The following is a 1,025,287-nucleotide window of genomic DNA, read 5'->3' as shown; positions in this document are numbered from 1 at the left end:
CTCAGTTTTCTCAGATGTAAAATGGAAAAAATGAGAATACCCATATCATAGGATTATGCTTCTGTCAGCAAACCAATGCCTTATGTAGGGTTACGATGACCTATGCAACACTGGACCAACAGGTGCACATCACAGCAGAATAAAGGGCAATGGAATGATGCTTATGGAAGTCACTGGTGCTATCATAGTCCTCAACTCTCCAAAGCAGCAACTCTTCTACAGTGGAGCGATGGAATATTGAAGACTATTGTTCTGGGTTGAAGCCAAAATCCTATGAATTAGTGTGTTACCCTCTACCCTTGCTACAAGTCAGAGGTCAATATGTGGGCTGTTTTCCTCGTCCTCCTCCTCTGTGACCAAGATACAGACATTTTGAAACCAACAGCTAGAGTGGAGTGGCGCCTTACATGATTACATCTAATTCCTCCCAGCCACATTTGTGCTTCCTGCCCTTATGACTCTGGGTTCTATTTTGAACTGGGAGATAGAATTGTGCCAGTGAAATGTAAACTGCCAATACTACCTTGCCTTTTCAGATTCTTCATGCCAAGAGGCAGCTACCCCAAAAGGTATTGTATTTCAGTTGGGCTGGTTGACTCAGGGGAGCCAGACAAAGTAGGGTTGCTACACAGAATAAGGAGAAGTAAGGATGGAAATAGTAGATGCCGCATGGAATCTTAATGGAAGATTGCTACAACCCCAAATAGGCAGTCTGCCAAGGGCTCAGATCTCTGAAGAATGGAATCCTGTGTCAATGAATTTGGAAAAGAACCCCAACAAACAAGTTGATGGTTCAAGGAAAGGAATACAGACTGTCTATCCTTGAGATGTATTTCCTTCCTTGCTATTTTATGGAGATGAGAGGTAGATGTATGGATGTATGGATGTGTGGATAGATGATAGAGAGATAGGTAGGTAGGTAGATGGATAGATAGATGGATGAACGAATACATATATGCATATATACATATATATGTATGTATATACATAGTAAAATCTCACCTGGACATAAAAATTGGAGCCTAAAACTTTTAAAAAGTTTGTTATTATGATATTGGTGAAAAGCAATACCTAGAGTTGGTTTCGTATGTAGAAGGAAAGAAAATATTTTCAATTATTAGTTATGCAGGAAATATTACAGCTATTACAAACAGAAGATGTCCTATGCCCAGAGCTAGGAAAGTCCCAAATGATTGTAAGGCAGTTACTTTCCTGACTTAAAACTTTCTCCTAGCCCCTCTCAAGAAGACAAAGATTTTAGCCCAACCCAATTTTGGAATAAAAGCTGAGTGGAGGACAGGAGTCAATACAATCGCATTATATTGCTTGGCACAGGCTTCTTTTTGTGGGGGAAGGTTATGAATATATTTTTGGTCTGATATGGTTTCATTATTTTACCTGATAAAGGTATAGCTTGAATTAAGTCTCAAAGACTATAGAGGTTAAGTTTTGTTAGTTTTGTTGCTGCCCACAATCCATTTTCCTCAGTTGGTTTTGAGTATTTTTTGTGATTTTTGTGAGGAACATTACCTCTCTTTCATTAATGTCATTAAATGGCACTCTGAGTCAAGGGGCCCTGCCCTTCTTTGCCAATAAGTGAGTTCATGAGTACACACATCCTAGGCCAATAGGAGTTTCTGTTCCAGGATTTGAGAACATGAGCAGAGTGATTCAAGAAGGAAACAAAATCTCATCGAAGTGGACTCATCCCCATGGTGAGAGCATCCATGATTGGTTTCTTCCACCAGAATCTCTGGAGCTGTCTTGGTCCTTGCCCCTTCTGTGCCTGATTGTTCTAATGTTCCTCCCACCCTGTGCACCATCCTCAATTCTTTCAACAAATTCATTTTGTCTTGTGTTAATCAGACACTTGGAATCTAATAACCCTGAGTTTAGAATAGAGAAGCTTTTAAAGAAGGTAGGAAGGGGAAAGATAGCTACTCCTGACATAAGGAAGTTGTGAGCAAAGTAATGGTGGTCTCCAATAGGATGAATCTGAATAACCTCAAGTAGCTCAGAACAGTTAGTAAAAAATTAACTCTGAAGGGATTTTTATCCTTGCCTGGTGATTCCCAGTATGTGGGCCATGGATCTCTAGGGTATGTGTAGTCTAAAACTCAAACTCAGTAAGAATCCATATATAACCAAACCTCATCTGTTGATTAATAAATGAAAATCCATGGAATTACTATTATGTGATACTCTGTGAAAAAAATTAAAATGTGAGAAGTCTTACCATTGAAATGGCAGGGAACAACTGGTCTAAGCCAACAGTTCTCACCTGTAGAGTGGTTAATACACTTACTTATCATGTGCAATTTGATACTGATATCAGTTGAAATGGCAAGATTTATAGGTACATAGCTTCTTTTATAAATTGGAGTAGAGATTCAAAGCTGTCCTTTCTATATACATCCATCTTGTCTACTTGCATTCTCATTCATTTTCTTGAATGGGAGAGAACACAGTGGAATTTTAACTGCTGCTCAGGAATTGCATACAAATCATCGTGTATTGTCTTAGTCACAGGACATCGTGAGCCATGGTACCAAGGTGACGTTGATGATTATAGAGGTGATGCATTGCTGTGGTGTTTGGGAGTTGTAGTTGTATAATTAGTTCCTTTTTATGTTTCATTTTACCCATGAATATACTTATTACTTATTTCTTAAAAATTCAAAGTTAACACAAAAATTAACAAAATAGAACAAAAAAAATCCTGTATTTCCTTCACTCAGACTTCCCAATTGTTAATATTTTACCACATTTACCCTATATCCTCTCATTTTTCATATATATATATATATATTATATATATATATATATATATATATATATGAAGTATTCTCAGAAAGAATGCATGGCTGAATCTGGTCTTCAGGAAACTGTATGCACCCAGACTACATTTAATTGTCCAGTCTCTTTAGTCTCCTTCAATTTGGAATAGTTCTTCATCCATGATAGTTTTAAAGAATGCGGGTCTTTCATTCTATAGCACAGCATTGCTCAATACACGAGCCATATACGCGTGTATATGCATATATATTTTTTTCTTTTTTTAAAGTAAACTCTATGCCTGATGTGAGGCAAAACTCACGATCACGAGATCAAGAGAGGCATGCTCAGGGCACCTGGGTGGCTCAGTCGCCTAAGTTTCCAACTCTTGGTTTCAGCTCAGGTCATGATCTCAGGATTGTGAGATTGAGCCCTGCATGGGGCTCTGCACTCAGGACAGTCTGCTTGACAGGACAGTCTCTCTCCCTCTCCCTCTGCTCCTTCCCCTGCTTGCACATGCTCTCTAAATAAATAAATAAATAAATAAATAAATAAATGAAATCTTAAGGAAAAAAAAGAAGAGACACATGCTCTACAAACTGAGCCAGCCAAGTGTCCCTGAACCATGCATATATTTTATACTTTTCTAGTAGCCACATAAGAAAAAGTAAAAATAATCAGATGAAATTAATAGTAATAATATGCTTATTTAATCCATTGTATTCAAAATGTTATCATTTAAAAATGTAATCGGTATAAAATTACATATTTACATTCTTTTTTTTCATACAAAGTTTTTTGCAATCCAGTGTGTGTACAGCACATCTCAATTAGAACTAGTCTCATTCCAAGGGCTCAATAGCCACATATGGCCAGGTGGCTATCATACCAGACAATGCAGTGTTAGCAAGCCCCATGATGTGGGTCCACTTTGTGTTTCCTCATGACCAGCTCAGCATGCTTTCTTTGCAGGAATAAGGCTGTGCTCTTGGCGGCTTATCACATCAGAGAGCATATATTGTTGAGCTCGTCAGTGTTTGATTGTCAACCTTAGCCATTTGGCCATCATGGTGGCTTCTAGGTTTCTCTACTGCAAAGTTACCTTTTTCCTTTGGTAATTGGTAAGGATTTATCTTGTTCCTCATCAAAGCATCACCCACCAGCCTTACTTTTAAGACACCTCTGCCTAAGTCAATTACCAATATATTGATTGTCAGCAGGTGTTTTCTATTTCCATCATTCATCTATCTTTATCATTGGATTTCTATTATAAGGGAGAAATTTTTCTTCTCCATTCATTTATATATATCAGTATGAACTCACAGATTTTTATTTTATTCAATAACAGATTTTTTAAAAAGATTTTATTTATTTATGAGACACACACACACACACACACACACACACACACAGAGGCAGAGACACAGGCAGAGGGAGAAGCAGGCCCCAAGCAGGGAGCCCAACGTGGGACTCGATCCCGGGTCTCCAGGATCACACCCTGGGCTGAAGGCAATGCTAAACCGCTGAGCCACTCAGGCTGCCTTCAATAAGAGATCAGATTTTAATCAGTATTTATTTTGTTGCTTATAAAGTCTGAGATTTAACCAGTAGAAGCCCCTTCTAGCTGGCCTCTCTGTTGCTTTAACATATCTTTGCCACTCTTTGAGCATTCCTTAAATTCTGGTCAAATACGGTATTCCAGGTTTGGATCATATTTTCCCTGACTCATCCTTGGAATTAGTTATTTTCTCAAGGAGACCTGATTCATTCTAATATAGAATGGTATTTAGAAACCAAGATTTTGGTGTGTTGTGCTTATTTATACTGGGGCAGGGGACAGAACTAAGATATAAATACATCTTTTATAAATTATATATGTCTATATACAATGTAGGTTGATATTTATTTATATTCCTATTAAAAAACCATGAGTTTACACTGATACCTCCAATAACAATCCAGCACCATGGAGATCTTTCTAGTCTTTCCCTCTTCTATATTTTTAATCCTTTTTCAGACATTGAAAAACTTGGCTTCTATTATTTTGAGTATATATGTTTATCCAATCCTGCTGCAGGTTACCATTGTTTGGATCATGCTGTCTCTTTGGTCCTTACCCTCATTGCTTCCTCCTTGGTCTTGTTGCTGCCTTCCTGGTTCCATTGTCACCTCCTCCATATCACTGCCTCCTCAGACCCCAGCCTGCGCTTACTTCTTTGGCCCTAATGTCCTGCTGACTTTCAGCCCCAAGCCTCTGTAACCTGATTCATTCTGCTTCTCCAAGGGAAAGGGAGAGAAGGAGAGGAGAGGGAGCAGGAAGAAGAAATGCTTATTTTTTAAGAAACCAAAAATAGAAGAAGGCTTTTGGGATCATGGCAGATTAGATGTTTGAAAAGCTCTCCCACTGATAAACACGTAGGTGGTGGATCAATTAAAATCAAACAACAAAGAAAAGCTTTAAATCCATTACTAAATATGTAAGAAAGAGAAATGTTCAAAGACCAATAACCCCCAAATCATAATAAATAAAATAAAATTAAAAATCACAGTAATTTGGAACTGAAACCAGAGTGGTAAGCACCCACAGGAAGCTGGGTTGGTGTGGGTGGGGGAGAGGAGAGAAATGCAGCTCCCAGTAAAACACAGTTTTGAAGAGTGGTGTCACAAAGGTGAGGAATAGTAGGCCTCAGGCCCACATAGTGTGGGCAGCGAACAGGGCAATCCCACATACATCTCGGACACTGAAAGAGTCACATCCTCACTGAGAAATGGGGCTAGAAATTGACAATGAAACTGGCTTATCCCTGCCAAGCAGAAAAACAAAAGTATCTCCTGAGAATTTGCTACCATAGATCTACTCTTGTGTAGTGTCTAGGGTTTAAATTTATACTACTTCTGTGGCCGGGCAAATATCAAGCCAAGACATTAAATTAAACTGGTTCTGGCATCTAAAGCTTTTGCAAATTTGAAGATGGAGAAAGCCATCTTAAACTTAGGCTCCTTAAATTCCCCAAGATTAATATGGGGGGAGGCAAATATGAGCTCATGATTAAAAAAACAACAAAAACAAAAAGCAAACCCTACCAAAGATATGAAAAAACAAGTCACCATGTTTGAAAATCAGCAGAAACAACCAAAGATTTGGACTCAGGAAGCTGCAGTAATTTGGATTATCTGATATAAAAATAGAATATACCTATGTATGAAGAATCAAAGAAATGAAAAAAAAAAAGGAACAACAAGACACTATCAAAAACAATCAGAAATATTTAGGAAAAAAATATAATCATTGAAATTATAAATAGCTCAAAAGAATCCAGAACTCTTCTATACCACTTGTGGGAGTGTAGATTGGTACAAATTCTTGGAAAAACTGTCTGTGTCAATTAAACACAAATGTCTAGCAAACCCTTTGACCACTTTAAGTACAATAATAAATAATAATAATAAATAATAATAAATAATAAATTATGATATATTAATACAATTGAAAACCATCCAGTAATGGGAATGAACAAACGATAGCCACATACCACTTTGTGTGAATCTCACAAAGATCATATTGTGTAAGAGAAGTCAGACAAAAGAAGATACTTATGATTCCATTTAAATAAAGTTCAAAAATAGACAAAACTAATTTATGCTGTGGATGTCAAGATAAGAATTATTTTTGGTAGGGGTTAGTGAATGAAAGGAAGCATGATTTGGCTTTGAAGGAGTTGGTAATGTTTTTTGACCTGGGTGCTGGTTACACAAATGTGTTCTGTTTGTAAAACTTTGCATGTTGTATACTTAGGATATGTGATTGATATATCACATTCATACATCCGTAGGATACATTCATATCTTACGAATGTAGTTGTACTTTAAAGATGTATCTATTTATTTTAGAGAGAGAGAGCCAGAGAGATAGCGAGGGAAAGGCAGAGGGAGATGGTAGGAGAGTCTTAAGCAGACTCCATGCTGAGGGCAGAGTCCCATTCAGGGCTCAGTCTTATGACTCTTGAGATCATGACCTGAGAAGAAACCAAAAGTCAATTCTTAACCAACTGAGCCACACAGACATCCCAAAGTAGAATTATGTTTATACTCATTTTTTAAAATTGAAGTACAACAGATAGGGTGCTTGGGTGGCACAGTCAGTTAAGTGACCGATTCTTGGTTTTGGCTCAGATCATGATCTCACGTCGTGAGACTGAACCCTGCATTGGGCTCTACAATGGGTGTAGAGCCTACTTAAGATTTATCTCTCTCTCCCTCTGCCCCTCTTCTACCTCCACTCACACTTTCTTTCTCAAAACAACAACAAAAGATTTATTTAAAAAATTCTACCTTAAGAGATACTGAGTAGTGCATTGATGTTCATTCATTCAATGGGTATATTTATGCGCTGTTCTTGTAGTTACTGGGAATATAGCAGTAGACAAGAAAGATCTTGCCCTTAGAAAGCTTATATTCCCCTAGTAAAGAGGGAAAAACCAAGAAAGAAAAAAACAAATAAATACATTATAAAGTCATAGGGAATGATAAGTGCACTGAGGAAGAAATTAAGAAAATCCAATGAAAAGTGGAAAAGGATAGATATCATTGACTGGGAGTCATCAGAAATCTCCATAAGGAAGTGGCAACAGAACAGAAACTGGGAGAAGTGAGAGCAAACCACAGGAATATTTGGAGGCTCCAAAGGCCCTCAAGTAGGAAGAAACTTAGGGTTCTGTGGGAAGGAGTAAAAACTCTCCTTAAAAATAAAGATTGATAAGGAAGAAGAGGAAGAGGAAGAGGAAGAAGAAAGAAAGAAAGAAGAAGAAGAAGAAGAAGAAGAAGAAGAAGAAGAAGAAGAAGAAGAAGAAGAAGAAGAAAGAAGAAGAAGAAGAGACTGGCTGCTTTCAGCTATTTTTTTTAATGAAATAAGATATTTAGCTAATTACATAAGGTTTCCTTGACAAGTATTTGTGACAGTATTTGCTTTGCTTCTCTACAAAATGTGGGGAGTAGGGTTGGTCAGCAATGGGTGGGTTCCATCCTGGGCTATGAGAAGACACTGAAGGCAACTATGGAGAGGAGTGACGTGATGAGATTTGTCTCTCGGAAGGATTATCTGGCACAGTGTCGAGGGTCCAGAGGAAAGAGAAACATACAGCCATGGAAATGTGTGGTATACAGAGGATGCAGGAGGGAGGGCCTCTGTAGACTTGACGGCACAGAGCAAAAACAGTCAACAGCACAATGGGAGCAAAATGGTACCGCCGGTGGAGCTGATTGCAGATTTAAGAGGCCCGTGTGATGCCTATGGAAGAGGTAAGCTGTTACAGGCATCTTCCCTCAGGATCTGAGCTGTTCCGGAGGGATTTACTGATGGCATTGGGTTCCCGACTTAGTTTTGATTGACTTGAGTGTGTTTTCACTTAACACACATAAATACTGATGGAAGGCTTGTGGGTTTCTTTTTTTTTTTTTAACTTTTTATTTGAATCATTCTTGAGATCCAAACCAATTTAGTAATTCATTTCCAAATTTTTACGAATATTGCATAAAATGCTGGTTGGAGCCTTTTTAACTAAATACTCTGCATCAAGCAAGCAAATATGTTGCTGAATTATGTAGGTAATCCACTAAGAGAACAGACCAGTGTTAGCTGGACATTGCTCCTCTTATTTTTCTGAAAACAACCCGCACTGAGAAGAAACATTGCCCTCCCTTTTTCCCGTTCTCATAGTGTGTTCCCCCAGTAGGCTCGTGCAGAGCCAAAGGAAGGATAAACCCCACCTTCCCCATCACCTCCACCACCCCTGGCTTTTAATCTACGGTAATGCGGTGGGAGAGGAATGTCTGTCAGTCTTCAACATGAGTGATTTGGACTTCTTTCTGCTGAATAAGTCCAGTCCACCCGGCACATAGGAGACTTTCATTTCTATGTGGACATCAGCTCTGGGCCTTCCCCCCATATTCCCCATGGTCACTCATGGGTACTTTGTAGTCACTGCAGCTATAAAGAGGAAGTGCTCCTTTGACCCACCAATTTAATTAAGGAGCACTTGTTGAGGGCCTACAGGTGTATTGCTTGTGTTTTTAGAAGAACTGACTCATCCAGATTACCTTGGATGATTGGATTTATTGCAAGGATGTGCAGGACAGTGGGTTGTCATATAGTCAGTCTGTGAAAGAGAGGACTCCCTGGCTCCCAGTGTTTTTTCTCTCCTGGCTATAGTGGTAGTGCCCCTACTCAACCCCACCACATTTTAGCAGGATGCGTAGGTGTGGGCAACCCAGGCTCTATCTGCCTGGAACACTATTTTCTGCCCCTTTGCAAGGATGGTTCCTTCACTTGAATGCTCTGCTATGACATCTCCTCTTCTGCAAAACCTGCCCTGAGCCCTTGTGTCCAGCTGAGATGGGCATCTCACATCTCTGCTCCCACAGCACCCATGCCTACTTTTGTCCGCAATAGGATTTATTACACTATATCACAACTTACAGCACGTTGACACATTTCTTTTAATCAATTGTAACTTTCTTGAAGGTGAAAACTGGGCATCTCTCAGTCTCTCTGGTTTGCAATAAATGTTTAAGGGACTGAACTAAATTGGGAAGAATGTTAGCACCTAAGTCTGATATTGCATTTTCACTTATTAAATTCAACACAAATTCTATGTCAGATGATAATTTCCCGAAGGCCTTTGAGTTCTTTCATATTTTCCCAACAGTGACACTTCATAATAGTGGGGAAACAAATTCGGCTGGATCCTGTTTTTTGGTAATTATAAAGACTAAATGAACAAGAAGTTACTCAAGGTTAGGTTAGAAGTTATGCAACTGTCAAACAAGTCTGGACAACTGTTCTGGCCTCCAAGGCAGAGCGCTAGAGAGCTCAGTCTTGGAAGCAATGATACCCAGAGTGACTTTACAGTTGTGTGTTAGGGTAGAAGCTGAGCTGCTGTAGCAAAGGGAGCCCAAAATGTAACAGCTCAAATAAGGTAGACGTTGATCTTTCAAGTGACAGGCCAGAATTGGATGGACCCCAGTGAGTAGGCCCTTCTGCTCCAAAGACTAACGTTCCTGTTTAGCTCGTTTGTCTCTTGAGTTTGTGCTTTCCATGTCATCTTTTACCATTTGGGGTCTGAAAGCAGTTTTTTCAGTCTTGCAAGATCCCACATTTCAAGACTCTCTACTTCATTTCTGCTTGAAATTGCCCAGTTTTTTTTCCCCTGAAATACTGTCTTACGATATTGCCAAACACAGCCAGTAATAGACATTAAGTTAAATTGCAATTTTCCCACCTCTCCCTCTAAAGGTGCTTGCTCAGTAAACACATTAGTCTGCTCCCCATGTTCCCTCAGGGGATGATGTCCCAAATACTTGACATGAATCTCCATCTCTCTGACTTCACATGACACTTTTCTCAACACCTCAACGCCATCGATTATGGATTTTTTGGTATCTTTTTGCTTTGTTATTTGGTGACAGTGCATTACTTTTGTTCCCAACATATATATTGGTCAGGGTAAGGTAATGTAGTGGATTGTATCATTGCTCCCAATTGTTTGCTACCCCTCCCTGTGAAGGGATCATAGTTCTCTGCTTCACTGTAGTAAGGCTTAGCCATGTGACAATGAAATGAAATTTCATTTGAGCAATGAAATGAGGACAGAAATGGTATGTGCCACTTCTGAACAGGAGGTTTAAAAACCATCCCATGGTTCCACCAGTTTCCTTGCTCTGCCATGAGAGCAACGGTGCTCCAGATGGGACTTTGTCTTCACCCTGAATGAAGAAGACACATAAATCAGAGACACAGCCCATCTACAGCCGCATCTAATGTTAGAACACTATGAGATAGTGTTCTAAGCTGCTGATATTTTGAGGTTGTTTGTTTTCACAACGTAACTTAGTGAAAGCTAACCGATTATAGCTAAACTATAGTGCAGTAATAAATAAATATCCAAATCTTAGTGGCTTACCGGGAAAGAGTTTAATACTCTCATTTAGACTAGGGGGGAGTGGCTTCATTTTCTTTAGGGTGCAGCCTCTACATGGGCATTGCTTGGCAAATTGTCACAGACAACCCTGGCTTTGAACTTACCTGTCCAATTTCTCTTGGTACCACAGATAACCAAATCCGCTGGGATGGAACCTCATGATGGTCTGAATTTTTATTTTTATTTTCTTGTACTTCAAATCCTCTTAGCTTGTTTATGTCGTTTGACTCTTGCCATTTTGAGATTTGTTTTTATATTGGATGCACTATGCTTTTATTCATTAAAGAAGGATTTAATTTGGTTGCTCCAAAATGAATTCCATTCTATTTCCCAAATTCAATATTCTTTTGAACTTCTTCCAGAAACTGCGAAGGGCTACTGGCCTCATGATGTAGAGAACTATTTGGGCCTCTACAATCTTGGTGTGAGGGGCAAGGCTTAGACTCAGTATTCCACGTCTTTGCTCTTAGTCTCAAACCTCCCATAGAGTTTCTAAAGGTACCAAAGTGACCTGCTTATTTCTTTCTTATCTAAAGATGGTGATTAAAATTAGCTCAGTGCTGAAGCTCTAAAAGCATTTGAACAGATTTTTAGCTGCTCAGTCGAACTTTGATTAGGATATGTTCATTTAGGTGTTCCAACTCTTTTAAAATCTCTTCAGTAAATTTCCAAGCCTCTTGTCTAATACAACTGACCGATTGCCTTTCCAACTCCCAGCCCTAAAGGAGTCTAAAATCATTCTCTGACATTCTCATTGACTAATTGGACTTTGATTGGTGTCAGCTGCTGCCAGCTGTGATAAAACTGTTTTTAGTAGGCCTTGACATTCTAGAGGTGACATTAGGTCACTTCCTCACACTTATAAACATCAAAGTTTTAGAATTGAGAGGAGAGTTGATGCTACAGAGAATCTTTCATTCAACAAACCTAAATTAAGAACTGACTCTGTGCCAGGTACTTTTGGATTGGGGTAAAAACTTACTCCTTCTTCCAAATTCCCACTGAAGAAAAAATATTACCATAATTGGAAAAGATGGTGAGTCCAGACTGAGGGAAGGGCTGCCCAGCTTTGAAGCTGCCAGGTGGGGAGGAAGGTCCCATGTGGGGATAAAGAGGAGGGGATGAAATGGAAGTCTACGACTACTCTGACTACCAGGAGAGGTAGGTGATGTGACTAGTGAGTGTGTGTGTGTGTGTGTGTGTGTGTGTGTGTGAGAGAGAGAGAGAGAGAGAGAGAGAGAGAGAAAGAGAGAGAGAGAGCTTCATCCAACCTGGGGGGGGGGGCTTCATCCAACCCTTACAGAACTGTCAAGAGGTGAGTCTCAGTATCTCCACTTAGAGATGAGGAAACCAGTGCCCTCAATGGTACTCACTCAGAGTTTGTAATTGGATCAGATGGTAGGTCATGCAGGCTCTGATAAAGGTCATGTGCCTGGGATGCAAGAGCATCCAGAGAAGTGATGCATGAGCACCCCCCATCCCAACACGTGGAAGAGAGCCACCAGCATGGAGATGAGGCCCCAGACGCCACTCAACCTGGGGCTGCAGCCTTCTCCAGGGTCCCCAGGGCCCAGCCAGGCTTCTAATCTTGCAAAGTAGAACTGCAGTAAATCTAAATGCTCTCCTTTTCTATTTGGGCCTGAAATATTTGATCAGGAACCCATATCCTCTGTGGCAGACCTCTCAGTGCTGGGCAGAGAATCCCTGCTGGATGTACAAGAAGAAGGAACAGCAGCTCAACGTCAGTGGGTGTGCTAATGAACCAGGGCAAATCCTGCCCTTTGATTTATGGGAGAAAGAATCATTTATGATGAAAAAGCAGGCAGTCCCGAAAACAGAAGGGTCTGAAAGTAAGAAACGATTTCCTGGAAATGAAAAACATCAACGCTGAACTCATGTAGTGGAGGAAGCAGACAGTGAAACGACGATAGGAGAAAATGGAATTAATGAATGAGTCGTAAGCTCGATAAATTGTCCTAAGACACGAGGGGAAAGGGGTAAAAGAATAAAAATGATGAGAGGAAAAAAAAAACACATGACATGATCTAGGTGAGCTGATGTCGAATAGTTGAAATACTTTTAGGAGGGAATACAATTGGTGGAGGGAAGTAACAAAGAAATAGTAAAAGAAAAAGTTTTTAAGTGGAGAAAAATCTTGAATCTTAGAACTGAAATAATTAAAATGACCAGATAGATCAGGGCAATGCTTTGTAATTTAATGATTTCTCAATACGATGAAACAGATTCATTATAAAGGATAATAATTGATATCAGAATTCTCTTAAAAATAGACACTGGCAGAAAACAATGGACATTGTCCACATAATCTCGAGGGGGAAAATACTGTGTTTCCAGAATTCTAGTCATAGCCCCATTAGCCTTCATATGGGAAGACAGAGGAAAACAATCTCTAAAGTGCAAGACTTCAGAAAGCTTATTCTCAGTGTACCTTTCCTGAAAAAAAACATTGAATAAGTGCTCCAGTGAACCAAGAAATTAATCACAATAAAACATTTAGAAATCAGGAAGATTTATAAAAGAAAATGTAGTGGAAGATGAAACCAATGAAATAGCATTAAATTTAGATTACTGTTGCTAATATAGTTAGGAAAGTTACTGCAAATGTCAAAAATAAAGAGAAAGAGGAGATGTGTAATGTCAAAGTGTATTAAAGAGATTGAGATCTAAAATCCTGGATTATTTTGACAAAGGCTGGGTGGTAAAGAACAGGATGGAACTGCACGTTTTATAAGAGGATGCACTTTACACTGTTAGATGTTTGATGTTGATAGAAATATATATCTTCGTATATTGTTTTTAATACGTTTTAAGGATGGACATGGAAATTGTAGGTGAAACCCTCTTTGTTTTTAGCGGTTGAAGTCCTCCCCTCTCCCCACGCCCCTACCCACGCCCCTGGATACGACAGAGGTACCAGTGAAGACTACTGTGGTGGAGGCAGAGCCACAAACCCGGAGCTCTCAGCCCTGGGCTGTACTTCCACCCGCACGAGGGCCCTGAAGGCCACGCAGCAAAACACTGCAGCTGATAGAACAGACCTGGAACCACAGCACTTGTGGAATAAGGTGAATAACACTTATATTTCATTAGATCACAACTTTTGCCAAGGTGCTATGGGTGGGCTACAGGTGAGCCATGAGCTAATGATCTCTGTGTGTGGCTGGGCGGGCCTGGGGCTAAGGCTGGACTTGCAGCAGTCTCATCCAGGGCTGCTTGAAGGGTGGGGTGGCCAGGCAGTGTGCTCCTGAGTCCCCACAGGCTGGCAGTGTGTCACCTGTCGTTTGCATTCTGCTCCTATGCTGTACAGAGCAAGGCCAAGGCGGTACTCACAGCGCCTGGATATCCCTTCCAGCAGCTGGTGTTACCAAGGGGATGCGGAGGGGATACTGTGGTAGGTCCAGGTGAGGTCGGTCCAGTGTGGAGGCTTCCTGGCCTCCTGTTTTCATGCATATCTGAAGCTCCTGTCCAGTTGTGGCAGAGTGCCCTTCTAGTGGCACTTGGCTAGCTTCAGGATGGCCTCTCCAAGAATATGTGCTCATCCTGAAAATTAGAGCTTTGTCATATATACATATATATATATATATATATATATATATATATATATATGATTTGGAAATAATATGAAAAAATCCAATGGATTCAAAATCTATTCATATCATCACAATAAATTTGAAAATTACGTTAACACATAAAAACACATAAAGGAAAAAGGAAGAGCTATTATTCCTTTAGATATAATTTAAATGTGTACATTTTTGTATAATTGTAAAAATACCGTAATTAATTAATTAATTAATTAATTTTTTAAATACCTTAATTTTTTTTTTCCACCAGCTTGTGCAAACCAAAGTTCTCATTGATGGCGCCTATAAAGAATTTGAAAATATCATCACGACAAATTCTTTATCAGGAATTTTGTGTGGTTATTTCAAGCATGAAATCTGACATGAGTAAAAGAGTTGATGCGTGTTCAAGTTTTCATTAAGCACCTTGAGAGTACGTTATTTGGAAGCTTTATCCATATTCAATATTCAATGTGTTCCTAGATTTTACTTTTTTTATCATAATTTCATAATATAAAGAAAATATATTTTGCACCAAGTCCTATAGATGCCCTCACAGTTCCTTCAGTTTACTGACTATGCCGCAAAAATACTATTTCCATGTGTATGTGCCAGAATGTAAGAGATTGGGAAGCACTGTATCAGGGAAATTAGCATGCAGAGAAAGTGTAATCAATAACCAAAATAATGAGGGAATAAAGGAAGCCCATTTAACATTAGTCAACAGGTTTCAAGTGAGGAGGGGGATCTCTAAAACAGTATATATTTCAATTTGCAAAATAAAAATAGTACAACTACTCCTAATGGACATCTGTGGCTGTCTGGCCGGCGTACCGTGGTTCCTCTCTTCTGGTTCCTGACCCTCTTCAACTCAAACAAGCTGATAGGATGAAGGCAGCCGTATTTATGGAATGCAAGCCTGCCCCATCCATGGCTGATTGGATCAGGGTGGGCGGGGAGGGGGGGGGGGTCTTTAAAGAATCCTTATTCCCTTCCCAGGGAGCTCTGGGATTGTGACCCAGAATGTCCAGGCTCCGCCTGGCTGCTCGCTTGAATAGAGAAGATTAAAAATCACAAGATGTTGGTCCTTGCCATTTTCTGCCATAGGCTGAGGAAACAAAGATGAGGGATGGAGAGAATGGATTTTCCTAATTCCCTGCAGTGTTTTAGCCGGTTTTTAAGACCTTCTTGTGAATTCAGGGAGATATCCTACTGTCCTTATTGTAAATCTCCCCCTCTTGCATTAATTTCTTTAATTAGGTTTCCTTTGCCCACATCCAATGAATACATTTATATTTTAATTCATATGAAAAGATGAAAGACAGGAGTATCTACATTAAAATATTAGCAGAGCTTAACTCTGGATGGTAGACTATAGGTGAATTTTATTTTATTTTATTTTTAATATTTTTTTCTTTATTTATGATAGTCACAGAGAGAGAGAGAGGCAGAGACACAGGCAGAGGGAGAAGCAGGCTCCATGCACCGGGAGCCCGACGTGGGATTCGATCCCGGGTCTCCAGGATCGCGCCCTGGGCCAAAGGCAGGCGCCAAACCGCTGCGCCACCCAGGGATCCCGGTCTTTATTATTTCACCTATGACACTTGGATCTCAGTCAAAAGGCCAAGAAGCGATTTTTATTATTTTAACTATGAAACTAAAATTAAAATCTGGCAATATATTCTTTAAATGCATATAAAAGTAATTATATTTTTCATTTGCTTGCTGAGGGAGGTATACTCTACTGATGTATTAGTTGTACTCCATTTGAGAAATATTTTTCGAAGAGAAAGATATCTGTCCTCAGTTTCTTTTAATTAGGTAAAGTGAACCATCAGAAAATTAACAGATTCCAAATCCTGACCCTCCTAGTGGTCTTCCACTTCCCTACAGTGTCTGTAACATCAACAAAGTGAGATTTCAATGAAGTGTAGCCAATGTTATTATCTTAGGGGAATGGGAAGATAAGAAAGCATAGTTGACTTGGGGAGCTGCCCACCGATGAGTGGATTCATAGGAAAGTGTGTTTTTAATGAAGCACAAGAAGCAAAAAGGGTACATCCAGTCCCTAACCTCAGACTGTTTTCAAAATGCCAGAAAAATCTGAGCCATTGAAACCCTAGATTTAAATTTAGGATTCTATGGAGGCGAGCGTGAGAGCTTCCTTCTCTACTGTCTCTTTCTGAGGGAAAATAAAACCCCGAACACATTAATAATTTGGCAAAGCTGGCCATCTGACTCAAAAAACTTAAATGCTGAAATAATTCAACCTGAAGACTGTGTACTTTTGTGCTTAGCACAGACGGGTTTACCTGCATGAATTTCGGTTCTCATTTAACGTTGTCGTTTTTAAGATGAGAAATGGAAGAGTGACATTTCCTGATGCATTTTCACTGGCAAGCCTTGAGCAGAAATAATCCCTGGCTTGATTTGTCTGATGACAGTACAATGCAGTAAATGGCACCTGTACTCGAGGTGAGAAAGGAAAAGAGTTTGCTATACTAGAGAAAAGACATGTTTGCTTAAAATAAAAAGCTGTTGGATAAGACAATGTTCAAATGTGAAGATAACTCTGTTTTCTTCCTCGATACTTAGCCCTAAACATTGCTTACATCGGGTTCTTGAGTCTGTCACAGACCTTGGCCAGTCCCAAATGCGGCCTTTGGATTCAGGCAACCTGGTTTGTTCTGAATCCCTAGTGGTGAGACTAGGGATTCAAAGGTAATTTAATTTCGCTGATTGTTATTTTTCTTCTTTGTAGGGGCTAATAATACTCACCTCCCAGTCATGGAGATTAGTCTGATGAAAGTGCCTATCCCCTTCTCTGACATAATGCACACTCTTGCAGAATATTTCTGTTCTTTATCTATATTATATCTAGAGGCTTAATTTCAGCTCTCCCATTGACTGTCTTGAATCCACTACACAGCCTCCTTATCTTTTTATGAGTATATTTTGTTCATTGCACCTGCATTCACGTTTCTTCTGAATATATCTTCACTCATATATTCTTCTTCACTCATATATTTGCTATTGGAAAATTTTCTATAATATTCTTCTAGAATATTTCCTAGAACATTCTTTCTAGAATATTCTTCTAGTCCCCCTGAAAGTGGAACTCTTTCCTGTATCCAAGGACTGAGATTCCATTAGCTGTTAGGGTCTGGGGACTATCAGGTCGCTAGCTTGGAAACATGATTCACTTCTGAGACTTGAAACTAGCACAAAGTAAGGATTAGTTGTTCTTGCCTCCTTTGGTTATTGCAAGAACTAAAGGAGACAATGTCCAAAGCCTTAGCATGATGCCTAAATATGGCTACGTGAGTGATGATGTTGATTGTGTTGAGTAGTCCTAAGAGTGCTGCCAAAACAATAAGTTAAACCGGTCATTATCTTGCAGATTTTTTTTTTCCAATCAAAGATTAGAGTACAGCTTTAGGTTGCCAATAAGATTTAACTACTTTGTCCACATGCTTTCTGGATACTAGGTGAAGAAGGATTCTGAAGCTGCCTCTTAGCTCAGTGGGAAAGAGTGCTGTAACTGATTAGAGATCTCAGCTGTGAGAGAAAGGAGGAATGGTGGACAATATTTACTTAGCATTCCTCTAGGTAAGTTTTTTTGTTTTTGTTTTTTGATAACTGCTTAGGTAGAGCTAAAGACCCCTCGACTCATTTATCTTATCCATTCCCACTTTCTAGGGTAAAAAAAAATACTGTATGGTAACAAAACATTGGAGAAGAACAAAATAATGGACACTATACTCAAACTCCTCCGTGTTAGTTCCCGAAAAATTATAGGCCCCTCAGAAAGTCGTTACTAATTTTAGAATTATTAACTCACAAAAATTGAAGTAAAAGTAATGAAGCTAATAGAGTAATAGTCATTCAAAAACAAGCATAGCATTTGTTGAAAATCCTGATAATTCAAGACAGCACTAATGATATTCTAGTAACAAGCTTTGTTTGCTTAAAGAGTGCGTGGATGTCAACTATGTATATGTTCAAGCAGGAGAAAGTTTCCAATGTTGTCAAGCCTTGAAGAGTTGAAGTCAGACTTAAGAGAATCATAAATTAGAGGTTACATAAATCATAAATTTTTGGTTACATGCTAATTTTAGTTTAATGTGACAAATACTACCAATGGCCCCTGGTTTATATGTTCATAAGTTTAATGTGACAAATACTACCAATGGCCCCTGGTATCCCCAAAAGGACAGTGGGCCTAATAGTTTTATAGGTTCATAAGGTTCGTAAGGTTTATGAGATGCTAAATGTAACACTGAGCACACTGGCTGGCGCATAGCAGAAGCATAAAAAATATTAGTTTTAGTTCTGTAATTTTAGGAATCTGGTGAGGTGCTGCTAACTCTTTAAATTCTTTTCTTTCTTCTTTGTGAGCCCCACTACACTACTCGAATGCACTTTCTTTCACTTAAGGTTTTGATCTATGTTTTTTTTAAAGGCATATTGCTTTGGGAAAACTGACTCTTTTTTTTAATTTTTTTAAATTTATTTATGATAGTCATACAGTGAGAGAGAGAGAGAGAGAGAGAGAGGCAGAGACACAGGCAGAGGGAGAAGCAGGCTCCATGCACCGGGAGCCCGATGTGGGACTCGATCCCGGGGTCTCCAGGATCGCGCCCTGGGCCAAAGGCAGGCGCCAAACTGCTGCGCCACCCAGGGATCCCGAAAACTGACTCTTTAGTCCTTTATAGGTTTAGCATATTTATAAGTGTCTATAATGAGCTAGACACCATGCAAGGTCTTGTGTGGGAGAGAGGGCTTGCCAAAATGAATGTCATGGTTCCTGACTTCATGGAACTATCAGTCTTTCTGGGATATGTGTGGCTGCCTGGATTAATCTGATAAGTTCTATGAACTGGCCCAACCTACTTTCCCAAGTGAATTTCCTATCCCAGTGTGTTATGCTGTGTCCACATTGAACCACCATATTTCTTAAGCGATCCTTATGCTTTCCAAACTTTGCCTCTTGTCACATTCTATTTCTTTTAACTTGGAAAGATTACTGTTCTCACTTTTAGAAGAAATAGGTCAACTGTAGCTTCACCTATGAAATCTCCTTTATTATCACAGTCTGAAAGTGAGACTCCCTTCTTTGAATAGCTATAGCTGTATATATTTTTGGTGGGTGAATCGATGTGTGGATGAGTAAATAAGTTTGTATCATACTATAGTCCTGGGGCATGGGTAAGGTCATGTCTTAGACATGCCGAGTAAATCTGCAGGAAAAGGTAGCAAGAGATTCTGAAGGCCGGCATCGGAAATTTGGCACTCAACACATACCTACAGCAAGGAGTACTGTGTTCTGGGGTATAAGAGCACCAGCTCTGGAGTCAAATCCCAGTTTTATCACTGTATGTTTGACCTCAAGCAAGTTCCTCAGTCTTTTCATCTGTAAAATGGAGATAACAATTGTACCTACATCGCAGGGGCATGAAGATCAAATGAGATGATAACTGTTTAGCTCTTGGAATGGTAAGAACTTGGCATATGGTAGGAATTCAGTAAATGTTCATTATTATTGTCATTTGCTATCTTATGAGCTTCTCATTCTCCATGTACCTGTAAGGCTAGATTTGGTGGTCTTGAACCCCAATCTTTAGATCCATCTTTCTAGATAGATACATTTTTAGATGTCTTACATAAATATAAAACTGGAGACCATTAGGAGACTGTTTGAAGTCTCAGGAAATGTGGTTTGTGAGACTTAATGTGCTTTGGGCAAGCCAGTCCTTCAACTGGAGTAGTTCCTACTCATTCTCTTTCAGGTTCATACCTACTGCACTTGATGGTCATCTCTTCCTGTTAGCTGGTAATAGTTGAAACCAATTAAAAGGAGGTTAATTAGTGATAGCTGTGGTGTAGAATGATGTTGGCTTGTGATGGAGGTGTTCAGAGACGAGTTGCCCAGCAGTCCTGTCAGTTTGGCAGAATAAGCTGGAAACCCATTTAAAAGCTCTTTGAAAAATAACTGAAAAAATAAAAGAAAAAGTGACTGAGATGCTTTCCCCTGATTGTCACCAATAAAGCACGAAATGCATCCCCCAGACGCCACTTGATGTGGTGCTGTTTACAGCACATTCCCTGATCAAGGACAAATACATCATTATGTTATGTGTGTGGATGTGTGTGTTAAGTAACGTATGCCATCCACTGTAACAGGAAATTTGGATAATGTAATTTGGAAGGAAGAGAACTGATGAGAAGATTAAGGCCTTATCTGCAACACTACAAAGGATTGGAACACAGCATCTGAGGTCAGTCGGAGTTTCTTTCAAATCACCTAAGCTGTGCCTCTTGGAGGCTTCCCAGCTTGCTGTGGCCTGGCACGTTGGACGGTGGCCGGATGGCTCTACAAGGTGGAACTGAGGGACATTTGAATTAGGGACAAGACCTGATGGGAGGAACTTTCTTGGGGGAGAGGAGCTGGGGAAGGGAATGGCATTTATGGAAGGAGGAGAGCTGCAGTGGGTGACTAGCCTGGGTTTTCCAGGAGAGCCTGGTTTATGCCTGCGTTCAGGCATCTCCTCTACTTAGCACCCTCTTCACTTTCAGTGTCCCCATTTATGCAATAAATTGTATACCGACTAGAGTTTAAACTGCAATGCTCAATTTCACTCTAATAAGCCAGGAAAAAGTAGCATGGACCAAAATCTGTCCCTGGCTGCTGAAATTCCAATTTGTCTAATAGAGATTTAGAAGGAAAGGCAAGAGACTGCATGCTGAAAGGCCCAAGCGCATTCACTTGGTTACTTAGGTAATAAAGGTGATACATCTGGGGCTAGCAAGATAATCAAATGCATTAGTATATTAGTACCTAATGCAAATTTGGTCCTTCGGAGGATTGACAGTCCGTTCACCTGAGATCTCCTACTGCTCACCTTGTGACAGAAATGTTGCCTCACTTTTCAAAGTAGTTGAAGTGAGAAAACAGACAAATGGCATGGCTGCTTATGAGATGAGGTGAGTTGGAGGGAGGAGATATGGTCAAAGGGCTAATTCTAGTCTGGGGGCTGGAACTCATAGCCTTGGAAACAGTCCCTCCTTGGAAAGCAGAGCTCACCCGTGTAATGAGCTCCTTGGGTCCCTGCATGTCCACCCAGGGGGTGCCAGTTGCCACCCGGGAGAGCAGAATTTAGCTGTGTCTCACTCTGGCAGCTCATACATTAGCAATGGAGTGAGCCCAAGAATATTAGCACGGCTCCTGTGCAAGTAGTGTACTGATTTAATCCCACTTTTTTGAAGCCAAGTGCTGTAACTTTTATTCAAAATTGTATAGAGGCTCTAGCCATTGAGGTAAGGTAAGAAAAAGAACTAAAAGTTGCCACGATTGGAAAGAAATAAACAAAACGAATTATTCAGAGATGACATAGAAATTGTCCAAGTAGAAGACCTAATTTACACACACACACAGCCCATGAGAATCCAATAAGATTGCTAGATATACAATCAACTGCATAGCCACAGAATAGCAACCAATAAAGTATTATTAACTTTAAATAAAATACATTTAAAAATAACAAAAAATATGATACTGAGGAAGAAATAGAACAAAAGATGTTGGCCTTTTATGTGAAAAGCACACAATTTTACTGAAAGACATTAAGGAAGACCTAAATAAATGGAGACACGACATGTTTCTAGATAAGGTGTGATAAGGTTTTCCATAATTGATCTGTGAAAATAGCAATTGAATTTTTGATGAAATTTGACAGATAGCATCTAAGTGTATATGGAAGAGGAAAGGGCAAACAGCCAAAAACAGCTTGAAAAAAAGAAAAATGTAGGGAACTTCACCTACCAGCTATAAGGGTTTGTATTCAAGCTTTCTGTTAGTTTGGTGGAGAGCTGGCCACACAAAGAGATCACCTAAACCGAATGAAGAGCCTGGAACAGAAGCCTGACTCTGCAGAGCTCATGTTGCAGACCCAGGAGGAAAATGAGACATGCAGTGGGTGGTGTTGGGACAATTAGTTATCCCTGTGGAAACAGGTCAGATTGGGCCTCTGTTATATTCTAAACAAATCTAGTTCAGGTGAATTAAAAGTTTAAAAGTGAAAAAAATTGGGACGCCTGGGTAGCTCAGCAGTTAAGTGTCTGCTTTTGGTTCAGGGCATGATCCTGGGTCTGGGAATCGAGTCCCACACCGGGCTCCCTGCATGGAGCCTGCTTCTCCCTCTGCCTATGTCTCTGCCTCTCTCTGTGTCTCTCATGAATAAATAAAAATCTAAAAAAAAAATTAAAATTAAATAAAGGTGAAAAAAAAATTAAAGTTTCTAAAAGAGAATACAGGATAAAATCTTTACCTCAGGTAGGGAAATATGTTTAAACAGTTCACACAAAATATAAGCAATAAAGGAAAAGAAATAAATTTGGTTATATTAACATAACATTTTATGTGTATCAGTAGACAGACAAATAAAAAGAAAACCTAAAAGAAAATGGGCAAAAGACATTCTACAGAACAAGTACCCCTGCTGCTCATACATATATGAAAACATTTAACCTGATTAGTAACCAGAGAAACCCAAATTTAAATGACATTGTATTTGTGTCTTATACCCATTAGACTGACAAAGTTGGACCATACTAGATCTGCTGAGAACGTGAGAGTGTAAATCAGTACAACAACTTTGGAACATTATTTGACATCATCTTAAAAACTTGAACAAAACTTATCCTATTACCCAATAATTTCGTTCTCAGGTGTATACATATGTAGAGAAATTCTTGCTCACGTGCATAAAATATAAAAATATCTATACTGTGTTTATGCAACTGTCTATTCAAATGTCCCCAGACAAGAGAATGGATCAATAATTTGTATACCATGTAGAAATGAAGATGATTGAATGTAGGTTCATGCTTCAACATGATGAGAACCAAAATCATTACATGGAGTAAAGAAGGTAAATCACAAAGGATTGCACTTAATAAAGTTCAGATGTACAAAAATGAGTAGCTTATATTTCTGGGCTACCTTCATATGTAATAAAACTATTTTTAAAAGCTGTAATTGTTGGTGGAGAGGCAAAAAATAAGAAAAAACTAATGGGCGAAGATATCAGGGGCTTTGCCAGAATTAGTAGATTGCTATTTCTTAGGCTGGCTTGGGCATACGGATGCTCACTTAATCATTCTTTATACCTTAGCTATTCACTAGACATACTTTTTGAATGTATGAAATATTTCATGAAAAATAAATTTTTAAAAAGCTTCCAGCTGGCCACAGACTCCCATCAACGGATGCAGGCAGTCCAATTATTTCCTTATTTACAGCTGGATTTTATACTTTTAACTTTGGCTCATCCCTGAACAAATTTACCGAACATGGTCTAGTGATCAGATTAGCAGCCCTCTATAATGTTTTAGCTAATCCCAACCTCAGCATATGCATAATACAATTTTAATGACCCAGAACAACATATTTAGTCATCTAGTAGAGGCAGTTTCCCCATTAGCAATTGCATCGGAAATCCCCCAGTATGTAATTTCTATTAGTGACTTTATTATGAAGTTCCATCGCTGCCTGCTGGGGGCTATACCAGGAACCAGATTTGATGATCCCAACAAATGTTACTTCCTCCATGAAGCCTTTCTCAGTGCCTGAAGGCAGAGTTTGTTGTTCTGTTCATCTCAATAGCATTTCCTTGTTTGCAAAATGGAGAGTACTGACTTGTACCTTATAGGTTGCCATGAGGAATAAACGAGATGATGCATTTCGAGCTCACAGCAAGCACTCTGCAAATATTAGCCATTCGTGTGTTTGTATTTATATTTGTGTTCTTGCTCTTGTTATTATTCTTATGCCTTTATTGGAATGCATGGCACAGAATGACATGCGTTAGCTGATTATGAGTAGCTCTATCTCCCTCTGTAGTCTGTAAACACATCGATGGTGTGAAGTACGTCTTCCCATCTATGTGTTTCTGATACCCAGTATTGTTTTGAGTGTGTAGTAGGCGCTCAATACATATTTCTTGAATTTAGTTAAGATAGAATTGTTTTTATGGTTTCAAATTCTTCTTTTAAAATTTAGGGTTTCCAGACCTATTCCGGATTCCAGGCCCTGAAAGCCCCTGAGATTTGTGTCTCAACTCTGTGCCTAGGGGATGCCCAGGGTATTTGGATTTGTCCCTTGTTGGCTGTAATTAAAGTTTTTATGAGATGATGGCAGGGCCCCCATAAACACTTGCTGAGGGAAATGAAACATGCCCACCCTTGGGTGGGCAGTTCACTGTTCTCGTGAGAAAAATGTTCATAAAATGTCATTCATAAGCACTTGGCTTGGTCAGAAAATGTAGGACCCACACATGAACAAAACCTTCTTTACCTAAGCCAAATTGTTTTCTTAAAAAGACCTATTTTGGAAAGAAGGAAAAGCACTCTGCATTATTGACCATAAGGCTATAATATTGTTTATATTTATAACATTGTAATTTGCTGCTGAATATCATCCAATGAACATTTAGAGCTGGGGCCTGATTCACTGATGGATCCACGTGGATCTGAGGAATAAGCCATAACTGATATGATGCATGGCAAGGAGAGGGCCACAGAATATAGACATTGAAGACATTCAGTTAGTCCATTCCTCTAAAGGTCTTACACTCTAATCCTGATCTGTGACTAATTCTAGTTGTATAATTATATGCTAAAGATATACAAGAATTTCTCTGTTAGAAAGGCAAAAGAGTGTGATGTGATATATAATATAGATTAGTATGAAATTTTATTGGGAATTTTATTAGTTTAATTAATAAGCATATAAAATGTATTTGGTTAGAGGGTTTATAAAGACAAAATTATGTGGTTACATATGCTTGGAGATAATTTGTGTTATATTAATAGAAATAGAATTTATTAAATCAGTGGATTTGAGGGAATAGATTTTTTTAGATAGTGAGCTATTTTAAGGCACTATCAAGATGGATAGTAGGAGGGTAAGAGGATCTGTTTTTGTGACCATAGCAATGGTGAGAGCCAAGGATAGCAATCAGAGTCTCTCTAAGTGGGGCAGAAATCTTGGATAAGAATGGACTCTGTAAACATCACTTTTGGTGGTCTAGGGACTGAATCCCTCCTCATCCTAAGATACTAGGATGAGCAAAACTCCATGCTAAGGAAGTAAGCAGTCATCAAGGCAGGACAGAACATGGTGCGCTCCGGTTGACCCTGGGAGTAGGGCTTGGAGTGAAGGAAGGATGGAGTATTGGTAACATGCGAGATCAAATGGGGGAGGGTTTTCATGGTGAATTAAAAAGATGTACCATGCTTGCCCCCTCGGAGCCTAGGATGCATTACTCTTACTGGTCCTTTTGTCCATGGGAGTGGCCCTCGGGTCACCAAACTGAGGCTTGTAAACCTGTGTTGCCTCCCTGGTACTGTCACATTAATGACGGGGAAGAAAAGCCTGGAAGCAGCAGGTAAGGGAGCCCACATAGTAGAAAGAGTATATACATTTAGAGTCAGGAAGCCCTTTCTTTTCTTTGCCACTCACAGGACCTGAGATCTTGTGTAAGTTACTTCACATTTCTGAGCCTGTTTCTTATTTTTTATAAAAGGCAATGGAGCCAGGTTCTTCTTAAGCATACTTTTATTGGGCTTTGCTTTGTGTTTTAATTACGAACTAGAGACTACATCTATCAAATGCCTGGTACATTGCAGGTGCTTCAAATTCTCCTTTACTAATAAACATTTATTGAGTGTAACTCCAGTCAGGCCCTGGGCTAGCATGTGGGAAAGAAAGATGAATGAGACACTGTTTTATTTATTTATTTTCTTCAAGGAACTTGCTATCTGCTTGAGAAGACAGGGAATCAGTGTGGTGGTAACTGTTGCACAAGAAGGAGTGGAAGAAACTGCTAGATGCCTTCTAGTATCTAGCTGTTCCTCTTTCTTACAAAAAAATAAAAATAAAAATAGAGAACCTAAGTTTATGTTGGGAACATTGCCTTCAACTAAAATACTCTTTCACGACCTCCATTTACTGGGCAGGGTGTGCCCTTGCAATTAAGTTACAGGCAGTGGGAGAGAATAAGTTCTGTGTGTGATGTCTGGGATGTTTCCTGAAGGTAAAGGGATATTCCTTTACTGCCTCTTTTCTTTTTCTGCTGTCTGGAATGTGGGAGCTGGAGCTTCCAGCTGGGACCTGCGGTGGGAGTCAGGTGAAACAGAGGAGTTTGGCCCCAAAGCAGATTTAACACTGCACCTAGATCTTTGGTAAGAGTGAGGCCAGCTTCCAGCTTTGGGTGTCTTACCTCCCAGTTTCATCTACAGGAGAGAAGAGTCAGCCTATCTTTTGTCTAAGCCACTGTTCTTTTCAGTTTGCTGCTGTCACTTGCAGCCTAGCTTAATTGACTAAACGCAATAGGATGCCACGAGGAACACTAAGGAGGTTACTGGAGACATTTTTGGGATGGGGAGAGAACTAGGAAAGGTTTCTCAGAGGAGGTGGGAGGTGATGGTTAAGCAGGTTGGGGAGGATGAGCAGGGGCTGCCCCCTGATGTGGTGCCCAGATGTTAAAAGTGTGGGTCTGTGTCTATTTATATATATTGTTGGCATTATGTAGACAACTTTATTAAAAAGCTGGTTTGAGAGTTCTTATGTACATTGATCTACCATTTCCCAAATAAGACGAGGATGGAGATTTTTCACTGAGAGGCTGAAACACCTGGACTGGTATTTTTAAATTTACTGTGTATGTGTGGGCGCGTGTGTGTGTGACACGTTATAATGGTTTGGTAATGCTAATTATTGTTTTCTCCTCGTATTTCCTCCTATTCCTTGGCCCTTCTGCCATGTTTTGACCAACGAAATTGATTCGTGTTCACTGGCTCAGAAGAAGAAAGTGGCTACATGGAACAGAGAAAAGGGAATTGTTTTACTGACTTTCAAACTTCAAAAGTACAGGCTCTGAGAAAATTCTCAGGCTGTCCAGTAAAGACTGGACAAAAATTCTGTCACTGGAGATAGGAGATAGTCAAACAAGAAGCACCAATGAGTCCCTGAGAAAATCTTTGTGTCCTGTTCTCTGAGCCCAGCCCCAGGCCAACGGGATGAGGTCCCTGGAAAATGCAGATGCCTTTGTAGGATCTGAAAACGGAGGGTCTGTTAGCCCTCTCGTGGGTAGAGTCCTGGGTAGGTGACAAGGAAGAGAAGCGACTGCATTATATCTTGGCAAAATAAACCTTAGACACTCAAAATTCCCCTAAGTTCTAGTATGGCATGAAAGCTGCAAAATGATTCCTGTGTGTCCAGGAGGGGCCATAAGTAGCAGAGAGGGTACCTCTAGATCCATAAAAGTCTAGGGGAATAGAAAGAATAACTCAGAGGTGACCAGAGAGCATATTTCTGTGGGTCTTAACATGGAAAGATGGATGTGAGGACGTGGTGCCCACCCTCCAACACCTTGATACTACACAAGGCCTCAGATGGTATGGGTGTTGGGTGACCCCACCATAGAAAAATGGGGCTGAGAGATGCCTGGGTGGCTCAGTCGATTAAGCATCCAACTTTTGATTTCAGCTCAGGTTATGATCTCAGGAGTCATGAGATTGAGCCCTGCATCAGGCTCTGAGCTGAGTTGGAGTCTGCTTAAGATTTTCTCTCTCTCCCTCTCCCTCTGCCCCTCCCCACCCACTTGTGCTCACTCTCTCTTTAAGAAAGAAAGAAAGAAAGAAAGAAAGAAAGAAAGAAAGAAAGAAAGAAGAAAGAAAAATAGAGCTAAATCTCATACTGCTGCTAATCTGGTGAAGAGGAGATCAATCAGTTATAGAAAACCAAAGAAAATTCTTTGGTTTTATTCTTGCAGACCTGAGTATGAGGATAGAGATTAGAACCTGCTGCATATTCATTCATTCAACAATCATTTGCAGCACACCCATGAAGGCCTGGCACCGTACTAGGCATTTGGTATACTTCAGCGGACAAATGAAATTTCTGCGCTGGTGTAGCTTACGTATAGTTAGGGAGATGGACAATTTATAAATGACACGTAAATATTACTATAGTATTTAGCCAGCTAGTCATAAGGACTAGGTAGAAAGATAAAGCAGAGTCAGGAATAATTTCCCTATACTAGAAGGTAAATATTCATAGATTAATGATAAGTCTGAATAGAACTTCCCCTTATTGTCAGTCTTGTCGTGTGTCATATTGATCTTGTGTAACTGATGAGAACACACAATCATTGATCACTCTCAAGGTTGGGGATGCCAGAAATGATGATGAAGGAGGTAAATTGTCCATTATACCTTCTAATTATCACGGCGATGTTGAAGTTGAGTGCCAGGATTTGGCTACACCCTCAGCGCAAGCCTCATGTATGATCTCTTTTAACCCTACATTCACCCTACTGAGTAAATATCTAGATGAATTCAATTTTCTAGATGAAAGCACTCTCAGAAAGGTTAGTCAGTTGGCTAAGGTTCTACCAGGATTCAGACCCAGGGCTAAAAATTCATGGCCCTCACTCTACATCAACCTGGGTCAAACATTCCAGCATGATCCATGGGCTGCACTCTTAGACTCTCTCTAGATTTTTCAGCCAGTTTTGGGGGTTTCAAATAGAAGGAGGAATTTGGGGGGTTTCAAATAGGCCTAAAAAGTCCTCTGCCATCCTCTGCCTACCCTCCCTTGGCAAGAGAAGTCCCAAAATCCTAACACTGCCATTCGGGATGGAGGATAGAATGGGGTAGGAGGGGCAGGAGTGTTTTGCAGTGAGACTCAGAAGTGTAGATTATTCTGCAGCAAACCTCTGCGGATTACGTTCATCGAATCAATCTGCAGACCATGGCAGAGACATATCTTATGGTACTAAACCAGATTAGAAGGTTTAAAGGGACCTTGGGGGTCATCCATTCCAATCACCACCCTAGTCTATGAATTACCTCAGTAGGGTCTCTGACCTGGAGACACCTCACCTTTTCCTTCTCCTCCCATCTCTTGTTTTATTAGAGAAGTTCCAACCTGACTGAGCAAATGCCTGTGCTCAAGGAGGTCCTTCCGTTCTAGAGGTGAGTAAAGGGTAATGACGAGCTACAAGGGGTGAGTAGCCCTGAGCTGTTTGAAAGGGACATCTAAGGACAAAACTCAAGGGCCTCTGTCCAAATTCCAGTGAACCCGCTGATAATAGCAGCAGAAGAAAATTAGAGCTGGTTTTATCATAGTGGGAGCCATGGGCATCGATTTCATGGCCTTCCTCAATATAGATATCAACAATTTGGCAAAGTTATTGGCCAATTGACTCACAGAATAAGCATTAATAAAAGAATTCAAGCCGAACAATGTGCTGTTTTATGGCTGGTACATGTAGGCTCACCTGTGTGAATTTACTGTGCTTATTTAATATCCTCTTTAAGATGAAAAATGATGCCAGCTCAGTGTTAATAGCATCTTTTGACACTGAGAAAGTATTCCTGCACATTGAATGGCAGTTGCTTCTGCCTCAGACAGAGATTGAAAACTTTATCTCGAATGTCTTGCACAGGTGATGGCATCCCGTGCAAGCAAACGTTTGCGCCAGGGTGCACGCTGATAGAACAGTACATTCCCGCAGGTACCTTGACTTTGCAAGCTCACTGGTCAAGGATGTCCTCTTTCAGAGAGCCTCTGTCGGTTGTCATCAAGCCACTAGCTCATATTTCAACTTACACGTTAGCTCTTAAGATATTCTCTATCAGATGGCATATTTTGCTTTTTTCATTATTCTGTATCTTACTACCTCTTTGAGTCTTGAAATCCTATCACGATGAATAATAACAGATTTATAGAGACACTCTGGCTATGAAATTATTCAAAGTTCCCTTCGAGATCTTGAAAGTGATGGGGGAAATGCTAAGGAAATACTTCAGGAAACATGGGACTACAAGATACTGATCTTTCCTGGGGCTCTGATTCTCTGCCTATCAATTCAGGGAGAGTCTGCAAGTGTCTTCTAGCCCTAATATCTCAAAAGTCTATAATTTCTTCCCTGCCTTTAGGAACAGATTCTTAGAAAAGTCTTCCTATTCACAGGCACATGACATTTTATTTCTCATTATTTTCTATGTAAGATAGTGTAAGCTGGGTACGGTGTTTGGCAGAAACATAACATTGGATTAGGACTCAGGAAGCAGACTGTAGCTTTGGCCAATGGAAGTTGCATGGTCTGGAGTAAATCACCTAAGTTCTATAAATTTTAGTTCATTCATTTGTAAAATGAAAGCACTGGGTTCAACTCTGTGTTTTGTTTTCAGTCCTAAGAAATTATGTATTATAGACCATTAGGATTTTGTAATACATAACAAATTACAAAAACAAAACATAGCATATAATTGTTATTTTGACCTCTACCTAATAATATTTTATTTATTTATTTATTTATTTATTTACTTATTTATTTATTTATTTTAAGATTTATTTATTTATTCATGAGAGACCCAGAGAGAGAGACAGAGAGGTAGAGACACAGGCAGAGAGAGAAGCAGGCTCCATGCAAGTCGCTTGATGTGGGACTTGATCCTGGGACCCAAGGATCACTCCCTGGGCCAAAGGCAGGCACCAAACTGCCAAGCCACCCAGGGATCCCCAGATAGTATTACTTTAAATAGAGAAAGGATTAACACAGTGGGTTCTTACTTGGGGGAGTATGGAGGGGAATACTGGACAAACCTGTGCTTTTCACACTGGTATCCAGGAACCCTTGAGAAGCCATACATGTATTTTAAGAGGTCTCTAAGTTCCTGTGTCACGGGTATAGAGATGCCAAACCAAGAAGTACCTAGAATTGGGAACAGGCAGGCGGTAGGGAGAAGTGGATGGGAGGTTGGAGGTAGGAAATTGTATGGGTCAGGGTTTTGGCAGCTAACAGAAACCCATTTAAGTTAAGTAATTTGAGAAGAGTCTCTAGTAAAGAGAGTATTTCCAAAGGTGCATAGGGGGCAGGAAAAGCCTAAAGGGAAAAACAGTGCCCAGATACCATTGATACTCCTAGGTTAGCAAGGGTGGAGATAGGAGTAACGCCCAGAACAGAGACAGAGAAGAAGCTGTGATCTTCAGCTGGGGCACACAGCCACCCCACAGGCGGGGGCTGAGAAACTACCTCAACGTCACCCTCGCTTCCTGTAAGTCTCCACTCCACGGAACTCAACCAGGGCAAAGGAGCCCACCGCTGTGGCCAGGTGGGTCTGCCTCCAGGATGGCATGGCAGGCAGAGAGCCCTATAGAAGCAACACAGGTGGATAGAGAAAAAGAAGCTTCAGACCTTTTAGAAGGACGACTCAAATGTTCAGGACCATCTATGAGGAAGGCAGGCTTTGCATGACGCGATTCTATTTCATAAAGTCCTGCGAATCGAGGTGGCTCTGGGTGTCCTCTCGCCTTCCAACGCTTGATGCAACACAGAGCACACGGGAGAGCCTCAGCAAAGATGTGTTGATTGACTAGATGGATACCTATTAGTACTTTACATTTGCAGGTAAACCCCAGAGGAATGTGATATCTTCAAAATTCATACTTTCCCTTGCAAATTAAGAAAAAGAAGAGAAATAAACATATTCTAGATTTGGGGTTCCTGAGGAAATGAAATAAAAACAAAGAGGGGTGACAAGATTTCATTTTATGATGAACCACTACTAATGATGCCGTTTTATTTTACAGTGCCATTTCATGGCTCCTATCTTTTTCTGGTCTTTAAAGTCACCTTTGAGGTTTTTGTGGTTTGGAGGTCTTTGGGGGGGACTTTTCTGGTTTTGGTTTTTTACCCCCACTTTGTAGACGAGGAGAATGAGGCCCAAGGAGGTTGAGCCATTTCCCCCAGGTTACCTACTAGCATGGATACCACCATCGATTCCACCACACTGCTCATTACTTTAAGAAGACTTAATGCAAGATTCCCTGAGGGGAGATGTTAGCCTACTAATTTATTCATCTCCTACCTTTTCTTTTTGTAAGTGGAAAATATGACAATTTTATTTGCAACCTAATGGACTATTTTTTTTTGGGGGGGGGTGAATTGAATTTAAATGATATCATCAATCACCAAGCCAGATGATATATGGCTTCAGGAAACAAAATTAAAAGAGTTAAAGCAGTTAAGCATATATTTTATTTCTGTTTTGCATTTTTAACAGAAGCAGAATACAGTATATTCACCAACACCTGTTTGTTATTTGCAAAATACTATATTTAACTCGTTCTTTAATTGAGCAGGATTTCACGTCAAATTCCAATTCTGCAGATGGATTGTTTAGAAATAAAATGTCATATTTCTTGTTCACACATCTAATTTCTTTTTGACCTCAGAGAATTCCTCAAATCTAATGAAACTGCTAGGTAGAGGAGCGAGGAGAATCCGGCTGCTATCAGGCAGTTTTCTTTCTCTTAATGTATTTTTATGATATCTGTTTTGCAATTACCAAATGGTGGTCTCAGGGATACCCATCTGTCATGCCTAATTAGGGACTATTAGGGTTGATTTTATGATCTCATTTATATAAAAATCAATGCATATAAAAATATTTATATACTTCCACTCCCCCCGCCAACATTGCCTGTTCATAATGTTGACGTATGAATTGAAATGGGGAACGAAGGGGGAGAACTATAACTTTCTATCTTTAGCTTTTTTTTACAGTATGTATTTGTTTTATAACCTAGCAAATGTGATCAAATACTTTGACAATTAAACAGATAAGTGAAAGATGAACCAACAATAGAATTTACCTTAAAACTTAGCAATGATTCAGACCGCAAATACTGGAATATATGAATTACTGTGTACCATCTCTAGTGGACACTCAGAAGGCTGTCACCATACGGGGAATATAAGAAATAGTGAAAGGGATTATAAGGGAAAGGAGGGGAACTGAGTGGGAAAAATTAGAGAGGGACGAACCATGAGGACTCCTAACTCTGGGAAACAAACAGAAGGTTGCGGAAGGTGAGGTGGGCGGGGGGATGGGTGACTGGGTGACGGGCGCTGAGGGGGGCACTTGATGGGATGAGCACTGGGTGTTATACTATACGTTGGCAGATCAAACTACACTAAAGGCAAATTAAGAATAAATAAATAAAATAAAATAAATTTAAAGAATAAGAAGGCTGTCACCTTGGTGTCCCAGATGACTAGGTTGTACCTGAGAATACCAAGTCAGGCTTCTGCTGCTGCTGCCTCAACAGGCTTCGGGCACTTTGGAAGTCACTAGCACTTTCCTGTACCCAGACTGGGTCAACACGGTTCTATTAAATTGTTCTCTTCAATCCGGTTGTTTTGGTCCTTCTACATAGGAAGTTATTTTGAGGGATCCCTGGGTGGCGCAGTGGTTTGGCGCCGGTCTTTGGCCCAGGGCGCGATCCTGGAGACCCGGAATCGAATCCCACGTCGGGCTCCCGGTGCATGGAGCCTGCTTCTTCCTCTGCCTGTGTCTCTGCCTCTCTATCTCTCTCTGTGACTGTCATAAATAAATAAATAAAAAAAAAAGGAAGTTATTTTGATGAAAATTAGAATTTTCAATATCCTACAAATGGCATGGGTGGAACATTCAGTTCTTTCTCTTTTCAGGCAAGTGGGACACGAGAGCAAGTTAGGAAGGGAATTTGGCAAAAAAACAGGTAGTTAATTCCTTACATTTAGGAAGAATGCTGTTGTGCATGACTTCTAATTTCACCAAGAACATTTTTCAAGGTCCCTTTTGGTTTTCTCTTTGGTGTATGATTTTGTAACCAACACTACTTATATTTTAAGAAAATGTAAATTTCTATTTTGGGGGGTATATGAAAAGAAATTGTTTGTACAGTGTGAACCACATTTTCAACTTTACTGATATGTTGCATTTGAGCATCCATGAAAGTTTTAAGTCCGGAACACTGAATGACAACACGGAACTTCTATTTTGTGTGTATGAAAACATCTAATTCTCTAAGAAATGCTAGTTTTTTCCTATGATGATTTACTGAGAATGGAAGTCCAGTAACTCTCTTTAATAATGACATTTTTATGTTACTGATGATTTTACAAATTATTAGTATTCAGTCTAGCTGTCCAAAATGCAGACAAATATGTAGGTCTCTTTGAGTTAGGGTGTGTGTGTGTGTTTGTATACACAGTCCATTTGGGACTGACAAAGTGTAGCGAGATGATCCTCTTACCCTCACCATTTGGGTTTTCCTCGGGCTACTGAGATCTGCATTAGAGCCAAGAAGGCAAGAATTTACAGGAGGGTACAGAACTCAGAAATAGTTCTGTCATGGGCCTTGTCAAATCAGTTTCTTTGGGGTTCAATCATTTATTCAACAAATATTTATTGAGAACCTGGCATTTGTGTCAGACAGAACTAGGCACTGGGGATTTTGCTGAGAACAAAGTTGGGATTTCAATGTTTTAGGTAACATCTGCCTCCCAGGGAGCGGACTCTGAGCTGAAGATGTATAAAGTTGTGTTCTTGGCTTCAGCGTGTGGGGGAGGGAGGGCAGGAAGAAGGATTGGACAGGCGAAGAGTGAGCTACACTATAATCTCGCTAGATTATAATCATTTTGTGCTCTCTAGAGAAGAAGTAATCCTTCTTTTCTGGAACTCCATGTTCCTGAGATTCCTAGCTTTCTTTTTTCAGGCTCTTGGCTAATCAGCCAAATTCTTGCCACTGTCCATGAGTCCATGATACTCTTGCCTTGGGTCACCTTTTTCTTTCTTTCTTTCTTTCTTTCTTTCTTTCTTTCTTTCTTTCTTTCTTTCTTTCTTTCTCTCTCTTCTCTCTCTCTCTTTCTTTCTTTCTTTCTTTCTTTCTTTCTTCTTTCTCTTTCTTCTTTTAAGATTTTATTTATTTATTCATGAGAGACACAGAGACACAGGCAGAGGGAGAAACAGGCTCCCCGCAGGGAACCTGATCCAGGACTTGATCCCTGGACCCTGGGATCATGCTCTAAGCCAAAGGCAGACGCTCAACTGCTGAGCCACCCAGGCATCCCAGGTCACTTTTCTTTTGACATAAACTAGGTGACCCTGTATGTTGCCCAAAGCTCTGCCTCTTGGGAGGATTTCCAGTAATCACTGTCTATCAAGGACACCTCTGAGTGAGGTGGTATTGCTGCCACCGTTCTTTGTCAGCTTTCACTCCTATACCAGACTGACCTGTGAACAAAGCGTCAGGCTCTTCTCATTCATTAATGGGTCCTGAGGAATCTCCCAGGGAGCCCTACCTGTTGCAGTGCAGGTGAGGGAGAAGTGCTGGTGCAGAAACAGTGGTGGATGACATGTGTCCTACCTCCTCTTGCAGCTTGTTCCTGCACTCCAGAATTATTTGTGTTCACTCCTGGCTGTACCACTTCCATTTAAAATAAACTTCTGGTGGGCCCATCCAATTTTATGATTTCATGAGTCTCACGGAACTCAGGTCACGATGGAGAGTTCTGGCTGTGTGGTCATTTGATGCCCATGGTCTGTCTTTTCCCCAAAGCCCTAGGGCAAGACTACAAATATGTACTGCTGTCTGTTCAAGTGAGTGTAACTATTTCTGATCCTCTTTTCTGATAGGGATGGAAAAGTATTCATTTGCCAGATCAATAGCTGCCTATCATGTTCTGAGGTTGTGTTAATCTGCTTTAGCATAGATGACACATCTAACATAGCAGTTGCAATTGGGACTCCTACTTTTTGAGTTTGCAGTAGCATACTGTCATCCTCTAGGATCCATCTGTTTCTTTATAGGGGCCAGACTTATGAACTAAATGCTATTCTGATGAGAATCACCACACCCTACATCCTTTAGGTGTAACAGTGGCACTGATTTCTGTCATCTGCTCTAAATGTAGCATTATTTTTCATTTCTTTTCTTAGCTTAGAGTGTGGAGCAATTTCAGAGCCTTCTACTTGGCCTTCTCCACTATAATAGCACTTGCCCCACAGGCCAAGCACTCTCGGTGTCAGCAGTGCTAACTACTAGGTGTAGGTAGACTACTAGGCAGGGGGCACATTTTTTGCCTGGCCCTTCTATATCTTCATACTCATGTGAGACTATGATACCAACTTTAGGCATCAATGTCAACTCATACTTTGTATCCGAGAGTCCTCTCACTGTTTGGGTAATCTCCTTCCTTCAGTGTACAGCTACTCAAGTAAATGGCAGTAGGTCACTTTGGGGGAATGATTAGTATGTACTCTTGAGTGGTGATAGAAAGCCCTTATTCCTGGGGCGCACCTTCTTTTTTTAGTCAGTAGGTTCTGGGTCTAAAACCTGGCTCAGGCATGCTCTTCCTCTGGGCTCTCTTCCTGCTCTAAATTCTGCTGCTTTCCAGTTCTTTCTTGCTCCTAAGAGACTAATGATTGGAGACTATGAGGCCAGAGCAGCTGACTCCTGGCAGCTGGGCTTGTGTCCATCTCCTTTGAGTATGAGCCCAGGTTTTCTCATCACCTGTCCTGCCTCCCCACAGGGAGTGGGAAGGTGAAAGCATTACGAGGAGAGCTACCAAAGATGACTGGACATGGAGAAGAATACTTCAAGAAGTCTCTCAGCCCTGTGCTGAAGTTCTAGACTTAGAAATAAACCCCTCGATACAGAGGGATTTGTGGTGAGCAAAAATCAAAGCAAAGGTGTGCTATGAATGGGAGAGACTGACTCTGGAAGCCACTGTAACAGTACTTGGAACCTGGGTCCTCTCATTGGCATATACACTACTCCTTGCTGCAGGGCACTGTTCTACTTGGACTACCTGGATCCAGTTGTGAAGTCTTTTTGGAAAGTTGAAGGCTTCTCTTAGTTCTACTGGATTCTTTGGGAGCCCTCTGTGGCCTTTTGCTTTGAGTGCTGTGTTCCCCTTTTACCAGAGGGCAGCACTGCATAAATTCCTGTTTTTCCCCATAGCATGTTCTGTTGGATTGCATTTACTGGCAAACAAAGGACAGATCATATACTGGGCAGAAGTCACCTTTCAAGGCTAAGGTGGGCTTCCAGTTGCCTTAATAGAAGTACTCAAGTCTCTTGGGTAGTAAGCCGGAATGCTCACAGAAGAGGGGTTCCTGTTTTCATTTGAAAACTTTATGATCTAACTCTGGGAAATGAACTAGGGGTGGTGGAAGGGGAGGAGGGCGGGGGGTGGGGGTGAATGGGTGACGGGCACGGAGGGGGACACTTGACGGGATGAGCACTGGGTGTTATTCTGTATGTTGGTAAATTGAACACCAATAAAAATTAATTTATAAAAAAAAAACAATGAAAAAAAAAAAGAAAACTTTATGATTAAGAGAACCTTTAAAAACTGATTTCAAGTAAGTTTTTGGTGCCCATTAAAATGGTGGCTGTGGTTCACTACTTTCCTAGATGGATGAGACTCTTACTATTATAACGTAACGTGTTCCTTTGCCCCCTAGCTGAGGCCATCCTTCCCCAGAGGGATGGCATTGGGATCAAAAGATAGGACTCTGGCTTCTGTGTAGTGTAAATGTAAACACCTGTTTCAAGCAACTTTAATGTTTCCGATTGGTTTGTATCTCATAGCTCAGTAGCTGATAATAAAGTTAAAAATTCTGTGCCCTGCTTTAAAAAAAAAAAAAACCTGGCTAAGGCCTGGAAACTGAGCAAGGAATTGTGACCTTTTATCAGGGTGACTGACTTCCTTCTTGATTCTCATTTTTGCAAGGTGTCACTTCATTTATCTTTCCTTGATATCTTTTGATTGTGTATATTGACCGGTACCCTTGTTGGCTGCTCATTTATTGGCCATACCCCCACCCAGGGATGGTATTCATAATTAGCCATTTCCACACTTCCTTTGTAGGTCCAGGCACTCTGGCCTTCACTTCTGACTCTGTCACTTACCATAATTACGACCATTAGGTTTCTGGTATCTGGACTTCAATGCAGTATCTTATCATCCAACTGCTACTGATAAGTCAAATACTGTAATGGAACTCCTACTGCAGAGGAGAGCCGCCATTGAACTTCGTAGTGATATTGGCACCCAGTGCATTTTTTTTTATTACTCTGGTGATTGGTGTATCATTTGGGTTTTTTCATGGTGTATAGTGCTCTAGTCAGTTTTTTAACCTTGCATAGTATATCTACTTTATTATGATTCCCTTCTCTGAGTCTTTTCCTACCCCCACCCTCACCCCGACTTTTTAAACCATATGTTGTGATTATTCTAACTCACTTTGTAGGGATCATCATTTTTACCATGCTCTAGGTGTTATTCTAGTCATATATTCGTATTATCTTCCAAAGTCCTTGCCAAGGTGTTAAATCATGTATCTTGGGAGAGTGCTCCCAAATTGATAAGCTTTTCCTTATCAAACATTATGTTCAAGCCCCTTGATCAAGTGTCCTCAGAATCCAGCCCTATGTGTTTTCTCCCAGTTCTTACCATCACATGCTGGGAGCTCATTTGGAGAATACTCCTTTTCCTCTTCATCAGTCCCAGTGTGTCTCTATCTGGAATATGTTGACTTTTACCTGGTTATTTGCCTAGTGAGCGGGAGGAGATTCGGTTCATAGATGCAGGGAAATATGTTTTGTCTTGTCAGGGAGAGGCCCTGCAGCATCCTCAAACAAAGGAACGGTGCTAATTCATTTTACAAAATACAGCATCTATTCTTGAAAAAAAAATCCCTCAACAAAGTAGGTATAAAGGGAACATACCTCAACATCATAAAAGCCACATATGAAAGACCCACAGCTTATATCATCCTCAATAGGAAATAGCTGAGAGCTTTTCCTCTACAGTCAGAAACAAGACAGGGATGTCCACTCTCACCATTACTATTCAACATAGTACTGGAAGTCCTAGCTTCAGCAATCAGACAACAAAAAGAAATAAAAGCCATCCATATCAGCAAGGAAGGAGTCAAACTCTTTGCAGAGGACTGATACTCTACGTGGAAAACCTGAAAGACTCTACCAAAAATGATCAGAACTCATACATGAATTCAGCAAAGTTGCAGGATATAAAAAAAAAAGCAAAGTTGCAGGATATAAAATCAATGTACAGAAATCTGTTACATTTCTATACACCAATAATGAAGCAGCAGGAAAAGAAATCAAGATATCAATCCCATTTACAATTGTGCCAAAAATAATAAGATACCTAGGAATAAGCTTAACCAAAGAGGTAAAAGATCTGTACTCTGAAAACTATAGAACACTTATGAAAGAAATTGAAGAAGACACAAAATAATAGAAAAACATTCCATGCTCGTGGATTGGAAGAACAAACATTGTTAAAATGTCTATAGTACCCAAAGCAACCTACACATTTAATACAATCTTTATCAAAATACCACTAGCATTTTTCACGGAGCTAGAGTAAACAATTCTAAAATTTGTATGGAACCACAAAGACCCTGAACAGACAAAGAAACCCTAAAAAAAGAAAAGCAAAGTTGGAGGCATCATGATTCCGGACTTCAAGATATATTACAAAGATATAGTCATCAAGGCAATATCGTACTGACACAAAAACAGACACATAGATCAATGGAACAGAATAGAAAACCCAGAAATGGACCCACAATATATGGCCAACTTGGACAGAGCAGGAAAGAATATCCAATGGAAAAAAGAGTCTCTTCAATAAATGGGGGAAAAAATAAATGGAGCTGGGAAACTGGATAGCACCAGGCCGAGGAATGAGACTGGACTACTTTCTTACACCATACACAAAAATAAAATCCAAAATGGACAAAAGACCTAAATGTGAGGCTGAAACCATCAAAATCCTAGAGGAGAACACAGCAGCAACCTATCTGCCCTCGGCTATAGCACCTTCTTACTAGACATGTCACCAAAGCAAAAATGAACTAGTCGGACTCCATCAAGATAATAAGCTTCTGCACGGTGAAGGAAACAATCAACAAAACTGAAAAAGCAGCCTATGGAATGGAAGTAGATATTTACAAATGACATATCTAATAAAGGGTTAGTATCCCAAATCTGTAAGGAACTCATCAAACCCAAAACCCAAAAAATCCCATTAAGAAATGGGCAGAAGACATGAATAGACATTTTCCAAAGAAGACATCCAGAGAGGTAATAGGCATATGGAAAGATGCCCAACACTGCTCATCATCAGGGAAATACAAATCGAAACCACGATGAGATAATACCTCACACCTGCCAGAATGGCTAAAATCAATAACACAGGAAACAACAGATGCTGGCAAGGATGTGGAGAAAGGGGAACCCTCTTGCACTGTTGGTGGGATGCACACTGGTGCAGCCACTCTGGTGCACAGTGTAGAGGCCTCTCAAAAAGTTAAAAATAGAGCCCCCCTATGGCTCAACAATTGTAGTATTAGGTATTTACCCCAAAGGATATAGAAATACAGGTCGGAAGGGTACATGCACCCTGATGTTTATAGCAGCATTATCAACAATAGCCAAACATGGAAAGAGCCCAAATGTCCATTGACTGATGAATGGATAAAGAAGATGTCACACACACACACACACACACACACACGCACACACACACACACACACAGGGATATTACCTAGCTATCAAAAAGAATGAAGTCTTGCCATTTGCCATGGTGTGAATGGAGCTAGGGTGTGTTATGCTAAGTGCAATAAGTCAGAGAAAGACGAATATTGTATGATTTCATCCATATGTGGAATTTAAGAAACAAAACAGATGAACATATGGGAGAGAGGGAAACCAACCATAAAAGACTCTTAGGAATAGAGAACAAACTAGGGGTGGGGGATGGGCTAAATGAGAGGTGGGTATTAAGGAGGGCACTTGTCATGAGCACTGGGTTTTATATGTAAGTGATGAATCACTAATTTCCATTCCTGAAACCAGTATTATACTATATGTTAACTAACTAGAATTTAAATAAAAATTTGAAAAAAAGGAGGGGTGCTAATTCTTAGTGGATTGGATTACCTCTATAGATTCAGAGTATTCAGGGGAATCTGGAATTCGGTATTTTCAGGTGTGTCAACCCAGATGTCTCTATTCCATGTATCAGGGTCACATTCTTTTCTAAAAGATTTTATTTATCTATTTATGAGAGACACAGAGAGAGAGGCGGAGACACACGCAGAGGGAGAAGCAGGCTCCCTGCAGGAAGCCCGATGCAGGACTGGATCCCAGGACCCCGGGATCACAACTTGAGCCAAAGGCAGATGCTCAATCACTGAGCCACAGAGATGCCCCAGGGTCACATTCTTTATCAGGCTCCTAAGCTTGGCATAGCAGATCTTCCCTGGTTTGGAACTTAACTTTCTTTGGAGCTCTGCCACCCTTTCAGTGAAGTCCCAAGCTTGGGACTTCAGCTTTCTCTGCCCTCCCACTGCAGGAGGTAAAAGCATCTTTACATATTTCCAAAAAAGTCTTCTGACGTTCACACTTGGCTTTTAATTGATGGTTAAGTGCTTCTTAACTTTTTGGTTTTTTTCCCAGAGGTCTGTTGGGTTTAGCAACAGCCACCCAATCCCATTGTACCTGTAAAGGTACTATTTTTTTTTCTCCATAGATCTCAAAAGCTTAACCAGCAAATGCATCACCTTCCCCTGGTGTACCTTCTCAGTGCATCGCTGGGGAAAGTTTTAACAATTGTGCTGTGTCAAGGTCTCTCTTCGCCCTACCTCCCACCAGTGATTGGGTTCTTGTTGCCAGCAAACAGCAAGTAATCCAGCTCCAAAACCCTGCCCCAGCACTTGATCCCTCCAGTCACTCCTGGCACCGACTCTTTCACGTTTGGTTCACGAGAAGCAGAGCCCGAGATGGTGATTAATGTATCAGTGTTTATCAGGCAGCGTTTTTAACTGCAGAAGGATGCCCAGTTTGGCAGAGAAAGCGGTTGAACTGGTATACAGTCTCGGCGGAGGCTGAGCTGATCCTAAGGGGGAGTTCCAAAGCTGGGACAGGCCTTCAGAGCTGTCCTGACTTGGGGGGAGGGAGAGGGCTTTGTGTCCCATGTGGGTCACTAATAAGAGCTTGATGCTCTAGGAAAGGTCTATGATCGAGGACAAGGCGGCTCTCCGCAATCGAGGCTATTCCTGTTGAATTTGACCCTTAAGAGCTTTCTGTTGAAAACACTCCCTGCTCCATTCTTCCTGAAGAGGAATCTGAATGGTGGTGTGCCAGCGTCAAATTAGTCATCCTAAATGACAATCAGCCTTCTCTAGGGCTTGGTCTGTCCAAGCCCAGTGCTGTATACATTATGGATATTATTTCATCAAATCTTCCCAAGAATCCTATGGGATAAGTATCATTATTTCCCCCACTTTAAAAATGAGAAAACTGAGGCCTGTAGAGGTTAAGTGACTTTTCTGAGGTAACAGCTGGTAAGCAAAGAAGCTAGAATTTGAACTTAATCACTCATACCAAGGGACCCATCCTCATCTTCTGAGCTAAAGACACTCATGCATCAAATTGTAGCTCAGCTGAATGAAAATGGTGGTAGGTCCTTCGTTGCCTTCTGCCCTCTTTTCTGGGTGTTCTTTGTGCATACTCTGGAATGCTCTTTGTCTATGCTACACTTCTGTGCGAATTTGAAAAAGTAACTCCCCGTAACTTTGGTGGATGTCACAGTTCCTTGGGCACACAGGTTGCCCAGCAAATAGCACCTTTGGGTGAAGAATAAAACTTTTTCCTCCAGGAACCTCAGATCTTCTCCAGGATGCAAAGCTTGATGAGCCAAACTCAGGCTGGATTTCAGCCTCCCTGCTGGCCCCCTTGGGTCAGTACAACTGTGCACAGCACTTGGTCCTATAAATGGCTTCAAGTGCTGCTGTCAAATACAGGTGACTCTTAAAACCCGATTCCCAGCCCTTAGCAGTACCCTGATTTTATATGTATTTAATCAGTGGGCCACTGGATATCCCTATTGCCAATTTCTCCCCAAACTTAAAACTGATGCACTTAAAAGCTTAACATTTTTCAAAGCAGAATTCCTCATCTTCCTCCTGCATCTCCACAAAAATCTGTTATTTCTTCTGTATTTAACTCTGTCACTGGTGCTGCGTCTCTCAGTTGCCTAGGTTAGAAACATGAACTAGGTTAGCATTTATTATGCACCGAGTACATGCCTGGCCCTGGGCTGATGAACGACACGAAGTCTTTCTCCTCTTTGAGTTTATAACCTAGTGAGAGAGACAGACAAAAACTAGTAAACAAGAAGGCAAAATGATTTCCGATCGAGGTTGCTATTATGAAAAACCTTCGTAGGGCGATGTGATGGAAAGTGGGGAAGGGCTTCATTTTTAATCAAGTTTCAGGAAGGACTTCTTTGAAGAAATGACATTTTCACTAAAACGTCGAGAGGGATCCCTGGGTGGCGCAGCGGTTTGGCGCCTGCCTTTGGCCCAGGGCGCGATCCTGGAGACCCGGGATCGAATCCCACATCGGGCTCCCGGTGCATGGAGCCTGCTTCTCCCTCTGCCTGTGTCTCTGCCTCTCTCTTTCTCTCTCTCTGTGTGTGACTATCATAAATAAAAAAAAAAAAAAAAAAAAAAATAAAATGCTCTTGTTCAGGTTACTGAGTCTTCTCCCAAACATATTCTTCCCAGCTTTTGTGATATATATTTCATCTCTTGCCAGAAATTGCATCCAACAGCTAAATCTTGCTCATCTAACACCCCATGTAGAACTCTGTGACTTGATGTGATCCTCTCAGTTAGAATTTTTTACTGGGTGAAAAAGGACCAGAATGCTATGTAGACACCCCCTGCCCATCCAGTCACGTTCTTTTTCCTAGCTAGAAATTTAAACTCTCCAAGAATAAACTCCAAGTTCCTTTTGAGTGCAGCATTGGCTTTCAGGATCACATTACATTTAGTATCTATTCACTTATTCCAATACCATATATCGAATACCTCAGTGGTTCTGAATACATCTATGAAGTCAGACCTACGTTGATCCACTTCCACTCCACCACTTACCAACTCTTGGCCAAGTTACTTAAACTCTGAGCACCAGTGTCTTTATCTGAAGAGTGGAAATAAAAAGTCATTTTTGTGTTACAATGTTAATAATAAAAAATAATATTTATTCACTTACTAGGTACCTACTTTGTGCCAACCTATACTAAATGGGTTACATATCTTGTCCTGCAATGGGTATTATTAGTCCCTGTTTTATAGATGAGGAAGCTGAAGCTCAGAGATTCAGAGACTTTTCTAAGAGCACTCAACTGAAAAGTGATGGTCTAGGTCTGTGTCACTCCAAATCACCAACTCTTGGCTGGTCCTTCAGCAGCAACAAGAGAATTTATCTCATCACTTACTACATGCCTCCCTTCTTAATGGGGGTGCTGTTTCACTTCATAAACACTTTTATATACTTATTACATCTCTAGTGGTATTATTTTCCTTTTACTTTAAGTTTGTTAAATTTGTTGAACTTGTCAATAGGTCATTTTTTGGATAGCTTTATTGTTTTATCTGGTCATAAATAGTACATACTTACTGAAAAAAAAAACGAAAAAAAGGAAGGGATAGAAATGAAGAATACCTCAATTCCTTCCAGGTCATTATTAATGTGGGATTTTTATTTCTTTCTCTACATTTGTAATATTTTTTAAACATTAAAATATTTTTTAAAGTAATTTTTTAATTGCTCAATTCCTTGATGATTTATTTTATCTTTCCTAGGAGCACATCATTTCTGCAAGATATAGCAACATAGAAGGCATTCTCTAAGTCTTTTCATTTATATTTTAGTCTTTTCATCTTAATTTAAATATCTGCTTAATTTTACTTGATTGCATTTTAAAAATCTATAATTGGTCACCACCGAGATGGGAAGTCAAGTAGATTTCTTACCTCGAAGGCAAACAGTGTCACTTCCTTAAAATCGTTAGAGTCTTTGGAGTTAGCCTCTCTTCCTAAAAATGCCTGCTTTATTGGTGGCATGGTTATATAAAGATCACTGGTTATAGATAAAAAATTTAAGCTTGCTTGTTAGTCTTTTCGATCTTCATGATCTCTTTGACCATCTTCTAAAATATTAGTGTTAACTTAAATGATTGGAGCCAGCTGAATTGTAAAACTCTATTGATTTCAGGAAAAATTGCTACTCATAGACCTGAGGTTGCATGCATCCTTAATATATAAGGACTCACATAAATATTTAAGAAAGAGCACTGCCCAACAGAAGAATGAGTATATGAACATATTTTACAAAGAAGATATATAAATGACAAATAAGATATTTTAATTGACTTTCATTAGTAATCAAAGAAATATAAATTTAAATGACTATTATTACTTTTTGAATATTGAAGATTTTAAAAACTGCTAATACTTAAAGCTAATGACTCTATGATGAGATGAAATCATGCTGGCAGTGGAAAGCAATTTGGAAATATGTATTGAAATCCTTTCTCTTCATATCCTTTGATGCAAAAATCCATCCTCCAGAATCTCATCTAAGAAGATAATGACATAAACAGGCAAAAATTTAGCAGCAAAATGTTTATTATCATGTTATATAATAAAAGAAAAAAGGAAAAGAGCTTCAATTTGGGCTAGTGTTAAGTAAAACATGTATATTTTTATAATGAAATACTATGTTGGTTATTAAAATAATGTTTATGAAAAATTTTAATGATATGGTAAGATAAGAATACTATAATATCTTATAAAAATAATACAAAATTGTATATGTAGATGTTAATTAACAGCTGTGTGAAAATATTTATATAAAATACTAAAAGTAAATATGTCTGATCAAAAATTAAAAGAGGTTATTTCTGAGTGGCATGATTATTTGCTGATTTTTGATTGATGTCATTTTACTTTTTACATTATCCTTTCTTTCAAATCCTCAACAGCAAAATAATAAATGGCTTTTTTAAAAAAATAAAGCAGCACACCAGAGCATTGTCCATACTGTTTATCACCACTTACAAGTTATCTTGGTCAAGTTGAATATCTTGGAGAAACTTCCCTGATCTTGTTTCCCTCCTGTCCTTATTTGAGATGAGGAACTGGAGTAGCTGGTCATCAATAAGCTATGACATTGATAGTCCTCAGAGCTCCTGCTCCTCCTCCTCTTGAAATGTTCCCCAGATTTCAGTCTGTCTTTGTTATTGCCCTCCGGACTGGGGTCCTCTTGAGACCCTAAGGAAGTATGCACCCCCACCCGTCTGCTAAGTAGAAGGGATAGACCATGTTTTTACCTAGAGGCTACAACTCCCAGCTACAAATCAAAGTAATTGGCTGGAGTTGGTCAGAAGTAGTGAAGGGCACATTTCTCAGAGAGAAAATGATGAGTTGGTTCTGTCTCTACTCATCTTCTTACGCCTTAGTTCTTTGTCCCTAACTTTATGTCCTTGAGGACTTACGGTTTCTGAGAGTTGCAGAAAGTCTTTGTTTTATCTGGTTCAGATCAGGACACCTTATTTATTATAGAAATATTTAAGAGACACTAATAATCAAGATGAATTGTGTTTTTGAGTGGCTGCTATCACAAGACACCTAGCAAAATACTAAATTCCCAAGACTGCCAACCAAACCAAAATGTAGGGATGCCGGCTGTATGGTGCTGTGCAAACAGGGGCTGTAGATATTTCTCTTCATCGTTTCATATTTTATGTTGGTCATGGGTGGCAGACTGCCCTTTGTTTGCTTTTCTAACCTAGATGATAATGATTGAAAAAAAAAGCCCAATGCCCGGTAACAGTTTTTACAAAATGCTCTCACATACGCTGCTGCGCTTCAGAGAGGAAGTCGGCATGGTGGAGTGGAAAGAATTCAGGCTTTGCATTCAGACAGATCTGGACTTAAATCCCGCCTCTGCCACTTACTGCCTAGGAAATTTGGGAATACTGCCTACTTTGCAGTTTTCATGATAATGATCAATCACATATGTGACTACCTGGGTCTTTTATTCACTATTCAAAAGGCCCAATGCTTGTTCAGTTTCAGTAAACAAAGAAATAGAAATTAAAACAACATGCAGTAGATGGGGAACCGAATCAGGCATTGTTTCTCCTTCCAGAGAACTTAGAGTCTAGTGGATTCAGATACACATTAATCAAATGAGAACAAATAAATTAAAAGTTGCCCCTGTGATAAATGCTAGAAAGGATAGTTTCATGATCCTAGTCAGGTAGAAAGTTGTGCTTAGGCTGAGAGTTGAAGAATGTGTAAGAGTTCCCTAGGGAAGGAGAGGAAAGACAAGCATTCTAGAAGAGAAAATTGGCATGGGCCGTGGCTGGGGAGTGTGGCAAGTGACCAGGACAGAGAACAAAGGACGAGATGACTGATATGCCGAGAAAGATGGGCAAGCACCAGACTGTGCAAGAACTTTTGGATGAGTTCGTGAGTTTGTCTTAATCCACAATATTTCATGTTCAAATTTGTAACAAAATTCTAAAAACAAGATTAGAAAGGACCCAAAGGATATGCAGTTATATTAGTCAAAAGACTAATTTAGTAGCTCAGGAAAGAGATCATAGTAGCTTTGACTAGGATAGTGATGGTGGAAAAAGAAAGAAGTGGATGAAATCAGAGACATTTAGGAGGTAGCAAAGAACTTGGTTAAGGAATGAATGTGTGCATTGAGGGGAATATCTACAAAACCTACTGAATTTCCAGGGTCGCCTGGGTGGCTCAGTTGGTTGGGCGACCATGTCTTAATTTTGGCTGGGGTCATGGGAATGGGCCCCATGGTGGGCTCTGTGCTTGGCACAGAGTATGCTTATCCCTCTCTTTCCCCCGCTTGCTCTCTCTCTCTCAAATGAATAAATAAATAAAATCTTTTTTAAGAAAACACTAATTTTTACTAAATTTCTGGATTGCATAACCCAAAGCCCTAAAAACAAGGTTGAACGGCAAATATTGGGAATTTCCTATTTGGACATGTTGTGTCTGGGGTACCTTTTGATGCCCAAAAGGAGGGTCAAGTAGGAAGTTGGCACATGGTCAACTTTTAAAAATGGAATATATTAGTAATCATATTCTACAAACATGTTATAGTCAGAGCAATACAAGAAACTGTCTATATCCCATCCCGTAGGTCCTATGTCCTATACTGGACAGAGTCCTTAGTTGTAGACAACTGAATCCACTCTCGCTACTTGTAGCAGGAGAGTATTTATTAAAGAAACCTGGTTAACTAAGGAAAAAAAAATCTGTAAGAGAGCCAGAGGATTAGCTTTGGATACTACACAGTGGTGAACGACACAGCCTGGGGCAGCACACTCAGGACAAATACCCGAATACACCCCTGGACTGTTCAGTATCTATTAAACTTAAGAATGGGACCCCAGGGGATCCCTGGGTGGCTCAGCGGTTTAGCGCCTGCCTTCGGCCCAGGGAGTGATCCTGGAGACCCGGGATCAAGTCCCACTTTGGGCTCCCTGAGTGGAGCCTGCTTCTCCCTCTGCCTGTGTCTCTGCCTCTCTCTCTGTCTCTCTTATGAATAAATAAATAAAATCTTAAAAAAAAAAAAAAGAATGGGACCCGAGAACTCAGGTAGACCAGGAGAACAGGTATCTCATCTTTGTCAACTGCTCGTCAGAAAAGCTGAAATCGCCATGAGTCTCAGTATGTCACTGCACGTTGCTCACTTCTGAATCCAAAATGTGGGAATCTTTGTAGGACGGATGTAAACTAGATAATATGCCAGCACCGTCACTGCAAAGGAATCTAGGACTCCAGTTCAGGAGAGGTGGATGGGTTGAGAGTGAGCCAACCTTTTGGGCCCTTTTACATTCAGACTCTTGCCTCTTCCCATCATTAAACTTACAAACAGCAGCATGCTTCTGCCCAACACGGCACACCCCTCCCTCACACGGGAAACCATGCCCACCCTCCCTTCCAGAGATGGGAAGGGGTGACGGGCAGCTTTTTGCCTGTGGAATATCCATTTATTTTCTTCTTTCTTTCTAAGCCTAATTTTGCCTGGACTGGTAATAGAGCTAAAAAAAAAAAAAAAAAAAAAAAAGGAAGAAGAAGAAGATCAACATTTCTCAGGCGCTCCTGCACGTAGGTTGGCCGTGTGACACGGTCCTGAGTAGTGAGATGTAGGTAGAAGTTGCTGTGTAGAATTCTGGGAAAGACTTTTTGAAAGGGGTGGGGAAAGATGCTGACATGTTCCCTTTTGCCTTAGTGCTTCCTTTTTCTTCCTGCCTGAAATGTGGATGTGCTGGCAGACGCTTTAGAGGCCATCTTGCGGCCACCCCCGTGAGAGAGAAGCCTCAGCCCTGACATGCAGACACCCCTGCCCCCACCCAGAGCTGCTCTTCCAAACTTATTCTAACGTGAGGAGGATCAGCTCCCAGCTTTTTATGAGCCATTGACTCTGGGATATTCTAACACAAGCAGCCAACCCCAAATTTCTAACCAATATGTCTTCTCATTGGGTCCTCATATTCCCTCTTGCCCCATCTATTCCATTTCCTACACCACAGATAAGTGATCTTTTAAAATGAAAATGATTCTATAACTTTCTCACTCAAACTCCTTCAAAGATTTCCCATTATTTGTAGAAATAATTCTACGATCTTTAGTGTGACCTGGTCTCTGCCTCTCTCTCCAACCCCGTCTGAAGGGACTAACCAGGCTCTGGGTACACCAAGTGTCTTGTCAGAAGTTCTTCTCAAATGCCTTCCCTTAGCAGGAGATGGTTTTCCTCTGTCTTTACCTTCTATACACTTACTAGATCGTAGCTTTAAATATCATTTTACCAGATAGGTCTATTCTGACCCCATAATTTAAAATAAGCCTCCCCTGTTAATCTCTTTTCCTGTGCCATGTTTTTTTTTTTCTTCCATGGCTCTTATCTTAGATTATATCTACATATAATCTTAGTTCTTTGCTATGTGTTGCTCTTTTGATCATAACTCCATGAAGGCAAGGCCTTTATCTACATGGTTGTTACTTAATGCTCAGTACAGATCCTTATACACAGTCAATATTTGATAAATATTGGCTGAGTGTTAAATGAATCAACCTCTCAGACTCTGCCACTACCAGACATATTTGAGCAGTTCAATCTTGTGGGTGTTCATGGACACAGAGAGTCAAATAGAATTACGAGATTTTCATCATGATAAAGGACCTTAGTTATCAATAGCCCAACAGAAAGCTGGAAAAGATTAGAGAGATTGAATGAGTTTTTCAAGGGTCATGGCACCACCTTCCTCAAATTCTTTTTTTTTTTTAAGATTTTATTTATTTATTCACGAGAGACACACACACATAGAGGCAGAGACACAGACAGAGGGAGAAGCAGGTTCCATGCAGGGAGCCCGATGTGGGACTCGATCCCGGGACCCCAGGATCACACCCTGGGCCGAAGGCAGGCACTAAACCATTGAGCCACCCAGGGATTCCCGCCCCCCCCCCCCATTCGTCAAATTCTAAAAAAAATTCTAGAATTAGGTAACTAACGTGTTAAGGAGGATTTATTCATTTAGTCATTTTAAGAGGCACTTATTTAGTGCTTACTGTGTGCCAGGCACTATGCTGGAGAGAGGTATGAGAGATGAGAGACATAATCTTGCCCCAGAAGAGTACATACACAGATGTGAAGACAAGTGTTTCTGCAGAAGTAGGTGCTGTGTCCTCTGGAACCACAAAATTGGGGCGTCTCGCCTAGCCGAAGAGCACGAGAGAAGGCTTCAAGGAAGAGATGACGTGTGTAAAATCTCGAAGATAAATAGGCATTCTACAGGCTGTTGGGCGTAGAGATGGGTGTTTCGGCTGGAAGGAACAGTGTAGACGAAGACATGGGAGTTGAAACAGAAAAGCCAGAGCCAAGTGGAGCATTTATGGGAGATGCAGTCAACTCCCAACATTCCCTTAGGACTCAGCTCAGCCATCACCACACCGGGGAGCTCTCTTGACTTGGTTTGTCAGGTCTTTCCCTGTGACAGAAGGTACCACACTGTGTTCTGATTGCACATTTGCCTCTGTTTCCCACACGCGACTCCACAAAGAACTCTGCAATGAATATGTGCTCAATGGATATTTGAGTTTGGGCAAGGACCAGAGCGTGAAAAGCACGAGCAGGTGAGTTATGTGGCTGGAGTTCTACTTTTGATAGTTTACGTGGTCTTAGAAATTGCAGGCAGGTCTGATTCAGAGGGGCTGAAAGTGAAGGCAGGGTGAGCCACAGAAGGATATGGAGATGAGAAGCTGTTTTTCAGATCCACTTTCTGCTTAAGGTAAAATCTCTTCTGGTCACTCACTACCTTAAGATAATTTTCACTAAAAAATAAAAACAAAAGCTGGAGTGGGACACATGACCCAGCTTGTGTCCTACATCTCACAGAAGGTCAATGCGAAGCCTCAGAAGTCTTTCCTTACTGCGATTTTATAGTGGAATTGTGTAAGTAATGCTGCGCTCTCCTGTGGTTTCCCTCTCAGCCGATCTGTCCCCTACTTCTCCTCTTCATCAGCAAACTGCTTGAAAAAAAAGTCATCTGCTTTCTAAACTCAGCCACTTCTCAAAAATGGCAAAATGTGCTTTCGTTAACTTGGCTAAAAATTCTCACATTGTCTGAATTGTTCATTCTGTTGATAGCTTTTGGGCTTCTAAAATATGGTTTTTTTTTTTCTCTCTCTTCCTGCCCCTAGCCTCATCCTCACTCAATAAATGATATACTGTAATGAACTGTTCTTTAAATGTTAAAACTCCCTTCCCTTTTCTTCCTGGCCCACACAGGACGATGTCATCGTCATTCACCTCCCAAGCTTCCAGTGTAACCAGCACATCTCACTTTTAAATCAATATTTCCTTAGTCTCTGCTTCTTTCAAATGAGCGTGTCATAGATACCTCACACTGAGACTCTCCTCTCAGGGTGCATCATCTCCCTCCTCCCCATCAAGCCTTCTCGTCTCCTGTATCCTCCATCGCAGGTAATGAAATCATTAGCCAAGGTATGACCCTCACAATCATTCTCGGCTCCTCTTTCCCTGTTTCATACACTCCTCCAAATCCAGGTAATCACCAAGTCTGATTAATCTGGATCTCTAAAATAACTTTTTATACTGTGGTTGTAATGATCAGAGTTGTCAAGAAATGACCCTGGAAGCTCACCTTCATTGTTTGGACAACATGCTGGCTGGAACTAGAGATTCTTCTTTCGGAATGAGGGCTACACCCAAGCCCCACTCCCCATGGATCAAGAGGTTTTCTTCTTCTGGCAAGGTCAGCTGCATCATTATCTCATGGGCCTGAGCTTTGTAGGTTTTGAAGACCTGGGGTTACTGGTCAGTTCCCAAATTGGTGGCACCTCAAATTCAGACAGTCTTGTACTGGGCAGCCTGCAAAGCAAGGCTACTTTCTCAAGCTTGTCCTGTTAAGCCAGAGACCCGTGGCTGAGTAGGGGGCATCTTGCCACTGGAACATAGACCCAAAATGCATGTCCAGCTGAGCATAAACCCCAGCATGCCCTTCTGTGGAATAATGTTAAGATCCAGAGACCTTCACCCTTTCTTGACTTCTTGATCCAGCTTGTAAGTTATCCTTTTCCCCAGGGAAGGCTGTTCCTAAACCTTTGCCATATGCCTTTATAAAATATATCCTAAACCATTGTAAAGAACAGGAAGGAAGCCACAAGGGACCCAGCTGGCATGTCACAGTTCCTCTCCATCCTAAAGCAGTATCTTTTGTTAAAATCCTCATTACCTCTCCACTGGAATACTGCCGGCTAACTGAACTCCTGCCTCAGGTCTTGCCCCTTTTCATTCTAACCTTCACATACTGTCTCAGGGTAAATTTAAAATGAAAATCTGATCACCTACTCCCCCTTTTAAATCTTTTAGTAGCGACACAGGGCCTCTGATAGTGTTTTTCTTCCAAAGGAAAAAAATTCTTTCAGACTCCCAGTGTTGACTTAAATTATTTATTATATTATTAACAGAACCTATAGATAAATAAGGCTAGGTATAACAACTCCTTTTTCTCATAGATAATGTACAAATCTAAATCCAAAAATAAATATACAATTGAATATAAACAAAACTATAAAGCCAATACAATTCTAATTAACAACATTAATTTAATGTGAAAGATTAATAGTGGAAATACAAAGCGAAATCTTTCTACATTTCTATGTTCTTTCTTTAATCTGTTTCTGTATCTTAAATTTAAGTGTACTAAAAAGGACCATATTATTTATTCAAGGATGCTGTCCACGATGGTGTTAAGTAACATCGCAGTATTGTTTACTGTTCTAGGATATTCCGACCACCTATTTATTCTAATTCTGTGCAATAATCATCAAATGCCAATTTTAATGAACAGTCCCTTGATCCCTCTGAGGCTAATTAGTAACTTAAAGATAAGGTGATCATTATCACATATTTAAATTTGTACTAAATGATTACCTAATCTAATTATTATTGGGCTTGTGAATGGGAAAATAATATTTGAAGGTTTTTTTGGTTTCTTATAGTTGTTGAAAAATATTCACAACCACAACACAGAACCAGTGCAAAGTTGTCAGTAAATACTGGAAATGACTCCTTCAGACCATTTTGAAATGACTTGACCATAAATCAAAGTTTCTATCATTTTTTCCATTTTGTCTTAAATTTACAAGTCTGTTCAATCTAAACAAAAGTACCTTGGTACGGTGCCCCATGATGTAGTATGGCCTTTATTTGGCATAAACAAAACATTTTATTTAATAAATCTGTCTCAGTTCATTTGTTATAAACCAGAAACACCAAAGGGCACGTCACTCCCTTGTGCAATGTTGTTTTTATGATCTCACATTAGAGCCTAACTAACCCTTTAGTTACTGTCTAACTAAAACAAAAGTCATTCATATTCTAGGACGTGTTTTATTTCAATTATCAACAAGAAAGAAACCTTTTTCCATAATGACAAATAAAATAATTCAACATAAATACAATGAATTCAGTGTAGGACAATTGTCATTTTGCCATTAGGCTGTGGACGAAACCCCATACCAGCAAATCAACTCACTAACACAGTAGAAGTTGACAGTTGTCACTTTAGATCGGGGTTGCAAACTGGTGGTACAGTGTCTTGTTTGGCCTGCACAGAATTATTATTTTTTTTACAATCAGACTTGAATACTTTCTTAAATGAGGCATGTAATTGGGGCTTCTAGGTTGGTGAGCATTTAAAGGTGCTGGAAGACTGGCGCCCTAGAGGGCATGGAAGCTACGTGCACTTTCCATACGTTGCTCAATGCATCTCTTCCATCTGGCTGTTCTTGAATTATGTCGTTTTATAATCAACCAGTGATCCAGGCCTAGCAGAAAGGTGGCAGAAGAAGAAGAACTGTGCTTCCACCAATGAGGTAGTGACCAGAGAATACACCACCAACATTCGCTAGTGCATCTGTGGAGCGGGTTTCAAGAAGAGTGTCCCTTGGGCCCTCAAAGAGAACCAGAAATTTCCCATAGAGTAAGTTGGGAACCCTGGATGTACACATTGACACCAGGCTCACCAAAGCTGTCTGGGCCAAAGGAATAAGGAATGTTCCATACCATATCGGTGTGCGGTTATTCAGGAAAACATAAGGTGGGTGAAGGTTTACCAAACAGGCTCCGTACGTTGGTTGGTTACCAGAGTACCTGTCACCACTTTCCAAAATCTACAGACAGTTAATGTGGATGAGACCTAACCGCTGACTGTCAAATAAAGGTATAAATTGCAAAAACCAGAAACAAAACAAAAGTCTGTTAAAAAGAGTGTGACTTGTACTGGCACGTTCAATTGCATTAAATAAAAAGAAAAAATAAATGGGGCGTGTGATCTCTGATATACCACGGGCTTTCCCACTCCCTTGAGTGCTTTATAGATGGGGTGATCATTTATTTGCAAAGTGGACTCTACTGAGTATTCAACTCCCACATTGGATCTAAGGAGACAGTGTGACCATGGGCAAGAACTATGGTGGCAATCACAGTGATCCAGAATATCTCTGTATTCATTTCAGTGTGTCTGCTCTTGTGTGTTTGCTTTTGTTTTGTTTAGATTCTCATCCAAATGGAAACTAAAGGGCTTTTCTGGAAGAAATTTTGCATCTTAAGTGTGTGCCCTCCACACACACTTCCACCCCAAGGGTATGGACTCCTTTGAGAAATAGTAGTCTGTAGGATAAAACCACATTTCTTAAGTGAGTGTTTATTCCATTTTAGTGCCATCTTGGTTGTTCAACAGACCTTCTCTCCTCTCTTATCCTACACTCTTATCTTCCGGTCAGATCAATTGCTTGTTTGTTTATGTTTTTGTACTTGACATTGTATTTTCAAAAATTGGAGACATCAAAAATGATGCTTTTCTCCAAAGAGGATTTTTATTGGCCTCTGCTGGGGGCTTGAGGCAATACTAATCTTGGAGAACATTCATCAGATTCAAACTTTGAGGTTCCCTGGACCTAGTTGCCATAAACCTAGCTGCAAGTCCAGCAAGGCTGGCTTATTTCTGGATCGCTCTTGAGACCAGCCCTTTAGGGTCCCGCCTTAGTGTGGAAAGGTTGTTGGACTCCCCAGATGGAACAGGTACTAAGGTTTTATTTTGTCCCCTCTTTTCTTTCAAGGCAACCAGACCACAACTTGATTTTGCAGCTGTTTATTCCAAACAGGCAAGTGTGCTTGGGGCAAAAGAAGTTTTGGGTTCTGGGCTTCCCTCTCTGGATCCTGACTAACTCCTATACTATGGCCAAGGTATTCCTGGGGGCTTGTTAGCTCTTAGGTGCTTTTAAGAAGATGCTTTTTAAGCCATCTACGAAAAGCCCACAGCGAATATCATTCTCAATGGGGAAGCACTGGGAGCCTTTCCCCTAAGATCAGGAACAAGACAGGGATGTCCACTCTCACCACTGCTATTCAACATAGTATTGGAAGTCCTAGCCTCAGCAATCAGACAACAAAAAGACATTAAAGGCATTCAAATTGGCAAAGAAGAAGTCAAACTCTCCCTCTTCGCCGATGACATGATACTCTACATAGAAAACCCAAAAGCCTCCACCCCAAGATTGCTAGAACTCATACAGCAATTTGGTAGCGTGGCAGGATACAAAATCAATGCCCAGAAATCAATGGCATTCCTATACACTAACAATGAGACTGAAGAAAGAGAAGTTAAGGAGTCAATCCCATTTACAATTGCACCCAAAAGCATAAGATACCTAGGAATAAACCTAACCAAAGAGGTAAAGGATCTATACCCTAAAAACTATAGAACACTTCTGAAAGAAATTGAGGAAGACACAAAGAGATGGAAAAATATTCCATGCTCATGGATTGGCAGAATTAATATTGTGAAAATGTCAATGTTACCCAGGGCAATTTACACGTTTAATGCAATCCCTATCAAAATACCATGGACTTTCTTCAGAGACTTAGAACAAATTATTTTAAGATTTGTGTGGAATCAGAAAAGACCCCGAATAGACAGGGGAATTTTAAAAAAGAAAACCATATCTGGGGGCATCACAATGCCAGATTTCAGGTTGTACTACAAAGCTGTGTTCATCAAGACAGTGTGGTACTGGCACAAAAACAGACACATAGATCAATGGAACAGAATAGAGAACCCAGAAGTGGACCCTGAACTTTATGGTCAACTAATATTCGACAAAGGAGGAAAGACTATCCACTGGAAGAAAGACAGTCTCTTCAATAAATGGTGCTGAGAAAATTGGACATCCACATGCAGAAGAATGAAACTAGACCACTCTCTTGCACCAGACACAAAGATAAACTCAAAATGGATGAAAGATCTAAATGTGAGACAAGATTCCATCAAAATCCTAGAGGAGAACACAGGCAACACCCTTTTTGAACTTGGCCACAGTAACTTCTTGCAAGATACATCCACGAAAGCAAAAGAAACAAAAGCAAAAATGAACTATTGGGACTTCATCAAGATAAGAAGCTTTTGCACAGCAAAGGATACAGTCAACAAAACTCAAAGACAACCTACAGAATGGGAGAAGAGATTTGCAAATGACGTATCAGATAAAGGGCTAGTTTCCAAAATCTATAAAGAACTTATTAAACTCAACAGCAAAGAAACAAACAATCCAATCATGAAAGGGGCAAAAGACATGAAGAGAAATCTCACAGAGGAAGACATAGACATGGCCAACATGCACATGAGAAAATGCTCTGCATCACTTGCCATCAGGGAAATACAAATCAAAACCACAATGAGATACCACCTCACACCAGTGAGAATGGGGAAAATTAACAAGGCAGGAAACAACAAATGTTGGAGAGGATGCGGAGAAAAGGGAACCCTCTTGCACTGTTGGTGGGAATGTGAACTGGTGCAGCCACTCTGGAAAACTGTGTGGAGGTTCCTCAAAGAATTAAAAATAGACCTGCCCTACGACCCAGCAATTGCACTGTTAGGGATTTACCCCAAAGATTCAGATGCAATGAAACGCCGGGACACCTGCACCCCGATGTTTCTAGCAGCCATGTCCACAATAGCCAAACTGTGGAAGGAGCCTCGGTGCCCATCGAAAGATGAATGGATAAAGAAGATGTGGTCTATGTATACAATGGAATATTCCTCAGCCATTAGAAACGACAAATACCCACCATTTGCTTCAACGTGGATGGAACTGGAGGGTATTATGCTGAGTGAAGTAAGTCAATCGGAGAAGGACAAACAGTGTGTGTTCTCATTCATTTGGGGAATATGAATAATAGTGAAAGGGAATATAAGGGAAGGGAGAAGAAATGTGTGGGAGATATCAGAAAGGGACACAGAACATAAAGACTCCTAACTCTGGGAAACGAACTAGGGGTGGTGGAAGGGGAGGAGGGCGGGGGGTGGGGGTGAATGGGTGACGGGCACGGAGGGGGGCACTTGACGGGATGAGCACTGGGTGTTATTCTGTATGTTGGTAAATTGAACACCAATAAAAATTAATTTATTAAAAAAATAAAAAATAAAAACATTAAAAAAAGAAGATGCTTTTTATATTTCATCCTTCCTTTTTGTAGTCTGAAGTGGGAGGGTTGAATCAAAATCACTTAGAATGCCCTCACTAGAAGAAATTTCACTATGGAACTTCTCTGAGCCATACATTTGGTGATCTACAGCACCTAGTACAGTGCAAGGCACAAAGTTGATGCTCAGAAAATGTTTGCTGTTGAAAGAATCTGAACACCAATAAAAAATAAATTTATTAAAAAAAAGAATCTGTAGCAAGACCTACCATAAAGAACTTTATTTAGGAAAGAATGAGACAACCCACATAAAAACACACATTCAAGGTGCCATTGGATAAGTCTAGCTGGGGAGTCGTAGTGACCTGTCTGAGGTCCCAAAGCCAAGTGTGAAGAAGCAGAAACGGAAATAAGAATTCCTGATTCCCACTCCAGGGTTCTAGGAGAAACGATGCTTCAGTGAATTAACTGCGCTGTGGTCTTAGAGGCAAATCTTCCTGGGAGTGCTGGAGCTCACTGCTAATGGCCTCCTGTCAGGACAAAGCTGTCTGAGTGCAACATGACTGCTTCCCAGGATCTCTCTGGTTGGACACAGATTGACGGTCTCAACTCAGGCTGGTGATACCTCATGGAATGCTCAATCTAGTGAAACAACAAACCCATAAATGGAACATGTTTTGCGCCATTTCAAAGGACAAAAAGGACAAAAGCCTGGGAGAAAGGCAGTCTTCTCGGGCCACTGTCTCTGCCTTTAAATGGAACCTGGATCTGTGTTGAATCTGACTGGGGCTACGTAGTGGAATGTGATAACCCGTTTGTTGTTGCAGCTTGAAACTTTCATCTATTAATCTTGTGCTTCCCTCATTAAGCGTGGCCTAGTTCAGAACTGTTCAGTTCCACTTGCCTCAAAAAATCTTTACCGTAGTGCATGCCATGTGCACTACCCTAGGGGGTCAAGGGTCAGGAATATTGGTAAGACACACACAAACTTCCTTCAAAGAGGCTGCAGCAGGTGTAGGCAGACACAGGAACACAATTAATATATCCCAAAGCATTTCACTATTGGTGTCCCCAAAGAGCTACTTCTTTGGGGTTAGAGTGCGGTTATTTCTGCAGATGGGTTTCTTCAAGAGTTTTGGTCATAGATTACATGTTAGATCTTCCACCCACTGGAGGTTAACACCAGAGGGAACAGTGAACTGTGTAGTAGGCTTAAATTGAACTCAGACAGCGCTGACTACAGAGTCAACATTTCTAAGAGCACGTGTGTGTCCTTCAGCCGTGAGTCCATTCTATTTCTCGGGACCTGATTTCTCCAACTGCCAGAAGGAAAGAGTGTTCCTAGTTGAAAATTCAGCCCTAAGGAGAAGCTAGAGACTATGCAAATCTTTTGAGAAATCTGTTTCTCACCAAATTATTCATTCACTTTTACAAATTCAAAAGCTGGGATAAGTTTCAGGAGGAAAAAAAAAAAAGAAGAAGAAATCTGATCAGATAAGCTTCCATGTTTCCTAGCTTTTGGGCACTAATTCACTCTGAACTGATCCAGCTTTCACCATCTAATATTCCACCCATCTCTGAAGGGTATAAAGAGTGGACGGTTTCTTGATTTACTGGTCAGGCAATGATGGGGAAAGTGCGCGCGTGTGCGTGTGTTGTGAGGGTTATGGGAAAGACAGTGGGAATAAAACCTACCTTGAACAAAAATAATGCATATCTAAAGTGGATCTGGCATTTGACACTGAGCAGGATGAATTTTCTGCACAGTATTTGATATAAATGGGGAAACGGAGGGAGGGGAACGGTGCTGTGTCAGCATCTGGATTGCAAATGCAATAAAAATGGTATCTGAAACTAAGGAGGGGAAATGGGAAACAGTTTAAAACACTCTGAGTGGAAAAAGGAAAAGCAGGGATAGTTGTCTAAGTGGGGAAAAAGAAAAGTGAATCAGAAAAGGAAGTGAGAGAGGAGGGAAGGAGAACGGGGATGGTGGGCAGAGAGACAGAGAGATAGAGACAGAGACAGAGAGATAGAGACAAAGAGAGATAGAGACAGAAACAAAAAGACTTGCTTTGCTTCAGACAAGGTTCAGTACTTACCCTAATCTTTCTTTTTTTTTTTTAAGATTTTAGTTATTAATTCATGAGATACACACACAGAGAGAGAGGTAGAGACACAGGCAGAGGGAGAAGCAGCTCCATGCAGGGAGCCCAATGTGGGACTCAATCCCAGGACCCCAGGATCATACCCTGGGCTGAAGGCGGTGCTAAACCACTGAGCCACCCGGGCTGCCCAGTCTTACCCTAACCTTGACAACAACTCTGCAAAATAGACATTATCCCTATTTTACAGATGAGGACACTGAGGCTTTGGGGGTACGGCTGACTTGCCCGAGGTCACACAGCTAGAGCAACGGAGTTGGAATTAAAAATGAAATCCACCTAACTCTGAGGCCTGTGTCCTTCCATGTCCCTGCAGGGGCCCTTGACCATGTTCAGGGGAGAAATCCTCTACTCACAGTGGGGCAGGGATTAGAATTCTGAACAAAGTGCTTTCTAATCATCTTACTGTCAGAGGGCCTCCACTTTACTTAGTACCAAACTCCAATTTTTCCAGTGTGAAAGGAGGCCTTTGCAAAATAGAAAAAGTGCTTTCATTCCACAGAGAACCCTAGGAATAAGAAAAAAGGAATCCGTAAAGAAAAGCAGTGGGGGAGATGGCTAATACCACTAGTTTCATTCTCATAAGGAAAAAAAAGAGACATTTCAGAATAGATCTATTGTGTGAACTTGAAAATAAGAAGTAAGGTCAGAAGTGCTATGGTGGCGGGTCCGCAGAGGAAGTAGCCACAAGAATAATAGCCTTGATTGCGAGCCAGTGTTAATTAGGCTTGTGGGCTCCAAGTGAGCGAAGAAGATTGAGCTCTAACCATCAGTTCCCACATGGATCTTTTTTTTTTTTTTTGTAGTACAAAAAAATTATTTAATTTTCCTTTCACGTTGTCCTTTTGAATCCTCGCATTAATAAAATGATTTTTAGTGGAAATAGCAGCAGCAAGAAGCGTAAAATACTAACAAGCAAGCATTTTTTTGAATGCCCACAAGAAGCAGCGAGGAAATCGACACCCGATGGCCAGACATGTTTTACAGCTTTGCTCTTTACCATGCATCAGAGATGATTTTTCTTATGGAGAAGTTTCCAGAAGCATCAGGGCTGAAGATAGCCGGATCTAGCGCAGGGCAAGCGTCTGCTCCGTGCCTGCTTCAATCAAGGAGAAGAAACTTGAAAGCCAGCGGCCTTGTGGAGGAGAGGGGGCCACAGCATTCAGGGAGAGGTCGCTTACCCTTGTTCGCTCTCTCTGCAGCCTGTACTTCCAGTCCTGGGTATTCATTAACATTATTTGCTTAATATCTGTCTCCCCAAATAAACGGAGAAGCTCCCAGAAGTTGGGGCTATATCAAGTAATCCCCGTATAAGGTACCCTGTAGCGGTCATAAAAAAATGTGCCTGTGGGGCTAGGGTTACTGGGTTCCCATCCCAGCCCCACTGCCTGTGAGCTGTGGAGTTCCGTTTTCTCAGCCACATCACAGGAGTGATTGTGTAGAAAAACAACCTGACTTAATATTTGTTGTGATAGTGGCCGGTACCTATATAGACTAGACAGACCTTTGCTGCTATAATTATTCTTCAAAGCTGTATACCCAGGACCCAGCTAGTATGGTGCTAATGCAGAATAGTTGTGGGGTGTGTGTGTGTGTGTGTGTTTAAAGAATGAACAGATAAGCAAGTAAAACAACAATTTTCTTTTTCCTCTGGGAGGGAAATCCTCTTCCTGGTTAGGAAGTCCGGATTTGCCAAACTACCTTCATCTTGTTCCAGACGCTGAAATTAAGTCAAAATCGGGACAAATGTGCAACGTGGAGCACTGATGTATTTCGTTCACGTATCCTTACTCCTAATGATTCTAATAACATACGTAACTTCTGTTTCACGATTGTTCACAGGGCGATTGTGTCCGTGAGGAAGCAGCTCACATCCAACCCTTGAATATATTCTAGTTCTCAGTGAACATGCGTTAGCTTTACTTCCAAATGGGATCAGCGCTGTCCCACTGGGAATCCCGTAGAACAAAGAGCTACCCTGTTTAGAACTACCTTTGAAGCCAATTCATTACTCTTCCTGTGAATTTTAATGTCTTTATTCTTTTTCTCTTTCCCTCTTTCCTTAAAGGTATATTCCAAAACGTCTGTTGTGGAGAATACATCTGATCAAGGAATGAATAATTTCTCTCTGATGGTGGTACAGGAGGCTGAGGGGAGACCGCTGTTTACTCGTGGATGTGACACCATCATTTGACGATTCCTATCATGTGGAACATTCTAGTATTTTAGGCTGAGCTCTAACAGCTCCAGATAGCTCTAATAATCTTTGTTGGCTGCTTTTGTATTCGATGGCCAGTCTTTTAAGAGTTTCTCTTCTGCACTAGGGCAACCTGGAGAGACGGCACAAGGTTGTTTAGAGCTGCTGCCTGACGTTCATAATCTCTCTGGATTCCAAATGACGTAAACATTCTTGGTGACCAGTGGACCCGTGGCATGTATTCTAGGACTATGACTTCTTGGATTTCCGGAAGAGTGTTGTCAAATAGCCTATAACAGGCATCACTTTGAAGAGTAAGGCCTAATAATAATGAAAGATCAGCAACAGTGTGCTATATGAGGGCCCAGGCACAGCCTCAAATTGCTCATGGAAGAGAACAGGGCTCATTTCAATATCTCAATTATTATCAGTTTCGTATTTGGCTACCTTTATTATTTATCTGAAGTGATTTAGGTTAAAGTTTAAATGTGTCCTTTATTGATTTTTCTGAATGAAATCTTTTATTTTGAATTAATTGTAGACTCCTGTGTAGTGGTAAGAAATAATGGAAAGACCCTGTGCGTCCTTTACCCACTTTCTCCTAATGAGCATCTTTGAAAACGGTAGCATACTATCGTAACCAGGATGTTGATATTGATAAAGTCAAGACACAGATCCATGACAAGGGTCCCATACACCCAACTCCTCTACCTCCTTTATCTTTAACCCCTGGCAATCACTAATCCATTTTCCATTTTTATAATTCTGTAATTTCAGGAACATGGTGTAACTAGACTCATACAGGATATCTATTATGTTAACCTGTAGGAGAAAGAGTGCTTTAGCCAGTGGTGGGAATTAAAGTAAAAATTAAGGTCCTTGCCTGGTGCCACTACTAAGTAGTGCTGTGACCTCAGGAAAGTTATCTAATCTCATCTGCAAAATGAGTTAGGCCTGATGATCTCCAAGGTCCCTTCCAATTCAAAATTGTTATGATTCCATGACTCACATGCTATCACATCTGAATTGAAACAGTAGGAGGGCAGGGCTGAGGTTTTGGGAATGAGGAGGGTCACAGTCCCGGCTTCTTTCTGAGGATGTTTCCAACAATGTTCTCATATTTTCTACTGGAGGGTCCCTACTGGCTATTCTCTGCCATGTAAAATCTCTCGATTTTCAGGTATAGGACCTAGTAGAATATTCAGGGATTTTTTTTCTCCTGCCCTTTCACTAAATGGGGTTATGAAGGCCTCTCTGAAATGCACTGACATAGGAAAAGCATAAAACCTTTATTCAAAACACCACCTCTCATTCACTGCAAATGCTAAGAAAAGACACTGGAGTAATCCACATACAGGGACACTTCCTAGTCGTGAGGAGTCCAAGCAGACTGCAGGGTGAAGTGGGTGGTAGCCCAGTGGGCAGGCTGGTAGCTGCTGTTGCCCCACTTGCCAGGCATGGTGGTTCAGGGCGAGCCTCACGGTGTCTGACGTGTGCACTTGCACAGGGCCCCAGTCGTAGAAGTGGTTTGTCTACTGTCACTGCTTTGAAAGTCTTTGTAGTTTTATCTTATATTTTATAAGTTTCATGGGATAATGGTATAGGTGTGTGAGTAGAGGAGGTATGGGCACTATGTGTGTTCACTGCTGTTTGCCACCCCATTTGCACCGAGTCTTCCAGGCCCTGCATAGAATTCTGGGGGATGCACAATATGTGGGCATCAGGGAGACTCAAAGTCGGTACAAGGTGACTATGGTAAGTCTGTGACTGAGTCAACGGGCTTCTGAGCTCCAAGAGGCCATGCTTTCCATTTGAATCAGAACCTGTTTTGAATGTTGAAAGAAGGCAACGGTTTCTAAGACACATGAATGACCAAGGGACTTTCTCTCTGTGTCTCTCTCTCTCTCTTTTTTTTTTTTTACATCTTTAAATTTAAGGTCAATTTGCCAACATATAGTATAATATCCAGTGCTCATCCATCAAGTCCAAGGGACTTTCTCATACCCTTTCTCTCTCTCTCTTTTTTTTTTAAAGATTTTATTTATTTATTCATGAGAGACACACACAGAGAGAGAGAGATACAGGCAGAGGGAGAAGCAGGCTCCATGCAGGGAGCCTGACGTGGGACTCGATCCTGGGACTCCAGGATCACACCCTGGGCTGAAGGCAGGCTCTAAACCACTGAGCCACCCAGGGATCCCTCTCATACCCTTTCTCATGTGTTGCTTCCCTAAACTTAAGCTGAAAATGATAACATAAAGGGAAGGTTCCGGTAATCCCCACTCCTTTCAGTGCTTCCTTACTCATCAGCAAGTTAAAGGTGGAATCTGCAGGTAGCAAGGAGTGAAATAAAAACAATCGTGTTAGTTTTGTGCACTGTTCTCACCGTTCTGGGAAGAACAACATACATACGTGGATAAGCCATGAAATACGAATCGTGTAGTTTTGGTGATTCTGCATACCGGTTAAATGCTCTGAGAGTTGCATTTAAAACAATCATTGCACAGTATAAATGTAAGTAGTAAAGTTAATCATAGTAATGTCAGATTTTATTTTATTTTTTACTTGGAATCACATCAAATAACTAAATAAATACAGAAATATATAAACTCCATAATGAACTGAGAGATCATAGAAGAAAAGAAAAACTTTGTATGTTAGTACCTTTAATGACAGGCTCCCCTGCGCTGTCTGAGAAGCCCCACATTTTCCTTTTGCGCTGGGCTCCCGCGTGATGCAGCAGCCTGGGGTGGTCTGACGGTGGTGAGATGCCAAGCACATGCAAATAGGGAAAAGCTTCCTTAGATGCACTCATTGAATTTTGCAGTTTAAAGAAAGAAAAACCAACTTGGCTAACTCAATCAAAATATTTTTATTTTGTTTGGGAAGGATACAAGGTACTCACAGAACTGAAGGAACAGCTGAGAAAACAGGCTCAGAAACAGCAGAAATGAGGAAAGTTCCAGAGATGCAGGTGCAGGAACCAAAGGTCAGTCCCGTGGGTGCAGCGGTTGGAGTGAATGTTCCAGCTGGTTGTCTCTGCCCGTGCAGCTCCGCTCAGCAGCCTCAGTCTGGAGGGGGTCTTAGATTGTTCCCCTGTGGCTTGCCGTGTGGTTAGAAGAGGACAGAGCTCCTTGGTGGACGGTACCCCAAGACTGCATGCGGTGGGGAAGAAGTCATTCCCCAGATAGAAACCGGGGTGCTGCGCAACGGTGAGGGAAAAGGCAAGCTGAGTTGCAAATCCAGCAAATCCTCATTGCATGAGGGAGAGACCCTCGGAGAACGGTACTGAGTATGTGTCCCACCCAAGTGTTTGACTGAGAAGTCCTGATTTTAATAATCAGGTAGGTACGTACCACCAGTCCACACACCTACGTACGACAAAACTTGGAGAGGTTATTTTTATTTATTCCTTCATTGTGCACGCAGGAACCCAGAATGAGAGCCTCCTACAAGCTATACTATGTCAGACATTGTTGTTCAATATTGGTGCTGCGGTCATGTGAAAGTCGGACATGATCCCCACCTTCTGGGGGGTTGTAACGTAGAAAGACTAGGATGGCAGCCACAGATCATCGGATCCTAATGAGTACACGTCTTCTCTCACACCAACACCTGGGAGAGCACACCCAAGGGACCTACTGTTGGATTCTGGTGGTGGTGTCCACATCTAGCGACCTGAGTAGCTGATGGAAAACTGTAGTGGTGTCTGCAAAACCACAGTCTTTCTCATTTTTCAAACATCACTGGCTTGGGCTCCACCTGTCTGGCGTGGTTAATTCTTTTGAAGGTTCTGTGGATCCTTTTACATATCCTGCATAGTGGATGAGAGAACGGGCTCTTGAAACCCCACCAAACTTGACACCACCGCTCATAGGTCTATAAGCTTGAGCATGTTGCATGTTACCTAACCTTCGTTCCCTTCTGTTAAATGAAAATAATCCCCCTACTTGCCCGGGTTGGTACTTCATAAATGCTAGTCTATTACTACTCCCACTACTATTTGAATCTCCTTCATGATGTCACCTTTATTGGCCACACTCACCTAACTCCAAAGAGCTCTAGCCCCTCTCTCTTTCTCTCCATTGTCTAGATTTACGGTGTTCTTCTTTAGAATTTTCTGCAATGATGGAAATGTTCTATGTCTTCATGGTCTAGAGCGTGGCCCTTAATCACACATGGCTAGTGTGACAGGAATCACATTTTAAATTTTATGTTCTCTTAATTAGTGGAAATTTAAATTTAAATAGCCGCAGGTAGCTAATTATTTCCATATTGGACAGGGCGAGTCTAGAAAAAGGAGCTTTGATTGAATAAAGGACGACAGAGAATCTGAGTTGACATGCAAGGGAATTTCTCTGATGGGGACCTAGCCGAGTTAGAGTAGAAAAGAGCGTCATCTTCTTCCTTTCTTTGCCTTGCTTCTCTTTTTTCTCTCTTTTGCTCTTTTCTCTTCCGTCTCATATAGCAATGACATTAGAGGATCCCTGGGTTATCAACTTTTTCATCATTTGAGTAGTCAAAGGTGGGCCTCAAGGTGAAGGTGAGAGGGAGGTTAGCCCCTAGCCTTGACCTTAGCCTGACAGCTTAAAGTATTCTTGCAGGTCTCACACATACTAGCTCAGTTCAGCAGTATAGACGACCCAAAAGAAAATTGGAGGGCAGCCCGGGGGGCTCAGTGGTTTGGTGCCGCCTTTGGCCCGGGACGTGATCCTGGAGACCTGGGATCGAGTCCACGTCGGGCTCCCTGCATGGAGCCTGCTTCTCCCTCTGCCTATGTCTCTGCCTCTGTGTCTCTCATGAATAAATAAGTAAAATATTAAAAAAAAAAAAAGAAAATTGGAGCAAAAGCCTAGCTGGTGACAAGGAGTTTGCATTTTTCTAAGCTCTCTAACAGGCCTCTCTATTCCTTAGAAGCTTAGTTGGACAGCCAGGATTCAGGGACTTCGGTTCTTTGCTATGAAAGTTTAGAAAGGGCTATGAAATTCTAAAAGTATTGATGGCCATGCTCTTAATATTCTCTTTGGGTGTAATCTTTAGAAAGAATATCACCAAGTTTTCCTCCTGCAGAAGACTTTGTAAAATGCTGGCCACCTGATTTTTAGCAAGATGGCACATGAGAATAATGCCAAGAAATGTGCACTTTTGTCCTCAGCATTTCCTTGAAGGTGATTGACATGTTCTTTAGACTGTTGGAGTCATCCACAGGCTTGAAAAAAATGAGTATCATTGCAGCAGAAATGCAAAGAGGAAAAAGAGCCAAATGGCGTGTTTTTGGCTTCTGTTACTGTTAGGCAATGGGAGCCCACAGCAGAAAGAAGTTTTGAAAGTGAAAACTTTTGAGTTAGAAAACATTCATCAAGAGAAGATAGGCTTTCAAAATCACAAGGACAGCCTTCAAGCATGCGGGACCTAAAGATTATTCCAGAACATCATACTGGCAAAGGAAACAAAAAGATTCGGATGATCTTGCCTGCAGGGGTTTGCAATGAGGATCACTGAGATCTGGAGGGAGTAGAAAGGGGAATGGGGTGTGTGCTTAGAGGAGGAGATGGGACAGGGGCCCCACATCAGGAAACCACAGGGAAGGGAAAGGAGGTAGCAACAAAAGCTCACTCTCCCCCAGTGCCTTGGGGCCCTGTGGAAACCAGACCAGCCCTGCAGACTCTCTCAGCATTCCAGGAGGTTCTGCCCAACACGGAGCCAGGAAGCCACATTAAGCCTTCATGTTGTCCCTGATGCCGTTGCGACCCTGTAGGGAAATTGCTTCCTACACATTGTCTCAAGCAGACATTCCCCCATTTTCAACCCCTCGGGAATCTTCCTAGGTCCCCTTAATTAAGTGATGAAAATGTCTGGTGCTGACAAGCATGTGGGTAGCACATGTGTAGGGGAACTTGGGTGGGTTGTATGGTGGAGAAACCCATCCCAGTGATAGGAGAATGCTTCACCGTCCGACTTGGCTTAGAGCTGAAGCTCTGTCTTTTTATACTCTGGATACTTTAGGTCCTCCTATCTCTGTTTTGTCTTCCCAGTTTTGCTACAAGGTAGGTGATACTGTTTTGATTTTTTTTTTTTTTAAGAGAAAAGAACCTTTCTGGTTTTTTTTCCCTTGGGGGCAGAAACATGGGCTCCATGTATCAGAGATACACCTTTGGTTGAGAGCACCTTCGACTCAATTTAACCAATATCCCCAAGCATGTACGGAGTGCCAATTCTGAATCAGGCACCCTGCTCCGTACTGGTGACACAAAGCTGAATGAGACATGGTTACCTGCATTCATAGTCCGGATAGAGTTTAGTTCTGGGTAACTCCTTAAAGATCATGCTGCTCATTAGTATTTCCCTGTAGCCACTGTGGGGCCACTGGTAGATGTGAAAACGCCTCAGTAAATGAGTCTGACTTTTTTTTTAAGTTTTTTTTTTAATTTTTATTTATTTATGATAGTCACACACACAGAGAGAGAGAGAGAGGCAGAGACACAGGCAGAGGGAGAAGCAGGCTCCGTGCACCGGGAGCCCAACGTGGGATTCGATCCCGGGTCTCCAGGATCACGCCCTGGGCCAAAGGCAGGCGCCAAACCGCTGCACCACCCAGGGATCCCGAGTCTGACTTTTTTTTTTTGTGGCTGTGAATTATTATTTGACCTGTTCAGTAGTGACTAATAGGACTCTTTCAAAGAGGTTCAAGAAGGTATTTGGTGGGTGGTTTCGCCTATTCTGGTTTCTTTGTCCAGTTCTTACCTTTGTCACTCAAACTTCTCCCACTCCCATGACTACTTCACATCCCACCTGCCTGGCCTGGGGTCAGACTCCTGTGCGCTCCCAAAGCTGAATTCCTATTGTCTTGGTTGTTCCCATTTAGCTCTTGGAGACAGCTGCTTGAGGGTGGTTGAGTGGGTAGCTGGAGGCTGTCCAGCTCCATTTGGCTTGTGCTAATAATTTAGAAGGTTTTGTTGTATTTATTTCCCATTCTGGATTTTTAAAATGGAAATTTGCTGAGTGGGATGGCAAGGTAGCAGGTGGGTGAGGCTGGAAGAATGGGACCGGGTACAGCATTCCTGCCACCTGTTAGGCTGAGAAATTCATTCCTTTTTCTTTTGTGCTTTGTCCTCACCATCTGCCAACCTATATTAGTCAGGTCTCTTTGGTTACAAGTAATAGGGACTAACTTGACCTCATTTAAGTGAAATGGATGTTTATTTTAAGGACATAGGGATCTTTCACAGGACCCAAGAACAGGTGGACCTCCGGAGGGATTTTGAATGAGCACCTGGAAAATCTGCTCTCTCCTTTTTTTATCCCTTTATATCCCTTATCTTTATTTCTCATGATTCACTGGCTTTCTGTCTCTCTTTCTCTTTCTCTATCCCTGTTTCTGTTTTTGTCTATAGACTCTTTTTCTAGGTTTCTTGTCTAACACGTGGAATATGGCCACCCCAGAGCATCCAAATTCAGTTGTTACATTTCCATTCAGCTTCAGAAACTGACCAATACTTCTCAGTCCCAGTTTCGCACCCACATACAATTGGTAATATTGGTCAGGTGCTTACCCCTGGTCTAATGAACCAGGAGGAGAGATGGGGGGCAATAGTATAAACTTGCTGGAAAGATCTACTCCTGTGGACCAAGAGACAATCCCCAAATTAGGGAAGATAATTGAGAATATAGGTAGATTTACTAGGTATACTTATCTCTGGAGATGTACTATATCATGTGCTTTATTCCCCTCTAGATCCATCCAGTTCATTGTTTATATACTTTTGCCACAGGAAAATGTGATCACTGTAATTCTTCAAGGCTACCCACCTGCATCCAACCAGATCCAAATGGCGGCAGGCATTGAAGTTCCAGTGGTTATGGATCTCCATATATTAACATCTTGGTCTCTAAATTCTCAAATAGTTGGTTTGTCAGTAAGGATGTTGAGGCCTGATAATGTCTAAGTAGCTCTGCTCAATTAACTATTGAGTCTCCAATGACAACAATAAAGGAGCAATAGTTCTTTGGATTTCTGGGCCCTCGCTTCTCCTCCAACTCACCTGCCAACTCCTTCGGCACACCTGGGAGCTTTAGGTTTCCTGGGTGCTTCTCGGAACCAAAAGAGGGTGTCTCGAGAGCTTCTGTGAGTGCCAAAGTGCAGATGGTCATCAGCACGCTCCAGAGCGACAAGGCTGCTCTGGGCATGAGTGATGAGCTTGCCCTACAGAGGAGCCAGAGGGCAGAGAAAGGCCGGGACACCAGGCTGGCCGCCAACCCTGCATTTGCCGCCTGTGGTCTCGCTGCTGATTTTGTGCCCTCGAGGGAAGAACAAGCAGCAGATTTTGGCCCCTTGGTGCTGGATTCAGACAGCGATGACTCCGTGGACCGGGACATCGAAGAAGCGATCCAGGAGTACCTAAAGGCCAAGAGTGGGGCCACCCTGCCGCCTGGGGCCACAGACGGGGGCAGGCGGTCCAAACTCGAGGTTCGTCTGAGTAGCACCCCGACTGCCCCGTGTCCTCTGAAGCTCTTTTTTTTTCCAAATGAAAACAAAAATCTCTATTATTAATGAGTGTACCTACAAAAGAAACCAGTCGCAAAGTGTGCCTCATCCCTCATGCACTCACAAAATTATCTTAGTGATTAGTGATTGGCTATTAGTGAAAGATACGTTCTGCTACCTCTTAAAAGCGTGCAAATTTTCCCAAGTTTAAATATCTTACTTACACCAGTGTCCTAATGTCCCAAGACAGATTGCAGAAAATGGAACCTCAATTATCTCAAAGGACTGAAAACAAAACTCAATACATTCCACAAGATAGATGTATTTATAGAAAAGAATTAAGTATTAATACTTCCCCTTCCTCCCTTCTCATCTGTTCATCCTATAGTACATATTTTTCTACAGTATAAAATTAGCCAAATTACCCAATATCCACTTTTTCAAAAAAGATACATTACCCCCCCATAAAGTACCATATAGCAAAAGACATATGAATGCAATACCATTGAAATTATTTACTGAGCACTAAGGCTAAATCCGCTATTACTGCAAACTCAAACGCCCCCCCAAAAAAAAACAGTGGGCAACAGTGATTTTTGAAAGGTCAAGACAGTTGAGTTAGAGCCCTGACTTTGCTGATCATCCGTAGACTAATGTGATCATAATGTCACTTTCCTTATCTCCACATAGTGCAGTAATGTCCACCTCATTAATTCATTCAGGGACTTACTAGAAGCCGATTATGTGTCAGGCATTGTGCTGGGCTGGTGATATAAAGGCTTTGCTCTAATATATTTTACAGTATAATTGGAAGACCTACATTAAGAAGAGAGATGTTTTAATTATCATAAAAATATATTTTATAATTATTAAAAATATTTTAGACATAAAAGGAGCTATGAAGAATAATAGAATGAATATTTGTATATTCATGATCAACTTGAGAAATAAAAATATTCTCACGGCTGTTGAAGTTCACGACCACATCTCCCTCCTTTTCCTTTGAAGTGACCACTTTACTTAATTCAGCATTTATCATTACCATGCATTTCTTTATATATTTGTGTTAGAGATTGAATTGTAACCCCCAAATATGTTTACGTCCTAATTCCTAGTGCATGTGAATGTGACCTTATTTAGAAATAAGGTGTTTGCAAATTGTCAAGTTCAGAAAGGATTATTAGAGGGGTGCCTGGGGGACTCAGTCAATCGAGCGACTGACTCTTGATTCCGCTCAAGTCATGATGTCAAGGTTGTGAATTCAAGCCCTGCCTTACACTCTGCACTCAGCATGAAGTCTGCTTAAGATTGTCTCCCTCTCCCTCTGTCCCTCCTCACTCCTTTCAAAAAAGAAAAAAAGAAAAGAAAAAGAAAGAAAAGATTATTAGGGTGGGCCCTAATCTAATATAACTGTGTCCTTATAAAAATGGAAAATTAGGACACAGAGGTAGACACACACACAGGGAGAAGCCATGGGAAGATGCAGGCAGAGATCAGGATGATGCATTATAAGCCAAGAAACACTGAAGGTTGCCAGCAAACTGCCAGAAGCTGGGCTTCCTGCATGGCACAGATTCTCTTATAGCCTTCAGCTTCTAACCCTGCTTACACCTTGATTTCAGATTTATTGCTTCTAGAACTGGAAGATAAATTTTATTGTTTCAGTCATATAGTTTGTGGTACTTTGTTACAGCAGCCAGAGCAAACTAATACAATTTACCCTAAGCAAGTTAAAATTGGGTGATGGGCATTGGGGGGGGGCACTTGATGGGATGAGCACTGGGTGTTATGCTATATGTTGGCAAATTGAACTCCACTAAAAAAATAATAAATTTAAAAAAATTGTGTTGAGGTATTTTTAAACTTTATGTAGACCACACTATGCTGCAGGTAGTCTTGCGTGACTCACATTTTTCTCTTAGAGTTATGCTTATAAGATTCATCCACTGGTATGCATAGCTTTAATGTCTTTATTTTTATTGTTGCATAGCAATCCATTTTATGAATACTTGTTAGTGGGGATCCCTGGGTGGCGCAGCGGTTTAGCGCCTGCCTTTGGCCCAGGGCGCGATACTGGAGACCCCGGATCGAATCCCACGTCGGGCTCCCGGTGCATGGAGCCTGCTTCTCCCTCTGCCTATGTCTCTGCCTCTCTCTCTCTCCCTCTGACTATCATAAATAAATAAAAAATTTAAAAAAATTTTAAAAAAATGAATACTTGTTAGTTAATGCAATTTAATTATTCATTTTCCTGATGATGTACATGACAGACAATACTACCATGCACATTCTCATCAATATGTCCCTGAATGCACTGAAATAGTTTCCCTGGGGTTTATACTTAGGAATTGAATTTCTGTGCTGTTACATATTTTGCAAATTTTCACTCCCACTAGCTGTCTTAAGAAGTTTATGTTGTTCCTGTTGATATACAACCTCACTAACATACAGTGTCATCTGGCTTCTAAATTGTTTCCAATTGGTCAGTGTGCCTAGAGAAGATATTTAAAATTATGAAGGAAGGGCAGCCCAGGTGGCTCAGTGGTTTAGTGCCTGCCTTCAGCCCAGAGCATGATCCTGGAGTCCCGGGATCTAGTCCCACGTCGGGCTCCCTGCATGGAGCCTGCTTCTCCCTCTGCCTGTGTCTCTGCCTCTCTATCTCTCTGTGTGTGTGTGTGTGTCTCTCATGAATAAATAAATAAAATCTTAAAAAATAAAATAAAATTATGAAGACTTTTATGAGCAAGCAAATATAGGGTCCCATGGGGATGTATGACAGGTCCAAATTAACTAGGACAGTGTGATAGAGAAGGCTCCTTGAGGAGGTACCACCTCAGTGGAGACTTGAGGTGTAAATGGGCGTCAGCTAGATGTAGGGGCAGGGGAGGGGTCAGGGAGGGGAAGGAAGCAGCTTCATCAAGAGTATGAAAATAAGAATAAATACGGCACTGTTGAACAAGAGGATAAAGAGCACAGTCACCAATGTTAATATAGACCTTAGATGGTGGTTCAGGTAGGTCCTCTTCTTAGAGGGGAAGTAATGTTCAAAGCATCTTGAGCTCAATAATGACTGCTGTTGACTCCAAGGCCAGGGGCATATGCCTTGAAGTCTGGATGAAGAGGTATTCTTTTCTCAATATGGATTTAGATCACAGTTCAAAAGTTGGGAGCAGTGATCTGAACTTAGATTCTCAGGTGTATTGTTTGTATCTCACAATAATTTTTTTTTGCAATTTTTATATTTAATGCCTTTAGTATTTGTGATACCTAATTTTATATGTCAACTTGACTGGCTGTGATGTGTGCAGAGTAAACATCATTTCTGGGTGTGTCTGTAAGGATGCTTTTGGATGAGATTAGCATTTGAATCAGTGGACTAAATAAAGTTGATTGCCCTCCCCCTTGTGTGTGGGCATCATCCAGTCTGTTGAATACCTGGATAGAATAAAAGGCGGAGGAAAGGAGAGCTCGCTCTGTTTTGCTTCCTGCTTGCCCGTGTGAGGTGACATCAAATCTCATCCTCTTCAGCCTTTGGACTGGGATTTAAACCATTGGCAACCCCCATGCTCAGGCCTTTGGACTTGGACTAAATAATACCACCGGCTCTCCTGGGCTTCTGGCCTGCAGACAACAGATTGTGGAACTTCTCAGCCTCCAAAAATGCGTGAGCCAATTCCTCATAATAAATTTACATTCTGTATATACACAAACTTATATATGGAAATATATATATATTCATATCCTACTGGTTCTGTTTCTCTGGAAAACACCAATACACTGTTGAACAATGTTAAAGTCACCAACATTCTTTACTGTCTTATACCCACATATCTCCCCGACCTCTGAAGGTGACGTTTGAGATCTCAAACTAAGACTGTAGTAATACATGTAGGGAGTGGGGAGGGACAAATAGTGCACTCCGGACATAGATTGCCTAACTGGAGATGCTCTAGGTGAAGCCTTAAGTTTTCCCAGAGAAGATAGAGATTTCCACTGAGAGACTTTAGAAAGAAGGTTTTTGGTAGATGAGCTAGCTAGCATGCTGGCAGGGAGCCCTGGTAAATAGTGGGAGAACTACTCGTGAGGGATACCCTCCTTTTCAGGCGCGGGCAAGTCCAGTTCAGTAGAACCTCCTGTCCTTTTCTAGACTTATAACTCCTTCCCGAAAATGCCATCATGCTTTCATGAAGTTTTCAGTTTGTGTGATGCACACTGTGTATTGGCTGTGGGGAGACTGAGAGGCTAGGTAGCAGGAAAGGGGAGCCTGCTTCACTTCTTAGACTTTTACAGGAAAGGACACTAGGCCCTTTCACTGGGCCACAACCCAATCTTACAATATCAGTGATGATTCAGGAGAGATGTCCGTGGGGAATCCTGAAATGTCAGGAAAGGAACAGGATATTAGAGAAATAAATCGGAAAGGACAATAAGCTCACGTGCTATAGTTGGTCTCACATTGGTTCTTAACTATGGCTGCAAATTAGAATCATCTGGGAGCTTAAAAAAAAATCATAATGCTGTGCTGTCAGACCAATAATAAATTAGCGTCTCTGGGAAGGGTGATCCAGGCATCCACATTTAAAAAAAAAAAATCTTATAGAGAACATCGAGTTAGAGGATACTGCCTTCTGGAAGGCTTTGGAGGGCCATGGCACACCTGTCTTACAGTTAGTCTCAATGGCAAAATAAAGCATATTTGAATAGAAATTTAACTCAGGACTTCCACATTGTTGTTAAAGTGATTGATAGGGGAAACAAAACCAAAAAAAAAAAAAATGGGTGGCTTTGGGGTGGGAAAGAGAGAAACACTATTAGAAATGAAATGCTTTGATTTTTTTTTCTTTGCAAGTGAAAACTTTGCAAAATATTACAGACTTTGCCAAACAGGATTAGATTCCCACCATATTTTATCTCGTGTAGCAATTGTAATTCCTAGCACCAGAATGCCCTCCTGCACCACCCTCTGGTTCATAGATCCCAAAGAGGTTGGGTATTCCATCTCAGAAATTCATTCTTCCTTGAACTTACAACATGTTCCCACTCTGGGGGCATTTAAAAGGAATTGCTTAGAAAAAGCCCTGCGGGGAGCTTGTCATAATGATGCAGTTTTAAAGAACACCCCAGACCACTTGTGGGGAATCACTAACCACCCTCCTGTGTTTCGTTTTCTTTCCCAATCTCCAAGCTTGTCGCAATCCTATGGTTTGGTTTCCAAGGCAGAATTTACGATATGTTGCTGACTGAAGAACAATTGCATTTTATCCAACAGTCTTGTTGGGTTTCAATTTCTCACCAGGAGAACCGAGGACTATTTTCCCATGGTTTCCCCCAATGTGTTCATCTTTATTTGGTTTCATGGCCTCCCTTAAAATGGAATAGAGAGGGGAGGCAGGTAAGCATGTATGCCCTTGGCAAGCAGGTCACAAGACAGGTTTTTTCCTCCTTTGGGAAGCAAGAAAACGTCATGTTTATATGCATGCGTGCATGCGAGTGCGTGCGTGCGTGCACTGAGTCCTCTGCAGTGTAAGAATAGGAAAGAAAATGGATCTTCTATGGCTTCAAATAATAGGTAAATGGGAGTTGGGGCTTATCTCTCAGACCGAGCTTGCTTTCGGTCCATGAGGCTAACATTGCACTGGCATCTCAATCTCTGATCTGTTCAGCTAGTCATTTCACCTGGCAAGCAGTTGTTTCATGTGGATAAGGGCCTATGTGTGGAATTTAGAGGCTATAATTGAAAGCCCTGGAAATTTGCTTTCAAAGCCTCATTTTTAACCAGAGGATGCCAATTGCCTTTTATTACTAGATTGCATTGCCTTTATGTGAATTCAGTTGAGTGGGTTTTCGTTAAAAAGCAGACATCATGTTCTTCCCCCATCTGTTTTCAAATGTTTTATTCAATATTTGTTTCTCATCAAAATTCGGGTATCACTTTCCATATCTTCACATACCTGAGGCCAGCTTGCCTTCCAATTAAATGCCCCTGGTTCGCCGTCCTTCTCCTCTTGCACTCTGTTCGTTCCTTCTGTTTTCCATATCAGGCCTGAAAAAGACTCCACAGGTGCTATCATACTTAGCATATTTTTTTTTTCTTTCAGCTCTGAACGAAGATAGTGGTTCTGCAGGGTCTGATATGAGTCTATGGCTAAATCGATAATGAGCCTGTCGAGACAAATAGGCCAGCAATTGTTCTAGCCAGGCCGAAGGAGGTGAGCAAAGTGCCAATTGCCGACCCAGCGGTGAGCCGGATGCAGAGAGCAGGGGCAGCGCTGGATTAACGAAATCACACCGACTCAGCCTGCACCCAGAACTAAAGCAGCTTTGGGAAAGGCATATGGCAAAAAAATAAGCCAAAGTTAATCGCAAAGTCAGGCGTCCAGTGAAGCAGCATCTGCTTGAGAAGCAAAGCCCAGCAGCCCCTGCACAGTGACTTCTCTCCTGCTCCTGTGAAGCAGGGGGAGGTGCAGAGTGGGATTAGCAGGCCATGGAACCACAGCTGCCCAGCTCCCAGGGTGGCCGTCCAGCTCCCAGGGTGGCGGCCCAGGTCCGAGGGTGGCCGTCCAGTTCCCAGGGTGGCCGCCCAGGTCCCAGGGTGGCCGCCCAGGTCCCAGGGTGGCCGCCCAGCACCCAGAGTGGCCGCCCAGCTCCCAGGGTGGCAGCCCAGTGCCCAGGGTGGCGGCCCAGCTCCCAGGGTGGCCGCATGGCTCCCGCCCACAGGTGCCAGGGGCCCAGAGACGGCCTTGCACCTGCTGCAGGCAGCCAGCTGTGGATCTGATTATCAGCGGCCGTGGGTAGGGTGACTCAGGGCGGGTCCCTCTCCTCTCCCTTCCCACTCATGAAGCGGCCACCTGCGTGGCCTGCTGTCCCCACTCCTGCCTGCGCCGCCGGGCCCCAGCAGTGGTGTGTGGCTCCCGGGCACCGCCTCACTCGCAGAGCTTCGGCCGAGTGTCAGCAGCATGCTTTTCCCTCTGCCTTTGCTGATGGTGTCCCTTTTGGCCACTTGATTCTGAGTCTGTCATAATTGTCACGAAGAGCTTCGATGTCCGGGGTGGTAACCCTCCTCCTCTCCCCCCGGAGAGGCCGGAAGGGGCCAGAGGGCTGCGCCGGTCACAGGCTCGCTGCCACGCCTGGAATTTGCTTTCTCAGGTATTATAGGCAATGACCGAGCTCTCAGCGTTGGGCGGCTCTCCTGCTTGAAATTCAATTACATTTTCTGAGACATACTCTGTGGGATGATATTGGGGTGCGACGTAAATAAGTGTCACTTAACAAAACAGCTTTCCAAGTCACCTAATTTTGAGATGCACTGGATTTTGCAGTCTTCTTGTTGTACAAAGTTTCTTTATTTTAGGGGAGCCTTGGTATTTTTGATGGATGCTTTATGGATGTGGATGATGTGGAGTTGGCAAAGTTTCCCAATTTCTTTGGCTTTAGAACTCCCTTTTGGGGGGCACCTGGGCGGCTCAGCGATTGAGCGTCTGCCTTTGGCTCAGATCGTGATCCCAGGGTCCTGGGCTTGAGTCCTGCAGGGAGCCTGCTTCTCCCTCTGCCTATGGCTCTGCTTCTCTCTGTGTCTCTCATGAATAAATAAATAAATAAATAAATAAATAAATAAATAAATAAAATCTCTTTCTTTCTTTCTTTCTTTCTTTCTTTCTTTCTTCTTCTTTTTTTTAAAGAACTCTCTTTTGGAAGAATATTTGTTACAGGTTGAATTGTGTCATTCCCCCTCCTCCACAAGTTCACATGTTGGAACCCTATCTTGTCAGTGTCAGCTGCTTTAACAAAAATGCCAATTGGGTGGCTTAAACAAGATTTATTTCTCACTGTTCCAGAGGCTGGAAATCCGAGGCACTGGCATATTCAGTGTTGCTGTGAGCCTCTTCCTGGTGCATAGACAGCCACCTTCTCACTATGTCCTCATGTGGTAGAAGGGGCAAGGGAGCACCCCCACCCCCCAGGTCTCTTTTATAATGGCACTAATTCCATTCGTGAAGCTTCTTCCCTTCTGACCTAATCAGCTCCCAAAGCCCTCACCTACAAATATCACCACCTTGGAGATTAGGTTTCAACCTACGAAGCTGGGAGGAGAGAAGCATTCAGTTTCTAGCAAGCCATGATTCTCAGTAGCTCATAATGTGACCTCGTTTGGAAATAAGGTCATTGCAGATGTTTCAGAAGAAGGCATAATGGGGTGGGCTGGGCCCCTAATCCAATAGGACTGGTGTCCTCATAAAAGAGGCAAATTTGGGCACAGAGTCAGATACACGCTCAGGGTCAACTTCATGGAAAGGTTGGCCAAGGGACCACCAGATGCGAAGACAGAGGTCTGCAACACATCCTACATGGTGACTTCGGAGGGAAGGAAGCTCTGAGGACTCCTCTTTCTCAGACTTCTCTAGCCTTCAGAACTGTGAAAGAATAAATATCTGTTGCTTAAGCCACTCGGTTTGTGGTACACTGTTATGGCAACCCCAGGAAACTAATACAGTATTCAGGGGAATACTGTTTTGAGGCACTTACTTTGAGAAATGCTGCTTAATGGACTTCCCAGAATAGCAATTTTAGCAGTCTATGAACATATTTGCAGAAGTTTAAGATTTTAAGAAGTGTAAGTCTCAATCTAAGACTTTCCATATATTTGTGGGTCTAGTTAATTCTGATTAAATTGATGTTATTTCACATTTAAAAGAAAAATCTTGGCTCAACCATGTGAGATATTTTGTAAAGCAAATGGACACACTGCCCTCTTACATGCCCAAAGGCTCAAATTATAAAACTAGCTTCATTACTTAAGCCGATGGTAATCTTGCTGCTTTGCCCGAATAACTGCTACAGTCTTTAATTAGATGGGTTGGCAAAAGTGTCCCAGGAGTTACACTAGCTGTCTTTATTGTATTTCTTTATCCCACTGACTTGAATTAAAATGGAATGTGCTACAATCTGCGGCTGCACGTGAGCTGGTGGTGGAGCTATTTGAGACAATTCCTAAGGTTGACTAGCGGAGCCCAAATTGGGGGGGGGGGGTCTCATGGAGGAATCCATTTTAGACATTAATTTGGAGACTGACCTAGGTTTATTAACTTTTGCTTTTGTCAACTAAGGATATTAAAACAACAACGAAGGACAAAATGAATAAGAATCAACAACCACCATGTGCCGGTGACAGCATTTACATTTTCTATCTTGTCAAATAAGAATATTAAAACAACGACCAAAAAATAAAAAAATAAAAAATAAAACAACGACCAACTAAATATACCAAAAAACCCACCTCCAAATCAACATCTGTAACAACCGCGTACTAGTGGTCCCGTTTACCAAAGTGAAGAACATTTCCCAAACTAAGAAGGTAGAGAGCGTAAGATGTCATGATTACCCCAGTGGGTTCTGTGTTTTGAGTGCTGTGTGCCGGGCATATTCTTAAATGTTGTATATGCGTGAAGTCAATTAATCCCCATGAAAAAACTGTAAGGCTTTTCATTATACAAGAGGAGACACTGAGGTACCAGGGTAGGCAGCGAGGCTGGGAGTTGAACAACTCACGAGTCTGGCTCTGCAGTGCGTGATGTTGTGATCTTGAACATCCTATGATCCTGCATCTCGAACAAGACGGTCCTTTCCAAAAAAGCAACCTCAGCAAACTGAGTGTGTGCAGATGTTTTTATTCTATTTTTTTCTGTGTTGCTTCAGACCTGTGACAACATCATCACAGAGCAGTCTGGACCGGCATTTGAGAAGCCCTACTGCAGCTGACGGCGCTCCGCCAGCAAGGGACCAGAATAGAAATGGATGGTGCTGTTCCTGGAGGGAATTCCTAAGGTAGACAGGGGAAATGGCTCATTTCACTTTAATCAGTCATCTACGTAGTATGGTAGGGCTTGAGCGACCATACAGGAGTGAGTACAAATCAATCATTTCTGCTGACATTTTGAAAATACTTCAGGGTAGCCGAAAGTTAATGTATCAAATGTTATTAAAGGCTTAACACAACCAGGCCAAAATGAACATTCTTTACATTTAACCTCCGAATCTGAGCTGTGATTCAGTGCTAGGCTTGGTGTAGGTGTGTGCGTGTGTGTGTGTGTGTGTGTGTGTGTGTGTTTGACAGCATTTGGATTCCATAGCTGAGATACAATGAAAACAGAGCTCATAAGCCGCCCCAAAGGGAATAGCCTCGAGCACATCCATGGTCTTCTGTACTTGGAAGTTGCCACGCAGATGCAAGTGCAAACCTCCATGGCATTGCATGATTTAGTGAAAAGAGCACTGCTGTGGGAGCAGATGAGCATGGGTTCAAATCCTGGCTCTCATTCTTCCCTGCTGAGTGACCTTGGAAAATGAGTCTATTTCATTTGTGAAATGGGAACAACAAAACCTTGTCTTATAGGCTTTAAATAAGGATTAGGCTGAGTCATGTCCAAGGGTTAGCATTATTACTGACCAAAAGAGAATTTTAATTTCCAAACAAGGATTTATGCCGTATTCATATTGCCAGATCCTGTTCTAGATAACTTCTATTTAGAGTTCCTATGAGGGTAGATATTATCCTTCTTTTCATTTCAAGATAAGAAAAATGCAATCTAGAGAGTAACTTGCCAAGGTTACAGAGCTGATAAAGGTCAAAGGAGGAGTCCAAATCCAGGCATTCTGGTGTCGCACATTATGCGCTTTTTTTTGCACACCATGCTCTTAATCATCGTTCTGTCATGTCCTGTTAACTGGAGTTGAGATACTCACAGTTTTAAATACTTATCAGTCCACCATAATTGAAAGATCTGCTTTACCAGAACTTGAGAAACAAAGGAGATAGTTGGATCTGGACAGATTGTATATGGATTTAATTAGCTGTGCATATGCATTGCTAAATTCATAGAAATTGTACAGGGTGGATTTTCTTGTTAACACTAGCGGTTGGCACTAGTGTGTAGGCATCAGCTTCCCAGATGGCTTCTATTCCTCTCCCATCCCCTTCCATTTACCCGCCGGGGTCCCTTCTGGCCTGACTCCCTTCCCCACCCCTCAAGGCTCTGTCCTGGCTGTCACTAGATGTAGGAGTTCTCAAGCGCTCTCCTGGGCTCCCTGCCTTAGTTAATGTTTTCTCACAGCTTTTTCCCTGATTCCTGGCCACTTCCTCTCCAGACAGCCCTTCCTCCCCTTGCCAGGCTCTCATGCGTGTCCAGTCCCCTCCGTGCCAGCGCAGGACTTTGCCTCTTTGGTCTCAGGAAGAGGCCAGAGCTCACAACTCCTGAGCTCGCCTCGCTGCCACCACTTCCGCACGTGCACAGCACGATGCTTCGCTGCACAGGTGCTTCCACTCATTGTTTCGTCCATGGGGCCTTTCTTTGTCCATGATTCTCGCTCTTTCTCTCCTGCATCTTCCCTTTTGTCAAGTTTTCCCCCATCTGAAGACAAATCCTGTCTCAGCCCTGCCACGCCATCAGGCTCCGGCCCTTTCTCCTCTCCTTTGTTGGCACACATCCTGAAAGAGAGATGTACTTGCTTTCTCTCCTTTCTCCTGTGCAATCTGATTCTCAACTCCTGCAGTCTGTTTGGCTTCTTTCCACAACGCTTGACTGAATTGCTCTCGCGATGGCCATCAATGGTCTGTTAATTGTTGACTCCAATAGCATCTTCTCAGTCATCACACTTGACCTCTCAACAAGACCCTGCATGGTCTGGCCCAGGGCCAACTCTCTTGCCTCATTTCCTATTACACCCCCCTTACTTCCCACACCGCAGCTCCACTGGCCTACCCACTGTTCTGCAAACAAGCCAACAGTGCTGTTTCATGGCCTTTGCATGTGCTGGTGCCTTTGCCTCTAGAACATGGTTCTCCCAGATGCTTGCACAGCTCTCTTACTCTTCATTCGAGTCTCTGTGTAAATGTCACTTCTTACAGAAGCCCACCCTGACTCTGTTATCTAAAATGGCACCCATCTCCTCTCCCATCACTTTCAATCCCCTTGCTGGTTTTAGATTTCTTCATAACCCTGTATTACCACCTACCTTTTCCTTATCTGTCTCCCTCAGAAGATAATATCATGAGGGCAGGGACTATTCCTTTTTCTTTTTGCAGATGCCTTTGCAGCACCTATTGTAGGTAGGACTGGCACATAGATGTTCTATTGATGTGGAGTCAAATGCACAAACTTGAATGTCACCCACCTCTCAGCTCCTGTGACACCACTTTCTGCTTCTCCCATTGCCTCTAGACCATGCCTTCTCTCACTTGCACTTGACTGTCTTCATCTACCTTGGATATTAGGGTTTTGCTCTGGGTCCTTTTTCTGTATCATGCTCTTAGGTGATCTTATCTGTTCTGATGACTTGACCCTCACTTATGTGGTGATGTCTCCTAGATCTTTATTTTCTGGACCTTTCTACTAAGAGGCAGATCCATATTTCCAACAGCCTTACTGTTTACCTCTACCCAGAGATACTCAGACTTAATATGCCCCCAAAAAGGGCTTATTATCCTGCCTTCAGGTCTCCTCCAGATTTCTTATTCCCTGTCTCAACTAATGGCTGCCTACCCACTTGCCCAAGCTAAAAACATCCTTCCTTCTTTCACAACCAAATTTGTTCTGGTGAGTGTTCTTCCAAAGACGTCTATTTCCATTTCTTCTGCCATGCTTGAGTCTAGAACCTCATCATTTCCTGCCTGGACTATTCCAACAGTGTATTGTAGGATTTCCCTGCCTCTAACGCAGTATACCTACATCAACCATTGCCAGAATTTTTCTGAAATGAAAATTTGATCACCATCTCCTCCTGTAAGAATCTTAGTGGATACCTATTGCCTTGGGATTAAAACCTACACTCCCTAGTGTGACCCCCAGGCCCTCATAGTTGGGCCTGAGGTACTTTGAATCAGTTCAAGAACTCAGACCCAGACTCACCAGTTAGTTGGTGAGCCACGCTGAGGTGAGAAGATGTAGGTTTTCTCAGGGAAATGTGGGGAGAGGATAGAAGAGTTAACCTAGGGAGCATATCAACAACTGGCTAAATGTCCTTTTATTCAAAGATGTAGAAATTTTCCTGAGTTAGATCAATAAATATCTTTGTGAAGTGAGCTTACTTCATAGGTAACCGTGGTGATATTTATGATTTACTATATACTAGCATTATTCTAAATACTTTATATATTTTAATTAATCATGACACAACATTAGGTAGATACTATGATTCTCCTCATTTTACAGATGAAGACACTGAGGTACAGAGAGGTTAAGTAACTCTCCAAAGTTCTTAGGGATAGCGGCGGAACAGGGATTCAAATTTAGGTAATATGACCTTAATGTTAGTGAAGAAGTCAGGGGGCACCACAGGACTTATTGCAAAGGAGTTCGAAATGGGAATTTGGGGGACCACTAATCCCTCCTTCCTTCTGTAGGATGCTCAGTGATTGGGCTGATGAGAACGCAATGAGTCATTAATGGAGACAGGAAAGTACAGGAGGAAATTTTATGGGGAAGAGTTTAGTTTTCTTGAACAATAGTTTGGATGACTGAACAGAGATATGAAGTAGTGGTATGGAGACTAGAGGGTGGGAAGAGGCAGGGAGGCAGGGAAGAAAGGAGAGAGACAGAAACAGAGATAGAGAGAGATGACTGAGAGTAGGCTGTGGATTCCCACCTTGTGAGGCACCGAGCCTGAAGAATCCCTGTTTGGCACAAAGATATCACTGAGTTAATTAAAACATGGCCTTTCACTTCTCCAATCCTGGCTTCTGCTATCCCTGCAACAAGCCACTATCCACTGCATCTGTCAGAGTGTTTAGTCAGGTGTTTGGAGTAATGTAGAAGAAGGGCTGATTTTAGCCCCCTGCTGAAGGAGAAAGGACTGAGGAGCATTGCTTTTTTGAACCAATTAAACTTTGGATAATGGAGGGAGCAGTGATCGAAGAGGCATCTTAGATGTTCCCAGGCTGTAGAGTTGACAGTACCATACTAGTTATTGCTCCAGGTTGGTGTCCGAGTACAAAGCCAGGGCCTGCCACAAGAAGATGCACATGCTCCAACCACATCAGAAGGCTCCCTCCAATCCATCAATCAGGATCTCTCCCATACCTGGGAGAAGTGTCTGTCCGTGTGCTGCTCTCTCTGTCTCAAATGACCTTCGTTTCCCTCCCTTGTCCTCCTGCTCCTATCACTCCCTTCTGTTCCTTCCCCTCTTGATGGAGGTCCTAAAGGTATCAAAGGATGTGGGATATATTTCTATGACCATACAAAACACCTTCAAGAATGATTTTTTCACCAAACTGTGAGCTTCTTTAAGAGAACCCTGAAATTTATTCTTGGTATTCCCAACAAGAAGCACAGAGCACATGGTGCTTAATAAATGTTTGATGAATACATAAATGAATGAATACCTGTAAAACATTTAATGGTGCTGCAGCTGTTGCTGCTGTCACTCCTCATGCATCTTGGCGGATTTTTTTCTTTCTTTTTTTTTTTTTTGCATTGGCACATGGCACCCACTAAGAAGTAAATAATCCCCTTTCCCTTTGAGGGATTCCAAGAGTGTCATTTGTTTCATGGCACTCCCTATGGCATGCAAATAATCCTTTATCCAGTGTCCTTTCTGTTTCTTTATGTTAAAAAAAAAAAAGGTAACTGGCTTTGCATTAGAATGCTCTGATTACAAATCCACACCAAAAAGATTTTATTTTATTATTTTTTAATTTTTATTTATTTACGATAGTCACAGAGAGACAGAGAGAGAGAGAGAGAGAGGCAGAGACACAGGCAGATGGAGAAGCAGGCTCCATGCACCGGGAGCCCGACGCTGGATTCGATTCTGGGTCTCCAGGATCGCACCCTGGGCCAAAGGCAGGCGCTAAACCGCTGCGCCACCCAGGGATCCCCAAAAAGATTTTAATTCTCAGTAATGATGATGGAAAATTCCACTGAAGGATTTCCTTTCTGCTGGCTACTGTGCTGTATACCTTTAACACATTTTCTCACTTAACCCTGAGAGTAATCTCAATTTGAAAAAAACATTATTTTCCATTTGAAAATGTAGATACTGTGGCTGGGAGAAGCTGAGTAACTTGCCCAAGACCATCTTATTACGAAGTGGAGAAGTTAGAATTTGAAACCAGATTCATCTGAACCCCAATATCCGTGCATGGAGGAGCCATGAAGAGACTCATGTTCAGACGCCCCTTCTGACTGTTGCATGGTGGATGGCTTTGAGGGTGATAGGGCCGTCTGGAGAGGCAAGTATGAGCCCGTGACTCCTGGGACAGAGGACCACTTCAGCAGAGATTATTATGATTATTGTGATCGATTAGATGTAGGAGGCTAGACACAGGAAGACTTGCTGGTGACATTCGAGTTCTTGGTTGATTGTCTTGGGCATCATTCACTGAGTGCTGGGTATTAGGAATTGGTGAAATTCCTGGATTGGTGAAAGAGAATAAGTTCTACTGGGGGTGTTGAGTGTTATGTACTTGGGAGTATTCAAACTCAGCTTCTGATTGACGTTTGTAGATATGGGTCTGAAATTAGGAGAAAATACCATCTTTTGTATAGTCGTTTGTGCTGGCGATCATTCGATTTGAAGTTCTTTTCAGTTACCAAAAGTTTTCCACTTACTGGTTGGAGGAGATCAAGGGAGTATCTATTAGTGACTCAGAGCTTCTTAGGGAAAACTTCTCCATATTATTCTTTAAATGCTTGGGTGAGATTTCCCCCTTATTGCATTTTCACAGTGCTTGAAATCCTTCTGAATCCTTAAACTTATGGTATTAAATATGGCTCATTGTCAGGACACAAGTAGCTGATTGTGTCACCCTCTATTTCTACAGTTTGAAACTTATCTCGGTTGTCAGATGGGCCATCCACCTCTATGAGTTATCACCACTGTCTTTTTGGAAATACATGTTATGGTAACAACTATTTTTCTTCCACACTGTTATCTAATTTGAACGAATTACTATTTTCCCCTTTGATTAGGCATTTGGCCCTTCAATATAGCCTTGTTTATAGTGCTGGTCACAAAGGAAAATACCAGGATTAAATAAATCTTAGGAGTCCTAGGGCAGACTATCTCACCAAGGAGACTGCAAAATGCTCTAAGATTAAAGGGAATACAGGATGACATCCGATGATAAAAAGCATTATCTCATTGGACGAAAGAAAGAGGATATGGAAGTCAAAATGGGCTGCTTACAGGTCTCTGCTTAAAATGAGTGTCCAATATAGCTTGTCTGATGTGGTGGGTGCTGCAATGAATTTTGGCTTCCCAGCATCTGAATACTCTTCATATGTTTGTGAGTGACCCCCACCCCCCAAGCCCATCAAATTATAAAGAGCTGATTCCTACTAGAGAAAGTGAAAACATAATGATTATTCTCCAAGACCCTTGAATTTTCTGGGTGAGGACATGACCTGGATGCTGGCAATGAGAGAGAACCACTTGAGGATTGCCGCTGAGTGCTGGTGACGCAGAGAAGCGGGGGCTGCATGGACTCCACTCTGATGAGACAGGCAGCAGCAACATCCAGTCTTCAGGGACTGCAGAGTGTGGTTCTGAGGCCAGAATACCATACCCACTGTCTGTGGGGTGGTCGTACATGTCGTGGAATCTGTGTCCAGCTCTTACGGTAGTGGTGCCTTCATCAGACCAGCTCTGTGGTATGTGATTTTGGACATTGCTTTTATCTGCAAAGCCTCCAAGTCTGGCTCTCCTAGAGATTTTGTAAACTACCCAATATCCCCTTATTAAATCTACTTTCTGCTCACATTAGCCAGGGCTGCTGTCTGTTGCCAGCAACTGATCGATGTCTCCTAATTCCATATGATACACTAAATTTTAAGAATTCCCAACACTTGCCCTCCTACAACAGCTTCTCTTGTAGAATGTCTTTAAAATGAATTTCACTTTGCCTTGCATTATAGTTACTTGGGTTGTTTCTTTTTCTTCTTCTTTTTTTTTTAAGAAATCAGATTTTTGAGAGCAGAGATTGTGTCTCACCCTCTTCGTATTCTTCTGTTAATGCCTTGTACATAGTGAAGATGATTTATAAATTGACTTAAGTAGCTATAAATAAACTGTACCCTTTATGGCCGCAAGGAAATAACATGGGCTAAGCCCACAGGTAAGAATGGAGCCTGGAACTCTGAAACACTGAAGAAAATGGTTCACAGGTGCCCTCTCATAGTCAAGAGGGAGGCAATGAGAAGCCCCCTCTGAGGCTTTGCCTGTTAATAGGCTCAGGCCGCTGCTTGGTAATAGCCAGAGTAATGGCAGTAATCCCTTCTCCAAGAATTTCCATCAGAGTCTACTCACTGAGCAATAATAGTCTGCATCTCAAAGCCTACTGGGTCTTCTGGTGAGTTATTGTAGTGGACCTAATGCTATTTCTCTTTCCAGGAGAGTGGAAAGAAGCTTCTATCCCTGTTAGAGGAAAAAAAGGAAAGTAGCCCATGGAATGAGCAGCATGTGCTCTATATCGTTGTCTTTATTTCTCTGGATCTCACACTTGTACAAAAGAAAACGCTGTTGAAGTTTGCATTTATTTCTCCTACACATGCAACTACCAGCCTAATGTTTTCGTAATGATTGTTGCACACATGTATAATATGGAACCTGGGTCATATTTTACTGCATTTGGCATGAGTCTAGTGTGCAAGCATTTACTGAGTTGTGCTCATCAAACCTAAAATTGATCATAGATCTAGCTCATCTGAGTGTGAACGTGAATTGAACTCCTTCCCCTCTTACCTCATTTCTGTGAAGTTAATTATTGCTATTATTATGTATTTGTTTGGTAATTTCAGTTTGGTCTTGATCCCTTCCTTCCAGTATGAACCTACAGAGGCGTGTGAATTCCTTTCCTACCCTTCCTCTTACCTGTACTGTATATTATGACCTACCAAAGAATATTATATAACACACTTGTCCCAATACCATTCTGTTTTGTTCCTAAGGGAGCAAAATGACTTAATACACATTTCAAAATCTTCTTGTTTGTTTTTATTGAAGTATCACTGACACACGATGTTGCATTCGTTTCAGGCATGCAGCAAAGTGATCCCACAACTCGGTATGTTGTGCTGTGCTCACAAGTGTGGCTGCCATCTGTCACCATACAATGCTGTTACAACACCATTGACTATGTTCTCTGTGTATCTCTCATCTCCGTGACTTAATCCTACCATAAGTGGAAGCCTGTATCTCCTACTCCTCTTCACCCATTTTGCCCATCACCTCACACCCCTCCCCTCTGGCAACCCTCAGTTTGTTCTCTATATTTATGAGTCTTTTTCTGCTTTTTGTTTGTTTGTTTTAGATTCTTCATATTAGTGAAATCATATGGCATTTGTTTTCTCTGTCTGACTTATTTCACTTAGCGTAATACCCCCAGGTAGATCCATGTTGTCACAAATGGCAAGATCTCATTCTTTTTATGGCTCAGTAATATCCTATTGTGTGTGTGTGTGTGTGTGTGTCTGCATCTATATATAATCACATTTTCTTTTCCATTTACCTGTTGATGGATACATGGAAATATCATTTCTTTTGTTATTATGATGGTTATTTTTTTAAAGATCTTATTTATTTATTCATGAGAGACACAGAGAGGGGCAGAGACACAGGCAGAGGGAGAAGCAGGCTCCATGCAGGGAGCCTGACGTGGAACTCGATCCTGGGCCCTCAGGACCACACCCTGGGCCTAAGGCGGTGCTAAACCGCTGAGCCACCCGGGCTGCCCTGTGAGGGTTAATTTTTACATGTAGTGACTTAGAGCATCTTCCTAAGAATGCTTCAGTAAATGTGAGCTACCATTATTTAATTTTCCTTTTATTTATATAACTTAAAACTGGAAAGAAAGGTCTTCTAAAAATATAACCATTGGAATTCAAAAGGAACCAAAACCCCAACATTGAACCATTAAGTGTTTGAGCATATAAGAGATCTAGAAAAAGTTAAGTCACAAGTTACTTTTTAAAATGTGATAAATTAATCAATTCTTCCTATTATCTCCTATGCCATTAAAACATTATTTCATAGACTAAAGATTTCATCAGCTTGGGTGTTAGTTTTCTGTAGATCATAAATATATGATCGAAAATGGACTAAAAAAAAAAGAAAATGGACTCATAGCCTTTTAGACTTTGATATTCGACGTTCTCATTTTCAACCTTAGAAGGAAACAGCATTGTATAATGTCCTTCGATACTTGTGGGCTTCAAGCCCTAGGAGACATGGATTTTAAGTAGCTGGAGGACTAACTGGCAAAGTTTGCTCTTCTCTGAGTATAAGAGTCTATTAAGTTATAGGACATACACAAGGACAAAAATCTAGTCTACAAGGAAACAGTACATAGACAAAATAGGCTGTTATTCAAAATAATTCTTATAAAGTAAGACTCATATATATGGGAAGAAATGAGCTCACAAAACTGAATTTGATAGATAACAAACACTTTAAGGGTTTATAATAATTACACATTATTATAGGTGCTTATTAATCTTGCCATTCAGGTCACAGGTCAAATGTCACCTCTACAGAGAGGTCTTCTCTAGTCACTCCTGCTTCTCCCTCTGCCTGTGTCTCTGCCCATCTCTGTGTCTCTCATGAATAAATGAATAAAATCTTTAAAAAAATTATCCCTCATAATAACAAAAGAAATGATATTTCCACGTATCCATCAACAGGTAAATGGAAAAGAAAATGTGATTATATATAGATGCAGACACACACACTCTAATAAAAGAGCCCTTCCTTCAATCACTCTTTATTTACTCCTCATCCTTCTTTATTTTCTTCACAGTTTATATCAGAAATTATATGACTCATTTTATTTTAAGTTAGCTCCACATCCAGCATGGAGCACAACGTAGGGCTTGAACACACAATCCTGAGATCAAGACCGAAGCCGAGATCAAGAACCAGACACTTAGCCAACTGAGCCACCCAGGTGCCCCAACTCACTTATTATTTGCTGTCTCAGTCTCTCACACTAGGATGAAAATTCCATAAGGGTACGTAGTATCTTCTTTAATATTGTATCTCTGTGTACTAGAACCATGCCTGGCATATAGGTCTCTCGAGGAAAACACATTTATTTGACTGAATGACTAAATCAAGTTCTTGATAAGGATGTTTAATTTTGTTCTGAGTGCATAATAAGGGCAGTCGAAGAATTTTGTAGCAGAGTAAGATGACCAGATTTACATGTTAGAAAGACACCCCGGCAGCACTGTGTGCTTACCATTAGCAACCAGGAAATTCAATTTACTTTGGGACGTAAATTGAGAACACCAGCAAATGTCGTTTGGAGCAAAGAAAGCCAGGAGACTTGAAGAAATTAGGGATCAGAAGACTAATAGAAAGAAAGAGAGAAAGAAAGAAACCATAACGGGAAGAGATCTGTGAAAACAAACGCCTAGGAAAATTAATTCCAGACAACCAAACAGGTACATCTCAATGAGAGGCAGTGAAGCTTAGATAGATTAAAAGAATTCCCTGGCAGGAGCTTGGGGTTATGAAATCTTCTACCTCTAGAGATTAATTTCAGCCCTTACAATGTTATTTTCAGAGCTGCTCTACCGACTTTTCCCCTCCTAAAGTTTTCGTGCGACTTTGTGCTGATACATGGACTCAACGATCCAGGAAGTTGCCTGTACCTTGGGAGCTCCATTTAGCCTCCCAGGTCATATATAAGCACCAAGCAGCTGCTGGCAGGATTGGGGTGGGGGTGGGGGTGGCAGTGGGGCCGATGATCCGCGCTGACTTCTCTGTATCTCAGCACAGCAGTGTGGCTGTCAACCACAGAGAAGGGAAACGGGGCCTCTTGGATTGCTGGATTCAATTTGAGAATCTCAGGTGGTGAAAAGAAGAGGTCACATAATTAACTCTGAGTTAATAGAAGGAGAACAGTGTCATGAATCACACCAAACAGTAGATCATTTTAAAATTGCATATAAAACTGGGCTTTGGAATGCGCCGTCTGACTTTTTTGGCCAAGGATTTACATCCTTATTTGCTTTGCTTAAGCTAATAGTTAAATTAGTTTGTATTCTGGCTGCATTGGAAAGATGTTTGGCAGCAAGTGAATGGGATGGAAAGAGAGTAGGAGAAAAGGAAAGGGAGGTATGGGAGGGGAGACGCAGCCTGGAAGCAGGCTGGGGCAATAACCTGATTGGGGCAAAACCTTTGTGTCCCCAGGGAGGAACGAACCAGATAATCAACCGATATAATCAAAAGCACCAGGCCTGATAGAATCAGCATAGTTTTTGAATATTTGTTGAATAAATGGAAATAATTTTTCCCTGATTTTGAAGCAATGACTCCTTATTTTATTGGAGATCTTCAAAAATTGATTTGATGCTGTTTAATTTTTATCAGGCCCTGTCTCGGTAAGAAAGCACAGTGATAGATCCTCTTCCCTTTTTTCTCAAAGACCAACGCCAGGAATAGCACAAAAGAAGTTTTAGGTCATAAAACCAGCGGTTGCAACCGGAGCTCCATACATCAGTTTGAACCCAGGTTGCCAATGCTGTTTTTGAAAAAAGCAATAGGCGAGTGGTTTTTAGGTATATGTTTTGAAAAGATTGGAGAATTAGTTACTTTAGTCTGGAGTCTCCAGCTCCTGAATGTCTGGCCCCTTTTGCTACGCGTCCGTACAGCATGTACCTGCCTGTTATCACTCCTGGAACCGGAAGCCTGATCTCTGTGTACTCTGCTACTTCCTAGGGTCAGGGCCACCCTACCCGGCCCTCTCAGAGGAGGGTGCTACGGCCAACTCTCCGGATGGCCTGGGGGCAGCAGGACACTCAACCGGCCCAGACTGCTCCTCTCATACCAGTTGGGACCCACTGAGGATGCGTTCCAGATCTCAGAGCATCAGTGGCAATCAGCACAACACCCACTGGCAGGTCACTACATACCCGCCTGGATGGTGAGAAACTTGAAGCCTTAATTTCTTCGCTGGCAGGGATTCCACAATCTCTTTTCCATTGGATCTCAGCAGGACCAAGACATTAAAGCTTGCTTGTGTTTGTATCCAGATGGTGTGAATCTGTAACGCCATGTAAATAGACTAATCTGGAAGAGAATCTGTTTTGCATCCCCATCATCAGACTACATAGGCATCTGTTCTAAGATACTCTGCTTCTAATACCTCACGCACACCTATACACAGGTATACACACTGTGTGTGTCACAGCTGCAGAGCATGATACAAGTAGGGGAAGGGCACGCAGGGAACAATTCTGATCAGAGGCCACCCTGGGGATCTCCATGCTCTTCCCAAAATTGTGATCTAGCAGCCATAGCAATAGAAATTTTAGAGAGGTCAATTAAGAACACTTGTTGTCATAGATTATTCTCATTTGTTGCTTTCAAACTGCTGACATAGTACTGAAAGAAAACCAAAGCCCGAGCGGTTCTGTGACATTTGCCAATGTTCTTTTATGGCAAAGAAAGCTGGTGGTATCCCTCATTGCTAATAAGACCCGGGCTGTGTATACATTGGTAATTGCATTTGGCTGCATGTAACAGACGTCTGACCTCAGCGGTTTAATGGAATAGGCTTTTAATTTCCATAGAATGCTAAAGTCTGGAGGTAGGTACTCTGGTGCTGTAGGGTAACTCCATGATGTCATCAAAGGACCCAAGTCTCACCGGCTTTGCTGCTTGGACATCTTACTGTTAACCTTCACCCTTCTGCTCACAAGATAGCCTTTTCTTCTCTGGGCATCACATCCAGTTCCTGGAGGGAATGGGGGTAGTAGCATGAGATGACGGAGGGTAGGGAAAGGGCAAAATAGATGATTCTGTCTGTCCCTTTTCATCAGGAAAATAATAATTTCCCCCAAATCTTAACTGAATAGATTTCTACTTCCATATATTTGGTCAGAACAGGACCACCTTAGCAACAAAGGGAGTTGGGAAATTTGTGGGGTTTTTCTTTCTGTTCCAAACAAATTCAGGGTCCTATAAATAAGAAATATAGGGAGGATTTAATTGGCAAAGATATTGGTTGGATGACTTGTGTTTGCCTCAAATTATAATACGTGGGATACACTTTTTTTTCTCCAAATTCATTACAATTTGTTGATACTTAAAATGATTCATCAGAGAGGTTGCTCCAAGCTTCTAATATATGAGGCAGACCGATGACCAGATTCTGACAAACCTTAGTTTGGGGCAGTAATGGTGTGGCAAGTCGACCTAGATTTCAAGGACCTTCTTCATTTTTCTTCCTTATTCGGCTGTCAGCTCTGGTGAGTGGTGGGGAAGGCAGTGGGGAGCACAGAATGTATGTTTTTTCTTCTTCACCATTTCTTCCCCCAAGCATCTGGTGCATCATATTTATTAAATGCTTAAGAAAGTGAGTTTAATGATGAGGGAATGCATGAAGAAGAGTCAGTAGATCCAGGATTTGGCACCATCGCCAATTGGCTATAGGCCCTTGAGTGCTTGACTTGACCATCCCATGTCTGCTTTCCCCCACCTCTGATATACAGAGAATATCAAATAGGATAACCCTCAACAGATATTTCTTAAGCAGGGTAGGTCTCCAGGATCTACAAGGTGCTTTCAGTTCCATTGTCTCTCTTGCTTACTTTTCTTAATGGCCCAGACCCATCCCTGCCTGTGACAGAGTGACAGCAGGCACCACTCACCCCTTTTTGATAGATTAAGAAACTAAGGCTAGGAAGGCTTGTAATTGGTCTACATCGAAACAGATTAAAAGAGTCAAACCTTGATGTTTAGGCTTGAAAAAAATAATTAGGACTCAGTAAGTCTTCCTTATTTACAACCTGTTTTTTTTTTTCCAAAAAGGATTTAATTTGGTTACACATACATTCAATAGCTTACAGATAGCTTAATACATAAAGGATCAGTTATCCTACTGAGGAAAACACTGAAAGCCCTCACAAAGAGTTTCAAGAATATAAGGGACCTACGGATATAGAACAAAAGGAGTCGAATGAAGCTTAATAAAATTTGGTTACATATTGTTAAATAGTAAGGAGTTTGAAACTCTAAAATGGGCTAATAAAGCTAATTTCTCTAAGGGTTTTAAAAAATAAGATAGATTCTTATCTGCGGGAGGTAGTTTAAGTGCAAAACACTAGGAACAGACCATGTGGTCTGCCTTCTTAAGTGTGCCTTTGAGCCTTCTAATCTCTAAACTCTTAGAATTCATTATCACTTCTGCTTATTTACTTCAAAATAACAACTGACACTTTGCAATTTACAAAATGCTTTCACACATAGCCTCTCATTTAATTCTCACAACAACCTTCTAATATATTATGCACGTTTTCCAGAAGGAAGTAACAAAACTGAAATTTGAACCAATTTCTTCTTGATCTCTATGTGATGTTCTTTTCTGAACATCTCATCTACCTCTCCTCTCCATGCGGTCATGCTGCGGCTGGAGAACTGATGGCTTTGCTGCCTTCTGCTTCAAACCTGGCTTCTTTTATGGTCTTCATTGTGGCTGATGGAACCAGTTGCCTGAGTCAGAGTCTCAAGACTGGGAATAAACTATTATTCACTTTCTTTCTCACCCACTTCTGTTCAATCAGATCCTGTTGACTTTAGCACCTAAACATTTCTCAGAACTGGCCTTTTCTCCACCCCAGGCAGTGTCCTTTTAGCTCTAAGTCTTCACCACCATTTACCTGAATTATGAAAGCATTTTTCTTCTTAGATTTTTCTCCTTTCAGGGGCATCTGGGTGGCTCTTTTGTTGAGCGTCTGCCTTCAGCTCGGGTCATGATCTCGGGTTCCTGGGATGGAGTCCTGCTTTGGGCTCCCCACAGGGAGCCTGCTTCTCTTTCTGCCTATGTCTCTGCTTCTCTCTCTGTGTCTCTCATAGGCAGAGGGAGAAGCAGGCTCCATGCACCGGGAGCCCGATGTGGGATTCAATCCCGGGTCTCCAGAATCGCGCCCTGGGCCAAAGGCAGGCGCCAAACCGCTGCGCCACCCAGGGATCCCAAATAAATAAAATCTTAAAAAAAAAAAAAAAAAGAAAAGAAATCTCTGGCCTAGAGCTCTTCAAAAGCTCCCTATTTCCTACTGCGGTGCTTTGTAGATTTTACCATTTTCATCATCCTACATATTGTTGCCATAGTCTTAACCACTGAAAATGACACTCAGCGTGGTGTTGAAAAGAACACATTGCTATCCATAATATTCAATGAAGCAGAATCCATATGACTAACCCATACCGTGTGCTCTTTCTAACCCTCCATAGAGTTATGGGAGAAGTTTTGGCTGTTCAAGCTCTGCAACATTCCTGCTAGAACATTGGGCCTAAGTACACTGGCTCCAGATAGGATGGCTCACCAGAACAATAACCATTTCAGTCCATCCAAGGCAATAATATCCATTAAATCATGAGTTTGATACGCCAGCTGTGTTTTCTCCCAATATACACTAAAATATACATATAACCAGTGAAATAAAGAAGTTTGTGTAGTACCGAAAATCGTCTCCTAATACCAGTGGTAAACCTAATCTATTTTTCAAAGTTTCTTGGTATAAAATAAGTAACTCTTTATGATTTGGCCTTTATTTCACTTTCAAGCCTTTCACATGTAGGATTATTCTAAGGTGGCCATATAATCTATCATCCAAGCCAGGATACTTTTGAGTGCGAAGTGATATTTCCACTTAACTTAGTTAAAGTTAAGTTATACCTGGAATACCAGGTATAAAATTATACCATCTCAGCAAAATCTGGACCTAGGGTCACCCTATTCATCTACTCAGTCCCTAATTTCCACTTTATATGTTGAGTGATACTCAAGTATTTTGTACTCACGATATGATTTCAGTCCTCTGAGTTTTTGTAAATCTTGTTCCTTTAGCCTGGAAAACCTTTCTTACATTTCTTCTGATACTGAACTTCAGTGCATTGGTTTCTCCAGGGAAACTTTCTGGCTCCAGGTTGGACCAAACGACTGTTGCCTCATTTCCTGAGACTTGTAAACATATCTTTATCTCATTTGCCCGTTTAGGCCCACTCCAGGGCAAGTATCAGGTCTTACTGATATTGTTCCCTGTGGCACATACATACAGGGTCAAGGCATACATAGATGATGCATTTGAGTCCCTAGTGACCAACCCAGCGTAGGGATCTGTGCTGTTCTCTGTAAATAACACCAAAGTTAACTTCAGCCTGTCTGATGATGCTGGCACCACTGAAAGTCTGCTTGAGATTATTGCTGGTCTGTCCTCCTCTCTTTTATTTACCTTCACCTTTGGTATTGAGCATCTCTGTGCTCAAGATGTGGCTTAGGGGTTAGACCGAACTGGTTTAGCACTCCTGCTCTGCACTTAATAATCTTTGTGACCTTAGGCAAATTACTTAACCTTCCCAAACTGCAGTTTCCTTACCCATAAAACCTGAATGATAATAAAACCCACCTCATGGGAATGTTATGATGATTCAGGGCCATGATGGATCTAAAGGGATGACTAGTGTCTGGTGTACAGTATATGCTCAATAAAAGTTTCAGAAAAGAGCCATGGGTGGATGTGGTGAGATTATAAGGAAAGTGGTATCGTTCTTCTGCTGATTCATTAAGGAAGTGTGGATTCTCAAGCCACTTGGTTTGAATAAAAATCCAGACATAATGTAAAGCCCGGGGCTCTGAAGAAGCATGGAACAAGCACAGAGAATTAAGATCTTACTTTAGGCAGCATATATTTCCTGAGATAGAAAAATGAAGGTTTTAAAAACATTAATGTTTTTCTCCTCCAATATAGCGCTGAGCTTACCAGCGGCCACGGTTCTATCCGAACTTTTGATGCCACATCTTCTGTGTACTAGAGAAAGTAGATTTTAAGTCTCTAACACCATCTTCTCCAGCCTCATGAACAACCCGGTTAATTAATCGATCATGCAATAATCAATTGGTTAACCCGAGCTATTGCATGCCCATTACATGGCAGATACTTGTCCTCGCTCCCATTGTGCGTTAGACATCGCAACATGTACCAAGGATAGAAGCATGGTAAAGTAGGTGCCTGGCCTTGGGGCTTAAGTGAGTCAGATAGAGCCTAGATTTCATAAGCTCCGTCAGTGTAGCAGGCAAGTCCCTGCTGAAGCTGTGCCCAGGTGCTAAGGGAGCATGGAGGGGTGGTACCTAAAGTCCCTGGGAGTGGCGATGGCCTGTCACTAAAGGCTTCTGTTGGTTTCTTTAAGTTTCTCTTCAGTGGGGATAGCTTGACATGCATGATCTAATTATGCAATGATGAGCAAGGGCTTTTTTCACTGGGCCTTTGACCTTACAGTTTAAGTAGCTGGGTAATTCCTGTGTGTGCCTTTGGGGATTCAGGCCTATCTCTCTGCAGCACACCACCCTCCACTCCCCAATCCTCAGTGCTGGGAACAGAGATAATTGGATACAGCAGACAGAGGGGTAGTTTAATTAGGTGATTTCTGCAATTCTAGGGGAAAAAAAAATGCAGGTAAGAACCAGCGGAGTAGAAGAAATCTGAGCTTAAGAGGCAACAAGAGGGAAAGAGAGGTAAGTTCTGATCGAGATTTTAGCCTGGGTGACCTGATGATGGTGACTCGTATTAAGAATTAGGGGATCATATAGAAGAGGAGAAAGCTACAGTGGGAGCCTTACCCTATATTTTTCTTTCTTTTTTTTCCCCTATATTTTTCTGATATAATTTTTAACAAGAACTAATCTTTCTGACTGCAAATGGCAATTGCCTTTCTGCCCAATGTTTTCACATTTTCTTCAGGTTCCAAACAAAATGAATGCTGTCAAACATGTCCTAGTACTACCTAAACACACTTGGTACAGAGTAAATTTAAACAATGGTTAGGGAGACAGTACAATTTCAGTCTGTGTGCAGTCAGGCTCTGTCAATTGTTAGCTAATGATCTCCAGCAATTCATCAGTCATTTCTTTATGTCTCTATAGACACATGTTTGAAAAAATGACAGAGATTAAAACTGCGGTGGCTGCTAACTAATATTTGGCATGCTATCCTTGACCAGCTTGGTGGGATGTGCATCCTTGAAATGTTCTTTTAACAATCCCAGTGTTGTTGGCTTAAAATAAATCTTGTCACATTGGCATACAGGGCAAAGATCATGTCTAATAAAATGGTTCCAATTTGGAATAATTAGTGAAACATCTGAACTGTGGGCTCTTTTAAAACAATTATAAACATCACTCTGCGGTGTCAGAAATTATTCCAACCAATGTGTTGCTGGACAGCTGTCCTGCCCTAACACAGAAATAAAAAAAATATTTATAATGATTAAATCTAAGTATTGGCGCAAGCATTTAGGTGATCACAAAGTTTGTATGAAAATGGGTGCTTCCAAAGTGTGTTTAAAAGCTTAGTTCTATGACATAGCCCAAATCATCTTTGAAATCTTGTTTTTATACAGTTCATTGCTCTGGAAGCACACCACTTTCATCTCGATTAGTGAAAAATTATATTGCAGCTATTTTCCATTTAATTTTGTTGATTTCATTTTCAACAAATACTTGAGTATCTGCTTTACCTTCAGCACTCTCCTAGGTCTAAAGAGAAACAGCATGAACTATATGTCCCATGTTCCTGACCTCATGGAGTTTTCATTCATTTTGGTGTGTGGAGATGGTGAGACAGAGAATTTGCTGTAACAGCACATTTTTATATCAGTAGATCTTACAAACACACCAATAGGGAGTTGGAATAGAGAGTACCTAGGGGAGGAGGAGTCACTTTAGTTAGAGTATTGGGGAAGAAATCTCTGTGCTTATGTTTTTGATCTAAGATCTCAGTGATGACAAGACAGTCAAACTAATATATGGGAGGAAGAGGACTCCAGGCAGAGAGGAGAGCATGTGGAAAGACCTTGAGACATGATTGAGAATGATGTGTTTGAGGAACAGAAGAAGGCCTGTGTGGCTAGAATATATTAAGTGAGAGACAGGGAGGAGATGAGGTCAGCAGGAGATAAAGGCTTCCCTAATGCTTTACTATGGAAAGACAGAAGTGGGTGATGTAATTTACTGCAAGCATTGAGGTCACCATGGCTGCAGGGTGGAGTATGCAATTTGGGAGACAAAAGGGAAGGAGGGAAACAAGTAGGAGAGGATGCATTAGTCTAACTGAAGCTTTCAACGCTGGAAATGGTGAGGAGTGGCTGGGTTGGAATTTACGTTGACGGGTCTACAGTACTTGCTGAAGGGTTGAATGAAGGACATGTTGGAAAGAGAAAAATTAGAGATGGCATTTGGGGGTTTTGGTTTGTAAAACTCCCTGGATAGGGGTGCCATTTACTGGGTTAAGAAACACTAGGAAAAGTTTGGGAGATAAATATCAAGAGATTAAAGACATATTAAGTTTGGGGGTAGCTTTTTAGACATCCAAATGGAGATATCCCATACGTAGTCATAAATGTTTGTCTGTAGCTCATGGAAGGGCCAGGACTGGAGATGTAGATTGGGAAATCATGAGGAGAAAGAAGGTGGGGGTTAGTAGACTGATTGTTCCTGTAGGGTCAGAGGAGAGTTGGATTGAGAAGTCCCAAATAAGAGAGCTGGAAGGGTAGAAGTATTCAGAAGGCAGGATGAATTGAGAGTCTTAGTTGCCATACTTGAGGAGCAAAGACCTTGATGTTGACAGGAGGCAGCAACCAAGAAGGATGGTGGGCATCAAATGTTGATGATTTGCATGCTTAAGAATCTGGCAGAAGGGAAGGTAATGGGTTTGGGAGCAGCAAGGTGGAGCAAGCAGGACACACCATACTCCTACACTGGGATATAGGTCGCAGGGAGATTGGTGAGGGTGGGAAATCACCTTTGGGAGTGTTGATAAGAAAGCAGTATCTTCAAGGGAAATTCAACTTCCACATATGGCATCAGAATCCTCTGGGGGGAGCTTTTTAAAACATAGACTTCTGGGCCCCATCCCCAGAGTGGCTCTTTCTGTAGTTCTGGGGTCGAGCCCGAGAGTCTCCATTTATAACAAGCTCCCGGATGATGCTGATGCTGCCGGTCCACAGACCACACTCTGAGAACCACTGAGTTAGAGGCAGAGAGTAAAGCACAGTTTCAGAGAAGAGGTTGAGGGTGTGGGGGAGATCGCTGAGCACAGACCAAACACCAGAGGATGACATGGAAGCTTTGGGAGAACAGACAGGAAGTGATGGTGAGTTACAGCGATGCCTGAAGAAACCAGAGATGTGGGCTCTCTGGGATCAGTCTTGTTGTCTATGGGAGGGCGGTGATTAGTGGTTGGGGTCACCAGGCAGCTCCTTCCTTCTGTCACTTCAGATAGTGTGTAGACCTGGAGGATGGTCAAGGGCCTCCTCAGGGGCAGCTCAACATCCAGGGCAGCCTGTGAGCCCAGAGGCAGTGGGAGGGCATCTTCCTAGGAATAGAAGAAAATGTGACCTCCAGGTCACTGCTCCGTTCCTCGAGAGAGGGGCTGACTCAGCAGGAGGACCGGCCTGGTTGAGGAGCCCCAGATGGCTGAAGTCATTAGGTCAGCTGGAGCTTAGGGTGATTCGAAAACAAGTTAGCTCAAAAACCATCGAGCGTGTCTTTTACATCACTAATAGTGCTGGGCACTGTCGTGGCCGGGCAGGCTTTGCCCACTGGGATCTCAACATGTTGGGGTGCTGGGGGCAGAGGAGCTTCCCTACACTGGACTCTTTCCATTGCTGGTCGCTGGGAGCGATTGATCTCAGGCACAACTGGATCCAAGTGCTGAAACCTTGTCGTTTGGGATCTCTCTCTGCATTTCCGTCTCCATCACTTTGTCTCTCTAAGATTTCAGGTATGTTGCTTTCATTTCCAGAAGGGCTCTCCCTTTATGCCCGCACCACGTGTGCCAGCAATCGGCAGCCCCACGCTTACATCTCACCACTCCGAGAACCCAGTGAAAAGAAAGCTTCTATTTCCCAATAGTTCCTCAGAAAGTGGGGCAGCTCCCCATCCTGGTTCACATCGCTGTGGCCAGTGGGACAGGTGCTCTGATTTGACCTTGTGTGATGTGCTCACCTCTGGAAAAGGAGGGGATGGATGCATGGGGTTCCCCATCAGCTACATCTGACCCACATACGCCAGAAGTGGAGGAAATTGCTTTCTGAAAGGAAAGTGAAGATATGTCATGATTTAAAAAGCTAGTGATCACAGTGTTCATTGAATGTGCCCTCTCCATAAGGCCTGGTAGAGGGTTTTCCCTGCTTTATCTCATCTACTTTTCATAAAGCTTGGTGAGAGGAGTACTATTATTTCCGCATTACCCAAGTGCTGGGAGGCTACATTGGGCCTTGGCTATAATGGGCTCATGGGTAGCAGGGCACAACATGGAGTGAATCCTGGGTGAGGAACGAGGACGAAGGGCAGCGTGAGGACAGGGGCCTGGGAGGGACATGCTGATTGAGGAGCCCGGGGTGAGCCACCTGGAGGCGGATGGGATGGAAGGAGTGGGGCCCCCTGGTGCCAGGTGGACATGGGCTGGGGCCCGTTTTCTGAGTCAGGGGTGCAGCATCAACAATCCCACAGCAGTGCTAGAGAGCAAGGTGCTCCAGGCTGGGAAGAGAGTGTCAAAATGAAGCGCCACCAATCTTAGAAAACCAAATAGGTGACGATGGGCTTAACGAGGCTTCACTGCGCTAAGCTGTTGCTGTCACGATCACTTACTCCCTCCGAAAGCACGTTGAAGCTGAGGGAGCACGAATGTCGGAGGAGAGAGAATCTGAGTCACGTGGCTTACTGGTACCTCATTGACACGTTTGTGCAAATCATCATACATTTCCCATCTGTTTTTCGATTTCACTCCGTGAATCTGGATCTTTTGTTTACAAATCCCACCTCCTTCCCCCCATAGGCAGGGTTGTGCGTAATTATGCTGAACTTGAGTAGAAAAAACACAATTATGATTCCAACTTCAGCCAGAAGAATGTTCATTTTGTTATTACACACAACACTTTTAAGTAACGTTATGGGGAAGAGAAACTACAGGGAAGTTCCAGCAATCGCGCTCTGTTTTCTTTGCTGGTGTCCAGATGGAAACACTTTTGGGGAAGAATCACCAGGATCGCAGTGTGTCGGGTGCGATTAGGCCAACATGGTGAACTTCCAGCTTCTCTTGGGAGCAGCCCCTCCTCTCCTCTGTGTAGATTTCTCTCTCCTTTTTTTTTTTCTTTTTTGCCTTCAATTGATCATAACAGCTGCAATAAAACCCACTTCGCCTAAATAAAAACAAATCAGAGAGGCTCCTTCTGTATATTGCAACCTTACTTGCACAAATGCTGATTATTGATCTGAAAACATGCTAAGCCTTCGCCTGGTGATGTTTAGCTTCATTTTCCCGCTTCAAGCTTCACCCTTGCCTGCAATGGAATTGCCCGAGCAGAACGATATGATAGCACGCAGGTCAGAAAATCTATCTTGGGTCAACAATTTGTCATAATGAAAATTGCAGAGGCCCAAATGTGTTCACTGAACAGTTAGCTAACTTCTGCTTTTCTCCCCGATACAGCATGGGCATCGGGCTTGCTGATTCTCGTCGATAAATTCAATTTTTTTCAGAGGAGCTGATAATTAAGGTATTGAGCGATTGATTTTGCATAACCGCATAACCCAAGCCGATTGGGCTGTCACTGCTGTGAGAGGGAACGTGGCAGTGGTTTTGCCACTGACTGCCGGGTACCCCTAAAGAACGGTGAAGGGGGGCAAAACTCAAAAGCATCTGATTCTCTTTTCCAGCTGAGCTGCTTTGCCAGCTCCTCATGGTGACGTGAGAAGGAGATATCTTGGAAGGGACAGCCACGTGATTCCAGGGCCATACCTACCTTTGCTTTCATCCTGGGATTCCCATCCTCTTCAAACCGCAGGCTCCAGGTGGATGAGGTCATTTTGCCAAGGGCAAGAGCCTCAGAGCTGTTCCAAGATGGGAACATCAAGCTGTGTGTTCTGTCTCTTATTTTATTGTGAACAATAAACCCTGTAATATTCCATCCTGCTCAGTAGAGGTTTATTGAGTAGCCACATGTCTCGAGCTCTCTGCTAAGGTCTACAGGTGTGTGTGATTTGTAAGCACCTTGTTCCTGTTTGTGTTTGAAAGTGCCATGGGGATGCTTCCTGGGGTAGGCAGTTTGCAGCTCAACAGTTGAGATTCCAGGTGCCTTGACCTGGAAGTGGGATGGTGTTACTGGGCTCTGCTGGGGTGGGGGGGCTGACCCCCACTTTACACTGCTCAACAGACTCAGTGAAAGGATTGGGGAGTAAGAGCTGGCCTGGAAATCCCGTGCAAATGCATGATGATTGAAGAACACTTAGAAACCATAAACCTTATCCAAAAGGAAGAAACGGATAAAAGCTGTGGATAATCACCTGGAGATAACCAGCATTTATCATTTTTCCTACTGTAATGTTTACTTTGTACCCACACCCACAAACACATACACGTACATTCACACTTATGGTATGAAAACGGTATGTGCTAGAGCGGAGACTATTTTTTTTTTCCATTAAGAAGATATTGTGAATGTGGATTCATTTCCTCCACATTACAAAAAATAAAGTCCCTATTATGTGCCCAGCATGGCTCTGGGCAGGGAGGCTCGTGAACAAAAGAAGCGGATTTGGGTTTTGTAGAGGACTCAGTTACTGGGGGGTGGGAAGAGAGTGGAAAATAAAGAAACAAGAAAATATGACAAAAACATGAACAGGAGCTTGGGGGCTGCTTTTGTTTGGATAGGCAGAGGAAGCTTCCTTCAGAAAATAACGTTCAACGGGGACTTGAGTGGCAGAAGGAACTGGCCATGGGGAGATTTCTGGAAGAGCAGAGAAAGGCCAGCTAGTGCGAGGACTCAAGGACCGACCCGGCCTGGCAGGCTGTAGGGAGGAAAAGAAGGTCCTTGTGGCTGGAGTAGGTGAGGGAGGGAAGACCTGTATGAGATGAGGGGAGAGAGGGAGACAGGGACCAGCTCCTGTCTACACAGGTTTTCCTGTATGTGATCAAAATCACTGGAGGGTTTTAAATGGGGCAGTAACACGAATGGATTTGTGTTTATTTATTTTTAAAGATGTTATTTTAAAGAAGTTATTAAGAGAAAGCAAGAGAGAGCACACAGAGTTGGGGGAGTGGCAGAGAGAGAGGGAGAAGCAGACTCCCCTGCTGAGCCCGACGTGGGGCTCAACCCCAGGACCCTGGGATCACGATCTGAGCCAAAGACGGATGCTTACCTGACTGAGCCACCCAGGCGCCCTTGGATTTGTATTAAAACAAAACCAAACACTAGCTGCTATGTGAGAACGGATCGCAGGGGGCACAGTGTAAGGAGGGGATGCCAGGAAAGGGCTGGTCATTAAAGTGGTCCTGGAGAAAGAGGATGGTGGCTGACCCAGGAAGCTCAAGCCAGTATCAGAAAAGGTTTATGCACATCACCTAGGGGTGTTAACTTGTTCCAAAGGTAACTAATGTATGCGCAGAATCTAGCAGGATGTTCTTGGGAGGAAGAAAACCCCTGCCCATCTATGGATATTAATCAGAGACTAGAAAACTCTTGAGCTTTGAGGGCCGCTGATAGGGTTGGCATTGGAGAGAGAGGAGAGATGAAAAAGATAAAGTCAGCAGAAAGCAAGGAAGAGAAAGAAAGGAACGTGCCAAGAGGAGAAATGATAAAAACAGATATCAAGTAGTTGTGAGTAGTAATGCCATTAGAAATGTCTACTCAGGGGATCCCTGGGTGGCACAGTGGTTTGGCGCCTGCCTTTGGCCCAGGGCGCGATCCTGGAGACCCGAGATCGAGTCCCACGTCGGGCTCCCTGCATGGAGCCTGCTTCTCCCTCTGCCTGTGTCTCTGCCTCTCTCTCTCTCTCTCTCTCTCTGTGTGTGTGTGTGTCTCTCATGAATAAATAAATAAAATCTTTAAAAAAAAAAGAAATTTCTACTCATTGGCACCTGTGTCCCAAATCATTTACCTCCCCCAGCATTGTATCATTGGTAAAATAAGCTAATTGTTAGGAATTTGCAAAAAAGGATGGAATCCAGTGGGTTGTTCACAGCTATACGGGTTCTATTGTCTGGACTATGGTGGAAACTTATTAAAATACGAAAATAAGCAGTACAGAGTCTCAGGGATAGATATGCAGAGCAACACGCACGATGTCATCTCAAAATCACTTTCCTGATAATTACACGTAGAGGCCTCGGTCTGTGTTCTCTTTTATGTACTTAACTCCCGATTGAAGCCAATTTTAAGTCGAGAACCTGGCTTTCCTGGTTTCTCATAGTTTATTTTCACACCCTTTCTTTTTTTTTAAGATTTTTTAATTTTTTTATTCATAGACACAGAGAGAGAGGGGCAGAGACACAGACAGAGGGAGAAGCAGGCTCCACGCAGGGAGCCCGATGTGGGACTCGATCCTGGGTCTCCAGGATCACACCCCAGGCTGCAGGCGGCGCCAAACCGCTGCGCCACCGGGGCTGCCCCACACCCTTTCTTTTAATGACTCCCTTTATTTGTTCTCCTATGTTGGCCGGTATTCCTCTAAACAGTGTATGAGAGGGAGAGAGAGTGGGAGAGAGGAAAAGAGAGAGAAAAGAATGACATATTTAGAATCGAAGTGACTGCCTCTTCACTCAGACAAATGCCTTCTAAATGGGAACTGTGTGGAAATCTTATTTTGCTTGAAATATCTGGGCAGTAATTGGAGAGGTCCTATATCCGAGGATAATTGCTTAACACAAGGAAGAGCAGAAGTTGCAGAAAAAGCAGGCATTTTGGTGCCAGGGAGATACTGATTTGAATCCTGGATCTGACACTCTTCTGTGACCTTGTCAATTTAGGTGACCTCTCCTGGGGCCTTGGTTTTGTCATCTGCACAATGGAGGCTGGATTACTTCTCCTGCAGAGCCATGGGGAAGAACAGCTATGATTGCTGTGAAAATGCCTTATACTCAGCAGTCATTTTCTTCTCTTTGTTACTTTCTGTTGGTTGGGCCATTTACCCAGTCTAGTTCTCCTTCCCTGGAGCCTATCTCTACACATGCTTAGACCAAAGCCCTTCCTGGGTCTCTGTCGGTTGTCACCGGTCCTCCTGTCCACTATTATCCTGTTGCCACTTCCAGTGGACGAAGCTTTGATATTTCAAGCTGTCAACTCATTGGGCCATGGTTTGGATCTGACAGCTTGGTTATGGGCCATGCAGTATGTAAATAATGACACCTCTTAAAATATTTTTAATCCTTCATCTTGATGGATGCTTTTGTGTCTCATATTTGTCCTTTAAGGAAGAAGGTAAGTAATAGCTCCTTTAGGTGACAGGGAAATTACACACCAAGAGCTGCATTAGCACCAAGAGTGCTGCGGTGTCTTGGTAAAGGACAGAGTTGTTCAGAATTCCATCCCTCTTCCTGGTGGTTTGAAGAGAAGGTAGGTGCACTTTTAATTACACTTAAATACTGGATCACCAGGGAAGCAAAAAGCTGTTGCTGACTCAGTGAGCTTCAGAACTGCCCAGGAGTGGAGTCAGGAGAATATGCCTTGGCTTCAGCACTAGACCAAGAAAAGCCAGTTTGATTGGCATTCGGAGCTGAATTCATGCACTCTGTGCCCAGAAAATCACACAACCAGAGGAGAAGACTTGGTTCATGGTCTTGGTTCTGTTTCCTTGTTTCTCCTTGGCATAACTTGAGTTCAGTGAAATGATTCTTAGCCTGTTCCACAGTTGCTGAGAAGTAGGTTGGCTGTAAAACACCCCACAGGAAAGATCCATGCAGATTAATTGGATGAAACAGCATAAATGTAAGAATAGCTAACATTTGCTGAGCACTTAGCGTGTGCCCAGTACTTTACGTGCATCAATCCTGCCAGCAACCCTGACATAGGCAGTCTTGGTTTCTCCATCCTACAGATGAGTAAACCAATGACTGAATGATTAAATAGCTTCTCCAAGGTTACACAGAAATAGAACCTAGTCAGCCTATGTCTAGAATTTGTACCACTAGCCACAATGCTGTATTGCCCAGTGTAGACTCACAGGATAGAAGCCCAGTAGATTGAGATTCGGGACATCTAGGCTTGAGTGCTGTCACACTTGCTGTGTGCCTACAGGAAAGCCCCTTATGTTCTTCAATGTTTCATTAAAAGGGTGATAATACTGCATTTCCAGCCTCAGAGGACAAATAACTCTATATGATATAGTATGTTTTGGGTATCTTCTGTTCATTTTACATATTTCTTTAAAGCACCTGAAAGGTACCAACAATTATCCCCAGTTTCTGGCTAATGTTTTAAGGTAGCATGCCCAAGACCTGTTGGATCCAAATCTGTCTGGATGCAAAGTTTAAAACTCTTTCTAAAGTGGGTAAATGTAAAGTGTAAATCCGTCCTGCTTGGCCAGCCTGCAGCCATTCTCTGTCTCCCTGACCCACGGTTGCTGGTTTTTCATCTCGCCTCCTCTTTCGTGATTGCTTACTACATGTTAGGAATTACACAGTGTGCTTTCCCTCCTTTTAATTCTCAAAATAACTCCATAAAGTAGGAGTTGAGAGCTCTTTTCTTGGTTGTTCTCTTATGAATATAGAAAGGAATAAAGGAAGGGACAATGAGAACAAGAAACAACATTTTACTGAACACTTGCTATGTGCCAGGCAGTGTCCTAGGAATGTTATGTAGGTACTTCTATTCTTCCCTTTTTTATAAATGAGAAAACTAAGGCACAGGGAGATTAATAGGAAGGCTGTCAGGCAGTCTGACTCCCGCTTCAATAGTTTTAGCTATATTTCATTCATCCTAGTGAATGCTTTTCCCCGATGAGCAAACTGAAGCTCAGAGAAGTAGACTTAAGACACACCCCCATTATGTGTCAGGGCTGTGGTCAAACTGAGTTTCCCTGGCTGGTAAAGGCCATAATTTCTGTGTTGTACCACATGGCTTCACTTGTCGCTCAGTCCTTGAAGTCTGCATTGTTTCCAGAACTTCAGTTTGAAAGGCACTCTGTGACATTTGAAGCTACATTTAAATAAATCCTCTGTGACCCTAAGAGCCAGATGACACTCCTTTGCCTTTGGTACCACCGTCAGCTCTGTAAATTTGGAGGCAAACACAGCCGCAGGATAAAGTAGCCCCATGGGTATCAGAAAGAGATTGAGCACTGTGCTGCAGGATCTCTATTCTACTGGTATAAATGCCCCCTTAGACCTGTGTTTATGCCTTAAATGAGGCATGATCACCAGTGCATGTGCAAGAGATCCTTCATGCGTTCCCAATACAGAGAGCTTTCCCTGCTGCTTAGGAAGGGTTGCCTCATCTTACGATGTCTCAAACAAAATAGTTTTCTAAATTGGTTATTCACCCCAAGACATAGGGGCGTAAATGATTTTATTTAATTAATTTAAGTAAGTAATTTATTATTTATTTATTTATTTATTTGTTTTGTTTTGTTTAGCTCACAATTCTCTTGCTGATTTGGACAGGGCTCAGCTGGGTGGTGTTCTGGTCTGGGTAAGGCTTGCCTATTTCTCATTGGCGGCTTCAAGTATCTGGGACCTTAGTTGGAAGCGCCGGGGTCCTTCTTCAAAAATGTCTCTCATCCTCCACATGGAAAGCTTGAAACTGTGTACAGGTGGGTGAAAAGGGTCCCTGCACGAGAGCACAGTCTGCAAGGTCAATGGAGGCCAAGCTGGAAATGTACACAGTGGCATTTCTGATACATCCTCTTCACGCAAACAAGCCATAAAGTCAACTACAAGCAGTAGTCACAGAGTGAGGAAGGAAAGTCTACTTCCTGGTAGAAAAAGCTTCAAAACTCTATGGCCATATTTGCAATCTGTCACATTTTCCTTATTTGGCCCCTTCCCTCAGAAATTCCCAAATTCTTTTCTTTCCATCAAGCACCACGTCTCTTGTCCATCCCAAGTACTTAGCCTTACATGAGGCATTCTCAGTTATACAGACCATCTCCATTTTCCTCCGGCAAGGGTAAATAATTTAAATAATAATTACACAGGGTCTTTTATAGTTCTTTAAATTGAATTGTTTTGTTGGCAATGGGGTTATTGACACTCCTGCTTTCTTCTTGCTGGCATTTGCCTGATAGACTTTTGCCCTCTTTATTTTCAATATTCTATGCTATTTTATTTGAGGTACTGCTTTTATGAATAGCACATACCAAATGTTTGGTTTCTTGCCCAGTTACAAAATCTTTTATTAGGAAAATATACTGCATTTGGATTTATTATAACTCCTGATCTTTACCTACGTTGCTTTTCTTTGTTCTGTTTGCTTGTTTCCTCAGGAGCCTTGAAATCACGCTTCTTATATCTATCCTTCTAGGCTCTCCTTCCTCTCTATGGCTGTGTTATATTTTCTTACATGTATTGAATCTCTTTACACCTTCCTACTCTAACCAAGACGTGGCATGCTTTTGTAACTTCCCTATGTTTTCTTATATGCTTTATTGAAATATCTTAAGATTTTAGTTCTTAAGATTTTAGTTATTTGTCCAAGCAATCCTGTATTCTTCCTAGAAACTGAGTGTTCAGTTTATCTTAATTTTCACCACACATTTATATGCAAGGTAAGGAAAATTGATAAATGTAGATAAAAAATGTTGTAGACATAGGTATCCTACTCAAAGTTCAAATGCATAGGATTGAGAAATCTGCTATTCTGATATTATTTTTCTTCTCATATTTTTGATCAATTTTACCAAGGCATGGTTCACAAATAACAAAATTCACCAATTTTAGTACAATTCAGTGTTTTGACAAATACAAGTAGTTGTGAAACCACAACCAAAATCAAGGTATAGAACATTTCCATCACCTCTGAAATTTTCCTAGGAATGTCTTGTAGTCAGTTCTCCCCACACAACCTCTACCTTCCTATGGTAACTTTAACAGAAACCAAATGATCATATATGCGTGTGTCTAATTCTGTACTTTTATTCTGTTCCACCGATCATTTTATCGACTTCCATTCTGATACTACACCATCTTGTTTACTATAGTTTTATACTAAGCCTTAGAGTCAAGTAATACAAATGCTTTCACTTTGTGCCTGGCCCCTGAAGTCATTGTTCCATTAGTTGGGTAATCAATGATGACTGGATAGAGATTTACTTAAACTCTTAGAACCAAAAAATATTCCAGTCTTTGCTGGAGTATATTCTGGCAGAAAGGATTCTTGGGTATGCCTTCTGAAACTTTGTGTGTCTAAAACTATTTTCCCTTATGTGTAGGCTTGGCAAACAAATCTGAGTTCAAACTAGATAGAACTTAAAGACATTGCTTTAGTGTTTTCCAGAATCTAGTGTTTCATATAAGATTTCTAAGATCAATTCACTGATGGTTTGTCTTTATCTCTTTAGAAGCACTTAGAATTTTCTGTGTTCCTTGGAATTCAAATATGCACCAAAACTCAATTGCTTTGGTGGGAGGATACAGGATGATATTTTAAAAACCTAGACTTCTGGGGGAAAAAAACTGTGAAAAATGGGTTTTCCCCCCACAGATCTTTTTTTTTTTTCCTCAAGATTTTTATGAGTTCCTACTCATGCGTAGGAGTGATGCCTCTCTGATGCTTCAGGCCTGCCTTTGTCCCTAGTATTCCTGTCTGTGTCCTTCTTACTTTGAAATTTCTTATCCAGTCTGCCAATGGCTCTTGTCTTTTAGGGGATATTTTGAGTCCCATGGACCAGGCCTCAGTGACTTGTTTAATTGACAGTCATTTTTGCTTTAAATGGAAACACAGTCTGAGTTTTATTCTCCTTATAAAAAAATCAAAGCTCAGAGAGTTATCTGCTATAACTTATAGATTTTTTTCAGTTCAGTATACAAATGTTCTGAAATTAGGTCTATCAACTTTGCAGCTAGATCTAAAAGAAAAATGTTTTAGCTAGAAAACCAAGTTGCAATCTGGGGATGACATACTTACTGGTAAATGTTATTGCCTATGAAAACTAATTTGAGATTTAAATGGGCACAAAAATGATATTAGAGGTGATAATGTGTTAAAGAGAGCATCGCATGCCCATTTTCATTTCGTGAATTGTTCTCAAATTATGTAATGTCATTAAAATTGAAGCCTGCCTATGGAAGACCACGGCTATTGATTAAAAGTGGTTGAAACATTTGCCATTGTCTGTGTATTTTTAATGTAGTATGTTTGCTATTATATAGCATAAGAAATGGCTATTTCCTCCCTAAACATCCAGCAGAAAAGGGGAAAAAAGAGGATACAGGAGTGCCTGGGTGGCACAGTTGGTTAAGTACCCAATTCTGGTTTCAGCTCAGGTCATGATCTCAAGCCCCATGTTGGGCATTGTGCTCAGTGGGGAGACTGCTTAGGACTCTCTCTCCCTCCCCTTACTCCCTCCCACGTGCACACATGTGCTGTTTCTCAAATAAATAAATCTTAAAAAAAAAAAAAAAGAAAAGATATAAACTAAGGTAGATGCTTTTTATAAGAATGTGGTTTCTGAATACCAGCTTCAATATTATTCTACTGTAGCATATTCTGACTGAAGTTTGAGAGGTACATGGAAGATAAGAAGAGGATGAGTTACCTTCTCTTGGAAGTTTAACACATGCACAAGGAAGCGTTCATTTAAATACTTTAATCAATGATATTTGTTGGTGTTCTCTACGGCTGCAGTGCAAACTATTTTCAGTGCCAAGTATGTGTCTTCATGGCAGAAATTAGTTTACTAGAGGTTCTATTTCCTTAGGGGCCCCGGATAAGCTGCAGAGTTCTACTGTATGCTCTTGAAGAGGAGAAAATACAAAAGGAGTTTAAAAGAATAAAAAAAAGAAGAAAGGGTAAGAAAATACACATTTAAGAGTTAACTTTAGAATATAGGGTAAAATCACCTCCAAATTTCTGGTGCTAATTTTGGTGTTTTCTCTATGCTTCCCCAGGAGGTAGGCAGATTGGAGTGTTTTGAGTGGGCCTAGGACTAGCTGGTCGTGTCACCAGGATATTGTAATGGGCCTCCCACTGGAGCAAAGAAGCCCGGGCTTACTCAATACATCTGTGTTCTAGCGTCTAATGCTCTTATACTTCCAAAGGCCGACAGCAGAAAGTGACAATGGCAGGATGTTCATTTCAAACAGCTTTTCCCCCTATTGAAAGACTGGCAGAGAAAGAGAGCTTTTTTGAAAAGAAATGCTTTTAAAAAATAAAAGATAAAACAGAAGCAGGGCATGCTGAAGGTGGTATAGGGAGAAAGTTAAGGTCCAAGATTTAGACAGAAAAACAAGGTTGTTATTCAATAGAGAAAGTCGGCTTGGGAATAAAGATCTTAAAACTACTGAGATATACTTGGGCAAGGCAAGAATCCTGTGCAACTTGGACTCCTTATAACAAATGTCTGGTTATAGCCATGATGAGCTCCTGTCAGAAAAGAAACAGCAGGTGGTGGAGATGGGGAGGCCCCACGGCCTTGGTTGTGTCAAATCCAAGCTGTCGTGGCAATCCAGTCTAGTTGGTGAAGAAACTTTAGGCAAGATAAAATCAAGGATGTTTTAGTTTTTCAAAAAGGGAGAAAAGCAAAGAGTCAAGAATTTCCGTCTTGGGAGAAAGAATTTAGAATAGCAGAAATGATTAATCCCACAAATGCCAGATAGTTACATTCAAATTGGCATTTTGGTACATTGCTGGTAACAATTGCAAACCAGTGTGATTCTCTTGAAAGCAATATGGCAACACAAAGCAAGAACTGGAGAGACACAGTCATGGCCCTTAACCCGGGAATCTCACCCTGGGGGAATGTGTCCTAGGGCCATAATTCCACAGAAGCAAAACATCTTAATGCAAGAAAAGATTCATTGTAGCAGCTTTATAATAACAGCTGCAAAAATGTCTCTGAGAAACAATATATGTCTAAAACAGTAGTGGATGTTTTTCATAAATTATGAAACAGTAACCCTATGGAATATTATTCAGCCATTAAAATTATAGTTATGAAGACCATGCATAACAAGGAGAAATGGTAATATGATGTTAAGAGGAAAAAGTGGATGTAAAAACACTATTTACATTATTATTGCATCCGTTTTAAAATATGCATGTGAATGGAAAGAAAATATGCAAAACAATATGGTTATGTTAGTTTGGTGGACTTACGATTTATTTTCTGTTTCAAAATTGTGTTTAATAAATGATAAGTGTGTTTTAATAAGGTGTAGTGGAGAAAGAATGGGTCAAGGGGTATAAAAATAGTAAATAATGGAGTGCTGGCAAAGAAGATATAGAAAGCAACGCTTTCTAAGATGCCTGTGGAGGTTTTGTTGCTCCAATGGAGCTCTTCCAAGCCTTGATGCTAAGTGTACAGTTTTCTTTCCGTGATTATCAGTTCTGGACACAGAGTGTAAGCAGAACTGACCAAACCACTAACACTGGAAATAGCTTTGCTGACTCCTTATCCCACATCCCCGGTAACTACTGCCGTTGTCCACTTCCACCACAACTTACTTCCATGTGTTTAATACATACAAGTAAATATGCAATGTGCACGTATCTGTGTATCTGTATGTGTTTATTTGCTTTTACCTTTTAAAAATTATGGACTATTTTATATATACAGGAAAATGTATGAAACCTGTCAGTGTGGCTTACTCGATGGTTATGAAGTGAATCCTTCTATAACAACCATCCAGAAGGGGAACTGCGGGATTGCCAGTACCTTAGAAGCTCCCAGTCATGGTTCCTTCTCTTACCCACTCATGGTAGCTGTGGTCAGGAAGCACTACCCTGATTTTCGGGGATAATCACCCCCTGGTTTTGCTTGCTTTTTGTCATGGGTCTCAGGTGCATAGAAGTGTATTAGTCATAATTCTTGGCTCATGGCACACTGTTATAATTGGCCTGCATAGACTTCTATTTTCATTCCCTTTCATAGTAATATAATGAAGCATATGGATTCATCACCTAACCCAAGAACGAGGACTAACTTACAGCTTCCTAAGTGCTCTCCAACTATCCCATTCCACTCCCTCCTTCCCAGAGGTACCCAGGATCCTGAATGGTGTATTATACTTCCCTTGCTCTTTTTTTTGGAAATAGTTTTAACATCTGCAGATGTATCTTCAGACAATGTATGTTTAATTTTGTCTTCTTTTGAATTTACATGAATGGAATTGTACCACGTGTATTCTTCAATGACTTGATTCTTTCATTAAAATTGTGTTTCTAAGATTCATCTCTGTTGATTTGTCTACTTCAAGTTTGTTTATTCTTACCTTTAAGTAGCATTTGGGTATATGTATATACCACAACTTATGTTTCAATTTAATGTTGAAAGGCATTTATGCTTCCAGTTTTTAAAATTATAAACGGTGCTGCTATGAACAATTTTGGACATGTCTCTGGATGCACATCGATAAGACTTTCTTTAAGTTATATTCTGGAGATGCATCAAATGTACTTTTCAGTAGGGTATTGAAATTAATATTCAACCGAAATTGAAGTCAAACATAAATGCCATACTAATAGACTAAATTCTATTAGAGTAAAATTTGAAATTTTGCACCAAATTATAATTATCATGATTTAAATATTCAAATTTTTAGTGGCCAAGTTTTAAACATCGGGAATGGCATGCTGATTTCTCAGTGATGATGATCACATCAGTTTTGTTGGTGACACTATGGTCATAATTTTGTATTTTTATAGTAGACACCTTGAATTAGGGCCAGGTGAGAAAGAGGTATCATTTCTCCTACTCTGCATAGTATAGGGCTCTTTGATGGGAATGTTGATGCCAGTTATTATGCATTACTTCTTTCTAATGGTAAAGGGCTAGCAAAAAGCCTCATTTCTACTCAAGAACTTAAAAATTTGAGGGGTGCCTGGGTGGCTCAATTGGATGAGGCTTTGGCTCAGGTTATGATAGGGTCTTAGGATCGAGTCGCATGTTGGGCTCCCTGCTTGGTGGGGCAGGGAGCCTGTTTTGTCCTCTCCCCCTGCCACTCTTGTTGCTTGTGCTTGCTTGCTCTCTCTCTCTCTTTGTCAAATAAATAAATAGAATTTAATTTGGTCTATGGCGATGATGCAATATTACTGAAGCAACTGAAGCTTTAGTTATTGCTTAAAGAAGACCATGTCTGACTATTTTTTGAAATAAGCTTAAGGTTAATGTTCGCACATGTTTTTTATTTCTAATGTTTTTTGCCTTTAATATTCCTACAATCATCAAATTGAGGAAAAAATTTAAGGATTGGATTTAGAAATGAGTCAGTGCAACAATGTGATTAACTTTCAAGATTAAAAAGACAAGTCATATAAAAATTTCCATGTACATCTTAGCTTTCACTGCACGCACAATAATTTCAGATTCTTCTTTTGAGTAGAGTAATGGGAGAATTTTTTCAGCAGGTGTCAGGTAAAATATACTTGCATTTTCAAGGCAAATGAGTTTGATTGCTTCCTCAACAGCTTACAGCAAATAAATTATTTCATTGAGTACTGATAGACTCTGCTTTATTGATATTGTTCACTGTAATATATGGTACTAAAGTTTCTTTTTTTTTATTAACATGTAATCGCTGCTTTTCTGTTTTTTTTTTTTTAAACATTTTGTGTAAGTATAATACAAATATGTTCCAGAATCTCTTGTATGTAATTTAGGTTGACTTTGATGGGAAAAGAATAATGAAAATGGCCCAATATCAATGTATTTGTGACCATTAATTCTATAACACTAATGCTGAAAATTGAACACACCACTGGAGGGTATGAGCAAAATGTCATAGGTGCATGATTTCTGAACCACTCATAGTCTTGTCATATGGTTTCATCATTAATAACAATTGTGCCACACTTCTCTTCATTGATTTTTCCTGGAGTTCAGCCATATGAGTAGCAAAATTCATGCAGTGGACATATATACATCGTTGCATCCAACAACTGTAAGGAACACATTCTGTTTAAACATTATCTGATGCATAAAACAATCTCAGCAAGTACTTAAGAATTAGAGTCATACAGACACTCCTCTGACCACGATACAATTAACCTAGGAATCAATCAATGATTTAAAAATTGCATATTTAGAAATTCAAAAAAAAACATACATTTGTAAAGTAAACAGTGGATCAAAAAAGAAATCACATTAGAAATTAGAAAACACTTGAACTGACAAAAATGAAAATGGCACATATCAAATATTGTGGAATTCAACCAAAACCATAGGGAAATGTAGAGCATAAAAAGGCTGACATTTGAAAAGTAAGAAAATTAAAAAAAGAAAATAGTCAACTTAGAATTAGAAAACAATGAGGGATCCCTGGGTGGCGCAGCGGTTTAGCGCCTGCCTTTGGCCCAGGGCGCGATCCTGGAGACCCAGGATTGAATCCCACGTCGGGCTCCCGGTGCATGGAGCCTGCTTCTCCCTCTGCCTGTGTCTCTGCCTCTCTCTCTCTCTCTCTGTGACTATCATAAATAAATAATAAAAAAGAAAAAAAAGAAAACAACAATGAAACCCAAAGAACAAAAGAAGAAAAGTAAACATAAGAGTAATAATTAATGAATACAATTAAATATTTAAATAAGGAGGACTAAAAAGACAAGCTGTTTTTTTTTTTTTTTTTTTTTTAAGAGACTTAGAAGGGGCACCCAGCTGGCTCAGTCAGAAGAGCATGCAGCTCTTGATCTCGGAGTTGTAAATTCAAGCCCCACGTTGAGTGTGAAGTTCACTTAAAAATAAAATCTTAAAAAAAAAAAAGAATGTAATTGAGAAACCTGTGTATGAGAAAGAAGAAGCAAAAAATTGTGCCAATTCTTCAAAATGTAGATTAAATAGGTTATACTCTTAAAATAGAAAGTATAATATAAAAAATGAATAGATTGTGTTCTATAACAGGCTATATTCACCATTGCAACTCAAAATTAAACAGGAAATCTGATAGAGCAATAGATACGAAAGAAATTGTTCCTACATTGCAAACTCAAGGACCAGATGGCCTCACTGGCAAATCTCACCAAGCATTTAAAGAAAAGTTACTTCCAATCTTCAGCAAATGATTCAAGAGGAGTGGGAAGGAAGGAATGCTTTCCAAACTGACCTTATGAGACTAAACCTTGATAATAAGAATTGGAAAAGATTATTCAAGAAAGGAAAAAGTTGGGATCCCTGGGTGGGTCAGCGGTTCAGCACCTGTCTTTGGCCCGGAGCATGGTCCTGAGTCCTGGGATTGAGTCCCGTGTTGGGCTCCCAGCATGGAGCCTGCTTCTCCCTCTGCCTGTGTTTCTGCTTCTCTCTATGTCTATCATGAATAAATAAATAAAATCTTAAAAAAAAAAAGAAAGGAAAAAGTTCACTTATAGACTAAGATGCAAAACCTCTGAACAAAATATTAAATTGAATCCAGTAGTAATCTATGGGGCATCATAATACATTATGGCTATTTTGAGTTTAATCCAAAAATTAAAGATGGATTAAATATTAGAAAAGTTAATGAATGTAATTTATCACATCACACAGATGAAATGGGAAAATCTGTATGGGTGCAGAAAAATTCTTTGAACAAACAACATTTATTTGTGATTAAAACTCTAGGCAAACTAGAAAAGTTTCTTAACCCATAAAGGTATTCACAACAATTCTTATTACATTTCATGTTTAAAGTGAAATGTTAAAGTCTTTGCCTTTGGAATCAGTGAAAGACAACAGATTCTTAGCATTCCTTCTTTTGGTATTCGTTGGAGATCCCAGCCAACCCAATAAGGCAGGAAAAAGAAAAGGATTATAAAGAGTCAGATGTCATTTTTCAACTAGGATGATGAGCATTGTTAGAATTCATATTATTTTACATTGAGTCTATATTTTTTCATCAATTTTAAAACTCAAAAAAATGATTCCCAATAAAATCTGATACTACCTTAACAATAGCTCTGCATACTGCATGAATTAATTTTTATTTGTACAAAGGTTTTTGTCAGTTTCTCCAGTCTTTCCAGGGTTTAAGGAAGATCTTCCCTCAGTTTTATTGCTTGATATATGGGAGAAAATTATTTTGCACTTGTGGCAACAATATGTCACATATCTTTACTTATGGGAATTTTTCTTTCTTTTCTTTCTGATTATTTGATAGCTCTTGATTATTCTTTTTGCAAGTAAATATGATATTTTGATTATTCCTCCCATAATGAATATATACTACATTATTATCTAGTTTATGCTCTGTTGCTCCGTTTCTGTGCCTTTTTGTTTATTCAATAACTTTTCTTTCCAACACTTACTAATAGTATAATTGTTTTAAAGACATTTTAACTGACAGTTACACTCAGCACATGTATTCCTAACTATATACATAACTCAACTGAAATGATAACAACAGTTATGACCAAGTTCACTCATGCACAGGCAATGATGACTACTGCCTAGAAAATAGTGATTATAAATTAGAGTATAAGATTCATGTCAATTTTGGAGATGTTAAATTGTATAAAAAGATGTATAGGGCAGCCCGGGTGACTCAGCGGTTTAGCGCCACCTTCAGCCCAGGGCCTGATCCTGGAGTCCCAGGATCAGGTCCCATGTCAGGCTCTCTGCATGAAGCCTGCTTCTCCCTCAGCCTGTGTCTCTGCCTCTCTCTCTTTCTCTCTCTCCTCTCTGTGTATTCTCATAAATAAATAAATAAATCTTTAAAAAAAAGATGTATAAAAAACACTTTGGAATCACTTAAATAAGACAGTTTAGCAGGTTTTCAGGATACAAAATCATTATAGAAGAAAGATTGCATTTCTTTGCCGACAATAGACAAAACACCTAATTATTTGAGTTGGAATTGCTGACTTGTTGCACTATTTAAGGCAATATAAGATGGAAGAAAGAGCACTATGGGAAAACTTTTCCCCACCTCCCTGTTCCTCTTCTATCCTAGGTTCTTCCCTGCTTCCTTCCCACCCCAACACACACACTGGGAGCCAACCATCTTCTATTTCTCCAGAGGTTTCCTGTATTGTGTTCATCGTGTTTTGGCACCGTGAATCTTTCTATGAGTTCTGGACCTCTTCAGGATTGGACTTGGATAATGGAATCACATCTGGATAAGTTTTCCATCTCTTAGATTCAGTTTAGACTTTTCTAAACCTCTTTGAGTCTCTCATATTTAACATGTGTGTATATTTATTTCTTTTAAGAAACAAGGATATGGGAGGGCTTAAGTCATTCAATATTTCTATAGAACAGGGAAAACCTCACCATATGATTCCTTTCTCTATTTCACCATTTGAACCTTTTACTCAAACCCTGTCATTTAGAATAGTTAATTCAAATAAATGACCATAGAGTTTGTTACTGGAACTCTCAAAGATCTGATAAAAGCTTTTGAATGTACTAAGTAGTTAGAGTGATGAATTTCTAGGTGTTTTCTTCAGTTGTATAAATTTTTGGTGACATCTTAAATATAAAGAGAATTTGAGCAGGAAAGACACCCCTCCCCTTTTTTAAACTACCTTATACTCAATCCTTTCAGCAAATTTCCAAGAATTGATCAACCAGTTTTATCTTGTTCTAAGTAGACTTTAATGATAGTCACTTTCTGATTGGCAAATCTTTTACAACTTTTATTTTTGGTAGTTGACTATTTTCTAAAACATGGCACCAACAAAAGATCACCTGCTTAATGAGACAGTCAAGGAAGCTGTTTGCAGACATGTGGATGCTTATTTTTTCACTCCCTATCCCACTATTTCTGCAGCCATTGTAATCATTCTCCCTGGGTGATACCTTTGACTTCATCAGGTAATGTGCTTCTTTTTGTTAATCACACAATATGGCTTTCTTATCGACCTTACCTATGCTGTGCTCTTTCTTTTTCCATCTTGACCATTGTGTTGTGAGTAAACGAGCAAAATAAGAGACATTTACTGTATTGCTTTGGAAGAAAGTGATTGTCAAAATAATACCATCCTACTCCATATATCTCTTCCCCAAGTGACACAGCTGACTGCTTTATTGACAACAACAAATGTTCACTTTTGGGAATGTTGCAAAGCCAATATAGCCAGGGAAGAGAAAAAGAAATATTTTTCAGTTTTCGTTGTCAGCAATCAAATTATATCTAAAGTCTTACTGCAAAATTTATATTACTGATATGTGAAAGACACTTGAACACTTTGATAGAGTTTTTGGGATGGACACAACTGTGTTAAATATATTAAGTCTATTTTTGTCTTTATAGGAAAGTTACTAGGACTAATAAACTATAAACCACTCTCAGGTCAATTTTACAGTTATTTCCTTTAGTCTATTTTGAGAGCAGCCTTATTGTGGAGGAGAACTGACAGTAGAATAATTCTGTCCTGGGTATCTATTTTTCCCTGTAACCCTTGGCAAGTTATTTTCCTGAACTGTCTGCCTAGGAAAGTGGCAGGATTCTTTAGTTACTTAACATTTGCTGCTTCATAAAGATATCTAAATTCTTCTCACTATTTGTGTCAGGACTCCCTCTACTCTTATGTCAAGTAGACTGTAAGAATGTGACTCCTGAGTTCGGTTCTGAGTTATCAACTTTGTGCAAGTTACTTACCTCTCTGAGTCTCAGTTTCCTCATCTGTAAAGTGGGAATAATAAATGTACTCACTCATAGGGATTAAACGAGAAAACGTATGTAATCATGTAGTACAGAGACAGAATGAATGTAAATACTCAACAAATGTTAGCTTACTATTGTGCTAACATCAGGACAAATGAGCAGAGGAAGTGGATGTGTACATCATAGTGGTTACAATGTAATGGATATATATATAACTTGATCAATAACACATCTGGTACCAGGAACCATGTTATTAAAAGGGCTTCTATTGTTCTTACCAACAAATGAAAGTCACTCTAAATCATAGGAGATTCCCAAAAGAATGTAGAACTGGAATAACTTGGCCAAAATTATAATGTTAACTTATTGAGTGTAAACTTTATTTTCAGCTTTGGAAGGAAATAAATTTAATGTAATGAATGGAAATGAAATAAAATAACCTTGAAAGTGATGATTAACTGATGAATAGATGATTAGAAAACTCTTTAAAAATAAAATGTGACCTAAATCAAAGCTTTGGGCTAATATTTGAGTACTTATGAAATACCAGACGTCTTATAACCTTCAGTCCACAGCTGAAACCCCAAAGCAAGCAAGCAAACAAAGAAACAAAGCCATACAAATCAGGAGTTACAGTTGAAATCTCTCACTATTTCCCTGTCCATCTTCACCAATATGACTTCCCAAAGTAACACAATCCACTGCATCAGACGGAATAGGTAAGCCCAGACCTGAGGATGTGACATATCCAGAAATGTCAAGCAATAAAGGGAAGGCATTTGCTTTATTACCAAGAGCACCGCAGATGGGGGTTAACAATCCCAGAACCTCTGACCAGGGTATCTTTCATTTGATGAAAAAGCCCTACAAATTTAACATGATAAAAGATAAATCAGAGCTCTTGAAAAAACCATTAAGTCTTAAGTGTTAATTTCCTTAGTGAAATCTTCACTCGATCACCTTGTTATATATGAATCATGACATTAAAGTGAAAAAGCACTGCTCACAGACGTTGAGGGCTCAGCTTTATGTCTCCCAGCCTAGATCAGGTCCTCAAACTTCTGGTAAAATCTACCAATTTCTAAGAGCCTATTTAGAAGATCTAAAAAAGGGAAGGGAAGGTTGGGGAGGGGCGCTATCCGAACAAATAAAAAAATGAAGACATATTTCACAGGGATCTCATTGACTTTTAGAAATACTTTGAGCAACATCCATGGCCACTGGGGTGCTGTAATGACATGCCCCATTATAAAATGTAACACTAAGTAAACGTAGGAGTGGAAATTTAACAATTGAACATTTAATGGCTGCAATTATGGCAAAAGAATAATGAACCTATTAGACAGGAGAACTGGCAATTACTCTACAGCTTATTGGAATACAGCTGTGAAAAAGTAATACAGCAGCATACTTAAGAATGGTTATTAAAAGAGGATAATGCATTCTGTTTACACTGACAGAAGCAATTTTTCTTTTGAAATGAAATGGGGCTTTTTGGCGATCAGACATATGAACTCAGATATGATGAATCCTACTATTTAAAGGTAATGCATTTTCAGATATGCCTCTCTAGCTATAAATGATGCCTCTACTAAGATCATATGGGTGAGACTTTTTTGGTGGAAGAAATGGAAGAAGATGTCAAAATGGACTTATAAACACTAAATAAATCACCTGGAGAAAAGTGGACTAAATTTTAAATGATCCAAATGGCTGCAATAAATGAAACAACTACAAGTTCAAAGATGAGGGTTGTCAAGAGAAGGTGTTCAGAACAATTACATGATCTATGAAATCATCATTTTGGTGTCCGGGAGTGATGGATGGGTCCCATTAAATTTTCAAATGTATACACTTCTAAGTACAATTTATATGGCCCTCTCCATTTTCCGACATATCCTCCCAAACGTAGTTATCAGTACCCTGGGAGTCAGCCAAACACCAGGCTGGCTGAAAACAATAATCTAGACAAAGGGTCAGGCACTGAAGTGCAGTTGAAGTGTAGGAAAAACATCCTACCTAAGTGCATTTGACAGAATGGAGAGAGGGCTCGATGCCGTCAAGACCTAGAAAACTGCGGGAGACGGGTTTTGAAGAAGATACCTTCTTGTAACAAGGTGTCATTTATGGCCATTTTCAAGGTATATTGGAGGAGCACAAGACAAAAGCCTCAACTTTACAGAATGCTGGATATCCAGAGGTCTTTGGAGGAAGTCCTTTGAGCTATCCCTCTGCTAGCTGGCAGGGCCATATTTAAGCAATCTAACACAGATGGAGAGAATCTTCCATTTTGTCTTGCAATGAAGAAGACTTGCTAGCTGTTTATGATTATGAGAACAATTGAGTACCTTCCTCTCTGTGGGGAAAGTCTGCTTGAAACTCAAGCTCAGATCCCCTTTCCTATTGCTCTTCTAATTTTATAGGACGGGATTAAAGCAAGGTGACCAGGTGTTGGACCTCAACTTCCCTGGAAAGATGTGGTGCATGTATACCTCACCACCTTCTTCCTCCTCCTCCTCTTCTTCTTTTTCTTCTTCTTTTTCTTCTTCTTCTTCTTCTTCTTCTTCTTCTTCTTCTTCTTCTTCTTCTTCTTCTTCATAGAAAAAAAGTCTGCATTTTAGTCTGCATTTTGTGACAATCTGGTCACACCCCCAGAGCTTCAAGCCAGCTGCCTTAGATAGCACTCTCATATTTTTAATGGCATATTTCATCTAGTCTAGGACTATTCTGATGTCTGACACACATAAAGAGAACAAAGTAAATTATTTTTTGACCCAGAAGGAAGTTACTTAGGGCAGGGGATGAATGTGAAGCTATAAAACAGTAAGACATTTTTTACAGTTCCAGGGTCACTAACCTGTTTTTAGGATCTAATGGAATCTATAGAAATCACCCCAGAAAAGTGCACATGCATGCTAGTTTTGCATGACATTTCAAAGGTAAAAACCTAGTAGGAAGTTTATGGTATATAAGTGGCCAGTACCGACCTCCTCAGATAAAGCTTATGCAACTGCCAGCTCTCAAACATTTGATTTAATGAGGCCAATGATAGTGGTGAAATTAATTTTTAAAATTAATTCAAACACACACATATACTTTAAAAATCATTATATTTAGAAATGGTTATAGCTAAATAATGTAAAAAATAGTTTAAGAAAAACGATTATAGCTAAATAGTTTTCTCAGAGCCTTCTTACCAAGAACCAGTTTCTAGCTGTTTCAGATTTCACCTTTCCTTCCTTCCCATGTTTACTCTGGTAGAGGAGCGATGGAGAACAAATGTCCAATATATGGACAAGAGAATTTTAGGTGGTCAGCTCCTGAGTAATGAACATGGACTGTTTGCCTTGATATAGGGAAGAGATGGAAGATTAAGAGGTGGTTTTGCCCGTATCTTCCCACCAACTCTGGCCTCATCTCTGAACCAAACTCCTCTCTATCCAAGTTCAAGGAAAGGAGTAAGAGCCCCTTCCTTCACAGGGGCCAATAAAAATGGCCCCAGTCCTGAAAAGCACTGGCCCTTTGTAAAGTTTCTACATTGAATTTCAGGGGCTCACCTGTTCTGTTCCATTCAGTAGCTGCCCTCCTCTGTCCATACCCCTTGGCTCTTCATTCAGGTTTCTCCTTGGACTTTGGGCCTGATCTCAAGATCAAAATCACGCTTTCCTGCTTACTTTCTGACTTGGTTGGTTTACTCTTAGATTTTGTCCCCTTAAGACAGTTGTTAGCATTTCCTTGAGTGAGCTCCCTTTTTTGGTATCCAGCTGCCCAACTAATCTCCACTTCCCAGACTCTGAACCCCAGAGAGAAGGTTGGAGAGTGGTTCTGATCTTGTGCTTCTTAAAACTGTTTGCTATCTCTGGGTATAGGCAAAGGAAGAAAAGGAGAGACTGCATTAAGATGGGGTGTGAGGTAGAGGGGAAGGGGTGGGTACTTGGTTTGGCAGATGTACAAAAAGTCCTCAACTTGAAACTTCTGGTTTCTATAATCCAATCACACAGATAGGTTAGGAAGAGGACATTAAAAAAAAAGTTATTTATTTTTTGAGAGAGGAGTGGGTTAGGGGGAGAGGGCAAGGGATAGGGATAGAGAGAATCTCAAGCCGACTCCCTGCTGAGTGAGGAGCCCAATGCCAGCTTGACCCCAGGACCCCGAGATCATGACCTGAGCTGAAATCAAGAGTCAGATGCTTAACTGACTGAGCCACCCAGATGCCCCAAGAGGGCATCCTTTTTTTTTTTTTTTTTTTTTTTTTTTTTTACAATTTTAGGCTTCTGTACCATTTCAGATCATGGTGTGTAGTGTGCAGTGAAATAATTCTTTAATTATATCATAACGATCTTACGAATTGTGCCATTATATTGCTTTATGCATGTATTAAACTGTCCATTTATTCAATGAAAACATTTAATATGCAACCCTGATTTGCTATTTCTTATTTTTATAATAGTCAGAACCTCAAGGGAAAAAAATAATTTTAAAACAGAATAGATATCCCAGACCCCTATCTATTTCTGAGATATACCAGACTTCTAGTTCTGAGTAGCCCTGGGGAAAGGAAAGAGAAGATAAGGAAGGGGAAAGAAAAATGGGAAAAAAGAAAAAAAAGAGAAAGTACAGGGCTTCCAGTTTAGGTGCAGAAGAGATTTAGTTTGCCTTTCCTCCTAATCCTTTTGTTATCCTCTTCATCTCCCATGAAAATGGAAATTCTCCCTTCCCTTGTGCTCACTAGCTCTCTAGTGCCTGATTGTGTACTGATGAATATATGCAAATTAAAATATGCAGAGGACACTTTGTGGCTTCCTTGAGAATATCCTAGAGGGTTTATTAGATGTTAAAATACAAAGTGCCAAAATTCCCTGATTCTGTGATTTTACATGGTAAGTCACCATAACGTTGGTCATAATAAATTCAAGTGAGTGAATTTTGGTGCATTTAAAAGCTCCTCCTCAAATATCCATAGCACATCAGTTAATAGCTCTACTGACATATCCCCACGGATCGTTTGGGTACTGAATTGGCCTCCATTCACTGATGACTTATCTGGTCAACCATTTGCATTAGGTGCACAAGAGAAATATGTGTGACTCTTTCAAAGGTCTGAATTTCTAGCCCAACCTCTACCTTTAACTAACTGTGTGATCTTCAGTAAGCCACTTAACCTTACTAAGCTCTGTTTCTGTCTCTGAAAATAAAGGCATTGAATTATGACAGCAGGAGAGATGTGTTTCGGCATCTAACTGCTTGTGATTCTGTGATTTTAATTATTGTCCACTACGATGCTGTTTATGCTATATGATACAAAAACTCGATCCTACAAATTTTGTTGTCTGAGTACACCCTACCAGCGTTTCTAAAGCAAATTAATATTTCTATCCATGCATACGACCGGAGCCCTTATTTTTCGGAATACATCAACAGCTTATTTTCACTTGGCATGTCAACACAGAGGTAATAGGAACTTGGTCTGAGGGACGATTGAAGATGTAAGTCTTGTGATTATTAAGGAATTTATGCAAATTTCTCAACGGAACACAGTCCCTTCCTAGATTGCCATGATGAGATTTTAAAAAGTCTGACGCCAGCTGTAGCCTACCTCTGAGATTATGATTACATGTTTAGACACATTTTATCATATCACAGTGGGAGCTGGTTGAAAGCACCAACCAACTGTGCTTTCTTACACTAGAATTTTCAGCCATGCAGTGATGACACAACCTGTTTTCTTTAGGACATGCATTTAGCTGATTAGGAAATAGAGAAATAAAGCTGAAGTCTGGCAAACAAGGAGCTCAGAAAGGTGATTAATAAGAAAGAGGAAATTATGCAGCAGGAACATATCTTTATGAATGTGTACTCCCCGTAGCTAATATCTGAGGCAAATATTTTGGATTTTGAATTGGCTCATAAATGCAGCTATCAACAGAGCGAGAGTAGCATAATTCTTAGAGAATGCATATATTGCTTAAAGAATAAACATAGCTCTTTCTTATCAAGTAGTGAAGCTTCGTTGATTATTGACAGCAAAACTGAGAAAACGGTAAGGGAAAATATTGAGAAGAAACCTTTCCAGCCCATGCCACTCTCGGTAAAGTGCATTTTACAGAAAAGAGAAGCACAAAAACCTGCTTTGAGGGCATGCAACGTCATCCTTCCAATATTTTCTTTGCTGGCATTCAATGTTCATGGTGAAGAACATAGCTGTTTACATCCAATGTACCTTTCCTTGGCTGTCTTCACCATTAGCAGACTTTGAGAAAAGATCCTATTTCCTTTACGAATACAAGACAAAAATTCCTGCACTAGGAATAGCTCTACCCCCTCAAATCTAGCAAATTGATGCAAGGCCTTTATTTTTTTTTTCTCATTTACTCTCCCCATAGCATATCACTGCATATATCACTGCTGGTGTATTAATAATATTTAATGATAATTATGTTAGCAACATTAATAAAGCATTTTAATTCTCTTTCCCAATTAAATCAATTCCCTTGTGTGAAGAAGAAATTATTAGTAATTCCACATTGACTCACAAAATTTTCCAATTATTTTAATGTTGAATTTTCAGACTTCCACAGAGATGTGGTAAATAAACAAGGCCTTTGCATGTGATAATTCAAATTCTTTCATTTCAGCTTCTCTATGTGGCACTGGTGGAGCAAGCGGGTGAGGTGTTTGAAGGGGATAAGGATTCGCGCCTTCATTTGCCAATTTCAACTAGAAGCTTCTTCAGTAACATACAAGGGGGGCTGGGATTGTATTTTTTTATTTTTTTATTTTTTTTAAATTTTTAAAATTTATTTTTATTTTTTTTTTTTGTATTTTTTTCTTTGAGTTCTTTTCTAACATTTAGTGAATCATTTTCCCCTTTTACTGTTTTCCTTTGTCTTAATATGTAACACAGTCCTTGGTGTTCATAAGGAGACTGCTTATTAAATAAAGCCCTAAATCTAGTTGGGTTAATGCAGTCGATGTTTCCTTCTGACTCATGGCACAGTCCAATGCAGATCATGTGGCAATCTTGTATGGCTTTTATCCCAGCTCTGTCTTGGGGACCACATTTTTTCCAATTTGCAAGTCAGGAATCTCATAATCCTTTGCTTTTAGCCTATTGGCTGGAAGAGAGAGAAAGAGAGAAAGAGGGTGTGTGTGTGCATGTGTGTGTGGAGAAGACATATTGTCTTATCTGCCTCAGATTAGAAGTATGCAGATGTCCTTTAATTTTCTGCCAGCAGGAATTAGTCACATGAGTCCACGTAGTTATACGAGGGCAGAAAAATACAGTGAATCACAATGTTATTTTGTGAGGACCAGCACCCTCAGTCATATCTTTAAAAAAATATACAATTATCTCTGTTGGGAAGAGGGAAAAGCAAAATTCAAGCTGTGGCTAAACAAAACAAAGAAATTGTCTTTTCTCCCAAGAGTATAGAGGGCTTCTTGGGTTCATAAAATTTAGACACTCAATAATATCAATAACTCTGACATTACTAGTGCTGGGTATTTCCACTTTGGAAAACACTTTTTACAATACTGTACGGTCAGAAACATTTACAGTTGTTGGATCCACGAATGCATGTCAATTCAATTCAAGCCTTTAATGGCCTTGCAGCCCATCACTGGCTGGCCGATGAGGCCACTGGTAAATATAACTTTGGCTACAAACTCCTTTGCCACAATTTATAAAGATCATCAGGCAACAAATGAGCAGAGTTGCCCTTTTTCTTCTTTGGCTCTGCCCAGCCAACTAGTGAATATGGAACTGCTCTGGATCTGTTCTCTAAGGAGAAGAAAAAGACATTAGTTGTGGCCTTCATTCTTTTTTTTATTTTTTCTTAAATATTTAACTTTTCTGATATGGAGTAGGGCAAATTCTAATGACTTTAGATATAAACCCCAACACCTTTGAAATATTTTGTCACTGAGATTTATCCCTCACTCATGGGATCCAGGGCAGGTTTTACTGGTCAGGCAGGCTCTTTTGCAAGTTATGTTACATCGACTAAGGCTCCTTCCATCTTGAGGCTCCCCAGCTCTCTGTTTCTGTCTCTCAGGTCACACTGGAAGGTCTTCTCCATTCAAGTTAGCTGGGAGGAGACTGCAGGGCAGACCTTACTTGGAAGCTTTTTATGGTAGTTTTTTTTTTTTTCTTTTATAGGCCTGGATGTTTTACACATGATTTCCACCAATATTCCACATATTAAAACTAGGTCCTATGACCTATGACCAAAGGCAACTGGGAATTTTTTTTTTAATTTCATATATTTTGAGAGAGAGAGAGAGAGAGAGAGAGAGAGAGACAATGAGCGGGCAGGAAAGGGAGAAGCAGGCTCCCCTCTGAGCAGAGACCCCAATGCAGGGCTCCATCCTAGGACCCTGGGATCATGACCTGAGCTGAAGGCAGACGCTTAACAGACTGAGCCACCCAGATGCCCTGGGGAATATTGTTAAGTTATCATTCTGGGAGGAGAAAAACAGGCAATCTCTGCACAACAGTCAACACAGATTAAACAGACACGGTATTCATAAGTTAGATATGAATTCCCGGGAAACATGACAGACTTATGTTAACAGGACTTAAAACTTTTGCTCAGACTACACACAGATATATATTTTATCTATTAGCTAGTCACTCTTTTTCACAAACTGCCATCCACTGGGTAATGGAAAAAGAAAAGAAACTAGATTTTAGCTTAATCTCATGCTACAATACCACAGAAGCCTTCTTATCTCACGTCCTTATTATCAGTATTTGGTTGGTTACTTGAGAAAGCTTAGTAAGGCAGCCAATCATAAAAATACATTCATAAATACAGTAAGGATTTTCACTTAAAACATGTAAATGTACATTGTTTTGCTAAACTCATAATACAAATCCAGACTTTCATCTGTGTGGGGATGTATTGATTAAAGTGCACCTTAACGTAAACTACCTCCATATCCGTTTCCTTTAATTTTCAGTTTCGATTTTCTTTTTCTTTTTTAAAGATTTTATTTATTTATTTGAGAGATAGCACACGTGTGTGCACAAGCGGAAAGATGGGCAGAGGGAGAGGGAGAAGCAAACTACTGTTTGGATAATAATCAGTGGTGGGATAACTGTAGTGACTGGGATAAATGTGATAGGCAGAATGAAGGAAAAGATTAAGAAATTGGGCAAATCTAATAGATGATCAGTAAATTTATTTATCTTAAAAATTTTGTTTATTCATGAGAGACACAGAGAGAGGCAGAGACATAGGCAGAGGGAGAAGCAGGCTCCATGCAGGGAGCCCGGTGCCGGACTGGATCCCAGGACCCTGGGATCATGACCTGAGCAGAAGGCAGACAATCACTGAGCCACTCAGATGCCCAAATTTTAAACATTTCCTTTGCTTCTAAGATAGTTTTGCTAGATGTGTTTTATTTTGCTATTTTTTTGTACTTTTTTTCCAATCAGAATTTTTCCTTTGAAAAGCATCTGTGTTAATGCATGGTACCATTGTTCACTCATTTTTAAAACTGAGATAGAGTGGATGCATAACATTGTGTACAGTTAAGGTGAACAACATTTTGATTTCTTGCATTTCTCATATATCATGTTTCCACATTAAATAGGTTTATTTCTAGGCTCTTGCTGTTCTCTTGGGTTATTTACCCCTAAGACAATACAAAACTGATAATTGCTATAGCTTTATAAAATTTTTTTTTTTACTACCTTGTAGGGAAACGTTCCCTAATTTCCCTTGATATTGATTTCTCTTATCCATGACCATGGTATGTTTCTCCATTTACTTACATATTTTAAAGCCTTTCAATAAGAGTTTTTAGTTTTATCCTCAAAAGTCTTTCATATCTTTTTAAAAAATGTATTAGTGGACAGTTTATATATTTCTTGATATTATAGAAGTATATTGAGTGTTTTGTTTCTAATTATATTTTGCTGCTGTGTAGAATGCTAAACACATTACTTTAATAACTCAGCAGGATCTTTTGAGCATATATATATATATATATTAAAATATAATTGTCAAAATTTGACAATTCTGTCTCTTGCTTTGTTGAAATTGATCAAGTGCTTTTACTATAGATTGAGATGACCATATAATGTTTCCTCTTCAATCTGTTAATATAATGAATGACATTCATTGGCTTCTCAATGTTAAGCCAGTCTTGACTTTATGGAATAAATACAACGCGGTCATGAAAGTGTTCTCTAACTATGTCTGGATTTGGTTGGCTAAATAGCACTTCTCCTTTGTGTTGATAAGAGACACTGGGCTGTAATCATTGTCAGATCTATCCACATTGTGTCAGCCTCAAGGAATACAAAAGGAAATGTATATCTTTCTCTACTCTGGGAATAGTTTGTGTAAGATTGGAGTAATTTATCTCTTGAATATTTGATAGAACGTCAGCAAAAACCAACAAAAATAAATTCTGGTTTGGTTTCATGAATGGTTATGTGACTTCGGTTTTCTTATTTATTTGTGGATAAACTTTGGGAAGTTAGAGTTGTTTAGGAATTTGTCTATCTCATCTCAGTTTCCAGGATTTTTTTGGCATGAAGTTGACCTTAATATGTTTTTTTATTTCTTCGTCTCCACTCCATGTGTAGTAAGGCCACCTGTTGCCTTCTTAGAATATTCATTTGTGACCTTTTATCTCTGATTATTCTTCCCATTGTTTTGTTTGTTTTGAAGTAACTTATCTTTCTTAAAGGACCAACATTTGATTTGTTCTGCTCTTTAGAGTAGCTTTTCCCTCCTCCACTTCATTGATTTCTACTTTAATTACTGTTGTTTCTCTCGTCCAGTATGTTAAGGCTACCTGGTTATTTTTTGTCTAACTAAATAGGTTGAATACTTAATTCACTAATTCCCAGCTGTTTTTACTTTTTTAAAAAAGATTTGTTTATTTATTATTTTAGAGTGGGGGAGGGGCAACAGAAAGGGAGAGGGAGAACCTTAAGTAGGCTTCACGCTCAGTGTGGAACCTGATGCAGGGCTCGACTTCATGAAGTTCATGGATGCTTAATGAACTGAACCACCTACATGCCCCACCAGCTGTTCTTACCTTCTAATGTAAGCATTTCAGGCTATAAATTCTCCTCTAAGTAATTCATTAGCTGCATACCAGAAGTTCTGATAGATACTCCTTCAACTACTGTTCAGTTACAAATGTTTCCTAATTTCCATTGTGACTTTTTTCCACCAGGAGTTTCTTTTTTTGAAATTGATTTTAAACTTCCAAACACTTAGGGTTTTTAAGTTCTTCTGTTATTAATTTCTAACTATATGCATTGTGATCAGAAAATAAACTCTGCTTAGCACTAATCCTTTGAAATTTATTGAGATTCTCTTTATGGCCTCATCATTAATTTTTATGAAATGCCATGCGTACTGGAGGAGAATGTGTGTTCTGGAGTTTTGGGATACAATGTTCCTACTAGTCCTAAATAATTCATGTGCTGTTTAAATTTCATCTATGCTTCCTTAATTCTGGCTGCTTATTCTATCAATTATCAAGAACCTATGTTAAGGACCGCATTTTGATAGTGGATCACCAATATCCAGTTTTAGAGTAATGATGGACTTTCAAATAAGCTCTTGAGTAAGAAGATGTATATATGAGTCTGGAGTTCAGAGAAGTCCAGGGTGGAAATGCATAGCTAGAAATCTTTGCATGGAGATGATCTTTTGGGGCAGCGATTAGATGAAATCACACAAAGAATGAAAATAAGAAAGAAGATTAGAAATCTGAGGATAAAAAAAAAAGAAATCTGAGGATAGAGCCATGGGGTACTCTAGTGTTTATAGGCTGTGAAGATGGGGAGGAACAGACAGATTGACTAAAAAAAAAAAAAAAAAGCTAGTGAGTAAGAAATAAACCCAAAGAGAGTATTTTTTTTCAAGGAGTGTGGGCTGAATGTTTCCAATGTTGCTAAATGGCCAACTAAGATGAGGACTAAGAATTGAACAGACCCAAAGGATCTTGTAGCATATATCTCAGTTGATGGGAGCAAAGTCTATGCACAGTGGTGCCAGGGAGGGCTAATACTAGCTGCCAGTGCTCAGGATGCTGGGTCCTATCTTTGCCATCAAGGAACTAAGGGGAAAGGGAGTCTGATAAGAGCACTCTTGCTCTCTGCCAATTATCCACCTTTACTCTGATGGAGCTGCCCAACTGTGGTTTGCACAAATCTATGAGGTAGCTTTCTTCAGGTGCCTGTAAAGAGAGTAAAATAAGAGTCCTTGTGCCCTCAGAGCTCTGGTTCATAATCCAAAGCCCTTCCTCATCCTCATGGTAGAGCTTACAACACAACGCTGTCACTGCCAGCCCTTTTCCTTTCTCTGGTGGACTCCTGCCCACATTTCCTTGCAAGCCAGAATGAATAGGGCTTTTTTCCTTGCCTCCATTGTATTCTTTTACTCCTTTTCCAGTCTCAGTGGTAAAAAATAATAATAATAATAATAATAAATAAATAAATAAAATAAAAAAGGTATTCCCTATACTTGTAAAGAAATATGTGGTGAACTAGGAGCTGAAGAAGTTTGTGAAGTATTTAATGTTTGATAATTAATAATCCATCATGTTTGGCCTGTAAGAAAGGTGTATTTCTTATCTCACTCTTTCCTCCTATATATTCTCTCTCTCTCTTTCTATCTCTGCCTCCCACCCACACACACAAACACACAGACACAAACCAGTTGTCTCTGGTCTGGAGGAAGATGGCTGCAATAGACAGGCCTTCATAGGGAGATTAAAATTAATGGTTAAATGAAGGAGTTGTCTTAGTGTAAGCTTTGGGAACATCAGCACAATAAAACCTTAGTTCTAAACATCAAGACTGTCATTAGATGGGTAGAGGACTTTGAATAACTCGATCAGTACCAGGTGGGATGAAGGATATACTGCTCTGAGACCTGGGTCAGAGAGGCCTCTTCCCTGTCTGCTGCACTTTGGTAGGAACCTAACTCTGGCCCTTCTCTGTCCATGCCCCCTTACGGGGGTAGAGTGCCAGGGGCCAAGCAACAGACCCGCTAGGAATCTGCATCCCCTCCAACCCCTACTCTAGGTCATATTCCTGGTACCAATAATTCATGGCTCAAGTCCATCACTAAGGCATATGCACAATTCTTCCTGGAACCTGTTCTCCCAAGAGTGGACCACACCTCAAAGTGAACATTCCTCTAGTCCCTCAATGGGCCAGTGGGTGGTTGTGTGTGGGTGGATGGGGAGGTGTAACGGAGCTCGGCAAGTGGACAGAAGTGTCCAGATATATTTGAACATCTTACAGTGTGGAATGGAATTGGAAGTGGAAAGAATGGGCAGTGGATTTCCCCAAACCACCAGATTTCAGCCTGAAACTTGGGAAGATTCCACAAACTTTTATTTTTTTTATTTATTTATTTTTAAAGATTTTATTTATTTATTCATGAGAATACACAGAGAGGAGAGAGAGAGAGAGAGAGAGAGAGAGAGAGAGAGAGAGGCAGAGGCACAGGCAGAGGGAGAAGCAGGCTCCATGCAGGGAGCCTGATGTGGGACTCGATCCCAGATCTCCAGGATCAGGCCCTGGGCTAAAGGCGGTGCTAAACCGCTGAGCCACCCGGGTTGCCCTCCACAAACTTTTAGACTCGAAACTGATCTTCCAGGTTGTTAGGAAGATGTATTTTTCAGGGGAGAAAGAACAGTTTTCATTTAATATTTTGTTAGATTGATTTATAAACTGTAAACATTTAAGCATATTGGATGTCTTGCTCTGGATCCTATAGATGCTAGGGATAGAATGTAGGGAGCAGAACATATTAAGGTTGGTGTGGGTATAAAACAATGTCATAAAATAACACATGTACATGTAAAATAGTCATAAAAATGCTTTAGGCGTCCCTTTGAGTATGACACAGTGTCTTGCTACAGCCCTTCCCAGCACAGCATCCTACCAATACCCTCATTGACAAATCCCCTGTCAGGGTGAGTTCCTCATTCCCCTACAATTCCCCTCCTGGTAAAAAGTCACTTCCCTCGCCAGGATGTGTGCCTCTCCACCTGCCTGTATTTCTCCTGTCCTCTTATTGAGCTGAACTGTGCCATCTTATCAGCTCCCTTGTGCTCTGCGTAAGTAAAACTCTACTTGTCTTTCCAGCCCCAACACAAAGCCCAACCACGGTGATTTCTAATCATCCATTTACGGTTCTGTAGCTCCCAGTAGCTTCTGAGCCCCTGAGGTCGTGGAAAATACCTGATTCATCCCTGTTTCTCTAAGCCTCGGCCAGAATCCTACCCGTGCAAGGCAGTCACTGAATGTCTTTAGGACAAATGAATAAATTCCTGGAGCCTTAGAGCATATGTATCTAGTGTGACGGGTTTAGTCCTGGATGACATACTGAATATATCAGCAGGAGGGCTGTTTCCCCCGCTCTATAGTTTTTCTTACCAACTGATTTAAAATTCTAAAAAGAATACTGTAGTTAGCTTTCTATGAATCTTTCAGAGTAACTAGCATAGTTGTGAGATCACAGTTGGTTCCCGATAGTATCTCGTTAAGTTGATTAGAGAAACAAAGCTGTGCAGAAAATGATTTAGGATGAAAATGGAGACAGGTACTTCTAAAATGATAGTAAAGAATGCCCTCTGTCTGCACATGTGCTTTGGTAAGGGAGAGAGGGGAAGGAGGGAAAAATTGGAGAAGATTAGAAATTATCTCCAGATCCTACAGTGAGAGTTTCATCTCTATTTTTTTTTCTTCCCTATCATGGTCCTTATTTTTCAGATTCACAGTGATCTTTGAGGCGTTCCCCCCATCACCACACCCTTCCCTCTTCGTGCAGGCTGTCTTATTGCTTGACAGTTGCATATTTTTATCTAGGTGATACAACTTGCAAATATCTTTCTGAGCATCATTCTGTCTTGAAAAAATAATGCTAGCAGTTTTGACTTTGTATCATCCCCTAGAGCAATAATAGAGCTTTAAAACCCCTCCTACTAATTCACATCGGTCTCTGGAATACTTCTTTTTCTGAACATTAGCACAGCAGTGAATTAATTTCATCATGACTTTAATTAAGTTTTTTTAAAAAACCATAATCACAGATAATACAGTTAAGATGGCTAAAAAGAGTCAGTATCAAGCCAAAAACTACACTATGATTAGGCAATATATCAGGACAACACCTTTTCTCACAATTCAAGTCAAATAAAAATGAGGAATAGAGAGTGAGGTGGTTGCCGAGACAGGAAATCTTCTGTAGTCATGCCCCTTTTACATTAGTGGGGAGGGCAGGGCTGGAATGTGAGGCAAGCCAGAAACGGAGTGAAAAGTAGATCTGATAAGTGAGAGCAAGCAATAGGATTTGCATGCATTTTTTTTTTCTTTTTCAAATGGCTCATTTTTAATGGTTAAAAAAATAGTTCAAAATCATCATCTTTGTATACATTTCTCTTATCCTTCTCTTGTCTAGTGAAGTAAATAAACATACACACACATACACATATAATTATGTTATACCAACTTTTCATTTGCTTCCTTTTCTTTTCTTTTTTTTTTTAGCTTTTTAAACTTTTATTTTAATTCTATTAGTAAACATACAGTGTTAGTTTCAGGTGTACAATATAGTAGTTCAACAATTCCATGCATCACTTGGTGCTCACTATGACGAGCACACTCAGAAATATGGAACGCTTTGTGAATTTGCGTGTCATCCTCGCACAGGGGCCATGCTGATCTTCTCTGTATCATTCCAATTTTAGTACATGTGCTGCTGAAGCGAGCACCACGTGTGTTTTTAAAGAGAGAACTGGGGGCAAATTCCACTTACTAAAACCTTGGGCAACGAAAGTTCTCTGAACCTTGATTTCTTCATGTTTTATTAAATTATAGCATGAAACCAGGACTAATGAGTAATATTTAATATGGCAGTAGATTTTAATAGGTTGCAGAGAAGAGGCTCAATCTTGAAAGAAATGAAATAAGGAAATAAAAAGTTCTACTCCTATGACTTAAAAAAATTGCCCTATCATCAAACCCACAAATGCAGTAGTAATCACACACACACCCCCAAAATGGGATCAACAGAACTTGTAAAAGAAAAAATAAAATACAGCAGCCTTTAACTGTCACACACTGAAACTTTACAACGATATATGGATTAAGTCTTGGAGGACAAATTTAAATTCCCAGGAAAAGACTTTTGGCAACAGACAAATTAAACATTCTTACTACTCCAGAGGGCTATATAGGTAGAAATATTAGAGAAGAAGACTTTAGGTCATTGGAAGACGTGTCTAACCACCAGAACAGACAAGAATGAAATAGGCTGTTTCTGAGGCTAAGTGAACCACTCATGCCTGGAAGTATTCAAGCGAAAACTGAACTGAAGGTTGTAGAGCATAATGGGTAATCACGAGTCCTGGAGACTGATTGCCTGGGTTGAAATCCCAGGCCTTCCTCTTTTACAAACTGTGTCTTTTTGTGCCTCAGTGTAAAACGAATATAAAAGCACACCTGCCCCATATGGTTGTTGTGTGGATTAAATAATTAACACATGTAACGCACATTAGTGCTATGTAAGCTTTAGACATTATTAATGATAGTATTTCTTGGAGGGATTCTTGCAGAGGAATTCATGCTTTGGATGGGTTTGGTGGGGTAATCAAAAAGGGATCTGCTTCCTCTGAGATCCTATGATCCTATGTTTCTATATTCCCTGACTTTAAGGGATTGAAATTGTCAATCAGTTGAGAGCACTGGCTGGAGCATCTTTGAAAAACAAAACAATAACAACAAAAACCCATGTTTCTCTAAAAAAAAGATCTTGATCATCCTTTTGAAGATAGGAATGAATAACATGTTTGAACAATTCTTCATACAATCATTTTTATAACTCTCAAAAGAAAATAGCTCCCCTCAAGCCAGCACTTGACCACCTAGGAGAAGCAGGGATAGACAGAAAGGAAAGGTGGATAGGAATCAAAATTAAATTTATCTCAGAGGATACCAGAAATGATCTTATAGTGTGATGTATACAGAATGAAAGATGACTGCTTTGGGCCGTGGCGAATACCTTCCCTTGCCCTGAAGAGTGAACTTCACTGGGGGTCAAGATGGCAGCCCTAATGGATGTCCACACCTTGAGGTAATGCAACAATTCCCTAAGGCAAACAGCTTCTTCACTGTTCTCACCTACCCCAGTCCTCCCTGTCCCCAGTCCATTTGTGTACTACTGTCTCAGTGTTCCTTCTAAAATGCCAATTCACCACCGCCTCCCACCTCACAGGGGCTTCCCATACGTCTAAGATACGTCATGCAAATTCTTTGTCTAATGACTCGTCATCAACCAGTAAAATTCCAACTGTTTTCTAAACATGAGATTTGTTTACATTCAGCCACCTGGGCTCCACCCAGAGTCTCTGCAGCTGCACCCCGAGGTTAAGCAACTCAACCCAACCATCTATCCACAGGCATGGTCTGGCTGCCATAACAGAGGGTATTTTTTCATTGCATTTTAAATGGAATGATGTTTGGCAGCCCTCACATCTACCTCCCTATCAACAGCAGCAGCAGCAAGCACTTCACAAAGCTCTGATTGAGGCAAATAGCCAACGACAGCCTAGCCCTTCTCTCTGGCACTGTGTCTTCCAGCTGCACCGGAGATATAACTCACGGTAGCAAACCTGAAACTGCGACTCTTGACAGATTAATTCCATAACAAAAATCAATCATGGCACTTGTTGCCGACATACATAATATTTTGAGTTTCCTGTCTAGCACCACCGAGAAGCAGACCTCCTTGACCTTGACCACATTAAATGAATGCACTCATACAGTAATGCAATCAACTGATCACCGCATGCGCCATCACCCCTGGTCTGTATAACAGTGATCAGCATTGAGCTCTTGTTTCCCGTGGTGCCTCCTAACCCAACCAAATTGCCATCCTTACTAGCAGAATGTCTCTTCTAGACAAAAATAGTAGTTGCAGTGACATCCTGAGAAGGTCTTATTTTTCGGGTGGTCACCTCAAGCAATATGTCAGCTGATTTGCCTGCTAGCTTTTCCCGGAGCAAATAAATATCAACCAGCCAAAGGGAGGAAAAAAAAGGGGCACACTGGAAATCCCACTTTGACCTCAGATAGAGTATCCTCCTGTTCAGAAAAACCCTTGTTCACTCCTAAGCCAAAGAGGCTAAACAGGAAAGGAAATATGAACAGGTGGCTGGGTGAGCACATCACTTATATAATGAGCAAACTGCAAGGGTTGGAGCCAGGGGGGTGCAGGGTTGATGGAATGGGGAGAAGAAAACTAATTTCTCCTTTTTAACATTAGAGAAGTTGAGTCACTGGATTACACCTGACCATGTGAAATGCATCTGGTGCAGAAGAACCATCTGGAAAAGGGCTATTGACAATTCCATCGGATTGCTCAACTTGGTACGGGTCAGGAGGCTGAAGACTTTGACGGCTGATGTTACCAGAAAGCCCAAACTTCTAAGTTTGGCTCAAACTGGTTCAGCTGAGTGTGAATTTCCCAGAAACCAGGACCACTCTTGTTGATTTGTCCCATTTGGTTATTTACAGATAAAACAAGTGATATTTGGGCTGCTGGGGAAGGAGACGTGATGTGGCCACCATCCCCAGCAACCTTGCCTCATGTCTAACCAGAAACATCCCTGCATGAGTATTTCAAGTGTTCAAAGATGGTCAGGGGACACACCTAGACTTAGATACCTGCATGCCAAATGGGGATATTTCATTTTCACAGCTCTCAATTCACCTTTTTTATAAAGTGACCCTGGGGCAAAAGGGAAGGGCTAATTAAGCATTTCATTATCTGACTGATATAACGAAGCACAAAGTGACAGTGAAAAAAAATAAGCATTGAGAAACATCTGTCCAACTCTAATGCTGAGAATGTCACAGCCTAGGACAGCATCTGCAGATGGAGGTTTTTAAAAATTGAAATAGAGGAATCTTCAAATAGCATGTTGTAGAAATACCTCCAGGGAATAAACTCCAGGTAAAGTTTGCTCTTCAAACCTGTACACAGAATTTACTGTTCTTAGAAATGATAGCGTATCTGTACGAAGGAAATCATGTTCAAGTTGGCAGTGATTTAATGAATACAAGAAAATTATACTAGAATTTACTGTGTATTGTCTCTTTCATGCTCAAGGCTTTCCAAAGTGTCTTACTAACAAGCAATTAAAATGCCAAGAGACCAGGGATGGTGGGCAATGGTAAAATGTCTGCTCTTAACCTGGTAGCTTACAAATTGCCTAGAATATCTCCTTGGTTGCTGAGGAATGTTGACTGTGGATGTCACAGCTGTCCCTGCAATTGTTGGAACAGGCAGTGAGATCTGGGATTCTCACTAGTTAGTGGAATTTAAGAGAGAACTCCATTTGTAGCCTCATCTATTAGTACTGTAGCAAACCAGTATGCATTTATCCTGAAAATGTGCTGCCTGACGTCATATGGCTCAAAAGTGCCTAAGCCAAAAAAAATAAAAATAAAAACAAAAAACAAAAAACCATTAATTATTTCCAATGTGAGATTAGTATATCACTAGTTTAGAAATACAGAAAATACAGATAAGCAAAAAGAATAAAAACCATTTATAATCTGCCCCCAAGAATTGTTGACTAGCACAACGCCTGTTATAGAGTCGGTGCTTCCAAAATATTTGTTAAATAAACATTTCCTCTTGGTCCTTTTTAATGCAAATATATACATTGTTTAAATAAAAAATTGAATCATACCGTACCTGCTTTTCTGAAACCTGATTGTAAAAATTTTAGCATGAGATTGTAAATAGCTTTCCGAGTCATTAAATATTCTAGTAGTTTCCATGACTGCTTAGTATTACATTTTGGGACATATTTGGAGTAGAAATTAGACAACATTTAATAACAATATTCTCATTCTTGCATCCATTTAATACATATTTTTGGAGCTCTTACTACTTGCCAGCCTCTATTCTAGACATGCGAATGCATCAGGGAGCAAACAAAACCCTTGCCTTCAAGGAACTTAAATTGTGGTTGAGGGAGACAGACTACCAAATTGAGCATAATAGCTAAGTGTTTACGATGGTAGACACCACGGAGGAGAAAAGAGCCGGCTAAATAGGATAGAGAGTATCAGTAAAACAGAGGAAGAGTAGTCATTTTAAAAGATGGAATTTAAGTCAAGTCTTGAAGAAGGAAAGGGGTCTGGTCACAGGACTATTCTGAGGAAAGTCGCTTCTGGTGGAGGAAAGAGCCAATGCAAAGGCCCCACAATTGGAATATAATTGGCATGCTCGAGGCCCAGCGAGGTGGCTGGAGCAGGTACAGTGGAGGGAGAGTAGAGGACTGGGTTGGAGAAGCACAGAAGAAAGAACAAGAGTTTTGGCTTCTTCTCTAAGGGAAACTGGGAGCCCCTGGGGTGTTTCGAGCAGAGAAATGACACAAGGTGACTTCTATTTTTACAGGCTCTGCCTGAGAGCTGTGTCAAGAATAGAACGTACGGGAAAATGTGTGAGAGGCTACTGCAGTGAAGTGAGCATCAGTGGTGGTGGCTCAGACCAGAATAGGACCGTGAAGGTGGTCAGAAGTTTACTTCCAGATGGATTTGGAAGGTACTGCCAATAGGATAACCTGATAGGTGGGGTGTGGTGTGCAAGAGAAAGAGAAGTGTGCAAAGTGACTCAAGGCATTTGGCCGAGCAGCTCTGCATTAAGATGGGAAGGTTCTAGGTGGAGCAGACTTCAGGAGGCAGAGAAATGAAGGGGGAGAGCTACGCAGGCCGGATCGCACAGGTCATGGTCAAGACTGGATTTCATTTTAAGTGTGATGGGAAGAGGTCACATTATTTAATTCCCTCCCACTCGTCCCCTCAACATGCAGCTACAGCCCTGCTGACCTGCTCTTCCTCCAACAGGCAAAGCATTCTCCCAGCTGGGCTCTGCACTTGCTGTTCCTTCTACCTGGAGCTCTCGGGCCCCATATTTGGACAGGCCTCCCTTCCACACCTCACTCAGGTCTCCACCCAAACATCGCTTTCCCCAGACACGTATGGTCGCCCTGTCACAAGCTGCTACTGTGCTGTTGGCCTTTCCAGAGCGCTAATCACACCTGGCTTCATGCAATTCCTTACTACCTTTGTCCTCCCTCACATACGCAAGTTCCACGCAGACAGAGCTGTTGTCTCATTTTACTCACATATTCACCTCCAGCCGGTGCAATAATGTCTGGCACCTGGCAGATGCTTAGTAAGTATGTTTTACATACATGAATGGCTGAAAAATACTACTGGTAACACTACGAACACTTTAATGATTTTTGGCGTAGTGACTTTAAGGGTCTTGGGTTTGAGTTCTGTTGGCCTCAACAGGTGAGTAGGGAGGAGCTCCAGGATATACCCTTCTTTCCAGCATGTGTGTGCGTGTCCCCTGAAGATAGGTGAAGGACTTGGTTCAACGTGATTGCACTGTTTAGGATTTTATTGCAGCGGAAAAAGTTTGGTAGAAAATAAAATCAGATCTGTCCTCTGTTGTGGTGGACAGGACCCTGGATGTGCATCAGAAGGCCTGGATTCAGGTCTCCACCCTACGTGCCCCTGCTGTGTGCTTTCTGCAAGTCACTGTATCTCTGTGGCTTTGGTCTCTAATTTTAAATTTGTGAGAAATAATACCTCATGTACTCCCATCACCTCATTGCTTGAGGGCCAAGTGAGATATTTGGGATAGTGCTAAACAAATGCGCATAAATATTTTCTCTGGATGAAAAGAAAGTGTTTGAAGTGAATCTAGGCGGAGTGGGGGGGGGAAGCAGAGTTCTGCTGCAGCATATGCACCATCTGGCTCTTGAAAATGTGTCCCTCAGGAAGAAAAATGAGACTGTTGTTGAGACTGCAGCAAAGAATCATTCCGAAAGTGATATTTTCCAACTCTAATAAGTCTGTGATCAAACAATCAGTTTCTGGGGTAAAGGCCACTACTTTCCACCAACTGACCTGGAAGCATGTACCATATATTTAATGTCAAGAGCGTGCAAGCCTAAGCAGTTCCTGCTGGTAAAGAATGGAAAATAAAATCTTGTGGCGTAAGAGACAAGACACCCGCATCTAGCTGGGAACTGGAAGAGAAACGTGCCTCCAAAGACCTCCAGATGCGCTGCCTGGCAAATGCCAGCCTCTCCCTGGAGTGACCAGAGGTGGTATTTGAAATGCAGCATCTGTGTACAGCATCGTTGCAAGAGAAGAGGAGCTGCCTGAGGGATGTGCAAGCCGGGAGCGGCGGGGGAGTCGGCATAGCTCCGAACTCTCGTCTGTTCCCTCTTCCTCCTGGCAGCATTTTCGTCCTCCTTTTACCTGCTCCCATTCCCCTCTTCACCATCACCTTCCTCAGCTCTCTCATGGTCTATGCCTGACTCCCTGGGGTCACCCTGAACCTGGAGCATTCTATGTGCAGTGGCCTACATAACTAAAATAGCCTTTTAGTGTCCTGGGTCCAAATATTTCTAGAGAAACCTTTTTTGGCCCAGCTCACCTAAACTCTTTGAGTCTGGCCGCATAAATCTTGGGTCCTTGGTCTCTTTAGTTTGCACTGTCCTTGAGAAAGATGCTCATCCCTGGACTACAGCTGTGTCAGGTGGTACAGAACATGGTTCTGCTCACTGGCGGAGACTGTGGGCTTGGACAGATTCCCTGAGAAAGGATTAGGTGGCCCAGACATTTTTAAGTGATACCTCGTTTAGGCAAGGGCCTGTGTGTGGGGGGTTGCCCTCACAGTCTCTTCTAGAACCAACGTTTATTCAAAAAGCAAAAGGCTGTTACATGAAGAGACAGGTTCAATAGGTCACCAAATCTCCCACGTGAAATCTTTCTTCTTGTCAATCAGTCTAAAATATTTTATGTCAGCCTTGTTAATTTTCAAGCCTGACAAACTGGTTTTTAATGTGCCAAAAACGAGCCTGGACATTAAGTCCCATTAAGTTGTAAGAGTTTTGGGGCTATACACACTTTTGTCATAGTAGGCTTGGGCTGCCCACGCTGTGTAGCAAAACCAGGGATCCTACTGTGCTGTACCCTTCCTCGGATGCCCACCCACCCAGCTCTGATTCCATTCTCTAAGACACTCTTTCTGGTCTCTAGCAGGGAGAAATGGACATCACACTATGACCTTCTAGCCCCAGGAACATCCTTTTGGCTGTACCGACAACCAATGTTTGGCAAATATTCAATACAACTGAGGAAATGTTATAGCCCCTTCACCTGCCAGATTGAAAATAGAAGCTTCATTGGACAGATGGAGAGGAGCTTAGGACCCTCTGCTCTGACCATCAATGCCCCTGAGACCATCCTTCTATAAAAATGAATTTTCGTGTCATCGTCATAGAGCTGGAAGCTGGAAAAGCTCTCCTCTTGGCTCTTAGCTACCAATACTGCCTGAGTGTGCAACTGGTCCAGGACAATTATGTGGCCTCTTGAGGAATTTTCTTAGAACAGTAGTGGGGCTTGGAACTCTACATCCCAGGATCTAAAGGGCGGTGAAGCACTAATGCCCCACCCCTTCCACATACCATTAACAGCCAGAGAATTATCTTTTGGAGTTGTCTTGAAGTGGGGGCTTCTAGGGCTTTCTTGGTCATGTCCCTTTCTTGGTCATGTCCAACCAGCCTAGTTGCCATTTATTTAAAAAAAAAAAAAAAGAATGAGGAGCCCTGGTTCTTCTCAATTAATGAGGCTGATTGTGTACACTTGCTATAACTCCCATTCATTCCCAGGTCTCCGTACTGGTTCAGGCAGGCATTCACACAGGTAGACTTCTAGCTGGCAGACTGCCTCTTTATGGTGGAGAGAGTCACCAATGAAAGATGGAGTTTCACACCTCACCCTGGCAGTCTGACTACCCCTACAAGGTGTCTTTGAAAGCCTGAAAGTAGAGCCTTTCAATAATGCTCTTTCTGACCAGGAAGTCCAGATGAGGATGAGAACGATGATGATGGTGATGATGATGATGATGATGGTAACACCAATAAGCTCAATAAATACCTGGGAGTGTTAAGTGACTTGGCTAGAGTCACATATATAGTAATGGCCCCAGTTCTAGAGAGGTTTCACTGACCATTGAGGATAAACAGGCAGGCATTTGAGAGTTTTCCATGTACACAGATGATTCGCTCTCCATCTATCCAGTCAGTTTCTTTTCTGACTTTTAAAAGGGGAATATTGACTTAGACTCTAGCTATTTAGGGACTAAAAGGATCCTACCTCTCTCCGTCTTGAGCCACTCTCTGTTTGTCTACTGTATGCATTGGGGGATTTGGAAGAGAGATTCAAGGGCAGGAATTGCCCCTGTGGGCTGACCTATGCCTGTATTTATTCTGCAGATAAGCCACTGGCCAAAGAAGGCACACATCTTTGCAGGAAGGGTGGCTTTGGGAGTTCTGATATTGGGTGGCCACGTAGAGTTGGGCAGTGTGGCACTGCAAAACGGGTCTGGCTTAAATAAAGCATGGAAGTGTTAAATTGCATACCCAGATCCTATGATTGGAAAGGGCCAAACTCCTGGCACAGTGCCTGAGGAACAATAGGCCGCCAGTAGATAGTTATTGAATGAGTGAAAGACAGAGTCCAAGCCCAACTTTCCATTCCAAAGGCAATGCAGTTTCCATTTGGACAGTCTGCTCCCATTTTCAATATCTTTCATTAATCTGGGAGAAAAAAAAAGGCATTCTTAATTTTACATGTTGTCTCTGGAACAGAAACATGATGTTTTGATAGTAAAGAATCACATCAGAGCAATGCATGTAGGAAGACGGTAGAAACTTAGTCATTCTGACCATCCTCCTAGTGGGCCTGGAATTTTCTTTGTGTTTGGCAGTGGAATACCAAATGAGTCTAAAATTAGTTTCCATGAATATTGGAAGAAAAGAATCCCACTTGAGATGGTTGTGTTTCCGTGAGTTTGAAAGACAGACCAAGGCGTCAGTCTCCCCTGCTGAGAAGAGCAGTGGACCAGACGCGGATACACAATGACTCCAACCGGAGGGGACCTACGGATCCTGAGATTCATCAGGTGAGCTAATCCAGGCCTGCTTCGTGTTTTAAAGGCCGGTTAAAAAAGATCGCTGTGGAATATCGCTGTAACACAAACCCACCATGGTTTAGAAGCCAGCATTTGGTTGAATAATCTACCCAAGGAGATTGTCTTAATCAAGTAGCGTAAGAGCTTGTCCACTCGTAAGGCATATCCACAGTACGGGTGGAGACAGTGCTCGCTGAGCACTCCACTCAGTATTTAACAGGGAAGAAAAGGCTTACTAAGATCTCTCTTGGATTTACAAATCTGAGAAATTTTCTCTCTCTCTCTCTCTCTCTCTCTCCCTCTCTCCGCAGCCCCTTCTTCCTCTTCCCCCTCTTCTTTTCTTTCTTGAGCTCCCAGGATCCATGAAATTTATCAACTCCACCAAATTTCTTACCCACTATAACTATGTTAGTAAAACACTCTGTAATGCAATTCTTGGTGCAAGAAATGGAGCTGTTGAGCCCAATTTAAACACTATAAAATACCACACACATGTACACACAAACACACACACACACCCCTGCCCGGATTGCTCTAGCAGTGATCTTTCTTTTTCTTTTTTCTTTTTTTTTTGACAGATCCTGCCGCAGGTTTATTTGTTCAAATAGCACAGGAGGACACCAGGCCCATGAAGACAGAAGCCCAGGGGTCATACCAGTCCTTCCGTCCTCACACTGGCAGGCAGAAGCCTCTACACTGGAGCCTTTGTGGGGGCCTGGGCACTTTTGGGAGCCTGCGCTGCAAGAGTAGAAGCAGGAGCCGGAGCCGGAGCCGGGGTCACAGCTGCAGCCTGGGCCTTGGTTTGAGCCTTGGCCTTGGCCTTTGGCCGGCAGAGCCTGAGACCTTTGGCAATGCAGGCATGAGCACCTTTCCCGAGCTTGGGGTGAGCGATGTAGGCAAGTCGATTGAGCTTGTGGCTGCCGCCCTTTGGGATCTTGGGCTTAACCTCCTTGGGCTTGACAAGGGCCTTGATAGCCTCAGCACGCACAGTCATGGCCTTGGCATTGTTGGCCTGCATCTTCTTCAGGCCCTTCTTGTTGTGCTTCTTGGCAAAGCGCATGTTCCTCAGGAACTTGGGGTCTACCCCCGAGTGCCTCGGACCGGAAGAGAAAAAGAGAGAGGAAGCTGATCTTTCTTCTCATCAGTCGATCTCACTCAACAACAGGGTGAATTTTAATTATTTTTCTTATGAGCGCAAGCAAATGCTTTGCTGCTTACTTGTCTTCTGGCCTTTTGGGAACTAAGGTAGGAAAAATTAGCCAAAGAAATATGGAGGGGCCAGGGCAGAGGATGCCAGAAATATGGCTGGAAACTGTTTTTGCATCCCTGACCAGAACTGACTTATCAAACCACGTTGGTATGCAAAAGGCCATCTCACCTCCAAGGTGACCTGTTTATCTTTGAGGGTGAGGGAAAGGCTCACTCTTGGTCCACTTCTGTCTATCATGTCTTCCTTTTGTTCTGGGATCACACAGCCAACAGTAGGCAGCACAGGAGGGGGTCAGAAGCAAGAGATGCACCTTCCAGAGCAGGCCTGTATCCATGAAAGGCCTCATGACAGAGACTCAGAGGATTTTCAACTTCTTAGGCCCCAGCATCTCCCTTCTTCAAAATAGAGAAATTGGTCATTGAAAATGTTCAATGATCTTCAAGGTCTTTCTAGTTCTGCACAAACTTACTGGACCTAAAGTATGATTTTAATTATATTTAATATAATATTATTATAATAGTGTCCATCACCAATGCTTCACCTCTGATTTTCCCTTGGGTGTATTTGTTGTCTTGAATGTTCCCCCTCCCCCAAGTTTTAGCAACTTAAAATGGAATATGGGTTGTCACATCACTTTTGAATGGTGTCTCTGTCATACAAAGGCACTCTGTCCTCTCAGAGGAAGAAGATGCAAAATAATTCCTTAATTAGTTTAGAGGTTGTGAACAGGGTGAAGTCAGATAGAAGAAGAGAAGTGTCATAAGTTTTTTTAATTTAAGAAGAAAAAAAAATTTCTCAGAAAAGATTTATTTCTCAAGATTACAACTTAGCAGTTTAGTAAGTTTTATAAAATGTAGACTCTGAAATGATGATTCAATAGCCGCATTCAGGTAGTGCTTGGTAAGTGAACCTAGGGGCTGGGTGAAAACCAGACTCCCCTCGGAACCGGGCAGAAGTAGCCCCAGTAACCCTACAGCTTGTGGGCCGTGCGGTTCCCACCATGTCCCACATTAATGGGTCACGTGGAAAAAAATGCCATCTTGGTTAAAGGCAATTACACAGCTCAAACTACAAATCTTGCAGCCCAGGGATCACCTTAAGTTCAGGGAATAGAATACTTCTCTAGAAAACCTTACAAATCCGGAGAAAATTACCTTCAGTTGCATGAAAATCATGATGAATTTCAAGAAATATTTTTTTTTAAGAATTTCATGACTAACACCCTATTTAACCTTGAGATACTGATATTGCAGGAGCCAGGGTGGGGTCCAGCATTGGCATATGTAATGATAAAGCTGCTTTATTGGAGATAGATTTAGGTGAGGGCTATTATGTTATTATTATGATGAGAATATGATTGTTATTCTGATATGAAGATTGAAAAAATATATATGTAGGTGGATAAGCAAATAAGGCTTTGTGTTTTGATCTGAGAGAGATTGAAAGACATTTTTCTAAGGCAAAGAATTTTTTTTAAGTCCCTTTTGTTTGAATGAATCGTCATCCTCCTACATTTTTGAAGGCCATTTTGGGGTGCTGATTATAAGTTTAAGAAAACTTTTTAGTGGCATGGTTTCTACTTGAGAAGACTGACTTCTGCAATCATCTTTTTTTTCCCTTTGGTTTTTGCTTGTGAGACACATGTACAGCATTTCAGCTTAGGTTTTACAAACTTTAAAAATAAAGCCTTGTCTTGGAAATACAAGGAGGCATGCCACCTCCAGCTGGGAGCGAGCGGTTCTCTGGCCTTGCTCAGCATGGCAGTCTCAGTTTAGAACTCACGTTGGAGACAGTGTCAGGAGAGCTCTTGTGTAGTATGGAGACCATCAAATAAGGATTCAAAGCTGGAAATTACTGACTTGAGGCTGCAGCTTAGAGTTTTAGGCTGTTAATATCTCTAGCTGCTTAATCCTCCTCTTCTCCCTCCTGTAAATGAGCAACACAAGAACAGGCAATGCATCCACTACCCATGTGGAATTTCCCTTTTAATTTCCCAAGGTCCTTTGAAGACATCTTTTCTGTCCCATGCTAGCTCTTCTCCAGTCCTCAAAAGCAGACTAAGGAAATTCGAAAGAAGATTTGAGGTGTTCAGGGTCACTTCCAGGGAGAGAAGATGTGCATATCCAGCAGGGCAAAGGAGACCCAAAGAGAAAGAGTGTAGACTCAGGGAGACAGTGCGGGGTGGGGGGGGGAGGGCAGGGGGGGGGAACCAATACCAAAGTTAAACAGAGACTGGCTTGAGGCACAAGGAAGGGGAACATGAGTCATGAAAATGGAAGGAAACCTCTAACAGAATTCTCATATTTAGAGAAGGTCTCCAGATGTACGGGCCATGTGTTTGGTGGAAAATGCATTATGTCATCATTCTCCCCAGAACTGTTATGGGAAACATTTAGGGAGCTAAACACTCTTTTACGTAACTGTTGTTACTTTTGTTGTTTTGGTGGTGGTAAAGTGAATCCAATAGAAAATCTGACATTTTAATCATTCTTAAGGTATAACTCAATTCAGGGGCATTAATTACATTAACAGTGCCTTATAACCAACAGCACTGTCTACTTCTGAAACACTTATCATCCTAAACAGAATCTCTGTAACCTTTAGGTGATGAAGCTCCATTCTCCCTCTCACCCCAGTCAGTCCCTGATAACGTTTAATCTATTGTCTGTTTGAATTTGTCTCTTCTAGATATTTCATATGTGAGATAATACAACACCTGTCCTTTCGTGTCTGGCTTATTTCATGCACCCTAACGTTTTCAAGGCCATCGATATGGTAACGTGTGTCAGAACTTCATTCTTTTTTGTGGCTGAATAATAGTCCGTTGAATGTATATACCACGTTTTGTTCATCCATTCATCTACAATGAACGCCTGGGTTGTTTCCACCTCTCGGGTCTTGAGAATAGCACCACATTGACCTAGTCTTCTAAAACTTAGAGTAGCCATTTGTTGAAGACTAGTTCTTCCCTGCAAGGTCAGTTCTTTAAAGGATGGTTTTAAAACGTCTTTGCTGGGGAGAAGAATTTCCAGATCCACCCTGGATGCTTAGTATGGTGGGAATTACATTCTTGCTTTGAGTACCTGCCCAGCAGACTCACTTCTGAACTGGTTCTTGTCCCACCAAGGTGACCCTGTGAAGGTTATGGGAGGAACAATCCTACCCTCTGGCCCTGAATGAACCTGGATGGTAAACAATGCTCAGCATCAAGTCCCAAAGAGAGGTGAGATTCAAGAGGAGAATGAGGGACTGAATTAGCAGCTGAACGAGTTAACAGGGAGAGCTATGTGGTTTTAGAGCTAAGGATAATGAGTCAATCAGGGATTCGTATAGGAGACAGACCCACTCTAAACACTTAAACAAGAAGGGATTTAAGATGGGGAGTTGGGGATCCCTGGGTGGCGCAGCGGTTTGGCGCCTGCCTTTCGCCCAGGGCGCGATCCTGGAGACCCGGGATCGAATCCCACATCAGGCTCCCGGTGCATGGAGCCTGCTTCTCCCTCTGCCTGTGTCTCTGCCTCTCTCTCTCTCTGTATGACTATCGTAAATAAAAAAAAAAAAAAAAAAAAAAAAAAAGATGGGGAGTTGGCTGTTTCCAAAATTGTCAGAAGGACTGGTGGGGTGGGCATGAAGAGGGCATGAGAAGGCTCTCAAAACCATTCTCCGCTGACCCTAAGAGAGTTACCATATGAAACCAACGCTGGAGGTGAGAATTCAAGAACACACCTTTGTGCTAGTGATCCCAGGGTTCTGGTACCTACATCATTGCCGTTGGTGCTGCTTCTGCCCCAGCCACCTCCATGGGGATTGCCTTGCAATCCCTATAAAGTTGGAAGAGGGACTCAAGATAATACCTGCAGAAATGCCTCACATTCTCCAGCCTTGCTTGCCAGCAGAAGCAAAAAGCCTATCTGTCTTAACTTTCACCTAAGTTCAGTTTGCTCTTACCTTGGGAGTCTTTGCCTTCCAACATGGTAGCATGAACTCGGGTAACATCGCACTTTTCCCCCCAATTAGTCTCACGGGCACCAAAGATAATTTAGGCTGAATCAAAGGTCATGCACTCCCCGGTGTGATTTTCTTTCTTGTTTTGTCTAAGATCAAAATAGAGATAGATTGTCCAGGGCTCTTCACTGAAATCTGCAGTTTGTCAGGAAAGGAAATTGAAAATTAGGAAGAGATCTCATCCCCTTGTAAATATATATTTTTTTTAAATTACAAACTTATAGATGGTGATGAAACAGCATTTCCGTATCAGAGAATTTAAGATGAGTGCCTGGGTCTGTGCAAACAGAGAAGAATTCTGTGACTTCAGAGAGAGGTCTCTTCTGGGGTGAAGAGTGGAGTTACCACTATGGGAGACCAGGGCATCCCAGTCAGGGCTGGGCAAGCTCTGGAATGAGCCTTGGAGTTTCGGAGGGAGAGATTCTAAGTTGGAGACTCAGAATAGGGCTCTGACACTCTGACAGGATGAAATTGGTCACATTTTCAAGTGTCCAATCGGCTTGAATGTACCCAGTCTACCTAATTTTCTTAAAGCATTTTGAAAAGACCAGGTGAAGTAAGAGCTTTGAGGGTGCAATCAAGAGCTATCCACTTGTAAGATGTTATTATTGTTTTTATCATTCTTCCAAGATTTATAATAAAGGGCCTCATATTGCAGAGCGCTCTATATAGGCAAATTTTTTAAAAAATTGCCATCGAGTTTAACTGATTAACTCAACACGTATTCATTGTGTTATGTGTCAAGACATCATGCTGGGGCTGGGCAAGCGGAGGTGGTTCTTGCCCCTTAACTCCTCATTCCAAAAGGCTCATGTATGCCTGCTGGATACATACGCAGATCATTTCAATGCCGAGTGAAAGAGCAATAATTGAGGAGTACACTGGGTCCTGTGGGAGCACAGCGACAGGCACCTCAACTGGCCGAGAGGAGCCAAGAAGACTTGCTGAAGGAAGACAGAGAGCGAGAGACCGCACAAGCATGAAGGTGCCCTCTGGCACTGGTGACCAACTCTTATTTTTTTTCTTTCAGTAAGGAGGTCAGTTCAGAGAGAAACAAAATTCTTTTAAGGTTTTATTTATTTATTTATTTATTTATTTATTTATTTATTTATTTAAGAGAGAGCAAAAGAGCACAAGCAGGGGAAGCAGCAGAGGGAGAGGAAGAAGCAGGCTCCGTGCTGAGCAAGGAGCCCGATGCGGGGCTTGATCTCGGGACCCTGGGATCATGACCTGAGCTGAAGGCAGATGCTTAACCGACTGAGCCACCCAGGCACCCCACAAAAATGTTGACAGATCACATTAAGAATGATTTTAAGGGATACCTGGGTGGCGCAGCGGTTTGGCGCCTGCCTTTGGCCCAGGGCGCAATCCTGGAGACCCGGGATCGAGTCCCACATCGGGCTCCCGGTGCATGGAGCCTGCTTCTCCCTCTGCCTATGTCTCTGCCTCTCTCTCTCTCTGTGACTATCATAAATAAATAAAAATTAAAAAAAAAAGAATGATTTTAAAGTAGGAAATGTAGTAAGGTTGGGCGTGGAACAACACAAATTGAACTGCACGGGCCCATTTATATGCATATTCTTAAAAATAAATACAGTACAGTACTGTAAATGTATTTTCTCTTCCTTATGATTTTCTTAATAACAGTTTCTTTTCTGTAGCTTATTATACAAATAGAGTGTATAATACATATAACATGCAAAATATGTGTTAATTGACTGTTTATGCTCTTGGTGAGGCTTCTCGTCAACAGCAAGCTATTAGGAATTAAATTTGAGGGGAGTGAGAAGGTATACCCGGGTTTTTGGCTACGTAGAGGGTCAGTGCCCCCTCCCCCATGTTGTTCAAGGGTTCATTGTACTTTGTGTCAAAGCAGGTTTTGGTGTTTGCTCCCATCACTGAAAGATTTTTGGGTTTGGATAAAATTCTAGAAACTACATTTAGCATACTTCACAGTATCTAGTTACAAGTAGCATCTCCGCAGGAATTTTCTAGAAGTTGGGATCTGGTAGTGAGGTGTCGAGACTGAGCGATGAAGAGAGGGTGATGAATTGCCTTCCAAATCCAGTCAGAAAACAAGGATGCAGAGGCAGCCCCAGTAGAGGATTCACTGGGTCCATGGAAGTCATGAAGAGGAGAGCTGACGTTGGGTGGGGGTGGGTCCCAGTGGGATGTATCGTTGGTGAACCCCAGCAAGAAGTGGAAGGGGGCTGCATGCAAAATTCCACGTGGACCATGAACTCGTCTTCTCTATCGTCTATTTGTCACATGGCAGTCTTGCTGCAGCCCTTCTGGAAAGCATGTGTGTGTGGGTGGGTGCTTTTCTGAGCTGCTTTCCTTGGGGTCTTTCATTAGGGCCTGACTAGTTGGTGAGTGGGAGGGAAGGAACAAGACAGGCAAGATCTAGTGCTTCCCCTTGGGGAGCTGGCTGCCCTGGGAGGGCGCAGGGTCTGCTCTCTCCTGTGTGTCCTGGTTCACAGGGACCCAATGGGGAGGAGTCTGCAGAGGTCAGCGCGGCCCACCCTTCTTTGAGTTTTCATCTTTGAACCCCAGTTGTCTCCTTGGGAATCTCATAAGGGAGGAAGGCTCAAGTTCAAATATATTGCAGTCTTTCTGTTACCAGGGAGCCTTCAGGTTATCACGTCATCTCATTGCAGAACCACCGACAGACTAAATCAGACATTGTGACTGGACACGGTTCAGGTGGGGGAACCAAAGGGTGGAGGGAGTTTTGGGCCTTGGATCTAGGACGACCTTGTACGGACCCGTCCTGTCCTGTCCTGTTATGTCCTGGCTGCCTTCGGGGTCTTCAGGGGGGCAAGATCGAAACTGGCTGCTAGTGCTTAGTAAAGAAGTTTTCTTTCCTCAAGGAAAGAATCCACCCCAATCCAACCCTTAGGTTAGGGAGTATCTGGGGGGAAGTTCAGTTTTCCAGCTTCATGTTTCCATAGGAAAAACCTCAACGAATTGGTCTAACTAACCCTCTCCCATCCTTAGAGGCGCTCATTGAGAGGCATTTCCCCACTCCCGGAGCACCTGCTGGAGCATAGTCTGTGCCAACCAGGGTGCAAAGGCCACATCCTGAGTGGCCGACTCTGATGCAGCAACCCGGTGGTAGTCATCACCCCCCTCCGGCTGTGAAGTCAGTGACTTGGGAAGAGCTTTTGCAGTGCATTTGCTTTTTAAATAGATTATTAGTGAAACTTAATTTTTTAAGTGGTATCCAGAGAAATTCCAGGGTTTCCCATAACTTGGTCTCATCAGAGTGTCTCGTGGAAAGACACACAGTCCAGCAACAAAAAAATACTTCTATTTTTCAGGCTCTGTAATAGTCACCTTACAATGATCTCATTCACTTCTCACCGTAAGTATTTTTCACCACGTTTTTATAGATGAGGAAACACACGTGCGTGTGTGCGTGCACACACACACACACACACACACACACCCCACATACCAATAGAGAATGGCTACATCGTGCCAGGTACTCTGCTAGGTGCTAGGACTAGAATGGTGAGTGAACAGCAGTCCTTGCCTTCTTGGGGTTGCAGTCAAGTATGTGAAGGCAAGGGGAGGAAAATAAATATCGTATATATCTGTAACTACCAGGGAACCCGACCAAGGACCGGGGAGCAAGGAAGGTCTCCTTGAGGAAGCCATATTTCAACTCAACCCCAGCACGTTTGATAGCAAAGCCTTTTAAAACCCCAATTAGTTGAGAACTGTTGAAGTCATGAATCTTAGGTCCCAACAGACCTGGAATCAGATCCTAAGGGTTTTTTTGTTTTAGTTTTTTGGGTGTTTTTGCTTTTTTTTTTTTTCTCTCTCTCTCTCTCTGTGTTAAACCAAATAATTTTCAGTTTCAATGTCATAGAGTGGCGATGATGATGGTGGTGATAGGACAATGACAGCGATCTCATAAGGTAAGGATGAAAAGCAATTCTATACGTAAGTGTATAGCTCAGTGTCTGGCACCTGGATTTTCTTTTCTGTTCCTCTTGCTCTTGTCCACTTTTTCCTTCATCTTAGTTAAGCAGTCTTAGTTCTGATTCCCAAGAGTCTTGCTGTTGGTCGTAAAGTCCTTCCCCTTTTGGAATGTTCCTTTTGCACAGGACATTCATGCAGATAGAATTGCTACAGGTATGTTCTCATACCCAAACTCCCTGAAGTAGATATGTAAATTAGGTGCCCCACCTTGCAAACAGAAGATCCATTGCTTATGAGAGAAAAAGCCCTCACCATGAGTCAAGGATTAAAAACAAACAAACAAACGAACAACCAGGATAGCTTATCTCCAACAGCATGCTCTCCAGTTGGTCAGATTTTCTGAGCCCTGATTCTTTGGGGTCTTACTTTTCTCAGGTAAGTTGGAGACCTCTGCTCATTGCTCCCTCTGTTTGCTGTGCAGGTTGTGGCAACCTTGCTGAGCCTGCTCACCCAGGACACAATTACTGCCAATTGCATTGGGATGTTTTGTGTGAGAGAATGCCCTATTACAAAGCACACAGAGGGAAGCAAAACACTGATTATTTAATTTGCATTGTTTTTCCATGAATCTAAAGAAACTCCCTTCTGCACGGAACGTGGAGGCAAAATGATTAAGACAAAACAATGAAAATAAAATAAAATAAACCTACTTGCTTTAAAGAAAAGGGTTTGGGGGGGGACTCACGGAAGCAGAGGCAGTCATAAAAAACAATGTTATTTAAATAATACTATATCTCTCCTGCCTTATCATTCTGATTACATTCAACTAATCTACAAAATTGAAAGGTAATGAGCAGTATTTCCTTAAAGCACATTAAATAATAGTGTCAAAATGCAAATTTATTCATTAAGTATAGATGAGTGTGTTAAATATTCATGAATTGTTGCTCACAGTATATAATTAATCCCATGGTCTTTGTGTCCAAAGCACTGAGAAGATAAAGGGTTGCACCACCACTGTTAGGGAATTATATCACTCCCAAAAATACCCCTCAGGGTAAAGGTCAGGTATCTAGCAGATCCCAATCTGGAACTTCATTTTATCAATATGGTACATGGTATTTTAATAGGGACATGGTCATCTGATGACACAGAGTTAGTTTTTCAACTCCTGGTGCCTGATAGTCTAGGTGGAAAATAGATATTTCAGGCCTGAAGAAGATCTTGCTTGGCTTGAATATACCAGATCTGAGATTCTCTTTATTTATGACCTTGGGTAAATGGAAGCATTTTATGAAAGTCCCCTTCTTAAACAGAAAGTGTCATGTTTTACGTCCTTTTCTTCTTTCTTTCTTTCTTTCTTTCTTTCTTTCTTTCTTTCTTTCCTTCCTTCCTTCCTTCCTTCCTTCCTTCCTTCCTTCCTTTCTTTCTTTCTTCTTTCTTTCTTTCTTCTTTTCTTCCTCCTTTCTTTTTCTTTCTGCCTTCCTGCCTTTCTTTCTTTTAAGATTAATTCCATTTGCGATGGAGCAACATCCCAAGTTTTTTTTCCCTTAGTTTTATAATCTTTTGGAAATACAGCCCATTTTCTCTCTATGGCCCATCTCATTCAGAGCCATATGGAATTTAAAAATCATTTTTCTCCTGAAATGATGCTAATGTATCTTTGTAAGTTCTGGAAAATTAAAACCACCCATTCGTAGTGTGTCTGATTTACTTTCTAGGTTACTTGTAGTATTGTTTATTTTAATTCATGAGTATTGTCAGTCTTTGGAGAAACTCATAAGTGTAAAATAGTAAATGAAAGAAAATTCAGATTTTTACCAAAATTCAAAAAAAAAACTATAAGTTTTATTCTTCTTTTTGTATCTAAGTTTATTAATGAACTTTACAGTGTTTGGAGATTTTAAAGCTAGAAACCAGGTTTCTCCAATTCTGTGACTTATCAGTAACAAGCTAGCTATGCATGTCTTTTATGTAAAGCTATATAAAAATATCTTTATGCCTGTTTGGATTGGATTCTTGTTCTCGATTCTTTACCCTCCATATATTATACTTTTACAACCCTACCTTTGGCATGTGATTTTTGCAATAGATTCTCCAAGAGTAGCCAAAGTATATTTCTCTGCTCCATTGATGTGGGTCTTAGCCATATAACTTGTTTTGTCCAATGAACTGTTAGCAGAAGTGAAAGTGGGCCAGCTCAAAGCCAAGGCTTCAAGAGGCATCATGTGTTTGTACTCCCATTCCCTCATGCTTTTGTCATTCACTACTAGAAAAGCATATCCCAGGGCGCTGCTAGTCCAAAAAGTATGAAAGGAAAAATGGATCTCTCTTAGGCTGGAGCCAAGACCAGTTGAATTCCATACAAATCTGAGCATACCTACAGATCTGTAAGGGTGAACACAATTCTTACAATAGTCTACTGGGTTTTGAAATGTGTATATGTTTATTGTGGGAAGTATACACAATATGAAATTCACCATTTTAATCATTTTTAAGGATATAATACTGAGTCATTAAGGACATTCACATTGTTGGGCAGCCATCACTACCATCCATCTCCAGAACTTTTTCATATTCTCCATCTGAAACTTTTTATCCATTAGACACTTGTTCCCTTTTTTCCTTCCACCAACCCCTAGCAACCATTTTGCTTTTTCTTGCTATGAATTTGATTATTCTAAGAACCTTATATAAGAGGAATCATACAATTTTTGTTCTTTTGTGGCTGGCTTATTTCATTTAGCATGTCTTCAAGGTTCATCCATGTTGTAGCTTATGTCAAAATTAAATTCCTTTTTAAGGCAAAATAATATTCCATAATATTCCATTACATGTGTATACCACATTTTGTTTATCCTTTCATCTGTCAATGGACACTTGGGTTGCTTATTCCTTTTGGCTATTGTGAATAATGCTGTTACGAACATGGCTGTACAAACTTCTATTTGAGTCCCTTCTTTCTCTTCTTTTGAGTGTATACCCAGAGGTGGAATTGCTGGATCATGCCATCATCCTATGATCAATATTTTGAGGAATTTCCATACTGTATTACTGTTTCCTGCAGGTTCTGGGCCCTTTTTATATTCCCACCATTTCCCGCATCACTTATCATGGCAGCTCTGTTAGAATTTGTGATTCCTGGGAAAAACAGAAATGTGTGGGAGCTTGGAACATTTAACTTTCCCAAGTCCCCAGATTCCATCTGTGGCAGCGGGCAATGTGGAGTAGTAGAAAGTATTTGAGATTTAAAGACTGAGAATCCTGAGGTTAAATCATGTTTCTGTGTTGGTTTCTTGATGACCTTGCACAAATATTTCAACTCTTCAAAGGCTCTGCTCTGTTATTTATAAAATGGAATTGTGCACATTACAGGGTTATTGTAAGAGTTACATGAGATAATATATATATGAAAACGCCTAGATGAGCATCTGGTGAAAGGAAACCGTTTTACACATGAGTTCCCTTCCCCTTCCACTGTCCCAGACTGTCGATGTTTGACAAAGACAACAGCAGCAGCAATGATAACTTTCATCTTTTGGGTGCTTATTTAATGCTAAATACTGTGTTAACTACTTTACAATCACTATATCAAGACCCATGATTCCTAGTAATGCCTGGGGTAGTTTTCCTATGGGTATCCACGGGGCAATGTCCTTGTCTTCTTCAAATTTTTACTTAAAAGTCATCTTCCCAATGAGACCTATCCTGACCACCTTTTTACTTGTGTTTTCTCTCTGTGTTTCACTTTGAATAGATTCTATGGCTTCAGATTCTATTTGTATAGATTCTATATCTTCAAGTTTACTAATTTTTTTTTCTTTCTCAGTTATCTACTGTTAATTTCATCCAGTAGCTTTTCAATCTCATACATTGCAATTTTCATGTCTAGAAATTTCATGAGTCTTTTACATATATGTCTTTACTTAACTTTTTTGAATATATTCAGTTATAAGAACTGTTTTAATATCCTTGCCTGCTAATTCTAATATCTGTATCATTTCTATATTGATTTTAATCAATTGATTTTTCTTTATATTTTCTTGCTTCTTTGCATTCCCAGTCATTTTTTGTTGAATGCCAGATGTTGTAAATTTTACTTTGTTGGGTACTGGATATATCTGTATTTTTATAAATAGTCTTAAACATTTTTTTGGAACACAGTTAAGTTACTTAGAAGCAGTTTAATCCTTTCAACTTGTTCTTAACACTTGCTAGCAGGGACCAGAGCAGTATGAAGGGTAAGACTAATTACACTTCATACTCAGTCAAGAACTTTCTTAGAACTGCTCTCAGTGCTGTATAAATGATGAGGTTTTCCAGTCTTGCTGATGAAAATGGGCTCTATTTCTGGCCCTATGTGAACCCTGGAAATTGTTCCCTCTAATCCTTTGAGGTATCGACTTCCCTGGTCTCAAATGTGTGTGCTATTAAGCATCTAGAGACTCTAGTGGGACCTTCTGCAAATCAACAAAATTCTGCATCTGTGTATTTTTCTCCTGTCTAGTACTCTGTCTTGCCAACTCTTATCACCTTGGTCTCTCTAGAATCCCAGCTTCTTCTTCTTTACTCAGGATAACCACCAGAATTTATTTGGGTTCCCACTTCCTGAGAAATGGCTTGGACACTCTTTCAAGTAGTAAGCTGGGACACAGTGATAAAGCTTACCTCATTTGTTTTCCATTTCTCAGAAATTACTGTCTTTTGTTGCCTAGTGTGCAGTATCTTGAAAACCTATGTTTTGCATATTTTATTTTCTTGGTAGTTTCAGGCAGAAGGGTGAATTCAACCTTTCCTCATCCTGGTCAGAAGTCTTTAATTATTTTTGAATTTTATTATTAAAACTATATGTTTTATGTACATATCACAAGAAATGTCAGAGGGCTTTAATTTACTTTTGTCATTAATTGGTGAGGAAAGCTACTTTTGACATGTGTACTGGTCAATACTATTCCATTTTTTATGATAAATTTAGGGACTTGGAAGGAGAAACCACATCAAAACCTGGAGCTAATCATCTTTTCTGTAAATAACACACCACCAACAGCAAAAGATAAAATAAAGAATGCTTTTGTTTTCCCTTGTGAGTGTTTGGAGGTGAAAAGGGCAGAAAAACATCTGGATATAATTGGAATTACCAGAAGGCAGGACTGCAGACACGCAAGCTGAATTTCAGGACATCTTTTATCATCATCAGTCAAATTATTAATAAGACAAAAGAATACACTGTGTAAAGCATTAGAATAGGATGGTGTCATTGTGAAGGACATCTCTTTGAGGTGTCATGATAGATGGAAATGAATAGCGACTACAGTGATTCTTCACTCTGGAGTTGTGAGACCATAGATGCCCAGAGTGATAAACAAAAGGCATCGCTAAGCAAGGCTACATTTGCATGATCTCTAGTGGGAAAGCTGAGCTTGAGTTGCTTGATATAACATGGTTAGGCTATGAAGTGGGCTGAGGGCTATGGCACCTGAAATTTCCTCATATAGTTGGGTATGGAGTTAAGGGTGAGGAAGCAGGTGTGAAGGCACCTCTGCCTGCCTAAGTATCACTGGTGATGCTGGGCCATTTCTGGTATCTGAGAAGTGATCCTAGATTATATGCTTATCTTTAACCAGATGCCTCATCCCATGTTTGTATATTCAATTCTGTTTTCACGGCACAAATTGAAATGGTTATTGTCAACTCTCACCAAACTGGATCTCTGAGGTGATCAGAAGCCCTAAGGATGGCCTGAAGTCCAAGCTATGGTGCACTGGGCCGTTAAAACAAAACTTTGCACTGAAGTTCTAGCTTGGTTCTTTTCTGTCTCTGCAGGTGCTTTCTCAGCTCTCCCTGTAGATCTTATGCCCCCTGAAATAAATTGAAAAGAGTTCAGCCTTCACAGACAGTTAGGCCTGGAATAAAATTCTGCTTAGTTGCTTATTAGCAGTCTGATCTTGAGCAACTTACTTAACTTCTCTGAACCTCACTTTCTTTATCTGTAATGGAGGAAAATAATAGCACTTACCTCACAGAGACGAGTGAGGATTAAAAGATCTCTCATTAAGTTTTAATGAAAAGATCTCTGTAGTTTTTATGCTTGAAATAACAGTCTTTAATTCTTGTTCCCTTTGATATTATCTATGAATAGTCCCTATCTTCCTCCAACCCCATCTCCTCTCTTTCCCATGTCTTATTTCTGCCAACTATCTTCTTCCCCAAGATCTTCTATGTTTATTGTTGTTGTGTCATATATTTCTACATAAAAATATTCCATACTCCACAAACTGATTATTATTATTGTTTTATGCCATCAATATTCATTACTTATGTATTTATCCTTAATATTCTTTTTTTTTAAAAGATTTTATTTCTAAATAATCTCTACACCCACATTGGGCTTGAACTCACAACCCCCAGATCAAGAATTGCATGCTGTACTGACTGAGCCAGCTAGGTGCCCCTCTATTGCTCTTTGTTACTTCTTGCATTTCTGTGTTTCCATTTGGGATGGATTTCTATCTTCTGTCTTGAGAAATCCTTTCCTATTTATTTCAGCCCAGGTTTACTGGTGACAATTTCATTTATGTGAAAATGTCTTTGTTTTTACTCCTCCCTTATAGGATATCATCTCTGGCTATAAAATTTAAGGTTGGCAGTTTTGAAAATGGTATTGAATTATCCTCTGGTATCATTAAGAAGCCATCTGTCAGTATTATTTTTGCTCTTTTAAAATTAATCTGGGGATCCCTGGGTGGCGCAGTGGTTTAGCGCCTGCCTTTGGCCCAGGGCGTGATCCTGGAGACCCAGGATCGAATCCCACGTCGGGCTCCCGGTGCATGGAGCCAGCTTCTCCCTCTGCCTATGTCTCTGCCTCTCTCCCTCTCTCTCTCTGTGACTATCATAAATAAATAAAAATTAAAAAAAATTTAAAAAAAATAAAATTAATCTGTCCTTTTTTCCTTCAGTTGTTTTTAAGGTTTGTTTTTTTTTTTTCTCTCTCTCTTTTTCTCTCTCTCTCTCTCTTTCCAGTTATGTTATGAAGTGCTCAAGTGTTGCTTTCTTTGTATTTATCCTTCTTGGAGTTTAAAGTACTTTTTGAATCTGTGGCTTGATGATTTTTTTTTGTTTGTTTGTTTTGTTTTAGAACATTTCTTGGCCATATATTTTCGAATCTTTTAACCTTCTCTTTCTTAGGTTTCATTTACACGTGTATTACTCTTTTTCCTGTGCTTTAGCCTGGATGTTTACTACTGACCTATCTTCCAGGTTAGTCCTTTATTTGGGTATATCTAGTCTACAACTGAACCCATCTATTGAGATCTTATTTTGTTTTTGAAGTTTTCTGTGGTAGAATTTTTGATATTTTGGTTATCTGTTATATATTTTTAAAAAGAAGATTAGAGAGTTATTTTGTTTTATGTAGGATCACTCCAATATTTTATTTCCCATAAGTTCATTTCCATTGTCTGCTATTTTCCTTGTTGATCCCTTCTACTACCTTGTCTAATATGTTTTTATTTTTTTAAATATTTAGATTTTGCACGTGAGAAAATACAGAAATAATTTAACTGGGTCATACTGTTTTCCTAGAAGAAGGGTTTTTTGTTTGTTTTGTTTTGTTTGTTTTCTTGGCAGGCAGTTAGGCTGGGGGCAGATCACTTTAATTCAACTTGAGATTGAGATGATTAGAATTCAGTTTCATGTGGGCTGATTTATTTCTTAGCCTTTTTTCTAGTGAGAAGTCCTTTAAGGGTCTCAACTGAAAATTTTAGGTGTTTGTCATAGCTCCTTCTTGTTAGTAGAACTTGAACTTTTTACTCTAAAGCTCCATAGACTGTTGAAAACTTTGTCTAGCGTCTCAGTATCTCAGAGGCTGCCTACAAATCAGCAAATGCTTTGAAGGGAAAAAAGCAGAGATAAAATCTGGCTTATCTCTTTATTTCCCTTCTCCAAGGATCTTGGTTTCTTGAATCCTTGATAGCTCCCAAGGGTTTCCTTTTTTTTTTTTTTTTGTTCATATTTTATCCAGCCTTCTCAGTTGTTCTTGGCAGTGAATGCTGGTCTTGTACGAGTTAGTATGCCATCACTGGAATCAGAAGCTCTTATCATGCTTTCTAAGGTGCAATGTTTGATGTACATATTTTATCTTTACTACTAGGAGATAAATAAATAGAAGATAAATAGATAGATAAATAAATAGATAGATAAATAGAAGATCTATTCCTAGAAGAGAGGCCCATTTTTTAAATGTAACACCTTGCCCTACATATAGTAAGTACTGATATTTTCTGACTGACCAAGTTAATAAATTTTTTATTGGGAATCTCCCAATTTATAAAATAATATTAAACTCATTTTCTTTGGGAGTTAAAGATTTCCCATAAAGATGCTATTGAGGAGTCATTGTGATAAATGAATATAGACTCCGAAAAGTGAGCCAGGTAAAGTACATCAAAGTTTTAAAATAATGTCAGAAATGTCAGACACAGAAATTCTAAAAACCTTTAACTCCCCAGGATTTATTCATTTTACACAAAATAGGTGTTCAGCTAGTGACACTTTGAACCAATATCCTCGTGTTGTCAGAATTCAGAAGCCTTAAGGCTTCAAAGTGCTCTTCTGATTTTGATCCAAAACCATAATCAGGTTTTGATCCATTGCAGACAAGAGATTTAATCTCTAGAGTCCAGGGGCAGCTATGGCACCAGAGGAACCATAAATGCAGAGACCAAAGGCCCAGCAAGGAGCAAGCAACTGATAAATGTGTTGCTAAAAATGTCTGTCTACTTCCTTCTTCCTTTTCTTCGATTACTTGCCATAGCCATACTTTTTTTGTACTTTTTTGAATTATAGTTTTTGTTATTTATTTAAGAAATATATTTAGTGTTTACCATGAGCTAAATGCCATGTAAATACTAGGGCTGGATAGATGCAGATGAGCATATGAAAGTATTAAATAGAATACTTGACCTCCAAATGGAGAAGCAGGTAGGGGTGTGTGTGTGTGTGTGTGTGTGTGTGTGTGTGTGATATGACAAAGAGAGTAGATAGTCTAGACAGAATGAAACCAAAGCTAGCTTTCAAATTCCAGATTTAAACCTTATGGTGGAAAATATATTTATTGAATGAACAAATGAATTTCAAGGAAATTGTTGAAAGGTAGGTTCCGATTGCTACCAAACTTGCTTAATTTTTAGATCTGAGGTGCTTGAAACTTAAGTCACAGGAAGACAGTAAGTTAGGTTTGCAGAATTTGGCAAAGGATATTTCAAAATAAAAGCGCCTCTGAATTTTTGCCTAGTTTTGTAAATGTTAAAAGGAATTCTAAGATTCCAACAGATAAGAGTATGTGGGAACTCACTGATCCTAAAACTGGAGTTTTTATCTGAGTTGTACACTCCAGGAAAATTTACACAGGGGAAGTCTCCATGGGGGAATGTGAGACAGTAATCAGGTTCAGCAGAGGGTTCCCTCCCCATGTCAATTCACGGCTGACCAGTCAGTCCTGGAACCTCAGCCAGGAGAGAGTCAGACTGCTTTAGATTGAATGGTCTTAAACCAGTTGAGTGGATTATTTGATGTGGTGAATCCATAAATATAATGACTGATTTATCCAAGATGGGCTCAACCAAATTCTTCCTTTTACCGAAGGAAGATCATGATCATGGTAAACACTTCTCGTTCAACTCCTCAGTGAAATATTTTATAACTGGCCAAACTGAGGAATAAAATCTTTTGATAAATAAGTGATAACATTTTGTTAATCTTTGTTTGGCAGTTATTTATTGAATATGTACATGTTACTAGATTCTTGGGGAATCATAAATGAATGATATTGGTTATTATTCAGAACAGTTTGCTACTAATAGAAAATCTTCAAATAATACCCTTAGCAGGACAGGGATAGTATGTTACTGATTTCCAGGTAATTTTCACCATTTATGTTGTCATAGTCCAAGTTCACATTCATGTTCTCAGATAAAGTAGAGGGGACAAAGGATAGGAAAACTTCATTATTATCATTTTTGTTTACATACAAAAAAATAACTTCTGTGTACAGTTTCGAGTTTTAAAACATACATAGATTTGTGTAACTACCACCACAAAAAGGACACAAAACAGCTTTCTCAGCCCCCCAAATTCCTTCATACTACTCCTTTGTAGTCAACACCCACCCATTGACAAACTCAACCCTTGGAAACCAGTGATTTATTCTCTATCCCTATACTTTTGCCTTTTAAAGAATGTCATATAAATGGAGTCATGGGGATGCCTGGGTGGCTCAGTGGTTGAGCATCTGCCTTCAGCCCAGGGCATGATCTTGGGGTCCTGGGATCAAGACCCACATCGGGCTCCCTGCATGGAGCCTGCTTCTCCCTCTGCCTGTGTCTCTGCCTCTCTCTCTGTGTCTCTCATGAATAAATAAATAAATAAAATCTTTTTAAAAAATGGAATCACGTAGTAAGTTTTTGTTCTGGCTTCTTTCACATAGCTTAATGCACTTGAGATTCATTAATATTGTGTTCATACTTTTTTTTAAATTGCCAAGTAATATTTCACAGTGTGGGTGTACTGCAATTAATCCAATCACTTGTTGAAGGACACTTTGGCCATTTTCAGTTTGGGTGATTATGAATAATAGTGATATACTCATAGATTTTTGTTTTTAGCATCAGAGTAGGATTGCTGGGTCATAGGGTAAGTATATGCTTAACACCATAAGAAACCCTGTTTCCAGTGTGGCTGTCCCATTTTACATTCTTTTCCCCAATGTGTGAGCATTCAGATTGCTACACATCCTCATCAGCATGTAATATTGTGATATTTTGTTGTTTTTATTGCTTTGCTTTTTTTGTTTGTTTTGTTTTGTTTTGTTTTAAAGCCATTCTAATAGGTATGTATGTGGTGGTATATCATATAGTTTTAATTTGTATTCCCCTAATGACTAATAGTGCTGACCATTGTTTCAAGTAGTTATTTCAATCCGTATATTTTCATTCGTGGAATGTCTCTAGGTGGCTATTTTTTTTTTAAGGTGGCTAATTTTATATGTCTACTTGGTTAGGCCACAGTATCCAAACATTTGGTCAAACACATTTGAATATTGCTATGAAGATATTTTTAGGATGAGATTAACATTAAAATCAGTAAGCTTTGAATAAAGCAGATTATTCTCTATAATATGCCTCATCCATTCAAAGGCCTTAGGAAAAAGGACTTACCTCCCTCAGAATCCTGACTGCCCAATTCTATTGTCCATTTTTATATTGGGTTGTTTTGTTTTCCATTATTGAGATTTGAGAAGTCTTTATGTAGTCTTGTTATAGATTGAATGTTCATGTCCCCAAATTTATATGTTGAAGCTCTAAATCAATGTGATGGTAGTAGGAGATGGAGCCTTTGGGAGGCAACCAGATTTAGATGAGACCATGAGGGTGGGGTTTTTGAGATGATTAGTGAGTGCCCTTATAGAGAAGAAACCACTGAGGGCATCTCCTTCTTGCTCTCTTTGTCTCTCCCTTCATCCACTATGTGAGCACACAGCAAGAAGACAGTCATCTGCAATCCAGCAGGAGGCCTCTCACCAGGCACCAAATTGGCCAGCATCTTGCTCCCGGACTTCCCAGCCTTCACAAATGTGAGAAGTAAATCTGTGTTTAAGCCAATCTGTTTGTGGTGTTTTGTTATAGCAACCCAAGCTGACTAGGACAGTTCTGTATAAAAATCCTTTGTTAGATATGTGATAGGCAAATATTTTCCCCATGCTGTAGCTCTTTTTTATTCTCTCAAGAGTGTTTTTTGCCTAGAAACATTTTCAATTTTTATGAAGTCCGATTTTTCAATTTTTTCTTTTGTGAATTGTGCTTTTGGTGTCATATATATAAGAACTCTTTGCTTGATTCAAGATCACTAAGAATAATTGGATATCACTAAGCAAAACGAAACAAAAAACCTAGATCCATTCCTCAAGCAAAACACAAGTTAATTCAAAATGAGTCTCTTGTTGGAGAGAGAACTTTGTAGGGAAAGAGAAATTTCTTTCTTTCTTTCTTTCTTTCTTTCTTTCTTTCTTTCTTTCTTTCTTTCTTTCTTTTCTTTCTTTCTTTCTTTTTTTTCTTTCTTTTCTTTTCTTTTCTTTTCTTTTCTTTTTTTCTTTTCTTTTCTTTTCTTTTCTTTTCTTTCCTTTCCTTTCCTTTTCTTTCTTTCGAGAGAGAAAGAGAGTGTGTGTGGGTGTGTTCCTGAGCAAGTGCGGGGGCAGGGGGCAAAGAGAGAAGGAGAGAGAATCTTAAACAGGCTCCATGTCCAGTGTGGAGCTTAACTGAGGCTTGATCTTAGGACCCTAAGATCATGGACTGAGCTGAAATCAAGAGTTGGACACTTAACCACCTGAACCCCGCAGGTGCCCTTGGGAGATTTTTCTGTCCATGTATGCATGCATATACACACTCTTCTCAGAATACCTAGAGTGCTGTGATCCAGGGGATATGAGAGGAAAAACAGACAATGCATTCACTGCTGAATGGGATATTCTTCACATTTTTGTTTCTATCGCCAGTCTGGCTGGTATTACTTACTTTTCAGAGTTCTCAGACAGTTCTTTATTTTTTGACTAGGGATTTCAGCTGTAAGCAGTGAGAGATAGGATGCTCACTCCTTAAATGGAATCAGAAAACTATCAGCCATTTTGAAAGAAGGTTGTAGCCTCAAGCTTACACAGCACAGAGGTTCACATCTCACTGATCAGAACTTAATAATATGACCATACTCAGCTGCAAAGATGAATGACTAAATGCACAGCCAAAACCTAGAGGCTTTGTCATGACAGAAGAATGGAAAAATATACTAAGGAACACCTAGCAGTTTCGACACCACTATTCTTACCTTCAAAAATCTTAATGTCTTAAGATTAAAAATCTTAATAGGGGAGAAAGGCATGCAAGCCATGAGTTACATTATTATGTTGTAAGTGTTAAGAAAGATTTGTCCCAGAGAGCATAGTTTCCACACCGAAGTCTCTGGAATCTAGGGTGCTCTGGGGATAGACATATAGGTCTCAAGTCTATGACATATTTTGCAAAACTTCACAGAAGTCTTATGTTTACCTTTGATTAGTTTCCAAAAGTTAGCAAAGCATTACATTTGTTTTCCTTTGGTTGGAAGTCTATCAACTCAATTAGTAATTCTAGTTTTTTCATCCTGATTAGAAATTTAGAAAATTTCCCAGTTTTTAAAAATATAAAACAAATCACTTTTTATTTAATAAGTGCAATATAGTAGACAATATATTTCAAAACATGTAGGTCAATTTTATTAGTCTAGATTCTTTTGACAAGTAAAATAGAAAAAATTCAATTGAATTCTTAGTTTTTATGAAACAAAAAAGAAAAGAGGCATTTATTTGCTCACACAATTGAGAAAAACATACAAAATAAGCATTATTCATGATTTTTTGAGGGTTCAAAGTATCACCAGCTACTTTTTGTCTCTTCACTTCTATGCAGCTTGGGTATTTTTCCAAGTGAAAGGAAGATCCCTATTGGCCAAATAGGTTACTAGTAAACCTTCATAGCAACATCACTGGGAAGAGTCAATTCGTCTCTTCCAGAATTTATGCTTTAGTCACAGGAATAAGATCTGATATGACTTTGGTGGGGTAGATACCCATTCTACCAATCACTATGGGCAAGATGATATGATCCAAAGTTTGTCCCATCATGGATTAGAGGCTCACCTTGATGATCATAGTTTGTTACTAGATGAAGAAAGAGGAAAAATAAAACAATCTGCGTTGGCAAAAGAAAAATAACAGCTACTAAGCATTAACATAGAGTACAATAAGAGACTCAAATATTACACCTGAGATTACTTGCTTGTCTTCTGGTTGGGTATCTTATTTTTTTAACCAACTCCATAGCTGTATCATCCACTAAGTCTTTCCATTGAGAAAGATCACAATCAAAAAAGTTTCTGAAATTATTACTTAGAATATATTCCAAATTTAACTTTTTTCTTTCTATTGAGAGTTCTGAATTGTCACTTTGTGTCTCCAAGTCAGGAATATTTTCTGTCATTAGAGCCAGAGACAAAATATCAACTTCATTTTAGCCACGGGTGGTGTAGATCTGAAAGCTCTTTATTTTATTTTTTCTCCATTCCTTTGCCACATTCCAGCTGTGATACAGATAACCTAGCACCAGGTCTGAGTGTTAATTTGAAATATTATATAGTTTCCAACTTAAAGAAAAGTTCCAAACTGTTTTTACTTAAACTTTCAGCTGTCACTTAGTAAATATTTATTAAACGAATAAATTATAAATGAATATTGTTCATTCAGAATATCAAATAGAAAAGATACTTTTGTCTTTTGGGTTTTTATTTTGAGATATTGCAATTTCTCCTCTATACACTTTTATGATGCATGTTTCACCCTAAATAAAAATGTGATTTCCATTCTTTTTTTCTTTTTTCTAGCATGTGGCTCATGCATTTTTGGAAACAGTATTCCTAACATCACATCAATTTTAAAAACTTGACTGCATTTTTCACCGTTTCTGTCCTCTTTCCATCATCTCAGAGCCTATCTGGTGCCAATATGTCTGGGATTCTCTATTCCCAATGTGTTTGTTCCTGAATAAACAAGCATATTTAGAAACAGATTTTAGTTCCTCAGTTCTTGATATTGACTGAATTAATACTCTTTCATTTATACCTATGAATCCTGCTATGCTTCTTTTTTCCACCAGAACACCACTCTAAATGTGTACTAGTCTTTTCTCCATTCATTTGTACATTTATAAACATGCTAACTTCTTGACAACTTTCCCCTTCCTTTTCTTTTTTTAAAAAGATTTTATTTATTTATTCATGAGAGACACAGTGAGAAAGGCAGAGACACAGGCAGAGGGAGAAGCAGGCTCCCACAGAGAGCCTGATGCGAACTCCATCCTGGAACCCCAGAATCATACCCTGAGCCAAAGGCAGATGCTAAACCACTGAGCCACCCAGGTGTCCCTCCCTGTCTTTTTCTTGATTTTTTTTTTATAAAGGCAACTCCATGGGGTTATTTTTAGTTGTATTCATTCTTTCAAGTTATATACTAGATTTATTACAACTGTGGATATGTTGGTCAATTTGATCCATGGTGAATCCTGACATAGGAAAATGTGGAAATTTTAACACCAAAATGAGAAACTGAGATGTCATCAATCTGGCTTTTCCTTTTACTATTTAGAATTCACATATCTTCCTTCATATTCATGCATCACTTTCATGTGGAAGCTTTTTTACCTCTTGTAGGTAGAGATGGAGAGGTAGGTAGATTGTGGGTACTCCATAATGATCCTGACTATTAGTTCATGGCTTTATGTAATCCCCTCCTCTTTAAGAGCTTGGTCCCCACCAATAGAATACCTCAACATTGAGGTGATGTCATGTTCATGATTAAATTACAAGTGATTATAATTTTATCTTGCTAGCAGACTGTTGTGACTTTGATAAAAAAGCAAGCTGCCATGTTGGTGAGCTGCCCCACAGAGAGGTCCACATGGCAAGGAACAATTTTACAGCCCTCAAGGAACAGAATCTAGCCAACAGCCACAGGAGCTTGGAAGTGGATCCTTCCCCAGCTGAACTTTCAGATGGGGTATCAACCTTTAATAGCAACTTTGTGAGAAACTCTACAGAATAGGTCCCAGATAAGCCATGCCTGCTTTCCTTACTCACAGAAATGGTGAAATAATAAATGTGTGCTGTTTGAAGTAACTAAGTTGGTGGTGATTTGTTACACAACAATAAATAATTAATATAGATGATCTTTAGGCCTTTATGATATTCTGTACATATTTTTTTTATCATAGAACTTATCACATCCTATTCTCTACTACACAGATAACTCCCAAATTTATATATTTAGACTAAATCTTTTTCTTGAGCTTCATATGTAAAACTTCATTTCAATGTCTTCTGTAATCCTTTTAAAAAGCAAGGCAGATATATGTCTTTGTTTAAAAACTTTCTATGCTTTCCATGCATTGCTCTTATAGTAAGGTTAAAATTCCTGATGACAGTCTATAAGACCTATTAAGTCGCTTATTTATCCCTAACCACCACTTTTGACTTCTCACTCCTGTGGTTTTCCTCCAGCCAACCATAGTAAGTAAACTTCTAGATTTTTGAAGTTATTGTGCTTTCTCTTTTCATGATTTTCTACACTATATTGTTCCTTGTCCATGCTTATCTTCTTCATACCTCCTTTGCTCAATTTGCTTCCACTCATTTTTCTGATCTCAGCTTAAATTCCCTTTTACCAGGAAGTCTGTCTTGATAAAACCCTTTCCAACTTCTTGTCTGGTTAGGATTTCTTCTGTCATCACCTCCAAAGCACCTGTATTTTTCCTTTTCCAGCACTATCCCATTGTTTATGAATGCCTATTCACTTCTCTGTGTTTCTCACTACCCAATAAACTTCCATAAAGGTGGGAACTGTGTTGAAAATTTTCACCAAATAAGTCCCTTATGCCTAGTAGTGTTCCATTTTATTTCCTGTTTACTGTGATGTTCAGGATCTTTTCGTGTGTTTATTGTCCATTGGTAGATCTTCCCTTGTGAAACATATGTTCAAATTGGTTGCCCATTTTAAATTGAATTGAAATGTTTATCTTTTTATTATTGAGTTGCAAATGTTTTTTATATATTCAGGATACAAATCCTTTGCTGGCTGTGTGTATTGCAAATATTTTCTTCTGTCTGTGACTTATATTTTCATTTTCTTAACAGTGTCTTTTGAAACATTTTTAATTTGATTATATCTCCATTTGATAGTACTTTTATGATTTTTGTCTTTTGTATTCAAGGAAATTTTTGTCTAATCCAAAGTCATGAAGATTCTTTACTTTGTTTTCTTCTAGAATTTTTATTATGTTTAGATCAATCGTATCTCTTAGGTTAATCTTTCTGTGTGGTGTGAGGTAAGGGCTGAAATTCAAATTTTTTTTCCATATAGATATCCGGTTATTTGGCACCATATACTGATAAGTCTATCCTTTTTTCCATTGAATAACTTTGGCATCTTTATAAAAATCTATTGACCAAGTAAATGTGGATCTCTTTTTGAATTAAATAGCTATAGCTTATGAGATCACTTGGGTAGCCCTGCTAACTGAATATATAAAAGAGAAGAATGTTTTGGAAATAACCTAAAATTTCTGCAAAGATTGAAAAGAGACATGGAAGGTATAAATCTTACAGCTAGCTGTCACTTCTCCCTTTACTCATTCTCCACCCAGAACTCACCTACCACATAGGACCATACTTTTTCCTGAAGTAGGTCACTTCCACAAAGACATAAGTAGGTTAATCAACTCATGAAAGCCATTTAATCAAGGAAGTGTGACTCTCTATTAGATATTCTTTGGATGTTGTAGACAACGAGTGAAAGTCAGGACAGGTGCATATTATGATTTTGACTTTCCCAGACTGTTTCTTAGCTCTACTTAAGTCTCCAGTTAGATGCATATAGTAAGCATTACATTAGAAAATTGTCATTTAAGCTCAGTAGCTAAGTATAGATGAAACGATTATAAGAAAAAGCATAATCAGGGTAATCCACATTCATGGTAACTCCTAAAGCTGAGAGTGAATGCATATCAAGAATAATAATGCAAGACTAATTGATCTATATGGATAAAGGGGATAAAACGAATCCATATTTACACCTACATCAGTTCCACATCCTATGTTATTTGAATTCACAGCTATCTTTGAAATGTCTTTGAAAGGTACTGTTTGTTCAATGAATACATTTAAAAATAGTACCAGAGCCTTGACTGAACTCTGGGGTCCACTAGCAGATTTCAGGGCAGACAGGAGAAGAGGTTTTAGCATTTTACTATACTATGGGCATTTTCATTTCACTTTTTTCACTTTTCAAAAATAACTCCTAAATTTTCCAACAAACATTGCTCTTCCTGAACAAGATGCGGCTGTCAGAAAGCCTCATTTGCGTTAGATGAAAGTGTCTTTATGTCTTGGTGACTGTCTCCTGTATTAATAATTTTTATAAGGCATTGTTAATAGAAACTGAAGATGCAATTCCTGAGATCCACCTTGTGATGTTTCATCCTGATTGTTTGAATCACCCTATAGATATATTTGAACACTTACTTGCACATATAATGTAATGGAATGGAATGACAATTTTTATATTTAAATCATTTCCTTAGACTTCTTTTACTTCTGTGTCATATGCAACATTTTCATTTCAATCATTTTTGTGGCCATTGACTTGTTCTGGGTTATCTTGTAGTTATTTGGAATTTTGATTTAGTTTTCTAAGTTTTTTTGTAAGCTCCATATAGATAAGTACCATAGCCTACTCATCTCTGTACTTTCCAAAGCACTAATGAAGTACCATGAGTTTGGTTATATTCAATATATATCTGTTAAAATAATATTTTCGCAAAGATATTAATAAATACCAGGACTAATTCTATAGTTATATACTAATCATATTAGCAGGCTTCCAATCTACTTATATTGCCAGGAACACAATTAAGCTCATGGCCTATCCAATTCTCAGTAATGAGAAGACAGGTTTGACAGTGTGGGATGATTAAAATACTTAATGTTCAATTAGTCTTCTTGGATTAAGTCTAGTAAAGGAAAAGACAGGTAATTTAAAGTTGTATTATAGAGAATATTATTTTACAAAAACCTTAAGAGGGCAATTTGAAAAGGGCATTGATTGCTCAAAACGTAAAATATCCAAGGCACCATTTTTGAAACTACAAAGACCAGATAAAAGGATTATAAATACACTGAAAGTGAGTGATACGGACTAGAAACCTGAAAAATGCAGCTAAACTCAATATGAGGAATTTATTTAATCTAGCAGAAATAGGAAAAGGTGGGCAATATAAATGACTCTTAAATCTACAGTGACATCTATTATCATAAATTACCAGCATGAGGAATGCTATGATATCAAAAGTAATTTTCTTGAGTCATTACATTTCAAAGACCTAGCACAATAGCAAGTATATAAAAATATGGATGTGTGAAATGTGAGCAAATTTTCCCCACTGGAAGCAAAGGAAGTTATAGCTCCTTGTGAAGCATTTCAAGGATGAAGTAAGTGATATTCAGTAGTAGAGTTGAGGTTGGTGATTATGGTGTGTACATGTGTGCACCACCAGCAATGGAATGTACTCCCAACATTTGGGAACCAACTCTGAACATGAATTTGGTGGAATTTTCTATCATTAGAAATAACGTGTTTTAAAAGATGGTATCCGGGGCACCTGGGTGGTTGAGCATCTGCCTTTGGCTCAGGTCATGATCCCAGGGTCCTGGAATCGAGTCCCACATTGGGTTCCCCTCGGGGAGTCTGTTTCTCCCTTTGTCTGTGTCTCTGCCTCTCTCTCTGTGTCTTTCATGAATAAATAAAATCTTTAAAGAGAGAGAGAGAGAGAGAGAGAGAGAGAGAGAGATGGTATTTGAATATGCTGCTGCTAAGGCAAGGAGCCCCCAAATTCAATTTTAGGCTTATTTTTTCAGAGTTTCTGTGTCAAATCTTGCTTTGCCATGTGGGGTTGTATCCCATTTCACAAAACATATGCTTTGGAGGGGACCTTGGGGACCAAGGAATCCAATTTTCTATCTAATCTCATGAAATACTGAACAAGTAGGTAGTCTGATCTGTGAATAATTCACACAAATTTACTCATTCTAAAAACCTACACTCTAATTTTGGATTTTTCTGAACATCCTGAGATAAAATCTGAAATTTCACACACTGGCTGTAGTTCTGTGCAATGGAGCCACAGAATTTGAAACTAATTTTGTACCTGCATTGATGCTTTTCAAATGTTTGAATTGAGTTCTTCTTAAAACCTTCTATCAAACTAGCTAAATGTCTCTAATCTCAGGTGCAACATGACTTCCAGTTTTCTCATCCTGATTGCTCTTCACTTGTCCCCTTTCTTTTGAATGAATTCTCATTTGTCTCTATCTTTAAAGTATTGTGACTTCTGCAATAAGAAATGGGCAAAATATTGGAACAACTAATTCATGAAAGAAGAAATATAAGTTTCCAAAAATATGCAAAAATGTTTAATTTTCATAATCAACTGGATGCTAATTAAAGCAAGATGACATTTTTAGTATATGTAAAATTGGCAAAAATGGAAAAAAAAACTATTTTTGACAAGGGTGCCGGGAAGCAGGCAGCTCTGTACGTTGGTACAATAAAAGAAAAAAAAAATCAGGGAACTGTTCAAAAATTCACAAAAAGGCCTGTTCATCATATAGTGAAAAATAATGGAGGCATGGTTAAATACATTATGGCACAATATAGCAATTAAACATGTTTTAGGATGATTTAGTAACATCGGGAAAATGGTTGCAATTTCTTATTAAGGCGAAAAAACAGGTTTTTAAAAATACTTCCAGTGCAGCCCAGGTGGTTCAGCGGTTTAGCGCTGCCTTCAGCCCAGGGTGTGATCCTGGAGACCCGGGATCGAATCCCACGTCGGGATCCCTGCATGGAGCCTGCTTCTCCCTCTGCCTGTGTCTCTGCCTCTCTCTCTCTCTCTCTCTCTCTCTCTCTCTCTCTCTCTCTGTGTGTGTATCTCATGAATAAATAAATAAAATCTTAAAAAAAAATACTTCCAGAAGTGGTCTGATCAATTCTACACCTTGCTGTCTCCTCTTAGACTCTTCCGAGTCTTAGGTCACAGTAACCATTTAAATTGCTATGAATATTAGAATATTCTAAAACCTCCAGATATTTTTCATGAGTACTGCTGTTAAGTCATGCTCTTGTCTTTTTCTATGCTAAGTGCCCTGCTTTACATTTGTTCCTGTCAAATTTCATTTGGTTTTATTGAACCCATATGTTTGTGTTGTTGAATGCTTTTTCCCCCCTTTTTATATTGTTCCATATTGAACAGCCACTCACAGCTCTGCATGATCCACAGATCCATTTGCATGACATTAATGTCCTCATTCAAAGTTAATGCCCTTTTTATCTATCAAAGATTATGGAGTATAGCCTTTGTTTCTACTAGAGAGGAAACCCTTTATAGTCAGCATCACCAAGAGATGCATTGGACAAGCCATTTTAAGTTGAGGTAAAACTGCCACTAGAGATGGAAAACCATTCTAAATGAATCGCATTGTATCTGTTATGCTTCTGCGGAAATTTAGGCATGTGGAGGAAAATTATTTGGGAAGATTACATAGATTTTAAGTGACTTCAAAATAGTATGTTTGCAATATTTTGCCCATGATAGATGCAAGAACTCTTAACAGTGCATGGTGTAAGATGTTGCCAGTGTGTATAGAGACTGCGTATTTGTGTTTTTCAGAAGCTTTAGCCATGGGCTAAGGGGTAGTAAGAGCCTCAGTTTAATTCTGTGAAGAACCTTCAGATATTATCACCTGTTACAAGCCTTACACAGAAGTTCAAAGCGATGTCATTTACCGACCAGGTGCTATAGTTTCTTGCCCTTAAAAGGAGTTTCACATTGATCCGAAAGAAGGTAAACACTGGCAGCTTCTCTTCTCTATTTCGTTTTTAGAGTCTCAGCTAATTTCTCTCAATGGACAAACTAAGAAAATTTATATGCTAACATACAAAGCATTTTTCCCAAGACAGTAAGTAGTTTCTTATTAGGTGAGAAAGAACTTTAGGATGTGGAATTCTGTTAGTGTTAAGGGAGAAGGATTTCTAGATAGCTTAAAGAAAATAATGTGCAAAAATAGAAAATATTGAGAAGGAAAGAAAAATGTTGGGAGCCGAAGAGAAAGGCTGAAGGGGCCTCTCCCCAGGGAAATATACCTGGTGCTGGTCAAGGGACATATGGGCATATTAGGACCCTTTTCCTTGAACAAGCTCATATGCCAATGTGCTTGGAGAAAGGGAGGGATGTGAATGAGAGAGATTTGTTCAGATTTTCAGATATGAGAACCACAGGTTTCATTTTTTACTAAAAAAAAATCATCACAACATTGCATAGACCTGAAGACCAAACGGAAGTTGAAAAGGGAAGTTGATCTTTGTGACATCTTACAAAGGAAAGAGACACACACACACACACACAAACTTGGCTGATCAGAGGCAAGGACAAATCTATCTTATGTTAACCAAAGATCATTAAGACATTAAAAGTCCATGTTACTTCTACTGTTGGTAGAGTTAAGTCACTCGAAAGTGTTGCTAGCATACCAATTTCTGTCTTTATATCTTTGGGTAAGAGAAATCATTTCCTCTCTTTGGGTATTATAGGGCCTAGAACAGTATTTTGTTCCCTAGTTTTTGTTTGGGTGGTTGATACTGACATCCATGTTAAGAGAAGTTTTTTTCTTAAGTGTTCTTCTTTTTTTCTTTTTTTCTTAAGCGTTCTTAAGAAGGATTATCAACATAATTCATCCATGTAGTTGCACAAAACTGAATAGTTTTTTAAGGCAATATGTTATAATGACTAAGGGTTTTATGACTGAGACTGCTACATATCCATCAAACTCTGTTCCTTTCGCTCCCAGGCACACCCGGTGGGCATTGCCCACCTTCAACAGGCCACATGGCAGAGCCTGTCCGATGCTATGTGGACGGGGGGCTGCACACCACTTCTGGACTTATCCATAAAACTGTCCATTGCAGAATCTTCCATGCTCTTTCCCCATTAGCTGGCCAAAGAGAGGTTTCCAAGGGTGCAGGAGAGCAAAGCCACGTGGTGGAAGGAGCCTGTGTCTTTGAGTCATCCTTAGAGACAAGCTGGCTGGGGAGGAGAATCTAACGAAATCTTATGTCGAGTCACTGAGTTTTTGGGGTCATTGTTTATACCTAGTAGTCTGCCCCAACTAGGTATGGACTTTGGGTCAGACTGCCTGGGTTCAAAACCCTCATTTTATCACTAGCTGTGCCACCTTGGACAAGCTACGTAACCCCTCCGTGCTTCTGTTTCTTTATATGTGACCTGGTGGTCGTAACATAACGTACCTCACAGAGTAGTTGAGGGGACTGAATGAGGTATACAGCCCTATAATAAACACGGCATATCAGTTATTGTTACTTGATTCCCAAAGAAGAGTCTCATTTTAAGATCGTATCCAAATTGGGGTCACCTACAGGCTTTGGTAGAGTACTGTAAGTTGACTTGTAAAATGAGAAACCGCCCACCTATGATGTTCAACTTTAAGAGGGCCGAGTTTGCTGGGAAAAAAGATTTAAAAGGAAAGGAAGAAAAGGAGGGAAGTAACGAAAGAATGAGGACTTTTGTATTTTAAGCCACTTATGTCCTAACCCAACTTGCTAACAGGTCTGAAAGAGCAAGAAAGGAAATATAGCTCAGCATTAGGTAGTTAATGTGGACAAAACACATTCGGGAGGCTGGCCAACACCGACTCTTGTCACCCTGGCCGCCTTTCTGCCTTGGGTACTGAGTATATTGGGTATCTCCCCCTGCCTCCCACCTTCACTCCTGCTTTGCTTTTTTTTCTTTCAATGACAAATACTCTCTGGCTTTGTTCACATCCCCTCACTTATCTTGTAAAAGCAAAACCAAACTGAAACATGCCAGTAGCCCTTTGCCATTTAGTAAGCCTTATTCTAAGGCATGGTGCCTATAAATAAAGCAATATGATGCTAGGAAAAAACCTCACCAAGTGCACAAACTGCGTTTACAGTCTCTACTATAAATAGATGAAGATTACAGGTTTTTAAAGTGAATGAGAGACTACAGCAAAAATTGTGTGAACTCAGAAAAATGAGTGAAGCATAAAATACACTGTATGTAATAGAAATGGGTATTTACTCGGTAGCAATGACAACAAAGTTAAACACAAGGAAATTAGTACTTTGAAGATTTGGTAACAAGGAACCATGAAATGCCCTGGCTTATGCCCATTTGGAGTTTTCCGGAAGACACTGCTCACTTTATAGGCAAATACGTGGATATAGGAAGTCGGCTATTTATTCGTCAAGATGTTCTTCACTTTTATGAAAGTGAGCTTCTATTTTTCTGAAGTCTCCAAGGCATGAACAAAAGGAAACATGTCTGTGGAGAAAGAAGAGCTTTTCTACTCCATAAACATTCTGCTTATTCTGAAAAGAGGGGGGAAAAAGTAGACGACTTAAAAAAAAAGAAACCTAAGTGAGGTTTTCTGCAAAGTTACAATGCCCAAGGACAGCTCTGATTTGATGCTTTAGCAATTTACATGGAATTTTACTCTAGTGGTTTCTCTAAGATTCTGCAAAAACAAGCAACAAAACAATACGCTATCTCTGAGTCAAAGAAATCATTTTCAGAGCCTAGTGAATATGGCTTCAAAATTCTCCGCTTCCAACAGTATCATTTGAGTGGACTGTAAAGAAAAACCTCTTTCAGTCTTGCAGGGTGATTAAGCCCCGTGGGGTGCTTGAGCCTGTGATTTACCTTCCAGAAGAGCATCTGGCCTCGGAAATCACATGTGGTAGAGAAGGTGCGGAAACAAAGGGGAGTGTTTCACTAGCAGGTGCAGATAGGGTATTTCACTAATAGGCAGCTGAATTGGTTTGAGGATTGGGACACCTTGATTTCTGGAGATAATTTGACAATAGGACATGCGGGTTACACCAAGCAACTTCCATGCTCAACAGCTCTTAGAGGAGTATCAGTGGCTTCATCATCCTCAACAACAATGAAGCAAGAAACTCACTTTTACATTCCTTAAATTAGGCCTAGAATTTCATGATAGCATAATGTGGTATAGTCTTAGCAATAAACACAGATAACAGAGAATATGGACAATTACTGGGATATGTCCCTTCAATTATGTGACTGTTTCTGCACGTCAGTGTGAAGATTTCTCTGATCATGAGTAGAATCAACATTACTATCGGGAGCCCTTGAATTCTAGGAATAGACTTTCAGTAAAGTCATTTATGCATTTTTCCAGCTACCATTCTGTGCTAAAAAAAAAAAAAAAAAAAAAAAAAAAGTAGTGGGAACAGTAGTAGAGAAGAAGACCTGAGATAAGAATTTGAGTCTCAGTACTTCCAGTAGTCTGTGTGACAGCCGTGGGCAAGTCACTTCACTTTTATAGATCTATGTCTTCAACTCCAAGATGGAGAAGTTGGGTTGGCTGGTCTCTAAACCCCTTACAGCTCTAAAAGTCTGGAATACTTACAAAGGCTAGCTAGCACTGAAGAGGCATTGGGTCTATGAATGCTATTAAAATTATGAGGTCTTGTCTTTTAAAAACGCAGTTCAGGGAAAAGCATTTTTTCCCCTCATGGCTCTGGGACTCTAAATCATTTGTTGCGCTAAGGCATGCAAACACCCGACACGGGGCAACATAGTTGTTCTTTGCATTTGACATGCCACGTTAAATGTTAGATGGGTTTATTGTTTAAAAAAAAAAACAAACCTTCTGATTATAATATTCTTACTTATTATTAAAATTTTAAAAAACTAAGCTTTCAATTAGCATCCAATTAATATGACCAGGTGAAGAATTTAATGTCATATTTTTTCCTAAGAAGTGAGTACTTCTGGAAAGGTCAGCAAAGTCCCCAATTCAGACTCTTGCTCCCACAACGGCTGATTCATTTCAAATCCTCAAAAAGCAATCTCCTTATATACTTTCCTCTTTTCATAATGGTCACAGTTCTCTAACCATATAATAAAAATCATGCAAATCTGAGTTTTGCTTACGCCAAAGACAGGCTTATTTGAATAAAGGGACCAATGTTCATCCACTCCAGAGTGAATGCAGCTTGATGTAGTGTTTTTCAATGTGACTTTAGCTGAACTGCTATCGTCAGAGCCTGCACCACGGATCGCTGTACTTATAGGTCTGATCTGTAACAACTGTGGCTTCTAACTGTGCTCTCAGGTCTAGATTTAGCAGCTTCTCTAGCTTTATTCTGGGAGCCAGTCACGGAATATTATTTTATGTACTCTTTACAATTGGGATATTTAATTTGGATTTTTGCCTTATTTTTTCAACAGGATTTAAAAATGTAAACCAACAAATTTCACTGAAGTCTAAAATAGGTTTCCTGTGATTCATACACATCACTGGCAAATATAGGATTGCAGGTATGCTTTTACACACACACACACACACACACACACACACAAATTGACCCTGTGCATATATACAAACATCTTCCCAAATTGGTTTTTCTTTGATACATTTCATAGCAAGGTAAGATATAGTCTAGAAGTTTTCTAATTCACTTTACCATCATAACAATATAAATCATTACTACTTAATCACTAGGCTAACCTAGAAAGGATTCAAATATTAATTTAAAAACCCTTCTAAAATTCAAAAAATTTCCTTCCTTTTTTCTAGAGTCCTGCAGAATTAAAAGTAATATTTACCCTATTACTTCTAGCTTGCATGTTTTTATGCTGATTTCAGCAAATTGTGGCCATTTTCAATAGTCCAGTTGCCTAGAGCCTTGGATGGAATTGAAATGTGTCTGTTTTTTTTACAGATGTTAATTAACTTCTGGAATACATACATCAGTGATGAGTGAGCTCAGTTGAATTTTTCAATGTTCAGCTGCTGGATGAAACCTCTCAGTTGACTAGAACCAGTGAAATTGGCCAGAAATTTGTGTGACAAGTTTGAATTCCTCCTTTGTCATTCTCTTCTCTATCCATAAATCTTAGATGAAAAATTTCTCAATATGGGAGAAATTACACTTTGTATTTCCATTAGAATCAGGAAGCTGAAGGTAAAGAAGAGCAGGAAATGGAAGCAGAGAACATTAAGACTGCAGAGAAAAATAAGTTACGTGATTCTATCAAAATGCTGATTGCACTGGGAATCATCCAATTAGGTTTCCAAATTGAGAATAAGGTTTGTTTGTTTTTTTTGTTTCCCACTTTTAGAAAAAAAGAGATGAGAGATAACAACAATAAAAAGTGGGGTTGGGGTTTAGTTAAGAAAAAAAGGGGGGAAGACACAGGAAAGAAGAGAGGAGGGGAGGCCACCCTTACCCCTCCAGAGGAAGCACTGCTTATTCCATACCTCCTGCCGCAGAGTGATGGTGGGCACTGCAAAGTCTCTTTCATGGAGAGGCAGGAGAGCAAGGACGAACAAACAGATTTAACCCTCCATTTACCAGAAAACTAAATAAATTGTGTCGTTCTCTGAAGCATTCTGATAATCAAGTGTTCCTTTTTATTTAAAAGTGGAACTTCTATATCACAACAGGGGGGAAAACAATCTGTATTATAATTTTAACATTTGCATATGTTTATTTTTCTTTGAGTGGGCATTTCTATCCATCATTTGCTCAAAAAAGAAAAAAAATACCCTGACACACATAGAACTGAAAACCACACGAGGAAACAACAGAAGAATAACAGCGATAACAGTTCCACCGATGGAAGTGGCGTTTGGCCATTTTCACGGACTTGAGTGTTGGTGTTATACAAATGGCAGTGGAGAGCAGCAAAGAGGCTTTTTGTCCAGGACGGCCCATCAAATGGGAACTTATCGTGGGACTTAGCACACTGGTTAGAGCTGCAAAGAGCTCCTGAGGTGAAGTGTGTCATCACTTTCATCTTCCACAGCATTCTGTCGGTTAGGCTTGGCTGTGTCTTTTGAATCCTTTGCAAGGATATTTCTGGTCTCTCGTCTGCTCTCTCAGCAAATCAATGTTCTAATATTTAATGGGCCACAAGTGTATGGAGAACTATGTCATCTCAAGGTGGGGACAGGAAACTATTTCTCTGTGTTCATTCCCTACTGTTATCCCTGCTTCCTCATCTTTTCTCTACCTAAAAAGATCATTAAAAAAAAAAAAAAATCAAAACTACGTATCTTCACAGGTGTCCTAGTCTATGGCCAAGACCATCCTTGTGATACTTTTTGCATAATCCTGATATAATATATTGTATTTGGCACTGAAATCACTTGGTTACTAGTCTACATAAATGCTATTCTATACAAATATTAGCAGAGGGAAAGATCTGGAGATCTGCATCAAAGCAATTAACAAATTACAGATCATCTGCTGAGGAGATGTCAGAATGTGTAGGCAATTGCCCAGTAGGGTGGTCACGGGCATCACATAGGACAGCATATGTATAAGAACTTTAAATGACAAAGCACTTTGGACATTAAGGTCATCATTAGTGTTGTTATTATGGTATAACAACTGATACACTGAGGGGAAAATAAACCCCTAGAAGGCAAAAGCTCTGGTCAGATTTAATACAAGGAATCATTTCCTCTCCATGTCTAACAGTTGGCACTTGACAAGATAATGTAATGTACGGAGGGATGCATCTGAGCCTATAAAGTAGAAATTTGAATATACAAATATATATTATGAAGTATGGTAGGATACAAATTGATGTAAAAATATGCTTTGTTTTCCTTGTTTCATGATTTTAAAAAGCATATATTTTTGTGTTGTTGGATGTTGAAGCAGAGTTAGCAAACCCTTTTGGTTATGTTTTAAGAATGCTTTCACAGTATATGTTATTACAGTGTTGGTATCTTACATGTTAAATAGCTTTCTGAAATATTTAGGACTCAACCAAAAATAACTAAGCTGTAATAGAGATCACTCTAGTGACATGTTTAGTTATGTTGTTTGGGGTAGTGAGAATGGAGTGGTGAGAGGGAAAATTCATCAAGATTTTCTAGTTGGCCCATTTTGTTTGAATTGTTGAAGAATCCCGATTGGTAGGATGTCGGTGATATGTTCATTGTTAGGAAATGGCCTGAGGCGTTAGCTGTAGGAGGTACTGTAGGACCATGGTTTGTCAGGAAGAGATTCCTTCCCTGCCTCTAGGCTAATTAGTAACTATGGTACGGTGCTTGTACCCAGATAGCATTTCTTGGGTCAGTGTCTGACAATCAACCATTCATCAAAATGGTGGAGCTGCTCAAGTTCAAGAGACCATAGAGTCAATAACCTTGCCTCATGAGGCTAAATCCCATGGCTTTTGAGAGTTACGTACTGTCCAAAAATTCTGAGCAGCTATCTTGAAAGATAATCTTCCCATTTCTTAGGTCACTGCTGTCATGTTACTGGCCTTCATTTCAATTCCAGTTAAATTATAAAGTGCAGTATGTAATGTTGAACCTTCAGAAAGAATGTAAAGAGCACACCCACCCTCCGTGAAACCCCAAGTTCAAATTACTGGCAGAGTCACCATCCATATCTGAGAATGTACAGAAACTTGATCATCACTGTTGTTGTCTTTATCGTCATCATCATCCGCATCAGCATCATCAGCATCACAGTTGTGGTATTATGGTGGTGTCAAGTGTTGTGGCAAGATCAGAAAAACTAACATCAAGACACTGTCCAGTTTGGGTGTGTGAATATTATCCTGTGTTTCTTGGCCCATTTAGCAAATACTTTCTTTTCAGTGATAAACCTATGCCCCCCATATGGAGCATGTTCATGAAGAAAATATTCATCACACTCATCTCTTCCTTGTTCATAGTAATGATAGGGGACTTTCCTATATCCTTCTGTCCTAAAAAAGAAAAAGAAAAGAAAAAAAAAAAAAGGAGAGGAGAATTGAGATGAAGAATGAAGCATTCATTTGCAAGAATCCATTACGTGCCTAGTAAATGCATTTACTTGCAAAGCCATGCATGATTCTTGTCTGTGAACTCAGTTAAAAGCTATTATGTATAAAAGCTTTTAGGAAGATGTACCAGATTCTTAGTGCTTTAATAAATCAAATAAAATTTATATATCACACCAATTGCATTTGAACATATACCTGTCTTTGAAGGAGGAAATGGTGGATAATGGAGGCAAACTTTGGCTAGTCTGATGCTGTTGCGGAGCTTGAAGAAGCTTTCTGATTTTTCAGGGTCAGGGATTTGGTTCTTCTGTGCTCCGTTATGCTTATTGTGAGGGGAGAAATATTTGATCATGGAGATTGTGGCTTAGTTACCATTTTGACCGTATGATTAAAATACTCTCTGAGTTAAATTGTGCAAGTTGTTAGTAGGGAAAAATATTTCATTACCTTGGTGACGCATGGAGGGTTTGTTTTATTAAATACTTAGAAACGAGCCCTCCAGCGAGGGTATACTGTGGATAAACATATCTATTTTAAATAAAGGTCTGGTGGATTACTCATTTAGTAGTGAAATATAATTTCCAGGAATTCTCGTTAAGCTGTCAGCTTCTCTGAGGCTTCAGGACATTTTGTCCTTCATGATCAAATAGAACCATTGCATAGCTAGCTATCCATCAAGCCATTAGAGCAGCAGAAATGACAAACTTGCTTTGCAAATTAAATAACCACTAAACTTGTTCTGTATTTCCAAGCCACAAATCCTTGATATGCCACTGATTAAGGGAAAAATGTTCCTTCTGACATTTGACATTAGATTGTGGTAAATATTTTTCTTTTTATCACCCCTAAAAGTCACAACTTGATGCACTGACAATAAAATGTCATGTCAGCAAAGAGCACCAGGAAATAATTGTTGCTTTATCTGTTTCTCCGATTTATGGTATTAAAATGAATTGTGATATTTTGACAAGATATCAGAATTGGAGATGCATAAAAATAATTTCCTGTGATCTTACTTGCAGTAGGTGTCATTTATCATCCCGTAGACGTGAATACCATAACAGGCATCCATGGCCAGAATGAAGGTAAACCATCCCGTGCTGAGATAAGAGCCAGACTGGACTCTGTGGGGGAACAATAACCAACAACAATAACAAACAAAACAACACAAAAACAAAAACAAAAAACCACACACATAACAATAAAGTGTGGTGAGAAATGAGAAAACTTTTATCAAAAAACATAGCACTTGTTATCAGGAAAAAGCATTAAAGAACTTGACAATCTGTCAAAGATACACACTTATTTTGAATTATCTCCGAATAATTTATAGGTATGCTCTCACTTTTACTACCTTAAGCCTAGAAGCTATGCTGTATGGAAGAGAAGCCATATGGCAAATATCTGAAATCAAATAATCCTGCTCCCTTCGGGTAAAAAATAATTTATTTGATTTTCCATAAGATACAAATTAGTGCTGTATATCAGAGGATGGGTTTTCTAAAGTTGCTTGGAGCCCTGATGGAAACTGAATGATAATGGTGTTATCCTGCTTACCTGGACATATCACTTTCTTAAAGACTTGTTGGGTTTCTAAGTGTAAATTGGATGCAGTGCAGGTGAATGACTTGGTCTGTGAAAGCATCTGGAAAGTTTTCCTTTACTGATTTCTAGGCATCATGAGACAAGACTTTTCCTTTGTGAGGCCTGTGTTACCAATCTCTTCAACACATTTTTATTGAACACCTACTATGTGCAACCACTGTTGTAGATGCTGGCGATATAGCAATTATCAAAACAATCAAAGATTCTCTATAGATTTGGAGGTGGCTATGTTTATCAAGGTTGGCCTCAGAAGGCCTCTGATAAGGGGAGCAACGTTCTAGGCTGGGGGGTGAGGTGGGGAGAAGAAGGTTGGTGGTGGTGGTGGTGGGGAAATAGGAAGAAGCCATGTGGAACATATTGGAAAAGGCAGTGTCATCTGTGAAGTCTTTTGACTCTCATCTCAGCCATATTAAGAATGGGCCTTGGGCCTGGACCACTTCCTTAATAAGAGATAAGGAGCCCTCACAGCCTGTGCCTGGCTATTGCCTTACGTGGCGATATCTCTCCCGGGTTCAGGCTCGATGTGTACTCCTTTGTTCTGCTGAAGTATATGTGTTATATGACACCTGGTCAATCCCATACTAAACCTGTCCCCTGCCAAGAGTGGAGAGGGTCTTTCAGTTGCATGCAGTCCAATGGCTCTGAATCAGGTGCCAGGAAGGACCCAATGGCCATGAGGACCGAGGCTCACTATTAGAGCTGATCTTCTTCTGTCTCTTTATGCGAGTAAAGCATTGCTCCACCCAGTGTTTGACTGTGTTATGTTTTTCTTGGCGATTCAAATAAGACACAGTGGGAAGAAGGGCTTGGACTTCTACCTCTGGTGATAGGAGACAGATGCCACTTGTTCAACAGACCATATGAGAGAAAAATGTTCCAGGAAGAGGAAATGTAAAGGGCAAAATCACAAATGTGGAAGTGTGCTTGGTATGTTTAAGGAAAAAGGAAGATGGGAATCATAGTAACTGAGGGGGGAGAGTGGCTGATGTAGTTAGGTGTAGTGCTGATTGGGAGGGGTGACCAAATTTCAATGGTTTAAAGGAATGCGGGATGAAAAGCTGGATCTCTGTACTTGGTCTTAGCAAAAGGGACCCAATCCATCCAAAACAGATGACTGTCTATCCTCTTAATCTCTTCCTATAGGAACATTAGGGTCTCACCGGGTTATTTGGCAACTAACTAACTGTGCAGCACAACTTCTAAAAAAGACTACACTTCCTACCTTCCATCTAGACCTCTTGGCATACTGGAGCATGGCCAGCTCCTCTAGAAACGGACGCTTTAGCTACTGATAACCACTCTCTGGGTACAGCCTTTCAGCCAGTAGTCACTTTCCACTGATGTCCTATATTATTGACATAGCTCTCCAGTACCAAGCAATTGGTGTGCTATAATTAGAACTCTGAATTCTTTGACTCTTCATTTTTAAAAATACAGGCGTTGTTTAGTATCAAATTAACTTACAACATGGAAGCATCTCAGGAGCACCACGAGCTCACAGAGCGTTATGATAACTGGACTTTCTCACTTTTATTTTAATTGACTTTGGGGGATTTGTAAGGAGAGATAAACCCAATCCAGGTAGTATCCATCCCCTCTGCTCACCAGCCCCTGAGTCTGAATTGCCACTGTGTAAGTCGTCTTCTTTTGTATTTCCTGGTGTGTCTTCTAAACGGAAAATATTCCAGAAACAGGATCACATAGAGTTACATGCACTTTCCTCTGTGATAAGAATAGTAGCAGCAGCATGGGTTAGGAATGGGTGCCAAATGGTGGGAAGATGTACCAGAGGGAGGTGGAATACGCTCAAGAGCAACTTTGCTTATTATACAATTTAACTCGCCGTCCATCCTGTGTTCTGGGGTCTGAGGGGGAGCAGCGATGATGAGAACTGCCTAACGCACCATCTGCTTACAAGTCCTTATTTGAAAATTGGGAGAGATCAGAAGAGGCAAGAGTCTTGATTAAAAGCTCCCAAATTGAATCTAGAAATTTTGTCTGCATACTGAATTTTTTCCCATTATATTCCTACTTGAACAATATACCCCCTTTACTTCTTTTTTGCCTTCTCATCCTACTTTTTTTCAATATTTCTATCCTCTCTATCCTTCTCATTGCTAGGCTGACCATGTACTAGCAGAGATCAATAAAAATTACAGAACTTATCTGTACATGATGAGAAAAATAGGTTTCATTTATTTATTTTTAAACAGTTATACAATCCTATGTCAGAAATTATATTATATATTATTATATATATATAATATATAAATATATATATTTTTAAGTGGGCATGGAGCCCAATGCAGGGCTTGAACTCCCAACCCTGAGATCAAGACTTGAGCTGAGAAATCAAGAGCCAGACACCTAACCAACTGAGTCATCCAGGTGCCCTGTGATGAATATTTTCATAAAGAATACATGGTGTTGTGGGATGACATACCTGTCAAAACAATCACAATACATGTAACAAAACACAAGCCTACATGTTTCAGTCAGTACAGAGAGCAGTATGGAATTGAGAGTATGGATACCTAGTTTCACGTTCCAGCTTTGCCACTACCAAGCCGTGGACAATGTATTTAACCTCTATGGGTCATCTTAGTTTCCTTGTCTCTAAAATGAGATATTACTCAGCCATCAGAAAAGACTAAAACCCACCATTTGCTTTGATGTGGATGGAACTAGAGGGTATTATGCTGAGTGAAATAAGTCAATCGGAGAAGGACAATCATCATATGGGGAATAAAAGAAGTAGTAAAAGGGATTATAAGGGAAAGGAGGGAAACTGAGTGGGAAAAATTAGAGAGGAAGACAAACCATGAGAGACTCCTAACTCTGGGAAACACATAAAGGGTTGCAGAAGGGGAGGAGAGTGGGGGATAGAGTAACTGTGTGATGGGCACTAAGGAGGGCACTTGATGGTATAAGCACTGGGTGTAATACTATATGTTGGCAAATTGAACTTCAATAAAAACAAAAACAAACAAACAAATACATAAATACATGAAGTGTGCTATAGGCAACAGACAAAAAAAAAATGAGATGGTTGAACCAAGTCATATCTAAGGTTTGTTCTACTTTTAAAAACAAATGCTTCTGTGATCATCACCCTCAATAGTCAATCTGTTTTAAGCTTTAACCCATTCTACAGTAATACGCTCCACACATGCTGAATGTGTAACTAACAAACACATTAATCAGTCAGACTACATTTAATGCCCACTTGTGTGGTCGGCGTGCCACTAAATGTCTGAGGCATATATAAAAAGGGTATAAAGTTTCACCTCACAATGGTGGTGGCTATAGTCACTAAATTTTCTGTCTTTCACATTACTGCTCCTGGAACATGCTGGAATGGCTGTCCAAGACCAAGGACACAATTAGGTCATAGTATTGAGAGTAAAGCTTAATTTGAGTGAGAGGAAAAGTAAACTGAAATTAGGACAAATTGTGTTTCTTTTTGTGTGGTTTTCCAGGAGTCAGTTTGTTCATAGAGTGGCTAACTGTCAAGGACCTAGATAATATTATAGCTCCAGCATGAGGGGATCATCATTTGTGTGACATGTGGACCTCAACTCTGCAAAACAAGGTCTCCTGGCTCATTCTGGTCCAAACCAGCATAGTCACTTTGAGCGTTTAACAACAAACTTTGAGAACAGAAGCAAAGGATAAATAGGGTAAAGTTGAGAAAGTGGTTCCTCTACATATCTATCTTCTCTTTACTACATGAAAAGAAGGTCAAGAATTTCAGAGTTTGGCATCTGGTCAAAGATCTTTCCATCTCATCAACTAATAAGGAAACTTTGCCATGTCTCTGATAGTTGATTACTTTTAAGCTTAATCTATTACTTTTAAGCAAAACCTTATTTTGTTTCTGGATAGACAGATCATAAGAGTTAGGCTGAAAATCTTCAAGCTGTGTTGCATTTGGTTCAGACTGTGGGGACACATACTGCTTAAGTGCCTTGTCCTAAAAACAGCACTTTAATTAGACAGTTGCATTTTCTCTCTCTGGTGCCTCTGATAAATTTGGGATGTGAAATCATGTGAGGTTTCTTACCCATAGTACATGCTGGGGATAGCAAAGTGGTGTCTTCTCGAAAAACTTGGAGCTAATGTCATGTAAAGAATACTTTTGGTGGAGTAATGGCAACCACTAGATTAATCCAGGAATTCTTCTGAATAATTGCCCTGGCGACCTGGGTCTCTAATGAGACTCGCTGGCCTGGATGGCACTGGCTCTGGGAATTCTTTACATCATTCCAAAGTCCTGCTGTGTGGGTGTTCTAGAAATGAGGATGTGTAAATTACACCCAACTAGACCTTTTGAGATCCAATAAAAACAACAAAAAGACTTGAGGTGATGTATGTGAACTTGTTTATGCTTTTTAGCTAGAAGAGACCTAGTGATGACTATCAGATGCTTTCAAAAATTCTTAAAGGGTCTCCTCTGGGGCCAAATACTGTCTTGTAATTTGTCACTCATGCACGCGGCACTAACTATGTACCAGCTGGCCATCAGCCATAGCACTTCTTATACCTTTTACATTTGGGGATCGATAAAAACAATTATTGTCATCTACAAATAAACAATCAAGATTCCCATAGGGATGATAAGGGAATTTAAGCCCCTAATTCAATACAATAAGAAAGCTTAAATTAATGCAGCAGAATAATGAGCCGTGCAGAGGAAAATAAAGGCAGGAGTGTTAAGAGGAAGCTATCAATCATCTGTTTCCACTGGCCAAGCTTCGCATCCCACTGCTCCTTGGTAATCAAGATACTTACTACTTGGAAACTACTTAAATTTACTTGCTCATCTCTTGGAAAAATGATGCTGTCAACACGTTGATATAGCACATGCTTGAAGGCATATCATTTAAAATATGATCTTTCATCTAGTTTATTACCAATAAAATATAAGCTACCTTGCCCCTTGATGTTTACTTACTGTTTCTGGATGTCTAAAGGTCATCACATGCCCACAGGGATTCGTTGTCTGTCAAGCTATCCTTATTCCTTACCAATCTCAATCTTTTTGGCTGTCAGCATGCTTCATTCACCTGTACTTTTGCTTCTGAGCATGCTTGCTCATCTTCTCATTTCTGGAAACATACTGTGAAGCATTTTCCTCCTATCGCCTGGTCAGCTGGAACTTTCTCATGACTGAGATCTCCCTTTGGGGGAATTTCAGAGGAGGAACTGAAGAAACTAAAATGGATACTCTTCAAAAGAAAACAGGATTACATTGAATCTACTATTTATTCACAGGACGTTCTGCTAATTATTGAACACCTTTAGCTCAATAACTTGGGTTCTGAGCTCAAGAAGCTTATCTTTGATGGATGAAGTAATAGCACTTTCTCCATATCAGAGCTTCTCAATCTCAGCATTATTGATATTTTAGATGAGATCATTCTTTGTGTGTGTGTGTGTGGGGGGGTGCTGCTCTGTGCGGTAAGTTCTTTCTCGTATCTCATCAGATTCCCCTCTGTCCCCAAATCACCATGCTCTAAAAAGGCAATAGATTTCTTGATTCCCCAGTGCCCACTCTTGACTTGAGTGGCTTGCCTTGAGGATGTCCTTGATCCTAAAAAGCCAGGTTCCCCCTAACTACAGTTCCCATTCTGCCCACTGCACTCACTGTCCCACTGGTTTTCTTCAACTAGCCAAACATCTTACTTCTTTATCTTTCTTTGCAAACCTATCCAAAGCCATTAAGATTTGGTCAATACTAAGTCATTATCTTACCTTTAATACAATCCCAGGAATCAGCAAATTCACCTGGTCTAAACCCAAAGGGCAATTCCTGATCTGCCATGGGGAATTTGCAATAGGAAAAGGCAAAATGTATCAGGAACAAGGATGAGGAATCTAGTTGCTTCTGTTTCTGGTTGCTTCCTCTTCATGGAATGATTGCCTTAGGGGGCCTTTGGCTCAAACTTTGCAGCCTGAATTTTACTGTTTCTGACCCATTTCCTCTAGGAACTATTGAAAACAAGGCCTGGGGCACTCTATACTAACATTTTAAAAAGCATGATTATCATTTATCAAAGCCCAAAGTGGATCAAAACCCTCCCAATGATGGAGGTTTATTGGAGAGCACAATATTAGCAGCTGCTTCCAAATCTGTTATACTCCGGAGTAAAAAGGGAATTTGAAAAAAAAAAAAAAGAATTAATCAATATCTCACGTCTTGTTTTAACACTCTTGGATCTCAGTTCTCTCATCAATACACTACCCTGGCAGGATAAATAAAAATAGCAAAGTAAGTTTCCATATACCTTCCTAGGGAGAAGAAATACCTGACACAATACAGATTCTTTAATTAAAAACATTCTTTCCCCATTTTTTCCCCCAAAAGCCCATGGATACTGAAAGAATACATTTAAACAAAGAGACTGGTCAAGAAAAACAGCTGATGATTTTCAGGAGCACCTTGGGATTCAATCTAATATTGTGAACCAGTCTAATGGAAGCAGAACTCAAAGGGTGGAAACAATTTCAGCTGTCCCTTAGTCATGTATTTTTGTATATTATTCGATTGTCAGGAGCTATGGAAATACTCTAGAGCTTTCCCATTATATTAACACTCTATATTTGTACTATCTATCAGTGGGACCTGCCCAGCAAATCTGGAGGCAGCAGCAACTTTCTGCAAATCAGGCAGGAGAACTCTCGATCTTGAATCATTTGCCAACGGACATAAACTTCTCAAATGGAGAAAAATATCATGCTGTAGATGGTGATTCTTAAAAGAATGCACCAAATGAAAGGAATCCAGACCTGAAATACACTGAAAAATGGACCGTGAGTGGACTAAAGCAGTACCCCTCAGAGGTAGACTCCCAATCAGCTAATGTGAAACGCCTCTGCTAATCAGTTGGCCCTTGGACTGTGAATATAACAAATAGTTTTCCTGCCATAGAATCAACAGGACTCTCTGACTCTTGATGAATCTGATGAAACTGTACAAAAAGGAGCGTAATAAGAAACGACTGTGTTCTTTTCAAAGTGTACATTTAAAAGTAAAATGGTACCGCTCCTAAAGGTATGATGTATGGCTGCTGTAGAAATAGAAGATAGCACTCACAAAAATTACTTTGTTCATTCATCTCAAAAATTAAAAGGTTATTTTGCTCTTGCCCTCTGGCTTTAAAGCCCCTTACATTGGAAATACTGATTTCTGGAATGGCTTCACTTTCTCAAAAGAAAAATGGAACCTCAAGAACGGCAGGGATGGATGGTGGAGATCTTGTGGGCCTACGTCATTAGGGTGGGTCTGTTTCCTCAACCACAGGATATTCCCTCCAAATTCTTTTTTTTTTTTAAGATTTTATTCATTTATTCATCACACACACACACACACACACACACACACACACACACACACACAAAGAGGCAGAGACACTGGTAGAGGGAGAAGCAGGCTCCATGCAGGGAGCCTGACGTGGGACTCAATCCCAGGTCTCCAGGATCATGCCCTGGGCTGAAAGTGGTGCTAAACCACTGAGCCACCCAGGCTCTTCCCTCCAAATTCTTATGTTGAAGTGCTCATGCCCGATGTGTTGGCATTTGGAGATGTGGTTTTGGGGAGGTAATTAGCTTTACATGGGGTCATGAGGATGGGGCCCTCATGATAGGATTAGTGCCCTTCCAAGAGGAAGAAGAAGAAATACCAGAGCCCTCTTTTTTCCCATCACTTGAGAAGACAGTGAGAACTCTTTGAGCCAGGAAGAGGGTTCTCACCAGAAACTGTCCATGCTGGCACCCTGATCTCAGACTTCCAGCCTCTAGAACTGTGAGAAAATAGGTTTCTGTTGTATTCAGGCAAGGCTGTTTTGTTATGGCAGCCCAAACAGACCAAGATGATGGGCATCTCTCCCACAAACGAAACTCTCCGCTCTATTTTCCAGGACTTCTCCTGAACTCTCTGGTTTAGTCATGCACGTCCATTTTTTTGCTCCTTAAACACATCGCCAGTTTCTGTCTTTTTACTCACTTTGCTGATGTATACCTTCCTTCTTCCTGAAATGCTCTCCCCTCACATCCTCTTCAGTTTCTAACCCGATCAAGCTTATTCTGCTTACCCTTATCCATTCACGCTTTAGGTGTGAGACCGGGTACCATGCCCAGAAAATACCAAGTTGTCCTTGATCTTAACTCAGGATCAAGAGGGGGAGACAAACTCGATGACCACGTTCAGAAATAGGGCTCTCAAGAGGGTAACTCTCTGCAAGTGCTATGGGACCACCGAGGGACGAGCAACAGACATAGCGGAGGGAAAGTAGGGAAGGTGATTCTTTCCCAATTGGAAGTAAGAGCTGAGCGGTGGATCAAGGCTGCATAAGAATATCAGGCAGGAAAAGGGGAAGGAGAAGCCTTTCAAACAGAGGGAATGGCCCCTGCAGTTACACTGAGGTATGAGAATAAAGGGAAAACTGAAGCGTTCTCATCTCTCCTCTAATCTGGAATGGACCTCAACACATCATCCGTGTTTATTTCCATAATAGATTATTGGTTAGAGACAGGATGCATACATAACACTGATTTATTTTTCTTCCTTACATTATGCTTTGAAATATTAGAGATATTTTGATGTTCTATATAGCTAGTTTTTTTCAGATGATGGAAATTTATGGATCTGGAGAAAAGTATCTAGGGAAAAATTGACAGAATTATGTTTTTTCTTCCTCATTAAATTCCTCATTAATTCAGAATTGTGAACAAATGTAAACAATATATGACGAAGAATAAAAACAATTAAAATATGTGTGATGATAATGGATACAATAGTAGTGTTTGTCCGTGTTATACACTAAGTTATCAGGCATGAACAAACTTCTCTGAACTTCACTTACCACCAAGGAGCCTCCCTCAATACCCCTGGAGGCTCTTGACCTGTTGCAATTAAAGGGAAATAGTTTTTTTTTTAATTTTTTTAATTATTATTTATTTACGATAGTCACAGAGAGAGAGAGAGAGAGAGGCAGAGACACAGGCAGAGGGAGAAGCAGGCTCCATGCACCGGGAACCCAACGTGGGATTCGATCCCAGGTCTCCAGGATCGCGCCCTGAGCCAAAGGTAGGCGCCAAACCGCTGTGCCACCCAGGGATCCCGGGAAATAGTTTTTAAATAAATGTTGAATTTACTGATTTTTTTTGACCAGTGGAAATGAAAACAAATACCATTGCTGCTTTAAGAATGAGAACCTTTTAAAAAATACCTTTCAGCCCTAGAAATGCTGAACTAAATGACCTGTGAATGCAACATCTCCTCCACCGAGTAAAGTTTCTGTAAGAAGAGATGCTACTGTGTCCTTTTATACCTAATCTCTATTTCCAAACTCTGTTGTTTGCCTTGGATCTCTGGTTTACCTAAATGGCCCATAATTTCAAAGACATGAGAAATTCTGCGAAGCCTGTGTAGGTTCTAGTTTCAGACTATTTAAGCTACTCTAGAGGCCCTTGTCTCAATGACCATAGATTTTCTTTCAATCTTCCTGTGTTAGGTTGTATTGTTCATCGCCTCCCAGAACATGGCTTGCTTGTGAATACAGCAACTTCCATGCCTCCTTGACTTTAGGCTTGGCCAAGTGATTTGCTTTGACCAATGGAACAGAAGTAGTAGTGATAGTTCCCAGCAGAGAATTTAAAAGGCATCACATGGTTCCCATTTCTCACATGTCTTCCCTCCATCACGAGAACAATAAATCCCAGTAAGGGGTGCTTCGTTAACCTGATTCCTGGGATGAAGACACCCACGCAGCAGACATGAACCCAAAACTAGAGCCAAGTTCAGCTAAGCTCAGCAAAGTTATAGCCGATCACGGATATGTGAGCAGGAAATAAAGGTACTTGTAAACCATTGAATTTCAGGGTTATTTGTTATGCAGCAAAGAGCTGACTACATTTTTTAATTAATAATAATAACTGTTATCATTTATGGAGCATTTATATGTACTAGACATTGTCCCGAGAGCTGTGCATAGGTTATGTCATTTAGTCCTCACAACAACCCTGACCTGTGGAGAGCATTAATATCCCCATTATACAAATGTAGGTTCAGGGAGTTATAAACTACTTGCCCAAAGACAGTTAATAGTAGACAACTCAGGTTCTTAATGAAGTTCTTTCTCAATCATTGGTCTCAGAATTGTCCAAGATGCCACATGTCTGACCGGACAGTCATCAAAGAACCTCAAGTCTTCAGATTCTATTGTTAGTCCTCTAAGAAATCTTGAACTTTCCACTTCTTCTTGGGCCACATTTTTTTTTTTTTTTATGGCAGAATAAGAAGACTGGCATAGGGAGGCTTAGGGTCTTTCATCACTAAAGGTCTGGAGTTGTAGTTACAGTAATAGAGCCCATGCTGGAGGGTACAGCTGTATATTTTAGCACAGAGATACTAGTGCTTACAGATTTGTATTTATGACTTCAGGACTCAAAACAGCTTTTAGAATTTCCATCATGGTCATGTTCAAACAATAGCTTTATGCCACAGATGTGGAGACATGCATCAACTTAAAAAAAAAAAATGAAGGGATAAGTCCTGAAATGATGATCAAGTTCCTAGATGCACTTCATTCCCCGGGCATGGCTTCCTTCCAGCCTTTAGGTTCAATAACCTTTCCATAAATTCTCCCCTTGGGCATGTGTCTGCTGGAGGAGGTGTCTGTTCTTTGCAACCTGAGACATGAAGTTGGATTGGTTGACCCCCTAAGACCCTCTCTAACAAAATGAGTCTATTAAAAACTCTAGGTATAATTAGGGACTTCACTTCTAACTAATCTTTAACTCTTATTAACAATCACTATTTGATCTGATCTTAGTTTAATACTTAGGCCTTAAAAATTGCCTCTTTCTAACTTCCCCTTCAACTTATCTTGAAATCATGGCCTTCCTAAATTGACGTAGGCTTCAGGATTCTGAATGCTAATCACCTGTCTATACCTGAGGCATAGGTGCCTGTTCTGCTGCTAACCTGATAAAGGTAATTAATGGAAGGTTCTGGCTTTCTCTTTTAGTTCTCTTATCATCCATTCTTTCTACATATATTTTCCTTAAGACTGAAGCAGGGCGGGGGGTGTGGAGGAGAGATTGTAATCAGGTAGGAGTATATCTAAGTAGATAAAAGCCCTTTTCCCTGCCACTTTTCCTTTTTTAGAAATGAAATGACTCACACTCCCTTAGCTTTTTGACTTAACTGGAACTTGAGTGAAACCAAGATTTTCCTTTAGAAATAATCCTAGCACAGAATCAGATTCAAACTTGCTTCTGACAAAAATGCTTTCGAAAACCGTGTTTCTCTTTCAAAATGAAAATTTATGCTTAAAAAGAACTTTTAAACAACCAAAAGTTTTAACAAGGATGGAAGACAGAGATTTGAGGTCATTTCACCCCATTGAAGGAGATTGGGTATCCAAGCTTCTCGCTAAAGCCCCCAGTACCACTGGGATCATCAGAAAACCGGCCTCAGCCAGAGCCTGGGCAATCGGCTACGCATAATTGTGAAACTGAAAAAACTCAGAGTAGCTCTCCCATTCCTCTGGCTAAGAAAGACTAATTTTGCTGCCCATCTGAAGCTATTACCACTTTTTTTGACTGAGTGACGTGGCTCAATGTGTCCTGAAATAAATTATTTCAAGAGGCATATTTATTTTTAATAGGAAAGGCTAAGCACTGCCCCAATTCCCCCCTCCCCTCTGTTAAAATCGTTTTTATCTGGCTCACTAAAGAAGGATAATTCAATTAGGAAAGGTCAGGAGCAACAACTGACATGAATCTTCAGGCACTGTGAAGTTATGTCTCTAAGAGAAGGAGGCTTTATTTGTCAGTTTTCCAGGAGGCTGACATTCACTGACTACCTTACACACAAAACCTTTGCAAATGATAGGCCATCATCAATGTATCAAAGCAGGCACAGATCTGGTTCTTCTACTTTAGCACCAGCACATTCTTTAAAAAGGAGTCTGTCTGCTTTGGCAGGACACCTGTAGTCAAAGGATGTGGTGATGGGATCTTCCTTGAAACAGTCAAAGCTAATGGAGGCTCACCTCTTAAACTAGCTGTTTGCCCACGAAGGTTGAAAGTTATCCCAGTTTAATTTTGTCCAGAAATTTCAGTCCTAGAAAAAAAATTCCATTTTTCTCTTTATTCTTGAGATGGGATGCGGGTTTTGAAAGGAGAACGTTCTTCCTTTGAAATCTAATCTAGAATTTCCATTTGAGCTAAACTCCCTGCTTAGTGAGGTGAAGAATTTCTTTCATGGAGCTGGTATTTTCCCCTTAGCGTGGCTACACAGCTTGGTCAGCAACCTGTGGGGGTAGAGACCTCTGTGTTTGTGGCTTACAGTTCATTCACACATGGGAAAAAGTTGTTCTGTGTGCATTCCCTCTCCATACCAGAAATTCCCCCATACCAGTACCTTCAGAAACTTGTAGAAACAGGCATCCCCTCTTTTTTTCACAGTAATTTATTCTACCCATGTTAGGAAAAAAATCAAGAATATCCAAAAATGTAAAGAAGAGAGAAGATAATGGCAGTAGTTCCTTTCTTCTATTCAGAATAGAAAACTTTCATGTATCTCCAGGACTCTTCTAGTCCAGTATTTTCGTTGATCCAGAGCAGACAAAATGCCATCAAGAGAGAACTAGAACACAGAGCTGAAGCAATTTATCATAGAAAGTGCCAGGAAGAAATACAGAGTATAACTTAGAAGTTAAGAGTATCTTGGGATGCCTGAGAGGCTCAGTGGTTGAGCGTCTGCCTGCAGCTCAGGGCATGATCCTGGAGTCCCAGGACTGGGTTTGCACTGGGCTCCCCGCAGGGAGCCTGCTTCTCCCTCTGCCTGTGTCTCTGCCTCTCTGTCTCTCATGAATAAATAAATAAAATCTTAAAAAAAAAAAAAGAGCTTAAGAGTATCTGATTGAAATGTGAGAATGGTTCTCAACAGACTTCCCTGCATTGCAACACTCATGGAATGTCAGAAACAGAAATGTCCACACCCAAACTATAAAAATGAGAAGGACACAGGAAAACAGTTGAGAAGATCTTTTTGCCTGGCATATCTGTTTTCATTGACTGTTGACAGTACTTGACGCCCATGTTTCTGATGCCTGACATTCTGACTAAAGAAGTTGCAAGGGGGAAAAAAAAAGAAGTTGCAAGCCAGTGACCAGAGGAAGAGCTACGGAACTCTGAAAGTTCAGCCTCAGAATCACCAGCCTGCTCTTATTATTGGAGCCCATTTATTGGATTGCATCCACTCTTCTTCCATTCCCCTTACCCTGCTTAGTCCCGAGGATCCATAATGATGCCAAAGGATGAAGAGGACTACATATTTGCCTTTCGTGGAAGGGAAATATGAGGCATGAAATTCCGTGAAAGCCTTTTTCCCAAATAAGAAAGTGATTTGAAGGTAGAGCTGCCTTCCTTCCTCATGAACTGGACAAAGAGAACTGGTGAGTGATGATGACCGACTGGGTCCTGTTCTTGCCACCTCCTTCTCCATCACTGCCGCATCAATCCTATGCTCCTGCTGAATGGTCCAGACCTCTCTACCATTTTCTCATTCCTGAAAAACCCTTTACTGTCACCAGAAATCAAAATCTCCCAAAGGCTGTGAGTCTACAGTCTATTCCTCCTCCCAGGGGCATCCTTTCTTCTTATTTTATCCATCAGTGCCATAACACCTGGACCTGATGCCATTCTCCCTAGAGGCCTTGTTTCTAGTCCTCTCTACCCATTTCCAGGCTCCATTTCCCATCATTGCTCTGATAATGGATTCTGATTCTATTGTTCTGGGGGTATGGTCTGAGTCTTCATACTTATTTTTAAAAATAAATTAAAAAAGAAAAAGTCTTCCAAGGTGATTATAGTGTGATGTGTGCAGCCAGGGTTGAAAATCACTGCTATAAATGGTAGTTAGGTTTGAGGATTCTATTAGAGGTTGAGTTCCACTGTATTATAAATTAAATTAGCTTTTGAAGATTGGCTTGAGAATTTAACCACTATTTTTAAATTTGTTTCTTTAGCAAAATGTGTCCCAATTTATAAATAGCTGACTTGCAAACTGACTGGAAACTTGCCAGTGAAGGGATGCTGGTCAGCAAAAAGGTCCCATCTTAGATAACTATGTCTGGCACATAGTAGGCCGTCAATATGTCCAATTTAATGGAATAATTTTTGGAATGCAGGATGTTCCTAAGGAGGAAATTGCCAATATTTTATCCCCAAGGAAGTTTAAGCAATTTGCCAATGTGTTCTCATTGATGGTGTAACAGAGAGGCTTCCTGATATGTCTAAGGATATACGACAGGGATGTGACCTAAATCACCACTTAAAATTTGGTAAGCCTCACACACACCCCTTACAGCCATATACCTCCAGAATCAGGTCCTCCCGTCCTCAGCTTTACTGAGCTATTAATGACATAACACATGTCAGATTAAGGTGTGCATCCCGACAATTAGAGACATGTACATATTGTGAAAAATGATTCCCACAATAATGTTGGTTAACCTCTCCATGACTTACATGATCAGTGTGTGTGTGTGTGTGTGTGTGTTGACAACATTTAAGATCTACTCTATTAAAAGTTTTCAAGTATAGGGCACCGGGGTGGCTCAGCAGTTAAGTGTCTGCCTTCAGCTCAGGTCATGATCTTGGGGTCCTGGGATCGAGCCCAAAGTTACGCTCCCTTCTCAGCAGGGAATCTGCTTCTCCCTCTCCCTCTGCTCCCAGCCCCTGCTCCCAGCTGTGCTCTCTCTTTCTCTCTCTGTCTCTCTTTCTCTCTCAAGTAAATAAATAAAATCTTTAAAGAAGAAAGGTTTCAAGTATATAATACAGTATTGTTAATTGTGGTCACCATACTGTGCATTAGATCTCTAGATCTTATTTATCTTATAGCTGGGACAGGATCAGGTTTTAAATTCTTTTCTAGTCAGTTGACCCACGGCTCAGCCAGGATTCTGATTTCATCCGTCAGGATGGAACTGAGTTCTGTACATTTTATAAATAACAAATCATAGCAAAGGGCCGGCTACATGCAGCGGTGCCAAAGAAAAGAGAATAAATGAACCCACAGTAGATATATCAACATCAAGAGGCATATTCACTATTAAATCCCTGAAATCATGAGGCAAAATATCTATTTAACTAAATTAATTTCAGTCTTTTAAATTTTCACTGCAAAACAAACTCAGAAAATTAAGAATGTCATTTATACCTTCCTGATTTGGTGAGGCACATACTTAATGGAATCTCGTGGCGATTAATGTCTTAGATCATCATAGAGACACAGGCAAGACTCTTGCCTCCCTGCTTTGGGCTGTCATCGTGCACCCCTCCTACCAGTATGGTCTCCAGTTTCACAGTCAACAAAACCCAGAAAGTGACATTTGCATGCCAGCCTCCCATAGGAAAGCTTCCTTAGTCTTCTATCAGCGGAAAGCTTCCTTAGTCTTCTATCAGCACAAAGCTCCTTCAATTATGTTCAGCCTCAGAAGTGCCATTTTATTTATCAGGAGGACATTATCCAGTTTTTAACTGGCTTTGGACCTGCCTCTCTTCCGAGGAACCCTGACTCAAAGAGCATTTGCCATTCACCTTGGACTGGGCCTGCAGCAATCCCCCACGACCAGCACGCTGTTAATAGGACTAATGTTTTCCGAATGGTGCCCTGACTTCTGAGAAGGCTTTCTAAAACCCAAGCTTGCAACTGCTGATGTGCAAATTGTAAGAGAAGAACAACTAAGTGTTCACAACTGTGGGGCTGTGAGTACTGCTTCCTTCCGCTCATTCATGGTTCAGGAGTTCATGATTACATTAATGCAGCCAAGGGTTTATGTCAGGTAGTAGATGGCTCCAGTTCCTGAATCACTTAATTTTTTTTCTTTTTTTGGATGGCAGCACCATTATTCTCCAGGCTATGTGCGTCACCCTTGACTTTGCCCTCTCCCTCATCCTTTGTGCCCGATTAGTTACTGAGTCATGTCAACTCTTCCTTCATGCCGGCTCTTGCATCTGTTTCCTACTTTGCATCCCACTGCAACTTTAAGAACCCATGATGCAACAAAGTGGTTTAGATATAGGCCTCTGATGAGCACATCCACCCACCATGATATATCTATGAAATCTACGTGCACCTTTCACAGAAGACAATGAGAAGGTGACTACTGCACTTGCAGTGGTGGTGGAGAGGAACCCAGTTGCAGGGAAGCACCAACACCACCCAAGATGTCCCTTCACTATCATGGCATTTTCTTTAAAATCACAAAAATTAGAAGCAGTGAAGGTGGTTAAAAAGAGAGAAAGAGAAAGGAAAAAAAGAAGAAATATATAAATATATATATATATGACAACACTCAAGCATTGTCATGGAGAAAGGTATGTTTTTCTATCTCTCTACCCAATAATTTTCTCTAGTCACAGGTGACTTTATTGTGGAAGCAGCCTCTACATATTTCCTGGTAAGGTGTTAGAACTGAGAAAGTGCAAGCTGGGTTAGACACAAAATCAATATTCTTTGATTCAGTCTCTGCTCTTCACTGTGGCACTTTCCCCCATAATCTCTTTCAAGAAGGCAATGCAACAGGAAAATCAGATTTTTCTCTAATCAGGGGTAAGGAGTGATTTTTAGCTTTGTGATTGATCATCAAGGAGCTTCAAAGAACTCAGTGTTGGTTAAAATATTACAGCCATTCGAATCCTGAGTTCATATCGTTACATTCCACCAAAATCTCTTTTTTCCTTTGTGCACCACTACAGAAGTAGTATTTAATAAGCATGGTAAGCACTGGCCTAGCTTCCCCTGATGGCTATTCAGTGGAAGGATTTTGCCTAGGTGAATGGATGGGTTAGTTTCTTCCAATGATTCACCTTTGGACAATGCGCTTCTTTGAAGAGAAGAATGGTGCATGGAGGGGAGCGAACCACTTTTCTATCGACAGCCATTATTTTCCTGTAACATCCGTGCTTTCTTTTTTGGCACTCATCACATTTCAGAGAATAACTCAGGGATAGGTAATCTTAGTTTCTTTTTGTCTTGAAAGAAATACAAGCTGGATTTGGTTAAAAAACGATAACTTCTGCAATTTGTGTTTAGGCAAAGGTACATTATTTTTATGTTTCTTCTACCCAGCATGTGAAAAGGCAAATAGAAATAACTGGCTACTTATCAGCTTGTTTAGAAAAAGGAATCATGTTGAGTGTTAAGTTGCCTCAAATATATTGAAATATCTGAGTCCATTATTGCACCTTGAAAGTACTGAAATTTAAAGTTTCAGGGTTATGAAATGCCTCAGCTAATGAAGGATTAAAAAAAAACCCACATATATTTAGTACGTAAGGAGTTTTTATATATAAACCTGGAAAAAGGATTCATTTAATTTATGCTCCACGTTTTAGGGGCACATCAGTTGCATAAAACCAGGGGAAGACAACACAAGGGCATTTATTTAATAAACAATGTGCGATTATTCAACAAACACTAAACGCATTAAATTGCCTGCTATGAGCTTGCCCTGCACAGATAAGGTATTTTGCCTTTTAACGTTGAGTAATCCTTGTATTAAAAAAAAAACAGGAAAACATTTCTGTGTGTTTTTATGCCCAAGACCTTAGGAGATCTGTGAAGTATTTAGTCTGTAATAATATGGCATCTCTCTGAATAAAGGGTTCTGTACCTTGGGGAGGAATTTCTCTCAAAAGTGGCCTTAACATCCCATTTCTCCCCTTACAGACCATAACATATCCAACACCATCCCAACACTGCTTCATAGTGTTTTAAAAACCGAATCGACACTCTCCAACCCTCCTCATGGGATTATAGACTCATCATTGACCCAGCTCTGTTTCTTCTCTCCAGGCCTTCATTCCAGTCACCTACCCCACTTCTCACTTTGGGTCCAGCATCAGGGACAACATGCTCATGGAGAAGCCTGATTTTCATGCCTGGAATTCTATCATTTCCTTCTTCCCTGACCTGACTTTGATGCCCTCCTGTTGTGTGGCGAACTGGAGTGACAAGAGCAAAAATTATTGCTTCTAAGCAGGGTAGGCTGTCTGAACCGTGAACCTTCTGGTGCAAAGAGCAATCATGTTTACTCAGAGTGAGGAGAAATGAAGACACTTGAAGCCTCATCAGTAAAGAAAATCGAGCTAACAGGGGGATTCAATTATAAGCTCACTGACAACCAGTTAGCACTATGTTTGGGTTCATCTCTCTTTAGGCTATTTCATAGAAAATATTTCAAATTAAGGAAATAAAATCCTATGAGAATTCTCATGCTGCATAAATTGTTTCAGAGCCCAGAAAAATATGGAACATTTCCTAATTTGTATTTCCAACCCAGCATCACAGTGATACTGAAACCTGGAAAGAGCCAAGAGGGGGCAGGGATGGAAAATGACAGTACAATTACAGACTCAAAAATCCTCAATTAAAACCCAACCAGCTGATCTTAGCACTAAATTAAACAGTCATACTCCTATGGCCAAGTAAGTTCTATTCCAGGAGTGCAAGGATAATTGAATATAGGGGAAGCAATGAACATGGCACTCCTCAAGTGTGTTGGACTGAACCCTAAGTCAATGGGCCACTAATAAGTATTATATGAGGGAAGGGGGAAGAGGTAATGTTTGGAAATGGTGGGTTTAACCAAGTTAACTGGATTATTTTCATTGCACTGAGATATCACTGACATGCAGCAGTATATAAATTTGAGGTTGCCTAGCATTAATGACTTGACTAGAGATATCATCAAGTGGTTATCACAGTAAGTTTAGTCACCATTCAACATATCATACAGATACACACACACGAAGTGTTTCTTTTTCTTGTGATGAGAACTTTTAGGATCTATCCTATTAGCAACTTGCAAACATACCATACAGCAGTTTGGTGTGTATGTGCGTGTGTGTGTGTGTGTGTGTGTGTGTGTGTGTGTATGTGTATAATTTTTTAACCAAATTTCTTGACTGCCAAATTCAGACTTGTCAGCATCTTTCATATGATAATGAGCTAATGAATCTCTAGGAAAAGAATATGCTATGTGACATTTCCCCAAGTTATTTGACCAGATGACAATGTTTTTTTTTTCGTGGATGGCCCTGTGGAAAAAGTATCCACTGGGAAAACGTTTTTGGTGGATCCTATATTAATTTAATTCGTTGCATCAGTCACTCAAGGAAGCACTGTATCATTTCTTCAACAGATGCCAGAAGGAATTTGATAAAATTCAATATTCAATCCAAATAAAAAATTATTTTAATCTGACTAAAGGGATATCTCCTTAACGTAATAAAGAACACCTCTTAAACTAAGGGTCAGCATCATAAGGAATAGTGAGATGGTAGGGAATATATGTTTTTAAAATAAAGAATAAGAAAAGCATGTATGCTGTTATCTTTTTTCTTTAACGTTATTCTGAAAGTTTTGGTGGATGGAATAAAACATGAAATGCTAATGATGAGAAGAAACAGAGATCTTACACTTGAATGAAAGATTGTTTACACACTATAGAAGGAAGAGGCACCTGAGTGACTCAGTTGGTTGCGTATCTGACTTGTGATTTCAGCTCAGGTCATGATCTCAGGGTTGTGAGATTGAGCCCCAAGACCCCTCTGCACTAAGCATGGAGTCTGCTTATGATTCTCTCTCTTCTCTCTCTGCCCCTCCCTTGCTACTTGCACACTCTCTAAATAAGTAAGTAAATAAATAAAATAAAATCTTTAAAAAAATTATACCAGGAAGCTAAAACAATTAGAATAAGAGAATTTGATAAAATGACCAAATACAAAATACACATATTTAAAAATGAACAGTTTTCTCTAATAACCAGAATCAATAGGTAGAAACTATAATGTTACTTGGATTGAATATTGAATTTTAGTCTAGATAATATTTGTCACATAGTAGGGGCTCAATAAATATTTGTACTGAAATAATCCTAATATTCATAACAGGAAAAATATTTTTAAAATACTAAACAATAATCTTACTAAAACTTTGTGGGACTTTTAGGCCTGGACTACCAATCTCACTGATTGGAAAATAAGTCCATTCTCCCTAAATTAATAAGTTTGAATGCACTTCTGATAAAAATTCCAGTGGTGCAAAAATAATCACAAAGGTAAAATACACTCACAAAATAGAGGAAGAAACATTGGTAACACAAATGGAATGCAAAGAGCTGATGTTTTAATATAAATATTGCTCTTTAAACATCATTGGGAAAAGGCAAACATGGGAGAAAATGGGCACAGGTGCATGCTTAGTGGTGGTCTTTCCAACAGATGCTTGTTCTTAGTGAGCTCTCCCCTGCCCTCCCTGTGTCGGCGTCAGATGCTCCCACCCTCATCCCTCGCCCTGTCACCCAGCTTCATTCTGCTCCACTTAACACCCCCTGACATAGAGATTTGTTTATTTACTTTCTCCTCCCACTCAAGTGTAAATTCCATGAGTGTCATTTATTTGGTTAATCTCTGTTTTCCTAGGGTCTAGATAATATTTGTCACATAGTAAGGGCCCAATAAATATTTGTTGATTAAAGGAGCAAATGCCATTTAGTCTTGTCTATTTACTTAAGTACTTTCTAAATTTGTTGGACATTTGACTCACTTATGTGTGCCTGACTTTTAAATTCATATCAGCATGTTCCTGCCTTTGGTTCATGTACTTAGGGCTACCTCATTGGCTTAGGATGTACTTGCTATATTTTGTAATGAAATTGTACTTCATATGAAGCAGGGCACTAAAGCTTTGGGTAAAAACCACATTTTAATCGGAATCTGTCACAGGCCCATGAAAATTCCCATTTGTGTTGACTGATTGGCTCATTTCAATGTATCAGAAGATTCTTGTAAAGGAAGTAGTTTATTTTTATTTATTTATTTATTTTTTTCTTGAAAGGAAGTAGTTTAAAAGGAATTGTCACCTAACAACAGGCTGGCTGCCAAGGATAATTAGGCAAGTGGTATGCTTGGTTGGGGCCTTTGTGGGACCATATAAGGTACAGGGCTGCTGAGTCAGAATCAGAGCTGTAGGGTCATGGCTGTGCAGATTGTCCCCTACACAAGGGCACAAGGCCAGGAGGGAAGCGAGGGGCACATGGGGCTTGAAACCAGTCTTTTATTCTGCTTGCCATGGCTCTGGTTGCATCAGCCCAGGGAAAGGAATGCCTTTCAGTAATCCCTCACCTGGGAGGGGCATCTTTTTCTATTAGAACAAAGATTAAGAATATGATAGTACTGGGCCTCATCACAATGGAATCTCTCCTTAGTAATTTAACCACGAGTTCAGAAGGTAGAGAAAAAAAGAAATTATCAGAGATTTTATAGCTAGAACATTTGTTGTCAGCGAAGGGAAAAAGAAAGCTCCTGGGAAAAGCCACGACTAATTAGCAGTAAGGAGAGCAAAATGCTTTATTTTAATAAATTTCAGTAAGCTTAATAAAAATAATGTTTTTTTTAAATAAAGAGACTAAGGTGAGAACAATCCTGGAAACATGACCTTACAAAAGACTGAATAGGTCTACACTGAAAATCAAGTTCAGTAGGATTGATAACAAGAAAGGGTTAAGAATATAAGTACCAACTGGCCTTTTATTCACTAATTCATACATTTTGTGAGATGCTTCCAAGTGCCAATAGGTTATGGAAAATGCAGGGGGAACAAAGTTGAGGTGAAGAGATAGTACAATGTGTTTGTGAGGTGCTACGGTGAAGGTCCAAACAGATTTTTGGTAGTGTAGAAAATAAAGTGGCTGGCTTTTACCGTGGATATTGAGGAAGGTCTTTATAGGAGGGATATTTCTGGGTAATAAATTCTGAATAGGAGTTTGCTTCCTAGATGAAGAAAGAGCATTCCTGGCAGATGAAAGACAGACAAACGGACACATTTAGATGATGATGAGGAGTTAATGTCACCACATCATAGAGGGGCTATGACGGAATGGCAGGTAATGAGGCTCAAGAGGTAGATTTTGTGGGGTGCCTGGGTGGCTCAGAGTTGGAGTGTCTTCCTTGGCTCAGGGTCTGGGATCGAGTCCCACATCGGGCTCTCCGCAGGGAGCCTGCTTCTCCCTCTGTCTGTGTCTCTGCCTCTTTCTCTGTGTCTCTCATGAATAAATCAATGAAATCTTAAAAAAAAAAGAGGTAGATTTTGTAACATTAGACTGTGAAAGAGCCTTCTTTGCTACATGTGTGTGTTTGGATTGTACCTTTTAAGCTACCGAGAGCTAGCAGAGATGTTTATTAGGCAACAGTATGATTAGGTTTTATGCTAATAAGCCTATGTGGGTTATGAGCTGCATTTGGAAAATACTGGTGATAGAATGACAAGACAAGAAGCCCAGTCAAGCCACCATGGAGACGGAGACTAAGGTGTCACAAAGGATTAAAGAGAAGAGAGAACAGAGCTAAGGAACATTCTAGAATAGCAAGATGGATGCAAGAAGATGCAGCAGAGAATCAAACTAAAGTTATCTCTAATTTGAAAACTAGGTGGGAAGTGACACCATCATGGAAATGGAGACTCCGGAGGTCATGTTATTTTAGGGTGTAAGATTATAGAGTCTGGTTTGGAGGTGTTAGATTTGAGATGCCTGTGGAACTTCAGTTTGTGGAGTTCCAAGATAAATTTAGAATATGAATTTGGATAAGGAGAGATCTTGAAATAATAAGATTATCAGTCGTAGGGGAGGAATAGAGATCAAGAAGAGAAGAGGAACGAGAATGGGTGTTTAAGGAGCTCCAACAATTGATGTGTCAACAGAGGGCAAGGGTTCAAAGAAGGAGATGGAGAGGACACTGTTGGAGATATAATTTGATGCACGGTTCTTTTAGATATTGCTAGAGATTACATTTATATTCTCTTTCCATCTCTCACAGGGAATATTTAAATTATGCATACTGTTCTTTTCATTAATTTTTTTTAATGAAAAAAATGATTCTAGCAGGCAGATTAGGTGCTTACCTATGAGTTTCTAAGAGTGGGTGTAGTATCCAGCAGTTCCTGAATACATTTGATTACAGAACCCTTAACATCTGATGTTTCATAGAACATATTCTGGAAAATATTACATCCTTTTAATCTTGTGTTATGTATAGAAGCTAAATTGACAGATTCATTATAATAAAGTACTTCTTACTTATAAAAAATGAAACACTGAATTCATCTGTTCTCATAATTCAAATATTCAGCCATTCTTTTAAAAAGAACTGTGACTTTGCAAGGCCTGACTGATTTTTTACGTAGCACAGAGGAAAGTCACCAAGATTTATGCATTTGAACCAAACATGTATGTTTATAGACTAAGTTTTCTTCTACATGCTTGACTTTTTATTTCTCATTTTACTTTCGCCCAGATTTACCTACATTATTATTATGAATTATTTCAGACATATAAAAGACTGGATGTAACGTATTCATGGTCGATGGAATAATAAACTATCCAAGGTTAAGAAATATAGTATTGTCAATTCCGATTCTTGAATTCCGATCCTGTCTCCCTAGTGGGAGTAATCATTATTTTAATTTTTGGATTTATCACTCCATTCTTTTCAGTATAGTTTTACTCTCCATGTATGTGTCCATGAACAAAATGTTACTTGGTTTTCTGACTTTACATAAATGGCCTTATTTTGTATAGGTTCCTCTGTGACTTGTCTTTTTCATTCAGTATTTTGTGAGATTCATCTCTGTGAATGCTTGTGGCTGCAGTTCATTCATTTTTTTAAACTACCATAGTAAAATCCATTTATGAGTACATAACATTCTATTTATCCATTCTTTTGTCAATGGATATTTGAGATGTTTCCAGTTTCCTTTTTCTTCTTGCAAACATTACCAGTATGAATATTCACACACCTGCACTAGTGTTTCTCCAGGGAAATATCTATGAGTGGTATTGCTAGGTAGGAAGGTAAGCAAATGTTCAACCACAAGATAATTCCAAATTGTTTTCCAAGAGGCTGGGACCAATTTAGACTCCTATCAATAACAAAGAAGAGCTCCACCTATTCTTTATCCTTAGTTATACCATATATTTTCATGCCTTAAAATTTCTGCCAATCTGGTGGGTGTAAAATGGTATTTAATTTTGGTGTGGATTTGTATTGCCCTGATTGAGGGCAACGTTGAGAATATTTCCACATGTTTATCAGCTATCCACATTTCTTCTTTAGTGAAATGTCTGTTCAGGTTATTGCTTAGTTTTTTTCCAATGAGTTGTTTTCCTTTTTCTTAATGATCTTTTTAGGAATCCTTTGTGCTACTCCCATATACATGTGTTATAAGTATCTTCTCTCCTTGTGGCATATATTTTTACTTTTTTCCTTAAATCTTTTTTTCTTAAGATTTTAATTCTTTCTCCATGAGAGACACAGAGGAGAGGCAGAGATAGAAGCAGGTTCCCTGCTGGGAGCCCGATGTGGGACTCAATCCCAGGACCCTAGGATCACAACCTGAGCCAAAGGCAGATGCTCAACCGGGTGTCTTTCCTTAAATCTTTTTGACTTAAAATTGGTCAATTAGTTAAATTGATGAAATTTTTAAAAATAAAAATACTACATTAATTTATTAATCAGTGAAGTTAAGAATAATCAATGTATCAATCTTTTTCTTTTCTTTTTTTTTTAAATTTTTATTTATTTATGATAGTCACACAGAGAGAGAGAAAGGCAGAGACACAGGCAGAGGGAGAAGCAGGCTCCATGCACCAGGAGCCTGACGTGGGATTCGATCCCGGGTCTCCAGGATCGCGCCCTGGGCCAAAGGCAGGCGCCAAACCGCTGTGCCACCCAGGGATCCCTCAATCTTTTTCTTTAAAGTTTGTGTTTGGGGGGCTGTTTTTAAGAAATTCATCCCCAATTGGATATCAAATTTAAGGTTCGTTAAAAAGCACATTTCCTTTGCTTGCCTTACAACTTAAAATCACAAATCTATCATTATATTAACAACTTAGAAACAAAATGATTTAGGAGGTCTCAAGTGTAATTTCATGCCTTTCCTCAGTCATTTCCCTTCCTGGACTCTACATTCACTCGTAATCTGCTCCTTGAGGGTGCACACATGTGCACAACATACACACACATCCACGCACCTGCCCATCCTTCTTTTTCTCTCCCAAGCTCACCTCCAGCTCTGCCTCCCCACTAAAGTGCTCCCCAATGATAACCTGGGGGTGAGCTGGCAGCATCAGATTTTCACACTTAAGCTTGTTCCCCATGTGCTTGTTTCACACAATCTTTAACCAAGCAGTCTGTAGTTGGGGCTGTCTTTAATTTTCTCCAATTCTTTTTTCTCTTTCTTTTAAAAATACAATAGCATTGGCTTGTATTTATTCATATTATGTCACTTGAAATGACATCTGCTGCATTTAAATACTCATTAATGTAAATGCTGAATGAATCCATTCCAATGGATACTCAATATCCTATAAAGTCACTTCAACACAGCCTTATGACGACTCCCACACCAAAACATTATTTTTAAAAGTTTGACCCACTATTACTCCCATGTTCTATATATTTTTTTAGCACTCAAGCATACATGTGACAGCTTTTTTCTCTTTCTAGAAGCTCTATTAACATCCTCCCTTTCTCACATGATGACATCATCCCTTACTTGGCAAAGCAGTTAGAAAGTATTTAAAAGTCTCTGGGGGTGCCTGGGTGGCTCGTAGGTTAAGCATTTGCCTTCGGCTCAGGTCTTGATTTCAGAGTCCTGAGATCAAGCCATAGGGCTCCCTGCTGAGCAGGAAGTCTGCTTCTGACCCTCCCCCTTCTCCCTTGTTCATGCTCTTGCCCTCTCTCTCAGACAAATGAATAAATGAAAACTCTTTAAAAAAATAAAAAGTCTGAAATTTCTTCTCCCCTGTCTTCCCTGTTTGGTTCCTCCAAACTTTTTCTGCATTTATTATGTGTTCTCATTCATTTGGATTGAAGAGGGATATCTCCCATTCCATCTGGGACCCAGGGTTTGGATCCTGCCATGCCAATTGCTAGTTAGACTTCTTACTGCTCCATCTTTCTCTCTTTCCTCCTTTGTGAGTGATACTGCTCTCATATCTCCCTCACTGCCTGTGCTAATCTCCCTATTTCCACGGATTACGTCCTCATTCTAGAGCAAATTGGCTTCACCCATTCAGTCTACAGGTGATGGACTCCAAATGGTTTTTCTTAGGAGATCTAGATTTGAATTCTGACTTGGCCACTGACTGGTTGTTTCAAGCTTTGGAAGAAAGACAAGGAATTTCTCTCAGCTGCAGTGAGTTTGTAAATGAGAATAGTTATCCCTACCTCATGAGGTTGTTGTGAGGATTAAGTAAAACACAGTATTTGAAACTGAGCTTCATGTCAGCACATGATAGGAGGTCTCTATGTGTAAATTCTCTTTAACTTTTAATTTCATTGCCTGTTCTTTAATCTCTTCTTTCAGCTTTGAAAAAATAAATTCCTATGGTTTCTTGAGCTAATGGTTGAAGTATTTTTCCCTATAATTATCTTTTAACTAAAACCCAATGTCCTGATTCTGTTATTTATTTAAAATAACTATGCATTTTCCTCAAATTACCTTACTCATTTCATTTTATTCTTACTGTTTATCCAGTTACATTTCAGTGAACACTAGAAAATAAAAGGCAAAGAGAACTAAAATTAGTGAACTTTAATATGCTGTTTTCCTGAAAGGGAAGGCTTTTTAGGTGGTATCTTGACCTCAAAACATTTTGCCCATTTTGTAGATGACCATTTCCTGGAAATTTTTCAGTGAAATGGGATTTTGAAAACTACATTAGATAAATGGCTTCTGAAGCAGTGTTCTAATCTAATTATTAAAGCCAATCCATATTCATAAGTTGGAAGCTGGCAAAGAAATTTCTTTGATGCATCTATTTTATAATAACCTTGACGTTTTAAAATGCATCAGACAGCCACCTACCAGAGACAGCACAGAGTATTCTCAGTACAGTGAGACAGCCACAGAGGTGAAACAGATTTATATACAGGATGATGTAGTGATTGGTATACACTCAGATTCAGGACATTTTTGGAGGGAAAGGGGCATAGAAAAATGAGCAAAGGTCATGGCTTCTAAGTCTTTAAATGCCTGCCTCCAGCAGAATGAATATACTCAAAGTGGATACTCAGAGAAGGCTGGACTGAATAATGGGAGGAGGGTTGAAATATGACTCTTCATTTGAGAGAGGGGAAGGCGATCCCATTTCCAGATTAGAGCGCTTTTAAAGTAATCTTTGCTTTAAAAAAGATTTTTAAATCTTACCTATTTCTATCTTTCCCCTAGATTAGTTTTTTAGCTGCAGAGAATAAACATAGCACATAGTATATCAAATTGTGTGTTCTGAAAATTGAGTATTAATGATCATAATCTCATTGGTGTTCATCATTCCAAATAATAAAATACAGCAGAAAATGAAGTGCTTTTCCATACTTTCTAAGCAACACTCTAACACACACACACACACACACACACACACACACACACACACACACTGGGCTAAATAATAAATGGAGCAATAAAATAATCAAATAATCCTTTTTATCATAATTTCTTGGATATTCCAGGTAATCTATACTTCTGATTGGATTATACTTGATTTTTTGTTTGTGGCACGGCACTCAGATCCTTTTCACCATCAAATGTTGACTCTATTCTAGTTCTTTTACAATAAGCTCCTACTCTAAAGCTGAAAAAAACCACACAAAATTTACATAAACATTTCAATTTTATGCATAACAGAATGATAAAAGATGACTTATTTTAATGTGAACAGCTAATGAAAAATAAATGAGAAGTATTAATGATATTTCTTCTACCAAATTTATGGAAATCAACAATCTTAAAAGGATCTGTAAGAAAAAAAGCAATGAAGGGAACTTACAACAAAAATCTCATCCAGTGTTTTTTACTATCCACAGAAAACACAGAAATGCAGTGAGAAGTAAATATACTCAGATTTCATGTATTTTTGTCAGAAATTTATTTTTTACATAAGTATAGGAAGAGGTATATGGTAGGTATTGGATTTATTGAAGATATACCCTACTCAATCCGCACTTAAGCACTTAGAAAAAAGAATCCTTTCCCTTCGGTGTAACAGAGGCTTTCCCTTACTTTTTAAGTTGTGAAGCATTTATGGCAGGAAGGCTTCATGCTTGTCTATAAAGCACACATGAATCCTAAGTGTAGACAAGATCCAGAGAAGGATTAGTGGAGGTGTAAAAAGGTAGTTTACTTTTCCCATCATTCAATACAGTGGAGTAGATACTGAATACAATGGAGTAGATACAAAATTGTTTTGATCTAGAAAGATCAAAATAGGATTAGAATTCATATTTCTTTTTCAAAGCCTTACCATCAGTTTAAAATCTGAATCTGTAAGCAACATTTTGCAAAACATTTCTACTTGTCAGTTTGACTCCAGTCATTCTTTGGTACCCTGGGGCAGCTTATCCTCCTGAAAGCCCTGGATGCTGTGGGGTGAATGCATGGGATCCCTGAGCTCCTGGAGTCTGACTGACATCTTGCTCATGGAGCCATTTTGGTTGATAGCACGTACTTAAATTGAGCCTGGATGGTAAGATTAGGGCCTGGTGGAGAGGAAGCATGCCGCACAGAGTGAAGAGAATAAGCAAATGCATTCTTTTAGGAATGGCTCAGCAGAAAGAACACAGGCCCCTGGGGCTTCAATCCCAGCTCTGATACTCACTAGCATTGTGAATTTGCCTCCATTACTCAAATCTCTTTAAGTCTCTGCTTCTTATAAAATGACAATAAAAGTACAGCAGCCCTCCGTTTACTAACAGTTTATGTTTTCAGCATCTGTTCAGAGGTCCATTTGCTTAAGCCCAAAGTGTCCACTTTTTGAATTTCTTTCAAAATAATAGTCTAAACTGATCCTTCAAAGTTTAAAGCCAAGAATATTTTTTCTCCTTCTAATGGGTATATGTTATTATGGGGTTACCTTTTTTTTTTTTTTAGAACAGAGTCTTTTTGCTCATCAAAAATCGGAAGAGAAAGGTAAACAACCTCCGCCATGCCTTCCCAACACAAAGGATACCCACAATGGTCAGAGGGAGCACTGCCAACTCCAGGATCTGCACTCAGCACTAGCCCCTTCCTCACATGGTACAGAGTTGAATAGTCTGCGAACTTATGGAACCATCCTTAGCACACAGGGGAAGAATTTTACCAAGAGCTATTTCCCATGCTTCTTAAACTATGCTTGACCACTCCTGAGTTAACGTAGAGTGGGGCTGAGTTTCAGGATGCAGAATCAGATATATAAAGACATAAATTTCTTTATTTGTATTTTCAGCTTCCATTCAGTTTTACATGGCAAAAGTTGTGTGTGTGTGTGTGTGCGTGTGTGTGAATGCACATGTGTGTGTTTGGTCTATATGTGCTTATCACTTTCCACTAGAGAGGGAAGGAAACTCACCACTGTTCTCACCAGGACTTGGCACATGGTAAGCAAGAAACTTAAATTTATTGAATAAATGAATGTAAGATGACTCCAAATGAATGATTAGTCAAGTTGGAATACCTAGGTTCTCTGCTTCTTCATTAGAGCTGCTTCTTATCCCCTGCCCCCAAAAAATTCTAGATAGAAGTATCTTTGGCAGACCTCCTACACTGATCAAATGAGAAAATGAATCAATAGAAAACTGCCCAGTATCTCTTTGCTTTATGCTTTCAGACTCAAACTGAACTATGGATTTTCTTTGCTTTTATTAATGTTTTCTTTGCTTTTATTAAAATCTTTTAGGCTAGTGAGTTTCTCTGAAAACACAGCCGTAAGGACAAAAAGAAACCTTTTTTAAATCACCTCTTAAACTCAAGAATAATTGTAAACTCACAAGTGCAATCAAAATTGAATTCAGGTCTAAAGAGACTGAGAACATCCTATACATCTCTTGGTGTGGAGTCCCAGATTATGGCTGGCCAAGTGCAGTCCATTGATAGCAACCGTCGTCCCAAATATTCTGACATGTGAAATATAAGGGGAAAGTCTTGGACTGATATAACTTCAATTTTATTGTGCCTCAATGGAACTAGTCATTCATTTGTTAGCAATCCCTATTTCACTCTATGTTGCTTTGTTTTCTAAAATGAGGTGCTAAGCTAAATTATTTAATTTTTTAAAATGTGATAGCTGCTAGATATCTTGCAAGTATCAACCACAATACAAGGACAGATATGTCTACAGTAAATTTCTTAGAATTTGGAATCAGTGTTTGCCCAAGAAGAATCTTTTCAATAATACTTTGTTGTTGTTTTTCCTCCAAATTTATGCCCCACACCTCCTTCTTAGGACACTTACTGAGCAATTGCCATGTGCTAGAAATTTCGTTAAAAGCTCAGGCTATCTCACATAAACAGGACCTGGTCTCTACCTCAGAGACAGACTGCTTAACTGGAGAGACAGGCATTGAAAAAATAATTATAATTTCATATGAACAAATAATTATAATTTCATATGATAAGTAAAATGAAAGAGGATGCATAAGTTTTTAAGGAGGGAGTAATTAATTCTGCTTGAGAGACAAAAAGGCAAAAAGGAAACAAAAGCTAAAGCAGGAGGTCCTTGAAGAGTTTTCTAAGAGTCTGCTAGGCCTCATGTTAATAAAGAAGGCCCACATTTCATGTGTTTATCTGAATTTAAAAAGATAGACAACATTTTCCAATGCAGGGTTTCTCTGCTTCAGTTGTGCATTAGCATCACTGGGGGAGTACTTAACAATGGGGATGAGAGGACTACACAGATCAATTAATTCAGAGTCCATGGAATGAGTCTTAGTTACTGCTATCTTAAATAAATTTGCCCAGGTGACTCAAATTATGTCACTAGGCCTAAGAACTACTTTTCCATAGTAACCAATTATAAGACACTCTCATTGCCCTAAGCCAACGGGACCATTAGTTTGAGAGGGGGATAAGAAATGGAGCAGAACTATATATGTATGTCCTTGAAAAGAAACTATAAGAAAAACACAAATCGATTTTGAAAACAAAGAACAAAACTGGAGATATCAAGGGACGTCTGGATGGCTCAGTGATTGAGTATCTGCCTTTGGCTCAGGGCGTGATCCCAGAGTCCTGGGATGGAATCCTACATCGGGCTCCTTGCATAGAGCCTGCTTCTCCTCCCTCTGCCTATGTCTCTGCCTCTCTCTCTCTCTCTCTCTCTCTCTGTATCTCTTGTGAATAAATAAATAAAAATTTAAAAAACCCTGGAGACATCACAATCTGAGATTTCAAAATATACTACAAAGCTGTAGTAATTTAAGTAGTATCGTACTGGCACAAAAATAGACACACAGATCAATGGAACAAAGTAGAATCCAGAAGTAAACCCACACTTTTATGGATCAATCTATGACGAAGGAGGCAAAATATACAATAGGAAAAAGATAGTCTTCAACAAGTGATGTTGGGAAAACTGAACATCTATATGAAAAGAATGAAGCTGAACCACTTTCTTACACCATATACAAAAATAAACTCAAAATGGATTAAAGAGCTAAATGTAAAACTTGAAACCATAAAATTCCTGAAAGAAAACATCGGCAATAAGTTTTTTGACATTGGCTTTAGAAACATTTTTCTGGATATGTTTCCTGAGGCAAGGGAAATAAAAGCAAAATTAAACTATTGGGATTACACTAAAATAAAATGCTTTTGCACAGTGAAGGAAACCATCGACAACAACAACAACAAAAAACAACCTACTGAACAGGAGAAGATTTTGCCGATGATATATCTGATAAGGAGTTAATATCCAAAATATATAAATAACTTACACAACTCAACACACACGAAAAACAAATAATTCAATTAAAAATGAGCAGAAGACATGAAGAGATATTTCTCCAAAGAAGACATGTAGATGGCCAATAGACACATGAAAAGCAATACTCATCATCAGGGAAATGCAAAGCAAAACCACAATGAGATATCACCTCACTCCTGTCAGAATGGCTAAAATTAACATAAGAAATAACAAGTGTTGACACAGGGATGTGGAGAAATAGAGACTCTTGTGCATTGTTGGTGGCAATGCAAACTGGTGCAGCCACTATGGAAAACAGTATGGAGATTCCTCAAAAAATTAAAAATAGAATTACCATATGATCCAGTAATTCCACTATTAGATATTTACCAAAAGAAAACAAAAACACTAATATGAAAAGATATGTGCATCCCTATGTTTATGGCAGCATTATATACAGTAGACAAGATATAAAAGCAACCCAAGTGTCCATCAATAGATGAATGGATAAAGAAGATGTGGTGTATGTACCCAATGGAATATCATTCAGCCATAAAAAAGAATGAAATCTTACCAATTGCAGCAACATGGATGGATCTAGAAGGTATAATGCTAAGCGAAATAAGTCAATCAGAGAAAGACGAATACCATATGATTTCACTCTATATGGAATTTAAGAAATAAATGAACAGAAAAAAAGAGACAAAATACTAGTCTCTTAAATATATGGAACAAACTGGTGGTTGCCATAGGAGAGATGGGTGAGGGGATGGGTGAAATAGGGGGGTGAAGTGGAGTGAAGGGAGTTAAGAGTATACTTATCATGATGAGCACTGAGTAATATATAGAATTGTAGAATTGTTTATCATTATATTGTACACTTGAAACTAATACACAAGCGAGAGAAAGGCAAAGGTTTAAAATCTATAGCTCACTTTTGTACAACTAACTGTAATCAATGTGAAAATCAAATCCAAAATGGCCTAGTATATCCAATGATGTTCATTGATAGTCACTGGCTCTTGGGAATTACAAGTCAGTACGTGGACCTAAAGACTTTTACCTGCTCAAGTACAATTATAACAGCTGCACTTGGAATGATTCCTGTTTCAGTCAAATAATCCTGACTAGTTTGTGAACATTTTTTCTTTCTTTCTTCTTTCTTCTCTTTCTTTCTTCTCTTTCTTTCTTCTCTTTCTTTCTTTCTTTCTTTCTTTCTTTCTTTCTTTCTTTCTTTCTTTCTTCTTTCTTTCTTTCTTTCTTTTCCTTCTTCATTTATTTATTTGTTTTTAAAGATTTTATTTACTTATTCATGAGAGACACAGAGAGAAAGGCAGAGACATAGGCAGAGGGAGAAGCAGGCTCCTCATGGGGAGCCCGATGTGGGACTCTATCCCAGACTCTGGGACCATGCCCTGAGCCAAAAGCAGAGGTCCACTCAACCACTGAGCCACCCAGCTGTCCTGATTTCTGAACATTTTAAGTATGCAATGGATTAAGTATAGAATATATCACCAACTAGAAGTTGTCCCTTTTTATTTTGAAAATTCTGCAATCTGAATAAAATATGTATCTTGGTTAATAATAATTTGATATATAGATCTTGGTTCATTAATTATGACGAATGGGAAATATTAACGTAAGACATGAACAATAAGGAAAATTCAGTGTGGGATACGTGGGAAGTCTTTCTGTACTACATTCTTGGCAATAAATATTGTAAATATAAGATTTCAAAATTTTAAATGTCTCCTTTTTAGAAGTCTCTCCTTTTTGTTTTTAAAGCTAATATGCCTTTGATGCTGTCTTTCTCCTTCCACATGGGAATCTGACCTTCAGTTAGCTTTCTAGTTCTCTTCACCTATAACCTAATAAGATAGAATATTCAACTATGTTCCTAGGCTAAACTGCCTATAATAAAAATGACAACTGGTTGATAAATTGCATCTGAGCTGGGAGAACTATGAACACCTACTAGGAAGCCATAGCATTGGGCTTCCTTGAGTGTGGGGACTCCTTCTAATTGGCATGACCGGGGATCCCTGGGTGGCTCAGCGGTTTAGTGCCGGCATTGGCTCAGGGCATGATCAGGAGTCCCACATCGGGCTCCCTGCATGGAGCCTGCTTCTCCCTCTGCATGTGTCTCTGCTCCTCTGACTGCCTATCTCTCTCTCTTTCTCTCTCTCTGTGTATGTCTCTCATGAATAAAAAAATAAATAAAATCTAAAAAAAAATAATTGGCATGACCCATGGGAGGGTCTTAGAGATTGTGCCTATGGCGTTGTTATAGGAGACATTGACTATTGTGAGGTAGGAGGCTTTTAAAATGAGAGCTCTCACACTTGCCTGGCATGAGGATATTTTCCTTACACTCAACTGTCACCTGGATGTCAAGAGAATAGCTTCAGGACAGCTGTACAGATTCTGTGAAGTGTCCCCAAAGAGGACAATCCAATACTGTCCCATTGGCAGGGTATATTTCTTGCCCTAAAGTTTTCTGAGTATCCATATCACCAAGAGTGGCCTATAAGAAACCTGTGAGTCTGTTAGAGGAACACTACCTGAAGAATATTGACTACCCGTATTATTACCTCCTAGGAGAAGCTGTAGACAGATGAGAAATGGTATATTTTCTTTCATACATTCACACAATTTGTTCATACATCTATTGAATGGTCACATAAATCAATTCAAGGAATGGTACTAGTATGCGTGCTTATTTATGCAAACTCCCTGGAATCACATTTATGTATTCATTTATGTATTCTTATTTTAAATCTTTAATTTAAAGATGATCAAAGAAAAGAGGCAAAATGCCCAAGGGAGCACCTGTATCTATCTATCATCTATTAATCTATCACCTATCTATCTATCTATCATCTACTTAACTTTCTGTCCATTCATCCAACCATTTATCTATTATTATTGAGATTTTCCTTTATGAGAGGACAATATCAGCGTACAGTTAAGAATAATTTATTATAAAGAATAAGTTGATAACACAGGTTTTCTGAAAAGCTGGAAGAGAGTAAGAGAGTTTTAGAGATGTTTGACAATTTCGAAGGTCTTAAAAGTCAAGAAAGATATGGAGGGACAGTATATTTCTTTCTTAGAGGAAAGCAAAACCTTTAAAGATTGGGGTAGATGTGGTATGTTCTTTTTTGTTTATCCACGAATTGTATTGCAAATGGAAATTACAGGATATCATATTTGTAATATTGACTTATGAGACTGCTAGCTCTCTAATTAAAAACAAAATTAGTTCTGGATGTGTAGAAATAGCTTCATTTTTAATAGCTTCATTTTTATGTTAGTATTTTTTCATTATCTACATTTGTCAGAAAAATATATATTTATTTGCAGGAGCCACAATTAAAATCATGTGGCCAAGTAACTGGATTTCAGCAGCTACTGAAAGTTATTCCCTCATTTTCAGAGACATATCCAAAGCCAATCCAGGAGCTCCTTGTGGATGAAATGTGGGGAGGAGGCAGCACAAGGACCCCTTGCACTCCAGGTTCTTTCTTGTGCTAATTGTGATGGGCCTTGTGTGAATCTGGGTAATTTTTAGAGATTTCCATAGGTGTCTTATTCCAGATGGTCTCCATTGTCATCACTGTGATGCACCATCTACTCCATCAGCATGCTTATTACATTGTAATAAAACTATTTATCTATAGGCCCATGTTTTCTACTAGATTCTAGTATGAATAACTTGAGAGCAGAGACTGGGTCCCTTTTACCTTTGATTCCCCAACAAGTATCAAAATTAGTAGGCATTCAGTGATTAATTATTGGAATGAAAACAAACTTTTGGGGAAGTAGAGCAAAGAGTCTCAACCAAGAGTCTGGGACATGATTCTAAAACTCTGGACAGAGTCTGGTACATTCTTTACCAAAAAAAAAAAAATATATATATAAAAGTAGTTTAGAAAGATGGTTGATAAAGTATTTTTTTATTCTGACAAATTCAGTTTCTTAAAATTGTTCCCTGTTTAGGGTGTCTGGGTGGCTCAGTCAGATAGATGTTTGACTCTTAATTTTGCCTCAATCATGATCTCAGGTTGTGAGATGGAGCCCTGTGTTGGGCTCCTTGCTCAGCCTGGAGTTTGCTTGAGATCCTTTCTATTTCTGCCCCTCCTCCCCCTTACCCTGCTCTCTATATTTTCAAATATATATATATATTATATTTATATTTTATACTTATATAAAATATATCTGAATATTTTTATTATATATTTATATTCAATATATTTATAAACTGAATAAATATATTCAATTGAATATATTTCATTGCACTATTACAATATATATTTCATATATATGAAAAAATATAAATTTATAAGTAAATTCATATATATGAATATATTTATATATATATATATTTTATTTTTTATTTATGATAGTCACAGAGAGAGAGAGAGAGAGAGGCAGAGACACAGACAGAGGGAGAAGCAAGCTCCATGCACCGGGAGCCCGACGTGGGATTCGATCCCGGGTCTCCAGGATCGCGCCCTGGGCCAAAGGCAGGTGCTAGACTGCTGCGCCACCCAGGGATCCCAATATATTTATATATTGAATAAATATATTCAAATACATATTATATATATTTTCAAATATATATATTTTATATATTTTTTCTCTCTCAAATATATATATATTATATATAAAAATAAAATCTTTTTTTAAAAAACTGTGCCCTGCTCAAGGCTACCAGAACCTTCTGTGTCTCTCTTCTATCTTAGATGGATATTTATTTCTAAATGTTCACCATACCAAGATTTTGTTATCTAATGTGGGCACTAAGAACTCTAGGTAGGTGCTAATAACCTTGTTGCTACTAAGCATACCAAATTAAAAACTAACAATGCAATCACATAAAATTCCAGTGATAGCATCACAATTAGCTCTGCAAAACAACACAGTTCTTTACAGAATTTTCCTTTGCTTCTATACTGCATTTTGTCTGATAAGGTCTTGCAAACAAAGACATCTTACTAATTACAATTTGTTGTACAAAGGGCAGGAAAACTGATAAATGATTCATTGATTATTTTCTTTCAGAAATAATTCTTCCATTCTTGTCCTTAAGTTACGTTTGGATAATTAATGGAGGCTTTAAGTGCTTTCCCAAGGAGTTATTTAGAAGAAATCATGTTGACAGTTTTAATTCTTAGCAACTAAGCAAATGTAAGTGGATACCCATTAAAAAAAAAAAAAAAGAGGAGGACAAAATAAACACAAAAGTATTTTGTATTCTTTGTGTGTGGAAATAAATAGTTCTTTTAACAGTATATTTGTTTTATAAAGTGTTCTTTTGCCTTTCTGTAAAATTCTTTAAACCCCAACATTCCATGTTATGTAGGCGCGACTTTCTCTTCTGTATCTCCAGATGGGTGTCCAGCAGGGCAAGATGTCACTTAGCATTTATCCCAGTTTTTCTGTCCTGAGAAGGTCAACATAGGATAGCTATCATGTGCAAGGACAATGCCTGTGCAATAGCAGGAATTGGGGCAGAGGACGGATGTGTGCCAGTTCATAAAGTCTTCAGTGACTAGGAAGGAGTGCTCAGAAGATCTGAGATGAAGAAGGATGGAGGGTGAATAGTGCAAGAATCAGGACCCCAGTGTTCTCTTTGTGAGTGAGCGAGTGGGGCTTTTTTGTTGTCGTTTTTGTTTTTTTAAGTAAGTTCTACGCCCAATGTGAGGCTTAAACTCAAGACCTTGAGATCAAGAGTTGCATTCTCTACCGACTGAGCCAGCCAAGTGCCCCCCATGTGAGTGTGAGAATGAGTAAACAAATAAGTTCATGATCTCCAAATCTATACAAGAGGCCCAGGGCTCTTCACATCTGGACATTTCCCTTTTGTGTCTATGATGGTCCTCATCAATAACATGCCTCAAACCAATCTCTGTATGTTTTCTCAACCCATTTCCCGTTTCTCTATCCCCATCTCAATTAATGGTGTCTGTGACCATGTAGTCCAGAAACATCTCCCACCATCCCTGTCACTTTGTTCTTAAGTGACATGTGATTTTGTATGGAAGGGGAAATAGAAAGCAATCAAATAATTACACAAATAAATATAAGCCCACATGTGATTGCTGGATTTCACTTCATAATGTGCCCCAAATTCTCTACCCACTTCATCTTCATTCACTTGGGACCTCATCATCTCTGTCCTAGGTATCTCAGTCTTCAGTCTTTTTTGCCACTTAGGCGTCTCCTAAACTGCTGCCACGGTGATTTTTCTATAATGCAAAGAGAATTTTGTCATTGTCCTTGCTAAAAATACTTCAGTTGTTTTCCACCATCTAGACCAGTGAATAAAATCTAGGATTCTTCATCTTGCCTTAAAAAATCTTCACTGTTTTACCTCTATTTACATTTCTGGCCACATATTTGAAGTTGACTATCTCCTTGCATAGTGTATTTGAACCATTCAGAATAATTTGTAGAACTCCTTACTGTGCCATCTGTAAACTAAACTTATTTGTTGTTTAGGTATTAGGTTCCAGGCACTTTGCTAGGTCCTGGGGATGTAGCTGTGTTGTCTTTATACATGCTTTTCTGGAATGCCCATCCTAGGCTTTCTTGAAAATTCTGCTCACGCACTACCTCCTCTGTGACGATGTCACTGACTCATCCATGCAGAGGCAGCCAGGCCATTTGCTTGCCGCCAGAATTTATTGACCAAACACGCACAGCTCTGATATGGTGTATTATAAATATATGCTTTGGTATCTTTTTTCTTCTCTAAATCTTAGGATTGAAGTCTTTAAAGTCAGAGACTGTGCCTCATTCATCTCTGTATCCTTAGCATTTAGGGTAGTGGCTGGCATGGAATAGATGGCTGGTAAATGTTGTCCAAGTGAATGACAACATGTGCCCATCATATGCGTCCAGGAGAAAAGCACCTCATGCGTATTGGTCTTGGACTCTACAAAATATCTGCATGTCACCAGAGGACCCACATACACACCTACTGTCAAAGTAATTCCCCAAATTTCTGGATCAAAATCAAGCTCGTGTTGTTAAAAAAAAACAAAAAAACCCCAACATAACCAGAAGGAAGGTTGACAATGCTTGTCTCAGTGTGGTGGGCTTCCAGAGAAAACCTGAGCACAGGTTCCCTCTCCCTGAAATGTCTACCCCACCCCCCGCCCCGTAACTGCCTAGTTAACCTGTAAGAATCCTTCATATTTCACAGTCATAAGCATTTTTTTTCAGAAAACATTCCTTGATCCTCTCCTTTCTGCAGATTAAGTGAAATCCTCCTGTCATATATGCTTATAGCATCAAATATCTTCTTTTTATAACTCTTATCTACATGTAATTATATTTATTTGTGTAATTATTTGATTGCTTTCTATTTCCCCTTCCATACTATAAATTCAACAAGGACAGACTCTATGTCTGTTACATAGGAGATGCTCAAAACATATTTATTGAATAATGAACAAACAAATGATCTTCTTTAATCCTCATAATAATTATCCAGGGTAAACACCATTATCATCTGCCTTTTCCTGAGAAAATAGTACAGTGAGTACAATTAGATAACCGGCCCAAGGTCACACAGTCAGGGATGAAACCCCGGGGCAGTGACTGGATTTCTGCATGAGGCTTTCTGTAGCACAGAGAACTAATCTGGAGCTATTTTAAAACTTTAAATAAGTGAGCTCAGCTTTATTATTCACTGTTGAATGACTAAGAAAATTATTAATTTTAAACATGAGTTAAGAAAATGTGAGTGGATCCACAGAGAGTTTGTCTTTTTTTGATCTCTCAGCTCTGATTGGAAATAAGTCAGTATTAACAGTGTTGCTGAAATCTGTACCATGAAGATCCGTGTGGGTGCCTGGAGTCTGACAATAGGAAAGGTAAGCCTATTTTCTCCCCTAACATATGGTTCTTGCATAATTCCCAGTGTGGGTTTGCAATAATTAAAAAAGTAATCTGATATCTGCAATTTAGTGAAACCTATCTGACAACTGGATAATGAAGAATTTATTGTTGTGTTATTTTATAGGCTTTCTAAAATCCTAATCCTATTTCCTTTACAGAATGGATATTTTCTTTCCTGTTAGAAGACACTGAAAGTAATGGCAGGTGAAACATGGTCACATGAAGCAGTTGCTCAGGACCTCAGGAAAGTATGGGTCTTGATCACAGAGTTCTCTGGACCCTAGGTAACGGGGAGTAGAAAGAAGCACATCCTGAGTACAGAGGTACCACATGGGTATAGCTGAGCCACACTGAACACATCTTCCAAGGCCACTTGCTGATCCTGCCACTGGCTGCCGTTGCACTCAGCTGGAGATGACCAAAATACATTCCTGGTTGGCAGGATACTGAGCTCAGTGAAAGGGAAGGTGAGAATGAATACACAATGGATTATAAGAATAGAACCAGAACCCACCTTCTACCCCTGAGAGAGAAAAGAGGGACTGTCGTCGTCCCCTCCTTCCCAAACTTGGCATGGGCAGAAAGCTAGATGCATGAAGAGGTGCTGGCCATCAAGAAGAATTGGTTTCTGACTCATTAAGTATCTAAATGCCCAGTTTATCTGTTTCTTTAGTGGGACTTTGCTATTTTCAAAGCTAATGTAATCTGTCCTTAAAAACAAGCCAGTTTTTCTATTTCCCCTTATTTCACGTGGGTTCTCTATAACTCAAGCAGCCATGCAGTAGGGATGAGTGCTCTGAAGGGTCAGTTCCCCCCACTTGACATGTCAAATCATATTAATGCTGGATCTCAGACGTGAATTATTTTATAAACTACCGCCTGAATTCTTACAAAAAATTAGCAAGTTTTATTCTCTAACCACTTAATAAGATCTCTTTCCAGGTTTCTTATTCAGGAGCTAGTGAAATGCAGGTTAGGGTACATTTGTCCTGTGGACCATGCAAATCCCTTTATATCAGGGCAGCGGGCAGGCCTTCTGGGGGGGTAGAAATGGACTATATGTTAGAAAGCACAAGGTGAAGGGAAACTTTAGTTCTGAAGCTCTAGACTGAAGTTTAGTTTAGTTCTAAACTAAAATTTGGTTGAGTTTAGAGCTGTTTTTCTCACCTGGAAAAGTGCAGAAATCTTGCAAACTACTGTAGAAGTATCTGATTGTCATGTGAAACAGTTTAGCTCTAATGAAAAATCCCTAGAATAACAAACAGGGAGATATTTGCAAATGGCACGAAATCCTGGAGACCAAAAGCAGTGCTTTGCTGTGATGGAACGTCCTGGTGCATTATTCATGCATTTTTGTGTTTATTCAAAGCTGTGTAGACATCTATCTGCTTAAATACATTAACCTTCCTATTCTAACTGAGTCATTGGGCAGAAGTAGGTCTGTATCACCATGTGCAGTGTTATCCATCAGGGTTCAGACAAGAAATAGAAACCACTCTACGTTCTTCACATAGAGAAAAATTAGTACTGGAATGGTGACCCGGATGATGGAAGACCGAACAAGCCAACCAGGGGAAGATGAGGCACCTCGGCGACAGGGAGCAGCAGGAAGCAACTACCCCTGGGAAGTGGTATTTCCAGAAATCAGCCCAATCAGCCTGGAACAAGTACCTCTGTGGTGCTGCAGAACCAGGAGCCATAGAGGGAAGAAATGTCCATTGGGAATGGAGCCAAGGGAGATACAGTTTCTATGGAAAGTGTCCCCTCAAAGGCAGAGGGAGAAATACCTTAACTTGCCAAGAATTACTTGATTTCTCCTTCCTCCCAGCCTCTCGTCTTCTACCAGGACTGCCAACTGGCCAAAGCTACTGAGAGGCTGATTGTCAAGGGAGCCTGAGAGATGGTGTTTCCTGTGATGGACACTAGAGCAGGGAAGGGAGGACATGGACCAACGGGCATACAGGCCAATGGCCCCCCAGCATCCCATCCATGGCAGATGCCAAGTACATTCCTTTTGCGCTATAAGCTTTGTAGTCCAGTTAACTTTTATTTTCTTTTCCTTGTATGTCTTAGTGACTTTTATTGACCTATGCCTTGTGTCCTGTGTAATGCAGAGATGCTGGGGTTTGCTGTGGTAGGTAAGCAAAAATCAGGGGGGCACGTGCCCAGGGTGGAGACCAGTGGGGAAGGCACTGGATGCATTATTTGGATATGGCTTCATTTAAAAAAAAATCTCAATGGAATGTTTTCTTTTTAAGATTTTATATATTTATGAGACACACACACACACAGAGGCAGAGACACAGGCAGAGGGAGAAGCAGGTTCCATGCAGGGAGCCCAATGTGGGACTCGATTCTGGGACTGTAGAGTCACACCCTGGGCCGAAGGCAGTTGCTAAACTGCTGAGCCACCCAGGCGTCCCCTCATGGAATGTTTTTTAAAAGTGTATTTCTTTTGACAAATCTTACATTTAAAAAAAAGTACTCATGACTACTGAGCATTTACTGCATCCGTCATTCATTTTTAGGGTGGGAGTAGGGGCAGACAGAGTATACAGAGAAATGGGCTCTAGGCTGAAATCTAACAAGGAGCAGAGTGGCTCTGGGTAAAAAAGGGGAAAGAGGCAAAGTGTAATTCTATGCATCCATCACCGCTGCTTCCTACCTCTATCCCCCCATGGCGTACCCCAGGCCTGCTGGAGCACATGCCCCCGGTAACCCTCCTCATGTTCCTGAAGGCCCGAGGCGGAGCCTCACCAGCAGATGCCAGTGGCTTATGCTGCCACGACCAGCAGTGGGATCTGTCTGCCTCTCTTGCCAATCCCAGCCTCCAGGCTTCGCTGCCCACATGCCGTTTCTCTTGTCCCACTAGAACTCATTAGACCTGAATCTCACTGCCCGAGGGCCACGTTCTCTTTATAACTTCCATTTATCAAGAGCCCATTATGTGTCTGGAGTTGGACTAGACACTTTGCCTGGATTATTTCATTTAATCCTCATGGCATCTCCCAGTTTGCAGATGAAAACACAAATTTACAAATTAAATACTTTTCCCAGGGTCACCCAACCAGTAAGTCATAGAAGTGGGATTTGAACCAGCTTCTGTGCTCAAGCATATACTTTATTTACTGACAGCTCAGGGCCAGGGCAGGGCAGCAGTGCTGCAGGCTGCTCCTTATTTATCAGCATCTAGGCTGTCAACATCTAGAGAAATTTGCCCCTCACCTTTTAAAAAAGACTTTATTTATTTATTTGGGGGGGGGGAGAGAGAGAGAGAGAGAGAACGTACATACAGGGAGGAACAGAGTACAAGGGAGAAGGACAAGTAGACTTGGAGTAGTAGCACGGAGCACAACAAGGGGCTCGATCTCATGACCCCAAGATCCTGGCCTGAGCTAAAATAAAGAGTCCGATGCCCAAGCTCAACTGACCGAGCCACCCAAGTGCTCCCAGGGAACTTTGCCTTTAAACAGTATCTGAAAGCCGCAGTTACGGTTCTGCACCCACACAGGAGCTGAGGATAACCAGATGGACAGTAGTAGTACCTTTCCAGACGCCCAGTTGGCCAGTGACAGTGTCCACACTGACAATGTGCTGACAAGACCCATGCAATATGCTCTCCCGGCCCCTGGACTTCTATTTAACTTTCCCTTCCACAGACTGAGTTGGTGTCAGGTAATCAAACACATTTCTTTCCTTGTCTATTCTCATTTAAGGGGCTGTATCTACTTCCTACTACTTATTTTGTACCACTTATCAAGACTAAGATAAAAATCATTCTAATAATAATCCACCCAAACTGGCTTTCATATCTGGTGTCTGCTGGAGTATAACAGAAATCTTTTCATTTCAGTTTTAAAGCATTGCTTCATCCAATGAACTGACGCACATTCTAACCTAAAGGTTATGGATCGGCAGCTAAATGCAGAAATTCCATTAGTTTTCAGACCTGGGGTTTATGCCATTCATTAAAAAAAAAATCAAAATCCTATACAGGGATAGGAAAAGTACCATGGATAGATTCATTTTTAAAAGCATCCACTTACCTATTACACAAGGGCCAAGAAGGCAGGAATTTCTGTATTACCAAGTAGATACTTTTTATTCCCGTTCATTGACTTTGACAAAGACAGTAAATAACACACAGAGAAGAGGTACATTTTGGGGGAATATTAAAACACTGATTAATGTAACATTAAGAAATGTAAAGTCCCTTGCATAAAGAGAGAGAAAAATTAAAACGTCTTTGGTTCTTAATGAAACCGCACCAGGCTTATATAAATCTAAATTCCTTACCTTAACCTGAGCTTAAAATAATGGGCTACCCTGCCAGAGCTTTACAAATCCTAGCGATGAACATTATCATTTATTACCAGAATGAGTAATAATAGGAGCAACAGGGAGATATCGCGCACTGGGAAATGTCCAAAGAGTTTAGCACGACAATACTTCTTTTTCACAATATGAAGATAAAACAGTCATAAAATTGAGAGTTCATCTCATTCACTGGGAAGACAAGGGCAGGTGGGTGTTCTCCTTAAACAGATTGCAACCCTCTCCTACAGGAGTGTAAAGGAGACTGAGCAAACAGGAGAGGTAATATTCACTCCACGGTGCGAGAAGGTAACGTGGATTTTAAAGTCCATCGCGGTAATTAAATTTCAGTGTTGACACAGTACATCTCAACATTCAGAGTTCTAAATATAGTTTATACAGTGCCTGTGAGCAAAATGCAATGCACATGAATATTTATCTCTGTAGCGCTGATTCCTCTGCCACATGCTCAGAAAAGAAGGGTTGAGATTAGGACAGACCAGAACAGAGTCCACAGAATTTGATGATAATCATTTCAAATAGTTGAAATGATCGTGTGGCCTTATCTGAGGCACTGGTTTTCTAAACATTTTTGGCTGCAAAACCCTTTGTACAAATGAAATCTAATTAGAAGCCAAATATTTGAAATAGATTGAAGTGGAGGAGGTCAGTTGAATTATGGAGGGGAGGGGGGTAGGGGGAGGGAGGGTGTTGCAGCCCCTTGGCTGCTCAGTGCTACAGCAGACTCTGAGATGGACAACCTAAAACCACTATTTAACCCATAAATAAGTAAAATAAAAATCCATTTGGGATTTGATTGATCTTAAGGTATTGCAGTGATTTTAAGGTACTGACCGATGGTGGAGAGCTATGTATTTCAAAGGAAGGGCTTATGGACCTGGTTGATTATGATAGGAAAGAAGCAATGAGATTAGGAAAAGTAATGTTATTTTCTTTCTGCCACTCTCCAGGCAGATATCACCTTCTTTCATATTATTCCCAAGCCCTTGATCATGGCCCTAGTCCTGGCATGGGCCTGTTACCCATTCTGTGTAAGCTTCTATCCCCAGTCTGTCCAGCTCTGCCCTCAGGGATGGTGGCTGCATTTGGGCTCGCCTTTTGCTGAAAGTGGATGGTACTGTAAGATGCTGCTCTTCCTCTGATGCCTAGCATGTTTTTTCTACCAGTTGCTCACATTTCCTCAAGTAGGTTATGCATGCTGTGCTGACAAATAACCCAAGTCCTCAGTGGGTTAGAATGTGCATTAGTTGGTTGGATGAAGCAATGCTTTAGGTTAGCCCCCTTTGGTTAAGCATGCTATGGTAACAAATAATCCCAAGTCCTTAGGGACTTAGAATAACTTATTTCTTGCTGGTATTACATTACCATAATGGGTTGGCTACCTGTCTTCTTCACTCCAGGACCCAGGCTAATGGAACTCTCATTTTTAGGACATTGCTGGCCTTGTGACAGAAAGAAAGGCCATACGGCAGTATCCTCCATAAGAGTTCTGAAAACCTTCTGCTGAAAGTGGCACACATCACTGCTGTTCACATGCCACTGGCCCATGTAAGTCAATTATCCAAGATTGATATCAGAGAAGGGAGGGATATATATCACCTTTCCATAGGGATGTATATCCCCATAGGGAGGGGCCCGCTAGGGACACGGCAGTATTTTCAACAATCTGCTACAACTAGTTAATTTTAAGGTGGACCGCCTACCCCACCAACACCTCTCAGCCATTGAGGAAGCTCAATGATCTTCCTTTATTTCTTTTGTCACATCATTTCAATGCTGGATATCATATTTTTCTGGAGTTGCTAAGACCCATGGCAATTTCCACGAAGGGGTAGAAGTAGAATTTCTTGTATGTTCCTCTTTTAGAGCTTGTTCTTCCTATTAGGATTGTCCACTAAATAACTTTAGGCCCGGGGCTATTGCTAGCTTTTAAGATATTTGGAAGGCAGAGATACCTAACATGTCCCGAACAAAAGGATTGGCTCTGCCTCAGTGCTGCTGACTCTCACAGGATATTTTTATGGGATTCTATAATTGTGCAATTATAGCTTTAAAAATATTTTTACTTTAAGAGTGACAGACCTGATTTGCATCAAGAAGTATTGGACTTTGCATCATAGATGCTTATTAGTGGATTCATGGATTGACTGACCCATAACGTATTTATTCATTAACTTACTCAGCATCTACTGTGAACCAAACAAGCACCATGCCGTATCAAGTCCTATTCTCTTGTGGTTTACAAATACAGCCCAACCTAGGAGGGATAGATGCCATCATAAATGGCATATTCGAAATCTCTGTTATAGGGATGCCTGGGTGGCTAGTGGTTGAGTGTCTGCTTTCGGCTCAGGATGTGATCCCGGGGTCCTGGGATCGAGTCCTGGATCAAGCTCCCTGCATGGAGCCTGCTCTCCCCTCTGTCTGTGTCTCTGCTTCTCTCTCTGTGTCTCTCATGAATAAATAAATAAAATCTTAAAAAAAAATCTCTGATACAATCCCAACTGCTACAATGATCTCAGCTCTATCATTTACTGAGTATAAGGCCTACCTAGATTCTATAATCTCTCCATACTAAGATGGGGAGAATAAGTAGTTACTTACCTCATAGGTTTGTTATGAAGATTTCTGAGATGGTGAAAAGCACTTAAATGTTCCTGGAGCATAGCAAGTGCCCAGTAAAGTCATATGCCTCATCATGACCATGACCAGATTAAACACTAGTGTAGGGATGAGGAAGAGAATCTGGCTTTCCAGAGTTTCCTCTGAAGAAGATCTGGAGGTCTTCATTGAAGAAGCTTAACTATGGGTCAACTGTGTAATGTAGCTGGTTAAAAAGTATTAGATGAAAAATATTGTATTGCAGCAAAATTGATTCTATTTCAGGGTCCCCCTGATCAAAACTCACCTAAAATATAGAAATACGCTTTTTGGTGTAGGGCATACATTTCTGAAAATGGAATACTAGCTGCTTCTGCATCACACGGGGTCCTAAGAATGTAGTCCCTATAAAGATGAGTTCATGGCATTATATGCTGGCAAGCATTCTCACTTTCGTTAAATCACTAGAAGTCATGACATGCTCTAGTTTTAGTTTCTTCTAGGAATTTTTCAGATAACTGTTGGTCAATCCCACAGAGATGCTTTATAATGCCCTTCAGAATGTCAAAAGGACTTACACCAATCCCTAATTTCCTGCTGATCTTTACCATCTGTTACCTTGACCTTTTCCTCAAAGGCTCCTTAAGCTGCTGGAAGCCCTGCATGTTAACACCCTGTATGATAGTCTTCCAGTGTTTCTTTGTCTCAATCTCAGCACTACCACTTGCATACATTTTGTCTGCCATTATGGTTTGAAGCAGTTCACCAGAACACAAAAGTATATGCCAAAAAGAGAGACTCCTGAGTGGTAAATAACACACATTGCTGAACACTTTCAACTCAGTGTGGTGCAGTGGAGTGTTCACTGGCTGAGAATATTTGCCATATGGGGCACAAATGTTTGCTGCCTGAAAGGATATAGAACGGTCTACCACACCAGCTCTTACTGGCTCAAAGTGTGCCGGCACTTCAAGGATCTGTGACTTGTTCTATAAATGCATATATTTTGTCTTTGGGAAACTATTTCATATACAAATAGTACTGTAATGACCCGGCCAACAAGGGGTAGTATTAAGTGAAACATGTATTCAAATTTAGTGGCACTTTAAGAGGGATAGGGATAAACTGTTGCTCGCTTAGAGGATAAAATCAGGCAATGAGAGATATAGGAAATTTCGTTCCTAGAACAACTAGGAATGTGAGCATCCAACAGGAAATACTATTTATTTGAAAGCTACTTTCAAGCAAAATGGGAAGCTGACTTGCCTTGTTTGGTTCCCAGGGGTGGAAGAAGGACTAAAGATGGGAAATTAGAAGAAAGTATATATTTGTTCACCTTGAGAAAAGATTTTCTAATATTTAATACCATCCAAAAAAGGAACAGCTTGTATTCTGTAATAATGCGGTCCACATCTCTAGAGGTAATAAATTTGGATGACCACTTGTTAGGCACACTCTATGGGATTCATGCCTTGAGTAGTGTGGTGGTTTTTAAATAATGCCCACAAATTGAAGTGTGACAAATTGACATTTCTTCCACAGAGATGTAGGGTCTTTGTCCCCCTTGAATCTGGGTGGGCTCGTAATTGCTTTAATTAATTAAAGATGGTAGAAGTGACACTAAGTGACTTACAAACCTGGTCATACAAATCTAGACAATGTCTGCCTTGTGTTCTTTGAATGCTCATTTTTGAGACGCCTCCATTCAGAACCCAGTTACCATGCCTTGAAAAGTCCAAACCATGTAGAAAGATACATGTGGGAAGAAAAATTCCAATTAAATTTAAACTTTCATATCTATTTTATCATATGAACAATTAGAAATAAATTAAGTACCACTAAAATGCAATATTCTATTTGACAATGGCACCATCACTCATCCAAGTGTCAGACAATCAACATTAAAAAATTTCTTTAGTATCTTGTGACATATTCTGATTTAGGGAGTCTAGTCAAATTGGTTTATATATGTATTATATTATTTAGTTTTGACTTATTAATTAGCCCTCTTAAAATGGACAAGAGGCTTAAAGAGATTCCTGCAAAGAAACCACAGATTGACAAAAAAATATAATGCAAACACATGCACACAACAAGAAATGGGCAGTTGATACTTCCTTGCTTCTAGGTCAAGTTTCTAGCTAGCCACAGTGCCAGAATGCAAACTGTGATAGTCTGATGAGAATGAACTAAGCAATTTAGAAACTATTCAGGAGACTATGAAACACAGATTTCCATCCACTATATTACTGAGCCCTTAAGAGTTGTCCTTGTATGCATATTTGTAAATAATAAATACAAATCAATGGTTAAAAATATGAAATTACCAATTTCAAGTATTTTTGACCCATAAAATGTCAATTTCATGTGGTTCAACCTCAAAAATGATTGACCTTTTAATAAGGGCAATAAAAAACTGTATGTAGACAACTGATTTAAAGGATAAGACATGTGGCAAGCACGGGGGCTTGGGCAGTGCACAGGAAACTGTTTACCATTGTTCTCCAATTGTCTGTATCTCTTGTGTATGTGAGCACTGACATGTGACACGTTACAAAGTTATTGCTTTTTTTGTCTGGGGGATAAATAATTTTATTATCACACATTGGACTCTTTCCAATTAAAGTGGCTCTTAGCACCCGGATATATTGTGAAGCACTGACTTGAATGACAATGATTATTCTTTGCCTGACTCCATTCTGCAATGATCTATCTAGAAAATCAACATTCCTTAGGAAGAAACAAGGCTTTAAAAAGAATGATCTTTATGGGAGCTGGTGGTTATAGAGAATTTTAGTGCCAATAAAAAGAAGATGAGGATTACTTGTTCCTTAGAGGCCGTGAGGTAATTAAAAAACAATATTTAGTGGCTTTTAGAACACCTATTTCCATGAAATTCCAGCACTAAACAATTCAGGGAAATCAGAATAGATAAATCACCCAAACAGATCAGAAGAAATGGATAAAGCAACCATAATTCTATGCCACCTCCACCCCCTTCAGGTTCACTAAATTATGTCAAACTCTTGGCACAAAATCCCATAACACTCCAAGGCATGTGTCTTGCTTTGGTGCTTGTCAAAATTAGTGTCTGAAAGACTATACAGGGAACACTTTTCCACACAAGGGACAGCTTCCTGTTGAAGCCCTCCTCCCAAATGGCTCAGGAGGAGGGCTCTCATGTTGTTCAAGCGGTATCAATTCTCTTATTAGCCATATTGTGCTGTTTCACATCACAACATCAACAACTGGACTAATGCTGAAAGTAAAAGGATAAAGTGGATTTTTTTTGTTCATTTGCTTATTCAGTCATTGATTCATTCAACAAGTATTCCAGGGGCTACCACATGCCAGGCAGTGATGGAGGAGACACAGAAGAACAAAGCAATTTGCAGTCTGGGGCTAAGAGACCACCAAAAATTAGAATTCCAAATACCAGGCAAATTTGGTTCCCTAAGATAACATGAAAATGTGAGAAGAATAAGACATGTTGTTGAAAACTAATGTGTCTGGCACTTTGGTGTACCTCAAGAATTTACATTTAAAAACTAGCTCCCTGAGAAGCTATCTCAGTTAAAGCCCTGTGATAGAACACCTGAATATGTGAGAGACAGAAAGGGTAGGCTGAAAAAAGGGAGCAGTCCATTTCCAAAGTCTCTGAAAAACAATACTGCAAATAGAGTTCAGAGTGGACATGAACGTTTCAAAATAAATTAGTTGGGGCGCATGGGTGGCTCAGTCATTTGAGTCTTGATTTTGGCTCAGATCATAATCTTAGGGTTGGAGCCCCACATTAGGCTCTGTGCTCAGTGAGGGGTCTGCTTGAGATTCTCTCACTCCCTCTGTTCCCCCTCCAACTCGTGCTCTCCACTCTCTTTCTCTCAAACTCTAAAGTAAATAAATCTTGAAAAAAAAGTTAACCAACTTTAAGAGGCTCCTACTGGCCAAAGATGAGATGATTTTTGAGTGTGCACAAGGATAATGACTATAATGGATTGATATACTTCAATAAATTTTTAATTCCTGTGTTCTTCATGATATTAAGAAAATTATTGAGTACTTACAAAGAATCCCAGGGAACTATGTTATTATTTTGAAAACTAGAAATAAACGAATCAAGAATTTGTCCTTCCTTTTCTACACTAATAGTACCACTGTTAACCAAAGAGTAAATGATGGGAATTTTTAAATTACAGAAATATTACATCTAATAATAGATGTAAAGAATGCATGAGAACATAAGAATATCACTGTTTTATAATCCCAAGGAATTAATGAATCTGAGTATTGAACACCAACATCTCTTTAAAACAGATAACTAGATTTTATGTGCTTTCTACTAAGTAGACGATATCAGATGTGTAGTTGTCTTTTTTTAAAAAAATAAAATATGAATATGATCAAACCTGTAGATCCAACTACTAATTACAGGAAATAAGAGGACCAAAGAACACATTCAACTATAGTATGAGGATGTAATCAGCAAAAGGTAGACTGTGAGAAGCTATGGGACAAATAACCAAGTATCTCAACAAATGAACTGCAAGGAAAAGAAGAGGAAACGAGTACCTATATGTATATTTTTTAAAGATTTATTTTTTTGAGAGAGAGAGGGAGAGCAGGAGGGGAGGGGCAGAGGGAGAAGGAGAGACACAGTCCTCAAGCGGACTCCCCGCTGAATACAGAGCCTGAATCTGGGCTCTATCCCATGACCCTGAGATCATGACCTGAGCTGAAATCAAGAGTCCACCACCCAACCAGCTGGGCCACTCAGGCACCCCTGAGTACTTAAATATTTTTTAAAGTACTGAAGATATTCAATCAATTGCAACATATGGACTTCATTTAAATCTTGTCTTTTTTTTTTTTTTAAGTAGAAGCATTTATGACACTATTAGACAATTAGAGATGTAAACACTAATGAGGTAGTTGAGGATATGAAGAAGTATGGTTAATTTTTAAATGTGATAATGGCTTTCTGGCCACATATAAAACTTGAGCTTTTTCTTTTTAAGATTTTATTTATTTATTCATGAGAGACACACACAGAGAGAGAGGCAGAGACATAGGCAGAGGGAGACACAGGCTCCATGCAGGAAGCCGGATGTGGGACTTGATCCCAGGACCCCAGGATCACGCTCTGGGCCAAAGGCAGACGCTCAACTGCTGAGCCACCGAGGCGTCCCTAAAACCTGAGATTTTTATAAAAATTTAGAAGTATGTACTGAAGTATTTAAAAAATAAAATAATATTAACAGGATTTTGGATTTGCTTCAAAATAATACAGAAGATGGGTTGGGGAGATGTGGTTAATAGTGGAGATGGGGCAGGGTAGACCATGAGTTGACGTTTGTTGGGGCTGGTGACGAATCAGCAAGGAGGTTCATTACACGATCTTGTTTATATTTCTGTATTTTTGAATTCTCCACAATAAAAAACAAGAAGAAAAAAATTAGTAGATATATTAACTTGTATCCCAAAAGACCAGCAAGAACTAAGCTAATTTAAGCTGTTTCAGATTTTCCAGTCAAGTTACTACACACCTACTGGTTTGGTTTTCCCAGATCCAAAGCCATCTCCACATGGAAGGAGGTGAATATATATGTAAATATGATAGAAAGAAAATAGAAACTCTCTCGGTACATTTGAATAGAATACAGGTATGTCTACGTACACACAAATGTGCGTCTGCATAGATATATACTCCTTAGATGCATCTTTTTGATTTTCTGCTTGACACTGACATTTTCAGCCTTGTTGGAGAAGGTTAAGATCATGCTGAAAACAAATAAACCGGTATTTCAATTAGTACAAAAGCACATTTCAGATTATGTACCAGAAAAACGACCTTGGTGGCATGGTTAAGTAGTGTATATAATTGTGTGTCCATGTGAATGAGCATGCAGATGTTGTTCCTTAAAGATTAAGGGAATTCTACACCACCAAATGTCTGCGTCTAGCTCAATTTCAGCCTGGAGAAAATGCACTAGATCTAGGAATTCATACTTCAGAGTGGCTCCAAGTTTCCTGGGGCTAATCTTTAAAACCGAATACATATAGACTTTCTTCTCCAATCCAACAAATCAGGCAATAAAAAGATGGCTCACCTACTTTTCATATCAAAGGTCAAAGCATCCATCTTAATACTACACTGTCAAATGCTGGCACAATGAAATTAGAGCAAAATAACACAAGCAAACAAATGCCCCCCACCCCCAATCTCCAGAAAACAAACAGAGTTTAGATTATTATACAATGGCCTCTTGCGTCTGATTGCTTGCCACAACTAGTTGTTTGCACAACATAGAAACCCTTAAGGGTCCCTGCATTATTAGAGCAAATTAGCATGTTTCAAGAAAGTAGTGGATTATTGCAGATGAAAGTGTTTTACCAACAGGGGTTTTATGGTTGGCAAATGTGATTATATAACCATTAGCATCTGCAAGCCAAACAAACATGTGCCATGTACCTCCCGGAAACACCTCAATGTGGATATTCTAATTTCTACCATTTCAAAAGAACAAAAGGATTTTTATCCGGGCATAGCCAAAGATGATTTTAAAAGACTGAGGAGTAAACTAGGGCAAATTGTTTCTGGGACTTAAACAATTATCAACTTCCCATCTGGTATCTAAGGATAAATGGCAAAAAGAAGCGTCTGTCATTTTTTGAAACGTGGCAAATGTTGACCATCTACTTAATTAGTCTACTGTGCTCACTCACTAAACATATTGAAATTTTATAGAAGAGAAACTTGGGCAAAGTGGTAAATAGTCTCTTTCTCCATCTAAAGAGACTCAGGTCATGAAAAACGTCTTCCCAGAATTGCCTGCTGAATACAATTCTGTGGAGCTCTACCATTGCGCCGAGGTATGCTTGCAGCTGTCATTCCCACTAATGGCAGCAATGTGTGCGAGGGGATGAGAGGACAGCATCTTGAGGCTTTGAGGGTGTTGGCGCTAAATATTCCCCACTTGATCTCAGCTTTATTTTTGACAGATACTGCTGTGCTTGTAATGAACTTCAAACAACAGCTGGAGGAAGACATGCCCAGTTCTCGAGGTCTATGGGAAATGAATGTTCTTATGACATGATTTATAAATGATATTATATCTATGAAATTTTAATGCTTTAATTTTGGCCCACATGGCATGAATTAGTGAGCCAAGATACTAACAGGCCCTATTTTCACAAGAGCGATTTCCAGTGAAAGATTAAGAGGCCATAGGTCTTCCTGGCAGGAGGACCCAGTGGTGGTGGAACCTAGCATGGCCTTTTCTACAAACCAATTCCTTTGGAGCGACCACAGAGCCCTCCATTTCTACAGTCTTATAATCAAAATCAGAGTAATAGGAAGATAACAAGGTTTGCTTGAACAAGACTCGAGGACAAATTGGGTCAAACAAAACAGATCAGAAGAGAGAGAAATCCTTTAAAAATATTTACATGGCACAATTTCTCCTCCCTTTTCTCTGGTTGCCATTCCATCTGAATAATTATGCGTCAGGTCAACAAAGGAAAAGAACTTTGCATTAAACCACAGTTTTAATCTTTGAACCACAGAGACAGACATTTGTTTTGTTTCACTTTTTTCCCCCTTCCTTTCTTCCTTCCTTCCTTTCTTGGTGGTGGCGGTGGTGGTGGCGGTGGGGAGTGTCTGGGGTGGCAGAGGCTGCCCTCAGTCAATCAGCACGGCATATGCACCTCTGTCTGAGACATTGTGGCAGGTAGGGAAGTACAGTCATGTCAGAGCTGGTTTCCATCTCACATCCTGGGGGGTGGGGGTGGGGTGTGTGGAAGGAACCGTCGCAGAACAATCTGTCAAAGTGGATGATGACATGGTATAGGTCACAGACTCTAAATAGTTCAGGGAGAAGGGAAACCAGGGACATCTACGGTGATCAGGGAAAAGCTCCACAAAGAACAGATGGAGAGTTGGGGCTTGAATGGGACGGGGCTAAGGCCAGAATTTTGACAGCTATGGGGAGAGAGGACATTCTTCCCAGGCATAAGATCCTACTAGATCAGTATTGGAGCTTCTGGCCTCTGGATAATGTGTATAACTGTTTCAGAAGAATACACACCACATATAAAAAATACTATACTTACATTATATATATGTTATTTTATACAGAGACAGAGACAGAGAGAAAGAGAGAGGAGAGAGAGAGAGACTGAAGGGAATAGTTACACATGCAAATCTACCCCTTCAGCTATGAGAACCCTCTTGGTTCCTTGGGACTACTGTAGAAATGGTTCATCGGGATCCTTAGAGCCCATCCTTCTAGCTCTTCTTCTAACATGTCATCTGTATATTCCAGAGTTATTACACAACTTTTATGAAACTAAGTCTACGAGACAGGTTCTAATGTGTGACTGATGCCTCTTTTGTGAGCCAGAGAAATCTGCACAGCCCGTGTCTCGGGAGACTAATACTTCAGCTCTTCGTGGGGTGTTATTACCTGTTTGTGTCTGGCTTCCACAGCACCAGACTGCCAAAATTCCTTGGTCTAACTGCAGCAAGGGAAAAGCTATCATCATTATGGATTGGGAGCAAACAATTAACTTTGCAGGAAGCAATTCAAATGAGAGCCAAATTTCTTTTTGGACATTGTGTGATATCAAAACTTTGGTTTATTAGGAGATACAAAAACACTTCATTTTCCGTAGTGTCTATGGCTTGCATTAAGTTTTATCCCTTGGCCTTTCCCTGTGTTGCTTTACGAATAAAAGCGCCATCACAAAGAGAAATATTCATTGCCAAATACCTAATAATCCTGTTCTCCACTGCATCTGACAGTCTCTAGGGGAGACATTCTTTGAGCAGAGTTGCCTAAGGTTTCCCTAGCTGGCCCTGACTATACTGGCCACCTGTTCCCTGTTTAGAAAAACCATCCTCCCCCATCCCAACCTTCTGTTCCTTGTCTCAGACTAACGATGATATATGGGGTGCTGTGCTCCTCCTAATTATGAAAATTGCATTCCGTTGGTTCCAAGATTTTTATTTGGTATCTTCTCAGAATCTTGGCTAGCCTCTGTGCCTTGGAGTCCTTAAGTAAAATTAGATATTGGAGCCCCCCATATAGGGAGGTTTTAACCAGGAGCTCTTATTTTAAAAAGGAAAGCTAGCTCCCCAGAGAAAAGATGCCAATTACTTATCCTATAGTCCACCAAACCACCAAGCCTACCTCCATACCTGAAGAAAAGTTCCCAGACCCTGGTGTGTGAGTGCCATCACCGGTGAACACATCATTGCTCACGACATCTTTCTAGTAGATTTTCATCAGCACGTTGCTCCTTCACGACTCTTCACCTGTGTTCATGGGGGCACCATCAGCCCATAACTTCTCAAGTCAGAGCCTCAGAGTTCCTCTTGATGCCTTCTCAACTCTCTCCTTCTGCACCCCCATATTTAGTTACCATCAAACCTCCCTCCTCAATATCTTCTAACCCACTCCACTCCGATCCACCCACCCTATATCACTTTATTTTAGGGTCTCATGATTCCTCACTGGAATTATATAGCAAACAGGTGGCAATCCATTCTTAGGCCCATTTGTCCTCCTTTTGATTTCTATTTAATGGTTTCTACATACTGTAGTCTGGACGATTGCTCTGAAGTGCAAATCTGCTATTATCATCCTCCCCTTTCAAACCCTTCAGTGGCTCTCCACTACCGACAGGTGATATACACACATTTTGTCAATGGTGCCTGGACTGTCCTACCCCTTCTTCTTTTAAATAACTCTGATTTTCCTAGGGAACTCATTTCTAAAATAACTGTTTAATTATATGCTCCAGGAGCTTCTTTGGGGGATGGGGGGATGTTTTATCTGACTGGTCTGTGAATCCTCAGCACAATGAGGATGTCTGACAGAGCCTGGGTTCTCAATATATGTTTAGTGAATGAATCAGTGATGCAATTAATGAATAGTCTACCCTCCTCCTGGTCGGCCACAAAGGGCGTTACAGGATAGGAGTAGTGTTCAGGTGCTACTGGAAATCACAAGATGGAGAGAAAACTCAACTGTTTCATTTTTACAACAAAACGGTTAATGTGCTTGCAATGTGTTGAAAGAGAACCTAGGAATGATTATCTTTCCTTCAGTAACTATAGCGAATTTCCATTTCCTCCGCATATAAACTTTTGTTATGGCTCAAACCAAGACATTTCAACACTGGCTTCCCCGTGACAGCATAGTCTGCATGTTAGAGTCTGTTCTCAGCCACAAAAACAGGTATTTGGGCTGCTTCCAAATGCCATTCCAAGTTCAGACTTTCCATTAAAGTGATTCAGCTCTTTAGATGCCCTTGACCAAAGAAGAGCCCAGATAGAGCTTAGAAGACCAACTTCTTTGCCTTAGCATACAGCTTGAGGCAGGCCACGCAAGGATCAGTGAGGGAGGAAGGGGCCACCTTTCCAAGGGGGTAAGTCAGATGAAATTAGCCATGCTGACAAAGGAATGATGGATGTCAAAGCCACATCACCTCACCCCTAGTCCTTTTATACACCACTGGTGTTTCCTTATCCATTCTATTATCTTCTTCACTGGTTTTATGAAAGGGACTTTAGTACCTTAGACAATTTCAGGGTCTCTGGCTGGTTGGCCTTGAAGGCTTGGGAAAGAAATATGCTCGTGCCTCAATTCCGTTGGGAGACTCTTTCTGGGACTTGCAGGTTACTTTCAATGGAAGAAACTACGGGTCATAAGGAAGAACATTTTAAAAACTGGAGCACTGCCTGGTAGGACAGGCTGCCTCAAGAAGAAGAGAGCTTCCTGTGCCTGGAGATTTTAAAAAGATACCAATAATTAATGTTTCATATGCTGGGGAGAGGATTCAACCATAGGGAACAGGGGTATAGGGTTGGTAGGACCAGTAGGGCAGACCATGTAATATTCTAGTCTCTTCCATCTCTGAGAGTCTATGAGCCTAACAGATTTGACTCAACTGACGATAAATTCTATCCATGTGCAGACTTAAATAATTGTCAAAAGGCTATAAAATATCATCTAGAAATAAGACTGATAGGACTTTCTCAGTTTTATGTAATCCCCTATTTTAGGCACACCGATTAGATAAAAATTCCTAATCACGAATTTAACAAATCATCACTCAAAAAACTATGCCAGATACCAAGTCCTATAAAAGCTTATTTAGAAAAGTTTGGTCACAAATTATTTATTGGACTTTAAAGTTTTGCACTGGGTATTTCTACTCTTTCCTTTCCACTATTATGACACTTACATTGGCTTTTTTTTTTTGCATTATTCATTGTATTTTTAGTACCTAAAACAGTAATTGGCACAAAGTAGGTGTTCAATTAATATATTGTGAATGGTGAACATTCTCTTACCTACAAGATTGGACAAAAAAGATAAACAGTATTTTTCTAAAGTGAATATTTTCCTTGGATCCTTCTCTACTGCCCCTGTTACCGCCCACTCCTACCCAGAATAGCTCTAAGTACTCAAAGAACATGATGAGACCATCCATTACTTCCTAGAACTGTAAGACCAGATGATACGCACAAAATGTTAACAGTAATTATATCTTGATAGGCAAATTATTAAATGCACTTTTTTTCTTTATGCTTTTTCATTTTCATGATTTTTCTAGAATGAACTTTTATTACTTTTGCTATTTGTGTACGATACAAAACTAAAAAGAGAGAAAAGGAATAAGATGCCCACCTTGGCCCTACCTTCCTACAAATCTGGCTGACATCTCTATAAACATGGAATCAAGAGGTTGTTTTTTCTTTTCTTCCATATAGATGAAGTACAAGTAGTGTGAGACTGAGGCTACAGAGTCACACAAAGATCTAGGTAGAGAACAAGTTGAACACGTAGGCTCCCTGGATCAGGGCAGGGACCAGTCTTAAATTGCTCCCTACTGTGCAATTCATGTGTAGAACACTGTTTCCTTGACTATAAGAACACTGTCTCAGGGTGTTTAAGATATATGTGATTTTGATGCTAACTGCTTGCCAATCAACAATAGGATTTGTAATGTGGAAGGAGGAGGCAGCTGACACAATGACCTGTCAGAGGGTTCATATTGCCTTTGACATGTTAACAGGTAACTAGATACTTGTGAGAGGAGCCAAAAGACACTTTCACTCACAAGGACTGGTAATCAGTTCTAAAAAGTGCCCGTAAGAATCATCAAGTGCCTGGCATGTTCCCTGAATGAGAGTTGGCCAAGTGACTTCTAAGGTTTGCTCAGCATCGCCTTCAGTCCAAGGTACAACTAAAAAAAATGAAGCCTATTTTCCCACCACTCCTCTGGCAACACATTTCTAATCTAACCACATTGATCATTGAGCAAAGATTATCCATTTCTACAAAACTTAGTTAACTTTCTGAGCTACGGTCTGAGATCAGCAAAGCTTCTCTTAACCGATAAGCAATTTCATTTTCTTCTCTAGTGAATTTAAGGTACTAAGCCATACCTAGAAGTGTTCAAAATGGTATCTTCTTGTCTCTTTGCCAAGCTGTAAGACTAACAATACTTATGACAAGCTGAAAAATTTCTTAGCTGCCTGCTGTTTCTGCAAAAAAATTTCTTTCATCAACTAATTCACTAATTTGGGCCTTCTTGAGGACTCAGCTAATTTGTAAGAACAGGTGGCTCATTCCATAAGTGTTCAATAAAGATTCACACATGATTACACATACAGCACTGCCTTAAAAACAAATGAAGAAATGTGTATATTTATGGAGAAGCTAAAGAGACAGACAAGAGATTCTTCAGTGGCTAATGGTGTGCATCTGGTAAAATTATTTCAAAAACTGATAGGGGAAGGGGATGGAGGCCAGTGACATAAGGATATAAAGTCCTATCACATAGACAATTAACTATTCTTGGGAAACCACCAAGAGATAATGGATATGGGAACAAACAAACAAAAACTACTATTTACAGCCTCACTTTTATTTTTCTCTCTATTCTTATGTTTATGTGGATTTGTGTTCATTCATTCATACATACCAAAGTTTCCGAGCACTTAATAGCACTTATTGTGTATCAGACACAGTCTCCATCAAAATCATCTACTCTCTTTTGTCATAAAAAGATGAAAACATGTATCATAAGATTAAGAAAATAGCATAACCTTGCTTAAAAAGATATTACTAGAATAGGTAAGAAAAAAACAGTTCATATAAAAAAATGTAAAGCCAATCAACCTAGAAGAAGAAAAAAGAATTACAGCAACAATTCTGGCTGATGTTTTTGTTGACTTAAGGATGATTTTCCCATGAGAAAGATATAACTAATTCAACAAAAAATGCCTAACATATGAAAAAAATAGAAGCTACAAAGTGATGTTATTCTGTTTTTTGATGATTAAAAGGACAATAATTTCTGCTGAAATAGTTACTACAAGAGAACACAGGAACTTTCCCCTCTTTTTTCTCAGTAAGAGAACTAAGAAAACCCATGTGGATATTGCATAAATCATCCCCTTATAAACCACCAGAACAAAATAGTACAAAGTACAGTGAGTACACAATGGTTTTGAATTAACACATACATAACAGGGTGACAATGAATTCAGTCACTTTTTACATGCAGTATATAAAGAGAATCAAGTCACTCAGGCAAAGTGGATCCTTCTTTCCCAGTTATAATTCTAACTATCCTTTTCTATTTATCTAGGAAAAAGGAATGTTTGCATTTATAAGACAGTAAACACTTCTAGTCTTCTGAAGGTAAAATACAGGTTAATGGACATGAGGAATTCAACAATTCCATATTAAAAAAACCATAATTTTCTAAAAGAAAGAGGACCTTGGAGATCATAAAATCATGGTTGTGATAATTCTTCAGCTGGTATAAGGTTTACTAGCCTTTATAAATGTGGAAGCTATCTCTTAAAAATAGATGGATACAGAGGTAGCCTGTTTTGTGGTTCAAAGGATCAAGAGGTGTTCAGTCATTTATTCACTTTCATTAATTTGTTCATTTATTCAATAAACATCTGATAAGAACTGAACATCTAATAAGAGCGAGATATTTTGATAAGTTCAAGGCATATGAAGGCAAATAGATCATTACCATTAACGAATACAGTAAAGTTTGGTAAATGCTAACAGAGGGACATGTAAACCAGAGAAGGGGGTCTAAGCCAAATTTCCCAGTAGAGGTGATGATAGACCTAAGTTTTGCAAAATAAGTAGAGGATGGCTCTAAGAAGCGAATTGGGATATAGAAAGTTATCCCAGGGTGAAGTAGAGGCAGAAAGTTGTAAAAACAAATGAACCAACAACAACAAACACATAAAACAAAATAATCCAAAAAAACCCACAAAATAATCCATAATGTATTATGAAAATAAAAGTAGTTTGGTGTAGCTGTAGAGATGGGAGTAAGCCAAGGAGGTAAGAGATAAATTCAGAATGAGTTTGAGAAAAGTCTCATCTGCTAAACTGGGGTCCAGAAACAGTGGGTGTGCTGTTTCTAGAAAAAAGGAAGAAAAAAAAGGAGGAAAAGGAGTGACGATAGTTTAAGGGACTATGGCGCACCATATGTAGACCGATACACATATTACGAGCATATATTGTGTATATTATTTAGGAGAATGGAGAGAGAAAGAAAGGGGCAAAACTTTTCTGCAAAGGAATAATGGCTGAAAACTCCCCAAATCTGGGGGAGTAAACAGACATTCAGATCCAGAAATCTCAAAGGATCCCAAAAAAGATGAACCCAAAGAAATCCACATTAAGATATATTATAATCAAATTGTCAGTAGTCGAAGACAAAGAAATACTTTTGAAAACAGGAAGAGAAAAGTGAGTTATCTCAAGGGAACCCCCATGAGATGATCAGTAAGATTTTTTAGTGAAGCCTTGCATGCTGGAAGGTCACAGTGCTGAAATAAGTCTGCTGACCAAGAATACTATTCCTGGCAAAGCTGTCTTTCAAAAAATAAAGGAGAGATTAAAACTTTCCTAGACAAAAGGTTGAGGGAATTCATCACTAGTGGATCTGCCTGACAAGAAATGTAGAGTTCCTCAAGTTGAAACAAAAGGATGTTAAACAGCAACATGATAGTAAAAGAAAGTATGAAATTTGTCAGTAAAGGTAGATATGTAAATAAATACAAAATATCATATTACTACAATGATGGTGGATAAATTACTTTTCTTTCTGGCTTGTATTTATCTTAACATTTTTAATCTAGTGTTCAGTCATACATCTAATCTTTCATTTCCCACATTTTTTTTTTAAGTTTTAGTCCCATTATAATTAACATACAGTGTTATATTAGTTTCGGTGTATAACATAGCAATTCCACAATTCTATACATTGCTCAGTGCTCATGGTAAGTGCGCTCTTAATCCCCTATTTCACCCATCCTCCCACTTGCCTCCCCTCTGGTAACCATCAGTTTTTCACTATAGTTAAGAGCAATCACTTTTAATTCCATTATAAAGGATAAAAGACAAAAGTTTTAAAAATAACTAAATAAGATTACATTTATGGGTATGCAATTTAAACAGATAAAAATGTGATATCATTAATATATCATGTGGAGAAGGAAAGGTGTAGAGTTTTTGGATGCAAGTGAAGTTATTATCAGCTAAATAGATTGTTATACAATTATAGATTGTTATAGCTATAGATACTTTATGTAAGCCTCATGCTAACCATAAAGAAGATACTTGTAGGGGATACACAAAACAAGTAGTGGGTATAATGATTATATATAATGATTATTTTTATGTGTTATATATAATGTGTATAAACATGTATATATATAATGTGTATAAAATGTACATTTTATGTGTTATATATAATGATTATTTTTATGTGTTAACTTGAATGGGCTAAGGAATGTCTACTTAGCTGGTTAAATGCTATTTTTGGGTGTGTCTTTGAGAGTGTTTCTAGAAGAGGTTAGCATTTCAATTGGTGGACTGAGTAAGCTAGATGACCCTACTCAAGGTGGGAGGGCACTATCCAATCCATTGAGGGGTTGAATAGAACAAAAAGGCAGAGGAAGTTTGAATTCACTCTTTGCCTGATGGTTTGAGACATCAATCTTCTTTCTTCAGAGCTCCTGGTTCTTAGGCCTTGGAACTATACCACTAACTATCCTTCAGCTTGCAGGTGGCAGATTGTGGGGCTTTTCAACCTCCATAATTGTGTGATCCAACATCTAATGACCTATCAGTTCTATTTTTCTGTAGAACCCTAACTAATACAGTAGGAAACCATAGAGAGATTTTAATCAGAGGAGTGAGATGATTGGATTTGCATTTCGGAGGAGGTCGTACCAGAACTACAGATTGCATTTCAGAGGAAATTTTAATAATTTGGTAGAAAGATGACAGTTAAAAGGCAGTAGGTGGTAACTGGACTTAGTGTGGGTAACATTTTGTAATGTATAAAAAAATTGAATCATTATGAATGAATGTGCACCTGATACTAATAGGATATTGTATGTCAATTAATTTCAACAAATATACTTAAAAAGGAGAAAAAAAAGCATGGGAATGGGGAGAAATACAGATATGACACAGAATAGATAATATTCAGTGTAAAATTGAATGTGGAGGATGAGAAGCCTTGTCTATCACCAAAGATGTCCATCATTTTTGCCCATCCTAGGGAAAATGAACCAAGGAGAAGTTTTGGGAGAAAAGAAAATGTGTTCAGTTTAAAGTAGTTTGAGTTTTAGTTGCTTACAAAGGCATTGAAGTACAGACATCTAACTGATAACTGATACTTGATTCTGGATCTCAGCAGGCATAGGCTGAGAATAGGAACGTATAAGTGGCACCTGAAGCCATGGACATGGATGACGTTGCCTAAATATTACACATAGAATGAAAGGGAAAGAGGGGTGTCTGGGTGGCACAGCTGGTTAAGCATCTGACTCTTGGTTTCAGCTCAGGTCATGATCTTGGGGCTCTGGGATCGAGCCCTGCAACAGGCTCCATGCTCGGTGTTGTTTCTCTCTCTCTTTCTCTCTCTCAAATAAAAATAAATTCTTTAAAAAAAATAATGAAAGGGAAAGAACCAAGAAAAAGATCCTGGGGAGAATGATATTTCTGGATTAATAGAAACAAAAATCCATAGGATGCCTGGGTTGCTCAGTGCTTGAGCATCTGCCTTCGGCTCAGGTCATGATCCTGGGGTCCTGGAATCGAGTCTCACATCGGGCTCCCTGCATGGAGCCTGCTTCTCTCTCTGCCTGTGTCTCTGCCTCTCTCTATCTGTGTCTCTCATGAATAAACAAACAAACAAACAAACAAACAAACAAACAAAATCTTCAAAAAAAGGAGAAAGAGCAAGAAATCCAAAGGAAATGAAAGAGGAACAACCAGAGCAATGTCCCCCCAGGCAAGAGAAGAGAGAATTCTGATAAAGGGAAATTAGTCAAATGTCCCAGAAAGATAAATGGAAACAAAGAAAATGTCCATGTACTTTTGCAACACAGGATGTTATTGGCGAGTTTATCAGTATGGTAGTGTGAAAACCCAGCTGTGTTAGTTAGGGAAGCAGACAAAAATTTAGGAAGAAAGACACTGAAAGTGCACACGACTTTCAAGTAGCTTATGTGAAGGATAGAAGAGTTTATCACAGTAAAAACAGGGGAGTGTGGGATTGAAAAAGTGAAAAGTAAGAAAAATGGAATTAAGCATTTTCATAGGTGGCATGGAGAAAAATCAACAGTACAGAGAAATAATTGAATGTATGTAAGGAAGGAAGGAAGGAAGGAAGCAAGAAGGCAGGCAAGGAAGGAAAGGAGGAAAGGAGGGTGGATGGCGGGAAGGAAAGAACAAATGGAGCGGGGAGGGAGGGAAAGAAGGAAGGAGGTTGAGAGGAAAGAAAAACAAGGACCCTTGGTCTGAGGCAGAGGATCCAAAGCATAGGCGAAGAGTTGCCCATCGCTCTACATACATTTTGAATGATATTTTCTGTAGGTTTATGTGTTTTCTAAAGATATTTTAATGCACATATTCCATAAAGTTGGAATAAGTTTATGAACATATTCCATAAAGTTCATGTTGATTTTAGAAGGACATTATCAGCTCAACCAACCTGAGTGCACACTACTCAGAAATGGCCCAATCAACCGTCTAAATTAGACCCAGTTCTTAGCGGTTTAGAGCAAGGCCCAGCCCCTTCACCTTCGCTGCCCCCTTATAGAAAACGGATGGAATTCACTCACATCCTGCATCAGCCAGAAAGCGACTGGTGATTCACACCACCTAGACCTGGATGGGACACCGAGTCACTTGATTCCTGAAGAGAAAAGTAGGTGGAGGAAGTGGATTTCCTTAACTTTATGAACATCAAATCCAAGAACACAGAAGTTTCGTGGCTTAAAAAAAAAAAAAATCTCTGATGCTAATAGCACTAGTGATAAAATAGGGGCCTAATCAAAATGACTCAGTATTGAACAGTGAGCCCTGCAGCACCCGATTATGTAGTGCTGTTTCTGGTGAGAAAATATGATATTTGGGGATATAACTGAACCTACAGCCATAAATAAGACACGGGGAGAAGTAGGAGGGCTCTCTACACGCTGTCCTGTGTGATTTTAATTGTAGTTCTATTAAGAGAGTAATTATTTGGGAGTGAGTTTTCAAGCAATCAGGTTTTCACATCCAGACTGCACTTCTCCTAAAGTTGACTTGCTAATAAAGTTGCATTTGCAAGCCATATTAACATGATTTTATTTTGAACGTGTCATTTTGATTTGCCTAGGAGTCTTGTTTTGATTTGCCTGGGCTAATTTTGCAGCAGAACAAACACAGAGTTTTCTTTAGTTGTCTTAGTTCGGGCAAGGTTCGTCGGGCAGGCCCTGTACTGGGTTAATAAGCGACTTACTGTGTTCCTATTAATTCATTTTTGCCGAGTATTCCATTTTAAGTCTGGAATACTACTTCCTCCTTGTGTGTACTGAACTGTTTTTTTTTTTCTTTATTGAACTTGTTTTGTATCATTAAGACAAAATATGCCCTGGAAGGAAAATGTAATAATTTTTAAATTATTATTTTTTTGTTATATTGTTTTTGTTGCCTTCACTTCAAACAAGTGTACATCCGGGCAGCAGAGACAGTTGTATAGGACTCTTCATTCATTTCCCTAGAGAATGGTTTATCAGCAGCTGAAAAGGGCTTATTTATTCTGCAAAATGCAGAACAGATCCTTTGACAAGCAGATCTCATCAAGGTGGGTTCAGAATGCCCGGGTGCTTGCACAGACAAGCCATCCCCTGGAGCACTGTCACCCATTTATTCTTCTCAATGTCCCTCTAGGTTTCTGGCTATAAAAAGAACAAAATAAATTAAATTAACAAAATCCATTTTGGAAAATGCATCTTTTGTGATGGGTTCCGGGAAATGCTCAGTGCAGGCATGAATACCACAAGCATTTCCGCTCACACCCGAGATGGCTTTGCTGTGATACACGGGATTTGAGGCGAGGGCTCATTAATGCACCTGCACACTAAGTAACGGATGGTGTGTCAGTATTGCCACTCTGCACTCCCATCGCCCCCTCTGCGTCGTGTAGACGCTCAGTCTGCTATTGTTTGCTTGGGTAAAAACTGCGGGTGAGGGTGGGGAATGGTTGTGTGTGTTGAAGTAGGTGTTCCTCCCTGCGCGGGTTCAATGTGGTGAGCTCCTGTAGAGATTCTAAATTACAAAGCCACCGCACAGAGTTTATAGACGACTCTCACGCTGGGATAGAGATGGTCTGCAAAGAGCGTTCAGAGGAAAGCACATACACGACACAGAAGCGGGCTTGGGCACAAACCTTCCCCACATCTCCATAGACAGGAGTTGGTGTGTTAGAGCAATGTGCTAAGGCAGCTCAATGACCAGGGGAAAGGCCCCGGTGTCCAGGAATGACAAGCAGACTTCAGCTGGGAGGGCAAGGTTCGCATCCCTACTCTCCTGGGTGCTCCTCTGGTCTTGGGCAAGCCACTGACCCTCTCTGAGCTTCACGAGCAGGGTGTGCTGACTCCTGCTTGCGGGGGTAGCTTACAGGATGGGACTGACCTAACAGATAAGCAGCCTCCCGATGCCCACACCGAGTTTGTTGGGCTTTCTGCCCCACGCTGGGGATAGAAAATGAGAAGATGTGATTCCTGCCTTGAGGTTAGAGCGTTTTCTTCCTTGCTTTGATTTCTGAAGCCTCTTCTCCCGTTGCCATAAGACCTCAAGTCCAGCAGTCACCTTATTTCTATTATACAGAAGTCACCTTATTTCTATCATACAGAAATACAGATATTTCTATCATACTGAGGCACCGAGGTATCTAACTACCTGCTTAGATCAAATGAGACAGATACTCCATAGAGGGTCTGTGTCCTGGTACGTGCTTGGCCTTTCCAGGCTTAGGAAAGCAGATCTTCCTTGATCACTTTCCACGACTGATTACCAGTTGGCACACCTACCCCACATAGACTGAAGTATTACCAGGGCAAATCACTAAAAGCACAGGGAAGAGGACAGTAGGGTCTTGGAACCGCGGCGTACGGATCCACAAGAGAGAGGACCAGTTTGATTTGAGTTGGGCCGTTCAAAGGACATCTTTGAAATATCAAAGGAATTAAAGATTAAAACTGCAATATTATTAAGTACCTTTGCATTGGGATATTATTGCATCTGGGGGAGTGACTGCCTAGTGGTGCAGCTTTATGATGTTTTATTGTGTAAAGGGAAAGAAAAAAATGACATTTTATAACATTGTTTTGTTAGTTTTAGTACATCAGTGGAAACAGTCTTCCATTTTGCTCAGTTTTTCTAGTAAAATGTCGTAAGTAAATAACAATTGGTACTCCCCCTGTTTCTTTGATTATTGTTCTCTTGTTAGTACCTTACTTTGCCAGTCATATCAAAAGTAAGGGCATGATTGCTCCCATGAATATGCATAATTATAGAGCCTACACCAGCTTGCATAGTATATTAAACCTGAAATTGAAATTCCAATCAGATGTGTTATGGTACTGTGAAACATCAAAACCAAGAATAAGAGGGTCTCACTGCTTTAAAAAACATATTTAATTTGATCCAGGCATGCCCTGAAAACAGTACAAAAATACCTCTTTTGCTTTCCACATATATAATAGGGAAATATTCATATCCTCTCCCTCTCTCTTTTTTCCTCTCCCTCCCCCAACCTTCCTAGCTCCCTCCCACCCACTTTCCTTGTCTTTATTCCTTTTTTCCCTTTCATTCATTCATCAGCTATTTATTGAGAGTGGGGTCGCCAACAGTCTGGGATTGCCTGTGGCAGAGTGGATTCCAAGGATGTGAAACTTTCTGCTAAAGCTGAGAAATTTCAGGGACACCTGGTGGCTCAGTGGCTGAGCATCTGCCTTTGGCTCAGGGTGTGACCCCGGGGTCCTGGGATCGAGTCCCGCATCACGCTCCCCCTGGGGAGTCTGCTTCTCCCTCTACCTGTGTCTCTGCCTTTCTCTCTGTGTCTCTCATGAATAAATAAATAAAATCTTTTTAAAATTAAAAAAAAAAAAAAACAAACCCAGAGATTTCTAAGCGATCTGTGATGAGTCCGGTCACTGTAAGTGACAGTCTATTTTGTGCCTGGCACTCCTCTAGGTGCTGGGATTTCAGCAATAAATAAAGCAGATCCCGTCTCACGTAGTGTACTTTCCAAGAGAGAGCAACAGAAAATGAATTCTGACGATGGGAGTAAGAGGTAGGGAGAAGAAAACAACAGCGTAGGAGGCAAATAGTGATGTGTAAGGCAAGGAGACGGCTTCATGCAGGGTGGTCCAGCAGTACCTTTCTGATCAGGTGACATTTCAGCAGGGTGTGAAGGAAATGAGGGGATGAGCCACAGGGCATCCCGGGGAAGAGGGCTCCAGTAATTGGAAAGGCTCTGGAGCGGGAGTGTGCCCAAGGCTTGGAGCAACAGCCAGGAGGCCCGTGTGGCTGGAAAGGGGTGAGAGGAGGCAGGGGGTAGGACGTGGAGGGTCTGCTGCGACATCCTAAAGAAGATGAGCTTTCACTCTGAGTAATGAGAAGCCACTGGAGGGTTATGTCGGTTTACATTTTTATGCAGAAAATAAACCATAGGGGGAGTGGGTTGATGCAGCAAGACTATTTAGGAAGATCTTGCCATAGTCCTTCTATTGTTGGGATGTCTTAAGTATGAATTGCTCTTTACCTTCTAGTTGTTAAGCCAGGCCCCTTTGGAAGTGACAGTTTACATCCAACCGTCTCTGAGATATGGTTAGATATCTAGCCACAGGTATCTAGCAGGTCTTTATTTTGGAGTAGAATCTGGGGGAGCCTTGCTGATTGGCATTTGACCTTCAAGGACCCAGAGGGCACCTGCCAGTCACTATGACCTCACATCTACTACTTAATGAAGTCGTATTTGTTAACCAAATATACATCTGTACTTTCCTGACTAGTTAAACTAGTTCCTAAGTATATCAGAGTACCAAGCTGTCACTTAGAACAATCACTGAAATAAAGCAAAAATGCAGCACTGCTCAAAAATAGAAATATTTTCAAAAGAAAATCTAAAAAAAGACCTCTTAATCGTCTTATAGTAGAGGTAATAATTTCGAATTATGTTAACGTGCTTTTACTTTCTGCAGTCTTTTGTGCACATCCCCATATTGTTCCAGAGGCATCCATTTGCCCCTGGGAGGATTAGGATTATTAGGGTAGGATTGCAAAGGTACAGGGAGGGTTGATGCGCGGCTTTGGATATCCAGATCTTTGGCACAGGCAGCAAGACAATAGTCCTTAACAACTGGTTCTGTAGAAAATGAAAAGGATTTTCTAAAATCTGTTAGCTTCAATTAACACATCAAGAACAGGCCTGAAGCACAAATCAGGCATATTTGTGCTTTTTCTGTAACGTAGAGAGAACCCTCTTTCTATTACTTCAGCTGAGCTGTGCAGTTTATCGTTCTGGGAAGGATATGACTTGGAAGGAGCCCATTCAAGAAAGGAGGGGGAAATGGGGCATGGGGCATGGGGGTTTCCTCTTTCTCTGAAGAATTCTCTGTGGGAAGAAACAGGGAGAGAGGTCGGGGAAGCCAATGGGAAGATAATGTGTCCTGCTGTCTCCTGATGTGGGGTGTGTGTGTGTGTGTGTGTGTGTGTGTGTGGCTGTGCTCTGGGAGGAGACTCTGGTAGCCCCACAGAATGAAATAGCCCGTGTTTAGCTATCTAGAGTCCTGCTCAACCCAAGCTTCCTCCTGCATTCTGGAAGACAGCAGGAATATGGCATGTGTGCTACGTCATTTTGTTCCTGGCATGGCAAATCCCCAGAAAGTTTACCCAATGAGAGGTCAGAAAAAACAAACAAACAAACAAACAAACAAAACCACGGGCTTCATGAATGAGATAAGTGGGGTCCTTTGCATTTGGATACCAACACCAATGGACATCCCCACCCCTTTTCCCTACACCCATAAAGCATCTTTGGGAACAGAAAGGGGGAGGTGGAAAATTCTAAAAAGTTCAAGCATTTTCCTAGAAATGAGTATTCTGAAAGGAAAGAAAGAGGAAAAAACACCCCAGAACTACCAAATTGAATTTTCCCTACTACCCAGGACAAAGATAAGGAAAAATAAAGATATGGCATTAAGAAAAACAAAAAAAACAAACGATTCCGCATTTACTTTGCATATTTGAATTTGGAGTGTTGCCTTTGGAGGCTCAGCAGTTTTGTATCACTAGTAGATCTGCCACTGGTTTGGCATTTAATCCAGATCTGGCCTTGCTATGAAGGTTGAAACCATTTGCTGTGGTATTATTTATTATTATTATTATTATTATTATTATTATTATTTTTAATTGTTAAAGATTTTACTTTTAAGTAATCTCTATACCCCACGTGGGGCTCATCCTTACAACCCTGAGATCAAAAAAAAAAAAAAAAAAAACAACAACAACCCTGAGATCAAGTGTTGCCTGCTCCACTGACTGGGCCTGCCGGGTCCCCCTAATATTATCTTTGAATCAAGTACTTTGCAAGGGTGGATCCAGGCAGCATGAGGCCTAAAGCCTCTATATATAATTAGGAGGAGTGAGGTAAGAAGAAAATAAAATGACAAATACAAATTAGGGATGAAAGTAAATGTGTAGAAGGGAAAAATAAACCACGAGTTATTGGAGACCTGAAGAACTCTTCCTTCTGTGATCTCTTTATCTCCAAAAGGGGCCCATGCAAATCAAGGACCATGGCGCTCAAGCTGTATTAGCTTCAAGTTAAATGTCTAGTTCATGCCAGTAGGTTGTCCTGCTTTTTGTAAGAACCTACGCTGCAGGAGTAGGTCTGTGGTCTAGTGAGGGGGAGAGGTGGAGAGCCTACTTCCTGGCTATGGCTGGCCTTATTGGGGAAATAGGGTCAAGTTCACCATACGCTCACTCCCAAACCTCATGTCTACTCCTCTCTGGACTTGGGAGATGCAGTGGATCCTCCCTGACAAAATGGGAGAAATTATTGCTACTCTCTGCTCCTGGTGAAGGTATTAGGAACATTTAGTATTAGCCAAGGTGTCTTTGGAGGGGGCGGGAGGGGGAAAGCACATTGCTGAGCATTCCCATGGAAACTGTGCTAAGAACTCTTCTATGGCCTTTATTTTCCTGTGGAGAAAAACTTTTTGCTTCATCTTTTTTCATAATAAAATCAAATGAAACCTATATTGAACAGTTAAACAGCACAGTTTCCTCCACCGGGTAAATTAAGTAAGACAATATATGTGAAGCGCTTTGTGACTGTACCATGCTAAATAAATGCAAGACATTTCTATTATTGTTATTATTGCTATTATTTCTACTGCTCTGGAGTATGAAAGTTAAATTGGTCACTAAATAAACCTAACTTTGTCACCAGGGTGTTGCCGAGACTCTGAAATCCCAAGTACTATCTTCCTTTGGGGAATCCCAGGGAGAACTGTATGGGTGAAAGAGCAACATTTTAAAGACGGTGCTGGAAACAATCAGCACGACTTCTGAGATACCTCGGAGTGTCCAGACAAGAGCAGGGTCGGGCATCTGCCTCTCCAGGTGCGTCCCTTCGTCAGCATACGGAAAGGGGTGCAGCTTGTAAAGTGGATGGACCGGCACAGATTCAATTTCAGCTCTGGCTCAAGGCCGGACGCATGCATCCCTTCCTCCCTTTGCACAGGGCTCCTGCCCGCCTGGCTTGGTGAGAGGGTGGCCAAAGGAGATTGGAAACCGATTGATTTCCTGTTTTGATACAGCTCTGTTGCCGGTTGTATTTTTCTTTAGTGGTGTTAAATATTTAATGGAATCTTAGAGAAAAATTCTGTCTGTGTAATGTAAACACATTGGCAGGTTGCCAAAGAGGGTCCCACCTTGATTAGGCTGAATGTCAGGAGGCCCAACAGCACCTTCTGGGCGTTCCAAAGAGATGCTCCCCCCACCCCCGTAGAAGCCCCACGTTCACGCAGGCACTGCTGTGCCTTTTCTGCACGGCCCAGGTGTACTCACAGGGAGAGAGCTGGTCCAAACCCACACGGGGGTTTGATGCCTTCACCGGCACATCTGGTGAACAGTTTAGTATCTCAACTGTGGATGTCTAATTTGAGAATGAGCCTCTCTGACCTTTACTGTACAGACATGTATATATTCTAGAAGCCACAACAGATTCTGATCATTTACTGAACAAACACAATTTTCAAAAGTCAAAGCAACACGTCAGTTCCTACAAGGCAGACCTAAAACAATGGGTGAATATTACAGACACACAAATTTTGTCACTAAACAATAAAATGAATTAAAATGACTCTCCAGTTAGACCAGCTGCAGGAGAGAAACTGATGGACAGAAGCCTCAGCTCTGGGTGTTTATATTCTCTTATTTTTACTTATTTTTTTTAGAGGCAGGGGGAGGGGGAGAGGGATAGAGAGAATCTTAAGTAGGGCTCGATCCCACAACTCTTGATTTCTTGAGCTGAAATCAAGAGTCGGATGCTTAACTGACTGAGCCATGCAGGCGCCCTGGGTATTTTTAAATAAGTTGATGGTTACTGCCCATCAAGGATGATGTTGGGGTGGTTTTGCCTGGTTACCTCCCAATCCTGCTCTTGTTCTCACAGTGTCATCCTCATTTCCACTATGTTGGTTCAAGCCCAGTTTATCACTTCCTTGGATTATATCAGCACTTTTTTGGCTTATTTCCTTATCTATAGTGTCAGTCTCTAACATCCTGTCTTCCACATTGATGCTTAATCTTTTTTTTTCTTTTTAATAGCTTTGTAGTGACTCATAGACCATAGTATTCAGTCATTTAAAGTAAACAGTTTAAAAAAAATAGTTTAGTGGTTTTTTTTTTTTGTTTTTTTGTTTTTTTTAGCTTATCCACTGAGCTGGGTATCATTTTCACAATCTACCTTTTTAGACTTTTTATCAGGTCCAAAGAAAAACCCTGCACCCATTAGCAGGTCATGTCATTCCTGCCCTAGTTCCACGTCTATTCTGGACATTTCGTAGAAGTGGCCTTTTGTGACAGGCTTCTTTGACTGAATATAATGTTTTCATTGTTCATCCACTTGGTAGTGTTTATTTGTACTTTTATTGCTGAATAAGATTCTACTGTATGAGGATGCCTGGGTGAATCAGTGGTTGAGCATCTGCCATTGGCTCAGGGTGTGATCCCAGGGTCCTGGGATCGAGTTCCACATCGGGCTCCCTGTATTACAGGGACCCTGCTTTTCCCTTTGCCTATCTCTCTGCCTCTCTCTCTCTCTCTGTCTTTCATGAATAAATAAATAAAATCTTTTTAAAAAAGATTCTATTGTATGCATGTACCATTAATACATTTATCACTTGGTGAACATTGGGTTGTTTTCCAATTTTTTGCTATTATGAATAACGCTGCTATGAGCACTTATGTACAAGTTTCTTGTGAACATGTGTTTTCACTTCTCTTAGGGTGAAACTACTGGATCATACGCAACTGTATGTTTAACTTTTCGAGGAACTACCAGAGTGTTTTTTTAGAGCAGCTGGATATGTGAGACTTTCAGTTTCTCCATCTTTGTCAACATTTGTTATTGTCTATCTTTTTTCATAACAGCTATCCTGGTGGTTATGAAGTAGAGTCTCGTTGTGTTTTTGATTTGCATTTCTCTGATGCCTAATGATGTTAGACATCTTTTCACGTGCTTAGTGGCTCTTTGTGTATCTTTTTTAAGAAATGTTTATTCAAATCCTTTGTCTATTAAAATCATTTATTTTATTTATTAATTTTTAAAGATTTTATTTATTTATTCATGAGAGATACAGAGACAGAGGAAGAGACATAGGCCCAGGAGAAGCAGGCTGTCTGCAGGGAGCCCTATGCGGGACATGAAGCCAGGACCCCAGAATCATGACCTGAGCCAAAGGCGGATGCTCAACCGTTGAGCCACCCAGGCGTTCCTTAAAATCATTTTTAATTGGGATTTTTGTCCTTTTGTTATAGTGTTGTAATAATCATTTATATGTTCTAGATACAAATCCCTTACCAGCTATATAATTTGCAAATATTTTCTCCCTTTTTCTGCGAGTTGTTTTTTTTTTCACTTTCTTGACAGTTTCTTTTTAAGCACAAAAGTTTTAAATTTTGAAGTCCAGTTTCTCCCTTTTGTTGTTGATGCTTATGCTTCCAGCACTGAATGTAAGAAACCATTGTCTAATCCAAGATCATGAATATTTACTCCTGTGTTTTCTCTTAGGAGTTTTAAACTTTTATTTCCTACATTTAAGTCTGTGATCCATTTTGTTAACTTTTGTATGTCGTGTGAGGTAGGAGTCTAACTTCATTTTTTGGTATGTGGATATGCAGTTGTCCTAATACTGTTTGTTTCAAAGGGTGATCTTTCTTACATATAAATCTAAGGGTTTCACTTCACTTCACACTCAAAATTCCTCAGTAGCTCACTATTGCCTATGGTAGTGGTTTTTAGACTTGGGCTTCCTGAACTAGCAAAGTAAAATAAACAATTTTAGGAGACTTACATAGGGTTTCAAACTCTCTATTATTATTCAGGAGAGCAAAAGGTAGAACAAATAATGTTTATACTTTCTACATAATTTAATAAGAATATGTTTTACATAGATGCAAATGTCAGTAAAGGATATAATCTAAGAAGCTAAGTATTTTAAGTAAATTTACTAAAAACTAAGCAGATTGTACCCCTCTTTTAAATGCTTTTGTGGACCATGAAATATTTATCACAGTCTGCCATTTGGGAAACACCATGGTTCCTCCTACCTAAGAAGCTTCATCTGTGTCATCTTCTTCCTATATACCTTTATGATTCAATCATATCAAACAAACTTGATTTATTTTCTTTCTAATAGAAATGTTATAATAGTGATACAAAGGCCATAGGTGTGTAAGAGTTAGTTTCCAGCCTATCTGACCTACATTTCTTGGGTAAGAAATCAGAATAGTTAATGCAAGAAGTAAGTTAAATATGGTCATCACTACCAAGTATGGACGAACTTTTACCTTTCTTAGACTACAATTCGACTGTAATTAGAGACAATAGTGTCTGTCCCATAAGGTTACTATGAGGGTCAAATGATTTAAGAAAAAAAATGTGAGTCATCCAGTGCAGAAACTAGATGCATAGTAGCAGATCAGTAAATATTATTTGTGTTTCTCAGACATCTATCAGTGGTTTGCAACCCTAACGACACATTAGAATTACCTAGGTGGTTTGAAAAAGCCCACATCCCATTTGCAAGCTAATCATAAAACTGATATGTCCATTCAGGAGATCCAGAGTGGCCAAAAAACTCTTGAAAAAGAAGAAGAAGTTGGGAGGCTAACATTTTTTGTTTTTTAACTATTTCAAGAAATTCCTCACGTATTTGTTTCATCTGCCTGTAACAAGATATACAGTAACTTCATCCCACATGAATTTCCTGTGCCTGTTAACAATAAAATATTTGCTCACACTAATGAGCCGATATTTCTGGTGTCTTTGTGAAACCTCTTCTTATATGATTCAAGGAAGCTTTTACTTTTAAGGGCATTAAGGCTATTTTATAAAAGGGAACAATAGTCTGTTTTTATTTCACTGAAGAGAGAGAACAGAATTCTGATTCTCTATGGTTTTCATGAGTACAGCTAAGTGAACGCTTCTTTATATCTAGAAAGCACTTACATATGTACCTGCTCAGGAAATATTAGTTACTCTTATCTCATAGTCATTATGGTTATTAGAAATATTTCTAGCCTAGAATTAGTCCTTAGCAGCCCACAGACTTTTACATAGTTGGACTATGTTTTTGCTTCAAGCATTGAAGTACCTCTTCATTGGCCTGTTTGAGTTCATTATGGTTTCTCAGCTTTCATCCAATGAGTACAAATACTTAGAAAACTAAGTATTCAAATTATTCAAAGCACTAATTTCCACCCATCCATCCATCAAATTACATGTCTAAAGGAACGGACTTTATTAACCAAGTAAACCTCCTGACTCCAGCCTTCAGAAAAGGAAGAGCCTGCGTCCCAGAGCACATACCCTCCATTAAACAGTAACATGTCCCATGTGGCGTGTTCTCATTAGTGGAGTTCTTCCATCCATTTTCAAGTTGAAGTTTTGTTTTGAAGCTGAGTAAACCTGGCTTAATTGGCTTCTCCCAACCCCCCCGTAGCAGAAGTTTTGGGCAAGATGTATATCTTGAAATCTAATTACATATCTTAACTGTAACCTGAGAAGCTTAAAATTCACAGATGTACTTTATCTGTCAAATATGGAGACAGTTGGCAAATGCAGGCCATAAAGGTGGAGATTTAGTACCCCACTGCATGAATTGTTGCTGCTTTCCTGCGTTTATTACTTCACAGTTAATCAAGGAGATAACTCCCAGGAGTTTGGTATCGTTCTCCCTATGTTCTATAGAATGAAGAGGGAAGGAGAAAAGAATATTTCCTTTGTGACACATTTCCAACTGGAATAAGGTACTTGTTTCACAAGTCCTTGAATTCAAAACCAACATGAAATGTCTTAAGCATTTGATGTTTCTGAAATCCTTTCTAAAGCCAACAGACTGGGACATCACATTACTGTTTCTATTTGTATACAGTACTTTTGCTAATATGGTGATTGTATGAATATGTGCATGTCATTGGGACAGATATTCAGAAACAGGACAGCTCAACAACCATCAAAACCATATTTCTACAATGACCTGACATTTTTCCACCAACAGCAATTACATTGAAATAATTTTTTTAATATGAAAGCTCTAGTTATTGAGTAGAACATAGCTTCTTTGCTGAGTGTTAGAACTAAAAAAGGTTTTACATGTATATAAGTCTCAAAAATGATGCAATTACCAAAGATGAATAAAAACAGAAAAAACAAAAGAGGTTCTAAGAGACTCGGAGCAGATGCTGTCCCCGTCACCAGCCATCATCAGTGCTACCCAGGATAGCCTTTAGGAAGACAAGCCATCTTACTTCACAAGCAGTGCCAGTTACCTGGAGCAATTAAAGGCTTGTTTCCTAACCGACTAGACACAGGTGTCACCAGGTTCTTAGACAAATGGCCAGCATGATTCACCTACTCAGTAAATAAGGTAATTATGGCAGTGGACCAAGTTACCCAAGAAATTCTGCTGATAAGAAGTACCTCTATCCCTTCATTTCACGGTCCAAAATAAGGAGAGCTAACACTTCCATCCTCCTTCTCTCTTAGTGTGCATATGTTCCCCTACTATTACACAACTTTTACATGTTTTATTTTTAAAAATATAGAAATTCCCCCAACATAAAAGAAATAAAGAAATTATGAGCCAAACATACAAAGATCCAAAAAGAAACATATGTGAAGTCAAATCAAAATAGTAATTGCTCAAAGGCCTTAAGATCTCTGGTCCTTTAGGAAAAGACCCAGACATTTTCTTGAAACACTCTGGATAACCAATGTGTATTATCTTAGGAATGAAAAGATGCTTCAACAATAGAAAATCTATTAATGCATTACACAATATTAATAATTAACAAATTAAAGAACAAACAATCTATGATAAGCTCAATAGATGCCAAAAAAAATATTTAGTGAAGTTTAACATTTACTTAAGTTTAAACTCTTAGTAAATTAGAAGTAAAAGGGAACTTTCTAACTTGATAATTATTATTTATCAAAAATCTACGGCAAGGATCAAACTCAACAATGAAACTTAACAGTGTCACTAATTAGAGTTAGAATAAGACAAGGATGCCTGCTGTCACTTCTCTTCTTTGCTGCCATTAGAAAGTCTCAGTCAACACAATGAAAAGAGAAAAATAAAATGAGGTACATATCAGAAAGATAGGAACAATACTCTATTTCTGTACAAATGGTCAGTTTGTTTATACAAATAATCCACGAGAATCTATAGACCATTAAAATTAGTAATTGTTCAGCAAGGTGGCTACTTACAGGATCAACGTAAAAATAATGATAGGATTTCTACACAACAGTAATAAATCATTCAAGAACAATAACATAAAAAAGTACCTCGTTCACAATAATGACAAACTAAAATATAACTAAGAATAAATATGACACATATGTGCTGACCTCTGTGAAATAAATTACAAAATTACTTTCTCATTAACACAAAAGGACTGAAAAGACGAATAGGTATACCAAGTTTATGGATAAGAAAACTCAAATTAATCCATGTAGCAAGGCAATGCCATTTGTATTTTCAACGGACTTTTTCATGAGACATTATAAACCAATCTTGAAATTCCTTTAAAAGAGCCAAAGGTCAATAATAACTAAGCATCTTGAGTAAGAAGAAAAGGGTAGGGGTGGCTTGATTGATCAGATATCCCAATTAGTAATAGTGACACTACAAATAAAAACAGTAGCTGCTAACTTTTATTAAGCATTTATATGCCAGGGAAAAGCCTTTCATTTACTCAGTTTAATAAAATGATTGCTACCATTTTACATATTAAAAAAAAACAACAACGATAGGGGTCACGGAGATTAAGAATCTCTCTCAAGTTACCATGGCTAGGCAGTAGCAGAGTCAGGATTCAAACCCAAGCAGGGTGGCTCGAGTCCCTGACCAAACCTTATGACATAGTGTCTCTAATGCTAGTGGTAAACAAAATGCCATACTGACACAGGAATAGAAAAAACAGACCACTGAAAACTACTACAGAACTCAGAAAGTGACCATTGTAATGTGGAAACTTGATATCAATAAGTGATCAAAAAAATGAAACACATGATATGTTATGAAATTACTAGTTATCCATGTGGAAAAAATAAAATGAAACTAGGACTTTTATATTACATATCTATATCTATGTAAATATACATAATATAAATAATACATTAATATATAATAATATATGTGTAAATATATATACAATATAAAGGGACCAATGATGAAAAGCAAAAGCTTGAAAAATTTTATAAGAAAATATGAAAAGATGGGATCCCTGGGTGGCGCAGCGATTTGGCGCCTGCCTTTGGCCCAGGGCGCGATCCTGGAGACCCGGGATCGAATCCCACATTGGGCTCCCGGTGCATGGAGCCTGCTTCTCCCTCTGCCTGTGTCTCTGCCTCTCTCTCTCTCTGTGACTATCATAAATAAATAAAAAAATAAAAAATTAAAAAAAAAGAAAATATGAAAAGATATTTTCAAGATTTTGGAGATAGCGAAAGTTTCTTATACAAGACATAAAAAGCCCAAACCACCCAGTGATAAATTTTACTCTATTAAAATTTAACTCTCCTACTCACAAAACAGTATTATAAACAATATAGGTAGTCAAGCAACAGTCTGGGCAAAGACATTTGCAATGTGTGTTAACAAGAAAGGATTTCTATCCGGGATATATAAGGAATTTTGCAAATCGATAAGAGAAAAACCCAGCAACTCCCCATTTCTTCTATAAAGAGCAATGGACACAAATAGGCAATTTTAATAAAAGGAAACCTGACCGGCCAACACACCTATTGAAAGATCCTCACTCTTCCTCGTTGTTCGGGAAATACAAATTAAAACATGGTGATATCACTTCATATCAGAATCTGATACAAAGCGTTAAGTACAAAAACAGTTTCTCTCATCTACTACTTGTGAGAATATCAAGTGGTACAACATTTTACAGTACACTTTAGCAAAATGAAAGAAAATCGAAATATACCTCCTCAACCCCATAATTTTACTTCTAGGTATACACCTCGCACTAAGATACCCTCACGCACGTGACAAGGAAATATGTTGAGGAATATTAATTGTAGGTATCATTATTTGTAATAGGAAAAGACTGTAAATGATAAATCCACATGGTTGTCAAGAGAAAAATAGATAATTAAATTGTGGTGTATTCACACAATGAAACTGCATAGTTACATGCAAAAAAATATATAGTTAAACGCCAATAACAAGACTGATTGAAGAGATTACAGAATAATACGTTAGGATTTATATGGTGTGTGTAGTGTTCATGCATAATATAACATTTACATACAGCTTGAAAATGTGCAAAAACACCCTATAGTTTTATATTGCTTAAGGACGTGTACAGATAGTCATAATACAAACACACGCTAGACTGGTAAACCCAAATTCAGGGCAGTGGTTGCCTCCAGGCAGAGAAAGGCAGGGGCAGGAGCATGGAAACAGGGGAAGGGACGCAGGGACTTCACCTGCTGTTGAGATGTTTTGTTTTTAAATTCCACAACGATATTAACAGGCCTCAAAGGCCTCTGGCAAAATCTGTGAATCTGAGAGAGCTGGGGGATAGGGATAGGTATTGGAATGTTCATTATTTCATTTCATGTATGTATATACACATATATTTTATATCTGAAATATCTTTTTAATAAATAAAAAAGGAGCTATATGTAAATCAGATGTGAATACTCAGAGTCCTGTGTTCCCGGTAGGTTGTGGTTATAGGATGATTTCAGAGGTAGCTAGAAACCAACTAGAAGTCAATTGAAGCCAACTAGCCCGTCAATTAAGTGTGCCCTTCGTCAGGCACCAAGCTAGGTTCTGGCGATAGGGTGGGCAAAGAGTCACCCACAGAATGAATATCTATCTCATTCCAGCGGGATTACAAATGTACCTCCACCAGCCATGACAAGTGCCATGGAGAGAAGTAGGGGACTACGACAGAGAATAAGCAAATCCTTGAGATCCTGAGATCCGGCCGCCTGGAAGTTACCCACGTCTGCCCCTCTCCCCGGCCCTCTTCTAGTACAAAGGTGGGGGAGCGGATACTGGTTTTCCAGACTCCCTGGCATGTGGCACAGTTCTCATCAGTCAGACATAGTTGGGAGTCTCTGGGGAGAGCAGCCCTCTCTAAATAAAAAGGCAAACCCTCAGAGAAGAAAGCCTTACACACACACACACACACACACACACACACCACCCCCTGCTTAACTCCTCCCACACTATTCTGTCTGCGGCATGGATATGATGCTGGGGGTGGAACAGACGTCTTGACATGATGAAGATGGAAGCCATATGCCGTGGGGGGTGGAGGACAGGGGTGGGCTCCTGGGTCCCCGATGATGCGGCTGAGCCATGGTTTGGATCGCACTGTTCACTCTGAACTTCTTTTTTAGCAGGTTATTAATATCTTCTGGCTTGTGCCACTGCTAATGCAATTTCCCCTTATTTGGAAGAGTCATTCCAAACAGACACCTTCTAGAACAGGCGACGTTGAAACTGAGAGGAGAGGAAGGGGAGGGGGGCGGCCCTGCAGAAGGCAGGTATGGGGCAGGGAAGTGGGTGGGTAAAGAGGCCCCACCGGAGGGAAACACCACGTTTCAGAGGGCTGGCATGCTTGAGGAGCTCGGGGAGCCCACCGAGGCTGTGCGGCTGCTGGGCAACGGGCAGGGCGTCTGAGTGCTTGACCATCTCAGGTTAAGAAAGTGGAATCCATGATCTGAAACCAAAGACAGGCTCAGGAGCACCCGGGTACTTGCTGTTGCTGTTTTCAGAGACTTCTTTCTATAAAACAAAGAATTAACCCCAACCCATCTCCTTGGATTTGTAAGTGTTTGACCTTTTATTTTTATTTTTATTTATTTATTTATTTTTTTAGATGTGTTTGACCTTTTAAAAGTGAACTCCACCAAGCCCACCCTCAGTCCAGAGCTAGGGCTCTCCCCACCCACCTCCTCCACCCCAGGAGGGGAAAACAGAATCTCCCCAGTCCCCTTGACATAAAGGAAACTGCAATGATAGGATTTAACCAAAGGCTAGCCAACCGTGTCTTAGGCATTCCCTATGCTCCAGAGGTTTCTATTTTGTTCTGTACCGATCTGAATGGGAAGAGGCTGCATCACTGTTGAGACGAGCCTTTCTGCCTTGAATAACACAACAGAAATCTAGTTCCTCGAGTCCTGTCCTCCCCAGGCACTGAGGCAAGGGTTGGCTGACTTTCTAATGCGCTTCCCATTGGTCTCTTTCCTGGATCCTGTGCTCTTTTGGCAAACGAAGGTTATTTTGCAAGACAGTATTTACCGAGCACCTGGGTGGGCAGAGTGCCAGTGGAGGCGAGAAGCCCATGGCTTGGAAGAAAATGTCCATTTTCCTCTGCAAAGTCTCAATTTCCTGGGTGTCCTGCAAGTTTCCACTTGGTGATTTTAGAGCAGACCTGGATATAATATTTATTAGTTTCCGGGCCTCCCCTCTTGCCCCCTTTAGCTTTCTGTAACTAAGCCATGGCCCGGCCCATTCTTCTAATCTTCCACCCACGTCCTTTCCGGAGCTCATTGGCTCCTGGTGCTGTTCTCTGCGCTTCTTCCAAGTTGCCCGAGCTGCCCCGGGAACAGGAGGTGGGAGGGGGGCTGCTCGGCCCCCAGGGGCCGCGGCCCAGCCTCGTTGGGTGCCCTTCTGCACGGGCGACCACGACTCGGCCATGCCCTCCATCCTGCTAGGCTGCCCAGGTGGCCTGGACTTAATTTGCAGACCTTGCTGCACCCTGGGCCTCCTGGAGCATTGCCCCGTGTTTGGATCCCCGTCCCCCAGGTGTGCACTGCCTTGCCTTTCTCAGTCGCTCACAAAGTCATTACTCTCAGCCTGCGCACCTCAAGTCTCAAAGGTTGTTTGCATTTAATTTCTATTGCCTGAGCAGCTCAGGATACTTGCTAAATTGGGATTATTAGGGAATTTCAACAATGTGCCGCTTCATCCTTTGCTCCACGCAGGTCATGACGGAGGATGCTTAAATAAGGTCCACAGTTGCAGCAACAGCCTGTTAGGCCGGGGCATCTTCTTAATCCTCCTTTGGGGGTAACCCCTCTACCAGCAGCTCCCGCAGAACCTTCTTTGTTCCCAGGTTCTTGGCCAACTTACAACCCGGATAGTCAACCTTCCTATTTATTGAGAATTGTGCTAGAAACCGTGGGAGATTTCTAAATCATGAAAGACACAGTCATCGCCCTTCAAAAGGCTTCTGTGACTATTGAGTATATACGATCTTCAGTATCTAACCAGCATCATAAACGTGCCAAGTACTATTAGGTGCTGAGGTCGCACATAGGAGGAGTACGGAGTCCCAGAGAGTTTCCACCATCGCAGCTAATGGCGTGTTGTCACAACACAATGTGAAAACAATGATGGCACGTACACCTGGGAAGCTAATCTTTCAGTCTTACTCTCTTCACCTGTAAAATGGAACCAACCTTCTAAGCTGTAGTTAGGGCTTCCATAAAATGTAAGTTAGGGCTTACATAAAACACTACTTCTTCATATTACCACCATTCCATAATTCCTTGTCTATAGTTCCCATATAAAATGGGATATGGACAACACTTGGTGCAGTGCATGACACAGAGCATTAAGAATGTTACTATTATTGGGGGCCCCTGGGTGGCTCAGCCGGTTAAGCATCTGCCTTGGGCTCAGGTCATGACTCTGGAGTCTGGGGATGGAGCCCCGCATCAGGCTCACTCTCCCTCGGCTGCGCACCCACCCCCCACACACTGCTCATGGCCTCACTCACTCACTCTCTCTCAAATAAATAATTTTTTTAAAAAAAGAGTTACTATTAATAATAGTTCCAAGTATGATAATATAATGATTATTATCGTTAGTATTACAATAACTACATTCAATCTGATTGATCGTGGCTGTCTGGAACATTATGATGAGATAATTCAGAAATCTTTACTAGGTCCACTAGCAAAGAAGACTGATGGATGCCGATACAGTGATGGACAGGAGGAAGAGCTAGCAAGTGATGCCCACATATAATCACACTCCAATTGCCAATGTAGCTCTTTGACCTGGAAGTGTCACACAGTGCCTAGGCGGTAACTGACTTTGCCTGTCAGGATAGGAGGGAACTGATGTCATACTGTAGGGTCTTATGCCACTCTGTGTACTACTTTAATTTAGAAACCCCAGATGTGGTTCTAAGTTTGAAAAGTCTAAGAGGTCAAGTGAAGCTGGGGGTGGATGAGAACTTCTGCTACCAAAATGAGACCCTTCCTGCCCAAAGCTGTTGCAGAGACTAGAGAACGGTGGTTTGCAACTGCTGCTCCATGACAAAGTTTTCATTGCTCTGCAGCAAAATAGGAGTGGTTAGGACAAAGGAGAGAAGATTTTGTGATGAAATGTCCTTAGTTGAAAGAACAGATCCTGTGTTCTTCCCATTTTGGGTGTTAAAATGTCATCCCTTTCATAGAAAGATGCCCTGAAGATTTCCCCTTCAGTATCAAGCCTCAAAACGTTCAAAGTTCCATAATGCTTATTTCTGTGAAATCTTATCTACTCCATGACTTTAATACCATCAACATGCTAAAAACTTTTAATGTGTATCTAGTAGCAAAATACTCTAAACTTCTGATTCATATATTTGCCTGCGTTGGGTATCTCCAGGGACCTTAAATTTGACAAGCCCCCAGAAGGACCCCGAATTGTCCCTTCATGCCTCAACCTGTCCTCCTCTTAGTCCTTCTGTCTTGGTAATTGGTATATGAAATGGCAAGTTGCTGAAGGCAGGAATATAGAGTCATCCTTGATACCTCTCTCTTCCTTTCCTCGTCCTTTCACCTATCAATGAGTCTCAGCAATTCTAGTTCCAAAATATTCTTCAAATCCAACTACTCACCATCACATGGCTGTCACCCTCATCATATCTATAGCACTAATATTCTTTCCTACCCAATCTCTTTCCACTCTCCCTTCTCTCTCATCCATTGTCCAGTGACATCCAGATGACTCTTAGCATAAAGTTAAAATCCTTATCATGGGCTGAATCCAAGTACAATTTTATTTTATTTCATTTTTTTTTACTATCATAAAAGTTTATTTAACAAAAAAGTTCAATACGAAAATGCACATGAACTGGTTTTTATATTGTCATAAAACAGGTACTATGAAGAGAGGATAGTCAGAAGTAGTTGATTTTCTGGTGAACACACTCATTCCAAGGCTTCCAGTGTGATGACACTCTTTCTTCATATTACCACCATTCCACAATTTCTTGCCTATGGTTCCCATCTCCATACATTCATCTATCACAGGATTCATAAAGGGATCGAATCCCTGCATTATTCCTTGGACATGTCTGCCACCATGTAATTTCAATGATAATTTCTTATCCATAAATGTTTTTGACTTGGAAGGGTGAGCTTTGCTCAGGGTGTAAGCTCAAAGATGGCTCCAAGTCTCCAAGCACAATTTTTAAAAATAATTCCCTGCCTTTCTCTGTTCATATAAAATTAATGTTTTCTATGCTCTCAGAAAACCATGTTTATTTCCTTCATAGCCCCTATGACTATATAGTTATTAGTATATAACTATATAACTATTAGTATAATTGATTAATAACTATCTCCTTCATCAAGACTATAAATTACTCAAGGGCATGGATTATATCTAGCTTTGTTTTCCATTGCATTCCCAGGGCCTGCTTCAGTAGCAGGAGATAGTAGGTACTCAATAAATATTCACAAATCAACAAATGAGTGAGAACAGAAAAAAAATTACACATCTTTACTTGGCAAAATAAGAAGGTGCCTATTCTTAGTAAGATTTTTTGTCTATTTGTTTGTTTCTGAAATCCAAAGTCTGAGAATTACTGCTCTGGGGCCTCATCTGGGGCCTCTGCATATTGTAATGGCCCATGCAAATGGCCTGTGAAAGCTTGTGGGAGGTGCTAGTAAGGTCCAGCTAATTGTTGGACTTGCTCTCTGCTCTTTGGAATACAGAAGTTTCTTTGGTCTAATTGTAGTTTTGGAGCTCTATAACTCTGGGCATGGGCTCCACAACTCTTAAGTAAATGGCAAAGGAAAAAAAGAATAAAGGATCATGATACCCATCTCAAGTTGAAGCTTTGCGTTTTAGAAAAATTTATTTGTATATTTTATCTCTTGTGCTGATAGTCTAAAGACAGAAAAAAATGATTTATGGTGAAACCTGCCCATATACCCATTGGCTATACAGTACCCCAATTCATAATATGTGGACTATAAATTAGAAGAGAGAGATTCTAAGCCAGCCAATCAGATTTACATTCCCAGTGGCAGCTTGTGTTATAGCTCTTGGATTGTTCTGTCAAAGAATTTATTGAGATCCAGATGCTCCAGTTCCCAATCTTCCCTGAGTAAGTGGTTGTCAGGTACTCCTGTCCAAAAACAAGGCAGTTGGTGTTTAACTATAGGCTCCCACACTTGTCAAATGATCTCCAAAGAATATGAAATTGCTTGTCATCCTCGTCAAAATTACATATGAATGGGATATTTGCTGTGTTGTAATTAAAAACTCAATTAAAAGAAATTCTGAAATCATTATCAACTTTTTCAGGCATGAGTTGATCTACCAAAAAGCAAGCTGTTTATAGCTTAGGCTTTTACCAGCATTCAGAAGAGGGAGGAATTCCAAAATAGGCCCAAGGAAGGGATGAGATCCAGACTAAAGTGGAAGCATTCTAAAGGAGGACATCAGCAGGTGTAGATGCGACATTACCTGTTAGGTGGCAAGTGCTCTTATCTTCTAGCACTAGTATATGTAACTGTAATTCCATAATTAGGCGGTATCATCTCATTAACACTGAGGACCACTGTCCCTAATGAGATTCTTCAAAATGAACAAACAGGAGGTAGCTAATCATTATGGCTCTCATTTATACCGGACCTCTCTACTAGATGCATATTATTGGACAAAATTAATCGCATTACAGTGGGAGCCACTGAATGTAAGCACATTTGGTTCTCAGGGAAACGATTACCCTAAGTGGCCAATCATTAATTGACTACAGACAGTAGGGCATCGGTGATGAGAGAGGAGCAAGGATGTGTGTATATCTGAACAGGAAACTCATCATTTTATAGCCATCTAGTTGAGGCTGGATGAGAAAAAAAGTCCCAGCTTCTGCCTGAGGCCAGTTAAGCCAGGCTGTTTCTTAAATCAGGTCATGAATTATTAATAGTAATAATTCAATAGCAGCCTCCATTTATTGAGAACTTACTATGTACTAGCAAGAAGACTAAGCCCTTTAAATTCATGATCACACTTAATCCTCACAACAACCCTCTGAGATATGTCTCACAGTTTGTAAGCGGTAAGAAGGAAGCAAATCAATTTGAGTCTAAAACCAGTATCCCTAGACATAAAATTATACATTCTTGATCCAGACTCAATAGAGACCAGAGCCTCTGGGTATTTTATTATCAGCCTGGGCAGAGTCAGTACATCTGGGGTTAAGGCATCTAGGTATGATGCCGAACCCAAGGAACTCCTGTGGGCATTTTTTTTCTTCTATGCATTTGGAGATTGTTTGGACATAATGAAAAACACTTCTTTTTTTTAGGAGAAAATGGCTTTATCTTCATTTCTGTGATTGTAACACTAACCAGCAAATACCAGTGAAACGTGATGTTTAAAAAGCAGCATCGATTCCAGTTTTCCTAACTTCCTATTAAGACAGGAGGGGTGAATAGTACTCCTAATCTGTAGCTCAAATCTTCTAATGAATGGAAGTGAGACATATGGGAATATGCCCCATCAGAAGCCGCGGCACCCTTTTGTACAGAGCTGCCTGCGGCGTTCCCCTGTCAGGTATGACAAGGGGGATGACTCAGAAAATCTTCAGTGTCTTAATTGTTATTCCAACTACATGATTTTCATTGCACGTGCTTCATTTTTTTTGGAAAGGTGGAGACTTATGTATGATGAGAGCAGAGGATGCATATGTCTAAAATGTGGGAAGAAAAGTTGACTAGAGGGATGAGGTCTAAGAAGGCAAGGGCCCTGAGAGGCAGAGTATCCATCTAAGAGCCAAACACTCCTGGGACAGTTGGCCTAGCTAGCTGGATAGCAAATATTTATATCTTGGAATGAAATAGTTTATAATTTACTTTAATGAGGACAATCAATGGGTATCCTAAGGGCAGACCCCGTGTGTTGGGGGAATCACGCCCTATGAAGAAAAGCCCATGCATGGAGGTGGGAGAGGAGCAGCATGAGAACCCGGGGTACAGAGGAAATGTTTTAATGTCGGGTGAGAGAGCAACCCTGAGAAGCATTATGAGGGGCTTCTAAAGAAGATTTCATCTGCCAAGTCATTGTATGTGGTCCTTAGGGGAATGAGTCAATACTATGACCTTTGTCCTAAGGCCATGAAGCATGACTTACCTCTCCTCTTCCTTCCATCTGTCCTTGTGGTTTCAGAGGCTTAAGAGTTAATATCCTCCTTGCTTCAGGCCAACCTTTCCTATGGATCTCCCCCTCTGCCCCTCCACCTTTCCCCCTTCCTTTGAGAACATGATACATTAATTTTTTTTTATTATACAGTCCTACCTTTTCCCACTATCAGATCATTCTCTTTAGCCCTCAGTCTTACTTCAACTACTCTCCTCTTAGAATAACCTGCTCCTCATTCTGCATTTCCTCTAACATCCTATCCCTCTACTTCCTCCCATCCAAAATTCTCTGTGAAGACTGTGCTCACTCGCCCCCGCATTCGCTCCTCAGTTGACTGCAGTTAGGTTTCTGCTGCCATTTTGTAGGGAGACTGCTCTGAAAAAGTCACCTAAAGTCCCAGCTTTCTAAATTTATAGGATTCAAGTCCTTACATCAGATTTCATTGCTTTGGTTTCACTTTGTATCTTACCACTTTCTTGAACCTCTGTGACATCACACTCTACTGGGTCCCTTCACACCCCCATTTAAACTATCTCCACTTCCTGGTGTCTTTCTTGGCTTTTTTATTGGCCCAGCTTCTAAAAGCTGGCATTCTTAGGCTTCTACTCTTACCTCTTTTCTCTGAGAATTTTAACTACCACTTTTATGCTTATAACTTACAAATCTGAATTTCCTCCCCAGATATATTGCTCACAATTCAGAGCCATATATTCAATTGCCTTCTGGACACCTTCATTCAAATGTCTTATAGAAATCTTGAGATAAACATGGCCAAAAAAATGAACAGATCCCTTATCTCTTCTGATTCTCCTTCAGTATTCTGTGTATAAATTGTACTGCAAATCACCTAATCAGTCCAACTATAAGCTTGAGGGTCATCCTCACCAATGCTCACAAAATTAATCACCAGACAATGCCATTCTTTACTCATTTTTATATTTGCCCTCTCTGTTCTGTGTAGTTCTCCCAGCTTAAGTTCCTGCTCTCACTATCGGTCACCCGCACTACAGCAATATCCTCCCCAGGTTCTCTGACCCTCCCATGCACCCCCCTGCATGCCCCCTGAGTGCCTATGCTATGCGTTGGCCTCACTGGGTTTCTGTCACCAACAGGATAAAACCTGATCCTTTCACATAATATCTGGTCTCTTGAGAATCATTTTTTTTTTGCTATTCTCTGCTTGCTATTTTAAGCTCTAGTCATACTGATCCTTTTACTAACTCGGAATATACTGCGCTATTTTTCACCTCAAGGCTATACTCATGCCATCTCCTCTTCCTGGGACTCCCTTCTCCTCCTCTCCCTAACTTTCTGTGACATCCTTATTGTAAAAACTTAGTCAGGGATCTCATTCTAGGGTCCCGAGCACCCTGCATATCTCTATCAGTGCAGTCACCCCAACACACTGGTATTCTCTATTTCCCCAATATAATTTTACATCTTTGAAAGTAAAGATCAGGGGCACCTCGGTGGCTAAGTGGTTGAGCATCTGCCTTCCACTCAGGGAGTGATCCCGGGGTCCTGGGATTGAGTCCCGCATCAGGTTCCCTGCAGGGTGCCTGTTTCTCCCTCTGCCTGTGTCTCTGCCTCTCTCTCTGTGTCTCTCATGAATGAATAAATAAAATCGTAAAAAAAAAAAAAAAGAAAGTAAAAATCAGTATTATTATTTTTCTGAATTCTCAGTGCCTAAAGCAGGTTCTGATAGATGGTAGGTATTGTTCTGGTTTTTATTGAATACAATAATAACAGAAACATATATGTGTACAGGACTTCAGATTTTTCAGATTGCCTTCCCACACATCTCCTTTAATCTTTATGGCCATCCTTCCTGGCTATTCAATATGTATATTTTATCTCAGTTTATACCATATGTTAATCATTGGCAGCTTTAGCTGAGACTACCTGAGAAACACAACACAGAAAGACATTGTTGGAGGGACACCTGGGTGGCTCAGTGGTTGAGCGGCTGCCTTTGGCTCAGGGTGTGACCCCGGGGTCCTGAGATCAAGTCCCGCATCAGGCTCCCTGCAGGAGCCTGCTTCTCCCCCTGCCTATGTCTCCGCCTCTTTTTGTGTCTCTCATGAATAAATAATAAAATCTTAAAAAAAAAGAGTGTTTGAAAACAGCTCATCTTTATTTTAATACAATTTATAATACAATGGGACTCTCCTGAATTAAGTTTATGAGCCCAGAAATACCCCAAATCACCACCACCACCAAAAACCCCAGAAACAAAACCAAAACACAAAGTGTTTTTTAAAATTCTCCATTCACCATGTAAGTCATAGTTCACTCCAGTGTTTCTGAGCTTTAAAACCAACGATTCATAGTTATTTCCTATGCTCTTGTTGTTAATGGAACATTTTACATATCTATTTCTCCAACTTTTTAAGTAGAGTTTTAATCTTCCCTTGTTCCAAAAATGTCCAGTTCATCTGGAGTTCCCAGTTCCCAATTTGTATTTTTATTTGATTTTTTTTGACTTTTAGATGACAGACTAATTCACAAAAGAAAAGCATTAAAGTGAAATGCTGTTTGATGAAGACTTCTAGTGCCTAGTCGAATAGTAGAATAAAATAGTTATTAAATGCTATTTTTGCTCATGAGGCAGTTGTTATATAAACTATATAGTTGTTATAAAACCTGTAACCTATCACCAATACTATTTAATGTTTTTCTTTTAGACAAATAGCTTTACCTCTTGACCTAGAGAAAAAGGAGACTTATAGCAAAAAACAAGCTCATACATTAAGTGCTGTTCAGAATTTTAATAATGGTTTGTCCAATATTTGAATTCACTTCCCTAAAGATAAGAGAAAGCAAATTAGATTATTTAGTTACTTCTTCCCTGCTGAAGGGAAAAATATCATCTGCAAAGATATTAACACATTCCTATTCTGTTTCCATTTCTAAGTGATTGCTCTACAAAAAAACCGTTGTTTTTTGATAGATAGTAAACACAAAACTCTGGATTCTTGTTTTAACATCTTTATTGACTACTACATGATCTTGAAGGATAACATTCCTTTGCTTCATTTTACAAAAGCCATGAAAATTCGAACTTGCCCATTACCAAAAAAGACAACAGTTTGGGCCTAAAAGAAATCAGGCTGTTGTCTGGTGATTATTGACCTAAAAAAGAAAATTATTAACTTCAGCAGGGATACTAGAGTTTCTCAGCTTTGTATGCACATAAGCACGAAGACCAGACTTCCAAATGCCAGGCCAGAGATGGTTGCAAAGGCTAGTAGATTTTCTTGAATTTATAAAAATAATAGTAAAGATTTATATACCACTGATTTTGTGAGACACTCTCCTAAGCACTTTACAGGTGGCAAGAATTTTATCCTCCTCATCATTCCGAGAGCTTAAGATCAGAACCTATAGGATATGCTCCCTCCTCTAACCCTCCCATGCTCTAATGCCTTGAGTATGACTATTCTGTATTCCATGCAGGCGATTTCATATTGAAGATTCTCTTGCTTCATGTTAAAAAATTGTTAGTGAAGTCACAGAAGCTTAGAGAGCTAGAGTGAACAAGGATCCATGAAATCATTCAGTTTAACCAGGGCCCAGAGAAGCTATCTGACAGGCCAGGTGTTGCACGTCTACTTGGTGGCAGATCAGAAACTAGAACATGGCATTCTGACCTCTGTATATCCTACTATTCCATATCCCTTTTCTCATGTGAAAGGTAAGATATCCATTTGTTTCAAACAAATCTCCTGATCCCCTGCAACATGCCAGGCACCATTTTAGACACTAGAGCTGTACATAGGAAGAGAAAATACTCTCATGAACTCATGCTCTCCAACTCCCTAAATAATCAAGAATTTATTGAGCATCAATTATGCACCAAGCTCTAAAAAAGGTCTGCAGAGGTGGAGATGGGTGGCCTGGGGGAGGGAAGAATAAAAGAGATGGTCCTTGACCTCCAAGGAATTGCATGAACGACAAGGAAAAAACATGAAAATTTATAGGAAAATTAAAAAAAAAACAACAAAAAACAACCCACCAGCATATAATTAAGCTGTAGGGTAAATGAAAACCAAGGAATTTCAGAGAAGGAGAGATCCCGAGAGTAGGAGGGATCTGTGCATGTAAAACGTGGAGAAAGCAGAGAGGTAAAGGTGATGGTTGCTTACCGTAGAGTATGCAGCAGCCAGATTTAGAGACACGCACAGACTTTAAAGATAGTGACTAATGTAGGGATCAAATGAAATGTATGCATCATCTGTGTAAATCAAAATACATGCACAGATAACAATATGAATTATTCGGCAAAGATGTATACGATCAAAAAATGCACGTAAAACATAACAGAATGCCTACCTAGGCAGAGGGGAGACAAGGGAAGAGGAATAAATAGGATACATTAATTAATTGATTGACTTAAAAATCAGATCAGGCTTTCACAGACCAATGATAAAAATGTGCCATGACCTGATTATGCCAACTCTCTGTTGTCAAGTCCAAGGAGAAGACTCAGCATGGCCTGCAATAGGCGCTGTGGACCTCTGCAGAGACATATCGACCGTCTTCACGCCGAGGGAGGGATGGAAAGGTGATCTGGGTGAGGGAACAGGAGGAGAGGGGAGAGATCAATATGCCAGGAGAGGAAGGTGCATGTGGAGAAAAGGGAGGAACTGTGGGTACATACGTGTGGCTCGGGCGTCCCACAGGAGCCCTCTGAGGTCAGCCACAGGGTACAAATGATGTGCTGAGGTCATCGCCTGAGCTGGTGAGTGATACAGATGAAGAGACTGGGGAAGGCGAGCCTGGCAGCATCCGGCGTCTGTCCTCAAGACACAGGACACCGGTGAGGCATCTAGGAGCTCGAGCCGTGTAGGGATGAGGGCCTGAGTGAATGGGGTTTGCGGGAAAGAAGGGGACATGAAGAACGGACGCCTGCACTGCGAGCAGATGATGAAATGTCCCAGGGATGGACTTGTTTGGTCCTTGGTGCAGGACACTTTTGAGAGTTCACTTCAGCCTTAGCTGTGGTTCCTGGAAACAGTTAAGTGGGTCACTTGCTGAGCTTTCCTTAGTGGTAGATTAATTAGCCAGCTGTAACTCCCGGATCTCTATTTTTAAATAACGACTTGCATAAATCTCCAAAGACAAGAACTCGCCACTGGTATACAGCATATTCCAGCAGCTGCAAGTTATTATGCCCAGTGGAAATTAAATATCTTTTAGGGAAATCATGCAAGATCTCGTGACAAATATGAAATTAACCCCTGCCACCTCTCTGCCCAACTCATTTCTTCGCTCGTCTGCCATCCTAATAAGCAGAGTCTCTGGGGTCTTGAAATGACAGCACAGTTGGCAATATTCTAAAAAGGCATTATTCATCCATGAGCATGAGTGAAACATAGAGCCTTTGTCCCTGATTGAGCTAGAAGCTCTGGAAATCAAACATCAATAAATACACACGATAGGCCCCTCCTAAAAGGCGATTAGCCTATGGCCAGGCCAAGACGCTTATAACTCCAGGGATGTACATAAACAAATAAACAAACAAGCCATTTTATTTATAGTTTTTATTTTTTTTAAGATTTTATTTATTTATTAATGAGAGACACAGAGAGAGAGGCAGAGACACAGGCAGAGGGAGAAGCAGGCTCCATGCAGGAAGCAGGATGTGGGACTTGATCCCAGGACCCCGGGATCACAACCTGAGCCAAAGGCAGATGCTCAACCACTGAGTGACCCGGGTGCCCCTTATTTATCATTTTAGGTGTTTGATTTCTTCTGCTTAATATCCTCAAATTCCCTCTTCTCTTTCGCTTTGACTGAATGTATTCTCATTCTGGTTCTTTATTACTTCTTTCTGTCTTTATGAGCTCCAGATTTCAGATAACATGTGATTTTTGATTTTCCCTTTTCATTGCCTATTTTTTACATTAGGTTTGGGTTCTTGCAGTTTGTAGGAGATATGAGATACAATGCCCTCAGTCAGAGTGAAAACAGGAAAACAAGCAAGATTATCAAGAGCTGGCTATGAGGAACTCTGATAAAGCTGCACACAGTTACAAGGGTCCTGAGGTCTGGCGCAAGCTTTGGGTGCTCGAACACCATTTGCAAATGTGTGTTTAATAAAATGGCAGTCAATACACTGGCCGTGATCACCAAGTGAAGGATTTGACTTGTTTGGCCACTTTCAAGGAAGGGAAGAAACCACACACGGCTTTGGTAATACCAGAAACCTATTCCCTGGGTGGGTGGAAATGGAACTCTTAACTTTCCCAATGCCTGATTTCCCACTTGGGCACCAAGAATCTAAGAGCTAGGAGAGAAAAAGAAGTAATGCCTCTAGAGACTCGGTATAATTTTGGGTCAGATGCAAAGCAGAGGAAACCAGGAGTGACCTGAAAGGAGAAAGGGAGGTGATGGTTAGGACAGCACTCCTGCATGGAGAAGCCCAGCACCCAGGCCCATCTCTGTGCAGAGCTGCTGCTCCTTCTTCAGTTCCCATCTCGATCCCCAGGCCTCCCACAGGCTCCGGGACATCTCTAACTCTCCCGGGCAGGGCTGCAAACCCTTAGGCTGCCAGGCAGCACCATTCTCCTCTCTCATCTGAGTCCAGAAATGGCTGCAGCCTGGGCCTCGACCTTGACCCTGTGACCTCCCATGTCAAGAAGTTAACACGGTTTCTGCCTCTAGCTAATGGTCTCCAACATCACCAAATGGGAGTCTAGCTTATCTATTACGTGAACTTCAGTCTTTGGCATAAAGGTCATTATTGTGTTATGCACCTGGAATCACATTTTAATGAGGCACATCACATTCTCTTACAGTCAATGAGGGGGAAAAGAAGCACACAAAATGGAAATTACGCCTAAAATGACCTTGCTGGATTTCTACATCTGGCTAGCAGAGCCTGTTTCTATACATCAAGAAACTGACGTGGTGGCTTTGTCATACAATCGGGCGGCCCAGTCTCATGTTAGCAAACATGCTATTATGGAACATATGGCATAAGCCTATTAGTGGTGTGCACAGTTGATGAATTCCCAGTGCAGTGTACCCATGATGTTGACTGATTCACTGCCACCCTGCCCTAGGCTGCTTCCAAACATGTCAGTAAAATAAAATGTCATCCATATTTGCATTCTGAAGTTATTCCATATTTACACATGCTAATAAAAACAAAAGCTTGCTTTTTAAGGAAGGGGCAAGATCCATAATCAATATTCCGAGAGGCTCCAGTGTTTGACATGTGCTGCATGCATTGCATTCACCGGAGTAGCGACTTGGAAAACACAGGTAGGCTGGCTCTGCAATTTCTCACCTCTTCCTAGCCAGGCCAGCGGTAGCCGAGAGCAGACAGGTACCCCAGAGATCCAAGGGTACCTGTAGATCACTCACTTCCTCAACCTAAACAGCTTGCCCTAGGTTGTTGTTCAGTGACTGCACAAATATTTCATGAACCAGTGAATGCATTAGCTCTGCCAATCGCCATGACGGATGGTGCCCTGAAACTTCTCTGGCCTTTCATTAATAATCAGCTCCCTCTCCAAGTTCCTCAGCCCTGCTGTCTTTACTGGAATATAGTATTTGGGGTCATTCCCTGGGACATGGAGTTCTGGCTCCGGAAAACACTGGTATTGTGATTTTCATGAGCAAATCACTTAACCCCTGAGTCTCGAGTCCCTTAAAATGGGTGAATTACTGCCTTTGTCTTTAGGGATTCCTTAAGTTACAAAAGATGGACCAATTCAAACTATTTTAAGAGAACACAAAGATTAAGTTGATTAGCTCATATGGCCAGGAGAGCTATTGAGCTTCAAATGCTAGAGTCAAGACTCAAAACCACCAGAACTCCCTTCCTCCTCCGTCTCACAGCTCAGCCCTGCTCTGCTTGGGCTTCATTCCCTCCTACTGCAGCCCCACCTTCTTCACTTGACTTTAACCCTAATTTCACATTCTTGTACAATCATGAACTCAGAGGCAAAGCTGATTTATCTCCAAGTTCAAATCAAATCCTTCTTTGGTACCCCAGAGGAGGCCTCCCATTGGCCATCCTGGTTCCCACGTTTACCTCAGGACAAGCAACGTGTGACTGATGGGCATGGGGTTGTGCCCATTTTGTACTGAGGGTCAAAGCTAATGGCTAGAGGGGATTACCAGAAGAGGATTCGAACCTTGCTGAGCAAATGAGGCAAAAATTAAAGCTACGGCCCTGCTAAGTTAACCCATCAAGTTGTCGTGAGGATCCTGGCAAACAGCAAGTGCTGCAGAACCACAGGTTACTATCCTAAGTCCGTGACTTTGCAAGCTGCCAAATGTCACATGAGTCCTAGCAAAATCGCCACCATTTCTATTTATTATTTCTCCATCCAAGAGTGGAACCTGCCTCGGTCAGTATTAAAGACAATTACAACGATCATAGTTGACATTTCAGAAGCAATTGCCGCATGTTTGCAACTGCTTTTCTGAGCACCTTATCTGTGTGACGTCTGAAATAGGTACTATTATTGTTCCCAGTTTTTACATAAACAAATCAACGCGCAGAGAGATAACGCAACCTCCCCAAGTCACTGAGCTAGCAGGGGAGTGAGTGTTTGGATCTAGGGGAGTCTGGGCCGGAGTTCACATGCCCAACCATCACACCTCAGTAACTCCTGTGCTAGAAGGATGAGGTGGAGGTTGAAAGGCAATTAATATTTTGCATGATACTGTGTGTTTTTTCCCTGATGTGCTGCAAACACTACAAGATTGGTGATTGGATCTGTCTTATTCACAGTTGCAGAAGTATGCCACTCTTAAGGCCTACATGACTAGTATGTGAAAGGGGAGATAATTAGAATTGGGCCAGACTTTTATTTGAGTGTCTGAATATCATTTAAATAATAGTGCTTTTGAAAATGAATATGCACATCCATTTTTCTAAAATTCAGAAAAGATGCATAATATTCAGGTGCCTAATAACTTGGCTGCTAGTTAATCATGCTTGACACTTATATAGCACTTCACCTTTTAAAATCACTTTAGAATATGTTAGTTCATTAATCCCTACAAGATCCGTGTGAGACAGGGAAGGTCTCTGTGCCTGCCCTAGATCTCCCTGCCCTCTGGTATCTAAATACTTGGTGGACCAGGAAAGGAAGAAAAGAATTGGATAAACCAAGCTAGGAAATGCATGCGGCCCAGAATGATGGAAACTAGTAGGTAGTGAATGTGAAAGGAACATCCTCTGACTCTGGAGACGTTTGCCCTTGACACATCAACTTGCGACATACAAAAATCCATATGATGATAATTACTCACTTCCAAATGGTTAAAATGTAAGAAAATATCAATCAATCTGCCATCTTCAACTTCACATGCCTATACACCAATCATTTGACCTTGTCTGTGGTCATTTCCTTTGACTAAGATGTGCTTCTAATTGTAAATTCTCATCCTCTTTTTATACTTCTATTCCAAGTTCTGCTGCCCATTCTAATTTCTGCTTTTCTCAGAAAGGATCTGCCCAATGTTAACATCTAGTATGACGTGGGCCATATTCAGCCTACATTCCTTCATATTCTCTTGTCATTGGCTAACAGTTGGCTCTAGGTTTGGGTGTGATGCTGAGCTAATTCCATCAGTCCTCTGAACATTTCACTCGTATCCTGGGATTCCATCTGCTTCTGCTCAGGCATGGACGCTGATCAGCACTGACAGTTCATAAAAGTACAGAGAGAAAGGTACATGAACAAGGTAATAGGGCTAAAAACACCTCCCTGGGATGCTTTGGATTCACCAAAAAACACTTTTAAAATTAATGAGAAATCATCCCAATTAATACAATGGCATAAAAACCAGACCTTCCCAATCCAGGTCACCGTACAGGACATATTTCTATTATAGAGAATCATCTTATTTCTGGCATCAGCTCATCCTCCTTTCTCAAGGTACCGAGGATTAAAGGGAAGGCAGTATAGGGTTTTAATTTGAGCTCACATTCTAGGATCAGGAATACCTGGGTTCAAATTGATGGAACTAATTACTAACTATGTGACCTCCGACAAGTTGCTTAATCTATTAGTTTCCACAGGATAATACCGGAACCTATTTTATCGAATTGTTATAGGATTAAATATAGTAATCACTCACAGACTTAGCACAGTCTCAGGGATATAGTGAATACTCAGAAATAAATATTATTAGCTGTCTCCAAGTTTCTTTGATATCCTCACACTCAATTTTGAGGTATGATATTGAGGCTTCTTTAAAAGGGTAAATCCAAGAATTCTAGGTGTTTATTATGTATGAAAGAGGAATATGTTCTGGTCTATGTTAACACATAATGATCTTTATCCACCCAGGCTAGAAAGAAAAACGTTCCAAATCACCCCAAAGGTCAGACACTGTCCAACAGTTAGCAGACTAATATGCAATGTTGACCCTGGACAAAGTCATGGGATAGATGATCTGTTTATGACGAACCTGTTTTTATGCGTGTACCCTCTTCCCTCTTCTTGAGATGTTACTCTCACCTTATTTTATTTGGGGGCAATTGAGGGCCTCCCAAATGCTTTGGAAGTCCCAGCAAATAAAGACCACTTTATCTACTCGTGAGTGCTCCTCTGGCAGCCCAAGACTCCCAAGGTTACTGACAGTAGCTTTTGTCCATTTCCTATAACCACATCATTAACCTGGAAGATTTTTCAGCTCCTTTCCCTGTCTTCAAACAGCTATAAAGATAATCCATGATAAAGGGACTTGGCAGTGTTTCTGATTACCCATTAGCATGGGACGTGGCAAGGATGTGGGGGGTTGGGGAGTGTGTTATCAAGTTCATGGGTTAATTTGCATTGGTATGGGGAAATCTGAGCAGACCTTTTTAGAATCAATCCACTGGGGGAATATATAGAAGGAAGCATTCAAACCACGGTGCTCAAGCAGAATGAACACTTATTTCACAGACACAATTACAACTGCCAGGGGAGAAAATTTTTCCAAAACTATTTAATCTCTGAAATGGGCAATAAGCTTGTCAGCCTCTTGGGCATTTCAACCTTGGTGCAATGGTTCATAGCAAATCTTTCCATGACCAAACCCCATCAGATTCATCAAGTGTCTCCATTCTCTCACAATAAAAGTCATTTAGGGCTCTGAGGATGAGGCAAGCTTTGTGTGTGCAATATATGCTCCACTCTGTCACCAATGCAAAACCTGAGGATGTGTTGGAGAAAGGAGCCTTGAAAAATGAGGATATTCATCTTGCAAGTGTTTGAGGTGCTATTTCTAAGCTAATCTCCCCTACAAATCAAGGAGTCCAATTCAATTCAAGTCCAATTCAAGCTTGTCTTCCAGAATGTCTAGTAAATCCTCAAAAACATGAGCTATGTACTTGCTTTGTGCTTCACTTTCTACTCATCCTCCTCTCAGCCCCATGAGTTCATTAGAGCTATGGAAAGTATTAAGATTCAGATGAGAATTAGCAGCCAGAGAACTTACTAGAACTAACCATCCCCCCCTATCATGTCTATTAATGACTGCAACATCATAAACAATAAAGTTTAATTAGGAACTAAAGTGTCTATAGCAATTAAATATGAAGGAACTATTCAAAAACCCAGCAGGAAGGATCATATTTTTAAAGCATTTAAATTGCAAATGATGTTATTGACAGAACTTTTAAAAGAAATTTTGTGTTTGGGGGAAAAATATCTAAACTGAAGCGTTGACTCCATGACATTTACAGGCAAATAAATATTTAGGATGGATCAATTTGTAACTATGAGCAGACACTTCAGGAAATATAGAGACCTAATGGGAGCCATCCTTAATTTCCACCTCACTTAGACAATGAAAAAAAAAAACCCAACAACTTAAAGGATTCAGAGTAATGACATGACTCATTAGTGTTAAGGCCACTTCAAATTAAGGGATTTATTTTCAGTTACTGAGAGAAGAAAATTGTTAATGAGCTTCATGCATGAATATCTGGAAAGGGCTATAGCTTGCTCTTTAGGTACGAAACTACCTGAAGTTGTATCTGCAGGTATTTAAGTTTCTAAGACCAGAGCCTAAGTAATTTTGCCTTACTGCTTGATAAACAGTGCTGGGAATGGAAGCTGTGTGCCCACTAATCCACTAAGAAAAGTGGGGAATATTGTGACTCACAGGGACAGGGTAAATGCTGGGAAAACAAAAACAAAAACAAAAACAAAATGGAAGCCCTACCATTATGGAAAGACATGGAAAGGAAGGGCTAAGTTGAGCCTTCACTGTTCTAAGTTTATGTTATTCCAAATACAGTGGTGGCAACCTCACAATTCAACATAAAGATGAAGAAAGGTTAGGCCTCTCTTTCTGAATACTCTGAAAAACTGCATTGCTGCTGAATCTGTCATTGTTTTTGGCATTTACTCTTGAGCTTGGAACTTGAAAGTCTTCTTCCATATTTAACTTCATCACATATTAGGTCCATTCCAGAGAGGTGTCCATTTGAAGCCTCTGGTAATAAAAGTTTGGTGTTTGAAAGAACTGTGCTGAATAATTTAATTTTGTTCCTTGCAAACAAGTTATATAAATAGTAGCCTCATGGAAAATGAAATACTCAGGTGCAAAGTCAAAGGAGAAGTCCAGAATATGAAGACTAAACAGGATTGGAACTTTGTGGTTCTGTCTCTTATACCAGTTACGAAAAAGACATTGGATTAAGGGTCTCTCGACGGAGTTGGAACACTGCCAAAATAACTGGGCATTTGTTCATTGGCTCCTGGGATGACCTATATCTGTAATTCATTTCTAAGTTAGGGAAGAAAGCAGAGGCTGATATTTTTGAAATGCCTTTCTGACGGCCAGGAATCATGGCAATTTTATTTTCTAGTACAATTATGTTTCTTCCTACTCTGTTTGAATTGCAAAGGAACAGAGCATGGCATTCCCAGTTGAAGTTTTCAAGTTGACAGTCTGATAGTCTGATCTATTTTTATTTACTTTTAAATTTAAATTCAAAGCCAGTGTTCATAGGTGCCTTCACAACAAGCTGCAGGCCTATGGGAAATACTCCCTGGCTCCTCTGTTTATCTAAAGTTTGGCCTCCTCATTATGATCAATTAATATTTCAGAAGGTTCATTTTTTTCTGAGATTGGAATAGATGTCACTTTCCAGAAAGCCATTTTCATTGCTATTCATTTTCTTTTCAGTGTCTTGTTTATGACTAAAAAATGCACTGATGATTTCATAATGAGAGTATATTATGTAGAAATGGAAATATAATCTTTGAAAAGTGAGACTTTTTATGTGCTAGGTAACATTTCTCTTCAATTTCCCTTTTCATGTGATTTTTTTTTCTTTTCTAAAGGGAAATAAGTGTTAGGAGAGAACTGACATATATATCAGGAATTTAGAAAGTATATTTCTTGAACTACTATAAAAATCTAAAGGGACCAGGTGATTAAAGTCCTTCATTTTAAGAAGATTCTCTTTGAGAAATCCCAGAAGCTGGAAAAAAATTGTCTTTATTATTGCTTAAGTTTTGTTTAAGGGCATAGAACATATCAGGTTCTGTAAAGAAACATAATATTTGCCTCTAAATATTATATACAATTTTTTGTTTGTTGTTAAAAGCAATACAGTTCATAATGTGAAAAATGCCAATAAAGCCATTGAGTATGAACATCATGAGATCATTTACTCATTTACTTCGTAATTTATTTAAGAAGTCAATGATGAGTACCACTACATGTCATTATGGCAAGCATGAACATGAATAACATGTCTTTCTTTACCTTTAAGAAGTTTATAATATATTAACAGAGATAGAAATAATCAGAGAATTATATAGAGGTCAGAAGGTTCAAAATATTATGGGATTTCTAGTTCAAGATGGCCTACTGAAGGTGCATGTAAACCTGTCTTCCCTCTCAAATTACTACTGATATGACCTTATAACAAACTATTATAAAAGCCATGATAAGACAGGAAACCAGACATCTTAACAGCAGAGCAGTTGGGAAGGAATTTTGGAAGACATAAACAAGAATAGATTGACAGGCATTTCTGTTCCATGTAGCTTAAAGTAGTTTTTGGTAGACCAACTCATCTGCTGAGAAGAATTATTTTTAAAAAGCAAAATAAACACAAAAATCCTCTGTTTAAGGATATACACAGTTGCCAAAATAATGAAATCTGGAGAGGCCAAAAGCATGAAAAGGGGAGACTCTTAGAAAGGTATAATGATCTTCAGCTGCACTTTCCCTGGAAGCTTGTGCTGATTCTTGCATGGGTAGACCAGGAAAATGGGTTTTGACTGGGCAGAGGGCCATTGTTGAGGATAGAGAAACCAATAGATATTTTGGAACTTAGATGAGATGGAGTTATGAAATTGGATACTTGAGGAGCTTCAAGAGAGAACTGATCCTCTCTCCCTCAAAATATATGCCAAATACTGAAGGTGCACAAAATATGAGGCTTAAGAAGTAAGCTACAAACTCTGAGAAGTAAACTGGAAAATTCTGCAGTCTCCTGGTACTGAGATGACAAAGACTTGCTAGGGTAAATGGACATAGTGAATACAGCAAGCTCTTAATTGAAAGCAATGGAAGCCTCTGGACTAGAGACAGGGAAAACCAGATACAGAATGAACTTTATTTTATTTTGATTTAATTTTTAAAAAGGTTTTATTTATTTATTTATTTATTTATTTATTTATTTATTTATTTATTTATTTATGAGAGACACACAGAGAGAGGTAGAGACATAAGCAGATGGAGAAGCAGGCTCCCTGTGGGGAGCTTGGTGTGGAACTCGATCCCAGGACCCTGGGATCACACCATGAGCTGAAGGCAGATGCTCAACCACTGAGCCACCCAGGTGCTCCTGAACTTTAGTTTAATTTAATAAAAACTTTAATCTAGCCTAAAACTGGCCCCTTCCTAAATGATTTAAGATAGCCTTTCACTCTATCTACCTTGGAGAGGAAAGGATAATCATTTTCTAGTGCAAGATCACAATATCTGGAGTTTCTTCCATATTTATATATTCAGTGTTCTTGACTCATTAAAATCATGCTAAGGGATGAGTCATGTGTCTGAAAACCAAGAGGAAAAAAAATAGGCAACACAAACAGCTTTACAGGTTATAAGACAGTTTAAAGAACTATTAAAAACCTGATTAATATGAATAAGGAAAGAAAAATGAAAGATGAAATGTTGGAGTTTTTATCATGTAATTAGAATCTGAGCCAGTCTTGTTTATATTTTACATACATATAAACATTGCATTATTATATATAAACAATGCTCTCTCTGTATATATATATAATGAATCATATATATATAATTGTATATATATATATGATTCATTATAGGGATTTGTCCCTACACAACTGTGACAGCTGGTTAAAAATTCACTGTACGGTGGATGTCTTTGTATTTTATACTGGAGCTTCATGTCTAAACCGTTAAGCATTTGGGGAAAAAAAGATATAAAGTTCAGGACAGTGAGAATAAATTGGTATCCAAAAGAATGAATGGGAAAACATCAAGATGGACTAAAACGCATGCCAGTTTTTCACTGCCTCCAAATTTATATGGCAATTGTCATGCACAAGAAGTTCTTACCCTTCATCACATGGTTGAAAATACATCTGGCTGAGGATTCAGAGAAGCTGAAATAGGAAAGGAAGCTGAAGACCTAGCTGCTGCCCAACATTAATGAAATGAGCCAACAGATCAGTGACAATGTGTGTGAGATGCAATAGCATCTGATGTTACTTCATGACCTTCGAGGTATAAATCAATATGACTATTGCTTTAATTCTTCCAAAACTCACATGTAATTTTTTTTTTGTACTACTTGAACTTAAAACACATACGGAAGAGTACTCTTGAAATGTAGTTTAGCTTAGCTTAATTGATATAATGCAAAGTCGCTAAAAAATCCATACAAAGAATTATATGGGAATTCCAGAAATAAAAAGTATTCTATCTTAAGGCAAAATTAATGCATATAACACAAAACCTGGACAGGGTTGTGCACAAAATTAGTAAACTTGAAGACAATTGAAAAGATCCCAATGGAACACAGAGAGATAAAAGAATGGGTAGGGGGCAAGAATAGAACAAAAGAGAAATAGTATAACATATATATGTAATAGATACATCAGAAAGAGAGGAAAGAATTAGAAAGAGACAATATTTGAAGAGATGGTGGCAAAAAAATAACCCTCCAAACTGAAGAAAAACATTAATTCACAAGTTCAGAATACTCAGCAAATTATAAGCAGAATTAACATTTAAAAAAATCATTAAGGCACATGATAGAAAAATGCATTTTATAAGAGATAAATATAATAAATCTTAAAAGCAACCAGAGAGGGAAAAAAGGACACAATCTTCAAGGAACATCAATTAGGAAATTGGTGACATCTCCATAGAAATGATGTAAGCCAGAAGACAATGAAATAATAGACTAAAAATGCTGAAAATGACTGTCAACTTAGCACCTGTGAAAATGTACCTCAAAAATAAAGGGGAGATAAAAACATTTTCAGAAAAACAAAAATTAAGACAATTGTCAATAAGATTGCACTAGAAGGAATATTAAAGGAAGCTCCTTATGCAAAAGGAGTATGATCATAGAGGAAAATACAGAAATGGAGAAAGAAAAATTAGTAGCAATGCAAAAATAAATATAACTGAATTTAGATGGTACAAAAGTTCTATTGTTATTATTGAAAAGGTAAAAAAATCATCATTTGTATTAGGCTGTAATAAGTCAGAGATGAATACTTTGATCTTTTAATCATTAAGCATTTGCTTAAAAATGTAAAACTGATAAGATAATAGAAAAAAATTGAATGGCAAAAATCCAAGAGAAGGCCAAAAACCAAAGGGAATAAAAAAGCAAAAACAAATGAGCTAAATAGTAAACTCATAATAAAATGATGGATATAAGCCAAATGTACAATGAACTACATTAACTATAAATGGACAAAATAGTCCAAGTAAAAGATTAATATTTGCAGATTCTGTGGGGCACCTCGGTGGCTTAGTTGCCTGCCTTTGGCTCGGGTCATGATCCCAGGGTTCTGAGATCAAACCCCAAGTTGGGGGGGGGGGTCCCTGCTCAGTGGGGAGCCTGCTTCTCCCTCTGTCTCTGCAGCTCCCTTTGCTTGTACTCTCTTTCTCTGTGTCAAATAAGTAAATACGATCTTTAAAAAAAAGTTATATGTGGCAAGTTATATGTGGCATACAACAGTAATGAGGTGCCATGTACCATGTAAATATTAACCAAAGAAAACTGGTATATCTATACTAATATCAGACAAAATAACCTTAAGGAAAAATGATTACTAGAGATAATCAAGGTCATATCATAATAAGTTGCTAGTCTACTATGAAGACATAAATCTGAATGCATCCAATATGAAAAAAATACATTTCTGCTGTAAGCCATACACATAAAAATCAGTGACTTTTTTCCCAGAGGAAACTCAACTAGCCACAAATGAGAAGTAGTAATGAAGGCTGGAAGTAGTAGACTATGCATCATTGGTCAGGTAATTTTTTTAAAAAGAGTATTTATTTATTTATTTATTCATTCATTCATTCATTCATTCATTCATGAGAGACACAGAGAGAGAGGTAGAGACACAGGCAGAGGGAGAAGCAGGCTCCCTGTGGGGACCCTGATGCGGGACTCGATCCCAGGACCCTGGGATCATGACCTGAGCTAAAGGCAGATGCTAAAACACTGAGCTACGGAGGTGCCCCTGGTTAGATATTTTTTATTAGTGTGTGTGTGTATGTGTGAGTGTGTGTGTGTGTGAGTGAGTCTATTATGCCAATCTTCTGCTCTTGGAGCAGCCAATTTCAATATCTCCTTTTAGGATTAAGCAATAAGTACAGCTTTATAAAGTGGGAATTCTGAGAAGTACCTCTAGTAGCTTACAGTCTTCTGTGCCAAGATGAGGGGCTATGAACTCTCTTTAATGAGAAGCCCATCTAGTTCTGGGTCTCTTTTCTCTTGTCCTGTCCCTGGAACTAAGGTTCCTGTTATGAGAGCCTGTATTTGCTGGTAGGTCAATAGGAATTCTCATTTGTGCTAAGTAAATAAGATGTCACTATCAATACCTTTCAATCAAGATCCTCAGATACAAATATGAGCAAACATACATGAAGCACTAAACATTTGAGGGAAACTGCAGCATGGAAAGAGTCATTGACTCAACAAACAAAAGTAATCACTAAGGAAACAAGTAAACAGAAGAAACACCAAAAGAAAGTATATATATATGTATATATACACCCGTTTTTAAAAAATCTCATAAATATTTAAAAAATATATTATCGATGATAAAAGCCACTGGCTTCTATGAAAAATAAATGAGCAGAATTCTTGGAAATTAAAAACAGAATTACCATAAATTTAATAAATCGGAATAGTTGAAAATTGAATAATGAACTCAAAGATCAAAATGAGGGTTTCTCTTACAAAACAGCACAAATGACAAAGAGTTGAAGGGTATAGGAAAAGAGAGGACTCGTTAGTTCCTACAGAACAATAAAACGTTCAAGGATCTCAAAGAAATCTTTGAAATTGAACCATAATTAATTGGGATCTGTCTCAGCAGATATCAAATTAAAAAAGAAAAGATAAAAGGACTTAGAAAAAAACAAGGATAAAGACTAATTTTATGATAAACATTTTAAACTTCTATATCGGAAGGGCTGTGATGGGCAAAATTAAGAGATACCTAGGAGGAGATACCTATAAGATGTATAATATACAATTGTTTACTATTCATTTTACACAGAATCTTTCTAAAAAACTATAAAGATGAATAAGCCAATAGACATCTGAACAAAAGACCATTCACAAGAAAAGAAATACATGGGGCTAAGAAACGTATGCAAGATTCAACAGTCTCACCAGTATGAGAATAAAAATTAAACTGAGAAGATGGTATATTTTGCCCATTTGATTGCGAATGTGAAAAAGATTGCTAGTAGTTTTGAAAATGTGGTGAAAAGAGCAACCTCAGATGCTATGCGGGCACAGCCCTTGTGGAAGCAATCTCTCCATGTGTAGCTACCAAAATATAAAATGCACATACTCCCTGACCTAGCAACCTCATTTCTAGGAATCTCTCCTAAACAAACACTTGCATTTACACAAAAGTCACATATATTCAGTGATAGAAAAAAAGAAAAAAAAAAGATTTTGAAAACTGCCAGTTATTGAAACCCAACTCAGTTTAAGTAACAAAATCAAAAAGGAAAGACCATAAATCCATCAAAGCAAACATTAAGAGAAAAAAGTGCACATATACACATGCATGTATACACAGATTTATATGTGTACGTATGTGTGTATGTCTATATACGGATATTTCCAAAACCTATTGTTAGATACCACTTAAAAAACAACTCAAGTGGCAGACAGCATGATTCTGTCTAAGAAGCAGCAACAGCAGAAAGAACAGACACCAGGAAAGTCAGGGCGTGTGCACATTATGTACATGCATAGGTAAAGGGCAGGGCTCTTACCTGAGGTTGCCCATGGGAAGCAGTGTGGGTTTGGAGGAGAGGTGAAGGCGATCCTTCACATTTTAAAATTCTATTTTCCATATTATGAAACTCTACCCCCACAAAAATCATAATATTCAACTGTGAGGTTTCCATGTAAAAACAATCATTTATTTTTTTATTTTTTTTAAAGATTCTATTTATTTATTCATGAGACACACACACACACACACACACAGAGGCAGAGACACAGGCAGAGGGAGAAGCAAGCAGGCTCCATGCAGGGAGCCTGATGCGGGACTCGATCCCAGGTCTCCAGGATCAGGCCCCGGGCTGAAGGCAGCGCTAAACCGCTGAGCCACCCAGGCTGCCCTAAAAACAATCATTTAAAGAAAAAGAAATGATGTTACATTAGCCCAGGGGAAAGAAGACACTAACACCAGGAGATCACTCCAAATTTGGAGCCTGCCCTTTAGGAGGTTAAGGGAGATAAACAGTTCTCAGATGGCCATGACACACACAGTACGTAGGTCTGTAGAAGTACAAACAAATTGGAGGAGTCAGGAGAGAGCTATTACTTCGAATATATTATCTAATAATTCATTTTGTTCCACCACTTAATGTGGAGAGGAAAATTCAACTCAATTGAAATCATTTATTCATATCCCTAAACTGAACGGCGTATTGATTTTGATATTCATTTTCACTACATTCAAGAGGCCTTCCATGTGGAGCCCTTTCCATTTTTAAGTGTCCTCGAATCACCCACGGTTGTACCGCCACTCTCTGAATGTCAAAAAGGCACAGCCACACAAAGGGGAGACGGCTTCCTGTTCAGTTTAGTGGAATTTAACAAACATTGGCCAAAGGGCATTTATGTGCCAAGTACTGGCCAAGGGCCGAAGAGAGGGAGGTGAGAATCCCATGTCCTTGCTGTAAAGATCCTGCGAATCTATCGGGGACAGTAGAGGCATAAGCGCCAGAGCTGTGTTCAGGGCGCATGGGAGAGGAGAGCAGGGGTGCTGTACACAGGTGGGGTGGAGGGGACTGGCAAAGAAGTCCTGAGGAGGAGTAGGCATTTAAGGTGGGACTTGAACAACAGCAGGATTTACGTGGGGGAAGGAGGTGTGGAGGGTAGGTTGATGTTGTGAAACAGCACAATGGCCTGTTTGAGTGGATGGAACTCACTCTTCCTGGATTGTCAACGGTAAGAGGGAATAGGGAAGGAGAGGATGCAGGTGAGGGCAGAGAGGTGGACTGAGGTTACACTCTAGAGGGCTTTGAATGGAGAAGTGGAGAATTTGTTTCATTCGGGGCAGGATTTGAAGGGTTTTAAGTTGCTGGGTTAGATTTCTTTTATAAATGGCTCATCTGGGTAGGATAAGAGAAGAGGGCAAAGACACCAGTTAGGAGAAAGACCCTACGTCCTGATCTAGAGTGGTAGCAACAGGTGGTAGGGTGAGTGGCTATGTGTTTGAGATTCTCCATCTCGGAAGTCAACTCAGCAGACCTGAGGATTAAATGAGTTCATACATACGAAGGGTTTAGACCAGTGAATGATGTGTAGTCAACACCACACAACTGTTGGGCATTATTATTGTTGGATCCACCATGTTCTCCGTACTCCTTCACACTTTCTGCTCCCCCTTCTCGGACCATCCTTTCTTCAGCAGTCCTCTCTCTGGTGCCGTGGCTCACTCCGCTGTTCCCATCATGACATATTCTGAGGTCATATGCGCTCTCCCTGGCAGCAGGCTGCTAGACTGCAGGGTTGGGTCTCATTTGTGTTACCTTCCCTAGCACCCAGCAAACTACCTTGCACAGGGTCCCTCAAGGTGTTTTTGGTGAAGAGTAGGAACCAAAACCCACAATACCTTACACAGATTATTTTTAGCTCAAAATCATACCTCCAAGTTGAAAATAAAGTTCGATATGAACACCCTTTCGAAAGTTCCTGTCCAGAGTTCCTAGTGTGCTGTGGGTTAAATCATGTCCTACATATTTAGGCTGTGATTCTTACTCCAACATGGGAAAATCTATGCCATCCAAGCCTGTGATTTCATCAGCAGCGGATGCTCTATCATGCCTGCCTGCCATGTTGTAACTGTGCTCTGGAGAGTCAGGCTTAGCTCTCACAAAAGAAATACACTCTCCACCATCTCCAGACTGATATTCAAAAGGTTGAGAAAATCCCTTCTTCCTTGTAATAGGTAGAATAATATCCTTAAAGATGTCCCCATCCTAAACTCTGAAACCTGTGAATGTTACCTTACATGGCAAAAGGGACTTTGCAATTGTAATTAAATTAAGCATCTTGAGATGAAGAGATTATCCTGGATTATTCAGTCCCAATGCAATTGCAAGGATATTTATAAAAGAAAAAAAGGGAAACAAGAGAGTTAGGAGTTGACTTGTAACACCACAACTGCGAGAAAATAAATCTGTGTTGTTTTAAGCCACTAAGTCTGTGGTAATTTGTTACATCAGCAATGGGAAACTAATACATTCCCTTAACTCAACTCTCATCGGTACAATTTTCAGTTTATTTGTTCCCTTTGATGTAGTTTCAACATCTCAAGAGCTGCTCGTACATTTTGGTGTCAGAGTAAGCATGGATCCTCATTTTTTAATGATTCTAACCAAGATATTACTATAGTATCATCCCAGACAATCCCAATATTGTAAATTTCCATCTAGTCTTAATATAAAAGTCAACTTAACCCAAGCCAGTTCTCCGAATTCCTATAATATTTTTGGAACTATTCTTTGAGTGTATACTGGATGTTCCCCATCTCTTTTCTTCATCTATCATTTTGTGTTTATTCTTTTGCCTTGTTTTTTTCTTTTTTTATAAGATTTTATTTATTTATTCATGAGAGAAGCATGAGAGAAGCATGAGAGAAGCAGAGACACAGGCAGAGGGAGAAGCAGGCTCCTCGTGGGGAGCCCGACACGGGACTTGATCCCAGGACCCCAGGATTGCGACTTGAGCTCAAGGCAGACGCTCAACCACTGAGCCACCCAGGCATCCCCCCCACTTTTTTTTTTTCCCTTTGGCTGCACTCAGTGATGAAAGATACTTTCTTAGGCTACCAGGATGCAAAAAATTTCATGCTGTATCAACAACTGAAGAAGAACTCTGTTGGTCTTCCCAGAATAAATAATAACATTCCCATTCCCTAATGAGCTTTAAAATGACAAGCTGTTCAATTCTTAGACTCTTAAATTAGAAGGAACTCAGACCTAGAGAATTCTATCCTACTTGGTAAAGTATTTATTCTTAACATATATTGTCTTCACTAAGCTGACGCTCCATGCTCACCATCTAGCGTATCCTGCCAATTTCAGGACATTTTTATAGGGCAGAAAGACTTTCTTACTGATTCTTCAATGAGATGTCTCAGACACCATCTGAAAATTTTCAACTTTTTATTAATGTAAAAAAAGGATACCGTATTCCAAAATCTATAAAATGTTAGAGCGTAAAATGGGGAGAACAAAAGGACACCAGGGGATATCGATCGCTACCTGGTGTTGACTTAGAAATCTGGAGTCCAGCTCAGTCCCTGGTTGGTGGCCCTTCTCCCTCTCCTGGATTCCTCTCCTGGATTCCTTTCTCAGCTGCACATGCTCGCATGGCAGGCTTCTGGATGTCATGTTTCAGCAATGCTAGGGCCCAGGTCACAAACTTCAAACATGATGCAGCCTTCCTAAGTCTCTCTGCAGAGAGTTGGGGGGGGGGCTGTTTTATTCACGTTAGTGTTGAAACCATTCTGCTATCACATCTCCTTGTACTGAGCCAAATCTCCTCAAGTTTTTTAGTCAAGATGAAGACACGAAGGGCATTAATAAGCACACGAGAAGACGTTCATCATTAGCCATGAGGAAAACCCAAATCAAAACCACAATGAGACACCACTTCACACCCACTGGGATGGATATACAGAAAATGACAGAAAATAGCAAGTAGTAGGAAGGATGTGGAGAAATCAGAACCTTCCCATATTGTTGGCTAGAAAATAAAAAAATGATGCAGTTGCTTTGATAAGTGGTCCTAATGCTTCCTCAGAAGTTTATACATCGAGCTCCTATAGGACTCTGGAATTCCACTCTTGGCTATGTACCCAAAGGAAATGAAAACTCAGGTCGACACAAACATTTATGTATGAATGTTCACAGCAGCATTATTCATAAGAGCCAAAAAGTAGAAATGACTCACTCAAATATTTATTGGCTGATGAGTAAAATCCACATATTCAGCCATAAAGAGGAACGAAGTGCCAATACTTGCTATGACATGAGTGAACCTGGAAGACATGATGCTGAGTACAAGAAGCTGGTCACAGAGAACCACAGATCATATGATTCCGATTATTTGGAATATGCAAAATAAGTAAATCCATAGGGACAGAAAGTGCATTCATGGTTTCCCAGGACTAGGGGTTAGGGGACTGAAGGGTGGCAGCTAAGGGCTGTGGGGCTTCATCTTGGGGTGATGAAGATGTGCTAAAATTAATTATGGTGATGACTGTACACCTCTGAATACACTAAAGCCAGTGAATTGTACACTTTAAGTGAGCAAATTTTATGGCATGTGAATTATATCTTAATAAAGCTGTTTAAAAACAAAAGGAAGGGGCACCTGGGTGGCTCAGTGGTTGAGCATCTGTGTTTGACTCAGGGCGTGATTCCGGGGTCCTGGGATCGAGTCCTGCATCAGGCTTTCCTAAAGGAGTCTATCTCTGCCCCCTCTCTCTGTGTCTCTTGTGAATGAATAAATAAAATCTTTAAAAATAAATAAAAATAAATAAAAACAAAGAGAATTGGGATGAATGAGAATGTCCCCCCCACGTCCTTTCCAGAACGGTGTCACAGGTGGCGTAACCCACGTTCCCTCCTCCAGCCACCTCTCCCTCCGGCCCCACCTCCTCTTTACGTAGAACTGACAGGATCAAAACCAGCAGCTGTCCCTGAGAGTCACGGGCCTGGACTGCCCAGAATTTTAGGCTTTGTTTTGTTTGTCAAATAATGAATAGCAAAGGCATTTGCTTAATCCTGCTCGTGTCTTCCCGAAAAAACCCTGCCAGGATCCAACAGCATGTCATTTTTCATTATTTCCAAAGGAACATTCACCTAAAATATTTATTTCTGTTCTCTTCCATGCGTGCTCCAAGGCTCTGCTCCGCTACATCAACATTCATATATATTTACTTCCCCTGACTTGTAGTCATTTCTCCAGGACCTGTCCTCCCCAGAGAGATGACAGCTAATTGCCTTTATGACAATCCGACTGCTGTCCCCTAATCCAAACCTCCTTAGCCAAACTGTCTGCAGCCTCCTCTCTCTACTACCCAAGCCACCTGCCGTGGACCTAAAATCCCCACTACCAGTCTCTCTTTGGGAAAAGGCACTGAGGTCCTCCCTGAATGATAAATGTTCCTTGGAAGGAAAAGCTCTGGGACTATAGTCCCCTGTGTGTCTCCCAATGGAGAGTCAAACACAGTAGTTGCTCAATAATGTTTCTAGAGCATGAGTTGAGAAGGTCTGGAGCATGCGACACGACCCAGGGAGGGTTTTGCATGTTGGTAACACGGGGCCAAGGAAAGCCTCCGGGCAATGAAAATCTGTTTACTGTGCCACTGAAAGAAAGAAAGGGACCATTAATGGAAAGATGAGGTTTTATTTTTTATTTATTTATTTTTAAAGATTTTTATTTATTTATTCATGAGAGACACACAGAGAGAGAGAGAGAGAGAGAGAGAGGCAGAGACAGGGGCAGAGGGAGAAGCAGGCTCCATGGAAGGAGCCCGATGTGGGACTCGATCCCAGGACTCCAGGATCACGCCCTGGGCCGAAGGCAGGCACTAAACCCCTGAGCCACCCAGGGATTCCCGAAAGATGAGGTTTTAGTGTAAAAAATCATCACAGTTTCGCCTCGGATGGACCCAGGCTCCTTTCTACTGTGACAAGAGGCTTCATCCTTGATTCTATCTTAATGTGACGTTGCTCTACCCCATTTGAACCTCGGTCGGCCTTCAGCGGTAGAAGTAGCTGTCCTCTCCCCTTGGGTTTACAGCAGCTAATAAACCCTTGCAAGAGCCCCGAGATTCAGCGGGGTGCAGGGTACCACCTAATGCAAGCAGAAGACCATCTGGCTCTCACGGCTCCATTTCCAAGGGCTCAGCAGCACTCTGGAGTTTATTAGCATATGATGTGTCAAATAAAACCCATGTTTCCTACACAGCACATTATTAAATAATGATTACGTCTCAAGGTGGGAGCTGAACATATTTCATTTTTTCCTCTGCCGTGAAATAAGGAGGTCGCCCTCAGCAGCTATTGACAAGTACAAATGGTCAAATCAACACTGTGCCTGGCACTGAAATGCAGTGGCCCTGCTTCCTCCCCTGCCCATGCGGCGCCACATGTCCATTGTAAAATTATTTCTGATTGTTAAGATCAGCTAAAGGTGGAAGATTCATGACAGTGAAGCCTAAGGCCCTCCATGCTGAGCTCTATGTCCAGTGCACTTAACACACGGTACTAATAACGTATTCTAAGCGACGCACAGCCAGAGGGATTAGCTCTGCTTCTCCAGGGATGTGGAGGGGATTCTACATCTAAATGTATCGAAGTCCTTGCTGCTTTGGAAATAAGATTCTCACATTAGGCCGACTGAGCCTTGCCAATTTGGGGCCCGGACTTGCTTTTCCTTGGATCTCTTAATAAAGTGAACAACAACCACTCCCTGTGGTGTCAATAACTGAGGATGCACGACAGGCTCTAGTTTGATTACACGTCTAAATGTTACCTGACGTATGACCCTTGATTTTTCAATCAAGTTTTGGCCTCCCATTTCTTGGCTAAATATGCTAATTAGCACATCACTATCGAAAATAACGCTGCTGCTTAAGGAACCAGAAAATATTCAGGCATGTTTTGGGACGGAGAATTGTTTTCTGCTTAGTAGGCCTGTGCTGTAAGAAGACACACACTTCCTCGCTGGCCAGGTGGAGTTGCCTATGCGGATCGCAGGATGGGGGGGAAGGACGAGAGGCTTCTAAGCCCTCTGTTCTTGCAGGGGCCACCGTGAGGTAAGCTGGAAAAGAGCAGCAGTGGATCTGAGCCTATTAAAAATGCTTCCCACATCAGAACATCTCTCTATCGTCTAAGTCTTTTTAAAATAACTGAGTACCTTGTATCAATACCAATAGATAGTATCGCTGAATACTTTAGAGAAGTTCAAATAGCAAATAATAGAACTCCGGGAACAGTAAAATCTCACCGTAATATAATCTGTTATGCCACTGGACCACAAATTATGTTAGGTCCCTTCTCATCTAAGACTCCATACAGTGAAAGGCCAAAAATACCCTCTCTCATATGCATCTAAATGTTCTCTGAGCACCCATTATTATTTCTTTCTATGCTCTGCGAATGTTTCATCTGCATTTACATTTTTCTTTTCTCTTGATAAGATTAGAATCTTTATTTTATGACCTACTGCATTTACATTTCTGCATACTTTTAAATATAGCTAACTTTCATGTAGTTATGAATGCAGAACTATCCATACGAAATATGGTGATGCTACATTAATTATGCATTCATTACTCAAGATATTCTATTCAACGCTGTAGTGGGTTGAGTTGTGGCCCCCTAAAATATACCCACCTGGAACCTCAGAACGTGACCTTATATGAAATAAGGGTCTTTGCAGATGTAATTAAGACACCACTGAATGGCTTTACCCTTGGGAAGTCCTGCTTTGTGGCAGTGTTTGTGGGCCAGATTCTCTCTGCCCCACCTCCTTGAATTCTCTCACTGGCTTTATTTATTTTAGTGTATAGAGCTTAAAGCATACTTAGCTTTTACACCCTGTTACACGTTATCTGATCTACAATCATAATTTAAACTATTTCTACACTGAGATACTAATTCGAATGTTTTAGTTGTGTATGTGTATTTTTTCACGTCTCCCTATATATTCAGTCACACGTACTGAACACATTAAGATATTGCTTATTCACCATATTTTTTATATATTAACTTTTGTTGTCTTGTGTTACAGTGGGAAGAACACAAGTTTGTCGTAAAACAGACCTAGACTTGGAGAGTTTGTGGTCTTAGGCAAGTTATCTAACCACCCTTCTCCTTATTTTCTTCTGCCCAATGACGTTGTGGGCTACATTGTGCCCTCCTAAAGTTCTTAGAGTGAAATCCTAACCTCTAATCCCTTAGAGTGTGACCTTACTTAGAGACAGAGTCTTTAGAGGGGCAATCAAATTAGAACGAGGTCATTAGGGTGAGCTCCAATACAATACAACTTATAAAAAGGAGAAATTTGGGCGCAGAGACACACATAGAAGGAGGATGATGTGAAGACACAGGGGAAAGACAGCCATCTACCAGCCAAGGAGAGAAGCCTGGAACAACAGATCCTTCCCTCACAGCCCTCAGAAGGACCTAAGCCTGCCAACATCTGCATCTCTGACTTACAGCCTCCAGAACTGTGAGACAATACATTTCTGTTGCGAAAGCAGCCTACTCTGTGGTAATTTGTGTGGCGGTCTTAGCAAACTAATACAAATGGCAATAAAAATACTTAACCTCAGGGGCATCTGAGTGGCTCAGTCAGTTAAGCATCTGGCTTCGGCCCAGGTCATCAGCTCAGGGTCCTGGGATCGAGCCCCGCATGGGGTTCCCTGCTCAGCAGCCTGTCTGCTTGTCCCTCTCCCTCTGTTCCTCCCCCTGTTCATGCTCTCTCCCCATCTCTCTCTCAAATAAATAAATAAAATCTTTTTAAAAAATAATACTTAGCCTCAAACAGTTATTTTGAGAGGATTAATGACATTGTTGGTCTTTCCCTGAAGACCATTACCTTTTCCTATTTGCTAAGAGAGCTCGGGTTTTTCCTTAGGTGTCAGGAAGAGATCCCTTGCTCTCAAGAATGTGGATGCAGTCCCCGGAATAGGTTGAGCACATGACACCGCTAAGGCCAACGAGCGTCTAAGGGACACTGCTGGGGGTTCTGAGCAAGATACCTTTCCCTAACGAGAGAGCTACAGGTGGAGAAACATGGCCCTGTGTCCCTCTTTGGCTCAAGGTTTGGAGGTGGGTTGTGGGAGGATGTGATGCTTGACCCTGCCACAGTTGGCTCAGATTGTGGGAACCTCGAGGAAGCTGAAGCATCATGGAGATGCTGAGCAGATGCAAAGCTCCGATTTCATTGATTGGCTAAACCAATTCCAGTGACTGCCGATACCCGGACTGCTTGTTATATGAGAAAAAGAAACTCGTATTGTTTAGCACTCTTGGCCAGGGATTCTCATGCGGAACTGAGGCAATAAGGCTCCTATTTCATGCGCGCACTCAGTAGACACTGGGTCCCTTTTCTCTTTGTTCTTCGGTTTAAGCTTCTGTAACTTTATTCCTCTGTCTTCCTTTTGGGGCTCATTCGCTTGGGCTGTCTTGATATCCTGCTTCTCTATCTTTGGTTTCATTAATTTAGCTTGTTCATCAAGCATGTTTTGTTCATTTCCTTTACTCATCTCATGAAATTTGCTTCTTCCAGTCAATTTTCCCCAAACTGACCTCCTTTCCTGCTATTTCAGCAAAAGAAAAAAAACTCAGAATGGTTTTTGTGTGACTTGGAGTCTAATCTCCTGGGATAAGGACCTTGCCTTTTGAATCATTTGCCTTGCAGACTCATCGTCTATGTGTTTGGGGATTTACAAATTACACGTGGAGCATAACCCGGGCTTTGGTGAGAGCCTACAGTGGAGAATGGATGGGAAATGGGCTAGAGTCATTGAACAGGCTCTGGCCTTTTCTACCAGGAGGTCAGTGGTTTAATTTGGCTCAAGGTAATAGCAAGCAAAACTCCAAATAAGAAACAGCTTGAAGGAAGAGGCAGAGGGTAGAGAGGAAAAGGAAAGGAGTGCATATTAAATTAATTTTCATTTAACACATCACTGCCAACACTGGAAAAACAGTAAAAGAGAAGAATATATGTCTTCCTCCTCTTCCTGGGGCTCTCCACCACCACCCTAGGAGTAATCACTATGCACTATTACAGAAAAGGTTTATGAATATGTGGTCGTATACGATTATAGATGTTTGCTGGTGTCACCTTTTCCTTTTGTACAACTGAGTTCACTGTAAATATGATTCTGCAACCTATTCTTTTACTTCAAAATGTATCTTGGATCTTTTCCCACATCTTTTACATGTATATTCCATCAATGCAACGCAATGCAAAAGGTGCGCTTACTTCCCCCAAATTATCCTTCAGAAAAAAAAAAAACATAATATTCTTTGGCTTCTTGCAAAGTCTCTCAAATTATGGGAGGATTTAATTTTGGACAGAAGTTTGTTGTCTGGAAAAGATGTATTAGCCTGAAACAAACTCAGTCAACAGTCCTTCCAGATGCTTATTAGAGGTTATCTGTTGGGATTGATTCAAAGAGGGAAAAGAAATTTAACACAAATTCATCTTCATTCCCGGGGGTAAGAACTCAAAATTTCAAGCTCGAGATTCTAAAGAGGCCATTCAGAGATCATTTAATAAGCAACAGAATAAGTAGTTGTGTTGTGAAGTCCTACATGTACCCCGTACAGGATAAGTGACACAAAAACAATTTTCCTCACATTCTATGACAGGGACTTGTAGTTTGGGAGATTTCTAGTGGAACATCGTATGTGGACAAACAAATGCCGCTTCTCAAGTAACAGATGGAAATAAGTCAAATGTACATTGAAAAAACATGTGTTAGATGACTCAGAAAAGAGCTCCGGTTTGTTAAAGATGCATCTGAAACATTTAAATAATACCTATTCAAGAAATGCAGAAAGTGGAAGTATTTCCAAAATAATGTTATACGATATGTGATCTCTAATGTGAATGTGTAACTAGGTTAATAAATCTAAGCAGCCACTTCACAATTTCATTTGTAATTCTACAAGCATGTACACTGAAGTTGGCCAGTCTTTCAAAACTAAAATCTTCACATTGGAGAAGACAGACCGCTTTCAATTCTAGAAGACTTTCTGAAAGTGTAATGGAAGATCTAGTGTTAAGGGCTGCCTAGTATTCCATAAGAGAAGGCACCCGGGTTAATTTTGCTAGTCTGCTGACAGCCATTTATATTTTATGTTCTGCAATTACAAACAATGTTGCCTCAGATTAATGATTTCTTCAGATATATCTCATGCACTCCTGCAAGCCTGTCTACAGAATAAATTCCGCTAAGTGTAATTTCTGGGTGAATTTATATTATAGTCAAATCGAATTTTCTATTCCTTCCTTATTTTCTCTTTTGTGCACCAAGAGGGAATTCCTATTAGGTCAGCACATTTGAGTTGCACTATAAGTGATGGTCAAGATAAGCAAAGGAGAGGTCCTATTATCTAATATATTTTTACTCTCAAGTCCACAAGGCCTCTTGCCATCTGTGGAGGCCCAGGACACACAGGACCCCCCAGGGGGAGGATCTAAGAGAATTGAGAAACTGGAAGCTGAAAATCTGGGGGAAGACTAGAAAGATAAAAAGACCAGCTGGGAAGGGAAAGGACCAGGGAAAGAGGTTAGAAAAGTCAGAGCAAAGGAGATCAGGGCAGAGGTTGTCTGATATTCTTCTAAGCTGAACCCTGTAGTCTGATAAAGGGACCTGATGGGCAGATCAAACACATCCTCTGGGCTTTGTGTATACTTTATTTCTGGTAATGGGGTCCTACTTTCACATTCTACCTGACATTATGAGCATTACTAAGAGGTTAAATAAATATTGCCAAAACGCCCTCCAGAAAAGTTTCAAATACACTCCCACCAAGGGATTTCCCCCATATCCTGCACCAATGTTTCATATCATCAAACTTTAAATTATTGGGGCACCTGGGTGGCTCAGTGTTGAGTTTCTGCCTTTGGCTTGGGTTGTGTTTCTGGGGTCCTGGGATCGAGTCCCCCATTGGGTTCCCTGCAGGGAGCCTGCTTCTCCCTCTGCCTGTGTCTCTGCCTCTCTCTCTGTGTCTCTCATGAATTAACAAAATATTTTTAAAGAACTTTTAAATTATTTCCAGTTAGTCAAAAATGATGTCTAGGTGGTATTTAATTACCTATAAGTTTAAGTATCTTTTCATGGCCATTGACCAATTACTTATCTTCCCTGCCTATTTTTTTGTTGTTGTTTATATTTTTCTTATTGATAGTAAGAATTTTCTTTCTTTCTTTCTTTCTTTCTTTCTTTCTTTCTTTCTTTCTTTTTTTTATAGTAAGAATGTTCTATGTATTAAAGAAAGAAAATAACCTTTAGTCAAGCAGGGAAAATCACTCTTCCATTTGTTATTTATCTTCTTGTGTTGTTTGATTAGTTAATTAATATTGCTATACAGAAGATTTGTATTTTTATGTAACCAAATTCATCAATTGCTTTTCTTATGTCTTCTGTTGTGCAGTGTTGTTATTGATAAGGACAGTCAGTTAATGTGTCAGAACACAGAAAAGTGGCCAGAGTCTCAATCTAGCCACTTACCAGCCAAGTGACCTTGACATGTCACTTCAGTAAGTTTCTTCCTCTACAGAGAGGAGACTTTATCTTCTGTCTCCTCAGTTTCTTTCTGCTGTCTTGATAACTGAATGAGGCTAGGTTTATCAAAGTCTCTTGACCCTACCCGGTCTACATGAATGGTAAAATAGTTTATATCTGCAAATGTAGGATAAAATGTGAAATATTTTTAGAAGCTGGATTTCTCAAAAATAAAACCTTGAATGAGTAAAGAGTAATGAAAATTTGTCAGATTAACTTCAAGCTTCCATCAAGGCTTTGAGCGAGGCTCGGAAAGAGGTTCACCTCTTTCTCCTGTTGTTTAAGACTCCCCCTAAACACTCCCAGACTCCGTAAACTATCATGTCATCTTAATGACCTCACATTCAGAAAGTTCTTCCATGTATCATGTCAGTCATTGAGACTAGCAGTAGAAAAAAACCAAAACCAAAACCAAAAAGCTAATGACTCACTCTTCTTCTCTAGGGGTTCTGAACAATTGAGGACAGAAGGAACCGGCCAACTGGTGATCCCAATAGAGTATCAGCTTTATGATGGTAATAAGTCAATGGGTAATGTGGAAGGACTCCTACCACTTTGTCACATGCCTCTGACTGGCACCAGATGCAAACAGAAATGCAGAGACCAAGAGTCATAGGGCCAAGGTCCTCAGAGCAGGACAGACTGGTGCATCGGGCACGAGAGAAAGCTCAGCCAGAGGATGGCCTGAGGGGTTTTGTGCTGTGGTCCTGCCCTTGACCAATATGATCAAAGACACACAGGCTCTCCATATTCTCCTCTTTCAGATGAAGCTCTTCTCTTTTTCTTGAGAGAGAGAAAGGAAGTGCCATTCTCTTCAATATTGCAAACGTAGAGCTGCTGAATGGGACTCCCCTGTCCTCTATTGAAAACATATAAAGGAGAGAAATAGATGTGTATTTATCTCCTGATTTACAGCTTTGATGTGGACTCCCTTGGCTTTGAATCTACCAACACCAGCTGGGCACCTTTAGGCAAGTTACATAAACTTTCTGGGCCCTAGTGGCCTCCTCTCTAGAATGGGACATGAATATCTACCTGCCAGGTGTGTGAGAGAATTAAAGAGACTACACGTGTAAGACACTTAGCAGAGGAATTGGAGCAGAACATGAACTCAAGAGATGTTGATTTTCTTTCTATGTTCTCCTAAATCTTTTGAAAGGACCAGGCATAGTTTTGTTCCTTCACCTCAGTGGAAGTGAATAGTCATATCAACCAACCATCCACGGTCAGGCTTCATGCTTTTGAAATTAAATAATACCATGTCTTTGATTCTCTTCCACATGGGCCCAATTTCCAGCCCTGGACTTCACCATCAATCTCTTCAGAACACTCCTCTGATCCTCTTCATTTCTCTTACTTTGTGGAATGAGAGACTGGCAATGGGCTCTACTCCCCAAGACCATGAAGATACAATAGGCACACAGCCGCCCACAGTCACACCCCACTCCCATCCAGGAACCAGAGTCTCTTTCACTGAACTTGTGTGTTGTCAGTGACTCTGCGTTTCCTGCCATGCTAGATACTGTGGTTCCCCCTTCCTCAGAGAATCCTGAATTAGGGTTATTAATACTCATGACTAGGTCCCCTGAAGGAAACAGACCATCTGGCCCCTTGGCAAGTCTCCAAATTATAATTGTTAAAAATGAATCCCCCTAAAAGAATGAAACATAGAAGGACGAATACCAAACTTCTCAGTTTCTTCGCAGCAACCAGCAGAATGGCCTCAGCATTGGACAAAGCTCCCACCCGCGGCCACAGAGCAGTCAGCCTTAGAGGGCAGTGACTTCAGGATGCAGGCATATGGAGAGGTCATTTGTTTCTCATTTGCCCAACAGATAAGAATATGGAAATAGTCTCAGTCCATTTGTTTGATGGGCCTCCTAAGCCAGTAATAAACAAATCAATACAATTAGTTTTGGCTCATCATCATTAAGGAACCTTCACTGCTGGGACACAATTTAATTATACCTCTTGCTCCATAGGAAAAGAAACCTGTCAAGATGGGTGGCTTCTCTTGGGGTTGTAGCAGAGTGGCAGCGGGGAGGGAGGCTCAGAGTCAGGGTCCGTGTGACTCCCTGAGAACATTGTGCATGTGTGTGGCATAACAGGGGTCTGTCCAGGATGCTTCTAAGTGCTCCTGCCACAACTTCTTGGGAATTCATCTGAGCAAATCTGCATTCTGCGTGGAGCTCAGATACATAACAATGCTAACAAACTGAAACAACGAATAAAGATCGAAATGACAATGTCCAATCCAGAATTGAAATAAAATTGGGAGCCAGAAGGCCTGGTGTGGATCCTCTGTGCCCCTCTGTGAGAGTGGCAGAGGCACAGAACTTCCTTCTGCCTCAGCATTGACAGTGGAGTCTCTGGCACACTATGGCTAACAAGCAGCTTTTACATTCTGTAAATGAGACCTGGGAACTCAACATGGTTCACACAAAGCTCTCTTTGGACCATGGTTGGCGCCTGGTGGACTTAAAAGTTTTGAATAACGCCTGCCTACATATCAGATGGGTTGTTTTACAGGGACACAGAGGAATCACTTCACACCGCTTCACTTCCTTCCCTCACCTCCAAGGCGAACTTATCTTTAAACCAAATCTAAAGAGATGACTGTCCAGTCGGAGTCATTGTAGTAAATTTGATTGGGAAGTGATCCCAGAAAAATCAGTGTGGCCAACATCCTAAGTTTCAAATTAGAAAACGAAGGCCCAGAGTAGTTAACCGGTTTTCTGAGGTTACCCAGCTTGGTGAAGACAATCGGTACTTGAATCTCAAACTCAAGCACAAGGTTCTCTCTGCTATATCAGCCTAACAAGCCCACATTTCCAAAGCTCTCTGGTAAGGAAGACCCCCTCATAACAGAACATTTGAAAGTTTAATTTGCTGTTTTAACTTGTGTTTTTCCCCCTGGGCTCCCAGAAGATCATCAATGGAGAAAAACGATTTTTTCCAAGGTTATGCAGCTTCTAATTTATAGGAACCGGTAATCAATTAAATATTTATTTTGGCGTTGACTTAGTATCTCTTTCCTTTTCGAGTAAAGTGATGTACATATTGATTTTAAAATCTATATTTAAACATATGGAAGTGTTCAACAAGCGGATATTATGACTTGGAAAAGTTAACTAAGAGAGCCTCCTGACCTTTTTCAGGCTGCAAGGTCAAGGAGAAATAACTTTTTTTTTAGCTATTAAAATTTAGGGACTATTATAGCACTTAGCAATACTTTCTCTAACACAAGAACCTTTTCACACCAGTGTTTGGGATTACAAAGGCAGCCACTGTCAACCTTCCAACCATAACAAGAAATGTTTCACTTAAGCATCTGAATATTCATATGCAACAATATTATGACAAGTAAACTGTTATTTTCAGTAGTCTTTTCCAATAATAGTAAAATTAAGACTCCAATATTTTATTTTTTAGTTATACTAAAAAGTTCTGTTAAATATACACTCACATAGTATATACTCTGCGATGGTTATTTTTATGTGTCAACTTGAGTGGGACACGAGGTGCCTAGACATTTGGTCAAACATTATTCTGTGTGTGTCTGTGAGGGTTTCTGGAAGAGATGAGCATTTGAAGCAGCAGACTGAGTAAAGCAGATTACCCTCCCTAATTTGGGTGGGCCTCATTCAGTCAGTTGAAGGCCTGAATAAGAAAAAGAATCATCTTCCCATAAGGACACTCTTCCTACCTGATTGTTTTAAGCTGGGAATTTTTTTTCCCTACTTTTGGATTCAATATCAGCTCCTTTTGGGGCCTGAGCTTACAAGCCTTTGGACAAAAACTATACCACCAGCCCTCCTGGGTCTCCAGTTTGCCACCTGCAGATCTTGGGCCTTGTCAGCCTCCATAATCATGTGAGCTAATTCCTTTACATATATATAAGGATATATATGTGTATACACACACACACACACACACACATACACACACACACCCCTCCTACTGGTTCTGTTTCTCTGGAGAACTCTAATGCACACTTGTATTATATACAAATATATGATTTGCATGTTTGTGAATTGACAAATGGACTAGAAAACTTAATTCACAAGGCTTAAGTGACGTATAAGACTAACATTTTCCAAGAAATAAAAGCAACTTGACCTAACAATAGAATTCTCTCAGTAGAGGTCAGAAATGAGAAAGCTAGATATTTAAGGTGGTATGGATTCTAGAGAGCATAGGGTGTGCTTTCAATATACCATTTTGCCCTCAAAATGGATGTAAAATATGTTAGGAAAATGGCGTCAGGGATGTGTTTAGAAATCCTGCTACCAAGATTGAGTCAAGGGTTTTGATAGAACACCAAGACATTTTGACAGACATTCTACTATTTGAACAACTTCAAAGAATTAGAGAGATTTAGAGATATGGAAACAGCAGAACCCTACTAGAGGTCTGGGCAGAGATGACAAAGGAGCTCCAGAATATATCTAGGGGTGTGAGACATCTACATGAACCTGCCCACATCCTTGAGGAAACAGCCCTATACACATATAACACATTTTCAGATTGTGAAGATTCCTGATAAGTTCGTTGATATCAATTTGAGAAAGTTCTGATGACTGAATTCAATACCTCCTCTCTTTAGCACACTGAAATGACTAAGTGGGCCAAATAAATTAATTAATACATGTTAAACGTGTTGTGAAATAAGACTAAGCTATACGATAGAAACATAGAAATCATTTCCAATGTTTGTCTTTCATTCTGAGTTGTTGAAAACATACCTATATCTATTATCTCATTTAAAGCAGAGAGGGACATCTGGGTGGCTCAGTGGCTGAGCATCTACCTTCAGCTCAGGTTGTGATCCCGGGGTCCTGGGATCAAGTCCTGCATCAAGCTTCCCACAGGGAGTTTGTTTCTCACTCTGTGTCTCTGCCTCTCTCTGTGTGTCTCTCATGAATAAATAAAAAGAAAACTTAAAATAAATAAAACCTTAAAGAATATATGTGATATATATATATATATATATATATAATATATACAGACTTGATCCTGCAGAGAGACAGGCATCCCTTTAGGACAATAAAAGGAAGGCTCATGTTTTAGAAAACTAGAAGATTCCAAAATATTGGCACATTTGAGAAATAGTAAATCAAAATCAGGAACCAGTGCTTTGAGATCACAGAGCAAAATCAGGAACAAAGGATCGGTTTGAGTAGTGAGACCAGAGGCATAGGGATTATAGTTGTAGTTTAGTGTCATTCCTTTATACTAAGATCACTTTTATGCTTCTGCTATTCCCTACATTCCCCTTGCCTTACAAATCCCACAACACAGGTTAGTCTGCAGGGATGTCCCCTTGTCAGCTTCCCTCGGCTTGGTGTGCCTCTAGGCCATGTCTTTCTGACTTTGCCACCCCTACATGGCAGCGTCTACCTCTCCAGCCACTTGAAAAACCTCCAGCATGCGTAGTTTTATACCGCATTCTTTACCTCCAAAGACAGCATTCAATTTTGAAAGGCTGATGAATGATATAAACAATTGGGAAAAAAATTGAACTTGACAGGGAGTAATTGGTATATAAAAATAGGTCTGATAGTACTTTAAAAATAAGTCAACGAAAGCAAGACGTTAACTTTCTGTTCTATATCCCTCTCACCTGCCCCTCCCCCCCCCGGTGAAATAAAGGTGTAGAGCTCAAAACGACTTATACTACCCCAATCCTAGAGCACTAGGAGATGACCCTTTCTTTTCGGAAAATCATCTAGTTGGTAGAACAGGCAATAAAACAGCTTATAAATGACATTGCTGACATTACCCTACAAGAGTTCTGTACTAGTCTCAAATTTCTCAACCTCTGTGCTTATTATTCTTACATATTTATTAAACCCTTTCCCCTTCCCCTAATTGCTTTATACTGTGTAGAGGGTAGTCCTCCACCGGGGCTTATTTCCAAGGCTAAGTAAGGCTTGTACACTATAACATGGAGAGCAGTTCAGTTTCCCAAGACACTTCCCGTGGCACAGGTGGTGGCACAGGTGGGGTTCATTGTTGGTGATAAGCAACTGCCAATCAGTTTTCTTTCAAGTGTGGCCAAACCACATTTAGCTTTTATTACCAAATAATCAGATATTTAGTCTTTAATAATGATGATGTTTTTTCTTTTTAATTTTTACTGTGCTCATATTATTAGGTCTGCATTTTTTTTCTTTATGATGTAAGCCTATTTTTCTCAATTAGGCCTACTTATTCGAAAGCATCATTAAACCTACCATTTTATTTTATTTTATTTCCCATTAATTATATATTTTATTTATTCAGTATAAGTGTCTCTTGGTAATTCTGTAGGCTTATTGAACACCAATAAGATTATTCTTGCTCATTAACTCAACTGGGCCTCCATTCATTCTTAGAAGGGCACTGAGTTAACTCACTGGAAAGAAATGAGCAAAGACCATGAGTGAGAAAACCTAACTAGTCATAGTACACATTAACTAACTTGTCTGAACCTTAGTTTACTCAGATGTCAAAAAGGAATGCTATATACGCCATGGGGTAGTTGTGCTCATCAAACCGTGTATTCATTTCTGGATGTTAAACTGGAAGTTTTGACTGAATACTCAGCTCTCATAGATATCAGATACCAATGTGATTTATGAGACAGACCAGCCTGCAGGAATCGAAATTGAGACAATTAAAACCCAAAGCAAGTCAATCACAGAGACAATAAGAGGTTTGAGAGAGGAAAGAATTCGAGATGGAATTTCTTTAGCAAGAGCTAAGTTGTAAGGTCTCTTCCCTAAAGGGGTGCTTGTCCCTCCAAAACCAATCAAGTAAAAGAGACTATGACCTGTCACTTGGAAATCTGGTATCTGTCCCTTAAGGCTAGGGAGATGTAATAAACTGACAAACAACTTCCAGTGGCAACAATGGCCCAAAAAGTGTCTCCTTGACTTTCTTGGTACAAAAGCTGAGTGAGTGTATGCCTTAGATTAAACATAGGCAGCATAAACGGTAACCAGATGCAGATTATTAGCGCCATTCTGTTTAATAGCACCTTTGAACTGGGAAAAGTCATAAAATAGAATCTAGGGATGGGTCCCCCACCCAGTCCTCAGGATTATGGAAGGAGTAAGAAACCAATCAGAAGAAAATGCATCATCCCCTACATCAAGACAACTGTGCAGTTAGGAGGTTCTCGGAACTAAGGGTGGGAGGGGGAATCCAAAGAGGCTATGAAAGTGTTCCAGGAGAGGAAAGGTTTTAATATAGGCCAGACCCAGGGGCCATGAGGTCACCTTATGAAGAACTGGCCCTATAAGACCTTGCCTCTCCTCCTTACGTATTGCTTCAGCTCCAAATGATCTATAAATAGCAGCTAGCTAGTGCAGAGAGGAGCAAGAAAGGAAAAGAAATCAAATGCCTCACATTTCTAGGGAGTGGGCCTATTGGGAGGAGAGAGTCGCTATAATTTTGAATGAAGTTGAAAGGTTTGACCATTACATGGGACTGGACATTTAAAGTACCAAACTGGGAGAGTGTTTTATTACTTAAAGTGACTGGAATATTTTTATTACTTAAGAAGTATCAGAAAAGCCATGGGAATACCTAAGTTGAGTTTTCATCTAGGAACAGAGGAAAAACTTAATGTATTTTAGAGAGAAGTGACACAAGTGTAATTTTATCATTTTATCATCATATCTAACAACTTTATGTTCGATGTACTTGAGATACACACACACACACACACACACTAAAAATACACATACTATATGACATTACGTGAAAAACTTAAGTGTCTATGGACACTACAATATAAAATAGATGGGATTTTCCAAGGTCAACCCATCATGTGCAGATTAAAAAATAAAAAGTTCCCGTATCCTATAATTTAATCTCCACTTTGAGAATCCAAGAGGGTCTAGAGTGTGGTGCAAGTGAGAGCCGAATGAAGGAGTTTCATCAGAAAGCTCTTGCTGTGCTGAAACTCCACCTTAGCGGCTCTACTGCAAGCATGGTGAAGAGATCACTGGGAGACCTATGAGCTGTCTCCTGGTCAGGAGACAGAGAAGACTGTTGCCTAACCCCTGAGTAACCAGCCCATCAGCCCAGAGTCAGAAGGGGTAGAGAGGTGAATGTTTCCCATGGAGCAGATGTGAGTCATAGGAGAGAGAGCAGGTGTGGGATTTTCTTACATCACCCTGAAGAAGTTTGTCCAGGAGGCTCACACTGAGGATGTATGCTCTTCAGGTCCCAAAGGCTGAGGGAAGAGCCACAAGAGACCATATAGATTAGAATAGAAACACATGCTTAGTATAAGAGTCCCCAGAGAAAAGAGCCCGGTGGGGAATGTCTGAAGAGGCCATGAAAGCTTCCTCCACCAGGCAGATCAACTTGAACAACATGTCAGGCTTGGAGAACTAAAAATCAAGTAAGAACCAGTGAAGCCAAGGTATTATCCCCTCCGCCTTCCTCCCATCTCATGCTCAACCCTGAGTTGAAAGGGTCTGAAACAGTAGCTATAAGGTGAGGAAAGAGGTGAGCAAAATAGAGTAGAGAAAGAGCCTAGGCCCATGATGCCTGCTCTGATCACAGAGCTCCACTTCGGGGAGGGGAAAAGGCTTAATGTTCATTCAAGTTCAGAGCTGTGATTATTCCACGGAACTAGAAATTATGATTACTGAATTGAGACTGCATTTGTGACTTCAAGGTATTTCAGGACTATTTTACCCATGAGTGAATTGAGAAATTACAGAGTTTACTAGAATTTTCACCTAGGAGCAGAGAAAGAGAATCCCTCTCAAAAAAAAAAAAAAAAAAAAAAAAAGTAAAGGGATTGTATAATGGTTAGCGATTATATATCCTAATGCCTGAACAACACTTGAGTAAATACTCAGCAAATAATTATTGAATAAATTAGTGACATGCTAGTTTCACACACACACACACACACACACAACTCTAGAAACTATAAATCTTCCTATAGTAATACTTCTACATAAGTATATTGTTATAATAATTATCCATGGTAGGAGCATCCAGTTACGTTCAATCTTGATCAGTAAAGTTTGCAGTGGAAAGCATTCATCCATTCATCCATTCCTTCACTACTTTAGATAACAAATGTTGATTGAACTACTATTTTACTCCAGGGACCATGAGTGGTCGCCCCCTCTTTACAGATTTTTCTATTCAAAGGAGAAGATGAATAAGCAAACATACAATTGCTTCCTGAAAGCCTGGATTGTTGACTGGGGTGGAGGAGAAAGCAGAAGAAGTAGATCACAAAACTTCCAGAGAGGGTTTTGCCCTGGACCTGCTGAGTTTTGGACAGCCAGCAGCCAGCGTCAAGGACAGGCTCGGTCTTGGGAAGAAGGAGAAAGGGCAGATGCCGCCAAAGGCATTCTGTTCTCTTCATAAATATGTTCAACACTGGTTCTGGAAGTGGAAGCCAGAGCTGTGTTGTGGAATCATGGACAACTGACAGATGCTAGAACAGGCTAAATGTATGATTAGTTAGGGTGGGGCAGGAAGGGGTCAAAGGGCCAGAAGGCCTCATAAATCATCTGCCATTGTCCGGCATTCATTCAATAAACATTTATGAGCACTAGCTCTGAGCCAGCCCCTATAACCAGAGGGCATGGATCTGGGCTCTAAAGAATTGTCCACTGGAAGCCCATCTTCGCCTTCTTCTTCCTTAGTTACCTTCTCTTGTCAGGGCTTTTCGTTCCACTTCTCCATAAGAAGAGGCAATAATAGTGTAGTTGAGCAGTTAACAGCACAGGCTTGGAGTGTACCCTGTCTGGCTTTTGTCTAGGTGATTCCAGTCAAGTGATTTCATTTCTCTGAACCTCAGGCTCCTCAGAGGTAAAAAAAAAAAAAAAAAAAAAAAATGCTCTAGTAGGAACCCCTCCTTGGAAAACGGTTGGGTCCATTAAATGAAACAATGCATGTGAAGGAACTGGCTCAGCTCCTGGCATGCAGGAAGCCCTGCAGAAAGGTTAGTTATTTATCATTCCCTTCTTTTTCTTTTCTGCTTGCCCCTGGGAAATTGGGCACTTTATTCTACTTACCACAGATGCTGTGGTGTTTAAAATATTCTTACTCTGTGAAGCCATTTAATATTGGTACGTGGAATATCTCCTTTTTTCTCCTCTTAATCAGTGTTATTGTTAACAACTGAGAAGCAGCACAGTGATTATGACTCCAGAATGAGGGAGGTCTCAAGGGCTCATAACCTTTCAGAAAATGAAGGACCTTTGGGCTGAAATTCTGAAAGCTGGCTCTTACTGCAAAGGTGAGTTTGTGTGTGTGTGTGTGTGTGTGTGTGTGTGTGAAGGAATTTTGATAAAATTCTCTCTGACAAATTTCTGAGTCACTGGAGCATGAAAAAAGGTATTTCTCATCCCTTGAAAGAAATTCTGGGTGCCTTTTTCAGTGCGTGAATATCTCAATAAGCAGCTTGATTTTAAAATGTCAAACTTGCCACAGAACTTGGTTCTTGGGTAGGACAAATGCCTTTGATTTGTTTGAAGAAATTTGATTTGGAAATAGCCAAGTGATTAGTTGTCGAGACTAAAGCTTTGAAGTCACAGAGTATGGATTTCTATTATAGGCCCTTGCAGAGTCCCAGACATTTGCATGTAAAATATTTCTAGAACTTTTGCATATGCTTAGATATTAAAATAAGCACGCTTAATGCATTTATAAGATCCCATCTGTCACATACATAATACACTTAAAAATGCTACCCAATGAGGAAATATGGTCTTGTTGTTTAACCTTAATCAAATAGGAGAACAAACACACAGTACTAATGAACTATGATTGTTGAAGTCCTAAATGCAGAGTTGTATTTAATTCTGTACATTGTGCATTTGGGACAGTGTTAAATGATAGCTCTTATGAGATCTCCATTTGAAAGAGACTCAAGAATGTGGAGCTGAACCAAAGAGAGTCAAGGATCATTCAAGCATAGAAATAGAAGTCTAAAAAAAGACCTTGAAAGGTTAAAACATCCAATCCCTACCTAAAGTTACAGACTTGTGGGATGTGAGGGCTGGGGGAGGCCCAAGGGAGATCACCTATTCTAAACCATTCATTTTATAAAATCAGGAAATGGGTGTTCAAATTAGAGTCTGTTAAAAACCTTATTTGTGCTTTTCTTTCAGATTTTCAGAACAGAAAATTCTACAACTTCCTATAGTAACATATTTTTGTGCTTCATCATCAGGAAATTGCAACAACCTTAATTTCCTCCAATTAGGCCTATTTTCTTGATGCATGTGGATTTAAAATAACAGTCTGCCGTACATCTCTGTTAGTGACTAATGTTAGAATATGACACGATGGCAAAATGTTAGAAATTGGAAATAATTAATCCAGAGATAAGAAAGCTCACAGGAGACCTAACTAGAGTTTTTTTAAAAAATAGATTTATAATATGTGAATAGATTTACAGTCGTTCATTGTATGATGATGCAGAATCAGGAAGGGTATGAGTGAGGATTTGGAGTAAATGGTCTGAATTCTCATTCTGTCCCTTACAAATTGTGGAACTGGGCAAATTACTTATCTTCTCTCTCTATTTCTTTATGGATAATAACAATGAGTACTAGTAAAACAACACTTTTTTGAAAAAAAAATTAAAAGGACTTAGAAGAATGTCTAACATATTTAAACATTTAATATATGGGGGTCCCTGGGTGGCTTAGTCAGACTGACTCTTGATTTTGGCTCAGGTCATGATCTTGGGGTCCTGGAATGAGCCCCACGTGGAGGTCTGTGCTCAGGGGTGAGTCTACTTGAGGATTTCTCCCCCTCCTCCTTTGTCCTCTCTCCCTGCTGGCCTGGGTATGCACACTGTCTCTAAAATAAATAAATAAATAAATATAAAAAAAAACCATTCAACATGTGGTATTTTGATTGTGGTTGATATTGTTGTTATATACCATATTTGCAGGGTAATAAAAAGTGATCACCTATTGTCCTCAACCTCTATCCTCTCTAACAAATACATTATTTTAAGCTAATTGACTGCTATAAAGAGAGTTTGAGGAACTAATATTTGGGAAAGGGTGAAGACATTCCTAAAGCTGATTACTGAAAGATCTTTTTCTTCTTTCTTTCTCAGGGATCATTTAGTATGACAGCAGCTGGAGATACTATGAATCCCATGCAGGAGAATGGAATCAGGTAACATTTTGGTGTCTTTCAAATCTATGATTTCCTGACTTTAGCGTAGCCATCATCATCATCATCATCTTCATTGCGCTCCATCTTATTTTCTTAGTTTCAGGAGCATTAATTCTTGCTTCCACTTAGAACATAAGAGCAGATAAAAAAATACACATGTATGAGGTGTGTGTCCAATCTCAAGATCCAATTGCACTAAACAGCTATTATTTGAATCTTTCCTTCAGGAATGCAGAAGATAAGTCCTGCTCATTATCACCAGAGACTCCAATTTATCTGAGTAAAATGAAATTTAAATGATTACTGATAGTGGTAACTCTTATGCAAATCTATTTCAGATCAGTAGCTGTATGTTAATTTCACCATAATGAAAAGCAAATCCTCTAAGTTCTCACTCTCATTACTTAATACAAATTGGTGTCACAACATGACCTGTAAAGAAAAAGAAAATCTTTCATATTATTTCCATTTGTTAGTTTCACAAATTTAATTACAGACATGGGAACTGTCAATTTTGTTGCTTTTATATTAAACAGGAACTACAGTAAACTTTACTGCTTTTAGGTCAGTATGATATATATATATATATATATATAATGTGAATTTTAAAAAGTGGTTTGAACAGCAAAGCAATAAATTTGGATAATAAGAGGTTGACACAAAGATACTTAGGGGAGTCTTTACAGGCCAGGAGGAAACCAATGATGAGTAGCCAGACTGTTGTTGGACTGTGTGAGACTATTTGAGGTTTGGGGAAAAGAGAAGAATGTTGATTTTTGTTTGTCTCTATATTTCAAAGACTGCCCCTACCTCCAAAAAAAATTACTTCCATTTAAAAAATGTCTTCTAGTGATGTAGAGACATACATGGAGTGAATAGTATTTCAGTTTTTCCATATTTCTCCAAAATGCCGATTTGAGCCTATTGATACTGTGCTGAAGGAGTGTATAATGAAGGAAAGGCTAGAGCCACGGGTCCGCCTATGGGAAGAAGAAGGTTAACCAGAGAAAACACTCTAGAGGCACATGACTGGAATAGCTCATGGTACTGGTACTATATTGATTTTAGAACAGGAATAACAATGTCATTTTGTCTTGTGGGTAATAAAAGCCCATTCTCTGTCTGAATGGGAGTTAGGGATAGTGGGCCTGCCTATATGACAAGGAACCCGTCCTCACTGAGGAATGGAGTCTCTCTAGACACTACCTACAGTACATCAATCAGAAAGGAAAAGCCTGGATCCATCAAGCATAGGACAAGCAATGGTGCTACCTGGGAGTCAAAGGGTTTCCTCAAGAAATAAACCAGAAGAGACTACAGAAAACAGAAAAAGATATGTTTGCAAAAGCTCAGGACAGGTGATCCACATCCAGCAAGGGAACTTCCCTGCCTGACACATAAGACCCTTTGACTGCATGACATGATAAAGATGACACCTGCAATGTGAATGTACCAGCCCTGGGCCCAAGTAAGCTGAGACTTCATGATCCTCATGTAGGCTAAAGGGAAATGAGTCCAAGACCAAGCAAACAGAACAGAATGAGATGAGGTCAGGAGTTGAAACAGGATGGTAGATTGGCTCAAATACATTTTCCTTGGTCATAGACCAGTTTCCACAATACCGAACGCAAGTGATCAAGGACAGAGCCCATGAAAGGATGGTGTCTTCCCAATAAAGTATGGAGTACAATGATCAAAGGCCTTGTCTCTCATACTCACTGCTTTGCCTCCAATAGTTAGAAGAGCATCTGGCACATGATAGCTACTCAAGACATCTGTATTGGCAGTCCAGGCCAGCTCTGACCTAGGAACTGGGACAAATGGGCTCGGGCCTTCTTGGTCTTGAGCCGCTTCTCTTCTCTGACTAATGTCAGACTAATGTGCTCTGACTAATGTGACTAATGTGCTCTTCTTGAGCTAGCCTTCTCTCCCTTCCTGGATGGGTGAGGTGCCCAAAGCCTAGGCTCCAGTGTAGGCTTAGGGTGAAAGGTACAAAGGAAGTTGTAATTTGCTTTCATTTGCTCCAGACTCTGTGTTATACTAAGATCAACCCACCATAACTGAATTCGCCTGGTCTATCCTGGCTCACAGATGATCACATTACGGCTTGACTTCAGCCAGGGTGTCCGTTTGCCTGACTTCATGTTCTCAGGGAGGCAGGGCAGTGGCTGAGGGCAGGACTGGAAGACTCAGATCCTGGGTCATGATTCCATCTGCCTTTTTTAAACAAAAAATATAGAATTCAACAAAAAACATGCCAGATTAAAACATTAGAATGTGGTTGGCTCTCAGCATGTGCAGGGATAAATATTTGGGGGCACTTTATGTCATAAAATTATTTCTCCTTTTTCTTTATCTCTGTAGTCATGGCAAAATAGAGGCAACAGCAGGAAAACAGAACAAACAAACAAAAAAGACACTCTACAGGTATTTCCAGGGAAGCTCTTGAGATACAAGTCAGAAAAGAAAAGATCAAGACAATCTGAGATCATATGTCTTCCAGGAGAATACTTCTCTCCTAGGTCCATGGAAAGACAGAAGTGAAGGCTGGGCAGACCCTGAAAGAGACCACTAACTGCTGGCAAGGATTTCCCTCCTGATGGATGACAGACAAACTGCCTCAAAAACCCTTATGATGAAAGGATACGGCAGCTACTTGGACATAACACAAATAGATCTGAGGTGGCCAGTGGTTTGGGGTTGACCAGCTGTTCATTTTCATAAAGCACAACACAACTTTCAGTCTAGAGTTTTAATGGCAAGTTTGTGCCTGATGTGATAAAGTCTTTGTCCAAACTGCCTCTCTGAGAAAGAGAAAGAAAGTTGTGCAGAGCACAGGGATTTTTTTTTTTAATTTATTTATTTATGATAGTCACAGAGAGAGGCGCAGAGACACAGGCAGAGGGAGAAGCAGGCTCCATGCAGGGAGCCTGATGTGGGATTCGATCCCGGGTCTCCAGGATCGCACCCTGGGCCAAAGGCAGGCGCCAAACCGCTGCGCCACCCAGGGATCCCACACAGGGATGTTGTTTAACACTAACGGGCTCAGTGGTCGCCAGTCCTCAAAGTCCTACCTGACCTCTTTATGTCTTAGTGAAAATGGTCCTGAGCCATAAGGGGAAGCTATCAATGGTCTTACTTGAGCCCAGCACATGTCCCAATCAGAATCAGAGTCACTTACACGTTATTTACTTAATGTATTTTCTCTTTTTCTGTATTTTAATACTTATCGGCAGAAGCACCCTTGTAATAAATAACACAAATTTACACTAGAGTAAAGGTCTGCCAACCATAGCCTGTGGGTCACCTTTAAACAGCGGCCTATTCTCATGTGAGCTAAGAATGGCTCGGACATTTTAAAAGGGTTGTAAAAGATAATGAAGAAATATGTGACAGAGATCATATGTGACCTGCAAGGCTAAAATATTTACTCTCTAATCCTTCACAGAAAATGTTTGCTGAATCCTACACTCAAACATTGTTTATTTTCTTACATCTAAAATTATAAGGGAAGGGAGAAGAAATGTGTGGGAAATACCAGAAAGGGAGACAGAACATAAAGACTCCTAACTCTGGGAAACGAACTAGGGGTGGTGGAGGGGGAGGAGGGCGGGGGGTGGGGGTGAATGGGTGCCGGGCACTGAAGGGGACACGACGGGATGAGCACTGGGTGTTATTCTGTATGTTGGTAAATTGAACACCAATAAAAATTAATTTATTAAAAAAATAAATAAATAAAATTATGAATAATGAAGTAAGAAGGAACCAGTATGTTAGTTTTGGTTACCCTGGAGAGTCACAAAGATGCTGTGAAACAACAGAATTTGTCCCCAGGAAGGAAATCTTGACACTTATACATTATAAAATGACCTATTGTTATATAATATTCTATTATTCGTTGTTTACATTGAGAGCATAGACTAAAATGCAGTCAGACGCATTTTATTATATTGTAAATATTCTTGAAAAATCATCTCAGTGATTGGCCCAATGTAGGAAAGCGCCAATTACCACAAATTCTGGTGACTACGGCCCCCCACTCATTGTGCCTTTACTAGATGAAGTGCTTTGCGCACAATATCTCACTCAAAGACACTTCAGAATTGCGCCACGAGGTACACAGGGCAGGGTTCTTCCCATTCCATGGCTGCAATGACTGAGGCTCAGAGGGGTCAACAGCCCATCCAAGGCCCCAAAGAGAGTAAGCGATAAGACCAGGATTTGAACTCAGTTCTAGCTGCTTGAAGAGTAGGAGCATGGAACCCTGACACGACACTGGAGGATCACTACCCTAAAGTGTCCCCCCTTAGAAAGGAGACGGGGTATATTTTGTGCTTCCCTAATTTAAAAAATAATCAGTGCACCACTTGGGGGGCTGGAAATCAGCCACACCTACTAAAGGAAAGCCCTCCCCTTGGCCCTCCCAGCTGGCCGCTCCTGCACACAGACATCCTGCCCAGACAGCCCACCCCAGACACCAAAGCACCCTTCCAGAAGGGTTAAGAACCCATAAAAGGAAAGCCTCTCTCACCCTTTCATTGTGATTGAACAAGCTGAGGTTAGGCTTTCACATTTTCATTTGGGGCTATTTAAAGGAAGGACCTTTGAATGGTGGTTATTTCAGTTGAGTGTGTACTTAGTGTTCCTTCTTTTTACTGAAGCAATGCAGCCGTCCAAGCAATGCACCTGAAATGAGGTGCAAACCCCACCGGGCACCGGGCACCGTGGTGCCCTTTTCCCTCACGTGAGCCCTCGCCCTCTCCTTTGTGTCTGCCCGTCACCTCTGCTTGAGGTGGAGACCTCCTTCCAGGAGGAGGGAGTTTTCTAACTTTCTAGTCCCCTTTAGGTGGGAACAAAAGGGTAGGAGACCCAGCTGAAACCTCTAGGCCCTCAGCTTCAGGCCTCTGTCTTCAGCTGCTAAGGAAGCATTTTTACACGGAAGTGTAAAATCACATCAAAATATAACAACTGTAAACTGGACTTTTCTTCCTCAAGAATCCAGCTCTCTATCTAGACATATTGCTGTCCATACAACATTATATCCCATACAGAGCTTCCTAAAATCTTTTCTGGCCCCTTCTCTGCCCCCATGCAGAGGAGGGTCCATGGAACCTGGCCACCCACTCTTCCCCCACATCTTACCCTCTCTCTTTCTGTACTTGTCAGCTCATCATCTGATGATGCCTGGATTCTGTTCAAGGTCTTTGAATTTGTCTCCCTGCCTTGAGACTCTTCCTCTTTACACCCTACTGCAGCATAATAAAGCTTGCAAAACTCAGAGGCTGAAAGCAAGAGCCACGATTTATCTGCTCACAATTCTGCAACGTGGGAGGGTTCAGTGGCAATGGCTGGTCTCTGCGTCATGTGCGATGACTGGAGCAACTTGACGTGGGGCTGCAGGAATCAGGCTGTTGTTCCCAACATGTCTGGTGATTCTGCGGGGTTGCTGAACCAGATGGGGCTCCCTGAGCCTATGTCTGTCCTGCCCTTCAAATCCCCAGGGCCTCTGCCCCCCTGCGCTCTCTCTCCAGTAGGTCAGGGAACTTGGGCTTTTGTACTTGGTAGCTCAGGATTCCAGGAGAACAAATATGGAAATTGCAGTGTCTCTTAAGGCCTAGGCATGACAGTTACAGGGCGTCACTTTTGCTTCATCCTGGTCCAAGCGATTCACAAGCCACGCTCAGTTCAAGGGGAGGGGATCCACTCCACCTCTCTCTCTCTCTTTTTTCAATGTTTTATTTAAATTCAATTTGCCAACATGTAGCATAACACCCAGTGCTCGTCCCACACCCCCTCTTGATGGGAAAAGTCACAAAATAACGTTGTGGAGGGGCATGTAGGATGGGAGGACTTTTTGTGTGACCACCACAACAAAGTAAAATCCATATTCTAGCACTTAAGTCTCAATATTATTGGATATCCAGTCTACTCAAAAATAGAATGATCTGGGCAGCCCGGGTGGCTCAGCAGTTTAGCGCTGCCTTCAGCCCAGGGTGTGATCCTGGAGTCCCGGGATCAAGTCCCACGTCGGTCTCCCTGCATGGAGCCTGCTTCTCCCTCTGCCTGTGTCTTTGCCTCTCTCTCTCTCTCTCTCTCTCTCTCTCTCTCTCTCTCTGTGTGTGTCTCTCATGAATAAATAAATAAAATCTTTAAAAAAAATAGAATGATCAGCTCTATAAAAAGTGAGTTTCGCATCTATTAAGTATATTCAAGGACAGACAGGGTGGTATAGGCACAAGATCTAATCCAACCCTAAAAAGTTGGGGTTTCCAACTTCTTTTCTACCTTTCCAATACCGTTGCAAATTTGTATCTAGGAAAAGAAAGAGAATTCAAAGAATCAAGATGTGTATGAATACAATCAATCATTGATTTGTGGTGCAAAATCTCTCTCTTTTTTTGGTGAAGAATCATTTTCAATTCGAATTTCACACTGTGGACCAAAAATTTTTTCAAATTGTTCCCCTTAGACTTGTCACTGCTTAGAAACGTCCCATCTATGGAAGTGAACACCAATCTCTCACTTGGTGAGCACAATTTCTTACCGTACCAGAATTCTCACTTCTTCTGTTAGACCCTACATTCTGGCCAGTGTCATAATGTCTCCAGAAGTTACTTCACTGTAACTCCTACATTCATCAGCCCTGTGCCATTCCTCACTCCTGCTGCCTCTTTTCTCCCACCGGATGAGCTTGTTCCTATTTCACAAAGATAGCCGGCCGGCTATTAGTCTTGACCGCCTTCAACTTTCTTCTTCTCACCCATGGATACACATCCTTAGCTTCGTGCCTTCTTATGACCCCACCCTAGCCCCTGCCATAGAACATGAGGTACATGCATCCATCTACCGCTTCTCCAAGTTCTATCCTCCCTCATCTTCTCAGTAATACTCTTCCAACAATTAATCTCTCTCTTTTCTGTATCTTCAACCTGTCACCCTCTGAGAGCCATTTCTTTCCTCCAGCATAGAAACTAGCCATCTCTCACCTATCTGGAATCAACTTCCTAATCTCAGCCCAACATCTGACGATGATCTCATTTGCTCTCCAGTGTTCATAGCCAAGCTTCAAAAGCAGACCCAACTGGTCTTTGTATGCTCATCAAAAACCACAGCTAGGATTTACGAAGAACTTGAAAGAAAATTGGCACTGTTCTAAGCATTTTACCCACTTGAACTCATTTACTCCTCACAACAACCTGAGACAGTTCTATTTTTATTTCCATTTTGTAGAAGAGGAGATTGAGAGAGATAGAGATTTAGTGAACTGCTCACAGTCAATGGCTAATGAATGGCAGAGTTTGGGCTTCAGCTTGGGTGGTCCAATTCCAGAGCCCAAGCACTCACTCCCCAGACATTACTGACTCAACCATTCATGCTATTCAGTTCACTGCATTCTGGTTTCTGCCTTCACCACGTCCCTGAAACTGCTCCCACACAGGTCACCAAGGCCAGGTAGTTGCTAATTTCAATTGACACCTGGTGGCACGCATCTAAGGTGGCCGCCAAATTATTCACGAAAAAGAACGAAGAGGGAGACTGACAAGAAAAGAAAGGGCAGAGAATTCCTGTCCATTGTTCAGGTGGGAAGGCATAGTGGGAAACCCTGTCCTTGTCCAGTACGGCTGAAACCAGGAAAATCAATCATGTCTCCCACCCACTTACGCCTTATATACTTTAGACCAAATTTCTACCTGGAAATATCTGAAGTGTTAGTCAATTCAAATCAAATTCATAATAGGCAAGGGCTCAAATATACCTGCAAGTGATCCTGCAGATCTAGGGTTTATCTTGCTAAACATCAATTTTTGCCAGGACCACTCAACAGCTTACTCACTAGCACCTGTGCAGAACATGGGCCTGCAAAGCGCTTTGCTGTTAGAAGCATTTTATAAAACTCAGTCTTTCCATGGAAGGTCAATAGCATTGGCACGTGCAATTATTGAAAAAAAAAAAGTCCCCATTGTTAAACAAATGACCTTAATCCTATTCAAGTTAGAAAACCAGAATAGAAAGCTGTTTGAAAAAACACAGTTACAACAAGGCTTCAGAAATGATGCCAAAAGACTAAAGAATGTAAAATGAAGGGGGAATAGTTCCTGCTTAGATATTTGAATATTTTTCATTTCTATCTCATTTAGGTGGTGGACAAATGTTTATTGAATGCCAAGGACATGTATGTTGCTGTATTATGTACAGAGAGTGATCTGAGAGTCCTACTCTTCTTGGCTTTAAATGCTGGTGTTCAATATACATGCAAACTGGATGAACATTTATTCATTCATGAGGCATATGCTGATTGCCCATGATGGGTAGCTAAGTCACTGTCCTTTAAGCATCCCATTTTCTTTTTTTTTTTTTTAATTTTTTTTTATTTATTTATGACAGTCACAGAGAGAGAGAGAGAGAGAGAGAGAGAGAGAGAGAGAGAGAGAGAGGCAGAGACACAGGCAGAGGGAGAAGCAGGCTCCATGCACCAGGAGCCCGACGTGGGATTCGATCCCGGGTCTCCAGGATCGCGCCCTGGGCCAAAGGCAGGCGCTAAACCGCCGCGCCACCCAGGGATCCCAAGCATCCCATTTTCAAGGATCTTATAGATTATTAGGGGAAGAACACCATGAACAATGGTACAAAATTGGAAAAAAAATATTTTTAAACATTTGGAACAGCAAATAACATAGAGTAAGCATCTGATAACATTTATTAAATAAATAGTAAATGCTATCACATAGGCTCATGTGAAGTGTTGCAGACATTAAAAAAATAAAATCAGTGTGTATTTCATGAAGATGGCATCTGAACTGGACCTGGAAGAGAATGAGACTACCATTGACAGGTATGGAGGAAAACGTTTCAGGGCAAGGACACGGAGGCAGGAAATTAAAAAAAAAAAATATGTGACCAGTTGCTTTTGCCAGGACTGGGAGGTAAGCAGGAAGTAAGATCAGCCAAAGAGTTAGTGTTTTAATCAACAGGCAGGAAGGAACCAACAACATTATTGGGGAAGGGTAGGACAGGATTAGAGAACATTGATTGAAAACGATGTACTGATGAGGTATTAACACAGATGCAGGGAAGGAAGGAGACGAAGTCATGTTTGTCTTTGTATCAGCAACCTGCACAAGGCCTGGCTATCAGTGAGTACAGTGGACATCCGGGCCATGAGCAAACTCATCCCCACCCCATGCTCAGCCCAGTTTCTGTGGAGCTGAACGTAGTTCCAGGAGAGAACAGGCAGCCCAGGTGCTACCCTGGCCTCGGTGATGGAAACGTGACCCAGTTGGGACTAAAGAGATCAGGCCTAGAAATTTTGTCTGAACTCCTAGAGAAGAAAAGCCCTTGATCTTTTCTTCCCTCTATTGGATTTTTGGAAGCATGAGGGAAAACCCCTCTGAAAATAGAGACAATATGGGAGAAAGTGTATTTCATATTTCATAATAACATCCTTAGCTGGTTAAAACATTTTCAGCTGGAAGTTTCTCCTAACTTGCAAATGGGAAGGATCCTGATGGATACAGTAAGAATTTTATTTAATGAATAAACATATGAATGAATGATTTTTTTTTTCATGAAGAAATAGACCAGTGGGCGAGGACACCAGTCCTTGGTTAGCCAGTGTATCATATCATTTCCTGTCCCTCGATGCCAGCAGTCAATTAGTTTCACTTGGAATGCCTTTCACCCACGAGCTATGATTTATTTCTACCCAACAATATCACGATCTATGTTTTTTATCAAGTCAATTGCAAAGACTCACACTACTAGGCACACAGGACCAATGCAGTAAATCCTTTGGATTTATTGCAGAATCGAGGCTTTAGAGAGAAAACAAATCATGAAAGATTCCGTTCCTCCCCCCAGCCCCAGAAAAGTAGAGTTTCACTTCAAGTAAAAAATGATTAATACTGGAAGTATCACTCAGCTGGCCCAAATAAGCTCCTCTGGGCAAATGGTAGAGAAGCTAGAGGGGTTGTTTTCATATGTGCTCACCTAAGGCAACGGCTCCATTAATACACACACACAAAAATCAAATATCGGTCAGAACATTTCAAACTTTTTTTCATTCTAGCTTCCTACCAGCTAGTCAGAGCCACTCAGTATTCCCATGGTGGCATTACATTGCCAAGGCTTTGGCTGTTGTGAAATAAAATAACTGCTCTCCCCTGCCTTACCTATTGTTAAATTGGTGGGCTTTATACATCATTCATAAGCCTCCTGGTGTTATTTATTGTGAATCTCTCTTGCTCAAGTCACATTTGATCAGCATACTGAGAAACAAGTGTTCCAGCCACTAAACAAAACTTTTATAAGAAGAGAAATGATTTGAAACATGTTCTGGATTCAGCTTACCTTAATACAGTTAACTGGATTAGCTGCCAGGGATATGTCTCTTCGCGAATTATTTGATGAATTTGTGACTCTTTTCCCCAGGGTTCTAAACTGAATTCATTCAATATTTACTGAATGCCTACACTATGCAAGATACCATGCTAGGACCTGGGGCAATCTGATGTTTTGTACTCTTAGATACCATCCCTTGAATCCATAAGAAAGTAACAAAAATGTAAATGATGAGGACATGAAAAAGGAAATAGGAGGGAGTGTGTTGTGTTAGGGTGGCAATAAATAGGGAAAAAGAAGTCTTTCAACAATAGTCTTTTTTTATTAGGGGGGAAAAACATCTTTTGGTTAAGCCCCAGGCAAAATTATTGCAACATATAACCAGAGGAATTTAAACGAAACAGATGCAATAATTATCTCCTGCATAAATAACATGCTTTTATTACCTAGCTAATACTATTGTAATCATGAATAGATTACCCTTTTGTGAGGCTTTCTCATTTCCACCTCTAAGGTAGAAAAAGCAAGCGATTCTCCATGAGCAGGAAAGACTATTGGAGTTTCCTGTGTGATGAGAGAATATTTTCTTCTCTGCCTCCCTTTCTCCCTTCCTTTCTTCCTGTCTTCCTTCCTTCTTTTCTCCATTTTATAAATATTTACTCAATTCCACTAAAAAGCTAAGGAGAAATTTCCATAGTGTTTGCTATTACCAAATCATATTGATCAGAAATCCCTTCTCATGACTGACTACACTGGGTCATCATACTCTGGACCTGATTCACCATGGTCCCTTGACTTCAAATGAGAGGAGTCTAGATCCTCAAGCCTTACAAGCAAAGATTACTTTTTTTTTTTTTTTTTTTTTTTTGGTAAAAGTGTAATGAATGGGAACAAAACTATGAGGAACTCCCCATTTGGGGTGGTGGAAGGTCGTGGCCTGGAGAGTTTACATCATTTCATTAACTACAAGGCTGGTGTGTTCAGTGGTGAGGAGGCTGACAGATTTGGGGGCTAATCTCCCTTGATATAGTCATTTAAAAATGCAACATTGTCCTTCTGCAGGGTGTTCCATTTAGTAAGAGTCAATGCTAAAGGAATTTTTGTTTCTTACCACATGAATCCAAAGGCTAACATCAGAATCTTCAATGTGCCCTGAATAGCTATTTAAGTCATAGGCATTAAAGCATCCAGGATAAAAGCTTCAGCTAGTTGATAAGTGAGGGTCTCAAGTACTGTTACTTTCATTTTCTCGAGATTGTATAAACCCAAGAACTTTCACAAATGGGCACTTTGAACTAAACCCATCCTTACTCTCTCTGCCTACTGTTGTCGAACTGGATGGAAGGAGGCCAGTCAGGAAAGGAGCCAGGGAGGGAAGGAGGAAGGAAGAAAGAATTGATTGATTCTGGTATATATAACACCCTAATTTTAGCAAAAAAAAAAAAAAAAAAAAAAAAAAAAAAAAAATCAGGAAAAAAAAAGAAAATATGAAAGTGTCAGCAAGAACTTGCATATACATAAATACCAATATTTGGCATTTCAACGCAAGCTACTCACTGGTGGAGTTACATAAAAAGCAAATGACCTTATCTGAACACCGCTGTATACTTTTTGTCACTTGCTGCAATCAAAATGCACTTTATTTTATTTCATTTTATCTTAATTCATGTTACATCTTTCTAAAAATTATTTCAGGCATCAGTTCAATTACCTAATAAATTCAACTTAAAAAACAACTTTTACAAATGACTTTTCCCTAAATTAGGGAGGGAAAAAAATGAAAGAATATGGGCAAGAATAGAGAATTAATTGTCCACTATCCCATTGTTCAGATAACCAGTATTGACAAGTCTACATCTTTTAAATTTCTTTTTTCTTCCGAGTAAGAGTGTAAAACTTGGAGTAACGCCCAATGCATAGTTTTGTATCTCATTTTTTTTATATCCTTTTACTACAGGCATTTACTCAGATTAACATGTATTTTTCTACTTTACTTTCAATGTCCATTCAATCGTCTATCTTATGACTCCAGCATGCTTTACTTAACCAGTTCTCTGTTGTTGGGTATCTAGGTTATTTCTAACAGGCCTTTGGCTACATATATTTTTAGGTCTGATTCAAGCCTGGGAGGGATGTTTCCATATTTTCTTTTTTGTCCTAAGATTCTTTGGGATAGAGCTTATTTACCTTACTCATATAAAGACACCTCACTTCACGGCCACAAGCTACGCTGTTGCAACACGTTAAAGGAAATGACTTCTGTCTAAATGATCTGATGAGACGTTCTTACTCCAGGCACCAACATTAAAAAATTCAAAACAGAATAAGGATAGGAGGTTTTATTATTACAGAAAAAAGCCTAACTCTTTTGTTTATCTGCTTGGTTTCTCTTTTGCATACGTTTGATTATCTAAATGCCAGTTTTCCAAATCTTAACGCTTTCAGTCCTCAAAGGATAACATTTAACAGCTACAATATTTTTAGCAAAGTTCAAATTTAAAACAAAAAAGCAAATAAAACTTTCCCTTGATATTAATCTTCATAGTCAAGTAATTTTTAGATTCTAATTATTGTTACACGCAAAACACCATTGTAACACTAAAATAAAATTTAAAACCTAAATCTGGACACATTTTACTAAATTCCATTCCTTCATAAGCATGCAATAATTTTATACCCTCATAATGAAAATTTTTTCTCTGAGCCTCAATATCATAAAATTTTTCATGTTACCAATTAGACTTCATGTATATAACCCTGACAGATATTTTTAAAACTGACCAGAAAAGTCTCCATTGTTGAGTACTTGGGTTGTTTCTAATCATTCACTAATATAAAAAATTCTGCAATGAACATCCTAGCTTTTGTTTCTCTTCTTGTAAATGATTTCCTTATGCTAAATTCCCAGAAGTGTAAATATAGCATCAAAGGATATGGACATTTTTATGCGTGCTGAAAGCCTTTCTGAAGCGTTTACATTGCTACCAGTAGGATATGAGTTTAGTAGTTTCACCAGTATTTTACCAGCAGTGACTGCTACACTTTAAAAATGATTTCTATTTTGACAGATGTAAAATGGTAACTGCTTATGGTTTTTAGTCTATGTATTTCTGTGGGTTGCTCTCAAGAACCCCGGGGTGCTATGTATAGGATGCTCCTTGGCACCATGTGCGAAGTAGTAGTCAGAATAAACAGATACATAAATAAAATGGGTCACTCCAGAGCAATTTCTGTTCATTGAGACCTCTCTCCTCTTCTAAATAAAAGATGATCTAGGAAGTTGATGTAAGTTTGTATCTCCTTATGTCTTAGACTGTGTCATCACCACAGTGATTTAACCCAACTATCTGAAACTGAAGGTTGGTTTTTCAGGAGACTAACAATATTCAACTTAGACTTATTTGATATTAGGGCTATTACAAACCATGACAGGGAGAAATGTTTGTTACGACACAATTTATTTTTATACGAGCATCCTTTATACCAAGAGTCATAAAGCATTTTACAGTGATGCATAAGCTAATGGTCCTTGTAGAATGCTGATTTTTCGATGTTTATTTAACTTGTGATGAAAAATTGGTTGTTTTATTTTCTGGCAGGTAACAGCTGACTTCCCAACAACTGTGTTCAAGAAAATAATCCCAGAGGTTAGGAAAGACCAGAGACCTGGATCATCACGATTTACCCTTTCTCAGTGCCTCACACAGGACTGCGGAAATGCAACGTGGTGAAAACAGAGGAGAAGGAAAAAACATTAAGAAAAAGCAACAACAACCCTCACCAACAGAGAAAATCTGTCAACCAAGTAATATTTTTTCATAAAAGAAGTGAAAACCACTCTCCTGTCTTTCCCCAGGAAGTGCGCAGCTCCTCAGCTCAGTGTAGGGCTGATATGACATTTAAATGATAAAGTAAGACAATTTGAAGTTCACCATATCAAACACAGCAACGGCTCCCCAAGGAACGAGAAAGAAGAATCAATGGCTGTACTGTTGGATGCTTTAGGCCTGTGGTATTATTTTCATAAATTAAATTTATAACTGGCTGGCTGGCTTTCTTTTGCCTTTTATTGAAGTCAAAACATCATAACTCCCCATCGAGATGGTACTGACAGTTTTCGGATAGACTTGTTGGCTTTCTCTTTTCTTTTAGCCCAAGTCCCTCATCCGAATGCAGAAAATCTGGGAAGTGCTTGCTTCCAAGGGAATAAAGTGTAGGGGAGGACTCTTCTAAAACCACAGTGAAGTGACTCAGCCAGTCAATGGGAAAGTCTTTATTCTCCAAGGACACAAGTTCAAAATCTGGAGCCAGGAGAAAGCCTCATCAGGTCACAGGGTGAGTCAGTCAACATCTAAAAGGCAGAAAATTCAATGTTTGATTGTTATTCACTTGAGGGTTCTCCAGGTCCTTTGTTAAGATGTGGTTCATTTATTCTTTCTCCCTCTCCATCAAACTTCATGCTCTCTCTACTCTTGTACCGCTGGAAGGGAAGGAGATGAATCCCAGTCAGATTTTTTGTTTTTTTTTGCAATTTATAGAATGCCTGATTAAAAAATATATATTTAGGGGCACCTGAGTCAACTGACTGCCTTCTGCTCAGTTCAAGATCCCGGAGTCCTGGGATGGAGCCCTCCCTACACTGGGCTCCACACTCGGTGAGGAATCTGCTTGTCCCTCTCCTTCTGCCTCTCCCTCTGCTTGTGTTCTCTCTCTCTCTCTCTCTCTCTCTCTCTCCCCCCCCTCTCTCTTTCTGTGTTTCTCAAATAAATAAAATAAATCTTAAAAAAATATAAAAGCTTTGATGAAATCAAACATGATGGCAAATGTGACCTTTGCAAAGTTAATGGCACAAAGAGGCTTTTGAGAGATGAAACAATGGAAAGAACACTTGAGTCACATGGGACTGAGTTCAAATCTCTGTTCTGAAGCTAGCTGTGCAACCCTGGACAAGTCACCTATCCTCTTCAACTCTTGGCTTCTCTGTCTATAAAATGGAATTAGGAGCTGCCTCACAGAGTAATTGCAATGATTAAGTAAGATGATAATTTAAAGATTCCAGTACAATGCCTGTAGAGTACAATGCCTGGCAGACAGCAGGCAATGAGTAAGTGGCCACTGATTCTGCTATTGCTGTTGCCAGGGGTTTAAATAATTAGCTCATTCTTTTACCATCTTCCCTGAGAGTAGATAGCAACACTCAACTAGGACTCACAAGGGGCGGCGGGGGGGAGGTTGTGGCAAATTTGTTAGCAAGATGGTGAGTTCTCTTGCTCTCCTGCAAGACCCTTCCTCCCAGGAAACTCACCGCAAAGCCTAATGAAGCAGGGAATTAACAATGAAGGCTATGACCATTACATGGGTCGTGATCAGCATCACCCACAATGACAAATATTTATTGAGCTTTTCAAAGGTATCAATTGGATAGAGATAAAATATATTTGTAGGAACCAGAGGTTGTGGTTTTAAATACCTTTCCATATTGATTAATAAGATGACTTCCTGGAAACAGATATAAAAAATAAATAAGTCTCTTGAAATTGTTTCAGCTGTGTGTGTCAGAAACTTAGCTAAGGAATTAAGTTGAAAGAATGAAAAGGTCTTAAAGAAGATGTTTAGAATCAAAGTAGTGCTCAGTCAAGCTACAGAGTGCTGAAAGGATAACTTAGGAAGTGTGGGCGTGGTGTGGCAAAGCCATGATAGATAGTGCTATAGGCCATGATGGATAGTGCTGGGCAACAGTTGGTGGGGGGAGGGCTGGAGGAACATGAGGAGGGGGAGGGGGTCACTAGGAACATAGAAATAGCTGTATGGAGAGGGCATCTGAAAGAAGGTGTAATTTTGGCAAGGGCAATAAACGCAGCCTAGAGTGAACTTGCAAGGAGGTATCTGGGAGAAAAAAATACTCCAACCTCACTCTCCTCCTTCCTACTGGTCTTCTGCTAGTACTCCCACTGGCTAAGCACAACCAAAGTCCAGGGAGCTAGAGAGCTGTTGGCTGTCATCTCTAGAGGTCAACCTCCAGGACAGAGAGCAAGGCGAACGGTATAGAGTGGCTCCGGGGGTGGGGGGTAGGGGCAGCAAATGGAAGATCTTTAGCCTACCCACAGACCCAGGTAAGATGAAAGCAAATCCTAGAGTAGGAAGGCAGCTAGACCAGACAGTTCTTTAGAACAGGGATTGCGTCTTGCTTGCTTTTGTACCTGGTTGTCCCACAAGTGCCTAGCTCAGAATAAGCACTCAACAAATATTTGTTTTAGGAAGAGCAGTATTGCTTGGACATTCACTTCAATATTAGATTTTTAAAGAATATTTTCAATTTGCCACTAAAACGATCAAAAGCTTGTCTCTGCAGAGTCACAGAGAAACATGAAAATAGACAAAGTGACAAAAGTTTGGCACGTGAAGTCAAAACTGTCTTATCTCCAATGATCTGTGCAAGGCAGCTCTGCACATGAATGCATTCCACAGCAAAGTTAGGCTCCTTCACAGCAAGTTCAAGTTTAAATCCTATATTAACACTATTGACTGATATAAATGGAGCCTCCACAATTTACCTAAAGGAGTGTTGCTTTCAGGTAAACAATTGGAGGAGCAAATGTAAAGAAGAGTACAAAATGGAGTAAGTCTGCAAATTTAAAGGTAAGCTTCCACTATAAGAAAACTTAAAAAAAGTTTACGCTTTTTCCTATTAAAATTATCTATAGTATTTTTGCTTTTGATCAGATGATGTTAAAATAGTTGTCCTGGGATTAAATTTCCTAAACCTTGGCCATGTTTTTATGTTTTTATTTAGATTCTAGTTAATTAACATGCAGTGTGAAATATTAGTTCCAGGTGTACAATATAGTGATTCAACACTTCTATACAGCACCCAGTGCTCATCACAAGTGCCCTCCTAATTCCCATCACCTATTTAGCCCCTCCCCCTACCCACCTCCCTTCTAGTAACCATCAGTTTGTTCCCTATAGTTATGAGCCTGTTTGTTGGTTTGCCCCTCTCTTTCTCTTTTTTCTCCCTTTGCTCATTTGTTGCGTTTCCTAAATTCCACATATTAGTGAAATTGTATGGTTACTTGTCCTTCTATGACTGACTTATTTTGCTTAGCATATACTCTCTAGGTCCATCCATGTTGTTGTAAATGGCAAGATTTCATTCTTCTTTATGGCTTTCTTATTCCATGGTGTATATGTGTGTATATATATATATATACACATATATATATATATACATATATATATGTATATATATATACCATAGCTTCTTTATCCATTCATCAATGTACAGATACTTAGGCTCTTTCCATAATTTCGCTATTGTAGATAATGCTGCTAAAGACATAGGGGTGCACGTTATCCCTTTGAATTAGTATTTTAGTATTCTTTGGATAAATACTTAGTAGTGTGATTGCTGGTCATAGGGTAGCTCTATTTTTCACTTTTGGGGCACTTCCATGCTGTTCTCCAGAGTGGCTGCACCAGTTTGCATTCCCACCAACAGTGCGAGAAGGTTCCGCTTTCTCCACATCCTTGCCAACATCTGTTGTTTCCCGTGTTTTTGATTTTAGCCTTTCTGACAGGTGTGAGGTGATATCTCACTGTAGTTTTGATGTGCATTTCCCTGCCGATGAGTGATGTTGAGCATCTTTTCATGTGTCTGTTGGCTATCTGGATGTCTTCTTTAGAAAAATGTCTGTTCATACCTTCTGCCCATTTTTAATTGGATTATTTGTTTTTTGGGGGTGTTGAGTTTTAGAAGTTCTTTAAATATGTTGGACACTAACTGTTTATCAGATATATCATTTGGAAATATCTTCTCCCATTCTATAGGTTGCTTTTCAGTTTTATTGATTGTTTCCTTTGTTGTACAGAAGCTTTTTATTTTGATGTAGTCCCAATAGTTTATTTTTGATTTTGCTTTCCTTGCCTCAGGACACAAATCTAGAAAGGAGTTGCTATAGCCTATGCCAAAGAAGTTACTGCCTGTGTTCTCTTCTAGGATTTTTGTGGTTTCAGGTCTCACATTTAGGTCTTTAATCCATTTTTGAATTTATTTTTGTGTGTGCTGTAAGCCAGTGGTCCAGTTTCATTCTTTTGCATGTAGCTGTCCAGTTTCCCCAACACCATTTGTTGAAGAGACATTTTTTCCCCATTGCATATTCTTTCCTCCTTTGTTGAAGATGAGTTGACCATGTAGTGTGGATCCGTGTATGAGTTTTCTATTCTGTTCCATTGATCTATGCATCCGTTTTTGTGTTTTAGTTTTAACCTTGGCCATATTTTTACAAAAGCTGACTAAAAGGAAAACTTCAGGAGCTGTTTTTTTTTTTTTTAATTTTATCTTTAAGTAATATCTACACCCAATGTGAGGCTCGGACATACAACCCTGAGATCAAGAGTCATATGCTCTACCAATTGAGCCAGCCAGGTGACCCTTCAGAATTATGTAAGTAGGACAAGGGATGTTTGACCACAAGTCAAACACTAGGATGTCATTTAGGACAGTGTACTTCAAACAGTAGCAATATACCTCACCTAGTAATCTAGTACACACTCAGATGTATATTGCATCACAATGTAAAATGTTTTTCTTAACGTAGATAGTGGTTAAACATTTTGAAATACACTGCCTTAAATGCCAATATGCATTTGCTCTGCTTAAAACATGCCTTAATATATGATAGTTAATCAGTACTATTGATATATATGTATTCCCTATTTACCCATCCATCTAAAACAAATACTGTGTCTTTCTATGTGTCATGCATACTGATAAGCTGTATTCTTTTGTAGTCTGTTTTTTTTTTTTGCTTTTAAAAAAAGTGCTGACTGCCACCTACTAAATTGATTTCAAGACCCACTAATGGGTAGAGACCTATAGTTTTAAAAGGCCTGATTTGGTTTAGCTCATATATAAATGCCATTTGTGGAAAATAAGAAAACACAAGTCTGCCTAAAAAATGAAATGATAGGGAGTGAATAAACTGAGGAGAAAAACAAGAGGTAATTTATCCAGAGCCTATGGAGATGGCTGGGCCAATTTTATATTACGAGTTGCAAGACTGAGAGCAGAAAACAATCTATTAATTCAGTTCCATACATTAATTTCCCCCTATTAATTCAATCATTCATTCCACAAACTTTTGAGTTCCTGCTCTGTGTTGTCCAGAGATAAAAGACACAGTGCCTATGCTCATCAGAAGTTCATGATCTGGGAAGATAGAGACAAGTATAGAGATAATTACCATATGGATGGCAACAGTTGCTCTAGATACACAGGGTGCCGAGGAAAAGGAGGCAGTGGGGTCAGCCCACCTGGAAAAGTCAGGTGCACTGCCTAGGGGAAGCCATGCTCAAGACATGCTAGGTACCTTTAAGAAGCTGTCCAGCTTGCATTTTCAGGGTTGCAGTCAGGGTAACCCAGCTCTGTATCTTTATTCTGCCTTTATGATCTCAGTGACTTTGAACAACCTTCTGAGCCTCACTCCTTCCACCTGTAAAATGAAAGAGCAATACCACACACCTAGCAGGGTTACAGGAAGGATTAAGTGGGATTATATCCAATAAGGTGCCAAGCACAGAAAACAAGAATCCAACAGTATCATTGTCAACATCAAGAGCTTCATTCTTTTTTCTTCTCAACGTTGGTAGCAAGAGCTTCCTTGCAAAATGGTATCCTGACTTTGAAGCTGGGTCTCCTGAACTTGTCACAAGGTTGGGAGATGCTCATGCTAGGACAGAGACCACAGCCTGAAGTCTTTAGAGAAGAAGGACCAGGAATAAAGGCTCCAGCATGATGCACTTTTGGTCTGGAGTTTTTTTTTTTCCTGAGCTTTAATACTGTTGTCTGAAGTGTTTAATTGTGTAATTTTAAATATTTTGATGTTTTTGAGGCTTAAGGGCACAGGATATAATTAATTAGAGATGAAATGTAAGATAAGGAAGGAAGCGCTATCAAACTCCAAAGTCTGCCATGGGCAACCACCAGGAGAGAAACTACTTAAATATAAAACACAGCTTATTAAAGTTGTACTAAGATTCAAATGATAACTGATCACTGATCACCATGTGTTTTGCATAGTTAGAGAATTCCATGGAGGGTATGAATTACGAGCAGATACAGAGGTTTATAAAGAACAATTTTGTAGGTGAGAAGAAAAAAGCAGAACCATATTAAATAAGACAATGACCAATCTTGACTGTCAAGATTCAATTTCCACTTCCAGTTTTCCTAAGTTAGATCTTTTTGTGCTATGATCTTACTTCAATAAATAAGACATTCAGATAAAATGATTGTATTACTTCCACTCATCCTACTCAAAGTCCACAGAAGCCTAATCTAACCACTGCAAAATCTGCTACCGTTCCTTCTCTTATCCATCAACCCAAAAAGCTTAAACAAAATCAGAAATTCTGAGTCTCCCACCTAGTGATTCTAAAAAAAAAAAAAAAAAAAAAAAAATCACCCACATTATCAGGCTGTTTCCATTGAGAATGATTTTAGTGATGTGAAGAAGAAAAGTAAATGCTCTTTAAAAGACTCTGTTTCTATATTAAATCAAATAAATAAAAGATAACAGGATGCTGGTTAGGGTTATAATCTTGTTACTGCGTAGAGCAATCGCTAATGCAAATGAAAAATAATAGAGTCAGGCCCGTTCAGCAATTGTCTTTGACAGCAATGCAGACTCCTAGAAACCCTCAGTGATCAAACTTCAGATGCAATAGTGAGATTTGGTTCCACGGTGTCTCATTTATTTGTTGCAATCAAAGATTGGCTTACTTCTTGACAGATGGAGCCAGAGGACCAATGATCAAAGGGAAATTAATGAGAAAGGGACTTCTTAGTGAATCGGGGACAAAAAACTTAGCAAAATGTATCACTGAGACTTTTTCAAATTGTGTGATTTCTAATACAATGACTGATCAGCAGCTTCCATTTGTCTCAAGTTTTATGCTTAAAACATCATGGCACAAAGACAAACAACCCAATTAAAATAATGGGCAAAAGATGTGACATGTCTCCAAAAAAAGATATATAAATGGCCAATGAGCACATGAAAAGATGCTCAATGTCATTATTCATTATGGACATGCAAACCCAAACTACAGTGAGATGCCACCTCACATAGATTAGGATGGCTATTAAAAAAAAAAAGAAGAAAGAAAGAAAAAAAAAGAAAAAAGAAAAGAAAAGAATATGTGTCTGCAAGGATATACAGAAATTGGAACCCTCAAACACGGCCAGTAGGAATGTACAATACTGCAGTCACTGTAGAAAACAATTTGGCAGTCCTTCAATAAATTAAACATAGAACTATCGTATGACCTAGCAATACCATTCCTAGGTATATACCCCAAAGAATTGAAAACTGGTGTGTGAGCAAAGAGATCTTTTTTTAAAAAAAAAGTTCATAGCAGCACTATTCACCACAGCCAAAAGCTGAAAACAATTCAAACGTCCATCAACTGATGAATGGATGAACAGAATAGAGTATCTTATTCAACCATAAAAAGGAATGAAGCACTGAGATATGCTAGAACATGGATGAATCTTGAACACAGCATGCTAAATGAAAAAGAGCCAGACACAAAAAGGCCATATAACCATATGATTCTATTTATAGGAAATATCTAGAATAAGCAATTTCATAGAGATAGAAAACAGTAAGTGATTGCCAGGGGCTGGGGGAGGAATAGAGAGCAACCATTTAATGGGAATGGCTCTTCCTCTGGGGTGATGGAATGGTCTGAAACTAGACAGTAGTGATGGGTGCACAACATTGTTAATATACTAAATAGCAGTAAATTGTACACTTTAAAATGGTTACAATGGTAAATTTTATGCAATGTGTATTTTAACACACATACACACACACACACACACACTCATGGCAATTTCAGAAGTTTTTAATAGAACTGAGGGAAGTGCTTACGGGTAGCAATATGTCTGAAAGGGCTCTAGAAGCTCTGCATCAAAATTGTGTTTGCTAAACAGGAATATGGTTTTTCATTTAGACTGGGTATTTACATAGAATGCCTGAGAGGAGACTGGTGGAGATCAAAGAAGGGGAAAACTTCTGGGAACCACCCCATATACCACCAATATTAAAACAGAAGTGGCCAGTTTTTCCATTCTAAAGTAATCATTATGGGATACTACTCCTTGCAGTGGACACAGAAAATAAATCAGACTTTGTGTACTCAACAAAGTTCACATTTTGTTATCTCTATTTATTTAAGCAAACATGGCCTATAATTTCTGCTCCCAGTGTCACCACTTTTCTCCCCTGCGATATAGAAACACTGCTAATTTTCTTCTCCGCTCCCCTGGCATTTTTTATTATTTTGAGTAGCAACAGGGAGCAAGCATGTTTACATAAATGTAATAAGCTACTCCCCTCAGCAGCCCACAATCAATTTCATTCTTTCCCCATATTTCTCTATTAGACAGTGATGCTTTATTGTCTAAGGGTACTATTTTAATTTGCCAGCCCATCTTGAATTCAAGTTTCAAAGCAAGAAAATGGAAGGAACTACATTCCTCAGAGCTGATGGCTTACAGGTTGTTTCGGTACAACTTAAGCATAGGTATGTGCGCTCCCAGGGATATTTACCAACATGCTAGGAGGTATATAAATCCCAGAAATAATATGGTACATCTTTCTGAACTGTCAGTTTCACTCCATGATAAGGGATCTAAGAACATTACTTTTATATTAAAACAGATACATTATGGAAGAAGATGCAATATCTACATGTATTTTTAAGATTATACAAGACTTAAAAGAAATTGCTTACTAGCTTCCAGCTTCTGCAGGGGCAAGTTCATTCTCCTCAGCCTTCAGGAATATGTAAAAGCACTTTGTAAACTACAGAAGTGTAGCACTGGGCATGCCAGTGGAAAAGTATGAGAGCCCCCTCTAGTAGCACACTGAGAAGTCAGTCTTGTTGCAGAATTATATTGTTCTTTATATTGAATTTGCAAAGTGTTTTTACATACATAATTGATCCCATCCTTACGATGTCCCCGTGAGGTTTATATTTTTTATAGAAAGGTAAGGTGGCTCTGAAAACTTAAGCAATTTTTCATTTATAGGGTTAGAAACAGTCAGACTAAGAATCCAAGATACACTCGAAAAGGCAAAGCAAAATGGCAAGCTAAGAGAGAGAGATACAGTACTGATTCAAAGTCTGTACTTAGAGAATCCTGATGCAGCTGCACTCCTCTCCCAGAAAAGAGGCAAAGAATTCTCCAGTGTAATTGAAACAAAGAGAATGGTAGGAATAATGGAAAGTGGGGATGAAACCTTGTGGCTGAAAACCCTGAGTCTGCATACTGAATGGGGTGATCCTCAGCCTCCTGGCAATCACATTGTGTCCCCAGGTGACTGGAGTGTTTTCTGGAGATGTTGAGTATCTCCCTAAAGTAAAATCTACATATACAAATTAGGAGTCCTCCCAAAAAAGCTGGCTCAGCAAGATCAAGCTACAGTGAACACAAAACCCTCCATGCAATACACAACTTTCAATCAGCCTTAATTCTTTGTATTATTTTTTTTAATTTTTTTTTATTTATTTATGATAGTCACAGAGAGAGAGAGAGAGAGGCAGAGACACAGGCAGAGGGAGAAGCAGGCTCCATGCACCGGGAGCCCGACGTGGGATTCGATCCTGGGTCTCCAGGATCGCGCCCTGGGCCAAAGGCAGGCGCCAAACCGCTGCGCCACCCAGGGATCCCTCTTTGTATTATTCTTAAATATAAATCAGCAGCAGAGGTTGCCATAAATTGAGGAAAGCTTACAAAATAAAAGCCAAAAATCAAAACAATCAGAAAAAAGGAAATAATAAAAAACAATATGCATATATAATATGTGCAGGAACTGAAGAAAATGTAATGACATCATGTAAATAAGAAAAAAACATTGCATCTGTAAAACAAGAACAGGTAGCTAGAAAACAGAAACAATTGAGAATGCAAAAGAACTCTTGAAAATGAAATTTTTAAAAAAGATTTTATGTATTTATTCATGAGAGACACAGAGAGGGAGAGGCATAGGGAGAGGGAGACCAGGCTCCCTGTGGGGAGCTTGATGTGGGAGTCGATCCCAGGACCCTGGGATCATGCCCTAGGCTGAAGGCAGATGCTCATTCACTGAACCACCAAGGTGTCCCTGAAAATGAAAATTTTAATAGCTGAATATTTAAAACCTAGTAATTCGAATGTACATTTAAGTGAATCTGCCAGAAAGCAGAAAAAAGAACAAAGAGGTAAAAGGTAAAAAGAAATCTAGAGCATAAACCTACATCTAGTACAAAATTAATAGAAGTTCCAGAAAAAGAACCAAAAAAATGGATAGTATGAAATTATCAAAGAAATAATTCAAGAAAATTTCCCAGAGCAGAACAAATTGGAGTCTCCATATTCCAATTGCTTCCCGAAGCCTCAGTACAATCCACTTAAAAAAACCCAAACATAAGCATAACACACTAATATAACTCCAGAGATGAATATAAATTTTTAAGTTTCTAATGAGAAAAAAACAGGTCAGGCACAAGGAAGGAAAAAAATGAAAATCGTATCAGACCTCCCAACTAGAAAATGATGGAACAGTTCTTACAAAATTCTTAGGGAAAGGACCTCCCAGTTAATTTCTATATGCAATCAAACTACCAATCCAGCGTGAAGGTAGAATGAAGACTGTTCCAGACAAAAATGCAAAAAAAACCTTATCTTTTTAATCCACTCTTTCTTAGGAAGCTTCTGGAAGATCTGATTTAACAAAATGAGGACACTAACCGAGAAAGAGGAAGAAAAGGATCCAGGAGCGAGCATCCAACAACAAATGTCACATGGGGATCCTGTAATGACAATCATAGCCCTCTAGGACAATCTGTCCAGACGTGGCATAGTGTTTGCATATTAGGGGGGGCAAAATGACATGCATATGGACATGTGGATGGATTATTTAGAAAACTGTGTCAGTGAGAATACTAAGGAACTAAAATCATCCAAAAAAAAAAAAGTTTTTCAAGAAAAGAAATGTAACCATGGCATACTTCTTGGCTTTGCAATGAGTAACAGTCATACAGTTTTAAATATTGAATTTTTGCAATTACTAAAAATTATGAAAAAGCCGTATTAGAAGAATGGGTAAAGAACATATGTGGGGATGTGAGGGAGATGAATTCTCAACTGCCAGCCCAGGAATTTCATAGCAAATGTCTAAACCCAAGACATCAGAGAAGTAAATGTATGTTATTTAGAGACATGGGTATATATGTGCTGCTGAAGTGGGCACTAGAAACACGGATATAAATAGCACCATCTAAAGGCACATGAAGGGCTTGCTTCTACAGGTAATAATGAAGTGTGGGGAGGAGTGGATGGGCTGCTATTTTTAAACAGATTTTTAAGTATATGCATGCATTAGTTTCATAAAGAATTAATTTTAAAAAGAACTCCATTCTGTACAATATTAGAGAATTAAAGAAATTTTGACATAACCAAATGGTACCCAGCCATCAGATACCATATCACAAAAATGTTCATTATGTATTGTTGCGGGGGGGGGGGCGGGGAATAAGAGCAGGTTACAGCTGTATTTCCTGTATGATCCTATTTTTGTAACACACACACACACACACACACACACACACACACACACACAGATACAAAAAGAAATGGTCCTTACCTGCAAACAACTTCTGGTCCAGCGTGGAGGCACGCATATAAGCTGACCATCTTATATGATGCGTTTGTCAGTAAGATGCAGGGGTTCTCAAACTTGAGCATGCATCAGAGTCACACGGAGGGCTAGCTTGTTTCAACAAAGATTGCAGGGCCCCATGCCACACCTGGTTAACAGGTCTGGGAAGGAGGCAAGAATTTATATTTCTAAGACGTTCTTGGGACGTGCTGATGCTGCTGGTCTGGGACTACACTTCGGATACACGGAGATTGTTGTAAGCTGAGTTCTCCAACACACTTGGCCCAACATGGGCATCAGGGCAGGCTTTCTGGAGGAGATGCTCCCATCACATCCTAAATGGTTCTCCGTAGTCTCCCAAGTTCTTTTTTTTTTTTTTTTTAAGATTTTATTTATTTATGAGAGACACAGAGAGAGGCAGAGACACAGGCAGAGGGAGAAGCAGGCTCCATGCAGGGAGCCCAATGAGAGACTCGATCCCGGGACCCCAGGACTGCTGGGCGCTAAACCACTGAGCCACCTAGGGTGGGTGGCTCCCAAGTTCTGACCAAGGTCAAAAACCATTTTCAAATGCTAACAGAGCTTAATGGAAATTCTGGATTTGCCAATGATAAGATTGTATATACTTAGTAAAAACAGTGTATTTCCTGCTTTTAATAGAATTCTCTAGTCAGGACTGGTAATTTCAGACAACTCAGCACCTCTGCTTGGCATTTTTATATGCTCCTGAAGGATAACATGGAGAAATAGAAAAATGACTGCTTAAGAATTACAGTTTAATGACCAAAATTTTCTGAGGTAGGGATGACTGGGAGAGGCCCACATAAGTTTGGGGTCCTTGATAATGAAAAGAAGGGAGTCTTGATTTAGTCTCATAAGTAGAGGACATGAGACTTGCCCTGGGTTAGGTTTGAAGTCAGCCACAACGGCTTCCTGCTGGGACTCTGCTCATTGTAGATGCTGTTCCCCTGTTCGTGTCTCCAGAGAAGAGGGAATGGTGGAAAGTGGAGGAGGTAACACTAACATGAGTGACTCCCTACCAGAGCCCAGACACCATCCCATGGACCCGAGAGGCCCTGCAAAGGTAGGTGCATCCCTAAGTATGTAGGAGGGCAAGGACTCATCAGAAAAACTAATCTCTGCTCTCATGTTGGCTAGCTGATTTCTCTTCACTGATTTTTTTTTTCACATTTGTTTCCCTCCCTACCCAAAGGAAAAAAAAAAGAGAGACTTACGACATAAAGTCCAAACAGTATAAAATCCCATCATATAGAAAGTCATCTGCCGACTGGGTGACGGGCACTGAGGGGGACACTTGACAGGATGAGCACTGGGTGATATGCTATATGTTGGCAAATTGAATTCCAACAAAAAAGAAGAAAGAAAGAAGAAAGAAAGAAAGAAAGAAAGAAAGAAAGAAAGAAAGAAGAAAGAAAGAAAGAAAGAAAGAAAGAAAGAAAGAAAGAAAGAAAGAAAGAAAGAAAGAAAGAAAGAAAGAAAGAAAGAAAGAAAGAAAAAGTCATCTGCTGAGCACTAAGTTGAAGGCACTGTGTGGAGCAGTACCTGGGATAGACAGGTGACCCTGTCATCTTCCAGAGCACAAGCACTTGCCCGTGAGCAAGCAGGTCATTAGCGGGAATACCACCACCTGCACTCAAAGTGTATAAGCAGAGGCTGAAGGATGACAGGGTTTTGATTCGGGACTCTACCGCCTGGCTTCTCATGGCTGTTCTGTTACTTACTAGCTATGTGACCTTGACCAAGCTTTTTCTTTATTTATAATTAGGAGATAGAAAGACCCCCCACTCTTTATTTCACGGGGGGGGGGGATGTAGGAATCCAATGACATCAAAATCAAAAAAATACGCTGGAAAATAAAGGTTCTGCGCAAATGCATGGCAACATGACTGCCATTGTTATCTGCGAGGGATTTTCAGGATCAGAAGGACATACAAGGCTGGTCATGAGCTGGTTCCTCAAAGCTTCTCCATTTCTCTACAATGTTTCATGAAGTTCATCTTTAATTGGACCGTGTCTCAGCACAGTAGGTGTCCCAGAATTGGTATTGAATAAAAATTGTTAACTAAATGGGTAAACAAATGTTGTATAAGCTGTCTGGGAAAACTGGGGAACATGCTTCAAGCATGCAGCAAGTTTTCCTTCCTCAGCCTCAGAAAAATAGAGAAAGAAATCTAAATATCCTTTCATCTAACTCTAAGGCTGTATAATCTGATCTGTTTTTATAGAGTTGAATATCAAAGAGGGTTGCCATGCTGGTGGCCATTAGTTGAGTCACTAGTGGGGAAAAACTCTGAATGTGGATACAGTGAAGTCTGCAGTTGGCCAAGCCTATCATAAATTAAAAGCTAACCTTCCTTCTCAAGGAGGGCGCCAACTTCTTTGCTTCTGATTCTGTAAAAATAGTCCATTCCATTTACTTGAAGCTATTGGGCTCAACTACTCTAATAAAACCACTTTAATGAAAATTTGTGTTGAGAAATAATTAGAAACACTATTTTCTATACTTGCATAATTGTTAATATGCCCAATTATACCTATTATAGAGTCTCCTAGAGAGGGAGAATAAACAACATTTATGTGAAATATAGTTCTCTCGACATCTCTCTGGGGTGGAAGTCTGACCTCTTCATAATGCATAAGGCAAGATCAGAAGGCTATTTTCAATCATATCTTCATTTTCATATCATTTTATTTTAAAATTTATAGAATAATTTTTACAGAGCATCAGACTGCGCTTTAAAAACTTGGCAAGGCCCAAAAGAAGCTAAACCATAATCTCCCTCACATGTTGGGATTCCAAACTATTCAAAATAGAAAAAGAAGATTCTTTTTGGGATAGGGATTCTTGGTGGGTGTGGGGCAAGGAAGGAGAAAGGCGTTTAGGAACTATGGAGGGTCACGAGTTACTTCCCCGACCTGGTTAGCAATGCTGAGAACTCCTGCCTCGTGCTCTGCACAGAATCCTGCAGACAAGAGCGGAGCCCTTCCAATTCTAGGCTGAATGAACTGAAAGAGTCATCACTCTTTAAAGCCAAGTTGGAGCACACTGCCTTAACTTGTCCCAAGAACTGTTTGAATTAACAGTGACAGGTCTGCCTTTGGCTTTGGTTTGGCCAAGACTCTTGGCTCTTATAATTAAAAGGTACACCAGTAAGTGTGTTGGAATAAAACCAAGCTGGCGTTCTTAAGACTTCAGAAATGGAGACTTCAAGGAGGAGAAATCTTGAGTAATCATAATTATGACATTAGAGATGTTAGAGATCACAGAAGGAAGTTACAGAAAGCCAGTAATTTAAGGAGAAAAAAGAAAAGATCTTAAACACGGTAGGGGGCCCATTTTGTTCTTCCTTATCAGTCCTATGTGGGAAAAAAAAAAGCGAGGGCTGAATTTCCTCAGGAGTCTGATGAAAGATGAATAGCCAAGTTGTTTCCACTCAAATTTTTGAGTCTTACATTCATTAAAGAACTACATACTTGGACTGGCAGTCACATTCTGTCAACGAAAGTCAAAAGAGGGTCCTAAAAGGAGCAGTGTTTTAAGATGTCCACTGAGGCAGGATCCCTGCTGGGTGGCATGAGAATAATGCCAAGCTGGGGACCAGTCGAGGGTTCCCATCAAATAAGAGATCTGTTGTTGAGAACAGGTGGAAAAAACAGTAATCTGTCCCTGGTTGACTGGGCAAAAAGCAGATACCTTTTCTCTAGTCCACACCATGGCTCACTAAAAGCCTGAGATGAGTTCTATCACAACACAGACCACTTCTGAGAAGCGTATAGAGTAGAACCAACTAGTAAAACCATCTAGTCAACTCTGAACCATGTCATGTGAATGAAAACAATCAGTGATACGGATATTCCAAGACAAAGCAAAACCAGAAAATCATTTGGTTTTGGTTATAGCATATACAACATTATTTATGAAACATCAGTTTACCTCTGTGTTTACGTTTTGCTTCTGGAAATGTGAAAATTAATGTGTAGTCTTTAAGTACACACATTGTAGAGGAGATAGTAAGGGTAGGAGAAATAAATCAGCTTGGAATGCAGAATTTTTGCAGAGAGATTCCAGGTGGCAAATTTAGAACTAATTAATCATTAGATCATATAGGACAGTGGCCATCAATTAGTTTTATGGAAGGGGAAACTACAACTGATGTAACTTCATCTAACCCAGGACCCACAGTGAGACGTCCCTGTCCCTCACCTCTGACGTAGAGGGTCAAGGGGTCCCACTTGGTTGCACCTCTTCTTCTACATCCCTGGATATTAGTACTTATCCAGAGTAGACTAGAAGAACATAAATGGGGTGACAAGACTCTAATAAGTTGATAAGTGAGAGAACATCAAAGGGTTGTTTAGAGAAATTACACTTTGAAGACTGAGACTGCTATCAAGGGAAGCTTACCTTTCTAAGGTATGTCCTTCCTTGGTCAGAAAAAGAACCCCACTTGGCAAAGGGTAATGGCCCAGTCTCAATGTGAATTTTTTAAGCTTTTCACACAGTGTTTCCTGCTAATATTTTTTTGGGGGCTCTCAGTATAGGCAAGTGTGTGGGCTCTAGAACCAATTCCGCATTTGAATCCCACTTTGAGTACATTTCCCCCCCCAGTAGTTCCTTCCCCTCTAGCTTAGGCTAAAATCAACACAATCTTTCCGAGGCTCACTTTCCTTACCTGTAAAACAAAGATAATAATTGTACCTGCCTCATAGGGTTACTGAGATGATCACATGAGATAATATATATAATACATGGGCCAGGGCCTGGCATACAGTAAGCATTTAAGAAATGATATTTATTATTATTAAAATAATTGCTATTGGTACATACACATTTGTTCAGTCTTTTAAGTTGTGCAAAGCCACATTCTCTCATATTTCCTTAAGATCTGGTACTGATGTTGCTTTTTCTTTCTTTTTCTACTCAGTGGCTCCTGAAAAAAAAAGTACATCTTTTATCTTATTTTCTCTGTCTAGTTGCTGCCAGGCAGGGACTCTCATGAAAAAAAAAAAAAAAAAAAAAAAAACAAGCTTAAAACTTCCATTTACTTTAAATAGTGAGTCATAAAATTAATTAATTATAATATATGAAGCTATCATGTTCCTGGGTGGTTTGAAGGTAAAAATCTAAAACAGAATTTGATGAAGAACAATAAGATTTTATCAAATATAATTCTATTTTCTAGAGAAGGGAAAGGATATACCTGTAGTGGATATTCTGCCCTTGGTAAGGTCTCTGCTCTCAAATCCTGGTTCTTGTAGCCTTCCCATGGATCCATGGATGGCATGTTTCTATCTCAACCTCATCATCTCTAACTTTGGCTGTAGCAATAACCAGTTAGTAACTCCAACTGGGACCTTTGGCTACACTTTTTTTTTTAAACATCATTTTTTTTTTTTTTGTCACAAAGCTCACTTTTTGAAAATATAAACATCAAGGTCCAAATTTCTTGATCTGATACACAATGCTCGCTCTAATTTGATGCCATTTCCAGGGCATCTTCTCAACATTTTCCATCAAAAGAAAGTTCTACCAACACTGAATTCCTCCAGCATACATCATACCTTCGATGCCTGTGTGTTTTTACTCAAGCTGTTACCTCTGCCAGAGAAATCTTCTCATCTTTCCTCCTGAAAATCCAGAATATACTTTGCAAAGCACATCTTCTGTATATTCTATTGAGTACATACTTAGTACCAAGGACAGTTGTAAGCACTTACAACATAAAAACTAATTCAATAGCCACTAAATTCTGTGAGGGATTATTATTATCGTCTCTGTAGAAGAGAAAAGTGAGGCACATAAAGGTTAAGTAATGTGTCCAAAGTCACATTGCTGGTAAGTAGATGCTACTTCTGATCAATCAGAATTAATTCTGTCTGCTTTTCTATTACAGGATCTTGTTTATATCACTATTTTGGTGCTTGTTAGGAGTCTGGTGTGTTATAAACTCCTTGTCTTATTTACCTTTGGATACTCAGTCCCTATTCTTTACATTTAATTAGCACTTAACTAAAGGTTACTAACTGCATGAATCCTGATAAGGAAAATAGAGCTACATTCTGTACAGATTTTCCTAACACCATGTATGCTATCGTATCTCTATTTGGTTGCAAAAATAGGTTTAGTGTCAACTGAATAGAAATGAGAGTGGGTAGACGAGAGAACATAAAGAGTTGCTGAGATGGTATACTTTTGTAAAAGTACGTGCTTCAACCTACAGCAATAACCAAATGCCTTTCACGCTCCTAAATTCTGAAGAGTTACTGAAGCATAGAAGGAGAAATTGAAAACATAAAGCATAGCTTTTCAAAGCCCCAAACCTTTTTAAACAAACTTCCTTTTTTCATTTATGAACATTAGGTTTTATTTTAAGCTATACATAATAGGGAGAGTTAAGAGTCTCTTGAAACAGCTTAGTTTAGTTTTGACAGTAACTCTTCTGCAAAGACTCTTTATTACACAATTTCTCCAGGACTCACTTTTCCCCTTAGCTGTCACAGGAAAACCAATGATAGATGACATTTCATGCTCTCCCTTGGACATCACTTATCTAGACCAATAGTTTAGGTGAATAGGTACCATGGGAGGATTCCTATGGCAGAGTTACTATGTCACTATGCAAACCTTCAGACTTTTCCAAAGACATCTTAGCATCCACTTCAGCCTTCCAGAAAGGTCTATAACAATGAATAACTGGGTCCTTATTTCAAAGAAGAAACAGTGAACTGTGGACATTCAGCTCCTCATACCACTACTTTTCTGATTTCTAAGTTAAAATTTATTGAGCATGGTATTTCAGAGGGAAAAAAAAAAGAATAAAACTGCCAGTTGCTCTCAAGAAAGCTCACATTCTAGATATTTAGGAAGACATTTACTCAAATAGCTACTCCATTGTATAATCTGGCCAGATGTTTGAGAGTCCCAAGGAAAGAAGGAGCCACCCTGTGAAGATGTGGGCCTAGCAAGGAGGAGGGTTGGTGGAGAAGGTCCCACTTTTGTGCCTCAAGGAAGCACCAGATTTAGCCTGGTAGACAGATATGGAGGAGGTAAGGTGGAAAATGGAATCATAGACAGAATAAAATGCAATAATGAGCATAAAGACAGGAAGGAAAGCTAAAAATATTGTATCGTTAGAGCACGGAGTGCTTAATGATATAAAAGGAGAAGAGAAAGAGGAAGAGAGAGAATAAAAAGATTTTGTCCTACTTCATAGAAGGAAGGCAGAGGCTATACAGATGAATCTCATTCAAAAATATGAACGAGAAAGTCAGAAGTCTATAGTAATCAAATGCAATTAAACGACTTATTAGGAAATCAAAATATGTTGTTTGATAGCATTGCATTTAATGATATCAGGCCCATTTAAGGAAATTTATAAGGCCTTCCTAACTGGACCACAAGTCATCGGTATTTGAAAAATCAGGATCAAGGTTTGGCTCAAAACATTAGAAGATAATATATTTCAGGCAAAAATAAATTTAGATTAGGCCATTGCCACACCTCAAATACTCAGATCTGTTTTATTCTAATATTAGGTTTTAAAAATAAATGTTTATTGAGAACTTCATATTTACTAAGTAAATTCTTAGAACTGATTTTAAGAAATTGAGAAAATACAAAAAAAAAAAAAAAAAAGAAAAAAGTTCCAAATGAAACCAAGTAATCAATCTTATTCAGGTAAAATTTTATGTACTTTTTCTGTAATAAGAAATTCAGCAAGTTAAAAAAAAAGCTTAATTGGACACTAAGAGTAAACCAAGGAAATATTGATTAGAGAACAAATTCACCTTGGAAAGCCGAAAAGCACATCTGATTATGAGAACAATCAGACAATAGGAAATCTTACTGAATAGAGTTGCTGGCAGGCAATGATATCAAACCTAACAGAGCTACTCAAAGGGAGAATCCTGTGCTTCAGAAAAAGGGCTATGAGTCAGTATCTTGAGAGACCCGAAGAAGCTGGACCCCAAAAAAATCAACTTCCAAAGGTGAGTCCTCTCTTCTCTTAGGTGAGGCATTGCTTTCTCATTTGCACTTGATTTTATAAAATATATTTCCTTTGAGGATGTGAAGACTTAAGGAAAAAATTAAAGGAATCAAGAAGAAGCTTCTGCTCATTTTGTGGCATAGCACCTTCTCTCGGTGTAGGTGCACGAAGTCACATGGGATTATGGGTGAAAAGGAGCTGTAAGAACCTTGTGGACAAGAGTAAGATTAGGTTGGCCAGGTGCGTAGTTGGTACACTGACCTCTCCGGTCAGAATGAGGGTCCACTTCCTTCATGCCATCGGGATTGAGGATTGGAGATAAGAATCCCTACAATATGCAATGGTTCACTCCTTAAAAATGATGATGCCATAATCAATAGTTGTTTCCAAATGGGGACAGTTTTTCAAATTACAAAAGAAATCCTTCTTATGTTATACACCATCTTAGACAATAATAAATTTTGACTGTATGTAACATCTCTATGTCTCAATTCTCTTATCTCTCTCTCTCTCTCTCTCTGTCTCTCTCTCTCTCGTGTGTGTGTGTGTGTGTGTGTGTGTGTGTAGGGGGAGTAATATTTTTTTCTCATGAGGTTATTGTAAGGATTAACTGAGATCATGTAAGGAAAATAATTGGCATGAGGTTAGGTAAAAAACAAAGATTTGTTAAGTAATTTTTTAAAAAGAAGAAAAAGAAGTTCACACATTTATATACCCTCGATATTTTTGGTTAGGAGTTTATTTCCAAAATTTAACATATTGAATAATAGCTGACACACTATAATCACGTAAAAGACAAATGTTGACCCTGATTTCTTAGGAGCTACACAGCCTTCATTAAATGAAAACACCGTGACTGAGGATACCTCAATAATAAGACTGGTTAATTCATTCTAAAACAAAGCAACATCCCTCTAGGCTTAAATTCACAACCCATAGCCTTAATGACCAGCAGTTTCCCAAATGTGATATTCTGATGGACTTCCCGACCCTTCAGGAATTACTGCCATACTCAATCAGTTATCCTTTAATCTAGCTTAGAACTCAGTCTCATTTGATTATTAGGAGTCTGAGCTTAAGCGAGTTTAGAAAATTGCATATTGACACAGAAAACTTATGCTTTTTGCAATCGAATGCTCTAATGCAGAGGCACTGGGTTACAAATTTCATTCAAAGGAGTTTTTAAAATGAACATAGTGATTTTGGTTTTCACTCCACGTGAGGAGCTTTTGAAGAGGATGAGCATAAGGCAATAGGTCCATTTTTCTATTGATTTTCTCTATGATTTGTAGATATTTCATCATCAACTGAAAATAATTTGCCAATACAAACCATGAATCCATCAAAATTAATATAATCTTGAAATTACACTGCAATACTGGCCTGAATCCTATGGAAACTACTTTTGCAGGAAGGAAAAAAAGTGTTAATTTTAGGAGAATTATATTAAAGTCCTTTTAGCTTTGACCGAACAACAGAATCCAAGGAGAGTATCATTCAATACAATGCAGTTCACCTTTTTAGATTATTTACCCAGCACCGAGGACAATCATATCTATGATCTATCATAGATACTAGATTTTTCTCTCCATTTGCTATATGCACATATTTTATAAATCTGTCTTCCATAATATGTATAATTTAGTCACTTGTTTTATCCATTTATAAGATAATAATAATAGTTAAAATATATTTCATCATATATACACATATATATATATACTCAAATTATCTTTAGATTTGTATTCTTGATATTTTTCAATCAACTTTTTGGTATATATCTTGAATATCCCTAACCTATATACTTTTTGAATATTGAATAGATGAATTATTAACTCAACTTTATAGAAGATGAGGAAAATGAGATATTGAAAAACTAAGTGACTAAGAGTACTGAATATGAATCACTGAAATATAAAATGGCAATGAAAAGTTATCTTCCAGTGACAGCTCATAACATGCAATTGTACCCATGTATCAGTTCATTGTAGTGAATTCAATACAAAGACCATTCTACTCATTTGACAATAAAAAACGGTTTAATAGAACTTTAACTTCTCTTTATTAATAGCTACCTGTATCCTGTAAATAGCTACCTCTTCTAAAATTCTTTTTTGTAATCTTGCTTTGCATGTATTTGTGAACTGTCTGCATCCCTCATCAGAAGAAGTACTTTCAGGAGATTTCTGTTATTCATCGTTGCAGAATTTTTAGCACATAGTGGGTGTAGGAGATGTTCAATAAATGGTTTTGCAAAAACAAATGAAATATTGACTTGCCACACTATGTGAGTTGATTCCTTAGGAGAGAAATTTACATTTACTGAATAGCTTAATAGACCAAAGTACTTAGAATATGATACTTCATAGTCATGAAATCCCATGCCTACATTCCCATATATACAATAAGTGACGATTTTACTGTCATATAAAAAAAGAGCCTGCTCTCTGGCCAAAGTTTATTACCTCCATCTCTGACTCCTACCACCTTGGTTTCTGGTTTGCTCTTTGAGGTGGTTATCTATGAGGGGTGAGTAAATAGCAACAATAGTCATGCAACTTAAATGAGCATACAGTAATCAATATGAATGCTAAAATAAATAAATGAATGAATAAACTGATAAAATTTAAAAATTTTTAAAAACTTCTGGATCACAGTATGATGCTGCTGAATGAACAAGCCTCATCACATCTCACCACTATCTGCTATCATCAGTAGCTTTCAAAAATAATTGCCACATTGGACAAAGGGCCTGGATTTCATAAGGCAGTCAGTGCTATTTCCCTGAATTTCTTACACTTAGGAACAACTGGCAGCAAGAGCCTGGCTGTGGGGATTCAATAGAAGTGACCCATGACGTGCGGTCTTATAGGCGGCTGCTAACCATCAGCTCTTTTCTACAGTCCCCATGGACTACTGTCCATCTCCAGCTCAGCCAGCCATTTTGTCATGCTTGGTGGTGAAGACAGACAAGGAAAAGGAGGTTTGATGGAGAGCTAGAAGCAAGACCCAAAGCCGAGCACTCATTAAGATATTTTTCTTTGCCAAATGGAAATGGTTTTATTGCTTTTTCTCTCTAACTATAAATATTTGCACATATGTAGCATGAAACAATTTCAGAAAATACAGAATGCTATAATGAAGAAAACAGAAATCACACATAACCCCACCACCCACTCTGCTATCTATCCTTTTGGTCTTTAAAACATATTTCACATCCACATTATAAAACATGACAGAAAGGAAAACCTGGAATGAGAGTGGGGATAAAATCTCTTTCTCTCATAGAGTCAGAGAAAAAAAAAATTAAGGAAAAATAAAGTCAGAACAAGAACAAAACCTAATAAGAATGGCAAGCATTACCAGCCATCCAGAAGATACACAGGACAAAGAGAAAGCTTTCAAAAGGAAGAAGAAAAGATAGTCATCAAACCAGCCTATCTCAAAAAACCATGGCACTGAAAAGCATCAGTAGCAGAAGCAAGAGCTCTGAAGAAGAACAAAGAGGTAAGGAGAGAACAGAGTGAGCAAGTGCCAGGAGGAGAGAGAAAAGAACGAGCAAAGAGGGAGAAGGCAGCAAGAATGGCCACAGAAAGAAAAGCAACATAAGAATGGAAGATGGAAGATGCCCCCTACCCCGTATCTGACCCTGGATGACCACCTCTGTAAGTCTGTGGACTGCTTGATTCCTCTGTTTTATCTTTGTTAAACAATCAAAATATATTAAGGTGGTACAGATGAAAGAAAAGAATTCTAATATTTAAATCCCTAACTCAAAAAAAAAAAGTAAATCACTTGGCATTGTAAAAGGTTAAAAAAATTAATGAAGGCAACTTAGCTACAATTTCAGCCAGAATTTTTTTCAGCATATAAAATAAGCCATTCTAAAAGGGATTCAGCTTCTTATCCTATTCCCGTGTCTTACTTCACTGGCAGCTCTTTCTGTGGAGAGGAGAACCCAGCATGCAAGAGCCTGCTGGGAAAAAAAGTGTTTTGATAGAGAATTGTGTGTGTGTGTGTGAGAGAGAGAGTGAATGAGAGAGAGAGCGCAGAGAGACACAGACACAGAGAGACAGACACAGACATGGACAGAGGAGAAGGAGAGAATCTGTGATGTGTTAGTTCCCTAAGAGATGGGGAGCTACAAAGAAATCAGGAAGATTTGTCTTGAATTTTATTTTTGTTGTTGTTTTTTTTTTTTTTTTTTTTTGAATTTTATTTTTCACCAAAATAACAATGGTCATTTTATTTGGATCTATCTAGCTTCTGGTTAAAACTATAAAAATCATCAGATTTTAGTGTCAGAGTTCTTCAGCCATTTTAGAGTGCAGGAAATAAAGCCTGAACCTGGTGGGAAGTGACCTGACCAAGGTTATTGAGTTTGTTAGTAACAAACTTGAGGCAAGAATTCTCCTTGTTCACTGCTTTTATTTCTGGTGGTTGCTAAGTGTCATCTGCTACAAGATGACCCAGCACCAGCTCTTTGAAAGACCAGGTAAGTTAGGGACTCTTCCCGAATGGGAGGTTCAGATAGCTGCCTCCAGCAGAAGATGGGACTGCCGGGGCTCTGAGGCTAATCCCTGCATGCCTGTCTTCTCTCTCACATTCTCAGTCAAAAGGATACTCCCCCCCGCCCCCCCAGAAGGTCTTGGGATTCAGGGCAGAGAGGATTGTGCTTAATTCTACCAAGAGATTTTACAAGACTCCTATAAGAAGGAGGCTCAGAAAACATTAGTTCTAAGTATGAAATGAGCTCCAGGCAGATTCCAGTAGCCGCAAGAAGGCTTTTGAGTATCGTCTCCCTGTGCTTACAAAATTGACATTCTCATCAACAAATATTTGCTGAGGACCGACAGACACCTAGCACTCGGCGCAGAGGAACGTAAGACAGCCTTGAGGGGCTTCCGACCTCACCAATCTCGTTGGCCAGCCAGACCCGTACATAAAGGATAAGAGATAGCCAAGGCGGCCTGAATGGGGTGCAAGATACAGCAGGCAAAATAAATGCCTGAGGAATTCATAGGAAAGAAAGATAAATAGGGCTGTTAGGGACAGTTGCATGAAAGAACTGACTCTCGAGCTGAGCTTACACAGATTTATATGACAAGAATACAAAAGCAAGAACATTTCAGCTGGGGAAACAGGGCCAACAACGATACGAAGCTCAGAGTGTGTCATGGGATAATGGAGACTCATTTGTTTGGGCTAGAGAGTATCTGTAAAAACTAGCTGGTGGCGGAGTTGGAAGGAGGGTAGGGCAAAGTTCTCAGGACAAAAATGCCAGATGAAAGACACTGTAGGCAATGAGGAGCCATCAAAGATTTGTGGGTAGGCGAAGGAAATGCAAACATGCTTCAGTATGATTCCTCTGCCGCAAATACAAAAATGTGGATTAAAGGGCTAAAGACAGGAAACAGAGAGAAGAGATGGAGAAGATTTTAATGGTCTAGACATCAGATGATGAGAGTGTTGAAATAAAAATAAAGCATACGATCATGTAATCAATACTATGAGGCAAGTAACTAAGGATTTGGTAATACAATCAGAGTTTGAATTGGAAAAACGAGCCAAGTTTTAAGACAGGTTCAGTGTCACAAAGGAAATACCTAATAGCTAATGCAGTTTAAGGGAACAAAGGTTAGAAGTGATACCAGAGATTGAGATAACACATAACAGTGATGGTTGACACTGTGCAGCTGGATGAGTCCTCTCAGGGAATGAACGTTTCCTTTGTGCTTAACATACAAAGGGAACAGAGAAAGAAGAGAAGGAAGGAAGGAAGGAAGGAAGGAAGGAAGGAAGGAAGGAAGGAAGGAAGGAAAGAAGAAAGAAAGAAAGAAAAGAAAAGAAAAGAAAAGAAAGAAAGAAAGAAAGAAAGAAAGAAAGAAAGAAAGAAAGAAAGAAAGAGAAAGAGAAAAGCGGGCCAGTGTCATAGCTTCTTGGAAGTACAGTAGCCATGGATGGCTCTGCCAAGTTCTACTTGAACTTCCTTCCATAGTCTATGCTTCCCAATGATCCAAGACTGAGGACAGTGGCCAAGGGTCTGGAAGGAACCCATAATCCATCATTCTGAAAGTAAAACCTGAACAGTTGGAAGGCCTGGCGACTTAGCCAATGCCTACCGTTTCAAAAATCAGGAGAACATGCTGATCTCTTACTGAGGGTCCAAGGCTGTTTTCAATATGACACATATAATAACTTTTTTTTAAAGAAGGGAAAAACAAAAGTCTAAATGATTGCCTGAATATACAATAAAACGTCAGCGAAGGAAACGTGACACCAGGCTTGGACTCGTTCTCTTGATATTAGAATATGGCTGGAAAATAAATCATAGTACCTAATGTTTACTAATACCACGTGCCAGGCCCTGGCTACACGTTATATGTTACAAACTTATAAGTTAAATTCATAAAGAAATGTTAATTCCAACAAAAGCGCAGAAGGCAATTATTATTACTTTCACCCCGGCTTTACACGTGAGATAATGAAGCCCACAGAGTTGATGTAAAACACGCAAATAGAATATAGGATCATCTATGGCAAGGTACTAACACATCCAACCCCATCCAGTATCATAACACAAATCCAGCTGGACATCCCCTGACTTGAGATGTTAGTATTACCCTATTGTTATAGACAAAACATAAATGAATCGAGCACACAGACACACACAAATTTGCGGGAGGAGAAACGCTAACGGGTATTTTCACCACATGAATGACACAACCCAAGAAACCTTTCTATAAAGCTACCCTTGGTCAGAGGTCGCATTTCCAGTTCATCTAACAAGAAGCACTAAGTTATGGTTTCCAGCAGGATGGATGGTTACATTTCAAAACTCCTAACAGAGATGGGCCTTGTAATGTCTCCACATACACTGTTTCGAGCAAAATATAGTCCATTTACAAGAAGTGCAGAAATGTTGTTAAACTTAATTAGATGTAATTGTCACACTTTCATTAGCTATTAACATTATGTAAAGATAAACTAATGCATAATGAGTTCTTTCATTGTCACATAATTGTAATTTTAATGATTACATTATGACCATTATAATACAGTGCATATTTTCAATTTTCCCATTAGTGGGCAATTATTTATAAGGCTTTCTATTACAATCTGTCCATAGAGACCCAGTTATTAATGCCTTCATTTTCCTAGAATGATGACCACAGTGTTCAAATCAATATGATGGCCACAGGGAGAATTGCAAAGCAACATGGAAAGAACAACAAAACTACAACCATGAAGTCAGCTCATTCAACACATGCCTGAGGATATTTCAAAATGAAGAAAAATAATATATTAATATTCTTATGAGAAGTTCTGGTTTATAAGGTTTTCTCAAGTATATTTTCTCCTCCTTTTTTTGTGGCCTTAAGTAGCCAATCTTTCTTAAGTCGGTTTCCATGATATGAAATATTCAATAGCCTAACCTTTGAAAAATGTCTTACACAGTTTTCACGATTCAGAGAATTAAATTAACAGCCCACAAAATCCATTTCTGGGAAATTTTTTGAATTGCTCTGTCTCAAGTTTGCACGTCAAGAAGGAAAATGCTGATGAACTGAGTGATTCATCCTCAAAGGTGACGAAGAGCGGGAGATATGTCTTAGAACAAAGGCAAAGGGTGATGTGACTGGAAAATGATTACCATGACAGTGATTATGAGTTCTGCAAACTAAAAACTGCAGAAACCATAATAGTAACATCTAACAAAGTTTTCGGTTTTAACCACCACCTCGAGGAGATGCCAGATGCTCTCGTTATTCTTTTGGTGAAGTCTGAGACTATTTGGTGGACGTGGAAAGGCATTCAGGAGTGTGAAAAGAGATTTAGAGATGTGGCATAGAAAACTCCCGGCCTTAGCTGGTTGTGTTCCTTGGTCTTGAGGCCTCATACAGAAGCATCACAAGCCCCCAGTAGCCCTCTGAAATCAACCTCACTATGCCTCCCCCCACTTCATTAGGGCCATCTCAATATGTCTGAATCCCGGGCACCTTGCGTTCTCCAAGGTTCACAGAAGAAATTAATGAACTAGTCAGGCTGAAAACCAAAACTTCAAAGTAGCTCATAGCTCATTGTCTAACTTGATGGTAAAACAAAACATATTTTAACATGGCCCAGGGGCCCTCCCTGAGAAAAGTTATTGGTCAAGGTGTTCATATAATTTGGTGATAAAATTTGAATATTAATTTTTCCATTCAATGGAGGAGAATCAAGAATCCTGGCACACAATAGGCAGCTTGTCCTCAAAACACTGGTAAGATACAAGACACACCTGAGGAACTGATTAAAATGCAAAGCTCCAGGCTCTATTCCCAGAGATATTAATCTATAGGGGTGAGGAGCTGTTTTTTTCAGACATTCCAGAAGACTCTGAAATAGGTGGTCCACAGAACACATTTGAGGAAACACTGCTGCAGCTGGTGCTCAATTCAATGGTGAGGAAACCATGTGGGCCAGTGAACATGGCACTAGTGTAGGATTCAGAAGGCCTTTGGATTTGAAGCTCCACTACGACAAGAGGTGTGACCTTGGGAAAGTCATTAAATCTAGTTGGTCTTATGTTTCCCATTCATGAGATGCATGTTGGACTCGTTTTGGAATTTTCTTAATGGCATCTCTGCCCCAGGGGACCACGAAAGTGGCAATAGAGATTATTGAGCCATGTATAAAATTTTGAAATGTCAAATGTCACTGATATATCCAATTCAAAGTCTTATTGACATATGCACTTTTTTTTTTGTTTTTTTTGGCTGGAACTATATCACCTTTGGTTATCAGAATTCCGGATGGCAGTTATATTTATTTCAAATTTTCGTTGATGGAAAAAAATGAATACTACTTAACAGATTTGTTTTTTTTTGTGGACCATATTTTTCAAAGCATAAAGCCCACAGGGGTAATATTGAACAAAGGAATGTTGGCATGAAAAAAACGTTGGGACAGAGTAGGATAGAGATTTCTAAGCTCCAGTTCAACCCTAAAAGTTCTTGACCAATGGCACTTCTTGAATCACAAAACTAACAACTCCAAACAGACTCATACCATCCATTCAGCAATTGGGGAGTGAATGTCACTTATTTGCCAGGTGCTACTTGAGGGGGCAGAGATTCAGCCCTGGGTAATATGCAGTCCTCCTAAGCCTATAGTCAGGTGGGGCGGGAGAGATGGACAAGAGCAAACGCATGATGTGTCAGGCCATGGTAAGTGACTGAAAGGACAATAAAGATCAATAAAGATCAGTGAGCAGGTTGGGGTGGTGGGGGGCAAGCTGACAGTATCTTCAATGAAGGCCTCTCTCTGGTGAGGCAACATTTGAATCAAGACCTAAAGACAATGAGAGATAAAAAAAAAAAAAACATAGAGGTGTCTGGGAGGACTCTAAGATGCACGGAGTTCTAGAATGCATGCTTTTCAAAATAGGAAGATGATTCATCTTCTATATTATCATAAGCCCTACTTCAGCTAACATATTTATGAGCTCATGCTCTGGGCAGACTCCAGGCTTGTAGAAAGCACACGGTCATTATTTCTTAACAGGGCTTGTGGAGAGCGCAGGTGAAATCTCTAGCTCACTGATTGTCTGACAACGAGGTAAAGCTTGGACTTTGGCACAACAGTAATTTTTGCTGCTTCAAGAACACATCTTGGTTTGCCGCACATCCTTGTGGTCAACATATTTTTAGCTCGCTCTGGGATTTGTTCTGTCTTGGCAGGGCTTCGCAGCTACTTTCATTTCCTACCTACTGACAGCCTGATGAGCATGATTTATAAATATTAAAAATAAGGAGGTGAGACCGGATGCAAAGAACCTGCCAACACATGCCTGAATCTCTGATGAGTTCCCAATAAAACTAGAGAGTAGGTTTCAAATATTGGTGTATTCCTCATGTCTAGGGCAATGTCTGACACTTAGTTAGCACCCGGGGAATACGTGCTCAAAGAATGAATGAAATGTTTGTAAAAGACTTGAGCATGTCTGCGCTGCCTATCTCAAACCAAAATAAAAACTCTGCCGGAACAGAATGGCTTGATGTGAGTGTAGTGGGTGAGGGCGTGTGGGTGTATGTTAGTAAACAGGATGTTTTCAATCCTTTATGAGAAAGCATGGCAGCTGCTCCCGAAGCTCCTAGTAGAGGAAGCTGCCAGTTTTACATCCTTGAAAGCCCCTATTTGCATAGACCCTTTATAGAAGGCAGACGTTAGAAATGGAAATAGTATATGATCACCAAATCTCACTTGTGCTAGAAAGTTCTGCCTGTGGTTTGTGATTTTTGGAGATGTGTGTGTGCTGACAACAAAATTAACTTCTCCAAAGAACTGAGAATTGCCTACTCTCATCATCCCTCTCACTATAATTTACATGACTTGACGAAATTAGACTGTTATTTCCATCGGGGTGATCTGCAAAATCATAAAATGATGTGTATTTTGGGAATGCCTAATTAACTCTCCTTAGTTCCACTGAGGTTTCAGCTACTAATATAAGCATTGAAAATACCACGGAGGTGTTCACATCTAGTTTTAGAAACCATAAAGGGATACTCAAAGGACTTGAAAGAAAAATTTCTTTAGAAATCAAGCAAATCAAATGGTGAGCCTATGGGATAAAGTCACACATACACTGATTTGCCAAAGCATGCCTTGCGGCAAATAGCAAGAAGTACTCTTATAGTTGAAGTCAATATTAATAATCAAAACAGAAGAATTACAGACATACACACACAAAGTCCACCCCATTCACAGTTTTTATCACAAACATTAGCTAATATTGATCAAGCTGTTTGTCACAAAAGTTTGCTTTAACATATAATCAGCATCTGAAGTGAGAGCCATGTTTCCTAGACAATTGCCAGCACCTTGTGTCATACTTGTAAATAATGGGCTACTCCTATTGAGCACCATCTGCTTAATATAGAAAAAATGTTCATCTTAATTAGGAAATTCTTCTTATTATTTAATATTTACTGAACACCCTCAATGTGCTTGGCAGCAAAACCACCAGAAACACACTCTCTGCCCACCAAGAATCCACCTGCTAAGGAAAATACGATGAACCAGTTACACAGTCATTTCTGTTTTTAACATATTTTATGTAATTCTTTCCAGGTGACAAAGTTGCCAATGGTTCAGTCTTTGGAAGCATCTTATCTTCTGATCAAGGTGGGACGGTGAACTATCAGATGAGTTATGAGCAAAGTAAAGACAAAAGAGGACAGAAAGGGCAAGTTAATTGTAACTGAAAAAACATAAGTGAAATTTGCTCCATCCATGGAAAAAGATATAATGCCCTCCTAAGTAAACATGACTATATTTGTTAAGGACTACATAACACAATAGAAATACAGAATAGGTAGTGAAAAGGTCACCTTGAAGCAGCAATCTTATTTTGTTTTGCATTTACTTTCAGAGCTCTTGCCCCTCCACGCTGATACACGTGGGCTGTGGAATACTCGTTTCATCACAAGGATATTTGCATCTTAGTTAAGAAAGACTTAGGTCTTAAAAAAGAAGGTAGGTATTCAATGGTCAAATATCTACTGTCAACTAGAAGAATTAAGACAGATTGGCAACCCCTCCCAGAAGTCTTTGACTATATTCCCTTCTCTTTTTCCTACTCTCCACTCAACAAAGGTACAAGAAAATTTGACATATTCAATATTGCCATGGAATAGGGAAACATTCTTGGGGATAAGAAACTGTTCATACCAGGAAACTGTCACACATGTGCCTATCATATGTCTTTGCAAGAGTTCTCTAATAATAATTTTAATTATCATTTTAGTGAAAATTATAAATTTTTTCCTTCAAAAATTTAATATCTCAAACAAATTAATTCTTTTAGATCTTGAATTATAACTAGTTCTCCACTTCACACGGTAAGAGGGTCCCCACCCACCTTGCCCGGGTCTCACAAAATACCTGAGGTTTCATTTTATTTATTTTTTTTAGCACTTTTCTTTAAATCATATGCTTTTCTCACCCTGCTTTCTTCATGAGAAAAGCGGACAATGAATGAAAAGAATGCAATGATTTTGGTCATAATGTTACTTTTTTCTCCCTCAAGTTTTATTGTTTTTCATAAATCAGCAATATCAATTGCCCCACTTATTCATTTAGAACATGGTAAGTCAGAGAATGGAATATTATCCAGTATCTTAATTTTATGGATATATTTCCTAGATAACCACCTCACCCAGATAATTTAGGCAAAAGAGAAATTACATATTAGTGGAGGTAATGCTGTGAGGATGGCAGTTGTCAAACAGTGCTGATATGAACTTTAAATGAATATAATTTGAAAGAAATACTTGACAGAGGGATAATGACTAGCTCATATATTGTTGGGGTAATAAATACCTAATGAGCAAAATTGTAAAGCAAATAGTAGGTTGAGCATACACCCAAATGTTGATTCTTGACTCAAAGTCAGAGAACAGAATGATTTGTCTTTCTGTCTAGAATGATAAAGCATCCTTTCCTCATAAGCTAATGAGCAGCACCATCTGGCATGATTACAGAGGAGCAAGATCTTAAGAAAGTGAAAAATAAAACGACAGAGCTGTAGTTGGATTTCTGCAGGAGATTAAAAAATTCTCACCATTAAAAATATCATAATAAAAATAACTTTAGGTGTTCACATAATTCCACACTAGTAGTATAAAGATTATAGGACCAAATGTTTTCAAAAGAATTGAATATAATTCCTGATATCTTAGGGTCTTTCCCTACCACAGTGATTCTCAAAGTGTAGTCCTAGGAGAACAGCAATGGTATTACCTGGGAATGTGTTAGAAACACAAAATCTATGGCCTTGCCCCTCAAAACAACAACTCAAGAAACTCTCAGGATGGGTCTACCAACCTGTTTTAACCAGCCCTCTGGGTGATTCTGATGTTGGCCCACATTTAGGATCCATCTTTCTGCTAAACCAAGTGAGGGTCGGAAGTGTTGCTGATTCTGCTGTGTACTAAAGAAATGAGCTAATTTGGTCAATTCTGTTCAAATAACTGGGCCATGTGCTAACTAATAAAAAATAAGTCAGACCATTCCTTGAGTGACATAATGATCACTTTGAATAGAGAGTCATCATCCTACCATTTGTAGAACAACAAATTGCCTTCCTCCTACCTTAACTGCATAGTTTCTGAACATAGTATTTTCTTCTTCTTAAGCTCCTTTGGTAGGCCCTTGAGACAAATTTTGCAAGTTTGCCTCAATCTTTTATTTATTTAATTGTTTTCCCATTCTGTTGGTTATTCATCTAGCACATAATTAAATGTGTATTCGCTGCCATACACTATCCTAGGTGTTTTGGGATTTATCAATGACAAAAACAGACAACCATCCCAGGATTAAGAAATGTATATCTTATGGGGGCATCAGACAAACAACAAACAATAAAATAAAAGAAGTTTATTACACAGAATGTTAGTTAGAAGAGAAACAATGCTACAGGGTGGGGGGCGGGAATTGGAACAAGGTAAGGATAAGTAGGAATGTTGGTTATGGGAAGTGGGATTTCAATCTTAAGTGACATCATGTTAGATGTATTGAGTAGGAGACGAATGAGCAAAGCCTTGAAAGGAGATGACAAAGTGAGTCATGCATGATGTGGGGAGGAAGGTGGTCCAGCAGAAGGCTAAAGCAGAGGCTGAAGGAGGGAGCATGCCTACTATGTTTGAAGTGCAGCTAGGAAGTCTGTGAGGCTGGAGCAGAGTGAGCACGAGGGAAGTTTAATAAATGAAAATCAGTGAGGCAACAAGGGACCAGATCACCCTGAAAGTAATGATAAATCACTGGAAATACTTGTGCCTTTACTCTAAGGGAAACAGGAAGCTATCCCAAGGTTTTGAGTGGAAGACTGACAAGATCTAAATTATGTCAAAACACTTTCATTAATTTTCCTCCAAATCCATGTACAAATTCACCAACCATTTGTGCAGTGGGTTGGAAGATACTGCTACTGTCTTTTTTTTTTTTTTTATGTGCATCATGACGTTTGTAAAAAGAATTTTCACGAAGGCAATTCGCTTTCTTTGTTATCAAAGAAAAAAATGTTCTATGGGAGATAATTAGAAGATAAAGCTGGGTAGTGATCAGTTCTCCTTCACTTGGGTCTTTTGTTCTCTGCCTTCTGGGATGGTTGTTGTATTTGCTTCCTAGAGCCCGAGAGCATAACCTTGGGTTTAGGTATTAGCAACTGTTTTTTCACCAGGCAACTGACAGCTAACGGAATTGTGAGTGAAGTCTCACAACCTGCTTTGCCATTGACATGAAACTAAAATGGAAACCTGTATTTGAAGAATGGCTCTGTCAGTGACTTATTAAAAACCCAGTGCCCAGTCACAAAGTCCCTAGAGAAGGTAATAGATTTGCCAACCTTTGGGTAAGGTAAAGCAAGGGGTGGTTTGTCTGAATAGAACTGTGGAAACTTTTCTATCAAAAGACAATCCTAGAACTTGCCTCATTCGTTTTACAGTGACCCCTATATACTGAAGGAAAGTGTTTGGAAATTCGCAAGCATTTCAACGAGTGGCAACGGGACTTATAAACTTAAAAAAAAAACTATCCAATATTATTTTTTTCACTCATTTGCTCATCTGTTTATTCATTTGCCCATCAGATGTTTACTGAATACCTGTTAGAGTCAAACATTGTATCAGGGGCTAGGGAAACAACTTTAAAAGAGCTGATATTCCCTCAAAGAGTTTACAGATTGATGGTGATAATGCATGGTAAACAGTGGTGACTTCCATTTTTAAAGTCCAAATGCTCTGGATTTTCAGAGGAGGTAATATAAGTTCTAATTAGAGATACTGTAAAAGGCTGCATGGAAGAGGTAACATTTGATTTGCTCATGAAGGATGCACTTGTGTGCACGGTGATGGGAGGAAGTATGATGTAGGCAGAGGCAACAATCTCTGTCAAGCCACAGAGTCAAGGCTGTGTTAGCAGTTACCATGTGAGGGGCAAAGAAGGCCCCAGCCTGGACCAGTGGTAGTGGTGATGACAAAAGAAAGAAAATGAGTTATTTGCTGAGGTCATTTCAAGGAAGCCTGAAATATTTGTGGGCCATTTGGCTGAAAGAAGGTGAGTGAAAACAACTCATCTGGTATTTTGGTGGCAGACCACCTACTATGGTAGTTCGGAGAATAAAATGGAGATGTGCACAGTCCCTGTCCTTAAGAAGTGTGTCATCAGTGAGGAAAATGGACAAATAAACCCAATGAGGTCAGATAAATAATTCTTGCTGAATTCTTAAGATTAAGGTGCAGCTTAAGATGGGCGCCAGGCTTAATCGGCCAGGAACAAAGCAGTCACAAAACTGGGATTCAGCTATAAGCAGCTTACCAAGCTATCTGGGAAATAGCTATCCTTCACCTACATATTTCCCTGGCTCAAGGAACAATGTAATGTTGTCTTGTCCCTTCAATCAAAGCGATCCAAAGTAGCACAATTGGAAGCAGGATCTGCAGGTTAACAGTAGTGGCCTGGCCTGGAAACTTGTTCAAAATGTAAATTATCAGCCTTCATTCTCACCTGAATCAGAAGGTGACTATATGCACCTTAAAGTTCAAAAGTACTATGTTAAAAAGAAAGAGAGAAAGAAAAGTTATTGTATTGATCTAGAAGACCCATTCTTTAGTGAGACAAAGAGCCAAGGAGGGAAGTCCATTTAGAAGGTCAATAATACCACACCCAATAAGAGGTCTCTCATTTTTGTTTTCAGAGAAGCAAAAAATTCAATTCAGCAGACACTTGTAGAGCCCCTACAACATCTCAGATACGATCGTTCCTTTGAAATGGTTGTCTGAGCAATTAAAAATCTAGTAATCCAGATGGATCCAATAGAGCATGAAAAGTCTCAAAACAACCAACTTTGTCTTAGAAGTCAAGGCCATGCAACCATTGAGGAGAAAGGAAAGAGACTGCTCCTGGTTCATACGTTTTCTTATGGGCAAGTGTATAAACCATTCTTCATTTTCTTGATTTTACCCTCACCTTGAAGAGAGACGGAGGTGGCAGAAATTAAAAATCAAAAGGAGAGCAAAAATCCAAAATACAGAAGGAAGGAAGTAAACCAGTTTAAGAGATGCATCCCCTGACTTTAAATGAACAAACAGACAGAAGTTAAAAACCTTCAAAGCCTTTACAAAGTTCAAAAGTGTAGATATATTCTAATGAGGCTTCTAATTTAAGGCCTATTTGTCTTTGAGTTTCACACTCTTTGTGGCCTTCAAAAGCCTTCATGCTGAGGGAACGTTCAGCATAAGTGTCTGTCGTTCAGCGTAAGTGTCTGTCGGGACTTTCTTTCTATACAGTATAATCTAGCTATGCATCTAGCTAGGCTGTCAAGTCATATCCTAAGGCCCAGGAGGACTTATTTCCCCAGGTAGACTGGTTCTAAGTCTTGATTTCTACAACTGCCAGTAGTCGGAACAGCTTTCCTTTTAAAAATATGGTCACTGAATCTTAGCTGGGTTTCTCTTCTATTAATCCTCAACTAAGCTGTCCTGTCAAATGCATCATGGTCTTTAACCCGGTGGGTGTGCGTACACACATGTGTATGTTTTTAAGCACGTGGCAGGTTGGTACTGATAGCTTGATAAATTATAGACATCCCTTCCCTTCTCCCATTATTAAAATAGATTCTTCCCTCTTTTTTATTGAGTTTTTAATTTCCAGCCCATGTGTATTATAGAGAAAGGCCGAATGTAGGTCATTCGATGCCATCATGAATAATGGGAAAAAACTAAGTCCCTTGTTTCCCACTGCTTGTTAGCATGAAAACCCAGCCCTAGATGCCTCAGTATGCTTTTTTTTTTTTTAAATGAGCTGATTTTATTTTATTTTATTTTTTTTAATTTTTATTTATTTATGATAGTCACACAGGGAGAGAGAGAGAGGCAGAGACATAGGCAGAGGGAGAAGCAGGCTCCATGCACCGGGAGCCTGACGTGGGATTCGATCCCGAGTCTCCAGGATCGCGCCCTGGGCCAAAGGCAGGCGCCAAACCGCTGCGCCACCCAGGGATCCCCTCAGTATGCTTTTTGACTCAGGAGTCCTATGGGTCTGCCCATGATGGCTGTGTGAACTTCTTGTTCCTGCCAAATATATCAGCTGGGATGGGAACATTAATTCATTTTAACAGAGGTGTGTCAACGTTGCTCTTGAAAAAGTGCTGAGATGCCATATTTGCAAAGACCATCTTCAAATAGGGAAAAAAAAAAAAAAAAAAAGGAAAACACTGTTTTTAATACTGTGTCCTGCCTTTCAACCCAAGAATTTCTCCACTTTAACTATTTTCTGTTGTGCCAGGATTTCCTAGAGTTCTGCCTCTATCCTGAGTTCCAAAGAACTAAACATCTTTGTTTGCAGGGTCCAGATAAAATAATAGTCCTAGTTTGGGTAAGTTAGGCACATTTCAAAATGTGCCTTGAGGCTGACTCTGGGGCAGAGAGTTTTGTTCTATTTTGGTTTGGTTTTTGCCCCTGTGCCTTGCTGCCCTCCTTTTGTTGAGGCAGCTTATCTGCCTTGTAACCCAACAGAGGGGCCTCTCAGAGAGTTCCCAAATTCTCCGGCAGAGGAGGCTTGAAACTTCTTCTAACTCTAGAAACCATAAAGGATTTGCAGACCTACGGGACGTGAGCCAACTTAATCCTTAAAGTCGATCACATGGCAGCGTAAGAAACTTTCAAAATGGCCAAGCGGAAATAGCAAAACCCAGGCTGTACTTAAAAACATGCCAGATGACAAACCTGTCTCCAACAGAAGGCAGTGAGAAATGACGCTTCACTGATTTCTTTTTCCCTCCTTAGCATGGAGGGGGAATGGATGGAGCATGCTGGCAAATATTAAACATGCAGCCATCTTGATATTTATGAATCAGTTTGCCATGTTGACAGTGTCTTCTGAAAGTGACTTTTGTGGACCCAATTTCCTAAATGATCCTTAAAAGGAACTCCCTCCCTTCTCATCCTCTGTACCTGAGGCAGTAACATCTTGAAACATTGATCTATTTGCTGCTAGCTTTCATTAGTTTCATCCATCCCTGAAGGCGGAGCCACATTGGTGCCAGCTAATTAAGACCTATTTAGGGCAGCTCAGGGCCCTTTATCAGCCTTAAATTAGCTTTGCGTTTTTAATGGGGTCTATAGCTTTCTCAATTATTACTTAATTAAATAATGTGCTTGCATTTGCCAATGTATTTCTAAAGTGGGAGGCAAGCTGCAACCGCCCACCTGCCTATAGGTAAGAAGAATATCTCACATTGGCTCTCTGTTGCTTCTCTAGGAGAGTTCATATTCATCTTGCTTCCGTACCTGGCCAGGCACCTAATCACATTCTTCAGATGTTGAGTGTGGTGCCATGTGCCACTGTCAGCCCTATATCACCTCCAGGGTATTTCAGTCTTAAGATGTATTAATGCAAATGTGTAAATGTCACTGGGCTAATATTATTTATGCATACCAATCATTCAAAGGGCGGGGGAGGAAAGATCCATTTTGGTCCAGATTATTTTGAATATAAGACCTATCATTCCAATGTTTTCTGGTTTGTTGAAGGTTATTTCCCAGAAAAATATCTGGTTAAGTGAAAATATAAAGGTGCTGCTGTCCAAAGACCTAAAATTCCAGAGAATACTGGGCCCCAGAGGATGAAGGGAGAAAGGACAAACTGTCTTCTCTTCTTGTTCTCTCAGCCGTTCCCACAAGGTCACTCTTTCTAATTGGCAAGCCAAATAATTTTAGTCAGTAACTGATAAGAAAGCAAATTAAATTTCATTTGGTTTGAAAAAGTATTCCAATATGCTTATGAGTTGATCTAAGCTCATTCTAAGAAATTTAACACTACATACATTTCTTTTACTACTTCAGGTTTCCTCGATGAAGAATTCCTTAAGACAATGAAAAGCACTGGAAAAACTGAAAAGGTACTCGCCTTAAATGGGAGAGGGGTTTATACTTCTTAAAAGGATTTTGACAGTTTGAAGATGCAACCTAGGAGCTCATTTGAGAAAAGTTCATATAGTTATTTTCCTACCATGGTTCATTGGAACTACTAGAGACACAATTTTTTTAATTCTATAAATAATACATCTTAATGGTGACATAACTTCTTCATTAAAAACCTGATGATGAAAACGAACACTTGCTAAAAAGTTCTAGTAAGTTCAGGCAAATCAATCAAAGTAGCAAAAGTTAAATTAAATGGATGTCCTTTTTTCCTTACTTACTCATGTCACCAATGGTATATCCACTGGAAATACTCCTATTCCCTTAGGAGAAAAAAAAAGTATGTATATATGTATGTGTGTGTGTGTGTGTGTGTAATTATTTATTAATTTCATGATTTATTAAAATATTTACTTATTAAATATCTTATTAACATATTTATTTATTTGAGAGACAGAGAGAGTGCATGAGTAGGGAGGGGGCAGAGAGAATTAGGAGAAGGAGAAAAAGAAGAATCCCAAGCAGACTCCTCCCTGAGCATGGAGCTCCACATGGAGCTTGATCTCACAAACTTGAGATCATGACCTGAGCTGAAATCAAGAGTTGGATGCTTAACCAACTGAGCCACCCAGGTGCCCCAGGAGAAAAATATTCAAAATTTCTGTTAGGATACAACCAACACACCCGTTGTGAGTGTGGACCCACATGAATGCTTGCCATTAAAATGTCTTCTTTGATGTAAAATAATCTTAAAATGCTGACAGTAATAATATTGCTGGTTGTGATGTCATTCTAAGATTGTTGTGTGTACACTGTGGGATAAAACTCTAGACTTGTGATTGCCAATATGGCAAAAATGAGAAACACCTGTAACATACATGAGGTAAAATTAAAACTTGGTAGCCTTGAATCTGAACTGGAAGTTTCAGTTCAAACTCATAATGATTTTACCTTTAAACAAAATATAGAGTATATATCATTTCTATACTAGCTGTGTCCAGTGAAAGGACCAGGAAACAAAGACAAATCTAGTAGAAATGAGCACCTGTAGCACCAAGATTATGCTGTCTTAAATACTAATAGGACCGAAGATCTTTGGAGAAATGTCTGGATCCAGGTTTGCATCAGACTATGTACAAGAAGAGCCTAAGTCATCCTATAACAACAGGAATCAAAGAAGCTATCCAAAGTTACCAAAGGCAACATCAAAAGGACTCTAAAACTAATTTGAAGAGGGTCCAATAGCACAAATAGGACACTTTGAGCATAAAGGCATAATTCTAATAGGTTGAAATATTTCAAATATGGTTAAATATGTCAATATGTAAATATTGATAATAAACTTACTGGTCACTTTTGGAGGATGCTAGGAAACCAGTGCCTTAGACTTGATAAAGAAAAAAGGATTGGTACTATCTTTATCTCTGGTTAAAAAAAAATAGTTAATGATGGTAAGTTTCTGCTTATAAAGTTTCAGCTGATATAAATGAAAAAATGATGAAATATCACCATTTTGCAATCTCTAATGAGTTATTGGATCTAGACAATGATCATTAATGATTACTAACATAAAAAAAAACTAGACAGTATTCCCGCTGAAGGAAGTATCACTGAATGGTCTTGGTAAGAAGCAATATGACCTGAATCCAATAAGAAATACCAATGAACGAAAAACATCAGGGGGGTACAATTAGGACAATTAGATTATGGAATACTCTATTGGACAAATCACTAGTTTTCTTTTCAATAATATAGAGGAAGGAAAGATACAGGTTAAGAGAAATATAGAAGACATATCAATTAATTGTAATGTATACAGCTCACATTAATCCTGATTTGAGCAATGTATGGTTCTTAATGCTAATCCTAATTCGAATTAAAATTTTAAGATATTAAAAGGGTTATTGGAAAAATTTGAAAACAATAAAATGTTATTAAAGAAATATTGCTGAGTTTTATGTAGGACAATGACATTGTGTTTATTTTTAAGAATCTTTATCTTCTAGAGATACATGCTAAAATGTTAATGAATGAAATAATACGTTGTCTGGCATTTGCTTCAAAATAACTCTTGAGAAAAAAAATAACTCTTGGGGAGGGAGAAAATGTATAGGGATATGGATGAAACAATATTGGCCATGAGTTAATAATTATTCATCCCAAACAGTGAGTATACAGAGGTTCATTACACCACTACTTTCTCTACTTTATACTTTTGACATTTTCCTTCATAAAAAGTCAAAAAATATTCTTCTTTGAAATTTGGCAATGAATGTTAGATCACTATGGGAAATCCTTTGACAATAAAATCCACACAGCTGAAGTTAGGATACAGATCTAAATCACAGAGCAGATAACAAGTCATTTGAGGTCATTTGGACAACCTTTTGTCATCCAACCAGATTTTACCAAAACCATCCATTCTGTTCATTTCTAAAACACTAGCACAGTTGTCTTTTTCAGTTTGGTTGCAGCACTCCATGATGCAAGCAGACATGAATAGACTCGGTGAGAAAAACAGAAGGAAGCATCATAAAATCAATTTGGCTTTTTTCCCCTCTACTTTTATTTTGGTAACTTTACCAACTGAATGATACCTGCAAATTAATTTTATCAAGAAAGCTTTTCCTCACCATACAAACAGCTTTCCTCATCACAGCCAGTAGGAAAATGAATCCTGGGGGATACCCTGAGGGCTGACTATGACTAATGAAATACCAAATATATCTAATTAATTGCTTTGCTCTGGGCTAATGAGAGACCAGAAATTTTCAAACCCTTTGAGATGGTCATATTTATATAGAATTGTGCTACATGCCTACTCCTTTATCTCTCCTGCCTATCTCTTTGGACAGCTTATGACACACTGATCCAAATCTAACCATTGGGATTCTTCTTGTGAACTCTAACTGTAGAAAGGGCCAGCATTATGGTGATTCCTGTCTTGCATTTCCTTAGATGCTGTGCATTTTGAGTAATCAGAATTAGAAAATGGTACATTCAGCCTATATTATCAATAGGAGAGTTAGTCCGGATAAGATTTTAAAATAATTATCAACACACAAATTACACCCACGGATATCAGAAATGTTCCCCCCACAAGCACATACCCCAATGTAGTTAAAATTTTAGGTTTGATGATATTGAAGAGTGAAAGACATACATTTTGAGGAAATCTGATTGTTAATATTGGAATTACAGCCAATGCTCAATTTATCCATGGTATTATATGAGTTAGTACCATTTACACATTACTTAAAACTTTTGCAATTTGGTTTCAATATTTTCCTTCAGCAGTTCTTTATCAGAACTGGAAATATGAACTAATAATCTACTTCTCTTCCATATACTGGTTATCTTTCTAAAAAGAAAGAAAAAATGGTAGGTAGTAGGGTCATAGGGGAGAATGAAGAGGATAAGAGGGAGCAGAGAGAGGAAATAGGAGATGTAAAGAGTAGGAGAAAAACGAGGTGAGCAGGCCTCAAGAAAAGGAAGTGGGAAGGGTGGTTTATAGAAGGCTACTGAGAAAAAAAAAAGAATGTAATGAAAATGCAAATTGGTTTGTTGGATAATTGAGTGAATGGTATTTATACCTCATTTCTCTTCAAGAATCCACTGTTAATGATTTTCAGTAATGCATAATTTCAATATGGTATTCTGAACAGACCAACATATCTGTTAGATACAAAGTTATGGTGCTCACGATCTTAGGGCCTGTTTTCATGCAAGAAGCTACACAGCCTTATTAGAGAATCAATAGCCTGTTGAGTTTTGTTGTCTCAGGTAAATTTTTACCATAACTTCCAAAGGAGTTGAGGTCCTAAAGTTCCTTAACATTTCTGTTTCAAAACAGAAATGTGTAGACTTCCTTTCGGCTAACATCCAATTTAACCAATAGCAAATTGAGCTAAATAAGAACAAATCTAAAGATATCTTGGGGAAGCATCCAGTATTTTTTGGATCCTCAAGCCAATCAAAAGGGAGAGAACAGAAGGTAGTGTAGGTGGAATAAATGGGGCCTAGTTGCTGGCTCGTCAAGTAATCATAATAGTCAAAAAACATAAAACAATCAATTTGAAAAATAACTCTGTTCATTTGATAGCTGGCAAAAGAACTCAGCAAGGAGCTAGCATAAAAGACAACAAGACTGCCTCTCAGCAGACTCACCTGTCTTTCCCAGTTTCCTTCTTAAAAATGCCATCACAGTAACTCATGCGCTTCTCTGTGGTCACGTAAATTTGGGCATTCGGGTAGATGTCAACAGTCTTTTTCAGCATGTTGTAAACGATGCCATTGCCATCTTTCCTCATATTGCGGAAAGGGCCCCAAATGACATAAATAGTAGCATTTGCTTCCTTGAAAAAATAGTCAGGGTTTTTTAGCAAAAGAGGAACGCTGGTATGGGACACAACTCGAATCATTGTCATGCGGCCAACATCTTCTTCATAGCCCTTGGTGGGGGCATTGTTCATTCTCCAAATGCAGGATGACTGATCTATCTCATTGCCCACCTTCTGGCCAACCATCTGACCTGAGTTTGACACTATGGCGCAAAGGTCACAGTCCAGTTGCAAAGGCTGAAAAACAGAGAAATAAGATGGGGGAGAGACATGTAAATTAGTGAATCCCAGCTATTTAAACAAGTTCCTCTGAGAAAATGAAATTCAGATATTACATATTGCATGTAGCAGCTGAATGTGGGATTTTTTGAAATATATGGACCAATCCTACAGTAGCTACCACAGGTTTTCAAGCTAGGGACATGCTTCCATTTAAAAAGTGAATATAGACTTTAAGAAATAATTGGGGATCCCTGGGTGGCTCAGCGGTTTAGGGCCTGCCTTCAGCCCAAGGCGTGATCCCGGGGTACTGGGATCGAGTCCCACATTGGGCTCCCTGCACGGAGCCTGCTTCTCCCTCTGCCTGTGTCTCTGCCTCTCTCTCTCTCTCTCTCTCTCATGAATAAATAAATAAAATCTTTAAAAAAAAGAAATAATTTTAATTTCTATCCCCTTGTGTTCGTCTAAAATTAAATGGAAAAAATAGTCATTTGTTTTCCATTCTAAATAATGACTTTTCATTCAAAACCATAATTTCAAATGAAATAAGGCAATAGGGAAAGATTTGATATCTTTAATAAGGATGGTGGCTAAAAAAAGAAATGCAAAAGGAATATATCCAGGCATCAATTCCGTATTTTACTTATATGTATGAATAAATATGTAGCAGTTGATGAAACTATGAAAAATTCAGCAAATCACAAGGTTCTGAAAATCTTTTTCAGACAAGAACTATTTAAGACAAGTCTCAGGCTGGCAAAACTTTTATAAAAATCCTTAAAAAATTCCCCGTGTCACCATGTTAACTGGCCTTTGTGTTTATGTCTATTTTAGATGGGTATGGAAAGGCTTCTTTTAAGAACTACGGGAAGGGATGTGCAGAGATAATCTCTAGTGCTGGTCTAACCACCTCCCTCTTGTCTTAAACCGATAAGGTAACAGAGACTCACAGAGGGTAAGCACCAGCTCTCACAACTTGCAGATGATAGATTGAAATCTAGATCTGGTAACTCTAAACCCATTCCTCTTTCCATTTTCCCTGCATTCCTTCCTCCCAGGAGAACCAAATAAATTCCTTTTGCCACTTTCCTCCTACATGATAAAAGCCACTTTATCTTTTAAAACAGTGATAAAGGAGTGATGAACTCTGTTGATATATATCTTTCTCATCTTCCTTCTATGAGATTTCACATTTTGTATCTGACATTCAATCCTCTATTTTTATTGTGCCTATTGGTCATTGGTTCTTCTCACACTGGGTACTGCTCTCATTTTATTAGTTATGTTGTATTTTATTGTTTAATTGTGTCTTTCTCCTATAGAGTAAACTCTGTAAGAATCAATGTCTGTCTTTTTCATTTTAATCCCATTTCCCAGAAGTCCTTGGATTACTATAGGAGCCCAGGATATAGTGGTTTAGTTAGGAGATGAGAGCAATCGAATTAAAATAATTATAAGAGCCTGAACACTGAACTTAGTATTAGGGAAGACATAGCCTTTCCCAAATTTGTTGAGAACTGTTGATTTAGATGAAAGAGAAACACAATCTGAAAGAAACCTATCAATATACAAACAGGTTCAATTTAGGTGGGTAAATGGAGAAGTAAAGTACCTCAGAAAAGTCACTTGTATAATTAACACCCAACTGTAGCAAGATGTCTTTCCTATCAATGGGAGGAATCCAAAGTAGTTATTGAGCAACAATAATGCGCCGTGTTCTTGGGGTTGGGGATTATTCAGCTGTGAAAGTTTTAAGCAAAAACCCCTGACCTCATAGATCTTACATTCCACTGAGGGGGGAAAAGGCAATTAATAAATCAGCATAGTATATAAAAATGTTAGATGAAGATAGGTGTTAAATAGAGAAAATTAAAGCAAGGAAGGAGGTAAGGAAGCATGTGTGTGCATGTGTGTGTGTGTTGGTGGAGTGATCAGAGAAGGCCTGGGAGGAGTGGGGAATGGTATGTGAGGGAAGACTTGAAGAAAGTAAGAGGGCTGGCAATGGGGACTTGGGGCGGGGCGGAGGGTGGGGGGCGTGGGTGCATATTTCTGCAAAGCAAAACCAAAAGCCACTGCAAACATCCCATGGTAGGAGAGGAACACAGGGACGCAGTGTGACCTGGGAGAGCATTGATTGAGGAGAGCCAGTGGGTACTGGAGTCAGAGAGATGACCAGAGAGACATCTCATAGGCTCCTTTACTCAGGGACCTTCGGAAGGCTCTGAATAGGGAAATGGCTGATCTGTGTTATATTTTAACAGCATTGGCTGCTGTGGGGAAAACTGACAAAAGGGAAATGGGTAGAAACCCAAACAGACTACTGCCACAATCATGACAAGAGATGATGGTTGGGTAGCAGAAGAGGTAGCAAGATGCTGCCCACACGCTGAACAAATTCTGAAGGCAAAGCCTGTTGGGTTGACTAGTATGATGGACTATGGGACCTGAGATACAGGGAGGAATTATGGAAAACTTCAAATTCTTAGTCTAAGCAACTGGAAGACTGGACCTGACTTTAAATGAGAAGGCAAAGGCTTTAGGAAGAGCAGGATCAGCAGAGGAAAGCCAGCTCATTTCCAGATCTGTTAGATTAGAAATGCCTTGAACACGGACCTCCCATAGCTAATGTTATAACAAAACCACTCAAACTGCTTTAAACCACTGCCCCCCCCACCCCGATTACTGAAGTAATATGAGCTCATTGTGGAAAACTTGAAAAAAAATAGATCAAAAAATTAAAACTCTCCATATTTCCACCATTTGACAACAATATTTCATGGTATTTTCCTCCTTCTAGATATATTAGACAGGTTAAGAAATAACTATTTACAAAATTTAGCAACCTTGGTTTTCCAATTAATTTCACATCATTAAAATTTCCTGTGCCATGCAAACAGTCCTTAGAGATGTATTTTTTAAAGTTTTATTTATTTGTTTTGTAGAAAAGGGGCAGAATGAGAAGAAAAATTTTAAGCAGACTCCCCCTGAGCCCAGAGTGCAAGGTGGGGCTCAATCCCAGGACCCAGGAATCGTGACCTGAACCAAAACCAAGAGTCAGACACTTATTAACCAACTGAGCCACCCAGGCACCTCTCCTTAGAGATACTTTTAATGCTGATTCAATATTCCATTATGTGGACATACCATAATGTACCTACTTGCCTTCTGCTGGGCATCTGGCTATTATCTGATTTTGTTCTGTTATAAAAATTGATTTAATCAACATCCTTGTCTTTCCCACTGCATTTTGGATGCTAGCAGTTACTAGGTTAATCTAGCTTTACTTCTTTTAGTTTTTATTGTGCACCTGTGAAATATGCTAGATGGACAAACGTTCCCGTTCAATGTTAAAAAGAAGGATTTTGAAAAAACTTGACTTGTTAAGTAAACAAAAGTCCACTTATGAGGTGTCTTTTTCCCCCCTGTATAAAAAGAGAGTTATTGAGCTGTTAGAATCACGCAGGGTTTGAACAGGGCCGGACATTAAACAACATAGGCTCAGGTATGGACTGGACGTGCCACTGAGGTGTCACCATTTATGAAGTGACTTAAAACTCCACTATCAAAAGGACTGTCCATCACCCCTGCTACAATAAGATTTCTGAACAGCAGGTCAGAATAGGTCTGCTCGAGGTGCGTGAGCATATTAGGGCACTTGGAAATGGGGTGATGCCATAGTGAAGACTTCCTTGGTGGTCAGATGGGGGTGTAAGAGGATGCCTCTTGGGATGGGATAGTGATCTAAGACCTTCACGCATCTAGGAGCCTACGGTTTTTCAGGGCAATAAGGAAGAACACGGTATTTTTCTTGCCGAACGATTTGCAGCAGGGCCAACATACATTACACTTAGCTAAGTCCTCCAAACCCACTTAGAGTCATGCAAATCAATGCCTGATTTAAACTGTGTGTGTCATATGGCACACTCCAACTTATCACCAAGTTGCATATGGTACAGGGAGGTTACATTCCATTTTCTGTTCCAAGAAGTTGCTTCACTGTATAATAAAAGCATTTTTGGGTATGGCCTCCACAAATTAAAAAAAATAATAATAATAAAAAAGAGATAGAGCCTCGGATGTGCTCTAATCTACAAATCTGCATCAGATTTCCTAGTCGTTGAGTGAATTAGCTGGTTGTGCTGTAACAAGCCTTAATTTAATAAGAATCAGCAAACTGGTTTCACTTGACAATTGTAACCTCTGAAAGTGATCAATTAAGACATCACAATCTGTTTCATGACAACATATCAGAATGCCGCAGCTGTGCAGATTATGAGGTCAGCAGCTGACTAACAACTTGAAGGCAAACGTTGGCAACCACAGCCTCTCGTTTATGTAACAAATATGTAAAGGGGCACAGTGCTAGGAACGTAATGGTTTGGGGAATAGGTGGTGATCTTTAAATCGCCCCTTTCTTCTATATATTGTCACCATGGCTAGAGTTGGAAGAGCCTTCCACGTACCTCTCCTGCTTGGCCACCATCCTGCCTCGTTGCCTGATGTCGTCCTAAACGAGGTACCAGGAGACATGGTTGCACACGGTGACTCCTCCACCTGCCACCTGGTCGCAGGGACCATTTTCTAGCACGCTAGGAGAGCCAGGCTGGATGCATAGAACATTCCTAATCATACTCAGAAGCCTCAGGTAACACCAAGAGCTTGCTAAGGCCCAAGGGACTCATTTATATGTTTGAAGACACTTCAAACTACAGTAAGCCATGATAAAAAAGAAAGAAATACCTAGGCACGGATGGACGGTTTGACCCAAGAGTCACTCTTATCTGGTTATCTCAGTTCCTTTTATTAGCTTTATCGCTGCATCTTGTGATCTCAACTTTCTTTGTTAAAATGTACTGCTGTTTCTTGGACTCGTTTATATTATTTGACTTGGGGCCCTTGCTCGAAAATGTATTCCATATGTCTCCACTCGCTCGGTTCTGCCTCAGTAAGCAGTTTCTTCCCAGAATGAGGCCCTGGATTTTCTGAGACCTTTGGAAAGATTTAGTCAGCTCCACTTTATCAAACTCTATCTTAATTTGGAATTCCCCTTTTTAGTTGACTTGTCCTTTACTTTTTGTTTCTTTTCATTAAAAACAAACTTGACCTCTTCATCTTTTTCTCATGTACACCCAAAGCATCATCAAACCAAATGTTTTGGTTGGGCTTGCGAGGTGTCTATCACCTATCAACTGAGATCGCCACAAATATTCAACCAACTGTGTCTGGGCAACTGTGTCCCTGTTAAAAGAGAGCCCACAAATATCAAACAAGTCCTTTTTTAAAAAAAATAACATTTTATTTATTGGGGCACCTGGGTGGCTCAGTGGATTAAACATCTGTCTTCGGCTCAGGTCATGATGCTGGGGTCTGGGATTGAGTCCTGTGTCGGGCTCCCTCCCTGTGGAGCAGAAAGCCTGCTTCTCCCTCTCCCTCTGCTGCTCCCCATGCTTGTGCTCTCTCTGTCAAATATATAAAATCTTTAAAAAATAATAAAAAATAAAGATTTTATTTATTTTAGAGGGGGGGAGAGAGAATACAAGTGGGGGAGGGGCAGAAGGAGAAGCAGACTCCCCACTGAGCAGGGAGCCTGATGTGGGACTCCATCCCAGGACCCCGGGATCATGACCCGAGATGAAGGCTGGCACTTAACCAGCTGAGCCATCTAGGTGCCCCCAAACACATCCTTTTATTTAAAGCCTAAAATGTTGATTTTTTAAAAAAAGATTTTATTTATTTATTCATGAGGGCCAGAGAGAGAGGCAGAGACACAGACAGAGGAAGAAGCAGGCTCCACCGAGGGAGCCCCACGTAGGACTCGATCCTGGGTCTCCAGGATCATGCCCTGGGGTGAAGGCGGCGCTAAACCACTGAGCCACCCGGATTTCTTTTTTAATGGTAAGATCACTATATCTGAGTTGGGTATTTCTCCCTTGCACAAGTATATAAATTCTATATCTGCATATCTGGCTATGAACACTGGGCTTGGGGAAAGTTAAGAATTTGGCGGCATCTATTAAAGAACCAAGTAATTTTTACTTAGTACTTATTCTGTGAAAGGCACCATGAAGGATAAAATAATTTTAGAATTCTAATCAGTGTGAGCTTTTAATCTCAGTACACAGCTCTGAGGCATAGCAGAGTTTGATGATTAACTAGGGTCAATTCATACACTATTTTAAAGGCCTAAGGGATTGCCTTGAAAAACAAGCCCTTTCTCTGCTAGAATGAATCATGACATTTGCTTCGTTACAAAAAAAAAAGGACTTGACTCCTGTCTGGGGCACAGGGAAAGGATGCGAGGGGGAGGAAGGGAAGAAACAGAGTGAGAAAGACATCTAAGCAAAATGTATTATACTTATTGATAGAAACTTGATTGAACACCTATCATAGGCCATTCATCCTGCCAAGCAGTTTATTACATTATTCCATTCATCCTCATAATAAATTCTTCATAAGTTGGATTGTTTTTATTTCCTATTACAGAGTTGAGGAAATTGAGATGAATATTATACCCAGTGAGAACTAGACATCTTTCAGGTTAAAAGAAGCATATGTTATCTTTCATAAAAATACACTCTCAGCACTAAGAAGGGAGAGATATTAAAGAAATATTTATTTTTACTTTGCACTATTTCTAATATACATTTAGGAAAACATCTCAAAATCTCCTACACTATTAAAATTATTTATATTAAATTGCAAATTAATGCTTTTAAACATCTTGGTGGCCAAGAATTTCACCAAAAGAGGACAAGGTTTCTCAATTGATGAAAGGAATTCCTCAGGAATATTAGGGTTTGTACATGAGCAGAATTAACCTCTCTTCTCTGGCAATGGTATTAGCATGGCATAAGAAATTATGTAGAAAATTTATTCGTATTACTTTTGATTTGAAATCTGGCTGAAACATCAGTTGAATATAAACTAATCATGATCAATTTTATTAGCCTCGAATGGTCCTCCATATCTTTACTTAATTTGTTTTTCAAAACTTTTTCATAACAGCAGCGAGTTGTATCTCTTTCGGAAGCATTAAGTGATTACAGTCCATGTCTGAAGGAAAAAAGGCCATGGCAGGTGATGTTTTCAGAAGCTGATCTCCGTGGCTAAAGGTAGTATCTCCCCCTGCATGAAAACCTCCTTGAGGTAAATTATCTTTAAAAGCAAGTCCTTGGGGGCGCCTGGGTGGCTCATGGTTGAGTATCTGCCTTTGGCTCAGGGCGTGATCCCAAAGTCCTGGGATCGAGTTCTACATCATGCTCCCTTTGGGGAGCCTGCTTCTCCCTCTGCCTTTGTCTCTTCTTCTATCTGAATAAATAAATAAAATCTTAAAAAAAACCCAAACAAGTCCTTGGGATTCAAAGTTAGCTCAAGATTGCCAAGCCATTCTCTAAGTCATGAGTCATTTTTCCTCTCTGTACTTATGAATATTCCAGAACACTGGCTGATTGGGATACTATATCCCTAACTATAGGTCCTTTTACAGCCATGACAAATTTTATTTGTATTCTATTACAAGCTTAAGTGCTTAGCATGAATATGAATCTTGTTTGCAAAAATGCTGAAGAATGAAAGCCCAGGAAACTCAAGAAGATCCTTTACTCCTGATCCTATGGGGAAGAGTGGGAGAAAGGTTGGCTATTCTTTACTGCTTTTGAAGAATCTGTGGCATTTTAATAATTAGCTTTATTTTCCTGTGTTTAAATATTATTTATATGGGCCCTAGAAACCAATTTACCATGATATGCCCAATTGATCCTTTCCTGGCTTTAAAAAAGAAAAGAAAGAAAGAAAGAAAGAAAGAAAGAAAGAAAGAAAGAAAGAAAGAAAGAAACCCAAATGAACACATTACCCACTCTGATTGGCATGAGTTTATCAACAAGTTTATCTTTTGTTATTTTTCAGTCACTTTTCCCCTCAGATTAGTATATATACAAAGAACTCTTCTGTTTCTCTGCTCCAAGCTTACACACACATATACACACACACGTGCACGCACACACATGTGGTTACCCTCATCCAGCTCATGAGACCGCTCACTCTCCTAGCCACTTTTTTCATCCTGCTCCTCACCAACTGCTCGGGAAAATTCCCCCTCTTTCTTCTTTGGGTAAGAACCTGACATATTGCCATGTCTTTTTTGAATGATATATTGGGACAACTGCCAAGCACTTTACATTTTAATCAGCAAGAAGAATGAAATATTTAACCTTTACTTTTTTTTTCTCTGTGAATAAGCTTATAGACAAGATAATTAGAGCCTATAGAATAGATAATTAAAATCTGCGAATTAAAACTTGCAAAAACAGTGTGGCTTCCCCAGCAAAGAGAAATGGCCATGTATGAAAGGTCACCTGTCAACTAGTTCTAGTTATTAAATCTCTGCATTTATCACTAAGGTGGCTCTATGGAAAACGAAGGTCAAGACATTAAATTATGAAACAGTGTGGATTAGAAAAGGTCGCCAAAAACTCAAGTAAAATTTAACCAAACCTGCTAATTCCGCCCCCCGAAGGAAGCAGACACAGCAAGGGATGACACCTAACACCAGAGAGTGCTAATCTCTTTCCCGGAGCTTAGCCCCACACAGAATATGAATTTCTATTTGATGTCTTGAAGTCTAAAACAAAACTTGCTCATCTCAAATAAAAACAGGAGCTTCGATAAATATTTCAGAATGAAAATCATGTTGGAATCGAACTAGCTTAAATTATTAAGAACATTGTTTTACACTACTCTAATGGTTGCTTTCATTTCAACCATAAGAATGCAATTTAAAATATTGGCCATGGGGCACTCCTGGCACCCTAAATGCTTTACAGGACAATTAGCAACTCACCACTCACTAATTTACTACTTTAATATTGAAACAAATGGGATCTTTGCTTTTCATCATCCAATTTGAATGAATCTGAACAAAGCAAGTTGAACAAAGCTCCAGAGATGCACTCTTCAGTTTGCTGTCATTTCCTCCTCTCTTCTTCATGAATGTCTTTAGAGTTTTAGTTTTAGAGGCTTCAACATGTATAATGATGCCATTGGGGAATAGATTTTGCCTTTATTCTCCTTGATGTTCTTTTGAGGTCTTTCAAGTGAAAGGTACAAAAGAGGCATTAACAATCTGGCATTGTTTTTATTGCTTGACAAAGAAAAAAATGTATTTTAATTTTTCCCGTGTTTCAGGAATGATTAAGCAAGCTGTTTTCATCTACACCGAGTCACTTTCAGCAGACCTCTAACTGTGAGCAAAGAATTGTGAAGACTGTTCTAGAGAGAAATCAGCACAGTGCAACCAAGCCAGCCTGTAAATGTACTTCCTTGCCCCTCTCTCTCTACAAACCAGCATCTCTGTTAATGCAGCTTTCAAAAACAGTGTATATAAATCACACACTACGAGTACCAGCACATAAAAAGACAGATTTGATAACCCACAGTTTGGCTCTGATTCTCTGTGGATTTGGGATATGGCATTTACCTTGATTCCTACCTGGTGGCATTACATCTAAGCATAAAACTTAATATGGGGGTACATAAAAATGTTAATGTCAAGAAATAATTCTAAAACAGGCAACATAAAGCTATGTTTCTCAGTTGCCGTATATGATGTGTTCTTTTTATTTGGAAGTTCCTTGAGGGGAATGGATCTGTATTATCATGTAGGCATGCCAAAGGAAAACAGCTTGCATTCTCTGGACTGGAAGGCGAAAATCAAGTCTTCTCAAACCAAGAGTTTTCTCCTATGGACTGGAATAATTGAAATAATTTATACTTCACTATCACTAGAAGGTCATAAAATTTGACTAATTTTGCAACCAATTTCCCTCTAGATTATTTTCCTCTCAGGAAGATGAGCTCGGGATGTAGTGCTAACATTCTACCCACCATGTCATGTAAAAAATTAAGAAAGAACATTGGTTCATGCTATAGTACTGGTATCTTAATATGTCACTCAATTAGGGACATAGTTCTCAACTAAATTCAACAATGACTAGGAGAGCTTTTAAAAAATTATAAGGCCTATATCCTATATTCCACCCCTAACCAATCAAATCGGAAAACTAAGGACGGTGCCTATACTTGTTGTTTTTTTTTTTTTTCAAGTTCCGCAGATGATTCCAATTCCTAGCTTTGAGAAATATTGTCCTAGAGGAATTAGCAACGATAAATGAGGAGACCATAATGCCTGATTAAAGAGATGAAAAACAAAATGGTAAAGGTGGATCCCAGGGGTACTTCATGGAGAAGATCCTGGGGTAGTAAATCTTGGCAATGACAGCCTTGAATACTACTAGATTGGTGAGCCGTGCTTACAACTGAAATCAACCCAAGAAGTCAGAGGTTATGAAGAGCAAATGGAGACAATATTGGAAGTGTGCTTGCAGTACCAAGCACGAGAGCTTTTATTTCCCACAAAGTCATGTTAATTATATAGCAATAGAGGTTTTCTGTATGTTCTGGCTAAAATTTGCTTTGGATGTAAGGAAGAAAATCATGTTACCTTATAAATTTTCTTAATTGTCATGTAGAATTTCTGCCAGCATTGAAAGCTAGTGACAAATTGAACATTCACTCAATACAATTTTTTCACATCTAGTTTCTTTTTCTAAGCTGAAGGATGCTTTGAAAGGAAGGGGTTGGTGAAGATGGAGTGACTGCAAATACAAGAGGAGGGCCCATGAATGGAGTGAAAACCTTGGGAAGATAGAAGTCAGTAATATAGGAGTACGGTTGAATGGTTATCCTTTGAAAAGACAGAGACACTTCTTCCTCTGAGACAGGAAAAAAAGAATTAAGCACGAGAGGAGAAACCTCACAAGAGAGGACAGCAAGTAGAGTTCATTCAGGATTCCCTTGCATTTCTAAAAAGTAAGTAAGGGTAAATTATTGAGAGATGGAATACTTAGAGGTAAGATTAACAGACTTCAGGAGAGGGATGGACTTTTGAGGAAGAGAATATTTTGAGCAAGAATCAAAAGGATTGCCAGTAGTGCCACAGCCAGAATTTAGAAATAATAGATTTTTGATGAGTGTGCTGCAAGATTAAACATTCTTTCTAGTGCTGTTCAGGAGCACAGAGGCAGGAATGAAGAAGCTAGCCAGCTTGATCCAGGGTTGGAGATTGTGATAAGTGATGTACTGAAAGTTCATAGTTGAGAAATAATTATGAACACTAGTAACACAGATTCCAGGCTAACAGTGGAAGGAAGGAAATGATGGCAAAAATGAGCAAATGGAAGAGACAAGGCAACATGACTGTCTTAGTGGGGTTAGGTTTATTCACTGGAGACAGGGAGAGATATGCTTATACTGCAAATCCTAAGATTATGCTTATTTTAGGAATAAGGAGAAAAATGTGGCTTATGTAGGCTTTCAACTGGCTCAGGCTTCAGGAAATAAACTATAGTATAAGTCATTCCTTCTAGCTTGGAAATGCAAAATCAAAGTATGAAGGATATTCAAATTCATAATTGTTAAAAAGTACTAGCATGAGAATATCTGCTTCAATAAATTAACTTACAAAATTCAGACCAACTTTCCATGGCAGAAAACTAAAAAAAGCTGGAAAAAAAGATAAGAGCAATCTGTTTGAGATCATCCAAGACTTAATAAGATAGTGAGGTATTGCCAACCTGGAGAAGTCTAGAACTTGGGGAGGTAGACCAACACTAAAGCTGCTTCTTCCCTGGAGGCATTTGTGGCTCCGGAATAAATAGCTGAGTTCTGCTTCTGGCAGACATTGGAATCCACAGCCCAAAAAGGGTAAATCAATATTTACTTTGGACTCAGACTCCTAAGATGTAAGTTTGAAATAAACCAGTCTAGCAAAACCTGTTATCTTCTTTCATGCTGATTGGTTGGCTCTGAAAACTTCAATTTCAGAAAATTACATTATGTAGTCCTGAACTTCTAATAACCTTAGATACCTGGAAAAAGCAAAGAAAAATTTTCTCTGGAGGAAGATAATAGCATACCAGGCCTCAAATTATTGCTACAAATAAAATTTCAAATACAATGTCCAACACACAATCTAAAAACCCAGACATATGAAAAGACAAAGCATCAACAGAGAAAACAAAAAGAGTCCCATAGGAGCTCTGCATATGGAATTACAGGGTACAGCCTAAAACAATCTATGTTTACTACATTCAAAGAGATAAAGCCAAATGAAATGTTGACAGGGAAATGAAAACTCTACGAAGTGATAGAGTATATGTAAAAAAAGAACCACTTAGAAGTTCTAGAACTTGTAAATATAATACATGAAATGAACTCAATGAATGTATTTAATAACGAATTAGACAAAGCTAAAGAGAATTAGTGAGTTAGAAGATAAAAGCAAGGGGCACCAGGGTGGATCAGTCTTTTAAGCATCTGCCTTGGGTTCAGGTCATGATCTTGGTCCTGGGATTGAGCCCTGAGTAGGGTTCCCTGCTCAGAGGGGAGTCTACTTCTCCCTCTCCCTCTGGCCCCCTTCCCTTGCTCATGTTCTCTTTCTCTCTCTCAAATAAATAGAATCTTTTTAAAAGAATTTTAAAAAGAAAATAAAAGCAAATGTTCAGAATAAAACATGAGATTTAAAAAAAAATGGATAATAGACCCAGAGAGCACACTGATAAGGCCTAACATATATTTATTTGAAATACCAGAGAAGAGGAAAGAGAGAACAGAAGACAATGGCTGAGAATGTTCCACAATTTATAAGAATCCACACATTCTAAAGGCTAAGCTGATGACTCAGGGAAAAAAAATAAAAATAAATCTACAGCTAAACATTGCAGAGTGAAACTTCTTCTTCTTCTTTTTTTTTTTTTTTTTTGTGAAACTTCTTAAACACAAAAACAATGAAAAAAATTCTAGAATTAAAATGACCATGAGGTAACCCCTCCAATATAATTTGGGAGGGGGTAAATGGACGTAAGATATTTTCAGGTTCTTCCATTGTCATGGGAAGAGGGTAAATGTGCCAAATAACATTATACTTTCATAAGCTTAGGGCGTCTGGTACTGTTCCTAGGGCAGTAGTTCTCAAATGTTTTGGTCTCAGGTGCCATTTATACTCTTAAAATCATTGAAATTCCAAGGATAGTTTGTTTAGATTAACTGAATATATATCAATATTTACCATATTCAAAACTGAAAATGAGAATATCTAAAAATATCAATTCACTTAAAAATAACAGTAATATGCCCATTTCATGTTAACATATCACATTTTTTCCCTGAAAAGTACTATTTTTCACAAAAATAGTGAAAAGAGTAGCAGTATTTATAGCACATTTTTGCAAATTTTTTTAGTATCTAGCTTAATTGAAGATAGCTGGATTCTCTTTTTGTTTAATTTTTTTTATTGGAGTTCGATTTGTCAACATATAGTATAACACCCAGTGTTCATCCTGTCAAGTGCCCCTCTCAGTGCCTGTCACCCAGGCATTCCCTCCCCCCGCTTGCCTCCCCTTCCACTACCCTTTGTTCATTTCCCAGAGTTAGGAGTCTCTCATGGTTTATCTCCCTCTCTAATTTTTCCCAATCAGTTCCTCTCCTTTCCCTTATAATCCCTTTCACTATTTTTTATATTCCATATATAAGTGAAACCATATGATGATTGTCTTTCTCCTATTGACTTACTTCACTCAGCATCATACCCTCCAGTTCCATCCACATCAAAGCAAATGGTGGGTATTTGTCCTTTCTGATGGCTGGGTAATATTTCCTTGTATGTATGTATGTATGTATGTATGTGTATATATCATATATACGTGTGTATATATATGTATATATATATGATAGCTGGATTTTCATATATGTTTCAGCTTTCAATCTATTGCAATGTATATTTTTGGTTGAAGCAGAAGAAAATAATCAAGCTTCACAAAGGTACGTAGTAGGGAAAAGGAGATGACTACAGGTATTTTTCTTTGAATCTATACCAAAATTTGATAAGTAGCAATTTCTTAATTTTTTTTGCAGTATGGAACCTGAAACCATATCAATAAAATTTTCTAGTATTGCATTAGAATCCATTGTTCTATCTTAAACCTTTCATGGGTCTTTAACACTGTGCATGAATAATTTTGTAACATCACATACTGGTCTTTGAAAAATATTAGCACAGTAAGTTATGTAGATATTTGAAGTGTTCAAATTTTCCAATATATATTTCAAACACATTCATTGATATTATCACTGACCTCATCAGCCTTTAAGTTTTAAGAAACCATAAAGCTGATGGTGACAAATACAAGATTTCCAAAATGCCAATTTTGACTTGAAAGCTCAATTTTTGTCATTAGTAAAATATGCTGCCTGCTATTTTCTTGAAGTGATAGGCTCATTTCATTCATTTTTAAAGAAATGTCTGCCAAATACCTAAATCTAAATATTCACAATTTGTCTGTGGGCTGTTATTTCAAGTAAAAATGGTATCTAATGAAACTTACAACTCATACAAAATTTTTCAGAATAAAAAAGTTGGGGAGAAAAATATTTCAATATAATTTACAACATTCACAAATGAAAACAAAACAAAAATTCTACAGTCAACATTGGAATCCACATTTACTTGTAAATAAATTGGGAATAAAGAAATGATTTCCACTATCACCATTGTTATGTAACATGATACTGAGGTCCTAACCAGTGCAGCAAGGCAGGAAAAAAAAAAAAAAAAGAAAGGAAAAGAAAGGATAAGGATTGGAAAAGAAGAAACAAAAATATAATTACTCATAGATGACATGACAAGATAAAATAATGCACATATACTTTGTTACAATTTTTATTCTGTTAGTATTTTGCTAGATACAAACTAATTGTATTTCAAGTGTATTGGCAACAGTGAAAATTGACAAAAGTATATCATTTATAACTGCATCAGCAATAAAAAAAGCAATAAAAATATCTAGGGATAAATCTGGTAAAAGATGTGAAAGACCTCTGTAGGAGAAAATAACGCCTTTAATGATAAACATTAAAAAAAAAAACCTCTATAAATGAAGAGCTATAACATGTACATAGAATAGAAAACTTAATGATGTAAAGATGTAAACTGTCCTCAAATTGATCTATAGATTCAAAGTAATCCCAACCAAAATTCCAAAATATCACAGGATTTACTTTGTCAAATTTTATAAGCTGATTGTAACATGCATACGAAATGCAGAGGGCCAGAAAAGCTAGAAAGCCCTTGATGAAGAACAAGATGGCACTGGCACAAGGATGGACAAATGCAAAACAATAAAGACCCCAAATAATAGGATCAAAGTGCCAAGCAGAGTCATGGAGAAAAAAAGAATCAGGATTTTAAAAAAGGGGAGTTGGAAGAACTGAATTTTTTAAAAAGTAAATCTAGAGTCTTAATTATATGGAAGTGAATTGGAAACTTGTAACTGAAAGATAGCAAAGCTCTATTAGAAAAAATGTAGGAGAAAAGTTTTATAATATCATAGTAGGAAAAATTGTTCTTAAGATACAAAAGCACTAACAATAAAGGAAAAGATGGACGAAATAAACTATATTAAATTTAAGAATGGCTATATTTCGAAAGACAACATTAAGAGAGTAAACAGGCAGGCTACACGTGTGTGTGTGTGTGTGTGTGCGTGTGCGTGTGTCTATCTTTCTCTTCCCTCCACCCTGTGAGGTGTGTGTGTATGTGTATATATGCGCATATATATATGTATCCTAAAAAGAGTCAATATACGAATATATAACAAAAAGCAATAATAAAAGATAGCAGAGAGCCAAAGCAACACAAAGATGGGCAAAAGATTCAGCCATGACATAATAGAGGAAATTCAAATGGCAAATAAGCAGAAAAGGTGCTTATCGTTAGTAATCAGAAAAATGCAAATTGAAACAATGAGATGTTATTGCATCTCTCCAAGGTTGCCTGAAAATTAAAACGTCTGATAAAACCAAGTATTAAAAAGAATGTATAGTGACTGGAAGTCTTAAACAATAACTGGTAGGAGTGTGAGCCTTACATAAACACTTTGGAAAGCCATAGCATTTTCCTGCATACTTGAATACACACATACACACATGCACACGCACACACACACACACACACACACACACACTAAACCCCAAGAATTCTACTCCCTGCTATATAGCTTTATAAAAATGCACTCCTACCAGGATTCGTGTACAAGAATACTCAGAGCAGCATTGTTTATAACACTCTCAAATTGCAAATAACACAAATATTCATCAACACTCTTGTGCAAAATACTCTCCAGCATTGAAAACAAACGAACAACATGTATGAATCTTAAAACATGTCAAGCAAAAGTGAGACACAAAGGAACATAGAGTAGAAGATCCTGCTTATACGATACTCGTAGTGAGCCAAGAGTAGGATATTTTCTTAACATTTCATTTCGAAATCATAGCCAACATCACAGTTACCGATGCCCAGTAATGTACGTTAAGTGTTCTTCAGAAATGGGGTGCTGAGAAAAAAAATATATTGACAAATGTCACATACATTTCTCCGCCTCTGACAGATTGCCAGTGCATAATGGATACCAAAGACTGGAGCCCTGATTCACTCAGTCGGAAGAGCATGAAGCTCTTGATCTTGGGGGTCATGAGTTTGAGCCCCACGTTGGGTATAGAGATTATTGAAATAAATAAAACTTAAAAAAAACACCTAAAACCTATAATATAAAAAAATTACTAAGGCTATGAAAAGTCATTCACTAAAGAAATTTGTCTCCTTTTGTTTAATTCGGAGTTTCAGAAAAATATTTGGAAACCTTACCTGCCTTTTTTGGTTGTTTCTTATTATGATTATTTTTTTTTAGTAGGAGACTGATTAACATCCTATGGAATAATGATTTGGAACACAGTTTGGGAACTCTGTACTAGATATGGTCTTGTTAGGGCTGGAAACAGGATACAAATGCCTACTAATGCCACAATTATTTTATGTTATTCTGGAAGTTCTACTCACTATAATAACTGAAGCCCAGAAGCAGGGTTGGGGGAAGTATTAATACTGGAACACATGGGGAAAATCATCATTATTTGCAGATGATATGCTAGTCTTCCTTGCAAACACAACGAACCAGAGAAAACGATTAGAATAAGAAAAATTTAAAATGGTAGCCAGCTGCAACATGGATATACAAAATTACTATCAGAGTACATCAGGGGAAAACAGAATTACAACAGAAAAATATCTAATGTGCAATAGCAACCAAAATGCAAAATATCTAGGGGTAAAAACTGAATACGGAACTTGTGAATACTCTAAGAAAAATGAACACATAGGCTGTCAGTCCAGATATGGAATTATAAATGGTTTTTAAGGGGAAAAAATATGTCAATCTCTACATCCAGACTAGATGCTTGCTAAGGTTTATTTCAGGTCTGAGATCTTGTGATCTACTATTGGACAAGCTAAATAAACCCTTTGAGTTATAGGAATCTGATATTAGGATTTAAATATAATGTTTATACTTGCTTTGGAGTCTCTTTTTCCTTTATTACAGTGGTAATTATAGCTTGAAATTCCTTTCTTGTTTGAATAATTATTTTTAAACTATTTTAAATCTTCTTCTAGATATCATGGGTTATTGACCCAGTAAATGAAATTACTGAGCCCACAGTATTTTAATGCTTTAATGAAGTGGCTTTCTAAAATGCTCACTCCCTGTGACCATGTAAAGCATAGCAATTAGCTGAAACTGAAAATTACCACCCTTCGAGGACCCAAGATTGTGGAAACTAGACAAACTAAGGACCTCGCTCAGGTTTCAGAAGATCAAGAGACAACAATAAATAATTATTAATAGGATGCATGAGTCAAAATGCCTTATCGGAAATTATGGTGGCAACAGTTTTTAGAGCAGATTTCAGACTTTCTGGAAGTCTTCTTCAAGGCCTACGCAACTGGATTTTAGAACTCTCCACGGGATTATTTTGATGAAGGACAATTTGAGCATCACAAGCACTGAATATTGTAGCAACTTTACCTATTTTGAAGCTGGAAATAAATCAGGCCCTGAAGTTAAAACAGATCAATTGCCATAAAATGTGAAAGCACAGACAATCCAAAAATGTAAACAAATTTTTATTTTTGTTTCATTTACCGAATAGGCTTACTGACAGGCTAGGAAAAGAATGGGTGTCCTTTTCTTTCCTTAAAAGAAGGAAATGGGAACCTGGAGAAGTCCTGGCTGTGCACTGTAGCTGTGACACAGGTCCGTCTCACATCTCTGCTGCCTCTACCTGGGCTCCTGTCTGTTGCCGCATATTGAAACATAGGGCCTAATTAACAAGCTAATGAATTATGTATGAATATGTTATCGAATATACCGGCCTGACCATAACAATAAATGACCCTGTTCCATAGAATTCCATTTGCGAGGTGGGGAAGTGAGAAGCCAAATAATTTTTTGAGTTCTAATTTTTATGAAAATGGTCTGCCTCTGTGTGTGTGTGTGTGTGTGTGTGTGTAACTGCTATAAACAAACAAGTACTAATTCTCTGCAAAGAATAGGTAACACTTCAAAAATAAATGGGGCTTGTTCCAACGAAATACTCATTTCTTATTAGAGGAGACAAGAAGTTTACTATCCCATGGCTGTACCACTTCTCTATCTTTTCAGTGCCAAAAGCATATATTTGCCCATAAATCATATTTTCCAATACAGATTAAATAATGAAAGCATAATTTAAAATCAAAACTATGAACACCAGGACTTTGACAGCTTCATATATAAATTTTCATATATAAAAATACAAAATACAGTCATTTCAAAACCAGCAACCTCCAACATTTTATCATATTCCACTTTTATCTCATCTGAAAAACTTAAAGGTGTTAAAGAAAATGATAGGAGTACCAGCTTCTAGAAGCACAGTAGAACACAGGTATGCGCTGACTTCATCATCAGACTTGTGTTCAAATCTCTCTCTGTCATTTTCTAGCTGGGTGCTTTTGCAAACATTTCTCAACTTGGTGACTCTGTTTTTTAAGCTCTACAATTCACTGATTAGTCATCCATGAGCAACCACTGTATTTGCCCACATGGCAACCTTGAATAGAATTCAACATTACCGTTCATCCTCTACAGTCATTGGCGGGCTAGACAAATTTAGCTGAAGACAGCTTGGGGATACGAAAGATGGCTCTCCCCTCTCGGATCTTTATTTCTACCTAGTGACACCCCCGAAACTTCTCTTTCTCTGCACTTCTTCATGACGCAGAGTATTTCTCCAGGTTCTTCCAAGCTCATACCCTCAAGACTGTCACTCACTCAGCCCCCTAAAGACTCTCTAGTTACCAGAATCAACCCTTCTCGGGGGTTAGTAGAGATGTATCAGTAACAAACGATGCATCTGACAAATAAAGGCACAATTCCCCCCTTTTTCAAGAGGAAATGAGGCCTTTTTATTTACTGCATTGTGTCATACATCTTAACAAGCAGAGTCCCTTCCGGCCTAGTAAAATCTCTCTGCTTTGGCTTTTGCTCTGTGTTATCTTTCTTACAAGATGCTAGTAATGAAGTGAAATATGTTTCAGAAGCATCAGACACTTGCTGCCTTCATTTTGTTTCCTGCCCAAGTCTGCTCGGTAGAGAGGTGGTACTAAGGAAACATCAGATGCAGCTTCTGGACACACAGAGTGAAGGCTTCCATGTTGGCTGGATTGTGAATGGAGAGCATGCGCTGTGAAGGAAACCATTCCTCCATCTCATGATGAGAATAATTCCTCAGATCTAAGTTCTCCCTCTGCCCCACGGAGGAAATGTTAAGTAACAATCACGATCCTTTCTTAAGAAGGCTCTGCAAGCTTCAAAAGACAACCAAGGATAGGAAAATCCCTCTCATGGTTCTATCTGTCTCCTCCGAGTGACACAGAGAACGTTCCAAATCAAACACTGCATTGGGCTTTGTTTCTTAGAAACAAAAGGATAGATTACACTCAAAATTGTAGAAAGAAAATTAATTTCAAAATAGATTTCCTGGCTGGGTGTTAGGAAGACTGTTCTCAAAAAATAAAGGGCTATTTGTAGTCCTCTTTGGAAAACTAGTAAGGTTTTATGCAGAGTATGGATCACCACAGATGGCAGGAAAGCGTATAATGTATGCAAAGGGGAATGGTTCCAAACTGATATTTTGTTCCCCTGGAAAACTATCTAATACGTCCACGTTAATAATGGGCCATTATCTCGAAATTGGAGCTGGTAAGTCCAAACACCATAGGACTGGTAGTTAAGCTTTGAATGTGTTCTTGCAGTTTTCCAGCTGCGAGTTAAATGCAGGGTAGCCTATGGCTTCCCAAGTTGAGTTTTGACTCTTATTTCTAACCAATTGACCAACTGGTTTTTGACTGCAATAGTAGGTCGGTCAACAAAAATATCCTGGATGAATGAGCTGACATGGCCACCAAACCCTGAGCTCCAACTCTCAAGCTGGAAGTCTAACCCCTAATTTACTCTAGTCCTGGGCTGATTAGACCCATTATTTAATGAAGTCTCTCTTGGTTGTCTGCCTATCAAATTATTTGTATTCATGGAGAGAAAGTGATAAGCCAAAATGCTAATTATCCATTTTTCTAAAATAAAAGGTCCATGCTAAGAATAACAATGAGTTATTAAAATAGCACTTTCATCTGACATAATACATCTTAACAAGCTTTTTAAATCCAGGGATTTTCATTGCTGGACATTTTATCTAATAACAAGGAAGATGTTTACTTTCTATCTATTCAGACTCTGCTAGCATTGGGCAACGGCTTTTGAAATTGAATGTATTGAAAATAATGAGATAAGATGGGGGAATCCAGTCTTTAAAAACAACTTTGAAAAACTCTACACTTAATAAGTTCATATATATGATTATTTTTCCAAATGCCTTAGTCTATAAAACAGTGATTCTCAACTGGGAAGAATTTTGTCCCGTAGGGGATATTTGGCAATGTCTGGAGACATCTTTGGTTGGTACTACTGGCATCTAGTGGATAGGTGCCAAGAATGCTGCTAAAGATCCTACAATGAACAGTAAAGCCAACCGTCCCCAAAGAATTAATCAGCCTAAAATGTCAATAGTGCTGAGGTTGAGAAGCGCAGATCTAAAAGAAATGAAAGAATTCTAATAAGTAATTAGGATACAGCTCTAATGAAATTTGGCTACATTCACGCTATGAAATATATATATATATATGCTCGTAATAGCTTTGCAACTTGTTCCTGAAGAATATGCAATCCTACAAAAAGTTCTGTTAGCAAGTAAACTCCTACTGATCTCATCAACACTACCTAGCCACATAACCCACATTCCTTTTATACACCAACCAGCTGGAATAAGCTCCATCTCTGTCCCACACTCACAACACACACTCACACCTGAGGCCTATGACACATAGGGGCTGCCTTAGCTCACCACCACCACTGTCACCAGTGCAACCAATTACACTGATCCCTAGGGGGAAAAAAAAATAGACATTTTGATAATTGGGAGCAAAATGAGTTGGGAAGCACAAGTCATGCACCAGTTTGTTTTCTATATATAAAACTGTAGCATTAAACTTCCAGTGTAACATCCTAAATCATTTTTAACCACAAAACAACTTACAGGTTAACTTCCAGTCTTCCTACAGGAAAAGTCAAGAGAATACAGTTTATTTTCTAGACAGGTTTCTGTTTCCTTGGCACACAGACTTTTGGCACTGGAGAGCTGTGAGAAACACAGTGGTTTTGGGTTGGCAAGCTCAGAGCATTTCAGTTCCCAGCAGCCAGGCTCCTCTGAGGCCTGCCAAATCCACAAAGCAACACTTAAGTGTTTGGAGGCAAAAGCCTTTGGGAGGGAACTATCCTCTGTGCAAAAAAAATCAATATATGCTCCATTAGCTAAAAGGTTGATTATCAGTAGCAGAATCCTTAATAAATCTTAGCTAAGTTTTAGAATTTGAAGGATACTAGTATTATAGAAGTTTGGTACTTAATACTGTATCAATAATGTAGATGCAGAGAGAGGCAACCATGTCTAAAGCCATCTCTTCAGTTAACACCAAAGTCGCTCCCACTGGCTCAGATTTGATTCAGTAAGTTCCTTTCAAAAGCAAAACAAACAAACAAACAAACAAAAAACTTCAGAGATTAAAGACATTAATAGATGCAGGTAGTGCGTAGGAAGAACCAGGGACTTTATTTGCAAAGACTTGCCTATGACGCTCATGTATACCCAATGAAGAAGTATTTGTTAGAATACAGGGTGGCATAAACCACATCTTCTTTATACAATGGAATATTCCTCAGCCATTAGAAACGACAAATACCCACCATTTGCTTCAACGTGGATGGAACTGGAGGGTATTATGCTGAGTGAAGTAAGTCAATCGGAGAAGGACAAACAGTGTATGTTCTCATTCATTTGGGGAATATGAATAATAGTGAAAGGGAATATAAGGGAAGGGAGAAGAAATGTGTGGGAGATATCAGAAAGGGAGACAGAACATAAAGACTCCTAACTCTGGGAAACGAACTAGGGGTGGTGGAAGGGGAGGAGGGCGGGGGGATGAATGGGTGATGGGCACTGAGGGGGGCACTTGACGGGATGAGCACTGGGTGTTATTCTGTATGTTGGTAAATTGAACACCAATAAAAATTAATTTATTAAAAAAAAAAAATACAGGGTGCCTCCCCCAAAACAAAACGAAACTCAGAAATAAAAGCACCATGCAACCAACATAAATAATAAATCATTCTATAAATAAGTGAGCACAGAGAAATCTATCAAAACCCATTAAAACAAGAATCATACATAAAACTGAGTTTGTCTGGAGAGGCTGGATTAAAGGTCAGTATGATAGAATGATAGGAAGTGATAGCAGATCATTGAAAGGGGAAAAAGCAAATATCCAGCTGCTTTAAATTGTTGGCTATTATGAAAAATTAAATTGTATACATTCTTAATAAATGGTACAGGTACCCAAAAGCATGGCTGAGTGTATAAACAGTATTCTGTGAAAGCGGAATACTAAATCACCTAGTAAACAAATGCGTTCGGATGTTTGGCACTTGATCTTATTGTGCATTATTTTCTCAAAGTAGGATCATTTTTTCATTTCCTCCTTGACAGATAAAACTCTGTCCAATACAAAAATCTTCCAGAGGAAAGTAATTAAAATGTTGATGTGTGCCATACTTTCTTAATAGAAAAGTATTTTTTTTAAGAGGGTGAATTAAAACTGATCTCAAAGGTTAAGTGTAATGAAGTGTGTCTAAGATACACAGTTGCCAATTAAAAACATATTTGTGGTAATTAGCATTCAAAATAAACATGGAGATTGTAGGCTCTGGAATTCACATCTCCTACTCTCACAAAGCTATAGGTCCATAAAAGCAAGTGAATCAAAACACTAACTACATGAAGTAAAACGCTGCCCCCTGGCATCCCTTGCCAGAAGAACCCTTAAGGAGATTGCTTTGTTACTTCTGTTAACCCCAAATCAACAAGGTTCCCACTGTATGTAGAATAAACTCCAAACCCTTCCTGGACTCGGGCCCTCTCAATCACAGCCAGCGAGCAAACTTAATTTGTTTCTTGACCATGTCATGTTCTTGCCACAGCCTCAGGACTTGGAACGTGGTCTCTTTTTTCCTGGAATCCTTTATCCTCTCCTGGTCCTGCCATTTTCACAATCAGTAGGACCTAGCTGAAATGTCAGCTTCTCAAAGAAGTCTTTCCCTGACCACTCGTTCAAGCTGAAGGTAAATCCTCCTCATTAGGCCCCTTTACAGCACACAGCAGTGTACCTTCCGAGGCACTTAGTGTAATTATAATGGTATACTTCTTACTCCATTTACTCATTTATTGTCAGTCTTTCCCATAAGTCCCTATGTTTCTTGGAGAAAGAGAACATTCCGTTTGCCACTGTGTCAACAACCCTAACGAGTTGCCTGGCTCAAAGCAGATGTTAATAAATATTTTCAAATGCATAAAAGTAGTTTCAGATGTACTGTAGATACTGCACTGGTGAAGATTTAGCTGTGATGTTCACTCATAGAGCAGTTTTGGCACCATTACCCAATATCAATGTCAAGTAGGACGCTACTTTATTCACACAACATCTTATATTTTTCAGAGCATAAATCTTAAATTTTGTTAAATTCAGTGAATTCAGAGGAATCTCCAAGAATACAGAGACCTCTGGTACCTTTGGGACATAGAGTTTATCAATCTCCTATTGAACCAAGAAATAGCGTAAAATACACTCACTGTAGTCACTGTCTAAACCACATAAATATTCGTCTGTGTGTACAGGTGCACACGTGAGTATATGTGTCAAAATTCAGTGCTAAGCAGATCCCTAGTCAGGGGCCTGCTGGACGGACTGCCCAAGAACAGACATGTCAGGATTTACCCCCTTGAGTTCTTTCTTCTCCTGAACTTTTCAAAAGATTGCTTTCTTAACCTACATTTTCCTTTGATATGCAAGAGGTCTGATATGAAATTTCAGATAAAATTATCACACTGACTTAGAGGGACGGACTGTAAAACAGACTCAAATTTGTACTGAAAAGGTTATGATTGCTGGAGAAGCCAGGATCATGGGACTTTTCTCATTTAAGTAGGTCAGTCGAAATGGGTACAACATGAAAATGGAAGAGATGTTATAAAACAAGGAGAGTGAAGAATAAAATTACCGTAGGATATTCGCCTACATACAAGAGGATAAAATCATTTTTAACTCCTATGTTTAACTGAGAAAAGTGAAAGGCAGATTTTAAGGGTCACTGGAAAAGGATACAAAGCATAACTTTGAATTGCAATCTTAGTGGTTATTTAACAACTTGGTGGTAAGTTTTATAAAAAGCCAGCAATTTATTTTGTTCTGCATTTAACTCCAGCATCCATAATTGTGTCTGACATCTAGTAGGTGATCAGCAAGTATCTGCCGAATGAATAATAACAATAATGGCAACTTCTATTAATGCTTTGTGAAATACCGTACAAAACAATTCATAGGTAAATACCCAATAACCACCACGTCATTGCCATTTTATAAGCGAGTTAACAAAATCCTAATAACTTCTCCGAGGATCAGAGAGAAAAGCCAGCATTCACATTCAGGACTAGCTGTTTGCAGAGCCTGCTTGCCTGGCCACCACACTCAACAGGTTCTTGGACGTGCAGGATTGTACAGAGGACAAATGTGGGCACATTTAAAAGGACGTGCGGGGGGAAAAATCAGAATGTAAGATGAACCAGAGAGCTGAAGAACAGGACCTGTTTCTGTATGATTAGCTCACTGAAGCTGCAAGTACGATGCCAGAGGATATTATGGAGGAGGCTAGAGGAGGGATGGGGGTGAGAAAGGGAGTCTAGAAAAAATAAGTAGGAAAGGAATAAAGAGCTTATTCCTTTCCACAGTAACAACTACACCACTAGCTGCAACATTGCCAGTGCTGCCAGAAGAACCCTACAGAAATGAGGCAGACCTTGTTTTTCAAAAGAGTAATAATGAAAAAATAAAGTCCTGTGGTGCTCTTCCTCCATTGGCCCTGCTTATAAATTCATAGCACAGCATGGAGGTTATTAAAATCCCATATGTGAGAACCACACACAGCACAAAGAGATATGAATTGGTGTTCCATGGAGATAATGCTATCTAATGGGCAAAACAAGTAGTAGGGTTTCATTTCTATTCTGAGTACATGTGAAAAGGGCTCAGCATCAAACCACTGTGCATGGATAGCTGACCGTCCAAAGACTCTTTCTACCCTTCCTTCCTATGGATTCATAAGTGGGATATAAAGAAAGAGTAAGGCTGTTATCTGCCCAAGTGTGGGTATTCCCATGATATTTTTTCTTTGCTTGCAACTATTTGAAATAAAGTATATTAAAAAGCTTTTCCAGCTGCCCTGGCACAGAAGGGAAGCAGAAGAAAACCTTCCTCTGCTCCCCACATAGCATCACAGAGGCCCAGGGGGCTGAAGAAGCTCACAATTTCCAGTGGAGACTCTCCCAGAGATTCGCCTCAATGCCCAGTGCAGGCTGGCTTCCACTTTGCTGTTGTTGAGTTGGTTTGGTCAATGCTATTTTGTTGGTTGGTTGGTTGGGTTCTTTAGGGGGTCAGAAGAGGCAAGCTGGACGTCCTATTACGGAAGATCAGATCCAACTAATCAGAGTAAATGCTATTGCATATGATCTGGCATTGGGAGTGGAAAGCAGTACTGAAGATCAAAAAGCCAATTTTAAGAATATCCTATGCCCTTACTCAACAGAAAACCTTACATCTGAAATTTCCTAAGTAACTTAGTGCTGAAATGTCACTAAGACAAAACAGTAGCTGTTTTTCATTCATTTATTCTAAAACCAACCTTCAAAAGCAGGTACATTTGTAGTGTTTATGACCAGGAGACACTACTCTAAGGAGCCAGGAACTTTAAAATCCAGCCAGTAACACAAAGTAATTCTACAGCCTTCCTGGTTAACCCAAACCCCCCCAATTCAAACAGAATCTAAACCTAACCTAACTTAATGTAATTTGAGAAATGCATTATGTAAAAGGTAGGTAATTAAAATGGGAGTGGTTTCTGAGTTACCCACATCAGATGTTCGTTCATTCAGCAAATATGTCACGAGCATCTGACCTGGTCCATGACCCCGGCCCCTGTCCTCAGGAAGCTCACTCTAGTGCTGAGAGGGCAAGAAGATCACCTCCTCAAGTGCTAGAGTCAATCTTAAAGAAAATTAAATGGCTTAGCTGTAGACCTACCAGCTCCTCAAGGAAACTTGAAGTGCCAACATAAAAACTCATGATTGAGTCTCTGTCGGTGGCTTGAAATGAGGAGCAACAAAACTGTGGCCATGGGTGAGAGAACCATCTGTGGGCTGTTGTCAGAGGACCAGTAAAAGGCCACCTCAGAACAAGGAGCATGCAGCAAGGTGAAAGGCTATGCTGGGGAGAGGCTAAGGCGAGCTCTAGGGTGAGAGAGTGAAATGCTGGATTCAGAAGGAGAGAGTGTCCTTACATGAACTTCAATGCCAAACCTCTTTGGCCTCTTAGAAACCTCTACCGACCAGGGTCGACCGTCTTACTACCACATCTGAAAAGATGAGATGTTGCCCTAGTAATTTAGGATAATAACTCGCTTTCAAGAATCCTCTACTGGGGGGTGATGAATATTCTCTCACTGGTTACCAGAGGTAAGAATGTAGGCAGAGCAGGAAGGAATAAAAACCTCAAGGCTAGCACTGAGGAGGCCTGGGTTCTAGGTGCTTCGCTAACACCAATAGTCATGAGATGGCTAGACAAACAACTTTATCTTTTTATCTGGGTCTCTTATATGCCAATTGCAGATAATAGCACCTATCCTGTCCGAACTCTCAAGGGTTGCCAAGAGAAAAAAACAAAACACACACACACACACACACACACACACACACACACAAAACAGGTTGGATTTTTAAAAAATAAGGAAGGGACGCATTTGAAAAGCATACACCTAATTTTTACAATTCAGTTCAGCCAGATTTGAGCCTCTTGGCAGAGAGAAATTTAAAATTAGAAATAACATATAGTAACAATAACTGCTATGATTTACTGAGTGCTTAATACATGTATTAGGCACATATTTTAATCTTTCTATCAGTCCTATGAAGTTCTTATAATTATGGACCACATATTACAAACAAAGAAACTGAGGCCCTGAGAGGTTAAATGTTCTGTACATCTGACTACCAGGTTTACATCTGGTAAAAGAACCTCAAAGAAACTCAAGTCCATCTGACTCCGAAATCTAGGAGCTAAAAACAACTAAGCTATTCTGGTTCTTAGTCACCTCTCAAGCTAGACTTCATTTCTAATCTGTACAATTCGATTCGATTCAACCCACGAACTTTATTGGTAGTAGTAAGACTTAACGTTATAGGCTTTCAGAGTTTGGGTAGTTTGCACATTTGCCAAAAACCACACACATGTAACCTTGCTCGAAGTTCCCAGCCTGCTTAGCCAGGAATGAAGACGGCAGTGGAAGCAAGGTGACTGCACAGGGAAAGGACTGAGTTCACATGTCTTGGCACTCATCCTCTGGTTCCCCAGCAGAGCACAAAGCGGCTCTTGACACCGGGTTGTAGGGTGCCGCCAGTGTTGAGAAAACAATTTTTCTCCCATCTTATTCTTAACACACTAATTTATGCAGCTCTATTTAAGCTTCTGCTTCATGAGCCAAAATTGTCATCACTGTAAGCTCATCCTCAACCATGGAGAGAAAACAGAGTCAGTTCTCAAAATATCTTTGCCTCCAGCTTTCCAGAAATCCCATCTTCTTGATTGCTCAGTATAGTTCCAGGTATTAGAGGGATTAAAAACAAATATAAGGAGTGGTCCAATCCCCCAAGATCATTACAATAATAATCACAATCATTTATGGAGTGCTTCCTTTTGTACCAGACATGGTTTTAAGTAATTATGGACTCGTTGAATTCCCAAAACAACATTATGACATAGGTGTTGCCATCACCTCTCATTACAGTGAAGAAACCAAGACACAGTGAATTTAAACGACTTGTCCAAATGTTAGACTGGAATTTAAATCTAGTAGTCCATCTCCAGGGCTGTGTCTTTAACCATTACATCATGCTGCCCTATGTGCTCCACATGCTGGGGGAGCAAAAAGATCTGAGACAATTGAATAACACAATTAACTGGCATATTTATTTCCATAATAAATAATCGATGAGGATGCAATGGATTTAAAAGTAAATATACTCAGTCAAGGAAAGTTCATGGACAATATAAAACTTGAACCCAAGAAATTGCCCTGTTTGTAATGTTTGCCCTCTTTTCCTCACCCAAAAAAGGGGTGAGTGAGTGAGGGGTTCCTCACTTCTACATTCTATCTTGAGTTGTTGTTTTTTTTTTTTTTTTATCATCACTATTGTGTATTTCTTTTCCTGCCAAATGTACTCATTTGTATTAGGTTTCCAGGAACAGAACTACTGGGTCATAGGGTAGGTATATGTTCTCATCTTTTTGTTATTGATTTATAGCCTAATTCCATTGTGATCAGAAGAAATACTACATGCGATTTCAATCCACTTGAATTTTTTAAAGACTTACTCTAGTGACCAGTATACAATGAAATTTGTTAAATGTTTCATGTTTATTTGAAAAGAATGTGTAGTCTGCAGCTTTTGGATGCATAGGTACATGTCATTTAGCTCCAGTTTTTTAACTATGTTGTTTGAATCTACTCTATCCTTACTCCTATTTTTATCTGCTAATGCTAACAATTACAGAGAGAGATAGCGGAGTGCCCCCGGGGCTCAGTTAAGCTCTGCCTTTGGCTCAGGTCATGATCCCAGAGTCCTGAGATAGAGCCCTGCTTTGGGCTCCCTGCTCACGGTGGGGTGTCTGTTTCTCCCTCTCCCTCTGCCCCTCCTCCCTGCTTGCATCCTCTCTCTCTCTCTTTGTGTATGTCAAATGAATAAAATCTTTTAAAAAATAAAATAGAAAGCTATTAAAATATCCAACTATGATTGTGAGAGTGTCTCCTGTTCTTCCTAGTTTTGCCAGTTTTTGCTTTAACTGTTTTGACTTAAGTGCGTATCTTTTATATTATTGGCTATTGCTGTCAAATTACCCATTTTGTTACTATTGACATGACTTTTTCAGTTTTAGCATAACTTCACTCCTTGTTATCTTAAAATGTCTGGTATCAGTATAGCTACATCAGCTTCCTTTTGATTAGGGTCTGCAGGGCACATCTTTTTCCATTCTTTTATTTTCCAACTTTTCTGTTCTGATATTTAAGAGTGTGTATATTCAGGTAGCATAATAGTATTTTTATATAGTGTATCTTTTAATGGGAATATTTAGACCATTTATATTTAATATAACTATGGCTATATCTGCATTTAAATCTGCCACATTCTTGTTTCTCCTTTCCATTTGTTCTTTGTTCTTATATATTAGTCTTTTTAAAAATTAATCAAGTATTTTTTTTATTTTTCCATTTTTATTAGTCTGTTATTTCTACATTCTTGCATTACTTATTTTAGTTGTTTCCCTGCAAATTACATTATTTTTTCCTTGACTTATCAAAGTATAATATGATTTAATATTTTCACCAATTCCCAAATGTTGCAAGGCTCTTACAACACTTTAACACTTTACCCTGCTTCTTCATTTTGTGTATTATTGCCGTGTATTTTAATTTCACTAGACATTATTATTTTTATTTTGCACAAGGTCCATCTATATTTACTTTCACTTTGGAGTTTTTTCTTGCTCTTCATTCCTTCTTTCATTTCTGTCCTTCCATATAAGATCATGTTCTTTTACCTAAACAGTTCCCTCTACTATTTAGTGTGAGCCTGTTATCAACAAATTCTCAGTTCTTGTTTGTCCACAAATACCTATTTCATCTCTACTTTGAAGAAAATTAGGTTATCAGGCTGATTACTATCATTTGCTTTCAGCACCTTAAAGATGCCATCCCACAGACTTCTGAATCCACCATTTCTGTTGAAAAGACATTTTCAGGCTCACTATTGCTCCTTTGAAGGTTTTCTTTCCTGACAGTTTCAAGATATTTTATTCTGTCTTAGGTTCACTAGCTTCATTCTGATGTATTTCAGTACAGTTTTATTCGTATTTATGCTTCTTAGGGTCCATGGAGCTGCATGAAGTTGTTCCTTGAGGTCTTCATCAGTTTTAAAAAATCCTCAGCCAAAACAGTTTCAAATGTTACCTCTGCCACATTCTTCCTCTGCCTGATTTCAGGAACTCCAAGGATACATATGTCATACCAGTATTTCTCCAACTATTTATGATGAATAAATACATTCTCCTTTTATTTATAATCTCTTGCAGACCAATTCTGTCATAAAATACATTAAAGATTTTGTGTCTAAATCAGTTGCTATAAATATTTATAAATACTCTTTCTTTACTTATCTTGTCAGGGACCAGTATAAGTGATCTCAGTATCATACTTTGAGAAGTACCATGTTAGATTTTTTCCACTGGTCTCATATGTCTGTTATGGTCATTAATTTATCTATCTATCTATCATCTATCTATCTATCTATCTATCTATCTATCTATCTATCTATCATCATCATCTATCTATCTATCATCTACCTATCTTTCTATCATCTTTCATCCTTTTATTCTCTATGCTTCAATCTGTTATGGTTTACTAACACCCTCAGCTTTACTAATCTTCTCTTCTACCAACTGTAAGGAGCTATTAAACACATCTCTTGCATTCTTGGTTTATGTTTTTCAGTTGTAGGATTTCTATTAGACCCCTGTTTATAGACTCCTGTTTGGAAGTAATCAATTTGTACATCCGTTTCCTTAAACATATTAACTATAGTTATTTAAAAATCTGTCTGATAATCTCAATATTCCAATTACCTATAGTCTATTTCTATTTTCTCTTGAAATTCAGATATCTGGTCCTGTTTCCTGACATGCCAGGAAATTTTCTATTGACTGTTAATACATTTTAAGTGAAATAATTATTTAAGTTCTTCCTACATGGAGGATATTGTTTTCCTTTGGAAGTTAGAGCATAGACTAATCATCTTGATCCAGTACAGAATAGTCTATCTTTAGTTTGCCCTTAGTATTACAGTGTAGCTCTTCTGAGTCTCAGTTGAGAGTCTGTCATTTTTACCAGGTCTCTTCTTGCTTGGGAGGCTCTGAACCACAATTTCTGCCTTTTCAGTTACATGGGATTGCTTAAATCCCTGCTTAGACATTTGGCCTCTTAACTGATGGATTCTTCTTGGCTTCTCTCATGCACAGTGGGGAGCCCACAGGACTCTTCAGGGGTTGTTGTACACAGAATGCTGGCTCAGCTATCTCCAGTTCCCTTTTCTCTGGGATCTTGGTCCTTCATGTCATGGCTTTCTTGGTATTCCTGTATATGAATTTTTGTCTTCCAATTCCACTGAAATTCCTGTAAGATTTAGGCCACTACTTTTGTTTGGCCTCTATGCTCCTTTTTTGTATTGTAAATGTATCAAAGAAAAAAGGCCGCAGAGAAGGTCATGCTCACCTCAATGTATTTCCTTTTCTCAGCTGTCTTGATTTCTTAAATTCTCATCTCCTTAGGTGCATTCTGATACCTTTAAGCAGCAATTTATCCAGCTTCTTAGTCGGAGAGTTAGTCTGAAAGCAGCTACTCCATTATGTCTGCAAGCAGTGTGCTCTTGTGAGGATTACATAATGTATAAAAAATAGCTAACATTACTAAATAATAGTAAATATTCAACAAATATTTGCTAACATTATTATTCCTACACATTAGTTAACTTCTAGTTCAGGGGCATTTTTTAGGGTAATGACCCTAGTAGTCCTTACTCCAAACTCCCAATTCTAAATGCTCTTTATTCTAATACTTGCCCCTGACATTACAAGTACATAGATATTGCCCTTAGGTTACGTGGTCTTATACTCCAGACTTTCCCTGTGTCTGGTAATCTTTCATCATCATATTAACAGTCCTCTAAAGAAGTGATTATCTTTTTTTTTAACAGTCCAAGCTATTTTCAAGCCAAACCTGATGTAGATCCCAAGTAAATATATCCAAAGCTATTTTTTTTACTATTATCTCAATCATCCAGATAGATGGATAGATATTTACTCCTGAGTTATATATAGTCTTGGAGCCTAAAAGCTCTGAGGAATCCAGCTTAAAAACTACTACCATAGGGACAATTTCTGGATACTGCATCTCATAGAACAAAATAATACTTAAACATTAACACAATAATTTAGAAAACATTGTCTAGTATTTTACCTCCTTTAGGTCCCACTAGAGAAAAGTTTGGGTCAATCCAAATTTCTGGTGATGTTTACACAACACTCCGCTCTTTTGTGCTCACCAGAATCCAAATTATCATTATATTCCCTCCATAACAACCTAAATACACATCACAGCCAAGGTACCAGGCCTGTTTATCATCCAGAATAAACAAACATCAGATGAAGTAGCAGACAATCAAAGACAAGTCTTACTCAGGATGGGCTAAATGCCAATCTTAGATTATTTGTTGCTGGAAGAAAACACAGAAGGACTAGGAAGGAAGAAGGAAAGAGAAAAGATGAGCAAGCAAACATTATATAGAAAGGTAAGCCTTCTGTGTCCCATGTGCTACGGTTTAGGCATGGTGTCACATTAAAAGGAATAGAGTCGAACAAACACAACAATTTTTATTTTATTTTATTTTATTTTATTTTATTTTATTTTATATTTTATTTTATTTATTTATTTATTTATTTATTTATTTATTTATTTATTTATTCATGAGATACAGAGAGTGAGAGGCAGAGGGAGAAGGGAGAGGGAGAAGCAGGCTCCATGCAGAGAGCCCGAGGTGGGAACCAATCCTGGGATTCCAGGATCAAGCCCTGGGCCAAAGGCAGGCGCTAAACCACCGACCCACCCAGGGATCCCAAACACAACAATTTTAAAACAATTCCAATCATACTTTGGTTTATCAAAAATATATGATAGACATCTAATTCATAATCCAATTCTCCTCCCCCTTTTTAATAAACCTTTAAATTGAAGTATACAATTTAAAAAGGTAGAAATAATAAATTTACAGCTTGATGGATTAATTCAAATTGACCATGAGTATGTAACCATCCCCCAAAGTCCATGAGATAGAATATTACAGAGAACCCCTCACCGCCTTTCCCAATACTACCTTCTTTACACACACACACACACACACACACACACACACACACACACACACACACAAATACCCTAACCTGGTCTGCTTTTGAACTTCATATAAATGAAATCACACAGTATGTAGCTTTTTTTTTTCAGTATGTAGCTTTTAACATCTGATATATTTTGTTATCATTTTGTGGAACTTGCCACATCGCATTCTTTTTCAGTGCTATATAGTGCTCCATGATATAAACAGATAATTTGTTTATCCATTCTATATCGATGGACATTTTTATTATTTCCACATGTGGCTATTACGAATAAAGCTGCTATAAATACCTATGGGCATGATGTTCAGTGCTCACATATACTCATTTTATTTGAGTATATACCTATAAGTAGAATTGCCAGGTTATAGGATATACATATGTTTAATTGTAATAGACAGTAATAAACAGTTGGCCATGGAGGCTGTACTAATTGCACTCACATCAGCAGCATAACAGAGGTCCAATTCCTGCCTATCCTTGCCAACACTTGGTTTTGTCATCATTTTTGGTTTAGCCATTCTGGCAATAGTTTTATCTCCTTGTGGTCTTAATTTGCATTACACTGATTAGTGATGTCGTTGAGCATTCTTTCACTTATTTATTATCCATTTCATGATCCTTTTTTGTGAAGTAGCTGTTCGTTTCTTGCCCATTTAAGAACACTTCCTGGAAGTCTCTTTCTTCCCTTCTCCTCTTCTCTTGGAAGTCTCTCCCTCACCTCAGCCCATGTGACTAATTTGACACACTCCTTGCCCCTCATCTCCTCTCATTCATTTTTCTTAACACAGATTGATGTGGCCTACCTGCCATAGTTTTTTCTTATCTCTCTGCTTCTTCTAATACTCAGATTCTCCCCCAAAAAAGCAGAGCCGGGGATGCAGCCGCAGGAATCCTCCCCCTTGCTCCCCAGCTGCTACTCTCTACCATCTTCCTGTTTCTGCATCACCAAAAGCCTGTGATGGAGAAGTTTTTGTTAAGTTCTGTGAGTTTTTATAATTCCCTTTCATGACTCTACTGCTCCCTTATGCCATGTTGGCCACCTGGCACACAATGAATTCTGAAGATGAGCTAGGAAAGAAAGGACACACGCAGGAGGCCACTCTAAGGTCTCAGATGTCAAATTTGACCCTTTCCCAGAAGAAGCCTGTTTTTCTGGGAGATGAGCCACATATTACAAAGAGCACAAGCTGCCTACTGGCTCTCCTAATCTTCCTCTAGGGCAGACTCACGTCTCAGTAACCTCAAACCAAAGCCATTATCAGATTCTCTGTCCTTCTCCACCATGGAAAGCTACTTGGCCACAGTTTGACAGGCACAGATGGTACCACCAGCTGCAAGTTTTTTGAGCTCTTGTTGACTCTAAACTGCCCTTAGTCTTAATCTCTTTGCAGTTTGCTCAGTAGAATGGGAGAAGGGGCCAAACTTCTAATTTGGGAATATAACTTGTGGTGGGAGATTTAGCAGGGTCTGATGAAGGGTGAGATGGGGTTAGGGATATTGGCAAGATGCATGGAAAATGAGCCCTGAAAGAAAATATATGCACAGTCAAAGTGAATTTCAATTTTTTTAGACAAAGGATCAGGGAAGAGGGACAAGGAGAGGAAAATATTCTTAGGTCTGATGATAATCTTTCTGCTGCTCTGAAAATAGAGCCAGGTCTTTGCACCATGAAAGTTATGTATTAAGTGAGGAATGAAAGAAATAAAATGAAAGACCATTCCAAGGAAGTGCTCTCCGCATGGTTAGAGGAGTCTAAATGACCATTCTGATTGTGTGAAGTGCCATCCAACAGACCTGGATGATTTTTTTGTACTACAGAAAGCACTAAAAAAAGCAACTGTGTCATTTACATATATTCTGGGTCTTATATAAGATACGTAAACATTATGCAGTCTTTGCATTTCTATCCAAAGATCTGTCAACAAGGAAGCATTAAAGCTAGAAAAGAGACTGATCATGTATCTTATTGCTAGGGACAATGCTACCACTTCTGACGTCTTCCTCTCTCATCCTCCAAAGGTAAGAACCTCTGAATATCTATCTATCTATCTATCATCTATCTATCTACCTATCTATTTATTTATTTTTGCTCCTCATTTTTTATATTCAACTACCACCAAATACTAAGACCATGAGTCCAAGGGTAGGGAAATGAGCCAAAAGGCCTGGAATAAGCTCTTTTTACCCTAAACATGGTTATATGTAAAATCAGAAAAAATAGCAAGATGGTGCCATCCATGCAGGCAAAGGAGTGAGCAGTACCAACAAAGGGGCATGGCAAAGGGACATTATCTTCCCACCTTGAGGAATGCCACCATGACATCGTACCTCGGCAACCCCTGGGCCCAGGTAGGCACTCAGGAGACAGTTCAGTTATCTAAGAGCAAGTATTTGTTTGAGTTTTTGCCATGTGCTAGCTAGACACAACACTAAGAACTTTATATACAATCTTTCAGCAAATTCTCACAAAAATTCTATGATGTTAGTTCCATTATTGACTTTCTCTATAGTTGAGACTTAGAGAGTTTAAGCAATGGAATGAGTTCCCCCAGGTGGTATGTGTGAGTGGCAGGTTTATAAAAACCCAAGACCTGGATACTCAACAGTGTGGCTTTCTCTACTCTATACCTCAGAGGTCCTGGACAAGCTCCCAATTTTCAATTTCTGAAGCATGCCCTGGAAACATTTGATTTAGTGCTTTCTTCCTCTTCAAGATTTCTTTGGGCTATTTCTTCTGAAGTGCTTTGATCTTCATTTTGCCTATCTACAGTCTGATGACCATACACAGGGAAGTTCTTGTTTCATTGTTTTGAGTGAGTGTGATTGGGGGAGGACATTTTGATTTCCTAGTTTTACTTTTTTTTTTTTTAAATGAACTTATAGGTAATAAAAGTAACCCAACAGGTAAAAAAAAAATAATAAGAAGAATACAATGCTAGTAGATTTGACTAATTTGTATACGCATATTATAATACCCAGAGCAACCACTAAAAATACTATACAAAGTGATATACTTTAGAGACAGTTAACAAATAGATATAGAATCCTAAAAAAATGTTCCAGTAATTCTCAGGAAGATAAGAAAAGAGAAACATAGAGATGGGAAATGGAATAAACAAACAGGAAACAATAATATGGCAGACTTAATCTCTAACATACCAATAATTTCCTTGCATATAAATGGTCTAAAAACACCAATTAGAAGTCAGAGATCTCTGCAGAGTGGATAAAAACAACAATCCAATAATATGCTGTCTATAAGAATAGATACGTGCAACAACTTAGATGAATCTCAAGGAAATTATACTGAATTTAAAAAGGCAATATCAAAAGGTTACTTGATTCCATTTATGCAACATTCTTAAAATGACAAAATGATAGATACAGAGAACAGATTAGTGGTTGCCAAGGGTAAGGAAGGAGAGAAAGGGAGGGAGGTGGGTATGGTTATAAAACAGTAGCATGAGATCTTTATGGTGGAATTCTTCTATATCTAAACATACACATATGATAAAACTGCATAAAACTAAACACGCACACACACAATTGCATGTAAAACCAGTGAAATCTGAGTAAGTTCAGTGTTTATATCAATTTCAACTTTCTGGCTGTGATATTAATCTATAGTTTTGCAAGATGTTACCACTGAAGGAAACTGGGTGAAGGGTATACAGAGCCTATCTGTATTATTTCTTACAACTAATATGAATCTACAACTATCTCAAATAAAAATTTTAAAAAATTGAGAAGGAAATATACATTGAGAAGGAAGTCTCATCTTCTGTCTCGGCATCCCTCCACTCTCTTCTCCAGGAATAACCATCGTGGCTCTTTTCTTACGTGTCCTGCCAGAGATAATCTATAGTCTCTCCACATAGAAATGCAGGTGAGTGCATATACACATATGGGTTTATAGTTTTTGCACAAATTTTAACACCATACACGCTTTCCCCCAACATTGCTTTGTCAATTTATCTTTTCTTTTTAAATTCTTATTTAAATTCCAATGAGTTAACAGTGTAATATCAGTTTCAGGTTACAATATCATGATTCAACAACTTCCATACATCACCCAGTGCTCATCACAAGAAGTCACTCCTTAATCTCCCTCACTTATCAGCCCCCATACCCTCAACCCCCTGCCAATCTCCCCTCTAGTAATCATCAGTGTTCTCTATAGTTAAGAGTCTGTTTATCAGTTTATCTTTGAGTTTTAGCAGTGATAGAGCTCCTTGTTTTATTTTTTATTTTATTTTTTTTAAAGATTTTATTTCTTCATGAGAGACAGAGAGAGAGAGGCAGAGACACAGGCAGAGGGAGAAGCAGGCTCCATGCAGGGAGCCTGATGTGGGACTCGATCCCAGGACCCTGAGATCACGACCTAAGCCAAAGGCAGACGCTCAACTCCTGAGCCACCCAGGTGCCTCAAGCTCCTTGTTTTAAGAGTTTCATGGTATTTCAACCCATGAATGAATCCTGATCTACTTAATCAATCCTTTCTTCACAGAGAAACATAATCCAACAAATAACAGACATGTAGTTTATTTCCAAATAGTGTCTATTATAGACAATGCTCCAGGGCAGGCCAGTGATCACTGATTTGATTCTTTTCTGACCATATCCAACCATGATCCCATACATACACCCTCAAAAAACAACTCTTGGTCCTGGATTTCTGGGAACCAGGCCTAGATCCTCCAGTCACTTCACAGGGTACTGTGCTCTGAACTTAGGAGATGCTGACCAGAGGCTTATTTATCTCCATGACCATGTCCCTGGCTTTGCATCACTCAGCTTCTCATTGTTTTTATTTTACTCTATTTTTAGGCTTCTAAGTTTACCTTAGCAAGGTTGAACCTTATTCATAGTTTCCCAAAGATATTTTCCTGCACTTTATGAGGATGTTCCCTCTTAGTTCTCTCTCAATTACCTACAACAATCCCTTCTTATTTACCTCCCCGCCATGTCTGCCATGACTCGTCCTCCTTGAATGAATGAAATAACTCTTCTTACAACCCCAGTTTGACAAGCAGCTCAATCAAAACTACAATTACCCTTCCTCCTCAAGTACAATGGAAGTGTGGTGTTCTAATATGCCTTGAGGGTGTATAAACATGTATAAATAGTGTGGTGTTTACAATAACGGGGAGCAGACACTTATATTTTGACATTGTATGCTCCCTCCCCCTTTTTTCTTCATGGACCACCTCCCCTCATCTCTGTGCAATTTGTGAACTCCCAAAGAGGCACGTTAGACAGAATGGCAGGTATAAATTCGTGAATTTTGCTATTAAAAAAACAAAAAGGAAAAGAAAAGCTGGCCACTTCCCAGTGCCTGTTGCAGAAAGCCACGACAACAACAACAACAAAAGCACTTTGGGTCATTTTGTCTCCACAACTGGTCATAGCCCAGCTCATACACTGGTGTGTTAGCTTATTTCTGCCAGTGAGTCAATAAGGACAAAAAAAAGTGCTGAGGGAACTGAATGTGTGTGTGTGTGTGTGTGTGTGTGTGTCTCAGCACTGATGTAAAATCAAGGTGTTATACATAAATGACATTCCGTGAGACATGTATCATCATTCTTAAATTATTCCAGGTAATTTTAAAACGTATGTCTCTAACGTCTAGTACGTGCTCTCTCTACCTCTGTTGAGTAAACTTGAATGAATGCCTGTTCTTGCCAATGGTTTTTCTTAGATCATCTGTGTCTACGCGTCAGATGTCTGTTTCATTAGTGTTGCGTTGCCTGTGATTATGAAAGTTTAATAAAAGTTAGGTGATGAAGCTTTTCTTTGGCTTTCCCTCTTCAGGCAAATATTCTGTAGCCCTTGCAATATTCCATCACGTGCCAGCTCCGCCCTCTCCCTAACCATGATTACTCTGCACGGCAGGACTATTTTAACGTCTGATCTATTCCACCAGGTGAAGCAAACAATTTAGACAGAGCACCCCAGCTGCTTGATATAGGATGTCCTCATGTTTCTGCTCCCTTTTTTAATACACCCAAGCATCACATTTATTTTTTCAACAGCTGCTGCACATTGCACAGATTTCTTAATTAGCTAATGTTTGGAAAGCCCTTTGAAGATAAAAAGCCCTATATAAGTGCTAAGTATTATTATTACCTTGACAAAAGAGTTCTCTTTTACCTTGGCTCCCTGCAAAATGTGTGAGCTTTCCTTCCCTCTAACTAGCAGTAGTCAAACCACAGGCTACGTGAATCACAGGAGAAAGAACTCAGACATTCAGCTGAGGCCCCCCCAAATGCAGGCGCCGGCACCCTGGAGTGTGTCCTCATGTCTTAATGTAATCTTTGCCAGGCACCAGGAGAAAAGAATGCTGGGTGAGGAAATGCATTTTCAGGTTCTAGAATGCTTTTGCAGGGGGGCGGTGGGGGGAAGGAAACACTTATAGGACCCTCTTTCTTTTTTTTTTTTTAAATTTTTATTTATTTATTTATGATAGTCACAGAGAGAGAGAGGCAGAGACACAAGCAGGCTCCATGCACCGGGAGCCCGACGTGGGACTCAATCCCGGGTCTCCAGGATTGTGCCCTGGGCCAAAGGCAAGCGCCAAACCGCTGCGCCACCCAGGGATCCCTATAGGACCCTCTTTCTTGTAAGAGCTCTTCGCACGTCAAACTTACATTTGTTTCTCTTGGCTTGATTTTGGAAAACAAAGCAAATGTTAAGCTATAGCAGATTGCATCTTTGCAAAGAGATACCCATGGCCCAGAGATGAAAAATGATTTTTCTGAAACATAAATGTGCAAATTGCCTTCTTCCTTTCCTCATTAGAGGCAGTATACTAAAGAAAATCTACTAACATGATGGGAAAAGGCAAGGAAAGCCTCCATTTTTCAATGCTCACACGTTACCCCCACCCCACACACATCTGCTTATCAAAAACACTATACTTTAAGGGTGTAGAAGATGCAACTTCTGTCCTGCAGAATTTTTCATTTTACTACAATAAAACAACAGGGGCACCTGGGTGGCTCAGTCAGTTAAGCGTCTGACTCTTGATACCAGTGTAGGTCATGACCTCAGGGTTGTGAGATTGAACCCTTCACTGGGCTCCATGCTCAGTGGAGAGTCTGCCTGGGGATTCTCCTCTACCTCTCCTTCCATCTCCATCTCTCAAATAAATAAATAAATAAATAAATAAATCTTTTTAAAAATAAAAAAAAATAAAACAACAATGATAATAGCTTCCACTGGCACCTACTTACTAGGTCTTATGCTATGCACCCTACATATATTATTTATTCCCCACAACAACCCAGAAAGGTATTTGTTATTATTACCTCCATCTTATAGGGGGGCAAGCAGGCCAAGCAGTTCAAATGACATGCCCTAGGCTATCAAGTAGATAATGGAGTCCTCATTTGAACCCACATTGGGCCAACCACAAAACTGAGCTTGTTCAACAGAACAGTAACACTTCAAAATCATAGTTATTAGAGCCACAAGGGTGGTACAAAACAAGTACGGTGTCACTCCTATTACAATTTTTTATTATTGTAGAAAGGTAGCAGAGACAAGGAGTGTGTCTGGCTGGTACGATCAGGGAAGTCACTGGGAAAATGACTTTGATCGCCTTGTAAAGAGACAGCTTTGCGACATTCGGCACAGTGTGAGAATTGGCAACACTCAGATCACCAACTCATGGATTAACATTTGCTGCTATTCTCATTCCATAATTGATTCAAGGGATAGAAGGCAACAATAATGGAAATGAATGGAAAGAACAAATATCCGTGTCATAGAAATTAGCTCTGTCCCTGGGTGCTAATGTAAATAAATTCATATTATTATTTTTTGTAATTTTTTAAAATAAATTACTTAAATTTATTTAAAATGAATCATGCTATTACCTGTCTTTCCCCAATGGTACTGAAGTTTCAACACTGAGTACCGGGGAAGGTAAGACAGTGGTGACGGTAACTGAGAGAGAAGGGACTTCCAGGAAAAGGAATCAGGGGCAGGGGAATTATAAATTCTATCAAAAGATCCAAAACTGGAAAATTTTCCATTAAAACCCCCAACTGTTAGACAAGGACTATGCAAGCAGCTTTACCACCGTCTGCCCATGCAGAGCTCTTAATCAGCCTGCTTCTCCTATCACTTGAAAGCTGCTGTCTCTGCTTCCTGGTGCCAAAGTACACTTATGAAACGAGGACACACTCGACAGGCTCACATGCCAAGATAAAAACACTTTTTTGTGTCCTCCCTAAATGATACTAGGAGTAGAAAATACTATCTGTTATTATACCGCCCTAGGGCTGAAACACTGGTGAAGGTGGAAATCCATGTTCCAGATCAGCTTCCCAGAAATCTCTGGGAACAGCAGACAATCCATAGCTCCCTACTGAAAAGCAGGAAGGGACGGTGGAGATGCTCAGTGGCGAATGCTTGTTTGTGGCTAATACAGTAGATAATTTTTTCAAGAACAACATCCTTGTGAAGCCCTGTGATTACTGTCAAGTAACTGCACTTGTTGACCTACAAAGTGCAGAGCAAAAACCAAATCTGCATTTCACACAAGATTCCTTCCAGGCTCTAGAAACGAAGTTGGCCAAGTTGCAGATTTGAAACCCAAAACATAGAGCTCAACATATTGTCTCTAAGACGTTATAATGTAGGGAACATGGAAGGGTTCAGATATCAGAGAAAGAGAATCTGGAACTTAACCACTGCCAGCAAGTGACGTCAAAATTCTCTGTAATTTGGTCCAATCACTATTCCCAGATAGATGCTCCAAGGAGTACTCCCTGTCTGGTCTCCAAGTTTCCTCTGACCTGAACCACTTGCCTTTCTGCCTCCCATAGATCTTGTATTTCCCACCTCTACTTCTTAATTTACTTCTTAATTCCAGCTATCACTTTTTTTTTTTTCTGGAATGCCTTTCCAATCCAACTCCCCATTTCCAAATCCTTTCTCTTGTTCAATTTCTCTTTCATATGTCACTTCTTCAGGGAAGCCTTTCTCTCAGGGAGAAGTATAAATAGTACTTCTGATTCATTTCTCATAAGGAAACAAGTAATTTTCCCTGTATAATGATGCTGTTTTAAGGGACATGTTTTAGTAATGGCTTTATTAGCCTGGAATCTCCTTGAGAGTGAGATCCATATCTGTTTCATCTTAGATCCTTTTTGGCTGCCAGTCCAGTACTTTGAAGAGCACTAGATGCTAAATAAATATTTGTCTAATAAAAATTCACTCAACAGTCCTCACATTTATTACCGCTTATTGTCAGGTACTATTCTAAGTTCTGGGGATATGCTATGAACAGAGTTGGCTAGCCTTTCTGACTGAGAAGAATTTACATTCTAAAGTATGGGAGAGACAATAAACAAAATAAGTAAGCTCTGTAGAATGGTAGATGATTCCAAGTACAACGAGGAAAAATAAAGCAGAAGGGAAATAAAATAGGTCAGGGTGATTGAAATTTTAAATTGTATTGATGGATGGATGGATGGATGGATGGATGGACGGATGAGTGGATGGATGGATGGATGGATGGATGGATGGATGGATGCCTGGGTGAATGAAGTCATTACACAGTTTAAATACTGACATTATCAATAAGGGGAAAAAACCTAGCCCAGAACTGTCTTTTCTCTATATAAATCAGTTTCTGGAGCCAAAAAAGTAATGCTCATCTCATCCACAATAATTTTAGAAAAATAGAGGACAGAGAATCTGATTTCTCAGTTTATAGCTATATTGACTTCAGGTGCCCCTGAGCAAGTCACTTTTGGTAACCTTGTAAAAAAAAAATTAATGTCTATGACTTTATGAAGAAATAGTTTCTTTGGGTCAGAAAAAGCATGTTTTAATCTGGGGATACTCCCATAAAAAGAATGATCTTTTCAAGTGAGAATTGACCACTGAAGATGGAAATAGGAGAAGGAAGATTTTTACCTTGAAAAGTGGATAAGTTGTGTGTTTATGCTAATTTAATCAAGTGTGGGATAAAGACAGTTTTCACAAAGCATTTAGGATTTCATATCTTCAGGCCCATAGTGGCCAGTTCCTGTATCACAAAGGAGTTCATTAGGTTTATTATTCCCAATTCACTAATCTTTATTTGCAACATGGTATGGTGAGAATCATTTCATGTGTCACCATTCTAGAGATGAATGGGCACCTAGTCCCAAAAGGCGACCACATTTCTCATGCTGGGTCTCTGATGCATTGTCACCAGAAAAATAGCAACAGGCATTACAATCTCTACATCATTTCACAAATTGATTTCAATTTTAGGGAAAATACCTTATGGCCAAAACTCTACTTCAGACTCAGTGAAAAACGGCAAATAAGAACATCTTTTCAGTGTTCCAAGCTAGCTCTTTGAAAAGAGAAAGCCTCATAGCCATTCAAGGGCATTTTCATTTCCATCATGATTTTCAAGGCTCACAAGATCCGGGATTGGGAATTGTCTGCCTGTTGGAGAGATAATATTGGTTAATGTCTAGAGTGGCTTCTGGACATTTCACTCCAGTCTCAGCCTCTGCTGCAAGCCACGCGCTCTCACTTGTTTCCTTCCCCACTTCACTCCTATTATCTGAAATTCTAAGAGAGAAGTGGATAGAAGGGAGGCTAGACATGCTACAGGGGCGGGGCGGGGAGGTCAGTGGTCCCAGCCTCAGTGAAATGGTTTAATGCAACCCACTCAGAATCAGATTGTCCAAGTTCATTTCCCGGCTTCACCGCTGCTCTCCCTGTGACTCTGGGCAAGGTGGTTCCTTCCTCTGCACTACTGTTTTTCCCTTGCTAAAATAAAGATACTGCAATAAAGTTGCCAGGAAGGTTCAATAAGTCACTATCTATAAATAGCTTACAGATAGTAAATGCCTAGTGCATGGTGAGCTCCATGTAAGTATTTGTTATTAGTTGTTCTTCATGCAAGGAGAAGAGGGGGAAAAGAGAGAGAGAGAGAGAGAGAGAGAGAGAGATTCTTCTGTGGCCACGGTCCCAGCTTTCTCTGGCTGGGATTCAAAGTGATGTCTAGGCACGTTGACAGACTGGGAGGCAGGCCTCTCGAAGTGCGTGCCTGTAAGGGATATTGGGGCTTCCTGGGAAATAATTCTTCCCAAATGCTGAGCCCCACAATTTGGACCCAGGTACAAAGCCCTGGTCTTAGTGGAGGGAAGAGTTATTCTGATCACAACGGATCTGACTCCAGACTAGTCTCATAAATCAAAGAGACCTATTTAGTTCTGGGGAGATAATGAGCCGTATTAAAAAGGAAGGAGATATTTTACTAAAAATTCTGTATAACACTGGAGACAGCATGGTGCTGGGTCTGTCTCTGAAAAGAGTGTAAGACGCCGATGGGGACAGAGGGACACCGTCCTCCACGTCAGCAGAGCAGTAGGAGGCGGGGGGCTAGGAACAAACCCTTCAGTGGTTGTGGTCTCAGATGGCACTTAGCTAAGGAAGGGCGAAAACCATGGATTATCGCAGCCTTCTGAATGCTCCTGGAACCAGGTAATGGTGAAACTTTGGCTTTGTTACAATACGGTGAGGGCAACATGGCTCATAAACCATAAAGTCATAAATAAATTTTCCCTGCTAAGCTTACCATCCTAAAAAGTCAGGGAAAGGATAAATCTTTTCATTCACTGAGCATTAAACAGATACTTAAGGAGCCCCTCCTCTGTCCCAGGCCCTGCGTGTTAGGTGGTGGGGAACGTGATGGTAAGACCAAGCCAGCAGGTTTCTGCCCTTGCACGACCTGCCCTCCGGAGTAGTGAGAGACACACGTCCCAAGGCAGCTAGAAACCAGTCAATGCTGTGGGGGCATGTGAGGGGCACACAACCTGAATTTGGGGCACTGGTGAGGGCTTCTTCCCTGAGGAGTGACCTCTGTGCTGAGAGCTGAAGAATGACTAAGTCCTAGCCAGGCAGAGACAAGGAGGAGGAGCATTCCAAGCCAAGGCAACAGTAGGTGCAAGGGTCCCGATGCTTGCCTTAGGGAACTTCTGTAAGCAGGGGTCAGCAAAGTATGGCCTGCTTTTTTGCAAATCGAGTTTTGCTGGAACACAGCCATGACCATTTGTTTGCATTCACCTGTAGCTGGCATCAGGCTGCAATGGCACTATTTCACTTCTGGTCTGCATAGCTTAAGATAGTTCCTATCTGGGCCTTTATGGAAAAAAAAAAAATTGCTGAGCCGTGGACTAGATCGGAGAGGGCACCTGGCAAAGGGGTCAGCATTCTCCCGGGGAACTTCCCCCAGTATTATCCTAGTTTGGGATGGGCCAGTGGTGCAGGTGGGATGGAATGGGTCGACGACAGGCACACTCCCCTGTGCACCTTCCAAGTCAAATTCACAGCAATAGCCCCTGTGGCACCATGAAGGGTGCCTCTGTGGCATGTTTTTACATTTGGGCTTCATGGAACCTTTTTACAAGAGATATTTTTATCCAAGCTACCGGGAAGGCAACTAACCCATTGCATGCTACTGAGACCAAGAATTTTCTAGATTATGGCCCCGAATTTCCAGCAAGAAGAAGAATCAACATGTTATCTGACCAGTTACATGGCAAGCCCTCTTAAGGTGACATGCAGAAGGCGGAAGGCATGCCCCGTGTGGACACGCTGTCAGTTCTTGGCATCCGGCTCAGAGAGCTATCTACAATGTATAAGCAAAGGAACTTTACTTTGGGTTTTTTTTTTGTTTGTTTTTTGTTTTGTTTTTTGTTTTTTTTTTTTGTTTTTTTGTTTGTTTTTACTAACAAAAGCTTTACTGAACTTTTGCCCTGTTCAAAATTCAGTACATGCCTCTCTTGGAAACTCCTCCCCACCCCTTCCGTAATCCAACTATCCTTTGTCCTTAGTTTTATTCATTTCTTTGCCCACAAAGCTTCAGATAAATATCCCACATCCTGTTCCCATAATGCACTGTGCGTACCGTCCAGTCACCCTTTCTTTCCTGCCACCTGCCCCATCCCTGTCACATCCGCGAAGGCAAAGCCCTGTCCGTTTCACCATTTTAGGTCAGTGCCTGAAATATCTGTGGGTCTTCAGCATGGATTTACTTAATGTAGAAACGAAAAGGAAAATTTGGGAATTTTAACAATGATGGAATCAATACCACAGGATGAAAATTTATACGCGTCGTTCACTCTTTCGTTAACAAGCATAATTACAGGAGAAATGAGCCCAGTGTTTCTCGTATCAACCCCTGTTTTCTTCACACTGAAGAATCAGCCAGCTGTCACTCAGAGAACCTTCTCTTTTCTCGTGTAGTTTGTGTCTCGTTCAGTTTCTTGGTCCAGATTAGGCAGGCCCCTGACCCTCTGAGTCAGAGGCCTACCCTGTCTGACCGCCTGGAACGGTCACGTCCTTACACCAGAACTGTCACTACCTACTGGAAAGGCTTCTCAATCTCTCCTCCATAAGAGATTTAACCAGCTGCATTTCTGTGGAGTTTGTTTATTCTAATCTTCCCTGCAGAGTTCTGGCTTCCAAATCTTATGCCTAGCCATGGTCCTATTTCTCCACTATCATTTTCTGTTTTCAAGACTTGTATTTTCTGCCAGACCAGGGAGATGGGAGGGGGCTTCCTTCCAGAAGAAAACCATCAATCAATTTGATTGATTTCAAATTATGACACCCAGGTGATCCTTGCTGGATGGGAGCTTTCTGTTTTGTCATTTCATGCCCATGACTATGTAGAAGAAATCAAGCCAAACAGGCAAAGACCGAAACCTTCTCAACCGAATAAGGTTTCCGAAATGGGAGAAAGATGATGGCACACGGCAGTCATGTCGCAACTCTGTATCCTTATATTTATCCTTATTCTTATCACTTAACTATTTTGGTAAGTAGACCATCCATGGGGAAAAAAACCTCATAGGTGATGTTTCAATAAATGCATGAATCAACTAGAACTGCACATTTTTTGCACTGAGGACCTACTCTCAAATGTCCAAAAATATACTTAGCCGACACTTCATTTTAGAAGCTAAATTAGGGACGCCTGGGTGGCTCAGTGGTTTACCACCTGCCTTCAGCCCAGGGCGTGATCCTGGGGTCCCGGGATCGAGTCCCGTGTTGGGCTCCCTGCATGGAGCCTGCTTCTCCCTCTGCCTGTGTCTATGCCTCTCTCTCTGTGTCTCTCATGAATAAATAAAATAAAATCTTTAAAAAAAAAAAAAAGCTAAGTTAAACATCAAAGGAAAAAGAATTTTGGAGGGGTCAATCAGATTAGGTTTTTAAAAGATCATGAACTTGAATTCACACATTTCTGGCCTGCTTTGAAAGCCAAAAAAAGGTGGACACAATTAAGCTGGGTTAAAAACTAATTTCATGCACAGACTGATTTAAAGAGAAAACGTGGCATGGGGAAAGGAATTCTGAAATGGATTAGGAGTGAGCTTCAAGAAAAAGAATTTAAGACATTAGTTCTGAAAATAAGGAAACCTTTCAATGTGAGAAGGGTGGGACTCAGTCTGAGGTAGTAAAGCAATAGCTTTTTCTGATGCTAGCAGTTCCCTAATTTCACACCTAACACATATGTTTTGTCAGGGATTATGGATAATATAAGGACTTGAGGGAGAGAGTAAAGAAGAGAGGAAAAGTAAAAGATGAGATTTATAGATATGTACATCCATGCCGTTGACACAAGAATGATAACCACGAATTAGACTAATGAACCTGATCTTTAGGAAAATTAAAGACAGCATAAATGGCTCTGTTAGTTTATCAATGAGCAGAATGTTGAAGAATGGGAAGACTATGCTTGTCATTACTTTAAAAAGAATTCTACGACCTATTTTTACATACATACTACTCAAAGCTCTTGTGAATTCTTTCTTGAAAAGATCTTAATTATGTGGGTGACACATTGATTTTCACTAGCACAGACCTCTGGGGCTCTTGCTCTTAGGTGCTGGAATTATTTAAGATATCACCAAAAAGTCTATTCACTATAGTGTTAAAGCAAAAATAATAGCTTCAACTTCAGTAAGTATGGAAAGGAATCTAATTTTCAAAGAGTTTTGTAAAAAGATGAGTTTGTCTTAATAATTCTGTCTAAAGTGTCCTTGATCTTTCAGAAAGCCCAAAGTCACTCATTTCCATCATGTATCCACCTAACTGCCCAAACATCCAATATCTGTTTTTAGAGTTTTAAATTGTTCCTCATGCTGAGTTTTGCAATATCATTCTGCCTAAAGAAATATTTGGTACCATTATTGTCAGAGAATAACAACCTACAATAAGAAGGCTTGAGTAACAAAGAGGTTTGAGAACTTCTTAGCATGTTAAAATACTCTTCCTTCATTTTATAGGGAGAAATTAAAAATAGACCTGATCTAAGAACTTTATATATATATATTTTTAAAGATTTAATTTATTTATTCACGAGAGACATGGGGAGAGAGAGAGAGAGAGAGAGAGAGAGAGAGAGAGAGAGAGAGAGAGGCAGAGACACAGGTAGAGGGAGAAGCAGGCTCCCTGAAGGGAACCCAATGTGGGACTCAATCCTGGGACTCCAGGATCACGCCGGGGGCTGAAGGCAGGCGCTAAACCGTGGAGCCGCCCAGGGATCCCCTATATTTTCAAACACATTTAGTTTAAAAAAAAATCACAAGAGCCAAGAAGTGGAAGCACCTAAGTGTCCACTGACAGGTGAATGGATAAACAAAATGTGGTCTATACATACAGTGGGGTATTATTCCATCTTAACAAGGAAGAAAATCCTGTCATATGCTACAATGTGGATGAATGTTGAGAATACTATGTTAAGTCAAAAAGTTACAAAAAGCCAATTCTCTAGGATTTCACCTATATGAGGTATCTAATGTAGTCAAATTCATAGATTTGGAAGGCAGAATGGTGACTTCCAGGAGCTGAGGAAAAGGAGCTTGGGGAGTTGTTCAGTAAGTATAGAGTTTCAGTTTTGCAAGATGCAAAAGTTCTGGAGATCTGTTGCACAATAATATGAATGTACTTAATACTACTGAACTGCACACTTAAAAATGGTTAAAATAGTAAACTTTACGTTATATATTTTTACCATAATTTTTTTAAAAAAAGTAAGTCATGTTTCTGACTCATTTACATTTAATTCATTGCTCATTTGCAGAGAAATCAGAGGGCCATGAAACCCTTGCCATGAGCCCTTTAATTAGCCTCTAGCTCTTTTTTTTTTAGACACAAAATCTCCTATTTTGACAGGATTAAATGAACAGGAGTACATGAAAGGAAAGGCTTAAATTTTCCTTGAAATTGAGACGCCGACTCCCAGAAGGCCAATGAGGTTCTAAACTTGAAATGTACACTTGACAATCACTATTAATAACCAAGATATACCATCAGACCAATTCCCCAACCTACTTATTATGTATGAACACAAGCAATTATGCCTTTGCACAATACACATACCGTATACCATGGAGCATGCAATGAAATTAATGCGTAATATAATCTAGCATGGATAATTGATAACAGGAACATTGATTAGCCACCAGAAATATTTCACCTCCACATTTTGTATTTTCGTTATTAAGCAAGGAAACAGACAGGTATATTTATTACTAAACTATTGAAAGAAATAGCTGGAGTAGAGAATATTTGAAATCGGGGCTCAAAGCTGTTCATTCTCAACAGAGCACTGGTTATTAAGTTATATAGCTTAGTGTTAGGCTCCAGGTACCGGCAGGATGAAGAAAGCATAGTGTTTGCTCTAGAGATCTTAGCACAAAATGAGGAAGATAGCTAGACCTTTATAAAATTAGAATTTAAGAGCTATAAAAAGGGGGGGGTGCAGTAGGAATGCAAAGGAGAGGAAAAATTAGATGAGAGCCATAGACTTATGGTCATTTAGACTCTGCTTAATGATATGAGAAAAAAAATCTACCTCCCATGTACATTCCATTGTGGGGAATTCTCGTTAACTAACGCTTCTTTCTTAGGTAAAATGAAAGCACGTCTTCTCTTTCATCAACATGGCAACTCTTATTTATTTATTTTTTTGGCAACTCTTATTTATAGTAATTCATTCATTCATTTATTTAGACATTCATCAAAGTAGGCGTGGAAAATCCGAGAGGAGCCGATGTGGCATTTGGATATGAGAATCTGGAAGATTGGAAAGGGAAGTTCCAGCTAAAGATGTGCATTTGGGAATCACCAGCCAATGAATGGGACTTGAAATCCTCTATCATTGCTCAGGCCTATCCTCCTCCTCCTCTCACCTCTCCAAGTCTAACCATTCACCCATCCTAGCTGATTCTACTTTCAGTTTAGCTCATTCATCTTTCCCAGTCACTATCCTCTCTTATTTTAATAGCCCTAAATCATCTCCCGAGACCCAGTTTTGTCCATTTCTGAACTGTTCTCCACACTGCAGCCAGTCTGGGCCTTACTACGTGAATTTGCTCAGTCTGCTATAACAAAGCACCACACACCGAGGGGCTTAAACACCAGAAATGTCCTGTCTTACAGTGCTGGAGGCTGGGAGTCTCCGATCTTCATGTCAATCTCAGGGTGGTTATCAAGCCCAGCTCCCTCTGCAGATACTAGCAGAGGATCTGCTCCAAGCCTCTCCCCTAACTTCTGATAGCTCCTTGGCCATGACAACACAACTCCAATTTTCACATGACATTCTGTGAGCATGTTTTTCTCTTTACACAGCATATTTTAGAATAAGGACACAAGTCATACTAAAGTAGGGACTCATCCTACATCAGGATTATCTCGTCTTAACTAATTACAAAGATCCTATTTCCAAATAAGGTGTCATTCTAAAGTACTGGGGTTAGGATTTCAGCGTAGGAAAGGGGGGATGCAACTCAACCCAAAACACTTACAAAATAAGAGATCCTATCATTTCCTTTTCAATAGTTTTTTTTTAATTTTTATTTATTTATGATAGTCACACAGAGAGAGAGAGAGAGAGGCAGAGACATAGGCAGAGGGAGAAGCAGGCTCCATGCACCGAGAGCCCGATGTGGGATTCGATCCTGGGTCTCCAGGATTGTGCCCTGGGCCAAAGGCAGGCGCTAAACCACTGCGCCACCCAGGGATCCCTCATTTCCTTTTCAAATGATCTAATGGCTCTGTACCGCCCCCACGATAAAGCCTAACATGTCTTAACATGGTTTACTAAACTATACTCTGGACCCTAGTTCATCTCATGTTTTATCTCTTGGAACTGTCCTTCTCCCCAGAAGCTTACTCTCAAAGAGCTTTAACAGAAATGTGGAGGGACACTGAGACATAAGTAAATACCAAAGCACCAAAATGGAGTTTATTATTAACATTCAGAAGAGGAGGTGATTATTTCCATTAAGTTTTTCTGGAGAAGGACACATCTGAGCTGAGTCCAGTAGAGTGGACAGAATGTAGGCATCAAAGAGGTTGTAGAGAAAAACCTTCCAGATAGAAATAAAATAACAAAATAAAATAAAGTAAAGACAGCAAGAAAAGAAATCAGAAGGCTGGTGTTGGGAGTGTGAAGGAAAAATGTTGGAAGACTAGATGGTGGAGGGTCGTGAATATTACACTAAAGATTTTAGACTTTTTTCCTATTGGCAGTAAGAATTTGCTAAATATTATTCACTATTCCCATTTATATCTCTTTTCTAAAAATTTTAAGATTTTTGTATATTCATGAGACACAAAGAGAGAGAAGCGGAGACACAGGCAGAGGGAGAAGCAGGCCTCCCATAGGGAGCCCGATGTGGGATTCGATTCTGGTATTCCAGGATCATGCCCTGAACTGAAGGCAGATGCTCAGCTGCTAAGCACCCAGAGTTCCCCCCATTTTTGTCTCATTCTGGCTCCTGGAAGTGCCATCTTGGGTACCTTGTGCACAATTCCTCCCTTCTTTTTTTTCTTCCCTTCCTTTCTTCCTCCCTTCTTTCCATACAATTATATTTAGATCTCCATAAGATTTCACCAAAAGTACTGACCTGGGACAGGGATGCTCAGAGAGAGAGAGAGAAAGAAGAGGTTGGTGGCTTTTATAATAGCTCTCATTGCATTATGCTCAGGCGTAGATTATCACTATGATTTGGCAACACTACCAGGAGATTCAATTATAGTTATAGAATTAGGATCCCTTTTTCGGTATTCCTTTTGTTCATGATACTGCTCGAGTTTTAATTAATTTTCATTATCATCTCCATGACCTGCTCTATATCTACCTATACCTTCCCTGTCCATCTCAGCTCTCCCTATGTCCCTTCGTTGCCTTACTTTTTCTTTATAGCACTTAACAACATCCAACATACTCAGATTATGTTACTTCTGTTATTTATTTATTTATTTATTTATTTATTTATTTATTTTTGGGGGTCACTCTCCTCCATTCCCCTACTAGAATGTAAGCTCCATGAGGCCAAAAATCCCCTTACTCTATTGTTCACTTCTGGATCTCTGGAGTACAAACAGGGTTTGGCACAAACCAGGCACTCAGTGTTACTGATTGAACTACTTTATTTTGGTCTTTATATCTGGATCCCAACAAAAGCACCCTGAACAAACTGTCATGCTTCTTAGAAGACAATGGACAGCATCAAGAGTCCAGTAAACAAAGGTGATGAAGGGTAGACTCAAGACATATCCAGGAGATAGAATCTAAAGGATTTGACAATTCTGTAAATGCTTAGGAAAGATGATAGAAAGGGATCAAAGATAATTCAGATTTTCAGGTTGAATAAGCAGGAAAAGTAGGGGTTACTGGCAAGGACAGAATCAGGAATACTAGTGAAGAAACAGGTTTGGAGATTAATGTTCTAAAAACTGATTAACAGTATAATTATAATTCCCTATAAAACATCACTTTACTCTGTAATATATTATTTTGAAAAAGCAGAGAAATATGATAAATCCTCGCATTCAAATAACCTTCTTTAAGCCAACAGTATACACATACAAGATAGTACCATATGGGAAGGCGAGACAGAGAGAAGCAGAACAAAGGAATTCTGACTTTGATAGATTAAACCCTTGACTTGATAAATGGTTCATGCAGATCAGTAATGGGAAGTCTTACGTGCCAACACAAAGAGCCAAAAATAATCTTGTAGTTTTAAAGAGTGAATGAATGATATGGCACTCTGAGCTTGGAAAAGCCTCAGCTGTGATCATAAAATATGTATCAAAAGCATTGGCTCTCTGAGTGATACGTAAAGTTCCTGTCTGGCTGTGGTGGAAGTTATTTTTTCTGATACAGAGTTGGCCAAATTCAGGATTACAGATTCTACATTTTATAATTCTTCCAGCATAAATTGCTGCAAACCAAGCGAAATCCGGAATCCGCTTTTTCTTGGTTTGTGGAGAAGGTGGCAGTCTATAAAGGGAAATGAGCCAGCAGATTTATCCTCTTTATCACAAAGGGAAATCACAATGCATATCTCAAAGTGGAAGAGAGAAAGATTATATATCAGAAAAAGGACCGAAAGAAAATATACTAAAATGGAAATTTTCTTTGGAATACATATAATTTCTATTTTATTTCTTTGCAATGTATATTATTCTCCAACTAGAGAAAATAAATACAAGATTTCTTTTAAAAAAAACTATCACTGTTCTAAGCTGCTTGGCAATAAGCTCATAGGTCATTTTTTTTTTTTAAGAAATCCTGCCAGTATTCATCTCTAATGCAAGAATTAATGGGGGGAGATTTTATATCAATCCAATTCATTTTGAGTTAAAAAAAAAAAGAATCCATTTGATTATTTAGGAAACAACCAAAGTGTAGGCAGTTCTAATCACTCTGATGAGATGCTAAGTATATTAAATTAAATTGAATTCATAGATATTCCTTAAATTCTGTTTAATCAATATAGTCTACCTAAGTATCCAAAAATTATTTCAAAACATTCAGTATTTTCTTCCTTTTAAAAGTTCCCTTCCTATCTCAGTAAGAACTTATCAAAACAGTTTTGTTTTGTTTTTCTTTGTTTTGTTTAAGGGACCATAATAGAAAAGAAAAACAGCAGAATGCAAGGGGTAGATAACCAATTTGATAGCCAAATACAGATAAATGTAAAATTCTCAGTACTGGTTACATTCCCCAAACCAATATTCATAGACTTTCTTGAGCGATAGTGGCAAAGCATAACTAGTCATTTGAAAGGATAAAACAGGAACTGCTTCCCTATATATTCATTTGCATAGGCACATACCTTATCATATTCCATAACATTTTCTCTTTTTTAAAATTATTTATTTATTTTAGAGGAGAGAAAGCACGTGTTCTGGGGTGAGGGGGTGCAGAGGGGGCGGGAGACAGAATCAGAAGCAGACTCCACACCGAATCCCATTCAGGCCTGATCTCACCGCCATGAGATCATGACCTGAGCTGAAACCAGGGGTCAGGTGCTTAACCAACTGAGCCACTCAGGTCCCCCTCACAACGTTTTCAAAACATAAAGGCGGATTTGATTTTATTTTTTTTTAATATTTTTTTAATTTTTTTTTATTCATGATAGGCACACAGTGAGAGAGAGAGAGGCAGAGACACAGGCAGAGGGAGAAGCAGGCTCCATGCACCGGAAGCCCGATGTGGGATTCGATCCCGGGTCTCCAGGATCGCGCCCTGGGCCAAAGGCAGGCGCCAAACCGCTGCGCCACCCAGGGATCCCTGGATTTGATTTTAAAACCAACCAACCAACCAACCAACCAATCAACAAAAAGTTCTGAATACAGCATACTCATAGCACTTAATGATTTAAGAGTCATCATTTGGATCTACGAGAATTCAGTCAAAAGTCTATTATGTAAGATATGCACTCAAATACCTAACGGAGGACATGTCATGGCTCTCGCTATTGAGGATGCACTGTAAATGGAGAACAAGGTCCTTTCTTTTCTGGAGCTGACAAGATAGCAGTGGAGCAGCAACAAGAAAGAAAGAGATATCCCAAAATAAGATCAACTCTAGGGGCAACCTGGGTGGCTCAGTGTTTAGCGCTGCCTTCAGCCCAGGATGTGATCCTGGAGACCCAGGATTGAGTCCCACGTCAGGCTCCTTCCTTAAAGGGAGCCTGCTTCTCCCTCTGCCTCTGTCTCTGTCTTTCTGTCTCTCTCTCTGTGTCTTCCATGAATAAATAAATAAAATCTTTAGGAAAAAAAAAAAAAAGATCAACTCTAACACACCTGTAGAGGACAAGGGATGGCCCACAGGGAAGGTAGGCTAGTCAAAGCCTCAGGGCCAGGCAAGGGAGGCCCAGGGAGGTGGCAAAGGTGACCAGGCTGGGACAGGATGCTAATCCCAGCGGCAGCTACTATGAGTCTGTGGCAGTGACAGCAGCAGAAGCAGAATGGCTACTGGAAGAAAGAGAAGGATAGAGTAGTTTCAGCAGTGCCTTTGCAGCCACCACCGCCATCAAGATGGGAGATGCCTTCTGGTGTGGGTGCTGCATTAAGGGAAAATGAACCTGGCAGGGCCACACCTACTTGCTTGGGTTTGTGGAGTAGCAGAGGCTGTGAAGTCCAAAGGGGTCCAAGTCTTTGTCTGAGTGTCAATGTCACTGTGACTGGCAAGTGGGTACGAGCCCACAACAAGGAAGGCAAAGTGCAGCTCCCGGGTAATCCTACTGAGGCCTTTGGGAGGTGAGAAATTTATTACAACATGATTCTTTGTTGCCACTCTTTGCAATTGCTTGGCTTAAGGGTTTCTCCATGGCAATGGATGAAGGTATGGTGAAGGCCTGAATGCAGAGCCTGAAGGGACAGGCCTCACCTGCCGTCTGGCCTCCAGCATCAACGCAACAGCACTGAAGCCTACACCCAGAAGCCCTCTCTCCTTCTACTCTTTACTACCTCACCTGCCCCTGGGCAGAAAACCCCAGCTCAAAATCAGATGGGGCCACCCCACTGGAACTGTGGCCAAATTTCTGCAATAGTCAATCGGGTTCAAAACAAAAAAACAAAACAGAGTAAAACTGGACATGATAACCTCATAGCTATTGGAGAAAGGCCAGTTTGATATATGGTGCCAGAAAGGAAGGCCTCTCTGAGGAAGTGACAAGTGAGTTGAGATTTTTCAGAAACCAGTGACCAACTCCATGAAGACCGCAGACTGAAGAGTAGCGAGGTAGAAGAAACAGCAAGCAATTCCATGGCAGAAACCTGGGAGGCACATTCTGGGATCAGAGGGAGGCCAGTGTGGCTGGAGGGAGGATGTGGGCAAGGTTCCTTACCGGCCACAATAAGGAGCTTGGCATTTATTCCGACTGTGATTAAAGGCCAATAGAGATTTTCAGGAGGGGAGCCAAGTAGTCTGATCTATATTTTTAAAAAGTCCTTTTGGCAGCTCTGGAGGATGGGTGGGTGTGGTGGAGGCTGGAGGAGGAGAGTGGAGACAGGAGACCAGTCTGGGTGAAAGTCAGTGGTGTCTTGCTTTAGAGAGTAACAGGGGAATTCGAGAGAAGCGGACAGGTTTGGAGATACCACTGCTTAAGGATGGCATGTGGAGGAAGGCAGGTGGTTAATTCTTAGGATGCCTCTTAGGTTTTTAGCTTGAGAAACTGAATGGATGTCATTGTCACTTACAGGGATGAGGAGAAATAAAGCCTAAGTGTGAAGAGAAAACTCTATTTTGAACATGTACAGAATTGGGATGACTCTTACACAACCACATGGAAGTGTCAAGCAGGCAATGGGTTACTTAAGTTAGAAACTCATGGTAGTCACCCAGGCTGGAGGCATAAATTTATATAAGAGGATTTAAAGCAATGGAATTGGATAAGATGATGGAGGAATAAGATACAGGGAAGAAAAGAGGACCCAGGCTCAAGCTCTTTGCACTCTGGCAATTAGAAGTCAGCTGGAGGTGACAAAGCAATCAAACAAGTCTGAAAACGGCCAGTAACGCAGAGGGAAGCCAAGAGTTGCACCCATTTCTGATCAATTCACTGTCAGTTTACTGACTCCTATGAGGCCAGTAATATTCAGGCTGTAAGAAAACAGTAGTCATCAGGGTCAAAGGTGGTTGAGAGGCGAAGTTAGCCAAGGACATGAATGAGACAACTGTGATGACAACGCCGTCACAAATGTCCACAAGGGCATCTCAGTGTTGAAACAATAACCTATTGTTTAAACAGAACTACAGTTTTCAAATTCTAAAATACCTGAATAACTATTAAGCAAAAAAAAAAAAAAAAAAAAAAGGTAGCAAAACAATGAATGGCAGTATTCAAACAGTATTCTAATAGTGTTTCTCCATCTTTACTTCATCATTACACCTTCCAGGAGCTTGTTTCCTAATTGCACTGCCACTCCTGTGAAATTTTAACAGCACAGAGAGACTGTATATCTATTCTACGTAATGTACCCCTTTAAGTGGCCCCAAACCATTAAAATATCAAAGAACTTTTGCCTCACCCACGAATCAATTTTCATCCCCCTGTGAATGCAACATCACTCCGGTTGAGGATACTCACATTCTGATTATGGGCTGTGGTTAAAGATGCATTTAGGGGAAATCGTTAGATTTCACTCATCGTTAGATTTATCATTATAATTTATTACCCATATGATACATTTTTGAGAGGAAAGAGGGTGCGTTGGTATTATATTGGGACAATAGGCATACACCAAAATGCCCCAGACAAACTAGGATGTGTGACCCTCCAACCCATTATAAAACTCAGAAAAAAACATAAAGATAAAATTGACAATAAATTAACTCTAAAATGGACAAACTTAAGAGTTGGTTTGTCAGAAAAATGAGCAAAATGGTCAAATACGGAAAATCTAAGAAAACAGAAAACACAAAGCAAATTAGAAGTCATAAAAAGGATATAAGCACACAGATACAATGATTTAAAATGCATCATAGAACACTACATATACTTTATACTTAGAAATTTGAAAATCTATGTAAAAAGAGAATTTTCTGGGAGAATATAAATTTTTTAAATGGATCAAGGATTTAAAAACATTGTATTTTTGCTTGTTTCCCTTGCCTTGGGAGACAGATCTAGAAAAAAGTTGCTATGGCCAATTTCAAAGAGGTTACTGTCTGTGCTCTCTTAAAGGATTTTTACAATTTCAGGCCTCATATTTAGGTCTTTAATCCATTTTGAATTTATTTTTGTGTCTGGTGTAAGAAAGTAGTCTAATTATTTTCTTTTTCATGCTGCTGTCCAGTTTTCCCAACATCATTTGTTGAATAGATTGTCCTTTTCCCATCGGATATTCTTTCCCACTTTGTTGAAGATTCATTGGCTATATAGTTGTGGGTTTATTTCTGGGTTTTCTATTAGTACTTCATCAAAATAAAAAGCTTCTACACAGTGAAGGAAACAATCAACAAAACTAAAAGGCAACCTATGGAATGGGAGAAGATATTTGCAAATGATGCAATAAATAAAGGGCTAGTATACAAAATATATAAAGAACCCCTAAAACTCAACACACACACCAAAAAACAATCCAATTTAAAGATGGGCAGAAAACATGAACAGACATTTCTCCAAAGAGGGCATCTAGATGGCCAACAGACACATGAGGAGATGCTCATCGTCACTCATCACCAGGAAATGTAGATCAAAATTAGAATGAGATATCACCTTATAACTGTTAGAATGGCTAAAATGAAAAACACAAGAAAAAACAGGTATTGGCAAGGATGTGGAGAAAAAAGACATTAGTGTACTGTTGGTGGGAATGTGAACTAGTGTAGCCACCATGGAAAACAGTATGGAGGTTCCTCAAAAGAGTAAAAATAGAACTCCTCTATGATCAGCAATCTCACTGCTGATTATTTATCCAAAGAATACAAATATACTAACTCAAAAGGGATATGTGCATGGTGATGTTTATAGCAGCATTATCTACAATAGCCAAGTTATGGAAATGGACCAAGTGTCCATTGATTGATGAATGGATAAAGAAGATGTGGTGTATACACATACATACTACATCTATCTATCTATCTATCTATCTATCTATCTATCTATCTATCTGCATATATATATATATGTGTGACATATATGTACATATACACACACAGGAATATGGCTTGGCCATCAAAAAGAATGAAATCTTGCCATTTGCAATGACATGGATGGAATTAGAGGGTATTATGCTAAGTGAAATAAGTCAGACAAAGAAAGACAAATACCATATATTTTACTCATATGTAGAATTTAAGAAACAAAACAAATGAGCAAAGGGGAAAAAAGAGAGAGAGACAAACCAAGAAACACATTCTTAACTATAGGGAACAAACTGATGGTTACCAGAGGTGAGGCTGGTGGAGGGATGGGTTAAATAGGTGATGAGGCTTAAGGAGGGTACTTGTTGTGAAGAGCACTGAGTGTTGTATTGAAGTGTTGGATCACTATATTGTGCGCCTGAAACTAATATCACACTATGTTGACTAACTGGATTAAAATTAAAACTTAAAAAAATAAAGCTATGGAGAATCAGGAAAGAAAATGAAAATGTTAACAATGAAATATGTCTCAAAAGAAACTTACAATATGCATTTCCTTAGAAAACAATTATTTGAAACCTTCCAAAGACACATAAGAATATGCTACATAATCTGGGATCCCTGGGTGGCGCAGCGGTTTGGCGCCTGCCTTTGGCCCAGGGCGCGATCCTGGAGACCCAGGATCGAATCCCACATCAGGCTCCCGGTGCATGGAGCCTGCTTCTCCCTCTGCCTGTGTCTCTGCCTCTCTCTCTCTCTCTCTCTCTCTCTCTCTGTGACTATCATAAAAAAAAATAAAAAAAAAGAATATGCTACATAATCTGTTCTCAAGTTGAACAAAAAGAAAGTTACGTAACTCATCTTATAAAGCTAATATATGCTTAATGACCAAAACTGGACAACATCAATACACAAAAAAAACTATAGCCCAATCTCACATATGAATATAGGCATGCACATGCAAAAGAAGTGATAACAAATTAATCTCTCATCACAAGCTGATTAGTATGCATGATCCAGAACAAAATCCACCTTACTTCTCAACACTATATTACACTCTGGACTCTCATACTTAAATTTAACACTTTTCTTAGTCACATGAGCAAGGAATTAGAGAAGAATGTGATGCTGCAAATCCTTAGAACTATAAAAGTAAAAAATTTGTCAGAAAATTGAGATGTGGTGTTTAAAATAGTGTGATCATATATCAGAATAATAATGCTCAGGAAAACCCCAGTAGCTCAGGGTTTGCCTCACAACTGCCAGTCTTATAATACTGTAAGTACTAAACGGCTTCATGACACTAATGTTTCCCATTTTAGGTGGGATAAAACAATACTTTTAATCCACTATCATCATTTTAATCCATGCCACAGAGTTGGTATAATAGAAAGCTTATCTAAGAAGCTGGGAAATGTGTTTATTTTCAACCTGTCTTAGTTTAAAAATCTAAGACATGATTCACACGTTTACCCATCTTACTGATGATTCTTTTGTTAGACTATTAATTGCACTTGAGCAGAAGAAATCTGATTCAAATTAATGCTTCTAAAATGTGTCACTCAATGGACCTTTTCATGTTTTCTTCTTAAAATTATTAACTCTCCCATAGTTATACCTTAAAGTAACTGAAGCTTAAACAGTCCATTTTAAATTCAGTCCTTGGTAAATCTTGGGAGGGAGATATAAGCATGTTTATATTCATCTGTTTTAAACCCGTTCAAAATTCTGGACTTTGAAATGGGCTTTTATTTTCTTAAATTTTTTTTTTTTTAGAATTTAAACCAACAGAAAAGTTAACAACTAAGTTACAGTACATATACTGAAACATGTATATCCCCTGCACATAGAACCACCAGCTGTTAACATCTTGCCACATTTACCTTAGCTCTCTCTCCATCAATCTTTCTATATACACCTATTTTTTCTAAACTATTTGAAAATATATTGTAGACCTCAAGGTCCTCCAAATCTCCTGTGTGCTGTTTTGCAGACCTCTGTGGGAGCATGCTGTGGTCTCTCGGCATGTATGTCGTAAGCATAATGATAGTCTCTCTGTAAGCAAAATGGAATTGCCAAATTGAGGAAATTTAATAGCAAGACACCATTTTCCAATATACAGTCCATTTTCAAATTATGCTAATTAACACTAGGACATAAATTCTGTATTGCTCTTCAACTTTTATAATCAAACTATAAAAACTTGGAAATTTTAAATGTGATTCTGGAACAGAACACTAGCAACCTCAACAAGGCAAAAGAGGAAAGAAGAGTAGGGCATGCACGCTTACCTTGGTGGATAGACAAGAGAGGCTGCCTAAAGATGATGGAACAAAAAAGTAACATATTATTTAAAATGAAGGGACACCTGAGTGGCTCAGCAGTTGAGCGTCTGCCTTTGGCCCAGGGCGTGGTCCTGGAGACAGGGCAACAAGTCCCACTTCGGGCTCCCTGCAGGGAGCCTGCTTCTCCCTCTGCCTGTGTCTCTGCCTCTCTCTCTCTCTGTGTCTCTCATGAATAAATAAATTAAAAATCTTTAAAAAATAGTAAAATAAAATAAAATGAAAAAGAAAACAGAAGATGCAAAATACTAACATAACCCTCAGACTTTGGGATGGGAAAGAGAAAAAAAATAGGGAAAAAGAATGAACTAAATTTTCCTTCTCTATAGATGGGAACAATAGATCATGTCTAATGTTGATAAATCAAAGAACAGTAAAATAAGGAAAGAAGGCAGGATGGTTCTATCTCAAAATGTTAATCTACTTGTGCCCTGTGCATTTCCCTCCAATTAGTTGCTTCCTTTGTACCCCTAAGAGCTTCCACACTTACCACCAGGCTGTACCACAGAGGAAAACAGGGATTCTAAGAGCCAGACTAAAAGGTTTACAGAGTTTTTCTTCTTGCAGAGACTGAATGAGATTGGACTTGGAGAAAATGTGAGAGAAGGGAAGGGCCAACCCAGTAAAGGGAAAGGAAGGCATCCTGGCGAGACTGAAGGGGAAGTTACTCCCATCGAGGTCCAGAGGTACACATAGATCTGAAAGATAAGCTCCCCAACTGTGGACTCCCCCACCTAAATGCATCCCCTTGGACAACAGGTCAGGCCTTCAACAATTGTGGGCACTTGTAAGACCTCCACTTGAATTAGGGTAAGAGGGAACTTTGCCTTGATGAAGGCAAATCTCTGCTGTCCCCGTGAGAGTACATGGAGGATGCATCACCCCAGTGCCTGGATTATTTAATGTTATTTAGGCAACTCTTGGAAAAGCTGAATTGGTTTAAAAGTCAAGGCTCTGGAGACTATGACTGGGAAAGAACAGAAGCAGCATGGGGAATTGCTGCCTTTTATGTGAGCTCTTCTGCACTATTAGATTCTTTACTATGTACATTATTACTTTTGTAAAATATTTAAAGAGAAGATTAAAACTAATGGTTCTTGTTACAAAATACTTACTATGAGCCAGGCACTGTGTTGGGTATGTTAAATACATTCTTTTATTTATTCTTCAAAAACAAATTAAGTATTGTATATGTAAAGTTAGGGGCTCATTACTGATTGAATGAATTCATTATTAAATGAATGCAGAATGTGTGTCTCTCATTGTGCTTGCATATGAGAACAAATACTGCATGAAAAACTTCAAACAATTTCAGAACTCCAATCTTGTCCACCCACCACTTTATCACATATATGACCATTTCTGCCTGGATTGCATAAAATTGGCATCTGCTTTTGCAAAGTTCTTGTTTCCCAGGAAAGAAAAAAGAAAGAGAAAATCTATCATTAAATGGTAATTTCAATTTGTCTAGCCTCACTCTGCCTTGGAAGTTTTCAGTCTCCAGTGGTTTGGAAGAGAGGAGGTTCTTCCTGGCATGGAAACCCTTAAATTAGAGCGAATAAGTGGACACTCGACGTAGCACTTCTGAAAGGTTGCCAACCTCTGCTCAGCTGCCTTTTCCACATCAACTCTCATGTGCAAAGGAAATCAGAATGTACAGGTTGCTGGGAAAGATACTTCCACATTCTGAATTGCACAAAAATCACAAGTGGTCTCTCACACTAAATTAGACTTTCAGGGTAAATCAATAGGGTTAGAAAGTATACAAGACAATAAAACTACACAGTAGACAGTCAGTGCTAAATAATAAGTTATCTCTATCTGTAACACAGTGTAGAAAGTCAGGAAATAAATAACGGAGGCCATTTTTCAAACACACTCAGAATGGGCTATTTTAATTTGTAGGGCTCTCTAAGAATACAATATCCTTCATGGTAAACACTGGTTTCCAGAGCTTCTGGTTGATAAGCTTCTAGGAAGCCCAGGAAAAACGTTGTCTTATGATACAAATACTGCTATAGTTTGCAGAGAGTATTACAATTAACATCTGTTGATAGATTTGTTAAGTTTCTTTTCCTTTACATAACTTCCTAAAATGAAAATCAAACAGAAGTCATAAAACCTAATACTTGTTAAACACCAACTACCAGACATCACGCTAAGCACTTGACATATATCACTGCATTTACTCCTAAAAGTACCTTCTGATATAAGACATACTCCTATGGCCCCATTTTGTTGGTATGGTTAAGCAACCTGTCTAATATCCCCATTTTAGTCTGAGTTTTCTGGAGAAACAGAGATGGATGGTTGGATGTGGATGGATGGATATGGAGAGACAGATAGTTTCTGTTGGGTTGTTATATATAGATATATAGGAGAGATAGATTTATTATAAGGAATTGGCTCACACGACTATGGAGATTGAGAAGTCCAAAATCTACATTTAATAAGCTAGAGACCCCAGACAGCTGATGGTATAACTTCCAGTCCAAGACCAAGTCGAAAGGCAGGAGAAGATCAATGTTCTAGCTTGAAGATAGAGAAAAAAAATATTCCCTACTCAGGCTTTTATTCTCTTCAGGCCTTTAACAGATTGGATGAGGCCCACCTCCGCTGGAGAGAGCAAATTGCTTACTAGATATACTGATTCAAATGTTGATCTCATCCAGAAACACAAGAAATAATATTTAAATAAATTTAAATAAATAAAACCAAACATCTGGATATCCCATGGTCCAGTTATTTTTTTTCCCCCATGGTCCAGTTGACACAAAATTAATCATCACAATCACAGAGCTAATAAGTGGCAGAGCAAGAACTTGATGGTATTATGGTATTCTCGTATCCACCATTCTCGTATCCACTAAGCAAAAGTAAGATAAACCTTATCATAAGTAGACAATTTTATCATGGATGGCTGCATAGGAACTAGATAGTTATTAGGGTACACCAGGATTTCAATCTTAGGTACACCGATTCCTTACTAGGAGACCATATCATACCATAATTACATTCTGCTCTATTCTAGTAGCTATTCTATTGTAATATACGTGACAAAATGAAAACCATAATTATTGTCATACAAATACATAAGAAGCATGTGTCAAAATATATTGAAATCATTAATGAAGGAATCAGCAAGACAACAAAGCTGATTTGAAAGAGAATACAAGGAACTGACGCCTAAGTAAATAGGTAGACAGGTCGGTAGGTAGATAGGCAGACAGGCAGATAGATAGATGGAGGGGTGGATGGGGAAAATTGCCGAAATAACATTTCTAAGATATATATATCCAAAATGGCCTAATGGTTTAGAAAGCAATAAAACCTGAACATTTGGAGTTACCAACTCTGCTGTTTAGAACTCATTTGCTTCTCTATTAGACAGTAATGATTTGCATCTTACTAGTTTTATACACGTTAACATCAACTTTAGAGAGTCTGGTTTGTAATCAATGGTTTTGTAAGCCATACAAAATTAGGTGGTCCAACAAAGTCAGACAACCTTCACGAAAACATGTTCTGGTATGACAGTGAAAGGATATGCAGTCATCTTTTGCCTTATTTCTAAATTTTAGATGTTCTTTCTTAAAAAATAATGTGTGAACAGAGAACATTTTAAACAAAGCCTCTCTGCATATATATGGTAAGTTAACTCCATAATTATTATGATGATAGTAATATCTTGAATGCTTACTGAACTCTTACCATGAACCAGGTACTGTACTAAAACATCCCTTGGGACAGGAGTCCTTACAGTGTGGGAAGCCCCTTGGGGAACCAGCTAGCATAGTGGCTAGGGTATTGGCCCTATACCCCTGCATATGTCTATTTGAAGCCTGGCTTTCAATTAGGCTTTCTATCTGTGATGATGGTGGAAAATTCACTTACCTGATGTAAGCTCAATTCTTCTATTTTTCACTACAGAGGATAAAAAGAAGCTATCCACCTTCTAGGGTTACTGCGAGAACATAATAATCATGAATCTATCATGAATCAACAAGAAAGCTGACACAGTTCCTGTACTCATAGTCTAGAGTCAAAAGAGAAACAACTAAAATAATATTATATGCCAGGTGAGGACAAGTAGTATAGGAAAAATTAAAGCAAGGTGAGGATGGGGAGCCGAAGGAAGCGATGGCAATAGAGAGTTGTCAGGAAAATTTGCTTAGCCAGTAAAAGAAGAAGAGCCCCACAGGAAGCAAGGAAGACAGTCAGAAAGAAAGCCTTCTGGAAGAAGACTGTTCTAGGGAAACTAAGACTCAGTGCAAAGACCCTAAGGCAGGTAATGAGTTGGGTGGAGAAGAGCGAGGAGGAGGCGTATGTTGATGGGATGGAAGGAGCAAGGGAGAGAGTGGGAGGAAATACTTTCAGAGATGGGGGTGGGAAGTGGATCCGACTAAGGGGTGGGGTTGAGGAGTGGTCCTATGTGGATTTGTTTTACTGTGAGTAGGATGGGGCATGACTGAAGACTTCTGAATGCTAGGATCTGCCTTCATTTGAAAGGATCCAGCAGAGGAGATAATGTAGGTAAACTCGTAGCGTTGTGTTTAATACATGCGATTGTGTTACTACTTCTGTCCTTAGAGTATTCCAAGGTAAAGACGCTTCCCTGCTAGGATTTTCACAGACCTTGCTGTTAACATCTTTTCTGTGGGTGTGAGAGACGTCAGCATCTAACAGGCTTGGTTACCTATGGCCTCTTTTCTCCTTGGCTCTACCACTCATTCTCTTATCCCCTTTCTCCTCCCTCACCCCTTGCCTCACACCCTGTGCTCCCTCTACGCCTCTCACATCCGCCTGCTTTCCCTGAGGAAAAGGGATTCAACAACCTCGTTTTATTGAGGTTGGTTCATGAGCATGGAAATGGGATAGATAGAGGCCAACAGTGAGAGTGAGGGTGTCTTCTGGCTTCACCTGCTCTTACCCATCCATAGCAAGGGAGGCGGGCCTGCTCCTGGCACAGCAGCAGTCACGAGGGGCTCAGCACCAACTGGCTATGAGTCACCATCTGTTCCTTGTACCCCAGAGCCAAGGATCCCCAGGGTCAGGCCAGACAGACAGGTTGGACTGGATGGGACATGGTGGAAGGCTAGAGCTGGGTGCCGTGTGTGATGGAGGGAGGCTGGAAGAGAGGCCAGAGGAGTCTAGGAGGACCCCCACCAAGGCAGTGAAGACACACTAGATATCACCTTCTCCTACTTCACATGGTTTGTAGCTCTCCCCCTCGGTGAGCATGCTGAGAGAAAGAGAGATGGGGAACCGTGAGAGAACAGTGTTTGTTCAGCTCTCACATGCCAGCATGGCACTCATTCTTTATGTACGTTCTCTCATTCAAATCTCATAACAACCCTGTGAAGCATAGCATATTATTCCAGATCTGGCAGTTTTCAAAATTGTTGATCTTTCTTCTATGCCATACTCCTCTCTAGGGGCAAAAAGAAATAGCTCAGCGTAGTGGAAACGGTATTCTTTGAACACCTAGTTATTCTTCTAGGCATTGGAGACACAGTCATCATGAATAAAACAGACAAAATGCGGGTCCTTATAGAGCTCCCACTCTGGTGGGGAAGACAGACAATAAACCAGGTCAGTAAATTAGAAAGTATGTCAGATATTAGTAATAGCTGGGGAGAAAAAATAATGCTGGGGAAGAGTACGAAGGGAAAAGAGAGCAGAAGGTGGGGTGGTTGGGAAGGGGGGCCCAGTAGTCTCCTTAGAAGCATATGTTGAAAGGCTACTGGTAGACCATGTGACTTTGTAAAGCAAAATCCCCTTTTTAGGGCAGCCTGGGTGGCTCAGCAGTTGAGCGCCTGCCTTCAGCCCAGGGCGAAGGATCCTGGAGATCCAGGATCGAGTCCCACGTCAGGCTCCCTGCATGGAGCCTGCTTCTCCCTCTGCCTGTGTCTCTGCCTCTCTCTATCTCTATCTCTCATGAATAAATAAAATTTAAAAAAAAATCCCCTTTTAAAAAAAGAAATTCTATTTTTAGTTTAGGTGTAATTAATGTATGATGTTCTATTCGCTCGAGGAGTACAAGTACGATGCAGCCATCCTATACGTTCCTCAGTGCCCATCCCGTTAAGGGTACTCCTAATCCCCAGCACCTGCTTCACCCACCCACCCACCACCTCCCCTCTGAGAACCATCAAGTTCGTTCTCCACAGTTAAGTCTGCTTTGTTTCTTCAACTCCACATACATGTGAAATCAAAGGGTATGACAAGCCCCTTTTGTAAGCACAGGCCTTCCCGTCTCCCAGCGTAGCCAGAGTGAGCACTGTTTCCATTCCTGGTCTCTAGAAACCAGGAATGGCTCCTTCTTGGATGGCATCTCAGGAAGGCCGTCCCTGACTGCTGGAAGTTGCTTCCGTCCTCCTGTACCTGCGGCCCCTGACCTCTACCCGGGTATCATGCCTGGCCTTTCATACCACTCCCAGCAACCTATCAAGCAAACTGCACATTTGTTCCCTTGCATGTTGTCTCCATTGCCATTTATATTCTGACTTCCGGGAGGCCCAGGACAAGGCCTTGTCCCACACCTGTCCCATGACCGGTGCTTAGCTCAGTGCCCATCATCTAGTAGGTACAGCAGCCCTTTGGGAAATAAATGAATGAGTACGCCACTTGAAGCAATTCTCAGATTGCCTTAATTCCTCTGTACCAACTTGCCTCGCCATTACTTTTCACCAGCAGATTGATCCTATAATGCAAGGGAATCCTGCTCTTCCGTGGCATTAGCACACTCTTGAGGCCTTCAGAAACTAAAAGGCGAAGAATATCAAAGCCCTTCAAAGCGAGAGGGACGTGTTTGGTCCTCACTTCTCTGTAGTCCACAGGGTCTTGCTTTCGATGTGGAGAAGAAGAAAGGAGGAGCGAGGTAGGCATTTGTTCTGACCTTGAGGACAGGGGGAGCTGCCTGCAGACCAGCAGTTGTCAGGCCACGGTTCCTCGGAGTTTCTCTCGCTGCTCATCCTGGCTGCACGCCTGGTTTCTATCCGGTCTGGACTATTTTCCCAAGCATTCGAGGATACAGATTCGACTCTCTCAGAACTCAGAGCACACACAGACCTGCCCCTCTTTTTATTTTCATGCCTTCCGACTTGGAGTTGCTCATCTTGCTTGGCCTTCCTTTACCTCTCCTCTCAAGGTCCCTCCAGACAGCAGAGCAAACTGATCTTGAGGCCTAAGTTTTATAAATGAGGCTCTTTCACGGGAAGAGTGGTGAGGCTGAAGATGTCCACTTTGCTTTTGCTACTGTGTGTCTCAGAAGAGAAAGCTTCCCTCCGCCGATGATAAAGCACTCACATTAATCCTTCAATTCTGAAGATGCCCCATTTATCTATCAAAAAGTAGGGAAAGACAGCTTAGAGAAACTCATTTAGGGAGAAAAAAAATCTAACAGGATAATCAAATAATGACAGAAATGCCTCTCAGCTACAAGTGGATTATTCAGCATAAAGAAGGATGAAATACACAGGCATCGTCTATGACCTTGCCGTGGTCATTATGAGATTAGAGAAGCAAAATGCATTGCAAAGTCCCCTAAACCTAAGACGTAAATGGGTAGGCACACAGGTCTCTAGACTCCGGGGACCTTCTGGGTTCTTCACGCCCTGAGCCTCCTCCAGTCCCCCCCCCATAGTTGCCGAGGAGAGTCTTACTTCCAAAGCCTTGCACACGCAGCATGTCAGCATTTTAATGTTCTCAGCCTTTTATAAAAACTAGAACATTTCACCACCTGCCTTGGAAAAAGAAGTGTGCAGATTATATTTCAAATATTTCAATTTCATCCTTTGGCAGAGCTTGATTCCTCCTGGGGGATTAGTTGCCAGCAAGGCTGGGCTGTCAGGAGCTATCCTAAGTGCTTCTCGCTGGTCCCTGGCCAGGTAGGGTTCAAGGTCTCTAAATTCCTCAACAAGCTCTTTCCCAGAGTGGCTGCGCGCCTTCATGAGAGACAAGTAGACTGCTTCCAGGCCCCGGGTGGCTCATGGGGAGTATCCTCCTGGTGGAAAGGTATCAGAGGCGAGGCCGGCCACAGTGGCAATGATCTCCCGTCCATCGGCTCCATCCACACCCCTCCCCCACAAAGGTTTGCCAATCTCAGGGGCACACATACTCTCACCAGCATCTCCATGCTGGGAAAATGCTCCTCTTCCTGGGCCTCTGTGCACAATTCCCAGAATTTTGGGTCTCGAGCTGTTTCCTCCTTACTTTCGTCCAGAAAGAAAACGAAGGTCACCCTGTGGGTCCCTTGGCAGCCCCACACATACATTCTGACGGGCCATAGCAATGATAATAAGTAATATTGGCAAAGTGCTTTGAAGTTCACCAAGGGGTTTCATATACTTTGCCAGGAATCCTCACAACAGCCCTGTGAGGTAATTATTATCATTATCCACACTGGCTCCTTCCCTTTCCTTTGAATCCCTGAAGCAAACACGTGTCCAGGGCATGTGTTCTTGCCTTGGCCTCTGCCGAGAACGATCTTCCCTCCGACACCTGCATGGCTGTCTCCCTCACTTCCTTGAGGCTTCTGCTGAACGTCACCTTATCACCAATCCTTCCCTGCACGTCTCCTAAGAAACAGCCATGGCTCCAGTTTCGTTATCTGCTTCAATTTTCCTTTAGGGCACTTATCACCTTACTATGTCTGACGCATCCACATATTTTTGGTTGTTTATTGGTCTCCTGTCACTAGGTTGGAGCAGTGGTTGGTCTGTGTGGTTCGCTGCTCCACCCCAAGCGCTCAGAATACTGCCTGACATGTAGCACGTCATCGGTAAGTAACTGTGGAAGGATGAGGCCCAGGTTATTTATTCATTTTTGGAATGAGGCCCATTCTCCAGTGGATCAAGCCTTATTTCACAGCAAGATATCAAGAGGAAAGTGTCTGACTCAACATACTTAGCTTACGGTCGCTGCTATGACAAATTACCACAAGCTCTGAGGCTTAAAACAACACAAACTCATTATCTTTCAGTCACGAAGATCAGGAGGCCAAACGCCGGGGCTTCCCGGGCTAACATGGAGGCATCTGCCGGGCCACGCTCCTTCCGGAGGCTGTAGGAGAGCATCCCTTGCCTTGCCTTTCCAGCTCCTGCGGACAGCCTGCCTTCCTAGCCTCATGCCCCTTCTTCCAACTTTACTTCATCTTCAAAACTTGTGGCCCAGAGCCTTGACTCTCTGACTCCGACTCTCTTGTGTGTCTTTCACCTGTAAGGATCCCGGTGATCACCCTGGGCCCACGTAGGTCATCCATGATAATCTCATCTCAAGATCCTTGACTTTATCACATCTGCAAGTCCTCTTTGCCGGGGAAGGTAACACATTCACAGCAATTAGGATGCGGATGTCTTTGGGGGCTACTGCTCTGCCCACCACATTCGGGGTCACTCTGTTGGTATATAGCAACGCTGGGACGACGGGGTTGGTTAGGCTTTCCAAACCAGTGGCTGACTCATCACAAAGGAGGAAGAGAAAAGCTGAGATAACCTGCTAACAGCATCACTACCGATGACAGAGCTGGTCGTGGCCTGGGGACCATCCCGGCCTCTTTTCCTGCATCTCCTCCTGACTCCATCCTAGGTGCCTATCCTGGCAGATAATCCTCGATGACCGCGATGCCCGGAGACTCGCTCGCTTTATCTGTTGACAAACAGGATATGAAGTTGGTCCCAATTCTCTGGGTCAGAATCGGAGACAAGGGAGTAGAATTTCTCAACCTCAGTGCTACTGATGGTTGGGGCCAGATACTTCATTGTTAGGGATGAGAGTGAGTGATGTCCCGTCCGCCACAGGACATTCAGCATCGGTGTCACCCCGGCCTCTCCCCAAACCTCCTGTCTCCCAGTTATGACAACCAAAATGCCTCCAGATATTCATAAATGTCCCATGGGTGGGGGGAGGGAGTAAAAGCAAATCGCCTCAGTTGAGAACCACTGCCCTAGAGGGAGCAGCCGGAAATGCCGCAGCCCCAGTGCCAGGGGAGAGGGGTGCCTCACACGTCCAGGAGTCTGGAATTATAGGTGTCTTTGTCTTCGTCTACACTTAGGCCCATCACTTATAATGCAGGATTCTGGCTGGAACACATTTGGCTGCACCGAGTATAAAGTGCTTCCCCACACTGCTGGCAAAACATAATTAACCAAATGACAATGGCTTTCACATACACATTGATTCCTGTAATTTCAAGTCTCCATTACTAGATAAATCAACAGAATTATATTTATCAGCAAAAGCCTCCTCTCCTGGCAGACTTTTTGTTAAATATATTAATCCTGGAAGAATAATACTTTCCCTCAGCTTTGCAAAGCAGTCCACCCATAAAAATGTTAATAGCCACAACATCATTTTCAGTATGCTGCTCCTCCATTAGCTCCCCCACACGGCACCGCTTGGGCTTTTCTGAAGATAAGGCGCACTGTGGTAAGAGGCTGGTCTGCGGGGGCCACGTAGCTCAAGGACTTCTGGGAGAAATCTCATGCAACCGATAATTCCTTGTCTGGACACGTACCGCTTCACGCAGGCCTCTGCAAATGTCACTACGGGCCAGAAAGGACAGCGGGACTAATATCACTGCGCCCTCAGCATTGGAGGTAACACTCCATTCGATGTGACCAAGCCATGCTACAAAACTACATAGGAAGTGTCACAGCCCCCCAGGGTCTCACGGGCCCCTCAGGCTCTCCCCGGGCTCGACAGCATTGGGGTCTCACCTTCTCAAACAAAGAAGCTGCGTTGCAAGCAAAACCTCTGGAGATCTTAGTAAAATTCAGATTTTGATTCAGTAAGTCTGGCATGGGCCCTGATTCCACATTTATTTCTTCTTCTTCTTTTTTTTTTTTTTTAAGATTATTTATTTATTTATTTATTTATTTATTTATTTATTTGAGAGAGAGAGAGAGCATGTGTGTGTGTGCAGGGGGCGGAGGAGAAGAGGGAGGGGGAGACAGAGAATCTCCAACAGGCTCCCGTCTGCGAGGAGCTCGACCCCATGGCCCTGAGATTAATGATCTGATCTGAGCCGAAATCAAGAGTCAGATGCTCAACCGACTGAGCCACTCAGGCACTCCTGATGCCATGTTTCTAACCAGCGCCCAAGTGCTGGTGGCCTGCAGGCCGCACTGGGGTAACAAGTGCTGGACAACCTGCTCTTAAGCCCCTTGCCCCGCAGACTGCTGAAACAGGCCTCATTCCAGGAGGAGCACAGCCCTGGATGGAAGCCATGGTAACTAGTTCTTCTTCACACACAAAGAGAAGTTTGCTGCCTCGGTTACTCTGGATTCCAAACCCAGTGGGAGAGATAATTTCCCGACTTATTTCTGTACCACGATAATTGCACAGTAGCTCTTGCCATTTATTAGCACGCACATCTGGCAGCTCTCTTGCCTGCAGGCCAGCGGGCTCCACACTCCAGAGTCCTGCAGAGCCCGGGCGAGCATCCAGTTGCTGACACAGCAGCCGGAGGGTGCTCGGGGACTGCAGAGTGACTGTGCACGGTGTCCAGGGGCCTCAGCCCGGCTCTGCCTAAGCAACAGGAGGGGACCAATCTGGGGGAAAGCGGAGTCTGGAGATCAGAGGCTGGCCTCTGCCCAGGCCGTCACTCCTCCAGCTGCGGGCAGATTTGAATAATTGGGGCTGCGAGGCAAAGGCAGATGCCTCCGCTGGCCTGTCAAGTGAGGCCCGCTCGTTTCCACTCCGGTGGCGCATTAGCTCATCGGAGGAAGCCCTGGCTACTTGATAATGCAGCTGCTATTCACAAACACGCAGCAGCCTGGGCCAGAGAGGAGGGGAGGGATGGGGGGCCCGGGATCCCCTGGGTATGGCCGGGCAGGTGCATTTCTATTTAGATCCTCACCCTTGTCCGCACCACTGCATCAGCCTTGCCCTTTGACCTTGGCCAAGTCACCTTTCTCTCCCCTCCCTCATATTTTCTCTCATCAGACAAGTGGGCATAAGAAGAGCTCCTCCTCAGAAAGGTCCCGGGCAGCGCAGTGTCACACATCAGGCACTGAGCCAGCGGTGCGACAACCCAAGACGTCGTCCGGGACCTCACCACTTGCCCATGTTTTATTTGGGACAAATCAGTGATACCGGTAATGACTTAGTTTCCTCACCTATGTAGAGGTTAAGATCCCAATGATTATCTCATGCATTTCTAATGGAGAGCAAATATAAACCTGACTGTTGTCCCCTGCCCAACGTGCAGAGATTCCATCACAGATGCTGAAGACCACAGGCACACTAGCTGCGTAGAACTGGAGCTCTCTACGCTACCGTCCTGGGGTTCACTTACCTAGTAAATTCAAGGGTACTGCATGACGATCATTACGGAAAACAGGAAATATTCTGTGCCTGGCCATGCTAGGAAAATAAGATACTAAGGAACATGTTTAATTTATTTATTTATTTATTTATTTATTTATTTATTTATTTATTTATTTATTTGGAATGTGTTTTAGATCAAAGTTCCATTATTCCAACAAGTAGTTGAAATGATGCCAAAAAATGCAAGATAACTGAGCTCAGCCTCACCTCCCTCACATGAAAGCAATCTACCTGTGTTCTTCCCGGTGAGCTAACGGCGCTCCAAGGAAACCCACGGCCAGGAACGGCCGCCTCCTTGCAGCCTGCTCAGTGCGCTCCAGCACCTTCAGCTCTGCCTCATGTCAGGCCGACTTCCGAGAGTGTGACCCTGCCCTCCAGACCTGCTTCTTACCCTTTGCCGAAATAGGAGGCCTTATTAACATCTATGCAGCCCATCCAGCTGTGGCACTGCTGGCTGAGCCCAAATTGGAAAAACTGCAAAACAGCAGGCAAAAAAGAGGAAAACAATTTTACATGGCTCTTTTGGGTTAATAAAACCAATAATTTTATCAGAAGCAAGTTCTTATTCCAGCCAGGTTAGAGATAGATAGATGGTCGGTCAACCTAGCCTGGTGGAAAAAGGCTATTACTGTAAGAGATAGTCGTTCATCTAACACACATTCCTTGAGCATCCACCACGTGCTGTGCCACGCGTGGCAACTGGAGAACAGAACTGGGAAAAGGAGGTATTTTAAATCCTCGATTCATCACTTGCTTGGTCTTTACTGAGACAGGCATTAGGCAGAGTTCTGCTCCCAAGGGACCTTCTGAAGCAAGTAGGTGCAAGACATGTCACCAAGGAGTGAAAAATGCAGAGAGTGTTTGGGCCAAACCAACAAAGTCGGTAGAGGACTGAATGGCATTGACTCAAGCATTTTGAAAGAGCTAGAGCGATACCGTGACTATGTGTAACTCCCAGCGTGCATTAGAATCACACGTGAAGCCTCCTAAACATACCTATGCTATCGTGCCCCACCTAGTCTCCAAAAAGCCTAACATCTCAAAGCCGAGGGTCCCAGTACCAGTAGCAGCAGCGTTCCCTGAGGATACGTTCCAAACGCAAACTCTCGAAACTGACCTTAGAGCAACTGAATCTGAGACCCTGGGCCTGGGGCACAGCAAGGTGCTTTACCTAATCCTTCAGGTGAATGCTAAAATTTGAAAATGGCTTCTCTAAATTATACTCTACAAAGCCTAAGATGTGCTGATAGAAGAAATCGGTCTGTCATTGGATTATTGCAGACCCTGTGGTTCCCACAAGAGCAAAATATAAAGGGAGAAGTCTCAGGGGAGAATAATTCACATAATCACGGAGACAGAATCACATTCCTTGGAGGTCAGACTAAAGATAAATATAGTTAGATAGCAAGTTTAGAGAATCATAAGTGGTACGGACCAAATAAGCACGGATTTGGTTGGCCAATGCCAGAATAGTATAAAGCGATAAAAACCAAGAGAAACTCCAAAGAAGAGATCTTCAGAATAAGTAAAAGCAAGACTCCCGTGTCCAGTGTATAATAAACACATGTAATTCTACCAAGTGAAATCATCTTTGAAGGTAAGAGATAATGTCTTATTAAATTTATTCATCAAGAGTCAGTAATGCTTGGGGCACCTGGGTGGCTCAGTGGATGAGTGTCTGCCTCTGGCTCAGGACATGATCCCGGGGTCCCAGGACTGAGTCCCCCATTGGGCTCCCTGCAATTGCAGCCTGCTTCTCCCTCTGCCTGTGTCTCTGCCCCTCTCTCTGGGTCTCATGAATAAAGAAGTAACATCTTTAATTTAAAAAATAATTCTTAAAGTTACAGGTTCAGATTTTAGATCAGATTACTGGGTTTCTTCCATCTAGTAGCTCTATGATCTTGGACAAATTAATGAACTTCCCTGTGTCCCAGGATTCTTATCTATAAAATGGGGAAACACTACCCACCACATAGTATTGCTGGCAAATAACGAATGTGTTGATATATGTAAAATGCCAGCAAGCACTCGATAAATGCTGGCTACCCTAATCATCCTCATATCTCCTCTGGATGTCCTATTGCATCTGGCCCATCATTCAAGTATTGGTTGATTTAAATTGCCAGATCTTTTAAAAGTCTTAGGACTTTTACCACATATTTATAGACAAGGAGCAAAACGAAACATAGATAAACAAGGACAGAGAGGATTCACTGGGGATTGAGGCAGAAGATAATTGTTTCATTGACTTAGATTAATAAAAAAATTGTAATGAAGGTTGAGATAAATTGATGGATATCAACTCCATAATTAGAAATTATGAAAACTTAATGATATTTAAACTGAATTATACAGATGAAAATAGACTCTTAAGATCAGAAAGGATCCTGCCAAGTACCTATTTCCAAAACAACACAAGACTATATATTTGACAGCATCCCTGTGAGTCTTGGGATGAATACTTCCAGTCATGAGACCCCATTATTTGACAAGACAGCAGCACCTCCCAACTTTGAAGTTTTGATGTCCAGAAAGTTATTACTTGTATTGAGCTCAAATCTGCCTTCATACTTTCCAGTTGCTGATCTTCCTTCCTGTGATTTTTATAAAATACAAATCTTGCTGAGCATTTCCACCCATTGAATATGCTGTGTCTGAGGAGAATCACATCTCTGGATAAAATCAATCTGTTTTTCTGTTCGGGTTGAAATAAATACTACACTGAAATTCACACATTATGAAATATTTTTGGATGTGCTTCTCTCTGAGTGCAGGCCCTAATACCGGCGGGAAGAAAACCAAAGGGACTCAAGATATAAAGAGGATCCTACCTCTAAGTGGCATACGGTTATAGAACAGACGTCAGCTCTGCACACAAGTACTGGCAATAAACGCTTATAGAGGCTCTGATAGAAATATGTTGAGGCTACACAAGGAAGACAAGCATACCATGAGAGGGGAGGCTATCAGAAAAGGTCTGGAAGCTGCGTAGCTCACCAGGTAAACGAGGGGAGGGGCAGGCACTTGAACATTCAGAAAGCTATGAAATATACTGTGTATTTTGGGATTCAACATGATTCAGCATGGCCAAAGCATGAGCACCATGAGGAGGGTGCAGAGAGAGATAAACCCAGAGGTGGGCAGCTGTCAGAGTCTGTAGACCCAGTGGTCTTAAGGACTCAACATGGATTCACAAGGCAGGCTCTAACCTCGAAACCACCTTATCCGGTACCTCAAGGAATGCCATGAGCCCTGAAACACTTAGCAGAACCTACACATGGCGAAAGCCTGACTCATCATGGCCTTGTTTCTTTCCAAGAATTGGTATCGACTCTGTTCTATAGAAGGCAACTCAGAGCCCAGAGAAGTTAAGTACCTTATCTCAATCTGAATACTATGGGGACCAACGTGGGAAAATCAACCTTACAATTTGCCGAGTACCAACTTTCCCAAATGTTCTTGTGTCTCCTTCAGGCATTAGGAAGCAAGAAAAAGAGAAATGACTGGATAAAGAAGTACGCCACACCTCATGGCTTCAGTGAAGAGGAATTGATGGGATACACACTCCAGTTGTTGGCAGATTAGTGATGAGTACCCGCCACACCCCACAGAACATTCTGGTGGGTTCTGCTCCCACAAGACATCTGAACCAAATCCCTTGTTTTCCTTCTGGAGAGCTCCATTGTTATTAAATCGAGGAAGCTCCATTAAAAACACCGAGTTGGTGGAAGGTACTCTTTCCACACTAAAGTGCCACCACAGAATTAACTCCAGGTGAGGAAAATTGTGAGTACAAGGAAATTTATAACACTAATGACTTTAACAAATCTGAGCTGATTAACAGGACGCCATGAACTGAAATCCTTGTGTTCCAATCAATCTTCCAGGAAACTTCACGAAAGCACATTTGTGGGAGAAAAATCCATGAGATATTCTAGGCAGGCTTCTTCCTAAAAAAGAGGGGACTAATTGGAAAAGACACAGTACACAGACGAGTAGGGTGATTATTAGCTAGTAATTCTTAAGTTATCACTCTTTTTGGTAAAACAAATTATCTACATGTGCATTTGTATTTGTTCCCCTATAAAAGGAATCTCTGACACTTCTTCAAACAAAGGCCCCCCGAGACACATACTCATCGGTGCAAAGCCTGCCCTAATCAGTTGGGGCTAGTGGGGAATTGAGGTTATGGGACATTTTCAAGCTAAAGACAGTTACTAGTGTGGGAGCCTGCAAGCAACTGGTGAAACAACTGGTGAGAGGAGGAATTGAGAGCAATCTATCCAGCATTTAAATACATAAATTGCAGAATAATAGGAGATGACTGTTATGAACAAGAAGTAATACTAATGAAGGAGGCATGTGAGCGGGAAAAGGGAACAAAGGTTCTATTCAATCATCACTTAGCTGAAAGATTAAAGAAGCCTTTGGATGGTTGCACATCCACTGAGTGACTGCAGGTAGGAACACATCTGAATATAGCCCTCTGGCATTTGTTTGCCCAATTAATTTCCATTAAAGGAGGAGCCTGGGTGGCTCCATGGTTTAGTTCAGGTCATGATCCCAGGGTCCTGGGATCGAGTCCCATATGACGCTCCCTGCGGGGAGCCTGCTTCTCCTTCTGCCTGTGTCTCTGCCTCTCTCTGTGTGTCTCTCGTGAATAAATAAATAAAATCCTTTAAAAAATAATAATTTTCCATTAAAGATAGAAGAAGCTTCTCCTCATAAGCCATAGAAAACATCCACTCCTCTCTCACTACTCACTAACCAGCAACCCTTCTCTACGACAAGTATGTGGTTGTTCATCTCCCCCGCACTGGTCGGGTGAAACCACTGCAAATCTGATGACAACTTTTGATGACCATCTTAGCAGGGTCTTCCTCTGAAGGAATGGCCAAGAGCCTCACATCTTCATCCTCATGGCTATGCTAGGTATCGTCTACTAGTGCTCAGTATCTATGTTTACCTTCGTCTGTGCTCTTCCCCTACCCTGCAGAGAGAAGCCTGAATAAAGAACAGCTACATTTCCCAGACTTCTGGATCACTACAGTCCTTGATGGCATTTATATTCTGTCTATGGAATGCACTCCTGCAAGAATGGAAATTCAGAGGGGATGGACAATCTTTCTTTGGGGGCTGACATGTGGTCTCTGACAATTGTGAGTTTCCACAGCATTCTCGCTGACAAGACACCACATTTGTGAAGTGGAGACTGTGATGCTCCTAGAAACTTCCTGCAGTTATCTGCTCTTGAGTATCTGTCCCCTGGAGTAGTCATCTGCAAAGATTGGGATGATAATGACATCTATCGCATAGGGTGGCTTTGAAGACTAAGGATCCGGCGAGGAGGTGTTAGGTCTTATTTCTGCGTCATATAACCACCCAGAAGAATGCCTGGTGAAAAGAGGGGCTCTGTAGGGTTAGCTAGGATGATGACAGTAATTTGAGACCAAAAGGATGTAACTAGTGAAGGAAGAGATTTAACGTCAGAAGGCAGAGGCCAGCCAAGTGGCATCCTAACAAAGTACTTAACTTCTCCGTGCTTCATTTGCTTAATGTTTCTAACTCAAACAGAGACTACGTCACGTACACAAGATTATTTACTAAATGGGATAACATGTTCATAAACTTCGTAAGGCAAGAAGAATGATACATGGGTTTATCAATATTAGTTACAACAGAAAGTGCTGAGGGGGTTCATAGGAAGGAGCTGTGACCTCTAAGGGGAATCAGGCAAATCGGCCCTGGGGGAAACAGCCTTTGGACAGGGCTTTGAGGGATGGGTAGATTTTCCACATACAGAGATGGCAGTTAGAGGCCTTCCCGTTTGAACTAAGGCACAAAGGTGAGAACCCGAAGGACCAATATAGAATATGCTATTCTTCCCCTAACATCTTTTTCTAGTGGTTATGCCACACAAGCTTTGAGAAACAGTGAAGCAAAGGAATCCTAAGTGAAATCTCCTAATTGGCTTTCTGCATACTTAGCATCACTTCCAGAAAAAAAAAAAAAAAGAGTTATGGGGGCAGGTTGCACTGAAAAGAGAAAGTTCATGGGCATGATTATGTAGCCACCAGAATTTAGGATGCATTCTTCAGAGTTAAAAGCAAAAGAGAAAAAAGAAAGCTTCCTACTAGCAGGAAAATGTCAAGGTGGCTCAGGTGGTGAATATTATTCTATTGCCATGATTCCTGTGTTTTTGTCAGCATAAGAATTTGTAACGCGGGCACACCACTCGCTGAAGAGATGAATGACCTCATGTTAGGTGACTCCATTCCCAACCCCTAAGTGGTGATAACAACAACAGGCCGAGAGTGGCTTCCTTAATGAAAAGGAGAATTATAATGATCATGCTGGTTTCAAGAAACAAATAAGCACATTGACCACAGACCCATGCACGTAATAAATAAATAAATAAGCAAACAAACAAGTAAATAATTCTGGAGATGATGAGGGCATCTGGAATCAGCTCATATTCATGCTCCCACGGATATCAAAAACAAATCTGCCTCTTTGAAGTAGATGTCCAAGAAAGAAACACAAGGGCTATCTGGCATATAGCTCAGCACCTGAAACTGTGCCTCATTTTCATCCTCAGTGGATTTCTGACAAACTATACCAATTTCCACCTAATTTTAAACCAAGAGAAGATATTACCGTAGACCATGAGCTCTTTAATTTGGGAACGTCAACATTTTCGCTCTGAAAGTCTGTCCCGAACACATCTTGTCTGAAAGCTCCTGTTACTGCAACAACACAGGGTTAAAAGGCTCCGTGCAGCGAGGGATGAAACATGGTTATCAACCATACTGCTTTTGAAACGGGGCTTAAATAACTTACAAAACAGCACGGTGTCATTTGAAAAATGTAAGGAAAGAAGCATGAGGTCGACTCATCAGCAAGATAGCAAAGACGGTGGTATTGTGGTTTGTGACGCCTACCAGGACAATAGAGTAAAAAGTCAGGAGAGCTTCACTTGTCTACAAGATCATCAACTTACACCAGCTCACAGCAGTCAGTAAAAATCTCCACTCCCATCCTCAGCATCCAAACAACAAAAGCAAGCAAGATCAAGTCATCTATGAGAGAGGCAGGCAGTTGAACCCTGAACAAAGGAAGCAGGGGCCAGCGTGGAGAATAACATGTCAACATCTTGGATGCTCTTCATCATATGACTAACCCTAGGGCTCTGGAGTCCACATTTCAAGACTCAGCCCTGCCACCATGAGCAAGCGTGACTTGGAACAAGTCACATAACCTTGCTTAGTCTCAATTTCCTCATCTACAACACAGGAGAATAATTTAACAGAATTCACATTGTCAGATATTTTTAAATGCATTGATTCCTTAAAAGCCTTACATACAGTCATACTGAATTTTATATGTTAACTTACTGAGCCCTGATGGCTAGGTGCTTGGTGAAACATTATTCTGGACTTGTCTGTGAGGTTGTTTGTTTGATGAGATTAATATTTAAGCTGGATTTTTTAGTAAAGCAGATTATCTTCCATAATGTGGGTGGGCCTTATCCAATCAGTTGAAGGTCTACTAGAACAAAGGTTTACCTCCTCCAAATGAAAAGGAATTCTCTCAGCAGACTGTCTTTAGACTCAGACTGCAACTCAAGACTGCTACCCCATCATATTTCGGACTCACCAAGCCTCCACAAACATGTGAGCCAATTCCTTAAAACAAATCTCTCTCTCTCTCTCTCTCCCTCCCTCTCTCTCTATACACACACACACACACACACACACACACACACACACACTTCCCATTGGTTCTGTTTCCCTGAAGAATTCATACTAATGCATACACTATGAAAAAAAAATTAATTAATTGGTAAAGGTGTTCCAAAACAAGAAAGTACCATCTTGATAAGTTTCAAGAGAAAAATCGTAGTCATTTCAATAGGTGCCCAAAAAGTCATTTGGCAAAATTCAACACATTAGATAGGATTTTAGAAAGATAATTTTAGAAGCAATTGGAGTCTTCCCTAATATAGCAAAGACAATCAAGTCAGGTCAATTTGATACTGAGTGATCAAACAGTAGAAGCACTCTTTTTAAAAATCTCTTTAGGAGCTACTATTTACCATTGGTTGGTAAACTCTAGTTCATGCAATAAAATATTGAAAAGAAGTGAGAAAAAGATCATTTAAAAACACTGAGATTGCACATGGAAACAATCCAAGGGAAACTTCTAAAACTTGACTGGGACTTATAGGAGAGAGTTCAGTACAACAAACAAATGCAAGACAAATATATAATGGGCTTCCCAAAACAAAGGGAAAAAGGATTATAGAATAATGTAGTGATAAATGGTTAGCAGTGTAAAAAATATACACAAACTTACGTATAGCACAATTATAACTACGTAACTGTGTCTGCATTTCGAGAAAGACTAAATAGAAAACTAAGGCATAAGAAGATACTTAAATGAAACTACTTCTGTCTCAAGGATTTTGGGAGAAACAACAAAGACCAGAAAACAATATACGATAGGTGCACAGTCCTTCTACATACTGAAATGAGGGGGATATTACCTATACAGAACATTTTGAAGTTATTACCGTGCTTCAGGAGCATTTATCTTACCTCTGGCATATATAAGAAACGTGAAAGAGGCATTTTTTGAGGAAGAAAAATCCTCATCCTCAAGTTAACATCTTTTCTGTAGCAGAGATGTGATTACTCTATATAAATGTTAGCTCTTATTATAAGAGGCAGTATGTGTGGTGGCGAAGAACAGAGGCTCTGGAGCCAGGATACAAATCCCAGCAACTCCACTTCCAGACAATGGAAAACCTTTGACAAGTTACTTATCCTCTCAGAGCCTCTGTTTCCTCATTTGCAAAATGGGATGAGAATAATACCTAATTATTAGAATTACGAGGTTTAAATAAATCAGTACGTGTAAAGCACTTTGAATGGTGTCTGGCACAGAGCAAGCACTGTACGTGTTGGTTTATTACCATCATCATTATTATTACTACTGTTATGTGATGGTTGACATCTTCGAGGGATGTGCTTTTGGAAACATCGTCTTGTGAGCTTTGGGAAAGATATATGTGTCCTCAATCCAATAAACATTATTTATTTTTTTTAAGATTTTTTTTTTTTTATTCATGAGACACACAGAAAGGGAGAGAGAGAGGCAGAGACACAGGCAGAGGGAGACACAGGCTCCATGCAGGGAGCCTGATATGGACTTGATCCTGGGTCTCCAGGATCACGCCCTGGGCTGAAGGCAGGCGCCAAACCGCTGAGCCACCCGGGCTGCCCCCAATAAACATTATTGTGCCTGATTAGAAAGTTATTGGCAAGGGGAGCGTGGGTGTCTCAGTCAGTTGTGTCCGACTCTTGTTTCTGCTCAGGTCATGATATTAGGGTTGTGATATGGAGCTTGGCACTCAGTGCAGAGCTGGCTTGAGATTCTTTCCCACTCCCCCTCCCTCCCAGTTTGCATACACTCTCTCCCCCTCTCTAAAATAAATGATAAAATCTTTAAAAAATGAAAAAAAAAAGAAAGCTATCGGCAAAATGCAATACCATACAGAACCACCAAGAAATAATTTACTTGTATCTTTCTAGGAATTGTACAAATCATTTGCATTGCCAAAAAAAACAGGTTGTATTAACAACAGAGGAAATTGCTTAAGTGCATGAAGACAACTACCAGGAATTTAAAAGCTCTGATTGGTTTCCAATGTGTTCTTGGAGGAATCTTGGAAGAATCTGAATTTTGTAAGATTTTTGAGGACTACAGGAATTACCTCTGGAACAGTCACTTTTTTCCAACAGTATTTATTGTATTCAGCATAGAAAATTAAGACAATGCTGTGTTCACAATTCATTTGAATTATACTAATCCCTTGCTGTGGAGCTGGACTCATAGAGATTTCAAATTATTTTGAAGCACCTTTTTCTGTTCTTCTTCATCTCAGTTTATGGCGATTCCAAACTTCCAGATACACAGATCTAAAATCTAATGCCATTTTAAAAAAATAAACTTATTTTAGAAGAGTATTAGAGTTACATAAAAATTGAGAATACAGAGAGTTCCCAAATACCCCATATCCAGTTTGCCCTCTTATCAAGATCTGACACTAGTAGAATACATTTATTATACTCAATGAACCATAATTGATAAATTATTATTAACTAAGGTCCACGCTTTATTGAGATCTCCTTAGTTTTGACCTAATATCCTTATTCTGTTCCAAGAATGCAACCAGGATACCATATTACAGTTAGTAGTCATGTCTCCTTAGGAGCCTCTTGGCTTTGGCAGCTTCTCAAAACTTCCCTTGTTTTTGAGGGAATGGTGCTCAACTTATATTTGTCTGGGGCTTTTCTCATGAGTACACAGGAGTTATGGGTTTGGGAGAAGAAGAACATAGAAGCAAAATGTCATTTCATGGCATCACACCAAGGGTATATACTACCAACATGATTTATCACTATCGATGTTGACCTTGTTCATTTGGCTGAGGTAGTATTTGCCAGGTTTCTTACTATAAAATTACTATTTTTTCCTCTTTCTATATTGTACTTTTTGGAAGGAAGTCACTATAAGCAACCCACACGTAAGGAGTGTGAGAAGACTCACTTTTAAGATACTCCAAGCAAGTATTTATTTAGCTATTTTAAATTCTATCTTTTGTCGATGATGGAAACAGCTCTGAAATGTTTCAGATAGATATTGCTTTAAAAATAAAGTGCTAAATAAATTTATTATAAAAATAAATAAATAAATAAAAATAAAATTCAAAAAATGAATTCAAAAAAATAAAGTGCTTAATTCTAGTAATTTTTTTTAAATAATAAATACAGTACTCGTTCATTGTAGAAAAACTGGAAAGCATGTTTAAGAGAAGGTTCACCTAAAATACCATCTAGACAAAGACCACTATGCTTAATATCTTGAGCCACTGTCTCCAAACCTTTCTAGGTCTACATTTCAAGAGGTGAAACCATCCTCCACATATACTACTCCATCTCACTTATCACCACCTAACATTATGAATAATTGCTCTGTACTTTTCAACAAAAAAAAAGTGTTTCTATCTTAACAGTTCCAGGGCCTACCATGGGGCACAGCATGCCGTGCATTCAGGAAGTGTAAGCCAATGACCTTTCTGACCAAACTGACGAACCCTCATGAAACCATTTAATGAAATCTGCTGGCCAGTGCAATCTTGGTCTCTGCCTTTTCCCTCACAGGACAACTAAAGTCACCGGCACAGAATCACCAATTTGGGTGATTATTAATTAAATCAGTAAAACAGCATATAGTCTGTAAGGACTAAAAGAAATAAAGGCACGTGAAGTGCTTAAGTACACAGGTCTACAATCCCTTCTCCCAAATGCCTTGAACCAGGTATATTTTGGAATTAATTCTTCCATTGAGGAGGATGAGAGAACAGGATACGATGAAACACCACAACTAAGTACAGGGAAACACACGGTAATCAACAGTGATATCTTCTACAGCAAAGCATGCAAATAATCACAATAAACAGACTGCTTCCTTGGATATTGTCATTTTTAATGGTGCACTTGAAGACTCCCTTGTGTCTGAGTTGTGGGAACACCCTCCAGAGGAGTTGTAGTCTCTTTAGCCCCAGTTTATCGCTAGCTGGGCACCAAATTTGGGGTTGATTTCTCATCTTGCAGGTTTCCTAGAAATGCAAGTAGTAAAATTCAAACTGTAAGACCACCAGGGTAGAGGTCTAGCATTTTGAATTTCCAGAGATAAGTTTTTGTTATCCAAAGACCAAAGATAAAAGTAAGCCTCCTTATCTGCCCTCTGTGCCAGTTTTTAGGTTTTTCCCCTAGCTTCTCTCATTAGGGGAGAGCTTGTAAAAGCCCAGCTTTAGGGCCCTGTGGGGAATGGGGAATAGGGAGCGGTAGGTTCTTATTGTCTAATAAAACCCCAGGAAACCACACCATCAGCATTCATGCTTACTTCTTTCCATTCCTTCTCACTTCCAGGTGTCTAAAGATTTCCCTGCTTCCTGGCAAGGTCAGCTGGGCATTAAATAAGGTGTCCTATTTTATCCAGAAGAACCCGGTGTTACAGCAAGAGACCTGTTGGATTCTCTTAGACAGATATTGCCAGAACTCTTAATTTCATTTTCTTTTATATCAATCATCTGTTTATTAGATACTTCAAATTTTTCCTTTAAGCCAGATTGCTTAATGAACCAGATACACCATCTCCCTGTAGGAGACTATTTGATATAGGGGCTATAGAATTACTTTAGAAATGAAAATTCTTTAATAAATATTTTTCTTTTGTAAGTAAGCCTTTGTAAGCCTACTCTGGAAAATCATTAGGCTAGAGAAATCATGACTTGATGCCATCTACTTAGTGAAAAATGATCTTCCAGACATTCAGTACAATTGTTAATGTGATCTCACTCGTATGTGGGATTTAAAAAACAAAACAGAGGATTGAAAGGGAAGAGAGGGAAAAATAAAAGAAGACAGAGTCAGAGGAGGAAGACAAACCATAAGAGACTCTTGATTATAGGAAACAAACTGAAGGTCTTTGGAGCAGAGTGGGGCAGGGGAATGGGGGATGGAGTAACTGGGTGGACATTAAGGAGTGCACGTGTGATGTAATGAGCACTGGGTATTATATAAGGCTGATGAACCACGTAACTCTACCTCTGCAACCAATAATAAATTATATGTTAATTCATTGAATTTAAATAAAAAAATAAATATATTTTTTTAAATGAAATTACTTGAACGTTCTCTACTCTTAACAGCAGTGGAATAAACCTGTGGTGCTGAATGTCAATACCCTTTAGGTGGTACTGTTCCAGGACACTTGTAACTGGGTCTTTCTCATTCTCTTTCTTGGTGAATCCCAATTTTAGTTTTTCTGGAAAGTGAGGTTTCTTGCTGATCCCTAGCACATGATCTAGAATTGAACAAGCACGTATTAAATATTTGGGGATTGACTAATATTCATGGTTAATACTAACTGCCACTTGACAAATGGTTTTGTGCTAGTCATTCTGTTGACTATTAGCTGGAACTTGAGGAAAGGTGAACCCAAGCTCGTATCATGGGGACCCTAGTACGGTCATCTTTTTCAACTCTCAAATCAAGGGGCTCATGCATGGGTGCTCTGTTTTGTCTTTCTTTGCTTGTCACAAATAAATTTCAATTTCTGAGAGGCCCCTTTCAAATGTGTTAACATGGCAGCTGGCAAATGGGCATTTATCTACCTAAGGTTCTGTGATGAATAAAATTCCCTGCATCTTCCTAGGGAACCAATTACTACATTGAAAACTATGATAATAATGGATCTTTCATCAATAACGAATGTGATTTGTAAAGTGAAAATCAATCTATTTTGACTGATGATGCCTCATAGCAATAGGGAAGATTTCATCTGGATAATTATAATAAAACTATATGATTTATCAGTTGAGTAAGACTAGAAAGTCAGTAAGTAATCAGTCTTGTCTGGCCATTTTTCAGGCTGATGACCTTGGGACATTGTGACCTTCACTTTACTTCCTCAAAAGAACAAGCTAGGCTCTTAAATATATAACCCTGAGCAAGAAGATACACTGTGTGCATCTCTGTGGACACTTGATCTGACCAACGGATGGACAGACATGTCTCCTCGTGCACATCCTCCCAGCAGGTATGAGGTATGGACTTGGAGAAATAGCTCCTCTCATTTTGCAGGCAGCCCCTTGTTTAAAGATGAGTTTCAAAATGTTTGGTTCTTGTTCTTACAAAACACCTACAACATATAATGTATGTATCAGCTAAGACCCTGGTTGCAAGTGACCAAAACATAGTTCAAAGTAGCACATGTAAAAAGGAGGGATTTATTAGCTTATGTGCCCAAACCACAGAGGAAGGCAGACTGGCTCCAAGAATGGCTGGTCTCAGCACCAGAGCATTTGTTCAGGCCCTCGCTTTAGCTCTGCAACTGACTTCTGCTTCTCTCAGGGCCTTGGTCTTGTTCTTTCCAGGGAACACAGCCACTGCCAGCCAGAGAATCACATCTCAATGGCTCTAAGACCAAAGAAAAGAGCATGGCATTACCCAGAAAAACAATAAAATCTGGGAAGAGTTCTAAACGGTTTCTCTTGAGCCATGTGTCCATCTTTTGACCAATCACTTGATTGGCCAATCACTGGCCTGAATTTTCTGCTCACCCTTGTCATCAGAAAGGAGGGACTATTTCTGTAATAAGGAGGTGGCAGAGAGGAGACAAGCATAAGAGACACCACATACACCTAACTGGCTAATCATATATTTTAATGATTTTATTATGTAATATAGTATACATGCATATATAGTATGTGCATATTTAAGAAAATATAAATTGTCCTGTGAGCATGGGAGCAATTTCAATTTCATGAAATTGCATCCATGAAAGTATACATATGTATGTATGTATGTATTTCCTACATGTTTACATATATTGGTTCATGAATGTGTATTTATGTATATATTACTGTTTTGCCAAGTATACACAAGGTTGTTCCCTTTCCAGGGATCCCATTCACATCCTACATCACCATTACTCAATGAATGCACAGTTTACCTTCTATTCCCAAGAGTAAGTTGCATTCCAGGCAGGTTGGCCTACTTATTGCCCCACGCAGGTGTCTGATATCCTTCTCTGCAAAGTCAGAGGATCATGCAGGCCTATAGCAGTGCCTGTGGGGCCCCCGGAGCACGGGATGCCATGTCTATGTGGGGGGTACACAGAGAGAAGCATTATTAGACGTGACCCCACATGTAGTTTTCGGGACAGTAGGACCAAAGTAAGAGTACTCCAAGACTTGGGGTAACCAGCCAAACAAAATGAGGAGGCAAGAGATTAGCAACAAGGCTGACAGGACCAGAAAGAGGTAAGAAATGGATCAAGGGAGTGGGAGGCACTGGCGGTGACCAGCATGGCCAGCAGAAATCCACCTTGACTTTTGGTGTCATGCACTTGGCCTCTTGGGAGTGTTAAGAGTGGAAAGAAAATGGGCAGTGTCTATTCAGAACTTTGGCTCCTGCTCTTTTCCCCAACTAACTTTCTCTCCTCTCTCCATCCCATCCAAATCCTTCTCCTACACACATGTCTCACCTCTCCCACAAAAGCTTCCTGGAGTTATTCCAGCCCGCAGCTCTGTCTGGCCCGCCTCAAGCAGTCCTGGAGCATAGACAGCCTGGAGATGCAGCCACTGCTTGGGAGTTGCTATCTCACGATCCCACTGAGAAACATATCACCTCCTCTCCACTCAATAAATATATGCCCTCGTACTTAGGGAAAAGATAAATTATCTTAAAAATGATGCATCCAATATGCACATGCCAAATAAGTAATCTTTACGATATGTTAATTTAGTTGTTTCCTTTTCTGTAACAATTTAATAGTTGGAATTCCTTTTGCTTTACGATTACACTAATGTGAATATTCAGAATTAATTAACAATTAAATTGATCAGATTTAAACTTCTGGAACATTCATTTGCATATAATTGCTCTCAATATACTTATGTAAAGCCCAAAGCCTATATCCCCAAATATAGAAAACCTATTCATGTCAGTTTTAGTTACATGTGTACATTTATTTGAATTTGTGGAGTGTGTGCTTTTATTGCCAAGAAAGTCAGCTCTGTTCCTTAATTGTTGCTATAACCACAATTCAGGAAATTCTATTGCAACATCAATATGTTATGCACATCTTTAATTAGGCTAGTACGGCCTGTCTGTCACAGCAACTGATCCTAAGTATTCTTATTTAGTCTACTTGAGGCTTTAAAATGTTCTCATTTTTAAAAGAGGCATATTTCGGCCTCATTAAATTGTTAAGCAAATCAATATGCAGCCCTACAACTTGATTGCTATGTTCCAGAAATCCTGTGTCTCTTCACTTAGCACATCTTTAGGTACCAGCTGAAAGGGCACTCTTCCACAAACACCAGAAATCTTCTGCGGCTCTAGCATGTTATATTCTTTTATCAGATGTGAGGGAGACATCTGTCACCCCCACTGATCCCCAGGAAGATCTGGCTGGGCATCCTATTGATCGCCAGAGCCTGATTCTCTTATCTAAGTAGTTAATGCAAATAAGTTGCAGGTTCCTTGCTCTGAGCAGTGTCTTCACACCAGGTCACCCAACAAAAAAAGACAACACAGTGACTAATTCCATGGTCTAGAGGGCAAACAGAATCTAGCCTGCAGTTCATTTCCTTCCCTTTCCTCAAAATCATCCATGATTTCAAACAGGGAGAGACAATGGCTACCTGAACCAAGCCCTACAGTACTTAGCCTTTTACACCTTCCCCATCTGGCACAATTCCTTAATTTTAAAACAAATCATTAACATTTGCATTAAGGAGAAAGCAGAGTTCATGGGTTACTGCCAAGCATTGGCAGGGTTTTCTGTTTTTTTTTTTTTGAAACACATTGGGTGTCATGTGCTTTTTACCATGTCCAAGGTCAAATGAGAATACAGTAACTCTGCCATAATGCTATAGGTGGGCTCCCCCAGATACAGTCCTAGTAAAATGGAGAGTTGCATTATGAACACAGTAAAGACATTGGCGGGCAAATCTGAGCAGCTAGGGGGTCAGGAATTAAAGCGGGGTGGAGTGCAGGGGGAGTACAAGGCCAACTGAAAAACTTAAACCTCCCTAGGTCCACACTTCAGTTTGGTACTACCTTATGGTTGATGTCAGATCAAACAGAAGTACTGATGAGGAATTCCAGGTTCTGAGGCCAGCAGGGACTTTCAGGACTTCAGCACTTACCCAGTTCATGGATACTCATTTTACTTCCCCGCCTCTCAAGACTGCTCCTTCCCCAAAGATAAGGACTTTAGCCTATACTGGTTAAGAAAGAGAAGAGCCACAGGGCAAAGAATAGGAGCCAACCACCAATTATTTTATTTTTAGAATGTCCATGTGTTGGTGGGAAGGGTATTTTAATTCTTTCAATTTAAATCCTCTAGAATAAGTCTCCATAGTTTTCAAAACATAGTCCTTTCTATGAGTCTCAACCAGGGGAAAAAAAAATACTCCAACATCTAAAATATAAGCAAGTCCCCCTGTTTAATCTTTCTTGTATTCCTTGTACTTTTACTTTGGGCACTTCCCTTGAGAATAGGTCATTCAAGAACAGGGTGATTGATAAAATCAAGCCAAGCTTGAACAGAGTATAATTTACCATCTGTGAGGCCTCCAAGACGACTGCCGTAGATTCATAAGACTGCCTATACTTCCACTTGAGCCGAGCCAAAGGGACCAGAGCTCATCTCATTTTTAACAGGAACCAGAGAATCAGATTTTGCTCCCAAGCAACCCAGCTCTCCCCAAAGTCCGCTATATCTTCAACCTAATTCTGCCCCCCCCCACCCCCACTTTGTTTTAGACGGTAGTACAGAGAGATCCTCTCTGGTAAACATTTTTGCTCACCAAACCTTTATTCAGTGGCGGCAACATCTGGTCCAGCTAAAGCATTGGGCAATAAAGCCATCATCGGCAATGTTCACGTTTGCAGATGTTCTAGGTCTGGAAATCATTGCTGGCATGCCTACATGCTCAAAAAATTCCTGGAAGTCTGGTGGTTTCTAGGAAGCTTGTGCTTTCTTCTGAGAAACTTGAGAAAACCTCAAGGACCAAGATATTAAAATAAACACATCAGCTTGGTGACCACTTGACTCAGCTAAGCCATGGCCACTGACTCTTCTCCTGATTAAATTGGAGAGAATAGGAACATAGGAGTGTGTGGCCATCCTTGAAGCAAGGTTTGAGGGTCACTCTTGAAGCTGTTGGCCTCATAACATCAAGTCTACCACCTATCATTTAAGCTACATTACTTTGGTTCTTGAAGATTTTTTTCTTCCCTTATTTAATGCAAGCCTTATTTAAATGCAACCGTCTCTGGCAAGGATTACATCTGAGGCCAATTATCTGGTGAGGGCCAGCGCACAGAGCATTTGGGAGTAAGAGAGAAGTGCAGACATGGGGGTGAGAATGGGGTGGAACTCTTGAGAAGGAAAGATGAAATCAATGAAAAGGGAGGTAAAGAGCCACCAAATTTTGCTTTCCTCTCAATTTATCCTAAAACTGTTTGAGGAAAAACCATCCTTCTCTTTGGATATTATTATATTGTTTTTCAACTTCCATGCAAAATTTCCCGCTCATCACCTGCACTCATGTTACAATATGGAAACTCTTGGTCATGCAGAGACTAGAGGAATAAGTCACCTGTATATCTGTTAGTCTTTGCATTTGGTAAAATTGCCTATTTCAAATATTTCTAGTTTGTTTTAGGTTGCTTAATGCCCCGCTGCCTCTTTTTAATTACTTCCTGCTGTTAAATTAGGTGAAATGCTTTGTAATGATTCCTGGTCAGTAAATACCCTACCTGGGCTCAGGATATATTTTTAAATTTTTTTTTATTATGAAATAGACATGCACAGAAGTGAAACAACATGAACGTGTGCTTAATAAATACTCAGGATGTGAACACCCATGTAACTTCCAACTGGATCAAGAGACAGGATACTGCACATATCCAGAAACCCACCCTGATAACAAACTCTCTCCTCACTTCTACGACGATAATTTTCTTATTCTTTTTTTCTTTGTAGTTTTATCTCCGATATATGTCCCTAAGCAACATCATTTAGTTTTGCTGTTTCCTGTGATCTATAAACAGAATCACACTCTGCATTTTATTATTCTTGCATCTTTGGCTCAAAATTGTTTATGTAAGATTCATCCATAGTGTCATGCATAGCAGTTTCTTCATTTTCATGGCTGTAGGGTATTTCAGGGTATGTAGCACAATTTTAATCCATTCTCCTTCTGACAGACACTTGGGTTGCTTCCAGGTTCTAGCTATTTTGAATAATGCTGCCACATAAGCCTCCTGGTGCGTGTGCTCATGAACGTCTCCAGTATTTCAAAGACTGGAAATTCTGGGGCGTGGTGTATTGCAGATCTTCAACTCCACTTGATAGCAGGAAGCTATTTTTTTTTTTCTAAAATGGTTGTTCCAATTTATATTGCCCATGCTCGTGTATAAGAATCTCTATTGTTCTAGGGGCACCAGGGTGGCTCAGTCAGTTAAGCATCCAACTCTTGATTTCAGCTCAGGTCATGATCTCAGGGTTGTGAGATCGAGCCCCGCGTCAGACTCTGCATTGAGCGTGGAATATGCTTAAGATTCTCTTGCTCCCTCTCCCTCTGCCCCCACTTTTCTGGCTCACTCTTGTTCTCTCTCTCTCTCTCTCAAAAACAAAATCCTATTGTTCTATATCCTCACCAACACTTGCTATAGTCAGCTTCCTAATTTTTTGCCCATCTGGTATTTATAATAATTTTGACAGTTACTGTTGCTGTCCTTACTTTCTACATGTCAGAACTGGCACGCAACCCATGCCTGTGAGCCTCCAAAGCTTAAAAACTCTTTCCAGGAATCATGCTTCCTCCCAAGATGGACCCTCTGTGGGAGTAAAATAATGATCAGTATCATCTGATAAATTCACTATATTAAAAACTATACCAACAGAATTTCAAAGGTAGCCTGGTTGATGTGACTTTAATTAAAGAACTGCATCTTCAGGTCAGTTTTCCAGTACTGCTCCAAGATCCAATCCATTAATATTTAGATAAGTGACAGGATCTTTAATATTTGGTGGGATTTCACTCACGAGAGTAATTCATGAGACATTTTACACACGTTTCATTTTATACCTGTAACAGGCACTTGTGAGATGATCGACACAATCCAGCAGTTACAGAATATTCAGTAACAGCCAAAAATGAAAGTAACAGAAGATGAGAGTGACACAAACGATTCTCTAAGAGATCCATCTTTATACAGGTAATCAATTTATTAGGACACTGAACAAATGCAAGCAATGGGCACTTTTTAAAAAATTAATTTAAAACCATTGAAAGCATAAACATCAAGCAAGGCTCCTAAGAATTTACCAGTTATTAATGGCGCTTTTTTCTTTTTACTATAACGGTCTAATAAAAAGGCTGTAAATCCTACAGATACAGAAAAGAATTTTCAAAAAACCAAATTAACCAGAAGCAATGACTCAGGTATAATATTGCTTACAAAAGGGGATGGGCCAAGCCGGCTTTCAGTAATCTTCCCTGGATACTAAGAATAGCTCTCAGAAAAAGAGAAAAAAAAAAAAAAAAAAGAATAGCTCTCAGGACAGGAGCAGCTAGTCTTTTGTACCTAAGTCTCCTCTCTAGTATCTCTACAACGTGGCCTTTCAATGGGATCTGATCCAAAACTCTTCCCAGTGAGGTGACTTGCACCCTTGTCACCAACAACTTCAAATAGCCTTTGGACTTCACATCTATAAATATTAATCTCGCATTTATCCCACCCAGAAACAAATAGTGAAAACAATTGAATTAACCACTTCTTGACACTTCACACATTTTGGGAGGTTCACTATTTTTTACTTCCCTCCACGATACAAATCCTTGCTTGCAAACGTGCTATTAGCACAGTGTAGCATACTTTCCAGTTGTCCATATGCCGCCATCCTCTCCTGTACTACCAAATGGCTACGAAGATTTAGAGGTTCAGTGATTAAGGGACTTAAATGATTTTAACCCCTTTAAATTTGGAGACTCTTTAAATCCCATTATCTCTGCAGCCATGGAGAATTTTAAAATCAGCTTGGCCTTTCTAGCTCCAGGTCTAAGGATTACAGAGTTTTAAAGAAAATAAATGCGTCTCTGCAGTTCTACAAAGAGCTGTCCCCAACCAGTTGACCTCCAGGAAATAAAGCCAGCCAGTTCTCCAGCTGGTAACTGCTGATCAGAGTTTTGAAATAGAAAGATATGTATGTTATGCCACAAACCACCAGGAAAATAAGTAATTGCCTCCTCAACTCCACGTGAAGCTAGCGAATCAGAGGATTTGGTGTAGCGGGGTCAGCAGACTTTAGGCCTGTGTCAGTAAACGTCTAAGAATGAGAAAACAGAAAATGCCAGGGACCCAAAGAAGCCTGTAGGGGTAGAGAGAGTAAGTTCAGTGATTGGAGGCCTGTTACCTTGGATACTCAATCCTAGGAAACCCTCTGAGGTCTTACCTCTTGTGTCCTCACATTTATGTAGCCATAGTGAGTTCGAAGGGGCCGCCTATATGTGTAGGAGAATGGGATCCATTTTGTGCCAGGCTGTCCAAAGCAGTTTAGCAGCAGTGGGAAATTCACTTCATTTACAAGGCGTACAACCAGCAGGAAGAGGAACGCGGCTATGAAGCTCACTGCAATCATTGACTTTCGCTACAAAACATTTAAAAAAAAAAGAAGAAGAAGAAGGAGAAGAATGAGTGAATGAATGAACAAATGAATGACTTTCAACCAAAAGTAGTCACAGAGGGAGGTTTCTTTATTTCTCTCTCGCTTTTTCTTTCAAAGGGATCAAAGGACTGTGCCCTTGAGGATATTTCACTTGGAGACAGAATGTAATCATTTGGTGACCGGGTCGCTTTGGTGAGCCTCTGAGAGCAAGCAGGGCAGCTCTCTTACATCGCCTTTCCTTCTATCCCTACCCTTCCTCGCTTCCCTGTATTCCTCAACAACTTCTCTTCCATTTTCAAAATGCAAACCACATATTCCCAACTACAGGAAGCCCTTCCTAACTGCTCAGTCCCCTTCCACCATCATCCCTTCACCCCAACCTATCTGCCTACTAGAAACAAGTAGTCCTGCCGCTCTCATACCTCGCAGGCACATCTATTGGTGCATATATTTCATCGTATGATTATTTACGTGACTTTTCCTCCATCTAATCGTGATGTCCTGGAGAAGGAGCACGTACTGTCATAATGATCTCTCTGAACCCCAGGTCCTTAACACAGTTGCAGGCGCCCAAGAAACATTTGAGCGAATCAACAAATGAACAAATAAGTGGATGGATTTTTCACGTCCTTGTAGACACTCTATCAACAACTACTTCGTTTCTTTATCCAGCACACATGACACGCAGGAAACTTCGCCTGTGCTATAGAACATGCAAAAGGTAAGACTCAAAAAGCTAAGAATATGAGCGGGACAAAACATCTATGCCAAGCAGCGTAAGAACATTCCTGTAAACGTGTTGCCATGGAACAAGCGCAGGAGCAACTGCAGCTGACTGGGGTGGGGGAAAGCAGAGATGCTGTTGAGATGGGGCTGGATAAAATGCATGAGTTTTAATCGGTAGAGATGTGTGAGTGACGCTTTCTAGGTAGAGGGAACACCGCAGGGCAGCAAGAAACATGGGGTTACTCATAGCTACACAGCACTTTGTCTTCCTGGGGCACAGAGGAAGAGAAAAAGCTGGAAACCCAAATGGTAACTATATGGAGGCCGCCTGCAGCACCACGCTGAGGCGTCTACGGAGTTTGCTAGGTGACGGAAAACCAAAGGGGGTTTTGTTTGTTCGCTTGTTTAAATTTTTTTTTTTATTTATTTATGATAGTCACAGAGAGAGAGAGAGAGAGAGAGAGGCAGAGACACAGGCAGAGAGAGAAGCAGGCTCCACGCACCGGGAGCCCGACGTGGGATTCGATCCCGGGTCTCCAGGATCGCGCCCCGGGCCAAAGGCAGGCGCCAAACCGCTGCGCCACCCAGGGATCCCGCTTGTTTAAATTTTTTAAAGGTGACTGTTACCATCAAACGTCAGTGCTTACGATGTTTTAGAGCAGGAGAAACTAAAGATAGGCAGCAACTAGTTAGGACGCTACTCCACCTAGCTGGGACAGAAGGAATGAGGGGTGGACACCAGAGCAGTGGTGAGGGGCACGAAGGTAGAAAACAATATGAGAAACTCAGCTTAGGAGGTAGGCGGAGAGCGTGGCTCCTGATGGGACTGAGGTGCCGATGGAAAATTCGGAGATGCCTGAGAGTTTGAGTCTAGATAGGTAACTGCAAGACTACTGGTCCTATCAGGAGAAACCAGAGCAGTCAGAGCAAGAACCGATTTAAAAGATTAAGAGGATAAAACCCTGGGCTTTCTAAGTCCTCGTTTTCATCCAGATGGCGGGTCATCTGAATGGAGCCATCCGGGGTGGGGCAGGTGGAAGGTCAAGTCTAGAGCAAGAAGAAAGAGTGGAGCAGAGGGCAGGTGTCAGAAACAACCCTGCCTTCGAGTCCAGGGTGAAGGTGCAATGAGATATTCCTCCGTGAAGCTGGTCTTGGCCCTTGATTCTTCTTCAGACTTAAAGGAGGCCAGAAAACGTTCCCAGCACGAGTGCGTATGCGTCATCGTTGTGTTTCCAGCTCACCACTGCCTGGTGAAATAGGCTTCTTTTTGCTCTTCACAGACCATCCCAAAGGAGAAAAGGAACCCAAAGCCAGCCCCTGTCCCCTCCTGGGCCATGATCCCAGTCTCTACAAGGACAGTGGAATAAGCCCCCAGAAGCCAGAGACCCCAAAGGAAGTCGTTGCTCTTGCTCAGCCCCCATCATCTGTAAAGGCCCCATCCCTCCGTCAAGCCAGCCTCATTTCTCAATCACCTGAAAGTCCCTTGAGTTCTGCTTCCTCAAAACCCCTTATCTCACCACTAACTCCCACCGCCTTACCTCATTTAACCTTCTAATCATGAAAAACTGTTTTAATTTGCTCCTCTGTGGAATCATTATGTCCACAACATTGCAATGTGTCAAGGTAACAGCTTAAATGAGGTGATGGATCTTACACGTTTAAAGGGACACAGACCAGAACAGATGGCTAAATAAAAGCAAAGAGGCCAGTCACCCATTAAGTAAACAGGTAAGAACCTTTTTTTATCGCCATCCGGGAGCTTGTTGCAAAGCAGCAGTTTTCTTTGAAGGAGACTCAGATGGGATCTGCGCCTTTGTCTATTCCAGAGATCGGCAGGGCTCTCTGGCCCTCCTGGTACCTGCACTGCATTGCATGGCTGGGGGCTTGGGGACAAAGGCACAGAGGGCCTTTCTGAATTCCCTGATCTTACACAGCCACACATAATGCATACACGAGAGGAAAATAAATCAACCGTTTGTGGAGAGAGGCTTCAAACTGAAATGAAATCACAGTTGTCAAAGTCTGCTCCCTAGTAATCCACGTCTGCCTCCCATGTTTTATCAAAGGGAACCAAATAATGAGCCCAGAGAGGATGACGGGAGCAAATGGAGAATGGAAGCCCCATGGACACCCCTGTGCTCGACCCGGAATCGTATTCTGCGGGGGGCAGAGGTGTTCCTTTCATGGCTCAGGCCCTGCCTCGACTGGAGTCTCTGCCTTTCTTTACGTTTCAACATTCTCGTTGAACATGAAACAATTCTCAGAGGGCTGATATCCTGCCTTCCTGAAATTTCGCCAGAAAATGCAGGAGTTCCAGCACGTTCTGCACTGGAGACAGCGAGGATGACACTATGCAACATGGATGGGCATCCGCCTCCGCCTGGCAGTCATTCCTGCCACAGCATGACCTTGAGCTTCGGCGATCACAACGCAAACTGTGGATGAGGCTCCTGGAAGTCTAGCAGAATGCAATGAGACTGTGTGTGTGTGTGGGGAGGGGGGGGGGTCCGGGGCGTTGGAGAAGTCACAACATGCTACTGTGTATGATGTACAGGAATGTATCTCCTTCTTCAAGTCCCACGTACTCAAGAGCCCGTGCCCTGTACAGATTTGGTGAGGTGCTGAGAAGCAGAAATAAAACCATAAAAGACGATAAGACAGCGCCTCCAGAGTCATACCTTAGGACATCTGGCGAGTAAACAGAAGGGTGTGATGCCAAACATCAAATGAGGTAGTGGAGGTCACGCACAGGGCACTGGGCCAGCTCAGAGGAAGTGGGAAGGGGTGTACATGGGACCGTTCCATGAATGCTGGTTTGGGGCAGGGGGGCAGTATTCAAAAGGAGTCCTGAAGGATGAGGAGGAGTTAGACAAGTGAAGATGGGAAAGGCTTTCCAGGCAGAGGGAACAGCATAGACTAAGGCCTGAAGTCGGTTAGAAACCTGCAAATGATTTGGTCAAAAGAGTACATAGACCGTATGCGGTGGGAGATGATGGTAAAGAAGTAGACAGGGTTCAAATCGAAACACAGAAAAATAGTAGGCCAAATGAATTCACCCAGATCCAGTTATCTGTCCCATCCATCTTACATTAGGATCATGAAAGGAGAAATGTGTAAAAGTGCTTATGCTTTGTAATACGAAAACATTCTTCACTTTCCAATCAAGTGAAAATGCATCAATCACGTCATCATATTTGAGATTGGCATCTAACACACCACGATGCCTTGTTTCCAGTTACTTAAGCTTATTCCATCAGTGACTTGTTCTAGAGATTGTTTTGAGTCCATCAGCACTCGACAAATTAGAAGACTCTACCTATTTCTATGCTCTACGTCTACCCATCTGTTCATGGAAGTGATCACTGCTGCCTTTACTCAAGTAATCGGGGCATCTCAGATCCAACAACCAGCAACTAGGTAGGAAAAAAACAACAGCAAGTACTCATCAAGTTTATAATGTATAAACTCCATCCGACAAAGTTTTCATACTGCAAAAATAGGCATTAAATTTAATAGATCATTCCTCAGACCGCCTGGGTGGCTCAGCGGTTCAGCGTCTGCCTTTGGCTCAGGGCATGATCTCAGGTCCATGATCGAGTCTCACATTGGGCTCCCTGTGGGGAGCCTGCTTCTCCCTCTGCCTGTGTCTCTGCTTCTCTCTCTGTGTCTCTCATGAACAAATAAATAAAATATCTAATAAAAAAATTTTTAATTAAAAAAAAAGAATTTAATAGGTCATTCCTCTAAGATCAGAAGTGTGAACTTTAGGGGCATCTGGCTGGCTCAGTCAGCAGAGTTTGTGACTCTCAACATCAGAGTCTTGAGTTCAAGCCCATGTTCAGCATGAAGTCTACTTAAAAAAAAAAAAAAGTATGGTCTTAAAATAATACAACAGGTGGAAAATGCATCGCGCTGGCACACAGTGAGTACTCAAAAATGGGAGATGTTATTATCATGATATAACTACTAGTTGTCAGAGCCTTTTTGGCCACTAGCCAGTTGGTAAGAATTGGCCAGCCCATGTGCATGCATGATAAAAACTTGGAGATATCTTTTTTTCAAATATTCTAAGCAGCTGCACACCCTTGAACTATTCAGTGAAACTTACCCACACAAGCTCTGAGAGAATGTCACTGTGCCCAAATAGATCTGATGAATTGCTTTAGGGAAAGCTTTCTCCTTCTTTGTTCCTCATTTTGGGCAAGTCTGAAGGGGCCTTTAACAGCTGAGACATTTAGAATTTAATCCCCTCTGTGCTGCAAAAATATGCATCAAAAATATGGCATTCCAGTTGCTTGCTCTTTAGAGTTGGAATATCATTTATCAGACTTATAGCAGAAATACCTATTTCAAAATAACACCCACAGAGAATTCATGATTTAAGGAGAAAACAATTGCAAATATTTGTACCTAGCAAATTTGCAAGCTATATTAAGGTTTGTATGTTTTTATTCTTTCTACCTAAGGTCTTTAACCTCAGGATGAAGTCTTTACCTTTTTAATTTAGCGAGTTGATAGATTTTTTTGGCTTCTTTTTCATAAATAATTAACAATAATATAAAGCTGTATGTTTCCATTTAAGTAGTATTATTTAATTACTAAACTCGTTGCTTTCCAGGATAAAACTGTATATATTTTTGTCCATATGCTGTCATTTATCCATAATAAATATTGGCGTTGATTGTGTTATTTATATGAGTGCCCAAACACCTCACAAATTGACGAGTGCCTACCCACTACATATTTGCGACCTTATCAAATAAAAATTCTTCTCCCATGTACAAAATTGTATCATCAATTTAATTCTACCTTGTGCCATTGGCCAAGCTCCAAATGTGGTTCTCCCAAAATACAATAAAGCCTTTTCTCATGTGTACAAGGATGAATTGGCAAAGCTCAGAGTATACAGATAAAATCTTCATTTGTTTTATTTATCTATTAAATCAACACGCTGGATCCTGCTTATTAAACTCTAGTGAACTCTGAGGGAAAACACCACCCATTTGTTGGAAGGGGGGATGAGGCAAGCGAGGTAATAACAGGGGGCCAGACCTAAATTGGTGGAGTCCATACCTTAGGCAACAGAGCTGGGGACAGACTCATTGAGGTCCTCAAGAAGACAGTAGTGAATGCCAAACAAGATCAAGATAAGAGAATAAGTAGCATCTCAGAATGCATAAAGCTGCGGAAGAAAATGTAATGGCCTAAAAGAAATGTAGTTTGGGAGTGGACTCTGAGGAGGGCAGGAGGAGTGGACCTCTCTAGATCCACTCTAGAGAAGCAGAAGGGCATCTGACTCTGGAAGGTCTTGTATATCCCACCAAGGCGTCTGGACTTACACCACAGAATCCAAACAAGAGGTCTGTGTGAGAGACAGACAGGATCAGATTTGTTTTGGGAAGCTCACTCTGGACATGGTATGGTCTGTGGATGAGGAGGTGGGAAAGACCCTTCTGGGAAAGACAATGACAAGAGCAACATGGGCCACTTCACCAGATATCACTCATAGACAGTAAATTCTCAAGACAAAAACTGCTATTGTTGCTCTTAGCGACTGGCTTTTCTTTTCCTACTAAGGGGAACCAGGATTCAAGTCCAGATAGAGTATTCACGTATGAACAGTCACCAGAGTCTTAATAGAAGACAATGTTTAGCAAGTGTTATGAGTTGGAGAAATACGTCTGTAATCCTCATTTTCCAGACAAATGATTCCTCATTTTACAATAGAGATGTAGAGAGACTAAGTGACTTGCCCAAGGTCACAGAGCAAGAAAATATTAAACGCAGTTATTTAACTCAGATATTCTGACTCCAGAGCCTGTGATCTAGTGTAGGAATTAACCCAGCTGTTGATTTTACTCATACGGAAGGGGACACTCTTAGAGGACTGGTTCGGAAATTTTAAAAACTGGTACTAACCCTAAGTAGATTTTGTAATACATGTTGTCAATAAACAAAATAATTCATATGGAAAATTAAGTGGCTGATCTGAAGCATGGTAATTATATTTACCTCAAAATCAGTAATTTGTAGGCAAATTTAATTCTGGCTTTATTCCCAGTACTAACAAGACAACGTCAGGGTACCATTGGTTAGCACTCAGGGAAAATAAAGCAATTACTTTTCCACTTCTGCTAGAGAATATTAGGTGCCCTTTGTCAATCAATAGAATGGAGTCCCATTACCAGCAGTTCCTAGAAACCAACAGGCTAACATGGAGATGTCTTCCTTTCTTAGCTCCACAATTCTGCAATCCCTCTACACAAGGAAGATGCAGCGAAATAGCATAAGGCTGATGGTTTCATTAAAAAAAAAAAAAAAAAAACTAATTAGCAGACAGCCTTCAATATGGTGACCTGCTTTAAGAATCTGGAACCCATGTCAATGTGTCACCATCAGAAACAGGTACAGTCCAGTAAGAATTACCAATGCGACAAACAAAAACCAAGGCAATAGAATTCTCATGGGCACCACTGTCATATGTTATTCTCTGCAGGAGAGTCCTAGAGAGGAATTACAGGTAACCAAAATTTCTTCAGGGATTTTTTTTTTTTTGCCCAAAGGGATCCCCTGTAGTTGCAAACACCATAGAGAAGCTCAAGTTAGCCTGAGCACTATGAGTCTGTCAGGTGACACAATAAGGGGTCACACTGAATGTTCTAACACGTATATTAAAACCATAATGAAAACTGTCAATAAATATTTTGTACGCCTACACATCTTTTCCATATTGTTTGAGGAGAGGACTTAGGTTTTTCCTGTCCTGATTTGATTTTCGAACTGCTATAATATCCAATGAAAACAATCATGGCTACATTGACTGAGTTTGTCTCATTTTGAAAAATTACATAAAGCCAGCTTATCTCATTTTGCCTTTCATCTTGATCATACTGCCTCGGCATATGTCCTGTCACAGGGCAGAGAGAGATCAAAATTCTTCAGATACACAAGATAGAGCTGCAGATTGGTATGGAGTATGTAGAACGAGGGGCCCAGAGAGCAACGTCTCTCCGTGTGGCTGTGCAGATAGACACAGGGAAATTTAATCCCAAGGGCCAGTTCTCATGATGAGAACATCAGAGATTGGGACAGATTGCCCTGAAGAAGGTGAGCCTGAAGAGGTGACCTCTTTTTTTTTTTTTTCATTAAATTCTTGGAACTTAGGGGAGCAAATATCTTCCAGTCTGCCTGTTGTTGTCTCTCTGTACCCCTGGGTTTCTGGAGAGGGAAGAGAGGTGCTAACTAAGCAGAGACAATGAAGATAATTAGGTAACCAGACCAGGTGATTTTGTTTAATTTTCTGCTCCCTTATAGACCACTGGCCTTTTGTTGTTGTTTTTTTGTTTGTTTGTTTGTTTTTTCAGTTTCTATAAACATCTGCTTGGCATCTTTCACTCTTACAGAGATGAATTTGTCTCTTAGAATCCAGTTTTTACTTTCAAGGTTGTTCAGGACACAGAAGTAGAAGATGAGGATAACTTCTGGTGATCCCGGTGTCATGAGGGAGGGGGTCATCCCCGGAGACATCACGATAATGATGACAATGACAACCCTGAAAACAATGATGGGACCCTTAGTTTTTCTGTGAATCTACACCACGTTAATATTGTACAGCATCTATCTTTAAAAACACTTTGAGACCTGTCACCCCGCGTGATTCTCCCTATAACCAGTGAAGTAGGAAAGGAAGTGTGGATGCCTAGAAGTCTCATGTCACATCTGTCATTTCCTCCCTCCCTCTCTCAGGCTGGCATCTCAACATTCTCGAAAGTCCCTTTGCTACCCAGTTCCTGTGACTCTGTCCAGACTCTTCAGCAAGTACTTTACCTGGATGAAACAGATTCTCACCAGTAGCCTATCAGTAGACTCAGGGTGGTCAGGTAACGCTACACGAGTTGATGTATGTAACCTTGGGCACGTTGCTCTTAACCTTTTTGTGCTTCCGTTTTCTTGCCTGAAATTGGAGAAACAACAGTACCTACCTACTATGATTGTTAACGGTTTAAATGAGTTGCTACCTATGAAGAACCCTAAAAGCACTGCCTGGCAAAGGGAAAGCACTCAGTAAATGTTAGCTTTTATTGGTAACAGTATTTCATCAACAATAAGATACCGTCAATTGTCAATTGTCAGATACACGGTTACTCAAAATATGGTGGAAAGGAAAGCAAGATGGGGAGTCTAATAAGCTCTGCAAAAAGCTAAGACACCAAAATGCTATTTCCTTAAAGTTAGAATATTCCAGAAATAAAGCTGCCATTCAGAAAGGCACAGCAAGAGAAGAGAAAGGAAAAATAATCTCCCCTGAGAATTCGAACCACAAGCAGGTACTCATGCAGGTTTTTGATACAAGTTCACACTACTGTTGTGATTCCAGAAAACTCTCAGTAAATAATTCAATTTAAAGGTCTCAGGTTGGTAGTATCCCCAGGTGACTGTTGGAAACAATGCAAATCCTATCTGGAGAATTTAACTTCATTGCAGGCTGCGAGTGGCTGCAAGGTGGTATTGAGTATACCCCGCATCTCACTCTCAGATGTGTGGGAAGAAAAACATTTTAAAATCAATGAAGTACGGTGGTATCAAAATCTTTGTCATCACCATTATCCTCATCCTCCTCCTCCTCCTAGAGAGCAAAGTGAATCAGGAATGGGACGTGGATTATTTTAAACACCTTTCCCTTACTGTGTACTCTAAAGGAGCCATAACCACAAGTCCACAAAGAAAGAATAACAAAAAGTCCTGGAGTTGCCCAGGATGTTGGAATTCACCAACATAAAAGCCTTTTTGTTTTCTTTTTTTTTTCTTCTTTCTGAAAATGCACAAGTTAAAAAAAATATTTTTTTAAAGCCCTCTTTGTTTGGACACGGATCAATGACCTTGCCCACATATGCATGTCATACCCCATCTCCATGCACGGGTGTCAACTGTGGCAGCTCCCCACATCTCTCTAAGGAGCAGACACCGTCCTCCTGTGGGCCAAAGCTGACCCTGGCAGAGGAACACATCTATTCAAAAGTCTTTGCTGAACACAAGTAGAGTTTTGCCAGAGCACGGGTCTCACGGTGCTAATAAATTGTACTGTGCCAAGAACACTTGAATTTCCAAGTAAGACAGTTTTCCTATCAATTCTGGGTTTAATATTGCATTGGCAGTAATCTGAATCGCTCACGCAACATAAAGCATATTAGCTTATTACTTATAGTCTCCTGTGCTATGGTAGCAAAGGCAGAAGGATCTCCACTGTTAGGCAGAGGCCTAGAAATATACACACAAAAGTCTGTTACCAGTGAGTCTTTGATCTATATTTTTATCATAAACAGATCAGTCAGTGCCATATTTTCAACAGCCTATAAGCCTTCACTATTTAGATGTCCCAGAGGCAACTCAAATTTAATAGTCCAAATCCAAACCAATGCTATCCTTCCTCCCCAATCCACTCTTCCTCATTTACCCTGTCCCTCTAAAAAAGCTACCACTAACATGCCTTTGGAGCCCCAGTAACTAATATCTCACCCTACTTGGCTATATGACTTCGAGCATTTTAATTGTCTTTGCCCATGTTCCTCACCTATAAAATCTTAAGAGTTATTGTGAAAGTTAAATAATGATGTAATGCATAAAGACCCTAGCTCAGGGCCCAGCACGGAGCAGCAACGAGTGAGCATTAATTTCCTTTGTTTCTTCACATATTAGGTGCCCTGCACAAGCTATTCTCCTTTCATGGAATGTCTTCTTCTTTCCTTTCTCTGGGAGGAAGACTGCTAATTATTCTTCAAGACCAAATCTAACCATCATCTCCCATGAAATGGTCTTGACCCTCCAGGAAGACTCTAGAGCACTTTGTTCTGAAACATCCTTCAAATCATAAGGCAATTATTTGATTACCAATCCCCCTCCATCTTCCAATCAAATTCAGAAAACACAGGGCCCCCACATTCTCTGCAGACAGGCATTGCTCATCAAGCCCAGCACCATCGCCTCTTGAATCAGGATGCAACTTCAGAATCCTAGCAACACAATGCTCCAGGCAGTAGTGATAGTCATCGATTGGACCTGGTATATTGACCTCTGTAGCACAAAACAAGTAGCAGCTGGAGGCCAGCGCCAGGCCTTGATAAGCCTACAATGAACATGACTACAGGTAAGGGTGGTATCCTTTCTAGGCTCTGATTTCTTCATCCAGACAATGGAATGTCTTCAAGATCCTAGCTGGCTCTCATGTCTAATGACACCATAATGATGGCCCAGGGACCCTGACTGGCCTGAGCTAGTGTCACTACAAGTGAAGCTCGCAGCATGGCTGTGTACATGGCCCCACGCTTGGTCAAGGTGCATTTCTTATCACAGAGTTAGGGGTGCCTTCAGAAGCCCGCAAATTGAACCCAGTGTCTATGTAATTGAAATAGAAATGGGGTGAGAATTTGTGATCTTTCAACTTGGTAGATAGCACCTGCCACTTACCAAAGCCTACCTGATTGCAGCTATTTTGCACCTGCTGAGAAAAAGTTGCAGCAAAAGAGATTATTTCCTTTTTAACCCTTATCTGGAAAGAAGCTTCCACCATGTTTCACCCAGTTGTATAGAACAGAATCAGGCTCAGTCTCATATGTATACAGACACTGACAGGTTAAAACACCTGGTTGAACCACTCCCACTAAGCCCCGGCACTCACAAGAGGAGTTTTAAAATTGAGTTTAGTTTGTTGAAGGTCTGAAATCAAAGCAAAGAGACTATGAAAATGTTCTTTTCTGTGCATATTTCTTAAAATAAGAAAATGTCTGTTTTTTTTTTAAAGACAGATTTTTTATTTTATTTATGATAGGCACACAGTGAGAGAGAGAGAGAGAGAGAGAGAGAGAGAGAGAGAGAGAGGCAGAGACACAGGCAGAGGGAGAAGCAGGCTCCATGCGGCAGGAGCCCAACGTGGGATTCGATCCCGGGTCTCCAGGATCGCACCCTGGGCCAAAGGCAGGCGCCAAACCGCTGCGCCACCCAGGGATCCCCAAAATGTCTGGTTTTGTATCTTATATGCAACTGCATAAAGATGAAGGTCTTTCTGGAGATTTGTTGCTTCTACAAGTCAAATACTCAGATTTACTCAGTAAACATTATCATAAAAATATTCACAAAGGTAGTTCCAGGGGAAGACTTACCAATAAGTAGATGTGGAGAAACAAAGGCCACTTCCCAAAATTTAGCAACATTCAGTTGACAGGAGTTAACTTGCACTAGATCTTAATATTTTAACTAAAATCTCAGCTCTGGTGCCCAAGACCCAGCCTGGGTGGGTATTGTTTTGGCAGAATTAAGTCCCAAAGATTAACTTGCACAACTGCTACAGGGCTTGCCCCACAATATACCGAACCTCCCATGCATATCACTGTTCACTGGTGCAAGGGTTGGCCTAGTATCTCTTTCCCTGCTAGAAAGTTCTTGAGTTCTTGAAAAGCAGAAGCTCTAGCTGCCTTGTTCACCAGTGCTTCCCCATTGGCAAAAGCAGCCAAGTCAGAAGCCTTGTGTACACAAACCTTGAAAACACACGAGTAATGCGTGAACAGTCTTGAAAGCCCGAGTGGGTGCGGCATGGTTCACCACCTACAACCCTGTGTCTGTGGGCCTGCCCGGCCGCAAGGGCAAGGCCACCTCCTGGCCTAGTGTACTCTCCAGCACTGAGCCACCAATTCACAAGGCGATGCTTAGGAAACCTAATGCCTGTTCACTTAAAGACAATATCTGCCAAATTTGTTTGGTAATTTCCCAAAGCACCAAGCCGGCCCATAATCTCAGCATAATTTGATATCTTCCTGCATTTTTGTTATTTTTAGGCAATATTTTTAAAATCAGGTGTTGCTTCTGATTTTAACAAAGGCTTTTCTTCCTGAGCAAAATAGATGAGCAGTTCAGCCAGATAGGGCAGCTTTTATCTGCAAGAGATCTGCCTTTCAGCGGAGCAGACAATATGAGCAAAACGGAGGCAAACACATTAAATATTTCCTATATGTGAATTGTGATTCTTTTCTCCCATGGGATGTGCAAGTGGCAAGATAGTTTATTCCCATGTGGCCCTGATAGCGGGTCCTGAATACTTCTGAATATATCACTTTTATTGCCTTTTATATTGAATTACTGTGAAAGAAAAAATACTTTTGTGAGAATTCAAAATCAAAATACTTTAGGAGCTTTTAGAATCCACCTCCAGGACATAAAGAAAAGCTTAAGAAAACAAATAATTCTGCTCTGCTAAGGGATACTAGATACCATTCCCACTGAGAGAGGGGCCCCTCACAGAAAGGGAGACGCTATCAAATATTTATGCTGACTTTCAGGGAAAACGGTAAGTGTTCTATCTGGGGTTCAGGAACTCTCCGTTCTGCTTTAGAACTTGCCACGTAATGGACTAAATTTGCCCCAGGGAGCTGCGACCTATAACATTTCAGCACTGCTGGTCCCTTCTGGAATTTGGCTTAAGGTGCCTCCTAAGGGTATATTTCACTGGAAATCTCAACTCTCCATTATCCATTCCTCATAAACAGTCTTGTTCAATACATACATTTCTTAGTTCTTCAGGTAAGTTGTTGGTAGATTTCCTCTTTTTTTTTTTTTTCCATGCAATCAAGGACTCCACAAACCAAAATAAGTTGTTTCCATCACTTTCATTCCAAGCTTGTCATTTTCTATTTAGGTGAAAGAAAGTTGTCTATATGGTGAGATAAAGTCCAAGGGCTCAACATGATTTATTAAAAGACCCTTTATGATCTTACCTCTGACAATTTGCCCTGCCTAGCTCTCACTGTCCCCAAGTTCGTACTTGATACTTTATCTAGTAGTAAGCATCTCAAGGTTCTTGGAAGGTTCCATGCTTTTTTGATGGCTTCATATCTGCTTTAGTTCCGTCTACCAAAAAATTCAGTTCAGGAAAATAAAAAAAAACAAAAAAATCTCCCTGTAGACACAAAACACTTCACCTCCTCTGAGATATTGCCCCTAGACTTTCTACTATCTTATCAGGAAATGAGTTCCTTGATTCTTGGGGAGTCAGAGAGTACTCAGAGAGTAGATAGATAGATAGATAGATAGATCAAAGATAAATATAAAACACAATTTTTATAGACATAAAATTTGTACTGGCTCTGTTATGTTATGATTGTAGTACCATTAATTGAGCACCTACTAGTGTGTAGAATTATACTGGGCCCTTTACACACATTTCCTCTAGTATTTACAACTGCAATGCAAGTTAATTAATACTTTTATCCGGTTTCACAGATGAGGAAACTTTTGGCCAAAGGGGATAAATGATGTGCCCAGGATAATAGCTAATAAGTAGTAATTAGTGTCAATATTCAAGCCAGACTGTCCAAAAAGTTAGTGATCTTTGCATTGTGCCTCGAGAATATCTTATCTCGTGGTCTGTACTTATTTAGTTATATGTCTCTCTACTCCAATAAATTACAATGCCTTGAAAGGAAGAGCTACATCTTGGACCTCTTGTCCTGGAAACTCATTGTTTGGCACATATTAGGTGCTAAGAAATGTTGCTGAATCAATAAATAAAATGAATATAATAAGTGGCCTCTGTGCTTTTCAGGTGAAAAGTATTTAAGTGGAACTCAAGATGCTTATGTATCTCTTGATGTTTTGTTTTAATCATTTTCAAGAGGCAATGGTAGTCAAAAGAAAAGATGACTTGGAGAGAGACTATAGTCTAATCTCAGCTCCACATTGAATGGATTAGTTCCTATCTACAGATTTCAAAACCGTAAAATGGAGATTATAAGAGCCCCTTTTTCACAGATTGATCTGCCTTAACTCTGACATCACTTATAAAAAGCCCTTCCTTCATCAACACCAAAGTTCCATACAAATGTTGACTGATGCTGATTGTCACCTATAGACAGACGATGGTTTTCCTCAAAGAATATTTATTTTAAAACATTGCTTGGGACACCTGGGTGGCTCAGCAGTTGAGTGTCTGTCTTTGGCTCAGGGCATGTTCTGGTCTGGGGATCGAGTCCCACATTGGGCTCCCCACAGGGAGGATGCTTCTGTCTTTGCCTGTGTCTCTGCCTCTCTGTGTCTCTCATGAATAAATAAATAATTTTTTTTAAAAAAAATTGCTTGTGGAACAAGAAAAACAAGGGCTAAGGAGATTTAATATTTTCTACAAATCAACACGTTTACCGAACATCAACGCCATGCTCGTGTGGGGTCTGAGTTCAGTCTTTTCTCCTAAAATAAGAAACCGGATGGTGGCAGAAAATATGAAGAAGAAAACTAGTATGTATTCACCACAAAATAACTTAATGTCTTTCTCATTAGGGTTGAAATTCTACAAGGGCAAGAACTGTGTCTGATTTTATTGCCAATACATCATCCTCATATAATATTTGATATACAGATAGTGCTCAATGAACATTTGTTGCATACACACTCATGGTTCACTGTTTAGTAAAATAATCGTCATGGACAAAGCTCTCTAAGACAGGGTATGGAAATGGAGGGTAAAAGCAAAGAGAGAAATGAATTTTCTATATAAAGTACAACATTAATTTTTTAAAGATTTCATTCATATATTTGAGAGAGAGAGAGAGAGAGAGCGAGCAGCAGGAAAAGGGAGAGGGGGAGGGAGAGAGAGGATCTCAAGCAGACTTCCCATGGGGCACAGAGCCCAGATCGTGACTGAGCTGATATCAAGAGTTGGATGCTTAACCGACGGAACCATGCAGGTGCCCCAAGCAATAGGAATTTTCAGGTGAAAACTGACAACACGAGACAGGAAAAGGATCACAAATGAAAAGAAGGCCGGGAAAGGAGGAGCAAGCCAGGACTTATGGGGGTGACCAAAACACGTTTCTTTGGAAAGAAAAGACAACCCCTTAACTCTTACCATCTAGTGATACTACAGTTCTCAAAGCATTTTGTTGCATGAAAATGTTTTTTCTCCCTCCTACCCAACATGCACGCATAATTGCCCTCAAGGAATTAGCTCTGGTGTCCAGCTTCTATTCTCCATCCTCTAATTCCAGCTCTCTGGAGCCTACCTTAGTGAGCTAACTGCGGACATTAAAGAAACCTGGGTTGGCTCCTGGACAAGTAAACTTTACCTCCCTGACCCTCCAATCTGGAGACAGTAACCTACCGCTTCTCATGCTAACAGTGCACACTGAAGAAAGAGATATGTGTTGTGCATCTGATGCTCCATTTGAGAATATTGAGTGCTCCTAGATGTCTATTCCACTCCCTGCTCCCGACCCCCTGTCTATTCTTCCTGCATCAGGAGAGCAACTACTGAGGTTCAGCTTAGCAGAGGTGGGAACACACATGAGCACACGCGCACAGACTCGAACACCCTACCCTCTACCAAATGTGATAGCACTGAAGCCCAACATCTCCAAAGAATAATACTCTTGGTAGAACATTCTGCGAGTTTTTAACTACAAAGGCCTGTGCTACTAGCATCTTGAAATACAACCTTCGGGTCTCTTTAGTTTGAAAAATCTTCAGTAAGCTCCAGAAACTCTTTGATATCAAAGAACGCACCTATTTTCAATAGCTTTAAACTATAATTGCTGAGGCTCTCTGCTGGGGGAAAAAAATGTAAGCCTCATGAAGAAAAAGGAAACATCTCAATAGAGGCTTCTGGAGGAAAAATCTCATCTCGCACTGGTTTGCAAAATCCTTAACAGAGCTCTTCTTCCTCCTGGAAGGGAGTGGGGAAGCTGTCAGGTAAAACAGAATAATAATAGGAGGAGCAAGGAAAGACTCGCAGTGCTCCATACCCTGATCTGGTTTTGACAAGTTGAACATCTTCCCTTCCTCCTCACGAATTAGGAAAATTTAACTTATTTTACCTTCTAACACATGAACAAGACACATAAAATCAATAGAATCTTCTCAGGATATTTCACTTGCTTAGAGTAATAGGTAAGTGTATGAACATCCCATAAATTATATGCCTAAATACACCAACTAGCAACATGCTACCACATACCCATCACTCCGCTTCCCTTAAGTGGGTTGAACCTGACCTTCAAAGCCCTTGAAATGAAAAAAAAAAAAAAAAAAAAAAAAAACCTTACTCTTTTCTGACATTTATGAGTGTCTTTTCTGCTTGACTGCCTTTTACCGCCTGGAAATAATAGTGAAAGCATTGTAGACGAACCCAGCTATAAACACTGACAAATAACAGGAAACACAGACAGTTTTATTCCGGGCAGGTTAAAGCTAATCTAATCAAATCTAATTCCCTCTCTTTCGGTAAGCCTACCACTATGTTCAATTTATTTTTTGATTAGAAGTGCAATATGATAGTCCTCTGTTGGGCCGCAGTTAAACAATACTGAGGTTTACATTTTCCCTACAAACGATTCTGATGAAACAACAGATTTTAAAGATGGTTTTTTAAGAACACTGTCTCCTATGAAAGTTAAGTTCTAAGGAGATTTTAAGGAAAACTTTTACTCGGTGATTTTTGACTCTAAAAATTTATGGATTAGTTCTATTCTAACCAAAAATAAAACCCATCTAAGAGAAAAGTGTTCTTTGGTTCGGAGTCTTAGAGATTTAAGGAAAAAGGCTCTTTGGAAATACTGACTAATGATAGTCAAGACATTACATTATGTATATTTAAATACTGAACAATGAGGTTGTAGTTGAAGAGCAGTTAGCAATTCAGCCAGCAAGGTACAAAGAGCTGTTTTCTTTCCATTGAACAAAGGTATAATCCCTGGTCAAAAATAGAGCTCCCTTAGTGAGCACCAAGCAAGGCTCCACGGCCCCCCAATGGTTGTATATAAATGATCACTTTGCCTTTCTGTGAAAAGTTTTCACTGATCAGGAAATCATTCTGTTTCCCGGGCTCTTTAATTATGGGATAAAGCAACTGTACGTCCACGTACCTGGACACGCACATGCTTACTTTTATCTACAGTGTACCAGTTCTTAGATAATGCCACCACAACACGTTTTCAAGATTCGTATTTAGACATAGAAAGAATTTTACTGATGGTCTTAGAATAAGAAAGAGGGAAGACCATCATTTTGCTTTATTTTCAAATTATCATTAGTATATGATGTGACCTTCGTATAAAAGACTAGGAAACCCAATCACTACGTTGTACACCTGAAACCAAGGTAACAGTGTATGTCAACTATATTTCAATTAAAAAGTTAATTAAAAAAAAAAAGACTCGGAAACCTTCCACAATATGTTGGGACTTCAACAAGACATTTAATGTTTCTGTATTGAATTTGAGAATGAGATGACGAGTGGCAGTTGTGGAAGACAGTTTAGTGGTTTCTTACAAAACTAAACATACCCTTACCACATGATCTAGCGGTCACACTCCTTGATATTTACTCTAAGGATGTGAGAGCTTATGTCCACACAAAACCTGCACACAGGTATCTATAACAACTTTATTCATAATTGCCAAACCTTGTAAGCAACCAAGATGCCCTTCAGTAGGTGAATGGATAAATGAACTGTGGTACATGCAGACGATGGAATATTCAGCGTTGAAAGGAAATGAGCTATCAAGCCATGAGAAGACATGGAGGAAACTTAAATGCATATTACTAAGTGAAAGAAGCTAAGTGAAAGGCTACTGACTATATGACTGCAACGATATGACATTCTGAAAAAGGAAAAACACTATGAAGACAGTTAACAGTTCAGTGGTTGCTAGGAGCTAGGGGAAGAGGGGGATGAATGGGTGAAGAACAGAGGATTTTTAGGGCAGCAAAACTACTCCATATGTTACTATAATGGTGTATATCTGTTATTACAACTTTGTCCAAACCCATAGAATGTACCACATCAAGAATGAAGCCTAATGTAAACTATGGACTCCGGGTGATAATGATGTGTCAATGTAGGTTCATCATTTGTAGCAAATGTGCCATTTGGGTGAGAGATGTCCATAGTGGAGGAGGTTATCCATGCGTGAGGCCAGAGTGTATGGAACATCTCTACCTTCAGCCCAGTGTTGCTATAAACTTAAAACTGCTCCAAAAAAAAAAAAAATTGCCTGTGAAAAAAAAGTTGTCATAAAGAAAAAAAGGATAACTGCCTTCCGTATCATTTGGCCTTGGTTCCAGTCTGGGTTTTTCTACTAACCAGCTGTGTAGCTCTGGGCTCTTTTGGATTGATTTGGTTTCCTTATATGTAAAACCTGTATGAAGAGGTTGAATAGATTTAACACATTCTAAAGTCACTTTCAGCACCATGTTTAAATTTGTGTAGGCCTAACCATCACACCAAAGGGCCAAATGATAGCACAATGTCACCCCAAGGAGAAATGAGGACCCTAGTGGCATCTACCAAAGTATCCACTGTTTTCCATTACCAACTTTGTTGGTCCAATCTGCAAAGGTGTAACATTGTGGAATGACACTACTGACAAAATCAACAAATGAAAAACTCTCAAGAAGGTAGAAAAATGAGTAAAACCAGTATGATTAAATTTTACAATGATAAATGGGATAGGTTACAAATTCAGTTTTCAAAAAAGCCTTAGCTCCAATAAAAGATGAGTGGGAATGTTTCCTTGATACTACTTAAAAGCAAAAAGACCTGAGGTTTTTGCTGGCCAGGAAGTTTCAGAATGATTGGCACAGCTGCTAAAGAAAATAATTAATTGATGGAACCTAGGGATTAATCTGGAGCAGAGAAAACCGAAGGAGTGATTAAGAATCAAAATATTCACCTGGAAGAAGGAGTTGGTATATTCTTATTTGGGCAAAAGATAAAGCTAAGTCTGCCAAGCAGAAGCTCAGAAAGGTGGATTTCGACTTCATGTAAATAAATTGTTTCATATATCAAAACGTTCATCAAGGATATTTAATATGTCGCAGGCATAACCAAGATGTGAAGCTACAGAGACAGGCACAGACTCAAGCTCAACAGGTTTTGCACAGAAATGGATGTTCCAAAGAAAGAGGGCATGAAGTGGCTTACTGATGACTTTTAAAGAGGCATCTTGCTTTGGGTGAATTATTAAGTTAAACCAAATCTTTTTCTTAAATGTCCATCAATGGTTGGATGGATAAAAGAGATGGAGTATGTATGTATGTACCCACACACACAGGAGTTATTACTCAGCCGTGAGAGAGAAGGAAATCCTGCCATTTGCAACAACATAGCTGAATCTAGGGGACATTATGCTAAGTGACATAATACAGATGCTGTATGATCTCACCTTTAAGTGGAACCTAAAAAAGAAAAAAGAAGTCAAACTCAGAAACAGAGTAGAATGGTGGTTACCAGAGTCTAGGGGTGGGTGAAATGGGGAGATGCTAACCAAAGGGTACAAGCCATCAGCTACAGGATGAGTAAGTTCTGGGGCTCTAACACACAGCATAGTGACTATTGAATAACACTGTATTTTATACTTGAAACTTGCTAAGAGAATAGACCTTAAATGTTCTCACACCCTCCCCACACACACACACACACCAAGTAGTAACCACATGAGGTGACAGATGTGTTAATGAACCTGGTTGTGGCAGTCATATCACGTGTATATGTAGTAAATCATCACACCGTACACTTTAAATGTAACACCACCTCTTTTCCAACTTGGCTTCAGAGCCACCAGTCCAAGGTGGGGGGGGGGGCAGGGCATTTCCTTTAAAAATTGCCTTATAAGAGCTCATCTTTTTGTTGTTGTTGTTTTGAGATTTTTATTTATTTATTTATTTATTTATTTATTTATTTATTTATTTGAGAGAGAGAGAGAGAGAGAGAAGACAAGGGGGGCAGGGGCAGAGGGAGAGAGAGAAGCAGGCTCCCCACTGAGCAGGGAGCCTGATGCATGGCTCGATCCCAGCACCCTGGGATCATGACCTGAGCCGAAGGCAGACGCTTAACTGCTTAACCGACTGAGCCCTCCAGGTGCCCCAAGATGAGCTCAGCTTAGCAGCACCTGCACCAAGTGTCAGGACTCCACTCAGAGGGAGTGCGTAAATGAAGAGAGGAGGACTCATGGTTACCAATTCACTCATTCTTTCAACAAATACATCACAAAGGTCACTTCAGACCTGCTCCATCCAGGTCTGCCTTTGTGAAGTCCAAAGCTCACGAATCTTTCCTGAGCATCCCTCAGGACCCAGGTCTCTCAGTACATAATCTCCTACTATACAGAAGCCAACATTTCTAACAAAATAATTTTATATTGGGATCAAGAATACTATAACTTTTCGTGAGATGAGGCCACAACAACTGCCCATTTTCAACGCTGCTGTCAGAATATTAAGTTTCCGAGAAGGTTCACTACTCATTACTGGTTCTGGCAATGTTTTATGACAGGCTACAATGAATACAGATCCTGAGAATTATCTCGGGGGCTTCTCAAAATAGTACTGTAGGATTTCCTCAGTGAGGCTGCTAAGTCGTGCGGCTATAAATCTCCCCCAATAACACTGCTTATTCAATTTAAGGCCGCAAGCTTAGAGAGATTAATGAGATAAGTTGTCCACTAGTCAAGGGAAGAACACAAGATCTATCCTATCTTATTTCATCTTCTGGTTTAATCATTATAAGTGTTATATAATGTGACATTCACACATTATTGAAGACGTTCAAGGAACAAATTGCATATCACTAATCAGCGGATCATTTTTCATTTTCATTTCTTGCAGACTCGAAAATTAATGATACCCTCCCTTTTCTATTAAATATCTCCCTTTTTAAGTTATATTAAATAAGAAATTGGACATAGGAACAATAAGTATTTCTTCTCTCTCTCTTTTTGTTCTTTTGCAATTTCAGTGCTTTTCCCCCAAGCTAATGAACCCCAGCAGTGTTAGAAAAAGGCTTAAGAGCAGCAACTTATTTTGTTTCGGTTCGTTACATCTCTGACAAGCAACCTGCTCCTTTAGGATCCAAAGTGCTCTTTTCCCACTTGATTCTTTCATGTGTGTTATCTGTCTCTAACTTAGTGGTTGCAGCACACTTGGATGCTATTTCCAATCTGCTAATTGGGTCCAGGGGAGTGTCTGGATGGATCGGGGCAGCAAGGCCATAATGAACTCGCTGGGCTCCTTGCTCTCTGCCAGGATCTGCTCTGGCTGGAATCCTGCCTGGCAGGGCTGCCGAGTGCCCCCTGGTCTGGGGCAGCTGCTGAATGCGGGCAGCCTGGCCCCTGGCATCGCTGGGGAAGAAGGGGCCGGTCAGCCAACCCGATCTGTAGCCCCAATGATGTACTGGGGCATTTTAATTAAAACATCCTTTCAATATGCCATTGTAAAATCTTGAAGATATCTTATCAGAGAGAAGCTTAGGGTTCTCTGAAATTTAAGCTTTTTAGGTGGCCCCAGGAAGCTTTTTTTATGTTAAAGTATGATGGCCAATTAGAGCATCCATCTCTTGCTTTCCTGCTCAAAACAAGCCAGTCTCCATAGGTTTTCATTCCCCATCCTCATTTGGATCTTCTTTTTAATAATTTAAGTGTTACTTCATCCTGACATTTCTCAGTCGGAGCTTTCAAATTTCAGCCACGGATGGATAAATCTGTGCCTGCTTTGGCACAACGACGTGGTAAACAGGTCAGCCTGTGGCCATTCCATGCAATCTCCTCCACCCCCATTTAATTCCCACATCGCTGGCCACCCCCAGAACATGCCCTTCCCGCAGGAAAGGTAGGCAGTTGAGTTATCATCGAAAGCGAGTAAAGAAGCAGCAATGTCTGGGACAGGCCCTCGAATGCCACCCTGAGCAAACAGGCCGCCCAACGCACATGCTCCAGTCTGGGACAATGTGAGCGAGTTGTGGGATGAGAGGAGAAGAAAACTCATCAAACTTGAATTTGGAACAAAAAGACCTGTTTTCTGGTGCTAGATCTGCTACTGGCTACTAGACATACCTTTGGAGGGTCTCGGTTTCCTCTGTTGTAAGATAATCCTTGCTCCAAAGAGCAGCTACAGAAATACACCCACATACCCAAACAGGTGGCATTCCTAGCTGTGGTAAAAGAAAAATATGGAAATGACATAAATATCTACCAGAAGGAGAAATGGGTAAGTAAATAATGGTATATTCCTCCCATGGGCATGTAGCAGCTTAACAGAATGAGATCAGCATGTTTTATTAGGGAACGATCTCCTAGACATATCACGAGTTACAAAAAAAAGAAAAAAGAAAGAGAAAAAGACAAAAACTAGTGGTAGAAATTATATATAGTATATTATTATCAATGTAAAAAATACAAAAAATATGTACTTTTAAAAATAGGTTTATCTGCGTGTAAATGAAGAGAAAAAAAGGTTTATACAACTGTGTTGTATAAGAACACGCAGTTGGGGTGCCTGGGGGGCTCAGGTCATGATCCAGGGGTCCTGGGATTGAGCCCTGCGTAGGGCTCCCTCTCACTGGGGAGCCTGCTTCTCCCTCTGCCTCTGCCCCTCCTCGTCTCTCTTGCTTGCTTGCTCTCTCTCTAATACATCAATAAAATCTTTAAAAAGCAAAAACAAAAGCCACACAGTTAATGGTGGCTAACCCTGTGGAGGGGAGCAGGGAATGAGATTCAAAAAAAATTCTTTTTTTTTTTTTCAAAAAAAATTCTTATGCTGACTTGTAATACATTGATTTTCTTATAAAGAATATATTTTTTTCTTAAATGTGTCATTTAAAGTTCCTTTGAAAGGAAAACAGTGTTTGTGAGATAATGTGTGTAAAACTACTCTGAGAAAAAAAAAAAAAAAGCTCCCATCCCTGGGGCAGATGGGAGCTTTTGCTGTCTCCTCTGTCCAGGCCAAGCCACGCAGACCCAGACCATCGGCCCGTTGGCCAAAGTGGGCAAAGCAACTCCGTCCCTCCTCAGCTCTGTTCTCCCCCTACCACTGGCTTCAAGAGAAGATCCAGCTGGAAGGGGAGCCTCCTTCCTCTGCTTACCTCACTCTGCACATGTGACCCAAGGCTGAGCCCTACAACAGGCCTTGGGAAATGCCCGCTGATTGAACGCTCCGCCGATTATTAGGCCTCAAAGTACATCTAAACTTCCTTTTGGATTCTTTTGATCAGTGTTTCACTGGGTCTAATTAAGTAGAGTTGATTTGGGGAGTGCACATGCCCCCAAAAGGGCAATATTTTTCCTAATCACGTCATTCGTGAATTTTTGCCCTCTTCGGGGTGCTGTCGCCCTGTGGAGAATGCAGATTTTAAGCTAAGGATTCTTCACTGTGTACCAGGTGCTGCTCAGAGCATCATCCCTGAAGCGGCTGAGACACCTGAGCAGGTGTCTGAGGTTCGGCAGCAGCAAAGCATCAGAGCTGGGCTCCCAACCCAGACAGCGTGTGCTCCCTCCTCGCTCTTGCCGCCTCCGAGAGAAAATGTGCCCCAAGTGCTTGAGAAAAATATCTTGCCTCACAGAGAGAGATCAATGGAGTTTATCCTGAATGGAACGGTCACCTTTCTCTGTATTTGTAGCAAACAGAAGTTGAGATTAAAGGTAACACCCCAGAGCATAAGTAACATAAGGCCCTGTAAACACAGGCTTCAAGAACTCAAGCGGGAGAAAAAAAAAAAAAAACAAATCTGTTTTTATCAGAGTTCACGGCATTTAAAAACATAGCTTCTTGGACAACATGAGAACATACAAGACCGGGTGCCCGGGTGGCTCAGTCGGTTAAGCACCTGCCGTCGGCTCAGGTCGTGATCCCTGGGATCGAGCCCCACATCGGGCTCCCCGCTCAGTGGGGAGCCTGCCTCTCCCTCTCCCTCTCCCTCTGCCTGCCACTCCCTCTACTTGTGCTCTCTCTTTCAAATAAAGAAGTAAAACCCTTATAAAACAAACGCACAATAGCACAAGACGTATATCTCTGGAGGGTGAAGACGGATTGCACATGCCACACACAAAGATCAGATTTTTGAGCTCCGTCCCTTCATGCACCAAGGAGCAAAGCACATGTTTGTTTTCCCGCTCCTTGTAGGGAAGTCAGGTCAGTTGGTATCAAACCTCATCACCCAGGACTCCAAAAACAGTGCTCTTCTCCCTGGCTCTGGCCATTGCCAGTCTCTTACATTTCCAGAGGCTTGCTCACACACCTCTGCACGTGCAATGTCCTTCTCTCCAGTCATCCGAGCCCAGCCCGTTTTGGATGGATACCTCAAATGCAATCTCAGGCCCCCACCCTATGCCTTCCTGGGAGACCCCCACCCCACCCCCCAGCCAGACAGGAATTCTCTCTCACTTGGGCTTCAGGATTCAATGAGTGCACCACTCATCTGAGGCTCTTTGCGATAAGGGTGGACTTGAAGGCTCTGAGTGCCACTGTCTCTGAAAGCCCGTGATTCTTTGGTGGGAAGGACTGGCCAGGACTTAACGCTTTTTAGGTACTTTCTCCAGAACCCAGAAAACAGTGGGTTGCTGCTGGGTTGGCATGTTGGGGCGGACAGTGTCTGATGCGGTTTGCTATTTTACTCAAACGTCTATAGAAAGGTCTGGGCCAGAGGGGCACTAGTTGTGGTCACTCTGAAAGCAAAAATTGGACCCCTAGACTTAAAAAACTTTTCTCATTGGATATAAGATTGGTGAAAAGAAAAGAATCCATCCACATTTCAGGTCTACACTTCCACAATAATCTTGTACCATCCTTATCCTTTCCCTCGGAGCTTTTTAGGCCACAGTCATAACCTCAACCCCCACCCCCACCCCAGCCCCAGCTAAAAAGGCAGCAGCCACAAATCCTGGTGAGCAGAAGAGCTTGTCCCATCAGTCGAAGAACAAATCAAAAGGCCCCCGACAGAGAGCTGGAGGTGTAGTGTCCTGCGCCACCTCTGAGGAGGGCAGCGGAGGCGGGCGGCGAGAGCGCCAGGCCCCGGCGGGCTGGTTGCCCATCTCAGCTCCGCTGCTCACGAGCTCTGCAGCCTCGGAGAAATTACTCAACAACTCTGTGCTTCAGTTTCTTCGTGTATGAAATGGGGTTGACAAAGGACAGGATGCAAAGGCCGTGCTGACACTCAAACGTGGCACACGTAGCGGAGAGTCGTTAGCTCTGCCACTGTTTGCGAAAGTGCAATCGCTGTCTTATTGAGTTATAAGAGGTGCATGTAACCAGGAAAGAAGAAAGCGGCAGATGCTGTTTACATCTGCATAATGTGGGAGAAGAACGACGTCACCCCAATGGATAACTTTTAATAACGCTCCAGCTCTCCGGGCATCATCGGGTACGTTTCCCACACGACAGTCACAAAGCGGGCTTGCTTCTAGAATGCCTGTGATTTTGGCTGGCGATGATGGAGGCGCTCTTTAATTAACCTGCTGCTACCAGATGATCCTAAATAAACTATTCATCTTCTAAATAGATGAGCTTCTCACACCTACTAAAATGAATCCAGAGTAATTGCAGTTAGCCTGTGGGGGTGGCGGGGGGCGGGGGGGGGGGAAGGCCTCAGCTGAATGAGACCTCAACACTCCAGTTTTGATGGGACTGACGCATCATCCCACACTCTGATGCTGTCAACAAAGGGCAGAAAAATAACCTACAAGTGACAGAAAACAGACTTATAAATCTGCGACTGCCCCTCTTCCCTTGGCTAGGACATTATCTCCGTAAGGGGGCTGGACAGGGGCTACGGCTGTGCTCGAAGACACGCGGGATCAGCTGTGCCAAGTAAGAAATCACTGCACCGACGAAACTCGCTGCATAACCAAGGACAGGTGAGCGGTGTCTCCTCAAGGCTGCCACCGTCTCCCAAAGTGGCCACTGCCTATTGCTCCTTTCTGGCCCTGAAAGGTGGGGAGGCTGAGCTCAGCTCGGCTTTAATAATTTCTCTCTCACTCTGGGAAACGGACAAGGGGTGGTGGAAAGGGGAGGTGGGCAGGGGGTTGGGGTGACTGGGTGATGGGCACTGAGGGGGGCACTTGGCGGGATGAGCACTGGGTGTTATGCTGTATGTTGGCAACTTGAACTCCAATAAATTTTTTTTTTAATTTCTCTCTCTCCCTCTCTCTTCTTCCCTCTTCTCTCTTTTTTTTTCTTCTCCTTTTTTTCCCCCTTCTTCTTTTATTCCTATTGATTTCTTCCTATAACCATCTCCGGCAACACTGGAAGACCAGAATTCAGAACACGTTGAAGTTATAAGCACTTTTTTAGTGTAGGTCATTTCATTTCACTGGCCTTCCTTGTAAGGCCTTTTACGGGGTGTGTATCTTACTGGATCTTTTATAAATGATCCCTAAGCCCTATTTCCCAGAGACAATACAAGCGAAAAGGGACCGTGTGGTGTTCGATTCAGTGACAAGTTCCTCATGTTCCAATTGTCCCAGCTTGTCCGAATTCTGCTTGCAGAGGGACCAGAATAACGCCTCCCTGCCCCTAACCTCTGCCTGCAGTTCCTAACCAAGGCGGCCGTCGGAAGGCCCAGGCCGCAACGCGTCCTGCCCCAATCTTGATTCTGCAAATCCCAGCTGCTCTGGTGGAGCCCGAGCCCTGTGCCTCTGTGACCCGGCCCAGGGCACTTCCTGGGGGAGCACAGAGACCCCTGCATTGCAACTCACCTGCAAAGAGGACCCAGGCCCAAGGGCAAGACCGGGGATGGACACCACCGTCCTTCTCAGGACTCTCGCGTCCCTAGCAACACGGGGCCAAGAGGAACTGGGCTGGGGACAAGGGGGTGCCTGCAGAGCTGGGGAGCTCTTGGGGCACACTTGCTCCTGGGTGGCTGGGGAAAACTAAATCAGACTAAAGTGATGGCTGCCCCCTTGGAGCAGAATGTGCTCCCACGACAGCTTTGTCTGCGTCTGTCTGTCTAGTCCCATGTGTCTGTCCTGGCTCTCCAGTATCTACCTCATTCTCTTGGCCCCTCCGTATCTATCAGGCGCCGCGTGGGGCCGTGTGTGCACCTGCCTCTCCCTCTGGGGGGGCGTCCTCCAGCCCTCACTTGGCCTCTCTGCCCGCATCTGCCGCTCTGCTCGGGCCTTCCTGCCTTCCTCTGTTCCCAGGCCGGCTGCCTCTGAGCCCGCCCGCCTGTCTGCCTCTCCCAGGTTGCTTGGCCGGGGCCGCGTTAGAACTTCCACGGGGCCTGGACCCTTCTGCCTTCACGGGCCCCTTCTTTCCTTTTATAGATAAACATAAACACGTATTTTCCGGCTGCATTAGTGAAGAGGCAAGTATAATCCAGGGCAGATACATTATTGTATAGTCATTATTATTATTACACTTAGGTTTTTTACCTCCTGACTCAAAAAAATGCCTTAAAACATTTTTTCTGGGCCCCTGAAATGACTGTGCCCTGTAGTTAGAGTCTCTCCCTCCCTCCCTCCCTCTCTCTCCCTCTCTCTCTCTCTCTCTCCCTCTCTCCACACACACCCCCTTCCAGCGAGGGGACTGGCCTGCCTTCCCAGCCTAGAAAAGCAGAAGCTAGCTCATAGAGTCTCCTTCTGCTCTAGGCTTTGGGGCAAATGTTACCTTGTTCCCGTATATTCTTTTATTTTGCATAGGCGCTGAAGGCCAAGACTGAAATAAAGGTAGAGATAAACCAAGTGGGTGTTCCTGCCCACCTTAGCTCTAGCTGAGGCACAAAGGAGCTCCGTGCAGCCAGGTCTGGTCCACCAGACGCCTGCCCTGGGGTGCAGCTGACGCCCTGAGTGGGACTCGGATGTTCCCTTCCTTGCCTCCTTTCTTGCCTCTCTTAGCAGGGGTGCCAGCTGGGTCTGGGTAGCAAGGTACCCGGCCATCCGACTCCCTCGTCCTCAACTCACATTCACCATCATCTCTCTGGATGCTTCGGCATCTCACGCCTGAAATAATCTGCTCGGAGGACTAACAAAAGGATGACACAAGGGCAGGAGCACGGGCAGCAGCAACTGGATTTGATCACCTTGACCCATGAAGACTGAGAAACTTTACGTGAGAAACTTGAATAATCATTCGCCTCCAAACCTAACCATCATCCACACTCTATCCCCAAGACATAGTTTACAGGTTTGATATTTGGTTCTTCAACTTGTTTCTATAATAGTCCTAATTAAAAAGTCCCCGGCAAAATCCCTAAGCTTTCTGCTATCTCCCTGGGAAATAGAATAAAATGAAATTGATTTTCTTCTTTATCAGCAAAGCTTATAAATTGAAGGCACAAATCCCAGGAAGCCAGCACATTAAATTTATCTTAATGCTGCTAATTGGACCAAAAAAAAATGCCTTTTTTTGCTTGTTAAAGTTTTGAAAAACAACTAAATCCCACCTGTTTCAATCATACTTTTCTACTTCCTTTGGCCCCAGTATAATAGATAATAGTTCACTGTGCTTTTTTTAAAAAATTTCTCACTTTTGAAACAATCCTTTCACTGCTTCTGGCCCCAAACCTTTCCTTTCTGTCAAGTTTTTGTTTATGATGATGTCCTCTTCCTATTTGCTTTTATTTGCTAATAGATTTTTCTCTCTGATCCTTTGTGTTACCCGTACACATTTACCTTCTGGTTTCCTTCCTAGTCTCAGAAACCTGTCAACAATTCACCTTACCTAAGATTAGAGGAAAAAATTAAAATTATAAATCTAATAATGGTAATATTCTAAAGCATAAATTTCTGTCCTTTCAACATCCTCTGCATATCTAACTCAGTTCTCTGACATTTCCATTGGTTTGAACCAATCACAGAATTCTTGTCTTCCAACAAGCAAGGACACAGAAAGGATGAATGACAAAGGGATCATGTTCCTAATAACATATTCATGAAGGTTCTCTTTTGCATGGTCACATGGAGTCTATGAGTTAGGCTCAACATGTGAGATTTCCAGACATTTTGAATCCCAACAGCTGAAGGAAAAAAAAATGCCCCCTATTTCTTTATTAGCAGCTCTGATCACGTTCAGAGACGTTCACCTTGCAGGGTACAAACAAAAGAATTGCAATGAAAACACAAAGGTGGACGCCTGCATTTCTATCTCCTGACTCCTCCCCATCTCAGCATCCTGGAGGAAACTCAGAAGTCCTAGGAAAACCAGAGCTTCGTTGCACAGGAAAAGAATCTGACTGTTTACAGTGATGTCAAGGGACACCTGGGTGGCTCGGTCAGTTAAGCGTCTGCCTTCAGCTCAGGTCATGATCCCAGGGTCCTGGGATCTGCCCCCCATCCCCCTGTAGGGCTCCTTGCTCAGTTGGGGAGTCTGCTTCTCCTTCTCCTTATGTTCTCTCTCTGTCAAATAAATAAATAAAAGCTTTAAATAAATAACTAAATAATAATGATAAGATGTACAAGGTTTTAACCCCAATCTGATGCTAGAAGAGCAAAAGGGGCAAGACATGGAGAAGCACAGTAGTTCCAATCAGAGCAGATTTTTCTTTTTCTGTTTTATTTCCAGGAGCTGTGGTAGGGTCCTGGTCCCTTGTGCCTTCCCCTACGTTCATGGGACAGTGGACACTGAATGGATCCCATGTCACTACGCAGGCCTACGTCACACTTCAGTGAGTCTGCCCCAGATTGCTGAGTGTGTTTGAGCGTGTTTAAGTATAACGGCTCTATTGTAATACACATAAATAGGTCTTAAAAATTAAAATAAAAACTTTTATTAATTCTGCTGGCAAAGTAGCATATCAAAGCTCATTATGAGTTAGAAAGTAGAAATGTTTCTTTAAAGGAAAAAACAGAGTTTTAGTACTATGCAAAAATCAGCAGATAATTACATCATAGAAAAAAAAAACAACACGGGCGCCTGGGTCGTGCGGTCAGTTAAGCATCGACTCTTGGATTCGGCTCAGGTCTGACCTCAGGGTTGTGAGATCAAGCCCCGTGTCAGCCAGGAATCAGCTTGAGTTCCTCTCTCCCTCTCCCTCCGCCTTGCCAACCAATCACATGCACACATGCTCTCTCTCTCCATCTCTCTCAAATAAATAAATAAATATTTTTTAAAAATTAATTTAAAAAGCTAGTATGTAGCTGGCAGTCTTACCACGGTGTCCCGGGGTGATCTGGAATACTGTGGAAGCTTTAAGGGTCACTGTGGGGAGCAAGAGGCAAACCCACAGAAGGAAGAGCTACTTCTATGGGTTCCACACAGTGTGTCCTCCACAAGGTACTGTTGCGAGAAAGATTCCACTGCTTTAAAAAACTTACTTTGAAAATATAGAGATTCCTCTGACTTAAGAAAAGTCACAGTAAAGCTTTTCCTTGAGAAATAGAAATTTGTACCACTTAAAAATATTTTTTCCAGGGCAGCCCAGGTGGCTCAGAGGTTTAGCGCCGCCTTCAGCCTGGGGTGTGATCCTGGAGACCCAGGATCGGGGTCCCTGCATGGAGCCTGCTTCTCCCTCTGCCTGTGTCTCTGCCTCTCTCTGTGTGTCTCTTATGAATAAATAAATAAAATCTTTAAAATATATATATATTTTTTTCCAGGCGTTAATGCACCCTAATGCTGAAAACTGGAAATGAGCTAAATATCTAAATATCAAGCATTGGCATAGACTTTATAGAGTTTTAGGCAATATTAAAAATGATATTGCAGTTTGAAACATTTTGGCAAGGAAAAATGCTCACACTAAACTTAAAGGGTTTAAAACAGATAACAGGAGCTCAAGTATGGTAAGATCTCATTTTACAGTGCTCAGGTATTTATCTCCTATGAAGTTTTATATATACATATATATAAAGTATAAATGCACTTAACACATAGGAATATAGGTGTCCATAAGCCTCTTGCCTCCTTCTCCCTTCCCTCCCTCCTAAAATCCGTCACAAAAGCCTGTATAACCAGTCTCTCGGGCAAGACAAAGGAAGGAAAGGAGTTGAATAAATGAAGCTGAGACTCCTTCAGCAGGAGAGAAAAGATGAGAAATACACATAATGTCATTTTTGTCTCCTCACACAAGGCGATTATATATTTAGGTGACTTGCGGGTATGGATTCTGAAATCAAAAAGGCTTAAAGATGTCCTACCTCTCCCAGTTCCAGTTTCCATGCATCCTACCTTCTCCATTAACCTTTTCCTACCTTTGCCATCACTGTCCGAAAGCATTTCTGTTTCTCTGCTATTATCAGCTAAGCTAATACAGCTAGAGGTGCCCACCACAGCACCTGGCACCTGCTATGTCCTCAATCTGCGGTCCCTTCTGACCATTCCTTATTGTCAATTGTGCCTAAAAAAATGTGTAAATGATCTTAAATAATGATAAATCTAGGCCGCACGAATTAAGATTTTCTTGATAACTCCTAAATAGGCTGTACCATTGTGTAGCAAAGTGAGGTCTGGGGTCTTCCCAAGGACCAAACATTTGAAAATGAGAACAAGATGCTGAGTGAACCCAAACCACAGCCAGTTTGTAGTCATTACTCTTTGGACTCGGCTCCAGAGCTCGGGCGAAACAGAAGGGCGCTGTCTGCTGGCCAGGTTTCACTTTCCAACACTTTTCCCAGTGGTCTTGGCCCCACTTGAATTCCCATCTGTGTGCCTCTGAAGGCTGCGCACACTCTGTGCAGATGAGGCCCGAGCACGCTGCCGGAGCAGCTGGCACGGGCTCACCCAGGCACGCTGCAGGCCTCTCTGTCTGGCCAGCTCCGTGGCGGAAACCGCAGCCGGGCTGCAAGCTGATGCTTCCTCAGACTGGAACCAAATGAGAACATGTTTTGCGAAATCCACGCACCCCTTCCCTACATTATCACAGAAAATAAACTCATAATTAAGTGTGCTCTTATGTCATGTTGTTCTTGGTTTTTTTTCCTAAGGCCTCTAAGAGAAAATTTGCAGACTCGAGAGAAAAATCTATGTTGATTTCTAGGCAACATCTCAGGGTAATGATATCTTCAATTAAAAGAATAGAAAACTTGCATTAAGGTGTCTTCACACAAATATCAGTTAGTGGCTTTGGGCAAGTTATTAAACCTCTCTGTGCTTTAGCTTCCTGATCTGTAAAGTCTGTAATAATGGTAAGTACTCCAAGGCCTATTATGATATGAAAGAGTCAAGTTTATAAAACCCTTAGAGCAGTGCGTGGCACAAAGTAAGCATTAGATAAGTATCGGATCCATAGCTACACACACACACACGCGCACACACACATACATATGTGCATACTACTGGGCCCAAGGAATAGACATGGGAGGGGAGAAGGAGGGCAATAATCAGTGAGCATCTACTCTTTGTTAGGTAATGTCATGTTTTCTCATTCATCTCTATGACCAAATGGGTATTGTTGATCCCACTGTAAAGAAAAGAAAACAGAGGCTCAAATGGAATAAAGAGACTTCACCAAATTTCCAAGTGACTGAGCTGGGATTTGAACAGAGGTCAATGTGAATCCAAATCTTGGTACCCCACCATGCACGTAATATTAGCAATGATGGTAACAGCTAGCAGCTATTTTTTCCTAATTCCATGCCTACAATTTCACTTAATTCTTATAAGAATGCTTGATGATAGACCATAGAACAGTCCCGAATGCTGCCCATGGTGCTTCCAACTTGATGAAAGCACCAGCAAGGGAAATGCCAACACAAGATCATAGTCCTTGCCCCTGACCCAAATAGTTACAGAATTAGCACCCAAAATGGCACACTAGGAATTTATTTACCAAAAATAATAAATGCTGAAAGAACCATACAAGAAACAAATTCCATGCCCTCCAAATGGAAAGAATGCAGTTAGTTCTAAAACTAACACTTGAAGACAGTAGGCTCTGGTCTTTCCTGAGTCCATTAGCCCCATATTCTTAAGAACACATTCTCCCTTGACTCCCACAAAAGGCAGAGATATACAAGTGCTGACATAAATACAAATAGGAGTTCTGACATTTTTTTCCAACTTTCTACTTTGGCATCACTGACTTGGCCTCTAACAAATGGTGGCATGGAGAAGAGAGAGACACAGAGGAGAGAGAGGAAAGAGAGAGAAATGGTGGGAACAGGAGACAGAGGTGAGAGAGAGGAAGAGAAGTGGAGGCGATGGTGGCGGGGGGAGGAATGGAAGACAGAATGAAAGATGAAAGGAGGAGAAGAAGAGAAGGGCTGAGGGAGAGGCCAGAAAGAGAGGAGGGGAGATGCAAAAAATGTTCTTGGGCACCCACTTTCTCAAAAAGCTGTCATGGTCGGAGAGCACGTAGGGCTGCTCCAGTTGAGTGACCCTCATTGCTACTCAGTTTCTACAATTCCTTCTATGAAGAGGATCTCTACTAAGTTCTGGAATTCTTCCTCCTTGGCCTTTAGATTCTGGAGAGACTCACCCGGGCCCCCCCGCCAGGGTTGGTGCACCTGGGCAGTGACTGCTGTGACTGCTGTGCTCCGGCCTCCTGAGGCCTCCTGAGGCCTCCTCAGGCCACGGCCACAAGGATGGCCTCCGTGGGCCTCTACGTGGCCGGGGGGTGCCAGCTGGTGGGTCATCAAGAAGACCCCCCCAAGAGAGTCCCCCTTCCCATTTCTTTGGCTTCAAAATCCCCCGAAGCCCGGAAGGCCTGTGGGGGTGCAGGTTGATTGATAACAACCGAGGCTTCGGCCAGCAGAACCCACCACGAGGATCCCAGATGGCGGGCGAAGACCACCGGCTCAGGCAGCCGGGCCACAAGCAGCAGAGATTGCTTTCCAGTCCCATCCACGGAGGACACTCTTACAGCCATCAGCCTTTACTCGAGCTGTTATCGAAGGTTTCCATCACTGGCTGTTTAAGAAAATATTCAAAGGCTCCACACAGACCTCTGCTTTACAATTTCAGTTCCCCAGCCTGACCCCGTGTAGGGGCAGCCAGTCCAGGGGAAGCAGCCGGTGACCTCCGCTACCTGCTTCCTCACGAGGGCAAAAATTCTTCCCGGGGACCAGCTGGCCTCCTCAGGGAGCCACAGGGCCCGGGAGGAGGAGGAAGTGCTCTCCCACCTCTGGCGACTTGGGGCAGGTACGTGGGGTGTCACATAATTGGGCTGCACAATGGATGATCCATTCTGGTCATCGTACTCCATGCTTAGAAAACTCTGAACATCCTTTTTTTTGTGAGACTGAGGGAAAGCACAGTGTGATGAATAAAACCATTTTGGAGTGAAACTCTCCTCATTTTAAATCCTGGCTTTGCTGTAAACACATTAACTGACTTTGAGCAAGTTACTCGGTTGGCTTCTCTAAACCTTGGTTTCCCTCTCATTGAAATAGGAGAAAGAACACCTACCTTGAAAGGTGGGGTTCGGTAAGATCATGCAGACGTGGCAGGCAAATTCACTAAAATACTTTTAAATTGTATTGTTCTCCCTTTAGTTTTTTTGTTCCTTCTCCTTTCAAGCAAGTAGGCAAACTCTCATCCCTTGCCTTGGCGACTTGGGCTACTAAAAAGTAGAAGTGAACAGATATCAAAGGCCCTCCTTATGTAAACACTTAAGTCCACTTGGGGGGGGGAAAGCCCAGCAATATTTAGAAAATAGGATGTTGGAAGATAAAATTTATAATAGCAACTAAAGACAGAAAGACCTAACTTGGTAAAGACAGGAGTAAAGATATAGAAGACTCAAAGTCATAAAATTATAAAAATGTCAATTCTCCCCCAAATCTGTAATTTTAATGTAATTCAATAAAAATACTGGAAATTTTTAAGCCTGTTATAAAATTTATGCAAAAGAGCAAGAATGGCCAAGACATCACTGAAGAATGAGGTACATACAGGGTGTTGGGAAGTGGGAAGAGACCTGCCTAATCAGATTTAAAGCTAGTGACAATGTGCTGCCAACACAAAGGCAGACCAACAATGGCACATGATGGAGAGCCCAGAAATGAGTCCACATATATATGGAAACATGAGAGGTGACAGAGATATCATTACGGCTCATTGGGAAAAGATAAATGGTGCTGAGACAATAAATAGGCATATTCAAAAAATAAATGGAATAGACCTCTCTTTCATGCCAGGTCAACCAAAGACATGTATGTGTGTGTTAGAGTGTGTATGCATACGTGTGTGTGTGTGTGTGTGTGTGTGTGTGTGTAAAATAAAGTTGGAGTAGGAAATTTTTATAAGACCTCAAATTCTAAGTCATAAGGAATAGTTTGATATATTTAATCATCTAATTTTTAATTATTGTTAATTTTTTAAGTGAAAATATAAATTGCAAACTGGGAGAAGATATTGTAACGTAAATAACCGATACCAGGTTAGTAAGCACAATAGATAAGAAATTCTATAAGTCAATTTAGAGGAAAAAAAAACACCCAAAAGCAAAATGGGTAAAAGGCATGAATAGGTATTTCATGAAAGAGGAAATAAAAATACTGCTAAATAAATAAAAATCTTTACAACCTAATTAACGTATCGAAAAAGTAAATTGAACTACAGTTCACACAGGTCGATTTGGCAATTATCTAACTCCTGACAACACAAAATATTGCAAAAGATGTAGAATAACAGCACATCTCATATTCTGCTTGTATTGAAGTTAATTTTATTCTCTTTTGGAAAATAACTTTGCATTATCTAGTAATATTAGAAACTGTGCATGATGGGAGCATCTGGGTGGTACAGTCAGTTAAGCATCTGACTGTTGATTTTGGCTCAGGTCATGAGCTTAAGGCCAATGTCGGGCTCTGCACTGGGCGTGGAGCCTGCTTAAGAGTCTCTCTGTCCCTCTGCCCACAACTTCCTCTTAAAAAAAAAAAAAAAAACTGCATGATCCCAGTTAGCAATGTCATTCTTAAATATATATGTACACGTGGGAACTCCTCCCATGCAGGCACCAGGACGCACCAGAGATTCTGGAATCATCATTCATGACAGTCTCACACGGAAGCCAACTAAAGGTCCCGCCACAGCAGGCAGATGAATGAACCGTGGTTTAATTACACAATGAAATGCTGTATCACAATGAAAACATCCATCGACAGACGAATCCCATTAATGATGTGGAATGAAAAAAGCAAGTGGTAGAAGAATGTACACAGATGATATCTGTACTATAAAATTCAAAATCATACCACACTAATATATTGTTCCGGAATATATATATATATATATATATATATATATATATATATAGAGAGAGAGAGAGAGAGAGAGAGAGAGAGAGAAAGAGAGTAAAATTATCATGAAAAGCAAGATATTAATAAACGCAAAGAAACCTTATCTCCGTGAATGTGGGAGGCACCGTAAGCGAAGACTAGAATTTAGCCTCCGAGGGAATGGCAATACTCTAGCTCTTAAGCTGGGTGGTAGCTCTATGGGTTTGCATTACATATATTGTCCTTCAAATATGTTACATATAGTTTTATACGTACAGAATATTTCAAAATAATTTGAATGAACTTCTGGGATCCAGTGAAGACCAGTAAGAAGCTAATAGAAGGTTGATGGGAGAGGAATCCTATATATTCTGAGAAGGTATCCCAAGCCAACTGTTCCTCTCTCCTTCTGGAAGATGTAGTATGCAAATAGACAGTCTGGAATCACTTTACTCCTCCTCCCAGCCTCAAAAAAAAAAAAAAAAAAAAAGTAGCTCTTAGGATCAACCTCATATCAGTCAACACAATATAGAAAAATCAAACTGGTATCACGGCGACACTGGTAAACTACTGAATCAAACGAATCCTAAAGCTTGCACTACCAGTGGATAAGCTAGATATAGAAGTCAGTAAATTATCTTGTTGATTAAAAAACATAAATACGGGGGACACCTGGCAGGCTCAGGTGTTAAGCATTTGACTCTTGGTTTTGGCTCAGGTCAGGATCTCAGGATGATGAGATGGAGCCTGGTGTTGGGCTCTGTGCTTAGCTCTCTCTCTCTCCCTCCCCCTCTGCCCCATCCCTTGCTCATGCGCTCTCTCTCTCTCTCTCTCTCAAATAAATAAATATCTTTAAGGAAAAAAACCATAAATACTAGAGGTAATTTTCTTAAAGAAAACCATCAAGTAAAAAGATCTACCCACATCTCCAGCAGTGGAGACTCCAGTATTATTCAGGAAAGACCTCAGGATGGTTCCTAGGTACCATGTGGGACCCGAGACAAGTGTTCAAGTACAGAGAAATGAGCAAGGATGAGAACTTTGGCACGGCGCTGACTTTGGCACAGTCCCAACAAAGGTCAAGGTTTGACTTCCTGCCACCCACGAGGGATGGGGCTTTAAAATCAGAAATTAACATTTGAAAGACTAAAATGTGCTATTTCTTGCATATCTGAGTTCGTAGACCAAGATTCAAATCTGCTACGTTGGCAAAGCTCCAACACAGAATTTCTCGAAGCGAGCTTTGGAAGACCCGCCTCTCTCGTGAGGAAAGGTTTCATGGTGATGCGGGTTTAGGAGACATTGTACGCTACAACCTGTTCTTACTGATTCACAATGCACCTTAGAATATTAAAGCCCTGCAATGAATCTTTCCCTAAATGCATTTAAGCGATGAACTTTTCTAAAGGAACATCTATCACAGGCTGAGAAACTGGAATTGCTGAACACGTTTTAGAAAACACCGTCCCCATATAGCACAAGCAGCCGGCCTCTCTGTCTGCAGGGACGTCATACGGTCAGCCTCTCAGTCTGTGTACAAAGCAGAACGCTAGGCCCCACTTATTGCCCCCTCAGAGTGACATTTTTCCATTTCCTAGTGAGGCAATGGCCTTCCGCCAGGTTTGGATTCACCGCCAGACAAAGGTTGACATCCCCCAATTTTGAAAGCCTCTGCTGTCACAGTAACAAACTGTTGGTGAAAGTCTCCACCGGTGACTGTTCAATCACACGAGTTTGTCAAGAAAGCAGTAGGCGAGCACTCTGGAAAAGCACCCCCCTTTTGACCCCCCAGACCCTTAAAATGCCTACGTTTGCATTTAGTGTTTCCTTCAGAGATTAGAAATCAGACAGAGAGGACTGGGGCTAGCATTTTAAAAATAATATCAGCATAATATTAGAATTTAATAAGTTCTGACTATGGAACTGCTGACATTCTCTTATTGATTGAAGAAGTTTGGGCTGCAGAAATAGCTTTAACTCATGTTCCCCTCAAGGTTTTTGAATTGCTTACTAGTGGATTCCTGATGTGGAATGATGAGTAATGGGAGAAGAGGCCCATCAGAGATGGGGTTGAGCAAAGTGAAAAGCCTGAATTACGGGAGGTTGGGGAGGTTGGGGGCAAACTCGTGAAGACTGCTCCGGCACCAGGGCCTTGTTAAAAGAGTCACAGAGACAAGTTTCACAGCTGGATCCTCCAATTCACTTTGCATAGCAGGTGTGTTGTTAAAAGGCTGTGGGTAAATTAGAATCTTTATAAAAACTTTAAAAATTGAATATGAGTTGGAACAGGTTCAGAGTCTAGCATTGAGCCGGAGAATTAGGATACAACTTGCATCGATAATCCATAATATGTAATAGCTATGTACCCACAACTGCACACACATAATCTAAGCAGAGTTTGAAGGGGTTTTTCATTTTGGGGGAGATGACAACTAAGGAAAATTCTCTCCATCATTTTGTTTACAGATCTAAAAGGAGGGGTACCTGGGTGGCTCAGTGGTTGAGAGTCTGCCTTCCCAGGGCATGATCCTGGGGTCCTGCGATCAAGTCCCACATTGGGCTCCCCACATGGAGCCTGCTTCTCCCTCTGCCTATGTCTCTGTCTCTCTCTCCGTATCTCATGAATAAATAAAATCTTAAAAAAAAAAGATTAAAAAGGAAATATACTACAATATTAACTGTGCCTGATTTCAGATGTTGTACTCATGGTTAGTCTTTCTCTCATTTTATGTATGCTCCAAAGGGATAAATGGGACTCTCACTTCTGAGCCATATAACGTGTTCCTACTGAACGAAGTAGTGAGGTGCCACTGGCCTTGGAAACGGCCAGAGGATTTTTTTTTTTTTTTTACAATAGATCTTCATAGTATATAAAGCACAAAAGTGGTACAAGGACCATGTGTGGGAAGGTAAACTTCCAGGAACATCATTCCACTATAGAAGTATAGCAAAATTTACTCACACATCTTGACGGGGTATTTAGATTGTTTCCAATTGTTCCTCATTTGTAAATCAGGCCATGATGTAAATCTTGGCTCAAATTTTAGCTTTTCCTTTTTTCAAATAAAGTCTCAAAAGGAGGATTAATGTACAATAATGCACAAGCAGGTCTATCTTAATTTGTTAGTGTTAAGTGTTAAAAATGTTATTTAACCTTTGCCAAATTTGACAAACAGAAAATGGTGTTTCGGTCTAGTTTAGTTTTCATCTTCTTTGATACCAGAAGGTTATACCTTTTCCTGTAAGTTTATTTGCCATTTCTATTTCCTCTTTTGTGAACTGTGACTTCTTCCTCTCAACTCTACTATCTACCGATGTTTGGGTTTTTTCCCCTCAAGATGTACTTTTTACATTACGTTTATTCAACTTTTGTCAAATATGTGTCACAAACATTTTTCTGGTTGTGTTTTAATGTTTTTATGAAAAATGTTATGGCTTTTTGCCCCTATTTTTTCTTTGCTTGTTAAGCCTTCAAAATCCTTCCCTATTCAGTGAACCAGATAAATATTCACTAAATTTCCTTCAAGTTTTTTATGATTTTTTTCATTTAAATTCCAATCCATCAAGATTTTTATTTCTGTCTATGATATGAGATGAAAATAGAACTTGATGCTTCCCCAGATATCTAATTTTCTCGACACTCTTTTCCTGGCAATACCCTCTTTATCAAATATATTAAATTATTCTATATACCAAGATATATTTCTCCTATAATAGAAAAAAGTTGTAATTTTTTTTAGGTTTATAAATGTAATGAACATCTTGTCACGGAAGGGACCACAACTGAACTCCCTGAACACTTTTTTCAAACGGCTCTCATCTCCCCACACCTTCCCCTTTTATCTGTTATGTAAATACTGACCTATCCATCAGGTTGCCCAAAGCCAAGTATAGACTTTGGTTCCCATTTTAGGTAGGCTCTGTCTGTTACCCACCGCCCCACCGCAGTGCCCCCCAAACTAGTGAGGACACTGAGCTACCCCCATCCTCTCAATGCTCAACAATTCCTGGGGACACACACGGATGGGGTCGGTCAGTCCCAAGGGTGTTCTGGGGGTTCTGGGACGGGAAAGACTTGAAGTTTAAGAAAAGGACACTTGACGACAGAGATGAAGGAAATAGTAAAATGATTACATCAAGCTGCTTCCCTGGAACAAAATTAAGAAGAACATTCTAACTCCGCGGGTGCTCTCACTCAAAGCGACATTAAGTCGAAAAGCGATTCATGGTTCAAGTACTAATGTAATGAAAGAACACTGGACCACAAACAAGGAAACCTGAGGCTCTGATCCTGATTCTGCCTCTCGTGACCTTGGACAAGTCCATGAACTTCCTATGACCTTGGATCTCTCATCTGTAAAATGAAGGGCTTGACTATTAGAGGATGCAGTTTAGAAGTTCACAGGCCAATTGTGCAAATGTATTTAGTTTGGCTCACAAAGCGTTTTAATTTTTTTTTTTTTAATGCAACAGAGCACAGCATTCTATTTCCAAAAGCCCCTCCTGTCATGCAGCTGGTTTCACTTACTTACGTTCCCTATCTGGCCTTGGGAGAATTATGATCCCTAAGGTCCCTTCCTGTGTTACAAGTTTATAAATCTATCAGGAATCCATGTTCATTGTGCCCTCAAAATACCCTGGAATCTGACCACTTCTTAACGCCTCCATTGTGACCACCCTGCTCCAAGCCACCTGCGGCTCTCATCGGGATTATTGCAATGGTCTCCTAACTGGTCTCTAGGGTTCCAGCCCAGTTTCTCAGTGGTCATTTCCCAGTAGAAATAGCCAGAGTAGTCTTTCTAAAATATAAATGAAGTCATTACTCAAATGTCACCTAATTAGGGATACCTACGCTGACCACCCTGTTTCAAATAGCAACCCCATCCATTCCCCATGCTCCTGAGCGCCCTTACCTGGCTTCATTTTCCACATACAATTGATCCCTTCTCACACACTACGTAATGTGCTTCTTTCTTTTTTTAAAAAGATTATTTATTTATTCATTCATGAGAGATGGGGGGTGGGGTGGGGGCAGAGACACAGGCAGAGAGGGAAGCAGGCTCCATTCAGGGAGCCTGATGTGGAACTTGATCCCTGATCTCCAGGATCACGCCCTGGGCTGAAGGTGGAGCTAAACTGCTGAGCCACCTGGGCTGCCCTGTAATGTGCTTCTAAGTTGGGGGTTGGGTTTGCTCTTGGTCTCCTTTGACAACTAGAATGTCACAGCACTGAGGACAGGCATTTGTATCTGTTTTGCTGAGTGGATGCCAGAGCCCCAGTGCCTGCAGTAGAAGCAGGCACACAGGGGATACTCAGTAAATATTGTGAATAATCAGGAATCCAAGAATAATCTATCTCCTGGAATAAGTTCTTCTGGTTCCAAGAAGTAGCCTCAGTTAAGTGTCATTTTGAAATGGAGCTAGGATCCTATCTTCTCACCTTTACCTTTACAGCACACCGCTTTACACCTACTCCACCTACTCGGCAGCTTGGAAAAATCTCAGCAGGGAAGTCACTTGCCAAATCAATGAGGGTTAGGGAGACTTTCATGTGATAAGCAGGCCGGTCCTTTATTAACAGTCGTCCACAAAGACGGGAGTTCAAACAGGACGGAGACTTCTTTTCCCACAGCCATCAAGTAAGGAATCAATAGAAGGATTAATTTATAAAACAAACAAGGCAGCCAGTCCCCAAAAAAGCAGGCTCGGCGATGCTCATATGAAATAGGCCAAAGTTCCATGATATCATCCATGTTCTTTGAGCCCATCATCCCTTGGGGCCATCTCCAGGTCTGTTTGCTAAATTCAAGGCATGCGGACAGCAAGATCCTTTGCTTCTCAAGAGCAATACATCCTCTTTCAAAGACTAGCAAAGGTCAAATCCCCTGCTCAAGCCCTCCTTCCTCCCCTCTCCCCTAAAAACATTCCCAACCCTCAGCTGCTTGCAACAGCTTTTGGGTAAATCTCAAGTGTGGGCTGAACGAGGAGGACACGCTGGGGTTGCAAAGGTGACCCCTGTCACTCCTCCTCCTGCCCCTGGCACCCTCGCTGTTGCCACCCTTCACTCCCTCTCTGCACCTTCCAACAACTGAGGGTGTGGCTCAAGTCGGATCATAGACTTTGGTCTCACAGAGCAACGCAATCTAGAAATAAAGAAATAGAGAGTAAGCGGGGAGGATCCAACACCAGGTTGCCAACTTTTTATTTTGTCAAGCAAATGTATTTCTGAAAGGACCTCCTCGGCTGCATGTTCTGACCCCGCTCACAGGCAGCGCCAGGCACATAATCACAAAGTAAGTTTAATAATTTTGACTTTATGACATACTTGCTTTTCTCGCACAGCATGCGATGTAGGTCAGAGAAATTTTCTCAGGAACTGGCATTTGGGGAGCACCGATGTAAACGCTCCCGCATGCCTAATCTGGAGATAAAACCTCAGAGGGGGCCGGGCATCAGGAGCACAGCTCTGCCTCTTGCTTGATGCCTGATAAAAAGCCAAAGGAGAGGAACTCAGCCTTGCTGGGTTGCAGGCACATGGAGAGCTGGGCTCCCCGCGAAGTCATGATGCTCTGGAACAGCCAAGTCTGGGAGGAAGAAGAGCTCCTGGGTCTTGAACACCGTACACCCAGTGGATGCCCCTGGGCCGGCTCTTGACACAACTCGGCAGCTAACTTTCCTTCTTGCTATTCCCTTCCGAATCCTTCAAGGCTTTGGCTGGTCAGCCAACGGTGACCAAATCTGCATGGCCCCATCCTAGGAGGGCCACCTAGGACAGTCAGTCCCATTATAACTGGGCAGCTACCAAAGAAAACTTTAAAGCACAGAGCAAACCAGCAGGGTGCAGGCTAAATATGGCAGCCAAATAATGGGGGTGGGGGGTGGGGATGCGGAGGTACGAAGGGATATATATACATGCACACATGGTATACAAAAATTGTGGTATTTACTCAAGACTGGTTGGACTTGTCTTGAAAAATCTACAAATTTGGCAACCACAGGCTCTCTCCTTCCAGCAGGGCTATCAGGGCCCCGAGCTGTGCAGAGAGACCGGTCATGCCCTCTTCCCTGGGCTGAGGCATTTCATTACCTGCAGGGAGGCTGGATGCGTCTGTGTGGATGACCCCTGGCTTCCCATATAGAAGGTTATTTATACTTCCTAATCCCTGAAAGGATTGAAAGAGGCTCAGAAGAGACATACAAGAAGAAAGGGGAGGGAGGAAAAGAAACAATGCAATAAAGCCAGGGATAGGGTCATGACCCACGGTGTCCAGCACACAGGTCGAGACTCAGCTGGACATGGGCTGCAAATTGAGTTCGCAGCGTCTCCACAGCCGACCAGAGCTTAGAGCCTGAGACCAAAACTAAGTCACATTTTCTCCCTTGAGTGAAATACAATCTTTCTATGGTGGTTCCGCTAATTCCCATGAAGCAATGAAGCATGAGAGAGCAATGCAACGCATCATAAAGTGCCCAGACGTGTGCTACCGGTGCAAAAGTAACCTGGGGGGGGGGCGCTGGGAGGCATAGGGGGCTGACAAAGGAGCCCTCAGTTGGGCCTGGGAAGATGGGTTCAATGCCCAGAGCCGAATAAAGGAAAATAATAACATCAAAACAAGAGGAGAGAGCGTCGAAGTCACTCAGCTGTGAGGCACTGCCCTCAATTCCCGGCAGCTCTACTTTTCTTCCTCAAGTGTTTTCTTGATTTGCGTTGTTGTCAAACTACGGGAAACGCGAAGCTAGTTAAAAATGAAATGCCTCTTAGAGTTTAGTGCATAAGTACCTCAGCTTTGAGACTCTGGGACCCAATTTCTTTCTCTCTTCAAGTCAAGATGACTGGCACGTGGCTTTCCTGAGTTGTTGGGTGTGGGGGGTGTTGAGGGGAAGGGCTGGCTGCCCCTAAGGCCGCACTCAGAGAGAAAGTCACTGTCATCCTCCTGCCCCCCACTAATTCCCCCCCCCAAGGCAGCCCAGCGAGTGTATTGCTTTTGCTTCCTCTCTCTCTCTCTTCAATTTGCCTCCAGCATCATCAAGACAAATATTGGCAGCTCCTCGAAAATCCCACCTCCATTTCTGTATGTCACTGAGGTGGAGTTTTGTGTGGCCTGAGCGAAATTAGCGGCAAATCCATCTGGCAAAGCAAAACAAATCTTGAATTAACAAACAGCACCACTACCACTTCTCCTTTTATTAGCGGAGAAAGATATATTTTGTGCATTTTCTTCAGTTCGATATCTTATCTGTATCAAAATGAGGAACAAAGGGAGCTTATCACATCAATAATGGAATTTCAAGCAGCTGTGGGGAGAGGGCTGGTGTTCTTCCCTACACAAATGGAGATCTGTGAGCTCCACAGGGAATGGACTCTCTCCAGACAAATCAATTAAAAAATTATAAAGCATTTTGGTCGCTGAGTCAGATGGACATGAGAACATCGCGTACTTCTTCCTCTCCTCTCTGTACTGCAGAAGGTAGAGAGTTGAAATCTTTTTTCATGAGATATCGACTACATCCTCCTATCAAAGCAGTCACAGTCATTACAGAGACTGCCAGTATTTCCGTAGGAAACCCTATCTAGGGAGGATTTACGGAATATTGGCTGCTTTCGATTCACAAAGAGCTGATTTTTAAAGCCAGGGTCTCAGTGGCCCTGAATTCATTTCATTTGCATATCACACATAGTCAGAACAAAGCCATTTGTTGGGCCTCTGACCCTTAGCAATTTTACAGGGGTGACAATTAAGATAATAGTCTACTTTCTTCAGAAAATATGTATTTTTTAAATAAAATTTTCTTTAAGATTTTATTTATTTATTCATGAGAGACACAGAGAGAGAGGCAGAGACACAGGCTGAGGGAGAAGCAGGCTCCATGCGGGGAGCCCGACATGGGACTGGATCCCAGGGCTCCGGGATCACACCCTGAGCCAAAGGCAGATGCTAAACCGCTGAGCCACCCAGGTGCCCCTGGATATATATATATTTTTTAAATCTGAGAATCATGAAGATCAGATCAGACTCAGCCTCAGTACGGACACATTTTCCTTCAGAATCTTGATCTTATTCTTGGTTGGCCCTGAAGAAAAAGTAGTGAAAGTACCATGAGAGTAATGCAGCTGCTCTTCCCTGGTAGAGAAGAAAAGTGGGGAAAAGAGAGGAAGATACAGTGAGAATGCAGTTCTGCTTCGTCCGACTTCGGCCAGCAGCAGGACAGAGCTCAGCCAGGATGAGAAGGAAGGCAAAAGAGCAGGTGACTTAGCAAGATCGTACATGAAGTGCACGACTGACCGAGTCCAGAGAGGTCACTACATGCTGGAAAGAGAAGATGGATTATAGTTCCATGAGTCCATCAAGCAAGAGGTCATGACCAAGAGATCAGGCCTTGAGGATGCATAATCTGGAGCTGGTAACTGGGGACAAAGTGTCAGGGACCTAAGTCAGAGAGGTCAGGATATAGGATAGAGATCTTAACACAGGTGCTTGTCTGCCACTGCCCCTGTATGGTACGTGCTGGACAGCTCGTTTGTGCAGCAGACCCTGAATGTCCTTGTTAGTCACCATCTTGAGAATGGGGAGCCTCCATACTCCCCTCAAACTGAACACGTAGAAGAACATGCTGTTCAGGATTCAAGGTCAGGGGTTCCAGCAATGGCCAATCTGGAGCAGGTCCTTTGAAGAATGCCAGGATGGCGGCAGGTCTCGATCTCCTGGGCACCTGGCTGTAGGGAGGAGGAAGCTACAGACAGTCACTAGGCTATGTTGCTACACTGTAAACGCTTACTGCACATAGACGCCACCAGCGGATGCTTTGTCCAGTCAGCTGGTCCTGGGCTCCCTGGATGTAAGTTCCCCCAGGGAACATCCCTAAGTCCCTGCCTCTGAGTCTTTTCTTTGGATTCACCAGACCACTACCCACCCTTGGCTTAGAGTCTGCTGGGGTGCAGCTGCACAGCCCCACGCAGGCATTCTGGGCTGGAAGGAGATCTGGAATTCTCTAGAAAGATGTGGTCTTTGGCCAAGTTTGGGGAGCTGGATGGAGCAGGGGGGCTTTGGGTTTGCTGGCTTGCAGCCCAGTTCACTCACCATTCACCATTGCTGCCACTCAAAGATACCTGAGCATGGCTCTCCATGAGATACAACCCAAAGACATCACTTCCCAGAGCCATTTGTGATGGATCCTATAGAGCAGCTGAGCCTGAGATTATAGGTGGCCACAGAATCTAATACATGGCTCGAGGGGCAAACAAGATGAGAGGTCAGATTTTTTCAATATCCCAGATTGTCTCTGCCCACAGTGGAACAGAAGGGTATAGAGTTAGTGGCTGGAATGCTCACAGGGAGGGTGGCACCAGGAGGCTCAGATGGTAGCTAGACTCTGGACATAGAAGGGAGATGAGAACTGGAGATGACATCTACTAGCTAGCAGTTAGACAAGGCCCTACGAGCAACCAACTCTCCTCCTCTAGGCATCGGAGCACCTTGCCTTTATAGGTGGAAGGCCGTATCTGCTGTCACAAGAGCCTGTGCTCATGAGTGATGATCAGAACAGTGAATCAGATCTTAGCCAGGAATGCAGGGTCTGGTCCCAACAAAGGAGAGACTTCACGCTCTACTTCCTCTGAGACAACTTCTTCCAAGACCCAACGTCTTTATGGAGCAAGGGCAAGACTCCTGGCAGCAGGAACTTGAAAGGATCGATAGACCTACTGGATAGGATCATCTTGATACTGAGAAAGAAATGTGCTGGGAACCAGAGCTCCAGGCTCCCAGGAGAGAGAGGTGCTTACCTGGTGATCTGCCTCTACACCTGCCTTGTCTGCCACTGTGGTCCCTGCAGCTAGGGGAGGCTCTTGCTGGAGAGAACGTGCCTGATAACACACGGTGAAGGAATAAATGAATACCGCTACATCCAATTTTCCACTACTAGCTATTTGCAGGGGGTGAAGTGACCCCTGAAAGTCACAATTTCTTTCTCTGAAAAATTGAGGGAAGTTGACCATAGCCCAGAAAAGTTGGAAGAACTCGTTATACAGCCCATTTGCCTAGAACCTCAAGCATGACTTTTCTAACTGTAATCTTCAGACCATCTACCTGTGAAACTCCAGATTCCTGGTCCTACATCCAAAATCTTCAGCAGGGGATGGGAGAAAACACAAGAATATGAAGCTTTCATAAGCCCTGCTGCTTGCACACAATGGGTTTGAGAAACACTGAGATTTACATTGATTGGAAAACACTCCATACTAGGCCCAAAGTTTGAGATTTCATCCACACTTTCTTTTAATCCTTGTAATTATCTTATGAGGCAAGTATTATCCTCCTTGTTTTATAGACAAGGAAACTGATTTGAACGAGTTGCACAACCAAGTAAGCTGCCGTGCCAGGATCCATCCCAGGTCTGCCTGAATCCAAAACCCTCGCTCTTACACACTGGAGTCGGCTCAGTGAATGCCAGCCCCAGAATCAATGATAAAGAGAATGCTCTGTGTGTTATATTCAGTCTTCTTTTACTTTAATTTTGATGAAAATATATGCTTGGGATGTTAGAACTGAGAGGAAATACGGTTGCACTTGTGGGTACTTTTGTTTTTACAGCCTATCAATGTGAAGAGTTGTAGGGGCAGAAAGATCGAAGGAAGGAAGGAAGGAAGGAAGGAAGGAAGGAAGGAAGGAAGGAAGGAAGGAAGGAAAAAGGAAAGGAAAGAAAGGGAAGGAAGGAGGGAAGGAAGGCAGGCAGGCAGGCAGGCAAGCAACGTGGATGGACAATGCAATATTTGTGCACCAAAATCAAGTGTTAGAGCTGAATTTAGCAATCTTGATTTAAAATGATCAGCAATGCTGGCTTATTATGCCATAACGGGCTTAGGGCATGACATCGTATCAGTATCACCACCCATAACCACCATGACTGCCTATAGGTAACCTTGGAAGACCAATGTAGCCAAAAGTAGTCTCAAAAACTTGAGTTGTGCACAAGAACCCATGATTCACGGAAAGCTGCCATATCAAATTTTAATCGTGCTTACTCTAGCCAAAATGTTTTTTTTCCCCTTCAAAGCAGTTGTCCAAGTCAAATATCACCTGTATAATTATTCCTGGAGCAAAATGGCATTGAGTTTCTAGCTTTTGGATGCTGTAAGTGCTCTCTTAATGCATCTGAAAGAGCCACCGGGCTTCATATAATGAGGAATAGGTAATTTATCTTTTGCAATCCAGAAGGATAGAGACCACTCCTTAAAAGTACCCCTATGTTATCAAGGAAAAGACACCTCTAGGTAATATAATCTAGTACAAAAAGCATTGGACTTAGAGCCAAGAATCACTTGGGTGTAGTTTTATCAATAACCAGTTTGGTGTTTTTTTTTTTTTTAAGTAAAAAAAAAAAAAAAGACATCTCCATCTTGTTTGAATGTCACAATATCTCCCATTACTGTTACTGTTTCAGGAGAGTTTAATGAAGATCTCTTAATTCAATCACTATGAAATAGCTTTGAACACATATGTCGATGTTCTAACGTCATGATTAAGGATCACATCTGAACAAGACCAGGTTTAGGTGTGGTTTCTAGGATCTCCTGGTGCTGGAGCCACTGAGCCACTCCACTATAAGCTGTTCCACATACCATCTCGAAGGATGGATTTAAGTAAGTGATTCCTGCAAAGTACTTTGAGCAACTCACAGAAAGAGACATTTGAAGCACAAATTATTATTTTTATAGAAGATATTACAAGAGTAGGGCAGCAGTTACTACAATTACCATTCAGTGAAGAATCTCCTTAAGTGCATATGGCAGACGTGCCTGGTGAACCAAAGTATTTTCATGGATCTTAAAGGTTTAAACTAATAACACCTATCTAGTTACTGAGGATAATTTGATGACTATAATATATAGAGATAGATAGGTTCATTATAACAAATGAATTCAGCACAGTATGAAGAAAAATTGAAGTTACTACTATTATGCTGATGTGGCTGCCTAGAGCCAACCCCAGCTCCCTCCTGACACATTCTCTGCGTGTTCTAATAGAATTCAGACTATTACTTAAGTAAGTTTCCTCATCTGTAAAATGAGGGGGACAGAGGTAATCATTCTGGCTCCTTCCAGCACCATGGGTTTTGTATGCTGTACGAAATAACAATCGTATTGCAACGGGATGCCGCTCGTGAACAAAAGCCACAGGATGGAAGACAGAAAAAGAGCACTTGCCAGGCCACAAGATGGGCGACGCTGACTTTGGTTTAATGAGTGATCCTAAAACATTAACAGAAAGAGGATGTCAACTGCCAGGGATGAGCATTAGAGAAAACAGTGTTCAAAGGGGCAAAACATGTTTGTTTACCCAGCAGTCCCCGAACAAATCAAACACCAGAGCTGAGGAACTAAACCAATTCTGTGACCAGAAAGGTAACCGCTACTGAGAGGCATGAACATTTTGTCACTTTCCCAGAGCTTCAGGATTACATGCCTAAATCACCTCCTTTCTTTGTTGGCTTCATGCTCACTAAGGTACCTTTTGATGAGCACTTCCATTTCCCAGTAACTTCATTAAGAGACTGGGAGCAGGAGGGAGAGAAGAGGGAACAAGTGGAGCACAGAGAGTTCTTGATATGGGGACTTGGGATCTGACGTCCCCACCAAAGGGATATCACATAAATTAACTCCGAATTACAGAACAATCATGACAACATCAACCTATAATATTTACTGAGCACTTGCTTTGTTCTAAGCACCTACTCAAGTGCTTTACATACATTCAATGAGCATGGTCTCTTACAAGGAAAATCCCATGCTAATATGGGAAAACGGAAGCTAAGAGAGATTAAGTGAATCTACCCAAGGCTACACAGCTAACAGTGGCAAAGGACTAGAACCATAACCTCTGTAATTGTTCTTCCAGTTTAGTTTTCCTGAGACAGAGACTGAACTGGATCACCCGAAATTTCTCACAAAATTGAAGATTAGACCTGAAACATGGCAACTGAGCTAAGATACTGCTCCTGAGAATCCCCGCCTGAGGTACTCCTAGACAATATCCTCCTAGTATGGCCTTTGGATCACCGCGTAACCACGTACCCAGTGAGCCTCAGTAAAAGGAAGAGCTTCCTCAACTAGGACTTGGCAAATGGGAGAGATGACTCCCAGAGGTTGGGAAATGCCACCCGTGAATGTTCCCTAAAGTTTTGGAAGGGGACATAGGGAATGTTCGGGTGTACTGTTTCAATCTCCAGGGACAGATGACATTCTGAGGGATGATGAGCCATGCTCCCCACTCTCCACAATCCACTCCTGGAGAAAGGTCTAATCACTGCCTGTTCTATGTCCTGCTACACTGTCTATCACATTTGTTGATTGTTTCTATTTCCACTGCCACCTTCTCATCCCAGATTCCCTGACCTCATGCCTAAACACAACAACTGAGCTGTTTTCCTTGATTCTAGCCTTTACCACCCCTACTTTATTCTATGCAAAGTAGCCAAAGCAGCCTCTTGAATACTGTTTTCATCATGCACTTAATTAAATCATCCAAATATCAGGACACCTGGGTGGCTCAGTGGTTGAGCATCAGCCTTTGGCTCAGGGTGTGACCCCGGGGTCCTGGGATCGAGTCCTGCATCGGGCTCCCCGCAAGGAGCCTGCTTCTCCCTCTGCCTCTGTCTCTGCCTACATCTCTGTGTCTCTCATGAACAAATAAATAAAATCTTTAAAAAAAATAAAAATAAATAAAATAAAAAATAAAAATAAATCATCCAAATATGAACACAGAAGAGTCATCAAACCGAATAAGTAGTTTTAACTGATACTCTCCTCTTTTAGCCCTCGAGATATCCCTCCTTTACTCTCGTAAGTCTTAGAGTAAAGGTCCCCATATCTTTACAAATACAAATTCCCATAGAAATTGAGCCAAAAAAAGAAACAAACAAAAAAAAAAAAGAAATTGAGCCAAATTATATAATATATAACTATATATTATAACAATCACATATAATTATAATTATAACAGCACGGTATGAAATTAGCATGGGCAGAGCTGGGTTAGAGTCCTGGTCCCACCAACCAGAATAAATGTGGTAAATCGAAGAGTCCCAGTTTCCCTAAATATAAGATAGGACAATGAGGGTGTCTTCCTCATGGGATTGCTGTGATGATTAAGGGATACTTGTAAAGAATGCTGGGCACAGTTTTCTGACATATAAATAAGTGCTCAGTAAATGTTCGCTATCATCGTATCATCATTATTATAGCAATATGGTTTAGTGGTTGAGAGCCCAGACACTGGAGTCACAAACATGATTTGGGCAAATGAAAATCATGAGGCAAGATCTCTATAAATTTCACGCAATCATCTTGCCATGTGAAAAACATTCCCTTGGCAAAATTATTTAAACCCCCAGAGCTTCTCTATCCCAGACATCCTTGAATATGGTTCAGAAATTTGTTAGAATAAAGATATTGGAAAGAAGAGGCAAATATTGCCCAGGATAATAGCACTTTTTCAAACCTCTTTGATCAACAAACATTTATTGAGTTTCTATTACGCACTAGGGCCCAAGGTGAGTGACACAGTCCTGGCCTCAACCAGTCCTAGAACTAGGACTAGTCACAGGATGTTTTTGCTGGGTCCCTGCAACACGGTTGTTCCTGTTGTGTAGCACCTACTCCATGCCCAGCTCTGTGTGAAGCCCACTCCACATAGTATTCTATTAGTTCTCTGGGTCATTCCTTGAGAGCAGCACTATTTCTCCCATTTCTCACATGAAGCAACTGAGATAGAGAGGCTGGATGGCTTATGGAAGGTCACGCAGCAGGTGGATGGTAAGGCCAGAACTGGGAGCAGAGTCTGGCCGACTCTACCACCTTGGTGCTCATCGCTGGGTTATGTCTCCTGATTATCCAAGCATCGCCAATACCCAGTCTTTATCACACAGCAGCTGCCACACAGACAGCAGCAACTTTCAAATGGAAAATGTGTCTAATTGGAAAAAACACCCATGGGATAACATGAATGCCCATCAATAAAAGAGCAATTGTATAAATTATAGTGTATCTAATCCAACAAAAGAATGACGTAATAAATTATGGTGTATCCAAACCATATAATGCAACCACTAAAAGACAGACCAAAATGTATTAACCTGGTTGGATGTTCACGGTATAGTGTGAAGTTTGAAAAAAGAATTTCTCTCTCTCTCTCTCTCTTTTTTTTTTTTTTTAAAGAAAGACTGTTAAATGAAAACACGAAGGACTCAAGAGACAGACTCAGGAGACACATTAAATATAATCTGAGTCTGTACCTAATTTTCTCTAGGCTCCTTCTGATTTATCAGCAAAGTGAAATATCCTTTCAGTATAAACTATACCCCCGTGAAACATGCATGAAGAAGCACAGAAGAGTGGTTAAGAGCACAAGGTTGGCAGTCAGACAGATCCAGGATCATGTCCCATCTCTGCAAGGTACTACCTGTGACCTTGGACTAGTCACCTATCACTAAACCCCACTTGCCTCAATTACAAAATGAGGATGAGAGTATCTTACCTCACTGGGATGCCCTGATGGAATGAGACAATGCAAAGAAAGCGTGAAGCACGGTACCCGGCACATAGCATGTGTTCAATCGGTAATGATTATTACTTTAAATATTTTCTAATTGCCTTAGAGATCAGCCTTTGCTAAAAACAGAAATCCTTCTGCAGATTGACATTTAAAAGGCCACCACCACAAAGAATATGCTTAGGCTTCCAGGAAGGTACTTGTGAAAGTGTAGGCCTATGAATAAATGACATTTGATTTTCTATTCCAACATCTTTCCATTTCAACATTTTCTGATTAGGCAGCCACATGGTACTCTCTAGCTGCTCGGCTTCCCTCCCACATTTTCAAACTGGGACTATTTCAAATGTGAAGTATGGTCCCCAAAGCCTCCTGCTTGCCATGATCACAGATCACCCACAGGTCTTCGGGTTCCAAGGCCCTGAAGCAGGTGAGGTAATTAGCTCAACGAACACAGTCCAGTTATTCCGTGCTTCAGCTGGAAAAAGGAAGAAAAAAGCAAAAACGAGAGCAAGCATGAGAAAAGGAGGACAGATGGATCAGCCTCTGTTCCCCCTGGGGAGGGTCACTGCAGGTTCCGGAGCAAGTCTATATGAACAAAGGAGAACATTTTTAATTTTGGAGAGATTTTTGGACGACCCTAGCGGCTCCGTTATCCACAGCAAATAAATGCAAGCTTATCAACCGTTAAAATGCTACTGCCCAAAGTGAATTAAGCCTCGCTTCGGAGCCTGTGTACTCAGCACCTGTACGTACATAGTAATAGAGAGAGGCCACCCAGTCAAAACCCCACAGATCACGGCATCCGTACTTGCAATTTCCCCAGGTGATCTCTGGAGTCCTGGGTTCCTTTAAACTACTTAAGGCCCACTGGTGTTAAAGTGGGGGCTCCTCCAAGACATCTGGGACCTGATTTCAATTAGAGAAGGGTGAGGCGGTGAGCCAACAGGTATTGACCCCTGGGGTATTGACCCCAATTGACCCCAACAGGTACTGACCCAGTGCTATGGGAGCGGCCTGCCCCCCAGTGCAGGTGACAGGTCCTGCGAGGCCGAAGTCCGGCTCTGGGGCAGCAGCAAGCAGGTCAGACCCACGTGGTCCCTCTTCGGAGCCTGGGCTCTTCCCACGTTCCCCTCCCGCCCCCCGTGGTCCTGGGTCCCCCACTGCACGGAGCAGTGGATGTCCCCTGCCATTAGGAGTGTCGCTGCTTCTGAATTTGTTGCAAGCACCTGGTAACCCAGAGCATTTCCCTCTAAGGCCTCCCACCTACATATTTAATTTTTCCATCTCCTAAAAGAAATCATGGCCATTTCAGCTGAGCATCATAATTCTGCATTCTTTCAGAACATGCATTCGTCTTTTATTTTCCTGAATGAGGTTTTGCTTATTGCATCTAAGATAGGAAAGCGGGATTGAAAAGGCAGGGAGACTATAAATCTTCTCCTAGAAACAAGATATTCCCCTCACATTTGATTGAGTTTAGAGTTCTCTGATGCCCTCGGATCCCCAGAAAATTTCGGAGGAAGTCATTTTGAGGGTCCACAAATATGTCCAAAACAACCTTGCTGGGTTTTCCAGGTCTGCCGTGTAACCTGGAGGTTTCTATTTCTTCAATCCCATGATGCATCCTGTAGTATGTAGACTCTGACCCTTTCGTTTGAGTTCCTTGTGTGTTCTTATTGCCAGATCTTTATTTCCAGCTAGACTGCAAGCCCCCTGTGGGCAGAAGCCAGGGCTTACCAGGCCATGCACAGCCAGCCCTCCCACAATACCTGATACTGGCCAGCGCTCAAGAGAAATTCAGTTAAATCAGAGATAATTTATTTTTTTAAGCAAACTCTGACTCTGAAAAGTCCACATTGTAGACTGTATTGCTTCGTCCCAGGGGAGCCTTCAAATGACAATAAAATTAATTTCCTTCCCCAGCAACAGGAAGCCCTGATGGCTCTGAAATTATCATCTGAATATAAACCCATCCATGTTAAAGGTACCCACTTCTTTAAAAAGCCAAGGAAGCGAAGATCTGAAGAAGCAATGTTGGATGAGAATTTCTGTTCTTCCAATTTTAAAGATTATACAGTTTTATAAGGGGGTACACTCTACTTTTAAAACTAAATTGTATCATATCTAGAAGGTGCTTAATAAATATTTATTGAATGAATATCTTCTTCCAAAAAAATGAAACTTAACACCTCATCTTTTTTTAAGATTTTATTTATTCATTCATTCATGAAAGACACAGAGAAAGAGAGAGAGAGAGATTGAAAGGCAGAGACACAGGCAGAGGGAGAAGCAGGCTCCATGCAGGGAGCCTGATGCAGGACTCGATCCCAGGACCCTGGATCATGCCTTGAGCAAAAGGCAGGCGCTAAACCACTGAGCCACCCAGGGATCCACACGCCTCATCTTACTTTTCAACTGAGTTTCACTATAAAAGTTGGGAGGTAGGTTTATGACGAAAAACACTTTAGATAACACATGAATCGTTTTAATTAAAGACCAATTCTACTTTGAGAACGTATCCGTTATATGAGACAATTTAAACATGAAAAAGCCACTGCAACGTGCTTACTGCTTGTAGATGGGACAGTAAAGCTGAAAGGTCACAGCAGCTTTCAGGTTCCTGAGAGGGGCCTAAACACGGGGCCTGAGTCAGAGGTAGGCTAAATGGGCAGGGCCACCAGCCAGAGCCACTCGGCTCATCTGCTTTACAGGGTGTGACTCTGCCTAAGATTCAATTTAATGAAAGGAAAAGCACTGGAGAGTGCAAAGATACCGGACAGAAAATAAAATAACACCATCAGGCTTCCATCACACCCTTTCCCCCCAATATCATTCAGCAGAATGGCCTGGCATTTCTCCTCGGTTTGTATCAACTGTGAATCGTGGCCCATTTTAGAAGCTACCAGCTTTTGTTAGTGAACAGTGGGCATAGGCCAAAAAAGACAGGGACAGAGCATAAAGAGGGACTCAAGAGAGGCAATGAAAGAGCGAATGAAGGCGAGATCTACTGGAATATCAAGGAGCTACCACTGCTGACGCGTACAACTCAAGAAAGGCACTTGGAAATTTTTTGAGCTAAATCAGGTGCTCCCCAAACCAGTACCTTTCAAACCTCACCAGGGTCTTGTTGAAAATACAGATGCCTGCACTCCACCCCAGATTTCCTAAATCAGAGGCTCCGGGGGCGGGGGAGGATCCACGCCGCTATATATTTAATAAGTTATTCTGACGCACCCAGGCTTCAGAAGCACTATTATAAGCCACATCAGCATCATTCTTGGCAATATAAATTCTTGACGATGTAATTCTTACAAAATCAATTTTTTAAAGTTAAGGAATATCAAGACATTTTGATTGGTGATAATAAAACCATATAGTGTAATAGAGGTATTAAAATACCTTTCCAACATCCAAGAAAATTAACTGTCACTTTTAAAAATTGGGGGCTTCACCATATGCTCTGAAACCTTCTTTATAAACATGACATCATGATGCAATGCCTCCCTGTAACGGTTCTATACTTGCAGCAGAGAAAAAAAAATAAAATTCCCTGTCTCACTCATAATAACTAGCTGCTTTTGACAACTGTCAGATTTTCTCATTGCTAACATTTGGAGATTCATCAGAATGAATTGCTAACCAGACATCTGGTTTTGTAAGTTTCTTTAGAAATATAATCAGTAGCCCTGAATATGGACAGGATATTCAAAGTATTGTGAATGCCTCAGATTACTCTGATTCTAACTTTTGTGACGAGGGTTTTTTCCCCTACTCTTGTAAAATCACTATTCAGTGTGTCCTGTTTATAACTTACACAGCACTTGTTTTCTCAAGTCTCCTGGAGATGGAAAAAAAAAAAAAAAAGAAAAATCCCAAGTAATTTTGTTTTCAGAACTTCATGATGTAGGGGAGCCTGGGGTAGCTCAGTGGTTGAGCATCTGCCTTTGGCTCAGGTCACGATCCCGGAGTCCCAGGATCGAGTCCCAAATTGGGGTCCTTGCATGGAGCCTGGTGGTTCTCCCTCTGCCTGTGTCTCTGCCTCTCTCTCTCTCTCTCTGCCTCTTATGAACAAATGAATAAAATCTAAAAAAAAAAAAAAAAAAAAAAAAAAAAAAACTTCATGATGTACTTCCAATTACTTAATCCCATTGGGGTATCTGCTGCCATCCTGTGAATCCATAATAAGTACCAGAAGAGGGGATACATTTAAATTTTATTAAAACAAAACAAAACTCTAACATAACCACATGTATCCTCCAAATTAATTCTTTTTAGTTGACTTATATTTTGGGGGGGAATCGATACAATTTAAACTCATGGAAGCAGTGGGAAGCCACTTATGATACCACTTTAACATACACCTACCCTGCTGTGAAGCAACTTGTTCAAGAATTTTCCCTTCTTCCCATTGCTATTCTTTGCACTTATAATGGGGGTCTCTCGCTGACTGAGATTCAGTGTCTTTTTGTTATGATTAAAGAATATTACAAATAGCTGGGCTGCTCCTACATGAAAATTACCCTCAAAAATCACTACAATTTTAAAAAGTGAATGGATTTGCAATCAATTCAACAATGGCCCTTCCAAAGAAATAGAATCAGAAAGAGGAAGGGAAGACCATTACCTTTTTCTTCTCTTTTTTAAATTACAAAGGTAATTTAATTCTTGTTATAACAAGTCAAATGTACACAAAGTAGAAATATATCTTTACACTATTTTAAAGTACCTTAATTTTTACCTTTAAAATGTTGGATTCAATTTTGCTAAGTTTTATATTACAAATACCTAATATTTTTTCTTGAATAGTTAAATAAGTTAGACTTGGGACCCCTTTATGGCATTTCCCACTTGTACTTGATTCTGGGGTGGGGTGTGTGTACATGTGTTTTACCATTGAGAGTTTTTCTTTAATTCTTTAATTCTATCTTTGTCCTGTATCATTATACTTTATTTTTCCTTTTCCTTTATAGAAGTTCTCATAGAAGTAAATGTACTTGGTTTCTATTGCATTTCCTTATACCATTATTTTCCTGACTTTTACATATTATCCTTTGCACTTTTCTTTAATATTTTGGTAAGAACGTTCAGCAATGTTTTAAGTGGACAATAGAGTATTGCTAACTATAGGTACAACCTTGTGCAGCAGAACTTAATCATAAACTTAATCAACCTGCACAATCACATCACACCTGTTGAACAGCACTACCCTCCTACTATTATTATAGCCTTTTGCTTTTGTCCTTTTCTTTCTAGCCTTTCAGTTTTCAACTATTGTTCTGGTGTAGCTTTCATTTCCTGGCACATAAGAGAAAAAGATCAAGTCCTTAGCATAAGAACACACAGCTTCTGGGTAGGAACAAGCCTTTCAACCAGAGGTTGAAAATTCATGTTCATTCAGGGGGCAGGAAGCAACAAAGCAGTGAAAACAGGGAGGGAGCAATGGGGACTGTAGCAAACAGCCCTGGAAAGCCACTTAAATTCGGCTGAATTTAAATTTGCAACCACCAAATCGAACACAATCAGGGGCAGAATTCAGCCTTACAGGGCCAGTTTGCAACCTCTGCAAGATTTCATTCCCCATCTCGGTTTATCTCTCTCCAGACAGGAAGTTCAATTGACTCTTTCTATACTACAGAATAGATAAAACAAAAGAGCAGATAATTCAAAATCTGCATACGGATGGCCTCGGTGTGCACTGCTTTTCCTACAAAGCGTATCATTTAGCAATAATTTAGGTCAAGCTAACCCTGCACTAAAAATAGTTTGTATTCCTCCCAAGCCCAAATAACTCAGGGGGTCTAAGGGAGGAGGAGGGTGATAAGATGACACAGGGATATAGTCAACACATGGGGCCAGACAGCTTCATTTAAAATTCAGGATGGTTTTAAGACGAGAAATCCCCAGGCAGATTGTGACAATAACGAGATTCCCAGTGTCTATGTGACATTGAATTTAGGCACTGAATGTAGCCTTGCAGATGGTTGAACCTGGTAAAATAAAAGCCAACTACAGTTTCTCCCTTACCATTTTGCCATTGTCAGGAGGGAATAATCTGTCACAAAAACAAGTCTTTGAAATCGCATCCAGTGTAAACTCGGCCCACTGCTTCCAGAAGTGGAAACCAACACAAGAGGAGCATAATTGTCTTTTTCTCCTACCTCAAAAAAAGACTTCTAACAAACCAAACAGGGGTGAAAAGTCAAATCTCTGCATGAGACAGCTTTGCCACCCTGATAAAGGGTGAGCAGCTAATTCCACAGCAGCTTCCTTAATTGCAGCTAAGCACACCAATATCCAGCTTAACACTCGTTTTCTTCTTAGAGCATTAGAGCACTATTCTCCTCTGATCCACTTACGCCTAGAAATAGTAACTGTCCTAAGAACAGAGGAAAAATCACATCCGAGATGGCATATATTTAGATCTCTACAGTATTTTATGGCTTCAAGGTTTCGTATGACCATTTGCACGATTCCTTCCATCTGCAAAAGCACAGAGATAAAGTCACTTGCCAAGGTCACAAGGAAAATTAACAGAATGAGAATCCAAACTTCGCCCCTTCCAGACCATTACTTCATGCACAGAAGTCTTCTACCTCATTTACCACCATTTCCCCCCTAAGTGCTGATCGGCCACTGAGAATCCTTTCAAAGACCCGAGGTCTACGCGGCACGCACCAACCTTCCACAGAGTCCCTCTGGAAGACGCAAGCCAGCGGGGAACAGATTGTACCCCAACAGCCCATGCCGTCTGTTAGAGTACTGGCAACTAAGAATGTCAGGATGCTCTGCAAAGAGGGGCCTCCTGCGCTAAAAGAGTAAACGATGCCTGGTTTGCTTGCCTTACTGTGTTTTCAGCCAAACTTAGAGTCATATGTCACCATGGTGATGAGGGTTTCTGTAACTGCATCAATAATTTTCCATGGGAGACTACGCTCCAATGAAGCCCATCTTAACTACGGAATAGTGAAAAAAAAAAATTCTGTAATTTGACCAAATCTGAGATACATCTAGCAGTGTCACGCAATATACCAAGTCTGACGCTTCACAACATTTTTAAGACCTGGTATGTTGACATAATCAATCTCTTTCTGTCGTGGTCTCAAAAAAGCTTTGATTCTGTGTCAGTCCAGGTTCATGTGGAGCTTTAATAGTGAGAGGCCTCCCATTTTAAATGAGCTCCTCCAGTTTTCTTTAAGCCAAACGATATCAAGGACAGTATTTTTGTCCAGAACTTCAGGGAATTCCGGAAACACTCCTTTCCACTTCCTTCTTCAGAAAGGGAATAGGGAAAAAAAAAAAAGAAAAGAAAAAAAGAAAGGGAATAGGGCATATTCTCTGTTACCAATTTACTGGTGGAAAACAATGCAGAAGAAAGAAGTTTAAGGTGGAAATACTCCTAACCATCGAACCCAAGACTCCCAGGGCTTTTTTACTTTTCTCTATATTACATTTCCTTCAGATTTCTACTCTGGGAGTGAGTGTATGTGCATTTGTTTCACATGAAAATACTGGTTGGTGACATTCCAGTACAGTGAGCCAGAGCACTTCCAATACTGTAAAGAAGCCATACAATGTACAAGTGGTAAAATTCTATTTTATAGCCTCCTTCTCTCCACCTCCTCCCACTGGTATTTTACCATCAGAAAGAGAATCTGATCGATCGGTTCATGACAGTAGACAGTGATTTAATTTCTGACACATGGCAATAAGGTAGACTTCATCAGCAATCTTTGATCCATGAAAGATTGCCTTATGATCCTCCCCTCCACAAACCTCATTTAAATTGAATGTGATCACAGAACAGCTTACCAATTAAATCACAATGTCTTAATATTACAGAAAAGAGATTCTTAAATGCAATAACAGCATTTCTCAGCTGTGTTTACAGCCTTGGACATTGCTATTTAAATACCCCCAAGGATATAAATTCTAGGAATAATTTCACTTTGCACAATCTCAGTTCACTGGCTCGAACCACACATCTCTCTCAGCATCGGTAGCATTTGGGAATGAGAGTCTGGTCCCCGGTCCAAGAAATTAAGAAAAGGGATCATGTTCAAGGGAACTGGATCAGATGTGTTAGAAATATCACTTACATTTTTTTTTCAGATTAAACAATGCACACGTATCCTTTTACACATACACATGAAACAGCTCCCATTTGATAACCGCATGCAAGGGTTTGGCTAAACACCACACACATATTATCCTAGTCATTCCTATGAAACCCTTGAGGGGAGTGTTTGTTTCCTATCCCAGTGGTGCTACTGCGGTTCAAAGAAGTTAGGTCAATCACCTCTAATGAGATATCTAAGCCTGGATTCAGATCCCTCCGGACTCTAAAGCCAGTGTCCATGTAACTGTCGCAGTGCAGGGCCACCCAGCCCATGAGCCATCTCCATGGGCCTATGTGCAGCACTTACAGAAGCAACTGCACCATGTATAGGACCAGATGAGCCACTCCAGGCTTGGATCCTGGCCCTCCATCGCCAATTTAGCATCATTAAATTCCTCCCATTTGGTCTTTCTGGTTCTTATTGCCCTGGCATACCTCTCTCCACCATCCAAACAAACAATTAGCCCCTGAAAAACACGTAAACCACACTATGGGCTAATTTGAAATTTGGACATGTTTGCCTTTAGTTTTAATCATATTTGGGGCAGCAAATTCATTCATTAGGACCTTAACCTAACATCTTTTTTGAAAGAGGCACTATGCTAGGTTCTGAAGCAAGATAGTTGCTGCTTATCGAGCAGTTGACAGGTTTATAAGTGGAGTCTGCAGACAGAGAGATAGAGAGGAAGAAAGGGGGGGATGAGGATTGGAGAATGCACTGAAGGAATCAAGAGTGAGAGACTGGCAGGAGAGAAACTTTTGTGAACAATCATAGAATATGTTAAGAACCATAGCAGAAGGCTCTGCAAGGTCCTGTGGATCTCAAGGATGATTTTATAGTGTTCATTTTGGGTATGGAAACCCAAACTGAGTAAGAGTTCACCAAGCAGAAAAGAAAGAGACAGGACATTCCAGGCACAGGAAAGAGAGTCATTCAGAGTGTGGATGAAGCCCATGATGTGATCCGAGAACAGAGGAATCCAGAGCTGTGAGGGATAAGGCTAGAAAGGGAGGCCAGGGCAAAAATTAACAGGTCTACATAAGCTGTATAGAGTTTAGATTATTCTCGAGGCAGGAGAGAGTCACCAAAGATCTCTAAATAAAGGACTGGCTGGGTGAAGTAATAGGCTTTGAAAAATAATTTTGGCAGAAATGTAGACCAAGGATTAGAGGAGAAAATGGGTAGAGGTAGAGTAGCTTTATACAGTAATATTCAGAAAGACAGTCAAAATCAGAACGAAGGCCGTGGGTAGGAAAGGAAGGAATATAATGGACTAGAACTGGTGATGATGGGGTGAAAATAGGAGACTTTGGTAACTAGGGTAAGTGGTTTTGCCATTTCTAAAGGAGTAGCACAGGTCGATGAGACTAAAAGAAGTGAGAAGGAGGGAAGACAAGATGTTCCATTTTCAACGTATGGAACTTGCACTGCCAAGACTTCTATCCCAAGGCAGGTGGGAAGTCAGGGTACAGACCAGAGGAAAAGTCAAGGTTGTAAACACCCAGATTTGAAAGTTCATCACATTTGGCAACTAATTGGTTTTTAGTGACGTTCACCGTTCTCTGAGCGAAAAATGTGTGTAGAACAGTCAACTGAAGCCAGAATACATGAAGCTGAGGAGTGGGTGGAGAGTATCTTACATTATTAGTGAATTATTTCTAAAGATTTCATATGTGTATTTTCTATCCCTTCCACTGAGTAGAAACTCCTCAGGGCAGGCACCATAACAGACCTTCCTTGTGTCTCATGGCTATTTTGCTGGCGCTAACAAACATTTGCTGAACTGAAGAAGTGTGGTTGAGAGACAGAGCAGTTAGATAAGACAGCCCTTGGAAGTGTACTTGGAAGCTCCTGAGATTGCAGACAACAGCTCTTTCTCTTTCACCTCTGCAAATGAGATTCAGGTTTACTCCTGGCTGATGGCCTCTGCTTATTTTCCATGGATTAACGCTTCCAAGTGAGCTGGAATTGACTTGCCAAGTCGTCTAATTCACTTGGCTGGTGTGTCTCACTTAAAAAGCCATTAACAAGTCAGATCAGAGAGGTGAGGAATGTCCAATTAAAGCAATTGCTGCAGTGTCCAAATGCCTAGCAGCTGTGCCCTCCTCACACCACCAGCCTGCTATGAAAATAAGATTTGAACAATTCTTTGATAGCATGGCCAAAACTTTGCCTGGAAGCCACTGAGGCCTGACAAGAGCAGACTAGAAATCATAAAGCATCCTCTTCTATATATCTCTGCTTTTAAAGACCTGAAAGAAACTTCTGTGAATTAGGCCACTGTTCCTTAGATGTGACACTCAAAGAACAAGTGACAAAAGGAACAGCAGATAAAGTAGACTTCAACAAAATTAAAAATTTTGTGCTTCAAAGGATTCCATCAAAAAGGCAATCTACAGATGACAGAAAATATGTGCATATCATATATAAATCAGGGACTTGTATACAGAATATATAAAGCACTCTCATAGCTCAACAATAAAAAACTCAATTTAGAAACAGGCAAAGAATTTGAGTAGGACTTTCTCAGGAGAGGACATACAAGCGGCTAATGAACACATGAAAAAGTGCTTAACGTTATTAATCACCAAAGAAACGCAAATCAAAACCATGAGACAGCACTACACACTCACTAAGATCGCTAACACAAAAAAGATGGGCAATAACAAGTGCTGGCAAGGATGCAGATGAATTAGATCCCTTCATACATGTCTGGTCGGGTTACAGAAAGATGCAGCCTCTTTTTTTTTTATTTTTATTTATTTATGATAGTCACAGAGAGAGAGAGAGAGGAGGCAGAGACATAGGCAGAGGGAGAAGCAGGCTCCATGCACCGGGAGCCCGACGTGGGATTCGATCCCGGGTCTCCAGGATCGCGCCCTGGGCCAAAGGCAGGCGCCAAACCGCTGCGCCACCCAGGGATCCCAGATGCAGCCTCTTTTGAAAACAGTTCGGTGACAAAACTTAACAGTTACCAGTTGATCAGCACTTCCACTCCTAGGTACATACCGACGAGAATTACAAACATCCACGCAAAAATCTGTGTACAAGTATTCATAGCAACCTTGTTCATAACAGCCAAAAGATGAATACATCTGACAGACGGATGAGCAAAAGATGCAAACTCCTAGGATGAAATGCCTTCCAGCAAGAAAATGAATGAGACATTGACACAGGCTACAACATGGACGAACCTCAAAAACATGATGCTAGGTGAAGGCCAGTCACAAAAAGCCACATACTGCACGATTTCAGTTAGAGAAAATGTCCAGCATCTCACAAATTGGTAGAGAAAAAAGTGGATGGATGGTTTCCAGGGGCCAGCAGAAGAGGTCATAGCAACCAAGTGCAAAGGTGTCCTTGTCGGGAAGGATTGAAGAAATCACGTAATGGAGTTGGTTGTACAACTCTGCGGGCATGCTAAAAATGAGTGAATTGTATTCGTTAAAAGAATCGAAGTTTATGGTAAGTGAATTCTATCTCAATAAAGCTATTTTTTTAAAGATGTTACTTTATTTTATTTATTTATTCATGAGAGACACAGGGAGAGGCAGAGACATAGGCAGAGGGAGAAGCAGGCTCTGTGCAGGGAGCCTGACATGGGACTTGACCCTGGGACTCCGGGATCGAAGGTAGACACTCAACCACTGAGCCACCTAGGTGTCCCTAGATCTATTTTTTTTTTTAAAGAAATTGAACGTGTACATCTCTCAGGGTCACCCCCTCAACCGACAACATAAACAGCTTCCATCCAGGAAGGAAGAGGGGTACGCCGGCCTTGACAGTGTGTAGAGAGCCATGTTAATACAAAATATGTCAGTGCTTGGAGGAGTAATGTATTATTACACCTGATCTCAGTGCCTTCCAGCTTGTAGGTGGCCACAGATGGGACAGTTCCTCAATCTTCTGCGCCATCCTCTTTTCATCTTTCTCTTTGTGAACAAAGGAGGAAGAGGGAAGAGAAAAGGGAAAAGCAGAGGACGGGGGAAGAGAAGGAAGGGAAGGAAGGGAAAAAGAGAGGTAAATAGTGGGGAAGGAGAGGAGATGGGAAGAGAAGACAAGAGAAGCTAGAAAAACAGGAATTTGCTTCTAAGAGAGCAGTTCTGGAAAACACTTGCTTCATGTAGACAATCCACACTATGGATCTTCAACCAAAATCAAAGAAAAGTAAAACATGCCTGAGCTTAGGATAATGGCCATTTAGTTTCTCACATGCACACACACACACACACACACACACACACACGCCTTTAAAAATGAAGGGGCAGTGATTTGATTAGAGAAAAGCATTAGATAAGCAAAGGGCTTTAAAAATAGGGATTGCTAGACTTGAAACCCATTCCCCTAATTCCAATGAAGCTAATTGCTCTCAGTTTCTTTAGATGAGATGCAGAAAGAGGTGAGCTGTTATAACTACACACTTAGGGAGATGGGGACATTAAAAAGGCTGTAAAGGAGAACAAAAACAGCCTCAGAGTTCGATATTGCAAACACATTTTAGAAGGGTTTTTAAAAGAGGAAACAAAAGAATGTTCTCCTTAATGAGAAAAGCCAAAGCCAGTAGCCACTGGCTGTGGAAACTGCTCTTGAATAAAAAGAAAAGGTGGGAAAATAACAGCACCTACCATTGTTGAACGACTTCTATAAACCACAGACTATACATATAAAAAAATTTTAAGATTTATTTATTTGAGAGAGAGACAGAGAGACAGAGAGAGAGAGACAGAGAGAGAGAGCGGGAGGGGCAGAGGGAGAGGGAGAGAGAATCTCAAGCAAGACTCCACAAGGAGCATCGACCCCAACACAGGGCTTGATCTCATGACCCCAAGGGCAGGAGCTGAGCTGAAACCAAGAGTTAGACAGTCAACTGACTGTGCCACCCATGCAGCCTAGACACATAAAAATTTTTTGTTCCAATAACAGCCCTAAAAGAACCATTATCTCCAAGTAAAAATAACCTTACTTCTCAATTCCCACTATCCATGTCCCACATTTGGAGGTATTAGATGATGTCCACTGATACTAAATAATAATGCCTTCATATCTAGAGCAGCACTCTCCAGTAGAAATGTAATATGAGCCATGTGTGTAATCTTCCATTTTCTAGCAGCTACATTAAAAAATTTAAAAAAAAAGAATTCATTTCAATGATATATTTAACCCAATAAATCCAAAATATTATCATTTCAACATTAATGAACTTTAAAATTCTTGAGTAATTTGGACCTTTTTTTTACGATTTTTGTATGAAGCCTGTGAAATCCGATGTGCATTTTATACCTATAGAATGTCTCAATTCAGATTAACCACAATTCAAATGTTCAATAGTAACATAAAGGGGCTCCTGGATGGCTTAGTCAGTATTAAGCGTCTCCCTTTAGCTCGGGTCATGATCTCAGGGCCCTGGGATGGAGCCCTGCATCAGGCTTCCTGCTCAGCAGGAAGTTTGCTTCTCCCTCTCCCTCTGCCCCTCCCCTCTGCTCGTGTTCTCTCTCGATCTCTGTCTCTCAAATAAATAAATAAAATCTTTAAAAAAATATAGCAACATATGGCTAGGGGCTACCATCTTAGACAGTAAGGCTCTATAGGGCTGTACAGACTTAAAATCATGACATGCATTATCCGAACTAATCTTTACGATAGTTCTGTGACATAATGTGCAAGTAAATTATCTGAAACCCAAGAAGTTCAATGGTCCAAAAAAGTCACATAGATTATCACCACTTTTTTTTTTTTTTTCAGTAAGAAAGAGAAGGGTTGGATAAGTCAATTAAAATGCTCACATAGCTGTTAGGTGCAAAGCCAAGTCTCAAACCCAGTTCCGCTTGTAGGTTCACTGCTCTTTTGAAAGTGCTTTACAGTTCGACATCTTCCGGCTGTCTCAGTGACATTCGGAGATAGAAGGAGGGAAAAAATGAGTGTGAAGGTAGGCTAAACAACCAGCACCAGAAGACCCAGAATTAAACGGTTCAAAGACAATAGTTTATTTCCAAATGCTCCAGTTCAGTGTGTGTGTGTGTGTGTGTGTGTGTGTGTGTGTGTGTGTGTGTTGGGTAAATGTGGAAGGTTTACTCTGCAGGGACTCAAGCTGAGAGCATCTCAAGTGAATGGCTTCCAAGGTCACTCTGGAAAGCCCCATCCCAGTTGTTTGGAAGGGGGACAGAAGAGCACAGAGGAGGGCTTTGGGAAATTAATGGCCAAGCCTGGAAGTGGCCCACATCACTTCTGCTCACCTCCCGCTAGTAAACACTTAGTTAAGGGGTTACACCTACCGATAAAGAAGGCTGGAAATGGAGAGAAGATGGCCAAATGATAGAAAAACAGGAGAACAGATCTAGGTGGACAGCCAGCAGTTTGCGTTCACCATGGCCAACTCGGTGGAATTCCACCAGAAACTGAGACGCAATGCTAGCAAAGAGTAAGACAAGTTAGAAACTTTGTATGAGGCTGGATGAGGAGGGGCTGGCATTTTTAAGCATTTTCTGTAAAATACTATACTAATTATTTTATGTAGGTTTCCCCCAATTGATCCGCATGCAAATCCAATGAGGTGGGTCTCATTTTCTCAATTTCCAAAGGAAAAACCTAAACCTAGTCCAGGTGAAGTAGGTTGCCCAAGGACAAGGAGCCAACCATTGTTGGAGAAGGCAGTCACAACCTAAAGCTCCTTCTAGTATACCATCCTCCTAATAAAGAACTGGTGAGAGCTGCCATCTATGGACTTGTCTGGAGGACAGGGCCCTACGTGATGTTTTCCACACACGTTACCTGACTTCATCTTCCCAGCAAATCTAAAGACACAAATTTATTTCCTGTTCACATTTAAGGAAACTAAGACCTAGAGAGGTTAAATAATTTTCCCAGTGTCATATAGCTAAGCTGGTAATAGTTCCTCGATTTGAACCCACTCTGACTTCAAAGTTATACAGACTCTTCACCCAAAATTAATTTACCAATGGTCACCTTAATAGGGAAAGGCAGATATGAGGCTGAGGACCAAACCTTGTGCCTAGAAGTGGAAATAAAAAGTAGGTAAATAAATAAAAGAGGTGAGTCCAGAAGAAAACACTAAGGTGCTGATAGAGGACAATTTCTTTAGCACAGGGCCTTTTTTTGCATCTTATCTCAGCCTTGCATCAGGTTTTATAACAAAGTTGTTGTTAGAAGTTGAAGTTTCCTTCTAGGAGAATTCAGTCTTCTGTCTCCATACTCTCCTCTTCTTCCCCATGGAAGAAGAGTGTTGTTATTGCCTGGTCAAGTTCAGGGATGCTGATTTGGGTCACATTTTTGGAAACCGGGAAGTTGGAAAAGCACCATTGAGGTAAAAATGCCCTTTCTTCTATGTGTTCTCTCCACGTGACGAGGGAGATAAGAAGGCCAGAGCACTCCCCTCAGATTCTTCCTTCCAAGGGGCCAACCTGAGATTCCCCAGGATTCAACTACTGGCCCACTGGCTCTGCCAACACTCTTGGGGCCGAGTCTCCTTGCTCTTGTGCTCGCTGCTTGCTTCCCCAGCCTTCTGTTTTCTTAAACAGTAAGAATCCAAAATATTAAAGTGGGCTGAGTGGGAAGATAAGATTGGCTATCTAGACTGTTCCAGATTTAAAAAAAAAAAAAAAAAAGACTTTACATGCTTCGATAAAGAGTATGGACTAAAAAAATCCCTGGACGTGTCAGTACATGTACAACCAGGCCCTTCTGCACCTGCTATTTCCTGCCCTTGGAAAACATTCTATCTCAAGTTATTTCAGCTCTTCCATCGCCTCAAAAAATCCTATCCACCCTTTATAGTTGAAGTGTAGGGTCATCACTTTAATAAACGCCTCTCCCGTCTCCTCTCTGTACCGGCCCCCTCCCCTGTGGCTCTCACAGATCTTTGTTTATCGAGTGCAGAGGCAATGGCACTGCATTCCTATTAGCTAGGGCTTGCTTCATCCATCTCCCTGGCTAAACCGTGGGGCCCTGTGGAAGGTCCCTGCACATCTGGTGCCCAACACCGGGCCCAGCAGGGAACACACCTTCCGCCAACATCTGTGGATGAACCAAGAAACGAAGGCTTCGAAATCCCCTGAGATGGCCTGCTTGGTCTTTGGAGGCTCAACCTCTCCTGGCTGAAGGTTGACTCATGCTGTGGGCCTCCTCTGGTGCATCTTTCATTTGCCATAATGGCCTCTTCTTATCATGCATTTTATTGATCTGTCTTGAGCACTGAAATTTATTATTTATTAGATTTCTGTAATAGCTTTGCTCCAAAGAGCACAGTGTGATATGTAGAAAATGCCAGGGCAACAGAAGGAAGACCAGAACGACGGAAGCACGGCGCAGAAAACGGAGAGGGAAGGGCAGAAGCTAGGAACGAAGGACCAGAGACGGTCCCCGCTCTCAGCACGGTGACAGCCACGCCAGGCTCCTGAAAGTCCTGGGCCGCTTCTGGTCTCGGCCCAGCCCTGATCCATACCCATGCCTGTTTGACAGGCAGAAGAAACTAGTATGGCAAAGCACGTTGAAAAGTTAAAAGCATCCTATAAATGCAAAGTAATATTATTCCATTATCATTAATCAACATCCATTGGTGGGGCTGGGGCCCAGTGAGAAAGGCTCAGATTGATGGTTAGTGAGGAGTGTGCAGAGGGACCTACATGGAGTCATTGAATGATTTCATTTGAGAGCAGGAAGTGTTTCGTACTCAGGCAAGTGAGGAGAGAAGTTGGGAGGCTCTGTCTTCCTCTAGGACTACACGCTCTTCTAAAGCAAGGACCCTACCACACTCACTTTTGCACATGGCACCAAACCCAGTATTCCCATCTCCAGAAAATACTCATTTTGTCAGGAGTCCTAGTGGATGACTGGCGGTTAAATGTCCCTTCCATTCGACTAGGAGTTCCAATGGCAGATGGCCCCATGAGAAAACAACTGGTTTCATTCCTCCATTTGTTGTGACTGCTTGATAAATTCAAAGCTTGTGGTACCCATTTAACTTCCACCATCTTTCTAGAAAATCAGGCATTGATTGATACAGATAAGTAGATCTCAAACCTTTCAGCTTTGTTTACTGGTCTCTTCTTTTTTTTTTTTTTTAAAGATTTTATTTATTCATTCATGAGAGACACAGAGAGAGAGAGAGGCAGAGACACAGGCAGAGGGAGGAGCAGGCCCCATGCAGGGAGCCCGATGTGGGACTCGATCCCGATCTCCAGGATCACGACTGGGCTAAAGGTGGCGCTAAACCGCTGAGCCACCCGAGCTGCCCTGACTGGTCCCTCCTAAGAGGCCAGGGGCACAGCTGAACTGGGTCCCCACTTTGCTGCACTTGCAATGAAAATAAGATTCTGTGCAGAGTAAGAATACGTGAAATCATTCAATGACTCCATGTAGGTCCCTCTGCACACTCCTCACTAACCATCAATCTGAGCCTTTCTCACTGGGCCCCAGCCCCGCTGCATTCACCCAACCAATTCCAAGCCTGGCCAGTGGCCCAGCCCTTCAGCACATTCCTGAATGAACCATGAGCTCTCTGAAAGCAGGAGCCTCATTTTATTGGTCTGGAGATTCCTTACACAGTATCAGGAACTGTCCACTGAATGTTAACTAAATCAGAAACCCGCCACTAAGGACAACATCAAAATGACTATTTTTATGTCTGTTCAGTTAACAGTTTTTATGCAACAGCTAAGCGTCCCGTCTTAAAAAAAAAAAAAAAAAAGGCAGATCCTTGATTATGCAAACTCCATACACTACACAGAAAATTGCATTTACATACAAAGGCAAGAAAGGAGTTGTAAATTTTTGAGATCTTCTTCCATTATCCCAAGTGTTTCATAATAAGGTTGAGCGTATGGTCTTGTTTATAATCATAAACAACTTGTGAAGCTTCAGGCACATGAAAATCACATCATCTCTCTAGCCTCAGTTTACCCAGTTGTAAACTGGGGATACTGGAGATAAAGAACCTACTTTGAAAGTTTCTGTGAGGTTGTGATATAAGGAGCACTGAGTGTGATACCCAAGTGAGGAACCACTGAACTCTATCTCTGAAAACTAATAATATACTCAATGCTAATTAATTGAATTTAAATATATATTTTTTTTTTAGAAAAAGAAGAAAGGTTCTGTGTGGATTAGAAAGAAATATAACAATGTAGTCCCTGCACATAGTAGGTCCTCAAATAGTAATCATAATTATCTATATTGCTATTCTTTAGGCTGCCTACTTACCAATAATAATTAGAGCAAACTCTCACATAGTCCTTCATATACTCATTTAATCCACACAATACCCTATGAGGTGTTATGGGTTGAATTGTGCCCCTCCCCAAACTCATATGTTGAAATTCCAAACCCCAGTACCTAAAAAGGTCACTTTACTTGGAAATAAGTGTGCACTTAGATATATTTACCTGTAGCAATCCATGCTACATTACGATGAGGTCATATTGGAGTAGAAGAGGTTCCTAATCCAATATGACTGGATGTCCTCAAAAAAGGACATTTGGATACAGACATGCACACAGGGAGGATAATACCACGTGAAGACGAAGGCAGAGATCAAGGACACCACACAATGTCAGAAAGCCACCAAAAGCCCTCGCAGGGAACCAACTTTGCTGACACCGTGACCTACGATTTCCAGCCTCCAGAACGGAGATGCAGTAAGTTTGTTGTTGAAGCCACCTCCTTTGTGGTATTTTGGTACAGCAGCCCCAGCCAACTAGTACAGGCACGTATCCTTTATGACCCCATTTTAAGGATGGGGAATCTGTGGCATAGGGATTTCTCTATCATATTAAGTGAGTGACACCTATTTACTTATCATCCTAAGAAAAGAACCCTAGCTTTCTCACAAGCATCCCAAACAGGTATGTTTTAGCACTTGGCACTCACATGTGTGAGTCTGGGTACTGAAAATGCAAGGGGTAACTTTTGTTCTCTTTTGAGCAGCGGCTCAGAACAGTTCTTGCTTTTCTCTCAAGAGCCAGAGATCATCAGTTGAGTGAGCGACCCTTGGTCCCCTCCGCAGACACTGTCTCAGTGCCAGGTCCCTGCTTTGTCAGGTGTAACCACTAGCATCTCCTTGACGTTGAAGCCCACTCTTCTAGGTTCTGGAGAGAGGGGCGAGATGTTAGATTACCTAAGTAGGGCCCTCCGGAGTGCTCTTGTGAAGGAAGCATTTAAATGTAAATTTGACTGATATGCTATTATTGCTCATATTCCTCATCTTCCATGGGCCCTCTGGGAAGAAGAGAACAGAATCCACTCATTCCTGATAAATTGATCCTAGATACCCTGGTTAAAAAGCCAAGGGTGTCTATTCAATTCTTGCAAAGCAGCGCCTCTCTAAGCAACAACAAAGCATCTGTCCTGGCTGCCACTGTTTACTATAAAATGTGCTTTAAGACTGAACCTTCTCGGAGTTGCTACACAGAGGAACTCGGGCGCAGAGCCCAGTCCACAGGGGAACCCCAGGAGATTGCAGTCAAGAGGTCAGATGGAGACACAGAGCACAAAGGGCTTCCGTTAGAGCTGGACGTCATCCTTCCTGCCATGATTTGCTGTGTGGTTCTCAAAGCACAGGGTTCCAAATTGCTTCCCTTTGGCCTGGAAGAGGCTCCGACACCCCACTGGGAAATAGCCAGTCCTTTGGGCGGTTCCTCCGACTTTTGGAGTCAAAAGTCGGTCTATATTCATAACTTCTTAATTTTTTTTTCTATTTCTTAATGCATTAAAATGCAAATACCCACCCCTCCAACCCAGGAACCTAAATTTCTATGGAAGCGTTCCTCAGCTAACTATTAAACCCCAGAGGGATCCCTGGGTGGTGCAGCGGTTTGGCGCCTGCCTTTGGCCCAGGGCGCGATCCTGGAGACCCGGGATCGAATCCCACATCGGGCTTCCGGTGCATGGAGCCTGCTTCTCCCTCTGCCTGTGTCTCTGCCTCTCTCTCTCTCTCTCTCTCTCTCTCTCTATCATAAATAAATAAAAATCAAAAAAAATTTAAAAAAAAATAAACCCCAGAGACTGGCGGGGATGGGTAAGGGAGAGGTGGGTTCAGGGGCTCAGAACCTAGAGGGGAAAGGAGGGCCCAGGCCACCACGGGGACATGGAGGAATTGGGGAGGAAGAGAAGCAAGAAGCACCTGGAGCGGGTAGAGAGCTATCCCCCACCCCCACTGCCCCCACCCCAGAACACGCAGCGAGGAGGCAAGGTGGAGTAGTGAATAAAAAGCACATGTTTTTGCATCACAGAGGGTATGAGTCAGAGCTTTCCCACCTAATCATTTTGTGTTCTTGGGCAAATTATTTAATCTCTCAACCTACACTTAAACATCAACTTAATAAAAATAATACCAGATGGCAGTAGTTCTTAGGCTTTTTAAAACGTATTGCCACCCCCAAGAAGCCCTTTAGATATCTTTTCTCATTGCCCCCCATTGACTATAATACTACAGATAATACTGCATTTCTGTCTATAGATTCTTATGTACGTCTGTGCTTTACACATAAACAAAGTAAGATTCATTTTTGAATCATTGTTCATTTTTGCCCTTGGTAGAGATATTGCCCTGCTATGGAATAAATGTTTGTATCCTCCCCAAATTCCTATCATGTTGAGATCCTATATGATGGTATTTGGAGGTGGGGCCTTTTGGGAGATAATCAGGGCATGAGAGTGGAACCCTAATGATGGGATTAGTGTCCTTACAAGAAAGGGAAGAGAGCTAGCTCTTTCCTTCAATGTTTTCTCCACCATGTTGAGGATACAAAGGAAAAGGTCCTCACTAGACACCAGATCTTTAGACGTGGACTCTAAGATCTCCACCTTGATATTGGACTTACCAGCCTCCAAAACTGTGAGAAATAAATGTCTGTCACCTAAGCTGCCCAGTCTATGGCAATTTGTTAGAGCAGCCCTAACTGACTAAGTCACCCCCCATTGACAAGTGCATGCCATATAAGGACATTGTTGAAGAATAAATGCTATATTGTAGATGAAGCCCTTAGCACAATGCTTGGCAACAAGGAGAGATATTCAATATCTTTACTAATAGGCTCCACACTGGCACTAACATGTCAAGTATGGGCACTGCCCATTTAGAATGATAAATGTCCCCAACAACAGTTCATTCATACCCGTTCAGACCCTTTGTGGTAGATTAAATCAGAGGTTACGATTCTTTACACTCTTGTAAAAAGAGACACACCCATGCCTTGCCTTGGCTCACATTTCTTGGATGCCCTTCATCACTCCTCACTTTGGGGGCTGATACGTTGTGCTTGCTTTGGCCAATGGATGTTAGATTATTCTCAACTAAAATTTTGAAGTCTCTTTTATAATGTTGCTGCTAATCCATGTCTCAAGCATCCTATACACATGCAGGTAAATTTTTGGAAATCAAAAGTCAGTCTATATTCGTAACTCTCTCAATTTTTTTTTCTATTTTAGTTTATGTATAATTTTTAATTGAATCAAAGTAGATACCACCAAATCTAAATAATGGGACTCTTCCAGTGCTAACATTGTATGAATTAGTAGTACTGGTAGTGGTTTTAATTATAATAGTTCCAATATTGATATTATTATTACTGGAAAGGAATTTAGGAGGAAGTCAAGGAAGGAAGGAATGAGGGAGGGCAACTATAGTGAAGCAGCAGTAAACATGAGCTGAGTATTTACTACAAAGTAGGCACTACACCAGGCCATTTAGAGACTTTCTGATCCTATAACAATTCTGTGAGGTAGGCACTCCTCACGTGCCTGCGTCTCAGAGGTTCGGCAAGGCTAAGCGCACTGTACAAAATCACATAGTTCCTAAGTGGTAAAACCAGAAAATGCTCTGGCCCCAAAGCCCAAGGCTTTAAGTTCCTCTAGTAGAGAGATCCTTCTGGATTTCATACTGACAAAAGGTTCATCTAGGTCTATCCAACTTTGGCCAAGGCATAGTCTTGGTCCCACCTGAGTGGAATGTGGCCTGGGATTCAGAGCCCCTTCATGCCCCTCCCAGTAAGTCCCTTTTTTTCTGGCCCCTTGCACAGCTGTACCAAATAGCCACAGAATAGAGGGAATGGTCTCTGTTGGTCCCAGTACCATTCCCATCACCACTAGGTTAAGCCCTGCCGACAACACAAAAACAAGCCCCGAGGCCATGTGCTATGTTGTGAATGTTTGTGTCCCCCTCCAAATTCATGTGCTGAAATCCTAGTGTCCACTAAGATGGTAGTGGGAGGTGGAGCCTTTGGGAAGTAATTAGGTCCTGAGAGCAAAGTCCTCAGGAATGGGTTTATTTCCCTTATAAAAGAGGCTCCAGAAAGATTCCCTACCCCTTCCACCAGGTGAAGACACAAGAAGAAAGCATCTGCTGTGAACCAGGCAGGAAGGCTTCACCAGAACACAACCATGCTAGCGTTTCGATCTTGGTCTTCTCAGCCACCAAAATAGTGAGAAATAAATTTTTGTTGTTTATAAGCCACCCCGTCTGTCGTATTTTGGTATAGCAGCCCTAACAGACTAAGATACTACCATATGACGGATAAATACTGTCACCTTTGGAAAAGCACACTTCCTTGAACTACATTAGTCATAGACAGTCATCTTTTCAATGTTACTGGTTACTGATGCTTCTCTCTGTCCAGTGTAGACCACTATAAATAAAACAATTCTGAACATTCTTTTCTGTAAAGTACTGCACTGTGCCATGCTAAAAAGCTGGGTTCTGGATTCCATTCTAAAAAGACTTCCAGAGATCAAAGCCTGGCCCTGTTCTGTATAAACCATACAACCTCAGATACACTAATTTATCTCTTACAAAATGGGAATGATGATAGAACCTACCTTTAGGTGTTGCCAAAATTCGATCAGTTGTTTCTGCTGTCATTATATAACAAGTCATCTCATTATTAATGGCTTAAAACAACAACGACTTAAGAAATGGAGCTACCATATGATCCACCAGTATCCCTTATGGGTATATATCTAAAAGAATTAAAAGCAAGGTCTTGAAGGGATATTTGTACGTTCACATTCATCGCAGCATTATTCATAGTAGCCAATGGGTGACAGCAACCCAAACACCTGACAGATAAACGGACAAACAAAAAAATAATAATATACACACAATGGAATATTATTCAGCCTTAAAAAGGAAGGAAGCTATAATACAGATGAATGTTTAGGGACATTATTATAGGTGAAATAAGTCACAAAAAAAGATGAATACTGAATAATTTCACTTATATGAGAATAGCCAAACTCAAAGAAACAGAAAATAGAACGGTAGCTGCCAGGGACTGGTGGGAAGGGGAAATGGGGAGTTTTTTTTAATGCACACAGAGTTTCAGTTTTGCAAGATGGAAAAGTTCTGGAAATTGGTTGGATAGCAATATGAATATATTTAATGCCACTGAACTCCACACTTAAAAATTACTAAAATGGTAAGTTTATGTTATGTGTATTTTATCACAACTAAAATTTAAAAAACCATAAAAACAAATTTTAAAAATGACCATTGTCTTGGTTGACAATTCAGTGGAACAACAATTTGAATTGGGTCTTCCCTGCAGTCATGATAGCTCCAGTGGACCTGGATTGCTCAAGATGGCCTTTTTGATTGTCAGTTCTATGTGTCAACTTGACTGGGGATGCCCAGATATTTGGCAGACATTCTGGGTGTGTCGTTATGGATGTTTCTGAAAGAGATTAATGTTCGAATAGGTAGACTGAATAAGGCAGACAGACTGTCCTCTCCAGTGTAGGTGAATCTGATCCAATCCATCGAAGACCTAAATAGAACTAAAAGGCTGAGTAAGAGAAAATTTGCTCTCTTAGTCTATGTTTGAGTTGGGACATTAGTCTTCATCTGCCTTTGGACTCAGACTCTGACTGGAACTTATACGTTTGGCTCTCCGGGTTCTCAGGCCTTTGAACGTGGACTCAAACTCTGTCATTGGCTCCCCTGAGTCTCCAGGTTGCCAACGGAAGATCCTGGCACTTCCAGCCCCCATGACTATATAAGACAATTCTTTATAATAAATATCTTTATAAATCTAGATCTATTGGTTCTGTTTCTCTGGAGAACCCAGAATAATATAGCCTCACTCAGGTAAGTCCTCCTAGCACTCGGCTAGACCTCCCACTCTACATGGTCTTTCACCCTAGCCCTGTGTTCCAAGAAGGTAAGAGAGGAAGCAGTGAGGCCGCTCAAAGCCCTGCCTTATAATGTGCAAAACACAATTTCCACCAGTCACTTGGTCAAAGAAAGTCATGGAGTTAACCTAGATTCACAGAGTAGGAAAACAGACTCCCCTCATGGAGTGGGGGTGAGGGGATAGACATCAAATTTACATTGTAAATGCACATGAATAAGCTATAAGAGAATTATGATAATGATCGTCACAAAGAAACTACTACTTAAGGTGGATAGAATAAAGCACCAAGGACCAGTGCCTAGTATATAGTGGGCACTCAATAAAAGGCAGTTATTGGTTTGTTGTTATTGTTGTTATAATCCTGTGAATTTCAGAAATATTTGCCAACTCACAAATCGGAGTTGACTTTGATCTTTCCAACAGTATTTCTTGTGATCGCCGAGATGAAGAAAATTCATTAGTTACTAATAGGCATCTTCATTTAATAGTCATTATATATCTATATATCATATAGAAGATGTATATTATATATAATATATATTGCATATAGATATATAAGGCTTTATATATCTAAAGTCTTATTTTCAGGAGCACCTGTGTGGCTCAGTCAGTTAAGTGTCTACCTTCGGCTCAGGTCATGATCCCAGGGTCCTGGGATGGAGACCCATGGAGGAGTCCCCACTCAGTAGGGGATCTACTTGTCCCTCTCTCTCTCCATCTGCATCCCCCCCTCAATCATGCTGCTTGCTCTCTCTCTCTCTCCCCCTTTCTCTCCCTCTCAAATAAAGTTTTAAAATAAATATTTAATAAATATTTATCTATTTATTTTAGAGAGAGAGTGCACACACAAGCAGGTGGAGAGGCAAAAGGAGAGGGAGAGAAGCAAACTTCCCACTGAGCATGGAGCCCAATGCAGGAATCGATCCCAGGACCCTGAGATCATGACCCAAGCAGAAATCAAAAGTCCACACTTAACCAACTGAGCCACCCAGGCACCCCAATCTAAAGTCTTAAAAAAACCAAGGTAACCCAAAAACTAAACTATTAAATTTAATAATGCTCATTTCATGCTTTTTCTATAAACCTATATAATTCAGTAGGTTTAACCAATCATAATTACATAAAATTAAATTATTTTAAAAAATACTTAGAATCTAGTGTATTGCCATAGGATCCTAAAAGCTCAACTCAATAAAAGTAAAAGATAATTTTAAAACAATGTAGATCTTTCACCATGAACAATGTTTAAATATTTTTGTATCCTTCTTTTGTTTCATTTTATGAAAGCTCCATAATTGCAATTTTTAAATACAGTAATAACAGAGCAAAGGCAGATAGTGAATTCAATGCAGAAGAAACCAAATATAATAACAAAAGAAGGTGTGATGTGGTTTCAAACTGTTCTTAGGCAATTTTCCAGCTTCTCATCTTAGTGCTCATATGTGCTACTTAAGGTTTGAGAAGAGGTCATTGCGGAAATGTCATTGAATTTTCATTAGGAAAAAAAAAAAAACTTGCTTGTGTTTCTCAGTCTTGTTATATTGGGTCCTATTATCAGTACAAATAAGAGTATAAGGAAGTTGAAGCTTCTAAGTCAACTCATCTATAAGCAAGTACGAGCCCTTTAGTGACCCGCAAAGGTCAGATTTCCTATTTCCAAATCTTCTGAGGATAATATTTGAAAAGGTTTTCCTTTATATTCTCACATTTAAAAAAAAAAAAAAAGCCATTGGCCATTGATCTCTGTGACAAAGAGGCCCTCTGCTTCTCCCTACTTGGTGCCACGAGAATGAGGTGCACCATCAGATGGTAATGCATGCATTGACATTTAGTAATGTGCTTTATAACTCTGCCCTTTCCACACACGGAATGGCAACTGGGGGCCATGATGCAACTCTCTAAGGCCAACCACAGCCCCCCTCAGAGCCAGAAAGTTCTAATGCACCCAAGGAGCAACAGTCACATGGAATCACCCATCTGCAAAGATTAAAAAGTACTACTGGACAATATCATTCCTTGCCCAACCAGGCCCAGTGGAAATAAGCAAAGACCGACCGAACGAGAATAAGCATAGGCTACTCAGACCTTACTACAGCAAGGGAGTCAGCCACCGTCACTTGCATTTTGGCAGACTCAGAGGCGAACAGAGTTGTGGACCAAGCTTCATAGTGGGAAGAAGGAAGAGCTGTGGGTAACCGGAGGTGGGTGACCTAGAAACAAGGTATCGCATGTGACTGATTAGGAGAACATATGTGGCTTCCTCTGGTTGGTCCTAAGTTGGAGGGAGAAACAAGAATTAGGAAAGTTGTCAATCGTTAATCAACTCCTGGCTGTTTGAGGCTGATTATTAGGGAAGTTCCTGTTTAGCTTCCTGGATTGTTACTAGAGATAGCAGTCTGACCTCCAAAGGTCTAATTTATAGCAGGTGCCTGCCTGGGCTATTTATCGTAGCTAGGGGTTAATTTCCTAGGCAGATTGCTGTGGGTCACTGGTCAAAGTTCCACTTTTATATATGGTCTGGCAATTGTCTGTTTAGGTATTTAGTCTCTCGGCCCTAAATGAAACCAGAGCAGGCACATTAAACATTATCTTGGTGAGTGTAATTTGAATCTGATAAAGCCTATTTGAAGGCAGCTCCCTTCTCCAGGCTGCCTTATTAACTGTTCAGATATCGAGTCAACATTTATCACCGGAGAATGATCAGCAGCATACAGGGCTCTCTCTGACTGGTGTGAGTTTCTCCAGGCAGATGCCACTGTTTATGCTGCTTCATTTCAAACTTAACAAAACAAATATACAGCAAACAATTTGAATCCAAATTTACTCTCAGCTAAAACGAAAGGAGCTACACATTTTATGTTTTCTTACAATAGAAAGCACATCTCATTTACAGAGATAACATTTTTCCTGGAAGTAGACCAAGTGGGATGTCTGAGGAATGGATAATTAAAAAATAATTTGCAAGACTGACATAATTGTTCCTCTAGAGTTCTGAGACCGGCTTCCTACAGAGTTTTAAAATGCTGCCATGGTTTGACCCAGAGCAGAGAAGAGACAAGGAAATGGCAGTGGATTGAGTTGAACATAAAGTAGCGCAGAAATGAATTTGAAAGGAGGCTTCATCTGCATGCGCTCAAAACTGACCTTTCCTGCCAGGGTCGCTTATGAAGTAACCTAGTTAATGCAAATGTTCGAGAAAAAGAATCAGACTTGGGCCCTAAACTTCCCAGATGAATGCAAGACGGAAAAGAAAGAGAATGTATGAGTGAGTGTGTGAAGAAAGTTCTCCGTTAGTCGGGAAGCTTGTTCCTACAGAAGTCATGATTTGAGTCATAGGATTAATGAAACCACAAGATTTTGCTTAAAATTTGGTACTCCCGAACTATAATGTTCTTAAAATTTCTTAAGTGGCAGGCAAACCTTGGTGCCATGGTCTATCTCCAACATTTCAATAGAAAAACCTGTCCTTGGGGCCCCTGGGTGGCTCAGTGGTTGAGCATCTGCCTTCGGCTCAGGTCATGATCCCCGGAGTCCCGAGGATGGAGTCCCACATCAGGTTCTCTGCAGGGAGCCCGCTTCTCCCTCTGCCTATGTCTCTGCCTCTTTGTGTCTCTCATGAATAAATAAACAAAATATTTTTTTAAAAATTAGAAAAACCTATCCTCATCTAGAGCAAATGGATTTTGCTACAATAGGCATCTTTATGCCTTGACATTCTAACCTCAATTCTCTTGGGCCTGAAGCATAATTGTGGCTGATTGGTGTTTACCTCCAGACACACACTTTGTTAATGAAGTAATGAAATTAAATGTTCCACAAATGTGTACTTGCAGATTGTAGATATTTCCCCCCTGAACACCGGTTCTAGAAACCACAACCCTTACAAAGGAGTTCAGCACAAGTTTTTCCAAGGTTTCTGTACAGTCATAGCTGCAAATCTCTCGCATTACTCTCGATGGATATACACTATCTGGTCACAGGAGAGCAAATAATACTATAAATAAACTAGTCTTTAGGGTATTTACCCTACTTTTTAGTAGATGCTGTTACAACTCTCAATGAACTTTTAAAAAGAGTAACAAGGAAGTTTTGAAATTTTCTCCTCTAGAGATTTTTAAAATATAGGTCAGAAACTCACCCAGTCAATAGTCGGGTGACAAGCTAAACTGACACTAAAATATATTCCAGTGAGTGTGATTTAAATACTGGTCTGTTCATGACACAACGACACACTTGCATTTACTTAGAATAAAAATTACAAATATGCTCTACAGTTTTCATTCATTTGGCAAATATTTACAAAGTGCCCTCTCTGCTAGACACCATGTTGGTGGTAAAGATATAAAGATGGGTAAATACAGACCCTGCCCTCAGGGACGTCACTGTCTAGTAAGAAATGAAGCTGGACAAACAAATAGACAAACAGTTTTAATACTATGTGATAAATGTCACAAGAGAGATTGATCCTGAAGTTCTTAGGCATCCCAATTGAGAAGGCAATTAATTCTTCCAGGAAGGACCTGGGAAGGCTGACATCACTGACACTCGGGCACCAGCACCATATTGGATGTTTACAGCCTGCATCTATCTTTGATTGATGTGGACCAAAGCCCTCCTGAATGTAGAGGAAGGAGACGAAGTCTAACCAAGGGCATTCCAGACTTAAAAGAAAACAAGGATAACCTTCCTGAATGTCCCTGTCATTTCCAGTTTCCAACTAATGATATTTCCGGTTGCACTGGGTTTTGATTTCACTGTAAACTCAAATTGCTTTTTAGAAAAACAAAAACAAACACCTGTGTTTCTACATGATGAAAAAATAGTTCTCTTTTTGTCACAGTTAAACCCAACCCAGGAACTGGAATTATTCTCTGGTATCTCCAATTACCGGGATTCTGGCAAAATTCTATTTGCCGATACCAACAAGATGCTTAATAATATATTTGTAATAACTTTTAATTCAGTGCAACCCTCTAGAAGAAAAAAGAAGTCATTCCAAACAGACCAAGAGAAACCACAGAGGCTCCCTTGAAAGGAAAGAGGCCCCCATTCCAGGGACCTCTGACCCTGGGTTGTCCTTAAGTGCCAGGCCAAATATTGATGAAAGATGTACTTTAGGAAACCAAACAAAGTGGATTCTCCTTTTCAGAAGAAACATGGGTTATTAAGTCAAATTTCGTTATTTCTCACCCTCCACTATCTGCCAGACAAGAAGAAAAAACCCAGAGTGCTGTGTTTTATACTCACAGTCTGGGTGCAATTGATTTACTTTCATTGGAATCATTCATCTATCAGGGCTGAAAACATAAATGTCAAAGCAGCCATAATATATTTGCACCAATAAAGTCATTGGTTATGCTTTCACACCACATAGAGAGAGAGGGGGCTTTATTAACCTTCATGAGGATTAAATACAAAAATAATGTTCAAGGAAAACACTCGTGAGTATTTTGGGTGACTGGTGTGTGGGTGGGCGGAGCAGTAGAATGAGGCAAGTGAGCAAGATGCATAGAGGAAGAGGAAGTGCCTCTTAAAACAGAACAGCTCCTTTCAAAGCTTAAATCTTTGGTTCCCATAGAACTCGCATTCCCCCCTCATCCCCATTTGTCATCAATTTCTCTCCCTTGTACAAATCACGGATGCCCGAAACTTATTAGCAAACTATTTACCCCACTTTTCCACAAGCTATTATCTAAGTAATATTACATCCTCACCGATTGAGAGTGCGTTAATTAAGTTCTCTAAATCTAGTGAAGCATATGGCACGTTAGGAACTGTCTTCAGGATAGTGACGCAGGCGGGGCGCCTGGGTGGCTCAGTCAGTTGAGGGTCTGCCTTCGGCCCAGGTCATGATCTCTAGGTCCTGGGGTCGAGCCCCACATCAGACCCACTGCTCAGTAGGGGAGTCTGCTTTTCCCCCCTCTCTCTGCCCCTCCCCCTGGCCGTGCTCCCCCCACCCCAGGTAATTAAATAAAATTCTTTAAAAAAAAAAAGAATAGTGATATAGACAGTACTACTTCTGGTGGCCTTAAATGCTATTGTGGTGTGTGTGTGTGTGTGTGTGTGTGTGTGTGTGTGTTTATGTGAGTGAGTGAGAGAGTAGGGGGTGTTGGGGTTGTTCTTTTTCTTCTTTAATGGGCTTCTCTTTCCGCTGATGTCTGTACCAGCTCTCTGTCTTGCCTCCATCAATGGCTCATCTCAGGAAAGGAACCACGGATAGACTCATTCAGACTAATACACACATGGCTTAAAAAGCATAATGCATTCTTCACAAGGGACCCAGACCTACGTTAAAGCATCGTGTTTCTGAATATGAAAGTTCTGGCATCCAGGTACAGGCATGGGGACTGGGGTTGGGGTGGGGTTGGGGGAGGTGTTGTTCTTTGCATAGAAGACATAAGATTCTAATATCAGATTAAATCCCATGTCAGCAAACTTAGAAGTCCTTTAAAGTCTTTGGGCATAGTCAACTTTGAGTGCATCCGATGTATTGTGAAATAAGAAAGACTTTGCCTCGTGGATCAGCAGGTAGGCGCTCTGTTTCTCAGTAGATGAAAAATAAAAGAAGGCTTCAGAAGAGCATCACAAGAACCGCCACAGCTCATGAGTAGCCACTGCTCAACCCAGGTTCCTGATGCACAAATCAGAAGGCCGCCATCTGTGTAGGTACCTCCCTGTGCTATAATGCCAGGTAGACATCTAGGCAGTCTGAAGTGAACTGTGGTTCTCTGCTGTCATCGGATGCCCACAATGTGAACAAAACCTCCAGGGGACGCAGCACCAGACCAGATCTCTCTTTTTATAAAAGAAGGTTTGCATACATACTATCCGAAGTCACCCAAGTGAGCAACAGTGCGTTTTAAGGAGAGACAAAGGCAATTTTGTCGTGCAGATCCTTTTAGCAGGCTGATTTAGAAGAAATCTTTCCACCCACCTAGGCCCCTTGGAGATTTAGTGAGAAGCTTATAAGTGCCAAAATCAATCTCTACCACCAGGAATCCTTTGTTTCATAAAACTTAAAAGAATCCATTATAACCTGTCTGGGATGTGATGAACAGAGAATCACTACACTATTATTTAATGTAGGAGACCAAGAACCTCATCCAGGGCACAGGCAACTTGATGTTCTGATCAGCACAGCTGATCGCAGCACTAGGGTCTGTAAGTCTGTCTTAATTCCATCTAAAGAAAGAATGTGTCTTCCATCCTTTTGCCCATTTGTTCAACAAATATTTAATGAGCCTTTAGCTGTACGTTGCACTATACAGATGAACAGAATACCTGTCTTGTCCTCAAATTTAGTGGGGAAACAGAATGAGTGTTATGATGGAGGCAAATAGATGAGAGAGCAACATTTTGTTCCTGGCAAAAGAAATAAAATCTCTCCAGGGAACATGGCTCTGGAGTAAAAACTTGAGGGTCAAATAGAAATCCACCAGGTAAAGTCAAGGATCTGGAAAGGGCATTACAAGCAGAATGACCATCAGGATCAAAGACAGAGGTACGGGAGAAAAGCATGGTCAGGAGGATGCCTGGGTGGCTCAGTGCCTGGGCATCTGCCTTCAGCTCGGGTCTTGGATCCAGTCCCACATCGGGCTCCCTGCATGAAGCCTGCTTCTCCCTCTGCCTATGTCTCTCATGAATAAATAAATAAAATCTTAAAAAAAAAAAGAATTGTCAGAAAATGTTGACTAGGTCAATGCAAGGGAAGCATCATATGACGGCTGGAAGTTGCACGTAAAGCGAAGCAGGTGTGTTCCTTATTAAAGAGTTAAGGTACTCAAGAGTGGACGAAGGATACCTTGGACTCTGACCAAACCTCTGGATCTTCTACACCTAAAATTTTGCATCCAAATTCAGAGTTCACCAATTTCCTGACTGCAATTTATGGACCCAGGTTTAGGAATTCCTAAAGCTGGAGAGATTTGAGCCAGAGAGGTACATAACCAAACTGTTTTGAAGAAACAAAAGCATCCTAGCTAGCATCAATAATCAGGACAGACTAGAAACGTGAATGAGTAGAGTCAGGATGACAGAAGGCTATTGCAATATTCCAGAGCACACCACAGCACAGGTTCATACATCGATCAACCGCAAGATAGTAACATGGATTTATACAAGCTCTGGCCTGGCCTGGATACTGCCAGAAGGACATTCCAAATGTCTAATTTTTAACACTTAGAGAAAGAGCTTTCGTGGAGGCCAGAAACGAGGGGGGGGAAATAGAGAAAAAGGAAATTTGAGAACCCTGGCCACCCAGCAACAGAGCAATCATTCCCCTATTCATCACTCACATGAAAGAGCCAAAAACACAAGTTCATGGGATCCCTGGGTGGCGCAGCGGTTTGGCGCCTGCCTTTGGCCCAGGGCGCGATCCTGGAGACCCGGGATCGAATCCCACATCGGGCTCCCGGTGCATGGAGCCTGCTTCTCCCTCTGCCTGTGTCTCTGCGCCTCTCTCTCTCTCTGTGACTATCATAAATAAATAAAAATTTAAAAAAAATAAAGATCTTCAAAAAAAAAAAAAAAAACACAAGTTCATTCTTTCCACACAAAGCTCACACCAAGAACTGAATAATAAAATTTGCAAGGAGTGTGAACTAGCAGTGATATTTCCTGAGTCGAAAAATTTTTATACTAATAACTTATACAAATAATTTCTACCCCTGGGTTAAATTAAGTGGGGAAAAAAAATCTATCATTCATTACAGGGAACAAACAGAAACAAAGCCTATCTCTTCAAAGTTTGCATTCAAGTCTGACAAGAAATGCATAGGACTCTTTTGTTTTGAACTGCTGAGCACGTGAAGGGAAAGGAAAGAGCAGAGGCAAAAACAGGGTCACAGATCCTTGTTGCGGACTCACTTGGGCAAAGAACTATGACTTGAAATGATGGATGGAAGGTGATCTGAATGACATACGGCGAAACAGATTCCCAGGGAGAACTGGAAGAAGGAAGCTATCAAGCCCAGGGAGAAGCTGAAGCTTCTTAAAATAATTATTTTTTTTTAAGTGTATGAATTTTTTTTTAATTTTTATTTATTTATGATAGTCACAGAGAGAGAGAGAGAGAGAGAGAGGCAGAGACACAGGCAGAGGGAGAAGCAGGCTCCATGCACCAGGAGCCCGACGTGGGATTCGATCCCGGGTCTCCAGGATCGCGCCCTGGGCCCAAGGCAGGCGCCAAACCGCTGCGCCACCCAGGGATCCCTTAAAATAATTATTTTAAGGTACCCAACTGCCAATGGCTGCTCTCAGTACAGCCAAACCCACGTCACAGTGACAGCACACGACAATAGTAGCTTCACTGCAGGTTAGTAAATCCCTGGTCCCACGGCATGTGCTTGGAACTAGAACCCAGACTCTTTGGACTTTTCCTAAGTCCAGGGCTCTTTGTACCATAAAACATGACTTTTTGATGAAATATGACTTTGTAACTTCAAGGTTTCTTAGGAAACTATTCAAATTATGCCCCATGACTATGATCCATGTGCCTCTAATATTTCTTTTCACAGAGGGTTCCAGAACCAAAGAGATTCTTGGTATCTCCTCCTCCATTTCACACCCATTACTTCTTTCTTCTCACTAGAAACAGTCCTGGAACCTTTGATTTACAAGGGCTTCCTGTCTCAACCCCCCAGAGTATCTCTGTCCCAGGCCACACCAATCTGTACTCATCACTCCAAAGCCAACCTGGCCATGGAGTGGGGATAAACTCTTCGGCAGGTTTGTGCCTCAGTTAAGGGCAGAGGACTGACTGCCTGGTGATGAAGGCTACTCTGGACCTATCATACTATGCACCTATCAAGACTGGGATAATGTTCACCAGGGAGCCTTTGCAATATTTTTCAAACCACAAATGTCAGAATCGGAAACAATCTGAAGTTCTTGCTCTTGCAAATATCTCTGAGAGGAAGAAGATCTCAACAACGCCTTGGCTCGTTCCCAGGTCCCGGCACCTGCATGAGCTATTACTTTGATCCAAACCCCCTGTGCCACCCCACCTCAACAGCTTTACCAGGCTAACATTCACTGCTTCCCCAGGACCTGCCTTACATCCTACTTCTTCCAGGAGGAAGTCCTGCACCTCCCCCAAATCCATTAGGTCACTATACTGTGTGCTCCCACAGGGCTCGTCCCAAATTACCATGATCTGCTTACTTGTTTATATTATGTCAACAGATTATAAATTCCACAAAGGCTTCAGTAGCCCTATTACCTGGCATATAGAAGGACTCAAAAACTAACTAAATGGAATAAATGACTCAGGGCATGAGATACCTTACAAATGAACCAAACTTCTAAAATATTTTTACTCTAGGTAAAATGCATCTAAAGAACAGCTACAAGCAATGAGAATTTACTTATGTGATATGTATAACCTCAACACACACTCTTTCCTGTCTCTGAAGTCTCTCCAAAAAATACGAAGTTAGGATAGATCTCCAAGAAATTATAACCAAACCACTGAGTTTCAGGGCAAAAATTTGAGAAGCCTTGCCCTGTCCCCACACTTCTGATAAAATTTACCAGATTAGGCAAGCTTTTATGAAATGTGAGCCAAAGAACACTCAAAAATGAAGAGGAAACTGTAGCAAAAACAAATTAATTGGGAAAATAAAAGTTTCCACTCTAGCGAGGTTTGCCATTATAGATTCTCAAGCAAAAAAAAAAAAAAAAATAGTGTTTGCAAATAACAGTAATAAGCTTCCTCTTCATTCACTGATAGATGCTTTGTCTCTGACAACCGTTGTGAGTCAGAGGAATGACTCAGGGTTGGGACACACAGCAACTCGGGACTCAGAGCAAGATCCAGAATCACTCTCCAGGTCCCTAGAAATCCAAGTTTCCAATCCCAACGCCCGTAAAACAAGAACTATACCTGGGTTACAGGAGGCAACGTCTATGTGTCAAATGGGTCATTTTCTCTATCATGGAGTTTTATTCAGTTACAGAAAGAGAAGTGCACACTAGCAAGTAATGCCGTGTCCTAGGCACAGTCTCCACATCCAGTCCTGCAGCTGCCTCCGGCCATATACAAGACACGCTTAGCAACACAGGGGCAAGGCCCAAGCTCCCTGTCGCTCTTCAGAGCCCCTCATCACCAGGAAAACCCCCATGTGGTGCTTCTAGATTTCTGTGCACAGGGGAAGGCTGCCCTAGAAGCCCCGCTTGGACCCAGCACCTGCTTAGCTGCAGAGAGAACTTAGGAGAGAGCACCGGGCAGAGGTCTTGCATCTACAAGCCCAGAGGTTTGTAGCCGTGCCCACGCTGCATCAACCCCCATGATCACTCCAAAACATTTCATGAGTTCTCCATACTTCAGACTCTGCTGGGTATTCTAGGCTGATGAAAAGAACAAAGTCCCAAACTCAAGTAGGGGGCTAGGAAATAGCCAAGAAGACAAGAGGAAGGAAGCAGATGATCCAGTCTTAAAAACAGACAGCTAAAGGCGGAGCAGAATCAGCCATACACCATGTGGGCCCTTACCATGTTATCCTGTGCCAGGTGCCCAGCTGCAGACATGAAATAGTTCGCCTCCCCGAATCACCCCAAGCAACTTCCTCAGCAGGAATCAATACCTCCTTTTACAAAAATGAAACCAAGTCTCAGGAAGTTTGAATTACAAAGCTAGTCCCAGTTCCTCTACTTGCTATGTGACCTTGGGCAACACATCATATAAAATCTCAAGGCACCCTTGCCACAGCCATAAAAGGGAGACAATAAGATTATCTATGTCATAGGATGGTTACAGGCTTAAATGCAAAATGCATGCAAATCCCTTAGTGCCTGATAGGGTAAATGACTAATAAATACAAGTAGCAGAAGCAATTGTCATCCACAGTCAAAACACTAACAACAGTAATGACGGTGGTAGCGATCCCCAGTCTCACCAGGAAATGGCAGTTAGGATTCAAATACAGGTTCTTCGGGTTCCAAAGACTCTGATCCTAATTCTTACACCTGCAATACAGTACTTAGCTAATAAGAATCAAGATGCACGAAAAGATGGATGAAGGGAAGGGAGGGAGGGAGAACTAAGGAGGAAGAGAGACAGGAGGGGGAAGAAGGAAGTGGGTGAGGAAAAGTAAATAAATAGTTGACAAATACTAATATATATACATATATGTATGAATATAGTATTTTTTTCTGCAGGAAATGGTGGTCAGTTTTTCTTCATTTCAAAGAGGTAATATGCACGTGGCACATTAGTTCTTTAAGTCAGGAATTTCTCAGAACCTACTGGTTTCCTCAACACCTCCGGCCCCAAGCACAGAATCTGAGACACAGACAAGGTTCTCAATAAAATATCTGTTGACAGAGTTTTCTCTCAAAGGAGATTCTCATGAGAACAGACGGCCAGCTGTTCAAGCCTCTGAGGTCTGGGAACTGGACAAGAGGCTGGAAAGGTTCCCCTCCTGGGAAGGCTGTGATCTTGTTCTCCTACAGAAGGCCTCCCAAGCCAGGTCCCCGGGCTTGGTCCCCGGGCTAGGTGGGCTAGGTGGGCTAGGTGGGCTAGGTCGGGCAGTGAGAACCACAGCCAGCCCCTGACCTTACGTCTCTTCAAAATTACAGTTGCAAAGTAAGGTCCCCAAGTTACAAGGGAGCTGAGACGTAGTCACCCTGGATGGCAGTGAGGAGGCCCTATTTATGCTAAGAACAAAAAATTCTCACGTTCTACTGAATGCCGGAATAAAGATTTTGTTGGATATAGGACCATAATTTAGACTAACTCACCATGATAGAGATAAAATATTTGATTCACAAAGCTTTCTCAACCTCCTTCTGGACTAAGACTAAAGGAAAAATCTACTTCCCAAAATGAAAGGGATTTAGGATCACAATTTAATTTCCTCTTCTCCTTGAGAAAAACACACAAGAACACAAAACAAAGTAACCGAGGATTTCTTAAAATTTTCTGTCAATAAAGGAAAGTTATTAAAGAAGCAGAGAGAGGTTTAAGTTTTTCCACAGGGAGTTAAAGGCTACTATTGTGATTTTAAAACTTGTATGTTAAAAGACCTTTGAATTGATAGATTTAATCGTGTATGAAATTAAAATGAGGTGTTATCTTAAAGCGCTGAATTTATTTTTGTACAACTCAAGCATTTTAATATATGCCCAAGGTTGACTGTTTATCAGAGTTGGCATTTTTAAAATAACAAGGGAGGATGCTAATACTTTTTTTTTTTGTAACAAGATTTGTAATTTATGTAGCAAGAACAACTTAATGTGCCAGTGATTTGTCCTCCTGAATCTGTAATTGATGACAAAGCACTAATTTTTACACATCAAAGAAATTAAACCTAGCTTTCCTCTGCATTATTGACCTTTCCTGTATCCAGAGTGGTTCAGAAGGAACAAATTACACTGCAGTAAAGTTTTGTATTTCCGTTCCACATTGGATTTCATTCAATGGTTGCCTGAAAACTGCTAATCAGTGAATAATGTTTTGTCTTTAGAAGATGCTATTCCCATCTGATGTGAGGGGAGAAGAAAAAAATGACAGCTTGAGAGTGGTCATTCTGCACATAGGTTACCAAATTTATCCTTCAAAGATGCCAACTACGTGGTCTCCTTCGCAAAGAGTTTATTCAGGCCAGAATAGAAAATTCAAGACACAATTGGTGAGATGCTACAGAAGTAGATGATCCCGAAGGTTTATTTAACAAATATTTCTTGAGCACCTCTGAAAGCGCACTACTATTCTGGCACGGAGGATATATCAGTGCACACTTCGGACAGCAGGCCTGGACTGTGTGAGGTCACACACAGTGAGGAAGGCATGCGATTAATATATGTGTATGTGAGAGAGAGCTCAGACAGTGATAAGGGGAAAACAAAAAGAAAAGGGGATAAGGAGTCAAGGTTGTGATTTGAGCAAAAACCTGAGGGAGGTGAGAGTAAATTGTACTGCCATCTGGAGAAAAGGTGTTTCAGGAAGAAGGAAGGGCATCTCCATCCTGCGATGGAGAACACGCTGGAGAAGGAGTGGAGGGACCTCCGAGAACAGCATGGCTGAGGCAGAGGATGGAAGAAAGAGAGTAGGGGGTGAGGTAGAGGGTGAAAGAAAATGTGCTGGTAGTTGAACCCACCAACCAGCCTTTAAATCTATAAACACCATAGGACCACCATATGGACCATCATAAAATCTATGAGGTCTCTGCCAATCTCCAGAATCTGGTAATCCCACCGTTTCTAGAAAGTACTCTTGTCAGCACGCCCTTCTCCACAGCCATCTCCTAAAGCTTCTACTCAGTGGATCCCCGTCTACCCTCTGAAATACCAGGGAGAGGCACTAAATCTAGCTTCCTAAGATAGACCAAGCGAGCAATGGCCAGGATTGTTACCTCTCCTATCGTTCCCTAAGAAAACAACCTTCCCCTCTGAACAGTGCAATTGCCAGTGTGCTCCTTGTCCCGACACCACCCCCTGAATATACTCCAGACGTGTGTGGGGCATTCACCACTTCATGCAGCATGCATTTTTCCATGCAAGTAACATTTATAGACTGTACAAATCCAGAGTGAACAGAATGAAGCAAGACCTCCTTCAGCCTGGACCAGGGGTTCCCAAACTTGGCTGCGCATCAGGATCACTGGGGGGAGGTGGGGGGAGACAGGAGAAGTTAAAAATCCCAATGCTAAAGCTGTATCCCACACCGATGAAACCAGAATCTCTGAGAAAGGTCCACTCATTAGCATTTTTAACTTCGCGGGAGCACCAACGTGCGCCACTGGATGCCTTACGCCTATTTCTAAAACTAACTCTGGCAGCCACATCATATGGTGCATGACACTAATTGTTTCAAAGTCTCTAGGTGTTTGCAAACTGAGGTCAAGCTGCACATGCTCTGTCCGCCACCACTGCAATTTTTCTTTGAGCCAATCGATATAAATCATCACATTTCTCCATATTGAACCTGAAAGGATTAGATTTAGACTATGTTTTCAGTCTACTAACGTCCCTCTGAATCGGACTCTAATACCAGGTTGCAATATCCACAACTTCAAGCAAATATCCTGGTTGTTGAAGGAGACACATTAGCGAGGACGGAATGGAGACTCACCAATGACATTCTCCTACTTCTCTCCTTTGACACTACTCTCATGCTGGCCTTTCATATTGCCATATTTGATACTCATGACAGCCCTACAACGTGGGTATTATTATGAAGACAAGGAAACGGTGATTCAGAGAAGTGAAATGACTGCCCGGGATCACAGAGGTTGAGTGAAAGAACCAAGGATTGAAGGTAGGTCTATATTTGATTCCAAGTCTTCTGTTATCTTCATTAGCTGCTTATCGTGGTTATTCAGCTACTGAGCAACTAATGCAACTGTCTTATTACCCAGCAACTGTTGCTTCAAAGATAGCATGAGAACCTTCTTCTTTTCTTTTGATAAAACTGAAATGAACCAAATCAACCTTATTTCTCTGATAGTCATTCAACAGATATTTACTGAACACCTTCTATGCTGAAAACAGATTGAAAATATTGAGAACTCAGCAATGAAAAAAAACAGGTCAAAAATTCTTCGCTTCATGACGTTTAGATTGCTATGCCAGTCGTAGAAGAAAATGAAATGAATCTGTCATAACCTAACTTAGTGAATCCTTGATAGCTCCTAATTATCATAATTTTCTTCTACAAGTATTCAGAAATCGTCCTTTTGTTATTTGCTGCAGAACCTTTCCCAGAATTTAAATTACAACAATCCTAAGAAAATCTCATGTGCTTAAAAAAACAAAAGTAAAAACAAAACGCAAACAAAACAACAACAAAACAGCATAATGCTATTCAAAAGAGAAATCAAATAAGTAAAGTTTAAGATCTTACTGGCTTTATTCAGAAATTCTTGAATTGAGCAACATCCAATCTAACATACAGAAAGCTCCAAAGAGCTAATGCAAGGCAAGGGATTTTATAAGTAGAGGGGAGCAGAAACAGGGGAGTTGTACAGGCAAAGAAGGCAATTAGTTATTGCAAGGGTATTTTCCTTTGGGGTATGGTAGACATTTATCAGGAAGATTATTTAACTAATGCTGATCAGATGACTCCTAATTGCCTGGTTTAGGATTCCAAGTCTGAGAGAGCTGAAACTAATTAAGTTTTGGGGTAAAGATGTGGGCTTGGCATAAGTGACTCCATTTTGGGCCTACTGTCTGGTTTTTCAACAGTGCTTTTAAAATATATGAGTAGTGAGAAAATCTAAAAATGTGGTTGTGTCACAAAAATATCAAAGCTAGCTCTCTGTGCCGCTGCTATAGAATAGAACTTTCAGCCATGATGAAAATTTCTTTGCCTCTGCTGTCCAGCATGGCCGTCACTACACTCGTGTGCCCACTGCACACATGAAATGTAGCTAATGTGACTAAGGAAAGAAACTGCTAATTTTATTTAACTGTAATTCATTTAAATGGTCACATAGGACTAGTGGCTATTGTAACAGGTCACACAGCTTTAAGGGAACCTAGATTATAAAATGACTGCCCCTCAAAGGGAGGATGGGGAGGAAGAAGCAAAAAAAATCTCTTTTTTAAGATTTTATTTATTTATTTTGAGAGAGAGAGAGAGACAGCGAGCATGCACAAATGGAGAGAGGGGCAGAGGGTGAGGGAAAGGGAGGGAAATCTGAAGCCGACTCCGTGCTGAGCATGGAGCTCCATGTGGGGCTCAGTCTCACCACCACGAGCTCATGACCTGAGTCAAAACCAAGAGTCGGGGATCCCTGGGTGGCGCAGCGGTTTGGCGCCTGCCTTTGGTGCGATCCTGGAGACCTGGGATCGAATCCCGCGTCGGGCTCCCAGTGCATGGAGCCTGCTTCTCCTTCTGCCTGTGTCTCTGCCTCTTTCTCTCTCTCTCTCTCTCTCTCTCTCTCTCTCTGTGACTATCATAAATAAATAAAAAAAATTAAAAAAAAAAAACAAGAGTCGGACACTTACCCAATTGAGCCACCCAGGCGCCCTGAGAAAAACTTATAAACTTGCTCTTTACGGCCTTTGGTAATTGCTTTTTCTTGATTTTCTTTCAAAACAATCCTGAGAGGCAAGCAGTTCATTAATATATGCCTAAGAAATAAGCATTCACTTAAGACCTAAAGCAAATTACATGGTGGTCATACGTGGGACCTACGAGCTTTGACTCTGCAAACACATCTCCTTCGTGGGATTCTTCACAGTTAAGAACGTGTGCCTGAATTGGCGCCTGCCTTCCCTTAATCGGATGGTGCTGGCCACCAGAGGTAGATGCTCCCACCTGCTGGGCTGTGCCCAGGAATGCAGACACCTAGAGACGTCAGAGGCAGGAAAAACACCTGGCACTATTCACCTCTCTAAAACACTGTGTATGTATTTGTTGTTTTAATGTGCATGTGACTTCACAAGGTGTCTGACAAAGGCTCAACTGGCCTGGAAGTTAGCACATGGCTGGGACTCCACTACAAATAAGTAGGGCAAAAGGAGGATATTCTTAACGGGGCAGAAACTGGCACAGGTACAGCGTTGGTGAGCATTCACTTTTGTGGGAGTCAAATATTTTTCAGCATAATAACACTGGGAAACAAAGCCAAGGTGAAACCTTATTGTTAATTGGCGCAGGGTACTACAACAACCCCCAAATCCAGTTTGGGTGGCTTGCAACACAATAAAGGTTTATTTCTTGATCAAATGACATTACAGTCCCACGTGGGTTGGTGAGGGGCTCTGTTCCATGAAGTGCTTCAGAGACGCAGCCTGCTTCCATCTTATGTCTCCACTATCCCCTAGCTTTTCCCCTGCATCTTTTGCATCCAGTCTCTGGATAAGGGAAGAGAGCAAATGGGGAGGGTCATGCAGGAGGACTTTTACGAGCCAGGTTTTAAAGTGCTGTATGTCATTCCTACCAAACCCCACCGACCAGAATTCAATCCCATGGCCCTACCCAACATCAAAGGAGAATGAAATACCCAATTCCAGCTATGTGCCCAGGAGGAAGCGAAAAAACAGGAGTTTGGTGAACACAGAGCGCTGTCTTTGCCTGTGGCAGTAATTTGGATTATTGGGAAGTAGTCTAGCCTGAATTAATGAAGTCATTCATTTACTCAGTCAGCTATTCATTTCAAGCATAAGCAGTAGATTTTAGCTATTTGCCAAATGTTTCTAGCCCAGAATGGATCAGACTTTACTAAATAAGCCTCAGCTGTTTCCTTTCTCCCATCCTGTGTCTTAGACCCACCAGTGACACCCACAGATACTATGTAGCCCAGCAAGTAACTGATCAAATACGGCAAATAAAAAATTCATGACCAAGAAAATGGCCCTTATTTCATTATACTGATAAGCTTCCTTATAACAACCCTGAAACATTTCATGATTAATCCCCAAGGAATTTGCATTTTTTTTTATCATGCACCTGCATTTCAAAACGGTCTGAAAAAAACACCCTCTTCTCATGGAAATCACTTTTATTCCCAGAAAAAAATCTAGTTGTTGAATTTGTTCACTATCGCCTGGTAGACATGAAAATAAGCCCTGATGATCCCTAAATATTTGGAGATGCGAGGTGGATAATCATGTCCTCCTCTTCATTATCACCATTACCAAAATTACCCATTAATGTTATATACAAGGTGGGTGCTTTTTTCCCCCCAGGTAACTAAGGCCTCTAACTCCTCTTCATGATCTGGATCCCAGGAATCTGGACTCCAAAACATAAGGAAGTATTTTTCAAATGATCAAAAAAGAGAAGCTGCCAAGATAAGTCTCTTGATTAAAAATCAACATGATTACTGCAAGCACAGGCTGGGGGCCAAGCCTGCCAAGCCCTTCGAGAATGCTGCTTATGGGACAAATACGGTCCAGAAAACACCAATTTAATTTTAACAAAATGAGATTGCCTGGAAGCATTTCACTATATTTAACATAAGGGAGCAGTTTCCAAAGATGAGGCTTAGATTTTTGGATATAACAATTAGGATGCCATCTAAGGGGCAGGATCCAAAGTGTAATTATTGCTAAATGGAGTGTTTCTCTGAGGGTGGAAATGAAGACTTTAACATGGCTGCATCAGCCCAAATGGACGGGAAAGGTATCACTAAAATGTTGTGGTTTTATTATCCACTGGATTTGTTCAGATGAGAAAGTCTAGTGAGGGTGAGTTACCATGGAGTGAATTGTGTCCTCCCAAAATTCATGGGTTGAAGTCCTAGCCCGAAGGTGACTATATTTGGAGATGGGGTCTCTAAGTGAGGTTAAATGAGGACAGGAAGGTGAGGCCCTAAATCCAACTGGTGTCCTTAGAAGAAAAGCAAGAGATTCCAGGGATGCACACACAGAGAAAAAGCCATTTGAAGATACAGACGGAAGGCAGCCGTCTCCAAGCCAAGGAGAGAGGCCTCACCGGAAACCACCCGTGCCGGCACTTTGACCTGAGACCTCCAGCCTCCCGAATTGGGAGATATAACTCTCGTTGTATAAGCCACACAGACTGTGGTATTTTATGATGGCATCCCTGGTGGACTAATTCAAAAACGAATACAGAAAGCTTTAGGCCACACTAGCACAGGCGCCCAGGCGAACAGATAAACTCAGTTCATCGTAGCTAAGGTCCAAGCCACAGATCTCTAACAAAGGGCAACACCAAGAAATGTTTGCTAAATGGAATAGCACTATCCTTTTGGCATTCTAGGCAGAGAAAGGGTTATGGTTATGGTTCACAAGAGGAAAACGATAAAAAATCTAAGGCACATGCAGCTCTCGGATACACCTACAGCACTACAGCGTGGCCAAGAAGGCTGACTTCCAGAAAATGCAGTCCCGACGACGAGTGGGGCTGCTCGGGGCACTGACCAAACTGGGTGGAAAAAATGGAGTCTGGCTGGTCAGAGACCCTGAGGTCAAGGTTACCTTACTAGGGCGAGGCTGCCTGAATAGAACCCGGGAGCAGCAATTGTCTAGGGAGAGGGGGGCTCAGCCGGCAAGGGTCCTGCAGGGGCTTCACGGGCTACGATCAGATCCGTAGCTCTGCCTGCCAGTCCCCTACTCAGTAAAGAATAACCGAGGGAACATAATAAATCATCCTGGGCATGTAAAATGCTAGCAAATGCCAAGTGGTTCTTTAACAACTTTTAAACAATTTCTTTTGGCCTCTAATCCTTCAAGATTCCAGGTGGGTAAGCATATCTTAGTCTCCCACAAAAAATACCGCCACCTCTTCTTTCACCTTTTCCTCTCAAGATACCTAGCCAAGTTAAAGCAGACCAGCTGCTGGCCCATATGACACCTTTGTGCATATTAGGATAAGGCCCCTCCCTTGGGGATGCAGCCTTGTTACCAGGTGCAAGACTTGGCTAAGGAAGCCCAGGCTGGCAGTCAGCCCCCACTTGGCCCCTCGGCCCAGCACGCTTGAGCAGGATACAATCTGCACAACCATATGAGATGCTGCGATGTAAAGGAGTTTGGGAAGCCTTGTGAGCCACTGTGCTCGTGACAGTAAAAAGTCTGGGCTTTTATTTACAGCACAGGCTCAGTGGCCGGAAGAAGCATCCCAGTAAAGTGGATGTAGGCTGGAAGCAACCATTATAATGGGCCAAACATCGTGAACCTGCTCTGGAGACAATGCAACTTCACAATTTACCAAGCGAGCATTAGACCATTGGCTCAGCAAATTCTAAGAAATCTTTGAAACTAGAGGAATAAAATAATAAATGCCCGAGAAAGCTCTCACACATAAGCAAAGTGAGCCACTCAACACAAAAGCTTTGAGAAGTACAAAAGATAAATTCATCTCTAAACATGAAGCACAGGAGGTTTTTCTGAGACCAAAGAAACTCAAACTGGGCCAAGAAAAATTAAGGAAAACACCAGGGAAGGGTGGGTGTGGGGGGAGAGAGAGAGAGAGAGAGCAAGAGAGAGCGAGCACAGAAGAGATAGAGAAACTCCATAAAATCCTTATCAGCACTCATTGTCTCCGGAGAAGTGGGGGGAGGAGGGGAGATGTCTATAGAATACAGTTAATCCACTTGAAGAGCACACTTAATGTGGAAAACATTTATGATGTATATTATTCCAAGTACAGTGTGATTGGAAAATGGTGGAAGCAGATGTTATATAAAAAAAAAAAAAAAGTCAACCAACAATGACTTTAACTCCCTCATCACCACAACAGCAAGAGAATCCTGCTACGTACAACACAGGCACTCAGATCCCAGCAGAGGACAAGAATCAGAGACAGGTGTGATGACCCACCCGACCTCTCTCAACCACGTATAATGGGGCTTGTACTTGGATCTACTCTCAGCCTTTTGAGGTTGGACTCAATGGCTTGATATAAAAAGTCCCCTGAATGCCTCCCTCAGAAAGTTAGACTAAAAGTCTATGAATTTCATCCTGAGTGGCAGAGTCAGACCCTCGAAGGCAGAGGTGCAGGGTTTGAGTCTCTGCTCAGCTTCCAGCAGGTTGTGACTTACTAGACTCTAATCCTTTATAGACTAATCCTCCAACCAAATGTCTTGTTTTGGAGCTTTTGTTCGTCCAGCAGCTGCGATACAACAAATTTCTATGATACCTACTGTGGTCCGCATGTTTGTGCCCCTATGAAAATTCGTATGTTGAAATCCTAACCCTCAAAGATCGTGGCATTAGGAGCTGGGGCTTTGGGGAGGTGTCAAAGTCATGAGCGTGGAACCCTCCCGAATGCGAGCAGTGAGTTCTCAAAACGGCTCCAGAGAGATCCCTTCCCCTTCTGCCTTGTGGGGATACACCAAGAGGTCTGCAACCCGGAAGAGGGCCCTCATCCAACCACAGTGGCATCCCGATCTTGGACTCCAGCCTCCAGAACTGTGAAAAATAAGGTTCTGCTGTTTACAAGCTACCCAGTCTGTGGGATTTTGCTAGAGCAGCTCAATGGGACTGAGCAACCTACCATTTGCAAAGCATTCTGATATACAAATCATTGTCTTTATAGTCATCAGGACCACCTGCCAAGGGCTGCCCATATGCCTCAAGCCTCGAGGTGCTCCCTCTAGGAGGCCAAGGTCAGCCCTCAGGAGGACAAATGTGGAGAAAAGGTCCCAGTACAAGATACCTGGGTGGCTCAGTGGTTGAGCATCTGCCTTTGGCACAGGGCGTGATCCCGGGGTCCTGGGATTGAGTCCCATATCAGGCTCCCTTCAGGGAGCTTGTGTCTCCCTCTGCCTGTGTCTCTGTCTTTTTCTGTGGTCTCTCATTAATAAATAAATAAAATCTTTAAAAAAAAAAAAAAGGATAAGGTCCCAGCAGACCCTGAGACATGGAAAGGGCTACCTGGGTGGACAGTTCTAGGGTCCTGGATCCCTGTGCTGTAGAAGGGGTGGCATGGTTTCCAGGAGAACTGTCTCCCAGGAGCTGGGGACTCCTCACTCACGGTGGGGAGGAGCTGGGACCAAACACTAGCGTGAGTCCCTCTGAAGCACAGAGGGAGGGCACGGGGCCTGGTTCCTCATGCCCACGTCTAAGGACAGGACAGCTTCCTTATGAAGCGGGTTCCAAGGTCATTTTATAAATTAGGGCTCGTTGGAGCATTTAAGGTGAAAATTTAATGGTCAGTAACGAATCTGGACTGTGGGGAATCAACAGTGGAGAGAAGATAAATTTAACATCCATTTTTTAGCATCAATTTGAAAGGGGGGGGCAGGTAACTTCCCCACTGTACAGACTGCCAAATGCTGCTGAAACTCCAAGCGCAGGGGCAGAGGGAGCCCAAGGTGAGGGGGTGCGGCCCAGGGGCGGGTGGGAGAGCAGGTGAGCGGGACCCCATGGGAAGAGGCACGGGGTCTGCAGCCAGACTGCCACCCTCTCACTTGCCAGCCACCTATGCCATTTGGGCTCCTAATTTGTCAAAGGGACCTAACCGCTACCTTCCAGAACTGCTGCTAGAATTAATGGAGACTCATTGCATAAAATGCTCAGCCCGGGGACTCAATACGTGCTATTACTGCTGTTACCAGAATGACAGAAAGAGGAAACAGAAGCCAAAAATAATGGATGGCCAGCACCCTCCTACTATGTGGTGGAAGCCACCTGAGGCTTCCTTCTTTGGGAATTCTTAAGAAATGTCAATGGGATGAAAAATAAAACAACATATTGCTTCCTCAAGGGGAACAAGCACCGCTCCATGATATATCGTGTAACACTGCTAATTTAGGGGAATGAAAAGTACTAAATCTGTCATATAAAGAAAGACAGGTTAACCTGAGCAAGGTGAATGGAGTCATTTTGCTGGAAGTAACCATTTAAGTATGAGTTTAGTGGCCCCATAGAAATACCTTCACTGTTACAATTGTTGTTAATGACCATCACCACCTATTGAGTGCTTTCTAAATGCCAGCCCTTTGCTAACTGTGGGCATTAGTGCTACGCCTACCTTACTGGAAGGTAGGGATGTGCCTAGTTTTGCTCAGAAATATCAAGCCCTCTGCCTACAACTGTGCAACTGGAAAGTGGCGGGCAGTCCAGAAATGACTCCAATGACCACGCTCCTTGTACCACCCCCACTCCAAAACCCAGAGGAGCAGTAAAAGGCCCAGCCGCCTCAGGCTGACAAGAGACCAGGCATGCTCACATCCATCCTGAAAGCTGGTCTCATGTTCTGTGCGGTGCCCCCTCCTTCACCGTGGCCCTCATGAAACTTCATCATATAAGGCCCCATTGGACCATTTTATGGTCTCATTTCTCTGTTTCTTGAAATACAAGCTTCTAGAGACCAAAGACCATGCCTCACTCTTTGTTCTACCCTTCTCGGTAGCTAGCACCAAGCCATAACATGAAAGGGGCTCAAGAAGTGCCATTTGAATAAATGAAATGATGTCCTAAGAGAGAAGTAATGGAAGAACAAAATTGGGAGAATGTAATGATGACGGCTAGGGTGAGAAACACGAAGGCAACTTCATTCAATTCCAAGATGGAAAATAATACTGACATTTACTGTTTGGGGATCCATCGTCTAATCTCCTCTAACGTCCCCAGTGCTTAATCCGTCAGTCACCACACACAGATTTAGTACTTACTGCCAGGTGTTCATTCTCAATTCTTTGAAGCATAAAATCAGCAGCATCGGATGATATAGCTGTGGAAATGCTTTTGGTTTCTTTGGGAGAAAAAAATATATATGCACTTTCATTATTTCTCACTCCCATTGTAGATTCCCCTCCTTTTCGACAACATGAGAGTAGCGGCAAGGGTCCCACCATAAAGGCACTCTCACTTTCCCTCAGAGGATGCTGGACAGGACAAACACGACGCTCCCTGGGGAAGGGACGCAGGTGTCTGGCTGGCACATCCCCAGGCCCTCATCCTCTCCTCCTCCCTGCTGTCATATCCACTACTCTTCTGGTGTTGAGATCAGTCTTCTGTGGAACATGGGGAGCCAAGAACTGCCCCGGGCTTTGAGGGACACCGAGAGGGAGGGGGGCAGGTGGATGGGGAGGTGCCCTGCCCACCACCCGGCCTGCAAAACGGGACACCGTGGATTACCAAGTGCACACTGGGCCCTTTCTTCCAAAGTCATGCTCTGCAGGGCTGACATGGGAACGCATTTGGAAGACATGGAGCTCCTCACTCACGTACAGTGCCATTGAAATACTCGTATACTACACTTAAAATAATCGCCTAAGGGCCGCGAGCCCAAATCAGATTTAAACTAGACAAGCCTTCACTCAGTACACATTTAATAAGCGCTGATTCTGTGCCAAGGGTATCGGGAATATAAAGGCAAGGAGGAGAACTTGCCCGCCCTACAGGGTCCCACTGTCCAGGAACAGAAGATGGGAATAACAGCAGTATGGGGAAGTTCGAGGACTCCTAACATTTCCCAAGTGTGCACTCTGTACCCAGCTCTGTCCTCAGCACATTGACATATGCCACTTCATCCAAGAGGGGCTAAGAACCCATCATTAGGGACACCTGGGTGGCTCAGTGGTTGAGCATCAGTCTTCGGCTCAGGTCATGATCCCGGGGTCCTGGGATCAAGTCCTGCATCACAGGCTTCCTATAGGGAGCCTGCTTCTCCCTCTGCCTATGTCTCTGCCTCTCTCTATATATCTCTCATGAATAAATAAACAAAATATTTTTAAAAAGAAATTATGATTATATAAGATTCCAAGGTTATTGGTACTCTGATAGAGTACTATGGGAATCCAAAGAACTCTTTCATGCCATCTTTCCTTCAATTTTCTTAAATTCTATCAAGTAATTCTCCCCACACTCCATATAAAAAGGCTGCAATTGCTTGATTGTAGCAGTAAGACACACATCCTACAATATGGAATTTTCTCTCTTTTATTTTTTTACGGAGAGAGAAAGCATGAGCAGAGGAGCAGAGGGGTGGGGGCAGGGGGAGAGAGAGAGAGAATCCCAAGCAACTCCATGTCCATCACAGAGCCTGATGTGGGGCTTGATCTCACGACCCTGAGGTCATGACTTGAGCCAAAATTAAGAGTCAGACGCTCAACAAACAGGGGTTCAACCCAGGCGCCCCTACAATATGAAATTTTCTAAATAGTGCACATTTGGGAAACACAATCTTGGATATTTAGGCCAATGACCCTTCTCACACACACCCTTGATCTCACCTCCAAAGTATAATAAAAAGGACTCCCACCACCCCCAGCCCTGCCAGCACACCCAGCTCCTCCCTACTGCCTCTACAAACAGAAACTAATCTTGCTCAGAGTCCCGTTAATGGGGCTCTTCCACTTTAGAATGTTAAGGTAATTCTGGCAGAGAAAAGAATCAAGTTTTAATCTATAAAGTACAGTCAGTGGTGAAAATGTATGATAGAAAAAAAGAATTTCTACGAATTCCTACACTTGGAAACACCTCCATCTGAATCAGCAAGCTAAATACAAACCATTTTTGTTTATTCATTAAGTATTTACTACTTATATTTTCTTATCACTGTTTGCTTTTATTCATCTTCTTGGCATGCAAACACAGGCCGTCTTGTGCTTTTCCTCAAGTCTCACACATCAAATCGCCTTTCCCCCTCCTGTGACTGTAATCCTCAAGAGGCCAAGGTCTATACCACTGGTGCTAAATCCTCAATGTGCAGCGGAGTCACCGAGGGAGGCTATAAAACTTACCGACCCCAGCCTGATCCCCAGAGGCTTTATTTAATTGATATTGGGTCATTAAGGGAGCTCTCCGGAGCTTTGATCTAGTTCTCACAGGTGGCTGCACACTGGAATCATCTGAGGAGATTTACAAACTAGTGATGTATAGGACCCTCTCCAGAGGCTATGATTTCATTGATCAGAGCGCAGCCTCCATTGATCTGATGTGTCCTTCATTGATCTGAATGTGTCCTTCATTGATCTAGGTGCCCCTTTTATTGATCTAAGTGCCCCCTCCATTGACTTGAGTGCTGCTTTCATTGATCTAAGTGTGTCCTTCATCGATCTGAGTGTATCATTCATTTATCTGAGTGCAGCCTCCATTGATCTGAGTGAAGCTTTCATTGATCTGAGTTTCAGCCTGGGTCTCAAGATTTTTCTAAAGTGCCCCAGGTGACTACTTTGAAGCCAAGGCTGGGAACAACCTCATGTTTCTTTGGCGTATCCCCAAAGACTTAGCCTAGCACCTGCACATGGGGGACAGTCATTAAGTTTTTTTTCTTTCAGTATGTAATAACAGTTCCATTTAAAATATTCTAAACTCTGATTCTGTAACTTCCCACAAATTAATCAGGACCAATAAAGTTTAATTACACGTTAAAAGTTACAGTACGTGGATCCCTATAAAAGCTGCAGACCTGATTATCTCAGGAAGTATTTCCTTCCTTGACAGGCAATTTCTTCACAATTAAGATGAACTGGAGAACACTCAGATCTCCATATTGAACACCAGAGGCCCAAAGGTCACATCAATATATACCTAATAAATCAGTCCTTTAAAAATGCAATGCACTAAGGCCACATATAGATGATTTGCCCACACTTTTTAAGACTCTAAGCAGATTTTTTTCACTGAAAACATTGATCTCAACATCCAAGGCTGACTGGATTCATCAGTACAAAATAGGCAGTCTCTGACTGCAGACACTTCACACTTCACTCCACTCATTGGATGTTGTGTAATATCCCCTCTACTTCCCTTCCCAACAACTCACCTCACACATTCACCATTTCCTCCTGCAGAGTTTCATGAAAGCCATGACTGGAGAAGGGGAGGCTAAGGCAGAAGGACTTGAAAGATAGGTGGGGGTGCTCTTCACTCCCACTGGATGCTCAGCTTTATAAAAGCAAAGCATAGGGCTTTGCCTATATACACACCCTCTCCAACACCTTGCAGAAGCTTCACACAAAGAAGGTTCACAATAAATACTCATGTTGGACTTCTTTGAAGCCTTGGAGCTAAATGCATATCTGTGTTTGTACATATGTCTACACACACTCACACGCACGCACACACAATACACATAGAATCCAACCACAACACCTTAAAGGACTCCCTTAGAAACACCAATGGTTTTCCCTAGTTCTCTGGGTAAAGACCACTGCCTTTGAGTTTAACTCAAAGTGGTAAGGCAGTGGTATATGCACGGCTTTGTCTCTCTGTGTCTTCCTTCTGTTGTAGCCTGATAATTCCCGATCTGCCCTCTGTGTCCTTCACAGTTATCTCTGACATCGAGTCACTTTACCCAGAAGGAGTGCTGAGTCAGTTAATTACCTTTGCTTTAATGGGGATTCCGTTATTTTACTAAGCCAATGCTCCCAGAGCTTTGGGATAGTTAAATTTACTAATGCATTTGCCAATATATTTTGCACATGCTGAATGCTGTGCACATGGAGGTTATTAGTAATTATAAACTGGAAATTGCCACTCTGCGTCCAAGGACAAATTCTTGCCATTTTGCATGTCGTCCTGTAAGAATCCCAACTGACAGTACTCACAGGCACTCACCTACCTTTCTGTGGAAGCCTTTGACTTCCTCCCCTTTTTACCTTTCTTTTCCCTTTTACCCTTTTAATTCAGTAGCTCCACTGAAGTACAGTTTATTTTTTCTGGCCCTCTTTTTTTGAACAGCTATTTTCTCCCTACAATGTACATCCCAGAGCAGAGAAACCATTATTTTTTCCTACACACAAGAGAACTACAAATAATTGTCATCAGTGCCAACTAGCCGTACAACTACCTATAAATTCAGTTTCCATCTCAATGATGGATTCTCTTTTCTTTCTGGGTTCTCAGTCTCAGCGTAAGGATTTAGTAATCTGGGGTGTTTTTTTGTCCTTTCTCTTTTATACACTGCCACGTTTTCAAAGGCTACTCTAGCTGGGGTGGAGTAGGAGAAGCCTAAAAATTCAAGTAGGGATATTTTTATGGCACTTTCTATGGTCCTGATAACGTCTTGGTCTCAAAATGTTTGTTTGTATTCATTATAATATTAGCTACCATTGCTTGAGCACTTATTGTGTGCTAGTACTGAGCATTTCACATGTGTTATTCCTCCAACCCAAAAACCTTGTGTATTATTAATCCTATTTTAAAAGGTGTCATCAATTTTTACCTAGGATACTGACATCATTTCCTTCCTTGTCTCCTCACACTCATGTTCTCAACACTGCAGCCAAATGATAAGGCAATTTGTCTTAAAACACTAAATAGATCATATCTCTGCTTCCCTCTCCACTTTTCTTCCTCCCCTCTAAATTCATACGCTGTTTTGTAGGTAGCATCAAGGCTCATCTCCTCTTCAGCACTTAACACAACTGGAATTTAGCAACTTTGATTGATGCCTGCAAGCTCTAGACAGGTGGCCTTCAAAGTGTGGTTGTGGGACCAGCAGCAACAACTTCATTTGGGAACTTGCTAGAATCACAAATTCTGGGGCCCCACCCCAGAGCTACTACATCAGAAATTTAGAGGAAGAGTGCAGAATCTGTGTTGACGAGCTCTGTGGTTGATTAGGATACACACTAAAATCCTAGAAGCGATGCAGACTATAAGCATCAAGAGGGGTTTTTTGGATCATCACAGTATTCCACCCTATTTGATGAATGAATGAATGAATGAATGATGAAAAACCTAAGACTCTGAAAGGTTAAATAACTTGTCCAAAATAAAAAATCTAGCAAGTAACGAAATTAAGAAGTATAATTCTTTATCACCAATTTTGCAACCATTTTTCTTCCTTTTCAAGAAAAAACTAAGCAATACTCACTCGTATTTCCACAAATAACATCTGGACTAGCTTCTCAGATTTCCCTTCTCCTGATATATTTTTCCATATACCCACTTTTATATAGACACATACAGGATATGAATTCTGAGAGCACAGTAAGGGCGCCTAAAGGTTTTTTTTACCTTACTTTGGGATGCTAAAGGCCATTACCAGGATGATACAAAATGAGTTTGTAAAAGTTACCTTGCAAGGTTTTAATTAAATGAACATAACAGACATTCAGAAAATAACAAGAAGCCACATAAAGACCAATATGATGTCAATAAATAATTGGGAATTACTTAAAAACAAAATTTACAATTCACAATTTTCACTTAACTAAAACATTTGCATGTGATACACATAAAACTCCCCAATTCATTAGAGTTAGAAGTCAATTACCCATTTTCTCTATACTTTTTCATGCCCACATGCTTGTGCACTACTCTAACGACCTATTTAGCTGGTAATCATACTTGGGTAAATACAACTATTGATCTTTCATCTCTCATTATAATAATTTCAAACCACAAAAAAGTAACTTTAAATTTTTATTTTTACACTAATAAAAAATTCCTATAAATGTAATTCTAATATCCTCATCTTAAAAATTTTTGAGGTAAAAAAGTGAAAATTTCCTCCCTTGCTCTATCAACCCCATTTTCTCAGAAGTAACACTTTCAACCTTTGGGGCTTATCCATCACAGTATCTTTCTTTTCTTTTCTTTTCTTTTTAATCACAGTATCTTTCTAACCATAGAGACACAGATCTTTCTTTTCACATACATGTGTCTACATACAAATATATATTTATATACAGACATATATTCACAGTTTCTGAATAATAAAGGAACACTAGATACACTGGGATACATTTTGGCTTTCCATTACTATCCTATAGGCAAGGAACTTTGTGAGGATATTTATTATTAATAATCTTCAAATGTCAAAGACACAAGTGCAGTCTTCCTCCCAATGGTTAAAAACATTAGGTCATCAGAGGGCCTTGGTTAGGCTGGGATCCCAAAGCACTTACTTCAAGGAACAAAGAGGAAAAGGAGTGGAAAATGATAACAAGTCTCTTGGGAAGTGGTTTGGAAGAGATCTTTTATCGCAAAGGCACTTCTGGTCATCACATCCTATTGCCTCCTAACTGCCACTGAGAGATTCTCCTCTCCTCTCCTTATCCGCACATCAAACTTAAAAGGCTTAGATTACTAGACCTAGAATCAATCATTGCTTACACACACACACACATATATCCTTCCTTTGTTTTAAGAATCTCATGTATATTGTTATATTTCTTATGCTTATTGTGGTAGTATATATAGCAGTATTTTCAGAAAAAATCAGTAACATTCAAACCAAAGATTGGCTCAACCTAAAGCCATCAAGTAATAGTCAACTCCTAAAAGAGCTGGTTTATGGATATAAACAAAATATGATAACCACCATCCAATCAAGAAACAACAGAACTCTAGGCAATGTAGCCGATTTCATTGCTCCCATGAGCAAGAAACCATCTGAGCTAGTTCAAGCACACAGGGTGATTTATTAGAAAGAGACAGGGGCCTCTTGCAAACCCCTTTATTAGAAGGATACAGAAGTCTTTGTCTCCAAGAGACCCCAAAAGCATGGATGAATTGGGTCTTGGAAACTCACTGGAACTGAGGACTGAGATGTTCCGGGGAAGCCTGGGAGTCCCTCCTCTCCATTACTAGTCTCTGCTTCTTTCTCCTTATTCTTCTATTTCTATAAACCTGCTTTCTCAGTTTCCCTATTACACAGCAGAAAATGGCCACATCCAAAATCATACTGGGAATTTGGTGGAACCAATTACAAAGTCCCAGACTCAGGGGGACATATAGCATAGCTTGGTATACAGACTTAATCCTGGTTCAATCAGTCACTACTGAAAAGTTGTATTATACAAAAATGGCTTCTCCCATAGTCACCGTGTGAGTAGTTGAACAAGTGGAAGTTCCAGGAAAGAGGAAATGGTACTAAATTCAGGATACTAAATCCCCCCTACAAATTTAGTACAAATTTTATTTTGCCCAGCTGTAGTTTTCCATTTAAATACACAAATAAGCTCTCATTTAATCAAGAGTCTTAGGTTTTCTCGTTGGGTTGACTGTAAATCTCAACTTCCCAACTCCTTCAGGACAAATGGGACACATAAATTAGAAAAAATGAAGATTGCCAGACCAGAAAATGTAAGGCATCTAAGGGTTTTAACTCATACATGAGCTATTGAGTGCATTCCATATTATGTGGGGAAAGTTATGAAGCATCTTATTTTAATTAATAGACCATTGAATCTATTGCTAAAATTTTAAAGCATGAAATCCAAGTACACGGCACAGAATTTCCTTACAGTCAAATTAACATATGGCCACGGGACCCAATTCTGAAATAGTCATGATAAATCAAAACCATTTAGAATGCACTGGATCTTAGTTTTATGTAAATAATACATTACTGCTTTCAAAGGTTAGGTATCCAGAGCACACACCACTCAGGAAAAAAAAAATCATACAATATTGTCAAAGTTGATCTTAGACACTTGGTTATGTGACATCATAACACTTTGGTGATAGCCACATGATCTCTAAATTAAAGTTATTGCTTTTTCATCAAAAATGGCTTTTATAAAACAGAAACACGGTTCTACTACTCATCAACTCCAAAGGCATTTTTTTAAGGAGGTGGCAAGTGATCTCTGGCTGAGGAAATTTGTCTCCATTACATACCTTACTGCATAATTCAGCATCCTGGGCCAGCATCAATCCTACAGAAGCGCAGCATCTGTCCTCAACTCTAGATGTTATGACTCAGAGCTGCTACTCCGGGATGTTAGGAGTAAATGTGGTGATCCCCATAACCAATCACACCCCTCTGTTTCTTGGAGGTTCCAATAATGCAAAGTGGCCTTAATGAGTATCTCAGACCACATGAAACTTAAGTTCACTGAAGGAAAGACAGGATGCTGAGCCACAGACACAAAGTTTGCTCCTCTTCACAGAGCTAAGCTCTTCTAAACCTCCCTGGCACTGCCACCTCCTGGTCCTCTCCACATTCCTCCCTTCATCAGCCCCCCTTCCTCTTGCTGGGACCTGAACTTAGGTCCCTGCTCTTCACCCCCAATGCATTCTCCCTCAGCCTCACCCAGAGTTTCAACTTCCATCTAGTTACTGACTGGCTCAGCTGTGTCTCCTAAGTTCCAGAACCAACACTGCACGTACAGATGAAAAATCTCCACTTGGCTCTCATCTGGAACTTCAAATTTGATTATGTCTAAACTCTACAACATTCTCCCCTGATCCTCCCAAATAAATCTGTTCCTTCTCCTGTGCTCCCTTCATCAGTGAATAGCACCACCACCTTTTTTTCAAGGTCCAAGCCAGAAACTTTGAGTCAGCCATGATTCCTCTCTTTTCCTCACTATCCATGCATAATTAGTCACTAACATCTGTCACTTCTATCACCTAAATATATCTCAAGTCTATACTTTTCTATATCCCTACAGCCACTCCCTTGGATCAGATGGCTGGTATTTCCCACCTGCGGCAAAGGCACGCTAACATGTTTCGTGCCTCCAGTCTTACCAACCCCTGATCATTCTCTACACTGCTACCATAGTGATTGTCCAAAGGTATAAATCTGTTCATGTCACTCACCCGAATAAAACATTACAACTTCCCTCACTCCTCTTAATATAAGGGAAAACTTGGTAATAGTCATTATGATCAGGGGCAATTTGATCCCCCACCCCCACCCCCAAGGGATATTTGGCAACACCTGGAGACGTTTTTGGTTGTCAAGACAAGGGGGGATTGCCACTGACATCTAGGACAGAGACCAGGGATGCTGCTAAACATCCTGTAATGCTTAGAACAGCCCCCACTCCCACTCCAACAAAGAATTGTCTGGCCCCAAATGTCAGTTGGGCTGAAACTGAGAAACCCAAAAGACATGGGGGCATTACCTAACTTTTCTACCTTCTTGTCATTTCCCACCTTCTACACTGCTCCCTTTGGCCCAACCTTAATGGACCAGCCAAAGTAAACTCTTTCTTCAAGACGATGTGCTTTCATTCTCTTCCAGGTCTTACATACTATGTATTTAGGCTGAAATACTGTTCCTATAGATTCCCTACTTTTTTCACCTAATTCAAAGTTGCCCTAAGTTTTCAGCTCCAATATCACTGACCCTGGGACCCTAGGAAAACATCCCTACCCCCTCGTGAATTAGGTGCCCCCTCAGCCCAACCAGCATCCTACCCTTCTCTAATTGTAATTGCTGTGCCCATCTTGGCTTTTGTTCGGTTCTCAGCATCTAGCACAAAGCCTCCCACATGGTTAGCAATCACATATTTGTTAAACAAATGTACAATTTTAAATTAACAACAATGGTAATCATCAAACTGCCAACCCTCTTCATTTAGTGCATCTATCAGCAGCCTTAAAATCAGCAGCCTTATCTATACTTCTGAGCCCTGAGAGAAAGTAAGCTATGGCAGGTTCAGAAAAATTGCAAAGATGCCCTGTGACATTAGTCAGGGTGCTTAGAGCTGTAGAAAATGATGCTGATGAGTAAAACCATTGGCAATCAGGTGAATTTTTGGAACCCACTCACCTGGCTTCAAGAGCAATTATGCGCAGCAAAAACAGAGCATGTTTTCAAAAGTTAATACTACATCGGGTTATTGGTCAGAGAAAAAAACATACAAACATGCAGGGAAATTTTCAATTCTTGGGAAAAAATCAAATGAAACTAACCAAACTAAACAGGAAGAATATGTGGACAATGTGGACATCATTTTCCATCTAAGGCTGTCAAATAGGCATTGGCTTGCTGGTTAACCAGGAAAGAAAGGGACACAGAGTGAAACCCTCTGATTCAGTTTCAAGGAATGTGCTACCCAGAAGAATAGCATCAGTATCACCCAGGAACTTGACAGAAATACAAATTTGTGCGCCCACCTCAGACCTCTTTAATCAGAAACTCCAGAGGTAGTGCCTAACAACCTTTGTTTTAACAGCCCTGCGGGGCATTCTGGCATCTGCTGAAGTCATCCTAGATGAACAGCAAAATTCCTCCTTCATAATAACAACATTTAGATAGGTCGTACTGTGTATCAGGCCCTGCTCTAAAATGGTGAGACATGAATTCAAAAAAATAATAGTAATATTACATTCCCATTCTACAGGTGAGAAAAACCCATGGACAGTACCATTCTGTCCCAACAAATCTTGGAAACTCTTGGTTTTCTTTAAGGAGAAATTACTCCAGAATCTGAGCTTCTGAGCTTTAGGACTCTTCGCTAAAACCTCTTCTCTCTCTTCCCAATCTTATTTAAGGGTTGTCCATCTCTACCCAACACTCATTTCTGAGTTGCTAATCCTTGAACTTTATACTCAAACCAGGTGCAGGCCTGTTCCTGGTTTCTTTTATGGAACTCATCCCATGACATGATTCCTTTAGCCCAAGAGTTCTCAAAGGAAGTCCATGGACTCCATTAGGGGTCTATGAGGTCAAAATTGCTTTTGTAATAATATGAAAGTGTATTTGCCTTTTTCACTTTGTTAACATTGGTACCAAAGACACAAAAGCAACAGTAGGTAAAAGCGCTAGTGCCCTAGCATGAATTAAGGCACTGGCACCACACTACCTGTAGTCATAATGTCCTCAAGTCCATGCCACTCATGATAAAATAAATATCAGTTTCAATTAAAAGTGTTCTTGGGGCACCCAGGTGCTCCGGTTGGTTAAGCATCTGCCATTGGCTCAGCTTATGATCTCAGGGTCATGAAATAGAGTCCCACATGAGGCTCCCTGCTCAATGGGGAATCTGCTTCTCCCTCTCCCTCTGCCACTCCCCCTACTCATGCATGCACATGTGCTCTCTCTCTCTCTTTCAGATAAATAAAATCTTAAAAAAAATTATTGTTAGTGGAGCAGTAAGAATTATTAATTTTATTAAATCTAAATACACAGCCTTTTAATATTCTATGATGAAATGGGAAAAATGCATAAAGCACTTCTACATGTGTAAATACAATGGCTGTCCCAAGGAAAAGCACTTGAGCAACTGTGTGAGTTCAACTAGTTGCTTTTTAAATCATATACAAGTTTTACTTGAATGGAAAACTAACAAAGTATGATTATTTAGATGCAGGCATTTGACAGGCATTTGCTTGAAAATGAATGAAGAAATCCTACCACTTCAAGAAAAACAACTAACAGTATTTGATGCCAATGATAAAAATCTAGTTTTAAATGAAAATTAGGATTTTATAAAACTTGTGTCTGCCACCATGGGCTTGACAGTTTCCCAGTACTTAAAGACATTTCTGATGAGATATTTGAGTGGTGATATTAAGGGACACAATTTTTGGCTATTGTGTAATGAAATGTGTCAACATTTGAAAGATCTGCATTAAGTCAGTGAACCGATATTCTCAAAAGACCAATGCAAGATGTTACAAAATCATACATGGGTAAAAAAATCCATTCCAAGTATAAGCTAGACCAATGGATTTAAACATAATAGAATATGAAAAGTTCATTGATTCAGTTTCAGTTCTCACATTGCAACTAACCTTTACAACACTCCTACTTGGAGTTCGCTGTAATAACAAAACAGAATACCCACAATTATCTGAAAGGCTATTCAAATGCATCTCCCTTTCCAGCTACATACCTGTGTTAAGTCCGAATTTTCTTCATCTACTTCAACCAACACAACAAACTGCAATAGACTGAATGGAGAAGCAGATAAGAAAATTCAGCTGTCTTCTATTAGAGCAGACATTAGAGAGATTTCAAAAAGAAAAAAGAAAAAATTCTATTAACTTTCTCACTATTTTTTTTAATTTTGGAAAATATAATTATTTCTTTTAAACATATATTATCTGTGTTAACATGTAATGAGTTTATCATTATTACTTTAAAATGAATTAATAAATTTTTTAAATCTTCCCAGTTTTAATTTCTAATACTATAAATATCAGTAGGTATCGTTCACATAAACAAAAGCTTTTTAAGATGCTCAATATTTTGTAAGAGGTTCTGAGACATAAGGTTTAAGCAGTACTGTTCTAGTCTATAAAATCCCCTTCCTTTCGTCTAGTTCCATGAGAACCTACTCAGATTACTTCTCTCCCAGAAGTCTTTCCTGGTTTACACCCAATCAACTCTAATCACATCTTTAGTCCATAGGCCCTCATTGTACATACCTTTACACCTCTATAAGGCCCAATTTGAGTACAAAAGCAATAAGCAATATGACTCGGCTGGTTAACAGTACAACTCTGGGCAGGCTCCTCCCTCTAAGCATTGGTTTCCGTACTTGTAAAACAGAGATAATCACAGTGCCTAGCTACTTCATTGGGGTTCTTGGGAGGTGTATGTGTCCCCTGAAAATATATCTGCTGAAGACTTCAACCCCAATGAGGCTGTTTTTGGAGTCAGGAAGTAATGAAAGTGAAATGAGACCATGAAGGTGGGGCCCTGATCTGATGGGATTAGACTCCTTACAAGAAGAGACGTTAGGGACAACTGGGTGGCTCAGTGGTTGAGTGTCTGCCTTCGGCTCAGGGTGTGATCCTGGGGTCCGGGAATCGAGTCCCATATTCGGCTCCCTGCATGGAACCTGCCTCTCCTTTTACCTATGTCTCTGCCTCTCTCTCTGTGTCTCTCATGAATAGGTAAATAAAATCTTGAAGAAGAAGAAGAAGAAAGAAGAAAGAAGAAGAGACATCAGAAAGCCGGTTGTCTCTCGTTTTGCCATGTGAGATTATCATGAGAAGGTGGATGTCTATAAGCCAGGAAAAGAACCCTAACTAGAAATCAAGTCAGCCAGACCTTATCTTGAACTTCTAGCCTCCAGAATGGTGAGAAAATAAATTTCTCTTCTTTAAGCCACCCAACCTATGGTATGTCATTATGGCAGCCAGAGCGGACTAAGACAAATGATTAATGAGATGGGTAAAGCATTTCACACAGTTCCTGGTATACAGTAGCACAATAAATATTCTGTTGTTATCGTTATTTATTCAACAAATATTTATTTAGTAGGTACTACAGTTACACCAAGCCTCCTGCCATCATGGAGCTTATAGTCTAGGGGTGGGGGGTGGGGTCAACTTTAAACAAATAAATAGTCAAAAAAATACCTAACTATAGTTGCGTCAAGTGGAAGAGGAAGTCAAGAATGCTAAGAGAAGATATAAAAGGGACACATCATGTGTACTGAAAGGGACGTAGACGTTAAGGAAGGCATCTTTGGGAAAGTGGCATTCATGCTTTCACCAAAGAATAAAGGGAAGTCTTCCAAGTGGCCATGTCTTTCTTTCGCGGACCTTGCACAGAGTAAAACAATCTGTTACTTTCATCACTAGGTATTTTTTTCCTATCTAATTTAAGCAACACTCAGAAACATAAAGGTTTCTAGTTTTTATATGACACTCCTAAAACTTAATGTTTATTCTGGCTTTTATATAAATGTCCTAAGCTTAGTGTTTATTGAGAATTACTAAGAGAAGTAGAATTACCTTCTGGGGAAATTGAAAAATGACCTTTACAGGCAAAAAAGCAGACGATAAAAGGATCAATAAACAAAAGTCCCCAGTTTCCCAATTCGCCTGACTAATGTTACAATCAAAAGGAATTTAATTCATAAGGTCAGACTCTTCAGAGAAGTGAAGACCAGTAGGTGAGAACAAGGACACATGGGAGTCTATGAAAGTAGATTCTAGTCTTACTGTTAAGTGATTTTTTCCTGATCAAAGAGCAAAGGCAGTGAAAATCTTTGAAAAATGATCCACGGTGCTGAGAAGTATATTGCAGTGAATATTCCAGCTAAGGCAGGATATTTTAACCACCTGGCCTCAAAACAAAACATCTTCCTCCCAAAACACAGGCCCCGGCAAAAAGGAGCCACCAGAAGGATGAAAAGCAGCTATGACTTCCTGTTGGCAGTGACAATGGAACGGGCCTCTGAGGCTGTGTGTCAAGATAATAAAATATTTAAGTGTCTCTCTCTTTACCTTATCCTTCTGCTTTCCCACAGATGTTCTGTGAGAGCAAGACTTCTCAAAAATTCCTTTCCCAAGTCAAGTAGAGTGCAGGCAGGCTCTTGATAAATCACGAAATGCAAATAGTCTAGCAGAAGGAACTTCTAGCTGGGAGCTAGCAGAGCCTGGTACCTAACCTCAGTCCCTGACTATTGGCAAAATTTGTCACATATCTGTTGTGCCCAAGATTCTCCACCTCTCACATGCAGATGATGGACTTCGAAGAAAAATTGTTCATGCATAAAGATGCTCTTCCTTTTTAGAAATAAGAAAGTATGAATTTAGTCAATGCAAGATGGCCAACAGATGTGAAAAGATACTCAATATCCCTCATCATCAGGGAAATGCAACTCAACACCACAAAGAGAGGGGTGCCTGGATGGCTCGATTTGTAAAAGCATGCAATTCTTCATCTCAGGGTTGTGAGTTTGAGCCCCATGTTGGGTAGAGAGATTTTTTTTTAAAGATTATTTATTTATTTATTTATGACAGAGAGAGAGAAAGAGAGGCAGAAACACAGGAGGAGGGAGAAGCAGGCTCCATGCGCCGGGAGCCCGATGTGGGATTCGATCCCGAGGCTCCAGGATCGCACCCTGGGCCAAAGGCAGGCGCTAAATCGCTGAGCCACCCAGGGATCCCCTTGGGTAGAGAGATTAATTAAAAAGTAAAATCTTAAACACACACACACACACACACACAGTAAGATACTGCCTCACATTTGTCAGAATAGCTAAACTCAAAATCACAAGAAGCAAGGGCTGGCTAGGAGGTGGAGAAAAAGGAATCTCTACGCACCACTGATGGGAATGCAATCTGGTGCAGCCACTGTGGAAGGAGAGTATGGAGATTCCTCAAAAAAATTAAAACAGAATTACCCTATGATTCAGTAATTCCACTACTGGGTATTTACCCAAAGAATAATTCAAAAAGAAATAATAATTCAAAACAATAATTCAAAAAGATACATGTAAAAAAAATACACGTACTCCTATATCTATTGTAGCATTATTTATAATAGCCAAATTATGGAAGTGGCCCAAGTGTCCATCAACACATGAATGGATAAAGAAGTGGCGTGCACATACACACACACACACACACACACAGAAATATTACTTCGCCATAAAAAAAAAGAATAAAACCTTGCCATTTGCAACAACATGGATGGAACTAGAGAGTATTATGCTACATGGAATAAATCAGTCAAGGACAAATAACATATGATTTCACTCATATATGGAATTTAAAAAACAAAACAAACAAAGGAGGAAAAAAAGAAAGGCCAAAAAACAGTCTTAAGTATAGAGAACAAACTGGTAGTTACCAGTTTGGGTGGAGGAACAGATAAAAGAGGTAAAAGGGATTAAGAGTACACTTATTGTGATGAGCACTGACTCATGTACAGAAGTGTTGAATCACAGGGCACCTGGCGGGCTCAGCTGGTTAAGTGTCGCCTTCAGCTCAGGCCATGATCCCAGGGTCCTGGGATGGAGCCCCATGTTGGGCTCCCTGCTCACTGGGGAGTCTGCTTCTCCCTCTCGCTCATCCCCTTGCTTGTGCTTTCTCTCTCCCGCTCCCTCATTCTCTAATAATTAAATAATTAAATAAATATTTAAGAAAGAAGTGCTGAATCACTATATTGTACACCTGAAACTAATATAACACTGTATGTTAATTAGACCACAATTCAATTTTTTTTTTAAATTAGTGCAGTCCCACATTTTTAGACCAGCATTTGTTTCTCTAATTACATGCTGCTTAGCACTGAAATCTAGTATATAGAGATCTAGAGTAACTCTTCCATTATGGAGATGTAGAAAGGATTTTGAATTGACCAAGAGTGTGGCCAAAACAAGCTACAACTCGGGTCTCGTTCTCAGACTACTCTTTCTCCCCCATCCCACCTCTAAAGTATTCTCCTGCACTTTCCTTAATCCTGTGACCAATCCTGACCTTTCCTCTCACCTCCATTGTCGGAGGGAGCAAACCAATCATTTCTGACTATCTTCAACTTTCCAACTTCCCTACTTAACACTTCCCAACATTCCAGTTTATGTGACTTCCCTCTTCTCCTTCCCAGCTCAAAAGAACAAAGGTCACTCACCCAGCATCTGCACCTCAGTCCCTCTTCCTCCCTAGGAACCTCAGTTGCTTCTCTTCTTTCTCTTCCATATCTTATTCCCAAAGGTCTCCTCTAAAATACATACATGCTCAAGGCATGTCCAAGTTCAGGGAAAAAAAAAAAAAGTAGCAGCCTGCCTAGCTGGCTCAGTCAGTGGAGCATGTGACTCTTGATCTTGGGGTTTCAAATTCAAGCCTCGCAAAGAGATTATTAAAAAATAAATAAATAAAATATTTTTTTAAAAAAAGGTGCCATGAACCCATGCTCCATCTCCGGCGAGGACTTTTTCCACATCCATTCCATGTTGCACTTGGCCAAGCTTTTGAAAGGTTAGTCCACACCGGTTGTTCCCAAATTTTAACATGCAAACAGATCAACTGAAGAGCACAGTAAAATGCAGATTCCGATTTAATAAGCCTTGGGAAGGGCCGGAGATTCTGAATTTGTAACAAGTTCCCAGGTGGTGATGGTGATGGCCTGCAGGGCAAACTTTGAGAAAGAATTTTCTATACTTTAATTTCACTTCTATTTCTGCTACGAGAATCAACATCCATTTTTTAATGAGCTACCAGGGATGAAAAACTGCCTGATTCCATTTACATATGTCCTTCGAGTCAGAGCACCTTTCTCCTGGGGGCCTCAAATAAATATAGCACACTCTTATTTACTCTTTTTATGTATCTATAAGAACAACGGCAAATAGCCTATCAGTCCCACGGTTTGTACTGGATGACTAACAAGCTTTATCTTAGGAAGAGGAGACCTCTTTATGTAAAAACAAAAACAAAAACAAAAAAAAAAAAAACAAAAAAAAGAGAGAGAAAGAAAAGAAAAAAATATATATATATACTGAATGGCAAATTAAGTTTTTCAACAAATGATGAAAACATTATTTTAGAAATGTGATCAATAAGGGTGGGTCAAATCCTGAAGCCCTCGTGGACCACAGACAAGAATCTTCTCTGCACGTTCCAGCTGACACTGGTAAGACATTGCCTCACTAAATAATTTCATTTGTGTTTGTTTGTGTGGGGTTTTTCATGTTGTTTTCCCTGCTCTGTCTGCTTTGTTTTATTTTTCAATATGATGTAAGCTAAATCCTTCCAACTGCTGGGCATATGTCTCAAAGCTTGCCAAGAAGGAACGAACAACCATTTCAAAACAGCGAGAAGTCACTGGGCGGAAAGCTTGGTGTCCTGTGTACTTTTCTAACAATTTTGCATTGTCCTCTGCAATCTTTACTTCCCATCTCTGAGCCTGACTCTCATCCTACTCTAGCCTCCAATCTATTCTCAAGGATGGCGGATAAGGCAGTCTTTGAGTCCTACCACCGTCATAGAACTCTCCTGAACAAATCACCATCAATTACTACATTGGTGAAATGTCGTGTCATGTATTACATCACTTTGGTTGCATTAATTAACACTTAGACACAATAAGTCGCCTCCAAATGAGGAGACTCTACCCCAAAAGTCAGAAGGTTCTCATAAGGAAAGTCAATCAGATGGACTTTCCTTCACCGGCCACAAGTAAGCTCTCAGAATTCACATTCTACTGGGATTCAATGACAAACTCATGCCTCCAGCCAGGGGTAGGGTCAAGTTCCCACAAGGTCAGTCCCCACATGATAACTTTCAAGGGTCCCTTCAGGCCTCCAAGATGATACTCAAACTCCCTAGCATGGACCACCAGGCGGCAGCTGGACCCGGCCCCCACCCGTCCCTGCAGTGTGGTCCTTGTGCTCTCCACTTGCACGCGCTGTACCTCTCCCGAGGGCCTTTCCCTTGCCCACCTCCATGTGGGGCAGCGGGACAAATCTACTTGCAAATTAAGCTAGCATTCCTATTTAAGATTAAGGAATTTCAAGCTTTAGACTGTTGTTGTTGGATTTACTCTTTGCAGGCTTCTGATCTGTGAGGAGTCATCCCATTCACTATTCATTCTTCAGTCCATTATTCTCAGATTTAAGAATTCTGGATTCACTAACCACAAAGACCAAAGTGAACCTCAGTGCACTCATATTTCACTCCACTGTCCATTGGCCTGCTGGCTTCAGCCTAGATCAAAGAAGGGACACAAGAAGCCCAGGGCAAGTGCATCTAGAAATGGCTACAAAAGAAGCAGAAAGATCCTATGTGCTCGTGGCTGGTCTCTGGATCCTAGAAGCTGTGGACTTATCACAGGGGTGGTAGTGATAGACGGAGGTAAAGGATACAAACTTACTTCGCTGTAGGAAAAGAAGTTCTTACCCCCATGAAGATGGGCACAAAGTATATTCTCCCAATACAGCAACAATTTCCCCTACAGAAAGAAGCATACAGCTTGGCAAGGCCAGATCGCTCAAGGAAGCTCCTGTTCCTATTCTCCTTTGTAGAAGGGGGTAGGATTATACTCTCTTATCTCCACCCAACTCTTCTGGAAAGATAGGGGTTGGCTCTGGACTGCTGCCTGCCAAGAAGCTAGTACCTGGTTAGACCCTAGGCAGTCTGAGTGCTTAAAAAGACTAAGCAGAGGCACCCGGGCGGCTCAGTGATAGAGCATCTGCCTTTGGCTCAGGACATGACCCCGGGGTCCTGTAATCGAGTCCCACATTGGGCTCCCCATGGGGAGACTGCTTCTCCCTCTGCCTGTGTCTCTGCCTCTCTCTCTGTGTCTCTTATGAATAAATAAATAAAAATCTTAAAATAAAAAAAAGCAGATCAATTTCCCACATACAACAATCCCTTAGTGGAACTCACAATCCTAATCCCACATAAGTGAATTCCTTCCTGCTCCCAAACACACTATAATAATCTCTTTTGCCTTTACTTACTAAAGATATACGGATTATTTCCAAATCTACTGCTACCTAGTCATAAGTTGACTCATTTCCGAACACAAATCGGATCCCAAGCTCCACATGCCCCAAGAGCTAAGCCTCGGGGTGTTTTCAAGGGAAACACACAAATAAAAAACCCTAAGGTATAGATAGGTGTCTCTATCAAAAGGTCTGAGGGTGCGAGGAGGCACGGACACTGAAGGCAATCCCAGGGATGGACCCGGTGATGGGGAGGTAGCTGCACCTCCAGGACTGGGTCTCTGTAAACACAGTGCTGCTCACCACTCTTTTCTACGAGGGGAGGTGTGTGTGTGTGTGTGTGTGTGTGTGTGTGTGTTTGTATGTGGTGTGTAGGGTGGGGAAACCGAAGAATCAGGAGAGATAGTTTTCAATCGACACCTCTAATGCCTGAGCAGCGGTCCTGCGTGTTGGCATCCTGTGACATTGTGCAGCTACCCACTACCCTCCAGCAGCATTACAAAGCACTCCAGAGAATTCTGGAGTAAATACACACTTCATTGCCTTTTGTAGTGAACATGGCTGCCCAAATTCAGTGGTTTACACAACATCCAAGAATGTTTTTTAAGTCACCAGTATGTATCATAATCTTTGGAAGAATGATGCTTAAGGCCAATAATTAATTTACCCGGAGGCTGCAAATTTATGGAATCTCTCCGGTCAGTTTAACTGGAATGCACACACATACGGAGCGTGAAATGCACCTATATATCTTAGCCTAATCTTTACTTTACTCACAGGCCTCACAATGGAATATCAAGTAAGCAATTATGCAACTACAGGATGAAAAAACAAGCAGAATATTTTGGCTAGAGAGGCTATGACTCTGAAGTGTGATGCACTTGTCTATTGTGTGTTACAATGAAGGCACCAATTTGTTCAGTGTTGCTTAGCATGCACAGCTATTCTGGAAAAAAAAAGCATCTTAAACCTAAGAAAGATCAGAAAGAGACTATAATTTCTTAGGAATTGGTGCTGGAACTAAAACTTTAACAATAGAGGGAGGTTAAAATGGCACATTTTGAGTGAAAAAAAAAAACTTCAGGCTTGTAGAAATGGGAGGAACAGAGGGAAGGAATGGATATGCAGTTTCCTTGGAAACTAAATGTAATATTATTGCAGCAATAAGGCTTCAGAATCATTGTTTAGAGGGCGAAAACCCTGCTCATCTGCTTAAAACTGGACAAGGGTAATTTAGAACCTAAATAATTGTGATCTCTGTGAGAATCCTTGGGGAACCGTAAAGACTGCCACAGAGTGGAGGTGCTCTGTAGGAGCTCATAAATCTACAGCGGAACACGAGAAAGCCCCCCTGTGAGGTTACAGGGAGCAGACGACCAGTCATGACTTACAGGTACAATTTCCAGGGCACTGATATAAATAGGCGCCACCAGGCAACTCACTCTCCAGCCCTCCTCGACCCTTATTCATGTTCTTGCGAATACACCACAATCCCACGCAAGCAGGTTTGCAGCAAGACTGAGCCTCATTTCTCATCCCAGCTCTACGGCTCCCTTGTTCCCTGAGCTTGAACACCCCACTAACCTCAGTGGACCTCACCTGCAAAACAGAGAAAACACCACTTTCTTCTCAGGGTCACCATGCAAACCAAATGAAGGGGAAAACACCCCAGAATATTGGCTGGCGCATAGCAGAGGGATCATACGTGGGAATGACCTTTCTCTTCCCAATGGTCAATGGGTTTGCCTTGAGACGTTGTCTGCTGTCTGCTTCTTTCCACCGCAGACAATCCCCTATGAACCAAGTGGATTTTGTATGAGAAGACACAGCAGGAGGTCTTTATAGAGAAACTCATAGGGTGTGGCATCTGGTCAAATCACAGTTGGGGTGTGTGGGTCTTCTCCAAAACTCCGATACTTAAAGAATCAAACCTGGTCTGACACAAGGATGGTATATGGCTAAAGATCTTGTGTGAATGAGCAGCTGAATTGAATCCAGATTGTCTGAGTGTAAGAGTACTCCTCCACGAGGACAGGGACGACGGCCCGTCCACCTTTCTGTCCATAATGCTAATGCAATATCTGGAACATAGTAAATGCTCTGGAAAGCATCTGTGGAATCAGTACAAATGGCAGCAGGGTGTTCCAGAAGCTTGTGGGCAAAGCCATCTAGGGATCAGGAGTCAGAAGTAGAATTTGGATTGAAAGCACACATGAAAACCATGGACAAGGCAAAAAAAAAAAAAAAAAAAAAAAAAACTTCCTTCAGTGACGTGTTCATACACGCATTTAACAAATAGTTATTGAGTCCCTACTACATTTCAGTCACTGTTTTACATGCTTCAGAACCAAAATGACAAAGGCCCTCCTCTCCTGGAGCTTCCATTCCAGAGACCCTCACCGTGTTAATGGTACAGAGGACCCCCTCATCCAGAGGGAATGCATTCACTCCAAGACTCCCACTGGATGCCTGCAACTGTGCCTTATATATGTATGTTTTTCTTGTACATACACACCTAAGATAAAGTTTAAGTTATGAGACATAAGAAGAGAGTAAAAATAACTAATAATAGAACAATTATAACAAGGGACTGTAGTAAAAGTTACGTGAATGTGGATTCTCTTGATATATTTTATGGTCCTGCGCTCACCCTTCTTGTGATGGCAGTGAGATAAATGAGGTAAGTGGTGAGGCACTGGGACACAGTGTTAGGTTGCTATTGACCTTCTGAGGCTATGTCAGAAGGAGGATTGGCTGCAGGGTTCACTGTGGGTAATGGAAAGCCATGGAAAGCAAAACCATGGATAAGGGATGGGGGGGGGGGGGACTACTGTAAAATGGCTTATGTGTCAGTCTCCTTTACTGGAAAGTGTGAGTTTCTCCCATGCAGGACCCATGTCTTGGTCGTTGCTGATTCCTCAGTGCCAGCTACAGTGCCTTTGAGGTCACAGGAAGAATGTAATAGTTTTGAACTAAACTCAAAGCCAGGCATCAAGAGAAGCAGAAGCACAGAACATTGGCTTGAGTTAGGAAACAACACAGTCCTAGGCTTGAGTCCCAGCTCTACCACTAACTGGCCTGGTGACAACTTACTTTACTTCTCTGACCCCGTACAATGGAGATAATGGTAGTATGTAGCTCCCAGGGCCATGGTGAGGGCCCGAAGACAGAGGAGGCCACTTGGTGGTCGGGAAATGGAACCTGCTGCTCTCAGATCATGATCATCATTATTCCTCATCAGGGACAGGAGGTTGGCCACGCTCCGCTGGAGAATGTGGATGGAACACTGGAGCAAATCCACATCTGCAAAACTTTTAATCAAAGTAAGACAGTTCAGGGACACCTGGGTGGCTCAGTCGGTTAAGCATCTACCTTCGGCTCAGGTCATGATCCTAGGGTCCTGAGACTGAGCCTGCATCATGCTATCTGCTTCTCCCTCTCCCTCTGTGTGCATGCACTCTCTTTCTTTCTTGTTTTTTGCTCTCTCTCAAATAAATAAAATCTTAAAAAAAAAAACAAAAAAACAAGTAAGCTTGGTGTTTAAGAACCCTCCTCCACTGATAACCATGTCTAAAGGAGACTTGTACCCAAGCTAACACAATTCATTTTGTGTGACAAAGCATCCTCTGATCAGCCACAATGACCTCCCTCGCTACAGTGAGCCCTGATTTCTGGTCCAATTCCAAACAGCAACAGCTCCTACCGATGGGCCTCAAGAGCTGGTTTGACCATTCAAACCATTGGGGCCTCAAGAGCTCCCAATGAGCATTCTCAAAGGATAAACACCGAACTTTGCTCTTGTAGTTTTAGTTCTGGGCAAACTTGGGAGAACTAGAAGCTCCTGGGCTGGCCATCCATTCCGTAATTCAGTTTTGGTGACTTGGATAAGCTAACTTATCTATAGTGAAGCCGAGATAACTCTCTCGGAGAGATACTGTGGAGATGCTTCTGGCTCACATAAGGGATGTGATCACATAACAGTTAACGACTGGAAATGAGCTGAAGTTTAAAAAAAATCACAGAAGAGGGATCCCTGGGTGGCGCAGCGGTTTAGCTCCTGCCTTTGGCCCAGGGCGCGATCCTGGAGACCCGGGATCGAATCCCACGCCGGGATCGAGTCCAGCCTCCCAAACATATATGTAACACATTTACACAGGTTATATACATATATGTGTGTGTGTACAAATAGTTTACTAGTTTCTACACACACACCCCCGAAAAAAAAGCATTTCTGAAATTTGGTCTAAAAATCAACAACAGAAAGGTCATTAAAGCTTCAAAGTCTTGTGATGCTGACCTTTTTTTAAGTGACTAGTACTGTAATAATATATCAAAGAACAAACTGGAAGAAATAAGCTTGAGATAAATTGTACAAAACGTTCCCCAGACAAATCTAAAATAGTAGAGCTAAACCAGTGTACAGGAAAGTCTTCTAAATTCTCATTATATTACCACAAGATTGACAGTAACTGCTACTTCATTGTCATTCCTTTCTATTCTTCTCCATAATCATATATTGAACAGGGCCCCAGATAGACGGCATGAGAGCCGCTTTACACACGGCAGCATCGGCGAACTCTGTAATAGTCCGCATGTCTAGCTTTAGACACCAATACCATAAATACAGACTCCATTTCTCAAACGACAATTTTGCTCATAGGAAAATAAGTGGCGAGTCAAAATTCAAATGACTGAAGTTGTTTTAGGTAATTCATAGGTTGTAAAAACTAATGAGAAGTAAAAAAAAAAATTATGAGGGTTATTACAACTCTCCCATTAAAATGAAAATCTATGTTACAACTTTATGCTCTTCAAATGCCATACCACACTGAAGCATCAAGCAATATATCAAATGCTCTGTTCCTAAAAAATTACTTTGTTTATGGAGAGTGATAACCTTACTTATTAATTGCCTGAAATACTTGCCTAGTTATCCTTTTAATCCAGAATCATCTCCAATTGTACGTGACCATCAAAGCTAATGTTTAACCAGCAATTCATTGGAGTAACTAAGATGAAAACAATTGCCAAAAAGGCCAGAGGGTATCATATACCTATATACAGACACATGCGCACACGCACACACTTCAAGTGCAACAGGGTAAAACTAAAAGCAGAGAGATAATCATGACCCTAAAAAGGAAAGAAATCCCTATGAAGTCATCATTATGAACAGTTTTATGAATAGCACTAAAGGCGTTAGCACATGTATAAGAAATGATCGTGCAACAAGATTCAATCAGCCAGATACCAGTTTCATGCTGCAGAGAATTATGTCTAGACTTGTTCTCAAAAATGGCAGTTGTTACTCTTTTATTCTCTCTTAAAAGTGGCTGCTTAGTACACAGGGGGCAGCCTGCATTTGGGTGCTGATTGGGCAAATGATTGCCAATAATCAGATAGCATGATTTATCTTTTGAAAAACCATGGAGCAATTCTAAGGAACACCAATAATTTGAGTGCTAAGCACTGCTCACCATAGTGGGAATGCTTATTCCATTTCAATCTTCAAACCTGGTGTTCCGAAAAAACAAATAGAGTGAGTTTGATACTGGACTCTCAAATCCCTATCTGTAGGATTTGCTGATAACACGGGGTGATACTTGACCACATCGTAAGAGAGATTCAGCAACTCTTGCAGGTATGAGAAACAAGCTGATTCGAATTTCTAAGTGTTCGTGTCCTGTCATAACATTAAAATAATCATGCAAATCTGCCTCCAGCTGGTCTCTGATTTGCATTCATTTTTTTCTGTTTGAAATGATTTATACATACTTGTACTAAATTCTAAATTCTAATCTTAACATTCAGTCTTGGAAGAACAGACATTTACAATATTTGAACTAAATTTACAATATTAATAGCTAGCAATTATTAACATTATAAATGTGTGGATGACACCAAACCTGGTTAATAAGCAAACTATCTACACAAGTGTTCTTCACAGAATTAAGCACTAACCATATATATATATATATATATATATATATATATATATATATATATGTTTTTTTTTGGCTAATGCAAAAAAAATTAAAAAGAGAGAGAAGGAAAAAAAAAGCTGTCTACCATGGATATTACCTCCTTAACACAGGGATGATAAAGTCCTATAAAATACTGCATGTTGATTAACTTCAAGAAGACAAGGAATGAATCTTCACAAACCCTATGTAATTGAAAAAAATAGAACACTCTCCCTTCTGTAGTCGCATTTAAGCGGGAAAATTTACACTATAGAGGCCCTTATTTATGCAAAGGTCGTGCAAGCAAAGATCCAGGAGCCATGAGCGGTAACTCATACTCTTTTAGGAGAATGGAAACAACCAAAACTTCCCTTCTAGAAAAGTCACACAGGATGAGAGACAGTTCTGGAGTCTCCTTCAGTCCTGAACCAAAGCTCAATCAATACTAACAAACAACAATAATAATAGCTATTATATTTTGGTGCTAGTTTGATCTGACACTTCCCTTGAGAAACTTAAGTATCCATTCTATTCTGCAAAAGAACCCAATGAAATAGCAGCAGCCTGCATTTTTTAAAATGACAAAACTCAGACCCTAAGAGGTCACACGCTGAATGTCACCAACAAATGAAAGAAAGTTGAAAATCCAGTTCTACTAATCATACATGAGTACTGCTGATACATTCATTCAATAAATACTCTCTGAATACCTACTATGTGCTGGGTACTGTTCTAGATGCTGGGGATCTGCAGTAAACATAAAACATAGGCCCTGCCCTCACAGGGCTTGCATTAGACTATTTATTACCGCTTGAAACATAATAAAACAGTCAGAATGCCAGGTGGTAAAACGTGCTATGAAGAAAAATAGCAGGATAAGAGTAAAATGTGCTAAAATGAATGGAGGGACTCCATTTTTATATATGTTGGTCCAGAATAGACTCTAAGAAAATAATTTTAAAAAATAAGGTTCTCAAATAAATAAATAAATAAATAAATAAATAAATAAATAAATAAATAAATAAATAAATAAATAAATAAAATATAAGGTTCTCTCAGGGGTACCTGGGGGTGCTCAGCAGTGGAGCTTCCACCTTAGGCTCAGGTGTGATCCCAGGGTCCCGGGATTGAGTCCCACATGGGGCTCCCTGCATGGAGCCTGCTTCTTTCTCCCTCTGCCTGTGTCTCCGCCTCTCTCTCTCTCTCTCTCTGTCTCTCATGAATAAATAAATAAAATCTTTAAAGAAAATAATGTTCCCTCAAAAATTGGGTAGATTTAAAGAAAAATGAGAGACCCACACAAACCTCATTTTAAAAAATGCTTAGAGTGGCACCTGGTGGCTCAGGAGGTTGAGTGGCTGACTCTTGACTTTGGCTCAGGTCATGATCTCAGGGTTGTGGGATGGAGCCCCCCCCTTCACCCCACCACCATGGGCTCCCCACTGGGCAGGGACTCTTCTCCTCCACCCTCTTCCTCTCCCTCTGCCCTCTCCCCTGCTCCCACATCCCCCACACACACATGCACGTGCACACATCTGTGCTCTCTCTCTAAAATAAATAAAGAAATCTTAAGAAAAAAAAAATGCTTCTGGCCCAGGAAACAAGGACAGTTGCCCAGGGGTCAGGAGCCAAATGACCATATGAGGGACAGCAAGAGGAAATGATGGCCGGAGTGGAGCAATCAAGGAGCACGTAAGTCTGGGATGAAGTGAGGCAGATAGGAGGGGGAGACCGCATCGTGGAGGAAACCCTTGCAGGGTTTGGCTTTGACTCTAAAAGGAAAATCTCCCGAGCAGAGAAGGAAGGGACTTCCGTTACATTTTAAAGGATCACTCTGACTCCTGTGTTAGGAAGCCCCTTGGAACAAGGGCAGAAGCCAGGAGACCAGTGAAGAGACTGCGGCAATGATCCAGGCGAGGAGGGACGGTGGCTTGGGCCGGATGTGAACACAGGGACGGTGAGAACAGATGGCTTCTGAGTAGTATCTGAAAAGCCTCACTATTGACATGTGGACTGCGGACGACGGAAAGGAGTTGAGAATGACTCCCAGAATTCTGGGCTTAGCAAACAGAAGGACAAGGGGACAGCTACCGAGAAGAACCTGCAGGACGTCTATCGGCCTGGAAAGTCCATGCTCTCCTGGAATCTGGAATCGTCCATGCTCTCCTGAAATCTGGAATGCCATCCGACCACCGTGGGTGTGCAGTCCCGTCCACGAGGCTGGCCCCCACCTGGAGCACGGGGGTCCCAGCGCCCTGGAGAAGCAGGCCGGTGTCCTGCTGAATGAGGGCTCGCTTGCGAGGTGGCCGGGCCAACGCGGAGAAGGGACAGCAGGGACAGCAGGACAGGAGAGACAGCTGCAGGGGCAACATCAGGGCTCTGCGGCCCAAGGGGGCAACCACAGCCCGGCCTGGTCTTCCCAGCTGGGCCTGGGCACCAACACGGGCTGCAGCCCCGGCCTCAGCGCCCCCAGGCTTCTCCGTAAGCCGCCAAGGCAGCTGCGTCTCTAACCTGAGCACCATCTGGTTTCCTTTCTCGCCAGTACCACCAGGTCCCTGGGATCGTCCCACCTCAGCGGAGTCTTTCCAGGTTTCTGTCAAGGAACCAAAGGCAGAAAACTTTCCCGACAAACCATTCATGCTCTTGGGTCTAGTGAAGCCCTGGAATATCCATCTCCAAAGGCCAACAGGACACCTTGCTGTCTCAAATGACTTTCCCCAGGGAGAAGGCCTGATGGGTTTGTTTTCAGCTTCTTCGCACGCTTTATTCTGCTGGGTGGTTGCTTTGGGGACTTTAATTACTGTTTAATCTCCCTCCATGTGGGCCTTGAGGCAGAGCCGATGAGGGCACGGAGTTCAAAATCAAGGCCTCGTCACCTGGCACAGGTTCAACATTAAGTAATCATGACAGTTCACACCCAAGACCAAACGCCACCCCAGCCGCCAGGAATCCAGGGTCAGTTTGTGTGAGGCCTGTCCACTGAATGCATAGTTTTCTTTAAAAAAATATTATTTATGCATGAGAGACACACACACAGAGAGAGAGAGAGGCAGAGACACAGGCAGAGGGAGAAGCAGGCTCCGTGCAGGGAGCCCTATGGGGACTCGATCCTGGGTCTCCAGGATCAGGCCTTGGGCTGAAGGCTGCACCAAACCGCTGAACCACCTGGGCTGCCCCCATAATTGTCTTTTTATTCGCCTCCTGTTACGCTGGTAGATGACTGTTCCTGTCCCCTGCTGCCCAGGGAGGCGTGTGCGAGCAAACGGCTCCGTCACTCAGGAGTGGTGCAATCCGTGGAGCACCCCTGGAATGGCAATGACTACCAGAGGCCTCCACATGCACCACCATCCCCGCCGTAGCAGCCCGCTGGAAGCACAAGGGAAAGACTTTCAGCTGCCAAGGTATCTTAGGGAATCATCTGACAGCTTATTTATTAAATGCATTTCAATATTAATTCTCCTCTGCACCATAGCTGACCTTCAAAAAAATTTACAGAGTCTCAAGAACACAAAGCACGATGGCCGAGGGAGAGCTGTCACGGGAAGAGCGCCGTGCAGTCACACACCGATCGGTCACCGTAAATACGACCTGAGGTAGCTGATCTTTGGGTACACAAGCTAAAACACGGATAAATTAGAATCCAATTAATTGGGATCCCAATTATTTTTCTCCCTGCACATTTAGGGACAGAATGCAAATCCGAGGAACGCCCACCCAAATAAAGAGACCAGCTCCTTCTCAAACACGTCCTGGGTCCTAAATACACCTGCCTTCTCCGGTCCTGTTAAAACGAGAACCGCAGGCAGAACAATGACTCTCGAACAGCCAGCATCTCACGCAATTATACTTCATCTCCTATATTTACTAAGTCAAAATGTAGATCAAAGAGGCTCCGGTTTCATTCTGATTCCGATTGTGATCAAGTGCACACAACATGGGAATTCACCAACTCAACTCTTTATAAGTGAACAGTTGGGTGTTAAATACACTCACATCATGCAAACATCACCACCGTCCACCTCCAGGACTCTCAAAACTGAAAACTGTACCCAGTGAACAACTCTCATTCCCCCTTGTATTCACCTCTCCATCAGAAAGGTCCACAGAACAGAATTTCCCATTCTGCAAACACCGGCTAAGGTCTCATTCTTCTAGAGGGTGAAACGAGAGCTGTCTTTATGACTTAAATCATGTTTAAGCCCAGTTTATTCAGTAGGCTCAGGAAAGAACCTCTATTTTGTTCCAGCAAGTTGGGTTTAGTCATCCGGCATCCACGTGCCGATGTTGATGGGCGTCTGTGTCCTCCAAAAATCCATGTTGAAATCTAATCTAGGGCAGCCTGGGTGGCGCAGCGGTTTGGCGCCTGCCTTCAGCCCAGGGCCGGATCCTGGAGACCCGGGATCGAGTCCCACGTCGGGCTCCCTGCATGGAGCCTGCTTCTCCCTCTGCCTGTGTCTCTGCCTCTCTCTCTCCCTCTCTGTGTGTCTGTCATGAATAAATAAATAAAATTAAAAGAAATCTAATCTAATCCTTACTGTGATGGCGGGTCCCTTGGATTAGATTAGTGACCTGATAAGAAGCAGCCAAAGAGCTAAGCTCATCCTCTGTCTACCACGTGAGGCTGTACACTGGAAGAGGATTCTCACCAGAACCTGAGCACCCTGGTCCTCTCTCTAATCTGGAACTTCTCACCTCCAGAATGGAGAAATAAACCCGTTGTTAATAAGCCCTCCAGGCTTTGGTACTGTGTTCTAGCAGCCTATAGGTAACTAAGGCTGCAGGTAACCAGTCAATGCAGGTAGCCTGATTTGAATTGAAAGTCGCTCCGAAGCCACTGACACCATGAATTAGGAGTAGAGCTCTTTTCACAGGAATCTGGGAGACGACTACCCATAAAACCACTTTCTAATTTCTTTAAAGCACTAGGAAAAAGGACTACCAGGACCCAACTGAAAAAACTGAGCATGGAACCTCCCAGAAATGAGCCTCCTGGAGGTCCAAGCGAGCCTTTCCAGTGCCCCTGGGACTGAGAGCAGCTGGGCGGTGGGTGCCAGGGCTGCGAGAGGCCGTGCACGCTCGGTGGGGCCTTGCAGCCCCAGCATGAGATGAAGCTCCGTGTCAGTCCTTCTTGTTTCTGAGTCATTAGTTCCAGGGTGGGAAGACATTAGAAAACCTTTCAAGCCACAAACCACATATCTTAGGGAGACGGCTAATTAGAATTCACCCTAAACTGTGACAGAATTAACAGACATTAAATAATCATTATTTATAATTGGGGAATCAAGTTACTCAAGAGAAAAAAAGCAAAGCTCAGATTGCCTTGGTTAATGTTTAAATTGGAAAACTAAAAGGATAAGTAGTTCTTCAAATGACCAATAACTTCTGTTCCCAGAGTCCATAACTTAGCTTTTTTTTTTTTTTTTTTCCTGGAGAAGCGATAAGTAAAATTGGAGTTGGGGTCTTTGTCCTTAAAAGAACACACAAAAATTATCTCATCCATATATAACCAAAGTATAGGACGGTCTGTCCTGAGTTCTGGAATAGTGGCCAAGGGGTAATACGGCGTTTACCGGGGGGGGAGGAAATTTCCTTCCTTCTTTTCATGGCAAAGTATAGACCTGGAGAAATATTTTTAAAGATTTGTTTATTTGTTAGAGAGAGAAGAAAGCATGGGGGAGGGGCGGAGGGAGCAGGAGAGAGAATCCAAGCAGACTTAGCCCTGAGTGCAGAGTCCAGCCATGCAGGGCTCCATCCCACGACCCTGAGATAGTGACCTGAGCCAAAACCGAGAGTCAGACGCTTAACCAACTGAGCCACCAGGTGCCCCAAAGAAAGGTTTTGTTGTGGTTTTTTTTTTTTTAATTTAGTGCAGAACACTAAAAGCGACAACATGAATGGCTCCACTAGAGAAATGGCAAGAGGGGAGGCAGAAGGTGTTGGTTTTAAGTATGAAGAGTTTCTAAGTGGGAGATCGTAGACCATCTCTACACAATAGTAGAATTTGGGATAACCCTCTCCCCCAAAAGGGACACATACACTAACTGCAGTGAACACCTGTTGGGTTAAGAACAAATAAAATAAATATTTAATCCTTAAAAATACATTTCTACCAATATACAATTCCACCTTTATGCTTTTCCCAAAACACGCGTTCCCTCTACTGTAAGAAATACTGTATATCCTGATGCTTTAGAACACTTGAAATCATGTAAATTATTCCTGGGGAATGTTTAAAAATTCATATTATTTACTCCTGAGAGACCATGATAACATCTTTCCAGATTGTACCAGACTATTCTGTGAATCTAGCATTTTAATTTCTAAGATGCAACATCAATGCTTTGTGCTGGGATCAATAAAAGGAAATGAACTACTGTGGTTTGTCTGCCTTTTACTAGACCACCACCACCCCCCTCCAACACTTATTCACAGTCCTCAGTGTATCTAAACTCCATTTGTAAACTAAACTAGCTTGTCTGATGTATAAACAAAGCCAAACCATGTAGAGTGCAAACCGCACTCCTGGTTTTTTTCTCAGCACCACGATGGATCTCCCTTCCCATGCTAGATCCCTAGCCGGTGAAGAGAGAAACTGGCCAGCAATGAGCCAGGCTCTGCAGAATCCTGGCTAATTCAAATTGACATTTGAAATAATTTTTTTTAATTTTTTATTTATTTATGATAGTCACACACAGAGAGAGAGAGAGAGAGGCAGAGACACAGGCAGAGGGAGAAGCAGGCTCCATGCACCGGGAGCCCGACGTGGGATTCGATCCCGGGTCTCCAGGATCGCGCCCTGGGCCAAAGGCAGGCACCAAACCGCTGTGCCACCCAGGGATCCCTGAAATAATTTCTTTATAAACATTTTTGTCTCCTCTAACAGTACAGTTTATTAGTACTACCCGCATTAAAAAAAGAAAAGAAAAGCTTTAGAGATAGATGCTCACATTTTTAAATCAATTTTTTTCTTCATTCTGATTCCATAAAATCAGCCTTGGCATTGATTAACATCATGCTTTCCCCCTCCTATTTTTGTTTATTTACCCCTGAAATTTATGGTAGCAATTCCTAAAATTTGCCATACTCTCATCATGGGCTTGAGGTAACTATATAATTTGAACACAGTTTGTAAAAATTGCTGACATGTTAATTCTTCTAAATCCATCCGACTTGTGCATTGCACAACTGGCCAAATGAGTGATGGCAGGGCTAAGGAAATCTAACTGGAACCGATGCTTAGAAATGCTAGATAAATATAAAAATACTTTCAAATGTCTACTGAAGGGATATATATGGTGTAAACATGGAGTATTTTCAAACTTCAGGATCATGCCATTGTCTGCAAGGCTGTCATGCTTTTCTTTAATAGCTACCCTCAATTAGAAGCCTACTCTGTGCAAGGTGTTGCCCCACTCTGAAACCGTCCTTTGGGTAAGTGAGGCCCTGCTGGAGCCCCTCTCCCGATGGAGACGACTCGTCTGATCTGTGAGCCTCCTGTGTCCTCCAGCATCTTCCTCCTCCCTCTGTCTTTGCAGAGAACTGCCCACGGAGCACCAAGGTCTCCGATGCTCCCCCCATACACTCACCCACTGGTGCTCATAGGACCTCAGAGGGGATTCTGGGCACAGTACCAGGGAGCCCCCCTTATGCCCAGATAGAAGCCCCACACTCCAACCTAGAACTAGGGACATTTTGGTTCTCCCTCCACCAGTTCTCTCACCTTATTTCTCAATTAGTTCAGAATCTGGGTAGGAGACTGAGTGTGGCTACCTGGAGAGGAAGGGGGGCTCCTCAAAGTCCTCACCATCTTGAGCATGCTGCCGTGAACCTTAACGATGATGAAACGGGCCAAATGCATTTGGAGGAATTAAGGCTCGAGGCATGTGGCTTTGAACTTCACTGTGCTTTACTGAGCATGGGCCAAAACCGTTTTTAGCTGTGGCAGCTTGCAAAGCTTATACGGGGTCACGGGACAGGAATTGGAGTGTGCAGCTACCTTTTAGCGGTTATGGCAACATTGGGTAAATGCCAGATGAATTCTGTACATTATCTCGAATTTTTACAACAATCTTAAAAAGCAAAAATGACTGTATTTCTGCAAATCTTCAATGCTCCTGAATATAAGACACATCGCTATTTCATGTAATCAAAAGAAACAAAGAAAAAAAAAACCACTGCCGATTGAACTGCCACGTGTTCATTGTGAGACACAGCCAAGTTTTAGAAATGTTAACATGTGAAGAAAAATCAATCAGTCAATGAGTTACGGTGCTCACTTCATTTTTTATTCAAGGAAACTGAGGCTCAGAGAGAGGGAGTTGTCTTTGCATGACCACACACACAGAAAATGGCAAAGCCACGGTTCAACCCACCCCTTTGGATCCACAATGCACATTCTCCCAACTCCTAACCCATGGCCGAGGGCGCGCTGTAATTTTTAGGTGGATGATTTATTTCAAACATTAAGCATTATACATATTTGTTGACTCCTGCAGACTCAGCATTTTGCTCTGGCCTCAGGAGACCCAAATGATGTGAAATCAGGGCTCTTCCCTCATGGAACTTTCAATCACCTCTTTTGATGACTCAAGAAAGATACATGAACTTTAGGAACAGCTTCATAAAAGCACACGATTAAGTGCTGAACTACGCAGGACCGACTAAAACACTAGCGGTCTTCAGAGCGGAATCCGTTCGGGGGTAGTGAAAGAGACCAAGAGGAGGGGAAACGAGAAAGAAGGAAGGCACCCCAATTCTGAGGTAGGACTCCGTCACCTGTGAGGGGATCTAGAGGAACAACTGCCACTTGCTGGGCACCTACTGGTTCACGCAGGACTTCTCTCTCAGCTCTTCAAAACATACCACCTGTTCTTTTGCCTCTGACTTTTTTTCTTAAGACTTTATTTATTTATTCATGAGAGACACAGAGAAAGAGAGAGGCAGAGACACAGGCAGAGGGAGAAGCAGGCTCCCTGCAGGGAGCCCGATGCGGGACTCGATCCTGGGACCCCAGGATCACGTCCTGGGCTGAAGGCGGCGCTAAACCGCTGAGCCACCCGGGCGTCCCTGCCTCTGACTTTAAACACATGCCATTCTATCTGCCTGGACCAGTCTTTTTCTGGCTCTGGACCTGGTTACCTTCTCTCTGTCCTTCACACTGACCTTTGGCACCACGTCCTCTATGAAGTCTCAAGTGATCCCCCGACCCAGCTGGGTTCCCTGGCTAAGGGCTCCTACAGCACTTCTCTTAAATGGCTTGCAGCCCAGTAATTATCTATGATTATTTGCTTCAAAGTTTATAGTTACACATCCATTAGACCTGACCATTCCATGGTGGCAGGGACTTCCAGTTTGCTTACCACTCTACCTGCAGGACTGACACATAATAGGAGCTCAATAAGTTGACTCAACGTCATCTTGACTGTGCGTTCACCAACCTTATCTCATTTAATCCCTGAGACTACACTGTCAAGCAGGTACCATCATTTCTTCCATTTTACCAAATGAAGACAGTGAGGCTTGAAGAGATCAAGTAACTTAACCTACGTCCCACAACAAAGAAGTCAAACTCCAGCCAGATGTGCCGGACTCCTTATTAACCACTAGGCCATACCCTCCTCCCGCTCAAAAGCAAAGGCATGGAAGCAGGAATAAAACGGCATTCCGGGTGACAGAGGGACTTACCTGGCTACAATGGACGGTGCATTTGGAATAGATTCACATTACACATTTATTGAAGACCTGCCATATGCCAAGCAGTGAGCTGAGCACCTCTGACATGGGTTATCTTATTTATCCTATAGGTTCAGATTTATTATCTTTATGATGGAAAAATCGACTCAGACAGGCTAAGTAACATGCCCACCCACACGGCCGGTCAGCAGAAAGCCAACGTAGTGAGCTGTAGGTTAGGACAACAATGGACCCGCACGGGATTTTAGAGGATTTGGGAGCACAGTTTCGGGGGGGGGGGGAGATTCCTGACCCTGTTCCCCAAACTAAGTGACAACTGTCTTTGGCCAACTGACATTTGGCAAATGTCAATTTCCAACAACTCCTTCTACCCCACTCTGATCTTTAGTTAAGGGTTTTTGACAAAAGGCTGAAAATGTAACTGAAACACTAATGGACACTGCCATAATTAAACAGCATTTTAGAAAAGGCAAACCAACAGAAACTCACAGACTCAGCATTAGGTTCTATGTTAAACCCACGTCGGTACAGACTGTGTCCAAATCGAGGGGTGGCCCTTCAAGGCAAATTATGTGGCTCATTGCTAGGGCAAGCCAGGGTTGGAAGAGCCAAGTTACGGATCAGTTCCTCAGGGAAATTGAATTTGACACCTCTTTCCTCAGGAGATTGGGAATTATCCTTCCCAGCATGCACTTTAGAACACCCATGTCAGCCCATCTGCTATATAAATTTAGATCTCAATACAGTATGTAAAGGAACTTTCTGGAATGGTCATTAGCAGAGAGAAAAACTTCCAAAGGTCCCACCACTAAATGAAGACCCGCAGCATCTGCCTGAGCCTCCAGGGAGCCTGTCATCTGCTCTGCAGCTCTGGGGAAGGACTTCGAGGAGGTGTCTGGGAAGCTGGTAGAGCAGCAGTGTGCCGGGAGGCTCAGACCTAGGTCTGAGGGGTCTAGCCAGCCCCTCTCTGCTGCTCCTAGCTGTGTGACTATGGTCAAATCAAAAAATCTGAGGATCCCAACGAATGTTGAAGGTCTGGGAGCTCAGACACTTTACCAGCTATGTGAAAGCGTCTAATGACATCACTGCTAAGTGTTGATCCAGTTCATGCTTTCCACTCAAGTCAGAGAGAAATCACTACTCCTGTTGCCTCTCTAGTGCTCTATAACTTCTGAGAACCTTGGAGAAGGAACTGCAACCCGAGCATGGGAGGTTGAAGGGAACCTGAAGTCTGAGAAACCAGTAGCTCTTAACAACACTGGAAAATAGGAAGAGGTCACTAGTCCATCTTTACAGAGAGAGAGCAATTACTGATCAACGTGAGGAAGTCATGTAAGGTTCCGAAAAATAAAAAAGGAAAAGAGGAGTCCTTGATACAAGTGGCTTCCCTGTAGAATGAAAAGAAAACCCTTAAAATGCTGAAGCCATGTTTTCTGCATACAAGGTTTGGCCGTAGAGAAAAGGAGAGCTAAAGTAGAGACGTTACCTATAACAAATAAAACTGATTATATGGCAACGCTACTCTGACTGCGGTCGGGACCTGGTGAAGGTCCACAAACTGTTGTCAGGCTGCAAGGAGATGGGAGCTGACACCAGATACTATAAATCAGCTTTGTCACAAGGCACGTGGCTTGCTTCGGTTGGCTTTGCGTGTGCTTGTGTGCGCACCCAGACCTTCTCAATGAAGGAAGCGGTGGATTTATTGATTTACACTGTGATACAAGCCCTTTATGTTGGCCCAATTGGTAATCAACAGTTCATAGACCGGCTGCTTTGGGGAGCGGTGTCAAAGGATGATGGGGTGGGGATTTCCCAATGGGGCTCTAATGAACCTGTGACAGCTCTTTCTTCATTCTGTGTAGCCTAACTCCCCCAAACTGCCAAGAACAGGCACCTCCGTGCTGTTTTTCAGTGTATCATGCACTGTCCCACCTAGACCAGTGTAGAGCCTTCATTCACAGATCCCCCCACTGGCTTCAAATTTTCGGACACACACCCAAACCAGCCTCACGCTGCGACTCTACGAATTTTTTGAAATATATCTGAACATTCAGTCCTCTGCTCGGAATCCTCTGAGAGGTTCCCAATGCCTACGAGAGTAGGTGTAACCTTTTTGATCACCAACCATTCTTTACCACCCCTCAACCCCTGGGATTATCAGTCATTCCCCAAAACACATGCTATACTTTCATCCATCTGTGCTTTAAACTCACCTCATTTCCTTTATTTCGGAATACTCTTTGCCTTCTATCCACCTATAAACTCCTACTCATCCTTTAACAGCCAGTTCAGATAACACCTGCTCTCAAAGTCTCATCGACTAGCCCAGAAAGAACTTCATACTCAGATCCTCTTTGGGAAGCAGATTAGTGCCATGATGACAGGGCAGGCTCCGGAACTGGACTCCACGACTCCTGTCCATATAACCTTGGGCAAGTTATTTGACATTGCTGTGCCTCAGTTTCCCTGTCTGTTTTCTCCAATATATTATGAGTTTTGAGAAGGTAGACGTTTCATGGGTATCATGTATCATTTCATCCCTGCCTGCAGCACTGTATCTGGCACATGGGAAGCACTTAACAAAATGGGCTGTTCGATACATGCCAAAAGCTATAGCGGGGGAAGCTGGAAACTGGCTGAACTCCAGGCACTATCCATGGCTCAGAAAGGCAGTTCAGAAGAGAACTCCAGGCCTAAATTCCCGCAACCTAACTCACCATAACTACAGAAGGAGCCACCCCTCTTGACTCAGACTATTGTACTCTCTGTGCCCTGGAAAGTGTCTATACTCTCCCACCTTCACTCTTGTTCCCTGAAGAGCGGGAAAAAGAAACTGCCTTCCGTCTCCATCATCACTCATCTCTGCTCAGACCACATAGGAGCCTGAAACAGTGCTTGCCAGCAAGGGGCCTGTGCCAGGGTTCCCGACTCAGCCGCTCAACAGCTTCGTGATCTTGGGTGAACTCAAACATTGCCCATTTTACCCTGATCCATAAAATGTGGACACCGTTTCCACCCAGTTGTTAAGGAGAATAAGCAGGAAACACAAGAGTGTATAGTGTGCATTATAAAGCACTAGGTAAATATCAAGGGCTATTACTAGATAATAGTAAAAGCTACTAATTACCAGGTACTTACTTACTGACAGGCACTGTGCTGAGTGCCTTGTACGTTATCTTATTTAATCCGTATAAGCAATGCAGTAGCTACTATTATTCCAGCACTAATTAAGATACCTGTGAGCAAGAAAGGCTGGTTCTGCCTGGCTTAAGTTGTTTTGTTTTTGTTTTAACAAGGAGAAGACAGAGAAGAAGAAGGGGAATGGGTTTTTGGTTTTTCCTAAGATACTAGAATTGTTCAAAGAACTAATCAATCCCTAAATTCCCAGGCCAGGCTGGATGGGGGCCAGGGGCAACCCCAGAAACTGCAGCAGCCAGTGCTGATGTACCTGCTTTCCAGACTGTAGGTATAATGGTGCATCAACACCAAGGAGTCCTTCCTCTGTATTTCAAACTTCTAGACTAGAGAAGCTAACTGGCCTGACTCAACCCGTGACCACTGCACAGATACTCCACTACTGCTGAGAAGGGAATTATTTAGTAAGCCAATAAAGGGGTCTCCAATGGTCCCATTTTGTAAGTGAAGACTCTGATTTTGGAACTCACATTTGCCCGAGATCCTGTGGCTTATAATTGATGAAGCTAGGAGTCAGACCAAGTCTCTGATACTAAAGAACTCTGAAACTTCCCATTGCCTGTTTTCCAACCAAATGGGTCCAGGAAATAGTTTCATGAATATTTTCACGAAGTTGTCAAAAATAAATAAGGATTCCTTCATTGGCTTCAGTGACCATCAGCTGGGTGGTTATGAGCCAACCTTTGCAGCCACCTCACCAAGACATCAATCCTGCCTCCTCCATTTATTAGCTACATGACTTTGAACAAGTTGCCCAACTTCTTTGGGACTCTGTGTAGATTACTATGAGGATTAAGTGAAGTAATATATGTAAAGCATTTAAAACCATGCATAGGGCAAAAAATCTCGAATAGCAGACATAATACTAAAGAACAACAAAGTTAGAGGAGTCACACTACTTGATTACAAAACTTACAACAAAGCTACAATAATTATAACAGCATGATATTGATGAAAGAATAGACATTAAATCAGTGGAACAGAACACAGAGTCCAGAAACAGATCCCCACAAATTGACTCAAGTGATTTTTGACAAAGAAACAAAAGCAATTCAATAGAGAAGGGATAGTCTTTTCGACAAATGGTGCTGGGACAACTGGACGTCCAAATGCAAAAAAAAGAAAAAAGAAAAAAAAAAAAGGAAGCAGCAGCAGCAGCTACACACAGACCTTACATTGCTCACAAAAATGAGCTCAAAATGGATCGTAGGCCTAAATGTAAATGCAAAACTATAAAACTTTTAGGAAAGAACAAAGGAGAACATCTAGGCTACCCTGGGTTTGAAGTTAAGTGTTTAGAGACAATCCCAAAAACGTGACCTAAGTTAGACTTTATTAAGATTAAAAATGTCAGCTGTGCAAAAGATATTGTTAAAAGAACAAAAAGATAAACCACAGAAGGTTGTAGATATTTGTATACACATATCTAACAAAGGACTTGTATCCAAAGAAATCATAGAACTTAACAACAAGGAAACCCAATTAAAAATGGATTAGGGAGGCACCTGAGTGACTCAGTGGTTGAGGGTCTGCCTTTGGCTCAGGGCGTGATCCCAGGGTTCTAGGATCAAGTTCCACATCAGGCTCCCCGCGGGGAGCCTGCTTTTCCCTCTGCCTGTGTCTCTGCCTCTCTCTCTGTGTCTCTCATGAATAAATAATACAAATATTTTAAATAAATAAATATAAATATAAATGGATGGGGGGGCACCTGGGTGGCTCAGTTGGTTGGGTATCTGCCTTCGGCTCAGGTCGTGATCTTGGGGTCTTGGGATTGAGTCCCAGGTCTGACTCCCTGCTCCAAGAGGAACCTGCTTCTCCCGCTCCCTCTGCCTACCACTCCTCTTGCTTGTGCGCTCTCTCTCTCTCTCTCTCTCTCTCTCTCTCTCTCTCGCTAATAAATAAATAATAAAACATAGGAAACGATCCTACGAAATAGTGAAGAAAAGTAAGTGCGACCCAAGTGACATTGGGAATGAAGAGCCGGTCCGTAAGCACGCTACTCTAGTTGATAAAGCTATTTCCATAGGGATGTGGATTAACAACTTAGTGGTATCCATGTGTAGTGGACGGAACAATTAAGTAAATGCATGGCGGACGCGGTGAAGTTCATTACTGTTGGAGGAGATTATGGATGAGCCAGGGGAGGAGGCCAGAAAGGCCTATATGGTCACTGATCAGAGGTGGAGATGTTAGTATGAACTCAGGCTTAACTTACTACAGATACAGATGGTTAGGTGTAAATACAGTTATAGGTTAGGGTACACACGCGCGCGCACACACACGCATGCATGCATTTCCCTCCTCTGACAGCTGAGAGGACCCATCAGCAACAGCACCCATGTAGCAACAAGCATACCGAGCCCAGATCTTCCTAATACTGTCCTCCGATAAAAGTAACCAGGATCCTTAAATAGACCGATTCTAGGAATGGGTCAGGAGGTGTACAACAGGAGCCTAGAATATTTCGTAGTGCCAGAAAATACGAAAGTGTTCAAAGACAACGAGAACAACACTCGCAAGGGTGGAGGCATGTCAAAGGGCACAAGGGCCAACAGAAAGAGTTCCCAGTGGCCAAGTTGCAAAAAAATTGGAGCAAACAAAATCACACAGTATTTTATTATAACCCAGAGTATAAAATAAATCTCCACGAATCCATACCGATATAGATAAAAAATTGAATGAATAAATACACAGGCCTGAAGAGATGAAATTCCCATGCAGAATTGCAAAAAAAAAAAAAAAAAAGGTTGTGTATAGAGACGCTGCCATCCAGGAGGTGAAGCACGTCTCCCCACTCCTTAAGTGTGACTTTCTCCCGAGAGCATATTAGGGATACGGGGGCAGGGGGGGTAACTTCCCCGGGAGGAAAGCTGCCGAACCCGCTTCAGCTCCCTGTGAAGTCAGCCCCACCGTGACAAGTCGCTACGCGCCCCGATAGGATGTGACACGCGCTGCACTTCACGCCTGTGGTCTTCCTCTCAAAAATCCATAACCGCCTTCTCATCAGGAGAAAACCTCGGGCAAATTCCAGCAGAGGGACATTCTCCAAAATACCTGACCAGGGCTTCTCAAAATCGCCGAGATCATCAAAAGCAAGGAAAGTCTGAGAAGGAGCCTCGGCCAAGGGGCCCCTAAGGAGACACGGCCGCCCGGGTCATGGGTGTGTCGCTGGGATGGACGCTGGAACAGAGAAGGGACCTCGATCGGAACTTAAAAACCTGGACAGAGCCTCGACTTTAGTTAACAGCAATGCATCGGTGTCCGTTCGGTAGTCGTGACAAACGTGCCACACGGGGGTCAGAGGTCAGTAAGGCGGACACAGAGGACGGGGAAGGCTCGCTGAGTCCTTTCTGTATTTCCTGCACAAATGTAGGTGCGCGGACCCAGCCTGCCTACTAGCCACCCAGCCACAACCCCCCTCGAACCCTGCACCCCAACCAGGAATAGCACTGCCAGCAGCAATCCGGATTAACCCTGGTGGCCCTCTGGGGAGAAGAGGCCCCTCCATTCCCAAGATTAAAGGGGAGGTTGCCTCATCCTCCCCCCAAAGCTGACCAATGCATTCATTTGTGAAGATTTCAGGAAAGAGATGCTTGGTCATGCGGAGGAACTTGTCGAGGACCTGAGCCCGCCCAGCAGGGGCCCGATGATGACCCAGAAGCCCCAGGAGTCACAAGGGTGGCTTTGTCCCAGGGTGGCCTACCCTGGCGCTCCCCGACCCCTACTACTTGATGGAGCGTCTCCTGGCGGCCCGGCCCGGCCCCCAGGCCCCCACCCCTGGACCCACGGGCTCAACCAGGCCCTGGCACCCCCCAACCTGCGGCCACCTGCCGCGGCCACCCTGCACCCTCTACACCCGCAGAGGGAAGCGCAGGCTGCAGGGAGGTGCAAAGGTACAAATAAGACCAAATCTTTCAAAAGCCCCCGGGTTACCGGGTTACCGTCCTGCGGTTCATTAGTGAGACACGAATAAGCAGGGACTGTGCTTCAGGTGCAACAAGAGCTTGCAGACACCTGGCTGGGGTGGGGGAGTGTGGTTCCCCAACACACCTCAGGAGCCCAGCTGAGGCCCCCAGGAGCCCCCAGGAGCCCCCAAGAGCCACCCAGGAGCCACCCAGGAGCCCCCAGAAGCACCCAGGAGCCCCCCAGGAGCTCCTAGAAGCACCCAGGAGCCCCCCAGGACTACCCAGGAGCCCCCAGGAGCACCCCGGAGCCCTCCAAGAGCCCCCAGGAGCACCCAGAAGCCCTCTGGGAGCACCCAGGAGCCCCCCAGGAGCCACAAAGGAGCTTCCAGAAGCACCCAGGAGCCATCCAGGAGCCCCCAGAAGCACCCAGGAGCCACCCAGGAGCCACCTAGGAACCCTCCAGGAGCCCTCCAGGAGCACCCAGGAGCCCCTCCAGGAGCCACCCAGGAGCCCCCAGCAGCACCCAGGAGCACCCATGAGCTCTCCAGGAGCACCCAGGAACACTGAGGAGCCATCCAGGAACTCCCAGGAGCCATCCAGGAGCACCCAAGAGCACCCAGGAGCCCTCCAGGAGCCCCCCAGGAGCCTCCAGGAACTCCCAGGAACTCCCAGGAGCACCCAGGAGCCCTCCAGGAGCACCCAGGAGCCCCCCCAGGAACTCCCAGGAGCCCCCCAGGAGCCCGCAGGAGCCCCCGAAAAGCTGCCGCGGACAGGGTCCCTCCCGCAGGCACGGAGGCCGGAGTTCCCGGCGCTGCGGCTTTGAGAGCGGCGACAGTGCCCTCTGGTGGGCGGCGCGGGGCCCTGCACGCAGGTGCAGCCTGCGCCCAACGCGGGTGCAGTGTCCCGGGCGGGCGGGTCGACCTCAGGGCGCCCTGGAGCCTGGTCCGCCCACACAGCACGGGTCCCAGGGGCACGGACAGATCCCGGTTCAGGCCGCTGCGCCCGGGGCGGCGCCGCTCCTCTTCCGATGGGGGGGTGGGGGGCTGGGGGGTGGGATGGGGGGGTGGGGGGGTCTCTGCCCCGGGCCCACAGCCCGTTCTCCACCCCGAGAGGGAGCCGGCATCTCCCCGCCGCCGCTGGACATCAGGCCAGCTCAGGAAGCCAGCAGTAAAGGTCCTAAAGAACATTCCCAACTGGACAGAAGGGGGTGGGGAGAAAACAAAAGAAAAAGCCCATTTCCAAAGGGCCCACCTTTGGATAAACACCAAAAAGGCGACTTCCTGAAGGCCACAGAGCATTCCCCCAGACACAGGCAAGTGAGCAGCAGCGGGGCACCACCCGCCACCCGCTCCCTCCAGGTCCCCTCAGGAGAAGGCGGAATAAAGTCACCCAAAGCAAAGCTGTGCTCATTGCTTTAGACGAGATAAAATACAGCTTTTATTTAAAAGTTAGCAACACAGAACAAACTATCCCGACAATTAAAAAACTTAAAAAAAAAAAAAAAAGAAGTCTGAGTGGAAAAGGCAGGAATGGACCGCCCTCCCCGCACCCCTTCCATGTTCTCTTGAAAAGAAGAATGAGGAATGGGCCTGACTGAAGTCCCCTCCCCCGAACAGCGTGTTGGCTGGAGGGGGTCACTTGGTCTCACCTGCACGCAGGGGGGCGGGCGAGGAGGCCCGGGGGTGGGAGCAATTCCAGGGCCTGGTGTGGCTCCCAGGGGCTGGCAGGGGCTCTCCTGGCCAGGCCCTATGCCTCTGGAGCCCCGGGAAGCAGGGCTGGGGTGCCTGGCTTGGGGCAGTTGTTCTGGCAGCAAGAGGGGAAGGACAGAAGGAGACACTAGGGGTGTCCTTCGCGGACAGGCAAAGTCGTGCCATGCGAATAGCCGATACCCGCAAGAAAACACACCCACGACTGTGTTCAAAGGGATGCAAGTTCCAGCGGCCGAGCCGAACCACCGGCCACCTCTGGGGTGGCACAGTGGGCAAGAGTGACGCATCCATTCCCCAGGAAGATCTAAGGAAAGAGATGCCGGGGACCACGGCGAAGGAGAGATTTAAACAGGTTTGCCCCATTTCTGGGAACCAGGTGCACCCCCTTAAAAACCGTGCACACCGAACACCCAGCAATTCTCAGGAAAGACTTGCGCAGGCTCTGCCCACGTGAAGACCTGGTTCCCCAGCTTAGGCGGGTTCGCAGCATAAGACCGAAACCTCTGGCTCCGCAGAAACAAGAAACCGGACACAGAATTCAAGTGCCCGAGTGTGTCCAGGAGTCGGGGACGCGGACGAAAGCTCTGGATCTCCCCCCTCGCTCCTCCAGGGCCCCTGCGCAGAGCTGCGGACCCCGTGGCAGGCCTCGCCGGCCTGGGGAGCTGGAGTCACTCGGGGACTGTTCCCCATGCAAACGTCGCCGGCCTGCTGGGGTCCTTGGCTTCTGCCGGAGGCCGGGGCCAGCGGCCCCCCTAGCGCGGTGCTGCGTGGCCAAGCCTGGCCCTTTCCTCCCGAGGAGCGGGGCCCCCAAACACACGATGTGCAGCCGTCCCGGGCCTCCCCGCTCCCGGCGGGGCGAGCTCACGAGCTGCCTTTCGGCGAGAGCATTTGCACCTCGTCTGGAATAACCTGGACGGTAATGAGCCGCCGTCGGTAAAGCGGCGGCCGCAGGGCTCTTCTCGAAGGGATCGGCCGTGCCCTTGGAAAAGCAAAGAGCTAGAAAGACCGAGTAAACACTGGAGACATGACAATGACAAAAAGACATGAATAATAAATGCCTCCAAAAATATGATCTTCCTGGGAGACTTTATTTACACACTCAGCCGTTTTTCGCTCTTTCTCTGGCTCTCAAAGGGGATTTCATCCCTCTGACAATCTTTCACTCGGGAAAAGACTAACAAAGCCACGCCGGGGTGGGAAATATTGTAATATTGTTCCATTAATCAGGGCCAGCGTGCCTCGTAAATCATCACAAATTTAAATTTCTGCCTTGAGTAGCCAAGTGGAAGGAGCACTGACGTGGGAGCGAGAAACCGGATCCTTGTGACCCTACAGCTCAAAACCGGGCCCCCTCGGAAGACCGGCCCTTGCTGAGTCTTGAATTCACTCTGTTTGAGCAAACAAACCCCTGGGATCCCGTAGAAGGGGCCCAGGGGGGCTAAGGGGCTCCATCACAGCCAGCCTGCGGCCAGCACCGGCGTACCTGGGGTCACTGGGAAGTGCTGGTGCGACACTACAGCCCAGACTTTCCCCGGGGGACCACGCTCCAGTGGCCACAAGGCTTGCTGTGGCCTTCCTCGCCGTCCCCAACCCGGCTGTCAACAGTGTTTCTGGGGGGGGGGGGGGTCATCGCCCAGGAAGGCTTCTGCGTGAACTCAGACTAGGACAGGGGGTCCTACGCCTTCCTCTCGGGGGCTCAGTCTTCTCAAATGGCCTGTCTTTATGCGGTTGATGCTTCCTTGGGATGTAGGGAACAGGCAACGCTCTCCAACAGGGCTGACTGGAGCGGAAGCTTCTGGAAGTCACACTCAGTGTCCCTGCCTCCCCGCCGCGGTCCCAGGGCAGCTCCTGCGGGGTCCCAGGATCACCAGCAAAGGCAGAGGCAGTGATCCAAACGCATCTCCCCTCCCTGCAGCAGAGCTTAGGGCCACGATCCCAGGTCCTGGGGGACGGGGTTTCCCCAGGAAGGGGCCCCCATGCCAGTGGTGTCAGGTTGGCACGCATCTGAGTGGGAGGGGGTGGGCCTGAGGATTCAAGGGTCCTAGTGGTTGAAATACCAGGCCTCCAGCCCAGCGTGTGACAGAGGTGCCCAAAGGCCCAGCTCCCTGAGACCTGGACAACCTGCCGCTTGCAGAGACAGGCCAAGACCTGCCCAGGCAGCACCGCTGCACACGCAGGCCACCCGCAGAGCATCTCCGGACGGACCCCTGTGCCCAGTCTCAGACGCCGTCACGGTCACCATCCAGACCGAGGGGAAGCGGGAACCAAGCGGTGAGCACCCAGGGGTGGCGGACCTGGCGGGGTTTCACTGTGCCCAGCTCCGCACAGGCCAGGCTCCCAGGGACCCCGCTGGGGCCTGCCCAGCAGCACTGCTTCCCTTGGCAGGGTCCCAGAAACGCGCACGACTCCTCGGGGACTCTGAGGTCACAAGGACAGGAAGGACAGAGAATAGGCCAACAGTCAAGGAAATACCAGGACGGGAGACGCCAATGATCCAGAAGGAAAAAGGCAACTCCGGGGAGCAGTCTGCCCAGACGGCGACAAGAGGCAACCGCACACTCACCAAAGGGAGAGCCGACCCGATGCACCACTCTTGGCTTTCCCGGACGCCTTTAAGGAAGAGAGTGAGCAGGAAAACGAGAGGAAAGGCAACAGGAAAGCTGACGTCAACCTCAAAGAATTGTGCCCTTCACCCCAAAGCACGGTGTAAAAACCAGCCCGCCAGGGTGGAGATGGGTGCAGATGCCTTCGCAGGTAACAGAAAAGCGGGGCGATGGCACACTGAGGAGGGCACTCGAAGGGATGAGCCCTGGGTGTTATGCTCTATGTTGGCAAATTGAATTTAAATTTTAAAAAATGTACAAAAAAAAGAAATCACATTTCATTTAAAAAAAAAAAAAAAAAAAGAGTCTCTGGGCAGCCCGGGTGGCTCAGTGGTTTGGCGCCGCCTTCGGCCCAGGGCTTGATCCTGGAGACCTGGGGTCAGGCTCCCTGTGTGGAGCCTGCTTCTCCCTCTGCCTGTTTCTCTCTCTCTCTCTCTCTCTCTCTCTCTCTCTCTCTCTGTCTCTCATGAATAAATAAATTTTTAAAAAATCTTTAAAAAAATTAAAATTAAAAAAAAGAGTCTCTTAAAAATGGGGACTGAGGGATCCCTGGGTGGCGCAGCGGTTTGGTGCCTGCCTTTGGCCCAGGGCGCGATCCTGGAGACCCGGGATTGAATCCCACGTCGGGCTCCCGGTGCGTGGAGCCTGCTTCTCCCTCTGCCTGTCTCTCTGCCCCTCTCTCTCTATCATAAATAAATAAAAATTTATAAAAAAAAAAATGGGGACTGAAAATGTGACCTTCGGCCCTAGAGGGTCTTAGAGGTCATCCAGCCCAGTTTCCTCACCCCGCAGCGGAGGAAGGGCGATCCAGAAATGCCACGCTGAAGAAGCCCCCCATTCTCAACAGAGCTCTTTCCAGCACCGCTGCTGCAGAGAGAGAGAGAACAAATCCACCTCACCCTTATGCCCGAGGGAGGGCCGCTGTGTTCAAGAATGACTCCCTATGGGGCACCCAGGTGGCTCAGCCGGTTGAGCCCCTGCCTTCTGCTCAGGTCACGATCCCAGGGTTCTGAGATCGAGCCTCGCCCCGGGCTCCCTGCGCAGCTGGGGAGCCTGCTTCTCCCTCCCTCCCTCTGCCTGCAGCTCCCCCTGCTTGTGCTCCCCACTCCCTCTAAAACAAATAAATAAAATCTTAAAAAAAAAAAAAAGAATGTCACCATATCATCCCAAACGCCTCCTAAAAGTCCTCCTTTGCTTACAGATCTACGTATCAGCTATTGGGAAATGCCAGACCCCCAGGGAACGTGCTCCTGCCCACAGCGCGACAGTCCCCTTCAGGGTGAGCCTTTTCTTTCCAATGTCTGGACTCGGCCGACTGAGATCAACGACGAAGCCCGGGCTCCTCGCCTTACTTAGCCGGATGCCTCGAGAAGGCGAAATCCCGCACGTCTGTCTTGGAAACCAAAATGATCTGCCTACCACGTGTCAGGCACTCAAGGATGACAACAGATTCCGGCCCCCGGACCCCACATACCAGAGACGCAGAGGGCAGATCTCGGCCGCTTGGCGACCGGTCACCAGGTGGCCGCACACTGGGCTCCAGGCGTTACGTGCATTATCTGATCGGGCTCTTGGCCACAGCACGCGGAGGCAGGCATGGTTATCCCCACGTCACAGATGAAGAAACTGAGGCTCCGAGAGGAAAGGGTCGACTGTGGCTCCGCAGCTAGGAAACGGGGGACCCTGGGGAGAAAGGTCAGCCTGGTTTCAAGCCTTTGTTACCCTACCTCCCACAGGAATGCTTTTTTTTTTTAGCCATTTAGGTGATCGCCACCTTGGAACAGGACAAACGTAAGTTGGGGATATAAGAGAAAATAGAAAAGGGCTGAATCAGAAAGGGCTCGGGGGATTCGGGAGGCTTTAGGACGGAGAGGACAGGTTGGCTTGGCTGCCAGGGGACAGGAGACAGGCTGTGGACGAGAAGGAATGACAGCTTCCTGGCTCCCTGTGGCTCGGGAGAAAGCCAGCCTCGGCGGCCTTGGCGGCCTTCACACTCGCGTGGGGCCCAGGCCCGCCCCAAAAAGACGTGCTTTGCAAAAAAAGAGCATTGCTGTTTCCCAGCATCTGTGTATACGCGCCTGGATTCTCTCGGACGGGAGGGAGGGGAAGCCAGTAACTAACAGAAACAAATAAAAAATATGGGGGGGGGGAATATATAGTGGGGGAAAATGTAAACACATTCGCCTAAAAGCTGAAACCTATTGCCCAACAGTGCGGGGGGGGGGGGATGCACAAATGAGCCCAGAAGGAGAGGAGCCCCGGGGCCCGTCACAGCCCCCCGCATTCCTGGACCACCCTGCCCTCCTCCCCTTGAGGAGCAAGTGAAATTTCTGCCCCCCCCCGCCCCCGAGCTTTGTCACACACCAAAGAAATGCCTTTCGGGAGAAGGGCAGCGTCGGGAAAGGACCGTCCCCGTTCACAGCCTCCTGGGGCCACAGGCTGCCCCCTGCCCGCGAGGTTGGCGGTGCCCCGCGAAGGGGCGCGGACACCGAGGCCCCAGGCCCCGTGGCAGCTGAACAGCGGCCGGGAAAGGCCCTGGGAGGCCCGGCGAGATGGCAAGGCAGCGGGCGAGGGACGCTCGCCAGGGAAGAGCGGGCCATTGACCGTGGCCACAGGTGCGAGGGGCCCCTGGGGGTTCTCAGGCACTCACTTCAACGCGCTTGGGGACCCCGAGGCGCTGGGCACTGCTGCCCGGGCTGGGGATCCAGCACCCTGGGCCGTGCAGGCCCCCCACCCACCCGCCACCCAGGTCCTCCCGGGCCCCGTGAGGACAGAGAAGTAGGTGTAAGGGCCACAGAGACACGCCAGGCCCCGAAGACGATGTAGGACACTGGGTCGGTTGGGGCAGGAACATGGGGGGGCCTCAGGGAAGAGGGGAGGCATCCCACCTTCATTTGACACCGAAGAGCAAGGGAGCTTTCAGGAGAAAATGCTGGTGGTAGCAGTTAGGCCGGGGTGGATTTAGAGGCCCCTGCGTGGCTCAGTGGCTGAGCATCTGCTTTCAGCTCAGGGCGTGATCCCAGGGTCCTGGGATCGAGTCCTGCGTCAGGCTCCCTGCAGGGAGCCTGCTTCTCCCTCTACATCTCTGCCTCTCTCTCTCTCTCTCTCTGTGTCTCTCATGAATAAATAAAATCTTCAAAAAAAAAAAATCCAGGATGAATTTGAAGATACTAAACATGCAGCTGCACATGGGACCATGAGACACGGCATCGGATATAGAGAGAAGCACGGAGCGGAGACACCAAGAGAGGCTGGAAAGTGCATTTCACTGCACCCCAGTCTCGCTCGATGCTCCCCAAGAGGGTCCTACCAGGAGAGACTTTCGGGAATGCGGCCACAAACAGCCCAATCCCACCTGGCAGGGTATCAACGGCCCTGGGCCGTCCTGGGGTGACACCAACAAACAGGACCGCGTTTAATTCTGTCTAGATGGGCGTTTTGCAGTCTGTTCCTGATCAATTAACGTTTCGGGGGGGGGGGGGGGGCAGGATACCTATTAAAACCTGGCAGGATAAACTCTGCGAAATGCTGACCAAGAGGGAACATAATAAGACCCTGTAAATCGGAAGCAAGAGGATGGATTTCCAAAAAAGAGAGTAACAGCTGGATGACAGGCCGGGGCAACCACCTGCCTGGGAGCGGAGGGGTGTGCGGGGAAGGCGGGCGCAGAGGAGGAGGCCTGAAAGTCCAGGCTGCCACGATGCCACTAACAGGATCCTCACGAATGCCTCACTCAAAAGTCGAGCCACCTCCTGGGAAGGAGCAATGAATGCTAACTCCCTCCTTCTGAAAGCCTCCCATCTGACGGCAATAAAAACAAGGAATTAAGAAAGGGATAATCTTACTTTTTACAAAAAAAGAGAGAAGTTCCGGCCTCAGACAGGCAGCATTCTGGACCAGCCCGGCAATCAATCCTGAGGGGGGTGGGAAAGGATGGTGAATTCTGAAGACAGCAAGAAAAGGAGAAAGGGTTGTTTTGAATTAAGCCTCATTTAATCAGGCCGGGGAGGTAAAGAACATCTTAGATCATTAATCCTGAAAAGCACATCTTGTCCACTCACGCAGACAGGTATGATGCCAGCATCTCTTTTCCTTGGCTGTTCAGCAGTCTGTCTGTATTTACTAAATTGCCTTCCACCTTTTAGATGGCCACAAGTTTTTAAAAAGCAAAGGCCTAGGAAGCTATTTATGTGTATTGCCCAGGTTGGCTTAGAGGGCCAACCCGTACAGGCCAGACCATCGACGTCACCTCCTACTCAGAGACCTAATTCGTAAATTAATCTCTCGTAAGTCCACATTGGAAAAAACATACGCACACACAAAAACTTCCCCCCAACATAAATTTATTTTCTGATTCCAGTATTCAGGAAAATGCACTGAGACTTACACATGTGAAAGTTTTACAGCCCCTATTAAACTGTCACAGGGAATTTATATTTACCTCATTTTTCAACATATATAGAATTCACTTGCTAGCTCACAAACGGCATCCATTTTGTGACGTCATGGCAACTGCATTCATGCAGATAGAGCCGTTTAAGCAGCCATGTGGTCCCCAATTAGAGTTTCAAGTCACTAATGATCACCATCATTTTAAAAGAACAACACACCTGAATAGTATTTTGGCCCAGAGGTATTCGGTAGATCGGTGCTTTTCCAATAATCATGTAAGGGACTTGTCAAGCTGCAGATTCTGATTGGGAAGATCTGGGGTGAGGCCTGGGATCCCACATTTCTAACAAGCTCCCTGGCGATGCCCATGTTGCTGGTACATACCCCACTCCTTTGAGGAGCAAAGCAAGAAACCATCTTCCAGGACCGAAACCTAAGGGAAGGCAATGTGGTTTGATGAGTAAAGCTGGGTAAAAGTGACTGAGTCGTTTTCTCAGTTTGCCTGGTGATTCCTGCCGGACCTTCTGGATAAGCACGGTCACCTCTCATGTCTGGGAAGATGTGGAAAGCTCACGTTCTTAAATCCTACATGCAAAATGAAAAAGTGCAAATACAAAGGGAAGACAGGACATTGTCATACTAGTATAGCTTTGGTGCCAGCTGTTAAAAATAATAAAGAGGGAGGTCCTTAGGCAGTTGTAAGCTGAGGTATAAAATTTGGATTTTTATGAAAACCCAGCAGATTCTCAGGAGCACACAAGTTCTAGACAGGTTACTGCAAGATACGTATCCTTCTCATTTTGCAAGAGAGAAATTAGAAACTCGGAAGATGTCCAAGTCCACCCAACTCCTGACGGAGCTAAGACTCCAACCTAGGAGGTCTCTGGCACCGAGTCAGGAGCTCTTTCTTCTAAATTACACGGCTCGCCAGGAAGATCACCAACCAGCAGGTTTGAGAGAATCATCCATGCCAAAATTTCCAGAAATACGGGTATTAGGAACTACAGGGGAGTTGGGTTAACAAAAGTGGGGATGGGGAGGGAGAGAGGAGGATGGTTACTTTATTAAAAGAATTGGTGAGCATTAGGAGCCAGCAGGGGCTCACAGTCCAGAGGGAGTGACGGCTCCACGGGGGGAGGGGGATCGGTCCCCGTTTCCCTCACTGCAGACGGCAAGCTCCCAGGGCACTGCCCCGTCCACAACAGGTGCCTAATAAAACACACTGTGCGACTGAACAAATGGATGAACAAAAAGGCCCATACACTCCAACATCGATGGAGCTGCTGAGTTCTTACCAGAGGACAAGTGCGATGGATATAAAAATAATGATTAACACACAGTCCCTGGCTGCAAACATTAACATCTATTCTCCTCATAGTTTGTTTGGAAAGAAAGTTGTGGTCTCTTGCTTACATGACATCTGAAGTTCTGATTGCTCCCTTCCTCCTCCCATTTCCTTGGCCTCTGGACAGACGTAGTGGCTTTTTCTCCTTCCTTAGGGGAAAGGAGCATGCTGACCCACCCTCCCCTTCTGGGCCCAGGAGCCTGCTCTGACCTGCGCCCCTTATTTCTCAGCGAGGTGTCAAAGGAAGTGGCAAAACGTGGGCTCTCGAGTTTTAAAAACCTGGTTCATTGGGACACCTGGGTGGCTCAGTGGTTGAGCGTCTGCCTTTGGCTCAGGGCGTGATCCTGGGGTCCTGGGATCCAGTCCTGCATCAGGCTCCCTGCAAGGAGCCTGCATCTCCCTCTGCCTGTGTCTCTGCCTCTCTCTCTCTCTCTCTCATGAATGAATAAATAAAATCTTAAAAAGAAAGAAAAGGAAAGAAAAGTAAAACCTGGTTCATCTACTGAGCACTTCCCCGTGGTGGCCGCTGCTCTGACACATTACTAGCATCCATCATTTGGTTCCCACAGCAACTGCGTGAAGTGGCATTACACAATTTTGCAGACGAGGGGACTGAGGCCAGAAAGGCTAGTAGTGCCTTGCCCAAGGTCAGCCAGCAAGGAAGTGGCCAAGCGGATTAAAACCTGAGCAGTCTGACTCTAGAGCCGGCTCTGCCAACCAGCACTCCAACTGCCTCTCTAGGTGAAGACCTCAGGGACCCCACAGTCCTCAGTCCACATCAGAGTCACAGACTTCATCCCAGGCACATGTTTGGCGCCTTAAACTGTGAGGCAATAACCCACCTGCTTCAGTAGCTAAGAAGATAGCCTCTATTCCTTTTCAAACAAAAGCTTGATACCGCCGTTAGATAATTGTCCTCCCGAGTTCTTACCTCAACATGAGAGTGCCAAAATGTAATTTATTGAATTGATAAGGAAAATGTTTAGGATCCCGCAACATAAAGAGGCAAGAAAAAAAAAAAAAGGAACACAGTGTCTGATATTGTATTCCAATGGAGCTGCTCCATTTATTTATTTTTCATGTGTTTTAAGTCTTCTTCTTGGATAGAACCTTTCCTTGGACAAAAAATGGGTGCTCTGAGTCTATTATACTGCCATATACTGCCAAGGGTCTGAACCCTCCCATTTCAAATACACACACACACACACACACACACACACACACACAGGACTTGGCAAGAAGTCCATATTGGGTCCTGGGCAAGCACCTTTGTGATCACCTAACAAGACTTTGACAAATGAGTTTGCTAATGGGACCTTCGAGCAACTGGAGAGGAATTGCGTGTTCTACAAGCACTGTAAAAAATCCGCTCCTTTTTAAGGACAGAAGACAAGTTAGTGGTAAAGAGATTACTTTTTAAATACATCTAAAGTTAGTTTTAAACCCCTTTCTGCCAAGATCCATTTCATTAAGTGCAAAAATAGGTCCCTTCTCGCCACCCAGAAAGCCTACCATAAGGGTAAACAGGATAAGTTGAATTTCCCTAAAAATTTGTCTTAAAAAAATTTTCACCATACACTAGCTTAGGCATCTCGTTTCCTTGTGATCAGAGCGTAATCCCCCTTTCTCCCGTTCTCTGCTCTGGCTGCAGGCCAACATCTTCAAACCGAACAAAGCCGAAGAAAGAAGAAAGAAGAGACTTGGTGCACCCAGGTCTAATCCTCCACGTGAATTGACCCTACGTAGCTCACAGTGACGTGGGCCTGAAGCCGATGTGAGATGCAGAAGAAAGCGTCAGGTGTTCAAGACGGTGAAGTGTGCCCTGGACCGGCTGGTTCGGCCCACTGCACTCGCTGGGCAGCCAAAGCTGGCTGCACCGACCCCCCCACCCCGGCTGCAAATGTCCCAAACATGCTCCTTCCCTGTCTTCACAAAGACTACAAGTTCTCTCTCTCTCTCTCTTTTCTTTTTTTTTACAACACACATTTTCTTTATTCATAAATGAATCGGACTCTAACAGAGTCTATCTTGGCTTCCTTCCCTTCCGTCTCTCCTTTCTCTCAATACCTTCCTTGAGCTTCCTGGGATCACCCCAAATACACTTCTGTTCACATTCCTGGGTGGAAGTCGACAGTCTCCTTTCTCTTCACATCCCAGAGCTCCTTCTCTTGTTCCAAAGAGATGACCAGATCTGGCTTCCATACAACAAGACCCAAGAAGAGGAGGTGTCCGTCGTCCTCTAACATCACATCCCTGTAGAGTTCCCGCTGAGTGTGGTTCAGGCACCCCCACTCCTCCTGAGAGAATCTATGGCCACATCCCTGAATGTCAGCAGCCCCTGAGAACTGGCCATTTCTTCTTCTTTCACTTTGTCCTCTAGATTTCTTTCTCAGAAGAGATTCATGGAGAAATCCCAAGTTCTCTGATAAACGGTATTTGAGGTCCTTCACAGTTTTTATTCCCACTCTACTTATCTCCTGGTGGCAGAGACGGCTAACTGGCTCCCATTGCTCCCCTCAACAGATCCTGCACGCCACCCAGTTAGAGGTGACAGCATGGTCCCTCCTCACAGCTGTGGGAGGTCATCTGTGAACCCTGGGGGGGTAGGGGCAGGTGGCTGGAGCACCACATGCAACCACACCTCATGAAAAGGAGGCCGCCTTCCCTCCACTAACCCCTGGCCAGTGGTAGGAGTTGCACACCAACTGTGAGCATGTAGGGGCAACAAGCTAGGAGACAGGGGGCCACCGAGGCAAAAGAGACCATTGTCCCCAGAAGACATCTTGAGGCAGAGCCAACTGCCCTTTCTAAATACCCAGCTACCTCTTGACTGTCAGGTGAAAGAGAAACTTGTATATGATTTAGTTGCCACTAGTTGTTTTTTGTTTTTAGGGTTTTTTTTAATCTCTCTGTCACAAAAGCTTAGCTTCTTCCCTAACAAATTCACTATCCCGGACTCCCGTCCCAACAAAGATGGACTTTGCCCACCCTTCTCAACGTTTCCTCCCGTCTCCACGTCTGTGCCTTTAGGGGTACCTGCCCACTATGGGGTGTCCTCTTCCAGGCCAAATGCGTTCACTCCTCAAGGCCCTGGCATTAACAGATCCCTGCTCCTCAGAAATTCTGTGGCCCTTTTACTCTGAAACGTTGGCTTACTGGAAAGAACTCTGCCCCATGAGTATAATCCTTCATGTCTTCAAGGGAAGGGCAATGGCCACCGATGCTGCATCGCCCTCCCGTGAAGCCCAGAGGAATATATCCTTAAACCCTGGTTGTCATGAAGAGACAAAAGCACATGCTAAACACCTAGCACAATGGAGACACTCACACAATCTGGCTTGTTCCTTTCATTTCTGGACAGGAGGAGCTATCCGTGTTCAAAACCTTGTCATAGAATGGGGCATATACCAGGGATTTTAATGAATCCTTCACGTCACAAAAATAGCCAAGTGTTGTTGTTTTCACCCCAGGCTATTTATTTATTTATTTATTTAATCTGCTACAAGCAAACATGATTCTGACCATCTGCATAAAAGGCAAGCTTCAGTCTTTCACACTTAAAAAAAAAAAAAGTGCATGCTATCAGGGCACCTGCGTGGCTCAGTCAGTTAAGTGTTTGACTCGTGGTTTTGGCCCAGGTCGTGATCTCAGGGTTGTGAGACTGAACCCGGTGTCGGGCTCTAGGCTCGACGTGAAGTCTGCTTGAGATTGTCTCTCCTGCTCCCTCTGGCCCTGTTCTCATGCTCTCTCGCTCTCTCAAATAAATAAATCTTTAAAACACACATACACACGCTATCTTTCGTTAGATCTTGATGTCTCTCTGCTGACCTGGATTCTGTAGGAGTTCAAGTGATGTGACCACAAGCCCTCCAGGGGCCACGGGGCCACCTAGGAGTTGTGGTTTGCCTCAGGGGTGGGCTGTAAGGTTTCAGACTCCCTCAGTTTGGCACCGCAGCGGTTGGGCCACCTGTCAACCTGTCCCGAGATACACAAGGTAGGCGGATTTCCTGAGTCGTAGACAAGAGGAGCTCTATCTAATCTGGGAATGGCACAGCTCTGAGAACTCGCCTCGATCCACTGCAGAAATCCCCGGCTATGCAAGATGTCTCAATTGTGCCTTATAAAACAGACCATGCTGGCCAACACAAACGTGCTTCAGGGCTGCCACAGAGGAGACTGGCATGGTCCCTGGTGCCAGCTCAGGAGACAGAGCTGCCAGGGACACCACAGCATGGGGGCAATGCAACCAAATCTCCAGGCGACAGAAAGTGCCCTCTACCCATCCCTGCTTGCATCCAGATGAACTCAGGCCGTTAATCATTTCAAGAAACATTTACTCCATACCTACTACGGGCAAGTCACAGACTATACAAGGAGGAAGAAAACAAAGACTTGAGATTTTTAAAGCTCTATACGAGGGGCAGAAATAAACAGGTAGCTTCAATATGATCTAACAAACACTACGTTAAAGGAGTACAAGAACCCTGGGAGTGGCTCGAGATGGGGACAGAAAGGTAGGCCGGGCACTACCTGGTTGCCGGGGGAGCAGCAGGGATGAATCCCATCCTCACCAGACTCCAGGTAGGTCTTGAGCCGCCTCTCTTCTGCCCCTGGACCTAGCAAAAGGAAGGCTTTGCTTTCTCCAGCAGCACTGTAAGGGCAGCCAAAAGTACAAGGGGCACACGTCGCCCATGGTGTTAATGAAACACCCCGAACATGCCAAACGGGCCGAATGCGGAACTCCTCTCTCCTCAAGAGATCTTGATGTCTGCTTCCACAGAGCATCAGATTAATCCCTTTCACCGTCAAAATCAATAAGAGCTGAGACAAGAGACAAGCAGGGGAAGCATCCGTTTCTGCAGTCAGAAAACCAAAATTAGGCCAATTATATTGTTCAAGAGCCTAGATCTCATGGCGAGAGGCACCATATGAATAAACCAATGATTGATAGATACATCTAACATGAGCACTGAGCAAAGCAGCGAGGAGGTAAAGAGGTTCTCTTGTTTGGGAATAGCTTTTGATTTTATTACAGGTGGGGCCTCCGATCTTATTCACATGCTACTCCCATCCTTTCCTGCTTTGAACTCCCTCTGTCACTGGGGAAGAGACATGCGTGGAATTTCAGAGCTAAAATCTTAGACATCATCCAGCCGGTCGCTCGTTTTAGGGGCAAAGATTCAGAGGTTCAGAAAAGATAAATGCCTTGCCCTGCCGCTGAGTGACAAAGGCAGAACCGGAATTCAAGTCCCGAACTCAGCTGAGCGCCTGCCCCACTAATAATCCATTTATTAGCTGAGCGCCTGCCCCACTAATAATCCACTAATAATCCATTCAGAGCCTAGAAACCTGCACTCGACAAGTACTTACTCGGGGAAGCCTAGGATTTGCTTAGAGACCTTTTGCCTTCAACACCCCCCTCTCTCTGAGCATCTCCATCACCCAACACGGCTACCAGGGCCTGAGCTGTAGCCGTTTAGAAGCTGACAGCCTGGCCCGCCGCAGGGATGCAGCCACGGAGCAAACGTGCAAAAAGAGCAAAGGAAGCCGCCCAAGGAGGGTTTTTCCCAAGGATGCGGTATATGTGCATGTGAGGGTGTGTGCTTATATGTGTCCCCGGGTGTTTTCACGTGTATGTGTGTGTGCGTGTAAGTCCGAGTGCCGGACGTGGACACGCGTGTGTCTGAGAGTCGGGAATGTGTGGGCACATGTTTGTGAAGGTCTCGTTTGAGGATCTGTACGTACACGCCTCCTTTGCCCTTTTCGGCTGCTGTAACAGAACCGCAGACTGCGTGGCTTACACACGACAGAAATTTGTATTTCACAATTCCGGAGGCCGGGAAGTCCACGGTCGAGCCTGCCAGCAGGTCCAGTGTCGGGTGAGTACTGGTGCAGACAGCTGTCCTTCCGCTGTGCCCCACACGGTAGAAGGGACCAGGCAGCCCTCTTACACGAGCACCAGTCCCGTCCACCAGGATCCACCCTCCCGGTCTAAGCACCGTCCAGAGACCCCCCCGCCCACCTTCCATCACGTTGGGTATTAGGCCCCAACGTGAATTTGGGGAAGGGCACAACCGGTCAGTCTACAGCAGTGCCATAGACACGTGCGCATGTTTGTGAGGGGGGTCGTGTGGGTATGTGGGGCATATTTACACATTTTTTAATTTTACCTTGTATTTATGGGAGTGGCAGGGGGAAGGAAGAGAATAGAAGAATCTCTAAAAAAAAAAAAAAAAAAAAAAAAACTGCTGGGCAGCCCAGGTGGCTCAGCGGTGGAGAGCCTACCTTTGGCCCAGGTCATGATCCCAGAGTCCTGGGATCGAGTCCCACGTCGGGCTCCCTGCATGGAGCCTGCTTCTCCCTCTGCCTATGTCTCTGCCTCTCTCTGTGTGTCTCTCATGAATAAGTAAATAAAATCAATCAATCAATAAAAATTTAAAAATTTTTCTAAAAACTGCTTTAACTGCCTTTACGAAGCTATGCATCTGTCTCACGAGAGAGTTACTGGGGGTTCACTAGCCTGGCAGCCCTTTTTAATGTTTGGCGGACAGAAAAAAAAAAATCACTGTACTGAAGTTCTAACGAGTGAATGGAAGCCTAAAAAACACACATATAAGAAGCTAAAGCACATCAAGTCGAAAAATACTTAGGAAATTTCACTTCTCTCCATATTAGACAGAGATGATGCAATTACTTGTTGAGGTGAGCACTGAAATTCTTTTTGGAAGGTTTTTTTTTTTGTATCTGCAATATAATGACCAATTTGGGGAGGCACTCAAGAAAAGCATCAGAGCGGCAGGGCACAAGGATCCAAGCATCAGCTCTGGCCATGTGGCTAATGCCACCTCTTTTATTTTTTATTCTATTTTTTCAGGATTTTATTTATTTACTTGACAGAGACGGAGAGCAAGGAAAAGCAGAGGGAGCGGCAGAGGGAGAGGGAGAGGCAGGCTCCCCGCTGCACAGGATGCCCAACGGGGGCTCGATCCCAGGACCCCGGGGTCACGACCTGAGCCGAAGGCAGACACCCAACCAACCGAGCCACCCAGCCGCCTCTACCTGTTTTTTAATGCTGACTCTTCCTGGAAACATGCACTTGTCTGACTTCCTGGCTGGCCTTACCATGACCTGGGAAGTGCCCTACACCCTGTCCTCAGGACACATCACTGCAAGGACACTCCGCTGTATCACCCCATTAACGCACTAACAGGCTCGACGTGCCTGTCTTCCAAAGGGCCAGATACCTCCCCTTCACAGGCCCTTCTGAAAATGATTTCACCTTTTCTTGTGTTTAAAAAAAAAAAAAAAGGTGACATTTTCTCAATTAGCATCCTTTTGACATTCTGAGATTATGATCTTCTTCATTAGACTGTAAGATCTCTGAGAGCAAGGACCGTGCATTTTTCTTCCTCCACATCCTCAAGACCTGTCATGGCACATGGGGCATGGCATACGTTTAAGGGAATGGAGATACTTCTTGACATATGTCTGAGCAGCACCGAGACTGACGTTTGACCACAAAAGACTGAAAATTTGTTCTTAAGATGATGCGACTGCACCTAGGTAAGTCTCCTGGGTCACTTAACTACATGCCAGTACATTAAGGTTCGTGCCAATAGCTTAACAAGGAGCGTCTGGGTCAAGGATTTGGCGGAGACTTCCTCGGGACGCCAGTGAATGCAGAGCCACAAGCAGCTGAAAGCAAGAACAGCATATTTAAATAGACAATTCCTGCTGAACCAGACAAGCATTTGGCTTTGGCTACAGGATTAAATCCCTTAGAAGGATCTCCAGTCTAGAGAGTCACCAGCTTGAAACCCACGGCGACCCGCATATGCTCTTGGCACCAGCATGGCCACAACTTCATGAGAACGGTAGCCAGATTATGAAATCAAAATCTTCTGAGCTCAGAGAGGTTGGGGGGTGGTGGGGGAGCTCATTCTGCTCTACTGGAAGCTTCTACTTTAAACAAAATAGGGGCCTGAACTTTCACTGAAATTGTTTGGATCCCATCTCAATCTATATGGTGCTTTTTGATCCACACTTAGGTCACCCGCCTCCTAGAAATGTGTCTCTACCAACACACTTTACCAGTGGGCATGTGTATTTAGAGCAAGTTAAAGAAAGTCTGCTGATGTGCCGGCAGCTGGCCAGTGGATCCCAAGAACTCTCCCAGACACGAGGTGTATAAAGCAGCAAATAACTGAAGACACCCACAAAGGGGGTAGGAATCCCTGCAAACACTCAGGCTTCCCAGGCAGACATAACCTAAGAGAAATGATCAACTCTGCAGAAGTTTCTACCAGGTGGCCCCATGACCCGACCGTTACCTCCTCTCTGCACAAAGACACAGGCCAGCAGCAAGGCATGCCGCAGGGTACAGGCGCCCTGGCAGGCAAACATTTCAGTCCCTCGTCTGTCACTTCCTGGTCACACAGTCTTGACCAAGGTACCGGACCAATCTGAGTGTTAGGTTTCTAATAAAAAGAGGAAGCCAGGGATGCCCAGGTGGCTCAGTGCTTTAGCGCCTGCCTTCAGCCCAGGGCGTGATCCTGGGGTCCCGGGATCAAGTCCCACATCAGGCTCCCTGCATGGAGCCTGCTTCTCCCTCTGCCTGTGTCTCTGACTCTCTCTCTCTGTGTCTCTCTCATGAATAAATAAAATTCAAAAAAAAAAAAAAAAGGAAGCTAAAAATATCAGCTTCACGAGCTATTGGAAAGATTAAATAAATGAGATGCTGTTTTTCAGGGCCCGAGAGCTGACTCTGACATTAGATAAAAATAATGGCCAAGATGATTACGAGGATATGGATGAGGACTGCCATTCTAGACTCAGCAAACTTTGGGCGGGGGGGAATATCTCACCGAAGGGTCAGTGAAAAAAGTCTGCAATTCAAAATCATCCCAACCAAGGGAATGAAAAGAAAGACACAACTTCGCAAATATTTCAAACCTTTTCTAAACAACAATAAAAAGGTTCCCGGAATTGTTATACACAAAAGCTGTCATAGAGTTTTGAAGTCCAATGCCTCCCAGCTTCGATACTTAACCAACTGTGAAAGCTATTTATTACCAGGCATCTTCTGGGTCCTCTTCATCTAAAAGAAATACTTCACACACACACACACACACACACACACACACACACACTGTGCTGAACAGTCCCCTGGAGGATTGTTTCCTCCTGCAAAAACCAAGTGGGATAGAACTAACCTAGGAATCTCTACACAATCCCAGAAGATACTGCTTAATAAGATTAAACTTGAGTTTGTCATAGATGACTAGATAATATACTAGAGACTGCAAATTTAGCACTAATTTCAAAATCCTCACACATTAGCAAGTCCTATAAATTCATTTATTTGTAAACTGTACATCAAAGAACAAAGAATCTATTGACAGCAAAGCTATTTTGAAGAAAGTCTGCCTCCCAACAGAAATAAATGCATTTAAAACGGCTATTGACCAGGCTGCCGGCATTTAGTAAACCTCCTGAATTTGGATTCCAGAAGTGCATTTATAAATGGCCTGTAGCTGTCTCTTTTTATTAGCTATTTACAACGAAGGATATAAACTTCTGAAACAGAGCACCTGTGCTAAGAATTCTGGCGTGAGCCTGGTAGGGGCAGGCAGAGCTGCTTCTGAGCTGCTTCTGAGCCCTGTGCAGCAGATTCCAGAAGACTGCACACGAGCAAGCACACGAAGGCCTGGCCTCAGAGGGCCCCCATCCTGAGCCGAGCTCTTCAGCGGAGCCAGGGCAGGAAAGCCTGGGGTGTGCAATCAAACCACAGAGTCAGGGGTACAATCTGGACAGAGCCAAGCTTTTCAAGAGCACGGTCGTGGGGGCTCCTACACCACAACACAACCCGGGACGTTGTGACACCTGGAATCAATCATGTGCGCCCAGCGCTATAGCAGAGCCTCATGCATCAAAGTCTCTGCCGAGAAGGAAAGCAGAACTCGTTCCCTCATGGCCGTGTGTGGAGCTGGGCCTGGAAGACAGAAAGAGCCAGAAAGGAGGAGGTCGGCCTTAGTTGGCAGGTACCCCCGCCATGGATGTCCTCACCTGACATCGTGGTATAATGAGATGGGATATTTGATGGCCATTAAAATGCAAAGTCAAAAGAACCTAGGTTTTTGAAGTCAGCCCCGAGCCAGATGGATTCTGACTCTGGCTCTTATTAGCTCTATGATCTGGGCAAGTGACAAAAACCCCCTGAGCTCTCCTGCCCCCGACCGCAGAAAAAGGACAGGAAAGTGCACCTCACCACAGTGCTGTAGGAAGGAGCTGATGGAGGTAGAAGCACCCAGTTCGTTCCTGCCTTGCCAGTGGACGCCCGGTATTGGACGCTTTCTGAAAACAAGCCAAGGGACAACACGCAAAATGCACAGCTTTGCCCGACTGGACAAACACAGCGAACAGAGGAAAGGGCACTGCGCTCGAACCCTCGCCATTGCACGTCTGTGTCGAGGGGTTGGCCGTACGTTCTCTTCCCCTCCTTTTCCAAATTGCCGAAAGAAGAAAATACCACTTTTATCATATCAAAATTGCACAGGTTTTTGTAAAAGGTAGTTTTAAAAGAGTTTTTGCACAAGCTGGTTGGCCTGAAGATGGGTGGTTTTCATGACACGGAAAGAAACCAGTAGACTCTCGGAGGAGCCAGGGAAACTCTTCAGCACCGCAGGAGTCCAGTCACCGCACCCTCCAGGGGCCACAAATGGGAGTCGATGGAACATTCTGGAAAGGCCGGCTGCACCCCCGGATTGGAAGCGCCAGAGCTAGCGGGCCTCTCTGGGCACTGGAGACTAGCCGTACCCTCGGGGCGTCCCGGCACCCCCCTCAGAACGGGGCTCTCTCAACATCTAGTGCGAGAAGCCATTCAACAAACTGCAGCGCAGCCCCTGGTCTTGCACCTCTGGAATTTGTTAGGTCTCTGGAATGCGGGCGTCCGCGACAGCCCACGTGCTGAGTGGGCCTGGGCAGCAGGGCACGACACCGGGGGCCAGTCTCCCCGACTGCGGTCATGTGAGCCGCCTGAAGCCCCTGCCTAATGCACGCCTGTGACCCGTGGCTTCTCACTGATGGCTCCAGTAAACACTGACTGTCTCACCACCTCGTGTGACCCTGAGGCCTGAGGTGACCCTCCTTCCCCGGGTTCTCACAAATCCCACTAATAAAATCGGACAAGCCGGCAGAGTCCCATCATCAAATGGAAATGGTACATCCAAGACGGAGCCAGGCCAGGACCCCAAGGGATCAGTGGACCCCCTGACCAGGTGGACCTGCCAGAAGGAACAGAGCATCTGGTAGGGGATGTGCTCCCCCGCGCCCAGCCACTTGGGGACCACCACCTGGACGGGCTCTGGTTGAAAGCATGGCCTGGTTTGCCGATGGTTCTGCAAAATTGAAAGCTGGAGTAGTCCAGTGGGCCGCCGTGGCCATCCACCACATGGGTGGCCACCTCTTAATGGAAACTAGAGGAGGATGCTTTCCTCAATGGACTGTATGGAGAGGTGATGGCTGTGCAAGCCACCCTCCCCTCAAAACAAACCTCACTAAATCTTCACTGATTCCTGGACTATGGTAAGTGGTCTACCCATTGGGTCAGGAGACTGGCAATTCAAGACTATTAAGGTATCCTCCGTCTGGGGACAAGGACCACAGCAACACCTTGCCGCACGTGGATGTCCATGGCAAAGGACCTTTCAAACCAGAACGTGAATGGAACTCTGAGCCAACAAGCCATACTGGTAGCCGGCTGGGTGCATAGGCAAACCGGTTTTGGCAGCCCACTTCAAATGCAGAAATGGGCCAAATCCAGCAGGATAATCCTCCAAGATGGAAAAGCCAAGATGTGGTGCCATCTTGTGATTCCTGCCAATGGCCCAAGTAGTACAACAAAGAGAATTAGCACATGCTTGCAGGGGCACCTGCAGGCTAGGATTTGGCAGATTGATCACACTGGACTTTTAATACCCAGCTGTGGATTCCTCTGGTGACTCACAGTCGTTAACACCTACTCTGGATATGGAACTGCTATCCCCATATGGCACCCACATGTCAACACCACCCCTAGTCATGCTGAAGAGAAATTTATGCCACGTGTTCAGGTACCACACTGGCCTTCAATTAGATAAGGGGGTCACAGAAAGCCACAATACCAGAATTCCCCTGGTAGTGTCAGGAACTTCCAGCTCCCCTGTACTGGTGGGTGATAACACAGGACATGCAAAGTTTGTAGAAGATATAACCTCCTAGTCTGGATTGAATGATGGGGAGGAAAGTATTGGGTGAAACAGCTAGAGCAATGGGTTCCTGAGGAGGCGCCGGCCCCTGGCTTGGGACAGGAGGTCTAGATGGCCATCCCTGGATATATACCTCAAGTGACACAGGAGTATCTCCAGCCTCAGGATGTATGGGGATCTCTCTCTCTCCACCCAAAACCCATAGTGATGTCTGGATTGATGATAACGCCCTCATCTAAGTCAGCATTGCTGTAGCAAAGGGAGACAACCAGAAACAAAACTGGCTCTGGCACCCAAAGCTGAGATCCCTTTTACCTCACACTCCCATCATGGTGGCCTGGCTAATCCATAATGACACAGGAGTTCCTCAGGCCATCAATGGATCCACCCGAGTGATCCCACTCACACAAGTTAAGGTGCAAGATCATTCCATGTCCTCTGCTTTAATGTCACCCATAACGTGACTGGAAAGGGCCCCTCATGTGGTAAGGTGTTACTTACTCATACATGCAGTTTGGGCAGAGGCAGATGTATACATTTTCTCCTCAAGCCACAAGCTGGCAACGACAGGCCACGAAAGCCAATGACATAACAACCACACCCTGAGGAGGGGTCACTTATTCTCCCCTGGAATACATTTCTCTGTAGACCTCAATAGGTGATGGAATGTGTTTCCCCTGAAGAACAGTGTTGCCGCCTCAGCGTCCTAGGACCCACTGTCCATGTGGATAACTGCGCGGCAGGTTGGAGGGTCACCACTCTGCTGGCTCATCATAGGGCAGCGGGGGACACCCTTCCCAAGGGGCAGACTAACGACTGGTTCCATCCAACTGTCCAAGTTTTGATTCCAGAATAGCATACAGGCCCTCAAAAAGATGATCCACAAGCTAGACAAGCTGGTGATGGGTAAGTAGACTTCCCTTAATTACCCTCTGGCAGGACAGGGTGGGGTCTGTCATAGCCAACAACTCTTGCTGAGTGGAAACCAACAATTTGGGAAAGATCAAGACAAAGGCGAGAAAATCCACACACTGTTACCGGTAAAGCCACTGTCCCCATTCATACTCATTCTTTGACCGTTAGCTGGCTAAACCCTGATCCCTGGGGTCCATGGCTAAGAGGCACACCCCGGAGAGGTCCAATCATCCTCCTTAAAAGGTCCTGTTAGTGGCCCTGACCACATGCCATCTCAGTTGGGAAGAGAGGCCCTGTGATGCTGGAATCCCACCCAGAGCACACAGGATATCCGTCCACCTCCATGTCCGGGGCAGCCATCAATCCTATCCACCATGATTCACGTTGTTTGTCCACTCATTTCTCCTGGCATCAGTGAGAGTTGAAGGTGGACTACTAGGGAAGCACCCCAGGACAACCAATGGGTGCTCTGGACCTGGGTCATTCCCTTACGTGAAAGCCGGGTGGTAAGCTGCCCCTGGGACCCGAATTCTTCTTCCTTACTGGAAGGTGTTCCCTCTTCTGGGTAGGCAGCAAATTTCCTTGTATTGCATTACGTATGTGTTCTATGGCACCTGGCCAGATCCATTAGGATATCTGGCCCCCACTGCCCTCTTTCTCCTCAGGGAGAGAATGGGGTCCTTGCCAATGGAAGGGTACATGCAGTCCACGCCCCCAGTGTCAGTCATCAGGAGGGACCCACTGGCACACACACAGATGCTGATCTTGCTGCGTCACTTCTCCTTTCTGAGTTAAGCGCTGTTCCAACGAGCGCTATATGCATTGACCTGGAGCCCATACATTGGCACTGTTGTGCTCTTTACCATCCTTCATGTGGTGGGAAACCTCACCTGGGACTATTAGCTGGACCTTCTGCTCTCCACGTAGCATAGCGTCAGGTAGCAGTAACTGCTATGTAGAAACAGAGCAGGGTACGAGAAAGAGAGACATGGGCACAGTAACAGAGGACCAAGCTGGGTCACCTAGAGCCCTGAAGATGACACAAAATCATCGAGTGTGTCCTAATGTGATGAGTGCGATTGGGGGGTGTGCACATGACCACCTACCTGGTGTGGACAGTCTCCAGGCACACATCCCAGGGTTCCTAGCACCAGCGGGAGGCTGCCTCCCCGAATGAGCAGTCGGCTATTCCGTCGTCAGGTCACCTCATAACCACTGACGCATGATCGAGTGCCTCTGAGGAATCTTTATTCCAACCTTTTGAAGCTTCCGGAAATAATACCTTCCTCAGCAGCACGGTGAGGAATACATGAGGAAATCTACGTAAAAGGCTGAAAACAGCGCATGCCATAATCACACAATAAATGTTTATTATTTCACCACACAACAAAATAGAAAATAGAAAAGCCCACTTAACACACACAGTTTATTTGATTTGATTTGATCATAAATAAGGAAAGAGCCTTGACTTTATTCCCATTTCAGATTTGCATCAAAGTCTACACACTTTGAGTAACACAGTCCTCGCCATACTCTGTTTACTGTCTTAGCTCAGGCTGCTGTAACAAAAATACCGTAGACCGGGTGGTTTAAACAGACATTTATTTCTCATAGTTCTGGACATTGGGAAGTCCAAGGTCAAGGAACTTGCAGATCCATTGTCTGACTGGTAGAGAGCCACCTTCTTGATGTATCCGCACATGGCCGAGACAGAGAGACAAAGACAAAGATAAAGAAAGAGAGAGACAGAAAAAGAAAGAAAGGAAGCGAGGCGGGAAGCAAGCTCTGCCTCTCCCATGTCTTTTCTGATAAGGATACTAATCCCATAATAAAGCTCCTCTCTCACGACCTACTTCCCTCCACAGGCCCCATCTCCAAATCCCACCACTGGGGATTAGGATTTCAGTGTATGAAATCGTGGGGGGGGGGGGACACAAACATCAGTCCATGACGGTCCCCCCTTGACCATCCTCTGTGCACAAGAGAGTAGGAAATTCACACTTTTCTCCAAGCAGATACAGATCCACTCTGCTGCCCATAAAAATATGACTAATGCCCTGGAGTCCCCATGACAGCTTTTCCCATTGGTTGAAAGCCCAAGCCCCAGGGATCGTCATTTCTTCTCAGAGGAAGCTCTCTGGGCCTCTCTGTGCTCCCTGGGCAGCTGCGACACCAGCTTCCTCGTGTATACATCCAGCCACATTGTTGAGGCCATGCATCTCACATAGTCGGTCGCAATGAGAATGCAAACATCTTAAAGATGATTCCAGAAACCTGTTTTGTACCTCAAAACTTCCCTTTTAAAAGCATCAGTGAAGAACTGAGAAACTTTGACTTTTGTGGTCATCGGTTTCTTACAGGCCTCCTGAGCAAGTTTGGAAAGAACACCATCTACTTTAGCGAAGGCATGAAGATTACGTAATAGCTTTGCTGGACTCAAGAAGACCAAGATAAGATGCTTGTCAAAGATCCTGGCTGGAGTTGTTGAGAACTACCCTTTGAATGTCCATTAGGTGCTAAGCACTTATTCGTTCTTTTTCATTCTCAACACAACGTGGGAAGGTCCATCATATTAACTCCACGTCACAGATGAGTTACTGGAAGTACAGAGCAGTGACACCATTTGCTCAGAATAGCAGCAGAGCTGGGCCTCAAACCCTTGGCTCTGCCTTTCTTCTGCTGGATGCTGCTTCCCAGAGCAAGGGTCATCAGAGAATCGGATCCTTTATGTGAGCAAGGAGATGCTCACTTGATTTAGGGGTTAAAAAAAAAAAAAATGTTCATCATGAAATGTATTCAATTATGTCTATAAGGGACATTCATTCCTCATCAAAGCAGGGGGAAAATGAAAGACTTTTCCCTTATGGGCACTACTTAACCAAGTTTCATGGTTAGTGATTAATGCCATTCGAAACAGGGGCCTAAGGTTAATGAGTGAGTGAAAGAGGAAAAGGAATGTAAGGGAGAGGCATTAAAGGGCACGGACAGAAAAAGTATCAAGAAAATAGACGTGTTTTTGTGTTGTTTCTCTTGAAATATTAGAAAAGTAACTTCCTTATCAGCAAGACTCTTGAGACAGACCTCTGAAAATGTCTTGCAAGGCAAAGAAAGGAGGCCCTAAGCTACCCTACACTGTTTTTTTTTTTGGGGGGGGGTTCCTATATTAACTTAAGCCTTGCAAATCCAATAAGATTTCCAGACAGAATCCCAGGAGACCTTGCTGTCTCCAACATCAGCAGGAAGATTTACACTAACCGAATATGGCTTTTCAGTGGGCCCCACTCAATTGGCTCCATCTGTCTAAATAGGATTCTAACCCAGAAACTGGGAATCAAAAGTAGGAAGCTAGTCTGGTGGGTGTCAGCGAACACTTCAGCACGGACACGAGTTGCATATCCTGACTGGTATTTAAAAATACACCGGGATGAAGCAGATCTTGGTGTTAAAGAGGAAGCAAACAAACAAAAAGGCATCATCCCGTAGACCCACAAAATGGGAGAAGATGCCAGAGGCAGTCAACAACAAAGATCTTGAACCCGGCTACAAAAGAGTCTGCTGTTTGCTGATGGGAAACACATGGCTTGTCGTTCAGAGGAACACGCTTCTGATCTTCTGAGTGTATTCTAGGTACTAAAAGAAGACGACAAGGGACGCTTTGTGGCTCTTTCCAGATGGACCACAGAATCTCGCCCCGCAGGTTGAAAGAGGTTCAATGTGAATCTGAGTCCCAAACAACCATTCGTATTCTAATCACAAGCTGCCAGTGTCCCATCCCCCTGTTGTATCTGTACCTAAACGTTTTCAAATCTTCAGGTCCTACCGAAGCCGTGAGCCAGCTGGGGGGATGCAGGGCAAAGGCAGTGCAAAAACAGCTCAGAAGGACAACGAGATGCTTTCCGCGTCTTCCAGCGGAGGGGGAGGCTCCGAGGGCAGGAAGCAGGACTGGACTGGCCACTAACTGGCTGTCTAGCTGATACCTCATACTCCTAAATCACATCTTCAAGGAGACACAAAACACCCAGTCCAGCAAGAAACAAGGCCCATTTCCCACATTTCAGCATCCCAGCCTCACACCTGGCCATCATTCCTTTCAACTGTCTAGAAGTTAAATACATTGTTCTGGGATTCGGGAGTGCTGCACAGCCAGAAGGGCATCGGCTCTCACAGAGGTCTTGTCTCATGTACACCTCACTTATAAAATGCTCCAAGTTTGCCACTGGGTCTTAGGGAGCTCAGGTGAAAGCAGGTCGGGAAAATGCCTGGTCACACAGGCACGCAAAACAAGGACTTTGAGTCATTAAGTGTGAACTCTCCTTCATGAGGTCTTTCACCAGTATGAGCCAGGTGACCATACTCATGGTTGGTAGATGGTCCCTGGGACCCTGGGCCTTCCCCCGATCCAGCAACTACACAGTGGATATTCGCTGGTGGAGCAGAACCCAGTCCAGGGTGGTGGCCAGCCGGCACTGTTCTGAGTGGCTGTGCTCTTACCCCACCCCCAGGCAAGGGGCCAAGGGATGAGAGCCCCACTTCCCCTTGCCATCAATGTCCTAAATACCTCTAATAGCTGAATTCATTATTCATTCACTCCACAGAGATTTCCTGAGGTTACAGTATGGGTTACACATTGCACAGGATCCTTGTGATGCAGATAAACAAGGACAGGCTCCCTGATGTTCTGGTTTCGTGGAATGCAGGGAAAGGAGAACCGGGTAAAGCAACCACTGCGGCCCGGCGTGACTGTCAGCACAGCAGTGGAGAGGAAGCCTGGAGCCCAGCGGGAGCACCCAACCTATACAGAACCAGCCAGGGCCAAGCAAGGGTGGACTTGCGAGGCAAAGAGAGGCTCCAGTTTGGCTGGTGTGCAGGGAGCTGGGGCTGATGGAGGGGAAGGCGAGCAAGAGATGAGGCTGGAAGCACTGGCAGCAGCCAGAAAATGAGGGTCCTTGGAGGCCACGTAAAGGAGCAGGACTCGATCCTAAGAGCAAACATCTTTGTGCTCGAAAACGATCACAGCTGCACTGAAGGGAATGGCCAAGAGGAGAACAAAACTGGCAGCGATGAGGAGGGGAGTGGGGCAACTGAGGCAGACACAGAGCGAGACATGGAGTCCTGAGCTAGAGCAGCAGAGTATGGAGAAGGGTACACTCAAAAGGATTTAGAAATCGAACTGACAAGGACCCGCACGCGGACTAGGTGGAGGGATGCAAGAGCATCAAGGGTATCCTTGCCTGGGAGGCTGACGGGGAAAGTGGGTGGAGGTTAGGACCATTCCCTAAGATCTGAAGACAAAACGGGTAAAACACACATTGGAGGAGGAAGAGTCTGGGTCCCACTGAGGGCATAATATAAGCTTTCGAGGTACCTACAGCGTCATCCTCCAGGAAGGGGCTGAGGTCATGACGTCAGAAGAGGGGATGAGGCAGGAGACACAAATTTGAGTGTCACCCATCCAAAGATGATAAACGAAGCCCACAAGCACGGATGGCATCCCTCCAGGACAGTGTGAAGCGAGAAGAGGGGGGAGGGAGGCGGAGGGAAGGGAAGGAAGAGGCTGACATCAGAACTGTGAGGTCACCACATTCAGGGCTGGGGGCACCTGCTGAGGCTCCTGGAGAAAGACCAGAAGAAGAGGCAACGCACCAGCCAGGAAGCCCCTCAGTGATCAACAGTCTCCATGACTAAATACTCAACAGGACCTGATTAGTGGGTCGGTTCAGGACCACAAAGGGGTGAGGAGGGGAGAGGAAATCCTGGGGGGGGGCGGGGAACTAAACCCATTTGATGTTCAGCCCTAAGAATGGATGACCGCAAACCTTATCGGCTGCAAACCTTATTGGTCAAACAGGTTGAGGGACCATCCCAGAGAAATATAACGTAAGCCACAAATCTAAGCCATGTTTGCCATTTTAAATTTCAAGTAGTTACATTAAAAAGTAAAAATAAAGAGGAGACGTCATTATTATTCTAACTATGCTCATACATATTTTATCTAACCTAATATATCCAAAATACTATCACTCACCAAGTAATCAATATAAAAAATTATTAATGAGACATTTTACCTTTTTTTTTTTGGTATTAAGTCTTTGAAATCTGGTGGGTACCTTACTCTTATAGCTCATCTCATTGAGACTGACCACATTTCAAGCCCTCCGCAGCCACATGTAGCGGGCGGCTACTGTATTGGACAACGCAGGTGTACAGTTTGTATGCGAACAACTTATTTTTCCCCCAGTCTTATTTTTTTTTGAGATTTTATTTATTTATTCATGAGAGGCACAGAGACAGAGGCAGAGACACAGGCAGAGGGAGAAGCAGGCTCCCCGTGGGGGCTCGATGCGGGACTCGATCCCAGGACCCCGTGATCACAGTCCTGAGGCAAAGGCAGATGCTCAACCGCTGAGCCAACCCAGGTGCCCCTCCTCTAATTTTTTTAAACAAACTTGAAAACCCCCGAAGAAGTATGTGACCTACAAGAGCTCTCTAAAAAGTCCAGGGAGCAAGCAGGCTCTCCAGTGCACGAGGGAGAACTGGGACAATGAGAGAGCCTTTTCTTGAACACTGTCACAAAAGGAAAAGAAGCTGGGGACAGGCCGACCTCGCGCTCATGGCTGAAGAGCATGGCAGCTGCTGTGAAGACCAGGGCTGGCTCCCTGTTAGGAATAAGTCAAAGCAGCATTTCATGGCAGTAGGTGGGGTAAGGCCTGTCGCCCTCCAGGGACGTGGGGGAGGGTGGGTGGCAACTGCCAGTGGAGAGAGGCCCCTCCGGGGCCCAGTCAATGCCTTGCAAGGGTGCGTGGGGTTTCCTCAACACGGGGACACCAACGGGACTCCTGCTCTCTATCCGCACCCCGTGAGCAGCGAGGCGGGCTCCCCAGAGCGGAAGGACAGACAGGGGAGCCTCAAGTCAGGCTCACCTGGTGCGTCAGGAACCACCGCCAGGAGCCCAGCTCAATGTTGTTGGCCTCACTTTTCCAATCTTTGGATCTCACCGCTGTACCTGAGACCAAGAACGTGCCTTTCCTCTTTGGAGAATCCCAAATGCTGTTGGTGAGGAAGTCTCACCCCTGAGAGAGAAAACAGGGCGAAATGTTGACACCTAAGCCTAGGGAACGGAAGCGCTATTAACCCTAAGAGCGGTTATAGAGTTAATGGACCAGGCTTTGAAGGCAAATCCAAATCCCACTGCTGACGTCTGCCAGCTGTGTGACCTGGAGCAGATGACCTGACCTCTGCAAGAGTTTCCTTATCTGACAAATGGGGAGAATAATCAGGCCAACCTCATAGAGAGCTGTGAGGGTTAAAGTAGGCCCATGCAGTAAACTAAGCGTATTAGAAGTTCCAATGAGTAGAACTGGGCCTGAGACATGCTAAGAAGGTATAGAAGTGGTTACTATTACTCATTACAGCGCTCTTGGGTGGTCCATAAGCGGTAGCTATTATTATTATTGCTCTTAAAATCTCCTTCTTTTAAAGCTTACCTCCAGCTAGTACTTCACCCCGTTGGCTTTTGCTGTCAATGCCACCCTGCCGACCCACTACGTACCTCACACACGAGCACAGTCCCACACTCACTGGACCCGAGGTCCCTCCCTGGGCAGCTGGGCTTCCCACTATTCCCACCCTTAGCTCAACGGTACTGCACGTAATAACCCCCTGCCTGTGGTTTGTCGCGCTCCGCACAGCGCTGCTTCCTAAATACTAACATGTCGATCAATCACCCGGGGATCTGCCTAAAAGGCAGCTTTTGAGTCAGGAAATCCGGGGTGGGGCCTGAGCTTCTGCAGGTCCACGATGCCGGCAGCACCGATGGAGGCCACGCGGGTCTCTTAGTGTCTCCTGCCCTCACCTCAGTCCCTGGCTCATGGTGGATGCTCAACACACTCCGGCTGGACTAACTGGGAAGGATGCCACCCATTCCTGGAGCTCAGGCACCTGCTTCGTCGCTCACCCACACATCCAGAGTCTTGTGAGGTGCTCTGGGGTCAACTGGCTACCCTCAAGCATAATCACCTCCCCCCTCCCCTCTATATTCACCCAGAAAAGATGCTTAGTCAGGAGCAGCTCTGGGGTGTGCGAGCACTACGTGCAGGGTCACCCTCTCAATGTGTGCCCACAGTGGCACGTGGGGCAGAGCTAGCCAAGGAAGCTCCCAAGGCGCCAGGCACGCTGGGAAATTTTCTGTGAACAGCTCGATGCTTCTGTGCTGTGGAGCGACAGGCCATTCACCCGTCTGCCTGTCCCCCTCGCGGCAGATACAGGGACACACGTGACCCACGCTGCCTGGTACTGGGGCAAGAGTCAAGAAAACCAGACTTTCTTGTTACAAAAGCGTACTTGGCTTCAAGCACCTATGGTGATAAAACATAGAGGCGGGGAGAGCATACCTACCCACACCCAGAAGCTTTCGGGGCACCGGGTGGCTCAGTCGGTTAAGGGGCTGGCTCTTGATTTTGCCTCAGGGCATGATCCCAGGGCCCTGGGATTCGGCATCGGGCTCCACGCTCAGCTGGGCGCCTGCTTCAGGATGCTCGTCTCCCTCTTCCCTTCCCCCGCTTGTGTGTGTACACACTCTCTCTCCTTCTCTCTCTCTCTCTCTAAAATAAATAAATCTTAGAAGCGCCCCGCTTTCATTTCTGTAGTTATTAAATTCTTACTACACACAAGGCACCGTACCAGGTTCTGAGAAAATGCAAAATTCTCTGCCCTCCTAGAACTATCCTCTCATGAAGAAAGACAGATGATATGCTTGCGCGCACACACACACACACACACACACACACACACTCTACTGTCAGGAATGCTAAGGGTTCAGATGGGAAAATAAAGCAGGACGCAAGAACAGTGTCAGGGCGGACAGGCTGACATGGAAGGCGGCGCTGAGCAGATAAAATTTCAGCAGAGACATGAAAGAAGGTTCAAAGTAAGCCACGCAGATTATCTGAGTGAAGAATGTTCCCGGCATGTTTAAGACCCAGCAGGAAATCTGGTGTGGCCAGAGGGCAATCAGTGGGGTGGGGGAGAGGGGCAGTGAGACAGGCAAGAGGGCCAGACGGTAGGGGCCCTAACCCATGGAAAGAGATCCTTCTGAGATATAAACGTGCATGGCTCCCGTGCGGAGGAGCAGGGCCCTAACCCAGACCTTAAAGGTCACGCCGGCTGCTATGAAGGGAACAGAGTGGGGAGGTCAGGTGGGTGTAGGGTGAGCGGACAGGCGGGGTCTGCATCAGCGGCCCAGGTGACAGGGGGTGTGGGCAAGGGCCGAGAGCAGAGAGCCCAATGGGACTTGCTAATGGAACGGAGGGAAAAATAGAGGCAGGACCTTGGTTTGGGCCCTAGAACTTGGCGGGGGATGCAGAATAAGGGCCCCCAAAGACATCCATGTCGTGTCCAAGCCGGTGAGTATGCTATCTTCTACGATTAAGGGGGCTTGCAAATGCAAATCGGTTATGGATCTGCGGTTGGACGGATTATCCTGGATTATCTGGGTAGGCCCAGGATCCTCGCAAGGGTCCCGATACGAGGAAAATACAGGTAGGACGGTCAAGTCAAGGAAGGAGATGTGATGACCTAAACAGAGGTCAGAGTGATGCGGGGCAAGAATCTGTGGAATCTGAGCAGCCCCTGGAAGCTGGACAAGGCAAGGGAACGGATTTTTCCCCCTGGAGCCTCCAGAAGGAATGCAGCCCTGCCAACCCGTCTTAGGACTTCTGACCTACAGAACTGTGAAGCAATAAAATTTATGTTGCTGTAAGTTGGTGGTAATTTGTTTCAGCAGCAATAGGAAACCATTACACCTGAGTTCACCGTGATGGCTTTTATTGAGACAGAGAGCCCTGGAGAAGCAGCAGGAATCAGGAGCTCTGGAGGTCACGCTGGATTCGAGGGGCCCATTATCTATCCAGGTGGAGAGGCCAAGCAGGGCGAGGATAACCGACCCTGCAGCTTCGAGGGAGATTGGAACTGCATGTGACCTTGAGCAAGTCCCTTAATTTTTCTGAGCTTCAGTGTCTCCTGTAAAAAAGGATTTGTATCTTCTTTATCTCAAGGATCAAAGGAGACATTTCATCCGACTGTTCAAAGTATGCCACTAACATAAGGCGTTTATTATTCCTAGAAAGGAGCCTCTAATCCAAAGGCAACGGGAGTCACTTTTGAGAGACTTTCTAAAGTCTTCCGTTTCCACAAAGATCATCATATCCCATCAAGCTCCACAGAATGCAGTGAGCGGTACTCGGGGCAAAAAGTGATCCCAAGTCTCCAGGAACCACCAGATGGGCCCGGGGCAGTCTCAGCCTCACCACGGCCACCACCTCTCACCCTCTTCCCAGATCCAGGCTTGCCCGCCGACTGCGACTGGCTCACACCCACTAGCCAAGGGATGAGATGTGTATTCTCTTTCCTGTTCCATGATTAGTGAGGTGGGTTTTTTTTTTTTAAAGATTTTATTTAATTTTTCATGAAAGATGCAGAGAGAGAGGCAGAGACACAGGCAGAGGGAGAAGCAGGCTCCATGCAGGGAGCCCGATGCGGGACTCGATCCCAGGACCCTGGGAGCACGACCTGAGCCAAAGGCAGACACTCAATGACTGAGCCACCCAGGCATCCAGTTAGTGAGCTTTAAAGAGTCTTAGAGCCCAAAGCATCCAAGCCCCCACCCAATGCAGGATCCACTTATTCACTCATCGCATGATAATTTGCCAAGCACTGGAGGAACCAGGCCCCGCCCTGGACGTATGGCCAGGCAGACGGGATCCAGGATCCAGAGCAGGGAGGTTCGCACAGAACCTGTTCCTCCTACAACCTCTCATCCATGCTGGGCGGGAAGCGTTGGCTCTGCACAAGGCTCTGGAATCCTACAGATCCACCACTTCGGGTGCCCTGGGGCCAAGTCCCAAACTTGTCTGCATCTCCGTTTCATCCCCTATAAAATAAGGATCAGGATCCCTGGAAAGCACTTAGCAGAGTGCTCAGTATTCATTAAGGGCCCGATGGCCGACCGTCTTGACTGGCATAGTTATTACTGTTCAAGTCCACCTCATTTTTTTTTATAAACAGCCTAAAATATGTCTCCCTGAAATATCCAGTATGCCAGAGTAACTAAAATTGCTTCCTCTCCTGACAGCCCTAAAATACCTGAAGGCAGACTTTGTCACTCCTCTGCATCTTTCTTCAAGGGGAAATACACCGAATCCCACTACCACCCCTCACAGAACCCAAGTCCCAGCACCCCAGGACCCTCTCCCAGCCTCACTGCCTGTCCTTACGTATGTTTGGCTACTACCCCCCTCTTTAAAAAAGGTCCCTCAACGGAACACGGTGGTCTGACCCATGTCAAGTAGAGCAGAACTGTTACAAAGAAATAGGTACCATTAAAGGACTTAATAACCAGTGTCTCAGTCACGTCACTCAGGAGCAGCAGCAATTCCAAAGATCCGCTCTAGTGTGAAATTTCACTGAAGTGCACGTTGGGATGTTCCAGATGGTGCGCCTCGTGTTGGGGAGCGTTCCGAGGCCCTGAGGGCCCTGCATCTTTCTGCAAATAAAACTTGGGGATTCCCTCCTTGTCCTGAGGTGCAATAATGCCCACGACATGACCACAAACTCGGGGGCTTGTGAAAACTCAACACCGAGCAAGAGAAGACGCCTCAGTAAAACTGCACTCACGTAAAAGGCTTTGCACAGGAAACACGATCCTAATAGGAACGTGGTCCCTAATAGAATGGTGATCTGGGATAAACAAGGACCCAGATAAACATTTCCACGTTCACAACTTTGGAGGTTGGTGGTGGCCTCCAGTGTGTCTTTCATAAATGTCATGCCGCCTCTGTGTGCCTATCAACGTCGCTGAAGAATGCTCTAGGTCTTCCGCACGTGAAACAGCGCGGTGCAGAAAGGACTGAATTAAGAGACCGGTCCCTGAGACCCAGCTCGGCCAGGCACTGCTTGACCTTGAGAACCTGCCACTCTTCTGGGTACCAGTCTCCCTGCCTATTAAATGAGAGGTTGGATGAAGTCAGGGCCTCTTAACCTACCACCCAAGGACGGATAGGTCAGGGGAGACGTTTATCCACTGAAGTTTTAAGGCTATGAATCAGCACATTTGGTAGGTAAAAGAGCCACTGCATTTAGCAAATTCTAGGCACGGTGGTAACTGCTTTAATATAATAATACCTAGAATAGCTAATCCTTACAAAGCTACTACGTGCTTTGGGGGCACCTGTGCAGCTCAGTCAGTTCAGCGTCTGACTTTGGCTCAGGTCCCGATCTCAGGATCCTGGGATGGAGCCCCACATGGGCCTCCCTGTTCAGCGGGGAGCCTGCCTCACCCTCTCCCTCGACCCTCCCCACCCCACTCCCGCTCAAGCTCTCTCTCAAATAAATAAATAACATCTTTTTTTTAAAAAAAAGTTACTATCTGCTTTATAAATATTATTTTTCGGAATCGTAATATTCCTATGCAGTAGGTCCTACGATTATGCCATTTGATGGGTAAGAAAGTTGAGAGTTAGAGAGATCAGGTAACTTGTTGGAAGTCACCCAGCAAATAGCAACAGTAGAATTTCCACACAAGTCTGAATCCACCGAGCCTGTTCTATTTTTTTTTTTTAATTTATTTATGATAGTCACAGAGGGAGAGAGAGAGAGAGGCAGAGACACAGGCAGAGGGAGAAGCAGGCTCCATGCACCGGGAGCCCGACGTGGGATTCGATCCGGGTCTCCAGGATCGCGCCCTGGGCCAAAGGCAGGCGCCAAACCGCTGCGCCACCCAGGGATCCCCCACCGAGCCTGTTCTTACCCAGATACCACGCTGCCTCCCAACCAGCTCAGTAACTAGGTAACGAGACTAATTGGATATCGCACCACAATGTGGAATTGTCTTTAATTTGCCCACTCTTCAGGCTAGCACTTTCTCAAATCTCAGCACTGGTTGGCAGGGACCGTTCATTCAAATTAGCAGGCCCAGAGGCCAGACTGGCGTGAGTGACCCTGCCATTAGCAAACCTGCTCTCTCCAAGAGCTGATGAGGCAGCAAAGACAAAATTGGGAAAATGCAGTTGGTCACACATATAAGTAAACCACGTTTTTAAAATTTATGCTAATACTATTGCTGTTTGCATCACCTTCAAGAAGAAATAAGACCTGAGCGGGTTATAAAGACTCAAATGAGGGATCCCTGGGTGGCTCAGCGGTTTAGCGCCTGCCTTTGGCCCAGGGCGCGATCCTGGAGACCCGGGATCGAATCCCACGTCGGGCTCCCGGTGCATGGAGCCTGCTTCTCCCTCTGCCTGTGTCTCTGCCTCTCTCTCTCTCTCTATCATAAATAAATAAATAAAAATTAAAAAAAAAAAACTTAAAAAAAAAGGAATAGTCTTGTCCTTTGTTAAAAAAATAAATAAATAAAAGACTCAAATGAGAGAGAACGCTACAGGTAAAATTTCATTTCTTATGAAGATTTATAATCAAATCCATAAATTATCTCGTTAACTTGTTAAAGTATTTCTGCTTACGCAGCAAAGTTTCCCTGGGCCACATTTCCATTCTTGAGAAATGTTAGATGAATTTAACTTCTCCTGTTCCTTTATATCTTCAACAAAACTAGAGGATAATTGACTTTCCATGAATTAACAAGCTTTGAGGCTCATTTACAATCAGAAAATGGGCCTAAAGCAGAATCGTAATATATGTCTATGAATATCTGCACACACAGAAAGAATATTTTTTTTTCATTAGTAACAGACACAAACTCTGGCTCATTTAAACAAAAAGTAGAGAGAGGAGGTGTTTTTTTTTTTAATTTTTATTTATTTATGATAGGCACACAGTGAGAGAGAGAGAGGCAGAGACACAGGCAGAGGGAGAAGCAGGCTCCATGCACCGGGAGCCCGACATGGGACTCGATCCCGGGTCCCCAGGATCGCGCCCTGGGCCAAAGGCAGGCGCCAAACCACTGCGCCACCCAGGGATCCCGAGAGAGGAGGTTTTTAGAGGAATACTATTATATTGTGGAATCCAAGGCTAAGATACATGCTGGAAAGATCAAGAACCAAGGCCTGGAGAATGTGGAAAACTAAAAAATATGTCCTGTCTTATTTCACCTTAAACTTAAATCCTCTCTGTGGATTTGCCTCATCCCCCATCTCTGTGCCTTGGGCCACCTGACAGCACATGCCTCCAGCAGCGCTACACTTCGCACGCAGGTCCTCTGTGGCAGCTACCGGGAGGAAAACTAACGTCCTCAATTGCAAACCCCAAGGAATCAAATAAGAAAAACCCCTGGGGGACCTCAGTGGGGAGATGCAGTCAGTTAAACATCCGAGGATTGGTTGGGCTCAGGTCTTGATCTTGGGGTCCTGGGTTCCAGTCCTGCATCAGGCTTGTGCTCGCTCAGAGAGGAGTCTGCTAGAGTTTTCTCTCTCCCTTCCCTCGGCCCACCCTGTGCACATGTGCGTGCACACTCTCTCTCAAATGTAAATAATTTTTTTAAGATTTTATTTATTTATTCATAAGAGACACAGAGAGAGAGGCAGAGACATAGGAAGAGGGAGAAGCAGGCTCCATGCAGGAAGCCTGACGTGGGACTCAATTCCAGGTCTCCAGGATCAGGCCCTGAGCTGAAGGCGGTGCTAAACCACTGAGCCACCTGGGCTGCCCTCAAATGTAAATAAATTAAAAAAAAAAAAAAAAAAAAAAAGAAGAGAAGAGAAAGGAAGGGAAAAAAAGGGAAAGAAAGAAAAAGAAAATGAAAAAGAAAAAAACAAAACCCTGGGCCAATCAGCTGTGGCTGGGACACAGAATAACCTGAGGCAACAAGTTGCTTCTATGGTCACCAAAGAGCAATAAAGAAGCAACTTCCAGAATTGGGAGAGGACTAAAGAAGAGATGGTCAAGCTAGAGGTAAAGTGATGCATGTGCCCTACGCATCCTGCCTGGGACACATCTTCCCCAGGTGAGTAGAAAGCTCCTCGCTTACAGAGTCCAGAGTCTCCCACGTGGCCTGGGGCCCTCAGGATCTAGCCCCCAACCTCCATTCAATGCTCCCCGGAGCACACACCTTCCCCTATGAGCTCCAGTCCCTGCATTTTCTAGTCATCTGTCTGATAAGTCGCTCCTGCTCACTGCCAGGCCTCCGCACGCGGTCAGCCGCACTCTGGCCCTCCCATCTAGCCTCCTCCCCTCAGCCTGTCTTCTCCCTAGATGGCCTCGTGACACCGAGGCCAGACTACAGCACTGATCACACCCCCACCTGAAGGGCCATGGAGCTTTGGAGTTGACTTCTGTTTTCTCTCCTCCCATACTACGAGTGTAATAAGGGCAGAGAGCCTGTCCCCCCTGCTTGACTCTAACTCGGTAGCGCCTAGGACTGTGCCCTGCAATAGTAAACATGCCAAGAATATCACAATGCATATTTTTTGAGTGGAAAAAAAAAATGAGCAAGTGAACCAGGCCACATCCTAAACTTTCAAATTTAATGGTATCCAAAAGGTAGGAGTGGCCTAGAATCAAATAAAGGCTTTCTCACACCTCATTTTCCAACTCAGAACACTTATGGAGACAGGAACCAATTGGCAGGTGATGGCTGGCAAGGGCAACCCCAGAGGCATAAGAGACGCTTTGTTACACCAAGGCAACCCTGAAAACAAAGTCAAACTGTGGTCCACCAAGAAGGCCCGCACTCGAAGAAGCCAAGTACATGTTCCCGTCCCCAAGCCTTTTCTCAAAACAGGCGACTAGCCCCTCATCTGAAAACCAGAAATCCCAACATCAAGGCTCTTTTCAACCTAAAATCAAAAGACAGATTGCCAAAGGATCATTGCTTAAGACCCACAGCCCCTGTCAAATGTAAATGACTCCTTCTGTGGTTTTAATGCTAAGTGTGGCTTTGGAATACGATTGGCATGTAGTAAATTTAAATTCTTTCCCTTTTAACTGACATGAAAGAGAAAAGTACACTACCCCAAATCTGTCACGGATCACCGGGGGTGAGGGGTAGCTACCCAGTTTACTTAGAGACACAGAAACATGAAAACCAAGCCTGAGCTCCAAAAGCCAACTTTCCACCATGACAGGGCCTGGAAATACATCCTGAACCATAATACAACTCACAAGTGATCCTATAGTAGAAGCCTCGTTATTTTTTTTTTTTTTTTGGCAAAATAAAACCCAATTCTAAAGGGTGGAGAACAAAACACAAACTGTAATATCGCTCAAACTGCGATGTCAATGACGTGCCATCATGAGGATGGACTCTTCTCGACCTCAACATGCTTCAGACTCTTTTTAGGATTCTCCTCTACTAAGCAAGTTCTTAGGTCTAAGAAAGGAAACCTACCACTTTACCTACACTTCTCAATCTGTCTTGGTAGGTCTCCACTTCAGTGGCATAACTTTTTTTTTCTTAAAAGCAATATAGAATACTTCATTATATTTGCTCCATTTTGGTAAGATTTATATTTCATCATCAGCGGGGGAAAAAATAAGTTCTTGTAGAAGCTACAACACCAGAGAAAAATCAGAAAGAAGAAAATAAGCACCTCTCATCCCATCGCTCAGAGGTTTAGTTTATATTACTCCGGGCCTGGCACAGGACAGAAAGTTCCTGTTCTAGGAAAGGGATTGATAACAGAGCACACTAGTAATGAATTTTAATTTTGATAAATGCTACAGAGAGAAAGTATAAGATTAGATACATGAAAACTATGATGGGACCCTCCACTCCATCACTAGTTAATAGTTTGAGATCTTCCTACATTTTTCAGAGCAATTGTGAAATATGCATACGTTTTATCCACTTGGGATTGGATGGCGCACGCTCTTTGAGGATAGACATTCCATTTGTCATTTCCAAAGCTAACTTCCATAGACAACGGAGTTGCTTGTCTTAGAATTTCCTTCAGAAATCCTAGAAAACAACAGCAGACAGGACAATTATCGGTGGGTTACAAATGGTCACAGATGAAACCAGGAAATGATGTGTTCCAGATCTCTCTGAAGCAGTCAACCTCCAGCCAAAAGGGGGCCCTTGCTGAGGGTTGGATGAGGTATGATCACATCACCTCAGAGGTATGATCGAAAGCACGTACAAACACATTCAGATTCTTCTTCGACCTGCCAACGTCTTACACATTTGTCAAAACTGCTCATCCACCATTACTACATCACAGATTTTCAGGTGAGTCCCCATCATAACGTCACCTGGTAACTCCTTCACCCAATCTGCCCTCTCAATTTGGCTAGATCTTAAAAAATTCATTAGGGACACCCTCAACTCCGTGCCCAACAGAAATACAAAAGTCTTACTAAGATTTCTGCAAGTGTCTAGGCGAGGCTGTGTTCTCATTGTCAAACTTGGCCTACAAGGTTGTATTTCCATACCTACTATCTCCATGCCAATGCCGAAAAATCTAGACACAAAATCTCAATACTTGCCTCAGTGTCTACAAAATAATCCACTTAAAAACCATTTGAGAGTAAAATTAGAGTTGCTAAAGATCAGCAGGTCACAGAAACTAGATAGACAGCACACAGAAAAGCAAATTAAAATCCCACATTAGACATTATGGTTCCTAATATCTCTAGGGTCTTCTTACTGGCCTTATAGAATACAGAGCACTCTGTCTTCACCATCTCTCCAAACTCTCTTTTCCCTCTTTTTGTCTCTGCTCTTCTATTTTCTTCCCCCCTCTGCCCAGGGCAGAACAAAACATAACTCTCTTTCACGTTCTCATATTCATTTTTTTGAGATTTATGTATTTTGGGACACCTGGGTGGCTCAGGGGTTGAGCATCTGCCTTCACCCCAGGGCATGATCCCAAGGTCCTGGGATCGAGTCCCACGTGGAGCCTGCCTCTCCCTCTGTCTGTGTCTCTGACTCTGTGTGTGTGTGTCTCATGAATAAATAAATAAAATCTTTAAAAAAAAAAAAGATTTACTTGCTTATTTTAGAGAGAGAGGGTACCCAAGCAAGAGCAGGAGGAGGGGCAGAGGGAAAGAGATTCTCAAGCAGACTCCCCACTGAGCATCAAGCCCAATGCAGGGCTCGATCGCACGACCCTGAGATCATGCCCTGCGCCCAATCCACAGTTGGACGCTCAACCAACAGAGCCATCCAGGCACCCCAACTTTCTCATATTCAGAAGATTCGCCATCTTTCTGTGGCTTGGGCTCCTGCCCACTAACGTTTTCCCTACAGACTAATATTTTCAGTGTTTTGCCACCAACTCCCAATGACTGATCATAGTATTTCCCCAAATAAAGGCAGTTTCCTCCCCAAGGAAAAGTCTGGTACCAGCTCTAAAGATTATAACATTTTCTCCATTTTGTATTGGTTTTGTGGGAACCAAAGATCACAATGAAGCAGCCTTGTTACTCTAAGACCACCCACTGGTGGGCACCTGTAATCTGTCTACACGTCTTGGCCCTTTGAGACTCGGCGTCCACTCCTCAGACGCTCAGGTCCAAGGGGGCCCTTGGAGATCATCTGACACAACCGTTTGACCGTACAAGGGTGCAGTGAGCTCACTTTCCCAAACCCGCAGTGCGAACAGGGGCAAGCCTGAATTTTGCCAGGTCCCCCTCCCTCCCGGACAGGGCTGTTTATGAGGCTTACTCACACACGCTTCCGCGTTGCAGGCACAGCACTAATCCAGGCAATTCACAAACAGGGCAAAGCATGAACGTTTCAAGTTTATTCTTCAAATGTACTCAGGTATTAGTTGCTACTACCTCTTCTATCGAGGAGACAAAGTCTTCCAATTCAAAATAAGGAACAGCGCTCTAATTCCCCTGGGAGTATCAATAACCAGGTTTGCATTCACATTCAGGTGTAGCAGGGGTAGGTAACCAAGATCAGAATCTTTTCCGGAGCAAGACTGCGGGGAGGAGGGGATGTGGAGAATGTGAGGGCACTGAAAAAATTTTAAACATTATAATGAGGCCCTTTGGGTGGAAGGTAGAGAAAGAGGAAGTGAGCCCGGGCAGTCCTGTGAGCTTCCGGCCAGACACCTGCACGCAAGCCAACGAATTACATTTCAATGCTGATTCCCAGCTCATTGCCTGATCTTCATAGATGTGTCTTCGAATTTTTTAAATGACTGTGTAGGTTAGTACATTTCCAAATGCCCATTTTTCCCCCAGTGGAAACTCACCTTAATAATTTGTTAGCAGAGGAAACAATAGAGGTAAGGGCAACACGATCCCCTTCCACACTTATGCTTGAAAGAACACACTCCCCGCCGGATTCTCAGCTAGGCTTTGCTTAACCTTCTTAGCTCCTACACGTCAGGAGAAATTTCCCATCTCGGTTTTCAGGGAAGAATGACTTCATCCAAAGTGTGCCTGCAAGCCCAGGCTCTGCATGGTGCCCTGGCACGCAGGCGATGCCAGGACCGGGCAGTGCAGATGCAGCTTCAGTCTCTCCCCACTCGGCCCGACATGGGATCCTGCAGGGGCCACCCAGGCCACCGAGATATGTGGGTTCTCCAAAATGCCACCGTGTGACAGCCAGGCCCCAACCAGGACATACCGCCCAATGCACAAGAGTCACCAAAGACTTCAAGAAGGTGAAGACAGAGCTTGGCTTCTTTTCCTTTGGTCAAAACATTCCAGAATGAAGGTTTCTATAGAAAACTCTGGAGGATCCCTGGGTGGCTCAGAGGTTTAGCACCTGCCTTCAGCTTAGGGCATGATCCTGGAGTCCCACGATCAAGTCCCACATCGAGCTCCCTGCATGGAGCCTGCTTCTCCTTCTGCCTGTGTCTCTGCCTCTCTCTCTCTCTCATGAATAAATAAATAAAATCTTAAAAAAAAAAAAAGAAAAGAAAAGAAAACTCTGGACGATGAACCCCTCTGACCAATTACATCACTCCTCTTTTTTTTTCTTTTTATGTCACTGCTCTTAATAACAAATGACAAATGCTCAGCCATTGGATTTGATGCCCTTCCCTCCACAGCTCAGTTTACAGGAGGCTTTGGTTTTCTGCATGGAAACATGACGCCATTCGAGCTTGAGAGTTCTCCCCTTACTCTTAATAGGCCAGGAGGCAGTGAGAGTCCGACCAGAAGGAAAGTCAGCACAAAATCTTATTCACTCTTTTGTGATTGGCCAACTTCTGTTGATGTTGACAGAACTCAGACACATGCAAGTCACCAACACAAACCACTACAGCAAATGAGGCCTGAGTTCTGTTTTCTCTTCCTGGACCTAGGACTCCAAGTTATGCGTGATTCCTTCCAGGAATGCAAAGCCTGCACCGACCTGTCAGAGGAACTATAAATCATCTAATTAACTAATATGAAAACAGAGTCAGTGAAACCCCTCAGAGTATGGCAGCTTTCTGATTAGCTGTCATATTGCTGTGAAGTAAAAAAAAAAAACAAAAACATACACACACACACACAGGGAAATGCTCATTTCTTTAGATGTGAAAATTTTCATTTTCTTCAGACATTATACACACACACACACACACACGTGTCTACAGACTGAAGGACTCAATGTACTGGTGTTTCTTTTTTCAAAGTTACCAAGCCTTTTGCAAATACCTAATCTACTATGCCCAACCATTACTGAGATCTTTTCCACCCCTCCTGGGATCTTTATTTCAATCAAAGGATTTAAATTCCCTGTAAAATATTTTAGTGACCCTAGATAGGAAGGCTCAGAAAGTGGCCTGGATGAACATGATGCCTTTGCTAAGGACACCTTTTTGGTCGTGAATAATTCTGTACGGCTCCTTTCTTTCTTTTCTAATCATCTTGTAAAGTTGCAGTGAGGAGTAAACAGAACTTGGCTGAATACAGTTCCATCCAAGAATCCGGGTTGAATCTCTATTTATAACGGAAAAGGCCTTGATTTAGAATAAAAACATGATTAAGCCAGAAACATGGTTTATCCCAAAGCTGAGGTTCTTAGCCAGGGGTCCTTAGATGGGCTTTAAAGGGCCCATGAACCCCCTCAAATTGAATGCAAAGCTATGTTATATATTCTGTGGATTTTTATGTAAAAAGAGTCCATAGCTTTTAGGAAAAGAGTCGGTCCATGTAATTTAGGGACGTTGGGGCACAGCCAGGAACTGTTGAATAGATGAATAAATGGACTCAGGGAGAACAGCTTCAGACCACTGGAGTCCTGGTCTACTTTGATCAAATTCTTCTTCAGAAGCACGTTAAAGAATGCTGGAAAGGAAACTGGACAGCAGGACACGTTCCTGCCCAATGCACAGGAGTCACCAAAGACTTCAGGAAGGTGAAGACAGAGCTTGGCTTCTTTTCCTTTGGTCAAAACCAGGAGGAAAACCTTCTTTTCCTTCTGGTCATTCCAGAATGAAGGTTTCTATAGAAAACCTATTGAAAACCTATTGAACGAGTATCACACAGCCTAAGAGCCAGGCTTCGACCAAGTTGCTATCCTGTCCCCCAGGACTTTACTCTTCAGAATTCTCAACTCAGCCCAAATATGTAACTGAAATCATAGCTCTCGTTCACATTCTTGAAAATCACTCCAAGTGTTAGGGATCTGTAGCCAAGACACCAGTAGATGTAAATGTCTCCAGACCAAATGCCAGAATGTGAGCTCCAAGGGCGGTGGAAAGGCAGACGGGAGCAAATGGACAAAGCCAGTACACTGGGGGTACAGAAGGAGGAGGTGGACCGAAAAACCCAGAAGCTTCCTTTCTTCTCCATGGTGCATCTTCCCGTGAGTCTCCGCACGTGGACCACCCCCTCCGATCCACCTGCAGGACTCTGTGTAAACACCAGGCAAGCCAGGGAACGGGACAAGAGGAAGGAGGCACTCAGTCACCAAAAACGGTGCACACTGATTAATGGGAAAGGAAGTAGGAGCAAAAGGAAGCAAAAAGAAGCCTGTGCAAAGCAAGAATAATCAAGGAACAAGGATAGTATCACATACAAGGCAAGGAAATGATCATGGTATCAGAGAATAGGAGCGGGGTAAAGAACACATTCTCGGGGTATCTGGGGGGCTCAGCAGTTGAGCATCTGCCTCGGCTCAGGGCGTGACCCCAGGGTCCTGGGATCGAGTCCCACGTCGGGGTCCCCGCATGGAGCCTGCTTCTCCCTCTGCCTGTGTCTCTGCCTCTCTCTCTTGCTGTGTCTCTCATGAATAAATAAATAACATCTTTAAAACACACACACACACACACACACACACACACCCTCTAGTATCAGACCAATCTGGGATTGAGAGCTGGCCATCCCTCCTTAGGCTGTGGCCTGGACAAGGTCCCGAGCCTGCCGGGGCTTCGATTCCTCCTCAGTGACATGGCTCCAAGGGGGTGGGCACATGAAGGTACGTGTGCATGTCCCCTGCCAGCCGGGAAGGAAGGCCACTGGTTTATCCCCTTCAGCACACCGATTCCAGCCATTATTCTCTGTCCCAGGCTTCTGCTGCTGTTGCTAAGAAGTCCACTCTCTCCCATCCAAACATTGACATATTCCTCATGTTTGAATTATGCATTGTTCTGCTTGCTTAATTCAAAAAGAAAAAGAAAAAAAAAAGCGGGGGGTTTGTGGCTACTGCTCTGCCTCAGCCCACCAGGTGACATGACTCGTTCCGCGGCATTACCTGACTCACACACAGAGCCCTGAAGGCCATCAACAGGATCACGCGGGGACCCGGGCGTCCCAAGCACAAAGAACATGGCTGAGGTCAAAGCACAGGCTAAGACACGTCTGAGCAGTGTAGAGTAAGAAAGGCTATGGCAAAGGTCATTTTGTGGACTTCGCAAAACTCCTGCTGGCTGCCCCTCTCGCCCTAATCAACATTGTCCAGTTCATTTATGTAGAGAGGAGGGTCAGAGAGGAAACAGACATTTGTTCTGGAAGAGAATGACCTGTGAATAACAGATCAACCACCAACAATAATAACACCAATAACAGTAATAGCTAACACTCCATGGCGTTACAAGAGGCTATAGGGCCCTCAAGAACATGGACAGCATTCCTTTTTGCCAGGTACTTTTGTCTCAATCATTAAACTTCACTTACTGCATTGAATGATGGGAAGGGTCTATCTATCTCAGTTACTGAAAAACCCAAATTATAGAAATGTACACAATGCAGTTATATCAGTCAGGATGCGTTCAAGTGCATGAGACAGAAAACCCAACTTAAACCGGCTCATACAATAAAAGAAATTTATTAGCTCTTGTAATAAAAAAAAGTCCTGCAGTAGGACAGACTTTAGAGATGGTCTGATGAGTGCTCCAGCTCGGTCTTTTTGTAATTCCTTCACCTCTGCTCCCCTCCTTGTGTCTGCTTAATTCCTTGGCTGGCTTCCCTCATGGCAGCGAGATAGCTGCAGCAGCTCCAGGCCTCACAGGGGCAGCCCAGACCATTTTGAGCAAAAATGGTTTTATCTCTTTCTCCGGCCATCAAATAAAAGTCCTGGGCTTCACACTGAGTTGACCAACTTAGGTCATATGTACAGCACGGAACTCATCAACGCACACAGGGGAAAATGCTATGCACTGACTGGGTGAGGCCTGCGTGAGGTCTGCCCACCAGACCTCAAAAAGCAGAGTATTCAGATAATGGCTCCATGCTGATCAGGGTCCATCACTCTCAAATTCGGTGGCTGCTATCAAGTGAGGTATAAGATGGTTCCCTGGAATCCCTGGGTGGCGCAGCAGTTTGGCACCTGCCTTTGGCCCAGGGCGCGATCCTGGAGGCCCGGGATCGAATCCCACGTCGGGCTCCCGGTGCATGGAGCCTGCTTCTCCCTCTGCCTGTGTCTCTGCCTCTCTCTCTCTCACTGTGTGCCTATCATAAATAAAAAAAAAAAAAAAAAAAAAAAAAAAGATGGTTCCCAAAAGAATTGTCTAGGTGCCGTTAGGAAAAAAGGAGGTGGATGCTTCGAGCGTAGCCAACAAATGTCTACCCACAGCAGTTATATTACTTTGCTAACCGAAAGCCTGCTAAGCAGAGGACATTTGTAATATCTGCAATCATAAACACATTAGAACCATTTGCATTTCATTCAGAATGTAGAGAGGTGGCAAGATGCTTGGGGAAAGTTTATTTACTTAAATATATTCAATATTCCCTTTGTTCATAGGATTCATTTCCTTAGCCACGGCCACCTTCAAAATTAGCACTGGTATAGACTTTTGGCCAAGCCCTCCATCAGCCTGGTCACAAATTCCAAATTAGCCAGAACCATCTGCATTAGCTACATTTTTCTGATTGAATTCTCCTATTTGATTTTAATTTTCATCAGATATGTTTCTGTTTCAATGAACTCCTCAGCATTACCATGACCTTAAGATGTCCTGGAGGGAGGCAATAGAGCAGAATAGTTAAGACCACAGGTGATACGAAGATTGAGCTTAGTATTAGCTGTTTCTTATCAGCCAGAAATCCCAGACAAAATAATTTGACTTCTAAATTTCCTCACCTATAAGTGAGGATAAAAACATCTATCTCATAAAGTAAAATGAAATGAAACAGTATATACAAAGTACCCAGTGGCCCATACTGGAACACAGCAAATGTTCAACCTACATTAGCTCTTTTAATAATAAGAATTTAAATTAAAGTTCATGTTAGTGCTCTGAGCCATTTTTTAATCTCACAAATAAACTAACTAATTAAAAGGAAAAAAATCTCCATGTGCATTTATCGCCATGACAACACCACCACCACTGTATGATTCATTGACTACTTACCATGTTCAAGGCACTACGCTAGGTGTTTCAAAGGTATAAATCCTGAGAGACAAGCATTTTGTTATTTGAAAGAAGAGAAAATTAATTCTCAAAGAGCTTAAGAAAGTAGCCGAATGCCAAAGAGCTGCTAAGTAGCAGAGCAAATATGTGAACATGCAACAGTCAGACTCCAGAGCTCATACATGTTCCAAGTTACCTGACAATTCTATTTTCTCTAGCAGGTGAGGAATTGTCTCTCATTAAAAAAAGGAAAAAAGAAAAAGAAAAAGCTAACCTTCCCAGTTTAAAAAAAGGGAAGGAAGAAAGAAAATTGTTTAAAGTGGTATTTGTACAATAATCTTAGGAAATGTAATAGCCAGATGATAATAGCACTAGCAATCCACAATGTATTTTATGGGGCTATTAATATACGCCTCGAGTGGCCAAAGGCTTTGCCACTCACTTGAGGCAAGTAGTAATGGCCAATAAAAGTTGCCTTGTCCTGTCTTAATGTTACATTATATCATCACACACGTAATGAAATGCTCCCAAACTTTGGTGTTACCAGAAGAACAGAGAAAGTGATGGTTAAGCAATCTAGCAAAGTGAGAAGGAAGTGTAATAAAGTGAAAAGAGCCCTCAGCTAGGACCCTGGCCTAACTCTGCTGTGCACCTGCGTGGCCACCAGCACATCTCTGTGTATCTCAGGATCTCGGCATCTCCATCTGTAGCCTGGGGTTCATTGCAGCAGGCAAAGACCACATCCAGCTCCTCCAGCTCCACCAGTCTATAGCTCTACAGAGAATGTCATTCATTCAACAACAGCTCATGGGGCAGAAACTCTGTACCAGGTACACCCTGTGCCAGAAGCTGAGGGTGTAGCAGTAACTAAGGCATGACTCCTCTAATGATGGACTTCAGAGGTGGATGGATGGCTGGTTGGAACACTGCCCTGGTTTACAATTTTTTCTTCTTCTATATCACGAAAAACGTTCAAGCAAATGTAACAAGATTTTGATAATGATTGAATCTGGGTAATGGTGTGATTCTTTGCACTATTCTTTCCACTTCTGTGATGTTTGAGATATTTTTTATCATAAAAACTTTAGATAAGACAACATTCAGAGAGACCTCTGCTTCAAATAATAACCCATTACACATGCCATATAAGCCTTTTCATAAAAGACAAGTAGGAAAGACACAAAAAATATTTATTAAATGCTTTAAAAGATCCAAAAGCCAACAAGACTGTGTATGGAGATGGGTCGTGGTGGAGGGAAGAATCAAGTGAGGCTGAAGGCAAGGAAGTTCAGAATTCATTTTCAACCTTTTCTCCCTCTATAATTGCTTTGAGAAACTAGGCGAATAGAGATCTGTGTTCACAATCTGCTGAGAATGGCAGGAATAGACTGGAGTATAACACTTGTTTTGGGTTAGGATCTCCAAAGAGCTGCACCTCAGTAGGAAGGGAGAACAGAAAGCTAACAGGCCCTTGCAGAGGACCCTCGCTTATCTCTAAACCATCACAATCTCTGAAACTGAAATAAAGTATTTCTAGACTGCTAATGCCCCCAAGTACTTGCAGAAGCAAACATGTATCCTTTCTAGATTGAATAATGTTGACTTCAAATAATATCTGTAAACAACTGAACAAAAATAATGACTCACCCACAATCAAAAACAATAAGCACACAAAGAGCTAAGATATAAATAAAAGCTAGCAGAAACAACAGAAATAGAAATAGACCCACAGGGCTCCAGATTTGGAATTATCTGAAACAGACTTTTAGTTATAAGTTTTACTATGTGTAAGAAGAGAAAATTACAAAGTTGACCATTTCAGCATAGAACGATGCTAAAATGTGTCTCCCCCCCCCCCCCGCAAAAAAAGTTATGTCCATGACCCAATACCTGGGGCCCGTGAGTGTTTCCTTATGTGGCAGAGGAGTGAATATTACTTTATGGTAAAAGATTTAACTTATGGATGTTAAAAGGAGATGGTCATCCTGGGAGTTTTAAGGCAGAGGAAAAGGGGAGAAGGCAATGTGAATACAAAGCAGAGAGGAATGTGCCCATAAGACAAGGAATGCCGACACCCACCAGCAGGAAGAGGCAAGAAACAGATTCTTCTCTAGAGCTTCCAGAGGCAGTGGCCCTGCCAGCACCTTAATCTCAGGCTTACAGACTCCAACACAGTGAGAGAATAAATTCCTGTAGTTTTAGGCCATCCAGTTTTTAGTGATTTAGTAAATCACTACAAATGCCCAAGGAAATGAAGATAAATGGGAAACTCAAAAGAGAGAGACACTCAAATGGAAAGCTAAGACATAAAAATATGTTAACTAAAACTAATAACTTAATGAATTAATTTAGCTCTAGAAAAATAGATAAAGGTGAAGTAGGAATTAGAGGAAAACAATGAGCGTGAAAGCACAGAAAGACAAAAGAATGGAAAATACAGGAAAAGATACATTATGGAATATAGTGAGAAGGTAATTAAACCCACATAACCAATAAAGTAAATATAAGTAATTACTGCCCAAGGAAGAGAGAAGAATGAATGAGGCAAAGCAATATTTGACAAGTAAATAGCAGCAAACTTTCCAGAACCGAAGAATGATGTCTGGCCTTAGAAGGAGCGAAGACAAGGAGCCCTAGAAACCTCAAGCAGGATTAATAACAAGAAAACTTCATCTGGCCACACTATTATAAAACTGCTAAAAACCACAATGAGAAAAAACTTAAAATCAGCCAAAGGGGGGACAAAAGGAACAAAAACTAGACTTTCATCCAACTTACTAATAGAAACAAGAGAAGCCAGAAGTAAGTAAACATCTTTTAAAGTGTTGAAAGAACACAAGTGACAGCCTAGAATTCTATGCCCAGAGAAAATATCCCTAAGAATGATGGTGAAATAAAGACATTTCAGACAGACAAAAATTGAAAGAATTTGTTACCAGCAGACCCACAATAAATGAAATACTAAAGGGTATCTGTTCTTCAGGCAAAAAGAAAGTGATCCCACATGGAAAATCAATGATACAAGAATAAATGAAGAGCAAAGGAACAAAATAAATATACGAGTAAATCAAAATAAATAATAACTGTGTAAAACACTATTATTATCTTGGGCATCTGAAACATATAGAAGTAAAATACACAACAACAGTGACAGACAAGTCAAGAGAGAAATCAATGGCATTAAAGTCTTTTAAGGCCTAAATCAAGGACACGTATTAAAATCTCTAATGTAACCATCAAAATCATAATTATATCATGTAAAACTTCAAAGCTAATTGAGAGAAAATGTAGAATGATAGATAAATAAGCAAACAAACTCAATTCATAAGAAGGGAGAAAAAATAGGAACGTGGAACATGCAGGTCTAAAAGCATGTTCCATGTTCCAATTTATAGTACATTTCAACCCAGCTAAGTGTATAATTACATCAAAAGTGAGAAAATTAAAAGACAAAAGTTGTCAACCCCAACACTATGCCATAAACAAGAGACACATCTAAAGCATAAGAATATGAAAATGTAAGAACTAAAAGGATTTTTTGAAAGGATACACTTAGGCAAATACTAATCAAAAGAAAGCTGGTGTAATTTTATTAATATCAAAGTAATGCTTATGGCAAAAATTCTTATAGGCATATGGGGGTCCCTTTGAAATGTCAAAAGGTTTCAATTCACCAAGAGGATAAAACAATTCCAAATTGCAAATTTCTCCAACATAGCTCCAAATTATGTAAAGCCAACACTGACAAAAGTACAAAAAGAAAAAGACAAACCCATAATCATAGTATGGAATTTGAACACACCTCTCTCAGAAACATAGAGAACAAATAAGATAAAAGAAAACAGTAAGCATATAGAAAATTTGGAGACCATAAACAGCAAATGTGACCACATAAATCAACAGACCTCTTTACTGATCAACCAGAGAATACACATTATTTTCAAGCACACAGCAAACATGTACAAACATGGGCCACATACTATGGAAGCAAACAAATCTCAGCATATTTTAAAGTACTGATTCTGAAATCAGAATGTGTTCTTTGCTCACAATTCAAGGACACTAAAAATCAGTAACAACATGATAGTGAGAAAATACACAGTAAAAATTAGAAAATACTCTTAACTGAATGGTAATAAAATGATTTCATAGAAAATTATAGGATGCAATGAAAATAGTACTTAAGGGGAAACTTGTTCTTTGAATACATATATTACAATAGAATTAAAGCTGAGAACCAGTAAACTCAGCATTCCATTTTAAGAGATCATTTTTAAAAATCAACAAATTTAAAATAAAGTAGAAGAAAATAAGTGGACAAAAATAAGAAGAGAACAGAGTGAAGAAAAAAACAAACATAAAATACAGAGGGACAACCAGAGGGGTGTTGAAAAGACGAATAAAACTGATAAACCCTTGGAACAGTGATCAGAAAAAAAAAAAAAACTAACATCAGAAATTTTAAAAGGGGACATCTCTATAGATCATACAGAGATTAAGTATGTAAGAAGATATTATGAAAATTTATGCCAGTAACCTTGAAAACTTAAATGAAAGGGCTGAAGTTCTAGAAAACTACTCTCACCAAAATTGACACAAAAGAAATAGAAATTCTAAAAATCTGAAGTCTTAAACTATTTTAAAAACTGTAATGCATAATTTAAAGCCCGACCACCGCTCCCCCCCAAAAAAAAAGAAAACAGCTTCTCAAAGCCTCACTAGGGAATCCTACCAGAAGAAACAATACTGATCCTGCTCAAACATCTCTAGAGAACAGAAAAAGAAAATATTTCCTAACTCATTTTAAGCATAATCTTGATAACCAAAACTTGAGATGGACTTCATAAGAAAGAAAGCTTTGGGATCTATCACACTCATGAAAATAGAGGTGCAAAACCTAAACAAAAGATTCGCAAACCAAATACAGCAATATATAAAAAGAAAAATCCATCTTGATCCAATTAAGCATATTATTTTTGTAATAAGCACATGATTATTTAACACTTTTTGTTATTTACCACATTAATAGAATTAAGGAGAAATAAATATAATGATTTTATATGTGCAAGATAGTTTTGATAAAATTCAATATCCATTGATGATTAAAAACTTCTAGGAAAATAGGAAGACAATCCCTTAAAAACATCTTAAAAAATAAAAAGACTACCGCAAACCACTAACCTATATTGAGATGTTGAAAGCTTTCTTTTTCAAATCAACATCTTTTTAAAAGTGATAGCTGGTATAATCAGGTAAGAAAAAATACAAAAGATAAAATAATTGGAATAGAGGAAATAAAAGTATCATTTTTAGCAGATGATATGATGGTGGATATAGAAATCCAAAGAAAAATATAGATAAATGACAATAAGTGAGCTTAATGAGACTGCAGGATAAAAACCAATAAACAAACGTGAACTTCATGGTTATGTACCAGGTATAAACAAAATGAAAATTTTTTAAAGATTTTTATTTATTTATGTGAGAGAGAGAGCAAGGACAAACATGGGGGAAGGCAGAGGGAGAAGCAAACACCCCACTGAGCAGGGAGTCTGACGCATGGCCTGATACCAGGACCCTGGGATCATGACCTGAGCCAAAGGCAGACGATTAACTGACTAAGCAAATGAAATTTTAAAAAGTAAATTCCAAAATAACATCAAAAATACTCAAGAATGTCTAAAAATAAGAGCCTTAGATTAATTCTTAAATAGCTATGAAAAATCTCTGTACAGAAAACAATAGTATATTATTCAGAGAATTTAAAGGCAATACTCCTTGCAGCGATATGCCATATTCATAGATTAAAAGATTCAATTTACAAAAAGTCAGTTTTTTCCCAAACAGGTCTATAGAATTAATGGAGTCTTAAAAAAACAAAACAAAACAAACGAGAAACAACAACAAAAAAAAAACCCTTAGCAAAGTGTATGTTACAGACAATCAAACACACACAAGTTTAAGGTACGGTTTGATGAACTCCGTAATCACCACCCCAATCAGGACCCAAAACAGTTCACCCTTTCCCCCCATCTCCTCCCCTTCCTACCCCAGTTGACCACTGGTTTGATATTTATCACTATAGAGTAGTCGGGGGTATTATAAAACCTCTTATAAATGGAGTCCCATGGTATGTATTCTTTTGAACCTAGGTTCTTTTGCTCAACATAATGTTTTTGAGATTCACGCATGTTATTGGGTATAGCAGTAGTTCATTCCATCTCATTGCTTAGTAGTTTTATATTGTATGAACGAACATATTGGTTCTTTCCAGTTTGGAGCAATCATGAATAAAGTGCTATAAACATTCATGTACAACTCTTTTCGTGAACATATGCTTTCATTTCTCTTGGATAAATACCTAGGAGTGCAATTTCTGGAGATTCAATGCAGTCTTAAAAATCACAAATGAGGGATCCCTGGGTGGCGCAGCAGTTTGGCGCCTGCCTTTGGTCCAGAGCGCGATCCTGGAGACCCGGGATCGAATCCCACATTGGGCTCCCGGTGCATGGAGCCTGCTTCTCCCTCTGCCTATGTCTCTGCCTCTCTCTCTCTCTCTCTGTATGACTATCATAAAAATTTAAAAAAAAAATCATAAATGAAAATCCACAGTTTTTGTGGAATTTAATACACTAATTTTAAATTTCAAAAGGAAATATAAAGGACTAGAATAGCCTTCAAAATGAAGAACAGGGTGGAAGGGCTGGCTCTACCAGAAATAAAAACTTGTTATAAAATTTATTATATTATGACCTACCCAGCATCATAAATAAATAAATAAATAAATAAATAAATAAATAAATAAATAAAATTTATTATAAGAACACTACAGTGTGCTGGTATAAAATATTCAAACAGGGGTGTCTGGGTGGCTCAGTTGGTTAAGAGTCCAACACTTGGTTTCAGCTCAGGTCATGATCTCGTGGGTCATAAGATCAAGCCCCCCACCCTCAGGCTCCACAGTCAGCGGAGAGTCTGTCCAAAGATTCTCACTCTGCCCTTCTGCCCTCCCTGGTACTCTCTCTCTCAAGTAAATAAATCAATCTCAAAGAAAATGTCAAACAGATCGATGGAATTTAACAAAAGGCCCAGAGACAGATCCAAACGCATACAAACATGTGATATATGACCAAGGGGTCTCTGCCAAGCAGGAGTAGGACAGCTTTTTCATAAATGGTGCCTGGAAAACTGCATATCATAAAAGGGCAGGGGTGTGGATTGATAGTTCATTTCACATTATACAGAAAAATATATTCTAAATGGTTTTTATATTTAAATTTGAAAAGTCAAATAGTGTAGTTTCTAGAGGTTAAAATTACATAGTTAAATATTTTCAAGAAATCGGATTAATGAAGGACTTCTTAAGGAGAGATTTTAAAAAATCATTAACTATAGCATAAAAGAACAAAAAACTGGGCTCTCTTAAAATTGTTTTGGGGCAACCTGGGTGGCTCAGCAGTTTAGCACCCGCCTTCAGTCCAGGGCATGATCCTGGGGACCCGGGATTGAGTCCCACATCGGGCTTCCTTCATGGAGCCTGCTTCTCCCTCTGCCTGTGTCTCTACCTCTGCCTCTCTCTGTGTCTCTCATGAATAAATAAATAAAATCTTTTTTAAAAAATTGTTTTGTTCAGGGATGCCTGGGTGTCTCAGCAGTTGAGCATCTCCCTTTGGCTCAGGGTATGATCCCAGGGTCCTGGGATCGAGTCCCACATCGGGCTCCCTGCAGGGAGCCTGCTTCTCCCTCCACCTATGCCTCTGTCTCTCTCTCTGTGTCTCTCATGAATAAATAAAATCTTTTAAAAAATTGTTTTGTTCATCAATAGACACCAGTAAAAAAATGAAAAGGCAAGCAAGCAAAATGTGGGGGAAGAAATCTACAACATGTATGGGAAAATACGTAATATATTAATGTATGGAACACATAGAAAGAATTCCTACCAAAAAAGGGAGGGAAATGACCCATTTTTTTTAATGGGGAAAAGACCAGAACCAACAGTTTACATAAGCAGACATTCAAATAACCAATAAGCATCTGAAAAGCAGCTCAAACTCACTCTTTCCAGGGAGATGCAGATTAAAACCACAAAGAGATACCACTGACAGACAACCTACCAGAATGGTACAAACAAAGTCTGACACCACCAGCTGTTAAGGATGTGGAGAAATGGGAACTCCAGTACCTTTCAGGTGGGACAATAATTTGAAACAATCACTTTGGAAGACAGTTTGGTATGACAGACTGCCAGGGGAAATTGTGAAAGACTTTGGACATAAAAGAAAAAAGAATATGGAGCGTCCAGTCCAATGCACCCTTCCGTGTTGTCCTGCCTTTTGCAGTCTTTTCACCGTTTCTCCAAGTTTAGAAAACTGATAAAAATACAAATGCTTCTTAACTATAGAATTGTAAATGAATTGTCTGGTATAATGCAATGATTATTGTCTTGTGGATAGACTCATTTTGCATTTATTTGTAAATCCATCTCAGTATCCCTATGGCCTAGACACGTGCGGTTCTTTCCATTCTTTCAACCAGTTATAACACCTTGGCGATTCCCTCATCACTTAACGAGTAAAATGAAATCTTTGACACGTATTCAGTCTATAGTTAATGATTTAGCTTAAAAAATACATATCCTTTAATATCACCAAGGCCAAAGAACCTTGGTGCACAACCAACAGAAATGCACATGTCTGTCATCCCAAGGGACACATGCAAGAATGTTTCTAATAATATCACGGCCCCCGGGTGGCTCAGTCGGTTAGGCATCCGACTCGTAATCTCAGCTCAGGTCTCGAGCTCAGGATTGTGAGTTCAAGCCCCGCACTGGGCTCCACACTAGTCACGGAGCCTACTTCAAAAAAAAAAAAAAAAAAAAAAAGAATGTCAATTACATCAACACTATAATAGCTAAAAATTAGAAACACCCCCAAATACCCGTCAATAGTCAAGTGTATAAATAAATTGTGGGTATATTCAGATAATAAACTACAGGAAGTAAAATGAATGAAAGATGACTACACACCCTCATGGGGAAGAACCTCAGAAAATGAAAATGTCGGAAAAATCTAAGCCAAATACAAAACGATACTGTATGATTCTGTCTATATGAAAGTCAAAACAGGTACAAAGCTAAACCACAGTGTTCAGAAATGTATGCATTAAGTGACAAAACTTCTAGCACTAACGTCCTTGCTTTTCATTATAAAGTCAAGACAGTGGTCTCCTAGCGGGGAGGGAGAGAACGTAAGTGTGGGGAAGGAGGACAAGGAGCCCTTCTGGGACACCTGCTACATTCGACCTTCACCTCAGCACAGGTAACAGTTGTAAACATACCTTAGGACCGATCACCAGACTATTTGATTATTTTGTGTATTTTTCCTAATATACATTATCTTCCACAACAAAGAAAACATTAAAAAAAAAAAACTTTAGAGAGTGAAGGATCCAATAGCCAATGAGAGACAAAAGCTACAGTGTTCCCTGTAGTGGCCAACAGGCAAGTTGCCTACGTTAATATTCCAAGTCATTAAAGAAATGTCCTCCAGGGACTATTTTCTAATTCCCCCAAAGCCGTAAAATAAATGCAGTAAGCTTCTGAAAAGACAGGAAGCCTAACTGTCCAGCGCCAGGACTGGATTTTTTTCCTTAAGAGGCTTGCCAGGATCACAAACTGAGTATTTTCAGACACAAGTTAAAGTTTAAGCTCTGTCCTGCTCTCTGAAGACAGGAAATTAGCTGCCATTCAAAAGAAATTAACGCCTGCATCAATCTTATTTCAAGAGAAAATTGTTTCTTCCCATCTTCCCCGTAACCTGATGCACTTGTGCATCAAACAGAGGCGGAGGCGATGGCTCCTTGGTCGCCAGTGTAGATAAATGTTGCCTAGGTAACCAAGCCCTCCACTGGCACCGCCAGTTCCTCCAATCTCTTCCGGGCTGACCTTACCAGGCTGACCCAGAACCGTCCCTGCATGAGAGGGTATGAAACGTTAGAAAATTCAATCATTTGAATGCCTCGATGGCTACAAATGACAGCAAAAAAAAAAAAAAAAGAAAGAAAGAAAGAAAGAAAGAAAGGAAAAAGTAGAAGTAGTAGATAAAATTTTTCTTATGCTACAGGCAATTTAAACAAATATCATTTATACAAAGTATGTAGTCTTACTTCATGTTGTTCCTGACAACAAACAGTGGAGGCAAGATGGTTCTAAATTTGCCAGGGTCAGAAACAGGGAAACGAAGGTTCAAAATGGTTCGCGGCCTGCCCCCAGATCCTGCCATGAGTGGTAGATCGAGGACCCCAGCTGATCCCAAAGTCCTCAGTCATCTCACACGCAGACGATGATGACCGAGCGTGCTCCTCGTGTCATGTGGCCAGAGACCACATGGATATTTACAGTTTCTGGAAGAAGCCCTCGCAAACGTTAGCCATGATCATCGTCACCGGCCCTATACCTCGGGCTATACACCTCCACTCCCTAAGTTAGCACACCAAGTTCTGCAGTATGTGGTCCCCACCGGCCTCTCCAATATCGTGGCCAACGCCTTGGGCAGGACCCTGTCCTTGACGTCCACCCCGACCGCAGCCTTCCTCACCTCCTTGTTTTTGTGCTCACTGTTCCCTCCACCCCGGACACTCGTTCTCACCTCTCCACCTACACGATTCCCCTGAACTTCCTAGTCTCCTCTTAACATGTCAGATACTTTTCTGCGGTTCCCATGGCCTGCGCGTGCCTCCGTCAAGCCCTGGCTGCCCTGTGGTGACTACACCTGTGTCCTTAACTCCTTGCACCTCTGAGCTCTGGTGTGTGGCTGGCCTCTGCCTCTCCACAGAAGGTTCTCAGGAAATGCCGAGAGATGGATCTTGGGCCGTCTCGGGTTATAACCATAGACCATGGAGGGACGATTTTTGCCAACGTGATGTAAATCCTCTCCTGTCTTTGTGTATTTCCCTTTATAGCAATCCAGGCAAGGCTAAAAAGCAGCTTCTCATAAAACAGTCCATAAAACTGTATGTGGTAATTAAGTGCTGCCAATCCAGAAAGCACCGCATGCAGATAGGCAGTGCTGAGGGAATGCCTCCCTTCCCTGTGCACTGGAGCTGTCTTTTTTTTTTTTTTCCGATTTTTTTCTAGTAAAGTTGTACAAAACAAATACGTTACGGTACCTCCACCTGATTCTCGTTTATTTTTAGGCAACGGTTCTTTGATTATAGCAAGGATATGAAATCCTTAGCATATCTTCCAATCTTCCCTACTGCCCTCCTATGAACCAAATTAGGAAATTTTATGTATCACAGGCTGGGCCCAACAAACAAAACTCAAATCCAAAGAATTCAACAGAGAGGAAGTAAGCCACCTGTCTCAAAAGACAAGTCCAAAGAAGAAGGTGGAGGGAGTTCGCTTTAAGAATATGGGAGATTGGACGCCCCAGAACATAACTGAAAGAGGGTAAGGCCAGGCAGTGTGGGTTTGTCGCCGAGTCTGCCGCTCACCGCTGAGTCACATTAGGCGACTCACCAGGACAGGACCAGCTACATCATTTTGGGGGGGGATCCCAAGCAAATAAAAACATAAGGCCCCTTCTTCAAAGTCACGAAGAATTTTTAGATGGCAAACACATAACATGAAATCAAGCGTGAGGGCCTCTAAGTGTGCCGTCTGTCCCGCGATCACACGTGTTACACGCCCTGAGGCCACCCCTTCGTCCAGCCTGTCTGCATCTCAGTTTCCTCCTCTGTAAAATGGACCTAATAGCATCCTTATCACAGGGTTGTGGTGAGGATCAGACTTGAAACTCTCATTAAAAAGCACTTCTAAGGGATCCCTGGGTGGCGCAGCGGTTTAGTGCCTGCCTTTGGCCCAGGGCGCGATCCTGGAGACCCCGGATCGAATCCCACGTCGGGCTCCCAGTACATGGATCCTGCTTCTCCCTCTGCCTATGTCTCTGCCTCTCTCTCCCTCTCTGTGTGACTATCATAAATAAATAAAAATTTTTTAAAAAAGCACTTCTAAGACCACCTGGTACATAACAAAAAACGTTTGCTTTGCCATTACTATTTTAGAAAACCTCTTTCCTTATTCTGTTTTTGTTTTTTAAAGATTTTATTTATTTATTCATGAGAGATACACAGAGAGAGAGAGAGAGAGAGAGAGGCAGAGACACAGGCAGAGGGAGAAGCAGGCCCCATGCAGGGAGCCCGACGTGGGACTTGATCCTGGGACTCCAGGATCACGCCCTGGGCTGAAGGTGATGCTAAACTGCTGAGCCACCCGGGATCCCGTGGACAGGGGGAGACTACAGCACTTAACGTCCCTGAGCCTTCTCCATCTCCACAAGGGGAACACATCTACTGTCAAGTCTTACCCACACGTACTGTGAGATGACTAGTTCAGCACCCATCACATAGTAGATGCTCAATAAACAGTGGCTGCTGCAAAGATGATAATGTTGTCCTGTCAAGGCAGGCTCCCAAGACGGTCGCTGTACAACTGACCCAGGACAGAACTACACAGCACCCTCCTGAAATACTACCAAGCGAATGTAAAAGTCAGCTCTACCAAACAGAGCCTGCGGTCTGCTCCGTATCATCTAAATGACTCAAGAGGTAATGTCCAAATTGAAGATTCTCTTCACGAAATGGAAAGTTGGACAACCTGAAAAACTAATAACTTATTGGTATAAAATGTTAAGTTTTATTTTATCATTGGCTTAACCGTATTTTGATAGGTTAAAAAAAAAAAAAACCACCAAGCTATGCCACAAACACGCACTTACATCTTTGGTATATTTTAATTCCCAGCATTCTGTTTGAAATTCTGCATACGCAGTCCTTGTAGCAAAATCATAATTGGGACAAGTAATTTCCAAAGACAAAGGACAATAATGAGAGTCAGAGTAAGGACTCTTGAGTACTCTAACAGACAATGAGACAACAGAATGTTCTCTCTGACTCGATACCTCAACTGCATTAATAAACCATTAGTGTTTCCTCATTTCCAGAGGATAAAGTTCATACTCCTTGGCAGGACCCACATAATCCTTCACGATCTAACCCCATATATCATCTCCTCCAGCTCCCAAAACCAGGCCAGCGAGAGCCATCTCCACAACTTTTTTTTTTGAGGATTTATTTATTTGAGAGAGAAAGGAAGGGCGGAGAGGGGCAGAGGGAGAGGAAAGAGAATCTCAAGCAGACCCGCTGCTGAGTGCAGAGCTAGGCTCTAGCCCACGACCCTGGGACTACCAACTGAGCCAAATCCAAGAGTCAAACACTCAACTTACTGGGCCACCCAGGTGCCCCCACAACTTTCACTACTCCCCAAAATGACCTGTTGCTTCCTATCTCATGCCGCCATATCTTTGCACATGCTTCCTTTTTTTTTTTTTTTTTTTTTTTCTTGCCTGAAATTTCATTCATTCGACCACTCATTAGTTTGTTGAATACACTGTGCTGGACTGGATGCTAGAGACACAGTGAGGAATAAGATAACCACGATCCCTGCCCTTTCAGCCTTTTGACTGACAAGTAAACAAACAAATACGCATGACTTCATACAGTAAGAAAGTCCTATGCATACAATCAACAGGGGAGCACAACGGGAAATGTCAGGAAGAATTATATTTTATCGGCATAATTAGCAGAAGGCCTGCCTGAGGCAATACATTTTAATTTGGGACACAGAAGAGGGGAAGAGATAGCCTGGAAAAAACAACAACAACAACAAAAACGCGGGGGTGGGGGCAAGTTATAGAAGGTGGGGAATGGCAGCCCAAAAGCTCTGAAGCAGAAAGGAACTGGACAGGGTCCAAGAACTGGATGGAATGAAAATGAGCAGGGGACTAAGGCATAGGAGAGGATTTCTCAAATAAGCAAAAGCAAGATCCTAAGCATTGTGAGCTGCGGGAAGGAGTTTAGATTTGGTCCCAAGTAAAATGGAAAGCCACCAAAAGATTTAGACGGGCAACTCCCATAATTATATTTACTTTTTATTTATTTTTTTGATGTCCAATTTTATTTTATTTGTCTTAATTTTTTTTACAATAAATTTATTTTTTATTGGTGTTCAATTTGCCAACATACAGAATAACACCCAGTGCTCATGCCGTCAAGTGCCCACCTCAGTGCCCGTCACCCAGTCACCCCCACCCCCCGCCCTCCTCCCCTTCCACCACCCCTAGTTCGTTTCCCAGAGTTAGGAGTCTTTATGTTCTGTCTCCCTTTCTGATATTTCCCACACATTTCTTCTCTTATATTTACTTTTTAAAGGATCACTCTAGCTGCCCAGTGGAGTTCTCCAAAGGGACAGCAATGAAAGGTAAAACAGGGAGAGCAGTCAAGAAGGCAGAGTGCCTGGCATTCCCCACCCAGTCAGAATGATGGCCTTGGGCTCAGTACAAACACCATCTCCACAAGTTAACTAATTCCACATCTGATGACCTAGTGGGTCTTTCCTAAGTGTGATCTGATTCAAATTCTTCAAAGGGAAAACAAACAAACACTCAAAAAGGTTTGTTTTGTTTTGTTTTTAAGATTTTATTTATTTAAAACACAGGCAGAGGGAGAAGCAGGCTCCCGCAGGGAGCCCAATATGGGACTGGATCTCAGGACCCCGGGATCATGACCTGAGCCATAGGCAGATGCGCAACCGCTGAGCCACCCAGGAGTCCCCAAAAACAAAAAGGTTTTTTTAATTCAGTTTCTCTCAAGTCAAAAATCAAGCCACCTTCCTTATTTACGTAAGCTCCTTTGATGTGGGTTGATTTCCTACTGGAAAGGATTTCAATAGTCCTAAGTGATTCTCTGCACTAAGAAGTAAACCATCAAAGTGGCAAAAAAACAAAACACCCAAAACAAACAAACAAAAACAATTAAAAACAGGGTGTGTGGCCACGCACAGGTCTGTTACCTACACTGACACCAGAGCCAGAGTGCCTGGGTTTCACCGGAGCCAAAAATTTTTTTGCTGATCCTAACCACTCTGTGCCTCGGTTTCCTTAGCTGGAAAATAGAGATTAAATTAGTTAATAAGTGTAGACTGCTGAAAATAGTGCCCAGGCCGTCATCTACAATAAATGTTAGCTAATAACAATAGGTCGTGGAAGAACTGGTCATTACTTTCAATGTTACATTATTGTTTATTCTGGTCTCTATGTTATTTATTTCTGATTTTTCTTTGTGATTTTCTGCCTCTACGAAATTTCAGCTGAGTTTCTTCCTTTTCTAGTTCCTTATGGTGTAATGTTAAGTTCAACTTTTTTTTCTTAATACGAGCATTTATAGCATAAATTTCACTCTAACATCTGCTTTTGCTGCATCCCATAGGTTTTGGAACATTGGCTTTCCTTTTCTTTTGTTTTGAGACATATTTTGATTTGCTGTTTGATTTCTTATTTGGCCCATTGGTTGTGCAGTAGTGTGTTGTTTGATATTTACATATTAAATATTTAATATTTACATTGTAGATTTTCCAACCTGATTTTATTGTTGATCTTTTAGTTTTGTACCACTGTAAGTTGGAAAATATATTTGGTATGATTTTAGTCTTCCTAAATTCATAATATTTGTTATGTCTCCTTTTATGTGATTTAACCAGGGGATTCTTCTGTGTATACTTGAAGAAAATGTGTTTTCTATTTTTCTTGGATGGAATGTTTCATATATAGCTTTTAGAACTGTGTATTCTGAAGTATGCTTCAAATAAAAAAAAAATGTTCCTGTTCGAAAAAAAAAAAAAAAACTTTACATGAGGGTACTTGTTTAAAATAAAGCACGTCAGGTGCCTGGGTAGCTCAGTCAGTTAAGTGTCTGACCCTCAATCTCAGCTCAGGTCTTAATCTCAGGGTGATGAGTTCAAGCTCTACATTGGGTTCTACGCTAGGCATGGAGCCTACTTAAAAAATGAAATGAAATGAAATGAAAAAATAAAATAATAAAATAAAATAAAATAAAGCATATCAGAGGGGAGGTGGGTGGGAGATGGGTGAAAGAGGTGAAAGGAATTAAGATTACACTTATCACGATGAGCACTAAGGAATGATGTTTAGAATCATTGAATTACTCTATTGTAGAACCCGAAACGAATATAACACTGTCTGTTAATTATACTGGAGCTAAAATTAAAAACTTAATCTAAAAAAAATTTTTTTCAAGTACTGGTTAGTAAAATAGTTAATAAAAATAATATGGTCACACAAATTCTCTTCTCACTAGCCACGGGGTTGGGCAAAGAAGATGACTATTGTCTAAGACTCAGAGTTTCCTCACAGGTAAAAAAGACTTGATAATAAGAGTATTTTTCTAATAGGATTATCGAATATCAAAGGGAATCGTGTGTACGCCTTACAAGACCTGTGATAAAGTTAGTACCTAATAAATGTTCATTAAAGTTATAATTCTTATTGTGAGCAAGTTGCAAATAGGTTTGTCCATGTATGACTATAGGAGCAGATTCTATTACATATTTTTTATTTTGGCCAGACTCCCAGATTCAAATCCTGCCCACACACACCCCGACCGCCTTGTGTACAACCTCGGGGAGGTTACTCAACTTCTCTAAGCCTCAATTGCTTCATCTATACGGGAATTTACTCGTATCTACCTTCTGAGCTTGAATAAATGAGACAAACGCAAAAACATAAAGGCCTCAAAATAAAAACAGTAAGTGCTCAGTAAACGTAAGCTACTGTTACAATGAGTATTATCATCCACGCACACTCAATCTCCCTTAGAAAGGAATCAAATCCTCAGCTTCTCTGGAGCACCCGGCTGGCTCAAGGGGTACAACATGCAATTTCTGGATCGTGGGGCCATGAGTTCAAGCCCCACATCGGGTGTGCAGTGTCTTAATTAATTAAATTTGTTTAAAAACAAACAAACAAATCCTCAGCTTCTGTTTCATCTCCAAGCCCTCTACCCCTCGTCTCTCACCCACTGTACTTGGGTTCTCTCGAAGTGCCTGATGATAAACTTGCTCTTCACAAGCCTCTGTTTGCTGAAGAGGGGAAAACATGTCAAATACAGACCTTTTCACCTAAACAAATCTAGAACATATAGTGAATTTCAAATTTTTCTGATATAGAAATCTAGAGTGATATAGGGGTTCAGATGTCCTTTATTTTTTTTTTTAAGATTTCATGTATTTATTCATGACAGACACACAGAGAGAGGCAGAGACACAGGCAGAGGGAGAAGCAGGCTCCGATAGGGGGACTCGATCCCAGGACCCTGGGATCACGCCCTGAGCTAAAGGCAGACGCTCAACCGCTGAGCTACTCAGGTGCCCCCAGATGTCATTTCCTTAAATAAGGGTTTATTTTGAGGGGTCAGCATGGACGAGAGCACCACAAACCTTACTCCTACCAACACGTTAGAAGCCGCGAGCAGGAATCTTGGCTCAGCGTAAGCCATCAACCAGGCTGCTGGGGTTAAACAGGATGGAAGAATTAAATAAACATTAAACCAGCTAAGGAACAAATAATTAAGTGACATAAACCAGGGTAGGAGAGAGAGAGTCTCTTCCTCCCAACTGAAGGAATGAGAGAAGAAAAAAATACAGCAGCAGGCAAGGGCGGCAGGGAAGTGCTGCTGCTGGGGAATGAATGGTCTCCTAGAAAGAGGGAGGGAAAGGACACAGGTCGAGAAGTCAGCAGTAAAAGAGCAAACACGAGTAGTTGTGAAGTCAGCCTGCAGGCGTCCAAAGGTGTGCAGGATGACACCCCTGAGCTGTCGTCACCCCCCCCCCCCGCCACCGATGGTTTTATACGGGGCGTCCAAGTGAGTCCCGTTTCCCAGGGAATTCCTAATGGAATGGCTTATGACCTGGGCCCCTGGCCGCAGAGCTCTGCGAGCCACCCCCCCCAATCTACAGTGATCCCTATAGCAACCTCTGTAATGGGGGGGGGCTGCCGAGGCTAGAAATGGGGCGGGGGACGGGGCATCAGAAAAATGAGCTGCACCCTGAGTAAAAGCACGGACATGAGTGCTAGGAGAAAGGAAGAAGCTACACCTTAGAGACTTATTTCCTTTATGCCAACATGAGCCCCTGAGAAGAGATTAAATCAGCAGTTTCCAGTGCTTTGTGTTACTTATTAAAATCCCAAACAAGGCTGTGAACCATCAAAGTGAAAAAAAAAAAAAAAAAAAAAAAAGCTATGGTCTTTGGCCGGTCTTCATTCTCCCCATTCCTAATCCTTAAATAATGACTTTTTAAATAGGAGACGGAGTAAGCCGATAATCAAGATAGGGAACTCGAGCACTAAGGCGTTACCTTTCACGACCAAAGCCAGGACGGTTTGACTACAGAAGCTGTTTCCTGCAGCTGGGGACCTGCGGGGACCTGGGGCACCTGGGGGGGCGGGGGGGCAGGAACATAAACAGGACACAAGAAAGGGTCTGACATACACTCACAGCAGGGAACCGAAGTCCTCGCTTCTAAATCAATACAAACTGATTGTGAAACTGACGTGAAGGAAACGGAGTTTCCAGAAACACCTGCGGAGTGCCAGCCGGCGGGGGGTCATTTCACCCCCAGCCCCGCGCTGTCGACAGGGAGCCCCACGCCTGTCCATATTCACGGTGGCCTGAGCCCCGCGGCATCAGCAAACATGGGGTTGAAAGAGAACGATGAGGGGAGAAACCAGATTTACTACAAGGCCCAAAGGGCTTATGGGAGTGCACCCGACTTAGATCCCTAAACCAACTTGTCGGTTCCGGGGGGGGGGGGGGGGTTGGGGGGGCACCGCCTGTGTGCTCGGCCTTCCAGAACCCAACAACTACTCGTTGACCTAGTATGTCAGGACTGTGGCCTGACACGCAGATTCTCGAGCTCTGACCCGGACCTACACCGTCAGGCCCCCGGGCCCGGGGCCCCGCTCTTCCAGGCTGCCGCGAGAACTTCAGTGTGGCGCAGGGGCTGGCACCCTCTCTCTGTAAAGAGACAGCAAATTTTGGAAGGCTTTGCAGTCCAAATGTCAGCTTCTCAACTCTGCTACTGGAGCATGAAAGCAGACCGAGACTGGGAAACAAATAAGCACGGCTGTGTGCCAGGAGAGCTCCTGGTGGACACTGATACCTGAATGTCCCACATTTTCACACGTCATGAAATCTTATGATTTTTTATTTTTTTTTATTCAACCATTAAAACCGCAAAACCCATCCTTCACCAGAGGCTATGCTGAGCTACGCACACAGGGGACAGGGGATGGGGCCCAAGGCCTAGGTAGTGTGAGGCCCCTGGCCTGGCCCTCTTGGCATCAGCACAACCGTTAAGCAGTAGGAACCGGAGTCCCCTCGGCAGCCCAACAAGAGTAAATAATGATGCCCATCCTGAAATCTCATGGGATCACAAATCGCTGTAACATATCCGGCAGGCCGTTGCCAGAAAGAAGGCACGAGGCAACCGGCAGCCACTGTCAGGAGTATAACGAAGTGTTCATGTCCTGATCCAGGAAAACTAGGTGGAGAGGGGCAGGTATGTGAGGCAGAGGCATAGACAAAACAGAGCTGCAAAACAAAACAAAACAAAAACAAAAACAAAACAGAGCTGAAAAAACCAAAAACAAAAACAAAAAACAAAACAGAGCTGCAGGTTTCCAAGCTGATTTGCTCCAAGCGCCACTGGACATGCAGCTATTGGCATTTTGCTGTATTTACAGACCAGCAGGGGAAACAAGCCAATTGTACCAAGGAACTCCAATCACCTTACTGTCTTGACTTAGAAGAAGACGTGGTTTTTTCTGGATGTCTGCGCTGCTGCCACGTGTGGGCTGCCCTGCTGGAGCAGAGGGATGGCTCACATAGAGGTGTACACAGCCAGTTTCCACCCACAGAGCCCACGGGGGTTCACACTACCACGCGGAGACCGAAGCAGCCCTCCCCGGGAGAGTGCACAGCTGTTCGACATCTAGGGGGCCAATCGGCACAGGATGTGGAAAACCCGAAAACGCCATTGCAGCAGAAATTCCAAGGGCTCAGTAAAGGCTCCAGTGTGTCCCTAGGTTCCACGTTCATTACCTGCTCACCATTTGCCTTCCTTGGGCTGCCAGTGGCCTGAGCAACAGGAGTGTCCTCCCTCCGGCTCCCCACGCCCTCCCATGGCCCCCATCGGCTAGTGGTCCCTTCGATGGTGAGGATGAAGATGGAAACAACTATGCTTTCCAGGACAGTCGCCACTCCCCACACTCGGCTGTCCAGGCTTGAAGGGTGGCTGGTGTGATGGAGGAGCCACATTTTTCATTTCATTTCATTTCATTTTATTGACGTTTAAAACTAATGAGCTTTTGAGCATCTCTGAGAGCAACCTGAACATGTGAATCTAGTTTTTGACCGTATGTTTCATAAAACCCAAATTTCTGATGAAAAGTCAACATCCGAATTGAGATACGCTGTCATGGCAAAATGTATGCCAGACTTTGAAGACTCAAGGAAAGGAAACATCAATGACTCATCAATAATTTTTATATTGATTACATGTTGAAATGAAAATGGGTTACACAGAGTGATATTGGATATATTGCCTTAAATAGAGTAAGTTTTTAAAGTCAGTGCTGCCTGTCTCCTTTCACTTTTTTTTTTTTTTTTTTTTTTTAACGAGGCTCCTAGAAAATGTAAACTCGTGGAAGGGAGCTGCATTATATCTCTACTGGACAGCACTGCAGTAAATAAACATCCTACTGTCAGGACACATACTCATCACAAAGCTGGAATCAGACTCCGCGTTGGCGGGGCTCTCACCTCTGCACCCCAAATCCTCTTACCACCCACATCCTTGAGAACAGCCCCGCTTTCCCAGTTTCCCTGATTGAGAGGGCAAGACCTTCCCAGAGAGACCTCTACCCCTCTTTCTTTAGAGTCCAGTCTACTGGCAGGGCCAGGAACACCAAGCGACAGTGCCAGGAATGATGGCGCTGCTCTCTGCAAGTGGGTACTCACTTGTCCCAAGGAGGGGGGGGTCCTTGCTCGTTCTAGTCCTTGAAACCTAGGATGAGCTCCAGGTGCACATTTTATTCCCACACCATGACTCATTTCCAATGCAGGACGTACGCATTTTACTTCTAACTCCCTTGTGATCGTGATTTTTTTTAATCTATTTATTTTTTACTTATTTATTCGAGAGAGAAGAGAGAGAGAAGGAGCAAGGGGAGGGGCAGAGGGAGGGGGAGAGGCAGGCTCCCAGCTGAGCAGGGATTCCCCCAACGTGGGGCTCGACCCCGGGACTCGGAGATCATGACCCGAGCCGAAGGCAGACGCCCCACCGACTGAGCCACCCAGGCGCCCCGTGCTCGTGACCTTCTCAGGCCAAGATGCAAACAAACGAAAGCAGTTTTTATTTTGGAGTCTGGTAAAGGCACAGCTAATAAATACACTAAACCACAAAACAGCCTCTGAAATTAGAGAGACGTGCCTTCCAAGAGGGATCTTATGGGCAAGAATTTTCAAAGCGGAGTAAATGTGAAGGTACAACTGATTGACTGAACGTGGCTGTATGTTATTATTTGTACAGTTACATTTCCCACGTGCACGCAGGCACGTACAGGCCTCTTTCTACACAAAGACTAGAATGACTCAAGTACAGGGGCTCCCCTCTTTCCTGGCCCCTGAGCCACCTCTTTGGGCGTTAACTTCCCCCACGCTCCCAAGTACCAGATGTTGGAGCCCCCACCCCTCCACATCACACAGGAAATGAGAAGAGGCCTGGAGACGATGGGGGAAGGGGCCCGGGGCCTGTCTGAGACCGTTACCTACCCCGAGGCTCCTGTTTATTGAGTCTCTGGATACCCTTGGCCAAGGTCTCTGATGGGGCCACTTTAAATCAGTTTAAAATCAGAACCGGGGCCTACTCTTAGTCCTCCAGCAGAAGGGAAAGAAAACAATAGTGAAAAGGCACAGATAATCCCTTCACCTCACTCGAGCCATTTCCTAGAACCACCTTCCTGCCGACAAACCTTGACACAGCTGTTAACAAGGGGGAGAATTAAACAATTTGGGGTTTAGCTCCTCTCCCTTCCCTGGCTCCGGTGGAGGTGCTAATTGGCAGTAAAATGCATAAAAGGTGGACATCAGAATGGCCGGGGACGGACAGGATCTGGATAATCCATAAACCGAATAATGAGCCTTTTAATAACCAGGAGCTAGCTGCAGCTTTCTGTAATGGGATCCTGGTAGCACTTGTAAATCTACTCTCTCCAATTAGAAAAATGCCTTCCTCCACTTTTCCCAGAAGCCAGGAAACAGAAAAGAACTCCTCCAACTCCCAGCCCTCAGGCACAAGCGTGTGTTAAATTTTCACAAACAGACAGAAATGGTCCTCCTGGGGAGGAGGTTTCATCGTTTTCCCCAGCCAGGCACTGGAAAGCTTACGAGGCTCTCTCTGCTTTCCTCACATCGAAACCCTTCCATAAAGCCCACCAGCTCCCAAGACAGGTTTCCTCGACTCAAGCTGTTATCGAACTATTAATAATACTAATAACAGTTTTGCCATATGTGCGGCGCAGTCTGCGGTGAGCAGGGCCCGTGCAGGCGTGACCTGTTTGGGCCGCCAACACCGCCCCAGAGGGGAGGCAGGCTGGGGAGTCCGGAGTCCTACGATTTGTGGGTCTCTAAGAAAATGAATGCAGGCGGCGTCCGGGGGGGGCTCAGCGGTTGAGTGTCTGCCATGGGCCCAGGGCGTGACCCTGGGGTCACGGGATCGAGTCCCGCATGGGGCTCCTTGCATGGGGCCTGCTTCTCCCTCGGCCTGTGTCTCTGCCTCTCTCTCTGTGTCTATCATGAATAAATAAATAAAATCTTTAAAAAAAAAAAAGAAAAGAAAGAAAATAAATGTAAAATTATAAATGCAAAAACCCAGGCCTCCTCCCAGAGCCCCGGAGGCCCTGAAGCCTGGCCAAGGCCAAATCCGAGTCTGCGGGAGCCCGCTGCTTCACTGCCAACCCCAAAGGGGCCCGTGGCTTCCTGGGGCTACCGGCTACAAGGGCCCTCGGGTGCGGGAGGCACAATCAGGACTTTCTTCCCTCCCGAGGGGCGGCCCCTCTTCTTCCCCCAGGGCCTGGGTCACAAAGGAAACTCCGGAGAAGGAGCGGATCGGAACAGCCGGCTCAGCGCGGCCCGAGCAGGCGGGTGCTGGGCAGCTGTCTAGACGGAACCGCCTGGGTAGAAGTGGGTGAAGCGGCCACACAGTCCCCACCCACATGTCCTCAACCGGGCCCCAAGGCCAAGGACCCTGCGGGCAGACCCCGAGCCAGGCGGCTTCCCTCCTGCGGGCCTCGGCCAGGCCCAGGTGCCGGCGTCTGCAGCCCGGGGCTGCTCGTGCCCTCCAGGCCCCCGGGCCAGGTCCCCGCCAGCCGGGACGGCGTGGGCCCCCCAGCCCCGGGCTCGGATTCGGGGCGGCGAGGCCACTGTCTTGCTCTCCGGGTCTCTTCGCTTGGGCTCGGGCTCTGTCCCAGCTGGGCGCCCGCTCCCTCCGGCCGGGCCTGCGGGGTCCAGGCGGGCTCCCGGTTGCACAGGAGCCACAGGACCAGGGGTTCGAGGCCCACACAGGGGGCGGGGGCAGGCCGGCCGGGGCTGGACCCCTGGCTGCACGCTGGGCTAGGGTGAGCCCCGCTGGTGGCCACCCGCACCTCCCGGCGGCTGCAGTGGGCCCGGCGCCAGCAAGCAGCAGATGCCCCGCTCGCTGCAGGCCCCTGCCCCTGCCCCCAGGCTCCTGCCCTGCTCCTGCCCTGCCCCAGGCTCCCTGCCCTCTGCCCCCAGGCCTCCTACCCCCTGCCCCTGTCCCTGCTCCCTGCCCCCTGCCCCTTGCCCCCAGGCCCCCTGCTCCCTGCGCCCTGCCCCTGCCCTCTGCCCCCAGGCCTCCTACCCCCTGCCCCTGCCCCTGCTCCCTGCCCCTTGCCCCCAGGCCCCCTGCTCCCTGCCCCTGCCCCCTGCGAGCTCAGAGGCCAGCAGAAGAGTCGGGACTGGGCAGGACCGGGTACCGCCCGCCGCTCCGAGAGGGGAACTCGGCCACGGAGAAGCCCGCGGAGCCCGGCAGGCTGGGCCTCGAGCTGCAGGACTTGTCGGTGGAGGGAAAGTGACAGGGAGAGCACTTCCTGCAGAGGAAACAGCACGCCAGCAGCTAATCGCCCCGGATTATCCCGGACTCGCTGTATTTCAGGGTCTGTTCTACGGGTGAGCTCATTTATTCCTCTTAACTTCAAGAAGCGGGCACTGTCTTGTTCCAGTTCCACAGCGGAGGAAATGGGGGCCGAGGGACCTCACTGCAGAAGCAGGGGGGTCTGAGGTCAGAGCCAAGGCCGGTAATCCCTAGCTGTACCGCATAGACACGGAGCCGTGAGGAAGGGCCACGTCTACAACCGTGGGATGAGTGTAGGTAAGTGTGTGGGGAACGGAGCAGCGGGTGGGCGGGGGCAAGAGGGTGAAGGAACCCGAAGGCCAAGCTAAACAGCTGGGTTCCTCCCCCAGGGCCTGGGGACCCAAAGCAAGCATTCCAGCCCAGCCCGTCAAGGGCTTGATCAGTCCCACACTTGAGCCTAATCCCATGAGGATATGGAAGATGGGCAAGCGTCGGGGGAGGCTGAAGTGAAAGGAGGCTATTCCAGAAGACGGAGCCAATACTAGGCTCTGAGCAGGGCAGACAAAGAACAGAGAGTCATGGGTGGATTTGAGAGATTCTTCTAGATATAACTGATGCAATATGGTGAAAAATTAGGTCCGGGGCAGGAGCAGAAGGAAAATAAATGGGAAGACACCAAGTTCATAACTTGATATTACCAGTCATCCAATTTCCCATCAATCTAAGAAAATATTATACGAGGACGGGTGGTGGGGAGTGAAGAAAGCGGTGGCTTTAGCCATGCACCTAAATGCATCGTGTTACTGTCTGCTTCGTGCTCGCAGGTCTCCTCACCCTGGCAAAGCCGTGATCTTCGCTAAGGCAGAAAGGACTCGTAAGTGTCTTGTGTCTACACCTGCACTCAGGGACCCCTTTTGCCACCGGATACAAAGAAAATTGAATACAATTCATCAGCTATTGCTAAATACCCCAAGGGTACCAGATACCGGGCTCAAGAACATATTTGGCAACTAAAGGTAGAAACCATACAAGAACACATAAATAAGCTTATTACATAAAAAATTCACGTATCTATAACGTACAGGAGAAGAAAACCAAATGACTAATATAGATTTAAAAGTTTTGCTTCACTAGTGATCAAATAAATACAAGTGAGAGGTCTTCTTGTCTATCAAACTTTCCAACACTTTTAAAACACTCCTTGGAAAGACGGAGTCGTCGTGTTAACGACCCCACAAGAGCACGGCGGCCCAGGAAGTGCAGCCTAAAGGAACCGGAGACTTGGACTTGTTTTCACTCAACTATGACTAGCCTACCCTTTGTAACCTGCAGATGTCCTCCCTGAACCCCAAAGTAGCCCACTGAGGAATGCACGATCATCCCCATCTCAGAAACCGGAGCAGTGGAATCCAGAAACTTGCCTGGGGTTACACAATCAGTAGGTGGTGCAGCCATAATTAAGCCCCACATCTTTCTGGCTTCAAAGGCCATGCAAAGTGGACTGAACGTATGCTTCACAATTAAATAATTATTGAGGTAGTAACCATCATTCTGTTAGGAGAGCGAGCTCTGTGCACGGGCGGAATGGGCTCCCCATACCCAGCACGGCGAGGGGACAGTTCTGTGTGCTGCCAAGACCACCCCCGGCTGCCACGGCAGGGGCCTCTCCCCTCAGCGACTCAGGGACCCCCACCCTCAGGGTCACTCCTGCGTAGGCAATCAGGATATTTCAATCAACCTCCATCTCAGTTTTCTCACACGTAAAAATGGATAATAAAATCTACCCCAAAAACCTGTGAAGTGAGTGTCACCCACAGAGCAAAGTTGACACGGCCTCAAAAGTCATGCCTCAAGAACACACGCTCCGTGACAGTAAACCCAACACAGGCTTCAAAACCCAGCTGGAATATAGTAGGGGGAAAGCGGGTCCTGACTAATCAGTAGGCGGTTCCGTTGCTGTGTCCCTCCACACCGTGTTAGGCCTTCCACGGATCTATGGGACTCCTCACGTGGCACCAAACACAGTCATTTACTTTTCTATCCCCTTTACTGTACCGCAAGCTACTTGGGAACCAGGTCAATGGTTCACACATGTTGTGAGGCCAACACCAAGCCCAGAGCTGGCCTGTGGCAGAAAATGTTTTGTTTAAAAAAAAAAAAAAAAAAGAAGAAGAAGAAGAGAAAAGTCCATCATTTTACCTTCATAAAACCCCGTCAGATAATTACTATAATCATCTGCATTCTAAAAGGAGCAAGTTGCAGTGACCGCCTAAAATCGTGCACAGGAGGTCAGGCTTGCACTGGATCCAGGCCTCCGGACTCTCCGCTCCACCACGTACCGTCTTTCAAAGACAAGAAGTTGGAAAAGGCCTACCAGGGGCCATGGAGACCATCGCCGCACAAAGCTACTTTGTTTCTCAAACGTGGTGGGATTCTGAATGGTATTAGGACATCTTAGAAAAGGTCATCTGGGAAAGTACAGAGAACAGCATTAAAGTATAAGAAAGGCCGGCAGATCTGGGTTTAGACCCATAACCCTGTTGCCTTGGGCAAATCTCTTAAACTGAGGCGCCTCAGCTTCCACATCCGTAAAATGGGGTTTTAAACAGTGTCGCTCACCTTGCAGGGTCTGGTGTAAGGATGAGAGTTGTACCATATGAAACAGGCAGAGGGTATGTTAAGGACTCATTAACATGTAGTTATCACTACGTGTCAGAAAAAAAAAGTGGCACATATTAGTACCTGTGCCACAGGTAGTTTTCATACCCAGTCTTACTTTATCCCCTGCAGAGCTGATTACTTCGATCCTACGTTGAGGAAGCTGTGACTCAAGGGCATTTAAGTAACTTGTCCAAGGCCACACAGGTGGCAACAGGCACAACCTGCATTCAGACCAATGTCCCTCTTGAGCCCAAACCTCCCTGTAGCCTACCTGTCTGCATCCCAGATGAATTGCAGTGGAGGAAGAGAAGGAGGACTCAGATGTGCCCCCAGAGGTCTGAGGTCAATGGGAGGTACTTGAAAAGACAGTCTGGCTCAGACTCACCACGTAGCTTGGGGTGTGAGTTAAAAATGTTTGGGACATGTGCAAGATGAGGCAGGAAGGCACCAAAAGAAGAAGATGGCCAGTGATAAATGTCATGCTCCTCAATTTCCCTTCCAGCAGATAATATAATAGTAAAGAGTGACTCATACTCTTATTTCAGCTCCTGTGTTCAGAGTCTCCAAGTTAAAAATCCCATATTGTAACGCCGATGTATTACGCACTTCCTCTTGATCTTGCTACCATTTGTTATGTCCCAGAAAATGTTCCAAAACCAAAGAGAGGAAGTTCAGAAAAGTCACAGGAAATACCTGACCCTCTTTATTCTACGAAAAAAAAGACAGAAAACAAAACAAAACAACCCACTACTAGGTTAGTGTATCATTAACACCAAGGCACCTTATAAGGTGACTCAGGTAACCAGTTTAACAGTAGATGGCTTCGAACCATCGTACCCAGAAACAGATGCAATTTCACAATGAACAACAACAAAAAGTCCTTTTCTGGTGTTCTGCCTGTCACACACAGCTCTCCCAACCTTGGAACAAATAGGCCTTTGCATTCTCTCTCTAGTCAAGGCCCAGGGAACCTCCCGCCGCCAATGTTCATGATTCAGGGGGGTCAGGAGCCAGGTCAGGCGCGAGGAGAAATAGTAGGGAGAAAACATGAAAACGAAAAACAAATAAAACACCTCTCCCCTGTGGCCTGCAAAGTTCTCCAGTGAGGCATGGACACCAAGTCCTCCCACCTGACACCCCGAAGCTGCAAAGCCAGACCGATGCTGGGGTCCAGGCTGGGGACCCAACCTTGGAGAGAGGAAGCTCCACAAAAGGAGAGGTGGTTTGGGGGGCGGGGGGGGGGCTCTGATATGGAGCGAAATCGCTGGGTCTGTTCAAATCTGTGAGCTGAAGGGGGGTGGGAGAGTCTCTCCTACTGAAAACATCCTTCTGTGAACTTTTCCAAAGTGCAGCTAATGGCACAGAAAGCCAGCAGATCTCAGAAGAAAAAAAAAAAAGAAGAAGAAGAAGAACACGCATTCCTAAGGGACTACCTGTAAACGCAGAAGTTTGTGTGCTCAGGAGCTCGCATGCTCACGAGAAGCCCCCGTGCCCCGTCGCCCCCCCTTCGGAGCGCTGCCCCCCTTGCAGGAGCCCGGGCCCGGGCCCCTGTGCATCCTCCGTGGCCCCCGAAAGGCCTCAGGCAGCCGAGCGGGGCCCGCGGGAGCACCCCCCGCCGTCCCCATTACTCGGCGCCCAGCCCTGCTCGCCCCCGGAGCCAGCGGGCTGCAGCTCCTCCAGGGCAGGCGCGGTGGGCAGCAATGGTGGGCAGGGCAGCCGAGCCCGCGGCACCGTGGGGGCTCTCCCTCCGTGTGCATGTGCCAGAGGAACAAAAAAGAAAAACCAGCGCCGGGAAACGGCGACGGAGATGAGGATGCGGGGGACCGCGGCGGACTCCTCGCCTCCCAGCAGCAAGGGGCTGGCCAACCACGCGTCCGAGCCACCCATCCCAGCCGTTACCTTCAGGATGCAGGCCATGGCGCTCCGCCGGCCCTTCTGCCCCCGAGCGGCGGGCGCGCCCGGGTCAGGGGCCGTCCCGGCGACAGGCCGGAGGCTGGTACCGCGGCGGGACCGCTCCAGCCCGCATTCCCGCAGACCCGGACCAGGGGACCGCGGCGCGAGCTGCGCGGGCACAGGCCCCGCCCCCGGCCCCGCCCCCGGCAGAGGCCACGCCCCGGGCCCGCCCCCGGCCGCGGCCACTGGCTGGAGCCCAGGCCCGCCCCCGGCGGAGGCCCCGCCCCTGCCCCGCCCCCGGCCGCGGCCACTGGCTGGAGCCCAGGCCCGCCCCCAAGAGAGACCCGCCCCGCCCCCGCCCCCGGCCGCGGCTACTGGCTGGAGCCCCCCGGAGAGGCCCCGCCCCCAGGATAGGCCCCGCCCCCGAGCGCGGCTACTGGCTGGAGGCCCCGAAGCCCCGCCCCCAGGTTACGTGCAGCCCGGGTCTCCCGCGGCTGCCCCGGGGATGCTCGCTGCTTTTCCTTTGCCCTCCCCCTCCCCGCTCCCTCCCTCCCTCCCCTCCCTCTCCCTCCCTCTCTCTCTCTCTCTCTCTCTCTCTCTCTCTCTCTCTCTCTCTCTCTCTCTCTCCTCTCTCTCTCTCTCTCTCTCTCTCTCTCTCCTCTCTCTCTCCTCTCTCTCTCTCTCTCTCTCTCTCTCTCTCCTCTCTCTCTCTCTCTCTCTCTCTCTCTCCTCTCTCTCTCTCTCTCTCTCTCTCTCTCTCTCTCTCCCTCTCTCTCTCTCTCTCTCTCTCTCTCTCTCTCTCTCTCTCTCTCTCTCCTCCCCCTCCCGATGGACGTTCAGCGATTCCACGTACGCGAAGCCAGCCGGGCAGCAGGCAAGGGCTCTGCGGGAGAAGGGAAGGGAGCGCGGCTCGTCGTCCCCTCCCGTCGGTCTCCTCCCACCGACCAGGGAACCCCTTTGCGAGACCTTTCACACTTTTTAAAAAGTTAACGCGGGTCTGGCGTCGCCCTCCCGCAGGCTTCGGGCAGGCACATGCCAAGGGGCTTCGGAAGTAGCAAATGGAACCCTCCCGGGGCTGTTTAACCACAGGGCCGCGGCTCTGCTGAAGCGTGCGGTGCGGTGGGCTCCTCCGGAATCCGCCATCCGCCACCGACCAGGGGCACGAATACCTATGGGCAGAGGATGCCAGGAAACCTGCACGGCGGCGTAGGCTGTGTGTGTCTGTACACGTGCACAGACATGGACGCATTGCTTGCTTGCTTTCAGCTTGTGCGTCTACCGAGACAGGGGTGTATCCAGAAATACACTGCAAATAGAATGCATGCATTTATGTGAATATTTAATATATTCTCATATACACACTTGATTACATATGTATAGAAGTTGGGTTTGTGCCCACAAGCACAGGATGTTGCTCTTCCCCAAGTTACAGGTTTAGAGTCTGAATGCAGTTTGTTGCAACGTAAGTAATAAGGTTTTGTTTTGTTTTAAAGGTTTTATTTATTTATTCATGAGAGACACAGAGAGAGAGGCAGAGGGAGAAGCAGGCTCCCTGCGGGGAGCCGGATGCAGACTCAAGCCCAAGACCCCAGGCGCTCAGGACCTGAGCCAAAGGCAGACGCTCAACCACTGAGCCACCCTGGTGTGTTATTGTTGTTGTTGTTGTTGTTGTTGTTGTTTTAAGATTTTATTTATTTATTCGTGAGAGACACAAAGAGACAAGAGAGAGGCAGAGATACAGGCAGAGGGAGAAGCAGGGAGCCGGATGTGGGACTCCATCCCAGGACCCCAGGGTCACTCACTACCTGAGCCTAAGGCGGACGCTTAACCCTTGAGCCCCCTAGGCATCCCTCCAGCAATAAGGTTCAATCTACACCTTCCTGTTAGGCTGGGGAATCCAGGAAGGCCCTCCTGCACCATCCAACCTGAAGTCCCTGATGCTAAAACAAAGGGGGCTAGCTAGAGCCGCTTTAGGAGGCAGGCAGCCTGGGAGAAAATATGTTTTGGGTCCTTTCCACCCTTCCTTAGCAGTCCTGTTGGAGTGAAAATCAACAAGGAAAGCCCAATTCCCAAGCAAAGAACTGGCTAAGAGAAACAGAGTTATTTCAATGAGGAAAGTGACATCACACACATCGCAGAAGAAGGGAGAGAGTCTTCTGTATATATACACAGATTTCCACCACTTGGTCTGTCACAGAAATCTTAAAACCAGGCCCAAAATATTTACCCAAAAGAGGTTTCACTTGCTAGAAGCCCTGTCTGGTTTGCCTACATGGAGTCGGGGAAAAGCACTGTGGGCTGCTGGTGGCTGTGACGTCATGAGATTGGCTCACAAACCACAAGGCAGAAACCAGACTTTCAAGGGATTTGGTGTTTTCTTGGTGAGAACATGCAGAGAATCCTGAGAGCGCAGGAGGCACCGCTGGGAAAGTGCTGCAGAAACTGCGACTGGACGGACTACCGGCTCCCGGGAAAGTCTGAGGGACCAGTCCCCGCTGTCCCACTCGGCCCTCCAGGCCGCCCGGGGCCCCAGGGATCTGCTCCACGCCCACTAAGAACTCCTTGATCAGGGGCAGCCCGGGGGGGGGGCTCAGCGGTTTAGCGCCGCCTTCGGCCCAGGGCCTGATCCTGGACCCCAGGATTGAGTCCCACGTTGGGCTCCCTGCATGGAGCCTGCTTCTCTCCGTGCCTCTGTCTCTGCCTTTTCTCTCCCTCTGTGTCTCTCATGAATAAATAAATAAAATCTTAAAAAAAGACAAGAACTCCTTGATCAGGAAGTTCAGGAAGAGCTTCCTCCATTTGGTTGACAGGACTGGGTATTTTTTTAGGATTGCATGTTCTAAACCACTGCTTTAGCTCATGACCTTTAGTAGGCCAGGAAAACTCTGGATTTTATGGATTTATGAATTCAGCAAACCTTTACTGAGCTGCTACTAGAAAATGAATCTTTTTTTTGCGCTACCACTAACTGGCAGTGTGGTGGGGCGGGGGCAGGGGGTGGACTTTATTGAGGTCTCCAGGACCTGTCGGGATTGAGAGAATGATTTCCTGCTTTCAAACATCCTCTCCGCTTCAGCCAAGTGGGAAAGATAAGAGATACCTGATAATGTAGTAAGGTCCTTAACCAAAGCAGCAGCAGAGCTCTAAGGAGAGAGAGACGGAGCCTGGCAGGGTGGCGGGGAAGAGGGGCAGGGGCAGGCAGGCCACATTCTCTCTCCAGAAAGCCTGCAGGTCCTCTCGGTAACACAGCCGGCAACCCTGCGGAGCCTTTCCTTCCCGGGGGGCCTTGATCAAGTCTCTTAACCTCTCTTTGCCTTTCAGCTTCTGTAGCAGTATTTATCCTTGCGAGGATTAAATGCGATGATGCTTATAAACCCACTCACCTCAATTTCTGGCATTGTGGACACTCTCAACATGGTAGCTCTTTGGGGGGGCGGGGGTTGAGGGGAATCCTGGACTAAGGATAGCTCGTGGGGAAGGATGAAGGGGATGATTCCCATCTACCTTGATGTCTCGGACAGATAAACAGCGATGAGGCAAACACGTGGCATCTTGTGACTCGGGTAAACCCAAGAGAGGGGATGGCGAGGGCTTTACCAGCTCCAGCCATCTGGGTATGGCTCGCTCCATTAAACTATTGCTCCCTGGTGCCCACGCTTCCCAAAATGTCTTTTTTTTTTTTTTTTTTTGGTATCCACACCTATGCCTATACACAGATAGGAATAAAGGCCCATTTATAACAACCTAAAAACCAACCCCACAGATTCTGCAACAAATCTGCCCCGAAGTTTTACAAAACAACAACAATCCCTACCTCAGAAGGAAAGCAGTGGGATGGGAAGACGCAGTTGGATGGAACTAAAAACAGGTTCTGAACCTTCTAGGGAATGAAGGTGCAGCCAGATTTGTGGGAAGATGGGAGAGGGTTCGGCCAGGATCTTCTGTTTTGTTTTATGACTTGCCAAACGACAAGAATAGCGAGGTCTAGCCCATCCATAGCGGTAGCACCATTTTCCAAGTCTCAAGTTCCGTGACTTAAAGCCAAAAAACTCTTTCCAAAAATAACACGCTGGATGTGCCTTGCAATTACATACGGTAACCCATTTGATCCTCACATCGATCTGGATGTGGTCATCCCCAGCTGGTAAGTGGGCAAAACTGGGATTTGAAGCCAGGTGGTTTGACTTCCAGGCCTGCCGTCCTTAACTGCTACCCTCAGCTGCCCAGTATATGAGGAGCCAAGCTCTCGGCCCCATATCACATTTCCTCTGTTGTCTTAGGGTTAGGGGTCAGATAACCTAAGGCAACTATACATCCTCCCTAAGATACATGCCCCAAATCCTGGGGCAAGTGTGTAAGTATGTAGAAGATACATATTGTCTCTGGAGCTGAGTGTGCAGGAGAGATATACTCACTCCGTATCCCTCAGCCCTCAGCCCCTGAGTCTGTTGGATACGGAGCACATCCCGTCCAGGATCTCCCCTACAGCCGAGCTGTTACCACCTCGGGCCCACGAGAACTACCTCCCACCCAAGACTCTCACTATCGTATCTCACCTACAAAACAGAGGCTGCCGTGTGTAACCTTTGCTCGTCTTCACAGCAAGATCCTGGGAGGCTGGTCCTGTTGCCACCTGGGCCTCCCTAGGGCCCCTCTTGGCTCCAGTCGGTCCATCTTCCCGCTCCTCATGGGCCTTTGACCAATGAGATCTCAATGCCTTAAGGCCCAGAGGCCTCATGAGTTATGACCAGTCATGGGCTTAAATGTCCTATTTAAATTCAGTTTTGCTTCATTGTAAACAGCCCCATTACCAAGTAATTCTCAGGGTTATACAGTTTCCTGATAGAAATAGAATTAAAATGAAGACTCCCATAACTTTTCCAATTTCATCTCGCACACATATTAATTTAATATATTTATATTCAACACAGAGTCATTTATTAAGGTTTTAATTGGATCTCAATTTTTCCAATCTAAAGATTTTAAATGAATTCCAGATATCATAAAACTCTTCTTGTCATCCACCACATAAATTATGCTTCCATAGGAGACTGTGACTGGAAGATCCATTATACAATGTTATGGGAAAGTCATTTTTTTTTTCTTTACATTCTAAGCCAGAATAGGAAACGATTTTTTTTTTTTCTAGAAACCATTGCATTCTTATAGTGCAGTGACCTAGGAACTTTTTCATATCCTAAAGCACATGGCTATCCTGTCGGTGTCTGTGTTGATATCTGGGTCCAAATATGTCTATGAATGTGACCTTTTAGGTATATATTTATGAGAATATATCGACATGTGGGTTAAGCCTCATTTCCCTCCATTCTGGATAGCAGATAATTCTAAACTGTCATCCGTTTTGCATTCCCAAGACTTGAGCTTACTGCTTTTTCAAAACTTTACACAGTTCTAATCCAGAATTCATCATTATCCCTGACTAAACTCATATTTATCTGGGATGAACTCCAAAACAAGTTATGCATGCTTTAGAATTGCATTTTTAAAATATTATATATCTTCTGCTTCTCCTTTAATGTTCTCTCTCAACTTCATCTCAGCTCTACTCTTCCTATTGGGAGTTCTTAGCTCTTCTCAAATTTTTTTTTTTCTCAAATGAACCAAGAAAGAAAGAAATGTGTATCTGTTTTTAATTAAGAGAAAAATCTGAGGGATGCCTGGGTGGCTCAGCGGTTGAGCGTCTGCCTTCAGCCCAGGGCGCAATCCTGGAGACCCAGGATCGGGTCCCGCATCGGGCTCCCCGCACGGAGCCTGCTTCTCCCTCTGCCTGTGTCTCTGCCTCTCTCTGGGTATCTGTCATGAATAAATAAATGAAATCTTTTTTTAAACATCTGAAAATAATGTTCTTTAATGTTCTAGGTTTTAACCAGATTTGTTTTTCTTAAACAATTCCCCCCTGAGATTTTTTAAAAATATAATCAATTGAAAGTAAATATGGCTGAAGCACTGGCATGGAATTTGAATTTGGTTTGTATTGGATTTCTCTAAGGCCATTGAAGGCTCCATTATTAATTGAGTCTGATATTTCCTAACCACGTTTCTTAGAGTTTGTTTTCTTTTTATTGTGAGGTTCTTCCCATGTGTGTTTCTGTACACTCTTCTTAGATTTCACCTCTTAGTGAGGTTTGATGACATACTGTCTTAAAATATTAGAGTGGAAATCTAGTATTTGAAATGCATCCACGGTGGATCTGATGGGAACACCCACAGGACGGGGTCTCACAGTTGGCCTCCTTCTGCAGTTTGTTTTGCCTGGACCATTTTTTCTCTAATGATCTGGCTCTCACAAACCCTCTGGAAAGAGCCAGGATTTTTTGCTAATTCCTAGTGTTAATACAAACCGTCACTTTTTCCGTAGCTGTGTCTGGCTATTGTAGGAAAGGTAGGAGAAGAGCAACATGATGCGATCCAAAGAAGAATGGTGCAAGGAGAAGTCATCTGCATCTAGTCTTAGAGAAGCCCCCCAACACGAGGTCTTGTGTTATGTCCAACAACAGTGTCAAAGTCTGTGAAAGCTGCTCACAGCACACCGCTGTCAAGTCAGCGTGGACGGCCCTGCAGAGTCAAGGGCCACATCCCATACAGAAAAGCCATTCCTTCTTTCCAAGAGCAACAAGTATACAGCAGCAGTGCACTTAGGAATCTGAAAAATGTTGTTCATTTGTTGATTTGACAAACACATGCAAGCTCAGGTGAAGAGTTTAGGAAACAGAGACAGGTGGCTTCCTCTTATACACAAAACCTTCTGTGGCTCCTCTTTATCTCCACAGCTCAGTATATTACGGGCCTGCCAACATCTCTTGCCACCATTACTGCTCGTTAGTCTCTTCCCCCAGGATTCAGCAAACTTGGTCAGTAAAGATCTAAGCAGTGAATGGCTCAGTCTTTGTAGGCCATTAGGTGTCCGTGCCAACCCCTTGACTCTGCCATCCTAGCGCAAAAACGGCCAAACACATCAGCAGATAGAGAGTAGGCTGCGTGCCGGTAAAATGTATTTACAGATGCTGAAGTTTAAATTTCATATTATTTTCAGTGTCATCAAATATTACTGTTTTTCTCAACATCTAAAAATGCACAGTCCATTCTTGGTTCTGAAGATGTGAAAAACACAGTCTGGAGGCCAGATCTGGCCCAGCGGCAGTTTGCCAATCAGACTTCATCTCTGCACTCTGCATTGAGCCACACTTCATCCTTCAGGCCTGGATCAAATCCCGTTTGGTCCTTGACGTCTTTATGGACCACCCTCATCTAGTGAGGTTTCCCCTACTTGAATTCCAGCAATTGCCATTTGCAAAATTCTTTGGCGATTCCTCACATCGTATCGGACGGCATTTCTTCTAACATCAACTTGTCCTATTACCTAAATCTGTATTTTGCCTTTTATTTTTGGCCTGACTTCCCAAATAGATCACTAGCTTTTTGGCTTTTTTTCCCCTTTGTATCCTGCACCACTCTGTGTCCCAAGCCAAAAACTACAGCAACTCTGAAGAGATAACTAAGAACACCAGGTGAGAAGCAACCGCAAATCAGATTGTCCTACCATCTTGGACACCACTCAAGGATTTTGAGAAGAGAATTTCCAATGTTTTATTAATTCCTCCACCACATATGACATTCTCAGATCATCTCATTTTTCCTCTATAAGGAATGTATCAGATTATCATAGCAATTTTTTTTGTTTTTTAATCAACAGAGTGATTACTTGATTTAGATGGATTTTGCAGACCATGTTTAACGACAAGAGTGGCCTGTAATTATCCCTGTGGGTGTTCTCAGTTGATTAGGAAATCAGTGATGCTTTTCTTTTAAGTGGAAGCTGCCTTATTTCCATCATGATTTTTAAAAATCACTCTGTACGGTATTTTTTAATCAATCACATTGCATTATGTTTATCCAATATTTATTCTCATTAAAAATGACTCGCTGACTTATGCTGTGTTTTTTTCAGTCCATTCCACTTTTTTATCTTTTTTTAATTTAATGAAATGCATAGGATCTTATAAATAAATCTGTTTTGTCTAATAGATGAAGAGATATGGGTTTTCAAAGGTATCAAATACTTAAATAGCTGAGTTTGCAGTTTTTACTGACACCTCTGTAATTAAGACATAGTAAGAAGTTACACACTACATAATGGCATATTCCAAATAGGATTAGTTTTCTCTTCCAAGTGGCGAGGGCAGCAGAATTTAAGACAAGCATTGCATGATTTGGGCACCAGAAAAATGTCACTTCCCTTATCTTCCAACATCTTGCATTTTAATTAATTAATTAATTTATTTATTTATTTATGATAGTCACAGAGAGAGAGAGAGAGAGAGGCAGAGACACAGGCAGAGGGAGAAGCAGGCTCCATGCACCGGGAGCCCGATGTGGGATTCGATCCCGGGTCTCCAGGATCGCCCCCTGGGCCAAAGGCAGGCGCCAAACCGCTGCGCCACCCAGGGATCCCCAACAGCTTGCATTTTAAATGAGTTCCTCATCATTTTCTCCATTTTGAATTGCAATAAAAATTTGCCACTTAAAAATAGATGAAAAATAATAAGCCACCTCTCTCGATAAACTAGCTTTTCTATATTTTCTTTTTTTTTTTTAAGATTCTATTTATCTATTTGAGAAAGAGCTCACGCACACCAAGCGGAGGTAGGGGGCAGAGAGAAAAGGACAAGCAGACCCCCTGCTGAGTGCAGGGCCTGAGGCCTGACCCCAGCACCCCAAGATCACGACTGGAGCCAAAACCAAGTCAGCGTTCAATGGACTGAACCACCCAGGCATCCCATGCCTTCTCTATACTTTCAACAAAAGCATGTCTAGCAGCATAGACATTGGATGAATCCCAAATTGAAAAATTCTCTAAACATATACAAAGGTTTAATACCTATGTCCTGCTCTTTTCCTTGGCTTGTTTTTCTTTTTTCACTACATTTGGTATTTCCATCACCTCATTTTACCTCTTCCTTCTTTTACAATCTCCTTTGCTCCATTTCCCTGGGCAAGTTTTTCAGTTTTTGTTTTTGTTTTTTTTTTTTTTTAAAGATTTTTAAAAATGTAGTTGAGAGAGAGAGAGAGCACAAGCAGGGGGAGAGGCAGAGGAGAGGAACAAGCAAATTCTACACTGAGCAGGGAGCCTGATGTGGGGCTCCATCCCAGGACCCTGGGATCATGACCTGAGCCAAAGGCAGATGCTTAACTGACTTAGCCACCCAGGCACCCCAAGTTTTTCAGTTTAAATTCAACAGAAAATTAAACACCGAGGGAGATGTTTTACCTTGAAAAAATACTAGTTTGTCTCAAGTATTTGTCTGAATAAAATGTAAATACTCAAAGCAATCGACCAGATTTGTGAGTAGCCTGAATTTTTATCCTACATGCAAACTAAGAAGCTATCTGCACATTTTATGGCTGTTGGCTAAAGGCCCAAGACTCCAGGGCCAGAGATCCAGGGCTATTTATTACTTACAGGCAGAGGGCTGTTCATTATCACAGAGATTGCTCACAAGCAGAGCATCAGCACTTGCACCCATTCCTCAAGCCCCAATTCCCAACAACAAAACGTGAAGAAAACCACATACTTGCATCCACGGTCAGCTGTGCTTCAGAGAAGAACCTTGAGCTTAGAGAACTCAAAGCTTTTATACTGGGCAGTGCTCAAGCCGGCCTGTTGCTCCTGAAGGAAATGTGTTTGTCTTCCAAAACTGGGAGCTATATAAACATCCTTGAAAAAAAAACCCAGAACAAAGGCATTCTGTGCCTCCATTTGCAAGATAACACAGACACTTAAGAGACCAAGAGAGAAGGTCTCCCGCTAGGAATCACGGTCACTGTGCGTGCCATTATGAATTTTACCTGATGTGGTACTCGGTGTCTATTTTCAACCAATCTAGGCAACTGGAAGAGCTTGTGAGGCGTTAGGTAGTGTTTGTTGAGTGAATGTGAGCTGCTTCAGTTTTTCAGTAAGCAGAGTCTGTAAAAATAATAACGACCATAAGTAATTCTAAAGTAGACGCAGCTTCAAAATATTTGTTATTCTCCTCCAGCCCCTGACATCATATGCCATGAAGACTTTATGCTTTAAAATGAAATATGTACCCAATGACTTAAAAAATTCTTTCATATTTTTTATGCTTTCTTCTGGTAGATACACACACACACACGCACGCACACACTTCCTATCTTTCTCACGGCCAGAGATTACATGAAATATTGCCAAAGTTTTAGTCATGTAGAGAATGCTGCTTGAGTTACTGATGCGTAACTGATGCTGAGTTAAACATCCCAGGTGCTCATATCACCGACTAGTTGTTCTTCTTCTAAATTGCACTTTTTTCCCTTTTCATTTCAGCAGACCCAAATGTTCACTGTCAAGCCCAGGGAAGAATTAGAGAAAGTAAGTCTGGCAGAGCCCTTGATTTGCAAAATTGCTGTATCTATTTTTGAACGCCATGAAGCGGTCACACAGACCTGGCTACCGTGCAAATGGTAATGTGCTAAGTGGGCTTTTGAGTTCTTCCTCTGTCTCCAGGCAAGACAGGGCTAGCTTAGTCCATCTCAGAAAGGAGAGAACCCATCTTATGTGAAAAGGAAATTTTACAACATTTTTTAGGAACCTGCAGCTCCAGTACTTCTAATCTCTCCAAAATCTTCCCTTATGTGAAGCCTGGCATTTCCCATGGAACAAATCAAAGCTCTTCCATTGCACATAACTCTTCCCGTCTCTTAGTGGCCCCACATTCCCACTGGGTTCTCCACACTCACCCCAAGGTCCATGTGCGTGTGTGTGTTCAGGGCACCAGGGCCCTGAGATGTACATCTGATGTTGAGCTTCTGGCCAGACAGAAAATAAACACTTTCCATTTCCCTCCAATGGTAAACATCCTCCTCTTCTCAGGCATCTGTTGTCTGCAGCCAGGGAATGGGAGTGACATCACTAAACACGTCATGTGTGCTGTGCCGTGGGGTCAGCGGGAGGGTAATCCCTAGGAGACGCGCCCATGCAGAAGTCAAACCAGCGTTGGCATTGAGCAGGGACACTCAGCAAAATGAGCCACTGGGGACATTTCCGCAGGGCACATGTTCCCAGTGACCTCATGCCCTAACCCAGCCATCCTAACAATCGGCACACTGCTGTTCTGCGGGGGCACCTCCAGGCACTTCTTTATGGACTTGGAGTAGCAAAATAATGAGGTTTAGCCAAGGTTTCACCTTGAATAAAAGTGAAGGCACGCTGTCAGCTGCACTACTTCGGGAATCCGGCGAAGCTTTCTTGTAGCTCTGCCCCTTAGAGAGGATGGGCCCAGTTACCACTTCTGTTCACTGTGCTTAAAGGCCTAAAACCCACGCCCACCCACCCGAGCAATAAGCAATGGTCTTTTTCCTAATTCACAGTGTGCGTGTTGGGAAAGGGCAGTGAAAACGACATGGGGAGGAAGAAAAGCACAAACATAAAACGTCTCTGTCTCAAGCTATCACCAAGTCTAAGCACGGATAAGACATAAGGATAATCTATTAAGTGACTTCGTCTAACTCCATGCAGTGTTTTATCCCGTCCTTCACCACAGACTTTTCTTTCCACCTCAGCATTTTTTCACGTGTTTTCCACTACCTGGATGGTCTTCCCTCTCCTCTTTGACCTCTTCAGTGATCAAAATTCAACTCATCTGTAAATGTCTAATTCAAAAGCTATAATCTATATGATGAGCCTTGGAATAGGAAATACTTGACAAGTTCATCCAAGTGCCTACTGTGTGCAAGGGGTTAGATGTGTAGCCTTGAACAAGGCAAACACAGTTCCTGGCCTTATAATGCTTATGGCATCCAATTCCCCTTCCAAACTCCTGCAGTCCTTACTATAACTCTGATCCGTTTTGTGGTAGAGATAGTCTTCTCTGAATTGAATTTTTTTAAAAAGATTCATTTATTTGAGAGAGAACAGGGGGATGGGGTAGAGGGCAAGAAGCAGATTCCTTGCTGAGTGTGGAGCCCACTGTAGACCTCCACCCAGGGCTCAATCTCATGACCCTGAGATCATGACCTGAGCTGAAGTCTAGAGTCGGACACTTAACTGACTGAGCCACTCAGGCTCCCCTTTTTATACTGAGCTTTGATGATGGATCTCTTTGATAGGCCTGTTGAGAGCTTTTGCCATTCTTAGAGACCCTGAGAAAAACTTCAGGCCACACAGCACATCTCCATACATAGAACTTAATTGCCTCAATAATGGTAAGTAAAACTGTGGTTTCAGTAAAATGCACTGCGTTATATAGAAAACTCTTTTGCCTCAATTCTTATAATTAAAAAATGTTCCTGAATGTGTTTGTCCACTTTATGAGGGTAAAAATAAAACAAAATGGGTATTTATTTAAAGGCCAGTATTTTCCAGTGTCATTCTTAGTAATAATAGTTTTCACTAAGCAGAACTATAGATGAAGGTGAGTAGGAAACTGGACTTAATATATACTGATCTGAAATCATGCTCAAGAAGCTCAAAAAAATTCCTCTTATTGGTTACCATTTTACCATGATTTCTTTTTCTTTTTTAATTAATTTATTTGAGTGAGAGAAAGTGCACATAAATGAGCAGGGGATGGGGGAGAGGGAGAGGGAGAGAGAATCTCAAGCAGATTCCTCACTGAGTGTGGAGCATGACATGGGAGTCAGTCCCATGATCCAGAGATCATGACCTGAGCTGAAATCAAGAGTCGGACACTTAACCAGCTGAGCCACCCAGGTGCCCAGCATTGCTTCTTTTTCATCAAACAAAAGTGCAAAGGGAAAAATCCAATCATTGGAAGGTTCCAGTTGGTGGGTCCCCATGTGGCTTATTCCCATGTCATCAGTCTACTAGGTGATGGCTTTGCAAACATCAACTATGGACGGTTGCTCTCTGATCATCTGCCTGAGGCATGGTGGATTACTTCCTGTAACATTTAATCAATAACTGCAAATTACCTATATTTTGAACAAATGGGCATTTGACAATATAATAAAGGACTCTGTCAACATGAGAGTTAACAAACCAATCAAACCAAATAGAATATCAAACACAATTATAACTACTAGCTGTAATACACTGGCTAAATCTCTAATTATTTTCGGAGTATATGTCTCATGCTTGTGTAAGTCAGAGACTCTTTATGAAAAGGGATTGTGTCTTTCCTTTCCTTGCTCCTCTGAAAGACCTTTTGTCATTAAGACAAAATCAAGTCCTGATTGGAAATATCAGATAATACCCTCCCTCAACATATTGGCAGAGAAACTCTACTAAAACACAAATTAGGCATAAGGAGGTCCAACAAAGTTCTTATTCATGTTTCTCATGGAAATTAGCTTGATTCTTAACAAAAAAATACATACACATGAAATATATATTAAGAAGTAAAAATAGGGATGCCTGGGTGGCTCAGTGGTTGAGTGTCTGCCTTTGGTTCAGGGCATGATCCCACGGTCCTGGGATCAAGTCCCACATTGGGCTCCCTGCTTCTCCCTCGCCTCTGTCTCTGTGTGTCTCTCATGAATAAATAAATAAAATCTTAAAAAAAAAGAAATAAAAATATAAGAAAATATGTAAGAAATCAAATGTATTACATTCATGAAGAAACATATACACAGATATGCATATAAATATATGTACACACACACACATAATCAACTTCTTGCCCACCCCAAACTGTTGTTGTTGTTGTTTTTGATACCTTTTTTTTTTATTGATCCTTTTAGAGTGCATATAGTTTGCTGATTGGGTAATCCAGTATTGCACATAATAGAAACACATTGGTAAAAAAAAAAAAAATAGGACAAAAGGCATTTTATTTTTTGTTGTTGTTGTTTATATAAGCTCTATGTCCAACGTGGAACTTGAACCCATGACCCTGACATGAAGAGTCACATGCTCTACTGACTGAGCCAGCCAGGCACCCCAACAAAAGGCATTTATTTTATATTTTATTTATATTTTATTTTTTTCAAAAGACATTTTATAGGTCCAGAGACTATATAGGCAGAACTTCAACAACTGCTCCTGACCCCTAGGTAACTTATCTTAAAGAAAAGGCTTCATTCATCCTATTGAGCAGCCACATCAGACCATTTACCCTAGAAAATAAAATGTCTTGGATGATGTTGTTTTCATCACTAAGATACTTGGAAACAAGAAGCCCTCTTAATATTCTCGCCTGAGTGGATGAAATTCCTAGAAGTTGAAAACTTTTCACAGTCTATATCATTTTACTGTTTCATGGGTGTACTTAGAAGGGAGAATGCCTAAGAAAGGAAAAAAGGCAACTAAAAATCCAATGTCATAAAATGTACTTTTACTCTCAGAATAGCTTTGATTCCATTTTCATATCCAAAGTATCCATGTGTGTTATAGTTCCCCTCAAGCTGCTATAACTTGCTTATCAGCACATTTCAAAGTTAGAGAGAACTTTTTACAACACTCTCATTGCAGCTTCTGATTTTTTAAATCCTTTATCACTATTTGTTATAATTTTTAAAGCAAACATCTCCTTTTCTTAAATTCTTATGCATCATCTAAACTGTGTTCTCATCGTGGTTGTGAGCAAATACATCCAGTTTAAAAACAAATATGATTTTGAAAGACACTGTGTTGTTCTAACAAAGGGAACATTGTTCATCTTCCCTGACAGCCTCTCTCTAATTAAAGAGGCCCTGATGCTCTGCAGAATGCCAGGCTCCTTAAACACCCTCCTCCTACCCACTGTTTTCACTGCATAAACAGTGGAGAAAACAATTTGTAGCTTACTGGGGTCTCTCCAGAAGAAAATTTAATAGTGTCCCAGAAGGGATAAGGAAGCAAAATTTCCTGTTGGGACATGCATTTCTTCTTTCCAAATACCACTGACTGGGCGTGTTGGTTAGAAAAGGGGTTCCCTTTACCACCCTCTCTGAGCTATCTGTGTATAGTCAGCCTTGTTTTCTGTTGTTGTTGTTGTTGTGTGTTTCTAACAGTGGCCTTTCACTTCTTTTATCCATAGTGACAAACCATCTTTGACATTCTATTTTCTCAAATCTGGCTCTGTGAAAACACAAAAGCTGAGAGATCATTTCATAACTAGAAACGGTAGCTCAACTTCTTCACTTTCAAAAATCATCTAAAGACAGACATTTAACACGAACAGGCAAAGATGTGCTGGCACAAAACTGACCTGTGTCTCTGCTGCAGTCACGATGTTCCACATTGGAGCTTACGAAGGGAAATGCTTCTCTATTCTTCAAAGCTACTCCAGGTATTTGCTTCGTGAGGTTCATTTCTACAGCACCTCACATGTGCACACGTATCTGTACACCTTTATAAAAAGAATGCAGTAACGCCTACACAACACCACACCGTTTCTAATTTCTTTTTGTTTGGTTATGAGAAATATTTATTCAGTTAGAGGTAAATCACAACATTTTCTAAGTTAGGGCAAAAGTAACAGCAATAAAAATATTCTATTCACATGGCTTAAAGTTTCGAAAAATGGTTTATTCCTATTCTATCACTTGACCTTCACAGCAAGGCTGTGGATCAAAGAGCTGGTAAATGTTAAGGGTTGTGATATAAAGTCCAATTCTTATGCCATAAACCAGAGATCAGCAAGTTTTTTCTGCAAAGAGCCAGAGAGTAAATATTTTAGGCTTCGTGGGCCATATGGTCTCTGTCACAACTACCAGCCCTGTTATTCTAGTACAAAAGCAATGACAGAGAATATATTAATGAGTGAGTGTGACTGTGTTTCAATAAAACTTTATTTCCAAAAAAGGGCAGTGAGCTGGCCATCTTAATTTACTAGCTTCTGCTCTAAACCACTATGCTCTAAAATCCTGAGAAACTAGAAGTCACAAGACAATTACAAGTTAAAATTATTATTGCCTTTCACGGAAGGAAAAGATTACATCTTGAGCTTTCAAAAAAAACTTTATGGAGAAGGATAGCAGGACCCAAAAGATTGGTTTTAGAGCGCCAGAGGGCTGGGTATGTCACATAAAGAGAACAAGGTACACAAAATTCTACAGACAGGATGTAGAGTGGGGTATAGAGGAAAAAGAGGTAATTCAGTTTGATCAAGGCAGAGATACGTAAAGAGGATCAATAAGATAGGAAAGGTGCAATTTTGAAAGATCTTGAAATCAAACCTCATTCCATAAAAAAATAGAAACCGTTATTTGTTTGTGAGTAGAGGGGTGGCATGAGAGAGGAAATAATTATTCATTCTTCCTTATAATGATCAGAGAAAGTCATACAGAGGGTCTGAGAACTGAACTGAGACCTAATGAGTGAGGATACGTGTCCGGTAGTTGCAGTGAAATGGTTCAATATGGAAGGACCCCAGTGAAAGATGAACTTGAAAAGCTGTACCATCAGACTAAGGCAGTGATAAGACAGTTGTCATCTACCTACACCATGAGTGGAGAAGGCCAACTCTGCGAATCAGAACCCCCAGGCTGTATGGTGGATTCAAATCATTTGCTTGTGACCTGTCAGTCAGGGAATCAGGCCGAGCTGCGGCTCTACTTAAGGCTGAGGTCCTTTGCTGCCTGCATTCAGGTGGTGGCTCAACTGCACTGAGTGAGGTTGAAGGTCCAAGAAATCTCCACTCACATGTTTGTTCTGGTGATGCCCCAGCTGGCCTTCCCCTCTCTATGGAGGTAGTGTGGCCTCCTTCACAGCATGGCGGTCTCAAGGCAGTCAGGATTCTAACATGATCACTGGACTCCAAGGACGAGCATTCCAAGTGGTGAAGGTAAAAGTAGGGAATCTCTTAAGCCCCAGCCTTGGAAGTTACACAGTGTCACTCCTACCACAGTCTATTAGCCAAAACCAGTCACAGGGCAGCCTACAATCAGGGGAAAGGGAAATAAACTCTACCTCTTTATTTTTTTTTTAAGTTTGTATTTATTTATTCATGAGAGACACAGGGAGGGAGAAACAGAGACACAGGCAGAGAGAGAAGCAGGCTCCACACAGGGATCACGACCTAAGCTGAAGGCAGACGCTCAACCACTGAGCCACCCAGGTGTCCCTAAACTCTACCTCTTGATGAGACAGTGTCAAGACCCGATTGCAAAAGAGCTTGAGGGAGAGGAGATATTGTTATAGCCTTCTCTGGAAACACTATCTACCATAGAAGTGTAATATAAAAATTAGGCCAAGGCCAATGAAACCTCTAGGGACCTGACACAGGCAAACTCAAAACCATCCCCATAACCCAGACCTCCCGGGACTTACATGGAAAACAAACTGAAAGTAAACTTGTGATTGAAAATGACAAATCACAACAAACAAAAATGACAAATCACAGGGAAACAGAATATAGACAAAACAGAGAGTGGAATTAATACACTGTGACATGGAATAGGGGAAGAAAATGAAAGAGGCCTAGAAATAAACACCTTTAAAATGTGCAAAGAACTACAGGTAGAAACAGAAGACGTAAGGCAAGACTGGATAGTATAAGAAACAAATGGGCATGTTTGAAAAGTATTAAGTTGGAATTTTAGCCACAAAAACTATATACTCGAAATAAGAAATCTTAATAGGTGAAAAGAGAATTAATGAAATGGAAGTAGTCCTAGAGAAATTATTCCAGCACAAGTGTAGCACAGAAATGTTAAGTGTGGAAGATATGAAATACTGAAAGAGATACTAAGAAACTAGAAAATGAGCACTGAAAAGGCTAACATATATCCAGTAGGAATTTCTGGAGAAAGAATGGAGAGGACACAGAAGAATCAATACTGAAAGAGATAATGGCTGAGAACTTTCTAGAAATGAATAAATAAGCTGATCCACCCAGTTTATGGATAACACCAACTCTCAACAAGATGAATAAAAAACATATCTGCAACTAGATACACGTTAGTGAAAATGTACGACATCCAAAACAATAAGTAAAGCTTTCCTTAAAACCCCTGGAGCTGGGGCGCCCGGGTGGCTCAGGGGTTGAGCGTCTGCCTTTGGCTCAGGGTGTGATCCCGGGATCCGGGATCGAGTCCCACATCAGCCTCCCAGCATGGAGCCTGCTTCTCCCTCTGCCTGGGTCTCTGCTTCTCTCTCTCTCTGTGTCTCTTGTGAGTAAATAAAATCTAAAAAAAAAAAAAAAAAAAAAAAAAAAAAACCTGGAGCAGGAAAACAAGCCATCTTAGCAACTTAGACTGAGTTCTACTCAGCAAAAATAGGCAGGTAATAGGATAATGTATTTAACGTGTGAGGGAAAATAACTATCAACCTAGAAATCTGTGTAGTATTAAACTGTCATTCCTAATGAGAGGGAGAAAAACTCATGTCGGAAAGAAATCATCAGATCAGACTTTTTTTGTTACTCAACTTTATTGAAACAAATTTTATGTACAACAAAGTACATCCACCTTAAGAGTATTGTTTGATGAGTTTTGACTCTTCCTATAATCAAGGTTCAGAACATTTCCATCACCATGAAAGGTTTCCTTGTGCCCCTTCCCAGTCAATTCCTCTACCGAATCCTTGTCTCCTAGCAACCACAAATCTGCTTTCTGTCACTGTAAATTAGATTTATTTTTTTCTAGAATTTTTTAAATGGAATTACACTGCATGCAATCTTTCTGTCTGGCTATTTTCACTCAGCTTAATGCTTTTGAGATGCACACATGTCATGTGTGTCTCTAACTCATTTCTTTTAACTGCTGAGTAATATTCCATTCTGCGGAAAAGAAGACTGATGCTTCCCAATTAATTTCAGAAAAAAAAAAGTCACTTAAATCAGAAAGCACTATTGGGGTTAAAGTGGGACCATGCATAATGGCAAGAAACAAATTATATACCAAGAGAGTAAAATAAGTATGAATCTCCCTGTTTTTAATAATATAACCACAAAGCATTTAAAGTAAAAACTGACAAAATTACAGAAGCACAAATTCATCATCACACTGTAATTTTTATAAGACATTTCTCTCAGAAATGGATAGACCAAGCAGTCAAAAGTGAGGAAAGGATATAGAAGATGAGCAAAGAGATTGTGGAAATTTAAAAAAAAGAGGATCAGTAGAGACTCCCCCCCACCCCAAGAGAGTCATCCATGAGCCGAAGAGCCTCTTAAATGGTGACATGCTTATATGGCAAAGCACTATCACCTAGCCGCACTGGAAATGGGGTTGGTATGAAGGGGTTTACACTATTAACTGTTTTGTAGGACACTACATGCATCTGGGGAAGGTTTAAAAACAGAAGTAGTGGGGCACCTGGGTGGCTCAGTCGGTTAAGCACCTGACTCTCCATCTCAGCTCAGGTCTTGAGCTCAGGTTGTGAGCTCAAGCTCCACGTTGGGCTCCGCTTTGGGGGTGGAGCCTAGTTAAAAGAAAAAAAAGAAAGAAAGAAAGCCAAAAACAAAAACAAAAAAACCCAAGAAACAGAACTAGGATGCTTATTCCTTCTCCATGAAATACAGATCAAAATAACAACAGCAACAAATAATAATAAGGGAGCACTCAGTGTGCATCAGGCAATATGCTAAACACCGTGCAAGCATTATCCCTTTTACTTCTCCACCAACTTTTGAGGTCAGGGAAGAGGAAACTGAGACTCCAAGAGGTGGCTAGCGAGTAGCCACAGCAGGACTTGAACATGTGTCCGACTCTAGAGTCCACGCTTAGCACTACCAGACCGTAATGTGTGGACTGGAGCGGGGAGTTCACAAAGGCACCCCATTAACTGCCTCTTCGCCAGCTCATTCTTATTCAAACTGTGGAGCAAACTCAGCTGGACTACTTCTCCTGTAAAGCATTCCATCTGCAGAGAAGCAGGACAGACTTATTTTTTTTTAAGCAGTCCCACCCTCGGCTGGCCTGGGGATGGAGGGGAGAGGCAGTGGGGTGCCAAGGCCCGGCTGAAAGTGAGGCAGGCCATCAGAGCTGGGGGGTGACATGCAGATGGAGCGCACATAAAAGCAAAGCAGTTCCAGCCGGCTGAAACAGGCCCCTGGGGTGGGCCAGGCTCCCTGCTGCCTGCCCCAAAGGGGGGCAGGGCCCCTGCATGGTCCTTAGTTAACCACTGCCTGAACCAAAGAGCCTGATGCCTTGCACTACATCTGCAAACATCTTTGCTGCCTGTGACCTTGGTTCACCTCTAGATCCCCTCAGGAGCTAAATAAATAAATAGATAGATAGATAGATAGATAGATAGATAGATAGATAGATAGATAAAGCAAGACATGCTTGAGTTCTCATGGATTTTAGAAAACCGTAAAAACTAGAACCTGGATGGATCCAGCATCAGGTTACCTCACCTGAGCGCAGGCGTTTGAACCTGGCCCTTTCCATAATCTGAGCGAAGGCTTATACAAAAGAACAAAAAGACGTAACTCGTTGGCACTCTGCAGAGAGCGCGTCATTTTCTGCAGAAAAATTACAAGGAGGGCAGCCCAGGAGGCTCAGCGGTTTAGCGCCGCCTTCAGCCCAGGGCCTGATCCTGGAGACTGGGGATCAAGTCCCGCGTCCGGCTCCCTGCTCCTCCCTCTGCCTGTGTCTCTGCCTCTCTCTCTGTGTCTCTCATGAATAAATAAATAAAATCTAAAAAAAAGAAAAAAAGAAAGATTATGAGGAGATACATGGAGAGGACCCAGGTATCAAACCCTGGAAGGTAAACATGACCTTAGCTTTCGCCAAACATGTTGTACGGGAGGCACCAAGTGCGAGGCCTGGCACGTGGTTGGTGCTAAATAAATGTTTGGTGACAATGGTGAATGTTTATAAAGCATTTGACGGCTTGGCACAAAACCATCTGGTGAACCAAGCAAAATGAGCTCTATAGCAGGTTCACAGGAGCCAAATAAAGGGACAGGTGAGCAACTGGTCAGTGAATTTAATCAACGGAGATCATCACCCGCCTGGGTTCAGGTCCCCATTGCCCTGCGTGACCCTGGCTGCATCACCTGACTTCCGTGTTCCTCGGTCTCCTCCTCTGTGAAATGAGGACCACAAGGTCATCTCCTCCTAGAGTTGCTGGAAGGATGCCATGCAACCATGTGGGTAAGCACGGGCCACGGTGCTTAGCGCACAGTGAGCTCTTGGCAAATGTGGCCTCCTGTCTTTTTATTATTTCTCTGGGTCTCTTCCTCGAGTGTCCTAACTTTTTAAATAAAATATAACTGTACAACGTCAAAGGGCTTTTTAACCTAGAGGGTTCTAAACACTTAAAACCCAAAACTCCACACCAAAGCCGACTTTCTTCCCATGTTAATGCAATGGTCAGTGCAGCCCAGTGACACACAAATACTGAACTTCGATTTTCTTCTCTCCACCAAAGACACTTAATAAAAATGGAAAGCCGATCTCCTGGTTAACATATATTTTCAGATATATGCCCCCATCCATGCACCCTGTTTAGTCAAAGTTGGTAAATATATAGGAGATGTTCTCAGGGGCAGGGAGCTAAAAACAGCCCTGGCTTTGGCAGCAGAAGGACTAGAGGGCAGGTCTTTGCGAGGGAAGAGTTGTCTCTGTTCACGGTCCCTCCCCCCACCCCGCCCCCGGGGCTCAGGGCATGGGGACAGTGCCTGGCGCAGGTGCAGCCCTCAGGAAGCTGATTCCTCTCTGATGCTTGGTAAAACACCATCTGCTGAACTAAGCAAAATGAGGAGCACTATAGCAGATTCACGGGAGCCAAATAAAGGGGCAGGTGAGCAACTGGTAAGTGAATTTAATCAACCGGGATCACCAACCAAGAAAAGAGGGAGGAGGATGGATGGCAGGCCGAAGCAAGCAAGAGAAAGAGAGGAAGGGATGGAGGAAAAAATGTACCCGGAGAGGATTCAGGACACAAGTGCCTTACACCAAGTTTCTGCTTTTAACACACAGGGCACTGAAATCTTGAGGGCAAATCCTGAAGGAAACATTTGTAAAAATTAGCACTTCCTATAAGTCTGTCATCTCATCCTTCTCAGACCTCATTAAGCATCCAGAATGCCTTGGAAAAGCACCAAAGACCAAATCATGAAAAATGGGAGAAAAAAAATCCCAAGGCAAAAGGATCGTTTAATATCTTCCCAAGCATCTGTTCCTTCAAACTGAAATATGTCATGCAAAACATATTTCATGTGATTCAAATAATTAACTGAAACAAATATTAAACACGTAACAGAGAGCAGCAAATAACAATTCGCTTCTGATTTCATTGCCATTGTTCTAAGCCTTCAGTAAGATATAAACATTGTTGGACTCAAATTGCCAACAAAATTAAGAATGCATTACCGGTTTTATTAGAAAAAAATTATTTGGAAGGAAATACTATTTGAGGTTTTTTTTTTAATTATGAAAGAGCAAAACATGTGATTAGCATTATTTGTTCTTTAATGAAAAGAGGGGAAAAAAAGCTATTGAAATCAATTAAACCTTTTTTTTTTAGTATAAAGGAAACATCCAAAATGCATTGACAATAGTCTACTTTGAGCAGTCATGGTTTTCATTTTTTTCTTAAATGTATCAGACATAGATTTCACAGCTCATAATTAATTCCCAGTGCCCACATCACCATTAATTTTTAATCAAAGCGGAGCTGCTGGGAGTGCTACCTGCTATTTCACCAAGGTTAGGAGGGGTTTGTTTCCAGGCTCGGAAACCTTATTTGTTGTGCATAAAGAGAATGATTTCCAAAAGGATGGCCAGATGCACCCTGTAATCCCAGCTAATTACCTTTAGGTGATGGGAACCAAACTCTCTGCTTTGACTCAAAAAAAAAAAAAAAAAAAGAAAAGAAAAGAAAAGAAAAAAAAAGAAATCTAGTTTCACAGATAATTACACATTTACACAGACTAGGGATTTAGAGTTTTATATTCTTGGTGGTGTTAGACTGAGGGGTATACGTTGTTGACAAGTATTTCCTCTATATGTATAAAGGGAATTCTCCACAATCAATTTACCATCCTTATGCTCATAAATGTATGTTTACAGGGGCTCCCCAGATAGCATGGCAACTTTGCACCAGGGAGCAAATGTGACAGAAGTTCACCGAACTTCTATGGCATAAAATCACCAGACAAGGAAATGATTTCAGCGTGGGTTTAGGAAGGGCCCAGGCCAGCTTTACTCCAAGTCGACATCAAATAACACAAGGCAAAACTGGAGTATTAAGACTCAATTTTAGCAGGTAAGTATTCTAAGCAAAAATAAGTTCTATCAACTTAACAGAAACCTCACTGCAAGGAAATTCATTTTCCTTAGGTTTAATACTTTTGCATAGAAGACATTAACTTGGTCATTTAGATTTAAATTATGGAATATTATGTATGTGTGTGTGTGTACGTGTGTGTGTATCAAATTAATTTCTTGTTGGACAGCAGTATAATGTTTATAAAAATCTAATAAATGCCTAATAAAAGATTAAGCCTGGCTAACCCAACCAAATATAAATAAAAGTCAAACTATTTTAACATATTTTATAAGACTTATATATATATGCATATGGACACATCTCAAAGATATATATATATTCTTTAAAATATTTATAAGACATAGATATACCTAATATCTTAAAGATACATATTTTATATAATTTATAAACATTTATAAAATGACTTATAAGCATTTTAAACAGCCTAAAATACTTTTAAGCGCTTGGCCTCTATTCACATACACAAAGATTTTTTTAAAAGCAGTGCTAGGGGCATTAGTGATAATTTCAATTTTTATTTATTGCTCTGTATTTTCCAAATTCTTAGGATGAACAATGTACTGCTTTTATAAGAAAAAATTTTAAGTATTCTCTGTCTTAAAACTTTTAAACTTACTAATCCCCTTATATGCCAAATTTGAGATGTGCTAAAGGTAAACGAACCTGGCTCCCAATAATCTACCTAAGTAAAATTAGTTTCCTCACTAAGCCATGCCTCCCACTATCAAACCCCTCCATAATGTAGCAGTAAATATTCAGTAAGTGAATTTTAAGTGCTTATATAATGGATACCCATTTCCAAGGACTCCAGGAGCAGATCTAGCTAAGCAACTACAGTCCTATAAAAACAGCATGGATGAGATTCTGTGTGGACACTCCATGGAATTGCGTGGTTCTACACTAAATTTAGAATTCAATGCAACTTCAAATAACATTAATATTATAAATTAATAACGTTAACATGTAAATCCAGAGTTCATTAAATGAAATGCCCGGTTCTAACCTATCGGTCCCAGTCCTCCCTCCAACACGGTTAGCTCCCCACCATTTCAGGTTACTGGGTCATTCTCTGCATGGACAGGTAAGCCATTAGATTTAAGGGGCACTGAAATGTTTCCCAGCTTAAGACATCTCCACTGCCCTCTCGGGATACCTGACTTTCTTACTATTTGAAACTCTTAGCCTAGACATGAACATCAGAAAGCTAAAAGCCAGAATCTTTTTAACAGTTGGGAATAAAGACGGATGAATTACTAGGGTGAGTGAGCCAAGTTAACAGATGCAGAGAAATGGGAAAGGAGGGCATACATATGTCCAGGTGATGGAGTAATACTTAGGTATAGGGAAAAGTAAGTGAGGCATATTTGTGAAAATAGTTTAGGAACATATTGGGGAAGACTAAGAAATCTACTGAAGACTTCTGACCAGAAGATAATGTATCAAATTGGTGCTCTAAGCAGAGGACAGATTCAAAGAGGAAAGACTAAAGGTTAAAAGACCCAGAGATGCCAGTCAGTGATTCCAGCGAGGTGTGATGAAGGCATGAACAAAGGTGTAGGTGGAGGGAATGAAGAGAAGAGCAGTTGGTGGGCACAGGTCAAGGGTAAAGGAGGATTCAGAGAGGACCTCAGAAAACAAGAAGGTCAAGAAAAGTTTTAGTGTGGAAAGGAGTCCTGAGTGTGTTTTGGGCTATGAGGAAGGAGCTAGGGAAAGGAAGAGACTGAACCAAAGCATGAAAGAAGAAAGGGATCAAAGCAAAATAAAAAAAATTTGCTTTTTCTGGACATTTACTGTATGTCAGACCAAGGCAAGATGTTGTCAATAAATATCAACTCTCAAAAAGCAAAATGTGTGTCTTTTTCACCTTCATAGCTCCATCACTTCACACTTAGTAGACACTCAGTAATTGTTTGTTGAATGAATGGCAGAGAGGAGGGAGGAAGGCTTAACATTGGTGAGATAAAAGGAGATAAAAGTTTCTCAAAGGCGGGAGTGAATGAGTGGAGCACCTAAGGAAGGGGAGTTCGGGCAGCAAGCCCTGATGGCTCAGAAAAATGAGAGTCAAGTTCATTTGCTTAGATGAAGAACGATAATGTAGGTTGTAAGAGTAATGTAATTAAGGCTCAAAGATTGGAAAATGGTTTCAACAGCTCTTGTAAATGCTGAAATGAGGATTCTTCTAGACATGGATAAAACTGCCCACATAGTAGTGTGGTATAAGCTAATGTTAGCATGACCCTGTATGTCTCCACTTTCTGACTTGCACTCGCTAAACAAGGATTACAAGTAGAGAAAGCTAGATAAAGGCTGTTCAGCTCTTCTGACCCTAGAACTCCTGATGCATAACTTTATCATGTATTTGTCACATTACTTGAGCTTTGTTTATATGAATCTCTCCCAAAACACAGACTATCTTCTCAAAGACAGGACCTAGGTTTTATGCATCTCCAGTCCCCTAATATGGTGCCCAGAACACCATCAGTGCTCAGGTAATACGGATGGAACTCTGTACCAAGGGCTGTGCACCAGCCAGTGGGAATAACAGAAGGTCAACACCAAGCACCTTGACTCGAGTAGCAGCAGTACATCAGGCTGAAGCACATACAAGAAAATGCATAAAATGAAGATGGAATGAGGTGGGTAGATGGTAAGAGGAAATGGAGCTGACTGAAAGGAACAAAATGGTAGACTAAATGGTGTCTTAAAAAAAAAAAAAAAAGCAGAACATTTAGCCAATCGCATAATAAGAAACCCAAAGGCAAGGGAGTTCCAGGATTGGTGCAGTGGCTCTACAGAGTCTACGACTCAGTATTTTCCATATTTTTTAAAAAGATTATATTTATTTATTCATTAGAAAGAGAGAGAGAGAGGAAGAGGGAGAAGCAGGCTCCATGCAGGGAGCCCGACGTGGGACTCAATCCTGGGACCCCAGGATCATGCCCTGGGCCAAAGGGAGGCACTAAACCGCTGAGCCACCCAGGGATCCCATATTTTCCATATTTTTTGCTCAGATTTCAGCACATCAGCAGCAGTCACTCTTTGTCTGCAAACTAGCAGTTGAAGACATTATGGTTCAGGTATAACAAGTTCCAGCCGAGAGAGAGAGGGAAAGAGAGGCATTTCTCTTTTGTATTAGGAAGGAAAACCTATTGTAGATCTTGAGTGCAGAGCTCAAGCACCATTGGTCACATCAGGGTTCCCTGCACTGTGGGCTGGGAAAGCTTAGGTATTTCTCATATATACATTGGGGAAAATATACTCTTTCAAGAAGGAAGGAGTGGTGGTGGTGTAGGGAGGGGGAAACGGCTGGAGGGTAGCCAACAAACAGCATCCCCAAGACGGGCTGAGGAAACAGTGATCATGATGAGAATTTTATGGCCTGGAAAAGCCTCAGAATAAACTGTTGCCTATTGCCACATCCGTAATCCCACAGAACACAGCAGATATACGGATTGTGTGATTCAACCTTTAGCTGACTGGACCAGGGTGGACATCAAACTGAGGGAAGTCTGTAACATAAGACATAGCTTAAGACCATAAGCAAAGTAACTAGATTCTTCTTTAGCTATTTATATTAAGGACATTTGTAGCAAGGACATGATATCCCCAAATATACTGAGGTACTTCATTTCTCTGCAATTTCTAGTTTGTGTCCTTCCCTTTACTCGATGAAAGGCATTTGCAGTGCCTCAAGGAGAATTAGTATGGTTAAAGCAGAAATGCAAATAGAAAGAAGCATCACTTTTCAATTTGTCTGTGTCCTTTAGTTAAATCCCCTTTTTCTTAGGAAATGCCAAACGAGTGACTCTCTCTGTTCCCGGCTATTAAAATTGCTGAACTATAACATGGGATAAAAACATGGGGTATTTGAATACCAGCTGTATGCCAAAGGACTAGGCAAGGGCTAGGATTTCTACACATCATCAAAAACAATAATAGCAAACATTTGTTCAGTAGGTTGCTCAATGTCAGGCAGAATGTTATTGCATCGGTAGCACACGACAATCCTATGAGGATGGTACACCTCGTATCCTTGTTGTATAGATGCGGTTTGCAAGTAATCTCGGGGGAAGACCCCCTTGGCCTACTCAGTATTCATCCTCACTGTCTTCTTTCTAATGAAGTGGGATAGTAGGTTCTTGACTCGCGGAGTCAAAGAATGAATCTCGCGGACAAAGGAGACTGAATAAAGCGATAGAAGTTTATTAAGCAAGATGGAGAAAAGCCTGTCAGGGATGAGAGGGGGTCCCCATAGGGTTGCCAACATGGTCTTCCACTGACAGTCTTTTATTTAGAACCAAACAGGGAGCTTGTGGCCTTATCATTCTTGCGATGTCTTGGTCTGAGCAAGGACTGGTGATAACAACTTTAATGGCTTCTTTGTGACCGTCATAAAAAAGACACCCCAGGGCAGGATGGTCTGGTTTGTTCCCTTATCTCTGGTTTCCTTACATCTCTGCATTTGTGGGATTTCTGTGAGCCTGATCCCATAGCCCCTATCTACCTCTCCTACCTAGCCTCACCTGTCCCTTACTCATTAACACTATCCACTGTATTCCAGCCTGCACTTCAGGAAAAGCTCCTGAAGCATCTAAAGATAATCCCACCACCACCACCACCTTTACCCCCCACCCCCATACACCCACTAATTGATTACAGGCCTATGACAATTAGCACATGGCATTTCCTTGAACCTAAGAATTGCTTCAAGAATAAAAAGATGATCCCATCTGGGCCAACGAGGCACAAAGGGAGGTTGACTTGGGGTTTCTGCAAAATAGTCTCTTTGTAAGAGAGAACCATTGTAAGAAAAGCCTACTTTTTCTCTGAATATGGTGATTGCAGAGACAAAGCTTGGAACTACAAGAGTTTCTTTAACATGGCATCACTTAGGATGATTTTTGGCCGCACAGAAGTTATGCAACTAAAATTGACTTCCAAATTAGGAAAATGTGCTGTTTCACAAACACAGGGTCTAAAGGTAGATAGCGAGGTTTAAGTTAATCCATGACTAAGTAATGTCCTTAACAAAACCCAGGTGTTTTCCACCTTTCTTCTCCATGCTTTGTAGCATGTTGACTAGATTCTTTTTTTTTTTTTTTAGATTTTTTAAATTTATTCATGAGAGACCCCGAGAGAGAAGCAGAAACATAGAGGGAGAAGCAGGTTCCCTATGTGGAGCCCAATGTGGGACTCGATCCCAGGACTCCAGGATCACGACCTGAGCCAAAAGCAGATGCTCAACCACTGAGCCACCCAGGCGTCCCTGTGTTGACTTGATTCTTGTACTTGTCTCCTCGCGATGGCTACCACAGTTCTGGGTATCATAGATAGATTCCTTATTTATCTCTGACCATGGCAACACCATATGCCAAAGTTTGGCAAGAAGAATAGAATTACCATGTTTGGTTTGAATAATTAATAATTCCCTTTAGGCTGTGGAGGCTCAAACTTCCCCAAATCTACAGAAAGATAAATGTTTGACAATATCTGAGATTTCCAAGAAAAGAAAAAAAGGCTGGTGTTGGGAAGGCAATGTGCATCCACAGCCATCAAGGCAGGAGACAACCTGGTGGCAAAGCAAACAGATAAAAGCATGTGGACTTCTTGAGGGAGAGAAATATCAAGGAAAAAGAGCCAGAGCCACTGATTAAACTGTCAAGGTCATTTTCCCTTGATTTTCCAGTTATGTCAGTACATATGTTTTTGTTGTTGGACTTGTCAGAGTCAGATTTTTCCATTACTTGCAGCCCAAAGCATCCCAACTGGTACAGTGGAAGAGGCAAGATTCAAACCTAGGTCTTTCTGAACCATGTCTGGCTACTGACTCTATAGTTCATATCTCAACGATGTCCCCAGAACCTACATGAGCAATGAGATAGTGGCCAGCTGACTTGACCTACTTAATTTCCCATATCCACCGATTTTTGCCATCAGGCTCTAGCAAGTCAGCTGGGGGAGTGAACTTCCTGGCTGGGTTCCCTCCGGGCTAGGTTTGCACCGTCTCCTTCATGAGCATGTCCTCTTTGCTGCCTCACTCTTCTCATTTCTTCCTCCCTCATGTTTGCTGACATCATCTCTCTGTGCACCCCAATGAGGCTTTAGTTTGGAGAAAACTAAAATAAAATAGTCAAATACCGATAAGAATAAAAAATAAAGAAAGAAAGTAGAGGGATTTGGTATAAAGACAGTAAACTATTTCCTCGTGTCACTGGGGAAGATTTGAGAAGGTCTTGATGTCAGTCGGCTATGGTGAGCAAAAGAAAAAAGGGATGTGATCATATTTTATTCAAACCATTCAGCCAGTATATACTGAACGCTTATTCTGTGCCAGAAACTTTATTAAGTTCTGGGAATACAAGAGAATAAAACTGATAGTTTCTGCCATTTTGGAGCTTGCAATCCTGTGTGGAAGACAGACATTGGTAAAATAACACACAAATAAAAACAAAGAGAACTGCCATGAGGGAGAGGTATGTGCTGTGCAGTTTAACAAAGAAGTTACTGTAAGATGCAGGGGCACAACAAACCAAACATAATGTCTCAAGAATTCTTTCTTGGCCATCGGCTCCCGACCCCACCGACCTCACCTATATTCAAAAACTACATCACTGACTAGTACATGGAACCTGTAGATATCTAGTACCTTACAGTGTGGGAAACAAAGGCAGAAGAGAGATTATTTAATTTTTTTACTACCCACAGCCTATTGACAAGTCCTTGAAACAAGCAGAATGACCTTCCCCTAGGGACTCAGCTGCCTTGATGTTCATACCTTGGTAAGGGCAAAAGGCAACCTTAGCCCAACCCCCAGGATCCTGTCAGTCTACTTTAACATATAAAAACTCCTTTAGAAATTTCCTTTGTGGGGATCCCTGGGTGGTGCAGCGGTTTGGCGCCTGCCTTTGGCCCAGGGCGCAATCCTGGAGACCCAGGATCGAATCCCACATCAGGCTGCCTGTGTCTCTGCCTCTCTCTCTCTCTCTCACTGTGTGCCTATCATAAATAAATAAAATAAAATTTAAAAAAAAAAGAAATTTCCTTTGTCTCTAAACTCCTCAAAATACATGTTGGCAATCATGCCCCAAGCATAGGACCCTCTGACATACACCTGAAGAGCCTCATGACTAAGGCTTTGGTTTTGTTTTAAAGATTTTATGTATTTATTCATGATAGACACAGAAAGAGAGTCAGAGACACAGGCAGAGGGAGAAGCAGGCTCCCTGCGGGGGCCTGATGTGGGAGATCCCAGGATCCCGGGATCATGACCTGAGCCAAAAGAAGACACTCAACCACTGAGCCACCCAAGTGTCCCATGACTAAGGTTGTATTTGATGGCTTTCCCAACAAGAACTAGTCCCCTCAAGGTCATGCTTCCAAAATTCCTTAGGGACTTAAACTATCCCTAACCCCCTCCCAAGCTGAAAGTATGTAAAGGACCACTCATGACCCTGGTGTGGCTCTTTCTGCCCATGGATCCTGTCCCTGTGCTTTAATGAAATCACCTTTTTGCATCAAAGATGTCTCAAGAATTCTTTCTTGGCCATCTGGCTTTGAACCCTAACATCTTTTCTACATCACCTTAGATATGTATTAAAAGAAAAATAATAAATTATAATAAACCAGCCCACATAATCTGATTAGACTCATGTATTTGTCTAGCTCTTATAAAATATTAAGAAGCTTCAGCACCTTTAGTTAGAAAACATAATAATGAATGTGTCCATCCAGAATCTTTAGATTGAAAGTGAGACTCTAGGGGAGGAGGGCAGGGGGTGGGGGTGGGGGGTGAATGACGGGCACTGAGGGGGGCACTGGACGGAATGAGCACTGGGTGTTATTCTGTATGTTGGCAAATTGAACACCAATAAAAAATAAATTTATTATTAAAAAAAATTAAAAAATTAAAAATTAAAAATTAAAAAAAAAAGAAAGTGAGACTCTAGTACTCACATGGCTGAAAAAATTGTCAGTACTGCCATTGGGAAGAAAACTGAGATTTTAATTTTGTTTCATTTTTAATGTATTATAAAATTTCAGACAAAAAAGCTACAAAAATAGAAGACTCATGTACTCATTATTCAACTTAAAAAATAAAATATTTCCAATATAATTTGAAATTTAAAGTACCATATGCTTCTCTCTCCAATCATATTTCCTTTCCTAATACACAGAGGTAACAATTATCCTACATGTGGTGATTTATCATCACCATGAGTTTTTTTTTTTAAATACTTCTATGTGTAAATATAAGTATCCCTAAAAAATAGTCTCATTTTATATGGTTCTGATATAGTTTTGAAATGTTACTGAGGTAGGTGGGGTCCAGAGCCAATGGCCAAGAAAGAATTCTTGAGATGGCTTGGGTGCAAGATGGTGGGTTTTTAAAAAATTTTTAAATTCAATTACTTAACATATAATGTATGATTGGTTTCAGAGGTAGAGCTCAGTAGTTCATTAGTCTTATATAACACCCAGTGCTCATGACATCACATGCCCTCCTTAATGTCCATCACTGTTATCCCATCCCCCACCCACCCCCCTCCAGCGACCCTCAGTTTGTTTCCTATGATTAAGAGTCTCTTATGGTTTGTCTCCCTCTCTGATTTCATCATGTTTTATTTTTTCCTCTCAAAATGGTGGTTTTATTGAAGAAAGGGGAGAGGACCTGTGGGAAATAAGAGCTGCGGCTGCTGCTGACGGGTGCTCCCTGCTGCCCTGGGGATTATGAGGAGCAAGTGATTATATACCTTGGGGTTGGGGGAAGTAAAGATAAGGGAAGTTCCACATGTTAAAGAAGACTCAAGATCTAGAGGGATGTTATAATCTGCCTATCTCAGGTATCTGTCAATTGGCTGCAGGAGATTGAATTTCCTACATTTCCTCCTGCCTTTGTTTCCTACATCAGTTCCGTACTTTACATTAACAGAAATATATTGTATATGTTCTTCTGAACCTTCTTTTTCTGTTCATTTGTATATATGTATGCTCCATTTATGTAAATGTTTGTGTTTTTCAATGCTCTTTCAATGCTCTTTAATATTCCAATATAGTCATTCATTTTCCTGCAGATAAAAACTGTCTCAATTTGAATCATTCTATCCACAAGCATGGTATGTTTCTTCTCTTAAAATACCTGAATTTTACTTTACTTCTTCAAACCTGCTTCAAAAACATTCTATGGATTTTTGCACGATGTCATAGAGTAAATACTCAACTACCGCGATGGAAATCTAGTGAAATTCTGCATGCTTAATGTGTTACATATGTGTGGGTATTTGGTCCAAGAACAAGGGGAATGGGTCTGGGGAGTACATCTTTAAAATTTTCTCTATAATATCCTTACGTATTTTTTTTCTTTACTACCACTGAAATTACAATAGCACGCAAGCATAATTACCCCATAGACTCAGAAGAGGAAATGTTAGAAGACTTTTTCCTATGTAGATATAAAGACATCCCAGAAAAAGCTATTAATTATTTGAATTCATGATATATCTTTCTTCCAAAAGTACCATAAAACTATATAAATGAATTTATCCTGAAAGCACTCCTGAGAAACAAAAGTGCTGTTAGCCCAATTTAATAAGTGACACTAAAGTTTGCTGGATTATCCCAGACCACAGAGACTAGCTTTGATTCTTGCTCAAAGTGGCATAACTCAACTAAGCTGTCTCATACAGTTTCATCTTTGATAAAATGGTTAAAACGTACATTATTTTAAGTTCTGGCACAAGAAAAGCTATTTCAGCAGTGGAATCAACCAATGCTCCAAATCCACTTAGACAATTTTATCAGTTATGGGCCATTTGGCTGGCAGTAAAAAGAACTCAATGGTGTAACAATAGGAAAATTTATTATCTCACAAAAGAAGTCCAGAGGTAGTTAATTGACTCAGTGGCTTATCATTGTCATCAAAGACCCAGGTTCTTTCCAACTCTGCCCCAACTTTCTCCAGTATCAGCATTACCCTTGAGTAAGGGACCGATGGGCCTAAGTAGGCAGAGATAGGTAGGGGGACCAGGGTCACAAAAATCCCCAAAATGTGGAGGTGAAAGGAAACCAGAGATAAAGAAACAAACCAGACCATCTGGTCCTAGGTGTCAAAGGTGGGATCTTGTTATAGATAACAATATATATATATAACATATATATATATAACATATATATATATATATATATATATAACAGCTACTGTGACCAAGAATTACCTAGAAGGAAGTAAGCCATTGAAGGTATTATCACTAGTCCTTACTTAATGGTGTTATCAACAGAGATGTTAAAAGGATTTAGGTTCCCTGGTTGGCTTTCAATAAAAGACCAACCCTACATGCCCCCAGGGACAATGCTGTCGGACCCCTCTCACTCCTGAGAGCTTTTTCTTTTTCTTTTCTTTTCTTTTCTTTTCTTTTCTTTTCTTTTCTTTTCTTTTCTTTTCTTTTCTTTTCCTTTTTTCTTTTCTTTCTTTCTTTTCTTTTTTTTTCTTTCTTTCTTTCCTTTCTTTCTTTTCTTTCTTTCTTTCTTTTTTTTCTGAGAGCTTTTTCAGTATCCATTCTTAATAAAACTCTATCACTTTACTTACTCTCCTTGGTCCACAAGACTCATTCTTTGACTCCATGAAACAGGAACCTAGCTCTCCCACTTCAACCTTGGTAGCAAAAGGGCTACAGCTGTTCCAGGCATCAAATTCAAACACAATAACATTCAGAGTAATACAGAAATGTATCTTCTTATAATTCTCTCTCAAGAATGTTCCTCAGAACCCCTCTCCCTCCCTCACCCAGAAGGCTGTGCCTCTAGTTTTGTTGGCCAGATCTGAGTCACATGTCCATCACTGAACCAAATATTACCAAAGAAAGTAACTGATTTTAAGCAAATCAAGCTCACCTCTAGAGCTGGGTTTGGGGTCAGCTTCCTCTGAAATACATGACTCATGGGGGACAAAAAAATATATCTAAACAAAATCAAGGTTCTGATGGAAAGGATTCAGGGTGGGCAACCAACAGCATCCATTGGAATTAGCCTTCTTCAAAGCCCTGTCTATACACCAACAATGGTTTTCAAATACCAAGGAAGTGAATTTTACCTCTGCTTTAGTCCCAGGAAAGATTTTTATAAATTCCAGATCCAAAGTTCAAAAAACTACCCTATACCTCAACCCCCTAAATCCTGTTGGCATCTGATCCAGAGCTGCTATTTGATCTAAATGTTTGTGTCTCCCCCAAATTTGTATGTTAAGATCCAAATGATCAAAATGATGATTTTAGAAGGTGGGACCTTTGGGAGGCAGTTAGTGCCCTTACAAAAGAGCATCCTTAGCCCCTTCCAACAGTGAGGACACAGTGAGAAGGCGTGATCTGTGAACCAGAAAGCAGACCTTCACCAGGTACTGAATCTGCTGGTATCTCCGTCTTGGACTCCCCAGCCTCCAGAGCTGTGAGAAATAATACATTTTTGTTATTTATAAGCCACTCTGTTTCTGCAACCTTGTAATAGCAGCCCAAAGGGATTAAGACAACAGCTCTAATCAGCGAAGGTGATCATCAGTATTTGGTTATTCATGGTCCAAAATAGAGATGAATCTAGGCCTGGGTATTAGAGTTAATTAAAATAAGAATGACTATCTAATGTCCACTGTACCTGCAGTCTTATTTGGGGAACTTACACAATTTAAATCTAATGTTAAACTATAGACTAATACTCAATATTTGCTTGGGGAGCTCTCTAAGGGTCAGTGTAAAATTTAAAGTATATGGAATTGAATTGCTGGAAACACTTCCCTTCATGCCCCACCCCCAGCCCCTAAGTATGAACTGCCGAATTTCCAGACCAACCTAGCAAAAATAAATCAGACTTCAAGTAGATATTTAAGATTAACTGGAACATTAGCTATCTTTTTTTTTTTTGAGTGACAGCTAGGTATTTGCCAAATGCTATAGTTAGAACACATCCAGATATTCTGTAGAGAACTTTCCTAATCCAACACTTTGCATATATGCTCTTTTTTTTTCAAATTCACATGTTCTTAAAAATAAGTAGATTTTAAAATGCTACCAATATGCCAAAAGATGCCAGGCCAATTTAGACAGAAACTTAAAAGACTGCCTCAATTTGAGTGAGGCAACTGTCAAAAATAAGAAGGCATTCTGAAAACCTATTGATGAGGTTCTGGGCAGGTCCACCATAAAATCTTCTTAACTGCTTCTAGCTCCAGGTTTAGAACCGTTAACTAACCTACAACTTGAGTCTTTAAATTATAAGAGACATCCAAAACCGCAAAAGTTTTCCAATAAAAGGAAACTCATGATGCTCATGTGATTTGTACATCAATTTCTTCTAACCCTCTGCTAAGCTTCTGTCAGCCTCAGCTACAGGCAGTGAGCTACATATTTCCCCAGCTTTCATGAATTCTTTGAAATTTATTTGCAAATACACACAGTCTCCTCACTTTGCTTTCACACCAGCTCAAAGGCAATTCTGTTTCACCCTTAAGCCATGGAAAGGTATATTTCTTTCAAATAAAAGTTTACTCTAAGAATTCAAAAATATTTTTGAAATATATAGGAGGAACTATCTTTGAATTTCAAAATGTAAAGCCTGTAGGGGTGACTGGGTGGCTAAGTTGGTTAGGTGGTTAGGTGTTGGACACTTGATTTCGGTTCAGGTTATGATCTCAGGGCCTTAAGACTGAGCCCCAGGTGCAGCGCTGCGCTGGGTGTGGAATCTGCTTGAGACTCTCTCTCTTCCTCTCCCTTTGCTCCTCCCCACTCCTCTCTCTCTCTCTCTCTCTCTCTCTCTCTCTCTCTGTCTCTCTCTCAAATAAATTAATGAATGGATGAATGAATGAATGAATAAATAAATAAATAAATAAAATTAAAAAAAAATAAAGCCTGTAGATTTCATTAGCATACATGAACACTGACTAATTGAAAGCTCTCAGTCATCTTTCTTCATCTTTCTTGGTGAAGAGATGCCAGTTGGAGAAAAGTCAAATGAAGTCACTATATCAGGTTCTGACAGATTAAAGGAAAATGTCAATGACTCCAAAGCCTGGAATATGAACTTAAGTCATTTTATTGGTCAATTCCTATGATTCCTTTTGCATTCAACTATATTTTTTCTGCATTTTTTTTTCCTCCTAATACACAACTTTCCCAAACTAAATCCTGTGCCTTCCTTCCATAGCAGACAGTGGTAAGAGAAAAATCCAACCTAGGGCCTTCATGACTGTGGCCTTTGGGAGAGAAAGGTCGGCATACGAGGCACTTAGGGAGATGACAAAGAAGTCACCAGGCAGAGAGAGGTTGTCTAGAATTAGAAATCTCTTCTCTTTCCCTCCCATTCCTCAGCTGCCATTCGTTCCTTTATCTATTATCTTTTTTCCCTCCTCTTCTTCCCCCTTCTTCAGTCTCTGAAACTGAAAAAAACATGCCATGCAGTTAAAAGATACTAAATGCATCTATTTTAGTATTAGCAGTCCCTTCTGCCCCCCTACACCTACAGTCCCCCATACACAACCCCATGTACTGAAGAAAAGCCCTTCTAGGGGCCCCTGGGTGGCTCAGCGGTTGAGGATCTACCTTCAGCTCAGGTCATGATCCCAGGGTCCTGGGATCGAGCTCTGCATTGGGATCCCTGCTCAGCAGGGAGACTGCTTCTCTCTCTCCCTCTGCTGCTCCCGCTGCTTGTGTGCTCTCTCTCTCTGTCTCTCTCTCTCTCTCCCTCTCTCAAATAAATAAAATGAAAAGGATCAGGGCACTTGTTTTTAGAAAGAAGTAAAAACAAACAAAAAAAAAAAAAAAAAAAACAACCCTGCAGGATTCAAGGAGCTAAAGAAGACCTTAAAAGAGAGTGAGAGACCATTGAAGTCAAGAGCCCGATCTGCCTAAACTTGACAGTCAATTTGAGGATGAGTGCAAGGGGTGTGGTGAGGATTTAGGGGTATGGGAGGCATATACAAGCTCTGTGGGCACTGGGACATTCTCTGCTCTAGAAGCATGTCTGCCGCATAGGAGACATTTAATAATTATTATTAAATTAATTAAGAACAAGAGAAATGGACAAAAATTTTAAGTTCAGAGTTATAAATCAGATTATCTTGTATATTTTTCTTTTTTAAATTGATTTTTGAATCTAAATTCTATTTAGTTAACATATAGTGCATTATTAGATTCAGGGGTAGAACTCAGTGATACATCACTTGTGTGTAACACCCAGTGCTCATTACATCAAGTGCCCTCCTTAATGCCCATCACAAATTACCCCATCCCCTCCATCCAGCTCCCCTCCAGCAACCTTCTCTTTTCTCCCTATAGTTAAGATTCTCTTATGGTTTGCCTCTCTGTTTTTACCTTATTTTTCCTTCCCTTCCCCTATGTTCATCTGTTTTATTCCTTAAATTCCACATATGAGTGAAATCATATGGTATTTGTCTTTCTCTGGCTGACTTCTTTTGCTTGGCATGATACCCTCCGGTTCCATCCAGGTCATTGCAAATGGCAAGTTTTCATTCTTTTTGATGGCCGAGGAATATTCCATTGTATGTGTATATCACATCTTCTTTATCCATTCATCTGCCGATGGACATCTGGGCTCTTTCCATAGCTTGGCTATGGTGGACATTGCTGCTGTAACATTGGGGTGTTTGTAATTCTTTGGATAAATATCTAGTCATGCAATTGCTGAATCATAAGGTGGCTCTAATTATAATTTTTTGAGGAACCTCCATATTGTTTGCCAGAGTGGCTGCACCAGTGTGCATTCCCCCCAACAGTGCAGGAGGGTTCCCTTTTCTCTTCAACCTTGCCAACATCTATTATTTCCTGACTTGTTAGTTTTATCCATTCTCACTGGTGTGAGGTGGTATCTCATTGAAGTTTTGATTTGTATCTCCCTGATGCTGAGGGATATGGAGCATTTTATCATGTGACTGTTAGCCATGTGTAATGTCTTCTTTGGAGAAATCTCTGTTCACTTTATATTTTCTAAGAGTCTCCAGTAAGGATATGAATTGCTGTTACTTACTTTTGTTTGACGGATTAGAGTTCTCTCTGTGAGCCACCCTGCCCTGGCTTTTATTCCAGTTACCCACACACCTTGTCGTCCACAGTGTGGAGAGACTGAGGTCATTTAGCAAACTCCAGAGCTGGGGTTAGAACTAGGCTTGGCGATTGTGGATGAGCATTTCAATGGCAGGATAATTCTACTTTTTACATGTAAAGATGTCTCCACAAGAAAAACACAGAATTCTTATCACTTTAACATACAGTTTTAAAGGGGAAATAGTGACAAATGCTTTATTCTTGCAAGTGAAGCAGTAGGATGAAGGTAAAAATGGGCGAAAAGCTTTTATACTTTCAAGAATAGTGGTTGAACAGCTGGGTTCAGCTTGGGTACCAGGCATCATGTGAGGCGCAATGCAGAATAAGGAAATATGGTTGGAGCCTAAGAAAATCAAAAACTTTGATTTAAATAGTGGTATGATAAACGCACTTCTCATGTTACAAAAATGGAAGTCAAAAATTACATGGGGAGGTCTCCTTATAAAATTAGGCTGAAGCCTTCTATTTAGATCTCACAGTATGGGGACCAGGAGATCTCACAGTATGGGGACCAGGAGACTTTCCTCTGGGAATGCTAACTTTCTTCTTGGAAACTTCTCTCTGCCTGGCTCCACACACGGGGAAGCTCTAATGAGGGCTGCATGTGATAGAACCCCATTCTTCTGGCCACAGCTGCTGAGTCTGAAGATCAGCATGTGACCCAAATGAGGCAAGGATGCTACTGGAGGCTTTGTTTCCTACCAAGTAGAGGAAGTTTGTCTGGAAAAAAATTTTTTTTTGCATTTTTTTAACCATTACCACACAACTTACTTTTTTTTTTTAAGTATTGTTTCTTGATAAGAATATTTAAGGTCTACTCTCTTAGCCAGTTTCAGTTATGCAGGTTAGTATTGTCAACTACACTCATCATATTCTACATTAGATCCTCAGAACATATTCATCTTATAACTGAAAGTTTGCACCTTTTTACTAACTTATCTATTTTCCTCTTTCCCTAGTCCTTGGCAATCATTTTCCTACCCTGTTTCTATGAATTTGCCCATTTTTTTTAGGTTCCACATATAAATGATGCCAGACAGTATCTATATTTCTCTGCCTATTTCACTTAGGATAATGTCCTCCTGGAGGGCATTTCAACCATGTTGGTGCAAAGACAGGATTTCCTTCTTTTTTCAGTTGAATAGCATTCCGCTGTATACATATACCACATTTTCTTGATCCATTCATCCATTCACAGATACTTAGGTTGTTCTCATACCTTGGCTATGGTGAATGATGCTGCAATGAAAATTGGGAATCCAGATATCTCTTTAAGATAACGGTTTTTGTTTCATTTGGTTATATACAACCAGGAATGAGCTTGCTGGATCATATGGTAGTTCTACTTTTATTTCTTGGGGAAACATCCATTCTGTTTCTCATATGGTGACAAAAGTGGCTCATAAGTGGCCGTGCCAGTTTACATTCCCACCAACAACGTATGAGGGTTCCTTTTTCTCCGTATCTTCAAAAGCATTTGTTATCTGGTGTGTAAAGAGAAAAGGTAAGAGATGGAGAAAGAGAGAGACTCCTGGGCTCCAGTGTGTCTGAGCTCAGGTGCACCACTGTTCTCTCCTGCAGACAGTGGAACACCCTGATGAGACTCTGTATAGATTAGGGATGCCTATGCATAGTCAATAACCAGGGAAGTTGCACTATTAGATCACTGGGGAACTTTAAAACTAATCTTAACTATTGATTTATGCAAAGGGTTCTGGCAAATTATCTTAGATGAAGAATATGGAACTGAAATGGCATTTGTAATTCTTGGTTGTGTGTGCATTCAATGTCACACTCTTTCGGTTGATGACCTACTTTTCAAAATTTGGCAAGTCGTTTAGCTATTTGCAGTAGCTACAGAGGCATTCTCATATTTGTAACCAAAGTGTAAAGAGTCATTTAGGACATCTCAAATTATTATTGTCAATTGGGGGCACCCGGGTGGCTCAGTAGGTTAAGCAATTGTCTTCAGCTCAGGTCATGATCTCAGGGTGTGGGATGGAGCCTGGTGTGAAGTCCTATGTGGAGTCCTGTGTAGGGCTCTGTGCTCGGCGGGGGGTCTGCTACTCCCTCTTCCTCTGCCATTCCCCTTGCCTGTGTGCATGCTCTCTCTCTCGAATAAATTGAGAAAAATAATTTTAAAAATTGTAACTTTTTAAAAAATTCAAATTACTGCCAACTGAAAACCATAAAATATCCACTTTTAATTCCCAGAAATGAAATACTCCACAGAAGATGGGAAAGTACAAGTAGACCTTTTTCCCACCACTTAATCTCCCTCATCCCTACCATGTGAAATAAAAAAAGAGTTTTCAGTCATAAAAGAGTACCTGCAATCAAAATGTAGTTGTCACTTTTTGTATGATGCTTTCCCTGAGCCTCTACCATTGCTCTCACCTCTCAGGCAGAGTAAATAATTTCCTGCATGGGCTCTTATAGCACATTGTTCAATACCTACTGGTATGGCCCTTCTCACGTCATATCACAGTCACTAAAATAAGTGTTTATTTCCTACTCATGACTTCAGGTGAAGTTCTAAGTCTTATTTGTCCTTTTTCCTTGAGACCTAAGACTAGGACTCAATAAACATTCACTGAATATTGTATTTTCCTCTTATAGGAAAGACACTTATCCCTGCTGAGAAGTTAAATATTGAGTCCCAAGTAATTTTAAAAGAGTTCCACCTGCACAATGACCTTCAGTGAAGTATTCTTTGTCCTTCTGATACTTAATAAGAAACCATCATTTGGGCCCCGATAACCCATATCCTCAGGACCAGCCCTGTCTCAAAAATCTGCATTAGATCATCATTTAAAACATTTCTTATAGACTCAACTTTCAAAAGAAGGATGTCTTTTGTTAAGCAAAAGATTTTAAGTCATGGGAAGAGAATGGGAGTTGAAGCAATGATCTTGAGTGTATGGAATATGGTTTCATGTGCTTGCTACCTGTTGATTTATTGTTGATGACAAGATACGGGTCAGTGTGGTTAGTCAAATTTTCTGTCAGCCTATTAGCTGTTTTTCTGAGTTGAGCCATCCATGTTCTAAGACCCCCTTTTGGCCCTTGAGCTAACTTTAGGATGAAGAATTAAAGAGTTGTACCATGATAGCAAATTTTTTGTGTGCAGTAAGCAGTGCTGTTTTCTGACACTCGTTTAGGCAATTTAATTTGCATGGATATACATTTTCTCCAAGAGACCTAAGTGTATTTAAAATTTCCACTTTTAAAGTAGCTCACAAATACTGGATATATCCTAAATTGGTCTTCAGGTCAAAAAGTTGCTCACCTCTGGTGAATCTGTGCTAGACACTGAACACCAAGGGGTTAATGAAGCACAGCTACTGAGTGCTTACTATTCTCAAGGCCCTATAAGAAGTCTGCACAGAGACCATCTCATTTAACCCTCATACCAAACCTGTGAGGTAGCTACTAATATTCATCCCTATTTTACAAATAAGGAAGATGAGACTTGGACACATTAAGAAACTTGAACATAGTCATTTTGCCAGTAAGTGCTGGAATTCAGATTTGAACTCAGGCCTGTCAGATTCTGGACTTGTGTGTCTCAAGAACAAGGGTACATGCATGCCTGGCTGGTTCTCCTAATTGGACTAAGAATGAGGAAACAGTCATATTTGTTGCATGGTTAAGTTTAAACTAGGAGCAAAAAAGTTGCTGCTCCCTTTCTGGACTAGCAGGGAGTATTAAAAAACAGTTTTCTATTCTCTGCTGTGATCTGTAAAAGTGACAAGACTTGACAAGCAGTGGATGGGGGGCTTTCAAAGTCTAGTCTTCGGTCCAAGAGGTACCCATCATGAAGCTTTCAAGAGACCATCACGTGCATGCCTAATGATGGAAGGCTCACATCTAAATAAAGGGGCTCTTTGATGAGCTTCTAATATATTTCTCCAATCAGCTTTCTGTAATAACCATCAGGAAAAGACATCAAATCATGTGGGAGCCACACAATGCAGAACTGACGGGTTGATAAGTGGCCATTTGTGGAATTTTCAAAGGCAAGCAACATGAGGTCATTAACTCTAAGCTCTTGGGCAAACCAATGCCCTCTCTTGGCAAAGTCAACAAATTTTAGATTATGAAATCAAGAGGAGGATTGGTCAGTTATGAATACAAAATGCTAACTGGAAATTACTTGTCCAGCAACCCCAAGTACCACAATTCCGGCAACCCCGATTACCCAAATAAAGCCCAAAACTGGAGGACAGACAAAAGACTTCTGAAAATGCAAAAGAGGGATCAAAGCCTGTGTGCTTTTTTTCATATGAAAAAGCTTGGCTCTCGCTTAGATCGAACTGACTCTTATTTTATGAACAACATTAACAGGGTTGGTAATCAGCGGCAAGTGGAACAGATGCTAAGTGGTGAGCACGTTATTGTTACAATAGTTCCTGATAACCTGGCAGAGGAAATTTTTTAAAAATCTATTTTAATTTTTTTTTAAATGGAAAGTTATCCCAAGGTAAGAGGAAAAGAGGGCAAGTGTTCAAAGCCCTGCACATCTTGTGGTCGTAAGACCATCACTGTGCTACAGCCTATTAGTTTTCACTGCGTCGCTGAGAGACGTATTAGTAGGAGTCTACAAGAATGCTGTTCACTAACATTCTGCCTACCGATTTAAAGGAAGGGAAGCGTGCACTCAACTCATTTGAGAAAGAGGCGAGGATAACAGCAAGCCTTTTCATTTTATCTTTTAATCTGTCAGTCTTTCTTTCTTTCTTTCTTTCTTTCTTTCTTTCTTTCTTTCTTCTTTCTTTCTTCTTTCTTTCTTCTTTTAAATAATCTCTACACCAATGTGGGACTCAAACTCTCGACCCTGAGCTCAAGAGTCACATGCTCTACTAACTGAGCCTGCCGGGTGCTCATATCAGTCAATCTGAAAAATAAAATAGCCAGTTATTTTACTAGCAAAATGAGTTTACTCGAGAATAGGAGGGGAATTGCAATTCAGGACATGCAAGCTATGGTGAACCATAGGCAAGTCTGAGAAGATAAAGGGGAAGGTCAGCTTTTATTAGCTTTGAGGAGGAAATTAGAGAGGGTTGTTTTCAGCAAAAGTTCAGTGAATAACGAGAGTCCCAGGTTGTGGTGGTTTCCCATTGGCTGAAAGCGGTGATTAGCACAGTGTTGGGGAGGCCGGGAGGGATCCTCCTTTCTATTAAGGGCAAGACATGAAATTCCTAAGTGAAAAATGTCCTCCCTCCTGACCTTCTTTTGTTGGCAATGCACTCTGCAACCAGTAGCTCGTGGGTAAAAGCTCCCCCTTCAGGTTTTCCCGACTTCGTTTTAAATGAGGATTCCTTTACTTATTTTCACCAATTGTTGAACCATTTTGTTTTAGTCTTTTTTGTTTTTTAAGATTTTATGTATTTATTCATGAGAGACAGGGAGAGAGAGGCAGAGACACAGGCAGAGGGAGAAGCAGGCTCCCTGCAGGGAGCCCCCAAAGGGGACTCGATCCCAGGACCCCGGGATCATGACCTGAGCCGAAGGCAGATGCTCAACCACTGAGCCTCCCAGGAGTCCCCATATTATTTTAGTCTTTTGGGACTTCCATAGAGAAAACTACAGACTGGGTGGCTTAAATGACAGAAATGTGTTTTCTCACAGTTCTGGAAGCTAGAAGTCTAAGATCAAGGTGCCAACAGATTCGTTTCTGGTGAGACCTCTTTTCCTGGCTGGCAGATGGCCGCCTTCTGGCTGTGTACTCACATAGCCTTTGGTTTGTGCGCATGCACTCTTGGGATCTCTCCCTCTTCTTATAAGGACATCAGTGATGTTGGATGAGGACCCTGCCCTCATGACTTCGATTTACCTTAATTATCTTCTTAGAAGTCCTATCCCCAAATACATTCACATTGTGGGCTAAGGCTTCAAGATATGGATAGATTTAAGTCAGGCCATATCACGTGTGAATAAAATAGTTATTCAAAAAATTAAATTAGTTAAATTCAAAATTCAGAAAGCTCATCTTACCCTGCCACCTCCCCCTTTCCCCAATTAATTGAGCAGCTACTATGTGCTAGGTATGTGATAATACTCTGGAAGAAGATGAATCATACGAAAAAGAACTCACACTAGAGTAGAAAAAGAACTAAATGTTTTAATATTTCATTTCCTGGAAAAGGGATAGTCATCTTTTTTAAAGGATTTTACTTATTTATTTGAGAGACAGAGAGAGAGAGTGTGTGCGCACCCAAGCGGGGGAGGGGCAAGGGGAGAGAGAGAAGGAGAAGCAGACTCCTCACTGAGCAGGAAACCCAAAGCGGGGCTCGATCCCAGGACCCTGGGACCATGACCTGAGCCAAAGGCAGGTGTTTTACCAGCTGAGCCCCCAGGTGCCCCAAAGACTCGTTCGCTAATGTTTCTAAGACACTGCTGTACACAATGTATCAGAGAAACTCTCCTCTCTTTCCATCCTTGTTCTCTTTTTCTTCTCTCCTATTTCTCCCCTGACAATTCTTCCTCTCCTCTTATTTCTTGCTTATAATTTTCAGTGACTTTTCTGTGAAATCATTATTTTGATTTTTCCTGATTAGAGTCTCTTGTTCAAGAAATACCCTAGAAATTTCTGAAAGTTTCAGTTCAGTCTTGCTCACTGAAGAGAATTCAGGGTTCAGTGAAAATTCTGTATTTACCTCACTCTGTTGCTGGGGTGGAGGGTAGCAGCTAGTGGTTTCCACTAGGGACTGGCTTTTTACTCCCTTTTCCTTTCCCACATCATCATTATTATTTTGAGTCACCTACATAAATCTTTAGCCCTCAGTCTTACCTACACAAGTGCATCCCAGAAAGCATAATTTTGTACGCACAAAAGTATTTCCTTTGTCCAGAAAAGGACTGGGAAGACCCAATTCTGGGGGCGCCTGGGTGGCTCAGTGGGTTAAGTGTCTGCCTTCAGCTCAGGTCATGACCTCAGTGTCCTGGGATCGAGTCCCTGCATCGGGCTTCCTGCTCAGCGGAGAGCCTGTTTCTCCCTCTGCCACTCCCTCTGCTTGTGCTCTTTGTCAAATAAATAAATAAAATCTTTTAAAAAATATTTGATCCCTCCACCCCCACCCCCAAAATTCTGGTTTGACTCCTTGTCATAAAGACCACAAGGCCAAGAAATCAAGGTAAATGGTGATGACTCTGACACCAGTAGCTGGAAAGTTCTTGGCTACAAAACGTATCACTTGCTGTTCTAATGAGATTCTAATTCATTGGCAGTTTAGGGGAGCTGTTGCAGTCCTAGCCATTTCAAGGAAATGTTTAAAAAGAATATTTTTTCATCTTTGATTTGTGAGTTAAGGTTCCTGTTTTAAATTTGTTTCGCCAGACATCTAAAGTACGCAAGGGAGGGCGTAATCTCTGTTCTGCTGCAATAAGCCTGCCTGCACACGAGACAACCCGGGATGGGTTATAAATATCCTATAATTTGCTGGAAGTACTGAAGCACAGCTTTATATCAGGTTTTTCTTATTCTTCTTCTTCAAACCTCCTGGCATTTCTCTTATCAAGATTCGACAGCAGTAGGCTTGTAGCTCAGCTGCCTATTTATGCTTTAGTACAAGACTGAGAAAACATTTCACTGCTGTAGATAACTTTCTAGAAAGTTAGATCCCTATTTAGTGGGGGAAAGTTCAAGATTTGCCTGTTTGGAATTGTCTGTTAAGCAGTCACCACGGAATTTACATTTACTGAAGGGGGAATACAAGATTGCAATGGCCTTTGAGGTAAATTTTATAACAGGACACTGAAATTAATGGCCATAAAATTGACTTGTGCAAGTCCTGGGCCAACGACCAGCTGCGGAGTCAACACACCTCCCTGCTGACCCGCTCTCCATGCTTCCAGTTCTCATAACAGCTCTCACAAGTAAAGATTTTCGATAATGCCGGAATGTCCTTTGCCAATGGGGAGTTCACTGGGATGAAAATACTCACAGATTGACATCCAATTCCCAATTTGCATCCTGGGCTCATAATGTTCCTAATCCGTTCAAATTTCTGTCTGGCTAAAAGATAAGCTCACCTTTTAAAATAGCCCAAGAAACACAATATTCTTGAGAGCTTAACTTCAGTGGTATGAGAAATTTTGTGATTTGAAGCAGAGATGCTTATCTTACAAAATTCCCGAGGTTCTAACATACACACTGTGCTGGATACCTAGAGTTCACTGCAGTAGGGGCAGCTGTCCATGCCAACATTGAAATTACTCATTTTAGTGCTTTACTAATCCAAGGATTGCATGTGCCTCCTCTTAATAGATGGCAGGGAAAGCAGTGGCATCCTGGAATTGCAGAGCTAAGAGGTCACCTATCTATAGTGATTTCAAACCACAGCTCCTCAAGTTGGTACCTGGCTAGCTGCAAAGAGCCTGTTAAAAACACAGTTAGATGTCACTCCCCTGAGAGGCCATGAGGGGTGTCATAGGAATTTAAAGTTTCAAAGGCTCCTTAAGCGATTAGTTAGGATGGGACCCACTGCTATAAATCTAGTCCTTCATCTCATAGAGACAGTTCTGTTCTATCACCATTTATTCTTCTAGACCACACCCTAAAAATTCTCAAGGTTATGGGCAAAACAGCCATAGGGGCAGGCCACGGAAAACACATGCAATTTGGTAACTGGGGTATTAACAAGATAGTAACAATACAAAAACACTAAAATAGTTTTTTTAACAAAAAAAATAAAGAGAAGACTTCCCCTCCAAAAAAAAAAAAAAAAAAAAAAAGGAGGTAGATTTTAGTTTAATGGGGGAAAAAATCACAAAGACTGGGAAGAACCACCCAATGAGCACTTCTGAGTTGGAATACGTGGGCAAGTGGGAGCCAAGAAGCAGGAGCTGGAGCGTGTTCACACTGCACAGTGCACGGCACCTGTCCATGTCTCGCTGCACCCAGCGGTCTGAGGGCAGTGTGAAGGTTCTGTGCCACCTCGCTCGGTGGTGCAGAATGGCAGAGGGCTGATGAGAACCATCAGTGATCCAACGGTGTCCGTGTCATACTGATGGCGCTCTGCTAGTGACCCAGCTGAGTGTGAGCCAAGTCACACTTAGAAACGTGTCGTAGCAACGCAGACTGAATCTTCTAGACAACACTCCTCCCAAGTATTTATCAGGCTTCTACACGAGTGCTTCCGCCTGAGGTCACTTAGTCCATTTTTAGAGAGTTCTAATAATTAATTAAGGGTTATTCTGTATGTTGACCTAAGATTCATCTTTCTGTGGTGCTCACCTATTTATCCAAGTCTAACTGTGTTTCCACGTGGCAGAGAGCTTTTCAAGTATTTGGAAATGGCCATCTTAAGTCTCCTTCATCTTCTCTTGACCAGGCTCCTCATTGGGTATTGCTCAAAGTTCCCTGACCACTCAGGCTTACCTCCATTTAAAATGCCTAAGTCTAAAAAAAAATAAAATAAATAAAATAATAAATAAATAAAATAATAAATAAATAAAATAAAATGCCACGTCTTTGAAACCCAGAATAGACCATAATACTCCCTAGTTGGCTGAACAATGTAGACATGAGTGAGACCACAGCTCATTTGAACTGGATGCTGTATTTCTATGGATACAGAGCAAGCTGAACAAACTTTTGACAGTCAGATGACACTATTGACTCAGGTTGTACTTGCAATCGCCTATGCCTTCTTCAGGGCACACCCCTGCCCTTGGAAAGGAACCGGAACCTTACACAAGGCTGATTGGTTACCTGATTGTGGACTGGTCTCATCTTTCCATACCCCTAGGCAGCACTGCACATTTATGGAAGTGGCTTTTGGTACATAGTGTTGGTTAATACGTTGATCCATATAAAGATTTGTGCTTTTGGATGTGTATATCAGGTTGTAATCCCTTGGAGTTGTGACTATTATCCCACATACCTGTTGCACTCCCAGATTTGTATCACCTGACAAAATGATTTGCATGGCAGCAACAGTCTTCTCGAAGGTAATGATAAAGCCATTGAAGAGCACAGACTAACAACAAATCCTCATGGGGATGCCCCTTGGGTACTGTGCTTTGATAAGTTATGGACCTACAGCTGACTCAAAAATAAACTTGAAATTAAATAAATTATATTAAAAACAAAGCCCAAGGGAGGAGATGGACAAGGAAAGCCTGAGAAACTGTCACAGATCAGGGGAGACTAAGGAAACATGACAACTAAATGCAGTGTCATATCTTGTGGGACTAGACAGAAAAGGACATTAGCAGAAAAACTGTTAAAATCCAGGTAACATCTGTATGTTTACACCAATGTTCATTTCTTAGTTTTGATAAATGTACCACAGTTATACAATGTGCTAATAGTAGAGGAAGCTGGTGAAAGGCACATGGGAATTTCCTATACTAGCTTGCAACTCTTCTGTAAATCTAAAATTATGTCAAAATAAAAAGTCTGAAAAACTTTTAAATAGTTTTCTGAAAGACAATAAATACCCAAAACTCGTCACTTGCTAATCATACTACATTTTACTATTATCTATGGCTTTGAGGTTATTCACTTACTCTATGGTATCTATGTACCAGCACAGCACTCTTGGAGACCTGCCTTACTAATTAGAAAAATGGTCCTAGTCTGCTCAAGTCCTTGACTATGGTAACCATTTCTTATAAGTTGATAGCTATGGATGAATTTGATCCTCCGCTTTACTTGCAAACAAAATGCTTGCATGATGATGCAGCTTTGGGTCTCTTTTCTTTTTTTAAGATTTCTTTATTTGAGAGTGAGAGAGGGAGGCTGTGTGTGTGCCCACACGTGGGGGGAGGGGCAGAGGGAGAGGGAAAGAGAGAACCCCAAGCGGACTCCCTGCCCAGCCGGGACCTAGCCACAGGGCTCCACGCAGGGCTCCATCTCACGACCCTGTGATCGTGACCTGAACCGAAACCAAGAGGTGGGCACCCAACCGACTGAGTCACCCAGGCAACCTTGGATCTCTTTTTGTCTGCATTGTCTGTATGTCTGCTTTCTTGCTGAAGCAATCAGTGTTTCCTGAAACCTGTAGCAATTTTGAGGAGCATTTTACATACTGAAATCAGAAGAATCACTTTCCTCTCATAGTCCAAACTAAAAATAAATTCTCCTCTTGTGCAAAAAAGTTAACACACAATAGCCATTTCCCTGGGAAAAAAATCACCCAAAGGCATTACTACCTAATCCCATCCTGACCTGTATGCACTGGGTTACAATCCTACCTACCCATGCACCTTACGATCAGGCCCACATTTCCCAGGTTGACTGCATGCAGAGTTGCCACAATGCACCCTGCAAATGCTTTTTTGAAATCAGGTGCATTGTGTCATTATCAGTCCCGTGGCTAACCAGCCTATTTATCTCTTTGAAAGAATTAGGCTGAGCTGATGCAATTTTTTCTTGGTAAACTCCATACTTACGTACCCCCTTCTCCTAAAAAGTATGTGAGGTGACTCCCCTGTTTATTAGTTTGATTGCAAACTGTCTGAGACTCAGACAAATGTAAGAGAACTGCATGAAATCGCTTCCTAATTGTCAGACTCCCACACTATGTTCAGGAAAATACAATCAACAAGGCTTGCTTCTGAATTGCTTCTATTTACCTTCGTCTTAATCGAAAGCAAGTAATTAAGAAATTTTCTCTCCGGAAGACTTCTAATAAGCAAATCTCCATTATCCTTAACCACATAGTGTGAGCTGACTTTTCATTTCTTAATGAATCCTGTAATGTGAACGTGGACACGCATTAATCCGGCCATGGCTGAGCAGAGCTGAGCCCATGAAGATAAGAATCAAGGGTCCTCCTCCCTTAGCACACAGATTAATAAGTGCAGGATAGGATATAGACTTTACGGTCCAAGAGTCGAAAAGGACAAGAAAACTCATCTCTCTCTAGACCAAGGGACTAGAGGCTAAAAGTTTTTCATGTACCCATGTTCTGTTGACATAGCTAAAAATGTGACAAATTGGATGACAACTTGAATAATGGATTTTACAAGTGATGATACTATATCATGATACTATATCATGCCAAACGCTTTAGGATGTACTTTAAATAAATTACCTCATTTAAAATAATGGAGATAATTATCTCTTTTTCACAAATGAGGAAACTGATGTTCAGAGATGCAAACCTGCACTAGGTGACCAGAGTGGGGTAAATGGTCAAGCTGGTATCTGGACCCAAGGACTCTTGGTGCCAAAGCCTTCATTGTGTCCCTGCGCCTCTCTCTTTGGATCTGAATTCATCTGAATTACTGAACAATAAAATGACAAACTCACTTTTCTGCAGGGAGAGCCTTATGAAGTAGTTCTCACATCCCATTAGTAAGATCTTTCCAGAATACATTTCAAGACAGGTACACGTATAGATTCATAAATTATGTACTTGTGGTGCTGCAATAGCATAAATACACAAAGTAAGGAAACTGTAAAATGCCATCAACTTTCAAATACATTCTAAGATTTTCTCCTCCCAACCCCAGGAATCATCTTAGACACTCCTGCAATCTATGTACCCACTGTGACACAGAGGTTGCCTTTTGCCAAACTTAATTAGTTACATGCTGCCTTGGAAAATTCTTGTGCATATCTTGCACTAGTATTTTTACATGTGGGTTTGTTATTCCAAATATAATTAATATCATGCAACACTGGCTACTTTTCAATGGTAGGTGACACAAAAGGAGCATGACCCTCGGAGAGGATCAAAGTGTAAGAACTGAGACTAAATTCAATCCTATCCCATGCTTGTGACATGACCTGTCCCCTCATAAGAGCCTCTAGAGCCACACTACACAATGTGTATGGGAGTGGGAGTAATAGCAGTAACCATCGGAGGTTCTGAAGAATAAAAAAGGTTCCCGGTGGCAATCCAAGTGCCATCGTCACTATTGCCTGACTCCATCACCTGTTTTGCGGACTCACAATGAATTTTTACTAATTGACTGAAATGTGGAGAATTCAGGCAACATCTAAAGAATTTTGCAAGTGAAGTTTCCCTTTTTCACAATAATCATTTATGCATTTATCTGCTAGGATCCTCTGAGTTTAGTTAGAACATAATGCAGAATGTTCTTACCCTCCTTAAATTCTCAGCACATTGAAGGGGAGTTTTCCAGAAGAAAAAGTACACTAGCCAATGGCATAATTCATTAAAGAATGAGGGTACAGTCGGGGGAACTACACTACAGAGAGAGCCCCGGATGAGTGGGCTCAGTTAAATATTCATTTGTATCACTTTATTTCAGTAGTTAACTGAATCACGTTCAGTGGATTTCAAGAAAGGTACCTGCCGAGGGGGTAGGGGTGGGGGTGGAGAGGAAGAAAAGCAGGAGACCGGGAGGGGTAGTCTTGGCCTCCTTCTCTAACCAGAACAATTCTCTTCTGATCTGCTTTATGTCAGGGGATAGTTTAGAGAATTCCATTTAGACAAAAGGGACAGTTAAAAAAAAAAAAGTAACCAAAATCTTAATACATACTGGGAATTTGTAATTTTATCTTTGTAAGTACAATATAAAAATGTCCTGTCATTCATTTCTAAAATTTGGGGCAAGGAGATGAGGCAAACATCGGATCTGATAAAACCCCAAGGGCAACGAATAATGTAAAAATTTTTCAGCAAATTAATAACTTTATCGTTTCAACGTATGTTCCAAGTTGAGATACAAGAGTTACTTGGAGCACCCAAAGTTAGAATTTCCAACTTAATCCGCACTGAGGACGACCTCAATGACAAAGTCACTCAGGCGGACACACTTCTGAGAGTCTTTATTTAGACATTTCTGGAGGATTGATAAGGGAAGGGCTGGGGTTTTGAACTCTGAATCGCTGCTTATCAATCTTTGTGGGTGCTTCGGGAGCAAAATCAGGATAGATGAGTATTATAGCGCATGGGGTGGGGAGATTATGAGAATTAAAACACACTGAAAGAGCCAGTGTCCTTGCTCTGAAGGATTTTTCTGCAAAATCTACAAAATCTATAGGTAGAGCAGTGTCATTCTCAGTGGAGTGTAACATTTAAGCCTGTCAGTGCTGACAGTCTGCTCCACGCAGGCCTTGTTAGCCATTCGCTATCGGCAAGACGAATAGTCCAGGAACTTGTAACAAACCTGTGATCACAAGCACAGACAGACTGCCACAGGCTTGGGGAGACAGAAACCGCTTTGCCACGAGTGGCTCAGTCTCTCGACTAGTTCTAGTGCCCATGCACCTGAGAGAATTCCTTCCCTACTTGGCCCCAACCCATCTTACGGCTAAATAAGCCACAATGGGAAGCCTACCAGGCAAGGCAAGCCTACTGCCAGCGCACATGATCATTCCCCAATTTTTGCTGTGGTTACATCTTGCTCCTGAAATGCCTCCCTGCTTCCGTCCGGATCATCGTTCTTCCACGGCTAAATCAAATGCTCTCTGTTCTTTAATCACCTCTGCTTAATTTCTCTACTCTCCAGATTCATTCAACAAATATATATTGAGCACCTACGATGTGTCAAGCATGGCTGTTGGTGCTGTGGATAAGATAGTGAGTGAGATACCCACATCCCTGCCCTTAATGAGCTTAAAATTCTAGTGGGAAAGAACAGGGTGATCACACACACACACACACACACACACACACACACACATACACAGATGCACACATGCGATTATATTTATACTTACATATTATGACTCCAGGAAGTAGTGCTATGAGGAAATATAAAGCAGGATAAGGGAGTCTCTAATATCCACTGTCTGTGCCACTTACTTTTGACATAACACCTTGAATTCTGATTTAACTTTTAATCTACAACCGTTTTGTAAGAGTCTTATGGGAGAGATGTTCTATCTCTGTATCCTCCACAATGCTTAGCTCAGATCTTGTAACAGATGTTCAGTAAATATTTGTTGAATTTCCTCCATTAAATGAAATCCATTTGCCGGTATCATGGAGAGGGATTTTGACTTGATGCTGACTAATGGGCTGGCTTAGGCCCCACATAAATAGGAGAGAAGCTCTGGGAACGGTTTGCAGCTGTCATAATGACAGATGCTAATTTAAGTCAGAAATTTTGTTTTGAAATATGCAGATTCCATCTATGCAATACTTACTGTAACTGCACTGTGATGATTCTTAACATAGCATGTTCATATTTTCTCCATTTTTCTGGAACAGAAAATGATCCATATATTTTCATTCTTCTCCAAATCAAGTTTGTAACTATTTAATTCCATTGATAACTTTAATTTATGTGCATTTAAGAATTTCTCATATAAGTAAATCTACAAATCATGGGGGGGGGGGAATAATGCTGAGTGAAGTATAGTTGCTCCTTTTCAGTAATGCCTTCCTCACATAACCAACCCTGATAAGCATGGTCTTTATGCCATTCTTTGCCCTATGAGTAAGTTATGTTTTACAGTAAGGCAATCTGGTCATATTTTTTGAGTATCCACAGTCACAGGAATGTCCTGGGTTAAAGATGTAGAAATGCAGGCAGTGATGGAATTCTGTGCTTGCCCTGGGGCGTGATGGCCAGCCAGATACTTAATGTGTTAACTTTCTTATCAGCAACTTGCATTCTTTTCCATCTCATTATGATTCAGAAAGCAGAGAACCCTTCCAGGATAACTTTCATTCTGTGGTTATTGCAAACAGGACATGTGTTCTAGAGTCCACAAATGGGGATTCAAATCCTAATTCGGCTGCTCACTTGCCAGGTGACCTGGGTCCACGTGTCCCATCTCTCCAACTCTCATTTTATTCATTGTAAAGTGGGCGTAATAACTATGTCTTAGACTTGTGGTGAGGATTAAATAAGATGCATCTTAAATGCCTTGTGCATGAGAGGCTATCAGTATGTCACCACTATTTTTATCCTTATTTTTCACTTACAATCATTTTGTGTGAAGCATTGAAATAGAAATATGAACAAGACACCTTCCAAGCCATCAAGAAACCTATAATCTAGATGGGGAGAGAGAAACATAAGCAGACATTTCCAGCTAGTGAAAGTAGTGAACACAATGTTGGAAAAATACCCAGGGTGGTGAGAGAGGAAAGGTACCTAATTCATGGGGTGGGAGAAAGCTTCCTAATGAATATCACATAGGAGGTTTGGAAGGGTAAATGGAAGTTCAGCAATGGAGACAACGGAAGAATAGTCCAAGTACAGGAAGCAAAACATCAGCAAAAGCACAGAAGCAAGACAACAGTGTGTGCAGGGAACTGCAAGCCCTTCAATGTTGTTTGCTCAAAAAATCCAAGGCAGAGAGTTGTGAACATAGAGAGATGAGGCTGGAAAGATCAAGCAGAAAGCAGGTCATGGAGGTAAGGATCTTGAACTTCATCCTAGAGACAATTAGTAATAAACGCAACTAGAGCATTTACATAAATAACTGTCATAATCACATATGAGTGAAATATGTTACACTGGTGGCTATGTAGAAAAGGAATTGGATAAAGATGTTAGGTGGTGGAGAAACATTTAATTAAGATCCTGAACTAGGGCCTGGTTATAGGGAATCAAGAGGTAATTAGGTAATTTGATGTAAGGAGGAAGGAAGTCAAGGAGAATTCACAGGTTTCTACCCAGGTAGCTGAAATGCAATGTGCTTAGAAAGTCCAGCGAAATTGTAAGGCCCCCAGTGTGTGTGTGTGTGTGGGGGGGGGGGTCATCTATCCTCCAAGGTCCTGAAATACCCTTTGATTTCAGCAGGGTTTGGCATGCACAGATAGTGATAATGAAACCTAGAAGCTTCTGTGAATTAGTCAGGATGACATTTGGGCTCCACAAACAACAGTTGCTAGAACACTGTGGTACCGCTTGGTTGTGTCAACCTCCCAAAAGTATGCATTTTATACAAGGGTTGAGGCATGCATGTGAGACGTGGCAGCAGGGTGCCTGGGAAACACAAACACATATCCCGACCCTCCACCTGTGGTGTGTACAGTGTGGGAGAAGAGGAGCCTCACTGCACAGAGCAAGACAGTCGGGGTTCAGCCAAGACCTAAGAGAACGCAGCACTCTGGAAAGAGAGCTTAAGGATTAGGGGTTTGTAGGTAGTGGCACAAAATTTTCCCTCACCCTTAGACCTGTCAGTTCTCAGATTACCATCAATGGAGTCAATATTAAGTGCTCTCTAATTTATTATCCCTTCCCCTCCTAAAAGAGCAGGCTTTTAACTGTTCTGACCTCTATAGCCACATGTCCCTCTCCACTGATGCAGTGATCAATGCCCATAATGCATCTTGTTCCTGAGAAGTCTCAAGCACCTCAGCACTAATCACAGTGGATGAGCAGCTTAGACGGTGTGCTGCTTGGTGCCAGAGATGTGGTCAAGAGAGTGAGTGTCGAGGGTCTGCCATCATGTTTGACTGTCCTGATGGGGCTACGTGCTATGGTGCCAGGACCCTCAGGGATCATCATCACTCTATTCAACAGCCACCTGAAGACAAGGTCACTCAGTGCCTCTGACCTCTCCTCACCAAACAGGACCAAACTGGCTCAATCTTTCTGAGAATTTCTATCACTTTGAGGCATTACAACAGACCTGTTAACAGTACTGGATTTCTGAGTTTAAAATCCATTCTTACTGAGGGTGTATATGCATGCTCTAATTTGGCTAATGAAATATTTAGAGGGAGAGATACCTGTATATGCCAAGAGGTCATGTGAATGGAGGGCAGAGTTCTTCTACCCTCAAATATATATAAATCCACAGCCATTAACATACAGTTGACCCTTGAACAACACAAGCTTGAACTGCATGGGTCCGTTAACACATGGATTTTTTTCGATAAATACAATATTGTCAATGTATCTTCTTTATGATTTTACTAATGACATTTTCTTTCCTTACTTTAAGAACACAGCACATAATATATGCAATGTACAAAATATGTGCTGGTTTACTGTTTATATTATCAGTAAGGCTTTTGACCATCAGTAGGCTATCAGTCCAATATAACACTGTATATTATATATTATATATAACGTATATTATAATGAATATAACACACATAAACACACATATATATGTGTGTATATCTATCTATCTGTCAATCTATCTATCTAGGTTATATTAGTAGTTAAGTTTTGAAGAAGTCAAAAGTTATACACAGATTTTTCAACCATGTTCGGGTCAGAGCCCCTAACCCCTGTGTTGTTCAAGAATCAGTTGTCAATCTGTAAACACATTGAATTCTCTTTATCCTCTTAGGGCTGGAAATGTGGCCCTTTTTTGGTCTTCTAACAAAGCCACCATTAACAAACATGTCTACTAAAATATTTCACTCAAAATAGAGCTTCCTGAATGCTCAAGTGGTACAGGAACTAAAAGTAGATTCGGGCTATTTATTTAACCCTCCTTTCAACCATACAGGGGAAGTGAATGTGTGCACACTGAAACTTCTAAGAAAACTCTTTCCGGATAGCACATAAAAAGACAGAGACAAATCCAAAGTTTTGACCCCAGGCTTATCATTCGCACAAAATACCTGAGCACCGTGTTCTTCCACTTGTTATACCTTATAACTCTCTTCCTGGCTACACGAGCATTGACAGCAGACTCTTTATGGGATGGCCATGCAGAATTGAAGGAGCCAAGAGACTGCTTACTTTTTACAAAGGCTGGGTTGGCCTAGAATACGCTTTCACTAGGTATGTTTTCTGGCTGCTGTTTTGAATCAATTTTAGGGCAAAAGTATGTGAGGCTGGAGGTAGGAAATGGAGAAAATCTTGTATAACAGCAGTTTCAAGGATATAGTCACTTCTTGGTAGAAAATAAGACAGCGGATAACTGACAGCTTATTTAAACAGAATGATGCAAGTTGGATTCTGTGAACAAGGACCTGATAGAACCTGTGTTAAGCACATTTGCAAACAGAGGATGAGGCCACTTACATTTTTGCTTTTGTCTTTTAGAGTTGCAATTGTGGTTTTAATTTTTTTTTTTTTCAGTTTTTTTTCGGTTGTGCTTTTAAATGCTTTGGATACCCCCGGTGCCTGAACATACAAGTTTGTGAATGCTCATACTCATTTGAGGATATGCAGACATTTACATTTCAATAACACTGGAAAGATTAATTTTGGTTTTTTTCCACAGCTGTGTGCATTGCAAAGAGCTTTTTTATCTTCCCAGAATAATCATGGTTTTTACAATCTGTAGTTATGTCTAGAGGCTGTATCTTGAGTCATGAACTTCAGCAACCTACAAGCCTTGCAGACTTGAAAAGTCCCATTCAGAACTAAGCATTTGCAGCCTTTCAATGTGGGAAAAGAAAAGTGACAGGTAGCCAGTGTTTCCACCTTGGCAGCCAAACACTAGGCTGGAGATGTGATAGAAACGTAGTAGTTATGGAATGAAGCACCGGTTCACCTGCCCAGAGTTAAATTAATTTTTTGACAGTGAAGGCCCATATTTTTAAAACATAAAGGACTGACTGGCCTTTATCTTATTTAAGTTTAATTAAACTCAACAACATTTATTAGCTATCTTCCGCAAGCTGAGCAAAGTACAAGATACAAAGTACATGCTAATGAGTTAGACAAAAATAGGTGATGATCCATGAGACGTGTGTGAGAAACACTGTGTATGGTATTGAAAACAGAATGTTAAGTAATTTTTCGGTTCTAAAAATTGTTCCTTAATATATGTGTAAGAAAAATACCAAAAAAAATCTTACAATTGTTTTCATGATTTTGCATGATCCACCCTTAAAAAATGATTGTCCTGGGCCCAAGAACACCAGGGAATCCTATAAAGATGCCCTGCTGCTGGAATGCAGGATCCTTGCACTGATGTAGAGGAGACAGCATTCACCATAAAAAACTCTGAATTACTATCCTAATCTGAGCTACTTGCTGGTGTCTGTATGCCAGTAGGTTTAAGGATCTGCCTTTGGCTCAGGTTATGATCCCAGAGTCCTGGGATGAAGCACCCCCACCCCTCATTGGGCTCCCTGCTCAGTGGGGAGTCGGCTTCTCCCTCTGCCCCTCCCCGTGGCTTGTGGGCTCTCTCTCTCAAGTAAATAAATAAAATCTTTAAAAATTAAATTAAAAAATAAATAAAATATACACGAACAAACCCTCTGACATTTGGACCTTATACATAATACTTTTCCTCCTTGTGAAATTTTGGCATTCCATTTCCCTCACATAATTCTATCCTAATGTAATATTTATGTTTGAAAATACTTCATTGATCACCCCTCTTCTCTGCTACAAATATATGATTGAATGGAAATTTATAAGAAAAAAGTTTATTTCTTTCATAAACATGAAGCTCTAAGTGTTAAATTATTTTTCCATATTGTGTTATTCTTAAAATTGTTATTTGCACATGGTTTATTAAAGCACTATAACTATGTCTCCAGTTTTGAAAAGTAATTATTGGACAAAACAAATAAAGTGATATTCGGAATATACCTCCTCATGTAATGGATTTTTTTTCTCAGTTAATTCACGCAAGCTGGGATGAATATTATGTAATACTGAGATGACACAGGATTCAATATATATTTTGAATATTTTGAAGCCTACATATGTTTTTAACACATCTAAGTACTAAGGAATCCTATGAAAATGGACAGAGTTCTAATATAATAGTGTTATTCAATTTTTGATCTCCTGAGTTGGATGCCAAAACCACATCGTGATTTATCCTCAAAAATTATTTTTTATGATTTTTCATCTGACAATTCAAAAAAGTCCTCTTCAATTTTATCGATAACAAGGAATTGGAAATAATCTGACTTGTGAAAGAGTATGTTATCAAGTCATTAGAGTCATTTGCTTTTAATTTCTGGGAACTCAAACTAACCATAAGAGCTTTAAAGAGACTTATCAAGTGAACAACTATTAATTAAACTCATTATAGTCTTTCACTTAGAGGCACCTTGTTTGTGGATTTAAAATTAGGTAAAACTGCGATCCAGATTTCAAGATCTACTATAAAGCTGTAGTGATCAAAACAGTATGGTACTGGTACAAAAATAGACACATAGATCAACAAAACAGAATAGAGATCCCAGAAATAAACCCATGATTATATGGTCAATTCATCTATGACAAAGAAGGCAAGAATATACAACAAATAGTATTGGAAAAATTGGACCACAACATGCAAAAGACAGAACTGGACTGCTTTCTTATGCCATACACAAAAATACATTCGAAATGAATTAGAGATCTAGATGTGAGACAGGAAACCATAATACTTCCAGAAGAGAGCAGAGGCAGTTATTTCTCTGACATCAGTTGTAGCAACGTTTTTCTAGCTACGTCTTCTAAGGAAAGGGAAACAAACACAAAAATAAACTATTGGGGGCTACATCAAAATATAACACTTCTGCACAGCACAGGAAACTATTAACAAAACGAAGACAAGAAAGCTACTGAGTTGGAGGAGATATTTGCAAATGTTATACCCAATTAGGGGTTAACATGCAAAATATATAAAGAATTAATACACCTTGATACCAAAAAACTGATTTAAAAATGGGCTGAAGACCTGAATAGGCATTTTTCTAAAGAAGACATACAGATCGCCAACGGACACATGAAAAGATGCTTAACATTGTTAATCACAGGGAAATATAAATCAAAACCACAATGAGATATATCACCTCACACCTGTCAGAAGGGCCAAAATCAACAACACAAGAAACAGCAGGTGTTGGCAAAGATGTGGAGAAAAAGGAACCTTCATTCATTGTTGGTGGGAATGTAGGCTGGTAAACCCAACTGTGGAAAACAGTATGAAGGTGCCTTAAAAAATTAAAAATAGAAACAGCATATGATCCCAAAATTCCACTATTAGGTATTTACCCAAAGAAAACAAAAACACTAATAAAAAATATATGCATTCCTATGTTCATTGCAGCATTATTTATAATAGCAAGATACAAGATATGGAAGCAACCTAGGTGTCCATCAATAGATGAATGGATAAGGAAAATGTAGTGTGTGTGTGTGTGTGTGTGTGTGTGTGTGTGTGTGTGTATAACAGACTATTATACAGCCATAAAAAAGGATAAGATTGTTCCACTTGAGACAACATGGAAGGACCTAGAGGGTATTATGCTAAGTGAAAAAAGTCAGAGAAAGACAAATACCATATGCTTCCACTGGAAGCAGAATCTAAAAAACAAACAAGCAAACAGACAAATGAATAAACAAACAAAAACCAGAATCAGACCTATAAATACAGAGAACCAACTGATGGTTGCCAGAAGGGAGGGGAATGGGAAGATGGGCAAAATGAGTGAAGGGGAGAAGGAGATACAAGCTTCCAGTTATGTAATGAACAAGTCCTGGGAATAAAAAGCACAGCACAAGGAATACAGTCCCTGACCCTGTAGCAGCAATGTAATGGGACAGAGGGTAGCTACACCTGCGGTGAACACAGCATAAAGTATAAACTTGTCAAACCACAACATTGTACACCTACAACTAAGCTAACATTGTGCGTCAACTGTACTCAAATCTTAGAAAATCAAGATAGAAACAGAGTTAGGTGAAACTAAAACTTGCATATTTTAGGCCTTTTTCCCATTGCCTGTGACAAAGACCTATATTCTTGATCAATTTTCATTTATTAAAAATCTATCAAAGCCGGGTGCCTGGGTGACTCAGTTGGTTGAGCATCCAACCAATTGATTTCAGCTCAGGTCATGATCTCAGGGTCATGAGATAGGAGTCCCACTTCGAGCTCTGCTCTGGATGTGGGGCCTGCTTGGGATTCTCTCTCTCTCTCTCTCCCCTCCATCCCTCCCTCTCTAAAACAAAACAAAACAAAAACAAACAAACAAAACAAAAACAAAGCAATTTTAAAAGGGCAGGGAAAATAGAGAACTACTTGATATTCATATATAGATAACTATTTTCATTTCATAAAGATTGTCAAATTTATAATCTTGAATCTGACAGAATTGGAACAGCATTATCAATATCTAAGAGGACACATTGACCCTTTTTAAGTGAAGTTGATTTTCTAAAGTCCATTGCCTTGCTAGATTGAATTTGAAGAACATTTTATTCTATACTTAGAATTGAACATCAAGAAGTAGTATGGAAAGGGCTTAAAAATGGATATGGGTTATTGATGGTTCTTGTTAAGCACATTCTTTAAAGTATTCTGGTTAAATTAATCTATATTCTATAAGGAGGTGATAGAAATAAAACAAATTTGCAGAAAAGAGGTTAAAGAATTACAGTTCGTAGGAATCTTGCTCTCAAGTCCAGAAAGGAAGGAAGGAAGGAAGGAAGGAAGGAAGGAAGGAAGGAAGGAAGGAAGGAAGGAAGGAAGGAGGAAGGAAGGAGAAAGAGAAGAGAAGAAAAGAAAAAGAAAAAAAGAACAGAACATGGATTTACAACATTCAATAATTTTTTGGTAAAAGGTCATGAAATTATTTCTCCCACAGATCTGGACAAATGTTTAAGAAGATCTACTCTTGATATAAGTTTCATTTTCAAAAAGATGAAATGTTGATCTGTCAAAGTAAGCACGGACATTTGTACCTCCTTTTCTTTAAAATCATGAAAAATGGGACGCCTGGGTGGGTCAGTGGGTGAGCGTCTGCCTTTGGCTCAGGGTGTGATCCCAGTGTCCTGGATCGAGTCCCACATCGGGCTCACTGCATGGAGCCTGCTTCTCCCTCTGCCTGTGTCTCTGCCTCTCTCTGTGTGTCTCTCACGAATAAGTAAATGAAATCTTTAAAAATAAAAAATAAAATCATGAAAAATACTCAACCAAACTAAAGCACTTACTTGCTATTTTTTTCATTACCTAAAATAGTGACTATGCCAAGATGGTGTAACCCATAATCAATTAATATTCCCCAGCATCTTTGTCACACATCTTAACTATCTTAAGATAAATTGGTATATGCTCTGTATATGTCAGGGTCCACTCAAATACCACAGGGGCATTTTAACATGAAACTTACTACAGGGAATGGTTTTCCCAAATGGTGGCGGTGCTGAATGAGCAAAAGGGTCAGCAGGGTAACTCCGATATCCCACAGCAGGAGCAGCTGCTATCCAGGAAAGGGGTTGGAATTACCAGAGCCCAGAAGCTCAAAGAAAGAGTCCCACAGAGCTGGGGCTCAGACCTCGGAGGAGGGGCACGATCCAGCTGCGGTTAGTGTCCTGAGAACATGCCCAGGGGCTGGTTCCAAGAATGCCAAAGAGGCCGGAGACCAGAACCAAGTGCAGCTGTCAGCCGAAGGCCATTGCTGGAGTGACACTTAGAGGAACAGCAAGAAAAGAGGGAGAAGCCCCTTCCTCCAGCCTTCCGGTTTCTCTCTGGGGTCCCTATTAGCAGACTCTTCCAGGAAGCCAGCTGGCAAAGGGGAGTCTACAGAGTCCCAGGCCCGCCCCATGGAGTAGTGCATAGGAGAGGTGACCTGCAGCCAAGAGGTCGCATCTTCACAACGGGCTGAGCATAAAGCTGAGTGAGGCTGCAGCCGGTCACCTGGCTGATCGTGGCGGCCTTCCCAGCTGGAAGGTAGGCACCCATGTTTGCTCTTTCCCCACTCGGTGCATCCCAGTGCCTTGAACAGAGTCCTGCACATATAGGCACTCAATAAATCTCTGCCGAATCCATAAGTGAATAAAGAAAAAAAAATAAACGCCTACATGGAATTAAAACATGGATCTCTCTGATGGCAAAGCCTAAAATATTAACTCTTCTTACTCTCCCTACAACACCCACTGCCTTCGAGGAGGAATAAACCAAAGAGAATCTCTTTCCACTTTACGAGTGTGCCTGTAAGTGGCCCTGGCAGCCTGTTTTATTAATGTCTCCGAGACTGCCAGAGTGAATCAGAAAGAAGTGATGGAACATCAGCAGTGACTAATGACTTGCAGTCTGCCTCTTTCACAACAGAACAGAATTTTACCTGATGACCACGTTGACATAAAATCTTCACATAGAGACAGTGCAGGTTTTATTTTGTGCCAGACTGCAACTACAAATAAAACACAGTGATGACTATTGAGAATCTCAGGGGTGTTTCAGATGTGCGCTTCACGGAGAGACCAATCTATAATACATCTGTAAAATCCTATTTAAAACAAATGACTTCAGCACCGAACAACAAGTTGTTGTAAATGAGCACTAGCTTCTTAATCCCACGGCTTCAAACCTTGCTCTTGAGAACAGGCACTCCCTGTCCTCTCTGCCTGCCCTGGGTCAGGCACCATAGCACAACCTGCTCTTCAAAGTCCAGAGACATCCGTGCCATTCTCATTTGCATTTTTAAGAGGAGAACGTAGAGAGGTTTTTCAGGTTAAAATCACCCTAATTTCTTATGACATAACCCTATAACAACCCATTGGGGTGCACCCATTCTAGCAGCAAGCAGGTAGGAGTTTAGGCTTCTTTCTACCAGTCCTGATAGACTTCAGTAAACTTTCTCGATGGTGTCAGACGCAGAGCAGATCACCAAGCCCCATGTCCTCAAGAAGAGTAATAAACAGGTCTCCACGACCTCCAGCCACCTTTCACATAGCACCAAAGTTGCAAGCTACCTTACTTTTAGCAGCAGCTGGGTCTGTGCTCTGTGAGCCTAAGTGCATTTCAGTAGAACTTCTTTGGAGACTTGAACCTGGCCTTATAACCTGTTCTAGGGTCTTTTACATCACCTTGAAGTTCAAAGGCACGTAATGATGCTGTGAATCCTCGTGGCTCCTTTTGGCAAAAGTTGGACCTTAACGTAGTTTTTTGGTTTTGAATGTCGTTGACTGACTGACCATATTTTCTGGAAGGAAGAACCGTTGCTTCCCTGATGCTCAGTTTGGAAGTGGATAAAAATCTCTCACTCTTCCCTCACTTGTAGGGTTGCCAGATTGCATTCCCTTTCTGATTCAGGTGAATGAGGTGATGGGTTATTTTACATCGGGTCAAGCTCACCTACAGTGGATTTTATGAAGGTTATGGTATTAAAACTAGCATCTCACTTGGGGAAATGAGATGTTGGCACCTGAGTTGGAATAGCTTAGGTGGAGGTGGTTTTAGTACCCTGGGGAGTGATGTTAGACCAACTATGGCTTTAGTCGAGTGGGTGTCTCCTCCTTTGGGCCCCCTCTGTGGGGAGGGTCTCAGGGCACACAATTTGGAACTGGTTGTCAAATCAAACCACTATTGACTTGTTGGACCAGAATGACTGATGGCTGTCTGGAGCCATGGGGCCATCCAAAGGCAATTCTTATCATTAGTTTCCCACTCCTACCACATATAACCTTTTTCTCTTTTGTCATCTCTTTCTTCTCATTGGTCTGTGACAGTTTCTTCTTTTTTCTCCTTGCCTTGCTCTCCTTCTCTGATTCTTTGCTGCTTCATGCTTAATCCTATCAATGTTATCGAAGTTAAAAGGTTGTGAACCTCCAACTTAAAGCAATCTTTAAATTGTGGTCTGGTTTTCTATATATTTCTAATGTTGGGAATTATAGGCAATGAAGGAGTTTCACAATGGTTTCATCATCTAACTCATGGGGTTGATGCTAAGATCTCTTTTAGACAGGGTTGTAATCTTACCACCAAGATAATTTTCCCTTAGAATAACAGTTCTCAAAATAAAGTCTAAGGAACCCCAGGGGCTAAAAGAAATACTTTCAGGGAATCTGAAGTCAGCATTTTTTAATGGTAATACTGAGATGTTATTAGTCTTTTTTATCCTTATTCTCTTACAAGGGTACAGTGGAGTTTTCTAGAGGCTACATAATGTGTGGTATCACAATGGACTGAATGCAGAAACAGATATGAGAATCCAGTGGTCTTGTGTTAAGTGGCATTAAAAAAACTTGCAAAAATGTAAAGCAATGCCATCATTCTCACTAATTGTGTGTGTGTGTAGAATATAGTTAATTTTCACAAAAAAAGTAGGTTATTTCTCTTAACATGTAACGGGTCTATAGGGTTTAGGTTTATTACTATTGTTTTTAAGTGAATCAGCAAATAAGTATTTATCAATAGATCTAATACACATAAGCACAATAGCTCTTTGGAGTCCTCAATAATTCTTAAGAGTATAAAGAGTTTGGGGACCAAAACATTGGAGAACTGCTATGCTGGGTAACAGCCTGAGCAGACAAGTATCAGTCTTCATTTTAGAGTACTGACCTCACAAGACAGCTCATTGTCTTTGGCTAGCCTGAATGGGAGGAAATATTCTATTCTGTATCAAAATCTACCTCCTGGTAATTTCTCAAAAGCACCCCAGTTTGATTTCCTAGGGCAGCTTTTCCTAATGGTCTGTGTATGAGATGCAGTAAAGTGCAGATTTTGTTGGAGAGTTTTAATAGGTCAATAAACCTGATAGTTTGAACTCCAAACTATATTGGGAATCTAACTCCAGCTCACTACCCTCATCACCTATAACCCCATCCACTTCTATTGGAGAGATTTTCCTTCAAATGTACTTAATTGCATCCACTTGTACCCCCACTACAATCCATTCTGCATATTGCAATCAGGATGACCTTTTAAAAAATACAATCTGATAATATCTCCCTCCGCCCCATCTTTCACTGGCTTCCCATCACACCCAGAAGAAACCTTTGCTAGCCTACAAAATCCCATGTGATCTGGTCCTGCCAATCAACCCCCTCAGCAACCATTCCTCGATGGTCCAATTGGCTTTCTTGCAATTCCTGGGAGGAGCCTAGTTTGTTCTTGTCTCAGGCCCTTGACCCATGTTGTTCACTGCACTTGGAGCTTCATTTACCTCTTTGTTATCTGCTCCCAGTTCTCTTACAATTGTGTCCCAACCCCATCCTGCCACCTTCTCTTTATCCTCTTATCCTTCTTCATTTCACTTCCTAACATTCTAGTAAATATTCGTTGTGTATTGTCAGTCTCTACCACTAGAGTGAAAGTAGAGACTTTGATGATCCTACTCATCACAGTATATCCAATGCCTAGAATAATGCTTAGTCCTGAGTAGACGCTCAATAAATACTTGTTGGATAAGTGAGATCTAAAGGCCCCATATCCTTGTAGCTATGTATTAAATAAACATGTGCTATCTACTTAGCTGTATACCAAGTACCAGGATACAGATATGAATAAAACACAGCCTAAAACCCATACTGTAAATCAGAATGATACTAATCTTAGACAAGCATCCAAGTTAGGTGATGGGATAGAAGTACAGAGAAGAAAATGATGTACAGTTACAACAGGGAGATTCAAGGAAAGCTTTGTGATCTAGGGGATAATGAAAAATGTCTAGCAACACTGATTTCAACTTTATCTTGTCTGGGCTACGCAAAATCATCTTTTCCCTTTGTGTAGTCCTAGCTACAACCATTCAAGGCTTTTGCCAACCAGAAGATCATTGGTTAATTCCTGCTACCAAGAGTTAGTCATTTCAATAGGCAACAGAAGCAAAGTAAGGGAGCTAATTTTTACTAAACAAAGAAGAAGAAAAGAACATGATGAGCAGTGACTATCCCTTGTGTTTCTAGGGCTTTAAGCCTCAGAAACTTAGCTTAAATGATTTTCAACTTAAAAACAAAAAACATCACTAAATTTCACAAGCTCTGATCTGATGTTAGGAAAGCCCACAAGATCCAATCAACATTTTAAAAAAATCTTATATGAAGCATCAGATCAATGTGCTATGAAAGTTCCAACGAGCATAAAAAGAAATGAAAATTAAATATATCAATAGACACTGCCCACCTCCACACTGTTGTTAGAATGAGAAACAAGAATCTGAAAGAATAACAAAGTGAGGGACCCAGAGCCAAAGGAAGAGAGGGGGGAAAAGGAAGAAAGAGAGGGAGTGAGGGAGGGAGACACAGGGGGAGACACAGGGAGAGAGAGAGACAGATAACAAAGGGCATAACCCTTACTGAGATGCCCTAGTATTTGAAAAGAATAGAAGTTTTTATAATAAATAACCTGAATTGGCACATAAATCCATGCTACCCCTAAATATTAGATGACTTTTTGGTATTGTTCACCTCAGAACAGTGATAAAGTGACTCTAGTGTCTCAATGCTATTCCACAATGGAGAGCTTTTGGTGACTCCCTCTTACCCCGGTTTATACAGATTTTCCATATTGCATCCAAATCTCCTAAGCCATCACAATTTCGATCTTTATCGCCATGCCCTGTTGAATAGGATGTCTAAAAACTAGTAGTATCTCACCAGATCTCATATGCTGCTATCTCCATCAACAATTCCATCCAGTGGGGTCAGGCTCCTGAACTACAATTCTTACCACATCAGAAATTAATTAAAACCAAACACTTCAGGCAGCCTGGGTGGCTCAGCGGTTTAGCGCTGCCTTCAGTCCAGGGCGTGATCCTGAAGACCCGGGATCGAGTCCCACAGTGAGCTCCCTGAATGGAGCCTGCTTCTCCCTCTGCCTGTGTCTCTACCTCTCTCTCTCTCTCTTTCTCTCTCTCTCTCTCTCTCTCTCTATCTCTATCTCTATAAATAAATACATAAATAAATATTTAAAAAAAAACAAAAAAACAAACACTTCTAGTGAGTGAACACTAGCGCATGCTTATACAATGGGCGACTCAGCCACGGGTACTGCTGTTCTCTTTAAATCTCACACATTGCAATTTAAAAATTTGCACACTGAGTGGCCATCTCTTGACGGTTGGCTTAGCGAGAACCATAATTTCTCTTGATCCCTGTCCAAAGAGCTGGTTTATCCAGGAATCTTGATGATGTTATCATCAAGGACTTTATTTCTTTTTTCCATGTTTCTTCTCTCTTGTCCACAGAGTAGGTTTCCTCCTAAGGCTGGTTCCCCTCATAGACACAGGATGGTTGCTGGTAGCAATCCATGTCGCATGCTTTTTTGTTCACATCTAGCAGAAGAGACAGTCATGTCCAGAAGCTGACTCAAGAATGAGAATATTCTTTGCCCGAAGCCTCTGGAAAATTCTTTTAAAAAACTGAGGGGGTCCATTGTGCTACAGCAGTTCAGGTTTCTTTTACAGTCCTGGCTATCTAACTATAATTCTGTCAAGCTCTGCAAAGCAAAATAACTTGTGATTGATGAGCATTCATACTGCAGATTTATAACCTGCCCTCCAGCTTCTTTGTTTTATTTGTAGCAGTTTGTCTGGATGCACCGTGTGTCTCCATCAAAACCCTCTTTCCTTGGCAATAACTGAGAAGATCATCTCTGGTTCTTGCCTCAGAAAAGAGAGACCATATCTTCATTCAACCCTGTGGCTGCCTAAAAGAAGGCATTAATTAATGCACTGAGGTTGGCCAGCTCCTGCAGTGACCCTTATATGTAGGAGTGTTGGGTTCCTCATCCTTCTGGCTGCAGGATCTTCATCGCCCATGCAGCATCTGGAAGGGTCATAAAGTGACTCTAGGGGATTAGTGTTCTTTATCACTTTGATGCTGAAACTGTGGTCATTTTCTTCTATCACAGGCATAGTTTAAAAATGACAATTCATAGCACATGTTACCCTGTTTGTAAAGATGTGTACTTTACTGGATAATTTGCCATGTCGATCTATTTGCTTCATCCAAATACTTTTTTTTTAAGATTTATTTATTTGTTTATTCATGAGAGACACAGAGAGAAACAGAGAGGCAGAGATACAGGCAGAGGGAGAAGCAGGCTCCACACAGGGAGCCCGACGTGGGACCCGATCCCGGGTCTCCAGGATCATGCCCTGGGCTGAAGGCAGATGCTAAACCGCTGAGCCACCCAGGGATCCCTTCATCCAAATATTTTAGAGCCCCTGAGGATGCTGTGGCAGAGCTGGACCTAAAAGTATCTCCTAGAATGTCCTAGATGGTCTAGAAGCATCCCAAGGATAATCTGATGAGGCTGAGATCTCTTATAGAGGCTGCCATTCCAGGCATACCTGGGCACTCTCTGGGTAACATAGATGCTTCCAACAGAAACAAACAAACAAATCATAGAAAAGACTTCCTCCTTCATGTCCGTTGGAATGTTCCATGTAGCCCTTTATTGCTCTCTCCTTTGGTAAATGATGACCAATCCTTTCTAATCCAAATCAACAATCCTCATCTTCAAATGGCAGGGAATTTTATATAAGTTGTTTCTTCTCTTGCTGTCCTTTTTCTAATGCTAGGGATAGCTAGTTTAAATTCCAGTAAAAATCCTCTCTTAGCCTGCACACAATCTGATGTCTTCCACCCAGAAAAAGGGAGAAAATATTTACTTATATTCCTGGCCATAGTTTCATCATGAAAAACAAAACAAAAAGTTCTTCTTTATACACATTTTACTCTCATAAGTCTTCACAATTCAGAATTTAAAAGGTTTGCTTTTTGAACTTTTTTTGATCCAAATATTTGTTCAAGACATTGTGAACATCTCATGTGACCAAGTACCAGACCGTGTTATTACACATTAACTGAATCAGTGATGTGAACATCTCTGTGAGATCTCATGTACAGCAACTGTAAAGCACAGAGTCCTGGGTGAGCCCTGATGCAGTCCTGGGGGAGATCCTAAATGATGGCTTTGCACTACACATAGCCACAAACAAAGAAGTCACAAAACATTTGCTTGTCATCCAGACCTCCTTTAAGGTTTAATAGGCCAAACTCTCAACAAATGTAGCTGCTTGCCTATTTTAAATTCAGCGGTCATTAACATAAAATAAATAAATAAAAGCCTCCTCAGAACCTAATCAGGGGCTCCAGAGAATTTTTTTTTTTTAAGCCAGTGCTACTATCCAGGATCATGACATTTCAGGATCATTCTGTTTGCTGGCAAATTAGTTAAAGATGAGATAACCAAAATTTCTGCACCATCAGCTGAAGGAAGCTACCACTTGCAAAGCTTAGCCAAAAGGAGGATTAAAAGACATATGCAGAAGAACTAGGGCATTTTCCAAAAAGAGACAGTAAATTCCAAAGATAGGAGCATCACTCAGCATCATTGCACAGCATCAGTTTTATCTGTTGGTGACAGATGTCTGAGTTGGCTTGAAATTGGACAAGCCAATAGCTTTCCAAACTGACCTAGAAAATAGGCAAAATATTGAATATATTTGGTTACTAAGCACAACCTACTTCCTACCATGATCTATAAATCTGAAATATCCCTCAATAATAAAAATTTGAGATCGGAAGTCTGCTTCTAAGTTTGCTTTTGTACCATTTTCCCACTCAGTTAACATCAAAAGTGAGAACTTCATCGTGACTCCATTGTATCTGCACCGCTGTCCTTAATAGAGACCTGTTCTGAAACACAGGAAGGATCTGAGCCCCAGCGACTGAGATGAAGAGAAAAATAACAATGATTTATTGCCAAAACCTGCCTGGTGAGGTTAGGAGAGACTTGGTTGGAAGGTTTTGTTTTTGTTTTGTTTTGTTTTTTTCCCTTTTAATTCATTTATTGAGCCTCTATGGAACACTGACTTGGCAATTGGGTGATGGACACAAAAGTAGAAGACACCCACCTGGAGTGAGGGCTATTGTTAACATAGATTCTGAAAACAAGAGAGGAGAAGAGGGCCCTCACTTACCACTAGAAGTCTAAGAGATGCTCTGGGTATGAAGTCATCTCTTCCTCTATAACCCAGGCTTCTGTAGTGAAGCCTACAGGCAATTTCCATACTGGCTAGTGGCACAGAGTCTGGAGCCAGCTATAAAGTCCAGCTCCTCCACGCAGTAGTTATAGGAGCTAGACAAATCACTTAACCCCTCTATGCCTCAGCTTCCTCATCTGTGAAATAGGAATAATACTACTACCAACCTCAAAGAGCTGTTGTGAGAATTAGAATATTTTACATATGTAAAGTGCTTAGGATAATCCTTGGCATTTAAAATCAATGTATTTTTTTTATCTATGTGTCTGTTTTTGTGTCAGTAACAGACACATAGATCAATGGAACAGAATAGAGAACCCAGAAGTGGACCCTGAACTTTATGGTCAACTAATATTCGATAAAGGAGGAAAGACTATCCACTGGAAGAAAGACAGTCTCTTCAATAAATGGTGCTGGGAAAACTGGACATCCGCATGCAGAAGAATGAAACTAGACCACTCTCTTGCACCATACACAAAGATAAACTCAAAATGCATGAAAGATCTAAATGTGAGACAAGATTCCATCAAAATCCTAGAGGAGAACACAGGCAACACGCTTTTTCAACTTGGCCACAGTAACTTCTTGCAAGATACATCCACGAAAGCAAAAGAAACAAAAGCAAAAATGAACTATTGGGACTTCATCAAGATAAGAAGCTTTTGCACAGCAAAGGATACAGTCAACAAAACTCAAAGACAACCTACAGAATGGGAGAAGATATTTGCAAATAACATATCAGATAAAGGGCTAGTTTCCAAGATCTATAAAGAACTTATTAAACTCAACACCAAAGAAACAAACAATCCAATCATGAAAGGGGCAAAAGACATGAAGAGAAATCTCACAGAAGAAGACATAGACATGGCCAACATGCACATGAGAAAATGCTCTGCATCACTTGCCATCAGGGAAATACAAATCCAAACCACAATGAGATACCACCTCACACCAGTGAGAATGGGGAAAATCAACAAGGCAGGAAACCACAAATGTTGGAGAGGATGCGGAGAAAAGGGAACCCTCTTACACTGTTGGTGGGAATGTGAACTGGTGCAGCCACTCTGGAAAACTGTGTGGAGGTTCCTCAAAGAGTTAAAAATAGACCTGCCCTTCGACCCAGCAATTGCACTGTTAGGGATTTACCCCAAAGATACAGATGCAATGAAACGCCGGGACACCTGCACCCCGATGTTTCTAGCAGCAATGTCCACAGTAGCCAAACTGTGGCAGGAGCCTCGGTGTCCATCGAAAGATGAATGGATAAAGAAGATGTGGTTTATGTATACAATGGAATATTCCTCAGCCATTAGAAACGACAAATACCCACCATTTGCTTCAACGTGGATGGAACTGGAGGGTATTATGCTGAGTGAAGTAAGTCAATTGGAGAAGGACAAACAGTGTATGTTCTCATTCATTTGGGGAATATGAATAATAGTGAAAGGGAATATAAGGGAAGGGAGAAGAAATGTGTGGGAGATATCAGAAAGGGAGACAGAACATAAAGACTTCTAACTCTGGGAAATGAACTAGGGGTGGTGGAAGGGGAGGAGGGCGGGGGATGGGGGTGACTGGGTGACGGGCACTGAGGGGACACTTGACGGGATGAGCACTGGGTGTTATTCTGTATGTTGGTAAATTGAACACCAATAAAAATTCATTTATTAAGAAAAAAAATAAAATAAAATAAAATAAAATAAATAAAATAAAATAAAATAAAATAAATCAATGTATTATAATAATAATAATAACAAGCCTGGGTGGCTCAGGGGTTTAGTGCTGCCTTCAGCCCAGGGCGTGATCCTGGAGACCCAGGATGGAGTTCCATGTCAGGCTCCCTTCATGGAGCCTGCTTCTCCCTCTGCCTGTGTCTCTACATCTCTCTCTCTCTCTCTCTGTGTCTCTCATGGATAAAGAAATAAAATCTTTAAAAAAAAAGAGAGAAAGTCTTAAAAATAATAACAATAAAAATAATAAAATATATAGTCAATAATTCATATATATGAAATAGTATTTCAACAATATATAATAAAAGCTACATAAAATTAAAATAAATTTATGGGAAACAATATTTAACACATATGATATAAAGCTAAATAAAATTACCCTATTCTCTAAAATCACTCAAAAAATGAAGGTACCCCTCAAGTCCTAGAAAATGATTATAAAAGGGATCCCAATGTAGAAACACATAAAACTGCAATAAAAAGACTCATCGAGAGTTTATATGCTTGTAGCAGTAAATTTACAAAGAATATGTGAGTAAAAGAAAAAATTTTAATGATCTATCCAATGAAGGGTAAGCTGATACTTTCCTTAAAAAAGAAAAATCCTTTTTAGTATTAAGTACTCATTAAAATAATTCTATTGGTGTGGAAGGAGCCTCGGTGCCCATCGAAAGATGAATGGATAAAAAAGATGTGGTCTATGTATACAATGGAATATTACTCAGCCATTAGAAACAACAAATACCCACCATTTGCTTCAATGTGGATAAAACTGGAGGGTATTATGCTGAGTGAAGTCAGTCAGTCGGAGAAGGACAAACATTATATGGTTTCATTCATTCAGGGAATATAAAAAATAGTGAAAGGGATTAAAAGGGAAAGGAGAGAAAATGAGTGGGAAATATCAGAGGGTGATAGAACATGAGAGACTCCTAACTCTGGGAAACAAACAAGGGGTAGTGGAGAGGGAGGTGGGAGGAGGGTTGGGGCGACTGGGTGACGGCCACTGAGGGGGGCACTTGGCTGAATGAGCACTGGGTGTTATGCTGTACATTGGCAAATCGAACTCCAATAAAAATATACAAAAATTAATAATTCTGTTGCCCTCACAGCTTAACGTAATGTATACTCAGTAAACATTTGTCATTGTTAATAATTATGATAGTAATAGCTCTCTCACAAACAAAACAATAAAATATCATTAGTAACAACTAACATTCGATTAGGTCTTTACGAAGCACTTCTTGTGTATTATTCTAATAGAGCCTCAGTTCTGTGGGGAGAATAGTATGTTTTTCTTTTCTTAGATGGGAAAACTAACTCAGGATGGAAGAATGACTTGCTGGAGGTTACACATCTTGTAAGTAGCAGAGATGACCCTCAAATTCAAGTTCACTTTTTCTACACTCTAGAGAAGAAGCTTGCATGTCCCCAACAACTTAAGTCAAATGGTTATTCCTGGTCTATAAATATTTGATGGATGAAGGTAGGCCGAGCTGGAGCTACCCCCTCTAAGATACTTACTTACCCAATACTTTTCTTTTATTCCTGCCTTTATGTTTCTTCAAAGTTACCACTGCAGCTGACTCAATATCAGATCAAAGCAATGCTCAGAGGAAATAAGCCTATATGGGCTGTCGTTCTTTTCTCACAGTTGTTTCTGGTCGCAAAAATATAACCTTGTCTTGCATGAATCTGTGGTTATTAAAGGCGATAGTAACCAACAAGATTACACATTTTATGTACCAAACTTAACTCAAAATTACTTTGAACTATTCTTTAAAAAGTATATTCATTTAAAAAAAAGTATATCCAGGGATCCCTGGGTGGCGCAGCGGTTTGGCGCCTGCCTTTGGCCCAGGGCGCGATTCTGGAGACCCCGGATCGAATCCCACGTCGGGCTCCCGGTGCATGGAGCCTGCTTCTCCCTCTGCCTATGTCTCTGCCTCTCTCTCTCTCTCTCTGTGTGACTATCATAAATAAAAATTAAAAAAATCTATAAAAAAAAGTATATCCATTTTTTTAAAGAAAAAATTGCTAAAAAATCAGGGATATTCAATATGGAAGGAAATTCACAGAAAGGGGTTTCAGAAGATCTTGAGCAAAAGTACATCATTACAATAAGAGCCACATTCTGCTTCCACTTGATATCTAAATGACCAGGAAGAGCACTGCTTCACCCCATAGTGACAGCTGCAGTGGTAGGACAACAAAGCTGCCTAACTTCCAAGCAGAGACTAGGCCCTTCAAGGAGAGTGGGACACACAGACTGGCTTACCTATGCCAGAGTTGGGAAGAAGGAGTTACTGGCCCCCATGAAACTGGGTGAGAAGAAATTAATTAAAAGTTTAACAAGTTGCTAAAGGTCAAATATGGGCTAGTGTGACAGAAAAGAACTCCTGGGGATCTCAGACACAAGAGGAGTTTGCATTCCTAGCAGCTCATCTCCCTGAACCACAAGGAGGAATGGGAGCAGAGGTGATGAACACTGGAGAGAAGCAGCTTCAGCAGTGCATATGTGCAGAAAGGGATTGGCTCCCTCTGAGGGCAAAATAATCTAATATGAATCCTTTCTTGGGTCCCTTTTCCCACAAGGAGCAGTAGCCTTATGCCACTGGTATGGGCAGCAAACTCTGTTGGCCTCCATGGCACATAAAAATTACCTATTGGTACTGGAGAAAGAGTAGAAAGGAAAAAGCCCTTCACTCATGGGAAAGAAGCAGATAAAGTACCAGGTCCACAATCCCACAGCTGCACCATTGAAGTCTCCTATCACCGGGGAAGAGGGAGGGACTCTTTTCCATCCAAGACACACTATGGGTATGAAATGGCGGCGAAGAGAGGGAACAGAAACATTGAGAAATCCCTACCCCAAAAGCCTAGGCATACTGGACCTACCAGGGACTGGGCTAGACAAAACAAGAGAATAGTGGAAATAGAAGCCAGTTAGGAAGTTATTGCAATAATCTAGGGAAGAAACAGTGATGGTGACTTGAAGAGAGAAAGTAGTGGTGGTAACAAATTGGTAGATTTTAGACCAATTCCAAAGGTGTAGCTTGTATTTCTTGATGGGTTCGATGTGAGGTAGGAATAGAGTATCACAAACCTGCTTACCGATAATCCCAGTTCACACCTGTTGTCTGGGAATGACTGGCAATAGCACTTTCTTTCAGTCTGGAAGTATCCTGGTTTGTACAATAAATTAGATGGAGTCTCTAAATTTGAAAAACAAGGAGGAGTCAAAGATGCCTCCAGTGTTTGGGCTGAGCAACTAAAAGGGTGAAGTTCTCCTGAGATAGAGAAGTCTTTAGGTGGTACAAGTTTGGGAAGGATGGTCAGGAGCTCGGTTTGGGATGCGTGGAATTTAAGATGTCCATGACACATCCGAGTGGAGATATCAAGTAGGTGATCTGCTGTTCAAGTCTGTAGTTTGAAAGGAAGAATTTAGGAGTCATAAGTATATCAATGGTTCTTGAAACAATTGCACTGGATGAGATCACCACGAAAGTGAATAAACAGAGAGAAGAAAATAGGATAATGGCTGAGCCCTGGACTACTCTAACAAGGGAGACTGAAAAGGCTTAACTACTAAAGTAAAAAAAGCAAGAGAATGTCATGTCCTGGAGACCAAATGAAAAAAGTGAAAGTCCTTTTAAAAAAAAAATCACACACTTCTGATTTTATAGTAGGTCATATTGACCTTCCTCCAAATTAAGCTGTTAGTGAGCTTTAAAAAAAAATTTACAAGTATCTGGAAGAAGTATTCACCTTATTATGTGAGGTCAGAGATGTGCTAAAAGCTAACATGATATTTACTTGGGGTTTAGTTCAAATTCTAATGAACTTGTTCTGCAATTTGACATTGGCCATAGTCTAATGTGTTTCAGTTCCTTCATTTGCTGAGTTTTTCAGTCTTCACTCATTCAGCACGTATTTTTTGAGTGCCTACTCTATGTATGCAGTGCCCAAGTGGGATCAATTCCATATCACCTAATTATTAGGATAGATGTGATAATGTAAATGTTTTATAAAGTGCACTGTTAAATAGTCTACATGTTACATATGATTTTGCTGATTGTTCTTTTCAAAGAATCTTAAATCTAAGATTTGGTGTAACCGTGTCCCTCAGACATGTTTGACACAGTTCTATTCAGAATTAGATGAATGACCCAGGACCTTATGTCAACATGAGTTCATTTATTTTCATGTGTTGAATGTCCAGTGGGTGTCAAGCTCTGTGCTACCTTTATGAATACAAAGATGAATAAAACACAATTCTTGCCCTCAAGTAGCTTATAACCTAACAGAAAGACAGTCAAGCGAACAAATACATACAATGCCTTGGGCTTTCCTAAGACTTTTCTCACTAATCTCTCTCGACTAAGCAATGGTCAAATTTCGTTGAGAAACCACAGATGGCAAAACTTCTTTATTCTTACTGACAAATTTTAAGTATTTTAGTAAGTTGTATACTAGAGAGGAAAACTGTCCACTTCCCATCAATTTAGAATAGTTAAATCAAAATGCTTTAAAAAAAAAAAAGTCTGGAAACAAGTTGATTCCCTGACAACAACTATTATCTTAAATGTTTCTTGGCTGAAGGGAAATAACTGCATCCAGCAAAAATAATGCAGAAGAGAGCTGGAAATAAAGTGACAACAAAATTAAGGTATTAAAGCTCCAAAGATTGACATCCTGATAGCTATTTCTGGGAGCATTCACCCCTCCAAGATAAAGCCAAAAATACTATCTTAGAATTCTCTTAGGAATTATCCAAAATTCTGCAGACTAGCATTTTTGGTCGCTTGGCCCTCCTTGATGAAAAACCAAAAAAATTTTGACTTACAGTAAGATTCCATCAGAACTGACAACCTCAAGAATGGAAAAAGAAGTGAATGAAAGTGCCCTGAATGGGGAGAAATGCATCTTCTCATCCTCTTACTCATAAACAATTACTTTGTTATTAAGAACACAAGAACTTATTAAAATTAGAAAAAGGCAAATGTGTGCCTTTCCAAGGGCAGAGTATAAAAGGGGTATGAAGTAAATTTTGGAGGGAAGAATTAAAACTAAAAGTCCAAAATATAAAAGCAAAAGGACTTTAAAAAGTATTCAACTGAATTAATTACCACAGCATTTTTATAATAACTGAAGAGCTTACTTACAGAGTTTTCCTTTAAAGGCAGTGGCACTCACTTATAAAAGAAAGAAATGGTTATTTTTCCAGAACACTAAACTGTCTACATTTTCAACAATCACAGTGGGTTTAGTTTACATTTACGACTGTGGCCTTTAAAGGTACTGGCTTATTTAAATGAAAATCTATTTTTAAAAAAGTGCTTCTGAGTCTACATTTCCCATCTCCATTCTTACCATTAGGCTGCTTGGTGTTCACCCAGTTTCTCCCCTCTGTTAGGTTGGGGGTGTTGATTTAATATGAGTTTAAGAAGAAAGATAGCATATTTCCTTTGAAAAATCCAATACACGTCACAAACAATGACACTCCAAATTGATTTATAAGGCCAACCCATGTAATTTTCAAATATGTGAATAGACCTCAAAGAATGAGATTGCTTTTTTGCCTGATAGGCATGATTGCAGATGAGGTCTCCATTAAGACCATTTCTCACCCTTTAGAAAATTTTAAATGACACCCTAATAATAGTTAACTTCCAAACATAAAATGTTAGGGTTGACACTAGCCCAGTAAAATATATAGTTAATGAATCACAGAAAGCTGACACTTTGCACTTCCAAAGCCCCCTGTATCCAAACAATAAAAAAAAATCACGAAAGTAGGCAATTTTTATCTCCCACATCAAGCATGATTGTTGCAATAAACAATGTGATGAAAATGCTGGAGAACCAAAGAAAATACTATACTTGACTGGAAATGCTTTTGCTATGGCTCAGGATCTTGTGAAGTCTTCCAGGAAATACCCACTCATGCCGGCATGCGTGGCCAATGTGACAGGGAAGAGGATGAAATTTCAGACGCCAGAATGTCCATCATGCTGTGTGACCCCCACTAGTCTCTCATGATACTAAAGATTCTTCCTACAATGGCCTCGTTCAAAGGTAAAGTATGAAACCTTGCAGGAATTATAATCAAGCGGTTACTAGCACTAGCTTGTATGTGACTAGGTGTTAGCGGCTGTCTCTTTGGAAAGAAAAGGATATATACACCTCATAGGGTTATTGTGAGGGTTGAAAGAATTAGTACATGAAAAGGATTTAGAACCATGCCTGCAGATTTTAGATACCAAATAAATTATACACATAAATATATATGTATAGGTATTTTGATAATAGCTATGAATACTGAACAGAAAGCTGGTTTATATCCATAGAATATAAATAAGGGAGAAACTCAAAGCACTGTGAAGCTCTCTTTCCTCCCCAATGAGACCAGGGGGAAGGCTTAAATGTGGTATAGTTTGTAGGAAGTCTATAAAAGTATAAATTATATCCTTATATTTTAAGTTGGCAATCATGACCACAATTATACTTCTAGCCCTCTCCCTTCCATGGCTGTTAACATTTGAAGATATCACCCGAAGCTTTCAGGTGCCAATTTCTGTAGAAATACCTATCTAAAAAGTGTCAAATGCATTAGAACAATATTTCTTTACCTTATTAGAGAGGGAGGTTTTCAGGGGCAACCCCAGTTCTATCCATACTTGCCAGTACCCACTCCTAGGGACCGCTGCCATATGCATCATATGGAGGAGAACACAGCATACAGAATCTACGTAGAAGTAGAAAAGCAAAGCCATCCAAGACTTTCTCTCAGGTTAAAAAAATGATAGGCCAGTATCTGGACAAAAAAAAAAAAAAGGCACTTTAACTGTTCATTTTGCAATAATTAAAATATTCTTAATTTATTAGTATATGGAATCTTTTTGTCTAGGGCTGAATCTTTGGAATGAACATTTAAAATAAGAAAAAACAAAAATCTTCAATGAATAATCAGTTCCAGACAGCTCTGTATGCAGGATATTTTTAATGCAATTCAAACACAAAACACAACACTCGGCGTTACTTCTTGACAGAAAACTCTTTTGGGTGGCTCTATGACATGAAATCTGCCGGTGGTAAGGTTTTAAACCTAATGTGAATGCATCTAAGACAAAAGAAAAGGCCAATGCACAAAAGATCTCATGATTTCACTTATCACGAATGTTACTTCAATATGGGTCTTCTCATGTAAGAAAGCTGAAGGTGACGTGATCTTTTGCTATCTTGGTAGACAGCAAGGACTGCAGCCAGGTTATAGCTTACTTGCACTGCCATACTGAAAACTCCAAGAAACGCCAAAGATTCAACAGCCTCAAAATAATCCACTTGGTCATGTTCCCTAAAACATGAGAAGACTGGATAGCACTACACCTCTCCACCAGAAACCCTGACTCTTCACCATTCCCCAAGCCCTTTTCTTTTTTTTATCTATTCACCTAAGCATTTGCTGCAAAAAGCCTTAATTAATACTAGTTCATTTTTTAAAAAGCTTAAGACAAGCACCTTTAATGGAATAAATAATATTCTTTTGAAAGTTGCCTGAGGTACTTGTATATTTTAATGTAACCATATAGATATGTCTTATACATGTACCCACTCCCAAAACAAAACTCTCTGAGACCAGTAAGAACATTATCATCTGAGCTAAAGCTACAGCAAATCAAGACCCTAATTTATAATTAATAAAAGAGAATGAACAGAAGTCCCTGAATACACAGTTCCTCTTGTTTCAAACAGAGACGTAGTTTTGAAAGAAACTAAACTAAACAGAGAATTGCTGGAAGAAATGAAATCAGTCTGTGGGGTAAAATTACATAAACAGGGATGTAAACTTGTCGGAGTGAACAACAGGTTCCATTGCATGTTTCATAAACTAGTTCTGAAGACCATTCTGAGAGTTGTAGAATAATCACAGAGGCTCTCCAGATGTCTACTTTTAACACTAATTTTATGGTGTAAGTTCCAGTGCTTAAAAAAAAAATATTACTTTACAGCCACATTCCTAATTATTGGGTCTGGCCATTTGCGACAAGTTGATTTATCCAGCCTAACTTCTGTTCAAATAACCTGTCACTCCTGCTAACAAATGAAACAAACAGATTAATCTAAGATTTCTATTTTGGCGTAGAGGAGAGGTCAGCGAACATTTTTGTAAAGAACTAGACAGTAGATATTTTAGACTTTGTGGGTCAAATAGCAAAATAGAAGATTTCATGTAGTATTAAATTCAAAATATAATAATAACAACTGAAAACAATTTTTTATAATACAGACCCACTAATGACAAGAAGGAAATTTTTTTGGAGGGTAATTTCACTTAATTGTAGCATAGTTAATGCTGCCTTGCCATCATATTCATTTCAAATGTTTATTTGTAAAAACAATCCTTAGCTTGTAAACTGTACAGAAACAGGCATTGTACTGGATTTGGCCTCAGAACAGCCACAGTTTGCTAGAGGCTACAGTGAGTCATCGTTAACTACATGGGTTGATTTAGCTCTCCGAGGAAAAGTGGAAGGAACCTGCTATGGTCTGATTATTTATGTTCCCACCGCCGCCCCCCACCCATATCCTGAAATCCTAATCCTGGAAGGTGATGGTATTAGTAAGTGAGGCCTTTGGGAAGTGATTAGGTCATGAGGGTGTAGTCCTCAAGAATGGGGTTAGTGCTCTCATAACAGAGCCCCCTCCCTAGTCCCCTCTGCCTTGTGAGAATACAAATCTATGGCCTAGACGAGGGGGCCCACCTGACCATGCTGGTAACCTGAACTCAGACTTCCAGTCTCCAGAACTGTGAGAAATAAATTTCTGCTGTTTATAAGTTATGTAGTCTTTGGTATTTTGGTATTTTAGTATGACCTGAATAGCCCTGAATGGACCAAGACAAACCACTCTGTGTTTAGTCTCGTGAAGGCCAAGAACCATTTTTCTGGAAGCCCAGTATTCTTGATTGTTTGCAAGCCCATCTTCTCATTGTTCTAGGGTAAGAGGGATTGAGGGGGAGGCTAAGACATCTAGGAGGCAGGTGGTGCTAAAACTTGTCCTTGGATTTACTGCATTTATTGAATGAAAGACACAAAAAGGTTTTCTCATTTTAATCTCTCTGAAATCAGTCCTTACAATCAATGATCTTATTTAATTAATGAGCGAGAGTGTGTGTGCACACATAGGGGGAACGACAGAGGGAGAGAATCTTCAAGCCGACTCTCCACTGGGCGCAGAGCCTGACTCAGGGCTCGATCTCAGGACACGAGATCATAACCTAGCCGAGACCAAGGGTTGGACGCTTAACCGACTGGTCACTCAGGTGCTCCACAATGATCCAATTTAATTGACAAGTTTTTTTTTTCTCTTTTGTAGTACAAATAAACAATGGGGAGACTTATAATCAATGGCATCTTAACTTCTATAAAATATGGTAACATTATCTTTTTCGAAGTTGCAATCCAGCTCCCCTTCAAATCTCCTCACCTATGAGCGACTGCTTTTCTTACTGGAGCTTATATTATGCTTGCGGCCCTTTTAAAAATGCCATCCCCAGTGAAGGCCTTGGGTGAACGTCAGGAAGCTATTGATTTTGGATTACTTGGTAGGTGGGTATGATAGGGCAGGTTTAGGGGTGGATTTTATTGTAAAATTAAAGTTTACCTTTAAACAACAAAACAAAAAAAGAATTCCTTTCCTTACCAAATGATAGGAGGGAGAGATTTCTTGAGGGCTAGGGCACCTCTCCCTTCAGGAGTAGCTTCCCTAGATGGGGAAAGCTAGCCTGCCTCCCAGGTCGGGCGCAGAGCCTCGTTCCCTTGACAACTGCCTCTCCAAATGTGACACCAGGTGCCACCTGGTGTCCGCATCAAGCAGGCACAACAGACAGGCATCGCATAGAAGGAGGTTTGAAGGATATGCAAAAGGTGGAAAGAAATGAACAGAACCAGGTCAGATCAGCTAAGGCATTACAACATAAGTGTCTGCTTTACCACATGGAATATAAAGGTCATATACGAGTGTACATAATGCAACATAACTGATTTTTTTAGAAAAGCAAAAACAGTCACTGTGGAAAGGGCATCAAATAGAAGTCAGGTGTCCTTGGGATTAATTCGGGTTTTGTCATTCATCAGGTGATTGTCTGTTACTTGGCAAGCACTTTCATAGGCACTTGGGCTTAGCTGAATGCTCTACCTAAATCATTTTGTTCAAACCTTATACCAACTTAAGAGGTAACATACTTTCATTAGGAAACTAAGCTCAAGGAGATTAAATAATTCGCTCAAGGTCATACAGCTAATACGTAGAGAAGCAGGAAAAAATACAAATTTTTACCTCGTATCATGCTTGCTACACAGTGGCCACTCATCTTGAATGAAAACAACGCACATCTGCATGATACCAGCAACACCCCTCATAACCACTCACATACGACCCTCGATTCCATGCCCTGAAACAAGCTAGCCCAATGCGTAGGATGTTTGCCTCTCCTCTCTCTTACTGGTGCAATATTCTGGGAAGCAGCACTTGAGGCGGAACTCAGGAAGTCTAACATCATGGAAGACCCAATCCTGTCAGTCAAGGTGCATAAAAGCAGAAAGAGAAAGAAAGGAAATGGGAGAAAATCTGATCTTTGGTGTGATCAAGGTCTAAAATCCTCACTATTGGTAGTGAAAGCTTTTGCTCACAGGCAAGCATTTGCTCATATTCTGAAGCTGCTATAAAACTTTGCTACCAATCTTGTGTGTGTGTGTGTGTGTGTGTGTGTGTGTGTGTTTGTGTGACCTCCTGGCCCTACCAAAAATCAAATGACTTCCCAGTTAAAGTCAGGGTTCCCAGAGCTATTTCCACCACTCCGAGGCTGTCTGAACTCTCCATCTTTGTATAAATGCCAAACATTGTGTCACATCACGGCAGCAATGGTCTCACCACCCCTGCAGCCCTCCCAGCCATCAATCTCCCCAGCACCACTCACAGATGAGGCTTGAGCCAGCAATGAATCACAGACATAAGGAAAGGAAAATGTACAAACATATGGAGGAAATAAAACTCTCCCAGAAAGTGGCAGGATTTATTTTCACTCTCCAGGAGCTGTCCTCCAGACTTGCAAACCTCCACCTTCTTTGAAAAAGCATCTGGAAGTCCAAAATTACTTTCATCTGGCAAACTCGTGAACTGTGGCTCTGATATTTTGTACCTATTTTCTTGTTAAAAGTTTTAAGGGCACCACAGGAAGAGCATTTTCTCTCATCTTTTACTGTCTTCACTCTTGTGAGGTTTAGGATTAGTTTGGGTAGACTCATCAAGAAAAAAATAATAATAATTTAAATCCTAGGAAGGCTTTGGAGTAAATGAGATCATGTCTATGAAGATTATGTGTAACCTGAAAGTACTGTGTACCAGGGTTCAATTACGAAAACAGAGGGCTGTATTATGGGAATGGAGGATTTAGTAGAGGAAATGGACTTCTCATGAAATATGGGAGGAGCTCGGGAAGTGAAGGTCTAGAATAAGAGGAACGGTCATGGACCAGTGCGCCTACAGCTCTGGCTCAGATGGACAAGTTATTCGTCTACAACTAGCCTTGGCCCCCTCACTTGTGATGGCAAGGAAGGAGTATCTAGAAACTGACCACCTGTGTTCAAGTCTTGGATCCACCACTTGCTCGATGTATAGCCATAAGCAACTCACTTCACCTCTCTCTGTCTCATATGCTCCTTTGTAAAATAAGGATGATAACAGCACTGATAGGGTTGTTGTGAGGATTAAACAAAATGATACTTAGAACAGTGCCTAAAAAAATAAGCATTCAGGAGATGTAGCAATCTTTACCATCAGAGGAATGCGATGATACTAAATGAGATATACATCAAACAGCTAGCTCATTAGCTGCACCATAAACAGTGCTCGGTAAACGCTAGTTATACGCTATGACGATTTAGGATTTTGGGTCAGAGACATTGTAAGGAGAATGTGGGAAAAAGTCTGGAGGTTGGATATGCCAGGACATGTAAGAGACAAGTAGTATGGCTGGAGGACAGGCTCTGAAGGGGACTGATGGGCAGTGTGACTGGAGACATGTCAAGTCTAAAACAGGAAGCTCTTGACTATCATGTAAACAAAAGCTACAGCATGCCTTGGAGACTGATAAAATGAAAAATTTAAAGATTATCTGGTGCAGCCTGTAGACTAGAATGGGGTGGGGAATCAAATCTACAAGGGGAAAGACTAATAAGTTTTAAGAAAAAAAGAAAAGTAAAGTTCTCTCTTTTTTTAAAAAATATTTTATTTATTTATTCATAAGAGACACACAGAGAGGCAGAGACACAGGCAGAGGGAGAAGCAGGCTCCATGCAGGGAGCCAGGTATGGGACTCAATCCCAGGACCCCAGGATCACGCCCTGAGCTGAAGGCAGCTGCTCTGAACCGCTTAGCCACCCAGGCGTCCCGGGAAGTTCTTACAATAAACTGAGACAAGCAGTAATTTAGGAACTGGACTATGACAATCAAGTTGGAAATAAAGAGAGGGAGTAAAGGTATATTCCATGACAAAACTAACAGACCACTGAAACTATTGGATATAATGAAGAGGAGGAATCAAAGGTAACTTTTAGGTTAAGGGAGTTAGAAAAGGTAAGCATTGATGGAAGACGATTTTTGAGCAAGTACAAATGAACTATTCAGGTGACTATGTGTGGTCTGGAGCACAGATCTGAAATTCACCTGGTGAGAGATATTAAGAGTGGAAAACAAAATGCCTTCACTGCCAGTCTCTCTTTGAAATATGAGGGGGGAAAAACAAGAAAGAAAAATCAAAAGAGAATGAAGAAAAAAGGAGAAAATTTTAAATATAGTATTAGTAAATACAGTATTAGTAAATTGTATTTGACAATGGATGAGTGGGGGTGCCTGGGTGGCCTAGTTGGTTAAGTGTTGAACGATTGGTTTTGGCTCAAATGATCATCTCAGTGTCATGAATTGAGCCCCAGTCAGCTTCCATGCTGAGCACAGAGTCTGCTTGAGGTTCTCTCTTCCTCTCCCTCTGCCCTTCCCATTCATGCTCTCCTCTCACTCTCTAAAATAAATAAATAAATCTTTAAAGAAAACAATGTATGTGTGTATGTATAAAGGCAAACAACTATAAATGAATAGAACATCATGATCCATTTAGATTTATTCAATGTCTAAAATAAAAAAGACAAGAAATAACAAGTGTTGGCAAGGTTGTGAAGAAAACAGAATCCTTGTACACTGTTGGTGGGAATGTAAAGTGGTATAGCCATTGTGGAAAACAGTATGGAGGTTCCTCAAAAAGTTAAAAATAGAAATACTATAGATCCAGTAACTCCACTACTGAGTATTTACCCAAAGAAAACAAAAATACTAAATTTGAAAAAAATCTATTGAAAAAAATATATGCCCTATATTTACTGCAGCATTATTTATGGTAGCCAAGATATGGAAGTAACCTAAGTGTTCACCAATTGAAAAATGGATATGGAAGATGTAGTGTACACACACACACACACACACACACACACACACAGAGGAATATTACATAGTCATAAAAAGAACAAGATTATGCCAAGATTGTGCCACTTGCAACAAAGTGGATAACCTAAAGGGTATTATGCTAAATGAAGTTAAGTCAGACTGGAAAGGACAAAACCCTTATGATTTCACTCATATGTGGACTCTTAAAAAATATAAATAAACTAAATAAAACCAGAATCAGCTTTATAAATACAAAGAACAAACTGATGGTTGCCACGAGGGGTTGGGGGATGGGCAAAAACAGTGAAGGGGAGTGGAAGTTCTAGGCTTCCAATTGTGGAATGAACAAGTCACGGGAATAGAAGGCACAGCATATGAAATAGTCAATGACATTGTTAACAGCATTGTATGGTGACAGATGGTAGCTACACTTGTGACGAGCATAGCATAATGTACGTATAAGTTTGTTGAATCACTATGCTGTACACTTGAAACTAATGTAATATTGTGTGTCAAATACAGTTAAATGTAAAAAGTTTTTAAAGATTTATTCAAGGAACTGAAGGATGGTTTAACAACAGAAAGCCTATTAGTTTAATTTACATATTGCCAATTAAAATAAGGAAAAAACAAGGACTATTTCAATAAATGTAGGAAAAAAACATTTGATAGAATTCAACAACCATTCACTATATTAAAAAAAAAAAAACTTCAACGAACCAGGAATAGAAATTTCTTAACATGATAAAGAATATCTCCCAAAATCTAGAGAAAACATTCTCACTGGCATATCATTAGAAATATTCCTTTCAAAATCAGAAACTAGACAAAAATACCCTCTAATACTATTTCTATTCAACATTTCACTAGAGGTCTAAGCCAGTACAGCAAGACAAGAGAGAAATAAAAGGCTCGTACAGAACAAAACATTATTTTCAGGCCTATTGCAAAATTATTTAAAGTTAACAAATCACTAATAATGTATAATTAATTTTCCTGCAAATTTGCAGAATATAGATCAATATATAAAAATGAATTGCATTTCTAAACATCAACAGAAAAATGTATCTTTAAAAGATATATGCTCATAGCATATATATTATAATGATGCTCATAGCATATACATCGTAATGAATAAATCCAATACAAAGATGCAGAGACTTTTATGGAGAAAAAATTTTTTTTCTTGTTTTGCCTTTATTGATGACTGGAAATTTTACAAAGGGTAATATATAAATTACCACCTTCATAAAATATGAAGAATTGCCCTTCAACCATACATATGTAAATACAGACACACCTTGTTTTATTGTGCTTCACAGATACTGAGGTGAGTTTTTTTGTTTTTTTTTTGTTTTGTTTTGTTACAGATTGAAGGTTTGTGGCAATGCTGCATCAAGAAAGTCTATTGGCGTCATTTCTAAAAATTCTTTTTGAATTAGTGTTTTGATCTTCCAAGCTTTTATGTAAATTCTAGTTAATTAACATGTGTAATATTGGTTTCAGGAGTAGGATTTAGTGACTCATTACTTACATATAATTCCCAGTGCTCATCACAAGTGCCCTCCTTAATCTCCATCATCCATCTAGCCCATCCCCACCCACCTACCCTCCTGCGACCCTCAGTTTGTTCTCTATAGTTAAGAGTCTCTTTTGGTTTACCTCCCCCTCTTTCCTTCTCTTCTTTTTCCCCTTCCCACACACATTCATCTGTTTGTTTCCTAAATTCCACATATGAGTGAAATTTTATGGTATTTGTCTTTTGGAGGAAAATTTTTTAAATATTAAAAGGTATTATAGATATCCCAAAGTTCATGGATTAAAAGACTCTATATTTTAAAGATACAAGTTTTCCTAAAATTAATTAATCCAATATTAATTCAACTAAAAATCCAGAAATCTTCATGAATTTGACAATATAATTTTAATACGTATATGGAAAAGAAAAGACTAAAAATGAATATGAAAATTTTTAAAAGAAAAATAAGATTGAAGGAATTGTCCTACCTAACATCAATATTTATTATCCATATATGGTAATTAAGACAATGTGATATTGGCCAGAGGTAAACAAAAAGACCAATGGAACAAAACAGGGACTGTGAAACTGACCCATGCATATCTAGAAGCCTAATATGCAGACTATGTAGGTCAGCACAGCCTCACAGGTCATTAGGTGAAAGATAAGTTGTGTGAAAATCATGTATTTTCTCATGTGGAGCAAACTAAAAATATACTCCAACCTCATGTTATAAATAAAAATAAGTTCTAGATGGTTAAAACTTGAATTTGAAAAACCAAATTTTTAAAAAGTTTAGAATATACAGACCACAGGAATTCGTGATTCTCACACAAAACACAAAAATCACAAACCAAAAATGAAAAGACAGATGAGGCAAATGTACTTGCAATGCATATATCTACAAAAGTACGGTGCCCATGATACCATAATAGTAAAAGACTTACAAAAATCAAGAAGGAAAAAGACTAATAACTCAAATAAAAAATGAGCAAAGAATATGAACAAGCAATTCTTAGATAAAGCAACCCAATGGCCAATAATACTGTGAAAGGCAGCTCACGTGTGAACAGATGATGAGCAAATGCAGCACAAATTCACTGTAGCTGGATCCGTACGTCAGCAGGGCCAGATGGACAGCCATTGCTATTTCTAGTGGACTTGAAGGTGAGCTCAGGCTCTAGCCAGCAATATCATTCTAATGTGTGAACTTCAAAGGGCCTAGTACTGTCCCCTGAGGGCATTTGTAAATCTGTCAACTGTCCCCTGATTCCAAATTGCAAAATCAACCTCTACTCATAAAGTTATATGAAAATTAGTATATTTATCATGAAAGTGTGAATGTTGTATTCCCTTAAGCTATATAAAAAGGGTGAGATTTCCTTCTGTCTTTGCAATCTCTCTTAGTGGATTGTCTGTGATGTGCATCACATTCTGGTTTAATCTCGTTAATAATAAAACTACTTTATCTTAAAAAACAAGCAGATCAAACTCACTAGTAATCAGGAAAATCCAAATTAAAACCATAAGATATCATTACATGCCCATGAAGAAAATTTTTTTAAAAATCCAACAATAGCAAATATGAGGTCATAGAGCAATTACAGCTTTCATACACTGCTGGTGGGAAAATTAAACTGATATATCCACTTTGGAAAACAGTTTGGGGGATCCCTGGGTGGTGCAGTGGTTTGGCGCCTGCCTTTGGCCCAGGGCGCGATCCTGGAGACCCGGGATTGAATCCCACGTCAGGCTCCCGGTGCATGGAGCCTGCTTCTCCCTCTGCCTGTGTCTCTGCCTCTCTCTCTCTCTCTCTCTCTCTCTCTCTCTCTCTCTCTGACTATCATAAATTAAAAAAAATAAAAAAAAAGAAAAGAAAACAGTTTGGCTTTGATTAGGAAATTTGAAGAAGCATATACCCTACAGCCCAGCAGTCCCCTTCTTCGCTATATAAACATACCCAAAAGAAACTTACATATGGGGATCCCTGGGTGGCGCAGCGGTTTGGCGCCTGCCTTTGGCCCAGGGCGCGATCCTGGAGACCCGGGATCGAATCCCACGTCGGGCTCCTGGTGCATGGAGCCTGCTTCTCCCTCTGCCTGTGTCTCTGCCTCTATCTCTCTCTCTGTGACTATCACAAGTAAATTAAAAAAAAATAAAAAAAAAGAAACTTACATATGTACATCAGGATATATGTACTCAAATGTTCATAGCAGCACTGTTTTTAACAGCCAAAACTTGGAAACTACCCCAAATATGTTTTAAGAGGAAAACTGGCAAACTTCAGCTTCCTGAAACAATATGAATGAATCTCCCAAACATAATTATGTAGTGAAGAATTAACCTTACCCAAAGACACATCTGGCCTTTGTCCTTCGCTAGTGGGAGTTGATCTCTAGGCTCCTGGAATGTCATACCTGTGGTCTTTGATCACCAGATCATCTAACAGGGATTTATGGTGGGGGTTTGGGCTACCCAGTAGCTACTTTACTTCTGGAGGAGCTGCAGACTAGAGGTAAGCTATATGGATAGTCAACCATGGAGCCTAATAAAAACTTGACTTCGAAGGTTTGGGTGAGCTATCCAGGCATGGAATCCTCCATGCATATTCTTCATATATAATGCTCATAGCATATATATCATAATGAATAAATCCAATACAAAGGTGCAGAGACTTTTATGGAGAAAAATTTTTTTTCTTGTTTTGCCTTTATTGATGACTGGAAATTTTACAAAGGGTAATTTATAAATTACCTTTTGCTAAGAAAGTAACACTATCCATGATTCCACAGGGAGAAGATGACTGGAAGCTCCATGTATGGTAGTTTCCTGGACTCTGCTGTATGCATTTCTTTCCTTGGTGATTTTAATCTGTATCCATTCCCTATCATAAAACTATAAATGTATACAGCTCTCAATGTATTCAGTGAGTCCTTGAATAAATTATCAAATGTGAGAGTAGCTCTTGGAACTCCAGAATTCACAGTTGGTGTCCGAAGTGAGGGTGGTCTTGTAGACTGTACCTCCTTCCCCAGTTTTGCAATGATGTTCAGAGAAAGAAGCAAGTTACGTGCATTCCATATAATACCATTTATTTTAAAAATCCCAAATGGGCGGGACGCCTGGGTGGCTCCGCAGTTGAGCATCTGCCTTCAGCTCAGGACGTGATCCTGGAGTCCACAGGATCGAGTCCCGCATCAGGCTCCTTCCATGGAGCCTGTTTCTCCCTCTGCCTGTGTCTCTGCTCTCTCTCTCTCTTTCTGTCTCTCATGAATAAATAAATAAAATCTTTAAAAATAAATAAATAATAAAAATCCCAACTGAGCAAAATAGTGAGGGTCCTGCCTGCATCTCTCTGTGCAGGTTGTACACTGCACAATTTTAAGGAGCACTTTCTCTATCACAACCTTTGTAAACAGTGCCTCTCTGGACATGCTTAAGCACACACTGCTCAGCTGGACAAGGAAGTATCATAACAAACATTTTTAATAACAGCATAAGGCATATATGAGACTGATAATCCCAAAGTCCAGAACACTGAGTATCCCTGGGGGGGGGGGGGAGAAAGAAAATAATCAAGAAAGCACATAGAGGGGATTTCAGTTACAGCCGTAATTTTCTTTCTTGGACTGGGTGATGGATGCTTGGGTATTCTTTATATTACTGTTTTTGCAGTTTCATATGCATGGAATATTTCATTTTTTGAAACTCTGTACTTAGGGGACAGAAGGAGGAAAATATCCAGAGAAGGAGACAAGGTCAGAGATAGAGATAGAAGGAAAAAAAATCAGCAGAGCGCAACATCAGGGAAATCAAAAAAGGAGTTATAAATAGGACACAATGTTGGCAGTGCTGCAAGGAGCCAAGGAGGATAAGAAGTAATTTGTGGATTTGAAAATTAGATCATTTTGGTCTTTCAACGAGCAGTTTCAACAGATCAGCGAGGGTGAAATCAGATTGTGGGAGGCTGATGAGAGAGCAGGAAGTGATGTGGAAACAATGAGTGTTGATGCCACTATCTGGAGGTTTAGCAGGAAAGGAAGTGGAATGGGAACTGCGACTGTAAAAATATCATAGCTAAAGGCAAGAGTCTTGATGGGCTGAATGAATTCATGTTGAAACCTAGCGTCCAGTGGGATGGTATTAGGAAGTGAGGCCTTTAGGAGGTGATTAGTAATGAGGATAGAGCCCTCATGATTAGGACTACAGCCCCTATAGAAGCAACCCCTAGTCCCTCTGCCCCTAGTTTGGAGCCCCTAGTCCCTCTGCCACCCAAGGACCGAGCGAGAAGACAGCCATCTATGAACCAACATGTGGGTCTCACCAGATGACAAATTTGCCGAAGCCTTGATCTTAGACTTCCCAGCTCCCAGAACTGGGAGAAATAAATGTCTGTCATTTATAAGCCATCCAGTCCCTGGTATTCTGTTATAGCAGACTAAATGAATTAAGGCAGAGTCTTTTAGGTTTTATTTTGTTCTTCAGGAAGGAGAGGACACTTAAAAGCTGCTGGTAGAGAAGGAGAAATTAAAGATTGGAAAGAAAAACATAATTTCATTGTCATTCTTTGAGAATATCTACTCTCTTCATGTACATTCTGGAAGACCAGCTGGAAGTGATTTAAATAGTTTCCTTATCAAAGTCTTAAGTTACAAAAAAAATGATTTGTACATTTGGAAATTTGAGTGCATTTCTCTGTCAGACGCATGTACAAAGGATGGCTGGTTTCCATGCTAGTCTTTTTAACTCACACAGAGTCAGCAATAGGCTAAAACCTGTGAATCTACCTCATTCCCCATAAATGCCATTCCCTGACCAGCTAGCAAAAGTCATAAGACAAAACTAGGAAGAAATAGTTTGTAACCTTTTTCTGGAACTCAGGTGCTTGAGTGAAATACAGGGATGAGGGTAAGAACAACTAGACTGACATTTTTGTTAAGAATGTTCTGAAGGGGGGATCCTTGGGTGGCACAGCAGGTTAGAGCCTGCCTTTGGCCTAGGGCATGATCCTGGAGTCCTGGGATTGAGTCCCACATCGGGCTCCCTCCGTGGAGCCTGCTTCTGCTCTCTCTCTCTTTCTCTCTCTCTCTCATGAATAAATAAATACAGTCTTTAAAATAAAATAAAATTCCAAAACAAACAAAAAGGAATGTTCTGAAGGGGCTTTTAATTACTCAAGGCTGCTAATTATGATAGCCACTGGCCCTTTTGTTCAAGGCCAAGACTGAGATAGGAGCTAGATATGTCAGGTTATTCCTCCAAGTTGACATTTGTACCCAAGTTTTTCATAGAGGCTGAGCACCTGTGAAAAAACAGCTTGAGCCCTGTCCACGGCTGTGGCAAGTAGTAGGCACGCACACAGCTGCAGTGGAGGGGGTGAAGGGAAGAGCTAAGACCCTCCCTCAGAGGGAATCACTCCTTTAGGAGTAAGTCTGGCCTGGCGCACAACGAAGCCATAGGGCCAGAGGACCTGAACGCAGCATGGCCCCTGGCTCACTACCTGGGCGCTGAGATTGTTGGTATGTGAGCTGTTTCATGAAACCTGGTAACATTCTTACATCCAACAGATTCTGTTTTGTGAGACTCCCAGCACACACACATACACACAATAATCGGTCCCAGAGGACAGAAGCTGCTGTCCTCTTCCTGCTCTTAAGACTGAGCATACAGGGGCCAGGATCTGCAAGGCCAGGGTCTGCCCTCCATGTCAACACGGGCACAGATCCCATAAAGACTGCTGCTTGCAAAAGTATCACAATAACCTGGAAGTAGCTTGGTCAGCAAGGCCAGCAGCAAGCGGCAGCCAGGAGCAACAGTGGTCCCAGATCTATGTAAGGCTCAAGGACTCACCTATACACCAGAGGGAAGGGGCAAACAGGTAGGACAGGGCTTGCATCCTGGAGGGTAGGCATGCAACCAACGAGACTTGGGAATTGGGATTAACACAAGCTCATTCATATACACAGACAGCTACCGCTTGGGCTCATTTGAGCAACACATCTACATTTGGCGCAATTACAGCTTCCTTTTTCTGGATTCCTGTGAATCAGGAACTACTCTTACTAACTTTCATGAAGGTCGTTTTTAGCTCACAAATGGAAGACCATGAAATTTCTCCAAAGCAAAAGTTGTTTTTTTCTTTTTTTTCTCATTCTGTATAGATTCTTGCTTTCTATCTTAACTTCACAGTCCTGCCCTGTCTTTCTCAAGTTATTTTTATCTTGCTTTTGTTGATTCTTCTACAAACAAGAATGTTGGCTCAGCTGGATGGAGTCATTCTTCAGATGCCCACATCCTGGCCTCTCACAGACCTCATGTCTTCACCCCTCAGCAGGGCACTGCGGCTGGTCAACCAGGCTTCTGGTCCACATTCTAACTGAGAATGATTCCCCGAAACATAACTAATTTGGTAGCCTTAGCCTAACTCTCCAAATATCTAGCCACAGGCCACCCAAACCCAGACAGGGTGGAGAAGCCACAGGAAAGAGGGAGTTCCCTATCCCCAGAAAAGGGTGAAAGGAGGCTAAGCTGCCCTCAGGTGGAGGTGAGAAATTCAGGGTCTGCCTCTCCAACTTCTCAAAGATTTACAGAGCTGCATTTTCCATCAAAGTAATAAAAATAGAAAGTGAGAGCTATGGGATGGCAAGGAACCTTGAATTCCAGCAAGTAAACAAAAACTAGCCTGTCTGTCAGCCAAGGGTTACGGGAAGCAAGGAAAGGAGAAACGGAGGAGGAGGGTTTTCCTACATAACCGTGATAAGGGGGAAGAGGGCGAACACTGGCAGGAGGAGAAAGCACGTAGGGTAATGAGGGGATTGCAAGTGGGACAAGGAACAGAGTGGAAGGAGGGGAGACGGCGCTATCAGTGTGACCACTTTTATACAAGGGGCTTTCAGAAACCTACTATAAAGGACAAGACTCTCCATAACAACTTTGCCAAAAACCAACGTGGTGGACCCACTCCCTCCATATCTAGTAATCTCCGTAGCAACTGCTGACTTGTAGAGAAAGCAGAACTACCCAGTACCATGAATTTCACAGATTTCCCAACTAATACACAAATTCAAACTTCTGTGCTTGTGGAAGGCATGGAGCTGTGCAGAAGGAGAAACAGGGCAGCCAACAGCTTATGGGTTTTGATCCCATGGGATATCTGTTGGGAACAGGCTGATATGATCCATGTCCCATTATCTAGATATGGCCTAGAATGGTTATTCAATCACATATATTACCTGATCTTAAACTTAAATGCTCTCTGTGTTTACACTGCTTACATAAATAACATATTGCTTTGGTCATTAAAAGTCAGTAAATTAGTATTCTGGATTGGGAAGGAACAGAATATTATCTGGAACAAATAAGATTGTTTTTAGCCAAATGTGTTTTGTTTATCAGCTGTATGATTCCCTTGTGATACCAGAGGCCAAATCCATGTCTTCTCCTTTTTTAAAAAATTTAAATTCCAGTTAATTAACAAAAACAGTGTAATATCGGGTTCAAGAGTAGAATTCAGCGATTCATCACTCACATCTAACACCCAGTGCTCATTGTAACTAGCACCCATTGCCCACTTAGCTCATCTCCCAGTCACCTCCTTCCATCAACCCTATTTGTTCTTATTCTCTACAGTTAACAGTCTCTTATGGTTTCTCTCTCTCTCTCTCTTTTCCTCTTCCCATATGTTTATCTGATTAGTTTCCTAATTCCACATAAGAGTGAAATCATTGCTGTTTGTCTTTCTGGGACTGACATATTTTGCTTATTATTAGCACAATACATTCTAGCTCCATCCACATTGTTGCAAAAGCCAAGATTACATTCTTTTTGATGGCTGAGTAATATTCCATCACATCTATATATAATTTATATAAATCTATAGCCCAGATAAAGGCTATATTTATAAATCATTATATTATTATATATTATATATATAATCTTTTTATTATTCATTCATATGTCGATAGACATTTGGGCTCTTTCCATAGTTCTATAGCTTAGCTATTGTTGATAATGCTGCTATAAACATTGGGGTGCATGTGCCCCTTTGATTCTGTATTTTTGTACCTTTTGGGTAAATATCGAGTAGTGTGATTACCGAGACATGGGGTGGCTCTATTTTTAACTTTTTAAAAAAAAGACTTTATTTATTTATTCATGAGAGACAGAGAGAGAGAGAGAGAGAGAGAGAGAGAGGGAGGGAGGGAGAGGCAGAGACACAGGCAGAGGGAGAAGCAGGCTCCATGCAGGGAGCCCGATGTGGGACTCAATCCCAGACCACGGGATCACGCTCTGGGCCGAAGGCAGATGCTCAACCACTGAGCCACCCATCTGCCCATCTGCCCCTATTTTTAACTCTTTGAGGAACTTTCGTGCTGTTCTCCAGAGTGGCTGCACCAGTTTGCATTCCCATAAACCATGGAAGAGGGTTCCCCTTTCTCTGCATACTCCCCAACTTCTGTTGTTTCCTGTGTTGTTAATTTTACCCATTCTGACAGGTGTGAGGTGGTATCTCACCATGGTTTTGATTTGTATTTCCCTGATGATAAGTGATGCTGAGCATCTTTTCGTGTGTCTGTTAGCACCTGGATGTCTTCTTTGGAGAAATGTCTATTTATGTCTTCTGCCCATTTCTTAACTGGATTATTTGGTTTTTGGGTGTTGAGTTTGATAAGTTCCTTAATATATTTTGGATACTAGCGCTTTATATGATACCTTGGCAAATATCTTCTCCCATTCTGTAGGCAACCTTTTAGTTTTATTGATTGTTTCCTTTGCTGTGTGAAAGCTTTTTATCTTGATGAAGTCCCAATAGTTCACTTTTGCTTTTGTTTCCCTTGTGTCTAGTGAGAAGTTGCTGCAGCAGAGCACAGAGGTTAGTGACTGTGTTCTCCTTTAGGATTTAGATGATCTTCCATCTCACATTTAGGTCTTTCATCCATTTTGAATTTGTGTATGGTCTAAGAGTGGTTCAGTTTCATTCTGCATGTGTCTGTCCAGTTTTCCCAAGACCATTTGTTGAAGAGACTTTTTGTATAGGATATTCTTTCCTGCTTTGTCAAACATTAGTTGACCATATAGCTGTGGGTCCATTTCTGGGTTCTCCACTCTGTTCCATTGATCTATGTGTCTGTTTTTGTGCCAATACCATACTGTCTTGATCAGTACAGCTTTGTAATACAGCTTGAAGTCTGGAATTGTGATGCTTCAAGCTTTGGTTTTCTTTTTCTTTCTTTTTTTTTTTAAATATTTTATTTATTTATTTATTCATGAGAGACACAGGGGGGGGGTGCGGAGAGGCAGAGACACAGGCAGAGGGAGAAGCAGGCTCCATGCAGGGAGCCTGACATGGGACTCGATCCCGGGTCTCCAGGATCACACCCCAGGCTGAAGGTGGCGCTAAACTGCTGAGCCACCCAGGCTGCCCTGGTTTTCTTTTTCAAGATTGCTTTGGCTATTTGGGGTCTTTTGTGGTTCCAGACACATTTTAGCATGGTTTGTTCTAGCTCTGTGAAGAATGCTGGTGGTATTTTGATAGGGATTTCATTAAATGTGTAGATTGCTTTGGGTAGTATAGATATTTTAACAAATCCATATATTCTTACAAACCAGGGGCTGAGTCTGCCACACAAGGCAAACAGGACTGATGTTGGGGAACTCCTGACCTCCAGTAGGTATCATCCCAGTTCTATTCCCTCTTGTTCTAGGTTCCTAGAACCCATCCTTTAACTCATCTCCTGCACCCTCTGATCCTTCTTTTTCAGCAGCTCCCCCTCATTTCTCCATTTCTGACCACAGGTCTTTGCTGGTGACCTTCATTGGAGGCTCCCTACCACACCCACTTTCCTTCAGCAGTTGCTGCTTGGCTGTCTTCCCTCCTGGTGTGCACAACACCTATAGGCTTCCATGACAATGGCTATGCTCTAGGCTAGCTGATCAATAAAAGTCATACCAAATAAATTATAATACATTTGTTGTCCCCATTCTAATTTTGACCATTTTTCTTCATGCCTTTTAGGAATCTCAAGAGACCCTCTGAAATTACATGAATCAAGTGTCAAACTCATATCCACAGGGTCTGGTAGGTAACATAAATGACTGAAACAAATGGATATGGAGGCACTAGGACATAATGGGGACTGAGGCAAACTAAAGATTACATGACTCATCTCATGAAGATACAGCCCAAACTCAGCTTGAACCAAATGTTATGTGGGAACAAACTAGGGCCCACTCATTGCAGATCCTTTAATTTTTTTAAGAAGTCTCTTATTTTTTTTATGCTGGTAACTAAGTTAACATTAAATATATATATTTAATGTTATATATATGTATATATACACACACACACACACACACACACACACAATGAACCAACAGTGTGAGGGACAAAATAAACACAGTATATATATATATATATATATATATATATATATATATATATATATATAGTGTATGAACCAACACTATGAGGGACAAAATAAACACACCTGTAACCCCAGTTTGTGACATGTGACATGTTGGTTAATAATAGAAATGTCAATAGGGCACTGACCTGTGAATCTGTAATGGATGGCAGCAGATAATGACCATGGGCGACTTCATGACTCTCCAGCTTCCATCATATTCTGATGAGGAGCAGAGAAATGAATTCTAGATGGAAGCTACATAATATTATTTGGTTTTTCCTCCTGGTTAGGTGAAAAAAAAAAAAAGAGAGATCAATAACGTATTTTAGGGGCAACTCAATCAGGCCAAATAGCCATGAACTAAAGTCTGGTTCCAAAGTAACACACAGCTACAGAGAAACTAAATTCATATCTCTAAATCCAGGGAGGTTTTGAGGGTGGGAGGGTTCAAAGTGAACACAAAGTGAGCTGGAGCCTAGCCTCTGATTTTCTAGCAATTAAGGTACTCAGAGTAAGACTTACACAAATGTGACAAGAAGAATTATGCTTTACTTAAATGCACCCAGTGACCACATGCCTTTCCTAAAGGATTCCTATTACCTTTGTACCCCCATCCCCTGCACAACCTGCCCTTATGTTCTTAATTTACCACCTCCCAAGCAGTGTGCTTAGGCTCAGGTTATATGAATAAGCTTGCTAAAACTCTAATTGTCTGAGCCCCAGGCTATTAGGTGGGCTTATGGCAGCTGGAGTCCCTCAGCCTGTCACCTCAAACCACAAATAGCCCAATCTGTTTATCCTAATGCAATATAAAATATTATTATTTTTGATGTGACACAATGAAGACTAGAAAGCATAGCTAATGCCTCTGTCTGCAGGGTTCTTTATGGATGGATTTGCCTTGGAGGTGACCTTCACCTCTGTCATCGATATGCTGCTCAGATTGCCCTCCAGGACTGAGGCATTTGTTTCTCTAACTGCTGGGAGTGTTGTCAGCTAAAGCTCTTGGCTGAGTTCCTCATCGGGGCTCATGTTTTGCTGAAGAGAGCCACCTAACTCAAGGTCACCTCCCTTCTCAAGGACAGCCTGTAAGCAACAACTGTTCAATATACGAGATGGGAATGAAGTCCTGGCTCCCACTCCAATTCTAGTCAAGTTTGAGCCACCCCAGCCCCAGAGCTCCTTGTAAATTTAATGGAGGCCTCTGTTTCAATGCATCATTGTTTATTTTCCCTTTCTGCCCAATCCTGCCTTCTTCTCTTCCTGCAGGTGCTGATCCCAGGAGCATATCCAACAAGCTTTCTGCTTGCAAATCTCTGTTTCTCAGTTGGCCTCCCAGAACCTGCCCAAGATGACGTCTAACTCAACCTTTATTTCACATAAAAGTCAGCCCTTCTGGAAACATGTAGAAATATATCTGAGCATAATCTTGCCATCTTGGATGAATCTCATTTCAACATCCATTTCCCACATAGATCATGAGGCCTGCCTGTTTTCAGTATACTGGACTTCTTTAGTGAGGTTTAGAAAACAAGTTTTATACAGTTGGGAAGAGAAGTGAATCTGGACTACAGGAAGTAAAACTTCCCATTCTAACATCCTCCTCCATGTCGGGCCAACCACAAGCATCAGAAGCTGCTGTCCATGAGTACATTCAGGATTGGGCTGTCCATGCTATTATGCTTAGAAAATAATTACAACACTAGTAACTATTACTACCATTAATTAAAAACCTACTATGTTATAAGCTCCATATTAAAAGTTTTTAAATATAAGATCTTTAATTTTTCCAACAAACCCAATGAGTAAAATATTACTAACCTTTTCTATATACCAATAAAGCGAGGAGAGTCTAATTAACTGAGGCCACACCATCTGGAGCTGGGATTAAAAACAGAATTTTTCTGCCTTTGAGCCTAATCATGTTCCTCTGCACCAACACTACCTGTCCTTTATTCTTCCCAACTCCCAGATGTTCACAGTTCATAGTTGACTTTGGAGGGAAAGCCCTATGAGGGCAGGATTTTTGTTCTCCACACAGTGGCTGGCATGTGGTAGATGTCCAATTAATTCTTTGTTTGTTCCTTGTTTAAATGAATGAATGAATGAATGAATGAGATCCAGGGACACCATTCTGCCAGTGGGGACTCAGGTATCACAGAACACTGAGGAATATGCATGTCTGATTTCATTTATTTCTGAGCAAGCAGCTGCTGCTAGCTCATACAGTTGCCCAAATCAGAAGAGGAGCCCCTTTCTCAAGACAGTCTTATCCACCTAACAGAAAACTGTCCTCCTATATGGATTTGTTAAAACAAGACACTTAAATGCCATCTACTCAAAAATAATAACTATACAGATCTATGATGTCTATGCTGTGGACACTGTCCTCTTTAATGTGGTGCTGTGTGCACCAGACAATCCACACAGCCATGTGTGGCTTCTCTGTCTAGGACTGGCCAGTTTATGCTTTTGTCTAACTAGGTATTGGAGGCAGATTTGTCTTATTGCCTGACAGCTGGACTCTAGTTCATATTTGTTTTTAATTCCTCACTCGGCTACCCTTTGTCAACTTTGAGATAATGGCCAAAGTCTCAGAAAGTTTGCTGGATGAGTCTCAGCATTACCCAGGCTTCCCACTCTGTAAGGTTCCTGCTTTCAGAGAGCTCTCTTATCACTCTTTGATGGAGAGCTATTTTCAAGAGCCATACAATTTCCTGACATTCTTCTTTGCTTGTTGAAGACAAATTCTCTTGAGAGAGTACAATATCTTAAGTACTTTAAAAACACTGTGAATGCCATTGCCTCCCTTTTGAGTCAGGCTTTCTTTCTCATCAGTAATCTTCCCCTCTGACCTGCTTTTTATAGTCTGTTTTACTCCCTTTGTCCCAGACAGATGAAACAACTGGTCTGGAAAAGGTCAAATTCAGCATGCCAAAATAATATATATTTCTACATTTCCAATGAAAAGAAAGGCAAATTGAAAGATAACATTAACCAATCTGTCTCTGATGTTCTTGAGGAAGAGATGCCAGAAATGTGAAATTGTGAATACTCTTTGATCAGGGATGCTCAGATGCCAATATATAAACCAACAGAGCATTTTATTTTATATACAGTCCTTTGCAAACAAAGGGCAGGAGAAAAAGTGAAACAAAAAGAATATAACAGGCTACCCTACTGTTAAAAAATGTAATAAAGCCAAGGCAAATCTGACAGGAACCAAAAATCTAGTTGCTCTAATTCCAGAAATACTAAAGTGAACATGATTTGTGTGTATAAATAGGTCACAGTAAATAAATACCAACTTTTTTTTTTGATGATCAGTTCAGCCTATTTGCCATGGCAACCAAACTAAATCTTAACATCCCAAGCAGACCTAAGTTGTTCCCACATTTGAGAACCCATTGCATTTTGTTTGTTCTTCTGTTTGGAATATTTAATACATTGTATGGAATTTTCAGCTCACTCATCCATCTTTTCCCCATTGGATTGTTATTCCTTGTGGCAAGAACCACATATCACATATTTCTATATTACCAGCGATGGGTATAATGCTTGATACATCAGGGGTGTCCACAATGCTTTGTAGGAGTCAGTTAGACATTTTTATGGACAAAATGTTTGTGTCCCTTTAAAATCCATATATGGAGCTTTAATACCCAATGTGATAGTATCTGGAGGTAGAGCCTTAGGGGAATAATTAGGTTTAGAAGAGATCATGAAAATGGAATGCCCATCATGAGATCAGAGCCCTTTTAAAAGAAAAAGAGAGCAGAGCCCTCTTTCACCACCATGTGAGGATACTGCAAGAAGGCAGCCTTCTATAAACCAGGATGTGGGCCTTCACTAGAACCCATCCATGCTGGCACTCTGATCTCAGACCTCCAGCCTCCAGAACTGTGAGAAATAAGTGTCTGTTGCTTAAACCATCCTGTCTGTGGTATTTTTGCTATAGCAGCCCAAGCTAAAACAGATGTTTTTCCATTGGTACAGAGGAATCAGATACCGGATTCCTTATTATGAAACCTTGCTTTTAGATAGTAAAGCAAGAGATGTCATTAGTAGCATCCCAAAGGCTCCAAGGACAATGTCCATAATAGAATATTTTTCCCTCACAGTGTTATTAATACATTGATTTCCTTTCATTTTTCCTGAATTTGCTGAAAGTCATCCATTTCCCAGAAATCTATGTGTATTGTCCTATTGCATACAATGACTCAAGCAATGACATACAGGGACCTAGTGGGAATCTGTGACCCTTGCCATATTGGGCATGAAGCAAATGAGCAGAATTTCTATAACCACTGTACTAGGAAAATGTTTAGTGATGCTATATAGCAAGTGCCATGTGATACACAAATGAAGGCTCTCATAAAGAAACCCTGCCCACCAAAGACTTCTAACATCTTCTAACATTCCACCATATTCAAGGATAATCCAGCAGAGGGTTTACAGACCACAGAGAAAAACTACTCTGTAAAAAGAGTAGTTTCTGGCATAATCCAGTACAGAACATCGTGATCAGGATGGTAGCAAACATCACAGCTAACACTTGAGAGCACTGACTACCTGCCAGGCACTTTGCTAGGGACTTAACTAGCACACATCCTTGGAGCCATCCAGGGAAGGAGACACTCTTGTAATATATATTTTATAGATAGGAAAAATATGAGGTTTATTAAACAAGTTAGTATTTCACCTAAGGTCTCATAGAAAGTAAGAAGCAAAGCCAGGCCTAAGCCCTACTCTGTTCTCTGGAACTCTGTACTTTGAGCAAGTGTGGAAACAGAAATCAGGTGTGGTAAACAACATCAAAACTTACCAATATGTTCGGTGTCTTCTCTCCCACTGAACATGTGGGTGGATTACATGGCCTTACCCATTTAAGTTAGTCTTGGTCCACTTTGGCTAATGGAATGACATAACATACTTCAGGTCAGAAGCATTTAAGATCAAGAGTGCAGTCCGCTACTTCTACCATAGCAGAGTCTAATGCCCCATGTTGACATAGCAGCATCAACCAATGTCTACTTCAGATATGGGACCAAGGATGATAATAGAGAAGGACCTCCTCATGGGCCAGGCCAAGGGCTGTGGAGATTGATGGACTGAGAGACTTCCCTGGAGATCAAAATAGCGCTCAGACTAGGAATATTCCTCATCTCCAAATGGAGCCCAGTCTAGGGATAGGCCTCACCACCACAAGGCAGTGAGTTTTCAGATTGCTCCAAGCCAGTCACTGCCATGTGTCTCTCATTTTTCCTCTTTCAGAATGTGAACATTTATTAAAGTTATTCTGTCCCAGATCTACTGGGAGGGCCCTAGGGGAGGGGTAGGTGACTTGTGTTTTTACCTCACAGAGTTTCATGGGGATCTGGGATTCTCTCTTTGCAGGAGGTTATGATCTAAATGTTCATATGTTGGAATCCTAACTCCCAGGGTAATGATATTAGGAGGTGATTAAGTCATGGGGGCAGAATGCTCATGAATGGAATTAGTGTCCTTATGAAAGAGACTCAAGAAAGCTCCTTCTCTTACCAAGTGAGGACACAGCGAAAAGATGCCATCTATGAACCAGGAAATGGGCTTTCACCAGACACCAAACCTGCTGGCATCCTGATCTTGGACTTTCCAATCTCCCTAACTATGGGAAATAAGTTCCTCTTGTTCATATACTACTCCATCCCTGGTATTCTATTACAGCAGCCCAAAAGACTAAGACAGGGCATGGAAACATATTCCATGTAGGGAAAAAAAAAAAGTGAACCTAATACATGGTTACCAGATTATAGTAGGCATTATAAGCACTACCAATATTTCTCTTCTCCTCTTCTTCTAGGGATACTAGAGGATTGTACTTCTCTCTCTCTTGAAGTTAGGCATAGCCAATGGTCTTGCAATGGGACAGGAGTAAAAATGATGTTTCACTTCTGGGTACGTGTGTTTAGGATCCAGTGCATGATCATCCATGCTTGTTTTCCCTGTCATAGCAAACTCTGAAAACCTGTGTTTTTTCACAGATTAGGAGCAATGTCAGGAGATGATAAAGCTTTCACAGGCCTGGGCCCCAGGATTACCACTGAGAACACTGTCCCCTGCTGACACAAGTTAGATATACAGTACTAGAAAAAAAATGAAAACTTTATTGTTTTAAACACAGAGAGTTTAAGGACTCTTTGTTGTCATAGCCTATTCTGATAATACTCTAAAACTTAGCATTATGAGAGCCCTGAGGTTAGAAGTTTGTATCCCAGCTCAGATTGGACTTTGTGGGAGAAGGAGTCTAAAATGAACCCAATCTCTTCATTAACACACTGATCCACACCTGCTCCTTAGTGAAGAAGAGGCGAAATAAACCAGAGGTTATTGTAAATGCACATATATAGTAAAAGACATACAGTTTAGGGAGCCACTCATTTGCCAAAGTGAAACAAAACAAAACAAAATCTTTATTTATCTTCAAAAAGAACGGACTTAAAGAGCCTTTTAGAGATCCCCAGAGAGAACAATTCCCAGGTAAGAAACTCCTGGAACAGCGGTATTTCTCATAATGTGGGATGTGAATACATTATGTTAGAATCACTAGAGTTTTTTTCAAATCCAAATCCCTAGGCCGTACCACTAAAACTCACTGCTTCAGCAAATTCTGTTTCAAGGAGTCTTATTTCTGTTGAGTATGCCACATATTATGCTCTGATTTTTCCTAGAGTTACATAATCCCATGCACTACTCCCACAATCCCTTTAGATCAATAAATGTTTTAAGACCATTCAGAATTCCTTCGGAATTAATGCCCAAACTAATACTAAAAAGTGAATTATAATTGTCTGGCCTTTGAACAGGTATTCTTTGTGGACTTGAAATAAGGAAAATTCCATTTCAATTACCAGTGAAATAATATTTGAAATATTCTTTGGTATTATCGTCAAGAATATTAAGCACCAACCATATTCTTAATTTTAACCATCATTCTGAGCATCAAGTTTGCCAAGATAATGGTCTCATTTCTCAAGGAATTCTACAGTTACCTAAATAAACAAATATAGTTGTTTCTCACTATTTGTCATTAGTATGTTCTATAAAGTCACCACAAACACTGACTTAGTGAATATTGAGCCACTGCTCCTAAGAAATATGGAGTTAAGTTCCTGTAAGCCTCTGATTACATATTTGTCATCTGATAAATACATAACCTTGCTTTCTGTGTATTTCTGTTCAAAGACAACTTACTTGATATATGTTGCTGGTAACAAAGCTTATGTAACACACGTGTTTTTCTCTGAAAGGCACATCACAGTCTTCTTGCACTTAGGAACACTACACAGCGCTTCAGCACTATGCTGGGCGGAAGGGCATTTTAAATGAAATCACCAACAAAAAGCACAAAAATGTGAAAATGTGTCACAAAATATACCACCAAGAAGACGCCTGTTGACAGTATGAGAGCTGAAACAAGAAGGCAAAGCATTGCTAGTGTGACCTCAGTTGGGAACATTTACGATGAGTGGCTGAAATTTTTTGCTTCTGTGAATGTACCCATAAGTGACCATGAAAGGTCCACAAGTATTGATTTGTGGGTTACAGATACATTTTAGCAAGTAGGAAGATTGATAAATATGGAACTATGAATAAATGAGGAGAGACTGCATATATATAACATGCAAATTGCTGTAATGGAAGCACAGACAAGGCACAATGGGTTTGCAGAGGAAGTAAAGAAATTGGCGCATGGGGAGGGAGGCAGAAAAGCCATCAGAAAGGAAGTAATGTTTCGGGCGCCCAAGTGGCCCAGTCAGTAAGGCATCTGCTTCCAGCTCAGGTCATGATCTCAGGTCCTGGGATCAAGCCCCGCGGTCTCCCCACTCAGTGGGGAGTCTTTCTCTCCCTCTCCCTCCTGCTCGTGTGTGTGTGTGTGTGTGTGTGTGTGTGTGTGTGTGTGTGTGCTCTTTCCCTCTCTCCCTCAAATAAATAAATAAAATCTTAAAAATAAAGAAGTAATGTTTAGCAAAGACATGCCATGTGAACAAGAATTGGACCCACAGACAAACAAGAAGAGAGCATTCCAGGAAGAGGAAAACGTGTGTGGGAAGAATGAGATTGAACAGACTAGCAGGCAACAATCCTGAAAGGCCTTGTACTCCATGCTAAAGAGGTGGAGAGCAGCAAATGCTAGCCTAGTTAATTGAGTAGACTCTCCCAATTTGCATTTCCCTTCTATTTGCCACCTTGCTACCCTACCCCACTGCCAAGTACCAGGAGAGTGTAAATAATTATCTTCAGAATAGCAATTGTTTGCCCTATTCCTTTTGTAATTTCTCCTACTTAAATTTCATTTCTAAGCATGGCTCGCCTGAAAGCTTCACATTATGATTTATTCACTGAGTAATTTTGCATTTAGGAGACAATGTTTTGGCAATGTTTTGATTAGATGAGAATCCAAGGCACAGAACATGACATGAATCAATATCTGTCTAATCCTCAGATAACTACAACTCAATCACATAAAACCAGTCAGAGTGGCTATGATGTCTACTGTGTATCAGTAGCACGTCTTTAACTACGGAGGGGAAATACCACTAAGGAATGAGTTTCTGTGTATCTGGAAATCAATCAATTCAAAGACTGGACAATTTAACTGGCCTGTCAACTGTGTGGGATTTACATACCTGGGGGCCCTGTACTTGTTGTTGTCATTGTTTTAAGTACCTGGGGTCTTTCTGTTGCTTTGCTAGACCTTAGAGAGAGAGCACAGGCAGGACTGTCTTTCAATCGCCAAACGGAATTGCCCCAGGTACCCAGGTGACCAGATGTGGCCACCAGGCAGCTGTTCAGGCCACTCTAGCCCATCATCTCTTTCATCATTATAATCCCTTAATTATCCTTCTTATGCTAGTCTTACTTTCTCTCCCATCCATTCTCCACATTCCTGCCAGCGTGACCTTTTCAAAGTAGTAAAAACAATAATAATAATAAAAAAACAATATACTACATCCTAGCTTAGAAATCTTCCCAAACTGACCTTAGCATAGTTTCGTCAAGACCAAGCTTGCTCAGGTTTCTCTTCTTCAACACTCGGCGTTTGAGCTAATGACGAAAGTCGCCACTATTTAATTTTCACCTTCCAACCCATGATTTGTCCTGACTCAGTACCTTTGCACATGCTGTTCCCTTAGTTCGGAACATTGTTCCCCATGGCCCACCACAAATTTCGGCTTATTTGTTCTGTCTCATCTCAGACATCACCTCTTTCAGAAAGCTTTCCCTGACCACTCCATCATTCCCCCTTCCCCGCCCAATGGGGCTTTCATTACTTCCTGTATTTTTCCTAACAAGAGCACAGATCATCCCATATTATTCTTTCCCACGTACTTGACTATCTTCTCCCATTAGACTGTATGCTTCACCAGAGCAGGGACTATGTCCTATTCACTCTTGTATTTGAAGAGCCAATACAATGTTTATAAATGTTTGCTGAATGTTTGGGTGAATGAACAGTGAGTGAATCAATACGGACTTCTCCCTCTGAATACAAGACACAGGATTTAGAATCTGAAAAAATGGGCATGAATTCCATTTCCACCAGTTACTGGTATGTGATCATGGGCAAGTCACTTATTCTTTTTGAGACTTAATTCTAACACCTCCTTCACAGAATGGTAGTGACAGTTTATTAAAACATGCATAAATGGACACTATAAACTGTGATTTGTTAAATTCATGTTAGTTCTTACATATATAGGAAATACACGTTTTTTTGTTCAGAGGGTTAATGTTTTTAACCATTAATTTCATTTAAAAAGAGAGTTTAATTTGGTGCTGTGGGTGCAATTTTATTTTATACATGAAAATCATTGTACTGTGACTAGATTAGGATATTAGGACTGTCATGAAATGCAACAAGAAATTGGAAATGTGCTTTAAAAAAAAGGGAAAGGCTAAATAGAGGGAGGTTGTAATTCCAAGTTTCCAGTACTCACTGAAAAAAAAAAAAGAAAGAAAGAAATATACTATGCAGAGATTTAAAAAAACTCTACCCAGTATAAAAAATATGCTTCATGATAACTTTATCTGCTGACATGGAAACAATAATTTATAGCCAACCCATTTTCTGTGTGGTCAAGTGGAAAACTGGACATTGCAGATGATCTTGGGGCATGTAGACAACAGACATTCTACTCTTCAGCTCATTCAACCATACAGAACTCTCAGCGCACTTTTCTAAAGACCCTGCACAGAAAGCTTTGTGGGCAATAGCCGAGCTCCACTAAATGACTGGAGGAGTTAACAGACAGTCATGCTTATCTGAAAACTGACACAGAGTATTTCTCACTGTTGGTTTTCAGACCATTTCCAAATCTACTTCTTTTTCAATTTCTAGATCAGCAATCATTTAAAGTTTGGAGAATGGCTGGTTTATTGGTATATGACCTACCAGTGAACTCTAATATGGAACAAACAAGTTGTTCCAATAAAACAAGGGCCTTATTCAAACCAATTCCTGCCCCCAGACCTCAACTGCAAATGAAAGTCAAGTCAGCAGGTGGATTTTTCAGTTGCTGTTTTTACTAAATTGTAAAAATAAAGTCTGACAGCAGTCTGGAAAATATTTCCCCAATTGTTTCCTCTGAGCTCTGATAAAAGATTGGGCAGGCCCTTAGCTCCCCTCTTGATAGTGTTTATCTCTGCATATTCATGTTGCTTCAACTCTTCTTGTCTACTTGTCCCTGTGCTCTCAGAGGAGAAACTGTCCATCTCTCTCAGAAGATTATGCTTTCCTGTGAGTTCTGTGCTACTTTGTCTTTCTATCTAGTAGGCAGGGAAAAGATAGTCAATAAACTTATTGATGAATTGACCATGATCCATTAATAGATCCCTCTGAGGGATGGTGCCACGTGAAATACAAAATAAGTAAGATAGTCTCTTCCCAAAGGACCTTCTGGCCTGGCCCAGGAGATGAGACACATAAACAGCAAGATGCTGACTTAAGAGCCGGGCTCTTCTACAGACCTGTGTGAGTTGTTCATTCCCCCCAAATATCAGTTTCTTCTCTTTATAACAGAAGCAATGATGGTCCAAATCTCAGGGGATTATTGTGGGACTGAATGCATTAATGAACATAAAGCACTTAGTGCAGTGTGGTTCAAGGTAAATATTAGATAAGCGTTATAAAAAAACTAATTGAATACATATAATATGGTAGAAAATCTCATATTCCTACAACCACCAAATGACTTGTCAAATTAAATAAATGTTCTACAGTGGATGGAACTAGACTGTATTATGCTAAGCAAAACAAGTCAGTCAGATAAATATATGATTTCAGCTATAAGTGGAATTTAGGAAACAAAACCGATGGACATAGGGGAAGAGATGGAAAAATGAAATAAGATAAAAACAGAGAGAGGCAAAGAGGCAAATCATAAAAGACTCGTAACTATAAGGAACAAACTGAGGGTTGCTGGAGGGGAAATGGGAGGGGGATGGCTAAATGGCTGATGGGCATTAAGGAGGGCACTTTTTATTTTATTTTATTTATTTATTCATGAGAGACACACAGAGAGAGGCAGAGACTCTCTCTGAAAGAGAAGAAAGAGAAGCAGGCTCCCTGTGGGGAGCCCGATGCGAGACTCGATCCCAGGACCCTGCGCCAAAGGCAGACCCTCAACCACTGTGTCACCCAGCGTCCCAAGGAGGGCACTTGTTGTGAAGAACACTGGGTATTATATGTAAGTGATGAATCACTAAATCCTACTCCTGAAACTAGTACTACACTATATGTTAGCAAACTTGAATTTAAATTAAAAAGAAAATTATTCCAACCTTAAGAAAAAAAGAAAAAAACAGATGTTCTATGATCTTTTTATAAAACATGCTAAATACCATGGAGAGTAAATAAAGGATTTTTAAGCAGGAGTCTGACATTTGTATTAAATTAATTTATATTAAAAATAAAAGCTAATAAACTGAGTAATTACTATCTTCTTGTTTTTCAGAAAGCATAAATAAAATCTATCTACCCATTCATCCATCTACCATAAGACTATGTCGGTTACATCTATCTATCTATCTATCTATCTATCTACCTACCTATCTCTACTTTTATTATTTCTTTTAGGTTTGGGTATCAAAGTTAAGTGGCACTCATAAAATGAATTGGGGCTGTAAAGTGAATTTGGGAACTTTCTCTCTTTTTCTATGTCTGGAATAGTTTAAACACTGGAATTGTTCTTTAAAAGATAGACAAAATTAAGCTGAGAAATTATCTGATTCCATTGTCTTTTTTTTAAACAGTAATCTTTAGTCCTATTTCCAATGTCTGCTATCAGCATTGGTCTATTCAAATTTTCCAGTTCTTCTTATGCCAATTATGATGATTTGTATAGAAATCTAGAAATAGAAAAAACACCTATTTCCACTAGGTTTTCAAATTTATAGTAGTGCCCCTGCCCTAATCTGCAGGGGAAATGTTCCAAGACCCCCAGTGGATGCCTGAAACTGCAGATAATACCAAGCCCTATATATACTATGGGTTTATTTTTCTTATACACACATACTTATGATAAGTTTAACTTACAAATTAGAAACAGCAAGAGATTAACAACAATAGTAAAATAGGATGATTACAATATACCATAATAAAAGTTTTATGAATGGGGTGTCTTTCTCTCTCTCTCAAAATATCATATTGTAGTGTACTTACCCTTCTCCTCGTGATGATGGGAGATGCTGAAATTCCTACATGACAAGATGAAGTGAGGTGCTTGATATAGGCATTGTGACAATGCCTTAGGCTACTACTGACCTTGTAATGACAGAAGGAGGATCATCTGCTTCCAGACCATGGTTGACTAGCGGCAATCGAAGCTACAGAAGATGAAATTGCAGATAAAAAGGGACTTCCATATTGCCAAAAAGTTGCACGGTGTATTCTTTGATTTTATCTATAGTTTCTTTTGAATCTGCAGCAAAGCCTCCTTTTTTCTAAGTAATGACACTTTTCTTTCTCTTTCATCTTCTTCTACATTGTAGTTTCTGTTCCAGTGACTTTGCTTACTTTGTGTGCTTTCTCATGTATTTTCCTTTGTGGGGGCATAGCCACAGATATCTTTCTTTCAGCCTGATGAATGAACTATATCTTGGTTCTACCTTGGATCCTTGGGTTTTAGACCTTTTCTCTAAGTCATCTACCACTTCAAATATTGCTGAAGATCAAAGCCAGTATGATCGTTTTGCCTTTCTAACCATCTTTCTCTTTCCTCCTGGAATTGAGACATTTCTCTTTATCTTAGAATTCAGGACTTTTGGCAGAATCTACCTAAAAAAAAAAAAATCTTTCCTCTTCAGTCTTTTAGGAACATGGTATACACTTCCAACTATAGTCAGGGCTTTCTTTAGCTTTCTCATCCCTCTGCTTCTTTTTCTTTGGTTGGAATTCCTATAATTCCCATATTAGGCTTTTCATAGATCTTTCCTCAAAGTCAGTTCTCTTATCCATCATGATTTCTATCTCTTTGGAAGTTTGCTCTATGTCTTGATAAATTTAATCTTTCAGACCAATACACAGCTCTTGACTGGGATAATATTCTTCCTTCTTCTACTGAAAGTTTTTATTTATAAGCCATGTTTTAGTTTCAGATAGTCTGTTTTGTGCTCTCCTTATATATTTAGAATGTTCTTTTCGTTGTTTTATTCCTGTTATCCTTTATCTTCTCCAGCAACTATATTTCAATGGCAGTTCATTCCAAAAGTCATGCTCAGTCTTTTTCTCTCTACCTGGGCTCTTGGTGTGCCTTATTTTCCTGATCTGCATATTAGGCCTCAGATGCAGCTGCTGGGGCACATTACATGGCCAAAGGTCTGAAAATAGAAAAAGATATACTGGCCTCTGCTTTTTTGAGTGCAGTAGGTAGGCAGTCAATCTCCATTGATCGTCTCTGCAACCAATTTCCTCCCATTTGCTCATTCTTTGAAATAGAGAATATTCAGCCCATCTGTTCAGCTATTCCTCAACTCCTTGAGATCCATAGTGAAACTATGGAACCTGGTATCAATTCTCCCCTGAGTCTGACCCAGAGGGAAGATATTTCTGTACCAGCTGTCCCCAATAACTGCATGCCTACCCTCAGAGCCTTCTTCTGGAAAGCCCTCAACCACCGAGCTCAGAAATAGAGACTGGAGTTGAGAATAAAGAGTTGGAATAAGGCTATATTGAAACCACCATCTTCCCAGAGTCCCCTCTGTGTGTGTCAGGGAATACATGTTTTATATTTGTGGGTATGTGTTTTAACTAGCATTTATTGCATACTTACTAGGTATTGTAGGTCAAATAGTGTTCTTCCAAAATTCGTGTCTACCTAGAACCTGTGAATGTGACTTTATTTGGAAATAGGATCTTTGCAGATGTAATTAGTTAAATTTAGGTGAGATCATACTGGATTAAAGTGAAACCTAAATGCATCTACTGGTATCTTTATCAGAAGACCAGGTGAAGACACAGAGAGACACATGAGGAAAAGAACATATAATGACAGAGATAGGGATTGAAGTGATGAGCCTACAAGCCAAGCAACACCAAGGATTACCAGCAATCACCAGGTGCTAAGAGGCAAGGAATAATTCAGAGGGAGCATAGCCCTGCCAACACATTAATTTATGATTTCTAGCCTCCAGAACTGTGATAGAATAAATTTCTGTTGTTTTAAGCCAGGTGGTTTGTGGTAATCTGTTACAGTAACCGTAGGCAACTAAAACTCTAGGTTTCAGGTGCAATGTGAAGAACTTTAACCTCACTGTCTCATTTAATTCTCATTTCAGTCCTATGAAGTAATGCTATTATTATTATTCCCATTGTATTGACTAGGAAACCAAGGCGTCAAGAATTTAAACCTCTTTCCCATAATCAAACCATCAAAGATGTGGAACCTAGACTCAAACCGAAGCAGGCTAGTTCTTAATCACTGCTCTCTATAATCTCCCATCACCTTAGGAATTTAAACATCCTTCATATGGTTGTTACTACCGGCGAAAATGTACGAAATATAGCTTGTTTTCCAGTTGGGAGGATCTGGCTCGTAGCATGAGAGAATCTGCAGTGGGCACCTTTCCACACCAGGGGGAAGAAAGCCCAGTGTGCGTGATCAGGAAAGTGACTCGGCGGCCCCTTCCTTCATCCAGTGTGAGACAGTGACAAGGGGAGCTACTAGCATCTAATCATGCTCAGGATCTGACCACTGTGTGCTAGAAACATTTCTTCTGATATGTGTTTTCATTGTTTCTACTACATTAAAAGGTTTCTCTTTTCTCCCCCGCTCCGCCCCACCATGATGTAGTAGTTACTTGGCAAAGCTAGAAAAACTAAACTGTGTGGCAATTGTGTGTCACAATTGCTGAGATAATGCAGTTTCTCTGGGCTACCCAAGTGACAACAATGCACCCTCACACATTGGTACTTTCCTTTCTGCTCCCATAATGCCCTGTCCCTTTTGCTACTACTGCATCATCTTCACTGTGTATTACTTTTCTGTTTATCTGTGTCCCTGATAAGAAGGTAAGTTCCTTGGTGGGGGTCAAGATGATGTTTACTCATGACTCTATCCCCAGCACATGCACAAATGGCTAGTAGTGGTATATTATCTTATATACTCTTTTGTAATTGCTTCTTTAGAAGATGGTTCCTTTCCTCAGGTACTTTATACCTTGAATGGAGAATTTTGATTTAGTTGGGCTCATGTAAAGTAAGGGGCATGGGTTGCCTGAGAGGGCAGAGGAAGGCATTCTGAATGGAGACAACAGCACTGCCACATTGTCCAGAGACAGAATGAGGAGAGCACTAGTAGGAATCACGTAAGGAGGGCACGTGGATGGCTCAGTCAAGTTAGGCATCTGCCTTCAGCTCAGGTCATGATCCCAAGGTCCTGGGATCAAGTCCCAGTTTGGGAATCCCTGCTCAGCAGGGAGCCTGCTCTTCCCCTCCTGCTCCCTCTGCTTGTGCACTCTCTTTCAGTCAAATAAATAAATAAAATCTTTTTTTTTTAAGTAATCAGATAAGGGAGATTAGCACAGTGATTAGTGTGGCTGGAATTAGAGCCCACATTAGAGAGAAGATGAGAAAACAGCAAGGTTGCCCTTAATATCTAGGAAAACAGAGAGAGCCTATTCTCTACATGTTCTGATTTCAGCAACTTCAGCAAGGTCCCTCTGTTTATAGTAAATGCCTCCTCAATCACATTGATGCTTAAAATTAAAGCTTTTTAAGTTATGAAGCTTGTTAAATTCTAAAGAGGATGGGTAAAAAGAGCACAATAATTCTTACAAATCCTTGTATCTTAATGGCTGTGAGTTTATCACATCCTTTGCTGGGAACACAAAATGTGGAGATGAAAGAACATGAGGATTTTGGATGGAAGACAGGAGGCCCCATGGCAGAAGAAAAAGAAGAAGAAAATATACAACTAATTTCAATTTTGCTTGGAGTTTTGCCCTAGAAATGAGGAGAAGGGTCTGGGGGGACAAAGTCTTCAAAAACCATTTATTCCCTAGAAGGCTATATTTTATTTACACATTGCAAAATCTGGTTTATTACTTCATTAGAGCTCCCTTTACCATCATTCCCCACACCCTAGGAAAAGAAAGAGGCAAATTCCCCAGTGCCTGAGTCACTGAAAGTGAATAAGTATTTTATTTTTATCCCATAGAATAAAGCAAGGAAGTACATTTAAGTGATTTCTACTTTCCCCCAGCTGCTTTGATCTTACATTAGATTTGCTAGGAGGCCTTTTAGAAAAAGGCACTTCAAGGACAAACAAGTTCAAATCTGATTATTATTTCTTTTGACAATACTTATTAAAAACTGAAAAGACAGAGATGTTGTCAATTTCTCATTTTGGTTGACCTTGCCATTTTCTAATGACATCAGCAGGAATAAGGTATATTTCTGCCAAAGGTAATGTTATTTTTTGCAAGAGGATATGTTGGAGAAATTAACTATCTAGTGACTTACAATTTTTTATCTTTATATCACAAAACCAAGGAAAAGAATAGAGAAAAATATTGGTCAAATATATCTTCAGTTAACGTACATTCTGGCACTTTTACAACCAAGTATTCTGAGGACAAAGGTTTGTTCATAATTATAACCCGTTTACTACTACTACTACTATTACTACTACTACTACTACTACCACCAATACTAATACTGTTAGTTATATATAATGAATCTACATGCTAATCACAGTGATAAGTACTTTTATATTCATTTTTTTAATTTAATTCTCACAAAAACCAAGCTCTGTCTAAATTTCAAATCTTGTCCTCTTTTTTAAATACCTTGCTTAGGCCAGTCAGACCTCAGTGAATGATATAATGAAATTGAGAAAGAATGGGTCTGAATCTCTGCCATTGATCAGTTGTGTGCGACAAGGAAGTTACATCACCTCTCTCTTTTGCCTCATCTGAAAAGGAGGATAGACATGGAAACTACTACTACATAAGTGTGATGGTTAATTTTATATGTCGACTTGACTGGACCACTGGTGCTCAGATATTTGGTCAAACATTATTGTGGGTGTGTCTGTGATGTTGTTTTTGGAAGAGGTCAACCTTCTAATCAGTAGACTGAGTAAAGCAGATGGCCCACCCTAACATGGTGGGCTTTGTCCAACCAGTTGAAAGCCTGAATAGAACAAAAAACCTTGACCCTCTCCCAGGTAGGAAAGAACTCCTCCTGCCAGACTGCCTTTGAACTAGGATATCAGCTTCTTTCCTGCCTTCAGACTCACACCAACACATCAGTTTTCCTGGGTTGACAGCCTGCCAACTCACTCTGCAGATATTGGGACTTGTCAGCCTCCATAATCATGTAAGTTAATTCCTTATGTATATATCTTATTGATTCTGTTTCTCTGGAGAGCCCTAATACAAGAGGGTAGTAAGATCTAAACGTGGCAATAAAGTATTTAACTCAGTATAGTGCCCAGCACATAGTAGCACAAACCACTATGCAACTGCCTCTCTCATAATAGTCATACTACATAAATTGGTTCAGCCTCTTTATAAAGAGAAAATACTCCAGGATCCATTCTCCCGGACTCAAAACATAGAATGAATATGATAGCATTGATCATTTTTGCTTATCATTCATTTCATGTGCCTTTGTTGGTTATTTGTTTTAAAGAAACTATAGATTGGCTAATTTTAAGCTTTACCTTGGATTAGTTTTTAACTCAATGCTGTCAAAGTTGGCTTATTACAGTGTCAGGAATTGACTTTGCTCATATACAGATATTTTAGGTCCTTTATCTTTTAAAGCTGAATTATTCTGAAAGAGAGAGAGAGTCTTTGAGACAAATAGCAGTTCAATAAATAAACTATTCAATCATACAGTGATACTAAGCTATATCATATGATGACAGGATAATTGTCTATAAAATATTATTGGGAGGGGGATCCCTGGGTGGCTCAGCAGTTTAGCACCTGCCTTCAGCCCAGGGCATGATCCTGGAGTCCCGGGATTGAGTCCTGCATTAGGCTCCCTGCGTGGAGTCTGCTTCTCCCTCTGCCTGTGTCTCCTCCTCTCTCTGTGTCTCTCATGAATAAATAAAATATTTTAAAAAATAAAATAAAAATAAAATATTATTGGGAAAGGTATGTAATCAGAGCATACAGACAGAACATGATATAAGTAGTTTTAACTGACCTGTTCCCAAACTGAATCTTCCAAGAAAAAACAGAATAGTAGATAGAGGGGTCCTCACAAGAGCAATGAACAATTCGGGTATGGTTAAGTTTACTTCAGAAACTCAGTTCAGTTCACTTTGTATTCCATACTTATTTTGTGCCAGGCACTGTGCTTGGCACGGGACATATAAAGGAGAGATATGCCCTCCACCCTCAAGGAGATCACTATCTAAGCTCCATTCAATGTGGAATCTAGAGTGTAATGAAGATACGCAGAAGTAGTCTGCTCAGCTTGGAATACAAGGAAAACATGGGAAACAACATGGTCATGGTGGTAGAGAGAAAAGGAGAAGAGAAAGGAAGAGGGGTCTTAGAGAGAAGAGAAACACTGAAAAAAATTGCCTATTGATAAAAACAACATGATGTGTGGTAAGCAAATAGATGCTTCTTATGACTCAAAGAGAGTACAGGTGGAGGAACGGTACAGATACAGCAGATGGTGCTTAGAGTAGGGAAGTTCTTCAGTGTCATGCCCAGGAATTTAGATCAGTCACATTAATCCCATATGATGGTGTAAAATATTCTGATTAATACCTCATTGCCAAGAACACCATGCCTCCTTCACCTTTCAAGTTCACTAGTCTGTTAGTGCTAGACTACCCAGCACGTGATTTACTATATTGAATCTTCTGGCAGAAACTATTAGATATTAGTACTTCCTTTATCATATGTATAAAGAGAGCTAGAAATGGAGAGAGGGAAAAAATAGAGTTGGGGAAGGAATTACAGTTATATACTTGGTCTGTTCTCCATTTTACCTTTTTCCTAAGGGTGAAGGAGGGTGTGGAAAAGGTGATATTTCATCTACTTCTCTCTTTCACCCTGAAAAAAGCTGGAAATCACAGAAGAACCATCAGTCAGGGTTTGAGGATCACTCAGGGTCATGAGGAAAGGGCCTGTTTCCTGCCTGGAGTAGCTGAGCGCTGGCTTCTTATAGAGCTGATGCAAAGCATTCAGCGTACTCTGTGGCTCCAAAAACGAGAAACAGAAGGTTTCCTGGCTCTTTTGTGCTAAGGATTTGGAGAGGAGTTAAGAGAAATATCATTCTGGGGGCACCTGGGTGGCTCAGTGGTTGAGCATCTGCTTTCAGCTCAGGTCTTTCTATTTCCTTTCCCTTTTCTCATCTAGTGACTTGGGTTTCTGAATTGCAACCAGGTGTCATGATTAAATGGAAACAGCTATGTGGAAATGGGATGTTGCAAATGACAGACCCTCAGTGTAGGATTGGCTCAGTCAAGGAGTGCTGTGGGCAGCAGGGTCCCCCCTCGACCCCAGCTTGAAAGTTGATATTCTCTACAATGCAGTAGGAAGGCTGCTGTTTAAACTTTCCGGTTAAACTGTGACCTATTGTATCTCAGGATCTCAAACATGCCACCTGAGGCTTGTTTTGGCCATTGCCACTAGCTAGTAGGCATTTGGAGCTGGGGTTTCTTCTGTAGGTCAGGGCAGATACCACTCAAAACAGCCCCTGGAGGGATGCCTGCATGGCTCAGTGGTTGAGCATCTGCCTTCAGCTCAGGGTGTGATCCCAGAAGCCCAGCATCAGGTTTCCCACAGGGAGCCTGCTTCTCCTTCTGCCTGTGTCTCTGCCCCTCTCCCCTAAAAAGGGGGGGGGATTTTTAAAATTTATTATAGTGGAAAATTTGGAGGATTTTTATATTCTATAAATGTATTTGGCATTATGCTTTTACATGGTTCTTATTTTAATAATTCTGTTTCATTGGGAAATGCAGTGGACCATTTCTGAGGTGACAGGAATGAATGATTTCATTGAGGAATGAAATCTCAGCCTAGGGCATATGGTGGCCTTGGGATAAACTTCATCTACAAGTTAATCCATCTCAGAAACCTCTAGGGGCAACACTGAGAGATATTCATAAAGGAACTTGGGGCCCAGACTCCCCTTATATTAGCTCTCAATTGTTGTTGCTAAAGGAGTCCTACAAAGGAATGAATGGGGCTTGCCTAAATGTGCTGCTACTCTTTCCCCCATGAGAGCCATGACCACACTCTAGATTGACCACAAGTGTGTTAAGTCAACTAGATTAATAGGATTAAAAAAATGAAAAAATAAGGAAATGTTAATCTTACCCCCCAACCTTCTGTCCAAGTTGTTACACCACGAAAGAAGAGATATCTGCTGCCATGATCTGGTCAGTTTTAAGGGCATTATATTGGCCGGCCACTATACTACTGGGTAGCCACTTTGCTAATTAAATATTATATGATATATATGTTGGGTCTTTTCTATCAGAAGCCTAGAATAATAAGAAAACTATGGCTGCCCTAAGAATCCCCCATCATCTTTCTCTTTTTCCATATTTTCTCTTTAACACAGTAGCAACCGTGGAGCTATTACCCTATTTGGAAAAAGCTGAGGCAAGCAACTCTAGGTATTAAAGGAAATCTTTGCTCTCCCTGCTTCCCTTTCTCTTCTCTTATGGGTGCTCCTTCCACTTTTTTCTCCCTGAAGTCGTTTTAGAGTGGAATTAAATCTAAGAGCTTTTTGGTCTGTGTAATTCAGACACATCTAGTTTCAGTTAAAATTTTTTCCCCTATATATGAGGTTTGGGGTCAAACTCCATCTTTGCCTTTTTTCATCTTCATTTCTTTTTTTGTTTTTAAAGATTTTATTATTCATGAGAGACACACAGAGGCAGAGACACAGGCAGATGCAGGAAGCCTGATGAGGGACTCGATCCCGGGACTCCAGGATCACACCCTGAGCCAAAGACAGACACTTAACTACTGAGCCACCCAGGTGTCCCTTCACCTTCATGTGTGTGTGTGTGTGTGTGTGTGTGTGTGTGTGTACATTCCCTTAGTGATCTTTTTGCAAGAGTCACTGGTCAAGAGCAGGATTCAGATTATGGTGGTTTTTGTCTACAAATTCTTTGACTCTTCCTTTCAAAAGGTGGAGCCTAATTCACCTCCATTTGATTGTCTACGGTGAATTGTTTGTAATGTATAGAATGTGGCAGAAGTAATAGATTGTGATTTCTGACACTGAATCATAAAGGCATTGTCACTTCCACCTTGCTTTCCTAGATTGCCCACCCTGGATGAGATTGGACGTCATGTCACGAGGACAGTCATGCAGTTTGTGAACAGGCTCACACTGTAAGGAATGGAAGCTCCAACAAAGCAACTGGCATCAAGTCACCAGCCCCATGAATTGAGCCACTTAGAAACATATTCTGCAGCCCCAGTCGAGCCTTCATGTGAACATAGCTCTGGTCAACATCTTGCCTGCAGCCTCCTGAGAAACCCTGAGCCAGAACTGCCTAGTTAAGCCACTGCTGAGTTCCTGACCCATAGAAATTTAAAAATAATAAATGCTTATTTTTGTCTACAGCTAGTACATATTGGGTAATTTGTTATATAGCAATAGATAACTTACAGTGATTTCAGTCCTAGAAGTGATATGATACTGTACATATTGGGCAATTTGTTATATAGCAATATATAACTAACGGTGATTTCAGTACTAGAAGTGATATGATACTATAATAAAAACATAAAATGTGGAAGAAGTTTTGGAACCAAGAATCAGGAAGAAGTTGAATGGCCTTTGAAGACAGGATTAGCAGAATCTCAATGGCCTTTGAGGAGACTAGTAAGGGCTCAAAGGAAAGTAAGAAACATGTTATTGGAGGCTAGAGGACAGGGAATCCTTGTTATGTGGTGGCAGAAAGCTTACCAGACACGGTTACCTGCAGTTACATGGAAAGTAGAAAATGTGTTAATAAACTGGATTATCTAGCTAAGACTAGATATCTCCAGAAGTAGTTTTGAGGGGGCCACCTATTCTTTTTTCTGATTGATTATAACCAAATATGAGAGAAGAGAAGTAAACTCAGAAAAGGGCTATTAAACACAAAGGAACCAGCCAGGACTTGCTGGTTTTGAAAATTCCCAACCTCTCCAGATGGTGAACTATACTAAAATTAAAGAAATGTCCCTAGTTATACAGCAAACCCAGGACACTCAGAAAAATTGGTAAAGAAAAACTGGTAAAGCTGAGGGAATGGATATAAAAGCCTTTTACTGAACCTCAAAAAGATGTAGGGAGTTGCTTCAGAGAACCTTATAGTTAGCAAATGAGGCTTCGAAGAAGCTTGAGGTCTGTTCTCTCAGCAGTCTCAGCAGAAGCCTAAGTAAAAACGGGCATATCTCAAACATTCAGAGGCATGACTTTTGTCAAAAGGATGAACCCTCAACAAGAATCACAGGAGACCCACAAATTTTAAAGAGAATTATATGGCAGGAAATACCACCAGCATGGACTAAAAGTAACAACATAGTACAAAATCAAAAGAGATCTTTGGGTTCCCAAACTTCTTGCAGGAAACAGGCTTATAAGACTACTCAACTACAAGTGTGGGCTACCTTTGACGGAAAAGGGAAGGTGACTCAGAAGGTGAAACCAAGAGACCAGAATGCAGGCCGAGAGGTGTGGAGAATGATTCTTAGGCCTTGATTCCCAAGGGAATACTAACTAGTGCTATTCTATAAAATGGAATTTCTATGGACCTGTGGCTCCTTATAAGCCTCCTGTTTTCCCTCTTTCTGAATGGGAGTATTTATAGCACTTATTCTATGCCTGCCCCATCACTGTGTGTTCAGCATTTGTGGGGCAAATAACTTGTTTCTTTGGTTCATAGGTCTTCAGGTCAAGAACAACTATATTTGAGGAATGACACCAGAGGAGCCTCATCTCTACCTAGGTATAATATAGATGGTGAGATCCTAGACTTTAAGCTGATGCTGTAAATTATGAGTCTTTGTGGAGAAGATCTGTGAGCAAATGAGTATATGTTGCAGCTAAAAAGAATGTAACCAATTTTTGGCTGGAGGGCAGAGTACAGTGGTTTAAAACCATTCCTACAATCTGGGCAGAGGCCACTATGCTCCCCCCACATCTCAGTGACTCGCCACCATGGGCAGCACCTTAGCCAAGATCACAGAGATTGAACCCAAGATGGCTCAGACTCAAAAGAACAAGGCCACAGCACATCACCCAGAGCTGTGCAAGGCTCACTTTGCTAAGCTACATAGAGAACTCATTACCCCAAAAGATGGTGGTGGTGGTAGGCCAGGAGAAGGTTTTGATGTGGCCAAGACAGGAGATGATTGAATTGGGTTTGTGAGTTTTCCATCAGTGGGGAAGTCAACACTGCTTAATAACCTGGCAGGGGTATATTCTGAGGCCTATGAGTTCACTAATCTGACCACTGTGCCTGGTGTCATCAGATACAAAGATGCCAAGATCCAGCTCTTGGGTCTTCCAGGTATCACTTAGGGTGTCAAAAATGGGAAAGGTAGAGACCATCAAATCATTGCAGAGGCCTGAACATGTGACTTGATCCTGATTGTTCTGGATGACCTGAAACCATTGGGATGTAAAAACGTGAGTGAAAATGATCTAGAAGTCTTTGGCATTCACTTGAACAGCAAACCCCGCAACATTGGCTTTAAGAAGAAGAGAAAAATGAGGCATCAATCTTACAGCCACTTGCCTCAAAGTGCACTGGATGCTGAGACCATTAAAAGCATTCTGGTTGAATACAAAATTCACAATGCTGATGTGACTTTGTGTAGTGATGCCACAAACGACCTCATCAACATGATAGAAGGAAATAGAGTTTATAACCCCTGAATCTATGTGTTGAATAAGATTGATCGGATCTCCATTAAGGAATTGGATATCATGTATAAGGTGCCTTACTGTGTACCCATTTCTACCCATCACCACTGGAATTTTGATGACCTATTGGAAAAGATCTGGAACTATATGAAACTAGTGAAGATTTACACCAAATCCAATGGTCAATTGTCAGATTATACATCCCCAGTGGTGTTGCCTTACTCCAGGACTACAGTGGAGGATTTCTGTATGAAGATTCACAAAAATCTTATCAAAGAATTTAAATACCTTCTGGTCTGGGGTCTGTGTATGAAACACAATCCTCAAAAAGTGAGTAAAGACTTTTGTTGAAGGACAAGGATGTCATTCAGATTGTGAAGGAGTGAAACCTTCCCCTCTGCCCATCTGCTGGGCCAACCATAGCAGTTTTTCCCATGACCAAGCACTCTACTCCAAACCCCTTCCAGCTCTGGCAGCCAGGATTCAGGGGAGGGAGATGGAGGCACTCAAATTGGAACTGAACTTAACTTGGTGTCACCTTATAAAATTCAACTGCATAAAGGACCTACTAGGCCAGCCAGCTGTGTGCAATAAATAAATAAAAATATGTCTGCAACTATTCAATACTTCTCTCCTCAACATGTGGAGGCTGATTCCCTTCCCTTTGTATGTGGGTTGGACTTAGTGACTTACTTATTTTTTTAAAAAAATATTTATTTATTTAAGTAATCGCCATACTCAATGTGGGGCTCGAACTCATGACCCTGAGATCAAGAGTTGCCTGCTCCCCTGACTTAGCCAACCATGCACCCCTAGTGACTCACTTCTAATCGATAGAATATGGAAGAGATAAAGTGGACTTCCACTACCTACCCTAATTTGTTACACAGCAATAGATAAATCCCCTTCCAAAGTAGTGTCATAATATTATTCCTAAATATTTTCTAAATAAAAATCAGAATCTTCTGTTGAAGCAGGAGAGTGAGATTCTTGTGGACAAAGGAGAGTGAGTAAAGCAATGGAATTTTTATTAAGTGGGGTTATAGAGAAAGCTCTCAGGACTGAGAGGGGTCCCGACAAGGTTGCTTCTGGGGGCTTGTAGGGTTGCTTTTCTTGAAAGTCAACCAGGGAATCTAAATCCTTTTAACATCTTGAGTAAAGACTAATGATAACATCTTTAATGGCCCATTTCCCTTTTAGGGTTTGGTAATTCTCCATTGGTCACAGGCAGCTGTTATAACAGGATCCCACCTCTGACACCTAGGGCAGTATGTTCTGTTTATCTCTGGTTTCCTTTCACCTCCACATTTTGGGGATATTTGTGAGGCTGATCTCATAGCCCCCTAGCTATTTCCCCCTACCTAACCCTACCTGTCCCTTATTTGGTATTACTGAAAGTACTTTGCATTAAATAGTATTCCTTCATTTGAGACAACTCATGAATGATCCCTTCTCTGTAAATACTTCATTTCTCCTCTCCATATCCACAATTTCATTATTTTATTTATTATTCATTATTCAGAGATACAGAGAGAGAGGCAGAAACACAGGCAGAGGGAGAAGCAGGCTCCATGCAGGGAGCCCGACACGGGACTCTATCTCGGGACTCCAGGATCATGCCCTGAGCAGGAGGCAGATGCTCAACCACTGAGCCACCCAAGCATCCCTCCACAATTTTATTATTGAGGTTGTTTCTATGTCATCTGCTGGAATAATATGATGACTTCTTGAGAATATGAACCATTTCTATATGACCATGATACCTTGCATTTAGGAGATGACTAACATTGTTTCTTACCTGAATAAATGAAATCCAAAACAGATATTACACATTTTTAAAATTTAAGTTAATAACAGAAGAGTGACTTTCCCCTAATAGGTACATAAGTATTGGTTGTGTGATTGATAGATAGAATATGATTTATGGCAAAAAAAAAATGTTATAAAGAGAAAAGAATGTAAAAATAAACAGGTTTGTTCAACTGGGTAGAACTAGCCCTGAAGCCAAGAATTCAATCAGAATAAAAAAAAAATTAGCAAGATGTTACTGAGTATCTCCAAAAAGACAGGATACCATAACATAGAAGGAATGAGGATAACAGAGAAAATGAGTAAAATATATGGCTGAAAAGAATTCAAAGAAAAATGAATTCTCTTTTTTTCTTTTCATTTCTAATATTATTTTTTTTAAATACTAATCATATCTTTCTTAGTTAAAAAAACAGAAAAATATAATATGATTTTTAGGTAGAAGAAAGAAAATTTTGCCTAAAAGAAGCTGTTTACTCCTTAATAAATTAAAGAATATAAATAATCCTTTACATTTGGATGGTGCTTTATAAATCACATGGGATTTTCACATGTTATCTAATTTATCTTTGGCAACAACCCTGTGAAATAGGCATTGTAGGATTTTTTTCATTTGCAGATAAGGCAATTAAAATTTAGAGAGGCTAAAGTATTTGCTCAAGGTCACACATAAGGTAAGTAGCAGAGCAAGTACTTAAAACCTAAGTTTAGTGACTCCAAATCCAGTGTTTTCTCACTATATCACAATGAAAAACTGAGTTAAATACATGGGAAAGTCAATTCAGTTTATCAGTGAATGAATGATCTGCAAGGACAGCAATATATCCTAGCAAACTATAGCCATAAAAACTCCATCTGGAACAAATTGCCCAATTCCAGAAATATAGGCCACATAAAAATCATACCTTACCTGAAATTAGAAGAGAAAACTCCCAACACTGCTGAATAATAGCCTAGCCTCACAGGGTTGCTTCTTTGACTTTACAAAAAGCTGTACATTCATTCATCATTATTGTGTTGACTCACATTCTCATCTAACAAATGATGGCACGGCTGTGGACATCAAAAGGAAAAAAAAGTTATTCTTTAAACAAGGTTGTCACATATTTAAAACTTTTTTCAACTTTTCAATGACTGTAACTTCAAACCAACATAATCCCTGTATTGAAAAGCTATTATTTCCAGTTGGAAAAAAATAAAACCTTGCACTGAAAATTATAAAAGTATATGCCATAAATCAAATATGTGATCAGTTTAAGAAAACTGAATAAGAGAATGATTTGCATGGTGTCACTTTTTTCATCAGAAAGAGTGATAAACACAAACTAGGGGGAAATCATAATGCAGATTCCAGAGGAAGACAATAGACTATGAAGACAAAGTGTGGGGATGACAAGATCATATGTAGAAGATAAAAATCAAATCAATTTAGTTGAAGCAGAAAGGGACTTGCTGGGGACTGCAAAATATAAAGTGTCTTGGGATTATCAGATTAAGGATTTTCTTTTTTTAAAGATTTTCTTTTTCCTTCCTTCCTTCCTTCCTTCCTTCCTTCCTTCTTCTTCCTTCTTTCTTCTTCTTTCTTTCTTTCTTTCTCTTTCTTTTTTTAAGATTTTATTCATGAGAGACACAGAAAGAGAGGCAGAGACATAGAGGGAGAAGCAGGCTCCTCGCAGAGAGCCCAATGCGGGACTCGATCCCGACTCCTGGGATCACAACCTGAGCCAAAGGCAGACGCTCAACTCCTGAGCCACCCAGGTGTCCCTAAAGATTTTATTTATTTATTTGAGAGAGACAGAGAGAGAGAGAGAGAGAGAGAGAGAGAGAGAACAAGTAGGGGAGGAGCAGGGAGAGGGACAGGTAGATTCTGTGCCAGTCATGGAGCCTTATGCTGGGTCTGATCCCATGACCCCAATATCACGACCCAAGCCGAAACCAAGAGACTGTCACTCAACTGAGTCACCCAGGTGCCCCAGGATTTTAGACACTAATAAGAAACTGAGGGATCCCTGGGTGGCGCAGCGGTTTGGCGCCTGCCTTTGGCCCAGGGCGCGATCCTGGAAACCCGGGATCGAATCCCACATCGGGCTTCCGGTGCATGGAGCCTGCTTCTCCCTCTGCCTGCGTCTCTGCCTCTCTCTCTCTCTCTGTGACTATCATAAATAAATAAAAATTAAAAAAAAATAAATTAAAAAAAAAAAAAAAAAAAAAAAAAGAAACTGAGAGTACCTGACCCAAGAAAATAATGAAAATAATTAGAAGACTTACCTGGCAGCTACTGAGAGTATGAATGTGGAAAGGAAAGGAAATTCAAGACATAACATATAACCCAACATAATACATCTTCTGGCATGATGTGAAACATGTTTCAATATGACCTATAAAGAAATCTTGTCCAGAATGTTGAGACGGAATCTAATGAACTTAGATTATACAAAACTTTTAAAGATAAAGAAGTTAAATCTCAGTATAAGCAATTCGACAAATCCAGAATATGGAATATTCTTGGAGTCGGAGAACTGTATCAAAGTCCAAAGAAACAAATAATTAAATGTAATGTATGAATTTCTACTGGATTTGTACTTCTTCAAAAGTTCTAAAAACACCTCAGAACTTGGGGGAAATTTGTATGTGGACTAGATACTGGATCATGCCTAGTATATGGGAAAACAAAATAGCTAACCATATAAGAGATAAGAAAAGAAATGCTGCTTCTTGGATATCTTTTACCAATGGGTTTTATTCATTGGCTGGAAAGGTGTGTGAGGGCTGATTAGTTTTCCACTCGGTGAGAAACATCTCCAGCCCCAATCTCACTGCATCCACGTATTGCTCACTGCCTTTCCAATCCTTTAGAATTAAGTTAAAAGACTTCTTTTTTCCTGCTGGTTCAACAATTAAAACCACAACTAAGAAACCACAGCAGAGAACACAAAGGATTCTATCTTGTACTTCTTAATTATAAAATTGTAGGCTGTCTCCCAGAGAAATACGAATGTAATGAAACGCTGGAACAAGAACAAAGGTGTACAATAATCCCTAGCTTAAAACTTTTGTGGTCTGGGTTCATTATTGTTGCTCTATCTCCCTCCACAGCTGATATTCAATTCTTTTCAATACTAAGGGAATGGTCATTTGTACCTGAATACATACCCACGATATCCTAGACTTACTCAAACATAGGTAGACAAAAAAAAAAAAAAAGCCTACTACAATTAACAAAATCATAACTCATTTTCATTTCCTTAGGGAGCTAACTAGAGCTGTGAGTATGCTTGTTAGTCAGTCACTGGCTTGTTTTTTTGTTTACTTGCTTGCTTCTTTTGAAATAGAGTTTTTGTTCCTCCATTTGTTTACGATTTTTAGAAATGCATACATATGATCAATTCTCATTTATGCTCTGAAATGACAAGAACTGACAAAATTCAATGATATTCCACAAAAGAATATACTTATAATACACTTTTTTGATCAAATATTTTATTTTTAAAACAAAATTAGCTTTAAGAAAGCATCCAAACATTGATTTCACCTTATGTGCACTGCTAGATGCTTCCTACATAGTCAATAAATATCGATATTTTTAAAGGTGACCTGGAGAAACAAAAAAGAGAAAACAAGAAGCCTAAATAATATACAGGCTTTATAACCAACACTCAGAAGGGATAGATCTGCAAGTATTTAAACTGCCCACTTATCTCAGAAATCTGTCCTCTGATGTAGCCTCTCGTATTGCAGTTGAGTCCCAGGTATAAAGACGAATTGATGTGCCAAATCAAATCATAGTTCTTACTGTACTATTGAGATGAAAAAGATCAATTAAAACAACTATATAGGGACACTGGGTGATAGATAGAGATAATAGATTTGCCCAAAACCAACTTTTTATAATATAACCATGAAAAGACAGTGATGCTTTATGATCTTCTGGAACCCAGGAAGAATTTTCATAAAGCAAAATGCACCTAGGGTTCTGAGGCAGAAAAACTGAATGAGAAAAACACTGTAAAATAATTAGACCCAATTCCACTTTTGTGTCCCTGTACAAAATGGCATTTTTGATGATGTGAAGGAAGGACTCTCTCTGCACATCTCTCATTTACCCTATCCAAAGTGAAGTTCCAAGAGAGAATGACCATATCCATTTTACTCATTTTATTCTCAAGGCCTAAGACAATGACAAATAGTTGGCACTCAAAACATACTGGCTGAGTAAAAAATGAAGTGAAGGACACATTTGAGAAGATTGTTAAAATCTAAAACAAAAGAGGGATCCCTGGGTGGCGCAGCGGTTTGGCGCCTGCCTTTGGCCCAGGGCACGATCCTGGAGACCCGGGATCGAATCCCACATCGGGCTCCTGGTGCATGGAGCCTGCTTCTCCCTCTGCCTGTGTCTCTGCCTCTCTCTCTCTCTCTCTCTGTGACTATCATAAATAAATAAAAAAAAAAACATTTAAAAAAAATCTAGAACAAAAGAGAAATTTAGGGGAAAAGTGAGATATATGATAGATATCATTAAGAGACCAGAAGTAAATTCACAGAGAATAATAGATTTTTTTAAATTGATGTGTTTTGCAGATCTAAAAAGCTTACCAGATACCAAACAATTATGTCTTTAGGTTATTATCTTGGCCAGTTTATAAGCAACATTCTATTGACTCCCTGCTTTGGGGATATGATATACTGTTTTAGATTCACATTATTTCTATTCTGTATTACCAATGTTATGTCAATTTCACTTTTATGTGTGTTATCTAAATCATTACTTCACTACTTTAGACTTTTTTATGCTTTACTATTATCTTTTCAGTAGCTATTTAGACAATATATATTTAATTGGTTTTAATACCCTCCACAAATCTTTTTATATTTTCTCAATCTTGATTTCACTATTTTAATTTTCCTCTTAACCCCTGAAGTAAATTTTCAGGTAAATATTTTTAGGAAGGTAAGTTTAGGGGTATATGTTCCACATCTTCGTATGATTAGATCTTTCTCTTTGTAGACAAATAATAGTTTGGTTGTGTATTGAATAATCGTCCTCTTAAAGTTGGGCGAATGCTGCACAGTTGTCTTCTGACATTACGTTTGGGGAAATATTTTAGATAACATTTTGTTTTTGTATTCTGGTTTTCTAAATGCTTTAGGATTGTATTTTCACCCTCGAAAATTTTAAATGTCACTGAAAATATTTTTTGTATTTAATTTTTTTCATTAAATTAAATTTGCTAACATATAACATCTAGTGGTCATCACATCAAGTGCCTTCCTTAGTGCCCATCACCCAGTTACTTTATCCCCCCATCCACCTCCCCTTCTAAAACTCTTTGTTTGTTTCCCAGAGTAAGGAATCTCTCATGGTTTGTCTTCCTCTTTAATTTTTCCCCACTCAATTCCACCCCCCCTTCCTTTATGGTACCTTTCACTATTTCTTATATTCCACAGGTGAGTGAAACATTATAATAATCTTTCCCCGACTGACTTATTTCACTCAGCATAATACCCTCTAGTTTCATCCACATCAATGTAAATGGTAGGTATTCATCCTTTATGTTCTCACTCTCTCTCAAATTAATTAATCAATTAAAAACACTTAAAAATATTAAATATTAAAGTATCTCCCCAAAGCACAGTGCAATCATTAGGAGTTTAGTAAAATATTTTTCATACTAATAAGTCAAAGAAGAAAAACCATGCAGTTGAGGATGGCTCTCAGGTGCTTTCTTCCTACAGCAGACACGCAACTCTGGCCCTGCCCATAAGGTCTTGTGAAGTTACCTCACACAACAGGATCCATCTTCCATGTCTCAGACCTGCTTCTTGATTGCCTATTCTTGAAATTACTAGTAAAGTTTGATACTGGGCAAGATCTCGGATTCATGAGTCTGATCTAACTGTGCCATCTGCTGCCAGGTAAGTCTACCATGATCTGAGTTCTAATTTCATTAAGCTCTTGATGCAAATTTCTCTCATTTTAGGATTTGTAACCGGATTTAAATAAGGGAATTAAAAGTATACCATTGTAATAAAGTAATCAGACATTTTGCTTTAAAGATACACATTTGATTAATATTTTAGTCATCCACCTGCTTATTTTTTCAGTACTTATTGTTTTTTCTTTACGTGCCTATGTCTGTCTATATGTACAAGAGTCTTGGTTCATATGTTTTCGTTTTATCCTAGACTGTCTTGCTTCTTTTATAAGGCAGTGTGTGACAGGGAATATGTAGAGATGTAGGCCTAATATATCTCCAATAAAATCCAAGTGGGCCCTGACTGCTAATGGATGGAAAGTCCAGAACTAACAAAATAATTCATGAGACAGATAAAGTTTAAAAATTAAGAATTTCAAGATAGCAACAACAGACAATTAAAGCAAGTGTGGAGTCTCTTTAAGCACAGAGCCCTATGGAACTGCCCAGGTTACACACCCATGAAGCTAGTCCTATGGAGATCCTTACATTGGCAATCAATTTGGGAAAGGATGATCGGTCAGTATTTTCCTTGGATATCCTTCAATATGTGTCTTGTTCATTTGTGAGAGATCACTTTGTTTAGTCCATATTCAGAGGTCAACGACAGTGAGGTTGTCAATAGTTCAGGTCCTCACTGAGGCTGGCATGATGTACAAATTTTATTTTCTTGCAGATGGCCACACAACATAATATATCCCACATGTTCTTCTTACAATGTGGCCTTAAAACTTTTTCCATCAAAAGATGGATCTATGTGCCTTTCCCTCAAACTTGGGAAGATCTTTTTTTTTTTAATTTAAGATTTTATTTATTTGAGAGAGAGAGAGAGAGAGAGAGAGAGCACAAGCAGGGGCAGGAGTGGAAGGGGGAGAGGGAGAAGCAGACTCCCCACTGATCAGGGAGCCCAATACCCTGCAGGCCTAATCCCAGGACCCCAAGGTCATGACCTGATTGAAGGCAGATGCTTAATTGACTGAGTGACCCAGGCACCCCAAGAGGATCTTTGTGTGATTCCTTCGATCAACTAATACAACAAAAGTGATACAGTCTGATTTTGCAAGCTAAATCATAAAAATGACATGCACTTCCAACTTGTATTAGGACACTCACCTTTGGAGCCCTAGGCCATCATATAAGAGGGCTGAGGACACCATGCCCAGACCATAAGGACAGACCGTGTGTAAGTTTGCCAGGCAATCGCCAGCATCAAATGTCAGACATATGATTGAAGACACTTCAAGATGATTCCGTCCTCCAGTCACTGAGACATCCTCAGGCTTTAAGCCTTACCAGAGGAGGCCCCAGAAATTGAAGAGCAGAGAAAGGCCGTATCTGCTATGTGAACAGCAGTGATCTTAAGTCTAATGCCTTAACCCCTATGTTTGCAGCAACATTATTTACAATAGCTAAGATATGGAAGCAGTACAAATGTCCATTTATTGATCCATGAGTATAATAAAATGGTTGTTTTATACCATTAAGTTTGGAGGAGATTTGTTATGTAGTAAAGATAACTAGAACAAAATTTTAAGCCTGGAATTAGAGATTTCTGTACCAAAACCCTAAAACCTGTGGTATTGACTTTGCAACCAAAAGCTGGATGGCTCTTAGGAGAGAGTAAACTAAAGGGTTTCAAAGAGGCTTTTAATGAGTACTCAAAGGATAGTAAAAGAAATGTTACCGGAAACTGGATGAATGGGAAATATTTTTATGTAGTATTAGAAAGTTTGATAGCATAGAAATGTACCAAATGTATATGGAGAATGTAATAATATAATCAAAGAGATTTCCAGGAAGAATATTAAAAGTGCTACCTGACTTCCTCTCACTTCTATGATATAGTATGAAAGAAGATAAATAAGTTAAATAATAACCTATTAAATATAAAGGATCCAAGATTCACTGGGTTTGGAAATAAAACTGTCTCTCATTCCTAGTAGCTTCTAGGCTAAGGTCAAATCCAGAGTAGGGCTGTAAGATCTTTGTTAGATCTCAGAAAAATGTAAAACCATACCTCATAGAATGTTTCAGAGAAAAGGCTTCTAAATACCTTAAGGGCTTTTCCCATAACAATCTCACAGGAGTTCAAAGTAGAGAAGGGCTTGTCTCAAAATAAGTGTGCTTGTGGCTTTTAACTCTTTTATCTAAAGAAGTAGATTATAAATTGATACATTAAAATTCCACAGTTTTTTTTTTAACAATTTTACCAGCTCTGATTGAAAGGGAAAGAGAGGGTAAGAAATAAAACAAGTGTTTGGACTATTACAAACTACTTCTACAGATGATGTCACAGGTGTCCATTTATACCTGTGAAAGTCCGCCAATCCCTGAACTCTATACTTCAAAAAAAACCCTATATAACGTTGGCAGGAATAGGCTAAGCTACAAGCATAGACAAGTTCTTCTGGAAAAGGAGAGATGACTCAAAAGGCAGGAGTGGAGCAAGAAGTCCAGGGACAGAGTCAAAAGTCATGGAAAAAAAATACCTTCCAGGAATTAAGGCTGAGATTTATTTTAAAAACTGGCAACATGTGCCCGGCTGGGTTTCAGAATTGCTATGGACCAATAGCTGCCATGTGCTTTGTGTTTTCCTCCTTTGTCTAAAAGGGGTTCTCCTGTTCCCCCAGTGTATGGGGGACTGCATCATCCAAATAAATAATCCCATTAATTCACAGGTCTTCAAAGGAAAGGTACTCAAGGAACCACACCCCAGGAGCCTCTTCTACACCCAGACCTGATTGGTTGGAAAGATCCCTGATTTCAAGCTGATGCTGTAATGAGATAATACTTTGGTGGCGGTGGGGGCCTTGGGGGGATGAGCAAATGTTTCCCATGTAAGGGTTGTGAACTATGACCAGAAGGTGGCCAGAGGATGGATGCAGAGTTTCTCAGGGATAGTATCACATACAACTAAATGTAAATTCATAATTCACATTAAGTTCAGTTTTTTCCTTAATATATCAGTTGTGTCAGGACAAGTTCCCATTTTCAAACCAGGCATTATATCAGAATTAACTACTTGAAAGGAGAATTAGTAGTTTGAAAATCGATCGTTTAGCATGGAATTAGAACAAAGAAATGATTTATGCAGGGGGCATAGTCTGATGAAATCTGATACAGAGACAGAGTCTAATGACCTTTGTGTTAATGTAATTCAGATTCAACACTCTAGGAAATGCTGGATGCACACTGCTGACATGTGTTTGTGTATAGTCTGTCTCTTAATATACTGTCTAGACCCTGTAGTAAAAGTTTTAAAGTATATATTAATATCACTAATTAAGCAACAAGAGAGTAAAGCCTTATTTTCCTTAAGACTTTGCATCAAGTACAATCCCTATCAACACTTTTTAGTCCATGAATAAAAACAAATAAGTAAAATGAGACTTACATACATATGCATATTATATAAAAGATGAAAAATCAGTCTTATCAAAAATTTAAGCCGTTCCACTACAATGCTCTTTAGCCTTCCTCATTGCCATCATGTGTTGACCTCCTTGCCACCTCACTTTATTAATGAAGATATTGGAAATTTATTCACATTCTTTATCTGCACTAACTTCTGTGATCATACCAGCATCAACATAGACAACTCATATAATGACCCTGTCATAAAATTGCTGGACTCTTAAACTGCAATAACCTTAACTCTATTCCCAGATGTTAGTGTAGATTCTTGTCTTCAAAAGAACTTTTCAACCTCAGATATATTGATGCAGCACTTTCTTTCTTTCTTTCTTTCTTTCTTTCTTTCTTTCTTTTCTTTTCTTTTCTTTTTTTTTTTTTTTTTTTTTTTGATGCGGCACTTTCTGATCACAACTTCCTATCCTGCCAGATCTTTCATTCCTTTACTCATAGTCTTTGGACATGAAAAAATTTAGTCTCATTTTCTCCCAGCCCAAACCTTTCCTGACCTTTCTTTCTTCCTTACCTGATTTAGATACCACTGTTGACCATTTCAACCACAGCTCTATTTGTTTACATACCATAGTATAACAAAAAAGTTACAATAACTGATTTCAAAAATAACATTATCTTGGTTTTGTTTGCTTGATTACAGAAGAAATATGTGTGCATTGGGAAAATATTTAGAAAACAAACAAATGACTAAAAAATTAACATCACCATTTAATACATTAAAAACAAATATCCAATATTATTTTTTTATGCTTTAAAATTTTAATTGTGATTATATTTTCTCTCTTGATTAAATATTTCTATACATAGAGGTCATCTCTTATTTTAAACACTATTTAGCGGTCAGAATTTGATAGAATTTTAAAACACAAAGGTCTGTATTCTTTCTAGTATTGCTACTTTCTCCAAATACAATATAATATTACCATAAGTCTCTGTGTACTAATTTTCATGAGTACATATTTTCTTTTCATTATCACTACATTCCTGTATTAAAATACACATCATTCTAAGTCTCTGCCTTTATAAAGTAATTTTGAAACCCTCTCCCTCACCTCATTTAAGTAGGTACAAAACCAAACAATAAAAAAAAATTTAGAGTAAGAAGAGGAAAAACTCCAAAAACCAGCCTACTTTATGAAGAGTTGAAAATATCAATGGTAGAATAATTTTAGACACTGAGATTTTGCTTTAAAATACAAAAGAACACTAGGTCAGTAGTTTTCAAATATTTTAACAGAATTTATTTTTATTTTGCAAAAAAAATGTACAAATTTAACACACAAAACACATGAAGTGGGCTGCTTTAGTTCAAACCATAGGGAGGAGGGACCAGACACATTCTGGTTGGCAGCTACCTCTCCCTGCAATGGCCTCTGAACTACATCTAACAGATTCTCAGGGTTCTTAGAAGTAAGCATTAAAAATTTATGATTAAACATTTATCAGTGACATAATTTCAGCAATAGGTAAGTCTCAGAAACTATTAACAAACATATGGGGGCACCTGGGTGGCTCAGTCAATTAAGTGTCCAACTCTTGATTTTGGCTCAGGTCATAATCTTAGAGTTGTGAGACTGAGCTCTGTCTGCATCAGGCTCCATGCCCAGTTTTTGGATCGAACTCTGTTCAACAAATAAATTACTCAAAATTTATATAACTTTTGTGAGCACTTCCTTTCACCCTCCTGGTCTGGATAATAAATTTGTATTTTATGGTTAAGGAGTTTAAAGTATTGAAACCTTTAGTATACTCTTTAAATATAAGACAAAACTTTTTTTTAAATATAAGACCAAATATTAATAAAACATACTCTAAGGATGCTAAAACACCTGACAAACTCAGGGCAAAGCAAAGTATCCTAACTGGAGGATTTTTTCAATTTTATTTTAAAAAAATGGAATGTTGACACATTCCTGTCCCTCTGATTGCATGTGCTGTCCATACTTCCACTGTCTAGCCTCCCGGGGCCCCACAGGCGCCTGCCACAAGGATGGATGGAATGGCCTTAGTCGTGAGGCTTTTAGAATTGTTTCAAGGTGGGACTATGCATCAGAATCAATCAAGGGAGCACTTGTCGGTATTGATTTGGGTATTACCAACTCCTGTGTGGCAGTTATGGAAGGAAAATAAGCAAAGGTGCTGAGGGTGCCAGAACCACCCCTTCAGTTGTGGTCTTTACATCAGATGGTGAGCGACTTGTTCGCATGTCAGTCAAGAGACAGTCTGTCACCAACCGAAATACCACATTCTATGCCACTAAGTGTCTCACTAGCCGGTGATATGATGACCCTGAAGAACAGAAAGATATTAAAAATGTGCCCTTTAAAATTGTCTGTGCCTCCAATGGAGATGCCTGCCTGGGTTGAAGTTCATGGAAAACTCTATTCTTCAAGTCAGATTGGAACATTTGTGTTGATGAAGATGAAAGAGACTGCAGAAAATTACTTGGGGCATACAGCAAAAAATGCCATGAACACTGTTCCAGCTTATTTCCATGATTCTCAGAGATAGGCCACTAAGGATGCTGGCCATTTATCTATGGTCTAGATAAATCAGAAGACAAGATCATTGCTGTATATGATTTAGGTAGCGGGACTTTTGATATTTCTATCCTGGAAATTCAGAAAGGAGTGTTTGAGGTGAAGTCCATCAATGGAGATACATTCTTAGGTGGTGAGGACTTTGACCAGGCCTTGCTATGACACATTGTGAAGGATTTCAAAAGAAAGACAGAGGTTTATTTAACCAAATACAACATGGCACTTCAGAGGGTTCAGGAAGCTGCTGAGAAGGCTAAGTGTGAACTCTCCTCATCTGTGCAGACAGATATTAAGATATTTGCCATATCTTAAAATGGATGTTTCTGGATCCAAGCATTTGAATATGAAGCTGACACGGGCTTAGTTTGAAGGCATTGTCACTGATCTAATCAGGAGGACCATCGCTCTATGCTAAAAAAGCATACAAGACGCAGAAGTCATCAAGAGTGACATTGGAGAAGTGATTCTTTGGCCGAGCCCAAGCAAAGCTATCAATCCTGATGAGGCTTGACCATGGGAATGGTCATCGGAGCTGCCATCCAGGGAGGTGTGTTAGCTGGTGATGTCACAGATGTGCTGCTCCTGGATGTCACTCCTCTCAGTCTCTGGGTATTGAGACTCTGGGAGATGTTTTTACCAAACTTATCAACAGAAACACCACTATTTCAACCAAGAAAAGCCAGGTGTTTTCTACTGCTGCTGACAGTCAGACTCAAGTGGAGATTAAAGTGTGTCGGGGTGAGAGAGAGATGGCTGGAGACAACAAACTTCTTGGACAATTTACTTTGATTGGAATTCCCCCAGCCCCTCGTGGAGTCCCTCAGGTTGAAGTTACATTTGAAATTGATGTCAATGGGATTGTACATGTTTCAGCCAAAGATAAGGGTATAGGACATGAACAGCAGATTGTGATCCAGTCTTCTGGTGGGTTAAGCAAAGATGATATTGAAAATATGGTTAAAAATGCAGAAAAGTATGCTGAGGAAGACCAGCAAAAGAAGGAATGAGTTAAAAAAAAAAAAAAAGGAAGGAACGAGTTGAAGCAGTTAATATGGCTGAAGGAATCATTCATGACACAGAAACAAAAATGGAAGAATTCAAGAACCAGTTGCCTGCTGATGAATGCAACAAGCTAAAAGAAGAGATTTCCAAAATGAGGGAACTCCCGGCTCGAAAAGACAGTGAAACAGGAGAAAACCTAAGGCAGGCAGCATCTTCCCTTCAGCAAGCATCACTGAAGCTCTTCAAAACGGCATACAAAAAGATGGCATCTGAGCAAGAAGGCTCTGGAAGTTCTGGCACTGGGGAACAAAAGGAAGATCAAAAGGAGGAAAAACAGTAATAACAATAAACTCCGGAGTCAAAATACGACGCTTCGGAGTAAAGGGACTTCCTGAGCAGAAATGGGCAAATTTCAGTCTTTTATTGTGCTTTGGCAGTATTCTATATATAATTTCCTTAATCTATAAGTTTAGTGACCATTAGCTAATGATCATTTAATGAGAATTTCAACCGTAAAAAAATTCACAGTACTCTGTACTTAGCCATTTTTCATCTCCATGTAAAGGGAAGGGAAGATTTGTTGATCATTATAAAAACAATGTTTTGTGTTTTAATAGCTATATTTTCAAGAGGTGAAACCATCTCTAAGCAGAAAAATGAAGGTAGTCAGCTGCACACCTGGAATGAGACCATATGGGGATGAGATCTTCTAGTGAATTAAGAACTACTACACCAGCTTGTGTGTACGTGGGATTCTTCAACTGAGGCCTTGCAAGGCAAGCCAGCTGTGCCATGTTGGAGGATAGGGCAGGAGTAGCTAGATCAACAGAAAAATAGGTGTTAGGTACGCTTTAAAAATAAGGTAATAGGACTCCCTAACTTTCCTAAGGCGTATTTTTCTAGCTACCTTCTGGCCTGTGTCTGGCATCTCTGTCCTTTATGATGGCTTTTTTTGATCCATTCTGGGTTTTTGTTTTTGTTTGTCAGCTGCTTAACTGAGACACGCAGGCGCCCCAAACATGGAAGGCTTTATTAAGGGTATACTGTGAGAAAAAATGGAGAAGGATCTGGAAAAGACTGGGAGACCTGGTAATGTAAGTCTAATGCTGGATAAAGGAGAGAGGAGGGAAGGTTGAATGGAAGAGACACAGGCAGAGGTAGGAGCGCTGCCAGGAACATCTCATGGCCACCACAAATGCATAAACACTGCAGCCAAAACATCTTCACAAGCACCATCTTTTTGCCACCACTCAGAGTATCTTCCTATTACAGTTGTCAAATAAGTCACCTAATGATTCTTTTCATATTTAGATGCTGCAAACTGCCTTCTAAACCTTATTATTTCCAGATACATCATAAATCTCCTAAAGGTTAAGTTTTACATCTTATAAAGAGTTATAGAATTTAGAAATCAAAGCTCATACACTGACCTGTCCTTGTTTAATTTGTTCAGCACTTTCCCTTCCTGGTGAAAATAAAGTTCAACAACTTCCATTTTGCTATTACTGCAATTTTCTAAAAGCTTCAAAAACTGGAGTTATTGAGTACTCCATTTGTTGAATGATTTCATTAAAGATCTTAAACTGATTTTGAATAAATGCAACAAAAATTGAAGACCTATCTTCTTTTTAAAAAATATTTTATTTGGGATCTCTGGGTGGCGCAGCGGTTTGGCGCCTGCCTTTGGCCCAGGGTGCGATCCTGGAGACCCGGGATCGAATCCCACGTCGGGCTCCCGGTGCATGGAGCCTGCTTCTCCCTCTGCCTGTGTCTCTGCCTCTCTCTCTCTCTGTGACTATCAGAAATAAATAAAAAAAAAAATTAAAAAAAATATTTTATTTATTTATTTATGGGAGAGATATAGAGAGAGAGACAGTGTGCACACAAGTGGGGGACTTTGGGGGACAAGCAGACTCTGCCTACTGCAGAGCCTGACACAGGGCCAATCTTACTACCTGAGCAGAAAGCAAGAATTGGACACTTTACCAACTGAGCCACCCAGGTATGCCAAGTACACAGGAACTTTACAGGAATGTGTTCTTGGGAGCAAAACATGTAGTAGAGGTAAAAGAAGTACCACTGGGCAGAGGAAGAGCTGAGCAGCAATGCAGTCGCAACAAAGGCCCTGGCTGATCCCATGGGGAATTCTGGAGTCGGGATGGCTCTTATGAATGTCAAAAATTGGGAGAGGACAGACCTCTACATTTATCAGTCATTGGATGTAGTACCCAATATGGGATCATATTTATCAGTCATTGGACGAAGCCAGGTGGCTGTATCTGAGGACTTCTCGGAATTAAGCTAATAAATTGTATATTTTAAGCACTTAAAGAGGAATTCATTTGAGAGATATCTGTTAACCACTCCCAGGAGCTGGAGAAATAGGTGATTTGGTTGTTGGAGGAATCAGAGTGGCATACTTTGGCATACTACTTCTCCAAACACATCCTAGCTTATCTTAATGCAACTATTCATAACAATTGCCCACTAAAAATTAAGCACCAGTAACATTTCTAACTGGACAAAAGTCAGGAGTAGGTGTAATTCAACACTCTCCTAAACAAAAGCATATACAACCAAATACTACTGTTACCTCTTGGTTCTTTTCTCTTGAGAGAACTTTTGACAACCTTTTGGTCTCTATTATACAGTCTCCTCCTCTGCCTACCTCCTAAATGTTTGTCTTCCTTTAAGAATCCAATTTTTGTCACCTTTTATCACTTTATATTCAGTTCAGTCTTGCCCATTTCCATTACTTTAAAAAAATAGAGTGGATTTTATGTGACAAACACTGTGCTAATTTATGGACATATTTTTAAACATAAGATCTCATCTACATTGCTATATAGACGTAAACACATAATTCTATGGGAGTATATAAAAGTCTCATCAAAGAGCACCAAATCTAAATCATATGGAGGAGTTTAGGGTCAAAGAAGACTTTCTTCCTTAAAGGACATAAGAGAATAGGAATTAGTGGATGAAGAGTAGGATGGAAGATTTTCCATATAGAAGAAGTAGTGTGGCACATTCAAGGTGGTGCACATATTTCAACATGGATGAAGTTTGCAGGATGAAACAGTGAGATATATGACTAAAGAAGGACATACAGGAGTTTGAGACTTTATTTTGAAGGCTATGATGAGGCTTAAAAATATTTTAAGTAGATTATCATAATCAGATTGCATTTTAGAAAGTAAAAATGGCAATACATGGAAAATGGTTTGGACTGGACATGATGCAATAATTGAAGAATCCAAAAATAAAATATAAAGGACTAATCTAAACCAGTTCAAGTGATGCTGGGGAAAAAAAGATTAATTTGGAAGACATTATGGAGACATAATAGGAAAATTGAACAGTTGTAAGGAAAATAGAAGAGCTTATAGATAAGCTAAGGTTTCTCAATAGGGTAACTGGCTAGATAGTGCTGCTCACTAAGAAAGAAAATAATATGGAAGAAGGAGTAAGGTCAGAAGTAAGAATTGGTGACTATAATTTCAACTTGTTGCATCCAAAGTGCTCATAAGACATCTAAGGGGTGATTTATAGCAGGTAGTTATATATATAAAATTAGCATTCAGAAAAGAAATATGGGCTGGAGACACATCTGGGGGGTCAGTACCAATATAGGTGATGTGGAAGGCATGCAAAGAGATAGGACTAAGCAAAAAAAAAGTCTAGATTGAGAAGAGAAAGATAAATTAAACTTATAGGGACATCAACATTTATAGAGTAGGGAAGAAAACCTTCCAGGAAGGCTAAGCATGCAGAGAGATAGGAAACGTCTGGAAAGTGAAATACTATAGAAATCAAGGGATTTGATTTGAAGGGGTTGGTTTGAAGAAGATAAGAGTGATCAAAAAAAATCTAACAAGGCATTAAGTTTTAACAGAAGAATTAAGATGTCTTCATTGATTCAACTGGCTGAACAAAGGTAGCATTAAAAAATCTTGACAAGAGCAGTTCAGGGTGGGGCAGAAGCCAGATTTCAGTGGATATATATGACACACTTTGGGATGCAGAAAGTGTGGGATAGCAGATAAAAAGAAATGTAGGGTTGAGAAAGGTAGGATCTGTTGTTGCTTCTAAGATGAAGACTTGAATATAATTATATGCTGAGAGACAGCCAGAAAAGGGATAAAGTTTGAAGACACATAAAAAGAAAATGATACTTGGACAAGGTCACTAAGAAGAAAAAAAAAGGACAAATTTGAGAGAAATATCGTGAAACAGGAAGGTTATGGGAAGGAAAAAACAAAAGTTAAGGATGGGTGCTACTGAGCAGTGTTCCTAAAAAAATACATATTCAAGTCCTAAAGTCTGGTACCTGTGAATGTGATATTTGGAAATAAGGTCCTTAGAGCTGTAATCAAATTAAAATGATGTCATCATACTGAATTATGGAGGCCTTAATTCAATGACTGATGTCCTTATAAAATGATGAAAATTTAAACACACACACAGACACAGTGGTAAGAAGGTTATGTGAACATGGAGATCGTTTTAACAAAATGTAATATTTTGGTTTGAAACTAAGTTTAGCTAAAGAATTTTTATATTTGATTGAGGTTGGGTTACATGTAATCTATAGTTTCAAGGCTCTAATTAACCAGTGATGCTAACCAACAGAATGATAACTTGAGACCAAATGACCAAGACTCACCAGTCTCCTTTCTTTTACTCCCTATCCCGGTAAACAAGGAGTTGCTGATCACAATATGAATTGGGTACCATGTAACTGGTACTTACTTCTCAGGTACTGATAGGGATTAAAAAGTTTGTTTGAATAAGTAATTTAATCTCCCCTATAAAACCTTATTAATTTCCACTGTAAATTATTTTGTCCAATGTCTTGCATTCCCTCTGTGTAGATGATCAGCTCCTCAAAAATAAGAGATTTTGAATTAATGTTTTACTCTAGTGTTTCTTCAATATTTTAGTCAATTGCTTCATTTCTTTCAAATGATTTGTAATGCAAATGAAAGAATCTGAGAAGTCACAAGTTGGATTCTGACCTCTTAAATTAACTTCATTTAAATAGCTCCAACTATAGTAAAGAGCAGACCCTCTTGCTTTTGGGGTGAAAAGAATCACAGTTTGAAATGTCAGTTGCCTCAGGCAGGCACATCACATTGAGTTGTATTTAAACATAGCTTAAAGCTAGCTTCACACTGAATTATAATAGAAAAGTCATTGAAGTCATCTCTTTTCATCCACAGTAGAAAAATGAAAAGAATTTTAGTAATACTTAACATACCAAAAATGGTTCATAAATATATATAAAACAGCCCACTAGATTTACCTTTATATGACAGTTTTTCTCTGAAAAATCTAAAAACTTATAAAGTTTTTAATTATCCAATATTTGATATTATTTGGTATATCAGTGTACATATATATATATATGAATTAATGTGATGAAAATATAGAGATACAAAATTAGTTCAGTAATTATTTAACAACAATGACGATTTGTAGCTAATAATTAAGGAAGACACAACAAAAGCTTTTTGAAGTCTGAAAGTACTAATCTGTGGGAAAAAAAATAAAGCCATCTCAGACAAAACATTTTTTAAAAGAAGATCTCTCCTATTTTAGGTAGATTCAGGTAGATACCCTACAAAACATTACCAGGTTGGGCCAGGAATATATTTTCAACATAAATTCTTTGTAATACATATGTTACCTTAAATTATTTACTAATCATTTCTTAATACAATAAGAAATCAAGACCACAAATAGAAAAAAGAAAATAAAATAACAAGAATACATCAAATTAAAAATTATGATTATAGACTAAGTTATACTCAAAGGAAAATGCATAACCTTAATTATTTTTAGTAAACTGAACTAGAGATAATAACAAAAGAAAGAAAAATTAAGGCGCACCTGGGTGGCTCAGCGGTTTGGCACCTGCCTTTGGACCAGGGGTGATCCCAGAGTCCCACATCGGGCTCCCTGCATCGAGCCTGCTTCTCCCTCTGCCTGTGTCTTTGCCATTCTCTCTGTGTGTGTCTAATGAATGAATGAATGAATGAATGAATGAATAAAATCTTAAAAAAAAGAAAAATTAGTAAGCTGAAAACTAAGAAACAACTACAGTAAAGGAGTAATACTAATAAAAACAGAAATAAAAATTCTGGTGAAAGATAACAGTAGAACTTTTTATGGTCCAGCCATATTAGTCTTTTTTAGTTTCCTTTTTCTGCCTCAGAGTACTTTCATAAACTGTTTCTTCAATCTGGAATGACATCTTCCCCTTCTTTTTACCTAAATAATACTTAATTAGTCTTTAGAGATCTCAATTTAAACAACCCTTCTTCAGAGAGGCTTCCTTGACACCCGTATGAGTTAATTCTTTCTCAGGTATGTATCTACACTGTCTGGTGCTATCAGACCTTTGATTACTTGCTTACTGCTAGATTATAAGCTCCATCAGGGACCATCCCTGAGTATTTCACCACAGAATCTCCAGTGCCCAATATAGTGTTCTTCATATAACATGGGCTTGAAACATTTGTGTTGAATGAGTACATAAGTAAATAAATGAATGGAAGAAGTTGTAGGGAAAAAATACAATAAAAATATATAATTTCCCAGAAATTTAAATCCACAAATAGAAAAGAACTACAAATACACAAAATTAAGAATGGAAAAAGGAAGAACATATGTTTAAAAGATCTATAAATTGTCAGAGATAACTGTAAGCCTTTGTAACCATATTCTTAAATCTCATGTAAATCAATAATTTCCTAGAAATATATAAATGATTAAAAAAAAGTTATACAAAGGAAAATAAAGGAAGTTTTGTAGAGATTATATTTGAAAAACTTAAAAAAAATCTCCCTGGCTATTGGATTAAACATTCAAAGAACAAATACAATTTTGTAAAGCTGGCATGATCTAGCTTTCTAAACTATAGACAACAAATACAGTACCAAAAAAAAATTTAATTCAATCTCAATTACAACATAGTAGTAAAAATACTAAATGGAATTTTATCAACTCAACTATAGGAGAATATTAAAAGAATAAAATACCTTCGGCACCTGAGTGGCTCAGTCAGTTAAGCTTCTAACTCTTTGATTTCAGCTCAAGTCATGATCTTGGGGTTGTGGGATCAAGCCCTGCCTCAGTCTCTGTGCTAGGGGTGAAGCTTGCTTAGGATTCCCTCTCTCTCTTTCCCTCTGCCACTCCCTTCTTCCCTCTCTTAATAAACATAATGAACTTTGACCAGGTAGGATTTACCTCAGGAATTCAAAGAAGGTAGAAAATTTTAAGAAATACAGTAACAGAGTATCAACAGGACAAAAGAGAAAAACCATATGATGAAATCATTAGATGCACAGGAAAAGATAGTTGATCCCAAACCAGCACGTGTTCCTCATTAAAAAAAAAAAGGGGGGGCATTTCATTGACTAGTTGTAGCTAAGGTTATACTTAATAGTGAAATAGAGCAAGAGGTGAGGATAACACAGAAGTCTCTTCCAGCCATGCCTCAACCAGCTGGTAGTGGCTACCAGAAGTAGTACTAGGAAGAAGAATTCTTAAGCTTCTTCCAGATTCAGAAGTAAACAATGCCATGATCTACCCATATGGGTGTCAAGGATAGCTCTCTGAATAATGGTTAAACTGAGAGTTCTAAATAATTAATATTATTTAGGTGAAATGAAGGGGCAGATATCATTCAGGTTGAGGAAACAGCATCTGAAAATGCCCTGTGGCAGGAAAATGAAACTAAAAGAGATGAGTATGATTGGTGTGTGGAAAACTAGACAGCTACATGCAAAATAATGAAACTGGATTGCTTTCTCACACCAGACACAAATATAAACTCAAAGTAGATTAAATACCTAATGTGAATTCTGAAACCATAAAACTCGTAGAAGAAAGCATAGGCAGTAATTTCTGTGACATCAGCAGTAGCAACATTTCTCTAGATACATCTCCTGAGGCAAGGGATACAAAAGCATAAATAAACTATTGGGACTCAATCAAAATATAAACCTTCTGCACAGCAAAGGAAAAAAATCATTAAGACTAAAAGACAACCTTCTGATAAAGGGTAAGTATCCAAAATCTGTAAAATTTATACAACTCAACCCAAAACACAAATAATCCAATTTAAAAATGGACAGAAGACATGAACAGACATTTCTTCAAGGAAGACATGTAGATGACCAACAGACACATGAAAAGATGATCAACACCACTCATCATCATAAGATATCACCTCACACCCATCAGAATGGTTAAAATAAAAAACACAAAAAAACAAGTGTTAGTGAGGACATGGGAAAAAGGGAAAGCTCATGTATTGTTAGTGGAATGCAAACTGATACAGCCACTGTGGAACACAGTATGGAGAGGAATCAAAAAGTTAAAAATAGAACTACTCTATGATCCAGTAATTGCATTACTATTTACCCAAAGAATACTAAAACAATAATTTGAAAAGACATAGGCCCTCTTATGTTAATTGCAGCATTATTTCCCATAGTCAAATAATGGAAGTAGACCAAGTGTCTATCAATAGATGAATCAATAAAAATGTAGTGTGTATATATATACATATATATCTATACATACACACACACACACACATATATAATGGAATATTATGCAACCATAAAAAGAATGAAATCTTGCCATTTGCAGCAACGTGGATAGAGCTAAAGAACATAATACAAAGTGAAATAAACCATTTGGAGAAAGATAAATACTATATAATTTCACTCATATGTGGAATTTAAGAAACAAAACAAATGAACAAAGGGAAAAAAAAGAGACAAACCAAAAATGGACTCTTAACTATACAGAACAAATAGATGGTTACCAGAGGGGAGGTAGGTGGAAGGATAGATGAAATAGGTGAAGGGGAGTAAGAGCACACTTATCAGGATGAGCACTGAGTAATATATGGAATTGCTGAATCACTATGTTGTACACCTGAAACTAATATTACATTTTGTGTTAAGCATTTACTGGAATTAAATTTATTGGAATTAAAGTTTAAAAATGAATGAAATTTTAAAAAAACAATTTAAAAAATAGAAAAGAGAAGTCAACTATAAGCAAGAAACTAATATGACACTGTATGTTAACTATACTGAATTTTTTTTAAGCTGGTAAAACTTTTTTTGAAGACTTTGGTAGAGAGAATAATAGCCCTCCAAAATATCTACATCTTAATTCCCAGAATCTGTGAATATGTTACTTTATATCTTAAAAGGGGATTTGACAAGTATGATGAAATTGATGATCTTGAGATGGGGAGAATATCCTGGATTAACCATATAGGCTTAATGTAGTCACAAGGATCCTAGGGGAAAAAATGGAGGTAATAAAGTCAAAATCAGAAAAGGAGACAGGATGAGGGAGGAAGCAGAGGTCAGAAAGAGAGAGAGAGAGAGAGAGATTTAAGATGCTACACTACTGACTCTGAAGATGAAGGAAGGGGTCACAAGCCAAAGAATGCAAATGTCTTCTAGAAGCTAGAAAAGGCAAAGAAACAGTCTCCTCTAAGCCTCCAGTAGGAATGCAGCCCTGCGGACACCTTAAAGTTAGAACTTCTGACCTCCAGAACTAGAAGATAATACATTTTTGTTATTTAAATAAATTTTGCAGCAATAATCTGTTACAGCAGCAATAGGAAACTCATACAAGGGCAATGGATGACTTTAAAATTATAGCTACTTGAGGATAGCAATCTACTTCTAGGAATTGGTCCTAAAGAAGTCACTAGAGAGAGTGCAAATAGCTAAATAAAAGTGCATCATTGCAACACTGTTTATAGTTGTTAACAATTGGAAACTATGGAAGTGTCAGACAGTGGGGGATTTATTAAATCATTATATATCTTCAATAAAAGTATGTAACACAGCAGTTATAAATTAGCTGCTGGAAAAAATCTAGAGAAGTTGGAAAATTGTCATCAAAAAATTTTTTTAAAGAAGATAATTTACAAGCTGCACAGTTCCACGTCAGTCTCAATCTATCAATAATGATTCTATTGGCTAGGAATCCCTGGGGCACTCACTGGGGCCTGCACTAGCTGTGGCAAGCCCCTACATATATTTCTTGACCAGAGCCAACACTGGGGCTACAGCACCTGAGCAACAACTATTAGGGAACTTTGAAAAGACAAGGCATGTTACTCACAAGTCTTGGAAGGTATGTGGCATGACCTGAGGGCCACACAGGGAGGTCTTAGGTATAGGGGAAAGGAGAAAGCAAGGACCTGGGCTTCTGCCTTTATTGGGGTCAAGAGTGAGGTGCCTAGGGTTTCTTGGGTTTACTCTTTATTAGGGTGTGGAAAAGGAAAAGGGTTCACTCAGGCTGTCAGTTATCTAGATCAATCAGGGCTTCCTAAAAGGAGAACTTCCTGGGTGAGGGTAGTAGCCTGGTTCTTTATCTAGTTGTTCAGCTGGTAGCTGTGTCATATAACTAGCAATAAGTTTATTCAAGACGGAAGTCTTTTTTCTAAGATTTATTTATTTATTTGGCAGGAGGGGCAGAGGGACAGAATCTTTAAACAGACTCCCTGATGAGCATGGAGCCCGAAGCAGGTGATCCCAGCACCAATGAGATCATGACCTGAGCTAAAACCAAGAGTCAGATGCTCGACTGACTGAGCCACCAAGGTGCCCCCAAGAAGGATGCCTCAGCAATCAAAAGCTTAACATCAGGCACTTATATTACAACCAAAAAAGCTTATCAGGAACTTATACAATACATATGGTACAATACCAATTTTTAAAAAGATATAGATCTGATTATATTCAAGCCATTTAGTTATGTCTGGGTGGTGGAACTGTAGGTGAGCTTCCTTTATACTATGATAGAGACTAACTATATAATCAACAAGAGTTATAAACGTATAAAATAATTATATATATATATCTACTAGCCAAAAAGAGCCTATGAAAAAATAATTATATTCATAAATATCGGTGTCAATTATGATACACTATAAAGTAGTCTTGAGGTATAATATTATTGTGTTTTCCTCCACAATAAACAACTGCAACTTCTCTAATAATTGGAGTCTTGTTTACATCAACTCTACTTGTAATAAGCAGAACCTTCCAGTGACACCTGTCTGGCTCAACCTACTACCCCTTAATATAATTTCAAATTTCAGGAAATGTGTCAATCATCAAAGTTACCTGAGAACAGCAAATAACCAAGTTTTTAAAGTCACTAGTCTTAATGTTATGTATAGTAAGTTATCTGGCCTTTTGACTATTTTAAAGTGCATTGGCTTTATCAGGGTCTTTTTTTTTTTTCTTTGATTCTAAAAACTTTTTTTCACTTCATGCTTGTGTTTTGGATAGGTTAGCCTATCTCAGTTAGATGAGAAATACATATGTATTTTAATATATAAATTTAATTTTAGAACATTTAAAATATAAATACATAAATTTATATGTATATATAAAGTTTATATATATATATAAAGTTTGGGGATTTTCATAAAATTCTAGCAAAAAACATTGTCCATTATACTTTAAGAGAGTGAATATTATGGCATATGAATTATATGTCAATTTTTTAAAAAATGCTTGTTACACTATTTAGTGTCCGTTATCAACAGGAGCCACATGACAATGGCTTAATAAAAATCTGGAACCTTTAATTCCTGCTAATTTAAGAATGCAGGCATGTTAGAATAACTTAAATATATCATGAATTTGTCCCTTAGATTTTTCTCTCTTTTAAATATCAGCTCTCCGTTGACCACTGGTTACATGCTAGATCCCAATAATTTCATGCTTGAATTCTTTAAAATACTGATTTATTATGGCAAGTGCTTGATATAAGACACACAAGTAGGAGGTGATATCAGCAGGATGGGAGAATAGGGAGCACTAGATTCTTTGTTTCCCTCCCACTAAATTAACAATATACAGACCAATTTCCTTTGTGAGAAATCCAGAAGCCAGTTAAAGAGCTCCTATACCACATGCAAGCATGAAACCAGCTATAGCAAAGCCAGCAGAAAAAGACATGGCACCCACTTTTCAGAGCTCTGCCCCCTGGCATTGCATGATTGCATGGCATTGGGGGAAACTCCCAATGCCCAGCTTCTTCCAAGGGAGGGAAAATGTTGGAAAATATACCCCACAGGCTGGCTTTTTCGGGGGCTGCTCCAGGGGGTGATTTCTCTTTTGTCTGTCTCAGAGGGCACACTTCTAATCTCATTGATGAAGCCAGCATTACCCTAACATCAAAGCCAAACAAAGAAAACAGAACTACAAGCTAATATCCCTTATGAATATAGATGCAAAAATCCTCAACACAATACTAACAAACTAAATCCAATAGCACATTAAAAGAATTATACACCGTGACCCGGCGGGATTTATTCCTAGGCTGCAAGGATGGTTCAACATACAAGAATCAATCCATGTGATTCACCACTTCTCTGAAGAGGACATTCAAATGGCCAACTGGTATGTGAAAAGATGTTCAACATCCCTAATCATCAGAGAAATGAAAGACAGAGCCACTAAGAGATATCATCTCACACTTAAGATGGCCATCATTTAAACAACAGAAAACAACAAATGCTGTAAAGGATGTGGAGAAATTAGAACTCATGCGCGATGCTAGGAATGTAAAATGGTACAGGTGTTACAGAAAACAGTATGGAAGTTCCTCAAAAAATCAAAAATAGAACTATCATGTGACCTATTATTCCTACTTCTGGGTATTTATCCCAGTGAATTGGAAACAGAATTGGAGACAGAGAAAAAGAGAAATAAAAAGACACAGAGTCAACAGAGGTAACAATTCCATTGCAGAAGGGGGTAGGGGGAGTTAAGAACCTTATTTATATTCTTATAAGTCAGAGACCATGTGATTTCCACACAGAAAAATGAAGTTTGGCTTTGAATGTACTTTGATGATATCTTCTATTAGATATGTTCAACCTGAAAGAGTTTTGCGTAGCTCATCAAAAGAATGACAGATACGGATTTTTTGCAGCCCTCAGATCCTCAGAATCCTAGAATATGTATCACAACGAAATTTAAGTAAATTAATATATTATCAAAGTAATAAATTAGAGGGATTTAACATTAGATTTTAGTTTTTAAAGGGCTAAAAATATCATATATGTACTTATTCTTCTGTAAGTAATCATATTTCTAATATGCTTGATACAAACCATCGATATGTTTATTTTTAATTTTAATACTAGATAATTTGTGGTCTCTGCCTCCCCCGGCCACAGCTGACTAGCCTAAATGGTAGACACAGTTCCAAGTGGCAGGATATTAAGTTGTCCAGGGATCCATGACTGAAAATAGCCTACCTCAAAAATTTAAGTCAAATATTGAGAAAAATTTGAGTGGATGCCATGACGTAGAGAAAAGTCCAACAAACTGTAGCTCTGTGCAGCCCAAGGTTTGCGGGAGCCAGAATTATGAGTCTAAGCGTTTCTGGAGAGTTGTCTCAATTCATGAATAAAAGAGTAAAAATTCAATTTGCCATGTATTTTAAGATACCCTTTAAAACTGGCACAGAGCTATTAAATATACATTTAAGGCATTGTATAATATATACATGTACTTTTCATTCTGCCTTTGAAAATACACACTGTTCCAAACCATACTTAAATGTCAGAAAATTCCTCCTATCAATCCTGTTTTACTTTTTATCTTCTTTTAAATATGTAAATCCATATTAGAGATAAATGGCAAAAAAGCCTAGCAAAAGGGCTAACATAAACTTTATAGATAGACTTTTTACAAGCAATGATTTTATAGAATTATATAGAAATTGTATTTATTACGGAATCCACCAAAAGGCTATTCTTACCAACCGATGTTTGTTCTACATTTTGCCAAGATCATGCAAAAATGTCCCTCACCTACAATTTATCTATAGAACTCATCTCTGCTGAACTGCTTAATAAGCCAAATTTGTCCTTGGCAACTTCCCCTGCCACTCTCTTGCTGCTGCCTTGCCATATCCTTTATACTTTCCCAATCCTTAAGCAATTGCTCTAGGATTTTCCTGACAATACTTCCCCCTTAACAAAATGTAGCCATGCTGGGCGCAGCTAGATTATGGGTTTAGGCATCTAATAAATATGATTTTACTTAAAGGATTGATAAGGAATAACAGTTTCAAGTGTAAGCCTTCTAGACCATGCCTAGGACTGAAATGATCTAACTGGAGGACAACTGAGTGCAGATTTCAGGCAGCATTTGGGATCCAGAAGCTTTTGGCTTACTCACAACACATAAAGATAAACATGCAATCTATGCTTAGGTTATACAATCTTAAGTACTGAAAACAACAGTAAGATATATATTTGAAACACGATTTCTCAGTTATCTGTGTATGATATATGGAACCTTCTTCTTTAAATCAGAACATTCATTAAAGCTGTTGAACATGATTCAGTATCACTAGACTTCTAATGATTTTATTGAGGGCTTTCCATGAACATGAGATGTAGAAGCTGCATGCAGGAACAGATGTTACGGTTATACCGAAGCCTAAAGGCAGCCGAGCACAGATACACAGACACGGACTGTGCACTTAGCCTTGGTTCAAATCACTGCTATTCACTAACTGTATGACCTCTGGCAAATGTCTTCACCAATTCAAAGTTCAGGTTCCTCAACCATGAAAAGGGACATACTAGTAGAGAATTATGAGGATTAAATGAGAAAATACATACAAAGCACTTGTCTGGTATAGTCTAAGTACATAAGAACTCAATATATGTTAGCTACCATTATTAATTAGTAGATTGTCTCGTGAATATGTCTTTGATGTTTACTATTAGTAGTGGCTTTGATTTTTTTTAAGCTAAAAAAAATAAAGCAGTACTGATTTGACTTAGTATGTTCCAGTTACTTTATTCAAAGTGAAAATGACTTTTTTTCTGATTAAAAAATACATATTTATTGACATTCAAATCATAAAGGAAATTATAAAGCAAAATGGAAAAAATTAGTGAAATCTATACATGCAGAGAAATACATTTTTATGTTAATGACATTTCTTTTTATTTTCCAAAAGCAGGATTAATCTACTATCTGTGTCTTTTTGAAATATAATTGTAGAGCTCTTATTTCATAATAGTTTCTATTCATAAACTAGCCATAAAAATGTAAAAGTAACTCTCTCTTTTTTGGGAAGCAGAAAGAGTAGAGGTAAAACATCTGACACCATCTGCCTGTGTTCAAATGCCAACTTTACCACTTATTAGAACTATCATCTTGGGTAAGTCACCTAGGCTACGCATCTTAACTTCCTTATCTGTGAAGTAGAGTTGTTATAAGGATTAAAGGAGTTAATAGATAAAGTACTTAAAATAGTACTTGGTACATAGTAATACAGAAGACTTAACTATTGTGATAAAAGGTCAAAGGTACCTATGATATGTTGCTATATAAATATAAAGCAGCTCATAGAACCAGTTATGTGTATTATTCCGCTTGTATAAAGAGAACAAAGTACACAATAATATATCTATTTATATATATATATATAGATAAGCATAAAAATATTTAAAAGATGATAACATTAAACTGTTAACATGCTTATCTCAGGAAGAATTTTCACTGGCTCCATATGCTGCAATGTTTTACAAACTTTATGTAAGAAATCAATAAAAACAGTCCATTTGAAAAATGTATTTTTTTTGGAGTGGAGAAAATATAAAGAGAAAGAAAATAGAGGAAAATAACAAAACTCTTGGTTTTCAGAAAGATGACAATAGTTATTAGTTCTTCCTGCTATTCCAGGAAAAGAGAGTTTAGAGCTTACAGAGAACTAAATTCACTATTAGTGGAAGTATATTATAGTAAACCCAAAGTTATAATTTCTCTTTACTAAAGAGACATTATTTTCTGTGATTTCAAGAAAAATATTCAAAAGAAGAAAATATTTAAGTACCTTTAAAATTGCTAATAAACATACCTAAGGCTATTAAATTTAATAGAGAGGTGGCTGAAGCATAAACTAAACAATCCTATTTCCCCTTTATTTTACTGGGTCAAGACAAGAATGCCACATCCAATTTGAAACACCTTTAATGTCTAAACTGTATATGTTCTGTCTAATTTATAGAGGAAGAACGTCTATAAAATTTTAAATCCTAAAGCAAAGTTTCCAAATGTTGTTTAATATTGAATGACAGCTTTTCTGAGAATGATTACATGTTTAAGTGAGAATATGCAGTACTCATGGAGAACAGGAAAGCCTAAAATGAATCATCAACCTGGTTATTAATATTATTTTGTCTAATGTACAGACTGTGCTTTCAGTAACTCACAAAAATACACCGTGGCCTGAGCTGAAGTTTTAGATTTAAAAATATTAGCTCTTGGGATGTTATACACACCATTTATGTTCAATATGACTCTCTCAAATGTTACCAGTTACATATAATATCCCAAATTTCTGACCTATGCTGATGACAGATCACCATCTATTGTGATGTCATCCAGTACTGTATGGTACTAGTTCATATGATATTTTTTCTGGCTACAGTTTAAAGGGCACTTCCTGTTTGTGGAGTAAAGCCTACCACATTATCAAAATATGTAACGGAAGGATCACAGTATGACCTCCTGTGATTTTATTTCTGTATTGTTGCCTTAAATAGCGATGAGTAAATCTTCTAAATTATGTCGTAAGACTTCTTGTCCAAGAAGCAATATATTCTGCAATCTCATTGACAAAATTGTTAAAAGACCATCCTTGCAGTTTTTGGGACAGTGGGGATATCACTGTTATGAACCTAGGATTTACAGAACCCTGGCAAAAATTCTGAGGTATGTCGACTTGGATGGGTTTGACATTCTACTCTCAGATTATATTGCATTTGTGGAAAAATCAGGATACCGTTTCGAACTAAATTTTAATCTTGAATTTACTGAAATATGTGTGAATACAATTCTGTACTGGGTATTCGCCAGAAAAGGTAATCCTGACTTTGTGGAGTTGCTTCTCAAGAAGACAAAGGACTATGTTCAAGACAGAAGTTGTAACCTGGCACTGATATGGAGGTAATAATCTCATATTTTCACCATAAAAGGAGAAAAATTGCTTTTTAGATTATATTACTACTTTTTTTTCTAAAATGAATATGCATAGTGGCTATATATGGATAAGGAATACTGACTTGATTGCTCATTCATTGGTTCACTCCTTTATTACTTCATTATTTATTCAATAAATGCTTCCTTATACATACATTATTATGTGCCAATAAATTTCTAGTGGTTCTGCTCTATAAAGTTTACATGTTAGTGCTCAAGGTAAGGGCATGTTAGACAACTTAGATTTCTCTTACTAGACAAAGACATTATTTTGGGTAAAACTGTGATCTCTTCTTCTTGGAAATCTTAATAATGCTAATACTAATACATATATCTATAATACGTACATAAAATGACTTTCAAGTAGAATTCAGAATATATATCCATATTCACTTAGTAGTAGTTATCAAGCATAATAATTCACTATTTGTATGTTAAACATTGATAAATTTGGCTCCAAAATCTCCTTGATTTAGCATAATGAAGTCAGGTACCTGATTCAGTCTGTTATAGAACCAAATTTTCATGTAGTCTGAAATGTCAGTCTAGCTAATGAATACTACTGGGGATCATACAGAATGAAATATTTAATGTGACCTCTTTGTACAAAAAGTCCAAAATACAGATTCTAAAGTTACCTAGTTTGCACTGACTCTAATTCATGCTATAATTTTAAGTACTGGTTTGATTAGAACCAATGTGCATTTGTACGTAAGAGGCACTACACTAGCTAGGCACAATGATAGGTGCATGTATGCGCTAGAAAACAAGGCAGGTAAAATCAGTTCAGGACTAAACCAATCGACATTCTGCCTGAAGCAGAGTTCTCTTGATTGTGTATCACTGTGATCCTGGAGAACCACTAGATTGCTTTCCTTAACGATCACCCAAGTACTGAGCAGGGGCACTTGATGGGATGAGCACTGGGTGTTATTCTGTATGTTGGTAAATTGAACACCAATAAAAATTAATTTATATAAAAAAAAAAATTTAAATGGGAAGCAAAAGGGGAAAACTGAAAGGAGAGGAAGGAAAATGAAACAAAGAGAAACACATGCTGGGTTATGATATAGTGCCATTAACAACTGTCTTAAGTGACAGTTCTAAAATGAAGAAATTTTGACTTAGATACATCCACAAGGTAAAACACATTACTGGTCAATTCTACGTACCACAACATCATCTAGATCTTTGAGACTCATAGTTTTATTTAGATTCACATGGGGCCTAAGGGTTCACTAGCAAACTTCCACCCTGGGCAACAGCCTTACATCAACCATCCCTGGCTGATGCTCAGATGGTCTCTGCTTGAACACCTCTAGTGGTAGTTACCTATTTTGTGAGGTAAACCATTCCTTTCCCCAAGGACCTGTTTCCCAGCTATACGTATCCTGTTTCCCTCAAAGACTTTACCCAGTCCCATGACTTTAGATATTATGTATGTGCCAATGACTCCCAGTCTTTCTCTCCAGCCCTGACCTTTCCTCTGAGCTCCAGATTCCTTCTATATAAAGTTGTCTACTCAACATCTCCACAAAGCATCTCAAACTTAACAGAAATAATATTAATCTAACTCACTCTCTCCCTGTCAAAATGCTTCTTCCCCTGAATTCCCTACCTGATTAATAGCCCCTTTTGTTCTATCTTGTTGCTCAAGAGAGAAATCCAGAATTTATTCTTGATTCTTCTCTTTCTTTCATCAACACATTAGCAAGTCCTTTTGACTTGTCTCTAAAACATATCCTAATTACACTTTTAATTTCCTCCATTTCTAACCTAGGTGAAACCACATTCATCTCTTGCCTCCACAAGTGCTATAGGCTGCCAAAGAGTCTTTCAGCTTTCACTCTTCCCTCTCAACCCCTGTAATCTATTCTTGACTCAGAAGCCTGAATGACCTTATAAAAATGTGAAATATGTTACATCACCTATGCTTAAAATCCTCCAAATCTTTACCACCACAAGTGGAATTAAATTCAAACCTTATACTCATTTTTTAAAAGTCCTACATGAGGGGCAGCCCGGGTGGCTCAGCGGTTTAGCGCCGCCTTCGGCCCAGGGCGTGATCCTGGAGACCCAGGATCGAGTCCCACGTCAGGCTTCCTATATGGAGTCTGCTTCTTCCTCTGCCTGTGTCTTTGCCTCTCTCTTTCTCTCCTCTCTGTGTATTCTCATGAATAAATAAATAAAATCTTAAAAAAAAAGTCCTACATGATCTGGTCTCTCACTATAGTAACAAAATACAATCTCAGATCATTCTCCCCCTTGAACACTATATCCCAACCACACAGACCTGTTTCTTGAACATCTTCCATTTCATTCCTGCCTGAAGGTCCTGTAATGACTGTTACCTCAAAGTGAAATAAGTCAGACTGAGAAAGACAAATATATGATTTCACTCATATGTGGAATCTCAAGAGCAAAACAAAGGAATAAATAGAGAAAAAGCAGAAACAGACCCATAAAGAGAACAAACTGATGGTTGCCAGAGGGAAGGGGGGAGAAAAGAGTGATGGGCAAAATGAGTGAAGGAGAGTGCGAGATACAAGCCTCTAGTTATGTAATGAACAAGTCATGGGAATAAAAGGCGCAGCATAGGGAATGCAGCATAGGGAATGATATTGCAATGGTGACAGATGGTAGCTATGCTTGTGGTGAGCACAGTATAACTTGTAAACCTGTTGCATCACTGGGTTGTACACTTGAAACTAATGTAATATTGTGTGTCAACTATACTCAAGTTTTTAAAACTAGAATTTAAAAAAATAATACAATAATAATAACTGTTCCCTCTGTCTGGAAATCTCTTCACTCAGATCTTCCTAGGACTAGTTCTTTTTTATCATCTGGAACACATTATAAATGTCCTCTCTTCAGAGAGGACTTTTCTGGCCTCACCATCTAAAGAAGCCATTCATTCAATGTCATAACGCTATTTTTATTGTCTGCACATCAATCACTATATGCTCATTTGCTATTGCTCTTTTTTTTTCATTGATTTCTTTGTTCACTATCATTAAAAGTAAGCTCCATGAGAGAAGAAGCCCTGACTACTTCCTCAACATTGAATCCTCAGTGCATAGAACTATGTAGATACATGCAAGAGCTCAGTCAAGAATTTGTTGAATGAAAAAGTGAATTTTTATGCTGCTTTATTAGATTCTTACTCATCATGCACTGAAATCTGTCTCCATTTCTCCAGTTCTGCCCCCAGAGCTATGGAGAACAAAGTCTATTTCCTCTCCCAAGTGAAGACCTCTCAAATATTTGTCCTCATAGTGAATACCTTGTTTCCTATTATGACCTCATAATGAATACCTTAAGTTTCCTATTATCTGTTGTTTATTCCTACAGCAGCATTTTTGTCACCTTCCCCAGTATATACTCCAATATGATACTTTCTCCATTATAATAATGAAGTATCTAAATAGGTCCCTGGATGAGAGAAGATAGAACTAATGAGGGAAAGGAACTTAAATCTGTTCATTTTTTACAACAAACTTTCAATCGTAATCTAAATGCCATTGTATGACATACCATAAGTGGTTAAAGAGATGATGTTATTCAGTTAAGATAATAATCATTTATTAAGCATTTCCTTAAGTGCCAGGCACTCTGTTACTTTTTGGGAATTCAAAAACAAAACAGCCATATTTCCTGATTTGGGGGATCTCACAGACTAGTAAGTGAACCATAAACATTATACTATAAGGGCAAAAATAGAAGCATGTGCTGGTAGAAAGAACAGAGAAAGAAGTTGTTAACACTATTGGAAAGCAGCAGATATTTGAAAAAGCTCTCTAGAGGATTCTTAAATTGATTTTTAAAAGATGAAAGGGAGTTTTCTCTTCCTTTCCCTTGAAGAAATAAGATCTAGGCAGAGGCAGGATGACTAAAACCAAAGGAGATACAAACAACATGTTGATTCTAGTGATTATAGACAATTCTGCAACTGCTAGAAAGTAAGATAGGAAATCAGGTAGTAGTAAAAGATGAAGCCTGGAAGTGAAAGTGTGAAGTACTTTGTAGGACAAACTAAGGAATTTGAAACTTACACCATGAATGATGCCTAACCAGTGAAGGTTAGACTTGTAGTATGAAAAGATTCATCAGCGCTCATTTGAAGACTCAACTGTAGGAAGGGAGACTGGGACTAGAGGCAGGGAGACCAGTTAGTAGACTGCTCAGACATTCCAGGTACAGTGGCAGCTCCAGAACCTGAACAGAAAAAGAACTGTGGGAAGCAATCTGGTGACTGGAGAAGTTGCTTGACACTGAATTTGCATAGTAGGCACTCTGTGCTAACTTAGCTTCCATGTGTATTTATAATAGTTTTAGGGAAAGAACTAATTCTGCTCTGCCACCATCTTCTCCAACTTCTGGCTATTCTTTGATACCACAACTGTCCAGGTAAAACATAAAGAGAACTTAAATAGCAGTAGAGGAAAGAAGAGATATTATTAAACAGAATAACAAAATAGTGATTAGAAGCAGACCATCAAAAAGAGAGGAGTTAATTTCAAATTTCTAAATTTTAAGACTTGTTGATAGCTGTATTAGTTTTCTTCTGTTGTAACAAATTGCCACAAATTTAGTGGCTTAAAATGATACAGATGTATTATTTTTTAGTTCTGGAGGCCAGAAATCCAAAATGAGCCTACTGGGCTAAGATCAAGAGGTCAGCAGAGCTAGTTCTTTCAAGAGGCTCTAAAGGAGAATGTGTTTCCCTGCCAGATTCTAGAAGCTTCCTGTATTCCTTGGTTCACGGCCTCTTCCTCCATCTTCAAAGCCAGCACTGTACAGTCATAGCTCCTTCACTGGCTCTGCTTATCTTGTTCTCTGACACATCTTAGAAGGGCCTTTGTGGTTACACTGGGTCCACTTGCATAATCTCCCATCTCAAGATCCTTACCCTTAATTACATCTGCAAAATCCCTTTTGCCAGTATGAGAGGCCATTATCCAGCCTACCACAATGGTCATGCCAGAAATCTATCACGATTATTACAAAGGACTTAAAAATTCAGTTTGGGACATAAGAGTTTGCATTACCTAAGGGATAGCATCATCCTTGATGTCTCTGTCTCTTACATTCCACATCTTATCTGCCTGGATATCTGTTGGTTCTGCCTTTAAACAATATACAGAAATCTGACCATCTCTACTGCTATTGCCTTGTACTCAGTAACTTTCCTCTTCCGACCCATAACAAATTCTCAACAGAGGTAAGATCATGTTGCTTTCCCATTCAAAATCTCCAATGACTCCTCCATTCCATTTAGAGTAAAAGATGGAAGTCCTCTCAGTGATCTACAAGGCTCTACATAATGATATCCCATTATCTCTGTCCTTGTTTCCCACTACTCCTCATGCTTTTCATTCTTTCAGCCACGATGGCTCCCTTACTCTTCCTTCCCTCACTACTCCAGAAACACTGCTTCCTGAGGATCCTCAAATAAATAGTTAACTTCTTCATCTCTTTCTTCTTTATTCAAATGTTACCTTTCAGAAATGCCCTCTCCTATCATCCTATTTAAAATTGTAAAATGTCCTCGTACATCTGTCCCAACACTTCCATACTTCCTATTCTGGTCTATTTTTTTTTCTTATCAAATCTTCTGACATATCATAAAATTTGCATTTTGCTATGTTCATCCTGTACTGTTTCCCCTCACTACAATCCAAGCAGGCATCTTTGTTATGTTCACTCACATATCCCAAATGCCTAAAACAGTACTTGGCATGCAGTATACATTCAATAAATATTTGTTGAATAAATTAATAGACAGTAATTGAAGTTATGGTCATGGATGAAACTGCCTGAGGACAAAAAATCAAAAGAAAATTAGTCAAAAGACCACATATTTACTTAAATGTTAAGGGCAGAGAAAGAGGAACCAGTAAAAGATGGTTGAAAAGGAACAGCCAAAGAGGTAGGTGGATAACTGGGAGAAAATAGCCCTACTAAGTTAGGATAAAACATGGTTCCATTAAATATCAGACATAAAATTATGACAAAGGATCTCTTAAATTTGGTGGCTAAAAGCTAAAAGAGAAGTAGTAGGAAAAAATAGAAATAATTAGTATAGCTATAAAACTGAATCATTCTCTGCATGTCTATATGGAAATATTATGCCCCATTTCATAACCATATATGACAGGTTTTCAGATACAGAGGGTTCAGTTCATTAACTTCACATTTAAAAACTAATTCTTGCTGTGCTTGCCTTATTCCATCCATATAAGTACTGTTATAATTAACTGTCAGTACAGATTAAGCAAATTTTGGTTTACAGTAACATGCTCTTTAAACATGAGGATTAATCATGTCACTTGGGTACAGATTAGACTTTTAAATCTCATTTTAAGCCTATTTGGGTTTTAGTTATGTTTTCAACATTTTTGGCCCAAAATTACTTCTAAGGGTAATATCAATCTTAATTATTTTAAAATTAACTAATATCTATAAATCTTACCAAGGACCATTTATGGTATCTTTGTCCCCTAAGTCTCCTGAATTCCTATACTTAAAATACTGCTAGTCAAATATCTTAAGAGTGAGCAAGTGGTTCAAGATGGTAGGAGAGGGATCCCTGGGTGGCGCAGCGGTTTGGCGCCTGCCTTTGGCCCGGGGCGCGATCCTGGAAACCCGGGATCGAATCCCACATCGGGCTCCCGGTGCATGGAGCCTGCTTCTCCCTCTGCCTGTGTCTCTGCCTCTGTCTCTCTCTCTCTCTGTGTGACTATCATAAATAAATTAAAAAAAAAAAAAGATGGTAGGAGAATCCTGAACTTCCTCCAATGAACCCAACAAATCTACATCTATATATGCTACAATTCCCCCTTAAAAAAAAACAAAACAAACAAACAAACAAACAAAAAAAAACCAACTAGCTGAACAGATCCTCCACAGCAAAAGATTAATAGACTGGAGCACCTGGGTGGCTGAGTCAGTTCAGTGTCCAACTCCTGATTTTGGCTCAGGTTATGATCTTAGGGTCCTGAGGTCAGAGCCCTGCATAGGGCTCCATACTGGGCTTAGGGCTTAAGATTCTCTCCCTCCCTCTTCCTCTATCCCTCCCCATTCCTCTCACCTCAAGAAAAATGAAAATAAAAAATAAAAATTATTTTATTTTTTAAAATAAAAAATTAAGTAGGCCATATTAAATGGGCTAGGGAAGCAGAGACATGGTCTAGCCAAAAACCCCACCCCCAGCATGCCAACCCACAATTAGGAGGAGTTGAGAGGGATCTCACAAATACAGAGGTTCTCCCTGAGAAGCAAGGTGTTTATGCCCCACATCAGACACTCCAACCTTTGGGGCCTGCACTGGAGAGATGAGCCCCCAAAACACCTGGCTTTAAAACCAACAGAACTTATGTTCAGGAGAAATAGTGCTGTAGGAAATGGAGATACTACTCTTAAAGGATCCACAAGTAGACACATTTACTTTGGGACCTAGTACAAAACCTAACATTATACCTAACGAATACCTAATCCTAAGATATTTGCCAGAAGGGCAAAGCCTGTTGAGGCTCTCCAGGAACAAAGGCATCTTTTCAGCATTCTCTCTCTTCTTTCCTGGTACTGGCACAGGAAGGTACCATCTTTGCACCTTCCCTCTACCTTACTGCCTACAAGAAACTCACTTCATATGTAAGGACACACACAGACCAAAAGTGAAAGGTTGGAAGAAGATGCTTCAGGCAAATGGAAATCTGCCCACCCATCCCAGTAAGAAAAGCTAGGGTAGCTATAGTTATATTAGATAAAATAGACTTTAAAATAAAGACTGTAATAAAAGACAAAAAAAATGGGCATTATATAAATGTAAAAGGGTCGATCCCAATAATAAGATATAACATTCTGCATTCAACACAGAAACATCTAAATATATAAAGCAAGTATTAGCAGACCTAAAGGCAGAAATTGACAGCAATAAAACACTAGAAAGGGGCTTTAGTATACTACTTACATCGATGCATTGACTATTTAGGCAGAAAACTAATAAGAAAGTATCCTTAGATGCTCAACTTTATGGTCAACTAATATTCGATAAAGGAGGAAAGACTATCCACTGGAAGAAAGACAGTCTCTTCAATAAATGGTGCTGGAAAAACTGGACATCCACATGCAGAAGAATGAAACTAGACCACTCTCTTGCACCATACACAAAGATAAACTCAAAATGGATGAAAGATCTAAATGTGAGACAAGATTCCATCAAAATCCTAGAGGAGAACACAGGGAACACTCTTTTTGAACTCGGCTACAGTAACTTCTTACAAGATACATCCACGAAGGCAAAAGAAACAAAAGCAAAAATGAACTATTGAGACTTCATCAAGATAAGAAGCTTTTGCACAGCAAAGGATACAGTCAACAAAACTAAAAGACAACCTACAGAATGGGAGAAGATATTTGCAAATGACGTATCAGATAAAGGGCTAGTTTCCAAGATCTATAAAGAACTTATTAAACTCAACAGCAAAGAAACAAACAATCCAATCATGAAATGGGCAAAAGACATGAACAGAAATCTCACAGAGGAAGATATAGACATGGCCAACAAGCACATGAGAAAATGCTCTGCATCACTTGCCATCAGGGAAATACAAATCAAAACCACAATGAGATACCACCTCACACCAGTGAGAATGGGGAAAATTAACAAGGCAGGAAACCACAAATGTTGGAGAGGATGCGGAGAAAAGGGAACCTTCTTACACTGTTGGTGGGAATGTGAACTGGTGCAGCCACTCTGGAAAACTGTGTGGAGGTTCCTCAAAGAGTTAAAAATAGACCTGCCCTACGACCCAGCAATTGCACTGTTGGGGATTTACCCCAAAGATACAGATGTAATGAAATGCTGGGACACTTGCACCCCAATCTTTATAGCAGCAATGTTCACAATAGCCAAACTGTGGAAGGAGTCTGTGGAAGGTGTCCATCGAAAGATGAATGGATAAAGAAGATGTGGTTTATGTATACAATGGAATATTATTCAGCCATTAGAAATGATAAATACCCATCATTTGCTTCGACGTGGATGGAACTGGAGGGTATTATGCTGAGTGAAATAAGTCAATCGGAGAAGGACAAACATTATATGTTCTCATTCATTTGGGGAATATAAATAATAGTGAAAGGGAATAGAAGGGAAGGGAGAAGAAATGGGTAGGAAATATCAGAAAGGGAGACAGAACATAAAGACTCCTAACTCTGGGAAATGAACTAGGGGTGGTGGAAGGGGAGGAGGGCAGGGGGTGGGGGTGAATGGGTGACAGGCACTGAGGGGGGCACTTGATGGGATGAGCAGTGGGTGTTATTCTGTATGTTGGCAAATTGAACACCAATAAAAAATAAATTTATTATTAAAAAAAAAGAAAGTATCCTTAGTTGACACATTAGACCAAATGGACTTAATAATATATATAATAAATATAATAGTTATATATATATACACACACACACACACAGAATATTGCATACAAAAGCAGTAAAATACACATTCTTCTCAAGTGTACATGGAATATTCTCCAGGACAGATTATATGTTAGGCCATAAAACAAGTCACAATAATCCAAGAAGATGGAAATCATATCAAGTATGTTTTCCAACCACAATGGTATGACACTAGAAATAAATTATAAGAACACTGGAAAAATCCCAAATATATGGAGATATAAAAATGTGGTACTGAACAACCAATGTGTCAACAAAGAAATGAAAGAAATCAAAACTTATCATGAAATAAATTAAAATAGAAATACATTTTATCAAAATCAATGAGATGCAGCAAAAGCAGTTCTAATAGGGAAGATTATGGTGATACACACCCACCTAAAAAACAAACAAAAAAAGCTCAACTAAACTAACTTTATACCAAAAGGAACTAGAAAAAGAAAAATAAAGTTCAGTTAGTAGAAAGAAGGAAATAAGATCAGAGCAGAAATAAATGAAATACAAACTAAAAATAAAATAGACAAGATCGGGGTCTGGGTATCATGTCCCACATCAGGCTCCCTGCCAGGGCCTGCTTCTCCCTCTCCCTATGTCTCTGCCTCTCTCTGTGTCTCTCATAAATGAATAAATAAAATCTGAAAAAAATACTACATATATAAAAAAAAATAGAAAAGATCAACGAAACTAAGAGCTGGTTCTCTGAAAAGATAAACAAAACTGACAAAACTTAGCCAGACTCAACAAGAAAAAAATCAGAAATGGGACAAAAATTAACAACTGATACCAAAGAAATACAAAAAGATCATTAGAGGCAATTATGAACAAGTATACATCAGTAGATTCAACAACCTAAAAGAAATGGATAAGTTCTCATATACATATAATCTTCCAAGACTGAATTGTGAAGAAATACAAAGTCTGAATAAGCCAATTACTAGTAAGGAGATTGAATCAGTAATCAAAAATCTCCCAATGAATAAAAGTCCAGGACGAGACAGCTTCACTGTTGCATTCTACAAAATATTCAAAGAAGATTTAATACCTATCCTTAAACCCTTCCAAAAACTGAAAAAGAGGAAACACTTCCAAAATCATTATACAAGTTTAGAATTACCCTAATGGCAAAACCACATGTGGACACTGCAAAAAATAAAATTGCAGGCCAATATCCTTGATGAACATGGATGCAAAAATCCTCAACAAAATATTAGCAAGTCAAATTCTGCAATATATCAAAAGGAGGATCATACACCATGATCAAGTAGGATTTATTTACAGGGATGAAAGGATGGTTTAATACCTGCAAATCAATCAACATAATACACATTAAGAAAGGAAGGATAAAAATTACATGATCTCAATATTTGAAGATAAAGCATTGCCAAAATTCAACATTCATTTATGATAAAAACCCTCAACATAGTGGGTATAGATGGAAGGTACTCCAACATCATAAATACTATACATGAAAAACCCACAAATAATATCAAACCCAATGATTTAAGATCAGGAACAAGACAAGGAGGCCCACTCTCACCACTTTTATTCAACATAGTATTAGAAGCCCTAGATAGAGCAATTAGGCCAATAAAACAGAAATTAAAATAAATTTAAAAATAAAATAAAGTATATCCAAATTGGGAAGGAAAAAGTAAAACTGCCACTATATATAGATGACATTATATTATATATAGAAAGTCCTGAAGACTCCACCAAAATAGCTAAAACTAATAAATTCAAAAGTTGCAGGTCAATATACAAAAATCTATTGTGTTTTTATATACTAACAATGAATTATCAGCAAAATAAATTAAGAAAATCTCATAAAATACTTATGCATCAAAAGAATACAATACTTAGAAGCAAATTTAACCAAGGAGGTGACAGATCTGTACTCCGAAAACTCTAAGACCCTGATGAAAGAAATTGAAGAAGACACAAATAAAGATATTTTGTGCTCATGGTTTGGAAGAATCAATATCATTAAAATGTCCGTATCACCCAAAGCAATTTACTGATTCAATAATCTGTACCAAAATTTGAATGGCAGGAACACCTAGGTGGCTCAGTGGTTGAGCATCTGCCTTTAGCTCAGGTCGTGATCGCAGGGTCCCACATCAGGGTCCCCACAGGGAGCCTACTTCTCCCTCTACTTATGTCTCTGCCTCTCTCTGTGTGTCTCTCACAGATAAAGAAATAAAATCTTTTAATAAAATTTTTGAATGGCCTTTTTTCACATAATTAGGACAATCCTAAAATTTGTTTTGAATAAGAAAAGATCTTGAATAACAAAAGATCTTGAATATCAAAAGTAGTCTTGAAAAAAAAGATAAAAGATAGTAATCACAACAGCATGGCATAAAAATAATCATACAGATCAAGGGAACAAAACAGTGAGCCCAGAAATAAACCCATGCAAATATGGCTAATTAATTTTATAAAAAAGAAAAAAGACAAGAATATACAACAGGGAAAGGATGGTCTCTTCAAAAAATAATGCTGGAAAAACTGTCAGATGCCAAAGAATGAAATTAGACCACAATCTCATACCACACACAAAAATTAACTCAAAATTGGCTGAAGACCTCCTTGTAAGGCCAGAAACCATAAAACTCCTAAAAGAAAACACAGGCAGTAAGTTCCCTGACATTTTTCATGGCAATATTTTCTGGATCTGACTCCAAAGGGGAAAAAAAATGTCCATTCAGATCCTCTGCCCATTTTTTAATAGAATTTTTTTTATTGAGTTGAGTTCTTTATATATTTTGGATACTAACCCCTTATTAGATATATCATTTGCAGATACTCTTTTTTCCACTTAGTAGGTTGCCTTTAATTTTGTTGCTGGTTTGTTTCCTTCACTATGCAGAAGCTTTTTCATTTTTCATTTATTTTTACTTTTGTTATCATTGTCTTGTTGGGTCCAAAAGCCATAAAACAAATTTAATTACATATATATATTTTTTTCCTGGAGAACAGTAAAAAAAATCAACAAATACTTGTCTACTTCAGGCTAAGCATTATTGTAGGCATTCAAGAATTTATTTATTTATGAGACACAGAGAGAGAGGCAGAGACACAGGCAAAGGGAGAAGCAGGCTCCACGCAGGGAGCCTGACATGGGATTCAATCCCTGGTCTCCAGGACCATGCCCAGGCCAAAGGCAGCACTCTGCTGAGCCACCTGGGTTTCCCACCATTTAAGGATATAATAGCAGATTCAACAGACAAAAATTGTTGCCCTTGTGGAGCTTACATTTTTTTTTGCCCATCTTGCCCACTCATTTATTTTGAAGATGAGAAAATGAACGATTAGTAATGTTGTTATCCAAAATGATAGGGGCTTAATGGAGACATGTGCAAAGTCATGAGAAGAGGAAGGAAGGTCAGGTCATCACAGAAGTCTCCACAAAAGAGGTTATTAAACAGAGTCTAATATGAGGAGCAAGACTTGTCCCAGAATTGAAGAGGGATAGAAAGAACATATACAAATCAAAGAACTGTGAAAAAGTTGGATGCAATGGTGGCTTGGGAAAGCAAATATACCTGTAAGCAGGACAGGGAATCCAGAAGGAGAAGGGGTTTAGTAAGAGTTCAATTTGGGATATATATATTGGATATATGAAAAAGATGGATGTCTCAGGCAATACTGATCCGGAGATGATTCCAACAGAGAATGTCTATATTTATATATGGAAATTAGAAGGATATGAATAGTAACACTGGCAGCGTTACAACAAAAACTCAACTTAATTTCTAACATGCTACTCTGAACTACACCATACTATTTTTTTTATCATGAAAGCTTGGTGTTGGGATCCCTGGGTGGCGCAGCGGTTTGGCGCCTGCCTTTAGCCCAGGGCGCGATCCTGGAGACCCAGGATCGAATCCCACGTCGGGCTCCCGGTGCATGGAGCCTGCTTCTCCCTCTGCCTGTGTCTCTGCCTCTCACTCTCTCTCTGTGTGACTATCATAAATAAATAAAAAAAAAAAATTAAAAAAAAAAAAGATAAAAAAAAAAAAAAAAAAAAAGCTTGGTGTTTCAACACTCAATGAAGCTTGGGAGATATACTAGTTGGTCTAGTGATTTTTAAACTGTTCCCTTTGGAGCTCCTGACAAGGGAATCACACGGGGGAGGTTTTCAGGACTTCTCTCAACACACTTCACCCAGAAAACATTTCTAACACAAAACATTCTTTTTGTATAGCTAGTTTAGGTGTAACAATCCTCCAATGCTGCTTTATGCTTGTAAATGAAACATAACTTCTAATCTTTTTATTGATTAACACCTGCTAATCCTTCAAATCTTAGCTCTAGGATAACCTATAAACAATGGTTATTCCACTGCCTCTCCTCAGTGCTTCACAGTATACCAAGCATGTTTCTATCATAGCCATTATTATTTTGTATTGTATTATTGAATTACTTGACCATTTCCCTTACTAGACTGCAATAAGCTTCTTGATATAAAGGACTGTATCTTTCATCTCTGTGTATCTAGCACTCAGTACACCCTGGGCAAGCGTTAAATTAATTAATGAGCAAATGAATACATAAATGCATAAGGAAACTAAGAGTCAAAGAGGCTGACTGATCCAAAATCATAGAGCTAGTTAGGAGAAACCAAACCTAGAATCTAGAACCTTAAATCTCCATTTTTATAGCATTATATTGTGTTGCCTCCCCTCATTAATTAAATATATCCTATCTTAAATTCCTTTTTTTTTAAGATTTTAATTATTTATTCATGAAAGACACAGAGAGAGGCAGAGACATAGAGGGAGAAGCAGCCTCCCTGTGCGGAGCCCGATGCAAACTTGATCCCAGGAACCAGGATCATGACCTGAGCCAAAGGCAGGCACTCAAATACTGAGCCACCCAGGAGAACCTCCTTTTTGAATAATGCTCTCCTTGCTCTGCACAGTTGTCCAAACCAGTATTTATAGTTTGTGTGCTGTTCTGCAAAACATATTAGTATCTTATTAGACCAATCAAAAGAATTCCAGAGACAAAGGATCATAAATAAAATTTCCCTTTCTTTAGTCCTAAAGCCATTTTTATTTGGCTAAATCAAGACTTGATAATATAAAATTTTCTGTGGTTAGCTATGCAATGTCCTATCTACACATTGAGACCAGTACATTAGCAAACATAAATATCTATTAAATGAAATAATTGCAAGGACCACATAAAATCAGAAAAAAAATAAAATTTTCACTGCTTAAACCTACAAATACCAATTCTAATTTTATTAAAGTAAAAAAATATATATAGAATTAAGATAGTTGCACTTATTCCTTTCTCATCTAATCTCCAAACTCAATTCATGACTGACCAAGAAGATGATGAACAAAAAAGTATCAAAATGGTCACATAATTTTATTCTATTAATAAAGTGAAATTTAAGAGAGCGCCTTTTTACCTTCTCTGTTTTAAATTTTCCAGAGTTACATCAGTTTTCTAATACTGGTTCTAATGACAGCAGGATTTCTCCAGTGAGCAACATAGCTACTACCACTAAAAACAAACACTCTCCATCCATTTAAATTTCTTTGTTTTTACAAGTGCAAAGTTTAAATGTGTAATAGGAATTTTCTTATTGACTTCCAGTTTGGTCTAGATTCATGGAGTAGAAAACTCTTTTTAGGGCACCCCAGGTGGTTCAGTAGTTTAGTGCTGCCTTCGGCCCAGAGTGTGATCCTGGAGTCCCGGGATCGAGTCCCATGTCGGGCTCCCTGTATGGACCCTGCTTCTCCCTCTGCCTGTGTCTCTGCCTCTCTCACTCTCTGTGTGTCTCTCATGAATAAATAAATAAAATCTTTTAAAAAAAAAAACCTCTTTTTAAGACATACATAAAGGTAAAAGTGCATTAAAAGCTATTTAAGACATTTAATACTTAAGAGAATACTATTATTTTCCCATTACTGTTAAGACAACTTACAATTCTTAGCTCTATATTCAGTGAAGCTTTTGTTTGGTCCACAGAACTTTTACACCAGTGTACTGTCCAAGCCCACTAAGTGGCATCACACCTCTACTCTATGTAGCTCAGACAAGACAATCTAATATCTTAAAAATACTCCTGCAATATGGAATCTTAGAAAGAGAAAAAAATCCCATCAACATTGTGATAACAATATTGCTCTACCCTTCAAGAGTGAGAATAATGGTTGATCATGAATTGGTAGACATCCAGGAAGATGCCAAAACATGTTTAGTGCTGTGTTCCAGAGTGCTTTCTGCCATTTCAATCAGGGAAATAGAGGTAAGCAAAATATTATTCTTGGGTTTGGGCTCAAATATTGATCAATTTTAAGATAAAACTGTGAGACAAGAATGAATTTGATTTTTAATCTATGAATTATATCCAGTGAAAAATTAATAATTGAGTGCAGGCTTATAAATTAAAAATAAGTAAAATCTAAATTATCTTGAACATTAGTCCCTTATTTCATAATCTTGTCTTCTAAATAAATAATTTTAAAAGTTAAATTTATGGTTTATTTTAGTAGTTACTAAGTAGATGTATCTTATTATTATATTCTGATTACACAATAACCTGCGTTTATTAGGATCTCTAGGTCTTAAGAACACCCTAAATAAAAAATTTAACAGAATTCTTTACAGTACAGTATTTTTAAATGAGTTGCATTTCTCCTCACAAATACATGCCAAGATATTAAAACATAAAAACTTAAAATATTTGTGCAATTGAAAATATCTATTCCTCAGTTCTGCGAGCAGAGACTATTTCATATACCCTAGAAATGATCCCAAGCATTGAGCTAAATACTTGGTGATAAGGTACTAAACATATACCATATATTCTTTGAATAGCTTAGGACTGAATAAATAATTTTAAAAAATTATATATCAGGATGCCTGGATGGCTCAGCGGTTGAGTCTCTGCCTTTGGCTCAAGGCTTGATCCCGGGGTCCTGGGATAGAGTCCTGCACTGGGCTCCCCGGGGGGAGCCTGCATCTCCCTCTGCCTGTGTCTCTGCCTCTGTCTCTGTCTCTCATGAATAAATAAATCAATCTTAAAAAAATTATATATCATTTAAGTACCATATGGCCTACAGATTATAGGTTCTACTGCAGAAATAACTCTGTAATACAGCAATGTATTTTAGTCCTAAATCAACTTAATTAACATTTAGCTTCTAGAATTAAATCTTTAAAAAGGGGTACCCTAACTGAAACTTAAAAATTTATCTTTTCATATAGATAAGTCTCCTATCAGGATTTTTTTTAAGATTTTATTTATTCATGAGAGACAGAGAGAGAGAGAGAGTGAGAGAGAGAGAGAGAGAGAGAGAGAGAGAAAGAGAGAGAGAGGCAGAGACACAGGCAGAGGGAGAAGCAGGCTCCATGCAGGGAGCCCGACGTGGGACTCCATCCCACATCTCCAGGATCATGCCCTGGGCTGAAGGCGGCGCTAAACCGCTGAGCCACCCGGGCTGCCCCCTATCAGGATTTCTTATGGTTTTGCAGTACAAAGTTTTATTCTACAATGTTTGGAATCACCTAGGGGGCCTTGTAGGATTTATGTTGTCTGCGCCTAACCTCAGATGAACTGAATTAAACTTTCTGGAGTAAAACCTCAGCATTCATATACTTTAAAGTTTCCTGGATAATTCTGGTGTATAGCCAAGTTGACAACACTACTCTGGAAGGAGAAGCTGATAAAACATAAGTGTGTGATCTGTCTAAAATAAAAAAAACATATACACATTCATAGTTGTAAGAAATGTTTTGCGTCCTTAGACATATTATTTAAACTTTATATATCACTGTGAGAAATAAAAGGCAAATAAAAATACTTGCCTCAGATAAAAAAAAAAGCTTTGTAAAAAATATAAGGGTTATATAAACTTAAGATCTATTTTCTGAATTAAAATACAAAATAAAAATGCTAATAATTTGGAATAACCAATGATTAATATTACAAAATTAAAATATTTCCTCTTTCTTCAGACGCAGCTAAGTTTAGGAAGACGTCCAATTATTTCTAATTGGCTGGACTACATTCCTTCAACAAGATACAAAGATCCATGTGAACTATCACATCTTTGCAGAATAACCATTAGGGCTCAACTACTAACCAACAATATGCTACCAAATGGAATATTTTCACTTCAAATACCGGTTCGTCTACAGAAGTACCTGAATTTAGAAAGTTAATACACATCTTTCTCCTGAGTTCTTTAAGGATACTCACCATTGTATGGTTTAGAAGTTAATAAACTATTAACTTCATGCAAAATTGTATTGCACTGAATATTTCATTAGAAAATATAATTTCACAGGACACCCTAAATCAATCCATTTTAAATCAGTATATGGCTCTGCCCATTACCTTTCTATACAGTGGAACAAATTATATGCTTTTTGTTATATTTTAGATTTACCCTTCTAATCCACTCTTAAAAGGTTTTTTTTTTGTGTGTGTGTGTTAGAGCATTATTGTTATCTGTGGAAATTTTGGTCATATTAATGTTCTGAAGCTCCTACTATTAGTGTGTTCTAAGCTAAGTAAATATTTTGTATTGTGTATTCCTATTAACAAGTATATTGAGTTCTTTTGCAAATAAAATGTTGTGCTTGGTGGTAAGGAATAGTGAAGGAAATTAAGATGTGATCCCTTCCTTGAGAAGCCATAGTCACAAATAATACAAGGTAAAGAATTCATCAACTAAAGGATGGGGGTCAGGAGGAGGATGACAGAAATGGATAGTATTTGGAAATAACTAGCCCCAAATAACAATATGGAGCTTTGGTGTTTTGGTGTGTGATACTTCTAAGTACTAGATCAGTAGTGCTTTTTAAGTTGAGATATAATTGACATGTAACATTATATTACTTTCAGGTATATAATAACATGATTCAGTATATGTATATATTGCAAGATGATCACCACAGTAAGTCTAGTTAACAGCCACGATCATACATAGTTACATTTTCCTTGTGATGAGAACACTTAAAATCTACTTTCAGCTACTTTCAAATATGCAACCCAGTATTATCAGACACAGAAATTTATTACCTTAAAAATAAATTTTATTCTACTCCAATTTTTTTAGCTCTTTTCTTCTTGAGTTAAGTAGGGTAGTAGACTATTCTCTATATAAATAAGTGATCAAACTGCTGCAATACACAGAAGAGAACTGGGAGATAATTTTTCACAGGTTGCTTACATTTCTGCCTGTCTTATAGCAGAGGCACTGTCTTACATTTAACTACCTTTTTAAGGATGTTTGTATAATGAACAGCCTTGGAAGACAGTGAAAGTGTCTCCCTCTGAGCAGAGGCAGGTCTGTTCAGTCTAGTATAATAAAGAATTATCTCCCTCTGGAAAAATAAAGGTTGAGCAGGTCTGCTAGAACCTCATTAATAAAAGGGTTTCCCTAGCTTGGGGTTCCTCAGCCATAGTACAAATCCACTGTACACATATCTAACTGGACCCTCCATGTCTCAGAGGATCAGGATACCTGAAACCAACACAAACAGGAAGCTCATGGTGCATCATGTACCATTAGCAATTAAGTCTTTTGTTTCTGACTCAAGAATCTTCTATCTTCTGACGACAAACATGAAACAGCAAACTGAACTGCTAGTTTGCAAGTAAGGTAAAAGTCTCAGATCCTTCACAGATTTTTTTTTAATTGAGGTATAACTGACATATAACATTATATTAATTTCAGGTATGTAACACAGTCAACATTTGTATATATTGCAAAATGATCATAATAAGTCTAGTTAACATCCATCACCATACATAGTTACACCTTCACGGTTCTTGACAATGAAGATGTTTCCGACCTCATCATTATCTATTTTAGGATCCATTTTGGTAGATTATGGCACTTACTAGCATTTTCATTGTCTACCTGCAATCTGGAGACTATCAAAATTTCGACAATTTATAGGAAAAGGGTTACAGTAAGATAAACAACTGTGTAATTTAAATTCCTAAAGAACAGAATAGAAAAAGCAAAGCAATAACTACTAGATCATTTGCTTTTCCTTTCCTTCCATTTTCATTCCTGTGAGGTACAAATGCTGACTGAATATAAGACTGAATTTATATACTTAACTAAAAGTACATTTAATTATAATTGAGCCTATTTTAAGCTCAATTCATAAATATATAGGAAGTCCCTACTACTACACACAATTTATTAACATTTGAATTTTTTTAACATTTGAATTTTTTTAACACTAGCACATAAGATAGTGATATAATTTGGTTTAAAAAGTCAGAACAGCTTTTGCTTGCTAAAGAATTAACAGAGTAGCTTTAAAATTAAAAAATGCATTACTCACTACATACCTATTAGAATGGCTAAAAATTAAAAAAAAAAAACTGATAATGCCAACTGCTAGAGAACATGTGGGACATTCTCGTCCAAGGCTGACAAGAATGCAAAATATAAAGAGCCACTTTAGAAAATAGTTTGGTGAATTCTTATAAGGCTAAACGCATAACTTATAAAATGACAGAGCCATTCCACTCCTATTTAGCCTATGGAAAACTGAAAACTTAACACTCATACAAAAATCTATACAAGAATGTTTATAATAGTTTCATTCATAATCACCAAAAACTGGAGATCCAATTGTCTTTCAATGAGTGTATGAGTAAACTATGGTGCAAACCATGAAATACTAGTCAGCAATAAAAGGGGACAATGGCATGGACAAATTCTATGAAATATTATGCTGAGTAAAAGAACCCAGTTTCAAAAGATTCCATGCTATATGATTCCATTTGTTGGACATTATGGAAAAAAATAAAACTATAGGGATAGAAAGCTTAATTTCCAGTGATTGCTGGGTTAAAGTTAGGGGTCAGGAAAGGACCTGACAATGAAGGGACAGCACTAAGGGAATGATGGGAATGTGATGGAACTGTCTGGTATTTGGTGAAGAAACTGATTGTCAGGGTGGTTCCATGAATCCATATATGTGCTAAAATTCATAAAATTTTACATTAAAAAAGTTAATGTTATTGTATGCCAATTTTGAAATATACAAATGCACTACTTTCTAGACATCAGTATAAGCTGCCTTTTTCTTCTGCTCCCACATTCCTTAACTCTGGACTTGAAAAAGAGTACTTTATGAGAGGAGAAAGGTGGAACAGACTAAAAAAGTGACTTTGAGGTGGAAATTAAAAGAATTTGTGACATTATGAACATTTATCTTAAAAGGCTGGATAATGAGATAATGATCTATAATTTTAGAGAAAGGCAAAGTGAAAAGGTACTGAAGAGTAAATAGACCTTAAAATTAATGAATTGTCTCTCTAGTATTCCTTTCTATTCTATAGTGCCATAACGTAATAATTATATCTTCATTTAATTTGCTTTTTTGTATATTTTGGCTACACACAAAATGATTGAAGAAAAAGTAATTTAATTTTAAGAATATATAAACCTATTTTAATTTCAGTATTCTAAACCTAAAATAAAAGAGATTAATCAGCTGGCTACAGTTTATGCATCAAAAGATTTAAATAATGAAAAATTTCTTAAAAGTCTGGTGGAAAAAAAATAAAGTCTGGTGGAATCTAATATTGGGGTTAAATCTAAAGGGAACTTAATATATGTAAAGAAAGGATATTCTGCATATTTAATACTTTGCACTTATGTCTGCATGCCTGTTTTTCTCTCACTGCATGCTCCCCTTCTGCTTTTTATTGCTTCTTCCCTTTTCTTCCCAATCCGTCATGCCCTTTTCATACCCAGTGCTTTTAGAAATTTGTTGCAAACCTAAATTATCTAACTACTTTTAGGAATGACTACATAAAATATAACTCATTTCAAAGACTGTGAGTTAAAACATGGCTAATGGTCAAATTCAAAATATTGTGGTACTTTGTAAAACATGACAATAGGGAATATAAGTAGTCTAATGGGATGTTTAACATGTATCAAATTTAAATACAAATACTAATTTATATTTACAGTTCAAAAAAGTATGTACGTCATCCAAATTACAACTTTTTCAATATATCTTACTACTTAGAATTTAATAAAGCAAAAAATACTAGATTTCATAAAATATGCATACATTAACAAAAAAACAGGACCCTAACCAGTCTGTGAATATATTTTTTTGGCCAAATCACTATGAATTCTCCAGCTTACTGAATGTATACCCTGAGTTCCAGATACTTAATTGTCCAAGAAAAGAATAACTTCCCTATCTTGGGCCTTTGTGGTGAGATAATAAAAAAGCCATCTAGTGAGATGGAATTGTAGACATAAGGTATTTGAGAAGACAACAGCCCTGCTCTTTACAGTTACTGACCAACTAACTGATTGTTTTCCATTTTCTTATGTCCATTTATGAAACAAGAATGACCTTCAGGTAAACTCTGAAATGGTGGTGTAAGCCACATGCCTATGGAAAAACAGTTCTATAAAATGCTTCCTGAGCCAAATGAATCAATATTATCTTTTGGCTGCTTTGGTTACTCGCCTAAAAAAGATGACCAAAAATGAAACTTGGAAAAGAGTTTGGTGAGTAGAAAATGGAATGCCTGGTATTTGGAAAACTGAAAGAGTGGGTGATGACAACTCCCCCTTCCAAAAAACATTTTCTGAATTACAAAATATCTGTTTATTATCACCCTTTAGAACTATACTCAATGTCAAAAAGAATAGTCTAAAATTTCCAGTATTGTTCTAACAAACTTCATAAGCATGGAATTCTGGGATACTAATTAAGAAATTATTGAGTCATAGGGTCTTACTGCTTCAGAAGAGAGTGTAAAAAGAACTCACCTATGATTGGAAAAAATATTTTTAAACTAAGGTATTTACAATAACATTTTAAACCATAACTTGTAAGTATAAATACACCTAAGACTTAATAATATGAATTTTCATAAATAAGAAAAAAACTGTCATGTTACACTGACATTGTTCTAACATAAAAATCAGTCCTTTTAACGGTTCTCACGTTAAGTTATAACAAATATTTTCTTATACATAATATATAATTATGAGGTTAATATAATGTAATTTTTCCATTAAGATACAAAATTTAGCAAGTATTTTCTTTTGCTCTTAGGAAAAATGAATTCTAGCTTCCCCATATTGAGATATATTATTTCATTATTACATGATGTGAATTGTCATTCTTCAGTCTTTCCTGAAACTTGTTCAGCCCTGGAAAAATCTGTTTCATACTTCTTTTTGAGATTACTTAAATACATTCGTAAACTGTCTGGATCCAATTGAGAATTACGAGCAGTTTGAACAAGTCTAGTAGCTAGATGGTACACAGCTCTCTGTCTTTCCATCTCAGGGGTACTCCGTTGGTTTTGCTGTTATTGAAAAAATATAGATAAAAATTAAAATATGATTACTATGACTTTGTTTTAAAAGTTTAGCAATTTTCTCTTCCCTTTCATAGAAATACAGAACCCAAAGGCAACTAGTTCCTTTGGTTAAGTCAATTCCATCCAACTAGCAAAGAATATACCAGAAAAAATAAAGAAATATTGTTTTGAAAGAATAAAATTTTTCATGAGTATTTACTACTTTATGACATATTCTTATGACATAGTCTTATGACATATTCTTATATTCTTGAAAATCACTTTTCAATGAAATAAGTCTGCTAAATAGGTCAAATTTCTTACTTAACATAATAGTTCATTGCTATGCAATACTCATTTTAAATGTCCCCCAAGTGTACTACTCTTCTATCTCCTACTTTAATTCCCCAACAGACAATCTGGTGGACAGAACGGGTCAACAGTAAATTGCTTGTCTCTCAAGAGATTTCATACATAGAAACTACTAGGGTCTAAGACAATATACTGCCTGAGGGATAAATTCATTTTGAAAATAAGCACCATAAATAGCTACTTGAAATTATGCCAATTCTTAACAAACTATCCTTAGAATGCCCAAGAAATAATGTTTAAAACAGGAATTTTCTAATACTTATGAAGACCTTTATATATTCAGTCTTTGAATAGTACTTCAGAGATAGGAGTACAGCTGGAAAATTCTTCATCCATCTCATTTCCTGAGCTAGACAGGAGAATTAGCATTTTCAATCTTAACGGTTAATGTAAAGTCAGTGAATTTCCCTTTACTAAGGGAAATAAAATCCCTCCAACTCTTTCTCAATAGAAAGTAATTCAATATATTTTTCTTCTTTCACTGTAAGAAAAATGAATACAACTCCATGAGGTAAAATCAGAATTACCATATATTCACCCACCTATCTATTTGATACACTGAATGATCAACTATCAGTTTATTATCTAAATAACAAACACTTACTGAATATCTATTATAATCTATATTCCAGGCTCCAAATCTTGTGTTTATGTCTATGGGGGATACAAAATTTTCTACCTGACATGATAATGGAACACAAGAGGCTCAATGAAAGAAACATATTATTATAGTGAAAGAGACATATTCATAAGCAACTGATTAAGGTAATTGTAAGTTCATGAGAGAGATTCAAAATTCTAAGAGGAAGGGGAACTCAATTCCAGCTCTAGTCAAGAAAAGCTTAAGTAAGATGGAATACTTGGAATGACTCGATGGATAGAAAGTAGAATGAAGGGCATTCTGGAGGGAAGAAACAGCTAGAGTGGACACATTAGGAATCCTGGTATACAGGTCAAAATGATGAAACGACAAAAAAATGTGGCAGAAATATAGGTTATAGTTAAGTAGTGAAATGTTATATAAGGTTATTTAAGGGCTAGTAAACAAATGGAGATAATAAAGCAGCAGTTAACAAACAGTGTGTTTAAGAATCATCTAAAGACTGGTTAAAAAGGTAAATTCCTAAGCCACAGGAAATCCTCGAAAATCTAGGATAGTCCCTAGTATCGTGGGTGATTCTAATGTAAGTAATTCTAAGACTATATTTTGAGAAATATTCATAGAAAACTTTTAACACTAGGCTAAGGAGTTTCACCTTAATTTGGTAAGAAATAACCAAAAGTTTCTGAACAGAGAAACATGATAAAAGTTTTGCTTAGGAGACAATCTGGTAGATGTTTATAGGATGGATTGAAAAAGAGAGAGAATCTACTGCATAGTCCTAATGAGGAGTGATTAAGGATTCAAAGATGATTCTAATGGGTCACTAGGAGATTTGGAAACACAAAGAAATGAGAAGATTTTTCAGATTATAAATTTAATTTTGCTCCTTATAGTAAAGAGTAAAAACATAAATTGAGATTTCAAGAAGAAATACAGACAAAAATATATAGATTCAAAGTCAAGAAGTGAAAATGGAAGCTAAGGAAGGGATGACCTCACCAAGAATATAGTTTTAAACACAGAAAGAAGGGCAAAATCTTAGAGAAAATTCCGTTAAATGAGTGAAATGATAAAAAGCACTAGTGAAATACACAAAAATAAATTCAAAATGGCTGAAGACCTAAATGTGAGATAGGAAACCATCAAAATCCTAAAGGAGAATACAGGCAACAACCTCTTTGATCTCAGCTACAGCAACTTATCACTAGACATGTCACTGGAGGTAAGGGAAACAAAAGCAAAAATCAACTATTGGGACTTCATCAAGATAAAATGCTTCTGCACAGCTAAGGAAACAATCAATAAAACTAAAAGGTAGCCTACAGAATGAGAAGATATTTGCCAATGACATATCTAATAATGGGTTAGTATCCAAAATCTATAAAGAACTTTTTAAACTCACCACCTAAAAAACAAATAAACCAGTTAAGAAATGGGCAGAAGACATAAATAGATATTTCTCCAAAGAAGACATCCAGATGGCTAACAGGCACATGAAAAGATGCCCAACATCACTCATTACCAGAGAAATACAAATGAAAACCGCTATGAGAGATTCCATATCACATTTGTCAGAATGGCAAAAATTAACACACAAGAAGCAAGAGGTGCTGACAAGGATGCAGAGAAAGGGGAGCCCTCCTCTACTGTTTGCAGGAATGCAAACTGGTAAGGTGTCACCACTCTGGAAAACAGTATGAAGGATACTCAAAAAGTAGGAAACAGAACTACCCTTCAAACCAACAATTGCACTACTAGGTATTTACCCAAAGGATACAAAAATACACATTCAAAGGGCTACATGCAGCCCAATTTTTATAGCAGCAATATCAACAATAGCCAAATTATGAAAAGAGCCCAAGTGTCATTGATTGATGAATGTATAAAGAAGAGGTTGTATATATATACAATGGAATATTACTCAGCCATTATGCTAAGCAAAATAAGTCAGCCAGAGAAAGACAAATATCATATGATTTCACTTATACGTGGAATTGAACAAACAAATCAGAGGAGTATACAGGAGGGAGTAAAAAAAAAAGAGAGAAAGAGAAGAAAAACCATAAGAGATTCTTCACAATAGAGTACAAACTGACAGTTGATGGAGTGAGATGGAGGGGGGTGGGTTAGATGGGTGATGGGTATTAGGAAGGTGCTTATTATGATGAGCACTGGGTATTGTATATAATGATGAATCACTAAATTCTACTCCTGAAACCAATATTGCACTGTACGAATTAACTAGAATTTAATTAAAATTTTGGAAAAAAAAAAAGCACTGGTGAAGAAAGAAAAAAGGGGTATTTAGAGGTAGGAAAATGAAGACATCCAGGAAAGGACAATTCCACAGTAGCCAAGACAGGGAAGAATTATTAAAAGGAAAGGAGGGGCAGTATCAAATATCACAGAGAGACCAAGGAAGATAAGTGGAAAAAAAAGGCCTTAAGAGTTTATTATTAATTGGTATTTTACAAAGTTTCATTGGTGTGATAACAAGAGATCTAGTTTGCAAGTGGAATATGGAAGAAGCAAGTAGTTATTACTCTTAAGAAGTTGGCAGTAAAAAGCAGAGACGTATCTTTTGAGAAGTAAAATAATAAAGAAGGATTTCTTAGGAAAAAACCTAAGCGTATTCATTAGAAAAATAAAAGCCAGTGAACAAACAATAAGGATGCAAAAAGAAGAATGGGAACAAGGGGTGCCTGGCTGGCTCAGTTAGTGGAGCATATCCTGACTCTTGATCTCAGGGATGTAAGCTCAAGCCCCACGTTCAATACAGAGAAATCCTTAAAAAAAAAAAAAAAAAAAAATCTTAAAAAAAAATGGGACATCTGGATGGCTCAGTCAGTAGGACACGTGACTCTTGCTCTCAGTGTTGTGAGTTCCAGCCCCATGTTGTTGTGTAGAGGTTATTTAAAAAATAAAATATTTTTAAAAAGAGAGAAAAGAAACTGATGAAGTTATATTTTATTGGATATGGAAAGAAAGAAGGTAGAAAACTTAACCTCAAATAAGTTGAAAGGTAATCTCTTCCTCTGAGATAGAAAGGAAGAAAACTGGGTGAAAAACAGAAATTCCAAAATAGAGTTTTTAAGGACCAAAAGTTCAAGGATTCATCAAGATAACCTCAAGCCTCTCAAAAAGTATAGGAAGTGAATTTTCTATAGAGAGTGAGGACATTGAGAGTTTAGGAAGAGTAGAAATGTTCTGAGAGAGTTGAGGTAAAGGAACTATACAGATCAATAAAAGGGGGAAAATTATCCAATAAAATATTTGACTAAAGGTAGAATATATGAATTTGCAGTAGATAAAGTTACTTGCCTTGAATATATTTTGAGAATCATTATTAGGAAAGCTAAAGCCTAGAAAGCAACTGGAGAAGGCTTGTCATAATTGGAATTTGGCAAGATGAAGTCTGAGGACCTAGGTAAAGCACAACACTGCCAAAATTAAAGGATTAAAAGGATTCGAATGACGGATTAGGCAAGTCAAGTCATAAAGTCAGTCCAGGAGCTCAAGAGACTGAACGGATACAATAAAAACTGAAAGCAGGTTAAGAAAGAGCAAAAGACAAAGGCAACTGTTACTACTGAAGAAGATCTCCTAATGCACCTACCTTAGTTTACTAAACACACTGCATTCTTAAAACATAAAGCAACCTGATATTAAGAAAAAAGGTTTCCAAATTTTGAGTCAATAGATTTGAGTTCAGTGTTGAATCTACTGCTTCCTAGCAAAACACTTAACCTCTGTGAACCTCAGCTATAAAAATGTGAGTAAAAAAACACAGCTTTATTATTAATATTATATTATAAAGGCCTAACTGCTTCACGGAGAGTCATGAGGCTTATATATGATAATGGAAAATAGTTTTTTTAAATTTTTTTTATTGGAGTTCAATTTGCCAACATATAGCATAACACCCAGTGCTCATCCCACCAAGTGCCCCCGTTAGTGCCCATCACCCAGTCACCCCAACACCCCACCCACCTCCCTTTCCACTACCCCTTGTTCATTTCCCAGAGTTAGGTGTCTCTCATGTTTTGTCACCCTCACTGATATTTTCACTAATTTTCTCTCCTTTCCCCTTTATTCCCTTTCACTAATTTTTATATTCCGCAAATGAATGAGACCATATAATGTTGGTCCTTCTCCGACTGACTTATTTCACTCAGTATAATACCCTCCAGTTCCATCCACGTCGAAGCAAATAGTGGGTATTTGTCATTTCTAATAGCTGAGGAATATTCCATTGTATACCACATCTTCTTTATCCATTCATCTTTCGATGGACACTGAGGCTCCTTCCACAGTTTGGCTATTGTGGACATGGCTGCTAGAAACATCGGGGTGCAGGTGTCCCGGCGTTTCACTGCATCTGTATCTTTGGGGTAAATCCCCAGCAGTGCAATCGCTGGGTCGTAGGGCAGGTCTATTTTTAACTCTTTGAGGAACCTCCACACGGTTTTCCAGAGTGGCTGCACCAGTTCACATTCCCACCAACAGTGCAAGAGGGTTCCCCTTTCTCCACATCCTCTCCAACATTTGTGGTTTCCTGTCTTGTTAATTGTCACCATTCTCACTGGTGTGAGGTGGGATCTCATTGTGGTTTTGATTTGTATTTCCCTGATGGCCAGTGATGTGGAGCATTTTCTCATGTGCTTATTGGCCATGTCTATGTCTTCCTCTGTGAAATTTCTATTCATGTCTTTTGCCCCTTTCATGATTGGATTTTTGTTTCTTTGGTGTTGAGTTTAAAAAGTTCTTTATAGAACTTGGATACTAGCCCTTTACCTGATAGGTTATTTTCAAATATCTTCTCCCATTCTGTAGGTTGCCTTTTAGTTTTGTTGGGTGTTTCTTTTGTTGTGCAGAAGCTTTTTATCTTGATGAAGTCCCAATAATTCATTTTTGCTTTTGTTTCCCTTGCCTTCATGGATGTATCCTGCAAGAAGTTGCTGTGGCCAAGTTCTAAAAGGGTGTTGCCTGTGTTCTCCTCTAGGATTTTGATGAATTCTTGTCTCACATTTTAGATCTTTCATCCATTTTGAGTTTATCTTTGTGTCTGGTGTCAGAGAATGGTCTAGTTTCATTCTTCTGCACGTGGCTGTCCAATTTTCCCAGCACCATTTATTGAAGAGACCGTCTTTTTTACAGTGGATAGTCTTTCCTGCTTTATTGAATATTAGTTGGCCATAAAGTTGAGGGTCCACTTCCGGATTCTCTATTCTGTTCCATGGATCTATGTGTCTGTTTTTGTGCCAGGACCACACTGTCTTGATGACCACAGCTTTGTAGTACAACCTGAAATCTGGCATTGTGATGCCCCCAGCTATGGTTTTCTTTTTTAATATCCCCCTGGCTATACAGGGTCTTTTCTGATTCCACACAAATTTTAAGATGATTTGTCCCAACTCTCTGAAGAAAGTCCATGGTATTTTGATAGGGATTGCATTAAATGTGTAAATTGCCCTGGGTAACATTGACATTTTCACAATATTAATTCTTCCAAGATACTAGCCAATAGGATCCAACAGTACATTAAGAAGATTATTCACTATGACCAAGTGGGATTTATCCCCGGGATGCAAGGCTGGTTCAACACTTGTAAGCAATCAACGTGATAGATCATTATCAACAAGAGAAAAACCAAGAACCATATGATCCTCTCAATAGATGCAGAGGAAGCATTTGACAAAATACAGCATCCATTCCTGATCAAAACTCTTCAGAGTATAAGGATAGAGGGAACATTCCTCAGCATCTTAAAAGCCATCTACGAAAAGTCCACAGCAAATATTATTCTCAATGGGGAAACACTGGGAGCCTTTCCCCTATGAACAGGAACAAGACAGGGATGTCCACTCTCACCACTGCTATTCAACGTAGTACTAGAAGTCCTAGCCTCAGCAATCAGGCAACAAAAAGAAATAAAAGGCATTAAAATTGGCAAAGAAGAAGTCAAACTCTCCCTCTTTGCATATGACATGATACTCTACATAGAAAACCCAAAAGACTCCACCCCAAAATTGCTAGAACTCATACAGCATTTTGGCAGTGTGGCAGGATACAAAATCAATGCCCAGAAATCAGTGCCTTTTCTATACACGAACAATGAGACTGAAGAAAGAGAAATTATGGATAAGAGTTTTTAAAAACTCTTGATCTCACGACCATGACCTGAGCCAAAATCAAGAGTCAGACACTTAGCTGATTGAGCCACCCAGGCACCCTGTGAATTTTAATGCTTACTTTATACAGCCTTATTTTCTCATCATAAAGTTAGTGTTAACTATAAGTACTATAGGAACTGAACTGTTTAACTTTTGTCTATTATCTTATTAGTTAAATTTGTTGGGGGATCCCTGGGTGGCGCAGTGGTTTGGCGCCTGCCATTGGCCCAGGGCGCGATCCTGGAGACCCGGGATCGAATCAGTGCAGTGCATGGAGCCTGCTTCTCCCTCTGCCTATGTCTCTGCCTCTCTCTCTCTCTCTCTCTCTGTGACTATCATAAATAAATAAAAATTTAAAAAAAAATTGTTGGGAAAGGTTGAAATAAACCAAACCAAAAAAGTGCAAAATAAAAAAAGATTTGCCTTATTTAAAATTATGTTTTTATTTTAAATGTTTTAATTACCAGTATTATTATACACTTAGATACAACACCACTATAAAAATGTACACTAAAAGTATTTTCTTGAATAGGAAAACCAATTCTTATTGCTCAAAAGTTTCTTACCAAAATTTGTCTGGTAATTTGAGCTGTGATTTCTTTGGCATCCAAGACAATTGATGGTGGGAGTGATGACACCTCTGCAGCTTTTAATCCTAAAATTATATACAATGGGGCTTCAATGTTGTTATTGCAAGTATTATGTTTATTTTAAGCAGTAATAATATTTTCTTCACAGATTTAAACTTCTATTATACAGGCATTTCCAAACTACTTAACAATTCTCAAAATTAAGCTTTCCAAAGTTCTAGATGACTAAATATAGAATATACAATACAATTTCCTAATTATAAGATTTAATTAGTTGCCTAAGACATGACAAATTAGAATATCAATTACCTCTCAACATACCTCTGAGACAGTAGGGAAAACATGACAGGGAAAAGAAAAGGGGTAATTAGAAAACTAAATAATAACAACGAAATTGCAACTACAAATGCAGTTGGTTAATAAAAGATCAAAGGATATGAACTTTCCAAGGGAGGGGAGATAACCCTAGTCATAGAAATAACCCTACGGTTAACGTTCACCTGACTAACAGATCACTAAGAGAGAGATTTCTCACAAGATATAACTGTAGATGACTACTCTTCATGAAAATTCCAAGTACTATCTAGTATCCTCATGTTCCCTAAGCTTAATTTTATTATATAAATGCCACATAGGCTCTCTACTGTGTGCTAACAGTACTACTTTAGAGGCAGTAGAAACAACACTAACACATTTATTGAGAAGTTATTAATTGCTAAGTACTACGTTAAGCAGTTTATATTTAATAATTCATTTAATCCTCAAAAGCCCTACATATATGGAAAATTATCCCCATTTAATAGATGAAATTAAAGTTTATAAAAATTAAATATCTGATACAAACTAAGTTATGCAGTTGATTTCCTATCTCAAATAGCAAATCAAAGATGCTTCCTTCCCCCCTCACAAAGGGTACATTCATAGCTAAAATAATTTTAGGAACTTTATATGTATAGATCAGTTAAAAATTTTCTGAATCAGTGAGATTTTATACATGTCACATAACAATTTAGATAGAAAATATCTAATCAAGTTTACAAGTATCATATATGGTTTGATAATACAGTCCCTTCTAAGACTTTAGATTATGTAGTTCCCTGCATTTGAAGAAAACAGATGTTATTGAAAAGTGTGTAAGAAATATACAATTTCCAATTCATTTGTAACTTGCAAATATAAGCTAAATTATATTTTTCTAAGAATAGAAACATACTTCTGGGACTTTCATGCGTTGTAATTCTACATAAGTATTGATTAATATAAGTTTAAATATCAGCTTATATGCATAAAATGTGAGCTTGACACAGATAATACAGTCTTACAGCATAAATACTGAAAAGAATGACAGGAAAAGTTGCTTAGCTTGATAGCCAAGTAAAGGGGAGAAGATTTATGAGAATATGTAGAGTTTCAATAGTTATTACATAATTTCTATATGCAATACCATAATTTTTCTCTTCTGTGAGTCCCTTACAAAGTTTGTAGGTATACAAGATTGCTTCTTTATTTCTTGAAGTGTCCTTTACATGCTGAACTTCAAAATGCATGTTTTCTACATTAGGATACAGGGCCTCTATATGACATAGTTCCAGGAAATGCGTAGCAAACAGTGTAAATGCCTAGAATATATAACAATGAATGTCAGTATTTTTTAAATGAACTAGAAAAAAACTTTGTTTGATTTTTCAAGTAGCTTGGCAGAGGTGTAGGAATGAAACTAATAATGGTCAATTCATCTCAAATGTTTGCAAATTTATATTCAATGAAAGAAACATGTTTATTATGTTTACACATCACATATATGTTACATTACAGGAAAGAGAATAAACTTAAAAATAAAATCCTAAAAAAATATCAAAAGTTGAGGCTTACCAGAAATAAAGCTGTCAAGGTAATCATTTATTAGAAAAGTAATCTACAAACAAAATCATAACATTTCTTTCAACTTTTAAAAAATCTTTAGTTTAAAAGTAGCTTCCCATCATATAACTATTTTTTGGAAAGTACAATCAATGGTTTGTCTTAGGTATTCAAATCACAAAGGTTTTTATTTTTTATATTTGCTTTGTGTTTGGGTTAGGTACTTAGAAGGAAAAAAGAAAAGGCTGAGCATAATGTTTAGGACAATGATTCTTAAACTTTAGTAATCCCCTGAGGAGCTTGTTAAAGATGCAAATTCTTGGTACTTATCCACCCCACCCCACCCCCACCCCAGAATTCTCAATCAGTAGTTGTAATGTGGAGTCTCAGGAAACTATATTTTCCAGAAGTATTTTAGGTGACATTGATGCAGAAGGTTCAAGTGACTTATGACCAGCACATGGTTTCCAGTCCTGAGCTACTAAACTAGATAGAGATACGAATAATTGATTATGTTTTAATATATTACCAGGAAAAATTATAAATATGTGGTAAGTGGAAAAATAAAATGTTAAGATATTAAAAAGAAAATATTTGGGCTGGCAAATAGCTGATGTCATGTAAGGTGGGTGGCAAGATGTATAGGACATAAAAATGAAAAAACTACTTAATAAACAGGAATATAAAATCAAATTTAGGGATCCCTGGGTGGCGCAGCGGTTTGGCGCCTGCCTTTGGCCCAGGGCGTGATCCTGGAGACCCGGGATCGAATCCCACGTCGGGCTCCTGGTGCATGGAGCCTGCTTCTCCCTCTGCCTGTGTCTGCCTCTCTCTCTCTCTCTCTGTGACTATCATAAATAATAAATAAAAATTTAAAAAAATAAAATCAAATTTATAAAGCAACAGGAAAATATTTAGAAATTCAGTAAACCATTTAGAAGCTAAGGACCATGTTCATAATAACATTAATATATTCAAAATTTGTGTCAAACCAACTATTACTCTTTACTACCAGAAATAGAGTCATCAGTATCTTTAAATCTAATCAGATTAGAGGTGAAGTCGGGGTACCACGGTGCAGAGACCCGAACGCTAGCTAAGAGGATGCCAGTGGCTGTAGGGATCTACAGACAGTCCCAGCCAAGGTGCTTCAACCGCATGAAGATGGGCTTTATGATGGGCTGTGCAGTGGGCATGGCAGCTTGCATGCTCTTCAGTACCTTTTCCTGTCTCAGGATTGAAATGTGAGATTGGGAGCCGATGGGTGGCATCAGAAAAAACATGATGCAGAGTGGTGGCACCATTAGCATATCATGGCCATTAGGGTGGACATCCAATACTAATCAGGGCCATGGTTTTCTACTATATCTACCCTTTCCCACCAGTCCCAGACCATGCACTATAATAAAACAAGTCTGAGTAAAATAATAAAAATAAAATAAATCTAATCAGACTAGAGAGTCAATTCCAAAAATCCCAGATTTGATTCAGAAAATTCATCCTTAAAATTTTGTTGCTCTAGAACCACTCTCAATACCAAAATCTGTAATAGTCAGGCTTTTCCAGAGAAACAGAATAGGGTGTGTGTGTGTGTGTGTGTGTGTGTGTGTGTGTAGAGAAAGAGAGAGAGTGATTGATTTACTATTAGGAATTGGCTCATATGATTATGGAGTGAAGAATCCCCAGGTCTACAATCAGCAAGAGCCCCAGGAGAGCCGATGCTGTCATTCCAGTCTGAGTCTAAAGGCCTCAGAACCAGAAAAGCAAATGGTATAGTTTTGGTCCTAATGCTGGCAGGCTCAAGATCCAGAAAGAGCTGACGTTTCAACTCTAGTCCAAAGGCAGGAAAAATGATTCTCGACTGAAGGCAGTCAGGAAGTAACCCTCTAACTCCCAAGATGGTCAGCCTTTCCGTTCTGTTCAGGTATTCACCTGGGCCCCACTCAAAACTGTTTGGATGAGAGGAGCTGGAAGTCATGGACATAGAGCAGATGTGAGCCAAGGTGCCTATGCACACACGAGCACACTCCTGGTCTGCCGAAGCCCACTGTGGTAGGGGCTAGAGGAGGTGCAGCACTGGCCACACTCTTCTAGCAAGACGGCCCTGGCGGTGTGATTGAAGGCATGCCCTGATATGGGCTCGAGGCCACCATTCCTGGTCCTCCATTGTGACTGTGTAGGCGTCCCCGCAGAGGCAGATTGGCCTTACCTCTCATGGACGACTAGAGAAGACAGGCATCTGACTTTGACTCCGATGATGTACCCCTTGCCCTCCTTCTTCTTGGCACTGCCCCAACCCCACATTGTTCCAGGGACCAGTTCCTCCCTTACTTCCTAAGTTCCAGGCTGAAATTCATGAATACACAGTATGCTAACAGAGGATCCTATTACCACTTGTGTTTCTCCCTCAGTCTATGACATGATATGTCAACTCAAGTTTGAAGTCAGAGAAAATTGTGATACCAATAGCATTGTAACTCAGAGGGATGAAGTATGCTGGAAGACAATCACAGACTCTGGGATTTATATAGGATCAGGCCAGGGTCTGCATTACAGAGAAAGCCTGAGGCTGCTGGACCCTGTGTGTAAAGCTGGTCCACTCACATTTGTTATCTCTGACCAAGGGGCAGTTTGAAATTCAATATACACCATGGCTGTAGTGGAAAGCTTTTGCAGAATTATTTCTTGAAATATTTGATGCTTTGGAAAGTCTTCAATCTCCTGCTATTTCTCTTAGCTTAATGAAACTGACAGCGTGTTGAGAACAGGCTTTGGGTGATATATTTTTTCTGAATGGCAAGGAATGCCCCTTTCTTTTATTTACTACTTTTTTGAGAGAGAGAGAGAGAGAGCGCGCGCATGCCATGGGGGAGGGGGCACAGTAGCAGCAGAGGAGAAGGGAGAGAATTCCAAGCAGCAGACTCCCCGCTGAGTGAGGAGCCCCATGCAGGGCTCTATTCCAGGACCCTGAGATCAGACCTGAGCCAAAATCACGTCAGATGCTCAAGTGACTGAGCCACTCAGGTACTCCAGGGATGCCCCTTTCTTCTTTTAAGAGATCTGTTTGCATCTAAGCAGCTTGCTCGGGTCTTCGGGCAGTCTGCGGTGGAAAAGTCTTCATTGGATCTCTATGTGGACTCAACCTACGTAACATCTTATGGCATGGGTTTGCATCCCATCAAGAAATCCCTTCGAACTACTGTTCAGTGATGATACTGTTGACAGTGGGATTGGGTCAGCTGAAGAGTTACTTGCAACAAACTAAATTTCCATTGGCATACCGACCTTTCATAGCTCTTACAAACCTTTTGGCTATTTTGCCTGACGTTACTTCTGAGGTACTTTCAATGTTAAAAGAAGTGATGAAGAAATACACTCTTATATTTAAAATCATATTGCCATACTGAGAAGTTGCATTAATCAAGCCAAGTCACACAGGTTTGCCGACGGTGCATGTTGTTATTGACACAGCTAGAGATGGGACTTAGGAGAGTTTTTGCCATTAACAAATGTCCACAAGACTTCTGACTGCTGAGTCAACAGCTCTTTATACCACCTGTGAGGAAATATTGGCAAAACACTTGAATGATGGTAAAAATCAATCAAATTCTTCTTTTCCTTGGAGAGCCTGCAATGGAATTTCTTTGGGATTTCCTGAACCATTGAGGAGGGTCCCCATAGAAGAGATCATTTAAGCCATGGGAAAATCAACTTACCCAAATTTCCAAAAGAAGCAATAAATCAATTGCTTGCATTTTCCATTGTACTTTTACTCAGATTCATTGACGAAGATCTATTAACAATGTTTAAGGAAAAAGCAGTGATAAAACAATTGGTTTTGCAGAAAACTACAGTGGTCTCTTCCATCCAGTTTCTTAGCTTAAAAAACATGCTGAGGGACGCCTGGGTGGCTCAGCAGTGTAGCGTCTGTCTTCAGTACAGGGCGTGATCCTGGAGTCCCAGGATCGGGTCCCGCGTTGGACTCCCTGCATGGAGCCTGCTTTTTCTTCTGCCTATGTCTCTGCCTCTCTCTGTCTTCTGTGTCTCTCATGAATAAATAAATAAAATCTTTGAAAAAAAAAAACAAAAACATGCTTATCTGTGAGAAGGCATCATTAGAGAGTTTGGCCCCTCCTGCCTTTGCCTGAAGAAGCTGAGGAAGCAACCAAATTAGAAAGTAATTCTGAAACAAATGCCTGTGGCTCTTTAATTACAAATATCATGTATGAGCTGTATCACCATATGAGAATCATTGTGTTGTTAGTGACCTGGACAGTCTTCCCGCTGAGAAGTGGCCCCAGGTGATCTGCCAATTCTGTGGCACCCCCGTCCCAACTTTGTTCTGTCTCAGAACCATTCTCCAAGTTCTCACTGGGCTTCAAAACATCAGCACACACTGCACCCACATGTGCAGCCAGCTTGCTGCCTCTGTGGAGCGGAGACACCAGCAGTGGGTAGAAAGGGGGTTGTGCTCCAGGCAAAGGAAGTAGTAATAAGCTTCTGTCTCCTGTGCTTTACCCAATTTTATTGTTGATTGCACTGGAATTGGTCAACATTCATGTAGTTCATGGAAAAAATACTTATGGGTATCAAATTCTTAAAGCTCTTACATTACAGGGAGAATGTGATAGCTTATACCAGACAGCAGAAGAACAAGTGGAACAAAACTATCAATCTTACATGTACAGCCTCTTTAAAATCTGACTTTTACTGAGAAGAAACAAATGTGAATATATTTAGTCAAGAAATCCACAAGTATGGGATGTCTGGGTGGCTCAGTGGCTGAGTGTATGCCTTTGGCTCAGGGAGTGATCCCAGGGTCCTGGGATGGATTTCCGTATCAGGCTCCTCTCAGGGAGCCCGCTTCTCCCTCTGCCTGTGTCTCTCTCTGCCTCTCTCTGTGTGTCTCTCATGAATAAATAAATAAAATCTCAAAAAAAAAAAAAAGGAATCCACAAATAAGGGAGTCTTATGAAAATACTTAATAAGTCAAGATGCTTTTGGCTATATCCAAAACCGAAGCCCAAATAGGCTTTACCAACAAGGAAATTAAAAGTCCAAAGGCTGGGTGGATTCCAAGGTCTGACTGATGAGAGATGAAGTTCCATCTCTTTGTGGCCTTCTCACATGCTGTTCCTGAGTTTGTATGAACCTCAGGGTGGGTTCCCTCCTGGAATCAACTGGCCACAGAAGTTTGATCCCTCCATTATTATATAGTGTCCATAGGAGGGGGAACTTTTCACCCAGATGTCACCCAAAAAACTCTTGAAAACTGTCACTGTGGTCAAGACCCTGCCTCCTGTACTCACTCACTAGCCAAGCTGGGTAGGCATCCACTCCTGAGCCATCACTGGGGCACAGAGAGCTTGGGCCAATCTGGCCTCATCCCTGGAGCTGAGAATAAGCTTGGGTGATCTAGATCCCATGGGATAGAGTTGAGAAGAAGCAGCTCCTGGAAGGTATGGTGGGTCGAAAGGTACCAGGCAGCAGGATTGCTGGTCAGTGGGTAGTCAGGAAAGCAGGAGACCGGGCATGTGTCTGGGTATGGAGGGTTATGTACAGGAGCAAGGAGAACTGGGGGAGTAAGGGTCAGGGGTGCAGCTGCCCCAGTCCAGCTCGGAGAGCCAAAGTCTGAGATTCTCAAGAGTTCACTGGTCCCCTGGAATTGTCTGGAACATCTGGAAATCCTCTGCTGTCTCAGGTGGCAGCAGCAAAGCCAACAGCTCTCAGGATCCCCTTTGAGGCTGTCCTGGACCCCAGGTCTGTCTATGCACTAGGCCTCACACAGTGAATCATGGCCTCTTCCCTACCTTCCAAACCTCCCTGGCAGGTTTTAGCCCACAGCCCTCCAAGGAAGGGCATTCATCATGTGTATTTCTGGCTTCTCTGCTGTCAGAGAACAGTACCAAGGAAACCATAAAGGAAAGGGATGGCGCTGTGGGATGACAAATATTCTAGCATGTTCCATCCACTCCTTTGCCAACTCAATAACTACCACCCCCTTTTAAACTAAACTCCTTGGTAAAAACAGAGAACACTGAGCTTCTTTCCCTGTAATGCAGCCTTCTCTCATCCAAGTGTAGACCCCAAATCCCATATGTCATGTTTCTGCTCCTGGGACATGTTCTTTTACAGTGTCTCCACTGGACTCTAATTTAAATGATTTATAGGATTAACTCTCTTAACCCTCCTTATGTTGGAGCTATAATGGAACAGAGGAAATAAAAATGGATACTTACCAAGCAATCTGCTTTACTCTGTCTACCAGTTCAAATACAAATCTCATTCAGAAACCCTTACAGATAAACTCAAAATACTGCATGACAAAATGTCCAGTACTCTGTAGTCCAGTCAGGTTGACATACAAAATTAACCACTGCATATACTAATTAGCTCTTAACCCTAACAAGTAATACATGTATCTTATTTCTATGAGAAATTCTGATCGACTGACATAGATTCAGTATTTTACAAAGACTAATGTTATCTCAACATTACTTTTGATTTATCATGTATCTTTCAAGTATAAGTAAGATTTTTCTCATTCTCTATAATAAATCATTATGGACTGTCATTTAATGTGAAGATCATCATCTGAGGGATATTTCAAGGTACTTCAAATATGGAAAAAATATTTTTAAGTTTTTTCATACCTGTATATATTTTGAGTGATCTTCTAAAAAGATATTTAGCTTAATAAAATAGAGCAAAAATCATAGTCTGTTTTACTTGATTTGTGAAAGATTTGTTTTCCTTAAAGAAATGAAATCTTAGTTGGATAAGTAAAATAAATTTTCTATAAAGTGACCTCAGATGCCTAGTGTTTCACTTCATGTTGTGACATCACAGTCAATGTTATTATCCATGGAGACAATTATTGAAATGTTTTCATGTTTTGCTCTTTAATTTGATTATATTAAAGCTAAATGATTGGTTTTGAAATTGTTTCTTGATTTCCTCCTTTGTCTACATCATGACTATCATACTAGCTGTTCCTGCTTCCATCAGAAATGAAGTAATAGGGCAGCCCGGGTGGCTCAGCAGTTTAGCGCCGCCTTCAGCCCAGGGCCTGATCCTGGAGACCCGGGATGGAGTCCCACATCAGGCTCCCTGTATGGAGCCTGCTTCTCCTTCAGCCTGTGTCTCTGCCTCTCTCTCTCTCTCTCTCTCTCTCTCTCTCTGTCTCTCATGAATAAATAAAATCTTAAAAAAAAAAGAAATGAAGTAACAAAAATATAAATGCTATGGTATGCTTTTGTTACCTAAAATTGCTTAAAGAGCTATTTGTAGGCGCCTGTAAAATCCAATCATGATAAATATATAAAGGATACATCAAGGGGTGCCTGGGTGGCTCAGTTAGTTGAGCATCAGACTCTTGGTTTCCACTCAGGTCACTGACTCACAGTTGTGAGATCCAGCCCTAAATCATGTCTGCACTCAGCAGGTTATCTGTCTCTTCCTTTGCCCCTCCCCCTGCTCACACATGTGTGAGCTCTCTCACTCTCAAATAAATAAATACTTTTTAAAAAAGGACTCAAAATTAATACACTTAAAAGAGAAGAATACCTTTAAGCTCAGCAGATATTCACAAACAGCATAACAAATGCCAATACCTTCTTCTGTACTGGTACCTCTGCCAAGTTCATCAATTAATATGAGTGATTTGTTATTAGCATTATGTAGAATATATGCTATCTGAAAAATATAATTTTAATATTATTCATTGTAACTAAACAGCTGTCACTACCATTTTTAGAAATGAGGAAAAATCTATTCATACTCTTTATTGGTTCATCCAAAACATTTTTTATAAAGATATCCTGCTGAGTAGAAACTAACGCATTGCTTTTCTTCTAAAAAATCTCATGACTAATAATTTCAACAGAATAGCTGATATGTCCATAAACAGACACACACATATGAGACAACACAGAGTAAATGACCATTATCTAAAATATGCATATTTTAGATACAGTGAAATAAAACTAAGTATGTATTAAATGTTTAAGTAAAGCACAAAAATGGTTATTTTCTTCATAAAATACTCAAAACTATTTCTCAAGTTGCTATTGAGATTGCTATTTAAACAAATAAATTTAAATCCATGCTCAACAAAAACCAAGAATTGACAGAAATGCTCCTTCTCCACTGAAGAGTATTAACCTCTCTCTCAAAAAATATAATTAAACCCACATTACGTACTGACACAATAGTATTTCACAGCCATTTTACCTTTCTATAGGACTAAGCTTTTTGATAGCTATGACCATTTAAAAATACACCTTGAGGATCTAGTATTTTGCTATATTGTCCCACAGATAATACAAACTAAATAATTAAGTAAGAGTCATATACAGTGGCACAAATAATAACTATTCTTTCCCTAGCTACAAAAAGTTATCCAGCTCTACAGTGATCCATTAATTCCCACCTACTGAAGATAGCCCAACAGCTATAATGAATACCTTTAGCCCTTCAAGTCTATTTGATCTTTGCTCAGATCAGAAAAACAGTTATGGAAAGTGAAAATTCTAAAGGAGTGCACAAGAGGATGATTTTTAAAAGCATTCTAACACAGTAATCTTTCATTTTAAAATCAAACCTAAAAGGAACAATAAGATACGATGCAAGATGGTCCCGAACAGGTCATTGTTTTCTGAAAGACTTTTCTATATTCCATACAAGAACATGAAAGCATGGTTTTTTGTTCAACAGCACTAGCTTTTTCTTTAAAACCATATTTTTCGAAGAAATCTTCCCTTCCATTTCCACATAAGACAGAAATTAGAAGCTGTCTTTGACTGCCCTCTGGCTCTTGCAGAGGAATATAAGCACAGCTCCATGTTTTAGTATAAGGATACTTTCTTACATAATAATTGACTATTAGTGGAAGAATTTAACATATGTTTAACATGAGGAAAGTTTGGTTTGGGTACCTCTTTCATTTCCTTCATGAATGTTGATGAATTTGTTTCAATATCATCATCGGTACTGATTCTTGTAAAAATCTGTTCAGCAATTCTAAAGGAAGAATATTCTGCTGGAACATATGATCCTGTAAAATATAAGGTCAATGTAAATTGAAATGCTTTTATAAAATATAAGTACTAATATTTTGTACTTTTCACTAACTCACATTATTTATTAGCCTAGCTACGGATTACATAGTAGAAAGATCACTGGATATAGTTAGACAACATGGCCCAGGCTCTGTCATTTATCGTACATCCTTGGGCAGCAAGTAGACTCTCTCAGTCTCATCTTTCTCACATATAAATGGAAATACTTGCCTTTACTATTAGACAAAGCTATATTCAAAATAGGAAAATTTGAAGGAAATGTTTATGAATCTCAAGTTGATAAAACTGTTACAGAATGATGTATTAGGAAATATCTGTTATTAGACATGTATAGAAATATCCAGAATCAGAACGAAAACAAAACATATTTTTTTTAAAAAAAGGTGAGTCTTCATCCATGAAACTTTTTCTACCTGAGAAGTTATCATGTTAACCAATCAAAAATATTCACCTTTTTTTTTAAGATTTTATTTATTTATTCATGAGACACACAGATACAGAGGGAGGCAGGGACACAGGCAGAGAGAGGAACAAGCAGGCTCCACGCAGGGAGCCCGACGTGCGACTCGATCCCAGGTCCCCAGGATCACCCCTGGGCCAAAGGCAGGCACTAAACCGCTGGGCTACCGGGGCTGCCCAATATTCACCTTTTGAAAGCAAATCAACCTGATTAATGCACTTAACTCTATACAGATTGGGACATAAGAGGCATTCTAAAATCCTAAGAGGATAAAAATATCAAACATATACAACAAAATGGTGAAATAATGGGAGTGAAGAAGCAAAACCCTGATTATTCCAGGATTTAAAACCAAGATAAGGATGAAGAACAGGATCAGTCTCTAAGGAAAAAAGGAATAGCAAGAAAAGAAAGCAAAAGCCACGATAATACTAATAAAAGTAACAATAATAACAATAGTAATTATTGATGATGGCACCTCCAAAAGATCTCTCAAATACAGCTTTCTCACAGGATTTCCAGAAAGATTAAATGGGAAAATAAACGTTAAAGTACCAAGGAGAGGATATAGCATATATAGTATATGTTTGTACCTTCTCCTTAGTTCATTTATATTTACCTCCACCAAAAAGGCTCTTAACATTTTTAAATATAAATTATTATAGAAGCCCCCCCACTGATATTCTGGTCGGCTCCTTCTCTAACAATACATCGCCAGAAGAATCTGTGTGAAAGGCAAATCCAATCACGCCATTCTCTTATTGAAATTTCAAGATCCCTACAGATTTCTGGATAAAGTTTCATCTCTTCAGTGAAGTACCTATGACCCTTCATGATCTGGCTCCTGCGCATGTCTCTGGCTTTATATCCTATCACTCCTCACAGCCACTGTTCGCTCTACAAAGAAATAAAGACTTCTGTGCTTTAGAACACATTCTTACCTCTGCCTAGAAACGATCCTTCTTTCTCATACCCTTCCCTACGGCCACAGTATTTTATATACATTATCTTACTTAATCTTTACAGTAATTCTTAGAATTAGGTACTATTACAATTTTCATTTACAGGAAAACTAAGGAAGCTAGGTAACTTGCCTAAGATCACAGAGCTAGTAACTAGACAAGCTAGGTCTAGTTTCAAAGCCTATATTCTTAATTTCCATGCCTTTCAAATTCTGTTTATTTAAGGTCAGATTATATGAGATACTGTATATACTTTTAGGTATTTTAGAGATTTAAAATGAGTGACAAGAGAATTAGAATAATTTTCTTCTAATAATTCAGGGGCTATTATTAAAAGACATTAAGTTATTCTGTGATGCAGAGAAGATAAGAATTAGGACTAATGAGTAAAAATTATAGGAAGTCAGATTTCAAATCAGTGTAATGAATGCTCTAACAATTAGAGATGTTCAACAATTGCATAGCCCCCCCCCTTTTTTTTAAGAGGCAGGGCTCCTCTTAACTATTCTAATAGAAATAAGATTACCATCACATATGAATTAGATAGTATTATTTAGAAAAGCAAGGAAATTAACTAAGATGTCCTTTTTTTCTTTTGGTCCTTTTCATTCCAATGCAACTATATACCCAATAAAATATTTACTCTTCACCAATTCACCTCTGATTTTCTTTCCCAGTAGTAAGGGTAAATCTGCACTGTATCACCAATATTATTTTTTTAATATTTTATTTATTTGTTAGAGAGAGAGAGAGAGAGAGAGGCAGAGACACAGGCAGAGGGAGAAGCAGGCTCCATGCAGGGAGCCTGACATGGGACTCAATCCCACATCTCCAGGATCAGGCCCTAGGCTGAAGGCGGCGCTAAACCGCTAAGCCGCCGGGGCTGCCCTGTATCACCAATATTATTATTGCTGTATTCCCCTTACAATTTGTTACATTAGGCCAGGTTTTCTCAACCACCGCACTACTAACATCTTGGGATGGATAATCTTTCTTACGTGTGTTGGGGGGAGGGAGGAATGTCTTGTGCATTTTAGGATGTTCAGCAACACTTCCGGACTCTACATTCCCCCCTTAGTTGTGACAACCAAAAATGTCTCAGACTTTGCCAAATTTGGGGGGCAAGAGTGGAGTGGGGGAGGGACCAAACTCATCCCTGGTTAAGAATCACAGTTTTAGGGCAAATCACCTCATTTCCGATTCATAGAGTTCTCAAGGTACCCCAGTTTTCAGAGCTAAACTGTGCCTCTATACCAAGAAATAAATGACAATGTTGAGCCAATGACAGCTTTATATGTGTGAGTATGCACATATAATGTGTTACTGTATCAAGTGCTGTGCCCGAGTTACTGGTAGCCCTTCAATTAAGTAAAAGATGTTTCTTTCCCCAATGTTAAAATTTGGGGAATTAATAACATGGGTTATTAAAAGCAGCCTACTTACTTCACTTCTCATAAGAAAGTTTGGTTTTGAATCAGAAATAATGATATGATTCAGTTTAGTAATAATTGATACAACAGTAATAGTTATAGTAAGGTAGTTTTTGTTTCTGTTACATCTTACAAAAATTTTAGTACAATGCAATCCAAATTGGATGTTGCTTAATCAATACCAAACATTAAAAGTTATGGTCTACAGAACAGACCCTATTATACTTTTAGGTAAGAAAACCTACTCCAAACTGTTTTGGCATTACTTAGGCACCGGAATCTAAAATATTAGGCATAACACATTTCAAGTGGGGAGAAGAACTGCTAAGTATAAAGTAAAGCCATAACTTACCAATCTGGGCCATAATCTGACAAAGAGCAATCTGTTTTAAATATGTGGACTTCCCACTCATATTAGGTCCAGTTATGATCAAAAAATTACTTCCTTCTGTTATATAGGTATTGTTGGCAATAGGTTTTTCAACAGATATTTTTTCAAGAATGGGATGCCATCCCTGCTTGATTGCTAAAGTATCAGTAAATTCTGGCCGAACTAAAAAAAGAAAAAAGGTTTTGTAAGATTAATATATTTAACAGTCTGTGTGGTATATATGTGGGATTTTATTAGGGTCAATTTGGGACAATAACATTATTTTATCCTAAATCCCTCTAGATTATAACTAATGCATTCTATTTTTTTCTTAAAGATTTTATATATTCATGAGAGATACAGAGACATAAATCAAGGGAGTAGCAGGCTCCCCGTGAGAAGCCTGATGCAGGACTCAATCCCAGGACTCCGGGATCATGACCTGAGCCAAAGACAGATGCTCAACCACTAAGCCACCAAGGAGTCCCTGTAACTAATGCATTCTAATCACCATCACAACTTTTTTTTTTAATTATTTATTTATTCATGGGAGACAGAGAGAGAGAGAGAGAGGCAGAAACACAGGCAGAGGGAGAAGCAGGCTCCACGCAAGGAGCCTGACATGGGACTCGATCCCGGGACTCCAGGATCACGCCCTGGGCGGAAGGCAGCCACTCAACCACTGAGCCACCCAGGCATCCCACCATCACAACTTTTATTCACTTCCAGGGAACACTATGGATTTAGTTCTTTGTCATTGTCCTGGGCTCCAAAACAGCAACATTTTCAGCTTTGTATAGATTAAAAAGTGTCAACTAACCATTGATAATACTTTTTTTTTTTTAGAAGAGAGAGTGCAAGATGGGGGGAAGGAGGAGAGGAGGAGAGAGAATATCAAGTAGACTCCCCACTGAGTGCTGAGCCCAACACAGGGCTCAATCTCATAATCCTGAGATCATGACCTGAGCCAAAATCAAAAGTTGGATGCTTAACAACTTGAGCTATTCAGGTGCCCTGATAATATTTTGAAAATAATGCTTAATTTCCAAAACTACAAAATAGGACATTTACTCAATCCCACCTTAAGTATTATTTCAAATTTGGCATAATTAGCTTTTCAAGTGAGGTATGGATATTGAGTAAAACCAAATATGTCCAGACCCTTACAGAAATTTTGTTAAAAGGGATACCCAGATGACAGATAAAACAGACGCAAAATAGTTTGTTAATTTAAAAAACAAATAATGATCAGGTCTCTATGAATTCCTTCCAAGGTAAAGGGAGGAAGATGGCTAGGGACAAGTAAACACTAAAATCCTACATGCCTTTAGAGGAAACACAGGTAACTCAAAAGCATTCATTATAAAAGAGAGGTTCGTTAGAAAAAAATTTTCAATTACTTTAAAAGTATTTTTAAACACCCAAAGTCATTATTTATAGGTTTGAAGTTTCAGGATAATCCCTCACAAATTAAGATGAAGCAACATCAAATACCTTAACAGTCAAGAAAACTATTAAAATAGATGATCCTTAAGGCAAGGTTTTAACCCCGAAGGAGACCTAAAAGACTAGAAACTTTTGGCTTATAAGATACCAATTGAAAAAGTTAACATTTCCATAAGAAATATAAAAATATTTTTAAAAATCTTTGTAAGATCATTATTTCCCATTGACACTGTATTTGAGAAATGCTACTGGAGATTTTAACTAGAAATTTCAATGTTATTAATGACATTGAGTCCACAATTATTCAACCTTAATTATCACATACTAATTTCATAAATTTGCATATAGGAGTATGGTTATTACTGATAAGTTGGATAAGAAATTTCAAGGGGTTAACTTGAAATATTCATTTAACATTAGAATATTACTTAATATTTGTATTCAAGGGTTACAAAAGACTTGGGATACAAAACTATATGATATAATCCCTTACCTTGAGATACTCACATCTCAGAACATTAGAAAAATGTTCATTTTGGAGATTTATTTCTCTCATCTATTAGTTACAGTGCTTCCAATGAGTCTTCAGATTTGAACTTTATCTATTTGGATCATTGTCATTTCCACCAAGAAGGCAGTTTTTCATTCTTTCCTATCTGGGGAACTTTTAAAGTTTCTTGCAGTATTTTCTTTCTCATTTGTTAATTTCTCAGCAAACAATTTTCTGACTTTTATAATAAATTTTAAGGGTAATTTTACTTTTTCTATTCTACATCTTGGTCTAAGACCAAGAAAGTAAAACATTCAGAATTGTTATGTAAAATTGCTTGAATAGAATATAAATTTCAGTATGCAACATATTTATTCCAAAGAAAGTAACTTACCATAGTCAGAAAGAGTGCAGGCATGAGCAAATGACAGTAGCATATCCAGCATTGACACAGTGTCAGATAGTTTATATAAGCAATGAATATGTTCATAAATCTCACTAAGCAGTTTGCACACAATCCTGAAAGCATATGTTTGGAAGTCAGGTAATGCTTTAAAGACTGACATACAATGTAATTGGAACGTAATATCAAATTCATTGCCTAAGGCAAAGTAGCATTCACAGTTCCGTTGCACACTACAGATAAAGTCTATTGCTCTTCTGCCTCATTTTAGAGATGAGGAAATTGAAGTTCCTTGAGTTCACAGCACTTGTAGCCAGAATGCACCTTCTGGTATTTTAACACTACATTTTTGAAGTGACTGCTGTTATTAAATACTAAAAGAAATTAATTTTCATTAATAAAATTATTTTTATAAGTCAAACAAGATCTCCCTATACTTCAAACAGCTTCCAAATGCTAATAATTTTGCGTTTTTTGCAAATGTTAAATTCAACACAAAAGTTACTATTTCGTTTCTCTCTCACACACACATGCATCCTAACAACAGAATTAATTAGGCTTTTATGTGGCAGTTATTATACTGTGACATAATATAAAAGGTTTTCCTTGCAGCCCATGCTGGCTCAGTTGATAGAACATGTGACTCTTGGTCTCAGAGTTCTGAGTACAAGCTCCATACTGGGTGTAGAGATTACTTAAAAATAAAATCTTAAAGGGTGCTTGGGTGGCTCAGCTGGTTAAGTATCTAAGACTCTTGATCTCAACTCAGGTCTTGGTCTTTCCCTTACTAGGAGAAATACGTTCCCCAAACCTACTATATCTCCTAATCTCTGTGGTTCATGCCCTGAAATTGTTTTGAAAGTTCAAAATTTATCTTTATAATCTCAGCTCATCAATTATGAATGATTTTTTTTGCCCCTGCCCATGTATGAAATATGAAATATTTCATATTTCCCGATGTACGGCTACTGTTTCATGAACAGCAAAAGACTGGCAATGGATACACACACACACACACAACACACACACACACACACTCACCTACATACATATGCCATGAGAAGTTGAGTGCTTACGTATCATAAGAAAAGAATAAACTGAATGAAGCCCAAGATAAACCCATGATGTGCCAAATTCAACATCATGGTGGAATGCATACTACAGAACTATCACGTAAATTATGTGTTTTTGTTTTGTTTTTGCAATTAGATTTGCCCTGAATCTTCTGTGAGGCTGAGCGATAACAATCACAGCGAGATTTTTAAAGTTTTAATTGCTCTTCCAGGAAATGTTCTTTCTTTGCTAACATTCATAATTTTACAATTTTCTGCAGTCAGACAAAAAGCCAATTAATGAAATTTATTTCAGTGCCTCAAACTGAACCACTGTAATATTCAAAAACTTCAAATGTGCTTACATATAAGTCATGTGATAGATTTCTCTCAAAGATTCTTGACATCTTTCATTCATTTTAATTAAGTCTGCTGATGTAAAGGTGTAAGAACTTTTCACTTTGGATATCTGCTGGGAAATTAGCAAACAAATGTCAAGATGTATGTACATTCCTATAAAATAAAATGTAAAGATTTTAAACATTATAAGTATTTAGGTTAATTAATTTTTGAGATAAATGATCACAAATAAAATCTCTAATAATGTCTGCAAAAAAGAAAAGATCACGCCTAAAGTTAAAGCACTTAACCTACTGTATTCCACAACTATTTGAATAGGTCTTAAAATAGCTCTGCAGAAATGTCAGACAATACATCTTATTACCAAGTACTATGCATGACAGGTATCAGTAATTTTCACTCCACCTCTGACCTATCTTAGCCCTTGCCCCATATCTGAACCTCACTCAATTTCTAATCCTATTACTATGTCTCAACCCATTCTTTACTTCATCCATCCCCCATTACCTGGTAATACAGTGTGTATTTAAAAACTCAAAAGTTAAATGGTTTGTTTTGTCGAAAAGTACTCCCTGAGAGCAGAGAAAGCAAAATCAGAGTAGGTTAGACTTTCCCAAACTAGTATATCATGGAGACGTTTTGTTAATATGTATTTCGGGAAAAATATTTCCCTGGTCCAAGGGTTTAGCAATATTGGATTTTAAAATGTTAGATTTATTTCATGACTTTTAAACCTTTAGTAGGCAAGTGTGCATTGAGAACTGCCTACAACAGGAGATGGTACAGTATTTTCCAAATTCCTTTTATCAAAAATATCTTTTGATCTTTTTTTTTTAATTTCCCTTTTTTTAGACATACCAAGGTTCCAGAACTGTGGAATGCAATGTTTGATGTTTCTCAAAAAAAAAAAAAAAAAAAAAAAAAAGTTCTACCTCACCCTTAGATTAGTGTAACTGTTAGGTGGTTTGACAGGAGTAGGAGAAGCAATACACAGAACATTCTGAAATCTGGATGTAAAACTCAAGGAATGTCTGAAATATGCAAAATGTAATTCTGCAAAATCAGAAATAATAATTTCCAAACCAAAATTTCAAAATGAACCTTAATAAATTCTGAAGGAAGTTGATTATTTGGTAGGGCTGTACAATCTATAGTCATCTGGATGAAAAATCCTCGAGCAGAGCTAAAACTTGTCCTCAAAGGAAGATTATATTTTTCTGCAAGCTGTGATATCATTCCTAGTGACCAGAAACAAGAAAAACAAAAAGAATTTTAATGAGAAAATTACTATTTTTTAAAAAAATCACTTTTTTTTTACTTTATATATAAACAGGAAGGTCTTGTTAGTATTTTAAACTGTAAAGACTTTTATTTTTTTATTCTTTTTTTGAAGATTTTATTCATTCATTTGAGAGAGTGAGCATGAAAAAGAGATAGCTCAAGCAGGAGTAGAGGGATAAGCAGACTCCCCACCGAGCAGGGAGCCTAACATGGGACATGATCCCAGGACTCTGAGATCATGACCTGAGCTGAAGGCAGACACTTAACCGACTGAGCCACCCAGGTGCCCCAAACTGTAAAGAATTTTAATGTCTAACCTATATAGTGGTCAAGTATTCTTGTAAGAAAAAGATTGGTAGTACAAAGTCAGTCATTTTGACAGGTAGTTTGAAAGTAAAAAAAACTATAAAAATTAAAATAAAAAGCTAAACTAAGACTATTTTATACTCTCTGTATTAGAATATTAGATTTTTTTCATTTGTTATTCATTCAAGTTTTTTGAAAAGAAAATCATATGAATTATTATAATCATTTAGTTCACAATAAGAAATTCTCTCTACATAACATACTTTGCAAAACAAAAAATTCCAAAAAGAAAATGGTGATTCAACAAATACTTAAAAAATCTAAATCTTCCTATCAACTCCAAACTTATCAGAGTTCTAAATTTCTATTTTTAACTTGATGACCATAAATGCTTTGAACATTACTTGTTCAAATTAACATCTTTATTCCTCAAAATAGTTCCTCCAACAATTTTCCTGCTTCTTTCAGCAATACACCACTCTCAGGCTAGAAATTTCAATTAGCACCAATTTCCCTTTACCGTGGCCATAACTATTCAATTATTAGCTCACCATTTCTTCTTTCAACCTCTGTGTTTCTCTCTTCTCATGTACAGGGCTATCACTGAAATGCTTTGTTAACTTCTAATAGTTTAAAATGGTTTCCCTGTCTTCATTGCTCCACTCAGATTCATTCAACCTACCTTGATCAATTTCACTCCATAGAGCAAAAATATCTCTGTGCTTCTTCATTCACTTAGGGAAAAAAACCAAACTCCCAGCCTCCAAAGACTAAATTCTGGTCACTAGTCTCATTTCTGATCTTACTTCTTATAATAGGGAATGATGCCCTATTCCATCCTTCTAACCAGTTTCCTTCCTATGCCTTGAGGTTTCCTTAGCCTTTGTGATTCAGTTTGTACCACTGCCAATAGGTAAAATTCCTTTCTTGGCTATCCAATCTTCTAGAAACATTTCCATCCTCTATGCTTCCACACCCAATCACTCTCTGACCTCTCTAACATGTTACATTTTTCATCATATATCTTATGCCCGTGTGATATTTCATCAATTATGTGACTGATATATGCACCTATCTATACATATAAACTCACAAACATACGTGCACATGCATGTGTGTTTCTTTCTTATCTTCCCTACCATAACATAAGCTCCAGGAAGACAGGCATTTTGTCTTGTTCACTATATATTCCCTAGTACCTGAAACATTGTCTAAATTTACAAGAAACTCCATAAATTTGTTAAATGAATTACTGTACTTGCTCAAATGCTACACACCTCTTTCTCTGAAACCACTTAATGATGATAGTCTGCATTTTTCAACTAATTTATACACAATGTTATATGAAGGTAAACAAATATCTCCTGGTCTTCAGGTAGCTATAGGTTTGAAGAAGCTCTATATTTAAGTTTGGAGAAAAGAACAGACATATTATGATGGAGATACTTATTTTTAAAATAATATTTTAATATATTTTAAATGACAGTAAGTGTTACCTTATCTGTTTTGATAATAAAAATTTAATTAAAACAAGCATGGCTAGTTATCACCAGCAGAAAAGCACAATATGTTCTAAAAAGGTTTGATTTCTAAAATTAAAAAAAAAAAACAGAAAAATAGGCTGAAGTAATTAAATCACCTGCTATGTCATCTACAATCTCTGTATATGTTCTTCTAGCTATGTCAAGAAATTCATTGATGTTGGATCTCACTGCATAGCACTTCTGAGTCCTCATGTTTAGGCATCCTTTCATGTATCTTGTGTCATCATTAATTACTGTTTTAATCTTTTCAAGTATGATTCCAAACCTAAAAAAGAACATTATAGGCAATAAAGCAAGCAATCATTTTAATTCACAATCTGAGTCACAGTTAATGATATATTTTCTTGGAATAATATAATTTTAAATATAACAACATATTTTCTTGAAATCTGAGTATTATTTTGAAAATGAATACTTCAGTTATATATATTTTACGTAAGTTAGAACCATGACTATGTCAATTTTAAAATATTTTGCCTAAAGTAACATGAAGCCACCAAGAACAATTCTATAAACTGCTAATAAAAAGATGTCCCAAATTATACCCTCTGACTCTGTGTCTATGAGTATAAAATAAATTCCTAAAGAACTATTATAAAAATTCTGGCTTCATGTTCATTGACTCAATCAACATTTACTTATACCATGTATGATCACTATTGTAAGTGTTCAGATTCAAAGAAAGATTAAATGTATGGTCCTTGCCTCAGGTGGAGCCAGACAGACTAAACACATATTGTAAGACAGTGTAACAGAAACTTCACAATAATCCGTAATTAAGTGCAGTGATCATGCAAATCAAAATCTGGTAACATCTATTTTCCTAAACTTCTGTTTTATTCTGTTCTGTATTTTATTTGTAATTCTATTTTATTATTAACCTCAATTTGTGGCTCACAAAAGATGTGAATCCTGAATCAATAAAATAACAGTTCTTAAGTATCACAAGTCTTTTTGGTCAAAAAGGTGCCATTGCTAAAAACAATATTAAAATTAAACTGTATTTAGATCTCTTATTCAATATTTCTACCTACTATTTTTTGTTACATCAGGCCTTTTATGATTTACAAAAGAGAAATATGTACTTTTATACTTGCCTGTCTTTCCATGGGGAATGGCTAAAAAAAGAAATATTAAAATTGCATATTTCAATTTTTAATACTATTCTAAATAGTATTATTTGTGCCTAATAACAAATACTCAATGTGCTGTTACCCTATTTATGGGTATTTATAAGATGTAATGTATAATTAGGACTTTGATGAATAGTTTAAAGGTTGTTAACCAGAGTTCAAGTAATTGTTCTATTACTTGAGGGTTAAGGGTTCTATTGTTCTATTACTTGAGGGTTAAGGGTCCTTAAAATCATTTATGATCAGGAAGAAAGGAATAATTTGCATGGGTATTTTTATTAACAGTTGAGGGACAAAGACCTTTTATCTTCCAAGGAACCACAGTAAGCTCTTAATAAAGGTGTGTTGTAGTTCTTCAGAGCAATCTGTGAAAAAATAAAGACAGTTAAAAATAATAAATTATATTACTACTTAAACACGGCATTTTACATTTAATACTTTACAGTTTACCAAGGGTTTTCTTGCTTCATCTTCTCATTTGTATACTCATAAAAGATATTTTAGGTATGTAGGTAGGGCAAATGGTACCTTTCCCATTTTCCAGATAAAGAGCTAATAAAGGGCTCTTCTATCCATTGCTTTACTATTATGGCTTTTTCTTATTTCTCAACTAATTCTTAGCATTCAACTACTTATTAGAGGTAGGTATTTAAATAGCTATCGTTGTACATTTAGAGTACTCTACATGTAATTCCAAAACTTGAGTTTTAAATATACATGAAACTAAAAAAAGTACTTTGCATATTTACAAATAGACCAATTTCTTTCTCCATTCTTACATGGTAAAAGTAGAGGTTTAATTTTGCTTAATGGGAACTACGAGTGGTTACTATTTAAATAAATAGAAACACGAGGAAAACACATTTAACCTTTTTAAAATTAAAAAAAAATTTTCATTTAAGTCAATTAGCATTCAGTGTATTATTAGTTTCAGAGGTAGGGCTTAGTGATTCATCAGTTGCATATAACTCCCGGTGCTCTCATTACATCATGTGCCCTCCTAATGTCCCTTTCCCCTACCCACCTCCCCCCAGCAACGTTCAGTTTGTGTCCTATAGTTAAGAGTCTCTTATGGTTCGCCTCCCTTTTTTATTTCATCTTATTTTATTTTTCCTTCCTTTCCCCATGTTCATCTGTTTCTTAAATTCTACATACTAGTGAAATCATATATTTGTCCCTCTGACATTTCACTTACTGCAATACCCTTTAATTCTAGCCACATCATTACAAATAGCAAGATTTCATTCTTCACCATGGCTGAGTAATATTCCATTGTATGTATGTATATGTGTGTGTGTATATATATATGCATATATATATATATATACACACATTGTGGACATTGTTGCTATAAATATTGGGGTCCATGTGTCCCTTCGAATCACTATATTTGTATTCTTTAGATAAATACCTAGTAGTGCAATTGCTGGGTCATAGGGTAGCTCTATTTTTAACTTTCTGAGGAATCTTCATACTGTTTTCCAGACTGGCTATACCAGTTTGCATTCCCACCATCAGTGTAAGAAGGTTCTTCTTTCTCTGCATTCTCACCAACATTTGTTGTTTCCTGACTTGTTAAGGTATTTTATTGTGGTTTTGATTTGTATCTCCTTGATGCCAAGTATGTGAAGCATTTTTTCATGTGCTTTTGGGCTACGTGCTTGTCTTCTTCGAAGAAATGTCTATTCATGTCTTCTGCCCATTTCTTGACTGGATTATTCAGTTTTTGGCTGTTGAGTTTGATAAGTTCTTTATAGATTTTGGACGCTAGCCCTTTATTTGATATGTCATTTGCAAATATCTTCTCCCATCCCACAGGCTGCCTTTTAGTTTTGTTGACTGTTTCCTTTGCTATGCAGAAGCTTTTTTTTATTTTTTTAATTTTTATTTATTTATGATAGTCACACAGAATGAGAGAGAGAGAGGCAGAGACATAGGCAGAGGGAGAAAGCAGGCTCCATGCACTGGGAGCCCGACGTGGGATTCGATCCCAGGTCTCCAGGATCGCGCCCTGGGCCAAAGGCAGGTGCTAAACCGCTGCGCCACCCAGGGATCCCAAAGCCTTTTTTTTTTTTTAATAAGATTTTATTTATTTTTTCATGAGAGACACAAACACACACACACACACACAGAGAGAGAGAGGCAGAAACACAGGCAGAGGGAGAAGCAGGTTCCACACAGGGAACCTGATGTGGGACTCAATCCTGGGACTCCAGGATCATGCCCTGGGCCGAAGGCGCTAAACTGCTGAGCCACCCAGGGATCCCCAGAAGCTTTTTATCTTGAAGTCCCAGTAGTTCATTTTTGCCTTTGTTTCCCTTGTCTTTGGAGATCTGTCTAGCAAGAAGTTGCTGCCGCTGAGGTCAAAGATGTCACTGCCTGTGTTCTCTTCTAGGATTTTAATGGATTCCTGTCTCACATTTAGGTCTTTCATCCATTTTTAGTTGTTTTTATCACTACATTTTCCTTTTCTCCCCTACTTAATACTACATCACAAGCATTAGAAACTCTTAATAGCATAAATTTTTATTAAGTCATAGTATTTCACCATCTAGAAAACAGTCTCTTCCCCCAGTTATTAGAGTTCTGTGCTACTTATAATTTCTTACTAATATAAATAATGCTGCAATGACCATAATTAAGCATAAATCCTGGTCAGTATTTCTTAAAAGTTCTTTTTGGACAGATTTCTAGTAGTATAACTGCATTAAAAGATAGATGTTATAAAACTTCCCCATGAAGTATGTGCAATTTGTACTCCTACCAGCTGCCTATGAAGTTGTCTGTCTCACTGTTCTCTCATTAGCAGTAAGTTGCATCCGTTAAAGGAAAAAAATCTTTTTCTTTAATATATAAAAAAATGACTTTAATTTGTATTTCTTTGATTAATAGTAAGGCTGAACATTTTTGGTATTATTTATTAACCCCCTTGATTTCCATTTTGGGGGTATTTTCCATATTTCTATTGGTATCCCAGTACTCTCTTACGAAATTTCATGAGTTTTATGACAGAAATTAATATTTTATCTGTCAAATGTAATAAATTTTTCCTTTCTTTGGCTTTTACTTTGCTTCGGACATATCAAAGCTTGAAATTTGTGTTTTATCAAATCTATCAATTTGGGGGGATGATTTATTATTATACCTCTTTCATTCTAAGAAAGATGACTTTTTAATTTTTATTTATTTATTTTTTTAAAGATATTTATTCATGAGAAACAGAGAGAGATGGATAGACACAGGCAGAGGAAGAAGCAGGCTCCATGCAGGGAGCCTGATGTGGGACTCGATCCCGGGACTCCAGGATCACGCCCTGGCCTGAAGACGGCGCTAAACTGCTAAGCCACCCAGGCTGCCCAGAAGACATTTTTTAAATCTTTTGCCAAAATTACTTTATTAGAATGAACTCTGTAACAAAATTCTTCCAAAAAAGTAATGAAAGTAACAAAATACTTTTTCCTTTAAAAAAGCAGTTCTTCCTCGTCACCTTAATTTTTAAAAATATTTTGGACAGGGGTTCCAGGCTAGCTCAGTCAGTAGAGCATGAGACTCTTGATCTCAGGGTTGTGAGTTGGAGCCCCATTTGGGTGTAGAGATTACTTAAATAAATATATATAAAAAAAGTTTTGCATAGTATAGTATTTAAAAATAGATGAGAAAATTACATCAGAGATATTTCAGGTAAGAGTCATCAATGAATATTTAAATCATTGAGTGAAAGTTTAATGGATACTGACATAGTCTAAGTATCACTCCACAGATTACAGTGAAGAATATGATCAAAGTTAGTATCACCAGAATGAAGAATGACATCATGTGCCTCCTGATGTGATGTACTGAAAAAGATACAACACTGCTCATTGAGTATTACTGCCAAATATGTAAGCTGAACTTAATCATGAGAAAATAATCATACAAATTGAGGAATACTCTATAAAACAACAGATACTCTTCAAGATGTTAATATCATGAAAGACAAAGAAAGGATAAGAAACTTCCAAGTTGAAAAGAGGTATAAAAAAATGACAGTAAGGGCACCTGGGTGGCTCAGTCAGTTAAGTCTGCCTTCGCTCAAGTCTGATCCCAGAGTTCTGGGACTGAGCCCCACATAAGGCTCCCTGCTCAGTGGGGAGTCTGCTTCTTCCTCTCCCTTTACCCCTCCCCCTGCTCATGCTCTCTCTCTTCCTCATTCTCCCTCTCTCAAATAAATAAATTATTCTTTAAAAATGACCTTAAATATAATGCATGGTCCTGGACTTGACCCTGTATCAAGAAAAAATCCATAAAAAACATTATTAAAACAATTAGAAAATTTTGAATATGGACTACACATAATATAATAGTATTGGGTCAATGTTAAATACCCTAAATTTTTAAATAATTATGGTTATATAACAGAATATCATTATTCTTAGGAGATATACACTTTAGTATTCAGGTATTACAATTTTTAAATATTTAATAAGAATAATAATAATAAGGACATAATATGTAGTGTGTGCTGTGTGTATGGAGAAAATCTGGGAATTCATTATACTATTCTTGTAACTTTATCTAAATTTGAAATTTTACAAATTTTTGAATTTGAAACAAAAAGTTTTTTAAAAATTGACATTAGTCATATTTTATACAGTATACACCCACATAGCTTACCTTTAGAGGATCCACAAGTTCCAAGGTATGTTTTAGGTATATTAAATTTGTTATCTTTGATTCAGCTGCATTAACCTATTAAGATAAAGAGCCAAATGTGGACAGCATAAATCTATGAGAATACATTTTCCTCCTGAACACTCTACACTTATCATATTCATACTTTTATATATTAACCTAGCCAGTATGCCACCCTATACAATAGTTACAATTACTGACCCATTATTAATAAGCCTAGTGTACTAGTTTCCTGAAAGTCTGACAATGAGGTTCATCTCATTGTGTCCAAATTCCATTTCTACTTCAGTTCCTCAGGTCCAGCTTAAACTATAGTAGTGATAGGAGATACAGTTCAATCCTGAGCAGTACCAAGACTAACTGAAAAAAGTAAAAAGGGTATTTGTGAAAGATGATATTCAAAAAGCTGAATCTGACTTTTCCAGGTAGTTACAAAATGCCTCATTGGCTCCTGTTTGTGCATGGAAAACCATTTTCATAATTCAAGTTATCCAAATTAATTATAATTTTTCAAAACAGAGCAACATCAACACTCAAAATTTTATAAATAAACTTTTAAAAATCAAATTGTACTATCTCTAGAAACAAACAATGGAATTAAACCTTGGGAAATGAAGAATGTTTTGTGAGTGGACAAATATACCAATACTTATTGATAAGGAGTTTTAGAATAGTACATTAGGATATAATGTACTTGATAAAGTGCTCTTTCTTTTTGAAATCGCCTACCTACATTCCTATTGCACAATACCTGGACTAACAGTATGAGCCCATTTAGAAGAAATACCAAAATAAATGTTGTCAGCCCCAAACAAGTTACTCTGCAGACTCTCTTAAAATGGATCTCTGAAACTGGAACATTAAAATTAAATAATATTCACCAAACAGAAGACAATTATCATCCCTATTACTGAAGGAGAATATTTTTTTTAAATACCAATTTACCCTTGAAGAAGAACAAGGTAGAAAGACTAACTCTAATGAATATTGGTATCAATACATGATAAAGTTAGAGTAATTAAGAAACTGTGGTATTAGCACAAGGACAGACAAAACAACCAATGGAACAGAATAAAGAGTCTAGAAACAGACCCAAACATATGATTTAATCCAAGCATTTGATTTATAACAAAGATTGACTATAGAGTAATGAGGAAAGGACAGTTTTTTCTATAAATGGTGCCAATAAGATTATGAATCTATACAAAAAAAAAAAAAAAGGAAATGTGGCCCCTTCCTCACAGCACATACAAATATCAATTCCAGATGGATTACAGATCTAAATACAAGAAATAAAACAATAAAATATATCTGGAATATAACAAAAAAGAGTATCTTCAATAGCTGGAGTGTTCTAACAAACTTTTATAAATTTGATAATTAATGATCTGACATACATTAACCACAGGACCAAACTAATGCCCAAAGTCATTTATATCTCCCCCATGGTTTGGCTTTTGTGGATACACAATTTATCATATTACAAACCCTGCAACCACAAACTCCAATATCTGTGTTTTGCTTCCTACCTAGTAGGGGACATTCCCACTTAATAACTACTCACTACTGTAGTAATAAAGACTTTTGTGATGTTTTCCCCTCATTCCTTCTAGCTCCTGACCATGTGACCCTTTATGGCATGATCTCTCCTCTCAGAAATTTTAAGTAATAAAAATTCTTTTAATGGCATCAGCATCTCCATGTCATCACTTAATCATCTCCATAAATTAAAATCCTATGGGTACAATCAAGACATTGGGGTAGGTAAAGACTTCTTATGCAAGATACAACAACCACTATAAAGGGAAAAACATAAACTAGACTAGATTTAAATTAAGAACTTCTAGTAAGTCAGACAGAGGAAGATAACGAAGATCTTACTTATATGTAGAATCTAAAAACAAATAAAAAACCAAGCTCATACATACAGAGAACAGAATGGGGGCTGCCAGAGGCAGGGGTAGGGAGTGGGTAAAATGGAGAAAGGAAGTTAGACGTTCAGTTATAAAATAAGTAAGTCATGAGGATGTAATGGAAAACATGGTGAATACAGTTAATAATATTGTATTGCATATTTGAAAGTTGCTAAGAGAGTAGATCTTAAAAGTCCTCATCACAAGGAAAAAAAGTTTATGCATATAAGACGAATGTTAACTAGACTTACTGTGGTGATCATTTTGCAATACATACAGATACCAAATAATAATTAAAAAAAGAAATTCTATCCACCAAAAGGCACCCCTGACCCAGAACAGGTTCTCTAAAAGCCAACTCTGAGAAATTAGAATTTGAGGACAAATAACTCATTGGAAAAGTAATAAGTACAGGTAAAATAAGGAAGGAAGGGCACCAATACAGGATACTGCATGGTACTGTGGCTCATTCCTGCTGAAGACCTCCAAGAGATGGTATTGAGTAAGCTTGAGAAGCTATCTCCAGAGGTAAAGAAAATGGTGTCTTTATTAACCAAGTCCTGCTTGGTATTAGTTAAGACCCACTGCTGGGCAGTCACTTCCTGATTACCCTCCAGTTTCTCATATGGCTAGAGAAGTCCTCAGGCAGAGTTCCGGCTGCTTGCCATAAGAAGCCTTCCCTGTATGAAACTGAATGCCGAAGGGATGTGGGTGGAACAGCAACAGCATCTACTCCCAATACTGAGTAAAAAAGTCAACTACAAAGTGGGAAAAGAGGTGTGCAACACAGAGAACCAACAAAGGAGTCATAAAAAGCTCTACAAACCAAACAAGAAGACAACCCAATAGAAAAATGGGCAAGAAAATGAAGCTTTCACAAAAGAAGGTATTCTTAATATACATATGAAAGGTTTCCCAACTCATTAACAGAAAAATGCAAATTAAGACCACAATGAAGTACCACTAGCTACCAAAAGCCATGGCTAAAATTTTAAAAATAATATTAGGTTTGGCAGAAGAGTAACGGGAATTCCCATACACTGCAGGGAGCCTGATGTGGGACTCGATTCCTGACCCTGGGATCACAACCTGGGCCACCCAGGCGTCCCCCTGGATAACATTTTAATTAAACCTTGAGAGACCCTATGCAGAGAGTCAAACTAGAAAGTTCATAGACTCCTGACTTTTCAGAACTGTGAGATAAATGAATACGTGCAGGTTTGTTGTTGTTGTTGGTAAGATTTTATTTGTTTATTCATGAGAGGCAGAGACATAGGCAGAGGGAGAGGCAGGCAGGGAGCCCAATGCAAGACTTGATCCCAGGACTCTGGAATCACGCCCTGAGCCAAAGGCAGACATTCAACCACTGAGCCACCCAGGCGTCCTAGCACGTGCAGTTTTAAACTGCTATGGTTGTGGTAAAATTTGTTATGCAGCAATAGACAACTAACAGAATCTCTTTGCAACTTGCTTCTTCAAAGCCAACAAGAGAGAGAGTCTCTCCATGAGAACTGGGAGACAATTCTCTATGGCCTTTCGCATTTTTGCACATCTTCTGAGCAGAGGCACCGATTGTCTTTGTTCTGGATAGTCTCTTCAAAGACATTTGTATGGTGAATAGCCTTGAAAGATACAGTGTTTCCTAGAGCAAAGCTTGAGTATGCTTACAGTCTTGGATGATTAGGATGGTATCTCCCTTTAGAACAGCAGGCAAACATAATTATTGTCTAGTATAAAAGATTCAAGTTCCCTAGGTTCTGCAATTCTCTCCTGCAACACGCTGCATGTGCAGGTTTCACCTGGCCCTCTTCACATCACTCTGTAGGAAATGGAGTTTGGGGAATCAGTCTAAGAAAATGTGAATACTCTAGCTACTGCTTGTTCTAAATACTAAAGTCCTTTTTCTTGAATCCGGAGTTTTATGTCTTCAGTCAGCATCTATGAAATTGGCAGGCTAACTTGTTAGCTTCAAGTAGGGTAATGAGATCCCTTGGAGTTTCTTGTAATACTAAGCTGTAATTGCTTTTTTTTTTTTTTACCCAAATCTCACATTGGATTATAAATTCTTTTGGATTAGAGACTTACTTCTTATATCCCTACCACTGTTGCAATGCTTAGTAAAATAACTTGTTAAATGAATTAAAGAAAAAGCCATGTATTAGATACTCTATATGGCAGTCTGAAATCAATGCGGAAAAAATTACAAGTTATTAAAAATAAAGCAAAGGGGGGCAACCTGGGTGGGTTGGTCGGTTGAGGGACCAACTCTTGGTTTTGGTTCAGGTCATGATCTCCTGACCCATGAGATCAATCAAGCCCCATGGTGGACTCCGTGCTCAGCAGGTGGTCATCTGCTTAAAGATTTTCTCCCCTGCCCATCCCTACTCACACACATGCTCCCTCCCTTTCTCTCCCCCTCTCAAAAAAAAAAAAAATAAATCTTAAAAATAATAATAAAGCAGAGAAATTTGGGCAAGAACTTAGAAAAACTTGCTTTTAAAAAAAAGGTTTAAATAAGTCTTTTTTTTTTTAATTAAGTAAGCTCTACACCCAATATGGGGCTTGAACTCACAGCCCTGAGATCAAGAGTGGTGAGCTCTGACTGAGCCAGCCAGCTGCAGCAGAAAAAACAGTTTAATATCAACATTTTCAAATGTTAGAGGAAGTATTTTGAATGTTTATAATGGAAAACAAAGCATTCTTTGTGTAATATATTAAAAGTAAGGTTATAAATATTATATAGAAAGAAAATACATTCGGTTAATCAAAATAAGAAATTTAAGTTTTATTCTCAGAGAGTATTTATGATCTAGAAAACACCATTTTCTAAAATCAACATTCTTAAGTAGAAAGTATAAGAACTCATCTTAGGCAAACAATTCCTTACTGGAAAATTTTCAGAGAAAATTTAGTTCATTTAGAAGTTTAAGATAATCATATAATTCAGCCAACAGAACATTTAGTTCATTCACAATTTTTAGAAAATCACGCAATTTAACCAGCACAAGTCTGAACTAAGTTAGCAAATATTGTGTTTAATTAAGAGATATATGTTTATATCAAATGAGGAAAGAGCCTAATTTAAAGTATATCTCCAGATGGTTAAGAAAACAGCAACTAAGAAACAGTATAGGGAATTCTGAAATTCATGAATCATGTATGAAGTCAATATATTGCTTATGGTTCCTCAAAAGTTAGTAAATCTGAAAAGTATTTTAAAAGCCTCCACAAAAGACAGATGTGCTAACTAGGAAAGTATTTACAGCTATGACTAGTCCCTCCAAAACTAAAAAGGAACGGAAGTAACAGACTATTAGCTATGGGTCGGTTATGACTGATCCTTATGGAACTAGCTATCTACTGCTTTATCTGGACAGGAAAAAAAGATTCCAGATTCTCAGCTTAGATAATTACCTTAAACTGGCCCAGCTGACTTTTCTAAAGTCTGAGAGTCAAAGTGATCACAAAAGCTGGTGATCGGGACCCCTGGGTGGTTCAGTGGTTGAGCATCTGCCTTCGGCTCAGTGCGTGATCCTGTCCCAGGGTCCTAAGATCTCACATTGGGCTCCTCTAGGGAGCCTGCTTCTCCCTCTGCCTATGTCTCTGCCTTCCTCTCTGTGTCTCTCATGAATGAATAAATACGATTAAAAAAAAATCTGGCTAATCATGGATATTTCTGAGAGAGCTAGTTGGCCAAACTGATGTTTCCTTCTTAATAAAACCAAAAAAGGTCTAATGCAAAAAACATGTATGTTACTAATTCTTATAGCCAATGACACTAAATTATGTAGCTGTATGGTTGTATAGTATTTTACATTACACAAGTTTATAACAAAGAGACTAGTCTCAGGTAATGCTTAATTCTCTACTGAATCCTTTTTCTATAAAGGACATGGTTAGCACAATAATAACTTGAATGGGATCTGAGGCTTAAATGGTATTATATTGTTCATTTCTTTATTTGAAGGTTTATTGTAGTTGAATAGAAGAATATCTTTGTAAGAAATTCTAATGTATTTGAAAGTGATAGAGCATATGTTGGCAACTTACTCTTAAAATTTTACAAAGTTAGGTTTTTTGTAATATACAAGTTTTCTGAAGGTTTGAGATTTTATTTAATTTTTATTTTCACATTTTTAATTGGTTGAAACTGAAAGATCTTATATGCTTCCAGAGAATGGGAGTGGGGAAAGTCAGTCATATCCAAAATTGAGGAAACCTCAATGGTTTCAACTTCTCAATAGGAACATTATAAGCTACAAGACAATGGAGAAGTGCCCCCAAATTCTGAAGGAAAATTATTTTGTGACCAGAATTCTATTTCAGCTAAATTATCAATCAATTATGAAAGAATAATAAAACATTTCAGAAATGCAGTCTCACTCTTTCTCAGAAAGTTACTGGAAAATGTGCTCCACAAAAGAGAGAGTAACCAAAACAGAAGATGACTTGGGACACAAAAAACAAAAAACGCAACGTAAGAGAGACAAAGAAAAATGCTCAAGAGAAACCTAGGGTCATAGCAGTATACTAAACAAAAAGTGGCAACCACTCCAGATTGGAACAGGCAAAAGCTTATAGGGGAAATGGAAGAGACATCATCAAGAGGTTGAAACTGAGTATCTGCAGTGAATAAATAGACTGAGAGCATATTTTAAATATACTAAAAGGATATTTAGATAATTGGTAGGAATATCTATAAAGCACATGGTAAACCATACGAGTAGAAAAAACAGTTATTAATTCTGGGGAAAAAACACGCAAAAAGTTGTGTAAGTTCAACTCTGTGTAGCATGGATAATTTTAACAATTTTGATCTAACTAAAATTATGTCATAACCCTACTGTGTGAGAAGAGGTAAGGAAATGTCCATGTGGGAAAAGAGACCAAAGAGAGCTAAAAATTCATCCTCCTGTCAGGAACTTAACACATAATGTCAAAGGATATCATCAAGAAAGTAAAAAAATAACCTAAATAGGGCAGCCCCGGTGGTGCAGCAGTTTAGTGCCGCCTGTGCCCAGGGTGTGATCCTGGAGACCTGGGATCGAGTCCCACGGGGGGCTCCCTGCATAGAGCCTGCTTTCCCTCTGCCTGTGCCTTTGTCCCCCCTCCCCCGTCACTCATGAATAAATAAATAAAATCTTTTAAAGAACTAACCTAAATAATGATAGAAAATACTTGCAAATCATATATCCAAAATAAGGGACTTATATCTAGAATACATAAAGAACTTTTAAAACAATGCTAAAAAGACTAACAACCCAATTAAAAATTGGAAAAAGTAGGGCACGTGGGTGGCTCAGCTGCTTGAGTGTCTAACTCTTGATTCTGGCTCCGGTCATGATCTCAGGGTCATGAGACTGAGCCCTGCAGCTGGCTCCAGGCTTGGTATGGAAGCTGCTTGAGATTCTTTCCTCTCCTTCTGCCCCTCCCTGCATGCACTCTCTCTCTCTCTCTCTCTCTCTCTCTCTCTCTCATAAATAAATAAATAAATAAATAAATAAATAAATAAATCTTTTTAAAAATTAGAAGAGGATATGAATAAACATTTCTTCAAGGAAGATAAACAAAAGACCAATTAGCACACAAAAAGGGGCTCAGTATCATTAGTTACCAGGGAAATGAAAATAAAAAATGAGAGATACTGTTCATTCCCATTAGGATGGCTAGAATCAAAAAGTCAGATATTAACAAGTGTGGACACGGATGTAGAGAGAGCAGAAACCTCATAAACTGCTTGATGGCAATACAAAATGATAGTCATTTTAGAAAACAGTCTAGCAGTTGTTCACACAATTAAACATAGAGTTATCATATGACCCAGCAATTCTAGGTATATATCCACAATAAATGAAAACTTACATCTATACAAAACCCTGTCCATAAATATTCATAACAAAACATTAATAATAGTCAAAACTGGAAATAACTCCAATGTTCAACTGATGAAGAGATAAATGAAATGTGCTATATATATATATATATATATATATATACAATGGAATATTATTTGTCAATAAAAGTAATGATGTATTAATAATATGCTACAATATGAGTTAACCTAAAACATTATGCAAAATAAAAAAAGCCAGTCACTAAAGACTACATATTGTAGGACTCCGTTTATATGAAATGTCCAGAAAGGACAATCTATAGGGACAGATAGTAGATTAGTAAAAGCCAAGGACTGACCAGGGAAGAAGGTGGAGAGAAATGGGATGTGATCGCTAATGGGTACAGGTTTGCTTTTTAGGGTAATGAAAATGTTCTAAAATGGACTGTAGTATTTTTGATACAACTCTGTGAACATACTAAAAATGACTGATTTTTAAAATTTAAACGGGTGAAGTACGGATTTTGTGAATTCTATCTTAATATAGCTGTTATATTTTAAAGTAATGAACTGTGTGGGATATACATAGAAGTAAAATGTATGACAATAATAGTCCAATAAGAAGGAATGGGGAATGGTAGCGTACTACTGTAAAGTTACATTCTGTTTATTTCAGCTTTATTGAGCAATAATTAACAGATAAAATTGTAAGATATTTAAAGTATACATCATGGTGATTTGATACACACATACATTGCGATGATTCCCCCCCTCCACAATTAGTCACCTAACACATTCATCTCAGTTTTTTTTTTATTTTTTGGTGAGAACTTTTAAGTTCTACTCTCTTAGTAAATATCAATTATACAAGATAGTGTTACAACCTATAGTCACCATGTTTTACATTAGATCCTCAGACTTTATTCATCTTATAGTTGAAAGTTTGTATCTTTTACCAACTTCTCCCTATTTCCCCCACACCCTAGTCCCTGGCAAATACTTTTCTAGTCTGTTTCTATGAGTTTGGTCTTTGTTCATGTGTTTGCAATAACCATGTATACATGTATCATGTGTGTATATACATATTCAGATTTCACATGTAACCCATACCATTCATTTAAATTTCATATATAACTGATACTATGCAATATCCATCTTTTTCTGTCTGGCTTATTTCACTTAGCATAATGCCCTCAACGTTCATCTAAGTTGCTTCAAGTGGCAGGATTTCCTCCTTTCTCACAGTTGCCTAATATTGTATTGTCTGTGTGTATGTATGTACTTGTGTATGTGTGTTACATTTTTTCTATCCATTCGTACATCAGTGAACAGAAGTTGTTTCTGTATCTTGGCTATTGTGAAGACTTTCCTGATGATTACTGATGCTGGGCACCTTTCCATGTACCTACTGGCCATGTGCGTGTCTGCTTTGTCAATTCTTCTGTCCATTTTTAAATCAGATTGTTTTCTTGCTATTGAGTTGTAGGAGTTCTTTACATATTTTGAATATTATCTCCTTATCACATGAGTTGCAAATATTTTCTCCAATTCTATAGTTGCCTTTTCATTTTTTTGATCATTTCTTTTGCTGTGAAAATTAATTTAGTTTATCTTTGCCTCTGCTGCCAATAGTGAATGGTTTTATGCCCCGTGTGAGGTGGTTATATTTCCTGAAAGTGGACTAAATTCCGATAAAGATGTATCCTAGAAGTCCTAAAGCAACTGCTAAAATATTAAAATAATGAATTCTATCTAATCAACAAAGGATACAAAATGGGGTCATAAAAAATACTCAATCCCAAAGACGGCAGAAAAAAAGGAAAAAGGAAACATGAGATAAATAGAAAAGAAGTAATATGATGGCAGATTTAATTAAAACACATCAATAACCTCATTAAGTCTAAATGAAATAAACACCTCAATTAAAAATAAGATATCCTGATTATATACAAAATACCCCAAAATACACTATCAGAAACCCACTTTATTTTTTTAATGTTATTTTTTTTCTTTAAAGATCTTATTTATTTGACAGAGAAACAGAGAACACAAGCAGGGGGAGCAGCAGGCAGAGGGAGAAGGAGAAGCTGGCTCCCTGCTGAGCAAGGAGGCCAACTCAGGACTCAATCCCAGGCCCTGAGGTCATGACCTGAGCCAAAGGCAGACACTTAACCGACCGAGCACCCATGTGCCCCAAGAAATCCACTTTATTTATTTTTCATCATAAATATTTTTATTTCAAAGTCTTCCTTAAGGTTGGAAGTCCTCATCCTTACCTATTAAGTACCTCCTTTTTTTATATATATAAATTTATTTTTTATTGGTGTTCAATTTTCCAACATATAGAATAACACCCAGTGCTCATCCCATCAAGTGCCACCTTCAGTGCCCATCACCCAGTCACCCCCACCTCCTGCCCACCTCCCTTTCCACCCTCCCCCCACCAGTTCGTTTCCCAGAGTTAGGAGTCTCTCATGTTCTGTCTCCCTTTCTGATATTTCCCACTCATTTTTTCTCCTTTCCCCTTTATTCCCTTTCACTATTATTTATATTCCCCAAATGAATGAGACCATATAATGTTGGCCCTTCTCCAATTAACTTATTTCACTTAGCATAATACCCTCCAGTTCCATCCACATAGAAGCAAATGGTGGGTATTTGTCGTTTCTAATGGCTGAGTAATATTCCATTGTATACATAAACCACATCTTCTTTATCCATTCGTCTTTCAATGGACACCGAGGCTCCTTCCGCAGTTTGGCTGTTGTGGACATGGCTGCTAGAAACATCGGGGTGCAGGTGTCCCGGCATTTCACTGCATCTGTATCTTTGGGATAAATCCCCAGCAGTGCAATTGCTGGGTCGTAGGGAAGATCTATTTTTACCTCTTTGAGGAACCTCCACACAGTTTTCCAGAGTGGCTGCACCAGTTCACATTCCCACCAACAGTGTAAGAAGGTTCCCTTTTCTCCGCATCCTCTCCAACATTTGTGGTTTCCTGCCTTGTTGATTTTCCCCATTCTCACTGGTGTGAGGTGGTATCTCATTGTGGTTTGGATTTGTATTTCCCTGACGGCAAGTGATGCAGAGCATTTCCTCATGTGCTTATTGGCCATGTCTATGTCTTCCTCTGTGAGATTTCTGTTCATGTATTTTGCCCCTTTCATGATTGGATTGTTTGTTTCTTTCGTGTTGAGTTTAATAAGTTCTTTATAGATCTTGGAAACTAACCCTTTATCTGATACGTCATTTGCAAATACCTTCTCCCATTCTGTAGGTTGTCTTTTAGTTTTGTTGACAGTATCTTTTGCTGTGCAAAAGTTTCTTATCTTGATGAAGTCCCAATAGTTGATTTTTGCTTTTGTTTCTCTTGCCTTCATGGATGTATCTTGCAAGAAGTTACTGTGGCCAAGTTCAAAAAGGGTGTTGCCTGTGTTCTCCTCTAGGATTTTGATGGACTCTTGTCTCACATTTAGATCTTTCATCCATTTTGAGTTTATCTTTGTGTATGGTGCAAGAGAGTGGTCTAGTTTAATTCTTCTGCATGTGGAAGAAATCCACTTTAAATATAAACACACAAATAAGTTAAATAATGGTAAAAACTGTATCATGGAACACATCAAAAGAAAGCTGGAGTGGATATACTAATATCAAACACAATAGATTTCAGAGCAAAAAAATATTAATGGGGAAAGGATTATTTCATAATAATAAAGTGGTCAATTCATCAACAAGACATAGCAATCTTAAATGTTTCTGTACCTAATAACAGAGCTCCAAAACACTTTTTTTTGTTGTTTAAATTCAATTAGCCAACATACAGCACATCATCAGTTTCAGATGTGGAGTTCAACAATTCATCATTTGTGTATAATATCCAGTGCTCATCACATCACGTTCCCTCCTTAATGCTCATCACCCAATTACCCCATCTCCCCACCTACCCCCTCCGGCAACCCTCAGTTTGTTTCCTATAGTTATGAGTCCCTCATGGTTTCTCTCTCCCTCTGATGACTTCCCATTCATTTCCCCTCCCTTCCCCTATGATCCTCTGTGCTGTTTCTTATATCCCACATAGGAGTGAAATCATGATAATTGTCTTTCTCTGTTTGACTTATTACGCTCAGCATAATATCCTCCAGTTCCATCCATGTCAATGTAAATGGTTAGGTATTAATCCTTCCTGATGGCTGAAGGATTCCTGATTCCATTGTACATATATACCACTTCTTCTTTATTCATTCATCTGTCAATGGACATCTCCGCTCTTTCCATAGTTAGGTTACTGTGGACATTGTTGCTATAAATATTGGGGTGCAGGTACCCCTTTGGATCATTACATTTGTATCTTTGGGGTAAATACTTAGTAGTGCGATTGCTGGGTCATAGGATGGCTGTATTTTTAACTTCTTGAGGAATCTTCATACTGTTTTCCAGAGTGGCTGTACCAGTTTGCATTCCTGCCAACAGTGTAAGAGGGTTCCACTTTCTCTGCATTCTCACCAACATCTGTCATTTCCTGCTTGTTAATTTTAGCTATTCTGACTGGTGTGAGGTGGTATCTCATTGTGGTTTTGATCTGTATCTCTCTCATGCTTAGGATGTGTAGTAATTTTTCATTTATCTGTTGCCCATTTGTATGTTGTCCTCGGAGAAATATCTGTTCATATCTTCTGCCCATTTCTTGACTGGATTATTTATTTTTTAGCTGTTGAGTTTGGTAAGTTCTTCATAGATCTTGGATACTGGCCCTTTATCTGATACATCATTTGCAGATATCTCCTCCCATTCCATAGGCTGCCTTTTAGTTTTGTTGACTGGTTCCTTTGCTGTGCAGAAACTTTTTATCTTGAAGTCCCAATAGTTCATTTTTGTCTTTGGAGATCTGTCTAACAAGAAGTTGCTGCTGCTGAGGTCGAAGATGTTGCTGCCTGCGTTCTCTTCTAGGATTTTAATGGATTCCTGTCTCACATTTAGGCCTTTCATCCATTTTTAGTATATTTTTTGTGTATGGTGTAAGGAAATGGTCCAGTTTCATTCTTCTACATGTAGCTGTCCAATTTTCCCAAAACCATTTATGGAAGAGATTGTCTTTTTCCATTAGACATCTTTGCTGCTTTGTTGAAGATGAGTTAAGGGTCCATTTCTGGGTTCCTTATTTTTTTTCATTGATTTGTATGTATGTTTTTCTGCCAGCACCATACGGTCTTGATGATTACAGCTTTGTAATAAAGCTTGAAGTCCAGAATTGTGATACCGCCTTTTGTTTTTCTTCTTCAACATTGCTCTGCCTATCCAGGGTCTTGTTCCATACAAATTTTGGTATTATTTGTTCCACCTCTGTAAAAAACGTCGATAGGATTTTGATAGGGAATGCACTGAATGTGTAGATTGCTCTGGGTAGCACAGACATTTTCACAATATTTATTCTTCCAATCCATGACCATGGAATGTTTTTCCATCTCTTTGTGTCTTCCTCAATTTCACTCATAAGTGTGCTGTAGTTTTTAGAGTACAGATCCTTTACTTCTTTGGTTAGGTTTATTCCTAAACCAGATTTGGATGCCTTTTATTTCTTTTGTTGTTTGATTGCTGAGGTTAGGACTTCCAGTACTGTGTTGAACATCGTAATGAAAGTGGACAGCTCTGTCTTTTCCTGACTGTCAAGGAAAAAGTCTTAGTTTTCCCCATTGAGTATGACATTAGCTGTGGGTTTTTCATATATGGCCTTTATTCTGTTGAGGTATGTTGCCTCTATTCTTACTTTATTTTGAGTTTTTATCATGAATGTTGTTCTTTGTCAAATGCTTTTTCTGCATCAATTGAGAGAATGATATGGTTCTATCCTTTCTTTTACCAATGTGATGTATCATGTTGACTGATGTGCAAATATTGAACCACCTTTGCAACCCAAGAGTAAATCTCACTTGATAATGGTGAATAATTCTTTTAACATACTATTGGTTTGAGTAGTAGTATTTTGTTGAGAATTTTTGCATCTATGTTCTTCAGGCATATATATTGGCCTATAGTTCTCCTTTTTAGTGGGGTCTTTGGTTTTAGAACCAAGGCAATGCTGGCCTCATAAAATGAGTTTGGAAGTTTTCCTTCCACTTCTATTTTTAGAATTGTTTGAAAAGAGTAGGTATTTCCTCTTCTTTAAATGTTTGGTAGAACTCCCCTGTGAAGTCATCTGGCCCTAGACTTTTACTTGTTGGGAGACTTTTGATCACTGATTCAGTTTCTTTGCTGGTTATTAGTCTAAGTTTTGGATTTCTTCTTGTTTCAGTTTTGGTAGTTTATACATTTCTAGAAATTTAACCATTTCTTCCAGATTGTCTGATTTGTTGGCATATAATTATTCATAATACTATAATTATATTTCTGTGGTGTTAGTTGTGATCTCTCCTCATTCATTGGTGATTTTATTTGTTTGGATCGTTTCTCTTTTCCTTTTGATAAGTCTGGCTAAATATTTATCAATTTTATTAATTCTTTCCAAGAACTCTTAGCTTCATTGATCTGTTCTACTATATTTTTCCATATATATTTATTTCTGTTCTAATCTTTATTATTTCCTTTCTTTTGGCTTTAGACTTCATCTTTTCTTTCTCTACCTCCCTTAGATGTAAGCTTAGGTTGTTTGAGATTTTGCTTCCTTCTTGAGGTAGGCCTGTATTCCTATATACTTTCCTCTTATGACCACTTTTGCTGCATCCCAAAGGTTTCACGTTTTCATATTCATTAGTTTCCACGTACTTTTTAAATTTCTTCTTTAATTTCCAGGTTGACCCATTCATTCTTAGTAGGATGTTCTTTAACCTCCATGTATTTGTGGTCTTTCCCAAGTATTTTCTTGTGGTTGACTTCAAGTTTGATAGCACTGCAGTCAGAAAACATGCACTATATGACCTCTGACTTTTTTTGTATTTGTTGAGGCATGATTTGTGACCTAGTATGTGATCTATTCTGGAGAATGTCCCATATGCACTTGAAAAGAATGTGTATTCTGCTGCTTTAGGATGAAATGTTCTAAATACATTTGTTAAATCCATCTGGTCCACTGTATCATTCAAAGCCATTGTTTCCTTGTTGATTTTTTTTTTTTTTTGCTTAGATGATCTGTCTATTAATGTAAGTGGGTTGTGAAAATCCCCTACTATTATTGTTTTATTATCAGTGACTTCCTTTTATTTTTGTTATTGTTTTATTTATTTGGGTGCTTCCAAGTTGAAGGCATAAATATTTACAACTGTTAAATATTTTTGTTGGATAGACCTCTTTATTATGATATAATGTCCTTCCTTCATCTCTTATTACAGTCTTTGGTTCAAAATCCAGTTTGTCTGTTATAAGTATGGCTGCTCCAGCTTTCTTTTGACATCCATGTATGTGATAAATGTTTCTCTATCCCCTCACTTTTCAATCTGCAGTTGTCTTGAGGTCTAAAATGAGTCTCTTTTAGGTGGCATATTTGGGTCTTTTTTTTTTTTTAAATCCATTCTGACACTCTGTCTTCTGATTAGAGCATTTAGTCCATTTACATTCAGAGTGATTATTGATAGATATCTATTCAGTGCCATTTTATTATTTGTTTTGTTGTTTCTGGAGATTTTCTCTGTTCCTTTCTAGTCTTCATTGCTTTTGATCTTTCCTTCCCACTCAAAAAGTCCCCTTTAATATTTCTTGCAAGGTCGGTTTAGTGGCAGCGAACTCCTTCAGTTTTTGTCTGGGTAACTAACTATCCTTCTATTCTGAATGATAGTCTTGTGAGATAAAGTATTTCTGGCTGCATATTTTTCCCATTCAGCATATTGAATATATTATGCCACTCTCTTTTTGCCTGCCAGTTTTGTTGCAAGACCTGCTGCTAACTTTTTCGGTCTTCTCTTGTTAAGTTAGGGACTTCTTTTCTTTTGTCTTGCTGCTTTTAGGATTTTTTTCCTTATTAGTATATTTTGCAATTTAACTACAATATGTCTTGGTGTTTATTTTGATGGGAGTTCTCTGTGCCTTGTGGATTTGGATGTCTGTTTCCTTCCCCATATTAGGGAAGTTTTCAGCTATAATTTCCTCAAATAAATCTTCTGCTCCCTTTCCTCTCTCTTCTTCTTCTGGGACTCCTATGATATGAATAGTATTACATTTGATGGAGTCATTGAGTTCCCCACATCTACTTTCATGATCCAAAATTTTTCTTTCTCTTTTGTTCAGCTTCATTACTTTACATAATTCTGTATCATATTCTATTTTCCACTAGCACTGAAGCTTTTTAAAACCCTTGTAGTCAGTAGACATGGTGTGTGTGGGGTTTGTGCTGGTCTTCTGAGGGAGTATTAGGCACACTTGCCTAAGAAAAGCAGTCCCAGCAGAACACACAGGGGTAAAACTTGGAGTAAGCAGGTTAGGCACCCATTGTTGGGGCTGAACTGTTTACTGAAGTTGGTTAATGCTGAGGGGCAGGAGGTGGGAAATGGTGCCAGTCTGCTCCATTGTCCCTGGAGAGGGGAGTCTGTGCCTGTTGCTTTCAGAGGAGCAAATAATTTCCCTTTGTGTTACAGGCATTTTTCAGATCACTGATTTCACACTGTCTCTGGATCACTTACTTGCCAGAAGCAGCAGAGCACACTTTGGCCTCCACCCTAGCCAGGCCTGCTGAATTTTAAAATTACAAACTTCAGGGATCTGCTGTGGCAGGGATCTACTCTTTTTCTTTGGGAAAAGGTTTCGCTGTGCTAGGACTGATGCAATTTTGACCCTGAAGGGCAGTTGTGCCAGAGTGCAGGAGTGTGGATTTTAGAGTAGAGTGCAGCAAAGAGCCAGTGTCCAGGTTAGCTACCCTCAGTAGGTGTCTCCGCACCTATGCTGAAGGGTGAGAGAGAGAAATGGTGCCTGCTGGTTCTTTTTTTTTTTTTTTTTTTTTCTGCTGGTTCTTTTGTCCCCAGGGAGGCAGTGCCCAGGGAGTCTCTCTCCAAGCCCCTTAGGTATTTCTCAGATCATGCAGTCTGTCCCAGCATTGTTTACCTGCCTCTTCTCCAGGAATAAGACAGCTTCCTCAGGTCTCTAACCCAGCTGAAGCTGGGGACCTTTATAAACTCCAGTCTTTGAGCCCCACTGTGTATAAAAATTCATGAAATTCTGTCCCTCTTGTTTTCCCAGCCAATGGCTTTGGGAAAGTGTTCTCTTTGTATCCTTGTGCACTCCATTCTCTCTCACCTTTCTCTGTGATAAAGGCTCACTCCCCTCCACAGCATCTGTAGTTTGTTTCTCCCCTAAACGATGACTCTGTACTTCCTACCTTCTTCGAAGTGGATTCTTCTCTCCCTCCAGTTCTGCAGTATGTTCTATAGTCCTCAGACCAATTTCTTGAGTATTCAGAATGATTTAAGAGTTGCGTAGCTGTGATTGAAGGACAAGGCAAGCCTATGGTCCTCCTACTATGCTGCCATCTTAATTCATTATCTCTTCCCTTTGAAGTTCTAACAGTTTTTATTTAAAATTATGTTTTGGACTTCTCAAGATACTAGCCAACAGGATCCAACAGTAGATTAAAAGGATTATTCACAAAGATCAAGTGGGATTTATTCCTGGGCTGCAAGGGTAGTTCAACATTCACAAATCAATCAACATGACACATCATATTAATAAAAGAAAGGACAAGAACATATGATCTTCTCAGTTGATGCAGAAAAAGCACTTGGCAAAATACAGCATCCTTTCTTGATCTCCACAGTGTAGGGATAGAAAGAACATACCCCGAATAGCTAAAGCAATCTTGAAAAAGAAAACCAAAGTTGGAGGCATCATCATAATTCTGGACTTCAAGTTATAGTACAAAGCTGTAGTGATCAACTGGCACAAAACAGACAATGGAACAGAATAGAAAACCCAAAAATGGACCCACAGCTATATGGTCAAGCAATCGTCAACAAAGCAAGAAAGGATAGTCAATGTAAAAAAGACAGTCTCTTCAACAAATGGTATTGGGAAAACTGAATGGCTACATGCAAAAGAATGAAACTGGGACACTTTCTTACATTATACACAAAAATAAATTCAAAATGGATAAAATACCTAAATGTGAGACACAAAACCATCAAAATCCTAGAGGAGAACACAGGCAGCAAACTCTTTAACATTGGCCATAGCAACTTCTTGTTAGATACATCTCCTGAGGCAAGGGAAACAAAAGCAAAAATAAACTAATGGGACTTCATTAAGATAAGAACCTCCTGCAAAGTGAAAAAAAACAACAAACTAAAAGGCAACCTTCAGAATGGGAGAAGATATTTGCCAATGACATCTGATAAAAGGTTAGTATCCAAAATCTATAAAGAACTTAGAAAGCTCAACACCCAAAAAAACACAAATAATCCAGTGAAAAAAATGGGCAGAAGAATAGACATTCTTCCAAAGAAGACATACAAATGGCTAACAATCACATGAAGAGATTCTCAACTTCACTCATCATCAGGAAAATACAAATTAAAATTGTAATATCACCTCATACCAGTCAGAATGACTAAAATTAGTAACACAAGAAACAGTAAGTGTTGGTGAGGACATGGGAAAAGGGGAACCTTCTCCTACTGTTGGTAGGAATGCAAACTGGTGCAGCCACTCTGGAGAAGAATATGGAGGTGCCTCAAAAAGTTAAAAATAGAATTACCCTATGTCCCAGCAACTGCACTACTAGGTATTTACCCAAAAGGTACAAAAATATTGATATAAAGGGGTACATGCACCCTGATGTTTATGGTATTATAAACAATAGCCAAATTATTATATAAATATAAATTATTATAACAAGAGCCCAAAGATCAACTGATGAATGGATAAAGAAGAGTTGGTATGTATACACACATACACATACACAAACACACATACACACACACACACATACACAATGGAGTATTACTCAACCATAAAAAAGAATGAAATCTTGTCATTTGTAACAACACAGTTGGAGCTAGAGTGTATTACGCTAAGTGAAATAGCCAGAGAGAGACAAATACTATATGATTTTACTCTTATGTGGAATTTAAGAAACAAAATAGATGAACATAGAGGGGGAAAGAAGAGAGGCAAACCATAAAATGGACTACAGAGAAAAACAGGTTTACTGGAAGGGAGGTTGACAGGGGGACGATTCAATGGGTGATGAGTATTAAGGAAGGCACTTGTGATGAGTACTAGGTGTTTTATGTAAGTGATGAATCACTAAATTCTATACCCGAAACTAATATTACACTGTATTTAAAACTAACTGGAATTTAAATAAAAACTTGAAAAAGAAATAAAAAGAATGAAGGAGGAGGAAAATGATTTTGAACTTTATGTATGCAAATTAATAATAGAATGTCCGCTATAAAAAACAAAAAAGAACTTTCAAGAGAAATAGACAAATCCACAATTATAGTTGGAATTCTCAGCATCCCTCTCTCAATAATTGACAGGATAAATAGACAAAAAAAAAACAATAAAAATATAAAGACTTGAAGAGGGACACCCAGATGGCTCAGTTAAATGTCTACTTCTTGATTTCACTCAGATCATGATATCAGGATCGGGGGATTTAGCCCCTTATCAGGCTCTGTGCTCAGTAGGGTATCTGCTTCTCTCCCTCTCCTCCATTCATGCTCTCTCTCTCTCCACCCCTCTCTCTAAACTAAATAAATCCTTTTTAAGAATTAAATAAACAAATAATCTTAAGAAAAATAAAAAGACTTGAAGAACATTATCAATCAACTTGAACTAATAGATATTCATGGAAAATGACATCCAATAACAGCAAAACATATACTGTTTTCGAGTATACATGGAACATTTCCAAGATTGATCATATCCTTGGCCATAAAAACAAGAGTCAATAAAGCTCAAAGGATTCATATTAGACATGTCTTTGACCATTATGGAATTAAATTAGAGATCTGTAACAGAAAGATATCTGGCATATTCCCAAATACTCGAAACTAAATAACACACTTCTAAATAATCCATGTCAAAGAAAAAATTAAAAAGGAAATTAGAAGGTATTTTTAACTCTTTTGAATGAAAAACACAACATATCAAGAACTATGAAATATAGCTAAAGCATTACTCAGAGGGAAATTTATAGCACTAGATGACTATATTAGAAAAGAAAAAAAGGAATGATCTCAGCTTCTACCTTCAAAACCCTGAAAAAGGAGACTAAACTAAGCACAGAGTAAGCAAAAGAAAGAAAAAGATAAAGGGGGTGGGGGGCAAACCGTAAAGTATTCTTAATTATAGAGAACTGAGGGTTACTGAAGGGGAGGTTGGTAGGGGATAGGTTAAATGGGTGATAAGGATTAAGGAGTACACTTGGTTGAGCACTGGGTTTTGTATGGAAGTGCTGAGTCACTACTTGAAACTAATATTACACTATATTAACTAACTAAAACTGAAACAAAAACTTGGAAGAAAATAAGCAAACAAGCATTCACTAAAAAAAAAAAAAAAAAAAAAAAAAAAAAAAAAAAGACTGATAAAAGCAGGTAGCCATGAAATGGAGAACGAGAAAAAAAAAAAGAAGAAATCAATTAAATATCAAAAATTGGTTTCTTGAAAAGACCAATAAAATTGATCATCTCTAGCCAGGATGACTAAGAAAAAAAAGAATAATCAATTATCAACATCAATAATAAAAGAGGTATATCACTACAAACTTTACAAATATAAAAAGGATAATAAGAAGGTCATTATGAACAATGTAATGCCAATAAATTCAACAAGTTGAGTGAAATGACAAATTCTTTGAAAGACACAATCTACTAAGGCTTATTCAATAAGAAACAGGTAACCTGAAGAGGTTGTATCTATTTAAGAAGTTGGAATTTATAGTCAAAAACCTTCCTAGAAAGAAAATTCCCAGGTTCTAAAGGCTTCATTTGTGAATTCTACCAAACATTTAAGGGAGAAATAACACCAGTTCTACACAAACTGGACTAAAAAGCTAAAGAGGAGGGAATACCTTCAAACTCACATTACGAACATAACTAATTTTGTCCGAGACGTCACTTATCAGTTGCTTTAGGCTACTTCCCACCTACATACATTGAATTATAAAGTATTTCAATTATTTAAGAAAACTTCTAGTTCTGTGTGTGTATACAACAGCCAAAGCTTTTCCATCCATCAGATGTTTTTATTATAAATGAAACTAAAGAGTGTTATCTCTATAATATAGAAAGACTTCTGAAACATAATTAGATTTCAATGGATTTGCAAAGTAATCAAATTTTAAATCAAACTCTACTGAGGTACAAAACTCCTTTCCATTTTAAGTATATAAGCAAAAATATGCATGTATTTCATTAAGGTAAATATTTTTTTAATTCACCTTAAAGAAAAAAAAAACCCATCTATCACTTTCTTTATAGGATGTCCCCATAAGCGCTAAGCAATTTTGAAAAATATCCAAAAACATTGTTTCACCTTAAAGTATAAGCTTATTTGAATGCTAATCAAACTTCACATAATGTTCACTTTTTTTCTTTTAATTTTTATTTATTTATGATAGTTACACAGAGGGGGAGGGGAGAGAGGAGAGAGAGAGAGAGAGAGAGAGAGAGAGAGAGAGAGAGGCAGAGGGAGAAGCAGGCTCCATGCACCGGGAGCCCGATGTGGGATTCGATCCCGGGTCTCCAGGATCGCGCCCTGGGCCAAAGGCAGGCGCTAAACCGCTGCACCACCCAGGGATCCCCACATAATGTTCACTTTTAAGAAGCACCCATAATCTTTGGATCTAACAAAGTTTTTATTTAGTTATTTATTAAGCAAATATTATAGTCTAAGTTTTTAAAAAATTATAAACTTTTTAAGCAAGTATTAGATTAATGAAAATATACCAATTCCTCAACTAAGAAACTTCATTTTTACTGTAACATAGAATAGGAAATTGGGGGAACAGTGTTTCCTTAAAAAAGGCATAAAAAATGTTCCAGATATTAATAATGAAGTAATTTACAAAATATTTTTATATTTTCCAACTGCTTTATCACATTAAGACAAGTTATATCATATAAAGTATAACAATATAACATATAATATATGCATACATACCGTGTCCTGCTTTGGAATTTGGACTAAAACAGAAAGAAGCTGCTCTGTATCAAGAAATCTTGATATAACTAAAACAAAAAAAATGTGCATTTAAACTTTGTGTTAGAGTTCAAAATATAAAATATGTAAAGTGTTATCCTTAAATAATAAAATAGAACAGTTCTACTGATAAACATTACTTATTTTAATCATCTTTATCTATCTTACATATGCCAGGAATAAGACAATGAATTCTGTCTTTTCTGAATTTTATTAGTTATAATCTATCTTCAAAATCTGACACTGTTGATCACTCTTTCCTTCTAAAACTATATTTCTCTGTTTTAGATGTTATTTTCTTCCCACCTTTTTGATGTGTAACTTTTTTCCCTCCATGTAGGGAGCCCAATGTGGGACTTGATCCTGGGATTCCAGGATCACAACATGAGCCTAAGGCAGACGCTCAACTGTATTACACAGAATGCCAGGTAGAAGTAAACCAAAAAGATGGTACTATGAACAAGAAAAGGATTACAATTAAAAATGTCCTCTTTGTGGGGCACCTGGCTCAGTGGAGGAGCATGCAACTCTTGATCAGGTTTTTGAGTTTGAGTCCCAAGTTGGGTGTAGACATTACTAAAAAAAAAATAATTTAAAAAAATTGCCTCAAAAAATATATATATCACCTCTTTGTAGCTTTCCCAATGCCTTCTAGATTCTCATGTACCACTTCAGTTTAGACTACCAGAACAGGTGGGATGGCTGGAAGACCGTAGGTATAAAAGACAGATTAAGCTGCTAGCAACCAGGAATTGGACTAGGAGCAGTGCATATCTACTGTTTTTCCACCTGTAGATTTAGAAGAGAACTGTACTATTATACAAGTGAACAAACAGCCAGGTGCCAAAGGCAATTCTCTTACCTCATGTGATGGGAGCTGAATTATGTCCCCCCAAAAGATTTTGAAGTTCTAAACCCTGATATCCGACCTTATTTGGAAATTGGATTTTTGCAGATGTAATCAAGTTAAGATAATGTTATCAGATGAGCCTTAATCCAATATGACTAGTATTCTTATAAAAAGACAATGTATTTTTTTAATAATTCGTATTCATAAAATTAGATGATATTCATTTACCTGACTGAAGTCCGAAAAAGAGTTCCTCATCTTGAAGTAGTTCTTGAACACAATCTAATCTCATGTTAATGGTTTCAATATCAACTAGAGGTTCTAATATATTAGAACGAAGTCTTCTACTTCCTCCAGGAGTCTTAGTATAATTTAAAACACCAAAGAGCGTATGATTATTCCTTTGAAAACACAAATTAGGAAAATTTCATTAAGTATACAAGGGAAATCCAAAAGAATTACCATTTCACTTTCTAAATAATCCTGTAATCTATAGTAGTGATTCTCAAACTTTAATGTGCATACAAATCACACACGCAATTCTGAGATGAGTTAAGTCTGAGATACGACCTGAGAATATATATTTAGAATATGCTCCCAAGTATGCTATCAATGAATAATGCCTTAATTAGCAAGGGATAGACAATATCTTCTAGCATTTACCTCATGACTTTTTTCATGAGAATATTCAGGCAAATATAAAATGTTCTGGTCCTTGGCATTCCCTCAATAACAGCAAGATATCAGTAATATATTCTTAAGGGGGAACAGAGCTTTCACATTGAAAAAAAAATGAGTTTTGTTTTTTTTTTTTTTTTAGACTTTATTTATTCATGAGAGAAGCAGAGACAAAGGCAGAGGGAGAAGCAGGCTCCATGCAGGGAGCCCGACATGGGACTTGATCCCAGGACTCCAGGATCACGCCCTGGGTCGAAGGCAGGCGCTAAACTGCTGAGCCACCCAGGGATCCCAAAAAATGAGTATTTAATAAAATCACTTTGTTCTTATTTAAGAAGTTAGAGAATTATAAATAAAAGAGAAAAAAATCATTTCAAATACAGAAAGTATTAAACAGGACCATACAGAGAAGGACCAGGAGGATTGCTTTAGTTGGTTGAGAAAGACCTGTATGTGCATTTCACAGTTTAATTCAAAAGGTATGCAAAGATGATGATGGGATGCAGATGATATTGACAACGATGGTGAGAATAGGAAACAGACATTGAACACTAAGTATGTCCCAGGCAATGTTCTAAGCACTTTACATATATAAACTTATTTAATTAAAATAACCACAGTGTGAGGTAGATGCTATATTTAACCACATTTTACAAGGGAAAGAACTGAAGTAATGAACTAATATGTCCAAAGTTTCCTAAATAACAAGAAGACAGTTATCAGTTAAAAAGGGCCAAGCAGGGGCAGCCCCGGTAGCTCAGTTTAGCACCGCCTTCGGCCCAGGGGATGATCCTGGAGACGGGGATCAAGTCCCACATCGGGCTCCCTGCATGGAGTCTACTTCTCCCTCTGCCTGTGTCTCTGCATCTCTCTGTCTTTCTGTGTGTCTCTCATGAATAATAGATAAAAATAAAATATTTTAAATACATAAATAAAAATAAAAAATATAAAAAGTCCTTATCTCCTTAAAAAAAAAGGGGGGGGTGGCGAGCAAGCAGAACAGTAATTTAAGCCATGGAAGCCTTTCTGGATCATGGTTGGTAGAACTTTGCAAGTGAAAGAAAATGGAGGGAGATGAAGAAGTTGACAGTGGCCAGGACACAGAAGTCCTTGGAGGCCATGGTAAAGATTCTGGATTCTATTCTAAATGTAATGGGAGCCACTGTAAGATTTTCAGCAGCAGAGTTCTAAGATCTGATTCCTAGTTTAAAAGGATCACAGTCTGCCCACTAGGTGAAAAATAGACTAAGTGTAGAAAAGTACAAAGGAGGCAGAGAAATAAGTTAGGGGCTACTATAGTAGTCTAGGCCAAAATTATGGAGATAATGGTTTCAGCTACAGCCTTGGAAATGATAAGTTGTGTCCAGAATCGGTATGTATACCAAAGATTGAATCAAGGGGATCTGCTAGTGGACTGAATCTGGGTTGAGAGAGGGTGGAAAACAAGAATGAGTCTTAGCCATCAGACTAGCAGCTTTTTGGTATATCAATTTATTTCTTTTTTTTAAATAAACTTTACCCCCAACACAGGGCTCAAACTCACAACCTTGAGACCAGGAGTAATATGCTCTACTGACTGAACCAGCCAGGTGCCCCTGGTATATCAAATTAAACAAATGTCCAGACAACTACTCAAATCAAGTCCTGTCCAGAGGCAAGGGTGGCGTCATTACAGGCATTTACTTTTTGAGAACTGGACTTCTGTAGGAACAAAGGAAGTGAGCAACACACCCAAACCTGCCGTTTGCTATAGAAATCAAAGGGTGAAACTGCTCTGAACAGGTGACAAGTCTACAGAAACGCTGGGGCTATTCAGATAGTTCAGCAGGTATAATACCCATCTTTTAACCTAATATGCTTTGGTTCAAGTCTGTGAAAAGACTTCTCATATACTCCTTTTCAACTATAAATGAACTCCTAGAGGTCAAATATCCTATTATTTAATATATAGCAGGAATTCAAGCAATATTTGACAATGATAATGATAAATAATGAGGAACTATGAAATGTGACAAAATATAAAACACTTTGTGATAATTACCAGCCTTGGTTATTGACTTTCTATGTTACTCTATGGTATTACAACATAGAAAGCAAATGACAGAGTAATTTTTCCAGATAATATTAATCCTTTTTAAGTAGCAAGAAGAAAAAATATTACTTATTCACTAAGCTGAAAGGGAATAATAACTCCAATTAACTACAAATTCTTTAATGTTGTAATTTTAGACCATCATTAGTCAATGGAACTGCAAAGGAACTGAGGCCACTATACTGATAGATAACAAAGTATTATATACAGTACTACTCTTACTTAAAGTAGTATCAACAGTACCTATACTTAAACTGCTCTTGATGGTTAGAGTATAAATAATTAGCAAAATTAGATAGCCTGTTTCTAAGTTTGCAACAGCAAATAATGTCTGGCAATTTTACATAATGGAAAGTGAAGCTAAGATAGGAATATACAAATAGAGATTTTTAAACAACTTTGGTTTCAAATTTGTACTGATAAAATTTGTTAATCATTTTAAGCTTATCCCTTTCATTGATATCTAATGTTATATTTAATTACCAAAAGATGATATATAACTTCTCTAAGCTTGCTTACTCCCAACTTGCATTTTACCAATGAGTAAATAAACTAAATAGCTTCAGTTTCCTTGCACATACCATGTTGTTATATTGAAAATCCTGCTTTCAAGATTTGATTTTTCTTTTTTTGTAATTTTTATTTATTTATAATAGTCACACAGGGAGAGAGAGAGAGAGAGGCAGAGACACAGGCAGAGGGAGAAGCAGGCTCCATGCACCGGGAGCCCGACGTGGGATTCGATCCCGGGTCTCCAGAATCACGCCCTGGGCCAAAGGCAGGCGCCAAACCACTGCGCCATCCAGGGATCCCCTCAAGATTTGATTTTTCATGGTCTCACTACCTTTTCTACTTCATCTGGATAACTTCTATTCATATTTCAAAACTTGCACCCCAGGTTTTTATCTCCTCTAGACAGCCTTTCCTTTACCCTTAACCCAAGCCCAATCAACTCTCTTTCTGCTATTGATCCCATCATTTTTATGCAAATGTTATCACCAAACTTAGTACATGTTAATAATACTGTCTATGTGTCTCCTCCTCTAAACTGTAATTCATCAAGGAGAAAAACCATGGCTCATTAATTCTCCATACCAAACAAAATCCACATTAATGCCTCACCATCACCATGTTGACTGCATTATTTTCTACTAACATTTTAATTCTAGTTTAAGTACCCCACTATGAAATCTATAAACACCGTGTGTGTCTGTCTGTGCCTCTCTCTCCCTCTTTTTTCTCTGTCTCACGCTCACCATCAATATTCCTGGTACTCTACCTAAATTAATAATAAACCCATAAAACCAGCAATCTAGTCATACACCACAGACCAAATTGATTTAAGTATTTTTACCTTTTCAAATAACATAGCCACTTAAATTTCCTGTACTTGATGCTTTTAAAGCTGGTGATTCCAATTTTGTGGTAATCTGGATACAATATCTTCTTATTGTGGTAAAACACACATAACATAAATTTACCATTTTAAGCACACAATTCAGTGTTGTTAGATACACCTGCAATATTATACAACCACTGCCACTACCCATTTCCAGAACTTTTTCAATATCCCAAGCAGAAACTCTGAATCCACCAAACAGTAACTACCCACTGTCTGCTGTTCTATGTATGTCTCTGATAATTTTTGTCTACTTTCTGTCTCTATAAATTTGTCTAGTATAAATATCTAAGTGGAATTATAAAATATTTTTCCTTTTGAGTTTGGCTTATTCCATATATCTCAGGGCATATATTAGAATTTCACTCATTTTTAAGGTTAAATGATATTCTGTTAGTCACTATGTGTATACCCTATTTTGTTTATCTAGTCAGCACTCATGAATAGACATCTGGTTTATTTCCACCTTTTGGCTACTGTGAATAATGTTGCTATGAACATTTGCGTGCAAGTATCTCTTTGAGTCTCTGCTTTCAATTCTTTTTGGTATATACCTAGAAGCAGAGTGCCAAATCATATGGTAATTCTATGTTTAACTTTTTTTGAGGAATCATCATACTGTTTCCCAAAATACTGTGCCAATTTACATTTGCATAATAAACGTACCAGGGTTCCAATTTCTCCACATCTTTGCCAACACTTATTTTCCGCTTATTTGATAATAACCACCTTCATAAGTGTGTAGTAGTAATTGTGGTTTTGACTTACATTTCCCTAATGACTAGTGATGCTTATTATCTTCTCCTATGCTTGTTGGTCATTTGTATATTTCTTTGGAGAAATGTCCATTCAATCCTTTGCTGGATTTGAAATGGATTGTTTGTTTTTTGTTGTTCCACACAAGTATCTTTTTAAAATATGACTTTAGTGAAACATCTGAGCAGTTCAGGAACAATGGTACAATGACTAAAGGTCTGTTTATTCAATATTTCTACATCAAACAATTTAAAGAAATGTAAAGTAGCCATTCATAGAAAAATAGGACATAATAAAATACATTTTTTACACTTCATAAGAAAAAAAATTAGATGATCTTACCTACAGTCTTGATTATTAATTAGTAATTCAAGGTTCTGGGCTGATGATGAATCTATCATGGCTGTCTGTTCACTACCCTGGAAACAAATCTTCAGCGATTTTGGTGCATAAACTGAATTTTGAATAAATTCAACATATTTTAATAAAGCTGCAACAGCTGCAAGGCAGTAATACCTGTAAGGTGACCAATGACACATCACTATAAATGTTTAGAATAAATAAAAACTATTGCTATGCAAGGAAACATTTATTTCACCTCATTATTAGGAAAATTATAAATATTTGCATAGCATTGCTTAAATTCAAACGGAAAAAGCACACCAAGTGCTCTTTATTTTTGAAAGCTAGCTACATAACTTCTAAAACATAAAAGTTGATAGCTTTCTGAAGTCTGACACTTAAGGACTCCAATAAAGAATTGTGTTAGAAGACAATTTTCAATGGTAATTTGTGTCAATGTACCGTTCTAAGAATTCAAATAATATTGAAAAGGTCTGACAGACTTAGGAGGTTCCTAGGTATAGAAAACTGTGTTATGGTCCTGGTAAGCATAGTCACTGTGATTAACAAAATAAACAACTAGTCCAACCTGGTACAATAAAGTATCTATTTCATACTTTCTAAAACATATCCTTTCTTAAAGTATCATTCCCTGTCTTAGCTGAATCTCTTAGGAGTACAGGCATGAAGTTACAGGGCCACAGCTCTGTGTTTCACATTTCTAGGTTACTGTAGCTACTTGAGCAATTCACTCCAAAGTAAAATGAGCAGCAACCATAATACAACAGATTATGTCCAATTTGGAAAAATGCTATATAAATTAAGCTGGCAGAATATTCCATGCATGTGAATTTTAGTTAACTATATCACTATTTCACTGAGTGTGTATTATGAGCCAGGCACTTTTCTAGAGATACAGCAGAGAACAAAACAGACAAAAGACCTTGCCCTCATGGAACTCACACTACAGATGTATTACTTTCCTTACATCATAACTTACTTGGACTGGACTTCCATTAGGACAGTGCTGAATTCTGTTATGCATAACTGTTCAATGTACTCTAGTCCTTTTGTTTCATTGAAGTATTTCCTTTGGATAGTAGTAAAATTAACATTCTGAAAGAAGTTTTAATTTCAAAATAAATTTTAAGTTTCATGCACTTGCCCAAAATTGCTTTCTTAAACACATGCAGGTACATGGGTAGATGGCTTCAATATCATATAAAGTTTATTTTTTATTATTTATTGTTTTCCAGAGTTAAATAGGATATTTTCTTAATGATTTATAAGAAGAGAATGATTATCTGTTTTGCTAAGTGAATTAGTAGATTGGTTGAGCCAATAAATAGGATGAGTGAAATTAGTATAGGAGCTGAAGTTCGTCCTTTTTGTTTATTGATAGTTAATATTTGCTTTGATGTTAGTTGAATTAGTCATTGTTGGATGGAGATGAGATGATTATTGATTAGACGGTTAGGTGAGTGAAACAATACTTGGAAATATAACGATTAAGATTACAATAGAGAGTCTATAGCAGTCTACAGCTCTTATTAGACCATATTCACATGATATTTAAATGAATATGGCAGGTATGATAATAAAAAATAAACATGACCATCTTTGCTTTCAACTAATTTTATTTTACAGCAACATCACTACCCAGATTTTACATTTGGTCTTACATATTCTATCATAATTGAGATAGAGTACATTCTTTCAATGTATTAGTTGCAGAGGAAGAAAACATCAATTCCAGCTACCAAATCTATGAGACGCTATATACATGAGGTAAATTTATTTAGAAGAAAAGAATGGAACTTTTTTAAAAGAGTACAGAAAAAAAAGCATGAAGTTATAGAGTAAAAGGTTTACCTACTCTGAATAAAAAGAGTACATAAGAAAAGATAACACTGGACTACGAAAGAGTTATAAGAAAAAAAACTCATGAGGAGATAGGGAATTTGTTATGCACCAAGATTGTTTTAGGTTAACTCAATCTCCACAGTAACTCTATGACATAAGTCTTGTATTAACTACAATTTCCTTACAAGTAAAATTCCAAAAAGTCAAGTAGCTTTTCTAACATCATACATTTAATATGTGCCAGAGGTGAGACTTGAATTTAGATTTCTCTGACTACAAAGCCCTTTCACTAAATAGTGCTGCTCTTTTAATGAAGGTTTTTTTTTATGGTAAGTATGGTAATATGATAATAATAGTAACACTGGTTTTTCCCTATATGACTTTTTCCCTATAAGACTTTTACTCCAAATACTTCGATAGCTCTGTTTCTCACTTCCTTTTAGGACTTTGCCCAAAAGTAACCTTATCAATGAGGTCATTTGTCTAATTAAATACCAATTCTCTAGAAGGAAATTATTTTCCCTATTTTATAGATTAAAAAAAAACTAAAGTAACTTAACTTGCACAAGACCACTTAGAATCAAGATCTGAAACAAGCAGTCTGACTCCTGTATTCTTAAGTACCATGCCACACTGCCCTACATCTCAAGTGAAGCAGATAGATGCTGTTTTTGCCTTTGAAGGACTCATCTATTTTACATTCCATGTGGTTTTGGTAGAACTGTCCATTACAGTGCTTTGTGCCCCACAGAAAGCAAAAGACCAGGGATTAATTAATCATATTGCTTCTAAAAAAAAAAATCATATTGCTTCTACCCTGAGAAATAGTGATTAGTCTTAACATGTAGAAATACGAACAAAGCAAGGCCCATCGGGGTTCTTCCCTAGAATTTATATGTGGATTGGATACTGGAAGAAAGAATGTATTTTTCCTCTGAATTAACTAAACTGAGATGATATTAATCTGTAGCCATCATAATCATCTTAAACCTCACAGAAGTAATCTACCTAACAATTAAAAAAAAAAAAAGATGGGGATGGGGATGAGAGTAGGGATAAGATTTATCCAACCATTTGGCTTCTCAGTTACATAAACCAATAAATTTTTCTTTTTTTCTTTTTTTTTAACTTAAAACATAAAAAAGGCAGTATATAAGAGACCTGTATAATAGAAACAGATTGACAATAAGGGCCATGTCTAGCAAAAGTCAAAGGCAGCTGACCTACAAAGGATCTCTAAGAGCACGACAATAAATCTTGTATGATTGCAGATGCTGAATATATTAAGACTAAAGAACTATAAAGAATATACTAAGAATAAAGAATAAAGAATCATTGGATTTTAAATCTCAGCTTGATGTCAAATGTGTTAAAGATAAGGCTACAAACATAAGATAGTACATTCTGAGAATAATTTGCACTCTTCAGGCGTTATTCCAACTGCAATGCTTCCTACTTGGTTCAGAACTACAGCCCCCATTCCACAAACATTTGCTAAAGGAAAGAAATAAACTGCATGTTGGAAAACCTCTCACTTACAGGGACTGCATCCATAAGATAAAGTTCCAGGGCACTTACTTGGCACAGTCCCACAGGTGGAGGCTTAGAGCAGTAGGCTAACTACATGCTACATGCTACCAGGGGAAGCTGAAACAATTCTGTACTATAGATCAAATTCTCTAAAATAAAAAGCACTTGCTGATAGTGCTATCCCCTAGAATACGAACTTCGATTTCAACTAGTCTGGCAGCACAATAACTAGTTTCCACACAGCTATACCTAAGGGAATCTATTTTTTCTCTAAGGGTCTGCCTTGAGTATACTCTGAGAAGCCTCCTTTATTATCTGAAACAGTTTCCCTTTTGTTTAAAGCAGGGCAAGGATACCAAATCAAGTAAGTGGATGCCCTGTCATTTTTATTTTATGTATTAATAGTCCATTAGCTTAGGACTTGTATTTAATCAGTACTTTAGGATAAGTATAAAGTCATTCACGTTATTTTTCTCTAGAATGCTATTACAGAATGGATTTTAAATCAAGATTTGAATGTTACTATTGAGAATAAAAATCACTTACCTTGAAATTTTCTGTGATCAGAGTAAACAACTTAGTTGAATTCCCCACAGCACAAGCAGTATTTGACATTATTATTTCCAAAGGTGATAAAATTTTGAGTTTAGTGATCACCTAAAATCATTTGAATAAATAATTTCTTAAATGTAAGCTTAGGATTCTCTAAAACCAAGCAAGTCGCATATTTTTCTGAGAGGTAAGTACTTAAAATTAATTCACAGATACACAAAATTACAACTGTTCTAATTATATGTCAGTTAAAAATATTTTTAATAATGATATATTAAACATATTCTACATGTATATATAAAGATATATATCATATATATAAAATATCATAAACATAGGTTATATTTTACCTCAAAATTATTTGTAACAGCTTTAAGATCAAAAATTAATTGGAACTTATCAGATACATATTCCTAAAACAAGATGTTTTAAAATAAAATCTATTTGGTATCTTGTCCATCTCCATAAAAAAAAATACATTCAATACTATGACTATGATGATTCAATCAATATGATCACACTGGTATAGCTTAAAAGTTGAACAGTATAGAAACAGAGATGAGAACACATATTTTACAACTTATTCTTTTCACAGTATAACTGCATTTTTTATAAGTATCCCAGACACAGAAATTCTTAGCCAATTTGCCAAATATTTCTGTTTTTAAAAAAGCTTTTTTCCTATTTTTTAAAAACTGCATAAAAATGTGAAATACCCAGAGATAAAGTTAGCATGCAGTACTAGTATCATGTAGGTTGTCAGGTATGTTAAAAAAAATTAATTATTAGATAGGAAAAGTAACTATGTACTGAGAAACCATAAAAAGGAATTAGAAAAAAGGAAAAAAACAATAAAATGCTAAAAATAACATAGTATATATTTTTAATAATAGAAATTGGGTCAAATAACTTTTTAGAATACAGAGATTAGAAGATTACCTCCATTTTTGTAATTGACAAAAATTCCCATGACAATAGGCCAGTGGCCCAAATTAACGCTAAGTGATAGACAGTAAAAGCAAGAAGATGTTAAATTATGACTGTCCTAAAAGACCAGGTTCCCTGAACTCTGGAAAATAAAATTCTAATACTGTTCAGTAGAAACAACCCTTTGGCAATAGCATTATTAATATATAATCTTTGGAATGAGTCCAAGAATTATTAATTTGAAAATGTTAATTTTAGAAACTAACAGTAATCTGAAATATTCATATTAACAGCAAAGCATATTATTTTTAGGACAAAATACATTCAAAAAATTAAAATCCAATGTAAAACAATTTTAATTCAGAGCAGCCTACATTGGTGCAATTGTGATTAATCTTTATTCCACAAAAAAGTAAACTAATTAGGAAAGCAGTGACTTGAAAATCCACATAGTGCTCACTCAATCATTTTCTAAGAGTATAAATACTTACCTTTGCATATGTTGTGTTATCTGCAAACTGAGATAATATAATTTGCGGGCTTCTTAAATCAATACTTGCCATTCCGATTTCACCTCTGGCATGTCCTCTACCTTCTACAACAGCTACGATAACTGATGGGGAGTGTGTTGAAACTGCAGATGATGATGTAGCTGTTAAAATTTTTTAAAAAAGAAAATGTATAAACATTAATAACAGTATGTTTTCACATTTTCTTATAAGATCTCAAAACACCAAGTTTAGGACATGACTCTCAATATCCAAGGAAATAATCTTTTTTCTTCATCAAAAAAAAAAAAAAAAAACCTTTTCATATCCAGACCAAATAAAAATGTTAATTCTCAAAGTATTTTGCCAAAACTTCACCTCAAAATTAGAAATAATTTACACATTGTCCTATTTTGCATTTTATTGGAATGGAGTTATAAAGGAACACTGAATTTGGGATCAGAAAGCCTAGATTATTTATCCTTCTCTATCATCTAAAAGCTGTATCAATTTGAGTAAATTACTCATAATAAATAATCAAAAATCACAAAATGTAGTGACTGCCCTGCCTAATTCAATGGGATTATATGCATTTTATAAAGAATAAAATATTATAACTATAAACTCCAATTAGATGTAATTATATGTGTAATGTTGGTTACTTTTTTAATGTGCCAAGAATGTTCTAAATTCTTTATTTGAATTCATTTAATTGTCACAATTCTAGGGGGCCTTGGGTGGTTCAGTCAGCTAAGAGTCTGCCTTCAACTCAGGTCATGATCCCAAGGTCCTGGGATCAAGCCCCACATCAGGCTTTTTGCTCAATGGGGAGTCTGCTTCTCCCTCTCCCTCTGCCTGCTGCTCTGCCTACTTGTGTTCTCTCTCTCTGTCAAATAAATAAACCTTTTAAAAAATTGTCACAATTTTATCATATATATATCGTTATTTACTCCATTTACCTATAAGGAGATTGAAGCATGGATGGTACTAGTAAAGTCAGACTTTGCACACGGGCAGCCTGAGTCCAGATCTGCTCCTCCTAACCTTTACATATTATTACTGATTTTGAGATCTATACCCGTAAGTTGTTTAACCTTTACAAAACTAACCATTTATTCATCTTTAAAGTGGAAATACCAAACCTTTTTCACAAAGTTGTTGTAAGAATTATATGCAATAATATAGATGGGGTTTTTGTAAAGTATATGAAATTATTTATATATGAGACATTATTCATGGATGAAAAAAATAACAGACTAAAAATATGTAAAATGTTATTGTCCAAAAGCAAACATAATTTTTATTCCCTTTTCAATCTTTCAACAGAACCCATTTCCTCTCATTTTTCTCCTTGACCTAGATTTTTTTTCTACTCTTCTAATACCTACAAAATTATACACTTACGTAATCTTAGTAGTCAATTTAAGAGTTCATTTTAAAATTTATTATGTTGGGATCCCTGGGTGGCGCAGCGGTTTGGCGCCTGCCTTTGGCCCAGGGCGCAATCCTGGAGACCCGGGATCGAATCCCACGTCCTCCCTCTGCCTCTCTCTCTCTCTCTGTGACTATCATAAATAAAGAAAAAAAAATTTTTTTAAATAAAATAAAAATTTATTATGTCTAGATCTATAAAGTCTCTTGGCCATAAAAGCCATCTTATTTATACATTATAACTGAGTTTATATTAGATCTATGAAGTCAGTTTAAGTTCTGCAATAGAGTAAGACCTTTCTATTTTTAATTGGAAAATAAATACCAAGTTCCAGTGGAAATTCAGTACACTCAGAAGACATCTCCATTAAACTTCTAAAGGAACACTTATACTGTTATCTCTGTTGTAAGTAATGATATAATGAGCATCCTAGTGCCTAAAGCTTCTTTGTGGGTCTATTATTTCCTTAAAGTGGATCCTTAGAAGTCAATTACTGGAACAAAGGAAAACCACCATCTGTTAAGGATCTCATATATATTGCCAAATTTCTTTCAGAATTCTACCAATTTTTTTGAAGCTTATTTAAGTAATCTCTACATCCAACATGGGGTACAAACCCATGATGAGGTTAAGAGACACATGTCTATTCACTGAGCTAGCCAGGTGCCCATATACCAAGTCTATTTTTTCCAATTTTTGATACCATCAGCAGTATATGGGAAAAACCAATTTTATTGTATGTTTACCCTTACTGCCTTCTGAAATATATTATTATTACTGAGTAATTTAAAGTACTGACACTTAAATTCGTATTTTTGAAAATTACTATCAAATTTGAACATAACTTAGTATATGCATTTGTTTTCTATATTTCCTTTTGAGATGTTTATGTCTTTTTATATAGGTTTTTACTAAATCTTAATTTTTCCATCTGTTTATAAAAATTTTGTAAATCAATGAAAATGATTTGTAATTGCTACCAATCTTGATCTGATATCTTAAACACTTCTGCTTTTGTACGATCTTTTTCCTTTATAATTTCTTCCATTGCTTTTCTGCCATGAAACTTCTCTTTCACTGAGCTACTTGATATGCATTGCTATTCTAATTTAAGCTGTTTTGTTCACTTTGATCTTTTGTAGAGAACTCTGAGCAATACCTTTAGTTGTCCACCACATCTGGAATGAAGTAGTACGGTACCAGAAGTACAGATTTAGACTCATTCATACGTAGTTGGTAATCCTCTAGCTGGATAGTCAGGGACTTGGAAGAAATAAGGGTGGAACTGAGTAACAAGAAAAACTAGGGAAAAAGTATGCAGATGGACCCTCTCTGAATGGGCATAAACTTTGAAAATATTTGTGTCTCATGCAAATGCCCACTAAACGGCATCTACTATAGAGGAGACCCTTGATAATCAGGTAGACAAAAATGATACACTCTGTGGATGTCAATTAGCTTCTTTTCTCAACACCCCCAGGCATCTTTAATAGGCCTAAGAATAAAGCAGCCATGGTGGCAAGGATATGCATGGGCTCAACATCATGAACTTCCTCTTACCAAGGCCAACCTGGTCAATCACACTGTGGGTACCTAACCTGCCAAAAGCAGAGATGAACATTAAATGCCCCATATAGCACCACTTCGAAGGGAGACGGAAGACTAACCTTTGCCTGGCAAATCTGCACCCTCTGCCATTTAATAGGCTCAATTTCACTTTCTCCAAGGAAATCTATACCCCAGACTTGGGAGATGAGTCCTGAAAAAGTATTGCTTTTTCATACTTGCTTCCAAGTATGATCCCTTGGGCCCCTCCTCAGCTATAAGGTAAGCTATAAGCTTTCTTGTATCCTATAGTGATTCTTTTATCATAGTTTAGTAATCCTTTATATTAAACCTCCCTTGTTTAAATCACTATATAGTTCTACCTTCCAATTAGATCCATACTGCTATAGTCTCTGCCTTCATGGAGTTTACAGCACAGCAAAGAGGAAAGACAATTAAAATACCAATATTATTAGTAAAATGCAAAGTGAAATGGGAGCACGTAGCAGCGAGACTCAACCTAGACTTGCAGGATAACAGAAAGCTTTCTGAAAGGAGTGACACTTAAGCTTAGTCTTGGGGAATAAATAAGAGCTGACTGTATGAAGAGGGGAAGAAAGAATTCCTAAGCATAGGAAATACCATGTACAAAGGCCTGAGGGTAAAAGTTTAGAAGTCAAAAATTTTTTGAATATATATCATATAGGGCAGTCCAGGTGGCTCAGTGGTTTAGCGCCACCTTCAGCCCAGGGTGTGATCCTGGAGACCCAGGATGGAGTCTCACATCAAGCTCCCTGCATGGAGCCTGCTTCTCCCTCTGCCTGTGTCTCTGCCTCCCTCTCTTTCTCTCTATGTCTCTCATGAATAAATAAAATCTTTAAAAATATATATATATGTGCATGACATATATATCATATAAACACTAACCTAAAGAAAAGGAATAGCTATATTAATAGCAAATTTTAAGGCAAAAAGTTTATTTAGAGATGAAGAGAGTCATTTCATACTACAATAAAACAATGCTAAATTTTTAGGCTCCTATAAAATCGCTTCAAAATAAGCAAAACAAAAGATTAATAGAACTACTTAGAGAAATAGACAGGTCCACAATAATAATGGGAGATCTTAATATATCTCTACAAAAAGTCTCTAGTCATACAGACTTCAACAACATGATTAAAGAAATGACCTAATAGGGTACCTAGCTGGCTCAGTGGATAGAGACTGTGACTCTTAATCTCAGAGTGATGAGTTTAAGTCCCACACTGGGTGTAGAGTTTATTAAAAAAAAAAAAAAAAAAAGGGATCCCTGGGTGGCGCAGCAGTTTGGCGCCTGCCTTTGGCCCAGGGCGCGATCCTGGAGACCCGGGATCGAATCCCACATCGGGCTCCCGGTGCATGGAGCCTGCTTCTCCCTCTGCCTGTGTCTCTGCCTCTCTCTCTCTGTGTGTGACTATCATAAATAAATAAAAAAAATTAAAAAAAGACCTAATAGACATATATAAAACACAACTGTAAGATATTTATAAGTGAAGACAGAACAGTTACCAGAAATGTATAAAATGAAGAACTTCTGTTCATCAAAAAAAAATCATAAAAAAGGAGAAAGACAAGCCACAAACCTAGAGAAGATATACACAATATATGTACTCATCAGAATATATATTCAGAACATGTATTCTAAATATAAAGAATTCTACAAATCCAGAAAAATAATCCAAAGAAAAATAGTAAAATACATCAACTCATTTCAAAGAAAGAAAGAAAGAAAGAAAGAAAGCAAGCTATATAGTCAAAAAGCACACAAAAGATACTCAACCTCATTAATAACCATGAAAACGCAAAATCAGGCTACAGTTAGTATCTTACAACTGTTATGGTGGTAAATATTAGGGAGTTTGACAATACCAAATATTGGAGAGGATGTAGATCAACAAGAACTCTCATACGTTGCTAGTAATAATATATACTGGTAGAAGTACTTAGAAAAACAATAGATCATTATTATCTTGTAAATGTATACATTCACATATTTTGTATCCAAGAAATTCCACTGCATGTACCTTAGAGAATACTTACACATGAAGACCTATTTCATCCATTTTCCCAAGAAAATCTAGTAGATTTAGATAAAAACCAAAATTTAAGTATAAAAAAAAAACCCTGCACAATAGTACTATCAGGATCAACTTCCGGATTTAAATAAATATCATTTATAAAAGGGAGAGTTTCCTCCTTTTTTCTTTTGTCAAAATAGTAAAATAATGTAGACCTGCACTTATTAACAAAAAATATCAGAAACTATGTAGCATTAACTTAACCTCAAATTATGGATATGGGTAAAATGAGGTATTTTTCTTTCAGTCATCTGTATCAGCTACAATTACCTTCAAATGAACTTAACTACCCTAATTAATAATTTACAAACCTTAAAATTTTCAAAAGGTCATCTAGGTCAACATTCCACTCATTCTCATTTTACCTGAATATCCCATTTGTGGTGTCCAACTTTTATAACCTGATCTCTGAGGATTCCCAGCAAACAATGGTGTTTTTAGTATTTGAGGATAATTACTATCTCGTGCAGAAGATGAGCTTGTACCAAAAGTAATATCTGATGCAAATGTGTTTTCTGCATTAGATCTTTTGTTTCCAAAGTATGAACCTAAATTCAGAAAATTAAATATGAGTTACTAAAGATTCAGAATTATGCAATAATGTTTTTAATCACTGTAATTTATATCATGTTCACTTTCTATAAAACTTTATCTGATGACTTTTAAAAACACAGCAAATTATGACAAATTTAATGGCATTGTTGATAAATAAACTTGTACTAAAATATAAGGAAAAGTGCTTGTTAACATGCTTCTACAAGCTGAGACTACTCTTGGTAGAATCATAAACTAGCTCCTAACCTTTAAATATACCACGTAGGTTTACTTTGTATAGCAATTACAAGAACTCTTTTCCTCGTTTAACTTGATGAAACTCCCTCCTTCCATGCAAATGGTATAAAAAAGAGTTTTAGATTCACTTGGATTCATTTCCTTATTTAGGCACTTTCCTATTGACATATTACCTATTTTACAGAATTGTCATAAAATTAGAAAGAATATACATAAACAGCCTAGATTAGTGTCCTGGCAAATAAACATTCTTAAAAATATATATTGGGACTCTTCTCCTATTCCCCTTCACTTCCATGACAACTCTGATTCTCCTTAAACCATTTGCTTTTAGTTCACTTTGCCCGATTCTTTTTCCTGTCTGACTCTGAACTGTTGGCTTCCTAGGGTTCCACACTTTTTCACCTTTTTTCTCAAATTAGCATTATACATCTTTCTGGGCATCTCATTTATTATATTGGTTTCTATTAATATCTACTTCTAGTCATCTATACCCCTCATATATAGCCCTAACTTCTCAAACTGTAAAGCACAGTTTGGCAAACTTTTTAATAAAGGGCTGGATGGTAAATTTTAGGCTTTGTGGGCCATATCGTCTGTCATAATTATTCAACTCAGACACTATGTTGAGAAAGCAGCCACAGACGATAGTACATGAATAAGCAGCATGGCTGTGGTTCAATAAAACTTTACGTCCAGACACTGAAATCAGAATTTCACATAATTGCCACATGTCGCAAAACATTCTTTTACTTTTTCAGCCCTTTAAAAATGCAAGAACCATTCTTAAGTCTGTACCTGTGTTGTTTAATATAGTAGCTACCGACCACACGAGACTATTGAAGTTAAATTAAAAAATAACGAAAATTAAAAATTCTGTTCACCACACTAGCTACATCTTAAATGCTCAAAAGCCACGTTTGGCTGATGGCTACCATATTAGCGCAGATATGAAATATTTCTATCATCACAGAAAATCCTACCAGTGTGGCTCCAGGTCCTTAAATCTATCTTTTGGATGTAAGCTTTTAGATTTCTCTCCAAAACTTTTAAATGTTCAAAAATGAACTCATCTTTCCCTCAAAACTTATTACCAGTACTGGCCTACTATTGTCAGTTAAGTTTTAAAGTCAGGAATCATTCTTAACTCTTTAATCAATCCTCACACCCAATTAGAAGTCTAGTTAAAAAAAAAAATTTTAATACCACTAAAATTTCCCTCCATCTCCACTCCTATTAGCCCATTTTAAGCGCATTATCCTCTTCAGGCCTGCAAGTCTCTCAATTGTTCTCCTTGATTCTAGTGTTATGCCTCTCTAATCCATTCTTCCCATCATCACCAGTGATCTTTTCCGAAAAAGAAATTTTCTTTCTCACCGTTCCTCAGTGTCTCCCCATACCCATCATGAGATAAAATCAAACTCCTTTATTCAGGTACCAGCAGGAACTGGATGACAGATTCAAACTAAAGATACTCCAGGAAGTCTGATAAAGATTTGCAGGGGATCCCTGGGTGGCGCAGCGGTTTGGCGCCTGCCTTTGGCCCAGGGCGCGATCCTGGAGACCCGGGATCGAATCCCACGTCGGGCTCCCGGTGCATGGACCCTGCTTCTCCCTCTGCCTGTGTCTCTGCCTCTCTCTCTCTCCTCCTGTGACTATCATAAATAAATAAAAATCTAAAAAAAATTAAAAAAAAAGATTTGCAAAGGTGTGGACTGGGTGTAAGGATATCATTGTAAAGAAGGTGTATAGAACCAGGACAGTGTGCTCCATTATGTAGACATAAAGGTACAACGGAAGAGAGTGGTTACCAGGAACTAGGGACAGAAAGGGTTGTTTTCTTGTTCTCAGGTTACTTTTAGACTCTAAGCTCCTTCTGGAAACTTACTCATCTTACTCGCCCTCCAATTTCCTTGACCTTCCTTTAACTGCATCTTCTCTTCTTCCTTCCAACCTCAAACAGAGGAGTAACTTCCAAACCTGAATTTCTCCTAAGTTTCTCTTCTTAATCCAAGATCCATATACTCAATTGCCTCAGCGTGACCCCATGGATATCCTAGAGGTTCTTCACATTGAATGTGTCCGTACACAACTCATTTTCCCTCTAAAAGTTGCCTCTCTTACAAAACCCACTTTATCTGGAAATAGTACTACCAACCGGCCAGTCACCAAAGCCAGAATTTGATGCAATAATTCACACATAAAACAATGAGAGCCTATAATGGTACAGACACAAGGGGAAAATAATTATTTAAAAGATAAAGATGGGCAGCCTGGGTGAGGCTCAGCGGTTGAGTGCTGCCTTCAGCCCAGGGCCTGATCCTGGAGACCCAGCATCGAGTCCCACATCCGGCTCCCTGCATGGAGCCTGCTTCTCCCTCTGTGTCTCTGCGTCTCTGCGTGTGTGTGTGTGTGTGTGTGTCTCATGAATAAGAAAAAAATAAAATAAAAATAAATAAAAATAAAATAAAATAAATAAAATAAAAAGATGGGGGACACCCAGGTGGCTCAGAGGTTTAGCCCGCCTTCAGCCCAGGGTGTGATCCTGGAGACCCGGGATCGAGTCCCGCGTCGGGCTCCCCGCACGGAGCCTGCCTCTGTCCCTCTCTCTGTGTCTCATGAATAAATAAATAAAATCCTTAAAAATAAAAACAATAAAAGATAAAGATAGGACTTCTTAACCGGCTGGCTGTTGTGAGTTAATGTTGAAGTCTTAGAGGTCTCTAAGACTCAGGCGACGCGGTGGTGAAGGAAAAGAACCCGGTTGAGGGACTGGAGGGCTGGATTCACTCGTTCCGTAACCAGGTGCGCACCGGCCTCCCGCGACGGGTCTGAGGAGAGCGCGAAGTAGGAATCTGGCGCCTGGGGGTCAGAGCGCCGGTCACAACCCCCAAGTGGCCTAGAGAAAGAAACTCATCTCTAAGGCCAAACCGCAACTTGGGAAGGGCTACAGGCGCGCAGGGCAGGTCTCTGGAGGCTAAGAGAGGAACAGGGCGGAGCAGCGTTCGGGAAGCCCGGAGCCGCGGGAACAGCGAGGACACGGGCGACCTGGAAGCCAACGGCGGCGCGGCCCGTCACCTCCTCGCCCCGCGCCGCGCGTGGGCACAGGGGCGCGTCCCCGGCCCGGAGTCCCAACTCCAAGGAGCCAGCCGAGCCGCGCGGGAGGACGGAGGCCTGACGTACGTTCAGGGGCCGAGAGGCGCGCTCACGCGTCCTGCCGCCCCCGCCGCCCGCCCCTCCCCCCGCCCCCCGCCGCCCGCCCCCGCCGCCCGCCCGGAACAACCCCCCCCCGCGCTCCTCGCCTTGCGCTGGCTGCGGGCGACACGGGCCGGGGCCGCGGGAGCTGCTGCTCGGGCCCGGGGGCGAGGACGAGGACCAGGCCCGCGCGCAGGGGCGGCTCCGAGGGGTCTCCCGGCGCCCACCGCGCCACCGTCGGGGCCAGCTCCCGGGGGCCCCGCGCCGCCCAGGGCCGGGGAAGCCGCGGGGCCCGACGGCGAGGCTGAGGAGCCCTCGGGCCTCAGCATCCGCACCAAGCTGCCCGGGCAGAGGCCCGACATGTCGGAGCGCGCCCGCGAGCCCTCGCCCGAGCCCTCGCCCTCAGCGGCCGCGCGGGCGTCGCCGCGAAAGGGCGGGAACGCAGTGCGCAGCCGCAGAGCCGGCAGAGCCCGGCGCGCAGGCGCAGCGGGGGCCAGCGTCGCCCCGCCCCCCGCCCGGGCCCCGCCCCCTGCCCCCCGCCCGGGCCCCGCCCCTCACAGCCCGCACCCCCGCGGCAGTCAGCTGTCATCTGACATCGCTCTCCTCAATCTCCAAGGTCACCTGAGTGGAATTCTTCAGAGCCCATCAAGGACCATCCAACGTGGTACACCAGTTATTCCCACAGCACTGTATTTTACCAAAAGTGTTTGGTGCTTTTAGTATTTCCCACACGCCCCCAAACACACTAAGCTGCTTTCTTAAATTTACGCGCTGTCCATCACTGGACACCCAACGCCAATGGCCAATGACGGTGTAAACAAATTCAGTGTTCCGCTCACTTAACAGTTGCTCTTACGGGAAACACAGAAAGGAGCCATTAGCCTCCTACAGCTTAAACATCAACAAGGCGGTTATGACAAGGTATTTGCCCATTAAGCATAGGGCTGTATGCACAGCACCCTAAGGACCAAGTCAAGAACGGAGATCGCTCTCAGATCCCAATTTCTCATGTTGCAGGCACAAATTAATTAGGAAGAGACTATACAAATCCAAACTCTGCAACAAAGGACCTTCAGGAAATTAAGTTCTGCCTACTTGTCTTGAGTATGGATAATACCAACTTCAGAAAAGCTGGGACTGAGAAAATAAGTACTATACTGTACAATACATATCAACCCTACTTCAATTTAAGACCTGAATTCATGCAATCGCTAAATTCTCAATATAGGAGGTGTCTAGAAGAGCATGGTGACTGGATTCCTACATGATGACTGGATTCCTCAAAACACCTTCAAAAAATTCAAATACCATTTAAATAAGATTATGTTCAGGGCACCTGGGTGGCTCAGTCAAGCATCAGCCTTCAGCTCCTGTCATGACCTCCAGTAGAGCCCATGCTGCATCCGGCTCACTGCTCCTTGGGAAGCCTGCTGCTCCCTCTCCCTCCCTCCACCTGCTGCTCCCCCTGCTTGTGCACCCTCTGATAAATAAGATCTCTAAAAATAAAAATAAGGTTATGTTCCATCATCCAATTCCAAACTTTCAGAAATAGTGCAATTCACCCTAAACTCTTTAAATCAGTGAACTATCAAAACAATGGTAGACATTTCAAGAATCTCACGTAAGCATCTCTCAACAATGTTAAAATTGATCTTGGTGAGTGATGTCCAAGTGAACTCTACCCTTCCTGTGGGGTTTGAATTAACCACCCCAAGACCAATAGAGGCAGGACTACCAACTAAGCCAGCCAGGAGCCCCACTAATCATCCTTAAAACTACTAGAGTCATTGCCAACACACTTGAGAAAATTTCGGCTTCTATTTCCAGGAAAATGTTCACTGAACTACTTTATTTTCACCAAAGAATGTAAAACTCTCAGAATACTTCTACTCATTTTAGTCTTTTGGAAAAAAGACTCAAACAATGTTGTGGAAAACTATCAACTCCTATTTCCTTAAAGGCTAACAATTCCCTCGATACTTAACTGGTACATTCTAATATAAAACATTTTTTAAAAACAAGAAATGTAGTCTAGACTGAAGTCCTATTCTAAGATGGTGAAATGAATCATTAAATTAGTGATCAGTTCAGAGTAACCATTAACTTATGAAACAGTCCCAAATTTCAACAGCCATTTATTCTGGTGAATCTTTTAATTCATATATGGATAGGTTTATCATTTTTACCAGTTAACATTCTCATTGATATAGGTCAATTTACATTAACCATTATTGTACGACATGAAAGAAGCACATGGGAAAATCAAGTAGAACACAGGACTTAAACTTTAAGTCAATAGTTTGCTGTTAAGGAAACATACAAATAAATACACTTAAGCAGAAACAAAATACTGTACTCAGGATAACAGCATTGCAGAAAAAATCTAAAGCTGAAGATAAAGATCTTTATTTTACAGTATGTATAATTACATAATTTATTAAAATTAATACAATTCATATACAAAATAGTGACACAGTAGTCATTAAATTTGATAAGCACTTTACAGAAATGTTAAGATGGCAAAACTATACTAAGCATTATCTCTTATCTCCATCAATGTCTAGCTCACTAGTTCAGGCTGAACATTGACTCTCCGAAGCACTTCTTCAGGCATGCAAAAAACAGGACTAACAGGCTTAATCTGTTCTTCTCCCAAAAGTGACAATCCAGCAATTCCAAATAAAGTATGAAAAGGATCTACCTATTTAAAAAATAAGAATTTATAGAGGATTACAAAAACGAAAACTTCTAAAACCCTACTTCTGAACAAATTATATTGGGTTCCATTATATTTTTACTTAAATAATTGCTTAAAATTTTCTGAAATAAAAATGATGGCTTTAAATTGTTTTTTTTAAATACAGAACCTTTACCATACTCTTTTTGACAATTTCTATGAACTTGTTTTATACCCTTATATTCTCCAATAAAAATTAACAGAAAAGTATCCCGCTTTTTTAAGCAATACTTTATCAACCATTTCTAAGTCTGTAAATGCCAGAAAAGTAACTTAAACCAACATAACTATTATATGAACATGTCAGAATTATACTTGCCATGTCTCCTGGTCGGTCTGCAAATCCTCCTGTTTCTTCATCTTGACATGCTAAAATGAAACTTCGCAGTTTCTCTCTATCAATCCAATGAAGCCTTCCAATTATCTTTAGGGAAGCCAACACCCACCACGAATAGCAGACATCTGGTAACTAGAAGACAAAAAACCACAGTTGCCACCATTTTAGTTTCTATTCCAAACATGGGGTGGTGGTGGTGATTAGGGATATACTGACATGCAGTTCAAGATGCTAAAATCCATGAATACAATTACTCAGAATTAAAGATAATCACTGGAAAAAAGACCAAACATTTCAATCCACATCTATGCTAAATGTTCCATAGTTTAGGTACTCAGTGACAACGCTCCCTATACATTGTACCTGCAATGAAACCAAGAAACTGGTGGTTAAAACTCATGAAATCCATGGTGACATATATTGTTTCCCTAAGCAGAGCATTTTCAACAAGTGCTGTCCAGACAGGCATATACTTTCTTAAAAATAATCTAAAGCTTGGCTCCTCAAAACATGGGTCACTTGAGTTTAAAGTTGCAGAGTATCTCATTTTTGATTCAAGAATCATTTCAACAAAATCAATGGGTGAGGGCAGCCCGGGTGGCTCAGTGGTTTAACACCGCCTTCGGCCGAGGGTGTGGTCCTGGTAGACCTGGGATTGAGTCCCGCTTCGTTGGGCTCCCTGCATGGGTCCTGCTTAACCTTCTGCCTGTGCCTGTCTGTCTCTTGAGTAAATAAATAAAATCTTAAAAAAAAAAAAAAAAAATCAATGTGTGATTCACAGGCACATTAAAAGTTGTCCTACCTAAGTGTAGATTCCTGGCAATCCCAAACCTGATCCATTTTCTTTTCTTTTTTTTTTTTTTCTGATCCATTTTCTAAGTGTCGAAAGTTGCCCAGGTTTTTCATTGGACCTTAACTAGCTAGAAAACTACCTGTGGCTATTACATTAAGCAAGCAAAGCTAAAACAAAAATACAATCCCAGATAAAAGCACCACCATGCCATATCATATTCTTGGCCAAGGATCCAGCAGGATACAGCCCTGGAGTCAAACCTAGACTACAACCAAAAGTTTCTTTATAGGTTTAAGTGGCTTTTTAAAAATACAAAGTCTTAAAAAAACACCACCACAGTCTTGTAATAGGAAAATCGTAAGAAATTCAAATGTATCCATATAATTTTACTGAAACACAGGTATGCTCACTGGTTTCTTATGGTCTATGGCACCATCTGCTCTTCAGGATAGTTATGTACTTGCCAACAAGATACTATGTTCTACAGAGCTGAAAACATTTACTACCTGGCCTTTTACAGACCCAATTTAGAACATTAATATGTGAGAGCTAAAGAGAACTGCAGACTTGGAAAGGAAGGTTTAATTTCCTTTTCTCCAAATCAAAGTGTCAAAATTGGGTTTTTCTAAAAAAACTTAGTAAGCATTTTAAATAAAAATTTTGTGACATAATTTTTAAAAAATCATTGATTTGGTAAATTGTCCTTTCACATCCATGAGGAGACATGGAGATTTCTGTACAAGATACATGTGTTCATTCAATAGTACTTTTGGGGTCCCAAATGTAAATAAAGCTTTTAATGTAGGACTGATTTCTTCCTGGTATAGGTCTAGAACTAAATGTTCAAAGAAATAGCTCCGTTTCATTTTTTTTAAGGCCTCTAAAAACATTTATTGTCTTATTAGGGACTAAACGAAGAAACAAGTTCCCAGGCTGATCCTTCAGCTTTCCTAAGTCCATATGGTCATGGTTCATGGTTCAAAAGTAGCATGTATCCAGGGTGGGGTAGGGAGGACAGCATCATTCTGGAAGTGCCCACCACCATAGATCTCCATCTCTGCTCTGGGGTGTGTCCAGAGCTGGATGGATGTGGCTAAGAGCCAGCCACGGCAGGTAGCTGTCCAGTGTTCTGTAGTGCCCTGTTCTCTGGAGGCTGACTGAGACTTCTGGCTGGTGGATGATGGCTCCTACGCAGAAAGGTCTAAATCTGTTTCCAAAGTGTTCTGAGCTCTAGATGAGTGGCTGTGTTGAGAGCAGGTCCGGCTCAGTAGCCCAGACTAGAAAGTAGTTCCCAGTTGAAATATATACTGTCCCACCAGGGCTTCTCCAGCTTAGGGTAGAAAGGGAGCAGCCATGGCCCCAAATCTTTTGAGCTCAGAGGCAAAGACAGTGGGCACCACCACTTCTGCAGACTCCCAAGCCTTCTTCACACAGTGGCAAATTTTTATAAACTTTAAAAATTCAAACTATGTCTGAATACAAATATAAATAAAGCTAAGAGCATTTGCCATTTTTTTGGTTTTCCTTCAGATAACTCCAGATGCTACTTCAGGACAGGAAGATTAGAAGACAGCTTTGTCATAAAAAGAGCTATCAGAAGGTAGCAAACCCATCTTTGCCTCAAGAGTCTTTTAAGTATCTCCACTCTAGTTGTATTACTTTCGCCCAGGGCATTTTTTAGGAAGTACAACTGAAAAATTGCAATGAGGGGAGGGGCAAAAGCACATTATCAGTTTACAAGAAGCTATTGGAATTATAAAGCTATTAGAACACAGTGTATCTTATGAAACAATACCTTCTCGGGCCTTCCATTGAGTCCACCTGATGGTAACTGTCGTTCACAAAGCCACCAACCGAGTAAATCAGAATTTACTTGATGCAACTGGCTAGTAATAGCCAGAAATCCTGTGCAACAATAGATCTAAAATTACAGACATAAAGTATATGTGTATAATAATTTTTCAATTGTAATAGTGATAAAAACTACTCAATTAAAATGCCATTCTATGTCTAAAAATCTGCTATTAACAAGTCAGAATTACAAACATAACTATCTGAACAAATCCAAACATACTAATTCTAGGATCCAAATCTGCAATGAAATTCTACTGTCAACATTTCCTCATGGCTAAAAGCAAAGTTTTTTAAAAAGGTTTCCGGGGCGCCTGGGTGGCTCAGTCGGTAAATGTCTGCCTGCCTTTAGCTCGGGTCATGATCCTAGAGTCCTGGGATCAAGCCCCAAGTCAGGGTCCCCCTGCTCCTGCTCTGTCAAATAAATAAAATCTTAAAAAAAAAGTTTTTTGTTTTTTTTTTGTTTGTTTTTTTTTTTAAGTAATCTCTCCACACCCTACATGGAGCCTTGAATTTGCAACTTCAAGATCAAGAGTCTCATGCTCTACTTACAGTGCCAGCCAGGTGGCTCTTAAAGCAAATTTTATTTTACCTTTTACATATACAATATAGAATAGTACAAATACTATTTATCTCTCTAGCATAAGCAAATAAGTGTTCAGGATAGGTAGGGAACAGAATGTTCCATCTACTTAAAAACTAATGGTCCTCTATGGTAGAGACCTTTGATAATCTTCAAGCAAGTGCCAATAGAGGAAACTTAATTTTGTTAAAAAAAAAAAAAAAAAAAAACTAATGGAAAATAGGAACATCTGGATGGCTCAGTTGGAGTACAGAACTTGATCCCAGAGTTGTTGAGTTTGAGCCCTATGTCGGATGTACAGATTACTTAAATAAAACTTGGGGGGGCAGGGCGAGGGAGTGACTAATGGAAAATAAAAACATCTCTTTTCTAAAAGATTTTATTTATTCATGAGAAACACAGAGAGAAGAGAGAGCCAGATACACAGGTAGAGGCAGGCTCCACGCAGGGAGCCCAATGTAGGACTCGATCCGGGACCCTGGGATCATGCGGAGCCAAAGGCAGGTGCTCAACAGCTGAACCACCTGGACATCCCAAAAAATGTTATCTTTCATGGTAACAAATCTACTTAGGTTTGCCTGGGCCAAAAGCTTCCACCAACAGGTATATAAAACATGCTACTGTAAAAATGCCTTCCTTTATCTGCATTTAAGCAATTCTTACATAACGTCTCATGTTACGTTAATTTTAATTAACTTCATTCATATATAACAGACACCCAAACTGCTTTTAATGTATTTTCCCAGTTTACCACACTACTTATCCCTTCAAAACTGACATATTTTAATCTGCATTAATAAATTACCTGCCCAGCGTGGGATTCAGAACCTGGCCTGCAACCAAATCCACCATCAAAGTTCATACACGATAAAACAAATTCAATTGCCTTTTCCACATTAATAGCATCTAGCTTCCCCTACAAACAGAAAAAATAAGCCTACTGAATTCCAAAATAATCACAGGCACTTTAAGTATTCCAATACAATATTCAAAACTTACCAACAGAGCCAAGGTTGCCACCGCACAAAAAGAGAATCTTGTATCTATTTCTCCTAAAAGAAAAAGGAATCAAATGAAAACTAAGTGCTCCCAGAGGTATCTGATCTTAGTATTAGTACATAATGCCAGTTAACTAAAAACAAACTGTACAACTACCATGGTTAAACTTCCAAGAGTTCAAGCTTAACATTTACTTTTAAATCGCCAGGAGGAAAGCGAAATCACAAGTAAATGACTTCTAAGAAAATCAAGAACTAGAAAATTGTCAAAAATACAGCAAATTATCTTAAGTTGCTTAGAGCATCCAAAAGGGAAAATAACACAGAACCAAAAGGACTATTCAATTTCTAAGAGGACAATAAACTTACCCTATTACATAAAAGTAGATTTTCACATCCCATGAAGCAGCTGGTCTCTCCGGCCTGCACTGTATTCAGCCCTAAAGCAGAGATTATCTACATTTATCAAGTATAGTACTATTCCCTCCCTCCACTCAAATATCTAGTAAGTTTGTAAAGTTTTTTGAGTATTTCTCCCTTGTCAGTAGTTTGTGTAAAAAAAAAAAAAAAGAAAGAAAGAAAAGAAAAAAAAAACTTTACAAAGCCACCAAATATTGGGGGAAAAAATTTCACCTACCTCATCTCTTAGACTGGCCCCCTCTGTTCCAGTTCTCCTGTATGCTGATATAACTAGCACAGTGCATGCTGGAACTTCCAGCAGACCATTTAACTTCAGTAAGACCAGCTGCTTAGTGGGACCTGAAAAGATCAAAAACTTAAAAATCTCCTTATAATTATTAGCAAAGCCTCCTTAAAAACTTCCAACAACCCTTATCACACCAATAAACACCAAAACAGAGATTCTAATATTGGTATTCTGAGTAGCATGGATTAGATGGACATTACCCCATATATCTCCAGCAAAAGAACCGTCTTCTTTCTGTAGACTCTGAACATATTCCACAACTTTATTTACATCAATAACATTAATACTATCATACAGAGTAAGAATCTGTAATAAAAAAAATAAGTAAATACGTCAACAGTGCTAAGTTTGTTCTGATTTTCAACTACCTTTTCAATCTTCAAGCGTAACTTTGTTCATACTATGAACTTTTTAGAAACGTGCAGACTTTCTACTTTGCCACAGTATCAACCCAAACCAGTAACATAAATCATTTATTTCCTACATATAAATTGTAACTTAGCATCGTTTGCAATGCTTTTATATTTTACTAACTTACAGGTACTGAAGTAGACTTTAAAACCATAATTCTGGGGCAGCCCGGGTGTCTCAGCGGTTTAGCGCTGCCTTCAACCCAAGGGCCTGATCCTCGAGACCCGGGATGGAGTCTCACGTCAGTCTCCCTACATGGAGCCTGGTGCTTGTGTCCCTGCCTGTCTCTCATGAATAAATAAAATCTTTAAAAAAAAAAAAAAAAAAAGCATTCTTAAAAGAAACAAACATACATAATTCTGGATCTTCACTATTATCAAAATTAAAACATTTAACTCCACTTGGTGATTTTCAAATTATTTATATATACTGAAAATAAACATTTTACCATTCAAGGTCTCAGTGTAATCTTACAATTGACATCAACTTTGGATTCAGCTAATACATGCCATCACATCATTGACCTTGTAGAATACAGGCTTTGTTTGAAAAGATTAGGTAAACTTTTTGACATTAATTTTGTCACGTTACTAATACACAATTCAATTTCTCCATTCTCAGGTATGAGAATACAGCAAGACTGCTAAATCTTAGGAAGTATTTACCTGGACAGCACTTAGAGTGTACAAAAGATGGGGGTCATGTCCAATACTAGCACTTATTCCACCACACTCATGTTGACATGACTTAATGAAGGTCAGAATTTCTTCTCTATTCATCCGATGTAGTTGTCCCATCAGATCCATCACAGTCAGACCCCAATAGATCCCACTCATTCTCAAATATTCAGACATACAGTATTCCTGAAATACACAATTACTTCAATGTGCCAGTTTGAATCGATGCAGGGTCAAAGTGATAAAACACATAAAACTAGCCACACTGTTTAATTCAATTGATCCTAACATCAGTATTTATTCTAAATTTGTGTCTCTCAAATTTGGGGATATGGGGAGTAGTATCAGAGATGCAGATAATAAACACATCTGTCAATGACCAGACAAATAGGACTTTAATTCCTAAGAGCCAACCAGAAGTAGAAGTCAAAAATATACCAACTTTTCTCAAGTTTGGGGAGAAAGTATTTTCTTTCAGAGTATCCACATCATATTATTAGACATCCATCCTACTAATATATGGACTATGGACACAGCCTCATCTACTACCTATTAGTAATCATACAACCTCTTGAAAACCAAAATGGCCATGGTATGCAGAAGTCAGACATAAAAACGGATACAGAGACTAGTCCAGAAATAAATTTTTGCTAGTCCCATGTTAAGGTTTTCAATCAGGTGAATAGTCTCAATAGTTTGCTGTGAACCCATATTCTCGGTTTAGTCAATCAGCTGGTGAGCACTAGATAAAAAAGGCAGGGATAGGTCAAGACTTAACCCTTTAACTAAACATCCAGGGAAAAAACAAACATGGTCCTAACAACTCCATCAAGGTTATGGGAATTCAACAAGTCACAAATTCATCAATACCAGAGGTTTCCCAACATGGTAAATTAACCCAGTTGTTTAGATACTACAAGGAAAAATACTGACTTTCAGCTTCATTACTTTTTTTCTAAGAATGTCCCAGAGAAGAAGTTTGAACTGAGGGTAAAACTTTTTCAAGGTCTCAGCGTAATTCTAGAGCTTGTGTTATCACACATCAGCCGTTTAGTCAGGTAATACATGCCAACACATCACTGACCTTGCAAGTAATACCTCAGCTACCTACAAAAGTACAGGCCTCTTCTGTAGCTCAAACCTCTTTTAAGAATCTGGGCAGATGGGGAATCTACTCTGTCTTGCAAAGCCTCTAGGATCCATGGCTAATTCTGATAAACCCTCAACCCCAGGTGGCCAAAGCTACAAGCACTGCACTTGAAGGATCTTCAGTCCTTGGCAAGCAAGAGTTAGTTTAAAAAACAACAACAACAACAACAACAACACATGGACCGTAGGGCAGCCTGGGTAGCTCAGCGGTTTAGTGCTGCCTTCGGCCCAGGGTCTGATCCTGGATGGGGACCCAGGATCAAGTCTCACGTAGGGCTCCCCGCATGGAGCCTGCTTCTCTGCCTCTCATGAATAGATAAATAAAATCTTAAAAAAAAAAAAAAAACCATGGGCCACACATACAGACCTACTTACTGTTCGTGCACTCACTTCTTCAAAATAAACTTTCAACATGAACTCATACGTACATAATCATCTTTCTTGGAGCCATAGGACGCGATATAATCCGCATGCTTCTCTAACAGCAGCGTGTCAGGTGCATCCGACTTGATGATAACATCCTTCTGCGGTGTGCCCTTTCCAAATAAAAAGCAGGGACTTAATAACTTTTCCTCTTTTAATGCCTGACCCCAGTGCACATACCCAATACACATCATAACTTTTTTCACTCGGATCCCATCTTGCCACACGCCAACCAATTTTCTGTTTGAAAAGCCGGCACCTCATCTGCCTCGAAGCAACCTGAGCCCTGAAGCTCCTGCAAAGATTCGGGTATTTCTCAGGTCTCAGAGTAATTCTAGAGCTGAAGGAGTAATCACCAACTGCAGATTCAGAATACATGCCAGCTCATCATCGACCCAAGACCATTTTCACCCTCCTCTGCGGCTGCTTCTCTCTCACTTAAGAGTCCTAGTGGGGGATCCCTGGGTGGCGCAGCGGTTTAGCGCCTGCCTTTGGCCCAGGGCGCGATCCTGGAGACCAGGGATCGAATCCCACGTTGGGCTTCCGGTGCATGGAGCCTGCTTCTCCCTCTGCCTGTGTCTCTGCCTCTCTGTGTGTGACTATCATAAATAGTAATTCAAAAAAAAAAAAAAAAAAAGAGTCCTAGTAAAATCAACACACACCAAAAAGGACGTCCGAGCTTCCCAGTTGAGGACGACCTAAAAGCTTGCACGCCGCACCAAGTGGCAACCCTACAATCAGATCGTGGCCAGCCCAGGATTTACAGTCCAGTTCTCTGGGGACCGTTCTACGGATCCTCGCCTATTCGGTTCATGCTCAAGCTCCTCGGGCCTCCTCGCCCCCAGCTTTTAGTCTTCATTTCTTCGTGTGCAACAAGCCTTCCCGGAAACCAGGCTGCTGCTCTGCGGCCGCCCGCTCACTTCTCATCCTAGCTCCCTGTGATAGAGGCAGCAGTTCACTCCCTGCAAGTGCATCATGACGACCACCGAGAAAAGAGAATCTGGGGGATTGCCATCGGATCCCGTTTAAAATGTACTGCACGGGGACGCCCGGGTGGCTCAGCGGTTGAGCACCTGCCTTCGACCCAGGTCGTGACCCCTGGGGTCCTGGGATCGAGTTCCACGTTGGGCTCCCTGCGTGGGGCCTGCTTCTCCCTCTGCCTGTGTGTCTCTGTGTGTGTGTGTGTCATGAATAAAAAAAAGTAATAATAATAAAATTTAAAAATAATAAATAAGATAAAATTTACCGCATCTTCAAAGACCGTACCGGTGAGGACTCTGTAGATTCTGAGCCCACAAACACATAGGAAAAAAAATTTTTAATTAAAAAATTAAAAAATAAAAAAAGAGCAGCAGCACCGACTGCCCAAGGCTGTTCTTTTCTTTTTTTTTTTTTTCTTCTTTTTTTTTTGAGTTAAGAAATCGGGCCGGCGAATCTTGAGGCCTGCCTGTTAGGAGGAAGCCTAGATAAAATTAGAGGCCGCGAGGTCCGCAGGAATCGCTGAGTAATACTTCACCCTCCCTGTGCCCAGAAAAAAGAAAAAAAAAAAAAAAAAAGCAAGTTCCAAGGCCCGCGCCTCCCCCGACCGCTCCCCGACACTCGCTCAACCACCCTCAGTCAGGGACCGGCCGCGCGGCCCGCGGCAGCCACACCGCCCCGGCAGCGCCGCGCGGCACCACCTCACTCACCATGACTGAGACCGGAAAGAGAACTCGGGCGCGCTCCGCGGCGGATTTAGGCGGCGCGCGCCTGCGCAGAAAGCTCCCGCCGGGGCCCTCGCGGGCAGCGGCATAGCTGACCGCGCTCCCGCCTGCAGCAAGGAGCGGCTGCGCGGCTGCCCGAGGACCCCGCCGGCTGCGCGGGGCTGTCCTCGCCGCCTGAGCGCAAATCCTCGGGCACCTGCCTCCGTCCGCCTCGTGGTGTCCCCGCGCCCTTGAGCCGTCGCGAAGTCTTAAGCGATGTTTAAGGGCCTGAATGGCCTTTAAAAAGATAAATAAATAAATTTGTTCTTGAGGCCCCTCGTGACTCCGAAGATCTGCAGTGGGTGGTAATTAGGGGGATTTTTGCACGCAAGGAATTGTTCGATAAGCCCAATAACTTCGATTTTTCTCGGCCCCGGCTGCGGCTGTCCCCGCCCCCCCCCCGCCCGCTCCCTCCGTGTGTGCCTCGAGGGCTACGACCTGCACGTGTTGTGGATTGCTTTCTGCAAAAGAAACACCCGCGTGCTTTCCGCGAGCTTTCCGCGCAATTCGGGTTTGCTGGGCGTGTAGGTGAGCCGTCTTCCTAGGTGCCCCCTTCGGGCTTTTCCCACGCCTGCATTCTGAGCACCTGTCGGGACACCTGGCCACCCCGCCCCCTGACCCTTGGTGTGCGCTCACCTTTATGGGCCGGACGCACTGGCCTATAGGGACCATCAGTAACGAAAAGAGTGTTGGATCTGCTATGATGATAGATCTCTCTCTCTCTCTCTCTTTTTTTTTTCCTCCCTGTAACTCTGTGATTGTTCCATTTATAGTTTGAGGCCACTTTATTAAATGCGTGCAAGTTGGGGATCCCTGGGTGGCTCAGCAGTTGAGCGCCTGCCTTTGACCCAGGTCATGACCCTGGAGACCCGGGATCGAATCCCACATCGGGCTCCCTGCATGGAGCCTGCTTCTCCCTCTGCCTGTGTCTCTGCCTCTCTCTCTCTGTGACTATCATAAGCAAAAAAAAAAAAAAAAAAAAAAAAACACATGAAAGAGAGTGCCACTGTCAGACAAAATATCTAGAACTGAACATCTCTCCCTGACTTTCCCACAAACAATTTCTACATCTAAACCGCCTCGTTGGGATCCCTGGGTGGCGCCGCGGTTTGGCGCCTGCCTTTGGCCCAGGGCGCGATCCTGGAGACCCGGGATCGAATCCCACGTCGGGCTCCCGGTGCATGGAGCCTGCTTCTCCCTCTGCCTGTGTCTCTGCCTCTCTCTCTCTCTATCTCTCGTGAATAAATAAGTAAAATCTTTTTTTAAAAAAATGCGTGTAAATGGAGCATTTCTTTCTGGTGAGTTGATACTTTGACCATTGAGTGAGGACGATCTCTAGCCCTAATACTTTTTGTCTTAAAAAAAAAAAAATCTCCCCTAAAGGCCTGGATGGCCCAGTGGGTTAAGTGTCTGAGGGCGGCGGCTCAGGTCTGGACCTCAGGGCGCCGGGATGGAGCCCCAGGAGCCCGGATCCGCAGGTGCGCTTGCGCATGCGCTCTCTCCCTCTCCCCTCTCCCCTTTCTCCTATCCCCTCTTCCAATAATGTCCTTAAAAAAAAAAAAAAAGGTCTGCCCTAAATAGTAATGTAATTTCCCCAACTTTGTTTTGCCCCCACGTCAAGTGGGGAAGGGATGTGTAGACGGAGGGAAACCAAGGGACAGAGGGAGTGGTCAGACATCCTGGGAAAAGCAGTGCTCAGAGTAATAAAACAAGCATCAGATCCAAAAGGTACCGTTTAGGGGCGCCTGGGTGCCTCAGTCAGTTAAGCATCTGCCTACGCTCAGGTCATGATCCCAGGGTCCTGGGATTGAGCCCCAGGTGGGGCTCCCTGCTCTGCAGGGAGCCTGCATCTCCCTCGCCCTCTGCCCCTCCCCCTGCTTGTGCTCTCTCACTCTTTCTCTCTCTTTCTCTCTCTCAAATAAATAAATAAAATCTTTTAAAAACAAACAGAAAAGCATAAAAAGTACCATTGAGTTAATAACTGCTGAAAGAATGCAAAATGGACCTCACGTCTTACTTCATAAATTCATTCAATGAATATGCACTGGATGTCTAGAATATGCCAAGTGTTATCATAGGTTCTGGGGTACAATGGTGAGCAAAATGGAAATATGTATAGGAAGCATAAGTTCTAGCAGTTCTTTTTTTTTTTTTTTTTTTTTTAAGTTCTAGCAGTTCTTATAATTACATTCAGTAATTCTATTTCTAGGTACTTATCCTACAAATATAGTCCTTTGAGTATGAAGTGACTTATTTGCACAACTATTCATAGTGGCAGTCTTTATAATAGCAAAAGATTGCAAATATCTTAATGACCACCAAAAGGTTGAATAAACTATACTGTATCCATTATGCAGCTGTTAAAGAGAATGAGGAAGCTCTGCAGACATTGCTATGGAAAGATCTCCAAAATATACTAACTGAAAATAAAAACCCAAAGTGCCAAACTAGGTATAGTGTGCTACTATTTGTGTAGAAAACAAAGGAGAAGAATGTATGGATATATTTGCAAATACACAGAATTACTAAAAGCAGCTGCCTACAGGAGGTGGGTAAGCAGTGGACAGGATTAAAGAGAGGTTTATTTTTCACTGAATACCCTGGTACTTTTGAAATTTGGTATATTTTACCTCTTCAAAAAATAAAAATAGGGATCCCTGGGTGGCGCAGCGGTTTGGCGCCTGCCTTTGGCCCTCCAGGGCGCGATCCTGGAGACCCGGGGTCGAATCCCACATCGGGCTCCCGGTGCATGGAGCCTGCTTCTCCCTCTGCCTGTGTCTCTGCCTCTCTCTCTCTCTGTGACTATCATAAATAAATAAAAATTTAAAAAAAAAATAGAAATGTTTAAAAAAATAAAAATATCCCCCCTCCCAAGAAAAGTAGCTACAAAAACATGCCAAAAAATTGGTTAAAGACCAAGTTCATCTTGGAGCACCTAGGTGGCACGGTCAATTGGGCATCTGGCTCTTGGTTTCAGCTCAGGTTATGATCTCAGGGTCCTGGATTGAGCCTGGTGTTGGGCTCTGTGCTAGTGGGGAGTCTGCTAGAGGATTCTCTCTCTCTCACTTACCTTCCAACTGTTCTTGCTCTCTCTCTTTCTCTAAAATAAATAAATCTTTTTAAAAAAATCACACACAAAAAAACCCAACTTCATTTCTGCTTTTAGAGCTGTGCTGTGTGATACAGCTAAATGGAACACTTGCGATATGGCCAATCTGAATTGAGATGTGTTGTGAAGTATAAAATACACAGCCTATTTCAAAGACTTAGTAGGAAAAATAAAGTAAAATATCTCATTAACAATTTATTTTTTTTTAATTATTTTTTTTAATTTTTATTTATTTATGATAGTCACACACACAGAGAGAGAGAGAGGCAGAGACACAGGCAGAGGGAGAAGCAGGCTCCATGCACCGGGAGCCCGACGTGGGATTCGACCCCGGGTCTCCAGGATCGCGCCCTGGGCCAAAGGCAGGCGCCAAACCACTGCGCCACCCAGGGATCCCTCATTAACAATTTAAATAGTATTGATTGTAGAAATAATATTTGGGCAAATTGGGATAAATAAAACTAAATTATTAATTTCATCTATTCCTTTTTACTTTTTTCTCTTTTCTTTTTTGTTCTGTTTTCTTTTTTTTTTTTTTTTTTGTAATCTCTACACCTTATGTGGGGCTCAAACTCACAACCCTGAGATGAAGGGTTATGGGAGCTGTAGCTGCATCTGCTTTGTTCACCATTACATATTATATAAATGAAAAAAAAGTTTCTCTTTACCTATAATTTTGTTCAAAGCCCATATTGTGACTATGAACACAATTTCATCACCATTCAGCATCTAAACTGTTTCCAGTCTGTTCTAACATCATTAAAATGTCACAGAATAGCATTTCCAGGGGACAAACAATACCATATTTTACCTAAGATGCCATCGATTATAAGATACATCTCAATTGCAAAGATAAAAAGTTTGGAAAAAAAACAACCAATGGCTAGTAACATAAATCTTATCCAGATTTTGAGATGTTAAATATGAAAAAATGTGCACTTTGCAATGAATGAAATATAGCAACTGAGTCATTCTGAAATAGCAAATGTAGAAGTAGAATATTAAATGCTCCATGCCTCATACCCCACTTCCAAAATTATATTACTTTCTATATATTGTATGATGTTTCTGGTATCTCTGCTCTTCCATTTTCTGATTCAGTTTAAGCAAATGACATCTTGTCTAGAGTCTTAGAATTACATGTCTTCATAACCAAGTACTACCAATAGTAAAAGGAACTGGATAGGTAAGGTGCAGTTATGGAAGAAGTAGAATTAGAAAACTATTTATTTTTTAAGATTTTATTTATTTATTTATTTATTTATTTATTTATTTATTTATTTGAGAGAGAGCAAGTAGGGGGAGGAGCAGAGGGAGAGGAACTAGTGGATTCCATGCTGAGCTCAGAGCCAACTCAGGGCTCAATGTCATGACCCTGAGATCACAACCTGAACCAAAATCAAGAGTCAAATGCTTCTTTTAGGTGGAAAACAATAACTTTATTTGTAACATGAGCTGATATTTGTCCAGGATACATTATAATTTACTCTATTTTGTAGTGAATTGCCATTTCCTGTTCACTTTTTTTTTCTCTTGGTAATTGAGTCTATGACACTGTGATATATTTATGCTATTATCAAAGCCTACTAAGAGAGCTCAGTTATATGTATGGTTTATATTTTTGTGATATGTGATTTTATGCACTAATACTTATGTGTTAATCTATTAAAAATATGGCCAATTAATTTTCTTTCTTAAAGCTCTATACATTAAAATATGTATGTCCTTCAAAAAAAAAGTCCATGCTTAAGTGGCTGAGCCACCCAGGTGCCCCTGAATCCATTTAGAAGAAACTTTTTAAGTAAAGTTGGAGATAAAAAACATTTAATACTATAAAATCCTGAGGTGGGAGGGAATGGGTTAAATAGGCGATGGGTATTAAGGAGAGTACTTGTGATGAGCACTGGGTGTTGTATGTAAGTGATGAATCACTAAATTCTACACCTGAAACTGATATTATACTGTTTTTTTACTAACTGGAATTTCAATAAAAACTTGAAACTAAATAAATAAAAATAAAAATATACAATTCTATCCTTTAATTATAAACTGTAAAAAAAGACGTTTAGTTGTTCAATATATGAGGCATCTAGGTTTTAAGGTTTAAATTGGTTTTAATGTCATATTGGTTCCCTCTGAGATTAATGACTTAAAATGTTTCACATGTAATTCTATATTTATATGCATCACTTTTTACCATTCTGAAAATTATGATTTATCAGATTTAGAAATCATCTATTTAGATAGCCAAGTAGATCAACAGAAACGGCCAAGCATCTGCATTGGGCTCCCTGCTCAGCAGGGAATCTGCTTCTCCCTCTGCTCCTCCCCCTGCTTGTGATCTCTCTTTCAAATAAATAAAATCTCTAAAAATGTATGTATAAACATGGCCAAAATTGTGTGCTTTATACAAAGAACCTGGAGATTTGCCAATGTTGTGTTCCTCAGGGGAAATAATGGTTAAATTCTTGTGAAACAGTTCAGTACTGTGCTTTCACAGAGATTTTTTTTTTTACTTCTATTATTGGGTCTAGTAATTACCTATTACCTTCAATCATAGTCATTACAATGGAGTGAATATTTCCATCCCCCCCAAATTTATACATTGAAATCCTAGTCCCCAATGTGACGGTATTAGCAAATGAAGACTTTGGGAAGTAATTAAGTCACATAAAAGTGGATGGGATTAGTGCCCTGTAAAAAGGGACCCCAGAGAGCGCTCTGACCCTATTTCTGCCGTGTGAGGATATAAGAAGTCAACAGTCTATTACACAGAAGTGGGCAGGTGCTCTGATAACGGACTTTCCAGCCTCCAGAACTTTGAGAATTCAGACATTGGTGATGTAGGCCAGCCTATTGTTTTGTTACAGCAGCCTGAACTAACACAGTCATCTAAGGATAGTTTCTGTTTTACTCTGATGCCAGCTCGAAGGCTCTACTCTAAGCTACAGGCCAAAGCTTGTGTTTCAGGGATAGTCATAAAGTCTCAGGGGCAGGATCAGATACTTTGAACTATTGATAGATACTTCAGTAGTCTCTACTTTTGGGTACAGACTTCCAAGTGGACATAACTTAGACAAATTTCTCAGCACACCATTATACTAAGTCAGGATTTCCAGAACTATTTAGTCTGGAAGGGAAGCTTCTGCTTCTGCTTCTTCTTCTTCTTCTTCTTCTTCTTCTTCTTCTTCTTCTTCTCCTTCTTCTTCTTTTTGGTATTAATTTTTTTTCTATTTTCTGTATAACTTTAAGTACATAAAGGTTTATTTCCACAGACCTCAGGAAATGGGTAGAAGTCAACAGGACAATCTCTCTTCCCACCAAAAAAGTTGCATATTTTGGGAAGTGTCTTAGAGAGAAAAACTAATCTAATTTACATCAGCAGTGCTGTGCAAGATTCTTACATAAGACCTAAAACCAGGCTGCGGTGGAGACTTTAGTCCTTTGATCAGGTGCCTGGACAGAAACCAAAAGCAGTTGAACATGACAGGGCAAAGGAGGCAATGAAGGTGGACAGGCACCTAGCACGGAAGGAGGAAGGAATTCCAGATTCCTCAGAATGGTGTGTTTCCCTCTTTTTTTTTTTTTTTTTTTCCTTTTCTTGTCTAAGTTGTCTCTATAGGAAGGTGCTGGGCAGGGACCCCAGTGAAAGGAAGGGGCCAAGACTCAGGCCCACGCAGGATGGAATGCAGATGAAAAGGAATGCTTAGAGGAAACAATGTTGCTGGGAATGCTAGATGGCCAAGCTTCAGCCTTTGGTCCAGGGCAACCCCTGCCTCACTGGTCAGCCGTGAAAAATTAGTTTGGTTAGAAGAACTGGCTAGAATCACACCAGCCTCTGCAACCTTCATGCTCAGTGTTAGAAAAAGATGAACTTGCGTGAACATTCTGATGTGTTAATCCCTGGGGACTGCTTTATTCTTCCGGAAAGACTGTCTGTTGGTCAAATAACCCCCAAAGGCTAAAAGCTAAAACACATGGGTCCTGGGGTGTGGTTCCCTAAGAATGGACTGGCGGTGTGGTTGGGGTGATAGGGAAAAGCCGTACCTTCCTACAGAAGATCAGCTGACCTGCTCTCCTGCCCCAAATCTCAGTGAAGGCAGGAAGCTGGGCTTCTCGGAGCAGAGAAGCCGTTTAAGAGCAGAAAGGTAAAGGAAATCTAGAAAAGAACCATCTTGATGCAGATTTATCCCGTGGTGTGAGGGGGAGGGCAAAGAACCCAGTGGCGCTTCACTTATCCAGCAATTTCTGTCACTGTGGTGACCAACTTCTCCCCATTCCATAGGGTCCTGGGAATTCATTACAGTCACCGCCTTCGGTAGGAATGAGGACATTCATCTCAGATTTGGTGCTGACTATCTCGCAATCCAGGGAATTCTTGCTCAGGTCAACATGGCAGCCATGTGTTTTGTTGATGGAAATGGTTGGCACTTTAGCCATTACCTGAACCTTGACATCCCTACTATTGATTATCTCCACGATGCCCACCACGTCATCGAACAGCAGACCGAGTTTCTTACAGCTATCTACCGTAATGGAGTTTATTTTGCCCTTGATTTGCAACGTTGTGTTGACACATTTGTATGTGCAAGCCACCTGCTTCAGCTCTGTGTCATCAATCACCAGGTTGGAAGCATTTCCCGGATTTTCCACTCCCCACTTCTTGCCCTCCAGTTCAAGTACAGCTGGCTCCCTCTTTGTGGTTGGCTTGGGGGATGGGCTGACTCCTGGTTTAGGTGCAGGCAAGGGTCTGGGGCCGCTTCGTACTGGGCCACTCTGGGCCTTCAGGGTGGGCTTCTTGCGAGTCTTCATGTCATCAGATACACGTTTCGGGGCACACGTGATGTCTCCCCTGATTAATCTGTGCAAACAGTGCTGAGCAGGAAGCAGACTCATCTGAGCCTGCACTGGTGGGGACTGCTGAGGGAGGGGGGACTGGTGAGGGACAAGGGGGACCCAATCCAGCAGAGGGCCCCAATGGCGATCCACTCAATTCTTGTGCCACAGGCCCCGTTTGGCCCCAGGCCAGGCCGGTGGTGTGGAACTCCTTAATGGAAGCCTGTAGCTCTGTCCATAAACTCAAGTAAGCTTTGACCCAATCCACATGCTTCTTCCCGACGTCTCTGTACTCCTTGGGGACTCGGTCTGCGTGAAACACGGCAGCACCTTCATTTCTTTCACACAGGGACCAGGCTTGGGAGCCACAGCCACCCACCCCAGGGCCTGGATACTCTCGCCGACAGCTGACAGGTGACTGAACAACCTGCTGCCTCGGTTCTTGCCCCCGAAGGTTACCACTTCTTGGATCTGCTCTGAGATGGGCGCCACGTCGGAAAGCCTACTGCCTGCTGGCTGTGCACACCGCGAGGGCTCGCCCCAACCTCAGAGCTGTGTGGGCCACGTCCGCTTGTTCTTGCACACCCCCCGGTCCCTGTACTGACCTTGGGGCACTCTGCCACAGGACCAGCAGGGGGTGCGTCAAATGCTTGCACACATGGAGCTGCTCCTGCTTTGGACGCTGTCTCCATCCCACAGGCATGGCACAGGCTCGGGTCAGTGGCTCCAGGGCCCACTGCCCTCTCCAGTCTTTGCACCAGCTTTTGCACGTCGGCCCCCATGTACCACCTGCTCGGAGTCCCGCCTCACCTCCCCTCCTGACTCAGAAGGGAAGCTTCTTGAAAGCAGTTTACTGATTCAACATCCAGCTGAACAGTTACAGAGAACTGGATGGGCCAATGAGGGGAATTTAATCATGGTTATTTATTTAGAATAGTGGTTGTTGTTTTTTTTAAGACTTTATTTATTTATTCATAAGACACAGAGAGAGAGAGAGAGGCAGAGACACAGGCGGAGGGAGAAGCAGGCTCCATGCAAAGAGCCTGATGTGGGACTTGATCCAGGGGTCGGGGTGGGGGGGCCCCACACCCTAAGCCAAAGGCAGACGCTCAACCACTGAGCCACCCAGGCGTCCCTAGAACGTTGTTCATGTAGTTGTAATGCTCTGTTTCTGTGACTATATGAGGAAGCCCTTTTCAATTTTTTAGGCTCTCTTCAATTTAGGGGACTGTGCTTTTGTAAACTGGAAGTCTAAAATGGTGTCTGATTCTCACGGAGTCCCTAGAACTGAGAAACATTTTCTGAATTTCCTTACATTCTATGGCAACATTCAAAATGAATCTGTACTCACGTTTAACAGGATATAATTGAACAAATTAATTGTGTAACCAAGGCCACACCTGGTGTGTCATATTTGAGTATAATTCTCACCTAATCAGATTTGATACGCACATTTTTTAAAAAACAAGTTGACTGTGTATGTTGAGTCAATGCTTACAATGCTGTCCTGGTAAAACTGGAATGATACAGGGTTCCAGTTTTATAGGAAGTAAGGAAGAGCCCTTTTAGGCAAGCCAGGATACTTGGTAAATTTTGGAGATGCTGAGAAGAGAAATTCACCCAAAATCTTAGGTATTACCAGAAAGCTTTGGTGCAGAGTTTCTTGGGTTTGGTTCCACAGCCTTGAGATACCAACTATAGCGGCTTTTAAAAGTCTGATTTGAGTGTCCTTATGAAAACGTACAGACAGAGGTTAATCCTGCAGCTTTAGTAATTGTTCAGCACCGTATGTCTCTGGATTTGCAAAGTAAATTCAAGGAGCACGTGGTTAATTAACACTGTGGCAGTAATCTGCCCAAACCTAATGAAACCTATATTTTTGTATCAAGAATAATCTCAGCAGGTTATTTATGATAACAAGGAAGAGGCTGTCAAGAACTTGGAAATGGATAAAAGGAATGACTGAGCGTCCTTTTAGTGGAGCGCTAGGTATTATTTAATGGATCCTGAGGGTATTATCTGAAGGGGTATATACCTGTGATTGTCTTCCTAGAGGCTAGGCTGTTTTACAACTCTGTAAAGTTAGAAGTTAAATTATAGACAATGGATAGTAATGCAAATGAATAATGAACTATAGCTGATTCCTGTGCTCCATGGAAAAGATGAGCCCTTTAGATTTTTTTGTTTTGCCCTGAAAGTTATTAGTTTTATATCTCTTAGCAAATTCTTTTTAAGAATTTCAAACTGCCTATATGTGTTTTTCAAATTCTCCCTTATATCAGTTTTGACATCTTAATGAGTTCCCTTCTTCATTAATGAGTTAAATGAAATCTTTAACACATTTTTAAAGTTGTTTCCTGTAGGATTTAATCTACAGTCTCCAAAGACCTTTTGTAGTATTTTCATCGTGGGTAATGCATTCGAATTAATGGACTTCATTCTAGAGGCCATATAAAGAGCCATTAAAAAAAAAAGATTTTATTTATTTATTTGGCAGAGTGAGAGATAGAGAGCACACACAAGCAGGGGGAGTAGCAGGCAGAGGGAGAGGGAGAAGCAGGCTCCCCGCCAAGCAGGAAGCCGGATGCAGGGCTGGATGCCGGGCTCAATCCCAGAACCCTAGGATCATGACCTGAGCCAAAGGCAGATGCTTAACCAACTGAGCCACCTACACAGCCATTTTTAAATCTGGAGGACTGTTGGAATAATCTTTTCTCCCTTTATACAAATTGATGACTGTGGCATATTGCTTAAATATTTACTAAAATTTCCAGAAACATACCAGCTATGTGACAAAACATCAATTCAAATGTAGGTAACTAAGAATTGTGTTTGTAGTCTAGGACTCTCCCCATGCTGGCCGTAATGGCCCTAACCAGTCAGTTTATATAAGTGGCAAGAAATCAAATATATAAATATTCATTTTTAGTCTATCACTGGATCAAAGAAGCAGAGAGAGCTAGGCTACAGGATGAGAAAAAATGAAACATGACAGAAGTAGAATTGAAAGGTAGAAAAACAGTATTTCATGGATTTTTAAGGACTATTTGGGTCCTAGATCCTTCCTAAAACTGACTCCATTCCTGTCCTTAGGACCCATGAGGACTTCAAAACACTTAAAATACATTTGCTCGCTCTTTTCATAAAGTAGCTTAAGTTCATTTGTGACTAAAAAGTCTTGATAGTTATTACATAATTGCTTAATACTTATAATCAAGGGTATCTCAATAAATATTTTCATCATCATATAGCTTTGGAATACATTTATATGTCTGGAGGCCTTATGTTTAAAACTTGTATGTAAATTTTTGGAGTTATGTATTGTAAGTCCAAATCTGCATTTTGAATATATTCTATTTTACTTATAATTTCTGTGTCATACTCTGTTTCTCTTTTTGAATTTTCATTTAAATTCTAATTAGTCAATATATAGTGTAATAGTGGTTTCAGGAATAGAATTTAGTGGTTCATCACTTACATACAACACCCAGTGCTCATCATAAAAAGTGCCCCTCTTAATACCCATCATCCATTTAACTCATCCCCCATCCATTTCCCTCCAACAACCTTCAGTTTGTTGTCTATCATGAAGAGTCTCTTATGGTTTGCTCCCACTGTCTCTTTTTTTTTCTTTTCCGATAGGTACATCTGGCTCGTTCCTTAAATTCCACATATGAGTGAAATCGTATGGTTATTTGTCTGTCTCTGACTTATTTCGCTTAGTGTAATATACTCTAACTCCAACTACATCCTTGCAAATGGCAAGATTTCATTCTTTTTTGATGGCTGAGTAATATTCCATTATGTGTGTGTATAGTATATTGTGCATATTGTCTGTGTGTGTGCACCACCTTCTTATCCACTCACTGTCAATGGACACTTGGGCTCATTTCATAGTTTGGCTATTGTTAGTAATGCTGCTATAAATATCAGGGTGAATGTAGCCCTTTGAGTTTCTATTTTTTTTTAAAGATTTTTTTATTTATTTGAGAGAATGAGGAGGGAGAGCAGCAGAGGGAGAGGGAGAAACAGACTCCCAGCTAAGCAGGGAGCCCATGCAGGGCTCAATCCCAGGACCCTGGAATCCCGACATAAGCCAAAGGCAGATGCCTAACCGACTGAGCCACCCAGCACCCCTTGAATCTCTATTTTTGTATCCTTAGGTAAATAACTAGTAATGTAATTGCTGGGTCATAGGGTGGCTCTATTTTTAACTTGTTGAGGAACCTCCTTGCTGTTCTCCAGAGTGGCTGCCCCAGTGTGCATTCCCACCCACAGTGCAAGAGGGTTCCCCTTTCTCTGCATCCTCGCCAGCATTTGTTATTTCTTGTGTCCCTAAGTTTAGCCATTCTGACAGGCATGTGGCGGTATCTCATAGTGGTATATTTGCATTTCCCTGATAAGCGATGTTGAGCATCTTTTCATGTGTCTGTTAGCCATCTGGATGTCTTCTTTGGAGAAATGTCTGTTCATGTCTTCTCCCCATTTTTTAACTGGATTACTTGTTTTTTTTGGGTGTTGTTTGGGTGTAAGGTTAGGTTGTATATTTGAGACTTTTCTTGTTTCTTGAGGTAGGCTTTATATCACAATGTACTTTCCCTCCTAGAACTGCCTTTGCTGCATACCAAAGGTTTTGAACTGTCATGTTTTCATTTTCGTTTGCTTCCATGTATTTTTAAATTTCTTCTTTAATTTCCTGGTTGACCTATTCATTCTTTAGTAGGATGTTTTTAACCTCCATGTATTTGTGGTCTTTCCAAGTTATTTCCTGTGGTTGACTTCAAGTTTCATAGTGTTGTGGTCTGAAAATATGCAGGGTGTGACCTCGATCCTTTTGTAGTTGTTGAAGGCTGATTTGTGATCTAGCACGTGATCTATTCTGGAGAATGTCCCATATGCACTTGGAAAGAATGTGTATTCTGCTGCTTTAGGATGAAATGTTCTATGTATACGTTACCTTAAGTCCTTCTGGTCCAGTGTGTCATTCAAAGCCATTGTTTCCTTTTTGATGTTTTTGCCTAGAAGATTTGTCTATTGCTATCAGTGGGGTGTGAAAGCCCCTACTATTAATGTATTATCAATGAGTTTTTTTGTTATTGTCTATTATCTAGATATCTATCATCTATCTATCATCTATCGATAATAGACAATATACTTACATAATTGGGTGCTCCCAAGTTGGGTGCCTAACTACAATTGTTAGATCTTTTTGATATACTGACCCGTTATGATATAGTGTCCTTCTGCATTGCTTGTTATAGTCTTTGGTTTAAAATCTAGTTTGTCGGGGATCCCTGGGTGGCTTGGTGGTCTGGTGCCTGCTTTCAGCCCAGGGCGTGATCCTGGAGTCCCAGGATCGAGTCCCATGTCGGGCTCCCTGCATGGAGCCTGCTTCTCCCTCTGCCTGTGTCTCTGCCTCTCTCTCTGTGTCTCTCATGAACAAACAAAATCTTTAAAAAAAATAAAATCTAGTTTGTCTAATTTAAATATGGCTGCTCCAGCTTTCTTTTGATGTCCATTTACATGATAAATGTTTCTCCGTCTGCTTACTTTCAATCTGCAGGTGTCTTTCGGTCTAAAATGAGTCTGTTGTAGGCTGCATTTAGATGGGTCTTGTTTTTTATCTTGTGATAGCCTATTTGAAGCATTTAGTCAACTTATATTCAGAGTGATTATTGATTGATAGGAGTTTAGTGCCATTGTGCTACCTATAAAGTTGGGGTTTCTGGTGGTGTTTTCTGTTCCTTTCTTATCTTTGTTACTTTTAGTCTTTTTTCCTTAAAGAGTCCCTTTTAATATTTCTTGCAGGGCTGGTTTAGTGCTCATGAACTTCTCTAGTTTTTGTCTGTCTGGGAAACTATTTATCTTTCTATTCTGAATGACAGCCTTGCTGGATAAAGTATTATTGACTGCATAATTTTTTTCCATTCAGCACGTTGAATACATCCTGCCATTCTCTTCTGGCCTGCCAAGTTCTGTGGACAGATCTGCTGTGTGCCTACTCCGTCTTCCCTTGAAGGTTAGGGGTTTCTTTTCCCTTTCTGCTTTCAGGATTGCTTCTTCATCTATGCATTTTGTGAAGTTGTCTATACATCTCAGTGATGGCTGCCTTTTGTTGCACTTAATGGAGCTCTCTCTGCTTCTTGGATATCTGTTTCCTTCCCCATATTGGGGAAGTTTTCAACTATAACTTGCTCAAATAAATCTTTTGCCCCATTTTCTCTCTCTCCTTCTTCTGGGACCCCTATGATAGGAATGTTATGCTTTAAGAAGTTGCTGAGTTTCCTAAGTCAACATTTGCGATCCAATACCTTTCTTTCCCTCTTCTTTTTGGCTTCATTATTTTCCATAATTTTATCTTCTATATTACTAATTCATTCATCCTTGTCATTGCCTCCAGTTGGTTATGCATCCTGATTATAGAACTTTTTGTTTCAGTCTATTTTTTAATTATTTTATCTCTGCATTAAGGGATTCTCTAGCATCTTGCTTTCCTCAAGCCCCGCTAGTACCCTTGAAATTGTTGTTTTAAATTCTGGTTCAGGCACCTTACTTCTATCTGTATTGATTAAATCTCTGTGACTTCTATCTTTTGGAGTGAATTCCTGTGTCTTGCTTTTTTTTTTTTTTTTTTTTTTTTTTAGGTCACTGTTTTTGTGTTTCAGAATGTGTGCTAGGCTATTGTGTTTTGGTTGCTCCTCCCCTCAGGTCAGTCCTCTGCAAAAGCTAGATCCTATTTCTCCTAGACCTAGCTGAAGCTATGCAGCATTCTATGATCATCGGTAGACTTGTACACATGAGGGGTTTGTGCTGGTCTTCTAGGAGAGGGGCCTGCACGGCCAATTGTCAGGTAGACTTGTTTTAGGGGAGATGCACCTGCAGGATGCAGGGCAGCATGGCTTGGTGTGAGTGGCTCCAGCCTCCACTGCGGGGTGCTGTGTTGCTCATTGAAGTTGGTCGGTGCTGATGAGTGGGGATGAGAGGGTGGGGTAGGCACTCTTCCCCAGAGTCTGTGCCTTCTACCTTCAGGAATCCCTCACAGAAGAGCAAATAATCACTTGTGTCCCCCCAGCTTCCACCAAATCCCTGCCTTCAACCTGTGTCCAAGCTGATAGGTGGCACGGTAGTCCCGTATTTTATCTCAAGTGTGCAGCTGGCTTTCAAAACTAAATTTTAGAGGCCTGTGCAGCGTGGGCCCACCGTGATCCTCTGGCGGAGGGCCGCAGCGCACTGTGGCTAGTGCTGGCTTGCCTCGGAAAACAGCGGCGTGACCATACGGCAGCTCAGAGTTTATGGTAATGCACAGCAAAAAGCCAGCACCAAGGCTTGCTGTCCCCAGCCAGGGTTTTTGTTCCTGTGCTAGTGAAAAGGGCAACACATTGGCGCCACCAGTTTTTTGTCCCCCGAGAGGCTGTGCCACTCCAAGAAGGGGAACTGTTTCTCCCTGTGCAACCCGGGGATCCTCGGGCCACGTTGCCCGCTCCCAGGTCTGCACCTTCCCTCCTCACCAGAGCACCACTCAGCCCACCAGGGACGATGCTGGCAATGGCTTAGACTTCTAAAACTTCAGACTTTGAGCTCTGCTTCTTTAAAAACCTGCAATAGCCAGCCTCTCTCATTTTCCCAGTCAGTGGTTTTGGGGAAGAGTTTTTCTCCTGCAGTTCCCTGTGTGCTGCTTTCACTCTTTCCGTGATTAGGGCTCCTTCCCCTCCAGTTCTTTTCTCCCCCAAATCAACTCTGCAGCTCCTGCCTTCCATGAGGTGGCCACTTTTCTATGTGTGGATGTGCAGTTTGCTCTCTCGGTCCTCATTACTTGGGTGTTTAGAATGATTGGATACTTACCTAGCGGTGTTCGAGGGACGAGGCAAATTTCGGGTCTCCATTCTCCTCCAGCATCTAAACTCCCATCTGTGTGATACTCAATTTAATTAGGAAGTCTCTAAAACTCCTTACCGATCTCTAGCTGTGCCATTAAAGTACAATTTCATAATTAAGCATGAAAAGGAAGTCTTTTAAATATGTAAAAGATTAGATTTTTTTGTTTTAAGATTTTATTTATTTGACAGAAAGAGAGAGAGCATGAGCAGGAAGGATGACAGGCAGACAGAGGGAGAAGCAGGCTCCCAGCTGAGCAGGGAGCCTGACGCAGGGCTCGATTTCAGGACCTGAGCTGAAGGCAGATTCCTGACTGAGCCACCCAGGCGCCCCTAGGTTTTTATCTTCTTAAGTGTAGCAAAAGAAGAAATGTATTTGGCCTTTGTCCCCAGTCCCTGGCTCTGAGCTCCTCAAACCCCTGGAATTTTCCGAGTGTCTGTTGTTATTTATAACCAAACCTTTCCAGAGATGATATGAGTTAATGCCAATGAGGTGACTTAGGGGTGGGGCCCCTAGTTGGGAATTTAGGATGGGGCTGATGACCAAAGACTAAGTATTTAGGTGGTGGTGTTACAGACTGAATGGTGTTCCCACAAAATTCGGTGCTTGAAGTCTTAATCTTTCCCCATGTGACTGTATTTGGATATGGGCTGAGAGAAGAGATGATTATGGTTAAATGAGGTCATAAAGGTAGGGCCCTAATCTAATAAGACTGGTGTTCTTATATGAGGAGAAAAACACCAGGGCTTTCTCTCTTCCTACGTATGTGCACAGACAAGAGCCATGTGAGAACACAGTGAGAAGCTGCAACTCTACAACCCAGGAAGAGACCTCACCAGAAACCAACCTAGACAGCACCTTGATCTTGGACTTCTAGCCTCCAGAACTGTAAGAAACTAAATTTCTATTTAAGTCACCCAGCCTGCAACATTTTGCTATGGCAGCTATATAGCCCACTAATACAGGTGGAAACTCTCAGCTCCGTACTTGACCTCTAAGAAGGAGGTAAGGGCTGAAGACCCTCCATAAAAACTCTTGAATACGAAGAGGTTCAGGAGTTTCCAAATTGGAAAACACACTGAGGTACTAGGCGGATGGTGCATTGGGAGGAGGTATGAAAACTCAGTGTCTTCCCCTATACCTCACCCTATACATCTATCTCTTCCATTGGCTGTTCTTCAGTGTGTCCTTTATAATAAGCCAATAAAGTATGTCAAGTGTTTTTCCTGAGTTCTGTGCACCATTCTAGCAAATTATTGAATCTAAGGGTGGGTCATGGGAATACCCAAATCTGTAGCCCAATTAGACAGAAATGTGGATAGACTGGGGACCCAGGACTTGTGACTGGTACCTGAAGTGAGTGTAGTCTGGCAGGACTGAGCCCTGAAGCTAACTATCTATTTGGAGTTTGCATCAGAATAGGACTGAATTATAGAAGACACCCAGTTGGTGTCAGCAACACCATGAAGCATAACATATTTTAGCAGTATCTGATGTTAACTATTACAAAGAAACATCAAATTCACAAACTTTCTTACATTATTTAATATTTATATCTTTTGAGATGCCCATAATACCATCTAGTGAAACATGAGCGGGTAACTTTATGCAGTTCAAAATCAGAACAGGACTTTTTTTCAACACAGTAAATAAATCAAGCATACATTATTACACAAAGTAATGAAACTTCCTGAGAGAATACAGATATATGAATAAGCACTCAACAATTTTGTTTCTTTCCATAATGTATGCATGTGAAATGAGATTGTATACAATAGACCAAAGCCTACCCAGGTACCAGGAATCATATACAAATATTTTAAGGCAAATTTTATGAACTTATTTCTAAATAAGGCAAGTGAAATGTAGATTCAGAATTAAAAGATTTTCAATAACTTCCGGTCATTGTATGGTGAGAATATGAACATTAAATTTTTTACTATTACAAAACTGAAAATGAATGCTTCCCAAATTGTAGCAAAATGAACTCCCCTAATATAATTCCACCAAGTCTAAAAAGACACTAATAAGTTATTTAATGGCATCCAAATCCTATAATGCTTTCTCAATGTAAATTTTGGAACATTCTGAATACTTTTATAAGCCCACTTTTCAAAAATGTCCTTGGAAAAATATTAAAATCCAAAGAACTTCTGTTACTTTAAGTAGTTAACATAAGAAAATAAATGTGCTTTTCTAGGTTAATACAAGTACAATAGTACTAAAGATAACACATAATTTTAATGAAACCAAATCTTTTTGAGAAAAAGTAAGTCATAAAGTCAAACAAAAGTGGAAAACTGATACTAGAATCAGCTGCATAGATTTAGTTTGAGTGCTTATTTTAAAATTTTACCAGAAAAAAATCTTAAAGCTCTTTCTCTTCTTCCAAGATTAAAACAGTAGATTGTGTTCTAATAATTCAGCATTAATCACATTTCTATAGCCACCTCTTTATTTTTTATACCTGCCAATGTGTTCACGGGCTATAATAAGTCTTTGAATTTGTGCCGTTCCTTCATAAATCTGCAAGAGAAAAGGATACATATAGGTGAAATATCTTTAGTACATAAATACTTTGATTACTAAATATTTTGGACAGTACTATAAACTCCATTGCAATAACAAATTGAATCAAACCACATATGGGGTCGGTAATCTATAGAGATTACAAAACCTGGTTTTGTGAAGCCCATGAAAACATATTCTCTAAAGATTAAATTATAAAATGTCATTTACCAAAATTTTGGGGGAGTCTTAAAAACATCCCTAGTAGCCAGCCCTTACTTCCAGTTTAAACCTCTAACCCTAGCAATTTGTTATATATAGTTTTCTCAGATGAACTTCTATCAAACGATTAATGATTAATACCACTTTATCACTGTCTCTTCATGTTGTTTTACTCCCAAATATGCTTTCAGTTAATTCAATAGTTGTCAAGCAAGAATAAAAATAATTTATCTTAAATGATACACATACTTTCAGGAGAGCAAAGGGTGGATTACGATTAGCTAGGATGTTAAGACTCAAAGATGGGTGATCCAGACACATATGTACATGTCTGTGCCATTTACTTTTAGCCTGTTCTCTCTTAAGGCATATACTTAAAGGTAACATTCTTCAGTGTTAATTAGTTTTAAAAACTTCAGTTTACAGCCATCTATGATAGTTTATTATTTTTAAAAAAGATTTTATTTATTTAAGAGTATGTTAGTGGGAGGGGCAAAGGGAGAGGGAGAAAGAGAATCCAAATGTGGGGCTCGATCCCACGACCATGATCTGAGCTGAAATCAAGAGTCAGACACTTTTTTTAATTAATTTTTTTTAAGAGTCAGACACTTAACTGACTGACCCACCCAGGTGCCCCTATGATAGTTTATTATTTTTAATGGCATAAAATCCCTAAATAATCAGAAATTTGTCATCCATGAGTATTCGTTTACCTAAAAAACAACAAAAATCATTTTTAACCTTACCTGATAGATTTTAGCATCTCTCATTAGTTTTTCTACAGGATATTCTGTATTAAATCCATTGCCTCCAAAAACCTGCACAGCATCAGTAGCTAACTGATTTGCAATATCTGCAGCATATGCCTTTGCTATAGAGGCAAAGTAGGTGTTTCGGCGACCAGCATCAACTTCCCAAGCTGCTCTCTGGTAACTCATTCTAGCTAGTTCAATTTTAATTGCCATTTCAGCCAGCAAAAATGATATTCCTTGGTGCTAGAATTAAAAAGGAAAAAATTTAAGGGTATCTATCCAGTAAGTTTTTCTCCTGGAACTTTTTTTTTTTTTTTAACTTTAAAACTAATTCTGACTTAAAAAGTTATACTCTGCTTCCTCCAATGTTAACATATTACATAACAATAGTATAATGATCAAGAATAGGACATTACCACAGTATTACCAACTAAACCATAAACTTTATTCAAATTTGGCCAAGTTTTCAACTAATGTCCTTTTTCTGTTCAAAGATCCCATCCAAGATTTCAACTGTTACTGAAATAGCAGGCTGTTAGGATTCCTCAGTTTCTCCTTATCTGTCATGACCTCGACACTTCTGAAGAATAGGAAGTGGTTATTTTTTTTGTAGAATGTCCCTCAAGTTGGATTTGTTGGATGCTTTCTCTGAGCCGGAATGAAGTTAAGCATTTTTGGCAAACATATCATAAAAATTTTATGTATCCTCCTGGGTATCTGCTGGGACCTTTCTTTTTTTTAAAAAATGTATGTACATATGTATGTATTTTAAAGTAAACTTTATACCCAATGTGGGGCTTGAACTCACAACCTCAAGATTAAGAGTCACATTCTCTACTAAGTCAGCCAGATGCTCCTGTGAGGACTATTTAAATAAAAGATGCTTCTTACCCTCCCTTTAGAAGTTCATCATCCAAGAGGAGACATAAGACAAACACTTCAATAAAAGACAGTAAGTCTTCTATCAGTTGTATGGCCAAAATGTTATATGATAGAAATATGTTTGCCATCCATTGCTAAGTGAAAAATTCAAATATATAGTGTGGTTATAGCTTTGGAAAAATTTATGCATAGAAAAAAATAATACAGAGCAAAATGGTCCCTGTAATTATTTCTAGACAATGGTATTATGTAGTAGTTTTATTACTTAATTTTGCTTATACTGTATCATAAATTATTCTACAATGAACATGGAATGGAACATATGCTTTTTAAAATAATACACATTGAAAGAAAGCCTATAGGCATTCAGAAACAAGAATACTAAAATTATTAAAAAGATGATTTATTGTGGGCAACATCAAAATGGGTTTTGAGGGATCCCTGGGTGGCGCAGCGGTTTGGAGCCTGCCTTTGGCCCAGGGCGCGATCCTGGAGACCCGGGATCTAATCCCACATCGGGCTCCCGGTGCATGGAGCCTGCTTCTCCCTCTGCCTGTGTCTCTGCCTTTCTCTCTCTCTCTGTGTGTGACTATCATAAATAAATAATAAATAAATAAATAAATAAATAAATAAATAAATAAATAATAAATAAAAATTTAAAAAAATGGGTTTTGAAGACTAAGAGGTTATAAAAATCACAAAACTTATGACTATGTACAAACTAATATGTATCAAAGGTCACATAAAACAAAAAACTGAGCTGTTCAATTTCATATACTTACCGTAGAGACGGTAAAACACACTCTACTTTAGAATGACAAGTTGCTTGAGATTAGCATGGTAATTGAGTCTTAAGGAGAGGCAATTATTAACCAATATAATTAATCCCTATATGGAGCAAGGAGAGTAATATCCTCCCGTATTTCTACCTGCCTGATTATGCCCATTATTTTAAGCCAATGATTTTTTCAAGTTGTTTTTAGTTTTCACTCTATTTTTTGAATAGGTAATAGAACCACCAGTCTGAAGCTCAAACTTTCCTCCTTCTTCTATCATCCCTGCCCTCCCCAATGCCATTTAATTCCCCCTTAATTCCTGGAGGTAACCAAGTTAACTGTTTTTCATCTTCTCAGAGATGTTGTATATACAGATAAGCAAATACATTTACAGTCTTTCCCTTTTTTACATATATGGTGGCCTACTACGTTGCTGGTTCTCATTTTGCTTTGCTTATCAATAAATCTGATGCTTTCTATAGTGGTTCCGTATAAAGGAACTTCTTTATACTTTTTTTATAGCTGTAAAATATTCCACTGTATGGATGATCAACATTTTGGTTGTTTCTACATTTGGTTGTTTCTACACAATGCTGAAACAAGCTATAGATAGGTCATATTGCACATATGGGAGTAAACCAGAAAGATACATATGAAATACCAGTATAGAATAACCACTGCATACTGGCCCTTTTTCTGATACGTCATTGCAAATATCTTCTCCCATTCTGTAGGCTGCCTTTTAGTTTTGTTGACTGTTTCCTTTACTGTGCGGAAGAAGCTTTTTATCTTGATGAAGCCCCAATAGTTCATTTTTGCTTTTGTTTCCCTTGCCTTCACAGATGTGTCTTGCAAGAAGTTGCTGTGGCCAGCAATTGTACTACTTGGTATTTACCCCAATGATACAGATGTAGTGGAATGACAGGACACCTGCACCCGAATGTTCATAGCAGCAATGTCCAATAGCCAAACTGTTGGCATTTGTGGAAGGAGCCACGATGTCCTTTGACAGATGAACGGATAAAGAACATGTGGTATATATACACAATGGAATATTACTCAGCATCAGAAAAGATGAATACCTAACATTTACATCAACATGGATAGAACTCGAGGGTATTACGCTGAGTGAAATAAGTCAGTTGGAGAAAGACCATTATCATATAGTTTTAATATGTGAAATATAAGAAATAGTGAAAGGGACTATAAGGGAAGGGGGAGAACTAAGTGGTGAAAAATTAGAGAGGAAGATAAACCATAAGGGACTCTTAATTCTGGGAAACAAATAAAGGGTTGTAGAAGGGGAGGTGGGTGGGTAGATGGGGTACCTAGATGATGGGCATTCAGGAGGACACATGACAAGATGAGCACTGGGTGTTATACTATATGCCGGCAAATTGAATTTAAATAAAGCATTAAAAAAAAAAAAAAGAATAACCACTGCAGTGTGGGCCAAAAGATAGGTACTTTTGATATATATATTTCCAAAATGTGGTTCGTAAGTTATATTGAATTATAGTCCCACTGGTAATAAACAGAAGCACTTATATCACCACAGCTTGGGCAACCTGGTATAAGATGCCTATGCTTCTCTTGTGAGATTTTGATGAAAAAAAATCCCAATGTGTCTCATTTAGTTTCTTTTTAGCCCATGCTTTGAGAAATCCTGTTCTAACATAGCTCAGAATCCTGTAATGTCTCTGGCCCACCCATGACAGTTTCTCCTTTTGGTTTCTGTCTATAGGTCTCATTTAGGGACTTAATCTTTCTTACACTGCTCTATAGTATTTCTCAATATTTGTCTTAAGATTTGTATCCTGTTTCCAAAGTAAAGTTATAAGATTCCTGAGTACAGAGGCTATGCCAAACTTCTTTTCTATTCCTGGAAATAGCACATGCAGTGGGTAAAAAGACAGACTCTAAGTGACTACCTGGGTTCAAATCTTGGTTCCATTACGTATTAGGTAGACCTAATGTTTTACATGCAATAAATATAAATAAATCTCCACAGTACTGTGAAGATTAAATGAGTTAACACACGTAAAACCCTGAGAGCAGTGTCTGGAACAGAGAAAGCATCCGATTATTAGTATTTTAAAATAGTAGGTAGGTGTTCAGTTACTATTTGTTGAATGGATGCAAGAGTTCACAGTGGAAACGTATTTAAGTGCCAGGAGTATAAGGGTTACCAAAACAGGAATTCACAGCCTGTACGGTGCTTACATTCAAATGGGACAGTAAGGAGAGACAAGAACCAAACACATACATGATGTAATGCTGAGCGGTGTTAGAAACTATGGAAAAAAACCCAAGTGGGATTAGTATATAGAATGTTGGAGGTGTTATTTTACATTGAGTGACTAAGGGAGATTCATTAGTGAAATGAATGAGGAAGTGGCTATTGTGGGGGCAGGGGAGAAAAGGTAAAAACAGCAAAAGGCCAGTGTGGCTGACAGAAGTCCGCAGTAGACTCTGGATTTTAGGGATGCCTGGGGGGCTCAGTGATTGTGCGTCTCCCTTCGGCCCAGGGCGTGATCCTTGAGTCTCGGGATCAAGTCCTGCATCGGGCCCCCTGCATGGAGCCTGCTTCTCCCTCTGCCTGTGTCTCTGCCTCTCTCTCTGTGTGTCTCTCATGAATATATAAAAAAAATCTTTATAAAAAAAAAAAAGACTCTGGATTATAGTCTGAGTGTGATTTGACCATAACAAGTACAGTCTTAAAATTACCTCTACAAGCAGCTTTCCAAAAGTCTTCCTCTCCAGGGCGTATTTGGTAGCTTCATCCAAAGCTCTCTGTCCTAGTCCCACAGCACCAGCTGCGACCTAGTATTTTAACATTTTACAAAGCGTAAGTTCATGCTGTTTTTAAAACACAGTACAATGACTATTTGCCTAAAATTCTAAGTTAAGGATTATACAAAGAGAAGGAATTTGTTGCCAATTCCTTCAGGCAACAAAAGAAGGGGTGGGGGAGAACAAACATTTAAATTTATATTTTTTATGAATTAAAGGCATTTGTGAGGCACTGGATCATAGCCTAGAGAGTAGACACTTCTTCCGTTTAACAAGGGAAAGCTTCTTAGGGGAAATATTCCTAATGAGTAAAGGAAGAGGAAATGAGCACATATCAGCAGGAATGATTAAGTATGGACTGCCTCTCTGTAAATCTAGCAGTGACTACAGTAATTTTTGTATTTGCTAAAATAATTTCTGTAACAGTCAGCAAGCCAGTTGAAGAATTCTAAAAAATAAAGAAAAATGACAGTATCTCTCCATCTTTAATAAAAGAAGTAGATATTAAAAAGGAAATACACACACACACACACATGCAAAAAGAAAGAAACACATACCAAATATTCCATGTCAAAATAAAAATAAAACTACTCAATGTAATAAAATAAAAAAATCCTATAAGGACTGTCAAGTCACTGATATTACTTACTGGAGGTCTGGTTTTGTCAAAAGCTCCCATGGCAATTTTGAAACCAGCTCCCTCACCAATTAAAACATTTTCTTTAGGCACTTTCACATCCTCAAAGACAATTCCTCTTGTATCTGAACATCGCTGACCCATATTTAGTTCCTAATAAGGAAAACAATATATGTTAAGGAACACGTTTTGAGCTAAGATGAGGTTTTGCTTTAACTGTTTTAGGATTTTTTGCAATTACCTAAAACGGGTTGACAATCAATGGCTTCTAATGCCCGTTTTGTAAAAAGAAAATTTTATTAGAATAGAGTCAATACCTATTTGTTTATGTATCATCTATGGCAATTTTCTTGTTACAATAGCAGAATATTAGTTATGGGACAGTAACTTTGTGGCCCTCAAAACCTGAAAATATTTATAATCTGGATCTTTAGGAAAAAGGTTGGTCAAATCCTAGTTTAAAACAATGTTTCACAAACTCTGAATCCAAAACTAGTCTAATGGTCTACATGTACGTAATACACTACGACAAATTTCATGTCTGAAGACTACCTTTTTTACTATGAATGTCAGCTTAATGGAGCTAGCAAAGTAATGTACCAACTCTTTCTTAAATTTCAGCACCCCCAAATTTCCTTGTGCCCCATTTAATTCCCTTTACTCCCAACCTGAAGCAACCAATGATCTAACTTCTGCCCGTGTAATTTTTCCTTTTCTAGAATGTCATGTAAGTAGAATGACAACAGTAAGTGCCTTCTATGTCTAACTTTTCACTTAGCAGAGTGCTTTTGCGATCTACCTATGTTGCTGCCACTCAGTAATTTATTTCTTTTATTGCTGAGGAGTATTTCACTATGTGAGTGCACCATATATCCACTATTTATTCACCATTGATAGACATTCCTCTTTCACTCCAGTTTTTAGCAATTCTATAAAGTCACTATAAACATTTGTGCATACCCCTTTGTTTTTCATTTCTCTTGGATAAGTATCTAGGAGTGCTGGGTATGTGGTTAAGTGCATATTTAATTTTATAAGGAATTGCCAAAGTAGTTATATTCCTTCAACTTTTTATTTTGAAAAATTTCAAACCAACAGAAGAGCTGTAAGAGTAATATAACAAATACCTACATATGCTTTACTTCAATTCACCAATTATCATTTTGTCACATTTGTGAGTGTAACTATTAGTGCTATTTGCTGAATTATTTGAGAGGAAGTTGCAGATACAGTGACTCTTCTTAAGGAAAACAATTTTAATCTCTTTTAATGAACTGTGAGAAGCAGAGGAAATGGGAACACAGAGCTGTAAGCAAACTCTTTAATTTGTTTAGTTTAATATTAATAGTCTGCTTCTAGGCTCGAAGAAATGGTAGCAATAGAATATATAGTTTTACCAAGAAAGAAACCAACACGTCTTTTTTTGGTCTGTAAGTCAATAAATTCTAGTGCCTTAGACCCTCACTCAATATAATGAGAAAACACTGTTTACAAAAATGCTTTACTCTAACCTGTTTCCCAGACCCACCCCAAACACTAGAACATTTTTTTAAAGATTTATTTTAAAAAGTGAGCTTGTGCTTGTATGAGCAGGGAGAGGGAGAGAGAGAATCCCCAGCAGACTCCCCACTGAGCTTGGAGCTGGTGGGACTCAATCCACAATCCTGAGATCATGACCTGAGATGAAACCAAGAGTCTGACGCTCAACTGACTGAGGCACCCAGACACCCTTCAAGCTCTAAATTACTGTAAACAAAAATATTTCCCGTACTCCTGTCAAGCCAGATGACTTCTAAAACACAAAACACTTTTAATATCAAAATTTCACAAATTTGTCAAACGCTCATATATTTCAAATACAGATTCAAAAAAGTTTAAATATATACAATATAATTATCTGTCTCTCTCAGTAGAAAGTAAGCTCCCCAAGGGCAGGAATTTTTGTCTGTTTTGATCCATATGGTATCCCCAATACCAGAATAGTACCTAGTGTATGGGATGAATTCAATAATAAATATTTATTGAATCAGAAATATTTTTTAAGTGAGAAATTGAGAAAAAAGAGACTAGAAATACCATGATAAAATCACAAATGGGTTTACTACTGAAAAAAGTATAAGCTTTTAGGTCCTTCATATTTTCTAGAAATGGCCATAAATTTGGCCCTAAGTTTTCTAGCAACCATCCCTAAAAAGGAAATATGAATAAATATAAATGAAAGCAAACCAGGGCACTCAGTGGCTCAGTAGTTGAGCGTCTGCCTCAGGCTGAGGTCGTGATCCCCAGGGTCCTGGGATCTAGTCCCACATCGGGCTCCCTATGGGAAGCCTGCTTCTCCCTCTATCTCTATGTCTCTCATGAATAAATAAATAAAATCTTTAAAAGTAAATAAAAAAAAATTTGCTTGGAAGAAGTATATCCATTCTTACAACTTATATATTTCTTATATATAACAACCTTACTAGAATTTCACTGGTTAAGTAGTCTACCTTTAATATCTACTCTTAAAAGAGAATATAGAAAAATAGGGTCAGAAACTATATTGGGTAAGTCCCTAGGACACTTTAGTAGTGATCTCAACTCTCCCTATATGTATATAACACTGCGTAACTAATCTACTTGGATCTCAGTTTAACATTCAGTAAACACACTGAAATAATGTGTACATCTTCCACCTTTAATACTCCATAACCTAAAAGGCAAGTAACCCCGCTTACATACTCTAGTAAATGCTTCCATTTTCAAGAGGCTTGAGTAAAACAGATTCTGATGGCTTTTAATAAAATAGGATCATATGAATCACATGACTGGTTTATTTTTTTTTAATATTTTATTTACTTATTCATGAGAAACACAGAGAGAAGGCAGAGGCAGAGGCAGAGGGAGAAGCAGGCTCCTCATAGGAAGCCTGATGTGGGACTCAATCCCAGAATCCCGGGATCATGCCCTGGGCCAAAGGCAGATGCTCAACCATTGAGCCACCCAGGTGTCCCACATGACTGGTTTAGAAGTTTGCATACAATTGTCAATTCATTTTTTTTTAATCTTTTTTTTAAGATTTTTTTTAATTTATTCATAGAAATACAGAGAGAGAATGAGAGGCAGAGACACAGGCAGAGGGAGAAGCAGGCTCCATGCAGAGAGCCTGACGTGGGACTCAATCCAGGGTCTCCAGGATCACACCCTGGGCTGCAGGCGGCGCTAAACGGCTGCGCCACCAGGGCTGCCCACATTGGTCAATTCAAATTAGCATTTCTAGGTCAGGTTATGCCACCCTTAGTCTAGTTATCTACATCTCACCAGATAATCTGTCTCATTCCCCATCTGGGAGGAAGAAAATATAGTCATAGCCTTCAGTAACTCTTAAGAAACTTCCCTATTTCTTTCCCTTCATTTTTCTTTTTTAAAGATTTTTATTAATTTATTCATGAGAGCCACAGAGAGAGAGAAGCAGATACACAGGCAGAAGGAGAAACAAGCCCATGCAGGGAGCCCGATGTGGGACTCAATCCCGGGTCTCCAGAATCAGGCCCTGAGCCTGAAGGCAGACACCCAACCGCGGAGCCACCAGGTGTCCCATCTCCTTTTCCTTCAGTATAGATATCATTGGTCATTAATAGGTATTTTTAAAAATTCATTCTGCAAATAAGAGTTTTACAGTTGTAAAATCGAGTCTCCTCTTCCTATTCTCAGTTATAATCTTAATCCTATTTCCTTTGCTCTCACTAGAACGACTTCATTTCCTTCTTTGATTTAAATTTTAAACTCTTCTCTTTAGTCTACTTTAAATACTACTGCTAAATTATCTCCACAAATTCAAATTACAACTATTCTCAAATTTGTTACCTTTTCTTATTTAAATAAAATTTCTCACCTTCCCACATTCAAGGCACTTTACCATTTCCATACTTTCCTCAGGCACAGATTTTTCTCTTAGCTTTGTTATCGGATCTGGGGTATTATTTTAATCAGTACAAAGGGCATAATGCCAGTTATCCTACCTGAAAGGCTACTGTGAGGAAGGAAAAAGAGTGGAAAAGTCTTCTGAAATATCTAAAACTCTATTATTGGGGAGGCCACATAAATGACAGTTTCATTGATTTCTGCTTCATTATCCCTCAATTCAAATCAGCATTTCCAGGTCAAGTTACGCCACCCTTAGTCTATTAACAGGTGTTATTAGCATTCTTTACAGTCTGGTACCATGAATGAACAACCCCTTTTTCAAATAATGAATCAGAAAGATTATTCTCAATAAAATCTTCAACTTAAAAAACAGACTATTTCACTGATAACATCAAAACATAGCTCTATTTTTAGGGACAGGTTATAGAGGTGATGGGGATTAAGGTATGCACTTGTCCTTGGGACGCCTGGGTCGCTCCAGGCATGATCCTGGGGTTCCGGGATCCAGTCCCACACCGGGCTCCCTGCATGGAGCATGCTTCTCCCTCTGCCTTTGTCTCTGCCTCTCTCTCTCTGTGTGTTTCTCATGAATAAACAAAATCTAAAAAAAAAAAAAAAAAAAGGAATGCACTTTTCCTGATGAGCACATGAGCAGAGTGATGTGTGGAAGTACTGCATCACCGTATTGTACACCTGAAACTAAAAACACTGTATGTTAACTGGAATTAAAATAAAAACTTAAAAAAGAAAAAAAAAGTTTTATTTTTATACTTACTACAAAGAAAATGTTTTTTCTTTCTTTTTTTTTTTTTTAATTATTTATTTTTATTGTTTTAATTTATGATAGGCACACAGTGAGTGAGAGAGAGAGAGAGAGAGAGAGAGAGGCAGAGACACAGGCAGAGGGAGAAGCAGGCTCCATGCACCGGGAGCCCGACGTGGGACTCGATCCCGGGTCCCCAGGATCGCACCCTGGGCGGAAGGCAGGCGCTAAACCGCTGCGCCACCCAGGGATCCCCAGAAAATGTTTTTTCAATAACAGAAACAGGAACAGTAATTTTGAAATGTGTACTTAAAATAGTTTTTGAGGCCTTAATCACTGATAAACATACACTTTACCTTTCTTCCAATCTGCACTCCTGGGGTATCTGCTTCCACAATAAATCCAGTGAAGGCTTTACCAGCAGGAGCCTTTGGATCAGGATCAGAACGAGCCAATAAGAAATACCTAATATATATATATGATATAGACATGATGACAAAGATAATGACATCAAAAGGTAAAACATGGTGATGGCTATCCCATTTTGCAGGCGAGGAAATGAAGGATCGGAGAGGCTCAAGAGCTTGCCCAAGTCGCATACTTAGGATATGGCGGAGCTAGTGTTTTAGCCCAGGTCAACTTCTTAACTTATAGGGTCTTTAACTGCTGGTTAGTAGTAGTTGTTAAGTAAACATTCCTCGCATCAAGATTACACAACATAAAAGGAAAGGATGTGCCATTGGAAATGATGCTTGTTCTTTCCCAAAACTAACTGGATTCTTTAAGGGATAAGTTATCTGAAAAAGGACAACAAATAGGGCTGCCTGTGAAAGGAATAATGTATGAGACAAAGGCCCCTATATTCTACCTACTGTCCTCTTTTTGCAGTAAAATTAGTGTTTTTTTGTTATAGCTAGATTATTATGAATACTTGCTAGGTTTTCACTCCAGAATTTTTCCCAGAGAGATTTTTAAATGAAACATGAGATACGCAAAAACATCTAAATGGAACCCATGTTCTAAGTAGCCCGATACAGGAGTTTTTAAAAATTCCTTAAGCAACTTATTTTCTATGCTTAACACTAATAAATTATCATTCACTCTATAATCTTACTTGGCAATAGTAAAAAAAAATAGTAAAAACTGTTTTCTAGTTTTACTTTGCCTAATTTGTCTTACTACATGTGGAGTTATACTTAATGAGTTCTTAAAATTATGAAAACTCCTAATTGCACTGTTCGATTTCTCTCAACTTGTTAAATTTTAATAGTTCCTTCATTTTTCTTACTTTCTGATATTATTACTTAAAGATATGATCTAGCCCTCTTTAATACTAGACAGTCATAAAGGGGTTGCTAGGTACGTTTAAAATATACAATTTGCAGGTAGGCTCAATCTCAGAAATAATACTTTACTTGCCAGAAGAACTGCACTGCAGAGCACACAAATGGATATGGAATCAGAATTTTTGCAGACAATGAAAGATAGCCCATGCAGTTCATCATCCAATCACCAGTCCTTATATGATGAGTACATATATTATTTTCCTGACAACTTAACACACGTTGGACAGCACTGTCGTTGGAAAGCTTAACCTTATGCTGAACTATAGTCTACATTTTTCTAACTTTGACCTGTTAATTCTGAACTGGCTTCCTGATGCAAAGGTAGAAGCCTGCTCTTCTGTGTGACATTTCAAAACTTTCAAAATTCTTCCAAAATAACCAAACTTAATTCCTTTATTCTTCACAGGCCTCCAGACTCTTTCTAATGAAGGATACTTACTTGTTTCTGAATTTATTCCATTTTGTCAATGCATGTCTTAGAACTATTACCATTCTTCCTCCATTTGTGCTATTATCATTTCAGCAAGAAATTACAGTAGCTTCTTAAAGACAGTATGTCACCCGGTTGATTCCTGCTGAATCTACAGGTATCCCTTTTACTTTCTCCATCTTTTTTTCTTCAAATGATGGTATATATGGATTCTTCAACATTTTACATTCATGCAGGTTATTTTATGGTCCTTTGTCAAACTTCATGTCATTATTTTGGGATTTATATCTAATGGTTTGGACCTTTAGATTTTACTAAAGTAATATTCTTTTTTCTAAAAGATAATCTGAGTTTTAAGACTGTCTTGGCTTATTGTTTAGACTCAGAGCAGTGTACTATACCAATAGTTTTCCTTTTTCCTCAATCTTTGGAGAACAGTTCTAAGCAGGTGCTGGTCTGAGGATATAGACAGCAGAGACAGTGAGCCAAGTAGTGGAGCTCTGGCTTTCCTAATCACATTCAACCACAGCAAGTGTTTTTGTTCTATTTTCTTTTACAAATTAGACTTCTGAAGATTCAGTCTGAAGAAATAATTCAGAGCTTAATAAGTTTCTAAAAATAACTATTTATGATCTCTCATGCACATTCCAGTTCCATGAATAGAACTTACCTTAAGCCTGGTGCTTTAACAAAGGAGAGAAGGAGATGAAAAAATTAACAAGCACGACAACAGAGATGTTTTAAACAACATACCAATTAGCTTTTCCTCCATTGGTTATCCACATCTTCTGACCATTAATAATATACTCATCTCCTTTCTTTTCCGCTTTGGTCTTTATACCAGCTACATCAGAGCCAGCTCCAGGTTCTGTTACACAGTAAGCCTTAAATATATGGAAACAATACAAATAATTTAAATTTTATTACTAAATCATGAATGTTTAGAACCAGGAATGTGTTTTATTTTTTAAGCCAGTATTTTAAATATTTTTAAATATCTAAAAATAAAATGTTCTCAGAGAATCAAATAAACTGCTTAAATGTAGAAACATTAAATATATATAACTAGATGTAGGGGGGGGCACTTGGGTGGCTCAGTCAGTTAAGTGTCTGCCTTTGGCACAGACCATGATCCTGGGGTCCAGCCTCACATCCTCGTTGGGCTTTCCTGCTCACTGGGGAATCTGTTTCTCCCTCTCCCTCTGCCTCCTCCTCACTGCTCATGCTCTTTCTCAAATAAATAAAATCTTAAAAATAAATAAATAAAACTAGATGTAGGATATGAATAAACCACAGCAATTAAAATGTCAGCTATCTTCAACTAAGTAAAAATCATTCATAAGTTTATTTAGTATCTACTATGTACCAGGTTATGAACCAGCAGATGGAAAAAAAGCTAAAAGACATCCTATCTTCAAGAATTCCACAACAGTGGAGATGAATACTAACTATACTGTAATTATATATCTAAGTACTAAGGTCCTACACAATGATCTTGCAAAACTAGTTTAGCTTTAGGGTGTCAGGAAAAGCTTCCTGAAGGTGATGATCAAATCAAATCAAGTCTCAAAAAGGAAAAGGAATTCTTTGGGGATAAAGAAGGAATGTGTATTCCAGGCAGAGTAACATTTGCAAATGATACTGATATAAATGTAAGGTTACATAGCAGTTGTAATTCCAAAGCAGCAGAGCTCCATAACGTGTAAATTGTATGCAAGGAAGGGATAGATAAGAAATGAGTCTGGAAAGAAAGGGAGGAAATAAATGACAAATAACTCTTTTTTAAAAATTAAATTATTTTTTTGAGAGAGAGCCTTCTTTTTTTTTTTTTTTTAATTAAATTATTTTTGAGAGGGAGCCCAAGCACAAAAATGAGGGAGGGGGCAGCGGGAAAAAATCTTAAGCAGGCTCCATGCTGAGCTGAGCTGGACACAGGGCTCGATTTCACAACCCTGAGATCATGACCTGAGCCAAAATCAAGAGTCAGAGGCTTAGCCAACTCAGCCACTCAGGCACCCCACAAAAGAACTCTTTATATCATGCTAAGAAGTTAAAATTTTATGTAGTAGAAAGTGGGGAGCTTCTTAAAGCTCTTAAACAGAGTAGTGACAAGATGTAAGCAGTGATGTATAAAGGGGGTGGTGGAAGGCAAAAGGTAGTTCATTCAAGTTTAATGAGTGACAGGTACTAATTGATAAAAAAAAAAAAAAAAAGCCTTAAAGATACAAGTTCCTTGTCCTTAAGGTACTCATAGTCCAAGGAAGAGATAAATCCTAACAGTTAATTTTAATTCAAAGTAGTAAGGGTACATAGATACATTAGAAATGATTACTTGGGCCTGTAGGTAGGTGAGAGGTGATGAGTGGTGAAGACAGAAAAGAAGAGGAATAAGTAAAACTCATTGGAAAAGATAAATTTTGGATAAAGAGAGGCAAGCAGATCTAAGGCACAGAAGAATGCAACAACTGTTGTATAGGAGAAACTACTAGCAGTTCCGTACTGGAATGTAAAGTGTGAAACAGCTCATCTCATGGTTTTGAGTTGGGCATGGAGCCTACTTAAAAAAAAAAAAAAAAGTTGGGGCACCTGTCTGGCTCAACCAGTTGAGCCTGCAACTCTTGATCCTGAGGTCTTGAGTTCAAGTTCCATGTTGAGCATGGAGCCTACTAAAAAAAAAAAATAATAAAAGTGTGAAATTGAAAGCCATGGAAAGAGGCTAAAAAGGCAAGAAAAGACCTAGTGATGGAGGCTGATGTGTATGCCATGCTGAGAGAGTATACTTTTATGTACTCAACAAAAATACACTAACACTTTCTATTGTGCCATGGAACCTCTTTAATGAATCAAATACTTGGGTTTCAGGGGACTCCAGAATACCCTAGAGCACACAGGTGAGGAGTATATGTATGTTTCTGGGCAAGTCAGATTCTAATATGGTTCACAAACTAAAAAACTATATAAGACATTACTGCTATTAATGAAATAGAATCACTGAATGTTTCTGTAAATACAGCAGAGTGATAGTTACACATTTACATTTTAGATAGTTTATTATTATGAAACTTTTATATAACAGGTGGATTTAAGGGGGATTACAAAAGACTGGAGTTAGGGACACAGATTAGGAGGCTTTGCAATAATAGTACAGGCAGGAAATAAAGAAAGCTTAAACTAAGACAGCTTAAACTAAGGATCAAAAACGGAATTGAGAACTGTGGTGTGAAATCCATAGTACATGAAGACTAAACAGGATCTTGGGGAGCTAGAGAGGATGTTACGATGACTCAATTTTTTTATTTTAGGCAACTTCCAATTAGGGATAACCTAGAAAAGTTCGAGTTCTAAAGAGTGGAGAGAAAATAATTTGGTTTGCAACACATTTAGTTTAAGCTATTTAAGTCTAAAGAAAACATGTCTAATAGGCAAGTGCATAGAGAAGGGTAAAGCTAAAGGGAGAAGTCAGGGCTAAAATGGGAGTTAAAAGACTACCCAATGAATATACTAAACCTTAATGCCAGATGAGAAAAAAGTTACGTCATTTAAGTCAAGAGTAAGCTTTATATAATAAGTGCATAGTGGTAACGCTATAAGCTATGTTTACAAACGTATAGAATCTAAAATAAGAGTGATGGAACTCTTACTCTATACGCATCGGTTCATGCTGGGGTACCAGACTGAGCTCTGTATTTCAGAGTGTGGTTACTCAGGTTATGGGACTTTACTGTATGAAGAAAAATGAAAAAAGTTGGGGATAAATAGTTTAGAAAAGATAAGATCCACATGATAGCTATATTCAAATATTTCAAGGGCTATATAGCCAAGGGAGAGAATTTGAAATGATAGAACTACAGTGAAATCATTGAAACTTTTATTGAGTACCTACTATGGTAAGAAATGGCAAAGTTATAAAAGAAATGTCAGAACCTTTTTCTTCAGGGCCATGTAATCTAACAGAGCTTTCTAATGGTCAGAGATGTTCCCAAATGGAGCTACTTGAGGAGGGTGTGACTCTCAAGCATGAAAACATGAGTTAAATGGCCTTCTGACAGGGGTGTTATAGAGGCGATTCAGGTGTCACATGAGTTAACTAGATTACTCTTTCTACTGATTTAAAGATATTTTTAGCATTATAACAACAAAAAAAGGGCATTGTACAAATGAACTGTCTAGAAAAGATAACTGTAAAATTTTATTTTAACCACCTCAGGGAATTTTCTTTTCTAAAATATGCTATTAGACATTTCCTACTTTATAATTAGGTGAAGTTTTTGTTTTAATTTTTTTTAAAGATTTTTTTTTTTTTACTGACAGAGAGAGAAAGAGTGTGCACAAGCAGGGGGAGCAGGAGAGAAAGAGAGAAGTAGCCTCCGCTGAGCAGGGAGCCCAATGTGGGGCTCAATCCCAGGACTCTGGGATCATGACCCAACCTGAAGGCAGAGGCTTAATCAACTGAGCCACTCGGGTGCCCCCTAAGCAAAGTTTTTAGAGCTGTTTCTATACAAGATGCCTTATCACAGATAGTTTCTCAGTTGGTCTTGTCTTCTTGTTTGTTTCCTAGTAATTAAAATTAGCATTATAAATGCTCTTTCAGCAGAAACCTTTTTTGCTTCCACTGCAGCTTGTTTTCTTCTTTATCACACCATACGTATTATATACAGTACTACTGTCGTTCATGTGTTTCTCCCTTATGCAGTATCAGAGCTTCCTGAGGGGAGGAATGAGACATAGTCCATTTGGTATCCCTAGTGCCTATCAGTGTTTAGGAAAACAATCAATGTTTCTGGCATTTGTCATCTTCGGTATTCTAACTAGTTTGACTTACAATATCTAAATGTTTCCATGCAAACTAGAAAATCAAGTAAATTAGTAACATTTTAATGCATAATCACTTATTTATGAATAATTTACTTATTTACATACCTCTATGCATAGTAAGTTAATACTTTGTGGGTGAGGATCTGAGAGTCTATCAGATTGTTAACTTCTTGTAAGAAGGATCTCAGTTTTATTCATTATTTTATTCCCTGGTACACAGTATTCAAATATTTGAAATAATGAGCATAGTATATACTAGTGATAATACTACCACTTTACATTTGTATAGTTTGTAAAGAAGCTCTCCATTATGTTCTAGAAAAAAAATTTTTTTGCCCTTATATCTAAAGTGATGTGAGGTAGTTTATATAATACATGTTGTTTAAAAAATCAGGGTTAGGGATGCCTGGGTGGCTCAGTGGTTGAGCATCTGCCTTTGGTTCAGGGAATGATCCCGGAGTCCCAGGATTGAGTCCCACATCAGGATCCCTGCATGAAGCCTGTTTCTCCCTCTGCCTGTGTCTCTGCATCTCTCTCTCTCTCTCTCTCTGTGTCTCTCATGAATAAATAAATAAAAATCTTTAAAAAAAAATTAGGGTGAAGTGAAAATAAAGATAAAACCAGAAAAAAAATATACAACACATGCTTTGAGGTTCAAATAATTAATACTGGACTGTAAAACTGGCTCTATGCTTTCAACTTATGCCTTCAACTTACCAAAACAAAAAAATAATAGTTATAAGTACAACTTATAGGTGTGAAGTGCCTATAAACTCAAGTCTGGTATATAACAGGTAGCTCACATACTGAATGAATGAATAACAGTTAAAGAGAAACAAAGTTTCTCCTGGTCATTAGGTAGGAGAGAAATTTGTTGGTGAAGAGGACACTATGTGATGATATTCTTTAGAAAAAAATAAGCATTTTGCTTTACCTTTACTATATCCCTGTTAGCTATTATACTCCCTATTTTCAGAAGAGCTTTTAAAGGTAAGTGACTATGAGATCACACTGCTATCATATGGCTGAGCCAAGACTTAAAGCTAGGATCAGTGTTGTTTCAGTTAATTCCAGCTACCTTGTAGCTCCACTGGAAAGGCATTGTTTATGATAAGAGTTTTCTTCATCATTATTAGCCTTTTTACAGAGACTTTTTTTTTTAAGATTTTATTTATTTATTTATTCATGAGAGACAGAGAGAGAGAGAGACAGACACAGGCAGAGGGAGGAGCAGGCTCCATGCATGGAGACCGATGTGGGACTCGATCCCGGGTCTCCAGGATCAGGCCTGGCAGCACTAAACCGCTGAGCACTAAACCGCTGAGCAGCACTAAACCGCTGAGCCACCAGGGCTGCCCAGACTTCTGGGTTTTAAGACCATGTTTAGACAAATAGTTTACTAAAGTCTTGCCCATAACAAGCTTGCCCAAACACTCTAATGCTTGTTCCTAACTGTCTGACACTGCATATATTTTAAGTATATATTTAAAAGATTTAGTTCAATTTTTAAAAAAGACATATGATTTCTAATGTGTTATTTTAATATTTTATATAATATATACACAAAAACATAATTAGTTTTGATTTTTGGAAACTTTTCTTGTATTACATAGTATTAAAAAATAATTACAGTGCCCTTATTTATCTCTGTACTCACTTCCTCAGCATACCTGAGGATGTATATCCAGAGTGTATCTGCATGATCAGGCAAGAGATTACATCTTACAAATATGCAATGACAGTGTGTCTGTACTGCAAAGTTAAATCTAACACCTTCTTTCTTTTTAAGATCAAGATCTGAGCTGAGATCAAGAGTGGGACACTTAACCAACTGGGACAGTCAGGCGCCCCAAATCCGAAACCTTGTATCAACTTTTCACAATAATTTTTACCATGAGATTATTTTTAAAAGCAAAAACCTAAGGAATTTAAGTATATAACAATAGATAATAGTGAAATAATTTATAGCATAGTATGTCCATTAGATAACATATTATGTAATATGATAAAATTTATTTTTTTAATATTGCAGTATTTAAAAAGGTGTGTAAGAAAATGGTTATGTTACAAAAGATATAAAACTGCATATATAATATGACTCTGTTAAAACACATTTATATGTATTAAAAAATCTGACAGTGTGGTTCATGCCCACCTAAGGTCACACACATACAAAAACCTGACAGCAAATGTAGTAAAACAGTTAGTAAAATCAGTTAACTTCATATCTGAGGGATTATATAGATGTTTTTACAATCAGAAAAATTAAAAATATTATTTTTTTAAAGTTTAAATAAAACATTATATGTAGTATGATTTTATAAGTATTTATTGGAGTTAAGTAACTAAAACTATAAATTAATCAAGACAAATATATCTATTGAATGTTTTCATTTTCATCCCTGACTTCATATTTTGGGTACATTTACTATTATGCACTAGAAGGGGGAAAATATATAGTAAACCTTTATTAATTCACAAGTTAGAATAACTTAGGGACTACAGTAAATTTATTTTCATATATACTGAAGGTACTGATAACACAAAACAGTCAAAAATGTTTAAAATACTTGAACTATTTTAAAAGACTTTTATCTTAGAAATACATACTTCTAAGCAATAATTATAAATATTCTTAAGGTAGGTTCTCCTAAGAATCTCTAAGCTTTTTTAGCCTATTTCCAGTATTATACAAGCTACAGGAAAACAATCTAAATGTGTCACATAATTCTTAGACAATATTGAGAATTAACCTACTAAACTAATTTGTTGAAAAGTGACCATTAACAAATCTATATAAATGTTTTTATTAAGCAGTTTGCCTAAAATTTCAGTACCTGAAATAAGAAATGTTATCTTTAACTATTACCTTCTACTTTTGCAGACCAATTTTCACAATTAGCTCAAAACTAACACTTTACTATATTTTGGTATCACAATCACACCCCAAATTGAAATCTGTTCAACTCATAAACAAAAGAAGTCAAAGTCCTTATGTAAAAACACTTTGAGAACATGTGTTTGTATATGTTATAATTATCTTTTTTCCTTTTTTAAGTAGGTTCCATGCCCAACATGGGACTTAAACTCACGACCCTGAGATCAAGAGTCACATGCTCTACTGACTGCCAGGTAGGAGCCCATATAAATATTTTTTTTAAATCCAATTTAAACTTTTGTTGAGTAGTGCTCAGGAAATTAAATAAATTCTATAAATATTCTTCCCAAGTCATTCAGTCATTCAACAAATAACTTTTCAGTCACATTAATTTCTTATTAGTTCAAAAGACTAGTAGTTCAAAGACTATTGTCATACATTCAATCTGAACTTCCTGACACAATCACGCAGTTCCTGAACTGCAGAGTGCTCCATTAAGCAGATATTTCTTTCCTGGAAATAAGCTAGGAGATTATTAACACACTTGTCTGGTAACCCAGAAACATCATCATACCTAAATATACTGCTAACTTTTGTCTTAATATGTTACAGCCCAGTGTACACATTTGTATTGGAAAGGAGAAATAGCATCCTTTTTTCCAAGCAGCAGCCGCACATACTCACACACATCAATGGCTCCTCGGTCAGCCTCCCCAAATACTTCTTTTGTTGTTGATCATTTCCAGCAATAATTAGAGGCATTTGCTACCAAAAAGAAAAGCGACATTGAAAAAAAGCAAGATATGTTTATTAGGTATGTAAATTCAGAGATACTATAATTCAAAACAAGAGAACTACTCCCCCCACTCCCAAAGGCTAAGTCCAAAGAACTGGCCTTTATTCTTCCTTTAAGAGAGCTAAAACCATGAGGAAATAAATCTGTGAACCCAGTATTTTCAAAAATTAAGTTATATAGGACTATTTGGTAATATAATATGTAAAAATCCACTGCAGTAATATGCACTAAAAATTAAATTTAGCATAAATGATGTGGTATATATGATCAAACCTCTTAAGAACTGCTCACTAAATTCAGCATTGCCAGCAGTGGCAGCAAGCCATCCCGATCCTTCTTTCCTGAATGCTAGTTTTTGGCCTTGCCTATACCTAAGAAATGCCACTAAAGCAGCAGCCAAAGTATAGTGTCCCTACAAGGCTAGCTAGAACTCCAATTACTGGAGACAACAGGGCAAGAATGATCAACTCAGGCAGTAAGAAGAGCTCTAGGCTTCAATGCAGAATCTCGTGTTTTTTCTTTTTTTGTATCTATCTACTTACCCACTTACTTTTTAAGATTTTATTTATTTACTTGACAGAGAGAGAGAGAGAGAGAGAGAGAGTGTGTTCACAAGCACAAGCAGGGGGAGTGGGAGAGGAAGAAGCAGGCTGCCCACTGAGCAGGGAGCCTGATGGACTCAATCCCAGGACTTCGGAATCATGACCTGAGCTGAGGGCAGACACTTAGCCAACTGTAACACCCAGGCCACCCCCTCTTTATTCCTTTTAAAGAAAATTGTATTGCACCAACTTAACCTAACCTACTATCCCATTAACAGCTCAGTTAACTATTAATTTTCTAATAACTATTTATTTTCTAAAAGACTTACCCCCAAAGAATTTGCTTCAATAGCTGTCTGAACCCCTGTGCAGCCATAAGCCAATTCTTCAGTAATTAAACAAGCATCAAAAGTTCCAAGTCCAAGACCTCCTATAGTACCAAAATATTTTAAGATCCATTATAATATATAGTATTTCTTGTCAGAAATAAAGGTGAACTATTTTAACTAATAAGAAACTAAAAAAGTGTTCTGGTTAGCACAGTAACAAATTATACTTCTCTAAAATAAGTTTTAAATATTTCAAAAATGTTTTTTTTTAAATTTTATTTATTTATTCATGAACGACAAAGAGAAAGAAAGGCAGAGACACAGGCAGAGGGAGAACCAGGCTCCATACAGGGAGCCCGACATGGGACTCAATCCTGGAACTCCAGGATCACGCCCTGAGCCGAAGGCAGACACTCAACCACTGAGCCATCCAGGCGTCCTTCAAAAACATTTCTATTTGTAATCTGGACCTGTCTTCCTGTTTCAACCTGATATTGTAAAAATTTGATTCAACTGTGCTAAAACTTTGACTTTTTCACCTGAAGAAGTGACAATGTCACAGAAAAAAAAGTCTTAATAAAATGCAAAATCAAAGGTAGAATCAAAATGTAACAAACTGACTAAAGAGAAATTACCAATGTCTAAGATGAAGTTAAGGTTGAAACCAGTTAAAATGAAAAATGCGTCTAAGCGTTAATACAATGTTTCTAAAAGTAGGCAACTACTGAAGTCTGAACAGGAAAATAAAAGTAGAGGCCCTAAATCCTAAGTGAAATATAAATGGTAGCCAATATTTGAAAGAATGAGTACAGTCTTACCATTTTCCCTGTTCATGCTCATTCTAGGATTAAAAATGTCATGAAAGCTTACCACAACTCTCTGGAATGTGTGTATTCATTAAACCAAGTTCCCATGCTCTTTTAATTAGGGGGACAGGGTACTAAAAGAAAAAGGTAAAAACAAAAAAACAAACAAATTATATTAAAATCTACATAGCTCGATTATATAATCTTATAAAAAATGTAAAAAACTTTTTCTCCTTTAATATGCATACACCTACCTCGCCAGTTTTATCATATTCTGCAGCAACGGGGATTATTTCTTCCCTGGCAAATTTACGAGCAGTAGCTTGAAACTCTTTTTGCTGTTCAGTGAACTCTAAGAGAAAGTCATTTAGAAAACATTAAAACAAGACAATGAGCTGAAGATGAAGAGTAAAGTCCCATGAACTCAATATGTGAAAATTTATAATGGAGTCTTTAACTCTTGATTAACCAGAAAGTCCACGAAGTGTACTTTCTGCAAAGTGCAAAGACTGCAACACACTTTTGGACTAGCAAGATTCCACTGTACAAATATAAGTAAACCCATGTCAATACAAGTACAAGAAGGAGGTAGGGAAGATTTCTTGCTTTTACAAGTGAGTAATAGATATAAACTTGTTTTTCTCTTCCAACTGATGAGAGTAAAAAAATCTTGTTTTTACTTGTTACTAGTTCCTATACAGATTTATCAAATGTTTACTAATACTGAAATGAAACTAATACATAAGACATTCCCTGACCTCAAGAATCAGTCTAACTAGGGAGATGAGACATGCTTAATGACCATAAACCAATAAAACCTGCTCCAAAATATCATGTAAGAATACCAATACAATTACACTCTTCCTTTGAACTCAGATTTAAAGGGTATAAATTAATACTTTAAGGTTATATATTAGCACAAAGCAACTGGTAAAAGTGGTGGGAGGGTTTCTCAAAAGTTAACAATAACATAAAACTAATTCAATTACATAAAATATGAGGTTCTGTCGTTATAACACTAATGAAATGAATATGCTGGCTCCTGAGGAGAGGAGCTGATCGCTTGGATTTTTTCAAATCCACACTACCGCAAGGTTTAAATGTGGTTGTGTACAACGTCCAAGGATATGTAAGATTTTAAAAGAGATAAAGGCTGGGCAGCCCGGGTGGCTCAGCAGTTTAGCGCCGCCTTCAGCACAGGGCCTGATACTGGAGACACGGGATCGAGTCCTACAACAGGCTCCCTGCATGGAGCCTGCCTTTCTCTCTCTTTCTGTCTCTCTCTCTCTCTAATAAATAAATAAAATCTTTAAAAAAAAAAAAAAGAGAGAGAGACATAGGGTATTCTGGGCAAGAAAAATAAGAGCAAAAGCAAAGACACAAGAATGAGCAAGCATATTGATGACTATAATAATTATTTGTATGGGGATGTAAGAAAATGTAAAAGACATGAGAATTTTGGTTTTGAATCAAACAGCCTAAAATCCAATCTCCCATTTTATTGATAAGGAAACAAGAGCCCAGAATGAGGAAATGATAGTCTTAAAATGAATTAACATTGTATAAGAGCCATATACAACTGCTCAGAGATATTACTTCTAGTCCTTTTAAGCTTTACAACCTCCCTCCTAAACACTTTTATCTAGATCATCTTGCTACTCAGCAAACTAGCACAGATTTCTCCTGCTGGCTTTTTTTTTTTTTTTTTTTTTTTTAAGATTTGATTTATTCATGAGAGACACAGCGGGAGAAGCAGACTTCCTGTAGGGAGCCTGTTATAGGACTCCATCCCAGGACCCCGGGATCAGGGACGCAGCCAAAGGTTGAGCCAAAGACGCTCAACCACTGAGCCACCCAGGTGTCCCTCTCCTGCTGGTTTCTTACTATTATGAATCTGTATGTGGGCAAACCGAAACTAAATAGCAACTGTACCTAACCTATATTAATAAGAGAAAATCCAATGCCCCAAACTGCTATCCTTATATGGCCTAAAACTATTCATTTAATTCTCTTTAAAAAACTGTAAGGAAACTAACAATCTTAAAAAATAAAATAAAAAACAAAAATGATAACCTGTTATTTGTATCTGGGTATGAGTTAATTATCTGAGCTCCCTTGTAACTATTTTCTGAGACCAAGAAACCAGAGAAAATGGATTTTTAACTAAAGGAAAGGTAATAATTTTGAAGCAAGAAGCATTTTAGGAGGCAAGGATGCTAAAAATAGGAATTACTATTATTATTATTATATTTTTGCTCAGGATCTTCATTTTAGAGACCAAAGGGGAAGGGAGATCTTATTCCTTTTCCTTCCAATACCACATGACTCCCCAATCCCAAAACGTTAAACTATTCAATAGCATCAAAACTGCAGTTCAGATATATCAGGGCCCAAATAGGCTTTGGCTTATTAGCAGGTACCTAGCACTGTGTACCTAAGTGTTCAAAACATGTTTTTTACACTCAAATTTCTAACTTGAAGACTGTACCTAATTGTACATTTGTTATCTATTTAGGGCTACATACTTAGAAAAAAAGGCACAGGTATTTATGTTTGCTGCTAACACAGATCTCCACGTAGGATATTATACCGGAAAAAAAAAAAAAAAAAGAGATCAAGAAAATTGTGTATGACTGAACAATCTGTGGATGGTAACTGGTTCTAATCATTGACAGATTACTAAGACGATTTACAAATACATTCCAGATAGATATATATATATATCAAATATGTTTAAAGTCAAAAGACAGAACAAAACACATACCAAAATTAAATCCCAATCTTGGTTCATGCTTTAGGGCAGGTTTTGTATGTTGCAGTCTCCAGTCAAAACGAGAAAGGCTTTTCAGGACCTGTAAGGGACAATTTTACAAAAATAAATTTGACAAATTAAACATCAAATAAGAGAATACTGGCAATTACAAGTAAGTACAGCAACTTGTTTGGCTATACTCAACAGCATAGTTTTTAAAGCCATTACTTAAATGCCTTCAACCGTAATTTGATTTCTGTATTAAATAAGCCAAGTACCAGATGTGTGAACACTTAATACAAAGAAAAAAACTTTTTAAAGCAATGAAAATAACCGTAGTATTTGTACTACCTGAGTGTCTACAAGACAAACAATAGTCAGGGATTGAGAAGCAAAAACAGGATGCTATAGTGCTGCATTCAAGAGTCCCCTAGTCTGTCAACTTTGATACCCTGTCCCTGTGAGCCTCACAGGTATGCCTCTGGGAATCTTCCCCGTGGAGGATTCCATTTTCTAAGATACTTCACTTTATTTAACAAGTTAGCCTAAAACTATGTTCTATATCTCCAGCTGTTGTCCACAAGCATTCCTAGAATATTCTAAAACAGTAATCAGCACACTAAGGCAGCCATCAGTTTTTGTTTGTTTTTTGCTTGTTTGTTTGCAGCCATCAGTTTAATAAATACAATTTTACTGGTACACCATATTGTCAACTGCTGCTTTTCCAGTTGCCAGAAACCAGATAGTCCACAAAGCTGAAATTATTTACTCTCCCTTTACAAAAATATTTGTGAACCCTCTTCTAAATAAATTACAGACGTGGGCAGCCCAGGTGGCTCAGCGGTTTAACACCGCCTTCAGTCGAGGGCGTGATCCTAGAGATCTGGAATCGAGTCCCATGTCAGGTTCCCTGTGTGGAGCCTGCTTCTCCCTCTGCCTGTGTCTCTGCCTCTCTGTGTCTCTCATGAATAAATAAATAAAATCTTAAAAAAATAAATAAATTACTGACACGCTTTTATTAATATCTGCAATATACTCTTATTTCTTCAAAAAGATATATAATGTTCCTTTGCAATCCATTTTTATACTCATGATAATTTAATGTACACAAAAGTAACCATTTGCATTCTTTCTCTACGATTTTATTTATTTATGCACAGAGAGAGAGAGAGGCAGAGACACAGGCTCCATGCTGGGAACCTGATGTGGGACTCGACTGGACCCTGGGTCTCCAGGATCATACCCCAGGCCGAAGGCGGTGTTAAGGCTGCCCACCTTTTGCATTTATTGATGTTAATGGAAACCATACTGGACCTCCTTCATGAGTTATGTTTGAGGACACCAGAATCAGTTTACATTTCAAAGGATTTGATGAACTATCCCTATGCAATTCTAATATTCCAAAGAAAAGAGAAACTGAACAATATACTAAAAGATCAAGAATTGAACTTGCTTACGTTTTTTGAAAATTGTAAAAAGAAACTGTCCATTTTGTAGATGACAACCTCAGCTTATAAAGAGAATCACCTACATTTACTTTTTTCTTTAAGATTTTATTTATTTATTTGACAGAGAGAGAGAGAGAGGGAGAGAGAGAGCACACGCACACAAGGAGGGGGATGGGGAGAGGGAGAAGCAGGCTCTCGGCTCAGCAGGGAGCCTGATGTAGGGCTCAATCCCAGGACTGTGACCTGAGCTGAAAGGCAGACGCTTAGCTGACTGAGCCACCCAGGCGGCTCCTGAACCACCTACACTTAAAGTCCCGGTACGGATTGTCAAATATCTTTTTTTTTTTTTTAATTTTATTGATTTATTCATGAGAGACACAGAGAGAGAGGCAGAGACATAGACAAAGGGAGAAGCAGGCTCCATGCTGGGAGCCCGATGTTGGACTCAATCCCGGGACTCTGGGATCACGCCCTGAGCCAAAAGCAGATATTCAACCAATGAGCCACCCAGGCAACCCTGTCAAATATTTTAAATAACTCTTTCTAAATAACACTTTATACAATCTTGAAAAAAATAACCACAGAGTACAAAAATTCATATCTTCTTTGCAATTTTCATTAAATTAGTCTGGAAATAAAACATGGTTTCTCTAGCCCTTATTGTTCAGTCATCATAGACCAAACATACTTGTTCAGGGTCACATTCTACATGCCAATTCACTTAATCTTCAAGTCAAGCCTAGGATTAAGGCACTATTTTTATCCTTACTTTGCATACGAAGAAACTGAGGCTCCGAAAGTTCAAGTGAAACTGGCCAAGGTCACTCTGCTATTAGGTAGTGGAACCAGGATTCTAATTGTAACATTAACTGTAGAGAATCTATACCATTAACACCTTGCTTTACTGCTCTTTCAGTTTAGGTCTCCTAATCGGTTACTACATCCAATAAAGAAAAACATCCCACAAAAACCCGACCAAAAAAAACTTGCTCTTCTCGTGGTTTAGACACCACTGCACAAAATCAGACCTCATAAAACAGGTAAAACAGTCTGCTGTGACTTTAAATAGGGAATTATTAGTGGACTTAAAATAATCTGTAAAAAGTTTACATATTACTCTTCAGGAAAATGTCACATAAAACAAAATACGTAAGTAGCTACAGCCAGGAAACAATCCCCACCAATCTGCTAACGATATATGATGTTAGCCATTTCGAGAGGTGGCCCGATGCACACAGAATACAGAATTAGTAGATTATTTAGACTTAGAATGGCTTGAGTCTAGACTCCCCCAAGTGTTTTTGAGACCTTGGGCCAATTACCAACTTGCTGTAGCTTCTCTTCAAATCTAGAAAGTGAAGCTCTTTTTTTTTTTTTTTTTGGCTGGATGATTTGTTGAAAGGATTTATTTTTTTTTATTTTTTTTAAATTTTTATTTATGATAGTCACATAGAATGAGAGAGAGAGAGGCAGAGACACAGGCAGAGGGAGAAGCAGGCTCCATGCACCGGGAGCCCGACGTGGGATTCGATCCCGGGGCCTCCAGGATCGCGCCCTGGGCCGAAAGCAGGCGCCAAAACGCTGCGCCACCCAGGGGTCCCCTGTTGAGAGGATTTAAAACAAGAAAACGTCTTGGACGCATCATGCCAAATAAATGCTGACTTATCACTCTGGGCTCTCTACCCAGAACCACCAGATTCCAAATCTCCAAGACAAAGGATGCGGGAGAGCTTGGCTCTGGTCTCACAGAGTCAAAGAAGGAAATCTGGACAAAGGGAAGTGAGTAAAGCGACGGAAGTTTATTAAGCAAAGGTGCAGAGAAGGCTCTCAGGAGTGAGAGGAGTCCGGACAGGGTCGCCACTGAGGACTTGGCGGGGTTGGTCTTTTATTAAAAGCCAACCGGGGAGCCTCAATCCTTTAAACGTCTCTATCGATATCACCATAGAGTAAGGACTAGTGCTAATATCTTCAAAGGCTTCCTTCCTTTTCAGGTAATTCTTTTTTTTTTTTTTGGATTAATTTTTTTTATTTATTTTTTTATTTATTTATGATAGTCACAGAGAGAGAGAGAGGGAGGCAGAGACACAGGCAGAGGGAGAAGCAGGCCCCATGCACCGGGAGCCCGACATGGGATTCGATCCGGGTCTCCAGGATCGTGCCCTGGGCCAAAGGCAGGCGCCAAACCGCTGCGCCACCCAGGGATCCCTCAGGTAATTCTTTATTGGTCACAAGCCGCTGTTATAACTAGGCCTCACCTGTGGCACCCGGGACTGGATGGTCTGGTTTACTCACCTCTGGTCTGGCAAGCCGCTTTTGTCCCTAACTCAACAGCATCTTCCATCAAACCTCAAGTCTGCAATCACAGTACGACTATAATGAAACACTTTTGTGTATTTCTTAGGAATATAAGAACCTGGGCAGCTTGGGGGGGGGGGGGCACGCTCAGCGGTTTAGCGCCTGCCTTTGCCCCAGGGCGTGACCCTGGAGACCCGGGATCGAATCCCACGTGGGGCTCCCTGCGTGGAGCCTGCTTCTCTCCCTGTCCCTCTCCCTCTGTGTCTCATGAATAAATAAATAATAATCTTTAAAAGGGAAAAAAAGAAGGAATATAAGAACCTTAAATGTTATGGGAGTGTCAAAGAAGAGAGACAGGGGTGTAAGTTTTCTATATTTTCCCTTGGAGAGATTGAGAAATTCGTCTTTTTCTGGCTGAGAAATCAGCCTCTTTTTTCTTTTTCTTCTTTGGTTGTCAGAGTCAATCATCATCTAAAAAAAAAAAAATCTTCCTTTTTGATCGGCGTTCAATCCGTAACCGTCATCTCTTAAATCCCCGGTCCATTAGCTCGCACAGCCATCACGAATTCCGGGCAACCAGAATCTCCATAGACCCTAAAATCCCTACTCTTTCTGGCCAAGAACGTGCGTTCCTCACTCCCAGATGACACCCAGATGACACCAGGCTGGCGTCTTAAGGTACCAGTAAGGCCTAAGATAAAGGGCCGCCAAGGGGCAGAGACGGCGTCGAACCGGCTTCCGGCAAAGTTCTGCGGCGGCTTCTTCCTTCTTCCACACCGCGGCGGGCTCGGGCAGCCCCGGCCGCCGCCGCCGCGGCACGGTCGTCCCCTGACTCCGCAGGCCCCGGGGGCCTCGCTCGGCGGCGCGACCACCGCGGCCGCCGGCCCCGACTTCTCGGGCTGGAGGCACAGGCCCAGCGGGCGCCGCTCACAAGCTGACGCCGGGAGGGCAGGCCCCGCGGCCCGAGGCCAAGGCCGGGTCACGGTCGGGGAAAGGTCGCGGCGAGCCCGGGGCGGCCGGACGGCGAGGCCCGGGCGGGGGCGCGGGGGCCGCGGGGGCCGCGGGGGCCGCACGGGGGGGCGCGGGACAGCGACGCCCGGGCCCCGCCGCCGCCTCGGGCCCCCGCTCCGGCCGCCGCCACCCAGCGCTGCGCCGGCGTCGCCCCGCGCCCCCCGCCCCGCCCCGCCCCCCGCCCCGCCCCGCCCCCGCCCCGAGCGCCGCGGCCCCCGTGTCCGCGCTCACCCCGCAGCTGCGCCTGAGCACCGCGGCCATGGCCGCCCCGCGCCGCTCCTCCGCGCTCCGCCGCCGCGCTCGGCCTCCCCGCCGCCGCCAGCCGGGGTCCTCCCGCGCCCAGGGCCCGGAGCCGCCAGGCCCCGCCCCCGACACGGCCTGGCCCCGCCCCCGACACGGCCTGGCCCCGCCCCCCGGGGGTGGGCGCGGGATGGAGGGGGGAAGGGAGGGGAGCGTGTGCCACCGCCGCGGGAGGGCGCTTCAGCCGCGGCCGCGAGACCCCCGGAGGGAGGGGAGGGGAGGGGAGGGGAGGGGAGGGGAGGGAGGGGGAGCGCGTTCCACGCCGGCGGGACGGCGCTTCGGCCGCGGGTCCACGACCTCAGGCGGGTGCGGAGGGACAGGCAAGGGAGGGGGAGGGAGGGGTGGGGGAGGGGAGGGAGGAGGGGCGTGTTCCACGGAAACGGGAGGGGACGACAGAGGATGGAGGGAGAAGGGAGGGAGGAGAGGGACGGGAGGAAGGGAGAGGGGAAGGAGGGGAGGGAAGAAGAGGGGAGGGAGGGAGGGAGGACAGGGGAGGGGAAGACGCGAGAGGGGAGGGGAGGGAGGGGGAGGGAGGGGAGGGGAAAAGACGAGAGACGAGAGGGGAGGGAGGGAGGAGAGGGAGGGAGGGGAGGGAGGGGAGGAGGGGAGGAGGGGCGTGTTCGCGGAAACGGGAGGGCGCCCCCGCCGCGCGCCCCCGGGCGGGGAGGGCGGTGGAGCGCCCCCGGCGGGTCCGCGGAAGCCGGCGGTTCCCGCGCGCTCCGCGTCCGGGGAGGCTGCCGCCGGGGAGCGGGGCGGGGGCGGCGGGGCGAGGGCGCTGGGCGGCGGGGCGAGGGCGCTGGGCGGCCGCCCGCCCCTTGCCCGGGAAGCGCGCCCGCCGGGCCGGGTGACGCCGACCTTCCGTGACCTTGCCCGGCGCTCCCGGGCCCCTCCGCCGCCGCCGTCCCGCGGAGCTGCCCCGCCCGCCCTCGGCCTGCCCTCGGCCTGCCCTCGGCCTGCCCGGGTCGGGCCGCTGCTGCGGGGCCTTAGGCGCGGCGCGGGGTCGCGGCTTCCCGCCGAGGCAGCCGCCCGCCTCCCGTAGTGCGCGGGACTTGGCTTTTCAACCGCCACCGACCGGGTTTGGGGTGGATCCCTCACCGCTACGTCTTGTTAACTTGCTAAACAATCTTTTTTTTTTTTTTTTTTTCCTGCAAATGCCCTGCAGGCCAACCGTAATCCCATTGCGACCTGGTTTTTTTGATCCCTGTGCCTTGCTCCGCCAGGCCTGCGAGTTGCACCGCGTTTGCTGAGGCCAGGCACGAGGCCAGGCACGAGGAAGAAGCGTAGTTTAGGGCCAAATTCCAAGTTACAGGCACCGGGGAAACTCGGAAAAGGGAGAACTCGGTTTGTCCAGGAATCCCCCAAGAAAGCCTTCAAAGACCTGGGCAAAGCAGAGGACTGTTAAAGAAGGGTAGGATGGGATGGGGGGTGGGGGGGGAGATGGGTATAATAGGACTAATGCACCTCTGAGTTCTATTATTCTGAACATTTTTCAAGATGATGAAGGTGCACAAAAGGATGCAAAATCACCCTTGTGCTCATCACCTGGATTTAAAAACTGTTACTGTCCACGCGCATGTGGAATTTAGGAAGCAAAACAGGTGAACACGGGGAAAAATAGTTGTTACTTTTGTCATGATTGTTTTATTTATGTGAGTGTTTGGTGTCATTTTGTTTTTGTCAGAATCCTAAATTGAAACATTAAGATACTTCACTTATAAATAGACTTTAGGGCGGCCCCGGTGGCTCAGCGGATTAGCGCCTCCTTCGGCCCAGGGCCTGACCCAGGAGACCCCGGATCGAGTCCCACGTGGGGCTCCCTGCATGAAGTCTCTCTGTCTCTCTGGATAAATGAATAAATTAAAAAATAGTAATCCTTACACTCCCCCACAATAACGGATTTTTTTAAAGAAACAAAGCCAATTATCCTGAAGAATACCTATTTCTGAGTTGTCTGATTGTATTCATTTTTCCTCCTAAACCTTGTAGCTTCTATAAACAGCAAATTCCTGGAGGCTTCGGTAGCTTGCATCAAACATTTCACAAGAATGTTTTTTAGGTCCACTGTGTGATGTCAGGTTTATCTCACTGTTAGTAACAATAAGTTTGATCATTCGATTTTTTAGAAGAGATTTCTTTATTCATGAGACACACAGAGAGAGAAGCAGGCTCCCTACAGGGAGCCTGATGTGGGACTCAATCCTGGAACTTGATCCCGGGAATCCATCCTGGGGCTCAATCCTGGGACTTCCAGGATCATGCCCTGAGCCAAAGGCAGAGCTTAACCACTGAGCCACCCAGGTACCCCCTGGTCATTTGATTAACGCGCTGACAGTTCTGTTGTAAAGGCATGTTGTTCTCTTTGCAATTAAGTAATCTATATATTTCTATTCGATTATCCTGCCAAACAGTGTTTCTAAATATTGCTCACATGGTGGACATGGAAACAGCTCTCAGGAAACACTTTTTAAATTGGACACTGTTCACAAAACTTCGACTATATTTTTAGGTGAAATGATTCAAATAGCTTGCCAATGTTACTTCATCCCTTGCCATCGCTTCCTAACTAATGGGAATATGACTTTAACCTGGTGGTTAAGTGGTTCTTAACCTGGGACCCTTGAATGAGCTTTAGGCAAAAGAATCCTTTGGAGTTAAGTGGAAAATCTGATATGTATGCATACATTTCTGAGGAGAAAATGTTCACAGAGGAGAGTAAGAGTATGTGAGATGCTGATAGTGTAGTCGATGTGATGGAGAGAGTTGTTGGAGGTTTTCTTCACATTGTTTTTGTTTCCCAATGAAATCAGAAAAAAGGTTATCAGTAGAGAGTGAGGAAATGTTGGAAATTTGAAAAGTGGAAAGAATGAAAAATTATAATAGTACGGACACTCTTTCGTCAGACTTTCCGGATCCAAGGTCAAGAGTCAGACACTCAAAAGAAGTGAGCCATCCAGGCACCCTAGAAAAGGAATTTATAATAATAATACGTCTGCCAGCCCTTTGGGAGTCCTTTAAGGCTTTGTCAACCTTGACATTGAAAAACCAGTTTCCCTTCCCATGACCCTTGTTTTCAGAGCAAAGATCACACTTAAAAATTGCTGATCCCACTTTAAACACTAGATGTAGCTATTTGGCTTAGATCCCAGGAACTAATATTTTATGGTGAGTTTTTTTCTCCTAAAGACCTCTTTTACACGTGAAAGATTAATCTGTATGTTCCTGGGTTTTGTTTTTGTTTTTTTGACCTGCCGGCTCAGAAATTTAAAATGATCAGTTTTTGCCAAATAAGAACAGAATGTAAATTCAGATTCTCATTTGGACCACAATAGGTAAAGGAGCTAAGATTCACCAAAAGGTAAAACCAGTCTTTACTTCCTAGCGTATATTCCTCAAGCCAGAAAATAAAAACATGTAAAGGGACAGGGTAGGATTTCTTGGGTCCTCGGAACTGATAGAAGGATGAAGAGAATGCTTGTAAGACCAGATTAGGTGCACAGTGCTTAGTGAATGTTACCTTCCCAGGGAAACCAAGGAGTGGAGCACAGTCCAGAGCTAGAGGGAGAGGACTATCATTGACAGATTTCTTTTCTTTTTTTTTTTTTTTTTTTTTTTTTTTAGGATTTCATTTATTTATTTGACAGAGAGGCAGAGAACCGCGGGAATGACAGGCAGAAGGAGGGGAGAAGCTGCCTCGAGGAGCAGGGAGCCTGATGCAGGGCTCATTCCAGGACCCTGGGATTATGACCTGAGCCACCCAGGTGTCCCTATCCTTGGCAGATTTAAAAAAGAAGCTGAATATGCCTCAGCCTGAGCAGCAATCCTAATGGAATTCTTACTTAGGCCAGAAGTCAGAGCAGCATGGTCACAAAAGGAGATCACATGTAAGGGGACTATCAGCAAGGGCTACTTGTACATACCTGGTTTGTGAGCTAATTTCAGCAGGAAATTAGTCTACTAGAGATGTCAAGTACTGGCTTCCGTCCTAACCATCCCTTTTTTTGGAAGTCTGCCCTGCCTGCTGTTTGTGTTTGCAAAACAGTTGTGTTCTGCTTTGAACGTGTGGACCTTCCTGCCTCTTGACCACAGTTGTTTGGACCAAAAGATGGGCAGTCTGATGTTAAGGGAAGTCAGTTCGTGAGCTGATCAGTTTATCAATGGCCTGGTACAAAAAGATGAATTTAGCTAGTCGGGTTGCCTGTCTGGGGAATTTGGATCAAACAGAGAAAGAGGTATTTGCTGGTAGTGGGCCAATGGGCAATCCACTAATTAGACAGCTCATTATGTTCATGTGCAAGTTAAAAGTTCTAGAAGAACACAAACCCTGAGTGTTGGAAACCAATGGGTAGAGGAAAATGGAATTCCCATGAAAGGGAAGCAAATAAAAATATCATGTCTTCAGGGCACCTTAGTGGTACAAAGTGTCCAACTCTTGGTTTTGGCTCAGGTCTGATCTCAGGGTCATGAGACAGAGCCCAAGTTGAGCCCTGTGTTGGACTCAGCTCAGAGTCCATTTGAGTTTCTCCCTTTCCCTCTGCCCTTATCTTTGTGTGAGTGCACACACATTCTCTCTCAAAAAAATCTTAAAAAAAATAAAAAGATCAGATAGCCAACCTCAGACGTTCAGATAGACATTATTAGACTAGTTCTTTCCAGCACCTGCCTTCCAGTGCAGTTGTCATTAGGTCCTATGGTACTTAGGTGCCTTGTCCAGGTTCCATAAAATCCAGTGTATTTGTATAGGAAAATTCCTTAAAATTGGCTAAGCAGGTCTTATACTTCCTTATAACCAGAAAAACCAGAAACCATTTCTCTTTTTCCAGAGAGCTATGCTAATCAAGCTAAATTGTACTTATCTATATTCTTGTTATATAAACTCCTTTGTTGCTATATTTTGGGGCTCTTATTTAGCAGCTTTATTAAGGTATAATTGATGTACAATTAATTCACATTTAAATTGTACAAGTTGATGAGTTGATGACATATTTATACATCTATGAAACCATCACCACAGTCAAGATAGCAAACATTTTCATCACTCCAAAGTTTCCTTATGCCCCTTTGTAATCCATCTTCCTCTTTATTCCTGTTCCCAGGCAACCACTGATCTGTTTTCTGATACTGTATATCAGTTTATATTATTTTACAGAATTTCATATAAATGGAATCATATATTATGTACTCTTTTCTGGCCAGCTTTCATTTACCACAGATTTGAGATTCTTTTTTTTTAAATGATTTACTTTTTTTAAAAAATATTTTATTTATTTACTCATAAGAGACAGAGAGAGAGAGAGGCAGAGACACAGGCAGAGGGAGAAGCAGGCTCCTTGAGGGGAGCCTGATGTGGGACTTGATCCCAGGACCCCGGGATCACACCCTGAGCCACCCAGGCATCCCCACAACTTTGGGATTCATTCATATTTAGAGTATCGCTAGTTTGGTTTTGTTTTTGTTTTTTGCTGAGTAGTATTTCTTTGGATATAGCACAGTTTATTGATAGACATTTAGGTTGTTTCCAATCTGGTACTGTCATAAATAAAACCATTGTAAATATGTGTCTGCAAAACCAGACACTAATGTAGAAAATAAGCGGTTGAATCAACAAAATCAAAAGCTGATTCTTGAAAAAAAAAAACAGTAAAATAGATGTGCCTTTAGCAAGACTGATGTTTTTTTTTAAAAATCATTTATTTATTTATTATTTATGATAGTCACACACAGAGAGAGAGAGAGAGAGAGGCAGAGACACAGAAAGAGGGAGAAGCAGGCTCCATGCACCGGGAGCCCGACGTGGGATTCGATCCCGGGTCTCCAGGATCGCGCCCTGGGCCAAAGGCAGGCGCCAAACCGCTGCGCCACCCAGGGATCCCTAGACTGATAAATGTTTAAACCATTTTAGAAATTATAGGCGATAATTATGGATTTAGGAAGATTAAAAAATTATTTTTAGTAGAGATTTTAAAATATCACAAGAAAATGCTTATAATGAGTTTTATGCCTCCTTTCTGGGCTCCTGCTTGCCATGGTGGCAACCTCGATATGCAGAATGATGGCCATGAGCTTATGTACTTGTACCTCCCCCAGCAACCGTATCATCAGCTCAGAGGACCACCCATCCAGCCAGATGAGCATGGCTGAAGTTGACAAGGTGACAGGCAAGTTCAATGGCCAGTTTCAAGCCTCCACTATCTAGGAGGGGCCATTCCCAGGACGGGTGAGTCATATGTCTCCATTCTCTGACTGGTCGGGGCCAAGGCATTGTTTCAAGAACTTTTGACTGGAGAGGATCACGGATGTGAGATAGTTGTCACAAATCAATAGTAACCCCACCCCCCAAAGAGTTTTATGCCAATGAATTTAGAAACAGACAAAACATACCTTTCTAGAACTATGCAGATATCAAGAAGAAAAAAATTATACCAAGAGGAAAGAAAGAAAAACCTGGAATAGAACATTATCCACCCTCTGAACTATCCTACCTCCAGATGGTTTGTAATAATTCTTTGCTATGTAAATATTTTGAATCTGTAATTCAGCATATGGTTCCCATAAATTTAGCTTTTCTAAATATGATATATTTTTCAAAAATTTTTTTTATTAGGGACACCTGGGTGGCTCAGGGGTTGAGCATCTGCCTTCAGCCCAGGTGTGATCCTGGAGACCCGGGATCGAGTCCTGCATCAGGCTCCCTGCAGGGAGCCTGCTTCTCCCTCCACCTGTGTCTCTGCCTCTCTCTGTGTGTCTCTCATGAATAAATAAATAAAATCTTAAAAAGTATTTTTTTTTATTAAAATAGATCTTAGAGTCTCAGCATTTACTTTTATCTAATATTTTACCTAATCTAAGGAGTGAGGATCCAAAGTGATAGCAGCAGCCTCCTGGAGAACGAATTAGGGCAAGGCCAGCTGGATTTGGGTGGACTATTGCCTTTAGTTTGGAATATGCGGCTTACAGAGTCCACAGCTGAGCCGGGTTGTTATGGAAGGTTGATATTTGTCAAAGAGATTACCTGTCAAGGGGATTATCAGTGAGTGAATTATATGTCGCTGACAGGACAATTATAAAAGGATAGCCAGAGTCTTCAACTGAGAATCAGTTTTACTTCCCAGAGAGCTGTGTATATTTGGTTATAGAGATGAAGAGTCATTGACTGTAACCAGGGAGGTCTCATGCATTCAAAAACTCTTAAGAGTAAGGTTATAAGTACCTGAGTCACTGGTATGTCAAAATCATACTGCAAACAAACCTTATCAAGATCAAAGGATTAACAAAGGCAAGTTTAGGTGAAGGCAAAGTACTAAGAACAAGGAAGATAGTGGAACCGGCACGATGGCCAGTTGTTTTGACAAAGTCTAAATTGACTTATTTTCAAAATAAGAAAGATTCATCTGATTTTAAGTACTTACTAATTATTTAAAAATCTCACAAATAAAGGTAAGTATAAGGAAGAAAATAAGCAATGGTTAAAGTTAATATTTGGTGTGTGGCTTTTAGGTTTTTCTCTGTGCATAGAACACATATATACTCCTAATCTTTTCTTTTACAAAGTTGGATTTTATTACGTATATAATTTTGTACCTGCATTTTAGAAATGTAATGGGAGAGGCAAGATGGTGGAAGAGTAGGGGTCTTTGTTTCACCTGGTCGCCTTAATTTAGCTGGAAAACTATCAAATCATCCTGAACACCTAGAAATTCAACCTAAGGTGTAAGGAACGCACAGCTGGGACGCTGCAAATAGAAAAGTGACCACTTTTTGCAAGGTAGAAGTGCAGAGAAGAGAAACGGAGGGGGTATATCAGAAGTTAAATGAGTGGGGGAGGGAGCCTTGGTAATACAGTCCTGGGGATCAAAATGAGGACTTTTTAGAAATCTGCTGCTGTGAACGACTTCCCTGCCTGAAAGGTGCTCAGGGGTGAAGCAGGTCAGAGTCACAGATGGGGCAGTGGGTGGGGAGGGGTCAGTATTCCCAGAGGCACAGAAGGACAGAGGTGCCTCAGTTGGCACAGTTCCCAAGCTTGGGGCGAGGAAACAGGTTTAGATCAGTGAGCTCAGGAAGACATTCAGCTTGTTCTTTTTTTTTTTTTTTAAGATTTATTTATTCACGAGAGACAGAGACGCAGGCAGAGGGAGAAGCAAGCTCCCCACACAGAGCCCGATGTGGGACTCGATCCAGGATCCCGGACCACCACCAACGCTCCCTCCCGCCGCCCCGCCCCTAGCCAGAGGCAGACCCAGGCATGCCAGGTTCAGCTTGTTGCCATAAAGCTTGAAACTTGGCCAGATTGGGTAACTGCTCTCTGTGTTGGGTCCCTGCAAAGGACTGGATTGCAGCAACCCTCTGCCTTCCTCTGGGAGAGGCAGAGGGGGTGTTCATTAGGCCTGGTGAACACTCTCCAAGCCAGGGTCCTGTAATGGACAGAAGTGGGGTGACCCTCTGCTTCCTCCAGGAAGGGCAGAGAGGGGGTGCACACGAGCAGGCAAAGGCTCTCCCTGCTGGAGGCCTACAAATGGCACAAATCAGTGTCTCTGCTTGCGCCTGGGGAGGATCTGAGTGGCCTGGCCCCATAGGAGTCTGTGAGCTTGGGTGCTCACCAAGATCTCTCGGCTCCAGGCCTGCAGATCCAGGCACGGTCATGTTTTTTTTTCCTTTCACCCTCAAAAGAAGTGCTGAAAGCTTTCAGGGAACAAAAACCTCATGCAGCAAACAGCTTATACTGAGCCTGGCCCCCTGGCCAGAGGTGGTGCAACTCCACCCAGGCACAGACCCATGGGAATTAGCACAGCAGGCCCCTCCCCAAGAGGACCAGCTGGGCGAACAGGAGAACAGCAAGTTTAATGACCAAACAGGACTGGAAAACTCCAGGACTAGAGGAAAATAGTATATAGAAGTTGAGGGTTTTTTCTTATGATTCATTTATTTTTCAATTTAAAATTTTTAAAATTTTTCCTGTCTCAGGTAGTTTATTTTATCAACTTTTTGTCTTTAAGCCTTTTCTTTTTTAACTTTCATATTTTACAATTACATGTTATAGATATATTCTTCATTTTTGGCTTCCTTTCACTGTATTCAATTTTATTTTTGCATATATATGTATATATTTTTGCATATATATGTATATATGCAAAAATATATACATATATTTAATATTTGCTTTCTTTATAGTTTTGGAATTTAGTATCTTCTAACACAGAGATCAAAATACACTCAGGACCAAGTGGATAACCCTGTTTTGCACACTCTGTGAGATTATATTCTCTCTCTCCTCCCCCTTCCCCAACTTTTTTTGTTTCTCTTTTTTAAAATTTCTTTTTCTTTTTCTTTGTCTTTTTTCTTTTATTTATTAGTTCCTGATCTCTTTGGAATAGTCTAGTGTATATTTTGCTTGGGTCGTGGTTGATATTTTTGACTGCTTGTTCGTACAACCATTCTGCACTGGCCAAAATGACTAGAAAGAGGAATTGACAACAAAAGAATGAACTGAGGTTAATACTCTCTGCTACAAATCTAATAGATATGGATTTAAGTAAAATGTCAGAGATGGAGTTAGGATTACAATTATAAAGTTACTAGTTGGGATTGAAAAAAGAATAAAAGACTCTAGAGATTCTCCTGGTGCAGAAATGAGATCTAATCAGGCCGAAGCTAAAAATATTCTGAGATACAGTCTAAACTGGATACTCTAACAGCTAGTGTAAATGAGGCAGAAGAGATAATAAGTGACATAGGAGGGGTGCCTGGGTGGGTCAGTGGTTGAGCATCTGCCTTCAGCTCAGGGTGTGATCCTGGCATCTGGGATCGAGTCTCACATCAGGTTCCCCACAGGGAGCCTGCTTCTCCATGTACCTATGTCTCTGCCTCTCTCTGTGTGTGTCTCATGAATAAATACGTAAAATCTTAAAAAAAAAAAAGTGACATAGGAGACAAGTTGATGGAAAGGAAGGAAGCTAAGTAAAAGAGAGAAAAACAACTAAAAGCCCCTAAGGAGAAGCTCTGAGAAATAACTGATAGTTTGAGAAAAAAGAAAAATAACATCCAAATTATTGGAATTCCTGAGGGTGTAGAGAGAGAGAGGACCAGAAGATATATTTGAACAAATCATAGCCAAGAACTTCACTAATCTGGGGAAGGAAACAGGCATTCATATCCAAGAAGTAGAGAGGACCCCTCCCAAAATCAATAAAAGTAGATCAACACCCTGACATATAATAGTGAAGCTTGCAAATTTCAGAGATAAAGAAGGAGAAAATCCTGAAAGCAGCTCAAGACAAGAGATTCCTAACATACAGAGAAAGAAATAATCAGATTAACAGCAGACCTATTCACAGAGACCTGGCAGGCCAGAAAGGGCTTGGATGATATTTACAGGGAACTAAATGGGAAAAATATGCAGCCAAGAATACTTTATCCAGCAAGGCTATTGTTCAGAATAGGAGAGATCAAAAGCTTCCAGGATAGGCAGAAACAAAGAATATGTGACCACCAAGCCAGCCCTACAGAAAATATTAAGGGTCACCCTGTAAGTGGAGAGGGAACCCAGAAAAACAGGCAATCTGCAGAAACAGGGACTGCACAAGTAATACCATGGCATTAAATTCATATCTTTCAATAGTTACTCTGAACATGAGTGGGCTAAATGCTCTAGTCAAGAGAAATAGGGTATCAGATTGGATAAAAAAGCAAGACCCATCCATAAGCAATCTACAAAAGACTCATTTTAGATCTAAAGTACCCTTCAGACTGAAAATGAGGGGGTGGAGAACAATTTACCATGCAAATGGTCCTCAAAAGAAAGCAGGGGTAGCAATCCTCATATCAGATAAATTAGATTTTAAACCAAAGACTGTAGTAAGAGATGAAGAGGGACACTATATCATACTTAAAGTGTCTATCCAACAAGAAGACCTAACAATTATGAATATTTATGCCCCTAATGTGGGAGCAGCCAATTATATCAACCAATTAATAACCAAAGTAAAGAAACACATAGATAATAATACCTTAATAGTAGGAGATTTCAACACTCCACTCTCAGCAAAGGACAGATCATCTAAGCAAAAGTTCAACAAAGAAACAATGTTCTTGAATGACACACTGAACTAGATGAACTTCACAGATATACAGAACATTCCATCGTATTGCAGTGGCATACACGTTCTTCTCAAGTACACATGGAGCTTTCTCCAGAATAAACCACACACTGGGTCGCAAATCAGAGCTCAACTGATACCAAAAGATTGGTATTCCCTGCACATTTTTGGGCCACAATGTTTGCTTTGAAATTTGAACTCAAGAGGAAATTTGGAAGGAACTCAGATGTTTGGAGGTTAAAGAGCATCCCACTAAGGAATGAATGGGGTCTACCAGGAAATGAGAGAAGAATTAAAAAGATTTATGCAAACTAATGAAAATAAAGGCACAACTGTTTAAAACCTTTGGGATACAGCAAAGGTGGTCTGGAGATGGAAGTACATTTCAATACAAGCCTGTCTCAAAAAATTTAGAAAAATCTCAAATCCAAAAGCTAACGTTACACCTAAAAGAGATTGAGAAAGAACAGCAAATAAAGCCTAAACTGAGCAGGAGAAGAGAAATAATAAAGATTAGAACAGAACTCAATGAAATAGAGGAGAAGAATAGTAGAACAGATTAACAAAACTAGGAGCTGATTTTTTTGAAAGAATTAATGAGATAGATAAACCCCTAGCCAGACTTATTAAAAAGAAAAAAGACTCGGACACCTGGGTGGCTCAGCAGTTAAGCATCTGTCTTTGGCTCAGGGCATGATCCTGGAGTCCTGAGGTTGAGTCCCACATGGGGCTCTGTGCATGAAGCCTGCTTCTCCTTCTGCCTATGTCTCTGCCCCCTCCCTCTCTCTCTGTGTCTCTCATGAATAAATAAATAAAATCTTTAAGAAAAAGAAAAAAAGACTCCATAAAATCATGAATGAAAAAGGAGAGATCATGACAAACACCAAGGAAATACAAATGGTTTTAAGAACATATTATGAGCAATATATACCAACAAATTAGGCAATCTGGAGGAAATGGATGCATTCCTGGAAACTTATAAACTACCAAAACTGAAGCATGAAGAAATAAACCTGAACAGACCAATAACCAGCAAGGAAATTGAAGCAGTCATCAAAAACCTCCCAGGAAACGAATCCAGGGCCAGAATTCCCAGGAGAATTCTATCAAACATTTAAAAAAGAAATAATACCTATTCTACTGAAGCTGTTTCAAAAGAGAAATGGAAGGGGAACTTCCAAACTCCATTCTATGAGGCCAGCATTACCTTGATCCCCAAAAAGACAAAGACCCCATCAAAAATAATTACAAACCAATATCCCTGACAAAAATGGATGTCAAAATACTCACCGATGGGATCCAACACTACATTAAAGGATTATTCACTACCACTAAGTGTAATTTATTCCTGGGCTGTAAGAGTGGTTCAACATTTGCAAATCAATCAGTGTGATAGATCAGATTAAGAAAAGAAAAGAACCATATGATCCTCTCAATTGATTCAGAAAAGGCATTTGATAAAATATAGCACCCTTTCTTGGTTAAAACTCTCAAAGTGTAGGGATAGAGGGAACATACCTCAATATCATAAAAGCCATCTATGAAAAGTTCACAGTGAATATCATTCTCAATGGGGGAAAAACTGAGAGCTTTGCCCTCAAGATCAAGAACACAACAGGGATGCCCACTCTCAGCACTGTTGTTCATCATAGTGCTAGAAGTCATAGCCTCAGCAATTAGATAACAAAAAGAAATAAAAGGCTTTCAAATTGGCAAAGAAGTCAAACTCACTCTTTGCATATGACATGACACTGTATATGGAGAACCCAAAAGATTCCACCCCCAAATTTTTAGAAGTCCTACAGCAATTCAGCATCGTGGTAAGATACAAAATCAATGCACAGAAATCAGTGGCATTTCTATACACTGATAATGAAACTGAAGAAAGAGAAAATAAGGAATCAATCCCATTTAACTTGCACCAAAAACCATAAGATACCTAGGAATAAACCTAATGAAAGAGGTGAAGGATCTATACTCTAAAAACTACAGAACACTGATGAGTGAAATTGAGAAAGACACAAAGAGATGGAAAAACATTCCATGCTCATGGATTGGAAGAATAAATATTGTGAAAACATCTGTGCTACCCAGAACAATCTACACATTCAATGCAATCACTATCAAAATACCATGGACTTTTTTCACAGAGTTGGAGCAAACAATCCTCTAAGATTTGTATGAAAATAGAAAAGACCCTGAATAGCCAGAGGAATGTTGAAAAAGAAAACCAAAGCTGGGGGCATCACAATGCCTGACTTCAAGCTATATTACAAAGCTATGATCATCAAGACAGCGTGGTACTGGCACAAAAACAGCACATAGATCAGTGGAACAGAGCAGAGAACCCAGAAATGGACCCTCAACTTTATGGTCAACTAATCTTTGACAAAGCAGGAAAGACTATCCATTGGAAACAGGACAGTCTCTTCAATAAATGGTGCTGGGAAAATTGGACAGCCACATGCAGAAGAATGAAACTGGACCAATCTATTACACCAGACACAAAGATAAACTCAAAATGATTGAAAGATCTAAATGTGAGACAAGAATCCATCAAAATCCTAGAGGAGAACATAGGCAACAACCTTTTTGACCTCAGCCACAGCAACTTCTTGCAAGACATGTCTCTAAAGGCAAGAGAAACAAAAGCGAAGATGAACTATAGGGACTTCATCAAGATAAAAAGCTTCTGCACAGAGAAAGAAACAACCAACAAAACTAAAAAGACAACCTACAGAATGGGAGAAGATACTTGCAAATGATGTATCAGATAAAGGGCTAGTGTCCAAAATCTATAAAGGACATATCAAACTCAATACCCCAAACTCAAAAAATCCAGTCATGAAATGGGCAGAAGACATGAACAGAAGACCTACATATGGCAAACAGGCACATAAAAAAATGCTCCGTATCACTTGTCACCTGGGAAATACAAATAAAAACCACAATGAGATACTACTTTACACTGTTGAGAATAGCTAAAATTAACAAGATAGGAAACAACAAATATTGGCAGGGATGTGGAGAAAAGGGAACCCTTTTATACCTTTGGTGGGAACGCAAACTGGCGTAGCCACTCTGGAAAACAGTATGGAGGTTCCTCAAGAAGTTAAAAATAGAGCCACCCTATGACACAGCAATTGCTCCACTGGGTATTTACCCCAAAGATACCGATGTAGTGTAATGATGGGACACCTGCACCCCAAGGTCCATAGCAGCAATGTCCAATAGCCAAACTGTGGGAGGAGCACGATTTCTTTTGACAGATGAATGGATAAAGAAGATGTGCTATATGTATACAGTGGACTATTACTTAGCATCAGAGAGGATGAATACCTACCATTTACATCAACGTGGATAGAACTCAAAGATATTATGCTAAGTGAAATAAGTCAGTTGGAGAAAGGCAATTATCATATGGTTTCACTAGTGTGGAATATGAGAAATAGAGCAAGGGACCATAGGAGAAGGAGGGGAAACTGAACGGGGAAAAATCAGAAAGACAAACCATGAAAGATTTAACTCTGGGAAACAAACTGAGGGTTGCAGAAGGAGAGGTGGCTGGGGGATGGGGTGGCTGAGTGATGGGCATTAAGGAAGGCACCTGATGTGATGAGCACTGGGTATTATATGTTAGCAAATTTAATGAAAAAAATTTTAATACAAAAAAGTAATAGATCATGAATATTTTTATATGAATATATAATTGTTATCATTTATAGTGTTTCCATCACTTATATGCTACATATAACTTTTTTAAAAAGTAATTTATTTATTTGAGAGAAAGAGTGAGTAAGAGAGAGCAAGCAAGCAAGAGTCCTAGCAGGAGGAATGAGCAGAGGGAGAGGGAGAAGCTGACTTCTCACTGAGCAGGAAGCTTGATATGGGGCTTGATCCCAGGACCCTGGGATCATGATTTGAGCTGAAGGCAGATACTTAGCTGACTCTGCCACTCAGGCGCCCCTGTTAAATATAACTTAATTTTCTAATTCCATATTGTTGTACATGTAGATTAATGTTTTCACTCATATAAGCACAGGCATAATAGCGATTTTAAACTGGCATCACTGTGCACTTGTCCAATTACTTCCTTAGTGTGTATTCCTGAGTCATGTACTTCCTCAGTAAAGAGAATAATAAACATTTTAAAGAGTTTTGATATAATTTCTTTTTTTAAAGATTTTATTTATTTATTCATGAGAGGCACAGAGAGAGAGAGAGGCAGAGACACAGGCAGAGGGAGAATAGGCTCCCTGTGGGGAGCCCGATGGGGGACTTGATCCCAGGCCCCTGGGATCACACCCTGAGCCAAAGGCAGATGCTCAACTGCTGAGCCACCCAGGCGTCCCTAATTTCTTATATATATAATGTTTGGTCAGTTTACATTCCCACTAGCCTTGTCAAAACCAAGAAAAATATTATTGAGAGTAATAATAGCAAACATCTATTAAATAATTACCAAGTGCCAACCACATGTCAAATAATTTGTTACTAACTTTAATCAATAGCAATTTCTTCCCAGCCTTGCTTATTTTTAGTCTTTGACAAATTAATAGATGAAAATTTGTAGCTAATTCTAGTTTGCATGTTTTGATTAATGATTATATTGGATATCTATATGTATTAATTATTCTGTCTAACCTTTTGATATTTTTCCATTAGAGTAATATCTTTCTTTTGATATTTCTGTTCTTTTTTCCCAGGCATATATTTGGAAACCCTTTACGTGGCCTACTCTTCAGTTTTCAGAAAAGTGGCAAGACAATAGGACTTTCATGATAAAATCAAGGAAGATTATCAAGTTAAAACAGAAGGGACCTCTTATTAGTTTGTCATTAGCTATGTTTATTTTTTAAATTTTTTATTAGCTATGTTTGAAAAAGTTCCATTATTATACACGTTATTTTCTGTATGTACATATTAAAAATGTGATCAGTTTTCTGTTACCATATAATGTGAAAAAAACCGAGCAGATTCTCACCAGAATTTGAAAGTATGTCTGGAATAGTCAGGCTGAACTTATAGAATTGGTAGCAAACATAAAATTTATTTAAGGTATCTCGGGAACACCATAAAGATATAAGCTGAGTCATCCTCCAGAAAAGCTGTAGCTGAGATATAATAAGAAGCTTATGTAATTGCCAATTGAGAAACATTCCACCTGTACTAGATGCTGTGGACAGCAACTAGAAGTTCAGAAGAAAAGGAAAACAAGGTATTTTATCAATCCAGTAGAAGAGAAAAAGAAAAAGAGAAAAGGTTGGTAAATGGGACATGAGAATAATATGACAGAAATGAGATAAATATTTCACTAATCACAAAATCACCTTCTAGAAGATTTCAGATTTGTTACTTGCAAGAGACATATATAAGACAAAGCCATACAAAAGAATAAAAATAAAGAAACGAGAAATACTTGAACATATTTAGCAATAGAGCCCACATTTATAAAGGGCAAAAATAATAGATATATTATAAAACTGGCAAATCTGTAATCTCACTAGGAAATTTTAACGTGCCACCATGAGAAATTTTTAAAAGATTTATTTATTTTATGGAGAAAACACATTCAAAAGTGAGTGGGGGAGGAGGGAGAGGGGGAGGGAGAGAGAATCTCCAGTAGACTGTCTGCTGAGCATGTCTCCTGATATGGTACTCTATCTCATGACCCTGAGATCATGACCTGAGCTGAAACCAAGAATTGGCTGCTTAAGTCAGCCCTGAGTGACCCAGGTGCCCCTTCACCATTAGAAATTAGTAGCTAAATCAGAAAATCATGAATAAAATAGATTAACAACAAAATTAACAAGTATGATCATATATATCATTGTGTACAACAAATTATATTCTCTTAAATAGGTATGCTTCTAGCAAGACTGAGGAAGAGAAAGTGCATAAACAGTGTTAGAAATAACAAAAGGGATAACTACAGATTTAGTTGGTTTTGAAAAATTAGAGAATGCATGAGAAATTTTATAAGGTTAGAAACAAATAAAACAGAAATCTGTAAACCACCAAAATTGTATTGAGAAGAAAGTAAACCTGAATAAACTATTCCCCATCCACCCAACCACATTGCTTTGAGACACCAGCTCCAGATATAGGTACATATTTCAAGACACAGCGAATTCCTATCATGTACAAACTATTTCAAAGAATAGAAAAAGAAACCTACTCAACTCATTTTTATTAAAGTAATATTACCTCAATACTAAAACTAGATGAGTAATATAGGAAAAGGGTATCACTATTATGAATGGAAAATTAAATTCAGTAGCATATAAAAAATATGTCATGATGAAGTAGTCTCTGAATACAAAGATGATTCAAAATCCAAAACTCCATTGTTAAAAGATACTACGTAATTAAAGGCAGAAGAACCAATAATATGCATTTCAATAGATACAGAAAAATCATAATTTAATGTCCATTCATATTAAAAAACTCTTTTTAAAAAAGATTTTATTTATTTCTTCATGAGAGACACACACAGAGAGGCAGAGAAATAGAGGTAGGCTCCCTGCATGGAGCCCAGTGTGGGACTCGTTCCACGGACCGGGATCATGCCCTGAGCTGAAGGCTGACGCTCAACCGCTGAGCCACCCAGGTGTCCCATCATGTTAAAAACTCTTAGCAGACTAAGAAAAGAAGCAAACTTGCT

The 1,025,287-nt window shown here is 40.5% G+C and overlaps 6 protein-coding genes, 1 long non-coding RNA gene, 4 other non-coding genes and 5 pseudogenes across 21 annotated transcripts; 5 read left to right on the top strand and 11 right to left on the bottom strand.

Moving 5' to 3' along the window:
* Positions 1-137,161: 137,161 nt before the first annotated feature.
* LOC129520392 (U6 spliceosomal RNA) lies at positions 137,162-137,268 on the bottom strand. Its single transcript, XR_008666606.1, has one exon. It is a non-coding gene; the product is annotated as a U6 spliceosomal RNA (small nuclear RNA).
* Positions 137,269-147,205: 9,937 nt separating this feature from the next.
* On the bottom strand, positions 147,206-151,540 carry LOC129519338 (60S ribosomal protein L29-like). Its single transcript, XM_055339754.1, has 2 exons — positions 151,536-151,540; positions 147,206-147,658 (listed from the first exon to the last, which is right to left on the bottom strand). The coding sequence occupies exons 1-2, from the start codon at positions 151,538-151,540 to the stop codon at positions 147,256-147,258; spliced, it is 408 nt and encodes a 135-aa protein (XP_055195729.1). The 3' UTR covers positions 147,206-147,255.
* Positions 151,541-182,860: 31,320 nt separating this feature from the next.
* On the bottom strand, positions 182,861-692,504 carry ST6GALNAC3 (ST6 N-acetylgalactosaminide alpha-2,6-sialyltransferase 3). 6 transcript variants are annotated; one of them, XM_055341433.1, is made up of 6 exons: positions 692,377-692,504; positions 621,641-621,849; positions 472,280-472,474; positions 376,493-376,902; positions 186,266-186,373; positions 182,861-185,192 (listed from the first exon to the last, which is right to left on the bottom strand). In XM_055341433.1, the coding sequence occupies exons 3-6, from the start codon at positions 472,463-472,465 to the stop codon at positions 185,006-185,008; spliced, it is 891 nt and encodes a 296-aa protein (XP_055197408.1). In that variant the 5' UTR covers positions 472,466-472,474; positions 621,641-621,849; positions 692,377-692,504; the 3' UTR covers positions 182,861-185,005. The 6 variants fall into 6 exon arrangements, with proteins under 6 accessions (XP_055197408.1, XP_055197409.1, XP_055197405.1 ...); XM_055341434.1 differs by lacking the exon at positions 692,377-692,504 and adding an exon at positions 645,984-646,060; XM_055341430.1 differs by lacking the exon at positions 621,641-621,849.
* Positions 271,865-272,078, bottom strand: LOC129520316 (small nuclear ribonucleoprotein G-like; annotated as a pseudogene).
* Positions 692,505-813,983: 121,479 nt separating the features above from the next.
* Positions 813,984-815,077, top strand: LOC129519125 (developmentally-regulated GTP-binding protein 1-like; annotated as a pseudogene).
* Positions 815,078-827,827: 12,750 nt separating this feature from the next.
* LOC129519337 (stress-70 protein, mitochondrial-like) lies at positions 827,828-829,780 on the top strand (annotated as a pseudogene).
* A 16,295-nt stretch (positions 829,781-846,075) lies between these two features.
* On the top strand, positions 846,076-864,158 carry ASB17 (ankyrin repeat and SOCS box containing 17). The gene is made up of 3 exons (XM_055339392.1): positions 846,076-846,476; positions 861,960-862,239; positions 863,952-864,158. Exons 1-3 carry the CDS (start codon positions 846,076-846,078, stop codon positions 864,156-864,158), a joined length of 888 nt encoding a protein of 295 aa, XP_055195367.1.
* Positions 864,159-869,118: 4,960 nt separating this feature from the next.
* MSH4 (mutS homolog 4) lies at positions 869,119-946,648 on the bottom strand. The gene is given in 21 exon segments (XM_055341005.1): positions 869,119-869,310; positions 877,020-877,108; positions 878,488-878,662; positions 886,470-886,598; positions 887,840-887,958; positions 891,188-891,388; positions 893,536-893,660; positions 894,962-895,065; positions 896,058-896,194; positions 898,183-898,352; positions 899,521-899,585; positions 903,874-903,948; positions 925,723-925,790; positions 926,840-927,012; positions 931,879-932,052; positions 932,879-932,994; positions 935,818-935,928; positions 937,242-937,402; positions 942,698-942,880; positions 946,427-946,556; positions 946,559-946,648. Coding segments are annotated over 21 exon segments (2,787 nt in total).
* LOC129519261 (endoplasmic reticulum membrane-associated RNA degradation protein-like) lies at positions 881,630-884,849 on the top strand (annotated as a pseudogene).
* Positions 946,649-948,437: 1,789 nt separating the features above from the next.
* RABGGTB (Rab geranylgeranyltransferase subunit beta) lies at positions 948,438-958,704 on the bottom strand. 4 transcript variants are annotated; one of them, XM_055340970.1, is made up of 9 exons: positions 958,673-958,704; positions 956,990-957,097; positions 955,401-955,598; positions 954,525-954,630; positions 953,620-953,672; positions 953,426-953,536; positions 951,982-952,107; positions 949,372-949,525; positions 948,438-949,016 (listed from the first exon to the last, which is right to left on the bottom strand). In XM_055340970.1, the coding sequence occupies exons 1-9, from the start codon at positions 958,673-958,675 to the stop codon at positions 948,880-948,882; spliced, it is 996 nt and encodes a 331-aa protein (XP_055196945.1). In that variant the 5' UTR covers positions 958,676-958,704; the 3' UTR covers positions 948,438-948,879. The 4 variants fall into 4 exon arrangements, with proteins under 4 accessions (XP_055196945.1, XP_055196947.1, XP_055196944.1 ...); XM_055340972.1 differs by lacking the exon at positions 958,673-958,704 and adding an exon at positions 957,647-958,208; XM_055340969.1 differs by lacking the exon at positions 958,673-958,704 and having other exon boundaries at positions 956,990-957,587.
* On the bottom strand, positions 955,189-955,260 carry LOC129520346 (small nucleolar RNA SNORD45). The gene has a single exon (XR_008666579.1). It is a non-coding gene; the product is annotated as a small nucleolar RNA SNORD45 (small nucleolar RNA).
* On the bottom strand, positions 956,416-956,497 carry LOC129520347 (small nucleolar RNA SNORD45). Its single transcript, XR_008666580.1, has one exon. It is a non-coding gene; the product is annotated as a small nucleolar RNA SNORD45 (small nucleolar RNA).
* On the bottom strand, positions 957,302-957,380 carry LOC129520348 (small nucleolar RNA SNORD45). Its single transcript, XR_008666581.1, has one exon. It is a non-coding gene; the product is annotated as a small nucleolar RNA SNORD45 (small nucleolar RNA).
* A 7,365-nt stretch (positions 958,705-966,069) lies between the features above and the next one.
* On the bottom strand, positions 966,070-967,453 carry LOC129519335 (adenylyl cyclase-associated protein 1-like; annotated as a pseudogene).
* An 8,620-nt stretch (positions 967,454-976,073) lies between these two features.
* On the bottom strand, positions 976,074-1,007,649 carry ACADM (acyl-CoA dehydrogenase medium chain). 2 transcript variants are annotated; one of them, XM_055339211.1, is made up of 12 exons: positions 1,007,465-1,007,649; positions 1,002,492-1,002,579; positions 999,982-1,000,079; positions 999,792-999,861; positions 998,922-999,022; positions 997,939-998,019; positions 990,315-990,445; positions 988,142-988,250; positions 983,129-983,269; positions 982,414-982,509; positions 978,023-978,271; positions 976,074-977,072 (listed from the first exon to the last, which is right to left on the bottom strand). In XM_055339211.1, exons 1-12 carry the CDS (start codon positions 1,007,492-1,007,494, stop codon positions 977,001-977,003), a joined length of 1,266 nt encoding a protein of 421 aa, XP_055195186.1. In that variant the 5' UTR covers positions 1,007,495-1,007,649; the 3' UTR covers positions 976,074-977,000. The 2 variants fall into 2 exon arrangements, with proteins under 2 accessions (XP_055195186.1, XP_055195185.1); XM_055339210.1 differs by lacking the exon at positions 1,007,465-1,007,649 and adding an exon at positions 1,006,544-1,006,858.
* A 494-nt stretch (positions 1,007,650-1,008,143) lies between these two features.
* LOC129519060 (uncharacterized) lies at positions 1,008,144-1,024,182 on the top strand. 2 transcript variants are annotated; one of them, XR_008666342.1, is made up of 3 exons: positions 1,008,144-1,008,941; positions 1,013,618-1,013,747; positions 1,023,330-1,024,182. It is a non-coding gene; the product is annotated as an uncharacterized LOC129519060 (long non-coding RNA). The 2 variants fall into 2 exon arrangements; XR_008666341.1 differs by lacking the exon at positions 1,013,618-1,013,747 and adding an exon at positions 1,009,028-1,009,131.
* Positions 1,024,183-1,025,287: the final 1,105 nt, after the last annotated feature.

This window comes from Nyctereutes procyonoides, unplaced genomic scaffold, assembly GCF_905146905.1.
Source record: "Nyctereutes procyonoides isolate TBG_1078 unplaced genomic scaffold, NYPRO_anot_genome, whole genome shotgun sequence".
Lineage (NCBI taxonomy): Eukaryota > Metazoa > Chordata > Mammalia > Carnivora > Canidae > Nyctereutes > Nyctereutes procyonoides.
Note: the sequence above shows the minus strand (reverse complement) of the source record. Positions and strands in the feature narration are given on the sequence as shown.

Coding starts and splice junctions, on each gene's coding strand:
- ST6GALNAC3 (XM_055341430.1), bottom strand. Junction 376,903..472,279: donor TAAATGTGAGGACACAAGAG/GTAAGACCTCAG, acceptor TCTGTTTTTCAG/CCTTTGCAACTGGACTGTGA. Junction 185,193..186,265: donor ATAAATGACACCTACTGCAA/GTAAGATCACAG, acceptor TTTCTTTTTTAG/GACAGAAGGATATAGGAAAG.
- ASB17 (XM_055339392.1), top strand. CDS start 846,076: ATGAGTAAATCTTCTAAATTATGTCGTAAGACTTCTTGTCCAAGAAGC. Junction 846,477..861,959: donor AACCTGGCACTGATATGGAG/GTAATAATCTCA, acceptor TTTGGTCCACAG/AACTTTTACACCAGTGTACT. Junction 862,240..863,951: donor TTTCAATCAGGGAAATAGAG/GTAAGCAAAATA, acceptor CTCTTTCTTCAG/ACGCAGCTAAGTTTAGGAAG.
- RABGGTB (XM_055340969.1), bottom strand. CDS start 957,178: ATGATGTGTATTGGGTATGTGCACTGGGGTCAGGCATTAAAAGAGGAA. Junction 953,537..953,619: donor TGGCAACCTTGGCTCTGTTG/GTAAGTTTTGAA, acceptor TTCTGTTTGTAG/GGGAAGCTAGATGCTATTAA. Junction 952,108..953,425: donor CTGAATCCCACGCTGGGCAG/GTAATTTATTAA, acceptor CTGTAATTTTAG/ATCTATTGTTGCACAGGATT.
- ACADM (XM_055339210.1), bottom strand. CDS start 1,006,693: ATGATGATTGACTCTGACAACCAAAGAAGAAAAAGAAAAAAGAGGCTG. Junction 998,020..998,921: donor TTGAAGCAAATTCTTTGGGG/GTAAGTCTTTTA, acceptor TCTTTTTGGTAG/CAAATGCCTCTAATTATTGC. Junction 978,272..982,413: donor TTGGAAAGCTGCTTGTAGAG/GTAATTTTAAGA, acceptor TTTTAATTCTAG/CACCAAGGAATATCATTTTT.